This window comes from Heptranchias perlo, chromosome 1, assembly GCF_035084215.1.
Source record: "Heptranchias perlo isolate sHepPer1 chromosome 1, sHepPer1.hap1, whole genome shotgun sequence".
In the NCBI taxonomy this organism is placed as follows: Eukaryota; Metazoa; Chordata; class Chondrichthyes; order Hexanchiformes; family Hexanchidae; genus Heptranchias; species Heptranchias perlo.
The window spans coordinates 143,200,415-144,193,107 of record NC_090325.1 but is presented as its reverse complement, the minus strand read 5'-3'; the positions used below and the strand labels follow the sequence as shown (position 1 = coordinate 144,193,107).

General features: G+C 44.1%; 2 protein-coding genes and 2 long non-coding RNA genes across 8 annotated transcripts; 1 reads left to right on the top strand and 3 right to left on the bottom strand.

Moving 5' to 3' along the window:
• Positions 1-27,985: 27,985 nt before the first annotated feature.
• Positions 27,986-225,920, top strand: arhgap10 (Rho GTPase activating protein 10). Of its 3 annotated transcripts, none has more exons than XM_067992209.1 (23): positions 27,986-28,469; positions 104,108-104,203; positions 111,803-111,864; positions 120,017-120,088; positions 121,832-121,933; positions 138,558-138,668; positions 140,911-141,015; positions 141,951-142,080; positions 147,048-147,154; positions 149,245-149,339; positions 151,644-151,722; positions 155,213-155,252; positions 155,852-155,917; positions 158,952-159,026; positions 175,651-175,738; positions 176,441-176,499; positions 178,753-178,858; positions 182,260-182,419; positions 192,096-192,243; positions 213,731-213,899; positions 219,713-219,820; positions 222,573-222,664; positions 225,399-225,920. In XM_067992209.1, exons 1-23 carry the CDS (start codon positions 28,316-28,318, stop codon positions 225,485-225,487), a joined length of 2,313 nt encoding a protein of 770 aa, XP_067848310.1. In that variant the 5' UTR covers positions 27,986-28,315; the 3' UTR covers positions 225,488-225,920. The 3 variants fall into 3 exon arrangements, with proteins under 3 accessions (XP_067848310.1, XP_067848316.1, XP_067848323.1); XM_067992222.1 differs by lacking the exon at positions 27,986-28,469 and adding an exon at positions 89,915-89,961; XM_067992215.1 differs by lacking the exon at positions 219,713-219,820.
• An 8,694-nt stretch (positions 225,921-234,614) lies between these two features.
• nr3c2 (nuclear receptor subfamily 3, group C, member 2) lies at positions 234,615-562,370 on the bottom strand. 2 transcript variants are annotated; one of them, XM_067992205.1, is made up of 10 exons: positions 561,478-562,370; positions 560,263-560,328; positions 557,253-559,055; positions 318,981-319,129; positions 302,170-302,286; positions 295,983-296,303; positions 289,872-290,016; positions 257,679-257,809; positions 243,992-244,149; positions 234,615-235,720 (listed from the first exon to the last, which is right to left on the bottom strand). In XM_067992205.1, exons 3-10 carry the CDS (start codon positions 559,034-559,036, stop codon positions 235,565-235,567), a joined length of 2,961 nt encoding a protein of 986 aa, XP_067848306.1. In that variant the 5' UTR covers positions 559,037-559,055; positions 560,263-560,328; positions 561,478-562,370; the 3' UTR covers positions 234,615-235,564. The 2 variants fall into 2 exon arrangements, with proteins under 2 accessions (XP_067848306.1, XP_067848301.1); XM_067992200.1 differs by lacking the exon at positions 560,263-560,328.
• Positions 562,371-564,856: 2,486 nt separating this feature from the next.
• On the bottom strand, positions 564,857-609,114 carry LOC137299280 (uncharacterized). The gene is made up of 2 exons (XR_010957882.1): positions 608,907-609,114; positions 564,857-565,341 (listed from the first exon to the last, which is right to left on the bottom strand). It is a non-coding gene; the product is annotated as an uncharacterized lncRNA (long non-coding RNA).
• Positions 609,115-851,577: 242,463 nt separating this feature from the next.
• LOC137345093 (uncharacterized) lies at positions 851,578-864,060 on the bottom strand. 2 transcript variants are annotated; one of them, XR_010957848.1, is made up of 3 exons: positions 863,684-864,060; positions 858,101-858,262; positions 851,578-851,947 (listed from the first exon to the last, which is right to left on the bottom strand). It is a non-coding gene; the product is annotated as an uncharacterized lncRNA (long non-coding RNA). The 2 variants fall into 2 exon arrangements; XR_010957853.1 differs by having other exon boundaries at positions 863,717-864,060.
• Between the last annotated feature and the right edge of the window lie 128,633 nt (positions 864,061-992,693).

Here is a 992,693-nt window from a genome sequence, read left to right as displayed (position 1 = left end):
TCCTCACCCCCCACCCCCCCCCACACCCCCCCCCCACCCCCTCACCCCCCTCACCCCCCCCACCCCCCTCACCCCCCCACCCCCTCACCCCCCCCCTCACCCCCTCACCCCCCCCTCACCCCCTCACCCCCTCACCCCCCCCCCACCCCCTCACCCCCCCACCCCCCCTCACCCCCCCCCACCCCCTCACCCCCCCCCTTTTTCTTTCCTGCCCCCCCAACCCCCTTTTTCTCTCCTGTCCCCCCAACCCCCTTTTCTCTCCTGTCCCCCCAACCCCCTTTTGCTCTCCTGCCGCCCACCGCCCCCCGCCCCCCGCCCCCCCACCCCCTCCTTTTTCTCTCCTGCCCCCCCACCCCCCCCTTTTTCTCTCCTGCCCCCCCACCCCACCCCTTTTTCTCTCCTCCCCACCCCCACCCACCCCTTTTTCTCTCCTCCCCACCCCACCCACCCCTTTTTCTCTCCTGCCTCCCAACCCACCCCACCCCCTTTTTCTCTCCTGCCCCCCCCACCCCTTTTTCTCTCCTGCCCCCCCACCCCACCCCTTTTTCTCTCCTGCCCCCCCACCCCACCCTTTTTCTCTCCTGCCCCCCCACCCCACCCCTTTTTCTCTCCTGCCCCCGCCACCCCACCCCTTTTTCTCTCCTGCCCCCGCCACCCCACCCCTTTTTCTCTCCTGCCCCCCCCACCCCCACCCCACCCCACGCCTTTTTCTCTCCTGCCCACCCCACCCCACCCCTTTTTCTCTCCTGCCCACCCCACCCCACCCCTTTTTCTCTCCTGCCCCCCCACCCTTTTTTCTCTCCTGCCCCCCCCGCCCCGCCCCACCCCACCCTTTTTCTCTCCTGCCCCCCCACCCACCCACCCCTTTTTCACTCCTCCCCACCCACCCACCCCTTTTTCTCTCCTGCCCCCCCCCCACCCCTTTTTCTCTCCTGCCCCCCCACCCACCCCTTTTTCTCTCCTGCCCCCCCACCCACCCCTTTTTCTCTCCTGCCCCCCCCCCCCACCCACCCCTTTTTCTCTCCTGCCCCCCCCCCCACCCACCCCTTTTTCTCTCCTGCCCCCCCCCACCCACCCCTTTTTCTCTCCTGCCCCCCCCCACCCCTTTTTCTCTCCTGCCCCCCACCCACCCACCCACCCCCCCCCCTTTTTCTCTCCTGCCCCCCCCCACCCATCCCTTTTTCTCTCCTGCCCCCCCCCACCCATCCCTTTTTCTCTCCTGCCCCCGCCACCCCCACCCCTTTTTCTCTCCTGCCCCCGCCACCCCACCCCTTTTTCTCTCCTGCCCCCCCCACCCCACCCCACCCCACGCCTTTTTCTCTCCTGCCCACCCACCCCCACCCCTTTTCTCTCCTGCCCACCCCACCCCACCCCTTTTTCTCTCCTGCCCCCCCACCCTTTTTTCTCTCCTGCCCCCCCCGCCCCGCCCCACCCCACCCTTTTTCTCTCCTGCCCCCCCACCCACCCCACCCCTTTTTCACTCCTCCCCCACCCACCCACCCCTTTTTCTCCTCCTGCCCCCCCCCCCACCCCTTTTTCTCTCCTGCCCCCCCACCCACCCCTTTTTCTCTCCTGCCCCCCCACCCACCCTTTTTCTCTCCTGCCCCCCCCCCCACCCACCCCTTTTTCTCTCCTGCCCCCCCCCCCCACCCACCCCTTTTTCTCTCCTGCCCCCCCCCACCCACCCCTTTTTCTCTCCTGCCCCCCCCACCCCTTTTTCTCTCCTGCCCCCCCCACCCCTTTTTCTCTCCTGCCCCCCACCCACCCACCACCCCCCCCTTTTTCTCTCCTGCCCCCCCCCACCCATCCCTTTTTCTCTCCTGCCCCCCCCCCACCCATCCCTTTTTCTCTCCTGCCCCCCCCACCCATCCCTTTTTCTCTCCTGCCCCCCCCACCCATCCCTTTTTCTCTCCTGCCCCCCCCCACCCATCCCTTTTTCTCTCCTGCCCCCCCCCACCCATCCCTTTTTCTCTCCTGCCCCCCCCCACCCATCCCTTTTTCTCTCCTGCCCCCCCCACCCATCCCTTTTTCTCTCCTGCCCCCCCCACCCACCCCTTTTTCTCTCCTGCCCCCCCCACCACCCCTTTTTTCTCTCCTGCCCCCCCCACCACCCCTTTTTCTCTCCTGCCCCCACCCACCCCCCCCTTTTTCTCTCCTGCCCCCACCCCCCCTTTTTCTCTCCTGCCCCCAACCCCCCCTTTTTCTCTCCTGCCCCAACCCCCCTTTTCTCTCTCCTGCCCCCCCTTTTTCTCTCTCCTGCCCCCCCTTTTCTCTCTCCTGCCCCCCCCTTTTCTCTCTCCTGCCCCCCCCCTTTTCTCTCTCCTGCCCCCCCTTTTCTCTCTCCTGCCCCCCCCTTTTCTCTCTCCTGCCCCCCCTTTTCTCTCTCCTGCCCCCCCTTTTCTCTCTCCTGCCCCCCCTTTTCTCTCTCCTGCCCCCCCCCTTTTCTCTCTCCTGCCCCCCCTTTTCTCTCTCCTGCCCCCCCTTTTCTCTCTCCTGCCCCCCCTTTTCTCTCTCCTGCCCCCCCTTTTCTCTCTCCTGCCCCCCTTTTCTCTCTCCTGCCCCCCCTTTTCTCTCTCCTGCCCCCCCTTTTCTCTCTCCTGCCCCCCCTTTTCTCTCTCCTGCCCCCCCTTTTCTCTCTCCTGCCCCCCCTTTTCTCTCTCCTGCCCCCCCTTTTCTCTCTCCTGCCCCCCCTTTTCTCTCTCCTGCCCCCCCTTTTCTCTCTCCTGCCCCCCCTTTTCTCTCTCCTGCCCCCCCTTTTCTCTCTCCTGCCCCCCCTTTTCTCTCTCCTGCCCCCCCTTTTCTCTCTCCTGCCCCCCCTTTTCTCTCTCCTGCCCCCCCTTTTCTCTCTCCTGCCCCCCTTTTCTCTCTCCTGCCCCCCTTTTCTCTCTCCTGCCCCCCCTTTTCTCTCTCCTGCCCCCCCTTTTCTCTCTCCTGCCCCCCCTTTTCTCTCTCCTGCCCCCCCTTTTCTCTCTCCTGCCCCCCCTTTTCTCTCTCCTGCCCCCCCTTTTCTCTCTCCTGCCCCCCCTTTTCTCTCTCCTGCCCCCCCTTTTCTCTCTCCTGCCCCCCCTTTTCTCTCTCCTGCCCCCCCTTTTCTCTCTCCTGCCCCCCCTTTTCTCTCTCCTGCCCCCCCTTTTCTCTCTCCTGCCCCCCCTTTTCTCTCTCCTGCCCCCCCTTTTCTCTCTCCTGCCCCCCCTTTTCTCTCTCCTGCCCCCCTTTTCTCTCTCCTGCCCCCCCTTTTCTCTCTCCTGCCCCCCCTTTTCTCTCTCCTGCCCCCCCTTTTCTCTCTCCTGCCCCCCCTTTTTCTCTCTCCTGCCCCCCCTTTTCTCTCTCCTGCCCCCCCTTTTCTCTCTCCTGCCCCCCCTTTTCTCTCTCCTGCCCCCCCTTTTCTCTCTCCTGCCCCCCCTTTTCTCTCTCCTGCCCCCCCTTTTCTTCTCTCCCCCCCCCCTTTTCTCTCTCCTGCCCCCCCTTTTCTCTCTCCTGCCCCCCCTTTTCTCTCTCCTGCCCCCCCTTTTCTCTCTCCTGCCCCCCCTTTTCTCTCTCCTGCCCCCCCTTTTCTCTCTCCTGCCCCCCCTTTTCTCTCTCCTGCCCCCCCTTTTCTCTCTCCTGCCCCCCCTTTTCTCTCTCCTGCCCCCCCTTTTCTCTCTCCTGCCCCCCCTTTTCTCTCTCCTGCCCCCCCTTTTCTCTCTCCTGCCCCCCCTTTTCTCTCTCCTGCCCCCCCTTTTCTCTCTCCTGCCCCCCCTTTTCTCTCTCCTGCCCCCCCTTTTCTCTCTCCTGCCCCCCCTTTTCTCTCTCCTGCCCCCCCTTTTCTCTCTCCTGCCCCCCCTTTTCTCTCTCCTGCCCCCCCTTTTCTCTCTCCTGCCCCCCCTTTTCTCTCTCCTGCCCCCCCTTTTCTCTCTCCTGCCCCCCCTTTTCTCTCTCCTGCCCCCCCTTTTCTCTCTCCTGCCCCCCCTTTTCTCTCTCCTGCCCCCCCTTTTCTCTCTCCTGCCCCCCCTTTTCTCTCTCCTGCCCCCCCTTTTCTCTCTCCTGCCCCCCCTTTTCTCTCTCCTGCCCCCCCTTTTCTCTCTCCTGCCCCCCCTTTTCTCTCTCCTGCCCCCCCTTTTCTCTCTCCTGCCCCCCCTTTTCTCTCTCCTGCCCCCCCTTTTCTCTCTCCTGCCCCCCCTTTTCTCTCTCCTGCCCCCCCTTTTCTCTCTCCTGCCCCCCTTTTCTCTCTCCTGCCCCCCCTTTTCTCTCTCCTGCCCCCCCTTTTCTCTCTCCTGCCCCCCCTTTTCTCTCTCCTGCCCCCCCTTTTCTCTCTCCTGCCCCCCCTTTTCTCTCTCCTGCCCCCCCTTTTCTCTCTCCTGCCCCCCCTTTTCTCTCTCCTGCCCCCCCTTTTCTCTCTCCTGCCCCCCCTTTTCTCTCTCCTGCCCCCCCTTTTCTCTCTCCTGCCCCCCCTTTTCTCTCTCCTGCCCCCCCTTTTCTCTCTCCTGCCCCCCCTTTTCTCTCTCCTGCCCCCCCTTTTCTCTCTCCTGCCCCCCCTTTTCTCTCTCCTGCCCCCCCTTTTCTCTCTCCTGCCCCCCCTTTTCTCTCTCCTGCCCCCCCTTTTCTCTCTCCTGCCCCCCCTTTTCTCTCTCCTGCCCCCCCTTTTCTCTCTCCTGCCCCCCCTTTTCTCTCTCCTGCCCCCCCTTTTCTCTCTCCTGCCCCCCCTTTTCTCTCTCCTGCCCCCCCTTTTCTCTCTCCTGCCCCCCCTTTTCTCTCTCCTGCCCCCCCTTTTCTCTCTCCTGCCCCCCCTTTTCTCTCTCCTGCCCCCCCTTTTCTCTCTCCTGCCCCCCCTTTTCTCTCTCCTGCCCCCCCTTTTCTCTCTCCTGCCCCCCCTTTTCTCTCTCCTGCCCCCCCTTTTCTCTCTCCTGCCCCCCCTTTTCTCTCTCCTGCCCCCCCTTTTCTCTCTCCTGCCCCCCCTTTTCTCTCTCCTGCCCCCCCTTTTCTCTCTCCTGCCCCCCCTTTTCTCTCTCCTGCCCCCCCTTTTCTCTCTCCTGCCCCCCCTTTTCTCTCTCCTGCCCCCCCTTTTCTCTCTCCTGCCCCCCCTTTTCTCTCTCCTGCCCCCCCTTTTCTCTCTCCTGCCCCCCCTTTTCTCTCTCCTGCCCCCCCTTTTCTCTCTCCTGCCCCCCCTTTTCTCTCTCCTGCCCCCCCTTTTCTCTCTCCTGCCCCCCCTTTTCTCTCTCCTGCCCCCCCTTTTCTCTCTCCTGCCCCCCCTTTTCTCTCTCCTGCCCCCCCTTTTCTCTCTCCTGCCCCCCCTTTTCTCTCTCCTGCCCCCCCTTTTCTCTCTCCTGCCCCCCCTTTTCTCTCTCCTGCCCCCCCTTTTCTCTCTCCTGCCCCCCCTTTTCTCTCTCCTGCCCCCCCTTTTCTCTCTCCTGCCCCCCCTTTTCTCTCTCCTGCCCCCCCCTTTTCTCTCTCCTGCCCCCCCCTTTTCTCTCTCCTGCCCCCCCCTTTTCTCTCTCCTGCCCCCCCCTTTTCTCTCTCCTGCCCCCCCCTTTTCTCTCTCCTGCCCCCCCCTTTTCTCTCTCCTGCCCCCCCCTTTTCTCTCTCCTGCCCCCCCCTTTTCTCTCTCCTGCCCCCCCCTTTCTCTCTCCTGCCCCCCCCTTTCTCTCTCCTGCCCCCCCCTTTTCTCTCTCCTGCCCCCCCCTTTTCTCTCTCCTGCCCCCCCTTTTCTCTCTCCTGCCCCCCCTTTTCTCTCTCCTGCCCCCCCTTTTCTCTCTCCTGCCCCCCCTTTTCTCTCTCCTGCCCCCCCTTTTCTCTCTCCTGCCCCCCCTTTTCTCTCTCCTGCCCCCCCTTTTCTCTCTCCTGCCCCCCCTTTTCTCTCTCCTGCCCCCCCTTTTCTCTCTCCTGCCCCCCCTTTTCTCTCTCCTGCCCCCCCTTTTCTCTCTCCTGCCCCCCCTTTTCTCTCTCCTGCCCCCCCTTTTCTCTCTCCTGCCCCCCCTTTTCTCTCTCCTGCCCCCCCTTTTCTCTCTCCTGCCCCCCCTTTTCTCTCTCCTGCCCCCCCTTTTCTCTCTCCTGCCCCCCCTTTTCTCTCTCCTGCCCCCCCTTTTCTCTCTCCTGCCCCCCCTTTTCTCTCTCCTGCCCCCCCTTTTCTCTCTCCTGCCCCCCCTTTTCTCTCTCCTGCCCCCCCTTTTCTCTCTCCTGCCCCCCCTTTTCTCTCTCCTGCCCCCCTTTTCTCTCTCCTGCCCCCCCTTTTCTCTCTCCTGCCCCCCCTTTTCTCTCTCCTGCCCCCCCTTTTCTCTCTCCTGCCCCCCCTTTTCTCTCTCCTGCCCCCCCTTTTCTCTCTCCTGCCCCCCCTTTTCTCTCTCCTGCCCCCCCTTTTCTCTCTCCTGCCCCCCCTTTTCTCTCTCCTGCCCCCCCTTTTCTCTCTCCTGCCCCCCCTTTTCTCTCTCCTGCCCCCCCTTTTCTCTCTCCTGCCCCCCCTTTTCTCTCTCCTGCCCCCCCTTTTCTCTCTCCTGCCCCCCCTTTTCTCTCTCCTGCCCCCCCTTTTCTCTCTCCTGCCCCCCCTTTTCTCTCTCCTGCCCCCCCTTTTCTCTCTCCTGCCCCCCCTTTTCTCTCTCCTGCCCCCCCTTTTCTCTCTCCTGCCCCCCCTTTTCTCTCTCCTGCCCCCCCTTTTCTCTCTCCTGCCCCCCCTTTTCTCTCTCCTGCCCCCCCTTTTCTCTCTCCTGCCCCCCCTTTTCTCTCTCCTGCCCCCCCTTTTCTCTCTCCTGCCCCCCCTTTTCTCTCTCCTGCCCCCCCTTTTCTCTCTCCTGCCCCCCCCTTCAACCCACAAAAAAGATTTGCCCCAATTTTAGGCCCCAGAAATGCTGAAAACAGAATTTTGGGGCCTTTATGCTTAAGTCCTAGAATGTGACTGAGTGTTATGAACTGAGCCTCCTCCCTGGACTCCTTGCTCTCAAAGAATAATGGAAAGAGTTGTGGAATTAATCCCAAAAGCAACAGTAAAGATCCCAGAATACCATTGAATAAAAATGGAATTTGACTTATTTAGTCACTATAAATCAGTGGCTCAGATGTTATCCCCAACGTGCCATAGACACGCCTATTGTTGTAAAGCAGCAGATCCTCTGACTCACTATGAGCAACATCATGAGATACTGATGATAACTAAACAGAGCTGCACCACAAATAAAATGAAACATCCCAAAGTTTCAAAACTTACAGGTGGTTTCTAGGGCACAAAACAGAGTCTCCATCACACTAACTCTAACTCTAGCAAATGGACATTAGTAGGTTTAGTGATGTGGCTTTGGGGTTACTTTTTGGATGATGGGATCAAGAAATACTACAGCATCGTTGAGTGACTGAATGCCTGTAACTAGATAATTACAGACAACTGTTTACATGGTAAAATCCAATTATAAATGTTTACATTGGCAGTTTCAATGTTAAATGTTGACAAAGTGTGGGGAAAAAAATCATGACAACAGGAAATAAGGTTTGGTGGATAGAAAGCGCACGCATGCATATGGTTTTTAATGATAGGCCAGTTGATTTCCTATGGCATTGTGCACACAGTATGTCAGAGAATAAGGTCTCTTTTTTACTTGTCTCTGCTGTCTTTGTAATGAAAACAGAAAATGCTGGAAATACTCAGCAAGTCAGGCAGCATCTGTGGAGAAAGAGACAGTGTTCACGTTTCAGGTCGAAGACCTTTCGTTAGAACTGGAAGAAGCAAGTACAGAGCCGGGGAGGGAAGAACAAAAGGGAAGGTCTCTGATAGAGTGGAGGGCAGGAGTGATTAAATAACAAAAGGGATGGTGATGTAAGGCAAGGAGGGTGGTAATGGGACAAGTAAAGAAACAAAAGATGGGTCTAGAGGAGCTGTAAATGGCAACATCAGAACCATTACCAGCATCTGCTATCCGAAAAAATGAGAGCAGCGGTTATGATCTGAAGTTATTGAAATCAATGTTAAGTCCAGAAGGTTGTATCGAAAGGGGCGATGAAAGAGTGGACTGGGGTGTCGCAGAGGGAGTGGTCCCTTCGGAATGCTGAAAGAGGAGGGGAGGGGAAGATGTGTTTGGTGGTGGCATTGCACTGGAGGTGGAGAAAATGGCGGAGGATGATACGTTGAATGTGGAGGCTGGTGGAGTGGAAGGTGAGGACAAGAGGGACCCTATCGTGGTTCTGGGAGGGAGGGAGGGGAAGGGATGTTGCCATTTACAGCTCCTCCTAGACCCAACTTTTGTTTCTTTACTTGTTCCATTACCACCCTCCTTGCCTTACACCACCACTCCTTTTGTCATTTAATCACTCCTGCCCTCCACCCTATCACAGACCTTCCCTTTTGTTTTGTCCTCCCCTCCCCTCCCCCTCCCCCCCCCCCCCCCCCCCCCGCCGCTTTCCCTGGCTCTGTACTTGCTTAAAAACTGTTTAATCTTCAACTTCTTCCGTTTCTAATGAAAGGTCTTCGACCTGAAAAGTTAACTCTTGTTTTTTTTCTCCACAGATGCTGCCTGACTTGCTGAGTATTTCCAGCATTTTCTGTTTTTATTTCTGATTTCCAGCATCTGCAGTATTTTGATTCTGCTGTCTTTTGTGTTGCTATTTCTCCTCCACTGTTTCTGTCTCTCTTTCTCTTTGCTTCTGCTTCTCTTTCCCTGACACTTTTTGCTTTTCCCTCTCTTTTTATTTTCTTCTTTCACTTTGGGTAGGAGATGGTGGATGGTATGGTGAGGTGTGACAGGGAAAGGAGCCATCAACATCAGCAAGCTGCATACAGGGTGGGGTTACAGAGTTTCATGTGGTCTTGGTGGCTTCTTTCTCATCCCCTCTCCATTAGTTGTGTTTCTCCCTACCCTCTCCTATCACACACCCTACCTTTCACCTTCCCACTGTCTCCTCCCCTTCCTTTCCTATCACTCCCTTACTCCCATTAGTACTTTTCCTCTTTGAATACCCGGTCAATTCTTGTATCCTCCCCTCTTGCTCTTAATCGATATCATTTAAGGTCTTGCAGTGAAGTTGTATCATCTCTGACATTATCAAGCTTGGTAGGAACATACGCCCTTTTTATGGGGTAATTGCGGTTGTAAACATTCCAACAATTCCAAGTAATGATTCTGTTGGAATTTACTAAGTTCCTCAGCTCTCCACAAATCACACAATCTTGGTATTACCTGGAAATGCTCCTTTCTTCTACGCAATGAAGGTGAGGCAAAAAGAATTTCCTCAGGCTATGAAAATCCAGGTCAGTCGAGCAGTTCCCTCTCAAGGTGACCCTTTTTGAATATAGACTCAACATCTGTATGCAGGTGTACGCAAGTGAGTTGTCACAGAGTAACATCCTGCGCTTGTTGCAAACTACGACGTGTTTGCTTTTCCTTGTCACAGTCATCATGGTAGGTTGAAAGTTTTGTTTCCTTGTCTCTTGTTTACAAGAATTTCCTGTGGCAGGACCCTTGAAGATTTCTGTATGATCACGGTTCAAATTATAAGTTGCTTGTTTTTCTCCCATACTGCAGTATGAAAGTACATGGTAAGCAATCAGTGGGCTGTTTCTCTAATGCCAAGACTGCACAGGATAAGCTTTTAATCGTGCTTAGAAGCACAAAGTACTTCACTGGCTATGAAGTGACACTTTGCAGTATGCCAGCTTGCAGCAAGTACTTGGCATTGAAAGCTGCATTCTAGCTTACCACTGCAGCGTTCTCCAGGTCAGCCATTTTCTTCCTGACCTGTATCCAGGGTCTTGTGCGAACTGGACAGAGTGGGGGAGATTTTCCTGGTTCTGGGCCTGCAATGGATCACCAGTGAATATTGGAAAATAATTGGGGTTCTTTTATAATTGTGCTCTCAGACCCACCCAATTCTCCGATATTTGCTGTGCCCAGGTGATCCACTGCACCTGGGTGCAAACCCAAGAAAACCTCCTAAGTTTTTGCTCTGTCAAAAATCTGCTCTCAAGCTTGCTGGACCAATCCTTTTTGGGAGGGTGTCCTACTGTACTATATAAGACAACCCTCCTTTCTAAGTAAGCACTTCTATCACTTTGTCTTCAAAACTGGCCATTTGTGCTTTTGGCACCTATATTTTTCAGAAAAACGATGGGAGTTAATGTTTCAGGCTTGCAGCCTTCCTTAGAACTGGAGGATATTACAGATGAACAGCATTTAAAAAGGAACAGAACAAGGGGGAAGAAGGAAAAACACATACATGGGAAAAGACGTAGAATAACCTCTAACCAGCCTCTGTCAAACATAGCCCAAAAGGTAAGTCAGGAACTCCTCTGAGTCCCCCCAAGGAAAGTTACAGCCTCCCCTCCCCCCCACCCCATTCTCTCCTGCGCAACCCTTTCAAAACACCTTCCTTGCTACTTACCTGGAAGTTGGTAGGTGGCCAAGGGCCACCCTATCTTTGGCAGCCAGCAGCCATTCTATGCCCTTTTCCTGCCTGGCAGGAAGTGGACCAGTAGTTAAAATCTGCAAAGGCCTCCTGGCAGGAAATTAACTTGCCAGAGCAGTTTTCCTGCCAGAAACCCACTCCAACGTAAAATCCCCCCAAAGTCTCTAACAGACAAATAATCTAATTAGAGCCTCAAAAAAGAGGCATACCTCAGTATGAAATCACTCTGCGTAGGCCTCAAGTTTGAGCAGCTTCTACCCAAGAACTGGTCAGGACATGCTTCACCTTCAGACAGTACATTCCTCAGGACATTTAAGACATGAAAACCATTTTATGAGGCTTTGAAGTGTAAATGGTTTGTTGCATAAAAAGTAGTAAAAGCAGATAACATTTTCACTAGCTTTTCTTACTGAGGTGGCATATTGTTTGAAAAGAATAATGGATTTTTTTCACAAAACCCAACACCCAGTAAAAACAATATTCAATGTGCACTGCCGTACTGGATGAGCTGAGATGAATTAGGAGGCTTTCTACACATAGCACTATTAAACACATTCAAAACCAGTCATAATTAATTCCAAACACCATTATGAAGAAGATTGATGTGGTTCCTGGAAGACACAGTGTCCTTTTATATCTGGGTCCTAGATCAAATCTAACCAATAATATAGAATCACAGAAATGTTACAGCACGGAAGGAGGCCATTCGGCCCATCGAGTCCATGCCGGCTCTATGCAAGAGCAATCCAACTAGTCCCACTCCCCTGCCCTATCCCCGTAGCCCTGCAGATTTTTCCTTTCAAGTATTTATCCAGTTCCCTTTTGAAAGCCATGATTGACTGCCTCCACCACCACCTCTGGCAATGCATTCCAGATTCTAACCACTCGCTGTGTGTAAAAAAAAAAGTTTTTCCTCATGTCCGCTTTGGTTCTTTTGCCAATCACCTTAAATCTATGTCCTCCAGTTCTTGAAACTTCTGCCATTGGGAACAGTTTCTCTTTATCTATTCTGTCTGGACCCATGATTTTAAATACCTCGATCAAATCTCCTCTCAATCTTCTCTGTTCCAAGGCGAACAACCACAGCTTCTCCAGCCTATCCATATAACTAAAGTCTCTTATCCCTGGAATTATTCTAGTAAATCTTTTCTGCACCCTCTCTAAGGCCTTCACATCTTTCCTAAAGTCTGGAGCCCAGAACTGGACACAATATTCCAGTTGTGGTCGAACCAGTGTTTTATCATGACGTCCTTGCTTTTGTATTCTATGCCCCTATTTACGAAGCTCAGGATTCCGTATGCTTTCTTAACTGCTTTCTCAACCTGCCCTGCCAACTTCAATGATTTGTGCACGTATACCCTCAGATTTCTCTGTTCCTGTACCCCTTTTAGAATTGTGCCCTCTAGTTTATATTGCCTCTCCTCGTTCTTCCTACCAAAATGTAACACTTTACATTTTTCTGTGTTAAATTTCATCTGCCACGTGTCTGCCCATTTCACCAGCTTGTCTATATCCTCTTGAAGTCTATCACTATCCTCCTCACTGTTCACTACACTTCCAAGTTTTGTGTCATCTACAAATTTGGAAATTGTGCCCTGTACACCCAAGTCCAAGTCATTAACATATATCAACAAAAAAAGCAGTGGTCCTAGTACCGACCCTGGGGAACACCACTGTACACCTGCCTCCAGTACGAAAATCAACCGTTCACCGCTACACTCTGCTTCCTGTTACTTAGCCAATTTTGTATCCATGCTGCTACTGCCCCCTTTATTCCATGGGCTTCAATCCTGATGACAAGCCTATTATGTGGCACTTCATCAAACGCCTTTTGAAAGTCCATATATCTCACATCAACCGCATTGCCCTCATCTACCCTCTCTGTTACCTCATCAAAAAACTCTATCAAGTTAATAATCACGATTTGCCTTTAACAAATCCGTGCTGGCTTTCCCTAATTAATCCACACTTGTCCAAGTAACTGCTAATTCTGTCCCGGATTATCGTTTCTAAACGTTTCCCCACCACCAAGGTTAAACTGACTGGTCTGTAGTTGTTGGGTTTATCCTTACACCCTTTTTTGAACAAGGGTATAACATTTGCAATTCTCCAATCCTCTGGCACCACCCCCTTATCTAAGGCTGTTTGGAATGAAAGATTCATAGATGAGGTACATTTGGTCAGTTGCAACCCAGCTCCTTTAATGCTGTGTGCGCAGCATAAAACTCCCCAAATTTTGGCATTAATACGGCCATTAAATTAATCCTATTCATGCTCTCTTTATTGGTACTTTTGCACTGACCTTGTGCTTGTTTAGCAGAAGCACAGTATATTGCAGCCCCCAGGTTACTATAATTTAGAATAGATAAACCCCATGCCTTTAAAGTTTCCCAGACTCTACATTTCATGGGTCTTGAGGGCAGAGGTTGGAGGCTTGCAAGACAAATACCTTTTTCTAATGGATCTCCAAAAGGCGAATAGTGGCACACACAGGCAATAAAAAGGGAGAATAAAGCTTGGGTGTCACTCTCTTGGAACCTCAGTAGCCATATAAAAGTGCCAATGTAATGGATCTCCTATTAGGCCCCTTTACATTTAACACTTATATAGTCTGGATTGTGGGGGATTGGCGTCCGTGTGCCAGCTCCCTGTGCTTAAGTTACTCATACTGGCTCCCTTAGCCTGACAGCAGAATTGGAGACCCACGGCAATATCTATATGGGGAGGCAGTACATGACTCTGGTCTCCTTTGGTACATACTATAGAAGCACTAAATGTAAAATAAGCGTACTCCTGCAATTACTTTACCCATTTGTATCACTGAATGGTAAAGATGGAGCTTTGAGCATATGCATTCAAAAGCCCACTTGGAACAATGGTTTTCAGTCTGGAAGTCTGGTGAGTTTTTACCCAATTGATAATAGCTGATGTGATGATAGAAATGAAAAGGCAGTGTGCTATGAATATTTTCTTTAAAAAACATTTTAAAACAAGAAGTTTCTTACAGTTTATTGCCACCAATGCAATGTGAAAAAAGCAAATCCATCTATTGAAGTTGGTGTTACTTCCTCTAATACAAGCCTACACAAACAGGTTTATAGGAACTTGGGAATGTACAGAATCAGAAAAGACCCCTGGTCCCAGTGTCTGGGAATATATCCCATGATACCTCATACCCCTCTATCAAATCTTTCTCCAGGTATTTATCTAACTCTTTCTTACATTTGTTAATACAGTATGTCTCCACTGGCCGTCCATACCATAGATTTACCACCATCTGTGTACAGTAATTACATCTGAACTGTCTTTTCACCCACCATCCTCTAAATTTAAGGCTGTATCCTCTTGTGTAGAATTTGTATTATGCTTATCTTCTCTGTACCCTTTAGGATCTTGAATACTTCCATAAGATCACTCTTGAACCTACTCTTCTCCAGAGTAAAAATTCCCAACTTCTGCAGCCTCACTTCATAACTCAGGTGCCTAATTGCAGCTGTCAATTTGATCGCTGTTTGCTGCATGACACGATGACCAGAACTGTTCATAGTACTCCAGGTGGGACCAGACCAATGCTCTATAAAAACTCAATCGCTTCCTGAGATGTGTGTTCTATTCCTCTCATTATGCAGCCTAAGATCCTATTTGCACTTTTTATTTGTACCATGCACGATCATGTACCCATCAGTACCACCAAATCCCTCCCCTGAGTTGTGTCCTATAGAATAATGCTATTTAGCTTATTTTGATACTATTTATTATCCCTTCCCAATCTCATGACTTTGCATCTGCCCACATATCTGCCACTCATCAACACAGTACCTGAATCCATCCAGGTTCATTCCGTATTTGATCAGCCTTTGCCATTATTTAAAGTAATTCCCAGTTTGGTATCATCTGGAAATTTGGAGAGTTTTGTTTCTTCCCCCACTTCCAAGTCATTTATGTACATTATAAACAATAATTGCCCCCGCACTGATCCTTATCTTCCAACCTTGTGCACCAATTTCCTATGTGTACTTTATGAAAAGCTTTGAAGAAATTCAAATACACAACATCCACTTTGATTCCCCCTTTCACAAATAATCCAAGAGATTTATTAGACATGATCTCCCTCCCATAAAGCCATGCTGACTCCCTCTCATAATTCTGTATTTCTCCAGGTGGATCATCATTTGTTACTTCATGATGCCTTCCAGTACTTTACCTACAATGGATATCAGTCTGACTGGCCTGTAGTTCACTGGGTTATCTCTCTCCCCCTTTTTATAGATTGATGTCACATAGCGTTTTCTCTCATCCTTGGGCACAATCACTGTTTCCAATGATTTCTGAAAAATACTCAATAGGATTCCTCATTAAGTATCCTAGGGTGCAATTCATCTGGACCTGGGACCACAACTTCCTTGGATGTCTTCAGCTTATCCATAACCTCATCCATCATTTCATTATCAATTACATCTATTTTCTTTAGAATCTCATCATCTTGCCCTAGAAAGGCTCTCTGAGGTTTCTTCTTTGATCACAAAGAAATAATTTGCATTTAAATTGCGCCTTTCATGACCTCAGGATGTCCCAAAGCACTGTAGTCAATGAAGTACTTTTCAAGAATAGTTACTGTTGTAATCCAGGGAAACATGGCTGACAATTTACACACAGCAAGGAGGTTAATGACCAGATAATCTGTTTTAAGTGTTGTTGGTTGAGGGAGAAATATTAGTAGGGCGCTCCTGCTCTTCATCCAATAATTCCATGGGATCCTTAATGTCTATCTGAGTGGGTAGATGGGGCCTTGGTTTAACATCTCACCTGGAAGATGGTGCCTCTGACATTGTAGCACTCCCTCTATACTGCACTGAAGAATGAGCCTAGATTATGCATTCAAGCCTCGAGTGCAGCTTGAACCCATGACATTCTGACTCAGAAGTAAGAGTGCTACCACTGAGCTAAGGCTGATACCTAGAAACTCAAAGAATTAATTTAGAATCCTTGTTATTCCTTGAATTTTTTAAAATTTGTTCATGGGAAGTGGGTGTCGCTGGCAAGGCCAGCATTTATTGCCCATCCCTAATTGCCCTTGAGAAGGTGGTGGTGAGCCGCCTTCTTGAACCGCTGCAGTCCGTGTGGTGAAGGCTCTCCCACAGTGCTGTTAGGTAGGGAGTTCCAGGATTTCGACCCAGCAACGATGAAGGAACGGTGATATATTTCCAAGTCGGGATGGTGTGTGACTTGGAGGGGAACGTGCAGGCGGTGGTGTTCCCATGTGCCTGCTGCCCTTGTCCTTCTAGGTGGTAGAGGTCACGGGTTTGGGAGGTGCTGTCGAAGAAGCCTTGGCGAGTTGCTGCAGTGCATCCTGTGGATGGTACACACTGCAGCCACGGTGCGCCGGTGGTGAAGGGAGTGAATGTTTAGGATGGTGGATGGGGTGCCAATCAAGCGGGCGGCTTTGTCCTGGATGGTGTTGAGCTTCTTGAGCGTTGCTGGAGCTGCACTCATCCGGGCAAGTGGAGAGTATTCCATCACACTCCTGACTTGTGCCTTGTAGATGGTGGAAAGACTTTGCGGAGTCAGGAGGTGAGTCACTCGCCGCAGAATACCCAGCCTCTGACCTGCTCTTGTAGCCACGGTATTTATGTGGCTGGTCCAGTTAAGTTTCTGGTCAATGGTGACCCCCAGGATGTTGATGGTGGGGGATTCGGCGATGGTAATGCCATTGAATGTCAATGGAAGGTGGTTAGACTCTCTCTTGTTGGAGATGGTCATTGCCTGAATGTTACTTGCCACTTATGAGCCCAAGCCTGGATGTTGTCCAGGTCTTGCTGCATACGGGCACGGACTGCTTCATTATCTGAGGTGTTGCGAATGGAAGTGAACACTGTGCAATCATCAGCGAACATCCCCATTTCTTACGATGGAGAGAAGGTCATTGATTAAATAACTGAAGATGGTTGGGCCTAGGACACTGCCCTGAGGAACTCCTGCAGCATCTGCGGCTGAGATGATAGGCCTCCAACAACCACTACCATAGACCATAAGAGATAGGAGCAGGAGTAGGCCATTTGGCCCCTCGAGCCTGCTCCGCCATTCAATGAGATCATGGTTGATCTGATTTTTACCTCAACTCCACTTTCCCGCCTTTTTCCCGTATTCTTTGACTCCCTTGTTGATCAAAAATTTGTCTAACTCAGCCTTGAATGTATTCAATGACTCAACCTCCACAGCTTTTTGGGGTAAAGAATTCCAAAGATTCACGACCCTCTGGGAGAAGAAATACCTCCTCATTTCTGTCTTAAACTGGCGACCCCTTATTCTGAGACTATGCCCCCTAGTTTTAGATTCCCCCATGAGGGGTACCATCCTCTCAGCATCTGCCCTATCGAGTCCCCTCAGAATCTTGTATGTTTCAATAAGATCTCCTCTCATTCTTCTAAACTCCAATGAGTGTAGACCCAACCTGTTCAACCTTTCCTCATAAGACAACCCTTCCATATCCGGAATCAACCAAGTGAACCTTCTCTGAACTGCCTCCAATGCAAGTATGTCCTTCCTTAAATAAGGGCACCAGAACTGTACGCAGTACTCAAGGTGTGGTCTCACCAGCACCCTGTACAGTTGTAGCATGACTTCCTTGCTTTTATATTCCATCCCCCTAGAAATAAAGGCCAATATTCCGTTTGCCTTCTGGATTACCTGCTGCACCTGTATGTTGACTTTTTGTGTTTCATGTACGAGGACACCCAGATCCCTCTGTACTGCAGCATTTTGTAGTATTTCTCCATTCAAATAATATTTTGCTTTTTTATTTTTCCTCCCAAAGTGGATGACTTCACATTTTCCCACATTATATTCCATCTGCCAAATGTTTGCCCATTCGCTTAACCTGTCAATATCCCTTTGCAGACGCTTTGTGTCCTCACCGCAACTTGCTTTTCCACCTATCTTTGTATCATCAGCAAATTTGGCCACAAGACACTCCGTTCCTTCATGCAAGTCATTGATATATGTTGTAAATAGTTGAGGCCTCAGCACTGAGCCCAGTGGCACCCCACTAGTTACAGATTGCCATTTTGAAAATGACCCTCTTATCCCGACTCTTTGTTTTCTGTTAGTTAGCCAATCCTCTATCCATGCCAGTATATTACCCCCAACACCATGAGCTCTTATCTTGTGCAGTAATCTTTTATGTGGCACCTCATCGAATGCCTTTTGGAAATCCAAATATACAGAATCCATTGGTTCCCCTTTATCCACCCTGCCCATTACTTCCTCAAAGAACTCTAATAAATTTGTCAGACACGATTTCCCCTCCATGTTGACTCTCCTTGATTGTATTATGATTCTCCAAATGTCCTGCTACTACTTCCTTAATAATGGATTCTAGCATTTTCCCAGTGACAGATGTTAGGCTAACCATCTTCCTTTGTGCTAAATTCCTTGATTGTTTGATATGGTGTTCCCTCTGCGGTCTTCAGGAGTTCCATTGTTTCCATGACTGCCTGTTTGCTACAAATATCTTTATGAAAACCTTTCACGTTGTGTTTTATTGCCCAGCAATCCTAATCGTGTTGTCTATATTGGCTATCTTGACCAGTTTCATAGCCTTCCTAACCTTATTCTCAGACTTATTCTTGTCTTTTAGTCTATGCATAGCTTTATACTTGAGGAAGGCCCTTTTTTATATTGTCCTTTTTGCACCAGCGCAGCAAAATGTTAAGTGTGTCAAAGATATAGTATGACAGAATTAGAAACACAAGGATGTCTGATATGTGAAATGAACTTACATAATGTGGTAAAAATACCAAACATTAAAAACACAGTGAATTCCTCTTTCTTCAACAACAACTTGTATACATAGCGCCTTTAACATAGTAAAATGTCTCAAGGCGCTTCACAGGAAGGTTATCAAACAAAATTTGACACCAAACCACATAAGGAGATAGCAGGACAGGTGATCAAAAGCTTGGCCAAAGAGGTAAGTTTTAAGGAACATCTTAAAAGAGGAGAGGAGGAGAGTTTAGGGAGGGAATTGCAGAGCTTAGGGCCTAGGCAGCTGAAGGCATAGCCGCCAATGGTGGAGTGCTAAAAATTGGAGATGCGCAAGAGGCCAAAATTGGAGGAGCGCAGAGATCTTGGAGGGTTGTAGGGCTGGAGGAGGTTAAAGAGATAGGGAGGGGCGAGGCCATGGAGTGATTTGAAAACAAGGATGAGAATTTTAAAATCAAGGCGTTGCCGGACCAGGAGCCAAATGTAGGTCAGTGAGCACAGGAGTGATGGGTATACAGGACTTGGTGTGAGTTCAGATACGGCTCTCTCCATTAGATTCAAACTGCAAATGAACTTTTGGAACAGCTGGACTCTAATTACTTAACTCATAATGTTATGTTTCGAAGTGTCAATTCAGTTTTGGTGCCTAAAACTTACAAAAAAAAGTGTTTCAAAAAAGATTCTGTGCCAACTGTAAAGCACTGAATACACGACAAACAGCCAACATTTCACCTTAAAAATATCTTCCTTTGAAATAGTAATGGGAGGTCCTTTAACCAAAGTTTATACATAGTGCAGTTAGGGCGAGCTAAATAATATTTATGGTTCTGTAAATAATTTATTTTAAAACGGAAGTTGATAGAAAGGATTGTATATTTAACATTTATTTCTTGCTTTGTGAATCATTTCTTTCTGGAAAGTGTAAATCAAGCATTGAGGGCTGATAAGTTCTCAGAGAACTAATTTTACTAGCAGCTGCCACTTATGCACACTCAGCTCCTTTTTGTTTTTTTTGTAGAAGCAGCCAGACAGTATTGGGTAAGGTCAATACTTTGGTCTAGGACACGAACTTCTGTATTCTTGTTTCTTGGAAGTTTATTTCCTGCTGCCTTTGTCCCAAAAATGTCCAATGGTGGCCATGTGGCGAAAAATCTTTTTTTTTACATTGTGCTCCTCGAGGTGAAGGATATTAATGCTGGGGAATGGAACGCTTCCTATTGCAGACACTCAGCATCATGCACTCTGTGCTATACCTGATGCCAATGTTAAAAATTTCTGGTCTGTACTAGATATTTTCTTGGGTTTAGCATCACTGGTCACTCCTGTACGTGGACCTCGCGCCTCATACCAATTGGAGAGTACCTTTACTGCCCAGTACCTTGTTAAACGATAGTGTGACCTGGGGGCTGTAACAATAAGACCCCTTATTGCATGTACTGTGATTTTGCACACACCTCCATGTACAATCTCCTATCTTTTTGGAAGGCAGACTGAAGAGCACTCTAGTGAGGTAAAGCACAATTGTAAGCCACCAAGCTGGTTTATTTTACATGAAATACATGAATGAACAGAATGCAGTCTTCTGATGAAATACATCTATTACATATTGCTCCTTGCACCATGGAAAACAACAAAGTATGTCACTCTTACCCCTATTAATGGGCTAAACTCATTTCACAAGCTAGCAAGCTCTACACTAGTCAGCACTAACATTTCTCTTACAGGACAAACTTGTTCATATCTCAGCCAGCAGACTTTTAACTTGCTTCTGGCTGATGAGAAAACAAGACCTCTCTGCCCTTATCGTTGTTCCAGACTCAAACTATTGATAAAGACTATTTTTTTCCAGAAAAAGACAAAAGCTGATTCCTGACCCATCTCTCAGTTCACTGAAAGGTTTGATGAAAGGTCATCGACCTGAAACGTTAACTCTGTTTCTCACTCCACAAATGCTGCCTGACCTGCTGAGTGTTTCCAGCATTTTCTGTTTTTACCTCAGTTCACTATGTTGAGGATTGGTTCACAAAGCTGCCAATCTAATGCACCACCTTAAATGAGAAACTCCTCCGCCCCCCCCCCCCCTTTGGTGTGGGAGGCATGGCAACCACATTGTCTTTTTAGCTAAGCTCCCTGAGCACCGCTGAATGAAAACCATTCTAATATTAAAAGGTGTGAACATCTCTAGAATGTGTTCCCCATTGTCTCAAACTGAACCGGTATGGGAGAATACACAGTTCTGAGATTGGTGTTTTTTCTGGTATTCCAACTAATTTGTCCTAAACAACATTCCAGATATCTTTTGTCTCTCTGGAACTTAACCCTTTGTGAAATGAATCTAACTTTATAGTAACATCATAATGTAAATTAAGGCAAAATTGCTCCCAAACCAAATAGGTGGAAACATTACAAAACTTCCCCCTCTGGGAGAAGTCCCTCAAGTGTGAGCCCAGCTTATTTGCAAAGACTGCGCACCTTACACTGCACACCATCACGGCTGCTGATCCTCCTGGAACCCAGGATCACACAAGGCCAGATGTAGAATAACATTCCCTTTACTCTGCCCCAATAACACGTGTCAGCCCAAACCTTAGAGGAGCTCCTCCTCTGGTAACAGTGTGACATTTCTTCTCCATTTCCTGCACCAGACATCCATCCTGTGGTCTTTCCGAGTGAGATTGCAATTCAATGCCAAATGAGGGACATATTTGTCCTTTAAACCCATGTGGAACTGGATTGTGGCTGCCCAGACTCATTTCACATAGAACCCTTACAGTCAACTGTAGAAGAGACTTCCACCACAGAAGTCTGGACTGGATTTGAACCCAGAGTCTAGAGATGAAAGGTTAACTTCTAATCCTGCACAACCTAGTTCCTCATGGTGGCTTTTTTAAGCGAATGGCATTACACCTTAATGGAAGCTGAATAAGTTCAGGGATGCCCTTGTTTTTCAGAAATTACAGCATAAAATTAAATTCATGTCTTTTGATAGATTTAGTTGGTAGCTTTGTACTTCATATGTGTATGGACCGCAGTGTCTTGTAATGGAAATTTCATATGTTTAAATAAGTTTCCAATATGTTAAAATCCTGTGGAGACCAGTTTTTTCCCCCCAGGTAGAGTAACAGGTAAGTCACAGAAGCCATGTGTACTGAGCACATATGAAAATATTGTCATGGTGCTGGATGTGATCTCCAATTCCTGTGTCATATAAAGCCCCAGTACTTGGAGCATTATACCAGTTAATTTTTAACCAGCTAATGGCTATTTATTTCTTGGGTTGGACCTCAAGCATTTAAAGGATAGGACAAAGTCTCCTACCTCTCTACAGGAATAGATTAGATTAGATAAAAATGTATCAAACATTCTGGTAATTTAACTCGCCTGTCATGGTTTCTGTTTCTTCAGGTGGCTTAAATGTTAACACTAGTCAGTACTGTATGAAGAACCTCCAGAAAATATCATACTATACTGTCCTTTTCAGTATAAAAGAAAAGTTATGCGCTTTAGGTCAAATGGCAACACCACCAATCAATGCCATGCTCCCTAAACAGTCATATAGAAAGCAAATGAAGCAGGCAAAAACAAACAAGACTATTAACAAACATCTTTTTGCTTTGTGCAAATTGGCTGCTGTATTTGCCTACATAACAGCAGTGACTACTTTAAAAGTGTTTGTTAATAGTCTTGTTTGTTTTTGCCTGCTTCATTTGCTTTCTATATGACTGTTTAGGGAGCATGGCATTGATTGGTGGTGTTGCCATTTGACCTCATTTTCGAGGATTTCATTTCCACATCATTCACCTGAGGAAGGAGGTAGCCTCCGAAAGCTTGTGAATTTAAAATAAAATTGCTGGACTATAACTTGGTGTTGTAAAATTGTTTACAATTACTTTTAAAGTAATTAATTGGATGTAAAGAACTTTGTGGCATCATGCGGACATGATAATTGTTACATAAATGCAAGTTTTTTTTAACAAGAGCTAATGAACAAACTGGAATTTTATACTTAGCAGAGTGACTGTGATTATACTGACCAAATGCAACACCTTTCTGCATCAAAAACAAACTGAATACCTCCATAGTTCAGTTAGCATTTCCACACCAACATCTGTCAACTGGAAAATGTAAAATGTAACAATCTGTTCACAATTGCTGATGCTTGTGATCATTGTATGAAGTGTTTGTCAACTAACCATAATACAGGAACTTGTCAAATTTGCCTGAGATTCATGAAGCATACACATAAGGAATTGTTAACCCGTGTTTCCTGTATTATTCAGAACAAAATAGAGAAGCAGAGAAAGCCTAAGAAATACCCAATCAGGCTTTATTGAAAACACATCAGCATTGATTGGTGCTGAGGAAATAAAAACATCAGATGGTGCCAATGACACAATGACTTCAGTTGACACCGAGGACACACCAGCGTCAAATGAAGCTGAGACAGTAATCTGCACTGAGAACCCTATTAAGCCCCTTAGTGCTAAAAGTTCACTGACACCAACTAGCATCAAGTAAAAGCCAATTAATGCTGGGCACCCTTGAGACCATACATCCTCAATAATAGTCAGAACAAAATATCAATATCCCCATGGGAGGTTGTGGGGTGGGGGGTGGTTCACTGGTAGGTATCCTCAACCATAACCCAAGGAAATATCTTGAAATAAGTCCGGCTTTATATTCCCCACTGTGGGGAATTCACCTCTACTTCTGGCATAGTTCTTATCCATATTTTCACTGGGAGCTCCTTCCTCTGAGACATCCGCAAACTCCCACTGGGAAGGAGGATTCAAAGAAACAAAGGAGGATCCTCTTACTGGATAATACACTAGGGAACCATTTCATAATTGATTCAACTCCCTGAAGAAGACTGTCAGTGACTTGGTGGAATCATTCTGAGTTGTGACCCTAAACACAAAGAGGCTGGCCAGAATCCCACAGCTAGTGGAAATCTACTGGCCCACTTTTGAACGTTCCCATTTACCCACAGGCATTGGAAATAGGACTCACCTAAATGGAGGATGTAGCTAATGAGTGATGAATTGCCCAAGGGCAGATTGTTAGATCACACATCGAAATACATAGGCATTTAATGTAGAAGTCACCCAAAACCTTAATGTACCAACTCTAGAGGGAACCTTCCCATTGGATAGCTGTTGTTTTCACGTGATTGTAGGGCATCATTCTAAATGACAGTCAGAAATGTCTCAGCTAACCAATGTAATTTTTTCCACATCTAATCCTAAAATAGATCAAACACATAGCACCCACGGAAACTCAGTGGAATGCTTTGTATGGTACACTTGTGGCATGGTTGTACTTCAAGCCCTCTCCCAGCAAGGGAAATCCATCATGCAATAGACAAGGGCCTAGAAATTGGGCTGGGTAGCACACATTTTTCAGGCATTACACAGCCACCTAAGGACCCAAAATTGCGGGACCGACGCGCATGCACACTTCCAACTGAAGTACGCAGCCTGTCATTTTGGTGTAGGAGGTAATGCTCATGTTAAATTCACACATCAGCAGGATTTAAAGCAGCCAGATAACTATGCAGATGAGTGCCATCTGCTGCGTGCAGGACGCACTCACGATTTTGGACCGCCCCAGCCAATTGGACGCCATGTGCTAATGTCACTCAGCGCAATGGAACGCTAACCAGCATGAAGGTCCCCTTGCCAGTGATTTTTAAAGGGATCATGCGGTACTTACAGGATAGTTGCTGGTTCACTATTTCTGGCTATTGTTTGACTTCTAGGCATTTTTTGCAGTGTTCTACCACTCTTCAGAGTTCATTTTCTCTAAATAGAGGTTTGCCTGCTTTTGCACTGCTGTTGTTTGCCTCACTGATTGTCTGCCTGCAAACATGGGTGGTCTTTTAGGGCTACCTCCAGATATAGAGCAAGATTAGAAGCACTGATGATGACACCACAGAGCAGGACAAGCTGCCAGAAGAGGGAGGAGGAGGAGGGCATTCAACAGGAGACCATATCCAAAGAGGGTCTTTAGGGAGCAATTCTCCTACCTCAACTTCATTGATGAACAATGTAGGAGGTGCCTTCACCTTACCAAGAAGGTTGTTACCGAGCTACGTCAGCTGATGCAGCCACAACTGCAGCCTTAAACCAGGCCATGGAGAGCACTGCCTGTGGCTGTCAAGGTCACCATTGTACTCAACTTTTATGCCATGGGCAGACAGATAGCACATCATGCAGGTCTGTGCCCACTATTTCGGCAGCAGTCACAACTCTTTAATTCTGTGCAGTCCTCTGTGCCGCCTTATTCCAACCAGATCACCAAGTTACAGACTGGCTATTGGGCGACAAGGGTTATCCCCTCTGGACATGGCTCATGTCTCCAGTTAGAAACCCGTGCACAGCTGCACAGCAGATTTACAATGAGAGCCATGCTGCCACAAGGAAGGTCATCAAGCAAACAATCGGGTTACTCAAGCAATGCTTCCGCTGCCTGGACTGTTCTGGAGGAGCTTTGCAGTACACCCTGAGCGGGATCTGCTGCATGCTACACAACTTTGCCATCATGAGGGAGTAGCACTTACCACCACTTGTAAACCAAATGGTTCAGGAGCAGGAGCAGGAGCAGGAAGAGAAGGAGGAGGTAGAGCAGCAGGAGAAGAAGGAAGAGCAAGAGGTGAGGCAGCAACCGAGAGAGTTCCTATCTGCCTGATCTCAGAGACCAGCTCATTAAGGAGTGGTTCAACTAAGTCAGATCTCCCGTTCCCCAACTGTCCCACAATTATTACCTCTCTTACAACCACTGTCACATTGCCTTCTTTCACTCCACACTTATTGTGGAGGTCTCGCCCTCGCTTCAGTACAAATATAAATACCAACACCTAATCCAAATCCAAAACCAAATTTATCAAATAAATAATCTCAGCCTTTATAGAAAATATGACCATTCTCCTGTATGCATACTCTTAGTGTCTTTTGTATTCCTTTGTTTACACTGGTGCTCCTACAACATGCTTTCCCAGTAGCTACAGCTTGGAAGGTGGAAGGCTGCTGAGATTCCATTGAGGACACTCCAGATAGTCTTGGAGGATGACCTCAAGCAGCTCTGGGCTTAGAGGGCCCGGCTGCAGACTGAACCACCTCGATCTGGGCTGCAGAAGTCTGAGCTGGCTGGCTGGCTGAAGGGCACCGGCAAGGGCAGTGACGGAGCGGCTGGCTAGGGAGCAGGCTGTCAGCCTGAGAGAGGACAGCAGGTTCCTCTCCCATGGAGCCAACGCCACACTCCTGGGGCGGCGCCTCAGCACTCACAATGCTCTGCTGGAGAATAGACTGCTGGAATGATGATGCCCTGGAAGCCCCTTTCAACAGTGGCCCCCACAGCCTAGATGGCAGCCATATGAGCTTCCATCACAGCAGTTTGTGCTGCGATGGAAGCTGTCAGATTCATCAAGAGGCACTCCATCATGGTGGGTTCCACTGTGTTGCTGATGGAGCTGACCACTTGTTTCACGTTGGAATGAATAGGCTCCTTGATCTTGCGCCAAATTGGAGGTGGACTCCACCACGCTCCGCAACATTGTGCGCAAGTTCTCCGGTAGGCTGCCCAGTGCACCAAGCATTTCCTGGTGTATGTCCATGAGCCTTCTTTGGTAGCCTGGCCCATCAAAGTCTGCAGCACAACTAGTATGCGACCTCGCCGACCGGCAAGCTGGCATCTGTGGTGTCATATCCCGATGCCATATCTCTTGCGCCTGGTGAGGCACCACGACCCTCATCTAACCTAACCTCTAAGGTCCACGTGGTGCCAGTATCTGAGCTGGGGGCTGTGAGAGTTAGATCAATTGACGGTGCATCTTTATGATCACTCGGCTTCTCTTCCTCCATTGGCTGCGGGGCATCCACATTCTGAAGAGCTGAAATGAGAAAGAGATAACGGTGTGAGCGAGAGCAGAGAGAAAGAAGTGTGTGTTGGAAGCGTCTGCAGCTTTTCATGCAGATTGTCTGTAAGAGTCAAGGAGGATTAGATATAAAGAAACCTTGCTCAGCGTGTCCTCCAGCATCGTCAGTGGCCTCCATTCTACCCCTTCTTAAGACTGCCAGTACGGTCTCTTCAATGGGGAGATTCAAGCCATGGAGATTGCATAGAGAAGACTGAGTTATGAGGAAAATTCAACCTTGAAAATTGCTGACTAAATGGAGGTATAATATTGTAAATAGCATAGGTAATACCAGAACACTACTTCAATGTAAATGATAAAATAGGCTAAGGGATACAGGTTCAAATTGGAAAAATTCAAATTTAAGACTGATTCCAGAAAGTTCCTCTTCACCTAGTAAGTGCTGAATACATGGAATTGACTTTTGAAACAGTTGACTGTTGTGATTGATGCGTGGGAGGGGAGGGGGGAGTCTGTAGGTTTGAATGAAAGACTTAGAATGGGCCGAATGACGTTCCTTATCCACATCTATCATGTCATACAGTAAGCAACACAGTGATGTAATTTCATCATTTGTATTTGTCAATTTCGACAATATTTCACTTCCAAATCTTGAGTCCTCACTTCAGTTGATTTTCTTGATTTTTCCAAGTTCTATACTCAAATTTAAGGGGGGAGACAAAATTTAACTAGAGCAGCATCAGTTTCTTCCAAGTTCAAAATATTGAGCATAGATTAAACTATCAAGTCCTAATTAACCTATGATATTAAAAGGTAAATTTTGTGAGCGCCACAAAATTCACCTTTTAATGTCATAGGTATATTGAGACTTGATAATTTAATCCATGCTCAATATTTTGGCACTGAGTCTTGCTCAACGATAGTGCATATCATAGAATTGGGTGTGGATGCCTGAATGTGGGTGGCACTTTGGATTTTCCAGTAATTAATTTTAATCTTTGGAAAACTGGGAATGCCACAATTTAGGCACACTGGCTCCACTCTGATGTGTGCTTCTGTTGAGTGAGGTTCCACTCTGAAAGCAGAGCCTCACAGAATTTACCTTTAGAATTACATTTTTAATGCCTCATAGTTGTTTAATTTTTTTCTCCCTGATTTTTCCCCCTTACCCCTCGTCTCTTCTGAAGGCAGTAACTCATGGTTCCACAAGCCACAGCTGGCCCTCCAGTCCCTTGCCCAAGTGGCCATTCTTCATGATAATCCTACAAAGTGAGTGGCTGTAGCCTATTTGACTATAGAGACCACTACAGCCAAACGTATTCCTGTTTTTACCTCATGTTGACATATAAGCATTTCCAATAGAGGTCAAGTAAAAAATTACCGCAGAGGCTAGAAATCTAAAACAAAAACAGAAAATGCTGGAAATACAATGGTCAGTCAGCTGTGGTCAGTTGAATCAACACTGGACCATGGATCCAATCTAGCATTCTACGGCTAGGTCCCACGCCAAGTAGTATGCTTACCCACTGAGCCATAGAGAGGTGCAATTTCTTTTAAAAATATTTCAAACCTGTTGCTTTAGATCGATTTCCCACTCGCTCACTGTTCCCACGTCTATTGAGCAGAACACAAGCACTTTTGCTTGTTCACTTTTCATCTCTGAGAAGTACCTGGGGAGCTTTTACTGTATCGAGGGGGCTATAATAAAGAAAGTTGCGACAATGTTAGTTTTGGTGTGGCCATAGAGACAGGTATTTGATTTCCGAGACCTCAACGAAACCCAAACACAGCATTTGAATCAGCAAACATTAACTTCTGTGATTTTGAAGTGGGGATGTGCGTCGTTAGGTTTTGCTTTTTACGGATGACCGGGAAAAAAAAAATCACACCATACATAGGAAAAAGCGTCACTTTTTCTTCTCAAGATGAGGAGGATCCTTAAGAGACTCTTCCCACAGAGTCTGAAGGCTCCGCCCTACCTCGGAGGGGGAGGGGGTGTGGGTTTGGGTGTGCTCACCCTCTCACTCTGCTCCGTGCAACTGGAATCTCCAAATAAACACATCGCTACAGTCGGTTCGATACTTTGTCACAAAGTTCGGGAGTCCGTTCAGTGCAGCCTCTGATCCCCTTTCGTCTCCTTTTTGCCCTCACTCAGACAGAAGGGTGTGTACGTCCTTAAAGGAATTCCTTGGTGGTAGTTTTTGTGCGAGGTTCAGGATTTGACTGGTGTGATTTTTTTTCCCTTCTTCTACGCCCCCCCCCCCCTCCTATTCTCCTTTCCCTCGGCCACTGAGTCTGGTCGGGATTTAAACGCGGGAAATAATGGGACTGCAGCCGTTGGAGTTCAGTGACTGTTATTTGGACAGCCCTCACTTTCGGGAAAGGTTGAAAGCACATGAAGCCGAATTGGAAAAGACTAACAAGTTCATTAAAGAGTTGCTGAAGGATGGGAAAGCGCTCATTGCAGCCACCAAAAGTAAGTGAAGCGCCGCTGCTCGGGCTCGAAGGTGCCCGCGGACTCGGACCGTGGTGGCGGGGTCTGTGAAGGAAATAGTCTGAATTATATCAAACTGCATTAGTCTATAGAAAGGAGGCCGAGAGTCGGGTACAAATTAGGCGCAATTTGTTGCTGCGAATTCGAGATTTTCACTATTGTTACAAGTCCCCCCCCCTCCCCTCCGTGACTTATTGAACACTTGTGATTAAAACGTCTGCGGTTGTCAGATGATTTATTTAGACACTGTCGCAAGCTTCAGTTTAAATGATATTACACGTCTTGAAAATATTTTGAAATTGATCGTGTAGAAAGAACCATAATGTCGAATGTGTTCAGAAATGACAGAACCTAGTCGTTTATTTTCTTGTCTATCAGCATTATTGATGCTGCTCAGGCTAACTGCAGTCTGTGTATTTCCCATCCACTGTAAATGCTTTCAGCCTGTAAGGGGTTTCAGGATGCCATGCTGAAATTGTACAGTGCTCTGGTCAGACTGCACTTTGAGCACTTTGTGCAGTTTTGGTCACGGAGGAACCAGGGAAGCATTTCAACCCTGGAGACGGTGGAGAGAAGAATCTCAAGGCTGATCTTTTGTGGTAGAGGATTGAGTTATGAGGAAAGAGTGGAGAAACTTGGACTCTTCAGCTTGGTAAGAAGGGAGAGAGTTGGGACCTTATAAACGTGTACAAGGTAATAAACAGAACATGAAAAGTAAATCTTCAAGCTGTCATTCAGCCACTAGACCAGTAGTGATTCTTCCTAAACCCTCTCTGCATTGCTTTCTCTCCCCACCTTCAAACACCTCCTCTTTAAATGTGCCTTTGCTCTCCTGTAACTTCTTTCTCCAACTTCCCGCTTAAAGTGTCTCTCAGTCCCTGTAACGCAGATGTTTTCTTAATTGAAAGGCATGCTACAAATGCAAAAGAAAAAGAAAAAGGGTGGCTAAGGCAAACGTGGGTCCCTTAGAGGATGAGACTGGGAAATTAATGGTGGGAAACATGGAGATGGCAAAAATGCTGAACAAATATTTTGTTTCAGTCTTTACGGTAGAGGACACTAAGAATATCCCAACACTGAACAAACAGGAGGCTCTGGGGGGGGGGGGGGAGGAGCTAAATATGATTAAAATCACTAAGGAATTGGTACTCAGTAAAATAATGGGACTCAAGACAGATAAATCCCCTGGACCTGATGGCTTACATCCTAGGGTCTTGAGGGAAGTGGCATTAGGGATTGTGGATGCTTTGGTAATAATTTTCCAAAATTCTCTGGACTCAGCAAAGGTCCCAGCAGATTGGAAAACTGCTAATGTAACACCCTTATTTAAAAAGGGTAGTAGGCAGAAGGCTGGAAATTATAGACCAGTTAGCCTAACATCTGTGGTGGGTAAAATTTTGGAGTCTATTATTAAGGAGACAGTAACGGAACATTTAGATAAACATAATTTAATAGGACAAAGTCAGCATGGCTTTACGAAGGGGAAGTCATGTCTGACAAATTTGCTTGAGTTCTTTGAGGACATAACGTACAGGGTGGATAAAGGGGAACCAGTGGACGTCGTATATTTAGACTTCCAGAAGGCATTCAACAAGGTGGCGCATAAAAGATTATTGCTCAAGATAAAGAATCACTGGATTGGGGGTAATATTCTGGCATGGGTGGAGGATTGGTTATCTAACAGGAAGCAGAGAGTTAGGATAAATGGTTCATTCTCGGACTGGCAACCAGTAGTCAGTGGTGTTCCGCAGGGGTCGGTGCTGGGTCCCCAACTCTTTACAATCTATATTAACGATTTGGAGGAGGGGACCGAGTGTAACATATCAAAGTTTGCAGATGATACAAAGATGGGAGGGAAAGTAGAGAGTGAGAAGGACATAAAAAACCTACAAGGGGATATAGACAGGCTGGGTGAGTGGGCGGAGATTTGGCAGATGCAATACAATATTGGAAAATGTGAGGTTACGCACTTTGGCAGGAAAAATCAGAGAGCAAGTTATTATCTTAATGGCGAGAAACTGGAAAGTACTGCAGTACAAAGGGATCTGGGGGTCCTAGTGCAAGAAAATCAAAAAGTTAGCATGCAGGTGCAGCAGGTGATCAAGAAGGCCAACGGAATGTCGACTTTTATTGCTAGGGGGATAGAATATAAAAACAGGGAGGTATTGCTGCAGTTATATAAGGTATTGGTGAGACCGCACCTGGAATACTGCATACAGTTTTGGTCTCCATACTTAAGAAAAGACATACTTGCTCTCGAGGCAGTACAAAGAAGGTTCACTCGGCTAATCCCGGGGATGAGGGGGTGGACATATGAGGAGAGGTTGAGTAGATTGGGACTCTACTCATTGGAGTTCAGAAGAATGAGAGGCGATCTTATTGAAACATATAAGATTGTGAAGGGGCTTGATCGGGTGGATGCGGTAAGGATGTTCCCAAGGATGGGTGAAACTAGAACTAGGGGGCATAATCTTAGAATAAGGAGCTGACCTTTCAAAACTGAGATGAGGAGAAACTTCTTCACTCAGAGGGTAGTAGGTCTGTGGAACTTGCTGCCCCAGGAAGCTGTGGAAGCTACATCATTAAATAAATTTAAAACTGAAATCGACAGTTTCCTAGAAGTAAAGGGAATTAGGGGTTACGGGGAGCGGGCAGGAAATTGGACATAAAGCTGAGTTCGGATCGGTCAAGGCCCTGTGGGTGGCGGAGCGGGCCCAGGGGCTGAGTGGCCGGGTCCTGTGCCTACTTGTGTTCTTTAGATTTGAGGTTAGGATCAGATCAGCCATGATCTTATTGAATGGTGGAGCAGGCTCAAGGGGCCGATTGGCCTACTCCTGCTCCTATTTCTTATGTTCTTATGCAACTAGTTATGGTTTTAGTCAAACAAGGGAGTATAGGTAAAGGCCATCTTAGGACTGAGGTCAGGAAGTTCTTCATACAAGGAGTGATTGATAGTTGGAGTAGACTTTCGGATAAGGTTGTGGAGGCAAAGCCCTTGTTCAAGAGACAGTTGGATGCTGTGATGGGAGGACGGAAGTTTTTTTTAAAGGGATGAGGTCAGATGGGCTGAATGGTTTTCCTCAACTGTTTTTCTTACGATATTCTGAAGTAACCACCACTTTTCCTCCAGTGGCTGTGTGAAACGTTTTGTGTTTAAGACCCTCCTAGTCATCTTCCCACGTCTTTGCCGGTTCCTTGGTCTCCTACAGTGAGTTGTTCCAGAGTGAGGAAGGAGTTTGCTGCGGGAGATCTCGAGAATCTGCTGCAATACAGTGTTCCTAGTGGCCTGTGAGCTGATGGTGAATCCCAGAATTAAAAAAAAATAAAATTGAAAATTGCTAGTCACATCTGCAATTGATCACTCTGTGATAGTTTGCACAGGGTTTCTGGATTTCTGAAATTCAAGGCCTTCCTTCACCAATGAAACAACTTTGGACGCCAGGGGTCATTAAGTGTCCCTGGTGTACAGTGGTGCTCTGGTGCAAGTGATGGAATACATGGCGGATAGAATATTTCATTGTAATAGAAATTACAAAATATATGTTGAGAGTGACATTTAGAGCTGGGGTCAAGTTTGATGAAGAAGAGTTAATTAATTTATTAGGATATAGTTTTTTTTTCTCCTCTCATGAAGGTGTTGACTCCTTGCTGGGGCATTATTCCACAGGCACTAGTTGTGTTCCGCGGAGTACCTCACCCATCTTTAGTTTTGACCTTTAATAATGCGTGTCATCTGATCTTTCACCTGTGTGGGGCATCAAAACTGAGCCCAGTCTTGTCACCATGTTTGGACTTTCAGTAGAGTCTGTTGGATAGCATTCAGGAGCAGGATACCTGGCTAATTTTTTCCTCCTGTAGCCCAGTGGTGCTAATTGAAATGTCCCAGCAATTGCTAAGGCTCTTTGCAGTACTCTCATTGCTGCTCTGGCTGGGACTAGCTAACTCAGCATAATGTGGACATCGTATCTGGGAATATGTCATTTATGTGGCTCAGCTACTTGTTGGATAAACTTGGTGAGTCATTTGAGGAAGGATCATTTGATATTCTGACCAGGAACATGGATGGCAATCTGAAAAATTGTAGGAGAAGTTAATGCACAATATGTTTTCGCTGAACTATCAAATAATTAGATTAACAAGGTGCTGTGTAGAACGGGGAAGGGAGAACTTGTATTAAAGTAGCCGTTGATGTAGGTTTTCTCAAAATAATTGACATTATGATCATAAATAATCATAATTTATAACTGGAATATATTAAGTTCTTCTCCCACCAGATGTATGGTCTACGATGTAATGAATTATTCTAAAGATGGCTATTTTATAACCTGGAAATGACGACAATGTCAGTGATCGTAACTATTATCAGTATATTTTAATTATGTAATTTAGTGCTCTATTGTACCATAATTGTAGAGTTGGGAGTAATGGGACAGTGGAATATTCTGCTTATGATTTCTGGAAGCATGTTTTTCTCAATGTTACTTGTGTGAACTATTTGCCATTTCCTATTTTCCCTATGAGTAATTCTATACTTAGTATTGCAGTTTATCTTTTAATAAATTAGGTATGTAAATATTCACTATGACACTTGAGAATTTTTTTTTGAAAAATAAATTTTTTTAGCAGGGAAACTGGTGAAATATTTAACACGTAGATCTATTTTTTAGTCATGGTGTAATTGTTGCAATTTTACCTTTTTGAGTGAAGTGGAGGTAGATTTTATTTTGTCTTTTTAAAATATAACAAATTTCATTTATACAATATAGACTTATTTTCTAATCGTTTGGTTATGTAGAATTGTACAAGTGTATTATGGAAAAAAACCTCAAGTCTCCAGCAATTTTTTGTTACAAAATGATGTGTTCTGTTGCTGGTGCATTTGGAAGCAGCTGTTTTAGGTTAGCAGCAACATGACTCATTTGAGCACCAATAATGGGTGTGAGTGTTGCACAAAAAAAGTAATTCCAAACGCCGTGTTGGCAGATGAAGTGAAACATGGGTGAGTGTAACGGTGAAGCACAAGTAAATGACTCAGTGTTATAGACAGGAAGTATGTGGGATTTAATGATGCACCAAATTGGGAGCTGTGGCAAATGAAGCGCACAAATTCAATAGGATCTTGACAAGCTCGATCAGTGGGGGGAGAAATGGCAGATACATTTTAATATAGGGAAATGTAAGGTTGAGATTTAGCAGAGGCAAGGTTGATGTGGATTACGTGCTAAATGGGAATGTACTCAAGGTATTGGAGCAGGAGCGTGATCTTGGGGGTTTTAAAACCATCAACACAATGTTCCCAGGCTGTTTTATATATAAAATAAGCAAACAGAATGATGGGATACATAGCAAGGGGTATAACACATAAATCCACAGAGGTTTTTTAAAAACTGTATTTGGCCCTGGTCGGATCACATCTGGAGCGCTACGTGCAATTTTGGTCTCCCTATTTCAAAAAGGATATTGTTTTATTGGAAGGGGTACCGAAAAGGGCTCGCGGTGGATGCCAGAACTTAAAGGAATGACGTATGAGGAAAGATTGACTACATTGGGACTTTTGAATACTGAGAGAGAATGTGATAGAAGTGTATAAAATTATAGAAGATTTGGACAAATTGGATCCAAGTAAGCTTTTCTTCCATGTGCAGAATTTAAGCACAAGGGGTCATATTTACAAATTAAGGACGACAAAAGAAAATAGGAAATGACCGAGGAGGGTGTTCTTCGGGCTTTTTAACAAACAGTGTGGTAAGTATGTAGAACAGATTACTGGTACAGATGTCGGAACAAAAAACCGTAATTGGTTTCAAGAAGGAACTGGACAGGTTTTTGCCAACGAATGGGATTTAGGGTTATTAGAAAATCACCAATGGAATACTGTGGCTAGGTGGGCTAGATGGACCGCAGGTCTTCTCCTGCCTGAAATTGTTACTGCAATGCAGATACCAATTGTGTACAAAAAGGACGCATAACAAGTGCAAAATTAAATGTTGTTTCGAGGGCCAGAGAGTAAAATCAGAGGGCTGCAGTATTCACGAATGTTTGACAAACCAGATTTTGTTTCTGACAAAGTGATTCACTGTGTTCTCCATTCCTGACCACAAAAAAATTTTTTTTTTGAAATATTTCTCATGAATTTTGTGCCTTTCTAGGCTGCATTTTTGACATGCTGATGACATCAGCGCAGTAATATTTCTATTCATTTGAAATTTATACACAAACTCCTTCAGATGGAAAAGCCAAAAATGTCAGTTCTGTCCAGTGTACAATATAGTTGAAGCAGTTGCCATAAAGTGCTAAAACATGTTAGTTTGTGGGGAGAACTTGTAGTTCTGGGTGTAATTTTGTCATCTGTGAGAAACATTCATACTCTGCATACATCGTTTTATCTTCCAGGAAATATTTGAATGTCTCTTGTATCTTTTTTTATTTGTTCACGGGATGTGGGCAACACCGGCAAAGCCGCATTTATTGCCCACCCCTAGTTGCCCTACGAAGATGATGTTGGATCTATGAACCACTGAAAGTGCTCCCAAGATAGTGTGAGAAGAGGAATTCCAGGACTTTGGCGCAGTGATGATGAGGGAATGGTGATATATGCTCAAGTCAGGATGATTTGTGACTTGGAGAGGAAGTGATGCTGTTCCCATGATCTTGTTACTCCTGGCATTATTAATGGCAGAAGCTACAGAACTGGGAGGTGATGTCACAGCAAGCTTGGTGAGTTGCTGCAGCGTATCCCAAGGATAATCAGATGAACTGCTTTATCTTGGATGGTGTCAAGCTTCTTGAATATTGTTGTGGTGGCCTCCACCCAAGTGAGTGATGAGTATTCCATCACAATCCTGGCTGAACCATGTAGATGGTAGAGAGGTTTTGCGGAGTCAAGAGGTGAGCCACTCATTGCAAAGTATTCAGTTTCTGTCTTGCTCTTGTAGCCATTTTGTTAATGTGGCTGGTCTAGTTAAGCTTCTGGTCAGTGGTGACCCTCAAAATGTTGATGGTGGGGCCTCGTCAGTAGTGGTGCTTTGAACGTCAGAACCAGTGGTTAGGCTTCTTCTTGTTAGAGATGGTCATTACTTGTCATCCCAAGCCTGGATGTTATCCAAGCCTTGCTGAGGGTCAGCAAGGGCTGTTTAGTTATTAGACGAGTTGTGAATGAATCTCAACACTCGAATCATCAATATCTTATGTTGTGGAGGGAAGGTCATTGATGAAGCAACTGAAGATGGTTGGGCTGAGGACACTGCCCTGAAGAATTCCTGCAGCGATGCCCTGGGACTTGGAGGATTGATCTCCGATAATCACAAGTAATGTAGTGTGTGTCAGTTATGACTCCAACTACTGAGGGGTTTACCCCTTGGCCTCCATTGACCTTAGCTTTGCTTGGGCTCCTTGGGGCCATATTCAGTCGAATGCTGCCTTGATGTCGAAGGCAGTTACTGTCATCTCTCCTCTGGCATTCAGGTCTTGTATCCATCTCTAGGTTAAACCTGTGATGAGGTCTGAAGCTGAGTTGTTCTTGCAGAACCCAAAGTGTGCATCAGTGTGCAGGTTATTGATGAATAGGTGTCATTTGATGGCACAAAAAAGTAAAATGATGGAAGCACTCAGCAAGTCAGGCAGCATCTGTAAAGAAAGGAAAAATGTCGATGTTTCCGGCATAACCCATCATCAGAATGAAGTCTTCTGGTGGCATCTTAATTTCAGATAATGGGGAAGCCTTAAGTAGAGGCCCATGGTGAAGGACAAGGTTTTTGGAGGTAGAGTCGATTTGGCCATTTGCCTGCTCCCAGGCATCTGGCATTGATGTTCCGTAAAGAACTGAACAGGAGCAGTGCTTTGGCATTGCTGAGGTTGGTGTGACGATGTATGGATGTGAGACTACTCGTCATTCTTCTGTAGTATAACACATTGGAATTCCACACCATTTAAAAATGTCCAATTTTGTAATGCTCTTGACATTAGGGTCAATGAGAGATTTTAATTGATCATGTTATGCATGATTTTGATTTGGCTAAGTAGGTGATCACACTTCAATAGGACTTTAGATACCTGATCTTGGATTTTAGATAACTTCGGTAGATGTGATGTAGAACAACTTTTTATCCACAGAAGGGTGACACATGATTTTGACTTTGAGAGGGGAAATAATGGGTTGAGAACTGATGATGGAAACCTGTTTGAGCAGCTTCTAAGAATCATTCAATTTGGAGCTGTTCTCAGTTACCCCTGCTGAATAGTTTGTTTTTCTGACTGGGTAAGATCAGCTTTCCTGTTGTTTAGGTTGTCTCATCTTCTCCATCTGCCAAAGAATTTTTGCTTTATGTCTGATTCTGCAGCACATCTTAAAGCTGGGCTAATGTTCAGCCTCTTGGATGGGTTCTATAAAATCTGTACTTATCCTAAATGGAACATAGTGCTGCTTGAAAAACTTCTGAGACTAGGAATCGCTTGTTTCTTGTCTACATTATTATCCAAACTAGTGTAGATCAGCAGACTTAATTAAGATGACCTGCCCTATCCCAGAGATACTCTCTCCAATGTTGGAGATGAGGCTGGAAAAGTCAACCCTCTAAGACTGACCAGAGCAGTGCTATAGTAGTTGCCATTGATTAAGCCAGGCCTTTATGTTTATACCAGGGTCACAATAGGTGCTGTAAATGCATGTTGAAGTTCTATATTAATCCAAATAGACTGCCATAAGTAAAGCTTCACACATCAGTTCTTCTTGTAGAACTGTATTCAGTAGGTTGGTTATATTGCCTAGTTTTTGTTGATGCAAAGTAGTTTAATAGATCACAATAGTGAAGTTGGCCAATTCAAATTCTGGTAAGCAGTATGAGACCATTGCTGCTTATTTAGACCAGCTGGAATACAATTGTAACCAATATGAAACAAACTTTAAAAAGTTACCAAGTAATTGTTTGAATTGGCATGAACTTTTAAAACTTAATTTTTTAACATTTTAGTATTAGTTGAGAGTCAAATGTCAATGACAGCATTGGTAGAAGTGACCACTGAACAGTCCTACTGGAGACCAAGTCCTGTCTTCGCACTGAGAACACCCTCTATTGTGTCGTGTGGCACTACCACTTTGCTAAGTGTAAACAATTTTACAACACCAAGTTATAGTCTAGCAATTTTATTTTAAATTCACAAGCTTTCGGAGGCTTCCTCCTTCCTCAGCTAAGTGACATAGATTCAGAACAGTTCTAGCAGCTCAAAACTGGACATCCATGAGGCGTTTTTTTTTTACTCGTTCATGGGATGTGGGCTTCGCTGGCGAGGCCGGCATTTTATTGCCCATCCCTAATTGCCCTTGAGAAGGTGGTCGTGAGCCGCTTTTGAACCGCTGCAGTCCGTGTGGTGAAGGTTCTCCCACAGTGCTGTTAGGAAAGGAGTTCCAGGATTTTGACCCAGCGACAATGAAGGAACGACAATATATTTCCAAGTCGGGATGGTGTGTGACTTGGAGGGGAACGTGCAGGTGGTGGTGTTCCCATGTACCTGCTGCTCTTGCCCTACTAGGTGGTAGAAGTTGCGGGTTTGGGAGGTGCTGTCGAAGAAGCCTTGGCGAGTTGCTGCAGTGCATCCTGTGGATGGTACACACTGCAGCCACTGTGTGCCGGTGGTGAAGGGAGTGAATGTTTAGGGTGGTGGATGGGGTGCCAATCAAGTGGGCTGCTTTGTCCTGGATGGTGTCGAGCTTCTTGAGTGTTGTTGGAGCTGCACTCATCCAGGCAAGTGGAGAGTATTCCATCACACTCCTGACTTGTGCCTTGTAGATGGTGGAAAGGTTTTGGGGAGTCAGGAGGTGAGTCACTCGCCGCAGAATACCCAGCCTCTGACCTGCTCTTGTAGCCACAGTATTTATATGGCTGGTCCAGTTAAGTTTCTGGTCAATGGTGACCCCCAGGATGTTGATGGTGGGGGATTCGGCGATGGTAATGCCATTGAATGTCATGGGGAGGTGGTTAGACTCTCTCTTGTTGGAGATGGTCATTGCCTGGCACTTGTTTGGCGTGAATGCACCATCAGCAGCAGCAGAAATGTATGCCACCACAATCTGTAACCCGGCATATCCCTCACTCCTCCATCACCATCAAGCCAGAAGAGCAACACTGGTTCAACGAGGAGTGTGGAAGAGCATGCCAGGAGCAGCACCAGGCATACCTGAAAATGAGGTGTCAACCTGGTGAAGCTACAAGACAGGACTACATGTATGCTAAAGACAGTTAAGCAATCCCACAACCATCAGATCAGGTCTACAACCCTACCACATTCAGTTGTGAATGGCAGTGGACAATTAAACAACTAATGGGAGGTGGAGGCTCCATGAACATTCCCATCCTCACTGATGACAGAGCCCAGGTCGTGAGTGCAAAAGGCAAGGCTGAAGTGTGGCAACCATCTTCAGCTAGAAGTGCCGAGTGGATGATCCTTCTTGGCTTCCTCCTGAGGTCCCCACCATCACAGATGCCAGTCTTCAGCCAATTCGATTCACTCCATGTGACATCAAGAAATGGCTGAATGCACTGAATATAGCAATGGCTACTGGCCCCAACAACATCCTGGCTGTTGTGCTAAAGACATGTGCACCAGGATTAGCTGCACCCCTAGCCAAGCTGTTCCAGTACGGCTGCTACACTGTCATCTACCTAATAATGTGGTAAATTGCCTAGGTATGTCCTGCCCACAAAAAGCTGGACAAATCCAACCTGGCCAATTATCGTCCTATCAGCCTATTCCAAACATCAGCAAAGTGATGGAAGGAGTCATCACCAGAGCTATCAAGTGGCATGTACTCACTAATAACCTGCTCACAGATGCTCAGTTTGGGTTCCACTGGGGCAACTCTGCTCCAGATCTCATTGTAGCTTTTGTCCAAACAATGGACACTAGCTGAATTCAAGAGATGAGGTGAGAGTGAGTGCTCTTGGCATAAAGGCAGCATTCGACCGAGTGTGGCAGCAAGGAGCCCTAGCAAAACTGAAATTAACGGGGACATAAGAAATAGGAGCAGGAGTAGGCCATACGGCCCATCGAGCCTGCTCCGCCATTCAGTAAGATCATGGCTGATCTTCGACCTCAACTCCACTTTCCTGCCCTATCTCCATAATCCCTTGATTCCCTTAGTGTCCAAAAATCTCTCGATCTCAGTTTTGAATATACTCAACGACTGAGCATCCACAGCTCTCTAAGATAGAGAATTCCAAAGATTCACAATCCTCTGAGTGAAGAAATTCTTCCTCATCTTGGTTCTAAATGGCTGGCCCCATATCTTGAGACTATGACCCCTTGTTCTAGACCCTCCAGCCAGGGGAAACAGTCTCTCAGCATCTACCCTGTCAAGCCCTCGAAGAATTTTATATGTTTCAATGAGATCACCTCGCATTCTTCTAAACTCCAGAGAATATAGGCCCGTTCTACTCAATCTCTCCTCATAGGACAACCCTCTTATCCCAGGAATCAATCTAATGAACCATTGTTGCACCTCCTCTAAGGCAAGTATATCCTTCCTTAGGTAAGGAGACCAAAACTGTACACAGTACTCCAGGTGTGATCTCACCAGAGCCCTATATAATTGCAGCAAGACCTCCTTACTATTATACTCCAACCCTCTTGCAATAAAAGCTAACATACAATTTGCCTTCCTAATTGCTTGCACAAAAGCTAACATGCAAATACAGCAAGCAATTAGGAAGGCAAATTGAATGTTAGCTTTTGTGTTTGGTGCACAAGGACACCCAAATCTCTCTGACTACCAACATTTCTTAGTCTCTCACCTTTTTCAAAAAAATTCTGCTTTTCTATTCTTCCTACCAAGGTGGATAATTTCACATTTCTCCACATTATACTCCATCTGCTACCTTCTCGCCACTCACTTAACCTGTCTGTATCCCTTTGTAGTCTCTTTGCGTCCTCCTCACAGCTTACTTTTTCACCTAGCTTTGTATTGTCAGCAAATTTGGATACATTACACTCGGTCCCCTCATCTAAGTCATTGATATATATTGTAAACAGCTGAGGCCCATGCACTGATCTTTGCGGCACCCCACTAGTTACAGCCTGCCAACGTAAAAATGACCTGTTTATTCCTACTCCCTGTTTTCTGTTTGTTAACCAATCCTCTATCCATGCTAATATATTACCCCTCAATCTCATGAGGCTTAATCTTGTGTAACACCCTCAGGGGGAAATCTCTCCAGTGACTGGAGTCATACCTGGCTCAAAGGAGGACGGTTGTGGTTGTTGGAGCCAATCATTTCAGCCCCAGAACGTCACTGCAGGGCAATGTCCTAGGCCCACCCATCAGCTGCTTCATCAATGACTTTTCCCTCCTTTTTTATAAGGTCAGAAATGGGGCAGTTTGCTAATGATTGTAGTGTTCACCTTCAGTCGCAATTCCTCTGATAATGAAGTAGTCCATGCCCACGTGCAGCAAGGCTTGGGCTGATGTGTGGCGCAAATGTTACTTGCCACTTAAGTGCCAGACAATGACCATCTCCAACAAGAGAGAGCCTAACTACCTCCCCATGACATTCAACGGCATTGTCGTTGCTGAGTCCCCCACCATCAACATCCGGGGTGGGGTCACAATTGGTGAGATACTGGAATAGCCTACCAAACACCATTGTGGGAGTACCTTCACCACATGGAGTTTTAAAAAAAATTCATTCTCTGGATGTGGGTGTCATTGGTTGCTTGTCCCTAGTTGCCCTTAGAAGCTGGTGAGCCGCCTTCTTGAACCACTGCAGTCCACGTGATGAAGATACTCCTATGATGCTGTTAGATAGGGAGTTCCAGGATTTTGACCCAGCGACAATGAAGGATTGGCGATATATGTCCAAATCTGGATGGTGTGTGACTGCAGCAGTTCAAGAAAGTGACCCACTTCCACCTTCTCGAGAGCAACTAGAGATGGGCAATAAATGCTGGCCTCGCTGGGTATGCTCACATCCCAAAAAATGATTTGAAAAAAAAAATGCCCATTGGCTCTCTAACATTAAAAAATGATGTGGGATTTGGACAATGGTAAAGTGGAGCTCTTTGCATTCAGATGTGGTCAGGGAGCATTAAACAGCTAGCCATGTAGTTTGGGTCTGCTGACTCAGTATAGCGTTAAGAGGGTTAAACCAGTGCTTCAGGTATAACGTTACTTACTTCTTTCTGTTAGTAGTCATTTAAACACAGTTAATTACCGTCTGCTTGACCAGAGTGGTGGGAGCATGCATTTGTCTATGCCTCCTTTACCCAATTGATACTTTAAGACAGACTCATCAACTCTTTCTATTCTGCCAAAGGCCAGGATTACTTTTCTGAACATCTGTCCTTGTCTGTTGCATCGTGGTGCAGTGCTGTATTCATTTTTAACATTCATATGATCTTTGACAGTGGGAGAAGATGAAAATGTAGTGAGATTAACACATTGCTATACACAACCTTTAACTTCCATGATGTGGAGATGCTGGTGATGGACTGGGGTGGACAAATGTAAGGAGCCGCACAACACCAGGTTATAGTCCAACAGCTTTATTTGAAATCACAAGCTTTCGGAGGCTTCCTCCTTCGTCACCTGACGAAGGGGACAAAGGATCGGGCCTCCCACCTGTAAAAGAACATGGCCTCGCTCTTACTGCGGTTCACTCTGGCCTCCGAGGCCAGCTCGAACTGGTTGCAGATGCCCATTAGTCTGTGGACCGACCGTTGATCGGAGCAAAAGACGGTGACGTCGTCCATGTATAGGGAGGCCTTAACCTGACAGCCTCCGCTGCCTTGGATCCTCACCCCCCGATAACTGCGTCCTTCCTGATGGACGCGGCAAACGGCTCGATACAACATATGAACACGACCATGGAGAGAGGACAGCCCTGCTTGACTCCAGATCTGATTGGAAAGCTCCCCAACTCCCACCTGTTGATTAGGACTGCGCTACGGATGTCCGCGTAGAACAGTCGGATCCAATCGTGGATTCCCTCCCCAAACCCCATTTTGGAGAGCATGCCCATCATGTACATGTGGGATATTCTGTCGAAGGCCTTCTCCTGGTCCAAGCTGTTGAGGCAGGTGTTCACCCCCCTGTCCTGCACGTAGGCAATCGTTTCTCTGAGCAGCGCAAGGCTATCAGATCTTCCTGCCGGGTACAGTACAGGTCTGATCGAGGTGGATCACCAGCTCCAGAGCCTGTTGGCGATGACATTAGACAGAATCTTGTAGTCGCCATTTAGCAAGGAAATGGGTCACCAATTTCTGATTTCTTCCTTCTCCCCCTTCCGCTTGTAGATGAGGGTGATGATGCCTTTCCTCATGGACTCTGACATGAAGCATACCCCCATATGCTTCCAGCAGGTCCGAACCTATCCAGTCCCACAGAACTGAATACAATTTAACCAGTTATCTATCGCTTGTGGGACTTTTACTCTCGAAGGACTGGACGGCCTTTGTCAGCTCGTCCAAAGCCAGTGGCCGATCCATGCTCTCCCACTCGCTGTCCTCCTAAGACCTCCATGATAGAGGATAGGAACGACTGGGAGGCCGTGCTGTCTGTGGGCTTCGCGTCATTCAGCCCAGCATAAAAAGACTTGCTGATCCTCAGTATGTCAGCCTGTGAAGCTGTCACCAAGCCATCTTCCTCCTTCAAGCTGATGATCACAGAGGTCCCTCTGTGCATCTTCTGGAAGAAGAAACGCGAGCACTTCTCGCCTTGCTCCGTGGAACGGACTCTGGACCGGAAGATGATCTTTGAGGTCTCGGAGATGAAGAGCGAGGCAAGTTGGCCCTTCGCACTCCGCGACCGTCATGCTGCTCTCAGATGCCCAGAGTTGGGGGACCACGCTCTCCGTATTGCTTCTCCTGGTGTCCTGGAGTTGGGGTACGTTGGGCGCATCGCTGCTCCTGGTGCCCCGGAGCTGGGTGTTACTGCTCCTGAGTTCCTGGAGCTGGAGCGTGCTGTCTGTGTCATTGGTCACTGTCGTGTTTTGTCGCTTCCTTTGATGAAGGTGGAGTCTCCCCCCTTTTTCCTGTTCGTCAGCCGAGGAGTGGCCGCTGTTGTCCGTTGGGGACTCTAAGCACCTCTTGCTGCAGGTCCCACCCATGGTGTTCGTTCCTCTGATCCTACGGGACTTCCTTTTTTTTTCCTGTGTCGTCCACCCTTCTTCTGTCCCTGCGCCACCTTCCATCGACTGTGTGCTCTGGGAGAGTCTCGGGGTTTGGCTGGTTTCTTTGACACTCCCTTCCTGCCCTTCCTCCTCCTAGTCATTGGCTCTTTCACGGGGGTCCACGGTGGGGGGGGAGGGGAGAGGGGTTTGGCCTCCTTTGGGGCAGCCATGACTGCTGCTCTTTCCTGCATCACCTCGCTTCTTGCTGCCTGTGCGTAGCTGTGTCTATGGATCGGGCATGCCTTGTACAGGTGACCAGCCTCTCCACACAGGTTGCAGCACTTGGCCTCCTGACAGTCCAGCGTCTGGTTGCCCTACTTCCTGCAGATCACTGCCTTGCAGGAGGCCGCCTCGTGCCCGGGTTTGTCACAGAACGACACACTCTGGGCTACCCCTGGTACACCACATACCCACGACCGTCCCAATTGCGAAATTTGAAGGGTGATGAATAACGTTTCCATCGGTATCCACCCTCAACGAGGCCTTCATCCTCCACTTGCTCGTCCAGATCCCGAACATGTCCGCGATGTCGACGTTCCGATCTGTTCCGTCCAAGCATCTCTTGAGGAACATCAGTACATCCATGACAGGCACATGCGGGTTGAACATGTGGACTGTCAGCGTCGGTTCCTTCTCCTGCGGGAGCGTGAAGAGCAGCTCCGCGGTTAGAAGTGACGATGGCGCTTCCTTCCCCTTCTCTTTGAAGGCCTGGAGCATCTGTCGGCATCCTGCGACATACCTGAAGGTCACGTCAAAGTATCCGCTCCTCGGGAAGCCTTGCAGGCAGAAGACGTCTTGAATCCACAGGCTTCGAGAATAACAACTATATCATATTAATGAGTAATTACGTCATTCAAACACATGGCACTGAAAATACAATGGTGTTTTGAAAGTAGATATTATAATTAAGCTTCGTGATTGTTGTAGCCAAGTTAATTATGGGCCATAATTTGCTGAAGTGGGTCATCTAACTGCCTCTGCCATTAGTTCGACTTGCCCTTGCACATTTAGGTTTTAAATTTTTTGTGAGGCAAGTTGCTGAAAGTGCGAGCTGATAACAACACAGTGAGGGAAACAGGGCATCTGGGACCTGAGTGAACAGAGTATCTCCTTAACCAATCAGACTGAAGGATTGTGAAATTAACAGCACAGGGACTGGGAAGGAAGGTGAATTAAAGGGGGAATTCAATGTCAAATCTGGTATAGAAATAGAGGGAAAGAAAAATTGGATTAAAGATTGGAGAGAAGAAAGAGACAAAGGAAAAGTTTTTAAAAATTTAAATTATTTTTAAAATCTCCTCCAACAACAATTACAACCTGAAGGAATGAGACTCCACAGTTATAATAATTAATTTTCAGTGCCAGAGGGGTGGTTTAGCAGTAATTAACACATCACTTCATTAAAAGGGTATGAGACTGAAATGGACAAGATTTAACTTTCTGTGGCAAATTTAGTTTGTATCTATTGCGCAAATACAGCATCTTCACACCATTCAATACATTTCAATGGTGTTCTAGTAGACCAGCTGCACTTCCTGCATGAGACTGGCCATAACAAATTTTAATTTAATTTGTAAAGTAAGACTATTCATTACGTGGAGAAGTAGTACTGATTTTTGGAGTGATAGTGAGTGACCATGATGTGTTCCTGAATCTCAGCCATGTGATGGTGCCAAACAAAGGTTGGCAGTCTTGCAAGAGGAAAAATTAGGTCAATCATCACAGGCCAACCGAATGGTCAGTCAAAGAGAAACATTGACAGAGGCCTGTTATTGGTATCTTATCTCATGGTACTGGATAAGGAGAGGAATAGAAAAATAATTGGGTGAAGTAAAATTGTTATATAGACAAGTTTTACCATTTTCATACCAGTGATTTTATTGTGGTCTGGTGTACTAGTCACATATTATAATAAACAAATTTGTAGAGTGGCATTTAATTCAATTAATCGTGCTTTTGGTAGAAACTTTATTAAGATTACTTGTACACCCAGATTTAGCCGCAATGCCAATTTGGTATTCTAATCTATAGGAAGATAAAGCCAGCGGGCCGATATTTTAAGGGGCAGTGTACCTCATTGCAATAGTTGAGACACTTAATTTTTTGTGTATTAGAAATGTCAGACGAACTTTACCTTACTTTTTCGGGTTTTCCATTGCTTCTGATTCACGTCAGGTGAATGCAGGCGAGAAGAGCCAGATCCGTGAAGTGAGGGCCTTTATTGCACTGCTTGTGGACCAGGAAAAGCAGGAGTGCTTCATCCAGGCCCAACAAGCTCACCTGGTGCGCAGTACCCCCACAATGGTGCCCCCCCCCCCCAACCCCCGGACTCTTCACCTGACCTCCGATCTCTTCTCCCGAACTGCGACCGACCTCTGATCTCTTCTTCCAAACTCCTGAAGATTTGGCAACAGATTTGACTGAGGATTTGTAGTGATTATGGGATGGAATTAACTTATAGGAAGATGGAGGGAGGAGCCCTGTCATTTTATAGCGGCTCTGGAGAGAGCTAGGCAAATATCTTCAGGTGTCAAGAGGGCCTATAGTTGTTGCTGTTCATCTGCCTTCAATTTCCTCCTGGCATCAGATCTCTTCCCCTCCCCCCCCCCAATGTACTCCACGGCCCAAGATCTCTTCCTCCCTCCTCTCCAGTTCCTGCCCGACAGCCAGCTAGCCTGTTTACCAGGCTGGCTGCCGAGCACGAAACCTGTGAGTAAAATTTATTGCAATCGCGACCCACCAACTTTATTTCCGGGTTTTGCGTCCAATTATCTTCCCCCTCTCTGCCCGCCTCCATGTAAAAATCGTGCCCCATGACATTATTCGAAGAAGAGCAGGGAGTTCTCTTGGTTCCTTAGCCAACGTTCCTCTCTCAACCAACACTGGTGCTAGATTGGCTAAATCCAGTCATCGGGAGCACTTGGTAAAAAGTGTAGCAAATCCAGCAGGTTTACATTAGGGTGATTTTTGGCTGGCCGAGACCCACATTTTCGGAATCAGCCAGGTAAACACTCCGCTGACACCGATATAAAAGTTTTGTAAACAAAAAAGCATTCACTTACCTTTTCTCTAATGTACTAGAATTTGTTTTAAAAAAAGTCTGTTGTCCAGTGATTATAGAAGGTAGACTTTTTTTAGGGGGAGGGGGATGGTGGTGGTGGAAGTTTTGTGCGTTACGCTGAATTGGTTAGTGACTATTTGTCTGGAGAACTTATTTGTCAGTAGTTACAGTATGTTAAAATAAAGTGATATCTAATCAAGAAAAGGAAACTTTTTTTTTGATCATTCATCACTTCCCAGTTGTTGTAGCTATTTCACTACTTCAACCACGTCCTGTTGAGTTCACACTTTTAAAAGGAAATCATAGAATGTTACAGCCATTTGGCCCATCATGGGTTGGTGTATTTTGCCACATGAACCACCTAGTCTAATTAACCTTTCCTGTTTGCTCTCTATATCTTTTTTTTAAACGATCTAATTTCAAATATTTCTGATTTCCTCTTAAAAGAATTTATGGGCCTTGATATTAACCCCCCCGCTGCCCCACTCCCCCATGACGGGCAGGAGAAAGAGGGAGGGGGGGAGTTTAAAAGGCAGTAAGTGTCAACGACCTGCCACGTACAACAACCACTTGCATTTATATAGCGCCTTCAATGTAGTAAAACATCCCAAGGCACTTTCACAGGAGCATTATCAAACAAAATTTAACATCGAGCCACATAGGAGATATTAGGAGACGTAACCAAAAGCTTGATAGCTTAATCAAAGAGGGAGGTTTTAAGAAGCGTCTTAAAGGAGAATAGAGAGGCGGAGAGGTTTAGGGGAGGAATTCTAGCACTTAGGGCCTAGGCAGCCGAAGGCATGGCTGCCAATGGAGGAGCGATTAAAATCAGGGATGCACGAGAGGCCAGAATTGGAGGAACGTCCATTGCCGTTTTTACGGCAGTGGGTTTTGTGCCTTGCAAGTGTCCCACCTTGGAGGGGGGGGGACACTTCATTAACATATGTAGATCAGACTCCCACAGTGCAACTGGGAGCCTGGTTTAAACTTAACAGTTGCTGCGTGGGTTTCCCAGGGCTCGGGAAATCCAACAGTAAAAGAGAGGTGGGAGCTGCCGGCTCAAGAAGATAACTGCCTTTTACAGCATTTCTTGTGGGCTTAGAATCATAGAATCATAGAAGTTACAACATGGAAACAGGCCCTTCGGCCCAACATGTCCATGTCGCCCAGTTTATACCACTAAGCTAGTCCCAATTGCCTGCACTTGGCCCATATCCCTCTATACCCATCTTACCCATGTAACTGTCCAAATGCTTTTTAAAAGACAAAATTGTACCCGCCTCTCCTACTGCCTCTGGCAGCTCGTTCCAGACACTCACCACCCTTTGAGTGAAAAAATTGCCCCTCTGGACCCTTTTGTATCTCTCCCCTCTCACCTTAAATCTATGCCCCCTCGTTATAGACTCCCCCACCTTTGGGAAAAGATTTTGACTATCGACCTTATCTATGCCCCTCATTATTTTATAGACTTCGATAAGATCACCCCTAAACCTCCTACTCTCCAGGGAAAAAAGTCTCAGTCTGTCCAACCTCTCCCTATAAGTCAAATCATCAAGTCCCGGTAGCATCCTAGTAAATCTTTTCTGCACTCTTTCTAGTTTAATAATATCCTTTCTATAATAGGGTGACCAGAACTGTACACAGTATTCCAAGTGTGGCCTTACTAATGTCTTGTACAACTTCAACAAGACATCCCAACTCCTGTATTCAATGTTCTGACCAATGAAACCAAGCATGCTGAATGCCTTCTTCACCACCCTATCCACCTGTGACTCCACTTTCAAGGAGCTATGAACCTGTACTCCTAGATTTCTTTGTTCTATAACTCTCCCCAACGCCCTACCATTAACGGAGTAGGTCCTGGCCCGATTCGATCTCCCAAAATGCATCACCTCACATTTATCTAAATTAAATTCCATCTGCCATTCATCGGCCCACTGGCCCAATTTATCAAGATCCCGTTGCAATCCTAGATAACCTTCTTCACTGTCCACAATGCCACCAATCTTGGTGTCATCTGCAAACTTACTAACCATGCCTCCTAAATTCTCATCCAAATCATTAATATAAATAACAAATAACAGCGGACCCAGCACCGATCCCTGAGGCACACCGCTGGACACAGGCCTCCAGTTTGAAAAACAACCCTCTACAACCACCCTCTGTCTTCTGTCGTCAATCCAATTGGCTACCTCACCTTGGATCCCGTGAGATTTAACCTTATGTAACAACCTACCATGCGGTACCTTGTCAAAGGCTTTGCTAAAGTCCATGTAGACCACGTCTACTGCACAGCCCTCATCTATCTTCTTGGTTACCCCTTCAAAAAACTCAATCAAATTTGTGAGACATGATTTTCCTCTCACAAAACCATGCTGACTGTTCCTAATCAGTCCCTGCCTCTCCAAATGCCTGTAGATCCTGTCTCTCAGAATACCCTCTAACAACTTACCCACTACAGGTGTCAGGCTCACCGGTCGGTAGTTCCCAGGCTTTTCCCTGCCGCCCTCCTTAAACAAAGGGACAACATTTGCTACCCTCCAATCTTCAGGCACCTCACCTGTAGCGGTGGATGATTCAAATATCTCTGCTAGGGGACCCGCAATTTCCTCCCTAACCTCCCATAACGTCCTGGGATACATTTCATCAGGTCCCGGAGATTTATCTACCTTGATGCGCGTTAAGACTTCCAGCATCTCCCTCTCTGTAATATGTACACTCCTCAAGACATCACTATTTATTTCCCCAAGTTCCCTAACATCCATGCCTTTCTCAACCATAAATACCGATGTGAAATATTTAAAGGAGACTTATCAAGGTGACTTAATAAAGGTCTTCAAGATTATGAAGGGTTATGGTAAGATGGTGGTAGATGGTGGTAAATCTTTAAAGTGGGTGGTTAAAATATGGAATTCTTCTCCACAAGTTGTTGAAGAAAAGACTAGGGAGGTGGGGAGGGTGTGGGGGAACGTCGTAGCGCGAGGAAAACCTGGCAAGGCCGAGGACGCGGAGGTCTTGGAGGAGGCGCAGGAGTGCACCCCCCCCCCCAGCCCCTCAAAGAAGCTTGCGGCCTCCCCTCTGCTGTTCGCGGCCCCTCTCCCCCGCCACGATTGCAGACCCCCCTCCCTCCAGCCCCAATCTCTCGTTCCCTCCCTCCCACCCATGATGACTGACCTCTCTCCCCCAAGTAACCGATCTCTCCCTCCCTCCCGTGATGACCCCAGAACCTCATCCCCCCCCCCGCCCCCCCCTCCCGATTGCCGGGGACCGTCTCCAAGGGTCCATGGCTGTGGTCTTCTGCCGCTGGTTTTCCCTCCTGGCAACCGGCCAGCCTGTCAATTTGGCCGGCTGCCAGGCAGGAAAAGGAAGACGACAATTATAATGAGGCCCTGCCGTTAAATTCAGCAGGACCTCTGCACCCTGGCCTTGCCAGGTTTTCCTCGCGCTACGACGTTCCCCCACACCCTCCCAACCTCCCTAGTCTTTTCTTCAACAACTTGTGGAGAAGAATTTCACATTTTAACCACCCGCTTTAAAGACTTTTTAAAAAAAATCTCCCTGTTAATTCTTTTTGTCATTATCTTAAATGTACCCCCTTTTATTACTTGAGCTGACAAGTGGAAACATCTACCACTATCTTAACTTACCTTTCATAATCTTGAAGACCTTTATCAAGTCACCTCTTAACTGTCTCTGCTGTAGTGAAAAGAGCCCTCACTTCTTAAGTCTCTCTCCATAACTGTAATCCCATATCCTTGGTAACATCCTAGTTAATCTATGCTTATATTTTCCATTTCTTTTATATTCTTCCTATAATGTGGTACCCAAAACTATACCCAATGTTCCAACTGCAGCCTAACTAAAGTCATGTACAACTTCAATATTACCTCTTCACTTTTGTTTTCTGAGGCTCTTATTATAAAGCTAAGAATTCTGTTTGCCTTTTTCTGGCTTTATCTGCATGTGCTGCCGCCTATAATGACCTATGTATCTGTTCCTCTACTCTATCTAAATCTTGCTATTTAAGGTGTATTTCCTTTCCCTTGTTCTTGTTTCCAAAATGTATGACTTCATGTTTTTCTGCATTGGTCTTCACCTGCCCATCCTGCCAGCCTATTTATGTCCTCCAGTCTTTCAAAGTCCTAGTCACAATTTGTCATCCACCAATTTGGTGTCATTAGCAAATTTTGACATTGTTCCCTCAATGCTGGAAACCAATAGGAGCAGAAAATGACACGTTATTTGGTGTCCTCCCTCTCTGCTGTCCTGCTCCCAAGCTGCAATTCTTTATACACAAACGGGAATTCCAAGTAATTCAGTAGTGGTAGGGCAGAGGATGATAATAATGCTAATATATAAAAAAAATCAATACAAGTGGAAGGAATTCAGTGTAAAGTACTGTCCTATCTTGGCTTTGAGTGTTTTTTTTTCAAACTGACAAGGTCTCCCTTTGGAGGAGATAAGCAGACTGGTAATCAGTGCTACAGGATTTTCGTCATGATTTGGAAAGTACACATTGCCATCTTTAACATCCCTTGGAAAGCACAGTGAACAAAATCAAGCTAGAGTACTCTAGTGCACAGTTTATAAATACTTGGCAAGGTCCATATGATTCCAGAATTGTATATGCCATTGGGAGATGTGTGGGGTGTGCTAGTTCTTGAAGAACAATCAAATTAGCAATATTCAGGTATATGTAATATACAATTCTGATATACATCCACTTTACATTTTTTATAATTCGTTCACGGGATGTGGGCGTCGCTGGCAAGGCCGGCATTTATTGCCCATCCCTAATTGCCCTCGAGAAGGTGGTGGTGAGCCGCCTTCTTGAACCGCTGCAGTCCGTGTGGTGACGGTTCTCCCACAGTGCTGTTAGGAAGGGAGTTCCAGGATTTTGACCCAGCGACAATGAAGGAACGGCGATATATTTCCAAGTCGGGATGGTGTGTGACTTGGAGGGGAACGTGCAGGTGGTGTTGTTCCCATGCGCCTGCTGCCCTTGTCCTTCTAGGTGGTAGAGGTCGCGGGTTTGGGAGGTGCTGTCGAAGAAGCCTTGGTGAGTTGCTGCAGTGCATCCTGTGGATGGTACACACTGCAGCCACAGTGCGCCGGTGGTGAAGGGAGTGAATGTTTAGGGTGGTGGATGGGGTGCCAATCAAGCGGGCTGCTTTATCTTGGATGGTGTCGAGCTTCTTGAGTGTTGTTGGAGCTGCACTCATCCAGGCAAGTGGAGAGTATTCCATCACACTCCTGACTTGTGCCTTGTAGATGGTGGAAAGGCTTTGGGGAGTCAGGAGGCGAGTCACTCGCCGCAGAATACCCAGCCTCTGACCTGCTCTCGTAGCCACGGTATTTATATGGCTGGTCCAGTTAAGTTTCTGGTCAATGGTGACCCCCAGGATGTTGATGGTGGGGGATTCGGCGATGGTAATGCCGTTGAATGTCAAGGGGAGGTGGTTAGACTCTCTCTTGTTGGTGATGGTCATTGCCTGGCACTTATCTGGCGCGAATGTTACTTGCCACTTATCAGCCCAAGCCTGGATGTTGTCCAGGTCTTGCTGCATGCAGGCTCGGACTGCTTCATTATCTGAGGGGTTGCGAATGGAACTGAACACTGTGCAGTCATCAGCGAACATCCCCATTTCTGACCTTATGATGGAGGGAAGGTCATTGATGAAGCAGCTGAAGATGGTTGGGCCTAGGACACTGCCCTGAGGAACTCCTGCAGCAATGCCCTAGGGCTGAGATGATTGGCCTCCAACAACCACTACCATCTTCCTTTGTGCTAGGTATGACTCCAGCCACTGGAGAGTTTTCCCCCTGATTCCCATTGACTTCAATTTTACTAGGGCTCCTTGGTGCCACACTCGGTCAAATGCTGCCTTGATGTCAAGGGCAGTCACTCTCACCTCACCTCTGGAATTCAGCTCTTTTGTCCATGTTTGGACCAAGGCTGTAATGAGGTCTGGAGCCGAGTGGTCCTGGCGGAACCCAAACTGAGCATCGGTGAGCAGGTTATTGGTGAGTAAGTGCTGCTTGATAGCACTGTCGACGACACCTTCCATCACTTTGCTGATGATTGAGAGTAGACTGATGGGGCGGTAATTGGCCGGATTGGATTTGTCCTGCTTTTTGTGGACAGGACATACCTGGGCAATTTTCCACATTGTCGGGTAGATGCCAGTGTTGTAGCTGTACTGGAACAGCTTGGCTAGAGGCGCAGCTAGTTCTGGAGCACAACTCTTCAGCACTACAGCTGGGATGTTGTCGGGGCCCATAGCCTTTGCTGTATCCAGTGCACTCAGCCGTTTCTTGATATCACGTGGAGTGAATCGAATTGGCCGAAGACTGGCTTCCGTGATGGTGGGGATATCGGGAGGAGGCTGAGATGGATTATCCACTCGGCACTTCTGGCTGAAGATGGTTGCAAACGCTTCAGCCTTTTCTTTTGCACTCACGTGCTGGACTCCGCCATCATTGAGAATGGGGATGTTTGCAGAGCCTCCTCCTCCCGTTAGTTGTTTAATTGTCCACCACCATTCACGACTGGATGTGGCAGGACTGCAGAACTTTGATCTGATCCGTTGGTTGTGGAATCGCTTAGCTCTGTCTATAGCATGTTGCTTCCGCTGTTTAGCATGCATGTAGTCCTGAGTTGCAGCTTCACCAGGTTGGCACCTCATTTTTAGGTACGCCTGGTGCTGCTCCTGGCATGCTCTTCTACACTCCTCATTGAACCAGGGTTGATCCCCTGGCTTGTTGGTAATGGTAGAGTGAGGAATATGCCGGGCCATGAGGTTACAGATTGTGCTGGAATACAATTCTGCTGCTGCTGATGGCCCACAGCGCCTCATGGATGCCCAGTTTTGAGCTGCTAGATCTGTTCTGAATCTATCCCATTTAGCACGGTGGTAGTGCCACACAACACGTTGGATGGTGTCCTCAGTGCGAAGACGGGACTTCATCTCCACGAGGACTGCGCGGTGGTCACTCTTACCAATACTGTCATGGACAGATGCATTTGCGACAGGTAGATTGGTGAGGACGAGGTCAAGTAAGTTTTTCCCTCGTGTTGGTTCGCTCACCACCTGCCGCAGGCCCAGTCTAGCAGCTATGTCCTTCAGGACTCGGCCAGCTCGGTCAGTAGTGGTGCTACCGAGCCACTCTTGGTGATGGACATTGAAGTCCCCCACCCAGAGTACATTTTGTGCCCTTGCTACCCTCAGTGCTTCCTCCAAGTGGTGTTCAACATGGAGGAGGACTGATTCATCAGCTGAGGGAGGACGATAGGTGGTAATCAGCAGGAGGTTTCCTTGCCCATGTTTGACCTGATGCCATGAGATTTCATGGGGTCCAGAGTCAATGTTGAGGACTCCCAGGGCCACTCCCTCCTGACTGTATACCACTGTACCGCCACCTCTGGTCGGTCTGTCCTGCCGGTGGGACAGGACATACCCAGGGATGGTGATGGAAGAGTCTGGGACGTTGGCTGAAAGATATGATTCTGTGAGTATGGCTATGTCAGGCTGTTGCTTGATTAGTCTGTGGGACAGCTCTCCCAATTTTGGCACAAGTCCCCAGATGTTAGTAAGGAGGACCTTGCAGGGTCGACTGGGCTTGGTGTTTTGCCGTTGTCGTGTCCGGTGCCTAGTGGTCCGATGCCGGGTGGTCCGTCCGGTTTTATTCTTATTATGACTTTTCGTAGCGAGATTTTACACGATGGGCCGAAGGGCCTCTATCCGTGCTGTATAACTCTATAACTGAGTGGCCTGCTAGGCCATTTCAGAGGGCAATTAAGAATCAACCACATTGCTGTGGGTCTGGAGTCACATATAGGCCAGACCGGGTAAGGGCGGCAGGCTTCCTTCCCTAAAGGACATTAGTGAACCAGATGGGTTTTTCCGACAATCCGGTAGTTTCATGGCCATCATTACTGATACTTGTATTTTAATTCCAGATTTTTAAATTTATTTAATTAATTTAATTAAATTAATTAATTGAATTTAAATTCGCCAGCTGCCGTGGTGGGATTTGAACTCATGACTCTGGATTTTAGTCCAGGCCTCTGTATTACTAGCCCAGTAACATAACCACTATGCTACTGTACCCGTTTTGCAACAGTCACAAAATCTGTCATTTATATCTTGTGGGTTCTTAAAATTTGATTTAATCTCACTTCAGTGATTAATTTTGATTTAATATTCAAAATCAGTGGACTTAAGATGACTGAAACAACAATGGAGAAGCTTTTGCAGCTGTCCCTTTAAATGATAGGTTTTCCAATCCGTGAAATTACATAGAATTTTACAGCACAAAAACAGGCCATTCGGCCCAACAGGTCAATGCCAGCGTCCATGCTCCACACGAGCCTCCTTATCTCATCCTATCAACATATCCTTCTATTCCTTTCTCCCCCGTGTACCTATCTAGCTTCCCCTTAAATGCATCTATGCAAATCGCCTCAATCATTCTATGTGATAGCGAGTTCCACGTTCTCACCACTCTGAGTAAAGAAGTTTCTTCTGAATTCCTTATTGGATTTATTAGTGACTATCTTATATTTATGTTCCCTAGTTTTGGACTCGCCCACAAATGGACATATCTTCTCTATGTTTACCCTATCGAAATCCTTCATAATTTTGAAGACCTCTATCAGGTCACCTCTCAGTCCTTTCCTTTCCTAGAGAAAAGAGCCCCAGCCTGTACAGTCTTTCCTGATAGTTCGACCCTCTCAATTCTGGTATCATCCTTGGAAATCTTTTTTGCATTTTCTCTTGTGCTTCTATATCCTTTTTTGTAATATGGAAACCAGAACTGTGCAGAGTACTCTGTGGCCTAACCAAGGTTCTATATTTAACATAACTTCTCTACTTTTGAATTTGTGTAACATCCTTTCCAAGATATTTCTGCTATGCATAGAGGTGAATGAACTTCTGAAAGAAAAGTGAGATTTGGGAAAGGGAAACTCGAAAACAGAAGTCCAATGCAACAGATACTGATTTTAACCTGGAACATGGCTAAATATATAATAATATGCAGCAGAGAAAGGTGAAGAGCTTGACAGACTGCACAGATACCACACAACCTAAGTTGGTGATGAAAAAAATCGAAGAAAATTTGTGACAACCAGAATAGGTTTACAAAAACCAGCAGACACAGGCATCTAAGTTACTTGGGGAAATATATGGAGCAAAATACGTTTAAGCTGTCAAATAATTGGCGTTTGTCCCGTTATTGAAATTATTTTGTAGTATTTAGTATGAAGCGCCATGGTAAGACTATTTTTCCTTCCTTTTTATATTTGGAAGAATTACTCCAGAAAACAAACCCAAACAGAACACGCCAGTAGCCTTAAAGCATTAGCTACTTCATCAATTATCCAGGGCACTCTGAATGCAAACAGAGGTGCAGCATTGCCCTAATAATTTTTCTATTATGTGATTTGAATGATTGGAAATGGGACGTTCCAACAGTAAGTGCCCATGAGTTCAAGTTTCTGAGATTGGAATGCAAGTAAAATCAATGGGATGAGTAGTCCTATAAGACTAAATGTTCCCTTTTCTGCAATAATTCTTACTTTTGCCTGCCTATAAAGGTGGTGGTTCTGACCAATTTACTGTAATATTTAGCAAGTAATATGTGTGATACTATGTGTATATCCTGGGGGGTGGGTGGGGCTTGACATGGTTGAACTAGATCCTCGTTTTTAAACCCACTGTACTTTTTTTTAAAATAGGGCTTTATGTTACATATTGGATCCATAAGTATTTTTAATCTGTACTGACCCATCAGTAATTCCCTTAAAATCTATGGGGTTGATTTTGACTGCCTTTGCCTGGCGTTAACGGGGCATTAGCGGCTTCAAAATGGAATCTTAGCTCGTAAAAAGAACCTCAATTGTCATTTTAAGCGGAAACTGGGTGGAGCAGTTCCACAGGTAATGGAACTGAAGAGACACGCTAAAGGTAAGCTTCGAATTATTTTTGTGGGCCCCAATAATCTGGGCTGCTGCTGCCCCGGGACCCCCCCACCCCCAATCCTCCTCCTCCTCATGATTCCCGCCCCGCAGCTTACTTTACTGTTGCTTCTGTGGCCCGATCGCGAGGCCTCAATCCAGCGAGCTGCACCGGGTGGGCTGGTTGGCATCCCGCAGTACGCCTGCCAGATTTAAATGAGGCTGTGGCCTCAAAATCACGTGGGCCTCTTCGCCGCTGGAATGGGTGGCTAACCAGTGTGCTGTGCCGGTTGTTTGCCCAAAAGTCAAAATATACCCCTCTGTGTTTTAAATTCGGCAGCGCAAAATTGTTCCTCCCATTTTTTTTCCCCTTTAGGCTAAGTTCCAACTATGCATGAGAAGGCAGGTAGGTAACTTGCTGCCATACCTTTGCTAATACTGTTCTGAAATGATGATTAGGACATGTCTGAGAGTAGCCCAGGGATTAGACTCTTGCTGGTGTTTTATTTTTTGCTGTCCATCCCTGTAACTAGGCACTTGGTCTCTGCTTGTCATCTCTTCACAGTGATATGGTTAAGATTGGAACTTGGCAGAGAGGTCAAACAGTGAGTTGCCATTTTGTGTTGCAGTATATTAGTGCTCCAACTAACTGCCACCAAAAGATTGAGTTATTTATCAATGTTATGATAATGTATTGCCAGAGTGACAGTTGCAATACTGTATGGTTATTGCTGTAATCCAGGTTTGTGCTGGTGAACAGGTCAATAACAAAAATATTTCAATAATATTTGCATGTCCATTCATATGTAGTACGTTGCTGTCGTTGAGCAGCAAAGCAAAGTGATGAGGTGTACTAAGTATCTTTGTTTTTGAGTACAACTGGATTGTGACTCTTCCTCCTTTGTCATTGGAAAAGGGAGCTAAAATTCGTGTGTGTGTGAATGGAGGAGGAGGTGGTAGGACGAAGGTCACCAGATTGAGTATAAAGGATTAAGGTTAATGTTACAATTTTTTTCTTTGTGGTACTGTAGTATGACACCAGAATTGGTTTTATGCACCAGTAGATGTGGAGTGAACCCTGCCTCTTAATTTTCATTACTTGTCTCAAGGCAGTAAATTTAATGTAGTGATAACATAATCTCATACAGACTTGTATGACTCAAGTTCTGCAGTAATGGAAATGGTGCAGACTTCCTCAAGTGTTGCATCAACAGCACTTGGAATGAGTTATACTGAAGTCACTCCAGTCTTTCATTCAAAAATTAGATTCTGTTGCTAATTTTTGAACTTCTTGCAATCAGCAGTTGACACCGTTACGGCTGGTGGTTTGAACTTGCTTAAACTGTTAAGTTTTCAAACAAAATTTATTAAACATTCACATTAGATTTAGCAATACATAGCAGTGGAAAGTATGATATTGTGAAATTCTCTTTTTCATTGCCCCTCCCAATTGAAATAAGTTGACTAGACATACTCGTTATGCTGGTGTTCAAACTTGTGATATTCTAGGGTTCAAATGTTCTGCTAAAGCTACCTGGTTGCCACTTACCTTTTGTAATATATATAGTAGAGGTAGCATTAGTGAACACATAGGTATGGACTAACCAGGGACCATTAACATGGGATTTGTAAAGGGCAAGTCATGCTCGACTGATCTAATTAAACTCTTTGAGGAAGTTACTGAGTATATAAACAAAGGATATATGGTATATTTGGACTTTCAAAGTATTTGAGAAAGTGCCGTACAAGCATTTTACTGTGAAAATTAACATGGGAGCGGTGGGAAAGGTGCAAAGTAGATTCGCTGGGATGGTACCAAGGATAAGAGACCTGGAAAAACTAGGACTGTATTTACTGAACATAGAAGGTTAAGGGGGCAGAGAACATTCTGGAGCGATCTGATAGTGTTCAGAAATTTGAAAGCATTTAAGAGGGTAAATGGTGAAAGATTTTCTTCCTTGATTGGTGAATCAGTAACAAAGGAGGATAAACTCAGGTTTAGTACTAGAAACAAAGGGGGGAATTTTAACCCCCCCAGGACGGGCGGGGGTGGGGTTAAAATTTCAAAAATTGGAAACCCCGCGCCCACTTCCGGTTTTAACGGAGGCTGGTTGGGGGGCAGGCAACTAACCAGCTCCCTAGAGGTGGGTCTGTAATTTAAATATTTTAATGAGGCTACATGCCTCAAATTTTGGCAGATTTTTAGAATTAAAGCCTGTGGGCTGGATTTTCTAGGGCTCGAGAAACCCGGCAGGTAGATGGAGGCGAAAACAGCCAGATCCAGCAGGTGAATGCCTTTCCAGCACTGCTTGTGGAGCAGGAATGCTTCTCCGCCCCCCCCAGCCCACTAAACAAACCTGCTTCCCTATCCACGATCGGCCCCCCCACCCCCGATCTGATATCCCACAATTTCCTGCCCTTTGACCCCCCGATTTGCCCAAGGTATTTCCGATCCGACATGATGGGCTGAAAATGCAATTGGGAAACGGCATCTGGGACCTGAGTGAACAGGGCAACCAACAGGGTATCTCCTTAACCAATGAGATTTAAAGATTGGGAAATAAACAGTGGAAGGACTGAGAAGGAGGGTGAATTAAAGGGGATGAATTAAATGTCAAATCAGGTACAGAAAGAGAACTAATGAGAGAGAAAGAAAGGTTGGATTAAGAGAGAGAGTGAAAAGAGACCAAAAGGAAAAGTAAAAATTAAAAATTTGACATTTTTAAAACCTCCTAAAACAATTCACAACCTGAAGGAATGAGACTCCGCACTTTTATAATAGTTAATTTTTGGTGCCAGAGAGTTGATTGGCAGTCATTAACACTTATCACGTCATTAATAGGGTACATGCACTTGTAATTACCGGTCCTAAATATCTGTGGCGGGTTTAGTTCGTATCTACCACACAAATACAATGCATGTCAATGGTGAGGCAGACAGCGAAATGTTGTTTTCACGAAGCTAAAGGTGGAGTGGCACAACTTGGAAAGCAACTTTTGGATATTCACATTTAATCGCGCTCTGCCTCTCGCCTGAAGTTGCTGTACCACTTACGCATAAATAAAGGTGAGCGACATTAGCCTCACCATTATTTTGACAGCAAAATCTGGCCCAAATTTTTTGGGAGAAGATTGATTACCTGGCACAGGAAGACAAAACGATTATCATCTACTATACAAGTACAATTGGCAATCTTCTGGTAAATCTAATTGTAAACCAGTATTCAGTTTTATTATATGAATTCTAGACGTGCGGTACTTAGTTTTCTGTTAATTGGAGATTTGTGGTTAAAAAAAATAATATCCAACAGAATCTGGGCTTTATGCCTTGCTCCGTAGCCAAGTAAAATGCACCAAACCTAAGCGGAACCAGATTCGATATTCACCAACATTATGCACATGTTCATTACATTAGAAAAATGAAACTTTTCAATTTGCATTATTTATTCTAAACGTTTTATTTTGGATTGCAATTTTTATTCATAGGAATTGGAAATGTAATTCAGACCGAGCATTAGTAACTTTAAAGAGTCCTTTCAACTGTAAAAGCAAACAGTTTCTGGATAGAATAAATCATATATCAGTTTTTTGTGATTGTTGACAGTAGTCCCTTAGATTAGCAATGAAATCTGGAGTCATCTGGTAAATTGGCCTGGTGAGTAGTGCAAAAGGTTGGTAGTGTTGAGTGGTGGAGTATTATTCAAAAGAAAACTGCTAGAGAGGGTTAAGATCCATGAAGTTGAATTTCCCTCTTGTTTAAAAGCAGTATTTAGAATTTTCCTCCCTATCTGTAGTTTTTTTTGGGCTGGGGGATGTTCAAACTATAGTTGGCAACAATTTGCAAGTCTGTTTTAGCACAATCAACACAACCTTTGGCTGGCAGTGTCCGTGGATAAAACGGATTAAAGTTGCTTGTAATCTTTGTATTTAGTTTTTTGTTTTGCACACAGTTAAGTACAAAAGGTCTACTCAGCATGTGCATGCTGCATTTGTAGCTGCTAGGAACAGCATAAAAGCTTACATTGTTGATATGGACTGCAAGCCAATGAAGACTTGGTGCTTGAGGTCTGACTGGCATGGTTTTTTGTTGCTAGGAGAAGGGGAATATGTTTTGAGTGGTTCAGGCATTGAATATTGTAGATTGTGACATGATTCCTGTTGCTCTTCTTGATCCGATAGCAACATGAGAACAAGATCGTATGGCTAGATGCTTTATGGCAAAGTTACTGAGCTTACATGGCAACAAACTGTGCCCATCTGCTGCATAAAGTTAACTTAGTGTATGGCTTTTTATGTTACATGTTTCTCATTGTGAATTTATTTTGATGATTTAGTTTTTTCTTAAACTTGTTTTTAGGGTTTGCATTTTTGAAACCTTTTAAGGAATGTCTGTTTTTATCTGTGGTGTGGAAAATTTAAACTTGATGATCTGAAATGTAATGTGACCAATGGCGCTGTTATATTCCAGGTACTGGTTTAAAATTGCTATGTGTAGTACGGTGATGCTATTAATACCATTTGAAAACAATACTGCTTAGGGAAATGTGGAGCTGACAGATCTTAGTTGTACTTTGCCAGGCAAAGTAGAATTCTGCACATGTACGCTTGTACATGTAGAGCTTGGCTCACTGGTGTCCAATGTCCAAATGCCTGTTAAATGTTTTATGTTAATGAAGATAGGTATATTTTGATCAAACCTTTTATTAGCAGCCTCCATTCCTCTGCTCTGCTTCCACATCCCAGGCCTCGCTATTTGGCTCAGTGCTCAAAGTTGAAAGAAGGAATTTCTCATTTTATTACATTTCTATACTGGTTCTGTTCTTTGTAAATACTTATCTCCTTTCCAACTTCTGAGAATGGCCCTGGACCATCATTTTCGATTTTTAAAAATTTATTTTCACTTTTCATGCCAATAATGGCCTTCTGACTGAGCATAGGCATTTTTGTACTAGAGATTTGTGCTGAAACTCGCCTCAATTCACCTTGTCTAACAGCTAGCTGAGAGGGCATGTTTATATCGTCAGTCTTGGCTGGATACAGATTCATGCCTCAAAGGTGAAAGGGCAGCGTGCCACCTATTCCTCAGCAGAAGCCTCTTCCAGTCTCCATCATTGTATTTTTTATTCTTACAACCATCGGATTTCTGACCCTTTGTGAACAGATTTCTGAATGTTTCTCTCTTTGACATCCTGGTATATTATTTCCGTTGCTGCATGTTAATGAAAAATATTTTCTTCTACAATACTGTTGTTTTCCTTTGGTTGGCTGAAAGGTGTGTTTTGAGATGTTAGGATACTGATTGGAATGCCTAATTTTGCTTAGAATCCTTACAGCAAGCAGAAAGAGAAACCTGTCATCCTATTATTCAGAAATAGCTTCAAATGCAAATGTGGGCCAAAGGACAATTTGCCTACCTACTGAATCACCCACCAACTCAACTTAAAAGGCTACTGAATGGCTTGAGTATTATATAGATTACAGAAGAAACATTCTATTCTGGAACCTTGTTTCAAATCTCTGGGTCAGTGACACTTTTTCAGTTTAAATTTGGATCAATCTGCGGTATGAGCAAATTGCATTATTACACATTTGTGGAGTAGCAAATATTTTGCCTTATCAGAGCTGTTCTCTCTCAAAACTTGAGCTTCTCTGAGTTTGCTGCAGACTGCAGAAGTAGAGGCTTAAATTCACTTTTTTGTGATACAGGAGAGGAAAAAAGCCATAAATATATGATTGTAAACAATTTTACAACACCAAGTTATAGTCCAACAAATTTATTTTAAATTTCACAAGCTTTCGGAGGCTTCCTCCTTCCTCAGGTGAACGGTTTTCCACACCATTCACCTGAGGAAGGAGGAAGCCTCCGAAAGCTTGTGAAATTTAAAATAAATTTGTTGGACTATAACTTGGTGTTGTAAAATTGTTTACAATTGTCAACCCCAGTCCATCACCGGCATCTCCACATCATAAATATATGAAGCTCATATATTTTGTACGGTAGTAAGATTTTAAATGGTTTAATTGCATCAGCTTATGCTCCTGACCTGTTGGCTGCTCTTGAGCATCATTAGGATCATTGGCAAAACCACTGTGAGTGAATAAGTCAGATGTGTTTTTTATGACCAGGAATTCTGAGATTTGTACCAGTGTTGTGTGTGTGGGGGTGGGGGAGGGGTGTGTCACATTTTGCAATTTCTTTCTTTTATAATTAGGGCCACTTGCTTATGGTGTATTTTTAAATTGAAGGTATTACAGGATTTTCCAGGATTTTTACTGGGATCCTAGGGATTGTATTCCATTATTTGGAACATTTTTTTCATGAAACATGTGGAAATCAGTGGTGTTGATCACTGGCCCCTTTCTCTCCCTCTCTCCGTCTCTCTCTTCTCCGCCCCCAAACCCACCACAAACAGTTATGGCTGAATATTGAAATTGGGATTCAATTGTATTTGGTATGGGTAAATAATTTAAAAGGTTGCAGTTGCATTTTCTACACTATTTCAGGCTTAACGTGTGGGGTGATTCTTGTTACAATATTAATTATTGGAGGCAACTTTAGAAACCTGCATTCTTTAGTGCTGCTGAGCGTGCTAAGTTTGAACTGTGGAGGGAGGTATTGTTGTCCATGATGTTTACACAGGTAATAAATTGCGTTGAATAATTATCAAAAGATCGCACTGATTTTTGAAAGTCTTCATTTTATTCATTTCAAATGAAATGACTGTTGGTGATCCCACAGCACAAAACTGTCCGCAGTGCAATAAGAATTTATAGTTTCGCTCAGGCCACAAGTATGGCTGGTGAGGAAAGTGCTAACTAGAACACTAGTGCAGTAAAAGTGGTCGTCTAGGTTTGGTCTTAAGGCATGTTATTGTGGTAGAATACAAGCTTTAATCCACTTAACCTTGCTATACCTAATGAGCACTTAGTGCTGACATTGGGTGCCTAAAATGGGCAATTGTTCAGTTTCCCATTGGTTCTGACTTTGAGCAAAAAGTTATATTCTGCAGAACTGACTGTACTCATCTTGAGCACAAATTTAATCAACATATATAAGTAGAAACTAGCTGACCGCCTGTGACTTTGCTTACAAGTAGTCTGGATCACAGTTCTGATGTTTAGCATGGTCCCATCTCTAGCTGGGATGCTGTATAGAATTTGAAAATTAAAATCACTGGACTTTGAAGTAGGAGCTCGTCTTTTACTAGTGCTGGGGCGATTGCATTCTGCGGTGGCAGCTATTGAGAGAATTCTTTTGTGAATCTGGTTTCAGTCAGAAGGATGTATTTGGGAGTAAAATGGGATCTGTCTTTCAAGACTGACCATTCATGGAGCATGCTAGAACTATTTCTAAAGCTGTGTCCTTTCTGTCCAATGTTAGACTCAGTAGAAGGTCACAGACTTAAACTACACAATCAGAGTGGCATGAACAGTGACACTGCTACATTCTACTATAATAAAAACAGAAAATGCTGGAAATACTCAGCAAGTCAGGCAGCATCAGTGGAGAGAGAAACAGAGTTAACGTTTCAGGTCAATGACCTTTCGTCAGAACTGGAAGAAGTTTGAGATTTAACAGTTTTTAAGCAAGTACAGAGCAAGGGAAAAGGTGGGGGGAGGAAGGGGAGGAGAAGAATGAATAAAAAGGAAGGTCTCTGATAGGGTGGAGGGCAGGAGTGATTAAATGACAAAAGGGATGATGGTGCAAAGCAAGGAGGGTGGTAATGGGACAAGTAAAGAAACAAAAGATGGGTCTGGAAGAGCTACAAATGGAAACATCAGAACCATTGCTAGCACCTGTTGTATGGAAAAAATGGAACCAGTGGTTATGATCTGAAGTTATCGAAATCAGTGTTGAGCCTGCAAGGTTGAGCCACTTCACTCATGTAAGGCCACGTGCATAGTAGAAACTAGAGAATGCAATAGAATTCGACCACTGGGGCAATGTTGGGGGAACACCACCTCCTCCAAGTTTCTCTCCCAATCACACACCAATTTGACGTGGACATATATTGCCACTCCTTTGTTGTCCCTGGAATTCCCGTAACCTAACATCATTGTGGGAGAACCATCACCACAATGACTGCAGCAGTTCAAGGAGAAGGCCCATCACCATCTTCTCAGGGCAACAGGTGCGGCCTTGCCAGCATTGCCTGCATCCAGAGAACAAAAGAAACATTAGGGCCAAGCGGGAGGATACAAGCCTGTGTAGGAAAAACTTTCTTGGGTGCATTTCGAGCAAAGATTGGCTAAAGTTATGGGTAAACTTAGTGGGCTCGATTTTCGCACCCGCGATCGGGTGCATTCGTGGCAGGGGGCTGCGAAAATCGGGGATTCCCGGGGCGGGGTCCGGAACCCGGCTCCAACCCGCCCCATTTCCGGGTTCCCCAGTGACGTGCTGACATGTGCGCGCAGCCCCCGCATCGGACTCCTGACGGCAATTAAAGCCGGCGGGGTGCCACTTAAGGTAATTGAACAGGTACTTCAGGTTGTTTACAGACCTGATTGACCTGTTATTTTAGCAGGGATGGGATTTTGCAACTGACTGGGACTGTTTCCCGTACTGGGGGAAACACTCCTAGTTCAAATGGACGTGTTGCAGCCATCAGCCGGTGGCAGCTGCCACCATTTGACAGAAGGGGGGAGGAGACCCTCACTCATTGCAGGAGGCCACTCTGTCACTTTGGACAAAGTTTGGCCTCCACCACCCTCCTCCTAACAATCAAATTCACCAACTTGCACACTTTCCCCGGTGTCCAGACACATGTACCTACCTTGCGGACCCCCTCAGATGTTCATCTTCCGGATGGGGGCCGCCGTAGCTGCAGTCATGACCTCCTCGGAGGGCGAACAGCATCACCAGCCTCGCTGGCCACGCCGTCCACCTCTGACACGTGGAGCTCCACAACACAGTGCTGTGACACATCCACCTACACAGCAGGAGGGAGGGCAACGGCAGAGGGAGATGCGTCGCAGAGGGCACTACTCTCGCCACAGGGTCCACAGACCGAGGTTCAGCTTCCTGGACCTCTCTGAGCAGCAGTGCACACGGAGGCTCAGAGTCACACGACATGTAGTCGAGGACATCTGCAGCCTCCTTCATGCCGAGCTGCCCCTGGCTGGCCCGAGCACCATCTTCTTACCTGTCGCTGTCAAAGTCACCACTGCCCTCAACAACTTCTCCTCCGCATCCTTCCAGGGTGCCACTGGAGACATCGCCGATGTCTCTCAGTCGTCTGCACAAAAGAGCCCTGCAAATACACCTACAATCACTCTGCAATGACACAATGGGTGGCATCAGTTGTGGGTCTTCATAGTGATCCTCAGGAAAGGGCATTATTGCACAAACCAGACAAGATTCGCAAAGACGTGGCAGTAGTGGTGACAATATAATATGTAATGTGAGTTGATCAGAAATCAAATACAAATAAAAACCATGACAAACCCTCAAACACCCTTGTGCATCCCCTTCATGCTCACGACACGTTTACCTTACGCTTCCTACTGCACGTATGTGATATATGCCCTGTGGCTGCAGCACAGGTAGTGGCAGGTTGAGTGAGGCTGACTGTGAAAGAGATGCATGAGAGGGTGAGTATGAGATAGAGCCATGAGATTGTATGAGGATTGGGTTGAGTGGTAGTGGCGGGATGAGTACTAGCAAGGTGAGTAAGTGCAGGTAAGATGAGGATGAGGTTTGAGTGGGTGTGAGGGGTGATGTGACAGAGTAGTGTTGGCTGTGCAGAAGGAGATGTGGGGTGGGGGCGGTGATGTGACAGACGGAGTGTAGGGGAACGAGTAAGTGTACTCACTTTGGCTGACCTACTTAGGTCATTGCAGCGCCTCCTGCACTGTATGCAGGTGGGCGATATGTTGGTGGTGCAGGTGACCTCCTCTGCCACCTCAAGCCAGGCCTTCTTGGTGGCAGAGGCAGGCCGCTTCCTCCCGCCCGCCGGGGAGAAGATCTCTGTCCTCCCCCTCCTCCTCACCCCATCCAATAAGAGCTGGAGTGAGGCATCATTAAACCTGGGAGCAGCCTTCCCCCTGGGCTGCTCCATGGTGTAATTTGTCCTATTTCTTGCAGCATTAGTCAGTGGAGGACTGCCCCTTTAAATAAAGCTCCTCCAGCTGACAGACCTTACTGCGCATGCGCAGTCCGCCCGCCGCGCAGCTTACCAGCGGGGAACCCGGAAGAACAAGTAAGTGGATCCAATCAGCTTGCGATTGCGCGCGGGGCGGACTGATTTCACCAGGCGCGTTACCCACGCGCCCAATCGACCCCCCCACTGCGAACCCGCCGCCATGGTAATATCGGGCCCCGTATCTTGTTCAGGATTGTATAATTTTTCCATACTTACTAAAAAGACAAATCTAAAGGCACTGTATCTGAATGCACGAAGCATTTGTAATAAGGTAGACGAATTAACAGCGCAAATAGATGTAAACAGATATGATATAATTGCAATTACAGAGACATGGCCGCAGGGTGACCAAGGCTGGGAGCTGAATATCCAAGGGTATTCGATATTTAGGAAGGACAGGCAAAAAGGAAAAGGAGGTGGGGTGGCGTTGTTAGTAAAGGATGAAATCAGAGCAATAGTGAGAAAGGATATTGGCTCAGAAAATCAAGATGTCGAATCAGTCTGGGTGGAGTTAAGAAGCACCAAGGGGCAGAAAACACTGGTGAGAGTTGTCCATAGGCCTCCAAATGGTAGTGATAATGTAGGGGACAGCATCAATAAGGAAATTAGAAATGCATGTAACAAGGGTACTACTGTAATCATGGATGACTTTAATCTACATATTGACTGGCCAAACCAAATTAGAAATAGTACTGTGGAGGATGAATTCCTGGAGTGTATACGAGATGGTTTTTTAGACCAGCACGTTGACGAGCCAACCAGGGAACAGGCTATCCTAGATTGGGTATTGTGCAATGAAAAGGGGTTAATTAATAATCTTGTTGTGCGGGGTCCTTTAGGGAAGAGTGACCATAACATGATAGAATTCTTCATTAAGATGGAAAGTGAAGTAGTCCAATCCGAAACTAGATGCAGTATAATGTGGGTAAATGTGAAGTTATCCACTTCGGAAGGAAAAACAGAAAGGCAGAGTATTATTTAAATGGTGATAGATTGGGAAATGTTGATGTACAAAGGGACCTGGATGTCCTTGTACACCAGTCACTGAAAGCAAACATGCAGGTGCAGCAAGCAGTTAGGAAGGCAAATGGTATGTTGGCCTTCGTTGCAAGAGGATTTGAGTACAGGAGCAAGGATGTCTTACTGCAGTTATATAGGGCCTTGGTGAGACCACACCTGGAGTATTGTGTGCAGCTTTGGTCTCCTTACCTAAGAAAGGATATACTTGCCATAGAAGGGAGTACAGCGAAGGTTCACCAGACTGATTCCTGGGATGGCAGGACTGTCGTATGAGGAGAGATTGGGTCGACTAGGCCTGTATTCACTCGAGTTTAGAAGAATGAGAGGGGATCTCATTGAAACATATAAAATTCTGACAGGGCTAGACAGACTGGATGCAGAGGATGTTTCCCCTGGCTGGAGGGTCCAGAACGAGGGGTCACAGTCTCAGGATTTGGGGTAGGACATTTAGGACTGAGATGAGGAGAAATTTCTTCACTCAGAGAGTGGTGAACCTGTGGAATTCTCCACCACAGAAAGCTGTGGAGGCCAAGTCACTGAATACATTTAAGAAGGAACTAGATAGATTTCTAGACACAAAAGGCATCAAGGGGCATGGGGAGAGAGCGGGAATATGGTATTGAGATGGAGGATCAGCCATGATCATATTGAATGGTGGAGCAGGCTCGAAGGGCCGAATAGCCTACTCCTGCTTCTATTTTTCTGTTTCTATGTTTATTATATGCTATTTATATGGCTTTTACATTAAAGTAGGTCAGAATCTTTGGAATTCTCTACCCCAGAGGGCTGTGGATGCTCAGTCATTGAGTATACTCAAGGCTGAGATGGATAGATTTTTGGACTCTATAAAGGCATCAAGGGGCATGGGGAGAGAGCGGGAATCTGGTATTAGATAGAGGATCAGCCATGATCTTATTGAATGGCAGAGCAGGCTCGAGAGGCCGTATGGCCTACTCCTGCTCCTGTTTCTTATGTTCTTTTATAGAAATTCAAGATGGTGGCAGAAATGAGTTTGAAAAATTAAATTGAGCAATGTGATTTTAATTGTTTTGCAGCTACCAGGTTGGTCCATTTAGAGAAGTTTCGATTTGATTTTAATTTGTTTGTTGAGGGTTTTAATTTCTGATAGGTGGCTTTTTGTACCTGTCGATATTTGAGTGAATCAGCAAGATTAACTTAACAAATACTGATATTTAAGCCATTTAGAAAAGCATGATGATGATCTTTCATGTTATGGATACATTTAAAGTGTTGCTTGTATGCAGCATATACATTTAAAGTGCGACACGCTATACACAAGACTTCAATTATTTAGCAATTATATGGACAAAGCCCTTTGCATTTTTTGAACAGTGGTTGTTCCAGAATACTGGATACTTCAGAAAAGTAACTTAAGAAAAACAGAGAGGTTTGTTAAGGTAGCACCTACTTGCAGAGGGGTAGAGGGAAGATTCTAAAGGCGTCACTTTATGGCTTTGCATCCCACTTAGTCTTTGCTGTTTATTGCTTTCTGAAAGGCACTTGAAAGGAGAAAATATATAACCTAAAGGATTTATTACCTGTCTAGCTTACTTTGTGACATTCCTTGGATCAAATAGAGAGTCCTGGAATTAGAAGAAAAATGTTGTTTTCAAGCCAAAATAATCTCAACTGTAAAATTGCTCAAATGCTTTTTTTCTTATGTAAAAGTTAAGAAACTATTAAACTTTCATTTTATTGCCTCAGTTGACAATAAACAACTCAAAATTGAGTAAGCTAATATGAACTTTGTGGGTTTGGGGCATTCCATTTCAATGGGAGACAAAATCCCACCCCACAGAAAGTCACATCTTGTTGCGAGCAATTCTGAAGTACCGACTTGTTCTGTAAAGTCAGTGGGATACGTAAGTAGGGGAGAAAATATAACTTAATAAAAACAACTCGTACAACAGAATTGAAGTGAGGAAGAGTGATATTTTGCTGTACAAGGATATACTTATGAATTTGTTCCCCAGGCATATTTAGACAGGCTTGTCTGCATGGCCTCTTGATAGGATCTCTGGTGGTATTAGTTGAGTGTATAGTAAATGCTATTATAGGTCATGTCAGGGTTTGTTTTGTAATTGATAAAGACATCGCTAATACCCTGATTGCTGCAGAATAGTCATGCTGCAGAATAGTCATGCTGCAGAATAGTCATGCTCGAGAGGAGGATTACAAAGATTGTGCTAATACTGCAGCCTCAAGACTCGTATACTACCGTGAATTGTACTCCTTTCTCTCTTGCTCTGCACCTGTACATTTCACTTTGGTAAAATCGCATTGTAGCATTTGTTTCAATGATAGATTTTTAGTTATCCTGGTTATATAGTTAGATGCCAAGGGATAATCTGTACAAGTGGAAATCTAAAATGATGCTGAATAAATGGTATATATTCCTTTATCTAACTTGTTGAAAAGCACATTGATAAAAGACCATGTGGCCTATTAAGCCTGTTTCTTTCACATACTGTGCACTATTTGCCTAATGGTACCTTATTTAATGAATTGTCTGAGAACATCCACATTATCTGTGCCTCTCAGCATTTTAATGACTTGGATTATGACTCCTTTTCAATTGAGGGAAAGAAAGTCACGAGGTACAGCAGACGCACCCTTTTGGGAGGAAAGAAAATCGACAGTTGTTCTGGGATCATAGAATCATATAGTACAGAAGGAGGCCATTTGGCCCATCAGGCCTGTGCCATCTGTTTGAAAGAGTTATCCAATTAGTCTCACTCCCCTTCCCTTTCCTCATAGCCCTGCAAATTTTTCCCCTTAAAGTATTTATCCAATTCCCCTTTGAAAGTTACCAGTGAATCTGCTTCCACCACCCTTTCAAGCAGTGCATTTCAGATCATAACAACTTGCTACGTAAAATAAATTCTCCTCATCTCACCACTGGTTCTTTTGCCAATTACTTTAAATCTGTGTCCTCTGGTTATCGACCCTCCTGCCTGTGGAAACAGTATCTCCTTATTTACTCTATCAAAACCCTACATGATTTTGAACACCTCCATTACCCCTCCCCCTTAACTTTCTCTGCTCTAAGGAGAACAACCCCAGCTTCTCTAGTCTCTCTACGTAACTGAGTCCCTCATCCCTGGTACCAATCTGGTAAATCTCCTCTGCATCCTCTCCAAGTCCTTGACATCTTTCCTAAAGTGTGATGCCCAAAATTGGACACAATACTCTAGCTGAGGCCTAACCAGTGATTTATAAATGTTGCTTTTGTACTCTGCCTCTGTTTATAAAGCCAAGGATCCTGTATGCTTTTTTAACAGCCTTATTAGCTTGTCCAGCCACCTTCAAAGATTTGTGTATGAGAACCCCCACGTTTTTCTGTTCCTGCACCCCCTTCAAAATTGTACCATTTAATTTATAGTGTCTCTCATTTTTCCTTCCAAAATACATCACTTCACACTTCTCTCTGTTAAATTTCCTCTTTCATGTGTCTGTCTGTTTCACCAGTCTCCATTTCCTCCTGAAGACCGGTACTATCCTCCTCACTGTTTACTACATTTCCAAGCTTTGTGTCATACGAACATACAAATTAAGAGCAGGAGTAGGCCATTCGGCCCCTCGAGCCTGCTCTGCCATTTGATAAGATCATGGCTGATCTGATTGTGACCTCAGCCCTACTTTCCCGTCTACCTACTATAACCTTTGACTCCCTTGTTAATCAGGAATCTATCTAACTCATCTGCAAACTTTGAAATTATACTCCCTGTACCCAAGTCCAGATCATTAATATAGTTACCTGGTTTATCTCTCCCCCTTTTTTGAATAGGGGCATAACATTTGCAGCCCTCCAGTCCTCTGGCACCACTCCCATATCCAAGGAAGATTGAAAGATTGTGGCCAAAGCCTCTGCTATTTTCACCCTTGTTTCCCTATCCGGACCGGGTGAATTTTCTACTTTGAGCGCTGCCAACCGCTTAAGTACCTCCTCTTTATCTATTTTTAGGCAAATGTTAAACTCATAACTGTTCTAAGTTCTCATGGCTAGCTACCAGGGCATTATTGAGTTGCAGCAAGTCAAAATGTCATGCAAGAAAAATTGAACTATACAGTTTTGGATCAAAGTTCTATTTTAGATTTTTTTTGTTGTGAAATTTTGTGTTCATCAAGGAACACTTAGCACTTTTGGCATCCGTTCCACTTCCAGATCTAGTACAGAATGGCTAGATACAGAGCAAATCTCCTTGGCTGTGTACCAACAAAGTGCCTTAGCGTCCCCCTACCTACTTTCCATATCCAAACAATCCTTACAGCTTCTTGAATTAGATTGCTCATTTGTTGTGCTGTTGACTCAACCGCACCACAAACCCAGTTGAGAATTGTATAGGATCTTTATTGCTGTCAGAAAAAAGATGCATGTAGTGCTGCTAAATATGTTTCCCTTCTCTAAACAGGATTTGACAGAGGTCATAGAGATGAAAGGGCACTGTGTACAGTATTTGAAGGACACTGTGTAGTCCAAACTCCTAACTCACCTGAAGGCCCCAACTATATTATGGATTGTTAGGTGGTATTTTATTTTAAGCTGCATATTGAATTGGATCCCCTTTGGTTTTCCTTTGAGCTCAGTTAGAACTATAATCAGGTCATGTTCCATTCCTTTGTGAAATCGAACGCGGCTCCTGTTTTCTAAAAGTGTTTTTCAAAATCATCTGTCCTGCTCTTTTCTCTTTGTAAAAATGTTTTCCCCCTTATTAACTGTTTGTTTTCCAATTTGATTAACTGAAACTGACCTGATGGGCCTGATTTTACCAGGCCTGCGGGTTTCCGGCGGGTTGGGTTTCGGGAGCGTGGTCAACACGCTCGGTAAAATTAGTGGGTTGCCCGCGCGATCGTAGCAGGCAACACACTAATTGGATCCCTTTACCTGCTCTTCCGGGCTCCGCGCTGCTGGTCTGCGCGTCAGGCGGGCTGCGCATGCGCAGTACGATCTGTCAGCTGGAGGCTCTCTAGTTAAAGGGGCAGTCCTCCACTGACAGATGCTGCAACCAATAGAACACATTACAGCATGGAGCAGCCCAGGGGGAAGGCTGCTCCCAGTTTAATGATGCCTCACCCCAGGTATCATCAGATGGGGTGAGGAGGAGGGGGAGGACAGAGCTCTTCCACCCGGCGGGCGGGAGGAAGCGGCCTGCCTCTGCCACCAAGAAGGCCTGGCTCGAGGTGGCAGAGGAGGTCACCTGCACCACCAACATATCGCCCACCTGCACACAGTGCAGGAGGCGCTCCAATGACCGCAGTAGGTCAGCCACAGTGAGAACACATAGTCTTTCCCCTACACTCCGTCTGCCACAACACTGCCTCCACCCCACATCTCCTTCGGCACCGCCAACACCACTCTGTCACATCACCCCTCATACCCACTCAAACCCCATCCTCATCTTACCTGCACCTACTCACCTCGCGAGTACTCACCCCGCCACTAACACGCAACCCAATCCTCATATAATCTCATGGCTCTATCCCATACACACCCTCTCGTGCATCTCCCTTATGGCCAGCCTCACTCAACCTGCCACCACCTGTGCTGCAGCCACAGGGCATGCATCACATATGTGCAGTAGGCAGCGTAAGGCAAACGTGTCGTGAGCATGAAGGGGGTGCACAAGGATGTTTGAGGGTTTGTCATGGGTGTTACCTATATTGAATTTCAGAACAACTCACATCACACATTATATTGGCACCACCACTGCCATGTCTCCGCGAATCCTGTCCGGTTTGTGCAATAATGCCCGCTCCTGGGTATCACTATGAGGACCCACCACTGATGCCACCCATTGTGTTACTGCAGAGTAGGTGCAGGTGTATTTGCAGGGCTCTTTTGCGCAGACAACTGAGAGACATCGGCGGTGTAGCCGGCTGCACCCTGGAAGGATGTGGAGGAGAAGTTGTGGAGGGCAGTGGTGACTTTGGCAGCGACAGGTAAGCAGATGGTGCTGGGGCCAGCCAGGAGCAGCTTGGCATGAAAGAGGCTGCAGATGTCCACGACTACATGTCGAGTGAATCTGCGCCTCCGTGTGCACTGCTGCTCAGAGAGGTCCGGGGAGCTGCGCCTCGGTCTCTGGACCCTGTGGCGAGGGTAGTGCCCTCTGCGACGCGTCTCTCTCTGCGGTAGCCCTCCCTCCTGCTGTACAGGTGGATGTGTCACAGCACTCTGTTGTGGAGCTCCACGTGTCAGAGGTGGACGGCGTGGATGGCGAGGCTGGCGATGTTGTGCGCCCTCCGAGGAGGTCATGACTGCAGCTACGGCGGCCCCCATCCGCAATATGTACATCTGAGGGGGTCCACAAGGTAGGCACATGTCTCCGGACCCCGGGGTGAGTGTGCAGGTTGGTGACTTTGACCGTCAGGAGGGGGGTGGTGGAGGCCACACTTTGTCCCAAGTGACAGAGCGGCCTCCTGCAATGGGTGAGGGTCTCCCTCCCCCACCTGTCAAATGGACCTTTGCAGCTGCCACAGGCTGACGGCTGCAACACGTCCAGTTCAACTAGGACTGTTTCCCCCAGTGTGTGAAACAGTCCCATGTTTCTCCAAAATCGCACACAGTCCCTTAATCAGGTCAGTTAATGACCTGAACAAGCAAAATAAATACACTCAAGTGGCATCCCGCTGGCTTTAATTGCCTGCGGGATTCCCACCAGCGGGGTCTGCGCACGCACCCCCGCACGTCATCGGGGAACCCGGAAGTGGGCGGGATCGTGGCGCGATCCGGTCACGTGCCTGGATATCGGGATTTTCGGGGCCCCCCCGCTGGAAACGCACACGAAACCCGCTGGTAAAATCGAGCCCGATAAGTCAAGTGTTGTCTCCATAAAATATCCTGCAATCCATGCATGACTTAGCGGTTTATCTGGAAAAAGTTTTTTTAAAAATAAATTTAATTCAAGGGGGAAAATTAATCAAGCCTACAGATGAATTTCTCAATTAATCCATTATGCTGTAGATTTAGAAAATGGAAAGAAGTGATTGTAAGGATGTTATAATATTGCCTTTGGGTGCAGTAGCCATAATACTGCCTTTAAAGTGGTCTTGTGGTTGAACCCATGTACTGTCAAATGATAGAAGGTTGGAAATGCTGTGTGCTTTTTACCCTGCCCACCTCTCCTGAGTTATGAATTTCTTCACTTCCACATGTAATTTATTTTGCTGCTAGTACAAAATTGCACAGAAACCTGTCTATTGAGTTCTGAACCACAAATGCTAATGACTGCAATGGGAGCTTTTAAAACAGCATCATGTAAATGTGGTTTTTCACAGTTGCCAGTTTAACTGCCGAGCATTGTGCTACGTTTGGGCACCTGTGTTTACCACAGCTTGTCCATAGTGTACGAGCTACTAGATTGCAAGTTTCGTGCATGCAGGTTTAGCATCTTCATAGATGCTGCCTGACTTGCTGAGTGTTTCTAGCACTTCCTGTTTTTATTTCAGACTTCCAGCATCCGCAGTGTTTTTCTTTTGTTTGATTATGGTTGTGACGGGGGAATTTAATTTCCCAAATCAGACGATGTTTGATAAAATGCCACATAACAGACTTGTTATCAAAATTGAAGCCCAGGGGATAAAAGGAGCAGTGGCAGCGTGGATATAAAATTGGCTACGAGTCAGAAAGCAGAGAGTAGCGGTGAACGGTTGTTTTTCAGACTGGAGGGAAGTTTAATGTGGTGTTCCCCAGGGGTCGATTTTAGGGCCACTGCTCTTTTTGATATATATTAGTGACCTAAACTTGGGTATAGGAGGCAAAATTTCAAAGTTTACCTATGACATAAAACTTGAAAATGTAGTTAACAGTGAGGAGGATAGTAACAGACTTCAGGAGGACGTAGACAGGTGAAATGGACAGACACATGGCAGATGAAATTTAACGCAGTGAGATGTGAAGTAATGCATTTTGGGAGGAAGAGAAGCAATGAGGGGAGGCAATATAAACTAAATTTACACTTCAAAAAGTACTTCATTTGTTGTAAAATGCTTTGGGACGTCCTGAGGTTGTGAAAGGTGCTATATAAATTCAAAATTTTTTCTTTTTAAATGGTACAATTTTAAAAGGGGTGCTGCATCAGGGAGACATACACAAATCTTTAAAGGTGGCAGGACAAGTCAATTAGGCTGTTATAAAACCATATGGGTTCCTGGCTTTATAAATCAAGGCATAGAGTACAAAAGTAAGGAAGTTATGGTGAATACTTATGAGTCACTGGTTAGGCCTCAGCTGGAGTACTGTGTCCAAATCTGGGCAACACATTTAGGAAGAATGTCAAGTCCTTGGAGAGGGTGCAGAGGAGATTGACTAGAATGATACCAGGGATGAATTATGTGGCGAGATTAGAGAAGTTCGGGTTGTTCTCCTTAGAGCAGAGAAGGTTAAGAGAGATTTAATAGAGGTGTTCAAAATTATGAAGGGTTTTGGTAGAGTAGATAGGGAAAAACAGTTTCCACTGGCAGGAGGGTTGGTAACCAGAGGACACAGATTTAAGATAATGGGCCAAAGAACCAGGGGGAAGATGAGGAGAATTTTTTTTATATACTGTGAATTATGATCTGGAATACACTGCCTGAAAGGGTGTTGGAAGCAGATTCAATAGTAACTTCCCTAAGGGAATGGGATATATACTTGTAAAGGAAAAATTTGCAGGACTGTGGGAAAGAGTAGGGGAATGAGTCTAATTGAATAGCTCTTTCAAAAAGTCACTAAACCTCCCACTCCCACTCCCCCACTCCTTCCCGCCTCCCCACAGATATTGGGGCCTATGATGATATATTCATTCACTCTCTTAGCTGTCCACTTATTGGAGTTCAGTTGGAGCACACTGGTCCGAGGGGTGCCTGGGTGGAATGAAGTAGATCACCTGAGCTACGATTTGCAGTGGTTTTGGTTGATGTTAGATAGTGGTATTGTCAGAGGGTTTGTTTTTCTGTAAGGAATCTATGACTTTAGACAAATGATTCCACGCAGTACAGGCTCAAGTGTTCTGTTGAACATAAGTTTATTACACAGACACCAACAGCAAAATAACTATTACAGCTATATAATGAGAACTTATGCAACCCGGTTTCCCTGCAAACCCAAACTGATCAGGCTTGGCCTCCGTAGGCTGTAGACTTCCGACCGTCCCAAGAACTGTTCTAACTTGAATTGGCCTGAGCCCTCCCTATTATACCCTTTGGCTGTCTCATTCTACACATTTCTTAGACAACAATTTAGTTACCAAGATGTGGCAACTTCTTGACTCAACATGTTCTGACCCTGGAAATGTTTTAGCAGTGACTATTCAGATTAAGCATTCAGCAGACATGGGTTTGTTTTTTATATGTTTTATGAGGTGAATAAATGCTGTATTTTTGAAGGCATACTTGAGAAGGCATTGCACTTAATTTGCGAAGTAATGGATTGAACAAATATTGCCAGGAATTGAGATTCAACCCATATCAAAAAGAGTAATTTGCATTATTTTATTAACGTGTAAACCTAGGGTTGTCCGTATGACTTATTGTGACTCATGGTTAAAAGAATGAAGGGAGATGTTAGAAGAACAATTTTTATGCAGAGTATAAGCAATCTGATAACAGATCGGGCTCTAGTACTAAGAGGCTGTGAGTATGTCTTGTTCCAAAGTAAAGGTTTTATTAAGAAGTTACATGATAAGTAGTAAAGATGTTAAAATACAATAGGACAATTATAACATACTGTATAAGACGTTGCAATACAACCTGGCAAAGTGTTACACCGACAAGGTTCCGAGTTGATCAATCTTGGTTGAGCGGTCCAGTCTTTGCTCCGAGAATATTCTGACAAATACGTTTTACGCTCTTATACGCACAATCACACATTAAGATCTGCTGCATTAAGCCTGTGCCACGTCAATCAATTTCTCTGACTCCTTACATTCCCCAACAAGATAGTAACGCTTCCCGTGCCATCATGTTTATAACTATTGATTATAATGGAGACATGGCATCTCATGACGTGATCAACTAAGGACGCGCGAGTCAACAAGGTTGAAACAATCTCGAGCATATGCAAATAATATCCAAAGAGGGCCTGTGAAAAATCCTGTCTTACATATCCCATCTGTTGAGTCTAATGGATATATTCCTGTTAGGCTCACATGTCCACACTAACCTTAGCTCACCGCTTGGTAACGCAATGCATCCATTTGCATATTTAGCTTTATATGCATTGAGGATACTACACCAAGCACTATAATAGCAATTACAATAAGAATCAACTGAGAAAGAATTAGAACCTTTGTGAGGATTCGAGCCCAGGGATGCTGTCCTATGTTATACACTGTTTCCCACCATTTATGCTCTCCTAGCTGTCCTATATCCCTTTCTACGGCCACATTTTGTTGTTTTTGATCAATTAGGCGGCGCTCTGATATGACTGTCCGGTCATGTATAGTTTTAAGGTTCAGTGACAGTGGCAGAATCAGATGCCCAAACTGTATAACCACCTTCTTGGCTTCCTCTCTTAAACTGATTCCCACCTGAATTTCCATAGCATTATGAATGTTTACTGGGATCAAGACCGAACTTACAATTCTTGTAGGTAACTCGGCTAAAGCAAAACATTGGTGTTAATACAGGGCACTCTTGCTTCCCATTGCGGTACGTCAAGTTCAATGTTGTCACTAAGTAATGACCCCTTCCCACGTATCCATATCTTGCGTGTCCCGATATCCATCTTTGAATACTAACTGTACAATTAGGGGAGTGCTGATCCAGGGTGAAACCACAAGCTGGGACATTGTACTGGGTGACATCACACTGACACATCCATGTGCCTTTGATCAGATTACAGCAAGATAAATCTGGTCACACCCAGGTTTCACCGTTCTTTTGCCAATACCTTTGGATTGTTAACTACTTCCTTATGTACGTCACCTTTGAGGATGCCTATCACCAGTCCATTTATCTAGCTGTTCACCAGTTATAAGAGAAGAGATACGATTGTTCTCTATCTTCCAATCCCTTTTGTACCTGTGACAGCATAAACGAGCCATACATGCTGCACGTGATCCCTTTAAAGATCTGAGTCTCAGATGTCGTTGTGTCACTTATTCATTAATTTTCTCCTGAGTATGTTTTGGAAACCAATAAACCCTTAATGGGACCCTTGTCTGCAACTGGAGATCTGGTAGAGGCCGAATGGGCGGTTGCATCTGATGACTCCTCATTCTTGATTACTTTGAAGTAGAAGGACCACGATGACGTCACACCATCCCATGGACTGGGCATGCACCCTTAGCAATCAGCATGGGAAATTGAGAGAGCTCGTCATTGCCCGTGACACATTAGAATCCAAAGATGTTCTTAGTGTCACCCATATAGGGTATGCCAAAAGACCCAATGTCACCGTCTTCATTGATGTTCGCACTCATCCGATACCACTTGATAGCTGGTGCTTTTTCATTGCTGACACATATACCTGTCAATCGAAACCCTTTTCCTGCTGGTATCAGTGCCAGAAAGTCTCGTTGTGACCATGGCCTGGTATCATTGGTGGTATAACTCGTGATGGTACAGTCCCAGTTGCCATGGAGTTGTCAAGCTTCGCCGACGGGCAAGGCGCAGCCCAACATGACAGCTAGCAATTGGGTCATGGCTCAAACTTGGTAATATACCTGAAAGAGGTAATATATGCTCTTGGTTAGTATCTGACACAATTAGTTATTTAAAGTGTATGTTGCAAGTGTAAAATATATAATCACTTGACTGAAGCACTGCTACGATAGCACTAAATGATCTATTTTAAAGAAATGATCTATTTTAAAACAAACCCTGAAAAAAATGAGAAGCATTTATGTCTGCTTTATGTCCCAAGGTTTTTTTCTCTCGCTCGCTCTCTTGCTCTTGCTCTCTCTCTGAGCTAGCAGACAGCAGCCTGTTTGAATTTAACCCTTTCCCACACAGATGTACATAGGACGGCGGAATTTGGAATTTCCAACTCTAAGTCCTTCTCCTTTGGTTTTTAACGGTTTTCACCAATTCACTCAGGTAAGGAGGGTTCATAATGATCGGACTCCCAATCCTCATCCCATAATACTGAAGGGTTCGTAGCCTGGGAATTTCCAATCGGAGGCGGTCTCATCCTCCTCAACTCGCTTATCGTCATGATCCATTAGTCATAAAAGGATTATAGGAACAATGGAATGTACTCTTTCGATATCCTGTCCCTGCCACTTCTTTATCTGGTTAATATGTACACACCTATCCCTTTTATCAGTCTGAATCTTGTACACATTACTACTCAATCTATCTATTATCGGGAAGGGTCCTTCGCATCTCTTTGCCCACTTTCCTGTGACCTTGTTTATTTTCACCAGTTTTAGTTCTGGGCCCGGGGTCATACTGGGCACACATGAGGCAGTCATTAATAATAGCATTCATGGTCTGATCCATACAAGGCTACCACATCTGCTGCATTAACCTTTGGACCAGGCTGTGACCCTTCTGGTGCCCACTAGAGCTGTGGGCCCAACGGACCACCTCATTGCCAAGTGACTGCGGGACTACCCATTTGCCCCGATAAAACAACAAGTTATTCTGTACTGTAAAATCGTCTTTCCTGTTAATGGCATCTTTGGGCCATGATCCCTCACCTTTGATGGCCGCCTGGACTGATTTAATCCAAGGGACTTCACCATGCACCCTTTTAAGATTTAAAGGGGGTGTTTCACTTTGAACTTTATTTATCTGGCCCTGCAAGGCTTCGGGTGGTTCCCACACTTCTGGTGCAGCCTTGAACTTCTAGGCTAGCTCATCTGCCTCGCCTTTCTCACTGGCCCAGCGGGTGATTTTAGATTGGGCTCGGATTTTGACCACCCCTAAGGGCTGTTACCTCCTCTCAGCCTCTGCGAGAATCCACTGGATCAGCCCTGTCGAAGGCAATGTCTTACCATCCGCAGAGGTAAATCCCCGTTTATTCCAAATCGGTAGGTAGTCAGTTAAAGATAAGCAGGTAAAGTGACTGTCGGAGAATATAGTGAGATGGCCCTGAAGCTCCGACATCTGTAATACATACGTTACTACTGCCACCTCCCTTTAGCCGCACTGATTTTTTTCCCATCCCCAACTTGGGAACATAAATCCCAAATCTTGCTATCGATATCCTGGACTGAGGTGATTAGATCCATCCACAAAAACGCGTGTGGAACCCTCTAGAGGACCCAGAATAAAGGATCCATTGCCGGACCCAGGGACGGATATAGTGCATTTGTGTAGTGCGTTCCCAGGCAATAACAGCCCAGCCGCCAAATACAAACGAGTGTGGATGTGCCGGACCTGTAAGTTTCTCTCCCGAAGTCCTAAAGTCCACCTTGCTACACAGCTGTTAGAAACTGACCCATCCCTGAGGACCCCTGATAACAATAACCCTGTAAGGCTGTTTGTGGTCAAAAGAATTATCTTATCCAGTCCTGTAATGTTGGAGAATTCCACTGTCCCCCAATGCACTGCCAGCAAATGTCTCTCGCAGGCAGTATATGTCTGCTCCACCGGTGTCAATACTCGGGAGGCGTAAGCCACGGGCGCTAACTTTCCATGGAGCTGTTGGAGGAGGACGATGGACAAGGACATGTCCGAATGAGTTCACGACGCAGGCTGTAGGAACTACAAAAATCATTGTTTTTATTATGGGACAATGAAACTGTGTGGTGGCTGCTCTTTCCACTCAGAAAACTGTGACTCAACAGATGGAAATGCTGGCAGCTCAAAAGTGTCAGACCAACTTCTTAAAAAAACTAGTACATCAGGTAATTAATTTCAGCAATGCGGAAGTAAGGGCTAATCACTTGCTTGTCAAAACCTGAGGGGGGTGGGGGAGGAGCTAATCACAATAGCAGGTCTCAGACTTGCAGTAAACGTTCGAATTGATTTAAAACAAGACCACCCATCTTTAATTTAAACTGTATAAAGCAATAGAAGTTTTTAGCTGTAATCCAATTAAAACAAAGTGCTTTTTGCTTTTAACAGTGGCATAATGTAAATTTCAGTTGAAATAAATCCACACCAGCATCTTTAACTTAAAAAGTAAAGCATAAAAGTTTTCCTCAAATCTCCCATATTCTGGGGGTACAATCTTAAATTGAAATGAACATACTCAATAACCATATTCACGTTTTCATGCACCATAAAAATATTGATCTCTGTAATGGGTTACGAATTCAAAGTGCCAAATTTTATATAATAATCCCAAGGAATATTCCCATAGTTTGAGACTATGTGATGTAGGGTAGTTGTAGAGAAAATGTTTCCACTTGAAACTTGTTTACCCAAAGAGTGGTAAGAATGTGGAATGCGTTATCATAAGGAGTAGTTAAGGCAAATAGCGAAGATGCATTTAAAGGGAATCTAGATAAGTACATGAGGGAGAAAGGATTAGAAATAAATGGTGATAGGGTTATATAAAGTAGGTGGGAGGAGGCTCGTGTTGAGCATAAATGTTGGCATAGACCAGTTGGGTCAAATGGCCTGTTTCTTTGCTATCGACTCAGTGTAACTCAATGTAAATAACTAGCTGTATGTAGTGGCCACTCACAGAAAACCAGTTTTTTAATTTGCCAATTTAATCAAACACTCAATTTGTCAATTACCCAAATCAATTCAAAACCAATAACAGAAGGACTCAATGGGGTAAATTTTAACGGGAGCAGCGAAGAGTGGGGGAAGGAATTTCCTGATGGGAAACCCGGAACTATGGGTTTCTTGGACGTATGTACGATTTTGACGTAAGGATGACTTTCAATTTTTCTGTAGGTTTCCCGCCTGACAGCCAGTCAGATTGATAGGCTTGCTGTCAGTCGGACGGGAGAGCAGCCATGGAGCGAATGCCAGCAGATAAGTATCAGACTGGAGCAGGGGGTGGGGGGAGGGGTGGTCATTCATCGGGGCTCAGTCATGGGATGGGTGGGGGTCGGTCGATCGAGTGTGTGGGATTGCGGCATCTAGGCTTGTTAGGCCTGGAGGAAACACCCCTGCTCCTCCTGGCCCACAAACAGTGCAATAAAGGCACTTGCCTGTTGATCCGGACCTTCCTGCCTCCTCTTAGGCAGCGTGAAGCAGAAGGCCTAGGAATCCCGGCCCCCAAGAGTTAAAAGTAAAAAAACCTATTAAATTGGAGGCCCACAGCCTCCTTTTAAAAGATTTCACTAACCGACCCGCCTCCTGAGAGCCATTAAAACCGGAAGTGGGCGGGTTGGGGTCGGGTTTTGCTTTCTTACCCGCCCCCAAACCACCTGTTCGTGGGGTTAAAATTTACCCCAATATCTCAAAAATAATATGCTTATAGAAAAGACATTAATTAAAATGCTTAAAAATACCCCCAAGATCAAAGGCAAGACTGCAGAGGGTTAATTAAACTGCTTTTAACTCTGTTGAAAGAAGAGGGTGCATACTGAAAACAAGCATCACACAGACACATTTTTAAGAGAGACTTTCAAACAAAAGAAATTCGTAGCATTCTTAATGTTAAGCCATCAGCAAACTTCCTCACATTCACACACACTTTCACACAGACTGAAATTCCAGCAGCCTTTTCCTTACAAAATACGAGCAGGTCAGGCAGCACCTGCGGTATTCTGCTTTTGCATTTTTTTCCTCACAACAATTTTAATTCTGGCTGTGAGCTTATAATTTCTTTTCCTTTTTCCTAACCCTTTTGTTACACCTCAAGTGTCCAACCCAGGGTTTTTTTTATGAAACTCTTTCACAGTCTTGGTCTGCTGTGAAAGGACTGATGTTAACCTCTCCTCATCCTTTTGTGCTTTATCTTTCAGCATCTTTTCCTCCTTAGTTAACTCCTTCATTTTATCCTCAACCTCACACAAAGTCTGACAGTTTTTAACTGATAAAGCACAAGTTCCTAATTTCTCCTGGATATACCTTGTTTTATCTACCAGTTTTTACTGGCGGTTCTCCCATCTTCTCGCAACTGTCAATCTCCTCTGCCATAGCTAAACACATTCCCTTGTTTTTTTCTCAAACTTTTTTTTACTTGTTAAAAACTTGTTTTGTTGCAAAATCTTGAGTTCAGCCGAGGTATATTCTCTCACCACGTTAAACAACCCACCACCAAAATCGTGAGTAAACAGCTCACCCCAGTACTGCCCCGGACTCTTATGCAGGTCTCTCACGACCAAAAATAAACGCGTAATTACAAAGGTCTCTCACAACCAAAAACATATAATCCCCACTTTGCCCATTAACAGGTACAAAGACCCAAATACTTTTACTTCATACAAAACGTCCCTCGCAGGCCCTATGTTGGAGAGCCAAATGTAAGTAATCTGTTAACGGATCGGTCTCTTGTACTAGGAGGCTGCAAGTATGTCCTGTTCCAAAGTAAAGGTTTTATTAAGAAGTTACAAGATGAGTAGTAAAGATGTTAAAATACAATAGGACAATTATAACATACTATATAAGACATTGCAGTACAACCTGGCAAAGCGTTACACCTACAAGGTTCGGAGGTGATCAATCCCGGTTGAGTGGCCCAATCTTCGCTCCGAGAATATTCTGACATACGTTTTTCTTATATACCCACAATCACACATTAAGATCTGCTGCATTAAGCCTGTGTCCACATGTCAATCAATTTCTGTTTCCCAAGCCATCTGCTGACTTCTTACATTCCCCAACAAGACAGTAACGCGTCCCATGCCATCATGCTTATAAACATTGATAATAGTGGAGACATGGCGACTCATGATATGATCAACCAAGGAGGCAGTAGTCAACAAGGTTGAGACAATCTTGAGTACACGCAAACAATATCTAAAGAGGGCCTGTAAAAAATGCTGTTTCTTACAGAGGGTTGTTATGACATGGAATGCCCTCCCAGAAATGATAATAGAAGCAGAATACAGACAAGTTTTTAAAAGGGAATGGATAAATATTTCAAAGCACGATTTTAAAACAGTATGGGGAATGTGCAGAGGAATGAGATTGAGTGGCTCGCTGTTTGAGAGCCGGCACAGGTTGAATGGCCTCATTTGTACTGTAAAATTCTTCGATTCTTGCATTAAGCAATCAGAGGTTGGATGCATTAATTATCAGTTATTTGGGTTAAGAATTTACTTGAATGTAGAAAAATATAATTAAGTAGCTTTTTGTGTTATAAAATGGGATAAATTGCATAGAATGTATGAAATAATTTATGGTGTTGAATTGCTATGGTTGTGTTGGATTATAATGTAATGTTGTATTTTCATTAAACCATCAAAAGCTTGAGAATTGCTAAAGCTTTTTGTGAGCCATTGCACTGACGATTAACGTCTTAACATATGTGGTGAACTGTGTAATATAGGGAACGTTTACTTCAGCATATGTTGAGCACCCAGAGAATAAGCAAGAGCTCAATACTTTAATGGCCTAGCACCTTAATTATTTTGTAAATAATGAAAATTAATATTTCATTATGCGTGGAGAAAATCTGCCAGACTAGCTTGCCCTGATTGCCTGGGATGAGATACGATTCAATCACAGAGCAGCATTAAAGATAGAATTGCAGATTTGGCTGTGATTGCCCTGATCTCATGGCAGTACCAGGAGGAAAGATTTTATTAGATAAAACATTTACTATCTTTTTCACAGGCTGCTGAAGGCCTGCCATGTTGTCCTTTAAAGCTAGAAAACAGCTATTCATCTGACTGCAGAATACCTGCCAGGGAGCAGATCTTGTAACAGTCCCACGGATTGGCATCCTTGCTACTCTGCAGAGTATATGCAAAGTATAATTACGCGGAAATTTCCCATTCAAAAGTTCTAAAGATCTGTTCTCCCTGAGGTAGAGTTTTTGTGTTGTTTTAATACCAGTTATGTAATCCAGTGGTGCTGTAGGCCTGTTAGGTGTGGTGCAGCATACCGACCTTAGTAATTAGCAGAGAAAAAAATAGCTTGCAACCAGGTTTTTCTTATATGTTTATGCAGAATATTTGCTGCAACTGAAATGATGTTCATTTAAGTGATGGGTGCAAACAAAGTGTTGCACAATATCTGATAATATGTCTTACTTGTGCAGCATGGATTCCTTTAGTGAAAAATTCAGTAAGATAATTGAAGAAAACCTGCTGAACGGGTTGTTTTCATTAGAACAGAGGAAATCAAGGGGCGATTTGATGGAGGTGCTTAAAATTATGAAGGGATGGAACAGAGTAGATAGCGGACTGAAGTCCAGAGTGAGGGAACATAGATATAAGATTAAATGTAAGAAATTTAGGACAGAAAACAGGAGACACATTTTTACACAGAGGGTTGTGAGTCTGTGGAATGCACTACCAGAGTTAGTGATTGAAACAGACACTATTTAAGAATAGGTTAAATAGATAGTTGAAGGAAAGGGAGATAAAGAGATATGGGAACAAGGAATTAGGATCACTGCTCTTGTGGAGGATAAACATCAACATTGACTGGTTGGGCCGAATGGCCTGTTTCCATGTTGTAATTTCTGTGTTCTATGTAAAGTCCACTGCTATGATGTAAAGGGCTAGTCTACAAAATGTTGCCCAACTACAAAATATTGACCAACAAGGCGTTTGCTATAGGTGCAGTGTCACCAATATTGGGTTACAAGTTTAATGAAACAGACCCTCCAATTCTACCACTGTCGATGATTGGGAAATGTGTCACATCTTCAGCTTTCAAGAATCTTGGCCTATAGTCCCTTCCTGTTCACTACAAGGTCCTGTAAATGATTGAAGGTCAAGTTGTTTAAGGAATGGATTCATTCTCATGTGTGGCAGATGAAACTTCACATCACTGCCATCTTCATCGTGGACAACTTTCCATTGCCCCCTGCAGCTGAGTCCATTTAGAGCAGATATATCGAAGACATGGCAGTGTCAAAGTATGGACGCTGCCCATAAGTGGAAGCTGCCTGAGGTTTTCTACAATACTAAATTACTGTAGATTTGTGAAGTCAAAATACTTATCCTGAATACAGTAATTGCTCAACTTCAATTATTTTTGAAAAAGTACTCCTTAAATCTAGAATTATGGTACTTGTGAAACGTTTTTTCAAAAAAAGCTGCTAAGTTTTTGGTCTACAGAACAGATCCTGGTCTGGTTTACTTCGGTTAACTGAAGTCCAACTGTAAATATATTTCAGCTTTTGGATTGTAATATAATGTGGTGAGAGCATAATTGTTGTTTTATCAAGCAGTCTGGCCACAAACTGGTGCATGTAGATTTTCATCACAATGATATCAAGTACTTAATTTTGTATTCCAAAGAGACATTGAGTTTATTTGCTAATTTTTCTGAATTGGGCATCTGCTTAGAGAACTAAAAATTCTGGATTCCAAGTTGGTTGAGACCTGAAACAGTTCAAGTCAATGTCAGCAACAGGTGTATGAGCTCCACCTTCATATCCTGCCTAACATGGCTGCTGCCTTCCTCAATTACTTATGTGAGTCTATAGCCAGCTTTAATTGTGCAAATGCATATATATGTGTGTGTGTGTGTGTGTGTGTGTGTGTGTGTATATACACACAAAGGCCTCACGTTAGCTTTTCTCTTTTAAATTGTGTATTTCTTCAGCTGGTTCCCATGAAATGACTTTTGGAATAGGTAACAGCAATTTGCATTTATATAAAGACTTTGATGTAGAAGATCGTCCCAAGATGCTTCACAGAGGAAGAAAGGGAGGACTGCTGAGCTTGTGCAGGATAGTTATGAGAGGTAGCTGAAGAGATGCGATTTAAAGAGGCTATTTGAGAGAGCTGGAGGGATTTAAGGAGGGAATTCCAGAGAGTAGGGCTAAGAGAACTGACTGGTCCATTTCCAATGGTTGAGGGAGGGGGAATTGGACAGAAGGCAAGAGGAGAAAAAGGACATAAGCTGGAGAAGGTTGCAGAGTTGGAGGTTGTGGAGGCAGTGGCAGGATTTGCAGATGAGGATTTTAAGTTTGACGCGTTGGGAACAGGGAACCAGTGTAGGTCACCAAGGATGTCAGTGATAGGCGAGCAAAGCTTGGTACAGGTCAGGATGCGGAAGGCTGAATTCTGAACAAGTTTGAGTTTGTGGAGGTTGGGAGGATGGTGAGGAGACCATTGGTGAAATTGTGTCTACAGGTGAGAAAAAATTTGGGTAAGGGTTTTGGTGATGGGGGTGAGGTAGGTGAAAGTACGTGGTCTTGGTGATGGGTAGGATATGGTGTTTGAAGCTCAAATTGTGCCATCTCATTCCACCTCAGCGAGCAGCTGTGGAGTGGAATGGACCCATTGGTAAGAGAGCCGTGTTTTTGGTGGGATCCAGGAAAAATGGAGGAAATCTTGGCTCATTGATGACCTAATGTCAGTCAGGCGATCTCACCGCCCAGAAGTGGTAGTGGGATCAAGGGAAATGGTGGAAAGGTGAAGACAGGTGTCAGCGGTATATGTATAGAAGCTGACAACGTACCTAAAAATGATGTTATGGAGGGGCTGTGTGTAAATGAGAAAGAGGAGGGGGACGAGGATGGATGCTCTTGGGACTCTGGAGGTGACTGTGGGGAGCGGGAGGGCAGGCCAAATTTGAAAATGCGCTGGCTCAGAAAGGAGTGGAATCATGCAAGAGCAGACCTGTGGAGCTGGACCACAGAGGAGAGGTGGTGGAAGAGGATGGCGTGGTTGACAGTGTTGAATGCCACAGACAAGATGAGCAGGACAAAGTGTAATAACTCACTGCGGTCACAGAGGATATCTTTGTGACTTTGACTAGGGTGGGCTTGGCACTTTGAGAAGGGAGGGAACTGGATTGAAGGGATTTGAACGGGAAGCAAATTATGTAGGTTCAGGCCAAAATCAAATGTTTTTAAATATTGAGAGAGACAAAATATTCCATATCTGGTAAAGCCCAGGTTGGATGGAAAGCAAAACTCTTCAACTCTGTCCCAATATATTACTTCTAACTCAACTGCACAAGATCGCCTCTTTCTGCACCAGTTATGTGGCGTTCCCATGTGTGAGGCTGCTTTGCAGCTAGCCCGTGTACTTGCATTGGTCCCAGAGCGGACACCAGAAAATTTGAGGTTGTAGCACACCACTTACCAAAAGGTTGAGACTTCTATGGGAGAAAGCAAACCCCCAATAAACATTTTGAAACCCATTGTACCTGTAGAAGGGGCCTTTTTCTATGATTTCACTTATTTAACCACTGTTCACAGTTTGGTTTCTGGACCACAGGAAAAATAATTGAACCAAATCAGATTTCAGTTTCAGACCATTATAACCATCAGGAAAAGGACATTTTTATTGCATCAATCTGCACTGAATTCAAACCCAGATCCTGAAGGTGAAGAACATTTTAACTTGCTGGTTAACTTCCCTGGTTTCTAGAATCATTCTATGCTTACTGATCCTGGCCGTGTCAAGTAATTCACGATGAGTCACTTGAAATCAGAAAGGTAAAATTTGCATATCCTGATTTTAGTCATCATTTATTACACTATGCCTTGTGTTACTGAAGTTGGGCATTTTATTTTGATTTGTCTTGATATAATCCACTGAAGTATAATTCGATTGTGCAGCATGTTGAACCTGAGCTTTAGTTTGTTTCTATTGGAACACAGTAGGAAATGAAAATTGGCAGTAGCAAGATATAACAGGATTATGTAGCAGAAACATAAGAGGAAACACATTAGTGACTTAATGGGCTCAATTTTGAAACGGTGGCGGGTTGGCAGCGGGTGGGTGAAGGTGCGTGTGGTAAACTCGAATGAACAAAACTTACCGTTTCTCATGCAATCGCAACGTAATTGATGGTGATTAAAGTTCATTCTGGGTTTTGCACCTGACAGCCAGCCTGATTGACAGGCTGGCTGCCGACAGGAGCTGCAACGCGAGGGTTGGGAGGTGGGTGGGGGGAGAGAAGGAGAGAGAGAGCAAGACGTCATCCGGCGCTGTAACGGAAGATCAGGGGGCGGGGGGAGAGTGGAAGATCGGGGTGGTGAAGAGGGGGAGATTGGAGAGGGAGATTTCGGAGCAGGGTGGAAAGGTATATTGATTTTGTGTTTTAATTTTGTGCAATGATCTTTTATTTAATTTATTTTGTTTCTTTTTGCCGGATCCGGCCCTTCATGCCACCAGGCATGAATCAGAAGCCGTGGGAAAACCACCCAGGTAAGTTTAAAAAATCGTTCTAACTACCTAATATGTCACAAGTAAAGTGACTTAAGTACCTCAATTGGTTCTTTAACTATCATCCCGCCAGCTTTAATTGCCGGCTGGACTTCCAGATTCGGGAGTCCCGTGGGGAACTCAGAGTCGGCGGGTTAGAGTGGCTTCCGAACCCCCTCTGCATTTCTGCAATTTTCGCAGCCTTCCCGCCCCCAAAGCACCTGTAATTTATGTTTAAAATCGAGCCCTGTATCAAAACACAGTACCAATTTTCTTTATACCATGAATGACATTAAAAGGAAAAGCACTTGCATTTATATAACACCTTTCACGACCTCAGGACACCCAAAGTGCTTTCCAGCCAATTACTTTTAAGGTGTCAACATTGTTGAAATGTAGGGAAATGCGGCAGCCAAATTGCACACAGTAAGGTTCCACAAACAGCAATGAGATAAATGACCAGATAATCTGTTTTAGTGAAGGTGGTTGAAGGATAAATGTTGGCGAGGACAGCACGAGAACTCCATTATGTTTCGGGGAGAGAGTGTGTTTTTCATTTAACCAAATTCTTTTCCTGCAGCTGGTTAATATGGTCACTGTGTGCTGGAGGAGTTACAGAAGTTGCTTTAGTTCAGTGATTCACATTGTGGAGTGCAGATCGCTGTGACCAGCTGTTAACTGTGTGGAACCTACATTGTGTGGCAATAAGCCAGTCCCGTATGCAGTTAACATTTTATTTGCTTTCCAGAATTTGCAGTTAGTATCTTGAAAATAATGATTCCCCTGCTGTATTTAATCTACAAATACATGTATACCTGCATTTCAGGCAACTGTATTGAGACCAAACTAATTTCACTGTTGGGCACTTGCAGTTGTCAGAAAGTGGATATTTTAATCTTGTTCTGGACCAAGTTCAAAAAAATGTCCCAGAGGCAAAGAACGAGTCTCCGAGATTGTATTCCGATTTGACACACTGAACCATGTATGGAACATTCATAGCTTCTCTTAACTTGTAATCTTTTGGCCTTGAAGTTTTTAACTCTGATTCCTACCATATATATTTAAAGCAAATATGGTGGTCTTTTGTTTAATGCAGGTAGTAATTAGCGAACTGCGGCACCTTTTGTGGCATTAAGAATAGAAATTGTCTGCTTGAAATGATTATAATTTGTTGAAGTGCTCCATGATTTTTTTTATATACTAATGAACTTTGCATGTCTTCATAGATGAAGGACTAAAAGAAACAACACATGACTGATTCTGATGTATTCCTTAACAGCTAGTCTTAGCTTTCTTGTCTTGAGAACAGCAGTTGCAGAAGACAACGTATCCTGTTTGGTGACGTGTCTGAGTATATGCTGTAATATCAACTGTAGGAGCTTCAGCTGTTCAATGATTTCCTTTCATTGCAATAGGGTGTGACTGAATATATTCACTGGATCCAAGCCCAATGTTCTCAAGTCATAACCTTGCTATACAGTTTAAGTTGTAGTTGACTGAAGTGTAACCGTTGCAATGGACAGCATCTTGGTTCGAGTTTAGGTGTTTGTTTCCATGGGCTATAATAGGAAAAGAAAATTGGAAAATTGGCAATATCAAAATATTTAAGATAATTTCAAGTATATATGTATTCTGAAACATATCCTGTAGAGAAATTCAGTCAATAATGTGTGTTTTTCACCACCGGGATGATGTCGTTTTACTGGCGGTGATCTTATTTTGGCCAGCTTATGATTGACCTTGGCAGCAGTACAAAACTTTCTGTAGTTTCCACAAAAAGCCTTTCCACAAGATTTTCCACAAGAATTTCATTTGAGTCCAGATCAATGGGTAATGTTAATACACAGCTGCAGAGCAGAAGCTGATTACTACAGTGTCCATGCCAGAAGTTGCTGGCACCTCTGATAACTCACTTGTTCGAGGTGAGGGTGGAGGGGCAGGGGAGAGGAGTTAAAGGAGACGGGTGGTGGTGGAGAAAAAAGTTGTTGGTGTCCCAGAAGTTGTTGGCATCACCTGATAAATTATCAGATTAAAAACCAGGTAGCTCAAAGGGATAGCACCTGACAGAGAATATTGTTTGTGGATAAATTGTTGTTTTTTTATTTTTTAAATTGGGGTGGAATAGGGCTTTGGAATTACATATTTGTTTAGCAATTGAGAATTAACAGCTATTTGTGCGAGCTTGCTATCAGTAGAATTTGGGGGGCTTGATCAAGAAATTTGCAGATGATACAAAAATTGGTCGTGTGGTTGATAGTGAGGAGGAGATCTGTAGACTGCAGGAAGATATCAATAGACTGGCCAGGAGGGCAGAAAAGTGGCAAATGGAATTTAATCCAGAGACGTGTGAGGTAATGCATTTGTGGAGGGCAAACAAGGCAAGGGAGTACAAAATAAATGGGAGGATACTGAGATGTAGAAGAACAAAGGGACCTTGGAGTGCATGTTCACAGATCCCTGAAGGTAGCAGGACAGGTAGATAAGGTGGTTAAAAAGGCATACGGGATACTTTCCTTTATTAGCTGAGGCAAAGAATATAAGAGCAGTGAGGTTATGCTAGAACTGAATAAAACATTGGTTAGGCCACAGCTTGAGTACTGCGTACAGTTCTGGTCACCACATTACTGGAAGGATGCAGTTGCACTAGAGAGGGTACAGAGGAGATTTACGAGAATGTTGCCAGGGCTGGAGAATTTTAGCTATGAGAAACGATTGGATAGGCTGGGATTGTTTGCTTTGGAACAAAGGAGGCTGAGGGGAGATTTAATTGAGTTGTATAAAATTATGACGGGATTAGATAGAGTGGGTAGGGAGGACCTATTTCCCTTAGCAGAGGGGTCAGTAATCAGGTGGCATAGATTTAAAGTAATTGGTAGAAGAATTAGAGGGGAGCTGAGGAGAAATCTTTTCACCAGAGGGTGGTGGGGTCTGGAACTCACTGCCTGAAAGGGTGGTAGAGGCAGAAACCCTCAACTCATTTTAAAAAGTACTTGGGTGTGCACTTGAAGTGCCGTAACCTACAGGGCTACGGACCAAGTGCTGGAAAGTGGGATTAAGCTGCATAGCTCTTTTTTGGCCGACACGGACACGATGGGCCGAATGGCTCCTTCTGTGCCGTAATTTTTTATAATTCTATAAATGTACTTAGTGGAATGGCTTTTCCTCTTCAAAGTCTGGGCACTTTGGCAAGTGAGAGAAATGGCTAATTATCCCTGTTAAATTACATTAGGAATGACTGAAGTGAATAAGATACTTCAGTTTAAATTTGTTAGAATTATATAATTCTATATATGGATTTTTACAACTCTTAAATTTGAAAGATTTCTATGATAGAAACTCAACTATGACGAATGATGAACAGTCAACGTATTGCAAAATATCTTACTTTATTATAGGTGGGAAATTCATTTGCACTGTGTAATAAAAGTGCATTACAACAACAACAGCAACAACAACAACGTGCATTTATTTAGCATCTTTAATGTAGGAAATCGTCCCAAGACGCTTCACAGGAGCACAATCAGACAAAAATTGCAGTGCTAAAGGTGGTGATATTAGGAAGGGTGACTAAAAGCTTGGTCGTCGAGGTAGGTTTTAGGGAGGGTCTTCACAGGAAAGAGAGGTGGAGAGGCAGAAAGGTTTAGGAAGGGAATTCTAGAGCTTGGTGCCTAGACAGCTGAAGGTGCAGCCATCAATGGGGAGGCGAATGGAATGGGTGATGCATAAGAGGCCAGAGTTGGAGGAATGCAGATTTCTCGGAAGGTTGTAGACTCAAAGAGGTTACAGAATAGGGAGGGGTGAGGCCATGAAGGGATTTGAGCAAGAGGATGAGAATTTTAAATTGGAAGCAATGAGGGACTGGGAACCAATATACAACAGTGAGCACAGTGATGGGTGATTGGGACTTGGTGCAGGTTAGAATACGGGCAGCAGAGCTTTGGATGAGCTGGAGTTTGTGGAGAATGGGAGGCCAGCGAAGAGAGCATTGAAGGTGACGAGCGTGTATGAGGGTTTCACCAGAACTGTTCACAGTACTCCAAATGTGGTCTAACCAAGGTTCTATCCAAGTTTAACATAACTTCTCTGCTTTTCAATTCTATTTGTCTAGAAATGAACCTTGGTGCGTTATTTGCATTTTTTATGGCCTAGTTAACCTGAGATGGAACCATTTACAATGTTAGCTAGCGTGCGGGCTAGGAATTGATGAGAGAGAGTTAAGCTGCCCATGGCTCTGAAATAGTGCCGATGGCAGAATAGATTATGTTTGACGCAGTGGACTGTCAGAGGCACCAGGTGAAACCCCATGGAAGTTGGATGGTCAGCAATTCAGCGGGAATGGGGTCAAGAGAACAGGAGGTGGGTCTTGTGGACAAAATGAGCTCGGAGAGGACATGAGGGGAGATAGGAGAGAAACTAGAGAAAGATGTGGGTATAGGGCTAGGGCAGGGATGAACCTTGGGAGAAGTTTGGCTTGGTGGGTAAGGGAAAGTGGGTGATGTAGCAAAGACGGTCTCAATCTTAGTGACCAAGAAGTGCATGAACTTCTCGCACTTGTTCGAGGTGAGGGTGGAAGGGCAGGGGAGAGGTGTTAAAGGAGATGGAGGGTGGTGGTGGAGAAAAAAGTTTGGGGTTATCTTGGACTGCGTGAGATCTGAACTAAATTCAGGTTCGGGCCTCATTTAAATAGTGAATGACCAACACTTCTGCTCACAAAAAAACCCAGCAAACTCCTGGATAATGGAAATTGTATAACTGGGTTACATTATCCACTTCAGAAAGTTTATTTTCTTTCTAGATTAATGAAATCAAGAGCTTGCTTGCAAACATCTTCAAGTGATTAAATATCAAAGTAACTACTTTGTTATTATCACTAACTCTGGAGCAATACTGTAAAAACTTGGAGGAAACTGATTTCAGCCACTACTTTCTGATACTGCACATAGTCAAAGGTTTGTGGACCTTTTTTTTAAAAGCAGTAATCTATACCCCTCTTCTGAATAATCATGCCGGGCTACAATTCCGAAGGCACAGCAGCCTCCAAGGAACTATACTGAAGTGGCCATTTGAATAAGAATGTCAACAAGGATATTGGTCATCAGCAGGCATCCCACTTGGTCTTTTATTTGATGTTCTTTCTGATTTGAGGTTCTTCCTGATGTGAAGTGGAAGAGGTTCCAATTTGGTGGTCTGAGTGCTCCATTTGTTCAGTAATCTGATCCCTCTGTCTCAGCACAATCTTGAGTCTTAATGAAAACCAGTTCCATCATGTCTGCAATTTTTGGCTTTCATATGCGTTAGCAGGAGCACGTTGTCCATTTTATGTTATAGTTACATATCATTGTGGTATGAGATTTCAATGTGCTACTATGTAGATCTGTTTTAACCTGCAGTAACATGATAAATTTCTGCTTCGCAGACAGCATCCCTTTCAGTACCTGTATGGGCCGGTGGCATTAGTAAGCTTTAAGACTGGATTATAATTTTTTTTTAAAACAATTGGGATATCCTCCTTCCCAATCATGAAAGTCTGCAACTGACATCTTAATCTATTCAAGTAACAAGCAACTCTGAAACTCGGTTGCCAGTTTGCTCTCCTTTTACCTCCTCAAAACATCAAGGTTTCTAAATTAACTTATTTTCTAGGAAATTCCCCCTCCCCTTCCCCCATTCAAGAATCTCTGCTGGGTGCAATTCCATGGGTACTGGTCAGACTCCACTTCCTCACTCAAGTGCCCATTATTCATGTTTGGGCTACGATCATGAGTGTCAGCAGGATATTTGACTCGGTGGGGGTGACCACATCCAGGCCAGAGCCTCTCCACAGCCAGACACACATAAACACACTTGCATACGCACTATCTCCCAGCAGAGGTCACAGAATAATGATCAGGAACGAGAATCCTGACCAATCTTCCTTCCCCCTTGATCCAGGGATATGAAGCCAATTGTAATAGCCCGATTGTTGGTCCGGCTAACTCAGCACAGAGCGATGATTGAATCGAGGACCAGTTTGCTCGATGTGGTTTAGCTACTCGCTGCTGGAACTTGTTGAGCCATGTGGCTAGGTAAAACTATGGGCTTTAATTCAACCTTTATTTTATGGCATAGACAAAAGGTAAATCCTAAAGCCAAATGAATTAATTCATAATGTGTTTGAAATGTTTAGTTTACCAAAGCAAACACCTTATCTACAGAAACAGGACATGTTGAGTGATAGGCCTAGATATTCTGCTTTTGATATGGTTTAGATCTAAATGAGTATTGATTGATTTTAGATGAACACAAATGGAAATCTGCTGTTTGCACTCAATTTTCCATGGTCAGTTTGTTAGCATAGCTTCAGATGTAGATTTGGATGGGTGTTGGAGCACACAAGTGGTGGGAGGGAAAATTAGGTGCAAGTGAAATTCAATGGATGGGATAATTAAAGGGTAGTGTCACAATATTGTGGCAGAGATTGTGAAAGCCTTTGAAGAGCCTCAAAACGTACCTCAATCCATTTGTAGCCATTGCCAAGACTGAAGAGGCAGTTGATTAGGAAGACGTGGGTTAAAAATGAATGGAATGAAAACCCAAGGTTCAGGCAAGAGACTGAGCAGCCTCACACCCGAACCCCTGTTTGATGGTTACTGAAGTTGAAGGTGGTGTCAGGTGAGTTGGTTGCAAGGACATTGGTGCTCTGTGTCATGCTGTGGCACCATCCCCTTGGTCAACACTGTGACATACCTTAAAGTAGGTGGAGCCAATTTTCAGGTCGCACCTGACCGTTGCTGTCAGTGGATGTACCAGCCCTACTCTGCACGTGTTTTTGCAGCAGATGGCGCAGCTCTGCACCTGCCTATCAGCTGATCAAGATCCTGTCCGACATTTTTCCGTGGTCACTGGCAGGTAGGTGTACCAATGTTTGCAGAATTGGTTGGTGGTATGACAGTTGCTGCCAACCAGGCTACACCACCTGCTGATCACCAAGCAGCCCGTCTTTCATGCTGTAATTGGGGTACTTCTGAGGAATATCCATTATTACAGTATCTCATTGGTGCCAGCAGGTTCTCTTGTCCCACTCTCTTTGGGAAGAGGAACTTTCAATGCATCAGCTGTCTGTGAAAGCAAGGTAAGTGTAGCTCTGTTTGCAAATGCAGGTGTGAGGTACTGGCTGACAGAGCATTTTTCATGCAGCCTGACTTGCCTGACATCTCTTTATAAGTCCTCTTCTCAATACCTCAAGTGGGTATTTATATTGGGAAAACCCATTGGTGCCAATAATGATGCTGGAGGGGGGTGGGGAAAGAAATAATAGGCAACAATTAGCACTAGGGTTCACCAGCACCTAAGTGCCATCAGAGAAAATAAAAATAGTAAAAAGAAATGGGTGAAATACATTTCCCTTAACATTACTGTATCCTTTCCATGCCATGTACTTACCGCTGCCTAGCAACTCCAGGTAGCTATTTAATGTGGGTGTGATTTATGTCCATTGTCTTGCATGCTAGAACAGCAGGAAATAACTTGCAGGACAGATACACCCCCAAATTTACATTTAAATGAAATGCCAATTGTCTGAGGCAGGTACTTCTATACCGCTGATCCAGTCCATCAGGGCACAAAGTGAGCAGAGTTCCAGCAGGATAGAATCCTGCCCTGCACATTTTTCGCTATCTGCTGCCTGACTTATGTCAGAACAGCGAGCGGCCGGCAGCCGAAAATTCAGTCCATAGTGTGTTTAAGATACTGTAACCCATCATTATTCCTTCTGGACTAGTACAAAGAAATGTAGTAATGGTTTAATTCTGTTTATTCAGTTTTATCATTTTGCTGAATATTTTATAGGTAAATGCAGCATCATGTGGTAAACGTGATGCTTTCCGATAGACTGCAACAGATTATTGAACAGAAATGGAGAAACTGTTTGTATTTTCTTGTACTGGTTACTAGGCATCTAATGACAGGTTACTTCGGCATTTTGGAGTTGTTTTCAGCCTTCCTAAACTTTAATTGCTATGCTATATGAACAAGTTTTTTTAAGGTGGCTGTGAAGATTAACACTGTAATTATGGATTGCTGCCTCTATGCAGTAGGGATGAGTGCTGACTCCAAAACATAAGTCGGAAAAGGGCTGACTTGGAGTTATTTGGATTGGCGACCATCCGCCTTCCTTAGTGTGGGTGAAAACTCCTTTTAATGTTTCTGAGGGGCTTTACCAACAGTAAAGTGTATGTATAAGCACTGCCACCATTTTGACTTTCATACCACTCGGGATTGAAACAAGGAAAGAGATTAAAACTGTTTAACTTGGAAGTTATATAAATCAGAATGATGTACACATTTGATGAGAAATTCTTCTTTCGATCTATATATATCAGAGTTGAACATCAATGGACGAGACTGCACGTGAATTGCTTGGGTTAATGTCTGAAGTAGCACATTTATCCTGTCGATATAATAGATAAATAAGGCAGTGACTGGATTGGGTCAAAGTTTGGGATTTGGTAATATAACTTAAACCTGCCCCTTTGGGCCACTTCACCGTCAGAATTTGAGCATAGTACAGATATTTTGGGCAGGGTGGAAATTGATCAAGCCTGTCTGAAGCAAAGGAATACAGGAAGGTTAACTAATGGCGAGTTGGATTTGATAAATCATAAAATTAAATAATGTAACTGAGTTGAAAAGGAAAGGATCTGAGTTTGACCTCTTAATCATTTTCTAAGTGAAAAGTGCTGGCAAGCACTAAAAGGTTTTACTGTATTGGTTTTGAAATATCCTTTTGTTTGTTGCACTGGGTAACGCCCTTTTAGTTCTGGAACCTGGGTTTGGAATCAGCCCAATTAAATATTTACCCCATTTATATTACAGAAGCATTTCCAATGGAAACAGTCCTATAGTAGTACTTGATACCCTTGCTGCTGAATGTACCACTATTATACTGTAGGATGAAATCAGCAACAACAGATAACTGCACACATAAGATTTGTGCATGCAAATTATTCACCAACACACTTTAGAGCAACTGTGAGCACATAAAGTTTGTGACTTTGCCAATCTGGCTGGGACCTTCCTTTATAGACCAACAACTGAGAAGCTGCATCGCTGGCATGTACAAGTGGGTTGAGAGGTACGCTGCCTGTGGCTTCAGCCTAAGTGCTGATAGCAGAACAGATTATGATTGGCACAGGAGGCTGTTGGAGGCACCAGGTGAAACCCCCTGCCATGGAAGTCTTTGACAACACTGCTGTCACTTTCTTTCCTTCACTCTGTTGCTCTGGTCATTTGAAGTAGTTCTATAAAGCAAATTAAGTATCTGACAATGGTGAGGGTTCCAAGTTAAATTGATCTGAGTATCCTCAATCGTGTTCCTGATCAGCTGTCGTCACAGCACAAGACTGCCTGCAATTTACCATTAGCTGATACTGTGGGGCAGATACACCACAGAGGTTGGGGCAGAATAGTTTTCGGGGGGTTGGGGGGTGGGGGTAGCGGGGCTTTATCCTGCAGCTAATCTACACTATGCTGGATCCAAAGCTGCTTTTATATTATTCAAAACATGTACTACCATCATAGCTGGTTCCTGCACTGTTCTCACACAGCTAGCTGTAACACAGAGGTAAATTTGCTAAAGCCAGCCACCACCAAGATCCAGGTTTTTAAAAAAACATGGGTCTTCCAGGCTGTTAGCACTGGCCTTACACACTAAAAGCTGCATCAAGAGTGGTGAGTGACTGGGTTCAAAAACTTGGAATATTTTCTGCTCCTTAGAAATGACATTTACCATCTTGATGAACACAAAAAATTTACCAGCAAGAAGATATTTTAAAGAAATGACTTATTTGTAAAATGCACGTTTGTGTAACAAGCATTTGGTGTTTCATTGAATTACCATAATAGAATGATAATTGTAATTCTTTGCTATAGTCATTGAGTTTTAATATGACAATCCTACCCCTTAACTGGGAACTTCCTAAATTGGAATTCAGGGTAATGTGATCTTTTTAACTCTACAATTGAGTTGTATCACTGATGGTGTAACGCAAATAGGAATTACAAGTTGCAAATGCTACTTAATTGAAGGAATGAGGAAGATGACATTGTCACAGTCTTAAAATACCTCGTTTATTTTATAAGGAGGACATTTATATGTAAAACGCCACCAAACCCAACCTGTTTTGCAAACTAAACCTGGGGTAACACTCTCACTCCAAATTGGTCCATATCCCTTATGTGACCATTGAGACCCAGACGGCTGAGGAGAAAATAGATATGTAGGGCAAGATTTTAAATGGGAAAAACGGGTGGGTTGGGGGCAGGTGGGGGGCATTGAAAATTGCTACAATATCAGACCTGCCCCCAACCCGCCCATTTCTGGTTTTCACCGGGGCGGGTGACCAACCCACCATTGGGTGGCGGGTTGGTCACTAAAACCTTTCAAAGAGGCTGCAGGCCTCCAATTTGAAAGGTTTTGCGATTTCAAACCCCGGGAGCCGGGATTCCTGGGCCTTCTCCTTCACATGTGCGTAGGAGGAGGCGAGAAGGCCCGAATCTGCAGGTAAGTACCTTTCTGGCACAGCTTGTGGGCCTGGAGGAGCAGGAGTGCTTCCCCCCAGGCCCAACAAGCCTACCTGCAGCGACCCTGCCCCCTCCTCCCCCCAAACAAACAATCCCGATCTGCACCCTCCCCCCCCCCCCCCCCCCACCCCAATCCATACAATCTGAGACTTACCTGAACACTTACCTTTCTACGTCCTCTTCCTTACTCTGCACCCATCCGACTGAGGCTAGCCTGTCAATCAGGCCGGCCGTCTGATGTGAAATGGACAAAAAAAAAGACATTCTTACGTCAAAATCGTAAGGACGTCTGGGAAACCCATACTTCCGGGTTTCCCGTCCGCGATTCGACCCTCCCCCGGGCTCCAGGGTAAAATCCTGGCTGTAGACGCAGCAGTTGAATCCCATGTGCTTCCAAAAAAAAATGACAGCTGCCCTCAAATACCCTTGTCCAATAGTTTATCTTTCCATATACTTTAACTGTTATGTGGAAAATAGTTGTAAAAATTAGAATGAAAAGATAATATTTTTTTCAAAGTCCACCCAGGTTTGATCCTGATCTGTGTCTTAGCAGGCCACAGGTGGTAGAGTGGTAGGGGTGCTGCAGTTGTCCTTTAGTGCCTGTAGATTAGGCACCCACAGAAGGAAATTGGCTGGAGTTCCTACATTTTATTGCTATCCTGGAATCCCTACTGTAAGTGTGTGTTTATTTACCTCAAATGAGGACAGGATCAAGCTTGGCTGTGGTTCGCTGCAAGGTTTGTTGTGGAGGTGTGGATAGCCTGGGTAAGGTATGGGAGGATGATTGGTGTTGTGAACCATACCCCAACAGAAGTGCCTGTCTTTGGGAGGAGAGGGTACATGATTGGCAAGGAAAGAAAAAGTACTGTGCATGCAACTCATGCTTGGATTGCAGTTGTGCATTCACAAAATTCAAATAAAGGCTTTATTTTTCTGTTCTGATTTCTTCCGCTCGTGGTCATGAGAGTTTGGGGTAGGAGGTAGAGAATATGCTGGGTGGAAGAGTAAATTGTCTCCAGGAGCATGAAAGTGGTCATGGCAGTGGTGGCCTTTCAATTTTCTCCCCCTTTCCCTCATCACGCTCTTGCCAATCTGCTAGTTTTTGATATCCTCCGTATATGGGTTAATTTCACAAGTCAGACAGCATTAGAGTACTAAATCAAAATTGTACGTTTGTGTGTAGATCAGACATCAGATACTAAAGTTTTATCAAATTAAATTTTTGATAAACATATGAAAACATTGATAAAGTATTTGTTTCATGTGAACAGTCACAGCTCCAGAATTGTAAGAATGCTAATCCCTCATGCCAGCACTTACAGGTGATTTTAATCCTGCCGACCTGCCGGAAACCGGGCGGGCAGACAGTCAAAATTGGCCAGGAGACTTACCCGCCGAAATGTGGCTTCCTTCCTGCAATCTTCAGTTTTAACCTACTTCTGAGGAGGTCAGAAACTGGTGGGGCCCTTCTTTAAATATTCAGATAGGGTTCTGATGGCAACATTGGGGCCCGACTGCTATTTTAATCAGTGATTTGAGTGGGGAGGCTATTGTGGCTTTCCCACCAGGTGAAGCTATCAGAATGAAGAGTTGGGGCCAGAAGAGGTAAGTTTTTAAACTTCTTTTAGTTTCCTTGTGGAGCCAGGAGAAACAAGAGTTTAGGCCTCCCCTGCACCAGGCTATCCCCCCTTTCTGATCTGGAGACCCTCCCGAAACCCTCTCCCCACCACTTATCTGAGTGCCAGGGTCCGTTCCTTTGATTCCCCTGGTGACGTCCTACCGCCTGACATTTGGAACCTGCCCACCTGCTGGCCAGCTGCCACTTCTTGCTGGTTTTAGGCGAGCGATATTAGCTCCTTGCCCCCTCTTCACCATGGGACAAAGTTCGCACTATCCTCTCCCAAGCTAACCCCCGAGATAAAATTCGCACCCCCTCCTTCTTTCTCTCTCTCCCTCCTCCTCCTCCTCCTCTTTTTCTCTATCCCCCACCTTCTACCTGTGTTGTCTCCTCTCCCCCTCCTTGGTTCAATTATCTGCCCGCCGTCTAGCCCCTTTTGACCTGAAAAATTTCCTTGGTCTTCACTCCCCATGTGCAATGCTATGGGAGATTTATAATTAATTATCAGAACATTTTTACAGAATTTTTGTTTTATTTCCAGTTAGGAAATTATTTTATGAGATCCTAAAGTCTTTTTTTCCAAAGGAAAAAACTGCTACTGACAATTCTGTTTAGAGAGAAAATGGGCTGGATTCCACTATTATGATCTTGCATTAACAAGATTATATTTCTTCCATTGTGTTCAAACTTCCTGTGTATAGCTTCAGATGTCTGCTACAGCCAATTTCATTTTTCCAAATTGTTGAGAAAAAAAAATCCCAGAGTACAATCCGCAGGCCATGATTTTGTAAGATTATGGGATCTCAAGAAAATAGTCACCATTATAGAAAGTAAATCCATCCAAATGTTACGCTAGAGCTGAAGGTTTTATCGAAATCCCAGACTAGGACAGGTGTGAATATTTTGGGTTGCCTTGGTTCTTTGGAATATGGGTGAATTGCATGTTAAAAATATCTCTATTTTTGGTTTCACTTTACCAAGAATGTAGTGTCCCACAGGGAAACGTCTAGATCTGTATTATGCTATATGTACTTTTTGATTGGAAATTCTTTAGCGAGTTAGTGAGTACCGTTTTAATTGAGTTGCCTGATTTGTCTCGGGATCAGCCATGGCAATTTTTTTTTACAAGACTATGAAACAGTCCCTGGGGTAATCGTGACCTGGTTGAAGCTATGGAAGACTTTATCTGACAGCAACACTGCTGCTAATGGAATTGTTATCAATGAGTAATTCAGTAGAAATAATGACAACTGGGGGTAGGCTAGCGGTTAGTAGGCTAGTTGTAAACCTAACCTAAAATAAGATGTACAAAGAAAAACAATGCTGAGAATAGTCAAATCTCTTGAAATGCAGTGTATTGAGTATCTGTTAATACATTGGATTTTTTTTTTCACTTTTTGCTTATTTTAACAAAACATTTACATTTCAGTTTTCATCAACATTGACTGCAGACCTTTTGTAGGATGTGACAGGAACATAGGTCACCAAAGTGTACAGTTTGTTAGGAGAGTCTTCATCCTCATTGCGTTCTCCGGATAAATGCACACTAATGCAGTATGGAAAATTCCTTGCACGTTTAGCCCAAACAGCCTTGTTCACTTAGTATCAATGTGGACATCAGAATATATTATTTTGTAAGGTGTCTCAAAATGTACTTTTTATGATTCCTTTACCAACTGAGACCCAATTGAACACAACTACACTTTCTAACCTGCTTTTTGTATCTCCCTGAAGAAGAAGGCATACATGTTCTGTAAGAAAAACAAAATCCTAATAAATGTTTCATCTTATACTAACATTGCCCCCTTTGACCCTCAAAAGCTGAATTATTTTGTGGGTGCTAACTGTAAACTATAAAGAGTATTCTTGTAGCTGAATTTTCAGGGAAATTTTTGGAATTTATACAATTTTCTCAAAAACAAAATGAAATCTGTAGTAAAGTCTGCATTTTTCTCAATTTGTTCTTTGCAGATCTTTCAACGGCGCAACAGAAATTCGCTCAGTCACTGGGAGAGTTCTCGTTTGAGTTTATTGGGGATGCTGAGACAGATGATGAGCGGTGTATAGGTAAGTGGGTCTCGTTATTTCTAATGTGATTTGCACTTCATTTTCTGGCTTCATACAACAGAAATTGCAGCTCAGCTCTGAGTACTTAGTTCTGTCCTATGATGTCTGCATTTTTGAAAAGATTGTGAACGTTAAACTTAATATACTGTAGTACAATTGGAGAAGCATTTCTGATTCTTAAAAATTACAAAACACATAGTATTCTTGGAACATGTAGACCTGTTAACTTATTTTTTAAAAAGATTTTGCTGAAATACATCTGTAGACTTCAACAGTTAAATCAGAAAATGTTCTACTTTGGCTCAAAATTACATTTTAAAAGTGTCTAGGAACACCAACTTTTTGCATTACTTTTATATGGACTACTTACACTTCTCAACAGCCTGTCTCTCCAACTGAGACATGGTCATCTTTTTGCCAAGGAAGGGTATGCATGCATCAATTATATAGACTGAAGAGTAAAATAACGTGCTTTATGTATCTGAAGTGATTAAACTCTAAACAGATCAACTTCGATGTTGTCAAATAGAATTGTAGCATTTAGAGGCAAGTGATGTGATTGTGTCAGGGATGAAATTGGGATTCCAAGTAATCTTATTTAAAGAGATGTGATTTTTGACACAGATCTTATAAGGTTCCACTGTATCATCTTGCAGCATTTTTTTGGTAAGCTTTAATTGCACTGACGCAGTTTCACTTTTTGTCTCCTTATGAATTAGAGTTGCCAACTCTGGTTGGATGTATTCCTGGAGGTTTGATTACGTGACATTTGATCAATGTGACCTTTGCCTGCAGTTTGCAAGTGTTCTTGCATTTGCCGTATAAAGTTTGGGTCCCCTGTAGTTGAATGTCTTTGCTTGAGCATGACAGTGTTTTTTAAAAAAATCAAGAATAGATAAAGGATACCCATTTTGTGTAAAAGTAGACTGTCATGTATTCTATTTTTTTTTGTAATCATCTTATCTATTGCAAAAGCAAGATTTGTAAGGCGCATCCACATTTTTAGGCTTGTTATTTTGGAAAACTTAGAAGTTGTATCTGCCGATGTTATTTTCCTCAATTTAGAAGAAATGAGTTATCTACTAGATTTTGTAGCAATTTATTTACCAGAATAAATCATCATTTGTCCAGTTTTATCTCCTATGCACTTTGATTCATTTTTGTAAGTTGATATTTGTAGTTATTGAAATACAAAGGTGTCATATCGACTGTTATTTCAAATGAAGTTTGTTTAAGCTAAACAAATACTTGAAGATTCTTAGTCTCATCATGTGCTTTACAATAAGAGTACTGCAGTCCAGTGGTTATGCATGTTTTGTATTCTATTTGTACAACATATCTTTATTAAGAAATATAGTTTGAAATTAATTCTGTTTTTAATATTTGTTTAAACCAGTCCTTTATTTGTGGCTTATCATATTTTGTGACTCCGTCTCGCCTCTTGTCCCATTTTGGACTTAGCTGGCGGCAGGAAAGTTTTAGCGTCAGAACTTTGAGCTACTGCACGAGAAGTCCCGTGTGCATGCGTGCAAACTGCGAACTCTACTTCAGCATTTTCTTCCAGGTTGCCAGCAGCAGTGCCCAGGAGATCAATCGTCAATTCCATAAGAGCATAAGAAATAAGAGCAGGAGTAGGTCATACGGTCCCTCGAGCCTGCTCCGCCATTCAATCAGATCATTGCTGATCTTCAACCTCAACTCCACTTTCCCGCCTGATCCCCATATCCCTTAATTCCCCTGGAGTCCAAAAATCTTTCCATCTCATCCTTGAATATATTCAATGACTCAGCATCCACAGCCCTCTGGGGTAGAGAATTCTATAGATTCACAACCCTCTGCATGAAGAAATTCCTCCTCATCTCAGTCTTGAATTGCTGACCCTGTATCCTGCAATTATGTCCCCTAGTTCTAGACTCTCCAGTCAGGGGAAACAATCTCTCAGCCTCTACCCTGTCAAGCCCCCTCATAATCTTATATGTTTCAAATGAGATCGCCTCTCATTCTTCTAAACTCCAGAGAGTATAGGCCAATTCTACTCAACCACTCCTCATAGGAGAACCCTCTCATCCCAGGAATTAATCTAGTGAACCTTCGTTGCACTGCCTCTAAGAAAGGTATATCCCTCCTTAGATAAGGAGACCAAAACTGTATGCAGTACTCCAGGCGAGGTCTCACCAACGCCCTGCACAGCTGTAGTAAGACTTCCTTACTCTTGTACTCCAACTCCCTTGCAATAAAGGCCAACATGCCATTTGCCTTCCTAGTTTCCTGTTCTACCTGCATATTAACTCTTTGTGTTTCTTGTATGAGGACACCCAAGTCTCTCTGAACACCAACATTTAATAGTTTCTCACCATTTAAAAAATATTCTGTATTTCTATTCTTCTTACCAAAGTGAATAACCTCACACTTCCCCACATTATACTCCATCTGCCACCTTCTTGCCCACTCACTTAACCAGTCTGTATCTCTTTGCAGACTCTGTGTCCTCCTCACAGCTTACTTTCCCACCTACCTTTGTATCGTCAGCAAACTTGGATACATTTACAGTCAGTCCCTTCATCTAAGTCATTAATATAGATTGTAAATAGCTGAAGCCCAAGCACCAATCCTTACGGCACTCCACTAGTTACAGCCTGCCAACCTGAGAATGACCCGTTTATCCCTACTGTTTTCTGTCCTTTAACCAACCCTCTACCCATGCTAATATATTATCCCCAACCCCATGAGCCCTTACCTTGTATAACAACCTTTTATGTGGCACCTTATCGAATGCCTTTTGAAAATCCAAATATACTACATCCACTGGTTCCCCTTTATCTACCCTGCTAGTTACATCCTCAAAAAACTCTAATAAATTTGTCAAACACGATTTCCCTTTCATAAAACCATGTTGACTCTGCCTAATCATATTATGATTTTCTAAGTGCCCTGTTGCCACTTCCTTAACAATGGATTCCAGCATTTTCCTGATGACCGATGCCAGGCTAACTGGCCTGTAGTTCCCTGTTTTCTCTCTCCCTCCCTTCTTGAATAGCGGGTACCTTCCAATCCAGTGGGACCGTTCCAGAATCTAGAGAATTTTGGAAAATCATAACCAATGCATCCACTATCTCTGCAGCCACCTCTTTTAGAATTCTCGGATGTAGGCCATCAGGTCCAGGGGCTTTTAGTCAGCTTTTAGTCCCATTTGTTTGTCCAGTACTTTTTTTCTAGTGATATTAATTGTTTTAAGTGCCTCACTGTCATTTACCCCTTGGTTCCTCATTATTTTTGGTATGCATTTTGTGCCTTCTACTGTGAAGACAGATACATAATATTTGTTCAACGCATCTGCCATTTCCTGATTCCCCATTATAATTTCTCCTGTCTCAGCCTCTAAGGGACCCACGTTTACTTTTGCTACTCTCTTCCTTTTTACATACTTGTAGAAGCTCTTACAGTCTGTTTTTATATTTCTTGCTAGTTTACTTTCATATTCTATTTTCTCCCTTTTTATCAATTTTTTGGTTGTCCTTTGTTGATTTCTAAAACTCTGCCAATCCCCAGGCTTATTACTCTTCTTGGCAACATTATAGGCCTCTTCTTTCAATCTGATACGCTCCTTAACTTTTTTAGTTAGTCACGGGTTGATCACTCTTCCCGTGGAGTTTTTATTTCTCAATGGAATGTATATTCCAGGAGACACGAGGACAATCCGGCAGTATGGCTTTAAGAGCGTAGCATTCCAAATTGGTTTCTGATTGGTCTCTTAACCATGTGACCAATAATACCATGTTCTAACCATATAGTAGTATTGATCACATGGTTATTAGACCAATCAAATCTGAGAATTGCATTTCTCAATAAGCACAGGAAGCAACCTTTACACTTCCACACCAAATACTGAAAATCTAAGTAAGTTGATATAACTATGACCACATAAGTTGCAACTAAAAGTCAAACTACGTAAATTGAAGTAATGCAACTTTTAACTGAAATTTTAGTGAATTAAGTCATGGGTTTGGATGAGCTGTTGAGGCCTACTTTGCTTTCTGATTAACAAGTGAAACTACTTGGTTTAATTGCCTACGTTAAACCAAAAATAAAAACAGAAAACGCTGTAAATACTCAGCAAGGCAGACAGTGTCTGTGGAGAAAGAAACAGTTAATGTTTCAGGTAGATGGCTGTTCGTCAGAACTGGAAGAAGTTGAAGATTTAACAGGTATTAAGCAAGTACAGAGCCAGGCACGGGGTGGGGAGGGGCAGGAAGGGAAGGAAAAAACTAAAGGGAAGGTCTCTGATAGGGTGAAGGGTAGAAGTGATTAAATGACAAAAGGGATGATGATGCAAGGCAAGGAGGGTGGTAATGGGACAAGTAAAGAAATAAAAGGTGGGTCTAGAGGACTTGTACATGGCAACAGCAGAACCATTACCAGCACCTGCTGTCCAAAAAAATGGAGCTGAGGTTATGATCAGAAGTTATTGAAGTCATTGTTCAGTCCGGAAGGTTGTAAAGTGCCTAATCAAAAGATGAGGTACTGTTCCTTGAGCTTCAATGGAACAGTGTAGGAGGCCGACGATAGAGAGGTCAGAATGGGAGTGGGACGGGGAATTAAAATGACAAGCGACCAGAAGGTCAGGGTCACGCGTGCGGACTGAGCGGAGGTGTTCAGCAAAGCGATCACCCAATCTGCGTTTGGACTCCCCACTATAGAGACCACGTTGTAAGCAGCGAATACAGTATACTAAATTGAAAGAAGTACAAGTAAACTGCTGTTTCACCTGGAAGGAGTGTTTGGGGCCCTGGACTGTGGGAAGGGAGGAGGTGAAAGGGCAGGTGTCGCATCTCCTGCACTTGAATGGGAAGGTGCCATGGGAAGGGGAGCGGGTGTTGGGGGTGATGGAAGAGTGGACCAGGGTGTCACAGAGGGAATGGTCCCTTCGGAATGCTGAAAGGGGAAGAGAGGGGAAGATATGTTTGGTGATGGCATTGCACTGGAGGTGATGGAAATGGTGGAGGATGATCTGTTGAATGTGGAGATTGGTGGGATGGAAGGTGAGGACAAGAGGGACCCTATCTTGTTTCTAGGAGGGAGGGGAAGGATTAGTGCAGAAGTTCGGGAAAAGGGACAGACACGTTGGAGGGCCCTGTCAACTACAATGGAGGGGAATCCTCGGTTGAGGAAAAAGGAAGACATATTGGAAGCACTGGTGTGGAAGGTCAGAACAGATGTATCGAAGATGGAGAAACTGGGAGAAGGGAATAGAGTCCTTACAGGAAGCGGGGTGGGAGGAAGTGTAATCAAGGTAGCTGTGGGAGTCGGTGTGCTTCTTATAGATACTGGTTGACAGCCTATTCCTAGAGATGGAGATAGAGAAGTCTACAAAGGGAAGAGTTGGAGGTGAACCATGTGAAGGCGAGGGAAGGATGGAAATTGGAAGTAAAGTTGATTAACTTTTCCAGTAAACCAAACCTGTTGTACTACTTGAGGAAATGAGAGATATTGACAATCATTATGGGAGAGTAAACGGATACTAGGGCAGTACCAATAAATTAGAAAGAGGCTAACATGGTGCCCAAATTCAAAAAAGGGTGACAAAACAGACCCTGGCAACTACAAACCCCCATTAGTCTTGCTTCATTGAACTGTAAAATAATGGAATCCATGATCAGGAGTAAACTTGAGGATTATTTGTGCCATACAATAGCAGTCAACACAGCTTTAGATGGGGAAAATCCTGCTTGACTAATCTCCTTGATCTCTTTGCGGAAGAGGCAACCCAAGTGTACGGTGATAAACCCCACAACACTGTGTACTTAGACTTCCAAAAGACGTTTGATAAAGTTCCATACAAAAGGTTGCTAGTTGAACTCAAAGCTGTGGGGATTCAGGGTAAAACATGAATGGGTAAGAAATTGTCCAAAGGGAAGATAGAGAAGTAATGTCAAGGTGCAGGGAAGTACTGAGTAGGGTGCCCCAGGCTTCATGCTGTTTCTAATTTACATCGTTGACTTGGGGTGGGCGGGGGGGATTTTAACCCCCAAGTACAGGTGGGTTGGGGATGGGTGGATAGTTAAAATAATTGATTTTTCGAGTGCAGCTGTGATCCGGCTCCAACGCGCCCACTTCCGGGTTTAACGGAGGTGCGTTTGGATACGTGCCAGTAAACTACTTGCTGCAGTTGAGTCCCTAATTAGTTCTCGAATGAATTAACATCATTGTGAGATGTTAATTGGGTCTTTTTAAATTGAATTTCACAAACCTTTAAATTTAACACCTCCAACGCGGGTTTCCTGGGGCTTGTGAATCTTGCCAGTGAAAAGCAGGCGAGAAGGGCCGGATCCAAGAGGTGAGCGCCTTCATTGCACTGCTTGTGGGCCAGAAGGAGCAGGAGTGTTACTTCCAGGCCCGGCAAGTATACTTGCCACGATTGGTTGACCCCCCACACGATGTCCGGCTGCCCCCCGCCTCCCCCCAAACGATGTCCAACTGCTCACCACCACCACTACCACCGCCCCCCCCAATGATGTCCAACTCCTCTACGCCCCCATCCAAACTCCAACTTACCTTTCATCCGCTCACCGGCTGCTTTCCTGCTCGATAGGTAACTAGCCTGTCAATCAAGCTGGCTATTGGGCAGGATACTTTGCAAAATTTTAAAACAGGTCCTACCTTAATTTCGGTAGTATCTCCGGGAACTCCTTACTTTCGGGTTTTCCATCTGCCCCCCCCACCCTTCCCGGCTCCGTTAAAATCCAGGCCTTGGACTCAGAAATTCAATGCAAATTGGTCAGATTTGTAAGCACATAGGAAGGGACAATGGGTGAGACACATTGAGGTAGCAAAGAATGAAAAAGACCTAGGAGTCTTACTCAGCTCGATGTTGAACATGTCAACCAATGCAGATCAGGAATGAACAAAGCCATAGAATGTTGAAATACACAGCCAAAACAGTAGAGTACAAGTCTGAGGAAGTCTTGATCAAATTGTACAGTATCCTGGTTGGACCACACCTTGAGTATTGTGTCCAGTTTGGTCACCAAGTATGGAAAAGGTTAATCTGGAATACTACTTTAAATAAAAAAATGTTGGGGTAGAACAAAGGGACACCGGTTCAAACTAGTAAAAGATAATTTTAGGATTGATGTCAGGAAGTTCTTCACTCAGACAGTGATCAACACTTGAAATGGACTCCCAGATAGAGTTGTGGAGGCAAAGATCCTGTAATCATTTAAGAAACAATTGGATGAAGCATTGATGCATTAAGATAGGCTGAATGGCCTTCCTCATCTGGAAGGATCTTGTTTGAGGTTCATTATCTATGTTGATGCCCATATTGATTGTTTTGATTTGATTTTAAAATCGATTTCTTTGTATTTTGGGCCCCAAAAGTTTACAAATAATAAAATTGCTGTAAATGGCTGTATTATAAAGGGTTGCTGAGAGCTGGGTTGTACTAGACTAGTTTGATTGTACTCCAGTTCCCTCAGCATGTTGTGGCACCGAAGTGGTTCCATCTAAATGCTCTTTGTAATGGGAACACCTATTTATACTACCTTAAAATCATAACAAAGGTGTTAGTATTTCTTAACTTGTTTTGTAATTGCATTCCAGATGAATCACTTCAGGAGTTTGCAGCATTTCTACGCAATCTCGAGGAACAAAGAGAAATGATGGTAAGCAGAAGTATGTTATGTGTTGGGGGCATGTTTCGGGTATGTAGTCTGGCAACTATCTTGCCTGCTTGCTTACTTTATATATTTATTTATATATAATCATGATCCTGATATGAATATTTTTTGACATTGTTCTCATCAACAGAAATTTGATGGGACTACACTACATTATGTACAGTATGTCCTGTATGTGTGTACTCTTCCTCTCCTCCCTAAATCCCCCAAGAGTAAAAGGTTATTGTACGCTGTTGGCATCTGTTCTAGTCTGCTGTTTTATATTCCCACAATCTAATTCTCTCTCAGCTGTTCTTCTCCAGGGGTATTATGGTCTTCATTTTATTTCTGGCTGACCCCGTGCATAAGATCTGATTTGCTGTTTGATTTATTTTTCTTGTCCGGGCCTATTTAAATCTGGCAATTTAAAACTTGGACTGGTATTTATCTTTGCACAGTTTCTTCAATATCTTTGCTGTATTGTTGTTATTGTATACCACTCTGGGTAGACTTGCTGTTGAATGATTTCAGTTTAGTTTTTAGGTTAGTATTCTGTAACTTCCATTTGAATTTCAAGACAACTGCTTTTTACCAATATGCTTCAATCATTATTTATTGGCTGCCACATGTGTCAAATTGTTCATAACTTGGGAATTTAAAATATGTTTTATTCCTGGACGGGGGCGGGGGGGCGGAGGAATCAGAATTTTAACTGTCATCTCTGTAACAGTTTTGGTCACTTTACATTGTGGCATTGTGTCTGATATGGGAACAAAAGTCCAGGGGGACTACTTTCTGTTCAGCTGTGTTTGGAACAAAATATGTTGTAAAATATGTATTTCCTGGCTTTGCACAGATCTGTCATCTTGTGCTTTCCCTCCTCAGCCACTCCAGTGATGTCACTTAAAGGATGGTGTGGCACTATTCACTTTAATTGAGACTAGCATTTTGGGCCAGTCTGGGAGCTGCCTCAGAACTGTCCCACCCTGGAAAAATACTCTGCTGGCTATGTATTGTTGGCTGAGAGTTTTCTCAGGACTGGCTGCTCTGGATAGGTTCCCAGGCTAATCTAAAGTTCCAGTCCCTGTTAAAACTTTGTTGTTCATTCTAGATCTTGCTGAACAGATTTCTGCAATCCGTTCACTGATCTTAAGCATTTCAGCAGCAAATCTGATCTATACCTAGAGCTCTGTTTTCTTGCTCTTCATTGGTTCCCATAACTGGCTAAATTTGTGTTTCTTCTAACAGTTGTATTAACATTTTTTTGCATTTGAATTTAGTTACTTTCCAAATCTGTATTTTTTTCTCTAGCAGTTTACCATCGCCACTCTTCCACTCCGCTTTTCTCTCCTTGCTCCGGAAGGTGTTCACTTTTGCTGGGGCAGAGGTGCCTGTAACCCTGAGGTGCTTGATCCATATGTGAGCTTAGACTTTGAGAGCTCAATTTCCACACTCCCCGCCACCCGCCCCCCTCCCCCAGCCTTGTGCAGGAAGGCAGTGGGGTCCTCTTTAAATATGCAGATTGGGGCCTGATGATGTTATCGGGGCCGGATCCGCAATTTTAGTTGGAGGCCTGTGCGGAAGAACAGTGACCTGCCGGGAGGTGGATCGTAGGCAGGAAGAGGCCTAGCAAATAAGTAATTCAATTTAATTTTAGGTTTCCTTATGGGCCAGGAGGAGCAGGAGTACTCCTCTGGGCATCACAAAGAAGCCCTGGGCCTCTCTTGCCCCTAGCTCCTTCTCCCCCCTCCTGATTGCTTCCAGAGTCGCTGTCACCACTTACATGGGTCCCCAGGTATGGCCTCCTGCTGCCGAATTCCCGCTCCCACATAACCTAACAGGGTTCAGGGGTTCAGCGAGAAAATTTATGGTAATGAGGCCCGGCCATTAAGATCGGCCAAGCCTCCATCTCCCCGGGTTCGCCGGCTGCTTCAGGGCTCATCCACGCCCCCTCCCATTAAAATCGGGGCCCGAGTGCAGTCTGTTTATCTACAGGGGAGCTTTACAACTGAAGCTGATTCTCACTCAGCATGCCTACGTGCCCTTTCCAGTAAGTGCCGTTAACCGTGCTGCCGGTACACTTACCTGACTGGTATGGGTGACGCATGCTGAATAATGATTACCTTCGCTGCATAAAATGTGTGCTGCAGATTCACCTGTATGTGCAATCTCAGCAGGGCTCTAGAGTTCGAGTTTTAGAATGAACTGCAAATCTGCTTACTGGCATGAGTTTCCCCATCAGAGGGGTTGAACATGTTCTGATCTTAGGCAGTTTTAACATGTGTTATAATTGAGTGATGGGCATTAAATTCCAGGTGACACGCTAACTTCAGTTGCAGTGGACCTGCCACACCACTTGCACTAGATCTTGGAACTAAATCAGAGAGATTTTTCTGCTTTTTAAGATTTGAGCATAAAATTTATGCCATTACTGGCATAAAGTTAGCATGAAAGATACACATAATGAGCACTGGAGAGACCTGGATGTGGGAAACAGAAACATCACACGAGGACAGTTGGGGTTCCTCTTCTGAGATCCAGGTTAAAACACACGGGTCCTGAATTTGCTGCCACATTAATGGTGCATTTAATGGCGCTCGCTGTTATTAATGTGTAAATCGTTCAGCAACGTGTGGCGAGGAAGAGATACCCCGTGAATTGTAAATCGCCACAAGTTGCTGGACGATTTGTGCAGCTCCTCTGTTAGTCTCATGAAAATGGCAGCTTGCCCTCAATCTCCCCGTGAGTTACATGAATTTGTTGCATTTGCACATTAATTGCCAATTAAACTCGCCGCAGAAATTTAAAATTTTTTTTTCTTATTTTTCCTTTGTCTCTTTTTTTTCTCTCTGTTAATCCAATCTTTCTTTCCCTCTCATTATTTCTCTTTCTGTATCTAATTTGCCTCCAATTCACCCTCCTTCTCCGTCATTCCTCTGTTTCTTTCTCAATCCTTAAATCTCATTGGTTAAGGAGCTGCACTATTGGTCCCGTCATTCACCAAGGTACCAGGTGTCCCGTTACCCTCGCCATGCCGTTATCAGCTCACACTTCCAACAAGTTATGGCACAAAACTTTTCAAGCTGAAGGGTGAAAGAAAAAGTTTAACTAACGAAGCACATTGCAAGATGTCCCACTCTAGCAAATTCTGGGCCAATACTGAAACAGGGTTTTAATCTGCTGCTGCCAATTGAACTCCTGTGCATTTGATAAAGGCATCTGTGAGAATTAAGCCCAATATGTTTAGCACTAAATCATTAGTGTTACAATTTTGAATCTACCAAAATAACTGTCTTGGTCAAACATGGGAATTATCCTCAATTTTTTTTCTCTGAATACAACAAATGTTCCCATGTGAAAATCGCAGTAAGTAGCATGTATTTTTGGTAGAGTAACCTAGTGAGGACCAGCTTCATTATTAGTGTTCTCATTGGAAAGGAAAAACACCAGCTTTAAGCAAGACAACAATGAGAAGGGGCTTGTTTATCAAAGGAATTCCTCAAACAAGCTGCATTTCTGTGTGGCTTTGTCACAGTGTCTGTACAATAGCCCGTAGATGGTTAGTTGTGCCAAATCTCCCCAGTTTCACAGGATGTAAATGTTCAAGCTCATTCGTCAGTGTTTGGAGATTAAGTTGTTTATATGGAATCATGAAAGAAAAGTTGAAAGATCTGAAGGTGTACTTTTACGGGAAATACTTCAAATCATTTCAAAATGTGTGTAAAAGAATGTGGGGCCTGTAATGTCCATTATGTCTTAACACCGCCGCCCCCCCGGGCCTCCCAGTGTAACTGTTAGTTGAAGTCTAGGCCTGGAGTTTCCTCAGTGGGGCATAACGCGTAAATTAGACCCAAAAATGTGCCCAGTGCCGTGCCTATTTTGTTGATGTCAAGTTAAGCCCAAGTATCCTCCCAATCTCATTAGAATACACCCGAACTTAAAATGTGCGTAAATCAACGTAAATAATTGGGGGCCTAAGGAAAGTGCCGACCCCATACCATCTATTTCTTCTGTATGTATGAAAATGTAAGTTTAAATTGATTTAACCATCGTTTGTGCACATTAGACACAGCATGTTTAGGTAACTGCAATTGGAGAAGTTCAAATGCTAAAAAAATTGCAATAAAACACCAGAAGAATGACTTTCTTTCCTGTTGCGCCTGAAAATCTGGTCGTACTATGAAGAGACCCTCTGAACAAGTGCAATTCCAGGATACTTATATCTCAGAGCTGGGGGATGGCCAGTTTTGAGGGGGGAGGGTTTTTGATGGGCGACCACAAAGGATTGGGGAGACTTGGGCATATTGTAGTTATGTGCGTAACTCACTTAGACCCAAAAGTTTGCAATCTTTTAAGCCACGTAATTGGGCGCAAATGCGGAGTAAACTCCAGGCCGTAATCTTTAGTGATTTGTGTCTCAATTTTTTTCACAATTGTTAATTTATAACCCTATTTGGGATCTGTGTGGTGATTTTAGTGAGACTTCTGTTTATTTGATTACTGTTTGTAAATGTGCTCTTAGTCAACATAATAGCTTAAAAATAACAATGTAAAATTAGATGTATCAGTATAGTGTCGGGGCACAGAGAATCTGGTTAAAATTTACTTGGATTTTGGACAGAGACTTTTTAAGTTTGGAAATCCTTTATTCCAGCTGTTTGTGCAATGCATTTATATATGTTCTGTAAGCAACCATATACTGCTGCTCTGGTTTTCCAGTGTGTGGTTATTGTCCCCACTGATTTTCAGCGCATGTGTACCTTGCTGTGGAATTTTTAAAAGGCTGATGTCCGAGTCTTGGTAAATGCATCAACCAATGCATGAAATGGGTATCATCTTCCTCATGATCCAGGGATGTCCAAATTTTTTGTCTCGGTGGGCTACTTGACTGAGCACCATGTAGCTCTGTGGGCCACACATTAAACAATTAAAATACAAAATGCCAAATTCAAGAAATACTTTAGAACAATATTATTACACTTATTAGAAAATCAATTTTAAAATCCGTGCAAAGGCATTTTGTTACTTAATGCACTTTTGGGCTGACACACTAGTGGCATTAGTAATGAATGTGTTCATGTAAAATTCCTTTGCTCTTTTAATGAAGGAGTAGAGTTTATCTAAATGGCTTAATGTCTTAGTTAAAATAGCGGAGCAGGAATTTAAAGCATAATTACTAATCACAGCATGCATGATTTCAACTGCTGTCATCTCTCTAAGTGAAAGAATGTCTCAGTAATTCGTATTAATTTGCTTTTTTGTATATATTTATGTATTAAAATATTAGTTGTGGATCTTATTCATTTCTAAACAGCTGCTTTCCTATTTTTATTACATTTACAGTTTTAAATATTGTATTTATGCACATTTAGCAACATTCTTTAAATGATTTTGGTGATATTTAATGTAATCTACCTGTTTTGTGTTTGCCCTCAAAATTCAACACTATATGAAATTTAATTATGAATAAAATGAGTCACTAGGGTGTTGTGGCCCTGATAACTAAGGCTCATGAGTCACGTATGACCTACAAGCTGCACTTTAGACATTCTTGTCGCATTTGTAAAAGCATGAGTGGCAAGGTCGAAGTTTGCAATATTGTAATTTATAATAGTGTACTTCATAAATTGGTCCTTGGGGTGAATGAGACAATGAACTGTCAGTACTACGCCAGAGGAAGTGTTCCATTACTAATGTCACAAGTTAGCAGATGTTTGCGACCTCCCAGTGTTTGAAATAATGCATCTGGAAGGAATGGGGGAGAGACTCTGGTGGCCAACCAATTGTTGGACTTTCCTCCTTTGTTTTTTTCCCCTTTATTTCTGCCAAGACAGCAACAATTTTGTTTATTGGCACAGTGCTGAGCAGAAATAAAAGCCCCGATTTTAACTCCGGGAGCAGGTGCAGCATGGGGTGGGGGAGGGGGGGGGGTGGGTGGGGGGTGGTGGTGGTGGTGGTGTTGAAAGACCAGCTTGTACAGACACGCCGGCATGTGGCCCGGGCTATTTTAACCCTCAGCACCATTATAATAGCCCAGGACTGACTCCCGACCACACCGGGCAGTAAAGACATGGAGGCCGTTGGGCGGGAGTGCGAATTCACAAGGCAGCACGCCGCCGCCAGGGAGCGAAGGAAACGGTCCTGGTAGTCGAATAAGTTCGTCAGGAGTGGGGAGAGGGTCAGCATGTGGTCGCAGTCAGGTGGAGGGGGCAGACCCGGGCAGGGAAGGCCCAAGGTTTCCCTGTGGGGCTTGGAGGAGCACTCCTAATCCTCCTTGCCCACATGGAAATCTTAAAAAAAAATTTACTTGGCTTCTTGGTCCTCTTCTCTTCTGACATGGGGATTAAAATCAGACTCGGTCTTTTGGGGCATGGCACATGGTCTACTCTGCTCTTCTTGAATAACCGTTGGTGAGGAATAATTATAGTAAGTGTCATCTTTATTGTTTAAATATAATTGCTGGGCGGAGAGAAAGGAAGAGAGGTTTATTTTGAAAAGGTAAAATAAAAAGGAAAGCTGCAAATGCTATAAATCTAAATAAAAATCAGAAAATGCTGAAAATACGCTGCAGATTAATCAGCATCTTTAAAGAGCAAAGACAGGTTATGATGTTTCTAACGTATAGCCTTTATTGGAACTGGAATAACCTGAAGACTGTTTAATAGAAAACAGCTGGGTACACCAATCACAGCGAAATTGGCATTTTAGTAAGGTTGAAAAGATTGAGGGAGAAGGAAAGAATCAATAGATCATCAATGAGGTAATTCAGAAATATAATAAGGACAAAAGAATGTGCATATTTTGGTTTTAGGGGTTGAAAAGACATGTCCATATACGAGTCCAATAACGAAATGTTTCTTTATTTAAAAAGGCTTTGCTATTCGGCACTTGCCTTTTAGAGAATGAATCCTTTGCAAAAAAAAATTTCTTTTGTGGTTAACTGTAGTTTATTTTTGAGTTGAGAGAGAGAGAAAGAGAGATGTCTTGCTCTAATAACGTGCATTTATCTTAACTTCAGAAGAGCACTATTACTGCACCCTTGCAAATTGTTGTTTTCTCAAACCAGCTATTTTCATGCCCTGCCTTGAATAAGATTATCGATTTTCTGCGGAACTGTAAGCAATTTTATTTTGTGAACCCATATCTAGTGGGAACTAGGTTGAAACCTCCTGGACTCATTTCACATAGGACACTTAACAGCTGATCGAGATAGAAGACATTCATTCCATCTGGTCTGGTCTAGTCTAGATTCAAACCGAGGTTCCAGAGGCAAATAATTCCCCTTTTCGCGAAATTATATTTTTTCTCCGTCTCTTTGTCTGGCTCCCCATTCCATACACTGTTCCCTAATCTGGTCAGGCAAGGAACCTACTCCCCAGCCAGGAGGGTTGCGAAAGCAGTTTGAGACTATTTATTTCTACCTCCACATCCTCTCTTCCTCTCCTCCTCCCCCCAGCCTTTCACTATAAGGAAGTTTTTGAGCTTCATTTTGTTGGTTGCCTTCTCCAGTGATGTGACTGAAATTGGGAATAAAGTTATGGTGAATTCTGAGTGTGAATTTGTGTTTTACCATTACTTGAAAATTGCTTTAATGATATGAAAAGAATGGTATAAGTTAAGGTTTGCAGAGGCCATGCGTTTATGAGTATGCATCTGTAAAATGTATTATTAACCTCAATGAGCAGTCGAGCTGCCGGGTGCCAAGGCTAGGTAACAAGCTACAATGCTGATATGTCACAAGTGCGGAAATGCGTCTTCGAATGAATTTAAGGACCAGAGTGAAAAAACTTGTACATTTCTAACATTAAATTCATGATCCCAATTTAAATTTCTTAAGCATTTTTTCCCCTTAAATATTTATTGCATTGTATTTTAACATTTTAAATCCTAAGTAGATTACTTGGATTGAGCTCATGTACAACTAATAAGCTAATACAGCTAACATTGGCTCATTAACATTTGGTGTATTGAGTCTATTGGGAAAAAAAATCAAGCTCTCTGGGGATATGGACAGATGATGGTGTAGTAATGTGAAGTTGTCATAACCCACCTGTATAAGTAAACATTTCATAAGGATTTGTATTAAAGTTTCAGTTCAATGAAATTTTTTCTGTTGGAACAAAATGCTCCTTGAATGAAAGTTCACATTTTCTTTCAGGCACTTAACATCTGTGAGACATTTATCAAACCACTGGAGAAATTCAGAAAGGACCAGATTGGAGCAGCGAAGGTAACAATTCCATTAAGAATAATTCAGTACAAAAATGTGCAGTTCTTAAAACTTCCTATCTATGTATGCGTGTGGGCTCTGGGTTATAAAGGAACAGTAAATTCAGCAAATTGATAGTTGGTTCAATTAAAGGCACGCCGATAAGCATCACTTTGTAGCACAGCTACATTAGAGTTTAATTCAGTTTCTGTTTATGTATTTAATTGTCTTAATTGTGTATATACTTAATTGTGCCTTAATTGTGCCTTAAGTGACAACGTACAGATACATGAGTTTTTTTATTGATTGATTAGAATGTCTTTTTAACTTAATTTACCTGTACCCTTTTAAACTCTCAGTAACATATTTGAGGACTAAATAAAAACTTAAACTAATGTAAATAATCACTCATTCAAATGTAAGGTCCATAGAAGAGATTTAAATTAAGATGGCGTCGTAAACAATAAAATGTTGAAGTATACAAAATGGCGGGGAGCTAAAAACATGCCTTCTGCTCAAAGTCCAGTTACCAAAGAGACCAAAACAATGGGCTCGATTTTAGGATCGTGTTTCCGGCGGGTTCCCGCAGGCCTGCTAAATTCGGGCCCAATGTCTGGGGTTTTCTCTACCCTGCCACAAGGCCTAGTACCAAAGCCGATTGGCCCAGCAGTGTCACGTGACCAACTATGGTGTGTGTGAGAAGGTACATTCCATACACAAAAAAAAAGTCAAAATGAGCCACTACATATTAATTATGGATAAATTGTTGAGGTAATGTTTTAATGGCGATTTCATAGAATTGTTTATGCTGTTTAATAATGGGGCCCTGAAATTCTGCTGTGGTTCCTGTGCTGAGAGACCAGCAGAACCCCCAGAGAACTAGCACAAATGGTTGCTTATGCCATTCACTTGGGGGTTCTGCTGGTCACCTGCCAGAGGTAAGACATGAAATTGGGAGAACCCCTACAGAATTTCAGGCCTCACTTCCTTTTAGGGTTCTGTCAGCCTTGTGGTAGTGCACTAGCCTCTGAATCAGAAGGTTGTGGGTTTAAGTCCCACTCCAGGATTTGAGCACTTAACATAATCTAAGCTGACATTTTAGTGCAGCACTGATGCTGTGTTCATGAAAATAGTATGAAGTAAACTTTTTGTTTCTGTTTTGGAAGAGAGAAGAGCTAAAAGCACTGTTTTCATCACAGTGACATACAAGTTAATGATGTATTTGATGTGGCTTATGTTTTGTATCGTGTGTATCCTGAAAGCTTTTTTAATTCATTTATAATTTTTCTGTGAAACAATGCCCGTTTATTATATTTGTAAGCAAGATAAAAGGTTACAGTTCTCGTACTTTTTTTTACATAGCTATTACTGTCAGGTAGGCCATTTGTATTTTTGGAATAGACGAATATTCATTATCCATTGGAACTGTGTTTGATTCATTTCACATTACGAAAGAAAATGGTTGTTTATGTGCATCATTGGAAGAAATGACAGCCCTTTGTCTGTACCAAGAAGTTACACTCTACTGCAGCAGAAAGCATGAATACATTTTGCCTGTCATCCAAATAGCAAGGTTAGTTTAGAAGCAGTTTTTAAATGCTTGTTTGCTTGCTCATTTGGACGTTACCCAAGACTCGTAATAAATTGACCTTTCACCCTCGCCACGATCAGATGTCGGGTAGAGTTCTTGCAGCACAGTTTTATTTAGGGTGCCAGTTAAAAATTTCTGATGCAGTCTATGCCAATTATGTTCTTTCCTTGCAGGATGAAAAGAAAAAGTATGACAAAGAAACGGAGAAATACTACAGCACATTGGAAAAACATGTCAATTTGTCAGCAAAGAAGAAAGAAGCATTGCTGTTAGAGGTAAGCTCACAATATTTAAATACTGTTGCAAAACAAATTTTAAATTTGCCTCAGGACTATAGTTCAGTTTGAAATTTCAAATGTTCCCATTTCCTGAACAAAATGTTCTTGAGGTATGATTGCTTATGCAGTTAGAAGGTGTTTGCAAAAAGCAAACCATTTTTTAGTTGTAGATCTGAGATCCAGTTTGTATATTTCTTGGCGGGAATTTTAAGTAAAGGCTGTAGTATAAAGCACTTTCTTTGTAATGCCATATTTGGAGCAATAGAACAATGTCTTCAGTTAAGGACATATTATGGAGTAGATGAAGCTTTATTATTGAGGGAGTTTAAAACAATGTGTGTTACATCTGAGCATAATATGCCATTTGGCAGCTGAATGAATGCAGGAATTGGTTCTCATTTGTGAATATTAACATTGCAAATCAAGAAAACCCAAGTTTCATTGGGTTTCCAAAATTCAGAGGTACTAGATGTGACTTGGTTACATTTTACAATCATCATTAAAAAGTAGTTGGCAGCACAACTGCCTCTCCTGTTCCTTCCCATATCATAAGAACATAAGAAATAAGAGGAGTAGGCCATACGGCCCCTCGAGCCTGCTCCATCATTCAATAAGATCATGGCTGATCTTCTACCTCAATTTCACTTTCCCGCCCTATCCCCATATCCCTGATTCCCCTAAAGTCCAAAAATCTATCAATCTCAGCCTTGAATATACTCAATGACTGAGTATCCACAGCCCTCTAAGATAGAGAATTCCAAAGATTTACATCCCTCGGAGTGAAGAAATTCCTCCTCATCTCAGTCTTAAATGGCCGACCCCTTATCCTGAGACTATGCCCCCTAGTTCTAGACTCTCCAGCCAGGGGAAACAACCTCCTAGCATCTACCCTCTCAAGCCCCCTCAGAATCTTATGTTTCAATGAGATGACCTCTCATTCTTCTAAACTCCAGAGAGTATAGGCCCATTCTACTCAATCTCTCCTCTTGGACAACCCTCTCATCCCATCAGTACTGAATGGCCTTTATTATTGCTCACCAGTATCCTGGTTCCTTTTATTAAACTCCTGAAACCTTTATGGGGAGGAAGTTATTTTTAAATGTATTTTAAAAATGTATGATGTAGTGTGTTCAACCTTGTGCATTTGCAGTTCTCACTCTTTTTAAAAAGATCACCGTTCTCCTTTCCCCATGGTGTTGACTTTTTGTGGGTCCTGTTCCATGGCTGCTGGTAGCTTTTTGGTACCCTGTACCTTGCACAAGTTTATATCTAGACAATGAATGTTGATGAGCTTTTCGATCGTGGAAGGCATCGCAGGTGAAGCAATTCTCTACTCCAAATGGGCAATGGCAGCAGGAGGGTGAAACTGTAAATTGGTCAAGTTGATACAATGAATCAGAAAGAAGAATAAGAACTGCTTCCTGTGCATTAATTAAAATAAAGATGCTAGTGTGTTGCAGAATTGATTTTTTAAAAATTACTTAACAACAACTTTTTAAAAGAAAAATTTCCAAGAAAAGTAATCTTGACAATTTTAGTTCTAGAAAAGTGCAGGAGTAATTTATTTGGTAGAAATCTCCTAAGTTGCAATATTTTTTTATTGCATCCTTTTAAGTTGTTAAAGGATAAATGTTAAAACTGTTTATATTCATATTAAAGCCTGCAACTGTAGTGTTTCTGCTAGAAGGTCTTCGAGTGCATCATTGTGTCTAATAGCCCAATTATAGTTTACGTTTTACTTCAATGTTGATGTGAAATGCTTTTGGCTTTGTATCATAAAATATGTATTATGGCTCTGGTGTGAAGTCACCTAGTCTCAAACTGACACCTGTTGCATAACTGTGCTCTAGTTGCTTTGTAATGGTTTATATTTGGTAGACCATTACAAAAATTCCACATTAAACATGATATTCTACATTGACAGTCTGCAACAGGTGGTGTGCGAGCTATATGTGGCTTGCGAGCTATTTGGACTTGGCCCACGGTTGCCTTCGCCTGCTTAGTATTGATATCAAACACTTTTGTCTGCTTGGTTGAGCAGTTTAAATTTCTTGGGCCTGATGGAATAGAACAAGTTATTTACTCATTGGTTCAAAACTGCTGCTTCTGCATTGGTTTATATGTATCAATGCGAAAGCCTCTGGGACTGAGAAGTTTAAAAAGGTTGGAAGTGTACAAGAGCCATCTGTGAAAATCCTCTGTAGAAAGAAGCAGGATGTCACCCCCAGAAATCTCCTCAGACTATACAAAACCTACATCCATCCAAACCTGAAATATGGCCATCCAGTCTGCTGCATCACGAATCAGCCATAGCTTAAGAGGCTACAAATAATCTAGAATTGAGCAACAGAGGCAGCATATCACCTCTTGCATTTTATCTGCTTAGTTTATCTGCATAGCATCTGTGGACTCCAGCAATGGAAGAGAGGCTTCCAAGACTCGGGCAGAGGTAGCTGCACAAGGGCGAGGACTAGCCAGCCGTTGTCACTGCAGATAGAGGAAAAAGGACAGAACCCACCTTGGTACATTGCAATGTTGTACTGTATGTGGGTCTGCAGTAGGTGACGGACCTTAGCAACATTCAATCACAGTGAGGATTATGGTGTAGGGGTCATGTGAGTGGCACTGAAATTCATATCCTGTTCAGAATTGCAGAATATATCAGCAAAGGATATGAAAGGGATAATAAACACTGGGTCATCCTTCAGGATCTCAATATTTCAAGCCAGAGACCCACCTGTAGACATGTCAGGAGCAGAGTAAATGAACAGGAGAGAGCAGACAATGGTGGATCAGGCCAGGGAGTAGAAGAGCAGAGTATAGTAGGCCAGGGTAGTCGAAAACATAAGTCAGGTACAGCCTTTGTGTGAGGGGAGGGGGAAGTTTACATTTTTGGAGCACGTTGGACGTGGATTTTTAGTGGGGGTGGGGGACTTGGATTTTTAGTCATGTAATCGTTGTGTTATGTGGATCTGCTCCAAAAGGTTAGACACCCCTGATCTACACTGTGACCGTACAGATGTGAAAATGATAACATTTCTGAAATTACCACCATTTTATGATTATGTTAGCACACGAGTGGACAGTGCATATTGTAATCTGTCCATTAAAGCCACATCCATAGCTCGAGATGCAATTTGATGCAGTACTCCCTAAGGTCTGTCCTAGTCCAGGTCACTAACTTGTAATGTTTTTATGCAAACACACAAAATCTTGCCAGAATGTTTTGCTGTAAAGGAAATGGGACACAGTTAAAATTCTACTTGCCGATTTGTAACATTGGTTTTGTTTTTCCTGGCATTCATGTGTTTTTTGAAATATATTTCCAGTCCCTGAGGTCACTGGTTTCAAGGTTATTTCACTGTGCTTCACATATAGTTATGAGAAAAAGACCGGTATAGTTATGAGAAAACTTTGAGTATTTGTCCCAAGGGGTCAGAGTTGATCCCTGTAGATATCCCATAAGGATAAGGGGTCATAATGCAGTCAGAGTGCTGTTATCTTAAAGCAGTCCCGTGTTCCCGTTGTTGCTGTGATGCACAGCTACCTGCCGAAGGAAGTCGATCTGGTTTCTACCACTGTATTGTATTGATTCTGTCCCTCCTCAAGGAAAAATAGTGTTGGGAATGGGGGAAGGTGGTTTCTCTTAATGTTTGTAGAGCATTTGACATCGGACATAAATTCCGATTTTTGAAAATTGGAAATTCTGGAATCGCTTTCTTAGTTCCTCAATCAGATTAATATGTTTGAGTTGTAGGGACAAGAAAACATTTCACAGGGCTGTATTTTCACATCCCTCAAGGGATTAAATGACTGGCGAAGAGTCCGTAGTAGTGCAAGTTGTACATGGTCTGTTGGGCATTATGGTCAGAATGGCTTTTCCTTATTTCATTTACTTTGGTCTTACTACAGAATCTACAAAAATATATATTTTTCAAGCAAGATTCTCCCCATCAAACCCTGCTCTGTGTGCTTAAAAATGGAAATATTTCAGCTAACTTAAGGTTTTCTTAAAGAAAATTCAATACATCTTGGCTCACTTACAAGCCAGCAATGAGATTGTTATTTAGTACATTCATTGTACTTGCTTTGAAATCAGTTTGCCCCAGTGTAATGAATTTTCTTTTTTATAAATTGGTTATTTTCACTCTACCAGTCAATGAGAAAGGAGTATATGTAGCCCAACATTATAACCCCTTCAGCACAGATGAAGGGAATAATTCTGTACTTCTCTGTAACTTGTAAACAATTTCACAACACCAAGTTATAGTCCAACAAATTTATTTTAAATTCCACAAGCTTTCGGAGGCTTCCTCCTTCCTCAGGTGTTGTGAAATTGTTTACAATTGTCAACCCCAGTCCATCACCGGCATCTCCACATCTCTGTAACTTGGCATGAAGGATTGCACAATAGTTTTACTTCGGTCAGCATTTATTGAGGTGATTAATAATTCTCAAATGTCTATATATATTGCCTTGAAAATTGTACATGTAAATGTGAAAGTGATGACTAACTCTGAAATTTCACTGGCCAGTGCAACTGGGAAGATATGGTGAAAAAGTGTAAAAAGTTTGTCAATTGTTTTAGTTTGTTTTACAGGTAAAATATGGTGTTCAAGTGTAAAGTTTTTTTGGAAGAATAAATAATAAGAAAAAACTGCAAATACTGATAATTTGAATTAAAAACAGGTAATGCTAGAAATACTTAGGTCAGTCAGCAACTGTTGAGGAAAAGATAGGCTATGACGTTTCAGATGTGTACTCTTCTGAACTAAAGACTGCGAGATTGGGAATACTTTAAAAACCAGCAAAGCATGACTAAAAGAATAATAAAGAGGGAGAAAATAAATTATGAGAGTAAACTAGCAAGAAATATAAAAACTGACAGTAAAAGCTTCTACAAGTATATAAAAAGGAAGAGGGTAGCTAAAGTAAACATTGGTCCTTCGAGGATGAGACGGGGAAATAATAATGGTAAACAAGGAAATGGCAGAGGAATTGAACAGATATTTTGTATCTGTCTTCACAGTAGAAGACACTAATAATATACCAATAATAGTAGAAAACCAAGGGGCAAAGGGGAGGGAGGAACTAAAAACAATCACTATCACTAGAGAAAAAGTACTAGGTAAACGAATGGGTCTAAAGGCTGACAAGTCCCCCTGACCTGATGGCTTACATCCGAGGGTCTTAAAAGAAGTGGCTACAGAGATAGTGGATGCATTGGTTGTAATCTTCCAGAAAGGTCCCAGCGGATTGGAAAACTGCAAACGTAACACCCCTATTCAAGAAGGGAGTGAGGCAGAAAGCAGGTAACTATAGACCAGTTAGCCTAACATCTGTCATTGGGAAAATGCTAGAATCCATTATTAAGGAAGTAGTAGCAGGACATTTCGAGACTCACAATACAATCAAGGAGAGTCTACATGGTTTAATGAAAGGGAAATCATGTCTGACAAATTTATTAGAGTTCTTTGAGGAAGTAACAGGCAGGGTGGATAAAGGGGAACCAATGGATGCAGTATATTTGGATTTCCACAAGGCATTCGATAAGGTACTACATAAAAGATTACTGCACAAGATAAGAGCTCATGGTGTTGGGGGTAATATACTGGCATGGATAGAGGATTGGCTAACTAACAGAAAACAAAGAGTTGGGATAAAAGGGTCATTTTCCAAATAACTAGAGGGGTGCCGCAGAGATCGGTGCTGGGGCCTCAACTGTTTACAATATATATCAATGACTTGGATGAAGGAACAGAGTGTCTTGTGGCCAAATTTGCTGATGATACAAAGATAGGTGGAAAAGCAAGTTGCGATGAGGACACAAAGCGTCTGCAAAGGGATATTGACAGGTTAAGCGAATGGGCAAAAATTTGGCAGATGGAATATACTGAGGGAAAATGTGAAGTCATCCACTTTGGGAGGAAAAATAAAAAAGCAAAATATTATTTGAATGGAGAAATACTACAAAATGCTGCGATACAGAGGGATCTGGGTGTCCTCGTACATGAAACACAAAAAGTCAACATACAGGTGCAGCAGGTAATCCGGAAGGTAAACGGAATATTGGCCTTTATTTCTAGGGGGGATGGAGTATAAAAGCAGGGAAGTCATGCTACAACTGTACAGGGTGCTGGTGAGACCATACCTGGAGTACTGCGTACAGTTCTGGTGCCCTTATTTATACTTGCATTGGAGGCAGTTCAGAGAAGGTTCACTAGGTTGATTCTGGGTATGGAAGGGTTGTCTTATGAGGAAAGATTGAACAGGTTGGGTCTATATTCATTGGAGTTTAGAAGAATGAGAGGAGATCTTATTGAAACATACAAGTTTCTGAGGGGACTCGATAGGGTAGATGCTGAGAGGATTTAATCCCTCATGGGGGAATCTAAAACCAGGGGACATAGTCTCAGAATAAGGGGTCGCCCATTTAAGACGGAAATGAGGAGGAATTTCTTCTCCCTGAGAGTCATGAATCTTTGGAATTCTTTACCCCAAAAAGCTGTGGAGGCTGAGTCATTGAATACATTCAAGGCTGAGTTAGACAAATTTTTGATCAGCAAAGGAGTCAAAGGATAGGGAGAAAGGGCGGGAAAGTGGAATTGAGATAAAAATCAGATCAGCCATGATCTCATTAAATGGCGGAGCAGGCTCGAGGGGCCGAATGGCCTACTCCTGCTCCTATCTCTTATGGTCTTATGGAGATAATTAGACATTTTAGTAACGTTTCAAAAAAAAAGAGAAAAAGGGGGCAAGTGAGGGTGAGAACACCAACAAGATATACCAATCACAAAGTGGAAGTTAATGAATTGGATGATCTGCAAACTGCTCATTGGAAGCTTAGATGACCTAAAAGAGGTAAAAAGAGCTGGGACACGGCCACACAAAGAAAGGAGGAAAACATGAAGAAAGGCGGGCGTGGAGGGGGGAGAGCAAGCTAGAACTGCAGCAGGTCTGAAATTAAAACCCACAATGGTAACAAAACATTGGGCCCATCAGTCCTGAGAGAGAAAAAAAACAGACTTCACCCTAAACTTCAATCTGCTCCACCTCCCCCAGTCATCGACAGACCCCCTCCACATCACAAGCATCCCTCGCTGTTATGAAAATGGAGGATATATACAAAGAAAGTGGTGCCTATCTTTCCCAAAACACGCTGTTGGATCCTCTCCAATGAGGTTTCTACCCCTTCCTCAACCGTGAAATGGTCCTAACCAAAGTCACAAATGATACCCTCTGTGACTCTGGTGCATTATCCCTCCTTGACCCCTCTGCAGCCTTTGACACAGGCGATCACACCATCCTCTTCTAACGCCTCTCCTCCATTGTCCAGCTCAATGGGACTGTCCTCAATTGGTTCCACTCTTACCTATCGAACCACAGCCAGAGTATCTCCAGCAATTGGACCAGCTATATAAGTACTGTGGCTACAAGAGCAGGTCAGAGGCCAGGTATTCTGCGGCGAGTGACTCACCTCCTGACTCCCCAAAGCCATTCCACCATCTACAAGGCAGAAGTCAGGAGTGTGATGGAATACTCTCCACTTGCCTGGATGAGTGCAGCTCCAACAACACTCAAGAAGCTCGACACCATCCAGGACAAAGCAGCCCGCTTGATTGGCACCCATCTGCCACCCTAAACATTCACTCCCTTCACCACCGGCGCACAGTGGCTGCAGTGTGTACCATCCACAGGATGCACTGCAGCAACTCGCCATGGCTCCTTCAACAGCACCTCCCGAACCCGCGACCTCTACCATCTAGAAGGACAAGAGCAGCTGGCACATGGGAACAACACCACCTGCACGTTCCCCTCCAAGTCACACACCATCCTGACTTGGAAATATATCGCCGTTCCTTCATTGTCGCTGGGTCAAAATCCTGGAACTCCCTTCCTAACAGCACTGTTGGAGAACCTTCACCACACGGACTGCAGCGGTTCAAGAAGGCGGCTCACCACCACCTTCTCGAGGGCAATTAGGGATGGGCAATAAATGCCGGCCTTGCCAGCGACGCCCACATCCCATGGACGAATTATATAAAAAAAATTACTTCTCTACACGCCCTCGCATCATTACCTCCGAAGTTCCCTAAACAATCTATTCCTTGTCCTCTCCTCTTCCTCATCTACATGCTGCCCCATGGTAAAACCATCTGCAGGAATGGGGTCAGCTTCCACATATGCTGATGACACCCAGCTTTACCTCTTCACCACACTGTCCATATTGTCAGATTGATCGTACGATATCCAGTTGTGGATGAGCTGCAATTTCCTCCAACTAAATATTGGGAAGACTAAAGCCATTGCCTTTGGCTCCCACCACAAACTCCGTATCCCTTCCGTCCCCCTATCTGGCCACTGTCTCAGGCTGACCCAGTCTGTTCGCAGTCTCGCCATCCTATTTGACTTCAAGCTGAGTTTGCAACCTCACGTTCTCTCCATCACAAAGACTGCCTATTTCCATCTCTGTAACATTGCCCGCCTCTGACCCTTATCTTAAATGCTTAAACCCTTATCTATGCCTTTTTCATCTCCAGATCCAACTATTCCAAGGCTCTCTTGGTCGGCCTTCCATCCTCCGCCCTCCGTTATCTTCAGCTTATCCAAAATTCTGCTGCTCTTATCCTATCCTGCACCACGTCCGGCTCACCCATCGCCCCTGTCCTTGCTGGCCTACATTGGCTCCCGATCCTCCCACCCCTCAGATTTAAAAATCTCATCCTTGTGTTTTGGCCTCTCCCTCCTTATCTCTGTAACCTCCTCCAGTGCCTCCCTCCCGAGCTCTCTGTTCCTCCCACTCTGGGCTCTTGTGCAACCTCTCTCTTTGCCCCACCATTGGCAGCTGTGCCTTTAGCTGCCTAGGCCCCCTTACCCAAACCGTTGTCCCTCTCCACCTCCTTTAAAGCCTTACTTAAAACCCACTTCTTCGACCAAGCTTTTGGTTACCCCTCCTAATATCTCCTCCTTTGGCTTAACACAATTTTTGTTCCAATCACCTCTATGAATTGTTTTTCAATGTTAAAGGTGCTTTATAAATGCAGGTAGTAGTTAGTAGTAGTAGCAGCAGTAAGTAGTAGTACTAAGTAGTAATACATAGCTAACATCTGAAGCTATTAAAGTCAATGTTCAGATCAGTCAATGGTAGAGTGTCCAGTGGGCAGATATTGAGCCTGGTTAGATCACTGATGAAAAGTAGAGGGAGAGGTCAGAGTGGGAGGTAGAGTTAAAATGGTGAACCACAGTGAGGTCAGGGTTGCACTTGCAGACAGAGTGCAATGTTTGCTGAAATGGTCATCTTCTTTACATTTGGTTTTCCTAATGCAGAGGAGACTACACTTGTGAGCAGCAAATATAGTGTACTAGATTAGAGGATGTACACATAAATTGCTGTGTCCAATGGAAGGAATGTTTGGGGCCCTGGGCAGTAGTTTGGAAGGAAGTGAATGGATATGTGCATGGGAAGGACAACTAGAGGTAGGGGTAATGGAAGAATGAACAAGGCTATCATGGAGGGATGGCTCCTCCAGAACTTGGAGAGGGGATAGAGGGGAAAACGTGTTTGGTGGTGGGATCATATTGTAGATGCTAGAAATGTTAGATGATCTTGTGAATATGGAGGCTGGTGGGGTGGAAGATGATGACAAGGGGGAGCCTGCTGTTGTGAGAGGCCAGAGTAAGAGTAGAGCCCTGGGAAATGGGGTGGACATGGACAAAAGTCCCACGGAAGGCTCTGGAGGGGAAACCTCAGCGGATGAAAAAGGAGGAACATTTTAGAAGCTCTGATGTGGAAAGTGGAGTAATCAGAGCAAATGCGAGGGAGAAACTGGGAGAAAGGGATGGAAACTTTACAGGAAGCAAGATGGAAAGAAGCAAGTAATTGTTGGAGACATCGGGGGGTTAAAAATTCAAAACTCAGAAACTCGACCCCAACCCACCTCCAACTTCCGGTTTTAAGGGAGGGGGTTTGGGGGGCAGGCGACTAACCTCTCCGGAGGCGGGTCCATAATTTAAATATCCCCCCACCCCCACCCCCCGCGATCTGGAGCAAATTCAGCCAGGAGGAGGAGGGTGGTAGTGAACTGGGGTCGGTTCGACTAATGCTTTAAGGAAGAAGCAAAGGACCTGGAGACAGTTGTGATGAGGGATAAAGGTGATGATGAGTGCTGGAGAATCTAAAACAATTAAAGTGGTAGAGCCATAGATATGAATGAGCGGGGTAAAAAGATAAGAGACTGGATAAGAGGAAGTTATTTGTCTGTTCATGTTCAACTGAATTGAGCGGTCTGCTCGGACAGCCCTGTTTGTGTATCTTGGTGAGGAGGTAGAAACACTGGGCTAGAAATTGGGCCGCCTAGCGCCCTTTGTTTCAGCGCTACGCGGCCTCCCGAACATCCAAGATGGATGGATGTGCACGCACGCTTCTAGCATGTTGTGCGCCGGATGCTATCTTCGTAAAGGGTTTAGTGCATGCACAAATAACGAACACCAGCAGCAAGTAAAATAAGGAGAAAATGCACAAAATCAGTGTGCAACGCTGATTTGAAGTGATAGACACCATTTTGGGACTTACGCTCCACTCGACGCACTGTCCTAATCACAACCATCTGAACATGAGAGCGCCTGGAGGACCCCCCACTAATCCTATTTAAAGGGACCATGCAGAATTTACAGGTTAGTTGCTGGATTATTGCTCCTGGCTGCTGATGCATTTGTACCTGTTTTTGGAGGTCTCCTTTATGTGAATACTAGGACGAGGGGACATAGCCTAACATTTAGAGTCAGGATGTGCAGGAGTGAAGTTAGGGAACGCTTCTACATGCAAAGAGTGGGAGAAGTTTGGAATGCTCTTCTGTAAACGGCAGTTGATGCTAGCTCACTTGTGAATGTTAAATCTGAGATTGATAGATTTTTATGAATTAAGGGATATGGGGGTAAAGCAGATAAATGGAGTTAGGTCACAGGTCAACCATGATCTCATTGAAAGGCGGAACAGGCCCGAGGGGCTAAATGCCACTGCCACTTGCTGCCACCTTCTCCTGCAAGAAAGCGTGATGTGCGCCTGGGTGATGTGCCTGTCATGGTTGAATAGCTGCCAGTGTGTGTGGTCTGTGCCATTGTTGCAGCTGCCCACCCACAACTCAATGTGTAAAGGTGAGAGGAGGCATCTGATTGGCAGAGTTGAGTATTGATGGAAAAAGTCTGTTGGTATGAGGGTGACGGGGGGTGTAACGCGTGGAGCAGTGGATGCAGCTAGTGGTGCAGTTTGTAGATGTCACTTGACAGTGGACCTCACTCACCTTGACCACTCGGTCAAAGCATTGAACTTCTTCCTGCATTGCATTAATGTTCGTGGTGCTATGCGCCTGGCATTGACTTTGTCCCCCGCTGCCTCCCAATGCATTTTAGGCATATGCCTGGAGGGCCTCTTGCCCCCCTGCAGATATAGGATGTCCCTCCTTCTGTCCACCTCTTTCACCAAGGTCTCTAGTGCATCAGCAGAGAACCTTGGTGCACGCTCTCTCGCAGGCCTGGTACAAACTCAGGATAGCAGATTGTTGAGGCCTGGTGTGCAGATTGGAGGATGTGGGATTTAGTAGTGGACAACCTTTATTCAGTGTCTTAATATAATTCATCAGTGTGTAAACATAGGGAAGCGACCTGCATCTGTGTTTTACGTGTGCGATGTCTGATCTTCGTACAGACAGCAGGCTGTTATTTTTTAGCAAACAACAGGTACCGGCTACCTTTTAAGAGATGTTGGCAGACTGTCAGAGAGACCCTGCCTTTAAGAGATTGGGGCTCCTTCTCCTGGTGAAAAGTGCGAGTGTCCTTGAATCCTCATGGCAACGCTGATTTGGAATGCTGCTTTCAGCTATGCACTGAGGCTGGACAGTTTCGGGCTCTGTCCAATTTAATCCCCACTGTGTGGGCTTGGGGGAGATTGAAGGCAGAGATGAGGCCGGAGGATGACCTCCAGAAGAGATGAGATTGAAACAGTCTGTGAAATGATAGCATGGTGTTAAGTAATTGGGTTGTGGACTTCAGTTTATTACAGGTGTTTTTTCACTCTAAAATAGAAAATGTTTGGTGTTTAGGTATATTCTGGCTACATATTCAAAAAAGAAAGAAAGACTTGCATTTAAATAGCAACCTCAGGACATCCCAAAGCACTTTACAGCCAATGAAGTACTTTTGAAGTGTAGTCACTGTTGCAAGGTAGGAAAGCCAGAAGTATACTGCAAAAAACTGCGTGATGTTTTGCTTAAGTATCTGTCTGCCCTGATTGTCATTATGCACCAACCAACCTCAAAGCTGGGAGATAGGGTACTTTGAAATGGGGAAAATGGAAATGCTTCAATCATGCCTAACTTATGACCAAATTGTGACATTTGTAAAATTTACAGTTTCAAGCATGATGTATTTTAATACTGTTTTTAACATAGAAATAATTTTTATTTGTCTATTTTGAAGTTCAGTCTTATTTTAATTGCTGTCTTAGCAAGGAATTTAGTCCTAATTTTAGTGTAGTCATTGCTCCCAAACTTTAGCCATGGTTTAGTTTTAGCCTTCAATTTTTTTTAGTTCTATTCAGTGTAGTTTAAACTTTTTTTAAAATTAGAATCTGTCATTATTGTTGTTTCACTTCTCTCGCATTTCATAAGAAAGCCACAGACTTTATTTGCCTGTTTTAATTTCGAGCATCAGTTACAAAAGTTGTGTACTATTGATTGGTGGTGTTTATGTACCAGAAATAATTTGTTTTGATCTTGCCTTGAATTTTAGTGTAATTTAGATATAGGTTTCAAAAAAATTTAGTCCTAATTTTTATCTGATGAAAACGCAATAATTTTCCTCAATTACTATTTTAATCACCTTTAGCAAAAAAGAACCTCTTCAATTTTCCGGACCTCTTATTTTGGTATCACAGTAAAATATGATTTTACATAGTGTAGAATATTAAGATTTTACATTAAAATGGTTCAGCAGTGAACAACTTGCATTTATGTAGTGCTTTTAATGTAGAAAAAATTCCCAAGGCACTTCACAGAAGCATAGGGAAAAAAGTGAATGCTGAGGCAGAGGAAGAGATATTATGAGCGGTGGCCAAAAGCCTGGTCAGCGAGGTGGGTTTTAAGGAGTGTCTTAAAAGTAGGAGAGGGAGGTGGAGAGGCAAAGGGATTTAGAGGGGGCATTCCTGAGTGTGGAGCTTAGGCAGCCAAAAGCAGAGTGCTGGGGCAGTCATACCTATGGAAAATGCAGTACCAACAGCTTAAAATGTAAAAATTAAACGGTTTCAAAGAACTCTTTAATTTGAATGTTCTTTTGTTTTGTTTTTTGAGGAATGTTTTAGTTTGAACAGTGAGTGCTGATGACATCATGGGAAAGTACAAGTACAGTAAGAATAGTTACTGAGTTAAAATCAAAGCGCAGTTGATTCAGAAATGCTTTAGATTATTGGCTGTTAATTCGTTATCTCATCCTGTCTGCTTCAGTAACGCGTTCAAGTGATTCCTGTGATAATGTTGTTGACATTTGTTATTTAAACAAAAAACATCCAATCAACAAGTGGTTGAAACAAAACAAAAGAAATTGGTATCAACAATTTTTAAGTTCCCTTTTCAGATTCTATCTTTAAATATTTGTCAAATGTCTCTCTGCCACCCACCAACAAAATTGAGATTGCATCCACTAACCGAGGATCTTTTCTGATCTATAATTTAATTTTAGTGAGCATTTTACTTGTAATATCAGGGGAGTGACCTACTGTGGGATTAGTGGTTACTTTTCTGTAAAGATGGCAGCATGTGCATGTCATTGTAAACTTTATATGATTTCTGTGGCCACATAATTAATTACATGCATATATTCCTGTATCTCTTGTAATTGGGTAACCCTTAAGACAAAGCAATATTGCATTAACTTGTATAGTTCATTGCATTTTTTTTACATAGTTGCTAACAATTCAATTTGATTAAAACATTTACAACAGTCAAAGTATTGCATCTGTAGGAACAACTTGAGTCAGGAAAATGAAGTTGTAGACCATAATCTGAAATCTATTTGCTCTGGTTGCATAAACTACACGTGAAAGTTGCTGTAAAGCTAACCTGTCAAACCATCCATTGTTGATCAAAATCTGTAAATAAAGAAAGAAATAACTTGCATTTATGATATGGTGCCTTTCACGACCTCAGAACGACCCAGCTACCACTGAGTCACGGCTGACAACTATGTAATATTTACAGAATGATATTCTGATCAATGCTAAACTATTGAAATGGATGTGGTATTGATGATTTAACATGTTTAGCAGATGTCTGGTAACATTTCCACTCTTGCAGTTGGGCTTATCTGCTTGCAGGGCAGCCTTTTACATCTTCAACAGTAGGTCATCTGTAGTTGTGTGAATAGAGCAAAAAATAAAACACTTGTTCAGTTTGTCATGGAATGATCATGTAAACTGAATTCCAAAGTTGAATTGGATGCTTTGGATTGATTTGTCAAATTGCTCAATTTGGACTCCACAGGTTTCCATAATAATAACTACAAGTAAGTACACAATGACTGAAGGATTTTGGAAAGTATCTGTGATGAAGTTGCTTAACTAGCCAACAAACACACGTGGTCATATGAATATTAATGCTGCATGTGTTGAATCCCATTTGAGGGACCGTATAGACTGGAAAACTGAAAAATGGAAGTTCATACTCTTGATTCTTTGTGTTACTAAAAAGATTCTTGTCAGGTCGTGAGTTTGTAGTAGAATTCTTTTCAATTCCAAATGGTAGAATGGTTGCCAACGCTACGGAGCATAGATTAAAATCTGCTACTTATATCTTATGGCCCTGATATTTATGGGGGGGTGGGGAGGCGCGTGGAGAGATCGGTCAACCCATCCGTTTCCTGATTGAGAAGCTGGCTAGCTGTCGGGCGGGTAGGGCTGGGGCACCATGCCACAACCAGGGAGAGAAGTGAGGGAGAGATCATGGGTCGATTGGGGGTGGGCGGGAAAAATCGGTCGGGTGGGGGAGGGGGTGCGGCCAGATCGGTTGGGGGGTGGGGGGGACAGACAGATCGATTGGGGTGGGGGTGGGGGGGCGGCCAGATCGATTGGGGGGGGGGGGCGGCCAGATCGATCGGGGTGGGGGGGGCGGCCAGATCGATCGGGGTGGGGGGGGAATGGACAGATCAATTGGGGTGGGGGGGGCGGCCAGATCGGTCGGGGGGGGGGGGGGAACGGACAGATTGATTGGGGTGGGGGAACGGACAGATCGATTGGCGTGGAGGGGGGGCGGACAGATTGGTTGGGGGTCGGCCAATTGGTATGGGGGGATCGCGGGGAGGAAAGCAGGTTAGCTTGGGGGTCCGGAGGGAAGCACTCCTGACCCCACAAGCAGTGCTGGACCCAGCCATTCTCACCTCCCTTCAGCTGCCGGATGTCCTGAGGACTGAGAAACCCCGGTGGGCCAGCGTTAAACCTGAACCAATGATAAATCCATAAGCATTCAGCCTCATTCAAATATTTAAATTAGGTCCCCGCCTCCGGAGAGCAGGTTAGTCACCTGCTCCCCAACCCGCCTTCGTTAAAACCGGAAGTGGACGGGTTGGGATCGGGTTTCCCATTTAAAAATTTTTAACTCCCCTTTTTCCCCCCCCTCCCCCCCCCAGCCCCTGTCCTGGGGGGTTTAAAATTACCCCAGCGTGTTTAAGTTCCTGGTGGGAGGGTGATTGGTGCTTTTTGTTAACAGTTCCAAATGAAGTGATGCACTAATACATTCCCTACAATACTCAATGTTTTGAGTTATCGTGGGCTATATAGTCAGAGGAATAGAGCACAAATATCTGGAAATGATTGAGTTTGTACAGAGCGCTAGCGTGCCCCTCCCCCCATTGGGGTTGTGTTTACACTTTTGGTCGTTGAATACTCTCCAATGCCTGGATGGCTTTCTCATAATATGAAGAAGGACAAGTAAATTGGTAACTGGGACCAGTCACCTGAATTATGAGGAGTGGCTGCAAAAGCTGGTAATATTTACACTGGAGAAGTGAAGGTTCAAGCGTGGTCTTATTAAAATATTCAAGATTATTAATAGTATAGGCAAGACAAACCTGAAAATTGTTTAACCAAGTCACAGATTCTACGACAAGACGGCATGGTCTGAAACTTGGAAAAGGAAGAGTGAAAACACAGTTTAGATTTAACTAGCGGGTGATGAAGTTATGGAATGGACTGCCAAGGGAGGCAGTGGGGGTGATTGCATCAACAAATTCAGGAGAGGATTGTACAAGTATCCAGTGAACAATTTCATATAAAAAGGTATGATGCATATTGTAGAATATATTTTCTAGACACTGCGACTAGTCAGATGGGCTGCAATGGCCTTTTCCTTTGTTCCTAATTGTTTCTGAATTACTGAACAAGTATTATTCCTTTATAAATTTTCAACTCAAAGTCCATTAATACCATTTTTAAAAGTATCTTACAGAACTTGGAAGTATAGCTCGAGGCAGTTCCAGTTTGTTCAAACATTTTTGTGATAATATAAAAATAATTTACCATTTCTTTTCTATAATTCCATTAAAATAAAATATCAACATATCTTTATGTCCTTTTTAGGCAGATAGTCAACTAGAGCAGATTCGGCAACATTACTATGAACTATCACTGGAGTATGTGTGCAAGGTGCAAGAAATTCAAGAACGCAAGAAGTTTGAGTTTGTGGAGCCTGTAAGTAAAACAATCAAATTTTATTTTTCTACTTTTTTACTCACCAAGTTACTGGCCATTTAGTCATAAGAGATTGCACTGAAATTGGTAGCGTAATAACCGTTTCCTGTTCCTTAAAGCTGTCGACATGGAGCGCCTTCAGTGTGAAAATTCATTTTGATTTGATCCTAATTCCAATTTGCGATCAAAATGGGATTAGATTTTACTGAATTGAATGATGCACAATTGCAGCTACCAACAAAGTGATATTGGGGGCGGTGAGCTCCACCCACTTAATGCCCCACTGACTTGCCTTTGTTCAAGGCTGACTGAAATCAAGGCCCTGATATTGGGGGTGGGGGTTGTCGCAGCCCAGAAATATGGGGAACGCAGAGCTCCTGCCAAATTTAACGGCAGGAATTTGATTTGAATTTTTTTTTCTCTCATTTTTCTGGCTGTCAGGCGGGAAGGCCACAGCCACGGAGCGGAGAAGAGGGAGAGAGATGGTGGGGGGGTTTTGGGAAGGGATTGTGGATTGGTAGGGGGGGGTGGTGCGGGGAGGGATTGCGGGGCGGCCTGGAAATAGGATTGCAGGGTATCGGCGGACTACAGGGAGGGAGGCCGATCGTGGCAGGTTAGCTTGGCGGGCTGGGGGAAGCACTCCTGCTCCTCCTGGCCCACAAGCAGTGCTGGAAAAGCGTATACCTGCTGGATCTGGCTGTTCTCACCTCCCTTCAGCTGCCAGGTTTCCCGAGCCCTGGGAAACCCGGCCTGCAGCTGTTAAATGTACAAGCCTGTTAAAATCTGAGGCATGTAGCCTTATTAACATATTTAAATTACTGACCCGCCTCTTGAGAGCAGGTTACTTGCCCGCCCTGGTAAAACTGGAAGTAGGCCTGTTCGCGGTGGATTGGGGTCGGGTTTCAGATTTATCAGAATTTAACCCCTCTCCTGCCCGTCCTGGGGTGACCCCCCCCAATTGTTAATTTTGTTAAAACATATCAAAAATATCTTTTTTGGTGGTTCACAGGCCCTCTGACTAAGCTCCTGATACTTGTAAAGTAGCAACAAAAAAAATCCCTTTCCTCCTTTACTTCTGTTTCTCCCTCACACGTGCAGTCTCTTTCTTTCCTCCAATACTGCTTCTCTATCTCGTCCTCACTTTCATTTCTTCTCCACCTTTGTTCCTCATCTATTACTTTCCTTCTCTTTCTCCTCTTAAACTTTTCATCCCCCCCCCCCCCCCCCCACTTTCTCTTTCTTATCTTTCTCCTTTTTGCCTCTTCAGTTTTTTTATCAGTCTCCTTCTTCAAACACTGGAGCTGGTGCTTGGGGATTAGTATCGGGAAGATTTAAAGAACCGGCCAGCCGAATATTTTAGTCAGCCAGGGAGCATGGCTGTTAATAGCAAATGGGAGTTGTGGTTTTGCTACAGATTTTGATGTGGAACTTTCGAATGGACATGGAGAAACAGGAAATTGACAAACTAAGTCCCATTAAATACTGATTGGGTCAGTCCTGCGCTGTGGTTGCACCAGTAAAGATGGTGCGTTCTGCCTGAAGGCCAGAATACCTGTACCACTAACCAAGGTAGATTTTTTGATGTAGAATTCCCCATGCTGGGAGAAATGGTTGTTTCAGGACTGCCCCTAACTACGAGTTTTAAAGCCTAAACACGGCATTGGGCAGCTGAGATGCTGATAGCTGTGTGGATATCATCTTTTGTAGCATTTAATGGATGTGACCATGCAGTAAGATTTATTACCCCTTCAAAATATGTCGTTCAGCTGTGGGTTTGAGAACAAGAACAATTTTTGCTCAGTATTACAGCTTATGGTTAAGGTTTGTCTCTGCTTCTTGCCCTAATATCTCCCAAACCTAGCTGGTTATAACACTTGGGTTAGAGTTGGCAATTTTTACTTCAATATTTTATGTTTGTTTTCATTGTGCTTGTAACTAATGGAATGCATTATTAAAAGACCCGGGGAAGTGTTAGTGGCACAAATGTGCTGTTAGTTACACTATGTCACTTATGCACAATCCACCTGTCACTTCAGATTACTTTCAAATGCAGTGGTTTGGTCACTTGCTGCTCTGGTAAGTGGTTTTTATTGCATTAATATACTGAACTGTAGTCCTGTCCCAGGTGTTTACATCAAGGCTTGTTAAAATGTACAAGGATGTTTTGACCGGTTCTGTCATCTAAGTATCTCCACTTCCACAAAATCTCTTGCTTAATTTAAACTTTTTTTTTCTCCTTCAGATGCTGTCTTTCTTTCAGATGCTTTTCACATTTTATCATCAGGGCTATGAGCTGGCCAAAGACTTCAATCACTACAAAACTGACCTACACCTCAACATACAAAATGTAAGCATTGTGTTTCAGAAAGCTATGTATAAGTTGGTCTCCATAGTATGCAAGGATTTTGGATCAAAGTATGGGTATCCGTTTTCAAGAAATTGTGCCTGGTTTGATTCTTGGAGAGTTTTTAGTTCCAGTTTGCATGGCTTTTTTTTAAATGGCTTTTAGGTGCTAAAATCTGGGTAATGACCTGTGCATGGCTGGGTGCAATTTTATTTTGTAATATGAGGGGGGAAACTGAATAACAGAAGATGTTAGACAATGGCAGTCCATTCTCCCTGCTCTTCCCCCGTCCAGTGTAACCATTCACCTCCATCTAAAAATTTGGTTGAGAGCTAATCACAAACACCCAACCAAGATGATCGAGTTTGACAGTCAGGCAACCTTGGATTTTAAACTCACTCAACCATCTGGTGGGAAACTGAACACTTATTCAGGCTGATGTTCTATTATCCCATTTAAAAAAAAAAAAAATTTGTATAAAGCTTAGCATTGAGTTTCTGGAGTCAAAAATACACACTGATATTACATGAAGATGAATATCAACAAGTAACTCTGGTGCTGCCATCTCCTGTCCAAACAGTAATAAATCACTAACCAGATTCTGAAACATCAAACCCATTTTGTCTGGGAAAAAAAAGCTCTTCACTGATTTTTTTTTAATGTTTGCATATTTTTCTATACATTCAAGAAAATAAAAAAAAGAAAGGATTTGCATTTATATAGCACCTTTCATGACCACAGGATGTCCCAAAGTGCTTTGCAGCCAACCAAGTCCTTTTGAAGTGTAGTCACTCTTGTAATGTAGGAAATGCAGCAGCCAAATTGTAAACAGCAAGGTCCCACAAACAGCAATGTGACAATGACTATCAAATGTTGATGTTTCATTTCTTGTCACTGAATGTTTGTTCAACCACTTTACACTATATTCTGTTTTGTAGGCAAGAAATCGATTTGAGGGTGCAAGGTCAGAAGTGGAGGATCTAATGAACAAGATTAAGAAAAACCCTCACGAACTCACAAGAACAACCCCATTTACTACAGAGGGGTACCTTTATGTACAAGAAAAAAGTATGTAAATTTGTTCAAATGCCTGTCAATCTTTTTACATGGTAGATGTCATTTAGCGTATGCAGTTTTCAATTGAATAATATTTGTAGAAGTGTAAAGAAATGTCTACAGAACTTTCTTTTTTATTTTCTTGAATGTATAGAAAAATATGCAAGTATTAAAAAAAATAATCAGTAAAGAGCTTTTTTCCCGACAAAATGGAATTCTCTACCCCAGAGGGCTATGGATGCTAAGTCATTGAGTATATTCAAAACTGAGATTGATTTTTGGACACTAAGGGAATCAAGGGATATGGGGATAGGGCGGGAAAGTGGAGTTGAGGTAGAAGATCAGCCATGATCTTATTGAATGGTGAAGCAGACACGAGGGGCCGTATGGCCTACTCCTGCTCTTATTTCTTATGTTCTTAATTCCCTGCACGTTCACCTGTGGTTTTTCATTTCCCATAGGAGATTAAATGGTTCGGTACAGTCCATGGTGGTGCAAATTGGAAACAATGTTTTGGCTGGAACAGGCTTTATTGGCCAAGCCGTCTTGACTTTTTTCCAAAGTTTGGTCTTAAGGATCATAAAATCAGCAATAAAAACTGACTTTAAAAAAAGTGTTCTTTGCAAGTTTATTTTTAGTGTAAAAAAAAGGGGAGGAAATGATTGCAGGGAAAATTGGACTCCTAAAAACCTGGGTAAATTTGGAGGGAAAAATCAATAAAAAGCAATTTTTAGTTTGAATATTTCGAAAACTCATGAAAACAAACAAGGGACTTAGAAATAAGGTCCAGTCAAGATAAAGGACAACCCACAATTACTTACACACTTTATGGATGCCACTTTTATGGGGCTCACAGTCAGACTGTCACTTAAACCCCTAAATAGTTTCTTTTAAAAAAAATGAGAGAACCTATGTTTGTTGTGGCTTCAACCACTTACCTGCCATTATGATAGCGGGACAATAAAATTTGTTGGAGATTATGCACAGGGAAGCAGTTGCAATTGCTTTTAGTAAATGATGCCTTCATGTGTGCACTGAGTTGGCCTTTGATGACCTTAGTCTTCAAGGGACCATCAGTGTGGTAACTGGGTCAGTATATTGCTATCCTTACTTTATACCTAACTAGGAATAAAAACTTACATTTACTTCAGTGTAATGAATATAATTCTCACAGTAGTACCTAAAGAAGTTCCAGGTCCCCCTTTTAAAGTATATTCCAAATTCCTCTGCCTTTGTTTCTTTTCCTTCCGAAAATCAGGTCCAGAGGTGCACACGCACCACATCTTTAACATCAGAACTGCATGTACAGCACACAATGTGTATGTTAATGTCCTGGATGTGATAAATGAGCATCGTCAGACCTGGTTTTTGGTAAAGGAAAAATAGACTTTTTTTAAAATAAAATTCAGCAGGAATTTTTAAAAATCGATTTACTACTGGGGAAAAAAAATTACAAGAATCAATGAAAACTGGTCTTAATGATTTCTATTTGTTCTTCAAATAGCTGCCGTGCATTATGTTTTGTGCCTGCACGTCCAAGTAAGGTTGGCTTCTTAAGCAATCAAATTCAGTGTGATCTCAACATACTCAATTTTTTTTCTATTTGTTCATGGGAAGTGGGCGTCACTTGCAAGGCCAGCATTTATTGCCCATCCCTAATTGCCCTTGAGAAGGTGGTGGTGAGCCGCCTTCTTGAACCGCTGCAGTCCGTGTGGGGAAGGTTCTTCCACAGCGCTGTTAGTAGGGAGCTCCAGGATTTTGACCCAGCGACGATGAAGGAACGGCGATATATTTCCAAGTCAGGATGGTGTGTGACTTGGAGGGGAACGTGCAGGTGGTGTTGTTCCCATGTGCCTGCTGCCCTTGTCCTTCTAGTTGGTAGAGGTCGCGGGTTTGGGAGGTGCTGTCGAAGAAGCCTTGGCGAGTTGCTGCAGTGCATCCTGTGGATGGTGCACACTACAGCCACGATGCGCCAGTGGTGAAGGGATTGAATGTTTAGGGTGGTGGATGGGGTGCCAATCAAGCAGGCTGCTTTGTCCTGGATGGTGTCGAGCTTCTTGAGTGTTGTTGGAGCTGCGCTCATCCAGGCAAGTGGAGAGTATTCCATCAGACTCCTGACTTGTGCCTTGTAGATGGTGGAAAGGCTTTGGGGAGTCAGGAGGTGAGTCGCTCGCCACAGAATACCCAGCCTCTGACCTGCTCTTGTAGCCACAGTATTTATGTGGCTGATCCAGTTAAGTTTCTAGTCAATGATGATGCCCAGGATGTTGATGGTGGGGGATTCGGCGATGGTGATGACATTGAATGTCAAGGGGAGGTGGTTAGACTCTCTCTTGTTGGAGATAGTCATTGCTTGGCACTTGTCTGGCGCAAATGTTACTTGCCACTTATGAGCCCAAGCCTGGATGTTGTCCAGATCTTGCTGCACGCGGCACGGACTGCTTCATTATCTGAGGGGTTGCGAATGGAACTGAACACTGTGCAATCATCAGCGAACATCCCCATTTCTGACCTTATGATGGAGGGAAGTTCATTGATGAAGCAGCTGAAGATGGTTGGGCCTAGGACACTGCCCTGAGGATCTCCTGCAGCAATGTCCTGGGGCTGAGATGATTGGCCTCCAACAACCACTACCATCTTCCTTTGTGCTAGGTATGACTCCAGCCACTGGAGAGTTTTCCCCCTGATTCCCATTGACTTCAATTTTACTAGGGCTCCTTGGTGCCACACTCTGTCAAATGCTGCCTTAATGTCAAGGGCAGTCACTCTCACCTCACCTCGGGAATTCAGCTCTTTTGTCCATGTTTGGACCAAGGCTGTAATGAGGTCTGGAGCCGAGTGGTCCTGGCGGAACCCAAACTGAGCATCAGTGAGCAGGTTATTGGTGAGTAAGTGCCGCTTGATAGCACTGTCGATGACACCTTCCATCATTTTGCTGATGATTGAGAATAGACTGATGGGGCGGTAATTGGCCGGATTGGATTTGTCCTGCTTTTTGTGGACAAGACATACCTGGGCAATTTTCCACATTGTCTGGTAGATTCCGTTGTTGTAGCTGTACTGGAACAGTTTGGCTAGAGGTGCAGCTAGTTCTGGAGCACAAATCTTTAGCACTACAGCCGGTATGTTGTCAGGGCCAATAGCCTTTGTTGTATCCAATGCACTCAGCCATTTCTTGATGGTGGGGATATCTGGAGGATGCTGAGATGGATCATTCACTCGGCACTTCTGGCTGAAGATGGTTGCAAACGTTTCAGCCTTGTCTTTTGCACTCACATGTTGGACTCTGCCATCATTGAGGATAGGGATGTTTACAGAGCCTCCTCCCGTTAGTTGTTTAATTGTCCACCACCATTCACGACTGGATGTGGCAGGACTGCAGAGCTTTGATCTGATCCGTTGGTTGTGGAATCGCTTAGCTCTGTCTATGGCATGTTGCTTCCGCTGTTTAGCATGCATGCATGTAGTCCTGTGATGTGGCTTCACCAGGTTGGCACCTCATTTTTAGGTACGCCTGGTGCTGCTCCTGGCATGCTCTTCTACACTCCTCATTGAACCAGGGTTGATCCCCTGGCTTGTTGGTAATGGTAGAGTGAGGAATATGCTGGGCCATGAGGTTACAGATTGTGCTGGAATACAATTCTGCTGCTGCTGATGGCCCACAGCGCCTCATGGATGCCCAGTTTTGAGCTGCTAGATCTGTTCTGAATCTGTCCCGTTTAGCATGGTGATAGTGCCACACAACACGTTGGATGGTGTCCTCAGTGCGAAGACGGGATTTCATCTCCACGAGGACTGTGCGGTGGTCACTCCTACCAATACAATCGTGGACAGATGCATCTGCGACAGGTAGATTGATGAGGACGAGGTCAAGTAGGTTTTTCCCTCGTGTTGTTTCGCTCACCACCTGCCGCAGGCCCAGTCTGGCAACTGTTTCCTTCCGGACTCGCCCAGCTCAGTTAGTAGTGGTACTACCGAGCCACTCTTGGTGATGGGCATTGAAGCCCCCCACCCAGAGTACATTCTGTGCCCTTGCTGCCCTCAGTGCTTCCTCCAAGTGGTGTTCAAATGAAGGAGGACTGATTCATCAGCTGAGGGAGGACGGTAGGTGGTAATCAGCAGGAGGTTTCCTTGCCCATGTTTGATCTGATGCCATGAGATTTCATGGGGTCCGGAGTCAATGTTGAGGACTCCCAGGGCCACTCCCTCCTGACTGTTTATCACTGTATCACCACCTCTGGTCGGTCTATCCTGCCGGTGGGACAGGACATAACCAGGGATGGTGATGGAAGAGTCTGGGACGTTGGCTGAAAGGTATGATTCTGTGAGTATGGCTATGACTTGACTAGTCTGTGGGACAGCTCTCCCAATTTTGGCACAAATCCCCAGATGTTAGTGAGGAGGACTTTGTAGGGTCGACTGGGCTTGGTTTGCCTTTGTCGTGTCCAGTGCTGGGTGGTCCATCCGGTTTTATTCTTCTTATGACTTTTTTAGCGAGATTGTACAACTGAGTGGCTTGCTAGGCCATTTCATAGGGCGATTAAGAATCAACCACATTGCTGTGGGTCTAGAGTCACATATAGGCCAGACCGGGTAAGGATGGCAGGTTTCCTTCCCTCAAGGGCATTGGTGAACCGGATGGTCTTTTACAACAATCCGGTAGTTTCAAGGCCACCTTTACTGATACTTGATTTTTTTATTCCAGATTTTTATTTAATTAAATTTAAATTCCCCAGTTGTCGTGGCAGTATTTGAACTCATGATTCCGGATTATTAGTCCAGTCTTCTGGATTACTAGTCCAGTAACATAACCACTACACTATCGTACCCGTAACAATTGTCATAACTCAAAATTAACATGAAAGACATTTTTAAAAGTGCATATTAAACCAGTGATTGAAGTTAATTGCTTTATTATTGTGGTGTGGTAAACCTTTTGGTGAACAGTATAACACATTTGAACGCTTTCCATGTTTTAGGAACAGGTCCCTTTGGCTCAAGTTGGGTTAAACATTACTGCTCCTATAAAAAAGAGACAAAGAAGTTTACCATGGTACAGTTTGATCAGAGGTCAGGTGGAAAAATTGTAAGTATTTAAATTTAAAATATTTGTAAGTCTTTTATATATACACACAATAGAGGCATCTCGAATGTTCTTAGTCTGTTGCCTCCGAAATGGACTGCAGCGCTAAAGCTTCAAGTATATGATGGGTGATTGAGATGCTGTTTTGTGAACTTGTTCATAAATACTGTGATGGTTTTTTTTATTTCCCCATGCTCCACACACTGTAGGAGTGCAGCCTAGCTTGATGGGTCCTGGGGAAACTATGTACTGAGCACACACAGCAAGGATGCTACATATGGATGGTACCACATGTTGGAGGTGATTTTAAACCCCAAGATCGGGTGGGTTGTGGATGGGTGGGAGTTGAAAATAGTTGTTTTTTGGGTCGCGACCGCAAGCCAGCTTTAACGTCGGCACGTAAAAGTACAAGCTTCCCACTGGGAATTCAAAGTCCGAAAATTTTGCGGTTGCGACCCAATAAAACAACTACTTTCAACTCCCACCCGCCCCCAACCCACCCGTTCTTGGGGTTTAAAATCATCCCCATTGTCCCTTACTCAAGTGTCATAAAAAGCCCAGGATCTGTGCCATTGTGACAGTTCATTTTGCCCCACCTAAAGTTTTTTTGCTTCTTACATCAGATCTCTTGTCAGTAAATATCTCTGCACCCCTTTAGGAGTAGGTTAGATTAAACATGGTATCAAACATTCTGTTTAATTCAGCCTGTGCAGGATTTTGTGTCTCTCCCCCCATGTTTCCCAGGAGCTTAAGATGCCAGTGTGACTGGGTGACAAACCGCCAGAAAATAAGGTACCTGGTTGACCTTTTCAGGGCCAACAGTGAATATAGGTTCTACTTGGACCTGTAGTAACCTGAATTTTTAACCAAAAATCTTATTCTCTTAGGGAGACAGGATGGGAATGGAGAGAGCTAGGATTGGGGCTTGAACAGAGAACCAGGCGAATGAGGATGAAATGTTTCACTTCACAGTACTGATGTCTCTTATTTGAGCATAAATTCAGCCAAAACTCTCACCACAAAAAACAGTACTTCCACAGCAATGTGGTTCACTTTATTTAGTTATCTCAATTAATGACCTTGTTCTACTGGTTATTTCACTTGGAGCCGGAGAAACATTTTTCATGAATGAATAACCTCATTGGCATATTCTCCCATAAGGTTGGCTTCTCTTGCTTCTTTAGACTTCTTTCTTACCTCATTTTTTTCTCTCTGCCCCACTTGCATCTAGAGTTTCTGACAATGCCATGGTGGTGGGGGGGGAAGGGGGCGCGGGGGAGTGGTGGCCGGTCGGAGCCTGACAATTGGGAGGGAGGGAAAGATTGGGGGTTGGAAGGAGTGGGTCAGCTGATCGCGGGGCAGGCGGCTTGAGATTGGGGGTTGGACGTGGGGTGGGGCCGATCGCGGCAGTGAGGAGAGGCCATGATCGGCAGAAGGTTTGCCTGAGGGGCCGGGGGTGGGGGGGGGGGGGGGGTGGTGGGAGTGGTGGGGAAAGCCTGGTCCTCCTGGCTCACATGGAGTGCTCTAAAAAGCACTTACCTTCTTTAGCCAGCTGCTCCCATCTCCACTGCGCTGTCGGGTTTCTCGAGCCCAGGGAAACCCGGCCAGCAAGTGTTTAAATTTAAATTAGGCTCTCAATTGCACTGTGGGAGCCTGATTCAAATATTATAATGAAGTGTCCCACCTCTCCAAGACAGGGCACAAGCACACCTCGCAACCCGCCACTGTAACAATGGTGGCCGTCGTTTGGGGGGTGTTAACATCGACCCCAATATTTCGCTGAAAGACTGCTGTAACTTTGATTGATGCACCAGCAGACAAACAGATTAACTTATCATTTATCGTACTACCGTTTGTCAACATGGCTGATTCATTTACCCACATAGCAATAGTAACAGAGCGATGTAATTCATTGTGTGAAATGTTTTGTGATGTTTGAGTGACATGATCAGGTGCTATATAAATGCAAGCTATTTCTTTCCTTATATTTAAATGTTTATGCTATACAATACCTAAAAAAAAGTGTTTATTTTGAGCATTTCCTGGAAATATTTCTTTAGAAATAAAATGTGTGTGCATTTTTGTTTTGTTAGGGTGATGAAGATGCATTCATTCTTAAATCATGCACAAGGAAAAAGTCCGACTCCACAGACAAGAGGTTTTGTTTTGATATAGAAACAGTGAACAGGTAAAAGAGCTTTTGATGCTTCACTTGTGGAGCATGTGGTATAAAAACAATATTTTTACATATCTGGAAGTAATTCTCACACTGCTTGTGTTTCTCTGTTTTCAACATCATGTGAAATAAGAGAACGATGCAGCATTTTGCAGTTTAGAATTCCATGGTGTTCCATACTGACAATCAGCTTTCTGAAGAAAGTAAGAGTCCCGAAAAGTATTTGTATACAGTGCTTCTTGGCTGGAGCACTTCGATAGCCTGAGGCACAGAGCCTGTAGGTTTTTGGCTGCTACCTCTAGTTGTCTGGACTTAATGTAAACTAGTGGAGCTAAGCGTAAATAATTTATTTGTGTTCTTTATATTGTCAGTTTGCTTTACTGTTGCCATTGTGTCAGTGCTCTGCTCACACTGTGTGCTGTTGGCATGTAATTGGAGGAATTGGTACTACAGTCAAGTAATGACAAATATGATTCTTGTATAGTTGTTTTCTATTAAATTTGCCCCACACATTTAGAGCAGGGAAGTTTAAACCCACACAGATTTTAGTGTAGTATTTTCCATGAGGGTGAAACTGAATTTGTATTTTTCAGACAATCCAGTTGATGGTTGAATTTGGAATTGAAGCTGTGACTCTGATTGTTCAGTTAGTTTGTGAATGTGTAAACAGGGGACCTTTTTCTATATTAATGACTGTGGATGGGAGTGTAACAGGAATCTGAACCCTGGGACTGATTTAACTGGGCAAATGTTACCTAAAAATAACATTCTGTATTGAAGCAGATAAAAGGGTGAATATAACTCAAAGCATTAGCCCAAAGGATGTGTTCTCATAAAATATAATGTTGAGCCTGCGAGATAGCTGGTAAAATGTTATACACAAAATCTTAAGTACTTGAAACAATTCATGGATCTCTCTTGATTGCATCTAACTTTTTTTTTCCTCTGGCTATTTCCTGGTATGGGATTACCACTTGATTTGGTGTGAATACAAGGTTATATTTGATATTAGACAGCAGTTGCAAATCACTTCTGGTTTCTTTTCAGTGTCCCCATTAGGGAGGCAATCAGGATATCCCTATTGTGGGGGTTTTCTTGCTTTGAGTGATAAAGATCTTAGCTAAATCTTGCAGAAGCTGAAGAATGGATGTTCTATTCTTATCACTGACTACAGTCAACTAACTGTCCATGGGTGCCAAACTTTCTCTGCCTGTCCAAATTCTGATCCTTTTTGAGAGAGAGTCCTGATCAAGGTTGTTGTAAAATCCTGCAGTGTGAGGCAACTTTTGAATCCAAGCACTCTGCATACAGGGTTTGCCAGTTGACATTCCTCCTGATCCTTGCCAAGGCAGCTACACATCTTTTTTTATATTTTGCTGCCAGATGCTGTATTGTAGAATGTTAATTGTCTGCCTTAAAAATATTGTAAATCGTAACATACATTTAGCACTCTATTTAATAGTGTTGGCAAAATTGCAAATAAAATTGTACACTATATGGTTTCTAGCACTGTCACTGAAAATTTCATGTGTGTCCAGTATTCCTGTGGATGCTAGCCAAGCCCAAGATTGGGGTTACCTATGACGGTTCCCAAGTGAAATGAACCTCAGGGCATGCATGCAAAGAATAACCACGTAAGCAATACACATGAATGGTATCACTGCAGCCCATGGAATCACACCCCGAATTAATTCAAGCGAGGAGGGTTGTGACAAAAATGAGGTAGTTTTGTCTGGTTTTGGTTTGGTGGCTATTTCTTTAAATTCAGTCAGAGAACATAGTCAATTTAAAAGCTGACTGCGGTTCAGGTTCCTACCAAGTTAATATCAATTCAGTATTGCAAGTGTCAGCAGCAGCGGACTGAAGTAAGATCTTGTGAAGGTGTAGGATAAGTCCAATAGCTAAAGTCTGCTGCTTATTCCACAGGCATGGCCAAAAATGTAGCTAGATCTCAATTCAAGGATAGACACTCTTGAGGGAAAGGGGACTTAGCTAAATATAGTAGATTCTCATCACCAACTGCAGTCAGTCTAAGATACGAGAGCCAAAATAATCTAGGGTAAGGTTAGAAAAGATCCAAAAATGTAAGAGATGCACTCACTGAATTAATGAAATGTGGACATTATCCTGCTTTAACTTTCCATCAAATCTAAAATATTCTTATTCTGTGCTCACTGAGATCAGAAAAAGATTGAGCAAATGTCATAAATGTATTATGGAACATTTTTTCAATCTTTGTATGATTTAATCAATATTGATGTATGAATTGGCTGTAGATTTCTAACAGATACTATTTCATGATGGTGTGTTTTGCAGGCAAGGTGTGATCACCATGCAGGCTATTACAGAAGATGATCGCAGACGGTGGATGGAAGCTTTGGATGGAAAAGAACCAGTAAGTTATAATGACTATTCAGTGCATTGATACTGTATGGCTATGGAACCGGGTATTTAATAGAGTGATTAATATTCTGTAGATCTGTAATGTACAGTACTATAAATGGTAATGGAGTAAAATTAGCAAGCAATGCGTTAAATGGGAATTAAACTTTTTCCTTTTTTTAAACCCACTGCTAAAAATACATAACTTTGTACAGTGTGCTTTCTGGAAGCTTGGGTGCATTAGGCTATAGGGAAAATAATGCATAACTGAACAGCCTGCCTGAAGGCATGTGGAAGAATGCTGCCCAGTTAGCTTAACAGCCCCTTAACTCATGTAAATAGCATACTGTGAGCCAACTCAGTCATGGACTACATATTTTCTGGGAGAAATGGAGGGAGAATACAGAACACGCAACCTCATATTCATCAATGATCTTCCATTCATGGCAAGAGGCACAATAAAGTATTGGTGACACCCTACCAATATTCAGGGAGTAAAGCAGGAGTCGGAGGCCATCGCCCTGGAAGCCAACGTATGATCATTTACCTAGTTAAGTTGAAGAAGAGTGCCAAGGTGAGAAATGAGCATGAATAAACATAGGCAGATATATAGCCTTTGATGTCAATCAAAGTTACAGAATACCTTTGTATTCTTAACTTGATCCAAAACCTGGTGCAAATGAGAAGTAATCAAAATGGTTGAGAATTGGTAAAACAGAATAAAGGAACCTAGAAATATTGAAGACAAACTATAATTATTTACATATACAGCTTTACAATTACAATGCACTCAAACATCTGCATTCAGGTAAATTATGTGTAAGACATAAAACTGTGCCGCTGCCTAAAATACAAACCACAAAATATCTGCAGGTTCAAAGCATATTTTTCTTCTTTAAGAAAAAGGATGCCTTCAACAGAGGGAACTGAAGCCAGAAAGCTAGCAGTTCTGAGCAAATCAAACCACTCACTCCCTTTGAAAAGGTGACAGTGGAGATCATGGCTGGGAAGCAGTACACAGCATGAGTGACAAACAATCGGGAAAAGAGGATTATGTTCCTGGTTTGTGCAGTTATGATTGCACGCCTTCTCTGCAGTCGTGCTTCAGTAGGTGTAAAGCAATGACTGTGCTGTGCAGCAAAAATGCACTAATTACTGTCTGTGCAGCAACAACAATGTGCCTAATCACAAGCGTTGACTTGTCAAGCCCCTTTCGTATAGATATGCCAGACCCCAGGAGCAACATGCTGGGCCCATTCAGCAAGTCGTCTCATCACTGCACTCAGTTCCAACACCAACTGAAGCACACACAAGCCCAATCTTGGGAAGGTTTTAGTGATTTAGAAGAGGTAGCATAGGATGAGTGACTTCTCATGGATGTGGAAAAGCCAGAGGTGGTCACTGAAGAAAGACTGCTGCTGAGTGGAAGCATACCTATCGATCCTGTTGAGTCATCTTGTGATTCTGATCTCATGAAGTCAACTATCCATGTAGGGGAAACTTTGAGCACAAGTGGCCTTCTTGCAAAGCATACTGCAAACCGGGTTTGATACATTTACAGACACTACTACCCACTCAGCCACGGTTATGAATCAAGGGTTCCAGGCTTTGCACGCTGCCTTTGAGTAGCATATAGAATCAGCAGGGAGACTCCAGGAATGGAGGCAGCAAGCACAATTGAAGCATCTCAGGAACACTATTGGATAACATCAAGGCATTTATTTCCACAGTCCATCATGCATGAGTTCTGAGAACTCGTGGCAATTCAAATAGTATGTGCATGGCCAAAGTGAGGACTCTGCAGTAGGGACATGTGCCCAAAAATACAGGAACAGGTGGGTGGCCATCAAGTCACTGCCTGGAGTTATCTTTGGACAATTGACAGAAGAAGCGCTAAAAGCAAACGGGTTCCCACAATTGGGATAAGCCAGGTTTCTTGATATCATCCTCTGCCTTTTCTTGCATTGTAGCTTGTTGCTGCTTCTCTTCCGCAAATATGGACACGCTTCTTTACACAGCAATGTTGCACAACAAATAACGCACCACTGCTTTATGTTAGCTCACTCTGGGGCATGTTGCAGAGCACCTTTGTGCAGTCAAACATTGGAAACATAGTTTGAGAACACCATGTTTGCTCTGTGATGTTCCACCCTCTAAAATCCTGCTTTGTTGTCGGTTCCTTGCTTGTGAATAGGGAAGGGTATGGGAGTTGTGTAGCAGTGTCATGAGCCGTGCTTCCATGTATCTCCAAGGAGTTCACTGTTCACCCAGTCATCACCATAGAATAAGTGAGGAAATGACAATTCTCTCAAGATACAGGTGTCATGAGTAATTCCTAGAAAAAAATGCATTCATTCATATGCATAATTGTATAGCAGTGGTCACAAGCCATTTGGATGCACATTGAATGGTGTAACTTGAAAAAGTGCTCAGGATTAATTTTTTCTATTCTACTTAATATCCTCTATATGCATCTCTACAGTCCCCTCTCAAATACTCACTTTCAAGGCTCGAGTCCAAGTTTTTGTAACCGTTCCTCATAATTACATCCTCCGACACTAGGGATCAGCTGTGTCGCTTCTCTCTGCACTGTTCGTAGGATTTGGATGTTTCATTTGTGCCTCAGTGACCAGAAATGAACACAGTGTTCAAGGTGCCACCTGATCACAGTACTGTACAGCTTCAGCATATTTGGCTCAAACTCTGTTGATTTGGCAATATAGCTCAGCATTCCATTTGCTTTGTTTATTGCTGCTCTGCAAGGACTAGACATGGTCAGTGCAGAGCCTACTATCGCTTCCAGATCTCTTGTCAGCTTCTCGCTTAGTTAGCTCAACACCATTCAGTAAGAATGCTTTTCATTTTTTCTTAGTTCTAGGATATATTGTCTAGGTCCTTCTGTAATTCTTTGGCTGCTTCACCTACTGCTGCTCTTAGCTTAATATCATCTGCAAATTTGACGAACTTACATTGTGTTTCTGAATCCTGGCCATTTATATAGGTCAGAAGCTTTGTGGGGAGAAGGGGGCAAGCGTTTGCTCTGTTTAGATGTTGTACAAAATATAGTCCAGGGTATCAATGCTGTTACATTTACATAGTGTAAGAAATTATTGGTTATGCTGAGTTGGGAGTGACTATACAATATGAATTTATCTTTCTATTACATTGGTCAATTCAGGTATAAGCTTACAAGTAATGAATCGCTAAGTCAAGTAATGTCAGAAAAGTCTGAAGATTTTTTAAAAAGTAGTATTACGGTAATTTACATTTAAACATGATTGCAGTACTGAGCCATTTTAAAAAGTTCTATTATTTAGCTACTTAGTTTCTTGACTTGGCTAATGATTGTGATCATGGTTTTATATGCATTAACTATACAAATGTTTTCAAATTCACAATATGGTCAAGTCCTTAATTGAAGAGATGGGTTTAGTACATCTTAAAATTCCAAGCGTTTTCTTTTTCTGTGTAGAGTGTTGTAACAATGTTTCTTTTAATGACAGGTATATTTAATTACTAGGAGTAATTCAAAGAGAGAAGGAAGTAAGTATATTTAATTATTAAACTGTTGTAGCTGGTCACCTATAGCTGGCATTTTGTAGCTTCATTTAGCCTCTGAACTTCTAATATTTTCCACAATTTTGCACGTCTCTTGTATTCTCTAATTAAGATGGTTGTAGATGTTAGCACACCAGAGATTATTCATTTCTAATGTACTAAAAGAAAGAAATTAATGTTAATATTCTTTATTATTGCTATTATGTTATGTTACATGTTACACGAGGAAAAAGTTCTTCACTCAGAGGGGTGTGAATCTTTGGAATTCTCTATCTCAGAGGGCTGTGGATGCTGAGTCGTTGAGTATGTTCAAGACTGAGATCGATAGGTATTTGGACACCAAAGGAAATGAGGATAGGGCAGGAAAGTGGGGTTGAGGTAGAAGATCAGCCATGATCTTATTGAATGGCAGAGCAGGCTCGAGGAGCCATATGGCCTACTCGTGCTCCTATTTATTATGTTCTTATGTACAATCAGAATTGATTGAAAAATCTTGCATATTAATTTCAGTTTAATGAAATTAATTCTTTAGAACTCCATTTTGTATGTATGCATCATAGACTATTTTCTTTTTTTCTCCTAAGATGCTCAACTGGATGTCATGGGTTTCAACATAATAAAGAAATGCATCCATGCACTTGAAACAAGGGGTAATCCAATCTTTTATTCTGCATTTGAAATCAATTCTATTAATTTGATAATTAATATTGAGATAGATACTAAATTCATTTACTGGATGGTTTCATGCTGTTATATAGGGTTATGATCTAAACTATACAGAAATAGTCTATAATGTCAGTCTTTCTCAAATAATTGATAGTTGTATATTTTGTGTCATTTGAGGGTTTTTTTAATTATTCGTTCATGGGATGTGGGAGTCGCTGGCAAGGCCAGCATTTATTGCACATTCCTAATTGCCCTTGAGAAGGTGGTGGTGAGCCTCCTTCTTGAACCGCTGCACTCCGCATGGTGAAGGTTCTCCTACAGTGCTGTTGGGTAGGGAGTTCCAGGATTTTGACCAGCGTCGATGAAGGAACGGCGATATATTTCCAAGTCGGGATGATGTGTGACTTGGAGGGGAACGTGCAAGTGGTGTTGTTCCCATGTACCTGCTGCCCTTGTCCTTCTAGGTGGTAGAAGTCGCGGGTTTGGGAGGTGCTGTTGAAGAAGCCTTGGCGAGTTGCTGCAGTGCATTCTATGGATGCTACACACTGCAGCCACAGTGCGCCGGTGGTGAAGGGAGTGAATGTTTAGGGTGGTGGATGGGGTACCAATCAAACGGGCTGCTTTGTCCTGGATGGTGTCGAGCTTCTTGAGTGTTGTTGGTGAAATGGATATAGCAATAAATGTTCATTTTTATGTAAACTTTGCATTTATTCTGGTTCGGAATAGCAGTGGGCGCAGCACTGAATATCCCAGTGTGATATTTCTATATCCATCATGTTTTGGTCTTGTGGCTTGAGTGAGCATAAATAACTGTTATTTCCAATTGGTAGCAAAAATTGGCCATTTTTGTATTTTGGACTTTTTTTTGCTGCTGGTAGCTTGAGATTTCCTCTAACACGTTGTGTAGGATTTTTTAAAATGTAGGATTCCTAAAAAAAATGTAGAATCTTTAAAGGAACATTCCAGGATAAGGTCCAGTAATAGTCTTTATTGCATGTACTCATGGGAAAATGCTTCCCATTTGTATTAGAAAAGAAAACTTTTTTAAAACTTAGCTGGCCTCATGATCACAGCTGTTGTTTCTTTCACCCTGTGGCTGAGGCTGAACACTGAAATAAATTCAAAGTTAATTTCTTGCATTTCTAGTGTTTCCATTGATTTCAGTAGAATTGATGGTGGGTGCTGGGAGCCAAGACTGAGTGCAGAAACATCTTTTAGTACCTGGCTTTGAAAACAACAGCAAGGTGGTAATCCCAGCTGAAAGATTAGTTGGTTTAAAAGACAAAATAAATATGGAGGTCCACGAATGCTGGAGGATTATATTATTGGAAGGCCTTATACAGGAATATTTCTTTGATTGCCATTGCTGAAAGCTCATCTTATTTAGATTCAGGGTTTAGATTCAGGTTCTGGAGAGAGCAGTGCAGGGTCGCAAACATATTTTACTTTTTTATTACCAGGGTCTTGATCCTGGTTGAGGTTACATTGCACAGTGTTGCACTCCCAGAATCCTCAGAAGCTATTTTTGTTAAAATTGACCAGCAAAGTGCCAGTAATTAAATCTTTTGAAAATAGACTTTACATATCTGCAGCCTGATGAGAACTGAGGCCACTGCTGTCTTTTTGTGATCTGGATGATGTTTCTTTGGGAAAAGCAAAGTATGGTACTCTAGTGAAACCCTGTGTTAGTACTTGGATTGTTTCCAGTAGATTGTCAATATAAGGAGAGGCCCTCTCACAGTTGCTTAGTCAAGTCAAACTTTTAGAAGTGAATAATAATTTTGACTACCATTTTGAATATTAAGGAATTAACAATGTCAGTGTTCTTTGTTCATCCTCTTACTACTTATAAATTAACAGCAAGTATTATATGTTGGGTTGTTTTTGTTTTTGGATAATTTGTGTGGGTAATTTATTATGGGAAAGGCCCTCTTGCGTCTACATTTTGGTTTTGTTAAATTCAGTTTTACAATGAGAGTAGTGAATTTTGTCAAACATTACTTTTTTGATGCATTTTTGAAAATTTTCAGTCATATTCCAAAACAAGCCACTCGTTTATTTGTACTATTGTCAGTAATAGTTCATAGTAAACATATTTAACTTTAAAAGAATAATCGTACACACAAGTGATGCGTATTCCATTGGTAGTAATGCCAAAGAAGTAATTGCACAGTATAATTTTTTGATAAAAGAAAACACGTGTTCTTGAAAATCCAAACTCTTAACTGTGGAAAGAATTATTGAAGCGAAACAGACCAGGGTAAAATTTCCTGTACCATCATTCCACCCCACCCCCCTCCAATTATTGCCAGTGTAGCCGATACATAAACCATGCTTTTTTCTCTGTAAAACCTAGTTACAGCAGATTAATTTTATTTTATGTCAAAGTTTGAGTTGACTGTAGGGCCCAGAAAATGTTTTTTAGATGGAGGGAACTTCAGTGCATCTACTTCTATTAGAATTGAGAAGTGCCAGCCAATCATACTGAGTTGCTACCACATCCTAATAGAGTTGATATTTTAGTATGTACAACAGCAAGAAACTGCATTCTTCTTCATTAAAGATTACTGTATATCACACTACTAGTGGTACCTACTGCCACCTTTTTCGTTTCATAGGTTACTGAAAAAAAATTGCTGAGTTATATTCTTGGGAGCAAAAGTGGGGGAACAGGAGGGAAAAATAAACACATTGAAGCACAGCAAATTTATGCTGCGCCAGAAAAGAGCCTACTTAAAGATGGAGTACTCATTAGAACTAAACTCCAAAAGTGCTTGTCCAATTACACTGAACTGCTGCCATGAATCAATCGTATTATGTACAGGAAAAATAATTTGCACTCTCGTGAAATATGAAGACAAGACTGTTTTGATTTGCATTTGTCTATTTTCTAAAAGATGATAAAGTGCTGGTGTACTAAATCATTTTTTCCCCCAGCAAATAAAATGACAATCCATGTTAACAGTTTTTCATTATCACCCCTTGTTAGTAAGATGTTATTTTCGATCTGTTTTCCAGGACTTAATGATCAAGGATTATATAGAGTGGTTGGAGTCAGTTCAAAAGTCCAGAGGCTAATGAATTTGTTGATTGGTAAGTGTTTTGATAATTATACAGGACAAAATAGAGCAGTATTCAGTTCAGAATTATTGTACATAAAACTTTAAATTGAGGAAATTCATAGAATCTTACAGTGAAGAAGGAGGCCATTCGGCCCATCGTACCCGCACCAGCTCTTTGAAAGAGCTATCTAATTAGTCCCACACTCCTGCTCTTTCCTCATAGCCTTGTAAATGTTTCCTTTTCAAGTATTTATCCAATTTTCTTTTGAAAGTTACCATTGAACCTGCTTCCACTACCCTTTCAGGCAGTGCATTCCAGATCATAATAACTCGCTGCGTAAAAAAAAAAATTCTCATCTCCCCTCTGGTTCTTTTGCCAATTACCTTAAATCTGTGTCCTCTGGTTACTGACCCTCCTACCAGTGGAAACAGTTTCTCCTTATTTACTCTATTAAAACCCCTAATAATTTTGAACACCTATTAGATCTCCCCTTCTCCTTTTCTGCTATAAGGAGAACAATCCCAGCTTCTCTAGTCTCTCCACATTATGAATTATATTAAAGCATGCATGTAGCGAACTGAATGGGGCTAATTCAAAAATATTTTTTTGCTGGTTGTGGAGACAAATTTTACATTTTTGATGCTCTCATGAAGATGAGGGATACCAGTACTATGGAAAAGTAGTCCTTACAGCCAACATTAGCATTGACTCTGCCGATCAAATATCAAGTCAATAAATTAGATGCTTACAATGAAGAAAGTTAGATGTTTCATATAAAAGTCAAAATAAAAGGCTTCCTTCCCAATTATACTTTTACTGGAAAACAAATGGAAAATTTTAAATATGTAAAAATCACAGCGACATTTTCATGACCGACATGGAAGATTTTACAATTTTGCTGAAGACTTAAAAACTCTAACTTCAGTTCATCACAATTTGAAAATTCATAGTAAGAATATCACTCGTACATTTGACTTTCCAGTAGAAAGCCACTTTGAAATGTACATCAATTTTTCCTGCTTCAAAGCATTGACAGTCTGCATCAGAGTGGCAGTTGGATAATTGGTGTCTTGTGTATAGAACAATATATACGCTTTGACAAGGATTTGGTGGAGTGGGGGGTGGGGTCGTAGGGGTGGGGGGGGAAACAGCTGCTAACTTGCTATTTTCAAATCTGGCACTAAAAGTAGGTGTTTTGTTGCTGAATGTTTATTGGTGTGTAGAGTTGGCCGTGAATAGTTTCCTCTGCTGTCCTCCTTTACCCTTTCTTTAAGAGTTAATAGAGACCAATTTGTGCTACTGATTCATTGTTTGATACTAGGAAAGACTGCAGCAAACAAAATTTAATTTGTTTTGCCATGCATGCATCATACTGGTGGCAGAGCAATCTTCCATAACACTTTGATGCGAGATCAAGCAACCCATTTCAGAGTTGATAGTCTGAATTTTTAAGCAGTATCTGTTGTTTTAATATCAGCAGGCTTAAATATATGACACCCGGAGTATATTTAACTTCCATTATAACCCTAAATAAGATCAAAATCTCAATGTTTTATTCTGTTGATCCCAATGATTATTGTAAAAGTATTCAGAATAAATTAAACCTCTTTATGACAATTTAAAAGTGGAACTGGTGTGTAATGTTTAAAGGCCAATCTGTTATGGCCATTAAATCAACCCTGACTTTCTCCATATATTCTGTTTATTGTGTAATTTTATTTTAGAAAGAAAGAGAGGAGAACTCTGGGAGGAATAGGAATGTAAATTAGAAATATTTTCAAAACATAATATTTTGGGATACAATTTATGATTAATTTGAGACATGACTTATTGTACGAGCAGCATGCTTGTGGGGAGTGACTTTGGACCTATGGTTCCCAAAGCTTTCTACAACTGGGGTTTCCTCGCTTCATGTCAAGGTCTGTTAAAGACTGGTGGATAGAGATTGATTGCTATGATTGGTCAACAATGTTAATTGTATCCATGTGATTTAAATCAATTAGTGTTAATTATATTCAGGTGGTGGGTATCAATTGGGGGCTCTCTTGTATCCATTTATAGGAGGGAGCTTATCTAGGAGGTGCTCGGAGTGTAATAAGAGCTCTGTGAATAAAGGCTTGGAAACAACTGAAGACCAGGCTCTAGTATTCTATCCTTCCCTTCACCACCTGGCTATCCGACTTTTTACAAACAACTTCATTATCGTTATATCATGCGAGTACCAGGATAGTTGAAGATGAATTCGATGGACTGTGGTTTTTTTATCTGGTAATTCCAATGTTCCTAGGAATATAGGAACAGCAAGGATAGGTAAGAAGAGGAAAAAGAGTTGCAAAAAGAACCCGAGAAATGAACACAAAATTAAAGCATTTTTGCAGTATCATAAAAATAAGAGTAGTTAGAGTAGGCAAAAGGGATGTGTTTACATTTTCTTCGTTTTGCAGTGAAGCTACAGTTATAGTGTAAATGCAGCATAAATCCAGGTAGACGTGACACCAGAATGAGACTTCCTGGAGGGAATACAACGTTAATGCAAAATGGAAACCGCTTTGCACTGATACTGAACTTGTAGTATAAAATGGACCCGAAAAGAGAAAAGTAATTTTGAACTCGAAGATAAAATTATTGAAATATTTTTCTAGAAGCTTTTTCTAGAAGTTGAAAATTGTTAAATTTGCTCAAGACATTGGCCACAGCTGGAGTATTGCATAAAGTACCAGGCTCCACCCTCTTGAAGCCATGAACCTAGTACTTATTAGAATGAATGAGAGATTACAGTTATGGGGCTGTTTTTTCCGTGGCAACAGAGAAAGTTAAGGGGAATCTAACTGAAGTCTTCAAAATTATGAAAGGTTTTAAGAGAATAAATAGTGAAGATTGTTTACATTGGTTGGTGAAGGAGGCATAAACTCAGGATTCGATAAATGAAGGGGGAAGCCAGGAGCATTTTATCTCAGAGGAATATTCGAACATGGAGTGCTTTATTTTTAAAATTCATTTTCGGGACATGGCCGTTGCTAGCAAGGCCAGCATTATTGCCCATCCCCAGTTGCCCTTGAGAAGGTGGCGGTGAGCCGCTGCCTTCAACTGCTGCAGTCCATGTGGTGAAGGCACTCCTACAGTGCTGTTAGGTAGGGAGTTCCAGGATTTTGACCCAGCAACAATTATTACAAGTGGCTACAGAGACAGAGATTATAACGGCGTTTAAAGTGGAATTTGATAAGTATTTGAGAAGGAAGAATATAAAAGGACACAGGAATAAGGAAGAAAAATTGGCTTAGAGTAGATGGCTCCAATATAAGACCTAGCACCATCACAGGAGTGACTGTGGAATAATTCTAAAATTCTAAGTATTTGCTAAAGAGTATAATACAAGCTTGCTATCCAGTTTTGAAATCTGTGTAGCAGGGATACTTGATAAATTGAAGGCATTTGAGACAAACAAATCTCCCAGACTAGATGACCTCTTTCCTAAGATGAGGTAAGGGACTAGGGAGAAAATATGTGGGGCACTGCCTTTCTTGAAGTAATCATTGATACCAATGAGGTCCAGCAGCACTGGAAGTAGAGGATACAAATAACATGCCAGAAATAATTGTGAATCAAGAGATCAAAGGGAGGGAGGAATTTAAAACATTTACAATCACCAGGGAAAGAGTTCTGAAAAAAATATTAGAACTAAAAGCTGACGGACTTCATCCTAGGGTCTTAAAAGAAGTGGCTGCAGAGATAGTAGATGCATTGGTATTAATTTTCCAAAATTCCCTAGATTCTGGAAGGGTCTCATCAGATTGGAAAATAGTGAATGTAACTCCTCTATTCAAGAAAGAAGGGAGACAGAAAGTAGGAAACTACAGGCTAGTTAGCTTAACATCTGTCATAGGGAAAATGCTAGAATCTATTATTAAGGAGGTTATAGCAGGGCACTTAGAAAATCTCAATGCAATCAGGCAGAGTCAACACGGCTTCGTGAAAGGGAAATCATGTTTGACTAATTTATTAGAGTTCTTTGAGGAAGTAACAAGCAACGTGGATAAAGGGGATCCTGTGGATGTGGTGTACTTGGATTTCTAGAAGGCTTTTGACAAGGTGCCACATCAAAGGCTACTACATGAAATAAGAGCTCATGTTGTAGGGGGTAACATATTAGCATGGATAAAGGATTGGTTAGCTAACAGGAAACAGAGAGTAGGCCTAAACGGGTCATTTTCAGGTTGGCAAGATGTAACGAGTGGAGTGCCACAGGGATCAGTGCTTGGGCCTCAACTATTTACAATCTATATCAATGACTTGGATGAAGGGACTGAATGTATGGTTGCTAAATTTACTGATGACACAAAGGTAGGTAGGAAAGTAAGTTGTGAAGAGGACATAAGGGGCCTGATATTAGGAGGGAGGCGACTGGGCACGTGGGTAAAGCGCCCAGTGAAATCGGTGGGTTTGGCACGCAATCGTAAGTAAATTGAAGCCACTTAACGTGGCTTCTGGGTTTTGCGCTAGAAAGCTGTGCAGCGGGCGGACTGCGCACCCGCATCATAGGCTTTCAGCTAGAGGAGCCCTATTTTAAGGGGCAGCCCTCCACTGATTGATGCTGCAGAATATAGGCAAAGTTACAGCATGGAGCAGCCCAGAGGAAGGCTGCTCCCAGGTTGAATGATGCCTCACTCCAGGTCTTACTGGATGGGGTGAGGAGGAGGAAGTGGCCTGCCTCTGCCATCACGAAAGCCTGGCTCGAGGTGGCAAAGGAGGTCACCAGCACCACCAACATATCACACACCTGCATACAGTGCAGGAGGCGCTTCAATGACCTAACCAGATCAGCCAAAGTGAGTACTCTTGCTCATTCCCCTACACTCCGTCTGCCACATCACCGCCCCCACCCCACATCTCCTTCTGCACTGCCAACACTACTCTATCACATCACTCCTCACACCCACTGAACCCTCATCCTCACCTTACCTGCAGTTCCTCACCTCCCCAGTACTCTTCCCACCACTACCACTCAACCCAATCCTCATACAATCTCATGGCTCTGTCTAATACTCATCCTCTCGTGCATCTCTTTCACGGTCAGCCTCACCCCAACTGCCGCTACCTGTGCTGCAGCCACAGGGCATACATCACGTATGTGTAGTAGGAAGCGTAAGGCAAACGTGTCGTGAGCATGAGGGGGATGCACAAGGGTGTTTGAGGGTTTGTCATGGTTTTTACTTATATTTGATTTCTGATCAACTCACATAACATATTATATTGTCACCACTACTGCCACGTCTTGGCCATTCTTGACTGGCTTGTGCAATAAGGCCCTTTCATAAGGTTTTCCATGTACACCCTTGATGCCACCCATTGGGTCACCCTACAGTGGGTGTATGTGTAGTTGCACAACTACTTTGTGCACAACTACTTTGTCCACGTGGCGGAGGTGGATGGCGTGCCTGGCAAGGCTGGTGATGTTGCTCGTCCTCCAATGGAGTGATAAATGCAGCAGTGGACATCCCCCCCCCCCCTCCCCAATCCTGACGGTGTGAGTGTGAGGGGGTCCACAAAGTAGGTAAATGTGTTTGGACAGCAGAGTTTAGGGTATGGTGTAATAATTTTGAGTGTGGAGACAACGGTGTGGCAGGCAAAACTTTGTCTGAGGTGACAGAGTGCCCTGCTGCAATGAATGAGGGTTTACCCTGCACCTGTTAAATGGACCTTTGCAGCTGCCACTGGTTGCTGGCTGCAACACTTTTGTTTAAACAGGGAGTGTTTCTCCCAGCATGGGAAACACGCTCTGGGTAATCCAAAATCCGAATCCTCCTAAAATCTCCAACTAATGAGGTCTGTAACCGACCTCAAGTACGCAGATAATGATCTTAAGTGGGATCCCGCCAGCTTTGATTGCCGGTGGGAGTCCCGCATGCGGGGGCTGCGCGCGCACTGATTCGCGTCATCGGGGAACCCGGAAGTGGGCGGGTTGGAGCCGGTCTCCGGACCCGCTCCAGGAATCCCCAATTTTAGGAGCCCTCCCCCCCACCACCCCCCCCCCGCCACGAACGCACCCACTCAGCCATCCGAAAATTGACCCCAAGGAGTCTGCAAAGGGATATAGATAGGTTAAATGAGTGGGCAAAATTTGGCAGATGGAGTATAATGTGGGAAAATGTGAACTTGTCCACTTTGGCAGGAGGAATAGAAAAGCAGAATATTATTTAAATGGAGAGAGATTGCAGAACTTTGAGGTACAGAGGGATCTGGGTGTCCTAGTACATGAATCACAAAAAGTTAGCATGCAGGTACAGAAAGTGATTAGGAAGGCAAATGGAATGTTGTCATTTATTGCAAGGAGAATGGAATATAAAAGTAGAGATGTTTTGCTACAGTTGTACAAGGCATTGATGAGACCACATCTAGAATACTGTGTGCAGTTTTTGTCTCCTTGTTTAAGAAAGGACATAATTGCTTTGGAGGCAGTTCAGAGAAGGTTCACTCGACTGATTCCTGGGATGAGGGGGTTATCTTATGAGGAAAGGTTGGACAAGTCGGGTCGGTATACACTGGAGTTTAGAAGAATGAGAGGTGATCTTATTGAAACATGTAAGATTCGGAGGGGACTAGAAGGGGTAGATGCTGAGAGGATGTTTCCCCTTGTGGGAGAGACTAGAACTAGGGGCCACAGTTTAAAAATAAGGGGTCTCCCATTTAAGACGGAGATGAGGAGAAATTTTTTCTCTCAGAAGGTCATGAGTCTGTGGAACTCCCTTCCCCAGAGAGTGGTGGAGGCAGGGTCATTGAATATTTTTAAGGCTGAGTTAGATAGATTCCTGATTTACAAGGGAATCAAAGGTTATCGTAGGTAGACAGGAAAGTAGGGTTGAGGTCACAATCAGATCAGCCATGATCTCATCAAATGGCAGAGCAGACTCGAGGGGCCAAGTGGCCTACTCCTGCTCTTAATTCGTATGTTTGTATGTAAGTAAACAAACATAATGGGCTCGATTTTAGCACCCGCGATTGGGTGCATTCGTGGCGGGGCGGGGGGGGGGCTGCGAAAATCAGGGATTCCCGGGGCGGGTCTGGAGCCCGTCTCCAACCCGCCCACTTCCAGGTTCCCCAGTGACGCGCTGACATGCGCGCGCAACCCCCGCATGTGGGACTCCCGCCGGCAATTAAAGCCAGCGGGATGCCACTTAAAGTACTTAAACAGGTACTTCAGGTTGTTCACAGACCTAATTGACCTGATATTTTAGAAGGGCTGGGATTTTGAAATTAACTGAGACTGTTTCCCGTACTGGGGCAAACACTCCCAGTTGAAATGGACGTGTTGTAGCCACCAGCCTGTGGCAGCTGCAAAGGTCCATTTGACAGGTGGTGGGGGAGACCCTCACTCATTGCAGGAGGCCACTCTGTCACTTGGGACAAAGTTTGGCCTCCACCACCCTCCTCCTAACAATCAAATTCACCAACTTGCACACTTACCCCGGTGTCCAGACACATGTACCTACCTTGCGGACCCCCTCAGATGTATATCTTCCAGATGGGGGCCGCCGTAGCTGCAGTCATGACCTCCTCGGAGGGCGAACAGCATCACCAGCCTCGCCGGCTACGCCGTCCACTTCTGACACGTGGAGCTCCACAACACAGTGCTGTGACACATCCACCTACACAGCAGGAGGGAGGGCAACCGCAGAGAGAGATGCTTCGCAGAGAGCACTACCCTCGGCACAGGGTCTACAGACCGAGGCTCAGCTTCCTGGACCTCTCTGAGCAGCAGTGCACATGGGGGCTCAGAGTCACTCGACATGTAGTCGTGGACATCTGCAGCCTCCTTCATGCCGAGCTGCTCCCGGCTGGCCCGAGCACCATCTTCTTACCTGTCGCTGTCAAAGTCACCACTGCCCTCAACAACTTCTCCTCCGCATCCTTCCAGGGTGCCACCGGGGACATCGCCGACGTCTCTCAGTCGTCTGCACAAAAGAGCCCTACAAATACACCTACACCCACTCTGCAGTGACACAATGGGTGGCATCAGTTGTGGGTCTTCATAGTGATCCTCAGGAAAGGGCATTTTTGCACAAACCAGACAAGATTCGCAAAGACGTGGCAGTAGTGGTGACAATATAATATGTTATGTGAGTTGATCAGAAATCAAATATAGGTAAACACCATGACAAACCCTCAAACTCCCTTGTGCATCCCCCTCATGCTCACGACACGTTTGCCTTACGCTTCCTACTGCACATATGTGATGCATGCCCTGTGGCTGCAGCACAGGTAGTGGCAGGTTGAGTGAGGCTGACCGTGAAAGCGATGCATGAGAGGGTGAGTATGAGATAGAGCCATGAGATTGTATGAGGATTGGGTTGAGTGGTAGTGGTGGGATGAGTACTGGCGAGGTGAGTAAGTGCAGGTAAGATGAGGATTAGCTCTGAGTGGGTGTGAGGGGTGATTTGATAGAGTAGTGTTGGCTGAGTGTAGGGGAATGAGTAAGTGCACTCACTTCGGCTGACCTACTTAGGTGATTGAAGCGCCTCCTGCACTGTATGCAGGTGCGCGATACGTTGGTGGTGCTGATGACCTCCTCTGCCACCTTAAGCCAGGCCTTCTTGGTGGCAGAGACAGGCTGCTTCCTCCCACCCGCCGGGGGAAAGATCTCTGACCTCCCACTCCTCCTCACCCCATCCAATGATACCTGGAGTGAGGCATCGTTAAACTTGGGAGCAGCCTTCCCCCTGGGCTGCTCCATGCTGTAATGTTTCCTATTTTCTGCAGCATCAGTCAGTAGAGGACTGCCCCTTTAAATAGAGCTCCTCCAGCTGACAGACCTTGCTACGCATGTGCAGTCCGCCCGCAGCGCAGCTTACCAGTGGGAAACCCGGAAGCACAGGTAAGTGGCTCCAATTGGCCTGCGATTCCGTGCGGAGCACCCCGATTTCACTGGGCACGATACCCACGCACCCAGTCGACCCCCCGCTGAGAACCCGCCGCCCTGCAAATATCGAGCCCAATATCTATATCTTAAAAAATAACGGCAATAATTTTGACCAAGGTAGGTACAGAACTATCAATCTACCGTAAGTATTGAAAGAATGGAAATATGTAAAATGTATACGGATTATGCAATCAAATTGATATTAGATCACTAATAAATTCTGAAATGAATGTAAATTAACAAACTCCAAATTAAGGGCAATTCGATGACTGGTGTCAATTGATGTTATTCAGATTCAGAACACCATTATTGATATTGGATACTTAATACTTAACTGCCACTTAACATGAGCTGTTTCATCTAGCTAAATCAAACATGGTTAAGATTAGTGTGACAACTATTAGTGTAAACACAAGCAGCACATGAGCGTAATAAACTCCTTTTAGACAGTTTAAAATCCACAATTTTTCTAAACAAAAGCCACCGGTGTAGCACTGTCTTATATAGTATTTTAAAATATTTATTATATTGAAAGTGAAATGTCCCTCAACCCTTACTGCATAATTTGGTTGGGGTTGACACAGAAATTGGACTTGAGGTGCAGCAAAAGTCTCGGGGGTTGGAGGTTAATGTAATGAGGAACTGATAGCATGGATTTAGAAGAGGAGGATCCTACGTAACCAAGCCGCCGCCTTTGAGACTCAGACCGATAAAATAGATAATGGAACTTCCTATGATGGAACGTATTTGGCTTTCAGAAATCATTTGGCAAAATTTCATATGAAAGACTTCTAATGTATCTTGAAGTCACAGGAATCCAACATAAAACATGGGATTGGATAAGAAGATGGATTGGGTTTAATAAAAAAGGAAAAAGGATGAGTGTAAACTTAAATGTCAGACTTCAAGGGGGGTGGTGTTGAATGAAGTCCTGCTTGGACTCCTTTTTATAATCCACGTAAATGATCTGGATACTGAAAACAAATGTACATACGTCAGATTTGATGATGACACAGAAATGAAGAGGATGCATCAAAAAAAAATTGCAGCAGGATTTAGATTGGGCAGACAAGTGTCAAATGAAATTTAATGCTGAGAAATATATAGTAGTGCAAAGAAACTAATGGAAACAATTTAAAAGTTGATAGAATGCTGGGATATATGATCAAAACAATAGTTTGCAGGTCTACAGAAATTATGCTGAGACTTCACCATGCGCTGGTCAGACAACATTAGGAATATTGTACCCAATTCTGGTCACCATGCCACAAAAAATATATACAAATGTTCAAAAAGGTACGGTGAAGAGCAACAAGACTGATTCCAAGTATAAAGGCGATGAGCAATGAGAAAGGAAGTGAGAAGTTCGAGGTCTGTAGTCTAGAAGTAAAGCAGTTAGGACTTCACTGAGGCAAATGAAATACTAAATGGCATAAGTAAGGCAAACCCAGAATATTACTTCAAAATAAGCCCGGTAGGACCAGAGGGCATGCAGTGAAATTAGGGAAAAATGAACTGAAAACGGACATCAGGGACAACTTCTTTACTCAGTGATAACTATTTGGAATATTTTACCTGACACGGTATTAGAGACAAACACACAAAGCTCATTCAAAATGCAGTTGGAAGCTGTGATTGGAGAGCCAGGGTACTAGAGAGACGAGCTACAATGGACCGAATGGACTTTCCATGCTATTCTTTGTGTTCTTACGGACATTTACAAGCATCAACTTCTGGGGTTACATTGCTATGAATGTTTAAAACTGGGAGAGGGAAGAATTTTGCTATTTCAACCCTTTTGGTAAAATTCATGGGGCATGATTTTAAAAGGGCGGCAGGATGGCAGCGGTGGTGGGAGGGTGTGGTCATTGGGCGCGCGGCAAACGCAAATAATAAAAAGTTACCATTCCGCACGCAATCGCGACTTAATTGGCAGCCATTAATCTTGTTTCCGGGTTTGCCGGCCGAAAGCTGCGCAGTGGGCGGACTGTGCACCCGCATGACAGGCTGTCAGCTGCAGCGTCTGGAATTAAAGCAATGGATTTTGCTGCAGCAAGGAGACACAATGGAGCAGCACAGAGGTGAGACTGCACCAAGATTCAGCGATGCCTCACTTGAGGTGCTACTGGCTGGGGCGAGAAGGCCTGGCTCGAGGTGGCAGACGAGGTCATGAGCAAGAGCAACATATCCCGCACTTGGGTCCGGTGCAGGAAGCGTTTCAATGACCCAACTAGGTCAGCACATCACCCCCCCCCCCCCTCAACTCATTCTGCACTGCCAAGACCCACTTAAAACTCATCCTCAACTTACCTTCACTTCCTGAGCACTTCCTCACCTCCCCATTTGTGACCCCACCACGACCACTCACCCCAGTCCTCATCCAATGTGATATATCGGTCTGATACTCACCCTCTAATGCACCTCTTTCATTGGTTGGCCACTTCACCCTCACTCACTCACACGTCTGTACTTTCTCCCCCTCTAGAAGAGACTGCAAAATGCACGCGAGAGGGCGAGGACTGGAGGAGGGCCACAACAAATAGTGGTCCTCACAGACATGGAGGAGGAGGCCCTGCAGATCTGCCGCACCCTCGAGTGCCTGTCCGTCAGGAATGCTGAGACTGGCACCCCACAAACGTCTGGTGACACACCTTTAACATTCATCACACACAACATGAATTGATGTTAACAATGCTTGCCATGTTGAACACCTCAATATGCTCATCGCAACATGACACATCAGTAATGATGCTTAATATTGCCTTCTGTTCTCTTACTGGCCCTTCAACGACCGCAGTGATGGCAGAAGGCGATTCCTCAGAGGATCTGCTGGCCTCTGAGGGTGCACCGTCACATCTTAGCGAGCCATCCATCAGCGCAGATACTCACACCTCATTGGATCCTAGTAGTCAGTTAGTTGGGTTGGCACCTGGTGAGTCACCTCACACAAGTGAGCACGAGCAGACACTGGTGGCAGGGGCAGCTGTGGAGAGTCCGGGTCGGTGGGCGCACTCCTCTCCAGGCTCTGCTCAGCTGGACTCAGATGCTGAACCCCGGGGGCCATCCTTTAAAAGTAGAATGATCGAGGGACAGAAGCACATTTGTGAGGTACTGGAACAGGTGCCACGCACACACTCCACAATAGCGCAGAGGATGGAGGAGTCCAACTCCTGCATGAGTGTAATGGTGGCACAGGTATGTGAGGGAATCTCTGAGATAGTGTCACAGGGAATTGAGGAATCGTCCGAGATAATGTCGCACGTAACTGCGGAAATGTCTAAGATAGTGTCGCGGGTAAGTGCGGGAATGTCTCCGATGGAGAGAACGCTAGCCTCCATTGAGCTTCAAACATGGCTCACAAATGAGTCCATTCAGGCCCTGACAACGGCCCTTCGGACTCAGGGTAAACAACATTCTGCCGCCTTAAACAGGCAGACAGAAACTTTACATCTGGGCTTCCAAGGCGTCACACATGTCCTCCAAATTGTTGTCCAGCAGAATGGTAGGAGTGATGTGGGCCTGGCCCAGGCGAGGGATGATGGCGAAAGGGGACATGGAAGTGGGGACACCACTCAAAGTGCTCCCACGTCTCACCTGTTGCCCCCCTCTCGACCAGTACCCGCAATGCTGCCTCCTCTCCAGGTGGCCGAGTCTGCCCCTGCACAGGTGCAGGTGGAGCAGTCTTTGGAGGGGCCCTCACGGGCTCCAAAACCCAAAAGGCGTAGGCCAAAAGCATCTAAGCAGTCCAGCCATGGACATGAACAATCTGTCACTACCTCTGCTGCAGCCACAGGGGATGCACCACATAGAAGTAATATGATGTGGAGATGCCGGTGATGGACTGGGGTTGACAATTGTAAACAATTTTACAACACCAAGTTATAGTCCAACGATTTTATTTGAAATTTACAAGCTTTCAGAGGCTTCCTCCTTCCTCAGGTAAATGTCAGGAACTCCTCGAAGCCTTCGCATTTATAAATCACAGAACAATACATGGTGATTACAGACATTCTTTGCAACTGCCCGTTGCCAAGGCAATCACCGTGTTCAGACAGAGAGGTGTTACCTACAGAACCCCCGAATATACATTCAACAACAAAAAAAAACAAACAGGAAAAAAAAGAGAGAGAGAGGCAGAAACATCCGGAAGGCAGAGAAAGCCAGCAAATGACCCGTTGTATTAAAAACAGATAGCTTTTGTTCGCTGGTGGGCTTACGTGTAGCGTGACATGAACCCAAGATCCCGGTTGAGGCTGTCCTCATGGGTGCGGAACTTGGCTATCAATTTCTGCTCGACGATTTTGCATTGTCGTGTGTCTCGAAGGCCGCCTTGGAGTACGCTTACCCGAAGGTCGGTGGCTGAATGTCCCTGACTGCTGAAGTGTTCCCCGACTGGGAGGGAACCATCCTGTCTGGCGATTGTTGCGCGGTGTCCGTTCATCCGTTGTCGCAGTGTCTGCATGGTCTCGCCAATGTACCATGCTCTGGGGCATCCTTTCCTGCAACGTATGAGGTAGACAACGTTGGCCGAGTCACAGGAGTATGAATCATGCACCTGGTGGGTGGTGTCCTCTCGTGTGATGGTGGTATCTGTGTCGATGATCTGACATGTCTTGCAGAGGTTACCGTGGCAGGGTTGTGTGGTGTCGTGGACGCTGTTCTCCTGAAAGATGGGTAATTTGCTGCGAACGATAGTCTGTTTGAGGTTGGGTGGCTGTTTAAAGGCGAGTAGTGGAGGTGTGGGGATGGCCATAGCGAGGTGTTCGTCGTCATTGATGACATGTTGAAGGCTGCGAAGAACATGACGTCGTTTCTCCGCTGCAGGGAAGTACTGGATGACGAAGGGTACTCTGTTGGTTGCGTCCCGTGTTAGTCTTCTGAGGAGGTCTATGCGATTTTTCGCTGTGGCCCGTTGGAACTGTCGATCGATGAGTCAAGCGTCATATCCCGTTCTTACTAGGGCATCTTTCAGCGTCTGTAGGTGTCCATCGCGTTCCTCCTCGTCTGAGCAGACCCTGTGTATTCGCAGGGCCTGTCCATAGGGGATGGCCTCTTTGACGTGGTTAGGGTGGAAGCTGGAAAAGTGGAGCATCGTGAGGTTGTCCGTGGGCTTGCGGTGGAGTGAGGTGCTGAGGTGCCCGTCTTTGATGGAGATTCGTGTGTCCAAGAAAGAAACTGATTCTGAGGAGTAGTCCATGGTGAGCTTGATGGTGGGATGGAACTTGTTGATGTTATCGTGTAGTCTCTTTAGTGATTCTTCGCCGTGGGTCCATAGAAAGAAAATGTCATCGATGTATCTAGTAGGAAGAGAAAGATTTGTGATCACAAAAGGTATGCAAAAGGGTGTCTGACAAATTGTCACGTTTTTCATTTATATTTGGTTTCTGTTAAAGTCACTTTAAATGTTATCATTCTCACCACTGCTGCCACGTCTTGCCCATTCTTGACTGCCTTTTGTGATAGCGCCCTTTCATGTGCTTCATCATGAGCAGCGAGACTTGATGCCACCCAGTGGGTGAGTTTACAGTGGGTGTATGTGTAGTTGTAGGGCTGTTTTCTGCAGGGTGGGGGTAGGGGGGTGGTGGTTGGTGTTGGCGCTGTTCTTTCCAAGAGGTCTGAGGACTGAACTATCCTCACTTTGCAGATGTCCTTATGAGAATTGTTCAAATATTAGTAACTCCCTGGCCTCTCGAGCAGCTCGGTGAGCCTCTGCTTTGCCCAGGAGTTCCTCCTCCTCCTCCTCTTCCTGCTGCTGCTCCTGCTCCTCCTCAGTGTTCTTAGCAAATGTGGATACTGGATGAGGGCATGGGGCCTCATCAACCAGTACCCCTCTCTGTTGCGCCATGTTGTGGAGGACACAACACACTAATATAATGCGACTCACTCTCGCTGGTGCGTATTGAAGCGCTCCCCCAGAACAATGGAGGCACCGAAATCGCATCTTCATCAATCCTATCGCATGTTCAATTATAGTCCTGGTGGCAATGTGGCTGTCATTGTATCGACGCTGATGGGGTTCCTCAGGTGTCATCAGCCACGTGTGCAGGGGGTATCCCTTGTCCCCGAGGAGCCAGCCCTTAAGGGTGTTCGGTGCGAGGAAGAGCCCCGGGATGTTGGATTCCCTCGGAATGAATGAATCATGGCAGCTGCCAGGGAATCTGGCGCACACTTGAAGGAATCTTTTGTAGTGGTCACAAATGAGCTGAGCGTTGATGGAGTGACACCCCATTCTGTTGATGAACAGTCCTGGGTCAGATTGCTATATGCGTGCAGTTGATTGAACCCTGTACACGTAGGAAGCCAGCCACAGAGTGGAATCCCACTGCCCTCTCTGTCTGGCTGAGGTCGTCCATGGGGAAGTTGACGTAGTGCGAGGCTCTGCGAAACAAGCCGTCGGTGACCTGCCTTATGCACTCGTGTGCAGATGACTGAGAGACCCCAGCGATGTCACTGATGGCACGCTGGAATGACCCGGAGGTGAAGAAGTTGAGGGCAGCGGTCACTTTAACTGCAATGGGTAATGAGATGCAGCCAGGAGCAACTCGGTATGAAGGCGACTACAGATGGTCTGTGACCTCCTGGCGACTCACTCTCAGCCTCCGTATGCACTGCTCCTCAGAGAGATCCAGGAAGCTGAGCTTCGGTCTGTAGACCCTCTAATGAGGGTAGTGCCTTCTGCGACGTCACTCCCTCTGTTGTTCTCCTATGTGCTCTTGTGCAGATGCCTGTGGCACAGCACTGTGTTGTCGAGCCACAAGTGGTGGAAGTGCACACTGTGCCTGGCGAGGATGGTGATGCTCCTCGTCCTCGGATGTAGTGGTGAATGCAGCCATCGCGCCCCCTCCCCTGCCCCCAATCTCCTGATGGTGTCGGTTTGAGGGGGTCCAAAAAGTAGGTAAATATGTGTAAACAGAACAATTCTGAGTGTGAAGCAAGAATTTTCAATCTAAACACAAAGATCTCCCCACCAAAAGTTTGCCTGAGAGAACTGAGTGCCCTGCTGCAATAACTCACCATTTATCCCCATCTGTCAAACGGGGATTTAAATGGCCAAATGGCTGTCAGCTGAAACCTGACAACTTACTGATGCCGTGTTTCACCCAGCACAGGAAACAAGTTGAGGCAGCGTTGCAATCGCTTGCCTTCATTCTAAATTACATTTTTTTCATTTTTTAACGACTTTAACTAGGTGAATTGCTGGTTTAAATATCGTCCAGTCAGCTTTAATTGCCAACGGGACTTCCGGGTTTGGGAACAGGGCTTGCACCCAGATGGTTCTGGATCGTGTGCGTTCTTTGGTGTCTTGGAGCCGGGAATTCTGCCCGCTCCTTGAAAAGCCGGTTTTCTTTTCCCCCAACGCACCCAGACTTTTGTTTTGAAATCGAGCCCATGGAGTTTCTATTAGATTTTCATTACTCTTTGTTTACTAGCACCATTTTTTACCTCCCCTCCAAAAATCTATTTATGGCACAGTTGAGATTCTTTTTTGCTATTATAATCCACTTGCTGATGTACATAGATGTGTAACATCACGTTAACGTAGGGTTGTCTTGCTACTAGTTTTAATATGGGTTTACCATTTGAGAATTCACCTTTCTAAAGATTGAGTTTGCAGTGTTCCTGGAGGTGCATTATGTGACAGTGTGGGTAGCCTGTCCTCCAGATTGCTTCTAGTCCTATGATTTCCCTACACAGTGACACTGAGATTTTAATGCTGGTAAATTTAATAATGTTTTCTAGATTCAAAGGCTTGTGCTGATCTAGATCTGGACAACTCGCTAGAATGGGAAACAAAAACTATCACCAGTGCACTGAAACAGTATCTGCGGTAAGCAGCTCTGCATGTGTTTTTCTTCTCTGTTGTTTCAAGGAGTTCATGGCCTGAACTAAGCCAAGCTGACACTTTGCTACATCAGTTAAGCATTGTGCTGTACCAAATCACTAATCCCAGCATTCAGAAACTAATGAAATAACTTTAAAAAAATATATATATATATATTGCTGTTAACTCCTGATAAGTACCAGTTCCAAGCTATGAAATCTGATGTGACAATTACATCCCTCACTCCCATTTTATAGAATTCTGCTATGTAGTATTCCCCAATTACCCACATTAATGCTCAGCAAGTTGAGTTGATCCACTGGCTTGAAAAGAGAAATTTGTTAAGGTCTGATACTTCAGTACACCATTTTTATATATTGTTCAGATTGAAATGCTGCATGGTTAAATAGACTGGGACTCCAAGGCTGACTATTTTTATCCTTTTGCTTGTAGAATTCCTGATCCAGATATAAAATACATTGGTTAAATCCTAACAAGTATTTATTTAGATAGTGATAAACCAATTGAAAGGTCTGAGTGAGATTAGTATTGAGGACTGTCATGCTTACCATAGAACAATAGAAATTTAATATCAAAAATTGAAGTACTTGAGCACAGAAACACACTAAGTAGGAATACTTGAGTTATACAAATCAGTAAGCAGTTGGTTTAGACTGTCATTTAATTTGTTATTTTCAAATGTTATAGGAATCTTCCAGAGCCCCTCATGACTTACAAGTTGCATGGGGAGTTCATCTTGCTAGCCAGTAAGTATTCAATGGCAATTCACTGTTCTACAGCTTTTCATAAAATATATAAATGTGATGTGTTGGGTGTGGTTTGTTGGTGCACAGACATGTCAAATTGATAGGACCTGGGTTAATATACAGGTTCCCACATGGCAGGCTTACATCCTCGACCATGCCATTCAGAGCAAAACATCAAGCCTGAGGTTAAGTGTATTCCCTCGCATGCAATAATGGAAAATCAGAGGGAATGATGATTATTCTTGCAGCCATTCTTGCATTACTTCTCAGAACCAGCTCAAGCAGTGTTGACAGAGGCCAAGGAGCAAATTGGCCTGCCTGTCATCTTGGTTTAACATGAGAGCTTTTGTTCAAAAAGTGTTGGAGGATGGAGCCTAGATCTTCTGCACACTGATTAGCTGCCAATCTCAGTTGCGTAACTATGAAAATTACTAGGCGGATGGAAAGCACCATTTCTCCTCCCTGCTCACCAAAACGAGGGATCGCTGGAGGGAGAGCTGCCCTAAGTTGCCAGTTCAGAGTGACGTGAAGGAGTTTTGGAAGTAAATCATCTACTTGCTTTACAGATACAGTTGTTGCATAGTTAGGTCAATCATTTTTCTTAAGGAGAGAAGAATCGAGAAATTCCAGAGAGAATTATTTCTGTTACAAAAGGGAGAAAAGAACGTTATTAAAGATGTGCATATCAATTAATAAACTATATATGCATGTGAAGCAAATTGTGTTACCTGGGTGATAATCTAGCAGAGTGGATTGCGTACTTGTGTAGAACCTCACCGATTTTCATTCTATTGATTTCAATGAGGTGCAAGGGTTTAGGGAAGGAATTCCAGAGCATGGGGCCAAGCCAGCTGAAGGCTCAGTCACCAATAGTTGGGTGAAGGGAGGGGGTAACGCACAAGGGGCCAGAGTAAGGAGAATGGAGAGTTGAGGGGTGGGGTGGAGGGAAGGTTGTAGGGCTGGAGGACATTAGAGATAGGGAGGGGCGAGGACATGAACGGAGTTAATCACAAGAATGAGAATTTTAAATTGGAGGCATTTGGGTTTAGCAATCCAATGTAGCTTAGCAAGGGCAGGAGCAAGGAGTGAGCAGGACTTAGTGTGAGAATAGGATATAGGCCGCAGAGTTTTGCATGAACTGAAGATTATACAGTGTGGCGGATGGAAGGCCGATCGGGAGCGCATTGAAATAGTCAAGTCTGGAGATAAAAGCATGGATGAGGGTTTTAGCAGCAGATGGGCTGAGGCAGGGAGGAAGCAGGCGATGTTACGGTAGTTGGGCTTTGTGACGGAGAGGATATGGGGTTCGAAGCTCAGCTCAGGGTCAAATAGGACGCTGAGGTTGCAACAGTCTGGTTCAGCCCGAGAATGGCCGGAGAGGGGGGTGGAATAGTTGTAAAGGGTATGGAGTTTATGGTGGGGGTCAAAGACGATGGCTTCAGTCTTTCCAATGTTTAGCTGGAAGAAATTGCTGCTCATCCATGACTGGATATCAGACAAGCAATCTGACAACACTGAGGCAATGGAAGAATCAGGGTTAAATTATGAGGATAAGTTGCATAACCTGGGCTTTTATTCCCTTAAGTTTAGAAGGTTGAAGGGTGATCCAGTCCGGGTGTTTAAAATGATAAAAGAATTCAATAGGGTAAATACAGAGAAATTATTTCCTCTGGTGGGGGAATCCAGAACATGAGGGCATAATCTTAAAATTAGAGCGTGGCCATTTAGGAGTGAAATCGAAAAGCATTTCTTCACACAAAGGGTAGTGGAAATCTGGAACCCGCTCCCTCAAAAGGCTGTGGATGCTGGGTGAATTGAAATTTTTAAGACTGAGATTGTTAAGTTTTTGTTGGATCAGGGTATCAAGGGTTATGGAACAAAGGCGGGTAAATGGAGTTGAGGTACAGATCAGCCATGATCTACATGAATGGTGGAGCAGCTCAAGGGGCTGAATGGTCCAGTTCTGTCCCTATGTTCTATGTCACTGTGATATCTCAGTGAAAAGCTCAGGGTAGGACTTGGGTGGTGGTAGACAACGAGGATTTTGAAGGAGAGGTGAGAGAGGTGGAATAAGGTGAGGTGCTCAAAGGAGGAGAAAATACTAGTGGTGTATGGGGTGATTTGGTGAAAGAAGATTGAGATCTGTAGCTCTAGTGCATTCTGTGCATGTCCATTTCAGTGACGTGTGTAAGAGAGATGAAGGGGATATTACATAGCATCCGAATCCGGAAATTTTGTTGCTTTTTTTTGCAGAATGTAGTAGTCCAGAATCCAGAATCAAGCCAATTCATTCCCTCATTCACAAACTTCCAGAGAAGAATCAAGAGATGTTGGACATTCTCATCAAGCATTTAGCTAAGTAAGATGCGTGTGCTGGAGATTGTACATGTATGCTGCTATTGCAACCTGCCTCTTGATTTATAGATTTTTAAAAAACAAAACAGGGAACAGCTGCAGTGGCCATAGATTATCCAGCGATTTACTTAATATTAAAACAAAAGACTGGTTATATTTTTTGATCTTGGCGTCCCCTTTTTTGGTGTATTAGCGACTCCTAGTCAACCTATATAGCTCATTAGCATAATTTTTGGAACTGTCGATACTTTGTATAAGTGATTCTTTTTAAAATTAACATTGATATCTACTCACATGAAGATACTGATATTTTCATGCACAATTATGCCCCAATATTTAAATTTTAATAAGAACATAAGAAATAGGAGCAGGAGTAGGCCAATCGGCCCTTCGAGCCTGCTCCGCCATTTAATAAGATCATGGATGATCTGATCCTAACCTCAAATCTAAATTCATGTCCAATTTCCTGCCCGCTCCCCGTAACCCCTAATTCCCTTTACTTCTAGGAAACTGTCTATTTCTGCTTTGAATTTATTCAATGATGTAGCTTCCACAGCTTCCTGGGGCAGCAAATTCCACAGACCTACCACCCTCTGAGTAAAGAAGTTTCCCCTCATCTCAGTTTTGAAGGAGCAGCCCCTTATTCTAAGATTATGCCCCCTAGTTCTAGTTTCACCCAACCTTGGGAACATCCTCACCGCATCCACCCGATCAAGCCCCTTCACAATCTTATATGTTTCAATAAGATCGCCTCTCATTCTTCTGAACTCCAATGAGTAGAGTCCCAATCTACTCAACCTCTCCTCATATGTCCGCCCCCTCATCCCAGGGATTAACCGAGTGAACCTTCTTTGTACTGCCTCGAGAGCAAGTATGTCTTTTCTTAAGTATGGACACCAAAACTGTATGCAGTATTCCAGGTGCGGTCTCACCAATACCTTATATAACTGCAGCAATACCTCCCTGTTTTTATATTCTATCCCCCTAGCGATAAACGCCAACATTCCGTTGGCCTTCTTGATCACCTGCTGCACCTGCATACTAACCTTTTGATTTTCTTGCACTAGGACCCCCAGATCCCTTTGTACTGCAGTACTTTCCAGTCTCTTGCCATCAAGAAAATAACTTGCTCCCTGGTTTTTCCTGCCAAAGTGCATAACCTCACATTTTCCAATATTGTATTTCATCTGCCAAATCTCCGCCCACTCACCCAATTGAACCCAATTGAAGAACTGCCACCTGATAATTAGCAGGCAACAGAAAAAAAACTGACATCGGACTTTATTGGTCTGTAACAATATTGAGTGCAACAATTAGTGAGCAACAGAATTTCAAATAAAAGTTTGCTGATGTTGCAAAGCACAGACCTGTGTGAGTGCTCATAAAGTGAACTGGAAACATTTCTTACTACAAAATAATGCTGGTTGAGGCTATAATGAAAGCACATTCACTGTAATTTTGAGGTTATAATTAATAAACTGTTGCATCAGCGGCGGAGCTTGGTACGGCCAACTTGGGGAGCTGGGGGGGGTTCGAACTCCAGATTTGGCTGACTTGGCAGTAAGGGAACCGTGCTGGAAACTGGGGAAATCTAACACGCCTATTCCTAAAGCCGAGCCGGGAACGGCACAGATCTGCAGACCGAACCTGGAAGCTGAAGATGGATGATAGACGTTCCTAGGAGTGAAATGGAGGCTGTCCTCCAAAGCTGTGTTGGCCGACCTCAAAATAATTGTCGGGGGGAGGGAGAGGCCATGTTCCTCCCCTTCCCCCCGCCACTGCCTCTATGTTAGGCGGTGACCTTTTGCTTTGGACACTATCCTACACTATTGGTGTTCTCTGTTGTACTTGGGTCAGTAGTTTATTACCATTGCTCCCAACTATGGTCAGCATATATGTCGTATTGTTCTCAATTGACCTTACTATACACTTCGATGTCACATTTTCCTTGGGGACTTGAGCAACAGGCCAAAAAATTTTATTTTGCTGTGATTTATTTTCCTCTAAATTGCCATTAAGACAGTTTAATCATTTATTTAATATAGTTTCCAGTAAAGCCTATTTAATTTCCTTTTGTGGACCTGTGCTTATTAAACAGTCTGGTCCTAATAAAGGCATAGCTAGTTTGCAATATAGAACTGCTCAGAGTAGGATTATAATTGAACCAAGATTTTGGTATATTGTTTTCAGACCATTAAATGTAAGTCTAAAACCTGAAATACTAAAACTGATTTTAATTACACATCTGTTGATGAATAAATCATCAGATTTCTAGCATGTGTAGTCAATCTGAGCAAATTTAGGCAATGGATTTTTTTTAAAAATTGAGTCATATGAGCATGGATAATTGGGAAAAAAATGCTGGAATTCAGCATAGAGATGTCTGTAGTAAATTAGAGTTCAATGCTTGGATAGTTGACCGGATTAACCAGAATTTGACATGTTCAGTTTATTTTGCTTGGATAAGCCCTATGGAAACAGCTAATAAATATTACAAGGTAAAATAGTAACCTTGAATTCTAGATTTGTACTATATTGTCATTTTAGTGATTATCCAAAATCACAGTATATGAGAACAAAGCATGTGGCCGGACTGATAACTACTAAAAGTATGTTTCCTGCATTCAAATATCCAGTGACAGTCTTTCAAAATGTCTCCTCTTGTTATGAGTTTTTTTTGCTATGACAGCCATTTCTTGAACATTACTGCAGTTAAGAAATTAATTCAGTTTAATTTCTATGTGTACCAGCAAGCTGTGTTCCAAACAGAACTCACCAACTATTAGACACAGAGCATTAATTAGTCTTCTACAATACTAAATCCCCTTGGATAACATTATATTGTCTTAATATTTAAAATCATGCTCCAAAAATCAGGCTTATGAGTTCTAGGCCATTTGGTAAACCACCACTAAGTTTATCCTCTGTGCAACTAATGATCGAGAAAGATCTACATTCAATGGGCTTTTCTCTACTACCTCCATCTTCTATAATGGTAATGTTCAAAAAATGGCTGTTAAAGCAAAAAAGAAGTGGGTAGACCGTAGTATGAGAGAGTTTGAAAGGTGGACATCAATGTACATGTGTGTGAATACACCACTTGATGTCATTCAGTTTTGACAGTCAAAATTGATTGTTTTAGAAATTGATGTTCAATTCAATGAGAGTTTTTACATTCAGAAGTGCGATAGCATGACCTTAATTTTGTTTCAAAAAAGTCACTTCAGTTAAGGCTATCATTTGATTAGTGTTGTTAAAATAGGGCCTTATCAAAGGTGATCATAAATGGATTTCCCTGTACCGTGATGCACAGAAAAAGTTTCCCAGTAATTTATGTGGATAATGCCAGGCTTACTATACAAATGGCATAAGAATTGGAGTGACTTTACTTTTCCTCCTTTCCAGTGTGTCTAATAATGCAAAGCAAAACCTGATGACTGTAGCAAACCTTGGAGTAGTGTTTGGGCCGACTCTGATGCGGGCACGGGAAGAAACTGTTGCAGCCATCATGGACCTCAAGTTTCAGAATATCATTGTGGAAATTCTAATTGAAAACTATGAAAAGGTGAGTTCTTTATTTTATAAGCAGTGTCAGGGTTGTAAAAACAAATAGGATGGTGTCGTCGACTTTAAAAAATGAGCACAGTAGGGCTGTCCATACTCCTCAGTGGTCACCTCCCAATTTTGAGAGTGAATTTCAGTCTGGTCCGCTATTCAATTTTGGAGAGTCATTCCTGAGTTTTAAAATGTTCCACAAGACTTAAACTGGTCCTAGATTTCTTTTTGTTGGATTTGGTGGATAAAAGTATGTCTGAAACATTTAGGGGGCTAAATTGGGCCGCGTAGCGCCTGTTCTGTAGACACTATGGGCTCGATTTTACCGTCTGGTTTCTTGTGGGTTTCCAGCGGGGGGGGCCCCCGAAAATCCCGATATCCAGTCACGTGACCGGATCGCGCCACGATCCCGCCCACTTCCGGGTTCCCCGATGACGTGCGGGGGTGCGTGCGTGGCCCCCGCTGGTGGGAATCCCGCAGGCAATTAAAGCCAGCGGGATGCCACTTGAGGTTATTTATTTCGCTTGTTCAGGTCATTAACTGACCTGATTAAGGGACTGTGTGCGATTTTGGGGAAACATGGGACTGTTTCACACACTGGGGGAAACAGTCCTAGTTGAACTGGACGTGTTGCAGCCGTCAGCCTGTGGCAGCTGCAAAGGTCCATTTGACAGGTGGGGGGGGAGACCCTCACCCATTGCAGGAGGCCGCTCTGTCACTTGGGACAAAGTGTGGCCTCTACCACCCCCTTCCGGACGGTCAAAGTCACCAACCTGCACACTCACCCCGGGGTCCGGAGACATGTGCCTACCTTGCAGACCCCCTCAGATGTACATATTGCGGATGGGGGCCGCCGTAGCTGCAGTCATGACCCCCTCGGAGGGCGAACAGCATCACCAGCCTCGCCATCCACGCCGTCCACCTCTGACACGTGGAGCTCCACAACAGAGTGCTGTGACACATCCACCTGTACAGCAGGAGGGAGGGCTACCGCAGAGAGAGACGCGTCGCAGAGGGCACTACCCTCGCCACAGGGTCCACAGACCGAGGCGCAGCTCCCCGGACCTCTCCGAGCAGCAGTGCACACGGAGGCGCAGATTCACTCGACATGTAGTCGTGGAGATCTGCAGGCTCTTTCATGCCGAGCTGCTCCTGGCTGGCCCCAGCACCATCTGCTTACCTGTCGCTGCCAAAGTCACCACTGCCCTCCACAACTTCTCCTCCGCATCCTTCCAGGGTGCAGCCGGGTACACCGCCGATGTCTCTCAGTCGTCTGCGCGGAAGAGCCCTGCAAATACACCTGCACCTACTCTGCAGTAACACGATGGGTGGCATCAGTGGTGGGTCCTCATAGTGATACCCAGGAGCGGGCATTATTGGACACAACAGACAGGATTCGCGGAGACATGGCAGTGGTGGTGCCAATATAATGTGTGATGTTTGTTGCTCTGAAATTCAATATAGGTAACACCCATGGCAAACCCTCAGACACCCTTGTGCATCCCCTTCATGCTCACGACACGTTTGCCGTACGCTGCCTACTGCACATGTGCGATTCATGCCCTGTGGCTGCAGCACAGGTAGTGGCAGGTTGAGTGCGGCTGGCCGTGAAAGAGATGCACGAGAGGGTGAGTATGAGATAGAGCCATGAGATTGTATGAGGATTGGGTTGAGTGGTAGTGGCGGGATGAGTACTGGCGAGGTGAGTAAGTGCAGATAAGATGAGGATGGGGTTTGAGTGGGTATGAGGGGTGATGTGACAGAGTAGTGTTGGCGGTGCCGAAGGAGGTGTGGGGTGGGGGCAGTGTTGTGGCAGACCGAGTGTCGGGGAAAGACTACGTGTTCTCACTGTGGCTGACCTACTGCGGTCATTGGAGCGCCTCCTGCACTGTATGCAGGTGGGCGATATGTTGGTGCAGGTGACCTCCTCTGCCACCTCGAGCCAGGCCTTCTTGGTGGCAGAGGCAGGCCGCTTCCTCCCGCCCGCCGGGGGGAAGATCTGTGTCCTCCCCCTCCTCCTCACCCCATCTGATGATACCTGGGGTGAGGCATCATTAAACTGGGAGCAGCCTTCCCCCATGGCTGCTCCATGCTGTAATTTGTTCCATTGGTTGCAGCATCTGTCAGTGGAGGACTGCCCCTTTAACTAGAGAGCCTCCAGATGACAGATCGTACTGCTCATGCGCAGCCCGCCCGACGCGCAAACCAGCATCGCGGAACCCGGAGGAGCAGGTAAGTGATTCCAATTCGTGGATTGCCTTATACGATCGCGCGGGCAACCCACTAATTTCACCGGGCGCGGAGGCCATGCACCCGAAACCCAACCCGCCGGAAACCCGCAGGCCTGCTAAAATCAGGCCCTATGTGAACACCTAAGCCCCGAAAATGGCATCCAAGATGCAGGCGCACAACTGTTTTTAAACATAAGTTTGGAACACGGCTTGCGTGACGTGCGCAGGACTCCATCTTGGTCAAGGTGGTTACGCCTAACCGAAAGTCGGCAGCATATAGAGTAGGAGATTGTGATGTAAATCAGTGTGCAAAGCTGATTTAAAGGGACTGCTGCTATTTTGGAACTCCACGCTCAGTTGAACAGGTCTTAAACGGCATGGAGGATCCCCCCCGCCCCCCCCCCCCCCGACCAACGCTATTTAAAGGGATCATGCAGTATTGACAGGTTCGTTGCTGGTTTATTGCTTCTGGCTGCTGATGCATTTGTACTTGTCTTTGGAGGTCTCCTATACTTGAATACTAGGACTAGGGGACATAGCCTAAAAATTAGAGCCAGGATTTTAAGGAGTGAAGTTAGGAAATGCTTCTACATGCAAAGGGTGGTAGAAGTTTGGAACATTCTTCCGCAAACGGCAATTGATGGTAGCTGAATCATTAATTTTAAATCTGAGATTGATAGATTTTTGTTAACCAAAGGTATTAAGGGATATGGGGTTAAGGCAGGTATATGGAGTTAGGTCATAGATCAGCCATGATCTCATTGAATGGCAGAACAGGCACGAGGGGCTAAATGGCCTACTCCTGTTCCTATGTTCCAATTATAAAGTTTCAATACTCTACAGGGAGTGGGCTGGCTATCTGATAGGCAACAGCAAAGGCACTGGCAGAGTAGCAGCGGTGGGACAGGAATGTTGTCATCCTGAGAGAGGACAGCAGGTTCATCATCCATGGAGCCACTGGCACTTGCTGCCTCCTGTTATGCTCCACCATCTTCTGCAAGAAAGTGGGAAGTGTGTTGGTGAGTGTCCTGCAAGGTGTTTGGGTGATGTGGCTGTAATGGTTGAATCGCTGCCAGTGTGTGTGACCTGCGAGTTGTGGGTGTGCGGCTTGCAACAATAGTAATGTGTGAGGGTGAGAGGAAGCATCTGATTGGAAGAGTTGAGCACTGATTGAAAGAGTTTGTTGGTATGTGGGTGACGGGGGTGCAGTGCGTGGAGCAGTGGATGAGACTAGTGGTGCAGTTGGTAGGAGATGCCACTTGACAGTTGAACTCACTCACCTTGACCACTCGTGTCAAATCTTTGAACTTCTTCCTGCGCTGCATCCATGTTCGTGGTGTCCCCTATTGCCCCCCTCTGCCACAAGAGCATATGTCTGAAGGGCCTCTTGCCTGCCCTGCGAATATAGACTGCCCCTCCTTCTGTCCACCTCTTGCACCAAGGCCTCTAGTGCATCATCAGAGAACCTTGGTGCACGCTCCCTCACAGGCCTGGTACAAACTCAGATTGACAGGGTCTGGAGTGTAGATTGGAGGATGTGGGATGTAGTTTTGACTAACCTTTGTTCAATATTTTAAAATAAAACAACTGTTTTTAAACATAAGGACGGGACCTGCATCTGTGTTTTATGTGTGTGATTTCTGACCTCAATTCAGACCCGTATCTTATATTTTGAAAATATAAAAGTCCCGCAAACTTTGAGCAGCAAAGTTGTTGCTCATTTAAAAATTCCAGAGTTCCCATCATCACCATGCTTCACTATTTGCAGCACAGATTCACGTCACCATTGACTTCCACCACTTCCTGCAGCCACAGTGCACCTTCCCTTTTAAGAGGTGCAGGCTGCCTTCAAGTGGTGCTAGCCACTCCCGATATCTGGGGCCCCTGCTGGTGTGTGCAGTCACTCAAAAGCGCAGGTAGCGCTGGCTGTACGCAGCAATCATTGAAATCACCAGGCAGCACGAATGTTACGTGCTGCCTGCATCGCAACGACTGGGCGCGGGTTAATCGCTCACTGCAATCCCAGTGCCTGTTTTCCGGGATTAACCAGTTTAACCTCCTTTAATAGTATCACGTTATTGATCCACTTTTTATTCTGGTTTATAAAAGCAGGTATGTGACCTGTGAATCCATTTAGAGAATTCACCACAAATCTGTTAGTCAGGTTATTTATTTTGTTTTCTAAAGTTATTCCTGGGTGTAATATGGGCAGCATGTGTGGCTGTAGGTACCTGAGCTAATTGGAGGCTTCTAAATTGTAATTGTTTTCAGATATTGCTGGGCAAATTCATTTCAAAGCACGCAGGGGAATTATTAAATATATTAAAAACTGAATGCAAGATCTGTAGGTAGTAATTATTTAATAATTCATTTCTTAGATGTCCCTGCCTTTAAATTCAGAGCAGCTGCAGCTGCATGGTCTCTAATAGTCGTTGTAACTCTTTAAATAGATCAATTTTACATTTATTCCTTCAACAAAATATTTACTGATGCACTGTGCCATCGATGTGGAATTGAATGTATTTATCAATTATGAATTCTGAAAGAAACACTTGTTTGGATCGATCCCCCACGTTAAAGTTAGCGATTGACACTGCAAAGGGACAAGAGACCAGTGAATTGATACAAACATTAAATGGCTTTCAAAAATTCAATTCCATTTAACAGGAAAATTTCCGGGCAGCTAGTATGTCCGAAAGATAATTATTTCTGCATTAGTGAAATAAATCGGCAAAGCTCCCTAAAAAGACATCTTTCTTTAAGGGAAATCGATCTTGGAGCATTAAATCGCACCTCTGGCAGGTCTCCAGTGCCGTCTGGTTCAGTCTAAGTGGCAGAGGCGATCAAAGCAGCGTTAATCCAGTAAATTGGACATCGTCATCGATTTTATAGGTGGGGTGAAGCACTGATGGAATTCTCACTGTTTTAGCGAGGTTCATGGCGAAGTGGCGCAGAGGGCCCCAGGAAATTTCGGCGTGACTTTAGTAATGGCCTGAGTTACTCACGCCATAATTGCCTGGAAATAGTAACGGCGTGCATTGTAGACGGGCCATTACTATGGCTTAAGTTTCCATAAATTCTGGCCCAATATGTTAATCCTTCTGATTGAGAAGTGCAAATAAATTTGGACTTTTGGATGCCATAACAATGCATTAAACTTGTAGAATAAACATAACCAATTTTTATACATTTTTATATTTATTTGAATACTTAGGTTACTGTGAATAGTAAAATAATTATCTCTGATTTAGGCCTGTTGTCCTAATGTTTCTCTAATTTCCATGCTCGCAGTATAAGAGGTACGAGGCGTTACTTAGCCTGTTTTATATAAATTCTTGTTCTGAACTGTATCTGCGCTTTTTTCCCCCAATCCCTGCCAACAGCAACATTGCTATTGTTCATACACACTAGGAAAAGTTTGTTATTGTGCCATTTATCACTTTTTCCCACACTGGAAATCACTGTAGTTCAGTAGTAAACAATTGACTACGCCCAACTTTTTTGAAAGTGTTTTGTTCAACTAGAACTTTGAAAGTTTCATAAGGTTATAATTTTGCTTAGTCATTTCCTCAACCACTGCTTGCTGTGCCTCATTAGTGACCCACCTCTGGAGTTGGGTTAATTCAGGTTGACTCACCTTCAGCCTCTCGATTTAGAATTTGCAATGAATGTCACAGACAAGGACACTGATTTATGGCTTTAATGGAAAATGGACAAAATTGTGGAATTTCACCAAAACCGTAGTTTAAAAAAAATCACAGAATCCCATGTATTAAAAATGGAATTTGACCACTTGTAAATTAGATCATGGTTTGTTCCCAGTAACTGACACACTCAACACCTGTTTATGCTGTATGATAAATGACTTGCAATCACAGTCTTAATGCGAGGTAGTTAATTTATCAAAAGCAAAATACTGTGGATGCTGGAAATCTGATATAAAAACAGAAAATGTTGGAAATATTCAGTATATCAGGCAGCATGTGTGGAGAAAGAAACAGAGTTAACATTGCAGGTCAATGACCTTTTGTGAGAACTGGAAGGAGTTAAAGGTTTAACCGTTTTTAAGCAAGTACAGAGCCAGGCAAAGGGTTGGGGTGGAGGGGAGGAAAGAACAAGAGGGCAGGTCCGTGATAGGGTGGAGGGCAGGAGTGATTAAATGACAGAAGGAATGATGGTGTAAGGCAAGGAGGGACAAGTAAAGAAACAAAAGATGGGTCTAGAGGAGCTGTTAATGGCAACAGCAGAACCATTACCAGCACCTGCTGTCCGAAAAAATAGGAGACGTAGTTATGATCTGAAGTTATTGAAATCATTGTTGAGTCTGATACCACCACCAAACACATCTTCCCTTCCCCCTCCCCTTTCAGCATTTTTAAGGGACTGTTCTTTCTGTGACACCCTAGTCCACTCTCCCATTACCCCCAACACCCGTTCCCCTTCCCATGGCACCTTCCCGTGCAAGTGCAGGAGATGCAACACCTGCCCTTACTTTTCCTCCCTTCCCACCATCCAGGGCCCCAAACACTCCTTCTCGGAGAAACAGCGATTTACTTGTACTTTAGATTGCACTAGAGAGAGTACAGAGATGATTTACGAGGATGTTGCCAGGGCTGGAGGATTTTAGCTATGAGAAAAGATTGGATAGGCTGGGTTGTTTTTTTTGAAACAGGGGAGGGTGAGGGGAGATTTAGTTGAGGTATATAAAATTATGACAGGATTAGATAGAGTGGATAGGGAGGACTTATTTCCCTTAGCAGAGGGGTCAGTAATCAGGGGGCATAGATTTAAAGTAATTGGTAGAAGGATTAGAGGGGAGCTGAGGAGAAATCTTTTCACCCAGAGGGTGGTGGGGTCTGGAACTCACTGCCTGAAAGGGTGGTAGAGGCAGAAACCCTCAACTCATTTAATAAGTACTTGGATGTGCACTTGAAGTGCCGTAACCTACAGGGCTACGGACTAAGTGCTGGAAGTGGGATTAAGTTGAATAGCTCTTTTTCGGCTGGCACGGACACAATTGGCCGAATGGCCTCTTTCTGTGCCTTAACTTTCTGTGATTCTTTCAATTTAGTATACTGCTCACAATGCGGTCTCCTCCACATTGGGAGAAGATTGGGTGATCACTTTGCTGAACATCTCCGTTCAGTCCGCACATGTGACCCTGACCTTTCGGTCACTTGCCATTTTAATTCTTTGTTGCACTCCCACACTGACCTCTCTGTCCTCGGCCTCTTACACTGTTCCAAAGAAGCTCAACGGAAGGTCGAGGAACAGCCCCTGATCTTTTGATTAGGCATTTTACAACCTTCCGGACTCAACATTAATTTCAATAACTTCAGATCATAACTACGTCTCCCATTTTTTCGGACAGCAGGTGCTGGTAATGATTTCTGCTGTTGCCATTTACAGCTGCTCCTAGACCCATCTTTTGTTTCTTTACTTGTTCCATTACCACTCTCCTTGCCTTGCACCATCATCCCCTTTGTCATTTAATCACTCCTGCTCTCTACCTTATCAGAGACCTTCCCTTTCGTTCTTTCCTCCCCCCTCCACCCACTTTGCCTGGTTCTGTACTTGCTTAAAAACTGTTAAACCTTTAACTTCTTCCAGTTCTGACAAAAGGTCATGACCCTGAAATGGTAACACTGCCTCTTTCTCTGCAGATGCTGCCTGACTTGCTGAGTATTTTCAGCATTTTCTGTTTTTATCTGCAGTCAATGATCATAGAATCGTAGAAAGGTTACAGCACAGAAGGAGGCCATTCGGCCCATCGAGTCCGCGCCGGCTGTATGCAAGAGCGATCCAGCTAGTCCCACTCCCCCGTCCTTTCCCCGTAGCCCTGCAAATTTTTTCCCTTCAAGTACTTATCCAGTTCCCTTTTGAAGGTCATAACTGAATTTGCCTCCACCACCCCCTCGGGCAGTGCATTCCAGATCCTAACCACTCGCTGTGTAAAAAAGTTTTTCCTCATATCACCTTTGGTTCTTTTACCAATCACCTTAAATCTATGACCTCTGGTTCTTGATCCTTCCGCCAATGGGAACAGTTTCTCTCTATCTACTCTGTCCAGATCCTTAATGATTTTGAATACCTCTATCAAATCTCCTCGCAACCGTGATCTTTTTTATTTATGTACTGTTTTTAGAAATTGGTGTAGTTATGGCTGTGGTAAGAAAAGAACAAAGGTGTTAGTTGGTGGCTGACCCTTAATGATCAAATGGCAATTTTGACCTGTCATGCTGAATGGTCAAAAATTGATATTTTGGCACAAAGCTGTTCCAAGCAGGTTGGTGCACTTTCACCTTTATGCCAGCAGGTGTCTCCCTTAACTTGGGTTTTTAATCCATGTTTAATGGACTACTTGTTGTTTGATATAAGTGCTAATATAATGATGGTGCTACTTTATATCCATGTTAGACATTTTAATTAAGGCATTACAGTTAAGCATCCCTTAAGTTTCTTTAAGTACATGTTGGATTAAGGATTTTCAGTAGAGCAGTCTCTCAGGCAAATTGATCCACACAACATATGTGATTGAATATCAGGAAATTAATCTTCTTTGTAATAATTTACAGTGAAACATCTTTGTATCTAAATGGTGGCTTACAATCTGTAAGATTCTTGTCAGTTATGTGCAGTAAATGGCATTCATTCCTTTTTATTGTCCACTCTAGCACTTCAGGGAGATATATTAAGAAGAATCTCAGAAACCCAAACACATCCACTCTGTCCTTCCAGTTGGCTCAGCAGCCTTATGATAATTAGTCCCTCATAAGCCTTATATTGTGTGTACATTTTTGTGACTCATTATTTTGTACAGAGGATTAAGACCACACAAAAAACAAGACCAAATGATTACTGTAAAATCATATTTATTGTCATTCTTTTTTAGCAGAGTATTTTATTTCAATGTTTATGAAGTAACTTGACTGAATCATTGTGGTGCTTGAGTTGATTCATTACTTTAACCTTTATTAATGTGGAATCAAGATATCCTTAATGTTGTGATGCAATTTTACAGATGTAAAATTCAAGATAGAATATCATTCGGATAAGCAACAGGAAGGCTACTTAAGTGCAATAACCCGCAATTTGAAGATTTATCAAAGTTTTGCTTTTGAATTTAATTTCACTCCTCGAGGACTTTTCATGCAAAATCATGTTACTCGGGCAATTAACAGTACTGCAAGTCATAGGTGCTGACATTTACAAGATTTGTTTCAGGATATCACATAGATTACTTGCCCTAATTATAACATGAGTGGGGAAATATAACTTATTTCCACAGCTCCACTCCATACATATGCTATCCAAGGTTTGATCTGTTCAAAAATATGAAGCAAATTTTTTATGGCTTAATTATACTTTATCATCCAGAGCAAATGTTAATAAGAATGGCTTGATGCTGATTTTGTAGAGAGCTTTTGAGGAAAATCTATTCTTTGTTCATACCAGATATTCAGGACAGTTCCAGATGCCATTGTGGACCAGTCAGACACTTCCTCAGCACCATCCTCAAATATATCAACCAGGCGGACATCACAGGGCCCACGTCATTCAAGACCCGTAGCTGTGTACAATTTTTGCATGGACCTAGATAAAGGTAGGAACCAATTTCACTTTCTGTATGAAAAAAATGCCTTTTAAAACTTTTTTTTCACATTTCAATCTCGTATATCCTATGATCTATTATCTTATTTGTTTGGCGGAAAAAAGCTTTGGATTAATTTTCTTATCCACTCTTGCCTTTAAATCTCCCTGCACCTCTTTTCTTGGTCCAGAAAGCTAGCTTGAGACCAGCTCTCAGCCTTCCACCAGTGGCACTCTGTAATCGGCTGGTGTGGAGTGGGGTGGGGTGGGGAGAGATGGATGAGGGTGCAGACAGTGACCAAATATGACTGACTTTCTTTCCCTCTCAGTGGGGGACTGCCAGGTCTGTATGAGGTTCCCAGTTTATTGCCCACTTGCGATGAAATGTGGCAGTTTCGTATTGTGGTCTCGCATTTAAAAGTAAGTGGATTAAGACTCGTTACTTAAGGTCTGTACAGTGATTGGAAAAAAAAGCAATTTCATCACATCAGTCTGGATTGGATTCAAACCTGGTCACCAGGATGAATGGATAGTGTGCCAACCCACTGTCCCATGTTGTCTCCCACAAATGTACAGTGTTTCCTTTTTTAAAAAAATCTTCATAAGGCTTTGCAACATTTTTTTGGTGTAGGTGCTTTGGGGTTGTGATTTGAAAAACTCATATAGGTTTTCACACATTCAACTACACTTAATAAAATCTGTCATCATCTGGGCTTTGGGGCTTAAATTTGGCTGTGATTCATTTGCAGTTTATGGGCTTGCAGTAGTTGAAACAGATGTCTAGACAAAATAAACCTAACTATCCTTGTTGGTAATTATTGTAGCCTAATCTATAGGAGAATTAAAAGGGGCGTTGTCTTCTAATTAGGGAGGGTAAAGAGGTCAACAAATTGTAAATGCCAATAGCATTGTGTAACCTGATGGCAGACTGCAAGCTTACTGTCCAAAACAATGCTGGAAGAGTTTTAGTTTGATTTTCCCACGAGGACCACTGTTTAGCCTTTTAAAATAGTGTCATTAAAGAGACTAGGGGCCCGAATTTAGCAGGCCTGCGGGTTCCCAGCGGGTGGTCCTCCGGGAGCGTGGTCAACACGCTCGGCGAAATTAGTGGGTTGCCCGCGCGATCGTAGCAGGCAACACACTAATAGGAATCAATTACCTGCTCCTCCGGGGTCCACGGCGCTGGTCTGCGCGTCGGGCGGGCTGCGCATGCGCAGTACGATCTGTCAGCTGGAGGCTCTCTAGTTAAAGGGGCAGTCCTCCACTGACAGATGCTGCAACCAATGGGACAAATTGCAGCATGGAGCAGCCCAGGGGGAAGGCTGCTCCCAGTTTAATGATGCCTCACCCCAGGTATCATCAGATGGGGTGAGGAGGAGGGGGAGGACACAGATCTTCCCCCCGGCGGGCGGGAGGAAGCGGCCTGCCTCTGCCACCAAGAAGGCCTGGCTCGAGGTGGCAGAGGGGGTCACCTGCGCCACCAACATATGGCCCACCTGCATACAGTGCAGGAGGCGCTGCAATGACCGCAGTAGGTCAGCCACAGTGAGAACACGAAGTCTTTCCCCTACACTCCGTCTGCCACAACACTGCCCCCACCCCACATCTCCTTCGGCACCGCCAACACTACTCTGTCACATCACCCTTCATACCCACTCAAACCCCATCCTCATCTTACCTCCACCTACTCACCTCGCCAGTACTCATCCTGCCACTAACACGCGACCCAATCCTCATACAATCTCATTGCTCCATCCCATACTCAACCTCTCGTGCATCTCCCTCACGGCCAGCCTCACTCAACCTGCCACCACCTGTGCTGCAGCCACAGGGCATGCATCACATATGTGCAGTAGGCAGCGTAAGGCAAACGTGTCGTGAGCATGAAGGGGGTGCACAAGGGTGTCTGAGGGTTTGTCCTGGGTGTTACCTATATTGAATTTCAGAGCAACAAACAGCACACATTATATTGACACCACCACTGCCATGTCTCCGCGAATCCTGTCCGTTGTGTCCAATAATGCCCACTCCTGGGTATCACTATGAGGACCCACCACTGATGCCACCCATCGTGTTACTGCAGAGTAGGTGCAGGTGTATTTGCAGGGCTCTTCCGCGCAGACGACTGAGAGACATCGGCGGTGTAGCCGGCTGCACCCTGGAAGGATGCGGAGGAGAAGTTGTGGAGGGCAGTGGTGACTTTGACAGCGACAGGTAAGCAGTTGGTGCTGGGGCCAGCCAGGAGCAGCTCGGCATGAAAGAGCCTGCAGATCTCCACGACTACATGTCGAGCGAATCTGCGCCTCCCCGTGCACTGCTGCTCGGAGAGGTCCGGGGAGCTGCGCCTCGGTCTGTGGACCCTGCGGCGAGGGTAGTGCCCTCTGCGATGCGTCTCTCCCTGCGGTAGCCCTCCCTCCTGCTGTGCAGGTGGGCGTGCAACAACACCGTGTTGGGGGGCTCCACGTCTCTGTGGCGGACGGCGTGGATTGCGAGGCTGCTGGGGCTGGTCATGCTGTTCGTCCTTCGAGGGTGTCCACGCACCACCCATCTGGCAGGTGTTGGTCTGAGGGGTTGTGCAGGGTAGGTGGGTGGTTCCTCGCACTAGGGCTGCGGTTTCGTGTCGGTCTGTCCTCTGGCTTGGCGGGGGTGGTGGAGGGCAGGGGTTGCCCTATGTGACGCGGTGGCCTCCTGCGTGGGTGAGGGCTCTCCCCCGTGGAGTGCACCTTGGCACCTGCCACAGGCTGCTGGCTGCAACACGCCTGGTTGGAGAGAGACTGTTTCCCCCAGTGTGGGAAACTCACTGCCTTGAACCCAAAATCCCACACTTCCTCTTTGACAGCTGCTTCAGCTCATTAACTGACCTCAACAAGCAAGGTAAGTACACTCAAGTGGAACCCCGCTGGCTTTAATTGCCTGCGGGATTCCCACCAGCGGGGCTTGCGCGCGCAGCCCCGCACGTCAGCGCGGTACCCGGAAGTGGGCGGGATTTCGGCGCGATCCGGTCACGTGACCAGATATCGGGATTTTCGGGGCCCCCCCGCTGGAAACCCGCAGGTAACCCAACGCGAAAATCGAGCCGTAGGACTTTAAACCATCTTGGAAATTTACTGATTGAGAAATTTGTACAATGCTTTTCGTTTTAAAATTAATGTACTTTTTAGTGGAATTTTTTGGCCATAAAGTTTCAGGGAAGTTGACATGGAAAGCGGAGCAGTCCCACCTTTCCCAATCTCCCCCCCCACCCCCCGCCCCCACAATCCTCAGGCTCCATTTTGGGCCCAAGTATCGGCATCAAACATTTGCAAATTAGTTACTACATGTTAGTTGAAGAGTCTAAACTGTCCCAAGAATGTGCCGTAACCCCATTTTCAAAGAAGCATCTCTTACAGCGTAAACCTGAATTTTTTCCCCATGGCCTCTCTGAGTAAAATTCCTAATTTGTGATCAGTCCTGTGCTTTGCAACCTAGTCTTCCAGGAATTCGATTAACAATGCCCAAACCTTGTTTTGTATAGACTCCTTACAAATGGCATAGAGAGGAGACTTCCATCCCATCAGTTTGGGCTGCTTTTGAATCCAGGCTTCAGTGGTGAAAAACCACTTGATAACAAAATGTACCACCCAGTTCCCCAATAATGTCACTTTTTATGGTTAATTTCTTCCAGAGATCAGCTTTGCAAGATTTCAGAACCAGTAACTGTTATAAAAATGTAGGTTTAAAAACAAGAAAAGGCCATTCAACTACCTAGTATTCCCATGTCATTTAACTAATATCATTTCCCTCCCATCTTAACACCAAGAAGACTTCCTCACTTCAGTTTGAACCAGCAATATCTCCATTTGTTGAATGCTTCAACGAAGTCAACATTCAGTGTTGGATCACTGTCTATTCCACAAGTTAACTTCTTTGTATGAAGTAAAGAAAGAACGACTTGCATTTATATAGCACCTTTCATGTGTACAGGGTGTTTCAAAGCGCTTCACAGCCAATGAATTATTTTTGAAGTAAAGTCACTGTTGTCAATCTCACAAACAGCAATGAGATGAATGATCAGTTAATCTGTTTTCTTAGCCTTGGTTGAGGGATGAATGTTGGCTAGGACACCAGGAGAACTCCCTGCTCCTCTTAAAATTGTCATGGAGTCTTTTACGTTCACCTGAACAGATAGATGGGGCCTTGGTCTTACATCTCATCTGAAATACAGCACTTCTGACAGTGCAGCACTCCCTCAGTACTGAGTGAAAGTGTCAGCCTAGATTATTTGTTCGAATCCTGGAGTGGGACTTGAACCTCCAATCATCCAACTCAGAGGTTGAGAGTGTGCTACCACTGAGCCAAGGCTGACACAAAGTGATTACTTGTGTTATCTTTGCCCTCAGATTTCCTTATCTTTCATTTGTGACATTTAGTTTGTTTCTCTTGATTCAGCACAATGATTATGGGACATTCCCTATGCTTTCTCTTGAAAATGACTGAACTTGTATTGCAGTAAAGAAGGCAGCCTTATGTTGTCTACCATAAGCAAAGCGCGCTGACATTTATTTTGTAAAAGATAAATTACTTTAATTATAGTTTATTTCCTTAGTTATCATTCATGCAGTTTTTTTTGCCCTAAGCGCCTATGACGAAAATAATTTCTTGCAAGGAGTTTCTTGCGTCAGCAAATCTCTTTTACTTAATTAATGGTTGATATCAGTAATCATCGTTGTGAATAATGAACAGAATGCCAAAAAGTCTTATGGTCTGGCGTTTTGTTCATTAATCACATGTCAACTTGGCTCATTGGCGGCACTCTTGCCTCTGAGTCAGAAGATCCAAGCTCCATTCCAGGATTTGAGCACATATTCTAGGCTAACACTTCACTGAGGTACTGGGTGTATCAAATTGTTAGACGTGCTGTTTTTTAGATGAGTCTTTAAACCGCAGTCCCGACTGTTCGGGTGGATGTAAAAGATCCCCTGGCACTATTCAAAGAAAAGCAGGGGAGTACATAGTAGGTACAGCACAGGAGGAGGCCATTCAGCCCATTGTGCCTGTGCCAGCTCTTTGAAAGAGCTAGCCATTTAGTTCCATTCCCCTGTTCTTTCCCCATGGCCCTATAAATTTTTTCCCTCAAGTATTTAACCAATTCCCTTTTGAAAGTTACTATTGAATCTGCTTCCACCATCCTTTCGGGCAGTGCATTCCAGATCATTGCAACTTGCTGTGTAAAAAAAAATGTTTCCCCATGTCACCTCTGGCTATTTGCCAATTACTTTAAATCTGTGTCCTCTAGTTACCGATCCTTCTGCCACTGGAAACAGTTTCTCCTTACTTACTCTGTCAAAACCGTTCATAGTTTTTAACACCTCTATCAAATCTCCCCATAACCTTCTCTGTTCTAAGGAGAACAACCCCAGCTTCTCCAGTCTCTCCACATAACTGAAGTCCCTCATCCCCGGTACCATTCTAGTAAATCTCTTCTGCACCCTCTCTAAGACCTTGACATCCTTCCTAAAGTATGGTGCCCAGAATTGAACACAATACTCTAGCTGAGGCCTAACCAGTGTTTTATAAAGGTTTAGCATACCTACCTTGCGGACCCCTCAGATGTACATCTTGCGGATGGGGGCCGCCGTAGCTGCAGTCATGACCTCCTCGGAAGGCGAACAGCATCACCAGCCTCGCCATCCACGCCGTCCACCTCTGACATGTGGAGCTCCACAACAGAGTGCTGTGACACATCCACCTGTACAGCAGGAGGGAGGGCTACCGCAGAGAGAGATGCGTCGCAGAGGGCAGTACCCTCGCCACACGTTCCACAGACCGAGGCTCAGCCTCCTGGACCTCTCTGAGCAGCAGTGCACATGGAGGCTCAGACTCAGTCGACATGTAGCCGTGGACATCTGCAGCCTCTTTCATGCCGAGCTGCTCCTGGCTGGCCCGTGCACCATCTTCCTTCCTGTCGCTGTCAAAGTCACCACTGCCCTCCCGAACTTCTGCTCCACAGCCTTCCAGGCTGCAACCGGGGACATCCCCGATGTCTCTCAGTCGTCTGCGCAGAAGAGCCCTGCAAATACACCTACAGCCACTCTGCAGTGACACACTGGGTGGCATCAGTGGTGGGTCCTCATAGGGATATCCAGGAGCGGGCATTATTGCACAAACCGGACAGGATTCGCGAAGACATGGCAGTAGTGGTGCCAATATAATGTGTGATGTGAGTTGTTCTTTAATTCAATAGATGTAACACCCATGACAGACCCTCAAACACCCTTGTGCATCCCCTTCATGCTCACGACACGTTTGCCTTATGCTGCCTACTGCACATATGTGATGCATGCCCTGTGGCTGCAGCACAGGTGGTGGCAGGTTGAGTGAGGCTGGCCGTGAGAGAGATGCACGAGAGGGTGAGTATGGGATAGAGCCATGAGATTGTATGAGGATTGGGTTGCGTGGTAGTGGCGGGATGAGTACTCGCGAGGTGAGTAGGTGCAGGTAAGATGAGGATGAGGTTTGAGTGGGTATGAGGGGTGATGTGACAGAGTAGTGTTGGCAGTGCCGAAGGAGATGTGGGGTGGGGGCAGTGTTGTGGCAGACGGAGTGTAGGGGAATGAGTAAGTGTTCTCACTGTGGCTGATCTACTGAGGTCATTGGAGCGCCTCCTGCACTGTATGCAGGTGGGCGATATGTTGGTGGTGCAGGTGACCTCCTCTGCCACCTCGAGCCAGGCCTTCTTGGTGGCAGAGGCAAGCCGCTTCCTCCCGCCCGCTGGGGGGAAGATCTCTGTCCTCCCCCTCCTCCTCACCCCATCTAATGATACCTGGGGTGAGGCATCATTAAACTGGGAGCAGCCTTCCCCCTGGGCTGCTCCATGCTGTAATTTTTGCTGTTTGTGGCAGCATCTGTCATTGGAGGACTGCCCCTTTAAATAGAGCGCCTCCAGCTGACAGATCTTACTGCGCATGTGCAGCCCGCCCGACGCGCAGATCAGCATCGGGGAACCCGGAGGAGCAGGTAAGTGCTTCCAATTAGTGTGTTGCCTGCTACGATCGCACGGGCAACCCACTAATTTCACCGGGCGCGTTTTCAAGGCGCCCGCTGGCCCATCCGCCCAGAACCCGCACCCCTGGTAAATTCGGGCCGTGTGTCCTCCTGTAATCTGTTACTATCCTCCATATTGTTTACTACATTTCTGAGGTTTGTGTCATCTGCAGACTTTGAAATTATACCCTCTGTAACTAAGTCCAGGTCACTAATATATATCAAAAAGAGCAGTGGTCCTATTACTGATCCCTGGGGAACACCACTGTATACTTCCCTCCAGTCTGAAAAACAACCATTCACCACTACTCTCTGCTTTCTGTCCCCTAGCTAATTTTGTATCCACGCTGCCACTATCCCTTTAATCCCATGGGCTTTAATTTTGCTAACCTGTCTATTATGTGATGCATTATCAAATGCCTTTTGAAAGTCCATATACACATCAACTGCACTACCCTCATCAAACCTCTCCATTGTTTCATCAAAGAATTCAATCAAGTTAGTCAAACACGATTTGCCTTTAACAAATCCTTGCTGACTTTCATGTATTAGCCCATACTTTTCCAAGTGCCAATTAATTTTGTCCCAGATTATTGCCTCTAAAAGTTTCCCCCACTACTGACATTAGGCTGACTGGCCTGTAATTGCCGGGTTTATCCCTCTCCCCTTTTTTGAGCAGGGGTGTAACATTTGCAATCTTCCAGTCCTCCAGCACCATCCCCATATCTAAGGTGGATTGGAAGATTGTGGCCAGAGCGTCCGCAATTTCCACCCTTACTTCCCTCAGCAACCTAGGATACATCCCATCTGGACCGGGTGACTTTTCTACTTTGATTACTGCCAATGTTTTAAGTACCTCCTCTTCATTTTTATCCCATCCAATATCACTACTACCTCATCCTTTACTGCGACAATGGCAGCATCCTCTTCTCTAGTGAAGATGGATACGAAGTATTCATTTAGTGCCTCCACAAGAAGATCTCCGGGTATTGTGGCCAACATTTATATCTCAGCCGTCATCATCAAAAAAAAATTACAGAATGGTCATTTATCTCATTGCTGTCTGAGGGATTCTGCTGTGCACAAATTGACTGCCATGCTTGCCTACATAACAGTGACTACACTTCAAAACATAATTAATTAACTTTGAGACATCCTGAGAATGTAAAAGGTGCAATATAAATGCAAGTTATTTCTTCTTTCTCTTATTTGAGAGTGTCTCTTTTCTGTAATCTCCATATTGAAAAGAATTGATAAAATATCTATTAATCATCTATCCAAATTAGTACAAAGTGAGCGTGACTAAGAGCTGGGTGAAAAGCTCCAACAATGAACTTGGATGACTGATTAACTCCTGGCAGGTGAAATTTGAAACAAATTGTCAATGTCAATTATTTTTTAAACAAAATTCTGTAGGCCATTGTTGTAGAAACAAGGATAGATTGTGTAAGAAATGGAAAATGACATAATAGTGCAGGTTCAATAATTGTCTTGGGTTAGTCTTGAGCAAGGTATAAGAATACAAAGGGCCTAGAGGATATGAGGTGTAGAAAAGCTACAATTAATTCATTACAGGAATATGGGCCATATTAACATACACAGGAAGGATCATACCAAATTCTCCAAGAGGGGAACTTGACACTACAAATGAGTGATTTCCACATTCTGGTATCTATGGTAACCCCCTATGGTTCAAAAATATTGCCAATGTGTGCTACATTTCAGTTGTTTCCCAGAGCCTAGAGGAACCTGTTTGGTAAGCCCCAAAACTTGTCAAACAGTGCCAGATTAATTACAAAATATTTTTGAGAAACAGTTGCAGATTCTTGAAAGATGCTTCTTTCTTATAACTCAATGAGGCAGAACTGTTTATCAAAGGCACTGTCAATAAGGCAAAAACCTCAGTGTATTATGATCCTTTCAACCATGTGCTGTATAGGATCTTCTAAGTCCTTAAAGAGGGTGCATCTTGAATCTGCTTTTGAGCTATCACTTTTGACATTCCTCACCTTGGTTAGCAGCTACCTGGGTATCTTTGAGAATCACCTGCAATGACTTTGCTATCCCCTCCTGCATCATTACCTCTGGCGTCCCATAAGGATCAATCCTTAGCCACTTCCTACTTCTCAACTACATGCTGCCCCTCGGCAACATCATCCTAAATCACATCAGGTCCCACATGTAGGCGGATGACACCCAGCTCTACCTCACCACCGCCTCCCTCAAACCTTCCACTGCCTCTGATTTGTCACGCTGCTTGTCCGACATGCAGACTTGGATGAGCAGAAATTTCCTCCAATTAAATATTGAGAAGACCGAAGCCATTGTCTTTGGTCCCCGCCACAAACTCCGTCTCCTAGCCACCAACTCCATCCCTTTCTCTGGCCACTGTCTGAGGCTGAACCACACCGTACGCAAGTTTGATGTCCTATTTGACCCTGAGCTGAGCTTCTGACCACATATCTACTCTGTCACCAAGACTGCCTACTTCTACCTCCGTAACATCGCCTGTCTCCGCCCCTGCCTCGGCTCATCTGCTGCTGAAACCCTCATTCATGCCTTTGTTACCTCTAGACTCGACTATTCCAATGTTCTCCTGGTCAGCTTCCCATCTTCCACCCTCTGTATACTTGAGCTCATCCAAAACTGTGCTGCCCGTATCCTAAATCGCACCAAGCCCCATTCCCCCATCACCCCTGTGCTTGCTGACCTACATTGGCTCCCGGTCTGACAACACCGCGATTTTAAAATTATCATCCTTGTTTTCATATCCCTCCATGGTCTCGCCTCTCCCTATCTCTCTAACCTCCTCCAGGCCTACAACCCTCCGAGAACTCTGCGCTCCTCCAATTCTGGCCTCTTGCATATCCCCGATTTCCTTCGCTCTACCATTGGCGGCCATGCCTCCAGCTGCCTAGGCCCTAAGCTCCGGAATTCCATCCCCAAACCTCTCCACCTCTACCTCTCCTCCTTTAAGACACTTCTTAAAACCTACCTCTTTGACCAAGCTTTTGGTCACCTGTCCTAATATCTCCTATGTGGCTCGGTGTCACATTTTGTTTGATATCGCTCCTGTGAAGTGCCTTGGGATATTTTGCTATGTTAAAGGCACTATATAAATGCAAGTTGTTGTTGTTATAAAACAAACTAGATAAGATAGTTTATGATGGTAGTTACTTGTAGACCAGGTTAAACTACAACTTCCAATTAGAAGAAGGAACTTGAAGGCCCCGATATTTACGGGGAGGGTGCGGGGGAGGCCAAAAACAGCCGAAAAGTCCGACAAGGCCGAGGATGCGGAGGTCCTGCCGCATTTAACGGCAGGACCTCGTTAACATTTTTTTCTTCAGTTTCCCACCCGGCAGCTGGCCAAGTTGCCAGCCTGGCCAGCTGCCGGGCGGGAAAACCAATCGGGAGTGGGGAGGTTGGTGTTTGGGGCTTGGTTGGGTAGGGAGAGGGGAGGTTGCCTGCGGCAGTGGGGAGAGAGAGGGTGCAATCGGTAGAGGGGAGGCCAAAGGCTTCCTTGAGGGGCTGAGGGGAGCACTCCTGCACTTACCTGTGGAGCTGGCAGCTCCTGCTTCTCTTTTACTGTCGGGTTTCCCGACCTCTGGAAAACCTGCAACTGTAAAGTTTAAATCGGGTTCCCAATTGCACTGTGGGAGCCCGATTTTAAATATGTTAATGAAATGTCCCGCCAAAAAACGACAACGGGCGGGTACATGGCAGGTGGAGTCGCATTCTCTGTTGTTTCACTTTTAACCTCACAGACCCTCTCCTGCCCACTTTGGGGGGGTTAATATCGAATTCTTTTATATCCTCAGGGTGTCTCAAAGTTCTTTACTGCCACTGAATTACTTTTGAATTGCAGTCACTTTTTTTCTCATTCTCAGGATGTGAGCATCGCTAGCACGGCTGCTTTTATTGCCCATCCCTAGTTACACTGAAAAGGTGATGGTGGGCCACCTTCTTGAACCACTCAGTCCGTGTAGTATTATTTGTAGGGGTTAGGTACAACTGAGTGGTTTGCTAGGCCACTTCATAGGGTACTTAAGAATCAACCACGGAGTCACATATATAGGCCAGGCCCGGTAACGACGGCAGGTTTCCTTTCCTAAATTACATTAGTGAATTTTTACCAGCTATTTATTTCCAGATTTTTTAACCTGAATTCAACTTCTCAAACTGCCGTGGTAAGATTTGAACTCACATTCTCTGGATTATTAATCCAGGCCTCTGGATACTAGTCCAGTAACATAACATGTACCCAGTTGTTATGAGACAAAACATAGCAGCCAATTTGCATACAGCAAGGTCCCACGGACAGCAGTGAGGTGGAGTTGGTTAAGGGGAAGTAAATCTGTTTTGGTGGTGTTGGCCCATTCACTGGAATCTTTTACGTCCATTTGAGCAGACGAATGGAGCCCCAATATGATGTCTCCTCCAAAATATAGCACCTCCAGCAATGTAGCACTCGCTCCGTACTGCTCCAAGCCAGTGGAGCTTGGCAAGGAGAGGAGTGATGGGTGGCGGGACTTTTTGTGAGAGGTCCCTGGCTGCAGTATTCTGGATTAACTTGAAGGTTGTTGTGAAAACTGAACTCTTGGAGAAAGCATGCACTGTTTCGTAATCCACTGAAATCCAATAAACTCATGAAGTAGCCATTAACCAAGAAGTGGAACCCACAAAACAATAATTTTCTTTTATTATCCAATCATGGGGCACACCCACTGGTCTAAACTCAACAACATTAAAAGATTACAGTTCATTCTTATTCGTCTAATCCCACACTCCTGCTAAAGCATTTCACAATTGTACTTGCAAGGATTACTTCACATATCCTTAAAACCAAAGTGTTTTTTGAAAGAACTTTTCAAAATACAGTACAAGTCTCTTAATGGGAACAGTCTAGTCATGAACAAAGTGTTCCTTTTTAGAATCTAATTTCTATTAAGTAAATGTCCTCCAGGGAATGAATGGTGGAGTAATTGTTCTCTTTGAATTAATTAGCATGGTGTCCATTAATTGATCGTGTCGATCATCCCTGTGAACAGAATAAATCTTGTGGCTTTTCTGATAGCCCAGATAGTTAAGACAGTAAGTAGCCGACTCTTGCAGGTTACAAAGGCCCCCAGGTTTAACCCTTAGCCTATGCTGAATATGCTTTTTACATCCAGAGTAGCAGTAGGGGTAAATGCTGGAAATCTGAAACAAAAACAGGAAAATGCTGGAAACACACAGACATGTTGGGGGGAATTTTAACCCCTCAAGACGGGCGGGATATTTGTCAACCGCAAGGGATTTCATTCGATCACTGTTCAGCTGGTTTTCAACCACAAGTAAAGGTTCATGCTGATCTGCGCCAGATTCCCTGGGAGCTGCCATGTTGCTTTCATACTGCGGCAGTTCAACGTCCCCGATCTGTTGGTAACTGGAACCAGCCTTAAAGGGTGGTGCTAGGCGATAAAGGATACCCCCTTCAATCCTGGCTGATGACACCTCTGAGGAACCCCACCAGGAACGCTACAACGTCGGGAATGTGACAACCAGATGTGACATCGAACAAGCCATCGGCACACTCAAGATGTACTACAGGTGCCTGGACAGGTCTGGAGGCACCCTTCATACTCGCCAGCGAGGGTCTCTAGGATCATCTTGGTGTGTTGTGTTCTGCATAAAATAGCACAGCAGCGAGGACTAGAGGTGGAGGAGGAACAAGCCGCTCATCATCTGAAGAGGATTCCAATGGAGAGGAGGAGGAAGATGAAGATGGGGCACCCAACACCACACCATCCACTCACATTGCTGCTCAGGATGCCAGGGATTCCCGAATAGCTCGAAGGCTCATTTAGTCATTCAGACTGGACCAAAGTAACGATCACATCTCCTGGCCCGTCCTCCCAACCCCACTGACACAAAGCAGTCCTGTAACCAACCATCCACCCATTGCACATCCACCAATTGGTCTCTGTCAATTCACATCTTCATATTCACCAACAACCAACTAAAAAGGTGAATGTGATGTGGAGATGCCGGTGATGGACTGGGGTTGACAAATGTAAGGAATCTTACAACACCAGGTTATAGTCCAACAGTTTTATTTGAAAATCACAAGCTTTCAGAGGCTTTCTGCTTCGTCAGGTGAAGTGTGAAGCCTCCGAAAGCTTGTGATTTTCAAATAAAACTGTTGGACTATAACCTGGTGTTGTAAGATTCCTTCCATTAAAAAGGTGAATTGAGACTTGGCACGCAAGAATGGGCAACACGGGAAAGTGGTGCAAATTAATAAATTTTATGTGATTTGATTTTAAAAACAAAAGAAAACTTAATAACATAATATTTTCACAAACACCCATGCGCATACCCTTGGTGAACTACAAAGCTTTTCTCTTCCTTTCCCTAGCACTCCTACATGGTGCAACCCCTGTGGTTTCAGCAGGGGTAGAGGCAGGGTGCTCAGCTCCCTGCTCTGACTGTTGAAGTGCTCTTGGCAGACCACCTCTGGGTGTTGGAGCCCGTGAGGGCCCCGCTAAAGACTGCACCACCTGTGCAGGGGCAGACTCAACCATCGGGAGAGGAGGCAGCTTGTCGGGTACTGGTTGGGGGGGGGGGGTGCAAACGGGTACGACGTGGGAGCGCTTCGAGTGAGGTTCCCACTTCCATGTTCCCTTTTGCCTTCATCCCTCTCCTGGGCCAGCGGCACATTATTCCTACCACTCTGCAGGGTGGCAGCTTGGTGCAGATCAGCGACACTTTTATAAGGCCTCGGCTCAGGTATCTGTCATCCTGTTTAAGGCGACAGACATGTTGGCATCCAAAATCTGCAGGCCGTGGTCATGGCCTGCAGGGACTGACTTGATTGCAGTGATTGATGTTACACGGAGGAGGCCGGTCTGCCCATGGAAGAGGACATCCTCACAATGGCCTGCAGCATCAAACCACTAATGCTTGAGCTGGATTCATCCATCCTTTCTGCTGTTGACAGGACAGCCAGTACCTCGCAGATTTGCTGCTGTCCCTCTATGATTACCCTCTTCATGGATGGCCCCTGGGGTTCAGAATCTGTGTCCAGCTGAGCAGAGCTCGGAGAGGAGTGCGCCCTCCGACGCGGACTCTCCACAGCTGAACCTGCCACCACTCTCTGCTCGTGTTCACTTGTGAACTGTGACTCATCAGGTGAAAACCCAGCTAACTGCCTAACAGGACCCACTGAGGTGCTCGTATCTGCGCTGGTGCCTGGTAAGCATGTGTCTTGTGATGGTGCAACCTCGGAAGGAATCAGCTCCTCTGAGGAATCACCGTCCAGAAAGTCCTCGGACTGCTTTACCGCACGTGAAGGCCCTGGAGGAGAGAAGAGACTGATATGAATTTGTAATGGCAGTATAAAATGTTACTACTTAGCATAATTAAGATGATCATATTTCACTCGTTGCTGAAATCAAGTCAACATGAGTGAGTCTTCTCGGAGATGTGGGTTGGGGATATTTAATTCTATCACCAGGCAGCTGCAAAGTCCCAATCTCTCCATCTTTGATGGTCAGGGGTGCAGATATGCCACTGATCTCCAAGGAATCCTCCTCACAATCTGTGGAGGCCCACCTCCAGTCCTCTCCCTCTCTCTTTTGTTTTGTGCTTTCTTCTGCAACGGGGGAACAACGGACCTATGAGTGTCTGTAAGTCATGCCTTCACCCATTGGATGCAATGCATTGGGTTAGGGTGACTATCAGGCATATGCATCATATTGCATAAGGATTGGCGTGAGTGGCAGTGGTGGACGGATAAATGAGGAGGTGAGGAAGTACATTGAAAGTGAACGAAGGGTACGCTTCAAACTTAAGTGGGTGTGAGGAGTGATGTGATGGAGTATGCTTGACAGAGTGAGGGGCTGGGCGGTACACTACAGGATGTAGGTGAATCTGCAGCTCTACTCACCTTTTCTGACATGGTTAGGTCATTAAATCGCTTCTTACACTGGATCCAGGTACGGTGTGAGATTTTACTCTGTTATCAGTAATTGACCTGACTCCAATTTGGTAAATAGGTGCTTTATTGAAATTCACAAAAGGACCAACACACACACAGTGTTGGGGCAGTGGTTTACAATACAGAGCAAGAGATCATATCACCCATTCCGCAGTGTCTGTCCAGAAGTCTTGAAGAAAGTGTGCTTTCCACCCCGCCTGGGATATCTTCGTCGATTCACACGTCTTCTGCCTGCCTAGGGTGACCTCTTGGACTCCTCGTCCTCAGTTCTGCTCTGCCTGGAGCCACTTCTATTGATCCGGATTGTTCGTCAAAGTTACATTACTCCTGCTCAGTCTCTACAACCTGATATCAGTGCAGGAGGCTCTTTTTATGCCCCTTTTGTGGGTGGACCCAGGATTAGCTATTGACATGGGCCCTTGTACTATTGGGGTCTTCCAAAAAGGCGAGGTGTCCATTGGTGCCTCGAATTCTTTGTTTCTTTAAGGAAAAAGGGCCAGCCTTCCCCACTGTCTCCCACCTTTCAGGGGTCTGCAAAAACAACTAGTGTCCCACCTCTGGTCTTAACTAATCATCACTTTACACAGTGGCTTAAGACTGTTTTTGCCTTTGTCGAGGCTGGGAATCCATCTTCCCCCAGGCCTTCTTTGACTCCTCAAACTACTAGTATTGGTGTCCTGGACCAGCCTATAAGGCTTCATTTTTTTACGACTACCCACCATCTGATAAGATTCCCAGCCCTACCCAAGATGTTTGTTTGTTTCATCTTTTAGCTTATTCATGTAAACTGGCCAGAAGGCGGAATGCTAAGGCTGCCTTTCCTGCAAGTTAATGATTTTGTGAGCTTCTTGCCCTGATATCAGTCCTGCTTGATTTACACATCCAGCACCAGATTATTTAACTACACAAAATCATATATATATATCAAAAGATATACATACCCACACCATTATAGCTATTTCACTTGCCCACAATACTAATGAGCAAGGGCACAATCTTACAATGGGGCATTATACGCCTGCTGCTGACCTCCTCAGCCACCTCTAACCATGCCTTCTTGGTGGCAGCCGATGGTTGTTTCTTCCTGCTGCTGGGGAAGATTACCTCCTTCCTGCTCATTACTGCACCCAGCAGTACCTCAAGTAAGGCATCGTTAAAACAGGGTGCAGCCTTTGGACATCCTGAGTCCATCTTGTACATTTGCCATCTCTTTCCAAGACCTCCCAACTCCTCCAAGTTCCATCTTTGAATTGGCCCTTTAAATAATCCCGTTGAGATGGTGTCACGTGGGTGCGCATCATGGCCGCTAACGCACATTGGAGACGCAAAACCGGAAGTAAAATGATAATTAGGTATCCATGTTGCAATTGGATATTCTGACATGCTGACACTCCTTCCTGGTTTCTGACCCGCTCTCTTTTCCACCCACCCCACCACCCCGGGTTATTATCGGGCCTGTTAACATTTGTTTTTGTGCAGAAGGGTTCACACACAAGACATTAACTTGTCCCTTCTCTCCACGGATGTTGGCTGGCCAGCTGTGTGTTTCCAGCATTTTCTGTTTTTGTAGCAATAAGAGGTACTACAATTAGCCTCAGTGCTCCTCAGTGAGAGAGGGAAAATCAGCCAAGAACCCTGCTTCTGATCACTATCCAGTGACCCTACTGGAATTGTGCCTACATAGAGGTCGAGTGAGGACTGGATCAAGTTTGGCCGTGTTGTCTTTTGTGGTCAAATAACCTGATGACGCTCACCGTCTAGGCTCACAGTTGGGTTAGACATTTCAGCATGCTTGGCGCCCAAGCAAAGAATCAATGCTTTCAGAGAGGTCAAAGGAGAAATTTGATGGGAAAAGGAAGGGAAAAAAATCAATCTAGTTGGCAGTAATGTTATGGATCACCCCTGAAATGGATGGATATTCACTTACTGTCCTCAGTTAAAATCTGAATTAAGACTGGTGCACAGCAATTTTTTTATAGTGAGTGTGTATGTATTTAATAATTTGTACAAAACCTGCACTGAATAAGCAAAGTATTAATATAACTAAAAGTGGTGGAAATACAGGTTTGTCAGCATTTGTAAAGAGAAAAGATGGATTAGCATTTCAGGTGTAGATCCTACATCCAAACTGGAAGATAAGTAAATCCCCTTACGATACTGAACTAAATGAGGAAGGGAGGAGAGGGGCGAAGAAACGGACTCCTGTCACAGAGGCATTTGATGGGTTCATTAGGCTGTGAACAGATTTTATTTTAGATTTTCATAATTTTGCAGTATTTTCTTTTTATCTCAAAATGCCATTGACATATACTGTGTTATTGTGCCAGTAATCTGCTGGAAAGAAAAAAAAGTGGTTGTACTCAATACTTGTCACATGATGCTGTTCTTTTGAAGGTTAAACTATTGTATTCTTGTACTTTGTATATATTAGTTTTTGGAACTGCTTTCACTTTCCTGAAGCCTCTGCAAAAGTTGCCTCAATAAAGGGCCAAATTGTAAAGCATGAAGAGTACTTCAATAACTGTTGTTCTCTTCTCCCCCCACCCCCAACCAAGCAATGTTTCACAACTGCCTGTACCCCCAAGTACTTGAAGCTTCTTCAAAAAACATATCTCATCAAATAGCTTTGGGAAAAGCTCTCCTCTCCAATTTTAACTGCTTGAACACAGCCATCAAGCAATCCAGAGGCTGTGAGTTCAAATCCCACCATGGCAAGTTGGGAAACAGAATTAATTAAATCTGGTAATTTGTGAACTGGCACCAGATAAAATGACCATGAAAGCTGCTGGGTTGTTGTAAAAACCCAACCGATTCACTATTGTCCTTCAGCAAAGGGAACATGCCACCCGTACCTGATCTGGCCTACATGTGACTCCCGTCCCACAGTACATGATTGACTCTTAATGCCTTCAGGGCAACTAGGGATGGACAATAAATGTGGCCTTGTCAGTGCCACCCACATCCCAAGAACAAATATAAATAAAGCTTGTCACGTGGTTACTAGTATACACCTGAAACCATTAACACGTCCTTTCTCTTTAAAAAAATGGAGGAGGACCCATTGCACTGCAGCAACTCGCCAAGTCTTCTTCGACAGCACCTCCCAAACCCGCGACCTCTACCACCCAGAAGGACAAGGGCAGCAGGCACATGGGAACAACACCACCTGCACGTTCCCCTCCAAGTAACACACCATCCTGACTTGGAAATATATCGCCGTTCCTTCATCGTCGCTGGGTCAAAATCCTGGAACTCCCTTCTTAACAGCACTGTGGGAGAACCTTCACCACACGGACTGCAGCGGTTCAAGAAGGTGGCTCACCATCACCTTCTCAAGGGCAATTAGGGATGGGCAATATATGCTAGCTTTGCCAGCGATGCCCATATCCCGTGAACGAATAAAAAAAAAGTTAAAGAAAAACTTGCATTTATATAGCACCTTTCACAACCCCAAGACATCTCAAAGCACTTTGCAGCTAATGAAATATTTTGAAGTGCTGTCACTGTTGGAGGGTGGAAGTAAATTTGCACAAAGCAAGGTCCCACAAATGGCAATGAGATAAATGACCAGATAACCTGTTTTTGGTGGTGTTAGTTGAGGGATAAATATTGGCCAGGACGCTGGGAGAACTCCCCTGCTCCTCTTCGCATAGTGCTATGGGATCTTTTACGTCCACCTGAGAGGGCAGACAGAGCATAGTTCCAACATTTTCTGTTTTTATTTCAGATTTCAACATTTGCAGATTTTTTTTCTTATTTTTACCTATGTGTATTTAGGTTTGTTTATACTTACAGGACAAAAATGAAAAGGAACACTCCCTCCACATAAATTGAAGCTTTCCGTGTTATAAAGAATGCCGGAAACTGATTTTAACGTTTGTGCTTTAATCTCGAGATTCTGATGACTTTTAGCATCACTCTTGCAGTTCAGTTGGACCTCTTGGTTAGAACCTTGGATGGCCTATAGTATGTCAGAGGTATTCGTTATTCTTTAACCATGAGTTATAGTTGCTGCAGTGCACAGCCAACCTTGCCTTACAGGTGCACAAATGAGTAGATTGTGGGAACCCACAGTTACTGGCCATCTGAATTCAAATGGTACAGAATAAGTAGAGTACCAAGTAGAGTGAAATTGCATGTTTGTTAAAGTCACATTGAGTTGTGTCCAAGTACAGAATACACTTGGATCCGTTCTAAAAGCATTTTGCAAGGGTACAGATTAGTCATTTTTCTTTCACTATCTACTCCTTTTTTCTTGCCCTCATTCCAACTTTCCCCATTCCACTCCCCCCCCCACCCCGCACGTAAGAATGTTAAAAATTGCATTTGCGAAGATTAAAATAATTTTAAAACATTTGGAAGAATTGGCTTCGTTCCAAGATTTAGTAACATTTCTGAAATGATTTTTTTTGGCAGTTTTCTCCCCTTCTGCCCTGAAGGTATTGAGTCTTACTGGTTTCACTGGCACTAGCAGCTCTCAAACGCCTTGTCTAACTGGCCATTCTTCAGATATGAGCTGAGACAGTGTCAGAATATTTGTCTATGGAGGACATTGCATCTAAGCTTGTTCCATTCCCCACCTGACATCCATGTACACCAGTCAACAGATTTCACTGGTTGGAACAGGAGCTCTGGCTAAAATTGTTTCCCCTCCCCCTCCCATCCACCAGGAGCACTGAATCAAATTGCTGCGCACCAGTTGCTGACCCAGCTGAGATCAGCAAACTTGGTACACGGTCGGAGCAAACCGTGGACCTTTTACACACTAGGCCACAAGTTGTCCACCACGCAGTCCGTTCACTAGTCGGGAGACGTGTATCTGACCCCAGCATCAAAAAGTTGGATATTCCTGCACTAGGTTCTCATGACAGTTTTGAAATACAGTTGTGCCTGTTTACTTGCAACTCTCTTAATTGCAATTCCTGTTTTAACGCAACCATTTCTAAAGTCCTGTTTTTTTTTCCCCACCCTCCTTCCAATTGTGAAAAGTTTGTTTTACTGCAATTTCATTTATTGAAGTTCCTGCTTGTATGCAAGAGTGACACACAGGAATCCCTCTTTAACGAGACTTGTTACCTTTGAAGCTGAGGCTTTCACCTCTCAATCCGACTGGGTTCAGTGGTCAGTGTACCTAAGAACCGGTTTTACCTGGTTTCCACCTGTTTGTTGGTGTGTGGGTGAGGGAAAAATGGAAGTTGATTTTCCAGATGGCTAAACGAAAAAAGCGCAAGCAAGTGGATGTTTTGAACAGTTTGAAGGAATTAAGGATTCAAAAGCTAGTCGCACAGAAACATGACATTGCTGAATCTCAGGGTTCTCGAATTCTGAATGAGAACTGGGATAGGAAACAGAAGTATGAAAGTAAGATGGCTGATGTTGATGAAGCTCTGCTTAGGTAGCTTCACAAAAGAGCTCAGAAAATCCCACTTGACGGCTACCTGTTGAAAGATAATGAGCTTGCTAAAGAACTCAGTGTAGAAAGCTTTGAAGCATCAAATGGATTCCCGTGCCGCTAGAAAGTGAGACACAACCTTGTTTTTGAAAAGCTGTGCGGTAAAAAGTGGACAGTGAGAAAGCTGCTGCTGAGGCACGGACTGAGGAGGTGTTGCCGGGATTGTTTGCAGAGTATCCACCTGACTACATTTACAATTGTGATGACATCTATCGTGCCCTGCCTGGTCAAACCTCTACAAAAAAAACAGAGAGAAGGTGAGCCGTGGCAAAATGAGTAAAGAACATCTTACATTGTTGTTACGCACTAACCAAATGGGCTCAGACAAGGTAAAACCTCTCGTGATCTGGAAATGCAAGAGCTCTCATTGCTTTAAAAATGTGTAAACTTTTCCACCCGGTTATGAAAACAGGCCTAATGCTTGAATCATTCAAACAATTTTCGGAAAGCGGCTGCGGTCTTTCAATGCCAGGATGACAACACGCGGAGGAAGGAGTTGGTTTTGATGGATAATGCCACTTGCCACGATGTGGCTCTTAAATCTTTCATACATTATGGTACAATTTTACCATCTCACACCATTTCCATACTCATGAGACGTGAGCATTTTTGTTTATTTTTTAAAAATGTTACACCATATTCACCTTTTTAAGATGTTGTAATCTTTAACATGTTATACTGTATTCGTAGTTGATGTAAGATGTTTTATGTGATTTAGGCAAATAAAGGTCATTGTGTACCTGACCAGTCTTTGCTTTTGTTGTTTCCCTTACAGTGCCAATACAATTATATTTTGATGGCCTAAATCTTTTAGAATGTTGCTGTTGTGTCAGCATTTTGTACTACAATTTGTAACTTAATGAAAACATACTTGTTTTATAGGATCAGTAGTGATCGGGAGAACCAGGTGGAAATTTGCAGCATTATTTTAAAATGGCACATTTTTATTGCAGTTTGATTTTTCAAAAATGTATTCAGATGCATTTGTTTTCCTACTTTTGCTGTGTGATGTATAGTTTTTTCACTGAGTCATTTTACTTTTAGCTGAGAATCCTAACAGCGTCGTAGATAATACTCCAAGTGGAAGCATGGAATCCATTTCCTCCCACTCCTCGATAACTACAACATCCTCCAACTCCAACAGCCCCCCAGAGCAAGCCAGGAACCGTGTCCGTTCTAGCAATGTAGATGCCACTGATTGCACATCTTCTCCGTAAGTTTGATTCTTCATTTTTGAAATGGGAACTTTGTAAAATTCTTCATTCTTATACACTTCTCCATTACTAAACTGCTTTAACTGTGCTGGTTTCTGTTCTGCCAAGTCTGCTCCAATTATACTGTGGGATGGATTCCCAAAGTCAAGAAACTGACTTCAATGCTACTGTTCATGCCTGAATTTCTCATTCTCGAGATTACATTCTCATGGCACAGATTTAAGGTGATTGCCAAAAGAACCAAAGGCGACGTGAGGGAAAACTTTTTTACGCAGCAAGCAGGCATGATCTGGAATGTGCTGCCTGAAAGGGTGGTGGAAGCAGATTTAATCATGGCTTTCAAAAAGCAATTGGATAAATATTTGAAGGGAAAAAATTGGTAGGGCCATGGGGAAAGAGTGGGGGAGTGGGACTAACTGGATTGCTCTTACAAAGAGCCGCTCAATGGGCCAAATGGCCTCCTTCTGTGCTGTATCAATTCTGATTCTATGATTACATTGTTACTGCCTATAGATATGAATAATGCTAAAACAGGTTCCTTCAGTGAAATAAGCAAATGCTATTCAAAGCATAGCCGGTTAAACTTCCATAAATCTGGAGTATCTTAAATATGCATTAAAAAATTAAATAACTATGCAGTGGTTACCATGTAGTTTTAAACAATCTGACCTGCTTGCCGTAGGAGGCAGCAAAACCCTTGTGGAATATGGTTTTCACTCACTGCCTTGATCCCAAACTATCACTAGGATAACAATAAACAGGACTCGCTGGCGGTTGAGTGTACCATTTTGGGACATGGGTGCTCGGGGCATGAGCTGTCGGTCTGCCCATACAGGCCAGCAATGTGCTTTCAGCGTTTAAACTTGGTGAGCTCAGTACCAACATAATTACTGAGTTACTTCCATTGAAATATAAAAGAAGCATTGAGTGAAAATCGTGTTCAGGAGAATTTAGTTGCTTCTAATGACGAGAAGATTAGACAGTTTAACTTGCATGATTGTCATTCCTTGCCATCGGAGGCAACCCTGCAGCATAAACGCGACGTGATTTTTTTTTAATGCATTTTTAAATGTGACTGCTACCTCATCCAGAATCATTGAAACATTTGCATCTTTTTCTGAAAGAATCTGATTTAGCATTATTATCACCTACTTTCAATGAAATTGTGTGTGAACTTAAATAATGTGCATTTTTAATGATGGTAAACAATGGATATAGCTATCAGCACTCTGAAAGTGGTATTGCCAGACGATACATTACTGGCAAACGAGTTAAAATATTCTTTTCTACCAAACTGTTTTATCTGCTTTGAGGCCGTTTCTTTTCTTGCATTATTTTAATGACTAGAATACTTACCATTACCAATGCAAAGATCAATTTTTTCATAAAATCAATTTTAAGTTTGTTTTTCTTATGGAAGTGAGCTAAAAACAGGATCATAGTTTTAAAGAATATTCTGTGTTTTGGTTAATCATTCAAATGTTTTGATTTTGTAAACTTTGTCTGTTTTCACTTAGAACACAGCTCTTGTTTTTGCTGCAGTTCCTGAAAGATACCAGATGGTGTCTTTATATGGTGAATGTACTATAATTCCCATGAGAAGCCAAATGGCAGCATCCTGGACATGCAATTATGTAAAATCTAAATATATTAGTGCTTTTTATTTAAAAACTGGAACTTGTTCCGAAATAAATACCACATGAAAGCATGGTGGAGCACTTGAGCAGAGTGGATTCAGCAAATCAAGTGAAATGATGAGTTTGTGTCGTGTTTTAGCACTGTTCAAAACATGTCCTCACACACCAGGTAATTGAAACCTTTTCCATGGTGATTTAATGTACAGAGATGTTACGACACATTTGTTAAATATTTGCAATACAGAATGTTTAAGTTTAGCTATCTCATGGCACGCCGTGAGTAGAATTCAAGGTTTTTCCTCCCTTTTTCCTCTTTTCCGCCTGCAGCCAAGGGTGGGGGGAAGATGGGGGGTTTAGAAGGATTATTAGATGACGGGTATCCAAGAGCTGTTGCTGCAGATGTCTTGGGAGCTGGTTGCTGAGTGGCAAGGACAAAGGCAGACAATTTCTGTACCCTTTGAGCTAGGGAATTGTGCAAGGTTTGTAAAAACCTTAATAAAGAAGGGAAGAACAGAAAGTTTGGCCTAAAATGTTGCAACATTTTTTTACAAGATTTTTTTGTTTAGAAATAGTTAACTGCTTTACTTGCAGGATTAAAGGTTGCAAAGACAAACCACCATCGTACAGTGCTACCAAAACTCAAGATTATATCTGTGATGAACTTAGCTGACAGACATCTCAAAAGTATTCTGATGATCATCACCGTGAAATACTTGGACAAGTTGTTTTCCATTCTGTAAAGTTACCCATCACCTCTTTCTATAATTTCCAAGGTTTCATTCTGATTATGTATTTGAATTGTTAAAATCACATTTACACTTCAAAGTACAATTGATACTGGCTGGAAGCGATATGACTCAGTATGTCAGTGTGTGAATGGTAGAATGCAGTTTCTCCTAATGAATTCAGCTCTTCCTCTTCCCCCTCCCAGTTCCTTAATTTTGGCTAGGCCACTTGGGCGAGTATTAGGCTAAGGTGAAGCACTTCTGCAAAAGGTTTCTCTTTAGTGGGGGCGGGGAGAGGTGGACAGCAGATGGAATCTGACAATAAGTTGACTTGTGCACTTTATCCACTCCTCTTGGTTGGCTGGTTTAAGAGCCAGAGACTGGTGCATGGTGTGGAGGAGAATCTGATGAGTTGGCAGAAGATAACTTTTCTCTTCACCCCCCACTTTGCAAGTGAGCACCAGATTTGTCGACACAGCAAGTTTGTGTTACCACAAATATTTACAGTGTGGGTTTAGTACTTGTGCAGAAACTAAAATAATACACTTGTAGCTCCTGATATGATCAGCACTGCAATATGTAATCATAGTGATATCATGTTTAAAAAAATGGTAGAACATCAGTGTTAATGTTTTAATGCATAGATATACCCATCATTGAACGGGCAGACATATATTTCAACAATTCTCACCAGAGTTAAACTGCTTCATAATTCCAAAGTATCCAGATCTGTTTTGAAACATATTGGGGCCAGAATTTGCTGGAGCGGGGTGTCTCATGGCATGCCTGGTTAGTTAGACTTTTTCCTGTACCCTTCAGCTCAAAAATGTTTTGTCCTGTAAGTTTCTGGAAGTGCGAGCTGATAATGGCGTGGAGAGGGCTACAGGTCATCTGGGGCCTTGGTGAATGACGGGACTCATAGTGTAACTCCTTAACCAATGATTTTTAAGGATTGAGAAGTAAACAGAGGATGGACTGAGAAGGGGGGTGAATTAGAGTGGGTGAATTCAATGTCAAATCAGGTACAGAAAGAGAGGGAAAGAAAGATTGGATTAAGAGAGAGAGAGAAAAAAGAGACAGAACAGAAAAGTAAAAAACAAAATTTAAAATTTCACATTTTTAAAATCTGAAACAATTCACAACCTGAAGGAATGAGACTCCGCACTTATAATTGTTCACCCTCTGGGCATGAGAGGTTGATTAGCAGTCATTAACAATTATCACATAGTTAAAGGATTATTTACACTGTTAATTACTAGACGTAACTTTCCATGGCGGGTTCAATAGGCAATTAATGTGCAAATGCAGCAACTTCATGAAAATCACGGGGAGGTTAAGAGCAAATTGCCATTTTCGCGCAACTAACAGCGGAGCGGTGCAAATTGTCCAGTAACTTGTGGCGATTCACAATTCACGGTGTATCTCTTCCTCACCTCATGTTGCTGGCCGATTTGTACATTAATAACAGCGTGCATCGTTCACACACCTTTTTTCCAGCAAATTCCAGCCCATTCTGTATATAGTAAGTGATGCTATCTTCTCTTTACCCAGCCTCTCTTGAGTGTCTCCTTAGGCTCTTTTATATTTAGCAGCCTCAACGTAAAACTGCCAGGTTTGCTAAATCCAGCTGCCAGGATGACCTGTTATTTGACCTAGTAATCCAGTTCAGTGAGGTGCTTGCCTCCAGAATTGGTGGTGCAAACACCCCTCTGCCACCGATTATAAAAGTAGTTTTTCTTTTTTTCTTCTTTTTTAGCCCCTCTTTCTAGGTGTACACATAGTAAACTGGGCAAAAGCATTATCAGTGTAACAGTACCATATTATAATATTGTATTGCAAATGTAAGATGGTGTAGCTAAGGTTTTAGTTGTTGTATTTATTGATGTTGGTGGCCAAAGTAGTCATTGTGTTGTGTTTTATCTGTTGCTTTAATGTTCTTTTTAAAAAAAAATAATTTACAAAAAAGTCATGTGTACAAATGTTTTTTGGCCTTTTTTAATTCAATTCCAGTTTGATTTCAGATGATTTTGCTAAGCCTTGAGCACCAAAAATAACTTTTTTTCTTTCTCATTATTTAACATACAGAATATGTTTTCAGAAATCATAACTTCTGTTTGATTGTAAAGCACAACTTGAGTTTGGGGAGATATATAGGCACAAGTTGTACCTGAGGTCCAAACAAATACATCTACTCACTCACTCACTCTTGGAATAGCCTATTAACACTGAAAAATCCTAGTGCATTACTTAATTTTTTTTTCTACATAGTTGTTCAGGATGACAGACATCTTCAGAAATTTTATATAGGCTATTATGTCTGTCAATTTATCAGATGATTTTGTTCACTATTTAATACAGTGTCATCTCAAACAAGGATTGAAGTACTATTGTGTAGACCCTTTAAAAACATTCAGTGTTCTATTCGTTAAAAGAGAGCTGATACTTGTTTGCAAATAAAACTAATTAGACTAAAATGACTATATATTTGGCTCTGGGTCTGACTGCCATACAGATTATGTCAGCAGGCACGATTGGGTAATTTTTAATGACTTACTTTAGATTAGAGACTCGACACTCAAAATGAAAACAGATTATAACCCATGGAACCTTATCCTTTCCTTATGAGAACAATTGTCTGCAATAATGTCATCAATTGGTCAGTTGCCTGGTTATCCAGAACAGTGTTTTTTTAAAGGTGGCCAATACAGATTGAGCTTTTTTGATTCCAGTGTAAAAGTTGGTAAACTAAACTAATCCTTTTATTGGCAGACAAGTTTCAACAGACTGTCACCAGGACAATGTAAACCTACATTTAGTTTGTGTCGTAGTCCTTTTAATTCCAATTCTGCAGTTAGAATACCACATCTTTTTCTAGTTCAAAGGTCACATGAAAGAAATACAATTTCATGGAAAAATGGTTAATAGCCAAAGGCACATTTGAACAGATTTTCTGAACTACTGGATTTTCAAAAGTTTAATAAATACTTTCAACAAATATTGTATTTTTGAAGGGGAAAAAGTGTATTTTCAGTTAACTGCTGGTGCCACCATAACGACCATTATTTGCCAGGATAATCAGTGACTTATGGAGCATTTTCAAATTTATTTTCATAAAAGTGCCTCCAATAATATGAGTTTCAAAGCTTTGGAAATTTTTTATTTCAAGTATATGTTCTTGCTGCTGTGTTGGTATTTCTCCTGCTCAAGTTCCTGCAGTACACTGGGGCTAATCTGGGGAGTATGTGTACACAGCAGTCTGCACAGTATAACTTGTGCTTTTTTGAGACAGTTCTCTGTCATCTAGCCTGTTAAGTATGACAACAAATTTTAAGCTTCAAATGCTACAATATATGTAGAAATCAAAATCTAATTTTAGCAATGCAATGTCGATCTACTTTGATAAAAATTCATGGTTCACTGTAATGAAACTGTTTTGATTTATCTCACCAGTTCATCTATATCAATGGTTTCTTGGTTCAATTCTTCACCAACTTCACCGTCTTCACCATCTTTCCAGTTCCCACCCGTGATTGCCACAAGTGACAAACCTCCAAATGGGTATGGAAAGCTGTTTTATTTAGACTATAATAGTTGGCACTAGGTAAAAGGTTGATTCCTTAGTCATTATTGCTGCTTGGATAACAGACAGAGCTATTTGATTATGCTTTTGCTGGTTTATGGGCCAAATTCAGTGCAGTTCAGTGGATCGAAGTCCAAAGAATAAAGTTTACCCTGTTGACATTGTTGTAACAGGTGGTGGAGAAAATATACTCTGGCCTGGCATGCATAGGTACTTATTAGAAAAGCAGTGAAGTGAATGCATCAAAGTTCTTTGGTCATTATGCTACAAGTTCTGTAAAATGCAGCTTCTTACGTGAGGGAAGGCACTAACTAGATACGCCTATAACTTGAAACTATTCTTTACAGTACAGAATTACCATGCAATTTGCCCTCCTGAATAAATCTCGAGTCTCAATATTTACAGCAGATCTATCAGTATGTAGTGGGTATTTGAGACTCGACTTACTTTTTACAAGCGTACTCTCAACTGGATGTGTTAGGATTACAAAGTTTTGCTCGGATCCATTGTTTGTGGAACCGCTTGGCTCTGTCTATAACCTGCTGCTTTTGGTGTTTAGCATGCAAGTAGTGCTGTGTTGTAGCTTCACTGGATTGGTACCTTAATGCAAGGTTTGCCTGGTGCTGCCTCTGGCACACCCTTCTGCACTCCACATTAAACTAGGCTTTATCTGGCTTGATAATGATCAAAAAAATGAGAGATGTGCTGAGCCATGAGATTACATATTGTGGTGGTATTCTGCTGCTGATGGTCTATAATGCCTCCTGGAAGCCCTGGTTTTGGGCTGCTAGATCTGTCCTTAATCTGTCCTGCTTAATGCAGTATTTGTGCCACATTGCATTTGGAAGGTGTCCCTCACTGTGGAGATGAAACTTTGTATTCACAAAGGCTGTGTGGTCATTCCTACCAATGATACAGTGGATCAATGTGTCTGTGACAGGCAGGCCAGTGAGTAAAAGGTCAAGCAAGTTATGCCCTCATGTTGATTAACTGATCACTTGATGCAAGCTCAGTCTGGTAGCCATGTCCTCCAGGCCTCAGCCAGCTAGGTCAATAATGGTACTACCAAGCAATTCTTGGCGGTGGACATTGGAATCCCCCACTTAGAGTATATTTTGTGCCCTTGCTTCCCTCAGTGTTCCAAGTGGTGTTCAACATGGAAGTACACTGATCCGTCAGTTGAGAGGGGTGCGGTAGGTGTTAATCAGCAGGAGGTTTCCCTGGTCTTGTTTGGTTTGAAACCATGTGGTCCAGAGTCAATGTTGAAGATTCCCAGGTCCACCTATCTAGATAACATTGCCCCCACCTCTGTTGGATCTATCTTGCTGGTGGGACAGAATGTACCAAGAGATTGCCAGAGTCTTGTCCTGATCTAATGCCTGGGTTGTTGCCGATAGAGCCACCTAATATTTGTCTTGTTGCAGTTCTTTCACAACTGAGTAGTTTGCTAGCCCATTTCAGAGGGTATTAACAGTCAGGCTCACATTGTGGGACTGGAGTTATGTGTTGGTCAGACCAGGCTGGAGTGGCAGGTTCCCTTCCATTGTGAGGACATCAGTGAATCAGTTGGTTTTTTTTTCAACAATCTGGCAGCTTTCATCATAATCTTTCTGGTGCTAGCCCACAAATTGGCAGGATTTGAACTCTCAACCTCCAGGTTGCTAGTAGAGTAACTAGGCTACCACACCCACAATTTCTGCTCCTCTTCCTCCTGAGCTACAAATACATCATTCTGAATGCTCATCTGCTGTATAGTTCTCACTCTGTTTAAATTGAAACTCATTGTACAGTTTCCTAATCAAACTGTGGAACTCCTTCCCTTCTCAGTCTTTCTATCCTATAGTCTTGATGCTTTTAAAACCTCAGCATCACACAATCACCTTCTGATTTACCTCATCTCTTTTACTCCTTTCAGCATTGGTGGAGACCTGCATTATTGACCTTAGCCCTTTACATTGGTTTCTCAATTTAAAAATCAAGATAACTGAGTTAATTATAGTCGAGTTTATGTTTATTATCCTTGGAGTAAATGTATAAGATCAATTTTTAGGTTTCCCAGAAGTCACAGGGATACTCATGAAAAAGAGGATGAAATGGGAGTTCTGACCAAAGATAAGGACCTCTCGTGAGGGGGAAAGTGTTTGAACATTTCTTTTGATTTTTGTTAAAGAAGATAATTCTATAATTTTTTTCTAAAATCCCAGAGTGCCCGTCTGTAGGAATGTTACTTGACATGCACTCCCTTCATCAGAACAATCCTCTAATAACTGTCCTTTCTCCACAGATGCTGCCTGACCTGAGTGTTTCATTTTCTGTTTTATTTCTTTAATAACCTAAGTTGGAAATTGCTTGGAACTAATTATTGATCTTATATTTTACACAAAAAAAATCTTGTTAGAGACTGGTGCTTGCTGATCAATTCCAGACTGTACACAGGCCCTTTAGAGAAAATGTTATCTTGTCCTCTCAACCCTTGTGCTGTATGTATCTGGTGACATTAAAATGAGATCAGTTAAATAATTGTCGTTGGCATTGGTAGAAGTCACTTTAATAACTGGTTTAGAAAATGCTCTGGTTTTTAAGTATAGTTTGCTGTTGTACTCTGAATCTGTTTGAAATTAGTTATGCAGCAACCGCATTTGCTATTTGTAATCACAGACCATTTATTGGTTAACAAAATATTGCTGCTAGAATTCTCTCCAGCGAGGTGATGACTCATTTATTTTTCAGGGTTCCAAGCCAGAAAGCCAAGGCTGTTTACTCGTGTGAAGCAGAACACAACTCTGAGTTATCCTTCAAAGTGGGAGCAATATTTGAAAATGGTGAGTGTAACCTGAGATGTTGGATTATTTTCCTCAGGTGTGAAACACATTGTACCCCTTACTTAATAGAAATATAGTTACTCCAAAGTTATTCGCTTCATTAAACATCCTCCATACACCATAGGAGTTAAACCTATCTTGATCGGTTCTGAAGAAACGACATACGTAGCATGCATAAAGTGCATATGTTATGGATGGCCAGTGGTCACCTACTCCCTTTCTCTATAAAACCCCACGATCTGGACATTTCACATACTTTGGCCCTGATATTTACAGGGAGGTGGAGAGGGTGCTGGGGGAGTGCGGTAACACAGGAAAACCCAGTAAGGCCGAGCACATGGAGGTCCTGCCATTAATTTTTCTTCTTCCCTGAAATTGGCCGGCTGCCAGGCAGGAAAACCAGTGGCAGGAGGCCGCAGCCAGGAACTCTTGGGGACGGTCCCTGGCAATCGTGAAGTGGGAGGGAACAAGCGATCGGGGCTTGGAGGGGGGGAGGGAGGCCATTGGGGGAGGGATGGAGTGAGAGCTTGAGGTGGGGGGAGACAGGCCACGATCAGCAGAGGGGAGGCAGAAGGTTTCCTTGAGGGGCCGGGGACTCCTCTTCAGAAGTGCTGTAAAAGGCACTTAACCTTCTTGAGCCGGCAGCTCTCACCTCCCTTTTACTGCTGGGTTTCCCGAGCCCTGGGAAACCCGCACGCAACTGTTAAATATATGTCAGGCTCCCAATTGCACTGTAGGAGGCTGATTTACATATGTTAATGAAATGTCCCTCCTCTCAACAGCGGGTCACTCGCACAGCACGAAACCCACCGCCATAAAAAAGGCGACAGGTGCGTACACGGTGGGTTGGGGGCGCATTCACCGTTTTAAAATTTCTAACCCCCCCACCCTCTCCTGTTCGTCATGGGGGGTGGGGGGGAGGAGGGTTAATATCGCGCCATTGTTTTTCCCCAGCCAAAAAGTTTGTGTTCTCAGTTCTCACATTCACCACCCGCTGTTGGATTTGGAGAAGGTTTCGGCCTCCCCTTGAGTGTAGGTTAGATTAGATAGTCCGTATAGTTTTCATAGTTGGAGTTTTTAGCCAGCCAGCCTGCAATTTTCCTTTCTTTCTAGGTTTTCATTGAGAATGGGAGTATCACCATCTGTCCATACATCGCTGAAACAGCTGGCAGTGGTGCTGTCCTTATTAGGGCGTGTATATGAGTACAACACAATTTATCCTTTTGAGTGGAAGATCCACCTAGAGGGGATTCCAGAAATATTCAGGATTTAGGGTGCCCAGAAAGAACCTATTCAGCTGTTCAGACAGCTTCTGAGTTTCTGCTTTCGCATAGATGTCGTGTCAGAGGCCAAATGGTGTCCCCACTTCATCTCTGTTTGCAGTTCATCCATTTCCCTGCGTCCCACAAATGAAGTAGAAAAATTATCTTGAAAACCCCTAATTGGCTTTGCAAACTAAGATCTTGGTCATCCAGGCAGAGAATGGAGACAGGATATCATATTCTTAGATTTCTTCTCTCACTTGAGGTTGGGGGAAGTTCAATATTCTGTCCCATCCCAGAGGTGTTATGGTTTACTCCCCAGTTATTGAAAAGTGATGACTGTTAGAGCAGGGTCTCCAGTCTTTAGTGATAAATATCTTCGTCCATTCACAAGGCCATCCACTAATGGGGCTTACAACGTAGTAGAAAATGTTTTTTGCAGTGATGGTCTTGATGTCCCTCACGTTCTGGACCATTTCTAGCATTTATTTGAAGTTGGTTTAAAGTCCAGTTCTATTCAGATTCACATTGCAGCAATTTTGGTCTTTTATGACAAGTTTGTGTTAGTTCATTGGCCGATCCATTGGTGTCTAGTTTTATAAAAGCCATTAGAAAATTGTGCCCAGAAAGACCTTCACTGTTTTGAATTGGGATCTTTAGTCTTTCAAAAATTAACATTGCCAGCATTTGAACCCCATTGAATGTGTCATCTTCAGTTTGTTACGTGGAAAACTAAACTTTTAGTTTGTGTGTGCAGAATTAGTGAATTGGAAGGCCTTATTGTTGATCAACCATTATCTGATTTGGAATTCTGACTGCGAATTGCTTAAGACACACTCAGATTTTCCATTAAAAAAAAGTTTCTTCTCAGTTTCATTTGGACCAAGAATTACCCTTTTGTTATTTTACGTCACCAACTAGTGGAGCATTGCTTTCACTATTTAGATGCTCGTAGAACCATGTTACTGTGTCACTTGTATGAAGCAATTTGGGAAGTCTCGATGGTTATTTGTTTCCTGTGGTTCAAAGACCCAAAGCAAACAGGTGACCAATCAATGATTGCTACATAAACGGTGGCGTTCCTTCTGCCCTGTTACCAATTTGCAGCAAAGAAGCCAAGGTCATTCTACCTGTTCCATGACTTAATCCTGGGTGCCTTTTCATTTGCGGTCTGATGGATAACTATTTGCACGGTTGTGACATAAACTAATCCTCACATATTTACTAAACAAAGCTGTCTCAATGTTACTGCTGTACGCAATATTATCTTTGTTAGATCTGCCCTGGCAGTTGTAGCCCTCTGCAGGGGCCACCCCTCTCCTCAATGTGCACCACTTTGGTGCACTTATTGTTGTGTGCACTGTATTTACTGATGTAAAAAGATAGATTATTTACCTGTTGTGTGTAGTATAGCTGTTTACTTTATCTTTTTCAAAAAAAAATTATTATTCTTTATTTTGTTCATTCCACAGTTCACTCTTCACGAGAACCTGGTTGGCTAGAAGGAACCCTCAATGGCAAAACAGGACTTATTCCACGAAATTATGTTGAATTCCTGTAGCACTGAACCGTTGAAATCTATAGAAAATACTATTCATGGTATCCATGGCCGTCCTTGACAAGACACAATTACCGTTCGTTCTACTGTAGCTCCACGACTGAGATCTCACAATTGGAACCAAGTGGAATATTGATTACATAACTAACACACAACTAACCTCGAGCATCTGTAAACTTTTTTAAAATTTTAAATATTGGCTGAAGTGCTACTGTCACTTTATCATGCCATTTTAATTATTACAAGCTTTTTATCATAGGATTCAGCAGATGGGTGCAGTTTTAGCCAGTGGTATTGGAATAATCTGAAACGAAAATTGCTAGCCTTGTGGATGTAATTTTTTCTATCCATTTTGACTTCACAGTGTGATTCCACGAATCCCCTTATTTTCATTATGCTTTTTAAGCATATGAATAAAAGAGAGTCTGCGATAAAAGATCGGGGAAGAAGTTGTTTCTGTGCATTGTTTGATTTTTCGTTGCTGATTATGTCAAATGGTTAGATGTTTCAGTTTTAAGAAACACTGAAAATGCTTTTTAAAAAATCTATCATTGTTGCATGTTTGTGCAACATTTCAAGTAATTTGGTGTCTTTTAGTCTTCAATCCCAAACAACATCTCTAATGACAGTAGTTGACTTTCATTTTTACACGATGTTAGTGAATTTTTCAATTGGATTTTACATCAGTATAAGAATAATTGGGCAATTCCATTCAGTTTTTAGTAAGAGCAGGTATTCACAAACTCCAGTTGCTGTATATTTGTGTTTATTTTAACTATATAATATGTGAGCTATTTCTAGTTTAATAGTTTATTATACTTTTGAGAATAATGCTAGGTTTAATAGCTTGTGTGTGCATGAATGTGGTTGACATTGTCACAGATCTAAAGCATTCAAAAATCAGATTATTCTGTCACCAGAACAGAAAATGAAGATCACTGCCAATAATAGTTTCAAGATTTTATTATTAAATTGATTGAAGCACATTTAACTTGATTTTAAGTATTCACTGAAGTGTTCTTGTTAAATTATTTCAAATTCAATCCTATTTTCACCGTAGTTTTAAATGGTCTGTTCCTGTTTGATGCTATGAAATAAGTCTGGTTTTAAATTTCACTATTTCTGATACTCATTCTTCACATTTATTAAAAGTTCTGCAAATCATTCAAATATGTGCATTATAATTTGCCAAGTGTCATTCATCAAGATTGTTGGTCACTCATTTTGGTATAAAAATTTGAGCAATAAGTTAGCAGATCTCAACCATGGAGGCAGTAGAAACAGTGCCATTTCCCTTAGTGCCACAGAGTTAAGAGAGGGAGTATCAACCAGGATCCCTGCTCTTGATATCTATCCTGTGGCCCTCACTGGAAGTGCACATGTGGAAGTTGGGTCAGGACAGGATCCGGCATAGCTGTCGTGTTTCTGCAGTCAAGAAGCCAGTCAGCACATATAGTCTAGGCTCTCAAGTGAAGAATGGCCACTTAAGAAGGCACCAACGGATAACAAGTGCCAATGGAACCATACACCAATGAGGAGTCAACACCGTAGAGAAAGAAGAAAATGGATGGAAATAAAAATCAATTTATCTGTTTGAATCAATTGATAATCTGTGTCACTCTGGATAAATTTCACCTGATCCTAATCACGGGGAGGGGGGGGCAGCAAAATATGATTGACTAGCCAAAGAATTACAGAAGGACCTAGACAATATTTCCAAGTGGTTTGATATACAAATAACTGCAAGCTTTTGCACATTGGAAGAAAAATGAGAACATACTGAATGGTGTTGAACTAGCTAAAGGAGAGGCTGAAAGAGATCTGGAAGTGATAATAGATGCTACACTGACCATGTCTAGTTCTTGCAGATCAGCAATAAACAAAGCAAATGGAATGCTGAGCTGTGTTATGAAATCTGTAGAGTTTTAAGTCCGACACAGCAACTTGCATTTCTATAGTGCCTTTAGCAGAGGGAAACGTATCAGGGCACTTCACAGAAGCGTAATCAGACAAAAATTGACACTGAGCCAAAGAAGGAGATCTTAGGAGGGGAGGCTATAAGCTTGGTCAAAGAAATAGGTTTTTAGGAGTCTTAAAAGGACGAGAGAGGTGGCGAGACAGAGAATTTCAGAGCATGGGGCCTAGACAGCTGAAGACACCGTTGTGCCAGAGCTGTATTGGGCTGTGATTAGGCCACACCTTGAATACAGGGTGTGGTCACCAATGCACAACAGAAACATCAAAGGGGTTCCCTGATCTCCCACTGTAACGTTGGCAGAAATCCGAGTGTGTGTCCAAAATTGCGTGTGATATCCCAAATGTAGCCTCATCAGTGAGTTAAAACAATTTACTTGACTTGCATTAAATTCCTTTGAGATGCACTCCAGTACTTGATCAGGCTCACAGCCACACACTGACTAGATACTTTCAATGAATGGTCACTACACACACTCAAATTTTTTTCCAACCTTGCAAACAGACACCTGTTCATTGCATGCACATTTGACCTAATTTGTTCCATGCATATTACCTTAAATTTATCTGCATTAAAAATGCAATTGCTATTGCTAACCATTCACTTAATTTACCCAATCCCTTTTGTTATACCCATCATCAGATACCTCAAAATAATTAATACATTTTTCTTTATTCTAAGTTCTCCCCTTTATATAGTTTATGCTTAGTATGAACAGGGAATTCAGAGTTTTAAATCTAGCTAATTTACTATTTATTCCAAGAATGTAATGGTTCTCCAAAAGTCTCACATGCAGAACATTATCAAATGCCTTTTGAAATCCAAATACGCAATGAATAACCCTAGTCTACTAATTTAGTTACCTCCCCGAATAATTCCAATAGATTTCTAGGCCATAATTTATTGGTTCTAAATCAATGCTGTATATTTGTGTGCACTTTGTGCTCTGTGAATGAGCATTGATATCATACCGGAATATCAAGGGACTCTGTCTCAGTAGTGTTCTGAAAAGAAGAATGTGAATTATAGGTTGAGTGGATGACGATAGAGGTTCAAAAGACAGACTGCTCCATACAACACAATCTGAGTGTCCTGAAGAAATTTTCTCATCACTTAATGTTCCCATGATGTTTGATGGAAGCTGCTGCTGGCTGGTTATTTGAATGACGTGAACTGCTCTCCCTTTGAGTTTGCTAATAAAAATAGAAGAAAAGTGAACTTGCAGCTCTCAGCTTTAAGAATTGGTGGGTTTTTTTGCATTTTTTTCTGGAGACCAAAGATTTCAAACTGGGATCCAGATAATCTCAGCCCAGGTTCTATACAAGTTTAACATAACTTCTCTGCTTTTCAATTTTTTCCCTCTAGAAATGAACCTGAGTGCTTGATTTGGCTTTTTTATGGCCATATTAACCTGTGTTGCTACTTTTAGTAATTTGTATATCTGTACCCCTAGATCCCTTTGCTCCTCATCCCGTTTAGACTCTTATTTTCCAATCAGTATGTGGCCTCCTTATTCTTCCTACCAAAATGCACCACCTCACACTTATCTATATTGAAATTCATTTGCCAATTGCACACTCATTCTGCAAGTTTATTAATGTTATTCAATAGATAATTAATCAATTACAAATGTAATGAAGGAATGTAAGTAAGTGATCCCTAATGTAATAACTTATTTGCACAGTCCGCGCCCTCTACGTAAGAGTGACAACAAAACAACTGACATTTTTGTTCTCAAATAGTTGCATCACAGAATGAGAAACTGGTTTGAAGTTAAGCCTTAGCCACAGTCATAGTCTGGTTGCTGCATAATGGGGAGCTGCTAATCTCAGCCAGGTATTCCACTATGTGGAGACGTGACAACCAGCTGATAAAGAAAACTACCACCCAACATTCCACCTCCCAACCACTTGCCCGCCAGCTAACAACAACTTACATTTATATAGCGCCTTTGATGCAGAAAATTGGCTCAAGGTGTTTCACAGGCATAATCAAAAATATGGGGTCCAAGCCAAAGAAGGAAATATTGGGAGGAGTGACCAAAAGCTTGGTCAAAGAAGTGGGGTTTTAAGGAGGGTCTTAAAGAAGGCGAGAGAGGTGGAGGAGTTTGAGGGAAATTCTAGAGCGTGGAGCCTGGGCGACTGAAGGCACGGCCGCCAACCGTGGGGTGAAGGAAGCGGGGGATGCACAGAAGGCCAGAGGCAAAGAAATGGAGGGTTCTGGGGAGGGAGCGGTTGGAGGAAGTTACAAAGATAGGGGGAGGGGCGGGGGGCAAGGTCATGAAGATATTTAAACACAAAGATAAGAATTTTAAATATGAGGCATTGGCAGACCAGGAGCCAATGTAGGTTCAACGAGGACAGGGATGATGGATGAGCAGAATTTAGTATGGAATAGGATACTGGCAGCAGAGTTTTGAAATAGCTGATGATTGTGGAGGATGGGAGGCCAGCCAGAAGATCATTGGAATACTTGAATCTGGAGGTGACAGGCATAGGTTATCAGCGGCAGATGGGCTGAGGCACTTAATATTATGGAGATAGAAGTAGGTGGTCTTTGAGATGGAGGGGATATTGGATCGGAAGCTCAGCTCAAGGTCAAATAGGACACCAAGGTTATGAACAGTCTGGTTGAGCTTGGAGAGTGGCTGGATTGGGGATGGAATTAGTGACAAGGATATGAAGTTTGTGGAGGGGGCCAAAGGCAATGGCTTTGATTTTTCCAAATGTTTAACTGGAGGAAATTGCAGGACTGGATGTCAAATAGTCTGACAATGTAGAAGCAGTTAAAGGGTTGAGAGAGGTCGAGCTGGGTTAGTGTACATGTGGAAGCTGACCTGCCTTCAGATGATGTCTCCAAGGGGCAGCATGTAGAAGAAGGGGCCTAGGACAGATTTTTGGGAGACTAGAGGAAACGATGTGAGGGGTGGAAAGAGAAGCCATTGCTGGAGATGCTCTGGCAATGATTTGATTGGTAAGAGTGGAACCAGGCAAGAACAGTCCCACTGAGCTGGACAATGGAGGAGTGGCATTGGAGGAGGATGGTGTGGTTGACCCCGTCAAAAGCTGCGGAGAGGTCAAGTCGGACAAGGAGGGATAGTGAACCACTTACAGTCACAGAGGATATAATTTATGACTTTGATAATGCCTGTTTCAGTGCTGTAGCAAGGGCGGAAAGTGAAGTGGAGAGATTCAATTGGAGTTGAGGGAAAGATGGGCATAGATTTAGGAGGGGAAAGGAAGGTTGGAGGTGTGATGATAGTTGCAAGGACAGAGGCGTCGAGGGAGGGTTCTTCAGGAGAGGGAGATGATGGCAATTTTACACAGTTGCAATAGTGAAGCCCGATGAGATGTCTATGTTTACCCATCTGTCCTCTGAGCTGTTGTCCAGAATACGTACCATCAATGGGAGAATTGAATAATATACGAGAATAGTTACTTTAAAAAAAAACTGGTGTTTATTGGCTGAGAAAGTGACCTAAACCAGCCTCTGTTCTTTCAATGGCACATTAATACATAACTGGAAAAGATGCCCGACAGGCAGGTAATTACTGAGGCAAATGTACAGTGAAATGTGATAATCGATGAGCTCTCTCTAATACTGATTTTGACCCATTCTCAGATAATCAGTTAAGTCTGTAAAACAGGTTTTATTAAAATGGCACTAAAAATCATTAGAGAACATTTCTAACTGATAAATATTAAGTGAATATTTCAAATATACTCATGAAATAAAGATAATATTCTGAAGATTTATATATCAATAAGGTGTACTGTTTTATTAGCAATATTCATTGACAAGATCACAAGAAAAATATATAGAATCATAGAAGTTTACAACATAGAAACAGGCCCTTCGGCCCAACATGTCCATGTCGCCCAGTTTATACCACTAAGCTAGTCCCAATTGCCTGCACTTGGCCCATATCCCTCTATACCCATCTTACCCATGTAACTGTCCAAATGCTTTTTAAAAGACAAAATTGTACCCGCCTCTACTACTGCCTCTGGCAGCTCGTTCCAGACACTCATCACCCTTTGAGTGAAAAAATTGCCCCTCTGGACCCTTTTGTATCTCTCCCCTCTCACCTTAAATCTATGCCCCCTCGTTATAGACTCCCCTACCTTTGGGAAAAGATTTTGACTATCTACCTTATCTATGCCCCTCATTATTTTATAGACTTCTATAAGATCACCCCTAAACCTCCTACTCTCCAGGGAAAAAAGTCTCAGTCTATCCAACCTCTCCCTATAAGTCAAACCATCAAGTCCCGGTAGCATCCTAGTAAATCTTTTCTGCACTCTTTCTAGTTTAATAATATCCTTTCTATAATAGGGTGACCAGAACTATACACAGTATTCCAAGTGTGGCCTTACTAATGTCTTGTACAACTTCAACAAGACATCCCAACTCCTGTATTCAATGTTCTGACCAATGAAACCAAGCATGCTGAATGCCTTCTTCACCACCCTATCCACCTGTGACTCCACTTTCAAGGAGCTATGAACCTGTACTCCTAGATCTCTTTGTTCTATAACTCTCCCCAACGCCCTACCATTAACGGAGTAGGTCCTGGCCCGATTCGATCTACCAAAATGCATCACCTCACATTTATCTAAATTAAACTCCATCTGCCATTCATCGGCCCACTGGCCCAATTTATCAAGATCCCGTTGCAATCCTGGATAACCTTCTTCACTGTCCACAATGCCACCAATCTTGGTGTCATCTGCAAACTTACTAACCATGCCTCCTAAATTCTCATCCAAATCATTAAATAACAAATAACAGCGGACCCAGCACCGATCCCTGAGGCACACCGCTGGTCACAGGCCTCCAGTTTGAAAAACAACCCTCTACAACCACCCATATAAATGAGGAAGATCTCGAGGGCAATTAGGGATGGGCAATAAATGCTGGCCTCGCCAGCGACGCCCACATCCCGTGAACGAATAAAAAAAAAAATTCAGCCTATTTTAGTTCATCTATCCACAAACATCTTATAGTTCCCCTCATTCCAATTGTTTCTTAAATAATTCCAGGGATTTTGCTTCCACTACTCTACCCAGCAGTTTGTTCCATGTACCGATCACTCTTTAGGAAAGTACCCTGATGTTATGACTGGGAGCAGATCCTAGCAAACAGTGCATGAGCAGCACACAATCGGACAGGTAGGCCTGAACACACTCCCAATTCTCTGGGAGATTTTTTGAGGCCATACAGCAAGTGTATCCGAACCTCATAGCCTCAAAAATTATTTAGATACCAGTTAATAGGCCCCACAGTGAATTCTCTGTGTTTTCTCACTGGTTCACTCTCTGTGTCCTGCTTACCTGTTTGAAAAGGGTGATTCTGAGCTTCTGGGATTTTACTTCTCGACTTTGACCCTTTTCATTTTTACTTCTCTCAGAGACTCCACTTTCAATTTACCTTCACTTGGGTACTCCACTTTTACTTTTACCTTACATAGCTGCTCCTTTTAATTTTACTTCATTCGGTTGCTGCTCAGGAGCAGGCGGCCTTCCCATGTCAGGTAAGTTAAGACGGTGGGGGTTCCAGAACATGGCATGAACCCCCCCTACCCCAGCAATCCTAACCTCCCTGCCTGCAGGCTGGGTTAAAGCCGATCCTGCTGTTTATATTTTGTCAGGAAGAATGAGAGCAAACATTGTCCTAATGCCAATTTTCCTCTAGTTTCCTTTCACTTTTATCACATAAATTGTGTTTGTGCTCTAATCTTCCACACCAAAAGTAAAACACCTGCTTGAAGTGGCATCATTTGATAAATACAAAAAAAGAGTATCAGTGCAGTAAAGGGACCGATTTTCATCTATAGGGTCTAAGTTAGTTCTAAATGGTTGAGAACTGGTGCAAATTCTACTTGAAAGGTCTCTGCTGCTCTTAAACCAGCCACTATAAGACATATGAGAACAGCACAGGTAAATTTGCCCTTACGTTTGCTTCCCTTTCTTTGTAAAGTCCACTGCTTTGAGTTTCCTTAGATGATCAAACTGGAATCAGGTGCTAAATGATAAGGTAAGGATGAAATAGGCAACTGCTTTGTGGAATAGGCTCTTGAACTAGAATCCAAGGTGCAGCTACCCAATCATATTTCAGCACGCTGGCTTACACCATGTATTTGTGCTTAATTTTCTGATGGTGTGTGAACTGGGTCACCAATCATGTTAGGATTTTATTGTAGATTTTTCAGCTAACGTGGGGCAGAGCCAGGAGCTTTGATAATGAAACTGGAGAAAGGGGATGAGAAAAAACCAAACTAACTTGAGAGGAATTTGTAAACTGATCTTTACATCCCACATAAAATCAGAGATTTCAGCACAGAAAGAGGGAACTTAGTCCGTAATGCCTGTGCTAGCTCTCCTGTCAGATACACCTTCATTTTCTGGCTCTTTCCCTATGCCCTTTATTATTCTCCATCAAAGGTTTATCTAATTATTACAACAGTGACAACACTTCAAAAAATTACTTCATTGGCTATGAAGTGCTTTGGGATCTCCTGAGGCTATATAAATGCAAGTTCTTTCTTTAATTCCTTCTTCAACTGCTACTTGTGGCAATGTATTCCATTTTTGTCTAACCTTTTGCATGAAAAAAAATTATGTGACTCCCCTACTTTATGCTGCTGGTGGTGATCATATATTTATGCACTCTTGTTACTGATTTACTTACCGATAGTAATGATCTTTTGCTATTTACCCTCTCAGACCTTTTCATGATGTTGAACATTTCTATTAGATCTCACCTCTTAAACTTCTCTGCTTCTAGCCAAGGTTCTGGGTGGTATAGTTTTGGTATTGTGTGGGAGAGGGGGAAGTTACCCAAACTGTCTGTGCCTCTGATCCAACCTACCAGGTGGCGCAGCAAGAGGTTGGAAAAATGAAGCCCCCCCCGGCTCATGTTGTTCTGAGGCAGATTGTCTCTGATTAACCAAGATGGAGAACAGTTTAGGTTTTAGAGGCCATGGAGGAGCTTGTGTTCCACATTTCCAGCTGGCAGACCAGGACCAGCTGGAAATGGCTATTTATGAGGACAAAAGATTTTTTTTGTGTTTCTGCACACTGTCCAGTCCCCTTGATTATAATTCCATCATCTCTTCAATTGCCTCACTAACCAAAAAAAGACGTTAAAAAATGGAACTAGTAACTTAATCATCATATTTTTAATATTCTTTGCTGACACAAATGTAGATGCTTAAGTGCTTCCATGGAAATATAAATCAACTTATTTAGAACTATTTTATAATTCTGCATATCATTTGGATAAGTACAGTGTATGAATTACCAAAAGTGCTACATCAGGACTCCAACGGCATAATATACAGAACTTTATAGCAAAGCACAGAAAATTATTAGACAATTCTAAAAAGGTTGGGAAAGACCTAGGGTTCTCAGGGTATGGTTCAACCCTGCTACTCAGCATATTTGTTTGGAAAGTTGTAAGAAAAGCTATATGCACCTTTTTGCACTTTTATCCAGTACTTCGTTCCCTATTGCTACTGCACAAAACAACAAAGATGGAACCTGAAAAGCCTCTTAACAGTGCAGCAAAAGCGATATCGTTACAAAGCGAAAGTCACCAGTGACGGGCAAAGGGGAAAAAAATTAATTAACAGGAAATTAATTACAAAATAGAAGAAATATTTAATATAATTCAGCTAGTAAATCTGTGGTTTATTTACAGCAAATGCTGTAAAATGGTTAAATTAGATATGATACTAAAAAGGCACAGCTTTCCCTTTCTTAAATACACTGTAAATGTCAGATCTTTATGCATGCAGAAACATTTCACTTTACAAAAAAATTACCTTTAAAAAAGAGACTGTATTACAATTTTTCCTGCCAAAATATATTTCTTTCAAAAAATACTTTTCCCTGGCCTCCTTTTAACCTTTGAATCTTTTTTGAATCTTCTTTTAACCCTTTTCATCTCATTGATACAGTTCTGTGTTATATCTGTCCTGGACCTTCATAAGCTTTTCTTTAGTGTGTAGCGACGTATAGAACACCAAGCCTGCTAAAATAATTTTTAAAGCCAGCAAAACATGTGAGGAGGAAAGTTTAAGGCAAAGTTCATCTTTAAGAGGATCACTTCTTGTGAAAAAGAAGGGATTTGGTCATTCCTGCTGTGACCTCTGGCAACTGGTCATTGATGATTTCCACCAGCATATCTGGGAACTCGATTTTCAGTGCCTTAGACTCAATAAACGTGTAGAAACAGAACTGCAGTAGCCCACTGACCAGCTGTAAGGGAAAGACGTGTGAGGTTAGAAACAGAAACTAAGATTTCTACAGTTAGCAGCAGCATCATGATTTAAAATAATAAACTGACACTTGCCCAGCCTGATGCCTTGGTTTTCGAAGCTTTGCCAGTTGAGCTCAATCAAGAAGAGCAGGTGAAAATATCACAACTGGCTGTAATGTACAGATAGGCTGGTCATTCAGCACCCCCACACCATTGTGCTTCGTAACTCCTACATTTATTTTCTTGCTGCAGTGTGATGCTTAGCTGGATCCACAACTCGAGTCTGCACTCACACAGACACTGAAACCAGTACTTGCAGTTCGGCCCCTCATGCCTGTGCTGGCTCTTTGAAAGAGTTGTCCAATTACTCCCACTCCCCTGCACTTTCCCCATAGTTCTGCAAATGTTTCCTGTTCAAGTATAGATCCAATTCCCTTTTGAAAGTTACTACTGAATCTGCGTCCACCACCCTTTCAAGCAGTGCATTCCAGATCATCACAACTCGTAGCGTAAAAAGATTTCTCCTTATCACCCCTCTGGTTCTTTTGCCATTTTTCCGCTAGCCCCATGAAGTAAGAAAAGTCATTCACCATTCCGTCAGAATGCTGTCATAACTCCAGCGGGACTCACATTATAGCGATTCAGACGATAGGAGAACCCGCAAATGGTGAGTCCCCGGCCTAAGTTGGGAAATCCTGCTTGACCTTGTAAGGGGTGAAGTCTCTGCCCGTCCCTTTCAAGACCAACCCTGTCAAAGGTGGTGGGGCTAGGTGTGGGCGCTCCACTATGGTGGGAGTTCCCACTTCCTCTGCCCATAAGGAAGCTGGCGTAAGAATGGAAGCTGGTACGGCCAGTCACATGAGGTGCACCGGCCGCCAGAAGGCGGAAGTGGACTCCACCAGAAAGGTCCAGGCTAGCCAAATCTGTAATCTGTAGATGGGGAATAAAAGTTAAGGGAGCTGATTCCTTGTATGGGGTGGGGGAGGTGGCATGATGTGGCCTCTGAGTGGGAAGGGGCAGAGTTTCTGGCAGGATCAGGTTGGTGGGTGCCCAAGACGCTTCAATAATGATGTAGGCACCTGCCAGCCCCATGCTAATGAGATGCCTTCCCCCTGACCCCTTAAACTCTGGCAGTGTCAGGGTTGGAGGGAACTAGCGGATACAATCTAGGTCTAACTGTTGGCATCATGGATTATTGGCACCTTTATCTTTATTTTCCCCAAATGCTGATCATATTTAGGGACAACAAAAAGTCCCCTGTTTTCTCCCTTTTTTTCTCTGGGTTGCACAGATCCCGCATTCCAGGCACCAGTGACCGCGAGGTCATACAGGTGATCTGCTCCCAGCTCTCTCTCAGCGCAGCTCTGTGATGGTTGCTAATGAAGTGTTGCATGGGCTAATTCACTCCCATAGGGGAAGCTCTGGGCTAATAACAGCTCAGAATCTCGGGAAATCACACAGTGTAATTTTAAAATTGCGACGACAGTTAAATAGCTAGCAGCTTCATTTACGTCAATAAGCCCCATGCAATGACTACCATATCATTCAGTAAGACAAAGCACAGTCACCTTTGATGTTGATTGCTATTTATATCCCTTTTATACTACATCTCTGGAAAGTGGCTTGTAGATTTGTAGACTGTGCTTTGTATGTGTGCGCGCTCCATAAATGGATAACAGAAGCACACCTGCAGGTGAGCGAGGGCTTCCTGTGCAACGCAAACTACACTAAAGCATGGGAGATAGCTTTCAAATGTCAAACGGGTTAGCAGCCACTTCCAGTATAAGAACATAAGAAATAGGAGCAGGAGTAGGCCATACGGCCCCTTGAGCCTGCTCCACCATTCAATCAGATTATGGCTGATCTTCGACCTCACCTCCACTTTCCTGCCCGATCCCCATAGATCTTGATTCCCTTAGAGTCCAAAAATCTATCCATCTCAGCCTTGAGTATACTCAACGACTGAGCATCCTCAGCCCTCTGGGGTAGAGAATTTCAAAGATTCACAACCCTCTGAGCGAAGAAATTCCTCCTCATCTCATTCTTACATGGCCGATCCCTTATCCTGCGACTATGCCCCCTAGTTCTAGACTCTGCAGCCAGGGGAAACAACCTCTCAGCCTCTACCCTGTGAAGCCCTCTCAGAATCTACTCACAGAAGAACCCTCTCATCCCAGGAATTAATCTAGTGAACCTTTGTTGCACCGCCTCTAAGGCAAGTATATCCATCCTTAGGTAAGGAGACCAAAACTGTACCCAGTACTCCAGGTGAGGTCTCACCAACGCCCTGTACAATTGTAGTAAGACTTCCTTACTCTTGTACGCCAACCCCCTTGCAATAAAGGCCAACATGCCATTTGCCTTCCTAATTGCTTGCTGTACCTGCATACTAACTTTCTGTGTTTCTTGTACCAGGACATCCAAGTCTCTCTGAATACCAACATTTAATAATTTCTCACCATTTAAAAAATATTCTGTTTTTTTATTCTCCCTACCAAAGTGAATAACCTCACATTTCCCCACATTATACTCCATCTGCCACCTTCTTGCCCACTCACTGAACCTGTATATATCCCTTTGCAGACTCTTTGTGTCATCCTCACAGCTTACTTTCCCACCTAGCTTTGTATCATCAGCAAACTTGGATACACTACACTCAGTCCCTTCATCCAATTAATATAGATTGTAAATAGCTGAGGCCCAAACACCAATCCTTGCGGCACCCCACTAGTTACAGCCTGCCAACCTGAAAATGATATGTTTATCCCTACTCTCTTGTTTTCTGTCCGTTAACCAATCTTTTAATATGTTACCCCCAACCCAATGGGCCCTTATCTTGTGTAACAACCTTTTATGTGACACCTTGACAAATGCCTTTTGAAATTGTAAATATACTACATCCACTGGTTCCCCTTTATCTACCCTGCTAGTTACATCCTCAAAAAACTCTAATAAATTTGTCAAACACGATTTCCCTTTCATAAAACCATGTTGACGCTGCCTAATCATATTATGATGTTCTGAGTGCCCTATTACCACTTCCTTAATAATAGATTCCAGCATTTTCCCGACGACTGATGTCAGGCTAACTGGCCTGTAGTTCCCTGTTTTTTCTCTCCCTCCTTTCTTGAATAGCGGGGTTACATTTGATACCTTCCAATCCGCTGGGACCATTCTAGAATCTAGGGAATTTTGGAAGATCATAACCAATGCATCCACTATCTCTGCAGCCACCTCTTTTAGAACCCTCAGATGTAGGCCATTAGGTCCAGGGGATTTATTGGCTTTTAGTTCCATTGGTTTCTCAAGTACTTTTTCTCTACTGATAATAATGACTTTAAGTTTCTCACTCTCATTAGCCCCTTGGTTCCCCACTATTTTTGGTATGCTTTTTGTGTCTTCTATTGTGAAGACAGATACAAAATATTTGTTTAATGCATCTGCCATTTTCTGATTCCCCATTATAATTTCTCCTGTCTCAGCCTCTAAGGGACCAACATTTACTTTTGCTACTCTCTTCCTTTTTACATACTTGTAAAAGCTCTTACAATCCATTTTTATATTTCTTGCTAGATCACTGCATAAAGCTATCTATGAGTTTTAAGATTATGGCCCTGAAATCGCACTGGGATTCAGCTAGTCTCATGGCATGACTCTAACAGGAGACCGGCAGAACCCCCAAGAAAACAGTGGAGATCCATGGTTCCAGTGTTATCCCAGGAGACCGGGAAAACTCCTGTTGAATTTCTGGTCCCGGTAACAGTATCAGTTGACAAACGGCCACAGTAGTGACATTTTGAGAACCTTCACTTTTTTTCTCCTGCACACAAATTACATCAGTAAAGCATATCACTAAAATCCAGAGGAAATGATTATAGCAAGACTTTCCTTCCACTTGCTTGGAAAAAAGATCCTCTCTTGTACCCTGCTGCACCACCAACTGTCCAGCAGAGAGCAGTGTGGTGACAGTGTGCCATCAGCAAGCTGATTCCAGCTGTAGCATCACTGTCAAGTATGTCAGCAACCAAAACAGATTACAAGAGGAAGCAACTTTTCAGCCCCAGTTCTAACTGAGCTTCAGCTGTCCTCAAACTGTGGTTATTACTACAAAAGTGCATTTATTCATGTTCAGTGTTCAGACCATCTACCATCTAATATTTTTCATTTGGGAAATGTTTAACTAGAATTTTGAAAATGGGAACATTTTTGCTCCCTAGCCAGAACTGTAGCTTCTAGCGCTGCCTATTTAAAGACTTGACAAGGGCACGAGAACTAATAGCATTCTATATCCCACTGTGTTTATAACTTGTATAATAAGCTACTAACAGGTGTTAACTGATCTCATAGGGAAGAAATGCAACAAAAATCAAAACCTATCCCACAGCATTATGGCAGCCACATCACACATCATTGTCCACTATTAGTTTATAGAAGCTCACGTGGCAGAAGCTGCTTGGTGTTACTGTCAGTGCGAATTGCTAATTATATCACACAACTGACTGACGCAATTAACTGAAGGGACTATTTATGAGTTGAAATTGCACTGTGCAATATTAGTAACCAAATGGATTTGATAAAATGGTGGTTAGAGGATTTCATACACACTTCTGTTTAATTAACACATAAAGATTCAGATATGTAAAATGACACATTTTTAACCTGGCTTCTGACTTAAACCTGGCTTAATAATGATTAACTGTGTTTTTGAGAAAATCAATTTTCTATTGCATTGACTAGGATTTTTGCTGCAGTATCCTGTCCTGTCCTGACTCTGCTTTCAGGAGTTTTCTGACTCATTCACTTCTGTACTCCGGTTAATTTAAGTATTGTTCTTAGGTGATAGGATATCAATATGGGGGAAAAAACACTTTTATAAGGTTTATCAGTGAAAAAAATCAGACTTTCAGTGTTATGAGATCAGAGGGCATTTTTGTTGCAAGAGTTCATCACTTTTGAATTCAATCCATTTTTACAAACAATTTTAATAAACAGTTCCAGGAAATAATTACACAGAATTTCTCAATGTCACTGTTCAACTTGAATATTTATGACTAGTTGCAACAATCCTTATGTGTAAAAACTCATTCTATATAATTAAATTCTCATGTGTGGACCCTATGCAAATGCAACTCTGCATTGTGACGGTCGGAGGAAGGGGGAGTGCATTACACAATATAAAAATCACCGCCAGGGATCTGCCCTGGCAAATTCATCCGAATGTGGAGTCTCTCACCTCAAAATAAACTCTCTGCTTTAATAAAATATGATTTTTGTCCCAAATAAAGTCAGCCGAAAACTAATCTTAAAATGGGGAGATAATAGTCTCAAATTGCTCCACAATGCAGGTTTGGGTTACTAACTCTGAAGCTGAGAAAAGAAGCAGACACCTTAGGGGTGGGTGAAAGTTACACAGGGACATCATGGCGCACAGTCACACTTGTGCATTTTTAGCAGCTTTTTCTTTTTTCCACACACACTCGACCTCCCAATGCAACAGCAGGAACCTTCTGGACAAATCCCAAAAGAGCTGTGAAGTTTCAGAATCAATGATCCAACAAAAGTGCCCGTGGCCCTCCTCTCCCACCACAAAAAAACACAGGGCTCAATTCTGAAATGGTGACGAGTTGGCAGCGAGGCGGGGGGGTGAAGGTGAGCAGGGCAAACCCGAATAAACATAACTTACCTTTTCCTGATTGACAGGCTGGCTGCCGACAGGAGCTGCAACGCCGGAGTGGGGGTGGGGGGGGTGAAGAGAGAGAGAGAGACGTCATCCGGCGCTGGAACAGAGAGTGCAGGACGGCTGAAGATCCGGGGGGGTGGGGGTAGAGGAGAAGATCGGGGGGGGAGATCGGGGGGGGGGAGAGGGGAAGATCGGAGAGGGACATTGGTGAGGGGAGTGGGGCTATTGGAGAGGGAGACATCAGGGGCTGAGAGGGACTTCGGAGAAGGAGACATCGGGGGAGAGAGGGACTTCGGAGGGGGAGACATCAGGGGGAGAGAGGGACATCGGAGAGGGAGACATCGGGGGAGAGAGGGACTTCGGAGAGGGAGACATCGGTGGGAAGAGAGGGACATCGGAGAGGGAGACATCGGGGGAGAGAGGGACTTCGGAGAGGGAGACATCGGGGGAGAGAGGGACTTCGGAGAGGGAGACATCGGGGGAGAGAGGGACATCGGAGAGGGAGACATCGGGGGAGAGAGGGACATCGGAGAGGGAGACATCGGGGGAGAGAGGCACATCGGAGAGGGAGACATCGGGGGAGAGAGGCACATCGGAGAGGGAGATATCGGGGGAGAGAGGGACATCGGAGAGGGAGATATCGGGGGAGAGAGGGACATCGGCGAGGGAGACATCGGGGGAGAGAGGGACATCGGAGAGGGAGACATCGGGGGAGAGAGGGACATCGGAGAGGGAGACATCGGGGGAGAGAGGGACATCGGAGAGGGAGACATCGGGGGAGAGAGGCACATCGGAGAGGGAGACATCGGGGGAGAGAGGCACATCGGAGAGGGAGATATCGGGGGAGAGAGGGACATCGGAGAGGGAGATATCGGGGGAGAGAGGGACATCGGCGAGGGAGACATCGGGGGAGAGAGGGACATCGGAGAGGGAGACATCGGGGGAGAGAGGGACATCGGAGAGGGAGACATCGGGGGAGAGAGGCACATCGGAGAGGGAGACATCGGGGGAGAGAGGGACATCGGAGAGGGAGACATCGGGGGAGAGAGTGACATCGGAGAGGGAGACATCGGGGGGAGAGAGGGACATCGGAGAGGGAGACATCGGGGGAGAGAGGGACATCGGAGAGGGAGACATCGGGGGAGAGAGGGACATCGGAGAGGGAGACATCGGGGGAGAGAGGGACATCGGAGAGGGAGACATCGGGGGAGAGAGGGACATCGGAGAGGGAGACATCGGGGGAGAGAGGCACATTGGAGAGGGAGACATCGGGGCAGAGAGGGACATCGGGGCAGAGAGGGACATCGGAGAGGGAGACATCGGGGGGAGAGAGGGACATCGGAGAGGGAGACATCGGGGGAGAGAGGGACATCGGAGAGGGAGACATCGGGGGAGAGAGGGACATCGGAGAGGGAGACATCGGGGGAGAGAGGGACATCGGAGAGGGAGACATCGGGGGAGAGAGGCACATTGGAGAGGGAGACATCGGGGCAGAGAGGGACATCGGGGCAGAGAGGGACATCGGAGAGGGAGACATCGGGGGGAGAGAGGGACATCGGAGAGGGAGACATCGGGGGGAGAGGGAGACATGGACATCAGAGCAGGGCGGAAAGGTAGGTTTATTTTGTTTTTTATCTTTGTGCAATGATTTTTTACTTAATTTATTTTGTTTATTTTCGCCTGATCTGGCCCTTTGGAAGCCGTGGGAAAGCCACCCAAGTAAGTTTAAAATTGTTTTAACTATCTACTATGTCAGAAATAAAGTACCTTAAGTACCTCAATGAGGTACATTTAGTTCTTTAACTATCATCCCACCAGCAATTAAAGCCGGCGGGACTTCTGCATTTGTGAGGCGCGCACACACAGATGCTTCTGTGGGCAACCCGGAAGTCGGCGGGTTGGAGCTGGCTTCCTCGCCCGCTCGGGATTTCCCCGATTTTCGCAGCCCCCCCCCGCACCCGCAATTTCCTTTGAAAATCAGAGCCATAGTGTTTGTCTGTCTACCTGTTCTGTGCGGGAGCTGGGTGATAAAAAAAGCGGATGCATTATGTCAATTGACAAGGATAAGGCCAGGTGATCAAATAATCCATGGTTTCCAAAAAAAAATAACATAAACCAAGCAAGGGATTTCATGCGCCAGTGATTATCAATGTGCCTTTTAGTGAATATATCTATGATACCTCTCACAATAAAAATCCAAATCGCATCATCATTATTCCCAAAAGCTATTTACTATTTTTTGCTTTTCATCCATTTTATTCTAGTTTGTTTTTACACTAATTGTAAGCAGACATGCTTTTCTGTAAATGGGCACTATTGATCACTCAATGATTTGGCCATCAAAAGCTGTTTAAAACCAATTTAGTTTGAGCCACTCGTGACTGGGAGACCTGGGTTTAAATCTCACTCTCAGTGAACAATTACCCTATGCCAGTCTCACATTTGCTACAAAAAAAGGAAAGTTGGCCCACAGGTCAGTATCTAGAACGTTAGTATATCTGAAGAGAGTTCAATAGAGGAATCACAAAGACCTTTAGTTATCAGAACAGAAAAACTGTGAAATCACACAATGTTATTTTCTTAACCTTACCTCATGCATACGGTCAAGGACTTTGGTCAACTGATAAAACCGTTGCCAATTTTGTCCAGAGTTATTTTCGTTTCTTGCTATAACTCTCCTCAACTCCTTGATATAGTTTGCCCTCATTTCGTCAAACGAAGCTTGAGTTTTCAGGCCATCCTTCGGAACTGTGTAATATAGAATAAAGGGCAGTTTCTGTCAATTAGGATTTAGACTGGCTTTTAAAATAAAAATAACTTAAAATCCATTCAAGTCCTAACAAACCCCATTATATTGCTGCCCTTAGACCAGCAATAAACAAGAAGGCATATGCTGAACCTTAATACCCCAAGGCTTGTGTTGAAATAAGCTCAAGTGCTCTCCCAGTCATTGATCAGTGGGGAATTTTCCAGACCATCATGTTTGTTTAGACAGTGCAGTTCTGTATCATGGCCAAAGACTCTGTGGCCAGTTTCCATCCTGGTCCCTTCAGTGGTATCAGGAGGTAGTGCAAACTGTTTGGTTCTTACACAAACAGATCTGTGTAACAACCAAACAGATTATTCAGATCTTCCAAGATTTTCTAATACTCTCACAAACTTGCAAAGCAATTTTCAAAATCTGCCCCTATTTCAAAGGATCTAAAAGCGCCAGCAGTGGTTGATCTTCCAGAATTTTGATTTACTATCTCATACAGCAAGGCTTCACAGACATGCTCCAGGAGCCCTGCACTGAAATAAATGGAGATGTAATACACGAGTCATTCTATAGAAAGTGTTATTGAAAGCTTTGTGAACTAGAAGGACTAGGGATTCAAAATATGTGACAGCCTTACCCTTATCTGTATTAGGGGTGGTTTTACAGCCAGTGGATTGGTTGTGGCATGTGTACGTACTTCTCTTGCTCCAGCTTATTTTTTTGTTGCCCTATTTTCTTCCCCTTTCCTCTCCTCTTGCTGTGGGATTTTTTTTTTATTCGTTCATGGGATGTGGGCGTCGCTGGCGAGGCCGGCATTTATTGCCCATCCCTAAATGCTGGAACCCTCCAGTATCTCACGCATGTAGCCATTCTTCAAGACAGTTAGTGCTGACAGGCTATTCCACCATGGAGATCACCACAGTTAACATCCATACTTTCTGGTAGGATTCACTGGATAGTGGTCCGGAGCAGGATTATTTCTCTCTTCTGTAGTCCAGAGGCACTGAGACAAACAATGTGCCCCAATTCCAGCCAAGGCTGAGATCAGCTGGCTCAGGATAGACAGGGAATCGAACCGAGGACCTTCTGGTCTGTGTGCCTTACTGCAAGGGTTCTCGGCAACTTTTGGTTGAGAGCCAAAATTCCAAACAGTGACTTGCTTGAAGAGTGCTCTCGAAAGGTGGCAGTGCTACCAGGACTGGAATTGGTGCTGGAAGTAAGACAGAGAATGGCTGTGCAGTCTTTAGTCCTATTACCAGGCAGTGCCTTCGTCCACTAGCCCATGAAGACAGGACAGCTCGTTTTTTTCTAAATGCTAATAAACACTTCTTTTAAGGAGGTACAGGATGAATAAAACTGACATATCAATTGGTGAACAACAGCATTAAGAAACAGTATAGCCCAGACCTCTCACTTGTTTTAAGCAGGTCATCCTGGGAATAATCAGCCAATCAGAAAAGCAGCAACGGCACACAAGCTTCCTAACCAGGCAAAATTAGCTGATTATTTTTTCTGAAACTCTGGTTGTGCTCAAGGTCTCTGGTCCATTATGAAGAGATTTGTCATTTGTCTTTAATCTAAGGGAGAGTTCACAAGAAATTCCCTCACTGCACACAATTGTTTAAGCTCATAACTAAGTTATGTGTTGTCAGTTTGCAGATAGATGACTTGAGAACGTTTAACTCGCTCTGATCCCTGCAGAAAATACACTGACTTTTTTAGTAATAACAGAGAAACAGAAAGGACAATAGGATAATATTATTGTTAGATTTGGGAGTCTGAAACAAGGGGTTTATTTGAATTCTGTGTCCAATTTTCAGGAATCTGATACTGGATTTGCGGAATTAAGGTAGTTTTTTTTTTATTCGTTCACGGGATGTGGGCGTCGCTGGCAAGGCCGGCATTTATTGCCCATCCCTAATTGCCCTTGAGAAGGTGGTGGTGAGCCGCCTTCTTGAACCGCTGCAGTCCGTGTGGTGACAGTTCTCTCACAGTGCTGTTAGGAAGGGAGTTCCAGGATTTTGACCCAGCGACAATGAAGGAACGGCGATATATTTCCAAGTCAGGATGGTGTGTGACTTGGAGGGGAACGTGCAGGTGGTGTTGTTCCCATGCGCCTGCTGCCCTTGTCCTTCTAGGTGGTAGAGGTCGCGGGTTTGGGAGGTGCTGTCGAAGAAGCCTTGGCGAGTTGCTGCAGTGCATCCTGTGGATGGTGCACACTGCAGCCACAGTGCGCCGGTGGTGAAGGGAGTGAATGTTTAGGGTGGTGGATGGGGTACCAATCAAGCGGGCTGCTTTATCTTGGATGGTGTCGAGCTTCTTGAGTGTTGTTGGAGCTGCACTCATCCAGGCAAGTGGAGAGTATTCCACCACACTCCTGACTTGTGCCTTGTAGATGGTGGAAAGGCTTTGGGGAGTCAGGAGGTGAGTCACTCGCTGCAGAATACCCAGCCTCTGACCTGCTCTCGTAGCCACAGTATTTATATGGCTGGTCCAGTTAAGTTTCTGGTCAATGGTGACCCCCAGGATGTTGATGGTGGGGGATTCGGCGATGGTGATGCCGTTGAATGTCAAGGGGAGGTGGTTAGACTCTCTCTTGTTGGAGATGGTCATTGCCTGGCACTTATCTGGCGCGAATGTTACTTGCCACGTATCAGCCCAAGCCTGGATGTTGTCCAGGTCTTGCTGCATGCGGGCTCGGACTGCTTCATTATCTGAGGGGTTGCGAATGGAACTGAACACTGTGCAGTCATCAGCGAACATCCCCATTTCTGACCTTATGATGGAGGGAAGGTCATTGATGAAGCAGCTGAAGATGGTTGGGCCTAGGACACTGCCCTGAGGAACTCCTGCAGCAATGTCCTGGGGCTGAGATGCTTGGCCTCCAACAACCACTACCATATTCCTTTGTGCTAGGTATGACTCCAGCCACTGGAGAGTTTTCCCCCTGATTCCCATTGACTTCAATTTTACTAGGGCTCCTTGGTGCCACACTCGGTCAAATGCTGCCTTGATGTCAAGGGCAGTCACTCTCACCTCACCTCTGGAATTCAGCTCTTTTGTCCATGTTTGGACCAAGGCTGTAATGAGGTCTGGAGCCGAGTGGTCCTGGCGGAACCCAAACTCAGCATCGGTGAGCAGGTTATTGGTGAGTAAGTGCCGCTTGATAGCACTGTCGACGACACCTTCCATTACTTTGCTGATGATTGAGAGTAGACTGATGGGGCGGTAATTGGCCGGATTGGATTTGTCCTGCTTTTTGTGGACAAGACATACCTGGGCAATTTTCCACATTGTCGGGTGGATGCCAGTGTTGTAGCTGTACTGGAACAGCTTGGCTAGAGGCGCAGCTAGTTCTGGAGCACAAGTCTTCAGCACTACAGCTGGGATGTTGTCGGGGCCCATAGCCTTTGCTGTATCCAGTGCACTCAGCCGTTTCTTGATATCACGTGGAGTGAATCGAATTGGCCGAAGACTGGCTTCCGTGATGGTGGGGATATCGGGAGGAGGCTGAGATGGATTATCCACTCGGCACTTCTGGCTGAAGATGGTTGCAAACGCTTCAGCCTTGTCTTTTGCACTCACGTGCTGGACTCCGCCATCATTGAGAATGGGGATGTTTGCAGAGCCTCCTCCTCCCGTTAGTTGTTTAATTGTCCACCACCATTCACGACTGGATGTGGCAGGACTGCAGAGCTTTGATCTGATCCGTTGGTTGTGGAATCGCTTAGCTCTGTCCATAGCATGTTGCTTCCGCTGTTTAGCATGCATGTAGTCCTGAGTTGTAGCTTCACCAGGTTGGCACCTCATTTTTAGGTACGCCTGGTGCTGCTCCTGGCATGCTCTTCTACACTCCTCATTGGACCAGGGTTGATCCCCTGGCTTGTTGGTAATGGTAGAGTGAGGAATATGCCGGGCCATGAGGTTACAGATTGTGCTGGAATACAATTCTGCTGCTGCTGATGGCCCACAGCGCCTCATGGATGCCCACTTTTGAGCTGCTAGATCCGTTCTGAATCTATCCCATTTAGCACGGTGGTAGTGCCACACAACACGTTGGATGGTGTCCTCAGTGCGAAGACGGGATTTCATCTCCACGAGGACTGTGCGGTGGTCACTCCTACCAATACTGTCATGGACAGATGCATTTGCGACAGGTAGATTGGTGAGGACGAGGTCAAGTAAGTTTTTCCCTCGTGTTGGTTCGCTCACCACCTCCCGCAGGCCCAGTCTAGCAGCTATGTCCTTCAGGACTTGGCCAGCTCGGTCAGTAGTGGTGCTACCGAGCCACTCTTGGTGATGGACATTGAAGTCCCCCACCCAGAGTACATTTTGTGCCCTTGCTACCCTCAGTGCTTCCTCCAAGTGGTGTTCAACATGGAGGAGGACTGATTCATCAGCTGAGGGAGGACGGTAGGTGGTAATCAGCAGGAGGTTTCCTTGCCCATGTTTGACCTGATGCCATGAGATTTCATGGGGTCCAGAGTCAATGTTGAGGACTCCCAGGGCCACTCCCTCCTGACTGTATATCACTGTACCGCCACCTCTGGTGGGTCTGTCCTGCCGATGGGACAGGACATCCCCAGGGATGGTGATGGAAGAGTCTGGGACGTTGGCTGAAAGATATGATTCTGTAAGTATGGCTATGTCAGGCTGTTGCTTGACTAGTCTGTGGGACAGCTCTCCCAATTTTGGCACAAGTCCCCAGATGTTAGTGAGGAGGACCTTGCAGGGTCGACTGGGCTTGGTGTTTTGCCATTGTCGTGTCCGGTGCCTAGTGGTCCGATGCCGGGTGGTCCGTCCGGTTTTATTCTTATTGTGACTTTTCGTAGCGAGATTTTACAACTGAGTGGCTTGCTCGGCCATTTCAGAGGGCAATTAAGAATCAACCACATTGCTGTGGGTCTGGAGTCACATATAGGCCAGACCGGGTAAGGGCGGCAGGCTTCCTTCCCTAAAGGACATTAGTGAACCAGATGGGTTTTTACGACAATCCGGTAGTTTCATGGCCATCATTACTGATACTAGTATTTTAATTCCAGATTTAAAAAAAAATTTAATTAATTAATTGAATTTAAATTCACCAGCTGCCGTGGCGGGATTTGAACTCATGACTCTGGATTTTAGTCCAGGCCTCTGGATTACTAGCCCAGTAACATAACCACTATGCTACCGTACCCATATATGGTAGTGAAAAATGTGATGCAGTAATGGTGGTTTGCTCCTGGAATTTTTTTTTAATTATACATGTTTTGCAAATATGATATGATCTAGTATTTATTAATGGGCTAGAGACAGAACATCAGTGTTGCGATGACCAGTGAATTTACTGCATTGTCAAACTTGGGCAGCTGGAATTCCTTTTATACTGTCTAACTGGAATGTGAATTGTCCGCTGGATATGGATCTAACAGTGCCTGAGTATACTTTGCAATGTTATAGATTTTGATTTTATTGCAAAGTATAGTTGACTCCTAAACGTTTTGTTTATTCTTCATCTCTGCATATTTTTTATCTCTGAATACCTGATCCTTATTATACTGTACTTGTGAATTCACTATCAGTGCTTTATTAGATTCTTTCTGGCCCGCCACTATTGTTCATGATTCAAATACCATCGTGCACACCATGGGGTCAACTTTAACTGTTCCTGCTGGGCGGGACCCGCTGCCGCCTGTTTTATGCGGACAGGGAAAGCAGGCGGGGTGTAAAACAGGTGGACAGAACGCTGCTGCCCGTTTACTGCCCGGCAGCAACAGATAGAATCGGCCCCCTTACTTTTTTTTTAAATGGGTAATTCCATGATCCTGTGCTCTCAGTGGAGAGTCACGCTTGCGGGGAAGCTGGTCAGAGAATCAGGGTTACAATGTTGTGGCCCTATCTCCGACCTGCACCCCCTTCAAGCCCGTGGGGAGTGTGGAATTGTTCAGTGAGAGCGAGGATCGGATACTGCACATAATAAAGGTAATTATCTGACTTTGCTCTCCTGGTGGGGAGTCTTACTCGCCGGCAGCACATATCTGAAATTTGGATGCTCGCTGCACATAATTTTCTGGCCATTAATTTGTCAAAAAATTATCACATAGTATGTCCAGATTTTCAATATGTGGTGTTGGCAGATGAGGCTACCCATCAGAAGCATGGTCAGAAAGCTACCCCTAATCTACAGTATACTACAGCATAATTCAAGATAATCACAAGTCCCAATAAAAATACATCATGTAAATGATCAGTTTTTCTTTCATCCTCTCCTGTTTTATTATGCATTCGTGTCTTCTTTCTTCTGTGTCTCTCTGCTCCGATTTCTGTCTCTTGCTCTTTTGTTTCTTCTTGCTCTCTGCACAATCTGCTCACTATCTTTTCTACAGTCTCCAATCCTGCCTGACCTTTTCTTCCTGGTTTTCGGTCATTGACATTCTGCAGTTGCACAGTGCACACTGCTTCAAACAGCCACATCTCCTGCTTCCCAGTGGGTTCTCATGTGCATTGATTGCTTCCACATAAAAAAGTGCTATTCGATGTTATTCGATTTTAGTGATAACCAGTTCTAGTGATCCTTTGCTTGTAAAGATCAGTCTGTCCTTGAAACAGGTGTTAGGCCCCTGATTAGCAGATGCAAGGGACCTAACAGCTATTTCAGGCAGGCGCCTGAGAAACCTAAATACTGCCCGATCCAATTTTGCATTCGGTGCTGTTTGGGGGTGAATAGCGCCCCGTAATTGATAAGTTTTGCTCCCGTTTTACACCTGAAAAACAACTGCAACGCATACCAATTTCTCCCCATTGAGAGTAAACCTGTTCAAGTTTACAAGCCAGTGAAATTCAAGAAGGAGAAACGAGCAGTGTACAAAATAGAAGCACAGGTAGAAGATGAGCTAGTACAGCTTTGCGAGCATGATAACCAGAGCTTCCTTGGTGACACATTGACTGCAAGCCATAATTTGGTTAAGAAGTAAGAAGATAGTTAAGAAATTTTCCAAGATTTCATAAGGGTGGTGGAAAATCGATTAATAACCTGAAATGGATAACACAGAAAAAAAGTGAAATATAACAATCAACGGTCAAAAGCATAACATAGGAGTCCCAAGGCATCAAAACAAACCACTTGCTTGGCCTCAGTGTATAATCAGAAAGCAGCTCTGATTAATCCACAAGGAAGAAAGTACACACCCAGAGTTTCAGCAGTTTGGCAAGTGTGAAATGCAGGTTCTTTTCGAAGACAATTTTCCCTTTTAGTGCAAGTCATGTCATTTGAAAGCATTGTTCATAATGTATAACTTAATCAGCTTGCATGTGAACTTATTCATTGATATGAATGAAGTCTGTTGTCTTTTTCCTCAGTTGTATTTAAAGTGCACAATCTATTCAGTGCCTCTCTGATGGTCTGCATAAATTCTTTACATTTCCAGAGCATGTGATGCATCCATTCCTGGGGCTATAATTATCTCAGAAGAGCAGAGTGATGAGGCACAGAACAATGTCAAATTCTCAAGCAAGGGAATGCATGATCTCCACTGAAAATATGCTATGTAGGGAACAATGTGCTTCTACACAATCTTATCTGGGTACACCCTTCATCTGGAGGGGCTGCAATATTGAACCAAGGCATGTTCCCGTCATACAAGACATATGCTCACCCTTCCACAACCTCACCACTATCCCGGAGCCTATTGGAGAAGGGTATGTGCTGAACCAGGCGATTAGTAGTGTCCCTGTCAGTGTGTAGTCTGGTAACCTCCAGATGTACACTGACATGATCAATTTGCATAATATATAATTGGACTGGGCACAGTTGGCAGAGCAGATTGTCTCTCTAGTCAATATGCTTACCACGCTGGCACAAAACCAGCAACCCTCATCACCCTCCTCCAAGATGTTGCCATTCAGAGCTTTGTTGACTTATCCATAGGCCTTTCCATAGGATTCTGAAACCAGCAACCATTTCTGTTGTGGTTGAGATGGTTCTTGATTCACAGTGCTACCCTGTGGAATATCATTCCAGTGCCATGTGCTCCCACATTTCAGCGGTGAGTCTTTGTACATCTGCAAATAGAATGAAGTGGTGTAATTAGTACACAGAAGATGCAATTATGACATATGCATTGATACAACATTGCTTTTGTTTTTCTTCAAGCTTTTAATGTGGTATATATTGTTGCAGTAATAAAAGAAAATTGCTATGTCATTACAAGTACTACATGGACATACTGGCAGTTTCTGAAAGTATTATTAGCTACTCCTTCACAGTTACTACTTCTGATTATAGTGAAGATAATTATATTAATATATACTATAATACATTTTTAAAGTGCAAGTGGAAACTTAATTTACCTGTGATTTCTTTCCAGTTGTTGAAGTAAGAGATGCTTAGTTCTTCCTCCCTTCTGCTTCCAGTGTCTTCTTTTCAAGCTCGCTGATAATCTTTCAAGTCTAGTTTATCTGTGGATGGGAAGCTTTCAGCATGTTGCTTCTTTATCCAACTGCTGCTTGTTCACCCAAGGGTGTAACTGCAACAGTTTATGGAATGTTCAGTCACACATGACCTCTCCAAGCTTATCTGTCCATGAGACCCATCTCCTGCCCCCTTGACCCCCCTTCCCACTAAGCTGCTGACCATCCAACTTCCCATCCTGACCCTCATGCTAGCTGACATTGTAAGTGGTTCCTTCTCTTTAGGCACTGTCCCTATTCCTTCAAGAACCACCATCATCATCCCCTCTCCTCAAAAAACCTACCAACAAGCCATCTGTCCTTTCTAATTACTATGCAACCTCCATCTTCCCTTTCATCTCCAAAGTCCTTCAACTTGTTCTTGCCTCCCAGATCTGTACTTATGTCTCTTGCAGTCACTGTTTGAATCTCTTGAATCAAGTTTCCACCTGTCCTACAGCATTAAACGCCATAACCAAAGTCACAAATGACGTTCTCTTTGACTGTGGTGCATTATCCCTTCTCGTGTTCTTTAATCTCTCTTTAGCCTTTGACATGGTCAACCACACCATTCTCCAACATCGCTCCTCCCCCCAAGATCCACCCTGCCAACAGGCTCAGCCATTTCCTGTCCTCTTTAACTGATCAGCTGCAGCGGGGTGCCTTGTTTGGCGTTTAAACGAGATCCAAGTCCAAATTTGGCTAGGGCCTCAGGCAGACACGGACAAGCACGCAGAGCTGTCATTCCGTGGGCTTTGTGCCCGTTTTGGATGCAAGTCAAATTTCTCAGTCCATATTGTCTCCAACACAAAGACTGCCTACTTCCACCTCTGTAACATCACTCGCCTCCACCCTTACCTTAGCCCATCTACCACGGAAACCCTTAACTTCCCTTTGTCACATTCATACTCTTCTAATGCTCCCCTGACCATCCTTCCATATTCCACACTTTGTAAATTTCAGCTCATCCAAAACTCTGCTGCCCGTATCCTGTTCAGCACTAAGTTCCACGTGTCCATCCCCTCTGTCCTTGCTGGCCTACATTTACTCAAATTTATTTTAAATCCCTCCGTGGTCTCGCCCCCTCCTTATCTCTGTATCCTTCTCCAGCGTTACAACTCCTCCCAACAAACTCTCCGTCCCTCTAATTCTGGTCACCTGTGTGTGGCTCTGCTTCACCTTCAGCTGTCTGGGCCCCATGTTCTGGAGTACTCTCCCCAAACCCCTCTGCCTCTTTTACTCTAAGACCCTTCTTAAAAAACACTTCTTTGACCAAGACTTTTGTCACCCCTCCTGATACCTTCTTCTTTGGCTCGGCATTCAATTTTACTCCCCGTGTGCCTCTGTGAAGTACCTTGGGATGTTTTTCTACATTAAAGCCGCTACATAAGTGCAAGTTGTTGTTAATGCAATTACTGCAAAATGGTACACACAAAAATGACTACTAGCCTCCTCCAATGGTTCTGTTGACTGCTAGTGAATAGCCAAGCCACACAGATCAAGAAAGTCCCAACTTCATTCCATGTTCTTAGCTGAAGGAGCTGATCTCAGGCAGACAGAGGCAAACATGCTACAATTGGCCACAGCACCCCTAGGTTAGGGAGAGCAAAATCATCCAAGGTTCTCCTTTCTGTTCGCTGAAGTGCACATACATGGGCTTCGGGTGAGGACGGGATCAGGTTCGGCTGTGATGGCTGCAATTGTCAAATTGCCCAGTGACGCTCAATGCTTGGATTCACGGACAAAGAATGGTGAGGTACCAGAGGATGGCCATGAAATTGTGTTCCACTAAGAAGTCAATGCTATTAGGAAAGGAGGTGGGCAAGGGGAACATTGGCAGAGACAGGATAATAAAATTGCTACTAGTCAGGAAATGCCCCCCAGGATATGTTAAAAGAGTTTAACATGTACATTCCACAAAGAATCCTGAATTTTGTTTCAATTGTAAAAAGATCCAGAAAAGTCACTTGAGAAGTAAAGTTCCATTCTACACTATGTTCTATTGGCTTTTAATGTACCAAAAAAAATTGTGCCTTGACTTAAATAAATTGATGAATACATGGTGTGATCACATTCTGTAAGGTTGAAAGTAGTTTAATATTTCATTATTAATAGACTATCACAATATCTCAATAGAACTTTGGAAATAATATCGGTCACAGAAATGAACACACCAAAGCTCAGTAAGTAAGTGTTTCCGCGCTTCAAATCCTTTCACCCCTGGATCATATTTCAGGTATTTAATCCCCATTTTAATTCACCTTGGAGTTTTTTGCCAAATCTGATTAAGGTTATTTACACGTGACAGGTCTAGACATTAATTTAATTACTGAGGTCCCAAAAAGCTGTTGGGAGGCGTGGGGGGGAGCACAAGGAAAATCAGGAACCGCTTTATTAGATCAGGACCCATTATGTTTTTGTCACTGTGCCTCTCATATAAAACTAACTCCTTATAGGGATACTGCATGAGTTTAATGAAATAAACCATGCTTTTTTTTAGAACATAGCACTGGAAAGCTTCTCAAAGTTTTTCCAGCCAGTACCACCCTTCCCATTGGGGTAATGGAGTAATTGATTATCTGGAGCTAAGTGAGAAGAATCATCCATAGTGACCTGGTGTATTGTGGCCCTGCCTGTCTCAGGTAGCCGATTACTGAGTTTGCAATAGAGGACAAACAGTTTAAATCTCCCATCACCAGACATATCATCTTGGAGGCAATTCGGCACCAAAGAGCCTTCCGTCCCACATCTCCCCTCCGTCCCCCACCTCAAGACGATAGTCACTTGTAGGTCATTAGACAACTGACAAACACAGGTTTGAGTCCTCGTCAGAGGACAGCGCAACTTACCATAAAGTGAGAGTGCGTTGCCATCATCCTCCTGACCACATTATGCACAAAACTCACACCCCAATAAATGGTGGGTCCACCACATCTTCCTTCAGTGAGGTGGTAGGACCTAAGCAGTGTAGCGTGCAACATACCAGCTATCTTGGAGTTCTTGATGTCCAAGCCGAATATCGCGCATCAGGGTAGCTTATTACCAACTGCTTCATTTAGGTCCTCATGTAAGGGGCTTTGGCAAAGAAGTGCCCACCTCTCGGTTGGTGTATACCGCTGCCCTTCCTTCCTGCAACTGTTTTCCTTTTTTACCAAAAATCCACCTCACAGCTTGACATTCAATCTCACATGCTGGCCAAAGGAAGCCCTTCTGTTGCCTGCCTGGGACCTTCAAAACTTCCTAGAAGATACATATCTTATATACCACAAGCTTAACCTGCATTGAAATTTTACTCTCATTGAAGGGAAATGAGAAAAATCAAAGCACCTTTCAGACCCTTCTTAGTGCAATTCTGAAGAGCTCTGTCCAAGCTGCAGCTATCATCCGCTAGAACCTTAGGAACTGATACGAACCAACTATTTAACAGATTTCCCCTTGTATCTCTCAGTCAATAGTTTTTATCTCCCCTCTTCAGCCATGTATGGTGGCAATACACAATTGAGGCACTCACCACTGAATCCCACTGGTTAGCCAATTTTTCAAGGTGAGTGTAGTGTACTAGATCCCCAAATGAGTCTAACAGTAACACAACATCAGGCATGAAAAGAAACATTGCAAATCTTTTAGCGATACCTGCATAGACACAAGACCATTCCTTATGATGCCATCCAATACACTATTAATGAAGACATCAAATAGAATGGGTGACAATGAACTACTTGGCTCGCTCTTCTTTTGAAAGCATTGGGTCAGTGAGTTTCCCATATACACTTGCATGGATCGTGAAGCTGGAGTACACATCCTGGATAAAATCGAAGATTCAGCCATTTATCTCCAAAGCATCCAGCTTCTTGTTGGCAGCCATATGGTTTAAAACTTTACAAAAATGATTGAAAGCAATTTGGTGGGTTTCCTTTGAGCCTTATAGGGTTCTGCAGTCTCATAAATCTACAACCTGATTCATGCATTCCACATGAAATGTAGGCAATGTGGGCCTCCAATATTTCTGATATATGTGCTGCAACAGCCTGAAGAACCACCTAAACAGTCACTGATATCAATAAAATTCCTCAATGGTATTTTAGTCTCACTACGGTCCCCTTTCTTGCAGATGGAAATCACATTGCACTTTAGAACACAGAGGGTATGTGTGCCCCTAACAGCGTCCACACCTGCCAACCTACCAGTAGGTGAAGCATTGTGGAGTTAACCTTGTCCCCATGACCTGGTTCATTACATCCTTCTATATGTGCAGCTTACTGCATTGGCTTTTTGTCCATGACTGACAACATACTTATGCCAACGAAAAATGATTTACAATCATTTCTGTGCAATTGTAAGTGCTTGCAGATGTACACAACCCACAGAGCCTTCTTTATCTCCTCAATGAGCCACTTAACTTCACAAAGTACTAAATCATAATCTACCTTTGTTGCACCTCTCGATTGTTTCAAAGAAGGTTCAAGTACCGACTTAAAGGTCTTCTACTTTCATTTAACAAGTGTCCTTTTCTAGTTACCTTAACAAGTCCCTACTTAGTGGGTAAGCAGCTAGCAGCCTCCAGCTTCATTTTGTTTATGACTTCAGGTGTAGAAGCAAGAAAATCTTTAAGGATGATATGTGTTGTATTTTTGTCACTGTGCAATGCTGAGTGGGAGGCTTGTCAAAACCACTCATTTAAAATGAGCACCATTTCTGTTTTCTCTGTTTCCTTCCAGTCTCGCCAATTACTTTTAGTGGTTTCTCTGTATTCCCAGTTTTTTTTTGCTCCTGTACCTGAATCCCAGACGCTCTCTTTGCTTCTCACTGGTATCTAATGATGTCATCATGTAAATAGAAAGCCTATAGCCTAATTGCAACTAATCAAACCATCAAAATAACTGTTTTCTCATTAATATTTTTGTTTGTGTTTCTTATTAATGATTCATCTCTTAGGTACTTTCGGTACAAATACTCAAGGATAGCGTTGCAAGAAGTCAGTTATTAAAACATGAATCTGAATCATCGGCATAAAAACCAATGAAGGAACCGTTATTCTGAAATTTATTAGCACCATCTGTAACAGAGTAAATGTGGATGTGCCACTTACTTGTGCCAAGCAGGAGAAGGACTTTCATGCACAGGAACTCCTCATGGGTCAACTGGAGACGTACAAATTCTATGCTGATGCTTTGCATCCCTTGACATAGTTCATACATTGCTGACTGCTGCATCCGCTGTCTGTTTAAAAACAAAGGTAAATATTTATAGTTTTTACAGTCAAACCCATTTTAATTCAAACTGACCAGAAGGACTGAGTAATAATAAGAGATAAAACAAAACACTGTGAATGCTGGAAATCTAAAATAAATTTAGAACATGTTGGAAATTGGTTAATCAAGAATTCAGGTAGATTTGAATATACTTTGCATTTTATGGTATACACCTAATATATATTAGTAATAAATAAAGGTGGATTTACGCCTTCCCCTTTCTTGGTCCCCCCACAACAGGTACCATCCCTGACAGGCAAGATTGCTGGAGGACTTGTTCCTCGACTCCTCCAACCACTGGAAAGTGCACAGGAACTCAGCAGAGGGAACAGGCACAAACCCTCATCCTGACGCTATGGGGTAGATTTTTGTCTTTACTGCCTGGGTGGTAATCTGCTGGATTATCACCTAGGCGATGAAGGTGAAAATCTACCCCACTATGTTACACACTGTGCTGGGGCTCCAATGTGCTGCTTTCCGAAAGCATTAAAAGTTATGTAGGAAAAATGTATTTTGCATTCGATGCAGATTAAATATGTATTGCATAATTTATAACTAAGTATCCCTAAATGCAAGACACTTATCCCTAAAATCTTCAATAAAAGGCAGAATTTACATTTAAATTATGAAGGATGTCTTTTGACTAATTAATCTAATCAACATATGCAAATTGAGTTCATTTTAGCATAACCATTAAACAGTTACCCCTAGTAGCACATGAATAAATCCAATGAGATTAATAATGTTATTACATGATTTTTTTAGGTGAATTATAGGTTCACCGGACTGGGATCTCCACCGTTGACCCCTCCAGAATATGGAGGATCAGGAGAGTGTCCTTTTATTCTAAATGCCAATGATGGTGCCCACGCCATTAGGGGCACATCTCAGGTGCTGGCCCAACTGGGAATCCCAGCATATGCTAACTACTATGGATGGGGGAAGGCCAGAACCCTTTCCCTGGCAACATCTTAATAGTGCCTCCATCAGCCCTCTATTAGAAGGGGGCCAAAAGTCCTGATTTTATCTAAATCTTCAGGGATTCAGGTTATATCCCAAGCCTGGAATCCCCAGGTGGGCCCCACAACCACCTTTCCTGCATCTGGTATGCCTTATATTCCTGGTTTACCAGTTTCCTCATTGGTGTTTCCCAGGCTATGGGAACTCCCAGCCTCAGAGTCCCTGCTCCCTCTTACCGCTGTTGGCCCTATAATGGGCAGGTAGAGGCTCCGCCACTTACAAGGCTCGTGGGAACTTTGACAAAAGGCTGGGACTGGGAGTTTCCAAGTCTTGGCCTAATTTCTAGCCTTTCCAGCGCATGGCAGAGTTACATCATGCGTGAATCAGAAGGGCCGAAGATTTTCAGCCCTGTTATCTCTATTAGTGTAACAAATTTGCCATCCAAACATTGCAAGGATATTGTTTTTTTCAGTTATCAATAAAAATGTGAAAAATCTTTAAGCTGAAAATATACCACTTTCCTTCTCCCAGTTCACTTTGTCTAGTTCTACATATTGCTATTGAGTTGAGTTCTACGTAATCGCATGGAGCTAAGTCCCTAAGTGTGTTCTTATTACTTTTCAGACATTTAAATTTTTAGTCCCGATAAACAAGTACATCATCACTCAAACATACACCCTAACACTTAACAAACAAAGGAAAAATAAAATGAATGATTGCCCTAGCTTGGGTTACATACCATGGGAAATCAGAAACACTGTATAAATACAGATAAACTATGAAATATTATGTAAATATTCAAGTTTTGGAACTTTGCCCAAATTAAATAAATCTGAACAAATTTTTCATCCAGCAATATACTTAGCTGCCTGACAATACCAGAAGTTATGTATTATGGGAAACCCCATGGTAAAATCAGAGCCCTAAGGATGAAACCATATGATGTAGATGGTTTCAGGTCTGAAATATTCATGATTAGCATTACAGCTTCGTCACAGAACAGAATGAATTTTACCTCATTAAATGAATCTTGCATGAGCAAGTGCCTGACTTCAAATGGATCAGATGAATATGGCCTGCAATTTTCCACAGGATTGAGATAAATATAGCTCATGCCCTCATGCTATGTGAACTCTACAAGTGCTTTAAAAGTAAATTCACATGCGGTAAATGCATCTAACCCCTTTTTCTGCACTGAGGCAATGAGTGAAATGTAAAGAGAGGGTCTGAAAACCAGAGAGAGGCACCTACTTTCAGTGGTATTTAAAGTAAGGGAAAGCTGGAAGCAGGTCTGGCAATCATTTTTACTGCAGTCGCTTGTGTGTTTTGAGGCTTAAGGGCTTCCAATATTTGATCTCCTTGCTGCTGTAGGTGCTGTAAAAATTTTCCCTGCCACTGTAAACACTGTTCCCTTTATCTCCTGACTCTTCCAGACCTCCCTTTTAAGGTGCTACTGCAGGACATCAAGATCGGCTGCCCCGCTGGATTTCCTGCCCTTTCAATCCACAAGGTGCCTATAAGGAGCACGCTTGCCGATTGTTGGTAAATGAGGCCCGACAGTGAAAATTGATCAGCCCTCCCACCGACCACATTGGGTGGGTGGAGCGGACACCCTACCCACCACCCACCCAATATGTGCCCGAATCGAAAACTGCCTCCATAATGGTTACAGCATAGAAACCAGCCACTTGGTCCATTAAGTCTGCACCCATGTTTTTCTCTACAAGCCACTTAAGTCTATTCCCATTTTCCTGCTCACTCCTTGTACCCTTTAATATTGCTCTTCTTCAAGTAACTATCTGACTCTTTTCAAAGAATTTATATACTCTGCTTCAATAGCCGTTTATACCCTTCCTGTAAAGATATTTGCCAGTAATTTCCACTGGGATTCTCCTGATCTCCTGTAATAACTTTGGCAGAAGCCCCAGAGAAATGGCGTAAATTTCCACTGATCTGCTGTTTACCTGACGGTGGGAAATCGGGGAACCCCCACAGAAATTATACCCCTTTCTTTCTAAACACTCTATTAATTAATTCTTTTCGTCATTACCTTAAAATTTTGCCCTCCTGTTACTGCCTTGCCGACCAGTGGAAACAATCCATCACTAATGACCTTATTATAACACTTCATAAATTTGAAGATCTCCATCAAAAACAGACCTCACATCCCTTATGAACAGTAGTTTACCTTTATTGCCCAATATCTAGTTATGTGGTAGCATAACCCAAGGTCAGAACAGTGAAACCCCTTTGTTATGTGAATTGGATACTGTGGGGGCAATTTTAACTTTTATCACCAGGCAAAAAACTAGCGATAGCAAATCGGCCATCCATTTTACACCTCACCCAATGTTCTTTTCCATTGACTTAAGCATCTCTGCTCGCTGGGACTCTGGAGTGGGGCACGATCCCATAACCTTCTGACTGAGAGGCGGAAATGCTACCACTGAGCCAAAGCTCACACCTCCTCCTACATTAAGTGGTCAAAAAGCCCAATATGCTGGACACTGCTGACAGTCCAGGGAGTTGGTCCTGGAACTACAAATATTTTCTAAGTCTTTAATTGTATGTGCCCTCATCTCATATACTTGCATAAAAGGTGAAGAAATTCTCACTGCATTGGGTGGTATTACAGCTCACTCCAGGGAGCACTCTCACCTGCAGCTGGCTCCTTCTTCTCCACTTCCTGTCTACTCTGAGATTTCCACTGCTAATCACCAGTCTTGCACACTGCTCAATCCCCTATCTGTGGGCAGTGGGGGCAGCACGTAGAGTCATCTGTGCACTTAAAAATCAATTTCCTTGCTTTAGTGGTTGACAGGCCATCTTGTATGTGAGCCACCTCTTATCTGTAGGTGTTTAAGTTATTGGCTGAATTCAGTTGAATTTCTGTTCAAGGGGAAGGAGAGTCTAGGGTTGCATTGTCTGTTTGAAGTATTAAACACCATCCTGCCCCACCCCACCAAACCCTCCATTTAATAGAAAATCTCTTCTTCAATTTCTTTTTGTAGGTTTTGGGAAAAAACAGGTTAATTTGCTTGCTAACATGGAGCCCCTTGGGTTGTAGGGACACCATTGCTGCTTGCCTGTCCCAATGACTGTCCCAGAACAGCCCCATCGCAAACAGTGGGGAGCAGTAGCTTTCAAAAATGTCTGAAGTCTGCTCCACAACTGCTCATCCCTGGGAAACCAGGCTGGAGAAATTTAAGATTACACTAATATTCTGGCTAAGATTTATCCCTCAACCAGCAGTACCAAAAACAGAATGACTGGCAATTCATATCATTTGCTATTTGTGAGACCTTGCTGTTCATAAATTGGCTGTAAAACTTTGGCTACAATACAATAGTGGCTGTACTTCAAAAGTAGTTTACTGGATAGTGAAGTGTTTTGGGGCTTCCTGAGCACATGAAAGGCACTGTAAATGCAATTTTTTTCTTTATGATTGGTAGCTGTATTTGATTTTGAAAGACATTTTTTTGATTTAACTTCGTTTCTAGTCAATGTTCAAAGAGCACCATGGGCATATCTTAGGGGAGCATGCTCCCAATTCATAAGTTCTTCTGAGGCTATCATGGGAGTCTCCATGAGGCGATAACAACCTCAAGTAAAGTGATTATTGAAGTGTCATCTTTGGTCCAATATTAATAAGAGTAATATCAAAGGGTCACTTCTGTTTATTATTTTCTATATTTGAGGGAAGATATGTTCTGTAAACTACTGTAATCTGATCTATTCTCTCAGCAACTCTCTATTTTTTATAAATAAGCAAGAGTGCTCCTCCAACTCCACAGGTGTCGTGATCGGGCCGCCCCCCTCCCCTCGTAGCCTGCTCCAATGCCCCCTTCCGGAACTTACCTGAGGGCCACTGCTGGCAAGGCAGGCAGCCCGACATTGATGTCTTCGCTCGTGCGAGCTGCCTGCGGAGGCACGCCCAGCATCGACAGCTCGCACCGAGTGTGCTGATGAGGGCCGAGGACCAATATCAAATCAATCCTTGTGCCTCTCGGTTCGGACACCTGCTGGATACGCAGCGCTGAGGCTGGGCCCGAAAACAGGTCCAGACCAAAATCTACCTCCTATTCTTTTTAGAATTATTTCAAGATTCACTCTTTTGTTATGCCAGCTAATATTCAGCTGGTTAAATCAGTGAGTCACTAATCCATAAAGACAAGGAAAGTCCCAGGTTTCACCCCTGTGTTAAATTGTTAGGTTCTTATTTAAATACTTCTCTCAGGTTCCGCACAAGAACCACTCCTGTAGGTGAGCCCGTGCACCCTATGAACCAGATTACGTATTTATATGCTCAATATCTGGTAATGTAGTGAGCCCAGGAGTTGAACAGAAGCCCTTGTCACTGTAGTTTATAACTAAAGCCACAGACTGATGGTGCTTATTTTACCACTTTCCAAGGTTTAGGAGATCACATGAGAACTTATGACATATCCAGTAAGCTAAATACAGTGACAAGGGCTTCTGTTCAACTCCTGGGCTCACTACATTACCAGATATTGAGCATATAAATACGTAATCTGGTTCATAGGGTGCACGGGCTCACCTACAGGAGTGGTTCTTGTGCGGAACCTGAGAGAAGTATTTAAATAAGAACCTAACAATTTAACACAGGGGTGAAACCTGGGACTTTCCTTGTCTTTATGGATTAGTGACTCACTGATTTAACCAGCTGAATATTAGCTGGCATAACAAAAGAGTGAATCTTGAAATAATTCTAAAAAGAATAGGAGGTAGATTTTGGTCTGGACCTGTTTTCGGGCCCAGCCTCAGCGCTGCGTATCCAGCAGGTGTCCGAACCGAGAGGCACAAGGATTGATTTGATATTGGTCCTCGGCCCTCATCAGCATACACGGTGTGAGCTGTCGATGCTGGGCATGCCTCCGCAGGCAGCTCGACGAGCAAAGACATCAATGTCGGGCTGCCTGCCTTGCCAGCAGTGGCCCTCAGGTAAGTTCCGGAAGGGGGCATTGGAGCAGGCTACGAGGGAGGGGGCGCGAGGGGGGCGTCCCGATCACGACACCTGTGGAGTCGGAGGAGCACTCTTGCTCCTCCTGCCTCCACAGAAATGTTTTTTTAAAGATTTTTTCTTAAACTTACCTTTGATTGACGGCCACGGCGGCTACTGAAAAATCCTGAACAGGTCAGGCCCAACACCTGCCCCTCTCATCACTAACTAATTTCTGGATGGGGTCCTTCAACAGGCGTTAGGCTCCTTAAATATGTAAATTATAGCCTAACGCCTATTTTAGGCATTCCTGGAATAAGGCCCCCATGAATTTAGCAGTGGGACCAATGCCTGCACAGACTGGGTGCAAGCAGTCTCACTGCTATAGTGGTATATATCGAACGTTTCTCGGGCGTAAAATGAGCACAACGCATACCAATTTCTAACCCCAGATGTCTCTTGAAACTGACCACGGTATCTGCTGGGAACACAAGAGTGTGTAGAAAATGTCTATCTTTCTCAACATAGTTACAGCCTTAGCCTTCTCAACAGAGAAGATGGCACAACACTTGTCCACCCACTATACAATTCCATCTATATCTCCCTGCAGTAATTTAGTCACTGCTTGCCTTTCAGATGGGAGTTTACCATTCTATAGTATAGTGTCATTAGCAAAGATAATTGATGGCATTCATCAGGTCATTGAAATGTCACAGAGTTAAGCCAAGCATTTCATGAGGGACTTTTGTGTATGTGTTAAACTAAAATGAATGCTGTTTATCACGACCAGATGTTAGATGTCAATTCAGAAGTCAACAATCCGGTTCAGAAACTCACCAGATATCCTATCAGAGGTCGAGAAACTGTCCATATCACCGGCTTCAGAACTACTGTGAACCCTGTAGTGGGCAACAAAAGGATCACCCTATTTCTGAACCATAAGTGTGAAATATATACTTGGAAATATATCGTCGTTCCTTCATCGTCACTGGGTCAAAATCCTGGAACTCCCTACCTAACAGCACTGTGGGAGAACCTTCACCACACGGACTGCAGCAGTTCAGGAAGGCAGCTCACCACCACCTTCTCAAAGGCAATTATGGATGGGTAATAAATGCTGGCCTTGCCAGCGACGCCCACATCCCATGAATGAATTAAAAAAAATATGAAGCCAAATTGGCAACCAGGCAGGTAGTTGTTATGATTGAGAAGTTGCAACAAGTTCACACTCATTATGCTTTAACATGAATTAGCAATGGGATTACTGATCTGTGGTTATGTGGGTTTGACTTTGGCTCCTTTTTGTAAACACACAAAATGTTTGCCATTTTCCACTCATTGGGACAATACCAATTAAAAGAGATAGTTGAAACTGATGAGCCAGAAGAGCAGGGCATTTTTGGCTTACGTTGCACTATAAATTTCATTAAAGAAATTAAATTTCATTCAGAGCTGTGAGCCAATGCCACTATTTGGCTGCTTGGATCAGATGTACAACTTTGATTTGCTTGGAGCTCTCTGCACTGTCAATCAGTCCTGGGTGTGCCAAGGTTGGGAGGCAGTGCCAGTGCCAGTTCCCTGCAAGGGATGTTGGTGCCTGGTTTGGTGAAAAGAAGACCGTGAGTGTGAGGCTCCTGTCTTGTACCTCTTGGAGGAGGGCTTGGAGGCCCTCATCAGAGAAGCCAGTTGTGCTTCTTCTGCCAGCTGCCCTGCCGTGGTGCCCAATCTGGACGGACGCTGTGGGTGAGAGATGCCGTCAAGTGATTCGGTGCAAATTGCCAGTAAAACCATTTGTCGGCTGATCATCTTGTTGGGTAGTGTTCTGCTGCTGCTTTTAAGAGTTATGACATTGTTGCATGGGTGCGAAACCCGGAAGGTAAGTGGGTGGGTCGCCATCAATTGTACATGCGGGTTTTGCGCCCGGCAGCCAGCCTGATTGAAAGGGGAGAAGGTCAGGTGGGGGGGGGGGGAGGCCAGGGAGAAGATTGGGGGGGCAGGGAGAAGCTTGTGGGAAGGCTGAGAAGATCGGGGGGCTGCAAAGAAGATCGGTGGTCACTGGAGGTCGGTGCAGAATTGGAGGTAGGTGGGGATCCATCATTGGGGCGGTGGGGGGGGTGGTTGGTATTGTCGGCCAGGTGAGCTTGTTGGGCCTGGATGAAGCACTCCTGCCCACAAGCAGTGCAATAAAGGCCCTCACCTCATGGATCCAGCCCTTCCCACCTGCATTCATCTGACGTAAATCAGAAATGATGGGAAACCCGAACAGGTAAGGTTAAATTCATTTTATTATTGCAATACACAAAATATTAAGTACCTCAAGTATTTCAATGAGGTACATTGCAGGCATTAAGTGGGGGCAGGACTTCCTGGTGTCTGCTCTCCACATGCAGACAAACCTGCCTGGGTTAAACCGAGAAGCAGCGGGTATTGGAGCCAGGATACGGTCCCGCTCTGAAAACAGAGTATTTTTACTCCTCACCTGCCCCCAACCCACCCGTTTTTGGGAGTTAAAATTTACCCCAGAGGGTTTTCTGGGTTTGTCTCATTTGCTTACTGTTCTCCTAGGTTGGCCTTCTCTCTTCTGCTGACTCTTGGATTGAGCCACACTCCTCATTTCTTGGGCTTCAATTTGCTTCCTCATTATTTTCCTGCCAAATCGCTGCTCCTTCCATTGGATCTTGGAACAATTCTGCTCCTTCACTGGTTCTCCGATTTACTGGGCTATGCTCCATTCTTCCATTGGCTTCTGGGTTGCCACAGTTCCTATGCATCACTCTGCTGCTCCACTGCACTCCTGGATCATTTTTCAATTCTCCGCTGGCTTCCTGGATCAACATGCCCTTCAAATGTCCCTTGGATCAATCTCCACTTCTCCACCATTTGGGATCAACCTCTGTCGGCTCCTGGACAATTCTTCAACTCTTCAATGGCTACTGGATCACCCCCCCAAATTCTCTGGTGGCTCCTGGATCAACCTCTGTTCCTCGTCTAGCCCGTGAATCGGACTTTACTCCTCTGCTGGCTGCAAGACTGGCCGCTGCTGTCACCAACTCCAAATCTTTCACTTGTCACTGAATCTGACTCATACCACTGCTGCCTCCTGTTTGAAGGCTCTTCTCCCATCAAGTTAGGTCCTTTGATAGTTGGCTGGTTACCTCCTTTCTTATCAGCCCCTACCCTAATGTTCCCTTCTTGCCATATCCAGATTTCCATCACTAACTGATTCACTAAAGCATGCAACATCTGTTAACAGAGCGCAAGATATAAGCTATCGCAATCAGCTTACAGTCAGCCACTCGATTAATAAAGTGTACAACAAAAACACATCTCAGTATTTGTTTTGTTATGGGAAAAACGCCAGTCATCTGAATGAACAAGATAAATGTTTCTACAGTACTACTACACAATAGCCAGTTTGGTTGGTCAGGTAATGCACAAGTTACAATTCCCTTAAATTAAAATGTGCACCCAATAAATAGATTGTAGTTGAATGATTAATGTAGATCAGTATTTCTTTGTTATATAAAAAAAGATCTTGCAAATTCTAGTAAATCAAGCAATTGAGCACTTGATTCTGAACGAGGAAGTTGTAAGTTCCAAGTCCCAGGGCTGCTGGATAAAGAACTATGCTTTTATGTAGCATTCTGTATCAGGACATTTCCCACCATTTCCTGCTCACATTACATCTCTTGCCAACTGACTGAATCAGGAGTGGAAGGATCATAAAGAGGTCCACAGAACAAGCATTCCTGCTTTCCAGCTGCACAGGCTATGGTGGAAACAGTCAGCAAAGGGAGAAAGGATATCACAAAACTCTGTAAAGTATGACTTCTATTTTAGAAACCATTAGAAAACGTAGTACATTAAGCATTGAAATAACTGTGGCTGCAGAATGGTGAAGTGCATCATGATTGCTTGAGGGAGATGAATCTTTTGTGACCCACAGTCTTTAAGTGCAGTGGGCAGATAATTACCAGTAGTGCACATTCTAGTTTTGAATTCGTCATATTTGAATCTTTTTTCATTTGCTAGTTTTGCTTTGCTGCAGTTTGGGGAAGTTTTTTTTGTTGCCTAGTTTGGTTTGTGTAACATGCACTCCAGATCAGCTTCTGACACTTCTTTGGGGCTGTTTTTGGCCATTTAGAGAGTGAGTGACTGGCAGACTTGCCTTTTCTTCAGTCAGCTGGATGTCATTTTGACTGCAGGCTGTTAATAAGTGAGATAGACTCATCTTGGATTAGTCTCTGCTCAGGAGAGTTTCAGCGTGGAAGAGCTGTTGAAGCTGCTGGTCCAACACTTTGTTACTGTGCTGCAGGAACTAGGTGTTGGACCAATGGTATACTGTTAATGATTGCACCCTGTCCCTTTTTGCACGTCAGTGCAGTTCCTCTCATGGGGAAAAGTTGTGTTTTTTTTCCTGAAGTATACCAAAGATAGTCCAGAATGTTCTGTAGTCTGTATGCTTGACTATGCTTTGGTTGTACAGCAGTGTGCTGAACAGCTGAGCTTTTTTTGTCCAACCCTAATATGCTGCATTTACTAATAACCATTAAAAGGAAATGCTTGGTACCCAAGAGGATGGAAGTTCTGATTCAAACTCAGTATGGTCTCATCCTAGAATTAATGAAAAGTGTAATAATATAATAGTAATTCCAACTCTCCAATTATACCTGTGTGCTTCCAAATCCACGCCTATCTCTCCTGCAACTCCGTTTGATTCTCTCCGATCAGGTTTCCACCCCTCCCGCAGCAATGAAATGGCCCTCACCAAAGTCATTAATAATATTCTCTGTGACTGTGATGCATTATCCTTGGCCTCCTTGGCTTCTCAGCAGCTTTTAAAGACACCATCCCTCTCCGTCGCCTCTCTGTTGTCCAGCTCGGTGGGACTGCTTTCACTTGTTTCCACTTATTTATCCTACTGTAAGCAGAGCATCTCCAGCAATGACTTCTATTCCCACACCCGCACCGTTATCTCTAGAGCCCCCCACAGATCTTTTATACCCAATAACAGTCTTTAATTTTTAATGGAAGGGTCTTTCATGTTTAAAATTCTGGAAATAATTAATTTTAAGTTTAGCTTTTCTGAGGCTCAGGAGCCAGCTTGTGAAAAGTAGTTAAATGAATGAAATCATAGACTCCTTCTTCTTGGAGAAAAGATCCGTTTCCGTAAATACAACAGGTTTAAAAATATACCCTATCCGATACAGGTCTGTCTATACATCCCATAGGGATGTGTTACAACTTCAGATTTCTGCCGTCTTGGCTCCTGGACCAAGAACATTGTTCAGGGATAACTACACAATTGGGCAAGCTCCACGACACTTGCAGGGAGTGATGCAGCAAAATCGCAGATCCGCAGACCATGATTTTCCATTCATTAAATTAATGCCAGCCCACAACTTTCCAACCTGTGCTCCGTGTAAGTGCTGCTCCTTGCTGGGATCTCCTGATTGCAGAATCAGCTCTTTGATGGATTCAGCAGCTGGCATGTTCATAATGGTCACTTATTTGGCATATGGTTCATTCACAGATTAAATGAAGCTGTACTGTTCTCCTTTCTATAGAGTTTTTTTTGCTATTTTTGATAGGAGTTTGACCAGAAGAGGTCCTGAGTTTTAACTCTGAGCTGGGAAGACGGCGGGGGTGGGGGATGGGGAGTTCCTGACTGGAAACCCGGAAGTACAGGTTTCCTGGATATACTTACGAATTTGACGTAAGGACATCTTTTATTTTTTTTTCATGGTTTTTCTCCCGACAGGCCAGCCTGATTGACGGGAGAAGAGGAAGGAAGAGGATGTGACAAGTTAAGTCTTCGACGGGGGGGGGGGGGGGGGGGGGCGGCGGGGGGGGAGATTGGGGTCATTCGGGGGGGGGGTCATCAGGGGTCAGGGTTTGGAGTCGTTAGGGGTCACTGGGGGGTCATCAGGGGTTGGGGTCGGAGGTCGTGGGGGGGCGTCGTAGATCGTGGGGGGAGTTGGAGATCGTGGGAGAAGGGTGGAAGATCGTGGGGGGGTGTGTCAGAGATCCCGGGGGGGGGGGGGCGGAGAACGTGTGGGGGGGGGATCGCAAATCGTGGTGGGGGGGGGGGTCGGAGATCGTGCGGGGGGGGGGGGGGGGAGGGTCACTGTAGGTAGGCTTGTTGAGTTTGGGGGAAGCACTCCTGCTCCTCCGGGCTCACAAGCTGTGCTATAAAGGCACTTACCCGCTGTTTCGGGCCTTCTCGCTTATTCTCACGTGGTGTGAAGTAGAAGGCCCGGGAATCCCAGCCCCCAGGGGTTAAAAACAAAAAAGCTGTTAAAATGGAGGCCCACAGCCTCCTTGAAAACTTTTAATGCCCAACTGCCTCCTTAGAGTGGTTGGTCGCCCGCCCCTCGATCTGCCTGTTAGAACCAGAAATGGGCAGGTTGGAGGCGGGTTGGGGGCGAGTCTTAGATTTTAAAAATTTTTACTGTCCCCCACCGCCAACCCACTCGTTTTTCTAAGTTAAATTCATGCCCTTTATGTCAGTTTGATTAGAAAGCATCCGTGACCTGGTTTGTGTTTGGTACAATATTACAATAAGATTTCTGCATCTATTAATGAAGCCTTTAAAGATAGTGCGGTGCTCAGCTCAGCAATGGGAATACATTCTCAAGGACAAACCATGATGTTTCTTAGTGTTGAAGGTCAGGAGAAGTGAATGGCGCAGTGAAATTAAGAGTTTGGACTGTATCCTTTGAAAGTTTGTGGAAGAAAGAAGTAGCAGTAACAGTAACAGTCGTGGTCCTCACACAAACCAGGTCATGGATGCTTTCTGATAAAAGAAACTAAACTAAAAACTCAGGACCTCTTCTTGTCAAGCTATTGTTAAAAATGGCAAAAAAAACCTCTATAGGATGGAGTACTGATGATCTGAATCTAAAGTCAGATTAATCGGGGGTAAATTTGATTTTGGCTGATGGTGTAAAACAAAATCAATAGAAATGAAAATCAGGAGATGTATAACGGGCAGCTGAATCGATATCACCAGTTTTACATTAACACCCAAAGTCAAAATTACCCCCATCCTGTGTAAAGCCCTGGCTTAAAGGGTTGTAAGTGGCTGGAATTTAATACAAAATCAGTCTCATGTCTGCTAATACTTTATTTTTGGTTGATAATATAGAACATCTTGTGAAGCTTTTTTTTAGAATTGAGTCTGTTTAATCTCTCTTGTTTCACAGCCAAATTTTCTTATTCAAGTGAAATCATACTCCCATGTGCTTTGAAGCCTTTTAGTGTTATCGACCATCAATAAATTGATAATGGAGCAGAGAGATGAGTCTCCACAGGGCTACTCTTGGTTTTGTAGGCTCAGTTCATAATGTACTGGTTTGTGATGGATCTTGGAGAGTATTTTGGATGCTTGGAAGAAATGACAGATCAGGAGGTGGCAAAAAAAGTCCTAATGTGAGGCATGCAAGTTGTTGACTAATTGCTGGAAGGCCATGATTTGATTCTTGTAGAGTAGTGTACACAAATTATGCCATTCTTTGAAATCACTTGTAGAAAGTGCCTTAAGGTAGCCACAGTTGGAGGGGAAGGGTTTATATGTTAAAGTATATCTTCAGTGAGTGCAGGTCTCTCTCTAAACTACCAGTGTTAGTGATATGGCAGGGGTTTCCACAACTGTTCCGCTGAAATTATGGGGATGAGAAAAACAACCACTGCAGAAATTCACCTCTTTGGTGTTTGAGGTGAGGATGGAGGGGCCAGGGATAGAGGGGTTTAAGGAGGTGGTTTGCTTGTAGGAAAAAGTAGCCTTGAGCTATCCATGCCTTCCAGGATAATCCCGGAGTGGTGGGTGACAAGAAACGTTGCGATGGAGAGAACAAGAGGTTAGAGGCTGCTGTTGAGAGAGGAACAGCCAAACAGATGGCATGCTTTCTCTTGTATTCTGTCCGGCCATGTAAGAGAGATGTTAGAAGAGCCTCTCTAGATATGAGAACAGTATTCAAGTCTTTGCAGATTTGGGCTTTATGATTCTAGTGGAACTTGAATTATGTTTTAGGTTTAATAATTCAGATAATGTTTTTGATTTTTAGTGGTTGTTAAATGTGTGAAAATAGAGATTTTATCCCTAGTTGAGTTGTGATCGAATACTTGGTACTTTTAATTACAGTCTATTAGGTTCAGTGGGCCTGAAAATACTCGGCCCCTATGGCACACTCCTGCTTCAACGCTGGCAGGAATGTGTCAGAAAGATCGGAAGAAAGATCCTGGATTTGCATAGGTGTTTTTGTAGGCCTTGTAAAGGGTAGAGCCTCTGCCCATCTTTTACAATGCCAGTAGCATAGGAGGGGGCAGGGACTACCTACATCAGGAACTCCTGTGTCCTTAGCTTAGCAGCAGATCAAGCCATTATTGGCGGCTGGTACGCCCTGTAAAAAAAAACGTACCAGCCCACCAAAGGGCGCATGTAAGGTCCACCTGGGGGTCCAGGCTGTGACTGTGGCTTAGGACCCCAAAGAAAAAGTAAGTGGAATTTCTTTTTGAGCAGCCCCATTACAGGAGGCGCTGAGTGCACTGTTACATTCTTTCGGTGGGGGGGGGGAGGGTGTAACACTGCAGTCAACGGATTTGTTGGGACATGTTGGGATTGGCAGGTAGCCGAGATGTGCCCTTATTGGACAGGTACCTACCCAAAGTATGTAAATGGCATGACTTCTTCCTAACCCTGCAAACTCCAGCAGGGTCAGCACTGGGGGATCATCAGTGGGAGCATCATGACACCTACGCTGGGATGTGAACCTGAGGATTTTCAGCCCCATTATATTCTGCTGCCCATCTCAGTTCATTTAGTAAATCAACATTTTATTTTCATTTCTAGGGTGATACAAGAATGATTGGGATGAGGCAGACGATTAACTTCGATCTCTTTGTTATTCTGTGAGGAATACCAACAGCAGAGGTTCATGCACCATTACTTCTATGCAGTGTCACCCCTGGAACTCTGGCCCCCTGTATGCAGAAGTTCAAAAATGCAGGAGTTAATCACCCTCTGTTAACCAGGATTATTGAGTACATTAGACAACAACAACAACTTGCAATTAAAACGCGCCTTTAACGTAGTAAAACGTCCTAAGGCGTTTCACAGGAGCGTTATCAAGTAAAATTTGACACCGAGCCACATAGGAGATATCAGGACAGGTGACTAAAAGCTTGGTCAAAGAGGTAGGTTTTACCTCTAGAACCTGGGAAAGCACTGGCTGTGCACCCTGCATCCCAGCACAAATTCTCCTGACTTTTTCTTCCCGCTCTCAACAATCAACAAATCATACTCAGGATGTAAGCAGTCTGTTGTTATGCCAGCCGGCCAAAGGGCACATGTAAGGTTCACCTGGGGGTCCAGGCTGTGACTGTGGCTTAGGACCCCGAAGGAAAAGAAAGTGGAATTTCTTTTTATGCGGCCTCATTACAGGAGACGCTGAGTGCACTGTTATATTCTTTCGGTGGGGGGAGGGTGTAACACAGCAGTCCTAACATACAAAATGGTTACTCAGGTGTTTTGCTTGTCTGATAATAATTGTGCTGATCTTTGGAAGTTGAATCTTAGAAGTCTGCCTCACACATTTCCTTGGTAAATCCTCATATTAATCTCATATGCTTTTCTAAGTTTCCTTCGGAATGCTTTTAAAGGGTATATTATGTTTCTGGTGGATTATAGGATTTCTAGCTATAATGACTCTTTTTGTTTTAATAAAGATCACTCTTTTTATTTTAATGCTTGAGGATGGGAAACTCTAAAGGTTTAATTAATGTGTTGGAATTTAGAGCAGGGGAAGAATCAGACTACTTTTTTAAGCTAGTTGCAACCAAGGCAGGTTATTTCTGCTGTTTCTTCCCTGCTGCTTGCTCCCTGCTGGAAGGCCAAGGGGGAAAAAAAAAATTGGATACGGCCTATTATTGGGCGGGGGTCGTGCGATCCGCTATTACCCCACGCACAACGGCCCCTGCACAGGCAGGACGAGACTTTCGTGAGGCCTGAGGACTTACCTTCACGCAGCGTTCTGAATCAGTGTTGACACAAGGATTCAATGCAATTTGCACTTTCCACCAGCAGGGGAGCCCCAAGCTCTTAAAGGCAGGCTATTTCTCTAAAATCTCTTAAAGGTAGCAGGTACCTGTTATTTGCTGAAAATAACAGTCTGCTGTCTGCACGTAGTCTATGCAAAACACCGATGCAGCTCCCGTCCCTATGTTTACAAACTGTTGAGTTATGTTAAAACACTGAATAAAGGTTGTGCACTACTAAATCCCACATCCTCCAATCTGCATGCCAGATCTCAACAATCTGCCGATCTGAGTTTGTACCAGGCCTGCGAGAGTGCATGCACCAAGGTTCTCTGCTGATACACTAGAGACCTTGGTGCAAGAGGTGGACAGGAGGAGGGACATCCTATATCCGCCGGGGGGGGGGGGGGGGGGGGCAAGAGGCCCTCCAGACATATACCCCAAAGGCAGTAGGAGGCAGCGGGGGACGAAGTCAATGCCAGGCGCACAGCATCATGAACATGGATGCAGTGCAGGAAGAAGTTCAATGCTTTGACATGAGTGGTCAAGGTGAGTGAGGTCAACTGTCAAGTGGTGTCTCCTACCAACTGCACCACTAGCCGCATCCACTGCTCCACACACCACACCCCCCATCACCCACATACCAATAAACTCTTTCCATCAGTACTCAACCCTTTCAATCAGATGCTTCCTCTCACCCTTACACATTACCACTGTTGCAAGCCGCCCACCCACAACTCACAGGCCACACACACTGGCAGCTATTCCACCATGACAGGTACATCACCCAGACACAAGTCCCGCTTTCTTGCAGGAGAAGGTGGTGCCTATCAGGAGGCAGCAAGTGGCAGTGGCATTTAGCACCTTGACCTGTGACCTAACGCCATATACCCGCCTTAGCTCCATATCCCTTAATACCCTTGGTTCACAGAAATCTATCAATATCAGATTTAACATTCACAATTGAGCTAGCATCAACTGCCGTTTGCAGCACAGCATTCCAAACTTCCCCCAACCTTTGTGTGTAGAAGCATTTCCTAACTTCACTCCTGCACTTCCTGGCTCCAAATGTTAGGCTATGTCCCCTAGTCCTCGTATTCAAATATAGGAGACCTCCAAAAACAGTTACAAATGTCTCAGCAGCCAGAAGCAATAATCCAGTCACTAACCTGTAAATCCTGCACAGTCCCTTTAAATAGCGTTGGTGGGGGTCCTCCAGGCACTCTAAGACATGTTCAGATGGTTGGGGTTAAGATTGTGCGTTAAGTCCCATAAATGGTGTCCATCACTTTAAATCAGCTTTGCACACTGATTGAACCCATTTTCTCCTTACTTTACATGGTTCCGGCGTTTGGTATTTGTGCATGTGCTAACTCCTATACCAAGATGGCGTCCGGCACGTCATGCTGGAAACGTGTGTGCGCAGCCAAGACACCATCTTGGATGTTGGAGAGGCCGTGTAGTGCCGAAACAACGGGTGCTACACGGCCCAATTTAGCGCCCAATGTCTTGAGTCTTGAGCAGGAGCTGGTAAGGATAGTCTATAAAAAACTTTTTACGTAACAAAATAATAATTTGTTTACTGAGCATTTTACTACTTCCCTTGCTGTTCCTGTTTGGAAATCTAATGGGGTTGGATTTCTCACTGGTTCCAAATGAGAGAAAAGTCCTGTCAGCGGTTCATCTACTTTAAAACAAAACTACATTTATTTTGGATTAGCCTTGCTCACTTTTTATTTTGCCTAGTCACTGTGGCAAGCACACTGGAATCTGACAATTGTACTTTCTGTGGGCTGTTTTATAGTATAGTGCTTCACTTGTTTGGGGCTGTGATGTAGTTGGACATTTTTCAAGCAGTTAAATACTTTGAATGACATAATGTTTGCGCTTGGTAAACAGGAACATTTTGTTTGGGAGATTTTACAGATTCCCAGATTAATATTTTTATATATTTTATGCTTTAGAGAAGGAAATGTATCTATTAATGTAAAATGGCTGTTTATACAATCTGAGGTGTATATGGTAGAAAGGAATTTAGCCTCAGTCAATAATAAATGAAAGTAACATAACTATAAATGGTTTTATGAGAGGTTGTCGCTCGCTATGTTTGGGTAGATCAGTAAGAAAAGATGTTGCATTTCTGCTGCAGGTAACCTACATGATGGGTATCACGTTCTGATTTTTTCTGAACTGTTTTCAGTCTTGACTTTCCACATTTAAAGTTGCACTTGTACTGCAGTGTTGGTAGCTGTAACAGAGCCCCAACAACCACGTTATATCGGTGCCTATTTTTTAATGTTAGCAGAGAACAGGGCTCTCGGAGTGTCCACTGTCTCATAACACTGAAAAAATACTTCTTAGTAAATCTGTAAAGTGCCCAAGAGCTGTAATGCACTTCCTGGGCAACTTTGAAATCTGGTATGACAATGCATTGGAGTTCTAGTCCATCTAGTACGGAGCTCAAGTGGGGTGAGATTCCTGGAGAAGGATTTCATGCTACATGGCTAACAAAGGTAGCCTTGAGCTGCCGTAAGTTGAAGGAGTGCATGCACAGTGACAGACTTGTGATCAACCTGCAGGCCAAAGGACAAGTCAGTAAGTCACCATTAACTTTTGGCGGAGGCGGACAGTGGGTGGTAGCGGATCGGCCGCCCGTTATCCATCTGCCTGATTTAGCGTTCCATTGAAGCCCAGCTCCCCATTGTGCCAAAAAGCGCAGTGACCCATTCATTGTGGGCCCAGCAGCAATCATGCTGGAATCTCAATATTGGTACTCAGGTGTCAATGGGGGTAACGGTGACTTTTGGCAGTAGTGTAAAACAGGTGATATCGGATCAGCCGGTCGTTATACATCGTGTCCAGTTTTCATTTCCACTGAAGTCGCTGATTTCTGCCTTTGTGGCACCAGCTGCTGATTTATTCCTCAGCATGGAAGCAGTTTCTGGCTGTTGGTACCTATTCTGAATGCTCATCAGATTTTTTTACTTGTGCTCAGTGGTTTCTTCTCTATTCTGTGGAACACTTTACACTTAATGGGCTTTCCCACTATCTCTTCCATGTTTGGAAATCACTTTTTGTGATTCTGATTTTATTCATTGTTAATATTTTTTTGGTTACCTTATTGGTAGCTTCTGAAATATGAGACTTTGCAATATTCAATTTTCTCGGCTACTCAGTCACTGATCAGCCGGGACTGGTTGCAATTTTCTTTATGTTCATTCCTTGAACTGATTTTATCAATGCTATATCCAGATCCAACATTCTGCTTATATTTTTAAAGTTTTCTTACTTTTTATTAGAAAAACGATTTCAGATTTTTGTTTATCCTGTGTTGTTGCAAAGGTGAATTTTAACTTTTCCCTTAGGTGATTCCACCACATAACATTAGGTCCTGTAACATTATTCTTACAGCGTCCCCTACAGGTGTTAAACAGACCATTTTCCATTGTTAATATATATTAAATGTGTTCTCCCTCCACAAAGCTCGCCTGCCAGGAATGTCTATTTCGAAAATGTGGACAGTACTCCTACAACTTCCTGAAACGTGTTCCCAGTGAGCAAGGCTCTCCACTGAGAGCACACATTTATAACATTTTTCCTTTAATGTCATCATCGTCTAATTTGAATGTGGAAAGTAGAGACTGAAAACAGGACAGAAAAGGTAAAACACGATGTCAGTTATGTGTTTAGATGCAGCAGAACTTGAACATTTCTCCCTGTTGATATGCCCGACACATAGCTAGTGATGGCAAAAGTACATTACCTCAAATACTACATAGCACTGAATATAAGTTTTGTTGGTCTCAAGTGATATGATCGCAAAATAATTATAAACAAATTATGCAAATAGGTTTCCTTTTGCCTACTTGAGCTTTGATTTTAACTCGTGTGGGCAGAGGCCGAGGCGGGTGGAAAATTATCCTCATCTGCATAGGCCCTGCCAGGTTTCCCCTGAAACCGGTGGAAAGTGGCAGCTGGCTAGCGGGCTGGAGTGGAATTTTGGGCGGCAGACGGCCACTGCCAGGGACTGAAGGAATGGTTTCCAGCACTCAGGTAAATCCTCGCGATCGGGGTTGGGGAGGGTGGGGGGGGGGGTGGTGAGGGTGGAGGGTCCGGGTAAAAACCAGGACAAGGGAGGCATCAACTTTCCTTGTGGGGCCTGAAGGAGCACGCTTGCTGCTTCTGCCCCAAAGGGAAAGTCAAAAAGAGTTTTTTTAAATGAGCTTTATGGCCCCGACTCCTCCTGCTGCCAGGTTGGGCTGGCAGAAAACCTATAAAGGCTTCCCAGTCCAGGCCACTAGTCAAAATAGCAGTCAGCCCCCAATGATGTCATTGAAGCCCAATCTGCATATTTAAAGAAGGACCCTGTAGGTGTCCTTTCCACCTGCCCAGAGAGCAGGCTAAAATCGGAGCCTGCGGGGAGAGCACAGGGCCTTAGCAGGTAATTCCCACGGGTGGTTTTAAACTGTCCACCTGAGTTTTCCATGCTGGTAGTGAGAAACCTCGTCCGCTACCAATGGATGTCTGAAAATTGGCAGTTTTCCAATCTGCGGCGGAGGCAGGCGAGGTTCCTCACTATCAGTGTGCACTTGGAAAATTGCCCACTCCATTTCATCTAGAAATGTGAGCAACACTCCCATCCCTCTCCCACTGTGAAGTACTGATACAGAAGATCAATTTTATAAGAAAGACAATAAGCATGTACAGACATCTAATGACCTGTAGAGTTAAAGGGCAGATGTTTCAACATTTAATGCAAATACAGATGCTTCAGCAAAGTACCAAAGTATTTTGGTGCAAAGTACATCTGTGTTTTTTAATGTTAATGTGATTTTTGGGTTTTAATGTGTTTTTTGAGGGGGGGGGGGTGCTATAAGCGATTTTTGTACCTATTCAGATGTCAGATAGCAGTGTTGGGGAATATTTTTGGCACCCAAGTGGTATTTTCCGACTTTGCACCATTTTTGGAGAGTCTCACCTGCTGGGACCACAAATAGGAAATTAATTTAAATGGTTAGAAAATCATGCACCTGAGTTTTTGAAAAGTGCCCGTAGTGGGTGAGGCTTCCTATCAGAAAATTATCCTTCCAAATGCCATCATTGAAAATGACTAGGTCCAGTACAAAACTGTCAGATACAGGATAAAGCTTCCTCTACTGTGCTCAAATGTGCCTTAAGCAGAAATACACTGCATCAACCATCCACATAGCCTGAATGAGATTGCCAATTTGTTCTAAACTATGGACAGTATGCACTGGGTAGGAATTGTTCCAATTCCATATAGCCAGCAGAGAGAGAGATTTTCAGCTCATTAGTGTGTGCTGCATATATGTCCTAAGCACTCTGGATTTTTTTTTTAATGAGGGCATTAAATTGTCATAATGGTTATGTTAGTAAGCACATATATAAATGAAAAAATCCCAACTCTTATATGCTCATAAATTAAACAAATAAAACCAGAAATACACAGCAGGTCTATGGGTATCTGAAGAAGCTCCATTTCTGTGTAGAATTCATTACATTTTTGGGTTTCTTTTACCCTTTTTACTCTGGACATTTTTGGAGTGTCAGCTTGGCTCAGTGGTGACACTCTCACCTCTGAGGCAGAAGGGGACGAGCTCAAGGCACACTCCAGGACTTGAGGTGTAGTCTTGATTGAAATGTCATTGCAGCATTGAGGGAGTGCTGCATTATCAGAAATGCTGGAAGTAAAATTGGTCACCGCCATTGGTGCAAAACGAGCTGATAGTGAATAGGCAGCTTGTTTGATATTGCACCGATTTTCAAAAATTGGGCAGTGTAAAACGTGCTGTCAATTCCCTATCAGCCCATTTTGCACAACTGGTGTTGACCAATTTCACTCCTGCTGTCTTTCTGATGAGACATTAAACCATGGCACTTCTGCCTGTTCAGGTGGACATAAAAGAGCCAATGGCACTTTTTCGAAGGGCAGGGAGCTCTCCTGGTGCCCTGGACAACATTCATCCCTCAATCAACATCATTGAAACAGGTTAATCAATCATTCATATCATTGCTGTTGGTGGTGGGACCTTGCTGTGTGCAAATTGGAAGCACATTTGCTTAAAAAATAACAATGACTAGAAGTAATTTATTGGCTGTGAAGTGCTTTGGGACAAACTGAGGACATGAGAGGCAATATTTAATTGCAAGTCTTTTGTTCCATCTCTCTGACTACTCTCAGTGTAGCTCCCTACATCCTTGAGAGTGTCGTCATTTGTCCTTGATATCGAGGTAAAATTCATGGTGAGAATGGTACAACAGAGAACCCTTTTATAGATTACTTTAGATACTGGTTCAATTATATGCTTCTAGGATCCTCATTATTTTTAAAAGCCAGGGAAATAACAGTATACTAGACCTTAGTTTAGGCTTTTTTAAACAGCAACAGAACAAGCGAATATTAGCAGTAATGTATTTTATAGCAGTTGATAAATTAGTTAGCTCTTCTTTGTAATGGAAATGGCTCACAACTTATCTATGCTAATTACTGTGATTAATTTTTATATGTAGTTGTTCTTAGTTTTCTCACCAACTATGCAAGTCTCTGGTTTAGCTAATGCTCGAATAGTTTTAGACATGTTCACTTTGAAGACTACAGAGGATCTCTTGCTTCATTGAAAGCCCCAGATAGATTCAGTGATTTGAAAAAGACAGGCTGATATATCCCTTCAAAACAGTAACTGAAGCTAAGCAGAACGTAAATAACTGATTGTTAAACTCAAAAGGCTGCCATTCAGATGGCAAATCCAAGCAAATCACACAACATGCTTGTTCTTGAATTGAGTAGCTTGGTTCCTCCTTCCGTTAAGTGGCCAGTGACAACCATCTAATCATTGCAACAATGTATTGAGTTAGATTGGGACACGGGGCCAATCTTCAATGTCCGCTCGAAATGGGCGCGAGGTTGGCAGAGCAGCTGCCCCGCCTACCCAATGCCGATGTCAGGAACCCCAACAATTTGGCTGCTGCCGACGATTTGTGGGTGCCAAATGGGTGCCCTGCTGCAGCTTGCCACTTCTGGGAGGGCGGGAAATCGGCTGGCACGCACACTGTGCTGGCCAGCAGCTTGGGTCTGGGGGGATGGAGAGAGGCAACCTTGGGGAGGTGGGGGGGGGGGAGGGAGGCAGGTGGGGTGGCCTCAAACAGGCGAACAACTGGCCGAGTTATTTTTGTGGGCCCAAGAGGACCCACAATAATAAAAACTAAATGGGGATGAAATTGGTCCACGTCAGCAGCGTGAAGTGGGCTCAGAGTGAATCAGCAGTCCATTTTACACTGCGCCCAATTTTCTTTTCCATTGAAGCCAATTTGCTATGAGCCCATTTCAAGCTACTGGTGTAGACCAAGTTCACTGCCATCATTTCCTGATCCGTTTTCTGAGAGGTTCCTCTAATCACCACTGGTTAGGCTGCTCACTGCCTGGTACTAATGGGCAGAGCGTGAATGTCGCATACTCCACCCATTTATACCTGAAAATTGCAATCGGGGTCCCTACAACTGGTGTAGGACCCTTGTGCATATTTAAGCAGCCTCCTGCCTGTTTCAGGCAGGCAGTCTGCTCGCCCATTTACAGATCCGCTTAAAAATTGCAACAGGCGGACCTTGGGCATCTATGGGCGTCCAGTTGCCAATTTCCAATTGCTGGCCGCTCACGACCGAAACATTAATGTGTTCTCTCTCTATTCAGAAGGAACTGTGTTCTGTCAGAAACTGTTTTTATTTCACATTACTGGCCTCTGTAGTTTTTTTCCTTTTTATGTAATTTATAGCTAGTGTGTGCTCAGGAGTCAATTATAAATGTAGATTAAATCTAATGAAGTCTAATTTATTCAGACAGCAAGTTAAAGTATATCATGTGCACAGAAACAAATGCGCAGATATAGTTTTCAGCTCCATGTATATCAAAAGGAAGAACAAAATAAGAAAATGGCTTGCCAAGTTATGTTATAAAAAAATAAACCTGGACCTTCTACTTCTTCTTGGGGCAAAAGTCAGGCATAGTAGCTGCAGAGTGACCAGGAGTTGGAACAGAACTCGTCTCCACCAGGTTTCCAGACCTTGGACAAAGCCATCGCAAATTTACGATAGCGGGGGTAGGGGGCGGCAGGCTTTTCTTCCTCTTGTACTTCCTCTGTCTCTGTCCCAGTATCAGTTTGGGGCATGTCTAGGTGGGTTCCAGGGCTTCCCCCTCACATGCTGCCAGATTCACATTTTTTATGGTCAGCAAGAAGCTGCCATACTTGCCCTACAGGGCTGTATGTGGGCAATCGACCTCCCTCACCCCCCCAACCCCATGACGGCATCAAGGAGCTGCTCCGAAATCCTGGCACTTCCGTGGGATGGGTGCCCCTGTAGTGCACCGCGGTGTTCCCCCCATTTATTTAAACAACTCCTCCCCCAGGATTTGGGATGGTTTCAAGGCAGGGACCAAGCTGCAGGTGGAAGTTCCAGCCCACCGCACTTCCGGCAGTGTGGGACCACTGGGGATTTTGCCCCATAATACTTTAAAGTTGTTGATATGACACACTAATGTTCAAGCACAGTTTCTAAACACATGAGCCAGCACCAAATGCAGTGGCTGTATAATTGGGTTAAGCATTTAAAGCAGAAATGGCCAGACTCCAAGATCAACAGGAAGTAGAAGAATATGTTCTTGGCACCCAGCCGGAAGATGTAAATAGGAATCTTTTACTTTGCTGCTTCGTATTCAGACAGCAGCACTATACCAGCTCTCACCCGTTTACCTTCTCATTCGACACCGCTCTCTCTAAAATGTTGATTGGGAACAGTGAGAGCACCATTTTCTGCACAAACAAACAGTATTAGGGTGTCATTGCAGGAATCCATTTAAAGCCGAGAATTTTAATTAGTTAGCTTTGACACACTGATGTCACGATGCTACCAACGTCTGATGTACTACCGGCTCCATGAGCTTAGCTAGCCAGAAGTGGAGCCGGTGAGTTTTTAAAATTCATTCTCGGGATGTGGGCGTCTCTGGCAAGTCCGGCATTTATTGCCCATCTCCAGTTACCCTGAGAAGGTGGTGGTGAGGTGGGCCTTCTTTTTGAACCGCTGCACGGTTTGATTCAACTGAGTGGCTTGCTAGGCCACATCAGAAGGCAGTTGATTTGGGACAGGAGTCACATATAGGCCAGACAGGGTAAGGACAACAGGTTTCCTTTCCTACAGGACGTTAGTGAATGAATGGGTTTTTACAACATTTCAACAACATCATGGTCACTTCTACTGATACCAGCTTTTTATTTCCAGGTTTATTTTTAAACTGAATTCAAATTCTCAAACTGCCATGGTGGAATTAGAGCTCATGTTCGCTGCCTTATTAGCCCAGTCCTCTGGAATACTAATCTAGTAACATAACAACTACACTACTGTACTGCAGCTGCAGCTCATTAAATCTGCAAAGTGGGTCCCACTGCTGCCGGGACAAGATTAAATCAGCAAATCTATATTTCTAAGTTTAGCCAATGGCGGGAAAGCCATTCAGTTGCTGCCAGCTGTGTTTTCGTAATGTAAAACGCTAATAGGGCTTGATTTTACTCTGATTGGTGGGTTAGCGAGGGAGGCAGGACTTCCACTTGCCCAAACTTCACCACCGCTAACCCGCTCGAGTTTCCCAAGAAGGGCCAAATTATGCATTCAGGGCAGGTTTATAGCAGTAATGCCACTGCCTGTTGGTTTACTACTATTGGGAGAGATATTAGTCCTGATTTTAACCCCCCATGCCTGAAGAGAACTGTGGTAGGTTAAAATATCAGCAGTGACCTGATCTTTGTTGGCCTCGCGCCACTTTAACAGAAGTGTTCTGGCCAGTCAACGAAGTCCTCGCATCAGGTAGGCAAAGGCTTCACTGAAATTCTAAAGTTGGGTCCCGATGACATCATTTGGACCCCAATTGTAATTTAACCTTCAGCAGCCGTGTTTGGTGCCCGGTACTGGCTCGCCAGGAGCACTGGGCATGAAGGAGCAGCAGGCTCAGAAGAGTGCTGAAAAGGGGAGGGTTAAAATTGCCCTGTTTCTTTCTCAATTTGAGTGACCAGATCTTGAGTATTGATGTTGTGCCCATGTTTTATTTTCTGAAGTCCTCTGTGTTCTGACACATTGAAAATGTCTGAGGTTAAATTCAGTGTCTCCTTTTTGTTCCCTTCTCCTGCCCCTATATTTACACTTTAACTGTTTTCTAATTGTACAGTTGAGTGGCTTCATTTTTATAATACCTGTAGCTTTTAGTAATATACTCTACTCTACACATGATCCTGCTCATCCTTAACTCTGCGATTTGAAAAAATGTAAACTGTAACTTTAAAATGTTACTGTTTTAAAGCCAAAATATTTTTGATGGAATTTGTTGTGGCTAAAATAGATTTTTCTCAATTCAGTCACATTTTGAATGTCCTGTGGAATTTTGAATATGCTACCCAAATAAAGTTGGATACACTTTCTGCTTGGGGAAAAAAATCCTTATGGACTTAGCTTCTGGAGCTCCTCGGATTTTTTTTTAGTCTATAGGGGCTCTATAGATTTTTTTTAATGTATAGGGGCTGTATGGATTTGTTTGTGTATAAGGGCTCTATGGGGTTTTTAGTGTATAGGGGCTCTATGAATTTGTTTGTGTATAGGGGCTGTATGGATTTGTTTGTGCATAGGGGCTGTATGGATTTGTTTGTGTATAGGGGCTGTATGGATTTGTTTGTGTATAGGGGCTGTGTGGATTTGTTTGTGTATAGGGGCTCTATGGATGTTTTTGTGTATAGGGGCTCTATGGATTTTTAGTGTATAGGGGCTCTATGGATTTTTAGTGTATAGGGGCTCTATGGATTTTTAGTGTATAGGGGCTCTATGGATTTGTTTGTGTATAGGGGCTCTATGGATTTGTTTGTGTATAGGGGCTCTATGGATTTTTAGTGTATAGGGGCTCTATGGATTTTTAGTGTATAGGGGCACTATGGATTTTTTAGTATATAGGGGCTCTATGGATGTTTTTGTGTATAGGGGCTCTATGGATGTTTTTGTGTATAGGGGCTCTATGGATTTTTTTAGTGTATAGGGGCTCTATGGATGTTTTTGTGTATAGGGGCTCTATGGATTTGTTAGTGTATAGGGGCTCTATGGATTTTTTTTAGTGTATAGGGGCTCTATGGATTTTTAGTGTATAGGGGCTATATGGATTTTTTAGTGTATAGGGGCTCTATGGATTTTTTTTAGTGTATAGGGGCTCTATGGATTTTTAGTGTATAGGGGCTATATGGATGTTTTTGTGTATAGGGGCTCTATGGATTTTTAGTGTATAGGGGCTATATGGATTTTTTAGTGTATAGGGGCTATATGGATGTTTTTGTGTATAGGGGCTCTATGGATTTTTTAGCAGGAAGGGAGTGATAAATGGTGCCGCTCCACGTTAACTGCCCCCCTGCCCCTTTCCTGCTGATGGGGGAAGAGTTAAAATGGCCCTGAATGAGTCTCCAAACTTGCAGTCCCATCACAAATAAGAACCGAGAATAGACTCCTTGTTGATGGTGGGAAATCAATAGGTGGTTCATCCAGGTCATTTTGGTGTGCTGCTTCGTGACTGGTTATCGAGTAGCACTGGCCTGGTCTCCTCTCTGCTAGGGATCGGTGCATGACGTGGAAAGACGAGGAAGGAAGGGGGGAAATAAATGTAACTATGGGGCCAACCTAAATAATCTTTTGAGATTTTATACAGACGGTGTTTTACAATGTATCACAGATCAACATAACAGTTCTGCGTTTACCTCTAAATCTGTAAATTAAAAAAAACTGTGCAACTATAAATTAATGAGCAAGGATTAAATAACATCACTGAGGCTGCAAACAGTGAGTCTTCTAATAAAAAATACCTAGGACAAAAAAAGCCTTTCTAAATCTGCATTTATGAAAGTTGAACTCCCCATGGTATCCTTCATACAGAAAAATCATAGATTCCTTAAACAGCACCAGAGGTCAGATCTTGCTTCTAATCTTACTTACTGTTACATAACACGAATCTCTGACTGTCACAGCTGCTCGTGGTACTTAAGTAACACAAACATATAGACATCTGCTTATTATCCTCAGAGGAAGCTCTGCAGTGATAAAAATTTCCCACAGTTACTCTTCTGCATATCATATCTCCCTCCCACCCCCCAAGAGAGTAGAAATGAGTTATACTTTACATTGGATCCTAAGTAGAAGCAGGCTAATTTCCCCTCAGTTTGTCAAAATAATGCCATCTTTATAGAAATCTAATTAAACATTTATAATGTTAAATTGCTAAAAAAAAATTGCAAAACTCTATAGATCAGCATGTAAAATTAAAATAAATTAAATTAATGTGTAACGTCATATAACTTTTCTTTTTCTTTTTGTAAATTGAAGAGGGATAACAGGATTCAAAAATGAAACCTTTCTAACTCTTTGCACCATCAGGACCTGCAGATTCCAAATGCAGTGTGCTTAATGCCACTAACTTTTTCTTACGTTACTGAAGGTGTGGTCTGAGACTGTGGCTCATGCGTCTCTTGCCCCACCCTGCATAAAACGGCACACAATTCAAACCTATTTCAGCCCTGACTATAACCTAACCCACACGGCAATAAGGGGGCAGGTTCGGGTTGGATGCCCGTTTTAAACCCCTTCTGATTTTACATTGACTTCAATTGATTGAGTCTGAGCAGAGGCCAAGCAGATCTAAACAAGTAGAGGGAGAATAGCAGGGCTAGTGTCACTCTCACTTCTCAGTGCCTAGCTCAATCTATTGATGGAGGCCTCATGTTTGCAGAAAGTGAGTGAGGGAAACAAGGATAACAGCAGAGTGTAATGTGACTGCCTAGATTGGCGGTTCTCAAACATTTTAAGGCCAGCTATACCGAAAAATTTTCACAGGAGGCCATTTTTTCGGCTACGCTGGTAGATCTCAATTCTCCTCCTCTACCCCTCTATTTTTGATTTTCTCTCTCTCCCCTTTTCTGTTCTTCTTTCTCCTCATTCATTCCTATTTTCCTCTCCTCTGCTTTTGCCCTTTTTCCTCTCTTATTTCTTTTCAGTTTCCCTTTCCCACCTCCCTTTTCTTATTTTGCTGCTTTTATCTCCTTCCCTACTTGTCTCTGCAAAATATGTACCTTTTTGTTCCTGCAGATTGTGTTCTACCACGTGGGAGAAACAGAAGTGGAGGAGGAGCTGGAGCATGGCCAGCTGTAGCTGAATGGGGCTCAGGATTAGTGAAAGACGTTGAGACTCGTGTGGACAGCAGCAACAGACTGGGAGAGTCAGGCAGCAGGTAGCAACAGATCAGGAGCTAGGTGGGAGGTATTGGCAGATTGGGTGTTATGTGCCTCACCTCCCCCAACCTGGGCAGGTTACACGCTTCTGAGAACCATTGAAGAAAAATTCAAAATATAAGTGTAATGTTAGGTGAAGTACATGTTAATTTTGTAAGAAAGAAATGGATGAGAGACATTCAAACTTAATCTTTGGAAATAGATGTTAATTACCCCCATTAACCTCTGGAAATAGGCTTTCACTAACATAGTCACTGGGGTGGGAAAGTATTGCTAAAGCTATTCAACAATAGCTAAGTTCATAGGACCATTATAAAGCCATTACAATGGCTCCAAATGGTCTGGAAGCCAGCCACACTGGGGAAAAGAGGACAAGGTGAAGGAGGCTATTTTGTGGGCTACACTGGTGGATTTCAATTCATAGGCTACAGCACAGCCTGAGATATAAATGCAGATACAAACCTTATCCCAATGCTTTCTTTCTCTCTTTTGATGTCTGCCACCTCACTGTACAAAGCCAACACGGGGAAGCAACTACAAGCTGGCATTACCATATCCAGCTCAACCAAGAAAAGCCGTAGAAGAATTGATAAGTGTCCAGCAGCAAAGAGTTGATCACTATCTATTGAGTCAACTGGGTTAGAGTCTGCTGTAAATTAGGCTATGTTGAGCTGCTATGGGATTAGGAGCGTATAGCAGTGTTGTCCAATACATTAGCCACTAGCCACATGTGGCTGATTGGGAATCCAGTATTTTTGTTTAGTAAATAAAAAATGAGTAATAGACACCATTGTTGGGCATGTGATCTCAATACTCATATTCGCACGCCGTATGCATGTGTACTTTAACCTTTTTGTGCATTCGTTGGTAAAATGTTAAGACAAAATGCAGAATGTACAAGTGCTTTTTGAATGTTGTGTGTGCTTTACTTCCCTGATTTCTGCTTATTGGATATCTGCTGAAATGGTGTACAACACGGGTGAAAACACCAAACTTCAGCACCATGGAAACACCAGAAACATTGTATGAAGAGGTGAGCCGACATCATGGTCAGCTTGACCAATTGGAATAACCACTTCAAGCCAGTAAGCCCAACCAATAATGAGAACTCCAACAGGGTGTGTCGTGGCAAAGGGGAAGCAGCATCCAACCGCGTTCTGGATGGAGAGCAGGGTCAGGTCTGGAGCGTTTGTTGTGCAAGTCAACGTCCTCAGCAATCACTCTGATGAAGTCAAAGTACCACTCGCAACTGCTGGACAAAAACCTAGCAGCTGCACTAAGATGTCTGATAAATTTATGTCAGAATTCCAAACTTTGGTGAAAGGGGAAGACTGAAAAGTTTCGGACTGAATGGTGGTAGATGTTTGTTAAGTAAATAAACACGTGAAGTACATTTATCTGTATTGCGTGTACGACGTTTTCTACTAAAATTAGTGCATGTGGCTGTCACCGTAGCCATGCCCATGGCTAGTCAGTGATTTCTATTGGACGACCCTGGTCTATAGCACTGTTTTGTGTCAGGAAAGAGAGAGAATATTCAGAATTGTTTAATTGCACGTTTGGGCCTGAACATTTATCTCCATTTATTAATCAGGCCTTGCTTCAATGTCAGCCTATTACAGTGTACACAAATAGAGGCAGTTTAGATCACTAGATTTTACAGGGGCATACCACAATAACAGTACAATGGTTCTATGCCAGGGTCTAATATGCTAAAAGGCTGCCTGTGCCTTCAAATTGACTTTTGCAGACAACTTTTCCCTCTGGGAACACCCAGGTAGGTGTATCCAGTGTAAGGCTGGAGGATGCCAGGAATTCTGGCTGGTGCTTAATGGCATTACATAATGCTGCTACCCACCTATGCTTTCTATAAACCCTTTCTTAACCTTTCCCATGCTGTCTGTTTTTCTCACATGCCTGGCTTAAAGACTTATCTCTGATTGCTCTCAAGCCTTCTCCATTTTGCTCACAACCTCTCTGAAGACTATGACTATCTTTTCCATCATCTGTCTGCTTTCATTTATTAGTTTTTTTCTTATGACCCCATCATAAATGCATCAGTCATAGATTGATTTAACCCTATTACTTTTTGCATGTCATGTCAGCTAACTACATTTTAGAAGTCTCCATATAAAGATATTTATGGCCACATCTGGATGTCCCAAATTTATTGCTGCTGAAATAAGACATTTTGAGGGATAATTGTTGTTTCCACCTAATTATCACTTTGCAAACATCACTATCACATATCAAAGTTGCATTTACTGTAATGCAATTGACTGATGCATATTGGTATTGTGCCAGGATTTAATATACTAAGAATGTGCTGCAGCAAACCACCAATATACACCAGCACACGTCAAAAATACTGGAATTTAACCAAATGTGCTTTCATTGCAACCACAGAGCAGCAAACTATATTGAATGATATACAACAACAACAACTTGCATTTATATAGCACCTTTAACGTAGTAAAACATCCCAAAGCGCTTCACAGGAGTGATTATCAAACAAAATTTGACACCAAGCACATAAGGAGATATTAGGACAGGTGACCAAAAATCACTATCACATATCAAAGGTGATATGGCACAGGAAACAGAATTATGGGCAGTTTTTGTGCTGAGGATCAAGACAGACCAATCTGATATCGAACGCCCTGTTGATGGGTTACCTAATGAACAACATTAACAACATTCATAGTATGGGGAGAAAATTTGCAAACAAGCAAAAAAAATGTAATATTTAAGAAGCTTACTCATTGAACACCAAGTCTGGTGCAAAATAAAGCATTGTGCCATTGGTGTGTTTGTACGATCTCCAGCTAAGGCCAAACGTCATTAAACACATCCAAGAGTACCGGAGTAGAGTCATTTGGTCATCAAGTGCCATAGTTCGGAATCCTGCAAAACAGAACATGATAGCCATAAAAGATTCCTTCAAACAATTTTACCATCTGTAATTCTCAATATTTTTGTTTGATTGAATATTTCACTTTCCACTTAGTGTCATAATTTAGCGCCACTCCCACTACAGTGCCTGATTCTGGCAGTGAATAGTCAGTCGATCAATAAAGCTATCAAAATGTCGAACATAAAATTTTAATTTTTGTTATTGAGCAGATTCAGAAACTAACTGGGGGTGATTTTCATCTCTCTATGCCCCCCCCACCGCCTTACCATATTTTTCAGAGTTAACGGGCTGGTGGTGAGATGAAAATAGTAAAATAAACTTACTGCTGACTTCCTACCCGAGGCCCACCCCATGAGATTTTTGAGCAGGCCTTGATTTAGGCAGGCAGTGCTCCTGATGGAAACTGGTAGGAGCCTCGTTATTCCATGCAAATCTGGATCCTACAATGTCTTTAGGACCCCAATGCTATTTTCATCGAAACTAGTAAGGCACTCAGGGACAGGAACAGGTAGGTCCAGTGTAAGTTGTAGAGATCGCTGAAAGCAATTCTGGGAATATTATCTATTGTTTTGGCACTTTTAAGACTTCATGATTATCTGAATTGTCTTCCATGCTCCTCCTGCAAAGTCTTCAACCCCATAAATTATGCCCTTCGTCGCTCCTCTACAGTTCTTATATTCATGGTCCCTAGTTCTGGTCTCCCCCACAAGTGGAAACATCTCCACCCTTTCATAATCAGGTCAGCCCGCAGTATTCTCTTTTCTAGAGAAAAGAGTCCCAGCCTCTTCAATCTTTCCTGATAGGTATAACCTCTCAGTTCTGGTATCATCCAATAAAATCTTCTTTGCACTTTCTCCAAAGCCTCTATATTCTTTTCATAATATGGAGACCAGAACTGTTCACAGCACTCCAAATGTGGTCTAACCAAGGTTCTATGCAAGTTTAACATAACTTCCCCGCTTTTCAATTCTATCCCTTTAGAAATGAACCCCAGTGCTTTGTTTGCCTTTTTATGGTCTTATTCACCTGCGTCGCTACTTTTAGTGATTTGTGTATCTGTACCCCCAGATCCCTCTGCTTCTCTATCCCATTTAGACGCTTATTTTCCAAGGAGTATGTGGCCTCCTTATTCTTCCTACCAAATGTTAAAAGGATTTGATAGATTAGGTACAGATAAACTATTTCCTCTGGTGGGGGAATCAAGAACAAGGGGGCATCATCTAAAATTAGAGCTATGTCACTGAGGAGCGAAATTAGGAAGCACTTTTTCACACAAAGAGTAGTTGAAATCTGGAACTCTCTCCCCCAAAAGACTGTGGATACTAAGAGAATTGAAGGTTTCAAGACTGAGATTGAAATATTTTGTTTGGTAAGGGTATCAAGGGATATACAGCAAAGGTGAGTAAATGGAGTTGAGGTGCAGATCAGCCATGATCTAATTGAATGGCGGAACAGGCTTGAGGAGCTGAATGGCCTACTCCTGTTTCTAATGTTCCTAAGCCTTAACTACCATTGGCTGACCTTCCATTGTTGCCTGACTCCCACCAGTTTCCCCACATGATCCCAATTCCAGCTGTACTCTCAGTTTGGCTCCAACTCCCACCAGCACCCCCAACGCAAACTACACCTCTGCTGACTTCCCAACATAGCACCAACTCCTGGTGACCTACTGCTGCCCTCGGGCAGGTTCAATCTTACATTAAAGTGGGCATTGCCCTCAGAACTGGGAGATTCAGACTTTTCAGTAAGGATAGCAGAGTGCCTGGTGCAACGTTCAGTAACCGTCTTTTAAAAAGAGGGAGGAATGTTGCTCCTAATATCAGATTATAGACTCGTGTGTGGAGGCCCAAAAAGAGGCATTGAGCTCACACATGTAGGCTGCTGGAAATGCCAGCAAGGAACATGGAGATGAAAACTGCTATCTTCGGGAATGGAACAGAGTCTGAAGCCTGAGTCCCTAGATAGAGGTAGCTCTATGCGGGAGTTCTAATAAAGAAAGAAAGACTTGCATTTATATAGTGCCTTTCACAACATTAGGACGTTTCAATGCGCTCTACAGCCAATGAAGTACTTCTGAAATGTAGTCACTGTTGTAATGTATAGTGGGTTACATTTAAAAGGTAAATTTAGTGACTTACTAAAGAATCATACAATATATTTAATGTATTTATTATGTTTAAATTTTAATTGTTAGTGGTATATGGTGTGGTGAGTTGGAAAGCTACATGACCACTGAAACCACTTTGAAAAAATTCTATGAGTATTTTGGTTGATTGGTTTCACGGTAGTTGGTTCCTCCTTCCTGACTGGCAATGTCAGCAGTCAGATATTTGAGGACATCAGAATGATTAATTGCACAGATCCTGGTTATTTAAAGTAGTTATTAAAGTGTGACACAAAGATTAACATTCACATTTAAAGTGTGAGGTGCAGATTTAAGGTGTGACATATGCTACACACAAGACTATTAATTAGATAGATTGATATATAAATAAATGGATAGATGGATGGATAGACAGAGATAGACAGATGAATAGATGGATTGTCTATTTAAAGACTATTTCCTATATACTAACCATTTTGCTCTATTTCCGTTGTGGCTTCCCTGTATACACACTCCATGAATCAAAATATCTGAACTGTTTAAATGTTACTATTCTTATCTTGGTGTGTTCTTACTAGTGTTTACATCAGGTAAAATATACAGGAAATAGAATAATATACAGGGAAACCACAAAAGAAATAAAGGAAAACATTGTAGTATTTAGGAAAAGTCTAATTATTTGGCAATGTCAAGATTCTTCACAAATCCCATCATGTAACCTGAAATTTGGTGAGGTTTTCATAGTAGAATTTTCAGTCTGATAGAAATGATTACATTTTAATAAAATTATTACACTAGGTGTCAGTCGTGGCTTAGTGGTAGTACTCTCTCCTGTCAGAAAATTGTGGGTTCAAGTTCCACTCCAGAGACTTGAACATGTAATCTAGGCTGACGCTCCAGTGCAGTGATGAGGGAGTGCTGCACAGTCAGAGGTGCCGTCTTTCGGATGAGACGTTAAACCGAGGTCCCATCTGCCCTCTCAGGTGGATGTAGAAGACCCCATGGCACTATTTCGAAGACGAACAGGAGAGTTCTTCCCAACCAACATCACTAAAACAGATTATCTGGTCATTAACATATTGCTGTTTGTGGGGCCTTGCTGTGTGCAAATTGGCTGCTACGTTTCCTACATTACAACAGTGACTACACTTCAAAAGTACTTCATTGGCTGTAAAGCATTTTAGGACCTCATGAGGTCATGAAAGCCACTATATAAATGAATCATGTGCTGCGCCCATGCAAGCTGACCTGACAGAATAATGTGAGGTCAACTCATTACAATTTTTTTGTTTTCTATAAAAGTTGGGGCCTTGTCAGCTTAATTCAGTTTGTGTGCAGGCTTCCAACATGCTATAAACTGCCCTAGCACAGAGGCATACACATTGTCCATCGGACATGTGGTAGGCCTCAGGTTTCTACCCCTGATTATACAGGGCAGCCCCCCCCTCCCCGGTCCCCGATCCCACCTGTTGGCTGGCTCGGCATCAGAACCTGCTACAACCGGCAACCTACATCAGGATGTCCAATTGGTGTCCGCAGCTCACCAGTTTCATGCAGAGGAGGCCTGAGGCCCAATTTCAACCAGGCCGAAGTCTTTGGGCGTGTGTTTGCTTCACGCCACACATTTTGCGTCAGAAACAGTTGCAAGTTGAATTTTACGCCCCCCCCCCCCCTCCCAAGTCTCTGGAGTGGGGCTTGAACCTACGGACTCAGAGGTAGGAGTGCTACCACTGAGCCAAGGCTAAGTTTCACATTTCATATTGATATGCTATTGTTTACGTGGTGTTTGATTTTGTGGATAATCTGTATATTTTGTTATAAATTACCTGTTTTTCTAAATATATAACATTAAAATTTTCCACCATTTATAACTGACCTTTGTTCATTACTTCTTCCTCCTTACTTTTATATTAAATATTAAATCAAAGTAACATGATGAGTTTTCACAAATATGTTCTTTTAGAATTGAAATACTACTGAGAAATGCAATGTTTGGGCTCAAAATAGCTCTATAAATAGCTTTGTAAATGGCATCCACTGGCCTAAGCATTGACCACTGTGTGTGGTCACAAAGTGCCAGCAAGTTGTTCCACTAAACATTTCCATATATTGAGTGAAATAAAGTCCAAAAAAGTGACAAGAGCTTAATATTGTTTGGTTAATAGGTGAATGGGAAATGTTGGAAAAGTTTTTCTGTAATCAAGAATAAATAATTAAGGTAGAAAATGACATCATCCAGTCATGATATGCTGCAAGAGCATTCCCTCCAGTTACAATATATTATATTTCAAAGAAGAGTATCCATCTGGGTGCTGACATTCAGCCAGGCACTGAGTCAGTTGATTACCCACTCTGTATACACACACACACCTTTTAGAAAATATGGCCACCACTGAGTACCACAAAGTCTTAAAAAGGAAGAAAAATAATAAAAGCTAGAAACCATGGTGATTTATAGATCTATCTCTAAATTCATACAGCACATTAACTACCTGGCTTTTCACCATTGTTGCCACCACTCTGGATTAATCCAAGTTTTTCTCCCTCATTATCAGCTTTGTGCTTTGGAACGTGATTCAACCAAGGAATTCATAAAGTGGCAGATTTGATCAAGTGAATTCAAAATTCTTTCAACTAATTAAATTTAATACAAGCTTGTCCCAACACAATGTCCTCTAGGAATTCACAAATCAGGAATGCCACATCACAAAAAACATTAACAACCAAACTTACTTAGGTTTAGTACAATTGTGTTTAAATCAGAAAGTTTCAATTACACAACTAGCCATAAACAACAACAATAACTTGCACTTATATGGCGCCTTTAACGTAGTAAAAACGTCCCACTGTAACCTTATTAAAAAAATCCCACACAAACTGTTGGGGTCAGGTATTGAACTTAATTATGAAGCCAATATTATTCAAAGTGTCCCAATTCATGTTTATTGGTTTAATTTGGATCAATTCAGACAGATTAGGTATGGATGTCTAGTTAAGCAAAATGATGTTGTCAAAGCAGAGAACACCACTTTTGCACATGCATGCTGTTATTTTTGCATATCCTTGCATAATTTTCGATAGAGTTACTTAAGTCCCCTAGCACTGTAGTTTGGAGGAAACATGCAAAATTATGGTGTTGATGTCCCCATCTTATCTCTGGCAATCTACTGGAAAGGGATATATGGGGACCAAAAAACTGCAGAACGCGATCATGGCAGGCTTGCTGGGTTAAGGCCCTGGTTGCCACCATTTTCCTGGGGGTTTCATTGGTTTCCTGCCATAATTCTACAAGGACACTGGCAGAACCCCAAGGAATCGCGGAGCCATGTATATTCATGGTAATACATACTTTATTACCCAAGTTCTTGCAGGTGAATTCATTGTCAGATTTTTATCTATTTGGCATATTATTGTACGAAGAGGAGGTTGAGACAGTATTGTTTTTCATACCACATTAGCTGACTATTCAGCATATGTTTTATAATTAAATACAATTAGTGTGCACAGGTTTGGGAACCAGAAATAGGTCTCCAGGTTTAGAGCTAATAGTTTCAAGTTCCTTCTGCGATCAACTCAGTATCCCACTGTCTCAAAATACTACTTTCGGCAATCATCATTTCTTAACATTTTTTGACTTATTTGTCTTTAGGTCCAGCTTTATATGCTATGCCATTAAAATATATTTTAGCCACTTTTTAGTCAGATTCTTTTGTTGTGAAAGGGTAATGCGATATAGGGGAGAAAATACAACCCTATCATTAAAAGCATAAGCACTAACACGCATGCAAAAGGTAAGAAAATGGCATGGATGTGTTATAGACGTGTAAATAGAATGTTTCCATGTAATCCTACCTGGAAGACCTTTTGCCCATTTCACTATTCGAACCATCTGTTTCTCCGCCAACTTGTTCAAACTGGACAGCAAGTGATTAGTTGTGTCTGCCTGACTGTTGTCATAACATGCATAAACCACTTCAGGTTCAATGGTTTCGAGAATACTGATCAGGGATGGGTTAATGTGCGGTGGCATAAGTGAGAAATGAGGAACAAGAGCAGTGCTTGCTGTGGGTTCCAGTAAAGGAGCAGTGAACGTGATCCCTTCCTTGGGGCTGTGTGGTGGTTGCTGCTCTTCATGCAGCCCTTTCACCTTTCCCAGTTTCTTAGACTTCCGTGCTAAGGTGGAAAGAAAATAAAAATCAGTTTGATTTTAGGAATTTTTGAATTTTATTTCAGCTTTAATACCAGAATCTGTATTTTTTTTCTAAACTTTTATATATGTATGTTTACAGGGATTTTCAATGTCATCTTATGAATTGTACTGTGGAACATCTAATGAAGCCAGGAAAACTACTCAAAACATGACAGATATTAAATCTACTGTTGGTTGAGCATTTTATCCTAAAATTTCTACATTGGGCAAAAACCTGTGTAGAAAAATGGCAGAGGACAATTTTCTTCTGCTGACCAAGAAATGGCCTGACCCCACTGGAGTTTCCAGGGTTAGCGGAATTTACATAACGATGACAAACTCCCGCATCAGGAAGGCCAATCATTGGGAACTCACCATTCGGTAGGCCAAACTGCTGATGCAGGATTTAAAGGCAGCACACCAAAAAGATGCATTTTCAACAGCTCTGAAAGCTTTTGCACAGAAAGATTTATGTTAGGTCTGCAGGGAGCACATGAGACCCAAGGTTCAATGATGAAAGTGCTTCTCAATGAAAGTAAGCAGAGGAGGGAGATGTTGGGGTAGAAGTTACTTTTAGCCTATTTTTGGTCCTGAAATGAACACCACGCCCTAACTGGGAGGCCAGAGGCCCAATCTCGGTCCGGCCTTCGGCTTCATTGACATGAGCTGGGTGAGCTGGAGGCGCCTGTCATTCTTCCACAGGCAGCTCGCCAATTTTATAAAGATAGATTTTGAGCTGCTTGCCACGCCAGCAGTGGCCCAAAGGTAACTCCCAGGAAAAAATAATTTAAAAAAATGTTCCTATGGAGCCAGGAGTGCTCCCCTAAATCCACAGTATCCTGATAGTCTGCCCTCCCCCATTGCCGACCAAACCAACCTCCACCCTCTCACTCCCTACGTGGAGAAAGCTTTACAGCTCCTGGGGAGGGAGACAGAGATGGGGAAGTAGGAGTGCAGGTGCCAGCTGCAGGTTTTTCAGCACATTCTGCTTCTCTTCAATTCGCACTTTTGTATCATTCATTACTAGCCAGCAAACTAGATCATGTCATACTTATGACATTTTTTTTACTTTAAGTGACACATGAATTGAGCTCTTCAGCAACCCATTCTAAACTCGCTTCCTCTAGATGTGTCTGGGGAAGAAGCAGAGGAAGAAGCAAGCTCCTCTGCACCCAGCCTTGCTAGCATTTCAGAGAACGGGCCATCATTCATTCTTTCCCTCTCAAGCACCAGCCCAGAGATATCCACCTAAGTGGAATTAAAGAGTGAGGTATAAAGGAATGCACTGGGTGAAATACAGAGCACGAGCGAGCTGAAGCAGTTTGCGGTGGAAGATGAGGGGGAGTAAGAATGCAGGGCCAGGAGATGGTGCCCTTTGGAGCTGCAGCCTATCTCATGAGTCCTCCTTATAAAAGAAGGATGCTTGTAGGACATCAAACATATGTGCAGGCATCGGGGACAGTCACTGACAGTATGCAGCAGGTGGCTGGTCAATTGGAGGAGTCTATTACTTGTATCTGCTATACCTTCATGGATAACTTCTCAACACTGCAGTCTACCTTGGAACAAGTGGCACCAGAATGCTGGAGGAATCCATTTTTTATTGTAAATGTATGAAAATATTGGCCCAGGAAGTTTTCAAACTCAGTAATATTTAAGTAATCATTTCACCAAAATCTATCTGCAATTCCTCATTAAGTTTTATGGTCATATTTAGGAGCATTGTAGTTGCAAAATAGTATCACAGGCAAAATAAAAATGAGGATCATTTGAGAAGACAGTAAAATTAATCAGACCCTGAAAACTAGTTTAAAAATATTTAGCAGATATAAGAGTACAAGAAATGTACTCAAACATGAAACAGAAAATGGCAACTGGTTCATCAAGCTTGTTCCTTCCACAAATCTTTAAGTGACACATGAATTGAGCTCTTCAGCAACCCATTCTAAACTCGCTTCCTCTAGATGTGTCTGGGGGGGGAAGAAGAAGCAGAGGACTAACAAGAAGCAGAGGAAGAAGCAAGCTCTTCCTCTGCTTCTTGTAAACCAACTCAACCCATTAAATATCCTGAGTGAAATTTCTGCACAAATACTCCCTGATTCTCAAAGATAGTCAAGTGAAACTCCAGAACATATCCATCTAATCCATAATTGAACCCTGGCTTGCTGCTCTCCACAGGTCACCTATTCCCAACCCAAGCAGTATAGAAACCATTGTGTCAGAATCATAGAATGATACAGCACAGAAGGAGGCCATTCGGCCCATCATGCCTGTGCCGGCTCTTTGAAAGAGCTATCCAATTAGTCCAATTCCCCTGCTCTTTCCCCATAGCCCTGCATTTTTTCCCTTTCAAGTATTTATCTAATTCCCTTTTGAAAGTTATTATTGAATCTGCTTCCACCACCCTTTCAGGCAGTGCATTCCAGATCATAACAACTCGCTGTGTAAAAGAAATTCTCCTCATCTCGCCTCTGTTTCTTTTGCTAATTACCTTATCTGTGTCCCACAAAATATTTGTTCATCTCAGTCTCTGCTTACCCCTAAACCATTGAATCCTGCCTGTGTTTATCCCGATACCATTCAATCCAGTCCATGTTTATCCCTATACATAGAATTACATGGAATGTACAGCACAGAAACAGGACATTCGGCCCAACAGGTCCATGCTGGTGTTTATGCTCCTCCATTACCTTTGTCTACCCTTTCTGTTACTTCTTCAAAGAATTCAGCAAGGTTGGTTAAACATGACTTTCCCTTTTAAAATCCGTGCTGACTATTCTTTATTATATTTTCAGTTTCTAGATGTTTTTCTATTACATCTTTGAGTAAGGATTCCATTATCTTTCCTACCACCAACATTAAGCTAATTGTGCTACAGTTCCCTGGACTGGTTCTATCTCCCTTTTTAAATTCAGGAATCACATTAGCAGTCCACCAGTCCTCTGCACTATTTCCTTTTCTAATGAATTTTTATATATATGTAAGTGCCTCTGCTATCTCTTCCCTAACTTCGTTTAATATGCACAGATAAAATCCAGCTGGACCAGGGGTTTTATCCTCTCTAAGTCTGATTAGTTTATCAATTATCTCCCCCCTTTCTATCTTAAATGTCTTTATATCTTCTTTGAACTCTTCTTCTAATGTCATGCCCACCATGTTAGTCTCCCTGGCAAATACTGAGGCAATGTGTCATTACCTGCGAGTTTATCGCGTGCATTCCTTAGTGGCTCTATCCCTATCCTGATTTTTATTTTGTTATGTATGTGTCTGTAGAATACTTCACTATCTCTTTAGATATTCCTTGATAGTTTAATTTCACAGTTTCTCTTTGCCTTCCTAATTGTTTTTTTTAAACTTCTTTCCTATCCTTTTGTCATCCTCTCCTTTGTTGTCTATGTATTTAGTGTATGCCTTTTTCTATAGTTTCAATTTTGCCCTTATTTCTTTAGTTATCCATGGTGTATCATTACTGGCTAGTTTGTTCTTGCTTTTTAGTGGGATATATTTCTCCTGGACTCTATTGATCACTGTTCTAAATGTTTCCCACTGGTGTTCTATTTCTTTGTTTATCAGTAATTTTTTCCATTCAATCCTGTCCATGTTTATCCCCATACCATTCAATCCTGGCCATACTTTTCCCTATACCATTCAATCCTGGCCATGTTTATCCCGATACCATTCAATCTTGTCCATACTTTTCCCTATACCATTCAATCTTGTCCATGTTTATCCCTATACCATTCAATCTTGTCCATACTTTTCCCTATACCATTCAATCCTGGCCATGTTTATCCCGATACCATTCAATCTTGTCCATACTTATCCCTATACCATTCAATCTTGTCCATTCTTATCCCTATACCATTCAATCGTGTCCATAATTATCCCTTTACCATTAAATCTTGTCCATACTTATCCCTATACCATTCAATCTTGTCTATAATTATCCCTATACCATTCAATCTTGTCCATACTTATCCCTATACCATTCAATCTTGTCTATAATTATCCCTATACCATTCAATCTTGTCCATACTTATCCCTATACTATTCAACCCAAACACATATTCATTGAGCTCTTTTCTCAAGGAGTTAATTAACTGTTTTCACTGTGTGTCTGTTCCATAGTACAGAGTACTTCTCAGAGCAAAGAAAACCTTTCTAATCTCCAGTGTCATTCGAGGCTTGTTAATTTTGAACCCGTACCCTCATTATGATGACATGGTTTAGGTTAAATCGTATGCTTACATCAACATTGTTTATACCTTTCAGCATTTTAAATACCTGCAAACCACCCCATTGCAATTTTCTTCAAACAAGTTTAACTCTGCTAGTATCTTCTCATAATTCTGGGACTTGTGGCTCTGCATTATCTTCATTGCTCATCTTCAAACCTTCCCCAATGAATCAAAACTTGTATACATTAGGGGTAATTTCAGAAATTCTTAATCATGACACAGAGCTTCCAGGACCACATATCAGAACTTTGGGTGTGCACTCCCCATGATTCATCGCAGATGGAAAATCATGGAAACACACTCAAATTCCCAATATGCGCTTCTATAGGCAAGGTGCTGTGTCAAGAGTTCAAATTTATGAAATTACCCCTAATATTCCAAATGTAGCCTCAACAAGAAAAATTTGAATAATTTCTTCTGAATTACAGTCAAATGCCCTTGAGAACTATCCCAATATTTGATTAGCTTTTTTGATAATATTTTTACAGTGACAGCGAATGATCAATTTTCAGCACTTACTGCTAAAACACTGTCTAAAACACCTTAGGTTCTCACCCCATTATCTTTCACATATTGAGATCTTCTTTTCTTGTAATACACAGAAAGATTTGGTCATTGCATATTTCTGCAGACATTAAAAAGATATTCTCAGGAATTCTAATATCGCTTTGCACAAGATCATTATAGATATTAAAATGTTAAAACCTAATATTAATGTAAAAATGCAGATGATGATTTTTTTTTAAAAAAAGGACAAGGTTTTAAATTATCTTGCTTCCATTAGCTTTTATGTTTTTGAGTGACAGTGGTTATGGGTTTTCAGTTATAATTTACTATGAGGTATCTTATTGGGAGCAGTTATTGTGCCTGTTTTATTTTAATTGCCTGCAAATATGTTTTCTCATGAGATTTCATAGTTTCGCTATGGGACTTATTTAAATTGCCCAAAGGTCACACACTGGAGCTTTTATTAAAAACAGAATAGTAAAACTGCAAGTAACCTCAATATAAAGTCATACTACTTATGAATAAGCTCTACACATTTTAATACAATACTTTTTTAAAGTGTATTTCTATGCATATTAAGGCAAATAGCATGTTAGTGCATGTTTAGGACACATCTATTTCCCATAACAGCCAACTTTGTGGTCTCTCTGCAGGAGATTGCCAATTTTGCGCCAAATTAGGAGGAGTTATTTTATTGTGGACCCACAACCAGTAGAAACTGAGCTAAATCTGTCCAAAATCATTTGATACAGCCAGTGGACAGAAAGACTTTCATCCCACCCACATGGGTTTGATTTGAACCCAGGGGCTAAAGGATTGTATGCTAACCCAACCAAACGAAATACTTTAATATAAGGCAACTAATTTTTTTTTAACAATATAGTACAACAAACCATTGGATAAACCTAACTTTATGCATGTTATAGTCACACACTGCCATTTTAGGAGGGAGGGTTTACCCCACGATAAAAAGATGTTTTGGCTGAGTGAAAACATATGTTCCAATCCAGATGGCCATATAAACTGATGGATCCGAAGATAACTGCTAACTAACAACCATCTAAAAATGTTTCTGTCTGCTACAATTTACTCAACAAAATGTTACCTCCCAAGTTCATCCCTGCTTTAAGACACTTTCGCAATCGGCAAGCTGGACAGTTTTTTCTGCGGATTTTGTCAATAATGCAGTCGTTTCTTCCTGCACACAAGTAGTTTTGTTGCCCTAGTTGGAAAAGAAAATGTAAAAATGTAATAAAAATTAAACTAGCAAAGTCAAATAACTGGGACTTACAGACCTCGCCAGTTTGGTACATCAGTGGTTTGGTTTTATGGGTCCTTGAATTGTATGTGCATTTAGTAAATATGTGACATTTCTCATCATCTGAAACACTTAAAAATGCAACAAAAGCAGAACATACAGCATCAGTACCTCATTAACATGCATGTGACAAGTAATTACAGTCACAATGACTGCATTGTATGACTATTACAAAATAACTTATTCTTTCCTCTTGTCCATAACTGAAATAACTAGGGATATGGGGGCTGAAAACCTACAGGTTGTCCATCCTGGCAAAAATGGCAGTATGAACTCACTGGTCACCTCCGGCAATGACTAGAATTTGCAGGGTCAGAGAAGGTTACCCCATTTGTATGGCTGGGGCGCACACCTCGCAACTAGGGGTGCATTTTGGGCACTCATCTACAAATGGCAGTAAGTGGTGCCAGTTCCCCGTATAGGGGAGCGTTTCTCATCCGTCCCAGAAAGAAGATAGAGGCGTGCACTTGGCTTCCTTTGTAAAAGGGCCAATATAAAAATAAATTCCTACCTGAATCTTCAAGGGTAATTTCACTTGGATCATCATTCGTTAACTCTTTAAATAGTGTTTGGTAATTATGACAACTTACTCATAAATGGGGCGGTTTTCCTCTTCATTGTTCCTGAAGAATGTTCAGTGGCCAGGCGCAGCAAAGAGGTAAAAAAGGACCCATTACATCAGGTCTCCACGGCCACTATGCTATCATGGGATTTTTCAGGGAAGTCCAAATGGGCATAACTCAAGACTGCACCTGCCCATAGGTGTAGGCCCAGCATTAGTTTTAAAATGAGGTCAGAAGGGGTGTTCCTGGGCCTTGCACCTCACTTTCTGATGTACCCAACTGAGGGGTGCCCAAATGGAGGGGCATCCCAAAAAACTGGTGGTGGCTCCTACTCTGGGACCTTTCTTGAACCAGATGATCTGAGGGGGGGCCAGCAAAAGACAAAAGATCCTGATACCAGTGGCCAGGAATGCAGTTCAAGGCTTCTCAGTCGTTTAGCTCCATTTCTGTTTCCACCCCCGCACACCCCCCCCCCCACACAACCCCAAACAATCTGGTCCCCAGTGCAAGGCTCTGTCAAAAGTCAGGCCTGTGACACAAGTATGATCGGGGCATGTGAATGGCCCGAGGCCAGGAAATTTGGGCGATCTGCTCCCTTCATAGGCACAACGCACTTCTGGAACCCTGTACCTGCCTGGCACCTGGCAGAGGGTAGGAGAGGAAAATCAGCCTTGTGTCCTGCAATAAAAAGTTAGTAAGTGTGTGTACTACCTAGACCAAGCAGAGAGCGGAATTCTCTAGAAAACCCAGGTCTTGAATTGTATGTTTTCTGGTGCTTAGCTCTATCTTAGGCAGATGCATGTATGTAGATGCATAGCTTTTGTTTTTGCAGCGCAAAACACCGATTCTGAGGATCCCATCCACAAACCAGCTCCAAGAGGTACATGTGTGCAACTGCATGAGGTGATGTTGCTATATATTGTTTGGGGGTACATATTGGACCCAGATTAATGCATAATCTGTTTTTGAGCAGGACTGTTTGCGTACAGATCATTTACTTCCAGGCCTTGTGAGGAGAGCCTGGGCACTTTCAAAATGAGAACATTTTAAAAGAGAGCAATCCCTGGGATTCTGGAGTAGGTAAAAAGCTAATGATTTAAAGAACAGTTCAGTATTGATCAAGAATGATGGAACTCTTGCAGTTAAAAAAATTGAATTTTTGCAACAAAAATAATTGAATTCTTGCCTAAAAAATGGAGATCTTGTAGCAAAAAATACTAAACATTGCAGACTTCTGGTTAGCATGCAATTTTGAAATATTTTGTTGATCTTTCTGAGTGACCTACAAAATTTGATAGTGTCTTAGAAAAATAAAGTATTCCTTTAAACAGGCACAAACAGGATTTGTGGAATTGCCTGACTTCCTGAATTTATAGCCATGTGGTGCAGCATTACAGACTGGAACTACTGGAACTATAAAGATGATCATATACATTGCATCAGGCGGAAGTTGTACTTTATCGAGTAGTTTTGAGTTTTAGCTATTTTTTGGTCCATAATATGGACTGAACATTCACAGCAGGGGTGAACAACCAGCGTTTCCTAAGCTGCGTGTCTCTCTTTTGTGACTGAAGTGTGGCTGCTACCCCATGTTGAATCATTCTGTGAAAGATGCTTAACGGCATAAAAGATTAATGCCAAAATAAAACAGACAGCCTTCCTTGTGGAGGTTTGTAAAAAAAGGAAATCTGAGTAAAAACAAATAATAAATGTGAAAATATATAAATTGCATAGTAAGATGTACTTATAGGTTTTATGGGCCGGATTTTGCTGTGAGCAGTGAACGAATGGCACCAACCGATCATTAAACTTGCACTTGTCTATAGACTTTCTATGGGGTTTTGCACAGCAAGTTACTGTAAATTGGAGAACCATTCAGTGTGACGCCCTCTACAGGGCATCTGGGACCTGTGTGAACAGGACAAACAACTGTATGTCTCCTTAACCAATCAGATTGAAGCATCGTTAATGAGCAGCACAGAATCTGAACCAGGAAGTGTAAGTTAGAATGGTGAATTCAATGTTAAATCAGGTACAGAAAGCGAAATAAAGAGAGAGAAAGAAAGATTGGATTAAGAGAGAGGTAAAAGAGACAGAAAGAAAAAGTTAAAAAAATTATTTAAATTTTTCTTTAAATGTCCAACAATAATTAAAAACTGAAGGAATGAGAGTCTATACTTGGAAAAGTTAATTTTCAGTGCCAGAGAGGTTGTTTAGCAGTAATTAAGACTTACCATGCCATTAAAAGGGTACTTAGACTGGAATGGACAAGCCTTAACTTATTTTGGCAAGTTTAGTCTATATCTATGAGGTAAGTACAGGAACTTCACGCCGTTCAATATATTTGAACGGTGAGTCAGACTCCGGGAAGCCATTTTCGCACAGCTTTTGGAGGAGCAATGCATCTCGGCCAGCAACTTCTGGATTACCGTGTTTAACTGCACATGTGCTGTCGCTGGAAGTTGCTTTCCAATTGCACATAAATAGCGGTGAGCACGTTAGCTTCAACGTTACTTTTACAGCAAAATCCGGCCCAATGTGTAGATAGTGTGTATGAAGTATTGAATATAATTTGTAAATAGTATTTTGTATATAAATGTTGCAAGAAATAGAATTTTATTTTTGGGTGAGCATCGGTTTCCCTGTTATTTTGAATGTAAGTATCAAGTTGGACATGTGATAGTTACAAGGGTCAGCTGGGGAGTAACACTAAAATTGATGGGGAGGCACAAAGTATTATGCGAAGAAAGGGCATTTATCCATTCCTCTGAACGTAGATAAACAGTTGACCATATGGCAAAAGTTTTACATTATTGTTGGTCTTTCCAGAGTGTTGGATATGATATATTGTACCTACCTGAAGATATAGATGCCATCAGTGGGTTTGTGAAAAGAAACCTACCAAATTTCCAGGTGAGCAAGTCATGATTTACTTGGTTATTTGTTTACAACATCTGAATGCAAAGCTGATCTCTCAGCTGAAACTGTGGCTGAAGACACTCCTAACCAACTAAGCATTAATATAATCAGCCACATAAATCAAAAAATCTATAGTGCAGCGAACCTTTGGTCTTCTGCAGCCAAAAATGTGTATACCGTGACACTTTTGGCGGTACTGGTCCTTCTCCAGTCTGTCACTCAATTGATGGGAGCGAGCCTTTGGCTTAGTGGTAACATTCCTGCCTCTGAGTCAGGACACACCCACCGTTAAAATCGGCCCTAAAATGGTGCCTTTATAAAAACTGATAAAAATATTCAACTGTACAAGTTGCAAGAGGTATGCACTTGTCAGACTCAGGAATGAGGCCTTCGATCTTCCATTGCAGGCACCTTCACTTTTCTATGCCTCTTGAATTAGCAGGCACCCTAGTAATTTTCTTCCCCTAGGTCTTCTTATGTTATATCACTGCTTTCTTGACTTCTGTCTTTTTGACTGGAAGTTGAATTTGGACAGTCCTCTGTCACTTTGATATCCTTAGTTCCTCAGTGTGTGTAGCAAATTCAGACTTTTTGGCCATGATCGCTGGCGTGTGGATTTTAAAACCCAAAAATGTAACTAAAAGTGTTGGCCATAGGCCGATAATAAATATTTTTATTAGTTGGCACTAAGAAGTGGGACGGACGTCTCACAAAAAACGGTGTTTGGTGAAGCAAGGACTGGAGCATCGGGCCAGTTTTTGGCCAAGGAGGAGAAGGGACAGCAGGAGTGACACCACCAGGGGAGCTGGGGATTTATCAGTTAGGAAGGAGACAGACACTAAAGTGCAACCATTGGCATAACGGGTGGGCAACTAGAGACAGAGGCACTACAGTGCCTCTATACTGGGACGCATAATTACTGCACGACAAGTTTACATAAGCAAATCCCATTATAAATGTCGAATTTCTAATGGGAAAAAGTTGACACAAAATGAGTGACAAAAACATAACAACAGGAACTCAAGTGGTGCAGAGACTAAGTGTGTGCAAATGCAGGATTTTAAACAAGATATACTAGATAGATGATAGACTATATGATCCTAAATCAGGTAAATAAAAATAGTGGCTTGTTGACACTCCTTTTTTGGTGAATTCTGTGAAGCATTTGTATTTATGCTTCTTAAAGTTAATGCCCTGATATTTTAAAATCTTAGTAAAGCTAAATCTATGGAACTTGAACATCGGGTCCAGTTTTTAAAGAGGATGCTGTGGAAGTGCAATGTTATAGTCCATATTTTTCCTCTTGTTAGTCGCACTTTAAGGGTTGAAACTGTTAATAGAAATTACTGTTAATGCTTCTGTTAAAATAGATAGATCATTGAGTTTGTTTGCTGATATCACTGACAGACATTTTTAGCCTAATGCATCACTGATTACTAAAATAGAAATGGCAATCCTTTAAAGTTAAACATTTATTTTCAGTCCAATGATACCCAGACCTGGCCATTGGACCCCTGGAAAAATTATCCAAAGTAAAAATTTACATTGAAAGTCATACTTTTTTCCCTCAAATGATTTTTTGTTTCTCTGCAATCAATTTTGTATTCATCAAAGTTGCAGTGCTGTAGAATGGAACATTTTCCATTCTTTTCCATCTAGTATCCTTATCAAACATTCTTAGGCCAACTACAACACACCTAGATGAGTAAAGCTCCCGCTACTCGCTCAACAAATATATCTTGGCCTTATTCAGCCCATCAAGCCCCTTCCTTCAATACAGAAGGCACAAACTGCTCTATCACTGCATTTTTTTTATTCGTTCATGGGATGTGGGCGTCACTGGCGAGGCCAGCATTTATTGCCTATCCCTAATTGCCCTGAGAAGGTGGTGGTGAGCCGCCTTCTTGAACCGCTGCAGTCCATGTGGTGAAGGTTCTCCCACAGTGCTGTTAGGTAGGAAGTTCCAGGATTTTGACCCAGCGACGATGAAGGAATGGCGGTATATTTGAAGTCGGGATGGTGTGTGACTTGGAGGGGAAAGTGCAGGTGGTGTTGTTCCCATGTGCCTGCTGCCCTTGTCGTTCTAGGTGGTAGAGGTCGCGGATTTGGGAGGTGCTGTCAAAGAAGCCTTGGCGAGTTGCTGCAGTGCATCCTGTGGATGGTACACACTGCAGCCATACGTGGCAGGTGTACAGTAAATATATGCAAATGAAGGAAACTCGGCCTCTGCAATGTTTCTTGCCATTTGCACTGCAGAAATGGTGAGGCAGGAGCAGGCCATTAAGACATTGACATCCAGGAGTCAGATGTCGGTGGTGGGGTTATTGGGCTAGAAAAAAAGAAAAGGGGCCTGTGCAAGTTCTCTCGGAGCATAGTTGTGCACAGGCCCCACAAAGGAAAGGTAACATTTTAAGAATGTTTTTATCACATTAGTGTACAGGCTGCTTCTTTCTTCCAAGGCCTACCGCAGTACAGTGTCCAACTCCCCGGGCTGGCGCAACTCCCCATTGGAGTTGAGGATCCCACCTCCCATATATTAATGACACTGGAGCCAGAAATACAGCATAGTCAGGGGGGCATCTCTGAAGCGGCTGGAAGTCCCACCCATCAGAGGTGCATCCCACTTAAGAAGCAGGAGGATGGGGGTGCAGAAAGCTTAGGCCACTACCTCTAAAATACCAACACATCAGGAGCCACCAATTTTCACCATGATGCACAATCCAATCATCTCTATCTGCTCTTCTAACCCTCAATCCCATTCTTAACTAGATTTTCATCTAGCTCTTTTTAAAGGTATTAACCTCAGAAGAGTCCCTCTATTGTACCAGTTTGCATTTTCCATTTCACACCTCTGGCCATCCCTTCAACCTTTCGGAGTGAGTTGCTATTTTAATTCCATTTAACACCAAACGACGAGGATTTTGTGTCATGGACTCATACTAAATTGTAATTGAGTTGAGAATCCATATACTCTTTCTACCTCGGGACCTTCAGCAATCCAGAACATAGAGCCGAGCCCTGAGTATAGACTCAGATCCTAAGTACTGGCCCAGGACTGGAAGTCCCCAGTCCTTCGAAAGGATCACAAGCATGCCAGCCAGGAATATGATGGAGGTGCTGCGTCGGAGACAGTGGTGATGGTCAGAAGCGTAAGCATTGGGCAAGCGGCTCTGCAGAGAAGGGACAGATGAAGGGACTGTTAAGATGTTTTTAGTCAGGGAGAAGCCACAAGTGCCAAAAGAGATTAAGCACGATTAACATGAGAGCACCAAATCTCTTTGGAGCGAAATCTGAAGTCCTAAAATAAAATATTTTGTTTTGTATTTTTAAGCCCACTTTTGCTCACAGTTTGCTCAAACAATATGTGCATCCTTGATAATAAATATCACCAAGAAGTAATCTAATTCAGTAGTTCTTAAACATTTTTTGCGTCAGGTTACACTCAAAAATAAATCTTTGCTCTTTGTGCTCTTCCAGTTAAGGATACAGCTAAAAAAGTCAATTTCTCTCTTTTTCTCTTTTACTTGTTTCCTTTTCTCCTCTTCTCCAATTCTGTCCGTATGTCTCTCATTACCGCTTTTGTCTCTCCTCCTCTGTTCATCTCATCTCTCATTTCTGTCTCCCTCCTCCTTCTCTACTTCTGTATCTCTTCCTCCTTCAGTTCTGTATTTCTTCCTCCTCCACATCAATCACTCACTTTTATACCACCTCTGCCCCTCCTTCTCCCTCTCTTTCACTCTCCCTTTTACTTTTCACTCTCTCTATCACTGCTCGCTTTCTTACTTCACACCTTGTTGTTTTACTTCCCCCTTTACTTTTGACTCTCTTTCATTCTCTTCCTCTAAGTCTCCTTCTTTTCTTTTGCATTTTAGTAGGTGTGAAGCACTCAGTCATGTAGGTGAGATGGAAGCACTCAGGGCATGCGGCCAAGTTGGTTTGTCAGCTTGAATTCAGGCAGCCTGAAAGGAACTCCAGCAAACAGCCGCCTGGGAAGAAGTTAGAGTGGAAGGCTGAACAGGTAGGCACTTAGGATGGGTGGGTGACCAAGTACACCAGAAACCACTTGAGTTGAGTGTGTGGGCGAGCAAGGGGGCTGGGAAGCAGCTGGGTGGGTGGGCTGGAAAACTTTTGGGTGGGTGAGCGAACAGGGGGAAGATGGCTGGCAGTTGAGGGGGCAATGTGCCAGAAAGCAAGCGAGCAAGAAGACAAAAAGGGGATCTTTGCAGCCAAACAAGCAAGCAAGTCAAGAAGCAGGTGAGAGTCCTTGCCGACTATAATTGCAATTTGGATCTTAAGAACATAAGAAATAGGAGCAGGAGTAGGCCATACAGCCCCTCGAGCCTGCTCCGCCGTTCAATAAGATCATGGCTGATCTTCAACCTCAATTCCCCATATCCCTTGATTCCCCTAGAGCCCAAAAATCTATCGATCTATACCAGCCTTGAGTATACTCAACGACTGAGCATCCACAGCCCTCTGGGGTAGAGAATTCCAAAGATTCACAACGCTCTGAGTGAAGAAATTCCTCTTCATCTCAGTTTTAAATGGCTGACCCCTTATCCTGCGACTATGCCCCCTAGTTCTAGACACTCCAGCCAGGGGAAATAACCTTTCAGCATCTACCCAATCAAGCCCTCTGAGAATCTTATATGTTTCAATGAGATCATCTCTCATTCTTCTACACTCCAGAGAATATAGGCCCATTCTACTCAATCTCTCCTCATAGGACAAGCCTCTCATCCCAGGAATTAATCTAGTGAACCTTTGTTGCACCACCTCTGAGGCAAGTATATCCTTCCTTAGATAAGGAGACCAAAACTGTACACAGTACTCCAGGTGAAGTCTCACCAAAGCCCTACACAATTATAGTAAGACTTCCTTACTCTTGTATTCCAACCCCCTTGCAATAAAGGCCTACGTGCCATTTGCCTTCCTAATTGCTTGCTGTACCTGTTTAGTAACTTTTTGTGTTTCTTGTACGAGGACACCCAAATCTCTCTGAACACCAACATTTAATAGTTTCTCACCATTTAAAAAATATTCTGTTTTTCTATTCTTCCTACCAAAGTGAATAACCTCACATTTCCCCACATTATACTCCATCTGCCACCTTCTTGCCCGCTCATTTAACCTGTCTATATCCCTTTGCAGACTCTTTGTGTCCTCCTCACAGCTTACTTTCCCACCTAGCTTTGTATCATCAGCAAACTTGGATACATTACACTCGGTCCCTTCATCTATGTATTTAATATAGATCGTAAATAGCTGAGGCCCAAGCACCGATCCTTGCGGCACCCCACTAGTTACAGCCTGCCAACCTGAAAATGACCCGTTTATCCCTACTCTCTGTTTTCTATCCTTTAACCAATCCTCTATCCGTGCTAATACATTACCCTTAACCCCGTGAGCCCCTTTGTGGCACCATATCAATTGTCTTTTGAAAATCCAACTATACTACATCCACTGGTTCCCCTTTATCTACCCTGCTAGTTACATTCCTCAAAAAACTCTAATAAATTTGTCAAACACGATTTCCCTTTCATAAAACCATGCTGACTCTACCTAATCATATTATGATTTTCTAAGTGCCCTGTTACCACTTCCTTAATAATGGATTCCAGCATTTTCCTGACAACTGATGTCAGGCTAACTGGCCTGACATCAGACCCTGTTTTCTCTCTCCCTCCTTTCTTGAATGATCTTTTAGTAAATTGGACCGCCTAATGGCTATGTAGGCAAAAATAAAATATTTTTGTATGGGTCAAGGAATCAAAATAGGAAGTATGTGTTGAATGGAATAGTCAATTCATTTAACGCACTTAACAGGAAACAGGAATCTGAGGTTATTGTGGATATATCTAGTCCAATGTTTACCTAACTTGGAAAATATAAAAGAGGTACTGTGTTGCATTGGTAAAGTATGGACAAAAAGAAAGGGTGTTACTGTTTAAGGCCTGAGCTTAGACTCATCCTATGCAAAGTACTGGTCACCATTCTGCAGGAAGAATATTATTTTGTATGAGAGGGTGCAGAATGGACAATGAGGGTGATATTAGGTCTTTGGGATCTAAATTATGAGGTAATGTTAAGAATGTTGAGCTTATTTTAGTTGGAAATGAGATTTCAAAATAACCTAGCAGAAGTTTTCAAAATTATGATGGGTTGACAAAGTTAGTATAAATTATTTACACTGAGAAATGGTTAAAAAACTTGGAAACATGATTTTAGAAATGAGGAATTTGGAAGTAGGTAGGGAATTCAGACAGAACTATAGCTGCTTGGAATAAGTAACGAGGTAACGCCATTGAAGCAAAGAATAAATGGATTCAAGAGACAATAAGATATTTTTGTGAGCCAGGAAATCCAGGAAACAAAACAAGCCAACATTATAATTTTCAACTGTAACTCAGAACGAATAGAAGAATTATAACCCGAGGACATGCTGGTGCTGGCTTCTGATTCACTGCAGTTTGCCTCATTTGCATCTAGAGCTTGATGACCATTTTGCTTCTGTAAAGCTAATCCTAGTTAACAGGGACACCAATTGATCTGATTAGCAAGGGAGGAGAGCTACTTGTCAGGGGTCAAGGTCAACAGTGAGAGACAGGAGGATGGTGTGCCAGCCTGCAAATATCAATATCACGGATGCCCTTTAGGGCATTTCATTAAGAGAAATGCTAGGCTTGATCCACTAATAAAGGGGAGACTGTCTAGAGTATGGATTTCCCAGGAAATGTGCCACTTATTCTCTCTACATCGCAGAACCACATAACTGGAGAACATCTGGCATAGGTGTGAAGCGCTTCTAATGAATCAGGAAAATTGAGAAAAAAGATTTTCTTTAACTTTCCGGTAGCTTTCTTGACCCCATTTTTGGACAGGAGCAATCCTCAAGAGCAACATTAAACACAGACAATTGGTCCATTACTATTTTCTACTGATACTGCTTCCTGCTTATGCATGTCTATAATTTTGTATCAAATAGGTGAAAAATAGCCCCAAGACTTAAAGCTCTGGGCATTTGTTCATTAAGAGCAGAGAAACAGAATCACAGTAAGGACTGGGGAACAGGAACTGGAACTAGTAAAAGGTTTTTAATACAAACATACAGTTCTCTTTCATTCTTCGATTGATATACATCCTCTACACGCTGTAGGATTAAAGCCAATGGAAACAAAAATCAGCAGAGGTGTTTAACGAGTGGCCAAGCTGATATCACGCGTTTTATACTATAGTCTAAAGTCAAAATTACCCCCATAATCTCTGGTCTGATATCATAATCATTCCACCTGAAGGTGTGATATGAGGAAAAAGAAGAACAAAAGCTTTTAAGCTGGGTAAAAATGAACTCTTACAGGTCTTGGGGCTCTATAGAAAGTTGAGAATGGGAAACCACATTCTTCACCACCTGCCTACAATTTCAGAATGGCATTTTACATGATTGCTTAAGACAGTCTTGTGCCGGGACGGGTAAGCTCGAGGTACAACCGCTATTGGGTCCCGAGCCTGATCTAAATGAGACCGATGAGCCATAGAGGCATGCTGGGCATCCCCAGGCAGCTCGTTGGCAAATCGGCATTGCATTTCGAGTCGCTGTGTCACCGGTCTGCAGTTTAGTCCAGGAAGGGAGGAAGGGGTAAATCGGGAGGTGATCAGGAGGGTGCCGATCGGGTGCCGGCAATGGTCTTCGCCACAGCAGTGCAGGTGGAAAAAGCACCCCTGCTTCTCCCGGTTCCACTTCCAGGTAAGTTTTTTTTTTAAGCGAACTTACCTTTTTGGTGGCAGCCTCCAGCGGTTCCGTTCAGGACTGCTGGTTAGGCCACATGCAGACCAAATTTCCAGAACGCAGCTGGCAGGGCAGACCAATTTTGCAAAGGGGACCTCAAATAGGTGTTAGCTCCCCCATTTGCATATGCAAAGGGACAAATGCCTGTTTCAGGCACAGGCCTTGGACGTCTCTTTTTCTGCCTTTACCAATATGGCAGGCGGCACAGCCTGTAAAACGGGCACGGTGTCAGCCGATTTCTAGGCCATGGTTTCTCCAGAACCAATCAAGTTAGGCAATACTTTTATGGCGTGTGGAGAATGCTTAGACAGGGGATGCTGGGTTGCTCTTGCAGAGAGCCAGCACTGACTCGACGGGCCGAATGGCCTCATTCCATGCTGTAACCATTCTATGATTCTAACCATTCTATGATTGAAATGAAAAAGAAACTTTTGTTACAGCTCTATTCAGTTGTTGGTTTTTGGATCAGCTTATCATATTCCAATTTAACTTACACGTAGCTTCATTAAAATGTCTCTCAAAAATAAAGGAGGCAAGTTTTGTAGCTATTAGACTACTTGCCCAGTTTGTAACGTTAATCAATGCGACCAAACCAAAGCACAAAGTGTAGATGATGTTCATGAAACGAGAGGCTTGTTTTATCTACAGTATTACCTGAATAACCAATTTTTATGCCTGTAGAAATGATCTGGTTGAAGCACTTGCTGCCAGTGCCTTGAGCTGAGCGGTACCTTTGATTCTATAAAGATACAGAATCAGATGCAGAACTCACATAACCACATTACCAAGACTAGTGTCATCTTAGGCCACCTGGGCTCCTACCAAGGTTGCACCACAATTCAGGCAACAAATGTCATTCTTTAAATACAGTCGAAATATATTCTAAATACCCAAAGCACATGCAGTCTCTGCCAGCTGCTTTTGTGAAATATAGAGCATGGTATAAGTGATTTCAACAGAGTGAAATTACCACAAAATCAGCAAAAAATAAGTTCTTCAATTGGATAACCTAGTATAGACACAATCGTATAAATAACTAAAGAAAGAAAGTCTTGCATTTATATAGCTATAGTAACACTCTGACCAAGAAGGAAACATTGAAGTCCATCTGAAGCCAACAGCTTGCATTTTCTACTTTTTCCCTTTTATAAGTTTCTTGTTACCACAGAGAAAGGGTTGGTGGATAGGTGACCGCGCCCCCCCACAAAAAGCATCTATCAAAGTGCTGGCCGAGACAAGGGGCTCGATTTTCCCAGCAAATTGCGGGTGCGTTGGGGACGGGGAGGGGGGGAGAGGGCTCTGAAAATCGGGGAAATCCCGTTTGGGTTCGGAGCTCGGCTCCAACCCGCAGACTTCCGGGTTCCCCATTGACGCATCTGGGTGCGCGCGCCTCCTGAATGCGGAAGTCCCACCAGCAATCAAAGCTGGCGGGATGATCATTTACATAGTTGTTGAGCTAGTTTAAGTACTTGAAGTACTTAATTTTCTCCACATTTTGGCAGGGGTGCGATTTTCAAGCACCCTCAGCGTGTTTCCCGTGCTGTGGGACACACTCCATGTTGCAACAGACGTGTTTCAACCAGCAGCCAGTGGGAGCTTCAAATGCTTATTTGACAGATGGGGAGAAAAGGTCACTTATTGCAGCAGGGCACTTTGTTCTTTCAGACAAAGTTTTGGCTGCACGATCTTTGTGTTTGCACTGAAAATTCTTACTTTCCACTCAAAATTCTGCTGTTCAAACATACTTAACTACTTTGCGGACCCCCTCAAACTCACACTGTCAGGATGGGGGGGACGTCATGGCTGCATTCACCATCACATCCGAGGACGAGCAACATCACCAGCCTCGCCAGGCACGGCGTCCACCTCCGCCACGTGGAGCTCCACACCATGGTGCTGAGCCACAGGCACCTGGACAAGAGCACAGAGGGGCAACAACAGAGAGGGGCACCCTTGAGGAGGCCCCATCCATATCTGCCACCCACATTGAGGAGGAGGAGGAGACAGAGGAGGAGGAGCAGGAGCAACCCATGGGCAGAGCAGTGGCTCACCTGGCTGCTCATGAGGCCAGGGAGTCACTGATATGTGAACGGTTCTCCTAACATCAGACAGTGTGAAGAGTCCAGTCCTCACCATCTGGATAGAGCAGCGGCCACACCAGCCCCCTCCCCACTCCCTGCACAAAGCAGTCCTGCAACTACACATACACCCACTGGAGAGTGACCCAATGGGTGGCATCAAGTGTCGGCGTTCATGGTGACTCTCATGAAAGGGGCCTATTACAGAAGCGGGGCAAGAATGGCCAAGACGTGGCTGTAGTTGTGACAATAATAATATTTAATGTGAGTCTAACAAAAAGCAAATATAAATAAAAAACATGACAAACTGTCAAACACCATTGTGCATCCCCTTGGTGCTTACAAAACCTTCGCCTTTCTCTTCCGTCTACTTCTACGTGGTGTATCACTTGTGGCTGCAGCAGAGATAGTGGCGGGTTGCTCTTGTTCATGCCCTGACCGATTAGATGCTTTGGGCCTACGCCCTCTGGGTTTCGGTGTCCATGAGGGCCCCTCCAAAGACTGCTCCACCTGCAACTGTGCAGGGGCAGACTCGGCCACCTGGAGAGGAGGCAGCATTGCGGGTACTGGTTGAGAGGGGGGCAACGGGTGAGACATCGGAGCACTTGAGTGGCGTCCCCACTTCCATGTCCCCTATCGCCATCATTTCTCCCCTGGGCCACTCCTACCACTCTGCTAGACAATAGTTTGGAGAACATGTGTGAAGCCTTGTAAGGCCAGTGCTAGTGCATCTGCCTGCCTGTTTAAGGCAGCAGAACGTTGTTCACTGTGAGTCTGAATGGCCATTGTCAGGGCCTGAATGGACTCATTTGTGAGCTGTGCTTGAAGCTCAATGGACACTAGCCTTCCCTCTATCGCAGACATTCCCGCACTTACCCGTGACAGTATCTCAGGGATTTGCTCACGTCCCTGTGACACTATCTCAGAGATTCCCTCCTGCACCTGTGCCACTTATGCAGGAGTTGGACTCCTCCATCCTCTGCGCTATTGTGGAGAGTGCGCGTGGCACCTGTTCCAGCACCTCGCAAATGTGCTGCTGTCCCTCGATCATTCTCCTTTTAAAGGATGGCCCTCAGGGTTCAGCATCTACGTCCAGATAAACAGTGCCTGGAGAGGAGTGCGCCCACCGACGCGGACTCTCCACAACTGCCCCTGCCACCAGTGTCTGCTCGTGCTTACACGTGTGTGGTGACTCACCAGGTGCCAACCCAACTAACTGAGAACTAGGACCCACTGAGGTTTGTGTATCTGCATTGGAGGATGGCACGCTTAGATGTGACGGTGCACCCTCAGAGGTTGACAAGTCCTTTGAGGAATCGCCCTCTGCCGTCACAGCGGTCGCTGAAGGCCCTGTAAGAGAACAGATGACAATATTAAGCGTGCTCACAGATGTGTCATGTTGCGATGAGCATACTGAGGTGCTGAAGATGGTGGGGCATATTAACATCAATTCAAATTGTGTGTGCTGAATGTTAAAGTTCTGTCACCAGGTGTTTGTCGGGTGCCAGTCTCGGCGTCCCCGACAGACAGGCACTCGAGGGTTCGGCTGAGCTCCAGCGCCTCCTGCTCCTAGTCTGTGAGGACGACGATTTGTTGCAGCCCCCCTCCGGTCCTCGCCCTCTCCCGTGCATTCTGAGCTCCCTTCTCCTATAAGTGGAGAAAGTACAGATGTGTGAGTGAGTGATGGTGACGTGGCCAACCGATGAATCCATTGGTTTGGGTGAGGCTGACCGTGAAAGAGATGCATCAGAGGGTGAGTATGAGACAGAGCCATGACATTATATGAGGATTGGGTTGAATGGTAATGGTGGGATGACTAATAGGGAGGTGAGGAAGTGCTGAGGAAGTGCAGGTAAGTTGAGGATGAGCCTTATGTGGGTGTGAGGAGTGATGTGATAGAGTGTTGGCAGTGCAGAATGAGTTGTGGGGTGAGGGCGGTGATGTGGAAGACGGAGTGTAGGAGAATGAGTAAGTGTACTCACTTTGGCTGACCTAGTTAGGTCATTGAAGTGCTTCCTGAACTGGACCCAGGTGCGGGAGATGTTGCTGCTGCTGGTGACCTCCTCTGCCACCTCGAGCCAGGTCTTCTTGGTGGCAAAGGCAGACCACTTCCTCCCGTCCGCCGGGTAGGACACATCCCTCCTCCTCCTCACCCCATCCAGTAGCACCTGGAGTGAGGCATCGCTGAATCTTGGAGCAGCCTTGCCCCTGTGTTGCTCCATTGTGGGTGTTTGCTCCAGGAGCTGCCATTTGAGGAACTTCCCCTTTAAATAGAGCTCTTCCAGCTGACAGCCTGTGATGTGGGTGCTGTGCAGCTTTCGGACGGCAAACCCAGAAGCCACATTAAGCGGCTCCAATTGACTCGCGATCGCGTGGGGAACGGACATTTTTTATTGGGCGGGTTACCCATGTGCCCAATCACCCCCCCCCCTCCCCCGCTGCCATCCCGCAGCCACGCTAATATCGGGGCCAAGGTGCGGGAATGCAGTCTAAAATTTGCATTCTCTTTGGGAAAGCACTTGGCCTCAGCTTGCCTGCCTTCCCTGATAGCATCACTGTAACTGGTGTAAAGTCAAATTCAGAAAAATACATTGAAGTTTATGTTCAACTCCTTCCTAACTTCAAAAATGTAATGGGGGTTGAATGCCTGTGAGCAGAGGTTTGCACCTGGGTTCAAGTCTGCTAACACGGAGCCTGTTTTCCCTGATTTGACATTGGTACAAGTGGGGCAGTAAACATCTGCACTGTCTGCTCACATGACTCCAAAATCGACCATTACAAATAGCGGACATAGGAAATCTTCCCATTACATTAACAGTATCACTAACACGTCGACCAGAGGAAAACACCACGGCTGCAGAGCAAAATAACCAAATAAGTGATCTGGAGAAAGGCCTCCGAAGAACAGTGCAACGTACAATACCACACACAAGGAACTGAGCACCTCAGGCCACGTTTTGTCTGATTACTTTCTGTGGGGACAGAAAAATGCTACAGCAGAAGAGATCAAATGAGATTAAAACTAAATTGTCTTTTTTTTTTGGAAAACCATACCTTATGTTTCCCACAGAGGACAGCTGTGCTTTTCTGTACAGCCGGCTGGATGCTATTCATCTGATTGTGTATTAATCGCAGTATTGTACTATTCAGCAAGTACTGGTAAATAATTAGACATGCAGGGCAAGCTGGGAAGTGCAGCTGGTTTGGTTAACTGAAAAAAAAAAGGGATGTAAAAGAGATGAAGCGGTTTACCTTCCACGGCTCTTTTGAAGAAAACTTTACAACTGCCACAGGTAAGGACACCATAATGGCATCCCGATGCCTCGTCCCCACAGACCAAGCAAACCTTCGAAGGTGCTGAGGTCACTGATGAGCAGCTCCGATCCAGTCTAATTGGGGAGCTGAAAAACAGGAAATTTTACAACTTTAGAAAGATGCACAATACTTCTTTTGTTGACAGGCTTGAAAAATCAAAGTGCTATTACTAGCTGGACATGTTTACATTAGTCTAAAAACAAGCGATGCCATTTTGCATGACATGGAGATTCCATCAGCATTCATTACATATTGTAATGTATTGCACAGTACTGACAATAAATCTTCCAGAAAAGACTAGCTTTGTGATTCTTAAGGGTAAACATTAGAAATTTGTGCTCCCGCTGCAGAGCCTCACCCAGCAGGAGTGCATATTAGAAATTCAGGTACGGGGATCAGCTGGTCCCACACTTCAGGTCTGGCCCATAATGGGGAGTAGCTTAACATTTCACTTCAAAATATAACCTGACAATTATATATCTGAAAATCACATTGTAGCAAATAACCTTGCAATAGCCTAGTATTTATCATACAATTTTCAGCTTGGATTACCCTAAGTCATGGCAGGAGATCCCAGAGCCGTGTCATGTTCCTCTTGTGAGATGTGGGAATTCAGGGCTCCTTCCTGTATCCCTGATTCCTTCACCTGCGGGAAGTGTGTCCAGCTGCAGCTATTGTTTGACCGCTTGACGGCTCTGGAGCTGCGGATGGACTCACTTTGGAGCATCCGCGATGCTGAGAAAGTCGTGGATAGCACGTTCAGTGAGTTGGTCACACCGCAGATAAAAATTACTGAGGGAGATAGTGAATGGGTGACCAACAGACAGAGGAAGAGTAGGAAGGCAGTGCAGGGGTCCCCTGCGGTCATCTCCCTCCAAAACAGGTATACCGTTTTGGATACTGTTGGGGGAGATGGCTCACCAGGGGAAGGTGGCAGTGGCCAGGTTCATGGCACCGTGGCTGGCTCTGCTGCACAGGAGGGCAGGAAAAAGAGTGGCAGAGCTATAGTGATAGGGGACTCGATTGTAAGGGGAATAGACAGGCGTTTCTGCGGACGCAACCGAGACTCCAGGATGGTATGTTGCCTCCCTGGTGCAAGGGTCAAGGATGTCTCGGAGCGGCTGCAGGACATTCTGGAGGGGGAGGGTGAACAGCCAGTTGTCGTGGTGCATATAGGCACCAACGATATAGGTAAAAAACAGGATGAGGTCCTACAAGCTGAATTTAGGGAGTTAGGAGTTAAACTAAAGAATAGGACCTCAAAGGTAGTAATCTCAGGATTGCTACCAGTGCCACGGGCAAGTCAGAGTAGGAATGACAGGATAGCTAAGATGAATACGTGGCTTGAGAGATGGTGCAAGAGGGAGGGATTCAAATTCCTGGGCCATTGGAACCGGTTCTGGGGGAGGTGGGACCAGTACAAATTGGACGGTCTGCATCTGGGCAGGACTGGAACCAATGTCCTAGGGGGAGTGTTTGCCAGTGCTGTTGGGGAGGGTTTAAACTAATGTGGCAGGGGGATGGGAACCGATGCAGGAAGTCAGTGGGAAATAAAATGGTGACAGAAACAAAAGGCAGTAAGGGAGAGTGTACAGAACATGACCGGACAGATGGTCTGAGAAAGCAGGGCAAAGACCAAGGGAAGTCTAGATTAAACTGCATTTATTTCAATGCAAGAAGTCTGATGGGCAAGGCAGATGAACTCAGGGCATGGATGGGTACATGGGACTGGGATGTTATAGCTATTACTGAAACATGGATAAGGGAGGGGCAGGACTGGCAGCTCAATGTTCCAGGGTACAGATGCTATAGGAAAGATAGAGCAGGAGGTAAGAGAGGAGGGGGAGTTGCGTTCTTGATTAGGGAGAACATCACGGCAGTAGTGAGAGGGGATATATCCGAGGGTTCGCCCACTGAGTCTATATGGGTAGAACTGAAGAATAAGAAGGGAGAGATCACTTTGATAGGATTGTACTACAGACCCCCAAATAGTCAACGGGAAATTGAGGAGCAAATATGTAAGGAGATTACAGACAGCTGCAAGAAAAATAGGGTGGTAATAGTCGGGGACTTTAACTTTCCCAACATTGACTGGGACAGCCATAGCATTAGGGGCTTGGATGGAGAGAAATTTGTTGAGTGTATTCAGGAGGAATTTCTCATTCAGTATGTGGATGGCCCGACTAGAGAGGGGGCAAAACTTGACCTCCTCTTGGGAAATAAGGAAGGGCAGGTGACAGAAGTGTTGGTGAGGGATCACTTTGGGACAAGTGATCATAATTCCATTAGTTTTAAGATAGCTATGGAGAAGGATAGGTCTGGCCCAAAAGTTAAAATTCTAAATTGGGGAAAGGCCAATTTTGATGGTATTAGACAGGAACTTTCAGAAGTTGATTGGGAGAGTCTGTTGGCAGGCAAAGGGACTTCTGGTAAGTGGGAGGCTTTCAAAAGTGTGTTAACCAGGGTTCAGGATAAGCACATTCCTTATAAAGTGAAGGGCAAGGCTGGTAGAAGTAGGGAACCTTGGATGACTCGGGAGATTGAGGCCCTAGTCAAAAAGAAGAAGGAGGCATATGACATGCATAGGCAGCTGGGATCAAGTGGATCCCTTGAAGAGTATAGAGATTGCCGGAGTAGAGTTAAGAGAGAAATCAGGAGGGCAAAAAGGGGATATGAGATTGCTTTGGCAGATCAGGCAAAGGTGAATCCAAAGAGCTTCTACAAATACATAAAGGGCAAAAGAGTAACTAGGGAGAGAGTAGGGCCTCTTAAGGATCAACAAGGTCATCTATGTGCGGAACCACAAGAAATGGGTGAGATCCTGAATGAATATTTCACATCGGTATTTACGGTTGAGAAAGACATGGATGTTAGGGAACTTGGGGAAATAAATAGTGATGTCTTGAGGAGTGTACATATTACAGAGAGGGAGGTGCTGGAAGTCTTAACGCGCATCAAGGTAGATAAATCTCCGGGACCTGATGAAATGTATCCCAGGACGTTATGGGAGGTTAGGGAGGAAATTGCGGGTCCCCTAGCAGAGATATTTGAATCATCCACCGCTACAGGTGAGGTGCCTGAAGATTGGAGGGTAGCAAATGTTGTGCCTTTGTTTAAGAAGGGCGGCAGGGAAAAGCCTGGGAACTACAGACCAGTGAGCCTGACATCTGTAGTGGGTAAGTTGTTAGAGGGTATTCTGAGGGACAGGATCTACAGGCATTTGGAGAGGCAGGGACTAATTAGGAACAGTCAGCATGGTTTTGTGAGAGGAAAATCATGTCTCACAAATTTGATTGAGTTTTTTGAAGGGGTAACCAAGAAGATAGATGAGGGCTGTGCAGTCGACGTGGTCTACATGGACTTCAGCAAAGCATTTGACAAGGTACCGCATGGTAGGTTGTTACATAAGGTTAAATCTCATGGGATCCAAGGTGAGGTAGCCAATTGGATACAAAATTGGCTTGACGACAGAAGACAGAGGGTGGTTGTAGAGGGTTGTTTTTCAAACTGGATGCCTGTGTCCAGCGGTGTGCCTCAGGGATCGGTGCTGGGTCCGCTGTTATTTGTTATTTATATTAATGATTTGGATGAGAATTTAGGAGGCATGGTTAGTAAGTTTGCAGATGACACCAAGATTGGTGGCATTGTGGACAGTGAAGAAGGTTATCCAGGATTGCAACGGGATCTTGATCAATTGGGCCAGTGGGCCGATGAATGGCAGATGGAGTTTAATTTAGATAAATGTGAGGTGATGCATTTTGGTAGATCGAATCGGGCCAGGACCTACTCCGTTAATGGTAGGGCGTTGGGGAGAGTTATAGAACAAAGAGATCTAGGAGTACAGATTCATAGCTCCTTGAAAGTGGAGTCACAGGTGGATAGGGTGGTGAAGAAGGCATTCGGCATGCTTGGTTTCATTGGTCAGAACATTGAATGCAGGAGTTGGGATGTCTTGTTGAAGTTGTACAGGGCATTGGTGAGGCCACACTTGGAGTACTGTGTACAGTTCTGGTCACCCTATTATAGAAAGGATATTATTAAACTAGAAAGAGTGCAGAAAAGATTTACTAGGATGCTACCGGGACTTGATGGTTTGACTTATAGGGAGAGGTTAGACAGACTGGGACTTTTTTCCCTGGAGAGTAGGAGGTTAAGGGGTGATCTTATAGAAGTCTATAAAATAATGAGGGGCATAGATAAGGTCGATAGTCAAAATCTTTTCCCAAAGGTAGGGGAGTCTATAACGAGGGGGCATAGATTTAAGGTGAGAGGGGAGAGATACAAAAGGGTCCAGAGGGGCAATTTTTTCACTCAAAGGGTGGTGAGTGTCTGGAACTAGTCAAAAAGAAGAAGGAGGCATATGACATGCATAGGCAGCTGGCAGTAGTAGAGGCAGTAGTAGAGGCGGGTACAATTTTGTCTTTTAAAAAGCATTTGGACAGTTACATGGGTAAGATGGGTCTAGAGGGATATGGGCCAAGTGCAGGCAATTGGGACTAGCTTAGTGGTATAAACTGGGCGACATGGACATGTTGGGCCGAAGGGCCTGTTTCCATGTTGTAACTTCTATGATTCTATGATTCTATATTCTGCCACAGTTATTGGCTTTTGTCACAATACACGGCACCTTTTAATATTCCTTAAATGGGGTCTCCCCTCAGAAGTGCAAATGGTGTAGCAACGAAACATGGACACAGAGGAAATTCAGCACGAAAGGTGCTAAGAAGATTGTTTCTGTTGTTTGAAATGTAATTTGAATCATTTGATTTTGTTTTATTATCTCTACAGATCAAACTACTGCAGCTCAAATCATTTAGTACCCAGGCGTTCAGTACTATCTGGAGACCTTGTTGCCCATTGGTGTCTCCCAGAACACCCAATGCTGGCAAAAAGAGCTGATCCAAACTGGAATGAAATCACCACTAACTCCACCATCCAACCTATACGCAGGCCAGAGCGTGTTACGTGAATGCAACTCTTCTTATGTTTCAAAAATGATGTTGGTAAAACAATCGAGCTTCATTCTCGGGCTTTATGAAATTATCTGAATTTCCTGACATTGCTATCTTTTTACAGCATTCTGGCCTATTCATTATCCTATAGGTGATACACATTTAGCTATCAGTCATACTGTTGTTGTCATGCTGCAAACTTCTCCCATCTATGTATTACTCTACATATTTACAGTGTACTAGTTCTTTAAATTAGGGCTATAATATAGCTCAATCAAAAAGCTATGTTTGTCAACATCCAAGAGTCAATGCTGCTACATTAATTGTTATTTGCAAATATGTTATGCACCAGAGATTCTACTGTGGCAGATCAACAGATTATTTAAACTGTTTATCTACCACATTTTGCATCACTAATGATTTTTACTGATGTTTTGTCCGGTGACACACACTGACCCAAAATAACGAGAATTTATTGTCAAATAAAAAGAGAAGTAGAGAAACACAGAGTATTTCTATACTGAAAGTAATAAAAAACTTAAAGGGTGCATGTACTCATGCATTGAAGAGTTTTCAGATAGATTCAGTTCATGGAACTGTCAGCTCTAAAAACTTCCTTCAATGTCGGCCACTGCAGTGGAATGCCTGGTCTGCAGGCTGAGTATTTGTAACACACTTTACATGTTTCAGCTTAAGGGCTTGAAATTATGGGTTAGTGACCACTAAAAAAGTGCACACTGGAATTTCATCCGAATGCATGAGCCCATCTGTTAAAAATAGCACACAGAGTAATTCTGACCCCAGGTTTAAATAGTTATAATTAATATTAGCAACAGACACAACTGGGGAGAATAATGACAATACCATATCAAAAGGTGCATCATTGCACAGTCTTCTGCTTAGTAACATGGTCTGTTAAGACATTCTACCAGATGACAGTGCCCTACTAGCTTCACTGAAGGCTGACAAAATGTAGGTCTTGTGTAAGTGTATCAATGGACCATCCTCTCGAATATTCAGGCATTACAACAAAATAAATAAAAACATCCCGGTTTCCTTTGGAATAAGATTGACAGTAAACATCCAGTTTGTAACTATGGAACTCTCTGTCTGACTCAATAAAAACACTGCAAGTTTACAAAAATAAATTATGGCATCCAAGAGTTTGCTTTAAATAATTTTTCAGAGTGTTTCCAATTATATTTTCTCTAGCACCATTGAAGTGCACAGGAACTGCAGGAACTACTCAGCAAGTAAAATATGCATAATTTAAACAATTGTAACCTTTACCAGACAACTCTATTGACTGTGGATGTTTTGCCTCACATGTTGCAAAATAATGAACAGTTTACAAAATGAGTGTAAACGTCAAGATGTCTGCGATTCAGTCCCAAATTTAGGAACATCCAACATTAAATCTTAAACATTACACTGGCACTGTGACCAATGCCCATGATACCTTGCCAAAATTTGCCCAACACTCAATTTCCAAACAGAGTGAAAGGGAAATATATTTTTATCCAATCTTGGAAAAGTCCTGTGTATACAAATAAAAGGAAACTATCTGACATCCATCTCATTCGCAAACTGTAGAGCACAATGGGGCAGCAAAACTGAAGCTTGTGTCAAGTGGGATGACTTTCACCAGGGGTCTCAGTGTCTTTAATGACAGAGAGGAAAGTCTAAACCTGACATACATAAGAACATAAGAACATAAGAACATAAGAAATTGGAGCAGGAGTAGGCCAATCGGCCCCTCGAGCCTGCTCCGCCATTCAATAAGATCATGGCTGATCTGATCCCAACCACAAATCTAAAGAACACAAGAAGTTGGAGCAGGACCCGGCCACATAGCCCCTGGGCCCTCTCCGCCACCCACAGGGCATTGACCGATCCGAACTCAGCTTCATGTCCAATTTCCTGCCCGCTCCCCATAACCCCTAATTCCCTTTACTTCTAGGAAACTGTCTATTTCTGTTTTAAATTTATCTAATGATGTAGCTTCCACAGCTTCCTGGGGCAGCAAATTCCACAGACCTACCACCCTCTGAGTGAAGAAGTTTCTCCTCATCTCAGTTTTGAAAGAGCAGCCCCTTATTCTAAGATTATGCCCCCTAGTTCTAGTTTCACCCATCTTTGGGAACATCCTTACTGCATCCACCCGATCAAGACCCTTCACAATCTTATATGTTTCAATAAGATCGCCTCTCATTCTTCTGAACTCCAATGAGTAGAGTCCCAATCTACTCAACCTCTCCTCATATGTCCGCCCCCTCATCCCCGGGATTAACCGAGTGAACCTTCTTTGTACTGCCTCGAGAGCAAGTATGTCTTTTCTTAAGTATGGAGACCAAAACTGTATGCAGTATTCCAGGTGCGGTCTCACCAATACCTTATATAACTGCAGCAATACCTCCTTGTTTTTATATTCTATCCCCCTAGCAATAAAAGCCAACATTCCGTTGGCTTTCTTGATCACCTGCTGCACCTGCATACCAACTTTTTGATTTTCTTGCACTAGGACCCCCAGATCCCTTTGTACTGCAGTACTTTCCAGTCTCTCGCCATTAAGAAAATAACTTGCTCTCTGATTTTTCCTGCCAAAGTGCATAACCTCACATTTTCCAATATTATATTGCATCTGCCAAATCTCCGCCCACTCACCCAGCCTGTCTATATCCCCTTGCAGGTTTTTTATGTCCTCCTCACTCTCTACTTTCCCTCCCATCTTTGTATCATCTGCAAATTTTGATATGTTGCACTCGGTCCCCTCCTCCAAATCGTTAATATAGATTGTAAAGAGTTGGGGACCCAGCACCGACCCCTGTGGAACACCACTGGTTACTGGTTGCCAGTCCGAAAATGAACCATTTATCCCAACTCTCTGCTTCCTGTTCGATAACCAATCCTCCACCCATGCCAGAATATTACCCCCAATCCCGTGATTTTTTATCTTAGGTAATAATCTTTTATGTGGCACCTTGTCGAATGCCTTCTGGAAGTCTAAATACACTACGTCCACTGGTTCCCCTTTATCCACCCTATACGTTATATCCTCGAAGAACTCAAGCAAATTTGTCAGACATGACTTCCCCTTCATAAAGCCATGCTGACTTTGTCCTATTAAATTATGCTTATCTAAATGTTCCGTTACTGTCTCCTTAATAATAGACTCCAAAATTTTACCCACCACAGATGTTAAGCTAACTGGCCTATAATTTCCAGCCTTCTGCCTACTACCCTTTTTAAATAACGGTGTTACATTAGCAGTTTTCCAATCTGCCGGGACCTCTCCTGAGTCCAGGGAATTTTGGAAAACTATCACCAAAGCATCCACAATCCCTACTGCCACTTCCCTCAAGACCCTAGGATGGAAGCCATCAGGTCCAGGGGATTTATCCGCCTTGAGTCCCATTATTTTACTGAGTACCATCTCTTGAGTGATTTTAATCGTATTTAGCTCCTCCCCCCCGAGAGTCCCCTGTTTGTCCAGTGTTGGGATATTCTTAGTGTCCTCTACTGTAAAGACTGAAACAAAATATTTGTTCAGCATTTTTGCCATCTCCATGTTTCCCACCATTAATTTCCCGGTCTCATCCTCTAAGGGACCTATGTTTGCCTTAGCCACCCTTTTTCTTTTTATATAACTATAGAAACTCTTGCTATCTGTTTTTATATTTTTTGCTAATTTCTTTTCATAATCTAACTTCCCTTTCTTAATCAATCCTTTAGTTACTTTTTGCTGTCTTTTGAAGAATTCCCAATCTTCTATCCTCCCACTAAGTTTGGCTACCTTATATGTCCTTGTTTTTAGTCGGATACTATCCTTGATTTCTTTACTTAGCCACGGATGGCTGTCATTTCTTTTACACCCTTTTTTCCTCAGTGGAATATATTTATTTTGAAAGTTGTAAAATAACTCCCTAAATGAACACCACTGCTCATGTACCGTCTTACCCTTTAATCTATTTTCCCAGTCCAATTTAATCAATTCCGCTCTCATACCATCATAGTCTCCTTTATTCAAGCTCAGTACGCTTGTTTGAGAATCAACCTTCTCACCCTCTAATTGGATATGGAATTCAACCATGTTGTGGTCGCTCGTTCCAAGGGGATCCTTAACTAGGACATTATTAATTAATCCTGACTCATTACACAGGACCAGGTCCAAGGTTGCCTGCCCCCTTGTAGGATCAGTTACATACTGCTCAAGAAATCCATCCCTGATGCACTCAATGAACTCGTCCTCAAGGCTGCTCTGCCCAATTTGATTTGTCCAGTTGATATGATAATTAAAATCCCCCATAATTATGGCTGTTCCCTTATTACATGCCCCGACTATCTCCTGATTAATACTTCTTCCAGCAGAGTTGCAACTATTAGGAGTCCTATATACTACGCCCACTAATGTTTTTTTTCCCTTATTATTCCTTATCTCCACCCAAACTGTTTCATTATCTTGATGCTTTGTCCCAATATCATTTCTCTGTATTACAGTGATTCCTTCCTTTATTAACATAGCCACCCCACCTCCCCTTCCTTCCTGCCTGTCCTTCCTGATTGTTAAATACCCTGGCATATTTAATTCCCAGTCGTTGTCACCCTGCAGCCATGTTTCTGTAATGGCCACAAGATCATACCCATACGTAGTTATTTGTGCCGTTAACTCGTCCATTTTATTACGAATGCTACGTGCATTCAGATAAAGAACTTTCAAATCTGTTTTGTGACGCTTAGTTCCTGCTTTTTCCTTTTTTAACACTTTACCTATTACTCCATACCTTCTGTCCCTTCCTGTTACGCTTTCCTCTCTCTCCCTGCTCAGGTTCCCAACCCCCTGCCACTTTAGTTTAAACCCTCCCCAACAGCACTAGCAAACACTCCTCCCCAACCCCACCATTGATCCCCTGTACCAACTAAAAGACAAAAGAAGTTCTATTCATGTTTTCTCCCTTGTAGACATTAGCAGGATGCATTATAAGATTAGTACTGAACTATTTGGGGAGTTCAGACAGCTCACCGAAAGGCTGAGTGCTGAACCTATGGCCTGCCCTCAGTCCTCCTAAACACGGGTACAACCCAGTAAACGTTTGCTACTGTACTAAGTACTTGGCGTTATTGAGGTTAAATTTGACCAAATAGTTTTTTTTTAAACCAATCCCCTAAATAAACCTTCTAGGTAAACCTAATAAAACCCAAAATGTATTCGTTTGAAATAGTTTTTAAAAATGTGGAACAAATTTTGCAACTCTGCCCTGCATTACATTCCAATAATAGAGTGAATTTCTAAGGGCTGATTGAGACTTTCTGCTTCCTTCCAGGCTCTCTCACTAAAAGAGCAAATAATAGAGCTAGAAAACTTGTGAAAATTCGATTAATATTATTAATATCTTTATCATTTTATATTTTCAGCTATTTTATCAAATCTTTTATACACTTCCATATCTGCATCTCATCCTCTGAACCAACAGAAGAAAATATATTGGAACATGTACAGAGGCATGAAAATGATTGGAAAAATACTGTAGAAAGATGCGGTCTTGTTAGTATGTACTATTAAATGGCCAATCCAACACTGACAGGAATACATCCAGTACTGTAGCTGCCTGGGTGGCAGAAACATGATGCAGGAGCTACTGTAATCACAAAGAACTACTGTGCTCTAGTCAAAGGTTAATCATTCCCAAATGTTATTCACAGAAAAGGAGCCCAGGATGCTGCAGTCATTTTTCTCTTCATCTGTATCAAAGAGAAAGAGATTTCTCTCTCATCAAATACCTTTGTCAACTTCCATTGTGGCATCAGGGTGAAGATGCATCTTGGTGATGTGGATGTCTCTAGGTTAGTACTGTACCGTTAACAGGCTTGTTACGATGTCTCTCCATTATCTGCTGCTTCAGCTTAATCCATATGCAAATCCAAATCAAATCAATAGTGTGTAGTTTAATCAACCACTGGTACACATAGGCGCCTCTAAAGTCAATCTCATCAAAGCCCAATTAAAGCAACAAAGAAATGAATGAGTGAAGCTGCTTTTATCTGGTGAGCATTAAAAACATAGTGGGCACTTTTCCATTTTGTCTAACTGGAAATCTTCCACTAAGATGCTGAGCATTCACTTTTTGTAAAAAGAGTTACAGCTCAGAAAGCTGCACACAAGGTTTCTATTTTTTTCTTGAGAACAGCTGTGCCTTCACAATATTTTACTAGACTGTGAAGCTTGTGAACGAGAAGCATGTATGGCAGGAAACTTTTCATATTTGGGATGTCAGGGGTGAAAAACTTATGAGAGGCCGCTCCTTCTTCTTTAAAGTGCCACAGCACTCTATTAAAAAGATCTATAAAACACTGCAGGGTATGAATAACCACATAAATTATTTTGCCACTGGCACTCTTAAAAGTAGCCAAACAGATGGCCAGCAGCCAATAAAGGGAAGGTGCTTTGCAATGGCAGTGCACCTGTGCTTTGGAGTTCTGCAATCAGCAGGGCTGGCCGCAATATCCATGGGTCAAAGCAGACTGGACAGTACACCGGAATCACGTATAACCTATAGAATCAGTGTATGGCATGCTTTGCATTTGCATAAATTAGAAATGGCCAAATCTGCCTGATCTTCCGGGGTAGGTCCCAATTTCATGTGCTTTGTAAATTCCTGACCTGGATTGGGCCTCACACTGGGCCATCCCCAAAGGGAGAGTGGGAAGGGAAAACATCTAGCATATAAGCAGCCCTTAAAATTATGAAGTTGGGATTTAAAAGGTTACGTTACTTAAAGATAAGTGGGTCAATGTGGGAACAAAATCATTTCTTTAAATTGGAATGGATTTTATCATAGCTCAGTCAATGCAGTTCCAGGCAACAGCAGCAGTTATTCCACTATTCACTCAGAATCGCTCTATTTATTATAATTATTTCCTACAGATCAGGTTAAGTATCATCCCAGAAGGTACTATGCATGTATGAAAACTTTCAACCAGGGGCTTGAGGGTCATTTTTCCCATTCTCCATCACTGAACAATCTAGATTGTAGGATCCCCATATTTAATCCTCCCAAAATATTCCACCAATTTAATGAGTTTAAGCAAAAAGTAAACTAAAAAATAAACACACTTCCTGTCAGTCTCTCAGTTGGTGCTCTCTGGGTTTCCAGTGAATTGGTTCAGATATGGAGTTTTTAATCATGATGACAGTCAAAGGGTTTTGAGAGTGAAATGAATGTCTGACTCTCGAGGTGAGGGTCACTTGGCTTCTCCATTGTAACTGAAGTAATTGTGCTTTAGAATAAAAATAAAATGGTTTTCAGGGCGATGTTGCAAGCTGTTAAATTTCTGTGAAATGACCTGAAAGGTTCATATTGTGCACAATGTGCATTGCTTATTCTTATTGACAGAACTACCAGAAGGCTTTGGCTTGATCAAACTATTTATGGAGTTCACAATTAATATCAATGGCGATGTAAATGTACCTTGAATATAGCATGGTTCTATTTTTAAAAAATAAAACAAATAATAAAGAAAAACAAATATTGGCTCTGGCGGAGCTCAGCATCATGTTCAAGAAGGCACTTTCAAAATAGTTTTGCCCTCATTTCACATACTATATATTTCAGCACTTTGGCTGGAAATGCTATTTAATGTTCCTGCTCAGATTTCTAAAGGTAAGCTCATAGATAAAACCTTTTCTCAGTAGGAAATACCTAATCAACTCACACACTTGAAGAAAACTTGTTAACAGCCATCACAGTGCAAGTGCTTTGACATGGGGGCCAAAGTCTCCACTGAGACCCATGACTCCCACATCAAGCACCAGTTTCACCAACTACACATTCATGTACACCATGGTACTGCCCCTCTCTTCCTAACTGACAAATCTAGCAACTATGAGGGGAGAAAATGCAAATCAAAAATAAATACATTCCACCTCGCAACTCGATCTCTCTTTGTCTTTCACCAAGAGGGTCTCCCCTACACCCCCCCACCCCCACCCACAACAAAAATTTTCCCCTCGTCACCGCCCCACTCAATAGGGGACCTCCCTCTCTCTCTTCCCCTAATAGGGTCTCTTTCCACCTCCTCAACAATCTCTCTCTCCCCTTCAACAGTTTCTCTCTGTCTCTCCCCACTCTCAGGGTCTGCCTCTCAATAGCAAGTTATTATGATTTAAAATGCATTGCATGAAAGGGTGGTGGGAGCAGATTCAATAGTAACTTTCAAAAGGGAATTGGACAAATACTTGAAAAGGGAAAACTTGCAGGGCAATGGGGAAAGAGCAGGGGAGTGGGACTAATTGAATAGCTCTTTCAGAGAAGGCACAGGCACTATGGGCCTCCTTCTGCGCTGTATGATTCTATAATAACAACATTTTGCATTTATAGTGTGCCTTTAATGTGGAAAAATGTTCCAAGGTGCCTCACAGAAGCCAGGACTAAAATTGGCACTCAGCCAAAGAAAGAGATATTAGAAGACGTGGGTTTTAAGCAGGGCCTTAAAGAAAGGTGGAGATGTGGAAAGGTTTAGGGAGGGAATTCCAGAGTGTAGGGTCTAGACAGTTGAAGGATATGGGATTTCTCTCTCTCTCCTCTTTAACAGGTTCTCTATCTCAATCCCTTTTCAGGAGGGTCTCTTTCCCTCAGAATAGAGTGCCTATGCCCCATCGGCAAGATCTCCCTCCCACAACAAACACCTCAGCATTCTTTCTCAATGTTCTCCTTCAACAGGGTCTTTCTGTTTTCCTCCCAAGTTTCTCTCCATTTCCCTTCCTTCTCACCCATAACAGCTTCACTTTTGTGCTGCCCCAACAGGGTCTTTTTTCCTTTCTTCCCTCACCCCTCCACAGAATCTGTCTCTCTCTCACTCCTAGACAGACAAACCTCTCATTAACATAAGCAAGGATCTAACGCCTGTTTTAGGCAGCTGTCAAGAAAGCTTGAAAAATCATCTGACCCGATATGGAGTTGGACATATTTACGGTGTCTTTGGGCCGTGGATCCTGCGAAATTGATCTTTTTGAATCCGTTTTGCACCTACACATCCCATCGTTTCCACCCTAGTAATGCTGAGGGAAACTGTCAAATCTCAACTTGGACCACTTTTAACATTTGTTTAAAGATGTTGAGCTGCGACTGCACGACCGCTTATGCTGCACAAGGTGCTTCCCAGCAGCTCACCTGAAATATTTTAATAGCCTTCATCTCAAAGACTGAAAAATATGTAACAGATACTCAACTTTAATACGGTAACATACATAAGGTAGTGGCATAGGAAAACAACTGGTGCAAAGTTTACATAAAGTAATGGAGGTGACACTGACTAGCAAACATTTTCAAAGCACCTGCACAAACGATTAATACATGTCATTTATCAAAAGGTACAAATAAACTGAATCATTAACCCTGTCCCTCCAAGTTTCTTTCAGGTTTTTGATTTTTTTCTTCTGAATGCATTTTACAAAGATAAATATAGACATTAGGGGGTTGGCTTTACAAGTTAGCACTCCTGGCATGCAGCATCGATCGATGGGAGGGTAAGTCAGCCAGTCGGGCAAGGAGGCAGCCAACCTGATTCTTGGCCCTCCTAATTTTCCAGTTATTATTTTAATGATTGGAAAATTGGGAGGACTGCAAACCAGACACAGAGGTAACATTGGTTTTATTTACTCTCTCATCAAGCAAGGCTCCAGATCGGGAATGTTAACTGGAAAATTACCTCTAGGCATCTATTGATATTGGTTGTACAAACAAGTCCACTAAGTAGTCACTCACTTATTGTACTGCGTCAGGCAATAGCCTGGATCCTGATGGCAGTGCTGTTAAGTAAATGAGACAGTACAACTGTCTCAGCAAGACCCTCCTGAACAGACAGTTTTCCCTGATGCCCCAGGCAGCAGTAGTGCCGGGGCAGCATTGTAAATGCTACCTCTTGTGGCGCTGGCCATTATGATTGGCTGTAGGCAGGATGAATGCTCAGCCCACCTGCACAAGCCACTGATTCAGTGTCTAATGTTGCCAACCCTCCAGGATTGCCCTGGAGTTTCCCGAACTTAAAGGTTAGTCTCCTGCGAGCAATCGGGGAGAAAAATCATAGGGACATTTTCCTCTCCTGTTTTGCTCCAGCTAGACTCACAACAAACAAACAGCAGGACTGCAACACACCCTGGATGCAATGTGGCCCTGGCGTATGCACGACCACACAATGGATAGAGCGGTTTCTGGAATGCAGAGGATTGTGGGTATTTCAATTGCCATTATTAACCAATTGCTGTATAGGGTGACCAATGGTGGGGGCGGAGTGGCTGGAGGTGGAAGGACATGTGATGAAACTTCCCGGAATATGGTCCAATCAGAGTCGGCAACCCTAGCAGTGCCCCAATTACTATAAGGTACAAACTTCCCCTGGACACTGGGGAAGGTCCAGCAGTCAGAAAATAAAACCACGAATGGCAAATTTCAAACAACCACACATGTGTGAGCCTCCAAATATGCAGTTGTTTATCTATTGCTGCTGGTTCAGTGGAATTCACCCCGCAACACAACTGGGACAGATTCCACAGCTTTAGGAGCCTAGTGTATTACAGGGCAGCTTCTACTTGAAGCAATGCTGTAATGTAAGTCCAACAGTAATCAGTTACAGAGTGTGCCAATATCTGCAGCAGCCTGTAAATGTAAATTGGTTTCTTTAATTAACATAGAGACTCCAGCCCATCTGCTCCAATTAGTAGAATTACTGTTATGCAGATTGCATACAGGTGGGACAAGTATAGGCAGCACCTTAGGTGCTGTTTTAAACTTACTATCTTAATGATGAAGTTCAAGTATGTATTATCATAATCTACAGAAGCTGATATTTAATTAGAAACCAAGAGGTGAACTGTGTCCGGTTCTGCATCATGAACAGAAATGTTAATTGAGAAGGGAATATGGCACAAGGTTTGCATGTTATTAAACACATTAACACTGCATTGTCCACTAAAGTTATTTTGTGGTGCGATTATGCAATAAAAGCTAGCTAATAAACATAAAGATGATTAGATTTAACAAGCACAGAAATATTCCAGGTATGGAAAATAAACTTCTCAAAAAGGCTTCTTGGTTGTTAAGTAAATCTCTTCTCCCCTTTTCTTTACACTAAATCTGATCTGTTTGGGTGACACTGCAGGAATGGTTCTGCAAAGTTTTGCTCTGCCTCTCCCACCCAAAACTCCAGAATACCCATCTATTTTTACATTCCAATTCATCTTTGACTGGGTGCTTTCCATGCCGTATCATTTTCATGGTCCCCAAAGTTCACTGCCGTTCATATTCCACTGAGTATTTGATCGTCATGATCTATAGATACCCTCATAACCTTTCTACGAACTTACAAAATTGACAGGTATGAAAATAACAGCTGGTTCATCAAGCCTGCCCCACACCATGATGGCTGGAACATCATGACTAAACACTTCCTCCTTCCCCCACCTCTTACAGCCACGTAATGTCTTGGGAGAGGCAAAAAGAGAGAAAAAAACCAGGGCCAATAAGGGAAAAAATACTCTGGAAAATTCCTCTTCAACTCCCTCAGGCAATTGAAACCAGTCCAGGAGATCACATGGACCAATCCTTTCTCCTCCAAACCAAGGGCCTGAAATTCCTTGAGAGGCCTTTGGAAGCAGAGTGGAGCTTCCACTCGCTCACTGACACGTGACCAGGCCCTGTCTGAAATCCTGGGATCAGGCCAATTTAGGTATGTTGGGTGGTCACCCATGCCATTTCTGGTGTCACTGGGGGACTTGCCTGCGAAGGTGGGTGCGGGGGAAGGAATTTCACTGTGGACCTTGCCACGGCATTGGTGGGTCCATAAGGCTCTGGTAAGGTGCATAAAATTTTCAAAAATAGCCTGTGAGCTCAACAATGCAGCTAATCACTCTTGTATTGTCGTAACTGTCCTTTGAACTTATAAAGTCCCCCTCCCACTGCACAAGCAACATTGGACACCAGGGACTCACAGACATCCTTGGCATCTGGTGTCTCTAAGGGCATAAGTGAGGGAGGTGCATCGTACAACATTTTTTTCTCATTTACATTCTGTTATAATATGCCCACCCATTTTGGTAGGATGTAATGTGGGAATGCTGCTGAACGTGCAGGGATTTGGGACAGGGATGACTAGGACAAGAGCCCGAGTCCCAAATTCTTCCTCCACATCAACTCCTATTACACTAAAATTCTACCTTTAAAAGGGCAGGAATTTTGTGGCTCCGATATTTACAGCGCAATTTTTAGAAGTTAATGTATCCAAATCTTGGTAGAGTAATAAAATATAGTACTGGATGTCTGTTCATAATCTTGAGACAGTAATCCAAATTTAATTTTATGATGATAAACATAAACTGCTCACATTTTGCCCTCCAGGTTTAGGGCATTGCCTGAACCTCTTGATGGATTGCTCTCTTTTAGTTCAGTGAGCCATCCAGTATTAATTATATATTATTATATTTATTAAGTGACTAATATGCAACTGCTATTTCTGTAAAACCATTTTAGGGGCGATTCTGCGATCTTACACTTCTGATGGGAATAGCGTTTCCAGGGAGCACATCTGGGAAATTGCAGGAATGCAACCCATAATTTTCTAATCATCAAAATGAATGGACAGAAGATCTCGGGCTGCGACCCTGCAATTTCTCCGAGATGTGCTCGCTGCAAGCCCCGCTGTCCACTGCATGGTGGAATTACCCCTTTCAAGTATTGCTAAATTACAGAATCATTTACACAAGTAAGTAGCAATCTCATGCAAACTTGCACAATTGCCTTAGGGGATGTCAGAGAAACAGTTTTGCTAAATAGGCTTAAACAAATTTACCTCTGAAATTATCTATTTCCCTTCGAAGCTAATTATATCTGTATATTAAAAACAGTAAGGAAGATTTTAGGAAGGACAGAAGCAGTAAATATTGACAGAGTAATGCACAGAAATTGTGGAATGGATGTATATAAAAACATGGGAAAAGTTTATTTTAATGAGCAGGTATTTGTAGATAAATAGATGTATTAAAAAAAAAGGAAGCATTATTTTAAGGAGAATTGCACTGCATAGAAAATAAGCTATAAAGAAAAGATGATTTAGTGGATCTTCCATGGTATTGCTTACAGTGAGTCAAAAGGTACAGTGTTTTATGTTATGTAACATGTATTATCAGGGCTGTGATTTATGGTATTTGAATAACTGAAATTATGTTTTTATTACAACGTAGTACGGGAATGCTTGTGGTATTTTTGCATTCAAATTACATAATTATGTTTACATTTTCATGAAAATTATAAATCAGTGGCCTTGATTATTACTATATGTCTGTTCAGGTATGTAGAGAAATTTATGGGGAGGGGGAGGGGATTTTCATCTGCTGACTGCTCATTTCTCACAGGGGAAAATCTAGTGGCAGCTGGACACACATTTTCCCTCCAATTTCAATTTTCATGCAGGTCTTTAAATGCGTGCCCAGCAGTCCCGCCCAAAACAGGCGGGAGGATTGCAATTTTCATGTACAGATGGGCAGGGCATGCGCAGCGCACGCTAGACCCAGTTGCACCAAGTGTTCAGCTGTGCTTAAAGAGAAAGGTTAGTTTTTTGAAAAAAAGATTTTTGTGGGGCGAGGAGGAGCCCCACCTGCTGGCCGGCTCCGTGCAGAAGCCAGTTCATTTTCCTCTGACCGAAACCAGCAAGCTACAGTGACACACCTGTTTCACGCCCGCAGCTCGCCAGCAGAATTCAAATAAGGTCTGAACCTGAAAATGGTTCGAGTCTCCTGACTGTGGTCTTGGGTGGGCGCCACAGGCACTCCGCCAACTACGCACCTGTTTTGGCCCGAAGTTTGCAAATCCTTCACTATTCTTTCCTTGGACCCGTGACTGGGGAAATGGGTATAAGTTCTTAAAGTTGCTCAAAGATGGACTAGAGGGTAAATTTTGTGAAGCTCTGCATCCAAAGCCCTACTTCACAAAATTTACCCTCAGTGATCAAGGATTTATGGCACAGTGATTTTTTTTTTCTTCTCACCAATTCAATCTGTTAATTTTCTCAGGGCATTGACTCCATGTGCACCAGGCACCTTCCAGTACCTCACCCAAGTGATCATTATTTATGTGTGAGCCTCGACAGCGAGTGCTGACAGCTTATTTGACTGCAGGGAGGATTGCATCACAGCCAAGCCCAATCCTGTCCTCACCAAGGGAGCACACAGATACACTTTCAGCAGCGGCTCCTGAACAAGGACCAGGAATGGGAACCCTGGACAATGACCAGAACTAGGAGCCATAAATATATGATAGTCACTAATAAATCCAACAGGGAATTCAGGAGAAACTTCTTTACCCAGAGAGTGGTTAGAATGTGGAACTCGCTACCATATGGAGTAGTTGAGGCGAGTAGGAACAGAAGGTTATGCTGATAGGGTTAGATGAAGAGGGGGAGGCTCGTGTGCAGCATAAACACCAGCATGGGCCAGTTGGGCTGAATGGTCCATTTCTGTGCTGTACATTCTATGTAATTCTACGTAGTCCAGGGAAGCCAACTGTATCACCCTTACCATTGGCTCGGAAGAGAGCAGCTACTTCAGTACAGACCAAGAATCAAACCAGTGTTATTCCTATTGTGTATGGTTGAGCTGCTCACCGTGTAAAGCTATTGAACCATTGCGGGAAGTCATTAATGTTATTATTTTTAAAACAGGAGGAATATAGGAAATGACAAAATGGAAAATGATGACAGTAAGTTGCATTTATAAAGAGCCTTTAACATGAAGAAACTTTCGATACGCTTCACAAATAAATGTAAGGAAAATGGGCACAAAAGAAACAAGAAATGAATGCAAAGGAACAGAAAATTTAAAAAATTCAAGGATGAAGTAAATATTCATGATTTGAGAGTTGAAGTATTAAGAAATTATCATGAGGTAACAATTCAGAAATGAGTGCCTGTCAGCACAGGATCACTATGGTGCTGATAAACTGAAACGTCATTACGCTAGTGTATGAGGGACAAGGTACTCGAGTTTGAAAATGGATATAATTGGCTAAACAGAGACATTATTAAACTCAAGAGCATTTTCTTGAGTTTCACATAAGCTGGCTTAAAATGTTTAGAATGGACAAGAACAATAAATTGGAAACGGAGTTATATTCATAATCAGATGATTTACCTCTGAACAATAAAGTTTGAGCCAATTAGGAAGGTAGCTAAAAGAAAGAATGAATAATTTACATGAACGTATGGACAACTGGAGAAGAAGGACGGTGCCTATATAGGGGTGAAATCCTTCTTGTGAGGGTGAGCACAAAATGGGAAATCTATTTCTACTCGTGCTGGTTTTTTCACCAAAATTATCAACAGAAGAAATGTCACCCTTTAGAGTAAATAAGAAGTACGTCATGGAAAGGAAGGATCTTAATTATAGAGGATGTTAATTACCCTAGATCAGGGTGGGGAACTTTCAAAAGGGAATGTAAAATCAGGGAGCTATTACAGGTCTGTTTCTTGTTCCTGGAAGCTAAAAGGAAAACCACAGAAGAAGTCACTGTTGATCTATGCTAAGTAGTAACCCTAAAACAGTGAAAAATCTGGAGTCTAAGCAGCCCTTGAGCATTAGTGATGACAATTTCATCAAATTTAATTTGATGGCATCAACTAGAGTCATAGATTATAAAATGTACCAGATTTCAAGAGACTCGTTATGATACCATGGAGAGTAGACTAGGATAAGGATACATTGAGAAGGGTTCAATTGAAATATATATCACACAGAGATATGAGGTAAATATCAAAACCAAGACCTAAATGATTAAACAGTGCTAAAGTAAGCAAAAGAAAATCAAATCTTTGCAATACAATTTTTGTGTTTATCATCTACATTGTGATTGTTGACTCTACATAAGTCACTTCCAATTTATTTTTTGTCTGTCAGCCTTGAGTTGTTCTATACAAGACACTATATAAAAGTCTCATTTTTTTTGTTCTCATGTTTTAATTTTTTTTGTTATTTTATACTTTTGCTATTCACTAACCATATTGTAAAAAACCTTCCTCTCCAATTTCCATTTTTCTCTCCAATTATATTTCAGGAAAAAAAATTGTCCAACATAAGGTCACCATGATAGCTTATTATATACACCTCAAAATATCACAAAACACAAAAAAAAATCAAAACAACTGACAAATTTACCAAAAGCTTGGCTCTATCAACTTCTCCTCCCTCCTGCACAAACGGCACAATAACGCTAGGGATGTGTAGCCTTCTTGGGAATGTGCATCAAAACAGGCCCCACAAGGAAAGTGCGAGCCTCTGCTGCATCTGGCGCCTCTCCAGCCACAAGACCCTGGCAATAACACCCTTCCCCACTTACCTTGCTGTCAGCAGCCTTCTCCTGATGCCGGTGAGTGATCTTTATCCTTCCCCACTGGCCAGCTGCTGCTTTCCACCAGAAATGGCCATGCAGCTGACCAGCGGCATTCAAATGAGGCCCAGCAGTTAAAGTCTGCCAGGCCTCCAACTCAAACTCCCGGGTGAGAATATCGTCTGTTCCCACTGGGAGTTTAAATCGGCCCTATCCATTCTGTACTTATTATTATATATTTCCATTATAAATTCCTATGCCATTTATGACGGAAGTTACCAATGTGATCCCGGCAAAAGTGCCGGGATTGGCATTTCGGGAACCACCTCGTGCTGACTCTGCTGGACTTTCCAGCTTCAGGGTGAGGTTCTTCAGTTAAATAATCTCAGCAGGCATCCGTACCACTCGAGGTGCATCTCGTATGCCTGCCCTGTGTAAACAGCTTCAGAAGTCCAATACCCGGCATCCGAGTTCTGGCCTAATTCCTGGCCCTTCCATTGCATTCCTGCCAGGCTTACGGAGGCTGCTGTCTCAGTTAAAGCAGTCAGACAGGGATTGAACAGGTTCTTGATTCAATGAGGAGTTACAAAATTATGGGCTTTGTGATACAGTTGAAGGGGGGAAAATGAATTGTGCGGGTCCTGGAAAATGACCCAAGAACAAGCTGGCAGCCTTTTCCCATTTCTACCTTTTCTGTAGCATAAATAACTTTTTTTGAAAAAAGAACATAATTTGGAAAAAATAATTTCAATCAACGCCTAAGTACCAATTCAAACTACTTGTGACAAACCACCCACCAGATAAAATGTCCTGTCTGTTTAACTGATCTAAACTGAAACATTTCCCAAAATAGTACAGGAAATATTATAAGAAATACAACCGAATGAATGAGTTATGGTGGGAATGCGCCAAAAGGGCCATTGATTTTCGGCCCCAAGGACGTTTTTGTAATAATAAGGGGACAGTACATAATGTTCATAGCAGAAAGCATATTTGCTATAGGTATAAAATAGAGTGTCAATATTACTGCACTTGGTGAAATTTACTAATATCATAGATCGCCAAAATACACAATGGTAAATTAACAGGTTGAGATGGTCCCCAAATGTTCTTCAAGCTAAGAACAGGATAAGTCACTGATGATTTGTGCTAACGTATGTTGTACTGAGGTACATACTGTACCTGCATTACAATTCATTAATCTAAAGAGGGAAAAAAACTCAATGTGTCACAACGAGCAGTTTTGTGAAAGGGAAGATCACTGTAAGGATGACGCATATTGTAAAGCACTTGACATGTCTGTGGGGAGGGTGTTAATATGTTTTGTGCATTTCTTACTGCACAAAGCTATTCTCTGCTTTATGTGGAAAATATGGGTTTTGGGCATATTTTGCAACTTTCAGCTTGCATATGAACAAAACTTAAATGCTTTGAACCTTTTAAAATGTATATGTTCTTTGTCACTACTGACAAAACTGCTGCAAAAACAACTTACTGAGAACATCTAGTTAAACTATTATAAAGGGGAATAAGAGAAATTGATTAAAAACTAGCAATGCATTTAATTTAGTCACCATTTTATTTGTTTTCTAACAATTGTTTAAAGATAGTATAACTCCTCCAATGGCTTAGTAGGTCATTGAGCCTTACAGTCAGGAAGGTCTCAGACTCAAAACCCTAACTGTGCTGAATTAGCGGATCTCAGCCGGGATAATGATACAGATGATACAAATAGTCCCAATGTCCTTGGGTTGGGCAGTCAAATATTCTCCTGATGTCACAGCCACGGCTCACACATGAATTGAACACCAGTTGGGGAATCTTAGAATCATAGAAATTACACCACAGAAGCAGGCTATTTGGCCCATTGTAAATAACGGAGGCCATTGGCACCTGTGAAAGCAAACCCCAACAAGAAATCACACCTCAGGAGAACAAGGCAGGGGAGAAAATTTGGCGAGAAGATAAAAACTAGTATAGACTTCAATGGTTATATATAGTAACCAGTTAGGTTACTGTAAGTTGTGGATGTGTGCAGAATGTTCCTGTTGAGCTAGTTCTCTGTTCTGTGCTTTTTGATTCTGCATTTTAAAATGCCCTGAATTTATAACCTAAACCTTGGCATTACTGTAGATTCCATTGATTCCATTGCCTCCACAATGCATTTGGCTGATTGGAAGGAACAATGGTGATTGCCTAAATCATACATAACATTGCAACTGCAGTGCTAATTACCTTTGAATGCTTCACAAACCTCTGAAGCACGTGCTAGAGCCACGTGCTGCACCGTATGCTAGTTTCTGAGAGAATATCACGCATACTCTGAATGTACTTTTTAAAGCAACTGACCCATAATAGTTCAGCTTTGAAGCAGTTGCCTGTAGTGGATTTAAAAGCTTGACATACGCCTTTCAGGATTGCAAGTAAGTGCTCAGTTCCATGACCTTTCAATATTACAGCACTTTAAGAACAGAGTACTTCAGTTATGTAGAAATAACGTTGATCTGCGTGGCTTCACAATACAGGAGCAGTAGGAGTCAGCAGCAAGAGTAATGCTGTTGCATTCTTCATAGGTGCAGTACAATGAACCATGTCATAATCTTGAACTATTTAGTCCAAGCATATTTTGGATATATGCAAGTTCTTTTGCCCATTCAATGCCATATACATCCCGTAAAATATTTCCCCCATCCTATTCCCAAGAAGGCAAGCAGACAATCTACTTCTAGTTATCTGCCAATGCCACTCTCCAACCAGCCACTAGGAGGTATATGAATGTGGTCAGGGTCAGTTGAAGGAGTCGTGAAACATAGGAACAGCCCCCTTAAATAGCAGCTGCAACGTTTATGAGCTGCAGCTGCTTGCCATTTCTGCCAAGCCCCCCCTCCCATCCCCACTTCTGATGGTGAACTTCTGCCAGCAGGCCCAATTTGGACCAGGAACACACTATGCATAGTTGATTAGGTCAATCCCATGAAATCTGGAGGGGTCGGCCCAGCTGACATTGGTGAATGCAAAATGCACTGCCATTTCAGCACTGGGACCAAAATATTTATCATTATCAATTTTATTTCATTTGTTTATGGTTATCCAACCTCTATTACTCAATAAATTTCCTACATGGTTTCTCCAGGCTGCATGATACCTAGTGAACTGAATCCTGCACCAATTCCACATCACTACCAACATCAAATAAGTGCCAAATATTTAATGCATGAAGCTCATTATTATCATTCTTTTGGGTTGTCATAACAGTAACAAGTAACTAAGCTTCTTTGTGATAGTATAAGGGAGTCTATGCAATGATATCCTAATGAAAGTGCAAACAAAGGGTATTCAACTTCTGTCAATTTTTTCTGGAATATTTTTGTACAAAGTGTGCTGTTGACACACTTTGTACAAAATTGCAGGGGTTCCCTGACCTCTGCCGTGTGAGAGAGCTGAGTGAACAACTAAATTAACAATGATTCAGTCATTGACCCAGCATTGCACCAGATTCAAAGTACATGTCAAAGCAGCTTCTCCTTGCAATCTTACTCAGTGGGATTGACTTTAGTGTCCAGCATGCGCCAATACTGAGTACAGATGGGGCATATCGGACCACAAAATCTGGTGTAATGTAGTCCCATCAGAATGCCGCCGAATCTTGTCCTCACTCCATTTTTCAGCAAGATCTGGGGCGGGATTCTCATTAATACATGCCAAAGGGGGCAGGGAAGGCTGCCACTCCATTTTGCTGCTGGTGGGCATGCTGGATGCCAAGTCTCCTGTATGCCCAGGAAATGTGGCGGGAAGGTGCCTTGGGGCACACCTTCAGGTGGGAGGGCCTTTAAAAGGCCCGCAGATCTTCAAGGAGAGTGTTTAGAAACCTTTTCTGGGCTCCTAGGAGTATTTTTTGGGGGTTTTTTTGCTGGTACAATCCTCACCACTTACACCTTCCACACTTATCATTGGCAGCTGCTTATATCGGGCAAATAGTGTTAACCATTTGCCGTTACCATGCGAGTCAATTACAAAGGCGCCGCTAATAATGTATTAAGCATGCCGACTATTTTGGGCAGTTCAGTAAGTACTTATCTTCTGCTCTTCACACCTCGTTAAAGTGCAATTACCTTAGTGATGAGATTCTGGATGGAACTGCTAACAACTATGGGAAGCAGTTGCTAAGTGAACGAAAGGTCATCGATCTGAAACGTTAACTCTGTTTCTTTCTCCACAGATGCTGCCTGACCTGCTGAGTGTTTTCCAGCATCTTCTGTTTTTATTTCAGATTTCTAGCATCCGCAGTATTTTGTTTTTTGGTTTTACCGTCCACTGCGTATAGCAGGCAAATCGCGATAACACCAACACGCCCGCTATAAGTGGTGGGGACTGTGCTGAGTCTCTTTTGAGCCTTTGTGCCAGTAGTTGTAAAATGATTTATTCTTCGCCTCCAGCTCCTTTTATTGGCACCAAGGGGTTTGCTGACATGTTCGAAGGAACAGGAGGACCCGAGGGGGAATGACATGAATGTAGGGCTGCTGAAGAAGGTTCTGCTCCCTCCTGCTGACACTTGCACTCCTGCATCTACAGATAGAGGTAAACTGACCTCCTAGCAAGCTGTAACAGTAGACCCCAATCACGTCACTGACATTCGCTCATTTTACAAGAGCCAATGAAAATAGATAATTTCTGCTATTGTTCGATTTTAAAAAGGAACACTGACAGTAAAAGCAGCGCCTTAGGTTGAAATTACTATCAGTTTTCTGAAATGCAGAAAGGAAAGTAATAACACAGAACATTACTGAATCTTATTTATGCCAGTAGTTGTAAAATGATTTATTCTTTGCCTCCACCTGCCACTACTGACACTAGTGAGTTAGCTGATGGAAGAAAAAACATGCCTGTTATCAGGAAATACAAAGACAGTCTCGAAAAATTAGGGCTGTTTTCATTAGAACAGAGGAGATTAAGGGGTGATTTGATAGACATGCTAACAATTATGAAGGGATGGGATAGAATAGATAGAAATAGACTGTTTCCAATGCTTGAGGTGTCTAGATTGAGGAGACACAGATATAAGATTAAATACAAGAGATTTACAACAGAGAGCAGGATAAACTTTTTTATAGAGAGGGTCGTGAGGCTGTGGAATGTACTACCTGAGTTAGTGATTGAACCATGTCAACATTTAAGAATAGTGTGGATAGGTGATTGAAGGAAAGGGGGAAAAGGGATATGGGAATAGGATGGGCACATGCGATTAGAACTACTGCTCATGTGGAGGATAAACACTAACACAGACATGTTCGGCCAAACAGATTGAGGGTTATATTGGATAACCCCCAAAACCAAGCACGAGGGTCGCGGTGCGCGATTAACCCGCGCCCGATTTCTATGATTGCTGCGTGCAGTCAGCACTATCTGCGTTGTTGAGTGGCTGCACACACCAGCAGGGTGCCCAGATATTGGGAGTGCTAGCACCACTTAAAGGCAGCCTGCACCTCTTAAAGGGAAGGTGCATTGTGGCTGCAGGAAGTGTTGGAAGTCAATTGGGAAGTGAATCTGTGCTGCAATATAGTGAAGCATGGTGATGATGGGACCTCTGGAATTTTTAATGAGCAACAACTTGGCTGCTGAACGTTTGCGTCACTCTTACATTTGCAAAATATAAGATATGGGTCCGCATGGAATTTGAATGGAGATCAGACATCGCACATGTAAAACACAGATGCAAGTCACATCCCTATGTTTACAAACTGTTGAGTTATTTTAAAACATTGAATAAAGGTTGCGCACTACTAAATCCCACATCCTCCAACCTGCATGCCAGACCTCAACAATCTGCTGATGTGACTTTGTACCAGGCCTGCAAGAGAGCGTGCACCAAGGTTCTCTGATGATGCACTTGATGCAAGAGGTGGACAGAAGGAGGGGCATCCTATATCTGTTGCGGGGGAGGGGGTGGGAGGGGCAAGAGGCCCTCCAGACACATGCTCAAGAAGCAGTGGGAGACAGTAGGGGACAAAGTCAATGCCAGGACCATAGCACCACGAACATGGATGCAGTGCAGGTAGATGTTCAATGCTTTGACACAAGTGGTCAAGGTGAGTGAGGTCAACTGTCAAGTGGCATCTCATACAAACTGCACCACTAGCCGTATCCACTGCTCCAAGCACTGCACCCCCCCATAACCCACATATCAACAAACTCTTTCAATCAGTACTCAACTCGTCCAATCAGATGCTTCCTCATAGATTACCACTGTGGTGCTTAACAGGAGGCAGCAAATGGCAGTGGCTCCATGCAACATGAACCTGCTGTCCTCTCTCAGGATGACAGCACTCCTGTCCCACCCCTGCCACTCCGCCAGTGCCCTTGCTGTTGCCCGTCAGCTAGCCAGCCCACTCCCTGTAGAGTGTTGAAACTTTATTATAGGAACAGAGGCAGATAGGAACAGGATTAGGCCATTTAGCTCCTCGAGCCTGTTCCGCCATTCATTGAGGTCATGACTGATCTGTGACCTTAGCCCCATATCCCTTAATACCTTCGGTTAACAAAAATCTATCAATCTCAGATTTAAAATTAACAATTGAGCTAGCATCAACTGTTGTTTGTGAAAGAGAGTTCCAAACTTCTACCACCCTTTGTGTGTAGAAGCGTTTTCTAACTTCATTCCTGCAAGTCCTGGCTCTAATTTTTAGGCTATGTCCCCTAGTCCAAGTATTCAAATATTGGAGACCTCCAAAAACAGGTACAAATGCATCAGCAGCCAGAAACAATAATCTAGCAACTAACCTGTAACTCCTGCATGATCCCTTTAAATAGCACTGGTGTGGGAGGGGGGTCCTCAATGCTGTTTAAGACTTGTTCAGCTGTGCGAGATTAAATCTTACAACACCAGGTTATAGTCCAACTGTTTTATTTGAAAATCACAAGCTTTCGGAGTTTGTTGGTATGTGGGTGATGGGGGTGTAGTGTGTGGAGCACTGGATACGGCTAGTGGTGCAGTTTGTAGGAGATGTCACTTGACAGTTGACCTCTTGCATTTTGACATATTCTTTCTTTGTATTAACTACACCCCCCAATTTGGTATCATCCACAAATTTTGAAATTGTACTTCCGATTCCTGAATCCAAATTGTTAATGTAAATTGTGAACAACTGTGGTCCCAGCACCGATCCCTGTGGAACACCACTTCTCACCTTTTGCCAGTCTGAGTAGCTACCCTTAACCCCTACTCTCTGTTTTCTGATTTGTAGCCAGCTTGCTATCCATTCTGCTACCTATCCCCTGACTCCACATGCTCTGACCTTAGCCATGAGTCTACAATGCTAGTATTTAAACCCGGCGTTTCAGGATAACTGGGTTTTAACTGGTTTCTCAGGAAGACATTTTATATATTGATCTATAAAAGTAATTTGTAATAGTGAATTTTTTTTTTAAAACTCTAGTACCATGGAGGATTTTATTTACTCCCCTCCCATTAAGACAATCAAAAGTGCCGGCCACACAGCAGGCGAAACACGCAGCTCTGTTTAGAAAGTGCAGCTATTTATAGAAATATGAAACAAGGACAAGGGATCCAACCGTGGCAATTTCTTGGCTACATGCCAATCCTCTGAAAACTCCAAGGGCATATTTTCTGCATTACAGTACAAGAAGGAAGCAAACACTTCCACTGTGAGAAGTCCTCTGGGCCTCTGTTAGAACTTCAGTGCTGGGTATAGTGTGCTACGAGCTACTTATAACAATTGGCTCCAAAACTCCACCTATTCTCCTCTAAACGGCTGGAAGGCTGTGCTGTTCTTAAGCAGCAAGATCTATACATGCACAGATTATATAAAATCGACTATTATGCAATGTTGAATAACAAGGTGAATACATAGTGCCCTGTCATTTCTTGAAGGTGATATATCTTTAACAGGTCCTGACGAATCCGATGCATGTTTAGGATAATTAATTGGCAGGTATTTGACCTCAGGATTAAGCCAGCTTTAAGGATCATCATTCACATACATAACCACAGCCGACGACACAGCTGAAGGGGCCTTCCAAAATTTTCATAAGAGTACATGAGTACTCTGATTGGACATTGGGGGGTGGTTATGGCTTTGTGGGCTTTTATGTGCATAAATAAAACTATCCAATGTTGTTGTTTCTCCGGTACATTTCAGGAGGAGATAACAGCAAGCATATTGTACTCTTGTGAAAGTTTTATAATAGATGGCCTCTAACTAGAAGCATCTATAATCATAATTTTTCCCCTCATTGCATACTGTAAAAACGAAATGTCGAAAATGGATCATTTTTACATGTACAGTTCAATGGGTGTTTGTACTGTGCAGTGTGGCACTGAGCCATACAAACCAGGAATGTCCTAGGATCAGTCCTTGGTCTGTGCTGAGTTGGCTGACAGTGATGGGGCCTATCAAATGTCCCTGGGCTAGAAAGAAGAAAGATCAGCCAGGTTGATTGCTCCTGACTGGTGGAAAGTGCATGTGTGGATAACAGATGAGGGCAAGATTGAGCTTGACTCTGATTCCCCCAATCACAATGGCTTGGAACTTCTAAAATGTCTGATTTTAATAAAGAGCAACAAACTTAATTTTGCAATATCAAACTGTGAATTTCACTATCAGGATTCCTTTCATGAATCAAACCATTATGGTTGCCATTATTACCATTAACTTTATTATTACTTTATGTATTTCTGTTAGTAATATGACTATGTAAGTTATTTATTCTTTCCTTGTCCTGTGTCTTCTTATTCTCTCTATGCCAGGTCTCAATTCACATTTCATTTCTAGATTGAAATCTTGCAGCATGGTGCTTCCTCACCCTCTAAGGCTTAGTTCTGATAGAATGTTCCAGGATCTATCAAATGTGGTGTTCTTTTACACTGCAGATCCTTGGGATCTTGCTTTTCTTGACATGTTCATGCAAAAGCACTTGCAAATTAAATCTATTTTCTGTGTAAAAACCTTGCAATTACAAATTAGGCTTCATTGTCGATTCAGGACAACAAAGAATTGCAATGTGGTGCAAATGAGTTGGTTAGGCGCTCTTCAGTGCATAAATCACCAGTGTTCCTCATAATCATTAGTATTACTCCCTAATGCATCATTTTATAAAGGAAATTTGTTCTACTAGAAAAAAAGACTCTGAACAGTAATAATACTTATCTGAAATGTGATCTATAGAACTACCGACATAAGTGCTTTGAAATATCAGATATGGCACTTACTTAAATGAATGGATCCTCGCCCCTCCCCCCATAACTATTTGGCTGAACTGGTGCTTTTGGTGCACCAGCTGTAAGAATTCATTGTTGAGTTAAACCCATATTATAAAATTCAATGTAGGGTTAAAACAGCCAACTTGAACTTTTATGCCTAGAATGCTATTTATCACTTGGTAGTAAGTTGACTTTAAACACTTGAAAAAGATGCACTCCCTTCCCCTCCCAGTTTCCCCCAATGACCTGGCAGGTTTAACCAATGAGTGGCTGAGCCATATGGATCAGAAAGGTCCCAGGCTGAACACAGCCAGGGCAGCTGAAGCCCACTGCAATTGGCCTCAGTGCCCAAGTTAGGGAAGGGAAAAAAACTACTGGGTCCCTGCTCCAAATCACTATCCAGCAACCACTGCTATAAGTGTGTGTTAGTGTTAGTGTTAGTGTTAGTGTTAGATGAAGATAGGATCAAGTTCAGCTGTGAGATCCCCGCAGTCAAATTGCTTGTCAATATTTACTGTCAAGGTTCACAAATGAAGGATGGGCTATTTGGGCAATCAATTGGTAGGTGTCCAATGCTCATGGAACTGTACCACAGCAGGAAAGAAAAGAAAATTGATGAGAAACAAAAAAGTAGGGCCCAAGTCTTTTGCTGCAATGCAGATTGCTTTGTGAGATCATACATAATATAGAGTGGCGAAACGGAAGCCAAAAGCACTGTGCTAAGCAGGGTATCAGCAGTTTTTATTTCAGTCATGTTTTCCCAACCATTAACTGCAGTGCCCTAAATCATAAAACAGATGTTCCTCCAGCACTGAACATGTTTCTAAGAAGTTATACAAAACAACTGAAATGCTGGTTGGATCCAAACTACCTGGGTTATTGTAGTTATATCATGCACACAAACATTCATCAAAACACAGTGCTGTAAAACAGTGTTGTCCAATACATTAGTCACCAGCCACATGTGGCTAATTAGGAATTCAGAAGTAGCTAATTGCATTTTTGATTAGTAAATAAAAATTATTAATAGACACCGTCATTGATCATGTGATCTCAATTCTCATTTTTACATGGTGTAAGCTTGTGTGCTTTAACCTTTTTATGCATTTGTTGGTAAAATGGTAAAACAAAAAGCAGAGTGTGAATTTTTTAATTGTTATGTGTACTTTATTTCATTTATTACTGCTTATTAGTTAACTGCTAAAATGGTGTGTAACACGGGTGAAATCACCATTCAGCACTATGGAAACACCAGTAAAATTGTATGGTGAGGGGAACAGTCATAGTGGTCAGCTCGACCAAAAGGAATAACTACTTCAGGTCGATGAAATCAACCCCATCAACAACGATCAGCTCCACAGGGTGTGTCGTGGCAAAGAGGAAGCAGCATCCAACCACGTTCTGGATGGAGAGCAGGGTCAGGTCTGGAGCATTTGTTGTGCGAGTCAACATTCTCAGCAATCACTCTGATGAAGTCAAAGTCCTGCTCGCAACTGCTGGACAAAAACCTAGAAACTGCACTAAGATGTGCTGTGTCTGGTAACTTCATGCTAGAATTCCAAACTTTGGTGAAAGAAAATGACTGAAAAGTTTCTTAAATAAATATACATGTGAAGTACATTTACCTGTATATTTCAACAGGATGAGACAGAGATTGTCCACAGTAAACTGGGCAAATCTATTAATGGATAAAATGACAGAAGATCAGTGGGAGGTGTTCAAAAAATAATTTAACGTGATACAGAATCAGTTTATATCCCTAAAGGGCAAGAGCTCTACTTGCCAAAAAAAAAGCCATGGATGGCAAAAGAGGTCAGGGACAACATAAAACTAAAAGAAAAAGCATACAAAAATGCAAAAAATAGCACAGATCCTGGTGACTGGGGGAGATACAAAGGACAGCAAAGGGTGTCAAAACAGATAGTAAGAGCTTCAAAAAGGGAGTATGAAAAGAAACTTGCAAGGGATATCAAAATCAACACAAAAAATCTTTACAATTATATTAGGAAAAAGAGGGTGGTCAAGAGCAATGTGGGCCCCTTAAAAACTGATAATGGTGAAATGAAAATGAAAATATGGAAATGGTGGACATGTTAAATAATTACTTTGCGTCAGTATTTACAGTAGAGGAAGAGGATAAGCAGGCCGGACGCCCCAAGGAAACTAATTATGAATCAGGGACGGGGACTCACCATAAATAATGTAAGCAAATTAACAGTAATGAAGAAAATAATGGCATTAAAGAGTGACAAATGCCCAGGACCAGACAGTTTCCATCCCAGGGTTTTAAAGGAAGTAGGTGAGAACATTGCAGATGCCCTGACTATAATCTTCCAAAGTTCTCTCGATTGAGGAACCGTTCCTTCAGATTGGAAAATTGCACGTCACTCCACTATTTAAGAAAGTTAAGAGAGGGAAACCAGGGAATTATAGACCAATTAGTCTAACATCTGTTGTCGGGAAATTACTAGAGTCTATAATTAAGGATAGAGTGACTGAACACCTTGAAAATTTTCAGCTGATCAGAGTGGGCCAGCATGGATTTGTAAAGGGTAGGTCATGCCTGACGAACCTGATTGAATTTTTTGAAGAGGTGACTAAAGTAGTGGACAGGGGAATGCTTATAGATGTTGTTTATATGAATTTCCAGAGGACATTCGATAATGTCCCTCATAAGAGACTGTTAGCTAAAGTTGAAGCTCATGGAATTGAGGGCGAATTATTGACCTGGTGAGGAAATTGACTGAGCGCAGGAGACAGAGAGTAGGGATAATGGACAGGTATTTAAATTGGCAGGATGTGACTGGTGATATCCCACAAGGATCTGTGTTGGGGCTCAACTATTAACTGTATTTATTAACGACTTAGATGATGGAATAAAGACCACAAATCCAAGTTTGCCGATGACACAAAGATAGGCAGCATTGTAAGCAGTGTAGATGGAAGAATAAAATTACAGAGAGAGATTAATAGATTAAGTAGATGGGCAAAACTGAGGCAAATGGATTTCAATGTAGGCAAGTGTGAGGTCATCCACTTTGGACCTAAAAAGGATAGATCAGAGCACTTTCTAAATGGTGAAAAGCACGAAACAGTGGAGGTCCGAAGACACTTAGGGGTCCATGTACATAGATCATTAAAATGTCATGGACAGGTACAGAAAAATAATCAAAAAGGCTAATGGAATGCTGGCTTTTATATCTGGAGGACTAGAATACAAAGGGATAGAAGTTATACTACAGGTATACAAAGCCACACCTGGAGTAGTGTGTTCAGTTCTGGGCACCACACCTTAGGAAGGATACACTGGCCTTGGAGGGAGTGCAGCGTAGATTTACTAGAATGATGCCTGGACTCCAAGGGTTAAATTACAAGCAGAGATTATATAAACCTGGGTTGTATTCCCTGGAATTTAGAAGATGAAGGGGTTTTTTGATCGAAGTTTTCAAGATATTAAGGGAACTGATAGGGTAGATAGATAGAAACTATTTCCGCTGGCTGGAGAGTCAAGGACAAGGGGATATAGCCTAAAAATTACAGCCAGGACTTTCAGGTGTGAAGTTAGGACACACTTTACACACAAAGGGTGGTAGAAGTTTGGAACTCTCTTCTGCAGACAGCAGTTGATGCTAGCTCAATTGTTCATTTTATATCTGAGATTGATAGATTTTTATTAACCAAAGGTATTAAGGGATATGGGGTTAAGGCAGGGTATTTGGAGTTAGGTCACAGATCAGCCATGATCTCACTGAATGGCAGAACAGGCTCGAGGGTCTAAATAGCCTACTGCTGTTCTTATGTGTAAGGTGTGTAAGGTGTTTTCTACTAAAATTAGTACATGTGGCTAAGTCAGCGATTTCTATTGGACAACACTATGCTAGAAACCACACAAGTGATTGCACTAATCATTATCTGCATTCCACCAGCTGTACTCAAAATTTTAATCCAAGGTTACAATGCCGTAATGGAAATAGCCCCTTGGTCAAGAGTCTCCACCCTAATTTCCCCTGTACTATCAACAGCACTTTACCTTGCACAATAACAAGTTGCATGGCTTTCCAGACAAGATTTATATTTACTGATGCTGATAGCAGGAAGCTCCATTTTAATTAGACAATCCCCCTATCCCCAACCCCAAGCAATACTGAATTTATTTGATTTCAAACTACGAAATGATAAAGACTGGAATCACATGGCAGTCTGGCAGCTTGAAACGTTGAGCGCCTGATTGCCAGGCAGGTCACAAGTTCATGTATGTCATGCTGGTTGAAACAGATAGGCCTCGATATTAACCCCCTTCCGCCCACGACGGGCAGGAGAAGGTCGGGGAAAGTATTAAAAAATTAAATACAGGGAAAGATTATTTATGGTGGTGGATATCGGGGCATCTGAGTGTCCTGCCCACAGAGCAATTGGGAGCCTGATTCAAAATTTACTGTGGCTGCACGGGTTTCTCAGGGGTCGGGAAACTCGGCAGTGAAAGGGAGACGGCAGCTGCTGGCTTTGCAAGATAAATGCCTTTTCAGCGCTCTTTGTGGGCCAGGAGGAGAAGGAGTGATTGACAGGTCTTTGACCTCCCTCCAGCCCCGGGCCTGTCCAACCTCCCGATTGCCAGGGACCGTCCTCAAATGCCTCCTGCTGCTGGCATTCTCTCCCACCCGCCTGCCAGTCTGTCCATTTGGCCAGCTGCCGGGTGGGAAATGGAGCTAAAAAGTGTTAATGAGGTCATGCCGTTAAGATCAGCAGAACCTCCGCATCTCCGGCTTTGCCGGGTTCATTGGCCATTTTCGGCCTCACCCACACCCTTCCCGTAAATATCAGGGCCATAGTCTGTGTTGGGTGATTTTGTGAATTAAAACACTGGTCACTGGATGAGGCGCCATTCACCGTGAGGTATTTCACTTCCAGGGTGAGGAAGCTCAACTTAGAATTCACCCTGCTTTAGCTAGTCCAGTTAGCTAGTTATAAACCAGCATTATTATTAGCCAAAGGAAAAAAGGAAAGCTGGTTCAGGGAGTCCAACTCACCACCATCCAGCTAATTTCCCAGAACCAAACAGACAGGCTAGGATGAAGAACTCACTCTATAGGGAAAAAATTCAATGTGTTCTCCATAAAAATATTTTCCTGTTTTTCTGCACAACTTGAATCCAGGTGCAGAAACAGAATGTTTGCAAACCTGTTAATCCAAAATCACTGATTCTTCTTCAACTGCTAACATGAAATTTCTTCTGCACATACAGTAACTGACATTATGAAATGACTGGCTTTGAGTATGGTAATATAAAAAGTACAGCAGTAGTGATGATGGTGCTGACAATGTGGAATTTCATGTTGGAGAACGCAATACCAACTAAGTTAGAGTGCAATCAGAAGAGGAATTACTGAGATGTTCGCAATCTTGGCATCCTATTTGAGCTTTGAGCTAATTTTCCAATCCCCTACACACTCCATCACAATGACCACCCACTTCCACCTCCATAACATTGCCCACCTCCACCCTTGCCTCAGCTCATCTGTCGCTGCAACCTTTATCCATGCCTTTGTCACCTCCATATTCGACTATTCCAACGCTCTCCTAGCTGGCCTCCCATCCTCCACCCACTGTAAACTTCAGGTCATCCAAAACTTCTCTGCCCGTACCCTATTCTGTATCAGGTCCCACTCACTCATCATCTCTGTCCTTGCTGACCGACATTAGCTTCCAGTCCTCAACACCTCCAATTTAAAATTTTCATCCTTGTGTTTAAATCCCTTCAGAGCTTACCTCTCCCTAGCTCTGCAACCTCCACCAGCCCTACAACCTCCTCCCAAACTCTCCGTTCCTCTGATTCTGGTCTCATGTGCATCCCCATTCCCTTCACCCCTCCACTGACAGCCTTTGCTTTAGCCGCCTAGATCCCATGTTATGGAATTCCCTCTGTAAATCCTTTCTTCATTGTGGACATTGGTGGGAAAATATACAGATGGAAGCTATTGAAGAGGAAAAATCCAGATTGGACACTCAAAATGTTACAAACGATGATCAGTGAGGTGCTGTGCCAGAAAAAGGGGTATTGTCAGCATGGTAAAGTGTTGTATGTACATGACCCCAATCATTGTTGCTGGAATGGCATTTCTACTTTGTGAAGCCTGCAAATTGGGATGGATCCTATTTACACTAGGTTTCCACTTGTAATGGCTTTAGCTGGGTGTCCTCACCGCCATCTCAGTACAGCAGATTATGATTCAGAACAGCGAGTTCCAAGTGGCTTTTTGGCGGATAGGTAACCTGGGCGATTTTAACTGCCCACCTGCCCAGTTTATGCCGGCCGCGTAAGGTTAAAATCACCCCTGCTGTTTCGAGTGATTGAGGGGTTTAGAGTGAGGGGACATAGATATAAGATTAATTGTAAGGGATTTAGGACAGAGAAGAGAAGCTTTTTTACCCAGCGGGTTGTGAGGCTGCAGAATGCACTTCTTGAGTTAGTGATTGATGCTGAGACCATGTCAACATTAATGAATAGGTTAGGTAGGTGGTTGAAGGAAAAGGGAATAAAGGTATATGGGAACAAGGCGGGCACATCAGTTTAGGATTACAGCTCATGTGGAGGATAAACACCAGAGGTTTGGTTGAACCAAATGGCCTGTTATAATTCAATGTGAATAATCAAAAATTGAAAAATTGTCAATTTGTATCCTCTTTTTTCTCTCACTAGTTCCTTTCAGCAACACCATGTACTAATCCTCCAACATATTATGCCATCAAGAAACATTTTTAAAAATCCTTTAAAAATGCAAGAAATTCAAAAGCTTAGGGGGTCCACAATATTCTTCAATATAATAAAGATCAGCCAGGGTTGAGTGTCCTTTTTGTGTATCTACTTGTGTGATGTTTTTTCTTGCCATTAATGAACTCCCATTATAGAGTGGATAGTGACCCTTTCATCATATACTTAACAGTGACAGAAAAGTGATTATCAGTCTCTAAAAGACCCAGTGCTGTAGAACTGCTTCAAGCTGCAGCAAATGGTTGTATAAAGGACTCCACAAGAGATGGTTTTAAAACAAAATTTTAAAAAGCACAAGATAATGGAGGTGGATTATAGGTAAGAAATTACCCCAAATTATCTATTCCTTCAAAGCGATTTCATGAGAATTTTTAGAAACAGAAAAACGCTATCAGGCCCAAGAAGTCGGGTCTTTTTCAAAGATCCATCCTATCTATCCACTTTTCTTATCTCTCAATATCGGCCTCCTCCCGATATCCCCACCATCACAGAAGCCAGTCTTCGGCCAATTCGATTCACTCCACGTGATATCAAGAAACGGCTGAGTGCACTGGATACAGCAAAGGGTATGGGCCCCGACAACAACCCGGCTGTAGTGCTGAAGACTTGTGCTCCAGAACTAGCCGCGCCTCTGGCCAAACTGTTCCAGTACAGCTACAACACTGGCATCTACCTGACAATGTGGAAAATTGCCTAGGTTATGTCCTGTCCACAAAAAGCAGGACAAATCCAATCCGGCCAATTACCGCCCCACCAGTCTACTCTCAATCATCAGCAAAATGATGGAAAGTGTCGTCAACTGTGCTGTCAAGCAGGACTTACTCACCAATAACCTGCTCACCGATGCTCAGTTTGGGTTCCGCCAGGACCACTCGGCTCCAGACCTCATTACAGCCTTGGTCCAAACATGGACAAAAGAGCTGAATTCCAGAGGTAAGGTGAGAGTGACTGCCCTTGACATCAAGGCAGCATTTGATAGAGTGTGGCACCAAGGAGCACTAGTAAAATTGAAGTCAATGGGAATCAGGGGGAAAACTCTCCAGTAGCTGGAGTCGGAAAGGAAAATGGTAGTGGTTGTTGGAGGCCAATCATCTCAGCCGCAGGACATTGCTGCAGGAGTTCCTCAGGGCAGTGTCCAAGGCCCAATCATCTTCAGTTGCTTCATCAATGACCTTCCCTCCATCATAAGGTCAGAAACGGGGATGTTCGCTGATGATTGAACAGTGTTCAGTTCCATTCGCAACCCCTCAGACAATGAAGCAGTCCATGCCCGCATGCAGCAAGACCTGGACAATATCCAGGTTTGGGCTGATAAGTGGCAAGTAACATTCGTGCCAGACATGTGCCAGGCAATGACCATCTCCAACAAGAGAGTGTAACCACCTCCCCATGATATTCAATGGCATTACCATCGCCAAATCCCCCACCATCAACATCCTGTGGATCACCATTGACCAGAAACTTAACTGGACTAGCCACATAAATAGCGTGGCTACAAGAGCAGGTCAGAGGCTGGGTATTCTGCGGCGAGTGACTCACCTCCTGACTCCCCAAAGCCTTTCCACCATCTACAACGCACAAGTCAGGAGTGTGATGGAATACTCTCCACTTGCCTGGATGAGTGCAACTCCAACAACACTCAAGAAGCTCGACACCATCCAGGACAAAGCAGCCCACTTGATTGGTACCCCATTCACCACCCTAAACATTCACTCCCTTTACCATTGGCGCACCGTGGCTGCAGTGTGTACCATCCACAGGATGTACTGCAGCAACTCGCCAAGGTTTCTTCGACAGCACCTCTCAAACCCGCGACTTCTACCACCTAGAAGGACAAGGGCAGCAGGCACATGGGAACAACACCACCTGCACGTTCCCCTCCAAGTCACACACCATCCCGACTTGGAGATATATCTCCGTTCCTTCATCATCGCTGGGTCAAAACCCTGGAACACCCTAGCTAACAGCACTGTGGGAGAACCTTCACCACACGGACTGCAGCGGTTCAAGAAGGCGGCTCACCACCACCTTCTCAAGGGCAATTAGGGATGGGCAATAAATGTTGGCCTTGCCAGCGCGCCCACATCCCATGAATGAATAATTTTTTTAAAATATCTTTTCTGTCCAGAGATAACGGTCCACCTGACTTCCCTTCTTACTCCTAACTTCCTAATTTTTATCAGAACATAAGTATAAATTTCACTTTCCTTTCTTTACTGAAACAAGCCAATTGTGGACACATCAAGGATCAAACCTGTGATCTTCTGGATCTGTTTAGGCCTAAACTACACCAACCCATGGACTAATCTACTGAGCCCTCCAAGGAACGCTGAAGTAAATACTTCTCTTTTCTTGTACATGGAAGAACTCATAACCAAACAATGCACATGGGTATGCTTCCCTGTAGTTTAGACTAATTACTGGAATCTATACAATACAACCATATTTAATGATTTGATGCAAAATTTGATGAAGCAAAGTGCAAATCCAATTTATCAAGTAAAATCTTTGGACACAAAAGCCTGGATTTTTCGAATTGGCAGAATCTCGACATTTCTCCAAAGGGCAAGAGTTCCATCAGTTCCAATGTGGATACCCACCACAGTGCACTGCGGCCTGCTCAACCCAGGGCACCTGTTAAATTTTATTTAAAAATTTGAATTTCATGGAATGGGGGTTGTCGAAGAGACTTTTAAATTTTAAATAGTCCCCTCTGCACACCACAGCAAAGCTAGATGTCAGGAATGTACAGGTATTCCAGGGCCAAGAGTCTTTAAAGCACAAATGTGTCAGATGACATATTCCTGTAATTTGCTATCCTTTGAATATACCCACTGATAGTCTACGTCCCCCATCATTTCCAGTAGAAAATCCTGAGAGTGGCAGGGGAAGGTAGGAGATGGCAGAGAAGCTCCTGGACCGATTTCCCACTCACTTCTACCAGAGCTATACCAGGAAGCCCGTTTAGTACCAGCAGAAAATCTTGGCATGTTAACTATTTAGGAGTAAGTTAATCAAAATTACTATTGGTGATATTACCAAACAAACATTTGATATTCCTCTGCTGCGCTATTTTTAATGGAAGGGTTCACCCATAAAGTTTCTGTTAAAATAGTGGAGAGAAATATCCCATACATGCATTAAACGTTCATCTATTATTATCAACAACAGTAATTTCTAGCCTATAGTAAATTCTGTACTTTGTATGAAATAATATTAAGGATTAAAAAAAAGTCCGATACAACAAGGTTTGTATTTGTAACTTTTGCATAGGGTGGTCAGTTGAAACTTACTTTAAGTTACCAGGTAAGTCTTGGTACACTGGTCCTGAAATTCCATGTGGGTTCTCCCGATTTGCCACTGTAACTTTAGCGGGAGACTGGCAGAACCCCCGGAGAAATGGCAGAAATGGCCGTTTTCAGTCATTTATTTATTGGCAGGAGACCAGGAAACCCCTACAGAATTTCAGGACCAGTGTTCTTATGTTTCCAGATTTCAGCTGGAAATCCTAGGTAGTAAGCCAGGTAAATAAAGGGCCAATAAGGTAGTAAGCCAGGTAAATAAAGGGCCAATATTTCTCTTTTCCTTGAAACTGCAAGGGAGGCCTGACGTTTTTATATTCAAGAACCACTAACAAAAATGCAGCAATGCACAAATTTGTAACGTGCAAATCCTGCAAAAAAGATTTCAATAGTTTTATGAAAAATATTTGTCAATGACAGAAAGCTGCAATAATGATCCATTAGCACCTTGAGCAGCTAATATGTCATTTCATCAGTATTAATGAAAGAAAGATTGTTCAATGATCTATACAGTGCAGAGCTGTAGTAGGAAAAAGCTGAATGTCAGCAGAGATTTACCCAAAAGGCACTGCATGTGATCAGGCTCTCAGAAGAAATCCTCTGTCTTCCCGACCGTAATAGGCTACCCGGCTGTTAAAATCGAGTGATTCGGAGGCTGCCGCCGGGGACCTGTGAGTACGGTTCTCGGCACAAGGTAAGTGAATCAAAGGGGCCTGGCAGGGGAATTGCAGAGGAGGGGGTGAGGCTGGGGCAGGGGGGCGCTCCAGGATTCCTCGTGGGAAACTTAAAATAAATGTTAAAAACTTACCTTACTTTTGGCCCTCAATGCAATTCCCGGAAGCTTTGGCCTGACGAGGGAGCCCCCATTGCTCCCCGTTCAGATCACAGGTAAAAATAGCAGTCGGGCCCTGATGATGTCATCAGAGCCCAATCTGCATATTTAAGAAGGACTCTGCCGGCTTCTGGTGTGTGTCCTTGCTGCCTGCAATTTAAAACTGCAATCGGCCAGATCAGGGCAGAAACGGAGTATGTTCCCCGCTCTAATTTAACTGCCTTCCCGCCTGGTTTCCACCGGGTGGGGGTAGTTAAAATCGACGCCGATGACTTCATCTGAAAGGGAATGTTGCATGCTTATACTAGAAGTACGCTCCCCACCGTATCAAGCTCTGTATCATAGGTTTCAATCTATAAAGTCTATTCTTTAGTTTCCATATTTATGTAATAACTTTTGAACTGAGTGCAGTACTTAATTCACAAAATGACAAGATAGGTAAAGATGAGGCAGGTTATTCGACTCAACCAGTTACAAAAAACCTACAGTGCTCAATCATAGCATCCAGCTGTTTCTAAATCATTGCAGGGTCATTTTCTTCTCTGGGTGGAAGTCTATTCCATCTATTGATCACTTTATTTGTGAAGGAGAACATCCTGATACCAGTCCTGAATTTGGCTTTATCTTTTCTATACCACTTACTATCCTACAAACCTGAGATCTTCTCTAGTCTGTTCTTTCCAGAGCTGAAAAGCCTAAATGTTTTCAGCCTTTCCTCATAACTAGCACTCTGACAATAGCGTTCAGCCTGTGGCTCTTCTCTGTGCTGCCTCCAGGTCCTGAACTTTGCTCTTGAGTCTTGGCAACAAAACTGAATAAATACCAAACATGCAGACTGCCCAAGCACTCTACGGTTTTAGTATGACATCTTTCAACTGTACTCAACTGACCCGGCTATATAATTCAGCATTCTATTTGCTTTGCTGTTTGCTGTTCTCTCATGACTATATGTGTTAAACACTAAGTCTACCAACCCTTCTAGGTCCCTTTCAACTTCATCCTTAACTATTTCAATATCATTCAACAAGTATGAATGCTGCCCATTATTCTTCCTTTGAGCTGCGCGAAAACGTCATCCTGCCGTCTGATTCCCCATTCAAATATACTGAACGGCGTTGAGTTGCTGTACTGACATCACAGATATGGACTAAACTCGCCATAAAAGTTAGGGCTTGTCTATTCCAGTCTAAGTACCCTTTTAACAACACGGTATGTCTTAATTACTGCCAAACAACCTCTCAGGCACTGAAAATTAATTCTTACAAGTGTGGAGTCTCATTCCTTCAGCTTTTAATTATTGTTAGAAATTTTAAAAACATTTGTTTTACTTTTTCTGTCTCGTTTATCTCTCTCTCTTAATCCAATCTTTCCCTCTCTTTGTTTCTCTTTCTGTACCTGATTTGACATTGAATTCACTATTCTAACTTACACTTCCTTGTTTCTTCAATCTGATTGGTTAAGGAGACACAGAGTTGCATGTCCTGTTCACACAGGTCCCAGATGCCCTGTAGAGGGCGTCACGCTGAATGGATCTCTAATTTACAGCAACTTGCCGTGCAAAACCCCATAGAAAGTCTATGGACAAGTGCAAGTCTAATGATCGGCTGCCGCTGTTCGTTTGCTGCTCACAGCAAAGTCAGCTGCATTGCAGCTTGCACCACTTGCACAGTGATTAGAATATTGAGAAGCAATGTTTTGCTCATCATAGTAGATACTCGAACAGGTGAAAGCTCAGGGTGGTAGAACTTCCGCGGAGTTCTCTCGATCTCCCAATGAAACCCCGAAGAAATGGCATAAACATCCATTTCCAGTTTCTACGGGGTTTTTGTGAATGATCCAACGGACGATCCAGAGAACCCCAGCCGAAATTTCAGGTGAGTGACTATTTAAACCCTTTGTGAAAGTAGTAAATTGAATGCAGTGAAAAGAAATGACAGAACCAATGGCAAGTTGAAGAGATGTGGATGCTAAATGTGTCACATTGCCTCACAATGTAATACATTGTGCGACGTAGCATACATTATTAATATTTCAATATGATTATCATCAGAAATTGTGATCAAGAATTTAAACAACTAAAGGAAAAGAAGTACTGGTGCTTCAAGTACAAAGCAATAGCTCTCTGGGTGGGAAGGAAGGTCTAGAAGTCGTACTTTTTGTTCAAAGTACTCTCCCATTTTACAGAATAAAATAATAATCTGAACAGAATTGCATTTGATGTGTCAATAAAAGCAAAAGATATTTCTGGCATGGAAACCTTCCAGTAGGTCCACCTCTACTACACTGCACAAGTGACATCCAGCTGCCAAAATCCACAGTATAAACTGGGACTCCATTTTGCATTGATGCTTGTGGGTGGAACAGGAGGCCTAGAGGCGTTCGCTTGTACTTTAAAAAAAAATTCTCTTGGGATGCGGGTGTTGCTGGCAAGGCCCCGTTTATCCCTAGTTGCCCTGAGAAGTTGATAATGATGGGCCTTCTTCCTGAACTGCTGCAGTCTTTGTGGTGATGATATTTCACCAAGGTGTTGGATAGGGAATTCCAGGATATCAACCCGGCAACAGGAGAGGTGGGAACTCATTTAAAGGGGACAGAAGAGCCCCGAAGACCAGCCCTGAATTTTTCGTTTACGCCTCGGACTGAGCCAAGGCCTTTATGCAGTTAGTGATTAGGGCCTGAGAAAAGAGTAAAAGATATTCATTAGTGGGCCTTCTCGCTCCAAAAGGTGCAAGAGCAGGCCTTCCGCTACTATCCCAGGTACTACTGGCACCACTCTCCTGGTGGCCCCTGGGATAGCAGTACCAACAGCGGAAGGCAGGGAAATCAGACAGTTTGCTATGCTCCACCTCCTCAACATACAGCGGGGCAGAGAAGAGGCAACCTACCGCCTTCCCTGCTGAGGGGGGTGAGGGGGGGAAGAACAGGGAGAAGAAAGTCTAGCTGCCCAATAACTCAGAATGCTTCGTGAAAAAAGTAATATAGGGGTCAATTTTTAATTTCCATCAAAAATGGACATGAAGTTGGTGAAATGTCCATGCTGCTCACCCAAAGCCAGCATCGAGAGGCCCGATCCATTTTCAGGTTCTGACCCTATCAGCATAACTTGGGCAAACTGCCAACACTCAATGTGCGTTAATATTGGGCAGTTTGTCACGATGTGGGAGGGCAGGAAATCCAGTGGCTATCATGGATGAACCGAGCCTGAAGACAGCAGTAAAAGAGGGGGGCCATCTAGTGGACAACAGTGGGCTATGGTATCCTCCTGGAAATTTCTGGGGTGGCCTCCAGTGGCCCTTTTAAGGACTAGGCTAGGCCACTCCCCACCTGGTACAAGTAGGCCAAGCGTGCATGGCACATGCTCCACCCATTTGTAGCTGAAAATTGCAAAGTTGGTCCTACAACTGATGTAGGACACCGATTTGCATATATAGGCAGCCTCTGCCTGTTTCGGGCGGGAGTGCTGTGCACCCATTTACAGGCCCACCTGAAAATTGCATCAGGAAGGCCTCGGTGCCCCTCTGATTTCCCACTGCCGGCTGACCATTTTTCAGATGAGAGCTGAGCAGCCAGGAGTTGAAAATTGCTCCTATAGTAACTCTGCCCTCCAAAGTAATGGAACATGCACCAAAAAAAATATCAATATTTCCAGAAATATGTACCTCTGGCTAGTTGCTTTAAAGTTGGACACATCAATTTGCTGCCTTTTCTGTTTTGTTCTGTAATGCCGGGTCTGACTAGGAGTAAAACTCTCACTTTTTTATCTGATTGTGAGGCAAATGAATACTGTACGATTGTTTCTTTCATTACTTACCAAGCACAAAGTGGTTTTTATCCTACATTTTTGCTAAGGTTTCTTAATGTATTTCTGGGGTGGCATGAACTATCAGAAAAGTACTAAACATTGTGAAATAGTCCATTAATACTCCCTCCCCCAGATTTCACAAGTTTTTATGGATGATATATTTATCGAACAAAGGAATTTTAGGCCCTAAATCTCCAGAAATAATCAGGTATAAAAAAAAGACTAAAAGGAGTGAGAAAGAAATAAAAGACACAATACTGAAGATAAGGAGAAAAGCAACAATGTAAAAGAAGACTAAATAAATGCAAGAAAAATATGGAAGGACAAGGTTAATAAAACTTTCAACAACAAAACATCCTTTCACAGCACATTTGTAACCTTAGCCTTCATAAAAACTCTCCAGATATACAATTTGAGAATTTTAATAGTTGTGTCTTGACAAGATGGAAAAGAATATATGGCCTAGAAATTTGAAGTCATTTGAAATGAAAATCGGGAAAGGTGTATAATGGGCGGCTGATCCACTATCACCCAAAGTCAAAATACCCCCAAGGTGTCCCCACCCCATGCCCCACAAAGTCACACAGGAAACTCGTACTTAAGGCTGAGACCCGGTGCATCTGGGTTCCAAGCAAAGTTCGCGGCCATGCTGGACTTACCACTGCAGTCCATCAATCCATCAGGGCGTGCAATTTTGGAGCCTATGTGTTTAACTGTAAAAAGGTAAATTGTGGCCGGTAATTTCCTTGGAGCTGCTACTATTCCATCTGCTGTAACTTCGTCAGGGTTTCCGCAGCACTACTGATGAAGTTATGATGGTGGAGCGGGAGGAACTCTGAGGAAATTCCCGGCTTATCTTTCAAGTCGGCAGCTTTGATTACTCCCAGTGCCACGCGCCAGTGAGTATAGAAATAGGAGGATAGAGCAGGTGAATGTGTGGCTGGAGAGATGGTGCCGGAAGGAGGGCTTTAGATTCCTGGGGCATTGGGACCAGTTCTGGGGAAGGTGGGACCTCGGACCTCTACAGGCTAGACGGGCTGCACCTCAACGGAGCTGGGACCAACGTCCTCTCGGGGAGGTTCGCTAGTGCTGTTGGGGAGGGAGGGGGGGTTTAAACTAATTTGGCAGGGGCTGGGCACCAGGATGTAGCAATGGAAAGGAGAAACAAGGGGCACAAAGGATCAGGGGAGAAAGATAGCACCAGAGCAAGTAAAAGTACAGTATTAGGTGGGATCAGACTAAGAGACAATACAGGAAAGTCTAAGGCTGGTTTGCAGTGCATGTGTGTAAATGCACGAAGCATGGTAAACAAGGTTGGTGAGCTGCAGGCGCAAATAGCCACATGGGAATACGATGTCGTGGTGATAACGGAGACCTGGTTCAAAAAAGGGCAGGTTTGGGTGCTAAACATTCCTGGATACAAGGTATTCAGGAAAAATAAGGAAGGAAGTAAAGGAGGAAGGGTGGCAGTGTTGATTAAGGAGAATATTGCAGTACTGGAAAGAGAGGATGTCCTGGAGGGGTCAAGGACAGAATCTATTTGGTTAGAGTTAAGAAATAAAAGAGGGGCCATTACACTACTGGGTGTATTCTATAGGCCACCAACTAGTGGGAAGGATACAGAGGAGCAAATTTGCAGGGAAATTACAGAGAGGTGTAAAAGCTATAGAGTAGTGATAACAGGGGACTTCAACTATCCTAATATAGACTGGGATCACAATAATAATATAAGGAGCAAAGAAGGGGAAGAATTTTTGAAATGTGTTCAGGATAACTTTCTTAACCAGTACGTTTCCGGCCCAACGATGAAGGAGGCATTGCTGCACTTGGTTCTAGGGAATGAGGCGGGCCAAGTGGAGCAAGTGTCAGTGGGGGAGCATTAAGGGAGCAGCGATCATAGTATCATAAGGTTTAGAATGGCTATGGAAAAGGACACAGACCACTCTAAAGTAAAAATACTCAATTGGAGGAGGGCCAATTTCAGTGGGATGAGAACAGATCTGGCCCGGGTAAATTGAAATCAAAGACTGACAGACAGAACTGTAATTGAACAGTGGACGGCTTTTAAAGAGGAGATGGTTCGGGGTACAGTCTGGGCATATTCCCACGAGGCAGAAAGGTAGGTCAACTAAAGCCAGAGTTCCCTGGATGACAAAAGAGATAGTGAGTGAGATGAAATAGAAGAAAGGGACATATGACAGATATCAGGTTGATAACACAAGTGAGAACCAAGCAGAATATAGAAATTTCAGAGGGGAAGTGAAAAAGGAAATAAGAGGGGCAAAGAGAGAGAATGAGAATAGACTGGCGGCCAACATAAAAGGGAATCCAAAAGTCTTCTACAGGCAAGTAAACAGTAAACGTGTAGTAAGAGGAGGAATGGGGTCAATTAGGGACCATAAAGGAGATCTACTCATGGAGGCAGAGGGGATGGCCGAGGTGCTAAATGAGTATGTGTCTTTACCAAGGAAGAAGAAGCTGCCAGAGTCTCAGTTATGGAAGATATATTTGAGGTACTAGATGGGCTAAAATTTGATAAAGATGAGGTACTTGAAAGGCTAGCTGTACTTAAAAGTAGATAAGTCACCCGTTCCGGATAGGATGCATCCTAGGGATGCTGAGGGAAGTAAGGGTGGAAATTGTAGAGGTACTGGCCATAATCTTCCAAACATCCGTAGATATGGGGGTGGTGCCAGAGGACTCAGGAATTGCAAATGTTACACCGTTGTTCAAAAAAGGGTGAAAGAATAAACCCAGCAACTATAGGCCAGTCAATTTAACCTCAGTGGTGGGGAAACTTTTAGAAACGATAATCCGGGACAGAATTAACAGTCACTTGGACGAGTGTGGATTGATTAGGGAAAGCCAGCACGGATTGGTTAAAGGCAAATCATGTTTAACTAACCTGATAGAGTTTTTTGATGAGGTAACAGAGAGGGTAGATGAGGGCAATACAGTTGATGTGCTGTATATAGACTTTCAAATGACATTTGATAAAGTGTCGCATGGTAGGCTTATCATCAAGATTGCAGCCCATGGAATAAAAGGTGCAGTAGTAACATGGATACAGAATTGGCTAAGGGACAGGAAACAGTCTAGTGGTGAACGGTTGTTTTTCGGACTGGAGGAAGGTGTACAGTGGTGTTCCCAGGGGTCAGTACTGGGACCACTGCTTTTCTTGATATATATTAATGACTTGGACTTGGGTGTACAGGGCACAATTTCAAAATTTGCAGATGACACAAAACTTGGAAGTGTAGTAAACAGTGAGGAGAATAGTGATAGACTTCAAGAGGATATAGACAGGCTGGTGGCATGGGTGGACACGTGGCAGATGAAATTTAACGCAGAAAAATGTGACGTGATGCATTTCGGTAGGAAGAACAAGGAGAGGCAATATAAACTGGAGGGCACAAATCTAAAAGGGGTGCAGGAACAGAGGGATCTGGGGGTTTATGTACACAAATCATTGAAGGTGGCAGGGCAGGTTGAGAAAGCAGTTAAAAAAGCATATGGGATCCTGAGCTTTATAAGTAGAGCCATAGAGTACAAAAGTATGGAAGTTATGATGAACCTTTATAAAACACTGGTTCGGCCACAACTGGAGTATTGTGTCCAGTTCTGGGCACCGAACTTTAGGAAAGATGTGAAGGCCTTAGAGAGGGTGCAGAAGATATTTATTAGTATGATTCCAGGGATGAGGGACTTTAGTTACGTGAAGCTGGGGTTGTTCTCCTTGGAATAGAGACGGATGCGAGGAGATTTGATAGAGGTATTCAAAATCATGAAGGGTCTAGACAGAGTAGATAGAGAGAAACTGTTCCCATTGGTGGAAGAGTCAAGAACCAGAGGACACAGATTTAAGGTGATTTGCAAAAGAACCAAAGGTGACATGAGGAAAAACATTTTTCCACAGCGAGTGGTTAGGATCTGGAATGCACTGCCCGAGGGGGGTGGTGGAGGCAGATTCAATCATGGCCTCCAAAAGGGAACTGGATAAGTACTTAAAAGGAAAAAATTTGCAGGGCTACGGGGATAGGGCGGGGGAGTGGGACTAGCTGGATTGCTCTTGCATGGAGCAGGCGCGGACTCGATGGGCCGAATGGCCCCCTTCCGTGCTGTAACCTTTCTATGATTCTATGAATTGCCTCCAAAAGATAAAAAAAAATGCCAACATTAAAAAGGAAAGACTGAAACTTCCCAATCTTTATAATAACTTTCTCTTGTCCGTTGTGTATATTGAGTTTGTCCTCTGCACTGCGACCATCATGTCTGTGTGTCAAATGTCTCAATTTTCTTCTTCCTCATTAGTTAATTGTTTAAGTCGCTCAGTCTCTCCTTTCTAACTGGTTATTTTGTTTATTTTCTACTTTCATTATTCACCAATCAAAATATGCAAAACCTTTATTTCCTGCTTTCAATTTTCTCCCCAATCATTTTCCATCAGGAAAATGTTTACCTTAATCATTTTCCAGCAAAGCAATTCTGCAGGATAGCAGCTGTCACGACAGGTCCTCTACCATTTACACAACTGCAAGAAAGTTTGTTCACAGATTTATTTATGTATCTCCAGCATCTGAAACGCACAATTTATTTCTTCGCTTATCAACCTACAATGGGTGAGGAGAGCACTGTTTATTTATGTACTCAATCCAATAATTATTTTAAAGATTACTCAAATACAGAATGGAAGCCAGCAGCACATGGAGTCGAAAGCTTGCCTGCTCACCATACGATCGTGAGTTGAAGTCCCAGAACTGCCTGTTGCTGAAGAGTTCGCACCAGTCCCTGAGTGTCACTTTACCCACTGTCACTGCACATCATGCAGTGATGGAGCAGCATTTTTTAAAAGTTCGTTCTCGGGATGTGGGCATCGCTGGCAAGGCCGGCATTTATTACCCATTGATAGCACTTGAGCAATAGTCTGAGACCCCGACCCTGCCACATAAAGGAAGCTGTGCAGATCAGCAAATAACTCCTATGAGAAATGTGCAAAGGGGACTGGAGATCACAGGACATTACTAATGTTTTAGGACCCTTTCAAGTTTCTTTCCACCTGTTTTGGGTGGGCAGATGGCCGGCAGGATGTAAATGAGGCCCAGCTGTTAAAATTGGCCAAGGCCTCCCTCGGTGGGAAGGCTGTCAGCTCCCCCTCCCACCACCCCCCCCTCCCCCTCCGACTTTATGCCTGGGAGTTAAAATCCACCCTAGTGTGTTTCATGTACCTTCTTCATCTTGCCTGTTATGACTAAAACAGAATGGGGATAGATGAGGTTTGCTCCAACTCCGCAGTCGTCCTCATCTTCTTACTTATAGACAAGGAATGGCCAATTAAAGCAGAGATGTGTGCAACCAGTAAATCTCAACCATTCGGGCTTGTGACTTCACCGGAGGTCTCCCTCCCAGTTTTGAGAGTTATTTTTCACCGTCTGGGTCAGGAGAGTGGAGAAACTGGCAGGCAAGTCAGACAACGCCTGTCATCTGGTTATAGAGAGGTATAGCCAATGGTCTAGAAGCTGTCTTTCCATTCTATCAGGGAATGACGCATGCATAAGGGAACCTGGAAGAGTGGAAAATTAACTAAGGAAGGAAACTGACAAGTTTTACAGCTATCTCTGCTTTCATTGACTTTAACCAAAAACATTACTTTAAAAATTGTGTTGTGAGTATAACATCATTTCTTTCGTAAGTTTTTTTATCTAGTGTCTTACAATTATAATAGTATCTTAACTCTATTCAGAGTATGATGTGGAGATGCCGGTGATGGACTGGGGTGTACAAATCTTAGGAATCTTACAACACCAGGTTATAGTACAACAGTTTTATTTGAAAATCACAAGCTTTCGGAGGCTTTCAGAGTATGCAGCTAGTAGTATGGTTTTGTTGTGGAATGAATCAATTTTCTCAATTCCTTAACCCTTTCCGCCCCCCCCCCCCCCCACCACACCCCATCCCTGGACAATTTCTACCACTTTCCAGCAGCAGCCAGAAGACCCCAATCTCAGCAGCCAGGAGCACAGCTGCAGGTCTCTCAGGTCTGCAGCTGTGCTCTTACTTCCTCTCTGTTGTACAGGCACACGGCCAGCCAGGGGGTGGACCTGCGCCTGGAACCTATCCAAGCTGTGCAAATGGTCTGGGGAAGGAAAACTGAGAGCAGCTGCTTCCTCAGGGTGCCCACAGAGGAAAATCTTCCCTGTTACATCCACTGGCATCCTAATTCCCTATCTGCTAGTAAATGAATGTGTTAAAAACTACTAAGTAATCCCAGCTTTTACAGCTCTACACACTGGAGCTAGAACAGACATACTGTAAATTATATTTCTAGTTCTTAATGTCAATATTATTGTAGGACCTATCTAATGGTGTTTAAGAGCAGCTGTACTTCTCAGAGTTATTCTGTTTGGGTTGCACTGGCCTCTCTCTTTACCAGTTGTCATGGTTGTGGCATAGTTACAGTGCTGGTACTATGAGAGCAGCTGAGCTGTAAATATTACTGTAGTGTCACATTTGTGCAAGCGGATAGAAAATATGCAGTATAGGAAATGAGGACAAAGGCTCTCACTTCTGCTAAATGTCATCCACACATCTGCATCCATGTGTGACAGTTAAAGGGGTGCTTTCGGAAAGATTTACCACTATGGTAAGTTCACTTTGCAGCAGATTATTCAGCTGCTTCGGCCAAATATTTTCACTACAGTTAGAATATTTTGTTTTTATTAAAACTAAGATACAATAAATTTATGATGTCAGATTAAGTTGGTGGTCACAACATCACAGCATCGCCTATTGCATTATCATAGCCTCCACTGTGTATAAACATTGGTGGAGTGTTTCACAAGGTAATTCATCGTGACAGCACTACTCCCTTAGAAACTGCTTAAAATCCACAGAATGCCAATGCTAATCTGGAGACATGAACACTTATCATATCAACATACTAACATAGTAAGTTTTGGACAGGACAAGATCATTAGGACATTTAGCCGACCCTTCAGTTCCCCTACTGTGATTAAGGAATAAATGTGTCCCTTTTCCAAATAGGAATTTATCCAGTCTTTTTAAAAAAAAAACTGACCATGTCTTTCTGTTTCACCAGTCAGAGGTAAAAGAACAGAAATGTGCATCAGTTGATACTCTAAAAGGGATCTGTTAATGATAACAATGTAACCTCAGGATTCTGTGGATTTTAAGCAGTTTCTAGAGTGCCTGTATAGTCATGGTGAAGCATCTTGCAAAACACTCCAGCAGTGTTTATACACAAAGGATGCCATGGTAATGCAATAATGTGACAGTCATTTGTATCTGCCATCAAAGTAATCGGTTCCACATTTCTATCACTGTCTTAAGAAAATGGCTAAATTTCTTCTTTTGTTTGACACTGTTAACTTTAATCTGTTTATTTTAACACATTCATTAAAATAGCATACAGAGGAATTCCATATAGGCATGTTAATATGTTTGTTACAAGTACCGTACAATACAATGTCACCTTCATATTGCCAAAGCACTGTAAAAGTCTAATGTGAAGAGACACATATGACCCTTTAGATAATGCAAAACAGATGGCAGGATATCTGCAAGATTATGATTCATACCCTGATGAATGCAAGGGCTAAATTTACACGGCTCTGCTCCCTGCAATGGAGCCTTGCTGTGAATGCAAAACATAACAACTTTCATTTATATAGCGCCTTTAACGTAAGAGGCCAGAGTTGGAGGAATTTCCGGAAAATTGTAGGGCTGGAGAAAGGTTACAGAGATAGGGAGGGGCGAGTCCATGGAAGGGATTTGAACACAAGAATGAAAATTTAAAATTGGAAATATTGGGGGACCGGGAGGCAATGTTGGTCAGCAAAAACAGGAGTAGTGAATGAACAGGACCTGGTGCAGGATAGAATATGGGCAGCGGATTTTTGGATGGGCTGAAGTTTATGGAGGCTGGAGAATGGGAGAGCACTGGAATGGCCGAGTCTGGAGGTGACGAAGGCATGGATGAGAGTTTTAGCAGAAGATGGGCTGAGGTAGGAGAAGGGCGATGTTACGGAAGTGGAAGGAGGCAGTCTTTGTGATGAAGAGGATACCGAGTTGGAATCTCAGCTCATGGTCAAATAGTATGCTGAGGTTGCAAACAGTCGGCTTCAATCTGAGACAGTGGCTAGGGAAGTGGATGGAATCGGTGGTGAGGATATGAAGCCTGTGGTGGGGGCTAAAGACGATAACTTTAGTCTTCTCAATATTTAATTGGAGAAAATTGTGGCTTATCCAAGACTGGATGTCGGACAAGTAGGCCGACAACACAGAAGCAGTGAAGTGGTTGAGAAAGGTGGTGGACAGGTAGAGCTGGGTGCCATCAGTGTACATGCGAAACCTGATCTGTCTTCGGATGATGTTGCCACAGGGCAGCACGTAGATGGGAAAGAGGAGGGCACCAAGGATAGTTTCTTGGGGAACTTCAGAGGAAACAGTGTGGGGGCGGGAAGAGAAAGCATTGCAGGTGATTCTCTGGCTACAATTTGATAGTTAAGCGTGGAACCAACTCAGCTAGACAATGGAGGAGTGGCATTGGAGCAAGATGGGGTGGTCAACCCCATGAAAGGTTGCAGAGAGATTGTGAAGGACAAGAAGGGATACTGTACCTTAGTCACATTCACAGAGGATGTCACTTGTGGCTTTGATAAGGGCAGTCTGAGTGCTGTAATAGGAGCGGAAACCTGATTGGAGAGTTGCTGGAAAGATGGGCACAGATTTGGGAGGCGACAACATGTTCAAGAACTTTAGAGAGGAAAGGGTGGTTGGAAATGGGGTGGTAGTTTGCAAGGACAGAGGGGTTGAGGCTAGGTTTTTTGAGGAGTGGTGATGATGGCAGATTTGAAAGGGAGGGGGCAGTACTTGGGGAGAGGGAACCCCCCTATTTACAATGTCAGTGGAAATGGGGTCAAGAGATTTGGAGGTGGGCCTCCTGCACAAGTTGAGCGCTATTTGCGCATGAGGAATCCGGAAGTCAAGTGCGCGCGTTTAAATCTGCGATCGCAACTTGATTGCAGCCAATTATCTTCGCTTCTGGGTTTCTCGTCTCCAAGCTGCGCAGCGGGCCTACCGAATGACGCGATTTAAAGCCCACTATTTAAAGGGCCAGTCTAAGAATGGATTTTGAAGAAGGAATGGGGCCTAAGAAAGCAATGGGTTGCCCCTAGATTTAATGATATCTCCCTGGATGTACTGCTGGCTGCAGTGAGAGCCAGGAGGGAGTAATGTTTCCAATGGATGGCAGGAAGAAACCTGGCTCTGTAACCAAAAATGCTTGGCTGGAGGTGGCAGAAGAGGTGAGCAAGAGCATGGTGCCCAGATCTTGGGTTCAGTGCAGGAAGCATTTTAATGACCTAACCAGGTCAGGAAAAGTGAGTAAAGTTGCTGATTCACCCACGTCCTGTGTTGTTCAACTGCACCCCCCCCCCCCCCCACTCCCGTCACTCTGTGTTGGCATGTCTACCCCATCACATAACTCTTCACAACCATTTAAGTGAGGGCAGCAGCAACCATCCTTCACTTTCTATGCACTTCCTCAACTGTTCATTAATTCAACCATCGCTGTCACTCACCCCAATCCTGATTTAGACCCTCGAGCCTGTTCTGCCATTCAGTAGATCACGGCAGATCTGTGACCTAACTCTATATACCCACCCCCCTTAGCCCCCCATATCCTTTAATATCTTTGGTTAACAAAAATCTATCAATCTCAGATCTAAAATTAACAATTGAGCTAGCATCAACTGCTGTTTGCGGAAGAGAAATCCAAACTTCTACCACCCTTTGCTTGTAGAAGCGTTTCCTAACTTCACTCCTGAATGTCCTGGCTGTAATTTTTAGACTATGTCCCCTAGTCCTAGACTCCCCAACCAGCGTAAATAGTTTCAATCCATCTACCCTATTAGTTCCCCTTAATGTCTTGAAAACTTTGATCAAATCATCCTTTAGTCATCTAATAAATTCCAGGGAATACAACCCTAGTTTGTGTAATTTAACCCTTGGAGTCCAGGTATCGATCTAGTAAATCTACGCTGCACTCCCTCCAAGGCCAGTATATCCTTCCTAAGGTGCGGTGCCCAGAACTGAACACAGTATTCCAGGTGTGGTCTAACCAGGGCTTTGTATAGCTGTAGCATAACTTCTATCTCCTTGTATTCTAGTCCTCTAGATATAAAGAGCATAATTCCATTAGCCTTTTTGATTATTTTTTGTACCTGTCCATGACATTTAATGATCTATGTACATGGACCCCTAAGTCTCTTTGGACCGTTTCACCATTTAGAAAGCACCCTGAACTATCCTTTTTAGGTCCAAAGTGGATGACCTCACACTTGCCTACAATGAAATCTATTTGCCACAGTTTAGCCCATCCGTTTAATCCATTAATATCTCTCTGTAATTTTATGTTTCCATCTACACTGCTTACAATGCTGCCTATCTTTGTACCATCGGCAAACTTGGATATGTGGCTCTCAATCCCATCATCTAAGTCGTTAAAATACTTGGCTGGAGGCGGCAGAAGAGGTGAGCAGCTGGAGGTGACAGATATGGAGGAGGAGGCTGTGGAAATCAGTCGGACCGTCGCATGCCTAACCATCGGAGATGGAGAAACTGGCAACCTGAAGATTGCTGGTGACAGAACTTTAACATCTTTCACACACATGATGAATTGATTTTATCAATGATATAACTGTGCCAAACCTCTGTATGGTCATTGGAAAGATTGTCAATTTTGCGGTGAATCATTAATATTGCTTTCTGTTGTCTTCCAGCACCTTCACGAGGAAACAGCAGAAATGGAAGAAAGCGATTCTTCAGAGGAGCTCATTCTTTCTGCGGGTGCACCGTCAAAGGACATACAGCCATGCGCCAGCGCTGATACTTGCACTTCGGTGGGTCCTGTTAGACAGTTAGTTGGGTTGTCACTTGGTAATTCACCACTCACAAGTGAGCACGAGCAGACACTGGTGGCAGGGGCAGCTGTGGAGAATCTGCGTCGGGGAGAACACTCCTCTCCAAGCTCTGCTCAGCTGGACACAGATGTTGAACCCCGGGGACCATCGTTGAGAAGGAGAATGATAGAGGTGCAGTAGCAACTTAGCGAGGTAATGGAAAAAGTGGCACGCACACTCTCCACTAGCAGAGAGGATGGAGGAGTCCAAATCCATCATTAGTGGACTGGTGGCGCAGGTAATTGTAAGAATTCTTGTGATGGAGAGAACAGTAGCCTCTATTGAGCTTCAAGCACGGCTCTCAAATGAGTCCATGCAGGCCACGACAACGGTCTTGCAGACTCTGGATGCCAACATGTCTGCCGCCTTAAACAGGCAGTCAGATACATTAGCCGTGGCCTTATAAGGCAGCACAATTGCTCATCAACCTACTCGCCAGTAGAGCGGTAGGAGTGATATTGCGCTGGCCCGAAAGGGGACGTGGAAGCGGGTACTTCACTCAAAGCACTCCCACATCTCACCCGTTGCCCCCCTAACCAGTACCCACGATGCTGCCTCCTCTCCCGATGGTCAAGTCTGCCCTTGCACAGGTGCAGGTGGAGCAGTCGTTGCTGGGGCCCTCACGGGCTCCAAATCCCAGAGGTCGTAGGTGGAGAGTATCTCAGCAACCTGCCACTACCTCTGCTGAAGCCACAGATGATGCACTATGTAGAAACGGGAGCAAGAGAAAGGCTAAGCAATTGTAATTCACCAAAGGTATGCACAAGGGTGTGTGATGAGCTGTCATGTTGTTAATTTACATATATTTTTTTGATATGGCACATTAAATTTAATCACTATCACCACCACTGCCACATCTAGGCCATTATAGAGTCCCTTTTGTGAATTCACCCTCTCATGTGCTTCATCATGGAGGCCAAGACATGATGCTGCCCATTGAGCGCATGTGCAATGGGTATAGGCGTGGCTGAACAACTGTTTTGTGCAAAGGGAAGTGGGGAGGGGGCGGGGGCGGTTGGTGGTTGTTCCAGGCAGCCTGCGTATTTCAAAGTCTTCAATTTGCACATCTCATTATGAGAATCTGTTAAAGATGAGGGAATTTCTCACATCTTGGGCAGCAATGTGTGTGGCTGCTCTGGTGATGGGTTCCCCATCTTCATTTTCCTCCTCCTCAGATATATTGTGGAATAGATCCATTGTGCCCCCTCGCCCCATCCTGATCTTGTCAGTTTGAGGGGCTCCAAAATGAAGGTAAATATGACTGAACACAAGAATTCTCAGTAACAACAAAGAAATCTCAGCCTAAAAACAAAGGGGTTTAAATTGGTTAACCCCCGAAAATGGGCGTGGGGATTGCGCTGTGCAACTAACCCACGCCTAGTCGTTGAGATGTTTCGTGCTGCCTGGTGATTTACCTGATTGCTGCGTGCAGCCAGCCCTACCTGCACTGTTGAGTGGCTGCTCACCAGCAGGGGGCCCAGATATCAGGAATGGCTAGCACCAGTTAAAGGCAGCCTGCACCTCTTAAAGGGAAGGTTCACGGTGACTGCAGGAAGTGGTGGAAGTCAATTGTGAAGTGAATCTGTGCTGCAATATAGTGAACTCTGGAATTTTTAAAGAGCAACAACTTGGCTGCTCAAAGTTTGAGGGACTCTTACATTTTCAAAATATAAGACATGGGTCTGAATGGAGATCAGAAATCGCATACATAAAACACAGATGCAGGTCCCGTCCTTATGTTTACAAACAGTTGAGTTCCTTCAAAAGACAGAATAAAGGTTGCTCACAACTACATCCCAGATCCTCCAATCTGCACTCCAGACCCCGTCAATCTGCCGATCTGAGATTGTACTGGGCCTGTGAGAGAACGTGCACCAAGGTTCTCTGATGATGCACTAGAGGCCTTTGGTGCAAGAGTGGATAGAAGGAGGGGCAGTCTATATCCGCAGTGGGGGCAAGAGGTCCTTCAGACATATGCTCCCGAGGCAGTGAGAGGCAGTAGGGGACAAAGTCAATGCCAGGAGCATTGCACCACGAACATGGATGCAGTGCAGGAAGACATTCAATGCTTTGACACGAGTGATCAAGGTGAGTGAGGTCAACTGTTAAGTGGCATCTCCTACCAACTACACCACTAGTCTCATCCACTGCTCCACACACTAGACCCCCCATCACCCACATACCAACAAACTCTATCAATCAGTACTCAACCCTTCCATCTGATGCTTCATCTCACCTTCACACATTGTCACTGTTGCAAGCCGTGCACCCACAACTCACAGGTCACACACACTGACAGCTATTCAACCATGGCAGCCACAGCACCTAAACATCTTGCAGGACACTCACTGACACACGTCCTGCTTTCTTGCAGGAGAAGGTGGCGCATAACAGGAGGCAGCAAGTGGCAGTGGCTCCATGGAACATGAGCCTGCTGTCCTCTCTCAGGATGACAGCACTCCGCCAGTGCCTTTGCTGTTGCCTGTCAGCTAGCCAGCCCACTCCCTGTAGAGTACTGAAACTTTATTATAGGAACATAGGGATAGAGGTTCAGGAGTAGGCCATTTAGCCCCTCAAGCCTGCTCCACCATTCAATGAGATCATGGCTGACCTGTGACCTAGCTCCATATACCCACCATAGCCCCATAATCCTTAATACCTTTGGTTAACAAAAATCTGTCAATCCCAGATATAAAATTAACAATTGAACTAGCATCAATTGCCATTTGCGGAAGAGAGTTCCAAACTTCTACCACCCTTTGCGTATAGAAGCGTTTCCTAACTTCCTTCCTGCAAGTCCTGGCTCTAATTTTTAGGCTTTTTCCACTATTCCTAGTATTCAAGTGTAGGAGACCTCCAAAAACAGGTACAATTGCATCAGCAGCCAGAAGCAATAATCGAGTAACTAACCTGTAACTCCTGCATGATTCCTTTAAATAGCGCTGGTAAGGGGTCCTCCATGCTGTTTAAGACTTGTTCAGTTGTGCGAGGTTAAGACAATGCATTAGCTGGAGCGTGGAATTCCAAAATCGCATCTGTCCCTTTAAATCAGCACTGTGCACTGATCTACGCATATTCTCCCTACTTTACATGCTGCCGGCATTTGTTAGGTGCACATGCAGAAAAGCCTTTACCAAGATGGCGTCCTGTGCACGTCACGCTGGAAGTAAATTTAAATTTAGTCTGTTGGCCAAATTTTGCGCACATCTCTTCCCCCACCCCACCGCCCCCCCCACCCATTCCCCCAGATTAGCCTAGCTGCTGGTGAAAGGTCGAAGTTGTGCTGGCAGCTAATGCTAATTATTCAAAATTGGGCATAGTCAGTTCAGTGTGTTGTGGGCCTTGGCTGCCAGCCAATCCCAGTACGGCTTTCTCCAGTCTCACAAAATCTGGGTTATTCAGTTTGAGATCTTCAGTGGAGAATGTTATACTCCCAAAGATATGACACAAAATGGGATGCAGTTGAGTACACTGTAGTAACTTTTTTTTGTTCTGTTTACATTTTTATTGCAACTTTGGCTTGCTTTACATACTGCCAGAATCAAGTCTTTTAAAGGCCATGTAATCAGAAATAATTACAATGGTTTGTGAGCTGGAAAAATCACTTAAATATTATAGGCTACAAATTACTGTCAGTGGATGAACAATTAAATACATTCTTAAGATGTTGCTCTGCCTCCTATTTTAAGGGCGCTATTTATCCGTGGGTTAACCCCTCCATTAAAACAGTCATTAAGCAATGTCATACAAAAGTGTAAAGTGGTCGTCCATCAATACCACAGACAGTACTTTACAGACTTATATTCCACTCGTGTTTAGTCGATCAGTGCTGATCAAAACCTAGTACTGAGGAAACAATGCCTCTAGTAACTATGAACCGTGACACTGTAAATACATTTATGCAGTCTTGTTCAGTTGGTTAATTCTAGTAACTATGTTCTAAAAGAATATGTTAACGATTCTGTTAGAAGCACTAAACAACAGAAATCTTGACACTTTAGGATGTCATTACTACACATAGTGACTAGACGATATCTTAGCCCAAGTGGGTGATTCACCCATGCCTTCAAATCAAGGTAAAAATAAGCTAGGTTTTTGTGTTGTTATATAAACATGTTATGATGCTGCAAAAATAAAAAGAATACCCAATGGGATCATGTTGGTTTTTAAAATTTAAATTGCAGATATATGCTTTTAAAATCCAGTAATAAGGTACTAAACATTGGTCTGGCAGCATGTTTTAAGACATCACCAAATTGTTGCCATGGTAACATAAATATATTAGCCAGACCTACCCTTGTTTTCCTCCCATTGGTTTGCATGCTGGGAGATAATAGTCAACATAGAGATTTCTAAATTTAGGACTAAGACTAAATCTCCCATCCTGCTTAAGAAACTGCGGTATTTACAATTTTGTTGTTATGTAAATTCTAAGGTAACTTCACAGTGTGGTAAATTTCAACATTAAAACAAAATACAGTTGAAATCACATTTCCTGGTATCAATTATTCAATGGAAAGATCTTTTTTAATATGTAGCCGTTCTTTTGGTAGTCACGTCCCTACCCTACAAAATGTCACATGTTGCAGCATATAAAACAGAGAAAATACCGAGTAATGGAGGGACACAGACTGACTTGGCCTTTGCTACAGGCCATGGCCTAGAAATTTGATGATGCTGCGCCTGCTTTACAAGCAGGATTGCTTCATCCAGCTCCATAATAAAAACACAGGCCGCTGCCAGCCATTGTTCGCTGCCCCCCCACTCCCGGTCGCTGCCTCAACCCCACCTCCTGATCGCTACCACTCTCCCTCACCCTATCGCCCCCCTCCCTCCCTCTCCCAATCGCCCCCTCTCTTCCAAGATCTATCTAGTTCCCGCGAGCGTCCCGAAATTTAAACAATCATCACCGGCAAGCTGCACACCGCCGTCTCATTTACATCAGACCAGCAAGCCCGGCAGGCATGTGCAGCTTGCTGGTCTGATGTAAATGAAGCCCGAGGCCCAATATCGGGTGGGCTCTGGGCCTACCTGTCCCGGTGCAGGGATCAATCCCTGTGGCTGGTAAGCGCCGGCAGGCCGGTGTAAACCAATTTCTAGACCAGTATCATTGAAAAGAGACAACTGGATATTTGAAGTAATATTTCAGATGGCAGAAACCAATCTATATTCAACTAAAGGGATAATATTAATAGTATCCAGTGACTAATGAGTGTGTTATGTGTCATGATTGCTTACTTTGGAGGGCTCACCCAGCTTTATGATCAACTCCACCAAACTATCACTTAAGACAACTCAGACTTGCACTCATCACTACTGATCACTAACTGCAAGTGCTGTTCTTTTTTTAAATTAAGCCTTCGTCACTGAACCTTTACCAAAAGTAACAATGCACGATTCCTGTTACAAGTGCATTCTGTCGTATTAACTTTTGTTGTAACGGGTGTTATCAATATGTAGGAGAGTGCTGTCTTAAATTCAAAGTTGGTTCAGACTATCAACTCTTATTTTACTGAATAAAAAGGAAGTTCATAACATTAGCATAACAAATGCTACTAATGGCACTTAGAGTTAAGGAAGAAGGTACAACAGGGATAGTCTATTCTCAGATATATCTCCTTGTCACAATTGCTGCAGACAACTCTTCACAAAGTATATGCTATAGAGTGAATTTTAACTCTCTCTGCCCAGTGGAAACAAGGGCAGAACGGGAGTTAAAATCCAAGTGGTACTTTTTTACCACCCCATGTCCATTTTAATGCTACTGTTTTCTTGGGCGTTTTGAGGTGCCCACCTGCCTCAGGCAGGAACCTCGTGAATACATGTAAAGCAGGGTCCTATGACATATGTATTTAATGGCCTAAATCTAGCGGGCAAGAAGCAGAGGTCTTTACAGTAAGCGCATTAATTGTTTTTCTGGGACCAGGAGGAGCAGGAGTGCTCCTCCCGGCCCCACAAGGAAAGTTTGGGCCGCTTCCGCCCCAGGCTACTTCCCCTTCTGCATTCGCAAAACCATCCCGGCCCCTCCCTCCAATGACCTACCTGACTGCAGACCAAGCAGCATCTGAGCCGCCCAATATTTACCGCCCAGAATCTGGCGTGCAGCCTCTCGACACTAATTTTGGGTGGGTAGCCTGCCACATCTATGTTAATGAGGCCCAGCAATTAAAATGGGCCAAGGCCTCTCACAGCATCTCCTGGGTAGCAGGCCTGCTCGTTCCGTCAGCCGACTGAACAGGAGTTAAAATTCCCCCTTATGAAACCGTACCACTATTACATAGCATTTACAGCACAGAAACAGGCCATTCGGCCCAACTGATCTGTGCCAGTGTTTATGCTCCACACGAGCCTCCTCCCACTCTAATTCATCCATCCCTATTCGCATAACCTTCCATCCTTTTCTCTCTCATACTTATGCACAACACTAAACTAGGTGTTGGGCCCTTTGAATAAGGGGCTTAATGCCTGTTTGATGCCTCCATCACTAAATTGCTTTGCCCTGAACACAGACGGCACTGAGTCGTCTGGGTTCAGGGAAACCAGATCTACACGTGGCCTAACCCGCGGTCCTTAAAGGGACCACAGCAGACCCCCTCCAAAAAGGTAAGTTTTTAAAAATACATACCTGAATGTGGAGCTGGAAGGAGTAGGGATTAATCCCATGCGTTCACGCACATAATTCTTTAGCAATGGTTGCACACGTGGATGGGCATCCATTTGTATTTTTATGTGAATTTGTCAAATTTCAAAGATTGAATTTGCAATGTTTAAGTGGGAATTTATTTTTGCACTTATAATCTTGCTCTGCAGGCCTGTTTGAATTTCACAGGCCTGGAGATCTGGAAAGAGCTGTTTTAGTGGCAATTTCTCATTGGTGGATAAAAATCTAAATCTACCAGTGAGGGAGCTGCATTTAGAGACAGGCCTTTGCAAAGTGTCAGTCTTGCAAAATTCAAATAGGGCAAACCAGTAGAGCAAAAATAGCAGAAGCCAGCAATAGACAAAGGAAAGTGAGTCAGGGGCATGGAGACAGTGGGCCAGGTGCAGCTAAGAATACAGACAATAGTGGGGTGGGTGCAGGGCTGGCTGTGGTTTTACCCTTCACAAGAAAAGAACCTAGGGCGAATATATGCCATCAGTGCAGTTTAATGCATCACTGTGATTGTAGTAATGTATCAGGTTATTATTAGTTCAATAGGACTTTAATACTCCTTTAAAATACATTATAATGCATCCCCAAATTTTACTCAATCTTTATATTTTATTGGTAATTGAAACATAAAGGGACCAAAAAGTTAATTAACAGTTTAAATGCTTCCATTTTTTAAAGCACAGACACATACAGGGCAGAAAGAGACAACAACAGCCATAGAGAGAGAAAACCATAGACACACACAGGGACAGAGCGAGAGAAAACTACAGACAGGGACACAGAGAGAAAACTACAGACAGGGACAGGGACAGAGAAAACTACAGACAGGGACAGGGACAGAGAAAACTACAGACAGGGACAGGGACAGAGAAAACTACAGACAGCGACAGAGATAGAGAGAAAACTACAGGCAGGGACAGAGAGAAAACTACAGACAGGGACAGGGACAGAGAAAACTACAGACAGGGACAGGGACTAAGAGAGAGAAAACTACAGACAGGGACAGAGAGAGAAAACTACAGACAGGGGCAGGGACAGAGAAAGAGAAAACTAGGTACAGGGAAAGAGAGAGAGAGAAAATTACAGGCAGCGACAGAGAGAGAGAAAACTACAGACAGGGACAGAGAGAGAAAACTACAGACAGGACAGAGAGAGGGAAAACTACAGACAGGGACAGAGAGAGAGAAAACTACAGATGGGGACAGAGAGAGAGAAAACTACAGACAGGGACAGGGACACAGAGAGAGAAAACTACAGACAGGGACAGAGAGAGAAAACTACAGACAGGGACAGAGAGAGGGAAAACTACAGACAGGGACAGAGAGAGGGAAAACTACAGACAGGGGCAGAGAGAGAGAAAACTACAGACAGGGACAGAGAGAGGGAAAACTACAGACAGGGGCAGAGAGAGAGAAAACTACAGACAGGGACAGAGAGAGGGAAAACTACAGACAGGGACAGAGAGAGAGAAAACTACAGACAGGGACAGAGAGAGAAAACTACAGACAGGGACAGAGAGTGAGAGAATATTACAGGCAGGGACAGAGAGAGAGAAAACTACAGACAGGGACAGGGACTTAGAGAGAGAAAAAACTAGGGACAGGGACAGAGAGAAAGAAAACTACAGACAGGGACAGGGACAGAGAGAGAGAAAAAACTAGGGACAGGGACAGAGAGAAAGAAAACTACCGACAGGGACAGGGACAGAGAGAGAGAAAAAACTAGGGACAGGGACAGAGAGAAAGAAAACTACAGACAGGGACAGGGACAGAGAGAGAGAAAAAACTAGGGACAGGGACAGAGAGAAAGAAAACTACAGACAGGGACAGGGACAGAGAGAGAGAAAAAACTAGGGACAGGGACAGAGAGAAAGAAAACTACAGACAGGGACAGGGACAGAGAGAGAGAAAAAACTAGGGACAGGGACAGAGAGAAAGAAAACTACAGACAGGGACTTAGAGAGACCAAAATACAGACAGGGACAGAGAGAGAGAAAACTACAGCCAGGGACAGAGAGAGAGAAAACGACAGACAGGGAAAGAGAGAGAAAACTACAGACAGGGACAGAGAGAGATAAAACTACAGACAGGGACAGAGAGAGAAAACTACAGACTGGGACAGAGAGAGAGAAAACGACAGACAGGGAAAGAGAGAGAAAACTACAGACAGGGACAGAGAGAGATAAAACTACAGACAGGGACAGAGAGAGAAAACTACAGACTGGGACAGAGAGAGAGAAAACTACAGACAGGGACAGAGAGAGAAAACTACAGACAGGGACAGAGAGAGGGAAAACTATAGACAGGGGCAGAGAGAGAGAAAACTACAGACAGGGACAGAGAGAGGGAAAACTACAGACAGGGACAGTGAGAGAAAACTACAGACAGGGACAGAGAGAGGGAAAACTACAGACAGGGACAGAGAGAAAGAAAACTACAGACAGGGACAGGGACAGAGAAAACTACAGACAGGGACAGAGAGAAAGAAAACTACAGACAGGGACAGGGACTTAGAGAGAGAAAACTCGGGACAGAGAGAGAGAGAAAACTAGAGACAGGGACAGAGAGAAAGAAAACTGGGGACAGGGACAGAGAGAGGGAAAACTACAGACAGGGACAGAGATAGAGAGAAAATTACAGACATGGACAGAGATAGAGAGAAAATTACAGACAGGGACAGAGAGAGAGAAAACTGGGGACAGGGACAGAGAGAGAGAGAAAATTACAGACAGGGACAGAGAGAGAGAAAACTGGGGACAGGGACAGAGAGAGGGAAAACTAGACAGGGACAGAGATAGAGAGAAAATTACAGACAGGGACAGAGATAGAGAGAAAATTACAAATAGGGACAGAGAGAGAGAAAACTGGGGACAGGGACAGAGAGAGAGAGAAAATTACAGACAGGGACAGAGAGAGAGAGAAAATTACAGACAGGGACAGAGAGAGAGAAAACTGGGGACAGGGACAGAGAGAGAGAAAATTACAGACAGGGACAGAGAGAGAGAAAACTGGGGACAGGGACAGAGAGAGGGAAAACTACAGACAGGGACAGAGATAGAGAGAAAACTACAGACAGGGACAGAGATAGAGAGAAAATTACAGACAGGGACAGAGAGAGAGAAAACTGGGGACAGGGACAGAGAGAGAGAGAAAATTACAGACAGGGACAGAGAGAGAGAAAACTGGGGACAGGGACAGAGAGAGGGAAAACTACAGACAGGGACAGAGATAGAGAGAAAATTACAGACAGGGACAGAGATAGAGAGAAAATTACAGACAGGGACAGAGAAAGAGAAAACTACAGACAGGGGCAGAGAGAGAGAAAACTACAGACAGGGACAGAGAAAGAGAAAACTACAGACAGGGGCAGAGAGAGAGAAAACTACAGACAGGGACAGGGACAGAGAGAGAGAAAACTGGGGACAGGGACAGAGAGGGAGAGAAAATTACAGACAGGGACAGAGATAGAGAGAGAGAAAACTACAGACAGGGACAGGGAGAGAAAACTACAGACAGGGGCAGAGAGAGAGAAAACTACAGACAGGGACAGAGAGAGAAAACTACAGACAGGGACAGAGAGAGAAAACTACAGACAGGGACAGAGAGAGAAAACTACAGACAGGGACAGAGAGAGAAAACTACAGACAGGGACAGAGAGAGAGAAAACTACAGACAGGGACAGAGAGAGAAAACTACAGACAGGGACAGAGAGAGAAAACTACAGACAGGGACAGAGAGAGAGAAAACTACAGACAGGGACAGAGAGAGAAAACTACAGACAGGGACAGAGAGAGGGAAAACTACAGACAGGGACAGAGAGAAAGAAAACTACAGACAGGGCCAGAGACTTAGAGAGAGAAAACTACAGACAGGGACAGAGAGAAAGAAAACTACAGACAGGGACAGGGACTTAGAGAGAGAAAACTACAGACAGGGGCAGAGAGAGAGAAAACTACAGACAGGGACAGGGAATTAGAGAGAGAAAACTATGGACAGGGACAGAGAGAGAGAGAAAATTACAGACAGGGACAGAGAGAAAGAAAACTACAGACAGGGACAGAGAGAGAAAACTGCAGACAGGGACAGAGAGAGAGAGAAAATTACAGACAGGGACAGAGAGAAAGAAAACTACAGACAGGGACAGAGAGAGAAAATTACAGACAGGGACAGAGCGAGGGAAAACTACAGACAGGGACAGAGAGAGAAAACTACAGACAGGGACAGAGAGAGGGAAAACTACAGACAGGGACAGAGAGAGAGAAAACTACAGACAGGGACAGAGAGAGAAAACTACAGACAGGGACAGAGAGAGAAAACTACAGACAGGGACAGAGAGAGAGAAAACTACAGACAGGGACAGGGACTTGGAGAGAGAAAACTAGGGACAGGGACAGAGAGAAAGAAAACTGGGGACAGGGACAGAGAGAGGGAAAACTACAGACAGGGACAGAGATAGAGAGAAAATTACAGACATGGACAGAGATAGAGAGAAAATTACAGACAGGGACAGAGAGAGAGAAAACTGGGGACAGGGACAGAGAGAGAGAGAAAATTACAGACAGGGACAGAGAGAGAGAAAACTGGGGACAGGGACAGAGAGAGGGAAAACTACAGACAGGGACAGAGATACAGAGAAAATTACAGACAGGGACAGAGAGAGAGAAAACTGGGGACAGGGACAGAGAGAGAGAGAAAATTACAGACAGGGACAGAGAGAGAGAAAACTATGGACAGGGACAGAGAGAGAGAGAAAACTAGAGACAGGGACAGAGAGAAAGAAAACTGGGGACAGGGACAGAGAGAGGGAAAACTACAGACAGGGACAGAGATAGAGAGAAAATTACAGACATGGACAGAGATAGAGAGAAAATTACAGACAGGGACAGAGAGAGAGAAAACTGGGGACAGGGACAGAGAGAGAGAGAAAATTACAGACAGGGACAGAGAGAGAGAAAACTGGGGACAGGGACAGAGAGAGAGAGAAAATTACAGACAGGGACAGAGAGAGAGAAAACTGGGGACAGGGACAGAGAGAGGGAAAACTACAGACAGGGGCAGAGAGAGGGAAAACTACAGACAGGGACAGAGAGAGAGAAAACTACAGACAGGGACAGGGAGAGAGAAAACTGGGGACAGGGACAGAGAGGGAGAGAAAATTACAGACAGGGACAGTGAAAGAGAAAACTACAGACAGGGGCAGAGAGAGGGAAAACTACAGACAGGGACAGAGAGAGAGAAAACTACAGACAGGGACAGGGACAGAGAGAGAGAAAACTGGGGACAGGGACAGAGAGGGAGAGAAAATTACAGACAGGGACAGAGAGAGAAAACTACAGACAGGGACAGAGAGAGAGAAAACTTACAGACAGGGACAGAGAGAGAGAAAACTACAGACAGGGACAGGGACAGGGACAGAGAGAGAGAAAACTGGGGACAGGGACAGAGAGGGAGAGAAAATTACAGACAGGGACAGAGAGAGAAAACTACAGACAGGGACAGAGAGAGAGAAAACTTACAGACAGGGACAGAGAGAGAGAAAACTACAGACAGGGACAGAGAGAGAAAACTACAGACAGGGGCAGAGAGAGAGAAAACTACAGACAGGGACAGAGAGAGAAAACTACAGACAGGGACAGAGAGAGAAAACTACAGACAGGGACAGGGACAGAGAAAACTACAGACAGGGACAGAGAGAGAGAAAACTACAGACAGGGGCAGAGATAGAGAAAACTACAGACAGGGACAGGGACAGAGAAAACTACAGACAGGGACAGAGAGAGAGAGAAAACTACAGACAGGGACAGAGATAGAGAGAGAGAAAACTACAGACAGGAACAGAGAGAGAAAACTACAGACAGGGGCAGAGAGAGAGAAAACTACAGACAGGGACAGAGAGAGAAAACTACAGACAGGGACAGAGAGAGAAAACTACAGACAGGGACAGAGAGAGAAAACTACAGACAGGGACAGAGAGAGAAAACTACAGACAGGGACAGAGAGAGAGAAAACTACAGACAGGGACAGAGAGAGAAAACTACAGACAGGGACAGAGAGAGAAAACTACAGACAGGGACAGAGAGAGAGAAAACTACAGACAGGGACAGAGAGAGAAAACTACAGACAGGGACAGAGAGAGAAAACTACAGACAGGGACAGGGACAGAGAAAACTACAGACAGGGACAGAGAGAGAGAAAACTACAGACAGGGGCAGAGATAGAGAAAACTACAGACAGGGACAGGGACAGAGAAAACTACAGACAGGGACAGAGAGAGAGAGAAAACTACAGACAGGGACAGAGATAGAGAGAGAGAAAACTACAGACAGGAACAGAGAGAGAAAACTACAGACAGGGGCAGAGAGAGAGAAAACTACAGACAGGGACAGAGAGAGAAAACTACAGACAGGGACAGAGAGAGAAAACTACAGACAGGGACAGAGAGAGAAAACTACAGACAGGGACAGAGAGAGAAAACTACAGACAGGGACAGAGAGAGAGAAAACTACAGACAGGGACAGAGAGAGAAAACTACAGACAGGGACAGAGAGAGAAAACTACAGACAGGGACAGAGAGAGAAAACTACAGACAGGGACAGAGAGAGGGAAAACTACAGACAGGGACAGAGAGAAAGAAAACTACAGACAGGGCCAGAGACTTAGAGAGAGAAAACTACAGACAGGGACAGAGAGAACGAAAACTACAGACAGGGACAGGGACTTAGAGAGAGAAAACTATGGACAGGGACAGAGAGAGAGAGAAAATTACAGACAGGGACAGAGAGAAAGAAAACTACAGACAGGGACAGAGAGGGAAAACTGCAGGCAGGGACAGAGAGAGAGAGAAAATTACAGACAGGGACAGAGAGAAAGAAAACTACAGACAGGGACAGAGAGAGGGAAAACTACAGACATGGACAGAGAGAAAGAAAACTACAGACAGGGACAGGGACAGAGAGAGAGAAAACTACAGACAGGGACAGAGAGAGAGAAAACTACAGACAGGGACAGAGAGAGAGAAAACTACAGACATGGACAGAGAGAGAGAAAATTACAGACAGGGACAGAGAGAGAGAAAACTACAGACAGGGACAGGGACTTAGAGAGAGAAAACTAGGGACAGGGACAGAGAGAGAGAGAAAACTACAGACAGGGACAGGGACTTAGAGAGAGAAAACTAGGGACAGAGAGAGAGAGAAAACTACAGACAGCGACAGAGAGAGGGAAAACTACAGACAGGGACAGAGAGAAAGAAAACTACAGACAGGGACAGGGACAGAGAAAACTACAGACAGGGACAGAGAGAGAAAACTACAGACAGGGACAGAGAGAGAAAACTACAGACAGGGACAGAGAGAGGGAAAACTACAGACAGGGACAGAGAGAGAAAACTACAGACAAGGACAGAGAGAGAAAACTGCAGACAGGGACAGAGAGAGAGAGAAAACTACAGACAGGGACAGAGAGAGGGAAAACTACAGACAAGGACAGAGAGAGAAAACTGCAGACAGGGACAGAGAGAGAGAGAAAACTACAGACAGGGACAGAGAGAGAAAACTACAGACAGGGACAGGGACTTAGAGAGAGAAAACTACAGACAGGGACAGAGAGAGAAAACTACAGACAGGGGCAGAGAGAGAAAACTACAGACAGGGGCAGAGAGAGAAAACTACAGACAGGGGCAGGGACATAGAAAACTACAGACAGGGACAGAGAGAGAAAACTACAGACAGGGACAGAGAGAGAAAACTACAGACAGGGGCAGAGAGAGAAAACTACAGACAGGGGCAGGGACATAGAAAACTACAGACAGGGACAGAGAGAGAGAAAACTACAGACAGGGACAGAGAGAGAGAAAACTACAGACAGGGACAGAGAGAGAGAAAACTACAGACAGGGGCAGAGAGAGAGAAAACTACAGACAGGGACAGAGAGAGAAAACTACAGACAGGGGCAGAGAGAGAAAACTACAGACAGGGGCAGGGACATAGAAAACTACAGACAGGGACAGAGAGAGAGAAAACTACAGACAGGGACAGAGAGAGAGAAAACTACAGACAGGGACAGAGAGAGAGAAAACTACAGACAGGGGCAGAGAGAGAGAAAACTACAGACAGGGACAGAGAGAGAAAACTACAGACAGGGGCAGGGACATAGAAAACTACAGACAGGGACAGAGAGAGAGAAAACTACAGACAGGGACAGAGAGAGAAAACTACAGGCAGGGGCAGAGAGAGAAAACTACAGACAGGGACAGAGAGAGAAAACTACAGACAGGGGCAGAGAGAGAGAAAACTACAGACAGGGACAGAGAGAGAAAACTACAGACAGGGACAGAGAGAGAAAACTACAGGCAGGGGCAGAGAGAGAAAACTACAGACAGGGACAGAGAGAGAAAACTACAGACAGGGGCAGGGACATAGAAAACTACAGACAGGGACAGAGAGAGAAAACTACAGACAGGGGCAGGGACATAGAAAACTAGACAGGGGCAGAGATAGAGAAAACTACAGACAGGGACAGAGAGAGAAAACTACAGACAGGGACAGAGAGAGAAAACTACAGACAGGGGCAGGGACATAGAAAACTACAGACAGGGGCAGCGCGCCCCCAGATGACTCTGGGTCGTGCGCGTTCTTCAGCGGGTTCGAGCCGAAAATCTTGCCCGCTCCGGATTTCTCCGATTTTCTTTGACTCCCCCCCTGCCCTCAGACTTTGCTTTTAAAATTGAGCCCATTGTAGCTGTAATCAGTCTCAATATATCGATATATAGACTACTGTACAAAAGCTTAACGCGTAGCTGAAATTTCTTTCTCCACTTTTAGTGGAAGTGTTAACTTGTTTAAATAAACAGGAGTAATTCTTCCATTTAAACAACAGAGAAAGGAAGCTGAAATGAATGTAGTAACTGTTCATACACTAGTATTTTGGGGTCGTAAAACAAAAATCTCTTGCGACTGGGAATCCTTTGAGGCCTCACTTAAAAAAGCAAAAACTGCATGAGAAAAGACAGCATGTTGGGTAAGTGACAGTAAAGATTAAAAAATTAAATTTAAAATGAAAGGGGGCAAGTAAGCTCAGTGCTAAAGAAATTTCACGAGAGTGAGAAGACAATAAAAAAGCATGAACGGTAGAAATAAAATAAATCTATGGAATTAAACAGGCAAAGTCAGACACAAGAAGAGAATTAACCAAATATGAAACTCAAATCCACTTATAACCAAAGGAGAGAAAATAAAATAAAATGAGGAAAAGATATAAAATCTTTCTATCACTGCTACTGATTACAAGCGTGACACTACTAATCAGTGTTAAATTCTGTATTTGCCGTACCCGTAGACGTTACATGGTTTTTCCTTTTATTAATGAGTATATGACCAACTTTACATTGGAACAGCTTACAGAAGAAAAACACTGTGCAGCACATACAATTGGAGGTCTGTGGTGTCGGTCACGGGATTTAAACCAGTTATTAGAATAATGGCATGCTCTGAGCAGTATGCTAGTGAGATGCTGGCTTACAATTTTTTTCCACTGTGGGTAAGTAAATGTATTTTTAACAACACCCTTTCATAAAGTCTGTGCAGTGGATAATTTGCCACAGTGTTTACATATTGTTTGTCTGACTCAGTTACTATTAATGTCTTGTTAAAAAAAAATTACACTTGTTTTACTTTAAAATCTCTCATTTTTCCAAATCAAATGAATATAACATCCATGGCATGTTTGTCACTTTAAAGTAACATCTGCACAGAAGGAAATTAAAGCTACACATTTGAAAAAAGCAAATTAGTCTATATATGCATACAGTGGATGTGCACAAGCCCACACATGATGCCTCTGTTTAGCAGATGAAAGCTTACTTCTTTGCAGTCAGTCTTTGCATGTCAATCATCTCAGCATATGTGGATAGTGGAATAGCCACAGGTAAGATCTGATCTGGTATTTTGATGCAAGTCATAACAAAGTGATGTGATCACAATTTTTAAAAAAGTGATATCTATTTTGTTTGGACCTATCTTCAAGTGATCGCAAAACATGCCAAAGATATAAGTCCTCTCCACATGATACATAATGCTTTTGGTATTTTTTGCAAGTACTGATTTGCCCCATTTCGTACAGGATTCTTGACTGGACTTTGTCCATTGTTGCTAATTAGCTAAAAAAAAGTTGTGTGGCACAATGGTTTTCATTGTTCCCTCATGGTTCACCAGAGAGAGCTACAGTCTTCATGAAGCATGGTGAGAAATCACTTTCACTACTGCTTGTTAATCCAGTTCACTGATTTTCATTGTTCTGCCAGTGAACGGTATCACAAGGGTTACTGAAATAAGAACAGAAAATGCACAGCAGACTGATCAGCACCTGTAAGTCAAAAATAGGTTAACGATTTGACTGTGACCTTTGATCAGAACTTTATCAGGGTTATTTCAAAAGGTCCAACCCAAACATATTAACCTATCTTTGCTCTATTACATGCTGATTGATTTGATGTGCAATTCCAGCAATTTCTGGCTTTATTTCGGGATTTTAGGATTTGAATTTTTTTCTCCTATTAACCAGAACTAATCTTGCTCATTATTTCACACAACGAACCACTGTTGATCTAATGCTCATCAAAATAGCTACAATTCCCTCATTTTTCTTTTTGAAGTCAAATTAAGGTGAAGAAATTTTCTCTCCTTCTCTCCCGAAACATTAACTCCTTGTTGGATTACAGTTACACAGGCACTCATCTCCCTTCATGGCCATTGTTCATGGGCTTCATTTTAGCACCTGCTATCGGGTGCGTTCCTGGCAGGGGGGGGCTCTGAAAATCGGAGAATCCCGGAGCGGGTTCGGAGCCTGGCTCCAACCCGCCCACTTCCGGGTTCCCCACAGACGCGCCGACGTGCGCGCGCGCAGCCCCCGCAGGTGGGACTCCCGCAGGCAATTAAAGCCGGCGGGGTGCCACTCGAGAGTATTTACCTTGCTATTTCAGGTCATTAACAGACCTGATTAAGGGAATATGTGAGGAGGGGTGGGATTTTAGAGACAACTGGGACTGTTTCCCATACTGGGGAAAACACTCCCAGTTGAAATGGACGTGTTGCAGCTGTCAGCCTGTGGCAGCTGCAAAGGTCCATTTGACAGGTGAGGGGGGGGGGAGACCCTCACTCATTGCAGGAGGCCACTCTGTCACTTGGGACAAAGTTTGGCCTCCACCACCCTCCTCCTGACAAGAAAATTCACCAACTTGCACACTTACCCCGGGGTCCCGAGACATGTACCTACCTTGCGGACCCCTCAGATGTACATCTTCCGGATGGGAGCCGCCGTAGCTGCAGTCATGACCTCCTCGGAGGGCGAACAGCATCACCAGCCTCACCAGCCTCGCCGTCCACCTCTGACACGTGGAGCTCCACAACACAGTGCTGTGACACATCCACCTGCACAGCAGGAGGGAGGGCTACCGCAGAGAGAGATCGTCGCAGAGGGCACTACCATCGCCACAGGGTCCATAGACCGAGGCTCAGCTTCCAGGACCTCTCTGAGCAGTAGTGCACACGGAGGCTCAAAGTCACTCGACATGTAGTCGTGGACATCTGCAGCCTCCTTCATGCCGAGCTGCTCCCGGTTGGCCCGAGCACCATCTTCTTACCTGTCGCTGTCAAAGTCATCACTGGCCTCAATAACTTCTCCTCCGCATCCTTCCAGGGTGCCACCGGGGACATCGCCGACGTCTCTCAGTCGTCTGCACAAAAGAGCCCTGCAAATACACCTACACCCACTCTGCAGTGACACAATGGGTGGCATCAGTTGTGGGTCTTCATAGTGATCCTCAGGAAAGGGCATTATTGCACAAACAGACAAGATTCGCAAAGACGTGGCAGTAGTGGTGACAATATAATATGTAATGTGAGTTGGTCAGAAATTCAATATAAGTAAAAACCATGACAAACCCTCAAACACCCTTGTGCATCCCCTTCATGCACACGACACGTTTGCCTTATGCTTCTTACTGTACATATGTGATGCATGCCCTGTGGCTGCAGCACAGGTAGTGGCAGGTTGAGTGAGGCTGACCGTGAAAGAGATGCATCAGAGGGTGAGTATGGGATAGAGCCATGAGATTGTATGAGGACTGGGTTAAGTGGTAGTGGCGGGATGAGTACTGGCGAGGTGAGTAAGTGCAGGTAAGACGAGGATGAGCTTTGAGTGGCAACCAAAGGTATTAAGGGATATGGGCCAAAGGCACGTATATGGAGTTAGATCACAGATCAGCCATGATCTTATCAAATGGCGGAGCAGGCACGAGGGGCTGAATGGCCTACTCCTGTTCCTATGTTCCTAGGAGTGACGTGATAGAGTAGTGTTGGCAGTGCAGAAGGAGGTGTGGGGTGGGGGCGGTGATGTGGCAGATGGAGTGTAGGGGAATGAGTAAGTGTACTCACTTTGGCTGACCTACTTGGGTCGTTGCAGCGCCTCCTGCACTGTATGCAGGTGGGCGATATGTTGGTGGTGCAGGTGACCTCCTCTGCCACCTCGAGCCAGGCCTTCCTGGTGGCAGAGGCAGGCCGCTTCCTCCCGCCCGCCGGGGGGGAAGATCACTGTCCTCCCCCTCCTCCTCACCCCATCTAATGATACCTGGAGTGAGGCATCATTAAACTGGGAGCAACCTTCCCCCGGGTTGCTCCATGCTGTAATTTTTGCTATTTGTTGCAGCATCTGTCAGTGGAGGACTGCCCCTTTAAACAGAGCTCCTCCAGCCGACAGAGCTAACTGCGCATGCACAGCCCGCCCGACGCGCAGATCAGCAGTGGGGAACCCGGAAGACCAGGTAAGTGGATCCAATTAGGCCGCGATCGGGCGGGGGGCAGACTGATTTCGCCGGGCGCGTTACCCACACGCCCAATAGCCCCCCCGCCGCGAACCCGCAGTCCTGGTAACATCGAACCCCATATGTCAGCCTTGTTAGCACGTCATTCAACTGTAAAGGTATCACAAATAACATAATCCTGTCCTCGTCTAATTTTCACATGCAGACATACTAACAGTCGGGGTTGATGGATAGTGATGATGAATGAAATCCTGGTTGATTTTTCACTTCCTAATCCAGTGGTCCTTAAGTCAATTGCAGGCACCATGAACATTGCCCTAGCATAACAGACTGGTGGGGATTGAATCTGGGATCTTTCTGATCTGTACGGCTCAACTACTCACAGCCTTCAGAGAAGCCACATTGAATTTTTTTCCTGTTTGCACTCACACCTGTATTCAGAGACACTAACACCTGTTGGTGAAACTGCTTTGTTTATATTCCAGGGAAGCTTAATCAATAGGAAGGAGAAAAAAAAGACATGGCTGCTGCTGGAGTAGCCTCCATCCTGCCGTGTCATAACTAAAGCAGCTTCAGTCTGAGTCTTGGAGTCTTGACAGGATGTACCTTCTATTTTGGACCTCTTTTCACTGTTCAGAAAAGGAAAGTAAAAACAGCTCAAACATTTATTGTGAAAGTCATCTATTACCTTTCTTTTTGGTTTCATGATTCAGTTCCCATTTCACACCATAAATCAATTATTACAATATTGGTCACCAAGGTAGGAACCTAGGAACATAGGAACAGGAATAGGCCATTCAGCCCCTCGCGCCTGCTCCGCTATTTGATAAGATCATGGCTGATCTGTGATCTAACTCCATATACCTGCCTTTGGCCCATATCCCTTAATACCTTTGGTTGCCATAAAGCTATCTATCTCAGATTTAAATTTAGCAATTGAGCTAGTATCAATTGCCGTTTGCGGAAGAGAGTTCCAAACTTCTACCACCCTTTGTGTGTAGAAATGTTTTCTAATCTCGCTCCTGAAAGGTCTGGCTCTAATTTTTAACCATAACCCTCATAAGTGAAAGTACTATATCAGCAAATTAGTGTAGCTAATAGCTGTGATAAATCCTAACGCCACTTCGTTTAACAGCAAGCTATATTATCGACACAAGCCTCTTTGGAGTAACATTGAGTCAACTTCACTCAGTTTAAATGTTTAATTTGATTGTGTAAAATTGGGGATTCCTAAACCAAACTTAAATTTGTTTAAACACCACCAGGAAAGAAACAAACCTGGAATTTTTTGAATGGCAGCAGTCCTCTCTTTAACAATATCTTATTTGTTAAATGCGACGGCAAAGCTCTCTGGCTGTGGTTTACCACCAAATAATGATTGACAAGTGATGTGTGTATATGTCATTGCCAATCTATAGCAAATATTCATTTTGAAGAATTATGTGCATTTTGACAATCAGAAGCTGAATCATCTTTAGTCTTCCTTTAATTTTTGACTCAGTTCCCATTTCATACTACAAATCAATTGTTACATTAATGTAGTTGAAAGAAGACAAGGCACCAGGCCTGGATGGATTTCATACCAGGGCACTTAAAGAACTGGACAGCCAAATCAGTGATGTCCTTGCCCCTATCTTTAGAGCATCAGTACAAATGGGGGTAGTGCCTGAGGTTTGGAAAGTAGCTAACAGCACACTAATCTTAAAAAAGGGCATACCAAGAGCTGACATTTATTGTGGGTAAAGTAATAGAAGGCATTCTGAAAGAGGGGCAGAGGAGGTTTTGGATGAAATAGGTAGGTAGGTATGGTAGTGGTAAGAGAGATTGAGTATAGATTTATAAGAGGGAGGACCTGCCTAACAAATTTACTGGAGTTCTTCAAGGAACATAAGAAATAGGAGCAAGAGTAGGCCAATCGGCCCCTCGAGCCTGCTCCGCCATTCAATAAGATCATGGCTGATCTGATCCTAACCTCAAATCTAAATTCATGTCCAATTTCCTGCCCGCTCCCCGTAACCCCTAATTCCCTTTACTTCTAGGAAACTGTCTATTTCTGTTTTAAATTTATTTAATGATGTAGCTTCCACAGCTTCCTGGGGCAGCAAATTCCACAGACCTACTACCCTCTGAGTGAAGAAGTTTCTCCTCATCTCAGTTTTGAAAGAGCAGCCCCTTATTCTAAGATTATGCCCCCTAGTTCTAGTTTCACCCATCCTTGGGAACATCCTTACCGCATCCACCCGATCAAGCCCCTTCACAATCTTATATGTTTCAATAAGATCGCCTCTCAATCTTCTGAACTCCAATGAGTAGAGTCCCAATCTACTCAACCTCTCCTCATATGTCCGCCCCCTCATCCCCGGGATTAACCGAGTGAACCTTCTTTGTACTGCCTCGAGAGCAAGTATGTCTTTTCTTAAGTATGGAAATGACAGACCTTTTTGCCAATGAAAATTCTGTTGAAGTGATATATTTAGATTTCAGCAAAGTTTTCAATACTGTTCATACAGCGATTAGCCCACAAGGTAGAAAGGCAAGAAATAGGAGGCAAGTTTCTGAAGTAGATTGAAAGTTGGCAAGGGGTCACTAGTGAAACAGGATCAGTGCTGGGACCATTGCTGTTTACTGTGTATATAAATAATTTGGAATTGGGGACGGAAACAAAATGGTTTAAAGCACCACCAGTAAAGGAACAAACTTGGAATTTTTTGAATGGCAACAGTCCTTTCTGTAAACAATATCTTATTTGTTAAATGCGACGGCAAAGCCAATTTGGGAGGGTTTAACACAATCGGGAACCAGCGAATCAAATACAAAAAGATTCAGATAGGTTGTGAAGGTGGGCTGAAATGTGCCAAATGGCATTTAAGGGTGATTTTCTGACTTCTCTCTCCAAGCACAGAGCCGAGCCCATCAACAGCACATATCAGAGATTTGGGCACATGCGAGGCATAAGTTTCCAAATATTTTTGAAGTGGTTGGACAATCATGAATGACATGTGTCACCACTCTTGGTGGACAATGATCCCTGTTGGTAGTGCAATACAGAAAATTATCTCTTAAATGTGGACAACTGCAAAGTAATTAGACTACTGAAGGAAAATAAACAGCGGGAATATAAACTAAATGGTACTAGGATATAGGTCACAACACAGGAGAGGGATCATCGATTTGTGACAGCAGTAGGAAAGCCCGCTGGATCTGGAGATGTATAGCTAGTGGGATACAGCATAAATCCCAGGAGCTGATAACGAGTCTATACACAGTACAGGTACGGGCTAAACCTGGAATACTACAAAGAATTCTGGTTGTTGCATTGTAGCAAGGAGGCAATGTGAAAAAAGGCAGCCAAACTGATACTTGACAAGGCTTCAAAGCTATAAGGAGAGGTTGAAGAGCCTGGAACGTACGAACAGGAGAAGGTCATTCAGCCCCTCAACCCTGTTCTGCCATTCAATCAGATAATGGCTGATCTGTACAGTTACCCGCGTTTGATCGATATCCCTTGATACTCCTACCGAACAAAAATATATCAATCCCAGTTTTGAAAAAACTCAGTGTCCACAGCCTTTTGGGGAGAAAAGTTCCAAATTTCCAATACCCCTTGTGTGAAAAAGTGCATTGTGACTTCTCTCCTGAATGGCCTAGCTCTAATTTTAAAATTGTACCCCCTTGTTCTAGATTTCCCCACCAGAGGAAATAGTTTCTCTGTATCTACCCTATCAAATCCTTTTATCAATTTAAATACCTCAATTAGATTATCCCTGAACCTTCTGAACAAGCCAAGTTTATGCAACCTGTCCTCATAATTTAACCCTTTAAGCTCCCTGCAAGGCCTTCCTGAGGCGCGGGGCCCAAAAATGAATGCAGTATTCCAGATGGGTTCTGACCAAGGCTCTGTACAATTGAAGCATAACTTCTTTCCTTTTGTACTCCAGCCTAGTCAACACCAGAAAGAAAAGATTTAGCGGAGATATTATTGAAGTATTTAAGATTGAACTCTGAAAACAGTCCAGATTTTGCTGTCAAAATAACGGTGAGGCTAATGGCGCTCACCTTTATTTACGTGCAAATGGTACAGCAACTTCAGGTGAGGGGCAGATGCACAGTTAAACTCAAATATCCAAAAGTTGCTGTACGAGTGTGCCGCTCCGCATTAGCTTCGTGAAAATGGTATCTGCCTCACCATTTAAATGCACTGAATGGCGTGGAGTTGCTGTATTTGAGCAGTAGATACGAACTAAACCTGTTACAGAAAGTTAAGTCAAGTCATTTCAAGTCTAAGGACCCTTTTAACAGTATGATAAGTGTTAATTACTGCCAATCGAGCTCTCTGGCACTGAATATTAACTATTACAAGTGTGGAGTCTCATTCCTTCAGGTTTTAATTATTGGAGATTTTTAAAATGTAATGTAATTTTCCTTTCTGTTCCTTTTTTTCTCTCTCTCTTAATCCAATCTATCTTTCCCTCTCTTTATTTCTCTTTCTGTACCTGGTTTGACATTGAATTCACCCTCTCTAATTTACACTTCCTTCTCAGTCCTTGTGCTGTTTATTTCACAATCCTTCAATCTGATTGGTTAAGGAATTACCCTGTTGCTTACCCTGTTCACTCAGATCCCAGATGCCCGGTTTCCCTCCTCGCTGCGTCGTTAACAGCTCGCACTTTCAGCAGCTTGGCCAGGCAAAAAATTAAAAAACCTAAACATGCAAGGGCTAGTCGAACTAACGGCAGATGCTGTTAGATGCCCTGCTACAGCAAATTATGGCCCAAGGTGCTTGACATTGCCACAAACTCTAAACGCAGGGAATACAGACTCAAGCTTAGAAAACAATTTAGATTTAAGTACTTTATGCTGAGGGTGGTGAACATGTGGAATCGACTGCCTGGAAAGGCAGTGTCCACACTAAAATGCTGTTTGAAGACATAGTGGTAAATTTTAAAGAACAATTGGATGGATGTTTGGGGGAATGGATGATTGAGAGGTAGTTTTTGGTACCAGCCAGATGGACTGCAGAGTCTTTTCCAATCCTATACTTACCCATATACTTTTCCTTAAAAAATGTCACACAGCATTTTCCACTGCAAGTAACAATACAAGTTTTATAGATAGATAGTTTGGCAACAATACTAAACAACATTTATGCCACTCGTATAAATCTAGTATAAATACCCTTAGCCCTTTGATTATTCTATTATTAATACCCCTTCAAAACATTCACGGTGGCAGTAAGCACACTGCACATTGTCCCCAAAACTGTGGTCTGCCTCTTACCTCCTTAGTTAGGGTTGTCAACTCTGGACGTATTCCTAGAGGTTTCATCAAATAACCTTCTGCCTCCAAACCCCTCGCCCAGTCAAACAGTCTTTCTTCCCATCTCCAATATTTTACAACTCATAAATTAAAGTGCTCAAAGAAAATGAAAAAAAGCACATTTTTTATGAATGCCCCTATGATTTTTCTCCTGGGGTGCAAGCAGCTGTTTTCAGGAGATAATAATTTTTAATTCCTGGAGACTCCAGGACAATCCTGAAGGGTTCGTAACTCTATCCTCAGCAGGGACAATTAATAAAGTCATTGGGCAGTCTTGGTCTTGAATATAACTTGATTCAAGAACAAGTCACTGAGGCAGCATGGATATTTAGGTCCATGAGAATTAAAATGCACAAATGATAAAATTTACTCTGTGGCTGCACAGAATAAACTGCACATATCACCTTAATTCCCTTAGTTAATTCCATCAATCCTCAGGATAGTGATAATGTTGAAAGTGTGCAAGTAGGAACAATAATTCTGTACTACAGAATCAACCCATGTGCTACATTAATACTGAGTTTTCTTGGCTGTGCCAGTTTTTAATGTTAAAGTATCAATAGGATTATTTGACACCAAGTGAGAAAATAAGAATAAAATTGTTATATCTTATACATATCGTATTTATCTACTGAGATTAATTTGGAACAGATTATAATTTATTAATGCAAATTATATTAAATTAATTTCTTCCAAGTAAATGGATACCAAACAATATGTTCATGCCACACCATCAATATCTATTACATTATTTAAATAAACTGGGGCAGATTCTCTTGTCTTGGCACTTGGGGTGTGGGGCTCATGCACTGAGGGCTATGCATCCGCTTATGATCTGATTAACCAAACCCTCCGAAACTTCTGTGGTCAACCTAATTCAGTATGCAGAGCAAGCACCCAGAATGAAAAGCTCAGGGTTTGTGGGGGGAACGCGTGTAGGGTTGTAATTTCCTGTGTTGCGACAGCTACATAAGTCAGCCATTAACATGAAAGGAGGACAATTAAAGGGAGGTGGCCAAGTGCTTTACATAGAAATTACAATATGGAAACAGGCCGTTCGGCCCAACTATTCCATGTAGCTGTTTAGTCTACTCCCATGTCCCCGCCCTGCTCCCATCTCCCTTTATTCCCTTCTCCTTCAACCACCTATTCTTAAATGTTGAAGTAGGCAGGGAATTTCCTCGGAGCTGCTCCTGCTCCACTGCCATAACTTTGCCGGAAGTGCGGTGGAAACCCCACGCTTTATGCCCGTAAACGCACTTTCCGCTGCACTTCTGGAGAAGTTAGGGCGGCGGAGCGGGTGCAGCTCCACGGAAATTCCTGGCCATGGTCTCTGTTTCAATCACTAACTCTGGTAGTGAATTCCACAGCTTCACAACTCTCTGGATAAAAAGGTTTTTCCCGCTCTCGTTCCTAAATCTCTAACATTTAATCTTATATCTATGTCCTCTTGTTCTAGGTCCCTCAATCACTTGAAACTGTTTGTTTCTATCTGAACTGTCACATCCTTTCATCATTTTAATCACCTCTATCAAATCTTACCGTAATCTCCTCTATTCTAAAAAAACAGCCCCAATTTTTAAACTCTGTCATCATATTTGTATTTTCTTATACCAGGCTACATCATAGTAAATCTGCACTGTACCGTCTCTATTGCCTCACCCTCACTATAACATAGAACCCAAAACTGTACACAGTACTCCAACTGTGATCTTACTAAGGTTTTATATAGATTCACCATTATATCTCAACTTTTATATTCCATACCTCTTGCCATAAAACCCAGTTTTCCATTAGCTTCTTTTCATGGCCGTATCCACTTGAAGCGCTGTTTCTAATGTCTTGTGAACATGAATCATAAATCCCTCTGCTCTTCCACATCATGCAGCTTTCCTCCATTCAAAGTATAGTTATTCCAAAATTTTCCCCCAAAATGTACCATCTTACATTTACTGACAGTGAATTCCATCTGATGTCGGGAGATTGACAGGGCCCACGCAGATGAGGCCCAGGCGTTAAAATTTCCCATGCCTCATGCTGCAAAGAGCTGGACAATTTCCCATCCACCTCGATCTCCACCTGCCTGATTCCCACCACGAGTTAAAATCAGGGCTTAAATAAGCAAGCAGAGAAATAAGAAAGAACATGCTGATAAATATTCAAAACAATTAAACCCATAGACTGCCAGCGGCCCCCAGAGAATTCTGTGATCCCAGGGCCAGCTCACAATCTGTGACACTGCAATGAACCACCAACAATGCAGGAAAAATAGATACTCCGATGTTAGAATTAATTTTATTACTATAGTATCAATGTTCCATAATTAAAATAAAGGATTAAAAACTATTTCTGTTCTGCCTTTTGTCTTTTTTTCCCCCTATGTCACAATTTGGTTGATTTTTCCTTTTAAAATTCAATATTCCTAATTCTCTACTTTGCTTGGAGGGGTGTTTTGATCCAGTTTCCATGGTTGCAATAGGACTGGAACCATAATGTTTCATTTGATATTTGATATGCTGCCTGTATGTATCATTATAACCTTCAAGCCTATTCTTAACCAACTATTCATCCACCACCAATTTTGTCCTCATATGTCATCTAGTTCCAAAATCATAATTTAAGAGAAATAAAACACCTTTCCGCATTTACAAAGTCTCTTTCCCTTCCATGTATAGTTTGTTCTCTCTCTGGTAGATGATCTAACTAAAACTGACCAAACTCGCCTTAATGGGGAAATGCAAACAGCAGGCAGACACAAATTTGAAACTTTGGGCTCCTATTTGAGATTTCAGTATTTTATGATAAATGTTCTGGATTGAATTGATTCCCTTGGCTTGAACAGGGAATATTTACGCAGGATATTTTTTTATTCGTTTCTAAGCACTGACCTCAACTCATAACATTCACGTTTGCAAAATCTCAGTCTATAGGTGGCTGCTAAGAAGTTGTTTTTTGAGTATAGGGTTATTGTTCAGATGAAAGCTTTGAAGAAAATGAACAGGGTGTGAGATGCCACCACCCCACCCCACCCCACAGAGGGTACTTTACAATGAAATGAACATACCTTTTAATTCAGATAACCTTCAGAAAACATTCCTATCAAACCTTGGTAAACTCTATTAGACTGTGTTATGTAACTGAACTTTGATATTCCTTTCAAATGTACACAGGCAACTGTAGGTTAACAAACCTCTATAAACATTAACAGAGTTGTATATCTTAATTGATGTTGACAATATAATTACTAACATTGTGATTTTACCACAAACAATCTGACAAGTAAAAATTACATTATGACAAATTAATCTCATGTGGTTGAACACTCCTGTTATCCCACCGATCCACAATTTAAATTGTGAGCAGACAGAGACCATTGCTGCATAACTGCCACACACCTGTAGCCTGACCTAGTTTTCCAGATGGCTCATAGTACTCTGACACAAATGATACAGGCCTACCAACTCGAACTGTCTCATATTCTCCTGCCTGAGGATTGTGATTTCATGACTTCACTGTGCCAGTAAATTCCAGCACAATGTTTTTTTTTTGTTTTCTCTCAGTGGAGCAAAAGAATGCTATGGAGTTGGGGCTACTCCAACATCTACAGCAGTATTGAAAGCCCCCGACTAAAACTATGGAGTCTGTAGATGTAACAGAGAAAATTTTCACTACTTCTGCAGATGCTGTGATGGCCCTATCTCCACGGTGTTCTGTTGCTTTCTCTGGCTGTCCAGCAAGAGGAAAAAAAATCTATGACAGCAGCACTCGTACCTACAGCCTGATGGACTGTGAAAACAGAAACAGTAAAGTTGGGGGGGAGGGAGGGAGAAAATTAAAGTAAAGAAAAAGAGAAAGAGTAAAAAATTAGAAGAAAAGAAGAAATGAGGAAAGTGGGTGACAAATACATGGCACTGAAGGATGTCATATTGTCTCAATTCTCACAATGTTGCCAGTGGGGACCACGTTTTCTCTGCCTACTTTAATTTATGCGCTGTTGGTGAAGGCAGGGCTCATTCCAAGGTACTCAAAACATATGCAGAAAGCACTGGACTCCAGGCGTTAAATTAAAAGGAGAGATTATACAAACTAGGGTTGTAGTCCCTGGAATTTAGAAGATTTAGGGGTGATTTGATCGAAGTTTTCAAGATATTAAGGGGATCTAGGGTAGATAGAGAAAAACTATTTCCACTGGTTGGGGAGTCTAGGACTAGGGGACACAGCCTAAAAATTAGAGCCAGGACTTTCAGGAGTGAAGTTAGGAAACACTTCCACACGTAAAGGGAAGTTTGGAACTCTCTTCCACAAACGGCAGTTGATGCTAGCTCAATTATTAATTTTAAATCTGAGATTGATAAGACTTTTGTTAACCAAAGGTATTAAGGGATATAGGGCTAAGGCAGGTATATGGAGTTAGGTCACAGATCAGCCATGATCTCAATGAATGAGAGGAACAGGCTCGAGGGGCGAAATGGCCTACTCCTGTTCCTATGTTCCTATGTTCCACTGCTTGTCTGCCTCATACAAATCAACAGGAATTTTTAATGACTGAAGATAGCTAAGATAGCCAGTTCTTTTCAATCATTAAAATGTAAGTGGTGGCTACCAGAATTTGTTTTAACTTTGTTTTAACGTGGATAACGCGCCCAGTGAAATCGGTGGGTTTGGCACGCGATCGTAAGTAAATTGAAGCCACTTACCTTGGCTTCCGGGTTTCGCGCTGGAAAGCTGCGCAGCGGGCGGACTGCGCACCCGCATCATAGGCTGTCAGCTGGAGGAGCCCTATTTAAAGGGGCAGTCCTCCATTGACTGATGCTGCAGAAAATAGGCAAAATTACAGCATGGAGCAGCCTAGGGGGAAGGCTGCACCCAGGTTTAATGATGCCTCACTCCAGGTCTTTCTGGATGGGGTGAGGAGGAGGAGGAGGAGGGAGATCTTCCACCCGGTGAACGGGAGGAAGTGACCTGCCTCTGCCACCACGAAGGCCTGGCTCGAGGTGGCAGAGGAGGTCACCTGCACCACCAACATATCACGCACCTGCATACAGTGCAGGAGTCGCTTCAATGACCTAACCAGGTCAGCCAAAGTGAGTACTCTTACTCATCCCCTACACTCCATCTGCCACATCACCGCCCCCACCCCACATCTCCTTCTGCACTGCCAACACTAATCTATCACATCACTCCTCATACCCACTCAAAGCTCATCCTCACCTTACCTGCACTTACTCACCTCCCCAGTACTCATCCCACCACTACCATTCAACCCAATCCTCATACTCATCCTCTCATGCATCTCTTCCACGGTCAGTTTCACCCAACCTGCCATTACCTGTGCTGCAGCCACAGGGCATGCATCACATATGTGCAGTAGGAAGCGTAAGGCAAACGTGTCGTGAGCATGAAGGGGATACACAAGGGTGTACCAATACTGTCATGGACAGATGCATTTGCGACAGGTCGATTGGTGAGGACGAGGTCAAGTAAGTTTTTCCCTCATGTTGGTTTGCTCACCACCTGCCGCAGGCCCAGTCTGGCAGATATGTCCTTCAGGACTCGGCCAGCTCGGTCAGTAGTGGTGCTATCGAGCCACTCTTGGTGATGGACATTGAAGTCCCCCACCCAGAGTGCATTCTGTTCCCTTGCTGCCCTCAGTGCTTCCTCCAAGTGATGTTCAACATGGAGGAGGACTGATTCATCAGCTGAGGGAGGGCGGTAGGTGGTAATCAGCAGGACGTTTCCTTGCCCATGTTTGATCTGAAGCCATGAGATTTCATGGGGTCCAGAATCAATGTTGAGGACTCCCAGGGCCACTCCCTCCTGACTGTATATCACTGTACCGCCACCTCTGGTGAGTCTGTCCTGCCGGTGGGACAGGACATCCCCAGGGATGGTGATGGAAGAGTCTGGGACGTTGGCTGAAAGGTATGATTCTGTGGGTATGGCTATGTCAGGCTGTTGCTTGACTAGTCTGTGGGACAGCTCTCCCAATTTTAGCACAAGTCCCCAGACGTTAGTGAGGAGGACTTTGCTGGGTCGACCGGGCTTGGTTTGCCTTTGTCGTGTCTGGTGCCGAGATTTTACAACTTAGTGGCTGGCTAGGCCATTTCAGAGGGCAATTAAGAATCAACCACATTGCTGTGGGTCTAGAGTCACATATAGGCCAGACCGGGTAAGGGCGGCAGGCTTCCTTCCCTAAAGGACATTAGTGAACCAGATGGGTTTTTACGACAATCCGGTAGTTTCATGGCCACCATTACTGATACTAGTACTTTGATTCCAGATTTTATTTAATTAATTGAATTTACTTAATTGAATTTAAATTCCCCACCTGCCATGGCGGGATTTGAACACTTGACTCCGGATTAATAGTCCAGTAACATACCGTACCCTAAAATTGTATGTGTAGTTGCACGACTACTTTGTGCAGGTTCCTGTTGCGCAGCACTGTGTTGTGTAGTTCCATGTGGCGGAGGTGGACGGCATGCCTAGCGAGGCTGGTGATGTTGGTCGTCCTCAAATGGAGTGATAAATGCAGCAATGGACCCCCCCCCCCCCCATCCTGACGGTGTGAGTGTGAGGGGATCCACAAAGTAGGTAAATGTGTTTGGACAGCAGAGTTTAGGGTATGATTTAATCATTTGGAGTGTGGAGACAACGGTGTGGCAGGCAAAACTTTATCTGAGGTGACAGAGTGCCCTGCTGCAATGAATGAGGGTTTACCCTGCACCTGTTAAATGGACCTTTGCAGCTGCCACTGGTTGCTGGCTGCAACACGTCTGTTTAAACAGGGAGTGTTTCCCCCAGCATGGGAAACACGCTCTGGGTAATCCAAAATCCGAATCCTCCTAAAATCTCCAACTAATGAGGTCTGTAAACGACCTCAAGTGCCCAGATAATGATCTTAAGTGGGATCCGGCCGGCTTTGATTGCCGGTGGGAGTCCCGCATGCGGGGGCTGCGCGCGCACCGATTCGCGTCATTGGGGAACTCGGAAGTGGGCAGGTTGGAGCCGGGCTCCGGACCCGCTCCGGGAATCCCCAATTTTAGGAGCCCCCCCCCTCCACCATGAACGCACCCACTCGGCCATCCGAAAATTGACCCCCAAAAAATTATTTATGCAGAACTGTCTCTTGGGATTAATCGTACATGTATGACAGGGTAGATTGTATGTAGTTTACAGAAACAGTGGGCTTGGTGAACTTAATGGTCTTTTCTAGTTGCATGCCTACTTAGGTTCTTAAGTGCTCAAGAGCAGCCACACTTTTGTTTACTGCATTTGCAATACTGGAGCATTTTTCCACTTCCCACGTCAAAAATAATGACATCACGCATAAGTATCTAAATGTCGCCCTCTCCCTCAACCCATGGGTAGATATTGAAATTACGTAGGTTTGATTTTAAAATTGGAACACTTGTGCAAAAAGAACCATGAGCTCCCAACACTTCTCATGCTTGCACTGTATTACAAAAGTTGGTGGCTCTCATCCAACAGATCTGAGAATGTTACAGCTCTCAAATGGCCCTAAAGTGACTGCTGCCAAATTCTTTGCCTCAAAAGTCGCTTAAAGACAGAGGAACAATCATGCTAGAACCTGGAAAAGACAGCAGGAGCTTTGTTAAAACTGCATGTGAGCTGTCCAAGCGAGCAATCTTAGCATTCTGTATGTGTACACCAGTGTATCAAGTCACAAGCAAAACTCTAGTTCAAACTGAAAAGCAAAATACTGTGGATGCTGGAAATCTGAAATAAAAACAGAAAATGCTGGAAATACTCAGCAGGTCAGGCAGCTTCTGTGGAGAGAGAAACAGAGTTAACGTTTCAGGTTGATGACCTTTCTAGTTCAAACTGTTCTATCAGTGATCAAATGCCATGTTGCAAAACTGACTTTTTTCCCCCAGAGCTATTTACTGCAAATATGAAGCTGTGTGGATTGAAATCCATTAAGCTTTTATGAAAGAACAAATTTAACCAAAGAAAATCTCGAGGGGGGAGTTTGTTTAATTTTACCCATATGAATTTCTATATAATTTCTGCACTAGTTTTGTTAAGAAATAAAAATTATCAACACAAAAATATCCTATGGTTCCACCTTATGGAAAACGCAGATAAAATGTTTTAAATGCTTAGTCAACAGGTGGAGAGGAAAGGGAAAAGTGTTGAATCTGATGTATGCAATATAAAATGGGATGGTTTAAAGGGTACAAAGGTTATTCAGAACTCAAAGGGCTGAAATAGCAGAAGGCAGTCATTTTGATAAAATACAGAACAATAGATTCCAGGGACTATCAATGAGGCTGTTGATCAATCAATCTCAAAGGACGCTATAGCTTGGAAATGACAAAGCTCAAGTGGCTTCTAAGTGTCTTCTGAATCCTGAAACTGAATGACTGCCTTTAACTCATTGGTATTGAATTTAATTTTTCTTTTTGCAATTGTGCAGCTGGCCCTCTGAGATCAGATAATTGATACAGAGCCTGAAATTAAACACTACAGGCGACACCTATTATAGTAATAGGGTGAGGTGGGTGTTGGTGATCAATGGATTGCTGGTATACAAACCATGCAATGTATATAGACTCCACTGTAAACCCAAGGTGTAGGTCCATTTATTAAATTATTCACACACCTCTCTATTTGAAGAGTCAGCCGACACAGCCTCATCTGTTCTGAATGGTCTAAATGTGAAGCTCCCACCAGTGCAGATGCTGGCAGGCCCCAACCACTAATATTGCGGCAGCAGCCAGCCTACCAACACCTGTATTGACCTTAAAGATTGCTTTTCTACTCGATACACTGGCCTCGATATTAACTGCCCCGCACCCCCCTCCTCCAACAACAGGTGGGAGAAGGAATTTTGGGATTTATGCTTAAGGGTTGCATTTTAAAATAAAAGGAATTCACCAAGGTATAAAAAGGCCACAGGCTTCAGGCATGTGTATTGAGGCCAGATGAGCCAGTTTGTGAAATTCACAACTGATACAAAGCGAGTCAACTGGCTCATCCATTAACCAAGATGGCCCCCATTCATCTTCAAAGCAGCAGGAGATATCCTCCTTAAACTCACATCCCAGGAGGGAGAGGAGCTTGCTGGTTTTATTGACAGGCCTACCATCAAATCACTACGAAGAGAAAGTCACCATCACAGACCTCCTGTCGGCTGGGGACACAAAGGGACAAAGGGTTACAGGTTTTAAACAAGAGACTACAGCACGCTACCCTGGGCTTGGAGGTGGAAGCTAAAAAATATTGGAGGTCAGTTTTTGCAGTTAGATGTAATCTAAAAGAAAGATGAAAAATAACAAGTAATACAGATTGAGTTAATAATGTGGAACTTGCTTTGACTGTTACTCTGTATGTTCACTTGCATATGCGAAATAAAGCAGCTTAACAATTTTTATTTAGCCTCACCTCACCAAGTGTTTCATTCTGCCTTCAAAAAGATTACAGCAGCGCATGTGAAGGCACGTGCGAAAGACACAATGTGGATGAATTTCCTCAGGGCATCTCCCGCAGCGCCACCGTAACTTCAGTGGAAAAACTCCAAATACGCACATAAACAGGGTTTCTACCGAACGTCTGCCGATGTTACAGTGTGGCAGTGGGAGAAGCCCCAAGGAAATTCACCTCTAATATCTAGATCAGGTCACAAGGTGTTACAGGCACCGGTTACACCATCGTACAGAGAGGCATTGGGCAATAAGGGCACTCCCGCCTAATTGTAATAAGCTCAAACTGTTTACAGGAATGACCAGTTCTGCTGTCGCCAAGGAAATATCAGAAGCGGGCCCTAAACTTCTAAAAATGCTATTTTCTGCAGAGGTGTGGTTCCATGGATACCCCTAGGCCTCCAGAACCTTGCTCAAGTAGCCATTATTAATGTGTGAGCTTAGACAGAAAGGGCATGATTTTAGCTCGGAGCTGGGAACCTAGAGCATCCGTAGATATTCGTGTGGGGAATCCAGAAGCAACTCAATTGAAGGTAAGTATTTGTGCTCCCAGGCTTCCCACACACCAAGCAGCCAGATTGACAGGTTGGCTGCTTGTCAGGAGGGAAAAGAGCCGCAAATCAGAGAGAGGGAGAGCGAGATCGTGGCCGTGGAAAAAACTGGAGGGGTGGGGGGAGGTGGATGTCATCAGGTGGGCTTTGGAGAAGATCAGGGGGTCAATCATTGGGGTGGGGGTCCACTATTGGAGGGGAAGTCCAGCATCGGGCGGGGGTGGTCCAGCATCGGGGGAGGGGGTTCTACCATGGAGGGTGGGGGGCGAGGGTCGGCCGATCGTGGGGGGGGGGGGTCCAAGCACGCCATGTGAGCTTGTTGGGCCTGGAAGAACACTCCTGCTCCTTCGGGCCCACAAGCAGTGCAATAAAGGCACTTCCCGCCTGCTTTCACTTGACGTGAATCAGAAGTGATGGAAAACCTGAACAGGTAAGGTGAAATTTGTTTGACATTTCTAATACATAAAATTTAAGTGACTCAACTATTGCCCCTTTAAGTATCGGCCCACCAGCTTTAAGTGGGGACGGGACTTCTAGGTTTTTGTTGCGCGCGCGCGCATCACATTAAATGCGCCTGGGTTAAACCCGGAAGTAGGCGTGTTGGAGCCGGGATGCGGTCTTGCTCCAAAAATCAACTATTTTTACCGCCCACCCGTCCCCAACCCACCTTGAGGGTTAAAATTACCCCCCAAGTGTCTGCATGCTGTTCCATCGTGAAAAGTACCAGAACCAACAACAACAACAACTTGCATTTATGTAGCATCTTTAACATAGTAAAACGTCCCAAGGCGCTTCACAGGAGCGTTACCAGACAAAATTTGACACCGAGCCACATGAGCAGATATTAGGACAGGTGAGGTTTTAAGGAGCTTATTAAAGGAGGAGAGAGAGGTAGAGAGGTTTAGGGAGGGAATTCCAGAGTTTAGGGCCTAGACGGCTGAAGGTACGGCCATCAATGTCAATTATGTCCTCATCTGATGTCCACAGACACACTTGCCAGTGGGGTCACTGGATAGTGATCAGAAGCGTAATCCATGTCTGATCATCTCCTAACTAGCCCAGGAGGACTGGAATTAATTGTAGAACCACTACTGCGGCATAAAATAAGATCAGCTAACTCAGCACTGGGATTTGAACTGGGGACCTTTTGCTCTGTATGTTCAAATATTTTAGCTAAGATTTTTACTCTTGTTCACCTGGGGTGTCTTGCGTACATTAATATTTGCATGCTTAGCAGAAATTTGCTTTAGGTGTAAAAAGTACTTTGGAAATGATTAACATTAGGTTGTAATTTGTGCTGTTCATTAAATGCAAGTGTTAAGCATTATCACACAAGTTCAAAACTAGCAACTAAACCAATCAAGGAGCTGAACAAACTAAATTAAACCCAATTCAATTTTGCATCAGTCCTTGAGCATTAAACGTCTATAACTAAGACCTATTTGAACAAGGGTTCAAATCTTCATCTGTGTAGGAGAAACTGCTGTTATTTAAAGAACTGTTATTTATTGTTGCTCACTAAAATCACTGTGGTGTAATCACAGAACTTTAGGTTTTGAAAGAAATTCATGATTTATTTTTACTAACTAGCTGCTCGCAGCAGGACTGCAATTAGGACGCTACAGCTGACCGCAGTTCTCAGTTAGGGTTCCTGCTGCTGATAGCCATCCGGTGACCAGAGATGGAGAGCTTGCGTGTGTGGGACTTGAATGAGGAGAGGACTGGACGGGGCTCAGCCTTGATGCCTTCCACACTCACTGACTGGGCTTACACATGAAGAGTGGCCACTTGATTGAGGTATCAAATGGGTTGCTGGTATTAGTGAAGCCAGATGTAACAGGAAACACACCAATTTCTACACACGCTGAGGACATAAAGGAAAAGAAAACGCAGCACATTTTCCAAAACATACCACAAAATGAACATAAAGAATACAGGGACCCCTCACAGCATTGTCTCCAACAATTGTATACATTTTATTTTGATTCTTTTCAGCATCAAAGAAAATGACATGGCCTCAAAAGGACAATGGTGCTCAAGGCTGTGCCGACAGGCCAGCTGTCAGATAACTAGAAGCAGGTCTGAACGGCAACATTCCAGTGCTGTTAGTAGGCTGCAATCTAATACAGTCATGCAACCTGCTTGGCTTTTGTACCCAGGAGTTTGCATGATGTAAAGCAAAGATATATCTACGTAGCTGGTTGATACCAGTCTTTTGGTGCCTGAGCTTGATTTCCTGCATTCTCAAGAGGTGATTTGGGAGGTAAGAAGACAACAGACTCCACCAGCTAATGTATACCTCTGTATTTTCAAGTGTAGATGAGGAAAGTATATTCTTTTACAAGGTAACGACCTGAATGATATTGCAAATGAGAAACCATGCCCTAGCATTTTGCTTCTTTTGGCTCTGTTATCCCCTTCTGATGTTGGATGGCAATCCATGATGTTTGTGATATCCACTTCTCTTTGTTTGCATCATCCTCATTCTGCCTGTCAAGCACAGGCACCAGATATGTATTCAGATATGCAGGAAACATTTAGGCAGATTTATGAACTCAAAAGTTTGCACCACTGCAGGAATATTATTTTTTTAAAACCCCACTGCATCATGAAATAGAGACCTTGAGTGCAAGTCACTTGTGCATCTACACAGATATAATGGCCCTGATATTTACAGGGAGATGGGAAGGTTGTGGGGGAGGCCAAAAACGGCCGAAGAACCCGACAAGGTCAGATACGCAGAGGTCCTGCCAAACTTAAAGGCAGGACCTCATTATCATTTTTTTGTTCTGCTTCCCGCCTGGCAGCCGGCCAAATTGACAGTCAGGCCGGCGGCCGGGATTGAACTGCGGGAACCAGATTTAAATATGTTAATAAGTGTCCCGCCTCTCCATGACAGAATACTTGGACGCCATGATGTCCACCGCCGTAAAAAAGGCGGTGGATGTGTACGTGGGGTCTTGGGGATGCGTTCCCCATTATTTACCCTCTCCCGCCCGTCTTTTGGGGGGGGGTTAATATCGAGATCAAATTGTCTGTTACAACCAACTATCCGATATATAATTCCTAAAAAACAAGCTATGGGTTTCTGCCACTTCCTCTACATCCTGAGCTGCTCCCATACTGGTTTCTTTTATAGCCTGTCTATTCCACTCCTATTACAAGAAAATGAAGGTGCTGCCAACAACCAATTTTATCCAGTCAGACCCAAAATGTATAGTAAGTTTTTGACGTCAAAAGTTACATTCCGAAATTGGTGATAAGAGACTAAACCCCTCCATCTTCCTTCTCCTTCTTTAAGACCCTCCTTTAAACCCACCTCTGTGCCCCCTTCTAACAGTTCTTTCTTTGGCTTAGTATCCATTTTTTTGATTATGCCTCTGCTAAGTACTTTGGTCCGTTTTTCTATGTTAAAGGTGCTATAGAAATGCAAGTTGTTCTTGAACACTTTAAAGTTGCTTCAGGTTACAAGAAAACGAAAGTGCTGCTGGTTGCTATTTTGGATTTTATCCAGTGATAATCAGTTTTGAGAGGATGTGAGACTGCAGCGGTAGGAAGCCACTTACAAAATTTGACAGGGATAGGAAGTGTTATAGTTACTGCAGTCAAAAGGAAACGAAGGTACTCCTGGTGTGTGTTTTCTATTGTATCCAACTGACCCAGATTTTAGAAAGGATTTTGATTGCAATCACGTATGAAATCTTGGTACAGATTGAATGGTTTCAAAGTTATTATAAAGTCAGAACAAAATGCTATAAGCACACATTAACAACCATTTTCTATTTTCTAACATTTTTACACTGGGATGCTATCACAAATATTTTCACCATGGTACTAATCTACATAGTTTATAATTCTGTTTATGGCACTCATTTAACTATAATATAATAGTATTTCTAACACATCAGTGCAACATGTTAACCATTTCAGAACTCATTTCTGGTCAAGAATGGTCTTTCCTCTTTTTCTGGCATATTCACAGAAATCAAGGAACTATTCCTTCCCATATTTTTTAAATGCTTAGGAATAAAAAGCCCAAGTGCCTTTAAGGACTGTCATCTGAGTGCAATCCTGGGACTAGGCTATAGGTAAACAATTAACTCCAAAGTAACTTAGCATAAATACCCTCCTGCTGTAGCCTAAAATGTTTTTTATTGTTTATGCAATTTTTTTTACAATCTGCATTTCACCACATTGCGTGAAGGGCAAGTCTTAGCCTGATTACAAAAACATATAGTTGGTACATTATACAACACAATCCAACAGATGTGTACATTGGCAAAGGAGATATGGTGCTATTTGTATCCTCCCCCAGCATACCTTGTGTGGAGGATAAAAAGGTATCTGACAGAAATGTGAGGTGTTTTTCATAAAAAGAAAGCCCAGTCTCCAAAGATATAGGAGCTATTCAAGTGATGGAAAACTTTATTAAACCAAAATGCATTTACATTTTTGTAAAGTACCAAAGGTAGTAACTGCCACTTAATTAACTTGTGCCAGATTCAAATCCTGTTAGTACTGTAACCCACACATTATAATAGAGATACAGGCACAGTTTTGCACCATCATTTTTTGCTGCAAGCACAATCTCGGTAGGTCTGGCATTAGGATTACATTTGTGCACCCGAGCGAGTATTAGAACGGAGAGTGGAGAGCCAGGCCTCATGTTTGTCTTTGGTTCATTGCAATTTCCAATTCGTCTTTAAGAGATAAGAGTGGTAGACATGCCATCAGGCAAAAACAAACTGCCCCATAGTCTTAATAGACTTTCACTGCCTGAAATATGGAATTATGTAATGCTGACATCAATGACCAAGCTCAACGCCCGGAGCGAACCAAACTGTGATATCCGTTCAGTAATTTCTAACACTGGGTTTATGTGATGAAATAAATGTAGCAAATAACCTGGTGAAAAAGTGATATGTCCCAGCATCAGCATCACTGCAATTACCATGCTGGCTGATTTAACTTAATATTGATCTGGCTGTTGTATTTTCTGATTGACTAATGCCATTACATTTTTTAAAAACAGGTCAGTTCCTATATTCTTCATTGATTTCAGTGAGTGAGAGCTCTTAAAGAATTATACAGTACTTGCACGTGTTTTTTTAGAGGGTGTTTGCCACGTAAACTCTCGATGAGAAACCTCGAGTGAAATGATTACTGCACAGCCTGCAGCAACCAGGTATAAAATTGGATTACTCCATTCTCCATAGTAATCAATAGCAAACTGAGTCTCTGTGAGTTCTAACGTGCTGGCAGCATGATATCATTACCACATCACTGCAGCTACTAGTACATGCACGTGAGGAGGTGGAGAGATGTCCAGGAAGCTCAAATGACTGTTGAAAAGATTGCAGTTCCACAACCATAGCTTCCCTCGCTGCTGCCTAAGAGCTATAACAAATGAGCTGCCCTGTCTGCATTGATTAAGCAATGACTGGTTGTTGTTGTCATTCAACTTTCCAAACATTAATATCAAGTGCTTGTCATAATGTTCTGTTTATCTAATTTTCAGTCATATTAATTTAAACTGGTTGAATATGAGTTGCTGGTATGGGCAGATTAGGGAGACTTAAAACTAACCAATTCATCCTGAGTACATTTAAATTTTAAAAAAATCAAAAGTAAAAAAAAAGTGATAATGGCTCTTTAATTAACTTAGCTTCAATACCTGTTTGTGTTGTAAACCATTATTTTATAATATAACCAGCATACATTGCATGCACAGTTTTGCACCATAATTTTCTGTTACAAGGACAATCTTGGTAGAGCTGGTATCAAGGTTACATTGGTGCACCAGCAAATTTAAAAATGAAAGAGGGGAGTCGTTATATTACACTACAACGTCTTATGATTAATTTAACAGAATTTAATGGAACTGAATAAATCACACAGAAGACAAAAAATGCACAGCAGGTCAGGATGAAAAACAAGTCAGCAAAAAACACAGATAAAGGTACAAAATAAAACTCCCCAAAAATTAGAAGGTGAAATTCATCAAATGTACAACAAACAACGCTGTGTATAAATCCCATAAACATGGTCAGTTGCAGCATACTAATCACATTTTTCTAATTTTTTTTGTGACTATCATGCCAATCTATCTTCAAGCAGACATAAGTAACTACAGTATAAAATAAGTGTCATTATGCAGGCATGTGAGTCATCATCAGAGCACATACACAGATTGGCACATGGTGCTGGGTTATAAGTCACTGTGTATGGTAACATACATATTACACGTTCACCAATGTAGTAGCTCAAAACGTGCACTACTTAATCCTCATCTGCAAATGTTACTTGCTTTATTGTAACCAAAGCTTATAAGGATCGCCTAGTGTTCGAATTATGTGGATTTGTAATGAAGTTGTTGCATTTTGGCCCCTAGCAGTAGGATTTAGTTAGATAGCAAGATTTATTGACATATGATATAATATATAGTACATCAGGCTCTGAATAAAGTGCTACGGCTTTACATGTTCACATGGTACATTAGACAGCTTAGGTCTAGGATTTTGCAGCAAAATGCTTTCAAATGTTGGTGAGGTGAATCCGTACATCACAGTAAAAAAGATTCAACTGATTTTGTGTTTCAGCTGCATACACTGCATGTGAGCAAAACATAGTGCAGGTGTGTTTTTCCCCATTATTATATGACAACTGCCAATTAAAAGATTGGACAATTTACAAAATCCAAAGTGACAGCTGGCAAGAGAATTGCAAATTCATCCTGGCCATGTTTTTCTATTACTCACATTATAAAGGGGCTGACTTGATAGAATCACTTCTGTGTTCACCTCAATGATCAGATGTGGATGAGAACGGGGGTCGGTAGGAGAGGCTGCTTAACTGCAGGTTTCTGATGGAAAATGAAAGCTCATAATAATGTTTTCTTTGGAATTATTATAAAATTAAGAGTTATCTAAGCCAAGTTTATTTAAAGGGGAAGTGAGTACCGAAGGGTTCAGATAGATCATGTGAAAAAGAAAATCATAAAAAAAAGCTTCTATCTCATGGGAGACTTTTTTGCTCCCCTCTTTCCTGCCTTTCCTAATGGAGCCACCTGGGAAACTCACTGCTACTTCTTACATCACCTCTCCTCCTCCGTTCATGAAGACTTTGACTTTTTGCTTAGGTATGGTTCGACATGGGCCAGTTCCCATTCTCCCACACTACCTTGCGCAGGTAGCCATTTTTCGTGTGTGAATGTTGGCAGGCTATTTGAACATAGAAGATATTACAACTGAAAACAATCTAATCCTCATCCAATGTCCAAACATGTAAACCTCCAGCAGAAAAAAGAAGAGATTTTTCTTTACATCATTTAGGTTTTAATGACCCAATTTTCTTCCTTGGATGGTACATCTCCTCCTCCCTTATTGAACAAACATCTGCAATTGAGAGTGCGGGCCATCAATAATGCCTTTTGTAGCATCTTATCACATCTTTTAACAAGTCCCAAAGTACCATGTTTGCTTATATAACTGTCACTACTTTGAATACACTTTGAAGTGTATGTAGCGACTGTTACATAATCAAACATAGCAGCCTTTTTACACACAGCGGCAGGGCTAATGTGATTCTGCCACTAACCCACTGCAATTTTGTCTCATAACCCTCATTAGCCACACAGGACAGTTTGGGGGCCAGAAAACTACCCTTCATTGGCAATACTTTAAGAAAGCACAAGAAGCTGAAACTACATATGATGAGCCTTGCTCAGCCTTTATCATTGCAAACTGTAAGAAAAAGGTTGGTAAAGGTTGGTTACATCATATGTAGTTTCAGCTTCTTGTATTTTTGTAAAGTATTGCAAAACTCTTAAACTCATCCGCAATTTCTTCAAGGGCAAATGCCAATGCGTCCACAACTAAACAAGCTCTTCTGTCTTTCACATCATAAGGGTTGCCTTATGGTTTCCACATATTTAGTTGAGATGATGGGTAAGTGGGAGGAGTCCACCACCTGCATCTGCAACACACTGCAGGAAATTTCTCACGAGTTGCAGAACCACCCTGGAGACTGTGACAGTCGAAAAAATTGTTGCAGCATCAAGACACCAGGAAGAGCTTCTAAGGATAATGGTGGCCTCCAGTGTGGCAGCTACCTAAGCTTTAATAGATGCTTTGAACATAACACTTCCACAGGTCATCTAAGACCTCAATGGGACTAAGGTCTGTTGTGACACCGAGCAGTAACACCTTTGAGCCTGTGCCCAGCACCAGTGGGCTGGAAGGGCCAGGCGCAGATGTCACTGTCTCTCCAGAGAATGGCAGTGCGCCTGCCTCTTAAGGCCCCTCCTATGCCTTCAAATGAGGCAGCTTTAGACATGGGCCCAGCACCCCTTGCTCTGGAAGTGCCAGGCTGCCGGAAGCTGGCCCCTCTGGGACAGCAGCTACCCTGAGACGAGAGTCACTTCAGGTCTTTTTAGGCTCAAGGGGAAACCGTTCCAGCCACCCATCACATAACATCATGCCACTTAGGGAGCGCTTTGTAGGAGTAGTACAATGGGAACTAGATTAAGTAAGCTAGCTGGCACAGATGGTAGTCACGGTGTTAAGAAGTAGTTGTAGAAAAGGAATGTATATTTTGTTGGCACTTCTTAGTAAATGTTGTTGTTTCAAGTGAAGATAACTTGACTCAGACATAGAGTTATTAGTTAATTTCTTAGTCTGTTTTCAACTTTTGGAAGTTGGATGATAGCAGGGGTAATGTAGACTTCTGTTGTATGAAGGGCTTCACCGAAGTCCAAAAATGAGGGACTTCATGAAGGTGTGGGGGGTGGGTTAAGAACAGGATGGTATGAAATTAATTTATTTGGTGAGTCAACCTTTATTTATTGAAAGTTCTGGGCTCTCATTTCTGCTCTTCTGGCAACTGACTGCTGGCTCTCCTGTTCCATTTCCTCTCCTTCTTATATACCCTCCTCATGCTTATGGGGATGTCTAAGTAAAATCTTCTTGGTCTATAGACCCTGGTGGGTGAGTATCTACGTCTGGGGAAAAGGTAACTTTGGTGATGCCTAACTCCAATCTAGTCTTCATCCTCCTCTGCCTCATAACATCAAAATAACAACATTCCTATTGCTAAATCTATGTCTAGAGTACAAAGCAGTAACTTGAGCAGAGATGAGTAAAAGTATCAGCAAAAGCAACCCCAACGTACTAAAAAGGCAAAGAAACACCAACCTTCAGTAGCAGTGTACAAAATGGTCTCCTCAATGTGGTATTCGCCACAGAGATATCTTGCAGCAGCTCTTACCACCACTGGTATAGCAGTAGGCATTGGGTTTGGGGCAGAAGTGAAAGGGGATGGGTCAGAGGGGTTATTCACTGACCCAACCCCACCCCCCCGCCACCGCCACCCGACCTCATTTAAATGTTGCAGACCTGGCTTGTAGCAGGCCCTAAAGGGAACTGGAGGCTTTTTGGGAGGAGAATTCAGGAGCACTTTTTTTGTGCCAGGTTTGAGGTGGTGGTCTTTAAGAACACCCTTTCCTCTTTTTACAGAATCAAAATGACCAGTAATTCTGAGGTGAATCTAGGCCAGAAAGTCACAAAAACAGCAATGAGCTGAATGAATTTTCCAGAAAATAAGGACACCTCCTTGCTCTCCGTTTGAATAGTGCCATGGGATCCTTAACAACCAGCTGAACCAGCAGATGGAGCCTCAGTTTAACAACTTATCTGAAGTATAGCACTTCTAACAGTGCAGCACTGCCTCAGTACTGCACAGCAGTGTCAGTCCAGATTGTACACTCAATGCTAGAGTGGGGTTTGAACCCACAACCTTCTGACTTACAGAAAAGAAAGTTATTAACTGAGCCAAGTTAAGAGGAAATATTCAAGACTGGCTTGGTCGTCATTTCTAATGCAACCCCCTTTGCCCCTGCAGGGAGCCATCCATTTGCCACCTTCTTACTTGTGAATCAGGAGTGCAGTGGCATAGGGGAATTAATTTGCATCCCTACTCTCCAGGGCACTGCACATTTCTACTCTAATTCAGTGCAACTGCACAGAAAAACGAAAATTAAAAATCTCTTACTGAGTCGCAGATACCTTTTCTTTTAAATTACCCAGATGGAGGAGGTTACTTCATACAAAAATCACTATCCCTATTCTGACCTATTGCTTAATGCTTTTAAAAAATACATACTATGCATTGCAATGAATGCAGTTAAATAACAAAGGCACATTAATTAACATTATAGTCAATGTGACCAGTCCTATAACATTAATAGTTGCCAACCACTCGTGTTTTGAGCGAGTGGGTTAATGTTTTGGATGCCCACGCATGCGATTCACATAGTCTTCTAATTATTTGCTGATTTTCAGGACCAGTTAAACCACCTCCACAAAACCTTGTGACATGTCTCTGCTGCACAGTAGAGATATATTATCCCTTTCGTGGGGCAGTTTTATAAACTGGTCACCAGGACTGTACAGCAAGTAAGATGAGTCTGGAGTTTTGCTGAATAAACTATGGAATATTGCCCAACATTAATGTTGTATTGAGATTAAGGAGCAATTTCAGAGTGTATTTCTTGAACTTTGCTGACTAACCTTGATCGCTGTAAAGGAGCAGCTGCCTATGACTTAACTCTTGATAGAGCAGTGTCTTTTGTCTCTGAATTCAGACCAGGGATCCAACTGATTCTGTTGGGGTTTTGAGAGCGCTTCTTCAAATTCCTTACTGTCAAGGTACGTCAGCTCTTGGAAAGGCCAGACAGAATATTTGTGACGTGGGTCTTGATTTTAACTCCTCCTGCCTGGCAGAAACTAACAACACCAGGTTATAGTCCAACAATTTTATTTGAAAATCACAAGCTTTCGGAGATTATCTCCTTCGTCAGGTGAGCGTGGGACTCCTTGAACGTTTCGCATTTATAGTCAGAGAACAATACCTGGTGATTACAGATAATCTTTCCAACTGCCCGTTGTCAAGGCAATCAAAGTGTTCAGACAGAGAGGTGTTACCTACAGGACCACCGAATATACAAACGACCAGAACACAAGACAGAGAGAGAGAGGGAGAAACATCCGAAAGGAAGAGAAAGACAGAGAATGACCCGTTGTATTAAAAACAGATAACCTTTATTCGCTGGTGGGGTTACGTGTAGCATGACATGAACCCAAGACCCCGGTCGAGGCCATCCTCATGGGTGCGGAACTTGGCCTCGTAAGAACGGGATATGATGCTCGACTCGTCGATCGACAGTTCCGACGGGCAAAAAATCGCATAGACCTCCTCAGAAGACTAACACGGGACGCAACCAACAGAGTACCCTTCGTTGTCCAGTACTTCCCCGGAGCGGAGAAATGACGAGCACCTCGCTAAGGCCATCCCCACACCTCCACTACTCGCCTTCAAACAGCCACCCAACCTCAAACAGACCATCGTTCACAGCAAATTACCCAGCTTTCAGAAGAACAGCATCCACGACACCACACAACCCTGCCACGGCAACCTCTGCAAGACATGCCAGATCATCGACACAGATACCACCATCACACAAGAGGACACCACCCACCAGGTACATGGTTCATACTCCTGTGACTCGGCCAACGTTGTCTACCTCATACGTTGCAGGAAAGGATGCCCCGGAGCATGGTACATTGGTGAGACCATGCAGACACTGCGACAACGGATGAACGGACACCGCGCAACAATCGCCAGACAGGAGGGTTCCCTCCCAGTCGGGGAACACTTCAGCAGTCAAGGACATTCAGCCACCGATCTTCAGGTAAGCGTTCTCCAAGGCGGCCTTCGAGACACACAACAACGCAAAATCGTCAAGCAGAAATTGATAGCCAAGTTCCGCACCCATGAGGACGGCCTCAACCGGGATCTTGGGTTCATGTCATGCTACACGTAACCCCACCAGCGAATAAAGGTTATCTGTTTTTAATACAATGGGTCATTCTCTGTCTTTCTCTTCCTTTCGGATGTTTCTCCCTCTCTTTCTCTGTCTTGTGTTCTGGTCGTTTGTATATTCGGTGGTCCTGTAGGTAACACCTCTCTGTCTGAACACTTTGATTGCCTTGACAACGGGCAGTTGGAAAGATTTTCTGTAATCACCAGGTATTGTTCTCTGACTATAAATGTGAAACGTTCAAGGAGTCCCACGCTCACCTGACGAAGGAGATAATCTCTGAAAGCTTGTGATTTTCAAATAAAATTGTTGGACTATAACCTGGTGTTGTAAGATTCTTTACAATTGTCAACCCCAGTCCATCACCGGCATCTCCACATCATGGCAGAAACTAGGCAGTTAAAATGGAACGGGGGACTTACCCACTCCTTTCCCGCCCCAATCTGACAGACTGCAATTTTGAATTACTGGTGGTAAGGACACACGCCCCCAGCCGGCGGGGTCTTCTTTAAATATGCAGATCGGGCTCCAATGACATCATCATAGAAAGGGCTACAACTCACTGAATGTCTGTGACAACATGCAAAGATTCCTCCACGTCAGTGCCAGATTTGCTGGTGGTGTCATGATGCCTTCGCCCTCAGGGATTCTGCCCCCGCTGAACTTTTCAAGTAAGATAATCAAGTGGAAGTATGGCTTGTGGGTGGCAAAGTGTATCCCTGTTGCCATGGATGATGACTCCTCTTTAGAGTTGCAAGAACAGCAGCTGAGGAACGCTTCAATGATGCACATGTCTCTACCAGGGTAGTCATAGAACCACTGGGGTCTCAAAGTAGCCCTTTTCAATTTGTTTAGTACTTATCTGCTGTTACCCAGCATGCCACCCAGCCTTTTAAATTTCCACAGTTCAGGATATAACACTGGCATAAATGACCCTGTGGATTTTCAGAGCCTACAGGCTTAACTTAAGTCAGGTGCAATTCTGCTGTAAATGGCAGAATATCTGGGGCAGCAGCTTCTGCCCTGATTATCCTGTCGTTTGCAAACATGCAGCACTTTGGGATGGGCATATTTTTTTTATTCGTTCATGGGATGTGGGCGTCGCTGACAAGGCCAGCATTTATTGCCCATCCCTAACTGCCATTGAGAAGGTGGTGGTGAGCCGCCTTCTTGAACCGTGCAGTCCGCTTCTGCCAGCAGCCAATTGTATTGGAATTTAACATGTATTTGATCAGCTGTATGGCGCATTTGACTTGAGCTCCAAATTCCAGCCCCCTGTGCCAGAACTACTACACATTTACACCCAAAAAAAACTTGCAATTTTAGTTCAGGTGACATCAGGAACCTACTTGAGCTTCACTTTGATAGTTTATGATGTCACTGTAACTCCCTCAATAAGTTACTACTTTGCACAGGCATTGATTATCCTACAATTTATTTTGAAACCCTTACTTATATCACCAGTCACATGGTGCAAAAGCACAGTGCCAGCAATGAGTGTCCAGTGGGAATGCGGCAACAGTCTCAAGTGATAACTAGCAGACTTTCAAATATTTTGTGATACCTTCTGTTTACTGCAGGCTGGCCGAGAGCGCTATCTGTTATAGTCTGGCTGAGCATCATTTCATGTCTCATGATGGATAATGCCAAATTGTGTTGTAAGGATAAACCAGTCACCGACTCCTGCTGGTTAGTAGATGCCTTCTTCGTCTGTTAAGATGTAAAGTCACAGAATATTGCAAACCCCTGCTGCCCTTCATTTCAATTCTGTAGGTGTAAATCAACCCATATGAACTCCTTGAAAAAGTACATAGAGCAGAACACACAGAATTACTAAGAGCAATCAGTGGCTGTGTGAAAAGCCTTTTTTGTGAAGTGCAATCATGCCACAAAACTTGGATTTTTTTTTCACTTGAGCTTCTAGTTGCTGTGGATTTGCTGTCACTTAATTCAGATTTATTTAAGTGGTACACAAACTAGACTCCAGGGACAGGAAGGCACATGGCTCAGACACCAGAGATAAGGGCACACCAAAAGGGTTCCAGTGACACTCATTGGTGTTGCTGATCTCTCTCTGGGGCTCTCTCTCTCTTTAATGCTTAATCACAATACACTTCTAATCCTGGAAAATGCATCAAAAAGTGTCAAAAGTCAACATTTCTTGAGGGAACATGTCCCCAGGCCCTGTAGCAAATACATTTTACACCATCAGATCTCAATTTCCACTTCAAAAATTTCTATAACCACTACAGAAAAAATAGCATTTTTGTGTGCTTCAGTTTTTCCCCCCAAAATACAACTAATGGCATATTGTGTATAGCTACAGCTGAAATTGTGACAAGTTCATGTCCCACTGTACTCCTATTATAACTACTTCCTTTCATATTGTGAGGTCATTGGGTTTCAGTTTTCACAGAAAAAACAACTAGAACTGCAGAATGTGATCCCAACACACTAATAATAATCCTGAATTCCAGTGAAATAAAGAGGAATTTAAGTTATTCATCTGCCTTGAGCATAGGCCTTTATGCAAGGCCATTTCTCAGCTACACGTTGCTTTTTGAGTTGTCAGCTTTCTTGGGACTGTGTCAGATTTTTTGAAACAGTTCATCAGCTTTTGCAAGGTGTGTAGTTTGGGCATGTATCCTAGAACCTGGCAAAAAAAGTGGTTTCAATAGAAAGTGGTTTGATTATTGGACCCAGATATACTGTAACATATTAGTAGGGATATATGTTTTTCACAGGTCACTTTTTTCTGTGGATTCCTCGAAGCCCTGTAAAGTCAGTGCAGGAGAGGGAGAAGGGAGAAGCCCCAATGAACTGCATTGAAGTTTCATAAAATATATGTTAAAAAAAAAGCAAATAATTACAAAGATTCATTGTCCCTCCCCTGACCTTGTGCAGCTTCAGAAACTTTGTGGAAAAAATTCACTCGATGAAAAACATACAGCCCTTTGTATTAATTGATGCTGGTACTGGGAAAGAGACATCAATCTGCCTTCTTGCTGGACTGGTCTCTTCAACAGTATTTTGACTCAGTGGGGCTGAAAGCCCATGGCCCTTCCGGTGCACTCCTGCTGTAATTCCAGTAAGAGAGCGGTGGAAGGACTGGAAACTAGGTCATAACCCGGTTACACTAGGTTTCAACGTTGCCTGGAGCTTCTGTCTGCCTTGTGATGGTGGAGCCTCTGTCCCCACCCCAAACTAGGCCACTGAAGCATGATAGGGCAAACTCCCTGTGTCAGGAGTTCCCACATCCATGGCTTCTAAGAAGCCTGGCAGAGCATTGGCAGCATTACCAGGACCTCGGGTGGCGGATGTGCGGCCTACCTTATGTGGGGTCCTGGCCAGGGCCACAGTCTGGATCCCCCTGAAAATGAGGGTCCATTTTTTCTGGCTTCCTTACAAAAAGGGCCTTGGGGATAGCTCCAATCTTTGGGGCGAGGGGCGGGGGACCCAGCCCTTTGTGATCCTTGGCTCTCCAGCGTTCAGCCAGACTTTCTGGGCTTCCCAGTTTGCCAGGGGCCTAGTTGCGCCTGTAGTGGCATGGCAGCCCACCATGGACATGGTAATGAAGGAACTTTCCTCTGACCTTGGAAAGTCCTATGGGATTAGTGGCGGAGGTTCCTGACAGGATAACTGTCCTGTGGATTTTCAGCCCCGGTATCTTTATTCCATTTTATCGGGGACTAGGCTAGCAGCAAAAACAAATTCAGGAGTTGTGTATTTTATACTCCATAACATTAATCTTGCAGCACATTCCTGCTCATTCGCCCACTAGCAAACCAAGGGTGAACAGGCACTACAAATGCATATTTACAGGGAGGGGGGGAGGATGCGGGGGAACGCGGTAGTGCGGGGAAAACCCAGCAAGACCGGAACAGGAGGTCCTGCTGAATTTAACAGCAGGACTTCGTTATAATTATCTTCTTCCGTTTCCCGCCCGGCTGCCAGCTAAATTGACAGGCCGGCCGGGAAAACCAGCGGCAGGAGGCCGCATCCAGGGACACTTGGGGATGGTCCCTGGCAATCAGGAGAGGGGGACAGGCTTCAGTTGAGGAGGGGCCCCGGCGGTTGCGGGCTTCAGATCGCGGGAGGTGGGGAGAGAGAGAGAGAGGCTATCGGGGGTTGGAGAGGGGGAAGTCGCCGATCGCAGCAGGGGCTGCAGAAAGGCCGCGATTAGCAGAAGGGAGGCCGGAGACTTCCTTGAGGGGCCGAGGGGAGCACTCCTGCTCCTCCTATATTTTCTATAGATTCTGGAGTAGTTCCTGCAGATTGGAGGGCAGCAAATGTAACCCCACTATTCAAGAAAGGAGGGAGAAAAAAAACAGGGAACTACAGACCTGTTAGCCTGACATCAGTTGTAGGGAAAATGCTAGAATCTATTATAAAGGATGTGATAACAGGACAGTTAGAAAATAATAATCAGATTTGACAGAGTCAACATGGATTTATGAAAGGGAAATCATGTTTGACAAACCTATTGGAGTTCTTTGAGGATGTAACTAGTAGAATAAATAAGGGGGAACCAGTGGATGAGGTGTACTTGGATTTTCAGAAAGCTTTCGATAAGGTCCCACACAGGAGGTTGGTGAACAAAGTTAGTTCATATGAAATTGGGGGTAATATACTGGCATGGATTGAGAATTGGTTAACAGACAGAAAACAGAGAGAAGGAATAAACGGGTCTTTTTCAGGTTGGCAGAATGTGATTAGTGGGGTACCGCAGGAATCAGTGTTTGGGCCCCAGCTATTCACAATCTATATCAATGATTTGGATGAGGGGACCAAATGTAATATTTCCAAGTTTGCTGATAACACAAAACTAGGTGGGAATATGAGTTGTGAGGAGGATGCAAAGAGGCTTCAAGGGGATATAGACAGGCTAAGTGAGTGGGCAAGAACATGGCAGATAGAATATAATGTTGAAAAATGTGAAGTTATCCACTTTGGTAGGAAAAACAGAAATGCAGAGTATTTTTTTAAATAGTGAGAGATTGGGAAATGTTGAAGTTCAAAGGGATCTAGGTGTCCTTGTACATGAGTCACTGAAAGCTAACATGCAGATGCAGCAAGCAATTAGGAAGGCAAATGGTATGTTGGCCTTTATTACAAAAGGATTTGAGTACAGGAGTAAAGATGTCTCACTGCAATTATATAGGGCCTTGGTGAGACCGCACCTGGAGTATTGTGTACAATTTTGGTCTCCTTACCTAAGAAATGATATACTTACCATAGAGGAAGTGCAACGAAGATTCACCAGACTGATTCCTGGGATGGTGGGATTGTCGTATGAGAAGAGATTGAGTAGACTAGGCCTGTATTCTCTAGCATTTAGAAGAATGAGAGGTGATCTCATTGAAGCATACAAGATTCTTACAGGGCTCGACAGGGTAGATACAGGGAGGATGTTTCCCCTGGCTGGGGAATCTAGAACCAGGGGTCACAGTTTCAGAATAAGGGTAGGCCATTTAGGACTGAGATGAGGAGAAATTTCTTCACTCAGAGAATGGTGAATCTTTGGAATTCTCTGCCCCAGAGGGCTGTGAATGCTCAGTCATTGAGTACATTCAAAACAGAGATCGATAGAGTTCTGGATATTAAAGGCATCAAGGGGTAAGGGGATAGTGCAGGAAAATAGCGTTGAGGTAGAAGATCAGCCATGATCTTGTTGAATGGTGGAGCAGGGTCGAGGGGCCGGATGGCCTACTCCTGTTCCTATTTCTTATGTTCCTGGACCACGAGGAGTGCTGAAAAAAGCACTTACCTTCTGGAGCTGTTAGCTCCCGCCAGCAGTGTGGGAGCCTGATTTAAATATGTTAATGAAGTGTCCCGCCTCTCCAAGACGCGATACACGCACACCTCGCAACCTGCCGTCGTAAAAATGGCAACAGGCGCGTGCGTGTCGGGTTGGGGATGCGTTTCCCATTTTTTATGGTTTAACCACCCTCCCCCCCCAACCTCCTCCCGCCCGTAGTTGGTGGGGTGGGGGGGTTAATATCGAGGCCAACTTGTCCAGGGAAAATTAGCTTTTCATTCTACTCGTCCTTTCACTGTTTTTGATGCCGAGGAATGTAGCAACACAAGACTCTTCCACCCTGTGAACAAAACACTGCAGAGCCTTTAATTCAAGGAAAAAACATGATAAGCACATGAGGGAGAAGAGATCAGAAGGGTATCCTAATGGGGTTAGATGAAGTAGAGAGGGAGGAGGCTCATGTGGAACATAAGCACCAGCATAGGCCAGTTGGGCCGATTGGCCTGTTTCTGTGCTGTAGTTTCAATGTAACTCGATGTAAGATAGTAACAGAGTAACAATAGGAACAGGATTAGGCCATTCAGCCCCTTGGGCCTGCTCTGCCATTCAATTAGATCATGTCTGATCTGTACCTCAACTCTATTTACCCACCTTTGATCCATTTACCTCAGTCTTGAAAGCTCCAATTGTTCTACCATCCAGTGGGGGCTATACTCGATTAGGCTGACTAACCTGCGCCCGATGCTTCCTGCGCAGGCAGGACGAGACATTTGTCCGGCTTGAGCACTTACCTGTAAGCAGCGTTAAAAATCAGGCCTAACACGAGGATTCAAGGAAATGTGCACTTTCCACCAGCAAGGGGACCCGAATCTCTTAAAGGGAGGATGTCTCTTAAAATCTCTTAAAGGTAGCTGATACTTGTTATTTGCTGAAAATAACAGTCTGCTGTCTGAATGGAGTCTTAATGGAGATCAGACATCGCACATGTAAAACACAGATACAGGTCCCGTCCCTATGTTTACAAACTGATGAGTAATGTTAAAACACTGAATAAAGGTTGCACACTACTAAATCCCACATCCTCCAATCTGCATACCAGTCCTCACCAATCTGCTGATCTGAGTTTGTATCAGGCCTGCGAGAGAGCGTGCACCAAGGTTCTGTGCTGATGCACTAGTGGCCTTGGTGCAAGAGGTGGACAGAAGGAGGGACATCCTATGTCCGCAGGGGGGGTGGGGGCAAGAGGCCCTCCAGGCTCAAAAGGCAGTGGGAGGCAGCGGGACACGAAGTCAATGCCAGGCGTACAGCATCATGAACATGGATGCAATGCAGGAAGAAGTTCAATGCTTTGACACGAGTGGTCAAGGTGAGTGAGGTCAACTGTCAAGTGGCATCTCCTACCAACTGCACCACTAGCCGTATCCACTACACCCCCATCACCCACATACCAACAAACTCTTTCTATCAGTACTCAACTCTTCCAATCAGATGCTTACACATTACCACTGTTGCAAGCCGCCCACCCACAATTCATAGGCCACACACACTGGCAGCTTTTCAACCATGACAGGTACATCACCCAGACACACGTCCCGCTTTCTTGCAGAAGGTGGCGCATAACAGGAGGCAGCAAGTGGCAGTGGCATTTAGCTCCTCGAGCCTGTTCCACCATTCAATGAGATAATGGTGGACCTTTAACCTAACTCCACATACCCACCTTAGCCCCATATCCCTTATTACCCTTGGTTCACAGAAATCTATCAATCTCAGATTTAACATTCACAAGTGAGCTAGCATCAACTGCCGTTTACAGAAGAGTGTTCCAAACTTCTCCCACCCTTTGTGTGTAGAAGCATTTACTAACTTCACTCCTGCATGTCCTGGCTCTAAATGTTAGGCTATGTCCCCGCAACCTAGTATTCACATATAGGAGACCTTCAAAAACAGTTACAAATGCATCAGCAGCCAGAAGCAATAATCCAGCAACTAACCTGTAAATCGTGCCTGGTCCCTTTAAATAGCCCTGGTTGAGGGGGGGGGGGTCCTCCAGGCACTCTAAGACATGTTCAGATGGTCGCAGTTAAGACTGTGCATTGAGTGGAGCGTTAAGTCCCAAAATGATGTCTATCACTTTAAATCAGTGTTGCACACTGATTGTACGCATTTTCTCCTTACTTTACATGTTGCCGGCATTCGTTATTTGTGCATGTGCTACCACTTTTACCAAGATGGCACACGGCACACGTCACGTTAGAAACGTGCGTGCGAAACCAAGACTCTATCTTGGCACTTCGGAAAGCCGTGTAGCGCTGAAACAATGGGCACTAGAAGGCCCAATTTCTAGCCCATAGTCTTTTGGGGGAAGTGAGTTCCAAAATTCTACTACTACGGTATAGGTTAATTTTGTACAAAAAATGTATCATAAGCAATAACATTGCTTTATGACCTCAGGCAGATCACAGAAGACTGAGCATTATACCCAAGGTGCTCTCTCTGCATCAGCTGTTGTGTCATCTTGAATCAGCAATATGTCAAACTTGCAAACAAAGTTTTCAGCAAACAAACCCGCAGCATAGCACAGCAAGGAGTCTATTTTGACTTTTGGGCGACCGACTGGCGGATTTCCAATTTGGGCTGGATGCCTCGCTGTGAGGTGTGGGAGGGGAAGGAGAACGGGATGGGGCTAGTGCAGGCTGGCAGCAGCCATCAGAGCTGCTGTGGAGCCAGTAAGCAGGTATGTTTTTTAAAAATTGTACCTTCATGTGAAGCCTGTTCTTCCTGGCTTCACATGGAGATATAATTTTTTTAAAAAACTTACCTGTTTATTGGTGGCCACTGGCTAGGCCACAGCAAATGCTGTGAAACCTTAACGGAGCAGGCCCGGCTCCTTCTTTGCTCAGTACTGTCCAATTTCTTGAAGGTTCCATAAACAGGCAAGAGGCCCCTCACTAGCAAATTCAAGGGGACCAGCGCCTATTTAAGGTGGTCGCCCAGGACGCCTGAATATGGCGTCAGACCTATTTTAGGCATCCTTGGGGCGTGGGACATAAGCACGCGAAATTGGTCCATTTTGCCCCCATTTTCTGCTCAGGTGGGCGCAACGAGGAACAATTTCTCCTCCTAGCTATCTGATTCCCCCAAATGTGCAGTGGGTGTTTGTGCCATAGGCCTGGTTTCTTGCTATGGCAATTCTGTCTGATGCTATCAACCCCCTGCACCCCCTCCAACAAATTTACTGACAGACTTGTTCAAATTCTGATCACAGCCAGTCTAGTCACCAGGTAGAATGCATGTTTGATGGATGTTACAGCTCCAGCTAAAGCTCCAGCTCCAGCTAGATATTCCCATCACTTTCTTTATGTAAGGCAGGGGTTAAAACTCCTTGAGCATTGTGAATTTAAAACCTACTGGACCTTTGGACAATACACCTGGATTCAGGAAAGGGTTAACGTTGCCCCTTTGGAACATTTGAACAGAACCAATTTAAAGCAATGTGCAGTGAAAGGCTTTCAGAGGTTTCTTTGGTTTGCAAAACATGATTGATGACATGACAGTCCTATTCCACAGAACTGCTATCATACAAAGTAGCTAAAAAGCTACTGAAGAAGTCATTGTGAAGCCACACAAAGCCATGAGAAAGAGACAGGTCACCAGGACAACACTGATAATAGGGGCCCACCACATTCCGTAGGGTCTGGAAAACACATGAGACTACTGCGCCCGGTCTTAAGCGAGGTAACTGTCAATCAATGAGGCCTAGTCATGGTCGAGGCCTGGCAACAGTGGGTGATTGGACACAATGACACTATCCCATACTCACCGACGTCCCAAAGGGCAAAAACAATATAAAAAGACATCGGGACGGAATTGGTACTGCAGCCAGGTGGAGCCTAACGAAGCTGGCCTAGAGAGAGGACGTCCAACAATAACAGAGTAAAAGACTTCAAGAGCTGAAGAGCTGATCCTTGATGCCTTGAAGCAGAAATCCTTGGCTTTAAAGTTATATTTATTACTTGATTTGCTTGCTGCTTGTGTGAACTTTTTAAATCATTAAATAATCACTTCTGGTTAACAAAACTTTCTTTGTTTGACTATTTGTCCAGGTTCAAGAATCACTGGAAAAGTATGCATTTTCTACATACCTTCTCTTTTAGTGCCTCATATGATTGCAATTCCAGTGGTCTGTCTCCTTGAGCTACCAAGTGTAGAGCTCAATATGCTTTAGATAAGCATTCTTGGGGGGAAAATACAAGTGGCATGAGATGCACACGCACTCAACTTTTTCCACTAGCATAGGTCAAAACCAATCGAATGATGGAATATGGTATGGAATCTCTGTCTTCAGAGCAGTAAGGGACTGGCCTGCGAAGCTGGCAAACTTCCCGTCCGTAACATCGACACTGCCTCTGTCAGTCTTCTTCTGCTGGTTTTGCTCAGGGGTGGCGTTTGCCTTGTGGGGGGCCCCGTGCAAAGGTTTGGTTTGGGATCCCTACATTTTATCAAACACTGAAACTAAATACTACCTACGTAATCTGGTGTCAAATCTGCACACGTACGATTGTGAAAAGGCATTATAAAAATAGCTGACAAAATGATAAGCAATTGATAATACAAGAGTAAATAACATCGAACGATTATAAAGGTCTTGAGATACCAACGTTATTTCAGTGTATGAGCCATACGTCAACTCAAAAATTAGCTTTTTGTGCTTTTGGCACAGTGAAGTCTTGTACAATATCCGAGTGGTCAAGTTCGTAAGAACTGAATGTCGTCTTCTCTTTCTCTCACCACAGCCATGATTGCGGGAAGGTGAGTGGGGGAGGTGAGAAGACGAGCATCGAGGTCGGAGCCCGCTGCAGGCTGCTGCACATCCCCTGGATTACGACTCTCAATGTCTCTCACTCATTGACTCGCATTCATTCTCCCGTGCTCACTCACTGAGTCTCACTCTTTGACTGATTCACACTTGGTCACACTCATTCAATCACTCAAGCTCTCTCACTTCCTCAGTCACTCTCATATTCACTCACTCTCACTCAGTAACTCACCCTCTCACAATCACCTCTTTACTCTCATATACACTTACTCTCTCAGTCTCACTCTCACACTCACACTCAATTTCTCACTCCCTCACTCAATCTCTCAGTAACTCACCCCTTTTACTCTCAGTCACATATTCTCACACTCATTCACTTGCACTCAGTCTCACACTCATTCCTTTTCACTCTCATATTCACTCACACAGATTCAAGCTCATGCATTCACTCATTCTCTTGCACTCTCTCACTCACTCACACACCCTCCTTTTACCCGAGGGGAGAGGGAACTGTATCCTGATCCCAGGGTGAGAGAGGATTGTACTCTTTCATTTTCTCTCTCTCTCCCACTCTCTACCTCTCTCAATGACTTGATTCCACTCCCTCCTTCCCCTCTCATTTTACGGGACCCCTGAGACAGACCCCTACAGTCACGAGCAGCACATTATCAGCAGCCTGAAAGTGAAAGTCTGTCCTTGAAATCAGCACCTAATGTTCGTCCAGGACCCGTAGACCAGGGCTCCTTCCCAGGATATACTCACACTAACTTTTGATGCTGAGACAAAGGGGGGAATTTCAACCCCCAAGAACGGGTGGGTTGGGGGCGGATGGGTAGTGAAAATCCTTGGTTCTTGTAGTTCGACTGCAACCCAGCTCCAACGCAACCACTTCTGGATTTAACGTGGGCTCGTTTGAATGCATGCATGCAGCCGAAACCCAGAAGTCGCGTCCCCAATTACTGCCGGTGAGAGGGTACTTAATGCACCAATTAAAATCGTTGAGGTAATTCAGGTAGGTATTTTTTAATTGATTTTAAAAACAGAAACAAATTTAATGTCTCCTGCATGGGTTTTGTTGGGCATCTGAATCTCGCCAGTGAAACTGAGGCGAGATTCAGCCAAAGTTGATTTGGGCTTTCAAACCTGTGATTGACCCATCTCAATAAAAGCTCAGGTGTTAGATGGATGGGAACCTGAGCGGGGAGTCAGAAGAGAGTAAAGTTGAGAGAAGCAAGAGAGGGGAGGACCCAGGGGAAATTTATAATACAAATAGTACAAATAGTTGTTCAAGAACAAGTGAAAGGGAAAAGAGTAGAGCAGCAGAAAGAAAGTGTACTTTAGGCACTACAGATAAAATGAAAACTAGAAGGTGTAAAACGATTAACCCAGCATCAAAGCTGAAGGTCAGGCTAGGGTGTGTGGCCCAACGAAGAGTTCTATATACAAATGCACGGAGTATAAGGAATAAATTAAATGAACTACTGGTTCAAATTCAAATTGGAGGGTATGACATGATAGCTATTACTGAGACATGGCTGCAGGATGGTCAGGATTGGGAACTAAATATACCAGGTTATAAGGTCTACAGGAGAGATAGGGAAAATAGAAAAGGAGGAGTAGCCTTGGTGATTAGAGATGAAATCACTTCAATGATAAAGGAGGATATAACGAGGGGTAAGCAGCCAACAGAGACCTAATGGGTTGAATTGAGAAATAGGAAATGATCTAAGACTATAGTGGGAGTTGTGTATAGGACCCCTGGCAGCAGCTCTGAAGTGCAAAATTGTATAAATGCAGAGATTAGACAAGCGTGTAACAAAGGCATGGTGGTCTTAATGGGGGACTTTAACCTTCACATAGATTGGGAAAAGCAGACGAGCAACTGTCAGAAAGGTAGTGAATTTCTTGAGTGTGTCCGGGATAGTTTTCTACAGCAGTATGTCCTAGAGGCAACAAGGGGGCAAGCCATACTAGATTTAGTAATGAGTAATGAACCAGATTTAGTTAACAACTTGACTGTGTGTGAACATCTATCCAATAGCGATCATAACATGATCGAGTTCAAGGTAGTGTTTGAAAGGGAAAAAAGTGAATCAGCTGCTAAGATTCTAGACTTGGGTAAGGCCGACTTCAATGGGATGAGACAGAGACTGTTCACAGTAAACTGGGCAAATCTGTTAATGGGTAAAACGACTGATGACGAGTGGGAAATGTTTAAAGAAACATGTAATGTGATACATAATCGGTTTATACCCCTGAGGGGCAAGAACTCTAGTTGCCAAAAAAAACAGCCATGGACAACTAAAGAAGTACGGGACAGTATAAGACATAAGGAAAGTGCATACAAAAAGGCAAAAAATGGCACAGATCCTAGCGAATGGGAAAGATACAAAGATCAACAAAGGGTCACAAAACAGATAGTAAGAGCTACAAAACGAGAGTATGAAAAGAAACTCGCAAGGGATATCAAAACCAATACGAAGAACTTTTATAGTTATATTAGGAAAAAGAGGGTGGTCAGGAGCAGTGTTGGCCCCTTAAAAACTGAAAGTGGGGATATTGTCATTGACAATGGGGAAATGGCGGACATGTTGAACAATTACTTTGCGTCAGTATTTATAGTAGAAAAAGAGGATAGCATGCCAGAAATCCCAAGAAAACTAATATTGAATCGGGGACAGGGACTCAATAAAATTAACGCAAGTAAAACAACAGTAATGAAGAAAATAATAGCACTAAAGAGTGACAAATCCCCAGGACCAAATGGTTTCCATCCCAGGGTTTTAAAGGAAGTAGGTGAGCACATTGTGGATGCCCTAATTATAATCTTTCAAAGTTCTCTAGATTCAGGAACTGTCCTTCTAGATTGGAAAATTGCACATGTCACTCCGCTTTTTAAGAAAGGAGAGAGAGGGAAACCAGGGAATTATAGACCAGTTAGCCGAACATCTGTTGTGGGGAAAATGCTGGAGTCTATAATTAAGGATAGGGTGACTGAACACCTCGAGAATTTTTAGTTAATCAGAGAGAGCCAGCATGGATTTGTGAAAGGTAGGTCGTGCCTGACAAACCTGATTGAATTCTTTGAAGAGGTGACTAAAGTAGTGGACAGGGGAATGTCAATGGATGTTATTTATATGGACTTGCAGAAGGCATTTGATAAAGTCCCACTTAAGAGACTGTTAACTGAGATAGAAGCCCATGGAATCAAGGGAAAAGTACGGACTTGGTTAGGAAGTTGGCTGAGCGAAAGGCGACAGAGAGTAGGGATAATGGGTAGGTACTCACATTGGCAGGATGTGACTAGTGGAGTCCCGCAGGGATCTGTCTTGGGGCCTCAATTATTCACAATATTTATTAACGATTTAGATGAAGGCATAGAAAGTCTCATATCTAAGTTTGCTGACGACACAAAGATTGGTGGCATTGTAAGCAGTGGAGATAAAAACATAAAATTACAAAGGGATATTGATAGATTAGGTGAATGGGCAAAAACTGTGGCAAATGGAATTCAATGTAGGCAAATGTGAGGTCATCCACTTTGGATCAAAAAAGGATAGAACAGGGTACTTTCTAAATGGTAAAAAGTTAAAAACAGTGGATGTCCAAAGGGACCTAGGGGTTCAGGTACATAGATCATTGAAGTGTCATGAACAGGTGCAGAAAATAATCAATAAGGCTAATGGAATGCTGGCCTTTATATGTAGAGGACTAGAGTACAAGGGGGCAGAAGTTATGCTGCAGCTATGCAAAACCGTGGTATGACCGCACCTGGAGTACTGTAAGCAGTTCTGGGCACCGCACCTTCGGAAGGACATATTGGCTTTGGAGGGAGTGCAGCATAGGTTTACTGGAATGATACCCGGACTTCAAGGGTTAAGTTACGCGGAGAGATTACACAAATTGGGGTTGTATTCTCTCGAGTTTCGAAGGTTAAGGGGTGATCTGATCGAAGTTTATAAGATATTAAGGGGAACAGTTAGGGTGGATAGAGAGAAACTATTTCCGCCGGTTGGGGATTCTAGGAGTAGGGGGCACAGTCTAAAAATTAGAGCCAGACCTTTCAGGTGTGAGATTAGAAAACATTTCTATACACAAAGGGTGGTAGAAGTTTGGAACTCTCTTCCGCAAACGGCAATTGATACTAGCTCAATTGCTAAATTTAAATCTGAGATGGATAGCTTTTTGGCAACCAAAGGTATTAAGGGATATGGGCCAAAGGCAGATATATGGAGTTAGAGCACAGATCAGCCATGATCTTATCAAATGGCGGAGCAGGCTCGAGGGGCTGAAAGGCCTACTCCTGTTCCTATATTCCTATGTTCCTATTGCAGCTGGTCTCTCAGGCAAATGTTTGGCTGAGAGCTCTTGTGTTGAGACTGAGGGTTTTTTGTTCAGACTGATAGTTCTGGTGTTGAGGCATCTTTAGCAAAACTTTGGAGCCTCTCAAACTGACAAGATCAGAATGGGGGGCACAATGGATGTATTCCAGAGGACATCGGAAGAGGAAGAAAATGACCATCCACAGCAGCCACGTCTTGCTGTGTTAGGATCTGCAGGAGAACAAGAGAGAGGTGCGCAACAAGGATCTGGAGAACAGCAGAGAGGGAGCAACAGAGGGGCCGAGGTCGCAGAAGGCACTATCCACGTGAGAGGGTATACAGACAAAGGCTGAGCTTCCTTGACCTCTCTGGGGAGCAATGCCTAAGTAGGCTCAGGCTGAATCGGCAAGTGGTTGCAGATATCTGTGATGGAATACTCTCCACTTGACTGGATGAGTGCAGCTCCAACAACACTCAAGAAGCTCGACACCATCCAGGACAAAGCAGCCCGCTTAATCAGTACACCATTCACCACCCTAAACATTCACACCCCTCACCACCGGCGCACCATGGCTGCAGTGTATACCATCTACAGGATGCACTGCAGCAATTCGCCAAGACTTCAACAGCACCTCCCAAACCCACGACCTCTACTACCTAGAAGGACAAGGGCAGCAGGCACTTGGGAACAACACCGCCTGCACGTTCCCCTCCAAGTCACACACCATCCCGACTTAGAAATATATCGCCGTTCCTTCATCGTCGCTGGGTCAAAATCCTGGAACTCCCTACCTAACAGCACTGTGGGAGAACCTTCACCACACGGACTGCAGCGGTTCAAGAAGGCGGCTCACCACCACCTTCTCAAGGGCAATTAGGGATGAGCAATAAATGCTGGCCTTGCCAGCGACGCCCACAACCCATGAATGAATTTTTAAAAATATCTGCAGCCTCCTTGAGCAAAAGCTGCTCCCTGCTGGAACTGGTGGCCAGGCATTGCCCGTTGCAGTAAAAGTCACCACTGCCATCAATTTCTTTGACTTTGGGTCCTTCCAGGGTGCCACCGGTGACATCTCCAGGATGTGTCAATCATCTGCACATAAGTGTAAAAGGTAGAGCGTCCGATTACAATCACTTCCCCCACGAGGCCAACAGCCAGAATGAGAGGACAGTGGGTTTCACCTCTCTGACTGGCTTCCCACGGGTGTAGGATGCAGTCGATTGCACACACGTAGCAATCCGAGGACCACCACATGGGTCAGGAGTCTTCGTAAACCGAAAGGGCTATCGCTCCATCCAATGCACAGCTGGTGTGCGACCACCAGAAGAGATTTATGCAGGTGTGCTCCAGATTCCCTGACAGCTGTCATGATGCGTTCATTTTGCGCCAGTCCAACATTCCAAACCTCTTCCGAACAGGAGACAGACTTAAGGCTTGTTGGAGACAAGGGATATCCCCTGCAAACTTGGCTTGTGACACCTGTGAGGAACCCACCAACGAGGCACAAGAGCGATACAACCAGAGCCACATAACTACCAGGTGTGTCATTCAGCAAGCCACAGACATGTTGAAGATGCACTTCAGGTGCAGGTAGGTCCGGTGGCACCCTTCAGTACTCACTTGTGAGGGTCTTCAGAATAACCGTGGTGTGCTGCGTCCTGCACAACATAGTGCAGCAGAGAGGTTTACAGATGGAGGAGGACAAAGGCACTCGTCAATCAACCTCTGTTGGCGATAACGTTGAACAAAAGGAAGAAGATGAGGAGGATGAGGATGAAGAATATGATGATGGTGCACCCATCACCAGACCAGCCACGCACATCGCTGCCCAGGATACCCTCGTCTCTCACAGGTTCTCTTAATAACAGTGGCAAAAGAGAGACACTGAAATACTCAGGCTGGCTGGCACAACCAGTACCACTAACCACCCCCCACCTTTGCACAAAACAGTCCTTCAACCACGCATACACACATTTCACATCCGCTCAATGGGTACCGTCATGTATTGGCATTCATCACGAAGCTAATGAAAGGGCGATTTAACACTCGGGATGCAATAATGGCCAAGACGTGGAAGTGGTGTCAATCCATACATTTAATGTGCCAATATAAAAAAAGGAAACTTAACAACATAATATGTCTTCAAACACCTTAGTGCATACCCTTGGTGAACAACAATTGCTTGAAATTATGCTTCCTACCACTTCTATGTGGTGCATCCCCTGTGGCTTCATCGGAGGTAGTGGCAGGCTGCTCAGATCACTACCCTGACTGCTGAGACGAGGGCCTCGCCAATGAATGCTCCACCTGCACCTGTGCAGGGGCAGACTCGGCCATCGGGAGAGAAGGCAGTATTTCGGGTATTGGTTGGGGGGGTGGTGGGGTGGTGGTCAACGGGTAAGACATAGGACGCTTCCATGTCCCCTTTCACCATCATCCCTCTCCTGAGCCAGCGTCACATCACTCCCACCGCTCTGCTGGACAGTAGCTTGGTATAGATCATTGTCATGTTGTAAGGCCAAGGATAAGTTATCTGGCATCCTGTTGAAGGCAGCAGACACCTCCTGCATGGCCGTGGCCATGGCCTGCATAGGTTCATTTGAGAGCCGTGCTTGAAGCTCCACAGAGGCGGCCACTCTCTCCATTGCAAACATTCTCACAATTACCTATGACGACAATCCACTAATGTTGGAGTTGGACTCCTCCACCCACTCCACTATTGTGGAGAATGTGCATGGCACGTTTTCCAGTAATTCACAAAGGTACAGCTGTACCTCAATCATTCTCATTCTCAACAATGGCCACCTGCATCTGTGTCCAGCTGAGCAGAGCTTGGAGAGGAGTGCGACCTCTGACGTGGACTCTCCACAGCTGTCCCTGCCACCAGTGTCTGTTCGAGCTCAGTTGTGAATTATGAAACACCAGGTGACAACCCAACTAACTGGCTAAAATGACCCATTGAAGTGCGAGTATCTGCCCTGGTGCATGGCTTTATGTCCTGTGCCAATGCACGTGCAGAAGGAATGAGGTCCTCTGAGGAATCAATGTCATCCATCTCGCCACATTCTTCTTCTACGCGTGAAGGCCCTTGAAGACAACACAAAGCGATATGAATTAGTCGTGGCAAGGTAGCAATCCTGCCAATCACCATACTCAGGTTTTTCATTGTTCAATCACTGATGATACAAAGCCATTATGTGTGTGAAAGATGTTTAAGTTCTGTCACCGAGCCTATGTGGGTTCCCAGTCTCTCAATCTCTGATGGATAGCTGTCCCACTTATTTCCATGGTGTCCTCCTCTGCATCTGTCAGATGAACTATTTGTGGGGACCACCTCCAGTCCTCACCCTCTTGCTTGCGTTTTGCGCTCTCTTCTCCTACAAGGGGTGAAAGAACAGACCTGTAAGTGACTGAAGGTGATGTATTCACCCGATGGATGCAGTGCATTGGGTGATGCTGACTATCAGACAGATGCATCAGAGGCTGACTATCAGACTTGTGCATCATATTGCATTAGGATTGGGGTGAGTGGCAGTGGAGGGTGCATAAATGGGGAGGTGAGGAAGTGCACAGAAAGTGAAGGATGGTTGCTGCTGAAACTTAAGTAGGTGTGAGGAGTGATGTGATGGAGTACATGTGCCAAGATAGAGTGAGATGGGGGGGGCGGGGCGATGTTGTACACCACAGGATGTGGGTGAATCAGCAACTGCACACATTTTTCCTGACCTGGTTAGGTCATTAAACCACTTCCTACACTGCAGCCGAGGCCTGGGCACCATGCTCTTGCTGCTCAATTCTTCTGCCACCTCCAACCACGCCTTCTTGGTGGCAGAACCAGGTTTCTTCTTCCCATCACTTGGGTAAATTATCTCCCTCCTGGTTCTCACTGCACCCAGCAGCACTTCAAGTGATGCATTGGAGAACCTGGGTGCAGGCCTTTGTTCTCTTGGAATCCATACCTTTATTTCCCCTTGTCTCCTCCAAAATCCATTTTTGCATTGGCCCTTTAAATAGTGGAGTTCAGATTGCGTCATGCGGGTGCACAGTATGCCTCTTGCGCAGCTTGGAGACGCAAAACTCAGAAGCAAAACAATTGCCTTCAATTGAGTTGCAATCGCAGATTCCGACGTGCTCACTTCACTTCCGGGATTCCCACGCGATTATCTACCGATCCGCTCTCTTCCCGGGTTCAAGTAAAAATCATGCCCAAATAGTTTTTTTAACAATATAAAGTTGGGTTGCCTATTTAATAATATGACAACGAACCAGCAGAAAAATTAAATAACCTTCCAGATTGTGCTCACTGCTGTATTGTATGTCAATGAGTCTCGTGGGGTGTAGGTGTCCTTTCACTGGATCTGCTTGGGGCCTCTGACTGGCTCAGGGTTCACGACTGGCTCGGGGCATTTGCATGGGTTGCACGGCCATAAAGCTGCCCATGGTTTTGCCATACTATACAAGAGAAGGAAGGAATCTGTCCCCAAGTACTAAAACTGAAATTAGTTCTTCAAGGGTTGCAGCAACTGATGTCACAAAAAACAATTTCAAACATGTCCTTTAACTGCCTAATATGAACAGTTTTCTGTTTGTCATCCAGATTATCTGCAATAGGGTTGTTCATTGAATCAAGTTGTTTACACTCATCAATAACTGCAAATATGTCAATGATTGTTTGTTTAGCCACAAGATCTTTCCAGCACTTTACAAAGTATTTCTCTCTAGCATCTGGTCCATTGTTTCAGCTTTGTCATTAAGATGATGAGCAGTGGATGACATCAGTGAGATGATGGGGAGAGGTTATGGCAATATAGTCTTTCACTTTATAAGCAGTGCACACCAAAGCTTGAAATTTATGCTTCGTTGCTACCATCCATTTGCGATCACGCTGCTCCACTCTATAACCTAGAAGCATCAATATTGGCGCTATCTGTTGGCAGCCAGGTGACATTTGTCATATTGGCTCATGAAGAAATAGCAAGGTCCAAACATGACAACAAGATTTTTCAGGCATTAGATCAATCTGGCAGAAAAGTGGGCATTTTGATGTATTTTGCAAGGACAATTCTGTGCTCTCACTAAGAAACGCTGAAAAAATGACTTACATTTATATAGCGGCTTATCGCATCTCTCTGAAATGTTCCCAAATACTTTGCATAAAATGAATTACTCTGAAGTGCAGTTACTGACTAGTTAACCTGTTTTTTCTGGTGGTTCAGGGAGGAATGTTGGGCCTAAATTTTATCAATGAGGTAGGACCTCAGCCAGGATGGGGGGGGGCGGGGGAGGGGGTCAAGAAGCGGTGGGAAACCCGGAAAAAATTTGTTGTACCAAGCGATTGTGACTCAATTGAAGCCATTTAACTGAACTTCCGGGTTTCACGTCCTCAAGCTGCGCAGCGGACGTACTGCAGACTGGCTGGAGGTGGAAGAACAGGTAAACAGCAGGAGCATGGTGTCCTGATCATGGCTGCGATGCAGGAAGAGATTTAATGACCTAACCAGGTCAGGAAAAGTGAGTACAGTTACTGATTCACCCGCATCCTGTGAACATTAACCCCCCTCACACTGCCCTGCGAAGCCTACTCCATCACATCACTCCTCACACCCACTTACGGCTCAGTGTGAAATTGCCTTCACCTTCTGTGCATTTCCTCACCTCCCCATTTGTGCACCCACCACTCCCACTCACCCCAAACCTGATGCAATGTGTTCAATCTGTCTGATAGTCACCCTCTGATGCATCTGCTTCATTGTCATCCTGACCCAAAGCAATGAATCCACCGGGTGACCACGTCACCATCACTCACTCACGTCTGTACTTTCTCCCCTTGTAGAAGAGTGCGCAAAATGCAAGGGCGAGGGCGATGACTGGGAGGGGGGCCAGCACAAATAATGGCCTTCACAGAGGCGGAGGAGTAGGCCTTGGAGATAAGTCATACAGTCAACTGCTTGGCCGTCGGGGATGCCGAGATTGGCACCCCGCAAACGTCTGGTGACAGAACTTTAATATCCCTTGCACATATAATGGATTGATGTTATCAATGATTGACCTGTTGCACACCTCAGCATGCTCATCACAACATTACTTCTGCGATGATTCTTAATATTGCTGTATGTTCTCTTCCAGGGGCATCACGGACTGAAGAAGAGGACGAGGGCGATTCCTCAGAGGGGCTCCATGCCTCTGAGGGGGCACCGTCATATCTTAGTGAGCCATGCACCAGTGCAGATACTCACACCTCGGCGGGTCCTATTAGAGAGGTAGTTGGGAGAGTCACCACACACAAGTGAGCACGAGCAGACACCGGTGGCAGGGGCAGTTTTGGAGAGTCCGTGTCGGTGGGCGCACATCCTCTCCAAGCTCTGCGCAGTTTGGCACAGATGCTGAACCCCAGGGGCCATCCCTGAAAAGGAAAATAATAGAGGTACAGACGCACCTTTGCGACGTACTGGAAGACGTGCCACACTTAGTCTCCACATTGATGCAGAGGCAGGAGGAGTCCACCTCCAGCATCAGTGGACTGGTGGCGGAGGTAAGTGCGGGAATGTCTGCGATGGAGAAAATGGCAGCCTCCATTGAGCTTCAAGCACGGCTCACAAATGAGTCCATTTAGGCCCTGGAGACAGCCATGTAGACTCAGGGTGAACAACATTCTGCTGCCTTAAACAGGCAGACAGATATATTAGCACTGGCCTAACAAGGCATCACACATGTCCTCCAATCTGTTGTCCAGCAGAGTGGTAGGAGCAACGTGGCCCTGGCCCAGGAGAGGGATGATGGCGAAAGGGGACATGGAAGTGGGGACGCCACTCAAAGCGCTCCCACGTCTCACCCATTGCCCCCCCCGCACCCCCTCAACTGGTACCCGCAATGCTGCCTCCTCTCCAGGTGGCCGAGTCTGCCCCTGCATAGATGCAGGTGGAGCAGTCTTTGGAGGCTCCCTCACGGGCTCCAAATCTCAGAGGTCGTAGGCAGAAAGCATCTAAGCAGTCCGGGCATGATTCTGAGCAACCTGCCACTACCTCTGCTGCATCCACAGGGGATGCACCCTGTAGAAGCTGTAGGAAGAGGAAGTGGAAGGTTTTGTAATCACCAAAAGTATACACAAGGGTGTCTGACAGACTGTCATGTTTTTCATTTATATTTGGTTTTTGTTAAGTTCATATTAAATGATATGATTCTCACTACCAGTGCCACATCATCTCCATTCTTGAGTCTCTTTTGTGAAAGCGCCCTTTCATGTGCTTCATCATGAATGGCGAGACTTGATGCCACCCATTTGGTGTATATGTGGTTGAAGGACCGTTTTGTGCAACCTCGGGGACGGGGGTGGCGGTGTTGGTCTGAGTGCTTGACTCCAGTCACTCTGCAGATCTCCCTATGAGAATCTATCAAATATGAGTGGCTCCCTTGCATGACCACCAGCCAGGTGAGAAGCTGCACTGCTGATGGTTCGCCCATCGTCCTCCTCCTGCTCCTCCTCGTCTTCTTCTTCAATGTTGATGGCAGGTGTGGCTGCTTCTTAAGCGCATGGGACCTCATCCACCGGTAACCCTCTCTGTTGAATGATGTTGTGCAGGACGCAACACACAACTATTATTCTATACAACCTTGTTGGTGAGTACTTAAGGGCTCCCCCAAATCAATCCAGGCGCATCTTCAGCATTCCTATGACTTGTTCAATGACAGACCTGATCGTGGTGTGACTGTTGTACCACTGCTGTGCCTCGCTGGTGGGGTTTCTCAGAGGTGCCATGAGCCACGTCTGCAGAGAGTATTCCCTTGTCTCCAAGGAGCCAGCCCTTAAGTCCGTCTTGTGCGTGGAAGAGGGGAGGATGTTGGATTCGCACAGAATATAGGAATCATGGCAGCTGCAAGTGAATTTGGCACACACCTGCAGAAACCTCTTCTGGTGGTCGCAAACCAGCTGTGCATTGATGGAGTGATATCCCTTTCAGTTGATGAACATTCCTGTCTTGGATTGCTACGTGTGTGCAATCAATTGCGCCCTATATCCATGGGAAGCCAGTCAGAGAGTGGAAACCCAATGCCCTCTCAGTATGGATGATGCTGTCCATGAGGAAGTTGACCTAGTGGGATGCCCTGGCAAACAAGCCATCCACGACCTGTCGTATACACTTACGTGCAAACGACAGAGAGATCCTGGTGATGTCACCGGTGATGCCCTGGAAGGATCCGGAGGCGAAGAAATTGAGGGCAGTGGTGACTTTAGTCAGTGGCAGCGATGGGCAATGCGTGGCCACCAGGCCCAGCTGGGAGCAGCTCTGCATGAATGAGCCTGCGGATGTATGCGACCACCTGCCGACTCAATCTGAGCTTCCGTTGGCATTGTTCCTCAGAGAGGTCCAGGAAGCTCAGCCTCTGCCTGTAGACCCTCTCACTTGGGTAGTGCCTCCTGTGGCGTCAGACCTTCTGTTCTTCCCCTCTCTGCTCTTCTGCAGGTCCTGGTGGTGGACCTCTATCTTGCAGAGCTGCAACTCCCAGAACTGCACGCCGTGCCTGCCGCAAATGCTGATTTGCCTCCTCCTCAGATGTACTGTTGAAGACAATCACTGCGTCCCCCCGTCCTGATGGTGTCAGTTTGAGGGGGTCCCAAAATGTAGGCAAATATGTATGAACACAAGAATTCTGAGAATGAACAAGGAAATCTCAGTTGAAACACAAGATCTCCCAGCCAAAGGTTTGTCTGAGAGAACTGATTGCCCTGCTGCAAAAACTCACCTTTTATTCACATGTGTCAATCACTGGTTTAAAGGTCCAAATGGCTGCTGGCTGCAACTTGCCTCCGTTTTCATGGCGTCTTTCAGAGGCCATGGGAGACACGTTCAGGTAGATTTAAAATTGTTTGTCTGCCTCAATCCACAAAAATTTAATTGAGTTAACTACTTGAACGATCTTAATTGTCCCTTTAAGTGCCATCTCGCCGGCTTTAATTGCCAAGGGGTTTCCGCATTTCTGAAGCGCACGCTCCCAGATGCATCTGGGTAAAACGCGTTTTTCGGCGGTTGGAGCCGGGATTCGTTCCCACTCCAAACTGTTACAATTTTTAATGCCCCCTGCCCCCAACTCACCCATTCTTCCGGGTTAAAATTTAGGCCTTGGTCACTGACACAATAAAAATGTCATCCCTGAAATTCTATGGGGTTCTCCCGACCTCCTGAAATGTCAATTTATGCCATTTTTTCGGGGGTTCTGCCAATTTTCCAATTTGGCAGCTGGCACACTTCTGGCGGGGAGGTTGTGCCCAGAAATTGGTCCCCCCAACTCCTATTTTTCATCCAGAAATCGGGCACAATGGGGACCAATTTCTCCTCCTCTGTCTGTTGTTTATTATCAGCTATAGTTGCTGGGCAGCAGGCTGTGCTTACGGCTTGTCAACCAGAAGTTCATCAATCCAGTTTTTGCTTTCTATGCAGCAGCTGTGAGGTATTCATACTATTGCTTCAGTTTATCCAGATCATCCTTCAGTGAATTCCACAGCTCTTGTGCAGCATTGAGGGCCTTCTCCTTCGGCATCAATGGATGTGATTCATAGTATAGCTCAGCAATTCAAGTGTACACCTTGGTCTTTGTACTTTTAGTAGTTATCATTTAACTGGTATCTACCATTCAATTACCTAACATTTTTTTCTTTTGAGAATGAGCAAGACGCTGACAGACTGGAGGTGTGATTTTGACTTGTTGCTTGACTCAAGGACATACCTGTTTTGACTAAACAGCAATGCCCACGCCCTACGCATCCCCCCCCCATCCCCCCAATAGCTTACATATTTTATTGATCACCTCCTGGATAACATATTCAAATTAAAAGAGCAAGGAGGGTCGATGAGGGTAACGCGTTTGATGTAGTGTACATGGATTTTACAGGTGCCATATGGCAGACTGGTCAAAAAAGTAAAAGCCCATGGGAACCAAGGGAAAGTGGCTAGTTGGATCCAAAATTGGCTCAGTGGCAGGAAGCAAAGGGTAATGGTTGACGGGTGTTTTTGTGACTGGAAGGCTGTTTCCAGTGGGTGTCCACAAGGCTCAGTACTAGGTCCCTTATTTTTTGTGGTATATATTAATAATTTGGACTTGAATGTGGGGGGCTTGATCAAGAAGTTTGCAGATGATACAAAAATAGGCCGTGTCATTGATAGTGAGGAGAAAAGCTGTAGACTGCAGGAAGATATCAATGGACTGGTCAGGTGGGCAGAAAAGTGGCAAATGGAATTCAATCTAAAGAAGTGTGAGGTAATGCATTTGGGGAAGGCAAACAAGGCAAGGGAGTACACAATAAATGGGAAGATACTGAGAGGTATAGAGGAACAAAGGGACTTTGGAGTGCATGTCCACAGATCCCTGAAGGTAGCAGGACAGGTAGATAAGGTGGTTAAAAAGGCATAAGGGATACTTTCCTTTATTAGCCGAGGCATAGAATATAAGATCAGGGAGGTTATGATAGAACAATATAAAACATTGGTTAGGCGACAGCTTGAGTACTGCGTACAGTTCTGGTCACCACATCACAGGAAAGATGTGATTGCACTAGAGAGGGTACAGATGAGATTTACGAGGATATTGCCAGGGCTGGAGAATTTTAGCTAAGAATTTTAGAAAAGGTTGGATTGGTTGGGGTTATTTTCTTGGGAACAAAGGAGGCTGAGGGGAGATTTAATTGAGGTATATAAAATTATAACGGGACTAGATAGAGAGCATCCTTAGGACCTATTTCCCTTAGCAGAGGTGGCAGTGACCAGGGGGCACAGATTTAAAGTAATTGGTAGAAGGATAAGAGGGGTGCTGAGGAGAAATATTTTCACCCAGAGGGTGGCAGGGGTCAGGAACTCACTGCCTGAAAGGGTGGTAGAGACAGAAACCCTCAACTCATTTAAAGAGTACTTGGATGTGCACTTGAAGTGCTGTAACCTTCAGGGTCACAGACCATGTGCTGGAAAGTGGGATTAAGCTGGAAAGCTCTTTTTCAGCCAGCATGGACACAATGTGCCGAATGGCCTCCTTCTGTGCCGTAACTTTCTATGATTCGCTATACACATTTCTCTGTACAAAAAAATTAAGACTGCACACTGAAATATGCCAACCTTCAAAAAACTGCAGTACACATAAACCAAATGCATATTACTTATTTTAACTTTAAATATTTTTATGATGTTCTCTCTGCAGGAGATTGAAATTGTACAAGAGCTTACACTAAGTAGATTGGCATAAGACAACTGCTCACCAAAATAAGTCCAACTATTTTCTAGTCAAGATTTTTAAATTTTCCACTGTCAGTATTCGTGTTAAGCACTTGAAAAAATCAATAATATTGACACAGCCCTGCTGTGTGGATGTTCAGTTAATTTGTAAAATATGGGCCAAACCCATTTAAGAACAAAAATAGATGCAGCCCCTAGTTACCAATACTTATCACACGTGGAGTCTAGAACAAGACGCCCGCCATTTATGAGGAAATAGATTTAAAAAAATAAGTTGCCATTGTAATGATAAAGGTAACTGTAATATGCCCTTAATTTCAGGTGGGAAACATAGGAGTGGGTGGCAATTACTGCTTTTACAGAGTGACTCATAATTTTACCAGGAGTGTAAAATGTAGAATAAACTTTATCAATGAGCCATTGCCAACTTTACCAATTAAACCAGTCGGGGGTGGGGGGTTTAACCAAAGTTTTATTTCTAGCACTATGGGGGTGAAATTGATCTTTGTAAACGGGCGTTTGTCCATTTGGAAAAGAAAATCAGGTGGCGTCTAAAAAGGGCTACCAATTCGTTATTGCCTGTTTTGCGCTGCCGCCGAAGACCAATTTCATCCCCTTCGTTCTATTTGCATAGTTAGAGAGGATTCTCCTCATGAGGGAACCTGCAGACTACTTCAGATTACACGAAGCAGGGAAATATGGAAGGATAATTTCTTGAAACAGGTGGAATTCACACATCACCTTAGGTTAGGATTTATGATGTAGCCTGAGTACTACTCCGTCCTAATGCCACATGAAGTAGGGATAGTAAGTTGCTAAAAGCTGTAGCTTACTCATCTTCCTAAAACCTTTCCGTAGGCGATTCAATGGAATTATAAAAGCATTCTAAAAGAACACAATTACAATTTGCCACAAAAAAAGGCATCAGAAGATATCTTCCCCCATGTTTATATTGCCGCTAACACATAGTAATCTGAGGAAACCTTCCCCCCATAATGGCAATTTTTTAGTAGGTCACTATCAGTGAGGCTTTGCTCATGCAAACATGCAATAAAGAAAGACAGATAAAAACCAGCTGGGTAATCAAGCCCATCCAATCCTGCCATTGTATAACTTCTACCCCCGAAATATCCCCCACCCCCACCAATCCCCAACCCACCAATGCAATCTCCTGGGATAGGCAAAAAAAAGAGGAAAAAACCTTAAGCCAGGGAAACTTGGGAAAATTCCTCTCCAACCCTCAGATTTGATCAAGCAAGCTCCAGGAGACTACAGTGACTGGGTGACAAACTTTGATGGCCCACCTATCTTCTATGTGTAGACATATCACCCACTCTCGTGTAGCTCCCTTTGAAAATTTGCAGCAAATCCGCACTCACTGCACGTGCTAGCAACTTATTCTAGAGGTCGACTACTCTGTGAAAAGAAGTGCCTCCTCGCATCTAACATTCGCTTTTGTAACTTCTATTCCCTAATCCTCCCTAACCTATCCAGCTTGAATAGCCTTTCCACTTGGATTGAATTTAATTCTTTCATTATTTTAAAGACCTCAATTAAATGTGTCCGAAATCTACGCTTTACTAAAATAAAAAGTCCCAGCTCTCCTAGCCTATCCTGATAGCTGAGGCCCTGAAACTAGGTGTCAATCTAATAATCCTTCTCTGAACCTTTTCCATGGCTTTTATATCTCCCATCATGTGAAAGGAACAAAACTGGATACAGTGGGGTAGATTCTGACTTTGTGCGATAGTATAATACGGATGATAGCGAATCGGCAGCCTGTTTTACATCTCTTCCTATTTCTATTTCCATTGTTGGAAATAAAATCCATATTACAAGAGTCTGTACTGGGAGTACATCCTTGCTCAATCTGCCTTTATAGGTTAAGTACGATCATTTGGAATTTCTATCGGGGTTCTCCTAATCTCCCGCTGTAGCTGCAGCCGAATCCCGAAGAAACAGCGTTTCTCTAGAGTTTCCAACAATCTTTTGCCAAAATACAGTGGGAGGTCGGGAGAACCCCCACAGAAATTTCAGATGAATAGAATTGGCCACTAGATCTTTATTTAATAAACTGTGGGAAAAACAGAATCTTAAGGATTCTGCACAAGGTTCTTTTGTATCTCATCAAATATTTTTTATTTGTTGTTACACACTTTGAAGGATTTTTTTGAGATTGCAATGGTGTTGTGACAATCATCTATAGTAGTTAAAGACCTTGGGTAGTTATCTATTCCTTTCAATAGTCACGCCACCAGCTAAAAAATTTATACGGTTTCAACATTCTCCATCTTGTGAAACAGCAGCTGTTCCCTATATAATAAAGCCATAAAGTTAGTCTCCAAGATGTAGGTCTGCAAACAGTAGTTTGTATGTTCAAATACTAAGCAATTAAAATCATCCTGATTCCCCCTCAGTAATCTTTGGAGGGAATTCAGAAACTTCCTCTGCCAAGGTACAGTCTGGCTATCAAGTGGTCTGTGTTTTCTGTTCCACTAACAGGGATCGCTCAGCTGTCTAATGTGCTCTGTTTCTGGTTTATTGCTTCCCGATGGCTTTATCATACTCCAACTGAGCATGAGTTTGGTGTATGTCTTCTGTGTCAATGCCAAATCTTCATTGCAAATTGTCAGAAAATCTGTCCCTCCTTGCTTGTTTATGAATGGAAAGGTTGTCTGACTTTGTAACTAAGCCAGGGCATATGGTAAGCCAGTTGCTCTTAACTGTTAACAGTGCTAGGACTTGGGGGGAGCTGCTTAAGTGCCAGCTCCCCCCAAATCCTAGTAGATGAGTGTGCTGCATGATGTGGTAGTGGATCCTACAGACCAGGAAACTCCCAGCTTTGCTCCATGGTCTGTACTGAGTTAACTGGGGGACCTATAGGGGTACTAAAATTGGCCCCAATGTCGCTAAGCTAGAGAAGGGGGTAAAAGCAAAATCTGTTAAAATTCCTGCTCCTGACTGTGCCTCCTGCTGGAAAGTACATGTGTGAATATTGGGTGAGGGCAGGAGCTGTCTCAGCTATCATTTGATGCCGTGTATGTATGGCGAATTATTGTGATGGACCATTTTTTGCTGTCTAGGCTCACGTGATAAATGGCCATGTAGGCAAGTCTCTTCAAGACTTTAGAGTCTGAAGAAAGGGGAAAAATTAGGTTAAAAAGTTATTTATATGCCGTTGTTATTAATCAGATGCTCTCCCTAATCAGTTAAAAAGTTGTTTGTCGCAATCATCAAAGCAGGTAATGGCTGTTATAGTCTAACAAACTTGGAACAATGTTCCAGTTTATCTGCTGCCACAAAATTTTCTAAAGGTGCAGTGTTGACCCACATCAAGCTGCAAGATAAGATTTGACTGAGCACTGTTTCACCAAATTCAACTGCAAGGGTTTAATAAAGGCTTGACCTTTTCTATTAAACTCAGGATTTTGAGTTAGGCTTCTATTGTGGCATTACAACCTGGCATGAATAATGGCAACTTATTCTGAATGTTCCAGAAGTGTTTCTTTGGCAGAAGTTAGTCTTGAAACAGCCCTGAACTTGCCTCTTATCAAAATAATATTCTGGAAAGGTTCCATCTGATATTTTTCCATATTATCCAGGACACCAGCTGGTCTGTGAAAATGAAAATCTCCTTGTTTCTGCCTAAGCGTGTGCTCTCACCAGTCTAGGCACAAGGTATAGTCTCCTCATGTGTAAGTGTGCATCTATCATCACTAATAGACACATGGGCGATTGAGGCTAAGCCAACAGGTGATATTCTGCATGGCCACTTGAATTCTTGGGTATCTTTTGTAGATTTCTCTGATGGCATTCAAAAAATTAATAGGGAAAGGGCACTACCATACAGTACTTAGGCATGGTTCATACTGTACCAACTGAGTAGCAGGACTGACAACATCAATGGAGACGTCCGTGGGCTGGACTAATCCTTGTATGTGGGGAAGGCAGGAAACAGAATATTTATATATTTATGACACCCAATATGACCACTGAACATTGCCTGATATAAATTTCATGCCACTGAAATAGCACTGCCTTCCAGTGAATCATTCACTTTTCCAGTCATGGTTCCAATTTTATTGCGTTAAAAGTGGAAGTTAAATATTTTAAAGAACACTAGTGGATTTCCTGTGGTGTTGCCCACAGTAACTTGGGGGATAAACTGTTTTATAAGAACAGCAGCATTATACCATAGAATGCACAATGTATTACTCTGCTGCTAAGGTGCAGATGTCTGTAACTTCCTTGACTCTTTAAGGCAGCAGGATCTAATTGCTGTAAATAAGCACATTCTGAGGCCAATTACAGGCTAATTCCTCCTAGGCACCCTGGAGTCAGTACATCTTGAGGTCAATTAAAGGGTGATTGTTTCTCAGTAGATTGGTAACAGCAGGAAGTGATTATCTTTCTTTTTTTATATACTTTTTGATGGTAGTTTTGAATCTGGTGTGATGTCTCAAATATGACAGACTCACAACTTTCACACTTAGAATAGCAGATCTCCAATGGCATTGTCCATGGTGAGTAAAGGATACGCTGTTTTATAACACTAGGGGTGTTATCAACTGCGTTACAAAGTGTTACAGGAAATAAGTGTGACACTTACAGGAAGGACGCACTACGCGCAAAACTTGATATACCAGTGCTGTACTGAGGGAGAGATGTTAAACTGAGGGTCCGTCTGCCCTCTCAGGTGGACGTAAAAGATCCCAGGACACTATTCGAAGAAGAGCAGGTGAGTTTTCCTTGGTGTCCTCAACCAACACCTAAAAACAGATTATCTGGTTATTATTACATTGCTGTTTGTGAGACCTTGCTCTGCGTAAATTGGCTGCCAAGTTTCCTATATTACAACAGTGACTATACTTCAAAGGTACTTCAGTGGCTGTAAAGCGCTTTGGGGCATCCTGAGGTCATGAAAGGCGCTATATAAATGCAAGTCTTTCTTTCCTTTATAGTTACAGACACAATAAAAATAGATGCTGATTCTTCTGATCAAAGATAGACTGAAAATAACTTAGATTTATATATCACCTTATCATATCTCTCAGAAGCAATCCAAAACACTTTATATACAATGAATTATTTTTGAAGTGGAGTGACAAGGTAAATATGGCAGCCATTTTGCATAAAGTAAGCTCCTACAAACAGCAAAGAGATGAAAGACTTTTGGTAATGGTATTTGAGGGAAGAATGTTGGCCAGACAATTGGAAGAACACTCTGCTCTTCACTGAATGGTGCCTTGGGATTTCCAACATGCACCTAAATCGGAACAGGCAGAAAAGCCTCCGAGAATGCAACACTCCCTCAGCATGGCAATGAAGTGTTAGCTAGATCAGGGATGTCCAACCTTTTGAAGTTAAGTCTAACCTAGTGAACGGATTGCATGATTATGAAGAAACGCGAGCCCCAAAATGCACAGGAAATCCATACATAAAAATTCAAACCCCAATATGCAAAAACAGAAGCAACCACCATACATAAAAAAGTGCATCGCCCCATACAGTGCAAAGTGAGACCCCCATGCACACAAAAGGGCGGACCTGGACACAAAAAAACAAATTCTCATACACAAAAAAGTGACGTCCCTGTACACAAAGCCTCCATACACTATAAAATTGAAACCCTCTTCCTCTTCTTCCCTATCCTTATCTCCAACTTTTCCCTTCCTTGAAGGTTGAAAGCTGGGAGTTAGTAACATTGGGAGCTGGCTAAGGATGGCCCATGATTTAGTACCTTTTTCACATCTATTTTCCATTTGACAATGTGGAATTTGTAACAGCCTATTCTGACAGGTGTGTGAATATCAGTGCTACTGACTCAGCTGACCACTGTAACAGAATCGTCTCAGTTGCCAAGGTCTGCCATCTACTGCAGGCCTACAGATAGTGCAGCATTACAAATGTACCAGGATGGGTTTGGCTTCTTCCCCTATCAACAGTGGCAATGATGGATGAGGTACCTGACTCGTGCACCTCTGCTAGAGCGTCAGAAGTCTTTCTTCCATTGTATGGAGTCCACGGATATTGTGCAGCTAGGTTGAGCAGACAGGTGATATGCTACCCTTATTGCTCAGTTCTGAATACTTTTGTAGCTTCTTAATCTGTTGCTGACTGGCAGTGCACCAGACTGAATATTCATATTCCAGGATTGAAGGCCTTGTACAATCTGAGGAAAGTTTTGGGGCTAATTCCATGCTTCTTTCCACAGAGAACTCAAAATTGTTTCAGCCTGGCGGTGATGTGGCCAGTGTGCTGTGTCCAAACTGTATTCTTTTGGGAAGTTATGTCCCGGACCTTCTTCTCTTTGAACATCATGATTGGTTTTGATAGCAGGTCAACCATCACATCCTGTTCCCGGTGCTCATTTCTTTAGCAGAATGGCATGGACTGTGATTTTCTGGGGCTCAGCAGAATTTGCCATTGGCTTGACCATTCCTCCAGACCAGCCAGGCATCTCTGATGCCTTTCTGATGCTAATTCTGAGTTCATGGAGAATACCCAAAAGCAATGTCATCAGAAAATTGTGAGGAAACCCCAATCCTTAAGAGTTGGAATATCATTGGTCATAAATGAAAGAACAAGAGTGGCTGAGGACAGAGCTCTGGAGGACTCCTACCACTGGGCAAAACCTGATGGAGATAGTAAATATGCACTCTGCCAGGTAATTTGATATCCATCATATCAGCTCAATGGAGATGTTGAGCTGGGAGATGACATATTGTATCCCATTGTGAAAAAAGCTTGGGAAAAGCCTTTCCTGTGTTCAGGGAAACCACCACAGGCTTGACAGATGTTGTTTGACAGTTGTAGCAAGTTGTAACTGGTGCTTCTTCCTCTCCTGAACCCTGCTTGGCCCAAGTTGAAGTCAGTGCCCTCTAGGTAGTGTTGGAGGCAGTACATAATGACTCCCTTTGTAGCTTTTCCCAGCAGCTCAGCAAGTTAATAGAGGAAACATAAGCCTCAGCTCTTTAAACATCCCAGGAAGGAGGAATAAATGGTACAAAAAAGCTACTGTGTGATTGGTCTGAATCCACTTAACTGCCTTTTCTAATCTTCCAGGCCCAGTAGGGACTGAAGCTGAGCTGTAGCTAAAGTTGGCTTTCTACACATAAGATGAGAAAGGCATTTGGCAGCTGGATAAAAGGAGCTCACAGGTTGCATTTGGCTTGCGTGCTGTGCGTTAGACACTTTTGGCCTGGATTATGTGCCCAGGTTATGGAATGGGGCTTGAACCCACAATCTTCTGACTCAGAGGCAAGCATGCGGTCAGACCCAAGCTGACACTTGAGAGGGACAAGGGATGCTTCTGTGTCACTGTGACAAACATATAAACAATTCATCAAATTTAGCAAGAGAGAGTACCAATCCATATCCATAAATCTCTGTAACAGATAAGTGAAAATCCCAAAAATTATTGCCACAATCATTTGCTATAAAAGTTTTTTTTCAATTTGTTCTTGGGCTGTGGGTGATCCTGATCCCTAATTACTCTGGGAAGGTGAAGGTCGGCACTTCTCCCTGAACCACAGTAGTCCTTGTACAACTAGGTGACTTGCTGGGCTATGACTAGAGTAGCCATAGGGGTCACTTCCATGAAGGCCATTAATGACCACTTGGGTTTTTACAACAATCTGGCAGTTTTTCTAGTGCTAATCCAAAAATTACCAGATTTATTAAATTCAATTTGACAAGTTGCCTTGGTTTGGATTTAAATTCATGACCTCTGGGTTGCTAGTCCAGTACCATAACCACAGCACAACTGTACCATATCTGCAACTTAAGTTATGGCAAGCCCTTGCCCTACTGCACTTCCAGTATAACTACAGGTGATAGGACTGTATTCAAGGATGCTTTTGAGTTGTCAGCTTCTTTGAGGCTGTCAACTTTTTTGTTATTTTCTAGGTTGGTATCTATGCTTTAAAAAAGGGTTTAAAACTTAAAAGTAGTTTCTGCTACGATGTTCCAGATTTTCTTATGACTGCACAGGCACTTCTGCAACAGATGGTGAAAAGTTTATTTTATTTTATTTGAGACTTGGTACAGTGCATGTGTGGTGAATCATTGTGACAAACCATCTTTTTTCTATCACTGGAACACAGAAACATAAGAACAGGAGTAGGCAATTCAGCTCCTCGAGTCTGTCCCGTCATTTAATTAGATCACGGCTGATCTGTACCTCAACTCCATTCACCTGCCATTGCTCCACACTCCTTGATACCCATAGCTAACAAAAATCTATCGATCTCAATCTTGAAGATTGCAATTAACCCAGCATCCACAGCCCCTTCATTCTTACAAAGTAACTAGTTGGATCTTCTGTTGCACTGCTGGCAGGAAGTCAGTAGAAATAGCGGGCGATTTTCAATTATCAGCTGACTATTTATCACCTGACAAACGGGTGGCTGGCAGTAGAAAATTGGTGGGGGGGGGGCGTGGGGGGGGGAATACCTTGGTCACTCCATTGGCACCCAAAACCCTCTTGATGCCATTTTCAGGCGGGCCTGTATATGGGTGAGCAGGACGCCCGCCTGTTTCTGGTGGGAGGCTGCTTAAATATGCAAACTGGTGTTCCACATCAGTTGTAGAGCTCTGATTGCAATTTTCAGGTACAATGGGTAAAGTATGCATGACGCACCTTCCACCCATTTGTACCAGAAAGTAAGCGGCCTAGCCAGCGGTCCTTGAAGGGGCCTCTGGAGGCTGCTCAAAAAATGGGAGTAGAAATTTTTTATTTCTGTGGGGCTACGATGGCCCACAAAACACCTACAGCCCATGTGAGACCACATCCTGGGATTGCCTCCTCCTCATCCCAGGACCGACTTGCTGGCCAGCGAGCTACATCTGGGTGCCCATTATGCACCCGGAGTTTGCTGGTGGCGTTTAAATGATGTTTGAACCAAAAACGGCTACACCACCAACTTTGCGTCCATTTCCGGCGGAAGTCAAAGATCACCTTAGTCAACTACTTCTTCCCTCCTATAGGACTTCACAGTTCCATAGCTAAGGTGGCAAATAGGCAACGTACTTCCAGGCCTCTGTTAATGCTTCCTTATAAATTGCAAGGGGTAAGTGTTCTAATGATTTTTCCTTCTTTCCTGTTGCAAGGATTTGGGCTTCTACTCTACTCTACGATGCCCCTCTCAATGAGTCAGGCAAGATCAAGAAGTTGATGGGGCAGAAATTGCTCGGAGCGGTGAAGTAACGGTTACTGATGCTCCATAGTTTTAAATTAAAGAACTTACTTCAGACACTTCCTCAAACAGGACGTGTAGAAGAGCCCAACCTTAGTTCAAGCATGATGTGGAGATGCCGGTGATGGACTGGGGTTGACAATTGTAAACAATTTTACAACACCAAGTTATAGTCCAGCAATTTTATTTTAAATTCACAAGCTTTCGGAGATTTTCTCCTTCCTCAGGCAAATGTTTCAGGATCTCCTTGAAGCCTACGCATTTATACATATTGAACAATACATGGTGTTTACAGACTGCCCCTGCAACTGCCCGTTGCCAAGGCAATCACCGTGTTCAGACAGAGAGGTGTCATCTGCAGAACCCCCGAATACACATTCAACAAAAAAACAAACAGGGAAAAAAAACAGAGAAAAAAAAACACAGAGAGAGGCAGAAACATCCGGAAGGCAGAGAGAGCCAGCAAATGACCCATTATATTAAAAACAGATAACATTTGTTCGCTGGTGGGGTAACGTGTAGCGTGACATGAACCCAAGATCCCGGTTGAGGCCGTCCTCATGGGTGCGGAACTTGGCTATCAATTTCTGCTCGACGATTTTGCGTTGTCGTGTGTCGTGCGGCCTTCGAGACACACGACAACGCAAAATCGTCGAGCAGAAATTGATAGCCAAGTTCCGCACCCATGAGGACGGCCTCAACCGGGATCTTGGGTTCATGTCACGCTACACGTTACCCCACCAGCGAACAAATGTTATCTGTTTTTAATATAATGGGTCATTTGCTGGCTCTCTCTGCCTTCCGGATGTTTCTGCCTCTCTCTGTGTTTTTTTTTCTCTGTTTTTTTTCCCTGTTTGTTTTTTTGTTGAATGTGTATTCGGGGGTTCTGCAGATGACACCTCTCTGTCTGAACACGGTGATTGCCTTGGCAACGGGCAGTTGCAGGGGCAGTCTGTAAACACCATGTATTGTTCAATATGTATAAATGCGTAGGCTTCAAGGAGATCCTGAAACATTTGCCTGAGGAAGGAGAAAATCTCCGAAAGCTTGTGAATTTAAAATAAAATTGCTGGACTATAACTTGGTGTTGTAAAATTGTTTACAATTAGTTCAAGCAAGCTAGGACCTGTGGGAGAAGCGAGAGGGTCACACTCTCCCCTCGACCAATCAGACTGCAGCATTTCTGACACGCTGTGAAACTGTTTCTGCAGGCTTGGAACGTGAAAACCAGGAAGTGAAAGGTACAACATTAAAATCATTGTAAAAATAATTATAGGCAGCGGAAAAAAGAGGGTAAGAAATAATCAAAATAAAAGAGACAGAAGGGAAAAGTAAAACAAATGTTTTATAAATTTTAAAAAGTTTTTTTTTAATGACCAAAAACTATTAAAATAAGGAGTAATGAGACTTCACATTTTTAAAAGTTAATTTTCAGTTGTTTGGTAGTCATTAAAACTTAGTTTAGACCTGGTATTTTTAAGCATATCTGTTTTGTGGCGATATTATTTACTTTCCAGCTGGTCAGATGATCAAGCTGGCGCTATTTCAATGATTTCACCGATTACTGCATGCGATATATCTTTAACTTGAAGCTGTCATATCGCTGGTGAACCAGTAGAAGCAAGTTCCGGATTTCCACGTTTCACTGCGCATGTGCGAATGCCGGAACTTACTCCTCCATTTCGCCATTAACAACCGTGAGCGCTGTTGAGCTCTTCGTTATTTTCCAAGCAATTTCTGCCCCATTATAAAGGCAAATTTAGTTACGAGTCTATACATTTCTACTTAGTGGCACACTATATTGGGAGAGCAACCCATTAGCTCTTCCGGGTTTTCTGAATGAAAGAATTCTCATTTAAATTTTTATTAAGAGTAACATCACTGTTATCAAAAGGTGCAGCTTTCTTGTGTACTGTAAATGGAAAATGATTGACATTGCAAAGCATTATTAGATGATACCTTTCTGCTGCGATGTAAACTAAAGCATCTGGTGTTATCACTGTAAAATATATTCAATATATTACTTTGCTGTTTGCTAAGTAAGTCAAATTAGCTTTAAAGGATACATTATTACTGTCCCGTCATGCATTTCAGCACATCCACTAGTGTGTGCAAAAGCTAATGGTAAAAGTTTTTTTAAAATTCTCTTGTCACAAGAGAATTTAAAAAAAACTTTTATTAGTTTATTGTGCTGCCAGACAGCCCGAAATAAAGAATTTCTTTTGTATAAGGGTTAATGGCCAAGATGCAAACAAAATATGCTCCACAGCTCATCAGATATCAGTGTTACAATACATACACCCTGAAAAGTAAACAATGGAAAGATACTCAAGCTACTTCACTTAAGAGTACGTTGTTTAACTGCTACTTCCTGGAGCAAATTGCAACAATAAAGCAAAACCCTCATATTAGTATAAACCGTGTGGATTATGGGTTAAGATAGCAAGAGTCTTGTTGGAAAATCTGACTTGCAATGCTACTGTAGCAGAGTGCATGCAGTTTTCACCAGTCTTTTTCTTTAAAGGCTGGATGTTACTGTTGATGATATTAGTGGGCAAACACTTAATTCGTTCATACAACATTCCACTGAATATTCTTTGAAAAGAGGCATTAACGAGTTGTGTTTTAACGCCTCAGTTAAAATAGCAAACACTGGAATGCCACAAAAACACACCGTGTTCGTTGAATAATATCAGCAACAGTTATTTCTAGCTTTAAGTCCACTATACTGAATTGTCAGCTACTTTTAACGTTTATGCATATATCACCGTACAGTAACATTGGATAAAGAAGCTAAAGACGCTTAATCTTAGTATGTTAATATTCTAGGAATTCACTATCAAGGCTCACACATAAATAATGGCATAAGATGAAGTGACAGAGGATGCTCAGCATATCCCTGCAGAGTCGACACAGAGGGCATAAATACAGTAATGTCATTCACACCAATGATACTGACTGAACTTGCTGCTAGGGATGCCCTTTTGCCCGAAATGACCGTAGCACAGCTACTCCCACCAAAAGGATGAATGCAGAGCTCTACAGAGGAAGTCCTCGATTCGATTTTACAACTCTGCACTGAATGTTTCAAAAAATCATTCCTTCTCACAGTGAACTAACTGGGCAGCTCAAACAACAGCATTTTGTAAAAATTAAATCTACTCCATTAAAAACTATGATGCATAAATTAAATTTATTAAGTTCTAATATGTCCATTTTCACCACTGAGAAACATCTGGGGCATGATTTTATCGGGGAGCCAGGAAGGGGGTGGGGGAGCAGGTGAAATTCCTGACGGGAAACCTGGAAGTACGAGATTCCTGGACGTCCTGACGATTTTGATGTAAGGACATCTTTTATTTTTTTTTTGACGGTTTCCCGCCTGGCAGGCCGGCCTGATTAACAGACTAGCCTCAGTCGGACGGGATAGGAGGAAGGAAGAGGACGTGAACAGGCAAACATTATATGGGGGGGGGGGGTCATCGGAGAGGGGTTGGGGTCACCGGGGGGGGTCAGTCATCGGGGGTCATGTTGAGGGTCAAAAGGGGGGGGTCAGTCATTGGGGGAAGTCAGTGATTGGGGGGCTCAGTCATGGGGGGGGTCAATCATCAGGGGGCTCATTCATTGGGGGGGGTCAGGGGTCATCGTGGGGGTCGGAGATCATGAAGAGGGTCGGAGAGTGTGGGGGGGTCGTAGATCATGGGTGCGGTTTGGGGATCGCAGGGGCGGTCGGAGATCATGAGTGGGAGTTGGAGATTGTGGAGAGGGTCGGAGATCGTGAAGGGTGGTCGGAGATCATGGAGAGGTCGAAGGTCATGAGGTGGGGTGGGGGGTGTTGCTGCAGATAGGCTCCTCTGGGCCCACAAGCTGTGCTATAAAGGCACTTATCTGCTGTTTCAGGCCTTCTCGCCTCCTCTCGTGGCATGAGGTAGAAGGCCCGCGAATCCCAGTCCCCAGGGGTTAAAAACAAAAAAGATTTAAAGTGGGGGCCTGGAGCCTCCTTGAAAGCTTTTACTGACCGACCCACCTCCTGAGAGTGGGTTGGTCACCCGCCCTTCGTCCCGCCTTCGTTAAAACCAGAAATGGGCGGGTTGGAGGTGGGTTTTAGATTTTTTAAATATTTACTGCCCCCCCCCCCCCCGCCCCCACACCCAACCCACCCGTTTTTCCAAGTTAAAATCATGTCCCTGGCCTTTATCTTCTTCAACTCAAATGCTTTCAATGCCATTTTTGAATTTTAACATTCATTCTTCTTTTATCAGTTTGATGATAAAAGTAACTGGTGAACATGATGCGGTCTATGAATCTCCAATTGCGTCAGTGTGCACAAACATGGTATCACATCTTCAGTGTGGTGACAGTGTCCATTAGGGGATTATAAATTAGTATTTTTATAAACCAGGAATGGGCTCAGCACAGTAGGTAAACTGTGCATTACTTTCCTCACTCAGCTCACAGAACAAACTCATGACTGAGTACACTTCTATTTTCAACTTGCCCAATCCAAAAATGAATTAATTGAAAAATCATTTTGATAATGAGTGCTTCTGAATAAGAAGAAGAATCCATTATCAAACCAAATATTTGTAATTTCCTGATGTTTGGAAGCTACTGCCACAAAATGAAGTTTTAATAATTAGGAATGTAAGCTATGCAGGTCAAAACAGTCTGCAAGAAGACTGGTTCAGGGAAGAAATACTAAAAGTTTCTTTTGAGATTTGAAGGGATTCGCAAAATTTCACATGTTCCCCCCACCCCGAAGATTTATTGGAGTTATTAAAGAAACCCTGGTGTGACTGTTTTAAAAAATCCAAGGTCTCTCAAAATGGCTGCAGTCAGACACATGGCCGAGGACCGGAAGATTTGAAATTGCATTCTCAACAACTTGGCAGGTTTTCGTGTCTAGACAGGTTTCTTTAAACAATGCAGCTGCATTCTAGCCCTGAGGCAAGCTATCAACATGGCCGGCCAACACATCAAAATTCGAGCAGGAAGTGATCGCAGGACAAAAGGTGAACCATCAAGGTACATTCGGAACAATGGTAAAGCAGTTAGCATACAGATCGATACAGGAAACGGCCATAATGTAAATGGGCCAGAGATGGGGTCCTTTGTCTTACGTTTCGTGCTTAAATCAAACAATGAAGCAAGCTGATAAGGTATGAAAAAACCTGTTACCAAGAGGGTATAACTGAAGCTGCCCAGTATATCTCGGGCGGAGTAGCTGCTCTCTTCGCCTCTTGGCCCTATCCTGTCTGTCTGCTAGCAACTAAGAAGGAAGCCATCCAGTAAACCTCGCAACCACATGTCGACGGCAGCAGCAGGCACAGGGGCCAGGCCTTTTCATCTGTTTTCACCGGTGAGCATTAATTTTCTGGCTGCCACAAGACAACCTAGCATAAGTGTAAGGTTGGGGGTTAAGGGATATTGCTAAACTTGTGATTTTAGAATTTTCCCTCGATGTGTCTGTTTCTTTCAACCCGATAAGTGTAAGACTGTATTACATCCATAGCGATTTCTTTATCTTCTGTATTATACTGTTTACCTTGTAGTTTTAGTTTTCTTATTAATAAACATTGGTTTTCCTTGTACCAATCCACTGGTCTGTTTGTCTGTCTTTGTTACCACTCGATAAGTCCTCAGCTCAGAATCAGGAAGGGGTAAGCGATTCGCAACCGCACTGCGGGCAGGGCAGCTCAGGAAAAACATAACTGGCTGACCTATTATAAGCCCGAGAAACAGTAAAAAAAGAAACCCCTTACAGATTTCACTATTTTGTCTGTTAGTCAGGGAAAATAAACTGATTTCACATGTATGGGGGGGTTTATATATCTAAAGGGGAAGTGTCTTTATGCTATAAACATTGACAAACTTTTTTTTAATCTGAGGAGAAAGAGGAGCAATGTATAATCTTTATCAAACCCAATTACATGTTTGTTTTTGATTTGATTTACTGCATCGAGAGCTTGTCAATAAAAGTCAGCAAAAATCTTCTTGGTGAAGACAGTTGTGATGGAAGGAGATCTGTCCTGTTTTAGTTTATAAGCAATTCCATATCATATCTTTCATTTGTAGCTATACCAAGTATTTTACCAATTTAAAATGGCTTCTGTTGACTATTTTCTGGGAAAGATTTCTGTTCTCTTTTTGTGATCTCTGCGAAGGCAAGGGTTGAGCATACAAATACATTTTCTATTTTGGATCTCCAGTAATTTTTGAACTATAGCTGTCAAGTGGTGCATTTTTTGAAAGGACAATGCATAGAAATTGGGCCATTTTATGGCTGTAAAATAGGAGCAACAAGACCCAATTTTGGGGACCAACGTCCCGTGTCCAAAGACGCCCGAAAACGTCCCACCTGAAATTAGGTCTGTCCATTTTATGAATTAAAAAAAAGCAATCAAGTCCCAGACCAGAATTTTGGGCAATTAGAAGGGCAATTTATAAATGCTGCTCAGATTCTAAGCAGCTTCATCTTCCCTGAAAATTTCTCACCATATCTGAAGTGGATAATTATTTCAAAACTTGATTTTTGGCAAAAGAATTTTTAAAAAGAAAATTGGTGGTAAATGTTGTGCTTAGTAAGGTGACGGATGTCTGTGCTGAGAAGATGAACGTTTTTGATCTTTTGCACTCACAGTGAATATTAATCACCCCCAGGTCAGAATAAAGCCACAAGCTTACATTTTCCGAGGCTGCGCTGGCATGACATACCATGCCCACTGGCACCGTATATTGAAAAGGTATGGGTGCAATGCCTGTGATTTTACACCCATTACAGCGGCAGTGAGTGAGCTACTTCACTGCTAGCCCAGGGTCAGAAAATTTACCTCATACCTGCCAACTTTGAAAATGAACAAAAGCTGACAGCTCATAAATAGTCCTGTCTGTAGGCCTTATGATATAGCCAAATAGGGAGCTAGACTGAAAGTTCAGTGTGACATGGGCATGTCATAACATAAGCTGCAGATAAGCCCAGCATTCACTCGCTTTTATTGCAGAAGGGGAAAAAAACAGCACATATTTTGTGTTGTCAACTAGATCAGGGTAAACTCTGCGAATGGATAAGAAACTGGCTGATGGGTAGGAAAAAACGAATATTTGTTAGGAGAGTTATGTTGCAGTGGATGGAAAGTACTGAAGTGGGGTACCTCAGGGCTCACTGGAACCACTATTGTTTCTAAATTACATAAATCACCTGGAAGTGGAAATTCAATGCAACTTTGTATATGATACCAAACTAGAAGGGACAGTGTAATTGAAGGAGGCAGCTAAGAAATTACAGAATGACTTGGACAACATATATAAGTGGGCAGAACCATGGCAGATAAAATTTAAAGTGTAACGCACTGCACATAGGAAGGAAAAATAGATTAGACATAAACTCCATGAATAGTGTTGAAATAGATATGGTGAAACTGAAAGGGACCTCAAGGTCTTAGTAGACTCAATGATAAACATGTTCAACCAATGAAGAGCAGCAATCAACAAAGCCAATAGTATGTTGAACAACATTGATAAAACAGTAGAATATAAATCAGGAGAGGTAATGATCAAACTGTACACTGATCTGGTTAGACTGCACCTTAAATACTGCGTCCAGTTCTGGTCACCAAGAAACAAAGAGAGACATTTAAGTGCTAGAAGAATGCAGAATAGAGCTATGAGGCTGACCCCAGTGCCAGTAGTTTGAGCTGAGGAAAGACTGGTCAAACTTGGGCTTTTCAACCTGGAAAGGAGGCATCGGAGAGGTGATTTTATAGTTATATAAAACTGTTAAAGGTACAGAAAAAGTTAAATTAAAGTGCAGGAGTAGAATCAGGCAACACAGGTTCAAACTAGTAAAAGATAATTTTAGGGTTGATATCAGGAAATTCTTCTTCACACAAAGAGTGATCAATGTGTGGAATATATTTCTAGATAGAGTAGCAGAGGTAAAAACCCTGGAATCATTTAAGAAAAAATTCGATGCTACAATGGGGGACATTGGGATCTCTCTGGATGGATGAATTAAGATGGGATCGATCGAACGGCCATCCTCATTTATAATTATCTGGTGACCTTCTGAATCTACTTTCACTTAAGGAGAAAAGAGACTTCATCCCACCAGTTCAGGCTGCATTTGAACTCTGTTCCTGGAGCTTAAGTGTAATGACCACCATACTGCTCTGTTCTCAACACATTTTAAACTTTAAACTATAATTTAATTTGTGGAACACTGCAATTTCAAATGCAATTCTGTAAAGGAAATCACGATGGCAAAAGCAAAGCACTGAAAACCATGGGCCTCTGCCAATTTACAGTGAAATTTGAGCAGCACATTGACAGCTTGCCATGTTTTACAGTAAGCTATCTACAGTACTGGTTAAACTAGTAAGCAGACAAGCCTTTACTGTGCTTTTGCTGATTACATTCAAAAGTCTGGAAAGGCTGCAAACACATTCCGCTGCATATGCGCAGACTAAAATGAATCTCCAGTTAATTTCATTTTCTATTCCCCACTGCCGATATGAAGCAAATAAAAATTTAAACCAAATTGAATATCTTGATTTCATTAGTTTGCATTTAACAATAAAATCTACACCAACATCCCACTTAACATACAATGGCATTCTGAAAAATGTTACTATTCTGCAGTTGCTTCTAAAGTTCAGCAAATAAAAATCGTCACAATCATTGTAACAATCTTCGACAAAGTATCACCCCATTGCAGATGTCAGAGCAGGTGCAGAGTACATAGGACCAGAGTACAAGGAACTACAGTACATGGAACTAGAGTAAATGGAACTAGAGTACATGGGACTAGAGTACATGGGACTAGAGTACATGGAAATACTCAGGCTAATGCTCTAATCCAGCAATGGGGGCAGGGGAGGGAAACACATTACTAAATTTATACCATTTCATTTGTTCCTTTCATTTGCAATTAAGGAACGAGCCAATGTAAGGATGGAAAATTATGGTAGCATACCCGAGATGATGTGCCCTCCCGGCAAGTAAGGCTCTGAACTGGAAACGCACATTTGGAAAAATCGGCCCTGTAAAGTCTTTTACACATGGTGTGCAGTGAGCAGCTGCAATCAGCTGGCATTTTGATAGTATTTTATTTAACAATATTGGTTTAATTGTATAATGATAGAATAGAGTTTATTTCCTGTCTAGCTGTTAAAATCAGTTATTCACATGTTCTGTTAAATAAAAGCAGTTAGAATTATTTTGAACTAGGTCTACAATCGCAATGTTTTGGGTTGTATATCTGTAAGGAGCATGCAAAAATAAAAAAGGCACCATGCAGTAGAAGAACTTACTAAGTGAATTATGAATAAGAGACACTATTACATTTATATTATACATGCAAAATTGTGAAGCAACCCGAGATTCTATAGACAAGAACTGCACTGTATGTGATATACTGGATATTTGGAGATCATATAATTATGAGCCAATGATACAAATTCTGCATGCTTTAAACAAATCTGGGGAGTGCTGTAAAAATGTTTTGCTACAAGATGCATTTGGTCTTTATGCCAGCACAGAGCAATTGCTGTGCAACTGGCTGCCCAGAAATACCTGGATCTAGACAGACTTGAGAACTTGAAAACCATTTCAAATGGTTTCTTTCACTCAGTTCATGTAAGTCCTGGGCAAAAATGAACTGCCATAATTATCTTATGCAAATGCAAGAATAACATTCATCAAAGTGGAATTTGGTATAGGGGGAACTACAGGGAATGGTGTGTACTTCTGAATCTTCTGTTTCTTTCTTTTAATTGTAGACCTCTGGTGGGAGCCCTGTATTCATCTAGTGTAATGGAGCAGATGCATGAGGATGGTGCAGAGCGATCTGATTCTCTTCCAGAGTGCCCACTTCACGGCATTGAAAATACTATCCACAAACTATCCTCAGAAGTTTCCTTCAATCGGTCTTGTGTATATGCAAAGTTTTAGCAAATACTTAGCAGAGACATTTTTTTTAAGGGGCACAACTAATTAAACCCAAATCGTACAAAATAGGACAAAGGAAACTTATTAAATTAAATCATAATGTTGTTGTCGATGTCGACTGTGCACTCCAGTCCTTGCAGTGCCCACCGGTTGCGGATGGCCACAAGCGTACTGGTGGACACCTCATGCTCCTTCTCCAGAGTCACCCCGGCGCGGAGAAGGCTGCAGAAGAGGCAGGCAGTCAGAGTGACCGCCCCCAAGGGCCGTGTCCAAACTGGACCTGTGAATTGCCACCTTGGCCAGGCCCAGGAGGAGACCAATGGGGAGGTCCTCCGAGACTTTTTTTTAAAGTCCCAAGAACAAAGATTGTAAATATTTCATTCCCCACCGTTATAAGTACTGTGGGGTAGAGAGTCTGTAAAGAAATTCTCTGGCCTGATGTAAATTTAGTGCACTCACTTCAGTAAAATGGACAGATGAATAAGAAACTCTACTTTTGCAATTCCACCCCCCCACCGCATTATTTTATATACAAATGAACGGCAGAGGACTAATGTAAAAGTACACATCAGTCTCCGTCCCTGCCTCAGTTCATCTGCTGCTGAAACCCTCATCCATGTCTTTGTTACCTCTAGGCTTGACTATTCCAATGCTCTCCTGGCCGGCCTCCCATCTTCCACCCTCCATAAATTTGAGCTCATCCAAAACTCTGCTGCCCGTATCCTAACTCGCACTAAATCCCGTTCACCCATCACCCCTGTGCTCGCTAACCTACATTGGCTCCCAGTCTGGCAACGCCTCGATTTTAAAATTCTCATTCTTGTTTTCAAATCACTCCATGGCCTCGCCCACCGTATCTCTGTAACCTCCTCCAGCCCCATAGCCCTCCGAGATCTCTGCGCTCCACCAATTCTGGCCGCTTGCACATCCCCAATTTTAATCGCTCCACTATTGGCGGCCGTGCCTTGAGCTTCCTAGGTCCTAAGTTCTGGAATTCCCTCCCTAAACCTCTGCACCTCTCTACCTCTCTCTCCTCCTTTAAGATGCTCCTTAAAACCTACCTCTTTCACCAAGCTGTTGGTTACCTGTCCTACTATCTCCTTATGTGGCTCAGTGTCAAATTTTGTTTGATAATCGCTCCTGTGAAGCGCCTTGGGATATTTTACTACGTTAAAGGCGTTACACAAATGCAAGTTGTTGTTGTTGTCCATTGTCCTTGTACTTACCCCGAGAACTCCCTCTATAAAATCATCTCTGACCATGTGGGATATTGTAATTGTTATTTTATATATCTTGTGTAAGAATATAGGTTATTTACAAACATCATCAAGAACACAATAATGCTTCCGATCAGTGGCACTTTAGCACTGAGCAAGTTTTCTATGCTTTATTCCATTTCAGCCATAAAACTAGCTATCACTAGCCAACTCTCATTTAGCCATGTTCATCAATGAATCCAAGAGCTTTTGTTCTTTGACACGGACATAACTCCAGGAGGTTAACGTTTGTTTATTAAAAGCACTGCTAATCTGGAGAAAACTATGCATCGTATTTCCCCCAAACACGCTCTGATCACGTTACAGTATAACAAACACTGTTATCGCAAACGTCTCCTCTTGACAAACATTCCTCATGATCCTGTCTGAAGTGTTATTAGGGAAAGGGCTTCAACTCCAACAAGATAAACCTCTGATACAAATACTTTGCCCTTTCTCACAAGCTTCATAACTGAAATCTGACTGTGTGCTGTCATTTTGATTTGGCAGTAGACAAGTGGAATAAAACACGCCATTTCATAAATCATAAACAATCGAGGTGCCTTAAATGAAGCCAACTGAAAAGGCAATATACTGTATTCTACCTACCTACATGATTTATTTCAGACAAAAAACAGCTACAATTGAGGTAAAGGCGGGGTCATTATCCAGGCATGGTGACCTTGTTTGTGGCTGGTAGCTTACAGCATAATGCATAATGAAGATGTTTACAACATTTAGCTCGACTAATAAATTAATTTCTAATATCGTGATACAAAGTATAGGCATTTATGCACTTCACAGATATACGGGGCCAATAATCCAATAGTGCGCGCCCCGTATTCTCAGTTGCGGAGGCTGGCAACACACCCGAGGCGCCCAGCATGCCCCATTGTGCATGCCTGTGCAAAGGGGGGTGTCAGCCTGTGCACAAGCTGTGTGCAAGGCTCATAAGGCTCCCGAACAATATTGAGGCCTTGCCCCGTAGTATGGATGAGTACTGTTGAACTGAGGGATCATTGTTGCTAAATTCCTGCAGCCACCCTGGTTGTTGGCCTTGTCGGTTAGCGGAGAGATTTGCTTTGTACAGTGTTTAGGTTTTCTATCTCCTCTGAAATCTACTTTCCTTTATAGGCCAATAATGCAGCCCTCATGGAGAGCTTCCAGTGTTGCCCATTCGCTGTATGTGCATGCACACCAATGAGCTGATCTTGCTGGAAAATGCAAGCTTTATATAATTTATATTTAGTTTACATAATTTTCTGGCATTCTGTTCTTGATGTGCGGAGAGCATGGAGCCAAAATTTAGACTGCCAGCAGCCACTGAAGGAGCTGGGCACTTTTCTGACATGGGGCGGGACAGATCAATGCGTGGGGGGGGCACTGGGCACAGGGGCAGGAGGTCACTAGGCAGCCTTGGACCACCTGCTCTCGTAACCCTGTCCAGTGGCCTCCTGTCCCTGTACTTAGTGCCCCTTCCCTCCTCAGACGCTGTTCTCCCCTGCAGTACCTCAGAGAGGAGCAGGAAATTTTAAAGGGGCAGAAGTGATGCACAGAGATAGCCTTGGTCCTCCAGCAGCCAGCCATCCAGTCTGCCTGCTTTTTGAAATAAGAAGGCATTATGTCTGCTACTGGTGTATCATGCATTCACCTGCATTATAGAATAAAAGTCTTTCCTATTCATATAGGCTAATCTACATAATAGCAATAACTGCACTTCAAAAGTAATCCATTGGTTGTAAATTGCTTTGTGAGTCCTGAGGATTTGAAAGGCGCTAAATAAATGCAAGGTCTTTTTTTCTTTTCTAAATATGTTGTGACTTTGGTGTTAAGCCTCGGTGGCTATGTATGCCATCAATGAAATCCTGCACTTTAGTGAAGCCTGACACCTGGTAAAACTAATGAACCCTCTTGTGCTGTCGGGTCCTTTCCATGGTGAAATTGACAATGGTGTTTACCCCGTGTCGAAAACTTAATTACCCCTTATATACAATGCATTAACTCCAAACACTTATTTTCAGACAAGTAAGAATTTTAATTAAAAGAAACTTGAGCTCAAGGGAAGATCTGCTCTGACAATGGTCAGAACTACCACTTCTCTGAACAAAGGGCACAGTTCACATTTATACAGTTCAATCAGCAATATCTGTCTATCATAGAATATGGGCATACATGTACATTCCCCATTAGTTCAAGTGGTTAGTCAATCAAGTAGGGAGCCTGCCTCCTCTGGACATCCATAGCTCATTCCTGTTTTGGCACGTAGGCCTCGCAGGCCCGAGAACACCACCTCCCTAAATTCCAAAGCTGGTTAATCAGTAGGGCTGAAGTCAGAATCAAGGCCACATGGCCTCTCAAGAAACTGTATTCTCATTATATTATAAGCCAGCAATACCCTTATCTGCACGGGGGGAGCGGGGGGAGGCCAGACAGTACCAAGCACCTGGACAGCCAACTTAATTATCAACGTACCAAGGACAATTGTGTCTTTCTGTGTGTGTGTGTGAAATTGTAACTACCCTATGTATGGGAGTCAAGGAGTTAACATTGGTCAAATACCCATCATGCTTTTCTCTTTTTATGGTCAAGTAACTGTTCACGTATTTCTACATTAATGTGGTCTTTATGGTTTTCCACATTCCCTCCTTTTGTTTTATATATATATATATATATATATATACATATATATAAGGACAATACTCTAACAGAGCATTATTCCACCCAGACGTTCAAACTCCTCCTGCACCTCATCCTGTGTCACCCCTACTTGCACCATCAAATTTGTGGGCGCTATATGTGTACCCAGATTGGACATCATAGCACAGCAACATTTAAGAAAGCAATAAACTATAAGAATTATAACAACGAATATGACTAGTCCTTGAACTAGAGAAGTCCCAATAGAACCCAGCCATCCTGTTGCCCAGCCCCAAAGAGTGAATGAAGGGGGCTGCTTGAATTTCTCAACTTCCCTTTGAATGTGATCGGCCAAATCAGTAATATTCTCTGAACTATCAAGTATGTAGGTACAACATTCAGATCCAATTAGTGCGCATGTTCCTCCTTTCTCTGCCAATAGGTAATCAAGGGCCATACGGTTTTGTAAGGTGACCGTACGAATGGCTATCATTTCTGCGCTTATTTCCTTTAAGGCTTCTGCCGTATCATTAGCAACTATTTCCCAGATTTTGGCTAATTTAATAACTTCTCTGGTGGCCATGCTCACTCCCCACCTAGGGAAAGCAATGGCCCAGAATCGGTCAGCCTCAGTAATTACCCTCTTTACTCGTTGCCCAGCAGGATATTGAGGCAGGGATGATGAGTGTCGGACATATGGGATCGCATATCCCAAGTAACATGATCCTGTCCATTTCTGAGGCAACCATGGGTATGCCTTGTGGCCACAAATAAAGTCGGTTTCATTATACGCAGTAATTGCAGGGGAATTCTTTATATTTATTCTATCTATGTAAATTTAGCCACCTGTGCAAGGCTTCCATCTGATGGTACTACTGATGCTGGTTTTTGTCATATTTATATACTGAGTGCAATTACTCCATCCCATTACATCACTCCCTACTGAATTCTTACTCAAACATATTGCTCCATTAGTTCTTGGTGTATTTGTAAGGATTAGAAAAGGAGGTTTATGGGTCCGATCGTAATTAGGCTGGTACCACCCCCGAAATTTGGTTTCACATTTTGTTGTGATTGTGTACTCCTTCCATTGCTTTCTCACAAACATTGTCTTACTTGTTCTCGCACTCATCCAGCCGCTATCTCGCATTCTGTTCCCATTAATTTCAATTTAATTTATTACCCACTCCGCTATTTCTTGGGAAGTTAGGGGGACTGGTCTGAGTGGAATGCCTCCCTTGGATTGAATTGGGATATGTGAGCACACCCAGCAACTAGAGATACCTTGACGCTTTGCATACATATATGACATGTATATAAAAAAGTATTGACATGCAGTTCCCTTGAAACACGATTGAGTCTACTTGCAGCAGGGGTTGTAGCAGGTTTTATGCCAGTTCCCACCCACACGATCAGGCATGCCGAGCCAATTATTCTCATATGATTTAAAAGTTTAGGACATGCCATGCTGCAACAGTCTCTTATAACAGTTTAATTAATCAGTCAGTTTTTTTTTTCTGGTAAGCCACCGCCGGGGTCCTTGTATGGGGATTTATGGGTTAATTAATCAACTACTACGCCTGACCTTTGAACTCGAGATTGGGACCCACCCCTTTTTCCCTTAATCCAAATTTTTATCCCTATAATATCCTCTTAGATGCTGTACCTCATCTTAACCAGGTTCCCTTCGTGTTGGCCACCAGTCCGGGTGGAAGAGAGGCAGAGCATCTGATAATCCTATCAAACTATGATTGTCTTCCCTTTTACATGCACCTTACCCCAGCGGGTGCTACTCCCCGTACCATTAAGATGTGTTCTTAGTTGAAATCACAGAGACAATGGGGACATTCTCACCCAGGCTCTGTTTTACTATCTTTGCCAAGCCCTTCATCCTCTACTTACATTTATTACATGCCATGAAAACCAAGAATCATATTGCAACAAACTGCACTACGACTAATACATGTGAAATTAATCTAATCTGAGGATGGATCTGTATATTCAGTCCCCAATTCCAGAGGTCATCTCACCAAGTGGTGACTTTAATTTGGTCAATGTCATGCTTAATATTTTTATTGTCCTGTTGTAGGTTATAATAAAGCTTCTGGGAGAGGCGTATCTCCATTCGCAATGTTTTCAAGTATTTAGGCAACAGGGGTGTCAGATACCCAAATGTGTCCTGATATCCTTTTAAGTCCTTTTTGACATCCTCAGAAACTTGTACGGTGGTGAGGTTATGCCGGTGTATCTCTACCAGTTCCTCGGGTCCAATCCAAACCGGGACTTCAGGAATGGAGCAGAACTCTGGACTTAAAATATCACAAGTTAGATTGGCATATTGTTTTCAAATTAGTAACACAGTATTCGCCCTCTCCGGCATATGCCACTTGAGTGGGTTTTAGATCCGCCTCTGGGGCCTCCATGGTACAGTTAATATCCTGATTGGTACCGGTATTGTTAAACCCACACTCTGCTTCTGGGCTGTGTCCAACACTATGTGGACATACAGTGACAGCATGTCTAGTAACACATCCCTTTAATTTTGTTCCAGCCAAATTCCCTTTAATTTTTTTTTCAGCATATGGTAACATATTGTGATGGGATATGTGCATTCCGTCCTTCACTACCCCAATATTCTGTACTTGTTACACCTCTCGTCTCTGGGTTTCAGGTGCCATCACCAGTATTACTAGTACCAACCCTAGGAGCCCTCCTCCGTCAGGTTTACACTCCACTTGAGTGGGGTACACCCGCACCATTGCCCTGAATTGGCAAGGGGTGATGTTCTTGTTTGCTAACAGCCGCTTGGAGGTACCACCTCCATCATGCCCACAGGTAAGGTTCACCCTCAGTTTGTTGATTCGTTATTCATAAGGGTACTTCCCCTGCCTGTATCTGGGCTAGGTTCTCTCGTGTCTGTTCCACAATCCAGTTACCATATGTACTGCAGATGTCATTAGCAGCCGCCTGCTAAGATACGTTATATTCCTCTTTTATTAATTTATTAATGGTTTGGGCATGTGTTTCTAGCACTGTAGCTATCCTTTGCAAATGTATGGTCAGCACTTGATCCTCAGACAATTCCTTATCTGCATTTTCATTTATTTTTTAAATATATCTTTAATGTGAGACCCTAAATCTCTGACCTTTTGATCTAATGTTGCCAAATCAATGGTGTTAACAACTGAGGCACCCGTATTAAAGGCAGTTGCTTTATCACTTATCACAGATCTTTATGTCTCCATATTTGTCTATCTCTTTTACGATGTCCACCTCCATTCCATGTCGTGCTTTGTTTTAACACTTGAGTTAGGAGGTGTTGATATAATTGTTGAGTTTTCTTAGCAGTCTCAATGCGAGTTATATAATTTGTCAGGGAAGGTCTCCCCTCTTTGGTCAGATCTTGTATTGGAGCTACTATTCGTGAATAGTTTCAAATAAAATTGAATAGCCCCAGAACTTGTCGAACTTCCTTATCATACTGTGGCGGGGTAAAACTGATAGGCGTTTAGTACCCTGTGTCAGTACATAGCTCAAGTAATGGACTTCCAATTGTCCATTCTATGCTTTCTCTTCATACGATTAGTTTTACATTCACCTTTCTTATCAATTTTTTTTCACTGTAGCATTGTCTGTGTGGAAACTTATATCTCAGTCAATTGTAGCCTTTGGCATTTCCGAGTAATTGGGTCAATTTTAATAATATATAACCTATACCAATTGTTACCTCATGTTCACCTGTGTTCTGGGCAAGCCTCAGACAGTTCTCAACCGACTGGGTCATTTCTATCAGTTTGAACTGCTCTTGGCATGACAGTCTGGCTTCTTGGGATGGAAGGGGTTAATATTAACTAGCTCTCGTGGCAGCAGTAATTTGATACTTCTCCCTTTGAGATTAAGTTTCCACATTCCACCTTCAAAATTTCTCTTCACACAGGTTTGACTGATTTTTTTTTCACTTTATGGATTGCTTTACACTATATATTTTGCACACTATTTTTGAGATTTATTTTAATCATAGTGTTTTCTCCAATGTTTCTTATTAACCAACTTGTTTGCTTGCAGCTTCTTTATTTTCTTTTCAGACTCTGCTTTAGCTTTGCAAACCGCCTTTTCCCTAATCTTATCTTTCAGACGACAATTAAAATCCAATATGGTCATTATCGCCGTCTCTTTTTTTTTTGTTAATTTATAACCAGAGATCATCCTGCAACTGTAACTTGTAATTCTTTAAATCTGGACTTTATCTTTTCTTTTACAATTAAACCTCATTTTGTCTTGGTGAATTGAAAACAGATGTCGGTGTCCTTGGAAGGGGTTAACTTTTTTTTTCAGTAACAGAACGACGAAGCCAGATATCAGATTCACGCAGCGTTCTCAGCATATGTCAACGTAATTTTCACATAAACTCTTTTTTTTAAAAAAAATTCATACCGGGAAACAACATCTCCCATCGTACACTTCAGCCCACAGCCAGTCCAGCACCTTCAGACTGCTGCGACCAACTCCTGTCCAGGCTCCCCCAACCCTCACACCGCTCCGCAAGCTCCACAACTTGCTGTCCAATTCACTCTTTATTTTACATACTTTTAGTGGGTATGATTATAACCAACTCTCCGGGCTGTTCCAGCTTTCCGACTTTTCCTATCACGGTGATACCAGATAGCTTTTTTTTATCTGTCCCGTTAATTTTTTTAACCTCTTTTTTTTTAAGCACAGCCAATCACAAGATAAAAATTTAAAATGCCAATTTTTTTTTTGAAGATCCCATGTCTGGAATTTAACATGCTCACATTTTATAAGAACCAGAATTTAATAGGTCACTTAACCTCAATAACTCCAATTTTAATTCAGCAATATCAGAATTAAACATAAGACAAAACAGATACATTACACAAAAGAAGAAAACACGTAAGACGCAGTAAGAAGGGGGCGTGGCCCAAAACACCGACAGAAAACACTCACAATCAGGACAGGCTTTTTAAAGAGACAGTACACTGAAAACAAAAAAACCTTTCTTTTTCGGGTCTCTGTCTTTTAAACATTTTTCTAATCACTTAACTCTATCCATATTAAATGTACCGTCTTCGGGAAAGGGATATTTCTTAGTTTTGGTCCATTTTGACCAAACTATCAACTCAGTTGTTTCTTTCCCAAAGTTTCTGTACATGTAAGCAGCAGGTGTTCCCTTTGGAGGGATTTTGCTAGCGTTGGCGCCCATGGCTTATAGTTTATACAATCCTCCACACTGTAATTACACAACAATCAAGACCTATCTTAACTATCACAATTCTATACTTGATAATTCAGCTGATTGGACAAGACGTCATGTGTTCTCTACACCCACTCCAGGAGTCCTGGCCCCAATAACCAGCCCAGGCTAGGTGCGTGAGAGAAACGTCTGCACTTAGTTGAATCAGCTGACTTACGCAAGATTTTTTAAAAAAAGTGCTTCTCCCCTTGAGCAGGGGGAACACTATTTCCTATCAGTGCTTCTCCTTTTGAGAAGGGGGAACACTGCTTTTAAGTGCATCTCCTTTTGAGAAGGGGGAACACTATTTAGGTAAACCAGAATTTCACACTTTTCCGAATCCGCAACATCCACACCAGTCTGCGTTTGTCGCCACTGCAGACTTGTAATTTCACACTTTTCACACTAAGAATTTTTTAAACAAGTCTGTAACCTGGTTACCTTTCTCTCTTTTTCTCTGGCGCCTTTTTTCACTAGCAGCTGACCGTCTGTTGGTCCTTACAGCAACCTCAACGTCACTCTAGTATCACCGGTATCACAGATCTACTCCGTTATTGCTCTCTCAGCCCGTTACTACAACACCGCAGCTGACAATATCGAGTAATCTGTCTCGCGTCTCTCTCTTTTTTTTTCTTTCCTTGTCTATACGAAACACATTTCCTATGATCGCCTTCCAATTCCTAAAGGCAAACAGAAGAATTAGTCACGTCAGTTAATGCATATACTTATCAATCGCTGTGTGTCTGGGTTCGTACAGACAACTTGTGTCCGTACTTACCGGGAATCACAAGCGATCTCGGTGGGACCTCCAAGAACTGTCGAAAACTTAATTACCCCTTATATACAATGCATTAACTCCAAACACTTACTTTCAGACAAGTAAGAATTTTAATTAAAAGAAACTTGAGCTCAAGGGAAGATCTGCTCTGACAATGGTCAGAACTACCACTTCTCTGAACAAAGGGCACAGTTCACATTTATACAGTTCAATCAGCAATATCTGTCTATCATAGAATATGGGCATACATGTACATTCCCCATTAGTTCAAGTGGTTAGTCAATCAAGTAGGGAGCCTGCCTCCTCTGGACATCCATAGCTCATTCCTGTTTTGGCACGTAGGCCTCGCAGGCCCGAGAACACCACCTCCCTAAATTCCAAAGCTGGTTAATCAGTAGGGCTGAAGTCAGAATCAAGGCCACATGGCCTCTCAAGAAACTGTATTCTCATTATATTATAAGCCAGCAATACCCTTATCTGCACGGGGGGAGCGGGGGGAGGCCAGACAGTACCAAGCACCTGGACAGCCAACTTAATTATCAACGTACCAAGGACAATTGTGTCTTTCTGTGAGTGTGTGTGAAATTGTAACTACCCTATGTATGGGAGTCAAGGAGTTAACATTGGTCAAATACCCATCATGCTTTTCTCTTTTTATGGTCAAGTAACTGTTCACGTATTTCTACATTAATGTGGTCTTTATGGTTTTCCACACCCGACAAACAAAGCTTCAATCACCTGCATGAGGCGTCAGTGAACCGAAGTCTGACTGATGTGGCAAATGTCGCCAGTGCTGGCTTGAAATGATCCAGTTGTGTAACAATTTACTGCTGTGGTGATCTTAACAGCAATGGGCAAGGCTTTCCCCATGCTAGATCTTGCCTGCAGTAGATAGCCCTCCTTGTGAAGTGTAGCCAATGATGACAGATGTCCTTTGACATCTCAAGTAGGTGTGCCGGGATCTTAATATTTGGGCCCTTGGCTGACTCCAAGTGAGTGGCAGATGCCTGAGGTGAAAGTGCACCTGCCTTTCTTCTCTCTGACTGAATTATTCTTCCTCGTCCAAAACCATAATAGCCATTGGGAGGCCAAATGTAATGTCCGCACTAAGCTCTAGGGTCACTGCTAAGGAAGCAGCTGCTATCAGCAGCAGTGTTGTGTGAGTCTGGTATTGCAAAAGGCAGCAGTAAAAAGTAATGCAACCAAGATAATGTACAAACTGCAGTATGAAAAGACTAAAAATAATCAAAGTTGCAACACCATCCCAAACTGTCAATCACACCTTTAAGAATCCAAGTTTGCAAGGCCAAAGCACGGAAACCAAGAAGTGCCCATTTTAAACGAATGAGCAGCATTTATAGGATTGAAAAGGCCAGAAACATTGTGGAATTCATCATGAGACCTATTTAAATAGGAATGACTAAGATTAGAGGGATAGTGAGGCCCATGCACACATCATCCAAAAAATTCAGAAAATTTTTGATTACAAAATTTGGTGCCTGACAAATCATGACTCCATGATGTGTGCATGTGGAATGCTTGGGTACACTCTCTGAGCACACCATCAGGGAAGTGGGCCGAGTGTGCTGAAAATGGAAAAGGTATCATTGCCTGCTCTGGCATCCTTTACCCCATATAAAAAAATGTAATTTAAAAAAAGATGATCAGAAAAAATGTTGAAAATAAAGATCCTGCAAACTGCTTGTTTTGTAATACAATAGGCTTCAAATGTTAATAGCATATGAATGCTTAACACATTTGCAGCAAATTCCTTTATTCCCTTTAACAAATTTATTTCAAGTGGGTTAGTGCTACGGAAGATGGGGAAAACCCACTACAAAATTAAAGTTAAGGAAAATTACCTGAAGAATTACATTCAATCATACACTGAACCTAGAATTAGACTGGTTGGGGCTAATTTTCCTCCCCACCCCCATCATAGCCGTTGGTCTATGTGCTTTTCGGAGGTGTCAAGCTTGACCTCAGCCTAACCTGGCTGGTTTTATGGGTTCAGCTAATTAAATGTGTTGAACGAGTGCCAGGTGGAATCCCGCATGCACCAAAGAGACAGTTAGAAGTTGTTTGCTGCAGGTTTGCAGCAACATAAAGGCAGAACTACATTTGTGTAGGCGGTTGCTGTTCCTGGCAGCAGCAAAATTATCCCCCTACGCACACAGTGCAGCTGTGTTGCCCCAAGGATTTAGCTCCATATATCCCCCTAATTTACCTGACATTTTCTAGCTTCCACTTTACAAATTCTACAACCTAATGGAACTGCCTAGCAAGCTCTACTGCCCAGTTCCATAGGTATTCTTCATTCCAGGTTGCCTCCCAGCATAATCCTTGGAAAATGATATGAGTCTTTAATACATTATTCAAATATCATTTACATGCCAGTTAAATGCTCCCATCTCCTTCAGGTAGGAGCTTCCCAAACTCCTCTGGTAGGACTCAGGACTTACACATCAAACACAAAATGAGCAGAAACTCAGCAATACGGAACTTTATTTCTACTTCTTTTGAGATTCTTTTATCAGCTACTGCCAATGTTTGTCATCCATTATCTTTTGCCAGATCTAGTAATGTTCGTCGTTGAAGCTTAGATCTTCTCCGTTTTCAAGTTTTGTGGTTTCATGTCAGGTGATAGGAAATTAGCAGTGTCAAACAATTACATGAGGCAGAAGAGACAGTTTTGCCAGTTTTCTTTTCTGTAACGTCCCAGGAACACAGGGCCTTCTGCTCAGTAAAATCTGCCCTGTAATGTTCCTGTGGTAGAAGAGTGGGATGGTAGTTACATTTACAGTAGTTCTAAAAATTGGATGTTTAGTACCAGTGTAAAGCTCTAAAATTGTGGAGTCTCACTCAACGGTCTCACTCACTCAACAGTGAATCGATCAAGGAGGTCAGCACACTTGCTTCACGATGCTCCTGATTTTCTGGATATTACTTTTAATAGCTGAAAAATCAAAACTGCTGTGAATCAGGTGCACTGACTTCTGCACCTGATTCTCCAATCTGCATTCCCACTGAGTACGAAGCTATGCCAGTCTTGTAATTTCAGGGCTCCAATTGAACTTCCATCCCACATTCTTACCACAAGAAGATTACTTGTGTAGAATACAATTGTTGGTTGAATGCTAAGAAAACACGCTGACACATTTACACAGAGTGCACAAGGCATTTGTGTCAGCTACAACTACACGACACACAACCGAGTGTCGATATTATGATATAATAATACAGCAAATATGCTGGCAAAACTATTTCTTCTGCCTCATGTAATTGTTTGACACTGCTAATTTCCTATCACCTGACATGAAACCACAAAACTTGAAAACGGATAAGATCTAAGCTTCAATGACAAACATTACTGGCAAAAGATAATGGATGATAAACATTAGCAGTAGCTCATAAAAGAATCTCAACTGGTAAAGTGCGTAACACTCACCAAAAATGAAATTTGTGCATTCAGGGGGAAAAAACAATTGACAGCATGGGGTCGATTTTTACTGACAGGCGGGAAAGCAGTTTAGCGAGCAGCTGGCCCATCAGGGTTGGTAGCAGGGAGGCTCGGCTGATTTTAACCACCTCGTTAGCATATTGCTTGCCGACTTCCCAACCAAAACGGCCTGGGAATCAGCGGGATGTGGCTGCCCGGCAGTTAAAATCAAGTGACTCGGAGCCCGCCACCAGGGACCTGGGAGAATGGTCTCCAGCACAAGGTAAGTGCATTGGAAGGCTCAGGGAGGTGAATTGGAGTCGGGAGATCGGGGGGGTGGGGGGGGGGAGACCTGGGGCATGGGAAGCCGTAGGTTTTCTTGTGGGGCCCACAGGAATGTTCCTGATCCTCCTGGCCCACAAAAAAAACTTTAAAAATTATAAATGTACACTTACCTGGCTGGACCTCTTCAGGCCCTGGATTTGAATCCTCATAGTTCTGGCCTGGCAGGGGAGCCATCACTGCTCCTCCACTCAGGCCGCAGGTAAAAACAGCACTCGGGCCCTGATGATGTCATCGCAGCCTGATCTGCATATTAAAGAAGGGCCCTGCTGGCTTCGATCGGGTATCCTTGCCGCCTGCAATTTAAAATTGCAATCAGCCAGATCAGGACAGCAATAAAGTGGGTAAGTCCCCAACTCCATTTTAACCCGGCTTCTGTCAGCTGGGGGGAGTTAAAATCGACCCCCATATTTCAGGCTGTAATATACTCAAATTTTGAGAAATATTTAACAGACGTTCACAGTTTATAATGTCAGTTCAATTGTATTATGCTACAAAAATGCACCCTAATGATGTACACTGTACCGCAAAGACATTATTGGCACACTCTATAAATCAAAACACAGGAATGTACAAAACACTAAACAGCCCCAATGATGACTACGTGCCAAAGCTGCAGCTCAAACCATTTAGTGGAAGCATAGGAGCTGTTTCTTGCTAATGATGATTCAGGCAAAGAAAGGTTATTGTTGTTATGTTGTACTTTACTTAATATTGGGACAGTTCCTTACTTTTTCTTGAGAGTGAGACCTAAAAACGTCCAATGACAACAATGCCCATGCCCATTATATAAGTAAACCAATGGAAGTATAAATGTATTAGTTTTATTTATATAATTAGCATCTAAATGCATTACATTAATATTGAGGTGTACCCTACAAGCCATTTTTGTTTTAACCAATCCTCTTTCCGAGATCATTTTCTGGATAATTTCCTTACAAGTTTCTCTTCTATCAGTTCATCTCTGTTTTGTCTTTTTGCTCTATCTCTCCTACCCTCAGATTTTTCAATGAACTTGTTTCTTCTCCATTAGGTAGATTCTCTTTGTTCAGGTGAAAAGGCAAGAACTTATTTCAGCCTGTCGCTTGGTGTAATCTGAAATCCAAGTTGAGTTCTCCATGAAAGGACGGTTTAAAGAAGTGATAAATGGTCACAATAAATCAACAATTTTCACCTTCGCCTTCACGTCCTCTACCCTTTTGAAAGATTTCCTCTGTTCACTATTTGTAGAGAAGCGCAGAGGTACTGTATTTTTGAATTTATGATTTTGCTAGAATTAGTGAAGAGGAAATCTTCCCCCTTAATGCACATGTACTGACCCTCTTTCAGATCTTGTGATTATGACAAATAGCACATTTTCACAAGTGTAATAATCCAGAATGCAGACAAACTTTTAACTGAGCTACTCAGGAGAATCACTGTAATCTGAAATGTGGGTCTCCATTAACCAGACTTACTTCGATTGCCATTTAATTATGATATAATATAATTCTTTTAATGTTGTTTTGTAAAATTCAGTGCCTAATAGAGCTGTATAGAAGTTTTATATCTAATGTGCATCCATTACACATCAAAGTGCCAAAAGATTCTTTTAAAAAGAGAAAGAAAGCCAGTCATTTCCTGCTGTTTTTTTTAATGACCTTGATACTCTGGCCTCTGACAAAGGGCAGCAGCCAAGGATTTACAAGCAGCTACCAACCTACAGAATCTTTCCTCCCCCACAAAATGTATTCTAAAAATTTGGGGCAGATTTTCCTGTTCCTGCGTTGGGGCTATTGGATTACCTGGGTGTGAGAACACAGAAGAGTTGAGCAGGCAGGTGCACACACCCCAATGCAGCCTGCCTGGTTTTAAACTTAACTGGATGGAAAGTTGGGTAGGCTCCCATACACGAGGGGTTCAGCAGGTAAATGGAAAAAAAAAACTCTTGGTACACTTACAAGAATAGTGACAACTATAAAGGGTCCTTAAGGTGATGACAAAACAACTTCTGTTATCTAGAATAAGTTTTACAAAATTAAACCTAATTGGGAGTTCAATATATTAGGGCCTGGGTTGTTCGTGTCCTGAATTACGTCACTGTACACTGTATGGATATTACAAAGAAGCCACAGCAAAATTTGAGAACAAAGTTTAATCTGTGACAGACCACAAATTCCTGGCCGATGCTACAGTCAGTCTGAGAAGAATCAGCTTTAGCTCTGATATTTATGACCTCGATTTTACCCTGGTAGCTCCACTTTCTATTTAAAAATAATCACTTTTAGAAATCTGCACAGTATTCAACATTGACAAATTTTTTGTTTACTTTATTTGACGTCATGTAATAATTAATACCTGACAAAATGAGGAACAACAACTAATCTCCCAGTTTTTGTATAAAAAAAATTGATAAGAATACAGATGTCTGTGAGTATTGTCCAGCAGTAAATTGGAGACATACTGGAGCACAATTTATTCAAAGCTTTGCTGAATGTGATTGTTAGACATTTAAAAAAACTTTTAACTTGACACTCCAGCTAAACTTCAGCAGTGTTGACCAGTGGCTCAACAACCAAAGGTGTCACTTTTATTCCCCTCCATGGCCTAATAACTATGTCACATGACTAAGAGATGCTACTAAAGGAAACCAAAATAGGCTAAAGGTCAGGAAGACATCTATACGTGCCGCTTTCTCCGGCCATTAGATGAAAGGAGGAGGAAGCGAGGTACAGTCCCCACATAATGGGGGTGATCAAAAAATCTTACAGTTCACAAGGCTTATATGAATGCAATATCTAGGGAGTGGAGGAGGGGGAGAGGTGACTGAATTTCAATTCACAGTCAGCTCCCAGTATTGTCATTTTGGAAAGAAATCCATACTCCAATAGTTTAAAAGTCATTGATGGCTAGCAAAATAATGTAAATCTTGTTTAAGATTGAACAGATTCCAAGGTAGTCTCCACTGGCACAATTTTATAGCATTCCGAAGTCTATTGAGGCAAAATCACTTATACATTTTGACAAAAATCAGCAATTATGTTGTTTCGAGAAACAAAAATTTGGTTCCAAGTACATCATTTTCAACTTGCAGGGTTCACTGAGAGCAAGTGATGGATTAAGCTTCTAATGTTGCAATGGGGGATTAAATTATTGACATGACAACTGAATTTGATGTCGCACAGTCAAGGCAATCTGAAGTAGGTACATTTTCAACTCGAGGTCAGATAAAAAGCTGATAAAATGTGATTGACTTACTGATGTGGCAATTCAGTTTCTGGACATATGCATGCCTGTGGTTTACAGAGATGAGCTCTGAAGTGGTTTCTGAATTTAGACTTAACTGAATTGGCTTAGTTGGGGACAGCTTTAACTTCCAAAATCCAAATCTTAGGTTCAGAATCCAGATTTCTTAAAGTGGAAATCAGAATTAGAACCTGGATTCGGATTAATCTGACTGCTGAGGCATAGTGGTTTCTAGAATAAGAAGTACCCATTTTTAAAGAAAAACAAGACCTTAACTCACTTATCAACTTTATTAACCCCTTTGGTGACAAATTACTCTTTAAGAACATTAGGCCCCATTTTTAAATTCGTTGCACTGGCTCAATTGTATGTACTCACAATTGATCCTGAAATTGGTATTTTCAGTGCTATTGGGAGATTTCTTAAAATTCACTTTTTTAATTTCTGGGAGGTTTGGATCACTATATCTTCCCCTACCTGCTCTCCCTAGGCCATGCACCAGCTGTACCTGGGCGGGCAGGCAGACAACATACTGGAAATAATGGGGCGAGTTTCAACTCTCTTATGCCCTGTGAACTGGGACATATGGGGTGTAAAGCAGTGGAAAATTTGGTACAGATCCATAAGCATTGGATTTCTGTATGCTCATTGTATATACATTTCGACAAGGGAAATACAGGGAGGTAGGAAGCTCCCAGCTATAATAGATAGTAACTTCATTTTTTAAAAATTGGGGGTGGTGGGATAATGTGATTTTGTCCTGTAAGCTATTTTCCAAGTTTATGTATGTAGGATGTTGCATGCCATTCACGCCCATTCATAATGGATGCTCAGACATCTGCTAAGACATTGCTGTATACAGAAGTTAATTTAAAGGACTTAGTAAGGAGATTCAGTGAACAGTTTTAGTCCATTTCTACCCCAGTATTCTGTTTTTTTATGCTGCCACATAGGTTTACATCACACTTTGTGGCAGTCGTTCTTCTGCTTCTTATTTTCCCTATAGCTCCCATAGTGTACCGATGGGTTTCCCAATGGGAATCCCCATATATCTTGGCTTTTTGGAAAAAGAAAAGGACGATCAATGGATGCCAGGCAGATCAAGCTACACCAGAAGTCAACTGCACCCACCCTTTGGTATCTTCACATCCACATCTGTAGATTGAGGCTTTGCTCTGTTAGAGGATTGGTGCACTCAGATGCTTCAATTCTCAAGAAAGGTAGTGAGAGTAGAAATGATGTGTGAAGGTCTGACTGTAATGCTGGATGGTTCTCCAAAAGCAACCCTAATCACAGAATGTCATGCAGTGGTACTGTATGAAAGACATTCTTGTGTAATTAACAGGCATCATAGCTGGATTGGCCACAATCACACAGATGCCACCAACCATACCTGCAGGCACTAGCTGGCAACAATCATGGAAAACTAGCATCACAGGCCTCAAAACAGATGAGCTTGTTCCATCTAATGCAGGGGCACTTGCTGTTAACATGTACCATACGATTGGCACAGCCAGCAACAACAGCAGTCAGCTCCGGCCTCAAGCCTGCCTTCAAGTCCAATGGGGATGGTGCCCTAGAGTGTCAAACGGGGTCACCCTCCTACAAGTACCTCATGCAGCACCATCTCCACTGCACAGGCATGGGTTGACGGCTGGGCTGCTCAGTCAATTCCACCTGCAGACTCGTATCTCCACTTTGGGTTTCCTTTCACTTTGTTTTTACATGTCACTTCTTTCCTCCTCTTTCCCTTCAACAATAACAATAACAACTTGCATTCGTATAACGCATTTAATGTAGCAGCCTTGCCAAATGCTGCCGTTAGGTTGAAATGCCCTTTGAACCTGTTTAAAGGCTCCAAGAATTTTTATCCCCCTTTGTTACCTTCTCTTTAAGTGCTCACCTCCTTTTAAATTGTACCTATGTTGTAATTTTCTAGACCCTCCATTAGGCTACCTCCATGTAACAGATCCAAGCTGCATTTGCAGCTGTGAATAAATATTCAAACGAGCTGGCCCACAAAAATTAAGCACTTTTATATTTCTGACTCGATTTGAACTAGTTCTTGACCAATTGAGACTAAATTACATCAGTACACAAAAATTAGCCCTAATACAGCACTACAAGCTTAAAACCAAATGGCAAGCTTGATAATACATAATTACATGGTCATTTAGGCTCTGTACCTAAACACCCATTTCACAAGCCTATTTATAAATAGGTCTAACCTTAGCATCAACAAGAATATGAGGCTTATTTTTTTTTGAATAGCACTGAGTTTTGAAAAAACTTCACAGACACTAGTAATGTCACCAGTGTATTGAAAACCCACATAAAATCCCTCAGGCTCCAGGAACAAACCATAAAATCATTCAGCACAGAAGGAACCATTCAGTCCATCATGTCTGTGCCGGCTCTTTTCAAAAGCTAGCCAATTAAACCCACTCCCCTGCTCTTTCCCCATAGCCCTGGGAATTTCTCCATTTCAAGTATATATCCAATGCCCTTTTGAAAGTTATTAATGAATCTGCTTCCACCACCCTTTCAGGCAGTGCATTCCAAATCATGACAATTCGCTACTTAAAAAAATCCCACGGTGTTAGATGCTCACAGGGAAAAGTAAGGAGAAAAAGATTGGGAAAACCAGCTCAAGACCACAAAGCCAGATCATAGATCAATGAAAGGTGCATTCTCAAACGTTTATGAGAGTCTTAACAAATTTATACGGGGGATTATTCAGTATTTCAGCTTTGTGCTCCCCAAAAATTATGGACAGAGATGCATCATTGATACCAATTCTGCTCAATGCAAGTGTCATCTATCATGTGCATCTAAAGGTAATTATATAACTGTACACTTGTGCTTCATTCACACAACACCTATGCACATGGTGCACTGAAGCAGGAATGAGAGTATGGGCTCCGAATGTACTTGTGAGTTCTGCCGGTCTCCTGCCAGAAAAAGCAGGAGCCCAGTTATGTTGGGTCCCTGCTGACTCCAGGAGTTCTCCGTCTCTTACAAGACTAATGACACCAAGGGGACAGAGCTGAGGGTGGGGACTCCGTACGCTGAGGCTTCTTTGGCTCAAAAGAGACCTGACAGATCATTGAAGGTGAGCACACTGAGAGAGATAAATACTGGACTCCAGATGGGTGTAAGTCGGCCCCACTAGACTGGGGGCATGGGTTCCAGGCAAGGAGAGCGGCCTAGACACACAAAGAAAGGTGAAGTCATTTGTTTTTGGACCTGGCCCCTTACACAGGGGAGCTGAGAGGAGCCTGGATAGGGTCTCAGGGAGGGGGGAGGAACCTCCCCCTTTCCCCCGATGGTGGGCAGTCACCAAAGGTGCATCCATGGTGGTGCAGCATCTGCCAGCCCTATACAAATGACCAATGACCCTGCAAATTCAGGCTGGTGTAATCACCAGGATCACAGCCCCCAGATCTTCAGGTATTTAGATAAGACATATTAAATTCCCATGTGCCAATTACATATAACTAGGAAGCATCAGAAACATGTGATTTTATCTAAAGTTGCTGTACCATTTTTCAAATGTTATGTTAAAGTTCAGCCAACCATGGTTCTCCCTGGACTTTTCCAGTATACATGGCAGAAATGATCTAGTTTGTTAAGTTTACATTATTGTTGAGTTAACAAGAATGTCCACTTGTAAAAGAATACTGCAACTTTAAAAATAATCAACCTCTCAAATGAATAATCAAAAAGGCACTGGCACAGAAATTTCAACTACATTTACTTTCCAGAAATGCCGTTTGTACCGAAGCCAGCAGCACCTCACAAGCAGGGACTGTAGTGCTCTGATAAGTTGTGATATTTTTCGATTTAGTTTAACATTAATATTAAATGAATCACTAGCTACCACCAATTGCAAAGATAGTCAGAGCCTCTATATATTAGGCATAGACGTGATGTTTAAATATAGTTTAACTTGTTTTAATCAGACTCAAAAGGATATTTTAAAAAACTAACAATCATCAGTTTCATTTATTTTTCAATGGTCCATCTGTCTTTGAGATCTTTGTTCCTATGCAGATCTCGAACAGGCTCTCATTGTCCATGGCATTGTGAATGGGGCACATCCACGCTTTGCCAGTGTGTACATGCATTTTCACTCGTGCTTTGCTCATGATTGGTAACACTACCACTGTTGTCAGAAATGAGGATCTAGTCTACTGAAATTCCAAATACCAAGAAACTATGTTCAGACTCTTTGAAGCATCAACTCCAATGTTCAGCAATATCAGTCCAGCTCTTGGAATCAATGCATCATTGAATCAATTCATTTTAAATTGGCTCTTTTTATGAACAGCATCCTTACTGTAGTCAAATATTTAATGTAGCATGAAAGGTGGTTATTTTCAGTTAATTCCCAGTATGTTGCACTTTGTTCCAGTACTCAGTGCTGCAAATGTCGATGAAGACTTCAACTGGAACGACACTGTTAGTCCAATCCAGTGATTTACTACACCCACACAGTTTGGAGGTCACTTTACAAAGTGCATTGTCAGATTTTATTTCTACAGATCAGTGAAATTAAAAAATAGTACTCGAGCATAGATGGTGCAAAATTTGTATAATGACCAAAAGGTACACCTGTAAAACACATTGTAAACCTGTAAAAATCATACATAGATAACTACACATGTCTCCCCATTGCAGGACTTCAGCACTTTGTCTAGGCTAACACTTCAGTGCAGTATTGAGAGAGTGGTGTATTGTCAGCGTAGTGGATATTTGGAATTTTCTCCCCAAATAAACTGGCAAGAAGAAGTAGGGAAAGGGGAAAAGGGAATGGAGTTTTTACAGTGTGTACAGGACTCCTTTCTTACCCAGTATGTGAGTAGCCCAACAAGAGTGGAATCACGGCTGGACCTAGTAATGTGAAATGAACCAGAGCAGATAAGAGAAGTAAGCGTAGGGTAACATCTAGGCAATAGCGATCATAATATAGTAAGGTTTAAAATAATGATTGAGAAAGACATAAGTAAGACAAAGACCAAAGTAATAGTTTCCAAAAAGCTAAATTGGCATGGGAAGGGAATGGAACTAGGGAAGCTAAACTGGAAAAAAAATGTTGACAGACAAAAAGATAGAACAGCATTGGGAAATATTTAAAATGGTGATCAACAGACTTCAGGACAAATATATTCCTCTAAAACCCAAGAACAAACTAGTCAATAATGAAACACAATGGATGAATAAAGAGATAAGGGTAAAATTGAAACTAAAAAAAAAGGCATACGCTAAGTACATAGACAGTAAAAGAAAGGATGACAAAAGAGAATACAAGGTTAGGAAAGAATTCAAAAAAGCAATTAGGAAAGAAAAGAGGAACTATGGAATTACATTATCATGGAATATAAAAAGAAATAGTAAAGTATTCTACAGACACATAAATAACAAAAGAAAAATCACAATAGCGATAGACTTACAGGTAATGGCAGTGAAATGGCAGAGATATTGAACGTTGCCTCAGTGGAGACTAACAAGCTGGGCATGACATAAGAAGAAGAAATCAAAAAAAGATATAAAAATATTTAAGATAGAAAGGGGGGAGATAATTAATAAACTAATCAAGCTTAGAGAGGATAAAACCCCACAGCAGATGGATTGCATCTGCAAATATTAGAAGACGTTAGGGAGGAGATAGCAGAGGCACTATTACATATATATAAAAAATCATTAGAAACGGGAATGGTGCCACAGGATTGGCAGACAGGTAATGTTATTCCTATATTTAAAAGGGGAGATAGAACAAGTCCAGGGAACTATAGACCAGTTAGCTTAACGTCGGTGGTAGGAAAGATAATGGAATCTTTACTCAAAGATGCAATAGAAAAACATCTAGAGAACAAAAATATAATAAAAATAGTCAACATGGATTTCAGAAGGGAAAGTCATGCTTGACCAACCTTATTGAATTCTTTGAAGAAGTAACAGAAAGAGTAGACAAGGCTAATGCAGTAGATGTAATATATTTGGATTTTCAAAAGGCCTTCGGTAAGGTACTGAATTGTAGACTCATGATTAAGGTCAGAGCATGTGGCGTCAGGGAGCCCGTAGCAGAATGGATAGCAAGCTGACTACAAAACAGAAAAGAGAGTAGCGGTCAAGGGTTGCTACTCAGACTGACAAAAGTTCCACAGGGATCGGTGCTGGGACCATTGTTGTTCACAATTTACACTAACCACCTGGATTCGGAATCAGAAGTACAATTTCAAAATTTGTGGACAACACCAAATTGGGAAGTGTAGTTAATACAATGGAAGAATGCGTCAAAATGCAACAGGACAATAATAAAGTGTGAGGTAGTGCATTTTGGTAGGAAAAATAAGGAGGCCACAGACTGCTTGGATAAGAAGAGTCTAAATGGGATAGAGGAGCAAAGGGATCTAGGGGTACAGATACACAAATCACTAAAATGATGCAGGTTATTAAGGCCATAAAAAAGATAAATCAAGTAGTGGGGTTCATTTCTAGAGGGATAGAATGGAAAAGCAGTGACGTTAAACTTGTATAAAACTTTGGTTAGGCCATACTGGGAGTACTGTGCACAGTTCTGGGCTCCATATTATAGAAAGGATATAGATGCATTGGAGAGGGTGCAATAAAGATTCACAAGGATGGTACCAGAACTGAGAGGATATACTTATCAGGAAAGGCTGAACAGGTGGGGTCTCTTCTCTCTATAAAAAAGAAGGCCAAAGAGTGACCTGATGGAGGTCTTTAAGGTAATGAAAAGGTTTTTTTTAATTCGTTCATGGGGCATGGATGTCGCTGGCAAGGCCAACATTTATTGCCCATCCCTAATTGCCCTTGAGAAGGTGGTGGTGAGCCGCCTTCTTGAACCACTGCAGTCCGTCTGGTGAAGGTTCTCCCACAGTGCTGTTAGGAAGGGAGTTCCTGGTTTTTGGATGAAGGAACGGCGATATATTTCCAAGTCGGGATGGTGTATGATTTGGAGGGGAACGTGCAGGTGGTGTTGTTCCCATGTGCCTGCTGCTCTTGTCCTTCTAGGTGGTAGAGGTCGCGGGTTTGGGAGGTGCTGTCAAAGAAGCCTTGGCGAGTTGCTGCATTGCACCTTGTAGATGGTACACACTTCAGCCACGGTGTGCCTATGATGGAAGAAGTGAATGTTTAAGGTGGTGGATGGGGTGCCAATCGAGCGGGTTGCTTTGTCCTGGATGGTGTTGAGCTTCTTGAGTGTTGTTGGAGTTGCACTCATCCAGGCAAGTGGAGAGTATTCCATCACACTCCTGACTTGTGCCTTGTAGATGGTGGAAAGGCTTTGGGGAGTCAGGAGGTGAGTCACTCGCCGCAGAATACCCAGCCTCTGACCTGCTCTTGTAGCCACACTATTTATGTAGCTGGTCCAGTTAAGTTTCTGGTCAATGTGACCCCCAGGATGTTCATGGTGGGGGATTTGGCGATGGTAATGCCGTTGAATGTAAAGGGGAGGTGGTTAGACTCTCTCTTGTTGGAGATGGTCATTGCCTGGTACTTGTCTGGCACGAATGTACTTGCCACTTATCAGCCCAAGCCTGAATGTTGTCCAGGTCTTGCTCCATGTGGGCATGGACTGCTTCATTATCTCAGGGGTTGTGAGTGGAACTAAACACTCTGCAATCATCAGCAAACATCCCCACTTCTGACCCTATGATGGAGGGAAGGTCATTGATGAAGCAGCTGAAGATGGTTGGGCCTAGGACACTGCCCTGAGGAACTCCTGCAGCGATATCCTGGGGCTGAGATGATTGGCCTCCAACAACCACTACCATCTTCCTTTGTGCTAGGTATGACTCCAGCCACTGGAGAGTTATCCCCCTGATTCCCATTGACTTCAATTTTACTAGGGCTCCTTGATGCCACACTCGGTCAAATGCTGCCTTGATGTCAAGGGCAGTCACTCTCACCTCACCTCTGGAATTCAGCTCTTTTGTCCATGTTTGGACCAAGGCTGTGATGAGGTCTGGAGCCGAGTGGTCCTGGCGGAACCCAAACTGAGCATTGGTGAGCAAGTTATTGGTGAGTAAGTGCCAACTGATAACACTGTGGACGGCACCTTCCATCACTTTGCTGATGATTGAGAGTAGACTGAAGGGGTGGTAATTGGCCTGATTGGATTTGTCCTGCTTTTTGTGGACAGGACATGCCTGGGCAATTTTCCACTTTGTCGGGTAGATGTAGTGTTGTAGCTGTAGCTGTTTGATAGGGTAGCCGTAGAGAAAATATTTCCACTTGTGGGGGAGTCCAAAACTAGAGGTCATAAATATAAAATAGTCGCTAATAAATTCAATCGAGAATTCAGGAGAAACTTCTTTATTCAAAGAGTGGTAAGAATGTGGAACGCGCCACCACAAAGAGTAGTTGAAGCAAATAGCATAAATGCATTTAAGGGGAAACTAGATAAGCACATGAGGGAGAAAAGAATAGAAGGGTATGCTGATAGGGCTAGATGAAGTAGGGAGGGAGGAGGCTCGTGTGGAGCATAAACGCCGGCACAGACCAGTTGCGCCGAATGGCCTGTTTCTGTGCTATGGTTTTGATGTGACTCGATGTAATTTTAGTTGTGAATTTCTGTTGAATGAATGAACCAGGGAAAGGTCGGTCTTTTACTCAAATCTGCAATTTAAAAATTATAGCCAAATTATTTTTCGATGCAGGACACGTTGACTGGCTGTATCAATCAGGTTGAATTTTCTCAAAATTTCAGAGGCTGGATGGAAACGCCTGGATTTTAACTGCTGGTGGGTTTCTGGCGGGAAACTGCGCTGGCAAGTTAATTTTCCGGCCGCCCGTGGCAGAATGAGACTCGGCAGATTTTAATGGTTACCGACTTTCCACCCAGAGCGGGTGGCAGAATTGCCTTCGGGGGCCATCTGGTGGGGTGGTAGAGAGACCACAATCAGGGCCAGAGCGGAAGACAAACAGATAGGCAGAGAAAGCCATACAGAAAAACTAGAAACCAGGGGAAGAGTCTTTAACTTTTGCGGGGACGTAAAACGGGGGGTAGTGGATCGGCCGTCCCTTATGCACCATGCCCAATTTTTCGTTCCACAATGGAATAGAATGGGATGTACAACAGGCGGCCAATCGGCAAAGTTGAAAGTTCTGCCCTGGGAGACAAGCAGAGACTCGGTTTTAGGAAGAGACTTTTTAAAAGTTTGTTTGTGAGCAGCCCCATTAGAGTTCAACTAGTTTATAATATATATTTTTAAAATTCCTTTGAAAGGTCGGAACACATCCTTATATCTTTTGTAATCATTTTCAAGAGTAGGATTTGGCATTGTAGCACCAGGATGATCCCATCAAAAATGTGGTCATACTTTCACTGTGAGACATATGTCTTGCCTATTCTTTGGGCTCGATTTTTGGACGTCTGAGCCGGCAGGTTCGTGGCGGGGGGGCTTTGAAAATCATGGATTCCCGGGGCGGGTCCGGAGCCCGGCTCCAACCCGCCCACTTCCGGGTTCCCCAGTGACGTACTTAGATGCGCATGCAGCCCCCGCATGCGGGACTCCTATTGGGGGAAACACTCCCAGTTGAAATGGACGTGCTGCAGCCAGCCTGTGGCAGCTGCAAAGGTCCATTTGACAGGTATTGGGGGAGACCCTCACTCATTCCAGGAGGCCACTCTGCCACTTTGGACAAAGTTTGGCCTCCACCACCCTCCTCCTAACAATAAAATTCACCAACTTGGAACCTCAACCCCGGTGTGCAGACACATTTACCTACCTGGCGGACCCCCTCAAAGGTACATCTTCCGGATGGAGGCCGCCATAGCTGCAGTCATGACCTCCTCGGAGGATGAACAACATCACCAGCCTCGCCGGCCAAGTCGTCCACCTCTGACACGTGGAGCTCCACAACACAGTGCTGTGACACATCCACCTGCACAGCAGGGGGGAGGGCAACCGCAGAGAGAGATGCGTCGCAGAAGGCACTACCCTCGCCACAGGGTCTACATACCGAGGCTCAGCTTCCTGGATCTCTCTGAGCAACAGTGCACACGGAAACTCAGAGTTACTCGACATGTAATCGTGGACATCTGCAGCCTCCTTCATGCCGAGCTGCTCCCGGCTGGCCCGAGCACCATCTTCTTGCCTGTCGCTGTCAAAGTCACCACTGCCCTCAACAACTTCTCCTCCGCATCCTTCCAGGTTGCCACCGGGGACATCGCCGATGTCTCTCAGTCGTCTGCACAAGAGCCCTGCAAATGCACCTACACCAACGCTGCAGTGACACAATGGGTGGCATCAGGTGTGGGTCTTCATAGTGATCCTCAGGAAAGGGCATTATTGCACAAACAGACAAGATTTGCAAAGACGTGGCAGTAGTGGTGACAATATAATATGTAATGAGTTGCTCAGAAATCAAATATAAGTAAAAACCATGACAAACCCTCAAACACCCTTGTGTATCCCCTTCATGCTCACGACACGTTTGCCTTACGCTTCCTACTGCACATATGTGATGCATGCCCTGTGGCTGCAGCACATGTAGTGGCAGGTTGGGTGAGGCTGACCGTGAAAGAGATGCATGAGAGGGTGAGTATGAGACAGAGTCATGAGATTGTATGAGGATTGGGTTGAGTGGTAGTGGTGGGATGAGTACTGGCGAGGTGAGTCAGTGCAGGTAAGATGAAGATGAGCTTTGAGTGGGTGTGAGGAGTGATGTGATCGAGTAGTGTTGGCAGTGCAGAAGATGTGGGGTGGGGACGGTGATATGGCATACGTAGTGCAGGGGAATGAGTAAGTGTACTCACTTCGGCTGACCTACTTAGGTCAATTGAAGCGCCTCCTGCACTGTATGCAGGTGCGTGGTATATTGGTGGTGCTGGTGACCTCCTCTGCCACCTCGAGCCAGGCCTTTGTGGTGGCAGAGGCAGGCCACTTCCTTCCGTCCGCCGGGGAGAAGATCTCTGTCCTCCCCCTCCTCCTCACCCCATCCAGTAGGACCTGGAGTGAGGCATCATTAAACCTGGGAGCAGCCTTCCCCCTGGGCTGCTCCATTCTGTAATTTTGGCTCCTTTCTGTAGCATCAGTCAGTGGAGGACTGCCCCTTTAAATAGGGCTCCTCCAGCTAACAGCCTATGATGCGACTGCGCAGTCCGCCCGCTCCGCAGCTTTCCAGCGCGCAACCCGGAAGCCAAGGTAAGTGGCTTAAATTAGGCTGCGATCGCGTGCGGAGCACCCCGAATTCACTGGGCGCCTTACCCACGTGCCCAGTTGAACCCCGCTGCCAACCCGCCTCCCTCCTAACATCGAGCCCTTTGTGTGTGAACCAAAATAGTGAGCGTTGGCAGGTTATTCTAGCATGGAGAGTACTACAGCTGAGGTTAATCCGCCCTCACCCAACTTCCACACATATGTATTTTCCATCAGCGGTTTCTGGACAAGGATCAGGAGCACGAAATCTGGATGATTATCTCCCCTCCTCTTGAATAAGAATCCTGAAGTCAGCTGTAACATTTCCATTGCAACCACAGACCATTTAATTCAGCACAGATCAGAATCGTTTTCTTTTAAATCAATTGTTATATTACTGGTGCTCACTCTTCTTCATATGCAAATCCCTTTCAAACTGCCCAAGTGTAAGTCTGCAGCACAAAGGCATACAATTTACTTTTTTAGTGGCCAATCAGGATTTTTGCCTCTCAACAGTGCAAAAAAACAACTTTAGCACAATAAATCTAAAATCAGACCAATAGTCTTTTTAATCATAAACAACAAGCAGCCTATTTACACTTAAAATAATTATACCCCTTGTTAGCATGCTGGCATCAACATGTCTGGGTCAAGATTTCCCTCTTGGGTTTTAAGCTGCTGAGTGACAGCAAATGGATTGCCAGATTTAGAAGCTGATTATAGCACAAACAATCAAATTAAGATTGCAGCATTATGAAAAGTACAGAACTGTATTTTTTTCCTCTTTTCTGAGCACCTCCTCTGCATGACATTTAGATAGGGTGCATCAGACAATGTGGGTGGCTAATAATTTGGCATTATCTTGTGTGTGGGCCTATATATATATATATATATATATATAAAATCTAAAAATATATGTTAAATCAGTTGTACCCTACTTTTTAAATGATATGTTGGTATTAGGCTTGAATTCTGTTGCAGAAAGAAATTTAATTAAAGATACTATACTGGTAGAGATTATAATTCATAATCCTGAAGGGAAAGAAAGGAAGACAGTGTTTTGATCTTGAATTTGAAAAAAAACTGTACAGGCCAACAAAGAGAGGCAATACAGCTCTAAATATACTGAAAACACATTTTCCTCTGAAATATTTAGGACAGAGTATTTTAATGTAACCAGTGAGTCACAAAGGTATCTACAACAAAGATAGTCTCGCATCCCAGTGATTTTATAACTTTACTGCACTACGAGTTTGACAATACATAATTACAAGATCATACTAGCTACATCAAAACATCCGTTGCACTGGCCTACTTATAAATAGGTCGAACCTTAGCATTTATAGTAAATCTGCACCTACAAATTGGTTATCCAAGCCACTGAAGACTTCTTCAGTTACTATGGTGACACAAAAAACTAAAATTAGCAGCCAACTGATTTTTTAAATTTATAAACAATGGGATATTATGCTCCACTTCCTGGTTCTCAAGTCTCGAACATTCCAATGCGGTTGAAATCACTTAGATCTAACCGCTGGAAAAATTACGAGAGGGCGGATCTTCCCCTTGTAGCACTTCGGCGTAAAGGATTGCCTGGGCAGTGTGCATAGAGGTAAAGCGGGCAGGGAGAATCACCATAACGGAGCTCGACTGATCTTCTGTCCATTGAAATTAATGGTCAGAAAATCAGGCATGATTCATTATGGGCGTGTGATCCTCCCTGCCTGGTTTTCCTCAATGCACTCCCCTCAGGCAATCCTCTACACCCTAGCACCACGGTTTTTAATAAACCTTACTTTTAATGAAAGGTTTTGTATGCTGATGATAAAATGACTTGTCCATTGAAGTCCCACTTGTTTTAACACACACTTGGTTGTGTCTGCAATGCACCCAAGAGAGCTTTGATCGGCTGAAAAACTGAATTTGATTAGCTGAATTTTTGGTCAATCAAATCACATTGTTTTGCAACTATCCTAATTCCACAATGGAAGGCTGGAGCCAGAGGAACACACAAGGGGAGAGAAGCATTTCAGTTTTATTTTTTTTAAATCATAAAGGATTCAAATAGATGGAAGGGGTTTGATTAACCAGAGAAATAACAGGAGAGAGAGAATGGGAAAGAAGAAAAAATGGGGAAAAAGGAAAACGGGGCAAGAAGAAGTAAAACGTTTGAAAAATGTTACTATTATTATCAAAATGGTGGGAGGGCGGGGGGGGGGCTAGATTTTCTGCAGTTCCGCTGCCTGTTTTCAGGTGTACCTGTGACACCTAATGGAGGCAAATCGGGCAGGTGAGGCTTAACGCAGGTGATGGGCAGGTTTTCCTGTAGAACCCTATTTCCCTCCCCTCCCACCCAGTGGCCGCTGCTGGTAAAGAAAGCCTCTATCAAATAAATATTGGGGTCTGTTTGCTGGTGGACCAGAGGCCCTGCATAGAACAAGGGAACTGAAGCAACGTACAGGTATGTTTAACAATATTTTTATTTAAAATTTTATTATGGTATTTAAGTTTTTTAAAGCTTTTTATTAAGTTTCATAATAAAAAATTTTTTTAAGTACAATTGCGGTTCTTTTTTTAGGTTTAAGGTTACGGACTGGACCTCAGGAACCAGTGGAGTTTCTCTTAGACCACCATGTTTCTCTGCCTTGAGGAGAAAAAGGAGGATCAGGAGGATCAGTACAGAGATGCCAGGCTGTACAGGCACCACAGGTGGTCTCCAGACCCTTCAGACTTTGGCTCGGTCAGGGTAAGAGATTACTGGTGGGATCGAAGGCCCGTGGGTTTTCAGGCCCCATAACACAATTTATAAAAAAATGGCCTCCTGCATTTTTAAAAACTAACCGCAATGGGTAGAATTTCCACAGGTGGGGGGGGTTATCCCTAATTTCTTGCCATAACTGTGCGGACGATTGGTGGGAAAACCTGGAGAAAGAGTATAAACGGCCACTTATGCCATTTCACCAGGTTTCCACGGAAGGTCAGAAGAATCCCCACTGAAATTCCAGGTGAATGACTCTGGGATGGTAATGACCTTATATTGGGTTGCACTATTTGAAGATTTTCTCCCTGAACACATGCTAACAGGAATATGGCCAAGAACTTATGCCCCGACATTCCGTTTGGGCCACTCCGTGGGCAGAAGAGTGACGGAGCGGACCCTAAGCCCACCTGAGCTGAGGCTCCTAGTATTTTCATGAGGGTACATACACTTCTATATATTGGAAATTATGTTCTTTTGGGGAGCATGTTTTTTCAGCAATCTGGGCAGGGGAGGATGTTCTGCGACCCTGGATTTATGGGCCTTTCGGGCCTTCTCTTTGCAACTTCATTCTGCTTGGCCTGCTCCGAGGATGGTGCAGCAAGGTGCTGCATTAAAACTTCCCCTTCCCGTGCAGGGTCAGGCGCTCCAGTTGTGTTGAAATTTGGATACGGTCAGTGTTAGGGTCATTCGACAGGCGGCAGTTCTATTCCACTGCACTTCTGGTGGAGCAGCAGTTTGCTAAGAATGTCAGGGCTTAAATTTTTAGAGTATCTGGATAATAGACCGCATATTTTTCATATACATACACATATATATAAAACTATATCGTTACATCACAAAAAATAAGATTTTCAGTGCTCACATTTGGCTAAATTATGTTTTTATTTTTTGGTGATTAAAAACCACATGCTTTTTTCAACTCAGGTTACCCTTTGCCATGTAGGACATGATGTGGAGAGGCAGACAACTTGCCCCCAGAATCTGGCTATATCATTCTTGAGCTCAACAGTGAGCCAGAGACAACTGTCCCTACACTTTCCCTATCAGAAAATTTCTGCTCTCTGCTCTATTCCTTCTCCCAGCAGCAAGACTGAGACCCACAGCTCAGTAGTACAGAGAATCATAGGCGCAAACCCACTACACACCACACAGTATGCTTTGGAACATGAACACACTACACAACCGTAAAAATTTAGTGGTGTAATTTCCTCTCAGTGTTTCTTTCAAATGATAAGGCAGACCACGAGGAAACAGGTGAGCAAAAACCTCAGAACACAGTAACAGCACTACTCTGAATCTTGCTCCCAACCTGAAATGGGTGAAAGTAAATTAATGAAAAAAAAGAAAAAAAATGTTGCTTATTAAGGGCCTTGAGAAAATCCAATAGAACTGAGCGTGAGTGAGGATGAAAGTAAATGTAAATGGAATCCTGAACTGACATTGAGAATGACTGGGGGGGAGGGGGAGAGGTTGGTTATTTGAAGGAATTTCTATCTAATGGAACGAACGAACATGAACGAATATGCCATATTGATGTTTACTTTGTATTGTCAGGAACATGCAGCTAGCTCAGGCTGTGTTGCAGAATGGTGCTTAATAGGAATTTACATGTATAGAAACTAATTACATATAACAAATAACATACAAGTTATTGGTCTGACTGATTTGGAACCTCTGTAATTGTTAGTTGTTTCCTATCACTGGAACTAAAGGCAAGGATTTGGAATAGTCAGTACAGCACTGACAAGAGGATTTTTCATCACTATAGAATGGGTGCAGCAGCGACTGCCTGCAATCTCACAGTGCACTGGAGCAAGAAGACAGTGGCCTGAGAGTGCAGGCAGCATATCGAGGTGCACTACTCTCCAAACAAACTGAATATGTTTGCCAAGAACCGAATATGTTTTGCTTGCTTTACTTTGTGACAACTGGCACTTTCTTTTATACATGTGAAAAAAATTACAGACTTCAAGATATATTAAATTTAACACAATTGTATTATCTTTGGTGCCTACAGCTTTTGAGTGCATGTGGTTTTGAGTACGTGTGGTATTAGAGTACAATGTTTTTCTTGAATATTTACCACTATTGAGGATTGACATTCATGTCCCAGTCTAGATTCCCTGCCCATAGCTGTGGGAGTAAAAATGGCAGGCGGCTGCTCGGTCAAATGGCCAGCTGCATGGGATAGAGAAGTTGTGCTGCTTGTATTTACGATTTTGCATGTATCTGCATCAGTGCCACCAGTGTCGACTGCTGTGGACTCACTGGGGGTAATTTTAACTTTTGGTGATGGTGTAAAACAGGTGATAGCGGATCAGCCACCACATAAACCCCCCGCCCCCGTTTTCCTTTCCATTGAAGTCCATGAAGAGAAAAATTGGGCGGGTGTATAACGGATGGCCAATCCAACCTCAATCGTTTTACATCATCAACAGAAGTTAAAATTGCCCCCATTGTTTTTAGATGTAGGACCCTAGTCACTTGTAAATGAAATTTGCACAAAATATTCATTATTTATACTAGTCAGGTACCAATTTAGATGATTCAGCAGTGTGAAAGCAGCATTATTACTGGTTTTGTCATTCCTGCGATTGAATATTATTTTTCTTTAATCGGGTGTTACACTTACCTCTTCTTGTCTCACGTGAGGTCACTAGCAAAATAGTGGGCTCAGCCACCTTAAATTTGACTGCACCAATTCCATTTTCACAAAAATCACAGCTCCATCAAACTTGAAGTGAGGCCACTAAAGTTCTTGATTGATCACAGATTACAGATGTCAGACGGTGGATAGGCATCACCATAACTATCAATACATTCTGATTCTGGTCAGGTAAGGAAGAAGAGAATTAATATAAGTCCCAATTTAAATACTGGGTGTGTTTTCGGCGAGTGAGTGCTGGGGTGGGTGCGAAACTCATCCACTATAGAAAATTTGAGACCAGGCTATTTTAACTTCGGAGCCTCATTTTAATTTTCCCACCCGATTCCCTGACCTAATGAAAAACCCGTCCACTTTCAGGTATAATTTCCGGTGGGGTTGCAGAGGCTTATTTAAAACGGGAACGCACCTCTTAAAGTGAGGTTGAATTCCCTTCTGGCTGATTTGGCTGTTTGAGTGACGGAGGAAGAAACTGCCATAAACGAGTCGCAGGAAAGCCCCAAAGTGCCCTGAAGCCTCCCTGCACGTCCTCATTGAAGAAATGAGGGCGAGGAGGGAAGTTGTGTTTTCAACCAGTGGGAGAGGGATCGCTAAACATGATGTGCAGCTGGCCTGGAGAAAGATTGCTGAGCTTTTCAGCTCCAGAAGCATCACCGCTAGAACCTAGATCCAGTGCAGGAAGCACTTCAAAGACCGCACAAGAATAGCAATGGTGAGTACAGCTCTTTATTTCTCCATATTTCTCAATAACACACATCAACAGTCCTTTTCTCCCTCTGCCAACACTGTGAACATCTCCCTCCTCCTCCATCACATCCATCACCTATACCATCTCTCATTCTCATTCCATACACACACTCATCTCTTCCTTGCTCCCTTCACAGCAGCCACTAGCACCATTCAGTTCTCACTTGCTAGTCTTTGCAGAATCAGTAACACCACTTACGGCTTCTTCCTCATTTCACACTCAGGACACTTACTTTCCATTCAGCACCTCCGCTTCCTAATTCCATTCGCTTGTTCTCCCTCTCAGCATGTGCACAACAAGCAGAACCCCACACATGTGTGTTTTCCTTCTCAGTAGACAATAATTAACACTCAATCTCTCTTTCTCCAGGACAAACAGCGCACAGTACAAAGGAGAGGTGTAAGACCGAGGGAGGACCAGCCAAAACCATGTCTCCAATCTAGGGCAACAAGTGCTGAAAAACAGTGGCCCCTTCAGAGCTATCAGGATAGGTCACTTTGAGGCTGGGGGCTTCTTTGAACAGATTTTCTGATTATTACATGTACGCATTCATTAACCTCTGAAAAATGCACATCATGCAGCTTGACAACACCAAGCTGCATTGTGATGCCTGTCATCTGCTACTGTCCAGCCTCTCAATGCCATCTTAACTCCTGACCCTCTTCTCTTTCCTCTAGGTCCTTCTCAACAGCCACAACCCGCAGAAGATTTCACCTCAAGAGTAGAATCCTTCTGAGGAGGCTCCAGCACTCCCAAGCACCAGCACAGAGATTGACACCCCGGCTGGGTTAGAGACTGAGTTAGAGAGGTGTGCACATTGTGATACACACAGCATTAGTGAGCAACAGTAGGTACTGGTGGCAGGGAGAGCCCAAAAAACAGCTCGCCGGAGGGTGAGGTCCTATCCCAGCTCTGCTCAGAACAGAGATGAGGATATCAGGGGCCCAGGAGCTATGAAAAGAAAACTGTTGGCCTCACACAAGCAGTTATGTCAGGTATTAAAAGCCTGCTAAAGAGTTTTGGCACCATGGCTGAAAGTATGGAGGGGTCCACTTGCAGCCTGTGTGATGTTATCTCCCAGGGTATTAGTGTTCTGCAGACGACCTTGGAGAGTGTAGCCACCTCCAGAGCTCGTGCAGCCAGGCCCTCACAACAGGAGTCAATATTCACAGCCTTTGCAGCTTTCATGGAAGCTCTCGACAGTCAGCTCCCGAGTTAAAATGGTAGTCAGTGCATTTTCAGTGGGAACGGGATGGTAAGTCAATTCTGTTTCATATGGACAACTGTGTAATTGATAAGTAGTGAACTGGGGCCTTAGTTGACTAATCAAACTCCTTCATCAATGGGTAGTCAAACAAAAATGTTACACCTTACATAGTTAATAGGATACACTATGCTAGTTATTTTGTTTAACTTATTGTGTTATCATGGTTTTTGAATGGTTAATATTTGTGGGCCAGGCGCTTCACAGTATAAGCGTTGTACATTATGACTAATGCCAAAGTTTTCAATTAGTTGTTATTTCTCAGAACACCTCCCCCTCAACAAGTCTCTAGAAGACCTGATCCCACACCCTACATGAATAACAATACAGTAAATGACAGAATTTTCCCCAGCAGGCTAACAATAGCTGCCAAACATCAAGAAATACCGATCTTACACAGATTTTCTACCTCCGTAAAATAAATGAGGTGTGGTTGTGGGTTCGTCCCCTTGATTTCCCACAAAGCAAATTCCAAATCACAGCTGTTAACACCATTCTCAAACATCTACTTGTGGCTTCCTTAATCAGCAGAGACTTGAAAGCAGGTAGGCTGCCAACTTTTTCTATTTGTTGACAGCGTGTGACCTAAAAAGTTTTGAAATGATTTGGAAATTGTATCTTTTAATGAGTCGTGGTGAAGCCTCACAAGATTTGAATACAGTAATAAAATGTTCGACATTGTTCCAGTTCAATATTAGGGCACAGTACTCCAATATTGGGGTGAATTTTCAGGCCTTCAGGAAAAAGGGCAGTAATGCCCTAAAAATGGTGGGCAATGACCTACTACTCTGTTGCCACGGCAATGTTCCCCCAGGCTTACCGCTGGGCAGCCGGAGCGGCCCCCTGAATCAGGCAGTAGGACTATTTAAAATGCAAATTATGGTCCTATGACCTGCATAGGCCCCCGACTGCCATTTTGAACCGAACTGGGAAGAGCCTGGGCCTTCTACGCTCCGACCAGTATCAGATGATGGCCCAGCTGTAGAGGATGCCAAAGTTAAGTTCCTCTTTATTTTTGTGGGGTCGGGAGGAGCATAGTGGTTCCACAAAACTAGCCTGGGCCACTGCAACTCTATGCTACTATATTTGTTATATTACAAAATTCATCAAGAATGAAAAATCAACTGAATAATCAGCTGTCGATGAGGATTCCATAAATAACATTTGAAGGTATCTGGATATTAACAATGCTTTAGGTTCTCTTACCACCAAGCACCAATGCCCCTGCATTCTAATTATAATAGGCAATACAAACTGATATTAATCTGCCTTTCCCTTGTGCTTCCCTTTCGGTGTGATGCTAATTCTTCCATTTTATACAGTCTTTAGTAGAAGAATTTTATTGCTTGCAGAGATAAGACCAGCTTTCTTTTGCTGGTACTCCCTCTGCCAACATTTTTTGTTTGCAGAAGGGGTAATAAAATCAGGTTTTTCAGTGCAGAAAGAACTGCCCTGTTCCTTAGGATAACCAACGCAAACCCTAAGCCTTGTTGGTAACTTTATGGCACTGGCACTGAGCAAAGGGACATTACTGTTTCTGTGCTTCCACTCAGGCAAAACAGCATATGCCCCAGCATGAATCATTTTGAGCACAAGAGGGAATATCAGGTCATACAAAGGCAAGGGAATGCCAAGATGATTAAAATGCGTGGAGAGTGGAAGGAACTGAATCCCTTATTCCGCTAATGTCATGGATTTGTAAGAATTTCACTGGAGTGTGAATAACTATTTCTAGAAAAGGTGTTGAGACTTTATGAAGAATGTAAAAGGTAGGACTTTGCCAGAATGTAAAATATGATCCAAGGAATGTTTGATGGAAGGCTGTTTCCCAAGATGAGATTGCCAATCATATGATTGACATTTTCACTTCTTCATTTCACTTTACTTCTTATTGGTTCTATTCCCAGGTTCATTCTTCCTTTAAAGTCTTTTCATTTCCTTTTGACCTTATCTTTCCTTGGTTTTCTTTTATAGCTTTCATTCTGTTCCTTCTTGCCTGTGATTTTTATTGCTTTCATTTCTCATGATTTGTTTTTTGCTGAATTGTTCTGTCGTCTTTATTGTACTTTATCCTGTCCTTCATTTTTATTTCAATGTCTTCACATTTAGATTTCCTGATCCTTTCCCCAGGAGAATGCTCGGTCCCTTTAGGGCGCAAAGGTCAGGAAAAAGGGGAGGAGAGTTGGGTCTTCGTCCTTTGACCTTGCCCCAGGATTTCCAGGGCTTTCCTGAGGAGGGGAGCAGAGTTGGGCTTGGGCTTTCAGTAGATACAGGCCAGTCAAAGCCATGCTAATGAAGCGGGAGAGGGCAATGCTCCTATCCAGCAATATGGAGGGAGGGGCAGAAAAATGTTCCCCGTGGCTCTTTATTTTGTTTTCTTTCTTGTTTATCCTTTCCTCATCCCCTTTTTACTATTTGCTTGTCTATTTTCCATTTACATATTTCTTTCTTGATTGTTTTGCAGTTAAAAATTCCTCTTTTCTCCCCATTCCCTATTTTCTCCAGGTCACAGAACGACCAAGGCCAGCGATGGATTGCCAGAGATTAGAACCTAGGCAGCTGAAGGCTTGGCGACCGATGGTGGGGTGAAGGGAGGATGGATGCATAATAGTCTGGAATTAGAGAAACGGGGAGTTTAGGGCTTTAGGGCTGAAAGAGGTTACAGAGATAGGGAGGGGTGAGAGATTTAAAGACAAGGAGGTCAATTTTAGGATGGCCGAGTGGGTGCGTTCGTGGCGGAGGTGGGTTCCTAAAATTGGGGAATCCCGGTGCGGGTCCGGAGCCCGGCTCCAAGCCACCCACTTCCGGGTTCCCCAATGATGCGAATCGGTGTGCGCGCAGCTCCCGCATGCGGGACTCCCACCGGCAATTAAAGCCGGCGGAATGACAGTTTAGATAGTTAGGGAAGTACGTGAGGTCGTTGACAGACCTCATTGGGAAGAGATTTTAGCAGGGTTTTTGGACTCTCCTCAGCGTGTTTCCCATGCTGTGGGAAACACTCCCTGTTGTTGCAGATGTGTTTCAGTCAGCAACCATTGGGAGATGCAGAGGATTCCTTGACAGTTGGGGGGAATACCTCATTCATTGCAGCAGGGCACTCTGTCACCTCAGACAAAGTTTTGCCTGCCACACCATTGTCTCCACACTCAAAATTATTGCACCATACCCTAAACTCTGCTGTCCAAACACATTTACCTATTTTGCGGACCCCCTCACACTCACACCTTCAGGATGGGGGGTTCCATAGCTGCATTCATCACTCCATTGGAGGACGACCAACATCACCAGCCTCCCCAGGCACGCCATCCACCTCCGTCAGGTGGAGCTACACAACACAGTGCTGCGCCACAGGCACCTGCACAAAGTAGTTGTGCAACTACACATACACCCACTGTAGGGTGACCCAATGGGTGACATCAAGGGTGTTCATGGAGAACCTCATGAAAGGGCTTTATTCCACAAGCCAGTCAAGAATGGCCAAGATGTGTCAGTAGTGGTGACAATATAATATGTAATGTGAGTTGATCAGAAATCAAATATAAGGAAAAACCATGACAAACCCTCAAACACCCTTGTACATCCCCTTCATGCTCACGACACGTTTGCCTTACACTTCCTACCACACATACGTGATGCATACCCTGTGGCTGCAGCACAGGTAGTGGCAGGTGGGGTGAGGCTGACCGTGAAAGAGATGCATGAGAGGGTGAGTATGATACAGAGCCATGAGATTGTATGAGGATTGGGTTGAGTGGTAGTGGTGGGATGAATACTGGGGAAGTGAGGAAGTGCAGGTAAGATGAGGATGAGGGTTCAGTGGGTGTGGGGGGTGATGTGATAGAGTAGTGTTGGTAGTGCAGAAGGAGATGTGGGGTGGGGCCGGTGATGTGGCAGACGGAGTGTAGGGGAAAGAGTAAGTGTACTCACTTCGGCTGACCTGGTTAGGTAATTGAAGCACCTCCTGCACTGTATGCAGGTGCGTGATATGTTGGTGGTGCTGGTGACCTCTTCTGCCACCTCGAGCCAGGCCTTCGTGGTGGCAGAGGCAGGTCACTTCCTCCCCTCCGCCAAGTGGAAGATCTCCCTCCTCCTCCTCCTCACCCCATCCAGAAAGACCTGGAGTGAGGCATCATTAAACCTGGGAGCAGCCTTCCCCCTGGGCTGTTCCATGCTGTAATTTTGTCTATTTTCTGCAGCATCAGGCAGTGGAGGACTGCCCCTTTAAATAGGGCTCCACCAGCTGACAGCCTATGATGCGGGTGCGCAATCCACCCGCTGTGCAGCTTTCCAGCGCGAAACCAGGAAGCCAAGGTAAGTGGCTTCAATTTACTTACGATAGCGTGCCAAACCCATCGATTTCACTGGGCGGGTTACCCACGCGTCCAGTCGACCCCCCGCTGCCAACCCACCTCCCTCCTAATATCAGGCCCAAGAATTTTACATTTTAAGGCACTGGGGGACTAGGAGCCAATTTGGGTCAGGGAGAAACGGGCCTGTTAACATTTCCTACACATATAGGAATAGTATTTGGTGTACTTGACCTTTAACGAACATGCACTGAGAATTGCATTTTCTTCACAGAGGAAACCACGGCAATTAACTATTAGACTGCTAACTGGTCCAGGCAATAATTGTCTCCCTTGGCCAGCACTTACTTAAGTTTACGGTTCATGTGGAGGGATATTCAAAACAATACTAATGTCACAGTAATAAAGCTACTCTAATGTCATGCAGTTGATTTATTTCTCAACATTAGCTTTAATCTACAAAACTAAGCAAATAAAACTGGATGGCCCCGAAATCAGCGTAAAAATGTGATACTGTGAAACCTGTAAATTAGGGATACCAAAGGGACTTGCATCTGGTGACCCTTATTTGCAGATGTTCTTATTTTCAAAATGGTCATTGTATGTACAGTAAACCGGATGAGCCAAATATCCCGGCATTGGCTGTATCTCCTGCAGCATTCCTTCTTTTTTTCACCCTCACCTGGGATTGTGCCTAATTCTGGAGCCCCGCCAGCGGGATGTGATTTCAGTTCTGTTTTCTGTACATTGGGTTTCCAAGTTCATTGCTATCCGGGGGATCCTTTTCCATTAAGGGAGGGATGTCCTGATCCTGGGATCTGCTACGTTGGCTGCCTGCTGCCTGTATAGGGTGAGGTGGATGCTGTAGAGCCGGAGTGCCTGGGAGATCTCAGCCAAATTGACACATGTGCTGTGTCAAGCAGTCGCAATGCTGCTGCCTCACACTTACCTGTGTGTCCCGTTTTAAGTTGTAAATGGACTTGGTGCATTGAAGGCTGTCTGTAGTTCGTAATTTGCGAGTGTCAGTGGATTCAAGGAGCAGTTTGTATCTATTGCAATGTAAGTTATTTGGGACTGTCAATAAGTGTTCGTTTTTTGCAGGTGTCCATTTTTTGGGGGTATCCGTTTGTAAAGGTTTCACTGTCATTTGAAGGAAATTGGGGCGGGGTCCAGAAAATGCAGGTGCCTGGCCCTTTTCCTGTCTTTCATTGTTTCCGTAGCATTTGGGGGTGGGTGCATTTTATGAGTGGGCGTCTTAGGACACCACACAAATCAGGGAAATATGTCATAATTGTATTTCCCTTTATTCATACCTGTGCATCCCCGACATTCAGCATTGCTAAGGACCTCAGGAGGCTTTTAAAATTTAAAAGGCTGGTTTCTCTACTGTGATCGATTGCAGTGATCACATGTAGTACAAAAACTGGCCTATTTCAAAGTGGGGCTCTATATTTTTTTTAACTGATTGTGGGTCAAAGCCAGTCCACATGTGCTGTGTCAAGCAGTCACAATGAGTTTTCACCCTTCCTCCTGGATCAGGCATCCCAGTTGCTCCATAAATGGTGCAGGTGCCCACCTTAAATACGTAAACCTTCGACCCCAGAAAACAGGTCCAGGTGAAGGGGCACATCCATGGGATAGGCAGAAGTTTCACCCCATTCCAGATGCTTCCCTAAAAGCCCTTTTGTGGAATTTCTGACCCCATTTTACTTAAAATAAAAAAATTAAAGCGCTTTGCTTGTACCTGTCCTGTCATCCTTTTTCTTTCCTTTTTTTTGCCATTCTCTATCTCTCTGTCCTTTATTAATTTTACCTTTTTTCCAACTTTGTTCTAACTTTCACATCTTCAACTTACTTTTTCCCTTCTGCTTCCACTGTCCATTTTGGAAGTGAAAGCAACTTTGCAAAAACTGGTATTTGATTAGTTAAAAATTGGCTCCAATCAAATGAGGACGGCCTAAAATAAATGAGAAGGTCTTGTTATAGATATGACTGTATCAATCTTTCATGCATGTTTCAGTGTCAAAGGCAGGAAGAGGGCTGCTGAATGATTTACACATCTGCATGCTCCACAGCCCAATAATGACGTGACGAGTAAACGCACTTGCAGTGCTTGAAGGGTTAATCCAAACCTAATTTCTCTCTTCTAACCATATCCTAATTTAATAAGTAACTCTAAAGCATTTACTTATCTGTGTTCTTCTTTCACCCAGCTCTCCTTTTAAGGGTTGGAGCAAGTCCCAAACAATCAAAAGCTCCAAATCTTAAGACTGGCTTGGTCATATCATAGCTGTTAGTTTATAAAAACATATCAAAACAGGAAGGAGGCATACTGAACACATATACTAGTTAGTGGCCCTCAGAGCCAAACAGCACCCAGACAAGTAACCTCATCCAAATAATACAACAACAACATATGCCTTTCACTTGGAAAACATCCCAAAGCGCTTCACAGGAGCACAATCTGACAAAAATTGACACCGAGCCAAAGAAGGAGATGTTAGGATGGATGACTAAAAGCTTGGTCAAAGAGGTAGGTTTCAAGGAGGGTTTTAAAGGAGGTGGAGGGTTTTAAAGAGTTTTATGGAGGGTATTCCCAAACTTAGGGCCTAGACGGCAGAAGGCACGGCCGCCAATGGTGGAGCAAAGGGAACGAGGGATGCAGAAGAGGCCACAGTGAGGAATACACAGTTCTTGGAGGGTTGTAGGGCTGGAAGAGGTTACAGAGATAGGGATTGGCGAGGCCATGGAGGAATTTGAACATGAGGATGAGAATTTTAAAATCAAGTATTTAGTGGACCGGGAGCCAATGTAAGTCAATGAACACATAGGTGATGGGTACGCGGGACTTGGTGCGAGTTAGGATACAGGCAGCAGAGTTTTGGATGAGCTCAAGTTTGTGGAGGGTCGAAATGGGAGGCCGGCCAGGAGAGCATTGGAATAGTCAAGTCTAGAGGTGGCCAAAGTCATGGATGAGAGTTTCAGCTCTTCTGAGGCAGGGGCGGAGACGGGCGATGTTATGGAGGTAGACGTAGGTGGTCTTTGTGATGTAGAGGATCTGGGGTTGGGTGCGCAGCTCAGGGTCAAATAGGACACCGAGGTTGTGACATTCTGGTTCAACCTGACACTGGCTGCAATTTCCCAGGTTACGCTCTTGCGGAATCACTCCTCAATGAACGGTTTAGTCATCAACAAAGTGGGAAACATCAGCACCAGAGTTTGTAGTGGCAATTGCTCAGCACATTAGTATTGAGGCAACTATTTTAAAGCAATGTAGAACAGGTTCCACACTCATGTCTTCATCTGACTGAGAGCAGCTGCTCTTCTTCCTTATTGTCATTTGTAAAGAAGCTGCACTTCAAAATTTCACTGATATGTTGAGCATCTAGCTTTCATTTCTTACTTTAAGAACCATTCCTTTCTTTATTCCAGCTTTCAATCAATCAAGCAAAGTACTGAACAATCTTGAATGAGCTAGCCACTTAGTTATGCAATTTTGAAAACCAGAATGGTTACCAATCATGGATATCTGTATCTGTCACTGCAAAGGACAATGGTAGGTTGTGCAAGTTGAACCTGAGTGCTGCTATTACTGATATTAAAGTTAAGCTAGCCATCAGAGATTTTAATTAAAGCAACACAAAGTCACCATGTCTTAATTGAGGCACTCAATGTGCAAAAGATAAACCAAACTCCAAAGCAAATATTGATACATAACAATAAAAACCTTTCTGGAACTATAAGCTACTTAGAAAGAATAGAACTATGGTAGAACCAAATCAAGCAGCACTGAAGAAATTTTTCCTTAAAAATGTTCCTGCTGTGTTACAGAGAAAATTGAACTTATGTCCCAGCCAATACTGTCGGCAGGAGAAAAAGAACTAATATATGATTTTTTTTAATTCATTCATGAGATGTTGACGTCGCTGGCAAGGCCAGCATTTATTGCCCATCCCGAATTGCCCTTGAGAAGATGGTGGTGAGCCGCATTCTTGAACCGCTGCAGTCCGTGAGGTGAAGGTTCTCCCACAGTGCTGTTAGGTAGGGAGTTCCAGGATTTTGACCCAGCGACGATGAAGGAACGCATAAAGTACTATATCTAGACTCATGAGAATCATACATTCGTACAGCTACTTCAAGGTGCTAAACTCTTAAAAGAACAGTGTCCAAGTGGTTCTTCCGCCCCGCCAGACAGCCTATTAAATTGTACATAAAAGATGAATGACCAAGCTATGCAGATACCAGTGGTGGTCACTGAGAACTAAGTACTGTAGGTGATGAGAAATAGCAGTTTGTAGTACAACACACACCCATAACATCTAATGCCCAATGCTCTACACAACATTTTTCTAAATTAAGCAAGTATTAACTATAGTGCACTTGCACCCAACAAATTGGCACTGTCCCAAATGAAACACCGCATAACAAAATGAACTACAGACTAGCTTCTCTGCTATGCCATACTACTATATTGTAACAAATGTACTGCACTGTCAGAAGTGTCATCCTAATGATGAGCTGTTAAATCAAATCACCATTCAGTTGGGCATTAATAACCCCATGGCACTTTTTTGAAGAAGACTAGGGAATTCTCCAGCCAACAAATTAGCTGATCATGTATCTCATCGTTTTTTGTCGGATCTTGCTGTGTAGAAAATTGTTGCTGGGTTTGCCTGAATAACAACAATCACTGCAAATCAAAGTAATTCATTGAACTTTGAGACATTTCTGAGCGACGTAGGCCTAGGAATTCGATAACACTGCGTTCGCCTTACAGGTGCAAAATGGGTCCCAAAGCATCCAAAATGCTTATGCACATAAGGGGCCTAACACCTGTTTAATGCCCCCTTTACCAAATTGGTTTGCCCTGAGCACAGCTGGTGCCAGGTCGGCTGCATTCAGGAAAACCAGGTCTACATGCAGCCTAACCAGTAGTCCTTAAAGAGACCACTGCAGGCTGCCGCCAAAAAGGTACGGAGTGCTCCTACCGTTTCCACATTCAAACCACAGGCCGATGTCGGTCACGGCATGCCCTACTATCAATCACTGCCTCGATCCCCCTCCCAATCACTGCCTCGACCTTCTCCCAATCTCTGCTTCGATCCTTTCCCAATCACTTCCTCGACCCTCTCCCAATCGCTGCCTTGACCCCCCTCCCAATCGCTGCCTCGACCCCCCTCCCAATCGCTACCTCGATCCTCCCCTGATCTCTGCTTTGACCCTCTCCCGATCGCTGCCTCGACCCTCTCCCGATCGCTACCTCAACCCTCTCCTGGTGTGGCAGGTGTCTCGAGCTCATCAGTATAATGAAATGAGGCCTGAGTTCCAATATCGGGTGGGCCTCAGGCCTGATCCAGCATAGGGCTCAATCATTGCGCCCAGTTCATGTCAGCCTGTTGGCATGAACCAATTTCTAGGCCATAATGAGGTGCCAAATAAATTCTTCACAAATGACCCTATCCTCTTCTGATTCTCAGACACCCACACGCCATGACAGAAAGGCATAATTTACCTCTATTTTCTCTGCACTTTCTGTTGAGATTGTAGCATAGGAACCTTCTAAAAACGATACTGCCTGCCAAACAAGTGAGCTCCCATTCTGTTTTATGTAGTTTATTCTTGAAAACAGCCTCAGAGTCACATATGACTGTATAAACCCACACGCGGCATAAATGCCTCACATGACTCACTCCCATAGTTTTGAACAATTGTGCATGAAGTAACATAACCAACTCTCAAACTCATCACTCATTGTTTTGTGGTTCCATGCAATTATATAAAAAAATTAATTATGTCATTATAATGTAACAAGAACTGTTATGGATATGCAAGGAATGTGCATAGTGGAGGAATATCGAGTGCAACAGAGTGCCATGAGTACGCCCACTTATGGAGTGTAATAAAATCTCTACGGCCCTAAAATCAGGGCTGTAGAGTTCAAAATTCATAGGAACCGAAATTCCACAACTCTTCCAGTGCTCTCCGAAAGGAGGACGGCGGAAAAACTGGAAAATAGGGCAGGACCCAGTTCCACTGGGCCCTGATCTCACCCTGGGAGTTTCCAGTTCGAGGGTGGAGCCTCCGCCCACAGTAAACAAGGCCGCTAACTTGGAGAAGGCAGGCTCTACCAAGGCTGGGAGTTTTCACAACTCCAGCTTGGGATATGCTGCCTGAATGCCCAGAAGGAAGAGGCATGCTGGCCTCACAGATGGCATAAGTGGTGCCCATATTGGCGTTCAGTCCTGGGTCTTGGCAGGTCAGTTATCTGTTTTTTAAAAATGTTTTAGTGCTGTCCCTTGATAAGGGGGCTTCTGTGGGCACCATCATGACTTTTGAGGGAGGGGATAACATCTGGCCCAGCCAGCAATGTTGCACTTTTGATCTCCTGGGGTAGGCAGGTACCCGAGATGCACCTGTAGTGGTGTGGGTGCCCACCAGCTGCATGCTAATTAGGTGCCGTCCCCGGCCACACACACACACCAGAAGGATCACTGATGGGCGTCATCAGCAGGGACAATCCTGGTATAAGTGCCGGATTGCGGCCAGTGGAACACTGGCCCCATATTTTGAAATCTGAAGTTCAGATGCTAATGAGATGGGGAACAACCCTACCTATTTTCTCACAGCCATCAAGCTGGGGGGCAAAGTATCGTCTGGGCAATGGTCTTCTCCAAAGTCAACCTGAATGGCAGTCACACAGCCAAATTTACTTCAATGTTTATCTCTATTTGCACTCTACCAACCACAGAAGGCACATTTTCCGGATATAGATGTCTTATCAGTGCACCATTCCATTCACTGGCCCAACCAAGAGCTGACAAAACTCAACTTACCGCCCGGGTGTAAATCTGGTCTTGCAGATCGGCTGCCCATTAAAGAAACTGCCCAATTTTCATTTCCATCAATGGGGTGGTTTCTACAACAGGCAGCCAATCTCCAATGCTGGTTTCATGGACGTGCGGTAAGTTGAAAATCTACCCCATTAAATCAATGAAAGTAATTCTGGGACTTGATCTTGTGACTTACTGCTCCAGATATACTGCACCACGTCTTGAAATGACATTTAGGATTTAATTAGTCGACCAGGATTATTACCGTATGATCATTGCCTAATCTATGACAACATAAATGATATTACAAATATAGTTATAATAAATTAGCATCAAATTGAAAGCTGAGTGGTTAAGACAGTCTTCTGTAGTTGCAGATTTGAAACTCATAGTCGTGGATGATGCTAGGCCCCTAGTCACATATGTCAATTATTTTATTTCTGAGTTTAACTGGGCTGCCAATTGGAGTAAACTGCCTGAGATGAAAAGCAAGCCCTTAATAAATTTCTATAAATAAAGCTCAAAACAATCAATCACTTCGCAATGAAATTGGTTGGAAGGCCTGAATTTTTCAGATGCAAAGGTTCAAAATTTCATTTTGTGCAAATATATTACATGCTTTCAATTTAAAACAACACAGTATTAACTTATCCATTGTAGATAAATAAATACACATCATTGCTGGGAGTGCTCTACAAGACTATAATTAAAACTATAAAGTTCACATGAAATCCACAACAGCAAAGCTCAAGAAGTTCACAACCATTATCTGAACCCCAGCCTCAAACAAACTCCTTCTTGTTAATTTTGATGGGGTCTGAAAGAGCTGACTACCAAGCTGCTAATAATCTCAATAATTGCGAAACTGACCTGAAAAGTGTAGGTTATTGAAAATACAATTTAAATCATTTGCTTGTTATTATGCATTTCTTAGCGTTTAAAATGCCTTGAAATTGTAATGTGCAATATTAACAAACACTTTAGTCCACTCATATGGAAATCTTTTATTCACTACTTTATTGAAGGTATTAACTTATTTATTTTAAAAACATTAATTAATTTGTTAAAATGGCAGACAACAGAATTGCACGTGCATGTGTCATTGCGTGTATTACTAATTTCACACAGTGCAATTTCAAGACGCAAGAGTTTAAAATCAATGCAAAATAACATGACCCGAAATGGTGGGAATAGCACTTGCTGGGGTTGCCCTGTTATAACAGTCCAGGGATTATGCACGGGTCTTGTACTGGTAAACTCATGGAGTTCTCCTATAAATGAGTTCTATGGATAGGAATGGAAAGAAATACAATAACAGAAAGATTAAGGGAGAAAGATATGATAACTGATATGATAACTGATGAGAAGGATAAGTAACCAAAGTAAAAGAAATTCACAGAAAGAGGAAGAAGGGTGGGAGAGAAGGAGGAGGCAGACACACAGGATGAGGGAGAGAACATTTTAAGACAGAGAAAGTGAGAAGTAAATTATTTTTATTTTACAAAAATAGGGTTTTCATTATAGGGAAAGTACAGACAAATAATAAATGGGAATGGAGAGACATTTGTGTACAAAATTATGAGAGGCCTAGATAGAGTAGACAGGAAGTACCTGTTTTCCCTAGCGGAGAGTTCAAGAACTAGAGGACATAGATTTAAGCTGATTGGCGGAAGGATTAGAGGGGACATGAGGAAAAACTTTTTTACCCAGAGGGTGGTGGGCGTATGGAATTCGCTGCCTGAATTGGTGGTAGAGGCAGGGACCCTCAACTCTACCTGGACTTGCACCTAAAGGCTGATTCCTTGATGGATACAGCTCCAATGATACCAGCCGCCCTCTGTACCACACCAAAGTGGCCATTCTTCATGTGTGAGCGGAGACAGTGAGTGTTGGCAGGCTGTTCAGTCATGGGAAGAAGGGCATCACAGCCAAGCTTGTTCCTGCCCAGTATCCATACACATACTCTTCCAACAGGGATCAATGGATAACAATCAGTTGGGGAATCTTGATCAATATTTTCCTCCCCAATTTAGGGGTACTGAGGTCAATTGTATCATGTGTATTGGTGCCCTGGTGACATCAGCTATCTCAGCCTAGACCAACGCCAGGGACTGGTTCTACAGACACACTACATAGTGTCCGAAACATGTGCTTAGCTGTGAGGTAACCTGGGAGATAGCATGCCCAGGATGAACAATCAACCCCTTATTTTACCGATAAGCTCACAGTAAATAGCAACTCTGGACCTCTCCAACTGATGGACAAGTAACTCTTTGACAAACTATACAGGGTAGATTTTACAAGCATGCACTCTTGGCATGGGGCTTCACCCATTGAAAGTGCATATTGGGAATTCGGTCGCAGAGATCATAAGGTCCCTCAGGATTTCTGGCCTGCGGACTTCTGCGCCTGAATTCCCGATATCTCAGTGCGTAAACTATGCTTCTAGTTTATTAAAAAATTAGAAAAAGCAATAGTCAACTAACTAGCTTACAAAATCTGTATTAAAATAACAAACCATCTCAAAACTTCAATAGATTCCCAAGATGTGGAACACATATCTGAGAGGAAAAGCTCATACACGAACTTGGCCATTCACGATGTCGTTCCTAACACCCCTCATCGCAGAGTCCTGACAAGTGCTGAACCAGACGTGGAGCTGTCAATCAACACTAGCTCCAGACACCTTGGCAGGACTGCCTGCTGCAAGACAGTCATACTCCCTGGTGAGTGAACAATCCAAAACAAATAGCTCTGTCTCCTTCTCGCAGACCAATAATCAAGTTTTTAAACAGTTGCATCTTTTTGGAAAAAGAGGCTATGAACGCTTCTTTGTCAAATCCTTTATCCCTTAATTGATTAATTGCCAGATCAAACAGACAATTGCTGCCTTACTTTCCTGCCTGTGGTAACAACTGTGAACAATAAATTGAGTAAGGTTCTCCACCGGCAGCCCCCCACCCCCCCAACCACCCTCTCATATCCAGGCTGAGGCCAGGCACAGTTTCTGCAAATGTAAAGATATCAGAGAAGAAAGGGATCGCAAAGATATTCTATTTATATAGCTATGAGCCATTTGTGGGTATATTCGACTGATGAGCTTCGTTCTCAGTTAGATTTTTGATTGTAAATCAAAGTGGGTTCACGACATTGTTAAAATTGAAATACCGAGGCATTCCAGAAAGACAGCACCACCAAGTCCAGCCTCGAAACAGAGCCACGGGTTTGCTGAAAGAATTGGGTCCAGCACAACCAACAGCATCAACTTGTATTTATATAGTGCCTTTTAATGTTAAGAACATCCCGTTGAGAACTCAAAGCTTGGTCAAAGAGATGGGTCTTCAGAAGATTTTTAAAGAGGTGGAGAGGTTTAGGGAGGAATTACAGAGAGTAGGACCCAGGCAGTTGAAGGCTGCACCAATAATGATGGGGTGAAGGAGGGTGGTTGCACAAAAAGCAGAGTCAAAGGCGCGGAGAGTTCGGGAGGGGATGTAGAACTGGAAAAGATTGCAAAGATAGGGTGGGACAAAACTGTGGAGAGCTTTAAAGTCAAAGACAAGAATTTCAAATTTAATGCATTGGAAGGCAGGGAGCTAGTGAAGGTCAGTGAGGACAAGGTGATGGGCAGGTGGAACATGGGGCAAGACAAAATGCATGCAGCAAAGTTCAGGACAAGTAGGAATTTAATTAGAGTGGAAGATGGAAGGCCAACAAGGAGAATATTGGAGTAGTCAAGTTTGGAGATGATGAAGGCATATATAAGGGTTTCAGCAGAGAAGGGACTGAAGTAGGGACAGAGGTAGGCAATGTTCCGGTGGTGGAAGTAATTGATCTTTCTGATGGAAAAGATATGGGTCTGAAATTCAGCTTAGAGTCGAACAACATGCCAAAGTTTCAAAGGGTCTCATTAAGTCTGAGACTATTGCCAAGGAAGGGAATGGAATCGGTGGCAAGGAAATGGAGCTTGCAGTGGGGTTGAGCAGAGTTTGTGGTGGGGCTGAAGGAGATAGCTCTGGCCTTCCTGATGTTGAATTGTAGAAATCTGTGACTTGTCAAAGACTGGATGTCAGACAAGCAGTCTGAAATCACAGAGGCAGTAAAGGGGTAAAGGGAGGTGGTAGAGAGATAGAACTGGGTGTCATCAGCATACATGTGGAAGCTCATATCATCTTATGGCTATGGAGGAAGTCACTGAGAGGCAGCATATAAATAAGGAAGAGGAGGGGACATCATATGCAATAATTCAAAAAGAGTCCTTGGTGGTACTGAGCTTTGTATTTCTGTCTTCCATGAGAATGGGTTGGGTGAAGAAGGCCCAGTTGATCTCATCTTTTTTAAAATACTAATCCTACCATCACAGCTTTAACATTCACCTGTGCAGGCCATTGATTTAAAGTCTTATCTCTGACAATCCAACATTCTCTCAGTACTGTACTGGTATGCCAGTCTGCATTATGTACTCAAGTTCTGGTGTGGACCTTGAAACTACAACCTTCATGACTCACAAGTAATAAAACAATGACAGGAGCTAAACTGACACTTTCATGTATGGTGGGGAGGGGGGAGTTGTTGCCCGCCTACACCTGTTCCGTCTCCATATCTTTTTATTTTCCTCTTATATTTTCCTCTGACAAGTTTGATGTCTGATTGTCTGTCCCAAATATTCGTTCTTTCTTGCTGGTCTGATCCTTCTGGGCCTCTATAACCATGTGTAACACCTTTCCCAATGTAAATTTCATAACTTGCTGTTCTGCTCCAAACCACCTTTTCCAATATCAAACTTGAATAGGCTTCTGTAATACTCCTTAACTTGGTCCTTGTTGAGACACTCACCATAATATCTCTTTTAAGATTACTGATGATCGGCTTAACCTTGTTAATATGTTTGACAGTTATAAAACTTCTACTGGAGTTTGTCGTAGTAATAATACAGCAGGACTTCAATATGTAGTTTGATGCTAATTTCTTTTTCTTTATTTTAGTTTTCTTTCTTGTTTACTTTCTTTCAAGATATAGCTATGTAATTCATAAATTTCCAAAAATAAAAGTTAGAAGCCAACAAACTTCCCAATGCACTCTACCGCAATAATAGGCCTTAATTTAAAGCTAACCTCAGAAGCCTCTTTTTCACTACACCAGTCTGACTTGTTTCCATTTTCTCCATCAGCCATTCTTATAATTTCTGTGAGACAGATGGTCAATTTAGTGCCAAATTTGGGGCAGTTTTGTGCTGTGGGCCCATGCTCAGTAAGAACATGGGTCAAGAATGCCAAAATTAGGACTCTTCCAGCCACTACGGTGAGGCTTTCATCACATCATTATGGGCTGGAATTAAACTAAGTTCAGATGTGAAAGAATAGCATTCAACTCATCAAACACCCTCAGCATTGCCATTCTACAGGAATCCAGTTCTGTAGCTCACCAAAGCATTTGGGAAATATAAAGATGTTTGAACAATGTTGAAGTTAATATGGAAGTCATGGAAATTTGGTGCTGTTCACAAAGCTTTTGCTGACTGCCTACAATATTTCTCAAATCTTTGCTTTATCGCCCTGCAGAAGTTCAGAAAATCAGCCAGTTACAGAACTACTAAAGTGATCTAGGGATACAGATTCACAAATCATTAGAAGTAGAACACAGGTTAACAAAGCCATACAAAGTGCAAACAAAGCACTGGGGTTCATTTCTAGAGGACTAGAATTCAAAACCAGTGAAGTTACGTTAAACTTATATAAAACCTAGGTTAGGCCACACTTAAGAGTACCGTGCACAGTTCTGGTTTCCATATTACAAAAAGGATATAGAGGCACTGGAGAAAGTGCTAAAAAGTTTTACAAGGATGATACCAGAACTGAGAGGGTACAACTATCAGGAAAGACTGAAAAGGCTGGGGCGCTTTTCTCTAGAAAAGAGAAGACTGAGAGGTGACCTGATAGAGGTCTTTAAAATTATGAAGGGGTTTGATAGGGTAGATGCAGAGGAGATGGTTCCACTTGTGGAGAAGTTCAAAACTAAGGGCCATAAATATAAGATAATCACTAATAAAGCCAGTAAGAAAGTCAGAAGAAGCTTCTTTACTCAGAGAGCGGTGAGAATGTGGAATTCACTACCACATGGAGTGATTGAGGCAAATAGCATAGATGCATTTAAGGGGAAGTTAGATAAGTACTTGAGGGAGAAAGCAATAGAAGGGTATGTTGATAGGGTTAGATGAAGTAAGGTGAGAGGAGGCTCGTGTGGAGCACAAACACCGGCATAGACCAGTTGGGCCAAATGACCTGTTTCTGTGCTGTAAAATTCTATGTAATTCTACTACACAGAAAATTGTAAAGTGAATAAAAGCTGTTGTTATTTATTTTGCTGTTATGATCTTAGCAATGGTTTAATAAGGAATATGCTCATGAGATCCATAATATTATTAAGCAACAGCCCTTGTGAAGTACAGTACCACTGTAACACTGGCATTTCTCTTTCTGCTCTCTGAGTCACTACTTAGTAATTCTTTCCCTCATGCACCAACAGGGTTCAAATAGTATGAATACTTTTTCTGATAATTATAGTACAATAAAACTGCCAACAGCTATTTATTTACAGCAACAAACAACAAATCCATGGCCAAGATAACATTTGTGAGATGTATTTTTTTTTTGCCAGAGTTTTTTTTTAAAGCTCACAATGCAATTTTATTTACGTTCCCCACCAGTTTGCCTCAATTCACAAAGCTTGCTCTAAGGCTTTACTGAAAAAGATTGCTCAGCTGTTCAAACTTCATTAACATTGTATGATTAATGAAGGTTAAAATTGTTTATTGCTACATTCTCTGGATTAAACTCTTTTTGTTTTTGACTCACAAACAAACAGAACCAAGATTAATATTCAGTTCATCCAGAATAGCATTACAGAAAACTCCTGCACTAGCTATCATCCAAAAGTTCACGACCCACTCACCCACTCTGCCACATGACAGGAAGTGGGGACATGAGTTGCTATGGAAGGAGAATGAGTCTATGCCATTGTAATTTCACACCTCACAGGGTGTAATTGCAGCAGGCAGCTTATTTATGTATTTATTTTCACTCATCCCATTCACCCCTCTTTTACCTGATGGAAATTTATCCGAACCCTATTGGACAGCTACTATAGTAATTAGAATAACACCATTTTGGTCAGATACCAACATAAAATATTATAATCTCCAGAATAAATGTCTTATCTTCCAGTACCACAACAGTGATAATATTCCTGGCCCTTCCTGTCAAATTATATTATATAACTGAGGAATAAGAATTGCTGTTATACACCTCAACCTATAACCCTAACCGTCTGCAAAGGACAGACATAATGAGGATAACATGGTAGCCCAGCATGTTGGTGGTGTGTGATTGCTTGGAGACTCAAGCCTCTGACTCCTCACACCGGGGGGGGGAATTCTGTACACTACATGTAAGTGGTTCTTACAAATGGATTTACAATTTTGTTACAAATAGCATAAAGAGGAAATCTTCTCCCGTTGTGAAGGAGGGGAGAAAAAAAATGGCTGTTTCATTAACTTCTTAGAGACATATAGTGCACAGAAGCTATAACAGAGGCTGGGAGCAAGTCTCCAAATGGTTCCCAACTGGACATAATTGTCACATTAGGAGAAAACATATAAAGGTTGATTTTATAAAATTGCACGCCCATCACAAAGCTGAACCTGCTGGGAGAGAATACTGGGGAATCACTGGCGTCCATTTTAATGGACACAAAATTTTAGCAGATTATGCCCACAATTTATATGCTCTCCTGGCAGATAAACTTCCATAATGGGAACATAATTTTGACAAATCAGCCTTATGGTTTTTTAAAAAAAATACAGTGATGATGAACATTTGCAGACTGTGGTCAATTCTGTAGCTATATGATTACTGCTAACCGCACATATATGTATGTTATATGTTATATATATGGACTTCAATGTCCATCACCAAGAGTGGCTCGGTAGCACCACTCCTGACCGAGCTGGCCGAGTCCTGAAGGTCATAGCTGCCAGACTGGGCCTGCAGCAGGTGGTGAGCGAACCAACACGAGGGAAAAACCTACTTGACCTCGTCCTGACCAATCTACCTGTCGCAGATGCATCTGTCCATGACAGTATTGGTAGGAGTGACCACCGCACAATCCTTGTGGAGACGAAGTCCCGTCTTCACAACGAGGACACCATCCAACGTGTTGTGTGCACTACCACCGTGCTAAATGGGATAGATTCAGAACAGATCTAGCAGCTCAAAACTGGGCATCCATCAGGCGCTGTGGGCCATCAGCAGCAGCAGATTTGTATTCCAGCACAATTCATAACTTCATGGCCCGGCATATTCCTCACTCTACCATTACCAACAAGCCAGGGGATCAACCCTGGTTCAATGAGGAGTGTAGAAGAGCATGCCAGGAGCAGCACCAGGCGCAACTAAAAATGAGGTGCCAACCTGGTGAAGCGACAACACAGGACTACATGCATGCTAAACAGCAGAAGCAACATGCTATAGACAGAGCTAAGCGATTCCACAACCAACGGATCAGATCAAAACTGTGCAGTCCTGCCACATCCAGTCGTGAATGGTGGTGGACAATTAAACAACTAACGGGAGGAGGAGGCTCTGTAAACATCCCGATCCTCAACGATGGCGGAGTCCAGCACGTGAGTGCAAAAGACAAGTCTGAAGCGTTTGCAATCATCTTCAGCCAGAAGTGACGAGTAGATGACCCATCTTGGCCTCCTCCCGATAACCCCACCATCACTGAAGCCAGTCTTCAGCCAATTTGATTCACTCTACGTCATATCAAGAAATGGCTGAGTGCACTGGATACAACAAAGGCTATGGGCCCCGACAATATCCCGGCTGTAGTGCTGAAAACTTGTGCTCCAGAACTAGCCACGCCTCTAGCCAAACTGTTCCAGTACAGTTACAACACTGGCATCTAACTGACAATGTGGAAAATTGCCCAGGTATGTCCTGTCCACAAAAAGCAGGACAAATCCAATCCGGCCAATTACCGCCCCATCAATCTACTCTCAATCATCAGCAAAGTGATGGAAGGTGTCATCGACAGTGTTATCAAGCGGCACTTAGTCGCCAATAACCTGCTCGCCAATGCTCAGTTTGGGTTCCACCAGGCCCACTCGGCTCCAGACCTCATCACAGCCTTGGTCCAAACATGGACAAAAGGGCTGAATTCCAGAGGTGAGGTGAGAGTGACTGCCCTTGACATCAAGGCTGCATTTAGAATCATAGAATCATAGAAGTTTACAACATGGAAACAGGCCCTTCGGCCCAACATGTCCATGTCGCCCAGTTTATACCACTAAGCTAGTCCCAATTGCCTGCACTTGGCCCATATCCCTCTATACCCATCTTACCCATGTAACTGTCCAAATGCTTTTTAAAAGACAAAATTGTACCCGCCTCTACTACTGCCTCTGGCAGCTCGTTCCAGACACTCACCACCCTTTGAGTGAAAAAATTGCCCCTCTGGACCCTTTTGTATCTCTCCCCTCTCACCTTAAATCTATGCCCCATCGTTATAGACTCCCCTACCTTTGGGAAAAGATTTTGACTATCTACCTTATCCATGCCCCTCATTATTTTATAGACTTCTATAAGATCACCCCTAAACCTCCTACTCTCCAGGGAAAAAAGTCTCAGTCTATCCAACCTCTCCCGAAAAGTCAAACCATCAAGTCCCGGTAGCATCCTAGTAAATCTTTTCTGCACTCTTTCTAGTTTAATAATATCCTTTCTATAATAGGGTGACCAGAACTGTACACAGTATTCCAAGTGTGGCCTTACTAATGTCTTGTACAACTTCAACAAGACATCCCAACTCCTGTATTCAATTGACAGAGTGTGGCACCAAGGAGCACTAGTAAAATTGAAGTCAATGGGAATCAGGGGGAAAACTCTCCAGTGGCTGGAGTCATACATAGCACAAAGGAAGATAGGAAGATAGGAACATAGGAACAGGAGTAGGCCATTCAGCCCCTCGTGCCTGCTCCGCCATTTGATAAGATCATGGCTGATTTGTGATCTAGCTCCATATACCTGCCTTTGGCCCATATCCCTTAATACCTTTGGTTGCCAAAAAGCTTTCTATCTTACATTTAAATTTAGCAATTGAGCTAGTATCAATTGCCGTTTGCGGAAGAGAGTTCCAAACTTCTACAACCCTTTGTGTGTAGAAATGTTTTCTAATCTCGCTCCTGAAAAGACTGGCTCTAATTTTTAGACTGTGCCCCCTACTCCTAAAATCTCCAACCAGCGGAAATAGTTTCTCTCTATCCACCCTATCTGTTCCCCTTAATATCTTATAAACTTCGATCAGATCACCCCTTAACCTTCGAAACTCCAGAGAATACAACCCCAATTTGTGTAATCTCTCCTCGTAACTTAACCCTTGAAGTCCGGGTATCATTCTAGTAAACCTACGTTGCACTCCCTCCAAGGCCAATATGTCCTTCCGAAGGTGCGGTGCCCAGAACTGCTCACAGTACTCCAGGTGCGGTCAAACCAGGGTTTTGTATAGCTGCAGCGTAACTTCTGCCCCCTTGTACTCTAGTCCTCTACATATAAAGGCCAGCATTCCATTTGCCTTCTTGATTATTTTCTGCACCTGTTCATGACACTTCAATGATCTATGTACCTGAACCCCTAAGTCCCTTTGGACATCCACTGTTTTTAACTTTTTACCATTTAGAAAGTACTCTGTTCTATCCTTTTTTGATCCAAAGTGGATGACCTCACATTTGTCTACATTGAATTCCATTTGCCACAAATTTGCCTATTCACATAATCTATCAATATCCCTTTGTAATTTTATGTTTTCATCTACACTGCTTACAATGCCACCAATCTTTATGTCATCGGCAAACTTAGATATGAGACTTTCTATGCCTTCATCTAAATCGTTAATAAATATTGTGAATAATTGAGGCCCCAAGACAGATCCCTGCGGGACTCCACTCGTCACATCCTGCTAATATGACTACCTATCTATTATCCCTACTCTCTGTCGCCTTTCGCTCAGCCAACCTTCTAACCAAGTCCGTACTTTTCCCTCGATTCCATGGGCTTCTATCTTAGCTAACAATCTCTTGTGTGGGACCTTATCAAATGCATTCTGGAAGTCCATATAAATAACATCCATTGACATTCCGCTGTCCACTACTTTAGTCACCGCTTCAAAAAAATTCAATCAGGTTTGTCAGGCACGACCTACCTTTCACAAATCCATGCTGATTAACTGAAAATTCTCGAGGTGTTCAGTCACCCTATCCTTAATTATAGACTCCAGCATTTTCCCCACAACAGATGTTAGGCTAACTGGTCTATAATTCTCCGGTTTCCCTCTCTCTCCTTTCTTAAAAAGCGGAGTGACATGTTCAATTTTCCAATCTAGAGGGACAGTTCCTGAATCTAGAGAACTTTGAAAGATTATAGTTAGGGCATCCGCAATGTGCTCACCTACTTCCTTTGAAACCCTGGGATGGAAACCATCTGGTCCTGGGGATTTGTCACTCTTTAGTGCTATTATTTTTTTCATTACTGTTGCTTTACTTATGTTAATTTTATCGAGTCCCTGTCCCCGATTCAATATAAGTTTTCTTGGGATTTCCGGCACGCTATCCTCTTTTTCGACTCTATCCTCTTGTTCAACATGTCCGCCATTTCCCCATTGTCAATGACAATATCCCCACTTTCAGTTTTTAAGGGGCCAACACTGCTCCTGACCACCCTCTTTTTCCTAATGTAACTATACAAGTTCTTCGTATTGGTTTTGATATCCCTTGCGAGTTTCTTTTCATACTCTCTTTTTGTAGCTCTTACTATCTGTTTTGTGACCCTTTGTTGATCTTTGTATCTTTCCCATTCGCCAGGATCTACGCCATTTTTTGCCTTTTTGTATGGTAGTGGTTGTTGGAGGCCAATCATCTCAGCCCCAGGACATTGCTGCAGGCATTTCTCAGGGCAGTGTCCTCGGCCCAGCCATCTTCAGCTGCTTCATCAATGACCTTCCCTCCATCATAAGGTCTGAAATGGGGATGTTCGCTGATGATTGCACAGTGTTCAGTTCCATTCACAATCCCTCAATGATGAAGCAGTCCGTGCCCACATGCAGCAAGACCTGGACAACATCCAGGCTTGGGCTCATAAGTGGCAAGTAACATTCACGCCAGACAAGTGCCAGGCAATGACCATCTCCAACAACAGAGAGTCTAAACACCTCCCCTTGACATTCAATGGCATTACAATCGCCGAATCCCCCCACCATCAACATCATGGTAGTCACTATTGACCAGAAACTTAACTGGACCAGCTATATAAATAGTGTGGCTACAAGAGCAGGTCAGAGGCTGGGTATTCTGCGGTGAGTGACTCACCTCCTGACTCCCCAAAGCCTTTCCACCATCTACAAGGCACAAGTCAGGAGTCTGATGAATACTCTCCACTTGCCTGGATGAGTGCAGCTCCACAGCTCCAACAACTCTCAAGAAGCTCGATACCATCCAGGAAAAAGCAGCCCGCTTGATTGGTACCCCATTCACCACCCTAAACATTCACTCCCTTCACCACCGGTGCACCATGGCTGCACTGTGTACTATCTCCAGGATGCACTGCAGCAACTCACCAAGGCTTCTTCGACAGCACCTCCCAAACCCGCGACCTCTACCATCTAGAAGGACAAGGGCAGCAGGCACATAGGAACAACACCACCTGCATGTTCCCCTCCAAGTCACACACCATCCCGACTTGGAAATATATCGCCGTTCCTTCATCGTCGCTGGGTCAAAATCCTGGAACTCCCTTCCTAACAGCACTGTGGGGGAACCTTCACCATTCGGACTGCAGCGGTTCAAGAAGGCGGCTCACTACCACCTTCTCAAGGGCAATTAGGGATGGGCAATAAATACTGGCCTTGCCAGCGACTCCCTCATCCCATGAACGAATAAAAAAAAATACAATGATCAGTTACTTGCAGTAAGTTCAGCAGTAGAACTCAATGGGGGATAGTTTAAGAATTTCCTCAGGACATCTTAAAAGAACGTCACGGCCAATGAATTAATTTTGGAGGATAGTTGATTTGCAGGCAAACATGACAGCCAATTTGCACCAAGAAGCAAATGAGATTAATGATGAACTGTTTTGAGTGATCTTGGTTCAGGGAAGGATGTTTTTGGGCAAGACACCAGGAGAACTCCCAGCTCTTCAACTAGCGCCATGAGATTTTTTAGATCTCATCTCAAAGGCAGTATTGCAGCAATCCAGTACTGCAATGAAATATCAGCCGAGAGTACACGTTGAATTCCCTTTCGCTACTTGCGCTCAAATCGTAAATGTGAGAATAAGGAACACATTTACTATTTCAATGCAAATAATGAATTGAGGACATTTTTCTGAATGCATTTGCAATTTTGCTACAGTTAGCAAACAGAGGTAATCTTCCCCCAATCTTGGGATTCAAATACCGTTCACAAATCCCTTAAGCTTCAGACTTACAGCTTAACATCAGCCAAGCCCTCTGATCTTTTTACAGCAATTGCTATTATGGTTTAGGATGCCAACTGAACCCTTCAATTATGTTACAGCTTATGTACCAACCCAAATGTTATTTTAATATTTTAAAATCTGATGTAGAGTACAAATTTCAGCAAGAAATTCTGTATGAACATACAAAAAGATATTTTGCTTGATTTTCCTCTCCTGCAATGGTGTCACTGAAATTGCTCACTTGCTTGGCCTTGAGCTAACTCCAGCAGATTTCTTGGGATTGGCTTATTACAATATATTTGATGGGCTTCAATGGTATTCCCCTCCCACCACTCCCCCTCTCCTCTGAATCAGGATGCCTGCCTCTGGGGTTAGAGGGAAGGGTGGAATATGGCTGCTGCAGACCTCAGGCATCTGGGGCAGCTCAACTTTAAATTCCCTCCCGCCCGCCATAGCAACAGTGGTTACCGGGGTACATGCGTCCAGCTCTGCTATAATGGTAATGACAACAAATCCATCATCACTGTGTCACTGGACTACACCAGCCCATACGGCTACCGTCATTTCCAGCGGAAAATTCTGAAAGTGGCAGCGACCAGTTGCTGGTACACGGGAGGAAAATCTAGATCACTGAGGCAGTCTTGTTTCATTTTTTACTCAGGTCGTATTCAAAATCTTAAAATAAAGCTATGCATTGCAAACTGATATCTGGCAGTTTTACTGCAGGCAAAGTCACCTGATAGTACTCATCAGTGTTTGTTTATTCTTAATTATTAACCCCAGGAAACCTCATTACTGATGTAAAATTCCAACAGTAAACTACCATTTACCCCATAACTCAGACAGTGCTGCAGCATTAAATACTAGAAGCCTATAAATGCTGCATATGTTGTCTCCAAAAGGAACAGAGAGCTTTCTACACTACTTCAGATTATAAACTAAAGGTTTTTTTCTATGACTTTATATGCCCTTGACTACAATTATTGCTGCATGGCATGATGTAACAATCTGGTTCTTGTGTAATATAAACACCCATTTTGTAATGTCTTTGAGTTAGAAAACAGTAAACGTTTTGTTACAGAAATATATTGGCACAGAGTTGGATAACTGTAATTTGCTACAAAATATTAATTATTGAAAGCACAATAAAATAGAAAGCTCAGCGTCAACGCCCCTAAAACTGTGACATGGGGGGCAATTTAACCCACCTCGCCCGGCGGGAATGGGGCGACCGCACAGCTATAATTGTCTCTTAAAACCTGCCACCCCGTTCCCGCTCCATTCACGGCCACCACTGCTTTAACTCATCCATTATTTGAGGCGGCCGAGGCACCTGCCTGACTCAGATGGGAGCGTCATTAATACATATAGGGGGAAAAATTGGATAAGAGCCGTTTTTGGGCGCAGGTAGCGCGATGCGCTATTACACCGTGCCCAATGACCCCTGAGCAGGCAGGACGCAAGTTTCGGCCCACCGAGGACTCACCTGCAATCAGCGTTCCATTCCAGGCCTTGCACGTGGAATCAATGCAATTTGCACTTTCCACCACCAGGGGGAGCTCAATCTCTTAAAGAGCGGATGTTTCTTAGAAATCTCTTAAAGGTAGCTGGTACCTGTTATTTGCTGAAAATAACAGTCTACTGTCTGCACGGAGTCTGAACGGAGATCAGACATCGCACACGTAAAACACAGATGCAGGTCCCATCCTTATGGGTGAGTTATGTTAAAACATTAAATAAAGGTTGCGTACTACTAAATCCCACATCCTCCAATCTGCACGCCAGACCTCACCAATCTGCCGATCTGAGTTGGTACCAGACCTGCGAGAGTGTGTGCACCAAGGTGCAAGAGGTGGACAGAAGGAGGGACATCCTATATCTGCAGAAGGGCAGGGGGGCAAAATGCCCTCCAGACATATATCCAAAAGGCAGTGGGAGGCAGCGAGGGACGAAGTCAATGCCAGGCGCATTATAAACATGGATGCAGTGTAGGAAGAAGTTCAATGCTTTGACATGAGTAGTCAAGGTGAGTGAGGTCAACTGTCAAGTGGCATCTCCTACCAACTGCACCACGCACTACACCCCCCATCACCCACATACCAACAAACTCTTTCCATCTGTACTCAACTCTTCCAATCAGATGCTTCCTCTCACCCTTACACATTACCACTGTTTCAAGCCGCCCACCCACAACTCACAGGCCACACACACTGGCAGCTATTCAACTATGGCAGGTACATCACCCAGACACAAGTCCCGCTTTCTTGCAGGAGAAGGTGGCACATATCAGGAGGCAACAAGTGGCAGTGGCATTTAGCCCCTCGAGCCTGTTCCACCATTCAATGAGACCATGGTGGACCTGTGACCTAACTCCATATACCCGCCTTAGCATTAGCCCTATATCCCTTAATACCCTTGGTTCACAGAAATCTATCAATCTCAGATTTAACATTCACAAGTGAGCTAGCATTAACTGCCATCTGCAGAAGAGCGATCCAAACGTCTCCCACCCTTTGAGTGTAGAAGCGTTTCCTAACTTCACTCCTGCACGTCCTGGCTCTAAATGTTAGGCTACGTCCCCGCGACCTAGTATTCAAGTCTAAGAGACCTCCAAAAACAATTACAAATGTCTCAGCAGCCAGAAGCAATAATCCAGTCACTAACCTGTAAATCCTGCATGGTCCCTTTAAATAGCGCTGGTGGGGGGGGGTCCTCCAGGCTCTCTAAGACACTTTCAGATGGTCGAGGTTAAGATTGTGCATTGAGTTGAGCATTAAGTCCCAAAATGAGGTCTATCAATTTAAATCAGCGTTGCACACTCTTTGAAGCCATTTTCTCCCTACTTTACATGATTCCAGCGTTCGTTATCTGCGCCTGCGCTAACTCCTATACCGAGATGGCATCCGGCGCATGTCACGTTTGAAACGTCCGTACGCATCCAAGACGCCATCTTGGATGTCAGAGAGACCGCATAGCGCTGAAACAACGGGCACTACACAGCCCAATTTAGCGCCCATAATGTCATTAGGACCCCGATGACATTTTGACTGCCGACTGAGAAGGATGCCCACCGTGGGTGCTCACTCAGTAAAACCCTTGTCGGGGAAGAAACGGTAAGAGGGAAGTTTTAAACATCTTTGTGGGGCTAGGAGGAGCAAGAGTGCTCTTACAGCTCCCACAAGGAAAGCCTGGGTCTCAGCTGCTCCAGGAACCCCCCTTCCCACCCGCGAAACCCTGCTGAAACCGTACGTGATTTACCTGCATAGCGGTAGGCAGCTTCTGATCTTTGCCCGCTGACAGTCAGCCAGCTGCCTCTTTACGCCTGTTTCAGGTGGGCAGCGGGATGTAAATGAGGCCCCGGAGTTACAGTAGCCCAGGCCACAAACTAAGGCCATTAGGGGTTTTGATACTTATCGTCTCCCCCCTCCATCTGCCCGAAAAACCTGCTCCCAGTTAAAATCCGCTCCCCCCCTGCAGGGACTTGAAGTGATGCCAGCTGCTTTTGGAAGATATGGCCCTTCCTTGCAAAGAGATGCTAGCAAAGTTCAGAGGAGGCTATGACTGCTCTTTGCAAAGGGAGGATTGTAACACCTAACCTGGATCTTGAAAGATGGCACCATATGTTAACTGAACTCGAAATGCTGTAAGTTTGTGAGCCAACGGCAGGCATATGACCTGAAAGAATGTTTTGAGTATTACAACCGTAGAATTTTTCTTGCATATATAATGAATGTTCTAAATTGGTTGGGTGTAAAATCATAGCTGTTACAGTACCCAATTCTCCCTTTATTCCCAAATCCCATTTCAGTCATGATGAAATTCTAATAGATCGTAGGGACTATGGTCTCTTCTTATTTGTGTCCATTTCATAATTCACTCTTTTCCCTTCTGCCCCCAACCCCCACCACCATCTTCCACCAATTAAGTGCTTGGGTCTCAAGGAAGAGAAGGGCCAACTGGCACTGAACCAAGTGGTCACAACAAGCACCAAGTGTAACCATTCTTCCCTCCCCTCAACACCAACCAGATAACACAAAGCCTCAAGCATTTGCACACTGATAAGGCCTGGCTAATGCAGGTCTTATCTATGCGCAGCAACAAAATTTTCTTTGTTCATGTCATGTAAGATTCAACGATGGAAGGATAATTCTTGTGAACTATATACATATCTATACACACATTAAACTGATAAAGATGGTATCTTACTCTTCGTGGACATGATACATCCAGGTCTACCATGAATAAGAAAGCGAATGCATACAAGGTAATGCATGTATATACTCAGCCAATATTAGGAACATAGGAACAGGAGTAGGCCATTCAGCCCCTCGTGCCTGCTCCGCCATTTGATAAGATCATGGCTGATCTGTGATCTAACTCCATATATCTGCCTTTGGCCCATATCCCTTAATACCTTTGGTTGCCAAAAAGCTATCTATCTCAGATTTAAATTTAGCAATTGAGCCAGAATCAATTGCCATTTGCGGAAGAGAGTTCCAAACTTCTACCACCCTTTGTGTGTAGAAATGTTTTCTAATCTCGCTCCTGAAGGGTCTGGCTCTAATTTTTAGACTGTGCCCCCTACTCCTAGAATCCCCAACCAGCGGAAATAGTTTCTCTCTATCCACCCTATCCGTTCCCCAATATTAATTTTGTTTTTTTAGCTATTTATATTTAGAACCATTGTGTAGATAGGAAAAATATCAATTATACACATGGATACCAGTAGTCCCCAACTGTGCATCTTAAAAATGTCCTAATGTTCTCCTCTCCTGGAGGCCCTGCCTCTCAGCTAGACATAGTTCCATGAACTCTCCAGTACCTCACCCAAGTGGCCATTTTGATGCGTGAGCCAAGGCAATAAGACTCCTTAAGCTATTAAAATGTGGATGCATCATAGCATTCCAACTGCTGACCCCAATAAAATCAGATAAGTCAGCACAGAACAGGAAATGAAATGGCTATTTTCTTTCTTATGTATAACAGACACGGATGTACCTGTTCACCGTACTCCTAGGCCGCTGGAGTCTGCTCTGCTTTGCCAGTTTTTCATGCTTCCATTTCTACCTGCAATAGCTCCCCACCCCACCTCCCCACCTCCTAACCTATTCATACATTTGCTGTGCTTCATAAATGTCTTCAATTTCTTTAATTTCTCTTATTATGCCTCCTACTCTCTCTTGTTAAATCACTTCTGCCATTAACCATCTGCTGTTTTCCACTTATGGAATTTATTGGTCATTCTATTTTTTTTCCCCACATGTGCATGTTTGTTTGTGTGTGTGTTTTCCCATCCTCCCCTTCCATTTGTTCTGTTCCTTTTTAAATGCTCTTCACCTGTAATATCTTCCAGTTCTGATGAAGGGTGCAGGCCTGAAATGTCAACTTGTCTGTTCTCTCTACAGATGCTGGGTGTTTCCAGTATTTTCTGTTTTTGTGACAGAAAGGTTGCTGGACCTTTGAGAACTAACCTTTAAAAATCCTGAGCCTGAATTCATATCAGAAACATATAGCTTAAATCAAAAGACCCTCTAGGCTAATCAACAATCCCTAATCATGACACATTTCTCTCCTCTGGGGAAGACCCTCACGGCTCGCTCGTGAAGACCAACCTAGTCAGTCACCATGGCTGCCTGATCCTCCTGGAACCCAGGGACACAATATTTATGAGGAGGCGAGGCGGGGAGGGAGCGGGGTCATAGTGGCCGGGAAACCAGGAAATATGGGTATCCCAGAGGTCCTGCCAAATTAAACAGCAGGAACTCATTTAAATTTTCTGTCTCCTTTTCCCAGCCGGCAGCCAGCCGGGGAGCGGAGAGGAGGAAGACCTCTTGGGTCGGGCACGTGAGGGGCGACAGCATGGAGGTGCCGGGGGGACATTATGGAGGGCCAGAGAGGAGATCACAGGCTGGGGGTACATTGGATTGCAGGATGGTGGGGGTCCGATCGCGGGGTGGTTCTGAATGCGGATAGGGTGATTCAATCACCGGGGGGGGGGGGGGGGGGGGGGGTCCGATCGCGGGGGAGAAAGCAGGTTAACTTGGGACACCGGGGGGAAACACTCCTGCTCCGTCTGGTCCACAAGCAGTGCTGGAAAGTCACTTACCTGCTGGATGCGGGCGTTCTCGCCTCCCTTCAGTTGCAAGGTTTTCCGTGCCCTGGGAAATCCAGCCCACAGGTATTAAGTTTAAAACTGTGATAAAATTTGAGGCACGCAGCTTCATTAAAATATTAAAATGACAGACCCGCCTCTGGAGAGCAGGTTAGTCGTCCGCCCCCCCAACCCGCCTCCGTTAAAACCGGAAGAGTTGGAGGCAGGTTCGGGTCGGGTTTCAGATTTTTAAATTTTTAACCCCTCCACCCCGGAGGGTTAAGATTCTCCCCTAGGAGTCCACGGGTTATATGGCAACCTCACCGAGAGATGAGCTACAGCTATACCTGGCACCTCTAGTCCCTCATGTTAACCATGGTTCCATGTATTATATGGCTGGGTATGCCTGTGCCATCTGCTCCATATTGCCTGCTTGGCCCTTTAGGCTAAGTGCCGTGCACTCCCATCCTTCGTTCTGAGACCGTAGCTGGGTGCTACCCTCAGGTTTCATCATGTGTTGTCATCACCAATGAATGAGTGGCCTTGCCCCCACCAGGAGAGTACCATGTGACGTTTCATGTCTTTCCCTTGAGCAGGTAAGACACATATGGCCACTGTTAAGTAGAACCATAACTGCTATATATATGTATATATATATATATATATATATACACACACATGTTCTACAATGACCAGTTATTGGGAGTGGATTCAATAGCTTAACACAATGGGGGAAGGTTTAAGAAGAAAAGAAAGAACTTGCACTTATGTGGAGCTTTCATATTCTCGAAATGTCTTAAAAGCACTTCACAGCCAATGGATTACTTTTGAATTGCAGTCATTCTTGGTTTGCAGGCAAACATGGCATCCAATTTACACAACCAATCAGACAAATGACTAGTTAATCTGATTTTTTTAGGTGGTGTGGTTAAGGTTGGAATGTTGAACCCAGGAAAACTCCCCTGTTCTTCTTTAGAGCAGCTAGCTCAGAGCACCACTGACAGAGAATGAGGAGCATGTTCCCAGCCCAACTCAGTACTTCACATGGTGGAGGAGAAAGTTACTGAAAATAGAAGGGGGAGGGAGGGGAAGAATATAGAATCAGTGTTTTTTTTAAAAAGAACACTGTATTGAAGAAATGGTTTTAGTTTTGTATATTTATAATTTTACTTTAGAGTAGTGATCTTTATAACTTCTTTTGCAGATATTATGATAGGAAAAAGACGTGGGTTAGAAAAATAAAATAAAAAATAGCATTTATTTTAAAAGGTTAATGTCTCAGTTAAAATATTAGACAATGGGATGCCCAGTGAAAATGCTGACCATCGATCCGCTATTATGACCAATTCAGCAGAGGCCTGAAATCCCGTGCAGATCGGACGCGGGCCACTGCACTGCTAAATTGGTTATTGTTGTGTCCGTTTTAGGCCCATAGATTAGGAGGTATTGGGAGGTTAGGAGATTAGACGGCACATGCCAGAGGCCTAAAAGTGACTCTACTGATTCTTTGTTCACCTTTAGGAAGGTGCTTGGCCTTCTCTCCACCCGTCCCCATAGCAGGGCAAGTGATACTCAGCAACACAGAGTAAATCAAATCTGTCTCACCCATTTTTGTGGCACTAGGTGTTGATGGTCCAAACCACTGCATCAAATTCATTTTTTTCCCATTGCACTAAAGATGGTAGCATGGAGAAAAAACATTGGATTATTCAAAGATGAGCTAGAAGTCAACCATCCATTTGGGCTGAGACAGCTAACAATTTCACAGGAACAGTCTTAAAAATCAGTAAGAGTTGTTATCAGAGCTCAAAGAAGGATTAAAGCAATAAATGTAACCCTACTTCTCCAAGTTGAACATTCACTTGATCGAATTTCAATCAATATAGCTTGCAGAAAAAATATTTTCCTCTCACACTCTACTCATGTCCATGCCTTTAAGTTATTGCAGAAAAGTCCTCTCCAAAAATACATATTAAAAGGTGATTTTCAGCTGAGAGGTATTGAAACGACCACAAGCAGGTCTCAAGGTGAGCACGGACTGGGAAATTGGGCAGCAAGTGATTCTGCCCAGTCCCTACTGCAAATGCAATTCTCTACCCCACCCCCAACCCAGCACCAAGCTAAATATTTACTTACAGCTCACCTGCCTAAATCTTAATATATTAAATCAGCAAACAACAGAAAACCATGTGAATTTCAGAAAACCCTGTGAAGTTGGCATTTGACCAGTAGTGGATGTAAAACAGTCACGCATTGGTCTGCCACTTTGGCATCACAATCAAAAAATTCCCTCTATTCTATTTTTCTAAAAGTGCACATAAGATTAAAAATAAATACAGTCTTAGAGCCAATGAAGGGAGGGGCAGGAGGGATTGATATAACATAGTGATTTTATCTTTTCACTGGTAATACAAAAGTTTTGGTTCCCAGTTCCACAACGTCTCACATTTAAAATTCTCATCCTCATGTTTAAATCCCTTCGTGGCCTCTGTACCTCCCTATCTCTCTAACCGCTTCCAGTTCTACAACCCTTCAAGAATTTGCATTCCTCCAACTCTGGCCTCTTGTTTCATCCCCCACTCCCTTTGCTCCACCATTGGCAGCCGTGCCGTCAGCTGTCCGGGCCTTAAGTTCTGAAATTCCCTTCCTAAACCTGTCCACCTCTCCACCTCGCTCCCTTCTTTTAAGTCCCTTCTTAAAATGCACCTCTTTAACCAAGCTTTTAGTCATCCCTCATAATATCTCCTTCCTTAGCTTAATGTCAATTTTTGTCTGATTACGCTTCTGCGAACTATCTTGGGACGTTTTCTTACTTTAAAGGAGCTATATAAATGCAGGCTGTTGTTCCTTGAAATCTGCCAAATCAGTCAAGATCATAGGACACAAGGTCCATCCGCTTACAGGAGATCCTGTGAATCCACCAAGAGGGAAAATTACTCTATAAAATACCTGCATTCAATTATCCATCTCGTGGCCATCCTTATCCCTATGCAATATACCAATATATATAATTCTGTGAACAAACTCATTAGATCAATTATATCCTGTAAATTCTGTGTTAAAATAAATATATAGGCCTGCACCAATATGTAAACAAGTGTGCAATTTGACTTTTGAAAAAATAAAACTTGAAATTGTAACAACCACCATGCTGTGAGATTATAAAAATTCAAATCACATCGAGTTACATCAAGTCTACAGCACAGAAACAGGCCATTCGTCGCAACTTTTTTTTTCTTTATTCGTTCACGGGATGTGAGCGTCGCTGGCGAGCCAGCATTTATTGCCCATCCCTAATTGCCCTCGAGAAGGTGGTGGTGAGCCGCCTTCTTGAACCGCTGCAGTCCGAGTGGTGACGGTTCTCCCACAGTGCTGTTAGGAAGGGAGTTCCAGGATTTTGACCCAGCGACGATGAAGGAACGGCGATATATTTCCAAGTCGGGATGGTGTGTGACTTGGAGGGGAACGTGCAGGTGGTGTTGTTCCCATGTGCCTGCTGCTCTTGTCCTTCTAGGTGGTAGAGGTCGCGGGTTTGGGAGGTGCTGTCGAAGAAGCCTTGGCGAGTTGCTGCAGTGCATCCTGTGGATGGTGCACACTGCAGCCACAGTGCGCCAGTGGTGAAGGGAGTGAATGTTTAGGGTGGTGGATGGGGTGCCAATCAAGCGGGCTGCTTTATCTTGGATGGTGTCGAGCTTCTTGAGTGTTGTTGGAGCTACACTCATCCAGGCAAGTGGAGAGTATTCCATCACACTCCTGACTTGTGCCTTGTAGATGGTGGAAAGGCTTTGGGGAGTCAGGAGGTGAGTCACTCGCCGCAGAATACCCAGCCTCTGACCTGCTCTCGTAGCCACAGTATTTATATGGCTGGTGCAGTTAAGTTTCTAGTCAATGGTGACCCCCAGGATGATGATGGTGGGGGATTCGGCGATGGTAATGCTGTTGAATGTCAAGGGGAGGTGGTTGGACTCTCTCTTGTTGGAGATGGTCATTGCCTGGCACTTGTCTGGTGTGAATGTTACTTGCCACTTATGAGCCCAAGCCTGGATGTTGTCCAGGTCTTGCTGCATGCAGGCTCGGACTGCTTCATTATTTGAGGGGTTGCGAATGGAACTGAACACTGTGCAGTCATCAGCGAACATCCCCATTTCTGACCTTATGATGGAGGGAAGGTCATTGATGAAGCAGCTGAAGATGGTTGGGCCTAGGACACTGCCCTGAGGAACTCCTGCAGCAATGCCCTGGGGCTGAGATGATTGGCCTCCAACAACCACTACCATCCTCCTTTGTGCTAGGTATGACTCCAGCCACTGGAGAGTTTTCCCCCTGATTCCCATTGACTTCAATTTTACTAGGGCTCCTTGGTGCCACACTCGGTCAAATGCTGCCTTGATGTCAAGGGCAGTCACTCTCACCTCACCTCTGGAATTCAGCTCTTTTGTCCATGTTTGGACCAAGGCTGTAATGAGGTCTGGAGTCGAGTGGTCCTGGCGGAACCCAAACTGAGCATCGGTGAGCAAGTTATTGGTGAGTAAGTGCCGCTTGATAGCACTGTCGACGACACCTTCCATTACTTTGCTGATGATTGAGAGTAGACTGATGGGGCGGTAATTGGCCTGATTGGATTTGTCCTGCTTTTTGTGGACAGGACATACCTGGGCAATTTTCCACATTGTCGGGTAGATGCCAGTGTTGTAGCTGTACTGGAACAGCTTGGCTAGAGGCGCAGCTAGTTCTGGAGCACACGTCTTCAGCACTACAGCTGGGATGTTGTCGGGGCCCATAGCCTTTGCTGTATCCAGTGCACTCAGCCGTTTCTTGATATCACGTGGAGTGAATCGAATTGGCCGAAGACTGGCTTCCGTGATGGTGGGGATATCATGGTGGTCCATTTATGCTTCACATGAGCCTCCACCCACCCCTCTTCATCTAACCCTATTAACATATCCTTCTATTCCTTTCTCCCTCATGTGCTTATCTAGCTTCCCCTTAAATGCATCTATGTTATTTGCCTTAACTACTCCTTGCGGTAGTGTGTTCCACATTAAAAAAATTCTCCTGAATTCCCTATTGGACTTATTAGTAACTATCTTATTTTTATGACCTCTAGCTTTAGACTCCCCCACAAGTGGAAATATTTCCTCTACATCTACCCTATCAAACCCTTACATAACCTTAAAGACCTCTATCAGATCACCCCTCAGCCTTTTTTCCAGAGAACAGAGTCCCAGTCTATTTAGCCTTTCATGAAAAGTATATCCTCTCAGTTCTGGTATCATCTTTGTGAATCTTTTTCGCACCCTCTCCAATGCCTCTATATCCTTTCTATAATATGGAGACCTGAACTATTCACAGTACTCCAAGTGTGGTCTAACCAAGATTCTATACAAGTGTAACATAACTTCACTGCTTTTCAATTCTTTCCCTCTAGGAATGAACTCCAGTGCTTGGTTTGCTGTTTTTATGGCCTAATTAACCTGTATCGCTAGTTTTAGTGATTTGTGTATCTGTACGCCTAGATCCATTTGTTCCTCTACCCCATTTAGACTCTTATTATCCAAGCAGTACGTGACCTCCTTGGTATAATCTTACAGTGATCAGCCAGAAGAAATCCTGCTGCATTAAGGGCATTGTTTAATCTGATTTCATGTCAAGCTACACATACTTACTTCCATATCTTTACATACAATCTTAGAAGAGTGCTTTTTTTAAAAAAAGAGAACTGATGTATAAATTCTGTCATTGCAACAAGTGAAGCAATTAGACAGGACTATCATGCCAACTAAGCTAAGCAATAGCTCCTGCTGAAGGCGTTTAATAATTTAACCAACAGCTACTCTGAAAATAAAGCTCATGAACTATAGTACTAATTATCAAATTTAAAGAACTCCATTTTTTCTGGTAATCATGAATCATGGAATTTGTGGCATTTAAAAAAGCCTGAGGTTGCGGCACATTAACCCTATGAATACCAAACTATCAAGTACAGAACATAATGATTCAGAGAATCCAGAAGGGATGTGCGCAAGGGTGGGAGAAGACACACCCCTCTATTTAATATTTCCTGCTGACTTTCACATACTTGGAAATGGTAATATTTTTTACTGAAACAGCAAGACTAAATGAGATAACAGTGGACAAAAATCACCTGGTAACAACAGGAATTTTATTTTATAAATTGGACCGCATACATGGTCCAGAAACTGTGCAAATATTTTTCATATTTTCAACACTGATGTTAGAACTATTCAGTTGCAGGAGGCAGGAGTACTTTTCTACCATTCCCTTAGTGCCCATAAGTAAAGTTCAAGCATTCTGGCAACTCAGAGACAAGGTTGACTCATTTCCACATAGAATAAAACTGCCAATTAGTATGATTTTTTTTAGCTGCATGGCTCAACATAAGATATGGGGAAAAAATGAAAGAAATTTTCAGTTTTACTTCCAGTGTAATGAAAAAAGTCTTGTGCTAACTCCTTCAGTTCAGTAAGAAAGGCCATAATGTGCCTGATGTGTACTTACAGTCTGCTGAGTGGAACCTCTGCATACCGATTGACTGTAAAAGTTTTTTCCCTTCTCGTCGCCACACAGCTGTAGATTCATAGTAACTACGTGTCTCGTTGCTGAACACAGGTCAATTTGGACAACAGCCAGCCTCATGAACTTAATAGTTAAGAACTGTTAAGGAGATTTTCAAGATGGAATCCACACCTATCTGGAAATTGGTGACATGGCAGCTTAAATTTACATAATGGTGAGTATTAATATTCCAGCTGTCTCAAAATAGTTCTAATTCTAATTAATTAATTAAATCAAAACAAGATACAAAGAACATTAAATATGTGATTAAAAAATATTTCTGATACAAATAATATTACCATGAGTAGGTTAACTGCAACTCACTTACAATATATATCATATGAGCCTACAAATTACAGTTTGTGACATTAGCTGTTGAATGCTTAATATGGTTGTTTGACATTCCTTTGATTTTCAACCAGTTAACACCTCTGCTAAATTGGAAAGGAATGCATTCAGTGGAGGAGGGAAAATTTCAGTCAGTTAAAAAGGGATCTTGCCCAGGTGGATTGGAATCAAAAATTGGTCGGCAAAACAATAATTGAACAATGGGAGGCCTTCAAGGAGGAGTTGGCTCGGGTACAGAGTAGACACATCCCTATGAGGGGGAAAGAAAGGGCATCCAAAGCTAGAGCTCCCTGGATGACTAAAGATATGGGGGGGGGGAATGGATAGGGCCTATTATTGGGCGGGGGTAGCGCGATCTGCTATTACCCCACATCCAATGCCCCCTGCGCAGGCAGGACGAGCCTTTTGCAAGGCCTGAGGACTTACCTTCAAGCAGCATTCCGAATCAACGTTGACATGAGGATTCAATGCAATTCGGACTTTCCACTAGCAGGGGAAGCCCCAATCGCTTAAAGCAGGCTGTCTCTTAAAAATCTCTTCAAGGCAGACTGTCTTTTAAAAATCTCTTAAAGGTAGCTGGTACCTGTTATTTGCTGAAAATAACAGTCTGTTGTCTGCACAGAGTCTAAACGGACATCAGACATCGCACAAGCAAGACACAGATGCAGCTCCCATCCCTATGTTTACAAACTGATGAGTTACGTTAAAGGTTGCACACTACTAAATCCCACATCCTCCAATCTGCATGCCAGACCTCACCAATCTGCCACTCTAAGTTTGTACCAGGCCTACGAGAGTATGTGCACCGAGGTTCTCTGCTCATGCACTAGAGGCATTGGTGCAAGAGGTGGACAGGAGGTGGGACATCCTACATCCGCCGGGGGGGGGGGGGGGGGGGGGGGTGGTGCAAGAGGCACTCCTAACATATACCCAAAAGGGCAGTCGGAGGCAACGGGGGACAAAGTCAATGCCAGGCGCACAGCATCATGAACATGTATACAGTGCATGAAGAAGTTCAATGCTTTGACACGAGTGGTCAAGATTAGTGAGGTCAACTGTCAAGTGGCGTCTCCTACCAGCTACATCACTAGCCGCATCCACTGCTCCATGCACTACAGCCCCATGACCCACTTACCAACAAACTCTTTTCATCAGTACTCAACTCTTCCAATCAGATGCTTCCTCTCACCCTTACACATTACCACTGTTGCAAGCTGCACATCGACAACTCACAGGCCACACACACAGGCAACTATTCAACCATGACAGGCACATCACCCAGGAGAAGGTGGCGCATATCAGGAGGCAGCAAGTGGCAGTGGCATTTAGCCCCTCGAGCCTGTTCCACCATTCACTCATGATGGACCTGTGACCTAACTCCATATACCCGCCTTAGTCCCATATCCCTTAATACCCTTGGTTCACAGAAATCTATCAGTCTCAGATTAGAATTCATATTTGAGCTAGCATCAACTGCCGTTTGCAGAAGAGCATTCCAAACTTCTCCCACCCTTTGCATGTAGAAGCATTTCCTAATTTCACTCCTGCACATCCTGGCTCTAAATGTTAGGCTATGTCCCCTCGTCCTAGTATTCAAGTAGAGGAGATCTCCAAAAACAGTTACAAATGACTCAGCAGCCAGAAGCAATCATCCAGCCACTAACCTGTAAATCGTGCATGGTCCCTTTAAATAGCGCTGGTGGGGGTCCTCCAGGCACTCTAAGACACGTTCAGATGATCGGGGTTAAGACTGTGCATTGAGTGGAGCGTTAAGTCCCAAAATGGTGACTATCACTTTAAATCAGCATTGCACACTGTATCCATTTTCTCCTTACCTTACATGCTTCCGGCGTTCGGTATTTGCGCATGCACTAACTCCTATACCAAGATGGCGTCCGGCGCATGTCACACTGGAAATGTGCGTGTGCAGCCAAGACGCCATCTTGGATGTTGAAGAGACTGCGTAGCGCCGAAACAACAGGCGCTACACGGCCCAATTTAGCACCCATAGAGATTAAAATGAAACAGAAAAAGGAGGCTTATGACGAATGTGAGGTTTGTAATACAGTAGAAAACCAGGCTGAATTCATAAAGTACAGAGGAGATCTAAAAAAGGGAATAAGAAGGATAAAGAGAGAATATAAGAATAGATTAGCGGCTAATATAAAAGGGAACCCAAAAGTCTTTTATAAATATATAAATAGTAAAAGGTAGTCAAAGGAAGCGTGGGACCGATTTGGGACAAAAAAGATCTACTTGTGGAGACAGAGGGCATGGCTGAGGCACTAAACGAATACTTCGCATCTGTCTTCACTAAAGAGGACAGCAGTAAAGGAGGAGGTAGTAGCGATATTGGATAGGATAAAAATAGATAAAGAGGAGGTACTTAAAAGATTGGCGGTACTCAAAGTAGAAAAATCACCCGGTCCAGATAGGATGCATCCTAGGTTACTGAGGGAAGTAAGGGTGGAAATTGCAGAGGCTCTGGCCACAATCTTCCAATCTTCCTTAGATATGGGGATGCCGGAGGACTGGAAGATTGCCAAATGTTACACCCCTGTTCAAAAAAGGGGAGAGGGATAAACCCGGCAATTACAGGCCAGTCAGCCTAACGTCTGTGGTGGGGAAACTTTTAGAGACAATAATCCGGGTCAAAATAAATTGGCACTTGGAAAAGTATAGGCTGATGCATGAAAGTCAGCACGGATTAGTTAAAGGATAATCATGTTTGGCTAACTTGATTGAGTTCTTTGATGAAGTAACGGAGAAGGTTGATGAGGGTAGTGCGGTTGATGTGTATATGGACTTTCAAAAGGTATTTGATAAAGTACCATATAATAGGCTTGTTAGCAAAATTAAAGCCCATGGGATTAAAGGGACATAGAAACATAGAAAATAGGTGCAGGAGTAGGCCATTCGGCCCTTCGAGCCCGCTCCACCATTCAATATGATCGTGGCTGATCCTATATCTCAATACCATATTCCTGCTCTCTCCCCATACCCCTTTATGCCTTCTGTATCCAGAAACCTATCTAGCTCCTTCTTAAATATATTCAGTGACTTGGCCTCCACAGCCTTCTGTGGTAGAGAATTCCACAGGTTCACCACCCTCTGAGGGAAGAAATTTCTCCTCATCACAGTCCTAAATGTCCTACCCCGTATCCTGAGACTGTGACCCCTCGTTCTGGACCCCCGCAACCAGGGGAAACATCCTCTCTGCATCCAGTCTGTCTAGCCCTGTCAGAATTTTATATATTTCAATGAGATCCCCTCTCATTCTTCTAAACTCTAGTGAATACAGGCCTAGTCAACCCAATCTTTCCTCATACGACAGTCCTGCCATCCCAGGAATCAGTCTGGTGAACCTTCGCTGCACTCCCTCTATGGCAAGTATATCCTTTCTTAGGTAAGGAGGCCAAAACTGCACACAATACTCCAGGTATGGTCTCACCAAGGCCCTGTATAACTGCAGTAAGACATCCTTGCTCCTGTGCTCAAATCCTCTGGCAATGAAGGCCAACATACCATTTGCCTTCCTAACTGCTTGCTGCATCTGCATATTATCCTTTCAGTGACTGGTGTACAAGGACACTCAGGTCCCTTTGTACATCAACATTTCCCAATCTATCTACATTTAAATTATACTCTGCCTTTCTGTTTTTCCTTCCGAAGTGGATAACTTCACATTTATCCACATTATACTGCATCTGCCATTTATTTGCCCACTCACTCAACTTGTCTAAATCGCCTTGAGGCCCCTTTGCATCCTCTTCACAACTCACAATCCCACATAGTTTTGTGTCGTCAGCAAACTTGGAAATATTACATTTGGTTCCCTCATCCAAATCATTGATATCTATTGTGAATTGCTGGGGCCCAAGCACTGATCCCTGGAGTACCCCACTAGTCACTGCCTGCCACCCCGAAAAAGACCCATTTATTCCTACTCTCTGTTTCCTGTCTGTTAACCAATTTTCAATCCGTGCCAGTATATTACCACCAATCCCAAGCATAGTGGTTCTGTTACTGGACAAGCAATCCGGACTCCTGAGTTCAAATCCCGCCACGGCAACTGGGGAATTTAAATTCAATTAATTAAATAAAATCTGGAATGAAAAAAAAAAATAGTATCAGTAATGGTGGCCATGAAACTACCTGATTGTCATAAAAACCCATCTGGTTCACTAATGCCCTTTAGGAAAGGAAACCTGCTGTCCTTACCCGGTCTGGCCCATATGTGACTCCAGACCTACAGCAATGTGGTTGATTCTTAATTGCCCTCTGAAATGGCCTAGGAAGCCACTCAGTTGTACAATCTCGCTAAAAAAAGTCATAACAAGAATAAAACCGGACACGACAAAGGCAAATCATGCCCAATCGACCCTGCAAAGTCCTCCTCACGAACATCTGGGGACTTGTGCCAAAATTAGGAGAGCTGTCCCACAGACCAGTCAAGCAACAGCCTGACATAGACATACTCACAGAATCATACCTTTCAGCTAAACATCCACAGACTCTTCCATCACCATCCCTGGGTATGTCCTGTCCCACCGGAAGGACAGACCCACCAGAGGTGGCTGGCAGCAGTGAGGAGGTGAGTGGCCCTGGGAGTCCTCAACATTGGTTCTGGACCCCATGAAATCTAATGGCATCAGGTCAAACATGGGCAAGTGAAACGTCCTGCTGATTACCACCTACCGCCCTCCCTCAGCTGATGAATCAGTCCTCCTCCATATTGAGAAGCACTGAGGGTAGCAAGGGCACAGAATGTACTCTGGGTGGGGGACTTCAAATGTCCATCACTAAGGGTGGCTCGGTAGCACCACTACTGGCCGAGTCCTGAAGGACATAGCTGCCAGACTGGGCCTGCGGCAGGTGGTGAGCGAACCAACACGAGGGAAAAACCTACTTGACCTCGTCCTCACCAATCTATTTGTCGCAGATGCATCTGTCCATGACAATATTGGTAGGAGTGACCACCGCACAGTCCTCGTGGAGACAAAGTCCCGTCTTCGCTCTGAGGACACCATCCAAAGTGTTGTGTGGCACTATCACCGTGCTAAATGGGATAGATTCAGAACAAATCTAGCAGCTCAAAACTGGGCATTCATCAGGCGCTGGTGGGCCATCAGCAGCAGAATTGTATTCCAGCACAATCTGCAACGTCATGGCCCAGCATATTCCTCACTCTACCATTACCAACAAACCAGGGGATCAACCCTGGTTCAATAAGGAGTGTAGAAGAGCATGCCAGGAGCAGCACCAGGCACACCTAAAAATGAGGTGACAACCTGGTGAAGCTACAACTCAGGACTACATGCATGCTAAACAGCGGAAGCAACATGCTATAGGCAGAGCTAAGCGATTCCACAACCAACGGATCAGATCAAAGTTCTGCCGTCCTGCCACATATGATCGTGGACAATTAAACAACGAATGGGAGGAGGAGGCTCTGTAAACATCCCCATCCTCAATGACGGCGGAGTCCAGCACATGAGTGCAAAAGACAAGGCTTGCAACCATCTTCAGCCAGAAGTGCCGAGTGGATGATCCACTTCGGCCTCCTCCTCCCGATATCCCCACCATCACAGAAACCAGTCTTCAGCCAATTCAATTCACTCCACATGATATCAAGAAACGGCTGAGTGCACTGGATACAACAAAGGCTATGGGCCCCGACAACATCCCAGCTGTAGTGCTGAAGACTTGTGCTCCAGAACTAGTCACGCCTCTAGCCAAACTGTTCCAGTACAGCTACATCACTGGCATCTACCTGACAATGTGGAAAATTGCCCAGGTATGTCCTGTCCACAAAAAGCAGGACAAATCCAATCCAGCCAATTACTGCCCCATCAGTCTACTCTCAATCATCAGCAAAGTAATGGAAGGTGTCGTCGACAGTGCTATCAAGCGGCACTTACTCACCAATAACCTGCTCACCGATGCTCAGTTTGGGTTCCGCCAGGACCACTCGACTCCAGACCTCATTACAGCCTTGGTCCAAACATGGACAAAAGAGCTGAATTCCAGAGGTGAGGTGAGAGTAACTGCCCTTGACATCAAGGCAGCATTTGACAGAGTGTGGCACCGAGGAGCCTTAGTAAAATTGCAGTCAATGGGAATCAGGGGGAAAACTCTCCAGTGGCTGGAGTCATACCTAGCACAAAGGAAGATGGTAGTGGTTGTTGGAGGCCAATCATCGAAGCCCCACGACATTGCTGCAGGAGTTCCTCAGGGCAGTGTCCTAGGCCCAACCATCTTCAGCTGCTTCATCAATGATCTTCCCTCCATCATAAGGTTAGAAATGGGGATATTCGCTCATGATTGCACAGTGTTCAGTTCCATTTGCAACCCCTCCAATAATGAAGCAGTCCATGCCTGCATGCAGCAAGACTTGGACAACATCCAGGCTTGGGCTGATAAGTGGCAAGTAACATTCGCGCCAGACAAGTGCCAGGCAATGACCACCTCCAACAAGAGAGAGTCTAACCACCTTCCCTTGACATTCAACGGCATTACCATCGCCGAATCCCCCACCATCAACATCCTGGGGGTCACCATTGACCAGAAACTTAACTGGACCAGCCATATAAATAGTGTGCCTACAAGAGCAGGTCAGAGGCTGGGTATTCTGTGGCGAGTGACTCACCTCCTGACTCCCCAAAGCCTTTCCACCATCTACAAGGCACAAGTCAGGAGTGTGATGGAATACTCTCCACTTGCCCGACATCACTCAAGAAGCTCGACACCATCCAGGAAAAAGCAGCCCGCTTGATTGGTACCCCATTCACCACCCTAAACATTCAATCCCTTCACTACCGACGCACCATGGCTGCAGTGTGTACCATCCACAGGATGCACTGCAGCAACTTGCCAAGGCTTCTTCGACAGCACCTCCCAAACCCGCGACCTCTTCCACCTAGAAGGACAAGGGCAGCAGGCACATAGGAACAACTGATGCGTTCCCCTCCAAATCACATACCATCCCGACTTGGAAATATATCGTCGTTCCTTCACTGTCGCTGGGTCAAAATCCTCGAACTTCCTTCCTAACAGCACTGTGGGAGAACCTTCACCACACGGACTGCAGCGGTTCAAGAAGGCGGCCCATCACCACCTTCTCAAGGGCAATTAGGGATGGGCAATAAATGCTAGCCTCGCCAGCGACGCCCACATCCCATGAACGAAAAAAAAATCCCATGTGCTTTAATTTTGCATACTAACCTCTTATGTGGAACATTATCACAGTGGCAGCGTGGATACAACATTGGCGAGGGGCCAGAAAGCAGAGAGTAGTGGTGAACAGTTGTTTTTCAGACTGGAGGGAAGTATACTGTGGTGTTTCCCAGGGGTCAGTATTAGGACCACTGCTCTTTTTGATATATATTAATGACTTGGACTTGGGTATAATTTTGTGTTTGCAGATGACACTGAACTCGGAATTGTACTAAACAATGTGGAAGATAGTAACAGACTTCAGGAGGACATAGACAGACTGATGAAATGGGCAGACACATGGCAGATGAAATTTAACTCAGAGAAGTGTGAAATGATGCATTTTGGTAGGAAGAATGAGGAGAGGTAATATAAACTAAATGGTACAATTTTAAAGGGGGTGCAGGAATAGAGAGGTGCACATACACAAATCTTTGAAGGTGGCAAGACAAGTCACGCTATTAAAAAAAGCATATGGGATCTTGGGCTTTATTCATAGAGGCATAGAGTACAAAAGCAAGGAAGTTATGCTGAACCTTTATAAAACACTGGTTGGGCCTCAGCTGGAGTATTGTGTTCAATTCTCGGCACCACACTTTAGGAAGGATGTCAAGACCTTAGAGAGGATACAGAAGAGATTTACTAGAATGGGGCAGGGATGAGGGACTTCAGTTATGTGGAGACACAGGAGAAGCTGGAGTTGTTCTCTTCTAACAGAGAAGGTTAAGGGGAGATTTGACAGAGGTGTTCAAAATCATGAATGGTTTTGACAGAGCAAATAAGGAGAAACTGTTTCCAGTGGCAGATGGATTGGTAACCAGAGGACACAGATTTAAGGTGATCGGAAAAAGAGCCAGAGGCGACATGAGGAAACATTTTTTTACGCAGCGAGTTGTAATGATCTGAAATGCACTGCCTGAAAGGGTGGTGGAAGCAGATTCAATAGTAACTTTCAAAAGGGAATTGGATAAATACTTGAAGGGAATAAATTTACAGGGCTATGGGGAAAGAGCAGGGGAATGGGACTAATTGGACAGCTCTGTCAAAGAGCTGGCACAGGCACGATGGGCCGAATGGCCACCTCCTGTGCTATACTTACTACGATATTATGAAGTATTTGTACCATAATATCATAAACTATAATTTCTAGGATATAGCTCACGAATTACAATCTTTTACATTTTCATTCACTGGGAAAACCAGTGAAGAGAAAACCAGGGCAGGCCGGCCATGATATCCCACCCCTTTCACTCAATCTGGGTCTATCAGACAATATGAGAGCAAATTACTAATTGTCTCATTTGGTTGGTGATTTTACACCCATCTCCCAGAGGGACATACTTCCATAACTATCTTACGAGGCTTGCATAACCCCTCTAAGAAAAACTGCATTTCAGTCTCTACACCAGCAGAGGATTGAGGGCAAAGGTGTGAAGTAACTTCAGGCAATATCAGCTCGGTTCCTATAAACATGCACCAACAGCACAAAACTTCCCACATGTTACTGCAAATTGGCATACTACAGCCATAGAGTAGCTAGTTTGTAAAATGGTAAAATGCATACTAGTAAATGCTTTTCTGAAGATAAGAATAGGCATGTGGTTGAGTTGGAGTACAGGGAACCGTAATCTGCATTCATAAAACCTTCGCCTTTCTATACATGATTTATGATTGATACTGGGACTGGGGAACAAAAGATGCACTGGCATCTATCCCTCACCTTAATGAGAGCAAAACTCCAGAAAACAATTGAAGATAGAAATCCACTGTCATTTTTCATGATGTGCTATGCAGCTGTGTACAAAAATTTTAAAAGGCATTCGATAAGGTGCCACATAAAAGATTGTTGCACAAGATAAGAGCTCATGGGGATGGGGGTAATATATTAGCATGAATAGAGGATTGGTTAACGGACAGAAAAGAGAGTAGGGATAAACGGGTCATTTTCAGGTCGGCAGGCTGTAACTAGTGGGGTGCCGCAAGGATCAGTGCTTGGGCCTCAGCTATTTACGATCTATATTAATGACTTGGATGAAGGGACCAAGTGTAATGTACCCAAGTTTGCTGATGATACAAAGCTAGGTGGGAAAGTAAGTTGTGAGGAGAACACAAAGGCCCCGATATTAGAGTGGAGACGGGATGGCAGCGGGGTGGTGAATGGGCGCGCAGGTAAACTGACCAATAAAAAATGTCCGTGCCCCACGCGATCGCGATTCAATTGGTGCCACTTAATGTAGCTTCTGGGTTTGCCGTCCGAAAGCTGCGCAGCGGGCGGACTGCGCACCTGCATCACAGGCTATCAGTTGGAGGAGCTCTATTTAAAGGGCCATTGCTCCAATGGTTTTTCCTGGTGCAAACAACCACACACCACAGTGGAGCAGCCGCTCCAAGATTCAACGATGCTTCACTCCAGGTGCTACTGGATGGGGTGAGGAGGAGGAGGGATCTGTTTTAACCAGTGGACGGGAGGAAGTGGCCTGCCTCTGCCACCAAGAAGACCTGGCTCGAGATGGCAGAGAAGCTCACCAGCAGCAGCCACATCTCCCCCACCTGGGTCCAGTGCAGGAAGCGCTTCAATGATTTAACTAGGTCAGCCAAAGTGAGCACACTTACTCATTCTCCTACATTCCGTCTTCCACATCACCGCCCCCACCCCCCAACTCATTCTGCACTGCCAATACTACTCTATCACATCACTTCTAACACCCACTTAAGGCTCATCCTCAACTTACCTGCACTTCCACAGCACTTCCTCACCTCCCTATTAGTCACCCCACCATTACCACTCAACCCAATCCTCATCCAATGTCATGGCTCTGTCTCATACTCACCCTCTGATGCATCTCTTTCACGGTCAGCCGCACCCAAACCAATGCATTCATTGGTTGGCTACATCACCATCACTCACTCACGTCTGTAGTTTCTCCCCTTATAGGAGAGAGCACAAAATACACGGGAGAGGGCGAGGACCAGAGGGGGGCTGCAACAAATTGTCGTCCTTACAGACGCGGAGCAGGAGGCACTGGAGCTCAGCCGAACCCTCGAGTGCCTGTCCTTTGGGGACGCCGAGACTGGCACCCGACAAACGTCTGGTGACAGAACTTTAATGCTCATCGCACACAATATGCATTGATGTTAACATACCCCGCCATCTTCAGCACCTCTGTATGTCCATCGCAACATGACACATCTCTGATCACGCTTAATATTGCCTTCTGTTCTCTCACAGGGCCTTCAGCGACCACAGTGACGGCAGGACCTGCCAGCCTCTGAGGGTGCACCGTCACATCTTAGCAAGCCATCCACCAGCGCAGATACTCACACCTCGGTGGGTCCTAGTAGTCAGTTAGTTGGGGTCACACTGGTGAGTTACCACACACATGTGAGCATGAGCAGACACTGGTGGCAGGGGTAGCTGCGGAGAGTCCGCGTTGGTGGACGCATTCCTCTCCAGGCTGTGCAGATGCGGAGTACGGTAGCATAGTGGTTATGTTACTAGACTAGTAATCCAGAGGCCTAGACTAAAATCCAGAGTCATGAGTTCAAATCCCGCCACGGAAGCTGGTGAATTTAAATTCAATTAATTAAATAAAAATCTGGAATTAAAATACTAGTATCAGTAATGGTGGCCAAGAAACTACCGGATTGTCGTAAAAACCCATCTGGTTCACTAATGTCCTTAACCGGTCTGGCCTATATGTGACTCCAGACCCACAGCAATGTGGTTGATTCTGAAATGGCCGAGCAAGCCACTCAGTTGTAAAATCTCACTACGAAAAGTCAAAATAAGAATAAAACCGGACGGACCACAAGGCACCGGACACGGCAAACCAAGCCCAGTCGACCCTGCAAGGTCCTCCTTACTAACATCTGGGGACTTGTGCCAAAATTGGGAGAGCTGTCCCACAGACTAGTCAAGCAACAGCCTGACATAGCCATACTCCCAGATTCTTCCATCACCATCCCTGGGTATGTCCTGTCCCACCGGCAGGACAGACCCACCAGAGGTGGCAGAACAGTGATATACAGTCAGAAGGGAGTGGCCCTGGGAGTCCTCAACATTGACTCTGGACCCCATGAAATCTCATGGCATCAGGTCAAACATGGGCAAGGAAACCTCCTGCTGATTACCACCTACCGTCCTCCTCCATGTTGAGCACCACTTGGAGGAAGCACTGAGGGTAGCAAGGACACAAAATGTACTCTGGGTGGGGGACTTCAATGTCCATCACCAAGAGTGGCTCGGTAGCACCATGACTGACTGAGCTGGCCGAGTCCTGAAGGACATAGCTGCCAGACTGGGCCTGCGGCAGGTGGTGAGCGAACCAACACGAGGGAAAAGCTTACTTGACCTCGTCCTCACCAATCTATCTGTCGCAAATGCATCTGTCCATGACAATATTGGTAGGAGTGACCACCGCACAGTCCTCATGGAGACAAAGTCCCGTCTTCGCACTGAGGACACCACCCAACGTGTTGTGTGGCACTACCACTGTGCTAAATGGGATAGATTCGGAACAGATCTGGCAGCTCAAAACTGATGGCCCACAGTGCCACAGGGCATCCATGAGGCACTGTGGGCCATCAGCAGCAGCAGATTTGTATTCCAGCACAATCTGTAACCTCATGGCCCGGCATATTCCTCACTCTATCATTACCAACAAGCCAGGAGATCAACCCTGGTTCAATGAGAAGTGTACAAGAGCAGCAGCCAGGCGTACCTAAAAATGAGGTGCCAACCTGATGAAGCTACAACTCAGGATTACATACGTGCTAAACAGCGGAAGCAACATGCTATAGACAGAGCTAAGCAATTACCACAACCAACGGATCAGATCAAAGCTCTGCAGTCCTGCCACATCCAGTCGTGAATGGTGGTGGACAATTAAACAACTAACGGGAGGAGGAGGCTCTGCAAACATCCCCATCCTCAATGATGGCGGAGTCCAGCACGTGAGTGCAAAAGACAAGTCTGAAGCGTTTGCAACCATCTTCAGCCAGAAGTGCCGAGTGAATGATCCATCTCGGCCTCCTCCCGATATCCCCACCATCACAGAAACAAGTCTTCAGCCAATTCGATTCACTCCACGTGATATCAAGAAACAGCTGAGTGCACTGGATACAGCAAAGGCTATGGGCCCCAACAACATCCCAGCTGTAGTGCTGAAGACTTGTGCTCCAGAACTAGCTGCGCCTCTAGCCAAGCTGTTCCAGTACAGCTACAACACTGGCATCTACCCGACAGTGTGGAAAATTGCCCAGGTATGTCCTGTCCACAAAAAGCAGGACAAATCCAATCCAGCCAATTACCGCCCCATCAGTCGACTCTGAATCATCAGCAAAGTGATGGAAGGTGTCGTCGACAGTGCTATCAAGCGGCAGAAGAATTGTGAGTGAAAAGTAAGAATTTTCAGTGAAAACACAAAGATCTTGCAGCCAAAAGTTTGTGTGAAAGAACTGAGTGCCCTGCAGCAAGAACTCACCTTTTCTCCCCAACTGTCAAACAAGCATTTGAATGTGCAACTGGCTGCTGGCTGAAACACGTCTGGCAGAACATGGAGTGTTTCCCACAGCACGGGAAATACGCTGGGGATCCCTGCCTTAATGTGGACAAAATTAAGTACTTTATGTATCTAAATAAGTCTCTTAACTATCCTCCTGCCGGCTTTAATTGCCGGTGGGACTTACGCATTCGGGAGGCGTGCACGCACACAAACGCGTCAATGGGGAACCCGGAAGTCGGCAGGTTTGAGCCGAGTTCCGAACCCGCTCGGGATTTCTGAAATTTTCAGAGCCTCCCCGCCCCCAATGCACCTGGAAAATTGAGCCCAAAGTGTCTGCAAAGGGATATAGTCAGGTTAAGTGAGTGGGCAAGAAGGTGGCAGATGGAGTATAATGTGGGGAAATGTGAGGTTATTCACTTTGGTAGGAAGAATAGAAAAACAGAATATTTTTTAAATGGTGAGAAACTATTAAATGTTGGTGTCCAGAGAGACTTGGGTGACCTGGTACAAGAAACACAAAAAGTTAGCATGCAGGTACAGCAGGCAATTAGGAATGCAAATGGCATGTTGGCTTTTATTGCAATGGGGTTGGAGTACAAGAGTAGGGAAGTCTTACCACAATTCTACAGGGCTTTGGTGAGACCTTACCTGGAGTACTGCGTACAGTTTTGGTCTCCTTATATAAGGAAGGCTATACTTGCCTTAGAGGCGGTGCAACGAAGGTTCACTAGATTGATTCCTGGGATGAGAGGGTTATCCTATGAGTGGAAGTTGAGTAGAATGGGCCTGTACTCTCTGGAGTTTAGAAGAATGAGAGGTGATCTCATTGAAACATGTAAGATTCTGAGGGGGCTTGACAGGGTAAATGCTGAGAGGTTGTTTCCCCTGGCTGGAGAGTCTAGAACTAGAGGGCATAGTCGCAAGATAAGGGGTCGGCCATTTAAGACTGAGATGAGGAGGAATTTCTTCACTCAGAGAGTTGTGAATCTTTGGAATTCTCTATCCCAGAGGGCTGTGGATGCTCAGTCGTTGAGTATATTCAAGGCTGAGATCAATAGATTTTTGGACTCTAGGGGAATCAAGGGATATGGGGATCGAGCAGGAAAGTTGAGTTGAGGTTTAAGATCAGCCATGATCTTATTGAATGGCGGAGCAGGCTCAAGGGGCCGTATGGCCTATTCCTGCTCGTATTTCTTATGTTCTTATGTATTCTATTTGACACCATGATCTATTTTTTGCTGCCAGATGTCTATGTTAATCATCATTTACAAGTTGCTCTAACATGCTTCTGTCCCACTGCTGCCATTTAAGGTCATCCACCCCAAGACACTTAAAGGGTACTTTGCTCAAGACAAATTACAAAAAAATTTGACAAAGAATATGAGAAAATGTGTGATGAACCAAGATTACCAGGCCCATCAAACCCACTGCTAAAATATTAAGTACAATTTGCATGTAATGCTTTCTCCCCAGCTTGTGACATCTCCTGTGAGATCTGTGCTTGAATCTCAAAAAAAGTGTAACAATGAAACCCCAGCATGGCAACCTGCGCTATTTTGGACTCTTTACCAGCAATTCTTCCCCTTCCTTCGCAGGGTTTTGTTAAAATGTTGTGCTATTGCTACGCGGGTGTCAAATAAAATTGTCTCACTTTCTGTGGTGCTGCCAAAAATAATAACTTCACCATACATTAACTGTTCTGTATACTCATTAGCATTAAACGGAACATTATTCACTGAATTTTATTACTAAAACATAGCTAGCCGTTATTCAAAAGTTTGATGACCGTGCCTATAAACTACTTAAAACATCAAGTCCTCCTCAATTAACTGATGTAATTTTGAAATTCAGAAGTAAAACATGTGACTTAAGAAATGTTGTATTTCTAGCACAATCCCTTTTGAGAGATTTTAATTTTAATGTGCAAGATTGAGCATTTACAAACTATGCTCACAATGATTCTATGATGTTAATTCCTGCCAATCAGAGAGCCAGGAAACAGTGTTGCACAACTGACTCTGGTGGAACTTCTGAACACTACAGTTCACCGTAACGGTGCTGTCTGTCACAAAAATAATAACATATAATTTTATTTTAAATTTCATTAGAAATTCATTTCTTGATAAGCATTGTAATTTAATTCTGAACTGTAAACAACCAAGTTATTTACAAACTATTACCGCTTTAAAAGAGCAGCACTCCACAGGAATGATCCCAGATCTTCAGCAAAGAGCTGTGACCCAAATTACGAGGAAGCCAGCCAAAACGTTTTGCAGTTGACAATACTGATAACAAGTTTATAAAATTTTAAAAAGTGAAATTGCACAATTCTGCATCAAAAGACTCAGTTCTTAGATAGTCTCTGGTATCGTTTTATTAAGAGACTGTTTTTAATATCAAAAGTCATGGAACCTGAACTCAACATTAGCAGAATCCCTGAATCCTCTGCAGTGTCTTTCAGTTGTAATTCTGAACCAGGAGACATATAAATATACATTAAACAGTACATGGATAATGCTTGGTCTTGCAATCACCAACAGGACTCAAAACTATCATCAAATGCAGACATTTTAAAAAACTGCTATATACAGAACTAAACATTTAGGGCTTTGGGCAACATTTCTGTCATAATAACTGAATATAGGTATCTAAATATAAACATAAAAAAGCCTGAAGATGATAGATTGAATTGTAATTTAACCCCAATAACCTATTTCCAAATATGCATGCTAACTTCCTATCTCAAACAGATCAGACATTCAGCACATACAACAGTATAAAATAAGAATATGTCCAGCACATTAACTCAATACTACTGTACTTGTCAACTGTAGAGAATAGTAAATATGTAAGTTGTCAATTCTATTATACCTGTAATTGTTTTATATGTTTTGTTCCACTGGAGTGATCATGAAACACTGTACTAATGATAAAACAATATCATGCCAACTCATCATGATGATGAGTTACCAGAATTATTAAAACACAGTCAATTCAAATAGTCTTATGATCCCACTCCAAATATAAAAAGAGGCAACATTACAGGAATAAATGTCTTTACATGTTTTTAATAAATGCCTCTTTCTATATTAAAATGGAAATTAATTTGAAGCACTTCTGCTATAATTTATGTGCTTTATGTCTGTATGATTACCTCAGATATTTTTACTGCCAAGTAGTAGCTGGAAATGATAAGGAAATAGTTAACTGGCAGGAAAACGTACAATTGTAGTTCAATCAAGAGGCTCTGCTGACACCAAAAATGATGAAATAAATCTTAAGTACTTATGAACATCAGAACCCTGCGATTGAATTACAGTCTTAAATGCTATTTGTTATTGCATATAATACATCCTGAATAGTTTGCTTTTTTAATTATTTTAGCTTTTTCCATTCTTTTGTTGCGACCATCCCAAATGCATTTACATAGTTCAAGCAGTTTATAACAGCAAAAAGGTCATAAAACTTACTGTAATGTCTAACTGAAGATATATGACAACATCTAACCTGAAGATATATAACTTCATGTGGCAGGTACCACAGTATCTCAGGCTTTTATTTATATCACTGTGTTACTGTTAAATATTTGATTCAGTATCTATAGATTATTTCACACTCCATTGGATAACCATTCAAAATTACACCAGTTCCACAGCATGCCACAAATGGAGCTTTGTTCTGCACAGGTCAAAATTTATAGATCTACCACATTGCGCAGAATGTTTCATCTTTACCTGAGCAAAATGATCAGCTGCAGAAGTCTCCATTTCCCTCAGAAAAGGACGACAGGCATCTTAAAATGTTCAAAACCGCTAATGGTACAAGAATTTAAAACTATGCCTTGGGAACAAAATGTGTTATACAGTGCACTGTACTAATTTCAGGACTAGCACCGACATATTCTGTCTATAATGGCACACACCAGATATTGCACCTTGATCGCCCATCATCAAAAATATAAATGGCATGCATTAATAGGATAAAAATATCTAGAATTTTCCGCATTATACGAAGCATCTCACTTTTTTAACTGGCTATTTAAAACAATAAACAATATGGCATCCTTATTGCCAGGGCACGGATTAAACATCAGCTTGAATTAATTTAACAAAACACTTTAAGATTCAGGAACTGTTGTAGAGCTCACCGTGACATTTTCTCAGGAATGTATCCTTGCATTGGGTAGCCATCACTTCTCCCAGGAGGTGTGGAGCTCTGTGACATGAGAGGGTGCGATTTCCAAGATCCAAGTACGGTGCACACAGGAGTAATTAAATTTAAAAGCTGATGTCTCTGATCTCTCATAAAAGGGCAGGGCACAGAAATTGTGCCACTGGCTCCAATTCTGTAGTGAAATGATTGTCCAGTTGAGTTAACACCTACAATGGTGGATGGAGGTGAACAGTTTGCTTGGCAGTAGCCCTCGTCATATGGCTCCTGTTTGATCACTGTTGTCAGGTTGGGTTGTAAAAAAGCATCATGTTCATAACTAGAATTAGAGGAGGATGCAGGTGCCCCTAAAATCCCATAAAGGTCAAAGGTGTCTCCATAACTTGTCTTGGCATCAACCAATTGATGTGCAATATCTGAAAAGGGATTTTCTGAAATTTGACTATTATACATTGCGTTCAGACAAGCAGTTTCATTCATCTCAAATTTTAGAGGCATTGAGAATGTTGAATTAGATAGGTCTGAGCTACCTCTACTTAGGAAACATGCCTCACTAAAATCACTGTCTACTTCAGTTTTTATAAACTGAACGGGATTGACATTGTTAATCGAACCTGTCTCTAAGCAGTCACCTTTTGCTTTCTCATCCTTAAATACATTAAACTCCTCGTGATTTTGATTTCTTGCTCCTGGGTTCTGGCGGGGATCGAGGATCATTCTTGACCCAGCAGCAGGGCTAGAGTTGGGAAAGCGCAGGTTATTTACAGCAGGGCTGGAGACAGAAGAGGCCACACTGTTATTGTTGGGGCTAGACAAAATGTTATTATTAGTAGAGACAGAATGAGGAGAAGCCAGATTAGTAGGACTAGAAAGAGGAGAGCTCATGTTATTAGGACTGGAGACTGAAGAGTGCAGGTTACTGACATTGGCAGGACTGGAGATGGAAGAACCCAAACTGTTCATATTACTAGGACTAGACATGCCTCGGCTATTTATCTTAGTGGGACTAGAGATAGCGCAATGAACGTCACTTGGGCTAGTGACAGAAGTGCTCAAATTGTTGATATTATCAGGACTAGAGATGGAAGATCCCAGATTGCTAACAGTGTCAGGACTAGATAGAGCCAAATAATTTATTTTACCAGGACTGGGGATACAAGAATTCATATTATTAGGACTTGACACTGAAGAGCCTAAATTATTAAAGTTTATAGGACTCGAGATGCATGAACCCTGATTACTTCTTCCAGGGCTGGAGGAAGAAGAACATCGTCTCATCTCTCGCTGTAATAAGATAGCATTAACCTTCTCCTCCTCAAGGTCTGCTTCTTGTCCACTATTTTCAGTAATGTTGCTAGACCTCCCCTCCATTTGTTCAGGTTGCATACTGTAGTTAAACTCACTCCCCATTTCTTTTACAGAATTCATATACAAACCCATAGACTCAGCAACAGTTTTTGACAGTTCTTTAGCAGAGCCTAGGTTGCACTTTGGATCTGAAGCAAGAAAACCAGGGTGCTGATATTGGTGTTGCATCTGGTAATGAGGCTGATGCTGAAGGAGCGGAGAGAGCTCCTGACTTCTCTCTTCATCACTATTCTTTGCAACTGGAGGTATGCAACTAACATTGAGAATTGTCATTGCATTGCTGTCACAGCTACCAATCTCATCTCCCCCAACACTCGACTCAGATTTGTTTAGACTCCACTCTCTTCCAGTATTCATTACTTCTGGGTAGTCAATATATCCTTTGGTTTCCATTGCTGGCTCTTTAATGCACCTATAACAAAATTGAATTTTTTAAAAAAAACATCAATTGTTTTCCATTTCTGGCAGATAAAATACATCATGTGTCAGTGCAAGAATAATAAATAGTTCAAAAAAGAAACTTTCAATTTGTATTACCCTACAACAAGCATATTTAGTTAAGATATTCCAAATTAAATATATTCCTACATCTCCATGTATTTCAGAGTAAATCTTAGACCAACTACTACAGACAGTAGCCTCTGTGTAATGCTGCCTTTGAGACCCATACAAAGGTGTGTTATTAGCAAGGAATATGATATAGAAAGGTGCCTTGCATAAGTTCTCTTTTAATGAACGAGCAGTAAGCAATCGGTTGTGATTATAGTGAGGTAATTATATATATTAATATTTTTTATATTTATAATGCTTACTTTTTTAATGCAGAAAAGCAATGCAACTAGTGTACAACCTAGTGAAGACAAATATGATTCTATGATTCTATGCTGTTTTGTAATATGGAAGATTACAGAGAAGAAACTCAAGGTTGTGTGCATATTTAAACACGCATACATGTACAATTCGAGTCCAAACAGAATTGTGGGAGAAACTGCGAAAGATGATTTAACATCAAACCAAAATTATTAGAACCAAAATCCTGCTAAATCCTACACGTTAATTAACAAATTGCGGATATTCCGAATCATGCAACTTTTGTTCCATTCTCGCTCAAAGTTTATGAATAACTCGGCAATACAGTTAGCGTCAGGTGCATTTAACATAAACATTAGAGCAGAACAGACCCACATATTCTCAGAGGACTGGGAATTTTATTACTCGATCCACGGTCATTCCTCCCGCTCTTCCTTGCACAAGATCGATTTGTGTTTTCATTAATCCATTGGGTTCTGGTTTACAGGTTTACATAAATGAAATGACACCCCAAGATCACTATATATATCTGGATCACGTCCCTTCTAAAGTGCCATCTAATCCGCCTGGATCTGCCCCGCTCTTAACGAGTTGCTGAATTTGCATCCTACCTCGATCATTTCACCTCACTTTGTACTATTTTGTCTCTCAGCTCCTCGAGTTTTATTATTCTTTCTCCGATGCCTTAATATTTACCAGACGACGCTTACAGCTTCAATTACAACTTCAGTCTTCTTGTCAATAATAATGCAAAACATTAATTAAACTGTCAGCGGTGCCTTATTTTAACATTGGTTTCTGAGACTTACCCGTTCTCTCCAGCGACTTGTTTGAAAGCTTTTTAGCTGACTAGCGCAAGGACATTCAGATCAAACCTGAAACACGTACACATTATATGGATCTTTAAAATAAATATATATATATGTATGTATGTATTATTTTCTACGCGTAAAAAAAAAAGGGGGCGGGGTGAGAACGGAATGATTGGGAGCAGCTCTTCTCCTGTCTGAGTGGTGGGAGTCGGTGGAAATGCCGCCCACTGCCACTGGTCATTGGAGGACCGAGAGCCGGCGCTCCCGCAGTCTGGCCCCTTTAATGGGACGCGTCAGTCATCCTCCCATTGGCCCGCGGAGCTATCACTCCAGCCACACAACAACAAAAAAAAAACTGCAGCAAAGGACATTTCCGAGATTAAGTTGCAAAGGAAGCTTCGCAAAGAGCGGATCAGACAGACGCGGATCGAAAGGCAACTTTCACAAGGTCTGCCCGCCGCCCCTATCGCCGACATCTCCCGCCTCATCCCGCACAATACCTGCGGTGATTCTTCCCCGCAACTCAACTCAACTCAACGACCGACCGACCGACCCCCCCCCCCCCTGCTGCCCTGCCATTCACACGGTGCTACAGCGAGGATCACTCACTTTAATAAATAGCAATTTTTAGCAACGAGAGAGGAGAAAAAACTAGCTTGCAAGACTCCACCCGGTGACGCAATGTAAAAAAAAAACACGCGATGATAATCCTTTGGTTGGTTTAAAAAGCATTAGTTCTTTTTTTTTAATGTTTTTTTTTTGCCTGAAGTGAAAACCACCATTTTCGCGCAAACTCTTATCGTTAAAGTCTACATGAAACGTACCGGAATCTGCGTTGTTTTCTGGGGAGAACTGTTTTTTTTTTAAAACCTTATACCCCCACCCACCCCCCCCCCCCCAACCTTCAAATAATTACTGGACAAAAGTTTAACTTCGCGTTTGCAGATTTTAATGAAATGAAACCCAAGCTGGCGAATGGTGTCGGAGAGAGGCGATCTTCACCGTACATTTAATTTCTATTTCTAGAGGGAAAGGTCAATCTGCGCAACGCCTCGGTGACAGGGTGACTTTCCAAACGGATGCGTTTTGTAATCGTCGCAGACATATCATCAGGATTGTCAGTAGCACTCAAGTTAATAAACCGCGAAACCACTGCCATTCTGGCCTAATGCCTATTTAAAATATATAGGTATATATAAATATTGCACAAACCTTCACATCCAACTCATTGCGATATGAGGTCGGCGGACAGTGTAATAGCAAGAAAGATTAAAACCTCCAAGTTCCTGAAGGTGCAACACTTTTATTTTTCCTTTTTTTTTTAAACTACAGTACAGATTAAATCACTATTCAATCCACGCATCTGACTGTTCCCGAATGAACTGGTTTACGTGTCCTCTCCTTGAATTTATTCCCAATCGGCAGCGAAACATCCAAGTCCGCGAAACAAAACGTAAACTGAATCGTCAAAAAGGGGAAACTTTCTGTCCATTGCAGATTTTCCTGCCTCTTCTCCCTTCCTTTTCTGTTCTATGGTAATATTGCTCAGACGTTCACACTCACATGCAGTCTTCACTGCTGCTGTTTCTGCTGCCGTCCTGACGTCAGATTGTTTGTGTTTACACTGCACTGGACTGAGTTGAAGGGGTAACCACTACATATAACCAATGGAAATGCCATCAAGTGAAACCTCAATAATTCCCGCCCTCTCTTATTTTGTTTGCATGTTATAATTTGTAATGTACACATAACAAAATACGAATTACATGAAGAGGTGTAGGTCAGCAAGAAAATATATTAGTCGATCTCCCATGGCGTTGCACACACGATTGCTCCTATCTGTCTTCGTATAGCTGTTTCTCTCTGTCTCTTTTGTTTCTGTTTCTCTCCTATTAATTCCCCCTTAACTCTTTTTGCTTCTCTATCCTCCTCTGCTTCTCCCTTTTTTTTAATCCTTCGGGTGAGAGGTGGTGAGTGATGTAACAGGGAAAGACACCACCGAGGCATATGGGGTGGAAGCTGTGAGGAAAATGTGGCCCTCAGTGGATCCCTTCCCATCCTTTCCCCCATTTAATCATACTTCCCATCACTCCTTCATTCCCATCACTACCCTACCCCATCGCCTTTGAACTGTTTCCTCAACCCCTGTTATTTTTCCTTCCCCTTGCTCCGCTGTTACTCAAATCATTGCTACCTCTCCATACTCCCAGTCCCATGCTTTCCTCCCCAAAGGCAGATGGCAAGAGGTCAGAGGTCCCCTCATCCTCAACCTGTTTCTTTCCTCCCCTTCTCACCCCCCTATCTACCCTTATTATCTGCTTTTCTCTAAGAGGCTATACTTTCAACATTCAACTTTTTAAAAAAAAAAAGAAAATTCAAATGAGGAAAGACACTGACTTTTTCTCTCTCTCTCATATGTGTTAGCAATTAGAACCTCTATCTCACAAATGCAAGGAATTAGCAATTACCTTTCCTAACTGTCCAGAATATACAGGTGGATAATTAGTCAGCTGCAAAATTGTACTGAATTCTTTTGAACTAACATTAACATGAAGTCTCTCTCTCTCAAGCCTAATACACTTTCTGAAGTTTATAGGACACAAAACAAAATGCCATAACAGATGTATAATCAAAACATCCATTTTTTTCTCATTCCAGCCACTTTTTAAAAAAAAAACTTATTTCAATAGAACTTTTGAATTGTGTCCTCAGTTTAGGCTGGGTGCTGTGTTTTGTTAATGGTAATCTTTTTGTTGCTGGTATGGGAGATTCAGTTTTGTGAAGCAGAGAATGCCATAATGCCATTGAACAGATTTTGTTTCCTGATACATAGAAAAAATATTTTTCATTGGTCTTTTTTTCTTGGGCTCATCAAAATGAGGGATGTTGGTGCTGCAGAATGGAACACTTTTCATTTCAGGCTCCCATCGGCCAATTTCCGTATGCTTATCACCCCATTTACGCTGACAATTGGGCGGTAGGTAAACGGAATTTGAAAAATAAGTCCAGCCCACTGGCTGCTCGAGGCTAGTCTGACTCAATTATCGAGCAGGCCTCAAAATGGATAATTGTAAACAATTTTACAACACCAAGTTATAGTCCAGCAATTTTATTTTAAATTCACAAGCTTTCGGAGATTTTCTCCTTCCTCAGGCAAACATTTGCCTGAGGAAGGAGAAAATCTCCGAAAGCTTGTGAATTTAAAATAAAATTGCTGGACTATAACTTGGTGTTGTAAAATTGTTTACAATTGTCAACCCCAGTCCATCACCGGCATCTCCACATCAAAATGGATAGACAGCGCTCCTCAAGAAAGAACTTTATTTCAATACTTGATGCAATTTTTGTGGACCAAGGGCTGCCCATTTTTCATTTGCATGGTGTGTCCTAAATTCTTAAATGGACTGCTGCAGGCCATTCAAAAATGGCTGAATTTTTTTTCATTTTTTGGGGGCCAAGAGGAGCTGGAGTGCTCCTTCTGCACCCCAGAAAAACACTCCATCATACTCCATCATACATGCATGAACCCCGCCCCCCCCCCCCCCAGGATCATCATCTCCCCAGTCCATACTGTCAGCCGGTTCAGCGCATGAGCTGATTGCCCACCCTCCCCACATGCTAATGAGGCCCAACAAGCAAGATGGTTCAGGCATCTCCCTGCTGCCATTAGGCAGGCAGCACAATCTCGTTGCTGCTGCCTGCCCAATTACCCGTAGCAAATCAAAATTGGCCCCACAGTGTTGGTGTCAAGCACATCCAGGTCAAATAGAGTATGGCTTGATGCAGAATCAAGTTCTCTTCTGCTTCCACCAGGAACTTCAGCCGTAACCTCAAACAAGCACCTCAGTGTTCATTTATTTCCATTTTATGCCCAACCATCCTTAGGCCATTGATTTAAATGGAAGAAAAATCAGGCATTTTTTTTTAATAGGTGGGTTCTTTGACCAGCTTGATTTTCCGATATTCATTGTGCCAAGAGATCCAGAGCACCTTTTCGCAGACCCAGGAAAAACTCCCCTATTGCATTTTCCTTTACTTTTTGCATGCATGCATGGCTATCAAGGCAGATAGTAACACATGGCTGGAGCCTGCAAATGTCATGCTTTGACAAACAGTTATATCACAAAGTATTTTACTGTCATACATGGATTATCATAGTTTCTCTATATCAAATTGACCCAATAGTTGATGATATTGCATCTGTGTTTCTGAGGTAATATAACTGTTACCAATCTCAGATGCAAATGCAATTAGACACAACACAATGACAATCGAAATTTCTGCAGTGCTCCCTTTTAAAATGTTTTCCTGTGGATGGTTTCAAATATCTCCATATTTTTCCTGTAAGCTTGTTACTATTTCCCTGCATTTTTCATCAAATATCCATGTGGTACACAATCAGACGCTTTAAGTTTTTAAAGGTAATTTGTACATAGATATTGTAAAACATCAAAAATATTGAAATTAAGTAATATTTATGAAAAAAAGAGTATGGCATTTGATTTATAACTTCAAGCATTGTTTTTGTGTTGTGCACTATCATGAATACCTATCTTCAATTTTATGTCATTACAGAAACACAAGTATCACGTCATTAACATTGCAATTTTATAACAGAACAAGGAATCATAGTTAGAAAACAAAATATTATACAAACAACTTTCCATCAGAAGATAATTCATTACACTTGTAACATTTTAGTTCTTGTCACAAGATTGACATAGTTTGATGATGTCCTTGGAGAATTTGAAGTTATGAACTCCCTTCAGTGGTGGTGAATGCCTCATGCAATAAAGTATTCAGATATCTGCTTTCAAACAACCTCTGCCTTTTATTTTTGCTTTGTTCACTTAACTGGGAAGGTGTTCCACATCAACAATCTCATATGGCAGAAAGGGCAACTCTGAGGTGTATTTGGAAATCAGGTTAACTTTAGTTTCTGGAATTTTTCATTTCCATGATGCAATATTAATTTTGATCCACAGGCAATGAAGTCTTTTCTTCTAGTACCATGAAGTGCCCTCATCTTCCATCTGCTCCCTGATTGTGACTGACTGTTGTACAGTATCAGAAATCCTGTCAGCAAAGAACAAAGAAATTTACTTGTGGAAACAATCCTCTGTCTAGATATAAGGCTTCTTGTGTGTACTTGTGTGTACTGGAAATTGTTGGCAAGATGCAACATGGAACCTTTCACCAAAGACAAAAAATTGAAAACTTTCTGCTCTTCTTCATATTCCTTCAGTTAATAAATGAGTCCCTTATAATCTGCTCTGTCACATGCAGTGTTATGAAAAGGCAGGTGCTGGCTTTCATCACATACATCCATGTCATCTATTGACAATGCTTCTCAATTAGACTGAGGCAGAATAAATTTGGGCAGTCATTTTTGTACATGGACTCAAGCTCATAAAATATATGGAGCTTTAGCATATCAAACTGGAGCAGCAAAATAAATTCAAGGGTTGAAGTCAGGACATAATTAAGGATCATACAATGCAGAAAAATCTCCAACCTTGGAGCAGATTGAACGTTCCTGATTATTGAATTTTGTTCATTTATGGTCTCACAGTAAGACTTTAAAGCATAAATTGTTTGGCCAATCTCCCAGAAACTGACAAAAATCTAGCTTTGTCTGAAAAGGATCAGAAGCTCATGTGGCTCGGGTAACTAAATTTTTGAAAGGTAGCACACCTTATGTAAGTATATCACTTTTAAAGCAGTAAAATATAAAGACAAGTAAGCATATTTCTCTATGACTGCTGTCATGATTAGAGGACACAGTTTGGATTCCTGCATGCTGCTCGAAACCCAAAGCATAAACCAGGCCATTACTCACACTATGAGTAGAACCAAAAAGAATGTTCATAATTTTTATCTTTGCAGTTGCAGACATCAGTTTACATCACAACTGTTTCAATTTCAGGATGATTTGCAACCAAAATCCTATAGATTCAGTTAGAAATGCAGAATCTTGCCCTTATCTATATGTATATAACCAGAATCCACACAAAATTAGAGATTTCCCACTGCTTCTGCCCAGGGCATACTTTTCTAGGAAATTAGTTATCACAACGAATTTGATAAGAAAATCTGAAGTTGTTTACATAGCACTTTCTTACTGGTTTTGAGACTGTGGCTCAGATTTTAACTCCAGCCGGATTTTGGGTGGATAGGTAGTGAAGTGATTCGAAACTCATCTGCTGCCCCAGAAAACAGGCTCAGGTTATTTTAACTCTCGGGTCTCATTAGAATTTCATGGGCAGGTTTTCCACCTGTTTGGTGACACAACAGGAATCCTGCTCACTTACAGGGTGCAATTCACAGCGGTTCAGCCAGAGACCTATTTAAAGCGACAAGGCACCTCTTAAAATTAGTTTACATTGCCTTCAGCTCCTGGATAAATTTTGCTGTACAGAGAAGAGGAACATCAGAGAATTCAAGGAAACAAACCCCCCCCCGGTTCTCTGATGCCTGCCTGGAGGCCCTGTTGGAAGAACACAGGGCGAGGAGGGTTGTTCTTTCCAGCTAGTGGCAGGAGGATCCCAAAACACCAAGTCCACCAGGCATAAAGAAACATCACACAGATTGTCAGTTCCAGGTGCATCAATCCAGGACCTGCATGCAGTGCAGGAAGCACTTCAATGACCTCTCAAGAGTAGCAAGGATGAGTACAACTCTTCATTTTTCCAATGCTCACAACAACACCTGGCAACAGTCCTTTCCTTCCTGCAACAAAACTAGAATGATGTGGCGCACTTTGTCTGGGCCGTAATTGTAGGGAGCCCTCAGAGCAATGAAGGCGCTTGAATCTTTGCCTCAAAATGACAATGGTATGCTCTATGATGTTTCTGGTGATCTCAGGGCTCTCATTGTACCTGTGTTGTTCAGGTGTGGTGAAGGTACAGACGGTTGTCACCAGCCATGGTGTAGCAATAGCCTGCCTGGTGAAGCGCATCCTCCTCATGCACTGCTCCTCAGGGATATCCAAGAAACTAACACCTGGCCGATAGACCCTGCGGGCTGTGTAAGGCATTCCATGAGCAGGCCCCCTCACATGCTGTCTTCTAATATTCTCACCTGCTACTTGTCTTGGTTGTTCATACTGCTAATACTGCTCTTCTTCCTCTTCCTCCAACTCGTCCTCCATCCAAAGGAATGAAACAAAAACATCACCCATGATAAGCAGTGCGTGCTTAATGAGGGTAGGTAAGGGGGAAAATAATCAGAAAGATCTAAACTGGAAGCGTCTGACCAGTTACAGTCGCATTGGGGTCTAACTGAAGTTATTGGACCCCTATTTGAATTTATTCATGAGATACCCACCTCTTTTCAGTGGCTGCTTTTGCGACCTCAGTTAGCTGATGAGTAAAAATAGGGTTGGCGTGTTTCTGGTAGGAATGGGGCGGTGTTGATTTTCCTGATTTCTACTGCTTGCCAGCCCCATTCCAGCCAGGCAGATTGGGGCCACAGTATGTTAATTTAACTCTTTGAAATCTGCAATGTCATTTCTGCACCAGTGTTAAGAAGGGTAAATGGGAATTTTATGGCATTGACTATACTTAGATTAGTTTAGAGGACGAAGATTAATTAAACACCTTTGTGACACTTTCTATTTTTGCTACATGCTGTTGGCTTATAATAAACAGTTTATTTAACCCTGTGAATAATGTAAAACTAGAAATGTAGGGGGTTCTCCCACTCATCCACCATAACTTCGCAGGAAGAGCTGCAGGAACCTCAACAAATGGTGTAAACAGTGTTTGTGTCGATTTTCCCAGGTTTCTGTGGTTTTTCTGCTGAAGTTATGGCAGACAAGCAGGCGAACCCTGCAGAAATTCACTCCCGTAATCTCAAAACGCAGTTTAAGATTTTGACCACAAGAAAGAAAGTACTTGCATTTATACCTTTCACGACCTCAGGACATCCCAAAGCGCTTTACAGGCAATGAAGTACTTTTGCAGTGTAGTCACTGTGGTAATGTCATTGGGGTAGATTTTGATTTTGTGCGATAGCGTAAAACGGGTAGCGAATTGGCAGCCCTTTTTACATCTCTGAAGTCAATGGAAAAAAAAATCAGGAGAGATGTAAGACAGGCGGCCGAATCATTATCGCTCATTTTATACTGTCGCACAAAGTCAAAATCTACCCCTTAATACTTAATAATAGAAGTTGCTCACTTTATACAAGAAGGTTCATTATATAATGTCTGGGAAAGCTTATTATTTATGCGAGTTAGTATAAAATGTCTCATCCACTTTCCAATAATCCTTTGCCAAAGTAATATGCTAACATCATTTTTATTGTTGGGAGGTGATGTAAAAATGCCTAGCAGTACTACTGGACAGACTTCTGAGTTATCGTTTCAACTGAAGGTGAATGGAGTTATGTAGAGTCAGCTACATTTAAGTAGGTTAAAGTAGGTCTCGTGCATTAAAGCACAGTGCTGCAAAATGGTATGATGCAGATTCATGCCTATGTCTTCCCATATGAGAATAGAGGAGATTAAGAAGTGATTTAATAGAGGTTTTTAAACTTATGAAGGGATGGGACAGAGTAGATAAAAACAGATTGTTTCCAAATATTTGAGGGGTCTAAAACTAGTGGACGTAGGTATAAGATTAAATATAAGAGATTTTGGACATAGGAGAAATGTTTTTACACTGAGGGTTGTGAGGCTGTGGAATGCAATACCAGAGTTAGAGAATGGAAGGAGAATAAAGTGGGCATCAGGACTACAGCTCATAGGGAAGATAAACACCAACATGGGCGGATTTGGCCGAAGAGCCTGTTTCCATTTTGTAATTTCTGTGTAACTCTATGTAATATGGGTTGTCAAGTAGAAGTGATTGGGGGAGAAGAGATAAAAGTGATTTACTCAAGTTACTGATGCACACCTCCTGACAGCTTCAGCTTGGTACAGAACTGTACTTGCAGAGGCCTGAGTGGCATTGTCACTCCACTAGCATGATTTAAATGGGGCTAGATTTTAACGGTTGAGCGGCCGACCGGTGGAGCGCTCTGGGCTGGCCGCCTGATTATGCCAACGAGACAACCGGTCAATTTTGAGGGCTGGGCCTCATTACCATACCCCTGGCAGCCTGTGGGTGGAAAATGAGTGTCCCACAGGGCAGTCTGCCAGCTCCGGGCGACCCATTATCAGGTGGCCCAGAGGCTGGCCTGGCCTTTAAATATTTGGTATGGTGGGGTGGTCCATTAACAGGAGGGGCAAACACAGTGCGGCAGATGGCCAGATTATTTTTTCCGCAGTCTGGAGGAGCACTCCTGTCCTTTCTGACCCCATAAAAAGGAATTAAAAATGGCTTTTGGACTCCTCTTTGGCTGGACCACCAGTTGAGCCTTGGTAGAACGTAGGCAGTGCACGCTCCATCCATTTCTGTCCTGAAATGGCAATCAGGGGGCTCCAATTAACATATTAAAAGGGCCTACCAGCTGACACATGTGGGCACCTTGGCAGCCCAGCGGTCGGCCCCTTTGAAAGTGGTGGCGGTCGGAACACTGGCGTAAACGTAGCGTAAACTATTTACAAGCCGCTTCCGCTCAGTTTACTCCGGGTGGTCTAGGTTAAAATCTAATCCATGGTTTGCATTGGGGTGGGAATTTTTAAAGAAAATGGAGAAAATCATCTCAAAGATTCACAGAAAATCAACAGCTCAGATGTTATGATAACATAAATTTTCAAAGATAACAAAAGTCTTGTTGTACTCAAAGAGTTAAAAAAAATTCTTAATGAAAGTGTTCTTACATTTTTATGTGAAAATTTCAATTAATCCCACACCTGGTCTTGATGATTATTAACTATGACATTATAAGTGATATAGTTTTAATAAGTAAAAGGTTTTTTTTAGAAATGACCTTGAAAATCATGCTGGTGCTCTTTAATAGAATTGCATTAAGCTATTATATAAAATAATGCTAGCTTCTTGATCCAATAAATCAGCAGCAAAAATAATGTAATAGAAATGTAATTTTTTTAAATAATAATTTGTTTTTGTATTATTCCACTTATTATTCCACAAGGTGGCATTGTGTGGGGAAATATTGCATGTGAAGCAAGTGTCCAAAGCTTCTAGACATTACCCTTGACAAGTTCAATCAAAAAATGAAATTTTTATAAAGAAAACTTATATTTCAATAAAAATAAAAATTGAAGCAAACCATCCTACTCAAATTAAATTAAAGGCTGTAAACCATATAAAAGATTTACAAAATGAAAGGCAACATCTGATCTATTTGATTCTCTAAGAATTTTTTTGGAGTAGCAAGAAACCACAAGATAAACACAAATAAGAGGCCTTCTCAGCTTAACCGTCTGGAACAGCTTAGCTCAACCATTACAGCAACCAATTGTCTTTTAAATAACTCCCAAAAGTTTTGCCTCCAGTATCCTTCCCAGAAGTCGATTCCAAATGTTGATCACTCTTTGTGTGAAGAAGAACTTCCTAATATCAGTTCTAAAATTTGTTTCAGCAGTTTGAACCAATGCACCTTGGCACTACTATCAAGGTTTACTGTGAAGTAATTTATCTTACATACTTTTCCAAGGTCCTCTCTTCACTTTTCAAGGTTAAAAAACCCAAAGGGTAGAAATTGGTTCTTGTTGCACCTGTTTTCTGGACAAAAAAAGGGGACAATGAGCCGCCATATTGATAAAAGCAGCTCTGCAGGCATCCTGAGCGGCCGCCTTAAACAGGAGGTAGGCCTCTTGAATTTGTTAATGAGGGGCCTAATGCCTGTATAAGGACCTTTCTGGGAAATTTGTTGGTGCCAAGTGTTGCATGTGTTGGGTCTGCTCCGCTCAGATTTTTGGTTCTACATGCGGCCTAGCCAGGGGTCCTTAAAGGATCTGCAGGAGGCTGCCACTAAAAAGGTAAATTAATTTTTTTAATGTACCTTTCCGTGGAGCCGGGGAGCAGGATTGTTCCTCTCGGCTCCATATTATGTCTGAAGGCCATTGCCAGCATCTCTCGGCCCTTCTCACACCCTCTTCGCTCCCTGCCCCCCCCCCCCCACATCGCAGGACTTAGCTGAGGGCCGCTGCCAGCGTTGCAGCAGCCCAAAGTTGACCTTGCCGTCGAGCAGCCTGGAGACGCACAGTAGACAGCGGCAGTTCGCCGGACTTATTAAAATGAGGCCTGAGGACCAATGTCGATCAGGCCCTGGGCCTACCTGTTTGGGTACAGGGATCGGTCCCTGCGCAGAATTCGTGCTAACCTAGCGGTGCTAATGTAATTTTTACCTCCCAAGCTTCTATCTCCCAGTCTATTCTTACAGCTCGGCTCAGCCCTCTGAGACTGGTTTTTATTGTTATAACATTAAACTTTGGAACTTCAGGACTCTTGTTCCTTATTACATTTTTATAATGTTTCCTATCTTTTTTGATGGTGGTAGAAGAACTATATTTTAAAAGTGGAATAAACAGAAGTGTGTAAATGAAAAAATAAAATAAAAACAGCATCACATAATATGATCTCCTGAAACGTGGTGTGATATTAAAATATCCCAAGGTATTAACCCCTTGAACCTACATGCCAAATGTTGTTCAGATCAACCCAGATCTTTGTGCAGGGTATCAAATTATCACGTGCAGAACAATAAATAGTTATATTCTATAGGCTATTTAATTAAACAATAACTTGTACTTGGTTGACCACATGAAGTATAAAAGTAATGTATATTGATTGAATGTGAAAACTACGGATGAGTCACATAAAACATGAGACTCACTTACTCTCAGGGATACAAATGAATATTATTGCTGCAAACCTACATTTGATTAATTAATAACTATCTAAAATCAGGATGTGGTACAGTGGTGCAACATGTTACCACAGAGTGGTAAAACAAATTCTTTTGCCAATGATTGCTCACAGAATGTGTTACCAAACAGCTGTGTCACCAGAGAAGGAGTGAAAATCAGCAGGTAGCATCCAGCCCCTAACATCCTTCTTAACAGCAGTATTAACAGATGGCTGGAAGCAGGTCATTTATCCACTCTCTCTGTTGGAGAATGAGGAATGGGTGTGGGGGTACTTGAAGAGAAGGAGAAAAATAAATACAAAGTTGGGCAAAAAAGATATGTCAAATTCTTAATGTCTGAGTGACTAAGCTTTTAGCATGCAAGTTTATTGGTGGTGATTATTATGCATAATGCAATAGGGGATGAACTGATGATATGCCAAATTCAAGTCTTTTTATAACTGTATAATTTCCTAATGTCTTGTGGTAATGTAATACAATTCTGTCTCAAGAGAATGTCATGGTGCACCAGGTACAAAATTGCTAGTATAGTCAAACTAAAGATGTGTATGAGCTATTGACATCAAAATGAGCAGAACATTGTTCGTGACACACAGCGTAGGAGTCCTTCTCTCACTGATTTTAATAGCGCCAGAAGAGGCTGGGGGTTAATTTGGTTAACCCCTGAAAACGGATGCTGGGATCGCAGCGCGCGATTAAGCCGCCCCTGTTGGTTGAGATGCAGGCAGCACGTAACGTTCGTGCTGCCTGATGATCTACATGATTGCTGCGTATAGCCAGCGTTACCTGTGCTGTTGAGTGGCTGCATGCACCAGCAGGGGCCCCCGATATTGGAAGTGGCTAGCATTACTTAAAGGCAGCCTGCAGCTCTTAAAGGGGCATTCCACTGTGGCTGCAGGGAGAGCTGGAATTCATTTGTCAACTAACTTTTTGTGCTACAGGAAAGTGAGGAATGGCTGCGCCTGTGAGAGAGCGTGCACCAACGTTCTCGGACGACGCACCAGAAACGCACGTTGGTGCAAGAGGTGCACGCACGGAGGGGCATCCTTTATCCACAGGGCGGCAGGAAGCCCTCCAGTCACAAGCTGAAGAGGCAGTGGGAGGAAGTCGCCCATGAAGTAGATGCCAGGAGCATTGCACCATGCACATGGTTGCAGTACAGGAAGAAGTTCAATGATTTGACACGAGTGGTCAAGGTGACTAAGTTCAACTGTCAAGTGGCATCTCCTACCAGCGGCATCATTAGCCTCATCCACTGCTCCACGCACTACACCCCCCATCATCCACCTACCAACAAATTCTTTCCAGCAGTATGCAACTTTTCAAATGATCAATGTCACAGCTTCCATTGCAGCACAAACATCTGCCATCCAAGGTCTGACTGCTGCATTTGGAGCTCAGACTGCTGCTATCATATTTCAGGGTTCCACTGTGGATCAGAGCTTCCAGGGTGTCACAGCCTGCAGTGATCCAGCAATCCGTTCTCCAGCAGATCACCAGGATTGCTGATGCGCCACCCCGGGAGAGTGGCAGTGGCGCCATGGAAGACCAACCTCTCTCAGGATGACAGCATTCCTGCTCCCACTCCTGTCACTCCACCAGTGCCCTTGCTGTTGCCTGTCAGCCAGCCAGGCCAGACTGCTGCAGACAGGCCGAGATGGTGCAGACTGCAGCTGAGCCCTCCCGGCCCAGAGCTGCTCGCTTTGCCCTCCAAGGCTATCTGCACGCTTCTCCAGTGAAGGTCAGCAGCCTTCCACCACCTATGCTCCAGCCACTGGGGATGCACCTCGTAGGAGCACTAGGAAAGGAAAAGGCCCACGAACAAAAGGCACTAAGGGATGCACAAGGGTGAATAGTCTCATGTTGTTTCCATCATTTCATGTCTTAAATTTATAGATTTGAATTTGTATTTGGTGGTGGTTTTTATTTCTGCGATGAGCTGAGGGAGGAAGCAATGTGTATGGAGAATGATTTGATGGTCATGTGGGAGCGAAAAGGTAAGGAGTGTGGGACTGTTGGTGAATGGGCAGGTGTCGTTGAGGTTACGCTCACTAATCATCTAATCACGCATTGCAGACAGGGCCTATCTACCTCCCTACCTCTCCGCCTCTGCCTCCACCTCAGCCTGTTCCTCCTCCTCCTCTGGTTCAGGTTCTCGCCGGATAGGAGATGGCAAGGGCTATCCCCTCATAATGGTGAAGTTGTGTAGCATGCAGCATACAACGACAAATCTTGATTCCTGCTCAGCTGAGTACTGCAGGACTCCACCAGAGCGGTCCAGGCAGCGGAAACATTGCTTGAGGACGCCTATGATGTGCTCTATAATGTTCCATGTGGCAGCATAGCTCTCGTTGTGCTGTGCACATGTGCGTGCGTTCCAGACCAGAGTCATAAGCCACTTCCTGAGGGGATAACCCTTGTCACCCAGTTGCCAACCTTTGACTTACTGTGCTGGTTGAAATATAGGTGGCATGTTGGACTGCTGCAGAATGAAAGAGTCATGACTGCTGCCAGGATAGCGGGCATCGGCGTGCATGATGCGTTGCAGGTGGTCGCTCACCAGCTGCAAATTGAGGGAGTGGAACCCCTTTCTGTTCATAAAGATGGCTGAGTTGAGATGTGGAGCACACATTGTAATACGTGTGCAGTCAATGGCTCCCTGCACTGTGGGGAAGCCTGCAATGCGAGCAAACCCTTGTGCTTGCTCCTGCTACTTGTCTCTGTCAAGAGGGAATGTTATAAATCTATTTCTGAGTGCGTACAGAGCCTCCCCGAACTCCCTTGTGCAGCAGTGCACTGCAAACTGCGAGATGTTGCTTATATTGCCAGCAGCAACCTGAAAGGAGTCAGAGCCATAAAAATTAAGCACCATGGTTAGCTTGACAGCTACAGGCAATGCTGTTCTTGCCCAGCTCTGAGACTGTAGTTGTGGCTGCAGCAGTTAACAAATCTCAGTCACAACCTCTTTCATGAACTGCAACCATTGGATGCACTGGTCGTCGCTGAATTTGAGGTAAGAGAATTGGTCTCTGAAGGCCCTCGTTGGATATGGTCTCTTGCTGAGTGCCCTGCGCTTCCTCCTCCACCTCCCACTACTGGCAGCTTGTCCTGCACTGTGTGGCCTCTCTGCATGCTCCCAGTCATGTTCAATTCCCAGAGGAAGAACTAGAAGGCCACCCATGTCTGGCAGCAACCTGTCTCAGCACACTATTTTAAATGCCACTAACAATACTGCAAGGTAACCAGACCGCCCTCTATAGAATATTGCAACTTTCTCCAAGTATAGGAAACTTCCACAAACACGTACAATTGTACCAGCAGCCAGAATAACTAATCCAGCAACTAACCTGTAACTCCTGCATGCTCCCTTTAAATAGCACTGGTGTGGGGTCCTTCATGCCCTTTAACTCCTGCTCAGCTGTGCGAGGTTAGGACAGTGCGTTGGCTGGAGCGGGGAGTTCAAAAATGCCGCCATATGCTTCAAATCAGCGTTGCACACTGATCAACATCATAATCTCCCTACTTTACATGCTGCCGATGATCGTTAGGTGTGCATGCACAAACACCTTTAGCAAGATGGTGTCCTGCGCACGTCACGCCAGAAGTGTGCGTGCGCATCTCGGACACCATTTTCAGGGTTTAGATGTCTGCGTAAAGTGACTTAAAATGCAAATGCTTGCCCTGATCCCATGAAAATGAACTGAAGCTTTCCTTCAGCACAACAGCTATGGAACACTGTAACATCACAAAGTACATTATAGATTTTGGTCTATTCACAGCATTATTAACAGTAATTAGAATGACCTCTGAGGGTCAATGGTAAATGAATATTGAGAGTAATGAATATAATGAAACATCTGACTAGTCATAACACTTGACAATTCCTTTACCTTTGACCCTCCAAGTTCTAATTTCTTATTTTATGTCCTGAAGTAAATATCAGAATAGATATGTCATTCTCACATCCCTGTGGTTGTCCCTGTGGTATGAAGTCCATGCCTGCATGCAGCAAGACCTGGACAACATCCAGGCTTGGGCTCATAAGTGGCAAGTAACATGCGCGCCAGACAAGTGCCAGGCAATGACCATCTCCAACAAGAGAGAGTCTAACCACCTCCCCATGACATTCAAAGGCATTACCATCGCTGAATCCCCCCACCATCAACATCCCGGGGGTCACCATTGACCAGAAACTTAACTGGACCAGCCACATAAATACTGTGGCTACAAGAGCAGGTCAGAGGCTGGGTATTCTGTGGCGAGTGACTCACCTCCTAATTCCCCAAAGCCTTTCCACCATCTACAAGGCACAAGTCAGGAGTGTGATGGAATACTCTCCACTTGCCTGGATGAGTGCAGCTCCAACAACGCTCAAGAAGCTCGACACCATCCAGGACAAAGCAGCCCGCTTGATTGGCACCCCATCCACCACCCTAAACATTCAATCCCTTCAACACCGGCACACTGTGGCTGCAGTGTGTACCATCCACAGGATGCACTGCAGCAACTCACACACCATCCCGACTTGGAAATATATCGCCGTTCCTTCATCATCGCTGGGTCAAAATCCTGGAACGGCCTACCTAGCAGCACTGTGGGAGAACCTTCACCACACGGACTGCAAAGGTTCAAGAAGGCAGCTCAGCACCACCTTCTTAAGGGCAATTAGGGATGGGCAATAAATGCTGGCCTTGCCAGCGACGCCCACATCCCATGAACGAATAAAAAAAAATCCACCTAGTCATGTTAGAAAGATATAAAACAAGGATTTTGGACCTCCTCAATGTTATAAGTTGAATTTTTTCAATATTGTGCTACTGCCAGGTCAGCTATTTTGTTAAAACTAGACGTCAAACATGGTAGTGAAATTTCAAAAGGCTGTGTTGGTGGTGACACAATGTGTCAGAAATCGCACAGAGTGGCAAGGCAATGCTCACCGCAGCTCCTGCAAATTTAATTAATGAAAATACTTACTGCAGGCTCTGTGGCATCGAATTGCTTGAATTTGAACTTTAAACAAAATGCACGCTATCAACCCAGTCTCTGTGCAGTGTGAGTTGCCGCACGGCTGGAAATGTCTGTGAGGTGAAGACACACCCAGAAAATCTGTCAGGAAGAGAAGTCACGCCCAAAGATTCAGCCTGCATTGCTCAAACAGGGAATCAGACTTCATTCATTTAAAGTTAGTATTCTGTATGTCATTGTAAATAAAAAAAACATTTTTTTACTAAAAAGCCAAAGAAATAATCGAATGAAATTAAAGAGACAGAGGGAAAAGTAAAAAAAAGTTTAAAACTTTTTTTTTTATGACCATTAAAACTATTGAAATAAGGAGTAATATGAGACTCCACATTTTTAAAAGTTAATTTTTAGTTGTCTGGCAGTCATTAAGACTTACTGTTAAAACTTAGTTTAGACCTGGTAATTTTAAGCATACCTGTTTGGTGGCATAATTAATTACTTTCCAGCTGGACAGATAAGCAAATTGGTGCTTTTTCAATAATTTCTCTGATTGCAGCGTGCGATGGCCCTTTAATTCGTAGCTGTCATATCGCTGGCAAACCACTGGGAGCAAGTTTACGATTTCTCCGCAGTATTTTGCTTTTGATTTACGATTTCTGTGTTTTACTGCGCATGTGCAAGCGCGGGAACTTGCTCCTTCAATTCACCACTAAAAACTGAGAGCGCTGTTGAGCTCCTCTATTATTTCAGGAGCGATTTCTGGTCCATTCTATTGGAAATCGAATCCAATGCCACAGAGCGGCAGAATATAGGCTGACGTTTCTGACACAAGTTCCATAATCCATACCTAGGACAAGAGAGTAAGCATTTGAACTGCTCTGAGGCCTTTGCCAATGTAACTATATAACCAGATGATAAGAACTGCACAGGAACAGCTGGCATGACAATATCTCCAATTCTTCTTTCCTCCCTGTAAGGAGGACCTTGCCTCTTCTCAGCATATCCCCACAGTAACAAGACACTCAGTACTTAGGTAACCAGGGCAGTATCTCTATGACCTGCCATTCCTTGCCACCAATACAGAAGCTTCAACATACTATGATGCTCTAAATGGCGAAGCTAAATAGAAATTATGATAAATATAGTTTATGTCACACGTGTTTCAATATCAAACATGTGTGACATTATTGCCTTTTGATCCTATGTAGCAAATTTGGCAGAGATACGCCAATGGTTTCTCAGGATGTTCGGGTAAAGAAAGAACTTGCATTCATCTAGAGCCTTTCATGTCTTCAAGACATCTCAAAAGCAATTCTCAGCCAATTAATTACTTTTGAAGTGTAGTCGCTGTTGTTTGATAGGCAAATATGACAGGCAATTTATGCAGAGCAAGATCCCATAAACAGCAAATGAGATAAATGTCCAGATAATCTGTTCAACTGGCATTGTTTGAGGGGTAAATTTTGGCCAGGACACCAGAGAACTTCTTGTTCTTCTTCAAAGGGTGCCATGGGATTTTTTATGGTCACCTGAACAGGCTGACAGGACGTGCAACTATGCAGCACTCCCCCAGTACTGTATTAGATTGTCAGCCTAGATTAAGTGCTCAAGTCCTGGAGTGGGAATATGAACATACAACCTTCTGACTCAGAGTTGAGAGTTCTACCAAAGAGCAAAGATAGATGAAAGTTCTAATTTAAATGCCATGCATCTGCTTCCCATTGGAATAGAGGAAATGACACATATAGACAGATGAGCAAGGGGATTAATAAGTCCTATTTGGGTTTGCTAAAAACAGCTGACATAAATCATCAAAATGGTATTCTTGGTGTGACTGTGACTGATAATTTAACTATGTTTAATTTAGTGATGGCTGTAATTTTTTCCTTGCTGCTTTTATAATTTGTGCCTCAATCTGCCAATTATATTCGCAATATAAGTGAATAACTGGATGAAAGTGATTAGATGTAAAAACTACCATCCACAAATGTCATTCATAATACATTTGAATGCTGTAGTTTGTATATTTTTAAAAAATGTCCAATTGTTGAAATTATAACTAGAATCAAAATCATAAAGATATTTATCACAAAAAATACAAATTGTTAGTCATAGTTATGAGAAATTCTATAGTGAGTACAACCAGACAGTGCAATAGGCCATTTAGTATTATAAAATATTTTCAGGGACCCATTTCTCTGATTTAAGGGTGTTCCAAAGCATTTCTGATAAGTTTGTTTTTATATTCTGGATAAAAGGTGCCAACACCATTAATTATCATTAGAGTTTGTTCCAAAGATATTATGTAAGAAAAATGCTGACGTAAATATTGTATTGGGAATAGTTTACAAATGGCCTAATTTTGGGAGAGTGAAAGGAGCACAAAATGTGTTCATAAACTGTGTGAAAAATGGCAGATTGCCATTATCACTTTTGCCATTATCACTTCTGCATTTCAGCTACATTCCTTCCAGCAGGGAGACTCACTTTTTCATCAAGATGTTGTGACAAACATCCCTTTGCATTGTAAAAATCAAAGGAAATGAATTAGAGGTGTTTGCAAAAATTTTGCTCCTTTCAAATTTTCAGAATACAAAATAATAGGCCCCAGTGTTTAAAGTCTTGACCATTTAATGTTTATACTAGTTCTGTTGCTACAACAAAAGATATTTTTTCCCTGGTTGAAGGTCTGAATATAGTCGGCTGACAGCTATATCTTGAATCAAGGTCAGATTCTGGGAGTCCCCAGGGGCTTACTTGGTAAGAGCAATCCCCAGCGCACTACTGAAATATACAAACTGAGAAAGCCCCCTGTCTGATCCTTGGTCTGTGCTAGGTGATCTCAGCAGATGGAGTGTTACAGCTGAGTTTTTGTCCTTGATCACAGAGGTGACATTTAGGAGACAAGGAGAATCTTCACGTTATAAAAATGACTGCATTAATACATAACTACAAGTAATGCAGGCTGACTGCAGTGAAAATTGATCAATGTATTTCTATCAGAAAAGTAAAATGTTCAAGTAAACAACCATTGGTGTCCAGGCTGAAAGGGTTAATGGCAAACGTGAAACAGAAGGGTTTCCTGGCCTAGTACAAGGCATCATTCATATAAGATTTTCCAGTGATAGTTGGAATTTGTTCTTCTCTAGCAGATTTTGCAGCCTTCTAATTCTTTATTGCACAGTAATTTAATTTGGAGAGAAAGTGGAAAGTCACTTGATCACTGGCTAGTGTATTAATTCAGTTAGTGTGACAATTTCAAAAAATACCTTCTTTTTCTAAGATAAAATTCAGTGCCTCTTCATGAGAGTTTGGTCATTGTGGGCAGCTGGTAGCCAACACACGTACATTTTGTATAAGAAAAATTAGATCAACATTTATGTCATACCTGTGCTGAGACAAAAATTTACTTAAATAAGTTTTGATCCTGTACTTTACACTGAACTTATTGAAAGCTTAAAAAGATATTTATCTAAAATTACAAGAAAACAAAACGGTAAAAATTGTTACTTTGTTTTGTAGAATCATTTGGTTAGTGTTATAAAAAAAATGAGGAATCCCAAGGGAACTAAAAGCTAAAAATGACTGTTGGTGATGTTATTGTATGAAGGCCTAACACCTCTGCTAAAGTAGTGGAGGGTGGAATTTAATACGAGGAAATTGAGTGATCATACGATAACATTGTTGCAATAATTGCCAGGCTTGAGTGACTTGTACCATATAACTCATTTTGGTTTGTGTCCAATTGACTAAAGTTGCTGGTGTTAAGCATTGGTGTTTTGTAAGCTATGGTAATGCTATTATATTATATACCAGGCTCTTGTTCTACTTTAATTTATCTTTAGATCTACAAATTAGGACCCCCTGTGAATCATATTAAATCTCCCAACATTCAATGTACTTTCAGTTCCATTTTTAACTGTCATAACGTCATTTTAATTTTACAGAGATGGCAAAACATATATTTTATATTTAAAAAAAATTATAGATGTGAGTGAGAATAAATTTCCAATTTGACGAGGAATTAGATGACATCTATAAACCATTCAACTCCCATTTTAGTTTTTGTGATGTCCTCTGAGCCTGTCAATTATATCCATAAGTCTATATATTCAACTTTTCCTCATCTAGGAAGTTCCTTTTTATCAGATTTTTGCTGACAACCAGAAAGATCCCAGTTTGATCTCTGGTTTGTGCTGAGTTTGCAGAGTGGCAATATGAGAGCCACAGTTGGGCTCAGTAGCACTGGAGTAGGGGTGTGAGAAAAAAATCAACCATGGCACCTGCAACTGATCATTAATCACTATCCAATAACTCATGGTGGAATGTATGTGTGTATGTCAGATGGATATGGAACTGAACTCAGCTGTGACGGCTCACACATGAAGGATAGCCCGTCAATTTCCATTATCTGACATAGGAAGATTGCCCACTTTAGTGAAGCACTGAAGTATGCACATGGGATCACATCCCAACATGATTCAGTGCCTTCAGATGAAGGGGGAGAAAAATGGGGCAATAGTACTTTTCTCATAGACATGAAATTGTGTTATTCACGCCAAACAAAAAAATGCAAAGGTTCAACAATGAATTAGATTTATACAATGCCCTTGATCTAATGAAATGTTGAAAGGCATTTTATGGGAAAGTGGTGGATGATGAGCAGGAAATGATGGAACTGAGCAGAGGCAACCTTTGAGGAGGCTCATGAAGGTGGGGAGAGAGCTGGAAGGTGAAAAGTTTTTTGGAAGGAAGTTCCAAAATGCAGTCCATAGTGGTTCTAGCACCAATGGTCATATGGAGGAAAATGGGCAGTAGTCTAAAGCTTGGAGAGAGTGTCTACTGGCTTGAAATGGCAGTAGAAGATCACAATGGTAGGGTGGAATGAAGCCATGGAAGAATTTGAAGATGAAGATGAGTATTTTGAAAGGATATATTAGTGCAGTGATTGTGTTACTGGATTCCTAATCCAAAGGCCTGGACTAATAATCCAGAAATGTGAGTTCAAATCCCACCAATGGTCATTTCAGAATATGAATTCATTTTTTAAAAAAATCTGGAAATCAAAGCTGGTATCAGTAAAAAATGACTATGAAGCTGTCAAGATTGTTGTAAAAACCCAACTGGTTTACTAATGTCCTATAGAAAAGGAAACCTGCCATTCTTTATCTGGTCTAGACTATATTGACTCCAGTCCCACACCAACGTGATTGACTCTTAACTGCCCTCTGAAGTGATCTAGCAAGCCATTCAGTTGTATCAAACTACCAGCAGTTCAAGAAGGCGGTCCACCACCACCTTTCCAGGGCAAATAGCGATGGGCAATAAATGCCAGCCTTGCCCATAACTCACACATTACAAGAATGAATAAAAATAAAGATACCCTGTGGAAAGGGAGGTTAGTGAGGACTAGTATAATGGGAATACAAATTTGTGCAGTATAGAGCCGGAGATGCCTGTGAGGAGAAGAATGAAGAAGTCGAGCCTTCAGATAACAAAGAATGTTGGTTCAATAGTAGTGGGAGTGAGGTAGGGTGAAGGCTTATGGTATTCTGGAGATGAAAGTAAGTGCTCTTGGTGCTGGACTGGATTTGTACTTTGAAGCTCAACACAGGGTTGAACAGGAAACCATAGATGTGTACCTGGAGATTCAGTCTAAGTGAACAGTAGGGGAGGAATATGATATCAACGTCTAAAGTGCAAAATTTATGGTGGGAGCTGAACAGATGGCTTCCGCTGAGTTGAAGAAATTCTGGCTCATCTCAGGAATTGATGTCAAACAGCAGTTGGACAGCACAGCAATCATAATGGAATTAAGGATGGAGGCAAAGAGGCATATTTGGGTTTTATTGGCATACATATGGAAGTTAAACCTATGTTTGTGAATAGTGCTGCAAAGGGACAGCATATAGATAAGGTATAAGTAAGATGAAGGCTAAGTAAGGAGTCTTGGGTACACTGGAAAGAACTGTGTGATCACAGGGGGAGAACCTGCTGGAGGAGATAAATTAAAAAATTGCAATTATTGAACACCTTTCACATCCTCAGGACATCCCAAACCACTCCGCAGCCAATTAACTACTATTGAAGTGCAGTTTCTGTTACTTTTGTAGGTAAATGTGGCAGCCAATTTGTGCACAGCAAGATCCCACAATCAGCAATACGATGAATGATTAATTAATATGTTTTGTTGGAGGGAGGAATGTTTGCCAGTACGTCGGGAGAACTCCCTGCTTTTCTTCAAAAAGTGCCATGAGATCTTTTACATCCAATTTAACTGGCAAATAGGAATTTGGTTTAACGTCTCATCCAAGATATAATATCTCCAACAACAACCCCTCAGTACTTCACTTAAATGTCAGCTTAGATTACATGCTCAAGTGGAGCTCAAACACACAACTTTCTGATTCAGATTCTGATTCAGTTGAGCCAAGCTGACTACATTGGGACAGTTAGGAATGGAGCCAAGAGAGGCCGATACCACAGAGCTGGACCATGGAACAGAGAGAGTAGAGGAGGATGGAATGGTTACCTGAATTGGAAGCTGCAGAGAAGATGAGTAAGGTGAGGAGAGGTAGTGCATCATGATTGCAGTTACATAGGATGTCATAGGTGACTTTGAAAAAGACTGTCTCAGTGCTATGGGTGCGACGGAAATTAAATGGAGGATCTTGAACTGGGAATGGTTGGAGAGCTGGGTTTGAAGTTGGGTGATGATGATATGTTCAAATACAAAAAGAGAAAAAGGTGATGTTGGAGATAGGGCAAGATCGAAGGTAGGATTTTTTTTAAGAAGGAAGGTTAATAACTATTTATTTATCCACAATTCAGGATGCATTTATTATAGACAAAAATGATAACATCCAGTATGACCTCTCAAATTTCCTTGCAGCTATAATTAGGGTAGAATTATCCTAAGGTTTTGTCCGTTGGGCTGGCTCAGCTCCAGCAGATCCAGGAGCAAAATATTTATCAATACTTGTTCTGGTAGAAGTCAAAACAGTCTGCTGCAAATCTCATTTAAAGGAGTGCTAAATTCTAATTAGTGTTAATGACAGTGGGACCGTCAATATTGCAATTCTACCTAATCTGGCAATTAAAGAATATAGAATATATATACAGACTGTGTTATTTACCGCTAATTAACTGTGGATTGTCACTTGACAAAAGTGTAGTGATTATTTGACAAATGTTAATCCTTTAGTACGACTGTCGTCATGTATCAACAACACCAAATGCAGTGTGCATCAACGTCCATTATGAAATCAAGTAATGCCAAAAAACATTTGGAATAAAACCACCCTGTAACTCTACAGTATACACAGAGTACTGCTGATTATTTGTTTGTTGCACTAAACATATATATATATATATATATATATCTGTTACAAACTGGCTGAGAATCACTCTTGCAATTTATGGTATAACTTGAAGGCCTGGGCGAGATTATTGGCTTTTTATCGCTCACAGGTTTCCAGTAATTCTATATATAATTACATTTTTTCAAAATATCTGAAGTTAATTTCAAATAGCACATCAATCCTGCTCCTTTGCCAGTGTAGCCACTGAAGATAAAAGTAGCATGAGAAGACTCCAACTGTGTGTCTCCTGCACAATCCTCAGTTCCGAGAACAGAGAGGAAATCTTTTCCCTGACCTCTTCTAATATAAGTATTGTGCTTATAATATAATGTAAGTAGGTGGTGATTCTTCCTCTCATTTACTTTCCTTCACTCTGGGGAAGTAGCAAGGCGGGAGGGGGGATGAAATTCAACTTCGGCATCAGTGCAAAACATGCAGTATCGGAACAGCCGCCTGTTAGGGAGCAGATTTCCTCTCTGTTCTCAGAACTGAGGATTGTGCAGGAGAGAAATATAATAAACATCAGCATAAACCTCTATTGGTAAATTAGCCCTCATTGAAAAATATATATTGTCTGTTACTAATCCTGCCTTTTCAAGTCTTCTGGTCCTCAGGGAAAGCGTCTCTACAGCCAAGAGGGTGGGGTGAGTGGCCTGTTAAACTCCCTGTCCTAGCTTTCTGCCACCGAAGTTGAATTTCACCTCCCGCCCCCACCCAGGCTTCCAATCTGCACGTCTGCCCCTGTCATCCCCACTAACATAACCACCAGCACAAACATCCTCAGATCAGTAACTTGTTGTGGGGTTGATTTCCTCTGCGCACAATATGCAGCAAAATCTTAAATCCATTCTTTATAAGCAGATTTCTGATTTTGTTACACGCAGTGGTCAGAGGAAACATTTCCCACATGTGAGCAATTGTGGGCTTGAACCGATTTTCTGCTACTCACTGTGATGCCATTAATATGCCATAATGGGATAGATCTTGGCCAATAACCTCTTTACACTAGCACTCCTGATAAGAAAGTCTCTTTGGCACTGTTTCTGTGCAACAGTTAGCAAAATAATATTTCTCCCCACCCCCCCAATTTTCTCCCCTCCCCTACTGAGGATGGTGACTCATACAAAAATGTAGTTCTGTGGTTGATGGCTGTCCTCTCGTACCTCATCTAAATGATTATTCTTCATGTTAGCCAAGACAATGGGGCCTAGGCTTTCCAAATCTGGCAGGGTGGAACTTCAGCCAGCCATGGAGGTGCCCCCGACCCCAGCCAGCATTCTGACTCTGGGAACACTTGCATGCTAGAGGTGGGTTCCCTGGCCTCTGCTACAGCGAACCACTAGAAATCAACAGTGGGATGAGATTAATGTAGGTCAGCTAGCATAGGGGTGATGGGTGAATGGGTCTTGGTGCAGGTTAGGATATGGGAAGCCGAGTTTTGGATGAGATCATGCTTATGGAAGGTGGAAGATAGGAGGCCGGCCAGTGGAGCATTGGAGTAGTCGCGTCTAGAGGCAACAACAGCATGGATGAAAGTTTCAGCAGCAGATGAGCTGAGGCCAGGGCAGTGATTAGGGCCATTTCAGTGCTAAAGCAGGGGTAGAAACCTGATTGGAGAATTTCAAACATGGAGTTACGAAAAAGTGGCCATAGATTTGGGAATGTTTTTTATTATTATTCGTTCACGGGATGTGGGCATCGCTGGCGAGGCCAGCATTTATTGCCCTCGAGAAGATGGTGGTGAGCCGCCTTCTTGAACCGCTGCAGTCCGTGTGGTGACGGTTCTCCCACAGTGCTGTTGACAACACGTTCAAGGACTTTGGAGAGGAAAGGGAGGTTAGAGATGGGGCGATAGTTTGCAGGGACAGAGGGGTCCAGGGTGATATTTTGAGGAGGGAGGTGATGATGGCCGATTTGAAAGGGAGAGGGAAAGTACCTAAGCAGAGGGAATCGTTTACAATATCAGCTAGCATAGGGGTCAGGAAGAGAAGTTGGGTGGTCAGCAGTTTAGTGTGAAAGTATCAAGAGATCAGGCGGTGGGTCTCATGGACAAGATGAGCTTGGAGAGGCCATGAGGGGAAATGGAGAAACTAGAGGAAGATGCAAGTTCATGGCTAGGGCAGGGGGGAACCTTAGGGGAAGTTTGGCTTGGTGGGCTAGGGGAAGGAAGTGGAAGAGGCAGCTGAACGGATGGTCTGAATCTTCGTGACAAAGAAGTCCATGAGCTCCTCACACTTGTTGGAAGTGAGAGTGGAGGGGGCAGGGGAAGAGGGCTTTAAGTAGATGGTTGGTCATGGAGAAAAGAAGCCAGGGGTTATCTTAGCATTCCAGGATGAACCTGGAATAGTGAGCAGTTTTGGCAGAGGAGAGCAAAGCTTGATAGTGCTTGATGTGATCCAGCCAGATGTGGCGAAGAATGACTAAACCTGTTGTGCACCATATACATTCAAGTCTGTAGCCCTTGGACTTAAGGGAATGAAGGTGGGGCCACACTAGAGGGAATGGCCAGGGTTGGGGAGAGTAAGGGTGTTATTGGGGACAAGAGTATCAAAGTCGGAGGTAAGCAAGTGATTGAGCAGATCGACAGCTGGAGAAATATAAGGGCAAAAGGAGAGCCAAAGACTAGACAGTTTAGAGTTTGAAAGTGGCGTTGTAAGTGATTTGGGGGAAGAGTTTTTTCCAGGAGCAGATGCAGAAGGAAGTGGGGTAGGGAAGGGGAAGGGGGATCTGAGGGATACAAGGAAGTGAGCAGAGATGACCTTGTCTGACATTGAGATGATGGGAATAGAGAGGCTACGTGAGATGGCAAGGTCAAGGGGTTGGCCATGAATATGGGTAGGAGAGTTTATATGGAAGGAGAGGTTAAGGGAGGAAAGGAGGGCATTGAACTCACAGGAGACTGGACAACGTGAGTTGAGATGAGGTTGAAATCACCGAGGATAAGAAGTTGCTCAGTGTAAAGGCTGAGGGAGGCAAGGATTGAGGCTATCTTGGTGAGAAACTTTGGGTACGTGGTAGAGGACAAGGATTTTAACAGGCCAGAAAGCTTAGGTCCCAGTATCAGAACACTATTGGACCATCCTAGGGCACCATAGCTGAGCTGGATCTTTCCTCATCTGCCACCCACACACATGCATTTTCCAGTAGGGATCACTTATAGTGGCCAGAAACAGAAACTCTTCCCCTCCTTAGTCCAGAGACACGGATGCCAATATTAATACCTGCAGATAATTCAGCACAGACTAAGGGTTAAACCATCGACCTTTCTGAATACTAAACTATGCAGTCCATTTATCTAGTGACTCACGGGGACAGCCCAAGATAATAGTTTTATTATCTGAGAGATCCCTCTAAGTGGCATATAAATTTACAATTGAGATTAACATTTACTGTAATTTCTGACCAATAGCATTTTAGTGACTTGATAGATGAACATTGATAAGACTTAAGTTTGAATTTTAGATTGTTTCGATTTTGTAAACAGTCTGAATAAATTCTTAAAATTACTGCTGCAAAGCACTGTGCGGGAGAGTGGTAGGATGTAGGTTTCAATTGTGGTTCCAGATTCCACCAGGGCCTGATGAAATGCAGAAACGAGCAGGCTTAAGTTAAGTTACAGTCAGGATTGTGGTTCATCAGGTCGTAAGCTTGGTCTGAAAGTTATTGCACTGTTCACAGAAACAATTGCAATAACAGACTGATTATTTCCCCTGGTCTTGAAATATAACATGGGATACGAGTATACAGATGTTTAACATTATAGTCTGAAATTCCTCTTTCTACTCTTTTTTTCACAGAGACATTAACCATTTAAAACAAATGGGTTAACAACTTTATTGGATGACAGAGGAATTGCAGACTAACATGCATTCACATGCTAGTAATTTCAGAGTTTCTGTCTGAGTGAACATAATGTTGTATAATTATGAACGAGATTAAGTTAGTGAACAGATGGAAATGAAGCACTGTAGGACTCGTAATTTCAATTGATCTGTGAGATACATTCCATTTACCTGTGCAAGGTAAGTTCACAGATTTCACTCTGTATTGCTCTAGGTCTTTTCAGTACAATACTGGCATAAATCAAGTCAGCTGTATGGTCAGTGAACTGAGACACTGGAGCTTTTTTTTAAACCACAAATGAAGTTTGAAGGGAAAAGATACTACACTGGTGTTGATTTTAAATCACCTTAAACTGTGGTGTAATTGAGAACGAATTTGGGGTCACCAAAAAAATGGCCACCACCTCCCTGACTGTTGATCAACTTCCTCGAGTCCACCTGCTGTCCCAGAAGTGTAATTCAAACAGTTTTATATTACAAGTACTTTGGGATGTGGCTTCTGTTCATGTGAGAGGAATGGTAGAAAAGCAGAGAAAGTATAATCTTCCATAACAAAACATTGCTTAATATTTGCAGTTTTATAATGGATACCCGTCTCTGCCCTGTATATGTGAGATGGAGAGAATGGGTATAAGTGAAATAAAGAGCCGAGCCACTGAGAGAAACATCATAGATATGAAGAGGACTGTACTAATGTATGCGTGTCATCTTCCTCGAAATCTTGTTAAAATAACAGCTAAGCTTCCTTAATGTCTCACTGTGTAAATGCGCCACATTGCCTGGCACTCAACCATACAGACCAGAATGATAACACTAAGCTTGAAACCTCGCCTGTGCCGTTATCTGATATCAGTCAGGGTGATAGTAGGACACTACAGTTGGCATCAGTATCCCCAGGCTAGGCAGGCAAAAAATAGCTGGAATTTATGCTCATGATTGCTATCCAGTGACCTTTATTATAATTGCAAGTTTATGGACAAGGGTGGTGAGGACAGGGTCAGGCTGATGTATTGACATTCTATCAAAATAGTTAGTGCTACATCCTAAATCCAGGCACAAATCTTATCTACATCGGCCACCTTGACAATTGCACCCATCTCCTCCCACAATATCGCCTCCAACCATTCCACAGACAGGTTAGAACCGGAAGTAAATCGGAAGCCTTATTCCCAATATTGAAGGGACTTAAGTGGGGAAACCAAGTGTGGGGGGGGGTGGGGGAGTTGGAAGGGAAACTGAGGGCGGGGGGGGGGGGGGAGAAGAGGGGAAACTGAGAGCGGGGGGAGAAGAGGGGAAACTGAGAGCGGGGGGAGAAGAGGGGAAACCGGGGGTGGGGGGAAGAGGGGAAATCAGGGGCGGGGGGAGGAAAGAGGGGAAACCAAGGGTGGGGGGGGGGAAGAGGGGAAACCGAGAGTGGGGGGGGGAAGAGGGGAAACCGAGAGTGGGGGGGGGGTAGAGGGAAACCGAGAGCGGGGGGGGAAGAGGGGAAATCGAGAGCGGGGAGGGGTAGAGGCGAAACCGAGTGAGGGAGGGGGAGAAGAGGGGAAACCGAGGGCGGGGGGAAGAGGGGAAACCGAGGGCGGGGGGAAGAGGGGAAACCGAGGGCGGGGGGAAGAGGGGAAACCGAGGGCGGGGGGAAGAGGGGAAACCGAGGGCGGGGGGAAGAGGGGAAACCGAGGGCGGGGGGAAGAGGGGAAACCGAGGGCGGGGGGAAGAGGGGAAACCGAGTGAGGCAGGGGAAGAGGGAAAACAGAGTGAGGGAGGGGAAGAGGGGAAACAGAGTGGGGGGGGAAGAGGGGAAACCGAGGGCGGAGGGGGGGAGATGGGAAACCGAGAGCGGGGGGGGTAGAGGGGAAACCAAGAACGGGGGGGAAGAGGGGTAATCAAGAGCGGGGAGACGTAGAGGGGAAACCGAGTGAGGGAGGGGGAAAAGAGGGGCAACTGAGGGCAGGGGAAGAGGGGAAACTGGAGGGAGGGGGAGAGGGGAAACCGAGGGCGAGGGGAAGAGGGGAAACCAAGAGCAGGGAGGGGTAGAGGGGAAACCGAGTGAGGGAGGGGGAAAAGAGGGGAAACTGAGGGCAGGGGAAGAGGGGAAACCGGGGGGAGGAGGAGAGGGGAAACCGAGGGCGGGGGGAAGAGGGGAAACCGAGTGAGGGAGGGAGGATAAGAGGGGAAATTGAGGGCGGGGGAAGAGGGGAAATTGAGGGCGGGGGAAGAGGGGAAACTGGGGCGGGGGGAGAGTGGGGAAACCGGGGCGGGGGGAGAGTGGGGAAACCGAGTGAGGGGGGGGAAGAGGGGAAACCGAGTGAGGGGGGGGAAGAGGGGAAACCGAGTGAGGGGGGGAAGAGGGGAAACCGAGTGAGGGAGGGGGGAAGAGGGGAAACCGAGTGAGGGAGGGGGGAAGAGGGGAAACCGAGTGAGGGAGGGGGGAAGAGGGGAAAAGGAATGAGGGGGGGGAAGAGGGGAAACCGAGTGAGGGGGGAAGGAGAAACCGAGTGAGGCAGGGGGGGAAGAGGGGAACCAGAGTGGGGGGGAAGAGGGGAAACTGAGGGCGGAGGGGGAAGAGGAGAAACCGAGGGCGGAGGGGGAAGAGGAGAAACCGAGTGAGGGGGGGGAAGAGGAGAAACCGAGTGAGGGGGGGAAGAGGAGAAACCGAGTGAGGGGGGAAGAGGAGAAACCGAGTGAGGGGGGGGAAGAGGGGAAACCGAGGGCGGAGGGTGGGGGGGAAGAGGGGAAACCGAGGGCGGAGGGGGAAGAGGAGAAACCGAGGGCGAGGGGGGGGGAAGAGGGGAAACTGAGAGCAGAGGGGGAATAGGAGAAACCGAGAGAGGGAGGGGGGAAGAGGGGAAACCGAGGGCGAGGAGGAAGAGGGTAAACCGAGAGAGGGAGGGAAGGGGGAAACCGAGTGGGGGGGGGAAGGGGGACACCGAGTGAGGGGGGAAGAGGGGACATCGAGTGAGGGGGGGAAGAGGGGGAACCGAGGGCGGAGGGGGAAGAAGGAAAACCGAGAGCAGGGAGGGGTAGAGGGGAAACCGAGTGAGGGAGGGAGGAAAAGAGGGGAAATTGAGGGGGGAAGAGGGGAAACTGTGGGGGGGGGGGGAAGAGGGGAAACCGATGGCGGGGGTGGAAGAGGGGAAACCGATGGCGGGGGTGGAAGAGGGGAAACTGAGAGCGGGGGGGAGAAGAGGGGATATTGAGGGCGGGGGAAGAAGGGAAACTGGGGGGGGGGGGAAGAGGGGAAACCGATGGTGGGGGTGGAAGAGGGGAAACTGAGAGCGGGGGGGAGAAGAGGGGAAACCGAGAGCGGGGGTGGGGGAAGAGGGGGAACCGAGTGAGGGAAGGGGAAACTGAGGGCAGGGGAAGCGGAGCAACCAGGGGGGAGGGGGAGGGGGAGGGGGGAAACCGAGGGCGGGGGGGAGAGAGGGGAAATCGAGGGGGGGGGGAGAGAGGGGAAATCGAGGGGGGGGGGAGAGAGGGGAAATCGAGGGGGGGGAGAGAGGGGAAACCGAGGAGGGGGGAGAGAGGGGGGAGAGAGGGGAAACCGAGGAGGGGGGAGAGAGGGGAAACCGAGGAGGGGGGAGAGAGGGGAAACCGAGGAGGGGGGAGAGAGGGGAAACCGAGGAGGGGGGAGAGAGGGGAAACCGAGGAGGGGGGAGAGAGGGGAAACCGAGGCGGGGGAGAGAGGGGGAAGGGAGGGAGGGGAAACCGAGGGGGGGGGGGAAGAGAGGGGACACCGAGGGGGGGGGGGAAGAGAGGGGAAACCGAGGGGGGGGAAGGGAGGGAGGGGAAACCGAGGGAGGGAGGGGAAACCGAGGGAGGGAAGAGAGGGGAAACCAAGTGGGGGGGAGAGAGGGGAAACAGAGGGGGGGAGAGAGGGGAAGCCAAGGGGGGAGAGAGGGGAAGCCAAGGGGGGAGAGAGGGGAAGCCAAGGGGGGAGAGAGGGGAAGCCAAGGGGGAAGAGAGGGGAAACAGAGGGGGGGAGAGAGGGGAAGCCAAGGGGGGAGAGAGGGGAACCGAGGAGGGGGGAAGAGGGGAAACCGAGGGTGGGGGGGGAGATGGGAAACCGAGGGTGGGGGGGGAGATGGGAAATCGAGGTCGGGGGGGGGAAGATGGGGAAGGGAGGGAGGGGAAACCGAGGGGGGGGAGAGAGGGGAAACCGAGGAGGGGGAGAGAGGGGAAACCGAGGCGGGGGAGAGAGGGGGAAGGGAGGGAGGGGAAACCGAGGGGGGGGGGGAAGAGAGGGGACACCGAGGGGGGGGGGAAGAGAGGGGAAACCGAGGGGGGGGGGAAGGGAGGGAGGGGAAACCGAGGGAGGGAGGGGAAACCGAGGGAGGGAAGAGAGGGGAAACCAAGTGGGGGGGAGAGTGGGAAACTGAGGAGGGGGGAAGAGGGGAAACTGAGGGCAGGGGAAGGGAGGGAGGGGAAACCGAGGGAGGGAGGGGAAACCGAGGGAGGGAAGAGAGGGGAAACAGAGGGGGGGAGAGAGGGGAAGCCAAGGGGGGAGAGAGGGGAACCGAGGAGGGGGGAAGAGGGGAAACCGAGGGTGGGGGGGGAGATGGGAAACCGAGGGTGGGGGGGGGAGATGGGAAATCGAGGTCGGGGGGGGAAGATGGGAAACCGTGGTGGGGGGGGGGGGAAGATGGGAAACCGAGGTGGGGGGGGGGGATGTTGGGAAACCGAGGTGGGGGGGGGGAAGATGGGAAACCGAGGTGGGGGGGGGGGAAGATGGGAAACCGAGGTGGGGGGGGGAAGATGGGGAAACCGAGGTGGGGGGGGGGGGATGGGAAACCGATGTTATGGGGGTGGGGGGGGGGAAGATGGGAAACCGAGGGCAGGAAATCCAAAGGTGGGGGAAGGTTTCACAGAGGGAAAGCCAGAGGTGGGAGGAATTTGAATCCACCAATAATATGGTAACTCACTGAAACTGCACTAATAACTAATAGTAATAGTCTGTATGTAACTGATAGTAATAGGTACAATGCCCCAATATCCCACCTGTAACTAGTAGTAATCCTATAACCTGAACTATTTACCCTGAAACCATAGCCAGAAATCCCCTGAATTTCACAAGGTGCGATCAGGCTCCCCAGTTGATGCCACTTTTAATAGGGCCCATCTCTCTCTATCTCCTTTGGACTCAGCTTCTGTGTGAAAGTGGCAACTCTGAACTGGGAACCTCAGTCAGAGCTGATATGTACTTGACCTTCACACGTCAAAACTGGGTGGCACAGATTGACCTGAACCAAACCAAGAGATTGTACAAAGGGCAGCAGGGTCAGTGTTTGGGGCACTTCTGACAGGGCACATGGTCCTGAACTCAGTTTAGCACCAACATTTTGAAACCACTCCCTGAGCTCGGATTCAATAAAGGTGAGTTTTCACAGAATTATAGAAATTACAGCAGAGGAGGAGGGTACGGTAGCATAGTGGTTATGTTACTGGACTAGTAATCCAGAGGTCTGAACGAATAATCCAGAGTCATCAGTTCAAATCCCGACACGGTAGCTGGGGAAGTTAAATTCAATTAATTAAATAAAATCTGGAATTCAAAAAACTAGTATCAGTAATGATGGTCATGAAACTACTGGATTGTGGTAAAAACCCATCTGGTTCACTAATGCCCTTTAGGGAAAGAAACTGCCGCCCTTACCCGGTCTGGCCTTTATGTGAATCCAGAGCCACAGCAATGTGGTTGATTCTTAATTGCCCTCTGAAATGGCCTAGCAAGCCACTCAGTTGTAAAACCTCGCTTAAAAAAAGTCATAATAAGAATAAAACCGGACGGACCACCCGGCATCGGACACGACAAAGGCAAACCAAGCCCGGTCGACCCTGCAAAGTCCTCCTCACTAACATCTGGGGACTTGTGCCAAAATTGGGAGAGCTGTCCCACAGACCAGTCAAGCAACAGCCTGACATAGCCATACTCACAGAATCATACCTTTCAGCCAACGTCCCAGACTCTTCCATCACCATCCCTGGGTATGTCCTGTCCCACCGGAAGGACAGACCCACCAGAGGTGGCGGTACAGTGATATACAGTCAGGAGGGAGTGGCCCTGGGAGTCCTCAACATTGACTCCGGACCACATGAAATCTCATGGCATCAGGTCAAACATGGGCAAGGAAACCTCCTGCTGATTACCACCTACCGCCCTCCCTCAGCTGATGAATCAGTCCTCCTCCTCCATGTTGAGCACCACTTAGAAGGAAGCACTGAGGGTAGCAAGGGCACAGAATATACTCTGGGCGGGGGACTTCAATGTCCATCACCAAGAGTGGCTCGGTAGCACCATTGCTGGCCGAGTCCTGAAGGGCATATCTGCCTGACTGGGCCTGCAGCAGGTGGTGAGTGAACCAACACGAGGGGAAAAACCTACTTGACCTCGTCCTCACCAATCTACCTGTCGCAAATGCATCTGTCCATGACAGTATTGGTAGGAGTGACCATCGCACAGTCCTCGTGGAGATGAAGTCCCGTCTTCGCACTGAGGACACCACCCAACGTGTTGTGTGGCACTACCACCGTGCTAAATGGGATAGATTCAGAATAGACCTAGCAGCTCAAAACTGGGCATCCATGAGGCACTGTGGGCCATCAGCAGCAGCAGAATTGTATTCCAACACAATCTGTAACCTCATGGCCCGGCATATTCCTCACTCTACCATTACCAACAAGCCAGGGTATCAACTCTGGTTCAATAAGGAGTTTAGAAGAGCATGCCAGCAGCAGCAGCAGCAGGCATACCTAAAAATGAGGTGCCAACCTGGTGAAGCTGCAACTCAGGACTACATGCTGAGCACGGAAGCAACATGCTATAGGCAGAGCTAAGTGATTCTACAACCATCGGATCAGATCAAAGCTCTGCAGTCCTGCCACATCCAGTTGTGAATGGTAGTGGACAATTAAACAACGAACGGGAGGTGGAGGTTCTGTAAACATCCCCATCCTCAATGATGGCAGAACATGAGTATAAAAGACAAAGCTGAACCGTTTGCAAACGTCTTCAGCCAGAAGTGCCGAGTGGATGATCCATCTTGGCCTCCTCCTCCCGATATCCCCACCATCACAGAAGCCAGTCTTCAGCCAATTCGATTCACTCCACGTGATATCAAGAAACGGCTGAGTGCACTGGATACAACAAAGGGTATGGGCCCCAACAACATCCCGGCTGTAGTGCTGAAGACTTGTGCTCCAGAACTAGCCGCGCCTCTAGCCAAGCTGTTCCAGTACAGCTACAATACTGGCGTTTACCCAACAATGTGGAAAATTGCCCAGGTATGTCGTGTCCACAAAAAGCAAGACAAATCCAATCCAGCCAATTACCGCCCATCAGTCTACTCTCAATCATCAGCAAAATGATGGAAGTTGTCGTCGACTGCGCTATCAAGCGGCACCTGCTCACCGATGCTCAGTTTGGTTTCCACCAGGACCATTCAGCTTCAGACTACATTACAGCCTTGGTCCAAACATGGACAAAAGAGCTGAATTCCAGAGGTGAGAGTGACAGCCCTTGACATCAAGGCAGCATTTGACCGAGTGTGACACCAAGGAGCCCTAGTAAAATTGAAGTCAATGGGAATCGGGGAAAACTCTCCAGTGGCTGGACTTATAACTAGCACAAAGGAAGATGGTAGTGGTTGTTGGAGGCCAATCATCTCAGCCCCAGGACATTGCTGCAGGAGTTCCTCAGGGCAGTGTCCTTGGCCCAGCCATCTTCAGGACCTTCATCAATGACCTTCCCTCCATTATAAGGTCAGAAATGGGGATGTTCGCTGATGATTGCACTGTGTTCAGTTCCATTCGCAACCCCTCAAAAATGAAGCAGTCCGTACCCGCATACAGCAAGACCTGGACAACATCCAGGCTTGGGCTAATAAGTGGCAAGTAACATACGCGCCAGACAAGTGCCAGGCAATGACCATCTCCAACAAGAGAGAGTCTAACCACCTCCCCTTGACATTCAACAGCATTACCATCGCCGAATCCCCTACAATCAACATCCTGGGGGTCACCATTGACCAGAAACTTAACGAGACCAGCCATATAAATACTGTGGCTACAAAAGCAGGTCAGAGGCTGGGTATTCTGCAGCGAGTGACTCACCTCCTGACTCCCCAAAGCCTTTCCATCATCTACAAGGCACAAGTCAGGAGTGTGATGGAATACTCTCCACTTGCCTGGATGAGTGCAGCTCCAACAACACGCAAGACGCTCGACACCATCCAGGACAAAGCAGCCCGCTTGATTGGCACCCTATCCACCACCCTAAATATTCGCTCCCTTCACCACCGGCGCACTGTGGCTGCAGTGTGTACCATCCACAGGATGCACTGCAGCAACTTGCCGAGGCTTCTTCGACAGCATGTCTCAACCCACGACCTCTATCACTTAGAAGGAGAAGAGCAGCAGGCACATGGGAACAACAGCACCTGCACGTTCCCCTCCAAGTGACACGCCATCTTGACTTGGAAATATATCGCCGTTGCTTCATCGTCGCTGGGTCAAAATCCTGGAACTCCCTTCCTAACAGCACTGTGGGAGAACCGTCACCACACGGACTGCAGCGGTTCAAGAAGGCGGCTCATCACCACCTTCTCGAGGGCAATTAGGGATGGGCAGTAAATGCTGACCTCGCCAGCGACGCCCACATCCCATGAATGAATAAAAAAAAAAGCCACTCAGTCCCTGGTGGTGGTGCCTGTAATCCCCATTCCCCACAAATATTTTTATATTCTTCCTCTTCAAATATTTATCCCATTCCCTTTGAATTGATGTTTTAGTCTCAATAGTAACATGTGGTGAAGGATCGCATGGTCTAACAGCCCTCAGTTCAGGAACCTTCCTCCTCCCTTCCCCCCCCTGGTTTTTCCAGTGAGAATCCTTGGTCTCCATCCCCTTGTTCCCATTCACCCATCAATGGAAACAATCTTTCATTATTTACCCACAGTAAGGTCCCCAGTTTTCACTTACCGCATTACTGGTTGCTCCTCTCTTGGTGCCGCTCACACTCACCATGTTGCTGCTGCTGCTCCCAGCTCTGCAGGAAATGTTGGTCCCCTCCCCCATTCTCACTCCATTCTCCCCCATTTGCTTGAGCCCCAATCCCTCGACTCACAGTCCTCTTCTCTCCACCATTCTCCAGTCCCCTTCTCTTCCTGACCCCCCATTCTCCAGTCTCTCTCTCTGTCTTTCCCCCCTCCCCACTCTTGAGCCCCCGATTTCAGAGACTCCGCTGAATGCCACCACACCCAATTCCTCTCTCTCCAGGCCCCTCCTGACTGCGCTCCATGTGATTGTGGCGGTGGTCAGGTGCTGTCACCGAGCCGGAGATGTCTCTACCAGCAGATGGTGACATCACGGGGGGGGGTGGTCGCACTGCGACAGGAAATTTAAATCGCTGATCTCCGGGGCTGCTGGAGGCAGCGCTCGGGGGAAGAATCCCCAATTCCGGGAAACTCCTGGTCATTCTGGCCAGGTTGGGAACCCGACCTTTCCCCCACCTGGACTTACCTCTGGGCCTCAACGTGGGGTGTTTTCTTATTTATAAGGATCCGACAGGCGAGCTGCGTTGGGAAGCCTAACTGGCACCCGCAACACAACTGATTTATTCTGATGAGGCCCGAGGACGAATTTACATTGATCCTTGGGCATCTCCGTTCTGGAGTGCCGTAGTTGCCCGTCACCGGAATTGTGCCCGGTTTGGGGCACGAAGGAATTAAGGCCCCAGAGAATTGGAAATTGGGGGAGGGCGAGTGGCTTCTGGATCCGAAGTCTAATTTCATCTGATTACTCTTCTCTAGTACTGGAAATTGTTTCTCTTTTAACACATTTGGGGGTTGTTTCACTAATGTATTTAATAATACACTATAGCTGAGCAGAACATATCATTAAAGTCATTATTATTTATTAATGGATCAGATGAGTTTGTGATAATTTATTTGTTCAGTGCCATATGGGCTTGGATTTTGATTTGGAGCCAGGAAGAGAGCAGGGGGCAAGTTTATCGGATGAAAAACCCGGAAGTGAAGTTGGCGGGTCGGAATCTGCGATCTCAACTCAATTAATGATAAAAATTTTACTTCCGGGTTTTGCACCCAATGGCCGGGTGGGAAAGCAGCAGGGGAGAGATCAGAGTACTCGGTGTTTGTACGAGGTGGGTCGGGGAGCGATTGGGATCTTTGGGGGTTGGATGGAGAAGGGCGTACATGGGGGCAGGGGAGGCGAGAAGTCGGCCACTGGGGGAGGTGGGGGGATGAGAAGTCAGCCACAGTGGGGGGTGGTGAGAAGTCGGCTATCGGGGCTGGGGTGGGGTGAGAAATCAGCCAACGGGGAGGGGGGTGATGGGGTGAGAAATCTGCCATTATGGGGGGGGGGTGGTTGAGAAGTTGGCCATCGTGGGGGATGGTGGGAAGTCGGCCATCGGGGGAGGGGGTGGAGGTAGGAAGTGAGAAGTCGCCCATCAGGGGGTTGGGGGGTTGAGAAGTCGGCCATCGGTGGGGGGGGTGGCAGTTGAGATATCTCCCATCGGAGGGGGGTCTTGGCCATCGGGGGAAGAAATACTCCTGCTCTTCCTGGCCCACAAGCAGTGTAATAAAGACACTCACCTCATGATCCGGCCCTTCGCACCTCCTTTTCACTGGTGAGATTCACGAGCCCCAGAAAACCCGCGCTGGAGGCGTTAAATTTAAAGTTAAGTCAAATTCAATTTAAAAAGACCTATTTAATGTCAACGTGGAAGTTAAATGTTGATAACTACCCGCCAGCTTGAACTAATTAAGGTCCCGACTGTGATGTGTAGGTCACTCTCATCCAAACGCGCTTGGGTTAAACGCAGAAGTGGGTGCCTTGGAGCCGGATTGCAGTCATGCTCCAAAAATCAAATATTTTAACAGCCCGCCCACTCCCAACCCATCGTTTCTTGGGGGTTAAAATTCCCCCCCATGGTGTCTGGATACCCGGGGGTGTGCCTTTTTGGATGGTTTCTTTAATGTTTATTTTAAATATAGTTTTTTTCACTTTTAATTTATTTCCCCTTTCCCGCCCCCCCCGCCCCCACTTCCTCACATTAGCCCCCTCCCTTGCCACACACCATTGTATGCCTGAGGAAGCAGCCAGATAACTGTCTCCCAGGCCTCGGCTGCTAATAGACCCACAAAAGCAGGGAGTGGTGACTTGACCGTCAACCTTTCCTCCCTGCACCCTCTTGCTAACGATACAGCCAAGGTCAGGAATTCTGGAACTGGAGGCACACTACAATGGCTCACCAATGTGCTGTGAACCTGGCGATCCTATAGTTCCATTTTTCCGACCACAGGGTGTAACTAATTCTTGCCAAGAAAGTTGCAAGTCTTTCCGCCCAGATGAGTATGCGAGGTTCAGGATTGCAAAATATTTTGCTCACAATATTGCATATTAAAATAGGATTTGTTCTAAAAGGTGCAGTGAAGTACACTATTTACAATAATTCTTTTCTATACACTGCATGCCCAGTTAAGAGCTGGGCGTTGAAATTTATCCACATTGAATGTGTAATTGGCATGGACAAACTTGCACTTTTTCTCAATTGCATGAGTAAATTGCTAGATGGGATAGGCTCCAGCATGTTACTCCTGGCTAGGCCTGTGCCAGTACAGCCTGAAGTCAAAATTGGATCATTGTGATAAGTGTTCCTTTGTTTTAGAATATTCTTTTAAATATAAAAAAAATCTGATGCAAAGAGCCCAATAACTTAAAACAGCCTCACTGCTAGATATCTCTGGGGAAAGGGAAACAAGGCAAGAAAGATGAAAGAATGAAAAGAAAAAACAGCAAAAATCAACAGCAGGGTATAGTGAAGGAAATCAAAAATGAATGAAAAGGAGGAATTTAAGTAAGAAAGGAAAGACAAAAAGAAAGCAAATGAAAGCCAAGCCATCAAAAGGGCAAAATAAACAAAATAAGAAAAGGTAAGGATAAAGTGAAGAAAACCACTGAATGGAGAGCAGCAGGGAGTTTGAGAGGTGTTGAGAAAATAAACAAAATTAGATAGAAGCAAAGAGAGGTGCAGTAGGGAAAGGATTCTTAGTGATTCAAAAGGGAAAATATTCTCAAAAACTGCGGATGCTCTGAAACAAAATCACAAAATGCTGGAAGCACCCAACAGGTGAGTCAGCATCTGTATCAGGTGTGGGTGTGGACTCTTGGCCAAAACTCATTTTCTGGTTGCTGGTGGTGCCGGAGAGAGAAGGAATTGGGAAATCGGGCTGTGATTGATATTGGTGGATCTCTGCCCATTTTACAACAAGCATAAACTTCTGGTTGGGTCTTAGGAACTTTTGAGAAAAACAGGCGAGAGCTTCATTTTAATGTACTGAAATGAGATGATTATGAGCATGCACACACTTTTCTCTGATTCTTGTGGGAATACACTTTACCTTGAGGTCAACTGTATAAAATGGGCTGAGACAGAAGTCATTTTAAAGGGAGTCCTGCTGCTTTCAAAGAAGGTGCAAACCTATCTTTGGATTTCTGCTAGGTGTTATTTTCAGTGTTATTTTGTATCTAGTTATTTTTGGAGGTGTTTGTCCAAGAGTTTTGGCTGCCACATTTTTAATGCAACAATTATAATTTTGAAAATGGGCATTCTACAAGGGATTCCTTTTTTTTTGGCTAATTGGAGGGTGAGGAACAAGATGAAATATGGGATGCGAGGCAAGTCAGATTGCATCAGAGGCAGACTGCCTGCTCTTCCCTTATCCACCAATCCATATTCACAGGCAGGGGAAAACTGATTTTACAAGCTCCATTTCACGAGGGGTTACTGTCAGAGTTGTGCCACTTCCTAGAATCGGTCCTTCACCACAGGGATACCATCATCAAGGTCAGTAGAACCCTTAGTTTTTATGTCTCGAGCTCATTCCAGGCAGCCACAGAGGACATTAGCAACATCAATCTCAAGTTCACAGCTGTGTCAAGAAGGATGTCTCAATGAGGAGTGTAGAAGAGCATGCCAGGAGCAGCACCAGGCGTACCTAAAAATGAGGTGCCAACCTGGTGAAGCTACAACTCAGGACTACATGCATTCTAAACAGCGGAAGCAACATGCTATAGACAGAGCTAAGTGATTCCACAACCAATGGATCAGATCAAAGCTCTGCAGTCCTGCCACATCCAGTCGTGAATGGTGGTGGACAATTAAACAACTAACGGGAGGAGGAGGTTCTGTAAACATCCCCATCCTCAATGATGGCGGAGTCCAGCACGTGAGTGCAAAAGACAAGGCTGAAGCGTTTGCAACTATCTTCAGCCAGAAGTGCCGAGTGGATGATCCATCTCGGCCTCCTCCCGATATCCCCACCATCACAGAAACAAGTCTTCAGCCAATTCGATTCACTCCACGTGATATCAAGAAACGGCTGAGTGCACTGGATACAGCAAAGGCTATGGGCCCCGACAACATCCCAGCTGTAGTGCTGAAGACTTGTGCTCCAGAACTAGCTGCGCCTCTAGCCAAGCTGTTCCAGTACAGCTACAACACTGGCATCTACCCGACAATGTGGAAAATTGCCCAGGTATGTCCTGTCCACAAAAAGCAGGACAAATCCAATCCAGCCAATTACCACCCCATCAGTCTACTCTCAATCATCAGCAAAGTGATGGAAGGTGTCGTCGACAGTGCTATCAAGCGGCACTTACTCACTAATAACCTGCTCACCGATGCTCAGTTTAGGTTCTGCCAGGACCACTCGACTCCAGACCTCATTACAGCCTTGGTCCAAACATGGACAAAAGAGCCGAATTCCAGAGGTGAGGTGAGAGTGACTGCCCTTGACATCAAGGCAGCATTTGACCGAGTGTGACACCAAGGAGCCCTAGTAAAATTAAAGTCAATGGGAATCGGGGAAAACTCTCCAGTGGCTGGAGTCATGCCTAGTACAAAGGAAGATGGTAGTGGTTGTTGGAGGCCAATCATCTCAGCCCCAGGACATTGCTGCAGGAGTTCCTCAAGGCAGTGTCCTCGGCCCAACCATCTTCAGCTGCTTAATCAATGACCTTCCCTCCATCATATGGTCAGAAATGCGGATGTTCGCTGATGATTGCACAGTGTTCAGTTCCATTTGCAACCCCTCAAAAATGAAGCAGTCCGAGCCCGCATACAGCAAGACCTGGACAACATCCAGGCTTGGGCTGATAAGTGGCAAGTAACATTTGCACCAGACAAGTGCCAGGCAATGACCATCTCCAACAAGAGAGTGTCTAACCACTTACCCTTGACATTCAACAGCATTACCATCACCGAATCCCCCACCATCAACATCCTGTGGGTCACCATTGACCAGAAACTTAACGGGACCAGCCATATAAATACTGTGCCTACAAGAGCAGGTCAGAGGCTGGGTATTCTGCAGCGAGTGACTCACCTCCTGACTCCCCAAAGCCTTTCCACCATCTACAAGGCACAAGTCAGGAGTTTAATGGAATACTCTCCACTTGCCTGGATGAGTACAGCTCCAACGACACTCAAGAAGCTCGACACCATCCAGGACAAAGTAGCCCGTTTGACTGGCACCCCATCCACCACCCTAAACATTCACTCCCTCCACCACCGGCGCACAGTGGCTGCAGTGTGTACCATCCACAGGATGCACTGCAGCAACTCGCCAAGGCTTCTTCGACAGGATGTCCCAACCCGTCACCTCTACCACCTAGAAGGATAAGAGCAGCAGGCACATGGGAACAACACCACCTGCATGTTCCCTACAAGTCACACACCATCCCGACTTGGAAATATATCACCGTTCCTTCATCGTCGCTGGGTCAAAATCCTGGAACTCCCTTCCTAACAGCACTGTGGGAGAACCGTCACCACACGGACTGCAGCGGTTCAAGAAGGCGGCTCACCACCACCTTCTCAAGGCAATTAGGGATGGGCAATAAATGCCGGCCTTGCCAGCGACGCCCACATCCCATGAACAAATTAAATAAAAAAGGTGACTGATGCGTTGTTTGCCAGGGCAAATAATTTCATCACTTCTCTCATGTGCAGCCATGAACATTGAATCATAGAAAGGTTACAGCACGGAAGGAGGCCATTCGGCCCATCGAATCCGTACTGGCTCTAAGCAAGAGCAATCCAGCTAGTCCCACTTCCCCACCCCATTCCCGTAGCCCTGTAAATTTTTTCCTTTCAAGTACTTATCCAGTTCCCTTTTGAAAGCCAATGATTGAATCTACCTCCACCACCCCCTCAGTGCATTCCAGATCATAACCACTCGCTGTGTAAAAAAGTTTTTCCTCCTATCACCTTTGGTTCTTTTGCCAATCACCTTAAGTCGATGTCCTCTGGTTCTTGACCCTTCCGCCAATGGGAACAATTTCTCTCTATCTACTCTGTCTAGACCCTAACCTTTACTCGGTTAATCCCGGGGATGAGGGGGTGGACATATGAGGAGAGGTTGAGTAGATTGGGACTCTACTCATTGGAGTTCAGAAGAATGAGAGGCGATCTTATTGAAACATATAAGATTGTGAAGGGGCTTGATCGGGTGGATGCGGTAAGGATGTTCCCAAGGATGGGTGAAACTAGAACTAGGGGGCATAATCTTCGAATAAGGGGCTGCTCGTTCAAAACTGAGATGAGGAGAAACTTCTTCACTCAGAGGGTAGTAGGTCTGTGGAATTTGCTGCCCCAGGAAGCTGTGGAAGCTACATCATTGAATAAATTTAAAACAGAAATAGACAGTTTCCTAGAAGTAAAAGGAATTAGGGGTTACGGGGAGCGGGCAGGAAATTGGACATGAATTTAAATTTGAGGTTAGGATCAGATCAGCCATGATCTTATTGAATGGCGGAGCAGGCTCGAGGGGCCGATTGGCCTACTCCTGCTCCTATTTCTTATGTTCATGATTTTAAATACCTCTACCAAATCTCCTCTCAACCTTCTCTGTTCAAAGGAGAACAACCCCAGCTTCTCCAGTCTATTCACGTAACTAAAGTCCCTCATCCCTGGAATCTTTCTAGTAAATCTCTTCTGCACTCTCTCTAAGGCCTTCACATCTTGCCCAGAACTGACACAATACGCCAGTATACACCATAAGTCCATATACACCATATCAACTACATTGCCCTCATCTACCCTCTCTGTTACCTCATCAAAAAACTCTATCAAGTTAGTTAAACACGATGTGCCTTTAACAAACCCATGCTGGCTTTCCCTAATCAATCCAAACTTGTCCAAGTGACTCCTAATACTGCCCCGGATTATCGTTTCTAAAAGTTTCCCCACCATTGAGGTTTAACTGACTGGCCTATAGATGCTGGGTTTATCCTTGCACCCTTTTTTGAACAAGGGTGTAACACTCGCAATTCTCCAGTCCTCTGGCACCGCCCCCATATCTAAGGACGTTTGGAAGATTATGGCCAGTACCTCTGCAATTTCCACCCTTACTTCCCTCAGCAACCGAGGATGCAACCCATCTGGACTTACCTACTTTAAGTACAGCCAGCCTTTCAACACACTTCAAAAATTCCTCTCCCTCTTTGCCCCTTATATTATTACTATCCCAGTCTATCTCAGGATAGTTGAAGTCCCCTGTTATCACTACTCTATGGCTATTGCACCTCTCTGTAATTTCCCTGCAAATTTGCTCCTCTATATCCTTCCCACTAGTTGGTGGCCTATAGAATACACCTAGTAGTTTAATGACCCCTCTTTTGTTTCCTAACTCTAACCAAATAGATTCTGTCCTTGACCCCTCCAGGACATCCTTTCTCTCCAGCACTGCAATATTCTCTTAATCAATACTGCCACCCCACCTCCTTTATTTCCTTCCTTATCTTTCCTGAACATCTTGTATTCAGGAATATTTAGTACCCAATCCTGCCCTTTTTTGAGCCAGGTCTCCGTTATCGCCATGACATCATATTCCCATGTGACTATTTGCACCTGCAGCTCACCAACCTTGTTTACCATGCTTCGTGCGTTTACACACATGCACTGTAAACCGGTCTTAGACTTTCTTGTATTCTCTCTTAGTCTGACCCCACCTAATACCATACTATTTCTTACTCTAGTGCTATCTTTCTCTCCCAATCCTTTGTGCACCTTGTTTCTCCATTCCAATGATACAGCCTGGTGCCCATTCCCCTGACAAATTAGTTTTAACCCCCCCGCCCCCGCCACTGCCAAACAGCACTAGCGAACCTCCCTGCGAGGACATTGGTCTGTTGAGGTACAAACTGCCTGGCCTGTACAGGTCCCACCTCTCCCGGAACTGGTCCCAATGCCCCAGGAATCTAAAGCCCACCATCTTTCCAGCCACGCATTCATCTGCTCTATCCTTCTATTTTTATACTTGCTAGCACGTGGCACCGGGAGTAATCCGGAGATTACTACCTTTGAGGTCCTACTTGTTAATCTCTTTCCTAAAATCTGCCTGCAGGACCTCATCCCTCTTTTTACCTATGTCGTTGGTACCAATATGGACCACGACGTCTGGCTGTTCACCCTCCCCCTTCAGAATGAGAGTGTGCAATTTTTCTACATGGCAAGATTCCCCAAACTACAGGCTGTCACTGATGGCACCCAAGGGGTCCTAGAATCATATACAGGGGTTCCTATCAGCTTTATGAATCACAAAGGCTTTCATGTTATCAACATGCGTTGTTAGTGAGCATCAAAATATGCTCATGTAAGAAAATGACTGCTTCATGATGCCTTCATTTTAACGCAATCCACAATGTCAGGGTTACTTGAAGGAGAAGGCAGACAACAATAGCAATCTTTCACTGAGAGAACTTAAGATCCTTGCACTAAGTCCCTGCCGGCATCAATTTAAGGCAATGGTAACCCTACCAAAAGACCACCCAATGGAAAATTTTCTTTATAATAAATGAAGGCTGCCTTTCCTTGATAGATGTCCTGAGGTATTAACCTTTTCCCTCATCTTCCTTTAGTTCCTCTGAATGTTAGAGAATGCATTTACCCCGACAGCCATGTCCTGCCAAGTTGTACACTTATATTGAGAGAAGGCTGCCCTGAGATTCCAAAGGGAACCCTTCTTTGATGCACTTCTAACAGCACCTTCAAACATTCATTAAAAAATAGAGCAGACCTGCTACTTCTACAGCTGTTTCACCTTCTCTGCCCAGCAAAAATTAATCCCCCCCCTTTAAATAGCAGCTGTTGCCTTTAAGAGCTGAAGCTGCATGCAATTTCCTGCTGCCTACTGACAGAGAGTTTCCACAGGCAAGCCCTGAAATGGCTATCATATGACTTGGCTAACACTTGTCTTGAATTTTGAGCAGGTTTATTTACAAGAAGGAACTCAGAGCATTTTAGATTTACTTTCTATGACCTACTTCAGCCTACCACTGGAGAGGCCCAAGCCAAGCTACAGCAGCACCTGGATGACATCCAGGCTTGGGCTGACAAACAGGAAGTCACATTTGCACCACATAAGTGCCAGATAATGACCATCTCAAACAAAGAAAAGCGCAGCCATCTCCCTCTAAGTTTCACTGGCACCACCATCGCTCAGTCCCCCACCATCAACATCTTAGGAATCAACACTGACCAGGAGCTTAACTGGACCACCATTTCAACATCATTTATACAAGGCTGGGTACTCTGTGACAAGGGGGTCACCTCCTGACCTCTCAAAGTCTACCTATCATCTTCAAGGCACAAGTCATGAATGTGATCGAATACACACCACTCGCCTGGATGGGTGCAGCTGCAACGACACTGAAGAAGCTCAATACATTCTAGGACAGAGCAGTTTGCTTGATTGGGGCCCCATGCCACTGAACTCAATATCCACCCTCTCCATCACCATTGAACAATCTGAAGGATTTGCACTGCAGCAACTCACCAAGGATACTTCAACAGCATCTCCTTCCTCTATCCCTCTACCATTAAGAAAGACAAGAACAGTAATGCCATGGGAACATCATTACCTCCAAGTCACACAACATTCTGACGTGGATATTTTTTCACATTCCTTCATCGTCATGGGGTCTTGGAATTCCTACCTAACACCGTTGTGGGAGCATCATTAGCAAACGGACTGCAGCGGTTCAAGAAGTGCCCACCATCACCTTCTCAGGACAACTAGGGATGGGCAATAAATGCAGCATTGCCAGCATCGCCACATCCCAAGAACAAATAAAGAAAGTCCCAAAGAAGGAGTTAGCAAGTGCTTTGTGTGAACAATAAATGTTCCAGTCTTTACCATTCTTTAGCCATTTACACCATTTCTCGGGGGGTTCCGCTGATCTACTGAAGTTATGGTGGGACATTGTATAAACCCCAGCAGAATTTAGGACCAAAATGTCAGCCAGTATTTGACTGCACTTTTCTATAGCTAAACATTGGGGAGATCAAAGCCACTGGCTTCGGCCCCAACACAAACTCTGTATCCTCACCAGAGATTCCAAGCGTCCTCTTTGACGACTGTCTCAGGCTGAACAACACTGTTCACAACCTCGGCATCTTATTTAGCCCTGAGATGAACTTCCAACCCCATATCCTTTCCATCACAAAGACCTTCTACTTCCACCTCATAACATGGCCTGACACCACAACTACCTCAGTCTATTTGTCGCTGAAACCTTCATCTATGTCTTTGTCACTTCCAGACTTTACTGTTCCAATGCCCTCTTGGGACGGCCTCCCATTTGCCACCTCCGTAATCTCTAGTTCATCCAAAATTCTACTCCCACAACGTGCCCATCACCTCTGTCCTTGCTGATCAATATCGGCTCCCGATTCCCCAGTGCCTCAGATTTAAAATTCTCATCATTATGTTAAATCCCTTCATGACTTCAACCTTCTCAGTAACCTCCTCCAATCCGACAATTCCCCTCGAACTCTCCATTTCTCTGACTCTGGCCTTTTATGCATCACCCCTCCTTTCAGCCCACCATTGGTAGCCGTGCCTTCAGATGCTTAGACCCACGCTCTGAAATTCCCTCCCTAAACCCCTCTGCCTCTCAACCTCCCCCTCCTCCTTTAATGCTGTCTTTAAAACACACCTCTTTAACCAAGCTTTTTGTCATCTTTCTAATATCTCCTTCGATTTGGTGTCACTCTTTTTCCCTTACACCTCCGTGAAACAGATGTTTTTCTATGTTAAAGGTGTGATATAAATGCAAATGATTGTTGTTGCACTTATTACCTCATGCATTGGGAACTCGTTCTGCATGCATAACTAGACCGATCTTGGAAATCCCATGATAGTGGTCCAGTGAGATCATGGTGAGCAGAAACACTGTCATTCCATTGCAGTGCAGGTTTCTCTCTCAAAATGGAACGTTTCCCTTGAAGTTATTTATTTTCTATATACAGATTTTTATCTTAATATAAATTCTAGACTTATTCATGTAAGAATACAGTAAAGTGTCATGACAATAGCTGTTTCTGGGGAAGGTAACCTCATGCAAAGTAATTGTTGTACGAATTGTTTCTTTTACGACTGCTGCAAAAGTACAATAGGGCTGATTTTAACCCTGCCCGCCTGGTAGAAGTTGAGTGGGTGGGCAGTTAAAATGCCCCAGTGACTTACACCTACCAATCGCTTTGCCTAGCCGTGGAGTCTGACTGCAATTTTAATCGGAGTACTGTGTGAGGAAATCTTGGGCCTCCCTTGCCCTGGGCTTACCTCCCCCTCCCCCGACCGCAACACCTTCCTGACCCCCTCTCCCAACCACTTACCTGAGGGCTGGAGGCCGTTCCTTTGGGTCCCCAGCAGCAGCCTCCTCCTGCTGCCTGAAATCTCACTCCCATCCACCAGCCAGCTAGCACTTCTCACAGGAGATTGACGAACCCCCGCCCGACCAGCTCCTGCCGGAAGTTAAAATCGACCCTATGACAATGAAGTCCAAGCACTTTTCTAAAGGCTGTTTTCATCTGATGCTTTTCAAACCCTTTTATCTACTCCTATGAAGTGACTATAAAAATTTCATGATATTCATCTTATTCCTTGCAAATTCTGGAGATCAGCCAACATTTACACATTGCAGAGAAAAATGAGAAAGATTTTGGACCTGAGTCTCAAAATTAATATGTAGGAATTTTTGGCAAGTTCACAAAAAGGAAGTCTGTGGTATATCAAAATGACCTAAGACATGTCAAAAATACATGATTGCTTTGTATGAACCTGCTTTCTGATAAATTTGAACAGCAGAGCAACCTTTTCCGAGTTCTTAAAAGCTGTTGCTGCTATTTAAAGGGGCTCCTTAATTCTTGCCGGGCACAAACCTGGAAATGAGTGGTCAATGATGTCAGACTGCTTTGGAGAATGCAGCAAAGCAGGGTTCCCCTGTTTGGACCCCCAGGATATCCTGCCCATAGGAGCTTCATCCAATCTGCTTGGCACGAGTTGGTGGACATCAGCCAAAGGGAGCAGATTAGGAAAAAGTTTAACAGTCTGAGGAAGTATGCCATGGTAAGTGTAGCCAGTATTTCACTGTACCAAGCAGTTGGGCAAATTATGTATGTCACAGTGATTCTCCTCTCACCCTGTTAAACCATGACTGAGGCTGCAGTCTAAATACTCCTAAAAGAGCTCTTTCCAAACTTGCATATCCTTCCATAGCAGGGAACACTTTCCTACTGCCACTTCAAACTGCAATTGTTGTTACATTCCCATTTGGAAAGATAAGCCCACAAACCAACATTACAGCACAGCCTACTTATGAGATGTGTGTTAATTTACTTACATTGCAATGCAAGGTGAACTTGGGTGTCATTCCTTATACGCTGCTCAAACGTTCAACCTTTCAATAATACGTCTCTGCTTGAGGAACAAAGCAGTGCATAGCAAGAGGGAGAAAACTCAAACCAGAGGAAGACCTCTGAGTCAGTTTCAACAGGCTACGCTTGACAATCTGGGGCCTGAGAACATAAAGGGAATGGGCCAGGTTTGAAGCTTGAGGTCCTGCTCATTGTTCAGGCTAATACAGTCCTACTATTCTTCCGCCCCTCACTCACTTACTCATAAATTCCAGCAAACCACCTTCACACATTCTTAGTTATATAATCTCTGTTTGAAGGAGTTTCTTACAGCCAGTATTATAACGTGTTCCTCTTCTGTTTTTATTTATAGGTGAACTACAAGATCCAGCCACAGATCCCCTTGGAGTAAAAATAACAAACTGGGGGGGGGCGGTGGGTAGGGATTGAAAATCAGCAGGTGGCGCAAAGTTCACGTGGTCATAGGGAGGTCCCTTACTTTACATATCCCTGTTTCTTTGGTCCCTGCCTGCAGCCTCCAGCCGTCTGACATTCTGCTCCCATCTGCCGGCCAGCTGTTGCTTCCCACCAATTTCAGATCGGCAACTGTCCAGGAGTGGGGGGCAAGCAGATGAGGCCCGGAGTTAAAATTGTCCGGACCTCACGCTGCTGAGGTCAGAACGGTTTGCTGCTCGCCTGGGCTCTCAACCGCCTTGAGTTAAAATTGGGGCTTAACAGTCAAACGTGGCCTGAAACACATCTGCACCTCCTTCCAGGCATGCTGCATTATTGTCTTACAGAGCTGGTGCTGTGGAGTGGCACAAAAAGTCATCCTCCTCACAACCTGCTCATGCAGCACTGCCTCCACTTCAGCAACCATCAAATAGGTGGTTGAATGTTGAGCTGCTCCCTCACACTAAGGTGCAGACTCATGCCTGCATCTTGGTTTTTGTTTTCCTCTCATTTTTGCCTGTCACTTCTTTGCCCTCTCTCTTTCAGCCTTGACGAAGACTGTTAGTGGGTTGATAACCCTTCTGAGCTTTTCCAAAGGCTGTAAGGATTTTTATTTCCTATTCTGTCATTCCCTTCAGTTGTCCACACCCCTTTAAATTTCACCTAGCCATAATTTTCTGCCCCCACCTCTAGTGCGCTCCTGTACACGAGAAAATCTGCACTTGAACTCATACATATTTATGGGAATGAGCTGACCCCTGAAAATTGCATGCGAACAGCAGACTTTTCTGTGGTTGAGTTTGACATGCATTTCTAATTGTTTGACTCATCTGTGTTGCCACAATTTTTTCCAGCATTCTTCCAACAAAGATGAAATCAGGGGTTGCAATCTTCTTTTATGTACAATCAGGATGCCTGCCAGAAATTGCACGGGTCATGTAGCGGGCTGCCTGATTCTGCAAGCGATCGGGAGGGCAGCCCGTCCTTCAAATGTTAATGAGGCCTGTGAGTTAAAATGGCCCAGGCCTCATGCCGACCACATCATGAGGGCTTGCTGCCCCCTGCACGCACAATACCCAACCAGAGTTAAAATCGACATCATCGGGACGTAGCACTGCCATTTAAATCAGGCCCCCGTAGTTCTGGGTTGGCGACCTTCCCGTGCCTGTATTCATGCAAGTAAAAATGGGGGGGGGGGGGGGGGTGAGAAAGTGGCTGAAACCCCATCCTCCGCCATCTTAACACCCCGCCCTGTCATTCCCACTGGATGGGGAGGGACAGGGATTAAAATCAGCCCATAACAGTTCTAAAGTGACGTTAAAACAGAATATGCATCCTATTATAATGTAAAAGATAACATTAATTTCTTTCCTTGTATAGGAGGTGCATATGGACATACAAGAAAAAGAAAAAAATGCACATGCTGGAAATCTGAATTCTGTCAGCGTCTGTAAAAAGATGGGCTAATGATTTGGGTGTGGACCCTCCATCAGAATGGCCTCAAATCCTTGTTATATTCTAAGAATAGAGGAGAAAGAAGAATTTAAAACCTGATCAGTCCTGAAAACATCTGTTTGAATTTAGAGAGGAGCCAGTAAGAGATAGGTTCAGCACTTTACTATCATTTCATAATAATTAGTTACAGCATTGTTTGTTTAAATATTTCTAAATAACATAAGGGGTTTGGTAAAAGTCACATTTTTGAAAATAGCTCTTCTGATTTCAAATTACAAATCCTGATAAACATTCACAGTAAGGAATATCACAATATATGTTACAGCTGCACGGTGTGAGCTGAACTCCCAAAATTACATTCACAACAATAGCCAAACTTCAACGACTATAAAACAAATGTGATTGTTTTAACAAACTGCTGCCCAACTCCGGTCAAAATAACTTCAACTGAAAATAAAAAAATTATAGTTCTTCTGATGATTTTTATTTAAAGTAATTCAAACTGTATATAATTCCATACGTTCCTTAAACACTAATCAGTCAATAGAGCAAGAATAATTACAGGATCATTTATATATACTACATCAAAATGGTAAAGTGATAAAAGATTGAAGCTTTTTAAATATTGACCTGGAAATTACCTCTTGAGATACAAGCATAAGAGTGCTTAATAAATTTGTAAAAAATTTCTTCGTTTGCTATTTTAACCCAGGTATTAACTCATTTAAAATAACATCTCCGTTAAAATAATCTAAGAAAGAATTTCATACAGACATTGAAATCCAGCATCCCACAGCCTAATTTCAAGGCTACACATATTGAGGAGATTCAGAACTTTTTGTTTACAATTTCTTTCCCATAGAAAGAAATATAACGCACAGAAGGAAGGGAAGTTGAAAAAGGGTAGAAGAAGAAAATAACTTCTTTTTATAAAGAGTCTCTCAATTCTTCACTCCAATGACTTTGGGGGGAATTGTAACCCCCAAGAACCGGTGGGTTGGAGTCAGGTGGGAGGTGAAAATATTAGTTTTTGTGATCATGACCGCAACCCGGCTCCAACGCGCTCACTTCCGAGTTTAATGTGGGTGCGTTTGGATGCACCTGAGGAGCTGAATTGTGGAGGTCGCGTCACCAATTAGTGCCAGTGGGCGGGTATTTAGTGGGGCACTTAACTCATTATAAGACGTTAAGCAGCGTTTTTTAAATTGAATGTAACTAAGCTTAAAATGTAATGACTGCAGGATGGCTTTCCCAGGGCTCGTGAATCTTGCCAGGTAAAATGAGGCGAGAAGGGCCGGTTCATCAGGTAAATGCCTTTATTGCACTGCTTGTGGACCAGGAGAAGCAGGAGTGTTTGCTTCTGGCCTAACAAGCTCACCTGCAGCGATCGGCCGACTCCCTAGTGGCCGAAACCACCCCGATGTCCGACCCCCTGCAATGTATGCAACCTTCCTCCGATGTCTCCAGCTCCCCCTCCCACCCCGATGTCTCCAGCTCCCCCCCTCCAATCTCTCCAGCACCCCGATGTCCAACCCCCCCCCGATGACCAACCACCCCCCTCCCCCCGTGATGTCAGACTTACCTGGCATTTGCTTCTTGGCTGCTTTCCTACCTGACAGGCAGCCAGCCTGTCAATTTGGCTGGTTGTCGCGTGGGAAGGCCGGAAGTTAAAATTGTAATCATTCCGTTAGGTTGCGATCGCACATTCCGTCCCACCAACTTTACTTCCACGTTTCCCTCCAATAAAGACCTTAGACATGTGTGACTATTCTCTATTTACTCTGAACCATTCCAGACCAAGCGCTGTTGGAGACTTTTTATTAATTGTGGAGATGATTTTCATGGCTGCACATGCATGAATGAGGTGAGAGGGCAAGTGGGGGATTGATATCATGAAGTTACTCTGTGAATTTAGGCACCGTGCCTAAGGTTAGGCCCTGATACGGGTTGTCTAGAATTTCTATGGAAATGTAGCATTGTCAGAGATGATGATGATGATGATGATGATATGCTGTTTCAGAGATTTACAAAACAAAATAGGTGGATGAAGGAAAAAAGTTCAAGGGGTATGGGAACAGAGTGAGTAAATGTGATTTGAACTATTTGCTCACGTGAAGGGTAAATGGAGACAAAGATTGATTGGGATGAATGGCCTGTTTCCATGTTGTAGCTTCTTTATATTTCTATGTAAAACAGACTGAGTAAAGGGAAAGGGACCTATCACATTTCAGGATTTCTGACTATGCCGCCACAGTGGGACCTTGGTATATTATATGTTAAAAATGCTACTATTGAGTTTATCATAGCTGTCAGGGATTCAAATTCACAGGACAGCAGGACTGGGAGATGTAGATTAGGATTCAGATGGAGTTTTGAATCAGTCTCCTTCAGACAATGAAAGTTAGTTTGGACATGTAAGTGATTGTTCTTCCTTAGTCCGGTTGAAATGACTTGATTCATTCATCAGGGGTACTTGCCACGATGGTCTTTTGAAATTCCAATTAACAAAAATGAGAGAAAAACCCATGTTCAGGGTTGCTTTTACCAGCCAAAGGCTGACTTGAAAGGAAATAAAACTAAAAGCGAATATTCCGTCTGCTATTCATGATAGCGTAGTGTGTTTTTATTTTGTGTTGTTATAGAAAGCGCTGTAGGGGTTTAAAAAGTCTGAATTGCTACTTTTGTTCAGTCACGTGAATTCTGAAAATTAATCCAGCTTCTTGGTTTGTCATCAACTTTGTCTAATCAGAGTGTTCATCAGTTCTGTAAGATTGAAAGATTGGAGAAGCGCATGGAGGGTGGGGGAAATGTGTGAGTTTACAGTATCTAATTCATGTGTCAAGGAGAACTCCCCTTGGTTGCATGATTGTATAAATAGATATTGGGCAATGTGACTCAACTTTGGAAGGTGAGGGACGAGGGATCCGCTTACTGGAGGAACTGATGCTACTAAACCCAAGGACATATCTAGGGCAGACGCTAAATTTATAACAAGGTCATAACCTTTCACTGGAGCTAAATCTTTATGCTACTGGTCCTTGTTGGGAACTTGTGATTAATATTAAAACCCATACATATTTCTATTTGATACTGAAGGATTTTTGACAACTGTCAGATTTAATCTCATTGTCAGGTTTTCTTGAAGTAGCTGTAATAACGAATGGATCAGTGAGTAGACTGAATACAAGTACTTGTGATAAACAGAGTCAGCATGGAGCCAGTTCCATATGTATACATGCTTGCAACAGGACATAAAATAATGTCGCAAGCAAACAACAAAAACTTACATTTATATAGTGCCTTTAACGTAGTGAAACGTCCCAAGGCGCTTCACAGGAGCGTTATCAAACAAAAATTGGTACCGAGCCACATCAGGAGAGATTAGGCCAGATGACCAAAAGCTTGATCAAAGAGGTAGGTTTTAAGGAGCATCTTAAAGAAGGAGAGAGAGGCGGAGAGATTTAGGGAGGGAATTCCAGAGCATTGGGCCTAGGCAGCTGAATGCACGGCCACCAATGGAGGAGCAATGAAAATGAGGGATGCAGAAGAGGCCAGAATTGGAGGAACACAGAGATCTTGGAAGGTTGTAGGGCTGGAGGAGGTTACAGAGATAGGAAAAGGTGAGGCCTTGGAGGGATTTGAAAACAAGGATGAGAATTTTAAAATTGAGGTGTTGCCGGGAACCAATGTAGGTCAGTGATGGGTGAACGGGACTTGGTGCAAGTTAGGATTCGGGCAGCAGAGTTCTGGATGAGCTCAAGTTTATGGAGGGTGCAAGGTGGGAGGCTGGCCAGGAGAGCATTGGAATAGTACAGATATATGGAATCAGCACTGCACCTTTAGCAAGCTAGTACGGGAGGTACCTAATCCAGCCAGGAAAATCTGAGTCTGTGATTTCACCGGAACTACCAAATGGGGTTGATGGCACGATAACTGCACATCTGTCATCAATAGCCCTCCATCAAGGTCAAAATAACTTACATTGCCAATGTCATTAATAGTTTTTTTATGAGAATGGAAATTACAATGGAAAAAGCAGTTATGGTTCCAGTGATAGTGTTGGAATCTCTTAGAATGTAATATGCCTATACTTGTGGCTGGTGTAAATCACTTATTATAAGCCTTGTTAGATCAATTAAATGGCGAACAGAGTTGAAAGTGGTACGAACAACAGTTTCAGAAGTAGTCACCCCGCTGAAACATAGGGAGTTGACAGTGGTAGAGGAAGGAGTGGTAACTATCCACAGGTCAGGGAAAGGGAATGACAGGCGAGAGCAGGAATGCCCAGAGCAAACTATCCTCTCCAACAAGTCTGAAGCACTGGCTTCCCGAGGGGAGGATGAGGACTCTGGGCAGGGCCATCAAATGGATTACAATGGCATCAAAACATGACATGGCTCAAGGAGGGGAGATTAGCAGTCCAGTTAATAATGTAATAGACATGGGAGACTCGATAGGTAGAGGGGTGGATATTATCTTTTGTATTCCAGACCAAGAGTCCTAGATGCTTTGTTGCCCTTCTGCTGCTAGGGTAAAGGGAGTAGAGGAGGAAAATCAATTAAATCAGTTACACTAGGGGAAAGACTGAGATAAAGGGACTAGGTGTTAACGAACAAAAAAAAATCAAATGAAAGAGTAGTGTTAAATATGATAATAGCAGCCATAATGCATTGGTGACAAATGGTAAACTAGAAATTATTAAGGGTAGGATCTAAATAAAAGAATCCAACCAAATATTTTGCATCACCTTTTTTGTACAAAATAGCATATTTGATGTGGAGTCAATACCTACTCTTTGTAAGAGAAATGCTTGGTCAGAAATTGCCATCTATCCTCTGCTACATATGAAATGCTTGGTCAGAAATTGCCATCTATCCTCTGCTACATATGAAGCTCTACGATATGTAACGTGTTAGCATTCATTATCATTGGCATAATGTATTAATGAGAGGAATTTCAGGATTTTCAATTTTAGTATTGTAGCTGTATATGTAACATTTATATTTATATGCTTAAATTGTATTATGCGATATACTCAAAGGGACAGTAGCAAACATTACTCAAATGAAAACTGCACCCTGTTTTAATGAATTGCTTGGCATAAGGCCTTTTAAATGCTTGCAATAAAAAAAGACGATCCAAATTAATAAGGCACAGCACATTTGCCAGAACGTGCCAGTGAAAATGTCAGATATAGGTTTACCTTGTATCACTGCCTCCACAATTTTCTTCTAAATTTTACTTTGAAAGTAAATGATCTCCTGAACCACTCATTAGGGTGACATAGAGAATGTTTTGTTTTATAGCACAATGTATACCATATAATGCATAATGTATTATTATTTAATAATGCAAGTACAGTATCATATATCCACAGACTCTGCAGTGGACAAAACAGATAAACCAAAAATGTAGCAACCAAAAAAATGGACAATAAAGGAGAAAAATACAAAAACGGTGCAAATTTTATTACAAAATAAAAAATAAAGCTTTGTGATGGAAAATATGTTCCCACTCATGCATGCATGCATGAATTGCAGGGAGGGAGGTCGTTTATTTCTATTTTTGCTTAAAATTGTGCATTATGAAAAACAATGCAGAAATAAAAGACCTAAAATTCCTCAGACGTTCCTCCTGTCTCCCACTGTAACTCAGGAAGACTGTAGAGACCGGGGGCTCAATTTTAAAACCAAAGTCCAGGTGGGTTGGGGGCGGGTGTTGGGCGGGGTGGGGGGGCAAAGAAAATTGGGATCTTCTAGAGCAGACAGGAATCCCGGCTCCAACACGCTGAAGAAAGCGCATGACCCACAGTCATCTGGGCGGGCACACCGTTCCCGAACCCGGAAGTCCTGCCGACAATTAAAGCCGGTGGGAAGGTATTTAGAACACTAAATCAAGTACTTAAAGTACTTGAAATGTACATAAATCCAATTAACTATGAAGGCGAGCGATTTCAATGTTGCCTCAGCATGTTTCCTGTACTGTGTAAAACATACCATGGTGAAGGAGCAGTGTTTCAGCTGGAAGCCATTTGGACATTGAAATCTCTATTTGACAGATGGGGATAGAAGGTGAGTTATTGCAGCAAGGCACTCAGACAAGCTTTTGGCTGGGAGATCTTTGTGATTAGACTGAAAATTCTTGGTTCACACTCAAAACTGGTGGCATTTCATTACCCATTGCTGTTAAAGTGACCACTGCCCTCAACGTCTTCGCCTCCGGATGATTCCAGGGTGCCACCGGTGACATCACCGGGGTCTCTCAGTCATCTGCACGCAAGTGCATAAGACAGGTCACGGACGGCTTGTTTCGCAGAGCCTCGTAGTACGTCAACTTCTCCATGGACGACGTCAGCCAGACGGAGAGGGCAGTGGGTTTCCACACTGTGGCTGGCTTCCCACGTGTACAGGGTGCAGTCGATTGCACACATATAGCAATCCGAGCACCTCCACATGAGCCAGGACTGTTCATCAATAGAATGGGGATTCACTTCATTAATGCTCAGCTTGTTTATGTTCACCGTAAAAGATTTCTTCACGTGTGTGAGATACCCTGACAGCTGCCATGATTCCTTCATTCTGAGGGAATCCAACATCTGACCCCTCTTCCATGCACCGAACACCCTTAAGGGCTGGCTCCTTGGGGACAAGGGATACCCCCTGCACAGGTGGCCCATGACACCTCTGAGGAACCCCATCAGCGAGGAACAGCGTCGATACAACGACAGTCACATCACCACCGGGTCTATAATTGAACATGTGGTAGGACTGCTGAGGATGCGATTTCGGTGCCTCCATCGTTCTGGGGGAGCGCTTCAATACGCACCAGCGAGAGTGGGTCACATTATATTAGTGTGTTGTATCCTGCACAACATGGCGCAACAGAATGGGGTACTGGTTGATGAGGCCCCATTCCTTCATCCACCATCCACATTGAGGAGGAGGAGGAGGAACCCATGGGCAGAGCAGCGGCTCACCTGGCTGCTCGTTAGGCCAGGGAGTCACTCATATGTGAACGGTTCTTGTATAATCAGAAAGTGTAGACGAGTCCAGTCCTCCCACCACCTGGAAAGAGCAGCACCCACACCAACCCTCCGACCCCACACACAAAACAGGCCTGCAACTACACATACACCCGCTGTGGAGTGACCCAATGGGTGCTATCAAGTGTCGCCGTTCACTTGAGGTTCAGGTGAGGCGAGTGACTCACCTCCTGACTCCCCAAAGCCTTTCCACCATCGACAAGGCACAAGTCAGGAGTGTGATGGAATACTCTCCACTTGCTTGGATGAGTGCAGCTCCAACAACACTCAACAAGTTCGACACAATCCAAGATAAAGCAGCCCGCTTGCTTGGCACCCCATCCACCACCCTAAACATTCACTCCCTTCACCACCGGCGCACAGTGGCTGCAGTGTGTACCATCCACAGGATGCACTGCAGCAACTCGCCAAGGCTTCTTCGACAGCACCTCCCAAACCCGTTTCCTCTACCACCTAGAAGATAAGAGCAGCAGGCACATGGGAACAACACCACCTGCATGTTCCCCTCCAAGTCACACACCATCCCGACTTGGAAATATATCGCTGTTCCTTCATCGTCGCTGGGTCAAAATCCTGGAACTCCCTTCTAACTGCACTGTGGGAGAACCGTCACCACACGGACTGCAGCGGTTCAAGAAGGTGGCTCACCACCACCTTCTCAAGGGCAATTAGGGACGGGCAATAAATGCCGGCCTCGCCAGCGACGCCCACATCCCATGAACGAATAAAAAAAAAGAAAGGGCCCTATCACAAATGCCAGTCAAGAATGGGCAAGACGCGGCAGTAGTGGTGAGAATGATAACATTTAATGTGACTTTAACAAAAACCAAATATAAATGAAAAACATGACAGTCTGTCAGACACCCTTGTGCATACCCTTCGTGATCACAAATCCTTAGCCTTTCTCTTCCTACCACTTCTACGTGGTGCATCCCCTATGGCTGCAGCAGAGGTAGTGGCAGGTTGCTCATGTTCATGCCTGGACTGCTTAGATGCTTTTGGCCTACGCCCTCTGGGTTTTGGAGCCAGTGAGAGCCCCTGCAAAGACTGCTCCACCTACACCTGTGCAGGGGCAGACTCGGCCACCTGGAGAGGAGGAAGCATTGTGGGTACTGGTTGGGGGAGCAATGGGTGAGACGTGGGGGCGCTTTGAGTGGCATCCCCACTTCCATATCCCCTTTCACCATCATCCCTCCCCTAGGCCAGGCTTACACCACTCCTACCACCCTCCTGCACAACAGTTTGGAGGACATGTGTGATGCCTTGTAAGGCCACTTCTAAAGTATCTGCCTGCCTGTTTAAGGCGGCAGAATGTTGTTCACCCTGAGTCCGAACGGCCGTTGTCAGGGCCTGAATGGACTCATTTGTGAGCTGTGCTTGAAGCTCCACGGAGGCTAGCCTTCTCTCCATCGTAGACATTCCTGCACTTACCTGCAACACTATTTGCGCAGTTACCTGCAACTCTATCTGACATTTCAGCAGTTACGTGCGACACTATCTCAGACAGTTGCTCACGTCCCTGTGACACTATCTCAGAGATTCCCTCACGTCCCTGTGACACTATCTCAGAGATTCCCTCCTGTACCTATGCCACCATTCCACTCATGCAGGAGTTGAACTCCTCCATCCTCTGCGCTATTGTGGAGTGTGTGCGAGGCACCTGTTCCAGCACCTCGCAAATGTGCTGCTGCCCCTCGATCATTCTCCTTTTAAAGGATGGCCCCCAGGGTTCAGCATCTGCGTCCAGCTGAGCAGAGCTTGGTGAGGAGTGTGTCCACCGACCCGGACTCTCCACAGCTGCCCCTGCCACCAGTGTCTGCTCGTGCTCACTTGTGTGGTGACTCACCAGGTTCCAACCCAACTGACTGACTACTAGGACCCACCGAGGTGTGAGTATCTGCGCTGGTGGATGGCTCGCTACGATGTGACGGTGCACCCTCAGAGGCCGGGGCCTCCTCTGAGGAATCGCCCTCTCCCACCACTGTGGTCATTGAAGGGCCTGTAAGAGAACAGAAGGCAATATTAAGCATCATCACAGATGTGTCATGTTGCGATGAGCATACTGAGATGTTGAACATGCCAATCATTGTTAACATCAATTCATGTTGTGTGTGATGAATGTTAAAGTTGTGTCACCAGATGTTTGTGGGGTGCCGGTCTCAGCGTCCCCGATGGACAGGCACTCGAGGGCGTGGCTGATCTCCAACGCCTCCTCCTCCACATCTGTGAGGACCACTATTTGTTGTGGCCGCCCTCCAGTTCTCACCCTCTCGCGTGCATTTTGCGCTCTCTCTTTGCGCTCTGAGTGATGAATGCATTGGTTTGGGTGAGGCTGACCGTGAAAGATGTGCATCAGAGGGTGACTATCAGACAGAGACATCACACTGGATCAGGATTGGGGTGAGTGGTAGTGATGGGGTGACTCATGAGGAGGTGAGGAAGTGCTCAGGAAGTGAAGGTAAGTTGAGGATGAGCTTTAAGTGGGTGTGAGGAGTGATGTAATGGAGTAGTCTTGGCAGTGCAGAATGAGTTGGGGGGAGGGGCGGTGATGTGCACCAAAGAATGCAGGAGAATCAGTAAGTGTACTCACTTTTGCTGACCTAGTTAGGTCATTGAAACTCTTCCTGCACGGGACCCAATTGCGAGAGATGTTGCTGCTGTTGGTGATCTCCTCTGCCACCTTGAGCCAGGCCTTCTTGGTGGCAGAGGCAGGGCACTTCTTTCCGTTCGTGGGGTAAAGCAGTTCCCTCTTCCTCCTCACCCCGGCCAGTAGCACCTGATTAAATCTTGGAGCAGCTTTGTCCCTGTGCTGCTCCATTGTGTCTTTTTGGTCTTTGCTTCAGCAAAATCCATTGGATCAATGGCCCTTTAAACAGAGCCGCTCCAGCTGACAGCCTGTCATGTGGGTGTGTAGTCCGCCCACTGCGCAGCCTTCGGACGGCAAACCCGGAAGCCACGTTAAGGGCCACCAATTGAGTTGCGATCGCATGGAGAAAGGTAAATTTTTATTATCTGGGTTTGCCGCGTGCCCATTGACCCCGCACCCCCCCCCGCATCCCCAGCTACCATCCCGCCACCCTTTTAAAATCGAGCCCCCAGTGTGCCAGTCTCTGCCATTTCCAAAATCTTTGGTTTGCCTCGTAAGGGTCGGAACTTCCCACAGGTGAGTGGGTGCCAGAATTTCCAGCAGCCATGTGCAGGTGAGCCCAAAAACATGCTTCATGTGGCAGCTGTACCCACATGAAAAGAAAATCGTCCCTTTTGCAGTCCCGCTGAAGACCAATTTCAAAAACTCCAGGCCCAGCTTTCTCAGAGGGGGAGGTCTCTGAAGCAGAACGTTGTTGGAGTAATTTGCTACACAGCAAAGGCATTTTAATGATTGTTTTGTGAATAACTTAATTTTTTGTCTTTGATAAGTGATAAATTGAATTTATAAATTTAAATTATATATCTTAAACTCAGTGAGAAACCAAGATAGCACTGAAATCATTTTGAAAAAAATGTTTTGAGTAATTTCATTGTTTTTTTGCTGGATTTTTATTTTTTACTCTACTGCTTGCTCATTATTATTTTGCTGCTTAGTAGTTGTTGACTGGTAGGTAAACCCATATCTGGCATAGAATAAAGAGGAAGGTTCCAGCTGGGAACATGAAAAAAGTATTGGGACAAAGTCTTACCGTAATCTCTGCCACCCTTTTGAGGCCATTGAACCTTTCATGCAGTTCTCTGCATCTGTCTTTACTCCTTGAAATTAATTGTGCACTTTTGAACAATTTCAACCCAGACATTTTGATGGCTGTTAGCTGTCGGTATTTGGCTTCTTGAGCATCTACTTCCTCTTTTTTTTAAATGAGTCATTTCATTAAAATGTGAAGCATTCATCCTCTCAAACATGGTGCACATCTTGGTGTGGTTCAGTATACCATTATGCTGCAGATATCAGCAGCCCAAGTCGGTTAGAATTGTTGGAAGGATCAAGTGGTCCATTTTTAGTTGTTAAGCTATTTAATTTACTTGATTACATTTAATGTTCTATTTAATAGCTGAATGTACCACTTGTGATAAATTAGCACCTGAAAAAGTACTAAACTACACATTATCACTTGGGTGGCAAATAAGGGTAATTACCTCATATCAATGGACAGAACAAGCCCAACATGTCATTGCTCACTTTCGATCCACTTGAGCTGTAACACCAGATTGCTGAATAAACCAGAAGGTGATTACTTTGCGACCACATGCTTCAAATGTCAGCTTAATCAAAAGTTTTCTGAAGCTGAATTTGAATCTCAGATTTTCGTCCTGTGTTACTTTGAAATTCAAACTCTCTGCTTACACATCTCTTTGAATGAATGCTATAGAAAAGTAGGTTGTTGTTATTGGTCGTGTCCATATTGAGAGGGCTCAGGAAATGCAGTACAAAATCATGGTTGGGATAAGACCAGTATCCAGCTGGTTTTGTCTTCTTCCACTGCTCACTTTATGCACAAAGGGAAGAAAATATATGGTGCGTCAGCAGCTCCACAAATTTGCTCTGGCCCCATTCTCCGAGCTCCTGCTACCAGTTCCATCAAGTCAAAAATTGGTGTGAATCATTCTTCCACCAATGATGCAATTATACAGTCCTGTATTTGCAAACCTGGTAATTCATTTTGCAAGACTTTTCTTTAATAAAGCATGCACAGTTTTGAATATTGTTACATTATAAAATAGTAGAGCAAGTGACAAAAAGACCTTCTCGTAGTAAACATGATGTTACAGAAGAGAATGAACACTAAGTCCGGTATTTTACAGTCCAATAATATACACACATCATTGTATCAGATTTCTGTATGAATTTGGTTGTTGATAGTTCATTAAGGGGAACATTTTGTGCTCCACTGTGCCGTGCCATAGAGTAGTATAATGTGGCTTCACCACACACTGATTTTTTTTTGTAAAAAGAAATGATTTCCTAATTTTTCTCCCCTTGCACCCCCAACTTTGACTTTTTCTATCTCATGAACTAGTCCAACCAAGGGGATAGACTACAGACCTGCTTCAGGCCTCAGTCAGTGCCACTCAGTAAACTTGCCTTTTACATTTCCTCTTGTCCTGCAGTCATGGTTTAACTTGAAACAGTAATTAATCTTTTCGATTCCACTTAGTATATTGAAATTGGTATACGTGCGCCCATTTCTCGGGCATAAAATGGGCACACATCGGACGGCCCGCATCAGATCTGCACGTGCGTTCGGGTCACTGCTAAATTCGTCGGGCCCTTTTATTAGGTGTCTCAGGCGGCCACCTAAAACTGGCGTTAGGCTCCTTGCATATGTTAATTAGGGGCAGGTACCAGGCCTGCTCCGCTCAGGATTCGGCTGCGGTTGCTGCAGCCTAAGAGTTGCTGTGGAGCCAGGAGGAGCAGGAATACTCCTCTGACTCCAGTCTTCGCGATTGGCCCCTCCATTGCCCACTCCCCACTCCTGGGATGTATGGTAGAGCCACTGCCAATGAGGCAAGCGGCCTGACATTCATTGCCTTCAAACGCGTGTGCTACCTGTGGAGGCGCTACAGGCAACTCAGTTAATGAGGCTCAAGGCCCAATTTCAGGCCGGCCTTGGGCCTCCTGGTTGGGACACATGTGATTTGCACGCCGTTGGTTATGTGCCTGAGAACAAACCATAACCAATTTCCACCCCATATGTATCTTTATAAGATTCCCTCTCAATTCCTTTCAAGGCTGAATTATGTGAGTTTTTCTAACATTTCCCCATAACTGAGTTTCGTTAGTCCATGAAAATTGCGTTTCTATGATGTCTTTATGACCCCATTGCCATTTTCGTCCACACCAGCGAGGCACCTGCTCAGTGGTAAACCCACTCCCCATACAGGGCGGGAAACGGGCAGGTGCAGTATAAGTTAAAGGGGTCGCTGGAAGCAGTTCCGGGAAAATTATCAGGCCAGAAATCACTCCCGAAATAACGGAGGAGCTCAACAGCGCCCTCAGTTTTTAGTGGTGAATTGAAGGAGCAAATTCCCGCGATCACACATGTGCAGTAAAATGCAGAGAACTTGCTCCCAGTGGCTTGCCAGCGATATGACAGCTTCGAATTAAAGGGCCATCGCACGCTGCAATTAGAGAAATCATTGAAAAAGTGTCAACTTGCTTATCTGCCCAGCTAGAAAGTAACTAATTATGCCACCAAACAGGTATGCTTAAAATTACCAGGTCTAAACTAAGTTTTAACAGTGCAGTAAGTCTTAATGACTGAGAAAACAACTAAAAATTAACTCTTAAAAATGTGGAGTCTCATATTACTCCTTATTTTAATAGGTTTGGTCATTAATAATTAAATTTTCTTTTACCTTTCCCTCTGTCTCTTTAATTCAATTATTTCTTTGGCTTTTCATAAAAAAAAGTAACATTTTTATTTACAATGACATATAGAATACTAACTTTAAATGAATGAAGTCTGATTCCCTGTTTGAGCAATGCAGGCTGAATCTTTGGGCGTGATTTCTCCTCCAGACAGATTTTCTGGGTGTGTCTTCACCTCACAGACATTTCCAGCCGTGCGGCAACTCACACTGCACAGAGACTGAATTGATAGCACACATCAATTTGTTTAAAGTTCAAATTCAAGCAATTTGACGCCACAGAACCTGCAGTAAGTATTTTTGTTAATTAAATTTGCAGGAGCTGTGGTGAGCATTGCCTTGCCGCTCTGTGTGATTTCTGGCCCATTAATTTATTGATTTGGCAGTTTTGAGCCTCATTGGACAACTTGAATTGCTCTTCATGGTTCTTCTGCAAAGTCCTCAACCCCTTAAAATTATGCCCTCCATCGCTCTTATTCCCCCTTCGTTCCCCACCCCCCCACCAACTGATCTGTCCACACCTGCCATTTAAGGTGCTGCTGTAGGCCTATGTTCAGCAGCTGCCCTGCCGGAATTCCCGCCCATCCAAAATGGCAAGCTGCTTATCAGCACTCAAATCATGCATTCAGCTTGCAAACTACATTTAAATGGCGTCTGACCATGGAAATGGTTTGGGCCACTCGCTGACAACATCGGGTGGGCATTGCTATTGCTCCCCCACTCACTGCCTGCCTAATGTACACCAGTCCAACATCAGGGCCAATGAATTTTTGATCTTCTGCCTGTCCCATCGGAGGGATGTGTTTGGGGGATTTGGGAGAAACAGCGAGCAAGTCACCCTGGATTGCTCTCACGCACCTCCTAGTGATCAGCTCCAGTTGTGTTGGCGGAGGCCTAAGAGTAAAGAGAGAAAAAACAGGCACATATATATCACATTTAATATTCTCTGTCCACTCTGAATGATGTGGTAAAATTTATGTGAACTGTACAATCAGACTCATGGAAACTCTTACAAATATGTATTTATAAAATTATGCTGCCATCAGTATTTTGAGGCACCATAGTAATTTGAAACAGAGAATGAGCTCAGTTTTAAAATGTGCCAATTTCCAGATGGTAAAGTAAACAGCGGATATAGGGTAGGGCATGGCTGGATCAAATTCCATATTCCTATTCCATAGGAGAGGAAGTGCTTATTAACATATGAGCAGCAGCCTTCCTTATGGGTGGAGTAAAACTCCTTGTTTTACAAAATTATTCTGCTTAACCTTTTGAGGCTAAAGGCTTTTTAATGGAGATACACTGAATACGCTCACATATAAGATGAAAGATTTATGCCATTGTTTTAGGGTTTAATTAAAGGGGTTGGCCTTGAATTTTTGCAAGGTACCCTGTTCTCCTGCTGTAGCTTCTGTAGAAGATTGGCAGAAACACTGGAGGAATAGCATAAATGGCTATTTTTAGCCACTTACGCCGTTTTTCTGGGGATTCTGCCAATCTGCTGCCAGAGAACCCCTGCATAAATTCCAGGCAGTTGTCTTATACCTGAGGCCATGATGCACCTCCGCTGTACCCCAAGGTGAACCTCTGCAGGCTCATGGTTGACTCTCCGCTCATCCCTGGCCTACAGATTCCACTGGGCAACCTCCACCAGTGCCTAAGCTGATACTCTGCCCCTTGAACACTCCCTCTTCACAACTGACTCTGGACCTGGGCATTGTTTGTAGGCGCTCCAAGCTGACTTCCTGATGGAGCCGGACAACGCAGCCCTTGCAGTCTCAACGCCTCGTGGGAGACACACCAGAAGCACCAGTATATTATGCAAACTGGCCGACCTTGCTTTATCAGCTTATTTCCATGCGGGCGCATGCAGTGTGACACCAATGGCACAGCCCCAGGCCAAATTATCAGCTGCACAGGGTAAATCTCAGCCATAGCATTACAAACAAAAATATGTATGGCATCCTAAACTGCAGGACTGAAGCAGAAGCTGCTTTGTGGGTGTCATCAAAGCGCCAAGATTTAGTTACATCTTACATGCTTACATCTGCCAACCATTCCTATTCTTCATCATGTACATACTGTTTGGTATTAAATATGCTGCATTGTCTGGGTGTTACACGCCCCCACAATGCCAAGGCCACCTTCCAATCTAGTGCGAAAGGAAGAAAGTGGCTCTGCAATATGGTGCTACTGTTGTAACAGCTTCTACTGGCTGAACTCAATAGGCTAAACTTCTACCCCTGGTCTCTCATCAATCACCAGCACTGTTACCCTTTCAAAACCCCTTCAAAACATCCTACGCACTCTCATCCCACGTACTCCCCACGTGGGAGACTTCTACTGCCTCCCAATGATACACAAAGCCAACACACCCGGACGTCCTATCGTATCAGGCAACGGAACCCTGTGTGAGAACCTCTCTGGATACATCGAGGGCATCCTGAAACCCATCGTGCAGGGAGCCCCCAGCTTCTGTCGCGACACTACAGACTTTCTACAAAAACTCAGTACCCACGGACCTGTTGAATCAGGAACACTTCTCACCACGATGGACGTCTCGGCACTCTACACCAGTATCCCCCACGATGACGGCATCGCTGCGACAGCATCAATACTCAACACCAACAACAGCCAATCTCTAGACGCCATCCTACAACTCATCCGCTTCATCCTGGATCATAAGAACATAAGAACATAAGAAATTGGAGCAGGAGTAGGCCAATCGGCCCCTCGAGCCTGCTCCGCCATTCAATAAGATCATGGCTGATCTGATCCCAACCACAAATCTAAAGAACACAAGAAGTCGGAGCAGGACCCGGCCACATAGCCCCTGGGCCCTCTCCGCCACCCACAGGGCATTGACCGATCCGAACTCAGCTTCATGTCCAATTTCCTGCCCGCTCCCCATAACCCGTAATTCCCTTTACTTCTAGGAAACTGTCTATTTCTGTTTTAAATTTATCTAATGATGTAGCTTCCACAGCTTCCTGGGGCAGCAAATTCCACAGACCTACCACCCTCTGAGTGAAGAAGTTTCTCCTCATCTCAGTTTTGAAAGAGCAGCCCCTTATTCTAAGATTATGCCCCCTAGTTCTAGTTTCACCCATCTTTGGGAACATCCTTACCGCATCCACCCGATCAAGACCCTTCACAATCTTATATGTTTCAATAAGATCGCCTCTCATTCTTCTGAACTCCAATGAGTAGAGTCCCAATCTACTCAACCTCTCCTCATATGTCCGCCCCCTCATCCCCGGGATTAACCGAGTGAACCTTCTAATGTCTTCACCTTCAATAACCAGTTCTTTACCCAAACACACGGAACAGCCATGGGGACCAAATTCGCACCCCAATACGCCAACATTTTCATGCACAAGTTCGAGCAGGACTTCTTCACTGCACAGGACCTCCAACCAACGCTATACACCAGATACATCGATGACTTTTTCTTTCTATGGACCCACGGTGAGGAATCACTAAAGAGACTACACGATAACATCAACAAGTTCCATCCCACCATCAAGCTCACCATGGACTACTCCTCAGAATCAGTTTCTTTCTTGGACACACGAATCTCCATCAAAGACGGGCACCTCGGCACCTCACTCTACCGCAAGCCCACGGACAACCTCACGATGCTCCACTTTTCCAGCTTCCACCCTAACCACGTCAAAGAGGCCATCCCCTATGGACAGGCCCTGCAAATATACACAGGGTCTGCTCAGACGAGGAGGAACGCGATGGACACCTACAGACGCTGAAAGACGCCCTAGTAAGAACGGGATATGATGCTCGACTCATCGATCGACAGTTCCGACGGGCCACAGCGAAAAATCGCGTAGACCTCCTCAGAAGACTAACACGGGACGCAACCAACAGAGTACCCTTCGTCGTCCAGTACTTCCCCGGAGCGGAGAAACTACGCCATGTTCTCCGCAGCCTTCAACATGTCATCAATGATGACGAACACCTCGCTATGGCCATCCCCACACCTCCACTACTCGCCTTTAAACAGCCACCCAACCTCAAACAATGCATCGTTCGCAGCAAATTACCCAGCTTTCAGGAGAACAGCGTCCACGACACCACACAACCCTGCCACGGCAACCTCTGCAAGACATGCCAGATCATCGACACAGATACCACCATCACACGAGAGGACACCACCCACTAGGTGCACGGTTCATACTCCTGTGACTCGGCCAACGTTGTCTACCTCATACGTTGCAGGAAAGGATGCCCCAGAGCATGGTACATTGGCGAGACCATGCAGACGCTGCGACAACGGATGAACGGACACCGCGCAACAATCACCAAACAGGAGGGTTCTCTCCCAGTCGGGGAACACTTCAGCAGTCATGGACATTCAGCCACCGACCTTCGGGTAAGCGTTCTCCAAGGTGGCCTTCGAGACACACGACAACGCAAAATCGTCGAGCAGAAATTGATAGCCAAGTTCCGCACCCATGAGGACGGCCTCAACCGGGATCTTGGGTTCATGTCACACTACACGTAACCCCACCAGCGAACAAATGTTATTTGTTTTTAATATAACGGGTCATTGACTGTCTTCCTTCTCTCTCTCTCTCTTTTTTTTGGGGGGTTTGTATATTCGGTGGCCTTTTAGGTGACACCTTTCTGTCTGCTCACTGTGATTGCCTTGGCAACAGGCAGTAATCACCAGGCATTGTTCTGTGATTTTCAAATGCGAAGGATTCGAAAATGTAATTTCCACACCGTTCACCTGAGGAAGGAGGAAGCCTCCGAAAGCTTGTGGAGTTTAAAATAAATTTGTTGGACTATAACTTGGTGTTGTAAAATTGTTTACAATTGTCAACCCCAGTCCATCACTGGCATCTCCACATCATGACCCTTTCTTCATCAGTTATCGGTGTCTCATTCTGCTCTTCCTAGTCAACATCATAGCTACTTCTCCTGTAGTGTGTCTATCTGTTCTGTAACCTGCTTAAAGTGGGAATGGTGACATTTGGTGCCCATTGGGTTCTCATTCTGTAAAGAGAGCAGACAGGACATTACAGCCCTAAAATGGTAAGACTGTGGTCCCGGTACGGAGTCTCACTCAATGATAATGGAGGTCGGAGAATGGGACATGGACTTTTGTGCCCAATTCTCTAGCCTGCCCTTCTGTCAACAGCAACAACACCAACAACTTGCATTTATATTGCGCCTTTAATGTAGTAAAATGTTCCAAGGCGCTTCACAGTAGCAATTATCAATCAAAATTTGACTCTGAGCCACATAATGAGATATAGAATCATAGAATCATAGAATGGTTACAGCACAGAAGGAGGCCGTTTGGCCCATCGAGCCCATGCTGGCTCTTTGTAAGAGCAATCCAGTTAGTCCCATTCCCCAGCTCTTTCCCCGTAGACCTGCACATTTTTTCCCTTCAAGTATTTATCCAGTTCCTTTTTGAAGGCCACGATTGAATCTGCTTCCACCACCCTTTCAGGCAGTGCATTCCAGATCATAATCACTCGCTGTGTAAAAAGGTTTATCCTTGTGTTGCCTTTGGTTCTTTTGGCAAACACCTTAAATCTCTGTCCTCTGTTTCTCGACCCTTCTGCCAATGGGAACAGTTTCTCTTTATTTACTTTATCTAAACCCTTCATGATTTTGAACACTTCTATCAAATCTCCTCTCATACTTCTCTGCTCTAAGGCGAACAACTCCAGCTTCTCCAGTCTATCCATGTAACTGAAGTCCCTCATCCCTGGAATCATTCTAGTAAATCTTTTCTGCACCCTCACTATGGCCTTCACATCCTTCCTGAAGTGCGGTGCCCAGAATTGGACACAATATTCCAGTTGTGGCCGAACCAGTGTTTTATAAAGGTTCAACATAACTTCCTTGCTTTTGTACTCTATGCCTCTATTTATAAAGCCCAGGGTCCCGTATGCTTTTTAACCACTTTCTCAACCTGTCCTGCCACCGTCAAAGAATTGTGCACATATACCCCCAGGTCTCTCTGTTCCTGCACCCCCTTTAGAATTGTACCCTTTAGTTTATATCACCTCTCCTCATTCTTCCTGCCAAAATGTATCACTTTGCACTTCTCTGCATTAAATTTCATCTGCCATGTGTCCGCCCATTCCACCAGCCTGTCTGTGTCCTCTTGAAGTCTATTACTATATTAGGATAGGTGACCAAAAGCTTGGTCAAAGAGGTAGGTTTTGAGGAGCGTCTTAAAGGAGAAGAGAGAGTTAGAGAGGTTTAGGCAGAAAATTCCAGAACTTTGGGTCTAGGCAGCTGAAAGCATGGCCGCCAATGGTGGAGCGATTAAAATCGAGGATGTGCAAGAATCCGGAATTGGAGGAGCGCAGAGATCTCGGAGGGTTGTAGGGTTGGAGGAGGTTACAGAGCTAGAGAGGGGCGAGGCCACGGATGATGTTTGAAAAAAGGATGAAAATTCCAGGCGGGTGCCTGTGCCACTAAGGGTGTCTGTCAGGCACTTGCCAGTTGAGAGAGGCTGGGAATCTCACTGGATGGTGCCTGCTCTGAAGGGGTTGACGTGCATTCTATACATTTGTCTAGAGGGTGCCCCTCCTCCCCAGAAATTATAAGGGGCCAAAAAAGACTTTAAACATTTTCAACATCTTCAGGGGTCTACACTATGCCTGGATCTCCATGTGGGCGTAAATTCTGCTGGCTGGCAGGGCAGTACTCCTGATTTCACTGGGCATAACAGTCCACTGGCGCATTCCTGGGCCAGGAACAAGGACATTTCCAGCCAGGGATTCCTCCTTAGCAGACCCCCACCGAAATAAGTGCCCTTGATGGGTGCGGAAACTGTCAGGGAAGGCCAGGACCCAGTGTATCTGGGCCCTGGCCTCATTTAAGTCTTTCCGTTGCACCCCTGCTGGACTTGTGGCGTGAGTTTGCCAAGAGGGCCACAGGTTTTCGGCTCCTTGACCTCCAGCCAGATCTTTCAAGTTGATGACGTGGCACTTGCTCTGCGATGACATTTTACAACTCCTGGTTCCTTCTTTGCATATTTGAAAACTGTCCTTCCCCATCTCTGTCCTTCCCCATATACTTGCATGTTTTTTTCTGCAGATGGTAGCAGCGCTTGTTGTTAAATCTGCCCTTTTCTTATTTGCCATTCAGCTACTTTCACGTAAAACTACACAGTCCTCCCCGAATTAACATCCTGTTAAACACTTACATCAGTAAAATGGCTGCTTAGCTGCTTGAGAGCATTAAAGGATTGTTATTACAGGCGCATCTTACTATTTTACTATTGCTGCTAAACAAATTGCATTTTCCAAAATCACAGGTTTAAAATCTGCACATTCTTTGTGAGCGGTTTACTGCTTTTTTTTAGATAAAAGAGTAATGTTGGGCCCCTGGTGACTCCTACAGAGAGAAAGAAATAGCAATCAGAGGAGAAAGAAAATGAGACAGAAAGACAAAGACCACAACTGGTTAGATAGAAGGGCAGGTAGGAGAGGGGAGAATACAAACAACAATTATAAAAGAGAGAAAAAACTGAGAACCAAAGGTTAGAAGAAAATATTACAATGTTAATATTTTTTATGAGTTTTATTGCTATTGGTTTAATACAGTAATATTTATTTGGAATCTTTAATAAAAGACAAAATATTTATACGATCTGAAGAGAAACCAGAATAACAATAACAACTTGCATTTATATAGCACCTTTAACGTAATAAAACGTCCCAAGATGCTTCACAGGAGCGTAATTAGGCAAAAATCGACACCGAGCCAAAGAAGACATTAGGACAGGTGACCAAATGCTTGGTCAAAGAGGTAGGTTTTAAGGAGCATCTTAAAGGAGGAGAAAGAAATGGCGAGGCAGAGAGGTGTAGGGAGGGAATTCTAGAGCTTAGGGCCTAGATGGTTGAAGACATGGCCGCCAATGGTGGGGCAAAGGAAGTGACTTCAATGAAAATAAAAATTGGAAGAGATGTAAAATTGGCTGACGACTCGCTATCGCCCGTTTTATACTGTCACACAAAGTCAAGGTCAATCCCAAAGTGTGATTTTCTGACCACTTAAATTAATGGCAAGAAAATTGTGCACAGCTTAATCCGCATTTTCGCTATGTGTTACCTTTGGGAATGCCTGCTCCATAGGCAATTCAAAGTTGGAAAATGACACCTACTGACTCAGTAAACCTGCATACCAGGGACATACAGCCATTAGACTACAGGGACACTAACTTAAAATAATCAACATAAAAACCCCTCTGAGAATAATTTTCTTCCAGCTCCAATGGCTGATGCAAAACAAATGCGCAGCACACCAATGACTTTGCTCATAAAAGGCAAAAGCAAAATGATAAAAGGACAAATTTGACATGTGCCTGTCATGTTCCTAAAGGTGTATCCAAACCATGCAAATTAGACTAAAATTATCACTTTCCAAATTGGCTCAGCTCAATATTCATTTAAGTCATATCCCTAATGGAAAGATTAAATAACATGGAGATCGTGCAAAAACAACCTTCTCTATGATGAGGACCACTTTATTTAATCGCATAACAATATGACAAAAATTAAATGGGGTAGAAATTGGACCTTGTTACGCCCATTTTACAGGCGCAATGAGGGCCAATTTCAGGGACCAACCAATATTGGGTCAGGCCATTTTTCAGACATCCCTGGCGCCTACCTAAAACAAGTGTTAGTCCCGTTACATATCTTAATTAAGGGTCTAATGGCTGTTTTGGCCCACTTTGCAGAAATTGGATTGCGATGAGCAGAGTAATTGTCCACGCGCACGATTCTTCGGTTATTGCTCAGGATTCTTCAGTGGCTGGTATGGCCTAAGCAGTGGCCACCAACAAACATTTTCAAATAATATTGCTGTGGCGAAAGGAGTAGCAGGAGTGCTCCCTGACTCCACAGTACTCGTGATCAATCCCTCCCGCATTTCCACCTCACCCCCCTCAAAGGACTTATCATAGGGCCTTTGCCGGTGAGGCAAGCAGCTCGGCATTCATCTATTTAAAATGTGTGAGGTCCTGTGGAGGTGTGACAGACACTGGTAATGTAATTGCCCAAATAATGTAAATGAGACCCAAAGCCTAATTTCGGCCTAGTTTGGGTGCAAGCCGATGGTGGGCTGGTTATGCATCTGCAAACAGGCCATACCCAATTTTTACCTCAATGAATTTCACTGGGTAAAGAGTCCTCAGAGGAGTTTGCTCTAAAATATGAGTAGGATTCTGAGTTTCTTGGTTTCATTTTATTTTCAATCTTTCTGCTAGTATTGATTTACTGAGAACTATACTCACTGTATTTGCAACTAAATACAATGGATTTGTAATACAAATTTCATGAGGCAGAACATAGAATTAATGCATCATTCATTAAAGAAAAACCACAGCAGACATCACAAACTGTTGCCTGGTTACTATGTTATAATGAGGCAGAGGCCCTTGGGCATGTTCAGCTGGCTGGATACTGCTGTCTGCTCAGTCAATATCAAATTATTTAAGCTCTGTCCATTTTACATTAACATCACAACACAAAAATGACACCGATCGTGCTGAATAAATGCAAACATTCAGGTGAGTGCATCTGAAGCCCTCTAGTATTTAAGCATTTGTTACTACTTCCCTTGATGGTTCTGCTTTACATTGAATTTGCACTTTTTCCACTTGAAAGCGTGGGTCAAGATATGGCCAATTCTACGTCAATCCAGTGTAACTGTGATTTCCTGAGGCCTTCCTGTTCTTCTGATGTCCTGCTCAAAATCAGCTGCATCAGTAGTTCTGGTGGCAATTGAGTGACAAGCCAAAATCAACTTAACTGGCCTTGCCTGATGAATCGGTATAAAGAGGCAGTTGCTTAGTCTTCAGAACATGATGCAGGAAACTTTGGTTTATATCACGTCCTGAATCAAGTGCGAAAGAAAAGATGCCAATATTCTGAATCCACTCAGCTGCTGTTACACCTGAACAAATGGACAATTTTTATTTTGTTTTTAAAGTGCATTTTTGACAAACTTATACTCATCAATGAGAGGGATTCGAGGGAAATGGAATACTTTACTCCTATTACACTCAAGGAGTCACTTTGACAAAATTGCCCTTCTGGTTTGGAGCCTTGGCCACCAACAGCGGATTCTGGAAGTGCCCTCCATGTAATGAAACCCATTCATTTCATAAAATTACCGTTCCAATGTCAGTATCAAGCACTCTTAAAATCAGGTATCTAGATGCATACTGAAGCTCCCTTTACATTGCCCCGGGCAACGTCCCTTGATTCCAATCTCAGAAGAGCATCCCATACTGCTCTTGTGTGACACTCACCATTTTCCTCCAGACACCTTTGTGTTTGAGTAATTCTGAATTTTTAATAGAGATTTGGGGGCATTTCTGCCAACAGTTAAATGAAATTTTAATCCCATTAGCCTGGTGCTGGCTTCTTAAAGAGATACACAAGATAATGTATGGTATAGGAAAAATAAACCCAGAACACGACTTCAATTAAACTGTAAATTGGAACAAAGGGGAACAGGATCAAACCAGTAAAGGGCAAATTTAAGACCCGAAGGCCCCGATATTACCAGGGAGGGGGGTTGGCAGCGGGTGGGTGGGGGGCGACTGAGCGCGTGGGTAACCTGCCCAGTAAAGTCTGTTCCCCACGCAATCATGGGTAAATTGAAGCCACTTAACGTGGCTTCCGGGTTTCCCGTCAGAAACTGCGCAGCGGGCGGACTGCGCGCCCCCATCACAGGCTCTCAACTGGAGGAGCCCTATTTAAAGGGGCAGTCCGCCAATGACTGATCCTGAAGCAAAGAACCACACAGCACCATGGAGCAGCCCAGGGGAAAGGCTGTCCCCAAGTTTAATGATGCCTCACTCCAGGTCTTACTGGATGGGGTGAGGAGGAGGAGGGAGATCTTCTACCCGGCGGACAGGAGGAAGTGGCCTGTCTCTGTCACCAAGAAGGCCTGGCTCGAGGTGGCAGAGGAGGTCAGCAGCAGTAGCAACATCTTCCACACCTGGATACAGTGCAGGAAGCGCTTCAATGACCTAACTAGGTCAGCCAAAGTGAGTACACTTACTCATTCTCCTACACTCCGTCTTCCAAATCACCGCCCCCACTCCACAACTCATTCTGCACTGCCAACACTACTCTATCACATCACTCCTCACACCCACTCAAACCTCATCCTCAACTTACCTGCACTTACTCACCTCGCCAGTACTCATCCTACCACTACCACTCAACCCAATCCTTATACAATGTCACGGCTCCATCTCATACTCACCCTCTGATGCATCTCTTTCACGGTCAGCCTCACCCAAACCAACGCATTCAGCGGTTGACCACGTCACCATCCTTCACTCATGCCTCTCTACTTTCTCCCCTTTAAGGAGAAGAGAGCCCAGAATGCATGGGAGAGGGCGAAGACTGGAGGGGGGCCGCAACATCAGGTCGTCCTTACGGACGTGGAGCAGGAGGCTCTTGAAGTGAGCTGCACCCTCGAGTGCCTGTCCATTGGGGACGCCGAGACTGCCACCCGACAAACGGCTGGTGACAGAACTTCAACATTCAGCACTCACAATAGCAAATGATGTTAACGTGCCTTGCCATCTTCAGCACCTCAACATCTGTCATCATGCTTAATATTGCCTTCTGTTTTCTTACAGGGCCTTCAGTGACTGCTATGACAGCAGAGGGCGATTCCTCAGAGGACCTGCCGGCCTCTGAGGGGGCACCGTCACATCTGAGGGAGCCAGCCACCAGCGCGGATACACAAACCTCAGTGGGTCCCCGTCCTCAATTAGTATGGGGTTGTATATGGTGAGTCACCACACACATGTGACCATGAGCAGATACTGGTGGCAGGCGCAGCTGTGGAAAGTCCGCCTCGCTGGGAGCACTCTTCTCCAGCTCTGCTCAGCTGGACACAGATGCTGAACCCTGGGGGCCATCCTTTAAAAGGAGAATGATCGAGGGGCAGCAGCACATTTGCGAGATGCTGGAACAGGTGCCACACACACTCTCCACAATTGCGCAGAGGATGGAGGAGTCCAACTCCTGCATGAGTGGAATGGTGGCACAGGTACAGGAGGGAATCTCTGAGATACTGTCACAGGGACTTGAGTGCATCTCTGAGATAATGTCACGGGTAAGTGCGGGAATGTTTGCGATGGAGGGAAGGCTAGCCTCCATCGAGCTTCAAGCACGGCTCAACAATGAGTCCACTGAGACCCTGACAACGGCCCTTCAGACTCAGGGTGAGCAACTTTCTGCTGCCTTAATCAGGCAGGCAGATACACTAGCACTGCCCTTACAAGGCTTCATACATGTCCACCAAACTGTCGTCCAGCAGGGTGGTAGGAGAGATGTGGGCCTGGCCCAGGAGAGGAATTGATGGCGAAAGGGGACATGGAAGTGGGGACGCTACTCAAAGCGCTCCCACCTCTCACCCATTGCCCCCCTCTCAATCAGTACCCGCAATGCTGCCTCCTCTCCATGTGGTCGAGTCTGCCCCTGCACAGGTGCAGGTGGAACAGTCTTTGGATGAGCCCTCGCGGGCACTGAAACCCAGAGGGCGTTGGCCCAAAGCATCTCATAGGTCAGGGCATGAACAAGAGCAACCTGCCACTACCTCTGCTGCAGCGACAGGGGAAGCACCACTTGGGGGTATTCGTAAACGTAAGGCAAAGGTTTTATGAGCACAAAGGGGATGCCCAAGGGTGTTTGACGGTTTGTCATGTTTTTTATTTATATTTGATTTTTGTTCAACTCACATTAAATATTATTATTGTCACCACTACTGCCACGTCATGCCCATTCTTGACTGGCTTGGGTCACTCTACAGTGGGTGTATGTGTAGTTGCACGACTATTTTGTGCAGGGGGAGGGGGAGGGGGCTGGTGTGGCCGCTCCTCTGTCCAGGTGGTGAGGACTGGACTCTTCACACTGTCTGATGTTAGGAGAACCGTTCACATATCAGTGACTCCCTGGCCTCACGAGCAGCCAGGTGAGCCGCTGTTCTGCCCATGGGTTGCTCTTCCTCCTCTGCCTCCTCCTCCTCCTCCTCCTCAATATGGGTGGCAGATGTGGATGGGGCCTCCTCTAGTGGCACCCCTCTCTGTTGTGCCATGTTGTGAAGGGCACAACAGACTACTATAATGCGTCCCACTCTGTCTGGTGCGTATTGAAGCGCTCCCCCAGAACGATCAAGACACCTGAAGCACATCTTGAGCAGCCCTATAGCATGCTCAATTGTAGACCTGGTAGCGATGTGGCTGTCGTTATATCGACGCTGTTGCTCAGTGGTGGGGTTCCTCAGAGGTGTCATGAGTCACGTGTGCAGGGGGTATCCCTTGCCCCCGAGGAGCCGGCCCTTGTGGGTGTTTGGTGCGTGGAAGAGGGGCGGGATGTTGGACTCCTGGAGGATGAAGGAATAGTGGCAGCTGCCAGGGTATCTGGCGCACACGTGAAGGAATCTCTTGTGGTGGTCACAGATGAGCTAAGTGTTGATGGAGTGACAGCCCTTCCTATTGATGAACAGTCCTGGCTCATGTGGAGGTGCTCGTATTGCTATATGGGTGCAATCGATTACACCCTGCTCCCGTGGGAAGCCAGCCACAGCGTGCAATCCCACTGCCCTCTCCGTCTGGCTGAGGTTATCCATGGGGAAGTTGATATCGTGGGAGGCCCTGCGAAACAAGCCATCAGTGACCTGCCTTATGCACTTGTATGCAGATGACTGAGAGACCCTGGTGATGTCCCTGGTGGCACCCTGGAACGATCCGTAGGCGAAGAAGTTGAGGGCAGTGGTGACTTTGACAGCGACAGGTAAGGAGATGTTGCTCGGCCCAGCCCGGAGTATCTCGGCATGAAGGAGGCTGCAGATGTCCGCAACTACCTGGCGACTGACCTTGAGCCTCCGTATGCACTGCTCCTCAGAGAGGTCCAGGAAGCTAAGCCTCGGTCTGTAGATCCTGTGGTGAGGCTAGTGCCTCCTGCGATGCCGCTCTCTCTGCTGTTGCCCTCCCTGCTGTTGTGCAGGTGCCTGTGGTGCAGCACTGTGTTGTGGAGCTCCACGTGGCGGAGGTGGATGGTGTGCCTGCCGAGGCTGGTGATGTTGCTCGTCCTCGGATGAAGTGATGAATGCAGCCATGGCGACCCCCATCCTAACGGTGTGTGTTTGAGGGGGTCCGCAAAGTAGGTAAATGTGTTTGCACAGCAGAGTTTAGGGTATAAATTAATAACTTTGAGTGGAAAGACAAAGGTGTTGCAGCCAAAACTTTGTCTGAAGTGACAGAATGCCCTGCTGCAATAAATGAGGTATTCCCCCACAACTGTCAAATACTCCTTTGCATCTCCCACTGTCTGCTGGCTGAAACACGTCTGCTCCAACAGGGAGTGTTTCCCACAGCACGGGAAACACGCTGAGGATCCTTCAAAATTGCACCCCTGCAAAAATCTCCAGTCAATGAGGTCTGTCAAGTACCTCAACTATCTAAATAAGTATCTAAATGATCATCCTGCCGACTTTAATTGCCGGTGGGAGTCCCGCATGCGGGAGTTGCGCACGCACCCGAGCGCGTCATTGGGGAACCCAGAAGTGAGCGGGTTGGAGCCGGGCTCCGAACCAGCTCCAGGATTCCACCATTTTCGGAGCCCCCCCAAAGAGTGAGCAACACCTGGAATGTTAGGTTAGTGAAGGTGAAACAGCTGGATGCTATAATGGCAGATCATAAGGTCCTTCTGGATTGATGAGCTAAGATGGGCCAAATGGCCTTCCTCACCCATATCTATATTACGATCTTGTGATGCGACCTCAAGACCAAGTGGTGAAATCACAGTGTGCTAACCCACTGCTCACTTGGGCCCTGGATTTCTGTCAGGATTGTCTCGATCTCCTGTTGTAACTTCGGTAGGAGATCTTGTGATGCGACCTCAAGACCAAGAGGTGAAATCACAGTGTGCTAACCCACTGCTCACTTGGGCCCTGGATTTCTGTCAGGATTGTCTCGATCTCCTGTTGTAACTTCGGTAGGAGATCCGTGAAGCCCCCGGAGAAAAGGCCTTTTTCAGCTGCTTAAGCTGTTTCTCAGGGGGGTTCTGCCGATCTCCCACCAAAGTTATCACAGGAGATTGGTGGAACCCCCACAGAAATTCAGGGCCCCTGTCTCTGACTCCGTGGACAATCACTGTATATATAGGAACAGGAATAGGCCGTTCAGTACCTCGGGCCTATTCCGCCATTCAATCAGATCATGGCTGATCTGTACCTCAACTCTATTTTCCCACCTCTGCTCCATATCCCTTAATACCCTTGCCTAACAAAAATCTATCAGTCTCAGTCTTGAAAATTTCAATTGACTTAGCCTCAACAGCCTATTGGGGGAGAGAATTGCAGATTTTTCTACCCTTTGTGTGAAGAAGTGTTTCCTAATTTCACTCCTGAACGGCCTGGCTCTAATTTTAAAATTATGGCCCCTTGTTCTGGATTCCTCCACCAGAGGAAATCATTTCTCTGTATCTACCCTAGCGAATCCTTTTCTCATTTTAAACGCCTTGATCAGATTACTCCTCAGTCTTTTCTACCCAAGTGAATACAAGCCAAGTTTATGCAACCTAGCCTCATAATTTAACCCTTTAAGCCCCGATATAATTCTGGTGAATCTGCACTGCACCCCCTTGAAGGTCAAAATATCCTTCCTGAGGTGCGGTGCCCAAAAACTGTACTCAGTACTCTAGGTGGGGCCTGACCAAAGCTCTGTACAACTGAAGCATAACCTACTCCCCTTTGCATGCCAGCCCCTTTGAGATAAAGGGGACAGATTGTTCTCTTTTGTGCTTTGGTGTTAAGTATTGCCTGAACACAGAGGAAACTCGGGCAGGGAGGATCACAAACCTGTAATGGAGCCGGCCCGATTGTCTCTCTATTAATTGAAATGGGTGGGAAATCAGGTGAGCTCTGTTACAGGTACGCTATCCCCCACTGCTCAATTTTCCGCTAGGCACTCATTCGAGGCGATTATATATGATCAAGCACAAAAGAGGAAAACCTGTTTCATTGTTTCCTGTGATTGAATAATTAGTTCCTCGTACATTATGCAGAGGCACATCTCGGTACAAAGAACTCTACAAGTGTATAACGTGCAGAGTACCCTTCACTGCAGTGTAAGCATACAACTGGATTAAAGCTTGGGCAGCAATCACATTTGTTTTGAAATGTGGATTAATAACTGACTTTCAAGCTATTAATGGAATAAATTCCATTTGTTTAAAATCCACTCTTGATACAGCTACTTCAAACAATAAAACATAATAATCATTGAGCCATACTAAATTGATTTACATAATGTCTGCTTTCGCACAGTTTGAAGATGTTAGATGATGAAATTATTTGCAAAAATCATTTACCAGATCAATGACTGCATTAATTTTGTCTGTTTTGTTTTAGATAGTTTATTGGTTATAAAGAGAAACAAATGAAAGATAAATTCAACTACAGATATGGCAAAAGGGATTTTCTGTTCCATCGAATTCCCAGTATAAATCTAAAGGGCGGTCTTTGCACCTATTTGACTCTGCCGATTTTTCAGTAGGTTCTTTACAGGAATGCTGCCCCCATGGTGGAGCCTGTCTTGGAGATGAGGAAAATGGCTGTGCCAGGCCACGGTGCCCTCTGCCCTGGTGGCCTATGTGACTGGCCAAAAAGATGGTTTAAAAAAATGTTTTCAAAAATCCTTCTTGACCGATTGCAGTAGGCAAAGCAGCTCTTTAGATTTTAAATCCCTCCTCATCCCCTGTAGAAACTGTTGATGCCAGCGTTCCCAGTGCCCAATGTGTTGATACTTGGCAAAGGTGATGTATGCGATGCAGGTAGTTGTGAAGTGCAGGTTTGCCCAGGGACACTTGCTGTGACTTGACTCTGTTCCACTCCTGAGATAACAAGAAGAGAACAAATTGTCAAAATTCTGCCTCAGATAATGATCTTCAAGCACTACTTTCATTGAATGACATGATGTTACTCAAGTTCACTCTGTGCCTCTGTGTGATTTGGACAACATTTCATGACATGAACATTATGGTAGCGACCATGAGCATGAGGGAAGCCTTGGATTTCACCATCTCCCAGTCCGCGATACTCTTCCAATCAATTCTGTCATGGGTTGCCTCTTCAAATGGGGCCAGGGGCTTGAATTTCTTTGGGCCAAGTTATGTACGGGTCTGCTCCCCTGCCGATTATACACCGGCTTGTCCCACAAGTGTTAAGGCCATACTGTTTGGTACAAATTGACTAGGCATCAACCTGATTGATTGTCTTACAAACCTTCAACAACAACTTGCATTTATATGGCACCTTTACCATAAAAAACATCCCAAGGAGCTTCTCAGATAAGATTATGGAACAGAGATGCTGAATCAGGAAAGCAAGATTAGGAGGGGTGACCAAAAGCTTGGTCGAAGAGATGGATTCCTTTGTGAACTCCGTTTAAGAATTATTGCTGCCCACACAGGTTGGCATATACACTTCTTTCCGAAACAGAAGCATCCCAATTCATCCAAAGCATTAATTACTTTGTTTATCCCATACCAGTACTGCATTGTTTAACATCCTTTCATTGGTTAGTAATAAAAACAGAAAATGCTGGAAATACTCAGCAAGTCAGGCAGCATCTGTGGAGGAAGAATCAAAGTTAACGTTTCAGGTCGATGACCTTTCATCAGAACTTTCATTAGTTAGCAGACAAATATTGAAACTTTATCAAGGCAGACTTTCCGGCATGTTACTTGTTGTAGGAGTTTCTCATACATAACAGTTCTTTTGGTTTATCTTAGCAGATTTCTGACAATTTTTTCGACTACTCTTCCAGATCCTTCAGGTTCTTGACTTTTTCTGCAATTTTCTCCCATACTTTCTGTCCCTTCTCTTTCTCACTCCTTATAGTAACATTTCCAGCACTTGTCCGCATTGCATTTTTTCTGGTAACTGGTTGTACAACACACAATTAAAGCACTTAACTGGGAAATTACAGCTTGAACAAGCCAATTAATGGGAAAAACAACAATGGGCGTAACTCAAAACAACCAGCAGCCAGAACAGTGTTGTTAGGTGCAACTCCTGGTTACTTAGTATATCCCAAAAGTGCTTTGGTGAATTTACTAAAACATGTTTTAAACTAAGTTCCTGGGATAATTTTGACTTTGTGTGATCGTGTAAAATGGGTAATAGTGAATCAGCAGCTCATTTTACATCTGTCCTGATTTTTATTTCCATTAAACTCAATGGAAATAAAAATCGGGAGAGATGTAAAACGGGTTGCCAATTCGCTATCACCCTTTTTACACTATTGCACAGTGTCAAAATCTAGCTCCTGTGTCCTAATTCAGCCTCACTTTCAGTGGAATTGTCTATTTACACAATTCATTCTCAGCAATGCAGATGTTTGGTTATAATAGGTGTTTTACTCTACTGATGGATGTACGTACATAACAATATGTAAACACGTGCATGTCAAATTCTGCGTATCTGAGTGTTTATGTCAGGTATGCACATTTTAAAAATGTTGCTAAGAAATTGATTTTTTCAGTGCAGTGGCGGTTTGTGCAACAGAATCTATGCAAATGTGAATCCAAGGACCATATAAATTAATGTCCCCACTGGCCTACGGTGCCTGAATAAGTCAAATTTGATTTTACATATTTTGACAATCCTTTCTCACAATTACAATAAAATAATAATCTATCAAAATTAATGAAACAATCTTTTAATGTTTACCATGCTACATTCTCCATAAAAATAAAACAACATATTAAAATGAAGTGTATGTGACTGAATGTCTGTCTGATCTAGGCAACAGTTTTTATAAAACCAACGCTGCTACTTTGGGACCGTTGGGTATTAAGGGACTTTCATACATCATTTAAAGAAAAATCAACTTTATTTTTAGATCTCCTGTGTGCCACACAACAGCCAAGAGAGTGGGCAGATAATACGATCCCAGGCTCTGCCAATGCTGTTGTGTGAACAGCTCGTAGGAGGAATATGAAAGCATGCTGGTGTGTCTCAAACCATCAACTTTCCTTCCTTGTGAAAAAAAGTGCCTCGTCATCACGTGTCACCTCCCCTGACATCAAGGCTGAGCTCTGCACGTGAACATGTGGCAAATTATAGTCATGAATCCTGCTCCTGCCACTATATGGTGTGCAACATTTAATGCTTGCTTATTGATTTGCAATTAGCGTATTTTAAGAATCTTAGAGGAAGTCTATATTTTTCCGATGTGTAAAAGGAATGAAGATAGATATTTGCAGTGGTGAGGGTAGAAACAGCTGACCACCAACAGTAAAGCCACATTTATTGCAGCTGTTATTATCCATAGCCCATTTTTTAACTATTTTAAATTTTCAATGGTGGTGATTGACCATTTTAGCTGTGGAATAAAAAATACCAAAATAAAAGAGTAGAAAAGAGAAATGTGATGGGGAAAAAGTTGTCTATCCTGCCTGCATGGACTGCATTGCTAATTTCTCATTCAGAATCTGTTGCTTCTTCTCTTTCTTTCTCTTGCTCTCCATTGAAAGAAAGCAAGAGAATGCAATGGAGATGGAGCTATTGCAGTGTCCATAGTGCAAATGGAACCACTATATTGAAACTATAGTGTTAATAGAGCTCTTTCACTTGCTCTGAAAGTTCAATAACCTTGTCTTCATCCAATCCCTTGCTTTCTGTTGTCTTTTAGCTACAGATAGAAGGAAAGAAGAAAGATTCCAAATAGCAGTAATGGGAAATTTTACAGCCAGAAGGGCTGTGAAGATGGAAAAAAAAGGAGAAAAGACAATGGAAAAAAGGTTAAGAGAGTGGAAGAGAAACAGATAAAGAGAAAAAGAAAAAGGAACAGAGAAAAAATAGATCAAGCCATCCACTTCTGTCACTTTTATGCCATACTGATTGGTTACATAGAATTACATAGAATGTACAACACAGAAACAGAACATTCGGCCCAACTGGTCCATGTTGGTGTTTATGCTCTTCATGAGCCTCCTTCCACCCTTCTTCATCTAACCCTATTGACATATCCTTCTATTTATTTCTTCCTCGTGTTTACCTAGCTTCCCCTTAAATGCATCTATGCTAGTCTGCCCAACTACTCCTTGTGGTAGTGAGTTCCACATTCTAACCACTCTCTGGGTAAAGGAGTTACTCCTGAATTCCCTATTGGATTTATTAGTGACTATCTTATATTTATGGCCCCCAGTTCTGGTCTCCCCTGCAACTGGAAACATCTTCTCTACATCTACCCTATCAAACCCTTTAATAAACTTAAGGACCTCAATCAGGTCACCCTCAGTCTTCTCTTTTCTAGAGAAAAGAGCCCCAGCCTGCTCAATCTTTCCTAATAGGTATAACCTCTTAGTTCTGCTATCATCCTGCTAAATCTATTTTGCACCTTCTCCAGTGCCTCCATATTCTTTTTATAATATGGAGACCAGAACTGTTCACAGTACTCCAAGTGTAATACAAGTTTAACATAACTTCCCTGCTTTTCAATTCTATCCCTTTCAAAAAGAACCCCAGTGCTTGGTTTGCTTTTTATGGCCTTATTAACCTGCGTCACTACTTTTAGTGATTTGTGTATCTGTACCCCCAAATCCTTCTGCTCCTCTACCCCATTTAAACTCTTATTTTCCAAGCAGTATGTGGCCTCCTTATTCTTTCTACCAAAATGTACCACCTCATTTGCCAATTACACGCCCATTCTGCAAGTTCATTAATGTCTTCCTGTATTTGGTCGCAGTCCTCCTCAGTATTAACTATACCCCCCAATTTGGTGTTGTCCGCAAATTTTGAAATTGTACTTCTGATTCCCGAGTCCAAATCATTTATGTAAATGATGAACAACAGTGGTCCCAGCACCGATCCTTGTGGAACAGCACTTCCCACCTTTTGCCAGTCTGAGTAAGTATCTTTAACCCCTACTCTGCTCTTGCTATCTCTTCCCTATCTTCTTTTAATATGGGAGGATGCAATCCATCTGGACCAAGGTTTTATCCTCTCTAAGTTTGATTAGTTTATCAATTATCTCTTCCCTTTCTATCTTAAATGTTTTTATATCTTTTTTGATCTCTTCTTCTAATGTCATGCCCACCGTGTTAGTCTCCCTGGTAAATACCGAGGCAAAGTAGTTATTTAATATTTCTGCCATTTCACTGTCATTATCTGTGAGATTACAATGTGTATCCCGTAGTGGCCCTATCGTCATCCTGATTTTTCTTTTGTTATTTATGTGTCTGTAGAATACTTTACTATTTCTTTTGATATTCCTTCATAATTTAATTTCATAATTTCTCTTTGCCTTCCTAATTGTTTTATTGACTTCTTACTTAATTTTTTGATGTTCCCTTTTGTCATCCTATCCTTTGTTGTCTATGTACTTAGTGTATGTCTTTTTCTTTAGTTTCAATTTTGCCCTTATTTCTGTCTTCATCCATGGTGTATCATTACTGGCTAGTTTGTTCTTGCTTTTTATTGGGATATATTTCTGGACTCTTATAGATCACTGTTTTAAATGTTTCCCACTGCTATTTTATTTCATTGTTTGTCAGTAAATTTTTCCAGTTTATTTTCCCTAGTTCCATTCTCATCCCCTTAAAATCAACTTTTTTCCAATTTATTACTTTGGTCTTTGTCTTACTTATGTCCGTCTCAATCTTTATCTTAAATCTTATTATATTGTGATCGCTATTACCTAGATGTTCCCCTAGGCTTACTTCTCTGATCTGTTCTGGTTTATTTCCCATCACTGCATCCAACGGTTCTTCCTCTCGTGTTGGGCTTTTTACATACTGGGTAAGAAAGGAGTCCTGCACACATTGTAAAAACTTAATTCCATGTACCCCTTTACCTACCTCTTCTTGCCAGTTTATTTGGGGGGGAATTAAAATCCCCATGATTATTATTCTATGTCCTTTACTCATCTTGCATATTTGCTAACATATTTCTTCCTCCACTTCCTTTCCACTATTGGATGGTCTGTATTATACACCTATTAGCATGATCACTCCCTTTTCTTCTTTTATTTCAATCCATATGGATTTTGTTTCTATCCTTCTGTTAGTTATGTCCCTTTTTTCTACTGTCATTGTGTTATCTCTAATTAGTACAACTACCCCACACTCTTCTTCCTTCCTTATCCTTTCTGATTATGTTATAATCTGCAATATTTGGTTGCCAATCCTGTTCTTTATGTAGCCATGTTTCAGTTTTTCCTACTACATTTGGTTCCTCACTATGGATTATTGCCTCCAGTTCCCCAGTCATTTTTTGGACACTGTGTACATTGCTCTACAGGCAGTTTAATTCATCTTTAATAGTTGTTCTTTTTACTTAATTTTTAACAGTCCTTTTATACTTCTGTTCTATAACTGTATTTGTTCCATGACCATTTATGCTATCTTTACTCCTTACCCTGGTCTGACCTTTACATTCACCTCCTGTTTCTTTTATTTTTAGGCTTTTGTTATTGCTGCCAGATCCCTCCCCCCATCTTGCTGGTTTAAAGCCTTAATCACCGCCCTATTTATCCTTTCCATTCGGACTCCGGGCCCACTCCGGTTGAGATGGAATCCGTTCCAGTGGTCCAGCTCCTTCCTGTCCCAGTACTGGTGTCCCATGAAATGGAACCCCTCCTTCTCACACCACTCTTTCAGGTACTCATTCATCTTTCTGATCTGCCTATCCCTTTGCCAATTAGCACGTGGCTCGGGTAGTAATCCTGAGATTATCATCCATGAGGTCCTGCTTTTTAATTAATTCTTAGCTTCTGATATTCCCTTAGCAGGACCTCCTCCTTGTTCTTCTTTATGTCATTGGTGCCGACATGGACCACGACAACAGGATCCTCCCCCTCCCTTTCTAAGTTCCTCTCCAGTTGCTCCGAGATATCCTTTACCCTTACACCAGGTAGACAACAAACCCTCCTGGATTTTTGCTCGTGACTGAGAAGGACACTATCTATCCCCCTGATTATAGAATCCCCTATGACTACAACCTTTGTATTCTGTTCCTCACTAACCACCCCCCCACCCACCGCCCTTGGACTGCCACATGCTCTACAGTGCCATGGTTAGCACTCTGGGCATCCTCCCTGCAGCCTTCGTCCTTATCCTTACAGGTATTAAGTACCTCGTACTTGTTGGTTAGGACCAGTGTCAATCAGGTGTACTACCACCCTGTTTTTACCTCAGTGCAATGGGAGTAATGTTTTCCTGCCTGCTTACTCCATTGTGGAATTGGGGAAGCCAGAGCTTCCCACATGTTTATTCAAACACATGCACAAAGAGCACTGCTTACTGGCCTCTCCCCAGTCTTCAATGGTTGAAAAACGTTGAGGAGATAAACAGTTCCTTTCAATAATTAAGACCTGAATGGTGGTACTAGAGGCCAGTTTATTTTTCACTTTAAAAGCTTCCTTTTTTGGCCCAGCATTGTACCAGCTGCTTTTATAACACTGACAGTATGCTGATGTGTGTTTACCTATTTCATAATGCAATTTGGTATTGTATCTGCAACGCACCAACATCAAAAATGCAGTGTAAAAACAACTTAACGAGTATAATACAATATTCAGATCCCTTGAAGGAGATATAGATTTAAGAAGTAGACAACCATGCTATACAGAGGCATGAAAATGAAGCTTTGAGAGAGGCTTGAGGTGATACCTGCAGTTAGAAACAAGTGTCCCTGATCTCAATCATTTGAGCCTTGATTTTTATGGGACATATGCCTGATTGGCTAGTTGAGAGGTTCAAGTAAGCCAGTCAAGAGGGGAGGGGGGGGAGAGAGTTAAAAGAAAAATGCATAGTTTGTGCAATTAGAAGGGTCGTTTTATTTAACTATTTAATGCTAACTCAAAAAGGTGAATAATTGGAATGTGGGGCAGTAAATCGCCCACGAGTTAAATCCACAGTCCCCATACATGTCAAACCCAAGAATTTTAACAAAAACCGGCAGCTCAAAAATAGCCTTGAATATAAGCCCCATTGAAGGTTTATTGAAGGCCGACATGAAGATAAGAAAAGCTCGATTTTAGCAGCTTATTTGTGACACTAAACTTCTTTGGAGACATATACAAAACACAAACGTAACTGTGATTCTCAGAAACCAAAAGGTCATATCAAAACTTTTCTGTCTCAAGTTTGAGTGCAACCAAACTGTTTGGATTTTAAATGCTATGTCATTCTAAGCTGGAGTTGAGCAACCAATGCAAGATTGATCACACTTTGGCCAGAATGAGAATTAGTTTAGAGTAGTGTTTCGATGATGGATCCATGATCTCGCCTGTTTCAATTCATAAGAAAGTCGATATTTTATCTTTTTATATGAATTTTTAGCCAGGCCAAATAGCCTAACATGTTTAAAACTGGACTTCTTTCAGCAGAATTCTGAAGAGAATTCTTTTGTCTTTGTGTGTAAGGGAGGTGACAAATACACAAATGCTGTTAAGGGTGTAAGTGCCTAAATTAAAAAAGGAATGACTCCTCTCTATTTATAGCAAACGCTTGTAGAAAGTCCTGTCAGGAAAAAAACTGTCCACGTTCTGAAAATGACATACCCACTATGGGCATGATTTTAAAAGGAAAGTCCAGGCGGGTTATGGGCAGGGGAGCAAAGAAAATCAGAATTTTTTGGAGCGGGCAGAAATCCCGGCTCCAACCCGCCGAAGAACATGCCCGACCCACAGACATCTGGGTGTACGCGCCGTTCGCTGACCCAGAAGTCCCGCCGGCAATTAAAGCCGGCGGGACAATATTTAAAGAAGTAACTCAAATATTTAGGGCAGCTTTTTAGCACCCGCCTGGCGGGGGGCCCCAACAATCGGGAAATCCCGGAGCGGGACCGGAGCCCGCCTCGAACCCGCGCACTTCCGGGTTCCCCACTGACGCGCCGGCGTGCACGCGCAGCCCCCGCTGGTGGGAATCCCGCAGGCAATTAAAACCAGCGGGGTTCCACTTGACAGTATTTATTTTGCTTGTTCAGGTCATTAACTGACCTGATTAAGGGATTATGTGAGGAGGGGTGGGATTTTAAGCAAACTGGGACTGTTTCCCACACTGGGGGAAACACTCCCAGATCAAATGGACGTGTTGAAGCTGTCAGCCTGTGGCAGCTGCAAAGGTCCATTTGACAGGTGCGGGGGGGAGACCCTCACCCATTGCAGGAGGCCACTCTGTCACTTGGGACAAAGTTTGGCCTCCACCACCCTCCTCCTGACAGTCAAAGTCACCAACCTGCACACTTACCCCGGGGTCCGGAGACATGTACCTACCTTGCGGACCCCCTCAGATGTACATCTTGCGGATGGGGGCCGCCGTAGCTGCAGCCATGATCTCCTCGGAGGGTGAACAGCATCAGCAGCCTCACCAGCCTCGCCATCCACGCCATCCACCTCTGACACGTGGAGCTCCACAACAGAGTGCTGTGACACATCCACCTGTACAGCAGGAGGGAGGGCTACCGCAGAGAGAGATGCGTCGCAGAGGGCACTACCCTCGCCATAGGGTCCACAGACCGAGGCTCAGCCTCCTGGACCTCTCTGAGCAGCAGTGCACATGGAGGCTCAGAGTCACTCGACATGAAGTCGTGGACATCTGCAGCCTCTTTCATGCCGAGCTGCTCCTGGCTGGCCCGAGCACCATCTTCTTACCTGTTGCTGTCAAAGTCACCACTGCCCTCAACAACTTCTCCTCCGCATCCTTCCAGGGTGCAACCGGGGACATCGCCGATGTCTCTCAGTCGTCTGCGCAAAAGAGCCCTGCAAATACACCTACACCCACTCTGCAGTGACACAATAGGTGGCATCAGTTGTGGGTACTCATAGTGATCCTCAGGAGAGGGCATTATTGCACAAACCAGACAGGATTCGTGAAGACATGGCAGTAGTGGTGACAATATAATATGTAATGTGAGTTGGTCAGAAATTCAATATAAGTAACGACCATGACAAACCCTCAAACACCCTTGTGCATCCCCTTCATGCTCACGACACGTTTGCCTTACGCTGCCTACTGCACATATCTGATGCATGCCCTGTGGCTGCAGCATAGGTAGTGGCAGGTTGAATGAGGCTGGCCGTGAAAGAGATGCACGAGAGGGTGAGTATGAGATGGAGCCATGACATTGTATGAGGATTGGGTTGAGGCAGCACTGAAATCGCTTGTCTTCATTCTTAATTGGATTTCATTCTTAATTGGATATTTTGCCTGAGATTGTATGAGGATTGGGTTGAGTGGTAGTGGTGGGATGAGTACTGGCGAGGTGAGTAAGTGCAGGTGAGATGAGGATGAGGTTTGAGTGGGTGTGAGGGGTGATGTGACAGAGTAGTGTTGGCGGTGCAGAAGGAGATGTGGGGTGGGGGCAGTGATGTGGCAGACGGAGTGTAGGGGAAAGACTCACGTGTACTCACTTTGGCTGACCTACTGAGGCCATTGGAGCGCCTCCTGCATTGTATGCAGGTGGGCGATATGTTGGTTGCGCTGGTGACCTCCTCTGCCACCTCGAGCCAGGCCTTCCTGGTGGCAGAGGCAGGCCGCTTCCTCCCGCCCGCCGGACGCTCCATCTGACAACAGGTCATGCGGGTGCGCAGTCCGTCCGCTGCGCAGCGTTCGGACGGCAAACTGGAAACAAGGTTAATGGCCACCAATTAAGTCGCGATCGCGTGGGAAACGGTAAGTTTTTATTATTCGGGTTTGCCGTGCGCCCATTGACTCCCCCACCCCCCCCACCCCCGCCCCGCTGCCATCCTGCCGGCATTTTAAAATCTTGCCCCATGTGTTTCCAGCATTTCGGTTGTCATTTTAGACCTGGCTTTCTGTGTGTTTTTTCCAATTTCCCTCATTAACTTGCCTCTTTCCTTTGTTGGGCCTCTCGCCAGCTACTTGCACAGCCTTTTGTTTTTTTAATGTGCTTTCATAGTCTCACTGAGATGACCTTCTATATCATCTACCAATCCCCTGTTTTCCTTTTAAGCAGGTTGCAAGTAATTTAACCCATGAGCTTCCTATTGGCGATTGGAGTATTTGTTGTTTTCCCCCTCCTCTTTTTTCGATTCTACGAAGATGCTTGTTTATCTTTCAGTTTTCAGTTCTATGGAACCATTCTACTGAAAGCTTTAAAATGTTAACTTATCTTTTCTCTCTGTCAATGTTGACTGGCCTGCTGTGAATTTCTCGTATTTTCTGTTTTTGTTTCATGCAATTTGAAGCAGGCATACTTTGTCCCAGAGTTGTAATAATGTGCTTGAAAACAGATATCTGAGTGACAGGCCTTATGTCTTTTAAAGGCTGGGTTGATTGACAGTTCTGTCTCCGCAGATGGTGCAGGCGGAATATAAATATGAAAGCTGCTGCTGGTTACTTTGGTTCACATGATTCCACCATTTAGCTCCATGTCACAGTGGCAAACTAGTATATGAGAACAATGGGTCTGAGGATCCATGGGCCTTCCAGCTTACTCCTGCCATAACTCTGGCAGGAGTGCAATTGAAGGGCCACAAATTAATCCAGGACTTGGTGTCTCTGGGTCCCAGCCTGATGCCAAATTCCTGTAGGCATTTTTGGGGGTGAAGCCTCTGCCTGCTCCAAACAGGCTATTGAAACAGGAGGGGCCAGAGGTGGGAACTCCCAATGTTGGGAGTTCCAACATCCTTGGCTTTAATAGGGATCCAGCATTGGTTTCGCAGGATACCAACCTACTGAAAGATGGTAATGGACCCCATCAGGCGGAGCTCATGGCCTGGCCTTCCAAAGAAAAAGGGGATAATTTTTTTTATAATTAAAGAAATTTAGGCTCCTTTCAGAGGGGACTGCTGGGGGTGGGGGCTGATACCCTGGCCAGAAAACCTCCGCCGTGATAGGCAATCTCTTTAGTAGGTGCTCTCGATGAGCCTTTAGTGGCACAGATGCCTGCCATTGGAATGTAAATCAAGGGAGCTTTCCTAACCCCATGAAATGTGATGGGGTCAGCGACAGAAATCTTGGCAGGCACATCCTATCAATTACACAAGGATGTGCTCCCGCCCCCAGCAAATCTTCAGTCCCAGTATATTTAACCTGAGTTTTTCAGTCACATTTCAAGCATCCGCTATCAATATATGCAAATTTCTGAGTCATAGTTATGTTTGATTGGCTCAAATTTCCTTTCATCGATCAGTAACAAATCACAGTTGAAGAGGTAACAATGTACCAATCAACAAACAGCAAGAAAGAATGGAAACCATCAATCGTGAAGTTAAAAAGCCGAATCGGAAATGGTCAGTCAGCAACAGCCAACAACATATGAAAGAAGCTGAACCAATTAAATCGCTCCAAAGATTTTATGAAGTTGGTTTGAGCAGCTATCTTAAAATTCCTCCCAGCTGAAAATGTCCAGTAACATTTATAACCAATTCTCAAAAATTGGCTTATTTTTACTAAAAGAATTGGCTGTATGGTATCGTAAATCCCTGGATACCTTTTCTCAGAGAGACTCACACATGTGTCGCAAATCTGAGGCTCAATTTGCTTGAGCTTGAATTATTGGTTTGGGCTTTTTTTGTCTGTTTTTTCTGTAAATGCTGACCAGATCAGCTATGGCCTTCCCCTTTCCATAATGACTCTCGAAAGTAGTTATGGATTTCTCACCCCTGATCCACCTCCTTGCCATGAACCTCCCATGTCCAAAACAATGGGATGGAAATCCTACTCCCAAGCCACTGTCAGTACCACTCCTTGTCAATCACCAGAATGCACACAATAGAGATGTCTGATTTCCATTCCTTATTTCCCACAGCAGCGTAACTGAGATTGGAAACTCAGAGCAGTGGCCAAATTTGAACCTGCGTCACACCCCTCATGACACCCCAAAATTCTGGAGTATTGCCAATGTTTACTTGGTGATGCTAAATATATCAATATATATGTAAAAAAAACCTCCAGTGCAAGAAAAGTTTGGCAATGCATGTTAAAGGGTGCGGTTGATATTAGTAAATGCAAATCGTCTCCTTAAAAAACATTGCCAGGTATCAACATTGGACATCTGTTAAAGAGCATTTTAAGTTATCATATAAAAATCACTCATATTATGACAGACGGAGAAAACGTTAATTATATAAAATTTAATTTAAGCAGCTTAAATGTTAATCATTTAAACAGTGTAAACTTTAGCTCATCCAAAACTCCACTGCCTCATTGTCCAGCACCAAGTCCTACTTACCCATCATCCCTGACCTCGCTAATCTAGATTGGCTCCAGGTCTCCCAGTGCCTGAATGTAAAATTCTCATCCTCATGTTTAAGTCCCTTCATGGCTTCACCCTTCCCTATCTCTGTTACCTTGTCCAGTCCAACAACCCCCTGCCATCAAACTCACTATTCCTTCTACTCTGGTCTCTTGTGCAACCCCCTCCCCTTCACCCTACCATTGGCAGCTGTGCATTCAGCTGCCTAAGCCCTATGTTCTGGAATTATTTTTCTAAATCCTCCACCTCTCCACCTTCCTCTTCTCCTTAAAACCTACTGTTTTGACCAAGCACTTGGTAATTCCTCCTTAAATCTCCTTCTTGAGATGCCTTGAAATGCTTATTTTTGTGATTATGTCTCTGTGAAGTCCTTTGGGACATTTTTCTACATTAAAGGTTCTATACAAATGCAAGTTGTTGTTGTCATATGGCAGAATTAAAGAATACATTTTGAAATTGATCGATAGGAAATGACTAGATCTGATAAGTTAATAAGACACAGTGGGGGTGCTTGCGGGATCCAGTGCTCCTAGTGGATCTCAGGAAATTGTGGGTGCATAGCCCTTGATTTTCCATTCATTCATTTTAATGGACAGAAAATCATGACGTTGTGCCTGCAATTTCTTGAGATGTGCTCCATGCAAGAGCCACTTCTGCTGCAGATCAAAAAATCACCTATTTTGTGTCATATTCATACAGCAAAATTCCAGGACGATTTCAAAATACAAGGGCCTTGATCTCAACATGAATGTCTTGTTGTACCACAGATGATTTTCTAATATCCTTAAACATTTCTTAAGATGTCCTCTGCATTTATTTATTATCACAAGTATTATTTTTCTGAGGGCCAGGTTGTCATATAGCAACTAACCCAATAGACTTGCCCACAAATCTATACGGGCTGATTCATCATTCTTAGATTTATCAGTTCTTCCACTCCAACACATCCTAGTTCAACCCAAGGCTCAATGTTAACCTTTGAGCGTATTTTTAAAAATTTGTTCTCAGGATGCTACTGACACTGGCAAGTCCGCAATCATTGCCTATCCCTACTTGCCTTGAGAAGGTGATGTGGGGCCTTTTTCTTGAATCGCAGCAGTCCATGTGTGGATGGTGTTCTCACATACTGCAGCCACAGTCAACCAGTGGTGGAAGGGATAGGTATTGAATTTAGTCACAGGGGCGCCAATCAAGCAGATTTTGTCCCGGGTGTTGTTGCGTTTCTTGCGGCTGCATCCATTCAGGCAAATATTTCATCATACTTCTGACTTGGGCCTTGTAGGTAGTGGAGAGGTAGTGAGGGGTCAGAAGGTGATACACTCATCGTTGAGTGCCCAGTCTTTGCCTTGCTCTTGTAGACATGGTGTTAATATGGCTGGTTTAGTTAAGCTTCTGGTAAAATGGGTGACTCCCAAAATGTTGATGGTGGTGCCTTTGAAGGACAGGGGATTACGTTAGGCATTTTCTTTTGGAGTTAGCCGTTGCCTGACACTTATCTGGAGTGAATGTTATCTGCCACTTATCACACCAAGCCAGGATTTCGTCCAAGTGCTGCTGTAGGCTGGCAAGGGTTGCTTCATTATTGGAGGAATTGTGAAGCTGAACACCGTAGAATCATTAACAAACAACCCCACACATGACCTTATGCTAGAGGGAAGAACATTGATGAATCAACTGAAGATGATTGGGTCACAGACGGTTGCCCTGAGGAACTTCTGCAGTAGTATCTGGGGCTTTGACTGTTGGCCATTGACAACCATGATCATCATCCCATATGTCAGATATGACTCCAATCACTGAAGGATTTTCCCATTAATCTAAGTTTGCTTCTTTGTGATGTGCTTGGTCAAAAGCTGCCTTGATGCCAAGGGCAGCTAATCTTATCTCTCCTCTGGCATTCACCTCTTGCATTCATGGCTGGATCAAAGCTGTGACGAAGTCTGGAGCCAAGTGGTTCTGGCCAAACCAGAAATGAGAAATCACGAGTAGATTGTTGGTGAGTAAATGCTATTTGATGGCATTGTTGATGTCTCTTGATTACTTTGCTGATAGACTGGGTTAAATATGTCTTGCTTTTTGTGGATAGGACATAGTTGAGTAGAAGCCAGTGTCATAATTGTACTGGATTAGCTTGGCTAATGGGCTGGCTAGTTCTAGTGTGCAGATCTTCAACATTACAGATGGGATTTTGTCACGGTTCATAGTCTTTGCTATGCCCAGTGCACTCAGCTACTTCTAATGTGTTGTGGAGTGAACTGAATTAGCTGAACATTGGCATCTATGATGGTGGGAACATCGGGAGAAGTCCAAGTTGGATCGTCCTCTTGGGACTTTTGCATGAAAACCCTTGCAAATGCTTCACCCTTGTCTCATGCACTCACATGTTGGGCTGTTCCATTGTTGAGGAAAGGGATGTTCATGGATCTTCCTCCTATTATTTGAAGAAATGGACTCACATTTATATAGCACCTTTCTTGATCTCAGGATGTCACAAAGTGCCTTACAGCCAATGAAATACTTTTTGAAGTGTAGTCACTGTTGTAAATGTCATACATTTTGGGCCCAGCAAGTTCCCACAACAGCAATCCATTTTAGTGATGTTGGTTGAGGGATAAATATTGACCAGGATTCCGGGAGAACTCCCTTGATCTTCCTTAAATAGTGCCATGGAATCTTTAAGTCCACCTGCGAGGGTAGATGGGGTCTTGGTTTAACATTTCATCCGAAAGACAGCACCTCCAGCAGTGAAGCACTCCCTCAGTACTGCACTGAATTGTCAGCTTGGATTATGTGCACAAGTCTCTGGAGTAGGTCTTGAGCCCACAACCTGCTGGGTCAAAGGCCAGAGTGTTACCCCTGAGCCAAGGCTGACATTTGCCTGATTATCTACTATCATTTTTGACTGGATGTAGTAGAGCTACAGAGCTTTGCTGTGATCTGTTGGTTGTGGGACTGCTTAGCTGTCTATAGCCTGCTGCGCTTGGTCTAACATGCAGGTAGCCCTGTGTTGTAGCTTCACTGGCTTGTTAATTCATTCTTTGGTATGGCTGGTGCTGTTCCTGGCATGCTCTTCTTAATTCCACATTGAACACGGGTTGATCTTCTGGCTTGATGGTGATGGAGGAGTGAGGGATGTGCTGGGCCATGAGGTTACAGATTGTGGTGGCATACAATTCTGCTGCTGATGACTAGTTTTAAACTGATAGATCTTTCCTCAGTCTGCCCCATTGAGAACAGTGGTAGTTATGTCACACTATACAATGTAGGGTCTTCTCACCTTGCGGTGGTCAATCCTATTGCGGAAAGATATGTCAGCAACAAATAGATTGATGAGGATGTCAAATAGGTTATTCCCTTGTGTTGGTTCCCTCGCTGTATGATGCAGGGCCACATTAGCAGTTATGTCCTTCAGGACTCGCCCAGCTTGGTCAGTGGTTTCCCTTACCCAGAGTACATTCTGTGCCCTTGCTGCCTTCAGTGCTTCCTCCAAGTGATGTTCAACATGGAGGAGTACTGATTCATCATTTGAAGGCTGGGGATGGTAATCAGCAGGAGGTGTTCTTGATCTTGTTTGACCTGAAGCCATGAGACTTTGTGGGGTTTGGAATCAGTGTTGAGGATTCCCAGAGCCACACGCAGCCATGTGTAGCTCTACTACATCCAGTCAAAAATGATAGCCACACGCACTGATCCCCCCCATCTCTGAACAGTTTATCCTGCCAGTGGGACAGGCCATACTCAGGGATGGTGATGAAGGAGTCTGGGATTTTGGCTAACACGTATGACCCTTTGAATAGATTATGTCAGGCTTCTGCTTGTTTGCGAGAAGGACTTTGTAGGGTCAACTGGGCTGTCTGGAATCTGCCCTGATCAGTGCCTGGGTAGTGCCAATAGGCGCAGTGCATCTGATATTTCTCTTATTGTGGCTTGCTAGGATACTTCAGTGGGCATTAAGAGTCAACTACATATTGTGAGACTGGAGTCACATGAAGAACATAATTGAACAAGTTGTACTTTTACAACAATCTGGTTACATTCGTGATCATTTATCTGGTGCGAATGCACATATTGCTAGATTTACTCTATTCAATTTCACAACTTGGCATGGTGGGATTTGAACTCATGACTGTTTGATTGCTAGTCCAGCACTGTACCCATTTTAAGGAAGTGTTCATTGACTTTTATATAACCAAATTAAGTGTGAATGCAGAGAGAAACTGGATGGCACAGTGATCTGCCCTGTTTCTTCAGAGATCTGAGTATGGTTTCACCCCAAATTAAACGGATGAAAACTCTCCTGCCTCTTCCCACTTCCTCTGAGCCAGCTGTACGTCTACTAAAATCATCCACAAACAGTTCCAACATAAAACAAGATTCTGTTCTGCAAACATAGAGTTAATACTCTGCTCAAGACTCCCATTCAGTCACAACCTGTTCTCTACTTGTAAGCTCACCTTGTGTAGAAATAACCTACTTCCTATTAGCACCTTGTTAATAACTCACACCTGTAACACATTTCCTGAAAGAGACAACTGCACAAAACATTAAATCCTCACATACTCAGATCATTATTAGAATATAAAAGTCCATTATAAAATGAATGACCTATAATTCAGTCCAAATTGACAATTTCATTCAGGACATAAGAATAGTTGGTATGAGAAATGAAAGTGTGACATTTTGCAATGGCAGAGGATCTTACTATTGTGAGGATGGGGTTAAGTTACTTTGTTGAGTTTGTGTATGGAGAAAATAATATCTGATATTCGCTCATTAGTATTTTCTTTTTCTGCTTGCTCTATGATCCTTTTTCTCTTCCCCCTCCCTTTACTCCTAACTTTGATCTCTCCTCCTTCCCCTACTTGCTTGTGATCCTCCTCCCTCACTTGTGACCTCTAAAGTCCCTCATGTCGCTGAGGCCCTCTTGTGTTTCCCCTCATGCCTCAGAGTCCTCTCATATTATATCCTTGCGTTTCCGAGTCTGCTGCTGGGCCTGCCTAATATAACTCTGATTCTGTTATCTTTCGGCTAAGTATCCCACCGAACACATCACTTGGCTTCATGTACAGTATTGTTACTTTCAATTTTCTAACCTGCCCCCCAGCTGGAAGCCGTACCCACTGACACTGCATATGGGTGATTTGCTGAATTTCTGATATGTGGTCCCAGCGGGCATAGCTCTCTAGTGTGAAGTTAGATTATTGTCCCTGATCTCTCGGTGAAAGTCAGAAAATTCTACTTTGAGTTGGGGTTTCTCAACTTCTCCCATGAAGTGAAACTGGCCTATCCTTACTACACAAACTGGTTTCTTTAAAGGAAACCAGTAAAATCTCAAGTTGAGAACTTTTGCTTTTTGTATATCAAAAGAAAAGATGTTTAGAATATGTGCTAGCTGAAATACTATTGCTGTAACTGTAATATCTTACTGACCACATAAATTAGATAAAATACAAGACAGATTTCAAACCATCCAAACATTTTTTGAGTGAAAGGATTCAATAAAATAAAATAACTGAAAACATTAATTGTAAAAGCAAGTTTGTGACACCAAGGCTGGCATGTGTCAGAAACCATGTTGAGCAAGTTAAAGTTTGGATCTGAATGTGGTCACCAGTTAAAATTTGGATCTGAACCTGGTCATCAGTTAAAGTTTGGATCTGAACCTGGTCATCAGTAAAGTTTGGATCTGAACCTGGTCATCAGTTAAAGTTTGGATCTGAACCTGGTCATCATTTAAGGTGTGGATCTGAACTTGGTCATGTGTTAAAGTTTGGATCTGAATCTGGTCATCAGTTAGGTTTGGATCTGAATGCGGTAATCCTTTGAGGTTTGGATCTGAATCTGGTCATCAGTTCGGTTTGGATCTGAATGCAGTAATCCCTTGAGGTTTGGATCTGAATGTGAATTAAGGCTACAGAAGGGGTCTGACAAGGCTCTCATTTTCACAAACTTTCACAAAGTCCTTACCAGCAAATAAGTATAACAGTAAACAAAGCTTCACTCTAAATCCCTAAATTTGCCTTAATGTGGTGTCAGATGCGAGTAAATTAAACAGTTGTTCAATCTTTACAAAATTATCTTGTGCAATGAAAATTTCAGAGGATGTAATCAAAGTTACCCAACAATGCCATCAATAAGTTTCTATAATTATATTTTTGAACTCTTTAAAACTGTGGAGAGTATGATGCTCAACTGGAAGAGGGCTAATTTCAATGAGCTAAGATACTCAACTGGAAGAGAGCTATTTTCAGTGAGCTGAAAAGGGATTTTGCCCAGGTGGGTTGGAAATTAAGATTGGCAGGTAAAACAGTAAATGAGCAATAGGAGGTCTTCAAAGAGGAGATAGTTCGGGTACAGACTGGACATATTCCTATGAGGGGGAAAGGAAGGCATCCAAAGCTAGAACTATCTTGATGACTAAGGATGTAGAGATTAAAATGAATCAGAAAAAGAAGGCTTAGGATAAATGTCAGATTTATAATACAGTAGAGAAACAAGCAGAATACAGAGTGCAGAGGAGAACTGAAATAGGAGATAATACGGGCAAAGAGTGTATGAGAAAAGATTAGTGGGTAACATGAAACATATAAATAGTAAAAGGATAGTTAAAGGAAGGGTGCGGTTGATTAGGGACTAAAAAGGAGATCTTGTGGAGGTACTAGATGAATATTTTGCATTTGTCTTCACTAAAGAAGAGGATGCTGCCAATGTCACAGTAAAGGAGGAGATAGTAGAGAAATTGGATAGGATAAAAATAGATAAAGAGGAGGTACTAAAAAGGTTGGCAGCGCTCAAAGTAGAAAAGTCACCTGGTCCGAAGGCAATGCATTCTGGTTTGCTAATGGAAGTAAGGGTGGAAATAGTGCAAGCTTTAGTCACAATCTTTCAATCCTCCTTGGATATGGGAGTAGTGCCAGAGGACTGGAGGGTTGCAAATGTTACATCCCTGTTCAAAAAAGGGGAGAGGGATAAATCCAGCAACTAAAGGCCAGTCAGCCTACCATCAATGGTGGGGAAACTTTTAGAGACAATAATCCAGGACAAAATTAATTGGAAAAACATGGGTTAATAAATGACAGCCAGCACGGATTTGTTAAAGGTAAATGTTGATTGACAAATTTGATTGAGTTATTCAATGAAGTAACGGAAAAGGTTGATGAGGATAGTACAGCTGATGTTATGTATATGGACTTTCAAAAGGCGTTTGATAAAGTACCACATAATAGACTTGTTGGCAAAATGGAAGCCCAAGGGATTAAAGCGGCAGTGGCTGCTGGGATATGAAATTGGCTAAGGGACAGGAAGCAGAGAGTAGTGGTGAATGGTTGTTTTTCAGACTAGAAGGAAGTATACTGTGGTATCTCCCAGGGGTCGGGATTAGAACCACTGCTCTTTTTGATATATATTAACGGCCTGGACTTGGGCATAACGGGCATAATTTCCAAGTTTGCAGATGACACGAAACTGGGAAATGTAGTAAACAGTGAGGAGGATAGTAACAGACTTCAGGAGGACATAGACAGACTGGTAAAATGGGCAGACACATGGCAGATGCAATTAAATGCAAAGAAGTGTAAAGTGATGCATTTTGGAGGAAAGAAAGATGAGAGGCAATATAAACTAAATGGTACAATTTTAAAGGGGGAGCAGGCACAGAGACCTGGGGGTTAACAAACACAAATCTTTGAAGGCTTTGGAGAGGATGCAGAGGAGATGTACTAGAATGGTGCCAGGGATGAGGGACCTCATTTATGCGGAGAGATGAGAGAAGCTGGGATTGTTCTCGTTGGAGCAGAGAAGGTTAAGGGGAGATTTAATTGAGGTGTTCAAAATTATGAGGGGTTTTGATAGAGTAAATAGGGAGAAACTGTTTCCACTGGCAGGAGGGTCAGTAACCAGAGGACACAGATTTAAGATAACTGACAAAAGAACCAGAGGGGAGATGAGGAGAATTTTTTTACGCAGCGAGTTGTTATGATTTGGAATGCGCTGCCTGAAAGGGTGGTGGAAGTGGGTTCAATAGTAACTTTCAGAAGGGAATTGGATATATACTTGAAGGGGAAAAAATTGCAGGGCTATGGGGAAAGAGCAGGGGAGTGGGACCAATTGGATAGCTCTTTTAAAGAGCCGGCACAGGCTCTTCTGTGCTGTATGATTCAATGATTGTATGATTCTACGATTGCATCTGTGTAATTGTTCAAAAATACTGTTATTCTGTAAATTACTGTGGGATCAATGACCCCTCCAAATTGACCAGATGATATTTTCATTGACTTGAGAAGATGCTTTCACAAGACAACACAGAGCTCCCTTTGATTTTTAAATCCAGAAATTAATCTGTGTGATATTAGCATTCAAATGCTTAATATATTCATATCACATTACTCTATTCATTACTTTAACAGAAGCATTAAACTATTTAAAATAAATGAGTTAACACCTCCTTTAAAATAGCACACACTGGAATTTTGTATGAAAGTGTTAAGGGTGCAGTCATTTCGAGACAATAGTTTGTTGTGACTCAGGTTTAGAAAAGATTGCATGATAATTAAATCTCTGTGGTAACTGGAGCTCCTGTGGTGCTGTGTTGCTCTATAACTCTAAAGCTATTAGTATAGTTGGATTAATGCAGTAGAACGTAATTAAAGGTGCCTTAGATAAATGGAACATGTCTGCATCAGTACAGAAGCTATAAACTATTTGTACCAGACACATGCCCAATTTATATGGGAGAAATACTCTGTAGGGCTGCTGTACCTATTTGAAATGCTAAGTAAATGAATACTGGCTTATGTATCACCAATGCTGTTTTGATGTGAAATATCAAAGTACTTTGCCAAGATAAATAAATAATTTACCCAGTTTACAGCATGCCCACAGAAGAGCTGACACAAACCATTCAGCCCCAGATATGAATGCATTGTGAGATTTATTCTAGTGCTTAATGTATTGTACTTTCATTTTAGTAGCAGTACCTTCCAGAATTTTTAAGAGAGGCTGACTTAAAGGCCTCGATATTAACCCCCCCCCACACGACGGATGGGAGAGAGTCGGGCGGCGGGGTTAAGACGTGAAATCCACGTAACCCGACCCCAACATACCGCGCACGCGCCCACTGCCATTTTTACGGCGGTGGATATCGGGACACCCGAGTGTCCTGCTGAGTGGAGAGGCAGGACGCTTATTAACATATTTAAATTAGCTCCTACAGTGCAATTAGGAGCCCGATTTGAAATTAACTGGTGCTGCACAGGTTTCCCAGGGGCCTGGGAACTCGGCAGTGAAACAAAGGCAAGATTGCACAGCACTTTGTCAGGGTGGTTAAAGTCAGGAGCCCCGCTCTCAATAAAGGCTCAGTGCTCACAGCTGCTTTCTCAGTTCCCTCTGGGACACGGTTTGTTGAGAGTACTTGTTGTGAGAGACTTATTTGTAGAGTTTGGAGGTGTTCACACAGAGAACATCACAATGGGTGGGCGCAATGGCTGTTTTTGATTGGACTGAAGATGAGGAGGAGAATGAGAATCAACAGCAGCTAGGGCCTGCTGTGGAGGGAGCTGCAGGTGGCCAGCAGAGAAGTAAGCAACAGAGGGGTCGAGGCCGCAGGAGGCACCACCCACTAACAGGGTGTACAGGCAGAGACTCAGCTTCCTTGACCTGTTGGAACAGCGGTGCTTCCAAAGGCTGAGATTGTCACGTCAGGTGGTCGCAGCCTCCTAGAAGAAGACCTTCTCCCCGCTCGACCTGGTGGCCATGCATTACCAGTAGCTCTGAAAGTCACCAACACCCTCAATTTCTTTGCCACTGGTTCCTTCCAGGCTGCTATCAGAGACATATCAAGGGTCTCGCAGTTGGCTGCACGTGCGTGTGTAAGACAGATTATGGATGGATATTTGCTAGCGCTGGAAGGTATGTGAACTTCCCATGTGATGACAATAGCCAGAATGAATGGGCATTCGGATTCACGTCATTCCCACAGGTGCAGGGTGCCACCTGGCAATCTGAGCACCCCCAGATCAACCAGGAGCATTCGCCAACCGCAAGGGATTTCATTCCATCAATGTTCAGCCGGTTTGCAACCACAAGGATAGGTTCATGCTGGTCTGCACCAGATTCCCTAGGAGCTGCCAAGATCAATCATACTGCAACAGTCCAACATCCCTGACCTGTTCAGACCTGGAACTAACCTTAAAGGGCAGCTGCTAGGCGACAAAGGATAACCCCTTCAAACCCGCTGACGACACCTCTGAGGAACCCCACTGATAAGAACCTACAACATGAGCCATATGACAATCAGATGTGTCATCGAACAAGCCATCGGCATGCTGAAGTTGCGCTTCAGGTGCCTGGACAGGTCTGGAGGCGCCCTTCAGTCCTCACCAGCAAGGGCCTCCAGGATAATTGCAGCAGCGAGGAGTAGAGGTGCAGGAGGAACAAGGCGCTAAGCACTCCTCATCTGGTGAAGATTACAATGGCAAGGAGGAAGATGAGGCGCACAACGCAAGACCAGCTGATCATACTGCTGCTCGAGATGCCAGGGATGCTCCAATAGCTGGAAGGTTCAGTTAGTCACTCACACTGGAACCAATGTCACTATAACTTGCCCGCTCCCGCCCCGTTCACAAGCAGTTCTGTAAACATCCATTCAAGAATAGGGAACACGGGGAAGTGGTACGAAGTAATAAATTTAATATGTTCTAACAAATTAACAGTATTAACAAATATTTTTAAAGACCATGTGTGGATCTTTGATGAACTATAAAACTTTTCTTTTCCTGTCTCTGGCACTTCTAAGTGGTGCAATCCCTGTGTCTTCAGCAGAGGTAGTGACAGGCTGCTCTATTCTTTGCTCTGACTTCTGAGGTGCTCACGGCCAATGACCTCTGGGTGTTGGAGCCCGTGAGGGCCCCGCCAATGATGTTCCTCCTGCACCTGTGCAGGGACAGACTCGGCCAGCGGGAGAGGAGGCAGCATGTCGGGTACTAGTTGGGGGGAATGGGCAACGGGTGAGACGTGGGAGCACTTTGAGAGGATTGCGCACTTTCGTCTCCCTTATCACTATCCTCCCTCCCCTGGGCCAGCGGCACATCACTCCTACCTCTCTGCGGGAGAGCAGCTCGGAGGAGATCAGTGACACCTTGGAAGCCTAATCTAGCTGCTAGCATGTGGAAGCCAATAGACATGTCAGCAGGCAAAGCTTGCAAGGCCGCCATCTGGGCCTGCAGGGACTCATTTGTGCACTGTGGTACAACTTCCATAGAGGCGGCCAAACTCTCAATGGAAGATTGTACCTTTGAAAGTGCCTGTGACATCACTCCACAAATGTTCCAGCTGGACTTCTCCATCCTCTGTGCCATTGTGGAGAAGGTGTCTGGCAGGACTGACAGTACCTAGTACAGTTGCTGCTGACCCTCTAGCATTCTCCTTTTAATTGATGGCCCCCCAAGGTTCGGCATCTCTGTCCAACTGAGAGGACAGCGCACTCCGATGTGGACTCTCCACAGCTGCCCCTACCACCACTCTCTGTGATGTGCGATTCACCTGGTGACATCCCACCTAACTGTCTAAGAGGACCCACCGATGTGCTTGCATCTACGTTGGTGCCTGCAATGCATGTGTCCTCTGATGGTGCGCCCTCTGAGGAGTCATCTTCATCTCAGGGCAGGGGCTTGTTTTCTTCATGTGATGGCGGAGAGAAAAGATGGATATGATTTAGTCATGGGACTCTACAAATGTTGAAATGATTAAGATGATCATATTTGATAAAGTGATTAAGTCAACTCAAGATGACTTTGTCTTGTAGGAGATGTGAGTCTGAGAGATTAATGCTGTCACCCTGCTACAATGCATAGCCAATCTCGGCACCTCCGATGCCATTCATTTCCAATACTTCCTCCAATGCCGGGTAAAGCTCCACGATCTGTGCTGGTCTGCCTCCAGTTCTCATCCTCTCTCTGGCATTCTGTGCTCTCTTCTCCTGCAAGGGTGGCACAACAGATCTATGAGTGGCTCTAAGGCATGTGTGCTTCCGAGGGATGTAGTGCATTCGGTGAAGGTGACAATCAGGCATCACGAGTGGCACTGACATGCATTTGAGGAACGTGTTCACAGTGCCTTTTGAGAACATGTGCTGAGAATCGGGGGAGCTGACCGAGGTGTTATCAGATTGCATGAGGATTGGGGTGACTGGCAGTGGTGGATGGAGGAAGGGGGAAGTGAGGATGTGCAATGAAATGGAACAATAGGTGCTGCTGAAAGTGAAGTGGGTGTAAGGAGTGATGTGAATGGAGTACGCTTGACAAGACAGAGTGAGAGGGGGTGCGTTACAGGATCTAGGTAAATCGGTGACTTTGCTCACCTTTCCTAACCTAGTTAGGTCATTGAACCGCTTCCTGCATTGGTTCCAGGTCCTCATTGTCACATTTCTGCCACTCAATTCTTGGGCCGCCTCCAGCCATGCCTTTTTTGAGGTGGCAGCAGGTTTCTTTTTCCCATTGCTGGGAAAGAGAACCTCCTTTCTGGCCCCTACTGAACCCAACAGAACATCCAGGGACAACTCAGTAAACCTGGACACAGCCTTTGCTCTCTTTCCAGATATAACTATTACTTTTGTCCCTCAAACCCAATGTTTCAACCTTCAAACCTCCTGCTCCAGTGCATCTGTGAACTAGTCACGGTGAAATTGTGTCACGTGGGTCCGCGCACACCACTCACCTGCACTGGAGACTCGAAACCTGGAAGTAAAAGGATAATGAGGCATCCCCGTTGAAATCACAAATTCCCACGCGTCCCACAATGTTGCATATTCGTCGCCCGCAACCACCCCCCAATCCCCCACTCCATTTCAATGGTTCAATCACGAATGTAAAAGAACATGACAGGAGCAGCAACAGGTGTACCTAAAAATGAGGTGCCAACCTGGTGAAGCTACAACACAGGACTACATGCATGCTAAACAGTGGAAGCAACATGCTATAGACAGAGCGAAGCGATTCCACAACCAACGGATCAGATCAAAGCTCTGCAGTCCTGCCACATCCAGTCGTGAATGGTGGTGGACAATTAAACAACTAATGGGAGGAGGAGGCTCTGTAAACATCCCATCCTCAATGATGGCGGAGTCCAGCACGTGAGTGGAAAAGACAAGGCTGAAGTGTTTGCAACCATCTTCAGCCAGAAATGCCGAGTGAATGATCCATCGCGGCCTCCTCCTGATATCCCCACCATCACAGAAGCCAGCCTTCAGCCAATTCGATTTACTCCACATGATATCAAGAAACGGCTGAGTGCACTGGATACAGCAAAGGCTATGGGCCCCAACAACATCCCGACTGCAGTGCTGAAGACTTGTGCTCCAGAACTAGCCGCGCCTCTAGCCAAACTGTTTCAGTACAGCTAAAATACTGGCATCTACCCGAAAATGTGGAAAATTGCCCAGGTATGTCCTGTCCACAAAAAACAGGATAAATCCAATCCGGCCAATTACCACCCCATCAGTCTACTCTCAATCATCAGCAAAGTGATGGACGGTGTCGTCGACAGTGCTATCAAGCGGCATTTACTCACCAATAACCTGCTCACTGATGCTCAGTTTGGGTTCCGCCAGGACCACTCAGCTCCAGACCTTAGTACAACCTTGGTCCAAACGTGGACAAAAGAGTTGAATTCCAGAGGTGAGGTGAGAGTGACTGCCCTTGACATCAAGGCAGCATTTGACTGAGTGTGGCACTAAGGAGACCTAGTAAAATTGAAGTCAATGGGAATTAGGGCAAAACTCTGCAGTGGCTGAAGTCATACCTAGCACAAAGGAAGATGGTAGTGGTTGTTGGAGGCCAATCATCTCAGCCCCAGGACATTGCTGCAGGAATTCCTCAGGGCAGTGTCCTAGGCCCAACCATCTTCAGCTGCTTCATCAATGACCTTCCCCGCCCCCCATCATAAGGTCAGAAATGGGGATGCTCACTGATGATTGCACAGTGTTCAGTTCCATTCACAACCCCTCAGATAATGAAGCAGTCCTTGCCCACATGCAGCAAAACCTGGACAATATCCAGGCTTGGGCTGATAAGTGGCAAGTAACATTCGTGCCAGGCAATGACCATCTCCAACAAGAGAGAGTCTAACCACCTCCCCTTGACATTCAACGGCATTACCATTGCCGAATCCCCCACCATCAATATCCTAGGGGTCACCATTGACCAGAAACTTAACTGGACCAGCCACATAAATACTGTGGCTACAAGAGCAGGTCAGAGGCTGGGTATTCTGTAGCAAGTGACTCACCTCCTGACTCCCCAAAGCCTTTCCATCATCTACAAGGCACAAGTCAGGAGTGTGATGGAATACTCTCCACTTGCCTGCATGAGTGCAGCTCCAACAACACTCAAGAAGCTCGACACCATCCAGGACAAAGCAGCCCGCTTGATTGGTATCCCATCCACCACCCTAAACATTCAGTCCCTTCACCACCGACGCACTGTGGCTGCAGTGTGTACCATCTACAGGATGCACTGCAGCAACTCGTCAAGGCTTCTTCGACAGCACCTCCCAAACCCGCGACCTCTACCACCTAGAAGGAGAAGGGCAGCAGGCACAATTGTAAGGTTGGACAAGCCAATTCCAGCCTTGACTGTCATTAGGATGTAGCAGTTTGTACTGGTTGAGTTTCATCAGTTCCTGTCTGGACTGTTAGACAGAGTTGTTGAGTGGGGCAATCTCATGGAGAGGAAAACAGGCAGTTCCACCTCACAGAAACATGGGGGGATATTTTAAACTTCAAGAATGGGTGGGTTGGGAGCAAAAATTCTCTGTTTTCAGTGAGGGACCGCATCCCGGCTCCAATGGGATGATACTTAAAGCCGGTGGGACGATATTTAAAGGGACAATTGAGATACTCAAAGTCATTAAAGATTTAAAATTTTTGTGTATTGGCCTGCACAAGACATTTTAACTGCTTAGGAACGTATCTCGTGTCGCCTCTGAAACGCGGCATGGAAACAGGTGAGTTGTAGCCGGCCCGCATTTGGACCTTTAAACCAGTGATTGACACGTGAATAAAAGGTGAGTTTTTGCAGCAGGGCAATCAGTTCTCTCAGGCAAACATTTGGCTGGGAGTTCCTTGTGTTTAGACTGGACCTCTTTGAAGAGCAGTGCTTACGCAGGCTCAGAGTGAGTCACCAGGTGGTCGCAGGCATCTGCATGCTCCTTCAGGCAGAGCTGCTCCCAGCTGGGCCTGGTGGCCACTCAAAGTCACCATTGCCATCAATTTCTTTGACTCCAGATCCTTCCAGGACGCCACTGGTGACATCACCAGGATCTCTCAGTCGTTCTTACATAAGTGTGTACGACAGATCACAGATGGTTCTGATTGTTTGCTCACAAAGCAGCGCAGGTGATAACCTTGGGGAATTTTATGGTCAGGCCTCCCCACTCCACTGGCTAAAGGAGGAGTTGTATTGGCGACAGGCAGCAGTGAGGTACATTAAAGAGGAAACAACATAATTTATATTTTCGAATGGACTCTGTACTATGTGCAAAGATTATAAGACGTTTTTATTTAATATGAAACATAACAGGTCCAAGTTTTATTGTGTATTCCTCACTGTAAAATTGCATTTGCACCAAATATTGTGTCCCAAACACAATTGCTGCCATTCCCTCCTCTTTTCATAATGACACATTTTCATCATGCTGTGTCTATAATGGAGTGGCAGGGGTGGAGCTACCTCAGTGCATTCAAATTTAAACCAGCTTTAAGGCCTACACCAGCCTCGGCCCCATGCTGCACATTACAGTAACTTAGAGCTATGGAAAAGGAACAAGGGTAGTATTCAGATGGGGTGGGTGAATTTCCATGGGGGTTCTCCCACTCGTCCGCCGTAAATTCATCGAAAGAGCTGCAGAAAGCCAGGATAAATTCACCCTGTAGGTTTTTTAAAACTCACTTCCTGATCCATGGGTAACAGCCTTTGGCCCATTGTTTATTGTGAAATCCCAATCTTGAGATCATCCAAAATTATTGTAAATTTTGTATCAAATTAAGGGAATTATTTTTTTGAAAGATACATGGGTATAGTTATCTATGTTTCTTTCCACAAAATGCCCTTTCCTTCTGCAAACTTTTTGAAGCTTCTATTTGGTGCATTGAACTCACGCACAAGGGCTGGGCTGGATCATTGGGATTTGAGTGGTGCCGGGGAGGCCTCAGGTCATGTGTTGCTCATTTTTATTTAAGCCAACATCTGTCTGATGTACAGATCTTAACAAGTAATAATTTTGAGCTTAAATTTGCCACGTTCCCCCCAAAACAAAAGGTGCGCTTTGACTGCCTCAGTGGTGCAATCATTAAGGTTTGTTATTGCTCATTTCCTCCACCACTCCTGAAAGCATTGACTGCTGCTCAGATATAGTTATACAATCTTCAAACACCCTCCATTACCTCGCTCAAGTAGTCTTACTTCTTGTGTGAGTTGAGGTGATGATTGTCGGGAAGCTACTTGACTACCCTGGCTTAGACGAACTAACTCAGCACTGGAAATCGAACCCAGAGTCTTCTGATCTGTGTGGCTTTATAACACCTGTGTGGCTTTTTTAAAAGCAATCTGTGAATGAATTGGGAACAATAAAAGAAATCATGCACAAGTCATTTCGTTCTGTTGATATTAACAAGGCAACTGGCATATCCATTTCATATAGTTATGCAAAGACCCTGTGTACTAATTAGTACAGCAGGTGAAACAAACATGATCTAACTGCAATTTTAGTATACCTTAAAAAGAAACATAGAGAATTTTGGGCCTAGGTAAAGGCCATTAGGTCCAACAAACCTGCCCTTATTGTTTAATTACAACCTCTTTCTCAAACCTTCTCACTGTGTCCCTCAGTCCCATCTTTCTCTAGAAGCTTGTAATTGATTTTTGAACCCATTTATACTATTTGCTTCAATGAACTCTCTTGGAATCTTATTCCATCTTTAACCCTTTGGGTGAAATAGTGGATTCATTTTATTAGAAAATACTATTTGGCATAATGATATAGATTTTCAACTTGGTGCCTTGGTATAAACCTGGTGTTGTGAATTATCTGACTGTTATAGAAGCTGCACAATTTTCATTTCTATTGATTTCAATGGAAATGAGAATCGGATGACTTCTATAATGGTTGGCCAATCTGCAACGCCGGTTTTAAGAACATAAGAAATAGGAGCAGGAGTAGGTCATACGGCCCCTCGAGCCTGCTCCGCCATTCAATCAGATCATGGCTGATCTTCTACCTCAACTCCACATTCCTGCCCGATCCCCAGTCAGGTAGTTGAAGATCTACCTTAATATTTCAGTACATTACAGAGCTAACGTTTATTTAAATATGAGATGAACATTTAATTAGCAAACTAGAGAGGGCAGAGGTCGATCAAGACTAACAAGAGTGAATTCCTGATGGGCACTTTTTGCGAGTGCTGCTCCTTGCTAAGATAATCCAATCAAGGAATAAACTCAACTAAACAAGGTTGGAGGAAGAGAGAAAACAAATCAAAGAAGGGGGACACTTTGGTCTGTGTGAAGAAGTTCATAATAATCATAGTATTATAGTATCATAGTATTACAGTATCATAGTATTATAGTAGACACAGCACAGGAGGAGGCCATTTGGCCCATCGTGCCTATGCTGGTTCTTTGAAAAAGCTATCCAATTAGTTCCACTCCCTTGCTCTTTTCCCATAGCCCTGTTATTTTTTCCCTTCAAATATTTATCCAATTCCCTTTAGAATGTTACTATTGAACCTGCTTCCACCACCCTTTCAGGCAGTGCATTCCAGACCATCACAACTCGTTGCGTAAAAAAATGTTTCCTCATGTCGCCTCTGCCTCTTTTGCCGATCGCCTTAATTTTGAGCTTATACTTGCCAAGCTCCCCCCAAAACAAAAGGTGTGCTTTGACTGCCTCAGTGGTGCAATCATTAAGGTTTGTTTTTGCTCATTTCCTCCTCCACTCCTGAAGGCATTGACTCCTGCTCAGATATAGTTTTACAATCTTCAAACATCCTCCAATACTTCGCTCGAGTAGTCTTACTTCTTGCGTGAGCCGAGGCGATATTTAGTAAAATAATTTTTCTTTTACAGGGCAAAATGTGCTCCCAGATACTGCAGAGTAAATGAATGAATTCCCTCAGAAGAATTATGTAAAATCTTTAGGAAAAGGAACATACCTAAAGCACAACAGCTCGATGAGTTCCAGAACTGATCCGAGTGAATCCAATGTTTCGTCAGGTTCTAAACATAATCTGAAATTAAAATTAAATATATCTTACAAAATTATTGTGGCTATTTCCTGTAGTTGAACTGGGCTAAACACTATTTTGTTTATTAAAATTGAGTTCAGAAATATAATCAGTGAGCAGACAGAGGTTATAATTTGGGGTTTTCCATGAATCTGTTCAGATTTTTACAGTAAGGGTATAGTAACTTCATGATATCAGGAAAGGTATTCTAGTTAGTTACTTGATAAAGGCAACTGGTACAATAAACTTTTCAATGAGAAAATTAACTTACGACATAAACAGCCTTGCAAGTGGTAGGTTAGAGATGGGAAAGTTAGAAAGGGGAAAGGGGATAGTTACCTCCAGAGGCAGAAAATGATAGTAGAGCAGCTAGCAATAAACAGGGCCATTCTACTCACATCTACTTTTTCATTAAAATTAACAAAGAAAGGAATGCTTTGTCCTTGGTAATGAACAATTTCTGTGTTTGTAGGAATAAGCAGCCCAGATCTATAAATTAGTACCTCTTCATTGAGCTATTTGATGAACACATTTCTTCTGTAAATGCTCTTTGTGTAGAAGTGTGCTTGTATTTTCCAAATTTTAATGTTAAAGAAATGCAACCAAATGTTTCACCCATGAATGGTGGTGTAAGTAAATCATGCTGTTTGAAAAACCTGCAGTCCTTGAATTTACTGTCAATTCTCTTATAGCAATTTCCTTCTTTTCTTCTAGTTTCCTCTTTTAATTAAAATGGTAAATTATTTCAATTTTTCCGAGATGGTGGTAATGACTCAACAACAACAACATAGTAAAACATCCCAAGCCACTTTGCAACCTGACAATCAGTCCCTCCATCCAGTGTGACAGTGCAAACTGTGCGAATGATGCATGTTTGCCATATTCAGACCATTCTGCCAAGACTTTTGCTGCAGGGGCTTGCATACAATTGAGGTGTGGTAATAGTGCTCAGAATAACAATACTGAGACTAACTGTAAATCTACAGGAACATAACACAAGCTTGTGAAAAATAAAACAACAAATACTTACCTATTAAAATGTGAAAATTCAACTAAGTAGAACTTGACCACAAGAAAAGATTTTCAAATCCTTTTGACACTTGTTTTACAAAATAAGTGAAAGAAATGAGTATATCCCTTCAAAAGAAAAAATAATGGGACTAATCATCCTCTGCCTTGTGCCACAAATGCACTATTTTCAAGGCGCAAACTCGAGGGAAAAAATGGACAGATACCTGTTATGCCAGGTCTCCGCCCCAACTGTGCTGTCGTACATTTTCTGTTGAGAACACTTTGGTGCATCTCAAAGGGGCATTAGCCTTTACGCTTAGTTTAAAGAGGCATATAGTGACCTGCGGCCAGCTTTCCTCCATTTCCGCTGGTTGCAGATCAGGTGCTGGCCTCCCCTTAATGCTGCATTTTAAATGCAAGTTGTTGACAACTGCTGTAACTTTTTTTGGGCCAAAGCATTTTAACATTTAGTGAAGTTTCAGACTGCACCAAGGGTGGGTTAGGGGCAGACTTATTTTTTGGCTAGCTGTGGGATTGTTCAAGGCCTTTCTTTAGCAGAATGGCGGTCTCAGTTGACATTATTTATAAAAATAAGGACAGAATGTATGACTTTAAAATGGGGACTATGCATGTATATAGTTTTTATTATATATCTATATATTTTATCAAAAAACCTTACATCTGCATGTCCTGGTCCAATTATTCCCTGCCCTCTAACACCGCTTCACTGAAGGCTACTCTTGGTCTTGACTCCCTGTTTGCAATGCCACATTTGGATGAATAATAGTGTGGTAATCTTGTAGACTCTCTCTACACACAGCACAACGTAGGGCACACTAGTGTGTAGAAACATGAGGGTCAATCTTCTGATTTCTCGCCTTTGGCGAGACACCTTGCCGTCATTCGGGCTTATCGGCAAATCCCAGGCACCTTGTCCACAGTTCTCCACACATTGGTTTTGATGGATAGAAAATCACATGCAGCTTACTCATAATTTTCTGATACAGGATGGCAGTGGAAAATTTGCCCCGTTGTCTTGGTCTGACCCTCCATAGAAGGAAGGATGGCAGAAAGAAAGAATATTTATATACGAGTTATCATTAACTTCTGCAAATATTCTTATATTGATGTCTGTACTCAAATCTCTATGACACCTCTGCATCACTCACACTACCATTTAAACAACTCTATGTGTATAAGGACAATGGGGGTGAATTTCTACAGAGGTTCTCCCATGAAAGAGCTGCAGAATCCCTGGATAAATAGCGTAAATGGTGCTTACTCTTTTTTATGGGGTTTCTGTGGTTCTTCCACCAATTTACGTAGGACGAGCAGGAGAACCTCTGCAGAAATGCACCCTAATGTCTTTGAAGCAATATCCAATCAAGCAATGGTCAGAAATAGTGACATCATTTCCTAAGCATCAGTGTCCACTCATTAACAATTCCACCTGATCTTCGTTCAAATGAACCTTTCCCCTGTCCAGACTTATATGGAGTATCTATACATCATGGTGCAGATCTGGAAGAAATAAATTATAATAATGGACTGTGTGCATTTATAGACATACCCTTATTTCAGTATGTGTCAATGTTTCATATTATTCTGAGCATGAACATTCGCAGATAGTCACATAACAATTAGTAACTGACAGTGAATCAATTGGGCATCCTGTTAACTTAAACTAGAGCCAGGCTGTTGGAGTTTGTAAAGTAGTACTAATAAGAGTGGGGGGAGGGTTCAGGTAAGGGTAAATTTATAAGTCTAAAGAGGAAAGTCAAGGCTGTTGAGCAGAGTAGCGATTTGGGTAAAAACAAGCAGAGTGTGTCAGGAAGGGATAGAGATTTTAGCAAAAGTAATGGGGCATTAGTGACGAAGGTCACATCAGGGAAAAATAATAAAAAGTTGAAATTAAAGGTGCTATATCTGAATGCACGAAGCATTTGTAACAAGATAGATGAATTAATAAGGATAAATGGGTTTGATCTAGTAGCCATTACTGAGACGTGGTTGCAGGGTGACCAAGGTTGGGAACTAAATATTCCAGGGTACTTGACTTTTAAAAAAGATAGACAAAATGGAAAAGGGGGGAGGGTAGCCCTGATAATAAAGGATGAGATAAAGACAGTAGTGAGAAAGGATCTTAGCTCAGAAAATCAGGATGTAGAATTAGTACAGGTGGAGCTAAGAAATAACAAGGGTCAGAAAACACTGGTGGGAGCAGTTTATAGGCCCCCTAATATTACTTATAGTATTGGACAGAGTATAAATCAGGAAATTAGAGGAACATGTAACAAGGGTAATACAATAATTGTGGGGGACTTTAATCTTCATATAGACTGGGCAAATCAAATTGTCAAAAGTAATTTGAGGAACGAGTTCATGGAATGCATTCGAGACAGTTTTCTAGAACAATATGTCGAGGAAACCGGCTATTTTAGATTTAGTATTGTGTAATGAGACAGGGTTCATTAGTAATCTTATAGTTAAGGATCCTCTGGGGCAGAGTGATCACAATATGATAGAATTTCATATTGAGTTTGAGAGTGATGTAGCTAAGTCCGAAACTAGGGTCTTTAATTTAAACAAAACCAATTACGTAGTTATGAGGGGTGAGTTGGCTAAGGTAGATTGAAAAATTAGATTAAAAGATATGACGGTAGATAAGCAATGGCGAACATTTAAAGAAATAATTCATAATTCTCAATGAATATACATTCCCTTGAGGAATAGAAACTCTATGAGAAAAATGATTCAACCTTGGCTAACTAGAGATGTTAAGGCTAGTAATAGATTAAAAGAAGAGGTTTACAATGTTGCCAAAAAGAGTAGTAAGCCTGAGGATAGGTAGGGTTTTAGAAATCAGCAAAGGATGAGCAAGAAATTGATAAAGAGGGAGAAAATTGAATATGAGAGTAAACTAGAAAGAAGTATAAAAACAGATTGTAAGAGCTTCTACAAGTATATAAAAAGGAAGAGATTAGCAAAAGTAAATGTGGGTCCCTTAGAGGCTGAGACAGGAGAAATTATAATGGGCAATATGGAAATGGCAGACACAAATAGTGGAGAACCAAAGGTCTAATGAGAGTGAGGAACTTAAAGTAATTAAGATTACTAAAGAAAAAGTACTGGAGAAATTAATGGGACTAAAAGCCAACTAATCCCCTGGACCTGATGGCCTACATCCTAGGGTTTTAAAAGAGGTGACTGCAGAGATAGTGGATGTATGGGTTTTGATCTTCCAGAATTCCCTAGATTCTAGAATGATCCCCGTGCATTGGAAGGTAACATATGTAACCCCGCTATTCAAGAAAGGAGAGAGACAGAAAACAGGGAACTACAGGCTGATTAGCCTGACATTCCTAGTAGTAGGGAAAATGATATAATCTATTTTTAAAAATGTAGTAGCAGGGCACTTAGAAAATCATAATATTGTAATAAATTGGATAGCCAGGTGGTGAAGGATAGAATACTTGAGCCTGATCTTCAGTTGCTTCCAAGCCTTTAGTCACAGAGATCCACATTACCCACTCCATATTCTAGATAAGCTCGCAAATAAATGGATACAAGAAAGTCCCCAATTAATATCTACCGCCTGACTACAATTAACATTAATTGATATAAATCATATGGATACAATTAACAGATTCCCTTCTCTATCTTTAAATAAGAAAAAATAAACTTTATATAAACAATACAAACAAAAATTTCAAAAATCAAGAACTTTCATATTCTGTACAACTTATATTATTCAAAGCATTATATTGTGAGGTGACCCTTCTCCAGGACCCCTAATAATTTCTTCGTACATGTACTTTTAGTAAAACAATCTGACAGTCGATGGCTTGAATCCACCCATTTAATTTTAGAGATTTCCTTTCCCTCCAGCATTTGTTTCAAGCCAGCAAGGTCAATCCGTAATCTTTTCTCACTCACATTTTTCGTAGAGTGTACATTATCCCACAATGAATGATTGTCTACATAACATTCAATGGGTAGACTATCTTCAGTCCTCCCATTGTACAGGGCGTCACTCAAAATATTTGCCAAATAGAATCCCATATCCACTTCATCGACAAGAGCCAGTGTTTCAGCAGCCAGAGTACTTTTAACAACCCTTTTTATTTTCTTAGCTTCCCGAGCTAAAGAACAACATTTCTCATTCTCATCCATAAGAAATGCGATGAAACCAGCTGCATTAGAATACCCATCAGGAAGATTAGCATGTAAAGCATCATTAAAAATAACTACCTTTATTTTCTTTGGGTCACCTAAGGATGGGAACTTAAGTACGCATTTAATTTTCGTAATGTTTTATTTGCCCTTAAAACATTCTCTCCTATGGGGCATTTCATTGAAGTACTTAACTCCAACACATCAAAACTAGCATCTGGTCTAGTCTGAGTGCACAGCCAGTTCAACTGACCAATCAAGCTTCGTAATTGCTCTGTCTCTTCTTTAGATATAACATCACCTTTCTGTGATGACCTAGTACGATTCACCAGGATGGGAATAACACTCTCTAAATAGGACTGTTGATTTAAAGTTATACAGGCCCACTCTGCATAATATCTAAACCACAAAATGTAAAAGCCCCAAAGTTTCCTTTTTGCCTTTTTCATGGAAGATTTACCCAAAAGCATAGGCATCTCACTTGAGACTACATTGTACTTATAAAATGCCTTACTCCAGCTATCTTACATGGAATTACCACATTCTTGAATGACCTCAAGGTGTTGCCATCTCCAAACATAAAACTTGTAGAACTTTTACATTCCTTAACCTCACGTCGATCCTCACTGCTTAGTGAATCAAGATAACATTTTAAGCAATCTACCCCACATACAGTTGAAGTACATGAACTAACACGCACAATTAAAGGAATCCGCAACTAATACATTCATCACAGGATTAAAACTCCTTGTGGCCAGTATAATCTGTTCATAGTCATCATTATCTTCATCCTCTTCCTCAGAACTACTTTCTTCATGTGCAATTCAAAGACCCTGCATCTTTGCTCTGGGCAATTTGCCTCATAATGATACTTAGAGTCACATCTGAAGCATCTACTGATTTTTCCTTGGGCATTCCTGAAATTCAGTCGCCCATTAGTGTCCCAATTTTGTCTTCTGTTGATATAACTGGATTTGCTGTACCTGCTTTCGTCACCAATCTGCCTGTCTTTAATCCTTCCACCATATTGACACCAGCGTTGGGTCTCATGAAAATTTTGAAACCTGGTCCGGTGCAAACGTTTAGTATCTGGAACATTTCAAAACTTGGTGACCATCGAATCTTCTACACTGTGTGTCACAGCGGAACTACGAAGGCTGAAGGGAATAATTATTTCCCCAGGAATTTTTTTAAGGCAGCAGACATTTGATCCAATAGAGTCTCCTTTTCCGAGAACTGGACGCCAGTTAGGACCAGTTGCCTGTCCATATGAGACACCTTAGCACAATCTAATAATTTAAATGCTAGTACCGATCCAGGGATTCCCAATTTGAACTTTGTCAACCTTTTGTACGATTTGTTAAGGTCCACGATATACTCTTCCAATGAATGACCATTCGCTTTCCAAAATCTATCAAATGCTGACCAGGCCTTAAAGGTACTTAAAAAGTCATCTTTCTTATAGATTTTATCCAAAAATTCTATCAGAAAGGTAAAACCTTCATCATTATCCAAAAGATCTGCATCCATCTCAGAAAATACCTTACTTCTGAGTTTACTTTGTTCAAGAAACGACAACGCCAAGGCCATGCCTTGTTTTCTCTTTGGCAGAGTAGTAACCCGTGTCCACATATCAACCTTATTCTTCCACTGGTCATACGGCTCAAACTCCGAGAATATCGGAGGGAAATTGTACCTTGACGATTTAAACTTGCTTTCAGCCATTTTCCACAATGGCCACTAGGATTTCAAGTTTTTTTTATGACCACCTTTAGGCAACCATCCTCTGCTACCATGTAATAAATTGGATAGCGAGGTGGTGAAAGATAGAATACTTGAGCCTGATCTTCAGTTGCTTCCAAGCCTTTATTCACAGAGGTCCACATTACCCACTCCACACCCTAGATAAGCTCTCGTATAAATGGATACAAGAGAGTCCCTAATAGATACGCATCACTTGAATACAATTAACACTAATTGATATAAATCATATGAATACAATCAACAAATATGATTAAGCAGAGTCAATATAGTTTTATGAAAGGGAAATCATGTTTGACAAACCTATTAGTGTTTTTTGAGGGTGTAACTCGCAGGGTAGATATGGGAGAACCAATGGATGTAGTATATTTGGATTTTCAAAAGGTCCATTCGATACACTGCCACATAAAAGGTTGTTACACAAGATTAGGGCTCATGGGATGGAGGGGGGGGGGGGGGGGGGTCAATGGGCGCGCAGCAAACCCGGACAATAAAAACTTAACTTTTCCCACACGATCACGACTTAATTGGTGGTCCTTAACGTGGCTTCCGGGTTTGCCGTCCGAAAAGCTGCGCAGTGGGCGGACTGCGCACCCGCATGACAGGCTATCAGCTGGAGCGTTTAGATTTAAAGGGCCATTGCTCCAATGGATTTTGCTGGAGCAAAGAGCAGGGAGACCCAATAGAGCAGCACAGGGGTAAGGCTGCTCCAAGAATTAACGATGCCTCACTTCAGGTGCTACTGGATGGGGTGAGGAGGAGGAGGGAGCTATTTTACCCGGCTGACAGGAGGAAGCGCCCTGCCTCTGCCACCAAGAAGGCCTGGCTCGAGGTGGGAGAGGAGGTCACCAGCAGCAGCAACATATCCCACACCTGGGTCCAGCGCAGGAAGCGCTTCAGTGACCTAACTAGGTCAGCAAAAGTGAGTAAACTTACTGATTCTCCTGCATTCCGTGTACCACATCACCGCCTCCCCCACCCCCCCCCACATCATTCTGCACTGCCAAGACTATTCCATCACATCACTCCTCACACCCACTTAAGGCTCATCCTCAAGTTACCTTCACTTCCTCAGCACTTCCTCACCTCCTCATTTTTAACCCTACCACTACCACTCACTCCAATCGTGATCCAATGTGATATCTCTGTCTCATACGTACCCTCTGATGCACCTCTTTCAGGGTGAGCCTCACCCAAAGCAATGCATTCATCGGCTGACCACTTCACCATCACTCACTCACACGTCTGTACTTTCTCCTCTTGTAGGACATGCACGCGAGAGGGCGAGGACTGGAGGGGGGCCACAACAAATAATGGTCCTCACAAACGAGGAGGAGGAGGCCCGGGAGATCTGCTGCACCCTTAAGTGCCTGTCCATCGGTGAGGCCAAGGCTGGCATCCCACAAATGTTGGGTGATAGAACTTTAACATTCATCACACACATGAATTGATGTTAACAAGACTTGCCATGTTGAACACCAGTACGCTCATCGCAACATTACACATCTGTGATGATGCTTAATATTGCCTTCTGTTCTCTTACAGACGCTTCAATGACTGCAGTGATGGCAGAGGGCGATTCCTCAGAGGAGCTCCAGATTTCTGAGGGGCCACCGTCACATCTTAGTGAGCCATCCACCAGCGCAGATACTCACACCTCAGTGGGTCCTAGTAGTCAGTTAGTTGGGTTGGCACCTGGTGAGTCACCACACACATATGAGCATGAGCAGACACTGGTGGCAGGGGCAGCTGTGGAGATTCCGCATCGGTGGGAGCACTCCTCTCCAGGCTCTGCTCAGCTGGACGCAGATACTGAACCCCGGGGTTCATCCTTTAAATGGAGAATGGTCGAGGGACAGAAGCACACTTGCCACACACGCTGTCCACGATAGCGCTGAGGATGGAGAAGTCCAACTCTTGCATTAGTGGAATGATGGCACAGGTACGTGAGGGAATCTCTGAGATAGTGTCACAGGTACATGAGGGGATCTCTGAGATAGTGTCTCACATAACTGCTGAAATATCTGAGATGGTGTCGCAGGTAAGTGCAGGAATGTCTACGATGGAGAGAAGGCTAGCCTCCATGGAGCTTCAAGCACGGTTCATAAATGAGTCCATTCAGGCACTGACAACGGCCGTTCAGACTCAGGGTGGACAACGTTCTGCCGCCTTATACAGGCTGTCAGATACTTTAGAAGTGGCCTTACAAGACATCACACATGTCCTCCCAACTGTTGTCCAGCAGGGTGGTAGGAATGATGTGGCCAGGCCCAGGAGATGGATGATGGCGAAAGGGGACATGGAAGTGGGACGCCACTCAAAGCACTCCCACGTCTCCCCCGTTGTCCCCCCCCCCCCAACCGTTACCCGCAATGCTGCCTCCTCTCACGGGCTCCAAAACCCAGAGAGCATAGGCCCAAAGCATCTAAGCAGTCCAGGCATGAACATGAGCAACCTGCCACTACCTCTGCTGCAGCAACAGGAGATGCACCACATAGAAGTAGTAGGAAGAGAAAGGTTAAGGTTTTGTGATCACGAAGGGCATGCACAAGGGTGTCTGACAGACTGTCATGTTTTTCATTCATATTTGGTTTTTGTTAAAGTCACATTAAATGTTATCATTCTCACCACTACTGCCATGTCTTGCTCATTGTTGACTGGCTTTTGTGATAGGGCCCTTTCATGTGCTTCACCATTAACGGCGACACTTGATGCCACCCAATATGTCACTTTACAGTGGGTGAATGTTTTTTTTATTCGTTCATGGGATGTGGGCATCGCTGGCGAGGCCGGCATTTATTGCCCATCCCTAATTGCCCTTGAGAAGGTGGTGGTGAGCTGCCTTTTTGAACCGCTGCAGTCCGTGTGGTGACGGTTCTCCCACAGTGCTGTTAGGAAGGGAGTTCCAGGATTTTGACCCAGCGACGATGAAGGAACGGCGATATATTTCCAAGTCGGGATGGTGTGTGACTTGGAGGGGAACGTGCAGGTGGTGTTGTTCCCATGTACCTGCTGCTCTTGTCCTTCTAGGTGGTAGAGGTCGTGGGTTTGGGAGGTGCTGTCGAAGAAGCCTTGGCGAGTTGCTGCAGTGCATCCTGTGGATGGTACACACTGCAGCCACTGTGCACAGGTGGTGAAGGGTGTGAATGTTTAGGGTGGTGGATGGGGTGCCAATCAAGCAGGCTGCTTTGTCCTGGATGGTGTCGACCTTCTTGAGTGTTGGAGCTGCACTCATCCAAGCAAGTGGAGAGTATTCCATCACACTCCTGACTTGTGCCTTGTAGATGGTGGAAAGGCTTTGGGGAGTCAGGAGGTGAGTCACTCACCGCAGAATACCCAGCCTCTGACCTGCTCTTGTAGCCACAGTATTTATATGGCTGGTCCAGTTAAGTTTCTGGTCAATGGTGACCCCCAGGATGTTGATGGTGGGGGATTCGGCGATGGTAATGCCGTTGAATGTCAAGGGGAGGTGGTTGGACTCTCTGTTGTTGGAGATGGTCATTGCCTGGCACTTGTCTGGCCTGAATGTTACTTGCCACTTATGAGCCCAAGCCTGGATGTTGTCCAGGTCTTGCTGCATGCGGGCTCGGACTGCTTCATTATTTAAGGGGTTGCGAATGGAACTGAACACCGTGCAATCATCAGCGAACATCCCCATTTCTGACCTTATGATGGAGGGAAGGTCATTGATGAAGCAGCTGAAGATGGTTGGGCCTAGGACACTGCCCTGAGGAACTCCTGCAGTAATGTCCTGGGGCTGAGATGATTGGCCTCCAACAACCACCACCATCTTCCTTTGTGCTAGGTATGACTCCAGCCATTAGAGAGTTTTCCCTCTGATTCCCATTGACTTCAATTTTACTTGGGCTCCTCGGTCAAATGCTGCCTTGATGTCAAGGGCAGTCACTCTCACCTCACCTCTGGAATTCAGCTCTTTTGTCCATGTTTGGACCAAGGCTGTAATGAGGTCTGGAGCCGAGTGGTCCTGGCGGAACTCAAACTGAGCATCGGTGAGCAGGTTATTGGTGAGTAAGTATGTAGCTGTATAACGGTTGAGGAGCAATGGCAAACTTTTAAAGAAATATTTCAATATTCTCAACAAATATCCATTGAGAAATTAAAACTCTATGGGAAAAGTGATCCACCCGTGGCTAACTAAAGAAGTTAAGGAGAGTATTAGATTGAAAGAAGAGGCAAATAATGTTGCCAAGAAGAGTAATAAGCCTGAGGATTGGGAGAGTTTTAGAAACCAACAAGTGACAACCAAAAAACTGATAAAAAAGGAGAAAATAGAATATGAAAATAAACTAGCAATTAATATAAAAACAGATTGTAAGAGCTTCTACAAGTTTGTAAAAAGGAAGAGAGTAGCAAAAGTAAACCTGGGTCCCTTAAAGGCAGAGAGAGGAGAAATTATAATGGGGAATCAGGAAATGGCAGATGCGTTAAAAAATATTTTGTATCTGTTTTCACAGCAGAAGACACAAAAAGCATACCAAAAATAGTGGGGAACCAAGGGATAAATGAGAGTGAGGAACTCAAAACAATTAATATCACTAGAGAAAAAGTACTGGACAAACAAATGGGATAAAAGATGACAAATCCCCTGGACCTGAAGGCCGACATCCTAGGGTTCTAAAAGAGGTGGCTGCAGGGATAGTGGATGCATTGGTTGTGATCTTCCAAAATTCTATAGATTCTGGAACAGTCCCAGTGGACTGGAAGGTAGCAAATGTTACCCCACCATTCAAGAAAGGAGGGAGAGAGAAAATAGGGAACTACAGACCAGTTAGCCTGACATCGGTAGTCAGGAAAATGCTGGAATCCATAACTAAGGAAGTGGTAACAGGGCACTTAGAAAATCATAATATGATTAGGCAGAGTCAACATGGTTTTATGAAAGGGAAATCATGTTTGACAAATTTATTAGAGTTTTTTGAAAATATAACCAGCAGGGTAGATGAAGGGGAATCAGTGGATGTATTATATTTGGATTTTCAAAAGGCATTCGAAAAGGTGCCACATAAAAGGTAAGGAAAGGGCTCATGGGGTTGGGGGTAATATATTAGCATGGATAGAGAATTGGCTAAAGGACAGAAAACGGAGTAGGAATAAACAGGTCATTCTCAGGTTGGCAGTCTGTAACTAGTGGGGTGCTGCAAGGATTGGTGCTTGGGCCTCAGCTATTTACAATCTATATTAATGACTTAGATGAAGGGACTGAGTGTAATGTATCCAAGTTTGCTGACGATACAAAGCTAGGTGGCAAAGCAAGCTGTGAGAAGGACACAAAGGGATGTAGACAGATTATGTGAGTGAGCAAGAAGGTGGCAGATGGAGTATAATGAGGGGAAATATGAGGTTATTCACTTTGGTAGGAAGAATAGAAAAACAGAATATTGTTTAAATGGTGAGAAACTATTAAATGTTGGTATTCAGAGAGACTTGGGTGTCCTCATACAAGAAACACAAAAAGTTAGTATGCAGGTACAGCAGGCAATTAGGAAAGCAAATGGAATGTTGGCCTTTATTGCAAGAGGGTTGGAGTACAAGAGTAAGGAAGTCTTACTACAGTTGTAGAGGGCTTTAGTGAGATCTCACCTGGAGTACTGCGTACAGTTTTTGTCTCCTTATCTAAGGAAGGATATACTTGCCTTGGAGGCGGTGCAACAAAGGTTCACTAGATTAATTTCTGGGATGAGAGAGTTGTCCTGTGAAGAGAGGTTGAATAGAATGGGCCTATACCCTCTGGAGTTTAGAAGAATGAGAGGTGATCTCATTGAAACATATAAGATTATGAGGGGGCTTGAAAGGGTAGGTGCTGAGAGATTGTTTCCCCTGGCTAGAGACTAGTGGGCATAATCGCAGGATAAGGGGTCAGCCAATCACAACTGAGATGAGGAGGAATTTCTTCAGGCAGAGAGTTGTGAATCTTTGGAATTCTTTACCCCAGAGGGCTGTGGATGCTGAGTCATTGAATATTTTCAAGGCTGAGATGAATAGATTTTTGGACTCTAGGGGAATCAAGGGATATGGGGATCAGGCGGGAAAGTAGAGTTGAGGTCGAAGATCAGCCATGATCTTATTGAATGGCGGAGCAGGCTCGAGGGGCCGTATGGCCTACTCCTGCTCCTATTTCTTATGTTCTTATGTTTTTGCAGGACTGTTTTGTGCAAGGAGTGGGCGGGGGGTGGGGGGGCTGGTGCTGGCCCTGGTCTTTCCAGGTGGTGTAAAGACTGGACTCGTCTACACTTTCTGATCTTACGAGAACCGTTCACATATGAGTGACTCCCTGGCCTCACAAGCAGCCAGGTGAGCCGCTGCTCTGCCCATGGGTTCATCCTCCTCCTCCTTCTCCTCCTCAATGTGGATGGCAGATGTGGATGGTGGATGAGGGGATGGGGCCTCCTCAACCGGTACCCCTCTCTGTTGCACCATGTTGTGGAGGACACAACACACTACTATAAGGTGACCCACTCTCGCTGGTGTGTATTGAAGTGCTCCCCCAGAATGATCGAGGCACCGAAATCACATCTTCAGCAGTCCTATCGCATGTTCAATTATAGACCTGGTGGCGATGTGGCTGTCGTTGTATCGACGCTGTTGCTCGGTGATGGGGTTCCTCAGAGGTGTCATGAGTCACGTGTGCAGGGGGTATCCCTTGTCCCCAAAGAGCCAGCTCTTAAGGGTGTTCGGTGCGAGGAAGAGGTCCGGGATGTTGGATTCCCCCAGAATGAATGAATTGTTGCAGCTTCCAGGGAATCTGGCACACACGTGAAGGAATCTTTTGCGGTGGTCGCAAATGAGCTGAGTGTTGATGGAATGTTGATAGCTCTTTCTGTTGATGAACAGTCCTGGCTCGTGTGGAGGTGCTCGTATTGCTGGGGAAGTTGACGTATTGTAAGGCTCTGCGAAACAAGCCGTCGGTGACCTGCCTTATGCAATTGTGTGCAGACAACTAAGTGACCCTAGTGATGTCACCGGTGGCACCCTGGAATGATCTGGAGCGAAGAAGTTGAGGTCACTTTAACAGCAACAGGTAATGAGATGCCGCCAGGGCCGGAAACAGCTCAGCATGAAGGAGGCTGCAGATGTCTTCGACCATCTGGCAACTGACTCTCAGCCCCCGTATGCACTGCTCCTCAGAGAGGTCCAGGAAGCTGAGCCTTGGTCTGTAGACCCTGTGGCGAGGGTAGTGCCTCCTGTGACGTCGCTCCCTCTGTTGTTGCCCTCTGTGCTCTTGTGTAGGTGCTTGTGGCGCAGCTCTGTGTTGTGGAGCTCCAAGTGGCGGAAGTGCTCGCTGTGCCTGGCAAAGATGGTGATGTTGCTCGTCCTCAGATATAGTGGTGAATGCAGCCATCGCCCCCCCCCCCCCCCACCCCCACCCCTGGTCCTGAGGGTGTCAGTTTGAGGAGGTCCAAAAAGTTGGTGAATATGTGTAAACAGAACAATTCTGAATGGAAACCAACAATTTTCAGTCTAAACACAAGACCTCCCAGCCAAAACTTTGTCTGAGAGAACTGAGTGCCCTGCTGAAATAACTCACCTTTTATCCCCATCTGTCAAACAGGCATTTAAATGTCCAAATGGCTGCCGGCTGAAACACGACTCCTTCACCATAGTGTGTTTCAGAGGCCTCGGGAAACACACTGAGGCAGAGTTAAAATCCTTTCCCTGCCTCAATCAACATAAAATTAAGTACTTTAACAAGTTCAACTCCCTTAATTACTGGTTTAAATTTCGGCCCGCCAGCTTTGATTGCCGGGGGGTCTTTCAGCTTCCTGAAGCGCGCGCACCCAGATGCTCCTGGGTCAAACCCGGAAGTTGGAGGGTTGGAGCCGGGATTCGTTCCCGCTCCAGATTTCTCCAAATTTCTTTGCCCCCCCCCCTCCCCCGCCCCCAATGCACCCAGACTTGGCTTTTAAAATTGAGCCCATAAAATTCTCAGAGGGCTTGATAAGGTGGATGCTGAGAGGCTGTTTCCCCTGACTGGAGAGTCTAGAACTAGGGTTCATAGTCTCAAGATAAGAGGTCGGCCATTTAAGACTGAGATAAGGAAACATTTCTTCACTCAGAGAGTTGTGAATCTTTAGAATTCTCTACCCCAGAGGGCTGTGGACGCTCAGTCGTTGAGTATATTCAAGATAGAGATCGAGAGATTTTTGGACTCTAAGGGGATCAAGAGATATCAGGGGATAGGGGCAGAAAAGTGGAGTTGAGGTGAAGATCAGCCATGATCTTATTGAATGGCTCGAGGCGCCATATGGCCCACTGCTGCTCCTATTTCTTATGTTTTTATGTTCTGAGTAGGAACTGTTGAATGTGAAGTTGTTTTAAACCTTAATGAAATTGTACCTTTTTCTCATTCAATCTTGGATTTTAATAAACCCTAAAGTATGGTCAACATAAGGGAGGTAAATTTGACTTTGTGCAATAGTCTAAAATGGGTGATAGTGAACTGGCAGCCTGTTTTATATCTCTCCTGATTTTTATTTCCATTGGCGTCTCGTTATCACTTGTTTTACACTATCACACAAAGTCAAAATTACCCCAAGGGCTTTACTGAAATGGTCAACACAAAGTCAAAGATCTATTAATTGTAAACATGCTCAATAGAGGTCATTGATAATATACTTGTTACTAAATTCAGTCAATAGGGATGGACTGCAGAGACCTCTTAAAATTCAACATTTGAAACATATGTGCTAGTGTTTGATATTCTGTTTATCAGAGATGGGAGAGGCAGAAATGTTTGCAGCCAAGCCAAATCCAAGGCTTGGTGCTAAAATCCAAAACATGACTAAGGCAATAGAAGTAAAAAGAACACAAAAAGGAAACATATTGAGTGTAAAGATGTCTTAATTAAAACAGAAATTGGAGTTGAGGCATAATGTTACTGCTATGAGTCTAAACTTATGTTTGTGATTAGAGCAGGTGAACAGCAGGAGAAACAGGACCTGGCAATTGATAGATCTCAAGGCATTCTAAAGTGTAACGCACCCTTTGGCTGGCACTGGCTCATTCTCAGCTGTCCTCCTAATTCTGTTTCAATGAAAATGAAAAAAAAATCAAGGACTCACTGCCCTTATCTGAGTCATTGTTCTCTCAATTACACCCTTTTTTTTAATAAGTTGTTTTTCTTCCCCTCCATTTTTTTCCCTTTCTCGCCTAAAGGCTCTGACTCATGCCCAGTTATAGTTTCACGTGTGCTTACTTACAGTACCACACCCAAATTATTGTTCTTCATGTGGGAGCTTAGGACATATCAGTAGGCCATTTGATCAAGACGGCATCACAGCCAGATCTCATCTTCAACTCACCCATTATCTATATGCACACACTATCCACCAGAGGTTACTGGATAGGATCAGGAGTGGGAACCTTTGCTGATTTGTTGTCTTCTTAGTTCAGGGGCACTGAGGTCAGTTGCAGCACCCCAATCACTACCCTGGCTGAAACTTGCTAGCTCAGCACAAACTGGATATTGAGTTGTGATGTGGAGATGCCGGTGATGGACTGGGGTGGACAAATGTAAGGAATCTTACAACACCAGGTTATAGTCCAACAGTTTTATTTGAAAATCACAAGCTTTCAGAGGCTTTCTCCTTCGTCAGGTGAGTGTGGGATTCCATGAAGGTTACCGCATATGCATACATGGAATCCCACACTCACCTGATGAAGGAGAAAGCCTCCGAAAGCTTGTGATTTTCAAATAAAACTGTTGGACTATAACCTGGTGTTGTAAGATTCCTTGCATTGGATATTGAGTTAGCATTGTTTTAATTTTAATTCTGAAGAAAAAGTCATTAAAGACAACAAGTACTGTAAGAGAATCACAAACAGACAGAAACATCAAGGGGGTGAATTTCTGTGGGGGTTCTCCAGCTCGTCTGCTGTTTTTTTGGGGTTTTCTGCAGCTCCCCAGCCAAACAATGGAAATTCACCCCCCAAAACTTTGGTGTTATGCCACTGGAAAGGTGTGTGGGGGGAGGGGGACATGGAGGGGGGAACCTATACAGATGCAGCTAATAAGATTCAGTCCGAATAATAAAAAAAAACACAAGAGAAGTCACCATTGACCAGGGAGCAGGAGGCAAAACAGAATAAAGTCCGGGAATGAGCAACGAGCAGGAAGAAATGACTAACAAATTCCAGCAGAGTATTTACATTTCAATTCACTTGTATTTATGGTAGTTATGTACATCTATTTTTCAAAGGTTGTAAGTAAAGAATTTGTAAGGGTAAACCTGGTAAATGCCTGGTTCTTCTTTTGTATATTAATTCTATTGCATATTCGCTGTGGTATGTTACCACTGGGAGTGATCCAACACTTTTGCAGCAATGATTTCTGCTTTGCATTTCCCTGCAATGTTTAATCCAGCTCTGATGCAATCCCACTCATTGAGTAAAACACAAATTAAGTCTATTATTAAAGGCAGTTTATTAGATTATAAATTTGACTGGTACTTCTGCAACTTTTTCAGGGTGCTAAATGTATGCTGAGTAAATTATTTTTGTCCTGCTCTGCACCGGTACATCATGATTATCCCATGATTTTATGACTAAATATGAATCTGCTGCCAATCATACAACTGTTACATCTTTCACTATGACACAATATCTGTTTCATTTTAGGTGGATTAATCAATGTGACATACTTGAAAACTGCCAGTAATGGTTACCCAACATGATACACTTGATTTAAAGGTGCACTAACAATTTGAATAGAATTTGAATTTTTACACTGCCTACATTTTTTAACCAATTAATTAGTACAATGCATCACTCACTATGAATTCCTGTCCATAAATGTGACAAAGTAATCAAGATTCATTATACTGTCACCCACTCTAGTGGAACTTCTTACATTCCTCGGTCTTTTCTTCCGCCTATAACCGTGAGTCTTTTATAACCCAACTTTCTGAGTTACATCATCTTCTCTTTCACTCCTTCAACTATACTTTGGACTTGACACTTCCTATAAATATTTCAATAAGAATCGATGATTTTTACTGCTGGTCAAGGTAGTGATATTTCTGCTGGTATACATTATGCAAGCCACTGGAATGCGTTTTGAGTCTTCCTGTGGAAATCGCATTGGATTTTGGAATACAACACTTAGTCAACTTCCTGTTGCTCTTGGTGTACTGTTGCCTTCCAGTTCTCTGGAGACAATCGGCGATGCCATCTCGTTCAGTGTGGAAGGAGTGATGGTGGTGGATGTTCAATTGGAGAGAATTATGTCAAAAGCAAAAAACTGTGGATGCTGGAAATCTGAAATAAAAACAGAAAATGCTGGAAAAGCTCAGCAAGTGAGGCAGCATCTGTGGAGAAAGAAACAGAGTTAACGTTCCCTTTCCCTTTGTATTCCCTTTGTCTACTTCAGGTTATTTTTATCTGTGCATAGTCTCTCTTTTTGAATTATTGCCCACAGAGAGAGTGCACGTTGCACTAGTCCCACTGTTCCCAGTTGACCCTAAGGGTGTGCTCTAGTACTGGACTTAGTGTGCTATGGTTCTGGAAAACTCTGCATTGCTCCCCCCAAATCTTTGGAGGGGCCATTATCTGAGTATTGCCCAGGTTGTACTTCCTATAGTATTGTTTATCCAATTTGCTCTGATTTTTATCCCCCATAGTCATAATGGGAGCAAAATTGGACCTTGTTTCCCCCGTTGCTTGGGCATGAAATGGGGGCAAAAAGGTCCAATTTTGTGGGGCTATGTCCCGTGGCCCAAGGGTGCCAGAAATATGTCCAATTGTCTTGGGCAATATACAGGCATCCTTGGTGGCCGCCTTAAAAACGCATTAGGCACCTTGCAAATGCTAATAAGGGGCCTAACACTTGTTTAAGGACCCCACTTCTAAAATCGGTCAAAAACTAAGCAGAGCGTGCGCTTAACAAGCTCTGACTAATTTTTCCTGCTCTATAGCGGCCTAAACAGCGATCCTTAAAGTGACTGCTGGAGGCGGCCAAAGGCAAGTAAGTAAACTTTCTTTCACTTACCATAATACTGAGAGCCCCTCCCCTCGACCTACCATTCGACTCTTCCCCCGGGCCTGACTGGTGATTGGCCTGCGCAACTTGTCAGCTTCATGGTGATGAGGCCCGAGAGCCAATTTGAGTGATCTATGGGCGAATCTCTTCAGGTGCACATTGCAGTTGTGCCACCCCTTTCACACCCATTGTCAGGCACTAACCAATTTCTCCACATAATCCATTTTTCTACCCCAAATACTTGTTCTCTCCTTTTGCACTGATCGTTTGGAGACTGACAATGATGCCTAAGGCCTTTCTCTTTGTAAATGCTGTAATTTGGCGTCCTGGTCCCAATGACCATTGCCAATATAGGGTCTGAAAAGGCTTCCTATAATCCTTCTTGGCTAAATCCTCGTTGAGACTCTGACTTCAATGCCTCCTGTCCTTTTTTATATGGAGTTTCAACGTTACTGTAGATTGGCTTAATAATGGCCCGGAATTTATTCCAAAAATAACGGAGAGCCGAACAGCACTCACCGTTATTTCAGGGCAAATGGAAGAGCAACTTCCGGCAAGCACACATGTGCAGTCAAACGCAGAAATCCTGAAGTTGGTCTACGAGATGCCCTGCTCCTCCGAAACCTCCGCGGGAAGGACAAATTGCCGGCTGGATCCCCGTTGGAATGAATGGACCAGCGTGAAGTTGCTCTCCTGTCCAGCTGGAAACGAACTAATCTACGTGGAAAAAGGTACGTTCAGTTTTTTATGTCGAAGCTAACTTTTAACAGCACGGTAAGTATTAATGACTGCTAAACAACCTCTCTGGCACTGAAAATTAACTTTTAGAAATGTGGAGTCTCATTCCTTCTGATTTTAATTGTTGTTGGACATTTAAAAAAAACGTAAAAATTTTACTTTTTTAATTTTTCCTTTCTGTCTCTTTCATCTCTGTCTTTTAATTCAAATTTTTACCCTCTCTTTATTTCGCTTTCTCTAACTGATTTTACACAGGGCTCGATTTTCGGATGTCCGAGACGGCAGGTTCGTGGCGGGGGGGCTCCGAAAATCGGGGATTCCCGGGGCAGGTCCGGAGCACGGCTCCAACCTGCCCACTTCCGGGTTCCCCAGTGATGCGCTTAGATGCGCACGCAGCCCCCACATGCGGGACTCCCACCGGCAATTAAAGCAGACCTGATTGACCTGATATTTTAGACGGGGTGGGATTTTCAACTCAACTGAGCATGTTTCCCGTATTGGGGGAAACACTTCCAGTTGAAATGGACGTGTTGCAGCCACCACCTGTGGCAGCTGAAAAGGTCCATTTGACAGGTGGGTGGGGGAGAACCTCACTCATTGCAGGAGGCCACTCTGTCACTTTGGACAAAGTTTGGCCTCCACCACCCTCCTCCTAACAATAAAATTCACCAACTTGGAACCTTAACCCCGGTGTGCAGACACATGTACCTACCTTGCGGACCCCCTCAAACGTACATCTTCCGGATGGGGGCCGCCATAACTGCAGTCATGACCTCCTCGGAGAACAAACAGCATCACCAGCCTCACCGGCCACGCCGTCCACCTCTGATACGTGGAGCTCTACAACACAGTGCTGTGACACATTCACCTGCACAGCAGGAGGGAGGGCAACCGCAGAGAGAGATGCTTCGCAGAAGGCACTACCCTCGCCACAGGGTCTACAGACCGAGGCTCAGCTTCCTGGACCTCTCTGAGCAGCAGTGCATACGGAGGCTCAGAGTCACTCGACATGTAGTCTTGGACATCTGCAGCCTCCTTCGTGCCAAGCTGCTCCCGGCTGGCCCGAGCACCATCTTCTTACCTGTCGCTGTCAAAGTCACCACTGCCCTCAACAACTTCTCCACCGCATCCTTCCAGGGTGCCACCGGGGACATCGCCGACGTCTCTCAGTCGTCTGCACAAAAGAGCCCTGCAAATACACCTACACCCACTCTGCAGTGACACAATGTGTGGCATCAGTTGTGGGTCTTCATTGTGATCCTCAGGAAAGGGCATTATTGCACAAACCAGATAAGATTTGCAAAGATGTGGCAGTAGTGGTGACAATATAATATGTAATGTGAGTTGATCAGAAATCAAATATAAGTAAAAACCATAACAAACCCTCAAACACCCTTGTACATCCCCTTCATGCTCACAACACGTTTGCCTTACGCTTCCTACTGCACAAATGTGATGCATGTCCTGTGGCTGCAGCACAGGTAGTGGCAGGTTGAGTGAGGCTGACCGTGAAAGAGATGCATGAGAGGGTGAGTATGAGATAGAGCCATGAGATTGTAAGAGGATTGGGTTGAGTGGTAGTGGTGGGATGAGTACTGGCGAGGTGAGTAAGTGCAGGTAAGATGAGGATGAGCTTTCAGTGGGTGTGAGGAGTGATGTGACAGAGTAGTGTTGGCAGTGCAGAAGGAAATGTGGGATGGGGGCGTTGATGTGGCAGATGGAGTGTAGGGGAATGAGTAAGTGTACTCACTTCGGCTGACCTACTTAGGTCATTGAAGCGCCTCCTGCACTGTATGCGGGTGTGTGATATGTTGGTGGTACTCGTGACCTCCTCTGCCACCTCAAGCCAGACCTATGTGGTGGCAGAGGCAGGCCGCTTCCTCCCGCCCGCCGGGGGGAAGATCTCTGTCCTCCCCCTCCTCCTCACCCCATCCAGTAGGACCTGGAGTGAGGCATCATTAAACCTGGGAGCAGCCTTTCCCCTGGGCTGCTCCATGCTGTAATTTTGCCTATTTTCTGCAGCATCAGTCAGTGGAGGACTGCCCTCTTAAATAGGGCTCCTCCAGCTGACAGCCTATGATGCGGCTGCACAGTCCGCCCACTGCGCAGCTTTCCAGTGTGAAACCTGGAAGACAAGGTAAGTGGCTTCAATCAGGTTGCGATTGCGTGCGGAGCACCCCGATTTCACTGGGCGCGTTACCCACGCGCCCAGTCGACCCCCCACTGCCAAACCGCCTCCCTCCTAAAATCGAGCCCATAGAATCTACTGCTGCAGCTTGCACTTCCTGGATCTCACACTGCTGATCAAGGATGCTTCAATCTGATTGGGTGATGGGACAGACAGTACTTTGCCCCGCTCACACAGCTCACAGATGCCCGGGAGAGGACGCTGCACTTCTTTCGGATCCCTATTGCAGCAAGTTGGCGCCCAGGAGCCCATGAATAGTTTGCGGGTAAGTTTAAATCTAACAAGTGGTGGGCGCCCTTTGTTTGCCGCTCAGCCCAAATTCCCGGCCATTAACATTTAATTCCATTTTGTGAACTATTTTAAAAATGTTCTTCGGTGAAAAGAAAATTTGTGCAGTTCAACAATGGGGAAACAACCTTCTTTAGCAAATTTCCAAGGTATTAATTCTCTGGTTAAGATTTTGCCTATCCAATAAATAAAGCCATGTTGTAAAAGATAGCCCAGAATTTGCTGGAATTGGGCATTTGTCCCCGAACTTCATAAGTTAGACGATTGTGCGCCCAATCCTCCAGTGCCAAATTTACACCAGTTTCCTGGACAGCTGATTAGAATCCACCACAGTGAGGATAGTGGTGATTTGGGTACGGTGCAGCCAATGACCATTTTCAAATGTTTGCTATCAATTCCGATTTTGATCACTTGAACGCATCGTTGATCCACTTTTTAATTCTGAGTTATAACAAGTCCCGTTTGAAGAATTCACCACAAATCTGTTAGTCAGGTTATTTATTGTATTTTCTAAAGTTATTCCTGGGTGTAATATGGGCAGCATGTGTGGCTGTAGGTACCTGAGCTAATTGGAGGCTTCTAAATTGTAATTGTTTTCAGATATTGGTGGGCAAATTCATTTCAAAGCACGCAGGGGAATTATTAAATATATTAAAAACTGAATGCAAGATCTGTAGGTAGTAATTATTTAATAATTCATTTCTTAGATGTCCCTGCCTTTAAATTCAGAGCAGCTGCAGCTGCATGGTCTCTAATAGTCGTTGTAACTCTTTAAATAGATCAATTTTACATTTATTCCTTCAACAAAATATTTACTGATGCACTGTGCCATCGATGTGGAATTGAATGTATTTATCAATTATGAATTCTGAAAGAAACACTTGTTTGGATCGATCCCCCACGTTAAAGTTAGCGATTGACACTGCAAAGGGACAAGAGACCAGTGAATTGATACAAACATTAAATGGCTTTCAAAAATTCAATTCCATTTAACAGGAAAATTTCCGGGCAGCTAGTATGTCCGAAAGATAATTATTTCTGCATTAGCGAAATAAATCGGCAAAGCTCCCTAAAAAGACATCTTTCTTTAAGGGAAATCGATCTTGGAGCATTAAATCGCACCTCTGGCAGGTCTCCAGTGCCGTCTGGTTCAGTCTAAGTGGCAGAGGCGATCAAAGCAGCGTTAATCCAGTAAATTGGACATCATCATCGATTTTATAGGTGGGGAGAAGCTCTGATGGAATTCTCACTATTTCAGCGAGGTTCATGGCGGATTGGCGCAGAGGGCCCCAGGAAATTTTGGCGTGACTTTAGTAATGGCCTGAGTTACTCACGCCATAATTTCCTGGAAATAGTAATGGCGTGTGCCATAGTTGAACTTGTTCAGCTAAATATTGGATGATAGAAAAGAATGAAAATCTTGCTCTATATAAAGGTTTTCCTCTGAATAATACACTTGATTAATTAATTGAAGCAGGGATAAAAATTCCAGCGTGTTGAATCATGACTAACCTTATTAGTCAACATCCCATGTGAATCCAAAAGTCTCAAAACTCATCATTAACTCATTCGCTTTTAACACACCATTAATTTTAGTGCTCATATTATATTTACCAGGCTGGAACTATGTAAATATCTTTTCCTACAAAGAAAAATGATTTGCAATGTGATTCTGTTTAACTTGTTCAGTCTGCACTGCCATTCTGATTCCATGTGATCCAGATGCTCAACTTCAATAATTACAGCATTTGGAGCTCCATTCTCGAGGCTGGCCACAGCACTGATAATGGTAAAATGTGGGTTCCGTGAATTAAATGCAAACAGTAGTCTGCACTATACCTGATAATGGAAAGGGAGCACATCTTTGGTGAACCTATAGAACCGGAAGTGTCCAGTTGCCAGAGCACAGCTGACAAATACAGTATACCTTCAGGGGGAAGAAAACAAGTGACTGAAGCAGTCATCACAATGTGATTTAAAGTGAAGGAGTTGGAAATTGTGAACGAATGAGCACAGATGCCATGAAAACCTGTTGGAAGAAAGAGGTGAGAAAATCTTACATAAAAAGAGCCCAATTTAAGATTAGACATTGGTGTCCTTACACTGGCAAGCAGCGGTGATGTATGCAGTGTCAGTCAGTTTGTTGTGGACAGATCTAGCAAGGAGGTATCAGATGTATTTTTCTGCAGAGCCAACTGAACATGAACACCCAGCGTAATACTACAGCGTATTTCTATAGGATTGTCGCTATTGTCCTTTAGGGAAGGAAACCTGCCGTCCTTACCCGGTCTGGCCTATATGTGACCCTGGACCCTGATTTTTGTGGACAGGACATACCTGGGCAATTTTCTTGGTTGATTCTTAATCGCCCTCTGAAATGGCCTAGCAAGCCACTCAGTTGTAAAATCTCGCTAAAAAAAGTCATAATAAGAATAAAACCGGACAGACCACCTGGCATCGGATCACTAGGCACTGGACACGACAAAGGCAAACCAAGCCCGGTTAACCCTGCAAAGTCCTCCTCACGGACATCTGGGGATTTGTGCCAAAATTAGGAGAGCTGTCCCACAGACTAGTCAAGCAACAGCCTGACATAGCCATACTCACAGAATCATACCTTTCAGCCAACGTCCCAGAATCTTCCATCACCATCCCTGGGTATGTCCTGTCCCACCGGCAGGACAGACCCACCAGAGGTGGCAGAACAGTGATATACAGTCAGGAGGGAGTGGCCCTGGGAGTCCTCAACATTGACTCTGGACCCCATGAAATCTCATGGCATCAGGTCAAACATGGGCAAGGAAACCTCCTGCAGATTACCACCTGCCGTCCTCCCTCAGCTGATAAATCAATCCTCCTCCATGTTGAGCACCACGTGGAGGAAGCACTGAGGGTAGAGAGGGCACAGCCCTTTACTCTGGGTGGGGGACTTCAATGTCCATCACCAAGAGTGGCTCGGTAGCACCACTACTGACCGAGCTGGCTGAGTCCTGAAGGACATAGCTGCCAGACTGGGCCTGCGGCAGGTGGTGAGCGAACCAACATAAGGGAGAAACCTACTTGACCTCATCCTCACCAATCTACCTGTCTCAGATGCATCTGTCCATGACAGTATTGATAGGAGTGACCACTGCACAATCCTTGTGGAGACGAAGTCCCGTCTTCGCACTGAGGACACCATCCAACGTGTTGTGTGGCACTATCACCGTGCTAAATGGGATAGATTCAGAACAGATCTAGCAGCTCAAAACTGGGCATCCATGAGGCGCTGTGGGCCATCAGCAGCAGCAGAATTGTATTCCAACACAATCTGTAACCTCATGGTCCGGCATATTCCTCACTCTACCATTACCAACAAGCCAGGGGATCAACCCTGGTTCAATGAGGTGTATAGAAGAGCATGCCAGAAACAGCACCAGACGTATCTAAAAATGAGGTGCCAACCTGGTGAAGCTACAACTCAGGACTACATGATTGCTAAACAGCAGAAGCAACATGCTATAGACAGAGCTAAGCGATTCCACAACCAGCGGATCAGATCAAAGCTCTGCAGTCCTGCCACATCCAGTCATGAATGGTGGTGGATAATTAAACAACTAACGGGAGGAGACGGCTCTGTAAACATCCCCATCCTCAATGATGGCGGAGTCCAGCACGTGAGTGCAAAAGACAAGGCTGAAGCGTTTGCAACCATCTTCAGCCAGAAGTGCCGAGTGGATGATCCATCTCGGCCTCCTCCCGATATCCCCACCATCACAGAAGCCAGTCTTCAGCCAATTCAATTCATTCCACGTGATATCAAGAAACGGCTGAGTGCACTGGATAGAGCAAAGACTATGGACCCCGACAACATCCCGGCTGTCGTGCTGAAGACTTGTGCTCCAGAACTAGCTGCGCCTCTAGCCAAACTGTTCCAGTACAGCTACAACACTGGTATCGACCTGACAATGTGGAAAATTGCCCAGGTATGTCCTGTCCACAAAGATCAGGACAAATCCAATCCGGCCAATTACCGCCCCATCAGTCGACTCTCAATCATCAGTCGTCTTAGTTTTATTTTGCACTATGGCCTTATTTGTTTCTCGCCCTTGTTTTCTCTGCCTTCCACTATTGCTTCTTCCCTTTCTGTCTTTTGTTTCTATCCTTGTTTCCCCCTCCTCTGTCTCCCTGCTCAGGTTCCCATCCCCCTGTCCTTCTAGTTTAAACCTTCCCCAACAGCACTAGCAAACAGGTCTCTTGCTATATGGACTAGATACCACAATCCTTTGCATGTATCTTCCTGTGTTTATCCTCCAGTAATCCAAATCCCATGCACCTCCTCCATTCCCATATCCCTATATTCCCCCTTTCCTTCAACCAACAATCTAATCTATTCTTAAATGATGACATGGTCTCTGCTTCAATCACTAAGTCCAATAGTGCATTTCAGAGCCTCACAACCCTCTCAATATAGTGAAGTGTGAGGTGGTGCATTTTGGTGAGAGGAATAAGGAGACCACCTACTCCTTGGAAAATAATAGTCTCAATGGACAGATGTGCAAAGGGATCTAGAGGTGCAGGTGCAAATCATTAAATGCAGGTTAATAAAGCCATAAATAGTGCAAACAAAGCACTGGGGTTCATTTCTAAAGGAATAGAATTGAAAAGCAGAGAACTTGAATAGAACCTTGGTCAGACCGCAATTAGCATACTGTGTACCATCCTGGTCTCCATATTACAAAAAGGATATAGAAGCACTAGAGAAAGTGCAAAAAAGATTTACAAGGATGATACCAGAACTGAAAGGGTACAACTATCAGGAAAGACTGAACAGGCTGGGGCTCTTTACTCTGGAAAAGAGAAGATTGAGAGGTGACCTGATAGAGGTCCTTATAACTATGAAGGGGTTCAATAGGGTGGACGTAGAGAAGATGTTGGCATTTTTGGGGGAGTCCAAAACTAAGGGCCATAAATATAAGATAGTCATTAATAAATCCAATAAGGAATTCAGGAGAAACTTCTTTACTCAGAGAGTGGTGAGAATGTGAAACCTGCTACCACAGGGAGTAATTGAGGTGAATAGCATAGATGCATTTAAGGGGAAACTAGGAACGTACATGAGGGAGAAAGGAACAGAAGGGTGTGTTGATGAGGTTAGATGAACTGTATAGAATGGATGAAGGCTCGTTTTTGTGCTGTAAATTCTGTGTCATGTAATTCTTTGTAATGGGTAAAAAGTTTCTCCTGCTCCCCATCCTAAACCTCTTAAATTTAATTTTATATCTTTGTTCCCTTATATAGAATCACTCCATAACCTCCCCTGTTTTAATGAAAACAGCTTCAATTTTTCAAATCCATATTTGTATTTTCTCACACCAGGCAGCATCCTAGTGAATCTACACTGTACCCTTTCTAATACCTCAATTTCCTTCCTGCAGTGTGGAGTCCAAAACTGCACACAGTACTCCAAATGTGATCTTACTAAAGTTTTATATCGATTCACCATTACATCTCAACTTTTATTTTCTATACCTCTTACCATAATACCCAATATTCCATTAGTTTTTTTAATGGCCTTATTTATTTGAGATGGTGTTTTTAATATCATGTGAACCTGAACCCCTAAATCTCTCTGCTTTTCCAGCTCGCCTCCATTCAAAGTATTATTACATTTTTTTAACCTAAATGTACCACCTCATATTTACTGATGTTGTATCTATCTGCCAGTTTTGTTGCCTAATCCATCAATCCATCATGAACAGGTGCAGAAAATAATCAAGAAGGCAAATGGAATGCTGGCCTTTATATCTAGAGGACTAGAGTACAAGGGGGCAGAAGTTATGCTGCAGCTGTACAAAACCCTGGTTAGACTGCACCTGGAGTACTGTGAGCAGTTCTGGGCACCGCACCTTCGGAAGGACATATTGGCCTTGGAGGGAGTGCAGCGTAGGTTTACTAGAATGATACCCGACTTCAAGGGTTAAGTTACGAGGAGAGATTACACAAATTGGGGTTGTATTCTCCCGAGTTTCGAAGGTTAAGGGGTGATCTGATCGAAGGTTATAAGATATTAAGGGGAACAGATAGGGTGGATAGAGAGAAACTATTTCTGCTGGTTGGGGATTTTAGGAGTAGGGGGCACAGTCTAAAAATTAGAGCCAGACCTTTCAGGAGCGAGATTAGAAAACATTTCTACACACAAAGGGTTGTAGAAGTTTGGAACTCTCTTCCGCAAACGGCAATTGATACTAGTTCAATTGCTAAATTTAAATCTGAGATAGAAAGCTTTTTGGCAACCAAAGGTATTAAGGGATATGGGCCAAAGGCGGGTATATGGAGTTAGATCACAGATCAGCCATGATCTTATCAAATGGCGGAGCAAGCACGAGGGGCTGAATGGCCTACTCCTGTTCCTATGTTCCTATGTTCCTATCTTATCAATATCCCCATACAACTTCCTTTGATCCCCAGAATTATTTACAATGTCACCTATTTTAGTATTGTCTGCAACTTTGGACACCATTCACTCTAGTTCTATATCCAAATCACACAAGGAAGACAAGTGGTCCCGCAACAGAACTCAGTGGAACATCACTATCCACTTCCAACCACTCTGAAAAGCTACACTTAACTCCTACTCTATTTTCTCCTTTCCAGACAGTTTTTAATCCAATTTTCTACCCCCTCCCTAATTACATACCCCTTAATCTTCTCCAATAGTCTACTATGAGGTACATTGTCAAAGACATTCCTAAAGTCCATGTACACCACATCCACTGCATTCCCCCTTCCACCACACCTGTCACCTCCTCAAAAAACTCTATTAGATTTGTCAAGCACAATCTTCATTACTAAAATCCCTGTTGGCTGTTTCTAATTATTTTCTCTTAATTTATTTATTTATTTAGTAATTTCATATTTAATTGAAGATTCCAAATTTTTTTCCTACCACTAACTGGCCTGTAATTACCCAGGGTAGCTCTGTCCCTCTTTGAAAATGGGTATTACATTGGCCACTCTCCAATCCTCCAGCACACATCCAATCTCAACAGAACCCTGATATATAATTGGGGGGTTTGCTATTTCTTTCCCTATTTCCTTCAGAATCCTTGGATGTATCCTGTCAAGCCCCAGCACTTTATCCTCCTTTAGCTTAACTAACTTCTCTCATAATTTCCTGTTATTTATTATAATATCTCTTGGCTGATATATTTGGAAAACACTTTACTGTTCTTTTTCATATTTTTTGAGACTTTCTCTTCATATTCCTTTTTCAGCTTTCCCTATCCATTTCTTAACCTGTTATTTCTTATACTTACCCTTATTTTTATAATTTTTATCATGCCTATACTCCTCATAAGCTCTCTTCTTGAATCATAGTTTGTTTTTAACCTCTTTATTTATCCATGGCATTCTGAAACTTGAAGTAGTTTCCTTTTTTAAAACATCCCAGTGTTGATCTATAGTCCTGTGTGCCAATTTCTCCTTCCACCTCACCTCAGCTAGCTCAGTCCTCATCTTTCTAAAATCTGTTCTATTCCAATCTGGTACCCTTGTTTTTGTAGTTTTTTCCTTTTCTATTGGAATCTTAAACCTTATCACATTATTGTCACTACTCCCAAGGCATTTATCCACATCTAACTCATCTACCTGATATATTTTGTTACTCATAACCTAGATTTAACAATGCCTCTCCTCTTGTAGGCATACGCATATGCTGCTCGAGGAAGGAGACATGCGCACATTTTAGGAATTCCATCCCCTTTTCTTTGTTTATTTCCCTCTCAGTCCTGCAGAACTGCTTGAAGGGCTCTTTACAACTTTTGTCTACCTTGTGTACTATCTAGAATCCCCTAACACTCTTTGGAAACTGTCTAGGTCTTGGTCTTCCCTCCTTCTCTCCCTGGATCTCTTCCTTCCTTCTTTCTGCCTCCTGCCCTTTGGGATGAGGAACAGCCTGGTTTTATATCTTATTTTTTTACAAGGATGAGACTCTTTTCAGAGCTAAATCTTAGTGATCAATTTAAAAAGGATTACTTCTGTCACATAGATCCTTTCCAAGCTGTCAATCAACTGGAGGAGTGCGTATTAGGAACTTATGATGGTCAAATTTCAAATATCTTGACAGAAAGAAAGCTATTTAGCTAGTTTAGACCTCTTAACGACTCTTAGCAACTATCTTTAGCTAGGGGGCCATTATCCTGGTGATTTTGATGATCTCTTAAACAACCCTCTTTTTGTTTCATGGCTGTGTTCACAAACAAATTGACTGATCAATTAGTCTCACTGGCTGATATTTTAATTGTTTATCACTCTTGTGGGTTCAGTTTCCTCAGTCATTTGCTTCCTGCTTATCCAAGAATCTGAGCTTTCTTGTGGCACCTCGGCAGTCCCATAATTCCTGTACTAACATTTCAGTTTTCCCAGAATTCAGTAGCATAATTCAAGAAGCCACTTTCCTACAGTATAATAGTAACAGCGTGGTCTCTCTCTCTCTCTCTCTCGGCATAGTAGAACCCAACTACTAAGGTCTGTGGCGGAGGGAAGTATAGGTCACAGTCGTTGTCAAGCGCAGTGAAGGCAAACTACAAGCGAGAAAAAAATGAGCATTCAACACAAAAACCCTAACTTGACTGGCTGCTTTATACTCTAGCCAAACTTTGCTCTGTGACTCCTGCACTCTATAGGTGCAACTGTGCTAGGTTAATAGAGAACCTACAGTGTATAGTGTCCTGGTTTATTACCTGTGCCATAGAACATTTGAATGTGGAGCCATTCATTTCATTAACAAATAAATAAACTGCCTGTTTTTATTTCCATATCTTTATCTCCTATCATTTGAATCTTCCTCTACCCAGCCCTGGGTAACTACACTCAGATCTGGATTAGGGTCTTATTTGGCCCCTGGCACAACATACAATTGAAGCACCTACCCCAACCTTTCATTGCACCATACTCAGTTTCCTGGGGGCACAATGGGGAAGTGGTGTGTTTTCTTCTCCAGCTTTTGTCAGGATGTTCAATTGCAGTGATTTCTAACTAAAGGATTCTTTTGTGATTTCTCAAGACTTCACCATGGTTTTCCCATCGCATGTTGATCGATCGCAAGGATGTAATGGCAGGAGGGGGCAAGCCCAGAATTTCTTAGGTGCAGATTTAATATCCAGCTGGATGAAATTTGCCAGAGGAGAGACTGCCTACTGGGCTGGTACAGAAGGAGGCCACCAAAATGGGGTCATCAGCGCCACATGAAAGGAGGTGGCTGTGGCGCCGAGTGCCACCTCTCTCAACCCCAGGCCTCAGCGTCGGAAACTCTCACACAAGTTCTTCTTTTATGTGCTCCTGATACAACTCCAAGCTCTCACGTTATAGCGCCCATCGAGCGCATGTCCTCCCGGTTACATCAGCTGTCTGCTGCCTCCTGGGAGGTGTTCTTCAGATGCTCACCTTCACTAAATTCCAATAATATTGTTCGAGGAGAAACTGGCACACAATGCCCAGGAGAGGCAGGCCACTGGCAGGGGAACCTTGGATATAAGGAAGCTGACAAATTTCAAAGAAAAGGCTATTGAGCTCCTGGGGATACAAGCATGTTTGGTAGTCAGAGATGGCGAATTCGATGCTAACTGCAGGTGCCTGGATGCTAACATACGAAAATACAAATACTAAGCAGTACCTATTCCAGCTGCAGCACTGTAAAGGACCAAACTGCCATAGAAATTCAGGCAGTCAGTATCTTTTCACCCTCTCTGGGTGCTGCACATCCATACTTACCTCATTTTCTCTTCTTCTGTAGATGCCGCACAGCAAAGGCTGTGAGGTGGAAGAGGATGATGACGATGATGGTAAGCTGGAAGGAAGTCTTTGTGTGGGGCTACATGCTGTTGCTGCTGCTGTTGATGATAAGGATAATGATGATGACCATCTTGGCCTTGCACCTCTGGGACCCCTGCCCTTCTCCATCTATGACAACACCTTTGCCACCTGCCTTGTCTGTCCCATATTATATAGGGTATTCCTTATTTCCTGTGATTCTTGGAACTGGACGAATAGTCAAGCAAAGAAAGTCACCGTCACTCCCGGTAGTTTTGTTAATCAAAAGCAATTATTTAATGATGTTATATTTCATATGAGCATGAATCAAACTATACATATGACTTTCCTTTACAAAATCTCATTATACATTTAAAAATTCGCAACATTATTATGTAATGACTTAACAATTCATACACACATCAGGCAAATCATTAATACATATACAACCTTTAAACCAAGGATATTGCGCATCGAGATCTGAAGGTTGATCAGCTCTTCAGTCCACGAGGTCCTCTTCTTCTTGTGTAATGTTCAACTGCAGTGTGTGTTCCTTGTGACTGCCGGGTGGTGAACAGGCTGTTCTTCTCTTGAGGTCTTTTTATAATGTTTTTACCAATAAGACGTAGGATAGGGGCATATCATTCTTTTTGTCCAATCGCTCCCTGTTGCTATGCCTCAATAATTAACATACCTCAATGATTGACAGTTTAGGCTTTGATCATGTGACTGGAGACCCTTTGATGTAGAAAAGACCATGTGCTTGAACCATGGAATGTAAAAGGCCCCTTTACTATCTCTGTTTATGGCCTTTCATGTAGAAATAGCCCCTTTCATTTCTATACACAGACATTCTTAATGGTCCTGACATCTCCAATTTTGATTGCTTCATTGGTTTCAAATCCATTCCTTATAACATTTGACCACATGCTGGTTGCAATACTATTTAATGTTTTACAAATCCCAGTTCTTTGAACAGATTACCAGATAGGAGTGAGAGGCCCAAGCCGTTTCGCACCTATCATTGCTTTCCCGATCCGAAGTCTTTGATGTATACCCTTGTTGCCTTCTCTTACATTACCCCCTGCTGTGTCGAAAAGCTTGAGTTTCCAAAAGCCTATGCGTTTTAAAAGCCTGACAACCCTTTAAGTTCGATATTATCCATCTAGCTTATTTATTTAATAATCTAGATATCTATCCGCAGTACAATATCTTCGATCCCGAAACTCAGACTTCTCCAATGTCATCAGCGACATTGAGGGAAAACAGGATTTGCGAGAACACAGTTTACTACATTACTATGTTTGCAGGTTTTCAAATGTCTTTGTTTAAAAGGGGCACAGTTAACCCTTTCCTTCAAATGTCTTTTGTTAAAGAGGTTTTGAACCCCGCAATCCCTCCTCACATGGATCTGTCAAATATTCTGACTGATCTACTTCATATCCTGAGCATCGTCCTTGGTTGTTAGATTTTTATCATTGATTCCCATTTAGAATGGGTTTGCCATGACATACGCAAAAAGAATATTTCTTTTCCATGTTTTCCAATTAAATGTCGTATTATACATAAGCAAATTACCATAACAAGCACTAATATACAGTGCATACATATTAAAGTCATACTAATTATTCTGATCCAAGGGAGTGGTCCCACATTATACACTGTTTCCCACCACTCATGGTCTCCTAGCTTTTGTATCTTTTTGTTCTATAAGCGCATTGGCTAGTTTCATTTTAATCAGGTGGAGAAGTAAGATTAGCATGAATTTCGATTACATTGCGTGGTCACATTGACATGAGAGTGTATTCCCCAACCTCAGTAATTTCCATGGGGGTGTGAAAGGAAGGAAAATAAGTGACATGACAGATGGTATTACCACGCCTGAATGTAACGTCACTGGTGGTCATACAATACCAACCTCGGGTTTGATAGGCCACATGGGTACCAACCCACCCATTGATAACGTTCAGCATCCTCATCTCCCAAGGTGAACCCACAGGCGGACATATTCCGTTGGAGTATCTCACATCGATAAAGCCAGGTCCCTGGCACCAGTCTACAATAAGACAGGTCCACCCCGTTCCATTCTCCTTCATGTCCCCTTACTAGATGTTTTAAGGAAAGTAGTGACTACTTTAAAGGTATCTCCCTCAAGCATACACACTGCTCCATGCCTTTTATTATCTTGGCTATTGATACTATACCCTGTTGAGTTTTATATATCAGATCTCTATCCCCCTTATTTATGCCTTGTAAAATACCCTATAATTGCTTCTGCATCGATTCATCATGTTCCCACATTGATTCAATATCTAATCTAGTCTATGCTGAAGTGCCTGCTGAAGCCCCGATACCTGTTCACTCAGCTACATGCCTTTTATGTATTTTATGGCCTGGTCTGTGAGGTTGTGGGGGCCATGCTTAGTCTAAATCCTGACCTGCATTTCATTGGTGAAAGTCATGTATTATCTCCTACAGCATTGCACTATATAATTTACTGTGGGCCTGATGACATATCCTTGGTTGAAAGGCTATCTCTGATAGAGATATCAACACAGGTACCAACTCATAATGGACATCACTATGAGCTCCTTTCCAAGTCTGGATAATGTCTATCTTACATCTTAATATAACCATTCACAAATTTCAACAATAACCAGACCGTCTCCAGGTCCTGGATTTAGGATTGGTCAGGGTAGCTCCGTAGCCTTGGTCCCAATTTCATTGTTAACTCAAAGGAACTCAACCCTGAATTTGGAAATCCAAATTTCTATGTCCCTCTTTGCTTTACTTTCAATCCCTCTGATAGGTACCAGTGTATTTAACTCTATCCTGATTATTTCATTAATTAGTCGGAGTCTCTATGGAGCATGTATCAGTGCCCTTGTTATAAGGTTTTCTCATTCTCCTGAATTACATTAACCATTTCAACTCATTCATCAGATCTCTAGAGAAACTTTACTGTCCAATACAATATTTACATTAACCCTTAAAACATAGGTTAGACGTTCCCAACCTGGTCCAAGTTATACTTAACTCATCTTTAAAAATTTTACTAAACTCTTTTTGGACCACTTTTATTCCCTAAATATCTTAAGTCCATTTTATAATTTCAAAATTATTCCAATTCTAGAATGGACTGATAGGACTTGTCAACGTACAATTTTATTTCCCCAAAATACTCCCCCTGATACACAGCACTGGACAGGAACCACTTAGACCGGATTCTTTTTGTTTTAAATAAATTTGATCATCCCCATCAATTTTAAATACATTTTCCTTTCTCAAGTGCTTGAACAGCAACTCATATCAATTGTCTTATCAATTTCAATTTCATAAACACGTTGTAACCAGACTTAGTGATTTTACAGTAGAGACAGAAATACTTGCAATTACTTTTGAAGGTAACTCCCATATTTCCTTTCCTCAAGCACTCTGTCTCGGAAAATAACAAATAACTCTGAATTGGTTAAGACGGAGCCTTTGAGAGGCAAAATTTTTGTCCAAATGTCACCAGGTTGAGACATTTGATATCTGCCGATGTCTGCAGATAAGGTCTTAAAATTCTTAACGCCACTGAATCGCTTCCCACACCAACATTTTCGCGGTCCTGACAAACATATTTCCCCGTTTAAAAGAAAAACAGAAAATCCATTGTCACTCTTCTTGAGAGCCCAACGGGTTAAAAATAACAAACAATTCATTAATTTTCTTCTGTCACCCTTTATCCCGGGACCAGCGAGGACTCCACACATGTTTCCGTGAATGAGTCGAATTATCTCACTCCAGAAGGAATCGTCAGCAAAGGGAGCATGGAAATAATGCTTAATTCTTCCCCTCCCCCCGGGTCCTGTTTCCTTTGGGGGGATGTTCCACAGTCTCTGGCAAAATGTCCCTTTTACCACAATTGTAACATTTCTTATCAGCATTGATGTTTATTCTGGGTCCCACTTTTTTAGGACCCTAATTTTTCCATGTTGGAACTTGCATGGTTCTTACTTGCAGGGCTTTTCCTGATTCAGCTATCTTACATCTACAATAGCGCACACTTCCGGCATGACGTGCACAGGATGTCATATTGGTAAAGGCATTTGTGTACGCGCACTTAACAAACGCCGGCACCATGTAAAGTAGGGAGAATATGCAGTAGATCAGTGTGCAAAGCTGATTTAAGGGGACAGATGTAATTTTGGACTTCCACGCTCCAGCCAACGCACTGTCTTAACCTCGCACAGATGAACAGGTCTTAAACAGCGTGGAGGATCCCCCATCAGCGCTATTTAAAGGGATCATGCAGGAGTTACAGGTTAATTGCTGGATTATTGCTTCTGGCTGCTGATGCATTTGTACTTGTTTTTGGAGGTCTCCAATACTTGAATACTAGAACTAGGGGACATAGCCTAAAAATTAGAGCCAGGACTTTCAGGAGTGAATTTAGGAAACACTTCTACACGCAAAGGGTGGTAAAAGTTTGGAACATTCTTCCGCAAACGGCAATTGATGCTAGCTTAATTGTTAATTTTAAATCTGAGATTGTTGATTTTTGTTAACCAAAGGTATTAAGGGATATGAGGCTAAGGCAGGTATATGGAGTTAGGTCACAGATCAGCCATGATCTCACTGAATGGCAGAACAGGCTCGAGGAGCTAAATGGCCTACTTCTGTTCCTATTTTCCTATAATAAAGTTTCAACACTCTACAGGGAGTGGGCTGGCTAGCTGATAGGCAACAGCAAGGGCACTGGCGGAGTGGCAGGGGTGGGACAGGAATGCTGTCATCCTGAGAGATGACAGCAGGTTCATGTTCCATGGAGCCACTGCCACTTGCTGCCTCCTGTTAAGCGTCACCTTCTCCTGCAAGAAAGCGGGACGTGTATCAGTGAGTGTCCTGCAAGATGTTTGGGAGATGTGGCTGTCATGGTTCAATAGCTGCCAGTGTGTGTGACCTGTGAGTTGTGGTGTGTGGCTCAGAACAGTGGTAATGTGTGAGGGTGCGAGGAAGCATCTGATTGGAAGAGTTGAGTGCCGATTGAAAGAGTTGTTGGTAGATGGGTGATGGGGGGAGTAGTGCTCAGCAACCTTCATTCACTGTTTTGAAGGAATTCAATTGTTTGTAAACATAAGGACGGGACCTGTATCTCTGTTTTATGTGTGTGATTTCTGATCTCCATTTAGACTCCATTCAGACCCGTATCTTATATTTTGAAAATGTAAGAGTCCCGCAAACTTTGAGCAGCCAAGTTGTTGCTCATTAAAAATTCCTGAGTTCCCATCATCACCATGCTTCGCTATATTGCAGCACAGATTCACTTCACCATTGACTTCCACCACTTCCTGCAACCATAGTGCACATTCCCTTTAAGAGGTGCAGGCTGCCTTTAAGTGGTTCTAGCCACTCACAATATTTGGGTCCCCTGCTGATGAGCAGCAACTCAACAGCGCAGGTAGGGCAGGCTGCACGCAGCATTCATAGAAATCATCAGGCAGCACGAATGTTACGAATGCGCGATTAACCAGCGCCCTATCGTTGAGATGCAGTTAGCACGAATGTTACTGAACGTGCTACCTGCATCTCAACGACAGAGCTCGGGTTAATCACGCAATCGATCCCCGCGCCCTTTATCGGTGGTTAACCAATTTAATCCTCTGCATGTTTTAAAAGCCTGACAACCATTTAAGCTCAATATTATCCATCTTGCTTATTTATTTAATAATCTAAATATCTATTCGCCGTACAATGTCTTCGATCCTGAAACTCATATTTCTCCAATGCCATCAGTGTCAGTGAGTGAAAACAGGATCTGCGAGAACACAATTTACCACATTACTGTGTTTGCAGGTTTTCAAATATCTTTGTTTAAAAGGGGTACAGTTAACCCTTTCCTTCAAATGTCTTTTGAAAAAGGGGTTTTGAACCCCACAGTACCAGTTCAGAGACTTCCTTCTAGGGATCTAGTGGGATGAAGATAGTATAGTGGGAGCCAGAAGAATGAGGAGTGGATGAAGATGCCTATCCACGGCTGAGAATGCAGACGACTGAGATCTCAGTCCTGTTATGAAACGTAAATGTCACAGGCACCAAGATTTATCTTCCTGAATGTCTGGCATATGACAGGGGTATCAATTCAGTTCCATGGTGTCACATGCAGCAACATCAGGGAAGCTTTCTCCTCGTTGTAGAAATCAATGGAGCATCTGGCAGCTTCATTTCAGTCTGCAGCCGTTCCTTGCCATGGCAGCATCTCAGGACAAGTTACTGCCTCCTCACATGGGCACAGACAACAGCCCAGGAGGCCTTGGGGTATAAACTTGACAAAGCTCTGCATTCTAAATTTCAGACACTTTGGCCCGGCTTGCAGGAGATACTCCCTTGGGGCTTTCAGCATCTGGTGAGAGCCATTATATCTGCTATTCGAGGACAGGCAGAATCTGGATCTAGTACCAGTGGCACGGCTGGAGTTATGATGCTGGTGTTATTCAAGATAGCAGCAGATGCCAGGCCTCTGGCCTAGTTCCTTAAAGGCCTACACAAAGAGCATGTAGGAGGTTGCCCTGGCAGTTGCACAAGAGATGGAATCCACATTAGGTCCCTCCGAGGGTGCAGCTGCTATGTGGTGAGTGCCAACTCAGTCCAAAGAGCCTCTTGGATCAGAGCAGCAGCCAACCATCTCTCACTACACTGGTTCTCAAATGGCATCTAGATGCAGCACCAAGATTTGTATTAGAAAAGCACATCAAGGGTAACATAGTAATAAGAGGTAGGGTTGAGTACTCTTATTGCAAATTAAATATGTGTTACATTTTGAATTAGCTCTGTTGCTTAATGAGCTCATGCGAGGAATGACTTGTCAGATGGTTATGTGTAGAATGACTGGAGTTGGCTGGAAGGTGGGAGATGTTGTGATGGAATGTTGCTTCACATGATCTCCCTATGAATGTTCCTATCAGTCGACACGGAAGAGTTCTCCGAGTACTGATCTCATAACGCTGAGATCCAGATTCCTCAGCTCCACAGCAGCTGGGCTCACTTCCTCTTGGAATTCCTTTTAGAGTGGAGTTTTTTTTTACTGTGTACCTAGACAGAACTGACCATGCCTTTGACAGCCTGAGGGCTTGTGTTTCCATTGAATTTCTTTGCCTCCTACAATGTAAGAGGTACTGAATTACAGTGATGGGATTCCCAATGGGCATCCCCTTGTTTGCTATTTTAAGAGAGGAGAAGGAGGACCAGTGCAGATGGAGGAAAGCGGGGTGAGGCAGTAATGGAAGATGATGCACCACACAAGATATTACCCCCCTCAAAAAAATTTACAGTCCATATAGATATTATGAAGACCTCGGTGAGGAGCTCTGGTGAGAAGAGCATGCTTCATCAAAGAGGCTACAGGAGAGCTGTGTCACCTTTTACATGAGGACCTGCCCAGTCATCTCTGCCTGTGGCTGTAAAAGTTACCATGCTTACCACTTTTATGCCACTTGCTCATTCCAAGCAGCCATGGGGAACTGTGTAACATCACATAGGGAACTATCGAGGTCTGCATTTGTCAGGTCACTGACACCATTTTTGAGAGAGATGGCGCGTTCATTCAGTTTGGTATGACTACCAGGCAGCAGCATGATAGAGCCATCCAATTGATGGGTCCCCAAAGTGCGTCTTGGAATCTCACATCACATCAAACTTGTCCATCCCTCCTAGACTCTCCAGTTCCTAACATGCGGCAGGAATAACTGAGCTCAAATAAATGCACCTACACTTTTATTATCACCAAAACAAATATCAACAATCAAACAAAAGCAAAACACTGTGGATGCTGGAAATCTAAAATAAAAACAGAAAATGCTGGAAAACACTCAGCAGGTCAGGCAGCATCTGTGGAGAGAGAAACAGAGTTAACGTTTCAGGGTGATCAGTTCTGATGAAAGGTCATCGACCTGAAATGTTAACTGTTTCTCTCTCCACAGATGCTGCCTGAAGTGCTGAGTGTTTTCCAGAAATATCAACAGTCGCCATTCTACTTCTTCCCCTGAGTGATTAAACATTCCTTTTGTTCTACTATTCTAGTGCTTCTCCTGGGTGAGACCTGAGGGCCAGCGTCATGAGAGGTGGTTGGTCGCTCCTGTGGTACAAAAGGTTCATGGAATGAGGGTGGGTCCCATCGACAGACAGCTTTCTCCTGAGAAGGACCCGTTGTGGGCTGCATCTCTGGAGCATGTGCCTGGGCAGTCTGGCCTTAATTGCCATGCGCCACTGGCATGGTGCTCTGAGAGGATAGACATGGCACGTGCTACTGTCCTGAGAAACTGCAGCCTCGGGCAAGTCGCCTCCAGCTGACTCCATGTTACATGGAAGTTGCATTATGCCAACACTTGGGTATGCAAATAGAACCATAGAACCATAGAAAAGATACAGCACAGAAGGGGGCCATTCAGCCCATCGTGTCCGCGCCGGCTCGAAGAACGACCAGGTGCCCATTCTAATCCCACCTTCCAGCACCCGGTCTGTAGCCCTGCAGCTTACAGCACTTTAGGTGCAGGTCCAGGTACTTTTTAAAGAGTTGAGGGTCCCTGTCTCTACCATCATTTCGGGCAGCGAATTCCATACACCCACCACCCTCTGGGTAAAAAAGTTTTTCCTCATGTCCCCTCTAATCCTTCCGCCAATCAACTTAAATCTATGTCCTCTAGTTCTTGAACTCTCCGCTAGAGGAAACAGGTACTTCCTGTCTACTCTATCTGGGCCCCTCATAATTTTGTACACCTCAATCAAGTTACCCCTCAGCCCCCTCTGCTCCAAGGAAAACAACCCCAGCCTATCCAATCTCTCCTTGTAGCTGCAATTTTCAAGCCCTGGCAACATTCTTGTAAATCTTCTCTGCACTCTCTCCAGAGCAATTACATCCTTCCTGTAATGTGGTGACCAGAACTATGCACAATACTCCAGCTGTGGCCTTACCAGCGTTTTATACAGTTCCATCATTACATCCCTGCTTTTGTATTCTATACCTCGGCTAATAACGGAGAGCATTCCATATGCCTTCTTCACAACTGTCACCTTCAGGGACCTGTGCACATGCATTCCAAGATCTCTCACTTCCTCTATCCCTCTCAATATATTCCCATTTACTGCGTATTCCCTTTTACTGTTTGCCCTCCCTAATTGCATTACCTCATACTTCTCCGGGTTGAACTCCATTTGCCATTTTTCCGCCCATTCCACCAACCCATTGATATCTTCTTGGAGTCTGCAGCTATCCTCTTCACTATTAACTACATGGCCAATTTTTATGTCATCTGCAGATTTGCCAATCATGCCCCCTACAGTCAAGTCTAAATCATGAATATATACCACAAACAGCAAGGGACCCAACACTGAGCCCTGTGGCACACCACTGGAAACGGATTTCCATTCGTAAAGACATCCATCGACTTTTACCCTTTGTTTCCTGTTACTGAGCCAATTTTGGATCCAATTCTCCACGTTTCCCTGGGCTTTTACCTTTCTGACCAGTCTGCCATGTGGGACCTTGTCAAATGCCTTACTAAAATCCATGTAGAGGATTTTAGTAAGGCATTTCACAATGAGCTGATGCTGCGAGTTACAGCGGGTTAACGCTGGACTGGATCGGTGGCTGTAAGTCCTCGATCAGTAGCAATTCTTTGAGGCCCTTGGCTCTGTGCACTTTTGGGACCCATTCTTCCTCCAGCATCTCAAAATTCAAACAGGTCAAACCAGCAAATAAGAAATATAAAAACAAAGAAAACTGAGTTGTCTGAGTTACAAAAAAAAGATTGCCAGGGCTGGGGACTGCATGTGGCAATGGGCTGCTGGCTGGATACTCCTGCCGTAGGTTGCTTATGCCATAATCTGGTCCTGGCTACATTATCCAAAAGGGCTCCATGGTCATAAAGTTCCATGGCCATTCCAGTTGACTCCAGCCATAATTTCAGCCAGGTTCTGACTTTAAGCCTCAGTTTCCTGGATGATCTTGTATGGGCGGAGCCTCTGCTTACCCTAACAAGGCCATCGACGTATGGGGGTGCAGGGTCAGGAGTCCTTGAGTTGGAACCTAGCATACCAGCAGCTAATGGGGCCCATCTGAGGGTCTAGGCGGGGTCAGAGACGGGACCCCTGAAGCTAAGGGGGAGAATTTTTTTTAGTGTATTAAAAGCAGCCCCTGACACAGTTCAAGCCGGACCCAACACTCCCTCCCTCCTGAGCCAGCCTGGTACTGCCAGCATTCTATGATGTGAAGTACCGCTGATGCATCCACAGACTGCTGAAGGCCTGTTCTTCCAGGTCCCTCCCTTTGATCCTATGAACTTTAGCAGGGGTCACAGGCTCGAGGGACCGACTGGCCTACTCCTGTTCCTATGTCACTGGTGGAGTTCCGGAGCGGGCACGATCCCAGTATAACTGCCGGGACCATGCCCCCATGGATTTTCAGGGACCCACATTACATAGTATTATCAAATAGTGAATGAGGCAATAATGAGCAGGACTCGGATCTTATACATAGTAACTATGTAAATTCAGTGGAACTTGTGTTAAATTACAAATGTATCATCAAATAGATTTCAACACCAAAACTTTTAAAGTTTAATAAAAGTATCATAAAAAAGGTAATAGACCAACCTTGTCAGGCTTATAAATTCTAGGGAATCTTACAACTCCAGGTTATAGTCCAACAAATTTATTTTAAAATCACAAGCTTTCGGAGATTATCCCCTTCGTCAGATGAATGAGTGAAAAGGTTCTCAAATCGCATATCTTATACTATGCTGGGACAGCATCACACCAATCAAAAGGTGTCGTTGTTATTCAAACAGGCCAGTTACGGAGAACAGCACGTCCCAGTACACTGGATATACATTGTGTCAATTACACAGACAGGCAGAAAGAAACCCAAAATGGCAGAGAGAGAGAGAGAGAGAGAATATTAAAAAACATAATTTTTTTTCCCCTTTTTGCTGGTGGGGTTACGTGTAGCGTGACATGAACCCAAGATCCCGGTTGAGGCCGTCCTCATGGGTGCGGAACTTGGCTATCAACTTCTGCTCGACGATTTTGCGTTGTCGTGTGTCTCGAAGGCCGCCTTGGAGAACGCTTACCCGAAGATCGGTGGCTGAATGTCCATGACTGCTAAAGTGTTCCCCGACTGGGAGGGAACCCTCCTGTCTGGCGATTGTTGCGCGGTGTCCGTTCATCCGTTGTCGCAGTGTCTGCATGGTCTCGCCAATGTACCATGCTCCGGGGCATCCTTTCCTGCAACGTATGAGGTAGACAATGTTGGCCGAGTCACAGGAGTATGAACCATGTACCTGGTGGGTGGTGTCCTCTCGTGTGATGGTGGTATCCGTGTCGATGATCTGGCATGTCTTGCAGAGGTTGCCGTGGCAGGGTTGTGTGGTGTCGTGGACGCTGTTCTCCTGAAAACTGGGTAACTTGCTGCGAACGATGGTCTGTTTGAGGTTGGGTGGCTGTTTAAAGGCGAGTAGTGGAGGCGTGGGGATGGCCTTAGCGAGGTGTTCGTCGTCATCGATGACATGTTGAAGGCTGCGGAGAACATGGTGTCGTTTCTCCGCTCCAGGGAAGTACTGGACGACGAAGGGTACTCTGTTGGTTGCGTCCCGTGTTTGTCTTCTGAGGAGGTCTATGCGATTCTTCGCTGTGGCCCGTCGGAACTGTCGATCGACAAGTCGAGCGTCATATCCCGTTCTTACGAGGGCGTCTTTCAGCGTCTGTAGGTGTCCATCGCGTTCCTCCTCGTCTGAGCAGATCCTGTGTATTCGTAGGGCCTGTCCATAGGGGATGGCCTCTTTGACGTGGTTGGGGTGGAAGCTGGAAAAGTGGAGCATCGTGAGGTTGTCCGTGGGCTTGCGGTAGAGTGAGGTGCTGAGGTGCCCGTCTTTGATGGAGATTTGTGTGTCCAAGAAAGAAACCGATTCTGAGGAGTAGTCCATGGTGAGTTTGATGGTGGAATAACAACGACACCTTTTGATTGGTGTGATGCTGTCCCAGCATAGTATAAGATATGCGATTTGAGAACCTTTTCACTCATTCATCTGACGAAGGGGATAATCTCCGAAAGCTTGTGATTTTAAAATAAATTTGTTGGACTTTAACCTGGTGTTGTAAGATTCCTTACATTTGTCCACCCCAGTCCACATTATAAATTCTAGGTGAAGCTTGATAACAGATTGTCCTTTGTCGATGTAGGTTAAGGCTGGATTTGTATTAGGATTTCAGCTCCAGGTTCACTGCATATTGTGCCTCACACCAACATGCTAAAACCTCCTTTGTCTCTCATTTGCTTGAACCACCTGTTTCTGAGAGCTTTGCAAGCCAATTTGCTGTAGGCAAAATAAGAAGTATTGTGCAATGTTAAGAGGTGAAGTTCATGTGAAGAAAAGAAACACAGCAATACATCTACCCTGAATATCTGAGACTGATGGATAGCGAAGGGGATTCAGAGAAGCTTAAGATACAGAAGAGTGCTTACAGAATTTTTTCTGCAAAATATACAATAAAAAATTATGACCATTCTTCAAACCTCTTCTAATTAATCTTCATTTATTATTTTCTATTTTCCAAGATTAATTATTATAGTCGCACTATATTGAGCTCATGTGATTTTTGTGTTAATACTGCCTCTGGATCTGAATTAACAAGCTTCCCTCTGTGAAGATATTTTTTTTTTCTGACCAATTTTCTTTCCTTTCGCCTTCTCTTGAAGGTTTATCTCCTTACACAGGCGTATGGCTTCACAGGCACATGAAACAACCCTTCGTTACCTCACCCAAATCTGATCCTGCCTTTGCCTACCTGACATCCACATGAGCACTTCTAGCAGGCATCACTTCATAGTGATCATGAGCAAGAACTCCAGTTGATTTCTCCCTCCTTTAAGCTAGGGGCACTGAAATCAATTATAACACTTTTATAGTTAACCTGACTGAGGTCAACAGCACAGACCAAGGATTGAACCTGGAACTTTCCTGGTCTTGGTGGATCAGCTACCATGAGAAAATGTTACAATTCTGCGTCTTTTCTACCCTTCTTCCAGTAGATATTTTGGGCTTGATTTTCCTCTGAATTACTGGCCATTTTGGGATGAATGTCATACGGATTACAGAGTACAATGGGGCAGTACTGTCTACTACCTCAAAACTGTCAGTCTAACATTGCACCAGAATTTTCAGTCTCTTTTAAGGCCCCAAGGGAGCCCACCGTGCCACATTTAAATGGGTTCAAGTGGGCATGGCGAACATCTTCAACCCAGTTCCCCAACTTCCGCCCCAATACCATATCTAATTTAAACTGCCACTATGTTAGTGTCAGCTGCAGCACCAGTAAGGTATCCCTGAGGTGAATACTGCTTGGAGGAGGCCGTTTAGTTTGCTGCAACTGGAGGCTGGTGTTACTGGGCCTGCATATCAAACTGTTTGGTACCTGAAGGTTTTATCAGGACCATTGCTGTTAGTTTTAGTCAGCTCTGTGAAAAGTACAGCTTTGGACTGGGGACATGAATTTCCTAATGAGAATCCTCTATTTCTTTGTTATGAAGAAAAGGAGGATGAGGGAATGGAAAATAGCTAGATTCATCCACCCCAGGGAATCTCTTTAGGAGCAGTGATTAGAGTGCACCAAGTGATTCACAAAGCACAAGTAAGCAGGAGGAGGTGGTCGAGGCAGAAAAGAAACAGGAGTCTGCTGCCCAAAGGGCCAGTTCATGCCCTCCCTCTGCTGAGGAGCCAAGAGATGCAGATCTCACCGGGATGCTTTTAAAGGAAAGATACTTTCTGATCAAGATGCAAGGTACAGTTGGTGGATACTGTGCCCATAAGCCTCCAACACGGTGCAGCAATCACCAGACGACACCTGTATAGGTACGAAGGACACATTTAGTTGCAGTTCACCATGCAACATATGACAACTCCAGGGACATCTGGAGCAGAGCACCCGCAGGCAGAGGCCTTGGATTCCACTATACAATATGCTCCCTCCTCTGGTTTCAAACTGCTGGCAGATCAGTTTGAGCAAAGGCTTCATAGATCTCCTTAGTACCATCAGATTTGCTGTCATGTAGATCATTTAGCATGGAGAGCCAGACCCCAACAGCAGGGACCTGGCTGGAGCTCACACAGTTGAGAATACTGGGTCCCTGGATAACCAGACCCTCCCACCATCGCTCTCCATGGACTTTACATATCCCAGAGATCATGTATGATCCCCTGGAGTTGCAGATGTGGTGGAGCCAGAATCTGGGTTATCTGAAAATCCAACCTAAGGAGACAGAGGGCCACCTCAATCCTTGCAACTCCAATTGACACTCAGCACACATATATCTCACTGACTTCAGCCACTGGGAGAGCTTGTAGGAAGAGTAGTGAATCATATATTTTCAGGAAAGAGAAGCATAGTGATGCAGTACAGTGGTGCCACACACAAAACATTTATAGGGAATATAATACTTCAGCTGCTATGTATTAGGTAGTCTGGCTATTGCTTTGGGTATTGATCCATCAGAGGGAGAAAAGGAAATAAATGGAACATCAGTTGCAGCATTACCCAATATTGAATCACAAAGATGATCGCAAGATTGGCTGCCACGAGACAAGGCTATGCCAAATGACACCTGTCAGAACTTTGGCTGAGTATCACTACAGCTAGGCATCGTATGATGCAGATAACTGTTTATATATTGGGAGCCATGAGGTTGATGATTTGACCTGTGACAGCCTGTCTGAAGTTTTGCGCAGCAAGTGCAGGTTCTTCCGCAGCCATTTCTTCTTCGTTCTCATACTCAGGAGGGTCTTCTCTTTGTTGTGAAGGTTTGTTTTCTCTTACAGGGGTTCCATGTAGATGCTTCTACAGAGCAAAATTGATCAGCATGCAGCCCACCCCAGTGGTGCTTGAGACTTTCGTAAGACTGTAGTGCAACATTACACCTGACTGGCCAAGACACTTGAAGTGTTGTTTTAGAATCACTATGGTGTGCTTGATTATGGTCCTGTTGGCTGCATGTGCCTAGCTGTAGTGATACTCAGCCAAAGTTCTGACAGGTGTCATTTGGCATAACTTTGTCTCGTGGCAGCCAATCTTGCGATCATCTTTGTGATTCAAATAATGCTGGCATCCTTTATTGCCTGAGGATGAAAGCATTGTGGTTGTTGCCAGGATAGTGTGCATTGACACACATGATTCTCTACTCATATTACACACAAGTGACAAGATGAGGGAGTTATATACTTTATGGTTCATTTAGAGATAGGGTGAAATGTGTTGCATTTATGACTCCCGGGACTCCAGGAAATCGTCTCGTGTGTAAGGAATTTGCACTGTGGTCATGATCCTGTGGATTAACCATGGGGATGGAGAGCACTTGATTGGCTTTTGAAAACAGTGCATCAATCACCTAACGAATGCACCAGTGGGCTGTATACTGGCAGATGTGGGTAATGATCCCTGTGGGCAGCTGAAAGGATCCTGACACATAGAAATTGAGGGCTGTGTTCATCTTCAATGTCAGACGCTTCTTTTCAACAGGTGTCACTTGCACTGAGCATGCACCGAGTGCAAAACTCTGAAGTACACCTATTGGCCTCAGGAACTCATTGGGCTGGATTTTCCTGTGACAATAACAGTAAGGCTAACAGCGCACACTATTATTTCTGTGTAAATGGTAAAGAAACTTCCGGAGACTGCACATGCACAGTTAAACTCGTAAATCGGGAAGTTGCTGTACCAGGTGCCCTGTTCCTCCGTAAGTTCCGCGAGAACGGCATGTCGCCAGCTGGCTCCCCGTTCAAAAGAAAGGAACAGCATTAAATTCCTGCACTAATTTGGTGAATACCAACTAATCTTGCCAAAAAAAGGTACGTCAAGTCATTTCAAGTCTAAGCACCTTTTTAATGGCATGTTACGTCTTAATTAGGTCAAACCATCTCTCTGGCACTGAAAATTAACTTTTACAAATGTAGAGTCTCATTCCTACAGATTTTAATTCTTCTTGGATGTCTGAAAAAGATTAAATTTGTTACCATCGCCGAATCCCCCACCATCAACATCCTGGGGGTCACCATTGACCAGAAACTTAACTGGACCAGCCATATAAATACTGTGGCTACAAGAGCAGGTCAGAGGCTGGGTATTCTGCGGCGAGTGACTCACCTCCTGACTCCCGAAAGCCTTTCCACCACCTACAAGGCACAAGTCAGGAGTGTGATGGAATACTCTCCACTTGCCTGGATGAGTGCAGCTCCAATAACACTCAAGAAGCTCAACACCATCCAGGACAAAGCAGCCCGCTTGATTGGCACCCCATCCACCACCCTAAACATTCACTTCCTTCACCACCGGTGCACAGTGGCTGCAGTGTGTACCATCCACAGGATTCACTGCAGCAACTCGCCAAGGCTTCTTCGACAGCACCTCCCAAACCCGCGACCTCTACCACCTAGAAGGACAAGAGCAGCAGGCACATGGGAACAACACCACCTGCACGTTCCCCTCCAAGTCACACACCATCCCGACTTGGAAATATATCCCCGTTCCTTCATCGTCGCTGGGTCAAAATCCTGGAACTCCCTTCCTAACAACACTGTGGGAGAACCTTCACCAGACGGACTGCGGCGGTTCAAGAAGGCGGCTCACCACCAGCTTCTCAAGGGCAATTAGGGATGGGCAATAAATGCTGGCCTCGCCAGCGACACCCACATCCCATGAACGAATAATAAAAAAAACTTTACTTCTTTTTCCTGACTTTTTTTATTTCTGTCTCTTAATTCAATATTTCTTTCCCTCTCTTTATTTCTCTTTCTGTACCTGATTTGACATTGAATTCACTATTCTAACTTACACTTCCTTGTTCTGACTGCGCTGCTCATTAACAATGCTTTAATCTGATTGATTAAAGGAATACACAGTTCCTTGCCCTATTCACACAGGTCCCAGATGCCCTGTAGAGGGCACCGCATTGGATTGAGTGCCTGATGAGAGGAACTTACTGTGCAAAAGCCCATGAAAGATCTATGTGCAAGTCTAACGAATGGCGGGCGCTGTTCATTCACCGCTCACAGGAAAATCCGGCCCATTTTATTGCTCATTACAATATTACAATCAACATCTCGCCTGTTCTCGGTGAAACTCCTGAATAGAAACATAGAAACATAGAAAATAGGAGCAGGAGTAGGCCATTCGGCCCTTCGAGCCTGCTCCATCATTCAATATGACCATGGCCGATCCTCTATCTCAATATCATATTCCCACTTTCTCCCCATACCCCTTGATGCCTTGTGCATGAATGCTGACTTCATGCCCAACCTAAAACGAGCAGTCAATTGCCATTGTCGATCTTCACCCAATATTTCTGATCCCCAATGCTGACTTTGATTTTTCCCTTTTAAATACTCCCCAGTCTTATCTGTTCTTTATCTTGTTCTCTCCCTGGACAGTATGTGGATGATTAAGAAGATGTGGTGTTACATAGAAACATAGAAAATAGGAGCAAGAGTAGGCCATTTGGCTCTTCGGGCCTGCTCCGCCATTCAAAATGATCATGGCTGATCGTCTAACTCAGTACCCTGTTCCCGCTTTTTCCCCATATCGCTTGATCCCTTTAGCATTAAGAAATATATCTATCTCCTTCTTGAATACATCTAATGACTTGGCCTTCACTGCCTTCTGTGGTAGAGAATTCCACAGGTTCACCACCCTCTGAGTGAAGAAATTTCTCCTCATCTCAGTTCTAAATGGCACACCCCGTATCCTGAGACTGTGACCTCTGGTTCTGGACTCCCCAGCCATCGAGAACATCCTCCATGCATCCAGTCTGTCTAGTCCTGTTAGAATTTTATATGTTTTGATGAGATCACCTCTCATTCTTCTAAACTCTGCTGAATATAGGCCTGGTCAACCCAATCTCTCCTCATACGTCAGTCCTGCCATCCCAGGAATCAGTCTGGTAAACCTTTGTTGCACTCCCTCCATGGCAAGGACATCCTTCCTTAGAAAAGGAGACCAAAACTGCACACAATACTCCAGATATGGTCTCACCAAGGCCCTGTACAACTGCAGTAAGACATCCCTGCTCCTGTACTTAAATCCTCTTTCAATGAAGGCCAACATACCATTCGCCTTCCTAACTGCTTGCTGCACCTGAATGCTCACTTTCAGCGACTGGTGTACAAGGACACCCAGGTCTTGTTGCACCTCCCCTTTTCCCAATCTATCACCATTCAGATAATAATCTGCCTTTCTGTTTTTACAACCAAAGTGGATAACCTCACATTTATCCACATTATACTGCATCTGCCATGTTTTGCCCACTCACCCAACTTGTCTAAATCACATTGGAGCCTCTTTGCATCCTCCTCACAGCTCACATTCCACCCCAGCTTTGTGTTGTCAAATCATTGATAGATATTGTGAATAGCTGGGGCCCAAGCACTGATCCCTGCGGTACCCCACTAGTCACTGCCTGCCACCTGGAAAAAGACCAGTTCATTCCTACTCTCTGTTTCCTGTCAACCAATTCTCAATCCATGCCAGTATATTCCCCCCAATCCCATGTGCTTTAATTTTGCACACTAACCTCTTGTGTGGGACCTTATCAAAAGCCTTCTGAAAATCCAAGTACACCACATCCACTGGTTCTCCCCTATCTATTCTACTAGTTACATTCTCAAAAAACTCCAGTAGATTTGTTAAACATGATTTCCCTTTCATAAACCCATGCTGACTTTGTCCAATCCCGTTAATGCCCTCCAAGTGTTCTTTATCATATCTTTCATAATAGACTCTAGCATTTCCCCCACTACTGATGTTCGGCTAACTGGTCTGTAATTCCCTTTTTTTCTCTCCCTCCTTTTTTAAATAGTGGGGTTACATTTGCCACCCTCCAATCTGTAGGAACTGTTCCGGAATTTTGGAAGATGATCACCAATGCATCCACTATTTCCAGGGCCACTTCCTTTAGTACTCTGGGATGTAGATTATCAGGCCCTGGGGATTTGTCAGCCTTTCACCCCATTAATTTCCCCAGCACTATTTTTTTTACGAATACTGGTTTCCTTCAGTTCCTCCTTCTCACTAGACCCTTGGTTTCCTAACATTTCTGGCAGGTTATTTGTGTCCTCCTTTGTGAAGTCAGAACCAAAGTATGTGTTTAATTGTTCTGCCATTTCTTTGTTCCCCATTATAATTTCCCCCATTTCTGACTGTAAGGGACCTACATTTGTCTTCACTAATCTTTTTCTCTTGACATATTTATAGAAGCTTTTACAGTCAGTTTTTATGTTCCTGCTAGTTTACTCTCATACTCTATTTTTCCCCTCTTAATCAATCACTTTGTCCTCCTTTGCTGAATTCTGAACCGTTCCCAATCCTCAAGCTTGCCGCTTTTTCTGGCAATTTTATATGTCTCCTCTTTGAATCTAATACAATCCCTAATTTCTTTTGTCAGCCACGGTTGAGCCACCTTTCCTGTTTTATTTTTGCGCCAGACAGGAATGAATAATTGTTGTAATTCCTGCACACGTTCTTTAAATATTAGCCATTGCCTATCCACCGTCATCCCTTTTAGTAAAGTTCCCCAATCTATCATAGCCAACTCGTACCTCATACTTTCGTAATTTCTTTTATTTAGATTCAGGACCCTAGTTTCGGATTCAACTACTTCACTCTCCATCATAATGAGGAATTCTATCATGTTATGGTCACTTTTCCTTAAGGGACCCCGCACAGCAAGATTGTTAATTAATCCTTTCTCATTGCACAATACCCAGTCTAGGATCGCTTGTTGTCTAGTCGGTTCCTCAACGTATTGGTCTAGAAAATCTTCACCACACATCAGGAAATAAGCTGTTCTGTTACACAACAGCTTATTTCCTGATGTCTGATGATCAATGAATGGAAACTGAAGTAAAAGAAAGGATACCACTGAATGATAAGGTGGAATATCCTTGTCTCTCAGCAGCCTTTCAGTAACACAGTACTATAAAATTCTTCGGGAAGCTTATTCCCTGAGGTTTGGTGTTGGTGTAAGTATATTTTCTCACTAGACAGTGATGTGTGAGAATTTTTTGACAGTTTAAGTAAATCCAAATGTTGAGTGTGTCTGCTGGGTTATGTCCATCATTTCACACACCATGAAAAAATTAATGGCCTGGTTTTCAAAATCTTGTTTTGCAATATTGCAACTGTATTTACAGCTCGCATTGCCAGTACACTTGTGACATCCCTTTAATATAGGGAGTGCAATTTTTTCAATCTGCCCTTATAAAATTGTGGGCAAACATTAATTTTCTGGGCATTATCTCCTCAGCCTGATGCCGCTCTTACACGTGTGCTATTTTCAAATCAATTTTTACTCACACATGTAAGATAAAAGGTCTTTCAGCAGCTTACAGACTCCAGAAATGGAAATGAATAAATCTAACTTCACGGATATTTTGTATTTCCAGGGTGCAATGTTCTCCTCCCCCACTCCCCCTTCCATCTGAAGTGAAAATCACTCCCTTGATATTATTGTAATATCATTTACACTGTTCCTGTTGTTTTCAGCGAGACACTTTTTCACCCACTGTCTCTTAGGACTGGCATTTGTTATCTTGTGATGGCACCAACAAAGTACAAAATAAAGTGGCAGCACTGGTGAGGTGCTCTTAAGAATTGGTAGAATTGAAAAATATTTTCCTTGGAGACCATGACACACCATATGAGTTAAAGTAGTCAGGAGCTGATGATGGGGTTGAAGAGCCTTATCATTTTGACCTAATTTAAACTTGCAGGGGATCGAAATATAAACAGTGAATAGTGAGGACTGGAGGTAGCACTGATTGAGCTCCTGCTCTCACTGATGATCCAATTGCTTACAGACGCCAATCTGCTAAAAATTTGGGATTTAACTTCCTCTGGTGGTGTAGCGTTCCATTGAATGTTATTTCAATGCAGTTGTTTCCTGTTAAAATAGCGCACAATGGAACTTAATGCAAGTACTTAACCAGTGCATTATCAAAGGAAATCTCTATTGCTGGAATATGGGATTAGAGTAGACAGGGCTGATGGCCGGCGCGGACACGATGGCCCGAAGGGCCTCTATCCGTGCTGTATAACTCTATGACTCTATCTATGACTCTATGAAATTAAGCCCCGGCATCTCATCATGCATCAATATCTGGCCAGGGTGACAGTTCATAAAAACAATGCTTGCTTAACGTCTCAATTGTTTTCATAAGATCACAAGACACTTACATTTGAGGAAGGCCATTCGACTCATCCAGAAAGACCCTACAATCTGCCCATTGCAGCTTCATGTTTCTTAAATTATTCCAGGGTTTTCACCTCCACAAATCTTGACAGGAGTCAATTCCATTTGTTGATCACCTTTTGCGTGAAGAAGAATTTCCCGCTGTCAGTCCTAAATTTGCCTTTTACTACTTAGAACCTGTGCCCTCTTGTTCTACTCTCGCAATTTACTTTAAAGTAATATTCCATTCCCTTAACTATCTTGTATGCTTCTATAAGATCACCTCTCAGACTCCTTTGCAAGCTGAAATACCCAAGTTTCTTCAGCTTTTCCTCCTAATTCAGACCTCTAACATTAGGGATAAACCTTGTACTTCTTCTCTGCACTGCCTCCAGCACTTGAATGTCTCCTTTGTATCTCTGCAATCAGAAATGGACACAGTACTTAAGGTGCGGTCTGATCAGAGCACTGTGCAATTTGATCCCAATTTCCTCTGACTTACGTTCAACTGTTTTAGCTACGTAGTTCAATATTCTATTGACTTTGTTGATTGCTGCACTGCATTGCTTGGACATGTTTACTTTTGTGTGATTGAAACACAAATGGCTCATGCATTACATAGGAATGAAACAAACACCCTGCAAATGAACGAGTAAACATCTTTCATAACAACGACAACAACTACTACAATTTGAATCTACATAGCATGTTTAACATAAGAAATGTCCCAACGCACTTCACAAAAGGCATATGGAAAATGGATGCTGAGCTATTCAAGGAGTGATTAGGAAGGTTGACCAACAGCCTGGTCGAAGATTTTATACATTCCCAGCCACAAACTTCACAATCTCCTGATACTGAAGTCGTATCATGTAGAGGTAAGAGGCAAAAGTCACGAGTGAGAAGAGTTTTATGCATAAGAGGTAGTCATGATGATAAGAGGTAGTGGTAGTGGTAGTAATAGGGAATAATGAAGGGACAAGCACAGTTCTAGCAATTTGGTGTGTTTCTGTATTTCTTCCAGGGAGGCCTCCTGTTATCCCTCTGATATGGTGATTATTGTTTGTAACTGGCCTTTCCCTGAGAGGATATTAGAGGTATTACAGATTAGCTGAATGGTTGTCTGGGGGCAAGGCAAGGAACCATGAAGGACCTTATTGTGTCATGCAGATGGAGGGCAACCTCTTTATTGGAAGAAGTTGATGATGATCTCCTGCCTGATGGCATGTCTGTTGGCAGTAAGGTGTCAAGAATGTGTCCGCCCCGACCCTCAGCAGCAAGCGGATGGAGGTCTCCCGAAGCTGCTGGCGACCTCCAGACCGATTGTTCTCGCCAGAGACTTCAACTGCATCATCGATGCGGCTGGACGATCCAACAGGGGCAGCGGAATACTGGACATCATGCCCAAACTCCTGATAGAGGCAGTGAAAGATGCAAAGCTTCATGATGTCTTCAGCAATCCTGCAGATGGAGCACCGCAGAGATACATTTGGTCCGTTTCAGGATAGACTTCCTTTTTGTGTCCCCAATGCTCAAGGTCTGATCCACCGACGTCCAGCCGGTGTTCTTCTCTGACCACTGCCTCCTACTGACCGACTGTCAATCACAGGTGGACCAGGGGGCAGGCAGGGGGATATGGAAGCTGAACGTGAGACTGTTGACCCTGGAGAATATCAAGGAACTAAGGAGGGATTACCCAGTTGGAAGTCCGTGAAACCCCTCTTTGACTCCACGGTGCACTGGTGGGGAGCGATCAAGGCCAACATCAAAAGGTTCTTCATCCTCAAAGGTGTTCAGAAGGTGAGAGAGAGACAGAGCGAATTGTCGCAGCTCCAGAAAAGCATGCAGGATCTGTTCCAGCTGCAGCCGATGGGGGTCAATGTCAGGGAGGAACTCAGAGAGGTGAAGGGCCAGCGAGCCTCACTCTTCACCTCTAAGGCCTCAAAGATCACCTTCTGGTCCAGAGTCTGCTCCATGGAGCAGGATGAGAAGTGCTCACGTTTCTTCTTCCAGAAGCTGCATAGAGAGGCCTCTGTGATTAGCAGCCTGAAGGAGGAAGATGGCTCGGAGACATCTTCACAGGCCGACATACTGAGGATCAGTAAGTCCTTTTATGCCGGGTTGTATGCCACGAAGTCCACAGACAGCACGGCCTCCCAGTCCTTCCTGTTCTCTATAACGGAAATTTTAGAGGACAGCGAGCGGGAGAGCATGGATCGGCCACTGACCTTGGACAAGCTGACAAAGGCCATCCAGTCTTTGAGAAGAGTAGACCTCCTGAAAGCAGCAGCCTACTGGTCGAGTTGTACTCGGCTCTGTGGGACTAAATAGGCCCAGACCTAATGGAAGTGTACGGGGGTATGTTTCTGATATCCATGAGGAAAGGCATCATCACCCTCATCTACAAGTGGAAGGGGGAGAGGGAAGAAATCAGAAATTGGCGACCCATTTCCTTGCTAAATGTTGACTACAAGATTCTGTCTAATGTCATTGCCAATAGGCTCAAGTCTGCTCTGGAGCTGGTGATCCGCCTTGATCAGACCTGTACTGTACCCAGCAGGAAGATCTCTGATAGCCTGACATCCGTAGTGCAGTCCTAATCAACAGGTGGGAGTTGGAGAGCTTTCCAATCAGATCTGGAGTCAGGCAGGGCTGTCCTCTCTCTGCGGTCTTGATCGTCTGTTGTATCGAGTCATTTGCCGCGTCCATCAGGAAGGACGCAGGTATTGTGGGGGTGGGGGGGGGGTGGGGGGCGGTGGCGATCCCAGGCAGCGAAGGCGCTCAGGTTAAGGCCTCCCTGTACATGGACGACGTCACCATCTTCTGCTCCAATTAGCAGTTGGTCCACAGACTAATGGGCATCTGCGACTCCTTCAAGCTAGCCTCGGGGGCCAGAGTGAACCGTAGTAAGAGCGAGACCATGTCCTTTGGCAGGTGGGAGACCTGATCCTTTGTCCCCTTCACTGTCAGGTCTGACTACCTGAAGGTGCTGGGGATCTGGTTCAGGGGGCCCCTGGCCTATACGAAGAACTGGGAGGAGCAGATCGTCAAGGCCAAACAGAAGCTTGGTATGTGGGTCGGGCGATCCCTCTCCATAACCGGCAGGAACCTGGTGATAAGGTGTGAGGTACTTGCAGTGTTGCTTAATGTAGCCAGGGTCTGGCCCATTCCCCACAACTCTGCCGTCACAGTCACCCGAGCTATCTTCCACTTTGTCTGGAGGTCCAAGGTAGAACGCATCCGCAGGGCCGCCATGTACAAGCCCCCAGATAAAGGGGGGAAGAGTGTCCCCAGTACCGCACTGGTCCTGATGGCCACCTTTGTTTGTGGCTGCCTCAGGATGTGTGTAGAGCCCCAGTACGCAAACACCAAGTGTCACTACATGTTCTACCTGTCCAACACACTGAGAAGGCTGGTGTTTGACCACGCTGGCCGAGCAGGCGTAGGACGTCCCATCCAGCTGGACCATCCCCCCCCAACCTGTTCCAGGTGGAAAAGTTCCTGAGGAGGAACCTCTTCGACCACAAGGCCGTCAGACAGTGGTCGGCACGAAATGTCCTGAGAGTCCTGCAAGAAGAGGAGGGTGGACTCGATCGGGCTTTTTCCCAACCAGACGGTTGATGCCATTTGGGAGAACGTCTCGTCTCCAGAACTGACAAACAGGCACCAGGATGTACCCTGGATGGTGGTGAGAAAGGCCCTCCCATTGCAGTCCTTTCAACACGCACAAAATCTTAGTGCCACTGTGAGCTGCCCTCGAGGCTGCAGCGGGAAGGAGACTGCCATCCACCTTCTGATGGACTGCCCCTTTGTGCAGAGGGTGTGGAGAGAGATGCGTTGGTATCTGTCCTGATTCATCCCCAACAGCTCAGTAACACAGGACGCTGTGCTCTATGGACTGTTCCCCGGGACGCACACCGAGACAGATATCACCTGCGGCTGGACGACCATCAACTCGGTGAAGGAGGCCCTTTGGTTCACCTGAAAGCTGAAGGAACTATCCACGACTGAGTGTTGCCGACTGGCACACTCCAAAGTCCAGGAGCATGTGCTGCGGGCCGCACTGAAGTGAGGTGCGGCCTATGAAAAGGCCCTATGGGGAAAGGCCACCGTGTAAGGCCAGCCCACCTTGTATTGTACACCATGAATCATAAGAAATACTGTGTTTAAATTGTAATATTGTGATTGCTTTGTGTACGATCTGTAATGTATTGGTTTGAATTGTATTGGTTTGGAATTGTGATATTTACATTGAACTGTGTGTATTTTTAAATTCTATGAAATAAAGTATATTTTGAAATAAAAAAAGCAGGGTGTCAAGTCCAACCTCCCCTCTCTCCTGGGCAAGTTTGTCATGAGCAGGGGTTTGGTCTCCACCACCTTCTTCCTCTTCACATTCTGTATTTAGAAAGCCCAATTCTTTTGTAATGGCCAAATTATGGAAGATGCAGCAAGTCTCTACAATTCTGGAAACTCTTGCTGGGCAATATTACAGGACTCCCTCTGACATGTCCAGGAACTGGAAATGGTGCCTGAGAATTTCGTTGGTCTGCTCCCCAAGGAATCATTGAGCCTGTTCTTGGCCTCTGTCTTTGGAATCCAAAAAAGTATCATCACCCAATGTTGAGGCTGGTGCCCCTGGCCTTTTATCAGTCACTTGCTTTGGCTGAGTAGCACAGGCATCCTGGATTGCCTGAGAACAAAATAATCTTGGCTACTCTCATCTCATTAACATGTATTATGAAGCGATTAGCCTCACTCACTATCTGAGCATTCAGGGAATTAAATTCCTTCCTTTTCATGAAGTTGATTGGCCAAAATACTCCTGCTAGGGAATAACCAGTCATTTATAAAGGTTTAGCATAACTTTCTTGCTTTTGTACTCTATGCCTCTGTTTATAAAGCCAAGGACCCTGATTGCCTTTTTAACAGCCTTCTCAACCTGTCCTGCCACCTTCAAAGATTTGTGTACGTACAGCCCCAGCTCTCTCTGTTCCTGTACCCCCTTTAAAATTGTACCATTTAGTTTAGATTGCCTCTCCTCATTCTTCCTACCAAAATGCATCACTTCATACTTCTCTGTGTTAAATTGCATCTCCGACATGTCTGCCCATTTCACCAGTCTGTCTAAGCCCTCCTGAAGTCTGTTACCATCCTCCTCACTGTTTACTACATTTCCAAGTTTCAGGTCATCTGCAAACTTTGAAATTATGTCCTGTATACCCAAGTCCAGGTTATTAATATATATCTGATGTGACTAATGTCACCAGACGCTGCCTGGATGTATCCAGACACATAAAAGTTCAGTGCTGTTGCAACATTCGCAGCTATGGACAATTCAGTGCCCCTGGTGGAAACAGACTGCAAGTCAGAGTCCAACAGCTGGCATTTCTCTGTGCCGGTGTTCGGGGAATTCAAGGAGAACTCCTCTGCTCTTCTTTGAAATAGTGCCATGGGATCTTTTACACCTACCTGAGAGGGCAGATGGGGCGTCAGTTTAATGTCTCATCTGAAAGATGGCAGCTTCGACAGTGCAGCACTCCCTCAGTACTACACTAGGAGTATCAGCCACGGCTGATGGATATAGTTCAACATCCTATTGGCTTTGTTGATTGATGCTCTGCACTGGTTGGACATGTTTAGCGTTGAGTCTACTGAAACTCCTAGGTTTCTTTCAGCTACATTTTCAGCAATTTCAACAGCATTCATGGAGTACACATGTCTATTTTTCCTTCCTCTTTATACTTGTCTGCATTAAATTCTACCTGCTATTGTTCTGCCTACTTAGCTTATTAACTCTAAATTTCCCCAAAGATTATCTGATCTCCTGCCCTAATGTTGGTGGGTGATCAGTGGGACCCCTGGAGAAATGGCGTAAGTGGGAGTAGTACTTCTTACCCATTAGTGCAGATTTAAAGAGGCTGAGCGTGCTACATTCAGCGGAGTCAACTACATAAATGCATGGGCAAACTAAACTACTGGCCAGTCGGTGTAATGCTGATTTTTGGGACCACTGTGTTAATTTCTGGTCAACACACCACAGGAAGGATACACACGCTTTGGAAAGGGCATATAGAAGAGCAAAACGACTAATCCCAAATATAAAGGGGACGAGCTATTAGGCAAAATGAGAGAAGATTAAACTCTACAGCCTAGGAAGGTGGAGATCTCTTCAAAGTGCAACATATAAAGCATTAAATTATTGAATCATAGAATCATAGACTGATACAGCACAGAAGAAGGCCATTAGGCCCATCGTGCCTATGCCAGCACTTTGAAAGAGCTATCCAATTTGTCCCATTCCCCTGCTCTTTCCCCATAGCCCTGCAAATTTTTCCCCTTCAAGTGTTTATCCAATTCCTTTTTGAAAGTTATTATTGAATCTGCTTCCACCACCCTTTCCGGCAGTGCATTCCAGATCATAACAACTCTGCATCAAAAAATATTTCCCTATGTCGCTTCTGGATCTTTTGCCAATTAGCTTAAATCTGTGCCGTCTAGTTGTTGATCCTTCTACCACTGGAAATAGCTTGTCCTTATTGACTCTATCAAAATCTTTCATGATTTTGAACACATCTATCAAATCTCTCCTTAACCTTCTCTGCTCTAAGGAGAACAATCCCAGCTTCTCTAGGCTCTCCACGTAACTGATGTCCCAGATACTTGATACCATTCTAGTAAATCTCCTCTGCACCTTCTCCAAGGCATTGACATCCTTCCTAAAGTGTGGTGCCCAGAATTGACCACAATACTCCAGCTGGGGCCTAACCAGTGTTTTATAAAGGTTTAGCATAACTTCCTTTCTTTTATACTCTTTGCCTCTATTTATAAAGCTAAGGATCCTATATGCCTTTTTAACAACCTTCTCAACTTGGCCTGCCACCTTCAAAGATTTATATACCTGCACCCCCAGGTCTCTCTGTTATTGCACCCTTTTTAAAATCATACCCTTTAGTTTAGATTGCCTCTCCTCATTCTTCCTACCAAAGTGAATCACTTCAGACTTCTCTGCATTAAATTTCATCTGCCATGTTTCTGTCTATTTCACCAGTCTGTCTGTGTCCTCCTGAAGTCTGTTACGATCCTCCTCACTGTTTACTACATTTCTAAGTTTCGTATTATCTGCAAAACTTTGAAATTACGCCCTCTATGCCCAAGTCCAGGTCATTAATATAATCAAAAAGAGCAGTGGTCCTAATACTGACCCCTGGGGGACACCACAGTATACTTCCCTCCAGTCCGAAAAATAACCGTTCACCGCTGCTTTCTGCTTTCTGTCCTTTAGCCAATTTCCTATCCACGCAGCCACTGACCCTTTAATCCCGTGGGCTTCAATTTTGCTAACAAGTTTATTATGTGGTACTTTATCAAACACCTTTTGAAAGTTCATATACACAACATCAACCACACGACCCTCATCTACCCTCTCTGTTATTTCATCAAAGAACTCAATCAAATTAGTCAATCATGATTTGCCTTTAACAATTCTGTGCTGGTTTTCATTTATTAACCCATATTTGAGCGCTGCCAACTTTTTAAGTACCTCCTCTTTATCTTACCCTATCCAATTTCTCTACTACCTCCTCCTTTACTGTGAAATTAGCAGCATCCAAATGGTATAGGTAATCTAAACCCAGAGTTTTATTTTAAAGTGAGGCAGAAGTAAGGGCCAAAGGACATAAAAGGAAATTAATGAAAACTACATTTTAAAAAGATAATTTGGATGCACATTTTATTCAAAGAGTGATAAATGTTTGGATAGTCAAGGCAAGACAATGGGGATGTTCAAGATAGAGTTAGGGTACTAGAAAGATAAGCTTTGATGGGCTGAATGACCCTTTCTTATCCTTGACTTTTCCTTGACATGTTCTTTTTGCACAGTATCAATCACTAAGCATAAGGGCCCACAATGTGGAACCTCTGTCAACAAGTAGAACCTGACCCAGCACAGAATGAAATCACCCTTTCACCAGGAATTTCCTCAGGGCTTTTCCCAGTCCATTGCCATTGGACTTTGGCAGAAGTTTGCCAGAAACCCCATTTGCATGCAAAAACAGGGTTTCCACCAAAGTTACATTGGTGGAGCCCTGAGGAAATTCCTACATTGAATTTCATACTATATTTTATCAAAAAATGAATAATGGGTAATTTTCTGATTTTGTGCTCTCAGTTCAGATCCTTGCTCGCTAAGAGCTTACATCAGAAAATAGGCACACCCTGCACATGAGTTTCTGACCATTTAAAATAAAGATTGAAACATAGTGTGCCCGAATTTCTGATTTGAGCTTCCAATGGGCAAGGCTCCCCACTTGGAGCGTGAAGTCGGATAGTTACTCCAGTAATATGTAACCCGGAGTCATCTCAAGCCTTTTAGCTCATTTCAGGGATTCAGATGACAGTTATAAATCACTTGAGTGCCACTCAAGTAGTTAATTATATCATTTAGACCCTTCAATCAGATACTCCAATGTAATCACTCCCAGGGATCCATTGTGTGTATTTAAAATATATTTTTAAATGTGTTTTATTATGATTCACTGAGATTGCCTTACATTTGTTGTAGAAATAGTTCTATTGACTAGATATTAGATCAATTTCAAAGTATAAGAATATAAAAATATAAATGTAAGTGCACAATGATTATTGATTTGCATCTGAAAGTTACTAATGGATTGATCTTTGAATTCTGTTTTATCTCTATTGATGTGAAAAAAACGCTGTTTCAGATTTCCAAAATCCAGGTGAATACATGAAAATCAGTCCACCTAATGAAAAATAAATGCACACATCCCAGGTAAGACAGACTCAGTGTTAGGAGAAGGGAACGTAACAGAAGAGACTGGCCAGCTCTTGGAGGATTACAAGATAGCAAATCAATTCCAGACCTCAGGTAACTTCATAAACTGTGAGAACAAAGCTCAAACAGCTCATGTTCATCATCTGAATCCTGGTGTTGGATTATTGTCTTAAATTCACTGACAGCTACCCACTATACATGCAATGCAGAGCAGGCAGTGAATCAAACTGGTGTTAGCACTGTTAGTAACCAAACACTTCTTATATCATCTTGATGATGGCTAAATCTTGTTAGCAGGACCACATGAAGTAGAACCTCGTGGATTAGCACTTTTGAGCAGTAACACAGGTTGAGTCACAGGAAGATTGGTTGCTCACTATGGTCTTGATTATTCTTAAAAAAAAACATTTTTGGATGGTCGACAGGTGGTCTGGCAAGTAAAATGGGGCCTCTGCTGAAACTTCGCCTGTAAAAGTGGCCGCTGCGATTTAACCTCCCATGACACTGATTTCTTCAAGGGAAATGCACCTTGCTGCATTTAAATAAAGCAGGAGATGCAGCCAAGTGTCCCCAGAGATTTTCCTGTGCTTCTGCCACAAACCACTCTGAAATTCCCTGCTATTCTCAAGATGGCAGTCCTGAGCCATAATGGTGCCTCATCGGCAGGAAAAGATCTGGAAGGTCACATAAGACTGTGGGGGGAATTTTAACCCCCAAGAACTGGTGAGTTGGGGTCGGCGGGAAATAAAAATTGTAGAAATGTGAAGCACAACCGCAACCTGGGTTTAACGGAGGTACGTTTGGCTGCGTGGCACATGGGAACACCACCACCTGCACGTTCCCCTCCAAGTCACACACCATCCCGGCTTGGAAATATATCGCCGTTCCTTCATCGTCGCTGGGTTAAAATCCTGGAACTCCCTTCCTAACAGCACTGTGGGAGAACCTTCACCACACGGACTACAGCGGTTCAAGAAGGCAGCTCACCACCACCTTCTCAAGGGCAATTAGGGATGGGCAATAACGAATAAAAAAAAACCTGCTTGCCAGAGGCGGGTCGATCATTAGGACAGGCGGGTCGGTAATTTTCACAGCCATTTAGATAATTAGTAGATGTTAATGAGGTGATCTTAAATCGAATTCAACAGGCGTTAGAATTTAACGCCTCCAGCACGGGTTTCCTGGAGCTCGGGAAACTTGCCAGTGAAATGGAGGCAAGATTGAGCCGCAGTTCATGGGGGTCTTTAAAGTTATGATTGCCCGATGTGAATAAAAGCTCAGTGATTACAGCTGGTGTCTCAGTTCCTTCTGGCAAACGTTTGGCGGAGAGTTCTTGTACAGCTTTTTCAGAAGTTTGGAGGCTTTCAAACAGACAAAATCAGAATGGGGGACACCATGGATGTATTCGATAGGACATCGGACGAGGAAGATAATCTCCATCCATGGCAGCTTGTCGTACTGTGTTGGGATCTGCAGGTGCACAAGAGAGAGGTGCATAACACAGATCTGGAGAAGAGCAGATAGAAGAGCAGAGCGGAGAACAGCAGAGAGAAGAGCAACAGAGGGGCTGAGGTTGCAGGAGGCACTATCCTTGTGAGAGGGTATACAGACAGAACATCAGCTTCCTTGACCTATCTGAGGAGCAGTGCCTACGCTGGCTCAGATTGAGCCTGCAGGTGGCCGCCGACATCTGCAGCCTCCTTCAAGAAGAGCTGCTCCCTGGTGGACCTGGTGGCCACGCACTGCCCGTCGCTGTAAAAGTCACCACTGCCCTCAATTTCTTTGCCTCTGGCTCCTTCCAGTGCACCACCGGAGACATCATCAGGGTCTCTCAGTTGGCTGCACACTATTGTATAAGGCAGGTGACAGATGGGTTGTTTGCCAGGGCGTCCATTTATGTCAACTTCCCCCGCGATGACAATAGCCAGAATGAGCAGGCAGTCGGTTTTGTCTCTCTGGCTAGCTTCCCACAGGTGCAGGGTGCAACCAATTGCACACACGTGGCAATCCAAGGACCACCACATGAACCAGGAGTTTTCATCAACTGCAAGGGATTTCATTCCATCATTGTACAGCTGGTCTGCAACCACAAGAAGAGGTTCATGCAGGTGTGCGTCAGATTCATTGGCGGCTGTCATGATGCTTTTATACTGTAACAGTCCAGCATTCCAGACCTCTTCCTACCAGGAGACAGACTTAAGGACTGGCGCATAAGGGATGACAAGGAATACCCCCTTCAAACTTGGCTCAAGACACCTATGAGGAACCCCACCAATGAGGTGCAAGAGCGCAACAACCAGAGCCACATGACCACCAGGTGCGTCATCGAGCAAACTATCGGCGTGTTGAAGATGCGCTTCAGGTGCCTCGATAGGTCTGGAGAGGCCCTTCAGTACTCGCCAGCGAGGGTGTCCAGAATCATAGTGGTGTGCTGCATCCTGCACAACATAGTGCAGCAGAGAGGATTAGAGGTGGAGGATGACCAAGGAGCTCATCAATATTCTTCATGTGACGAGAACATTGAAGAAGAGGAGCAGGAGGAAGAGGAGGAGCAATATGAAGATGGGGCACCCATCGCCAGGTCAGCCGTGCACATTGCTGCCCGGGATGCCAGGGATGCTCTCACATCTCAAAGGTTCACTTAGTTAGTTAGACTGAGAAAAATAAAAATTGAAATACTCCAGCCCGCTCCCACCACCATCACCACCAACCCCAATCTTTGCACAGAACAGTCCTTTAACCACGCATACACCCAATGCGCACCCATTCAATGGGTCCCGTCATGTATTGACATTCATCATGAAGCAAATGAAAGGGTGAGTTGGCAATCGGGACGCGATAATGGGCAAGATATGGAAGTGGTGCTAATTGATACATTTTATGTGCCAATATAAAAAAAGGAAACTTCACAACACAACACTTTTTCAAATATCCATGTGCATTTCCTTGGTGAACTACAATTGCTTGAACTTAGGCTTCCTACCATTTCTATATGGTGCATCCCCTGTGGCTTCAGCAGAGGTAGAGGCAGGCTGCTCAGATCCCTGCCCTGACCGCTGAGATGCTTTTGGTCCACGACCTCTGGGTTATGGAGCTTGTGAGGGCCCCACCAAAGACTGTTCTACCTGCATGTGTGCGGGGCAAACTCAGCCACTGGGAGATGAGGCAGCATGTCGGGTACTGGTTAAGGGGAGGCCAATGAGTGAGACATGGGAACGCTTTGATTAGAATTCACATTTCCAAGTCCCCTTTCGCCATCATCCCTCTCCTGGTCCAGCATCACATTACTCCCACCGCTCTGCTGGAGAGCAGCTTGGTCCAAATCAGTGACAGGTTGTAAAGCCATAAGGTATCCGTCATCCTGTTTAAGGCAGCAGACATCTCCTGCACCACTGTGGTCATGGCCTGCATAGACTCATTTGAGGGCCGTGCTTGAAGCTCCATGGAGACAGCCACTCTCTCCATGGTAGACATTCTCGCAATTACTTGCGACAACAATCCACTAGTGTTGGAGTTGGGCTCCTCCATCCTCTCCGCTATTGTAGAGAATGTGCGTGAAACGTTTGCCAGTACCTCTCAAAGGTGCAGCTGTACCTCAATCAATCTCATTCTCAACGATGGCCCCGGGGTTCAGCATCTGTGTCCAGGTGAGCAGAGTTTGGAGAGGAGTGCGCCCTCCAACGCAAACGCTCCACAGCTGCCCCTGCCATCAATGTCTGCTCGTGCTTACTTGTGAATTGTGAATCACCAGGTGAAAACCCAACAAACTGTCTAACACGGCCCAACGAAGTGCGAGTATTTGCGCTGGTGCATGGCTGTACATCCTGTCATGGTGCCCCCTCGGAAGGAATGAGGTTCCCTGAGGAATTGTATTCATGAATTGCCGCAGACTCATGCTCTACGCGTGAAGGCCCTGGAAAAAAAAAGAACGAGATGCGAATTAGTCATGGCAAAGACACAATCTTGCCAATCACCATACTCAAATTTCTCATAGTTCAGTCATTGATGAAATAAAGTCAGCATGAGTGTCAGAGATTTTAAAAATTCTATCACCAGGCATCTGCAAGTTCCCAGTCTCTCCATCTCTGATTGAGAGGGTTGCGGCTGTCCCACTTATCTCCATGGCCTCTTTCTCCGCATCTGTGAGCTGGATTATTTGTGGGGGGGCCACCTCCAGTCCTCGCCCTCTCCCTTACGTTTTGCGCTCTCTTCTCCTACAAGGGGCGAAAGAACAGACCTGTGAGGGGCTGTAGGTGACGTATTCACCAGATGGATGCAGTGCATTGGATGAGGCTGACTATTATACAGATGCATCATATTGCATAAGGATTGGGGTGAGTGGCAGTGGTGAGTGCATAAATGGGGAGGTGAGCAAGTGCGTAGAAAGCGAAGGATGGTTGCTGCTGAAGCTTAAGTGGGTATGAGGAGTGATGTGATGGAATAGGCTTGCCAAGCCAGAGTGAGATGGGGGGGTGTTGTACACCACAGGGAGTGGGTGAATCAGTAACTGTACTCACTTTTCCTGACCTGGTTAGGTCATTAAACCGCTTCCTACACTGCAGCAAAGACCTGGGCACCATGCTCCTGCTGCTCACGTCCAGCCAAGCCTTCTTGGTGGCAGTTCCAGGTTTCTTCTTCCCATCACTTGGGTAAATTATCTCCCTCCTGGTTCTCATTGCACCCAGCAGTACTTCAAGTGATGCATTGGAGAACCTGAATACTGCCTTTGCTCTCTTGGACCCCATGGCTTCACTTCCTCCATTATCCTCCAAAATCCATTTTTTCATTGGGTCTTTAAATAGTGGACTTCAGATTGCATCATGCGGGTATGCAGTACACCCACTGTGCAGCTTGGAGACACGAAACCCCGAAGCAAAAATTATTGCCTTCAATTGAGTTGCGATGGCAGATTCCAAAGTCCTCACTTCATTTTCGGGTTTCCCAAGCGATTATCTACCGATCCGCTGTCTTCCTGGGTCCAGGTAAAAATCATGCCCTTCATGTCGGAAGTGGAATCTTCCAATTTCAGGGCTAAAATTCAGCATATAAAGTAGAATTACTGTTTTTATATCTTTAGGTGCACTCATGGGAGCAGGCAAGTTTACTCATTGTGCATTCTTGAAGCGAGGATCCATTATAACAACTGAGCATCAGAAAAAAAACAGTTACAATGGGGCACTAAAGAGAGGCAATGAAGACATTTCAGAATTATTACAACAGACTACAGACTACTGCAGCTAAGAAAGATCAGATACTAACTAAAGTATTCACTCAGCTTTTCCAACTTCAACCAATGAGGTATTTTACATTTCATTCCATTACACCTGGCAACATATACACTGTTTTGCTTCCCTTTGTAAAATGACATCTCAACGAATGCAGATTGTTCTTTTCTTTGTAGAAAATAGTCTTCAACTAAGGCACCACCAAGCAGGTCATTTCAGATGCCATAGACTGGGAGGCAGTACATGGCCTGGAGGATGTCATCTCTCTACTTTGAGTTGACCCTTTAGGGCAGATCTTCTGAGTCCTGGGCCATGGCAAGGTGCCTGGCCCACTAGAAGCATGGATTCCTCATCACCCTTAGAAAATTTAATCTTTTGTCTCCATAGAATCATAGAATCATCGAATGATTACAGCACGGAAGGAGGCCATTCAGCCCGTCGAGTCCGTGCCGGTTCTCTGCAAGAGCAATCCAGCTAGTCCCACTCATAAAATTACTACCTCTAACTGAAAAATTCACATGTGCCAACTCTAATGTACAGAGCAAACTAAACCCCATGGTGAATTTCTGGGAGTTAATTTTCCTCTTATTGCATTTAGATGTAACAGACTGCCTGGGCGCAGTGCATAGAAGAATGTTGAGTGGGGAGGATCGGGTATGCGTAACATAGGCTGCTCGATTTTCCTCTATGCACGTGGAGCAGGCAATCTTTTATGCCCAAGCACAGTAAGAGGAAAGTCTGCCCCCTGGTCTCTGTGGCACTGTCCGGGGAAACACAATTTGGAGGTGGGAGGAACAGCAGGAAATCTGCCAAGCAAGTAGACCCAGATCTCTCTCGAGTACCTTCCAATGGCTAGGTTCAGAGTGGCCTAGACTGAGGTATGGGAATTGGTCACCTGGCTGCCTTCTTGATGGAGGAAGGGTGCCTCACACAAGAGGTACGGTAGGATAGTGGTTATGTTACTGGACAAGCAACCCAGAGTTCAAATCCCACCCATGGCAAGTCGTGAAATGAATAAATCAATAAATCTAATTATTTGTGGGCTGGCACCAGGAAAAATCACCGTGAAAGGAGCTGGAGTTGTAAAAACCCAACTGGCTCACCAACGCCACTCCTACCTGGTCTGTCCTACATATGACTCCAGTTTCACACTGTGTGGTTGTCTGTTAATGTCCTCAGGGCACCTAGGGATGGATATTAAACACCGTCTTGCGCCACTCGCATCCCAAGAGCAAATTTAAAAAAGGAATCAGGAGGCAATAGAGGAAAAGGATAATTTCTTTTCAATTATAAAAATGTATTCATTTGACAACCTTCAATTGCAACATCGGATTGAGAAAAACCAAACATGTACAACAAAGGGCAAAAGACTAAGTACAGGGGATGTGTAGCAAACTTTGACTTGTGCTAACTGGAGCTGTATCATTTGCCCATTATTCTTTGTGTCATATCTTGGAAATTCAGGTGCTGAATTCAGCCTTTGAAAAAAACTAATTATTTAAGAACATAAGAAATAGGAGCAGGAGTAGGCCAATCAGCCCCTCGAGCCTGCCGGATTCAATAAGATCATGGCTGATCTGATCCTAACCTCAAATCTAAATTCATGTCCAATTTCCTGCCCGCTCCCCGTAACCCCTAATTCCTTATATTCTTAAATATTTTCTAACGTGGAGTTTGAATTAGTTGAGGAACTGGGAAGAACTGTTGCATTCATCATCTGCTGTGTCTCACAAGCAGCTCCAACAGCACTTAACACACTTAAAATGCATCATAAGACTGAATGCAGTGAAATTATGTGTTGCTTAGCCAAACAGTGTGGCTTCGGTAATAAGTCAAACACTGTATATGAATACATCTTACAGGAGCGAAATGGCTTAATTAACTATTGCTGGTAATAGAATCACAACTATTGCGATTCTACCACAATCTGCCAATTAAAAACATATATAAACTTCCTGCTACCCTACCAAAACTGCATGTGAAGCTGACTGCAGCCTAACCCCTGACAGTGTATGATACAGTGATGGACATATTAAAATGGCCTGGAAATTGCTCTTCAAATAATGGTGAAGCTAACAGAGCTCACCGTTATTTCAGTGAAAATGGAAGAGCACGTTTTGGAGAGCTCACATGCACAGTGAAATGCGGAAACCTGGAACTTGCTCTTCCTGGTTCACCGGTGATATGAAAGCTTCGTGTTAAAGGGACCTCGCCGGCTGCAATCAACTTGCACTGACCAGCTGAAAACAAACTCATATCACCACAATAAATGCACACTGAGTTTTTTAGGCCTAAACTAACTTTTAATGGTGTAGTAAGTATTAATGACTGCCAAATAACCTGTCTGGCACTGAAAATTAACTTTTAAAAATGTGGCGTCTCATTACTCCTGATTTGAATAGTTTTTGAACATTTAAAATTTTTTAAAACATTTTTTTTCTGTCTCTTTCATCTCAGTCTTTTAATCTTTATTTCACTTTCTCTATCTCATATTATAGTACATTTACTAACCTTATTGGGCACTTCCTGGTTTTTATTCTGCACATTTGTCAATGAGTTTCACTTCCTGGTTCTCACAGCATGACTTGCTTCAAGATGGTTGGTTGAGGGAACATGGCGATCCTTTCCCCGCTCACACAGCCCGGGAAAGAACACTGCTGTTTTTTGAAATCGCATTTCAAGGTAGTTGCCACCAAAAAGAAAGTGATAACTTAGTGAATTTAAATCTGATCAGCTGCGAGCACTGTTGGTTCGCCATTCAGAGCAATTTACAGGCCAATAGTTTTACCACAGTGTCTGTCAACACAATTGATTTGGAGGGATGGAGACAGAAAGAAGTGGGTTCGGGATGCATATCTATGCTGCATCATAAAAGATGATTTCCTTTCCAATATCCCTTTGGAATTCCAGTATATCAATGTAAAAGTACAACTGAAATCCATTTAAACTAGATTTTGAATGTGTATTCAATGCTGCAAGCCAAATGTAGTTAAAGCAGTGTCCGAAGGTACCATGTATTGATATCCAGTTGCCGCATCGTTGGTGAATAAAAAATCACTTCCAATACCACATTCATACAGTGTATTCACCCCACCCCCCCACCCACCCATGTACATGTAACTTTTCTACCATGTGAGGGGAGCATTCAGAGATACTGTGAAGAAAAGGAAAAATTCACCCAAAGTAAACGGATCTTATGTGAATCTGTGGAAATGAGGGAGAAAGAACGGTCGTAACACTGATTCCAACAGCTTACCTTCTGCCTCCAACCTACATTTACTTGCTGGGGTCAAACTGTGTTCCTGGACTAAGCAGTGTGACAAGACATCATTGGTTAACTTCTCATTCGCTGTGTGGGAAACTTCCGGAAAGACAACCGTTATTTTATTAATAGTGATTAAAAGATAGCTGTCGGTGCTATTCAGATCGGACTGTATAGTTTCCCTGTAAATTTTAGCCATTACCAAACATAAAAGAACTTCTTTTGTATTCAGTCACCAGTGAGACCTGCCTTTAATGTCGACATTTCTGGTTGACCTGTGTAATTTAGCACGCAGTGTGATGTAACATCATGGCCTGGTGACAAAAAGCTGCTAATCTCTCCAAGGCAGTAAATGGTTGCTCTCTGCAAATGGAAAACATTCACTTTGAAACTTGTTTTTTACTGTGTAGGTGAAATGATAAAAATTAATTGGTGCTAGAACTCGAAATTGAAGGAACGTTTTGTACATCAAGTAGAAGTTGTTTTAAGTTATGCATTTCTTTTTAAGGCAGGTGTTTGTTCCAATGTAATGGGCTGTCTTTCCACTGTAAAAATATTATGAAAGACTCTCCTTTCTCTTTTTTATACTCTAATTGCATAATAATTTGAATGGTTCCTAACAATACCTTTATACGACTCTTTGTCACATTTGCTTGTTTCTCAAAGGCTTGTTTCCTGATACACAATACCTACGTGGAGGTATACTCCTTAATCCTTGCAAACCCAACTATATTTACATCAAACACCAACACTTACTGTGCTCTGCATCCGGACTCAAAGCTTAATGGGCTGGATTTTTCTTTGGTTTACTGCCTATTATAGGTAGTTTTGGGGCAGTAAATTCTGAAAATGGGGCAGTAATGACTACCACCTTAACTGCACCGGGAAAAAAAGCACCAAATTCTCCTCCATTCCTTTTTAACACAAGCCAAGAGCCCTTCCCACAGCCTTTAAATGGGGTCAAGTGGGCCTGATGGTTTACTGTGTAAAGGCATCAATCCCTGGTCTGTTCTATTCCAATCGAGTCTGCACTCACTGCGTTGAAGTCTACATTTGTTGTGCTATCATCCAATGGTCAAAAGTTACAAACATACACAGAAGTGAACTCAGAACTCCATGGGCTCAAGCCATGTTTACTTTGCAGAACAACATTCAACAAAAGGTGCCAAAAAATCCATTCATCATATATAAGTATCTCTTAGCACCACGTCTACTCTTGCTGCCAGCTACCTTCCTTACTTGAGCTCCTAGTCTGCACTTCTTTGAGATGCTCCCTGAGTGGGATGAGGTGGGGTTGGCATAGTGGGATGTTGGGTCATTGGGATGGTTCCTCTGGAGCCTTAAAGACCTGAGCTGACTCTAATCTCAGTGATGCAGCTGTTGCAGAGAGACCAGTTTTCAATTGCCTTTCTCTTGCAGTGTTAAAAGATGCCGGGCCCATATCTGAAGCTCTCTTATGTGTAGGTGCTGCTGGGGGCTTTAAGGAAGCAGGTTCATTGTCGCTCTGCAGTGATGTATGTGATCACTCATTGCAGCCTACTGGTGCAGGGTGCAGACTCAGAGATGCTACTGTTCAGTGTTATTACAGACTGAATGGTCCCAACCAGGTCTTAGAAGACCTGTGCAAGTGTTGTGTTCAGGCTGACCCTCGAAGCATCTACTGAAACAGTGCTAGCCACCACTCTCCTTAGTATGTCCTCTTGGCACCTTGTCGCTGCAGAGATCTCCTGAATTGTCACTCTCTCTAGGATATTCTGCAAGTCATGAGAACCTTCCTGCAATGTGTTGTAGATGTGTTATAACTTTCAGGAAAGACTGAACAGGCTGGGCCTCTTTTCTCTAGAAAAGAGAAGGCTGAGGGATGATCTAATAGGGGCCTTTAAAATTATGAAGGAGTTTGACAGATAGAGAAAATGTTTCCACTTGTGGGGGAGTCCAAAACTAGGGGCCATAAATATAAGATAGTCACGAATAAATCCAATAAAGAATTCAGGAGAAAATTCTTTGCCCAGAGAGTGGTTAGAATGTGGAACTTGCTACTACATGGTGTAGTTGAGGTGAATAGCATAGATGCCTTTAAGGGGAAGCTAGATAAGTACATGAAGGAGAAAGGAGTAGAAGCCATAATAAGAATAAAACCGGACGGATCACACGGCATCGGACCACGAGGCACCGGACACGACAACGGCAAACCAAGCCCAGTCGACCCTGCAAGGTCCTTCTTACTAACATCTGGGGAATTGTGCCAAAATTGGGAGAGCTGTCCCACAGACTAGTCAAGCAACAGCCTGACATAGCCATACTCACAGAATCATACCTTTCAGCCAACGTCCCAGACTCTTCCATCACCATCCCTGGGTATGTCCTGTCCCACCGGCATGACAGACCCACCAGAGGTGGCGGTACAGTGATATACAGTCAGGAGGGAGTGGCCCTGGGAGTCCTCAACATTGACTCTGGACCCCATGAAATCTCATGGCATCAGGTCAAACATGGGCAAGGAAACCTCCTGCAGATTACCACCTACCGTCCTCCCTCAGCTGATGAATCAGTCCTCCTCCATGTTGAGCACCACTTGGAGGAAGCACTAAGGGTAGCAAGGGCATAGAATGTACTCTGGGTGGGGGACTTCAATGTCCATCACCAAGAGTGGCTCGGTAGCACCACAACTGACCGAGCTGGCCGAGTCCTGAAGGATATAGCTGCCGGACTGGGCCTGCGCCAGGTGGTGAGCGAACCAACACGAGGGGAAAACCTACTTGACCTCGTCCTCACCAATCTACCTGTCGCAAATGCATCTGTCCATGACAGTATTGGTAGGAGTGACCACCGCACAGTCCTCGTGGAGATAAAGTCCTGTCTTCGCACTGAAGGACACCATCCAAAGTGTTGTGTGGCACTACCACCGTGCTAAATGGGATAGATTCAGAACAGATATGGAAGCACAAAACTGGGCATCCATGAGGCATTGTGGGCCATCAGCAGCAGCAGAATTGTATTCCAGCACAATCTGTAACCTCATGGCCTGGCATATTCCTCACTCTACCATTACCAACAAGCCAGGAGCTCAACCCTGGTTCAATGAGGAGTGTAGAAGAGCATGCCAGGAGCAGCACCAGGCGTACCTAAAAATGAGGTGCCAACATGGTGAAGCTACAACTCAGGACTACATGCATGCTAAACAGTGGAAGCAACATGCTATAGACAGAGCTAAGCGATTCCACAACCAACAGATCAGATCAAAGCTCTGCAGTCCTGCCACATCCAGTCGTGAATGGTGGTGGACAATTAAACAACTAATGGGAGGAGGAGGCTCTGCAAACATCCCCATCCTCAATGATGGCGGAGTCCAGCACGTGAGTGCAAAAGACAAGGCTGAAGAGTTTGCAACCATCTTCAGCCAGAAGTGCCGAGTGGATGATCCATCTCGGCCTCCTCCCGATATCCCCACCATCACAGAAGCCAGTCTTCAGCCAATTTGATTCACTCCACGTGATATCAAGAAACGGCTGAGTGCACTGGATACAGCAAAGGCTATGGGCCCCGACAACATCCCAGCTGTAGTGCTGAAGGCTTGTGCTCCAGAACTAACTGCGCCTCTAGCCAAGCTGTTCCAGTACAGCTACAACACTGGCATCTACCCGACAATGTGGAAAATTGCCCAGGTATGTCCTGTCCACAAAAAGCTGGACAAATCCAATCCGGCCAATTACTGCCCCATCAGCCTACTCTCAATCATCAGCAAAGTGATGGAAGGTGTCGTCGACAGTGCTATCAAGCGGCACTTACTCACCAATAACCTGCTCACCGATGCTCAGTTTGGGTTCTGCCAGGACCACTCGGCTCCAGGCCTCATTACAGCCTTGGTCCAAACATGGACAAAAGAGCTGAATTCCAGAGGTGAGGTGAGAGTGACTGCCCTTGACATCAAGGCAGCATTTGACCGAGTGTGGCACCAAGGAGCCCTAGTAAAATTGAAGTCAATGGGAATCAGGGGGAAAACTCTCCAGTGGCTGGAGTCAGACCTAACACAACGGAAGATGGTAGTGGTTGTTGGAGGCCAATCATCTCAGCCCCAGGACATTGCTGCAGGAGTACCTCAGGGCAGTGTCCTAGGCCCAACCATCTTCAGCTGCTTCATCAATGACCTTCCCTCCATCATAAGGTCAGAAATGGGGATGTTCGCTGATGATTGCAGAGTGTACAGTTCCATTCGCAACCCCTCAAATAATGAAGCAGTCCGAGCCCGCATGCAGCAAGACCTGGACAACATCCAGGCTTGGGCTCATAAGTTGCAAGTAACATTCGTGACAGATAAGTGCCAGGCAATGACCATCTCCAACAAGAGAGAGTCTAACCACCTCCCCTTGACATTCAACGGCATTACCATCGCTGAATCCCCCACCATCAACATCCTGGGGGGGCACCATTGACCAGAAACTTAACTGGACCAGCCATATAAATACTGTGGCTACGAGAGCAGGTCAGAGGCTGGGTATTCTGCGGCGAGTGACTCACCTCCTGACTCCCCAAAGCCTCGCCACCATCTACAAGGCACAAGTCAGGAGTGTAATGGAATACTCTCCACTTGCTTGGATGAGTGCAGCTCCAATAACACTCAAGAAGCTCGACACCATCCAGGACAAAGCAGCCCGCTTGATTGGCACCCCATCCACCAACCTAAACATTCACTCCCTTCACCACCGGCGCACTGTGGCTGCAGTGTGTACCATCCACAGGATGCACTGCAGCAACTTGCCAAGGCTTCTTCGACAGCACCTCCCAAACCCGCGACTTCTACCACCTAGAAGAACAAGAGCAGCAGGTACGTGGGAACAACACCACCTGCACGTTCCCCTCCAAGTCACACACCATTCCGACTTGGAAATATATCGCCGTTCCTTCATCGTCGCTGGGTCAAAATCCTGAAACTCCCTTCCTAACAGCACTGTGGGAGAACCTTCACCACACGGACTGCAGCGGTTCAAGAAGGCGGCTCACCACCACCTTCTCAAGGGCAATTAGAGATGGGCAATAAATGCTGGCCTTGCCAGTGACGCCCACATCCCATGAACGAATAAAAAAAATGAAGGATATGCAGATAGAGTTGGATGAAGTGGGGTGGGAGGAGGCTCGTGTGGAGCATAAACACAGGAACAGACCAGTTGGCCCAAATGGCCTGTTTCTGTGCTGTAAATTCTATGTCATTCTATGTGTAGTTGGAGCCCTCTCCTTCTCCATCATGTCAACCATATGCATGGAAACCATCTCCACTGCCTCCACATGAGAGGCAAAGAGGTGAACAAAGCCTCTATCAGTGGTATGGAATGTGTGCTGCCAGCAGTGCCTTGAATTCCATTGGTCACCTATGTAGGTTAATTGACTCTCTTTTTGTTTTTTATTCTTCTTAGGGTGGTGGAGGTTGCACTGACTGCTTCAACAACCTTCCTCAATACGCCCTGAATCGGCCCCCCCCCCCCCCCCACCATCCCTCCTTATGAGGCATCCTGCCTTCAATCTCCAATAGTCGATCCTTTTAAGCCCTTACTTCAGCCAGCAAAATGTCTATTGATGTATCAGAAAATTTGGAAGCCCTTCCTTCTGCTGACCACCACCCCTCCACCTCCCAAGGCTGCTACTCCTTCGCACACATTATTCCACTTGTGATCTCGCCCTTTAACCACCTGCAGTCTTCTAAAACCTGCAACAGCACTCGATTTCCCTCTCTCCCAGCTGCAGGAACCCAATGAGCAGCAGTAATCCAGTCCTTATGAATAATGAGGGCTCCAGGAGAAAGTTCAGCAGGTTAATGGCAGAACCATTGAGGTGGCCAGAAGTCCCATTCGCTGCTAGCCCACCTACAGGAGGAGAATCCAGCCCAATGTCTTTTGATGTCTGATTTGGACAGATTAACAAGTTGAGCGCTATCAACTAAGTTATAGAGAAATCCTACCAGACAATCAGCTCTCATTCCATATAATGGCTTCCCCATAAGGAAAAAAGAAAGAACTGGTATTTATATAGTGTCTTTCACGTCTTCAGGATGGCTCCAAAGTGCTTCATAGCCAATCAATCACTTTTGAAGTGCAGTCACTGTTATTTTATAGACAAATTGAGCACAACAGGGTCCAACAAACAATAATAAAACAAATGAACAGTTAGTTTGTTTTTGGAAGTGTTGATTCAGGGCTAAAAACTGGCCAGGCCACCTCCTCTGCTCTTGTTCAAGTGGTGCTATAGAATCTTTTACATGCATCTGAACAGGCAGATGGGATTGTGGTTTAACATCTTATCCAAAAGACAGCATCTCTGCCAGTGCAGTATTCCTTCAGTCCTCCACTGAAGCGTTAGCCTAGACTAGGTGCTTAATTCCCAGTGCTGGGTTTCAACCCATATTCTTCTGATTCAGAGGTGAAAGTGCTACCACTAAGTCAACCTGACATGCACATAACCCTCTGCTGGTAGTTGCTTTGTTGGCACACAATCTCTGTCAGAAGGAATTGATTTAGAGGAGTGCAGGAATGAATTTTATGCCCCCAACTCCTCTCCTTTGCTGCTTGAAGGTGCTGGAGTCAATCAGTATGGTGACCTCTCTTAGACTTGGGATCAGGTGGCCAGTGCATTTGGTGTCTGGTGGACGATTCCTGCAGTGCCTCCACTGCCTGGGTGTGACTTGTTGAAAGTCATGGTCAGCCTTTGCGTTCTGGGTTCCTCGGCTGCCCTCTTTGCCCCCTCTTCTTGCTTTGCTGAACCCACTAAAGGCTTCTAGACCCATGCTCTTGGTTAGGAAATCGCATTGTGCAACTCATTTCTCTCACTGCCGTGTTGATACTTTGAAACCTTTCATTTTGTTAAACTCAGGTTTGTTCTGCAGTAAAATACAGTACTCACTTTTCACTCTGCAACTGTGGAATGATATATGAGTTCATTCTCAATTACCTTAAACTAGCGAAATGGACCTATTTCTGTTTTTTGTTAGTCTTGTTTTACTCCTTTTTGAAGACAATACAATGCACAGAGCTGTGGTAAGTAGGCACAAGGCATCCACTGGCATTTTGTCATGACATTCCAACACTCTACTCACATCTACTTATTTGTTAAGATTAGCAAATGCAGTAAAGTTGAATTCCCCCCACTCCCATAAAGTAGCAACACAGTTTAAATGCAACTGATAGTGTCAGGCAAAGTGCCTGCTGCTTCCTATTGGATTTGAGCAGGAACTTTATACGTGAAAAGTTCACTTTTACCAAACTGTCTACACTGACCAAATCGGGACTGGGCTGCTTCTTAGATTTGAACCCCCACATACTCCTAACAGGTAGCATGTTAAACATGGAAAGTTCAGTACAATCTACAGAAATAAGTCAGTGTAATCTATTTATCTTTATTTCTAAAGATAGTTGTTTTAATAGAAACACAGTAGCAGATACAACACAGCGCCCTAAGTGTCCTAACTTGCAAATCCTCTATCTGCTTTAATTTCCTTTTGTAAATGTTTGAAGCACAGGGAGTTTGTAAATTTGTATAAATTATGCCTGGCAGCATCCTTTTTAATTGGCAACATTATGAAGTAATTTTTCATGCTCCCAGGTGAATAGATGGCAGCCCGAGGTACCTTTAAAATGTTGTTGCTGGTGCTCAGCGAAGACTAATGTTGTTTTTGAAGATGTTTTTGTCAATTTGTTTAATGATAGCAACAAATACCTGCAGATCTTGGAAAAAGGCACGCAGCAGCTTCGAGCTTCTACTTTCAGCCCAGTTTAATCTAAAACTAATAACACATTTTAACCCTTTCAATGTTGCAGGTTGCTGGTTTCAGGATTGGCAATCTTATATTTACTAGTCCTCAGCAAGGCAAAATGTTCATTTTTCTACACATTTTCTTCACTTATAGCTCACCATTTTTAGCTCGCTCAAACTCTTCACCAGTCTGAGCACGTTCATGAAGGAGTACCAGATCAAACTGAAAACTGATGCAAGGCCTTTCTCTATCTTTGTTCCCCTGTGTATATGTATTTAAATGATATTCGGAGTGAAAGAGGGAATTGCTGGTTGGAACTGTTACACGCAATTTGCTGGGTGTGCTGGTGTTGTCATAGTCCCAAAACCAAATGGTAAACCACAAATCTATCTGGATTTGGCTAACCTAATGAAAGGATACGCCATGGGAAACGTGAATTACTATTGTGGGGCAGCCTTTAGCCTTTCTGAGAAAAACAGAATTGTTGTCTGAACAGGATGTCAATTCAAGATTTTGGTGAATATCACTTTTGCAAGAGTCAGCCCTGCTAAAAATATTTGTTACGTTGTTCAGGTGACTACTTCAAAAGACGACCATTTAGGATTTCCTAACACCTGAATATTTTCAGAGGTGTGTGTTACAATTTTTAGAAGAATGAGAAAATTAACATGTCAAATGGATGATATCCTAGTATATAGGGAGCCCCAAAAGCAACTCAGGAAATCCCCAAGTTACATTGAATGACGAGAGTGTATCTCTGCAGACCAGTGTGAGGTCATTTGACAAATTGATCAGGAGTTAAGGCAGAAACTGAGAACCAGCGGCATGGCACAGACAATAAATATCTTTGAATTTTAATGCTTCATAGGTTTGGTGAAGCAGCAAGAAAAGTTGACAACGGTGCCAAGGTTAAGGATATCTCCTCACGGCTGGAAAAGAAATTGGAGCATGAGGGAGAGGATCCAGTTGTCGTGGTCCACGTAGGAACTAAAGACATAGGTAGAACTAAGAATGAGGTTCTGTTGAGGGAGTTTGAGGAGCTTGGATCTAAATTAATAAGCAGAACCTCAAAGGAATAATCTTGGATTACTACCTGAGCCATGCGGAAATTGGTATAGGGTCAAGCAGATCGGAGAGTTAAATGCATGGCTCAAAGAGTGGTATGAGAGACAGAGGTTTTGATTCATAGGGCATTGGCACCAGTACTGGGGAAAGAGGGAGATGTTCTTTTGGGACCAACCAGGGAACAGGCTATTTTAGATCTTGTCTTGGGTAATGAGACAGGGTTAATTAGTAATCTCATAGTAAGGGATCCTCTGGGGAAGAGTGATCATAAAATGATAGAATTTCATGTTAAGTTTGAGAATGATGTACTTAAGTCAGAAACGAGAGCCCTAAACTTAAAGAATGCCAATTACATAGGTATGAGGGGTGAGTTGGCTAAGGTTGATTGGGAAATTAGAATAAAAGGTATGACAGTAGATAAGCAATGGCAAACATTTAAAGATATATTTCATAATTCTCAACAAACATACAGTCCATTGAGAAATAAAAACTCCAGGGGAAAAGTGATCCATCCGTGGCTAACTAAAGAAGTTGGGGATAGTATTAGATTAAAAGAAGAGGCTTATAATGTTGCCAAGAAGAGTAGTAAGCCTGAGGATTGCGAGAGTTTTAGAAATCAGCAAAGGATGACCAAAAATTGATAAAGAGGGAGAAAATAGAATATGTGAGTAAACAAGTATTTTGTATCTGTCTTCACAGTAGAAGACACAAAAAGCATACCAGAAATAGTGGGGAACCAAGGGGTAAATGAGAGTGAGGAACTTGAAGTAATTAATATCAGTAAAGAAAAAGTACTGGAGAAATTAAAGGGACTAATCCCCTGGACCTGATGGGCTACATCGCTACATCCGAGGGTTCTAAAAGAGGTGGCTGCAGAGATAGTAGATGCATTGGTTATGATCTTCCAAAATTCCTTAGATTCTAGAATGGTTCCAGTGGATTGGAAGGTAGCAAATGTAACAGCACTATTCAAGAAAGGAGGGAGAGAGAAAACAGGGAACTACAGGCCAGTTAGTTTGACATCAGTCATTGGGAAAATGCTGGTATTCGTTATTAAGGAAGTGGTAACAGGGCATTTAGAAAATCATAATATGATTAGGAAGAGTGAACATGGTTTTATGAAAGGGAAATCGTGTTTGACAAATCTATTAGAGTATTTTGAGGATGTAACTAGCAGAGTAGATAAAGCAGAACCAGTGGGTTCTGCTCTGGTAGTACAATTGGATTTTCAAAAGGCATTCGATAAGGTGCCGCACAAAGGGTTGTTACACAGGATTGGGTTGGGCCTATTGGATTGGGGGTAATACATTAGCATGGAAAGAGGATTGGTTAATGGACAGAAAACAGAGAGTAGGAAAAAATGGGTCATTTTCAGGTTGGCAGACTGCAACTAGTGGGGTGCCGATCAGCGCTTGGGCCTCAGCTATTTACAATCTACATTAATGACTTAGATGAAGGGACTGAGTGTAATGTATTCAAGTTTGTTGACGATACAAAGCTAGGTGGGAAAGTAAACTGTGAGGAGAACACAAAGGATCTGCAAAGGGATATAGACAGGTTAAGTGAGTGGGAAAGAAGGTGACAGATGGAGTATAATGTGGGGAAATGTGAGGTTATTCACCTTTGTAGGAAGAATAGAAAAACAGAATATTTTTTAAATGGTGAGAAACTATTAAATGTTAGTATTCAGAGAAATTCGGGTGTCTTTGTCCATGAAACACAGAAAGTTAACATGCAGGTACAACAAGCAATTAGGAAGGCAAATGATATGTTGGCCTTTATTGCAAGGGGGTTGGAGTACAAGAGTAAGGAAGTTTTGTTACAATTGTACAGGGCTCACCACCTGGAGTACTGTGCACAGTGTTGGTCTCCTTACCTAAGGAAGGATATACTTGTCGTAGAGGCAGTGCAGCAAAGGTTCACTAGATTGATTCCTGGGATGAGAGTGTTTTCCTATGAGGAGAGATTGAGTAGAATGGGCCTATACTCTCTGGAGTTTAGAAGAATGAGAGGTGATCTCATTGGAACCTATAAAATTCTTAGAGGGCTTGACAGGGTAGGTGCTGAGAAGCTGTTTTACCTGGCTGGAGAGTTTAGAACTAGGGGGCATAGTCTCAAGATAGGTGGTGGGTGATTTAGGACTGAGATGAGGAGGAATTTTTTCACTCAGAGGGTTGTGAATCTTTGAAATTCTCTACCCCAAAGGGCTGTGGATGCTCAGTCATTGGGTATACTCAAGGCTGAGATGGATAGATTTTTGGACTCAAAGGGAATCAAGGGATATGGGGATAGAATCATAGAGTCATAGAAAGGTTACAGTACAGAAGGCGGCCATTCGGCAAATCAAGTCCTCGCCGGCTCTATGCAAGAGCAATCCAGCTAGTCCTATTCCCCCGCCCTATCCCCATAGCCCTGCAATTTTTTTCCTTTCAAATACTTATCCAGTTCCCTTTTGAAGGTCATGATTGAATCTGCCTCCACCACCCCCTTGGGCAGTGCATTCCAGATCATAAACACTCACTGTGTAAAAAAGTTTTTCCTCAAGTTCTTTTGCCAATCACCTTAAGTCTATGTCCTTTGGCCCTTGACACTTCCGCCAATGGGAACGGTTTCTCTCCATCTACTCTGTCTAGACCCTTCATGATTTTGAATACCTCTATCAAATCTCCTCGCAACCATCTCTGCTGCAAGGAGAACAACCCCAGCTTCTCCAGTTTATCCATGTAACTAAAATCCCTCATCCCTGGAATCCTTCCAGTAAATTTCTTCTGCACCCTCTCTAAGGCCTTCACATCTTTCCTAAAGTGCGGTGTCCAGAACTGGACACAATACTCCAGTTGTGGCCGAACCAGTGTTTTATAAAGGTTCATCATGACTTCCATATTTTTGTACTCTATGCCTCTATTTATAAAGCCCAGGATCCTGTATGCCTTTTTAACCATTTTCTCAACCTGCCCTGCCACCTTCAAAGATTTGTGCACATAAACTCCCAGATCTCTCTGTTCCTGTACCCCTTTTAGAGTTGTGCCCTCTAGTTTATATTGCCTCTCCTCGTTCTTCCTATCGCAATGTATCACTTCGCATTTTTCTGCGTTAAATTTCATCTGACACGTGTCCGCCCATGCCACCAGCCTGTCTATATCCTCTTGAAGTCTATTACTATCCTTCTCGCTGTTTACTACCCTTCCAAGTTTTGTGTCATCTGCAAATTTTGAAATTGTGCCCTGTACACCCAAGTCCAAGTCACTAATATATATCAAGAAAAGCAGTGGTCCCAGCACCAACCCCTGGGGAACACCACTGTATACCTCCCTCCAGTCCAAAAAACAACCGTTCACCACTACTCTCTGTTTCCTGTCTCTCAGCCAATTCTGTATCCATGTTGCTGCTGCCCCCTTTTTTCCATGGGCCGCAATCTTGATGATAAGCCTACCATGCTGCACTTTATCAAACGCTTTTCGAAAATCCATATACACCACATCAACTGCATTGCCCTCATCTACCCTCTCTGTTACCTCATCAAAAAACTATCATGTTAGTCAAACACGATTTGCCTTTAACAAATCTGTGCTGGCTTTCCCTAATCAATCCACACTCATCCAAGTGACTGTTAATTCTGTCCCGGATTATCGTTTCTAAAAGTTTCCCCACCACTGAGGTTAAACTGACTGGCCTATAGTTGCTGGGTTTATCCTTACACCCCCTTTTTTGAACAAGTGTGTAACATTTGCAATTCTCCAGTCCTCTGGCACCACCCCCATATCTACGGATGTTTGGAAGATTATGGCCAGTACCTCTGCAATTTCCACCTCAGCAACCTAGGATGCATCCCATCCGGACCAGATGACTTATCTACTTTAAGTACAGCCAACCTTTCTAGTACCTCTTTAGCAATTTTTAGCCCACCCAGTATCTTAACTATATCTTCCTTTACTGAGACTCTGGTAACATCTTCTTCCTTGGTAAAGACAGATGCAAAGCATTCATTTAGTACCTCGGCCACCCCCTCTGCCTCCATGAGTAGATCTCCTTTATGGTCTCTAATCACCCCCACCCCTCCTTACTACACGTTTACTGTTTACTTGCCTGTAGAAGATTTTTGGTTTACCTTTTATGTTGGCCACCAATCTATTCTCATACTCTCTCTTTGCCCCTCTTATTTCCTTTTTCACTTCCCCTCTAAACTTTCTATATTCTGCCTGTTTCTCACTTGTGTTATCAACCTGACATCTGTCATATGCCCTTTTTCTCCATTTCATCTTACTCACTATCTCTTTTGTCATCCAGGGAGCTCTGGCTTTAGTTGCTCTACCTTTCTGCCTCGTGGGTAAGTGCCTAGACTGTACCTGAACAATCTCTTCTTTAAAGGCCGCCCACTGTTCAATTACAGTTTTGCCTGCCAATCTTTGATTCGAATTTACCCGGGCCAGATCTGTTCTCATCCCATTGAAATTGGCCCTCCTCCAATTGAGTATTTTTACTTTAGAGAGTTCCGTGTCCTTTTCCATAGCTATTCTAAACCTTATGATACTATGATCACTGCTCCCTAAATGTTTCCCCACTGACACTTGCTCCATTTGGCCCGCCTCATTCCCTAGAACCAAGTGCAGCAATGCCTCCTTCCTCGCTGGGCCGGAAACGTACTGGTTAAGAAAGAATAGGGCAGGAAAGCGAAGTTGAGGTCGAAGATCAGTCATGATCTTATTAAATAGCAAAGCAGGCTCGAGGGGCCGTATGGCCAACTCCTGCTCCTATTTCTTATGTTCTTAACACATGTGATTAAGAAAACAAACCTCATCAGGGATCCGCTGTAAAAACAATGCCTGAATTTGGAATGACGCTTAACAGCAAGGATTTCAGGAGATGAAACTGAATTGAGTATCCCACCTACATTGGCATTTTATGATCTTGAGAGGAGATAAGTGTCAGCAGATACTTCATCGTATGGCTTGATGGTGTATTACAAAATTCACAGGAGGGACGTTGATGGCCAGTGCATTAAGCTTCAAGAGCATCAGTGCAGATACACACAAACAGAAATATAAAAAGAAAGAAGAAAGACTTGCATTTATATAACACCTTTCACGACCTCAGGACATCCCAAAGCACTTTACAGCCAATGAAGTACTTCTGAAGTGTGATCACTTTTGTAATGTAGGAAACATGGCAGCCAATTTGCACACAGCAAGTCTCACAAACAGCAACGTGGTAGTAACCAGATAATCTGTTTTAGTGGTGTTGGTTGAGGGATAAATATTGTCCAGAACACCAGGGAGAACTCCCCTTCTCTTCAAAATATTGCTGTGGGATCTTTTACATCCACCTGAGAGGACCTCAGTTTAACGGCACCTCCAACAGTACAGCACTTCCTCAGTACTGCACTGCGACTATCAGCCTAGATTTTATGCTCAAGTCTCTGGAGTGGGACTTGAACCCATAACTTCCTTGACTCTGAGGCAAGAGTGCTACCAACTGAGCATTTTGAAAGATTTTCCACACTGAGACTGATTGCTATTATCTAAAAATGTGGATGAATTGCCACCATGAATGCAGAAATTTCACTTCATGAGTTTCTCATATATAATTTCCCTGGTGGCGGGAAAAGAGCCGACAATGCATGATACTCTATCACAAGCTCCAGTTTCGAGAATTACCAAATCAATTCCAGAAGATTTGAATGTTTAATTAAGCCTTATTGTTCAGATCAACAATTGAGAATTGCCTAAATGAAATAAAACCACCGTACTGGCCTGTGAAAAATGAACGGTTCATTGTCCCCGCACTAACATTAAATGTTTAATTGGCATTTGGATGCTGATGAGTGGTGCCTAACAGGGAGCAATACAGAGCTAACAGTACAGCTCGGGTGTGCTGGCTGCACTTTGCTGCTAACGGGTACTGATTCTAAGTAAGCATCATTCTCAAACTGTAATATTACAGTGCCTTTAAATGAGAAAATCACCTTAGCAGGAGGCTAGTAAGAAAGGACAGTTACTGCAGCCAATGATCAATAAGCCTTCAGGAAGGGAATTACTACAACAAATAATCTATAAGGATATCCACTGACAATCAAATGGTTCACCAGATAAGGCTGCAGATGAAGAGGAAACACACATTTGTCGCTGAAAGGGAGCTAATAGTGGATAAAAACCAACAGGGACTGATGCCATTATACATTGATTTCCAATATGCAGTGATAATCTCCTCAGCTCTTTTAAAATAGCTAACTTTAGCACAATGTGATCATATTAATAAGGATGTACTGACTAATCTTTAAGAAACTATGGCATGATAGTTGCTTTTAAACAGACTTATATTTTTATTGATCTTGTTAGATTTAAAATCTTTACATGCATTCAGATTCAGTTTAACACATAACAGATAAATTTCTACCTAACACATAAGTAAATCATCTTAAAGCTTCAATTTGTACCTCTTAGTCAAAACCATTATAGCTGCGTAAATCTGATAACAAACAACATTTTTGTCTGACTCAATCTGCTGCCTGCAATAAGTTTTCACTGCTGCTTTAATTTTTCATTCAACTTTTAAAAAATGACAAGACAGTGATAGGAAATGTAGAACATTGATAGTTATGGTGCATAAAGGATATACTTGCCATTGAGGGAGTGCAGTGAAGGTTCACCAGACTGATTCCTGGGATGGCAGGACTGTCGTATGAGGAGAGATTGGGTCGACTCGGCCTGTATTCGCTCGAGTTTAGAAGAATGAGAGGGGATCTCATTGAAACATATATAATTCTGACAGGGCTAGACAGACTGGATGCAGGGAGGATGTTTCACCTGGCTGGGGGGTCCAGAACGAGGGGTCACAGTCTCAGGATACAGGGTAGGACATTTAGGACTGAGATGAGGAGAAATTTCTTCACTCAGAGGGTGGTGAACCTGTGGAATTCTCTACCACAGAAGGCTGTGGAGGCCAAGTCACTGAATATATTTAAGAAGGAACTAGATGGATTTCTAGACACAAAAGGCATCAAGCTGCATAGGGAGAGAGTGGGAATATGGTATTGAGATAGAGGATCAGCCATGATCATACTGAATGGCGGAGCAGGCTCGAAGGGCCGAATGGCCTACTCCTGCTCCTATTTTCTAATTGTAAGATGAAGTGAATTTTACAAGCTTAGCTATATTCTACAAAGTAGGTTAAAGCAGAAGTGATTGACAAGCCAGACCTAGAGTTCATAAGGAGTTTCACCCTTATTCTCTATGATTCTGATAATAAAAAAATGTATTAGGATGGTGGTTACCTACCTTTGAGCTGTTATCCTTGTTTGGTTCTACTGAAATTCAATCAACTATGTAAAATATGCTGGGAATATAGTGGAAGGCCCGGGAATTAGGCCGGGACCCCGATAAGCTGGGTTATGGCCTCCAACACTGGTTTCTGGGGAGGCCCCATTTGGCTTACAACCTCTGTCTGCCCCAAATAGGGTCCCCTATGTCACTGGAGGGGAGGAACTCCCAGCCCCAGCCTGGGTTCCGCTGTCACTGGCAGAAAGCAGGCGTACTGGCCTCCCAGCCAGCAGATGTAGAAATAACCTAGGAGTTCCGACCCGGGTCATGGCCTAGACCCCTGAAGAATTGTGTCTGCCTTCTGCATCTAATCGGATCCTTTTACAAGGGACTGATAGGCACTGGTAGGAGGGCAACTCAATGGCAATAAAGAAGCTCGAGCTGTTACAATAGGAAATCATTTTGAGCTCATACCCAGATTCCTCCAAGATAGTCACATGGTATAATTGTTGCTCCGTTATTAAATACCAGCAGATCGCTAATGGTGAGTTGGCGGATTTGCTGTTTTATAACAAAATGTGTTGTATTAATAATAGTTTTGAATTATTGAAGGAAGAAAAGGCAGAGAAAAAATTAGCAAATACAAGTGTGTCTTTCTAAATAAACTAAATTATGACAGAAACGCATGCAAATACAAACAAATGATAGAAGGGAAAGAGGAGTTTTATTAGATTGTTAATGACTGGAAAAAGATCTGAGAAAGGATAGTATGGAGTTAATCTATGGGTGTGGAAAAGGCGTGATGCCATAAAGCACTCAAAATGGCAAGAAATTTTCCTCTGGATTGTGCTGGTCTTGATGATTACTCACAGAGGAAAATTCATCAAAGCATGAGTATCAAACATACCCACCAATCTATTTACTTCCCCCGATCTCACTACCTAGTCTATTAGCAACCTCAGATAATTGTTCTGCGTGGTTCCACTGAGATTAATGTCTGCAATTGGATCATTAAAAGCATCATCTAACTAGCTGAAGACATTTCAAGGTCAATCATGCCAGGAACCAACTAGAATTAGCATTGGAGTGTAAGTAATTAGCCTGCCTCTGTCTCCCGTCCATTTCTACTGTACATGAAAGAAATCTTTAATTTCCCAGTAACTTTGGAATGTTTAGATAGTAATTTCTTTCCTAGATGCAACAATGGTTCCAAATGATGAGTAATCATCTTTCACCCAGCATTGAATGTGTTTCTGTAAAAGAAATCCTCCAGTAGTACCAGTAAATATTCACTAGTTTCTGACAGTGGTCCTATTATTTCCCGGCAATTACTCACAACTTCCACTGAAGCTCACTTACTTGCCAAAGAGTTAATGGATTCACTAATAACAGAAAAATGAAGGAAGAGATATACCACAGTGGTTCATGAGCAAGAATAACCAATATTTTATTTAACCTATGAACCCCTCATCCTCATTAAAAAGCTGCTTGTTATTTTAGTTGTTGCAGTATCTGCTCATAGCCAAAGTTTATAGACTCTAGCCTAAATTCAAAAAATCTTTTTTGAGCAATTAATAAAAATGTCCAAGTTGCTTCGTATGGAATTATTACAAATTATTTAAATACCACAAACATAATGAGGTCCAAAGAAGAAAAGTCCTAGTACAGCCTAAGGAGCGGCAACTCCCAGTGTATGGAGTACCTGACCATGGCTCCTGCTTCCAGGCTCCCTGCCCCTACAAGCAACTGGGAAACTCTTGGAAACAATGGAGATGGGGCACAATTGGTTGACCCTGGTTTTCCTGGGGCTTTGTCAGTCTCCGGCTGGATTTATATGGGAGATTGACAGAACTCGGAGGAATATTGGGGCCAATAAAAACATCTTTACTGAACTCCTTTTTTATGGGAAGTATAGATCAAGTACAGGTATTGAACGCAACTGTGCTAGAGATAGGCTTTATATGCAAAAGTTCCGCAATTTAGGGATTTGATTATGGACAGGGGACGCAATTTGGGGAAGAATCCAAATTTGTTGGATTTCTGCCTCCATTTAACAAAAGATTGAAATTAAACTCTGGGGGGAGGGGAGGAATTGGTCAACTCAGGCCCACATCACCTAACATTGAACAGCAACTGATGAGGGCATGTCCGGGAGCTTTCTCCAGCTTCCATGGGAATTACCCAGATGGGCCCATGGATGACTGTAATATTGCAAATCTAAATTAGCCGCTTCCTCAACTAACAACCCAGCAACGCTGGATGTCCACTTCTCATTTAGAAGTGGAATGCTACACACCTGAACGTTAGGAAATGATGTGCAGGATACCCTCGTGCCCAACACTATATGTTACCCAAACTGCTGGTCCCACCCTCTGAAAACTACACATGGGCACAAAATGGGTGGTGTCACAGTGGGAAGAACTTCTGCTATTTGGTCAACAGTGTAAAATCTAGACTATTGGGTCTCCTCCTCCACCACCCCACCCCTACCCCACGACCCCACACTCCACATGAAGTGCCCATCTCTTGTGATCCACTCTAGGAATGGTCCTAACTCAAGTCTTACACAAGAGATTCTTCAGTCACTTACTAGGGAAGAGTAGCTGCGGTGGTTTCCCGCTGCCTTCCTCGTAGTTTTTTAATCTTCGGAGTACTTTCTCTTAGATGGGCAGTAACCAAGGCTAAAGAGCCCAACCTACCCTTTACAATGCAGGCACCCGCACCCATCAGAAACAAGAACACCTGTTAGATGTCAGTCCAGTGCTCAGAGCCAGCGCTCCAGTCTACGCTCACCAGAGCTGTCAGGTGCAGGGCCCAAATCCAACCCTTCTGACTCAGAGATAGGAATACCACCAGTGAACCAGAGATCACTCTGTCTAGATCTGAGTACCACACCTGATGCCAACCCAGCATTTAGGGACCGTATTCCAGTCTCTACGCACCAGGGCTATCCAGAGTAGGGCTCGAACCGTTCACTTTCTGACTCAAAGGCAGGGATGCTACCATTAAGTCATAGGTTCATTCCTCTGTGAAATGTAGAGTCTTATTTATAAGGGATTATGTTCAGTCAAGTTGAGCTTACACTAACTGAGACCTTATAAATTGTTTTATATCTTTTGGATCTTTACAGAAACTCTTTCAAAGATATAAGCAGTGATTATGCAATCTGATGCTCCTAACAGGGAATGGCAATTACAGGGAACACAGCTTGGGAAACTGCGTACAGGCAGTCTACGCTATTCGTGCTGGGAGTGCTGGATTATGGAATCAGACTTATAAAACCATCTTTAATGATCAGAGTTTAAACTCCACCTTGGGCAGAATCTCAAATCTTCACTGATAAAATGGGTGATTTCAATGGAGTACTTTGATGCTAAAATTTATTATTTTTATTGGTCTAGTTTGAAGTGTAAAGAATTACCACCAAAGCTGAAGGTCTTGTTGAAATTTTGCATGAGATTCTAGCCTAGATTCTAGCCTAGATTTTCCTCTGTATACCACTGTATAATTTTCAGGCAGCATTCAGATGGATAGGAGCAGGAAGTGTTACATCAGATCCACACCCACTTAAGCACTTGCCCAATTTTCCACTATGCTTTCTGCTGGACCAAAGAAGCACTGGCCCTGAAATGGCGGCCTGAAGATTGGATTGTGTCATAGCCATTTTACAGGCGTAAAATGGGCGCCGAAGGGTCCAATATGATAGGTGGCATGCACATGCTTGTTCCAGGTTGGAAGTGCGTTGTCCACCATATTGGTAAAGGCTCCTGCATACGCTTTAAGGGAACGCACCTGAAGCAGAGCCTTTGCATATGCAAATAGGGAGCCTAATGCTTGTTAGAGGTTCTTTTTGCAAATTGTATTTGCTACTGACCGCAGCATGCACAGTGCATGCTGTAGTCAGCATTCTAAGGAGCTTGGCAGCCAAACCAGTGGTCCATAAACATGTTTAAATTTTGTAACTCACTTTATTGTGGAGCCAAGTTAAATTCACAGGCCATTGTTGGCCTCCGCTCGCCCCCACCTCTCTTTCCCAGACTGTCCTTATGAGCCAGCCAATCTTGGTGCTTCCCAGGACCAGTGAGCTGCTGGTAATAAAACAATGAGGCCAGAGAACCAATTTCCCATGGTCCTGCCTCCGGCCTCTTTAAGCGTGTGCAGCGTGCATAGCACTTGGATCGCAACCCGATTCAGGCAGGATTGACCTGGTGACATCATATAGCCCATTCTCGATCATTGCTGCCTCATCGATGCTCAGCAGGATTCACACCTGCATAAAATTTACACCAGCTGTTCCAGTACAGCTACAACACTGGCATCTACCCGACAATGTGGAAAATTGCCCAGGTATGTCCTGTCCACAAAGAGCAGGACCAATCTAATCCAGCCAATTACCGCCCCATCAATCTACTCTCAATCATCAGCAAAGTGATGGAAGGTGTCGTCGATAGTGCTATCAAGCGGCACTTACTCACCAATAACCTGCTCACCGATGCTCAGTTTGGGGTTCACCAGAACCACTCTACTCCAGACCTCATTGCAACCTTGATCCAAACATGGACAAAAGAGCTGAATTCCAGAGGTGAGGTGAGAGTGACTGCCCTTGACATCAAGGCAGCATTTGACCGAGTGTGGCACCAAAGAGCCCTAGTAAAATTGAAGTAAATGGGAATCAGGGGGAAAATTCTCCAGTGGCTGGAGTCATACCCAGCACAAAGGAAGGTGATAGTGGTTGTTGGAGGCCAATCATCTCAGCCCCAGGAAATTGCTGCAGGAGTTCCACAGGGCAGTGTCCTAGGCCCAACCATCTTCAGCTGCTTCATCAATGACCTTCCCTCCATCATAAGGTCAGAAATGGGGATGTTCGCTGATGATTGCACAGTGTTCAATTCCATTCGCAACCCCTCAGATAATGAAGCAGTCCGAGCCCGCATGCAGCAAGATCTGGACAACATCCAGGCTTGGGCTGATAAGTAGCAAGTAACATTCGCGCCACACAAGTGCCAGGCAATGACCATCTCCAACAAGAGAGAGTCTAACCACCTCCCCTTGACATTCAACGGCATTACCATCGCCGAATCCCCCACCATCAACATCTTGGGGGTCACCATTGACCAGAAACTTAACTGGACCAGCCATATATATACTGTGGCTACAAGAGCAGGTCCGAGGCTGGGTATTCTGCGGCGAGTGACTCACCTCCTGACTCCCCAAAGCCTTTCCACCATCTACAAGGCACAAGTCAGGAGTATGATGGAATACACTCCACTTGCCTGGATGAGTGCAACTCCAACACTCAAGAAGCTTGATACCATCCAGGACAAAGCAGCTCTCTTGATTGGCACCCCATCTACCACCCTAAACATTCACTCCCTTCACCACCGGCGCACTGTGGCTGCAGTGTGTACCATCCACAGGATGCACTGCAGCAACTTGCCAAGGCTTCTTCGACAGCACCTCCCAAACCCGCGACCTCTACCATCTAGAAGGACAAGAGCAGCAGGCACATGGGAACAACACCACCTGCACGTTCCCCTCCAAGTCACACACCATCCCGACTTGGAAATATATCGCCGTTCCTTCATCGTCGCTGGGTCAAAATCCTGGAATTCCCTTCCTAACAGCACTGTGGGAGAACCTTCGCCACATGGACTGCAGCGGTTCAAGAAGACGGCTCACCACCACCTTCTCAAGAGCAATTAGGGATGGGCAATAAATGCTGGCCTCGCCAGCGACGCCCACATCCCATGAACGAATAAAAAAAAAAGCTGTCTAGTTTGCTCGGCACTGGGGAAAAGGCAGATAGATGTTTAAAGAGCCACAGATGTTTGAAAGCTTATTCCTCCACTGATACTGGACTTTTTTTGTTGTTTTTTTTGTTCCTGTAGTGGCTGGCATCCGTATATCAATATGAGCCTCTAGAGACAGGTGACCCTCCTGTCATGGCAGCCGAGTCTTGAAATGGACCTCTTTTGTTGCTGCATGGACAGCCTGACCCTGCCTCCTCTCTGTCACATGTGTCGGTATCTGTGTAGGTTGACGTGTTGCAATCCTTAGAGACAGAACCATCATTTCAGACCATTTTTGCCATTCCACCAGTACTGGGCACTGGATCTGATTGGCCATTGATCTATAGGAAAGTAGGCTTAATGGCACCAATGAGATTAGTGAACCTCTGTGAGACACTATCAATCACTTGGAGGGCAGAAGAGACAGCCCTTTCTAACCTGGCACAACAGGCCACTATGACAGCAATCTGAGCATCCATGGAGGAGGTATGGACTGCACTTAAGGCCTCTGTTATAGAGGTCGTCTGGCTGGAGTTGCTATGCACTCCAGGGTAGACTACCATGCTGAGAAAGCATCCATGAGGTTACCCCAGATCCAGATGGTGAACATCTCCAATAGGTTTGCCATCTGCTGCACAGTGATGGAGGCGATCCCCAGTCTCTACAAATATTTGTGAAGCTCTAAAAGCATCCTCCTTGGAAAAGTGGGACTACCAGTTCTGGATCCATTAGTACGGGGCGGTGTCTCCTGAGCCTTCAGTCAGCAGCATCTTCCTTATGTTTCACTCCCTGCTGCTCCTGTTACGTTCATGCTTTGTGCTTCACCCTGTGCACTCGCCTCTGCCTCACTCTCTTGTGCCCCTGGGTGGGTATCTCTGGTGTTTGGGAGGTAAAAGTTGAGTGAGGGACATGTTCTTAAATGCTGGCAGTGACAGATGCAGAGAGAAGAGGTGATTGCTTATTTCAATGCATTTGTTGGAAGCTGTGGCTGGTTCCTTTTGCTGGTCAGACCTGGTGAGATCATTAAATGTTTTTTGGCACTGAGTTGCCACGCATGGGGCCATAGAGTTGGCACTGGCTGTCTTGGCCACCTCCTGGCACTGCTGCTGTTCTGCTCTTCTTGCAGGACAATGTTGTGGGGTACCAAGTAGTGCTTCCCTCCTCTGACTAATTCCACAGAAGCACTTCCACATCCTAATTGGTAAATCTGGAGTCTCTGATGCCTCCTGCAGCCCTAACAGACATCTTTCTCTGGAAAGCTTTCACAACTACTGAAAATCTGGCCTTTTGGTGTGTTGCCTCTTTAAGCTGCCTCAGGCCTTTAAAGCCTTAAGCAACATGCAAGTTTCTGCCCCACCTCCCCCAAAGTAGCAAGGTCCCGATGAGCGACTTCCCTGATGTCAGGAATTCACCATCGTTCTATTAATTAGGCTGACCCTGGAACTCTGGCAGGTTCAGTCCGTGACGGGCTGCCAGGAGTTGCATTCTGCCATTTTGGCCTGAGTTTTCAGCCAAGTGGAATGTGGCAGGAAGGGGAAGGAATCAGACATTTTTGAGAAACCTATCTAACTAACCACTTTTTTTCCTAAATTCTAACAACTTTAAGAAACCATAAATTAATTTAGTCTGGTCTACACCAGTGCATAATAATTATTTGTTCTTCAATATGTTATGTTTGCAAGTTCTGGCAGTCGTGTTTTCTCACATTTTTGAAATGTGCGACAATCACTAATTAGAAAAATAGTCAAATGGTGTGGTGTACCACACATCAGCTGACTCCCAAAGTTTTATCTCACACCCACATGCGATGATATACCTGTTTCTGCTACATCTCACGTGGCTAGCCGTGTGACATGCAGCGTTTTCTGCATCCTTCTATAACTGTGACAAGATATGAATTGGGACTAACTTCTTTCATAGCCTGTGGTGAAATGGTCATATCACTTGGAAGGGTTTTCCTTCTCTTTTTTATGCTCCTGAAGATTGGAGAGTGCAATTTTTTTTTTTACTTTTGTCATCCAGTGTCAGCATGAAATACTTTCAGATCAGGTACAGCAATGCAGCTGCAGAGTAAAGCTTCTGCTTCTTTCAGCCTTAACTGTGTACCTTAAGGCTCCCCCGAGTGGCTTCATGGGTTTGTCCAGTGAGTAGTTAAGGAAGGTCCCAGGATCAACCCCTGCCTATGCTGAGTTTGCTGGTCTTCGTTAAATTGGCAATTGGAATGCTGCAATTAGCCTCAGTGTACCTGGGTTAGGGGAGGAAAATTGGCCAGGGTTCCCATTACTGATTGCTATCCAATGACCCCTGCTGGAATTGTGCATGTGTGGACCGAATGGGCTAGAAATTGGGCCGTGTAGCACCTGTTGTTTCGGCGCTACACCTCTTGAAGTGCCAAGATGGCGTCTTGGCTGCGTGCGCACATTTCTAGCGTGACGTGTGCCGGATGCCATCTTGGTATAGGCAGTAACGCATGCACAAATACCGAATGCCAGCAGCATGTAAAGTAAGGAGAAAATGGATACAATCAGTGTGCAACGCTGATTTAAAGTGATAAGTTCCAAAATGGTGTCTAAAGCTCAACTCAACACACAGGCTTAACCCTGACCATCTGAACATGTCTTAGAGTGTCTGGAGGACACCTCACCAGCGCTATTTAAAGGGATTATGCAGGATTTACAGGTTAATTGCTAGATTATTGCTTCTCACTGCTGATGCATTAGTAACTGTTTTTGGAGGTCTCCTATACTTGAATACTTTGACCCGGGGATATGGCCTAACATTTAGAGCCAGGATGTGCAGGACTGAAATTAGGAAATGCTTCTACTCGCAAAGGGTGGGAGAAGTTTGGAATGCTCTTCGGCAAACGGCAGTTGATGCTAGCTCAATTGTGAATTCTAAATCTGAGATTGATAGATTTCTGTGAACCAAAGGTATTAAGGGATATGGGGCTAAGGCAGGTATATGGACTTAGGTCACAGATCAACCATGATCTCATTGAATGGCGGAACAGGCTCAAGGGGCTAAATGCCACTGCCACTTGCTGCCTCCTGTTATGCATCATCCTCTCCTGCAAGAAAGCAGGATGTGTATCTGGGTGATGTGCCTGTCATGGTTGAATAGCTGCCAGTGTGTGTGGCCTGTGAATTGTGGGTGGGTGGCTTGCAACAGTGGTAATGTGTAAGGGTGAGAGGAAGCATCTGATTGGCAGAGTTGAGTACTGATGGAAAGAGTTTGTTGGTATGTGGGTGATGGGGGTTTAGTGCATGGTGCAGTTGGTAGGAGAGGCCACTTGACAGTTGACCTCACTCACCTTGACCACTTTTGCCAAAGCATTGAACTTCTTCCTACACTGCATCCATGTTCATGATGCTGTGCGCCTGGCATTGACTTCGTGTCCCGCTGCCTCCCACTGCCTTTTGGGTATATGTCTGGAGGGTCTCTTGTCCCCCCCTCCACCCAACGGATATCGGATGTCCCTCCTTCCATCCACCTCTTGCATCAAGGCCTCTAGTGCATCAGCAGAGAACCTTGGTGCATGCACTCTTGCAGGCCTGGTACCAACCCAGATTGGCAGATTGGTGGGGTCTGGCATGTAGATTGGAGGATGTGGGATTTAGTAGTGCGCAATCTTTATTCAATGTTTTAACATAACTCATCAGTTTGTAAACATAGGGACGGGACCTGCATCTTTGTTTAATGTGTGCAATGTCTAATCTCCGTTCAGACTCTGTGCAGACAGCAGACTGTCATTTTTAGCAAATACTGGTAGCAGCTACCTTTAAGAGATTTTAAGCGACATCTTCCCTTTAAGAGATTAGGGCTCCCACTGCTGGTGAAAGTGCACATTTCCTTGAATCGTCATGTCAGGCCTAGTTTTTAACGCTGCTTGAAGGTAAGTCCTCAGGCAGGGCGAATGTCTCGTCCTGCCTGCGAAGGAAGCACCGGGCGTGGGTTAATCGTGGATCGCGATACCCACGCCCGGTTTCCGACCCTATCGCAATTAACCCCCAATGTGAGGACAAGACCAGGGCTCAGCTATGATCTCATTTGTGGTCACATATCCTGCTCATACATGAATAATGGCTGTTGGTGAGTTACTCAAGGGAGACAGGTACTCAAGGGACTGTGCCCCAGCAAGGAGTCAATGCCTTCAGGAAAGGAAGTGAGTTGAGAAAATTGTCAGGCAAATAAAATAAATTCACCCCAACCTCAGCAGAGAATCCAACCCTACACCAGCTATGTTCTTTCTGATTGAAATTGTCAATTTGTACTGAATTAAAGGTACTGTTTTGCTGTGGCCCCAAACCTGCTAGGTTAAGATTGTCCAAGCTCATTTCATGTAGGACCTTTCCAATCAACTGACAGAGGAGACATCCACACCATGGGCATGATTTTCACATGGAGGAGGGAACTCAGTGGGTGGGTAAATAATCATGTGTGAAACCCGGAAGTAACCTGAGCAGGTCAGATTGTGCGATTGCAACTCAATTGAAGGCACTTTATGCTACTTCCGAGTTTCACGTCTCCAAGCTGCGCACTGACATGATGCGATATAAAGCCCACTGTTTAAAGGGCCAATACAAAAATGGATTTTGAAGGAGAAAGGAGTAAAAAGCGAAATGGAAGGACATAGAGGAAAGTCAGCACCCAGGTTCTCGGACGCCTCACTTGATATACAGGAGGGAGGTGTTATACCCTGGTGATAGGAGGAAGAAACCTGCTTCTGCCACCAAGAAGTCGTGGCTGGAGGTAGCAGGAGAGGTGAGCAGCAGAATCACGGTGCCCTGGCCTTGGCTGCAGTGCAGAAAATGGTTTAATGACTAAACAGGTCAGGAAAAGTGAGTACATTTGCTGATTCACCCACATCCTGTGTTGTGCAACACCTCCCCTCACTCTGTGTTGGCACACCTACACCATCACATAGCTCCTCACACCCAGTTAAGTTTCAGCATCAACCATCCTTCACTTTCATTGCACTTCCTCAACTCTCCATTTATGCACCTATCATTGCCACTCACCCCAATCCTAATACAATGTGATGTATCTGTCTGATAGTCACCCTCTGATGCATTTGTTTCATTGTCAGCCTCACCCAAAGCAATTCGTTCATAGGTGAAAACGTCATCTTCAGTCACTCACAGGACTGTTCTTTCTCCCCTTGTAGGAGAAGAGAGTGCAAAACGCAAGGGAGAGGTCGAGGACTGGAGGTGGCCCTCCACAAATAGTGGAGCTGACAGATGCAGAGAAGGAGGCCGTGGAAATAAGCGGGCCATCGGCATCCCTATCCATTAGAGATGGAGGGATTAAAAACCCACATATGCCTGGTGCCAGAACTTAAACATCTTTCACACACATGGTGACTTTATTTCATCAATGACTGAGTAGGGTGAATGGAATTGTCACTTTTCTGATGAATAATTCATATCGCTTTCTGTTGTCTTCCAGAGCCTTCATGGCTCCAAGAACAATCAGGGGAAAGGGAAGAGGGTGATTTCTCATAGGACCTCATTCCTTCTGAGGGTGCGCCGTCACAGGACATACAGCCATGCACCAGCACTGATACTTACACTTCGGTGGGTCCTGTTAGACAGATAGTTGGGTTGTCACCTGGTGAATCACAACTCACAAGTGTGCACGAGCAGACGCTGGTGGAAGGGGTAGCTGTGGAGAGTCCGTGTCGGAGGGCGCACACCTCTTTGAGCTCTGCTCAGCTGGACATAGGTGCTAAACCCCAGGGACCATCATTGAAAAGGAGAATGACTGAGGTACAGCTGCACCTTTGCAAGGTGCTGGCAAACGTGCTACGCACACTCTCCACGATAGCGGAGAGGATGGAGGAGTCCAACTCCATCGCTAGTGGATTGTTGTCACAGGTAAGTGTGAGAATGTCTGCAGTGGAGAAAATGATAGTCTCCATTGAGCTTCAAGCACGGCTCTCAAATGAGTCCATGCAGGCCATGAGAACGGCCGTGCAGACTCTGGATGCCAACATGTCTGCCACCTTAAACAGGATGACAGACACCTTATCCGTGGCCTTACAATGTGGCACATCTGTTCATCAAACTGGTGAGAGTGATGTTGCGCTGGCCTGGGAGAGGGATGATGGCGAAAGGGGACATGGAAGTGGGGACTCCACTCAAAGCACTCCCACGTCTCACCCATTGCCCCCCCCCTCAACCAGTACCCGCAATGCTGCCTCCTCTCTCAATGGCCGAGTCTGCCCCTGCACAGGTGTAGGTGGAGCAGTCTTTGGCGAGGCCCTCATGGGCTCCGGAACCCAAAGGTCGCAGGCCGAGAGCATCTCAGCAGTCAGGGCAGGTATCTGAGCAACCTGCCTCTATCTCTGCTGAAGTTACAGGGGATGCACCATGTAGAAGCGGCAGAAAGAGAAAGGTTAAGCAATGATAATTCACCAAGGGTTTGCACAAGGGTGTTTGACAAAATGTCATGTTGTTCATTTATATATTTTTTTGTTATGCCACGTTAAATTTAATCATTATCACCACTTTCACATCTTGCCCATCATTGCCTCCCATCTGTGAAGTCACCCTTTTATTTGCTTCATCATGAATGCCAAGACATGACGACATCCATTGAGCGGGTGTGCAATTGGTGTATACATGGTTGAAGGACTGTTTAGTGCAAAGGGATGGGGGTGGGGGTTGGTGGTGGTTGTTCCGGCAGTGGTTGTTCCAGACGGCCTGAGTATGTCAAATTCTTCACATTACATATTGCATCATGAGAACCTGTTAGAGATGAGGGCATCCCTGGCATCACGGGCAGCTCTGGCGATAGGTTCCCCATCTTTATTTTCCTCCTCCTCCTCATCTTCATCCTCTTCCTCCTCCTCATCCTCCTCCTCTTCAATGTTGGAGCCAGCAAAGGATGCTTGATGAACGAATTCGACCTCTTCCACCTGCAGCCCTCTCTGCTGCGCTATGTTGTGCAGGACACAGTACACAACGATTATTCTGGACACCCTCGCTGGTGAGTACTGAAAGGCTCCCCCAGATCTATCCAGGCACCTGAAGCGCATCTTCAACATGCCTATGGCTTTTCAGTGACAGACGTGGTGGTGATGTGGCTCTGGTTGTATCACTGCTGTGCCTCGTTGGTGGGGTTTCTCACAGTTGCTATGAATCACATCTGCGGGGGTATCCCTTGTCTCCAAGAAGCCAGCCCATAAGTCTGTCTCCTGTCTGAAAGTGGTTCAGAATGTTGTACTTGAGCAAAATGAAGGAATCATGACCCTGCCAGGGAATCTGGAGCACACCTGCAGAAATCTCTTCCGGTGGTCGCACACCAACGATTCATTGATGGAGTGATATCCCTTCTGGTTTATGAACAGTCCTGGCCCATGTAGAGGTGCTTGGATTGCTACGTGTGTGCAATCAATTGCGCCTTGCATCCGTGGGAAGCCAGCCAGAGAGTTGGAACCCACTGTCCTCTCAGTGTGGCTAATATCATCACGGCGGAAGTTCACGTAGCTGGATGCCCTGGAAAAAATCCATCCGTCACCTGTCATATACACTTACGTGCAGACAACTGACACACCCTGGAGATGTCACCGGTGGTGGCCCTGGAAGGACCCGGAAGCAGAGAAATTGAGGGCAGTTGTGACTTTAACTGCGACGGGCAATGCGTGGCCACCAGGTCCTGTGGAATAAATCCATTGTGCCTCCCATCCTGATGCTGTCAGTTTGAGGGGTTCCAAAATGTTGGTACATTTATGTGAACACAAGAATTCTCAGTCTCAACAAAGAACTCCCAGCCAAAAGCTTTCCTGAGAGAACTGAGTTCTCAGCTGCAATACTTCACCTTTTATTGAGATGTGTCAATCACTGGATTAAAGGGCCAAATGTACTTTGGCTGCATCGTGCCTCCGTTTCAATGGCGTGTTTCAGAAGTCATGGAAGTCATGTTCAGGAGAAGTTAAATCCATTTTTGTTGCCGAATCCACAAAAAATTAAGTACCTAAAGTGTTCAAAGTACCAAAATTGCCCTTTTAACTATCAGCCCGCCGACTTTAAATGGGGACAGGTTTCTGTTGCGCACACGCATCCTAACGCGCCTGGGTTAAACCCAGAACTGGGCGCATTGGAGCCAGGCTGCAGTCCCGCTCCAAAAATCAACCGTTCTTGGGAGTTAAAATTACCTCCCATCTGTCTGAACCCAGTCCTGCCAGAGCTGAAAGAACCATGTGTTAACCTACTGAAAGAAAGTGACCCAATCATCACACTGATAGTCACAAATAGAAAATACAACAATGCAAAATTTGATGGGGATGTTGGGGCTTGTATGGGCCTTGTAATATTACACTGCTGATAGCCATTGATTGCTCATGAGCACTCCCTGTTATTTGGTTCGGGTGAATCTGTATTGTTATATAGGAGTTCAGACATGACCTGAATTTGCTTTTAACCAGGCCCAGCTGCAGCATCCCGAGGATTTACCTCGGGGCCACTGGTGGGCTCCCACTTGCTGGTGGGGAGCCTGATGGTGTAAGGAAGGGGTTAATTATATTAACTTTAGCTTTTAAGTGAGTTTCTGTTAGCAATGTTCAGTAAGTAAAAGGGATGCCAGTCAGACAGTGTTTTAGCTGATAAGGAGATTCAACAGAGGCTACAAACTGTCTTTGTTCACTCAGCCTTGAGCGCCACCACAGATCTCTCAGCAGTGAGATATCTACGGACATGTTTTGACCATCAAGTCAAGAAGGCTCATATAATGACTCCTCCGAGGACAACTGTGCAATGTCCCTGTAGATGGCCTTTGTTCTCTGTAACTGTCTCCAATTGAATGACTTGATTGACAGTTCAGTCAAGGTGAAGGTTTGGAGAGTGATTCTTGTTAAAACTGAAGTTATTGCAGATAATTGGATGAGGTAATGTAGAAACATGAGGATTCTCACATAGCCAGAGTGAAAAAAGGTTTAAAAGGTGAGTGTTGGAATAGATACTTCAGAATTCGACAAGGCTTGATCAGCCATTCTCCTCAAGCTCGAGAACTGTAACGCGTGAATTCTCCGGTAACTTGCACCATAAGTGTCTAAGTGTATGTGTAATTATTATTAATAATGGTTATCATTGTATGTTTAATTCCTTTGAAAGCCAATAAATGCCTTTGAACCTTATTATCTTGTGGAATAACTTAAACTTATAGGTGAGAACATCCATTCCCTAACAACGGGAGTCTTCAATGCATAGACAATGACCCCTGACCCAGGAAACTGGGCCTGCTCTGATCCTGTAGGGGCAGATTAAGGAAAATCCAGCCCATGTCTTCTACAATATCATGGTTTAAAAAGCAGGGAAAAGCTCATTATTTCTTCAGTCAAGCTGGCTTTATGTGAGGTCTTGCATTTGGCAACAAAGCATTGCATGACACACATGCATTTCTTTTAAAAAGCTGTTCAAATGATTACTTTGATAGTCTTTGTTTCAGACACAAGAATCTAAGAGGTCCAGGATAGATTTGAATTTTCACAGCTCGGTGGAAAACAGGTGGTAGCAGATCGGCCACCTGATATACGCCCTTTCTGATTTTCCTTTCCATTTAAGTCATTGCAATGGGAAATCGGGCAAGCTGTATAATAGGAGGCGATCCACAATGTCGAGTTTACTGCTTGGCAGTGAAAGTTAAAATCTATCCTGAGAAGCGTTCCCTTTCCTAATGAGAGTGAGACAGCTCTTGCTGGAAGCTGACAATGATAAAACAGCACAGCAGGCAGTTGGTCTGTTTCATGACCGTGTCCACGCTCAGTTAGAACCTTAGGGTTTTACATAGGAACAGGAGTAGGACATTCAGCCCCTCGAGCCTGTTCCACCATTCAATTAGATCATGGCTGATCTGTACTTCAACTTCATTTACAAGCCTTTGATCCATATCCCTCGATACCCTTACCTAATAAAAAAAAATTATCTCAGTCTTGAAAATTTCAATTGACCCAGCTTCCCCAGCCTTTTTGGGGAGAGAGTTCCACATTTCCATTACCCTTCGGGTGAAAAAAGTGCTTCCTGCTTTCACTCCTGAACGGCCGAGCTCTAATTTTAAGATTGTGCCCCCTTGTTCTGGAATCCCCCACCAGAGGAAATCACAAATTCTACACGTAGAAGAATAGCTAATAACGTGACTTGTCCCCTCACTTCTATTCCTGCACATATACAAAGCCTGGCAAAGTCAATCATAACACTTTTTGTGATAACATCAGAACTTTTTGTGCCATGGATAACGTGATGGGTAAGGTGAGTGGTCAGTCTCAGCCATGCTGCCGGGAAGAGGTTGTCCTGGCACTTCCAATGGTGAGCGAGGCAGGGACACCGCCTAGTCTGGGAACAAGTGACCTTTTTTATGCTCTTGGATGTACCGTATGCGGTAGTAACAATTTTAAAAAAAGGTTTTGAAATCTGGATAACAATACCCACCTTCCCACACAGCTGCAAAGTGCTGCACCTAATAAAGTTATTTTGAAGAAGTGAGGACTCATCCCATTTCAACTGAATGAAGTTTCAACATCACTGATGTCAGTTCCTGTTGCACAAAAAAAACAGCAGTGCAAGTGGTCTGGCTGAATTTCTTCCATTCCAACTAATACGTTAAGGCATGTTTATATATTATAAAAGTAATGGGAGTAATCACAGTGAAGATTCAGAGGACATTAAACCACTCATTAATTTCAATGTAATGTGTTGTATTTTAAAAAAAATTATCTCCTCTGAGTACAGAGTGCTCAGAAAAGAAAATCAGTATCCTGCTGTATAATTGATTGATTGATTGGTTAATTAAATGATCTCAGAAATCAGGGAAGCCACGCAAGAAATTAAAACATTTAAAATAAAGTAAAAGATTTAATAAGCGTATGCCAGATAGACTTATGAATTGTCCACCTCTCTCCTGTGCCTCATTCGTTCTTAGACTTAAAATTACAAACCCTGATCATTATTAAGGACTGAACATGTTCATTACTAAGCTGTCTCCATCCATTTATTATATTGAGAAACCTAGGTGAAAGGCCAAGGCCCATAGTACAGACACTACCAAGATTGAAAAGAGTACAACAGAACATGTAAGAACGCTGGGTTTCGGTTTCCTGACAAATACACGCTAAGGAACCAATCAAATTCCAAATTCCCTCCTTTAACTCCTTACTAAGGAATCAGCTGGGGTTTTACCTCCCAGAATAGGTCTAAGAATGAATGATGTTTGACTCGGCTCACCAAACTGTCTTACATTAACCAGTGATCAATTTGAATTTTATTTATTAATCCTCGATTAGGTTAGCCTCAAGCTGCTGATTGAGTGAATTAACTCTTTCTTGCCAACTCATCAAGGAAGAAGCCAGACCACAAGTCATGCACTAAACACTATTTACTGGTTAAAAATAACAACTTAAAGTTAAAGTTTAGTACACGAGCACTTAATTGTCATACATAAATATAATCAGTTACCTAGCAGTTGAGTAGCAAATCATTAATGGACAGAGTTACTTAATAAAATGAGTAGCAAAGGTTATACAGGCAATTCAGTGTATTACTGTAATTCAGCACTAATGGATGCTGAGTATTAACTATAGCAGCAACCAGAGTCTGAGGTTCTAAATTGGTGAGATTACTTTAAGAGTAATTCCTTAGACAGCTGACAAGTTAACAGCTTTGAATAGCCAGTCTATCAATTAGCTCAAGGCTACATGTGTGTTTAACAACTTTCAGAGCTTACACATCCTCATGAGCGGCTTGGTTGGATCAACCTCGTTCCTTCCCTGGGACGCAAGGGTCTGGAGTGTTGAGTCGACACACCCCTGTGTCACATCTGTTTCACTTGGATCTTTGATTCCGACTGAACCCACCTTACACACGAGTGACGATATCTGAGCTGGCTTCCCTCACCTTTCTTTATCTCAGACTACTCGAATTTAAGTGACACTCTTAGCTCGGTCTGTAACGGGCTAGTGTAATTACAATTTAGCTTCTAACCTCTGGCACTCTGTCCTTAAAGGGTACCTTGTATTGTTAAGGATACCTCTTACACCTGCTAGGTTAAAGTTCTTACAGTAGAAGAATAGAGGAAACAAAAGCCTTCTTCTGATTAACACAGAGACTATGAAAGACTGCTACATCCATCAAAGACAAAGAAAAACTCTACTTCTGAGTGACCCATGTGTCAGAAGGGTTTACCCCTTTTTGTGTCAATCGTCTCAAATAAGTCAGTAATGAAACATTGATCTCCAGACAGGTCAGTTCTTTTACAACCATCCTTTACCTTCCAGCTTTACTTTTAACAAAGGGACCCACACAAAAATGAGGGGTCGTGGCCTGTTTTGGACTCACTAAGTACTTCTTCTCTGGATCTGAGCCAGGGATAATGACTTTACAGCTTAATTGCTTAAAAACCTGTATTAACTATTTTACTGCCCAGCACTCAGTTTAACAGCTGAACTCTGTATTGTATGGGCATCCTCAAGCACTTTACAGGGCATTTCCCTTGTGAATCTCAAAGGCAACCCCAGGCAATTTTATGGAGCCCTGTTCTTACAAGATACATGAAGAAGTAGTAGAAATAAAGAATGAATTGAAATAGGAAATAGTACAATGTCCTAATTTCAACACAGTGAGGATGCACAGAGGAGGAACAGTGTGTGGGACAGAGGTAGCATTCCAAGTGGAACACAGTGATCTTCAATACATTTAGTATAAAACCAGCAAAATGTGTGCTGGGAATGTCTGGCCCAAATAAGTCTACAGGGCATTGAGATGCCCAACTGTGCCCAATTTTACAAGCCAGCTGATTTGAATAATTAGCGTAAACTCTCAGCAGAGCTTTGGCCTTGTACTGCATCAATCAAAGGGCTACAGTCAATCATTGGCACTGCCTTTTGTCAAAGGCCTTAAACACCACTGTCAATCAAAATAATGATCCTCCCCCCACCCCCAGCTGGTTTGTTTCTTTGATTGTTCCCAGATAACATGTTTCAAGGTCTTTTGAAGATATTAGAACAAAAGACATTAACAAACTGCAACAATTTTAATTACATAGATTGGCCTCCATTTCCCAGTATTCAAAACACAGACAAAGCTTGCAGAATAAGCTTGGAATCTCCTGTGATTCAGAAGCTTCTAAATGAAAAGCTTGTGCATTTAAGCAAGGAATGCTTAATCGGGCAGAAATCGCTCCGTAAATAACGGAGGAGCTCAACAGCGCTCTCCGTTGTTAGTGGCGAATTGAAGGGACAAGTTCCCGCGTTTTCACGTATTCAGTTAAACGCGGAAATCCGGAACTCGCTCCTAGTGGTTTGCCGGTAATCTGACAGCTTCGAATTAAAGGGCCATCGTCCGCGGCAATCAGGAAAATCATTGAAAAAGCGTCAACTTGCTTATCTGCCCAGCTGGAAAATAACTAATATCGCCACCAAACAATTACACTTAAAAATACCAGGTCTAAACTAAGTTTTAACAGCGCGGTAAGTCTTAATCACTGCCAAACAACTAAAAATGAACTTTTAAAAGGGTGTCCTGGACAACCACAGGTGTAGGAAGTGATGTCAGCTGGAGGAGTTCGAGCTCCAGATTTCGGAGCTTGACCAACAGCTGGCATCACTGCAGTGTATCCACGAGGTTGAGAGCTACGTGGATAGCACATTTCAGGAGGTGGTCACCCCACAGCTTAAGAAAGTGCAGGCAGAAAGGGACTGGGTGACCGCCAGACAGACAAGGAGGACCAGGCAGGTAGTGCAGGAGTCTCCTGAGTGCATCTCGCTCTCTAAGCAGTGAATACTGTTGGGGGAGAGGGTTCCTCTTGGGAGTGCAGCCAGAGCCAAGGCCACAGCACCATGGATGCTCAGCTCTACGAGGGGGGGGAGAGGGGAGGACAAAGGTCAGGAGAGCAATAGTGATAGGGGATTCCATAGTTAGGGGAGCAGACAGGCGTTTCTGCAGCCACAGACGTGATTCCAGAATGGTATGTTGCCTCCCTGGTGCCAGGGTCATGGATGTCACTGAGCGGCTGCAGAACATTCTGGGGGGGGGAGGGTGAACAGCCAGAGGTCGTGGTCCATATTGGTATCAACAACATAGGTAGAAAGAGGGATGAGGTCTTCCAGACAGAGTTTAAGGAGTTAGGAAAGAGATTAACAAGCAGGCCCTCAAGGGTAGTAATCTCCGGATTACTCCCAGTGCCACATGCTAGTGAGTATAGAAATAGGAGGATAGGGCAGATGAATGCGTGGCTGGAGAGATGGTGCAGGAGGGAGGGCTTTAGATTCCTGGGGCATTGGGACCGGTTCTGAGGGAGGTGGGACCTGTACAAGCCGGACGGGGCCGGGACCAATATCCTTGTGGGGAGGTTTGCTAGTACTTTGGGGAGGGTTTAAACTAGCTTGGCATGGGGATGGGAACCTGAGAGGAGATTCAGAAGGGAAAGTAACAAAGCTAGAAGTGGAAGGCAGAAAAGTAGTAAGTGAAATTGAAAGGCAGCGGAAACAAAGGCCAACAGCAAATAAGGTCAAAATAGGAAAAAATGTTAAAAAGGCAAAATTAAAGGCACTTTATCTGAATGCACACAGCATTCGCAACAAGGTAGATGAATTGACGGCACAAATAGAAGTAAATGGGTATGATCTAATTGCCATTACAGAGACGTGGCTGCAGGGTGATCAAGGCTGGGAACTGAATATTCAAGGATATTCGACATTTAGGAAAGACAGGCAAAACGGAAAAGGAGGTAGGGTAGCGCTGTTAATAAAGGATGGGATCTGTACAATAGTGAGATAGGATCTTGGCTCAGAAGATCAAGATGTAGAATCAGTTTGGGTGGAGCTAAGAAACAGCAAGGGGCAGAAAACATTGGTGGGAATTGTTCATAGGCCTCCAAACAGTAGTGGTAATGTAGGGCACGGTATAAAGCAGGAAATTAGAAGTGCACGTAACAAGGGTAAACCATAATCATGGGGGACTTTAATCTACATATAGATTGGGCAAATCAAATTAGCACTCATACTGTGGAGGACAAATTCCTGGAATGTATACGAGATGGCTTTCTAGGTCAGTATGTTGAGGAACCAACTAGGGAACAGGCTACTTTAGATCTAGTATTGTGCAATGAGAAAGGGTTAATTAATAATCTTGTTGTAAAACAGCCCTTAGGGAAGAGTGACCATAATATGATACACTTCTTCATTAAGTTTGACAGTGATGTAGTTCAATCCGAAACTAGGGTCTTAAATCTAAACAAAGGAAACTACGAAAGTATGAGGTGCAAGTTGGCTGTGGTTGATTGGGAAACTACATTAAAAGCTACGATGGTAGACAGGCAATGGCTAGCATTTAAAGAATTAATACATAATTTGCAACAAATATGCATTCTTTAAGGCACAAAAACCCAAAAGGAAAAGTGGTCCAACCGTGGCTAACAAGTCAAATTAAAGATAGTATTAAATCAAAGGAAGAGGCATATAAAGTTGCCAGATAAAGCAGTAAGCCTGAGGATTGGGAGCATTTTAGAATTCAGCAAAGGAGGACCAAAAAATTGATAAAGAAAGGGAAAATAGAATATGAGAGTAAACTAGCAAGAAACATAAAAAGGGACTGTAAAAGCTTCTATAGGTATGTAAAAAGGAAAAGACTGGCGAAGGCAAATGTGGGTCCCTTACAGACAGAGACGGGAGAATTTATAATGGGGAATAAGGAAATGGCAGAGAAATTAAACAAATACTTTGTATCTGTCTTCATGGAAGAAGACACAAAAACCTCCCAGAAATACTAGAGAACCAAGGGCCTGGTGAGAATGAGGAACCGAAAGAAATTAGTATTAGTAAAAAAATAGTACTAGAGAAATTAATGGGACTGAAAGTTGATAAATCCCAAGGACCTGATGATCTACATCCCAGGGTTTTGAAAGAGGTGGCTATAGAGATAGTGGATGCATTGGTTGTCATCTTCCAAAATTCTATAGATTCTAGAATGGTTCCTGCAGATTGGAGGGTAGCAAATGTAACCCCACTATTCAAGAAAGGAGGGAGAGAGAAAACAGGGAACTATAGGCCTGTTAGCCTGACATCAGCAGTAAGGAAAATGCTAGAATCTATTATAAAGGATGTGATAACAGACACTTAGAAAATAATAATAGGATTTGGCAGAGTCAACATGGATTTATGAAAGGGAAATCATGTTTGACAAACCTATTGCAGTTCGTTGAGGATGTAACTAGTAGAATAGATAAGGGGGAACCAGTGGATGAGGTGTATTTGGATTTTCAGAAGGCTTTAGATAAGGTCCCACACAGGAGGGTGGTGAACAAAGTTAGTGCACATGGAATTGGGGGTAATATACTGGCATGGATTGAGAATTGGTGGACAGACAGAAAGAAGAGAGTGGGAATAAACGGGTCTTTTTCAGGTTGGCAGATTGTGGTTAGTGAGGTACCGCAGAGATTGGTGCTTGGGCTCAGGTATTCACAATATATATCAATGATTTGGATGAGGGGACCAAATGTAATATTTCCGAGTTTGCTGATGACACAAAACTAAGTCGGAATGTGAGTTGTGAGGAGGATGCAAAGAGGATTCAAGGGGATATAGACAGGCTCAGTGAGTGGGCAAGAACATGGCAGATGGAATATAATGTTGAAAAATGTGAAGTTATCCACTTTGGTAGGAAAAACAGAAATGCAGAGTATTTTTTAAATGGTGAGAGATTGGGAAATGTTGATGTTCAAAGGGACCTGGGTGTCCCTTTCACATGAGTCATTGAAAGCTAACATGCAGGTGCAGCAAGCAATTAGGAAGGCAAATGGTATGCTGGCCTTTATTACAAGAGAATTTGAATACAGGAGTAAAGATGTCTTACTGCAATTATATAGGGCCTTGGTGAGACCGCATCTGGAGTATTGTGTACAATTCTGGTCTCCTTACCTAAGAAAGGATATACTTGCTATAGAGGAAGTGCAACGAAGGTTCACCAGACTGATTCCTGGGATGGCAGGATTGTTGTATGAGGAGAGATTGAGTAGACAAGGCCTGTATTCTCTAGAGTTTAGAAGAATAAGAGGTGATCTCATTGAAACATACTAAAATCTTACAGGGCCTTGACAGGGTAGATGCAGGGAGGATGTTTCCCCTGGCTGGGGAGTCTAGAACCAGAGGTCACAGTCTCAGAATAAAGGATAGGCCATTTAGGAATGAGATGAGGAGAAATTTCTTCACTCAGAGGGTGGTGAATCTTTAGAATTCTCTACCCCAGAGGGCTGTGGAGGCTCAGTCATTGAGTACATTCAAAACAGAGATTGATAGATTTCTAGATATTAAAGACATCAAGGGATATGGGGATGGTGCAGGAAAATGGCGTTGAGGTAGAAGGTCAGCCATGATCTTATTGAATAGCGAGGCAGGCTCGAGGGGCCGGGTGGCCTATTCCTGCTCCTATTTCTTATGTTCTTATGTTCCGTGGAGTCTCGTTAGTCCTTATTTTAATAGGCTTTTGGTCATTAAAATCTTTTTTATAAATATAAAAATTAAAATTTTTTTTTTACTTTTCCCTTCTGTCTCTTTAATTTAATTCAATTATTTCTTTGGCTTTGTATTTAAAAAAAATAACATTTTTATTTACAATGACATACAGAGTACTAACTTTAAATGAATGAAGTCTGCTTGCCTGCTTGAGCAAAGCGGGCTGAATCTTGTGGGCGCGTCTGCTCCTCTCACTCTTTTCCAGCTGTGCGGCAACTCACGCTGCTCAGAGGCTGGGTTGATAGCGCACAATTTTTTTAAAGTTCAAATTCAAGCAATTGGACACCACAGAGCCCGCAGTATGTATTTTCATTAATTTAATTCGCAGCAGCTGCGGTGACCGTTGCTCACCCCTCGAAACGATTTCTGGCACATTAAATTCTCTATTGCCCACCAAGAACCAGCTATAGAATGATTAGTTTACAGGATAGATTTCCTGCCTTGTCAGTGATCTTGAATATGCCAAATTTTTGATGTAGTTCAGGTGGGTGGGAAGTGGTTCAGGGATTCACGTCACTGTGTCCCCATCCATTTTTGCATCATGTCGATTTTCCACTGGAAGTGATGTCGGCCGCAGGAAGTTACGATTCACTCTCTGGTTTAAATATTTAAATGAATGGATAATGACATTATGTTGCCATACATCAGAATTTCTTCTGCTTTGCATTAATTTCCACCTGACATAAGGGACAGCTCGATAAAACAGATATTCCTTATTGCCACAGCACCATGATAAAGGCAAAAGTGAATACATACAGTGTATTGCTTTACAAACTACTGGCAAATCTCTGCTACAGTACTGTTTTAGTTAATTTTTTTATTGATTCTCTGATTTTTTTCATCCTGCTGAGGGTTTGGTTCTGCACTACAGCTATCTGGCTTCCAAGTGGAAAACGGGCGCAAAAAGGACCAATTTCGTGGGGATATGCCCCAAAGATGCCTGAAATACAAAATTGGGTCGAGCGATTTTTCAGGCGTACCTGGTGGCCACCTAAAACATATGTTAGGCCTCTTGCATAGGCTAGTATGGGGCCAAACGCCTGTTTTAGGAGCCCTTCCTGAAATTGGGTCACCCTGAGCGTGAATACGGCCTAATAAGCAGCAGCCAACAAAAAGGCCGTTTTTAAAAAAATCTTACACGTGGAGCCAGGAGGAGGAGCAGTACTCTTTCTGGCTCCACAGCACGCCTGAGGGCCACTGCTGGCTGCGATTGCACCCAACCTCTAGTTCTCCTTCCCCCCTTCTGGGACTTACCTGAAGTCTGCAGCTGGCAAGACAAGCGGCCCAAATTGGTTTGTGGAAAAGTAGTGAGCTGTCTCTAAAGGCATATCAGGCACTGGCAACTCACTGCATTTACTAAAATTAAGCCAGAGGCCCAAGGCCCAAGTTTGGGTCAGCCTCGGGCCACCTGGTTCGGGGTGTGCTGTGTGCATGCCATTAGTTATGGGTCCAAAAATGGGCCATAATAAATTCTTCCCCCATTGTTGGAAATAAAAGTCTTGAAATGCAAAAAAAATGGGTCCAAACAGCAGCAAAAATGCTGCACTAAGAACAATATAACAAGCAAAAAAAAAACCTTCCTAATCAATATAACAAGCAAAATTAAACATTCTAACCAAAAATCAAAAAGTACTACTAACCTTTAAGAGATTCCTACAGGCCAGGCCTGTTTCAAATGGACCAGCTGTGATTCTATCGAGGAGGTGGTCAGACACCTGCAAGATGCCGCAAGGAGCCTATTTAATGAACTTCTGGAACTTTAATGAGGCATGCAATTGCCATCAGTGTAGCCTTAAAAATGCTGGCATGTTTCCTGCCCACTGTGAATTTTGCATTCTAGCCTGTGTGCCTGTCACACTGCAATCATGCACATGAAACACTTGCCTTTCCCTAACTTAGTGGCAATAAGGATAATTGAAATATTCCTACTGCCACTCCAGCTGAGATCAACTATGTCAGTACACACCAGGGTTTGGAACCTGGCACCTTCCTGGTCTATATAGCTGAGTACCATACAGTGTAGTGTTTTTTTCCAACTGGACTATCAGGATAGCAAACATCACTGTTTTATCTGTAGCAGAATAAATAGCGCTGATTATTCTGCTACCTACAAACTATACTCAAAATGTGTTGCAGAGTTATTAGTCTGCTCCTGCCCCCTAATTACAGTTTAAATTGATGTTTTTCTTTTACTTAAGCAGTAGTGCTTAATGCCTGCAATTAATTTACAGCACAATATGTTGCACAAAGTACATTTTCTGCTCCCTCCTCCAAATTTTCCACTGAGCATTAAAGCTGCCCCACACGGGATGATTCTACTCGTGGCCATTTTTTCTCACTGAACTTTACGAGGTAATGACATGCCTGCTATATTGTTCTCCTGATTAAAAACATTGTCAGTGCCAGTATGTTATCACCGTGTCTCACACATGTGCAAAGACAGCTCAGCTGCTGGCTGAGCACTGTATGTGCTACAGATGATGTAATAAAAATGCTGTTATAATGAAGACAGCTTGGGTGTTCCGGGTTGTTGACTGTTTCACACATTTTTTCCAAAACAGCAGCATGAGTATTTAAATTAACAGTTGTTCCCTGCTGTCCCTCCAAACTTCTTACTGTTGCTAGTGTCTATCTCTCTGGTTGTTGCTAGTTTCTATCTCTCAAAAAACATGGACACACTTGATACCGTGCATCGAACAGGTTCAAATTCCACCCCCCCAAAAAGTGCTGAATGAAATTAAGAAAGTGAAAAACACACGTTAAAAAAAAACAAGCAAAAAGCAGGCCTACCTTACACATACATATAGGAGTATTTCAAGGTCAAAGCCACCACAAACTCTCTTAGGTGACATTCTCCACTGACTACTGTACTGTAGCTGCTCTCAGTCTAGACGCCCTATATATCAGTGGAGCTAATAAAAACCTTTTTTTAAACAAAAGGGCATAAAACAACCTTGTTAAATAAAGAAGTCATGTGGGCTCTGAGTAATGAGATTACAAAGCTGCTCCGTTTGAGAATTGTTGGGAAATGTTCCATCTGAGAATATTCAAATGTTCTTTACAATCTACCTTCATCCACCAACAGATAGATGATCAAGAAAGAATGAGAAAGGCAACAGTACAGTGTTTATTCTCCTCAATGTACCCTCGATCTACTGGAGGACCTAGTCTGTGCACGGAATGCAAATTGAAGCCCATCATTTAAAGCCCAAGCCTCTCTGACGAGGGAGACAGTCCGAGCTCTGTGAAACTTATTCCACTGTCTGTTTTTTTATTAACCACAGAGGGACATGTAAACAGTGGATGTGGTGAATGCCTGTGGTTTCAGTGCCTCAGCAAAAACTATTTCACTCTGTTTTGTGAATACACCTCTGAATGAAAACAGGAGCAATAAAAGCACAGAATCAATGGGCCAATTTTCCGAATGCATCCATTTTAAAGGCCGGGAAATGGTGGGGAACGTGCCTGTGATTTCTTGATCTGCAGTCTCAGCTTCCTGCTGTCTCTGTACATCTGGGAAAGTGGTCATCAAGTTCTAAATACAAAATTAACAAAATAGTTGACGGGAGGTGGGCCTATTCCCAATCTCCCCTGTAGGGTGGATGCCATCTATTCCCTGTAGTAGGAATAGAATTATTTCACGTTAGAGGGGAGGTGGGGTACACCCGTTTCCTCTTCACTTCTGACTGTGAGAGCAGGAGTCACCAGACGCACAGATGGGAGATGGACAAGGAGGCAGATCAGGCTGGGGTGAGACAGAAAAGAAAGACTTGCATTTACATAGCGCCTTCCACAACCTTAGGACCCCCCAAAGCGGTTTCCATCCAACAAAGAACTTTTGAAGTGTAGTCACTGTTGTAATGTAGGAAATGTGGCAGCCAATTTGCACACAGCAAGATCCCACAAATAGCAATGTGTTAATGACTAGAAAATCTTTTTTTTAAGGTGTTGGCTGATGAATAAATATTGGCCAGGGCACCGGGGTGAACTCCTTTGCCCCCCCTTCGATATAATGCCATGGGATCTTTTACGTCCACCTAAGAGGGAGGACGGGGCCTTGGTTTAACATCTCATCCACAAGACAGCACCTCCGACAGTGCAGCACCCTCTCAGCACAGCACTGAAGTGTCAATCTGGATAATATGTTCAAGTCTCTGGAGTGGCACTTAAACCCAAAACCTTCTGACTGAGAGGTTAGAATGCTACCACTGAGCCGCGGCTGACACCTAAAGCAGTTCGGTAGCACTTACTCCCATTGTGTTACATATAAAATCTTTGCACTTATTCACACATCACAGTTATGTACATATTCTCTATTAAATGCATAGAGACACCATGGGCATGATTTATCTCGGAGCCGGGTAGGCCGCATGTCCGTAGGTATTCGCATGGGGAACCCGGAAGCATCGGGGATTGTGGGGGGGAGTCAGCCAGCATCGGGGATCGGGAGGGGGGGGTCAGCCAGCATCGGGGATCGGGAGGGGGGGGTCAGTCAGCATCGGGGATCGGGAGGGGGGGTTCAGCCAGCATCGGGGATCGGGGGGGGTCAGCCAGCATCGGGGATCGGGAGAGGGGGGCCAGCCAGCATCGGGGATCGGGAGAGGGGGGTCAGCCAGCATCAGGGATCAGGAGAGTGGGTCAGCCAGCTTCGGGGATCGGGAGGGGGGGCGGTCAGCCAGCATCAGGGATCGGGAGAGGAGGGGTCAGCCAGCATTGGGGATCGGGAGGGGGGGGGGTTAGCCAACATCAGGGATCGGGAGGGGGGGGGGTCAGCCAGCACGGGGATCGGGGGGGGTCAGCCAGCATCGGGGATCGGGAGAGGGGGGTCAGCCAGCATCGGGGATCGGGGGGGGGGGGGTCAGCCAGCATCGGGGATCGGGAGGGGGATGGTCAGCCAGCATCCGGGATCGGGAGAGGAGGGGTCAGCCAGCACTGGGGATCAGGAGGGGGCGGTTAGCCAACATCGGGGATCGGGAGAGGGGGGGGGGGTCAGCCAGCACGAGGATCGGGGGGGGTCAGCCAGCATCGGGGATCGGGAGAGGGGGGTCAGCCAGCATCGGGGATCGGGAGAGGGGGGTCAGCCAGCATTGGGGATCGGGAGGGGGCGGTTAGCCAACATCGGGGATCAGGAGGGGTGGGGTCAGCCAGCACGGGGATCGGGGGGGGGGGTCAGCCAGCATCCGGGATCGGGAGAGGGGGGTCAGCCAGCATCGGGGATCGGGAGAGGGGGGTCAGCCAGCATTGGGGATCGGGAGGGGGGGTCAGCCATCATCAGGGATCAGGAGGGGGGGGTCAGCCAGCATTGGGGATCGGGGGGGGTCAGCCAGCATCGGGGCTCGAGAGAGGGGGGTCAGCCAGCATTGGGGATCGGGAGGGGGGGTCAGCCAGATCGGGGATCGGGAGGGGGGGTCAGCCAGCATCGGGGATCGGGGTGGGGGATCAGCCAGCATCGGGGATCAGGGGGTGTCAGCCAGCATCAGGGATCGGGAGAGGGGGTCAGCCAGCATCGGGGATCGGGAGGGGGGGGGGTCAGCCAACATCGGGGATCGGGAGGGGGCCTCAGCCAGCACGGGGATCGGGGGGGGGGGTCAGCCAGCATCGGGGATCGGGAGGGGGGGGGTCAGTCAGCATCGGGGATCGGGAGGGGGGGGTCAGCCAGCATCGGGGATCGGGAGAGGAGGGGTCAGCCAGCATTGGGGATCGGGAGGGGGGGTCAGCCAGCATCGGGGATCGGGAGGGGGGGCGGTCAGCCAGCATCAGGGATCGGGAGAGGAGGGGTCAGCCAGCATTGGGGATCGGGAGGGGGGGGGTCAGCCAGCACGGGGATCGGGGGGGGTCAGCCAGCATCGGGGATCGGGAGAGGGGGGTCAGCCAGCATCGGGGATCGGGGGGGGTCAGCCAGCATCGGGGATCGGGAGGGGGGTGGTCAGCCAGCATCCGGGATCGGGAGAGGGGGTCAGCCAGCATCAGGGATCGGGATAGGGGGGGTCAGCCAGCATTGGGGATCGGGAGGGGGCGGTTAGCCAACATCGGGGATCGGGAGGGATGGGGTCAGCCAGCACGGGGATCGGGGGGTGGTCAGCCAGCATCGGGGATCGGGAGAGGGGGTTCAGCCAGCATCGGGGATCGGGAGGGGGGTGGTCAGCCAGCATCCGGGATCGGGGGGGGGGGGTCAGTCAGCATCGGGGATCGGGAGAGGGGGGTCAGCCAGCATTGGGGATCGGGAGAGGGGGGTCAGCCAGCATTGGGGATCGGGGGGGGGTCAGCCAGCATCGGGGATCGAGAGAGGGGGGTCAGCCAGCATTGGGGATCGGGAGGGGGGTCAGCCAGATCGGGGATCGGGAGGGGGGTCAGCCAGCATCGGGGATCGGGGGGGGATCAGCCAGCATTGGGGATCAGGGGGTGTCAGCCAGCATCAGGGATCGGGAGAGGGGGTCAGCCAGCATCGGGGATCGGGAGGGGAGGGTCAGCCAACATCGGGGATCGGGAGGGGGCCTCAGCCAGCACGGGGATCGGGGGGGGGGGGTCAGCCAGCATCGGGGATCGGGACAGGGGGGTCAGCCAGCATCGGGGATCAGGAGAGGGGGGTCAGCCAGCATCGGGGATCGGGAGGGGGGTTCAGCCAGCATTGGGGATCGGGAGGGGGGGTCAGCCAGCATTGGGGATCGGGGGGGGGTGGTGGAGGTGGACAAGCATTGGTGGGGGGTCGGCCGATCGAGGTGTGCATGTTGGGCCTGGAAGAAGCACTCCTGCTCCTCTGGGCCCACCAGTAGTGCAATAAAAGCACTCACCTGATGGATCCGGCCCTTCCCGCCTGCTTTCATCTGGCGTGAATCGGAAGCGATGGGAAACCTGAACAGGTAAAGTTAAATTTATTTTGCTTTTGTAATACACAAAAAATTAAGTACCTCAAGTATTTCAATGAGGTACATTGCCCCTTTAAGTATCTGTCTGCCGGCTTTAAGTGGGGGCGGGACTTCCTGTTGTGCACATGCATACAAACCTGCCTGAGTTAAACCCAGAAGTGGGCGCATTGGATCCGGGAAGTGGTCCTGCTCTGAAAAGTTGTTATGTTAAACTCCCACCCGCCCCCAACCCACCCGTTCTTGAGGGCTAAAATCACCCCTGATATGACTACATAACAACTGTGAATGTATTTCAAAAATAACTCATGTCCAGCGCTTTGGGATGTTTTTCAGGCCTATGATAAGCTGCTATATAAATGCAAGTCTTTCTTTTATTATCAGTGATGCACATTACAGTTAAATAAACACTGTCACTAATTAACAGATAGTGGCTGCCTATGCTTGTTCTGTATATCCACACATGATCATTACTGGTAAAATGCAGGGAGATCTGTCTTGTTTTGGAGTTAAGAAGCTTGACAATTTATTTTTTTTATGTTTACTTTTAACTGGGTTAAGATGAGCAAATTTTGCAGCTAGCTCCTGCCTGTCTGTCTGTATATGAGATACATAACCCTATCTCGTATGTAGATGCCACTTCAAAGGAAGCTGTCTGACCTCTGTTTATGCAGATTACTTAACACTTATTGCAGATGACAAGCATTATCTGTATTGGTCATTCCACCGGCGAGGGGGGAGGACTCTCACCCATTTTGGTGGTTTTGCTTTGTTCAAGAGATATTAAAAATTGAATCAGGAAACTACTATGCAATCCTTGTGCCTTTGAACCCTACGTTGATTGACAGTTTTGATTAATGGTGAAATATATCTTTTGATCTTCATTTGACACAGCCATGACTTCAAAGGGTAGGGAAGCATTTAACCTAGACTGGTAGTCTAAAATCTTTACTGCTTCTCTACCTGGCTGTGTTGCTACACATGCTGGGAGCTGGTAAGGTGCTCCCCCTTGAAGTTTTTGCTCACAGATGTGTGATCCAAGCTAGGGCAGTCAATGTGGCTTCAGGACTTTATTTGTTTTAAAAGAGACACTGGGGTCGATTTTAATTCCCCTCGCCTGCCATAATACCAGGTGGAAAGGCAGTTAAAATGGAGTGGGAGACTTACCCACTCCTTTCCCACTCCGATCTGGTTAACTGCAATTTCAGGCTGCAAGGACACCCGCCCCAAGCTGAAGAGGCCTCTTTAAATATGCAGATCAGGCTCCGGTAACATCACTGGGGCTCGATCTACCACCTAAACCTGAGGCCTGAACAGGGGAATACTGGTGGCTTCTCCGCCAGGCCAAATCTGCCGGGAACAGGAACCAGAGCTAGAAGAAGTCCAGTAAATTAAAATGTTAAGTTTACTGGTGGGCCAGGCTCCTCCAGGCCTCACAAGGAAACCTTGGGCCCCCTCTGACCTGGGTTTACCCCCCCACCCCAACCGGGATTCCCCTCTCGGAGCACTTACTTTACCGAGTCCCTGGCGGCGTCCTCCTGCTGCCCAATTTTAATAGCCGGGCAGCTACTTCTCTGCCCAAGATGTTCAGGTGCTTGAGCAAAGGTTGCAACACATAACCTGTATATCCCATTTACCAGCTGTTGGACCTTCACTCTCCCTTGAAGAGCTCAGCAATGTTGAATTGGTGCAGGATGAATGGCCACTCCCAAGGAAGCAGGAAGTGGTGTGCATTATAAAGTTGGTGGTGACATAGCGGCCGCTAAATTGAGCCTCTTGAACATCCAAGATGGCGTCTTGGCTGCGCACACAAGTTTCCAGCGTGACGTGCGCTGGACGCCATCTTGGTATAGGAGTTAGCGCATGCGCAAATACCGAATGCCGGAAGCATGTAAAGTAAGGACAAAATGCGTGCAATCAGTGTGCAATGCTGATTTAAAGTGATAGACATCATTTTGGACCTTAACGCTCAACTCAACGCACAGTCATAACCACGCACACCTGAACATGTCTTGGAGTACCTGGAGGACAGCCCACCAGTGCTATTTAAAGGGACCATGCAGGATTTACAGGTTAGTTGCTGGATTATTGCTTCTGGTGGAATAGGAAGTGTTTTTTGAAGCTCCCTATACTTACTGAGAGTTCCTACAGTACATTTGAGAGTGGTTTGGCAGGTACTTCTTTACGGTTCGGAAAGTTACAACCATGGTTGAACAACACTCCTGGCAACCATTGGTGGTCTGCTAGGGCTCCCACTGGGCATTGAGCATGACTGGGAGCATGCAGAGGGCCATGCACAGCAGGTCAAGTTGCGAAGAGAGGGAGGCCGAGGAGGTGCAGGACATTGAGCAGGAGGCCGTATCCAATGAGGGTCTTCCAGGACCAATTCTCATACCTCAACATAACCGAGGAGGATTGCATCCGACGCCTGAAGTTCACCAAGGAAGCCATCACTGAGATCTGTCAACTGGTGTGACCACAACTGCAGTCTCAGAGCAGGGTGAGGACAGCATTGCCTGTAACTGTGAAGGCCACCGTCGCGCTGAATTTCTATGGCTCAGGATCATTTCAGGCCCCCGCTGGCGACATGTGCAACATCTTGCAGTTTGCAGTGCACTGATGCATAAGGGAGGTCACAGACGCACTGTACCAGATGAGGAACAAGTTCATCACCTTCCCTCTTCACAGAGGCAAGCAGAATGAGTGAGCATGGGAGTTTGCTCACATTGCTGGCTTCCCCATGGTGCAATGTGCACGCACATTGCCCTGCATGCCTCACATATCAACTTGGCCGTCTTCGTCAACCAAAAGGGTTTCCACTCCCTGAATGTGCAGCTAGTGTGCGACCACATGCATCGAATCATGGAGGTCAATGCCGGCAACCTGGGAGCAGTCACAATGCCTTCGTCATGCCGCAGTCCAATGTGCCAGCTATCTTTCACCCGCCTCAGCAAGTCAAAGGCTGGCTACTGGGCGACAAGGGCTATCCCCTCACGCCGTGGCTCATGACTCCAGTAAGGAACCCACGCATACATGCACAGCAGGCCTATAATGAGAGACATACTGCCACATGCAACATTGTGGAGCCACATCATAGGCCTCCTCAAACAACGCTTCCGCTGCCTGGACCGGTCTGGAGGAGCCCTACAGTACTCCCCTGAGCGGGTAGGCAGATTTGTGGTAATATGCTGCATGCTGCACAACCTCACCATGATGAGGGACCAGCCTTTGGCACCGATGATCAGAGAAGACCCTGAGCCCGAGGTGCAGGAGGAGAAGGTTGAGGAGGAAGAGGAGGGGGTACCAGAAGAGAAAGTGGAGGAAGACGCAAGGGTGCAACAGGGACCTCACGCCTTGTTTGCAAGGGCTCTGAGTGCTCGCCTGATTCGTGCCCGCTATCATAAGAATGTAAGAAATAGAAGTAGGAGTAGGCCATCCGGCCCCTCGAGCCTGCTCCGCCATTCAACAAGATCATGGCTGATCTTCTACCTCAACGCCATTTTCCTGCACCATCCCCATATCCCTTGATGCCTTTAATATCTTGAAATCTATCACTCTCTGATTTGAATGTACTCAATGACAGAGTCTCCAAAGCTCTCTGGGGTAGAGAATTCCAAAGAATCACCACCCTCTGAGTAAAGAAATTTCTCCTCATCTCAGTCCTTCTTCTGAGACTATGACCCCTGGTTCTAGACTCCCCAGCCAGAGGAAACATCCTCCCTGCATCTACCCTGTCGAGCCCTGTAAGAATTTTGTATGTTTCAATGAGATCACCTCTCATTCTTCTAAATTCTAGAGAATACAGGCCGAGTCTACTCAATCTCTTATCAATAATGTCAACTACATACCCCAACACACCAACAGTCCTACACTCCCCACCTTTCCGCTCCCACAAAACAATCAAATAGACAATCATGGACAAAAGAGCTGAATTCCAGAGGTGAGGTGAGAGTGACTGCCCTTGACATCAAGGCAGCATTTGACCAAGTGTGGCACCAAGGAGCCCTAGTAAAATTGAAGTCAATGGGAATCAGGGGGAAAACTCTCCAGTGGCTGGAGTTCTACCTAGCGCAAAGGAAGATAGTAGTGGTTGTTGAAGGCTAATCATCTCAGCCCCAGGACATTGCTGCAGGAGTTCCTCAGGGCAGTGTCCAAGGCCCAACCATCTTCAGCTGCGTCATCAATGATCTTCCCTCCATCATAAGATCAGAAATGGGGATGTTCGCTGATGATTGCACAGTGTGCAGTTCCATTTGCAACCCCTCAGATAATGAAGCAGTCCATGTCCGCATGCAGCAAGACCTGGACAACATCCAGGCTTGGGCTGATAAGTGGCAAGTAACATTCACGACAGACAAGTGCCAGGCAATGACCATCTCCAACAAGAGAGAGTCTAACCACCTCCCCTTGACATTCAACGGCATTACCATCACCGAATCCCCCACCATCAACATCCTGGGGGTCACCATTGACCAGGAACTTAACTGGACCAGCCACATAAATACTGTGGCTACAAGAGCAGGTCAGAGGCTGGGTATTCTGCGGCGAGTGACTCACCTCTAGACTCCCGAAAGCCTTTCCACCATCTACAAGGCACAAGTCAAGAGTGTGATGGAATACTCTCCACTTGCCTGGATGAGTGCAGCTCCAACAACACTCAACAAGCTCGACACCATCCAGGACAAAACAGCCCGCTTGATTGGCACCCCATCCATCACCCTAAACATTCTCTTCCTTCACCACCGGTGCACCGTGGCTGCAGTGTGTACCATCCACAGGATGCACTGCAGCAACTCACCAAGGCTTCTTCGACAGCACCTCCCAAACCCACGACCTCTACCATCTAGAAGGACAAGGGCAGCAGGCACATGGGAACAACACCACCTGCACGTTCCCCTCCAAGTCACACACCATCCCGACTTGGAAATATATCGCCGTTCCTTCATCGTCGCTGGGTTAAAATCCTGGAACTCCCTTCCTAACAGCACTGTGGGAGAACCTTCACCACACCGACTGCAGCGGTTCAAGAAGGCGGCTCACCACCACCTTCTCAAGGGCAATTAGGGATTAGTAATAAATGCTGGACTTGCCAGCGATGCTCACACCCCATGAACGAATAAAAAAAAATCGCCCTCCATCTGATTGCACGTTGGTTTCCACTTAAGCTCATTGCACAAATAAAAACCAACACCAAATACAAATTCAAAGTCACATTTATCAATGTATAAATGAAATTATGGAAACAGAACACAACTATTCATCCTTGTGCATTGCCTTAGTGCCTGTTGTTCGTGTGCCTTTACCTATCCTAGTGCTCTTACAAGGTGCTTCCCCAGTGGCTGGAGCATGGGTGGTGGGAGGCTGGGGGCCTTCAATGGAGCAGCATGCAGATGGCCTCAGAGGACGACCTCGAACAGCTCTGGGCCGGGCGGGCCCGGCTTCAGACTCTACCATCTCAGCATGGGCTGCAGCAGTCTGGCCTGGCTGGCCGAGAGGCAACAACAAGGGCACTGGCGGAGTGGCAGGGGTGGGAGCAGGAATACTGTCGTCCTGAGAGAGGACAGCAGGTCCGACTGCCATGGCGCCACTGCCACTCTCCAGGGGCAGTGCCTCAGCAATCCTGGTGATCAGCTGGAGAACGGATTGCTGAAGTACAGGCCCCAGAGACAATAGTGGTCCCCAGAGCCACGATAGCAACAGTCTGAGCTTCCACTGCAGCAGTGTTAGCAGCAACCGTAGCTTGTAGACCTTTGATGACATTGGTTTGCGCTGCAATTGAAGCCACGACATTGGCCATCAGGCGTTGCGTCATGGTGGGTTCCACAGGTGTGCTGATGGAGGTGACCACACATTCCGTGTTGGAAAGGATGGGCTCCAAGCTCTGCGCAAAGCTCGGTGCCAAGTTGGAGCTGGACTCCTCCATGCCCCTTCTCATTGTGCGCAAGCTTTCTGGCAGACTTTCCAGTGCCCCAAGCATTTGGTGGTGTACGTCCATCAGCCGCCTTCTGTAGCCTGGCCCATTGAAGTCCTCATCTGACTCCTCTGCAGCAGAACTAGTGAGTGACCTCACGCTACGGTGAGCTGGCACCTTTGGTATCCGTTCCCCCCGCCCCGGCTCCTGCGCACTTATGCCCGGTGTCTCACCACGTGCCGATCCCGCCTCTAAACTAGCCTCTAAATGACGCGCAGTGTCAGTCTCTGAGCTGGTGGAAGCGAGTGTCAGATCGAGTGACTGTGTGGGTTCAGTGTCGTCCTCCTCCTCCTCCTCCTCCTCCTCCTCCTCAGACGGTGTCACCACATGTTCTTGGGTATCTGCAATGACAAAGGAAAACAGGTCGAGTTGTGGAGCGGGGAGAGGAGCAAGTAAGAGGTGCGTGCCGGCAGCGTCTGCAGCACGTGAGTCAGAAAAGATTATGGGAGGAGGGAGATGTGGGAAACAAGAAGGAGCATTAGATATGCAGAGACCCCTTTCATGGGGACCTCCAGAGCGGCATGTTGTGACGACTGCAGCGACAGCCCGCCCAATAATCCAAAGCATTGTCTCCTCTAGGGGGGTGAGGACGTGTAAGTGTCCCCGTCCACCCTCAGGTCTCTTCTGGTGCCGACTGTTATGCGCCACCTTGTACTGCAAGACAGAGGACAGTGTGTCAGTGAGTATCCTGCAAGGTGTGTGGGTGATGTGCCTGTTGTGGTCGAATAGCTGCCAGTGTGTGTGACCTGTGAGTGGTGGTTGTGTGGCCTGCAAGTGTGGTACTATGTTCGGGTGAGATGCAGCATGTGAAGTGCAGCATTGCGTATGGATGAGCAGTGTTTGTTGGTGTGTGGGGGAGGGGGAGGTGTGTCACATGGACCAGTGGTGCAGTTGGTTGGATGTGCCACTTGACACTTGCATTCACTCACCTTGACCACTCGTGTCAAATCATTGAACTTCTTTCGGCACTGAACCCATGTGCGTGGTGCCACCCTCCTGGTGTTGACTTCCTGCACCACAGCCTGCCAATGCCTGCGGAGCTGCAGTCCGGAGGGTCCCCTACCACCCTGCAGGTACATGTTGGCCCTCCTTTGGCCCACCCCTTCCACCAGGACCTCCAGTGCATCATCAGAGAAGCGTGGGGGCCTCTCTTGCGCCGGTCCTGCCATCCTTGCGGCCATCTTTCCCTCCTCCTAGTGGACTGTGCATGTCCCATTTAAAATGTGCACCTGCACCTTTAAGAAGTTCAGGCTGCCGATGACGTGCGCAGAGCGCGCACCATTTCCGGTTTCCTCATTCTCCGTGCAGCCTCTTGGCTGCGCAGATAGCGCTGGCTGCACGGAGATATCATGGTAAGTAGCAGGCAGCTCGAAATTCACATGCTGCCTGCGTAGGGGCCATTGGGCGTGGGGTAATAGCGGATCACGCTATCCGTGCTCGAAGATGGGCCCCGTCAAATTTTTCCCCCAGCATCTCCATATTAAAAGAGTGAAAGCCCATTCAATTTACATATGCCATAGTTTTGCTGGTCAGTGTCCAAAGGACTACATGGGTGCAACCGATTATTCCCTGAACCCTGGGAGACTGTGAAAATAGGTAGAAGACCTGCTACCTTTAGACTGGCAGGTTCAGTTTTGTGTCAAATTTGATATGCTGGTGGACATGGTAAAACAATGCCTTAGTCACCTGTTTAATGCCTCTATGGACCACATAGTAATCTCCCCACACGATGCCCCTATCGTTACCTAGAAGATACCAGTGTGCCATCGGTATAGGAATTGAGTTCTGTTGTTACTTTGACTATCAGAGGGAGGGCAGTGGTCCCTAAGACTGTCACTAAAACTTGTCAATATGGAAATGGCACAAGATTGTAAGCAGCTAATTGAATAGCCTCAGACTTTACACACATTGCTCATTTATTAGGGACAGGTAACTGCTTCTTGATCTGCACACACTGTACTGGGAGAGTGTTGTTGCAGATGGTCACCAATTTTCAAGGACCACTGCTCTTTCTGATTATATTAATGACCTGGACTTGGGTATAGAGGGCATAATTTCAAAGTGTGCAGACGACACGAAACTCAGAAATGTCGTAAACAGGGAGGAGGATAGTAACAGACTTCGGGAGGACATAGACAGACTGATGAAATACACAGACACGTGGCAGATTAAATTTAAGGCAGAGAAGCGTGAAGTGATTCATTTTGGTAGGAAGAATGAGGAGAAGCAATATAAATTAAAGGCTACAATTTTAAAGGGGGTCCAGGAACAGAAAGACCTCAGGGTGCACATATACAAATCTTTGAAGGTGGCAGGACAAGTTGAGAAGGCTGTTAAAACAGCATATGGGATCCTGGGCTTATAAATAGAGGCATAGAGTACAAAAGCAAGGAAGTTATGCTAAACCTTTATAAATCACTGGTTAGGCCCCGCTGGAGTATTGTGTTCTATTCTGGGCACCACACTTTATGAAGGGGACAGGATGCAGAGGAGATTCACTAGAATGGTACCAGGGACGTGGAACTTCAGTTATGTGGTGAGACTAGAAGCTGGGGTTGTTCTCCTTAGAACAGAGAAGATTAAGGGGAGACTTGATAGAGGTGTTCAAAACCGTGAACGGTTTTGATAGAGTAAATAAGGAGAAACTGTTTCCAGTGGCAGAAGGATCAGTAACTAGAGGACACAGATTTAAGGTAATTGTAAAAGAACCAAAGGTGACATGAGGGAAAAAATTTACGCAGCGTGTTGTTATGATCTGGAATGCACTGTCCGAAAGGGTGGTGGAAGCAGATTCAATAATAACTTTCAAAAAGGAATTGGGTAAATACTTGAAGGAGAAAAATTTACAGGGCTATGGGGAGAGGGCAGGGGAGTGAGACTAATTGGATAGCACTTTCAAAGAGCCGGCACAGGCATGATGGGCCAAATGGACTCCTTCTATGCTGTATCATTCTGTGATTCTAAGACCGAGGCCAGAAAAAAATTCTTGGAATCCTCTTCAGGGCTCTTCTGCCCCCTTTAAATCACAGCAGTCCTGTTGTAGCATCGGCTGGATTTTGTGCCTCGGCTGAAGTGAGTTCCCTCTTGGTGGTGAGGGTCCTGCTGAGAGCCTGCTGTATGTGAATAAACAGCCCTGAGCTAGGAAATTGGGCCAGGGACATAGTGGTGTTGGGGTAGCGGTGCAAATCCTGCCTCACCACAAAACCAGTGCAAAGAAGAAAGTCCAGCCCATCATGTCTTAAATGTTTTAAACATGTTTTTCCTTGTTTTCCTGAATACGATGATTGATATTGCAGTATGGTGCTATGGATCCTGGAATCTTTCTGTATCTCACCCAAGTAAACACTCTGTTATGTGTCTACATAACAGTCACTGTACAAATTCATTGTAAAGAGCTTGACATAATTTGATATGGCGCTGCTATATAAACACCAAAAACCTACAGATATTCTGCCTTCGCAAATTACTGCCCCATCTTTAACCTCCCATTCTTCCTTTCCTTGATTGTGTTGTCATCTCCCAGATCCATGGCCATGTTTCCAGCAACTTCATGGTTGAATCCCTTCACCCTTCAATCAGGATTCCGTCCTTCCCACAGCACCAAAAAGATGATAACCAAAGTCATGAATGACCATCTCTGTGACTGTGACAATGTTACATTATCCCTCCTCATCCTCCTTGGCCTCTCTGCAGCCAACCACACTTAATTCATTCAACATCTCTCCTCCATTGTCCAGCTTAGTGGGACTGCCCTCACTTGGTTTCACTCTCACCTATCTGACTGTAGCCAGAGCATCTCTAATATTGGATCGCTACCCACTCCAACATCATCTTTGGTGCCCTCCTCTTCGTCATCTATATGCTGTCTCTGAGAATCCCTACATGGTCAGTTTTCGGTAAAATATTAAAATGCCTACGTGGCAAAGAAGCAGAATGCAAAATGGTTAGAAAGGGTTAATTAGTTAGTAACTGAGATTGATACAAGTGGCCTGGCCCTCCTGCTGGGCCATATGTTTGCTTAGTCAGCAGGCCTGCATTGTCTTATCAATGATAGGTCTTTGATGTGAGTCAAGGACTGGTCTGAATGTCTCCATGTTTATGGCAGATCAATATAGGTAACGAGCTTAGCCAAAGTTGAAAGACATTCCAGGTTGGGAGATAAGGAACAGAAGGGACAGGGAAGAACATTCCAAGTTGGAAGGTGAGGAAGTATCCCCTTTGATGTCTAACAGCAGCATGATCAGCACATGGACGATTTATGATTGGCCGGAAATAATGTAACCCCGCATGGCAACCTGTGCCCGGCTTATGATTGGTGTTGACCCTCGTTAAGTATGTTCCAACCCTATTGATTTGTATAAAAACGTGTGGATTTCTGTATGTTTTTGTTCTTGCTCTGCCAGCATAGAGGGACTCTATCAGGAGTCCAAATCAATGCTGCAGACTAAGAACCCTGCTATTAAAGATGTGTTGAATTTTAAAATGTACTCGACTTCAGTTATTACTGAACCAGACTGAGGGGAAAGAATCCGGATCTTCATCTCTTACTGACATCATCTACAGATATGGGGTCACCTTCCACATATACACTGATGAAACCCAACTCTACCTCTCCATCATCTCTCTCGACTCCTCCATTGCCTCTGCCTTGTCAGACTCTGTCCACAGTTTCCTCCAGCTAAACATTGGGAAGACTAAAGCTATCATTTTCGGCCCCTGCTGTATGCTTGGCATCAAATCCATCCTCTTCCTCAGCCACTGCCTCAGCCTGAACCAGACCGGCATGCCATCCTCCAACCTCAATAAACTTCAGTTCATCCAAAACTCTACTGCTAGTATCCCATCCCGCACCAATTCCCGCTCGCCCATCACCCTGTCCTTGATTACTACACTGGCACCCAATCCCCCAATTTAAAATGCTCATTGTCATATTTAAATCTCATCATGGCCTCACCCCATTCTATCTTTGTAACCTCCATCAGCTTTACAACCCTCTCCGAACTCTCCACCCCTGTGACTTCAACCTCTTGTGCATCCACCATTCCATTTGCCACCCATGTCCCGTCACATCTAAGATCCTCTTAAAACCCATCACTTTCACCAAGATTTTGGTCACCCCTCCTAATCTATTCTTCTTTAGCTCAGTGTCCAATTTTTTGATTGTGCCTCTGTGAAGCTCTTTGGGATTTTTTATGTTGAGGTGTTATCTAAATGCAAGTTATTGTTGTTAAGTATGAGTGGAGATAGCGAATCTCAGCAGACTGTTCAATAATGGGGAATATCCTGGTCACGTTCAATCCGATCCTCTTGCAATGTCTATACTATGCATTCCCAGCATGGATCACTGGTTAACAATCAGCACAGGGAACCCTGCCTGATTTTTCCCTCCCTAGGCCAGGCATGGTCAGTCCCACCTCTGTTATGTGCGAGAAAACTATTGACTGAACCCGAGTCCTTCCTGGCCAGTATGGCTAAATACTGTATCACTTAGTACAATTAACCACTGAGCTCTCAGGGGACTTCAGATTTCTACCATTATCAAATCTTCCACCACGTAAATACTGTAGCTATTACGTTGCTTAGTCAAGACTATAGTCACCTTTGACAAATAATTTATTCAAGTAATCTAAGAAACTAATAGTTTTTCTATGTTCTCATGTACCATAGCTGCAGTTATACTTTGGTAAAAGAGCTTTTGATAGATCTGTCAGCCATAATAAATTGATGTGTTGTACATATATCATTTTGTCATTTGCTCTGCAAATTGCCTTATTAGTCTATCAGACTTCTTTGTCTAGCAAGCACTATTTATTTAATACACGCACAGCGATCTGCAGTGTTCTGCTTCACCACTTGGCAAGTAACGTCATTGGATGGCCCGAAATCCGGAAGTTAGGAAACAGTGTCCCTATTCACTTCGTAATGTAAATAGCGACCCACCGCCCCCACTTTCTACCCAATAAACCTGAAAACAATTCATGACACACACGGTGCCCCATCAGTCACCACAACTCTCTCCCAGAGTGTTTAGTTTGATGGAGTGATTAGTGACAGTGTGGGTTTCCATCGGCCCGTGACGTCCTCCTGCACATGTGCCGGGCCATCCGATGACATCACTCTCAGCGCATGCTAAAAATCTACGGCTCCGCTAGTGATGTCACTTCCAATTACATCATCCTCACCCGTTCTTGTTGAATGAAATACGACTCACAAAACCAACCTTGTAGCTCAAATTATGTAAAATAGTCAATGCAGTGGATTTGTCAAATTCAGTCTCAGAGAAATGGCTACAGAATCCCGCATGATCTTGCCGTGCCCATTCATGGGGTCAAATATTTGAAGGGGCCCACAAGCCAATTGCTGGGTTGGCCTGGCATGGAGTGTTTTCAGAGTCAAAGAGAGATGGGCGGCTGCTTAATGTGGAGGCCTCACTCCTCCAGCAGACAGGAGTTTCGTGGGAGTTTTTACAGATCATGCTGACAGTGCGCCATGTGTGACTCCAGGTTCACAATGACTGGCACAAATTGGTGCCATGCAACCCTTCATAGAGTAGGGCCTAGCTTGCCAGACTGACCAGTTCTCATAGCTACTTAATTCACCTGCTTGTCCCTAAACCTGGGAAATAGCTAATGTGCTGCTCCTCTGCCTGACCACAGAATTAGTTTTGTGCCTCCTCAATGAGTTCTCTTAGTATCTTGATGCATGAAGCTTCAACGATTACCACCCAACTCCAGGTGGGCAAGGGCCAAAATACTGTGAGAATCACAATAAAGCCTTTACAATGGCAGCAATCAGCTCTCGATGAAGTGCAGGGAAACACTGCAATACTGAAGAGCGTCACAACCTTATGACGTACAAGTCAGTTGATTATCCTTTGCATCCCTCAAAGGTGCTAAATGCTTAGAGAAAGAAGCATCTGAGCAGCCTGGTGCCTCCAGAAGGACCCTTCCTGCACCTAATCCACCCATTCTGTCATGGCATCTTGTTTACTCAAGCAACAGCTCAGATACACCTATTTAGGGAGGTGGTATTACTGGCAAAGAGCAGATATTACTGGGTGGATCCCAGAGCAGCAGTGAGCAGGAGGAGCTGGTAGGCAAATTTGAGCAGACCTCTGTCTCTCCGCAGAGGTGACATAATTCAGAGTATGAGAATAGACTGGTGGCCAACATAAAATGGAATCCAAAAGTCTTCTATATGCATGTAAACAGTAAACGGGTAGTAAGAGGAGGGCTGGGGCTGATTAGGGACCAAAAAGGAGATCTACTCATGGAGGCAGAGGGCATGGCCGAGGAACTAAATGAGTACTCTGCATCTGTCTTTACCAAAGAAGAAGATGCTGCCAGAGTCTCAGTAAAGGAAGATGTAGTTGAGATATTGGATGGGCTAAAAATTGATAAAAAGGAAGTACTAGAAAGGCTGGCTGTACTTAAAGTAGATAAGTTACCCGGTCCGGATGGAATGCTGCATCCCAGGTTGTTGAGGGAAGTAAGGGTGGAAATTGCGGAGGTACTGGCCATAATCTTCCAAACATCCTTAGATACGAGAATGGTGCCAGAGGACTGGAGAATTGCAAGTGTTACACCCTTGTTCAAAAAAGGGTGTAAGGATGAACCCAGCAACTATAGGCCAGTCAGTTTAACCTTGATGGTGGGGAAACTTTTAGAAACGATAATCTGGGACAGAATTAACAGTCACCTGGTGTAATCATGTGGATTGATTAGGGAAAGCCAGCATGAATTTGTTAATAGCAAATCGTGTTTAACAAACTTGATAGAGTTTTTTGATGAGGTAACAAAGAAGGTAGATGAGGGCAATGCGGTTGATGTGGTGTATATGGACTTTCAAAAGACGTTTGATAAAGTGCCGCATAATAGGCTTGTCAACAAGATTGAAACCCATGGAATAAAAGGGGCAGTAGCAGCATGGATACAGAATTGGCTAAGTAACAGGAAGCAGAGAGTAGTGGTGAACGATTGTTTTTCGGACTGGAGGAAGACATACAGTGATGTTCCCCACGGGTCGGTACTGGGACCACTGCTTTTCTTGATATATATTAATGATTTGGACTTGGGTGTACAGGGCACAATGTCCAAATTTGCAGATGGTGCAAAACTTGGAAGGGTAGTAAACTGAGGAGGATAGTGATAGACTTCAAGAGGATATAGACAGGCTGGTGGCATGAGTGGACACGTAGCAGATGAAATTTAACACAGAAAAATGCGAGGCAATACATTTCGGTAGGAAGAATGAGGAGAGGCAATATAAACTAAAGGGCACAATTCTAAAAGGGGTACAGGAACAGAGATCTGAGGGTATATGAACACAAATCGTTGAAGGTGGCAGGGTAGATTGAGAAAGCGGTTAAAAAAGCATACGGGATCCTGGGCTTTATAAATAGAGGCACAGAGTACAAAAACAAGGAAATCATGATGAACCTTTATAAAACACTGGTTCGACCACAACTGCAGTATTGTGTCCAGTTCCGGGCACCGCATTTTAGGAAGGATGTGAAGAGTGTAGGAAGAGTGTGCAGAAGAGATGTGCTAAAATGATTCCAGGAATGAGGGGCTTTACTTACGTGGATAGTCTGGATAGTAGGGTTGTTCTCCTTGGAACGGAGAAGGTTGAGAGGAGATTTGATAGAGGTATTCAAAATCATGAAGGGTCTAGACAGAGTAGATAGAGAGAAACTGTTTCCATTGGCAGAAGGGTCAAGAACCAAAGTTGACATGAGGAAAAACTTTTTCACACAGCGAGTGGTTAGGATCTGGAATGCACTGCCAGAGGGAGTGGTAGGGACAGATGCAATCATGGCCTTCAAAAGGGAACTGGGATAAGTACTTGAAAGGAAAAAAATTGCAGGGCTACAGGGATAAGGCAGGTGAGTGGGACCAACTGGATTGCTCTTGCATAGAGCCGCTTGGACTCAATGGGCTGAATGGCCTCCTTCCATGTTGTAACCTTTCTATGATTCTATGATTCTATAAGCAAGAGCCCTCAGCTTACAATTCCAAGACCAAGATCTCAGGGGCCTAGGCTGTTAAAGGTCAATGATTCAGGAGCATTGGTCTCAGATGCAGGCAGTGGAGACAGTCTCTTCTCTCGTGGTGCTGATAACGGGACAATTGGAGGAGTCCAGAATCCACATCTGCAATGAGGGAGGCAGGGCATGAAGTGCGGAAGACCCTGGTGACTGGCAGTCCAGGAGATCAATGTAGCCGCCAGCCAAGCATTAGGAGGAGGGTATAAGAGCTGTTGTCACTTCTGTACTGGCAACAGTTATTATTTACATAGAAGGCAGTATTACAAAGTAGCCTTGACTGCTCAGAAATTACAGTTTCAACAAAGACATGACTCCTGATCAAATTCGTGTTCCAGAATCGCTCCCCTGTGTGCTTGAATTTAGGCATGCCCCCTACCCCCTTCATTTGATTCCGGTTGGTACGCTGCCAGCTGAATGATCAGGGCCATAGAGAGGTCATGGGAGGGAAATTATGGCAGAAATCGAGGTGGCCAACTCTGGTGCGGAGTTTGAGCTGAGGTGCCCTGCCCCACTTCACTTGCCAGACCACCACCCAGAAGTGGGTGGTTTTCATAAGGAAAGTCCAGGCCTTTATGTCAGAGGAAGTTGTGGACAGTCTGCTGCTCAGACCACACCGTGACTCCCTCCCTTGTGCAGTGCTGGTCACTGAGGTACAAGGGAGCTACTGATGTCCAGTGGCCAATGCAGAGAAAAGCCGCAAGCAGGGTCACTAGTATAGGAGAAAACAACATAGATTCAAATGTAGGAATTATATCAAGAAATCATTCTTCACATAAAGAGGGATTAACACTTGATTCAAGGTGAGCCAAGTGACCTTGCTCATCCATAGTTATCTTGCAATCTCTATTTTTTGAACGAAGGATCAATGGAAGGAGGATGAGCAGCGTTCCAGAGAGTAGCGATAAATCCCCTGGACCTGATACACATAACCAAACTGGCAGAGCCGCTGTAGGAGTGAAGAGAAGACGCTGTGCAGTTTGTGTTGCCTGCAATTCCCAACAGCTATCGCTTGTATTCCAAGACACTGTGCGTTAACTGCAGCTGTGGAGTAGAAGACAATGCTACTGTTCATTGGCTCCATACCTGCCTGCCGTTTTTCTCGCAACTCCATGTTTGAATCTCTCCGATCAGGTTTCAGCCCTAATCAAAGTTAATAGTGACATCCTCTGTGACCGTGGCCGTGATGCACTATCCCTCCTCAACTTTATTTCAGTAGTTTTTAAACATGGTTAACCACACCATCCATCTCCAACGCCTCTCCTCCATTGTCCAGCTGAGTGGGAATGACCTTGCTTTGTTCCACTATTACCTATTCAGTCAGAAGGCAGAAAATCTCCTGCAATGGCTTCTCTTCCCATCCTCAATCTCTGTTGGCCCCCATGGATCTATCCTTAGCCCCATTCTATTTCTCATCTATATACAGCCCCTTGGCAACATCATCTGAAGACATTCTCATCCTCATTTTGAAATCCCTATATGGCCTCACTCCTTTCCATCTGAACTCGGTAGTGTTAGCGCTGTGCATTCTCTGGATTCCAGAGTGCTAGCGCTGTGCAATCTCTGAACTTTGTAGTGTTAGCGCTGTGAACTAAAAGCCGATAAATCCCCTGAACCTGTTGGCCTACATCCAAGGATTCTAAAAGAGGTGGCTGCAGAGATAGTGGATGCATTGGTTATGATCTTCCAAAATTACCTAGATTCTAGAATGGTCCCAGCGGATTGGAAGTTAGAAAATGTAACCCTGCTATTCAAGAAAGGACGGAGAGAGAAAACAGGGAACTACAGACCAGTTAGCCTGACATCAGTCGCCGGGAAAATGCTGGAATCCATTATTAAGGAAGTGATAACAGGGCACTTCGAACATCATAATATGATTAGGCAGAGTCAACATGGTTTTATGAAAGGGAAATCGTGTTTGACAAATTTATTAGAGTTTTTTGAGGATGTAACTAGCAGAGTAGATAAAGGGAACCAGTGGATGTTGTATATTTGGATTTTCAAAAGGCATTTGTTAAGGTGCCACACAAAAGATTGTTACACAAGATAAGGGCCCATGGGGTTGGGGATAATATATCAGCATGGATTAGAGGTTTGGTTAATGGACAGAAAACAGAGAATAGGGATAAATGGGTTATTTTCAGGTTGGCAGGCTGTAACTTACCATGAAATCTCCGTGCAGCAAGAGCAGCCCTCGCTGTTGAGAGGCTGCACGGAGAATGAGGAAGATGGAAATGGGGCGTGGACAGCGCACGTCATCAACTGCCTGCACTACTTAAAGGTGCAGGCACATTTCCAATGGCAGATACACAGCCAAGAAGGAGAAGGAAGAATCTCATCACGAGTAGCTGCACCAGCAAGAGAGCGGGCACCAAGATTCTCCGACGATGTTCTGGAGGCCCTGGTGGAAGGTGTGGACCAAAGGAGGGCAGCCACATACCCGCAGGGTGGCCGGAGACTGTCTAGACTACAGCTGCATAAGCATTGACAAGCCGTGGCACAGGAGGTGAATGCGAGGAGCATTGCACCACGCACATGGGTGCAGTGCCGCAAGAAATTTAATGATTTGACATGAGTGGTGAGTGAATGCAAGTGGCAAGTGGCACATCCTACCAACTCACCAATACTCCATGCACGACAGCTCCCGTCACCTACCCACCCACCAACAAACACTGCCATCCATACGCAATGCTGCATCTCATCCGCACATAATACCACACTTGCAGGCTATACAACCACCACTCAAGTCACACAAACTGGTAGCTATTCTACCATGACAGGCATATCACCCACACACCTAGCAGGACACTCACTGACACACTGTCTTCTGTCTTGCAGGAGAAGGTGGCGTATAACACCCAGCAGCAGGAGAGACCTGAGACTGGACGGTCACGTCTACACGTCCTCACCCCCCTAGAGGAGACGGTGCTGCAGATCATTGGGCGGGCCATCGCCGCAGCCATTACAACGTGCCGCGCTGGAGGTCCCGGTCAAGGGGGTTTCTGCATATCTAATGCTCCTTCTCCTTTTCCACATCTCCCTCCTCCCATAATCTTTTCTGACTCCGTGCTGCACATGCTGTCAGCACGCACCTGTTACTTGCTCCTCGCCCCACTCCACAACTCAACCTGTTTCCCTTTGCCATTGCAGATACCCAGGAACACGTGGCAGCACCCGAGGAGGAGGAGGAGGAGGAGGACACTGAAGCCACACCGTCACTCGATCTGACACTTGCTTCCACCAGGTCAGAGACTGACACTGCACGTCCTTTAGAGGTTAGGTTAGAGGAGGGATCTGCATGTGGTGAGACACCGAGCACAAGTGCGCAGGATTCGGGGCGGGGGGAACGGATACCACAGGAGCCAACTTGCTGGAGGGCGAGGTCGCTCTCTAGATCTGCTGCAGAGGAGTCAGATGAGGACTTCGATGGGCCAGGCTACAGAAGACGGATGATGGGCGTACACCAACAAATGCATGGGGCACTGGAAAGCCTGCCAGAAAGCCTGCACATAATGAGAAAGAGCATGGAGGAGTCCAGCTCCAACTTGGCGCAGGGCTTTGCGCAGAGCTTGGAGCCCATCCTTTCCAACATGGAATGGGTGGTCACCTCCATCAGCACACCTGTGGAACCCACCATGATGCAGCATCTGATGACTGATGTCACAGCATCCACTGCAGCACAAACATTTGCCATCCAAGGTCTGACTGCTGCCTTGGAAGCTCAGACTGCTGCATTGGAAGTTCAGACCGCTGCTAATGTGGCTCTGGGGACCACTGTGGGATGGGGCTTCCAGGACATCACAGCATTCCAGCAATCCGTTCTCCAGCCGATCACCAGGAGTGCTGAGGCGCTGCCCCAGGAGAGTGGCAGTGGCGCCATGGCATTCGGACCTGTTGTCCTCTCTCAGGATGACAGTATTCCTGCTTCCACCCCTGCCACTCCGCCAGTGCCCGTGTTGTTGCCTGTCGGCCAGCCAGGCCAGACTGCTGCAGCCCATGCTGAGATGATGCAGTCTGAAGCTGGGCCCTCCAGGCCCAGAGCTGCTCGAGGTCGTCCTTCAAGGCCATCTGGATGTTCCTCCATTGAAAGCCAGCAGCCTTCCATCACCCATGCTCCAGCCACTGGGGAAGCACCTCGTAGGAGCACTAGGATAGGTAAAGGCACAAGGACAACAGGCACTAAGGGAATGCACAAGGGTGAATAGTTCTGTTATGTTTGCATACTTTCATTAATCCATAATTGAGAGTTTGATTTTGCATTTAGTGGTGGTTTTTATTTATGCAATGAGCTGAGAGGGACACCAATGTGTAATCTGATGGAGGGCGATTTGATTGTCTTGTGGGAGGGGAAAGGTGGGGAATGTAGGACTGTTGGTGAGTTGGGGGATGTAGTTCCAATTATTGATAGCGGGCACGGATCAGGCGAGCACGCACAGCCCTTGCAGACAAGGCGTGTGGTTCCTGCTGCAACATTGAGTCCTCCTCCTCCTCCTCCTCTTCCGGCTCCACCTCCTGCTCCACCTCAGCCTCCTCCTCCACCTCTGGCTCAGGATCTTCTGCAGTCAAGGCTGGTCCCTCATGATGGCGAGGTTGTGCAGCATGCAGCAGACCACCACGAATCTGGCCACCTGCTCAGGGGAATACTGCAGGGTTCCTCCAGACCGGTCTAGGCAGCGGAAGCTTTGTTTGAGGAGGCCTATGGTGTGCTCCACGTGTTGCGTGTGGCAGCATGGCTCTCATGGCCTGCTGTGCACGTGTGCGTGGATTCCTGACTGGTGTCATGAGCCACTTTGTGAGGGGATAGCCCTTGTCGCCCAGTAGCCAGCCTTTGACTTGCCGAGTCGGGTGAAAGATAGCTGGCACGTTGGACTGCCGCATGGCGAAGGTGTCGTGACTGCTCCCAGGGTAGCGGGCATCAGCCTCCAAGATGCGATGCGTGTGGTCGCACACCAGCTGCACATTGAGGGAGTGGAAGCCCTTTTGGTTGACGAAGACAGCCGAGTTGATGTGCGGGGCACGTAGGGCAATATGTGTGCAGTCAATGGCACCCTGCACCATGGGGAAGCCAGCAATGCAGGCGAACCCCCGTGCTCACTCGTTCTGATTGTCTCTGTCGAGAGGGAAGGTGATGAACCTGTTCCACATGTGGTACAGTGCATCTGTGGCCTCCCTTATGTAGCAGTGCACTGCATACTGCGAGATGTTGGACATGTCGCCAGCAGAGGCCTGAAATGCTCCTGAGCCGTAGAAATTCAGCACCTCGGTGACCTTCACAGCCACAGGCAATGCTGTCCTTGCCCTGCTCTGAGGCTGCAGTTGTGGCCGCACCAGTTGACAGATCTCGGTGTCGGCTTCCTTGGTGAACTTCAGGCGTCGGATGCAATCCTCCTTGGTCATGTTGAGGTAATAGAATTGATCACTAAAGGCCCTCATTGGGTAGGGCCTCCTGCTCAGTGCCCTGCGCCTCCTCGTCCTCTGTTTCCTCACAGCTTGACCTGCTGGGCGTGGCCTCTGCATGCTCCCAGTCATGCTCAATGCACAACGGGAGCCCTAGCAGATCACCCATGGTTGGCAGGAATGTTGTTCCACCACGATTGTAACTTTCCAACCTGTAAGGCAATGTCTGCCAAAACACTCTCTAAAGTAGTGTAGGAACTCTCAATAAGAATAGGAAGCTTTAAAAAACATTTCCTACTCCTCCTGCAGCCAGAAGCAATAATCCAGGAACTAACCTGCAACACCTGCATGGCCCTTTAAATAGCACTGGTGGGGGGGTCCTTCAGGCACTGTAAGAAACGTTTAGATAGTCGGGGATAAGACTGTGCATTGAGTTGAGCGTTAAAGTCCAAAATAGTGTGTATCACTTTAAATCAGCGTTGCACACTGATTGCAGCCATTTTCTCCCTACTTTACATGCTTCCAGCGTTCGGGATTAGCGCATGCGCTAACTCCTCTACCAAGATGGCGTCTGGAGTACGTCATGCAAGAAATGTGCGCGTGCATCCAAGACGCCATCTTGGATGTTGGAGGGGTCGTGTAGTGCCAAAAAAACGGGCGCTACAGGGCCCAATTTAGCGCCAAAGGGTCTGCAAAGGGATATAGACACGTTAAGTGAGTGGGCAAGAAGGTGGCGGATGGAGTATAATGTGGGGAAATGTGTGGTTATTCACTTTGGTAGGAAGAAAAGCAGGACAAATCCAATCCAGCCAATTACCGCCCCATCAGTCTACTCTCAATCATCAGCAAAGTGATGGAAGGTGTCGTCGACAGTGCTATCAAGCGGCACTTACTCACCAATAACCTGCTCACCGATGCTCAGTTTGGGTTCCGCCAGGACCACTCGGCTCCAGACCTCATTACAGCCTTGGTCCAAACATGGACAAAAGAGCTGAATTCCAGAGGTGAGGTGAGAGTGACTGCCCTTGACAACAGGTAGCATTTAACCGAGTGTGGCACCAAGGAGCCCTAGTAAAATTGAAGTCAATGGGAATCAGGGGGAAAACTCTCCAGTGGCTGGAGTCATACCTAGCACAAAGGAAGATGGTAGTGGTTGTTGGAGGCCAATCATCTCAGTCCCAGGACATTGCTGCAGGAGTTCCTCAGGGCAGTGTCCTAGGCCCAACCATCTTCAGCTGCTTCATCAATGACCTTCCCTCCATCATAAGGTCAGAAATGGGGATGTTCGCTGATGATTGCTGAGTGTTCAGTTCCATTCACAACCCCTAACATAATGAAGCAGTCCGAGCCCGCATGCAGCAAGACCTGGACAACATCCAGGCTTGGGCTCATAAGTGCCAAATAACATTCGCACCAGACAAGTGCCAGGCAATGACCATCTCCAACAAGAGAGAGTCTAACCACCTCCCCTTGACATTCAACAGCATTACCATCGCCGAATCCCCCACCATCAACATCCTGGGGGTCACCATTGACCAGAAACTTAACTGGACCAGCCATATAAATATTGTGGCTACAAGAGCAGGTCAGAGGCTGGGTATTCTGCGGCAAGTGACTCACCTCCTGACACCCCAAAGCCTTTCCACCATCTACAAGGCACAAGTCAGGAGTGTGATGGAATACTCTCCACTTGCCTGGATGAGTGCAGCTCCAACAACACTCAAGAAGCTCGACGTCATCCAGGACAAAGCAGCCCGCTTGATTGGCACCTCATCCACCACCCTAAACATTCACTCCCTTCACCACCGGTGCACAGTGGCTGCAGTGTGTACCATCCACAGGATGCACTGCAGCAACTCGCCAAGGCTTCTTTGACAGCACCTCCCAAACCCGCGACCTCTACCACCTAGAAGGACAAGAGCAGCAGGCGCATGGGAACAACACCACCTGCACGTTCCCCTCCAAGTCTCACACCATCCCGACTTGGAAATATATCGACGTTCCTTCATCGTTGCTGGGTCAAAATCCTGGAACTCCCTTCCTAACAGCACTGCGGGAGAACCTTCACCACGCGGACTGTAGCAGTTCAAGAAGGTGGCTCACCACCACCTTCTCAAGCGCAATTAGGGATGGGCAATAAATGCCGGCCTTGCCAGCAACGCCCACATCCCATGAACGAATAAAAAAAAGGAATGGAAAAACAGAATATTTTTTAAATGGTGAGAAACTATTAAATGTTGGTGTCCAGACAGACTTAGGTGTCCTGGTACAAGAAACACAAAAAGTAAGCATGCAGGTGCAGCAGGCGATTAGGAAAGTAAATGGCATGTTGGCTTTTATTATTGCGAGGGGGTTGGAGTACATGAGTAAGGAAGTCTTAATACAATTGTACAGGGCTTTGGTGAGGCCTCTCCTGGAGTACAGTGTTCAGTTTTGGTCTCCTTATCTAAGGAAGGATATATTTGCCTTAGAGGTGGTGCAACAAATGTTCACTAGATTGATTCCTGGGATGAGAGGATTGTCCTGTGAAGACAGGTTGAGTAGGATGGGCCTATACTCTCTGGAGTTTAGAAGAATGAGAGGTGATCTCATTGAAACATATAAGATTCTGAGGGGGGCTTGACAGGGTAGATGCTGCGAGGTTCTTTACCCTGGCTGGAGTGTCTAGAACTAGGGGGCACAGTCGCAGGATAAGGGGTCAGCCATTCAAGACTGAGATGAGGAGAAATTTCTTCACTCAGAGGGTTGTGAATCTTTGGAATTCTCTACCCCAGAGGGCTGTGGATGCTCAGTCGTTGAGTATATGCAAGGCTGAGATCGATAGATTTTTGGGCTCTAAGGGAATCAAGGGATATGGGGATCGGGCAGGAAAGTGGAGTTGAGGTCGAAGATCAGCCATGATCTTATTGAATGGTGGAGCAGCTCAAGGGGCCGTATGGCCTACTCATGCTCCTATTTCTTATGGTCTTATGATTCTCTGAACTCGGTAGTGTTAGCGCTATGCATTCTCTGTGCTCCAGAATGTTAGCGCTGTACATTCTCTGAATTCCAGAGTATTGGTGCTGTGTGTTCTCTGAACTCGCTGGTGTTAGTGCTGTGCGTTCTCTGCACTCAGTAGTGTTAGGGCTGTGTGTTCTCTGAACTTGCTGGTGTTAGCGCTGTGCATTCTCTGCACTCAGTAGTGTTAGGGCTGTGTGTTCTCTGAACTCGCTGGTGTTAGTGCTGTGCGTTCTCTGAACTTGCTGGTGTTAGCGCTGTGCGTTCTTTGCACTCAGTAGTGTTAGGGCTGTGTGTTCTCTGAACTTGCTGGTGTTAGCGCTGTGCGTTCTCTGCACTCAGTAGTGTTAGGGCTGTGTGTTCTCTGAACTCGCTGGTGTTAGTGCTGTGCGTTCTCTGAACTTGCTGGTGTTAGTGCTATGCGTTCTCTGAACTTGCTGGTGTTAGCGCTGTGCATTCTCTGAACTTGCTGGTGTTAGGGCTGTGCGTTCTCTGCACTCAGTAGTGTTAGGGCTGTGCGTTCTCTGCACTCAGTAGTGTTAGGGCTGTGCATTCTCTGAACTTGCTGGTGTTAGGGCTGTGCGTTCTCTGCACTCAGTAGTGTTAGGGCTGTGCGTTCTCTGCACTCAGTAGTGTTAGGGCTGTGCGTTCTCTGCACTCAGTAGTGTTAGGGCTGTGCGTTCTCTGAACTTGCTGGTGTTAGGACTGTGCGTTCTCTGCACTCAGTAGTGTTAGGGCTGTGCGTTCTCTGCACTCAGTAGTGTTAGGGCTGTGCGTTCTCTGAACTTGCTGGTGTTAGGACTGTGCGTTCTCTGCACTCAGTGGTGTTACGGCTATGCGTTCTCTGCACTCAGTAGTGTTAGGGCTATGCGTTCTCTGCACTCAGTAGTGTTAGGGCTATGCGTTCTCTGCACTCAGTGGTGTTAGGGCTATGCGTTCTCTGCACTCAGTAGTGTTAGGGCTATGCGTTCTCTGCACTCAGCAGTGTTAGGGCTATGCGTTCTTTGCACTCAGTAGTGTTAGGGCTGTGCGTTCTCTGCACTCAGTAGTGTTAGGGCTGTGCGTTCTCTGCACTCAGTAGTGTTAGGGCTGTGCATTCTCTGCACTCAGTAGTGTTCGGGCTGTGCGTTCTCTGCACTCAGTAGTGTTAGGGCTGTGCGTTCTCTGCACTCAGTAGTGTTAGGACTGTGCGTTCTCTGCACTCAGTAGTGTTAGGGCTGTGCGTTCTCTGCACTCAGTAGTGTTAGGACTGTGTGTTCTCTGAACTCAGTCGTGTTAACGTTGTGCATTTACAGCTCTTTTCTTCTTAACTTGTTTTTTAACTTGTCCCATTACCATCCTCCTTTCCTTGGACCATCATCCCTTTTGTCATTGAATCACTCCTGCCCTCCACCCTCTCACAGCCCTTCCCTTTTATTCTTTCCCCCCTCCTTTCCCTGGCTGTGTACTTGCTTAAAAACTGTTAAATCTTTAATGATCTGACGAAAGATCATTGACCTGAAATGTTAACTCCGTTTCTCTCTCTCTTCAGGTGCCTGACCTGCTGAGAATTTTCAGCATTTTCTGTTTTTATTTCAGATTTCCAACATCTGCAGTATTTTGCTTTTGATTTAGTGTTAGCACTGGGCCTTGTCTGAACTCTGTAGCCTGCCTGACAATGATTGGATCAAATTACACATTGCAGAGAACTTGAATTACTCTGCAGCAGATTGGGTCAAATGACACATTCCAGAGAAAGGAATTGGGTGAGTATTGTCCTCCTTCTTGCTGTTGGTGAGAATAATGAATTTGTGTATTTGTAACACAGTGCTGTAAATAGGCGCAGCCGAATTTTCGATATGTATTACCAGCAAGTCATACTCTTTGTCAGTGGTGTGAAGTTGGAAAATGACCCTTTATGTGTACAAACCCCAGCGATACAGAGTGCATGTGGAACATAAAATTTCACATCACCAGGGCCAATGGTTTTGTTTTTATTACATGGGATTCAGGATTTTTACTGATGTTTTGGAGATTGCATACCACAAATCCTTCTGTTTATAATTAGGGCCACTGGTTTATGGATACTGAATAAACCAAATTCCCTTTTTATTATATGGGATTACAGGATTGTCTAGGAATTCACTGTTGGTTTAGACATTCAATTACCAATTTATGGATGGGTACAATAGTGTAGTGGTTATGATACTGAACTGGAGGTTGTAAAGTTCAAGGCCTGGATAATACAGTTCCCACCTGCCTGAAAATGAATGCACAAGTGGCAAACATGGGCAGAAAGTGGCTCAATGTGGCACTTCACCAAGTCTCTGCCCACACAATGGTCTGTCAGCTTTTCTGCTCTCCCACCTGGAAAACAGTGTTGGCATGGCCTACTGTGGCGGAATGCAAATGAGGGCTGAATGACGACATTTGCAATGTTTCCTGTCACCTGCCCCTCTATCGGTTGGTCGCAGGAACGGAACAGGCAAGCCCACCTCTCAGGATATACATTTTAGTGAAGGATGTTGAAAGGCACCAAACTTCTGTTTCAGTGAGGTGAGATTTTGATCTATTATAAGGAGAGCACTTATCTCAGGAGATATTTTATTGCTGTAGTCAGTTTATATACTTTGACTTAAGGCTCATTATTACTGAAGACCCGAAGCTGTGAACCCAGGGTGGGAGTGTTTTAACAGGGTCTGCATAGTCTCTTAAAGGGAAATTCCCTTTAGGGTGCTAGGGAGCATGACATTATCTCTGGGCATTCCTTTGTATTTGGCCTTCATTGATGATGATGAGGAGGAGGTGGAGGGACAGAATGAGAGATTGGTGGACTGCATCAAAAGGGATTGAGAAGGGCGAGGATTTACTCAGCCATCAGAGTACACACAGCACAATTCTGATTTCTAAAAGATGCACTTCATGACTTATGCAAAGTCCTGGAACTAAACCTGAAGCCATTTTCAAGGAAAGCCACTACTCTTATCCATGAAGGTAAAAGTTTCCACTGACATGATATTTTATAGAATCATAGAATCATAGAAGTTTACAACATGGAAACAGGCCCTTCGGCCCAACATGTCCATGTCGCCCAGTTTATACCACTAAGCTAGTCCCAATTGCCTGCACTTGGCCCATATCCCTCTATACCCATCTTACCCATGTAACTGTCCAAATGCTTTTTAAAAGACAAATTTACATTACAAAGAATTACACAGAAACAGGCCATTAGGCCCAACTGGTTTATGCCAGTGTTTATGCTCCACATGAACCTACATCCTCCCTACTTCATCTAACCCTATCAGCATATCCTTCTATTCCTTTCTCCCTCATGCGTTTATCTAGATCCCTTTAAATGCATCTATGCTAGTCACCTCAACTACTCCTTATGGTAGTGTGTTCCACATTCTAACCACTCTCTGGGTAAAGAAGTTTCTCCTGCATTCCCTATATTGCAATCCTTCCAGTCAGAGGAGGCCTTGGCCATCCCGAAATTGGGCCTCGGGCCTCATCTATATCTTTGTGGCGAGATGCCGCACCTGTCGCGCCTCCACAGGCAGCTTGCCCCACGAGAAAAATCAATTTCGGGCTGCCAGCAGTGGCCCTCAGGTAAGTTCCGACGGGGGGTGGGGGGGGGCGGAGAGGGGGGGTCGGATCGGGCAACGGGAGGGGGGAATCGCCAGGACATTGGAGTTGGGGGGAGCACTCCGGCTCCTCCTGGCTCCACAGGAAGGTTTTGTTCCTAAAATTTAGCTGTAGTTTTATCACATTAAAGGCGCTAAGTAAATACAAATTGTGGTTGTAGTTAGCGGCCACCAGGGCGCTGAAGAATCCTGAGCGGGGCAGGCCCGCTAATCGAGAACAAATTTTGTAGAGGGGTCCTTCAACAGGTGTTAGGCCCCTTATTAACATATTAGAGGGGCCTAAGGCCTGATTTAGGGATCCAATTACTATCCTTTTGAGTCTTAAAGCCCTCTGAAGTGGCCGAGCAAGTTAATGCAGCATTACCACTGTTGTCCACATCAAAAATGCAAATTTAAAAAAAAATCTGTCCATTTTCCCATAAAGACTGTAAACCACTGGCATTGGATTTACACACAGATTGAAAATTTAAGATCTTGACTTTTCCCCATAAAGAAATCTAAGGGCAATTTATTGATTTCATGATCAGGACTACAACCTACAGCTTAGGACAGGGCAAGGCCAGAGTATATGGAATAAACTTCCCCTGCCCCAAAGCTAACACGTGGAAACACCATGGCCTGGAGTTTTCACCACAGGCGTAATCGGCAATTTGCACCCACAACTCGCCCCACACTGCGCTGGTTTTGCCGAGGTGAAGTTACGCCCAACTTGCTGCACAAATTCATTAGCATAAGCCTGAATCTCCCATGAATCAGTGCAATCAAGCAGCATAATTGATTTGTGACTGGAACATGACCAATGCAGCCTCAAGGTGCCAGGGTAGGGTGGTATAAAAGGTGAGTGTGACGCTGGAGACCACAAGGGAAGCAGCACTTACCTCTCTGTTTAAACTACTTGATGATTTCTGCAGCAGCAGGGCTTCAATTAACTGCTGGTCAGGTGATTAATGTTGGATTAATGTGTGCCGAAGAATCTGGCCTCCATGTGATGAACCCACCGCACGCCCCACAACGAGCGCAATTGGCAGAAACTCGCCTTTCTGACCTGGAGGCATGGCCAGTTTTATGGGCGGGCACTGCTTTGGTTGAAGGCACTGTTGAACTAGTTGCGGATATTCGAGCGCAAAGTGGTTATGGGAGCAACTCACTTACACTTAAAATTCCGCAATCTTTTACGCTATTTGATTTGATTTCGCCCAGATTAAACTGTTATCCGGGCAGAAATCATTTGGAAACTTCAGGCCCATATGAATTTGTATCACATTCCTCTGTTTGGTATTTTAATGAATGCATTAACCCAAAAAGCATTGAGTGTTCAGATGAGGATATAGTTCAGTACAATTGCTATATTCACGTGAGTGCAGTGTTTGTTTTTGACAGCAGAAGTGAAGGAGAGGTGAATCTGGAAGATGAGCCATTATTCTTTCAGAGGAATTTTCACGAAAGGTTCAGCTATTTTTCATTGACAGACAAGTGCAGAACTGCAGTGAGGGGATTCCAAGTTTAGGGTCTGGAGTTTCCACTTTGAACATATTCAGCATTTGCAAATTACGCTGGGTTTCTGCTAAAATGCATTAAAATAAACACAAACGTAAATCTGCCATGAATCAGTGCAATCTAACAGCTTAACAGAGCGTAATTGTTCTTTTTCAATAAAAAATATTCATTGATGTGGCAAAAATGGGCTTATGACTAAAAATAAGCATTTTTAATAAAGGTCTCCAGTCCTCTGCCTGCGAGTAACCTGATTTAAGATCACTGAAAATGACTCAAAAAAAACTATACTGAAGCATTTACTACTTTCACGGTGTAAACGAGTCAGTTTCTTAGTAAATTAATATTTTTAATATTTAATATTTTTAAATGTTTAAACTTGTCTACCAGTACCTGTTCGCAGAAGAAAGCTAGCTTAATTTTAACATCCTCCTTAAAGGGCCTAAGCTGGCTCCGCCATTTGATAAGATCATGGCTGATCTGTGATCTAACTCCATATACTTGCCTTTGGCCCATATCCCTTAATACCTTTGGTTGCCAAAAAGCTATCTATCTTACATTTAAATTTAGCAATTGAGCTAGTATCAATTGCCGTTTGCGGAAGAGAGTTCCAAACTTCTACAACCCTTTGTGTGTAGAAATGTTTTCTAATCTCGCTCCTGAAAGGTCTGGCTCTAATTTTTAGACTGTGCCCCCGACTCCTAAAATCCCCAACCAGCGGAAATAGTTTTTCTGTATCCATCCTATCTGTTCCCCTTAATATCTTATAAACTTCGATCAGATCACCCCTTAACCTTCGAAACTCTAGAGGATACAACCCCAATTTGTGTAATCTCTCCTTGTAACTTAACCCTTGAAGTCCTGGTATCATTCTAGTAAACCTACGCTGCACTCCCTCCAAGGCCAATATGTCCTTCCGAAGGTGCGGTGCCCAGAACTGCTCACAGTACTCCAGGTGCGGTCAAACCAGGGTTTTGTATAGCTGCAGCATAACTTCTGCCCCCTTGTACTCCAGTCCTCGAGATATAAAGGCCAGCATTTCATTAGCCTTATTGATTATTTTCTGCACCTGTTCATGACACTTCAATGATCAATGTACCTGAACCCCTAAGTCCCTTTGGACATCCACCGTTTTTAACTTTTTACCATTTAGAAAGTACCCTGTTCTATCCTTTTTTGATCCAAAGTGGATGACCTCACATTTGTCTACATTGAATTCCATTTGCCTCAATTTTGCCCATTCACCGAATCTATCAATATCGCTTTGTAATTTTATGTTTTCATCTACACTGCTTACAATGCCACCAATCTTTGTGTCATCGGCAAACTTAGATATGAGACTTTCTATGCCTTCATCTAAGTCGTTAATAAATATTGTGAATAATTGAGGCCCCAAGACAGATCCCTGCGGGACTCCACTAGTCACATCCTGCCAATGTGAGTACCTTCCCATTATCCCTACTCTCTGTCGCCTTTCGCTCAGCCAACTTCCTAACCAAGTCCGTACTTTTCCCTCGATTCCATGGGCTTCTATCTTAGCTAAGTCTCTTATGTGGGACCGTATCAAATGCCTTCTGGAAGTCCATATAAATAACATCCATTGACATTCCCCTGTCCACTACTTTAGTCACCTCTTCAAAAAATTCAATCAGGTTTGTCAGGCACGACCTACCTTTCACAAATCCATGCTGGCTCTCTCTGATTAACTGAAAATTCTTGAGGTGTTCAGTCACCCTATCCTTAATTATAGACTCCAGCATTTTCCCCACAACAGATGTTAGGCTAACTGGTCCATAATTCCCCAGTTTCCCTCTCTCTCCTTTCTTAAATTGGAGTGACATGTGCAATTTTCCAATCTAGAGGGACAGTTCGTGAATCTGGAGAACTTTGAAAGATTATAGTTAGGGCATCCGCAATGTGCTCATCTACTTCCTTTAAAACCCTGGGATGGAAACCATCTGGTCCTGGGGATTTGTCACTCTTTAGTGCTATTATTTTCTTCATTACTGTTGCTTTACTTATGTTAATTTTATCGAGTCCCTGTCCCCGACTCAATATAAGTTTTCTTGGGATTTCCGGCATGCTATCCTCTTTTTCGACTGTAAATACTGAAGCAAAGTAATTGTTCAACATGTCTGCCATTTCCCCATTGTCAATGACAATATCCCCACTTTCAGTTTTTAAGAGGCCAACACTGCTCCTGATCACCCTCTTTTTCCTAATATAACTATAAAAGTTCTTTGTATTGGTTTTGATATCCCTTGCGAGTTTCTTTTCATACTCTCTTTTTGTAGCCCTTACTATCTGTTTTGTGACCCTTTGTTGATCTTTGTATCTTTCCCATTCGTCAGGATCTGTGCCATTTTTTGCCTTTTTGTATGCCCTTTCCTTATTTCTTATACTGTCCCTCACCTCTTTAGTTGTCCATGGCTTTTTTTTTGGCAGGTAGAGTTCTTGCCCCTCAGGGGTATAAACCGATTCTGTATCACGTTAAATGTTTCTTTAAACATTTCCCACTGATCATCAGTCGTTTTACCCATTAAAAGATTTGCCCAGTTTACTGTGGACAGTCTCTGTCTCATCCCATTGAAGTCGGCCTTGCCCAAGTCTAGAATCTTAGCAGCTGATTCACTTTTTTCCCTTTCAAACACTACATTGAACTCGATCATGTTATAATCACTATTGGATAGATGTTCGCGCACAGTTAAGCCGTTAAATCAGAGAGCAAGTTATTATCTTAAAGGCGAGAAACTGGAAAGTACTGCAGTACAAAGGGATCTGGGGGTCCTAGTGCAAGAAGATCAAAAAGTTAGTATGCAGGTGCAGCAGGTGATCAAGAAGGCCAACGGAATGTTGGCTTTTATTGCTCGGGGGATAGAATATAAAAACAGGGAGGTATTGCTGCAGTTATATAAGGTATTGGTGAGACCGCACCTGGAATACTGCATACAGTTTTGGTGTCCATACTTAAGAAAAGACATACTTGCTCTCGAGGCAGTACAAAGAAGGTTCACTCGGTTAATCCCGGGGATGAGGGGGCGGACATATGAGGAGAGGTTGAGTAGATTGGGACTCTACTCATTGGAGTTCAGAAGAATGAGAGGCGATCTTGTTGAAACATAAGATTGTGAAGGGGCTTGATCGGGTGGATGCGGTAAGGATGTTCCCAAGGATGGGTGAAACTAGAACTAGGGGGCATAGTCTTAGAATAAGGGGCTGCTCTTTCAAAACTGAGATGAGGAGAAACTACTTCACTCAGAGGGTAGTAGGTCTGTGGAATTTGCTGCCCCAGGAAGCTGTGGAAGCTACATCATTAAATAAATTTAAAACGGAAATCGACAGTTTCCTAGAAGTAAAGGGAATTAGGGGTTACGGGGAGCGGGCAGGAAATTGGACATGAATTTAGATTTGAGGTTAGGATCAGATCAGCCATGATCTTATTGAATGGCGGAGCAGGCTCGAGGGGCCGATTGGCCTACTCCTGCTCCTATTTCTTATGTTCTTATGTTAACTAAATCTGGTTCATTACTCATTACTAAATCTAGTATGGCTTGCCCCCTTGTTGCCTCTAGGACAAACTGCTCAGAAAACTATCCCGGACACACTCAAGAAATTCACTACCTGACAGTTGCTAGTCTGCTTTTCCCAATCTATGTGAAGGTTAAAGTCCCCCATTAAGACCACTATGCCTTTCTTACACGCTTGTCTAATCTCTGCATTTATACAATCTAGCACTTCAGAGCTGCTGCCAGGGCTCCTATATACAACTCCCACTATAGTCTTAGATCCTTTCCTATTTCTCAATTCAACCCATAAGGTCTATGTTGGCTGCTTACCTCTCGTTATATCCCCCTTTATCATTGAAGTGATTTCATCTCTAATCATTAAGGCTACTCCTCCCCCTCTTCCATTTTCCCTATCTCTCCTGTACACCTTATAACCTGGTATATTTAGTTCCCAATCCTGACCATCCTGCAGCCATGTCTCAGTAATAGCTATCATGTCATACCCTCCAATTTGAATTTGAACCTGTAGTTCATTTAATTTATTCCTTATACTCCGTGCATTTGTATATAGAACTCTTAGTTGGGCCACACACCCTAGCCTGACCTTCAGCTTTGATGCTGGGTTAATCGCCCTACGCCTTCTAGTTTTTATTTTATCTGTCGTGCCTAAAGTACACTTTCTTTCCGCTGCTCTACGCTTTTCCCTTTCACTTGTTTTTGAACAACTGTTTGTAATATTTGTATTGTAGATTTCCCCTGGGTCTTCCCCTCTCTTGCTGTTCTCAACTTTGTTCCCTTCTGACTCTCCGCTCAGGTTCCCAACCCTCTGCCACTCTAGTTTAAACCTTCCCCAACAGCACTAGCAAACACCCCCGCGAGGACATTGGTCCCGGTCCTGCTCGGGTGTAACCCGTCACGCTTGTACAGGTCCCACCTTCCCCAGAACCGGTCCCAATGTCCCAGGAATCTAAATCCCTCCCTCCTACACCATCCCTGCAGCCACGCATTCATCCTGTCTATTCTCCTGTTCCTATACTCACTAGCACGTGGCACCGGTAGTAATCCTGAGATCACTACCTTTGAAGTCCTGCTTTTTAATTTATCTCCTAACTCCTTAAATTCACCTTGCAGGACCCCATCCCTTTTTTTACCTATGTCATTGGTAACAATATGGACCACGACTACTGGCTGTTCACCCTCCCCCTCCAGAATGCCCTGCAGCCGCTCTGTGACATCCTTGACCCTAGCATCAGGGAGGCAACATACCATCCTGGAGTCACGTTTGCGGCCGCAGAAACGCCTATCTGTTCCCCTTACAATTGAATCCCCTATTACTATAGCCCTGCCACTCTTCTTCCTCCCCTCCTGTGCAGCAGAGCCACCCGTGGTGCCCCGAACCTGGCTCTTGCTGCTTTCCCCTGATAAGCCATCTCCCCCAACAGTATCCAAAGCAGAATATCTGTTTGAGAGGGAGATGGCCCCAGGGGACTCCTGCTCTACCTGCCTAGTCCTTTAGACTGAGTCTGCATCACTGTCAAATGTATGTAAGCTTGGAATCCCCTCACTGCCGCTGTGCACTTGTATGTCATTGATGTTAAACATGGTGTGTTGGGTAGCACTCTTGTCTCTGGGATAGAAGGTTGTGGATTCAAGTCCCACTCCAAAGCCTTGAGCACATAACCCAGGCTGACACTGTCAGAGAATGTCTTTCGGGTCAGACATTAAACCAAGGCCCCATCTGCCTTCTCAGGTGGATATAAAAGATCTCATGGCATTATTTTGAAGAAAATCAGAGGACTTCTCCCTGGTGTCCTGGCCAATACGTATCCCTCAACCAACATCACTGAAATAAATTATCTGGAAATATGTCCCATTTCCGTTTGTGGGACCTTGCTGTGTGCAAATTGGCTGCCACGTTTCCCACATTACAACAGCAACGACACTTCAAAAGTACTTCATTGGCTGTAAAGCGCCTTGGGACATCCTGTGATTGTGAAAGGTGCTATATAAATGCAAGTCTTTCTTTCTTTAAAAGCGCTTTGGGAGGTCGGGAAAGATGCTATATAAATGCAAGTTCTTTCTTCATTAAAAGATCGCTTGACAAGATTTGAAGAGCAGGGGTGTTCTGACCAACGCTTATACCTCAACGATCATCACTAAAACAGATCATCTGTTAATTTATCTCATTGCTGTTTGTGGGACCTTACCGTGCTCAATTGGCTGCAGCATTTCTCTATATTAAAACATTAAAAAAAAGGACTTCATTGGCTGTGAAGAGCTTTGGAATGTCCTAAGATCATGAAAGGGGCTTTATAAATCCAAATTTTTCTGCTAATGGAAGCTTCTCAATACATTATATTCTCAATGCATAAAGAGCAGCTTCCAAATGTTTTTTACCATCTCTGCCTTTCCAGTTGTTGTCTGTGTAGGCAGTACATTTAGAGATACATGGCGTAGTTTTCAACTGTACTGTCTGGGTGTGAATTATCACCTGGGCAGAGAGCAGGGAGGAAGGAAAATTGGGCCGGATCCATTATGAGTGTGCGATATCCCCACTTAGTTTTCCATTCTGTGCTTTATGTCCAGGCAGTACAGATTATTCCGCGTGTATCTATCCAGCATGTATTGTAATGCAGAAGGTGTCACAGCCCATGTATATGCCAAATAACATAGCTTTCACTTTGCCCACCTCTCCACAACCAACCCCCACAAAACATTCGCAAGAGATGACAGGAGTGATAAAAGACTACACAGATGGCTTTTAAGCGATAATGGACATTGCATTAAAGGGGAGGGAAAATGTAGCAACATACTTTCCCATATAAATGTTCCAATATTTTTATTAACATAAATTTGGGGAATGAAAACAAAACATTTAGTCTTAATCTGGCATGGAAACCTTTTCTAACTATGAGTCTATTATAACTCCTTGAAAAGCTACAGCAAATATAAAACATTTAAACCAAAAAAGTTAGAAAAATAATTTTGCTGGGGTGAGGGATGGGGAAGCAAACATTGATGCAGACACACACACATACAATAGCAAAATAAACTGATTTCATCTTCCTTGGGATGTTGGGTGATGACTTGTTGCCCAGAAGGAATAATGACTATTGCTGTTGGGGACAAACATGTAGGAATGGTAGTGAAAGCAAAGGGGATTTGACCCAGAATGTTGGAATGGGGCCAGGTTATACAGGCAGGCCCATAAGACTGTTGACGGTGTGGCTGCTTTAAACTAAGGACTAACTATCAGTCCTGACACACCAGTCTATCTCCTTTTTCCTCTCCTACTTCCTCCACTGCAGGCCAGGATGTACGCTCTTGTTCCAGCCCTCCTTGGTGCATAGGTTCCACTCTCCTTAGTAGAACTTAGCAAAAACAAAGGGCTGGGTTTCCCTCTGCGCTGGGGTAGCACCAAGGCTAGACTTCTGCCCGCCTATCCAACCCCCACCATAACCTCAGACCATTTTCCTGGGTCAGAATTAATTAGACACATGGGGTGGACTCCCAACAGAATTCTTGCCACCTAGAGTGAGCTCACCGCTGCAACAGAGGGAAATCAAAAGACATGGGCCGTGGCACTTAAAGAGAATGATAAAGACCCAAAGATGAACATTTCTGCAGTTTTGCAGGCTTTGACCAACACTGAGGATTACAATGGTAAGTAAAAGAGCTGAACTGAAGGGAACAGAGACCGTGACAAGGCCCCTCCCTCCATCCTTGATGTTTGAGGCCTTACCTCTGCTACCTCAGGTACTACCACCACTGGAGGTCCCGATGAGTATGGGGGTTGTGAACTAGTATCTGTAGCCAGGGTTGTAGGGAACATTCCTTGGCCTCCAGCAGCCATTTTCCCATTCTTCCTGCTCCTTCAATAAGTTGTGGCACTGTTGACTGTCGCAAGGTGGAAGTATCAAGTCCACCACTGGAGTATCTTGCAGTCACCTGCATTATTCAGTTGCGGTGATCCGAGGCCACCTGGATGTTAATTGAATGAAATCCTTTTTCATTCATGTGTAATTCACAGGGTTGTTGCTTGGTGCCCTGATGGCAACATGGGTTCAATCAGTGAAGCCTTGCACCCTTGGGAACCCAGCCATGTGGTAGACATGCTAGACCCTCTTCACTTGTTCCCTCCCTTCCAATGGAAAAGTGACAAATGTGTTTCCACTGGCAAACAAGGCTGCAGTGACCAGGTTGATGCATCAGTGTACAGACAACTGACTCATTTGGCTAATGTCATCAATAGTGGTTTGAAATGAGCTGGTAGCATAAAAGTTCAATGCAGCAGTGACTTTGACCACAACAGATCGGGCTGTCCCTGTCGTAGATGTCGTCTGTAGATCATGCTTCGGTGTATGATACAGCTCTGAGACAGCCTCCTTGCTCAATCGTCAGTTCTGACATGCCAAGAAGTTGTTCTTGGGTCATCTGATGTAATTCCTGGGCCGCCTGCAGTTGGATGCCAAGCAACTGCTTGTCCACCCTCCTCAGGAATTCCTTTTCATCCTCCAAATCCAATACAGCCATTGCTGTCCATAGTCAGCACTGCTTAGCCGCAGGGATGAATAGGTGGCAGCAGGAAAGCTGCTCTGGGAGGTGTAGACTAAAGGGAGGAAATTTAAGCCTAACCCGCCTGGCAGCAAACTTTCGTATACATCTCAGGCCCTAGCAACAGGCCCGAGTAACCCTGGACACCCATTTTATACGGGCGGGTAGACAAATTAGTGCTGGGCACACATGAGCACTGAGAAATTGCGTGGATCTCTAAATGATGTAATTGAGACGGCATTAATATATTGATGCCACAAAATTCCCACTAGAAATGCACACCATGTGCTAACTGGATGGAGATCTGATGTTATGGATCTCTGCCCCTTTTTCTGATTTTACACCCATAGCTGTTGGGAAATCTAGGCTTGTATCTCCCCATCGTAATTAGTGCTTCTAGTTCACCGTTTTTATTCCTAGTTGCCATTTGCATTTGTACATAGACACTTCTTCCTGACCCATCGCCTTTTACTTGGTGCCCTTCACTTTTCTATTTTTTCTATATTTTCTTCCTTCACTTAATATGCGCCTGCTATAAGTGAACATGCATAAAGTCAGTCCTAACAGACTTTTCACCTCTTTCTGCATCTCCTTGTAAACTAGTGTGAGGATGTTAACAGCTGTAGTACTGACATGAGAAAACCAGGCCAAGAAATGATCAGTATGAACATTACGGTACTAGCCGTGAGCTCGGGGGAAGTTAAGGATGTCACTGAGCGGCTGCAGAACATTGTTGGGGGGGAGGGTGATCAGCCAGACGTCGTGGTCCTTATCGGTACCAATGACATAGTTAGAAAGAAAGATGAGGTCCTGCAGGCAGATTTTAAGGAGGTAGGAAAGAAATTAATAAGCAGGACCTCAAAGGTAGTAATCTCCAGATTACTCCCAGTGCCACGCGCTAGTGAGTATAGAAATAGGAAGATAGTGCAGATGAATGCGTGGCTGGAGAGATGGTGCAGGAGGGAGGGCTTTAGATTCCTGGGACATTAGGACCGGTTCTGGGGGAGGTGGGTGGACGGGTTGCACCTCAACAGGGCCGGGACAAATATCTTCGAGGTGAGGTTTATTAGTGCTGTTGGGGAGGGTTTAAACTAGCTTGGCAGGGGGATGGGAACCTGAGCATAGATTCAGAAGGGAGAGAAACAGAGCTGGAAATGGAAGGCAGAAAATTAGTAAGCGAGTTTGGAAGGCAGAGGAAACAAGGTTAGAAAATAGACAACAAAAGAGTTTGGCAGTGCTTGATCGTATATAGCTCAATGCAAGGAGTATAGTGAATAAGGCAGATGAGCTAAGGGCACAGACAGACACGTGGAAGTATGATACCATAGTTATTACTGAAACAGGGGCAGGAATGACAGCTCAACATTCCTGGTTACAGGGTTTTCAGACGAGATAGAAAGGGGGATAAAAAGGTGGGGGGTGACAATATTGGTTAAAGGATCAATTACGGCTGAGAGGAGGGATGATATGTTAGAATGATCATCAAATGAGGCCATATGGGTTCAGCTCAAGAACAAAAAAGGGGCAGTCACACTGCTGGGAGTGTACTATAGACCCCCAAACAGTCAGAGGGAGATAGAAGAGCAAATATGTAGGCAAATTTCTGAGAAGTGCAAAAACAATAGGGCAGTAATAGTAGGGGATTTCAACTACCCTAATATTAACTGGGATAAAATCAGTGTAAAAGGTATAGAGGGAGCAGAATTCTTAAATTGCATTCAGGAGACATTTTTTAGCCAGTACGTAGCAAGCCCAACAAGTGGGGAGAGCAGTTCTGGATCTAGTTTTAGGGAATGAAGCTGAGGAGGTGGTAGGAGTATCAGTGGGAGAGCATTTTAGTGGTAGCGATCATAATTCAGTTAGATTTAGCATAGTAGGGCATTGCTGCAGGAGTTCCTCAGGGCAGTGTCCTAGGCCCAACCATCTTCAGCTGCTTCATCAATGACCTTCCCTCCATCATAAGGTCAGAAATGGGGATGTTCGCCGATGATTGCACAGTGTTCAGTTCCATTCGCAACCCCTCAGATAATGAAGCAGTCCGTGCCCGCATGCAGCAAGACCTGGACAATATCCAGGCTTGGGCTGATAAGTGGCAAGTAACATTCACGCCACACAAGTGCCAGGCAATAACCATCTCCAATAAGAGAGTGTCTAACCACCTTCCCTTGACATTCAACTGCATTACCATCACCGAATCCCCCACCATCAACATCCTGGGGTCACCATTGACCAGGAACTTAACTGGACCAGCCACATAAATACTGTGGCTACAAGAGTAGGTCAGAGGCTGAGTATTCTGTGGTGAGTGACTCACCTCCTGACTCCCCAAAGCCTTTCCACCATCTACAAGACACAAGTCAGGAGTGTGATGGAATACTCTCCACTTGCCTGGATGAGTGCAGCTCCAACAACACTCAAGAAGCACAACACCATCCAGGACAAAGCAGCTAGCTTGATTGGCACCCCATCCACCACCCTAAACATTCACTCCCTTCACCACCGACACACCGTGGCTGCAGTGTGAATCATCTACAGGATGCACTGCAGCAACTCGCCAAGGCTTCTTCGACAGCACCTCCCAAACCCGCCACCTCTACCACCTAGAAGGACAAGGGCAGTAGGCACATGGGAACAACACCACCTGCACATTCCCCTCCAAGTCACATACCATCCTGACTTGGAAATATATCGCCGTTCCTTCATCGTCGCTGGGTCAAAATCCTGGAACTCTCTTCCTAACAGCACTGTGGGAGAACCTTCACCACACGGACTGCAGCAGTTCAAGAAGGCGGCTCACCACCACTTTCTCAAGGGCAATTAGGGATGGGCAATAAATGCTGGCCTTGCCAGCGACGCCCAGATCCCATAAACGAATAAAAAAAGTTATGGAAAAGGACAAAGACAGAACGGGAGTAAAAGTTCAAAATTGGGGAAAGGCCAATTTTATTGAGCTGAGAAGTTATTTAGCAAAAGTGGACTGGAAACAGTTACTTGAAGGTAAATCAGTATCAGAGCAGTGGGAGGCATTCAAGGGGAAGATTCAAGGGGTTCAGAGTAAACATGTTCCCACAAAGAAAAAGGATGGGACTGCCAAATCTAGTGCCCCCTGGAAGACAAGGAGCACACAGGGTAAGATAAGGCAGAAAAAGGAAGCTTATGTCAGACACTGAGAACTCAATACTGCAGAAAGCCTAGAGGAGCATAGAACGTGCGGGATGAAATTAAAAAGGAAATTAGGAAAGCAAAGAGAGGGCATGGAAAAATACTGGCAAGTAAAATTAAGGAAAACCCAAAAATGTTTTATAAATACATAAAGAGCAAGAGGATAACTAAGGAAACAGTAGGGCCGATTAGAGACCAAAAAGGTAACCTGTGTGTGGAGGCAAAAGATGTGGTTATGGTTCTTAATGAATACTTTGCATCTGCCTTCACAAAGGAGGGGCACGATGCAGAGACTGTAGTTAAGGAGGAAGAGTGTGAAATATTGGATGGGATCAGCATAGTGAGAGAGGAAGTATTAAAGGGTTTAGCATCTTTGAAAGTGGATAAATTGCCAGGCCTGAATGAAATGTATCCCAGGCCGGTAAAAGAAGCATGGGAGGAAATAGCAGAGGCTCTGACTATCATTTTCCAATCTTCACTGGCTACAGGCTTGGTGCCGGAGGATTGGAGGACTGCTAATGTTGTACCATTGTTTAAAAAGGGAGAAAAGGATAGACCAAGTAATTGCAGGCCAGTCAATTTAACCTCGGTGGTGGGAAAATTATTGGAATCAATTCTGAGGGACGGTATAAACCGTCATTTAGAAAGGCACGGATTAATCAAGGACAGTCAACATGGATTTGTTAAGGGAAGGTCGTGTTTGACTAACTTGATTGAGTTTTTTGAGGAGGTAACAAGGAGGGTCGATGAGGGTAGTGTGTTTGATGTCGTCTACATGGATTTTAGCAAGGCCTTTGACAAGGTCCCACATGGCAGACAGGTCAAAAAAGTACAAGCCCATGGGATCCAAGGGAAAGTGGCAAATTGGATCCAAAATTGGCTCAATGGCAGGAAGCAAAGGGTAATGGTCGACGAGTGTTTTTGTGACTGGAAGGCTGTTTCCAGTGGGTATCCGCAGCGCTCAGTACTAGGTCCCTTGCTTTTTGTGGTATATATTAATGATTCAGACATAAATGTAGGGGGCATGATTAAGAAGTTTGCAGATGATACAAAAATTGGCGGTGTGGTTGATAGTGAGGACGAAAGCTGTAGACTGCAGGAAGATATCATTGGACTGGTCAGGTGGGCAGAAAAGAGGCAAATAGAATTCTATCCGGAGAAGTGTGAGTTAATGCATTTGGGGAGGTCAAACAAGGCAAGGGAGTACACAATAAATGGGAGGATATTGAGAGGTGTAGAGGAAGATAGGGACCTTGGAGTCCATGTCTACAGATCCCTGAAGGTAGCAGGACAGGTAGATAAGGTGGTTAAGAAGGCATATGGGATACTTTCCTTTATTAGTCAAGGCATAGAATATAAGAGCAGGGAGGTTATGCTAGAACTGTATAAAACACTAGTTAGGTCACAGCTGAAGTACTGTGTATAGTTCTGGTCACCACATTTCAGGAAGGATGTGATTACACTAGAGAGGTTACAGAGGAGATTTACGAGGATGCTGCCAGGACTGGAGAATTTTAGCTATGAGGAAAGTTTGGATAGGCTGGGGTTGTTTTCTCTGGATCAGAGGAGGCTGAGGGGTGATTTAACGGAGGTGTATAAAATTATGAGGGGTCTAGATAGAGTAGTCAGGAAGGACCTATTTCCCTTAGCAGAGACGTCAATAACCAGGGCGCAAAGATTTCAAGTAATTGGTAGAAGGATTAGAGGGGAGCTGAGGAAAAAAATTTTCACCCAGAGGGTGGTGGGAGTTTGGAACTCACTGCCTGAAAGGGTGATAGAGGCAGAAACCCTCATCACATTTAAAAAGTACTTGGATATGCACTTGAAGTGCCATAACCTACAAGGCTACGGACCAAGTGCTGGAAAGTGTGGTTAGGCTGGGTAGCTCTTTATCGACTGGCATGATGGGCCGAATGGCTTCCTTCTGTGCCGTAAATTTTTCTATGTTGCTATGTGAGCCTCTAGCTTTGCCAAAGTCCAACCTTTTTATGCGGAATCTACCAATTATTTCCAAAGTGGCTTACCTACATATAGGAAAGATTCAGTTCTGAACTTCTTATACAAATCTTGTGCACAGCAAGAATTCCAAAAAAGTGTTTAGACAATGAATGACTGAAGGTGAACCTAGCAGAACCTGTTCGATGAGAGCATCCAGTACACATGCCACTGAAACTGAAACATACTTTTCAATGTAGCAAATCTATTCGATTTGCAGGACAAGTTGGCTTTCAACTAGCGTGAACAGTCACTATAAACCTCTCCAACTATGCAAGGAAGACACTTTGGAAATAATTGGCAGGGACAGCGTAGTCTTAACAATGGTGAAGCTAGAAGCTTCCCTAAGCTCATGGCTTAGCACCATAATGTTTATCTCATGGTACATTGTCCTACTGAAGAACTGTCACATAGGACACACTCAACTTGAGATAATCCTATTATGAATCGGGCGCTCTCCCAATTCTCTTAATTCAGATTCATAGCAAACAGGCAGTTTCCATAAGCAGAGTCTCCTGTGATCTGAAACTTTCAAGTTTCATAGCACTGTCGACAACACCTTCCATCACTTTGCTGATGATTGAGAGTAGACTGATGGGGTGGTAATTGGCCGGATTGGATTTGTCCTGCTTTTTGTGGACAGGACATATCTGGGCAATTTTCCACTTTGTCGGATAGATGCTGTGTGTAGCTGTACTGGAACAGCTTGACTAGAGGCGCAGCTGGTTCTGGAGCACAAGTCTTCGGCACTACAGCCGGGATGTTGTCGGGGCCCATAGCCTTTGCTGTATCCAGTGCACTCAGACATTTCTTGATATCACGTGGAGTGAATCGAATTGGCTGAAGACTGGCTTCTGTGATGGTGGGGATCTCGGGAGGAGGCTGAGATGGATCCACTCGGCACTTCTGGCTGAAGATGGTTGCAAACGCTTCAGCCTTGTCTTTTCCACTCACGTGTTGGGCTCTGCCATCGTTGAGGATGGGGATGTTTACGGAGCCTCCTCCTCCCATTAGTTGTTTCATTGTCCACCACCATTCACGAACTAGATGCGGCAGGATTGCTTTGATCTGATCCGTTGGTTGTGGAATCGCTTAGCTCTGTCTATAGCATGCTGCTTCTGCTGTTTAGCATGCATGTAGTCCTGTGTTGCAGCTTCATCAGGTTGCCACCTCATTTTTAGGTACGCCTGGTGCTGTTTCTGGCATGCTCTTCTACACTCCTCATTGAGCCAGGGTTGATCCCCTGGCTTGTTGGTAACGGTAGAGTGAGGGATATGCCGGGCCATGAGGTTACAGATTGTGATGGAATACAATTCTTCTGCTGCTGATGGCCGACAGCGCCTCATGGATGCCCAGTTTTGAGCTGCTAGATCTATTCTGAATTTATACCATTTAGCACGGTGGTAATGCCACACGACACAATGGACTGTGTCCCCAGTGTGAAGATGAGACTTCATCTCCACAAGGATTGTACGGTGTTCACTCCACTGTCAAGGACAGATGCATCTGCAACAGGTAGATTGGTGAGGACGAGGTCAAGTAGGTTTTTCCCTCGTGTTGGTTCGCTCACCACTTGCCGCAGGTCCAGTCTGGCAGCTATGTCCTTCAGGACTCGACCAGCTCAGTCAGTAGTGGTGCTACCGAGCCACTCTTGGTAATGGACATTGAAGTCCCCCACCCAGAGTACATTCTGTGCCCTTGCTACCCTCAGTACTTCCTCCAAGTGGTGCTCAATATGGAGGAGGACTGATTCATCAGCTGAGGGAGGGCGGTAGGTGGTAATCAGCAGGAGGTTTCCTTGCCCATGTTTGACCTGATGCCAGGAGACTTCATGGGGTCCGGAGTCAATGTTGAGGACTCCCAGGGCCACTCCCTCCTGACTGTATATCACTGTGCTGCCACCTCTGGTGGGTCTGTCCTGCCGGTGGGACAGGACACACCCAGAGATGGTGATGGAAGAGTCTGGGATATTGGCTGAAAGGTATGATTCTGTGAGTATGGCACTAGACATGCGATCATTACTCTGTCCACTATTTTCTTTTAAATGGGGTAATGCCTCCACTAAAATAGCACACAAAGAAGTCAACTGGACAGGTCGGAGACGATTTTCTTTCCTCCCTCCTTCTCCCCATTGTAAGTCAGGTAGTGATCATTTTTTTAGGTAGCTGTCTGTATTTCCCGGTCCATGGTGATTTTACAGATATTTAATCTTGTCAACAGGCCTTCATTACGGAGGTGCACAGTTTTGTCACAGCCTCTCCACTTAACCTCAGCCTCCTAGAGCACTGATCCTCAGTCAATCCTCTGGAATGGAAGACCCACACATTGGGTAAGGACAGGATATGACCTTCTGCTTTGTGTGCCAACTTAGATCGCAGGTTGCCCTTTCCTGTTCTTTCTCAGCCAATTTCAGTGCATATGGCCTCTGAGTCAGAAAGCTGTGGGTTGAAGTCCCACTCCAGGGACTTGAGCACAAAATCTGGGCTGACACTCCAGCCCAGTACTGAGGGAGCGCTGCACTGTCAGAGGTGCTGTCTTACGGATGAGACGTTAAAATGAGGCCCGTCTGCTCTCTCAGGTGGACGTAAAAGATCCCATGGCGCTATTTCGAAGAAGAGCAGGGGAATTCTCTCCAGTGTCCTGGCCAATATTTATCCTGCAACCAACATCACTAAAACAGTTTATCTGATCATCATCACGTTGCTGTTTGTGGGACCTTGCTGTGCGCAACTTGGCTGCCACGTTTCCTACATTACAACAGTGACTACATTTCAAAAGTACTTCATTGGCTGTAAAACACTTTGGGATGTCCTGAGGTTGTGAACGGTGCTGTATAAATGTACATTTTTCTTTAACTTCAATACCTATGATATTCCAGATTGTTGCAGCTATAGCTCTCAGTAAAGCAAAGCAGTCTGCAGCCTCTGCTGCAATGCCAGTTTTAAGTACAAATTATGCCAGCTTTAATGAGCTCAGTAAGACTAACGCACGGATTCAGTGTTGTAATCCCAACAAGTATTTCATTCTGGCAGTAATGTTGCAGTATATGATAGACATGCCAAGTATACACTATACCGCACCCTGAAATTACTAGCAACTAATGCTAACATTTTTCCCCCATTACACTGATCAAAGTCTCACTTAAAACATTCAGAAAAGAACTTTAAGATCTTGGACATTTAACTTTTGAGATACTTTAAAGTATTTCATAAGCCAAACGTTGCATTGTTGTATATCTGCTGTATTCCTTTTGCTTCTGTGTAATTATAAATCTTGTAAATAAATCTCACTAAAATAGAGCCACATAAGTTTACAGCTCATCATGTCTGCGCTTGTTCTTTGCTAGAGCAATCCAAAACTAATCCCATCACTCTGCTCTCTCCCCAGAGTCCTGTATCTTTCTCTGCTTCAAATATTTATCCAATTTTCTCCTAAAAGATGCAATGGTTTCTGCCTCAAACATTTCCCATTGAAAAGAATTCCATGCTTCAACAAGCCTCTGCATAAAGAAGTTTCTCCTAATCTCTCTCCTCACTCTTTAAGTGACAATTTTAAACTGATGATCCCCCGTCACTGACTCCCCAACCAGATGAAATAGTGTTTCCTATTCACTATCAAACCTTTCATAACATTAAAAACTTCTATTAGATCTCCTCTTAGCCTTCTCTGCTCTGTTAGCAATAGTCCCAGTATTTCAAGTCCTCTTCAATTTTCTATGCCTGGCATTGTCCTGGCAAATCTATGCCATATGCTCTCTATGTTTTAATGTCCTTTCTATATAGGTTGAACAAAACTGCAGAAAAGCCGCTGTGGCTTTCCCACCAGGGGAAGTGGAGTTGGGGGCAGAAGAGGCCCAAAGAGGTAAACTCCCTCCCTGCAACTTACCTCAGACCAATCCTTTGGTCCTGGCCAATGGTCTCCTGCCGCCTGATATTCCGCTCCCACCCCTTTGCCAGCTGCCGCTTCCTGGAAGCTTGGCACTTGCCTCGGCTCCCGCTCGTCCGATTCCCACTCCAAGTTACATTTCGGGCTATAGAGATGCCATGGCTAACAAAATGGTACAGCAGGCCTACTCCTGTTCCTTTAAATCTGTTTGATTCGTCCTAGCTCTGATTTTATGGGTTATTTCTAAGTAGATCTTCATATCAACTGAAATATTTTATTTAAATTGCCTTACAGTCAGATTAGCACTAAACAGGTAGCAACATTAGTATTTATCCACCGTTCACCACCCTCCCCCACCCCCCCAAATACTTAAAAAAATTTCCTTCAGGAATTTGCAGAATATCTTAATAAATAAATAAGAAGACAGCACAGCTATTTAAAGCCCCATGATTTCTTAATAAGAAATGATTATTAATGCCTTCTGATAACATTGTCCAGTCAACTGTTTAACTTTACTCTCATCACTAATCCTAACTTCTAAGTAATGATAATCCTAATATATTTTATTCCCACTTAATAGCTATAACAGTGTCCTTGACAATGCTACTGCTTCATGCAGTTCTTCCACATTTGTTTCTGATTCCTTTTTATAAGCACTGCATTTACTACCTTTGTGCAAAATGACCTTGTTTTTTTGCATTTGGCCTAAGTTGAAAGCAACTTGAAAACTGCCTTCAACTGAATTCATTATTTTGATTTAAGGATGTTTACATTGAAATTAAACCAAACTAGAATTCTTTGAGACTGGGCATCATTATAGACTGAAAAAGGATGGTACAAATTTTCAAAGATTGTTTTTTTCTGTTACTTTACAAAATATCATATTGAGCCAGAATTTGCCGTCAAAATAACTTACTTCAGGTGAAGGCAGAGGCACGGTTAAATAAGGAAATCTAAAAGTTGCTGTCCAAGATGTACCACTTCGCCGTTAGCTTTGCGAAAACGGCATCTCGCTCTCTGCCTCACCATTGAAATGCATTGAACAGCCTGAAGTTCCTGTATTTGCGCGGTAGATACGAATTAAATCAAGTCATTTCAAGTCTAAGTACCCTTTTAATGATGTGACGTGTTAATCACTGCCAGTCAACCTCTCTGGCACTGAAAATTAACCATAACAAGTGTGGAATCTTAATCCTTCAGGTATTAATTGTTGGAGATTTCTTTTTAAATTTAAAATTATTTGTTTTTACTTTTCCTTTCTGTCTTTTTTCTCTCTCTCTTAATCCAACCTTTCTTTCCCTCTATTTACTTCTCTTTCTGCACCTGATTTGACATTGAATTCACCCTCTCTAATTTACACTTCCTTCTCAATCCTTGTGCTGTTAATTTCACAATTCTTCAATTCGATTGGTTAGGGAGATACACAGTTGCTTGCCCTGTTCACTCGGATCCCAGATGCCCGTTTCCATCTCACACCTCTAGCAACTTGCAGCGGAAAATATCATCGAGATTAAACACCATTCATTGCCCTGCTACAGCAAATTCTGGGCCAATAGTTTCTAGCATATCGGTGTTTAGTTTTTAGCTAGGATCATTTTGTCTATGGACGTTAAGATTATTTAGTTGATAACTACACTGTAATTGTACAGCAAACATCCAGCCATTAGGATACAATTTTGCCTATTCTCTCTGGGCACTTTGGACTAGTATTATGTTGAGGCATTCAATGGGTTGTAGGAGGTATAATGCAAGTTAAAAATAGTAACAATCAGAAATGGCCCACATAACTTTTATTGATGAGCACGACTTAGGGCATGACTGTGTGGTGGAAAAGGGGGAAAATTGTGCGGCAAAGTCTACCGCTGTGTTCCCCCCCTCCCCCCGAGCTGGATTTCCTTCCCTCTGTTTCCGCCGGGATCACTGCTGGCTGCCCCTTCCCCAACTATCACATGCATGTATTAGTGGGTAAGTTACCCGGTTGATCTGAACTGCCCACACACCCCAGTTTCCTCTGTGATTGTTGCATCCGTTGATTCTCCCTCCTCTCCTCTGCACCACAATTCTCTTTATATTCCCCAATCTCACTAAAATTTGCGCTCACATTTTAGCCTTCAGTTCTAAATTTTCGGGAATTTCCTTGAAGCTGTTCCCGCTCCGCCAAAGTTACTCCCCGAAAGGACGGTTCCATGCGTAAACGGGGTTTCTGCCACACTTCCGGTGAAGTTACGGTAATGGAGCAGGAGCAGCTCCAAGGAAATCCTGGTCATCGTAACCTGTGTTTTCTCTTAACATGCTGACTGACCTGCTATGCATTTCTAGCATTTTCTGTTTTTATTTAAGAGGAGATCTGATAGAGGTGTTCAGATTTATGAGGGGTGTCAATAAGGTAACTAGGAGAAAATTATTTCCACCGGTCAGAGAATTAAAACCAGAGAGCATAAAGTTAAGATCATCTTCAGAAGGATGAAGGGAGAAGAATATTCTGGTGCAGAGACTTGTTAGGATGAGGAATGCCCCACCAGAAACAAAGGCAAAAGCAGAATCCATTATAGCTTTTGAAAGGGAAATGGATAAATATTTTAAAAAGAAACATTTTAAAGGGTATGGGAAAAGGGTTGGGGAATGGGACTAGACTTTCAGAGAGCTGATGCAGTTAGCCAAATAGTTTTCCTCAATGCTATGAAATTCCAGGATTATACTAAACTGAAATTTCATATCTCGTTCTTCACTTTAAATGCTGTATTCTAAACAGTAAAGAAAATTAGTTGCTTTCCCCCTATTACATGAGTTTTATTTATGTAAGTGTGGTATGTGAGGAAACAAATTTAGGAAAACACAATTGATTTCTTTGCCAGAAACCAATCAGAAAGATTTACTTCACTCTCTGGGGAGATCTCTTAAATTTCATTTAAAATCCTTTCATAGAATTACATAGAATTTACAGTGCAGAAACAGGCTATTCGGCCCAACTGGTCCATGCTGGTGTTTATTCTCCACATGCGCCTCCTCCCACTGCTCTTCATCTCACCCTATTAGCATACCCATCTATTCCTTTCTCCCTCATGTGCTTATCTAATGTCCCCTTATATGTATCTATGCTATTTGTCTCAACTACTCCTTGTGGTAGCACGTTCCACATTCTAACACTCTTTGGATAAAGGAGTTTCTCCTGAATTCCCTATAGTGACAATCATATATTTATGATCTCTAGCCTGATTATTTAATGTTAATTTTCTCCTTGAATCTACATTCATAAGGTTCTGAAAGTAAAAGTTATTCACAGACTTAAGTATCACTGCCAATAAAACACTCCTCAGATGTGACAGACCAAAGACATATCCTATAAATCATGCTTTCATATCTACACTGATAATTCATCTGCATGTTAAACCGCAGATAATCATTTGGAAGAAGGTTCCTGTGATGAATATAGGAATATCTATAACATTAGGAAGCAATTTTAAACTGTAGTGCAAATTGGGTGGCCGGTGGGCAGTAAGTTTTGTCTGCCTACTGATCCTGTTTTTCAGCGTGCAAAGTGCTTCCTTGGAAAATTGTAATGGCCTTCACAGGTGGTGTATCTGGGTGAAAGTTCCAGTAAGTGCTCGATCACAAGTTAATCAAATTAAAGCTTCTTTGACGGGTATCTCGTATGCTAATCCCATTTCAATCACAGACTGTGTTTTGGCCATCAGGTGCATAAAACAAACAGAACTGCTCATAAACCTCAGTTCACACCTAGGTGTTAAAAATGGTCAACAAGTTGATTGCTTGATTATTGAGAATAAATTGTATGGTCTTCAAGGGAAAAGATGCTTCATAACTCACACTTCTTTTGTCTCTTCGCTCCCTATTGAGCTCACCACTTTATCTGCCGATAAAGGCTCTGTGAGGAATTATTCTCACATAACAGATCCTCAGAGACTGTGTTTTTGGGAACAACAACAATTTGCATTTATATAGTGCCTTTAACATAGTAAGACGTCCCAAGCTGCTTCACAGGAGCGCCATCAAAGAAAATTTTACACCGAGCCACATAAGGAGATATTAGGATAAAGAGGTAGGTTTTAAGGAGCATCTTAAGGGAGGAGAGAGAGGCGGAGAGGTTTATGGAGGGAATTCTGGGGCTGAGGGCCTAGACGGCTAAAGGCATGGCTGTCAATGGTGGAGCGAAGGAAATCGGGGATGAACAAGAGGCCAGAATTAGAGGAGCGCAGGGATCTTGGAGAGTTCTAGGGCTAGAGGAGATTACTTACTGAAAAGAACCGCCTGTGTTTGAACTGTCTTTTTTTCTTTTTTTGAACAGTTCAAATATTGTGCTCATTTATTGTACTATTTTAGTATGCTGCTGTGTTGTTTTGCTTCTGCATGTTATTTCACCCTGTAAATAAACATGACCAGGTAGTTTTAGCCTTCAAGAAGTGACCTGGTAGTGTATTATTTTTCACCTTCAAAGACCCTCATCGACCATCAAACCTTTCACCCATTTTGTAGCCAGTGAACTGGAACTAATTTGAGATCTTCAGCCAAATGTTTTAAAACCATCATCAACGATTTTCCCATCCTTGTCAACTTCAATCTGTAGCTTCATGAAATCTAGCAGATGGAGGAGGCAGATAAGGCAATAAATGGTACTGGAGGAGTGGGAGGGAACAGGTTCTACTGGCACCAGACAGTAGTGTAATCCAGAAACAAGAAAGTTAGGAGGATAACATCTCAACCACAGGATCCTCTACAGGACTAGATTGTACCTTCATGCACCTACAAAACATGAAGGGACACAACTTCACACCTCGTACAGCAAGAAACAAGAAGTGACCCAAAGACTGAAATGTGTTTGATGCTCTGCAGGCTGCCTTTCACTAGCTTCATTGTGACATTACAGCATGGGATGAAATTGGTTGTGCGCAGTTAGTTGAGTAGGTTGCCTTTTGGTTAGTCTGCTGGCTGCATTAATCCACAGCCAATCACTTGGCTGCAGCTCCGAGATGCTGTTCATCTTTGAGTTCTCTGACAGCCAGTCTAATGTAATTGTTTGTGCAGCACAAGATCATTGTGACTCAGACGGTGACACTGTACTGGTGCCGCCTCCTAAAGTTGTACATCAAGTCGTGTTTAGAGTCAGTAGTAATCAGTAGGAAAGTTAACTTGTACGGCATATGTGTAAAATTAAAGGATCACAGTCCTTGGCAAACTTTTCTTGTTTGTTTACTAAACACTCGATGTAATGAACGGAATCACAGTAAAAATGTAGTCATGTTGCTTGCATGACAAAAATAACTAGGACAATTCCTGCTTTTCCTCACCAACAGGGGAAGATATCCCTTTATACCCGTGGTGCCGCTACATAACTCATTTTTATCAGTGCAAATGCCTTCAGTAAAGGAACAGGTCTATGTAAAATTCCAATATCATGCCATAACATCAAATAAATTAGGCATGGAGCCAGAAACCAAAGGGTACATTTTCCAGTCCTGAAAGCTGACCTTGCTCTATAATCAGATGTCAGCTCATTTGCATGAAATCATGGCGTTCCTAGCATACAGCATAAGCCTAGAAATTCAACACACAGCATCTGTTTTTCGGGCGCTAACTGGCCTCTTAAGCATCCAATATGGCGGGCAGGAAGCACGTGCTCATTATGAGCTGTAACTGCTTCACCTGCCTTATTGGTGTAGACAAAAAACTTAGTGACCAGGGCCCATACCTGAAACATAGGCATTAGACTATTTGAATATATTCAATTAAGGAGCCCAATGCCTGTTTGAAGCCCCTTATGCAATATAGGGTTGGACTGAATGCAGCCGGCGCCAGTCTGACTCCGTTCAGAAAAACCAGGTCTACACGCAGCCTAACAGGCAGTCCTTAAAGGGACCACTGCAGATCCCAACCAACAAGGTAAGTGTTTAAAATATATTTACCTGAATGTGGAGCTGGGAGAAGCAGGAGAGCCCCTGCCGACCCCACATTAAAACCGCTAACCTCGATGGCCGCCGCTACTCCTCTCCCCCGATCCGGGCACTGCCTTTCCTGATCGCTACCCTCCTTCCCGATCCGATCGTCCTTTCTCCTGACTCAATTGCCCTCCCGACCCGACCATGCCCTCTTACCAGTCGCCCCCCTTCTCGGTCTCTCGATTGTTTCCCTTTTAACGACTCACCTGAGGGTACTGTTGTTGGTATCGCAGCCATTTTTGGGCATGCGCCAATTTCTAGGCCATGAAATGCTGAGAGCGCCTTGTGTCGAGAGAGGGTAATCTTTGCCTCCTAAAGATGGGGAGAAAAGACTGCAGCAAGCACATGTGGCAGAATGGTATCTTTTAATGAAGTAGCTTTGGAGGTGACAGTGGAGGAGGTCCCGTGAAGGAGGTTGGTCCTTTTGGAGCTGATGGCCGTCCTTCAGTGAAGGGAAGTGGCAGAGTAGCCTGTCTATTGGGCAAGTGATAAGGGTACTTCCCCTGGTAAACATGGTATCAGTCACTTGCTTTAGTCAGGCATGAACTACAGACAGGCTTATCTGGCAGATTTCCCCTGCAGCAGTCCAGAAAGATCCTGTAGCATAGAAGCTTAATCCATGATGACTTTGACAGCAACAAGAAGAGCTGTTCCAGTCCTTAATGTTGCCTGTAAATCAGACTGTAGCAGATGACAGAATTTGGTCACTAAGTCTGCAGTGAAGTCGATCTGTTGAAGACAGGTCTCACCTGACATGCCCAGGTAGAAGTGGCATGATCTCTACACAGGAGTTCTGGGGGTAGTGATAGGTGCACAAGTGACAGAGGTGTTTTTTCATTTGCAGATGGTGCCCCATTATGAAGTGATCCTGCTCATCCAGGTCATGAAGCAGTACGGGTGTTGACACAGCCAACCCCATCCTCCCAACCTTCTTGGGTGCTACTTGGATTGTTACAGATTTTACCACATTAAATGTTAGTGTAACACAGCCAAAGTATCAATTGTGCAAAAAGGCAGCACCAGGATACGAAAAAACACTTTGCAAAATGTTCAATGCAAAAGCTGCAAAATGCACCCTAATTCATTATAGCCTTCAAATGTATTTGTGTGGTCCTCCCATAATACAGTGGGAAATTGGGACCAGCAGCTGCTGGTCTGAGTGCCTGTATAAAATGGATGTTGCCATGGAGGCCTGTTCCTTGTGGTTTCATCCTTGTTGCTAAAGGCACGTTGCTAATATTGCTGTATCTCTTAGCAACTGATTGTTTCTGCACTGTTTTGGTCTTGTTGCACAAAAGAAGTTTTTGAAACTGGTCAAGGCATTTGTGCGAGGCACTTAAAGCTGTACTTCATTGTTTGAGTGTTTTTACAGCTGTAGTTGTTCGAGAGCTCATTACCATCCAACTAGGGATATTCCTGTAGTTATACCTCTCCATTTGCAGATTCTGAAGGCGGAGGAGGAGCGTAAGAGATAGACTAGATGGGAGAGATTGCACCTTTGAAGTTCGATTTGGACGCACACTTACACTGACTATCGTGTATACAGAGTGGGTCTCTTATCAATGCCTAGCTGAAGAAACCTGCCAGTGCTGACTTAAAGATTCCTGAAGTAAGCCGTCACTGAACTCTGCAAACTCCTGCAGGCAGACTTGGAGAGCAGTTCCAGCACAGCGCTGGCTCTGTCTGTAGCTGTCAATGTTACAGCTACTTTGAACTTTTATGTTGCAGGCTTCTTGCAGGCAAGTACGGAAAATCTCTGTCATGTCTTGTAACCTATGGTCCTCAGTTGAATCCAGTAGGTAACTGGCACATTGTTTGGCAGGGCCAGGGATTTCAACACATTTCCAGCAGCAAGAAAGAGCCTTCCACTTCTACGGTGTGGCAGTGTCACATTTCAGAATTTCAGACCATTATTCCACAGATAGGATCTCGGTAAGATTTATATTAAAAATGTTATCTTTAAGTTAAATCCAGTTCTCAAAGGATTAAATTCACCACAGCAGCCAGATGGTGGGGAGGGGTAATATGTACTAAAGCTAAACGGACAAGTTTTTTGAAATGTTGCTACTCACATAGCACTTCCAACTGAGACAATAAGAGTCAATTGATTCATCCTGGTCTCATTGCCCCTGAACTTGCTTGAGTTCTGGTGGACTCCAGCCGTAACTCAGGCAGGAACTTCCTGGAAAAGAGACAGGGACCTGGATATGCTGGATCCCTGCTGACTCAGGGAGATCCTGTTTGGCCTTGTAAGGGGTGGAAGCACTGCCTGACCCTTAGAAGGCCAATGAAGCCAAAGAGATGGAGCCAGGGGCAGGCTCTCCCTACACTGGGAGTTCCTGCTTCCCTGTCCAGGGGGGTCTTGGCGGAAGACTTGGGGCTGGTACACCAAGGAAGATGCGTACCTGACTCCAGAAGGGTGCATGTGGGTCTCGCGGGCCTCGACCCCTGAAGATAAAGTAAAATTGTCATTTAATCACTCCTACCCTCTACCCTATCACAGACCTTCCCTTTTGTTCTTTCCTCCCATCCTCTCCCTCCCCCCGCCCTTTCCCTGGCTCTGAACTTGCTTAAAAACTTTAACTCTTTAACATCTTCCAGTTCTGACGAAAGGCCTACAACCTGAAACGTTAACTCTGTTTCTTTCTCCACAGATGCTGCCTGACTTGCTGAGCTTCTCCTGCATTTTCTGTTTTTATTTCAGATTTCCAGCATCCGCAGTATTTTGCTTTTGATTAAGCACAAGAAAGGCTTGACAAGACAACCTATTAAGATGTTTCCACATGTTAGAACCTGCGACCTCCACCACCTAGAAGGACAAGAACAGGAGGTGCATGGGAACACCACCACCTGCAAGCTCCCCACCAAGTCACACACCATCCTGACTTGGACGTGTATCGACGTTCCTTCATCATCGCTGGGTCAAAATCTTGGAAGTCCCTGTCTAACAGCATCGTGGAGTACCTTTACCACAGGAACTGCAGCAATTTAAGAAGGGCATTTATCGCCCATCCTTAGTTGTCCTTAAGAAGGCCCACCACCACCTTCTTAAGGATAACTAAGGATGGGCAATAAGTGCCAGCCTGGCCAGTGACATCCACATCCTGAGAATGAATAATAAAAAAAAGAGAATTGCCAATTGAAAAAAACTGCTCAGATGGGTGCTGTCATCAGACAGAATGTAATTGCCCAAACTTTTCATTTATAGCCTTTTGCCACCAATGCATAACAGTTCTCTCCAAATGCGCTCAATTTCCATGTCAAATAAACCTTTCCCTCCATTGGGCCCAGGGGTACATCAGCACCCATATAAGCTCTCATTTCTCCCCAGCAATCTGAATCTGTCTTATACCAGAAGGATACATTCCAGTATTAGTTGGCAGCAACTTTGATAACCCTTACAGGGGATAAGCAATGAAACAAAAGAAATCAGCCGAGAGCTTGGCGAAGGCCTCCAAATTCCTCTTCCCTCACTCCCTCTTTTGTCTTCATACCCATAATCTTGACAGTCTTCTCCTCATAAGGAGTCAAGGTTTGTAGCTTTGATGGCTCCTTCCTGTCTGCAAGTGCTGCCTCCTGTTACATGCAACCTTCTCCTGCAAACAGATATGAAAGGGACATATGTAAGAAAGAAGACTGTGAAAGAAGATGAGTTGTGCCAAAATGCCCAGGATAACAGCCACTTTATCTGAGTGTGTGGACATGCAGCTGTAAGGACATTGTACTTGATACTCGACCTATTTAATAGCCAACAAAGGCAGTACTCTGATATGACAGCATGGCATAATAAGTGCCAGCCTGGCCAGTGACATCGACATCCACAGAAGAAAATGAGCATGCATTTACAAAGATCAGCTATAGGAAATGTTCCCTACCCTGTCCCTTTATGATAATGTATGAAGTTTACAGCGGCGAGCATTAAAGAAGCTTGACAAGACAACCTATTAAGATGTTGCCACACATTACAAAATTTACTTTGACAATCTTGCGTAGGCCAAAAAATCTCTTTGTCACCAGATCTCACGTTGACGCCACAGGTGAGATTACATTGGTGTGCTCCATCAACTCCATCTATGCTGCTTTGGCCCACAGCACCGTGCATCAAGTACTCCAGCCACAGCAAGCAACAACACAGATACTCCGAGAGAATATGATAATGAGATTGAGACTGTGCACTGGTTGAATCACAGAGCACAGATGGACAGGAACAGGTGCTTTCAAGAGGAGGAGCAGGAACCTGTTTGGCAGAGGGCCAGCTTGTATCCTTCAGCTGCAGAGCCCTGGGATTCAGATTTCCTGAGGCTTGAATTTAAAAGAAAGATGCTATCTGAGCACCACTGTTTTTCTCTTGCAGAGTGTCCCAAGCACTGCAATGCAGTGACTGTGGAGCAGTCCACTACCCACATATGTGCAGTTGTGCTTCACTGCTTTTTTGCAATGCAGTCCACCATAGAGTGTGTGACAATTTCAGGGGCATCTGCATCAAAGTCTCCAGTAACAGAGGCCCATCTGATATAGCTATATAAGCATTGTTTGAAGGGGTGTCTTGCAGCTAGCATTATAACACATTTCTCTCTTGAATGTCTACAGAATCATCCTGAAGAATTAACTCAACTCGTCCCAGATGGCCAGTAACTATGTGCCCCATAGCGTTCTGCATCAAACACTACCCACAGCAAACAACAGTGGTGTTTAGATAGTCAGTTTGAGGAGGGTGTAATGGGTGAATCACAGAGCACATGTGGAAGCATTGCCTATGAATGCTCAGCATGCTGCTGTGGAGGCCTTCGGCTCAACTTTCCAAGAGGCTGTCCTGTTGACCTTCAACTTGATGGGGAAATAGGATGGAAGAAGCCATTTCACTATCCTCATTGCTATCTAGAAGAATCTGTCCACACAGATCACTGGACATATGGCAGGAATGCCCAGCAGCAAAGTCATGGCTGAAGTGTGCATAGATGAGGCTATGGTGTCTTAGGGTGACACTATATCCAGCCCTTTCAATTTCCCCCCCCTCCAAGATCAAATGACAATACATGTGCTGGAAAGCAGCTGGAACCAGGCAGCTGCTGCAGCAGTGGATGTGGAACAAGCAATTGCAGGACCATCTCATGATCCACCACAAGACTATCAGCAGCCAGGCAACTCACTTACTCTTGCCACTGGTGGAACTCCTAGAAATGGTAGAAGATTAGGTACTAGAGCACACGAAACATGCACTATCCATTTATTAAATAGAAGCACCAGGGCAAAAAATATTATCTTTATACACATAAATTTGATCTCAACTGTATCCAGAGAGTTTTCTTTTGATAGTGCAAAATATTATTAGTAGCTATTAGCAGATCAAAAGATTGGCCTCCATGATAATTGATTTAGTACAGAGGACAATGTTGGTGAATGTGTACTGAGCCACAGCATCATGCACATGTGGAGAGAAGTGTTGTAGCAGTGGGTGTATGTGGCACTTAGCTGATGATTTCATCTATGCAAGCCTAGTGTATGGCTTGAGCTGCCTGCAAAGGTGTTCCACCAGGGATCTCTTCATTGTCAGGGTTTTGTTGGGCCCTTGGCAATGGGTGGGCCTTTTCCACCATTTGATCAATGGATGATAGGCTTCTCTGGATGATAGAATTGTGTAATATGCAGCAGACAACACTAACTTTGACACCTCTGGCAATGTTATATTGTAATACACCCACCCGATCTGTAGAGGTATCTGAAGCACTACCTCAAGATGCCTATAGTATGCTCCATAATGATCCAAGTGCCTGTATGCACCTCACTGTATCTTAGCTCATGTTTTGTTCATGGTTGTCACAATGGTATCATGAGCCAGGGCTGAAGAGGGTAAGTGTTTCCCAGGTGCATCCTTGCAGTCAGCCTTTTCCTTCAAATTATTCAGGCACAATGGTTTGTGTTAATATGAAGGTGTCATAATTATTGCCTGGATAACAGGCATTGATCTGCATGATCATATAGAATCATACAGTGCAGAAGGAGATCATTTGGTCCATCGTGCCTGTGCTGGCTGAAAGAGCTATCCAATTAGTCCCACTCCCCTGCTCTTTCCCCATAGCCCTTCAAATTTTTCCTTTTCAAGAATATATCCAATTCCTTTTGAAAGTTACTCTTGAATCTGCTTCCACCATCCATTCAGGCAGTGCATTCCAGATCATAACAACACTCTGCATTAAAAAAATTCTCCTCATTGCCTCTCTGGTTCTTTTGCCAATTATTTTAAATCTGTGTCCTCTCATTACTGACCATACTGCCAGCGGAAACAGTTTCTCCTTATTTACTTTATGAAAACCCATAATTATGAATTACTCTATCAAATCTCCCCTTAACCGGCTCTGCTTTAAGGAGAACAATCCTAGCCTCATACTCTCTACCACACAACTAAAGTCCCTCATCCCTATGTTCTCAATCACTGAGCATTTGTATATTGATGGAGTGGAAACTCTGGCAGTTCACTAAGGCCAAGGCATTGCATGTTGGGGCCCAAATTGCCAGAGGGTGTCATCAATAATGTTCTGGACTTTGAGGAGTTCTGCAATTTGTAAAATTGCACTGCCCTCTTATTCTGCTATTGATTTTCCACAGGGAAAATGATTAAGTGTTTGTCCTGGTTGATGCATCTATGCACCGCGGATTAACTGATGTTGCCTGTGGCAGCTTGGAATAAGCCCTTCCCTATCTCTGTAACCTCCTCCAACCCTCCGAGATCTCTGCGCTCCTTCAATTCTGGCCTCATGCACATCTCCGATTTCCTTCGCTTCAACATTAGCGGCTGTGTCTTCAGCTGCCTAGATCCTAAGCTCTGGAATTGCCTCCCTAAACCTTGCTGCCTCTCTCTCCTCCTTTAAGTCACTCCTTAAAAACTACCTCTTTGACCAAGCTTTTGGTCACATATCCTAATATCTCTTTATGTGACTCTGTATCAAATTTTGTCTGATTATGCACTTGTGAAATACCTTGGGATGTTTTTCTACATCAAAGGTGCTATATAAATGCAACTTCTTGTTGTTGAGGCATAAAAGTTCGGGGCTGTGGTCATCTTAGCTGTCACTGGAGGTACTATCCCTGTGGTGGAGATTGCAGAGGTCAGATTCCAGCATATGGTACAACTCTCCCATTGTTTCCATGAAGAAGTCGAGTCCTGGAAGACCGCTTTCTGCAACATTAATTCAATGTAAATAAAAATTGGGAGAGATGTAAAACGGGCTGCTGACTCGCTATAACCTGTTTTACACGAACACACAAAGACAGGATCTACCCCACAAAGTGTTAAACAGAGGTTGCTTCTCCCAGGGTCTAAACAATAAGCAATTTGTTAGTTTATCTGGTTATTCATAAAGATACCTCTCAGTTCTGTGTTGGAAAAGCCTTTGATCTTTGTCGGACTGTGAGTGGGACAGACGTTTTGACACAAGTGCGAGACTTTTAAGAGGAAGACACAGACACCAAGGAAGGCAGTCAAGCTTTCGGAGACAGGACGATGCACATGCAAGCAGGCAGCAGAGCACTGCAAGAAGGTTAAGAAAGGCAGAAAACTGCAGGGAGGAAGGTTTCTGCCCTGGGCTGTAGGACAAAATGCAGAGGAGTTGGTGGGGTAGAATTTCCATGGGGTTTTCCCCAAACTCCCATCATAAAATGATGGAGAAAAGGTTGCTTACTTTGTTTCTCCAGGGTTTCCGTCGATCTTCCACTGAAGTTATGGTGGGAGATTGGGAGAAACCCCATGGAAATTCTATTTCACTCTGTTTAAGTCAAGCAAGAAGGCCCAACAAAGTTGGGTAGTGAAGCATGTTCAGTATTTTTATGTTATTATGCAGAGATAAGTTGTATCGATTGAACTAAGTGAATCTGCTCGAAACTTTTACTCTGTACGTTCACCTTACTCCAGGGTCCTTCAGCTTTTTGATAACTAAACTTGGCCTCATCTAGCGTTAATCCGATTTGCCATTGAAGCGAATGAAGAGACACACATGCGAAAAATACGAATGCCCATTCCAGATCATAAGGAGATACTATTGTAACATCCCCGTGTTGTTTTCTCGCACAAGTGCAGGGCAGTGTGAGTCAACTCCCATAAAACTAAAATGCTCAGACTGCTAAAGGGAACTGGACACAGACAACAAATAAGGCAGACACTGAACCCAAGAAAGTATCTACAGCAGACCGGAATTCATAACAGTCATCAAGCTGATTACACAATGCATTCCCCACAAGAAAATTGGGAATCATGCAAGTGCTAATTAACTTTCATTTCAATATTTAAATTGAGCTGTTGCAGATTTTGCAGACAATGGAAAGTAAAGTTGGGCTGCATGTAAAACGCCAGGCGGGTTAGGTTAAAATTACTCCCTTCGCTTTTTTTTTGCCCAGCTATTTCCTTTGTGAAGATCTTGGGGCCAAAAATGCACTCCTACTTCAGCAGGAGGGTGCCAGAAGAGCTGCCAATTAGGTTAGGAACCAGATATGTACAAACTAAACTACCAAAAATGGAGCCTATGTCCCTTATACAAGATATCCTTGTGCATGTGTAGACTTCTTTCATCTTTGCATGTACCTAGACTAGCTTCTGCTAATTAGGTTTAACAGTGACAGGCGAACCTACACGGCAAAAAAATTTACCCTCCTCAAGACAGGTAGAATGGCCTGGTCATATAGGAAGACTAAACTCATTAAAGTTGAATGCATTTCTCTGCTGCCTCTACATATTACAGATGCCACCTGTCACAATTCAGTAGTACAATTCCTAAAAGATCAAGCACACACCTCAAGTTCCTACAAATCTTTATATAGAGCAGTGGAATTAGTCTAACAGATTTTAGATATGATGTGGAGATGCCGGTGATGGACTGGGGTTGACAATTGTAAACATTTGCCTGAGGAAGGAGAAAATCTCCGAAAGCTTGTGAATTTAAAATAAGATTTTAGATACTATGGGGTATATTTTTATCTTTAGTGTCTCTGCGTAAAGCATCGCCTGGATGCAGTGCAAAGAGGAAAGTTGGGTAGGGAGGATCGTACACCTATAATAGAGGCTGCCTGAGTGTCTTTCCATCTAGATGAATGGAAGGATGATTGGCGGGGCTCTGTTAGACGTGCAATCCTCCCTGCCCAGTTTACCTCTCCGCACTGCACTCAGCTGCTGCATTATGCCCAGCCACTAAAGACACAAATTCTACTAGTACCATTTTCTTTACTGAAATTATAAACCCTCAAATAAACTATAAGTGTCTTTTAAGGAACATAGCCAAAAAAAAACAATTGCTCACCTTCCAACTCATCCTCATCTTATGGGTGTCACCCAAATCACTAATGTTCTCATCCTCTTACCTGCAGGCTGCTTCTAATTCTCACATATGCCAACAAGTCATTATCGTTGGCAATAACAGATAACTAAATAAACAATTCTTCTGCTGTAAAGTCTGCCAGTTTATAATTGTGTTTTAACATGTACTTAAAAATGTATGAGATTGTAACATTAAAGCATGTTGTGCAAGATCCTATTTGTGTGTCTGGCTTTATTTTTTATAGGTTGTTTAACTGGATTCACTAATTAAAGTGGTGGGACATGGTGCCAATGTGATTTCTATACCATCCTCCTAACACTTCTTTCAGGTCTCCAGAAAATAGGGCAGAATTTCCTGCCCCCCCCTCCCCCCACCCAATGCTGGCTCTAGACTGGATCAGCACATCCAAAGTGTGTTGTTCCTGTCCATCCCTTGGATCACCGGGAATCTTGCTCTGGCGCTGGACCGTTCCTCAGCAGCTGGCAGCCAGAGGGACTCAATTCCAGCTGAAGATCCAGAGGGGGGATATGTAAATAGCCCTACCTGTAAGTCTTTGGTCTGCCCCAGGACCACCACAGACACTCTAGTCAGCAGGAGTCTGGGGGCAAGTCACATTGCCATGCTTTCTGGGTGTCCTGCAAGTGAATGACCCAGGAGATGAGGCAGAAGGCCATTAATGTCCCCTCATGATTCATTGAGCATGCCTCTGACTGGCGTCAACCTCCACTCTCTTCAGGGCAACATGAGAAGGGTGAAGACCTGTCGATCTGGGTCTCTGCTTCTTTCTCCTGACCTTTGCACCTGGGGCAACTGCAGCTCTATTACTAATGTAGGCTCCTTTATAAAGGGGGCTGATTATGCTTAATTAAAACAACAATTCCAATCGCTGGCAGACTGTGGCACTAGCGGCTGACCAGTGCCACTTTTCCCACTCCTCTTTCTCTGGCGGGTGCCCAAGAAGCAACTGTAGTGGCACAGATGACTACTGGTAGCATTCAAATTAAGTGACCCCACCCTGACCGCCACACCTCCGATGCGAGAGTGGGTACGGGAGTGGGCAAGGATCTTCATCCCTAATTTATTAGAACCATTGCTGAAATCTCTTAACCAAGGTGCCCCTAATTTTATAATATTCATAGTACATTTGTTAAACACAAATGATTAATCCTTTAAATAATCTAAATGTGCTCAGTGATTAAGCAACCATAGAAAGAGAAAATAGAGTATTTAATATTTCACATAATTGTTACCAGTTTAAAATATATCAGGCTACCCATGAAACATTCAAACCAGTCCTGATCCTCTGCCATTTTATGCCCACAAGTGTTACCGTGCAAACTCCACTGCAGATCATTTATTTTTTGCTTCAGTAGTATTTCCTCTGGCTCTGCACCTTCATAGAATGAAACAGACATCTTATTTTCCTGAGGACACTTCATGTGGACAGCTGACTCAAAGTTCTAGCTAATTGGCCAATGCTTCGATCGCCTTTTCAAGTATGGTAGAAAATTTCTGATTCAATGTCAGTCTCTGGTTTCTCTCAAAGATTGATCTAGCTACCAAATCACCAACAACTTGGATTTTGGCTTCCTGCAGGATTGGGTGACCAGATACTAAAAAAGACAGAAAAAATAAAAGAACTTACATTTACAGTGTCATGTTTTTCTATTAATAATATTATTTAAACCGTTTGCCTTTAGCTGGTTACATTGAATTCCTGTTTAAGTGACAATTGGGAGTTTGATTCAGTTGGTTAGAACAGTGAAGCAAATTTTCATCTTTAACACTCCCCACGACTTTCAGCCCATTAATTTAAATTGATGGAAACTTGGGCGAGCAGTCACAGGAGTGCTCTTCTGGGCCACACAAGGAAAGTTTAGGCCTCCCCTGCCCCAGGCCCCACCTCTCCAAACAGGAGGCCTTTTCGAATCTCTTCCCTGCCACTTATCCGAGTGCCGGGCACCAGTCCTTCGGTCACCGTTAAGAAATAGTAATAAGGCCCGGGGGTTAAAATTTCCCCGACTTTAGGCTCCAGGGGACCGGATGGTTCACCACCGGCTTTGGCCCCCACTCCCTTGATTCCCACCATGAGTTAAAATCGGGGCCATCATTTCAATTTAATATCTTGCTTGATTAGAAAAATGTAAAATAGTGGCAATATGAAAAATCATGCAGCAATATTAATGAAAGTGACCAAATCATGAGTAAAAACAAATAAAAATCTGAAGCAAAAGGGAATTAGACATTTACTTGAAAAGAAAAAAATGCAGGGCAATGGGGAACGAGCAGATGAGTGGGACTAATTGGATAGCTCTTTCAAAGAGCCGGCACAGGCACGATGGACGAAATGGCCTCCTTCTGTGCTGTATGATTCTATAAAAAATAAAGCCTCTAGTCTTTACTGAGTATTGATCAAATTTGCGTTGTAGTGTGTAACATAGCTGTAGGCAAGGATCCAGCATATACAGTCAAGTACTCCAGGGTCCTTCAGCTTTTTGATAACTAAATAGCAATTTTAGTGAATTGTTGTATTCTGAGGAAAAATACAATTAAAAACATAAAGTTAATGGGTTTCTTTCAATGAGGGCTGCTGCTGCTGCTTTGTAAGGGAACATAAAAAAAAACATAGCTCGCAGTCTTATGTTAATCTGCTGTGGAAGAATCTGAGATGCACAAGCAATTAGAGAGAAAAAGAGCTCTTCAGGAAACAATCTACAGCACGTACAAAACAGCGTTCTTCAATCAACTGGTAATTACTTACTGAATAAACAGTACATCAAACTATTATTTAAAACAGAGCATTTAACCTGGCTCTTAATTTACACAGTGAATAATCACATTCAAGTGGATTAAATTTATAAACTAGAACAGCTACTTGATATGTTTTACATCAATTTGATGACTCTTGTTCTTGGGAATTACTGAAAATGCAATTGTATGAAACAAGCTAAGACGTAATTCACTAGAATTTTTTTTGAAGTTCACAGTTATACTCATATTTACAAAATAAGTAAAAATAAGGATAATAACGGTTTAGAGCTTTTATTTTAACAAAGCACATCATTTTGAATTTAATTAAAGTCCACAAATACCTATTGGAACTAATAGGGTAAATTTTACAAATTTGCGCTCCTGGTGTGGAGGTTCACAAGCTGGGAACACACATGGTGAATTTGGACACAGAGTTAAGTGGGCCCTGCATGAATTGGTAAAATCCACCCTTATATCCTATTCCCACAGATAAGGGCCAATTTTCTGAATGAGTACTGCCGGTGGGGGATGGGCTCTACCAGCAGTGCACATTCATAAAGTCAGTACTATAAAGGCAATGATGAATTTTCTTTAATCTCCCAGTCCCACCCAAAAAATGTTCTCAGTTCATTACTGGCATTCTCCTGAATGTATTAGAATGGATTTCCTGTGATAATCTTGGACAACTTCTTTCACAGATGTTTAAGTGGATATGACGGGTTCTGGGCCGGATAAGTAGAATGTGGAACTTTATGGTAGAAAACAGGGATGTGTGGACTTTACCATTTAAAAAAATTTGCAGATAAACACATTGGCCCTGATAATCCAAGTAGGAGTGTGTCGGAACCCATTGGAAAATGGCAGGGATGCAGTTGCATTAGGGCCCTGGGATTTTCTGACATGCCAAGTAAGGGGCAAATCCTCTGTCTGTCCCTTACAAAGCAAATGTCATCAGGATGGGCAGATGCACTGGCAGGGACCCTCTAATACCAGGACTTTCTACTTCCCTGGCTCACTTGGAACCGAGTGTAGTACTGGAGGCCGCTACTCTGAATGAAAAGGCAGGAAAATCGGGCAGTGAGGCCTACCATCATGATCCTGCCCTGACCACAATTTTCCTTCCCCCATTCTGACGTCCTGGCCAATATTTATCCCTCAACCAACAACACTAAAACAGATTACTTGGTCATTTATTTCATTGCTGTTTGCGGGACTTTGCTGTCCGCAAAATTGGCTACCGTGTTTCCTGCATTACAACAGTGACTACACTTCAAAAGTCCTTAATTGGCTGTAAAGCACTTTGGGGCGTCCTGAGGTCGTGAAGATGATATGTAAATGCAAATCTTTCTTTCTTTCTTTCAAGCACCTCATGCAGCACCAACTCCAGTTCAGGAGCCATCAAGTGTCAGCCTTTTAGATGAAAACAGTTAATTTTCTATTGCTTTCACAACTATGCTCATTTGTTTCTACTTTCCTGAATCTCCCTTCCCCCTAGATAAAACTGATAGTTGACACCAGGACAAGTTTGGAACAAAGTCCTCTAAATCCTCAGGGCCACTGCGCTGGTGTAATCTGGTGGAGCTGGAATCCCAATGTGCTGCTGATTGCCACTCCTGGCCCTACTTAAGTATCTAGGGTCAGAACAGTGCCAACTAACTACAATAATGCTGGCAGGTGCTCATACTAGTACAGGTGCCCATGCCAGTACAGGCTCATCTTGAGTGCCTGTTGGTGGGGAGAGGAAGGAGGAAAAGGTGGCACTGGCAAGCCACTCCGGAGGCCCCCAGTTGGAACTTTTTTTATATAGTTGCCAAACGGCCCCTTTATAAGTGTCCAGTCCAGGATCTATCCCTGGGCACTTCAGGTGGGCCCCACTTCAGCCCATAAAATGACCTGGATGCTGGATTCTTCCTAGCGTCCAGATTTCTGGGCAGAAAGGAAGCAGGAGCCGTGGTAATTCCGGTGGGGAAAGCTATCCTGTCAGTCCCACCTCTTTAAGACATCAGGGGCCATGCATGGGATGGGTGGCAGTTCTGCTTGCCCGACGCCCTGCCAGAAACTACACGCAGATTCTTTTCTGGGTGTAGACCCGACTTTCCCAAGTCCCAGCTGATTTTGTTCCCCCATCTTGCACCTGTTTTATTCCCCATGTCATTCCCTGAGGAATTTCGGGGTCAAAACACATTTCTTTAGTGCCAGAAAAGGACCCTTTCTTGAACGATTTTCCTGTTGCTCAAAAGTGGCATTAGCACCTCCTGTTCATTCAAATTGAAGCTCTGAATATCATTCATGAGGACAAAATTTTTTGTGCTGAAGTAAAACTCCACTAAATTGAGCCTTCAGTATAGTTTTCTAATAACTACATAATGCTACGGCTTTGCACAGTTTTCGGGCATTAAATGGGCATTCAATTTCATGATGGGTTGTCTCATGAGGAAGTGCACACGAAATGCGGCAGCCACCATATTGGTTAAGGAGCTTCTTAGGTGCTCCTGGCAGCCGCCTGAAGTGAAAGTTGGGCTCATTAAAATATTTAATTAGGCATACTGCGCTTGTACTAGGAGTCTTTTGGGAAATTGGTGCCTGGCAGCGGTTGAGTCCATCATTTTTAGCCTGCCCAGCAAGGCATGAGGAAACATTCAGGAAACAGGCTGCAACAGTGGTATTTAAAGGGATACTGACTTTTATTAAGTTATGTCTCTGAATAGTCATTTTAGGCTGTTGGGGATTTTTGGAGCCATTTTTAGCTCTTTTGGCTGAGTTTGGGATGGTTTTGACACTACAGTGCTATTGGAGAACTGACTTTTGGCTGCAGCTGCACTATTTTACTTCATTGTCTGCGGTAGTGCTGGGAAAGATGGGGGATGTTGCTGGGATCGGGTTTGAGGCTGTCACACCATACGGAACAACAGAAGCAGGAAGCATGGCAGCACAGACCTGCTGAGGCTCAAACAAGAGGACGAAGGAGGCAAGGGTGGGATACCAAGGTTAGCCCTCGTAAAATTGAAGTCAATGGGAATCAGGGGGAAAACTCTCCAGTGGCTGGAGTCACACTAGCACAAAGGAAGATGGTAGTGGTTGTTGAAGGCCAATCATCTCAGCCCCAGGACATTGCTGCAGGAGTTCCTCAGGGCAGTGTCCTAGGGGCAATGACCATCTCCAAAAAGAGAGAGTCTAACCACCTCCCCTTGACATTCAACGGCATTACCATCGCCAAATCCCCCACCGTCAACATCCTGGGGGTCACCTGGACCAGAAACTTAACTGGACCAGCCACATAAATACTATGGCTACATGAGCAGGTCAGAGGCTGGGTATTCTGCGGCGAGTGACTCACCTCCTGACTCCCCAAAGCCTTGCCACCATCTACAAGGCACAAGTCAGGAGTGTGATGGAATATTCTCCACTTGCCTGGATGAGTGCAGCTCCAACAACACTCAAGAAGCTCGACACCATCCAGGACAAAGCAGCCCGCTTGATTGGCACACCATCCACCACCCTAAACATTCACTCCCTACACCACCGGCGAACCGTGGCTGCAGTGTGTACCATCTACAAGATGCACTGCAGCAACTCGACAAGGCTTTTTCGACAGCACCTCCCAAACCCACGACCTCTACCACCTGGTAGGACAAGGGCAGCAGACACATGAGAACAACACCACCTGCACATTCCCCTCCAAGTCACACACCATCCTGACTTGGAAATATATCGCCGTTCCTTCATCGTCGCTGGGTCAAAATCCTGGAACTACCTACCTAACAGTACTGTGGGAGAATCTTCACCCCCCCACACGGACTGCAACGGTTCAAGAAGGCGGCTCACCACCACCTTCTCAAGGGCAATTAGGGATGGGCAATAAATGCTGGCCTTGCTAGCGACGCCCACATCCATGAACGAATAAAAAAAAATCCTTGTATGGAGTCTTACTCATAACCTTTTCATCTAGAGGCAGGAATACTACCAATTGAGCCGAGTTGACACAGTCTATCAGGAACTAACATCTCATGCAGTACTCCTACTGCTAGTGTAAAAATGAATGAAACCCGGCTACACATGATGTGGCTGGCATAAACTGCATCTGAAGGTTTCCATGGTTGAACCTGGTTTTCTGCCTAAACTTTGATTTTAGCTGTTAGTCCATGTTGTGTGGTTCAATTGTTAATTTTAACATTGCTTTCCACTAGGAAAGCTCTAATTCAATTCATTATGGTCTAACTGAGCACAGCTAAAACAGATACCACAAGCCATTCCTCTCTCTCCAGCCTCTAGCCTCCTGAAATTACTGAAGCTGGCATCGTATTCCATCTGTTGATTGATAGAGGATCCCAATGGATCTGGAATGGTCAACCATTAATCAACATAACTTGTGCCTCAATATAATATAATGGGAGAGTCAATAATTTTGCTTTGGTCTAGTAGTATTAGTAATTGTCAATTAAAGAAAACAAACCAGTACACACTTAAAGATAAAATTTCCAGTCAGTCATTCTTAGTAAAGTATTTATTTTTATCCTTATCTTTGTCCCTGCCAGACCACCTATCTCACCTCTGCACCAAGAGAGTGAGTGGGTGGAATATAGGAACAGAAGTAGGCTATTCAGTTCCTTGAGCCTGTTCCGCCATTTGATTAGGGTGGTCTCCTCCAGGAATATTAACTATCAGCAGCCAGAAGCCCAGGACAGATGAGGACTCCCCTATTGCTTTTCTTTCTGCTTCAAGAAAATGTTTTGCTTCTACTCAGTGCAATGGATTCAAACTTGGGTCTTCCTGCTCGTGTGGTGCTCCAACAATCAGGTTGGATACTTGTTCTTTGTCTTGTAGAAATTTTCCCTTTGAATTTAGAAGATTTCTACGTTGTCTGCCCAACTCCACAGCAGTACTTCATGATGATGCCTGCCATAGTGGCACTGCAAGTGGATGTAGCCTTCTTTGACAGTAAACATGGTACATTTAAAGTTGGTTATAGAGCAGCTCTGGTTAGTCAAAAAACAGAGTTTTTTTTTCCTACTTACATATATATTTGTATCCCTCTTCTCCATTCACTATTGGCCTCACCCATGTTGACCGGTAAACGGACCGATCACCCAACTTGGCTCCTTGAGGTGGATATATGGTAAATGCCAATTCTATTACTTGGCTCATTTTTAATGATTCAGGCAGTTTGGTAGAGTAGCCTAAAAAACAAAAGGAAAATATTAAACAAAATGTTCACTTTTTATCCAGCTTTAACTAAACTAAATAGATGCCCATTGCCATAAGCCAGATAGTCAGATTTATCTGTGCCTCTTCCCCTTTAAAATATGCTTGTTTTCTAGTTCTCCGTAGGGCCGTTTCAGTTCCTCCTCATTTTCTGCCATCAAGGATCAGTGCAGAGACATCTCCAGTGCAACTCCTTGAGTTATCCTCATGAATGAAAAGGGAAAGGATCCATTCTCACCAAGTTTCCCCCCCTTTTCCATAAACAGCCAAGCAAAGAACAAAATAACCCCTCCAAATAACATGGTGGGGGTAACCCATTGGCATCCATGGATGCAATTTTCAGGCAGGCCTGTGTATGGGCAGGCAGCATAATCAGCTTAAACAGGTGTAAAACTGTCTAAATATGCAAATCGGGGTCCTACGCTGATTGTAGGACCCCAATTGCAATTTTCAGGTACAAATGGGCAAGGCTGCTCAAATACATCCCAGCAAACATTTTTTGGAGAGCTCAGGAGAAGCAGGAGTGCTCCTCCTGGGCCCAGCTAAAAAACTCTGGCCTGCTGCCAGCCCTTTTGAGGCTCCCCCAGGGATCACCTTCCTCCCCTCCCCACAGACCCACTCTGCTGGCCGTTCAGGGAGCCAGCTGATTTCCCACGCTTCCAGAACTGGTGAGCTGCAGTGGGGTGCCCGCTTGGCGTCCGCAGCTCGCTGGCAGCATGTTAATGAAGCCTGGACCTCAAACTGACTTGGGCCTCATGCCAGCACCAATGGCCAGGTGGAGAGGCCGCTCTGCAGACTTTGGGCTCTACTGAAAATTGCCGCTGGGTTTTAATCGCAGTTCATCCAGCTGAGAGTCCAATGTTTCTGATCATCTTACTTTAAGCCATTCTTGGTTTCCTGTTTTTCCCTACATAATAGTTAAAATAAGTGTACCATTAACTAACTGGCTCTAATAAAATATTTTCAGGGAAATGATACATTTTTCATGGACAATAATAAGATCTGTGTTAGTCACGTCCTATGAATAAACACCATGGCTCCAAAATTGCCAGAGGTTGGTGCCTGCCTGTGTCCTCTAACGCTAACCCCGCCAGAGTATGAACTAATCTGAATGCAGGAACGATTCCTATTTGAACTTATTTCCTTCCTCATGAGGGAATAAACACCAAGTTTATGCAACCTGTCCTCATAATTTAGCCCTTTTTCATTCTGGTGAATCTGCATTGTACCCCCTCCAAGGTCAATATATCATTCCTGAGGCATGATGCCCAAAACTGAACCAGTACTCCAGAAAATGTCTGACCAAGGCTCTGTACAACCGAAGCATCACTTCTTCACTTTTATATTCCAACCCCTTTGAGATAAAGGCCAACATTGCATTCGCCATTTTTTTTGTAGCTGTGTATTAGCTTTTAGTGATTTGTGTGCATGGACATCTAAATCCCTTTGCTCCTTCACAGCTCCTAGTCTTTCCCCATTAAGAAAATATTGCGCTTTGTCTTTCTCGGATCCAAAGTGGATGACCTCACACCTCCCCACATTGAACTCTATCTGCCACAGTTTTGACCACTTTTTCTATGTCCATTTGCAACTTCCTGCTCCCATCTCTACAATTTACTGTGCCTCCTAACTTAGTGTCATCTGCAAACTTGGACATACAACTCTACATTCCTTCATCCAAATCATTTATATGGTGAAAAGTTGAGGCCCCAGTACAGATCCCTGAGAAATGCCACTTATCACATCCTCACAATCAGAGAACATTCCCTTTATCCCTACTCCCAACCTCCCAACCCATGTTACAATGTTACCTCCACAGTACCTAAAATGACCATCTCCCTGACTTTTCCATTTCAAGCAGTGCAGCTGGGTTTGCAGCTCAGTGATGCATGAACTGAAGCTTCATCACCCATTGCCACAGTCCAGCACCAACATAATTCAAACTTACTATACCACCAGTGCCGTTTTACAGCAGTGGTTTATGATTAAAGGTTTATGGGTCTCACAGAGCATTGCTAAAGCAACTTCTTTCTGTGCAATAATGATTCTGCTTTTTATATTGCATAAGAGATGGTGTAACATAAAACCACTCCTAGCTGCTAGTCCCTCTTCTCTCCAGTGCTGTCTGTCTTTCTATTTGCTTACTCCTGCTCTTTCTTCACACTACCTCTCTGTCTCGAGATCTCTCTCCTCCCTGCTGTGCTTTATGTTATATAACTCCTCTATCTGAAAAATACTTACTTGAGCACAAATCAAGACCCCTTTATTTTTTGGATGTACTACAATTGTAATATGTTAGATGGCTAGCGATCCAACCTTTGTACAAAATAGTAACATTAGGCCTGAAATTGAAATCCAGAATTTTCATATTTAAGGAATGAAGGCAACTTGACTTGTGGTATAAATGAAGCACGCATTGGGATAGCAGTGGAAAAGAAAATACCCATAATACGGTCAGCATATAGTACTGAAAGTTGTACAGGCCCACCCTACTTTCAGTAATTCACAGCTTCTCAACGTGTACATTACATAACACTTAACATTCAACACTTCAAGTACTTAAAAAGTATTTGGATGTGCACTTGAAGTGCCGTAACCTACAGGGCTACGGACCAAGTGCTAGAAAGTGGGATTAAGCTGGATAGCTCTTTTTCAGCCAGCATGGATACAATGGGCCAAATTGCCTCCTTCTGTGCCATAACTTTCTATGATTCTATGATTAACATGCTGATATCAAAAGGTTAAGAGCTTCCACAGTGTATGCATTACTGACTTCTAACAAATTAAACAAGCATCTGGCAAACTTTACAACTATATTAAAGAGTGACATAAGAACAGACATGTTCTTCTAGTTCAATAAATGGAAGATGCGTGTCACCGTAAACACGCAAGACATACAAGACAAGACAAGTTGTTATTGTGGATTTTGATATGAGCACAGAATGCCTTTAAAATTTCTTTGCTCAGATTGAAAAGACATTTTGTGAAATGGGTTTCTTATTTTAGTACACTAATAATATTTACATTCAAGGCTGGAGGCTGTTAAAATTATATTTCTATGATTCAAAAAATACTTTCCATTCTATGAGAAAATTTAAATAAATCAGGTATAAAAGAATCTGTGTCTTGCACTCTGAGAATTCCTCTTTCTCCAAAATGTTTCAAGCAACATCGACAATTGAACGAATACCCTGGTACAATTACCACAGGGGCTCTTCGATCTCCTGCTGTAACTTCTGTGGAAGATCAGCAGATACCCTGCAGAAACAGCCATTTACGCTGTGACGCTGGGGTTTCCGTGATCTTCCGCAGAAATTATTGCCGTCTAGTTTTAGCTTGTTAAAGATTGTTAAAGGTTATTGATGATTAACGTGTGCAGCACTCCATGGTTGCACAGCTGAATGGAAAAGTGAACATTTTACTCCAGATCAGACTTGGTGAGTTTAAGGAACATGAAGGATAATATTCAGTGTTTAATTCTTGGCAACGGTGGGGCTGGTTAACTAATTCATTTGTTTTTCAGATGGTTTCCAAATCTAAAGCAAGATGCTACTCAGGAATGTAGTCAACAGAAAAGCCCCAAGGTTTCTTCCTGGACACATTTTTCAGAATAAATTCAGTGTACAGTTACTGGGATATTGTATTAAGTGAAGTGGGAAGATTATTGGCCAACTGCAAGGGGCCATTTGGATGTTTTTGCACAATTAGTGTTTTTTATATTAATTTACAAAACATTGAAAATTAAATCCATTTTATATTAACAGCAAGCGCCTATGTTACTGTGCTGTGTATTTTATTATTAATAATGAGGAATGTTAATCCCAGATACGTAATTCAGATCCTTCACTCAGGTGCTTTATCAAACAGCGATGCCTCTTACTGTTTTGCAATTGAGAAAACTGCAGCAGTATAATGTTGATTCAATCAGCCAAGCACCTTTTGGGACACTGGCCTTCAGAAGGCACCCGGTGAAGCATCAGGATAGGTCATAGGAAAGCACGTCTAGGTACCCAGGGGAAACATGGTGATAAGAAGTAGAGTATTATATTGAAGTGCAACTGTGCATATGAATAGTTAATCAGATGCTGTTGTTTGAATTGGCGACGCTGTTCAATGAGCTCATTAGGTCTCGCAAGGTCTGGCTGGGGTGAAGTGCTATGTCAGTAGAGAGAATAAAACTAAACTGAAATTTAAACAGGGCATACAATAATGTTAGAGCTAACAATACCAAAGATAATCATGAGGAATATATTTGGAATTATGTACCTTCTCTTCCCTCAGATTTTCCTCATCTTACAAGTCCTGCCCTGGGCCATGTGGCTGAGTGGGAGAATGGGAGGTTTGTTTCCTGGGCCATAACCAACCCGCCCGAGGCCTGCAGCAGCCATTCTTAATGCCTCCAAGGCAGGCTCTGTGCGCTGGCTGGACTCCCACTGAGAACCCGCTAAAATTATGCAAATTAGGCTGGCCCCAGAGATATTCGGCAGGACCAGCGCTGACGAAGTCAGGCGGGCACAAAACCTCCACACCAACTTTCTGCTGGATTTCTGCCAAAGCGAAAAATCTTGGCTAATATAATTTGGGCATATATTATAGCAATATCTTACTCTGCACTATTGACAATAGTACTGCCTAAACAAACAGGGTGAATCTAAATGAACAGGATATCATGGTTACGTGAAATACAGAATGCTATAACAGCTGCACTTTAAGCAGTTTATATAAGTAATGAGATTTGCAGGCGAGTTCACAGCTGGCTGATCCAGACAAGTGGGACAAGAACCCAGTAAAACTCAGAACAGAAGTACCCAGCTCACACACACCCTGGATTTGTTCCATAGCAGTAACCCATTCTGTCCATGGCAGCAGCTAAAGTCACAGCTTTCTCTCCCATGTGGTGCTGTCACACTTTGCTGGCAAACAACCAAAACACCATTTATCTATTTAAACTATTTGTTATCTATTTAAAGAACAATAACGAGTCACGCAGGCTAGGTGGTGGTACCATGGAAACAGCACACTTTATCGCTGAAGAAAATTTAACAAACCCCTCCCCCCCACAAAATATAATCAAAAAGTGAGGAAGCTGAAAATACTGGTGATGCCCTGTTATTGGTGATTGATCATTTTCAGTCTATAGAACACATTCACTTCCTATCTTATTTTTAACTAAAACACTTCCAAGCTAAAAAATCTCTTTTCATGATCACGTTGTCAATTTCACAAATTTAAAGTAAACTAGCAATTCCTTCTGTGTACTTGAGCAGTTTGAGGAGCAGAATATTTTGTTAAGTGCAGCACAGAACTGCAATATATTTTTCTTGCAAAAAAAGCTTTTCACCCAATTCTTTCCTCTCCTTTTTCTCCCCATCTTCCCTATGAAGGTGCGGACTCACACTGGGGTACGAGTCCACAAAGGATGACCTCACCCAAGTGCCCATTCTTGACGTGCGAGTCTAGACAGTGAATGTTGGCAGGTTATTTGATTGTGGGAGACATCACAATCAAGCCCGGTTCTGTCCTCATCTGGCATCCACGTATGAATTTTTCAGCAGGAGTCACTGAAAAGTGAGGAGGAGCAGGAATCCGTCGCTGATTTCCCCTCTCTCTAATCGAAAGGCGCAGAGAGTAATTCTTCCCTGGCTGACACTAGCTAATTCAGCATATTTCAGGGACCAGACGTGGATCTTCTTGTATGACTCTGTACCACACCAAGCAAGAAAATTAAAGACAAAAGAAATTGATGGGCTGCCAAGCTATTTCCCTGATCAGGCGCTCCTGGCAAAGAGTGGCACTTGCAGGAAGTGCTGGCCAGGAAATGGGTGGTTCACAGGCACTCCCTGCAAGTGCCAGTCTTTATTGGAAGTGCCCGATCAGGAAATCAGACTTTTCAATGATGACTTAAAATAGACCTACTAGGAGATGGTATATAAAGGCTAATTCAGCAAGGCTGTGCTCCCATTGTGGTGTCTCGCTCGATGGAGGTTCAGAGCAGAGATTCTGGCATGAATGTCAGCATGCCCAATTTACAGTACTCCCAAATGTCCATTGTTAATCGGGAGCACTGCTTATTGGGTTGGCTGACCTCTGCACCCAATTCTCTGATCAGTGTTTCTGTCAAGTGGTGATCCATGCTGGGAGTGTCATCTCACTGAATTTATCCTATAGTGACTGTAAATATAATATTCCATTACATGTCAAAGTATACGGCCACTTGATGATTGACAATTGAGGAGCCTAAGCCTAGTTCAATAAGATTCAAATGAAAGTCTAATCTGAGCATCCAAAAGGCAAATATAATAAATTGCTATATACCTGACATAGGTAGGGTTGCTGCTTTTTGATTTAATTGTTCATGGAATTATTGGTTAAATAATTCCATGAACACTGATCTACTGCATATTCTCCCTACTTTACATGCTGCCAAAGCGAAAAATCTTGGCTAATATAATTTGGGCATATATTATAGCAATATCTTACTCTGCACTATTGACAATAGTACTGCCTAAACAAACAGGGTGAATCTAAATGAACAGGATATCATGGTTACGTGAAATACAGAATGCTATAACAGCTGCACTTTAAGCAGTTTATATAAGTAATGAGATTTGCAGGCGAGTTCACAGCTGGCTGATCCAGACAAGTGGGACATGAACCCAGTAAAACTCAGAACAGAAGTACCCAGCTCACACACACCCTGGATTTGTTCCATAGCAGTAACCCATTCTGTCCATGGCAGCAGCTAAAGTCACAGTTGCACAATTTAAATTACACTTCAAATTTTGACTCTTAGTACGTTTAAATTCTTTTCCAGTTAAAAGAAACCATGCACCAAATCAATTTTAAAAACTTTTATGGGCCATTCTTTCTCAATAAATCTGGTCTCATCTCTATTCACAACAACAAACAGTTTTGGGGGAATGGGATCAAGAGAGCAGAAGCTGGGCCTCATGGATAAGATGAGCTGGGAGAGGGCATCAGAAGAGATAGGAGAGAAACTAGAGAAAGAGACTTCGGGCTATAAATTGGGCCATGAAGCGCCCGTTTTGCAGGTGCTACGTGGCCTCTTAAGGACCCAAAATAGTGTCCGGAATGCACACGCACCCTTCTAGCATGACGTGCTCCAGATGCCATCTTGGTAAAGGCGTTTGGACATTCGCAGATAACGAATGCTGGCAGCATGTAAAGTAGGGAGAATATGCAGTAGATCAGTGTGCAACACTGATTTAAAGGGACAGATGAGATTTTGGAACTCAACACTCCAGCCAGTGCGCCGTCTTAACCTCGCACAGCTGAACAGGTCGTAAACAGCATGGAGGACCTCCTGCCAGCGCGATTTAAAGGGATCATGCAGGATTTACAGGTTAGTTGCTGGATTATTGCTTTTGGCTGCTGATGCGTTTGTACTTGTTTCTGGAGGTCTCCTATATTTGAATACTAGGACTAGGGGACATAGCCTAAAAATAAGAGCCAGGACTTGCAGGAGTGAAGTTAGGAAACGCTCCTACATGCAAAGTTTGGAACTCTCTTCCACAAACAGCAGTTGATGCTAGCACAATTGTTAATTTTAAATCTGAGATTGATAGATTTTTGTGAACCAAAGGTATTAAGGGATATGGGGCTAAGGCAGGTACATGGAGTTAGGTCATGATCAACCATGATCTCATTGTTTGGCGGAACAGGCTCGAGGGGTTAAATGGCCTCCTCCTGTTCCTATATTCCTATAATAAAGTTTCAACACTCTACAGAGAGTGGGCTGGCTAGTTGACAGGTAACAGCAAGGGCACTGGTGGAGTGGCAGGGGAGGGACAGGAATGCTGTCATCCTGAGAGATGACAGCAGGTTCATGTTCCATGGAGCCACTGCCACTTGCTGCCTCCTGTTATGCGCCACCTTCTCCTGCAAGAAAGCGGGACGTGTATCAGTGAGTGTCCTGCAAGATGTTTGGGAGATGTGGCTGTCATGGTTCAATAGCTGCCAGTGTGTGTGACCTGCGAGTTGTGGGTGTCCAGCTTGCAACAGTGGTAATGTGTGAGGGTGAGAGGAAGCATCTGATTTAGAGTTGAGTACTGATTGAAAGAGTTTGTTGGTATGTGGGTGACGGGGGTGCAGTGGGTGGAGCAGTAGATGAGGCTAGTGGTGCAGTTGGTATGAGATGTCACTTGACATTTGGGCCCCGATATTAGTGGGGAGGTGGGATGGCAGCGGGGGGGGGGGGGGGGGTGATTGGGCACGTGGGTAACCCGCCCAATAAATTCCGTCCGTTCCCCACGCGATCGCAGGTAAATTGGAGCCACTTAATGTGGCTTCTGGGTTTGGCATCTGAAACCTGTGCAGTGGGCGGACTGCGCACCCACATCACAGGCTGTCAGCTGGAGGAGCTCTATTTAAAGGGGCAGTCCTCCAATGGCTGCTCCTGGAGGAAACACCCAAATAGCACAATGGAGCAGCACAGGGGAAAGGCTGCTCCGAGATTTAGTGATGGCTCACTCCAGGTGCTACTGGATGGGGTGAGGAGGAGGGATGTGTTCTATCAGGCAGATGGGAGGAAGTGGCCTGCCTCTGTCACCAGGAAAGCTTGGCTCGAGGTGGCAGAGGAGGTCACCAGCAGCAGCAACGTATCCCGCACCTGGATCCAGAGCAGGAAGTGCTTCAATGACCTAACTAGGTCAGCCAAAGTGAGTACACTTACTCATTCTCCTACATTCCAACTTCCACATCAGTGCCCCCACCCCCCAACTCATTCTGCACTGCCATCATTACTCTATCACATCACTCCTCACACCCACTCAAAGCTTATTCTCAACTTACCTGCACTTCCTCACCACTTCCTCAGCTCCCCAGCACTCACTCCACCACTACCACTCAACCCAATCCTCATACAATATCATGGCTCTGTCTCATACTCACCCTCTGATGCATCTCTTTCACGGTCAGCCACACCCAAGCCAATGCATTCCTCGGTTGGCCACGTCACCATCACTCACTCATGCGTATCTACTTTCTCCCCTTATAGGAGGAGAGCCCAGAATACACGGGAGAGGGCGAGGACTGGAGGGAGGCCGCAACAGCTAGTTGTGCTCACAGACGCAGAGCAGGAGGCGCTGGAGCTGAGCCGCACCCTTGAGTGCCTGTCCATCGGGGACGTCGAGACTGGCACCCGACAAACATATTTGGTGACAGAACTTTAACATTCAGCATACACAATATCAATTGATGTCAACATGCCTTGCCATCTTCAGCACCTCAACATCTGTCATCATGCTTAATATTGCCTTCTGTTCTTTTACAGGGCCTTCAGTGACCGCTGTGATGGCAGAAGACAATTCCTCAAAGGACGTGTCAGCCTCTGAGGGTGCACCGTCACATCTGAGCGAGCCATCCACCAGCGCAGGTAAACACACCTCGGTGGGTCCCCGTCCGCAGTTAGTTGGGATCGCACATGGTGAGTCACCAAACACATGTGAGCACAAACAGGCACTGGTGGCAGGGGCAGCTGTGGAGAGTCTGCGTTAGTGGGAGCACTCTTCTCCAGGCTCTACTCAGCTGGACACAGATGCTGAACCCTGGGGGCCATCCATGAAAAGGAGAATGATCGAGGGACAGCAGCACATTTGCGAGGTGCTGGAACAGGTGCCACGTGCACTCTCCACAATCGCGCAAAGGATGGAGGAGTCCAACTCCTGCATGAGTGGAATGGTGGCACAGGAACGGGAGGGCATCTCTGAGATACTGTCACAGGGACATGAGGGCATCTCTGAGATAGTGTCGCGGGTAAGTGTGCGATGGAGAGAAGGCTAGCCTCCATGGAGCTTCAAGCGTGGCTCACAAATGAGTCCATTCAGGCCCTGACAACGGCCCTTCGGACTCAGGGTGAACAACATTCTGCCACCTTAAACAGGCAGGCAGATACTATAGCACTGGCCTTACAAGGCTTCACACATGTCCTCCAAACTGTCGTCCAGCAGAGTGGTAGGAATGGTGTGGGCCTGGCCCATCGGAGGGATGATGGCGAAAGGAGACATGGAAGTGGGAACGCCACTCAAAGTGCCCCCACTACTCACCCGTTGCCCCCCTCTCAACAAGTATCACAATGCTGCCTCCTCTCCAGGTGACCGAGTCTGCCCCTGCACAGGTGCACGTGGAGCAGTCTTTGGAGGGGCCCTCATGGGCATCGAAACCCAGAGGGTGTAGGCCCAAAGCATCTAATCGGTCAGGGCATGAACAAGAGCAACCTGCCACTACCTCTGCTGCAGCCACAGCGGATGCACCACGTAGAAGTAGACAGAAGTGAAAGGCGAAGGTTTTGTTAGCACAAAGGGGATGCATGAGGGTTTTTTACGGTTGGTCACGTTTTTTATTTATATTTGCTTTTTGTTAAACGCACATTAAATATTATTATTGTCACTACTACTGCCACATCTTGGCCATTCTTGACTGGCTTCTGTAATAAGGCCCTTTCATGAGGTTCACCATGAACGCCCACACTCGATGCCACCCATTGAGTCACTCTACAGTGGGCGTATGTGTAGTTGCAGGACTGTTTTGTGCGGAGGGTGGGGGTGGGGGGGGTGCGGCTGGGGGCTGGTGTGATCGCTGCTCTATCCAGGTGTTGAGGACTGGACTCTTCACACTGTCTGATGTTAGGAGAACCGTTCACATATCAGTGACTCCCTGGCCTCACGAGCAGCCAGGTGAGCTGCTGTTCTGCCCATGGGTTGGTCCTGCTCCTCCTCCTCCTCTGCCTCCTCCTCAGTGTGGGTGGCAGATGTGGATGGACCCTCCTCAAGTGGCACCCCTCTCTGTTGTGCCACGTCGTGCAGGGCACAACACACCACTATAATGCGTTCCACACTGGTGCGTATGGAAGCGCTCCCCCCAGAACGATCAAGGCACCTGAAGCACATCTTGAGCAGCCCTATAGCATGCTCAATTGTACACCTGGTAGCGATGTGGCTGTCGTTATATCATAACATCAGAGGTGTCATGAGCCATGTGTGCAGGCGGTATCCCTTGTCCCCGAGGAGCCAGCCCTTGCGGGTGTTCGGTGCGTTGGACTCCCGGAGGATGATGGAATCACGGCAGCTGTAGGGTATCTGGCGCACACGTGAAGGAATCTCTTGCGCTGGTCACAAATGAGCTGAAGTGATGAATGCAGCCACGGCGCCCCCCCTCCCCCCATCCTGACGGTGTGAGTTTGAGAGGGTCCGCGAAGTAGGTAAGTATGTTTGCACAGCAGAGTTTTGGATGGAAAGTAAGAATTTTGAGTGGAAACACAAAGGTCTGCAGCCAAAATTTTGTCTGAAGTGACAGAGTGCCCTGCTGCAATAAATGAGGTTTTCTCCCCACCTGTCAAATAATCATTTGCATCTCCCACTGGCTGCTGGCTAAATCACATCTCCCACAGCACGGAAAACACACTGAGGATCCTTCAAAATTGCACCCCTGCCAAAATGTCTACTCAATCAGGTATCTCAAGTACCTTAACTATGTGTACAAGTATAGAACTCATCATCCCCACCGCTTTAATTGCCGGTGGGACTCCTGCATTCGGGAGGCACGTGCGCACCCGAACGCGTCACTGGGGAACCCGGAAGTCAGCGGGTTGGAGCCAGGCTCCGAACCCACTCCGGATTTCTACGATTTTAGGAGCCCCCCCCGTCCCCAACGCACCCGCTCCGCCATCCGAAAATCAGCCCCTTGATCTCATTCATCTTGACCACTCGTGTCAAAGCACTGAACTTCTTTCTGCACAGCATCCATTTTAGGGCCCCCCCTGCTGGTGAGCAGCCACTCAACAGCGCAGCATAGCCTGGCTGCTCGCAGATTACGAATGTTATGTGCTGCCTGCATCGCAATAACTGGGCGCAGATTAATCGTGCACCGCGACCCCCGCACCCGGTTTCGGGGGTTATCCAATTTACCCCCCATTGATTTACATCAAAACTACAGCACAGAAACAGGCTATTCGGTTCAACTGGTCTATGCCAGTGTTTATGTTTCATACGAGCCTCCTCCCTCTCTACTTCATCTAACCCTATCAGGATACCCTTCTATTCCTTTCTCTCTCATGTGTTTATCTAGCTTCCCCTAAAATGCATCTATACTATTCGCCTCAACTACTCCTTGTGATAGCACGTTCCACATTCTTACCACTCTTTGGATAAAGAAGTTCCTCCTGAATTCCCTATTGGATTTAATAGTGACTATTTTATATTTATGACCTCTAGTTTTGGACTGCCCCACAAGTGGAAACATTTTCTCTACGTCTACCCTATTAAACCCTATCATTATCTTAAAAACCTCAATCAGGTCATCCCTTAGCCTTCTCTTTTTTAGAGGAAAGAGCTTCAGTCTCAGGCGGAACCATGGCAGATGAAATTTAATGCAGAGAAGTGTGAAGTGATACTTTTCGGTAGGAAGAACGAGAAGAGGCAATATAAACTAAAGGGTACAATTCTCAAGAGGGTGCAGGAACAGTGAGATCTGGAGGCATATGTATACAAATCGCTGAAGGTGGCAGGGCAGGTTGAGAAGGCGGTTAAAAAAGCATAAGGGATCCTTGGCTTTATAAATAAAGGCATAGAGTACAAAAGTAAGGAAGTTATGATGAATCTTTATAAAACATTGGTTCGGCCACAACTGGAGTATTGTGTCCAGTTCTGGGCACCGCACTTTAGGAAGCATGTGAAGGCCTTAGAGATGGTGCAGAAAAGATTTACTAGAATGGTTCCTGGGATGAGGGACTTCAGTTACATGGATAGACTGGAGAAGCTGGGGTTGTTCTCCTTAGAGCAGAGAAGGTAGAGAGGAGATTTGATAGAGGTATTTCAAATCATGAGGGGTCTAGAAAGAGTTGATAGAGAGAAGCTCTTCCCATTGGCAGAGGGGTCGAGAACCAGAGGACACAGATTTAAAGTAATTGGCAAAAGAACCAAAGGCGACATGAGGAAATACCTTTTTACGCAGTGAGTGATTATGATCTGGAATGCACTGCCTGTGGTGTGGTGAGGTGGATTCAATTGTGACTTTCAAAAGGAAATTGGATAAGCACTTGAAGGAAAAAAATTTGCAGGGCTGCGGGGAAAGAGTGAGGGAGTGGGACTAGCTGGATTGCTCTTGCAGAGAGCCGGCATGGGCTCAACGGGCTGAAAGGCCTCCTTCTGTGCTGTAACCATTCTATGATTCTATCATTCAGTCTGTGTAGCCTTTCCTGATAAGGATATCCTCTAAGTTCTGGTATCATCCTTGTGAATCTTTTTTGCCCCCCTTCAATGACTCTATTTCCTTTCTATAATATGGAGACCAGAACTGTGCACAGTGCTCCAAGGTTGGTCTAACCAAGGTTCCATAGAAATTTAACATAACTTATTTGCTTTTCAATTCTATCCCTCTGGAAATGAACCCTAGTGCTTGATTTGCCTTTTCTATGGCCTTATTAGCCTGTGTCACTACTTGTAGTGATTTGTATCTGTACCCCGAGATCCCTTTGCTCCTCTATCCTGTTTAGACTCTTATTATCCAAGCAGTATGTGGCCTCCTTATTTTTCCTACCAAAATGCACCACCTCATACTTACCTATATTGAAATTCATTTGCCAATTACATGCCCATTCTGCAAGTTTATTAATGTCCTCTTGCATTTTGACACATTCTTCCTTTGTATTAACTATACCCCCAATTTGGTGTCGTCCGCAATTTTTGAAATTGTACTTCCGGTTCCCGAATCTAAATCGTTAATGTAAATTGTGAACAAAAATGGTCCCAGCACCGATCACTGTGGAACACCACGTCCCACTTTTTGCCAGTCTGAGTAGCTACCCTTAATCCCTACTCTCTATTTTCTGTTTTGTAGCCAGCTTGCTATCAATTTTGCTACCTGTCCCGACTCCACATGCTCTGATCTTAGCCATGAGTCTACAATGTGGTACCTTATCAAAGGCCTTTTGAAAATCTAAATATTACATCCAAATAATCCAAGCATTACCCTTGTCTACTCTTTCTGTTACTTCTTCAAAGAATTCAATAAGGTTGGTCATGTATGACATTCCCTTCTGAAATCCGTGCTGACTATTTTTTATTATATTTTCGTTCTCTAGATGTCTTTCTATTGCATCTTTGAGTAAAGATTCCATTATCTTTCCTATCACCAACATTAAGCTAACTGGACTATAGTTCCCTGGACTTGTTCTATCTCCTTTTTTAAATATAGGAATAATATTAGCTGTTCGCCAGTCCTCGGGCACTATTCCTTTTTCTAATGAATTTTTATATGTATGTAATAGTGCCTCTGCTATCTCTTCCCTAACTTATTTTAATATTTGCGGATCCAGGCACAGAAGGAGGCCATTCAGCCCATCTTGTCTCTGTTGGCTGAAAAAGAGTTATCCAGCCTAATCCCACTTTCCAGCTCTTGGTCCATAGCCTTGTAGGTTGCGTCACTTCAAGTGCATATCCAAGTACTTTTAAAATGTGATGAGGGTTTTTGCCTCCACCACCTTTTCAGCCAGTGAGTTCCAGACCCCTACCACCCTCTGGGTGAAAAAAATTCTCCTCAACTCCCCTCTAATCCTTCTACCAATTACTTTAAATCTATGCCCCCTGGTTTTTGACCTCTCTGCTAAGGGAAATAGGTCCTTCCTATCCATTCTATCTAGGCCCCTCATAGTTTTATACACCCCAATTAAATCTCCCCCTAGCCTCCTCTGTTCCAAAGAAAACAACCTCAGCTTATCCAATCTTTCCTCATGGCTAAAATTCACGAGTCCTGGCAACATCCTCGTAAATCTCCTCTGTACCCTCTCCAGTGCAATCACATCTTTCCTTTAATGTGGTGACCAGAACTGTATGCAGTACTCAAGATGTGGCCTAACTAGTGTTTTATACAGTTTTAGCATAACCTCCCTGCTCTTATATTCTATGCCTCAGCTAATAAAAGAAAGTATCCCGTATGCCTTCTTAACCATCTTATCTACCTGTCCTGCCACCTTCAGGGATCTGTGGACATGCACTCCAAGGTCCCTCTGTTCCTTTACACTTATCAGTATCCTACCATTTATTGAGTACTCCCTTGCCTTGTTTGCCCTCCCCAAATGCATTATCTCACACTTCTCTGGATTGAATTCCATTTGCCACTTTTCTGCCCACCTGACCAGTCCATTGATACCCTCCTGCTTTCCTCCTCACTATCAACCACATGGCCAATTTTTGCATCATCTGCAAACTTCTTAATCATGCACCCTATATTTAAGTCTAAATCATTGATATATACCACAAAAAGCAATGGAACTAGTACTGAGCCCTGCGGAACCTCACTGCAAACAGCCTTCCAATCACAAAAACACCCATTGACCATTACCCTTTGCTTCTTGCCATTGAGCCAATCCTGGATCCAACTTGCCACTTTCCCTTGGATCCCATGGGCTTTTACTTTTCTGACCAATACATCTGGAACCAGGGGTCTTATCCTCCCTAAGTTTAATTAGTTTATCAATTATCTCCCCGCTTTGTACCTTAAATGTTTCAATATCTTTTTCGACCTCTTTTCCTAATGTCCTGCCCACCTTGTCAGTCTCCCTGGTAAATACGGAGGCAAAGTAACTATTCAATATTTCTGCCATTTCGCTGTTGTTACCTGTGGGTTTATCTAGTGCATCCCTTAGTGGCTTTCTCCCTGTTCTGATTTTTCTTTTGGGGATAGGGCAGGAGAAAACCTTGCAACATCGCAGCACCATTTAAGACAGTTTTAAATGAGAATATTCAGCAGTATTCTAGTAATGTTTTCTATTTTGACTAATGGTATTTGGCAAACATACCAAATCGTGGGCCCTGCTCTTTCCTTACAATGGAAGGGATATTATGGTATGCCCAGTCATGTATGTGAGATTAATTTCAATTGATTGGAAACTGTTGTTCCAAATATGCACTTAAAACCACAAAAGACAAAAAGAAAAACTTTATTGCCAAATAACAATGTGAATTTAAAAATAGCTTCTGTGATGACAGGGTTGTCATGACCGTTTTAGTAAGCCAAGGCAGAATGCAATGTATGACCTAACTACCAAGTTTAAGGCACTGATCATCAAATGAGACGAAATGTAAGCATTATTTTGAAGCTACACAGCTTCTTATGCGGGGTGCAACCTCTTTCTTCTGCATATTTCTCTCTTCTAAGTGCTTATGGCCCGTATACTTACGGAAGCTGAGGACAGCATGGGTGGTCTGCGCCCAAGCTGCCACCTTTACCATTTATGGCTGGTCATCTGAACAGACACACAAGTACAAATTGGAGACTCCCAGGGGTAACGTTAACCTAACCCGCCTGGCAGTAAACAGCCAAGATAGGATCAGCAACCTGTTTTACACCCCACCTGATTTTACTTTCCACTAAAATTACACCCCCCCACCCATGTCCTTTTGCAGGGAGATACCTGGGCTCTGTTTGGCACAGCAGTGTGGGGACCAAATACATATCACGCCCCACATGCTTGTAGACTTACATGCATTGTCCTCATGGAACTTTTTTTTGTTTACATTTTTGTAATTTTCAGCTTTAAAATGCCATTTCTGATGCTTTTCCATGTCAAAGCTGTCCTTTAGATGACTGGAAATCTTTGTTATGGGGGTCATGGGCTTCCAGCTGTTGACTGCATCAGTGTTTTGTAAGTTTCTCAGTAGTATCCATTATCTTCTGCAAATGCATCAGTTATATGTTTTGTGCAAAGAAAATTACATTTATGCTGAATGAACTAATCCTCTTTGGCATCTGCCAGCACCTATGTGTATCTGGCCTCGACTCCATCAAGCTCCCCACTGCCACCTCAGGCTAAGGCAGAAGGTGAGGAACCTTGGAATACTGATGAACCCTGAGCTCAGCCTCCTCCTGCACATTTTCTCCGTTATAAAGACCACTTTCTTTCACCTCTGCAACACTCCCAGCCTTGGCCAGTGCCTCTCTTCCCACGGCCAAAACCTAGTCCATGCCTTCACCACCATGAGGCTTGACTTCTCTAAGTCCCTCCTAGGTGACCTCCCTGCCTCAACCCTCCACAAGCTTCAATTCATGCTCCGTCCTCACCGGCATGAAGCCACGTATTTCCATCACTCCTTTCCAAAATCTTGAGCACAAAATCTAGGCTGACACTCCAGTGTAGTACTGAGGGAGTACCGCAATGTTGGAGGTGCCGTCTTTCGGATGAGACATTAATCTGAGGCCCCGACTGCCTTCTCAAGTGGACGTAAAAGATCCAATGGCATTATTTCGAAGAAGAGCAGGGGAGTTCTCCCCGGTGTCCTGGCCAAATTTTATTCCTCAACCAACATCATTAAAACAGATTATTTGGTCATTATCACATTGCTATTTGTTGGAGCTTGCTGTGCGCAAATTGGTTGCCGCGTTTCTTACATTACAAAGTGACTACACTTCAAAGGTCCTTCATTAGCTGCAAAGTGCGTTGGGACGTCCCAAAGTCATGAAAGGCGATATATAAATGCAAGTTCCTTCTATCTTTCTTTCTGTCCGCTCTGAGCTCTATTGGGTCCCCATGCCCGAACGAGCTGTTTTCAAAATTCTTGTTTCCACCTTCAAATTCCTCCATGACCTTGCCCCACCAAACCCCACAGGTCTCCTGCCTTATGTCTCCACAGTATACTCTGCTCCTCTAACACCTTATGCCCCACTTCTTCCACTGGTGGCTGATCAACCAGCCTTTATGCTACAGTGCTCTGCAACTCCTGATCGAGTTTTCTCTGCCTTGCCACCTCCTTACCTGCTTTCATAAACTTCCTCAAAACTCTTCTCTTTGATTGTACATTTCATCTTCCATCCTACCCCTCTGAATTTTTCCTTTTTTCCCTTCTGCTTAGTGCCCACTATTTTGTTCTCCTCAATGTACATTAACATTTTCCTGTAAATGTGGACCACTGCAGAAATGCAAGTTGCTGATGTTGCTTTTAATCCTTATTAGAACCTTTGCAGTGTTTTTATTATTAGCGATTCTACACTCATCTCGTGCAAAAATATGCCAGATATAGCCTGTGTGCAAGACACTGTTGGAAAGTAAGATCGCGTAAACTGTTAATGATCATGCTGCCACTCCTGCAAACTTTAAAGATCTAATCCTTGATCCAAGCTCCAGGTTTTCCAATTCTTACTAAAACTAGGTCACAGAAGTGAAAGTCAGCCAGCCATGATTTACAAACCTGAAACAATGCTGTCATGTTAAAAGTTAACTATTGACAGACTGGAGCAAATACTGTATATGGCATTGGTGGATCTGTCACTGGGTGTAGGAAGGGGGAATGACTCACCAATATAGGTTCACTGCAACCCCACCCCAAGAGATTAATGTCTTTATGTCAACCTTGACCAGTACTTGTAACAGTATCAAAAGCTGTATTATCATTACAGACAGCCTATGCTTTCCCAGAACAGTCCAGTTTTGGTGGATACTGCTCTAATTTTAGTTGAAGGCCCTAGCCAGCTGGTGTGGGACTTTGTTTATGAAAAAAGGCATTGTTTTGTGAATATGTAATTAAAATTATAATGCTGAAAAGAGACTGTAGGATGTTCTGAATGTTTGATCTAATAATGTTCTAAGAGATTAGAAACTCCCTCAGAAACTTTTTGATGATGCCTCTGTGAAGACTTTTGGAATGTTTTTCTATGCTAAAGACGCTATATAAATACAAGTTGTTGTTCTTCACCAAATATCTTTACTGTCAACCATCTTCAGATCGAAGTGCTGAGTGGATGATCCATCTCGGCCTCCTCCCAAGATCCCCAACATCACAGACGCCAGTCTTCAGCCAATTCGATTCACTCCTCGTGATGTCAAGAAACGGCTGAGTGCACTGGATACAGCATAGGCTATGGGCCACGACAACATCCCGGCTGTAGTGCTGAAGACTTGTGCTCCAGAACTAGCTGCGCCTCTAGCCAAGCTGATCCAGTACAGCTACAACACTGGCATCTACCCGACAATGTGGAAAATTGTCCAGGTATGTCCTGTCCACAAAAAGCAGGACAGATCCAATCCAGCCAATTACCGCTCCATCAGTCTACTCTCAATCATCAGCAAAGTGATGGAAGGTGTCATCGACAGTGCTATAAAGCGGCACTTAACTCACCACTAACCTTCTCACTGATGCTCAGTTCGGGTTCCACCCGGACCGCTTGGCTCCAGACCTCATTACAGCCTTGATCCAAACATGACAAAAGAGCTGAATTCCAGAGGTCAGGTTAGAGTGACTGCCCTTGACATCAAGGCAGCAATTGACCGAGTGTGGCACCAAGGAGCCCTCGTAAAATTGAAGTCAATGGGAATCAGGGGGAAAACTCTCCAGTAGCTGGAGTCATACCTAGCGCAAAGGAAGATGGTAGTGGTTGTTGGAGGCCAATCACCTCAGCCCAGGACATCACTGCAGGAGTTCCTCAGGGCAGCGTCCTAGGCCCAACCATCTTCAGCTGCTTCATCAACAACCTGCCCTCCATCATAAGGTCAGAAGTGGGGATGTTCGCTGATGATTGCACAGTGTTCAGTTCCATTCATAACCTCTCAGATAATGAAACAGTCTTGGGCTGATAAGTGGCAAGTAACATTCGTGCCAGACAAGTGCCAGGCAATGACTATCTCCAACAAGAGAAAGTCCAACCACCTCCCCTTGACATTCAATGTCATTACCATCGTCAAATCCCCCACCATCAACATCCTGGGGGTCACCATTGACCAGAAACTTAACTGGACTAGCCACATAAATACTGTGGCTACAAGAACAGGTCAGAGGCTGGGTATTCTGTGGCGAGTGACTCACTTCCTGACTCCCCAAAACCTTTCCACCATCTACAAGGCACAAGTCAGGAGCCTGATGGAATACTCTTCACTTGCCTGGATGAGTGCAGCTCCAACAACACTCAACAAGCTCGACATCATCCAGGACAATGCAGCCCGCTTGATTGGCACCCCGTCCACCACCTTAAACATTTACTCCCTCCACCACCGGCGCACCGTGGCTGCAGTGTGTACCATCTACAGCAACTTGCCAAGGCTTCTTCGACAGCATCTCTCAAACCCGCAACCTCTACCACCTAGAAGGACAAAGGCAGCAGGCGCATGGGAACTCCACCACCTGCACTTTTCCCTCCAAGTCACACACCATCCTGACTTGGAAATATATCGCCATTTCTTCATCGTCACTGGGTCAAAATCCTGGAACTCCCTCCCAGCACTGTGGGAGAACCTTCACCACACGGACTGCAGTGGTTGAAGAAGGCGGCTCACCACCACCTTCTCAAGGGCAATTAGGGATGGGCAATAAATGCAGCCCTTGCCAGCGATGCCCACATCCCCCGAATGAATAAAAAAACTCTTAATATTACGTTCTGCATGAATCACTACACTGCAAATCACCACATGCCAAACAAAATGGAACAGGATTCCACTTAAATTGAAGGAAAATGCATCTCTAGCTGCTTCTTAACTTTTTTTAAGAGCATGCCCTCAGATCTCACCAGTAGAGTGTTCCAGGAATTACACTTTAAATATCGACAACTGTGTTCTGAGTGTACTTCACTCTTAATGGAAGCAACAGTTTCCAGCATGCATTGGTTTTTGCAACTCCCAGAATTTTGTTTATGGTTGACAGTAAGACTGGCCAGTCATAGGATGTGCCAGGACTTGCTGTTTGTAAGCCTGACTTCCTTTTTACCTGTTGTCCATTAATGAAGAAGGAATAACAAAATGCCTCAAAGCATCCATTATTTGAAACAGTTAAGCTTATCCGAATTTGTTTTTATTGCATAAAATCATCAATGTGGAGATGCCGGTGATGGACTGGGGTTGACAATTGTAAACAATTTTACAACACCAAGTTATAGTCCAACAATTTTATTTTTAGTCCACACCGTTTCCACACCGTTCACCTGACGAAGGAGGAAGCCTCCGAAAGCTTGTGGGATTAAAAATAAAATTGTTGGACTATAACTTGGTGTTGTAAAATTGTTTACAACTAAAATCATCAAAACAATATAAAGCACCACCTTTGGAATTGCATGAGGTAATTTTCACAGAAACTTGATATAACTTTTGATATTCAGTCAGTTGTTTATTTAGCAAATAATGCATGTTTCATGTATGATATGTGACACATTGCAATTTGAAATTTTGCCATTGTAATAATGTTATATATTTTTATATATTTTGGAATGTATTCTAAATGGTTGGAACAGCTAGATTTATTTTATATATTTGTTTCTAAAGGAGAACTCAAAAGCAAAGGACAAAAGCATGGTAGCTTCTGGAATGAAATGTGCTATTATTTGGTTGGAGAAAGGTGTTATGCCAGATTTTCTACTTGGGATCAGTGCCATTGAGCACAACCATTAGTGGACCTCAAGTCCCCTATGAACCAGAGTGTGTTTCTACCTGCCCAATAGTGACACTCAGTGGCCAAACAGAGAACCTTTGCTGCTATACTCTGGCTTACTTGATTTGGTGGTCCAATATACATTCTATCAGACTGAAGCTGAGGCTATAAATGAACAAACAATTTATTTAACATAGGACATGGAATGTGTTTGACTACATAACACTTCAAAAATAATTAACTGCATGTGAAGCACTTTGAGATGTAATAAGGTCCTATATCAATATCAGTGCAAGTTATTCTTTACTCTGTAGTAGATTACCAGTATCTGGACAGATGTATCAGGAGGTTGTCTTCCTCCCCTCTTCACCATCACTTCGTCACACCTCTCTCCCCCAAATAACAGCAGAGATCATGATATCAATATTATGAAACTGTTTAAGAAAAAGGAATTTTTCTTTTAAAAAAAACGTATTTAAATGCAGCTCCCCTGATCACTCAGCTAGTTAAGGCACTGAGTTGTTCAGCCATACAGACTACAAAGGTTAGATTCCTGGACTGTGATGAGTTTGCTGATCTCAGCTAGGGTGGTGTTAGTGGCACTCCAATTGGGCTCAGTGCCCCTGCGTTAGAGTGGAAAATCCCCCAGGGTCCCACGGACTATCCTGTGATCCCTGTTGGAAGAACATGTGCATGACTGTTGGGTGAGCACAGGGTCAAACTTGGCTTTGATGTAGCTGAAGACAGTGGCACTCAGTCAGCCCGGGTGAGTTGTTGATCTAAATAAAAACTTAGAGGAAATGGAAAAATAGAGACAGGAAGAAAAGAGAGGAAAATGGTCTTCAGCCTCTCACATCAATTTGAATTTTGGGATTGTTTGACATAATGACAGTTCAGTTGAGCCCAGAAAGAAGTACTGACGACTATAAACAGCCGACTACAAAACACGCTGCTCCTCTGAGAAACCTAAAAACTGCCAGGCCAGGTGAACAAAAACCTTCAGTCGAAAAACTCCCGAAATGGAGAGAATCCTTTTCAACTTGAAGACACCAGAATTACACAAGAACTGGATTTAAATAACTACTGGTGAAAGAGAAACAGTTTTTTGAAAAGCAAAGCAAAGAATTTAAATGCAAAACAAAAGCTTCATTCAAAACCAATACTGAAAAATCAGGACAACCCCAGGCTTTAGATAGGTCCTGACCCTGAGCTCACACATACCAACACAGAAAGCTAGGAAAGGCTGACCAGCAAAACAATTTTAAAAAGATGGCATAGACCCACCCCCCCAACCAAAAAAGGAACAACTCAAAGACAAATCTGAATCTAGACCTATAACAGCAGTTACACTGGAAGAGCTTGTCATTAATGCAGGAGTACCCAAAACTCCATCACTTGTAAAGTGGAAGACTGCAGGGATTGTTCCTCATTCCTTGCAGAGAAATTGCAGGCTAGTCTAGGTATTGATTCTAGGGCTGATTTTATGATTTGTGATACCGGCAGCGAGAATCATCTGTCGCCAGCATGTTGGAAATTTTGGGCAGCAAGCCTCCAAATTTCCACCCATTATGAATGGAAAAGTGCAGGCAGTACATGTGCCAATTTCCAATTATAGTCGCTGGTAGGCAAGCTTCCTACATTAGTGTAAATTGATAAAGTTACCACTCTGTTGATAAATTTGATTGTTAAATTGTTTTTAAAGTTGTTTCTTTCATTGTCACAGTAACACAGAAATACTTCTGTCCCTCCAGTTCATATTAACATTCTTCTCCTACCTCCATGGCCAGCTTTTGCTGACACTCTACTCTCCCCAATACATGCTGCAAGTGACATTCATGCCACACAAGTGCCAGGCAATGACCATCTCCAAGAAGAGAGAGTCTAACCACCTCCCTTTGACATTCAACGGCATTACCATCGCCAAATCCCCCACCATCAACATCCTAGGGGTCACAATGACCAGAAATTTAACTGAACTAGCCACGTAAATACTGTGGCTACAAGAGCAGTTCAGAGGTTGTGTATTCTACAGCGAGTGACTCACCTCCTGACTCCCCAAAACCTTTCCACCATCTACAAGGCACAAGTCAGGAGTGTGATGGAATACTCTCCACTTGCCTGCATGAGTGCAGCTCCAACAACACTCAACAAGCTCGACATCATTCAGGACAAAGCAGCCTCCTTGATTGGCACCCCATCCACCACCTTAAACATTCACTCCCTCCACCACCAGCGCACCATGGCTGCAGTGTGTACCATCTACAAGATGCACTGCAGCAACTCGACAAGGCTTCTTCGACAGCATCTCCCAAACCCGCGACCTCTCCCACCTAGAAGGACAAGGGCAGCAGGCACATAGGAACAACACCAACTGCACGTTCCCCTCCAAGTCACACACCATCCCGACTTGGAAATATATCGCCGTTCCTTCTTTGTCACTGGGTCAAAATCCTGGAACTCCCTACCTAACAGCACTGTGGGAGAACCTTCACCACATGGACTGCAGCAGTTCAAGAAGGCAGCTCACCACCACCTTCTCAAGGGCAATTAGGGATGGGCAATAAATGCTGGCCTTGCCAGTGATGCCCACATCCCATGAACGAATAAAAAAAACCTCTTCTCCTCTTGTCTAGTTCACAGAGGCCACCTTCTCCTCTCTTCAGCCCCAGTTCATACTGGCTGGTACTCTTCTCCTCCCAACTCCCAGTTCATGTTCGCACTCTTCCTCCAGTTCACACTGGCACTGCTCTCCTCATTACTCTCCCAAAATTCATGCTGGCACTCCTCTCCTCCCTCTCCAAAAAGGTCACACTGGCACTTCCCCCTCCCCTTCCCCCTGTTCACGCTGGCAATCTTACATTCTGCCCCTCCCAGTTTACGCAAGCATTCTTTAGGCCCAATTCATCTCTCTCGCTGGCACCTCCAGTTCCAAATTATTGCTGCATTGGGGTATTGAATGCTGCTGCACACTGTGCGTGTTTATTCCCGATCTTGCAAAACTACTGCAAGATTAAAAATTAATTGCTCTTTCCAAGTTTCAACGTTTATTTTATAATTTAATTCAGGCAGATATAATGCTTTCATTCAACGTCACTTCCAGTCACCATGGGGCCCGATTTTACCAGGGGTGCGGGTTCTCGGCGGGTGGGCCAGCGGGCGCGTTTTCAACACGCCCGGTGAAATTAGTGGGTTGCCCGCGCGATCGTAGCAGGCAACACACAAATTGGATCCACTTACCTGCTCCTCCGGGTTCCCTGCTGCTGATCTGCGCGTCGGGCGGGCTGCGCATGCGCAGTAAGATCTGTCAGCTGGAGGCGCTCTATTTAAAGGGACAGTCCTCCACTGACAGATGCTGCCACAAACAGCAAAAATGACAGCATGGAGCAGCCCAGGGGGAAGGCTGCTCCCAGTTTAATGATGCCTCACCCCAGGTATCATTAGATGGGGTGAGGAGGAGGGGGAGGACAGAGATCTTCCACCCGGTGGGCGGGAGGAAGCGGCCTGCCTCTGCCACCAAGAAGGCCTGGCTCGAGGTGCCAGAGGAGGTCACCAGCGCCACCAACATATCGCCCACCTGCATACAGTGCAGGAGGCGCTCCAATGACCTCAGTAGGTCAGCCACAGTGAGAACACGTAGTCTTTCCCCTACACTCCGTCTGCCACAACACTGCCCCCACCCCATATCTCCTTCGGTACTGCCAACACTACTCTGTCACATCACTCCTCATACCCACTCAAACCTCATCCTCATCTTACCTGCACCTACTCACCTCGCGAGTACTCACCCCGCCACTACCACGCAACCCAATCCTCATACAATCTCATGGCTCTATCCCATACTCACCCTCTCGTGCATCTCTCTCACGGCCAGCCTCACTCAACCTGCCACCACCTGTGCTGCAGCCACAGGGCATGCATCACATATGTGCAGTAGGCAGCGTAAGGCAAACGTGTCGTGAGCATGAAGGGGATGCACAAGGGTGTTTGAGGGTTTGTCATGGTTCTTACTTCTATTGAATTAAAGAACAACTCACATCACACATTATATTGGCACCACTACTGCCATGTCTTCGCGAATCCTGTCCGGTTTGTGCAATAATGCCCACTCCTGGATATCCCTATGAGGACCCACCACTGATGCCACCCAGTGTGTCACTGCAGAGTGGGTGTAGGTGTATTTGCAGGGCTCTTCTGCGCAGACGACTGAGAGACACCGGGGATGTCCCCGGTTGCAGCCTGTAAGGCTGTGGAGCAGAAGTTCGGGAGGGCAGTGGTGACTTTGACAGCGACAGGTAGGAAGATGGTGCACGAGCCAGCCAGGAGCAGCTCGGCATGAAAGAGGATGCAGATGTCCACGGCTACATGTCGACTGACTCTGAGCCTCCGTGTGCACTGCTGCTCAGAGAGATCCAGGAGGCTGAGCCTCAGTCTGTGGAACGTGTGGCGAGGGTAGTGCCCTCTGTGACGCATCTCTCTCTGCGGTTGCCCTCCCTCCTGCTGTACAGGTGGATGTGTCACAGCACTCTGTTGTGGAGCTCCACGTGTCAGAGGTGGACGGCGTGGATGGCGAGGCTGGTGATGCTGTTCGCCCTCCGAGGAGGTCATGACTGCAGCTACGGCGGCCCCCATCCGCAAGATGTACATCTAATGGGGTCCGCAAGGTAGGTACATGTCTCTGGACCCCGGGGTAAGTGTGCAGGTTGGTGACTTCGACCATCAGGAGGAGGGTGGTGGAGGCCAAACTTTGTCCCAAGTGACAGAGCGGCCTCCTGCAATGGCTGAGGGTCTCCCCCCACCCCCCCACCTGTCAAATGGATCTTTGCAGCTGCCACAGGCTGACAGCTGCAACACGTCCATTTCAACTGGGAGTGTTTCCCCCAATGTGTGAAACAGTCCCATGTTTATCCAAAATCACACACAGTCCCTTAATCAGGTCAGTTAATGACCTGAACAAGCAAAGTAGATACTCTCAAGTGGCATCCCGCTGGCTTTAATTGCCTGCGGGATTCCCACCAGCGGGGGCTGCGCGCGCACGCCGGCGCGTCATCGGGGAACCCGGAAGTGGGCGGGATCGAGGCGCGATCCGGTCCCGCACCTGGATTTCGGGATTTTCGGGGCCCCCCTGCCGAGAACGCACCCGGTAGCGGGTGCTAAAATCGGGCCCCATCTCTTAAGCATGATGTAGAGCTTAATCCTCAGGAAAAGCAGCAGAAGCATAAGGGAGCAGTTGGTAGAGGAAAGGGACCATCACAACTGAGTAACAATAACTCCTGGGGCAACATCAGTGAAGTTTGGAAACTTTGAAGCCCACTGACCTTTGACTGAAAATGTGGACAAACGTCCACTGGATCTGATACGCTGACTGTCCAAGTGGAACAAAGACAGTTGGCATGAATGTGGACTCTAACCTTCAGGTAGGCTTTGGTCCATGCCTCCTGGTAGGCTTTGATTCCAAACTCCAAATATATTTTGACTCCAACTTCCAGGCAGCTTCAACATCTGACCTCCAGACAGGATCCTGACATTCGACCTGCAGTCAGGTCTGACTCTGCTCTTCAGAAGCATCGCCGATGCAAAGTGTTAGCACCGACCAAAGTCCTCTTGACTCCTCCATGCTCGTGCAAATGAATGTTGCTAAATACTGTAACTACTTGCAGTTCCTAGTCTGGTGTGCACATATTGACTGTTAATCTGGAGCAGAATTTCTCTGCCTCACTGTCTGCTGCCTCTGTTCAGCTTTGTTTCCCCGCCTAGCTGAATGTTAAAACGATTAACAGATGGAAAAGTACCCCGAAGGCATCTATCGTGCGCCAAATCCAGTATTTGGAAAAGAACCCAAAATTGCCCAATTCTGAATATTTCAAGTTTGGAAGTTCTTTCCTATTGGTGCCTGTATATTTTAGGAGCAGTTTTTTTTCATTTAGATTTATAAAGCTACGCCACTGGAAAAGTTTTTTTTTACTTAAACTTAGGTTTGAAAGCTCTAGTATCCCTGCCAACGTGCTCAATAGCTTATGCACAACCTATTAATAAGAATTATTTTTTAAAAGATAATTTCCTTAGGCATAGTTTAATTCTCAATTACATTCTGGAGTAAAATTCACAGGGCAAATGGCACATTTTGCATGTTACTGAGGTGTTCCCATGAAGAAACTTTTACTATATGAGGTGTCATCCATGGCTCAGTTGGTAGCACTCTTACCTCTCAAGTAGAAGGCTGTGGTTCAAGTCCCACTCTAGAGACTTGAGCACAAAATCCAGACTGACATTCCAGTGCAATGGCAGGGTGAGTACTGCACTGTTGGAGGTGCTGTCCTCTTGGATGAGATGTTAAACTGAGGCATGGTCTGCCCTCTCAAGTGAACATAAAAGATCCCATGGCACTATTTCTAAGAAGGGCAGGGGAGTTATCCCCAGTGTCCTCAACCAACACCATTAAAACAGATTATCTGGTCATTATCACATTGCTGTTTGTGGGACCCTGCTATTGGCTGCTGCGTTTCCTACATTACAACAGTGACTGTACTTCATTGGCTGTACAGTGCTTTGGGATGTCCTGAGGTTGTGAAAGGTGTTATCATAAATCATAGAACGGTTACAGCACAGGAGGCCATTTGGTCCATTGAGCCCATGCCGGCTCTTTATAAGAGTAGTCCTGTAGCCCTGCAAATTTTTTCCCTTCAAATATTTATCCAATTCCTTTTTGAAAGCCATGATTGAATCTGCTTCCACCACACTTTCAGGCAGCACATTCCAGATCATAACCACTCGCTGCGCAAGAAAGTTTTTCATCATGCTGCCTTTGGTTCTTTTGCCAATCACCTTAAATCTGTGCCCTCTGGTTCTTGACCCTTCTGCCAATGCGAACAGTTTCTCTTCATTTACTTTATCTAAACCCTTCATGATTTTGAACACTTCTATCTAATCTCCTCTCAACCTTCTCTGTTCTAAGGAGAACAACCCCAGCTTCTCCAGTCTATCCATATAACTGAAGTCCCTCATCCCTGGAACCATTCTAGTAAATCTTTTCTGCACCCTTTCTAAGATCCTCACATCCTTCCCAAAGTACCGTGCCCAGAATTGGACACAATACTCCAGTTGTGGCCAAACCAGTGTTTTACAAAGGTTCAACATAACCTCCTTGCTTTTGTAATCTATGCATCTATTTATAAAGCCCAGGATCCCGTATGCATTTTTAACCGCTTTCTCAACCTGTCCTGCCACCTTCGAAGATTTGTGTACATATACCCCCAGATCTCTCTATTCCGGTACCCCTTTAGAATTGTACCATTTAGTTTATATTGCCTCTTCTTGTTCTTCCTGCCAAAATGTATCACTTTGCACTTCTCCGTGTTAAATTTCATCTGCCATGTATCCGCCCATTCCACCAGCCTGACTATGTTCTCTTGAAGTCTATTACTATCCTCCACACTGTTCAGTACACTTCCAAGTTTTCTGTCATCTGCAAATTTTGATATTGTGCCCTGTACTCCCAAGTCCAAGTCATTAATATCTATCAAAAAAAGCAGTGGTCCTAGTACTGACCCCTGGGGAACACCACTGTATACCTTCCTCCAGTACAAAAAACAACCGTTCATCCCGTTCACCACTACTCTCTGTTTCCTGTCACTTAGCCAATTTCGTATCCATTCTGCCACTGCCCCTTTTATTCCATGGGCTTCATTTCTGCTGACAAGCCTATTATGTGGCACTTTATCAAACGCCTTTTGAAAGTCCATGTATACAACATCAGCCGCATTGCCCTCATAATCCTCTCTGTTACTTCATTAAAAAACTCTATCAAGTTAGTTAAATATGATTTGCCTTTAGCAAATCTGTGCTGGCTTTCCTTTATTAATCCATACTTGTCCAAGTGACTATTAATTTTGTCCCGGATCATCGTTTCTAAAAGCTTCCCCACCACTCAGGTTAAACTGTAGTTGCTGGGTTTATGCTTACACTCTTTTTTGAACATTTGCAATTCTCCAGTCCTCTGGCACCACCCCCCGAATCTAAGGATGTTTGGAAGATTATGGCCAGCACCTCTGCAATTTCCACCCTTACTTCCCTCAATAACCTAGGATGTATCCTATCCGGACCAGGTGACTTATCTACTTTAAGTACAGCCAGCTTTTCTAGTACCTCCTCAATTTTTAGCCCATCCAGTATCTCAACTACCTCCTCTTTTACTGTGACTTTGGCAGCATATTCATCCTTGGTAAAGACAGAGAAAGTACTCATTTAGTACCTCAGCCATGACCTCTGCCTCCATGAGTAGATCTCCTTTTTGGTCCCTAATCAGCCCCAGTCCTCCTCTTATTACCCGTTTACTATTTATATGCTTATAGAGGACTTTTGGATTCCCTTTTATGTTAGTCGCCAGTCTATTCTTTTACTCTCTCTTTGCCCCTCTTATTTCCTTTATCACTTCTCCTCTGTACTTTCTTTATTCAGCCTGGTTCTCACTTGTATTATCAACCTGACATCTGTCATACGCCCTGACATCAACCTGACATCTGTCATTTTTCTGCATCATCTTACTCTCTATCTCTTTTGTCATCCAGGGAGCTCTGGTTTTGATTGCCCTACCATTCCCCCTTGTGGGAATGTACCTAGACTGTACCCGAACCTTCTGCTCTTTAAGGGCCACCCACTGTTCAATTACAGTTTTGTCTGTCAATCTTTGATTCCAATTTACCCGGGCCAGATCCATTCTCAACCCACTAAAATTGGCCCTCCACTATTTAAGTATTTTTACTCTAGGTTGCTCCCTGTCCTTTTCCATAACTAATCTAAACCTTATCGTACTATGATCACTGTTCCCTAAATGTTCCCCCACTGACACTTGTTCCACTGACCCACTTCATTCCCCAGCACTAGATCCAGCAATACCTCCTTCCTCGTTGGGCTGGAAACATACTGATCAAGAAAGTTCTTCTGAACACACTTCAGAAATTCCTGTATTCCATATAAAATGCAAGTCTTTCTTTCTTTATACAGAAGTCTCTAAATTATCCTTTTAAAGGTACATTTTACAAGTTAGTGTTTCTCACTTGATGGAAGAGCAGCTTGGACAATCGAGTACAGAGGTCAGTGAGCCCAATCCGCAGTGCTCACAATTTTTCGGTCAGAAAGTTGGGAGCACCTCGAATCTGGCAGTCTTAATCCAGTTCCTAGTGGGCAAGGGCCTACAGCACAAAACTATCCATAAAATGAAACTACTCGGTAATCTCGTTCAGAGAGGCTACAGAATGGCTGTTGTGCCTGATTTCCTGATCCGCACTCCTGTCCGGCTAGACTCAGCACTAGGACCAGAGTCTCCAAAAATTCACCTTACAATGTACACCATTTCTTTAAAAATCAAATTGTACTCATCAAGGTGAGGGCCATTGGAGCTGGCGAATGGAACTCTTCCTATTTCAGTCACCTATGCCGGGAATTTCCTCTGGGGTCCTCCCCAATTGGCCGTTGTAACTTTGGCAGAAACCTCATTTATGCCGCTATCTGGGGGTTCCACCAATCTTCTGCCAAACCCCCCCCACCAAGGAAATTCCTGGCACTAGTGTCAACATCAAGCACTCAGTTATAGCTCAGCCACATGCAGAATAAAGCTCTCTCCACTCTAAAGTAGCAACATGCACAGCCCAAGTTTAGAAGAGTTTATTACAGCAATCATTTCCTTCAAAAGCCACTCTGAGGCCTCTGTGAGTGAGATTACCAATTAGTGTCAATTTATAGACGTTTTTGGAGTATAAGCTCTCCCATTAGGACCTGGATTAGACTGTCCAAATTTATTTCACGTAGGACCTTTACAACAACTTGCATTTCTATGCGCCTTTAACATAGGAAAACGTCCCCAGGCACTTCACAGGAGCGTAACAGGCAAAAACTGGCACTGAGCCAAAGAAGGAGCTATTAGGAGGGGTGACTAAAAGCTTAGTCAAAGAGGTGGGTTTTAAGGAGGATCTTAAGGGAGGAGAGGTGGAGAGGCAGAGAGGTTTAGAGAGGAAATTCCAGAGCTTATGGCCTAGATGGCTGATTTCCACATTCACCTGAGGAAGGAGGAAGCCTCCGAAAGCTTGTGAATTTCAAATAAAATTGCTGGACTACAACTTGGTGTTGTAAAATTGTTTACAATTGTCAACCCCAGTCCATCACCGGCATCTCCACATCATAGATGGCTGAAGGCACGGCTGCTGTCAGGTAGACCAGGTTTTAGGATAAGTTTTCTGAAAAAGGCTAAGGTGTGAAGGGTTATGGGAAAAGATAGTTAGCAAGGGTTAAGGGTATAGCGAAAACTGCTGAGCACCGTATATTCCGACTGGTGCAATGAGCCGACGACCCTAATCTGAGTAACAGGACTGGCATATTTCCTTATCCCTGCCTTTGCAAGGCTGGGCATTGTCTATGTTTGGTACCAGCTTTCATGTGATTAACCACTAACTAGATCATCTGCTTCTAACACTATCTTCCTTTGTGAACTGACTTGACAACCTTTGCCCCTGTCCTGTCTCTCCTGAACTGTCTAATTCTGTTAGAAGTAGATTCCTAATCTGCCTGGCTCTGCTAAATAGATTACTAGTGGTCAGGAGTCTTTTGGGTGGGGGGAGGGGGAATGTGCTGACCTGCACATTTGCCCAAATTAGGCAAGAATGATGAAACAAGAAGGAAGTGATTTATGTGAGGATATATAAGGGTGAGGTTTAGTAGAGAAGTTGAGCAGCTTGAAGTACCTGGACTAAAGGTGAGAACTGGAGGACTGGGGTCATCCCAATTAGCTGTTTGCTTGTAGACACATAGATGTCTGCATTGTCTGCTTGCTTACTGTAATTAATATCTGAAATAAAGAAAGTCAACTGCTGATTATTTGAGATATCAAGACGATAGCTTACACCTGCCAATGGTGGGGTGAAGGAAGTGGGAGATGCGTAAGTGGCCAGAGTTGGGGGAACGCAGAGTTCTTGGATGATTGTAAGGCTGGAAGAGGTTACAGAGAGGTGCGAGGCCATGGAGGGGCTTGAACATGAGGATGAGAATTTTAAATTCGAGGCATTGATGGAACAGGAGTCAATGTAGGTCAGTGAGCACAGGGGTGATGGGTGAGCGGAATTTGGTGTGGGTTAGGTTACGGGCAGAAGAGTCTTGGATGAGCTCAGGTTTATGGAGGGTGGAAGATGGGAGACGGGCCAGGGCAGCATTGGAATAGTACAGCCAGAAGAGACTTTCATCCCATCAGTCTGGGCTAGATTTGAACTCAGGTGAACTCAGGTGAACAATGCACCACCCAACATTAATTTCAAAGTACAAAAAAACTCTGCACTATCCTCTTCCTTATCATTGGATGGTGTATTCAGCTACTACAAAGAGACTTGGGATATCTTGAAATTTCTTTCATTTAGCAGAGCCCACACTCCCGGAACGATCAGATGAGGGAGCGCAGAGGACAGCAATCAATTCAATTCCTTTCAACAAACAAAAGACACAGCACTTCACCCATTTTTCAGACACAAAACAAGTCCACAACATACCAATTTCTAGCGTAGGTCGTGCCAGACCAAAATATACCGGAGGTGCATCGGTTGCCATATTGGTGTGGGCGCCCCTCAGGCATCCCAGGCGCTTGCCTGAATTAAGTGCGGAACCACTGATTTGGGACCCATTTGGAAAATTGGTGTGTGCCAGCATTTGATTTGTCAGTTCTTAAGCCTGCCTAATAAATCACGGCGGGAACAGTCGAGTAGCATCCTTTACAAGCATTATTTAATGAGATACTCACCTCCCTCAAGGTAAGTAAACATAGACATAGAAACATAGAAAATAGGAGCAGGAGTAGGCCATTCGGCCCTTCGGGCCTGCTCTGCCATTCAAAATTATCATGGCTGATCATCTAACTCAGTACCCTGTTCCCGCTTTTTCCCCATATCCCTTGATCCCTTTAGCATTAAGAAATATAACTATCTCCTTCTTGAATACATCTAATGACTTGGCCTCCACTGCCTTCTGTGGTAGAGAATTCCACAGGTTCACCACCCTCTGAGTGAAGAAATTTCTCCTCATCTCGGTTCTAAATGGCATACACCATATCCTGAGACTGTGACCCCTGATTCTGGACTCCCCAGCCATCGGGAACATCCTCCCTGCATCTAGTATGTCTAATCCTGTTAGAATTTTATATGTTTCTATGAGATCACCTCTCATTCTTCTAAACTCTACTGAATATAGGCCTAGTCAACCCAATCTCTCCTCATACGTCAGTCCTGCCATCCCAGGAATCAGTCTGGTAAACCTTCGTTGCACTCCCTCCATGGCAAGGACACCAAAACTGCATACAATACTCCAGATGTGGTCTCACCAAGGCCCTGTATAACTGCAGTAAGACATCGCTGCTCCTGTACTCAAATCCTCTTGCAATGAACGCCAACATACCATTCGCCTTCCTAACTGCTTGCTGCACCTGAATGCTCACTTTCAGTGACTGGTGTACAAGGACACCCAGGTCTTGTTGCATCTCCCCTTTTCCCAATCTATCACCATTCAGATAATAATCTGCCTTTCTGTTTTTACAACCAAAGTGGATAACCTCACATTTATCCACGTTATACTGCACCTGCCATGTTCTTGCCCACTCACCCAACTTGTCTAAATCACATTGGAGCCTCTTTGCTTCCTCCTCACAGCTCACATTCCACCCCAGCTTTGTGTCGTCTGCAAACCTGGAAATGTTACGTTTAGTTCCCTCATCCAAATCATTGATATATATTGTGAATAGCTGGGGCCCAAGCACTGATCCCTGCGGTACCCCACTAGTCACTGCCTGCCACCCAGAAAAAGACCTGTTTATTCCTACTCTGTTTCCTGTCTGTCAACCAATTCTCAATCCCCCCAATCCCATGTGCTTTAATTTTGCACACTAACCTCTTGTATGGGACCTTATCAAAAGCCTTCTAAAAATCCAAGTACACCACATCCACTGGTTATCCCCTATCTATTCGACTAGTTACATCCCCAAAAAACTCCACTAGATTTGTTAAGCATGATCTCCCTTTCATAAACCCATGCTGACTTTGTCCAATCCCGTTAATGCCCTCCAAGTGTTCTTTATCACATCTTTTATAATAGACTAGCATTTTCCCCACTACTGATGTTAGGCTAACTGGTCTGTAATTCCCTGTTTTTTCTCTCCTTCCTTTTTTAAATAGTGGGGTTACATTTGCCACCCTCCAATCTGTAGGAACTGTTCCAGAGTCTATAGAATTTTGGAAGATGATCACCAATGCATCCACTATTTCCAGGGCCACTTCCTTTAGTACTCTGGGATGTAGATTATCAGGCCCTGGGGATTTGTTAACCTTTAGCACCATTAATTTCCCTAGCACTATTTTTTTTACTAATACTGGTTTCCTTCAGTTCCTCCCTCTCACTAGACCCTTGGTTCCCTAACATTTCTGGCAGGTTATTTGTGTCCTCCTTTGTGAAGACAGAACCAAAGTTTGTGTTTAATTGATCTGCCATTTCTTTGTTCCCCATTATAATTTCCCCCATTTCTGACTGTAAGGGACCTACATTTGTCTTCACTAATCTTTTTCTCTTGACATATTTATAGAAGCTTTTACAGTCAGCTTTTATGTTCCCTGATAGTTTACTCTCATATTCTATTTTTCCCCTCTTAATCAATCACTTTGTCCTCCTTTGCTGAATTCTGAACTGCTCCCAATCCTCAAGCTTGCCACTTTTTCTGGCAATTTTATATGCCTCCTCTTTGGATCTAATACTATCCCTAATTCCTTTTGTTAGCCACGGTTGAGCCACCTTTCCTGTTTTATTTTTGCGCCAGACAGGAATGAATAATTGTTGTAATTCCTGCACACGTTCTTTAAATATTAGCCATTACCTATCCACCGTCATCCCTTTTAGTAAAGTTCCCCAATCTATCATAGCCAACTCGCACCTCACACTTTTATAATTTCCTTTATTTAGATTCAGGACCCTAGTTTCGGATTCAACTACTTCACTCTCCATCTTAATGCGGAATTCTATCATGTCATGGTCGCTTTTCCCTAAGGGACCCCGCACAACAAAATAGTTAATTAATCCTTTCTCATTGCACAATACCCAGTCTAGGATCGCCCGTTCTCTCGTTGGTTCCTCAACGTATTGGTCTAGAAAACCATCACGTACACACTCCAGGAATTCCTCCCCCACAGTATTCTTGCTAATTTGGTTTGACCAATCTATATGTAGATTAAAGTCACCCCTGATTATAGTTGTACCCTTCTTGCATGCGTTTCTAATTTCCTGTTTAATGCCCTCCCCTACATCTCCACTACTGTTTGGGGGCCTATAGACAACCCCCACCAACGTTTTCTGCCCCTTGGTGTTTCTTAGCTCCACGCATACAGATTCCACATCGTGATTTTCCAAGCCAATATCCTTCCTCACTATTGCATTGATTTCCTCCTTTACTAACAATGCTACCCCACCTCCTTTCCCTTTTTGCCTGTCCTTCCTAAATATTGAATACCCCTGGATGTTCAGTTCCCATCCTTGGTCACCCTGCAGCCATGTCTCCGTAATCGCAACTATATCATAACGGTTAATATCTATCTGCGTTGTTAATTCATCTACCTTATTGTGAATGCTCCGCACATTAAGACACAATGCCTTTGGACTTGTCTTTTTAAGATTGCTAGTCATCTTAGTTTTATTTTGCACTATGGCCCTATTTGTTTCTCGCCCTTGTTTTCTCTGCCTTCCACTATTGCTTCTTCCCTTTCTGTCTTTTGTTTCTATCCTTGTTTCCCCCTCCTCTGTCTCCCTGCTCAGGTTCCCATCCCCCTGCCATTCTAGTTTAAACTTTCCCCAACAGCACTTGCAAACACCCCCGCGAGGACATCGGTCCGGGTCCTGCTCGGGTGTAACCCATCCCGCTTGTACAGGTCGCACCTTCCCCAGAACCGGTCCCCATGTCCCAGGAATCTAAATCCCTCCCTCCTACACCATCCCTGCAGTCACGCATTCATCTGGTCTATTCTCCTGTTCCTATACTCACTAGCACGTGGCAGTGTAAAAGGAGAGTCCGAGAGGTGAGCGCAGTGTAAAAGGAGAGTCCGAGAGCGAGAGGAGAGTCCGAGCGGTGAGCGCAGTGTAAAAGGAGAGTATAGAGAGCGGGAAGAGAGTCTGGTTAGTCTCTGGTTAGTCATTTCAGGTTGCTGGGGAGATTGTTGAGCTAGTTTTGGCTGTGATTGCAGTACTTTAAAACATCTTTAATCTACTTTTTTAGAGGTGCAACAGCTATTCTGTCTTTACAATTCTGCACAGTAACAGCTGTCATGGGTCTGCCAGATGAGGAACAGCTACACCACAAGGCAGAGTCCACAGACCTGCAGTTTGTGCGAGAAGAGGGAGAAGGAGGAGAGGCTGCAAGAAGCTACACACCACAAGGGTGTTCAGGAACCAAGTCTCATACCTCAACCTTACTGTGGAGCAGTGTCACCTGTTGCAGTACGAACTGGAGCCCTAAAGCACTGCCTGTGACTGTCAAGGTCACCACGGCCCTAATTTCTATGCCATGGGGTCGGTCCAGGCTGAAATAGTTGACATTAGCGACATCACAGTACTGAGGCTCTCTACTCCAGGACGAACAACTTCATCTCCTTCCTCTGGAACCAGTAAAGCAGGGCAAGAGAGCGAGGGAGGCAGGATGGCAGGCTTCCCACGAGTGCAAGGAATAATTGACTGCATCCAGATCACCTTCTGTGCTCCACGTCAAGACCCAGGCATGTATGTCGACAGGAATGGATTCCACTTCCTTAATGTGCAGGTGATATGTGACGACAGGCAGTGCATCATGTAGGTCTGTGCCTGGTTTCCTGGCAGCAGTCATGATGCCTTCATCCTGTGTCAATCCTAAATACCCTCTCTCTTCCACCCAGGCCATCGAATGTAGGGCTGGCAGCTGGGGGATAGGGGGTATACCCTGAACATGTGGCTCACGTGTCCTGTCAGGAACACGTGAGCCACATGTTCCTGACAGGACCCAAGGAGAACTACAACCAGAGCCAACGTCACCAGAGATCAGATTGAGCAGACCATCAGCCTTCTCAAGCAGAGGTTCCATTGCCTCGACTGTTCGCGAGGAGTTCTACAGTACAGCCCGGATCGAGTCTCCAAATTTGTGGTTATCTGCCGCATGCTCGATAACTTTGCCCTCCAAAGGAGCCAACCCTTGGAACCACATGGGGAGGAAGAAGTGCATGAAGATGATGAGGATGATGAGGGAGGGGGCAACCAATCGCGCAAGACTGCAATTAATCAAGAAGAGGTTCACCTGAACAATTGCCATCATTCCCAATGCACCAACACTCCCTGCTCCCATCTCACTAAGGTTCCTTCAGCCACCACATTAATGGGCTCAAAGTGCAAACCTTCTTCTGTCTCACCTTACCATCTGATTGAAACTATAAACCAGCAGCAAAGTTAACAGAAGACTAACAACACCAAGAAAAGTCCTTCTTCATTTCATTATTCCACAAAATTGACGTAAATTGTCAGGGGCGATTTTTAACTGTCAGCTGTCTGTTTCGCGCCTGAAAAACGGGCGATCAGCAGTTGAATATCTGGGTGGGGGGGCACCTCAGCTATCCATGGATTCTCAAGGTTGGCCTGATGCAATTTTCAGGTATGCCTGTAAATGGGTGAGCAGCGTGCTTGCCTGTTTCAAGAGGGAGGCTACTTACATATGCAAATCGGGACCTACGTTAGTTGTAGGATCCCAACTGCAATATTCAGCATGCACCACACTTTCCCTGCCCATTTGCACCAGGTAGTGAGCGCAGAAACCAGCGGTCCTTAAAGGGACCATTGGTGACCGCTCCATAAAAGGCCCAGACATGTTTTGGGGGGAATTTTTGTGGGGGCAAGGGAAGCATGATCATAGAATCTTAGAATGATACAGCACAGGAGGCCATTCGGCCCATCATGCTTATGCCGGCTCTTTGTAAGAGCTATCCAATTAGTCCCACTTCCCTGCACTTTCCACATAGCCCTGCAAATTTTTCCCCTTCAGGTATTTATCCAATACCTTTTTGAAAGTTACTATTGAATCTGCTTCCATCACCCTTTCAGGCAGTGCATTCCTGATCATAACAACATTCCATGTAAAAAGAATTTTCTTCATGTCGCCTCTGGTTCTTTTGCCAATTACGTTAATTCTGTGTCCTCTGATTAACAACCCTTCTGCCTCTAGAAGCAGTTTCTCCTTATTGACTCTATCAAAACCCTTCATGATTTTAAACACCTCTATCAAATCTCCCCTTAACCTTCTATGCTCTAAGGAGAACAATCCCAGCTTCTCTAGTCTCTCCACATAACTGAAGTCCCACATACCTGATACCATTCTAGTAAATCTCCTCTGCACCCTCTCAAGGCATTGACATCCTTCCTAAAGTGTGGTGCCCAGAATTGACCACAATACTTCAGCTGGGGCCTAACCAGTGTTTTATAAAGGTTTAGCATAACTTCCTTTCTTTTGTACTCTTTGCCTCTATTTACAAATCAAGGATCCTATATGCCTTTTTAACAGCCTTCTCAACTTGTCCTGTCACCTTCAAAGATTTGTGTACGTACAGCCCTCAGGTCTCTCTGTTTCTGCACACCCTTTAAAATTGTACCATTTAGTGTATATTCTTCCTACAAGAATGAATCACTTCACACTTCCCTGCGTTAAATTTAATCTACCATGTGTCTGCCAATTTCATCAGTCTGTCTGTGTCCTCCTGAAGTCTGTTACTATCCTCCTCCCTGTTTACTACACTGCTAAGTTTTGTGTCATCTGCAAACTTTGAAATTATGCCCTCTATACCCAAGTCCAGGTCATTAATATAATCAAAAAGAGCAATGGTACTTATACTGACCCCTGGGGAACATCACTGTATACTTCCCTCCAATCTGAAAAACAATCGTTCATCACTACTCTCTGCTTTCTGTCTCTTAGCCAATTTCGTATCCACACAGCCACTGTCCCTTTAATCCCATGGGCTTCAATATTGCTAACAAGTTTATTATGTGGTACTTTATCAAATGCCTTTTGAAATTCCATATACACAACACCAACCGCACGACCCTCATCAACCATCTCCAATACTTCATCAAAGAACTCAATCAAGTTAGTCAAACATGATTTGCCTTTAACAAATCCATGCTGGCTTTCATTTATTTACCCATATTTTTCCAAGTGCCAAATAATATTGTCCCGGATTATTGTCTTTCAAAGTTTCCCCACCACGACTTTAGGCTGACTGGGTCTGTAATTGCTGAATTTATCCCTCTCCCCTTTTTTGAACAGATTTGAGATATTTGCAATCTTCCAGTCCTCTAGCACCACTCCCATATCCAAGGAGGATTGAAAGATTGTGGCCAGAGCCTCCGCTAGTTCCAACCTTACTTCCCTCAGTAACCTAGGATGCATCCCATCTGGACCGGGTGACTTTTCTCCTTCAAGTAATGCCAACCTTTTAAGTACCTCCTCTTTATCTATTTTTATCTTACCCAATTTCTCTACTACCTCTTCCTTTACTGTGACATTAGCAGTATCCTCTTCTTTAATGAAGACAGATGCAAAGTACTCAGCCATACCCTCTGCCTCCACAAGAAGATCTCTTTTTTGGTCCCTAATCGGCCCCACCCTTCCTTTGACTACCTTTTTACTATTTATATGTTTATAATAGACTTTTGGGTTCCCTTTTATGTTAGCCGCTAATCTATTCTCATATACTCCCCTCTTATTTCCTTTTTCCGATTTCCTCTGTATTTTCTTATTCAGGTGGGTTCTCTACTGTATTATGAACCTGACATTTATCATAAGCCTCCTTTCTCTGTTTCATCTCTATATCTTTACTCATCCAGGGATGCACTTCCTTTGCCCCTCGTGGGAATGTGTCCAGTCTGTACCCAAACTATATCCTCTTTGAAGGCCTCATTTACTGTTTTACTACCTGCCCATCCACCTGCAATCCACCTGGGCCAGATCCCTTTTCAACTCACTGAAATTAGCTCTCCTCCAGTTGACTATTTTCACATTTGATTTTTCCTTGACTTTTTCCATAACTACTCTAACCCTAATGTTATTGTGATCATTGTTTGCCAAATGCTTCCCCACTGAAACATGCCCCACTTCATTCCCCAGAACTCGATCCAGTACTGCTTCCTTCTTCGTTGGGCTGGAAACATACTGATTTAGAAAGTTCTCTCGAACACATTTCAGCAATTCCTCCCCTTCTTTGTCCTTTACACTGTTACTATCCCAGTTTATATTAGGATATTCAGGAGTGCTCTTCCTGTCCTCACAAAAATAATGCAGCTCGCTACCGGCCCATGCTCGATTCCCCTCCCCCCCCCACCACCACCATGATCAGCTCTCCCCCAACTCAAGACTGACCTGGCAGCCAGTTCAGCATAGGAGCCGGACAATTTCTAGTCCTTCCATAACCGGTGAGCTGCTGTAGAGCACACGTTTGGCACCTGCAGATCCTCAACCACATTCAAATGAGGCCCGAACCCCAAAATTATTTGGGCCTCCCAATGCCGGCTTCGGGCAAGCAGCAAGGCCGCTGTGCTGACTTTGTGCCTGTTTTGGGGCAGAAATTGAAAATTTCCTCCCCACATCAACAAATCATCAATGAACAATCGTTAAATTCCAAAAGAGAGCAAGAAAAGCCAGTCAGTTCCTGCTGGTTTTATTAATCTTGAAATAATCTTGCCTTTCTCCAGGAAAAGAAGCAAAGCAGTTGTTGGTCTAGAGAAAATTCCAACAACAAGATCAATCAGGCACCCACTGTCTACGATTTTCTGTTGGAAAATCACAGGCCGTGCATGTCCAAATTTAGGATTTACATTGGTGGTGAGCGAAGTTTGTAGCCATTGGTGCGAAGTCAGAAAATTACCCCATAGGACTCTGCTTTAACACCATGCTCTTTGCTAGAGAAGAAACACACACTATGTTAAATGAAGATGTTCAGGTTATAAATGAAACATTCCTGCTGGTTTAACTTATACATACATCATATATGATACAGCTACACACATCTATACATCGGATATGATGCAGCTATACACAGGAGCAAAAAGTACTTTTTTTTTTATTCGTTCATGGGGTGTGGGCGTCGCTGGCAAGGCCGGCATTTATTGCCCATCCCCAATTGCCCTTAAGAAGGTGGTGGTGAGCTGCCTTCTTGAACCGCTGCAGTCCGTGTGATAAATTTTATGGCAGCTCATCCCCCAAATTAGAGATTATTTTAAGTCAATAAAACAATATTAACTTTGCAAAATAAGATTAGAAAACTAATTTTGTAACAGGTGCATGCACTTCGGGAATCAACATCTAACATGATATTGTAAAATATCATTCATAATGGAGACCCAGTAATGAAAAGAAAAATCACAGGAGGCATTCTCTCCCATGGCAAGAGTCTGTTGAACATGATCTTGCATTCACACTGATTGATTACTGGAAGTGTGAATTATGTAAATCAAATATGCAATAAACATCCTTGGACTACTGAAAAAGACAGATGAATATGGAGAGCACTCTTGTAGACTCAGCATAACTCTGACTACCACAGCAAGGTGTCCTATGTCTCGTAAACACACCAGGCATCTGAAGCAATGGAATTACATGGCCAGTGGGAACTGATAGATGCTTAATAGGAAAACTCAGGAGATTGGGGCTGCTGTCAGCTAATTGCGCTTGTTTTTACTGAGTGTTCATTGTTGATAATAAGCAAAAGCTTTTGGTTCATGGCTAGTTTACTTCAGCTTCACGTCTGGAATTACAAGATGCCTTTGGGTACCATAAACAAAGTTAGTTTTTACAAAATTAAATATTTCATTCAAACAAATATATGCCCTACATATCCATTTTAACCTTATTATGTAAGGAAATAAAACTAAATTTGGGCCCCATTTACAAACAAAACATCCTCATCTTCGTGTGTTCAACTACTTCACAACAACAGTGCTTAACAATTTTCCATTACCAACTGTTGGAAAATCATTAATTATTAACACAGTAATAGGCCCATTGGCCATGGTATTTTCGGGGAGGCGAGGAGGGAGCGGGAGCGCCTGTCAGCGGCCGGGAAATCCAGAAATACCGGAGAGGTCCTGCCGAATTTAACGGCAGGACCTTATTAGAATTCTTTTACTCCGTTTCCCGCCCGGCAGCCAGCAGGGAGGAGGGAGGAAGGGAGAGATCATGGGTGAGGGGAGAGATTGCAGGGGGGAAGAGAGATTGCCGGGGTGGGGGGGGGGTGGTGTGGAGAAGAGATCGTGGGGGGGAACGAGATTACGGGGGGAGGAGAGATCGCAGGGGGAAGAGATTGTGGGGGGGAAAGAGATCACATGGGGAAGATCGGATCGGAGGGAGGGCGACAGATTTGCAGATTTGTTTGAGCGATCGGAGAAAGCACTCCTGCTTCTCCTGGCCCACAAGCGGTGTTAGAAAAGCACTTACCTGCTGGATCTGGCCACTCCCGCCTCCTTTTAGCTGCGAGGTTTCCTGAGCCGCGGGAAGTCCATGCTGGAGGCGTTAATTCCAAATCACTGACCAAATCTGAGGCATCGGAGCCTCATTTAAATATTATAATTACTGACTCACCTCTCCAGAGTGGGTTACTCGGCCGACCCCAAACTCACCACGGTCAAAACGGAAGTAGGCACAATCGCGGCGGGTTGGGGCCGGGTTTCCCGTTTTTAATAATTTAACCCCCCCACTCCCCCCCCTGACATGCCCTGTCGGTCTTTGGGGGGGGGGGGGGGGTTAAACGTCCCCCCGTTGAATGCTCCATTTGAAAGAATCATGTTGAATTAAAGAAAAAAATCATTACAACTTTAATTTTCCAACATAATGCACCCGTCATACAACAGGTCCAATATGGCCGTAGAAAATCGGCTGAGTAGGCCTACTCTGCTCCCAAATCATCCAGCCCAATATTTCCTGGCCTACTCGCTGGAGGCTTTTGCTACTGGTGAACAACAATCTCATTAAGCCTGCAAAAATTAGGAAAATGAAAGGGGCCCATGATTCCCCAGAAAAGACAGGCATTATCCTAAGCACCAAAAAAATGTTTGCATGGAAATGACTTCCTGGATTTCAAATTTTCTTTCTTAAAGCTGTGCTGCGTTGCTTTGGGATTTTTTAAGGTCTCAGGAGTTTTTGACCATTTTTCCTCAGAAGAGATTTGAAAAAGTTACTTTTATTGCTGGATTTTTGAAAGCAATGTGTATTCTCATGAGTTAAAGAGCACCCAAAGAGTGGTTAATATGCTGACTGAAAGTTGTTTTCCTACAGCTTAAACAATAAATGATTTGTTAGCTTGGCTGATTAATCGGAAAAGAACACTCACTTATTGTGTTGGAAATTCCTTGATCTCTGTCTGTCTGAGAGGTGCAGATTAAGAAGAGAAACACAGACACCAAAAAGGCAGTCTGGCTTTTGGAAAAAGGAAGCAATACAAGCAGTCAAGCAGAGGAATTAGTCTGTTTGGAGATGAATTTCCTCTTCGTTTTCAGTGAATTAGCCGTGCATAAACGGAGCAGAAAATTTTCTGAGCCTGGAATATTGGGTGGAAGTTGTTTTTACACATTCTGTGCCTTTGAAAAGCTTCCCCTGAGTTCCCACACGCTTTTTGAGTCTTCCCGCAATCCACCGACCAAGTTCCTACCGGTTTCATTTGCATCTGTCAGAGTGAGAGTCAGTGGTCTAGCAGCTGCGAGTTTCCTGGGTTGACATTGGTTATGCACTCTGGGTAAATTAGATTGAGATTTAAAAGTGGGGCAGCTTCCAAGATCACCTGATGTGAGGAGTTTGGGAGTCTAGAGAGTTTAAACACTGATTTCTACACTGCTTGGAAACACTTTAAAAAGCCAAGTTTTTTCCGGATTTATCACTAGAAATACCTGCACTTGCTTCTGACTGCTTCTCACAGGGTCAGCCCAAGGGAGGACTTTCAGACCCATCCCCCATCCGCAGTCAGGGCTTCTGAGGAGCAAGTATGGCATTCCCTATGGGCATATCAATGTATGAATATGAGGAGCAGCACAGGATGGAGCTAATCAGAGGCAGGCACCTTTTAAGGAGGATGCAGCCCACCAGGTATTGCCGACTCCCAAAGAATTTACAAGCAGCACAGGTCTTACGAGGACCTCTGCATAAGAAGAGTGTGCTTCATCAAAAGAGGCCATAGGGCATCTCTGTGACCGGCTGCAAGAAGACCTGATGCCACGCTCATCTGCCCAAACTCTTCTCTCAGTCGTTATGAAGGTGATCACCACCCTCAACTACTGTGGTATTGGATCATTTCAGGTTACCACCAAGAATCTCTGCAAGATCAGCCAGGGAGCAGTATGGGTATGTATTTGTCAGGTTACAGACACTCTTTACATGAGACCAGTCCACTTCATAACTTTTGGAATTACAACAAGGCGGTTTGGAGATAGAGCCATACATTTTATGGGGTTGGTGCAAGGTACAATCGATGGCACCCACATTGCTTTGAGAGCGCTCACAGAACACCCAATCAGCTATGTCAACAGGAAAGAATTCCACTTCCTCAATGCTCAGATAGCATGTGACAACAATCAGAGGATCCACCATGTCAATGCACGATAATGCGTTTATCCTTTGTAATTTGGCGCTCCCTGACCTCTGAAGGGAAGTGAATCAAATCAACAGATGCCTTCTAAATGACAATGCCTATCCTTTGCTCCCACAGCTAATGAACCCAATCACAATGGTCCAAATAGCAGCAGAGGAACACTACAACGAGGCACATGAATCTACTAGGTCGGGCATCAAGGCGTTGAAAGCTTTCACTGCCTGGACAGATTGAGAGGGGATCTGCAATATGGTTCAGGTGAATTGTCTAGAATATTTATAGCCTTCAGTGATCTTCACAACTTTGCAATTCAGGAAGATCTGCACTTTGACATGGCTGAGGAGGAGTCTTTGGTGACTGCTGTAAGGGGCATCAGAGGACAGGTCCTCTCAGAAGTCTTTTCTTTTGTGCAATACAGTCTACCTTGGACATGTCTCCTTCTCCCCCATTTCTCTCCAGAATGACCAGTTGCTCGTGAACAAGGCCCTTGCCATTCATGACTTCATTGTAGATGAAAGCACTCACATCCTGGCTCTGACAGAAACTTGATACCTTGACCCTTTCGGAAGTCTTCCCACTTGGCTATATTTTCCACCATCTGCACTACCTGAACCACCGTGGTGGCAGTGTGGCCCTCGTCGCCAAATCACACCTTGGTCTCTCTCCCATCTCCTCTGGCACCTTCTTCTCCTTCAAGCATCTCACGTTGTACCACCCCTCTCGTCTCTCCTTTAAAATTCTCGTTGCCCACTGAGCCCCAAGTCTCACCCCACATTACTCACCGAATATCCTTCCTCCTTCCCTCCCTCAGCCTCTGTACTGACTGACTCCTCAAGCTTGGTGATTTCAATCTTCATCTCAGCTCCCTTTGCTCTGAATTCATTGCTTTCCTGCCCTCCCTAAACCTTTCCCTCCATATAAACTCTCCCACACATATTCTTGGCCAACCCCTTAACCTTGCCATCATGTGAGGCTTCTCTATTCCTTTGGTCTTGATCACAGAAAAGGCCATCTCTGACCACTTCCCTGTATCCCTCACCATGTATATCCTCCTTCCCCCTTCCAAACCCACTTCCTCTTATGTCCACCGTAGAAAAAAACTCTCCCCCGGTCACTTATACCCGCACTTTTAAATTGCCAATGCCTAGCTTCTGGCCCTCATTTGCCATGATATGCCTGTAGCCGTCAATCTGCTCAACCACTCCCTCATATCCACCTTTGAGGCCTTTATCAGGTTTAAACTAGTAAAGGTTAAATTTAGGACTGATAGGAGGAGATTTCTTTACCCAAAGATTGATTATTACATGAATTGGACTCCTGGATAGAGCAGTGGGTGTGAAAACTCCGCAATCATTTAAGAATCAATTGAATACCACAATGGGAGGACTTGCCAAATGGCCTTTCTCGTCTGAAATTATGTTGTGGTATCAGCAATAGATGCCTTCTAAAAAAAAATGACTTGCTAATACAAAACATACTATGATGGATGAGATGCACGCCAAGTCTGTGAGTGGCAGAGTGCTTGAGGTTTCAATGATTATTAGAAGGAAGAATAAGCAGCAATGATGGATACCAGCTTGGAGCTGGGCAACACGCTCCTGCGTGACCCTTTCCAATTGTAGGCCCACTAGCTGGAGGGTTACTTCCTTGAGGCAGATTTGGGGCTTGAGATTGGGGAACCCATCACCTATTCTTCACCTCTTCCTTACAGCATGTGCTTCTTTTTCCTGGAAATACAATTAAATTGATGAAGTACTTGAACTTTGAAGAACACAAATACTGCAACGCAAGTGGGCACCTTGCTTCCCAAAATGTGTATGATTCAACGTGTGCAAGTGGCTGTTGGTGGAAGCTACATTAAAAGGATTAAGTTTTCTGATAAATGAACCATATCATTAAAAGGTTTCCTCGGTAGCTGGGTGTGCCAGGCATGATTATAAGCTGGCTGGTGATTGTGTGAAAGAGCATGAAGTATTACCAAATGATATTTAAGCATCCACAATCACGGTGCAGCTGGTTGCACTGAATGGGGCCAATTTACATTATATGGCAGGCGACCGGCAGCACATTCCAGCTGTCTGCCCAGCAAGTGGGTGAGAAGGTCCAAGCCATTTTGAGCTTGGACTTCCTTTAAATCTCGCCGAAAAGCTGCAGGTCCCAAACGGGCGTTCCACTGCAGCTTGCCGACTCTGGGCTGGTGCAATATCAGGAGGCTCGGTCGCCACATCAGCCTGCAGGCAGGTCCTGGGAGGGGGAGGTAAATGCGGAGGGGGGCGAGCCACAATATAACGCAGAAACTTTTATTAAGCAGCCAACAGAGATCCCTTTAAGGACCGCTGCTCAGGCCGCTCAACATCAGGACACACAAGTGGAGTGTGCACGGTGCATGCTCCACTCATGTGTCCCTGAAAATTGCAACAACACAGGACCCTGATTTGCACAGAAGAGAGGCCTGTCACCTGAAACTTCGGTTGCCCAATGCAAGGCCCCTTTAAAAATGGTGGCAGATGAAGCATTACCGTTCACGTGGTGGTACGTCTACGGGCCCCACGTTGAGGCCGTTACCACCCAATTAATGCCAAATTGGCCAGGTAAAAATTGGCACCAATGTCATTGTTCCAGACAATCTATTGAATATCTCTTGCAGCAGCTAAATGCATGTACGCTTACCTTGGCAAACTTCCTCAACATGCAAAGCTTTTTACTTATCTGTAGCAGACCTCTGCACATGTGAAACTGCATTTATTTGCTCTGTCACTTTCTTGCAGACAGACTGGACAGCAGACCTTTGAGGAAGATGTCCCTCCTTTGCATTCTTTCAATAAAGGGGCATCACCCCTCTTCCTTGTACTGTCCTCAACCATGCTTTCAATCCATGAATGGAATTTCTGCAGCCAACACCAAATTGATGTGAGTTTTGCCCTGCTAGTGTGAGATTTGTCTGAAAAGTTAAGAACTGGTGCTATTCTCATCCGAATGGTAAAATGCTAATAGTACTGTAATTTCCTGGGTCTCCTCATTTGCATCATTATTCACAGACCCCAGTGCATACCAGGAAAAATGAGAGATACGAGTGGGAAATTATATGTAAATGAAATTTAATGGGATGGGGCCAAGAATTCTGGAAGTCTTTACAAAATATGTTTTATTATCTGAATCTTTCCCCAACATTACCATAGCCGGGATTGCAATTTTGAAATCAAAGGGTGGAAATTCCATTTGACAAAGTTCACATACGAGAGCTTAATGCACTTGTGTTACATTCCTATTCGTGATATTTTTATATGTCGACACCTGCATAAAGTAAGAGCACATAGGAATGTACATCAACTTCATGAATCGGAATTTCTATCCTCAAGTCTCCTAACTGAAACAATCTCTTTTGACTCTAGTACTGAACCACATTAATCTGCCCAAAGTGTTGGGAAATCTGGTGTCTGAAGTTCCTTACACACAAAATATGCCAATACTCATCATTTAAGTATACTGAAATAAAGCATAGCGCAATTTACCAATTGTTTAGGACAGGGTCTCTCTGCACACGCTGCTTGCCCACCTCAAATGGATGAAAAGAGAAGCTCCATGTGCAATGGATATCTTAAAAGGGCAAATGCTTTTTGTGGAAATTTTTATTTTTCCAGTAGTCTTTTAGTGCTGGCTTTCATTCTTGTTTTAGGAGTGAGGTTGAAGTTTTTAATTCTTTAAAAAAAAATTTAGTACACAGAGGGAAGGTTTATGTTGAAAGAAAACTGACGAACATGTACAAAATCACCAGGATGTCAAAATTTATGACATTTACAAAATGTCAGCCTACCAAGGTATTAGCGGTTGGCACCAACCAGATGCACTGCAGAGTGTTTTTCCAGTCCTCTACTTTCCTATGTTCAAACAGATCTTGCATTGTGAGATATCCTGTGATGTTTATGCATTTGTGTGTATATCTGTGTGGGAGTGAGTACAAAGGGGGAAGATATGATTGCAGGATAGTACTAGCACTGAGCGAGGTCTGCAACTTCACCTTCCCGTCTCCTTGCATGCGTTTATATTCAAGAATGACCAGGGTGACTTCCACCAAGGGAATCAAGATCAAGGACCTGCAGTTCCTGAGCTCTACCTCGCCTTCGCTGTTCCCTTTTATTATTGGTGTACTTTTCAATTTGACCCTTGTCCGCACAAGGCAAATATCAGAAATTTGGGTATGCATTGCACGTTTCTCCAACCATTCATTTTAAATGCCATCCTGTTGTGCAAGCAGAGAAGTAGTCTTAACAGTTAGGTGAAGTGGCATATGCACAGTGACAAACCTGCTGAACCTGCAGTCCGTCCTGTGTGTCAGCACCTGATCAAACATCTTGCGGTTTGGTTATGTTACAATGATTTTGTGATTGAAGCACTTTGAAGATGAAAGTGTGTCAAGGCTTTCAGTTGTAAGATGCAGCTTGAATGTGTGGCCTGCTAGAGTAAGGTCAAGTTGTAGGGTTGTGTGAGGGCTTGGCATAAATCAGCAGTAAATATGCATCAACAGGTTTGATAAGTGGCTTCCTTAAGGAAATGTACTATTTTCTTCTGAAACTGATCTTAGGACAACATTGACCCTGGCTGTCATCGCCTTTCAGGCATGCTGGGAAGGGTGCCCTAGAATGGGGAACAGGGCAACTCTCCTCTCACCCACCTCATGCAGCAGCACCTCCGTTTTGCCAGCCATCAAAAAGGGGTGGCTGGGTGCCTGGCTGCTCCATCACTTTTCCTCAAACTCTGTTTCCTGCTTCCATATGTTGCCATCCACTAGTTTTTGCCAGCCACTTCATTTGCATAATGCAGCTCTTGGACATGATGAAAAACAAATAGAAGTCCTTTGTAGGCTTTGGAAAGGTTCACAATTGAATTTTGGAAAGCCTGGGAAAAAAAATTGCCCCCAAATGAGGCCACTTACCTTTAAAATACAAAATCCCTTTAATTCTGGCACGTTACACTGATGGCACGAGTATGAGGGGCACCAGGCCCTCCCAGGCATTCATGGTAAGTAATTCAAGCATATTAATAGTGTGAGGGCAGGTTAGAGTAAGTGCTTACATTGCTCCTACATTGCTTGACTCGATAAGATCATAAAACTTCTTCCTGCCCATCAAAACAGAAGAATTTTATCCTCATTAAACGTGTTTCTTTAAAAAAAAAAGCTTCTTCATTAAGTAATAGGTAAACGAGTTTTTTAATCATACTATTCCGGCAGGTACTGCGTGAACTGCAGCAAAACCCGCTAGTTCCCTCATTAACTCGATTAGATAGTCAATCTCTTTGGCCAGTTTTTGTAAAACGGGCTGTACATGGACTGTTGGAGCTGGCTACTTCGCTCCACTGGCCCCGAGCTGCTCTTGGGGCCCCTTGTCACTCCATCCTCCATCAAAGAGGGCTTCCTTCTTGTCCCTAACATGCTGCAGGATCACTTCCACATCTGCATCAGCAAATCTGGATCCTCTGTGCCATGAAGCAAACCTCCCAGATATTCTATGCAGCAAATCTTTGTGGTCAAAGGGAAAAATCTTCTGAGGATAACAACCCCTTTAAGTTGCTGCAGGCATTTAAAGTGTGCACCAGCTTGCTATTTCCCACTCCAAAACGGATGAGCTCCCAATCAGAGGCATGTCCAATGCCTGAAGTTTGGCCAAATTATGCAAAACACACTGACCCAAAAATTGATGGAACAGTCAGTGCTCACACTGTTGGATGTCCCACCCTAACACCCTTCCAGCAGGGATCACAGAAAATCTAGGCTAGTACCTTTTTATATGGAATTTTAACTGGGCCAAAATTGGCAAATTCAAACTGATTTCTGTTTACTGGAAGAGTTATGTTAATGCGTGTGTGTGACAAACAAGCGTTTGTTTTGGGACCTCAGCAGCTTTTTAACTTTAACAACCAAGTTATGGAACTTTTATGGAACAATAGGAGCTTTATTTTGTAGATTCCTGTCAAAGAATGTAAGCTTTTAGATGCAGAGTCATCCATAAAAGCTGCCCCATCAGAAGAATAACCTTCCGTTTTACAAAAACAAGCCAGAAATATTGACTGGCTAATCAAGTTAATGAGGGGAGGTGGCGGGTTGTGGTGCAGTTCACGCAGTAACTGCCTGAACATTAAGATCAAAAAACTTGTTTACCTGCTGGTTAAGAAAGAACCTGTATTTTTCCCCAAAGAAACTAGTTTAATGAGGGTAAAATTCTTCTGTTCTGATATGCAAGAAGGCACCTGAATCAGCTACATCTCAGTGTTAGCCCCAAGTCTTTCAATTCAATCAGTTCAACCGTATTGCCAGAGGACTGCAGTGAGTTGGAACTCCATATGCATTAAGGTATGCACTTGCATAAAATCTCATGTAAAGGACTCTGAAAATGGACTACCTTGGTCTCAGAAAACAGTTAAAAGTATCTGAGAAAGATAAGTATTGTATCACATGGGGCCGACGTTAACCCTAACTGCCTGGCAGAAACCGGGTAGGTGGGCAGTTAAGTTCACCCAGGTCACATACACGCTTTGGTGCTGCCAGGAGCTGACCTGACGCTATTTTAACTTGCTCCATTGAGTGGGCAGTAAGGAAACCTGCCCAAAGGATTTCACTGAACTTTGGATTGCTCCCAGTGCCATGCACTAATGAATATAGAAATAGTAGAATAAAACAGGTTAATGCGTGGCTGGAGAAATGGTGCAGGAGGGCTTCAGATTCTGGGGGCATTAGGACCAGTTCTGGGGCAGGAGGGACCTGTATGAGACATACGGGTTGCACCTTAACAGAGCTGGGACCAATGTCCTCACAGGGAGGATAACTAGTGCTGTGGAGGAGGGTTTAAACTAATTTGGCAGGGGGGTGGGCACTAGAATGAAACATTAGAAAAGAGAAACAAGGTGCACAGACGAGTGAGAAAGACAAATAGCATTAGAATAAAAAATAGTTCAGAAGCAAGAAAGATCAAACAGACGGCAAATGAGGGGTAGTCTAAGATGAGTTTGGAGTGCATGGGGGTAATTTTAAACCCCAAGAACGGGTGGGTTGGGGGTGGGTGGGAGTTGAAAATAGTTGTTTTTTTGGGGTCGCAACTACAAAATTTTCAAACTTTGCATTCCCAATGGGAAGCCTGTACTTTTACACGCCCACGTTAAACCTGGAAATAAAGCCGAGTTGCGGTCGCGATTCAAAAAACAACTATTTTCAACTCCCACCCCCCGCCCCCAACCCACCCGTTCATGGGGTTTAAAATCACTCCCCATGTGTGTAAATGCACATAGCATAGTAAATAAGGTTAGTGGGCTGCAGGCATAAGTCACCACATGGGATTATGATATAGTGGCAATAACAGAGACCAGGCTCAAAGAAGGGGATGATTGTGTACTTAATATTCCTAGCTACAAGCTATTCAGGAAAGATAGGGAAGGAAAGAAAGGAGAGGGAGGTAGTGGCAGTATTGATCAGAGAAATTATTATAGCACTGGAAAGTGAAGATGTAATTGAGGGATCAAAGATGGAATCTATTTGGTTAAAATTAAGGAACAATAGAGGAACTATTATGCTATGGGGTGTATATTATAGGCCACCAAATAGTGGGAAGGAGATAGAGGAACAAATTACAAAAAGATGCAGGAACTATACAGTAGTGATAATGGGGAACTTCAATTATCCCAATATTGACTGGGATAGTAACAATGTAAAGGGTAAAGAGAGGGAGGGATTCCTGAAATGTATACAAGAGAACTTTCTTGATCAGTGTGTTTTCAGCCCAACGATGAAGGAAGCAGTGCTGGATCCAGTTCTGGGGAATGAAGTGGGGCAAGTGGAGCATATTTCAGTGGGGGAGCATTTGGGAAACAGTGATCACAATATCATTAGGTTTAGAGTAGTTATGGAAAAGGACAAGGAAAAATCAAATGTGCAAATAGTCATAGGAGGAGGGCTAACTTCAGTGAGTTAAAAAGGGATCTTGCCCTGGTGGATTGGAATCAAAAATTGGTAGGCAAAACAATAATTGAGCAATGGGAGGCCTTCAAGGAGGAGATGGTTTGGGTACAGAGTAGACACATTTCCACGATGGGGAAAGAAAGGACATCCAAAACTAGAGCTCCTGGATGACTAAAGGTTTAGAGATTAAAATGAATCAGAAAAAGGAGGCTTATGATAAATGTAAGGTTCATAATACAGTAGAGAACTAAGCTAAATACATAAAGTATAGAGGAGATCTAAAAATGGGAATAAGAGAGGTAAAGAGAGAGTATGAGAATAGATTAGCGGCTAACATAAAAAGGAACACAAAAGTCTTTTATAAACATAGAAATAGTAAAAGGGTAGTCAAAGGAAGGGTGGGGTCGATTAGGGACAAAAAAGATCTGCTTGTGGAGGCAGAGGGTATGGTTGAGGTACTAATTGAATACTTCGCATTGGTCTTCGCTAGAGAAGAGGATGCTGCCAATGTAGCAGTAAAGGAGGAGGTAGTAGTGATATTGGATAGGATAAAAATAGATAAATGGGAGGTACTTAAAAGGTTGGCATTACTCGAAGGAGAAAAGTCACCCGATCCAGATACGATGCATCCTAGGTTACTGAGGGAAGTAAGGTTGGAACTAGCAGAGGCTCTGTCCACAATGTTTCAATCCTCCTTGGATATGGGAGTGGTGCCAGAGGACTGGATGATTGCAAATATCTCAAAAAAGGGGCTAGGGATAAATCCGGCAATTACAGGCCAGTCAGCCTAACGTCAGTGGTGGGGAAACTTTTAGAGAAAATAATCTGGGACAAAATTAATCGCACTTGGAAAAATATGGGTAAATAAATGAAAGTCAGCACAGATTTGTTTAAGGAAAACTGTTTGACTAACTTGATTGGGGGGGTCGATGAGGGTAGTACGGTCGATGTTGTGTATATGGACTTTCAAAAGGCATTTGATAAAGTAGAACATAATAGACTTGTTAGCAAAATTAAAGCCCATGGGATTAAAGGGACAGTGGCAGCGTGGATACAAAATTGGCTAAGGGATAGAAAGCAGGGAGCAGTGTTTTTCAGACTTAAGAGAAGTATACAGTGGTGTTCCCCAGAGGTTGGTATTAGGACCATTCCTCTTTTTTATTTATATTAATGACCTGGACTTGGGTATAGAGGATATAATTTCAAAGTTTGCAGATCACACAAAACTTAAAATGTAGTAAACAATGTGGAGGATAGTAATAGACTTCGGGAGGACATAGACAGACTGGTGAAATGGGCAGACGCATGGCAGATGAAATTTAACGCAGAGAAGTGTGAGGTGATATATTTAGGCAGGAATAATGAGGAGAGGCAATATAAACTAAATGGTACAATTTTAAAGTGAGTACAGGAACACAGAGACCTGGGGGTGAATGTACACAAATCTTTGAAGGTGGCAGAACAAGTTGAGAAGGCTGTTAAAAAAGCATATGGGATTCTGGGCTTTTTTAATAAAGGTATAGAGTACAAAAGGAAGTTATGCTAAGCCTTTATAAAACACTGGTTAGGCCTCAGCTGGGTACTGTGTTCAATTCTGGGGGCACTACACTTTAGGAAGGATGTCAAGGCCTTGGAGAGGGTGCAGAAGAGATTTACTAGAATGGTACCAGGGATGAGGGACTTCAGATTTGTGGAGAGACTGGGAAGCTGGAGTTGTTTTCCTTAGAGCAAAGAAGGTTAAGAGGAGATTTGATAGAGGAGTTCAAAATCATGAACAGTTTTGATAGAGTAAATGAGGAGGAACTGTTTCCAGTGGCAGAAGGGTCAGTAACCAGAGGACACAGATTTAAGGTGATTGGCAAAAGAACGAGAGGCGACATGAGGAAACCTGTTTTTACGCAGAGTTGTTATGATCTGGAATGCACTGCTTGAAAGGGTGGTGGAAGCAGATTTAATAATAACTTTCAAAAAGGAATTTCATAAATACTTGATGGGAAAAAATTTACAGGGCTATAGGGAAAAAGCAGGGGAGTGGGACTAATTGGATAGCTCTTTCAAAGAGCAGGCCCAGACACGATGGGCCGAATGGTCTCCTTCTGTGCTGTAACATACTATGATAAGTCGGCGGGGTCTTTTTTAACATGCGGCAGTGAGTTTCCCACCAGGCCAAACCAGCAATGAAGCAGCTCAGGACCAGAAGAGGCCTAAAAAGGTAAGTTTGAAATTTTTTAAAACTTTCTTTGTGGGGCCAGAAGGAGCAAGTGTGCTCCTCTGGGTCCCACAAGGTCTTAGGCTTCCCTGGCCATGGTTTCACCCCCCTCTGGTTAAGGGGAGCCCTGCGGGACAGCCCGGCAGCCGATCCTGCCACTTGTCTGTTCTGGGTGGCCCCTTGGCTGTGCGAAATTACTCCACTTTCTGCCCAGGACAACTGGGATATTGGCTGGCAGCATTTAAATGAGGCCCTGGATTTCTTTTTTGCTGCAGCATGTGTGTTATGAACTGACACCGAGGGCACAATTTTAACTTTGAAGTCCGGGTGCGTTGGGGGCAAACAAAATCGGGGATCTCTGAGCGGGAGGAAATCCCAGCTCCAACCCACTGAAAAACATAGACGACATTGACCCATCTGGGTGTGCGCGTGGTTCAGGAACCCAGAAGTTCCGACGGCAATTAAAGCCAGCGGGATGATATTTAAAGCAGGAATTAAAGTACTTAAACTTGTTGAAATCATCATTAATCTTGTTATTCACGCTGGGAAACAATTTCAACGCTGCCTCAACACGTTTCCCGTGCTTTGTGAAGCTCGCCATGGGAAACTAGGTGGGTTGCATCTGACAGCCATTTGGCCATTTAAATCATTGTTTGACAGATGGGGATAAAAGGTGAGTTATTGCAGCAGGGCACTCAGTTCTCTCAGACAAACTTTAGGCTGAAAATTCTTGGTTCACACTCAGAATTGTTCTGTTTACACATATTTGCCTACTTTTTGGACCCCCTCAAACCGACAACATCGGGAAGGGGGTGGGTGCAATGGCTGCATTCACCAGTACATCCGAGGATGAGGAACATCATCCTCCTCGCTAGGCACGATGTACACTTCTGCCACTTGCAGCTCCACAACACAAGGTGCGCCAAGGGACCTGCACAAGCACAGAGGGGAACAACAGAGGGCCCAACGTCGCAGGAGGCACTACTCTCGTGAGAGGGTCTACAGACAGAGTCTCAGCTTCCTGGACCTCTCTAAGCAGCAGTGCCTACGGAGCCTGAGAGTGAGGCGTCAAGTGGTCGTAGACATCTGCAGCGTCCTTCATGCCGAGCTGCTCCCGGCTGGGCCTGGCGGCATTTCATTGCCCGTGGAAGTTAAAGTGACCACTGCCCTCAACTTCTTCGTCTCCGGATCGTTCCATGGTGCCACCGGTGACATTGCCGGGGTCTCTCAGTCGTCTGCACACAGGTGCATAAGACAGGTCACTGATGGTTTCTTTCACAGGACGTCCCACTACGTCAACTTCCCCATGGACGACCTCAGCCAGACGAAGAAGGCAGTGGGTTTCCACTCGGTGGCTGGCTTCCCACGGGTACAGGGTGTAATCGATTGCATGCATATAGCAATTCGAGCTCCTCCACACGAGCCATGATTGTCCATCAACAGAAAGGGATATCACTCCATTAACACACAGCTCGTTTGCGATCACCGGAAAAGATTTCTTCACGTGTGTACCGGATGCCCTGGCAGCTGCCATGATTCACTCATTCTGCGGGAATCTAACATCCCGGCCCTCTTCCGCGCACCAAACAGCCTTAAGGGATGGCTCCTTGGAGACAAGGGATACCCCCTGCACATGTGGCTCATGACACCTGTGAGAAACCTCATCAGCGAGCAACGACAATCACATCACCACCAGGTCTGTCATTGAACATGCGATACGGTTGCTGCAGATGCAATTTTGGTGCCTGGATCGGTCTGAGGGAGCGCTTCAATACCCACTAGCGAGAGTGGGTAGAATTATAGTCGTCTGTTGGTCCTGCACAACATGATGCAACAGAGAGGGTTATCGGTTGATGAGGCCCCATGCCCTCATCCAGTATCTGCCATCAACATTGAAGAGGAGGAGGAGGATGAGGAGGAACCCATCGGCAGAGCAGCGACTCACCTGGTTGCTTGTGAGGCCAGGGAGTCACTAATATTTGAACGATTCTCATAAGGACATCTGCAAAGTGAGAATAGTTCAGTCCTCAAACCACCTGGAAAAACCAGCACCAACACCACCCCTGCCCCCACCCCGCACAAAACAGTCCTACAACTACACATACACCCACTCTAAACGCACCCACTGAGTGGCATCAAGTCTCGCTGTTCATGATGAAGCACATGAAAGGGCACTATCACAAAAGGCAGTCAAGAATGGGCAAGACGTGGCAGTATTGGTGGGAATGATAACATTTATGTGAATTTCACAAAAAACAAATATAAATGAAAAACATGATATTCTGTCAGACACCCTTGTGTATACTCTTTGTGATCACAAAACCTTAGCCTTTCTCTTCCTACTACTTTTATGTGGTGCATCCCCTGAGGCTGTCGCAGAGGTAGTGGCAGGTTGCTCATGTTCATGCCCTGACTGTTGAGAGGCTTTTGGCCTACGCCCTCTGGGTTTTGGAGCCCGTGAGGGCCCCGGCAAAGACTGCTCCATCTGCACCTGTGCAGGGGAAGCCTCAGCCACCTGGAGAGGAGGTAGCATTGCGGGTACTGGTCGAGAGGGGGGCAACGGGTGAGACGTGGGAGCACTTTGAGAGGCGCCCCCACTTCCATGTCCCCTTTTGCTATCATCCCTCTTCTGGGCCAGGGCCACATCACTCCTACCACCATGCTGAACAACAGTTTGGAGGACATGTGTGATGCCTTAGAAGCCCACTTATAAAGTTTCTGTCTGCCTGTTTAAGGCGGCGGAATGTTGTTTGCCCTGAGTCCTCACGGCCGTTGTCAGGGCCTGAATGGACTCATTTGCTCAATGGAGGCTAGCCTTCTCTCCATAGCAGACATTCCCGCACTTACCTGCACCACTACCTCAGACATTCCCGCACTTACCTGCACCACTACCTCAGACATTCCCGCACTTACCTGCACCACTACCTCAGACATTCCCGCACTTTCCTGCACCACTACCTCAGACATTCCCGCACTTACCTGCACCACTATCTCAGACATTCCCGCACTTACCTGCACCACTACCTCAGACATTCCCGCACTTACCTGCACCACTATCTCAGACATTCCCGCACTGACCTGCACCACTATCTCAGACATTCCCGCACTTACCTGCACCACTACCTCAGACATTCCCGCACTTTCCTGCACCACTACCTCAGACATTCCCGCACTGACCTGCACCACTATCTCAGACATTCCCGCACTTACCTGCACCACTATCTCAGACATTCCCGCACTTACCTGCACCACTATCTCAGACATTCCCGCACTTACCTGCACCACTATCTCAGACATTCCCGCACTGACCTGCACCACTATCTCAGACATTCCCGCATGTACCTGTGCCACCAGTCCACTAATGCAGGAGTTGGACTCCTCCAACCTCGCCGCTATTGTGGAGAGTGTGCATGGCACCTGTTCCAGTACCTCGCAAATGTGCTGCAGTCCCTCGACCATCCTCTTTTTAAAAGATGGCCCCTGGGTTCAGCATCTGCGTCCAGCTGAGCAGGGCCTGGAGAGGAGTGCGCCCACCGACACGGACTCCCCACAGCTGCCCCTACCACCAATGTCTGCTCGTGCTCACTTGTGTGTAGTGACTCACCAGGCGCCAACCCAACTAACTGAGTACTAGGACCCAGCGAGGTGTGAGTATCTGTGCTGGTGGATGGCTCGCTAAGATGTGACAGTGCACCCTCAGAGGCCGGGACCTCCTCTGAGGAATCGCTCTCTGCCATCACTTCGGTCGTTGAAGGGCCTGGAAGAGGACAGAAGGCAATTTTAAGCATCATCACAGATGTGTCATGTTGCGATGAGCAGACTGAGATGTTCAACATGCCAATCATTTTCCTCCTCTGCCTCTTTGAGGACCACTACTTGTGGTGGCCCCCCTCCAGTCCTCACCCTCTCGCGTGCATTTTGTGCTCTCTTCTACAAGGGGAGAAAGCACAGACGTGTGAGTGAGTGATGGTGAAGTGGTCAGCTGATGAATGCATTTCTTTGGGTGAGGCTGACCGTGAAAGAGATGCATCAGAGGGTGACTATCAGACAGAGACATCACATTGGATCAGGATTGGGGTGTGTGGTACTGGTGGGTTCACAAATGGGGAGGTGAGGAAATGCTCAGGAAGTGAAGGTAAGTTGACGATGGGCCTTAAGTGGATGTGAGGAGTGATGTGATGGAGTAGGCTTGGGAGTGCAGAATGATGTGGGGGGCGGTGATCTGTGACATGGAATGCAGGAGAATCAGTAAGTGTACTCACTTTTGCTGACCTAGTTAGGTCATTGAAGCGCTTCCTGCACTGGACCCAAGTGCGGGAGATGTTGCTCATGCTGGTCACCTCCAGGCAGGGCGCTTCCTCGTGTCTGCCAGGTAAAATATTTCCCTCCTCCTCCTCACCCCAGCCAGCAGCACCTCAAGAGAGGAGTCACTGAATCTTGGAGCTGGCTTGGCCCTCCGCTGCTCCATTCTGACTGGTTCCTCCTTTGTCCAGCAAAAGCCATTGATGCAATGGTCGTTATGATGCAGGCAGCACGTAACATTCGTTCTGCCTGGTCATTTATCTGATTCCGGCTGCGCAGTTGAATGGCTGCTCACCAACAGGGGGGTCCCAATATCGCGCGAGTGGCTAACACCGCTTATAGTCAGCCTGCACCTCTTAAAGGCAGCCTGCACCTCTTATTTGCAAAACTAAAGGTACGGGTCCGCACGGAGTCTGAACAGAGATCAGATATCGCACACGTTAAACACAGATGTAGGTCCCATCTCTATGTTTACAAACTGTTGAGTTATGTTAAAACATTGAATAAAGGTTGCGCACTACTAAATCCCACATCCTCCAATCTGCATGCCAGACCTCAACAATCTGCTGATGTGAGTTTGTACCGTGCCTGCGAGAGAGCGTGCACCAAGGTTCTCTGCTGATGCACTAGAGGCCTTGGTGCAAACGGTGGACAGAAGGAGAGGCATCCTATATCCGCTGGGGTGAGGGGTGGGGGGTGGCAAGAGGCCCTCCAGACATATGCTCCCGAGGCCATGGGAGGCAGTAGGGGACAAAGTCAATGCCAGGCGTATAGCACCACGAATCATGGATGCAGTAACGCAGCAAGACGTTCAATGCTTTGACACGAGTGGTCAAGGTGAGTGAGGTCAACTGTCAAGTGGCATCTCCTACCAACTGCACCACTAGCCGCATCCACTGCTCCACGCACTACACCCCCCATCATCCACCTACCAACAAACTCTTTCAATCAGCACTCAACTATTCCAATCAGATGCTTCCTCTCACCCTCACAAATCACCACTGTTGCAAGCCGCACACCCACAACTCACAGGTCACACACACTGGCAGCTATTCAACCACGACAGGTGCATCACCCAAACATCTTGCAGGACACTCACTGACACACGTCTCGCTTTCTTGCAGGAGAAGGTGGCACATAACAGATGAACCTTTTGCAGAAGAGCGTTTGAAACTTCTACCACCCATCCTAAATTCGCCCCTGCAAGTTCTGGCTCTAATTTTTAGGCTATGTCCCCTAGTCATAGTATTCAAGTATAGGAGGCCTCCAAAAATAGGTACAAATGCATCAGCAGCCAGTGTCAATAATTCAGCAATTAACCTGTAAATCCTGCATGATCCTTTTAAATAGTGCTGGTGGGGGGGTCCTCCAGGATGTTTATGACCTGTTCAGCTGTGCGAGGTTGGCTGGAGCGTTGAGCTCCAAAATCGTATCTGTCCCTTTAAATCAGCGTTGCTCACTGATCTAACGCATATTCTCCCTACTTTACATGCTGCCGGCATTCGTAAACAGCGTGTGCACAAATGCCTTTACCAAGATGGCTTCCGGAGCATGTCATGCTAGAAGCGGGCATGCACATTCTGGAGGCCATTTTGGGTTCTTAGGAGGTCGTGTAGCGCCTACAAAATGGACGCTACGCAGCCCAATTGATAGCCCGTCAAATTGAAAAGCAGAGAGGTTATGTTAAACTTGTACAGTACCTTGGAGAGTACTGTGCACAGTTCTGATCTCTGTATTATGAAAAGGATATAGAAGCACTGGAGAAGGTGCAAAAAAGGTTTACAAGATTGATACCATAACTGGGAGGTTGTACCTACCAGGAAAGACTGAACAGGCTGGGGCTCTTCTCTCTAAAAAAGAGAAGGCTGAGACGTGACCTGATAGAGATCTTTAAGATTATGAAAGGGTTTGATAGGGTATATGTAGAGAAGATGTTTCCATTTGTGGGAGAGACCAGAACTAGGGGCCACAAATATAAGATAGTCACTTGTAAATCCAATAGGGAATTCAGGAGAAACTGACAGCAGAGATACATTTAAGGGGAAGCTAGATAAAAACATGAGGGAGAAAGGAATAGAAGGTTATGTTGATAAGTTCAGATGAAGAGGAGTGTGAGGAGGCTCATGTGGAGCATAAACACCAGCATGAACCAGTTGGGCTGAATGGCCTGTTTCTGTGCTGTATATTCTACGTAATTCTAAGTAATACATCCTATTAATCACATATAGAGGGTGAATTTCCGCTGCAAAATTCACCCCCTTAATGTTAAATTTCAAAAGTATTTCAAATAGATATTTCAAATAGATGTCTTTCCCAGGACACAACACAATTGCAAACACTGTTCCACAAACGTACACAATTACACATTATTTGTGAACTTTTCTGAAGGAAAATCAATCTGCCACAATAGTTTTCCAAATAAAAGATCAAATTCAGGATTTCAGTACTAGTTTTTGGTGGCAGTCTGGTTGTAATGAAAGAACAAGCACAAATGAGGTAAAAGAAAATAGTAGGAAAGAACATCCGTAAGATGAAGAAGTGAATCCAATGACCTTTGAGAATTTAAAGCACATTTTTCAAAACAATGGAGATTTAAGGGGCAATTTCACAATCCGGAACTCCCAGCAGGAAGTGACACTCGTAGTGAGCGCATTTCAGGAAGCTGTGGGCATGTAGCCCATCATTTTCAGCCCTGTGATTTCCCATGATGCAATCCCCACAAGTGCTGCTCCCTGCTGCAGGTCGCAGAGTCACCCCTTAAATCTGCAGTTCTAATTCCTACCCCTGCTGTTGATTGGCACAGCTTAAGGGCACTAAGGGCAAAAGTCTTTTGCGCCACAAATTCTCAGTGTGTGCAGAGCTGCCATGGAGAATTTTTACTGTAAATATATAAGTGATGTACAATGATCTGACTAAGGGAATACAGTTCACCAAAGTGTTAGTTGTTTATGAGACTTGTTTGCTTTTGTGTGTGAAAACACCATTGGCACATTACACAGGAATGGTCGCCCTGCAGCTGAATGACGTTTTTTAGATCGCACCTCTTTTCCTTGCTGCTTGGTGGTTATATTATTACACGTTTGGTTTCTCAGCTGTTCTGCTTGTTGTTGCTTGTACAGTGAAAATTTTTTCTGCTTTGAAGTTCAGATAACACCTTTTCTTTCCCTCCTCCCACGATATTTTGGCTTTTAGTTTTCATGCATTTCAGCTGCAAAAGCTTAAAAAAATGCTAACACGCGTCATTAGCATGTATTAGCATACATTTTCCACCTTCAGAATACTTTTTCTAATTGACTTGATTTTCATAAATCTATCGCATTTCAGTTTAAAATAGCTTATGTGAAAAAAACAATTTTCTTCCATCATATCATAAATACTGTGTCATTGCACTTGATAAACATTGGAATCAGGGAGAATAAATCTCTTTTATAAAGTTTTTTTTTACTTTATCCAACTTTACAAAATACAACAGGACACAAACAAGTAAGGGAAGAAAGAAAAATGAATGAAACCAAAAGAAAAACAAAGGGTGCAAATAAGCTATGTCACCACATCGGTAAACCAGGGAGATCTAAGACAGCAACATTTGACAGAGGGTCCAAACACCAGGATATAAAGCGCAAGAAACAAAAGAGTAACTACAAAAGAATAGAGGTAAAGGAAAGAGAATGCAGCGAAGAAATTCAGACAACCTCCTGCAGAATGGCAAGGTAATGGGGGCAGGGCAGCTGTTATAGTTTGGTCTTTCCCCTAATACATCTTTGCGCTCACAGCAGTAAAGCAGTTTCCAAAAGTAGGAGCCTCCTGCATCCTTATGCTTGCTGAGTGGGATGGCATGCCATGGGACTAACACATACCCCTTGACTAAGGCATATTGCACCAGAAACCATTTGGAGCACCTAACACTTTACCGCTGTTGAAGCAGAGTTCATCTCTACTTTTAAAAAGGGAATTTGAAAGTTGCTTGAGAAAAAAAGGAATATCAGAAAGTATAGGGAATGACCAGGAAAGTGAGATTAGACAAAGCGGCTCATGCAAAATAAAACACAAATGGGACAGACTTGATGGGCCAAATGGTCTGTTTCCGTGCTCTAATTTTAAACATGATTGTATAATTTCTGTCCACTTTGAATTGCTCTAACCACACTGTCAAACCACTATATCCAGGCTAAAACTAATATATTTATTTACAAGTAATATAATACACAGAAGCAGTGAGAAACAGCAAGTTATTAATTATACAATATTTAGAAAGCAATAAAGAGAAGAACCAGTCCACAAGGGATTAAAATACACTTTCTGGAATGTATTTCTTACACAGTTCATGAGGTAAGTTTTGGATGAAACAGTTGCAGACTTTTTACCAGGCAATGGTTGTACTTGGATGATGTGAAGTTCATGCACAAATGCCTATTAAACTGAACTGAAATTAAAGTTGAGCAGATAGGGCAGTGGTTTTAAATAAAAATAAAGAAGTAAAAAGAAGTCCCAGCAAGCACCTTGCCCATTGCATGACAGTAAAACAGACCTCATCTGCTTTGGAGTATTTCTTAAAGCAAGGTTGTTGTTTTTTCATTGAACGTTGAAGGCTACTGCTTCTCATGTATGCAAATGTCGTACACTTACCTTTGCACTTTTCCTGATGCCACTAAACTTTTTCCATGTTTGCTTCCAGGTATGACTTAAGATGCTGCATTTACTCACTTAGTGATCTCCACCCATGCAGCTTGCAAATGGCCTTTAAGAGGTAGCTGATTTAAGGCATCAAACAGGGCCAACTTCCTTCACTGTACTTCCTGCAACAACTCCTCCAAAGAGTTATACCGAAGGCCGGAGCCTTTGGTGATGCACTTGTCGCAAATCTGCTGCTTCCTTCAGAAGAACAGTTGCTGGCAACTGCCCTTTAAGGGAAAATAGCAGCCCTTTAAGAGATACCGATCATTCAATTTTGCGAGTTTCAGCCAACCATCTTGCTAGCACAACTCCATAGACATGTTTTCCATGTGCAGGGAGTCTATTCAAATGAAAGAGAGGAGAAAATAATTTAATTCCCTTGCTAAGAGTTATGAAGAATTCTGAGCCAACAGTAGTCCCATTCTATGAAGGTTTCACATTGAGCTTCAAATTGAATGCCTATTAGAGCTAAACATTTGCAGGAAATTGAGCAGGCTAAAACATCATTTTTATCCGCACACCAAAATAGAAAATGGGGCCAGCGCAGTGGCACACATCTGCAGGGCATGAAGCTGACCTCGCAGCGTAAGTTCTTGGCAATCCCGGCACACAGCACATAATGCATTGGGAGTGTCATGGGGGCAAGAGTCATGTCAACAGGTGCCAGTTCCTCATACAGGGTGACCCTAAAAAAAGGAACAACACTGAAATTTCAGAAAGCTAATGAGACTGCAGAGGCAGAGGCAGCTCTAAGAAGCTGCCAATTGTTGCAAAGCATCCAAACAGCTCAAAATATTAAGAAGGGAATAGGAGGCCATCAAAGAACCACACAAGTAGCTTCAATCAAAAACACAGCTACTGGCAGCTGGAGTGGTCAGGAGAGTATGGTTGGCATCCTATATATCTTTCAAATGTATAACTCCAGAAAAGGGTAATTGTTAGTCCCACAGAATGCAAATCCATTTTCTCTATGCACGAGGTTTACAAATTTCAGATCATAAGATGCAAGCCCCTGCCCACAGAAACTGCTAGGAATGTAAATAGAGTGTTGATGAAGCCTGACTTGTAACAAGGAATCTCAATGGTGCTGCTCTCTTGTTTCTCACTTTATTAAAGTTCTGCTCCTGGCAGCCATTAAGCTGCACCTGCGACTCTTTGAATTACAAAATGAAATGACTGTAAGCTATGAAATTTACAAAAAGGACTGAATGGTTAAAGAAGTATTAGTAAAAAGATATATAAAGGTAGAGGTGATCACCATGGTGGTGATTGAGACAGCCAGGCAGAATTGAACTTTTCGCCAGCTGACCAGTGGAGCAGGCTGGGCACTCGCCCATCCCGGAAGCAATGACCCCAGAGCCGTTTTGAGGCCTGGGCCTCATTTAAACAGAACCAGTGAGCTCCGGGCGCCAAACTAGCGTCTTGATGCAGTGCACTGGTTTGGGACATTAGGAATTCCGGCCGGCTCCAATGCTGAGCTAGCCCACAGATATGTTCTGGGAAGGAAGTGGGAGAGGCAATGTGGAGGGGATCATGCCTAGGCGGGCAGCGGCCCCCAGTATTTTTATGGAGCCAGGAGGAGCAATCCAGTTCCTCTGGCTTCACAAAAATATAACTTGCAAGAAGTTTTGAGGCTGTGGTTGGAGTGGCCCCTTTCAGGACTACTGCTTAGGCGGCTCAACGTCATGACACATTCATGGAGTGTGTGCAGCACATCCTCCACCCATGTGTCCCTTAAAAATGCAATCAGGATCCTATCTTTCACTCCTTCTTGGAAGTTAGCTAAATATAAGCCATCACCACTTCTTGTTACACCTTCTTCTCAATGTCAGTCAACCTGCCTTTAGTCCTCCATTTGAGATTTCACAAGAATCTTACTAATTTACTCTTTATTTCAGCACCTACTATCAGTTTGTTTGATATGCATCAAGAATGTTTATGATATATTGGACTGTGATCTGTTTGTCGTTATGTCCAACAAAGCCTCCTTCTTTAATGCCATTAGTGTTACAATGGCCCGGAAGTTGCTCTTCAAATAATGGTGAAGCTAACAGAGCTCACTGTTATTTCAGCAAAAATGGAAGAGCAAGTTCCAGAGAGTGCACATGCGCAGTGAAACAGGGAAATCCAGAACTTGCTCTTCCTGATTCACCAGTGATATGAAAGCTTCGCGTTAAAGGGACCTCGCCAGCTGCAATCAATGGACCAGCAGGAACTTGTTCTCCTGCCCAGCTGGAAGCTAACTAATCTCGCTACAAAAGAGTTACGCTGAGTTTTTTAGGTCTAAACTAACTTTTAACGCCGTGTTAAGTATTAATGACTGCCAAACAATCTCTCTGGCACTGAAAATTAACTTTTAAAAATGTGGAGTCTCATTACTCCTGATTTTAATAGTTTTTGGACATTCAAAAAAAAATGTTTTAAATTAAAAGATTTAAAAACTTTTTTTTAACTTTTTCTTTCTGTCTCTTGTATCTCAGTCTTTTAATCTTTGTTTCACTTTCTCTATCTCATATTATAGTACATTTACTAACCTTAGCAAGCACTTCCTGGTTCTCACAGCATGGCTTTCTTCAAGGTGATTGGTTGAGGGGACATAGCAATCCTTTCCCCGCTCGCAGAGCCCGGGAAAGAACACTGCTGTTTTTTGAAGTAGCATTTCAAGGAAGTTGCCGCCAAAAAAAATGCAGTAAGTTAATGGGTGAATTTAAATCTAATGAGCAGCAAGCACTGTTGGTTCGTCGCTCAGAGCAATTTACGGACCGACGTCTTCCAGTTCAAAGTTATTAAAGTGGATTCTTCGTCTTGCTATCCATTCAGCAACATTGCTGCTGCTGTCATGCTTTTTGAAATGGACAATTTTCTGAGGGCCCTACAGCCACCTCTATCCATTTGTTCTGCCTTATGCACCTTTAGCAGATAATAAAATTTCACTTCCACTCCACTTACACGATACAAGCCATTGACTGATGCACATATATGTCAAACTGGCAATGGAATACCATTTGGTGCACTTTCAAAATACATTGTGAAAGATATACTCCATGCAATAGATATGCATTGCCACAAAAAGAAAAATGGAGTTTAACCTATTTATAAAAGCAAATGAATACTTGCAACAACTTTTTCAGACGTTCAAATAGCATGCATGTCAATATATGCAGACACAACAGGGGTAATTTTACAACTCCACACTCCCGATGGGTGAGGCTCGTCACCAGCAATGCAGATGTATAAAATTACCCCTAACCAATATAGAGGCAGTAATTTCATATTGCAAAGTTTGCAACAGATTAGAGGGACCTTCCTCATTTTAACACTATGCATTTGAGCTTAATTATTTGGCTTAGTAGTAACACTCTCGCCTCTGAGTGAGAAGGTTGGTGGTTCAAGCTCCACTCCTTAGACTTGAGCAAATAATCCAGACTGACACTTCATTGCAGTACTGAGGGAGTGCTGCACTGTCAGAGGTGCCATCTTTTGGATGAGACGTTAAAGCGAGGCCCCATCTGCCCTCTCGGATAGATGTAACAGATTCCATGGCACGATTCAAAGAAGAGCAGGGGAATCAACCCTCAACCAACATCACTAAAATAGATTATCTGGTAATTTATCTCATTGCTGTTTGTGGAACCTTGCTGCATGCAAATTGGCTGCTGCATTTCCCTACAATATAATATTAGCTACACTTCAAAAATACGTCGAGGGCTGTGAAGCGTTTTGGGATGTCCTGAGGTCATGAAAGGCGCTATATAAATGCAAGTTCGTTCTTTCTTTATTTTACTTAAAACTAAACTACATGCACGCTAGTGTGAGAAAGTGGAGATGATCCTTGAGGAGCAGGCCAATAGAATACAGAGGCCATTTAATCTGTGTAACCCTAGCACACTGTAAGAAAACATGATTAAATCATGCTAGTCAATCTCCCATGGCATTACACAAACCAAATGGAGTCTTCAGGTGAAATGGGGTTAGATTGCATGGAATTAATTGGATAAAGGCAGGCAGACATAATTCAGTTTGAATTTATAAGTCATCCATTCTGCCATTATTTAAACAAATAGTCGATCTCCCATGTCACTGCACTTGGGGAATCTAGACCAAGTGTAGTCTTCAGGTGAAGAATGGTTTGAGGAGAGGGGGGAGTAATAGGACCAGGGTGTGCAGACATGACTCAATTCTCATTTTAAAGTCATACATTTTGTCCTTATTTTTAGATATTTCCATTACAAATTCCTATGTCCACATTTATAATAGAAACTGCCTATGTAAGAATGTAAGAACATAAGAGATAGGAGCAGGAGTAGGCCATCCGGCCCTTCGAGCCTGCTCCACCATTCAACAAGGTCATGGCTGATCCTCTACCCCAACCCCATTTTCCTGCACTACCCCCATATCCCTTGATGCCTTTAATATCTAGAAATCTATCGATCTCTGTTTTGAATGTACTCAATGACTGACCCTCCACAGCCCTCTGGAGTAGAGAATTCCAAAGATTCACCACCCTCGAAGTGAAGAAATTTCTCCTCATTGCAGTCCTAAATGGCCTACTCCTTATTCTGAGTCTGTGACCCCTGGTTCTAGACTCCCCAGCCAGGGGAAACATCCTCCCTGCATCTACCTTGTCGAGCCCTGTAAGAATTTTCTATGTTTCAATGAGATCACCTCTCATTCTTCTAAACTCCAGAGAATACAGGCCTAGTCTACTCAATCTCTCCTCATACGACAATCCTGCCATCCCAGGAATCAGTCTGGTGAACCTTCGTTGCACTCCCTCTATGGTAAGTATATCCTTTCTTAGGTAAGGAGACCAAAATTGTACACAATAATCCAGGTGCGATCTCACCAAGGCCCTATATAATTGCAGTAAGACATCTTTACTCCTGTACTCAAAATCCTCTTGTAATAAAGGCCAACATACCATTTGCCTTCCTAATTGCTTGCTGCACCTGCATGTTAGCTTTCAGTGACTCATGTACAAGGACACCTAGATCCCTTTGAACTTCAACATTTCTGTTTTTCCTACCAAAGTGGATATCTTCACATTTTTCCACATTATATTCCATCTGCCATGTTTTTGCCCATTCACTTAGCCTGTCTGTATCCCCTTGAAGCCTCTTTGCATCCTCCTCACAACTCACATTCCCACCTAGTTTTGTGTCATCAGCAAACTTGGAAATATTACATTTAGACCCTCATCCAAATCATTGATATGTAAATCAATTACATGTAATCATGTAAACATGACAGACTGTAATTATAGCCTCCTGCTAGTGATGGTGCTGCAACACCTCTACTAGAGGGAAAGTACGACTATAATGTAACAAATTTACATAGGTAGATTGCATTACAAATGTGGGCATAGGAATGTATGATAAATGAAGTTGACAATAAGTGTATGCAGATGTAAAATTTTAATATATTTATTGATATATTGTGGGGGGGAGGATTTTCAACTGCCGACCGGCCTTTTCTTGCCTGAAATGCGTGCGACTGGCAGACGAAAATCTGGTGGGGACCTTGTGCACCCACTTGAATCAATTTTCCGGCAGGCCTTTAAATGGGTGCCCAGCACACCCGCCCAGAGCCACCAGGAACCTGTTTAAATATGCAAATTGGGGTCCTATGCCTGTTGTACGATCCTGATTGCAATTTGCGTGGATAAGTGGGTGGGGATGCACGGTGCATGCTAGTCCCACGTTCTCCAGGTGTTCAAAGGCCTAATCGGTGGTGTTTAAAGGGACCATCGGAGACCTTCTCTTTCTGACCCTACTTATGGCTTTTGTGAAGCTAGGAGGAATAGGAGTGCTCCTTCAGGACCCACTAAACTCTTCTGGTCCTTTGCCAGCCATTCTCGTCCCCCCCCCCCCCCCCACCCCTTCTCGGCATCCACTCCCCCACCCCACCCCGCCTCCCAATAGCCAGTTCATGCTACAGTGGGATGAATTTCCCCTGCAGGAAACTGGCGAGCTGCAGCAGAGCGCCTCTTAATGAGGCCCGAACCTGAAAACAGTTTGAGCCTCCCTACTGCCGTATTTGGTGGGTGACGTGGGCACACTACCGATATCATCACACCTGTGTGACACCCAAATAGAAAATCTCCCCCATGGATTTTGTGTTTCGAAAATATATTTGCAACTTTCTCCTTTTCTCTCTGCTAATTTTCACATGTCACATGATATCCCTAGTTGAGAGTACAAAAGCAAACTGCTGTCGAGGCTCTGTCGGTCTAATTTTTAACCAATTGCTAGGAGGAGATACACAGAAGAAGTCTAGAGAAATTTTCCCTCTAATTTGTCCTCCATTCCTATGGTGCAGTGCCTGTCCTCTGCTTGTAATCACTCAATGATGTTACTGTTGAGACCATAAAACCATGACATAGGTATGAAGTTGCATCATATTTTTTCTCTATTCATTCATGGGATGTGGGCATCATTGGCAAGGCCAGCATTTATTGCTCATCCCTAATTGCCCTCGAGAAGGTGGTGGTGAGCAGCCTTCTTGATGAAGGAATGGCGATATATTTCCAAATCAGGATAGTTTGTGACTTGGAGGGGAACATGCAGGTGGTGGTATTCCCATACACCTGCTGCCCTTGTCCTTCTAGGTGGTAGAGGCCGCAGGTTTGGGAGGTGCTGTCGAAGAAGCCTTGGCGAGTTGCTGCAGTGTAGCATATATGGCACAACCTGATGGAGCTCCATAAAGCAGCACGACTGTGCTGACCTCAGAGATACATTGCGTATTTATGACATCCAAAACTGCATTATACGTATACTTGGGAAATATATTCAATTCCACAGAAAACCCCTGCACTGATGGGCAATATTCATATTATTTCACTCTTGTACCTCCACAAAATATCGTATATTTTCTGCAGCCTCATAGTTCAAAACCATGCTCCATATCTATGCACTAGCTTACAAAGTGGTTATTTACTTTATCTTATCTGAGACTGGGGAATAACCTGGAAGAATTATGCATACCATTCTTGATCAAATCCCAGGTTTTATTAATCTCACGCAGGGAAGGATAGTGGTCACAGTCCTGGAAGAAATTTGGTAATTCGCTCACATTAATCTCTTTCCAAAACTCTCTCTTTGCGAACATGTCTTCATATTCTATGACAAAACAAAAAACGTTCTTTGTGATTTACACTGAGGCTGAAAGATTTTCACAAAGTACTGCAGATCAATGAGATCACAAAACATTTGGTAGGAAAAGATGTAAAATTACATTCATAGAAATGATAAACTCTTTAGTTAATTTGGTCAATATCTTAAAACCTAAGGGGTTGAAATGTCTCTGCACTATTTGTACAAAACTTGATAATGCTATGAATGCACAGCGGATCTATCAACATCTTTCAGGCCATAACATAATCAGAAAGGATAGGGAAGAAGGAAGAGGGGTGAAGTAGCTGCACTAATTAGAGATAACATAATGGCAGTAGAAAAAAGGGACATAACTAACAGAAGGATAGAAACAGAATCCATATGGATTGAAATAAAAGAAAAGAAGGGATCAATCACGCTAATAGGGGTATAATACAGACCATCCAATAGTGGAAAGGAGGTGCAGGAAGAAATATGTGAGCAAATATGTGAAATGAGTAAAGGACATAGAATAATAATCATGGGAGATTTTAACTATCCCCAAATAAACTGGCAAGAGGTAGGTAAAAGCGTACAGAGAAAGGAGTTTTTACAATGTGTGCAGGACTCCTGTAAAAAGCCCAACAAGAGAGGAAGCACTGCTGGATCTAACAATGGTAAATGATCCATAAGAGAAGTAAGCATAGGGGAATATATAGGCAATAGCGATCACAACATAAAAAAGGTTTAAGCTAAAGATTGAGAAGGACATAAGTAAGACAAAGACCAAAGTAACAAATTGGAAAAAAGCTGATTTTCAGGGGATGAGAATGGAACTAGGAAAATAAACTGGAAAAACTTACTGATCAATAAAGAAATAGAACACCAGTGGGAAACATTTAAAACGGTGATCAACAGAGACCAGAAGAAATATATCCCATTAAAAAATAAGATCAAACTAGCCAATAATGATACACCATGGATGAATAAAGAAATAAGGGCAAAATTGAAATTGAAGAAAAAGGCATACACTAAGTACACAGACAACAGAGAGGATGACAAAAGGGAATACGAAAAGGTTAGCAAAGAAGTTAAAATACAATTAGGAAGGCAAAGAGAAATTACAACATTAAATTATCAAGGAATATCAAAAGAAATAGTAAAGTATTCCACAGACACATAAATAACAAACGAAAAATCATGATAGGGACAGGGCCAGTAAGGGATACACATGATAAACTCACAGGTAATGACAGCGAAATGGCAGAAATATTAGATAATTACTTTGCCTCAGTATTTACCAGGGAGACTAACATGGTGGAAATGACATTAGAAGAAGAGATCAAAAAAAATATAAAGACATTTAAGATAGAAAGGGGAGAGAGAATTGCTAAACTAATTAAACTTAGAGAGGATAAAACCCCTGATCCAGATGGATTGCGTCCACACATATTAAAAGAAGTTAAAGAAGAGATAGCAGAGGCACTATTACATATACATAAAAATACATGAGAAAAGGAATTTTTTTTTATTCATTCAAGGGATGTGGGTGCCGCTGGCAAGGCCAACATTTACTGCCCATCCATAATTGCCCTTGAGAAGGTGGTGGTGAGCCACCTTCTTGAACCGCTGCAGTCCATGTGAAGGTTCTCCCACAGTGCTGTTAGGTAGGGAGTTCCACGATTTTGACCTAGCAACGATGAAGGAACAGCGATATATTTCCAAGTCAGGATGGTGTGTGACTTGGAGGGGAATGTGCAGGTGGTGTTGTTCCCATGCGCCTACTGCCCTTGTCCTTTTAGGTGGTAGAGGGCGCAGGTTTAGGAGGTGCTGTCAAAGAAGCCTTGGCGAGTTGCTGCAGCGCATGGTACACGCTGCAGCCACAGTGCACCGGTGGTGGAGGGAGGGAATGTTTAAGGTGGTAGATAGGGTGCCAATCAAGCAGGCTGCTTTGTCCTGGATGTGTTCGAGCTTCTTAAGTGTTGCTGGAGCTGCACTCAGCCAGGCAAGTGGAGAACATTCCATCACACTCCTGACTAGTGCCTTGTAGATGGTGGAAAGGCTTTGGGGAGTCAGGAGGTGAGTCACATGCCACAGACTACCCGGCCTCTGACCTGCTCTTGTAGCCATAGTATTTATGTTGCTGGTCCAGTTAAGTTTCTGGATGACCCCCAGGATGATGATTGTGGAGGATTCGGTGATGGTGATGACGTTGAATGTCAAGGGGGGGTGAATCAGGAACAGAGACTCAATAAAATTAATAGAAGTAAAGCAACAGTAATGAAGAAAATAATAGCACTAAAGAGTGACAAATCCCCAGGACCAGATGGTTTCCATCCCAGGGTTTTAAAGGAAGTAGGTGAGCACATTGCAGATGCCCTAACTATAATCTTTCAAAGTTCTCTAGATTCAGGAACTGTCCCTCTAGATTGGAAAATTGAACATGTCACTCTGCTTTTTAAGAAAGGAGAGAGAGGGAAACCAGGGAATTATAGACCAGTTAGCCTAACATCTGTTGTGGGAAAAATGCTGGAGTCTATAATTAAGGATAGGGTGACTGAACACCTCGATAATTTTCAGTTAATCAGAGAGAGCCAGCATGGATTTGTGAAAGGTAGGTCGTGCCTGACAAACCTGATTGAATTTTTTGAAGAGGTGACTAAAGTAGTGGTCAGGGGAATGTCAATGGATGTTATTTATATGGACTTCCAGAAGGCATTTGATAAGGTCCCACACAAGAGACTGTTAGCTATGGTAGAAGCCCATGGAATCGAGGGAAAAGTATGGACTTGGTTAGGAAGTTGGCTGAGCGAAAGGCGACAGAGAGTAGAGATAATGGGTAGGTACTCACATTGGCAGGATGTGACTAGTGGAGTCCCGCAGGGATCTGTCTTGGGGCCTCAATTATACACAATATTTATAAACGACTTAGATGAAGGCATAGAAAGTCTCATATCTAAGTTTGCAGATGACAAAAAGATTGGTGGCATTGTAAGCAGTGCAGATGAAAACATAAAATTACAAAGCAATATTGATAGATTAGGTGAATGGGCAAAATTGTGGCAAATGGAATTCAATGTAGACAAATGTGAGGTCATCCACTTTGGATCAAAAAAGGATAGTTCAGGGTACTTTCTAAATGGTAAAAAGTTAAAAACAGTGGATGTCCAAAGGGACCTAGGGGTCAGGTACATAGATCATTGAGGTGTCATGAACAGGTGCAGAAAATAATCAATAAGGCTAATGGAATGCTGGCCTTTATATCTCGAGGACTGGAGTACAAGAGGGCAGAAGTTATGCTGCAGCTATACAAAACCCTGGTTAGACCGCACCTGGAGTACTGTGAGCAGTTCTGGGCACCGCACCTTCGGAAGGACATATTGGCCTTGGGGGGAGTGCAGCGTAGTTTTACTAGAATGATACCCGGACTTCAAGGGTTAAGTTACGGGGAGAGATTACACAAATTGGGGTTGTATTCTCTGGAGTTTCGAAGGTTAAGGGGTGATCTGATCGAAGTTTATAAGATATTAAGGGGAACGGATAGGGTGGATAGAGAGAAACTATTTCCGCTGGTTGGGGATTCTAGGAATAGGGGGCACAGTCTAAAAATTAGAGCCAGACCTTTCAGGAGCGAGATTAGAAAACATTTCTACACACAAAGGATGGTAGAAATTTGTAACTCTCTTCCGCAAACGGCAATTGATACTAGCTCAATCTGAGATAGATAGCTTTTTGGCAATCAAAGGTATTAAGGGATATAGGCCAAAGGCGGGTGTTTGGAGTTAGATCACAGATCAGCCATGATCTTATCAAATGGCGGAGCAGGCCCGAGGGGCTGCATGGCCTACTCCTGTTCCTATGTTCCTATGTTAGACTCTCTTTTGTTGGAGATGATCATTGCCTGGCACTTGTCTGGCGCAAATGTTACTTGCCATATATCAGCCCAAGCCTGGATGTTGTCCAGGTCTTGCTGCATGTGGGCAAGGACTGCTTCATTATCTGAGAGGTTGCAAATGGAATTGGACACTGTAAAATCATCAGCGAACATCCCCACTTCTGACCTTTTGATGGAGAGAAGGTCATCGATGAAGCAGTTGAAGATGGTTGGTCCTAGGACACTGCCCTGAGGAACTCCTGCAGCAATGTCCTGGGGCTGAGCTGACTGGCCTCCAACAACCACTACCATCTTCCTTTGTGCTAGGTATGACTCCAGCCACTGGAGAGCTTCCCCCCTGATTCCCATTGACTTCAATTTTACTCGGACTCCTTGATACCACACTTGGTCAACTGCTACCTTAATGTCAAATGTAGTCACTCTCACCTCACCTTCAGCTCTTTTGTCCATGTTTGGACCATGGCTATAACGAAGTCTGGAGCCGAGTAGTCCTGGCGGTACCCAAACTGAGCATCGGTGAGCAGGTTATTGGTGAGTAAGTGCCGCTTGATAGCACTGTCGACGATACCTTCATCACTTTGCTGATGATTGAGAGTAGACTGATGGGCGGTAATTGGCCCGATTGGATTTGTCCTGTTTTTGTGGACAGAACATACCTGGACAATTTTCCACTTTGTCGGGTAGATGCCAGTGTTGTAGCTGTACTGGAACAGCCTGGATAGAGGCTCGGCCAGTTCTGGAGTCTTCAAAGGACTGGCAGACAGCTAATGTGATTCCTATATTTAAAGAGGGAGTCCAGGGAACTATAGACCAATTAGCTTAGCATCGGTGGTAGGACAGGTAATGGAATCCTTAGTCAAAGACGTAATAGAAAGACATCTAGAAACCGAAAATATAATAAAGAAGTCAGCAAGGATTTCAAAAGGGAAAGTCATGCTTGACCAACTTTATTGAATTCTTTGAATAAGTAACAGAAAGGGTAGATAAGGGTAATGTAGTAGATGTAATATATTTGGATTTTCAAAAGACCTTCAATAAGGTACCACATTGTAGATTAATGACTAAGGTCAGAGCATGTGGAGTCAGTGGACAAGTAGCAGAATGGATAGCAACTGGCTACAAAACAGAAAACAGACAGTGGAGGGGTAAAGTAAGTTACTCAGACTGGTGGAAGGTGGAAAGTGGTATTCCACAAGGATCAGTGCTGAGACCACTGTTGTTCACCATTTGGACTCGAGAATCTGAAGTACAATTTCAAAATTTGCAGATGACACCAAATTGAGGGGTATAGTTAATACCGAGGAGGACTGCAATAAAATACGGGAAGACATTAATAAACTTGCAGAATGGGCGTGTAATTGGCAAATGAATTTCAATATAGATAAGTGTGAGGTGGTCCATTTTGATAGGAAGAATAAGGAGGCCACATACTCCTTGGATACTAAAAGAGAGGAGCAGAGGGCTACAGATACACAAATCACTAAAAGTAGCGACACAGGTTAATAAGACCATAAAAAAGCAAACCAAGTGGAGGGATAGAATTGAAAAGCAGAGAAGTTAAATTAAACTTGTACAGCACCTTGGTTAGCTCACACTTGGAGTACTGTGAACAGTTCTGGTCTCCATTTTATAAAATGGATATAGAGGCATTGGAGAAGGTACAAAAAAGATTTCGCAGGATGATACCAGAACTGAGAGGTTACACCTATCAGGAAAGATTGAGCAGGCAGGGGCTCTTTTCTCTAGAAAAGAGAAGACTGAGGGGTGACCTGATGGAGGTCTTTAAGATTATGAAAGCGTTTGATAGGGTAGACATAGATAAGATGTTTCCACTTGCGGGGGAAGACCATAACTGGAGCCATAAATAGAAGAGGAGTAACTATGACTCTCTTTGAGGCCTTAGTAGGTGGTCTCGGAGTTTTGCCCTCTGGTTGCTGTAGCTGTGACAGTCTTGTAAGTTCTCGGTCACAGCGAGCCATGCCTCCACGTGGTCCCGCTGGAAACAACATAACATCGTTGGCTGAATGGGCTGCTCAAAGAACTTGCTTGAAGGGTGATCTGCGTAGATTTCTGTCAAGATTTCTCTCTTGACCTGTTCAGGAAAGAGCCCAGGCAGATGTCTGGTGTGGAACCAAAAGTTGGGGGTAACGACTTGCCCTCAACTGGTGTTTGTTTTAGTAAGTCCGGTTACAGTAGGGTGGTAGCTGTAGTCGTGCAGCACTGCTGTTAAATCACAACCAAACTAGCACTCATTTGATGACGTCTTCGTCTTACTGTAACTGTGATTGTCTTGTGTGTTCACGGTCACAGTAAGTCGTGTTCCCACCAGCCTCCTTACGACACTGTTGCGACTGCTCAAAGAATGCATAAAGGGTGATCTGACAGAGATCACACTCCCTCAGGAGGGGAACCTTCTAAAACAAAAATATGTGAGTTCGCTCACAGCCGGATGGGAATGGTACCGGGCAAAAAACCTCCCCGCCGATTGGTGGCAGCCAACCAAGGCATAAAATACAAAAGCTGCACCGCTAGACTGACTCCTGCAGTACTAGCATTACAAGCCTCTATCAAGTTGATCGAGATGGAGGATGGCAACCAGTCAAGATCTACAAGTGCCCAGCTCTAAACCAAATTGTGGAAGACTGGACTGGAACGGACTGTCAGTCAATTCCGAAGACCAGGGGACCGCGAAAGTAGTTCTCAGCCGGTGATGTCTAAGAGAGCTCCACAGAACCTCGAGGAAGGCGTTCCAAGAGGAGAGCCGATACACCATTCAATCCCCAGTTCAGTGGGTATGGAAACCAGAATAGAAGCAACCCCGCGGGGGGTCCCCGAAACAAGAGACGCTAATATGGACGTTGAAATGACACAGTTGATGGGTCAACTAAACAGCTGCTAATCCGACTCTCTGTTAATACGTTACATGTTAAATCCATTGTTGTTATGTTATATTACGTTGTCTGGTGTGTGATAATTAGTAATAAAGCGCAACCATCAGATGATGATCATGGGTAATTGGCAAGCAAGGCCGCTAACCAAACGACACTAGCTCAGTCGCGTCTCTCCATTATGGTGGATTCCATGCCAAGTGAACCTGGTGGTAACGTCTGTTTTCCCAATCACAGATCAACCCCTCCTCCCTACCTAAAGTACCTGTGATTCACTAGCAGCCGGCCCAACTTGGCTGTGGTAAAGCTGGATACTGCAACATGGACGAGCCACATAAAACCTCGAAACACGCACTCATTCAATGGGAACATTGTCCCACGAGTGTATCAAAAATAGTCACTAATAAATTCAATAGGAATTCAGGAGAAACTTCTTCACCCAAAGAGTGGTTAGAATGTGGAACTTGCTACCACAAGGAGTAGTTGAGATGATTAGCAAAGATGCATTTAAGGGAAAGCTAGATAAACACATTAGGGAGAAAGGAATAGAAGGATATGCTGATGGGTTAGATGAAGTAAGGAGGGAGAAGGCTCATGTGGAGCATAAACACCCCGGCATGGACCTGTTGGGCTGAATGGCCTGTTTCTGTGCTGTACATTCTATGCAGTTCTATGATCAACCTGTTGTGCATTAGCAGAATTTTCTGTTTTTACTGACAATTTCTTCTTAGCTGTCATTGAAACCCAGTTACATTCTACAGACAAGGGTTATTAAATGGAGGCCCTCCCAGCAGCAGATGGGTGATGGTGGGAAAGAGAGGAAACTTTCAGCCTCTAAGTAGGTGGACTCATTCTCCCCAGTTAGAGGATCCTCAGATTGGCTTAAATGAAATGACACAGAAAAATCTACATCATAGGGGCAGGGAGGCTAAATGTCAAGAAATGAAAGGATGGAAAAGGATGTATTATTGTAACATTTGTGTTAAACAGTACCAAATGCTAGACTGAATAACATGTCAGCACAGTACACTACTTCAAATGCACTGCCAACACTTGCAATTTTGTGAATGATTTCGTACTATTGTTTTAATACATGCAAGTCAAGGGGCAGAAGGAAGAGAAAATAAGATTAACTCTGTCTGCGTCTCTTCCATCCCCATGAATTGTGCTCTTTAAAAAAAGTGCAAAATCAACAAATAGTTAAAATCATGAATGTTGTCAACGTTGCTTCAATTTTTTTCATGGAGTATATTAATAATACAGTGGGATGTTATTTTCACAAGTGTTCATTTACCAGTGAACCCTCTCTTTGGAAGCTGGAACCCAAGAACAAAATTAACAAATCTCAAGTGACATTGGAGATTAGAAGAATTTTATTCCCCCGCAGAGTAGTGAAGATGTGGAACAGACTCCCTGCAAAATTAATTAATGTTGTGCCAATCAACTCCTTCAATAAAAGAGCAAGATAACTATCTAATTAAAAGGGATCTGAAGTTTGTAGAATAAGGACAGATATAATGAAATGCTCAATGGAATTCAATAATTCCAGTGCTGCTGGGTTGATGGGAAAATCTGTGGTATGCAGCTGGTTAGAGTTGAACAGTGTGAATAGTAAACCTGTACTGAAGCTTTATCTGTTTGGAGGTTTTATCTATGATGGTTCACCACCTATTGAAGATTGAGTGGTTTAATTCGATTCAATGACAGACCAAATTGAACATTGTCAGTGGAGAGAAAGGGCTTCATGGAATGAACAGCCTTTCTTCATTTCAAATGTTCCTATGTTCTTATTACAGAGGAATGTTATTCTGGAGGCAATACTTTGAATGTTGAGTTATTACCATCAGATTATATATTTTTCAGCTAATCAGTCTTAAAAAAGCAAAAGCCCTTAAAGGTTTGAGCTAGAAGAAAGAACAAAAGGATGACTTATGATGGGTCAGTAGACATACTGAACACAATTAGACCAGTTCACGCAAGTGGATATACTCCAAGGGGATCCCCTTGGTGGATATTGATGAACTATATTTGCTTGAATTTTTCCAACAGTTGATGAAGTATTTACAGGGCTCTTCAGAAGACTGTAAATTTATCAAAGTAACACATGGGCAACATCTAGGATAACAGTTCTACCATTCAAAGTACATATCCTAAAATAGTTTTACTTGACATTAATGTACATTGCATGCAATCAATGTAAAAGATCCCCCTAGAATGATTGCAAAGTTGGCCAGGGGCTTGAATATGAGTGGGGGGGGAGACATGAAATTACCGGGGTGGCCTTATGGGGGTGGAGCCTTAGCCAGACCTTTCTTACCTAACACCTGAGTTTGGATCCATCCATTGATGGGATGGAAACCTCATCCCACTGCTAGCTGTAAGGATGTTAAGTTTGTTTTTGTATATTGGGAAAATTAGGGAAAATGAGCTTAGGTTGTCTCAACCCAGTTCCTAGATACTTGTTCATAGCACAACATTGACTACCATTAAGCATAAATTGGCACTCAACTGACAATTTTATTGAGGTCATATAGGTGGCTGGAGTAGGAAATGAAATATGACACTGGTGGTTTGCTGAGGTTGGGGCAGAATAGAGGGAGTTTTATTAAACATCTGCTCTGGAAGCATTTTACAGTGATTGGGTGACAAAAGTGTTAAAGCATTCCACCAGCCAGCAATGAGAACCCCCACCATATAAAATTAATTATACAATTTAACAATGTATAAGGCATATGTTCCCCAAAGGATTTACAAATTTGTCCAGTACTTTTTTGAAAAGTATAAGAGATCCTGAATGGCAGGAAGAAATTGTAAGTAAAACAAAGATAATTTTGGAAATGCACAACAGGTTAATCAGCTTCTGAAATGTTGGTTCCGCACCCAGCATTATTTGTTTTTATTTACCCACATCTGCATTTTTCTTTTTTATCTCTATCATATATGAAGGATTTATAACACAGTTTCCTGATAGACACCCTTAATGCTGAATATTTCCTGTCATGTTACCTTTCCACACCTTGTTTGATAAAATTTAGGCCCTGAAATTACATTGTGGAATACCAGCTTAACATACCTGTCTGCAATTCCTCTCTCTGCTCTTTTAGCAGAGACATTGATGCATTTATTTATATGGGTAAACATCTCTCAAAAACAGCAGAGAGAAAAATTTCAGAAGAATGCAATTAGATGTTCATACACTTCAGCAGTAAGTTCTGGGCCACACTTTCCCTAGCAACTCTAGAGCATAGGAACATAGGAAAAGGAACATAGGGACAGGACTAGGCCCCGAGCCTGTTCCGGCATTCAATTAGATCACGGCCGATCTGTACCTTAACTCCATCTACCCACCTTGGTTCCGTAACCCTTAATATCTTTGCCTGACAAAAATCTATGAATCTCAGTTTTGAAATTTTCAATTGACCGAGCCTCAACAGCTTTTTGGGGAAAAAGTCCAGATTTCCACCACACTTTGTGTGAAGAAGTGCTTTCTGACATCACCCCTGAACAGCTTAGCTCTAATTTTAAGGTTATGCCCCCTTTGTTCTAGACTCCCCCACCAGAGGAAATAGTTTCTCTCTATCTACCCTATCAACTCCTTTAATCATCTTAAACACCTCAATTAGATCACCCCTTAATCTTCTACATTCAAGGAAATACAAGCCTAGTCTTTGCAACCTTTTTTTTCATAATTTAACCCTTTTAGCCCCGGTATCATTCTGGTGAATCTGAGCTGCACCCCCTCCAAGGCCAATATATCCATCCTGAGATGCGGTGCCCAGAACTGAACACAGTACTCCAGAGGGGGTCTAACCAGAGCTCTGTACAGCTGTACCATAACTTCCACCCCTTTGTATTCCAGCCCTCTTGAGATAAAGGCCAACATTTCATTAGCCTTTTAAATTATTTTTTGTATCTGTCCACTAGCTTTTAGTGATTACTGTACTTGGACCCCAAAATCTCTCTCCTCCTCTACAGCTCCTAGCTTCTCGACATTTAGAAAGTACTCTGATCTATCTTTTTTAAGTCTAAAGTGGATGACCTCACACTTTCTTACATTGAACTTCATTTGGCACAGTTTTGCCCACTCAGTGAATCTATCAATGTCCCTTTGCAACTTTCTGCTCCCATCTACAACTAATCTGGTGTCGTCAGAAAACTTAAGATATATGGCTCTCTATTCGTTAGCAAGCTTTCACTGAAGGAAATATATATGTGACAGCAATAAGATTTGAAGCTCCCAGTTTAGGACACATGGGTGTTAGCTACTTTATAGAACAAGTAATTTTTCCTTTACTAACATTCTCCTTTTACAGCTTGATTCCAGAAAATGTTTAAGACAGTAAAGTGATCTATTCCCAGCTTCAACAGAATATTAGATTACTAAAACAACGCATTGTTCACACTGAAGGCACAATGTTAGTAACGCACTATCATCCTGGAGCCATCTAAAATTTTGAAAAATGGGTAACATCAATTGCTGATCTTGCATGAATAAAGTTTATGGAAGTAAAGATCTCAACTTGCTCATATTTGTGGCAGTAAACCTCTTACTTTTTTTCCTATCAAGCCAGTCTTCCAGTTCTGAATATACTAACGATATGCTTTGCCAGGGAGCATCAAAGCGTCTTCGGAGGCGGCGCATCAGTTTCCAATACTGTCTCACCACTGCTAAAAGGGACTCTCCATGGTCTAGAGCCTGTAATTAAAGAGATGTGTTACCTTAAATTTCACATTAACAACTATTAACTGCTCTGCCACAAAACTAGTCACAGTAAATGACTGAAACATATCCTCTGTTTTAACCTTATAAGCTAATCAGAAAACATAAACTATAAGCTACCATACCTAATAGAAACGGATAACAAATTGTAAATCTTAATGGATTTATTGATGAGAAAGGCCAGCGGCAACAGATTTTTTCCAGTCACCTCACAGACTGACAGCTAGTAAACCATTTACTGTTAAGAATATTATGGAAATTTTATCAGGTGCACAGTACATCCTTTTTAGTAGCTACACTCAAATAACATCATTATAGTAAAGGATTTTCTTTCTTGCTCCAGTTTTCTCCCCTTCATTCCTGAGGGCAGTGAATCACGCTGGGGAGTCTAGTTCCACCGGCTCTAGGTACCTTCATGCCTCAGATATGATCTTAAACGGTGACTGTTGGTAGGCTATTCAACTGTTGTGACTCACAGTCAAGCCACATTCTACCCATCCCCAGCATCCATACACATGCCCTTTCCAGCAAGGGTCATTGGACAATGAGTACGAGTGGAAACAATGGTTGATTTTAATGAAGGGGTGTGAGGCAAGTCAGACTGCATCAAAGGCAGACTACCCTTACCTGACCTTATCCACAAAGTCGTATCTACAGGCAGAGACACACCTACCTTGGAAGATTGCCTTTGGAGTCTTCAAATCACTAGGGAGACAGTGACTGTCTCTTGGAATCTTACCACCTACCAACCCCCACCCCAAAGGCAGCACTGCCACTGGCTGTCATGGTCACCACAGCCCCGAACTTTTATGCTTCGGGCTGATTCCAAGCTTCCACAGGGTCATCAGCCTCAGTTAATCTACACTTCACACTATATCAAACAATTTCATCACTCTCCCATTGGGCAACAATGAGAGGGCTCTGCAGTTTATTCAACTGGCAGGATTCCCCAAAGTGTAATTGATGGCACATAAGTGGCCCTGCACACAGCCCCATTATTTTCATTAACTACAAGGAATTCCACTCTGTCAACATGCAGGTCATCTGTAACCACCAAAATAGGATCTTGCAAGTGAACGTTTCTCGGACAGAAATCATGACACAATTCACAGTATCAGGATTATGTGAAAAAGGCAGACAGCACGGATGGCTTCTAGGAAACCAAGGCTAGCTTCTTTAGTTCTAGCTCATGACACCATTTTGACAGCCATGAACAGCAGCTGAGCGCTGATAGTGAGGCCCATGAAGCCACCAGAATCATCATCGAGCACACAACACATTCATAGAATTCGTCCATTCTGGCTGTGCTAGCTCCCGGAAAGGGCTACCTAGTTAGCCTCTTTCCCTTACCCTTTTCAATTTTCCTTTTTTAAATATTTATCCATTCCCCTTTAAAAGCTATTATAGATTCTGCTTCCACCACTGTTTCTGGTAGGGTATTCCATATCCTAATCACGCTCCATGTAATAAAAAAAATCTCCTAAACTTTCCATTTGCTCTTTTGGTGATGATTTTTAATTTATGCCCTCCAGTTACTGACTCACTGACCAGAGGAAATAGTTCCTCCCAATTTACCTTATCAAAACCTCTCATAATTTTGAACATCTTAGAAAGAGCTGTTTTCTGATGACTTAACATGCAGCTTCAGTCGGGGTGTAACAGGGTGAGAGAAAACTTAGTGCCCTACATATTTTACCCACCTACTAAATATAGTGCAATGCTGGCTAGACTTATCTTGGCAGAGTGCTTAATGCTATTTTTCTATCTGCCTCCAGGTCCCCTGTATGTTGCAGACTATGTTTACCCTAAAGGCCACCTCCTGTCAAGCAACTGAAACATTCCCCTGGAAAGGGAGGGTACCCTGAAATTCCAAAGAGGGCAACACTCCTTTGCTGCACTTCTTTTATCAACACCTCCAAACATCCTTCGGAAATTGGAACAGATCTGCTCCTTCCTACAGTTATTTCTCTTTTTCTACTCAGCAACAATTCATGTGACCCTTTAAATAGCAGCTGTGCACAATTTCTCTCACTGTCCCCTCTTGCCCTGCTGATAGCAAACTCTCACAGGCGGGTCCAATCCCAGCCAAGAGCTTGTAGGCACAGATAACTAGTGCAACCTCAGAATCATAGAAAGTTATGGCAAAGCAGGAGGCCATTCGGCCCATCGAGTCCATGCCGGCCGAGAAAGAGCTATCCAGCTTAATCCCACTTTCCAGCAGTTGGTCCATAGCCCTGTAGGTTACGGCACATCAACTGCACATCCAAGTACTTTTTAAATGAGTTGAGGGTTTCTGCCTCTACCACCCTGTCAGGTGGTGAGTTCCAGACCCCCACCACCCTCTGGGTGAATTTTTTTTTCCTCAGCTCCCCTCTAATCCTTCTACCAATTACTTTAAATCCTGGTCACTAACCCCTCTGCTAAGGGAAATAGGTCCTCCCTATCCACTATATCTCGTCCCATCATAATTTTATAAACCTCAATTAAATCTCCCCTCAGCCTCCTTTGTTCCAAAGAAAACAACCAGCCTATCCAACCTTTTCTCATAACTAAAATTCTCCAGCCCTGGCAACCTCCTCGTAAATCTCCTCTGTACCCTCTCTAGTGCAATCACATCTTTCCTGTAATGTGGTGACCAGAACTGGAAGCAGTGCTCAAGTTCTGGCCTAAACAACGTTTTATACAACTCCCTGCTCTTATATTCTATGCCTCGGTTAATAAAGGAAATTATTCCATATGCCTTTTTAACCACCTTATCTACCAGTCCTGCTACCTTCAGGGATCTGTGGACATGCACTCCAAGGTCCCTTTGTTCCACCTCAGTATCCTCCCATTTATCGTAAAAAATCCCGTGAGGTCTCAGTGAGCACAACGCTTGCTACAGTTTTACAGCATCAGTTTCTTTCCAAAACAGAAATGCTATTTTTAAATCTGTGGATTGGGGCTATGAGAAGTGATCAAGTTTTTATTTTATTTTGTGGATTAAAGCAATGGCCCATAAGGCAGTGAGTAGCAAATCAGGAAAGCCCCAAGTTTGACCCCCAATCTATACTGAGTTAGTTGATCTCAACCGAGACACTGTTATCAACTGCTACAATTGGCCTCAATGCCCCTATGTTCAGGAAGAGAAAATTGCCCAGGGCTCCTGCTTCTAATAGCCATTCAGTGACTCCTGTTGGAATTTCACATGTTTCGACATAGAATCATGGTATAGAATCATACAGCACAGAAGGAGGCCATTCAGCCCATCGTGCCTGTGTTGGCTCTTTGACAATTATTCCCACTCGCCCGTCTTTCCCCTTAGCCCTGCAAATTTTTCCTTTTTAAGTATATCATCCAATTCTCTTTTGAAAGTTACTATTGAATCTGCTTTCACCACCCTTTCAGGCAGTAGATTTCGTAACAACTCGCTGCTTAAAAAAAATTCTCCTCATCTCGCCTCTGGTTCTTTTGCCAATTATCTTATATCTGTGTCCTATGGTTACTCCTGCCAGTGGAAGCAGTTTCTCCCTATCTGCTCTACCTCACATCTGGTGAGAACAAAATAGGACTTGGCTGCAATGTCTCTTTACATTTGAATTATTTGTTGACACACAGCCATAAGGAATGACTCCCTGGGCGAGGTATTGGAGAGTGTCCTGTGGAACCTTACTCCAGCAAGAAGTCAATGCATTCAGGAAGGGCAGAGGAGGAATGAAAATTGGAAAAAGGAGGAATGAAAATTGGAAAAAGGAGGAAGAAAAATGTCAACTTAATTTTTAGTTTTTTAAAACATAGAAACTGCCTGCAAATGAAGGTAAATATGGAAGATATATACTTTTATTTTTATTAATAACAGGCACTTTAGCATGTACATAAACCAGGGCTGGAAAAGAAATACCTGAACTTAGTCATGTGCATATTATTGCTGAAATGCTTTTAAAGCTGAGAATCGTAGTTGTGGTTGACATTTTTCAAAAATGTTCTATCTCCTAACATAACAGTTAACGCTATGGAAAACCCAATAGCCAGGATTGTCTGCAAGGGCACAATCCCTGCTGGAAGTCTGGCACACAGGAATTCAGCCCACCCAACTTGATGAGCATTGACTCTGCTGTAATTTCCAGTGTCAGCTTCATTTGAAGAATGCAGACGAGCTCCAGGCATTGGAAAGGCCTCTGATAGGGAGTTTGCCTGTTTGGGGACAGGCACTAGTGCGCTGCTGCAGGCCATTAAAGGGGTAGGCCTCATCAGGAGACTTTTTGCCAGTGACCACAACAAATAATCGGTTTCATACAATATCTGAAATGTCTGCTGCAGGGCACAGAGTCACCCAATTTGCCAGTGCAGTTGCAAAAGTGCTCTTGCAGGAGGTTAGGGACAGGATGGAGGCCCTCTGTGAACAGGAGAGTCAGAGGGCACCAATGGGGGCAGCACAGGGCCGTTGGAGGGTAATTGTTCTGGGTTGTCAATATGAATTCTACCTCTCAGTGCAAGAAGTTTAATAACCTTCATGTCAGGCAATGAAAGAAGAATCAGCCACACATTCTAAGAATCTATGGCCACATGACTCCTTAGAACGTGGGAAATACTGCCACTTGGTAAATTGCAATGTCCTGTCAGGTTGCAGCCATTTGTCTGTGGGGAAACTGCTGAAATTGCTAGCTGTAGAAAGCAATACATCTGTGACCTGCTTGATGCATCTGTGCAGTTGTTGGCTTATATTGCAGATGTAAATGGTGGCAGCCTAGAATGACCCCATGTAGCATAGATGCTAAAGATGGTGGTGACTTTAACAGCCACTGGCAGAGAGGTACATGTGGTATGGGGAACTGCTGGCTTGTTTGCGACATTACACGGTGACAGCCTCCTTTATAAGGTGAAACCTCTGCAGGCAGTGCTTCTCGGTCAAATGCAGGTGAGCTCACCTCTGCCTGTGAGGATATCGGCAGGTGGGTGAAACGTGCCCGTGGTGCAGCCTTATCAGCCTGGCCCCTGTCTGTTTCCCCATCTCATCTTATTCCAAGATAGAGGGGAATCCCCAATAGGAAACCCATTGAGCCCTCTCTGAAAAGGCTTTGTAGGTAAATGACATAACAGGTGGCAACAGTTAAAAACAAACACAATAATAAGGTTTCAACAGCAACAGCAACTGAAAAAGCTTGTCCTTTTAAATTTATTTCTGTCTTTAGGGCAGTACTGAGTAACGTGGACTCAATTTTACATTGACTGGATTAAGACTCAGTATAAATGAGGTAGGAATGATAGGAAATGGGACATCACCACATCATTACTTCCTTATTTACATGCATTTTCCCGAATATGAGCAGGTGCTTCCGCTAGAAAGGACAGCAAAAATTTCAGCGACCACTAAAGTTGGTGGGGATTCTAGCGTGGCATAGCCCCACCCCATTTCTCAACCCGCCACCTACCACCTGATTAACACCCCAAAATTGGGAAGAACGTGGCAGCAAATCTACGTTAATGTACAGGAGCTTTGTAATGCTAGTAATGATATAATTAAGGAGTTTTATTTTCCAGCCTTGGTATATGTATGTACTATAGTGCCTGCCATGCATATTTATATTTGCATTCATCCTATGCATTCATTCAGCCTTCGTTAAAAGGCTGTTTTCATTTTCCAGGAGATTGTTTTGCTTTTGACAAACTAAAATGTTTTATTACGTAAAAGTAACTGTGAAGAACACTAGTAGATTAAGATATAAATTCATAAATAATTTTAATGTGTCATTACACTGTTTATATAACTGGTAATTGATATTTTAAAAAAAATAAATCACATGGCACAACATGAAATAATAATTTTATAACTAAAACTATGCAGTGCAATTAAGAATAAATCTTAATAGCTCACTTTTTAAAAAAGTACTTAATCATCTTATCATTCTGAATTAGAATTTTATGTTTTGTTAATGCTATCAGACAAGTAGATTTTTACAACGTTTCTAGAAATACTTGTGCCCAAAGCAAAAGATTGTCATCAGTGAGTTGTATAAGCGAAATTATGTGAAGATGTTTCAGTTGGAATCAAGTATCGCAAAATTCAAAAGTTTGCTTGAAATCCCCTTTTATACTTAATTGCAGTGCGAGAATTTTTAACTAACCCCACAACTGACAAGTTAGGTGTTTAATCTGTCTCACAGGATGTCTGACTTTAGATATTTTTTTGTATTTGATATTTTGAAGTAATCATGAGTCTAATATGCAGAAGAGTTTCGTTGTACGGATTATTTTTCATGATTTCAATTTTTTTCATCCTTGTCTTCAATTGTTAGAGAAGTACAATTAATTCAGCAAATTGAGTGAGTCTTATATACTACTTTTTTATTGTGGGAATGATTTTATTTCAAGCAGTTGTACAATGTGTTAACACTAATGGTCTTCTGGAATTCAGCCCATTTAAGTTGTTGGGTGGAAATCAGAGAATTAGCGGCAGCACAAATAGTAGAGATCATGGCTTTTGTTTTCTAGCTGTTCCCCAAGATCAGGACAAAATTCTGTTCAGGTAGCAATATGAAAAGTTTGTTGCTGGTATATTTGGCCCATGGTTAGAATATTCAGTGCTATGACCCATGGGCATTTGGGGCATGAGATTTACTTGAACCCGGAAGAGAACGGGTGGGTAGATTTTCGCGTGGGAAACCCGGAAATGAAGTGAGGACTCCAGAATCTGCCATCGCAACTCAATTGAAGGCAATCATTTTTGCTTCCGGGTTTCGCATCTCCAAACTGCGCAGCGGGCGTACATTACCCAAATGACGCAATCTGAAGTCCACTATTTAAAGGACCAATGCAAAAATGGATTTTGGAGGAGAATGGAGAAAGTGAAGCCATGGAGTCCAAGAGAGCAAAGGCAGTATTCAGGTTCTCCAATGCTTCACTTGAAGTACTGCTGGGTGCAATGAGAACCAGGACGGAGCTAATTTACCCAAGTGAAGGGAAGAAGAAACCTGGTTCTGCCACCAAGAAGGCTTGGCTAGACGCGAGCAGCAGGAGCATGGTGCCCAGGTCTTGGCTGCAGTGTAGGAAGCGGTTTAATGACTTAACCAGGTCAGGAAAAGTGAGTACAGTTGCTGATTCACCCACATCCTGTGTTGTACAACACCCCCTCTCACTCTGTCTTGGCAAGCCTATTCCATCACATCACTCCTCACACCCACTTAAGTTTCAGCAGCAACCATCCTTCATTTTCTGTGCACTTCCTCACCTCCCCATTTACGCACCCATCACTGCCACTTGTCCTAATCCTTATGCAATATGATGCATTTGTCCGATAGGCATGACCACGGCCATGCAGGAGGTGTCTGCTGCTTTCAATAGGATGACAGATACCCTATCCGTGGCCTTTCAACGCAACAATGATCTGCACCAAGCTGCTGTCCAGCAGAGTGGTGGGAGTGATGTGGCACTGGCTTGGGAAAGGGATGATGACGAAAGGGGACATGGAAGTGGGAACTCCACTCAAAGTGCTCCCACGTCTCACCTGTTTCACCTCCCTCTTCAACCAGTACCCAAAATGCTGTCTCCTCCCCCAAAGGCCAAGTCTGCCCCCATACAGGTGGAGCTGGAACAGTCTTTGGCAGGGCCTTCAGGGATTCCAAAACCCAGAGGTCATGGGCCAAAAGCATCTCAGCAGTCAGGGCAGGGATCTGAGCAGCCTACCTCTATCTCTGCTGAAGCCACAGGGATGCACCACATAGAAGCAGTAGGAAGTGTAAGTTCAAGCAATTGTAGTTCACGAAGAGTATGCACAAGGATGTTTGAAGAAATGTTATGATGTTACGTCTCCTTTTTTTTATATTGGTGCATTAAACGTATTGATTAGCACCACTTTCACGTCTTGGCCATTACTGCGTCCCGAGTATTAAGTCGTCCTTTTATTTGCTTTATGCTTCATTTGCCAATACATGACAGTACCCATTGAGCGGATGTGAAATATGTGCTTGCGTGGTTGAAGGACTGTTTTGCGCAATGGTGGAGGGTGGTTGGTGGTGGTTGACCCAGCCGGTCTGAATCTCTCTTTTACCACTGTTATTAAGAGAACCTGGGAGAGATTAGCGCATCCCTGGCAGCAATGTGTGCGGCTGGTCTCGTGATGACTGCCCCATCATCATATTCCTCCTTCTCGTCCTCCTTCTCATCCTCCTCTTCCTCTTCTTCAATGCTGTTGCCAACAGAGGATGATTGACGAGTGCCTTCATCCTCCTCCATCCGTAAACCTCTCTACTGCACTATGTTGTGCAGGACGCAGCACATCAAATTATTCTGGACACCCTCGCTGGCAAGTACTGAAGGGCACCTCCAGACCTACCCAGGCACCTGAAGTGCACCTTCACCATGCCTATGGCTTACTGACTGACACACCTGGTGGTCACATGGCTCTGGTTGTATCGCTCTTGTGCCTCGTTGGTGGGGTTCTTCACAGGTGTCATGAGCCAAGATTGCAGGGGATATCCCTTGTCTCCAACGAGCCAGCCCGTACCTCTGTCTCCTGTTCGGAAGAGGTTTGGAATGTTGGACTGGCGTAAAATGAACACATCATGACAGCTGCCAGGGAATCTGGAGCACACCTGCATAAATCACTTCTTGTGGTTGCACGCAAACTGTGCACTGATGTAGTGATAGCCTTTTCGGTTTATGATGACTCTGGATCATGTGGTGGTCCTCGGATTGCCACGTGCATGCAATCGATTGTGCCCTGCATCCGTGGGAAGCCAGCCAGAGAGGTGAAACCCACTGTCCGTTCATTCTGGCTGTTGTTGTCGCAGGGGCAGTTCACATAATCGGATGCCCTGGCAAACAAGCCACCCGTCACCTGCCTTATACACTTATGTGCAGAAAACTGACACACTCTGGAGATGTCACCAGTGGTGCCCAGGAAGGATCCAGAGGCAAAGAAATTGACAGCAGTGGTTACTTTTACTGTGACAGGCAATGTGTGGCTACCAGGTCCAGTGGGGAGCAACTCTTCCTCAAGGAGGCTGCAGATGTCTGTGACCACCTGCCAACGCAATCTGAGCCTGCAGAGGCACTGTTCCTCAGAGAGGTCCAGGAAGCTCAGCTTCTGCCTGTACACTTTCTCACATGGGAAGTGCCTCCTGCGACCTCGGCCCCTCTGTTGCTCCTATGTCTGCTGTTCTCCAGATCTTGGTTGAGCACCTTTCTCTCGTTCACCTGCAGATCCCAACACAGCACGACTTAATTGCTGTGCAAGGTCATTTTCCTCCTCCTTAAATGTCCTCTGGAATACATCCATTGCGCCCCCTATCCTGATCTTGTCAATATGAGAGACTCCAAAGTTTTGCTAAAGGTGTCACAACACAAGAACGTTTTTTTTATTTGTTCATGGGATTTGGGCGTCGCTGGCAAGGCCAGCATTTACTGTCCATCCCTAATTGCCCTTGAGAAGGTGATGGTGAGCCGCCTTCTTGAACCGCTGCAGTCCATGTGGTGAAGGTTCTCCCACAGTGCTGTTAGGAAGGGAGTTCCAGGATTTTGACCCAGCGACGATTAAGGAACGGCGATATATTTCCAAGTCGGGATGGTGTGTGACTTGGAGGGGAACGTGCAGGTGGTGTTGTTCCCATGCACCTGCTGCGCTTGTCCTTCTAGATGGTAGAGGTCGCGGGTTTGGGAGGTGCTGTCGAAAAAGCCGTGGCAAGTTGCTGCAGTGCATCCTGTGGATGGTACACACTGCAGCCACAGTGCGCCAGTGGTGAAGGGAGTGAATGTTTAGGGTGGTGGATAGGGTGCTAATCAAGCGGGCTTCTTTGTCCTAGATGGTGTCGAGCTTCTTGAGTGTTGTTGGAGCAGCACTCATCCAGGCAAGTGGAGAGTATTCCATCACACTCCTGACTTGTGCCTTGTAGATGGTGGAAAGGCTTTGGGGAGTCAGGAGGTGAGTCACTCGCCGCAGAATACCCAGCCTCTGACCTGCTCTTGTAGCCACAGTATTTGTTTGGCTGGTCCAGTTAAGTTTCTGGTCAATGGTGACCCCCAGGATGTTGATGGTGGGGGATTCGGTGATGGTAATGCTGTTGAATGTCAAGGGCAGGTGGTTAGACTCTCTCTTGTTGGAGATGGTCATTGCTTGGTACTTGTCTGGCGCGAGTCTCAGTCTCAACACAAGAACTCTCAGCAAAACATTTGCCTGAGGGAACTGACAGACCAGCTGCAATACCTGAGCTTTTATTGAGATGGGTCAATCACAGGTTTAAAAGCCCAAATCAACTTCGGCTGAATCTCACCTCCATTTCAACGGCGAGATTCAGGAGTCCTGGGGAACCCGTGTAGTCAACGTTAAATTTGTTTATCTTTAAGAATCAATTTTTAAAAATCTACCTCAACTATCTTAATTGACGTATTAACTACCCGCTCGCCGGCAGTATTTGGGGACGCGACTTCCGGGCTTCAGCTGCGCGCGTGCATTCAAATGTGCCCACATTAAATCCGGAAGTGGACGCCTTGGAGCCGGGTTGTGGTCGCACTACAAAAATTAAAGGATTTTCACTACCTACCCACCCCCAAGCCACCCGTTCTTGGGGGTTAAAATTCCCCCCTTTTTTGCCGACAGTAGCACTGCACCTCCATTGGCTTGGGGGAAAAGCACCAGGGGCGTCAAATCACTATTTGACCAAACCAAACATGTGCGTTATAATAGACTGTACTTGTGTATGTGGTTATATATGTGCCTTGTGTTGGGATAGGCGTAAAGGAATAATAAGCCTTGGCCTTGGTTCCTGCCTCGTAGTCAGTAGAACTAAATAAACCAAACAGCTGAGACTGGCTTACGATGAAGCAATCATTTAATGAACATTAGAATTTGGTAGTCACCACAAGAATAATTTTCTGGGTATTAGAGATTGTCTGCACTTTGAGGGAATGGTATCTCACTGGTTTGACTGACAGTGCGTGTACCTCCATGTGGATATAATCAATCATGCCAGTGCTCTAGAAAGCTAGCAATGGGTTTCTCTGCACTTTGGAAGAAACAAATTCATCAGCGAGCCGTCTGAAATACTCCATCAGTCACATATTGAATCAACATGGACAAGATGCTTTGATCAATGCTGGTGTAATCTCCTAGTGCCTGGAAAGGCCAGTCACCACAAAAATTAATGACGCTTATCACATTAACAGCCACGGACAGAGCTATTAGAGTTACCGAGGATCCCTCTAAGTCTGGATCCAGCAATCCAGATGTCTCTGTACTTATCTCTCTAGTGGACATAAATATTCCTGATTATGCACTGCATTAAAGCCATTTAAATTTCTTTCCACATTGCTTTTGGAAATAAACAAGTGCAAACTCTTCCTCCATTTTAGGTCCATTCAGTCTTTCTTCCAGATAAGATCTTCTCCTTGCTGCCCTCCTCTTGTGTGCCTGTATTTCCCATTTTTCCTGCTCCTCATCAGACAGCTTAATCACTGTTGCAACTGGTGTAAACAGCAATCTTGACATTTTGCGACAACATTTTTAGTTTGGTGGGGTTGCTGAAACCTAAGGCGACTGTGACTTACATCTCTGGTGCTGTATGTTATTTCAAAGATCAAAATATGCAGTGTTTTTATTTCAAAATATACAGCTACTTGAGGTAATTAGATCTACCCCCAATAATTGCCTAAATTGGGGGACTTTAGTTCACTCCCAATAATCATTTAGTCCTGTATTAAATATTTTAGAATGCGTTAGCACCAGTCAAAGCAACCGTAACCCATGATTTTCCAATGGTCACTGCCAATTTTGGCACTAATCAGGTGGGTCGAAGCAGATAATGGAACACAGATTCATATGGTGGATAGTGGAAGTAAGATCTTAATGGCAGATCTCCGACTATTTTATCACTTCCTCCAATAACCATCATTTCCAATGGTTGGAAGAAGCACCTATCCATTTTTGGGCAGCTGCATGTAAATGAGGCAATAATGACACAGTGATATCTTATGGCCCATTTTCCATCATTTCGGTCTCATTTGCACTGATTCACATTCACATCCATTTCATATGGACGTCCAGGGTTGCTGAGCACCATGGAGAAGATGGAAAAGAATTTAAAAGGCCTGGATTTGACATTAATAGGTGTAGTTAAAGGCTCATTTTTCGGTCATTTTTGTGTCTTTTTGTTTATTTGCTGTTGTCTATTACTTTATCTTCTACTTTGTGTCATTTGCTGAGTGACTGCCTTTCAGACAGAACATAATGCCTTTCCCATTGGTAATTCCCTTCTATCTTTGCTTCTTAGAAGAAGAAGAGGAACACTGGAAGGATGCCAGGGTAGTGAGGCTGTGCCAGAGGTGCATGGCACCCACCCGCTAGTAACCTCACGCCATAGTATTCAGGCAGTGGAAATCTTACCTGCTCTTGACCCAGGGGCTGTGCCTGTAGATTCTTGGCTTTTTAAAGGAAGTTGTCAAAGCGCAATATCACTTGTTGCAAGCAAACTTACTGTCCACCTTCAATGCAGGCTTCACTCAGTCAGTGTCTGCTAAAGTCACAATTGACCTCAACTTCTTTGCCACTGAGGACATTTATAACAAAACTGTCCACATTTGTATCAAGCGAGTCATAAATGCATTGCTCTCTGGAGAGAGCAAGTTCATCAGCTTCCCCGTGGACAACTGTTGACAACAAAATGGGGCAATGTAATTCTATCAAGTGGCAGGATTTCCGAAGACCATATGGAATCATTGATTACACACACATGGCCATATGTGTGCCCTTGCTCAATGTCATGACCTACGACTTTGACATGTTGAACATGTGCTTCAAATGACTGGGGATTTCCTGCAATATAGTCCACCTACGATTTCAAAAATCTTGGTGGTGTGCACTTTGCCTTATAAAATGGACTCCTCCCAGGAGAATGAAGGCCACCATGGACAGCAAAGGCATCCAGCAAGAGGAGCAGAAACATCAGCTTGAGGAGGATACAGAGGATAACTCATTGCCAGCAAGGGACATAAGAACATAAGAAATAGGAGCAGGTGTAGGCCATATGGCCCCTCGAGCCTGCTCCATCATTCAATAAGATCACAGCTGATCTTCGAACTCAACTCCACTTTCCCGCCCGATCCCCATATCCCTTGATTCACTTGGAATCCAAAATGCTATCAATCTCGATCTTGAATATACTCAGCAACTGAGCATCCACAGCCCTCTGGGGTAGAGAATTCTGAAGATTCACAACCTTCTGAGTGAAGAAATTCCTCCTCATCTCAGTCCTAAATGGCCAACCTCTTATCCTGAGACTATGCCCCCTAGTTCTAGACTCTCCAGCCAGGGGAAGCAGCCTCTCAGCAACTACCCTGTCAGGCCCTCTCAGAATCTTATATGTTTCAATGAGATCAACTCTGATTCTTCTAAAATCCAGAGGGTATAGGCACATTCTACACAATATCTCCTCATAGGACAACCCTCTCATCCCAGCAATCAGTCTAGTGAACCTTCAATGCACCGCCTCTAAGGCAAGTATATCCTTCCTTAGGTAAGGAAACCAAAAATGCACACAGTACTCCCGGTGTGGTCTCACCAAAGCCCTGTACAATTGCAGCAAGACTTCCTTACTCTTGCTCTCCAACCTTCTTGCAATAAAGGCCAACATGTAATTTGCCTTCCTAATTGCTTGCTGTACCTGCATGTTAACTTTCTGTGTTTCGTGGACAAAGACACCCAAATCTCTCTGGACACCAACATTTAATAGTTTCTCACCATTTAAAAAATATTCTGTTTTTCTATTCTTCCTTCCAAGGTGAATAACCTCACATTTCCCCACATTATACACCATCTGCCACCACCTTGCCCACTCACTTAACCTGTCTTATCCCTTTGTAGACTCATTGTGTCCTCCTCACAGCTTACTTTCCCACTTAGCTTTGTATCATCAGTAAACTTGGATACATTACACTCGGTCCCTTCATCTAAGTCATTAATATAGATTGTAAATAGTTGAGGCCCCAGCACTGATCCTTGCGGCACCCCACTAGTTACAGCCTGCCAACCTGAAAATGACCCGTTCATTCCTACTCTCTGTTTTCTGTCCGCTAACCAATCCTCTACTCATGCTAATATATTACCCCCAACCTCATGAGCTCTTATCTTGTGTAACAACCTTTTGTGTGGCACCTTATCGAATGCCTTTTGAAAATGCAAATATACTACATTCACTGGTCTCCCTTTATCTACCTTGCTAGTTATATTCTCAAAAAACTCCAGTAGATTTGTCAAACACAATTTCCCTTTCATAAAACCATAAAACACATTCGTGCAAGTCTGATACAAGTGACCTTCTCTTGACTACCACATCTGGCAATTACATGAATAATCCTATGTACACCTTCCTGCCAGAAATATGGAATCATAGAATGGTTACAGCACAGAAGGGGGCCATTCAGCCCGTCAAGCCCGTGTCGGCTCTCTGCAAGAGCAATCCAGCTCGTCCCACTCACCCGCCCTTTCCCCGTAGCCATGCAAAATCATTTTCCATTAAGATTTCCTGATAAATCCAACTTTTTTCTACTTTGGGGAATGGTTGACACAGTGTGTTAGCAAACTGTTCTTTACGTCTGAGACTTAGGTTTGAATCTACCACTGATGGATGGGATGACAGGTAGCCCTATCATCTGGTTGTAAAGATACCACATGAAATAAGTATGAGCAGTTTCAAACCACAACCCGAAGCAGGCCACAATGTCACACAAATTGCTACTAAATTGGCAATCTCACTCAGAGAGAGCGATAAGATATTTGATATTATCTGAGGGGTTCTATTCACAACCCCTGAGATAATGAACCAGTCAGTGCCCGCATGTAGCAAGACTTGGACAACATCCAGGCTTGGACTGATAAGTGGCAAGTAACATTTGTGCCAGACAAGTGTCAGGCAATGACCATCTCCAACAAGAGAGAGTCTAACACCTTCCCTTGACATTCATAAGAACATAAGCAATAGGAGCAGGAATGGGCCATATGTGCCTCGAGCCTGCTCCACCATTCAATCAGATCATGGCTGATCTTAGACCTCAACTCCACTTTCCCTCCCGATCCCCATATCCCTTGATTCCCCTAGAGTCCAAAAATCTATCCATCTCAGCCTTGAATACATTCAATGACTCAGCATCCACAGACCTCTGGGGTAGAGAATTCCAAAGATTCACAACCCTCTGCCTGAAGAAATTCCTCCTCATCTCAGTCTTAAATGGCTGATCCCTTATCCTTAAATTATGCACCCTAGTTCTTGACTCTCTAGCCAAGGGAAACAATCTCTCAGCCTCTACCCTGTCAAGCCCCCTTATAACCTTATATGTTTCAATGAGATCACCTCTCATTCTTCTAAACTCCAGAGAGTATAAGCCCATTCTACTCAACCACTCCTCATGGGACAACCCTCTCATCCCAGTAATTAATCAAGTGAACCTTCGTTGCACAGCCTCTAAGTATATCCTTCCTTAGATAAGGAGAACAAAACTGTACACAGTATTCCAGGTGAGATCTCACTAAAGCCCTCTACAACTGTCGTAAGACTTCCCTACTCTTGTACTCCAACCCCCTTACAATAAAGGCCAACATGCCATTTGCTTTCCTAATTGCTTGCTGAACCTGCATACTAACTTTTTGAGTTTCTTGTACGAGGACACTCAAGTCTCTCTGAACACCAACATTGAATAGTTTCTCAGCATTTAAAAAATATTCTGTTTTTCTATTCTTCCACCAAAGTGAATAGCCTCACATTTCCCCACATTTTACTCCATCAGCCATCTTCTTGCCCACTCACTTAACCTGTCTATATCCCTTTGCAGATTGTTTGTGCCCTCCTCACAGCTTACTTTCCCACCTAGCTTTGTATCATCAGCAAACTTAGATACATTACACTCGGTCCCTTCATCTATGTATTTAATATAGATTGTAAATAGCTGAGGCCCAAGCACCGATCCTTGCAGCACCCCACTAGTTACAGCCTGCAAACCAGAAAATGACCCGTTTATCCCTTCTCTGTGTTCTGTCCTTTAACCAATCCTCTATCCATGCTAATGTATCACCCCAACCCCATGAGCCCTTACCTTGTGTAACAACCTTTTATGTGGCACCTTATCGAATACCTTTTGAAAATCCAAATATACTACATCCACTGGTTCCCTTTTATCCACCTTACTAGTTACATCCTCAAAAAACTAATAAATTTGTCAAACACGATTTCCCTTTCATAAAACCATGTTGATTCTGCCTAATCATATTATGATTTTCTAAGTGCCCTGTTACCACTTTCTTAATAATGGATTCCAGCATTTTCCTGATGACCGATGTCAGGCCAACTGTAGTTTCCCGTTTTCTCTCTCCTTCCCTTCTTGAATGGTGGGGTAACATTTGCTACCTTCCAGTCCACTGGGACTGTTCCACAATATAGAGAATTTTGGAAGATCATAACCAATACATCCACCATCTCTGCAGCCACCTCTTTTAGAACCCTCGGATGTAGGCCATCAGGTCCAGGGGATTTGTTGGCTTTGAGTCCCATTAGTTTGTCCAGTACTTTTTCTTCAGTGATATAAATTGTTAATTATTAATTAATCACTCTCATTTGCCCCTTTGTTCCCCACTATTTTTGGTATGCCTTTTGTGTCTTCTACTGTGAAGACAGATACAAAATATTTGTTTAACTCATCTGCCATTTCCTGATTTCCCATTATAATTTCTCCTGTCTCAGCCTCTAAGGGACTAACGTTTACTTTTGCTACTCTCTTCCTTTTTACATACTTGTAGAAGCTCTTACAATCCGTTTTTATATTTCTTGCTAGTTTACTTTCACATTCTATTTTCTCCCGTTCTATCAATTTTTTCGTCGTTCTTTGTTGGTTTCTAAAACTCTCTCAATCCCCAGGCTTATTACTCTTCTTGGCAAAATTATTGGCCTCTTCTTTCAATTTAATACTCTCCTTAACTTCTTCAGTTAGCCATGGGTGGATCACTTTTCCCATGGAATTTTTATTTCTCAATGGAATGTATATTTGTTGAGAATATTGAAATATTTCTTTAAATGTTTGTCATTGCTTTTCAACTGTCAAACCCTTTAATTTAATTTCCCAATCTACGTTTGACAACTCGCCCCTCATACCTATGTAATTGGCGTTATTTAAGTTTAAGACTCTAGTTTCTGACTTAAGTACGTTACTTTCAATCTCAATGTGAAATTCTATCATATTATGATCACTCTTCCCCAGAGGTTCGTTTGCTGTGAGATTACTAATTAACCCTCATTTCTTAATCTCAAGATCTAAAATAGCCTGTTCCCTGGTTGGTTCCATGACGTATTGCTCTAGGAAACCGTCTCGAATACATTCCATGAACTCGTCTTCCAAACTATTTTTGCCAACTTGATTCGCCCAGACTATATGCAGAGGTGAGAGTGACTGCCCTTGACATCAAGGCAGCATTTGACCGAGTGTGGCACCAAGGAACCCTAGTAAAATTGAAGGGGGAAAACTCTCCAGTGGCTGGAGTCATATATAGCACAAAGGAAGGTGGTAGTGGTTGTTGGAGGCCAATCATCTCAGCCCCAGGGCATTGCTGCAGGAGTTCCTGAGGGTAGTGTCCTAGGCCCAACCATCTTCAGCTGCTTCATCAATGACCTTCCCTCCATCATAAGGTCAGAAATGGGATGTTCGCTGATGATTGCACAGTGTTCAGTTCCATTCGCAACCCCTCAAATAATGAAGCAGTCCGTGCCCGCATGCAGCAAGACCTGGACAACATCCAGGCTTGGGCTCATCAGTGGCAAGTAACATTCGCGCTAGACAAGTGCCAGGCAATGACCATCTCCAACAAGAGAGAGTCTAACCACCTCCCCTTGACATTCAACAGCATTACAATCACCGAATCCCCCACCATCAGCATTCTGGGGGTCACCATTGACCAGAAACTGAATTGGACCAGCCATATAAATACTGTGGCTACGAGAGCAGATCAGAGGCTGGGTATTCTGCGGCGAGTGACTCACCTCCAGACTCCCCAAAGCCTTTCCACTATCTACAAGGCACAAGTCAGGAGTGTGATAGAATATTCTCCACTTGCCTGGATGAGTGCAGCTCCAACAACACTCAACAAGCTCGACACCATCCAGGACAAAGCAGCCCGCTTGATTGGCACCCCATCCACCACCCTAAACATTCACTCTCATCACCACCGGCGCACTGTGGCTGCAGTGTGCACCATCCACAGGATGCACTGCAGCAACTCGCCAAGGCTTCTTCGACAGCGCCTCACAAACCCGCGACCTCTACCATCTAGGACAAGAGCAGCAGGTACATGGGAACAACACCACCTGCACGTTCCCCTCCAAGTCACACACCATCCCGACTTGGAAATATATCGCCGTTCCTTCATCGTCGCTGGGTCAAAATCCTGGAACTCCCTTCCTAACAGCACTGTGGGAGAACCTTCGCCACACGGACTGCAGCGGTTCAAGAAGGCGGCTCACCACCACCTTCTCAAGGGCAATTAGGGATGGGCAATAAATGCCGGCCTCGCCAGCGACGCCCACATCCCATGAACAAATAAAAAAAATTAAAATTAAAGTCCCCCACGATGACTGTATTTCCTTTCTTACAAGCTCCTATTATTTCATAATTAATACTCTGTCCAACAGTATTGCTACTATTAGGGGGCCTATAAACTACTCCCACCAGTGTTTTCTGCCCCTTGATATTTCTAATTTCCACCAATATTGATTCTACTTCCTGATCCTCCGAGCCAAGATCCTTTCTCACTACTGTCCTTGTGTCATCCTTTATTATTAGGACTACACACCCTCCTTTTCCATTCTGCCTGTCTTTTCTAAATGTCATGAACCCTGGAATATTTCGTTACCAGTTGTGATCATTTTGCAACAATGGCCCCAATTTTAGAATGGATGTGAGATGGTAATAAAATATGTCCGTTTTGCATGCGATCACAAGTGAATTGGTGCAACTTATCGTGGTTTCCGGGTTTGGCTTCCGAAAGCTGCTCAGTGGGCGGACTGCGCACCTGCATCACAGGCTGTCAGCTGGAGGAGTTCTATTTAAGGGGCCATTGCTCCAAAGGCTTTTGCTGGAGCAAAGACCCAGAAACCACAATGCAGCAGCGACGGCTCACTGTAGCAGCTACTGAACGCATTGAGGAGGAGAAGGGAAGTGTTTTACCCCACGGAGGGGTGGAAGTGCCCTGCCTCTGCCATCAAGAAGGCCTGGCTCGAGGTGGCAGATGAGGTCACCAGCAGCAGTAACATCTCCCACACCTGGATCCAGTGCAGGAAGCATTTCAATTACCCAACGAGGTGAGCAAATAGTGGTCCTCACAGACGCAGAGGAGGAGGTGCTGGAGATCAGACACACCCTTGAGTGCCTGACCGTCAGGGACAGCAAGACTGGCACCTCACAAACGACTGGTGACACAACTTTAACGTTCATCACACACAATATGAATTGTGTTAACAATGCTTGCCATGTTCAACACCTCAGTATGCTCATCGCAACATTACACATCTGTGATGATGCTTAATATTGCCTTCTGTTCTCTTACAGGCCCTTCAACGACCGAAGTGACGGCAGAGGGCGATTCCTCAGAGGAGGTCCCGGCCTCTGAGGACGCACCTTATCATCATAGTGAGCCATCCACCAACACAGATACTCACACCTCGGTGGGTCCTAGTACTCAGTTAATTGGGTTGGCACCTGGTGAGTCACCACACACAAGTGAGCACGAGCAGACACTGATGGCAGGGACAGCTGTGGAGAGTCCGCGTCGGTGGGAGCACTCCTCTCCAGGCTCTGCTCAGCTGGACGCAGATGCTGAACCCCGGGGGCCATCCTTTAAAAGGAGAATGATCGAGGGACAGAAGCACACTTGCAAGGTACTGGAACAGGTGCAACATGCACTCTGCACAATAGCGCAGAGGATGGAGGAGTCCAACTTCTGCATGGTGGAATGGTGGCACAGGTACGGGAGGGAATCTCTGAGATACTGTCACAGGGACATGAGCAAGTGTCTGAGGTAGTGACGCAGGTAAGTGCAGGGATGTCTGCGATGGAGATAAGGCAAGCCTCCGTTGAGCTTCAAGCACGGTTCACAAATCAATCCATTCAGGTCTTAACAATAGTCGTTCGGACTCAGGGTGTACAACATTCTGCCGTCTTAAACAGGCTGATAGATACTCTACAACTGGGCTTCTAAGGCCTTATACTTGTCCTCCAACCTGTTCTCCAGCAGGGTGGTAGGAGTGATGTGGGCCTGGTCCAGGAGAGGGATGTTGGCGAAAGGGGACATGGAAGTGGGGATGCCACTCAAAGCGCTCCCACATCTCACCCGTTGCCCCCCTCTCAACCAGTACCCACAATGCTGCCTCCTCTCCAGGTGGCCGAGTCTGCCCCTGCACAGGTGCAGGTGGAGCAGTCTTTGGAGGGACCCTCACCGGCTCCAAAACGCAGAGGGTGTAGGCCGAAAGCATCTAAACTGTCAGAGCATGCAGATGAGCAACCTGCCACTACCTCTGCTGCAGCCACAGGGGATGCACCACGTGGATGCGGTAGGAAGAAGAAGCCTAAGGATTTGTGATCATGAAGGGTATGCACAAGGGTGTCTGCAAGATGGTCATGTTTTTCATTTATATTTCGTTTTGGTTAAAGTCACATTAAATGTTATCATTCTCACCACTACTGCCACGTCTTGCCCATTCTTGACTGGCTTTTGTGATAGGGCCTTTCATGAGCTTCACCATGAATGCCCACACTTAATGCCACCCACTGGGTCACTTTACAGTGGGTGTATGTGTAGTTGCAGGACTGTTTTGTGCAGGGATGGGGGGGTGGGGGGCTGGTGTGGACGCTGCTCTTTCCAGGTGGTCTGAGGACTGGACTCTTCACACTTTCTGATGTTAGGAGAACCGTTCATATATCAGTGACTCCCTGGCCTCACGAGCAGCCAGGTGAGCCGCTACTCTGCCCATGGGTTCCTCCTCCTCCTCACTGTGGATGGCAGATGTGGATGGGGCCTCCTCAAGCGGCTCCCCTCTCTGTTGTGCCATGTTGTGCAGGACACAACACTCAACTATAATGCGTCCCACTCTGTCTGGTGTGTATTGAAGCGTTCCACCAGAACAATCAAGGCACATAAATCGCATCTTGAGCAGCCCTATAGCATGCTCAATTGTAGACCTGGTGACGAGGTGGCTGTCGTTATATCGACGCTGTTGCTCGGTGATGGGATTCCTCAGAGGTGTCATGAGCCACGTGTGATGGGGTATCACTTGTCACCGAGGAACCAGCCCTTAAGGGTGTTTGATGCGTGGAAGAGGGGCGGGATGTTGGATTCCCTCAGAATGAAGGAATCGTGGCAACTGCCAGGGAATCTGGTGCACACGTGAAGGAATCTTTTGCGGTGGTCAAAAATGAGCTAAGTGTTGATGGAGTGATACCACTTTTTGTTCATGAACAGTCCTGGTTCGTGTGGAGGTGCTCGTATTGCTATGTGGGTGCAATCGATTACACCCTGCACCCATGGGAAGACAGCCACAGAGTGGAATCCCACTGCCCTCTCTGTCATCCACTGGGAAGTTAGCGTACTGTGAGGCTCTGCGAAACAAGCTGTCGGTGTCCTGCCTTAAGCACATGTGTGCAGACAACTGAGAGATCCCGGCGATGTCACTGTTGGCACCCTGGAATGATCTGGAGGCGAACAAGTTGAGGGCAGTGGTGACTTTGACAGCGACGGGTAATGAGATGCCACTCAGCCCAGCAGGGAGCAGCTCGGCATGAAGGAGGCTGAAGATGTCTGCGACCACCTGGCGATTGACTCTTAGCCTCCGTATGCACTGCTTCTCAGAGAGGTCCAGGAAGCTGAGCCTCAGTCGGTAAACCCTGTGGCGAGGGTAGTGCCTCCTGCGACGTCGCTCCCTCTGTTGCTCCCTTCTGTGCTCTTGTGCAGGTGCCTGTGACGCAGCAAGCGGCGGAAGTGCTCGCTGTGCCTGGCGAGGATGGTGATGTTCCTCGTCCTCGGATGTAGTGGTGAATGCAGCCATGGCGCCCCCTAACCTGATGGTGCCAATTTGAGAGGGTCCGAAAAGTGTGACCAGAAGAATTCTGAGTGGAATCTATGAATTTTCAGTGAAAACACAAAGATCTCCCAGCCAAAAGTTTGTCTGAAAGAAATGATTGCCTTGCTGCAATAACTCATCTTTTATCCCCATCTGTCAAACAAGCTTTTGAATGTCTCACTGGCTGCTGCCTGAAACACATCTGGTAGAACATGGAGTGTTTCCCACAGCACAGGAAACACGCTGAGGATGTTTGAAAATCGGACCCCTGCTTCAATGTGCACAAAGTTAAGTACTTCAAGTGCTTCAAGTATCCAAATAACTTTTAACTGTCATCCCGCCGGCTTTAATTTCTGCATTTGTGAGGAGCCTGGACACCCAGACCGTCAGTAGGGAACCCGGAAGTCTGCGGGTTGGAGCCGGGTTCCGAACCCGCTCGGGATTTCCCCAATTTTTGGAGCCCCCTCCGCCCCCACTACTTCATTCTAAAATTGGGGCCCATGTCTCTCTACTTGCGCAATTAATTAATCTATCTTGTTACGAATGCTCCGTGCATTCGGATAAAGAGCCTTTAATTTTGACTTTTTACCATTTTTTCCTGCTTTGACCTTACTTGTTGTTGCACTATTATTTGTAAACTCTGTCCCTTTCTGCCATACTCTGCTTATCTTTACCCAAGACACTGCACTGTTCTATTGTCTTAATTTTTCTCATTAGATTTCTAAATTTCCCCTCACTTGACCCCCTCCCTCCCCCGCTTTTTAGTTTAAAGCCCTATCTACAGCCCTAGTTATTTGATTTGCAGGACGCTGGTCTCAGCCTGGTTTAAGTGGAGCCCATCCCGTCGAAACAGCTCCCTCTTTCCCCAGTATTGGTGCCAGGGCCCCTTGAATTGAAACGCCTTCCTCCCACACCACTCTTTGAGCCATGCATTTAACTCTCCGATCTGTTTGACCCTTTGCCAATTTGCGCGTGACTTAGGTAGTAATCCAGAGATTATTATCTTTGATGTTCTGCTTATTAATTTAGACCCTAGCTCCTCAAACTGTCTCAGCAGAACCTCATTCTTAGTTCTACCTACGTCGTTGGTTCCTACGTGGACCACGACAACTGGACCCTCCCCCTCATGCTCCAAGTTCTTTTCCAGCCGTGAGGAGGTGTCCTTAACCCCGGCACCGAGCAGGCACCGCAGCCTTCAGGACTCTCGGTCGCGGCTGCAGAGAACAGTGTCTGTCCCCCTGACTATACTATCCCCTACCACTACCATATTCCTATTTACTCCCCCCACTTGAATGGCCTCCTGTACCACAGTGTCATGGTCAGTTTGCCCATCCTCCTTGCAGTCCTTGCTCTCATCCATACAGGCAGCAAGTACCTCGTAGCTGGTCAAGGGCTGAGGCTCCGCCATCACTAGATTCTGGGTCCCCTTACCTGCCTGACTCGCAGTCACACCCTCCTCTCCCTGAACACTGAACAAATCTAGACTACTACCTAATCTAAGGAGTGTGACTGCCTCCTGGATCAAAGTGTCCAGGTAACTCTCCCCCTCCCTGATGCACCACAATGTCTGCTGCTCGGACTCCAGTTCAACAACTCTGAGCTGAAGTTCCTTCAGCTGCAGACACTTATTGCAGCACTACCATTACTGGTAACAGCATTACTATTGTCGAATCCCCACCATCAATATCCTGTGGGTCACCATTGACCATAAACTTAACTGGACCAGCCACATAAATCCTGTGGCTGCAAGAGCAGGTCAGAGGCTGGGTATTCTGAGGCGAGTGACTCACCTCCTGACTCCCCAAAGCCTTTCCACCATATACATGGCACAAGTCAGGAGTGTGATGGAATACTCTCCAATTGCCTGGATGAGTGCAGCCCCAATAACACTCAAGAAGCTCGACACCATCCAAGACAAAGTAGCCCACTTGATTGGCACCCCATCCACCACCTTAAACATTCATTCCCTTCATCACCAGCGCAACGTGGCTGGAGTGTGTACCATCTACAGGATGCACTGCAGCAACTTGCCAAGGCTTCTTCGACAGCGTCTCCCAAACCCGTGATCTCCACCACCTAGAAGGACAAGGGTAGCAGGCACATGGGAACAACACCACCTGCACGTTCCCCTCCAAGTCACACACAATCCTGACATGGAAATATATCGCTGTTCCTTCAGCGTCGCTGGGTCAAAATCGTGGAACTCTCTACCGAACAGCACTGCGGGGGAACCTTCACCACATGGACTGCAGCGGTTCAAGAAAGCAGCTCACCACCACCTTCACAAGGGCAATTAGGGATGGGCAATAAATGCTGGCCTTGTCAGCGATGCCCACATCCCATGAATGAATGAAAAAAAATATGGTAATGTCATATTGATGTTACTGGAGTTACCATTCTGAGGTTAGCTTTAAGGTATATGTTTGAGATAGTGTAGGGGGAGCTTTATTGCACATTTGGATTGTGCTATCATCTACAGAAAGTTGTCTTTATGCATCAACTCCCACAGCTCGTATGCATGTCATCTGATGAAAGCAATTCCCAAACGTGGCCAAGAACAATGTCTGCGTGCACAACAAGGTTAGTGCTACTATAATTTTAATGAAACCCCTATTGTTTTTGCGCCGACCACTGCACTTCCCCTTTGTAAGAATGGACAGGTCAAGGAAGATTTGAGCAAGAGCCCATGAAGATATGGTGTACATATAATTTTAATTACGCTGCCTGGCAATGAAAACTAAAATGTTGAAATAACTTGTGCTTGGCATAGCTACTTTAACGTCTTTAAAATAATTTAATAAGAATGCTTTGTTGAGATAAGCTTCTCATGGTCGACCAGACTTATCTTAATCATGGCAGCTTTGGACAATACCTGCCTCTTAAAGAAATTAGCCTGTTGAGATAAGTCGCTCATGGCCGATCAGCCTCGTCTACTTCCAGTCTAAACTCATCCAGCTAACAATAACCAATCAACCTTATCTTCCCTGACCATGTTATGTTGGAAAAATGTCACATTTGGAGGCTCCAGGTGCAAGGGTCGGGCTAGTACCGATTACAGGACCAGTTTCAGTACAGGTGATTGCAAAGGGTCAGTAGGAGAGGATTTATTACAAATCTGGTCTTGCCAAAGTTGATAGATTTCTCCAGAGCTACAGTGATTAAGATAAGGCTGGTCAACCATGAGCAGCTTATCCCAACAAAGCATTCTTACCAAATTCTTTTAAATACATTACCTAAGATTATTGCAGGTAGATTACACACAGGTTAAGAACATAGGAACATAGGAACAGGAGTAGGCCATTCAGCCCCTTGTGCCTGCTCCGCCATTTGATAAGATCATGGCTGATCTGTGATCTAACTCCATATACCTGCCTTTGGCCCATATCCCTTAATACCTTTGATTGCCAAAAAGCTATCTATCTCAGATTTAAATTTAGCAATTGAGCTAATATCAATTGCTGTTGGCGGAAGAGAGTTCCAAACTTCTACCACCCTTTGTGTGTAGAAATGTTTTCTAATCTCACTCCTGAAAGGTCTGGCTCTAATTTTTAGACTGTGCCCCCACTCCGAGAATCCCCAACCGGCAGAAATAGTTTCTCTCTATCCACCCTATCCGTTCCCCTGAATATCTTACAAACTTCAATCAGATCACCCCTTAACCTTCGAAACTCGAGAGACTACAACCCCAATTTGTGTAATCTCTCCCCGTAACTTAACCCTTGAAGTCCGGATATCATTCCAGTAAACTTACGCTGCACTCCCTCCATGGCCAATATGTCCTTCCGAAGGTGCGGTGCCCAGAACTGCTCACGGTACTCCAGGTGCGGTCTAACCAGGGTTTTGTATAGCTGCAGCATAACTTCTGCCCCCTTGTACTCCAGTCCTCGAGATATAAAGGCCAGCATTCCATTAGCCTTATTGATTATTTTCTGCACCTGTTCATGACACTTCAATGATCTATGTACGTGAACCCCTAAATCCCTTTGGACATCCACTGTTTTTAACTTCTTACCATTTAGAAAGTATCCTGATCTATCCTTTTTTGATCCAAAGTGGATGACCTCACATTTGTCTACATTGAATTCCATTTGCCACAGTTTTGCCCATTCACCTAATCTATCAATATCGCTTTGTAATTTTATGTTTTCATCTACACTGCTTACAATGCCACCAATCTTTGTGTCATCGGCAAACTTAGATATGGGACTTTCTATGCCTTCATCTAAGTCATTAATAAATATTGTGAATAATTGAGGCCCCAAGACAGATCCCTGGGGGATTCCACTAGTCACATCCTGCCAATGTGAGTACTTTCCCATTATCCCTACTCTCTGTCGCCTTTCGCTCAGCCAACTTCCTAACCAAGTCCATACTTTTCCCTCGATTCCATGGGCTTCTATCTTAGCTAACAGTCTCTTATGTGGAACCTTATCAAATGCCTTCTGGAAGTCCATATAAATAACATCCATTGACATTCCCCTGACCACTACTTTAGTCACGTCTTCAAAAAATTCAATCAGGTTTGTCAGGCACCTAACTTTCACAAATCCATGCTGGCTCTCTCTGATTAACTGAAAATTCTTGAGGTGTTCAGTCACCCTATCATCAATTATAGACTCCAGCATTTTCCCCACAACAGATGTTAGGCTAACTGGTCTATAATTCCCTGGTTTCGCTCTCTCTCCTTTCTTAAAAAGCGGAGTGACATGTGCAATTTTCCAATCTAGAGGGACAGTTCCTGAATCTAGAGAACTTTGAAAGATTATAGATAGGGCATCTGCAATGTGCTCATCTACTTCCTTTAAAACCCTGGGATGGAAACCATCTGGTCCTGGAGATTTGTCACTCTTTAGTGCTATTATTTTGTCATTAATGTTGCTTTACTTATGTTAATATTATCGAGTCCCTGTCCCCGATTCAATATTAGTTTTCTTGAGATTTCCGGCATGCTATCCTCTTTTTCTACTGTAAATACTGACGCAAAGTAATTGTTCAACATGTCCGCCATTTCCCCATTGTCAATGACAATATCCCCACTTTCAGTTTTTAAGGGGCCAACACTGCTCCTGACAACCCTCTTTTTCCTAATGTAACTATAAAAGTTCTTCGTATTGGTTTTGATATCCCTTGCAAGTTTCTTTTCATACTCTCTTTTTGTAGCCCTTACTATCAGTTTTGTGACCCTTTGTTGATCTTTGTATCTTTCCCATTCGCCAGGATCTGTGCCATTTTTTGCCTTTTGTATGCCCTTTCCTTATGTCTTATACTGTCCCTTACCTCTTTAGTTGTCCATGGCTGTTTTTTTTGGCAAGGAGAGTTCTTGCCCCTCAGGGGTATAAACCGATTCTGTATCACGTTAAATGTTTCTTTAAACATTTCCCACAGATCATGGGGAAATAAATAGTGATGTCTTGAGGAGTGTTCATATTACAGAGAGGGAGGTTCTGGAAGTCTGATGAAATGTATCCCAGGACGTTATGGGAGGTTAGGGGGGAAATTGCGGGTCCCCTAGCAGAGATATTTGAATCATCGACAGCTACAGGTGAGGTGCCTGAAGGTTGGAGGGTAGCAAATGTTGTGCCTTTGTTTAAGAAGGGCAGCAGGGAAAAGCCTGGGAACTACAGACCGGTGAGCCTGACATCTGTAGTGGGTAAGTTGTTAGAGGGTATTCTGAGGGACAGGATCTACAGGCATTTGGAGAGGCAGGGACTGATTAGGAACAGTCAGCATGGTTTTGTGAGAGGAAAATCATGTCTCACGAATTTGATTGAGTTTTTTGAAGGGGTAACCAAGAAGATAGATGAGGGCTGTGCAGTAGATGTGGTCTACATGGACTTCAGCAAAGCCTTTGACAATGTACCGCATGGTAGGTTGTTACATAAGGTTAAATCTCACGGGATCCAAGGTGAGGTAGCCAATTGGATACAAAATTGGATTGACGACCGAAGACAGAGGGTGGTTGTAGAGGGTTGTTTTTCAAACTGGAGGCCTGTGACCAGCAGTGTGCCTCAGGGATCGGTGCTGGGTCCGCTGTTATTTGTTATTTATATTAATGATTTGGATGAGAATTTAGGAGGCATGGTTAGTAAGTTTGCAGATGACACCAAGATTGGTGGCATTGTGGACAGTGAAGAAGGTTATCTAGGATTGCAACGGGATCTTGATAAATTGGGCCAGTGGGCCGATGAATGGCAGATGGAGTTTAATTTAGATAAATGTGAGGTGATGCATTTTGGTAGATCGAATCGGGCCAGGACCTACTCCGTTAATGGTAGGGCATTGGGGAGAGTTATAGAACAAAGAGATCTAGGAGGACAGGTTCATAGCTTCTTGAAAATGGAGTCACAGGTGGATAGGGTGGTGAAGAAGGCATTCGGCATGCTTGGTTTCATTGGTCAGAACATTGAATACAGGAGTTGGGATGTCTTGTTGAAGTTGTACAAGACATTAATAAGGCCACACTTGGAATACTGTGTGCAGTTCTGGACACCCTATTATAGAAAGGATATTATTAAACTAGAAAGAGTGCAGAAAAGATTTACTAGGATGCTACCGGGACTTGATGGTTTGACTTATAGGGAGAGGGTAGATAGACTGGGACTTTTTTCCCTGGAGAGTAGGAGGTTAAGGGGTGATCTTATAGAAGTCTATAAAATAATGAGGGGCATAGATAAGGTAGATAGTCAAAATCTTTTCCCAAAGGTAGGGGAGTCTATAACGAGGGGACATAGATTTAAGGTGAGAGGGGAGAGATACAAAAGGGTCCAGAGGGGCAATTTTTTCACTCAAAGGGTGGTGAGTGTCTGGAACGAGCTGCCAGAGGCAGTAGTAGAGGCGGGTACAATTTTGTCTTTTAAAAAGCATTTGGACAGTTACATGGGTAAGATGGGTATAGAGGGATATGGGCCAAGTGCAGGCAATTGGGACTAGCTTAGTGGTATAAACTGGGCGACATGGACATGTTGGGCCGAAGGGCCTGTTTCCATGTTGTAACTTCTATGATTCTATGATCATCAGTCGTTTTACCCATTAACAGATTTGCCCACTATACTGTGGACAGTCTCTGTCTCATCCCATTGAAGTCGGCCTTACCCAAGTCTAGAATCTTAGCAAATGTAAGGAATCTTACAACACCAGCTTGTAGTCCAACTGTTTTATTTGAAAATCACAAGCTTTCAGAGGCTTTCTCCTTCGTCAGGTGAGCGAGTGTGGGATTCCATGGAAGGTTACCGCATTTATAGTCAGAGAACAATACCTGGTGATTACAGATAGTCTTTCCAACTGCCCGTTGTCAAGGCAATCAAAGTGTTCAGACAGAGTGATGTTACCTACAGCACCACCGAATACACAAACGGCCAGGACAAAAGACAGAGAGAGAGAGAGAGAGAAACATCCGAAAGGAAGAGAAAGACAGAGAATGACCCGTTGTGTTAAAAACAGATAACTTTTTTTCGCTGGTGGGGTTACGTGTAGCGTGACATGAACCCAAGATCCCGGTTGAGGCCGTCCTCATGGGTGCGGAACTTGGCTATCAATTTCTGTTCGACGATTTTGCGTTGTCGTGTGTCTCGAAGGCCGCCTTGGAGAACGCTTACCCGAAGATCGGTGGCTGAATGTCCTTGACTGCTCAAGTGTTCCCCGACTGGGAGGGAACACTCCTGTCTGGCGATCGTTGCGCAGTGTCCGTTCATCCGTTGTCACAGTGTCTGCATGGTCTCGCCAATGTACCATGCTCCGGGGCATCCTTTCCTGCAACGTATGAGGTAGACAACGTTGGCCGAGTCACAGGAGTATGAACCATGCACCTGGTGGGTGGTGTCCTCTCGTGTGATGGTGGTGTCTGTGTCGATGATCTGGCATGTCTTGCAGGGATTGCCGTGGCAGGGTTGTGTGGTGTCGTGGACACTGTTCTCGTGAAAGCTGGGTAATTTGCTGTGAACGATGGTCTGTTTGAGGTTGGGTGGCTGTTTGAAGGCGAGTAGTGGAGGTGTGTGGATGGCCTTAGCGAGGTGTTCGTCGTCATCGATGACATGTTGAAGGCTACGGAGAACATGGCGTAGTTTCTCCGCTCCGGGGAAGTACTGGACGACGAAGGGTACTCTGTTGGTTGCGTCCCGTGTTAGTCTTCTGAGGAGGTCTATGCGATTTTTCGCTGTGGCCCGTCGGAACTGTAGATCGACGAGTCGAGTGTCATATCCCGTTCTTACGAGGGCGTCTTTCAGTGTCTGTAGGTGTCCATCGCGTTCCTCCTCGTCTGAGCAGATCCTGTGTATTCGCAGGGCCTGTCCATAGGGGATGGCCTCTTTGACGTGGTTCGGGTGGGAGTTGGAAAAGTGGAGCATCGTGAGGTTGTCTGTGGGCTTGCGGTAGAGTGAGGTGCTGAGGTGCCCGTCTTTGATGGAGATTTGTGTGTCCAAGAAAGAAACCGATTCTGAGGAGTCGTCCATGGTGAGCTTGATGGTGGGATGGAACTTGTTGATGTTATCGTGTAGTCTCTTCAGTGATTCTTCGCCATGGGTCCATAGGAAGAAAATGTCGTCGATGTATCTGGTGTATAGCGTTGGTTGGAGGTCCTGTGCAGTGAAGAAGTCCTGCTCGAACTTGTGCATGAAAATGTTGGTGTATTGGGGTGCGAATTTGGTCCCCATGGCTGTTCCGTGTGTTTGGGTAAAGAACTGGTTGTCGAAGGTGAAGACATTGTGATCCAGGATGAAGCGGATGAGTTGTCGGATGGCGTCTGGGGATTGGCTGTTGTTGGTGTTGAGTACTGATGCTGTTGCAGCGATGCAGTCATCGTGGGGGATACTGGTGTAGAGTGCCGAGATGTCCATCGTGGTGAGAAGTGTTCCTGGTTCAACTGGTCCGTGGGTGCTGAGTTTTTGTAGGAAGTCTGTAGTGTCGCGACAGAAGCTGGGGGTTCCCTGTACGATGGGTTTCAGGATGCCCTCGACGTATCCAGAGAGGTTCTCACACAGGGTTCCGTTGCCTGATACGATAGGACGTCCGGGTGTGTTGGCTTTGTGTATCTTTGGGAGGCAGTAGAAGTCTCCCACGCGGGGAGTACGTGGGATGAGAGCAAGTAGGATGCTTTGAAGGTCTGGATCGAAGGTCTTGATCAGTTTGTTGAGCTGGTGGGTGTGTTCCTTGGTCGGATCTGCGGGTAACCGTCTGTAGTGTTCCTGGTTGTTCAGTTGTCGGTATGCTTCTTTGCAATAGTCCGTTGTGTTCTGTATGACGATGGCTCCTCCTTTGTCCGCTGGTTTGATGACGATGTTGCGGTTGGTCTTGAGAGCGTCGATGGCTTTGCGTTGTGCTCGGGTGACATTCTGGACTGTCTTGTGAGTGCGGCTGATGAATCTGGCATTGATGCATTTCCTGACAGCTTGAGCATACTTGTCAAGCTTAGGGCAGCGACCCTCCGGGGGAGTCCAGTTTGACTCTTTCTTCTTCGGTTGCTGTACCGCGGATCACTCTGTCTGCTGTTCCGGATCGTTGATTGTCTCATTGGGTTCGCTGCTGAAATCTTGGGATTTGTGGAAGAATTCCCGGAGTCTCATTCTCCTGATGAATTCCTCTGTGTCCACCACGAGACCAATGGGGACCATTTTGGTGGTGGGGCAGAAATTGAGCTCTCTCAACCTGTACTGAGGACACAGCAGACCAGCTACGAGACACCGCCAAACAGACGAGGCAACGGAACTACGCCGCCTACATGAAAACCAAGAGCAGGAAGCTTGAGAAACTCGGCATCACCACCAGCATCAACCAAGCCTCCCCCGGTACCACGGTTGCAACCACAGGGAAGTCTATCGTCAATTTATCCGACCACACCCTTCAACCAGACGAAATCGAAGTTCTCAGCCGAGGGCTCAATTTCTGCCCCACCACCAAAATGGTCCCCATTGGTCTCGCGGCGGACACAGAGGAATTCATCAGGAGAATGAGACTCCGGGAATTCTTCCACAAATCCCAAGATTTCAGCAGCGAACCCAATGAGACAATCAACGATCCGGAACAGCAGACAGAGGGATCCGTGGTACAGCAACCGAAGAAGAAAGAGTCAAACTGGACTCCTCCGGAGGGTCGCTGCCCTAAGCTTGACAAGTATGCTCAAGCTGTCAGGAAATGCATCAATGCCAGATTCATCAGCCGCACTCACAAGACAGTCCAGAATGTCACCCGAGCACAACGCAACGCCATCGACGCTCTCAAGACCAACCGCAACATCGTCATCAAACCAGCGGACAAAGGAGGAGCCATCGTCATACAGAACACAACGGACTATTGCAAAGAAGCATACCGACAACTGAACAACCAGGAACACTACAGACGGTTACCCGCAGATCCGACCAAGGAACACACCCACCAGCTCAACAAACTAATCAAGACCTTCGATCCAGACCTTCAAAGCATCCTACGCGCTCTCATCCCACGTACTCCCCGCGTGAGAGACTTCTACTGCCTCCCAAAGATACACAAAGCCAACACACCCGGACGTCCTATCGTATCAGGCAACGGAACCCTGTGTGAGAACCTCTCTGGATACGTCGAGGGCATCCTGAAACTCATCGTACAGGGAACCCCCAGCTTCTGTCGCGACACTACAGACTTCCTACAAAAACTCAGCACCCACGGACCAGTTGAACCAGGAACACCTCTCACCACGATGGACGTCTCGGCACTCTACACCAGTATCCCCCACGATGACGGCATCGCTGCAACAGCATCAGTACTCAACACCAACAACAGCCAATCTCCAGACGCCATCCTACAACTCATCCGCTTCATCCTGGATCACAATGTCTTCACCTTCAACAACCAGTTCTTTACCCAAACACACGGAACAGCCATGGGGACCAAATTCGCACCCCGATACGCCAACATTTTCATGCACAAGTTCGAGCAGGACTTCTTCACTGCACAGGACCTCCAACCAACGCTATACACCAGATACATCGACGACATTATCTTCCTATGGACCCATGGCGAAGAATCACTGAAGAGACTACACGATAACATCAACAAGTTCCATCCCACCATCAAGCTCACCATGGACTACTCCTCAGAATCGGTTTCTTTCTTGGACACACGAATCTCCATCTAAGACGGGCACCTCAGCACCTCACTCTACCGCAAGCCCACGGACAACCACACGATGCTCCACTTTTCCAGCTCCCACCCCAACCACGTCAAAGAGGCCATCCCCTATGGACAGGCCCTGCGAATACACAGGATCTGCTCAGACGAGGAGGAACGCGATGGACACCTACAGACGCTGAAAGACGCCCTCGTAAGAACGGGATATGACGCTCGACTCGTCGATCGACAGTTCCGACAGGCCACAGCGAAAAATCGCATAGACCTCCTCAGAAGACTAACACGGGACGCAACAAACAGAGTACCCTTCGTCGTCCAGTACTTCCCCGGAGCGGAGAAACTATGCCATCTTCTCTGCAGCCTTCAACATGTCATAGATGACGACGAACACCTCGCTAAGGCCATCCCCACACCTCCACTACTCGCCTTCAAACAGCCACCCAACCTCAAACAGATCATCGTTCGCAGCAAATTACCCAGCTTTCAGGAGAACAGCGTCCACGACACCACACAACCCTGCCACGGCAACCTCTGCAAGACAAGCCAGATCATCGACACAGACACCACCATCACACGAGAGGACACCACCCACCAGGTACATGGTTCATACTCCTGTGACTCGGCCAACGTTGTCTACCTCATACGTTGCAGGAAAGGATGCCCCGGAGCATGGTACATTGGCAAGACCATGCAGACGCTGCGACAACGGATGAACGGACACCGCGCAACAATCGCCAGACAGGAGGGTTCCCTCCCAGTCGGGGAACACTTGAGCAGTCAAGGACATTCAGCCACCGATCTTCGTGTAAGCTTTCGCCAAGGCGGCCTTCGAGACACACGACAACGCAAAATCGTCGAACAGAAATTGATAGCCAAGTTCCACACCCATGAGGACAGCCTCAAACGGGATCTTGGGTTCATGTCACGCTACACGTAACCCCACCAGCGAAAAAAAGTTATCTGTTTTTAACACAACGGGTCATTCTCTGTCTTTCTCTTCCTTTCGGATGTTTCTCTCTCTCTCTCTGTCTGTCTTTTGTTCTGGCCGTTTGTGTATTCAGTGGTGCTGTAGGTAACATCACTCTGTCTGAACACTTTGATTGCCTTGACAACGGGCAGTTGGAAAGATTATCTGTAATCACCAGGTATTGTTCTCTGACTATAAATGCGGTAACCTTCCATGGAATCCCACACTCGCTCACCTGATGAAGGAGAAAGCCTCCGAAAGCTTGTGATTTTCAAATGAAACAGTTGGACTATAAGCTGGTGTTGTAAGATTCCTTACATTTGTCAACCCCAGTCCATCACCGGCATCTCCACATCATAGAATCTTAGCAGCTGACTTACTTTTTTCCCTTTCAAACACTACATTGAACTCGATCATGTTATGATCGCTATTGGATAGATGTTCATGTACAGTTAAGCCGTTAACTAAATCTGGTTCATTACTCATTACTAAATCTAGTATGGCTTGCCCCCTTGTTGCCTCTCGGATGGGTGAAACTAGAACTAGGGGGCATAATCTTAGAATAAGGGGCTGCTCTTTCAAAACTGAGATGAAGAGAAACTTCTTCACTCAGAGGGTGGTAGGTCTGTGGAATTTGCTACCCCAGGAAGCTGTGGAAGCTGCAACATTAAATAAATTTAAAACAGAAATAGACAGTTTCCTCGATGTAAAGGGAATTAGGGGTTACGGGGAGCGAGCAGGAAATTGGACATGAAGCTGAGTTCGGATCGGTCAAGGCTCTGTGGGTGGCGGAGCAGGCCCAGGGGCTGAATGGCCGGGTCCTGCTCCTACTTCTTGTGTTCTTTAGATTTGAGGCTAGGATCAGATCAGCCATGATCTTATTGAATGGTGGAGCAGGCTCGAGGGGCTGATTGGCCTACTCCTGCTCCTATTTCTTATGTTCTTAACTCATTAAGTATCGTACATACCTCTATAAGGTCCCTTCTGAGACATCTCTTTACAAGGTTCAAGTTTATCGAGTCGATTGTCAGAGCTCTTTCTTTTGTCAGTGGAGAGCAGCTTTACTGCTTTCTTTTGGACTGCTTCCAAGGCCTAAATGGCCGTTTATGTCATGGTAACCAGAACTGCATGAGGTACTCCTCCAGCTGTAGCCTGACCAGGGCACTATACAATGTTAGCATGACCTCTGTAGATTTCAATTCAATTTATGTTGGCATGAAGACAATTAGTCATTGTGGTCAAGCAGGGATTAGCACTTGCATCTAGTCCAACCTATTCTGGAATTCAATAGATTTGGCAGAGAGGCAGTCAGCATGTCTTACTGCATGAATCAAATTGGGCCTCTATGTGGGTGGTCATAAATGGAAACTCATGTGTTGCCATTGCACAATACCCTTAGAATAGATTTTAAAATACCTAATCCTCAGGGATAAAAAATAATTGAGGCTCTAATGATCAACCTGGCAAACTGATTATTTTACCAGAGAGGTTGAGGGGTAGAAATTGGTATGCACTGTGCCCATTTTGGGGCATAAAGCGGGCGCAAAGTATACCAATTTAGCAGTAGGACCAACGCCTGCACAGACTGGGTGCAGGTTGTCCCACTGCTAAATTGGTGGAGCCCTTTTTTCAGGTGTCACAGGTGGATGCCTAAAATAGGTGTTGGGCCCCTTAAAAATGTAAATTAGGGTTGAAGGACCCCACCCAGAAATTAGTCAGCAATGAGTGGGGCAGGTAAGTTAAACCTTTCTCTTTTGTTAGAAAAAACTACCCTGTGGAGCCAGGAGACGCAGGAGTGCTCCCCTGACTCCACAAGAGTCACGACCGAACTCTCCCCCACTACTCCCCCCCACCATAGCCTGCTACAATCCTCACTCCTGGGACCCATGTGAGGGCCGCTGCTGCTGGCGAAGAGGGCGGACCGACATTAATGACTTAGCTCAGGTGAACTGCCTGTGGAGGCACAACCAACAGTGGCAGCTCGTTCCAAGTATGCTGATAAGGCCCCTGGATCCATTTCCATCGATCCTCAGGCCTTTTGGTTCGGGCCCGCAAACATGTTCAGATCAAAATCTACCCCTTACTAAAATGATCTCTTAAGGTGTTAAACACCCATTCTTTCGTGCAGTAATAAACCCCTCCACCCCGAATTCTCTGATACTCTGACTATGATCTTTAGTGCGTGCTTCACCACACCATTGGAAGCGGTGTCTTCAGCCACCTAGCCCCACACTCCTAAACCACTCTGCCTCTTCACTTTAAGACCCTCCTTAAAACACACCTCTTTCACCAATCGTTTGGTTACCCCATCCTAATATCTCTTCTTTGGCACAATGTCCATTTATTTCTGATTACACCCTTGTGAAGTGCCAGTCACTTAGGATGTTTTTCTATGTTAAAATGCTGTATAAATGCAAGTTGTTGTTATTGTAAGCAGCATAAATCAATTATTCAGTAGCCAAGAAGACCATAAGAAACCTTCCCCAATAATTACAGAAATGCATCGCTGAAGCACCAAATGCAACTGTAAAAGTAATGATTGCTTGGAAGATAAAACACTTACCTTGGTTTTAATCCTGTCGCATGTGACACGCACAAGCCAACCTCGGATAAACTTCTGAATGAAGATAGCTGCCATTTTTATTTCCTTACGAGTTGGACCTGTCTTCACAGGGTGAAAAGCATCTAAAAGTTCCCCATGTGGTCGAATCCTCTGTAATCTTTTAGTGCGCATAGCATTGGAATCCTGCAGGCTGCAAAAATGTTATATTCAAAACTAAAGTCAAGAGAATTTCATATAATATATGTTTGATATATTGAGGTGATTATGGCCTAGATTTTACTCTTGTAGTAAGGTTATTACCTGATTTTGACCAATTTTTTATCTGCCAGTAATGGTTACAGTCAGGCAAAGAATGGTCCCAGAGATAAATCTGGCACTCGTGAGTTACTATTAAAGGGAAAGAATAGGGTAATTGGTGGGAGAGTTCACATTTCCTGTCCAATCTCTTGATTTTTCATTTTTAAAACGCAAGTGGAAACAAAGCCAGCTTAAATTCATCTTATTCCTGGATCAATGAATTGACTCCCAGGAATTTTTAAAAATCTTTCTTTCTCTCAGGCAGTGCTACAGTCCTGTCCTCAGCGGGACAATAGGCCCTTTTATATTGATGTATATTGGCGGCATATGTGTGCTGGTTGCCGAAGTGCAGATCTTGTGCAGTCGGCTGCAAGACAAATATAAAACTGCTGAAAATCGCTACCACCTGTGGCCCAGGAGACCCACTAAAAATCCTAAACGCTCAACTAAGACCAATGTAAAAGGGTCTCATGAAGGCAAAAAAAAAAATTCGTAGTGAGCAATGAACCATTACCACTTAGGAAGTGTAAAATCTAGACCTTAATCATAAGAACTAATGACATTTTGCACAATTTTCCTGCAACATACAGCAGAAAAGTTTCATAAGAAGGTAAATCATGGAACGAGAAAAGGGCTGTTCAGCTCCTTCCTCAGTAGTAACATGCACTCTACACCAGTTAGCCCTCCCTAATTCCCAAAAGTATTAGAATAAAATTCTAAAATACCTCTCTGCTCCATCACTCAGACCTATCTGGCTTCTTTCCATTGTTTATAAATTCTTGGCCCCAGCAGCTCATAAGCCATCATATTCATTGGAGTGTTTTCTCATTCGTTTCAAAATTTAACCATATAACCTTCAAAACCATTTCTAACCAGATATTAATCCAGATCTCTTTTGAAGGACAGTTTTCTTTCGATATAATGCCATTATCAGAAGCCATGGGAAAATAGTGCTGTATTGAAGGAAGTATTGTGAAACCCATTAAAAAAATTGCACCAGGGGTAACTATACTAGCAGTATGATTGGGCACATCATGTGTTTGTTAGACATAAGAACGTAAGAAATAGGAGCAGGAGTAGGCCAATCGGCCCCTCGAGCCTGCTCCGCCATTCAATAAGATCATGGCTGATCTGATCCTAACCTCAAATCTAAATTCATGTCCAATTTCCTGCCCGCTCCCCGTAACCCCTGATGTCACAGTATATCAAAATTAACAAAGTTCGCTCTAAAATAAAAAGAAACTTCAACAATGAGACGCTATTGGATTAGATACTGTCTGAACACCTTTCATGGTGTATGGAAATGCAAATAGTACATGATTTTGCTTCCGTTCTTTGTAACCTGTTTGGATTATTTCTGTATGGCCAGAGAAACTGCATATCTTAGAGGACTAACTAAACACAATCTCAGCGTCCTATTTGACCCTCAGCTGAGTTTCTGGCCCCGTATTCTCTTCATCACAAAATCCGCCCTACTTCCACATCCATAACATCACTCGCTTCCACCCCTACCTCAGTACATCCAAGGCCAAAACCCTCTTCCATGCCTTTGTCATCTCCAGACTCGACTATTCTAATGCTCTCCTGGCTGGCCCCCCATCCTCCACACTCCGTAAACTTCAGCTCATTCGAAACAATGCTGCTCATATTCTAAAACAAAAGCAAAATACTGCGGATGCGGGAAATCTGAAATAAAAACAGAAAATGCTGGAAATACTCAGCCGATCAGGCAGCTTCTGTGGAGCGAGAAAAAGAGTTAACGTTTCAGGTCGATGACCTGTCGTCGGGAACTTTTGTCATATCCTATCCCGCACCAAGTCCCGCTCACCCATCATTCCTGTCCTTGCTGACCTACATTGGCTCCCGATCCCAAAATGTCTCCAATTTAAAATTCTCATCCTTATGTTTAAATCCCTTCATGGCCTCGCCCCTCCCTATTCGTGTAAACACCTCCAGTCCTACAACCAACCACTTCCCAAACTCTTCATTCCTCTGACTCTAGCCTTTTGTGCATCTCCCCTTTGCTCCATCATTGGTGGCATTGCCTTCAGCCGCCTAGGTCCCATACTCTGGAATTCCCTCCCAAAACCCCTCTGCCACTCCCTCTCCTGCTTTAAGACCCTCCTTAAAACCCATCTTTCCCCTCCTAATATCTCCTTCTTCAGCTAAGGGTCCATTTATTTCTTACATCTCTGTGAAACGCCTTGAGATGTTTTTTCTATGTTAAAGGTGCTACATAAATGCAAGTTTTTGTTGTTGACTAATGCAGATGAAAATATTTATGTTCACGCAAGTGTCAACTTTTGTAAAATTGTTATGCTGCACAATTTGTAATGATTACTGAAATATATGTGAGTTACGTTAATTGTACAACAAATGAGGCTCGAACATGAGTTGATCACTTGCAAGGTCCCTGCTACAAATCCAGGTCAGCCATAGAGAGCATCTCAGACTTAGTGGGGTCAGTCCCTCCCATAAGCAGTCTGAACAACTTACTTTTACGGGAGTTGACTCACACTGCCCTTTATTTACTTGTGCAGTAGCATAACCCATGCGAGTAACAATAGAACCCCCTTGCAAACTGAACCAGATATCTGTGGCCTTTGTGTGTGTTTCTTCAATCTCTCCAAAGGCGGACTGAGTTAACACCAGATGAGACAAAGTTTGGTTTGAACTGTATTCCACAGAAATGTATAGGTCAGAAGGTAAGATTAGAGTTGCTTAGTTCCATTGGTACATCTTATATCCATGTAATGAGATAAAATAAAGAACACATGATGCTATCCCCAGTTTGAGAGGAGGGGTCATCTTACTTAACTTAAACAGAATAAGCTCTTTGCACCCTGTCCTGCAGCCCAGGGCAGAATGACACTCCCCTGTGATCCTCTGTCTTTTGCAGCATTTTGCTGTCTGCCTGCCAATGCACTGTTTTATTTCAAAAAACCCAATTGCCTTTTTTGGTATCTGTGTTCTGTTCTTAAAAGCCTCTCACTCTATTCTTAAAAGCCTGTCCCTCTCACAGATTGACACAGATTAAAGGGTTTTCCACCACAATGGTGAGAGGTGTCTTTACGAATACCTCAACAAACTAACAAATCACTTATTCAAGTCAATGGAAAAGAAAATCTGGCGCTGCGTGAAACGGGGGCCAATTTGCTACCGTCCGTTTTGCGCTACCGCCAAAATCGAGCCCCCCAGGTTTCAAAGGGAAGCGTTAGATAATTGAAAAAGAGAAATTTAAAAAGGTATGGGGAAAGGTTGGGGAATGGAACTACTACTACTACAACTTGCATTTATATAGCGCCTTTAAAACATCTCAAAGCACTTCTCAGGAGTGTTATCAAACAAAATTTGACACCGAGCCACATAAGGAGATATTAGGACAGATGACCAAAAGCTTGGTCAAAAAGGTAAGTTTAAACGACTGTCTTAAAGGAGGAGAGAGAGGTATAGAGGCAGAGAGGCTTAGGGAGTGAGTTCCAGAGCTTAGGGTGTAGGCAGCTGAAGGCACGGCCGTCACTGCTGGAGCATTTAAAATCGTGGACACGTAAGAGGCCAGAATTGGAGGAGCGCAGAGATCTTGGAGGGTTGTAGGGCTGGAGGAGGTTACAGAGATAGGGAGCAGCGAGGCTGTGGAGAGATTTGAAAACAAGGATGAGAATTTTAAAATCGAGGCATTCCTGGACCAGGAGCCAATGTAGGTTAGTGAGTGCAGGGGTGATGGGTGAACGGCTGATAAGTGGTTAGCTCTTTCAAATGGCCTCCTCCTGTGCTACAAGATTCTACGGGGTAGAATTTGTGCAGAGGTTTTCCCAATCGTCTGCCGTAACTTCGGCAGAAGATCCATGGAAACCCCCGTGGAATGGTATAAACAGAATTTACACCGTTTCTCCAGAGTTTCTGCAGATCTTCGACCAAAGTTACAGTGGCGATCGAGAGAACCCCTGCGGAAATTAATGATTCTATTGCCACTTTTGAGCTGGAGCTCCAGACTCACTTTTTGTTTATATTCCTTCCCACTCATCCAGTCTAATTATACACGAGTTCGTATTGGCCTTAACTGGCCCTTAGTAGTGCTTAGTATGCAAAATTTCTTCTGTGAGCACATTTTAAGATGGGAGCAAGTCTCAAAGTAGCGGTTCAAACAGAAAAATGTCCGATACTGCTTTCTGCTGTTCGTGCTCCCTGTTTTTTCACAAAATGAATGCAAAGCAAAATATAGTGTTGTAGGACTAATTTTAAGAATTTGTGTTCCTTTCACAGAGCTTCGTCTGCCAGGAGCTCGTGGGGAATTTTGCACGAGTCCCCCACCCCAATTTTATGTCCAAATGGATGTAAAATCATGGGGCGGGCATGTGCTCAAATTCCCAATATGAGCTCCTGGCAAGCAAAGTTGCACGGCATGAGTGCAAATTCACAAAATTAGTCCTTGCAAGTCTGATACAAAGACCTGTATCAAGTTTTGAAAAAGTAAAATCATTCCACACTAAGTTTTGAAAGAAAGATTTTAACCAAACTAACGGTGCATTTTTAAATTACTGAGGTGAGAAATTAGTGTTCACAGACAGATGGTGGGAGAAAGGAACACAGACAGCAGCATCACTAAAAACTGCTATTAACAACAGGTCTAAAGCAAAATTCTTTGGCAAAGAATCAAATTGCTCTTAGAAATTCTACATGCAAATTCCAGCCATTATTTTCTGCTACTCCAAAGAAACTTTCTATCTGCCATTTTAATTTTTCTTTACTTTCAGAAAATACATTTACAACAAGAAGATTTACAACCATAATATAAAAAATTTGTGCCTTTGTATATTTCTCAAAAGAAGCATCCTGGGATCTGCTACTTGCTACCAGTTGTTGATGATATGGAACGCAAACAGTATTTCTTTGCAAAAAGTCAGATTTTATGAAACCATGGTTCCATCTGTCCAAGCATGATACCGTTGGCAGATGAGAAAAATTTGTTGGTGACGGAAATGGCTTATTGAGGCACGTTGGGATCAATTTTCATATTCGGCAGACAACCAGGCAGGCGGTGGATGGAGTGATCGGAACGCCTGCCTGATGTCGCCAGCAAAACGCCTGAACCATTTTGATGGCTGGCCCTAATTTGAATTTTAGTGCAGAGCTGCCCACTTATTTCCAGCTCGCCGTTTGGGGGTGGGGACGGGAGAGGGTGGGAAGGCTATCTGGCAACCCTGATGGTATATTTTAAGCGATCTTGCACCTCTTAAAGGTGTCAGCCTTGGCAAAGTGGTATTCTTACCTCTGAGTCAGAAGGTTGCGGATTCAAGTTCCACTCCAGAGACTTGAGCACATAATCTAGGCTGACACTTCAGTGCAGTGCTGAGGGAGTGCTGCATTGTCAGAGGTGCCATCTTTCAGATGAGACGTTAAATCGAGACCCCCATCTGCCCTCTAAGGTGGACGTAAAAGATCTCATGGCACTATTTTGAAGAGCAGGGGAATTCTCCCGTGTCCTGGCCAATATTTACCCCTCCACCAACATCACTAAATCGGATGATCTTGTCATTTATTTCATTGCTGTTTGTGGGACCTTGCTGTGTGCAAATTGGCTGCTGCATTTCCTACATTACAACAGTGACTACACTTCAAAAGTCCTTCATTGGCTGTAAAGCACTTTGGGACGTCCTGAGATTGTGAAAGGTGCTATATAAATGCAAGTTCTTTCTTTCTCATGATTGGCGCTGTTTCAACGCCTGCTACTACCCTCGGAACTGCTGGTGGCTGGTTGCTACTGGGATGCATTACACTGTTCTGCTAATTACCTTCACACTTCACGTGGGGGGAGAGTCAGGACTAGATCAGGTGAAGAGTTGGCCAATGAATTGTTGTCGAATAGCTCTAGCTGCAGGCTGGTGATTCTCATCAGGTGGCGAAAGATCTTCATCCAGTATTATCCCCATTGTACAACAAAGTTGTGGATAATGCAGCAGATGCCCATAATCAGGGACATTCTCCATGGGCTGCAATGCAGAAACCCCTCAGCCCTGTCCAGGCAGCGGAAGCGTTGTTTCAGCACTGCACTTTCTACTCATTGATGGTTCTTGTGGACCTGTGACTCTGGTAGCATAACATTTCAGCTGGTTTTGGAGAAGTGTCATGAGCCAGATGTGAAGGAGATAGCCTTTGTTGCCAAGCAGCCAGCCTCTGACTTGCTGTCTTGGGTCAAAGAGGGGAGCGGATGGAGGACTGACTCCATATGAAAGCATCATGACAGCTTCCTGGAGTGTGGTCACAGACTTACATGATACACTGGTAGTGATCACACAGCAGCTGAACATTAAGGGAGCAAAAGCCCTTACTGTTAATAAAGGCTGTTGGCTCGTTGACAGGAACCCTGATGGCTACATCGGTGCAGACGATGACACTCTGTACTTGGGGGAAACCAGCAATGTGTGCAAGGCCCAAAGCCCTTTTCTGCTGTTCCTGGGTGTCCATGGGGAAAGGTATGAATTGTTTGGCTTCTGCAAACAAGGTGTCAGTCAGCTGCTTAATGCAGGCATGGACTGTAGAGATACTAATACTAATAATATCTCCCGATGCAGCCCGGAAGAAGCCCGAGGCCAAAAAGTAGAGGGCTATTGATACTTTCACTGCCACAGGCAATGCAATGTCAGCTGTGGTGGTGGATTCCAGGTCTTGTTGTAAGAGGCTGCACAGGCCTGTGACAACCTCTCTGGACAAGTGCAGCCTTCCTAACTACTGCTCCTCAGAAAACTAGAACATAGGAACAGAAGCAGGCTATTCAGCCCCGTGAGCCTGTCCGCCATTCAATTAGATCATAGCTGATCTGTATCCTAACTCCATCTACCTGCCTCGGTTCCATAACCCTTAATACCCCTGCCTAATAAAAATCTATCAATCTCAGTTTTGAAATTTTCAATTGACCTAGCCTCAACAGCTTTTTGGGGGAGAGTTCCAGATTTCCACTACCCTTTTTTTGAAGAAGTGCTTCCTGACATCACCCCTGAATGGTGTAGCTCCAATTTTAAGGTTATGCCCCTTTGTTCTGTACTCCCCCATCAGAGGAAATAGTTTCTCTCTATCTATCCTATCAATTAACATTACTTTAATCATTAAACATCTTAATTAGATCACCTCTTAATTTTCTATACTCAAGGGACTACAAGCCTTGTCTATGCAACCTGTCCTCATAATTTAACTCTTTTAGCCCTAGTATCATTCTGGTGAATCTACACCGCACCCCCTCCAAGGCCAATATATCCTTCTTGAGGTGCGGTGCCCAAAACTGAATGCAGTACTCTAAATGGGGTCTAACCAGAGCTCTGTAAGCTATAACATAACTTCCACCCCTTTGTATTCCAGCCCTCTTGAGATAAAGGCCAACATTCCATTAGCTTTTTAAATTATTTTTATACCTGTCCACTGGCTTTTAGTGATTTATGTACTTGGACCCCTAGATCGCTCTGCTCGTCCACAGTTTGTAGCTTCTCGCCATTTAGAAAGTACTCTGATCTACCTTTCTTAGGTCCAAAGTGGATGACCTCACATTTCCCCACATTGAGCTCCATCTACCACAGTTTTGCCCACTCACTTAATCTATTAATGTCCTTTTGCAACTTTCTGCTCCCATCTACACTATTTACTGTGTCACCTGAGAGGGTGATTCTGAACCTATAGACCTTATGGGTAGAGTAAGGGCATCCGCAAGCTGCTCTCCTCCTCTGTGGACTCATTGCAGCTCCAGCTCCAGCTTCTTCAGGTCATCCCCACCCACCCCTTCACCCATTGCTGCTGCTGCTGCTCCTCTTCCTCTGGCTAGAAGGGAGTGGCCAAGATTATTCCCATCTGCCGCAATGGCTGAGCTTCCAGAAGGTGTTGTAGCGACTTCAAATTAAACTACAGCAATTTTCCAGACAAAAACAACAGAGTAATACAATCGAAGATGTCTCCCAAAAGATTCCAGTAATCTGTATATGTGCAGGTGAATGCCCCTTAAAATAGCATTGAAAATGGCCATTCAAGGACTTTGCTACCCATGACTAGTGGGTGGGTCTAGCTTTCAGCAGGAGCCCTGCTATTCTGCACCAAAAATGGCATCAGGGACCTGACAATGTCATAGGACCTGATTTGTATTGTATAATCAGGTCTCTTGCCTGTTTCCTGTAGACCCAGTCATAAATGGCAGTAGGCAAGCCTTGGGCGGGAAGTCGACTGTAGGTGAAATTTTAGTCTTGCTAGTGTTCTGCTCCCACTGAAAATCAGTGCTATTCTCAACATTTCTAAGATCGATGGGCTTAAATGAAAAAATACAAAAGAAATTTGTACTGCGCAAAATGGTAGTGGACCATAGACTGACAGACGACTCAGGTGGCTTGAACATGTAAGGAGAATGAATGATTGACGACACTCTATAAGATTGTTATGCACTTTTACATAGATGAATCAAGACCAAGAGGAAAGTCAAGATGCTGGTTATGCTGTATTAAGAGCGTTGTTAGGGCTAAGCAATTTAGTTTTATGGAAGTAATACATCACACATCCGATAGAAATGGTTGGCATAGTTTTATTTATGTATGGCCCAGCCAATTCATGCGACATCATAACAGCAATTGTTTGTAGACCGATGGAAGAGTTCTAATTTTATCCAGCTGACATATTGTAAAATAATGAGATAAGGTTGTTTGTCTTGGTGTGCTATTATTACAAATTGGGACTAGTGCTTATAATAAAGGAGCAAACAATACAGGAGCATTTATTCATTAAATAAGTGCAAGTTTTATTCCTGATCTGTTGCTAATATTGGATTAGGTATGAGAAACAAATGGGTCTATTGTGAGACCATGGCAATTTTATCCCAGAGACATTGGCTTGGATTTTAACTTGGAGCTGGGAAGAGAGTGGGAGGGGGGAATTTATTGGACGGGAAACCCGGAAGTGAAGTTGACGGGTTGGAATCTGTGATCGCAACTTAATTGAAGGATAAAAATTTTACTTCCAGGTTTCGCTCCCGGCAGCCAGCCAGATTGACAGGGCGTGTGTCAGGTGGGAAAGCAGCAGGGAAGATATCAGAGGTTTTGGGGTTTGGATGGGGGTGGTTGGGGAGAGATCAGAGTCTTCGGGGCTCGTATGGGGGAAGTCAAGGAGAGATCAGGATTTTTGGGGGTTGGATGGGGGGGGGTTTAGGGTGAAATCGGGATCTTTGGGGGTTGGGTTGATCGTGGGGGGGAGGGAGGTGAGCAGTCGACCATCATTGGGGAGGTGAGAAGTCAGACATCAGGAATGGTCTTGGACATCGGGGGGGGGGGGGGGGGGGGGGGCGGGGGGGGTGTTCTCAGACATCGGTAGGGTAGGGACTTGGAACTCGGGAGGGGGGGGTCGGCCGGTCATGGGGGTCCGATTGCGGCAGTTAAGCTTGATGGGCCTGGAACAAACACTCCTGCTCATCCTGGCCCACAAGCAGTGCAATAAAGGCACTTAGCTCATGATCCGGCCCTTCTCGCCTCATTTTCACTGGCGAGATTCACGAGCCCCAGGAAACCCACGCTGGAGGCGTTAAATTTAAAGGTCTGTAAAATTCAATTTAAAAAGACCTAATTAACGGTCTCATAAGGACGCCTGAACTAATTAAGGTCCCGACTGCGGTGAATAGGTTACACGCACGCATCCAAACCCGCCTCCGTTAAACCCGGATGTGGGCACATTGGAGTCGGGTTGCGGTCACGCTCGTAAAATTAACCCACTCCCAACCCACCCGTTCTTGGGGATAATTTTCAACTTTGCTGATAATGTGGTGGAGCACATCGCCCGTCTGTTATAGAACCCATCTGTTATAGAACCCGTCTGATTTTCATTTCCATTGAAATCAATTGGGTGGATTCATTAACGGGCAGGCAATCCATTCCACCAGTTTATCACTCAAGGTGAAAATTACCCCTACTTCTGGATAGACAATGGAATTTCATGGTATGAAATTCAGGACTTGTATAAATGGGTATTGAATAAAGGATGTATCAGAAGAATTACTATTTCTAATTGTAATCTCCATATATTTTTGGTTTTAGTGTAGAAGTGCTATGCCCTCAAAAGGTTAATTTTATATTTTCAAAGTTAAAAAGTTAAGTAAGTTATTTGGATCAAGCACATTTTATACATATTTCTTAAGTGCTTGTAGTCAATTTAATCATGTTTTTGAATTATTGAACAATTTAATTTCATTAAAATCTGGAGCTGTCTGCAACCACTGTAGACAGGCAGATAGATAAGAAAGAAAAAGAGGGCGCAGAATCCAAGGGTTCTCATCCATGCTTAAGTTCTGGGATATGCCCATCTGTGACCTCTGACACTGAATCGATCAAAGTTTGCAGGTTTAAGGGAGTTCACCTGTTATCCAATGCAGCAGACTGTGCCAAATCCAAGGGGGGTGGAGGGGAATGTGTTCTGGGTTCCTCAACCAACATGTGCTTATCAGCCCCCTTTACAAAAGGGCCAAGAAAAAAAATCCAAAGTTGCTAAAATCTTTGAAGGTCCAAGCCACATACCAGGCCTGGACCCCAAGCCAGGACCTGCATCCACCTGTAGATGGGCTGGTACTCCTGGTCCTGTTTGGCATACCAAGTGACTGAGCTTCTGCAAGGCTGAGGATGTGAGAACTCTGCCCATGTCCCCAAATTTGTTTGGGGTGGGCAGAGGCTGCAGCTTCTCGGCCCACAAATGTCATCCTCAGACATAAGTCAGCATGTCAACAGATGAAAAATGAAGGAAAAAAACAATCTGTAGGAAAACAGAAATCAATCAGAAATAGTTGCAAAGTATTATGCAGACTTTTTCCCCCTTATTAATGTTATTTTCAACCTCAGTCCACACACCGTTCTCTCAACAAGACGGCAACTTGTTCCCAGACCTCTGTCATTACTGCTCTGAGCTGACATATTAAACATTGTGCCAGAATGGTGCAGGCTGATTCGCAACCCGATTTCATATTGGGATGCATTACCTCCACCTCCAGATGGTCTTGATAATCGTAAGTGAGAATTGATTTCCTGTCATTACAGCATATCAAAACACTAATGAGGTGTGCTACTGGGTGCTCCTAATTATGTAGATTGTTGTATAATTTCCATCTATTTCAGACAAGTTGGGCAGAAATATATACATCTTCTCAACATGTACATACTTTAAGAAACAGTAACAAGCAGCAATGCTTATATTTGTATCCATGATTGTCACTGCGTTTGTGCCTGTAACTGTCCTTGTGTATAAGACTGAGAGGTGATTTAACAATCATCCTCTGCACTGTGAGGATAAAACAGTAGCATTTTTTAAAAAAAGACCTAAAGGGGTAGTTTTCTGACTTTATGTTCTGGGTGAGGAGCCTCACCCACTGGGAGTGCATATTGGAAATTGCTGTACGTGCAGCATATGATTTTCCGACAGTTTAAATTAAAAGTTATAAAATCATCTGGGGAAATGTGAGGTTATTCACTTTGGTGAGAAGAATAGAAAAACAGAACAATTTTTGAATGGTGAGAAACTATTAACTGTTGGTGTTCAGAGGGATTTGGATGTCCTTGTACACGAAACACAGAAAATTAACATGCAAGTACAGCAAACAATTAGGAAGGCAAATCGTATGTTGGCATTTATTGCTAGGAGATTGGTGTACAAGAGTAAGAACGTATTGCCGAAATTATACAGGGCTTTAGTGAGACCACAACTGGAGTACAGTGTTCAGTTTTGGTCTCCTTATCTAAGGAAAACTATACTTGCCTTAGAGGCAGTACAACAATGGTTCACTAGATTGATTACTGGGATGAGAGGGTTGTCCTATGAGGAGAGATTGAGTAGAATGGGCCTATACTCTTTGGAGTTTAGAAGAATGAGAGGTGATCGCATTGAAACATATAAGATTCTGAGAGGGCCTGACAGGGTAGATGCTGAGAGGATGTTTCCCCTGTCTGGAGAGTCTAGAACTAGGGGGCATAGTGTCAGGACAAGGGGTCGGTCATTTAGGACTGAGATGAGGAGAAATTTTTTCACTCAGAGGGTTGTGAATCTTTGGAATTCTCTACCCCAGAGGGAGGCGGATTCTCAGTTATTGATATATTCAAGATTGAGATCGATAGATTTTTTGGACTCTAGGGGAATCAAGGGATATGGGGATCAGGTGGGAAAGTTGAGGTCGAAGATCAGCCATGATCTTATTGAATGGCGGAGCAGGCTCGAGTGGCCATATAGCCTTCTCCTGCTCCTATTTCTTATGTTCTTATATATGTACCGTGTGCACCTGAATTTCTAATTATGCTCCTGATGGACGAGGCTCCTCACTGGAAGCAGAAAGTCAAAAATTACCCCTTAAGTGTAAGATTGAGCTACTATTAGGATACTTTCAAATTCCGGTTCACAAAATGTACTCAAAGTAGCATGGACCATTAAAATGCCCACTACTGAAGTGCAAATGAGGGAACGACCCCACCCCAGAAAGTCAGAGGTGGAGGTTCCCAGTAGGAGGATCTCGGCACTTACACCAGGATGTTAGATCCACTGATTTTCAGCCCCAATGTTGTCAGATGGATTATATATTTTGTGCCAAATAATAGTACAAACAATAGTGGAGGATTTTGTCAATGGGACAAAAGAAACCAATAGCATTCAAAATAAATGTGGAGGCAGGTGGATGATGATCTAGACATCAGAAGCATTGCATTCTCTTTGAGGAGATCCTTCCATGTAAAAGCATGGAAGAAGTAGAGAAATTGAAGCCAAGCTATGGACCAGTACCATCCAGTCCTTACATTTGGTTCACCTTCTCACTTACTCCCACACAGACATGCACGCAAGCACACAAACATCACATATAGTTATGGGGTAATTTCAACCTTACCCAATCGGCGGAAACCGGGCAGGCGCACAGTTAAAATTGTCCACTGCATTCACCCATCAATGTCCCCCACCGATCCCACAGGCTACGATTTTAACATACTCTACTGAGCAGGTGAGAAGAACACCAGCCGGAAACTGACAGGGTCCTTCTTCAAATAAGCAGATCAGGCTCCGATGACATCATTGGGACACGACTGCTATTTTAACCAGAGACCTGCGCAAGGAAGCCATTGCCAGTCGGGGCCAGAAGAGCCCCAAAAAGGTAAGTCTTTTTTCTAAACTTTCCTTGTGCTTCCCTGGGCTCACAAGAAAAGTTTAAGCTTCCCCAGCCTCAGGCATCCCGCATCTGTCCCAATCACGAGACCCTTCCCACGACTTACCTTAGTGATGTTCTTTCGCTCCCCAGCGGTGGCCTCCTGTCGCCCAACTTTACATTTGCAACCACAGGTCAGCTGCCGCTTCATGTTAATTTTGGGCGGGAATCTAATTGAGGCTATACAGATGAGGCCCGAGACTTAAAATCTTCCAGCGCTCACGCTGCTGAGGTTGGGACAGTTGGCCACCTGCCTCGGCACCTGCCAAGTTAAGATTGGGGATTTAATACCCTATGATGGCCATTCTAGTTGAAGGCATGCTTTAGAGCCAGCATTCTAAAGCTTGTTCCTTTAATGCCATTGTAGGCTTGGATGAGCAACAATGACAACATTGCCCAGAACAAGACAGTGCCACACAGCAGCATGCATCCCTCTCACCAACCTCTGCAAGCACTAGGACATCTGCACACATCCTGAAGTATGCAGTTAGTGAGCTTCAAGAGGTAGCATCAGGCGCGTCACAGTGCATAGGTGAGAAGGACCCAGTGTTGTGACAAAGGAGGAGCAAGAACCTGCTGCCATCAGTAACCTGTCTAAATTGGGAAAGGTAGCAGCGTGGTGGCATTGAGAAGCCATGTCGTGTTGCCGTTCAGTGGGAAAGGAGATGCAAGTGCTGGCCATGCTGACTGAGGCATCGGTTACTTGTTTGATACATGTGTGGGCAGCATCAGCTGGTAATGTAGTTGATTCCTATGCTACCCTGGAAAGAGGAGGAGGCAGAATAATTGAAGGCGATGGTGATCTTACAGTGTCATCTCTATGTTGGAGGTTGTCCACAAGTGCCCTTGCAGCAAATGGCATAGCTGTGCCAAGGGCTCCTTGCTGACCTGGACCTGGGGGAGGGATTTCCCCTTGATTATTACCAGTAGGTGTGTGAGGGCCTGCAAATAAGGTTGATGGCATAACGGTGGATGTAGGCAGTCAGCTCCAGTGCCTGCTGATCTTCCTGGCATGCCTTCTTTCAACTTGTACCATGTCAAGCAGGAAATAATACAACTGGGGAATTTTAAATTCAGAGACCCCAAAATCGGTGGGCTATTTCGGCGAAATCCCACCGTAACTCTGGCAGTAGTCTTGGACCGGCAGCAAACTTTGCCGGGACCCAGAAATACTGGGTCTCAGCTTTTCAATAGACTTCCTGGTAGCCTTGGTTGGTTGGGGGCGGATCCTCTGTCCCACTTCCTTGGCCTCAAGAGGACCCAGTATAAGTTTGGAGGCCAGAGATGAGGAAGAAGTGGGCCCCAATAGGGGGTCCAGATTGGCATTGGGGCCTGGACCCCGAAGATCTAGGGGGAAGGGGATTTAAAAAAAATTAAACCTGGAGTCACGATCTGTTGCTTCCTCAGGTGGAGGGGGTTGGGTTTGTCAGTACTCCTCTGAGCCAGCTTGCTTCTGCCTGCATTTTCAAGGTCTTTGAGGGCGGATGGGAGCGGCACG

Coding starts and splice junctions, on each gene's coding strand:
- arhgap10 (XM_067992209.1), top strand. CDS start 28,316: ATGGGACTGCAGCCGTTGGAGTTCAGTGACTGTTATTTGGACAGCCCT. Junction 138,669..140,910: donor AGTTTGAGTTTGTGGAGCCT/GTAAGTAAAACA, acceptor TTTCTCCTTCAG/ATGCTGTCTTTCTTTCAGAT. Junction 149,340..151,643: donor GATATAGAAACAGTGAACAG/GTAAAAGAGCTT, acceptor TGTGTTTTGCAG/GCAAGGTGTGATCACCATGC.
- nr3c2 (XM_067992205.1), bottom strand. CDS start 559,036: ATGGAAACCAAAGGATATATTGACTACCCAGAAGTAATGAATACTGGA. Junction 319,130..557,252: donor ATTCCTGAGAAAATGTCACG/GTGAGCTCTACA, acceptor CCTGTTTTTCAG/CTCCCCAATTAGACTGGATC. Junction 296,304..302,169: donor AGCAGGGATGAACTTGGGAG/GTAACATTTTGT, acceptor TTTCCACCTTAG/CACGGAAGTCTAAGAAACTG.